Here is a 956,481-nt window from a genome sequence, read left to right on the forward strand (position 1 = left end):
TGACTGCAACTACAGTCACAAATGAAATACCACAGGATTTGCTGCATTTATAAAATGTCTGAATTCAAAGTGTTGGTGTTGTTTTTGTTTTGTTTTTTGTTTTACTGACCATATGATGCAACGGCTGATGTTCATGACACACAAATCGAGCAATATCAGAGAGCTACACACCCCTCATTCTATTGCTTTGGGGATTGTAATTCTCACTATCCCACATAACTGGTCCTGGAGAACTCTTCATAGAGACAAAAGATGCACCAATGCCAAAGGCAATGAGACTAGTTCTGTATCATCTCAACTTCTCTGAAATAATGGTTGTTGTGGGTTTTTGGGGCTCTTTGGCCATGTTCTGAAGGTTGTTCTTCCTAACGTTTCACCAGTCTCTGTGGCCGGCATCTTCAGAGGACAGCACTCTGTGCTCTGGTATAGTTGGCTTGGGAGTGGAGTGTTTGAACACCATTTCCCATCTCCGGGGGAAGGTGTTAAGAAAGGCAGATGCCTAAATACTCCACTCCCAAGCAAACTACACCAGAGCACAGAGTGCTGTCCTCTGAAGATGCCGGCCACAGAGACTGGTGAAACAACCTTCAGAACACGTCCAAAAAACCCACAACAACCATTCTCTGAAATAGTTATACAGTATCTGTATTCCTCTGAGTCATCCTTTGGAGGTCATGGCTGAAATTACACTGGAACATGGTTCTTGCTGGGTCAAGTCATAAGTTTGTTCATTTTGCCACCATGCTACATAAGCAGTGCCCACGTTTCTCACCACTGCTGTCTTTGGTAGCTTGTCTTTACTCTCAAGTGACACTGGCCTGCAATGGGAACAATAACCAAAACTTCTTTTCCTAGTTTGTTTCCTTGAAATTCTAATTTTACTTCACCCAGCAAACAAAGTCAGAAAGAAGGAACAAGTGAAAACACCCTGTAAGAAGATTACACAGTATCAAGGAATCCTATTTATAGCCAGTTTCCTTCAGGGAGACTTACCTATTATCAAGGTACATTCACAGGCATGGCAGATGAATAGAAAACAGCTCCTGTAAACTGAACACCATTCCCCATCTCTGGGGGAAGGTGTTAAGAAAGGAAGATGTTTTAATACTGGCTAAGCTGCATGTGAGAAGAGGTGGGCGGGGGAGAGAAATGGCAAAAGACATGGATTTATCCATAATTACACAGACTGACTTGTTCTGGCCAGTTGCCTTAGGCACTATGAGCTCGGTTTGCTAGGCAAAGAACAATGTCACATTCAATATCCTTTTCTGTCCCCCTACCAACATTATGAATGGGCTGAATGCCTAGATATACCACAGAGTTTAAATAATTTAAAAAAGTTTTCATCATCACACACTATTCAAAATAAGAGGGGTACAGAAAATAAGAGTTCAAGAGAAAAATGAATAAAAGAGAAAAAGAAAAAGCATACACCTGAAAACCACCTTTTCATTTGTATGTCCTTCTCTTTGATGTTTATGAGTTATGTTATGTTTCAAGGATGCAATCCTTTACATGTACCTCCTGGCTGAGAAGTTCAGACCCCCTTCCAAATATTATTTTAGAAATTGCTCAGAAAGTTCACTTGTGCCCTCTAGGGGGCATAGGAGGTTATTTTGTCATATTATGTAGGGTTACCCCATTAAATCTTTTAGAAAGAGAAATACTGGTGGGGGGGGAGGATGGAGTAGGGGGACGTGGCTCTGCAAAACCCAGGAGTGGTTGTGTGTTACTCTCAGATTTCTGAAAGTTGCCCAGGCTGCTGGTCTAAGTACCAGCAAGCACAACGGGTCTTACTTGAGAGTAAATATGCATAAGATTGCACTACGATGAGGGATTACTGAAAATGTATGAAAAGGTAGCTGAGTTAGTTTGTGCTACCATATCAGGCAAAACCAGAAGAAAAACAAAGAAAAGAACACGAAAAGTTTGTGGCACCTTAAAGACTAACTGCTACATTTTAATGCGAGCTTTAGATGTCTGAGAAAATGGTCTTGTCCAGAAAAGCTCATATTAAAATAAAGCAGTTAGTCTTTAAGGTACTGCAGTGTTTTTGTCTTCTTTATTTTTTAAGTTTTCTTTTGTATTTGCCTAAAAATCTATGAGTTTCTTTTACAGTAATACGTAGGAGTGCCTGCCTAGGTAACCAGGAACCAGGACCTTGACTCCCCCCTCTGCCTTTGGATGAGAATCCAGCTGAGATCACCCAAAATGTCTATGGGTTACATACCCTCCCCTGGCCTAATCTTGAGCAAGCTGCACAATTCTAGAGCAAGACTGGAAGGAGGAACTCATAAACCTCTTCTTATACTTTGCATCTTGAAAACCCTAGCCAGGTAGCATATAATTAACTAAAATCTGATTGACTTACAAATACACTGTATGCACACATGGAAGAAGAGCCTGGGCCATGGGCAGACAGTACTAAACTATATAGCTGTGCCTGTTTGCCAACGTCTAATAAAATGCTGAAACAGGACCTAAAATGCAAAACCAGAATCTGATTCCTTGACTAGATTTCACCTCCTGGCTGCTCATTCTCTCTCGCTCTTGTTGATCCCATTCTTAAACTATATTTAGGTCTCAAGAAAGCAGCAACTATACAGTATGAGGCAGATGTGAGATTTATGCACTTGATAGATACAGTTTCTACCTTGTAGGTGAGGGCGTTAGGGAAAGGACAAGTTAAATTCGTGCTGTGCAGGTCCAACCGTGGTATACTCAAGTCAAACAAACCAGACCTGTCCTCATTCCCCACATCCTATGTAGCACCAATGGCAACATGGGGAAGCGAAGCCACACATATTGTAATATAGAAAGAAACAGATTGAACAAATCAAGAAAATCTTATTTATAAGAATTTTGATGGATACATTTGAAGGCCTGTTAGTTCCTCATTAGAGGAATGGTTATTTTTGAAGGCTTTCACGGCCACAATCTGATGGTTGTTGTAGGTTTTTTGGGCTGTTTGGTTGAAAAACCTCCAGGACACGACCAAACAGCCCAAAAAACCTACAACAACCACTGTATAGTTATTTTATTTATTTTATCTATTATATAAATTCCCTGTTCTCCAACAATCTCAAGGCAGCATGCATGGCTCCCTTCCTTACTTGTTCATTCTTACAATGAGCTTGTGAGGGAGGTCAAGCTGAGAGAGTACGATTGGCTAGAAGTAACCTAGTGAGATTCATGCCTGATTGGGATTTGAACTCAAGTCCCTGGGTATTCATCCAGCACTGCATTCACTACACCTCATTGCTACTCTTCATTGGTTTCAGGAAGGTAGGATATTTAAAAAACACTTTCATACAGTTCACAACATCTGGGGGACTAGCATGTGGCTGTAACATTGGACATTCACTGTGCCAAAGGATTATCTATTATCATACTTCCAAAACAACAACGAAAGTATTGTGGCTGAAACCTCAGTCAAAATATACCAGCGCTCCTCTGGGGGAAAGATATATAGAACACATAGAACATTTATGAACTGATAAAGGACTAAGGAACAAATTAAGGAGGAAAGCTTCAGCTCCTTGGCTAGTGAAGTAAATAGATCATTTTCAGTGACAAGCCTCCTTCCGAGTCAGCACTTTAATGCTCACTGATTTACTCTTCTGATCTTAATAGCCTGGGATATTTGACAATATTGCTATAGAAGGGAACATTATCTTTTTGGCTAATAGCTCTCCCCCCCAAACAACAAAGCGTCTGAGAAAGTGGCAGTGTTACATCCTCCTTGATACTCGAGCCCAGGAGCAAATATATTGTCCTAGGTAGACTATACCAGCTTGTAGCTAGCAAAGGTACAGTGACATTCTATATAAGCAACGGGGGCAAATATATTTTCCAAATTAGTGTTAGAACAGAAACACAATCTAGTTCTTTGGAAGACAACCACAAAAACGGTTTGAAACATATAGCTATGTAAGGCAGAAATCCACAAGGAAGTAGAGTAGAACAATAATTAATACTTGACTGGTTTACTTTCTTTTCATAGCACCACCAAACCTTCCAGCCTGTTGGCACACACCATCCACACAATCAGCAATCAACTTGAACTGGAGGAGGTATGGAGCCAGTGCAACCACCCTCTTGTCTTTTCTGGTATCTCTATGCACAATGGTACTCTCTAACAGGATTTTTTTCCTCCCCTCCTTCTCACTCTGAAGTCACTTCCTGTTTGTTCTTGACAACTTCAGATATATATTAATCCCTGCTGTCAGCAGATCCTTTATACATGGAATCTAGCTGAAGGGATTTCTGTAAACCACTTTACACATCCTATTCTCCTGCACCCTCTGTGAATTACTTTCCTGAAATATATACTAAATACAATCAAACTTACTTTTTGTGTTTTGTTTGTTTGTCTCATTATCGGTGGTGTGTTGCTTCTTTTTTTTACCAATGTATAACTGACCACTTGGTGGCCATGAAACCCACCATACATTTTTCAAATCCTTTGTCAAGTGCAGAGGACTTAGGTCAAATGAGGATGGTCCAGTCTTTGTGCAAAAATCCTAGAGGCTCGCAGAATTCTTATTGCTCTTCTCAGTGTCTCCAGTGCTTGGTGCAAAGTGAAGTTAAGCCCCATTCACATCCTGTTCCATTGAACACTTGCTGATTTTCTAAGTATGGCTTGTCTTGATGGAACAGTGTCATAATTATCCGGGTGTTACTTGTGCAGCATGTCCTCTGTCCTGTTCTGGGAGGAAAACTAACAGGTGTAATGCAAAACAATATTAAATAGAAAACTAAGTTTAAATCTGATGAAGCAAACTGAAAGACCTGATAAGAATCCTTGACTCCCAATTGACATCACCATGTTGTACCCGTGTAGAAAAATCATAGCAATACCTCAGAAAAAAGAAAATAAAAGTATAGTTTCTGATTATGTCAATCAATTGTGAGGCATAAAATGGATTTCCCTTTTTCCTTTTTTAATGATAGGGAGAGTTTTCAAGCATTAACAGAGGGCTGCGGTTTAAAGTGTAGAGCATAATCTCATTACCTGACTGTTTTCTCTCATTAGTTTACTTTACAATGAAATCCAGCAGGCCTAGAACTCTGAGACCAATAGAAGGTCCTATTCTTGCCATATAAGGTGACCTAAAGATAACCTTACATTGTTAGCTGTCTACTTGAAGTTGCTCAATGGGGCGTGATAAACTAGGGATTCTTTAGAGCAAACTGTGAGGTCTCCCTTCAGCTTGCTGTCATCAGGAAGCAGACATGTACCTACAACCCCAGTGAAGTCAACTGGCTACTGGAAGAAGAAAAATCAGACTTGCTAGCTTATACCATGTGCTGGGATAGACTGTTGGCACTCATGTTGGAATCCTGGAAAAATACAATGCCCTTCCATACCATTTTTGCCAAGTGGGAAGTAAACTCTCATTTACAAACTCTGTGTATACCTCATTGCTAAAAGTATCCTTCCCAGTATCTTTCTGCTTCTTCCCACGTTGCCTCTAGTAGCTGGGCAGATTCCTTCTCCACCTAGAACCACAGCCAGAGCCTCCTTCCCTGTGTGCACTGCTTGGAGACTGCTACCTGAACCAGTTGGGAGGAATCTTTCAACTTCCCATAAGGAAGAAACCAAGTTTGGCAGTGGCCAATATTGGCAATTATAAGCCCGTCATCAATGTTTCTTTCCTTAGCAAAGTGGTGGAGAGGGTGGTGGCTGACCACCTCCAGGCTCTTTTGGATGAAACCAATGCCCGGGATCCATTCTAGTTGGGCTTCAGGCCACGCCACAGTATGGAAACTGCATTGGTCACCCTGTTTGATGACCTGCTGAGGGAGGCTGACAGGGACAAAATGTCTTTGTTGGTCCTCCTCGATATCTCAGCCACCTTCGATACTGTCGACCACGGTATTCTCCTGGGGAGGCTCTCCGAGCTGGGAATCGATGGTCTGGCGCTTGCCTGGCTCCAATCCATTTTGGAGGACTGTCTTTAGAGAGTACAGCTTGGGGAGAGTGTTTCACCCCCATGAGCCTCAATTGTGAGGTTCCGCAGGGCTCGATTATCTCCCCAGTGCTGTTTAATATCTACATGAGGCTGCTGGGTGAGGTCATCAGGGGGTGTGGGGCTTATTATATTGTTTTATTTTATTTTTTATTCTTAACCGCCCAGAGTAGACTAACATATACATAAGCAACATAAACATATACATAAGCAAATAATAAGTATCCTTATACTGAAAGCTGCATTAGAACCCCTGCTCTCTGACTTCTATCTCCACAGCCTGAAATCTGGTGATAAGTATGTCTGTGAAACAGGATATTTTGGATCAGTGTAATACAAACTGTAGAACACCCTTCTTGTCCTGGGCCTGCCTTGGCCTCTGTCATTCCTGACCTTCTGTACAAATGATGAAACACACACATTTCATAGGGGAGACGGTACATATTGATTTCCACAGAGTTACCCTGAGGATTCATTTCTGCAATTCTGAACTTTCTTTGATTTTTCATTGCGATTATTGCTTTGGCTGTTCTCTGACAAAAAGTCAGAGATAAGGTATACATATTTTAACTCATAAATACAATTAAACGCCAATGAACATTGAATTCTGAGGAAAGAGTAGGACTGGGCTGCAGTCTAAAGCACTCAAAAGCTGCTGTGTTTTAATAGCTTTTTAAAGCACCAATTAAAAGTCACAAGGTAGTGAGCAAGCTCTGCTCTAAACATTTTGCTGTAAACACATTCCAATGAAATAAAATAATAAAGTGGGTTGTGGCCCATGAAACAGTATGCCAGTGAATACATTTCTGAGTTTGTAATGTCCACTTACCTAGGAGCAAGCTTTATTACATTCAGTGGGACTTACGTACTTCTGAGTCAACATGCACCGGATTGCACTATCAATCTTTTGGGTACTATAAGAGACTTGTAATTAAAATCCATGGAAAATTTCTTAGTAAATTGTTAGCAGCCAGTTATGAACTGGCTTTCTTTGGCAGTCCCCATCCAGCCTTGTCTATCTCAGAAATTGCCTTCTACATCTGATAGATTAGATTCTAGTGGTTTCATCACAATTTCTGACTTTATGAACTTTTTTAAACTATCCCCAAGCAATTGCTCACACAATGAAGATGTCAGCACTGCAGATAACCCTGTAGCATCCTCCACCATTGAAGTATGCACCAACCTTCAGTGTTTGTTCAAGCTTATCTTTAAGCTCCTTTTAAATAGGCAAGACAGCATTTCTCGTGACAACCCTGTGAGATACGAAGTCCGGTAAAAGTAGCACATGGCACAACAGAAAAACTTGCATTCTTACCTATTTTAATGTGAGTTTGTCACATGCTCAATTTTTTGAAGGAACATTAAGTCCTTAAATGATTAGTAGGATCCCAGTCCTGGGCACATTCACTTGGAAGTAAGTTGGAAATGCTTGCCTTTAAATGAGTTTTTAGAATGGGAGTTTTTCCACATAAACTCTCCAATAAAAGTGGCACATTTATTTCTGCTCCTGTGCAATCGGCAGCTATGTGCCATGCATCTGTTGGGATGATTATGCTTCTCCTGTTACTGCACCTCCATCCTGAAGAATAATCTGGCCATTTACCCTGCAATTTATACGAGATTGAGCACTGAAGAATTTGAACAAAGACCTAGAGACGACAGGGTGTAAAGCTAAATGTGGGAAAACCTGTTGTGGAATTGTATTTTTTTATTGGGGAACCATTTTTTTATTCTTGTTCAGTTGGAAGGGGTGCTTTAATATTTTTTGTGATCGATTGGGCATAATTTTTGTCCACTTTTTCAAGTGTGACCACTTGATCCAAAACAAAGGGGGTGTCAGTTCCCCCAACCCAGTATCCCTTCTCTCCAAACTGTTCCTTTCTCTTTTCTTAAAGTTTAACCTCTGCATTGAAACAGGCTTTCACTAGAATACTTAGGAGACCAAGGAAAGAGAAAGAGGCAGTGGAAATTGCCAATCAGCACTTGTGAGCACCTTGTTAAGCCTGATTCTGCTTCCATCCCTGCTAATTCCTGCAAACTTGGATGTGAATCTCAGCAGATCAGCTTACATTTCCCCCCACTGTGTAGCTGCAACCTTACAAAGAAAATAAAGGATAGGTAGGCAGCTTGCGATTTTATGCAGTCTTACCTATCAGGTAGGGGTTGGGTTAGTGTACCTGCAAGTCTTCTTTCCACTGCTACGTGTAAATTATGTTGAATTCAAGTGAAACTTAAATACTGTATACTTAACAATGAACAATATTCAGCTATATGTACTGGGAACTAAGCAGATAATGTATATTAGATAGTTTAGCATTCATTCAACAAAGCAGTGCACAGTTAAGGACTACTCCTCTGTTTAAAGTTGTCACTGCCTAGTAGATTACATGTTAGGGAATGCTTATGTATTTTATCAGACACTTGTAAGTCATAAATCTATGATTTATGATCTATTATTTGATGCATTGTTATATGCATCAAATAACGCAGTTTCTCTTTTGTGTGTGTGTGTGTGTGTGCGCACGTGCACATGCGTGCATTTTTGCCTTCTTCTTGTTCATAAGGACTTTATATCAGTGCCTCATGGTGGAAAGGTGTGTGTGTATGTGACACAGTGTCACTTGACCCAGGTGTCAAAATGGTTAGTTACAGCCCTGCTTCTCCCTCATCTTGGTCTCTGTCTTAAAGGAATTTTGGGCTGGGAAATCTCTTTTGACAGCTGATATGGAGGAGACAAGATAAGAAGGAAGAAAGACAGTGGATTGGGGAGAACAGACAGAAAGGTGGAACCCTCCACAAAATTGAGGCTGGGAATTCCATTTGGCACTGTGCCGCCCAGGAGACCAACCAGCAAGTGTAGCCTTGGGCAAGCTGCACAGCCCCCAAGTACCCACACCGAGAAGAAGGAAAGGGTAAACCACTTCTGAGTGCCCTATATCTGGGAAACCCTTTAAAAAAAGGATTTTCACAACTCGGAATTGATTTGACAGTACAGTACCTAATTATTATTGATTTACATAACAGGCAGTCTTCATAGTTTCTATAGTTCGTTACATTTCAAGGGTGCAAAAGTAAAGTCAGTATGTGTCCTAGAATGCACGTTTAAATGTCTTTAAAAATAAAGTTCCGTGCACGGGCGAAGCGTGGAGTGGGGAAGACGAAAGGAGGAAGAAGGTGATCGATTCGGGGAGGAAGCGCGCCTTCTCTTCAGGCGCCTTCCTCCAAGACACAGACCCTAATCCTTCCCCCGCTCAAAGGGAGCATCTGCCCACGTGACCTCGTGGCTCCCGTGCCGTTTGTCCCAGCTCAAGCAAGGAAAGCTGGGCGGGGTGCGTGTATGATGCTCTCTGGAGCGAGCGAGCGAGCGCGCGTGCGCCAGGGGATTGAGAGAGCGCGAGAGCGCCCACCGGGGTTTGCGAGGGGGGCGCGCGCGCTGCTGGAGCCCTCCCCCCCCGCCTCCCGCGCCCCCCCCAAAACGTTGGCAGCAAAGTTCTGGCGCGTGCAACGGCGCGTGCGGCTCTGGCCCCTGCCGGGCAAAAAGCGCCCCGTTTGTCAGGTGAGGCGCGCGCGGATAACCCTGACTGAGGCGGTAAGCGGACAGCGGGGTTCCGAAGCGGTGCGGAGGGAAGGGCGACGGCGAGCGGGAAAGCAGGGCACCTGGGGAGGCGGGAGGGAAGGAAGGAAGGAAGGAAGGGCGAACCGGTGTCCTCCCCCCTCCCGGGGCAAGGCGAGCGCGAGAGATGCTTGTTTGACCAGGGGTCAAATCTAGAAATGATGAAGGGGGAGGAAAAAGAAGCAGGCGAAGGACGCGCACTCTTTCCTCCAGTTGGAGTTGAGACCGGGCGGCTTCTGTTCTTCTTCGGGCCAAAGTTTAATTTGGAGAAATATTTTGAGAGTCATAATACAACGTACCGTGCATGTGTGAAATAGGCGAAGTGCAGCGCTTATACATTCTTTATCACGTAACGGTATAGTTCATGCACTCTGAACTACAAAGGGCGGCTCTTCATGGATTTAAGCATCCCGTTTACTGGAAAAAAAAAGTGCCTTCCCACCCTTGCGTAATTTTATTCCTACTGCGATGGATAGTCTTGTTGGTGGTGAGAAGTACTGTATAGGGATAGCACTATGGTACTGAGGGTGCGATCATATGTCTATTCAGAAGTAAGCTCATTTGAGTTCGGTGGAGCTCATGTATGGGACTGCAGCTTTCGTTTGTTTTAAAGGAGCATGCACTGGCTACTTGTGATCTGAGTCACTTCTGCAGTTATGAAAGCACAAGGTAGGGGATGCAGGTGGTTTTTTTTTACTGCAAGGTACTGGGTTTTCTAGAGATCCCCTCCAAATATTCTGCTTCCAGTCCAGTTCAACATGCAGCTCTTTTTGCTGCTCTCTGCTAAATTGAAGCACTGTCAGCTGCTTTGTTAACAGCTCCTCACAGAACATTGGTCAGACTGAGCTCTGTGGATCAGTTGTCCATTTGGGGAAAACAGAAACAGGCAAACAGGTACTAAACTTCAAGCTGTTGGCTGTCATTGAAGAACATTTCCTCTCTTCATCCCTGGCTGGCAATTGGCTTAGCAGAAAATAGTCACTGGCCAGCCATAAAAACAATATTCTTGCACAATATAAATCATTAATTTTTTTGTTTTCCTACAGCAACTCTTGTGTAGCCAGTTAGTTAAGATTTGTCATACAATTCTTTAATTTCTCAAGTATGAGAGTGTTTGAGAGTGATGCCTTAAAATCATGTCAGTTGCCACTGTTGTTTGATATTAAATGAGTAATGCTAGTGATGAGAGAAGCACTTTGCACAGACTCAGATGTAAGGAATAAATACATTATTGCTGCATGTTATCCATGGTCCATCTCTGCTATTGCAAATGGATTGCAAATCTGGTAGCAGTGTCTTATAATATTCAATCAGAAGGAAGTCCCACTGAGTTCAGCTGGGCTTAATTGCAAGTAACTGAGTATAGAATTCCCCTCTAAGGCCTCATGATCTCCAGCAGAAATGGAAACTTACTCCACTTCATTATTTTTCTTTTAAAATTTAATATTTATTCCAGTAATTCCATTTCACATATTCATTTACAGAGGAGTATCTTTATTGTAGTCCATCAACTTCTCATCTAGTCATTTAGGAAGAATGTAGTGTCTATAAAGAATAATGAACAGACATGATCTAGCCAAAGCAAAGCACACCTAAGCCCTCTTTATTTGTTTGTGTTGAATCCACTTCCATTGAAGGGAACTTAAATGTGTCTTAACTGAGTTGGGTTGTGCATGGTATTTCCATAGTTCCTTGGAAGTTGCTTGGGCAAACAAAGCAAAGTATGATGCATAGCTGTTTCTGTGCTATCTCTCCAGTAATTTATTTAAGGGATGCTTCAGATCAGCATGAAACTTCATCTGTCTTGTCAACATAGATAGGTAGGAATCTCATAGCTTGTCCTTGAGCATATTTACTTGCAGGTAAGGGTACCTGGCTGCAGAGGCAGAAGTTGGTTCCTACTGTGCATTGTAGGAGAAATCAACCTGTGCAGGCCTGTACACTCCTAGAGCACCTTCAGAAGAAGAGAATGGTAAACCACTTCTGTGTATTTTATACCTAGAAAATCCTGTAACAGGTTGCTGTAAATTGAAATGGACTTGCAGCACTTAATTATTATTAAGGCTTACAGCGTTCAATTACCCAGTGTGGCATGGTGGATAGAGTGATGGACTAGGACTCAGGAGACCTGGGTTTGAATCCCTGCTCAGCCATTAGGGGTAGGATATTGACCTAAAACCACTCCTTAAATATCTCGCTTACCTTGAAAGCCCTGTTTGGGTTGCTATCAGTTGGTTCCGATTTGACAGCACATGACATATCTAACTTAGCAGTCAGCAGGAATTTCCCCATAGTGATACTGAGCTCTGAAATGGGAATGAATTCTGTACATAATTTTGGGGGTATTGTATAGATGGGGTGGGACTAGAGAGCAGAAAAGTTGCTTTTTTTGGATGGTGTATTTTAGAATTCCTCAGGCAGCATGGCCTGTACTGTACATGACTGTTGAAAACTAAGGCCTATTGAGTTCAGTGGGATTACTGGGCTTGCCCCCAGCAAGGTAAATGGATGTAAAATAGCAGCCTTGTTAGCTTAAACAGGGCACAGAGAATTAAATACTTTAGGACCCCCATATCTGTGGGAAATTGATTTCAAGCCCTCTCCGTGAATACTGAAAAGCACGTATTATAGCTAGGACCCAGGACTCCGTCTGCCTCTAATTTCTAACTTGATGGGTTCTCTGTGAGTAAAAGCCGAGTTAAAATCTTCTCCCATTCTCAACATGCTGAAGACTGAAGTCTTTGTCTCTTTTTCTCTCCCACACACCACACAGTCTCAGTGGTTCTGTGGGTTTTCTCCAAAGACGATTAGGAGTTCTTTCCCTTCTTTTTCAGGGAGTGATGAGGAAGGTGTTGGCTGGAAGGCAGGAAGAGCAGGAGGTGGGAAACCTCTCCCAGGAAGCAGTTTGGCTTAACATCTCTTGTCCGGCCTCGCCAGCCAGCCCAGCTGAGTTTTACAGTGACGCTGCTCTGGAAGGAAGCCGAAGCTGCCTTGACCTGACGGGAGACTAAGCAAAATGGCAGCGGCTTGCCTATATAACATACTGTTTGGTTCCCTCTAGTGGCCAGTTCTGACAATTACATTTTGAAAATCCATATTTCTAGGTATTTTTATTTAATATGTTTAATATTTTCAGATCGTGTATAAGTGAATATATTTATCCACTGATATTGATCCCGTGGATACGGGAGTCCTACTGTAATGAATATACTGAAAGGGACAACTGTTCAAGTAAATGGATAGTATCAAACATACATTCTGAGGTTAATTTCAACATAATAACAGCGATCATATGGGCAGTCAAATCAATTCTGACTTATGGTTACCCTTTTTGGGGTTTTCTAGGGATAGAGTACTCAGATGTGGTTTACTATTCCCTTCTTCTGAGGGCACTCTGGGACTGTACAGCTTTCCCAAGGCCACACAGTCTGGCTCTTCTCACAGAAGCCCTGCAGGGAATCAAACTCCCAACGTTCGGCTCCACAGCCAGAAGCCTAAGTGACTGTCTATTCAGCTAGTTTTATAAAATTGGGACTAAAAAAGGCTGAAATGTGGTTTTTTTTTTAAATGGCAGATCATGCCAATGACAGACAGCCTCAGTCCTAAGCACGCATGTTATTTTGAGTTCTATTGAGTTATTGACATCTACTATTGTATTACTGCCAATGTCAGTCAAAGTTAGGCAGTTTTCATCCTCATGGACATGTATTTGGTCTAAAATTTAGTTTGAGTTTAGAGATGAATCCTCTAATCCTGTGTTGGTTCAGAGGTATTTCTAAGAGGCAGGGTGCAGAATTGCAGACAAGCTCTGACCCAAACTGTAAAGTGGCAAGAGAAAATCAGAGGCAGTTATGGGCAAATTGTATTGGTTGGCTTGCCTGTACCTCCTTAAGCCAGCATGACCTGAAGTGCTAGAGTGGGGCTTGGGAGACTGAAATCAAAACCCTTGATTGGCCCCGGAAATTCATTAGGGGTGTGTGGGGAGGGGCAATAGTAAAAGATTCCTTGGGCATCTCATTCATCTTGAAAACATATTCAGGTTTCAAGATGAATGAGATGCCCAAGTCAGAAGTGGTACAATGGGAAATAATAATAACAATGACCACAACATAAAAACCTGAAGCCAGATAAAAGTCCCAGATAGAATACTTAGTTAGGTGCTGTCAGGTTAGAACTAACTTACGGTGATCCACTGAGTCAGTAGACTTTATATAAGTGTTGATTGACCATCCAACAATTGAGTGGTTAGGTTTATTCTTTTGGGGACTAGCAATTAGATTTAGGCCAGAGTCTGCAAACAAATGTAAGCTTAAAAAAAAAAGTAGAAGGATACATAATGCATAAAAGTAGATGCACTGTTAAGAGAGTGAAGTTTCTGTCATTGTACATCTTTTCCATAAATACTTTATGTTAAGTAGAATGGCTGTTTTCTACTTGTCATATCTTTTCTAGAGCATTACACACTAAATCCATGTTTTATTGTTAATAATTGAGAATTATTTATGTATATTGTTAATAATTTAGATAAAAGTTTTACATCTCATTTCTGACGCAGCTGCAAAAAAGGTAGCTATGTGCCACATCTATATTTCTCAATCGCTTTCCCCTCTCACCAGCTGGTAAAAACTGAAATGAAAAAAGCAAGGTACAGCCTTGCACTTTCCTTCTACTTTCATTAATCATTTAGAGCTCTTATAAAGGAAATCTGATACACTGCTTCCTTGTATCACCAGGCATGTATCAAATGCCTATATTATGGGAGATGATGCATCCATAGAAACTGGAAAGGGCCTTTGTTTTTCCATAGCTTGGTTTGTCCAACCTCCTGACCCATGGAGACAATAAAGTATTTTTGGCAGTAGCAAGCTAGTAAAGAAGAAGCTTATCATTTGATCTGATGGGTGTTTTTTTTTGGGGGGGGGGGCTTTTTCATGCCTTTGAGACCCATTAACCCATTTTGCAGTGCTTCCATTTCCTAGAGCTTCAAGCTTAAAAATCTGCTGCGCTGCATTTGGTTTTTACATTTATTGTATTGACCAAATTTGAATATAGCACAACACTTGGACATTTTAAGTACTGTAACATGAATGTCAGTTAAGAGCAAATTATGAATAAAAGAAGTATGAGAAGGTCCAAAGGAATGGAGAGAATTGTAAAGATAGACAGTCTGGAAAAATTGTTAGATCATTTACCTATTTGATTTCCCTTTCTAATATAACAAAGTAAGTGGATGTAAAAACACTCTTTCACTCTCTGGTATTTTACCCTTTCCCCATCCTTATTCCTTCCTTCCTTATTCTCTTGCACCCAGACCCCAACCCTTACTGAACATGAATAAAAACCCCTTTTTTAAAAAGAGCAAATTATGAATTTGCGTCTGGTTGGCTAATTGCACAAAACATTTTAAAATAGTAGTGTCATTTTTCTGCAGAATTGGTTTTAGAAGATATAGTTGTGTTAGTCTGTGCTAGCATATCAGACAAAAGCAAAAGAAACATGATAAATAAAAAAGACAAAAATGTGGCACCTTAAAGACCAACTTCTATATTTTAATGTGAGCTTTTGTGTACAAATCTACTTACTGATGTCTGAGGAAATGGACTTGTTCAGAAAAGCTCATAGTATTAAAATATAGCAGTTAATCTTTAAAGTACCATCATGTTTTTGTCTTCTTTATTTATCATGTTTCTTTTGTTTGATACCTGATATGTTTTTGAATTTATTAGGGTGTGGTCTTTTAAAAGTTTATTTTCAACAAGTGCCTGCTTGTGTTTTCTTCTCCATAAAATGGACCTTGAACCTTTGTGCCTACATCCATCTTTAGTACCTTGAGGCCTTTGCTAATGGGAAATACCTTTACCTTCTTGCTAATAGGAACAAGTAGCCAATATTGCTTCTGTAGAAACTAATGAATAAGTAATTCTTCTGAATAAGTTATCTTTTGACAAGATGAGGGTGAAGCCAGTGCTCAAGGTGTGCATGGGAGGGAATGAGAAAAACTGAACAAGCAACAATTTGAAAACAGATGCTGTAATGACACGAATGACAGACGCTGTGCTTGTTCATCCAGGTTAAACATCCTATAATGTTTGCGGGAGTTTTAAACACTTGTATAAAGAGTGAATTACTTTTTTGGGAGAAGAACAAGTATTAGATGGTAAACAAGCCAAAATCTGGTTCTAGATCAAGGCGTTTTCCAACCTAAAATAGAAACCATTCTGTATTAGAGCCAGGAGTTGGTGGGGTTTTTTTTGTTTTTGTTTTTTTGTTTTTTGTTTTTAAGATCCTGGACCAAAATTCCTCTGTTTCTTTGTCTTTTTTTCCCCTCTTCCTGCCACCAAGGTGTCACTTTAAGCAGATGATGACACCCTGTTGTGTAGCACAGCCAATCCAGCCAAAGTGCAAACAGCATTTCTGAAGTACATTGCAGAAAAACAGCTAAGTATGGAGCTCAGTACTAAGTTATGCAAAAACTGGAAGGCATGTAACAACCATAACTTTAATTAGCTTAAAGCCGGTCAGAAAAAAAGGAACTTAATGGGCCTAGACCACCATCTTCCAACCTTGTGCCCACCAGATTTGTTGGACAGTAGCTCCCAGCAGCCTCAGCCAGCACAACCAATGGCTATGTTGAGGGCAGACCTTTCTTTGATCAACATCTGCAGAGGGTCAGAACTGGCCCAGAAGCCCAGCTACAAAAACCTTATTTGGGATTGGCTGAGGAGTGTCCTTAAGGATGAGCAGCTAAGAAGCTTGTACTGTGGGGTATTTTAGTCAGTAGCTGAAAATCAGCTTTATCTATCTTGGGGCCTGTCAGCAGAGAAGGGAATGAAAAGCCAGCTGGATAGTTTTAATGACTAAAAAACTATAAAGAAGAAGGGAGGACAACATATGGGAAGTGCAGCTTTCAATAGACGTGAGTGGCTGAGAGGAAGATTAGAAGGGTCTTTCTGCATTGTGTGTCCTGTGAAGACCTTGATGTCTTGGATCGTGTCCTTACGGTTGCAATATCTCAGAAGCCAGATCCTGTCATAGGAAGCCTGCCAGTAACAGAATTAAAAGATTATGAAAGAGGAAGTTACAAGACTATGCTCAATATAGAAAATTTGGATATTCAAGATATAAAAAGAGTTTAGAAATTTTTGCCTTTTTGGACTGCAACTCTCAGAGGCCCTCAGCCAGGATGTTTCTAATGAAGTGGGCTGTAGTCCGCGAGAGCTTATACTAAATATAATTTGTCCATCTTTAAGATGTCACAAGACATGTTGTAGTTGGTTTTGCTGCAATTCTGCAGTACTGCCATGGTACTTACGTGACTCCTTAGTGTGCCAACATTTTCATGGCGGACTTAGAATAATACTTTTCTCAGTTGCTGTCCCTAAAGCCTCCCCAATTGAGACTCTTTATCTGAGAGCATGCTTCAATAGCTTTTAACTCATTATCAGCCTGAGCCTAGGCTGTCCCATGCATCAGGAGCATTATCCACTGCTTAACAGATGTACAAGCACCAGCTTTTATCAGAAATTGACTTATACATACCAAACTGCTTTCAGCTCATGCCCAAAATACTCCACAAAACACATCCCAAGATTAAAGTTATAACCATATCTGTTTTGATTAATTAGCGACTCATGCCATAAGGATTTGAACTAGGCAGTCCTGAAAATACAAAACCCACAAATGTAGAACAGACCTAGAAGAGGCAATGGTAGCATACCCTTGTAGTTCCCTCATACAGCCACTCCATCACACAATCATTAATCTACAGGGCATCCTGCATTAGTGTAATTTCAACTCACACTGGCCTTGCATGGCTGGGACATTATCAGGTAGCCCATTAACCCAAAGCAGTGTCTCACTGCCAACAACAATAAGGGACACAATCCAGGGACCAATGCCTGTCCATACGTTGGTTCAGCCAGCAGTATCACAGGACCTGATCATGTCAGTTACAATGTCAAATAATTTATTCATTTTCTCTTCTTCTGGTTTGTGGTCATGTGTCAGTGATGTCCTTCTGAGATCCTGCTTGGAATGCCTAAACTTACCCAGTTGCCCCTATCATCTCCACATTCCAATTTTAAAATAGGAAAACTCATACTGCCTTCACTCAGAGTTAGGGTTGCTGACAGGAAAACTGCTGGATAGCTCAGTGGTTTGGGTCTGATGACAGAGCCAGAGGCTGAGTTCGATTCCCAACTGTGCCTCCTTGGCAGGGGCTGGACTCAATGATCCATAGGGTCCCTTCAAGCTCTACAGTTATTGTTTATTACTAAGCTAATGTAGGTAGAGTGCATTGTATGTTGAAAAAAACCCCACACTTTAAAAATGCCAATTAGTAATACCATGTTTCCCCGAAAATAAGACAGGGTCTTATATTATTTTTTGCTCCAAAAATGCATTAGAGCTTATTTTCAGGGGATGTTTTATTTATTTTTTTCATGTACAACAATCAACATTTACTCAAATACAGTCATGTCATCTTCTTCTGGTTGCTGCACAATGGTGGACGGTGGAGTTTCACTCAACTAGGGCTTATTGGGGGGGGGTAGGGCTTATATTTTGAGCATCCTGAAAAATCATACTAGGGTTTATTTTCAGGTTAGGTATTATTTTCGGGGAAACAAGGTGGCAAGGGAGATGTAGTCCAAAAAAGTTAATTTTCATAAGCTCCCACATGTGCACACATATGCTTGGAACCAGGAAAAGGAGGAGTCAGTAAAGCAGCTGGGTTGCACAATGGTGTTGTTCCAACCGTGAGAAGGCATTAGGACCAGATCTCAAATCTGCCTCCAACCGGGGAGACCCCTTAGTCTTTTAAGGAGAAACCCACTTGCTAACCTCTGTTCTTTTCTCCCTGATTCTCCACAGTGTCTCCTTCTCCTATGTTGCTTCTGCTTTCCACTCTGCCTGCCATACCTCTTTGCTTTTTGTTGTCTTGCTGCTCTTTCTTGTGCCTGAAGCTCATGGTATGCAACATACTCTTGCTTTCAGTGGCTGCTGTTCTTTTTTCCACCTCAGCTCAAATGGTAGCAGCTCTCACTTCATCCCACTCAGGGGACATGAGAAAAGATATTTGGTGATATTCATAAAGGTTTTCTCATAGGTGTTGTTGTGTCCCTGAAAGTTTTCCCCCTCTGTAGAACAAAATGCTGGATATATTGTACCCTCACGGGATGCCTTTGAGAGGTTTGGGCTGGGAGTGAGTTGCAGTGCAGCAACTCTGTAGCAGCCAGTTGCTTCCCTCAGAGTCCATTTTCCCGCATTTTCCAGTCAGGAGGGTTCTGTTCACTTAATGCTCTGTCAGAGTGTGTGAATTATGCAGGCATAAATGAACAGGTAGAGTGGAAGAATCCTGTGAGCAATATAACCAGACTATTAGATAATAATGAATCAAATTAACCTGTTAGGCTCAGTAATGTAACAAGTTAACATTTCCACAAAATGTTTGCTTTTATATAAGAGCTGTAAGTAAACAGAAACATTTTATTCTTTCTAATTTATCAGAGTCTCTGAGTACAGTACATGTATTGAAACGAGGAAGTGTCAGTTGAAGTAAACTAAGCAGTAAGGGGTGGTGTTCTAAGGGTGATTGTAGTTCAATTTGCTCTGTAGGTTCCTGCCCAAACCCCTTTTATCTCTTATATAATCCAGAAGGAAAGATTGTTTTAAATTGAGGGCCACACTCAATTTTCTTCACACCAAACTCTTCCAAACCCCAAACACAAAATACATTTCAGTATTATAAGACTCAGATCAAGGCTTACCAGTAGGTGGAGGGGGGGTTTAGAATATTACACATTTCATCCAATATTGCCACCATACACTTTTTGCTTCAGAAATGGAACAAGAAGAAATGTCACACTTCCAGAAACTGACAGGGTGGAGGAGAGGTAAAACTGTAACATTGATAAATAATAGAAGATTCCATTCAGGGAATGTGGGAGACCCTTTTCAGTGTTACTTATAGATTTGTCCCTATAGCATTGGTAAGAGAATGACATAAAGCATAACAGTAGAAAATAACATTTCTTATACCAACAGAGTAGTTATATTATTTCAGAAATTTACTTTTGTTGTTGACCCCAAAATGCAACTCATTATGGCTAACTTCAGTTACTTGTTACTTCCAGGCTCAGGGTGCAGAACCCACTTCCCTTCGCAACATTCTGAGAAAGCAGTAAAAGGAGGCACAGTGTGCAGTCAGGAGTAGTTCTACAGTGCTGTGGGTCAACAACATGATGCTGTTGCATATTTAGCTGTACCTACGGTATTTATTGTTACAGCTATTGAAAAGTCTTTTGTCTGTATGGTGTGAAAGTTTATGAGGGAAGACACAACTGACCAGAAAGGAAAATGAAACATTAAGCCACTGTGACTAATGGGGTTAGTAAATGTAAATGGTCTAGATACAGCCTTAGGAAAACAAGTCATTTAGTTAATAACTGATTACTGGAAAGTACAGGGGGAGCTGTTATGCTTCCTGAAAACAAGATGTCTTAAAACATGTGACTCCATTTCTGGAGTGCAAATAGCAAGAAGTTGAGGGCAGGATTGCTAGTAGCAGATTAAAGAGCAGACAGAGCATAGTTTAAGGACCATGATAAACACAGGTCTGCTGACTTGGTGTCATAGACCAAGGCTGAATTGTTGACAACAATTTTGTGGTGAAAATCCTTGTACAGCGGGGAGTTTCATCATCTGTGGTTACTGGAGTTCTGCATTTATGGTTCTGTTAACTCTGAAACAGATATATGAAAGCTTCATTTTTCCACCATAGTTTTCATGCCAGAGGATGTTCAGTAAAATACTGCAGATAAAGGAAATTGTGAAGTCCATAGTACTGTACTTGGCATTTATGTACTGCTTTTAGACTTTTTAAAAAGTCATGTGTTATCTCAGCAGTGTTCCAGAAGAAGTTCTTTGAAACTAATTTCCTACCTTCTATATATACATAAGGTTTATATTTGTATACTGTGATTTCTTCATTGACTGCGAAAGAATGACATTTTTGATGTCATTCTTTCTCAGTCAATGTCACCAAGTTAGATTAGTAGCTGAATAGGGATCTGGGGATTCAGGCCTCCCCAGCTGGACTCATGCTTTAGGTAGGATGAATTTAAGCTAAGTGTGTCTTAGCCTTCCAGTGCTACTTTGGTTTCAGCCAAGTAAGTTATCATGGGATGTGAAGTTATATAGTTATGAGTAGGGTAGAATTCAGGAGTATCGAGCTGTAATTATCTCTCCCCCTCCCTCAATAAAGGTATAATGGACAAGTCCACGAAAGTTCACATTAAAATATAGCAATCTTTAAAGTGGCAAAAAAAATTTCTTTCTTCTTTTGTTTTTGCCTGATATGCTAGCACAGATTAGTACAGCTACTTCTTCTAAAACAATGTTGCAATATGATTACTGTAAATTTTTATCAATAATTAATTTGTTAAAAGTAATTTTTCATGATCTAAATGTGGCAACCACATAAAACAGAGTTACACTCTTGTAACACACAGGAGCCAGTGGCTTAGAATTGCCCCCAGTTTGTGGAAGCCACAGGAAGGTGAAAGACTGGTGTCTATAACTTATTTGGTCAACTTTTAGAGCCCATTCCAAAAAATTATTAGCCCTATTCAGGTATGACTGAATTTGGTTTCCTGAACATACTTAGAGGGAATGTTTGACATCATCTCCTGCATTATTGCTTTCTTCACAAAATTAGTAAGGAACCTGAAGATGAGGTGTGTGGATCTGCACATGAAGTATGGAGATGTACACACAAAGGAGAGATACACGGCTCTATAAATGAGATCTGTATGCTTTATATGCATGTAAGAACTTAGATTCTCCAGGGTTCTAGTATTTTAGGTCATGTGTAAAGTGTACACACAAGCTCCTCAGATTGCTCTTTGTTCATTTGAATACAGCAGCAACAGCATGATGGGGACCAGGCATTCCCCTTTAAATGTATTCAGACTCAATAAAGCCTGAACACAGCTATTATTTGTGTTAGAAATAGCCAGACGTGATTTATGAGATCACATATGGTCACGTTTCAGTAGAAATGGAGCCCAGAGTGAAGAGCTAACTAGTAAATAAAAGGTAGGGAATGGATAGACATTGAGTGGCATATGATGATAATGAGTACCAGGATAGTAGAGAAGGATTGGTGAGTCATAGTAGATCCTTCGTAGGGAACAGGTATCCAGAACTTCTGACACCATTTTGACAGCAGATTCTTGATTCCTTAAGGATGAGTTGGGTCTTCAGGCTTCTACTAGGGTGTTTGTGAAAGCACAGTACAATCCTTTTCTAAAAAGCAAAATAAAAACACTTTCATTGTGCAATAAACACTGTATTTTTCTCCTCCCAGGACGAACAGTAAAGAAAACTTGTGCAAGGTTGTCTCTAGCAAAAAATCATTTCCAGAACACACTCTTACAATGGCTTTGCATACCCTTTTCTTCTCTGTGGTAAGTAGAAATCTATCATTGTGGTAAAAAAGAAAACAAAATAAAACTTCATTTTCACAGGTGCAGTGACAATCCTATTTGCTTAGGAATAAACCTCATTGAGCTCAGCAGAGATTGCTTATGAGTATACGAGGGGGTGTTGATAAGTATTGAGCCTTTCCCAGAACAAAAATGAGCTAGGAAGCTATAAATTGCAGGGTGTGTTGGCCAATTTGTCTGTATTCAATGGTGCAAAAATCAGCTACCTATGATTTTAACTTAACTTTCATTTTCCGGTCCAAAGTGAACACGGCAGCACCTCCAGAAAAGTTCATTGTGGAACAGCATAGGACCATAATCAAGTTCCTGTTTCTCAAAGGGAACAGTGCAAAGCAGATCCATGATGAAATATCACAAACCAGTGGCCCTTCATATGCAACAGTTAAATATTGGGTTGTCAATTTTAAAACTGGCCATTTCGGTGTTGATAGTGAGAAACCCAGTGGAAGGCCTGTTTCTGTCTCTGCCTGCAAATGTGAAAGCCATCCATGACATGATCATGGAGGACCGCCAAATATCAGCTAAAACTATTGCTATATATCTGAGAATATCACGTGAGAGAGTTGGTGCCATTATCCACAATGACTTGGAAATGAGAAAGCTGGCAGCAAAGTGGATCCCCAAACCTTTGACAACCGAACAAAAGAGGAAACGTGTGGAGTCATCGGTGGCTGCTTTGGAACATTTTGTAAGAAATGAGTGAGATTTCCTGGGCAAGCTGGTAACTGGTGATGAGACATGGATCTACTGTTAAGATCCTAAGACAAAGGAACAGTCTAAGGAATGGAGGCACAGTGGTTCCCCCAGGCCAAAAAAGTTCTGAATGCAAAGGTCAGTGCAGAAGCAAATGGCAACAGTTTTTTGGGATAAGAAGGGAGTTCTGCTGGTGGACTACCTCCAACAGGGTTCAACCATCAATGCAAAATATTGCTGTGCTTTATTTCCTCAAAGGAAAAACTTTGAGGAAAGCTCTCCAAAGGTGTCATCCTGTTGCATGACAACACCTCATCACACACTGCAGGTGAAACAATGGCAAAACTGACATCGTTAGGCTTTCAAGTGATGCCCCATCCACCCTATTTTCCCGACCTGGCTCCTTCTGACTATTATCTGTTCCCCAAACTCAAAAAACACGTAAAGGGACAATGATTTGAGAGCGTTCTGGAAGCAACTAATGCTGCAAATGAGTGGTTCAATCAGAAGAATTTTATTTGCAGGGACTTAAGAAGCTGCAGGATAGATGTCGCAAGTGCATTGACTTCCTGGGGAAATATGTAGAATAGTGTGGCAGTTATAGCTTCCTAGCTCATTTTTTTCTGGGAAAGGCTCAATACTTATCAGCACCCCCTCGAACAATGGGTTACAATATAGATCACATTACTGTAGCCATCTGTCTTCCAGCTATTTGTACAAGATACCATCTGCAATATAAAAGAACTACCTTATGGTTGGAAAAGGCTCTTTCATTTATGGTTAAGAAGAAGTCATCTGTGACTTTTTGAAGCTTGCCATGTTTACATTTGAAAATTAGAGAAGGGTGGACCACAAAATCTGGGCAGCACCACAAAATGTCTGTCGTGGGGTGTAGCAACTCACAAAAGGCAAATAATTTGCCCAAGAAGTTAAATACCTGATTGAAAAATGTACGTAACTATTATCTTTCAGTCAGCAGGTACGTAAAGTACCTAAGACACTTGCCTCTCTCAGGCAATCCTGTAATAGGACATTTGGATTCAATGACATGGACTCCAAATTCCTAAAACCAAGATTTCTAGATATTAGGCACAGATGCATGTGTGAAATTGTTTAATAAAAGAAACAATGCACCAGTAATCTCCACCCTCTCAGCAATATTCTGATATTCATTATCATTTTCTTTCTATTTTATTTCCAGAGTTTCCTGTAAAAAACATAATGAACTTATACTAGACGTTGCTTGCAAATCCGAATTAATATGGCTATTGTGGGTTTTTCGGGCTCTTTGGCCATGGTCTGAAGGTTTTTCTTCCTAACGTTTCACCAGTCTTTGTGGCTGGCATCTTCAGAGGACAGGAGTAGCACTCTCTGCTCTGGTGCAGTTTGTTTGGGAGTTGAGGATTTATAGCTGTGGGATCAGCTTTTGTCCTTTTCAGGAGATGGGTGATTATGGTGATCAGTGTGTTTTTGTTGTGGGTGTATTGTTGTGATAAGGAGGAAAGATTATCTATCACTGTGATTGATGGGTGTGGTTAGCTGGTTTTTTGTGTGTAGTGATCACCAGTCCTTGTGGCTGGGTAGAGTTCGTTGACCTTTTGAAGGCTGTATTTTTCAGTGCTGGGAGCCAAGCTTTGTTGAGTTTTAACCTTTCTTTTTTTTGTTGAAGCTCTGCTGGTGTTTGTGGATTTCAGTGGCTTCCCTGTGCAGTCTAACGTAATGATTGCTGGTGTTGTCCAGTATTTCAGTATTTTGAAATAGAATTTCATGTCCAGCTTGTTTTAGGGCATGTTCAGCTACTGCTGATTTTTCCGGTTGTTTTATTCTGCAGTATTTTAGTCTGCAGTAGTCAGCTAAAACAAGCTGGACATCAAATTCTATTTCAAAATACTGAAATACTGGACAACACTAGCAATCAACATGCGTGCGATCCTGCTACTACCTGCTAGGCCAACTCTTCCTGGGCAGGAAAGGTGGGCTGGGCTGGGCTGCATGGGGCACTGCTGCTCATATGTGGAACTTCCGAGGTTCTGGGAGGGTGGCTTCCCCGTGGCTGCCACCTTCGAGTGCAGGGAGGAGGACGCGCCTACCTTGGCCCCAAGATGTAGCCCTTGCAGTTGCTGGAGCAGGAGCAGGTCCACCTTGCCCGGGGGGTCCAATTGGGCAGCTGGCGTGAAGGAAGCAGAGCGACTCTGGATCTGGTAGTAGCACTGCCGCCCCTTTGGAGGGGTGACACTGGCCCTGTCTCTGCTGAGGGCCATGGGGCGGGAGCAGCATCTGCTACTGTTTGCTGTTGGGCAGAGCGGGTTGGAAAGCACCAGCACGGTGGCCTCGGCTGGAGCCCCAGGGGAACCCTGCTTCCCGCTCGGGGAGACCGTGCGCGGCTCCGAGCACATGCGGAGTGCCTTGTTGGTTGATCTGCACCTGTCATCTGGAAGAAAACGTGGGTCCACTGAGAACTGCGGGCAAGTCTTGGCTGTGGGGCCGACTTTCCCAACCTCGGGGAACATTGAAGATAGCAGAACCAGAGGAAGACTAAAGACACAGTGAATTGACACCAGGAAGGAAGAAAGCTCTAGGAGAGGAGCAGGATCATTGAAGACAGGCTATTTTGGAGGTTACTTTTTCACTGCCCCCCCCCCGCACGCATGCATGGGGGGCATGTCGCGCTTGTGGAGGGGCGTGTCACACTCATGGGTGGGCATGTGCACAAGCGTGACATGCCCGCCCAGCAAACGCGACATGCCCGCCCATGAGATTGAAATGCCCCTCCTCAAGCAGGACACGCCCACCTATGAGCATGACATGCCCACCCATGAGCGCAAGGGTGCCCCCACCCACCCTGAACCGGTCCATGGACGGAGCCTGCACCCCCAAATGGTCCGCAGACTGAAAAAGATTGGGGACCACTGCTCTAATCCCATGTCTGATGAAGATGATGAACCCTCCTCTTCCTCCCTCTTCCTCTTCTGCCCTCTTTAAGCCCAGTGCCCATCATTCTGCCCCAGCCACGGCCCACACTCCAGATGTGGCTCATCGTTCTCCTGGCTCCCACCTGGGGACCTGCTCCTACCTTCTGCATCCTCAGGCTGCCCTGCTTTTTGGGTCTTGGGGGCTGCGGGGCCAAGGTGGGCAGCCCTCTGAGGATGGCTGGAGTGTCCCTCTCATACACGACAAGGCACTACAATGAGAAATTTTCAAGCCATGCAAGAGTACTTGCCTCCAGCATGAGAAAGAAACAAAGAATACTTTTATTGATAAGACGACCCAATGTATAAGACAACCCCCACTTTTCGAACCCAAAATTTAACTGAAGCATCAATATATGTATATGGCCGTGAGGAATGCCATTAGCTCTGGATTTCTTACTATGGAAGGAGGTTTGAGGTTCCTTCCAGTTTTATCATTCTATAATTCTGTGTGTTCGTCAAAGAGGGGCTTTTCTCTACATCTCAGTATACAGTACTTTGTTGTTATCTGCTGTCATCACTGCTGATATAGCAGCCCTAAGTAAGGTTTTCAAGGCATGTGAGATATTCAAGGAGTGTTCTACTATTGCCACCACCCACACTTGATCTCTGAATTAGGGACCCTGATCTTTTAAGTTCTAGTCTGACACTTTACTACATCACGCTGGTTCTCAGTGCATACATATCTTAATACCAATTAATAATATTGGGCTATATTAATACTTAAGTTCTATTAATAGCCTAGAAAGCTGGCTGGATACTCAGTGGTTTAGGTACCTGGATGCAGAGCCAGAGGTTGGGAGTTTGATTATCTCCTGCAAGTAGAGCCAGCCCATGTGGCCTTGGGCAAGCTGCACAATCCTCGGGCACCCCCAGAAGAAAGTACTGTAATACACTTCTGAGTATTCTCTGCCTCGAAAACTGTCGCCATAAGTCAGAACTGGCTTGATGGCACATCACAGCGATTATTATATTAATAACCTGCCCTAAGCAGTACCAGAATTACACTGAAAATGACTCCAGTTGATTGAAGTTTCCATTGCTGCTAAGGAACAATGATTGAATTGTATGGGTGCCTTTAATTCAGTAACATGGGGTAAACATTTGTCTTTGAAATTTTTTGCTGTTGATAAACATGGATGATAGAACTTAACATTCTTTTACAATTGTTCTTGCTTAGGTATGACTTGATATGTTGTCTAATTCTTGAAGGGACCGGAATATTTTCATTATAACAAGAGAATTCTAAAAGCCAAGAATGTGCTGAGAAGTCCTCAATGGATTAGGGATTTCTGGTTGCTTAATGTACTCTGGTTGTTTCTCTAACTGCCGGTGAAGACAGCATCATTTGGAAAGGCCAATGTTCCAGACACAGTTTAAAGTGTAAATATTATGGGCCTAGAAGTGCAGAAGTCAGCAGAGATGTTCAAGATTTCAGAAACAGTTACAGCTTTAAATATTGCTGAAGAATATGGAAATCAGTAGGAACTTTGAACTGGTTGAACTTTTGAGAAAAGCACTGGAAATAAAGTTATCTCTTTTACTTCTGTGCACCTATGCTCTGTGTTAATTGCAAAGTAAATATTATTTGACAGGTTGTTTCTCAAAGATTAGAAATGGTTAGATTAAGCTGTCCTTGGTTCTACCACTTAATCCAGTGTTGCTCTTTTGTTCTATTGAAGAGAAGGAGATAATAGGCAAAGTGGTCAGCTCTCTTTGTGTCCTCTGAAAATTTTAACTATAGACCTGCCAGTTGCCCTGCTATATGCTACTTAAGGTTTTTGGATAGCAGTAGCCTAAAATGGAACCACTCAAGCTGTTGTGCTTGTTTGTACACTGTGCAGAATATCTAGTTCTGGCCTAAGGAAAATCGAATGTTGCAACCTACATTAATTATCCAAGTTACAACGTTGAACATAATCATTCAGTTGTGCAGTTCTGCAGGTCTCCCCACCCCCCATTTCATTTAGCATTTTCTGTTCTTTACTTTCATAGAGGAAAATGGGGAATTATGAAGGGCCATCTCCCACAACCAATGGATATTTTATTCAGCTACCGCATGGCTTCTAAGATTTCACAAGACCTTGCTCGCATAATTTCATTTGCAGCCATAAGGGCTGGATATATGTGGCATACCACATAGCCCTGCTTGTGAGTCTGTCTAACAATCATAAAGCAGAACCAGTAGCTCAAGGCTATACACTCGTATCTTCCTCGACTTATTAAACTTCATAACTCAGCAGAAGTAGCAGCTCTGTGTACAGTACAGAACATGTTCCAACCAACACAGATATTACACAGTACTAAAGCTTCTTATCTAATCTTCTTAAAGATTTCAGTACAGTATTCCCTTTTCTTGCCATCCAGGATTTCTATTGATGACTGTTCCTTTGATCATGTTGCTCACTCAACTGGAAGAGCAGCATACCTTTATTAGCAGTGTTTTGGGAACATACATACTAGTGATACTTTGTATCCCTTAAGAATAAAAGTAGTATAGTTAGGATTAATGTGTTGTTTTTTTAATTAGCAGCTTTGCCACTCATCTAGTATTTAAATGTTTTGTCCCTGGGGGGAAAACCTGTGAATTTCAAATGGAGTTTAAACATCCAGCATAAAGCAACCACCAATTCAGTCACTGTCCCCATTGCTCCTCATGTCTTTGCATGCCTCTCTCTAGACTGGGGATGGATGATTTTGGAGGATGCGAGAATAGGTTTTCTGCTCCTAAGACCCACTCATGGCCACATGAGCCTTGATCATGAGCATGGTTTATGAAAAAACATGTTCCTGGAAGTCGTCTTCAGCTTCTTTCATTTATGTGGGTCTGAGAGGTGTTCAAGGAGCCTTGCACTTCATTTTGTAGCAAAACCTCTGGCCTGTCATAGAATTCAAAAAGCAAAAAAAGGCATTTCCCCTCTGGTTTTTATTTCTTTTTTGTGGGGAGTGAGAGCATTCTCTTTTGGCCCAGTGCAAGTTTCTCAACCTAGGATGGATGTGGAAGTGAAGTCATTTTGAAACTAGATTCTCATTACAGTGGCGCCTTGCAAGACAAATGCCTTGCAGGACAAAAAACTTGCAGACAAATGGTTTTGGCAATGGTGTTGATGACTTGCAAGACAAACGTTCCTATGGCCATGCTTTGCAAGAGAAATGTTTTCCATTTTTTGTTCCTGCCTCATGTTTGCTGATGTTTAAATGTTTTTCTATGATGTTTAAAAAGTTAGTTTTTTGACTGAATTTTTAAAATCATCTGCACAATATGTATGGCTTTAAAGAGCACTTAATAAACCCTTTGTAAAACAAATTTGACTTTGTTCTGACTTTTTTTGCCCATAGGAATGCATTAGATTTCAATGCATTCCTATGGGAAAACACGTTTCACAAGATGAATTTTTCGCAAGACAGCATTTACGGCGGAATGAATTAAATTTGTCTTGCGAGGCACCACTGTATTTTGGTTCAGACAAGATTAAGTCACACAAGATAATGTATTATTTCCATGTAACTCAAATCTCAAAACCTTTGCATTTGAACTTCAGTCAGCCATGCTATTCTAGTACTGTACCTCTGTGCATAGGAGCATTAGCAAGCATTGTATATTTGGGATAGATCTTTTAGGATGAGGGTAGAGTCCATTGTGAGGGCATCATTTACAAGCAGAATACTTTTCATCTCTCATTATAATGATACACATCAGTTTCATATAGCTTACTTTGTAAGATTTTCAAAGATTTTCCTTTTGACATGATAAAGAGCTGAAAAGAGAAATAAGAATCATTTGCGTCAAAAGCTGCCATTGTTCATATGTACAGTTCTGTATCAGTGTGGCAAGTTGCTGGGTTCTTTCTTTCCACAAAGTTCTGTTCGTGTTGTAGAGGTCAACAAGTTTCAGTGATACATTGTACCATGGAGCATTTGTTTGTTTTGCAAAACATCTCTTGAATTCTAAAGATTTAATAGCAGATTATGTGTAGACAAGAGTACAGTTGTCCTAAGCACTGTTAAAAGATATTGGTATACAATTAGGACCCTGTGAATCTGCAGAAATGGTACACCTATTCCTGTCTGTAATACAGACATTAGCTTGAAATAAAACGTGTCTTGAAGAACAGTTATAAAACAGAACATATTTGGAAAAAATAGATGGCTGATCTGAGAAATTTTTTTTAAAAAATCCTGAAGACTTGCAGAATATTCATTGACCTATAATTGAGTGGCATCAACTTGTTCATGAGAATCCATTTTATGAAAGAGGCTGTAGTTGCTGTATCAGCTATTATCACCAAAGATGCTTGGTCACATGACCAAGTGTGTGTGCCCCACCATCTTGTCAGCTAGCTGCAATTAGCTGCAGCAAGTTATGCAAAACTTACATAAACACTATCAGGATTCTGGCCAATATTTTATAATCAATCAGAAAATTATATAATTATTACCACATCCATAACACATTACTGCACATAAATATTGGTTGTTTAGTTTTACATGCTGTCAAGGCACTTCTGTCAAATCTTGACCTTAATAGAATTTTCTGCTGGCTGAATAGCTCAGTGAGTTGGGTAACTGGCTGTGGAGCCAGAGTTCAGGAGTTTGATTCTTCATTGTGCTTCTCAGGAGAAGAGAGTCCCACAAATCCTGTATAAGAGGTAGGGCCTTCTTCCTGATGTCTCCAACTTTATGGAACCAGATTCCAGAGGAGCTGTATCTAGTCCTCCCTTGTGGACTTTTAGGAAGCAATTAGAGACATTGCTCTTCAGAGAGGCTTTCCACACTGATCCCAGCTGACCACCTTCCCCCTCTTTTTCATTTCCCCTCCTCCTTTCCCCTCTGTTCACTCTGGGATTAGTCGATGCCATCTGGTTGATTTTTTTTTAAAAAAGGTTATTGCTGTTGGTTTTAATGTTTCTATTTTTGTTTTTGTTTTCTATTTTACATGTTGTAACCCGCCCAGGATAGTGCTGTGATACTAATGGAAGCAGAATACAAATTGAATGAATGGATGAGTGAGTGAGTGAGTGAGTGAGTGAGTGAGTGAGTGAGTGAGTGAGTGAGTGAGTGAGTGAGTGAGTGAATAGATAGATAGATAGATAGATAGATAGATAGATAGATAGATAGATAGATAGATAGATAGATAGATAGATAGATAGATAGATAGATAGATAGATAGATAGATAGATAGAGTGTACATAGAAAAGCCTAGAAAGGACTGCCATAAGTCAGAATTGACTTGATAGTATGGAATTATTAATGGATTTTCAAGATATATGAGAGATTTAAGGAGTGGTTTACCATACACACACACACACACACACACACACACACACACACACACACACACACACACACACACACACACACACACACACACACACACACACACACACACACACACACACACACACACACACTGACTTTTCATGGCTATTTGAATAAACCACCTGGGCCCTATTCCAATACTATTCACTATACCATACCAGTTCTCTACGTTTAAGCAATATTCTCTTGCTGTTGTTACATTTCTTAAAGTTGCATCTGACTTATGATAATGCTAGGGCTGTTATTAACAACCCTGCACAGATTTTACTAACTAAAATATCCCACTACAGATCTATATAACTATACCTTACTATGTACTGTTCCTCACATTTACTCATTATTTTATCAAACTTAGATATTCTTTTCAACTCACAATACCATCCTGACTTTTGATGAGCCTCCCAAAGTTTTCTAGATATAAAATACTGAGAAGTGCTAGTTACGTATATCTCAGGCTTTTCACCAACATAAAGTGCAGTGATGGGGTAAAGATTCACTTACTGCCTTTTGGGCCGATGTTTAGGGTAAAAGACTCTGAACAGAAAAAGCAACACTCCTAGAATTGTAGTTATCTGTAAAGTACAGTCATGTGAAAACGAAAGTAAACCTTTGAATTCTATGGTTCTACATATCAGGCAACGTTCCCTCTAATTTTCATCCCTTTTGCGCAGGAGCCTCATTTGTCTGTGTGTGAGGGGTTGCATTTCATCCAAAACCAAGAAGTAAATAGGCATCGACACCGGCTGCTGCTGCACATCACTGATGGAGCTCTGCACACACACACACATCTTATAGCAGTGGTCCCCAACCTTGGGCCTCCAGATGTTCTTGGACTACAACTCCCAAAAGCCTTCACCAGCACCTCTGCTGGCCAGGATTTCTGGGAGTTGAAGTCCAAGAACATCTGGAGACCCAAGGTTGGGGACCACTGCCTTAGAGGAAACGTTGGTATCAGGACATAATAAAAAAATCACCTGGTCCTTAGCAAGTCTGAAAATTAGGTAAATACAAACTCAGATGAACAAAACACATGATATATGTATATGACACCACGTCACAATTTATTTAACAAAAATAAAGCCAAAATGGAGAAGCCGTTATGGAAAAACTAAGTATACCTTATGATTAAATAGCTTGTAGAATTTTGGCCTAGTCTTCTTTACAAGGTTGCTTCAGTTCATTGAGGTTTGCGGACATTTGTTTATGCATAGCTCTCTTAAGATTCCGCCATAGCATTTCAATCTGATTGAGGTCTGGATATTGACTGGGCCATTGTAATGCCTTGATTCTTTTCTTTTTCAGCCATTCTGTTGTAGATTTGCTGGTGTGCTTACATGACCCATTTTTGGCCAAGCTTTAGCTGCCAGACAGATAGCCTCACATTTGATTCTAGAGTACAGAGGAATTCATGGCTGATTCAATGGCTGCAGGGTGCAGAGGTTCTGGGGCTGCAAAACAAGCCCAAATCATCACCCTTCCACCACTGTGTTTGACAGTTGGTATGAGGTATTTGTGCTGATATGCTGTGCTTGGTTTTTGTGGTGCTGGCATTATGGCTAAACAACAACTCTTGTCTCGTCTGTCCAAAGGACATTGTTCCAGAAGTCTTGTGGTTTGTCCAGATGCATCTTTGCAAACTTAAGCCATGCTGCTATGTTTGGAAGAGGCTTTCTTCTGGCAACCCTTCCAAACCAAGTATACTTGTTCAGTCTTTTTCTCATTGTACTGTCATGAACATTTAACATGCTGACCTGTAGAGCCTGAGATGCAACTCTCGAGTTTAATTCCTATTGAAGTAGTAAGGCTGTACAGTACTTAGTTTTTCATACATGGCTTCTCCATTTTGGCTTTATTTTTGTAAAGTAAATCATGACACAGTGCAATATTTTCATCTGAGGTTGTATTTACCTAATTTTCAGATCTGTTAAGGACCAGGTTATTTTTATTATGTCCTGATACTTGAAAACATAGAATTCATTTTACTTTTTCACATGACTCTATATGTATGTATTTAGACAGTCTGTAGATGGTGTGCATTTCAAGCAGTATTGCTTTGTTGTGCATGTGTTTTCACACTTTAAAAATCTAAATCAAAGTGACATATGCATCTTATATTAAAATTAGTATCAGCCCATCTCAGTAGTCACTCGCTGTGGAACTAATGAGGGTCAAACTATGGTCCTTCTGAGGAATAGCTGCTCAACCTCTCTTCTTCCCAAGTGGTGCCTTTGCTATGACTGAGTACCTATGAACATTTGGGAAATGCATTCCATATCTTTTAAAATAAAGTACCCCATTTTCATCAATGTGTGATAAGGCTTAAAATACTGTGTATCTTATTGTTATACTGCAGTGGATAATAATCATCTTCATGTGTTAAGTCAATTTTTAACTTATGGTGACCCTTTTCAGGGTTTCTCAGGTAGACAATACTCAGAAATAGTTTAGCATTCCCTTCTTCTGGGGGTTCCCTAGGACTGTGCAGTTTACCCAAAGCCACACAGGCTGGCTCTACTTGTAGGAGACACAGTGAAGAATCAAACTCCCTACTGGCCAGATATCCAAACCACTGGGCGACCCAGCCAGCTGAGAGGAAGATTATAAGCCTATAAAACAGAGCTAGGGTCTTAAAATATACTGTCGTTGATGGTGTCATGATGAAGGTCATATTTGTGGAATTGCATGTTCCCTTTTGGGAAATCAAATGTTTGCTGTGAACCCCCTAGGCAGTGTGTAAAATGTGCTTTGCTGTACAACTGAAGGAGTTGTTTTCTTTAGGAAAGTTACTACCTCTTGGTTGTGGAGCCAAATTAGGCCTGATGTGGGAGATGTATCGGATACATCTGTATGTGGCTGGTGTCCTTTTTTATTATTATTATTTTGGCAAGAAAACTGGCCACTGGATGCTGGGCGTTGGAGTCCCTTCAGAGGAATGGCAGGGGAGTTCTTCAACCATTCCCTTTCAGTTTTTTTTAATTATTCTGTTAAAAATCCTCCCCATCTCAACTGCTTTCCTTCCTGTGGGGAAAAAGGAAGGAGACGGGAAACTATAGTATTTTATTCCCAGTGGATTTTATTTTAAGCAGAAGCTTGGGAAGGGCGAGCCGTGCCCGCGTCTGGGGCGCGCGGACTGTGTACACTGCCTTGGCAGCCGCGCATCCCCGCCTCCTTACGCACAGCCACCCATCCCCGTTTTCATGAATGAAAACCAATCGGTCGAGTATAAATAGATCCGACGTCACCACGAGAGGGGCTTGTGGTACCGCTGCTTCGGCGGCGCCCGGTTCCCTTGGCTTGACACTCCAGATTTCCCCCTAACTCCCGAGGGGAGGAGGGGAGGGAGGAGCGGGTCTGGCTGGAGAGAGAGAGAGAGAGAGAGAGCATCGGCAGCTGCAGGAACAGTGTGAAGGGCAGCTCCAGCGCCATGCTGCCTTTGTGCAAAGTTGGGCTGCTTGCTCGCCTCGCACGTCCTGCCTAAGGAGCGGCGGAGACGCGTTTCAGGGGGCGGCTGTTGCTGGGTGCGCCGCCGAGGCTGCGAGGCAGTGTCCGTCCCCCTCCCGGCCGGGTAAGGTCCTGTGCGGCGGCGCCGCTGCCGCGCGTGATCGCCCTTAACTTTTGTGCACCCTCTACCCCAGCCCCACCCCAGCCTAACTACCCCTTCGTTCCTCCTGGGTTTCTCCGTCCCTTCGCTTGCTTGCTTACTTCCTTGCTTGCGGATTTGCCCTGCCACACGTGGGAAGCAGCCTCTCCCAGAGCAGGAAGGTTTTTTTCCCCCCAACCTTCCGCCTGTTGGAACAGCAGCGGGTTGGTCCTGACCAACGCCCCCTTTTTTCCTCCGGTGAGGTGGGGGGAAGTCGTGAATCGCAGGTGCATCGCTCCCACTTCTCCCGTGCAAACCGCGATGTCAGGTTTGCACGGGAGAAACCGGATGTGTTCTTTATATCCTTCGTGCTCTACCTGAAAGCTGTTGACCGCGGCAATAGCATCCGCCTCCGCCCCCCACCCTTCTTTTCCTGGGTTCGTCGCGTGCGGTGCTCGGGCTCCCTGGCCTGCTTTCTTCTCTGCCATGACTGTGGGAGTCTGTTGTGAGTTGCTGTGACAACAACGAGGGGCTGCCTTGAGGGGGCTTGTAATGGACAAGTTGGTGGGGCAGTGCAGGAGCTTAACCAAACAGCGGATGATTGTTCTGGGATAGAAGACCTGGCCGAATGACTGGCCTCTAGCAAAACAAAACGAAACCCTCTTGGGCTGCAAACATTTTGATTTAGGTAGATATGTCACGTTCTAGGTGGCACAGACTTCAATAGGAGAGCTTTTCCATTACTGACTTGTGTTAAGAACACGTCACTTTGATGAAGGCTCTTGAATGAATGGGAACAAGCAGGTTGCAGCCTGGCTGAAAATGAAAGAACTATTTACTGTACTTCCGAGAGATGGAGGAAGTTGGGGAAGTGCCAGTCTCTTTCCCACAGGAATAAATGGCCCTTAAAGATCCTGACCTTTGGCTGTGTGCATTGTTTCCATTATATTTATCAAGTAATAAACTTTTTCATAGAAGCATCTGGTTGTTTCTCTCTCCCTCTCCCTCTCTCCCTCCCCTGCTTGACGGGCGTAATGGCATCCTACAGCTCAGTAGCCCTCTCGGAACAGAAGAGGCGAAGCAGGCAATTTGATCTAGTTCTTTTGACCGACTTGGCTGCTGCTGGCCATAAAGCAAGCCATTCAGTTGGAAAGCTGGCTCTGCACATCTGTTCTCACAGATCCGTGAAGTTCTGCATATGGTCACAGGGAGAGCTAGGAGGCAATGCCAGAATATTCTCAGTGATTGACAGTAGCTCACCCGCCGTTTGTTTTCTGTTCCTGGACGTTCTGTTGAATGGCAGCCAAACATGTAGCGCCTAGCAAACTGGCGGCATTGAATAAATGCTAAGCAGTACTAGGGCTATTTTGAAAGAGCAAGAAGAGATAGAATCATGTATTTGGTTCATTCACCCTGTCATATGCATGTATGGACTCTAGCCAATAGCTATTATGATGTTTTGGTTAATTAATCATTACTAAGCCAGTAGTTTGCAGGATGCAGATCTGCATACCCATCTTGCTTTCTTTGCCCCCCCTTGCAGGAATATATTTTGACAAAACTTTAAATTCCTTTTTAATTTCTATTTTGTTTTAACAAGTAAAATTTTTCAGAATATAATCCTGGTTTTGCAAGATCAAACCAAAGAAATATAATCCTTTAGGTCTAATTTTCTTTCCAGTGTTGATTTTGTTGTACAGCTACTTAAATAACCAACATATGCTTATTCAGTTTGTGCTGTTGATTGTCAATAATTGATTATCCTTATCACATGGAATATATTCTCAAATAGCTTTGTATTGATATAGGGTGGGCACTTAGATACATAGCTTTGGAATAGCTTTGAAATTATTTGTGCATGCCTTCTAAGACAAAGGAAGGTGTTACCTGTTCAGTATCCTGACACACAGAGAAATGACTTTAATCTACTTCCAGAATATTGTACATGTAGTAATTTTTTTGTGTGGTTCAGCCCATCTATAGCTTTTAAGTTTTTCAAGCATTGGACTGGCGCTTCTATTCATAGGCACTTACCATGGGAACACAGTGGCTGAAATCCAATAGTGAGTTGCAGCTCGAGTAGGTCCATTTAATCAGTAGTAATTTGGTGAATCAGCTTCTCCATAAGTTCTGTCGATTCAGTGGACCTTCTCTACTTGTGACTTACTAGTGGATTTCATCCACTATTTCATAGAATCATAGGTTTCAAAAGGCCCCAGCCATCATTTACCCTCATGCAGGTCTTAGCACAAAGGGAGAAAGTAGGGATCAAAGCCATCCTGCAGCATTTTGATCCCTTTTACCATGCATTTGCTAAGCCCGACTTAGATTTCTTTAATTTTGGGTTAGAAAAGGGGATGCATCTTATACATGGGGGCATCTTATACACGGAAAAATAAGAGTAAGTCAAAGCATACACATTTTCAGATTGAAGGCTGCACAGAAATATAGAACCACAGGTTGTCCTAATCTGGATTAATCTATGGCACTCCCAGGAGTTAGTTCACAGGTTGCTACATGTTGGTTGGAATCCATAAGTAAATTTTAACTAGAGTAGGCCCAGTGGAATTTCCATAGGTATAGACTCATCAAATCCAGATTTCAATCAATATTTTCTGTGTGGGAGAAAGTTATAAGTAGTAAGGTTCATACACTGAGACAGTGGTGACGAACTCCCACTGAGGGCAATGGGGACAAACTCTCTCTTAGTAGTGTGGTGTAAGGAGCCTAACTAGTGTGGTGTAAGGAGCCTAACTCCAGTAGTGGAGTACAGAGTAGATTATTTTATTTATTTGTTTTTATTTTATTTATATCCCGCCTATCTGGTCTGGTGAGGACCTCTAGGCGGCTAACAATCATAAAATACAACAATAAAAAATATGAACAATTCTGAATGACAGAAAATTACATTACATTACGTATTACGAATACAGGAAGTCCAGTCGGAGGCTTGTGCATCTATGCTCAGAGATGCTGGAGATTGAACTTGAGACCTTGTGTATACAAAAGTAATGTGTTCTGTGAGTGACTTCCAGTCCTTCCCCCTTGCTGTTGTGCAGGTTAACCTTAAAGAAGTGAAAAGGTCTTTGAGTTTCTTCCTTATAAATAATGTGTTAATTTGTATAGTGCACTTTCAGCACAAGAGGAACCAGGGTAGGGAGCAGTTTGTTTTCATTTTTTTATTTTTTTAAGAGGAACATACACTCTGGTGTTAACAAACAGGAGCTCACATCTTCATAGAGAAAAGAAAAAAGTCTAGAAAGTACAGTGGGGTCTTGACTTGAGAACTTAATCCGTATTGGAAGGCGGTTCTCAAGTCAAAAAGTTCTCAGGTCAAATCTGCATTTCCCATAGGAATGCATTGAGAACCATTTGATCCGTATCTGCTCTTTTCCGTCCATAGAAACTAATGGGAAGCTGCTATTCCGCCTTTGACCACTAGAGGGGGATATTTTGTTTCTTTTTTTCTTAGGTCAAGAAAGGTTCAGGGAAGGCAGGGAAAATACAGTCCAGGCAGGACAGTACCAGGCAGTCCGAAGACTGTCTCCCAATCCACTCTCTAAACACTGGGAGGAGTGAGGAAGCACACAGGCACCCTTTTCACTGGCCAACAGTTAACTGAAAGTTCAAATTTTGCACTTTCCCTGCCTCCCACGTGGTTTTTTTCAGTTCTTAACTCAAATCTAAGTATGTAAGTCAAGTCAATATTTTCCTATGAGAGTGGTTCTTAAGTCAAAATGTTCTTAACTCGAGCCGTTCTTAAGTCAAGACCCCACTGTATGACCCCAGTGTAGCATGGTGAGTTCCTCTTTGTGATGTGCTAGGACTCAAGAGACGTGGGTTTGAATCCCATCTTGGTCATAGAAACTCATTAGGTGAAGTGGGGCATTGGTAAAACCACTCCTTAAATACTTCACTTACCTTGAAAACCCTCTTTGGGTTGCTGTAAGTTGGTTTCAGCTTTAAGATACATAACATAACAAAAGCATGCAAGTGATAAACCAGTTAAAATGCCTCTTGTTTTATGTAAAAACTCTTAAAAGAAGTTTATAAAATTTACAGACGTGGAGAGGTTTTATTTTGTCATCATTGATATGGAATCTGTCCAGTAGGTGATTATGGCAGTCATCTAGTGGTTGCACTTCAGGGAAGGGGCAGGGAAAGATACTTTACAGGTTCAATTACTAATATACAATCCCCTCCACCTGATCTTGCCAATGACGGATGTGCAATGGGGGGTGCTTGATGGTGATGAGCACAGATGTGTATATTGTGCACAACAGTAGGAAGACATCAAAAGCATTTCTACGGATCTGATGAAGACTAGTTTGTAAAAGCCTTAGGAATGGGTCAACAATGTATGGCCATTCAGATGTTGTTGGGAGTATCCTTCCCATCAGCCTTAGCCAGTTTGGCCAAAGATGAAGAATGATGAGGGTTGCAATCTCCACAATACTTGGATGGCCACAAGTTGATCATCCTCACCTAAGATGAAGAGTGTTCTTTTATAAGTTCTTTATCATTCTTTTATTCTGTATGCCAGAATATTTGTACACACAAGGCTGTCATTGACCTCAGTGGCAGTATGGGCTGTTTAAGAATGTTTATATTGGACAGTTAGGTTGCTTCATATGGGAGAGGAATTCTTTACAACAGTGTCAGATATGTGCTTAGAGGAAGAGAGAGTGAGAGGCCAACCTGCAGGGAATTTAAAAAAAAAGATATTGGAATGGGATTCATAGTAATAGATAATCCAAAAAGACAATCTCTGTGGGACTTCCCCTTTCTAGTGTGCTTTGTATTTTACAGTGGAGATATTTCAAACATGGTTGTATTACTGTTACTACTAATATGTAAAGTACGGTTAAATGCATATGGTACTTCACAGAAAAGCATATGAAATTATTATTAGTGCTAATATCTGCTATCTCTAACATTCTTACAGTCTTCATTTAGTTAGTGAGAAATATAACTGGGAAGGGAGAGAGTTTACAGGTGATTAATGTGAGCAAATGTGTCGTATTGCATTGACATTGGTTTTGCCTAAGGGTAAAGACTAACGTATGGGGTAAAAAGCTTCACAAGAAAAGTATGTGGATGTGTTTGTTTAATCTGCTGGTGAAAACCTTTGGCCATAAAAATGGCTGGCTGATTCTGCGTTTTGCTGCTTCTGTGGCAAGGTAAACAGGAGAGTTCTTTGGGAGAGCTGGTAGGGCGCTCTGGGGAAAGCACATAGAATGGAGCTCAGCGATACCGTGATACTTGCCTTCAAAAGCCAGGATAAAACCACCAGCTCATGGGCGTCAGAGTCTTCGGGTAGGATGTAAGTAGCCACTAGCAATTACAACTAGACAACTCCCTTTGTGCCCACCTCTGGCGGTGCTTACTGGCCTCCTGAGCCAGCTGCAAGAGCCATTCTTTCATATTCTGCATAAGATACAGAGCCAGTTTCCGAGACTGAAGCCGGAGTGCAAGGGCCCCCTTTGCTTGTGCCAGACCAGTTCTTGGAGCAGTTATTTTCAAAGCACAGCTCCCCAGAATCCCTCAGCCTGCCTGGGCATTCAGAGGAAATTCTTTTGTTTACTACAGCACAGCAGACATTGCACACTTGGGCCTAATAGGAAATGGTCATGTAAGCATACAGCAAAGCAAAGGACAGATTGGAAGCTTGCCAGAGTTTGACCTGTACCTGTCAGGACAAAGCAGGACAGTGCAAGTGGAAGCAAAGGCTGGCTTAGGCCAGACATGGCCTGTAGGTTTTCTCCACATAAGCTTAATATAGACATCTAGAAGGACTGCACTTTGTTGGTTTTCAGTATAAACACTGAGCATCAGCTGCATAGTGAATAAATTAAAATTTGGCACTGACGAATTTGTAGTATGAGAGAAATTCTCCCTTCGTTATCATCTTATTTTCTGATACGATAAGAATTATTCTGTTTAATCAGGACCAGAGTTCATCTAATCAAATCTTTTTTATTTAAAGAAAAAATTGGTCAAGTGATGAGAGTTTATCGGGATGTTAGAGGGTAGGCATGTGTGTGTGTGGGGGGGGGGGGGAGAGAGAGGGAGAGGGAGAGAGGAAGAGGACTATAAATCCCACAATTCTCTATTCTAGGAGTTCTGCCTGAAAGAGCCATACCTAAATGTGGCTCACCTGGAGGAAAGACCTAGCTGGGAATGCTTTATTACCTAGCATAGTTCAATCTCCATCTTAGTTTCCTGAGAAGACAGAAAGCTCCCAACTAGCAGTGAAGCAGCTTTCTTTTTGCATCTATTTACTAAATGGTGTGATGTGAGACCATTTACACTACATTATTCTGTGTTTTGCTTGTGAACTCAGAATATGCACGTGTTTATCTCATTGAGTATTTATATCATCTGAGTTGTGTGCCTATGCTCTGTGTTAATTGCAAAGTACAGTGGTGCCTCGACTTACGAACTTACTTGGTTCCGGAACTCTGGTCGTAACTCGAAATGGTCTAAGTCGAAGCACCATTTCGCATAGGAATGCATTGAAATGCAATTAATCTGTTCTGGCCGAAGGAAAAAATCACCAAAAAAACCCACACAACACTACAAGACCCATCAGAAACGCAGTTAATCCGTTCCAGCCAAAGGGGGGGGGGGACAGAAAAGCAAACAAACACTATAAGACCTATCGGAAATACAAAAAAAATCAACAAAAATGAAACAGAGTGCAAGACCCATCGGAAATGCAAAAAAAGAAAGAAAACCAAAAAGCAAACAGAGAGTGCAAGACCCATCGGAAATGCAAAAAACGAAAACCAAAAAGCAAACAGAGAGTCCAAGACCCATCAAAAAAGGGGGGGGGGAACAAACAAACAAACAAACCCTGCAAGACCCATCAGAAATGGGGAAAAAAACCCAACAAACAAACAAACTCTGCAAGACCTATCACAGCATAGAAACATAATCCCACCACCCAGCCCAAAACCATGCTACAAAACCCACCCAGAACAGTTTTCAAAAAGTAGAAAGCAGCACCTTACCTTACCAGGCAGTCCTAAACCTCCTCTGATCGCACACTCTAACTGCTGGGGCAAAAGAGCTACAAAGAAGCAGTCTCTTCGCCACCAATGGTTAGCAATTTGAATTCAAAGCTCTGGTCTCAATTAGAAGCAAAATTTTGCAGCCAGAGCTGGTCATAACTCGAAATGGTTGTATGTCAGGATGTTTGTAAGTCAAGGCACCACTGTACTTCATCTTCAGGAAGAACAAAATCAAGAATGAAGAGAGGGTACAATCTGAAAACTCTATAGCGTATTTGTTTATTACCCTGCCTTTGTCACTGAAAGGACTCCAAGGCAGCTTACAACAGTGAAAGACAATATTTAAAGTTGAAAACAATCCATATACAATGGTGGTTAACACCATAAAAGACAATATTTAAAGCTAAGAATAAAGAGGCATCTTACATAATTAAAATGCAATATCAAATCTAAGGACAATAAGTATACAATTAAAAAAATGCCCCTCTGAGAAATGGAAAACACAAGTAGTACTAAAAAATCTAGATAAAGCAGTAATACATAACAGTTCATCTAAAAAAATCACATACAGGTAGCTGGTTATTAAGGAAAGGCTTGCCAGAAGAGAAAGTTCTTTGCCTGCTTGTGGAAGGACAGCAAAGATAGGGCCAGTGTACCTTCGCTACTGGAGAGGTCTGCACCAGTAGGGACGGCAAACCCTAACGGTGAAGAGTACCACCTTGAATTTTGGCTTCAAACTTGTACATAGCAATCTGGGTGTTACTGAGAGATCAAAAAGCAACTGTTTCATTGAAGAAAATCTTGTGTATTACTTTCTAATTCTTCATTTAGTAAATGGGTACATGTCTCATGATAGGCTTATATTTTTTTCTACAAAATTTTCCCATTACGGAGGAACCCAAAAAGCTTTATTTTTGTCTAAATTGCATTAGTTAGTGAACTAGATTACTGCACCATAGATTGATCCTGAGTTGAGGCACTGTAGTTTAGTTGTATAGCAAGTGTTCAGAAGATGGAAATCATCCTCATCTTAGAACGGCAGAGCTGGAAAGGACCCTTTGGATCATTGAATTCAGCCCCTGTCAAGGAGGCACAATGTGGGGAATGGAACCCCCAACCCCCTGGCCCCACAGCCAGACGCCTAAACCACTGAGCTACCCAGCAGTTCGGTCCCTAAAGAACTGTTGCAAGTCAAAATTGATGAGCTAATAGTTAGAGGCAATTTTCTGTATTCTGAGTAATCAAAGTTAAAATGAAACAATATTCTCAGAATGAGTACATAGGAGGAAATATACTTGTATAAAGAACAAGGAAGTGGAGACTTTTGCTTCCTGTCTTTGGAAGAGCTGTCCATAGTTCAGTTGGTACAAAAGAGTGAGGCACCAAAAACCGCCCCATGTTGGGATGATCAGGGTGGATGATCAAGGCTTCTTGCCTCAAAGCTTTAGAACAAGAGATTATAAATCCCTCATCATAACTGGGTCTGTGTTGCAAAGACTTCCAAATAGATTGCAGACTAGGAAGAATAGCTTAGTTAATCAAAGAGGAAAAATGAGTGAGTGATGGAAAACATTTACTGGCCATTATCATGCTGCTTTCCACCATATGCTATTTCGTTTCCCTTGCAGTTCCTACCATAGCTTATTACACATTGATTACGCTGTATTTCCTTCAAGAAAAGGCTCCAGAATTCATTCTCCCCAACTGATTCTTTGGCCCAAATCCTGTTGCTTAGTGTATTAAATCGCACTGGAGTAGGCCTGTTAAATTAATGGGGATTTTGTGAGTCAGCTGCTCTATATGTTCCACTGATTCAAACAAGACTACACTAACTATGACTTAGTATTTTCATGTGATTTACTATGCGAAGAAACAGGATTTTGGATTTTCAGTGCATTTTTAAAATCTCTTCTGTGTGACCCCTTTTCAGCGAAGAGGTGCTTTTTGGTCCAGCACACAGATAGACAGGGGTAAGGCCTTTGATCCAATAGCAGAACCCACTCTTGTTTTATTGAAATGTTGCTTCTATCAGGTAGCAACAGCTCAGCTTTCTGTCAGATAAAATTGTTTCAGCATAATTTTTTTTCTACATGTTTTTCATTTTTTTATAAAATTTCTTACTTTTTAAGTAGCATACTTCCAGGGAAGAGGGGGAAATAATAAATAGCACTATTCTTTTTGGCATAGAATGGTGAATTTGAGGAAAATGAAATTCAGCAATCTGGGAAAATAAGTAGTACTGTAGTCCTACTACATGGACAACCAGTAGTTATGGCTTCCAGTAATTTTATCTCCATGTAGTAATAAGCCCTTGACATTTTCTATTCTTATTATTTTTCTGTCCATCTTTTTAGATTCCTCCCTCCTCCTTGTTGCTTTCCATCTGCTACTTTTTAAAAACTAACCAGTAATACTTGCTTGGGAAGAGTAACCTAATAGTTTCAGATGGGGACACTGTATCTTCCTTCCTAGTAAATTTTTAACAGCTCAGTTGTTTGATCACATCTACACTCATTCTTCAGGAAAGGGGCCTTTGTCTATAGTTACTAATCTTAATTTCAGTGCTTTGGTTTCCTTTCTTGTGTATTTCTGTGTGTTTGGAGGAAGAGGAGAGTGAGTCTTAAAATTATGTGTTTGGACTTTTATCCAGGCTGGTAGTTTTTATATTTTTACAAGCATGTGGAAGGCAACAATTCAGAAATTGGGGCAAAAGTAACATCAGTGATAAGATGACATAGGTGATTTTAAAAAGAAAACTTCTGTTGAATCTTCAAGTGCTCAAAACACTGCATATACTATCTAGCTTGTGAAAGATTTTGAGAAGTGTGAGGTTCATAGGTCATTCTCCGGTCTCATTGAACCTTCTTTTCCTTGATGGCCCACCCACTTTGAAGTGTGGTTAAACAAAACCAGACGCTAACATGGCTTGGAAGCTGGTTTTGTTTCTCTTCCCCTCAATTTCCCTCCATTTGCCTAATGAATGAGGAAGAAGACATGGCTCCACATCTACCAAGATATTGGGCTCTTTCCTGGCTACCTGCTTTCCTTCCTTACCTCTCTCTTCTGAGGGGATGATGCTTCAAGGAAAATGGGGAGTCTTCAGTGAATCTTCTTGCGCCAGAGAACATGTGACTGCAAATTCTTGAAGATAGGGGTGCTATAGCTGTGGGGGAGAGGACTCTATATTTAAAATGTTCCCTGTACACCACCATACCTTACTACCAACCTTCTAGTGCAAATTGGTCTAATTAGAAATGTTAGAGTTTGACAGTATGCTTCATTTAGGTTACAATCCAATATTCCCTTCTGTGAGATAACCTCTATTGAACTCAGCTGGATTTATTACTGAGTAAACATCTATATAGGATTTACGTTATTGAAATTTCATTTTTGAGAACTTTGAGAGGTTTTTGTTTTAACCAGTATCATTTACCCGTGCACGCACGCATGTGCACACACACACAGACACAGACACGCACACACACACACTTCGGCTGCATTAAAGGGATATTTTGTGTTTTGCCTTGCCTGGTATAAAATGGACTTCCAGTAACTACAACGTTTTGCATCTGGTTAAGTGTAGCTTCTTTTTGTGGTGTCCATGTATGCACACAAAATTTCTGTGCGCGTGCGTAACACCACTTCAGAAAGTTCCAGAGCCTCAAAAAAGTGCCTCTAGCCTATACCACCCAGGCACAGCCCCACTTTCCTCAGTCCTTTTTTGTCTGCTACTGTGAAAACACTTAAAAGACTGCTCCAGAGTCTCACTTAACTTACCTTCATTCCTACCACGATAAGTTTTCCTTTTTTCGCTTTTTCCTTCTCCTTCGTTCTCTCTTCTTGGTGAAGAAGAAGAAGAAGAAGAAGAAGAAGAAGAAGAAGAAGAAGAAGAAATGTTAGTTCCTAGAGGGTTTTTGAGGCTCTGGATCTTTCCAAAGCTGTGTTGCGGAGGCACGCACACCTGTTTTGTGTGGATACAACGATCACCACTCAAAGAACCATAATTATGTACAAGTGCAATGTACATGGTGTTATATTTAAGGTGGGGACGGCAACTTTGGTGAGCTGATGGCCAAACTTTTTGCCCCCAGAAACCCGCACAGATAGTACCAGGCTTAGAAATGCACGACATTTGGCAGGTGGTGAAATCAAGACAGCAAGTGGCAAGACATTTTCTGGCAGTTTTGTGTTTTTTGTATTGAGAAGTGACTTTCCAAATGCAAACAGTGATATAAGAGATTCTTCTAGAGGCACAAAATCCTATTTTTTTTTAACATTAGCTTGGCATGGAGTTCTCAGAATTGCTGAAGGGGACTGCATGCCGCTCTTAAGTCACACTTCGCCCATCTGTGGTTTAAGGGAACAGAACATTGGCTAAAATGGCACAAATACCTATACAAAATAAAGTTTTTAAAAAATACAGTTTTTAAAAAATTATGAGCATTAAAGTAGAACTACCAAATATGCGATCTGTACCTTTTTGCTGCTTTTAGTCATATTGTACTCCTATGTAAAGCCCTGCCTTTCCTTTGGCCTACAGGTTCAAATGATTATGGGTACAATGTTATAAATTCAGCATTGTTGCCTTAGGGGTAAGGTGAAGTAAGGAGAAATTTATACAAAAAACCTAAATACATAAATGCTGTAGGAAGAAGTGTATAGCAATTTTCTCTGCCTGGAAAAAATACATGAAGATTAGGCTTGAGACTCAAATGTGATAGAGGCTGGATTGAACACACAACTTTAAAAAAAACACTACAGACTAAATTGCTGCCTTGTCTTCTCATAATCTGCTTTTATCCAGCTCACATTTGCTGGTCAGTTATTATGTATGTTTGCCCATCAAATGCCAAACACTTTTCCTGTTTTGGTTTTTTCTGTTTAGTACATACATTTTATTATTACTTTATCTGATTGCATAATCGATTTAGCTGAAGCCTAAATTAGCAACAGTCATGGCTGTTGATGTCTTGTAGCTGTGACATTGCAAAACAAAATATCTGGATTTATACAGATTTGCTTTAGCCCCCTCCTCCTCTGGGCAACATTTAATCATTTTGCTGCCTGTGTACTTGTGCTTCTTTTTTATAAGCAGATCTAGAGAATCTGCCAGCTGTTGATTGTATAATTCAGTGTCACGGTTCCTAGTTTAATCATCATCATCGTCTTAGAACTGCAGAGCTGAAAGGGTCCTTATGGATCATCGAATCCAGCCCTTGTCAAGGAGGCACAGGGAGGAACTGAACTCTCAGTCTTTGGCTCCACAGGCAGATCCCTAAACCACTGAGCTAACCACTAGCAGTTCTAAATATTTAATCCGTCTGCTGTTCTTTTTTTTTTAATAATTGGATGAAAGATTTTAGTTTTTCTTTATGCTTCCCATAAAATTGCAGAAGAACCAGGGTTGACCAAAAACATTTTGCTGTCAGGTACAGGATGCCTCTCCCCCAGTTTTACATACAGACATCAAGCAAACTGGCACTTTAAATGTTCTTCAATATTGGAGATGAGACAGCATCTATCACACCTCTGAGAACAACAACTTTGGGGGTAAAGGATAGATCTGCTATGTGGCACAGACAACTCTTGTCCTCTAATACTGGTTATTGCTTCCTCCCTTTCCAAGATTTTGTCCCTGAGGCAGCTACATTACTCTTCCTAAGGGTAGGGCCAGCCCTGAGCTTGACCACATAGCAGAGGAAAATGAGTAGAGTAAAGGCTATTATGTGTGTTAGTTAAAAAGAACTTTTGCATTCAAGAGAATACCCTTGAAGCCCACATGGTAGGGAAAAGCAAAGCAGCAGGAGAAAGTTATCTTGCTTGTGAACTTCCTAAAGATGTGTCTGGCTAGAAAAATAACACCAGGTCATTAATTTTGATCCATCAATTCAAGGAATGTGTTCTTATATTATACTTGTAAAACATGTTGTCACAGTCTTGGTTGTATCTCAGCTACAATGGTTGAACATCCTTCATAGGTCTGTCTTGCTCCTATATTTTTGGAGCATCTGGTTTGGTACAGTTGTGTTAAGAGATATGGGTTGTTCTTTGAGAGAAAGACACCGGAATGCAAAATGTTCTAGCCTCGACTTTCCCCAACAACATAGCTTTCCACGTGTAACACATTTATTTATTTATTTGTTTTTCTGTGGTGGAGCATTTCTTTCCTCAAGCCCCGCCCACCTACAGCATGAAAATGTATAGCCCAGGTAACAGACTGACCATGTTTCCAGCCCACCTGATATTTTCCTTTTCACCAGTTGGTGCAGTTGCTTTGTGGTTAACATAGCAGCAGGGCTCAATTATTCTTCCTTATTTCCCTCTCCTTATTTGTCATTCTCTGACCTTGTCATTATTGTCTTGCCATCTTACTGAAGACTGTAATTCCTGCAGGCACGGATCATATCTCTATGAATTGTGTCCAGTAATGTTTTCTTCTGTGATACAACTTCCAATATGTATAGACTAACTTGACAGGCTAAAACAGTGGTTACAAAACTTGGGTCCCCATATCTTCTTGAACTAAAACTCCCAGGAGCTTTAACCACTAGTTGTGCTGGTCAGGGTTTATGGGAGTTGTAGTCCAAGAACATCAGGTGACCCAAGGTTGAGAAGCACTGGGAAAAATTGTTCTGCCCTAGACTAGCAATAAATACATTGCAGCTCAGGCCTCCTGTTACCTAGTACATTTCTTTTCACACTTCAGGTAAGATTTTGTTTTTAATTGAGTCAAGTCAGTTAAAACAAAAGAAAAATTAAAACTGGCTACAATCCATCGATTAATAAAACATTTCATGTTGTGTCTTAGAAAATGCAATTGATTAGAATGAGCAAATATTGAACAGCATTATAGCATTTAAAGCTACTGGAAGAATGTTTTTAGTGCATGTTCTATTGTTATGAACGCTAAAAAAGCTGTGATTTTTGCAGCACATCTAATGGCAAAATTGCTTGCTCCCTAATAACGGTTACTTAAATTTGAAATTGCTTTTTTGTGTTAGAAAGTAAAGTGGAACAATGAAATATTTAATTATGTTTTGATAGCTATTGAGCATTTCCAGGAAGGCTTCCATTTAAATAAATACAGAGATTAATTTTCTGCAATATATGCTTTGGGCCTACTCTTTCTTCATATTTGCATATAATGTGGCAGAATAGAGTGGAATCCTCACTTTTTTGTCCCTCCTGTGTCTGATGGCTGGAGTTTTAGCATAGTGCTCATTTGCATACATTTGCTTATAAATCCAAGATTTCACTTTGTGCAGTGTCAGTATCTGTAATAATGTCTGCTTCCCATAATATAATTTTCTATATAGGGGAACTTACATTGTATTTAATTAGCACACATCCCACCCCAAATACATGTTTTTCAATATTTTTCTTTGCATACTGGTGAGCCACACATTTGAAAGTGAATATTTACATTCATAAATGGTACTCAGAAGAAAGCACACAGACTTTGGTGGAATCAGTTTATTGGGAACTTTAACAATGCTTAGATTAATTCTCGTTAATCTGATTATGATAACTGTAGAGTTGAAACAATGGTTTCTCTCTTTGTTCTCATAATTTGCAACCACTTTTGTCATTTTATGAAACCTACATGTGTGTTCCGAAGTATATTCAGAAATAATTTCACCTTTTGCATTTGCTGAAGGGTGACGTTGGTGTAAACACGATTGCTACTTAAAGTATGAAAGCAGATTTGCAATTAAAGCTGCTGCTGCTACTCTTTGAGTCCTGGCAGCAGCCCTGGCTCCACCATGCTTTATCTTCTTCAAGCAAGTTTGTGTTTATAGAAAACCAAGCAGAAAATGACATACTAGCCGGAAGCAAAGCATCCAAGGTCAGAACAGCTCTGAATTTCATGAACTGTGTGAGGATATATAAATCAGCTCTGGCAGTAGTAACACAGTTTAGTCTTTCCAGGTTTGCTTTGAGCAAGTCACTGCTGGATAGCTCAGTGGTTTAGGCATCGGTTGGGAGTTCGCTTCCCCACTGAGCCTCCTTAACAGAGGCTGGACTCAATGATCCTTGTAGCTCTGCAGTTCTCAGATTATTATTAAGTAAAAGAAACAGAATTCTGCTTCAAAACAATCATTTTAGAGGCTATTGTTCTTGTCTTGTTACAGTTTCTGGTAGATGGATGCTGACATGGACTACGAACGACCTAACGTTGAAACCATCAAGTGTGTGGTTGTCGGTGATAACGCAGTGGGGAAGACTCGCTTAATCTGTGCAAGAGCATGTAACACCACCCTGACCCAGTATCAACTGCTGGCAACTCATGTCCCTACTGTCTGGGCAATCGATCAATATCGGGTCTGCCAAGAGGTATGTATGGTAAACTTCAACCAGTTGTGGAAAGTATTATATACAGATTTTCCTTGGCATGGACCAACCAGTCCTTTTAGGTGCTTACCCTTTGATGCCTCCTTTAAAAATGGGTTGACTGAGCCCTGTCCTTTGGGCAACCTGTTTGTTCAGAAAGGAAAGATAATACCAAATGGGCCAGAGGGTTATTCTTCTATTAATATGGATACAATAGTTTTTGAAATGTTTCAGTCCAACTGCCCACTTTTTACATTGTTGCTTTTTGCAGTATTTATATTGCTTTGGAGATACACATCAGTCTTATCATTCTTATTTAAGCCTTATTCAGGTGTTTCACAAAAGGGCTTAATCAACAGGCTCTTCCTTTTCTCTCCATCCATCCTACTTCTTTCATAAGGACAGCTAACTCTAAAGAGGAGAGCAGTTTTTATTATGTCGGCTCCCCACATGATTAGAAAACTTGAAAAATCATGTGGCCATAACTCAAGATTATCAATATATAGACTTCTGTCTTCCATAGGTTTAGCTCTCCATATGCAAAAGCCAGGTTGGAGGGGGTGGGGTTAAGCCTGTTTCCTCTGATTAATGGTTAAGGTTAACCCTTTTATTGAAGACCTGTTTAGATTTGTAGTTGGGCAGTAATTGGAGATATTTCTGTGATAGTATTGTGACAAAACTGACGTGGAAATAATATGGCCCTCGAGTCAGGTTTTAAGGCTTCATCATAATGTCATGTTTTCAAAAGAGTTTGTAAGTGTGCTCATAGCAGGTTGCATGTAGATTAATTTAATTCATCTTTTAATCCAACTTCTAAACTAATTTAATTCATATTTTAAACAGACATACTACATGACAAACTCTTCCTGTTGATTTCTGTGCTACCTTGGTTTAATTAATTTGATCAGGCTGCAGCCCTTTATCAAGTAGGTCCTCATTATTTCATAGAATACAAGTACTCAGCCTCGCTAGCATGCCAAGCCATTGTGGTTTTGTTCACTATAATGTACAATGTAACAGAGTCAAACCATGGTTTAATACTACTTGTCTAATACCATAGCACAGCAGAGTCTAGATGCAGAGCAATGTGCATAAATATGGTGGTCTGCTTCATGACAGACTGTAGTTAACACAGGGGTAGTACTTTGCAAACTCAAATCAAGTCATGTGTTCTTATTTCTGGCCTGACAGCCAATCCCAAATCATTGTTTGCCAATTAAGACCTAATGGCAGGCCATAGTTAACCATGGTTTGATTGTGTTATAGAGCAAGGGTGAACAATGCCTCTCAGCCTTTCAGTCTCGTGTCCTACCAATCAGTCTGACAAAGAATCTGGTTGCCACTCTAATAGGAACAAACAGCCCATTTTTCCTGAGAAGAACAGTTGTTAACATATCATTTATGGTAAGTTTTAAAACTGCAGTATTATTACTGCAGTAAATACTACCAAAAATAAATCTGTACATAGCAGAAAACTGAATATAAATGTTACTTCTACAGTAACTGAAACACAAAGGGCTCCATCCAGTTGTTAGTTCTAACTAAAATAGGTCCATTGAATTAAGTATTGACTTAATATGTCTCATTCATTCAGTTAATCTATTGTAATGGCAACTGAGAATGGGATTTAGCCCAAACATGATAATTAAAAAAATGCAATTGTATCCTGAGGAATAAATTTTCCTGCTATGTATAAAACATGAACGAACAGGCAAAAATAGTTATCTAATGAAAGACTTTCATCTTACCTGATTGAGTACCATGCTGTTCTTTAGCAGTCTTCACTAACCTAGATCCCCCAGATGTTGCTGGATGACAGCTCCCACCCAGCCCTTTTTCTCTTGTAGGTTAAGAATGATGAAATTGTGCTTCCGTAACATCTGGAGGGACTGGGCTGGAAGAGGTTATTGCTTGCTGTGCCTTCAGACTCTTCTTAAGGGTGTTGTACCTGCAGCAAACTTTAACTGGTGAAAGTATACTTATTTCAGGTTCTTGAGCGTTCCCGTGATGTTGTTGATGAAGTGAGTGTTTCTCTCAGGCTGTGGGACACATTTGGAGATCACCACAAAGACAGACGCTTTGCTTATGGCAGGTATGTGGACATTAGCCCAGCTTTTTGTTTGCAAAATGTAATAGGGAAAGAAGCGTGGCTTTGAAGTATGAAATGTGAAGCATTAAACTGATTGAAATGATTCATATAAACCATCATTCAAAGAACAGAATTATAAATGTATATATTTTGGAAAAGAAGATAACTTGTTTAAACTATATGTATTTTATCAATGGGCTAAATCTTCTGAGTAAAACACACAACATGTTTTGTACAGAAATATTATAAGAAGAGACTAGAGTATTGTATTGTGCAACACTTTGATACCAAGAAAGACGGATGGACGGAAGCCAGAGTATTGTTAACTGCTTGACTCTGGCCTTGGTGAAGGGTAACAAATTCACTTACTACTGATACTACTGCAGTGCCAGGTGTGTTTTAAAGAACACAGTCATTCATGATTCTTCAATAAGATAAATCCTTACCAACAATGCTTCCTTACCAACAAGCATATCATGAGAACTTTGGTTCACCTGACTATACCCCATAATATGTAGCATTGGTTTTCCCCGAGGCTGTCCACCTCTCTCATTAATGGCATAGACTGAAGAAATGCTCTGTGTCTGTAGTTCTCAGTTTACTGGACTCAGCAGAGGCCTGGCAGGATCCGAGGAACAACCTGATTAAAATTAATATAGGAATGCAACCAGGTGGAAGTTCATTAAAGGGAACAGAAGACTTCCTCCCTACTTCCCTAATTTAAATGTTATCAAAGGGAATAAGATGCAATCCCTGAATAGTGTGTATTTTTACTTCAACCTGGTAGGTCACTGGCTGTGAAACAGCTGCTTTAGGTAAACTCCAGAGGCTTAGGTATCAAAAATTGGTTGTTATAGAGCACAGATAGATTTGACAAGTGCTGTTTGAGAAGCAAAAGTCCAAAATCTTTTTTTCCCATGCAGATTCGGTTGCACAGGTCATGGAATCCTGGTCTTTGCGTACAGGCTAGCTTTAAGTTGCTGATACTAAGTTTGTGTTGGCTTTGTTTACTTTTTGTTTACTATGTGCTTTTATTATCACAAATTGTACATTGGGCTTTGTTTGAAGAGGACCTTTACTTTGCAATACTTGAAAAGCAATTTCTTCAGTGATCTCTGTCATGAAGATACATTAGTATTTATATCAAGTTCATTCACTGAATGATTCACAGACTTTATAGCCCCCACCCCCACATTCACGTAAATACAAACAAGTAATGTACTCGACTAGTTTTCTAATTCAGCTGTTCCTCACATAATGAGAAAGATGTGTGGCATATTAAACTTTTTATGCTTTTATACTGATATGTGAATCCTTCAATTTATTCCCTCTCCACACAACAACAATAACAGCATCAACCTGTGAACTTCTAGTACAACACTGCAAATCACAGTCCTTGCTGAGGATGGAGGGGTGAGGGTCATGAAGACAACACCCACAGTGCTCACTTAATAATTAATCATAACTGGCTTTTCCCCAACATGGTATCTTTAGAGCTCACTATGGAACAAAAAACCATACATATGTTTTCAGGGTTGGGAAATTCTTCATCCCAATATTATTCCCACTACACTTAGGGCAATTTTTGGTGCCAGCTAAAACAGATCTATTGATTCTGTGGGACTTACTTAAGCGATGATTGAGCATATCCCACTCTTCTGCTGGATCTGTTTTAGATGATATGAACAACTGGATTAAAATAGAAAGTCTTCATCCTCAGTCTTATTCAGCAGTCACCTGTGGATAAACAAGAGACAAAAGACCCACAATGCGATGGCTCTTACAGGGGGAGAAACTGTTGAGTCTGCAAACCTGGTTCTAGCAAGACATAACTCTAGGTAGGGAATGCAATGTTTCCAGGGCTCTTCGTGGGTGCTAATTGTATGGCATGTCTTCAGTATGACTGGTGCCATATATTACATAGGCATCAGTCCAATGCCTTTGCAAAAATCTACCACATAATCAGACCAATGCCAATAATAGAAAGTTTACAAACATTGTGGCCCTTAATTATATTGGTTCATGAGTGGTGGCCCTTAGCTTTAATTTCTGAGATGGATTGTGAGACAGTAGGAAATGACAGTTATGGTAGTAAAGGTTGTTGAAGACTGAGAAGGAGATTCATGGCTTGGGAGAGGAAGTTTCTGACAACACAGAAAAGCTTTGGTGTGCCACTGGAGGCTTGGTTGTTCTTCCTGCTGTATAAAACGGCTTTCACATTCATTTTCATGACAGAGAAAACCTTCTGGTGATTAATTTTGCGTTCTGTGCCTTAACAGTTTTTTTTCTGAAAAACCACCAAAGCCCTAATTAAAGATCCTGGTTAAATATTTTATTGCCGCCAGCAGACTTAAATGCATCATGCAGAGGCTACAAAGTGTACAAGACATTTGTCAGACAGGCGCTAGATAGTAATCTATTCAAGGGTTAGCAAGTTTAAAATCCAGTGGTTTCTGATTTTAGCAGGGCTAGCTGTGTCTGTGTTTACCCTTTGCTTCCTTCCTTGATGTGGCCTTAGAAGATATGTCAACATAAACTCTGTCACTGAGCAGATTAGAGGAGATTAGGAGGGCAAAATGAGTCATGTTCCAGTATTCGTAGAGATAAGAGGGTAGGATAACAACATACTTTGGTCCTTATCCTACAGAGACTATACACATAACATGATTGGGAATAGTCTGACAAGTGACATTATTTGATTATAGAAAGACTAGTAAATTTGGACGTGTATCATGAGAATTGGTGAACAAAATTCTCAAAAAGTGATTTTTCTCAAAGCAAACAAACTCAACAAATATTTATCATTTTCACAAAGCAGTATTTTTAAATAGCAGGTATGCCTTATACCTTTCATCCACTGTGGGTGGAAGCAAGGGGAAATGGTTTAGAAGTCTAAGCACACATGCCCCTTGTCAAGTTTTCATTCAAAGCACAGCCTCAGTGAGTGTGTGATATCATATTAGTGAAATGATGAGTTTTCCCATTATTTGCATGCATGCTGTAGGCTAAATAGGATCCTACACATTTTTTTCAGTTTTAGGTATAATCATCATCTTAGAACTGCAGAAGAGACCCTGTGAATCAAAGAGGCAAAGTGGGGAATAAAGCTCCCAACCACTGGCTCCGCAGCCAAATACCTCAGTCTTTGAGTTTTAAGTATGTATGATTGAAGCGTGAAGGGTTGAATTTGAGTAACACTATACTTGTAGATTTAGACTGATGCAGAACTATGAATGCGAGCAACAGCTCGTTAATTAGTTGCAGTTCACTGCCATGAGTTATGCCATTACATTTACAACACCAGAATAAATCTACAATGGGATTCCGGCCACTGAGTGTAGGTTTTTGAACTTGGAAATAGTTTGCTCCACTGCTTCTTCACATTTTGCTCTTATACAAAAACATACCCTTTCTCTCTGTCTCCCCTTATTTCTATGATCTTGATTTTACTGTTCTGTTTCCCTGCTTTAATTTTGGGACAGTCAGACATTATATTGTTGCTTGGTGCAATTGTGGAATTCATAGATACCTTCATATGTGCCATCTGTATCTAGGCAGAATACCTAATTTAAATTCTGCATCAATTCATGTTTCAGTTATTACCGTACTGTGTGATTAGGGTTTTGTTACTGTAGACATGTGTCAGGTCTGAGAGAGATTCTGCCTGTCATTGCTAATTATTAGGAATTATACAGTCAGGTTGCTGAAGTGTTCAAACAATAGTTCATAGTAATGATAGGGCACTTGGTACTTGTCCTTTGGGTAAATACTGATCTGTTGCATTCAGGAAATACTAATCTGTACTTACTTATTAGGTTTGGTGTAACGTGATAATTGGTTAAGCTTTTTTAAAACTGAGGTATGGCATTAAAAGCATGGCAAGTTATTAAAAAAATAGTCTTCACTAAACATAATGTAATGAAGTGGTACGTTCTGCTTTCAATAGCCAGCAGTAGCTATTACAGGTCAGGGAAGTGCAAACAGTGATCTGGGTATGAAAATAGATGAAGAAAAGAGAGTGTGTTGTTCATACCTACACATTGTTGAAGGCTTCACACGTTTAAAGCTGGTGACAGGAATGGAGCTGCTTCTGTACACCTGATATGCTTATCATAGAATCATCATAGGGTTAGAAGAGACCTTGGACCTCTTCTAGTCCAACCCCCTGCCCAAGGCAGGAGATCTCATGCCATCCTGGGACAGATGAACTGGCTCCTTGATTATATGCAGCCAGGTTATCAGTCAAGACAGCTGTCCTTGGGCAAAACTACACGTGGACAAGACTGCACAGTTTGGGCTCCTTATTAAGACTGAGAGAAGATGACATTTCTTAATTTGTTTTCACTTTCCCTGAATGGGATCTAAGGAAGCCCTGTCATTACCAGAATAGTTTGTGCATTCCTACAAACCTGGACCATGTAGTAAATAAAGGTTGAGGAATGAAGGGTCCTTCAGATATTGTTGGACTGCTGCTCCCATCAGCTCTAGCGAGCAGAAGCAGTGTTGAGGAGCCATAGGAACTGTGGACCATCATCATCTGGGACATCACATGTTTCCCATCTCTGCACCAAAATTAGAATCTTTTATATGTCTATTCATACAAGCATTCCGTTGAGTTCAGTGGGCTTCTCTCAGGTGAATTGACATGGGGTAATAGTATGAAGTATTTTCCCCCTGAAGCTCTCAGTGTATTTATTTTTATGGGTTGATAGGATAAATTTACCAGGATTTTCACATATATGCTGAAATTTAGTAAGAGAGTTCCACCTTCCATAGTCCATTTACAAAGTGTGATAAATTTATTTATTTAATGCATTTATATACCACCCTTGCATGCAATGGATTAGATTGTGATTTAATATCAGATCAGACAAGAGCCAGTGTGGTATAGTGAACAGAGTGACAGACTATGCCTCAGGAGGCCTGGGTTCAAATCCCTGTTCAGCCATAGAAAATTGCTGGTCAGTTGCAATGTGCAATATACTCATTGAACATCTCGCATATCTTAGAAACCCTACTAGGGTTGACATAAGTGAGAAACAACTTGATAGCACATAACAACAAAGAGAATATGCTTAGCACATATTTTAGAAAAAATTATCCTGCCAGTGATTAAGGCATTATTTTGTTAGAAAACACATTTTTCTTTTTTCAACTATCTAACTTTCGTGTATTATGCTTTGTTTTATTCAGCAGAAGGTGAACATGAATTTAATCTGATTACTGAGGCATGTGGCTTTGATGAATTCTTGTTGTTGGACAGAAAAATGATAGATAGGAGAAAATATTTCTTCCTTGTGTTTAATTTGACTCCTAATCCTCCTTAGGAAGAACCCACTGAAATCAGGGGGGACTTTACTTAGGCAGTGACCAACTTATCCCATTGATTTCAGTTGTCTATTGTAATGTAATTTGGTTTGCATTTCCAGGATTGCTTGTGTGAATTCAAAAAAATAAAATTGATTGGTATTCACTATCATTAATGAAGTTGGACATCCACTAGAGTAAAATTTGCTTTGGTAAATTCCTGTAAAAATGTAGGGGATCTATTCTGACAAAAAATACTTTGTGTCTATCACAATTTTTCTTCAGTCAGTATATGATTCACTTCCAGATACATATGTATCACTTCATAGAGGCACACTGCTTAGGATACAATCAATAAGTTATACAAGTCGAAAAATGTTGACTTATATTTGTTACTATTCCAGATACATGCTGTTCATAATGATTCTACCCCTTCTATTAGGAACACGCAAATCTGTATCAGTTTCTTTGTTTCTCTATCTTCCAGTCTTGAGTTCATTCTGTTTGTTTCCCTATAAGTTTCCATGATGCCTTGTTGTTGTTGTTTAGTCGTTAAGATGTGTCAGACTCTTCGTGACCCCATGGACCAGAGCACGCCAGACCCTCCTGTCTTCCACTGCCTCCCGGAGTTGGGTCAAATTCATGTTGGTAGTTTTGATGACACTGTCCAACCATCTTGTCCTCTGTTTTCCCCTTCTCCTCTTGCCTTCACACTTTCCCAACATCAGGGTCTTTCCAGGGAGTCTTCTCTTCTCATGAGATGGCCAAAGTATTGGAGCCTCAACTTCAGGATCTGTCCTTCCCGTGAGCGCTCAGGGTTGATTTCCTTTAGAATTGATAGGCTTGTTCTCCTTGCAGTCCAGGGGATTCTCAAGAGTCTCCTCCAGCACCACAATTCAAAAGCACCAATTCTTCGGCAGTCAGCCTTCTTTATGGTCCAGCTCTCACTTGTTTACATTGCTACCTGAAAAACCATAGCTTTGACTATGCGGACCATTGTTGGCAATGTGATATCTCTGCTTTTTAAGACGCTGTCTAGGTTTGTCATCGCTTTCCCAGGAAGCAGGCGTCTTTTAATTTCGTGGCTGATGTCACCATCTGCAGTGATCATGGAGCCCAAGAAAGTAAAATCTGTCACTTCCTCTATATCTTCCCCTTCTATTTGCCAGGAGGTGATGGGACCAGTGGCCATAATCTTTTTTTTATGTTGAGCTTCAGACCATTTTTGCACTCTCCTCTTTCACCCTCATTAAGAGGTTGTTTAAGTCCTCCTCACTTTCTGCCGTCAGAGTGGTATCATCTGCATATCTGAGGTTGTTGATATTTCTTCCAGCAATCTTAATTCCTGCTTGTGAGTCCAGCCTTTCACATGATATATTCTGCATTTAAGTTAAATAAGCAGGGAGACAATATATAGTCTTGCCATACTCCTTCCCCAATTTTGAACCAATCAGTCCTTCCATATGCAGTTCTAACTGTTGCTTCCTGTCCCACATATAGATTTCTCAGGAGATAGATAAGGTGGTCAGGCACTCCCATTTCTTTAAGAACTTGCCATAGTTTGCTGTGATCCATACAGTCAAAGGCTTTTGCATAGTCATTGAAGCAGATGTTTTTCTGGAACTCTCTAGCTTTCTCCCTAATCCAGCGCATGTTAGCAATATGGTCTCTAGTTCCTCTGCCCCTTCTAAATCCAGCTTGTACTTTTAGGAGTTCTCGGACCACATACTGCTGAAGCCTACTTTTAAGATTTTGAGCATAACCGTGTTAGCCTGTGAAATGACTGCAGTTATACAGTAGTTGGAGCATTCTTTGGCACTGCCCTTCTTTGGGATTGGGATGTAGACTCCAATCCTCTGGCCACTGCTGAGTTTTCCAAACTTGCTGGCACATTGAGTGTAGCACCTTAACAGCACCATCTTTTAAGATTTTAAATAGTTCAACTGGAATGCCATCACCTCCACTGGCCTTGTTGTTAGACAAGCTTTCTAAGGCCCACTTGACTTCACTCTCCAAGATGTCTGGCTCAAGGTCAGCAACAACACTATCTGGGTTGTCCGGGGCATCCAGATCTTTTTGGTATAATTCCTCTGTGTATTCTTGCCACCTCTTCTTGATGTCTTCTGCTTCTGTGAGGTCCCTGCCATTTTTGTCCTTTATCATGTCCCTCTGCACAAAATGTTCCTTTAATATCTCCAATTTTCTTGAACAGATCTCTGGTTTTTCCCTTCATAGAATTGGTCAGTTTCAGCCTCTTCGGCATTGGTGGTTGGTGCATAAACTTGGATGACTGTGATGTTGAAAGGTCTGCCTTGGATTCGTATTGAAATTATTCCATCATTTTTGAGATTGTATCCCAGTACAGCTTTTCCCACTCTTTTGTTGACTAGGAGGGCTACTCCATTTCTTGTATGGGATTTTTGCCCACAATAGTAGATATGATAATCATCTGAATTGAATTCGCCCATTCCCGTCCATTTTAGTTCACTGATGCGCAGGATGTCAATGTTTATTCTTGCCATCTCCTGTTTGACCACATCCAGCACCAGACTTTTCTTTCACTTCCAGGCGCGTCCACAGCTAAGTGTCCTTTCGGCTTTGGCCCAACCACTTCATTAGCTCTGGAGCTACTTGTACTTGTCCTCTGCTCTTGCTTAGTAGCATGTTGGACGCCTTTCGACCTGTGGGGCTCATCTTCCAGTGTCATATGTTTTAGCCCTTTGTTTCTGTTCATGGAGTTTTCTTGGCAAAGATACTAAAATGGCTTGCCATTTCCTGCTTCAGGTGCATCGCATTTAGTCAAAACTCTCCACTATGACCCGTCCATCTTGCATGGCATAGCCCATAGCTTCTCTGAATAATTCAAGCCCCTTCACCACGACAAGGCAGCAATCCATGAAGGGGCCATGTTACCTTAAAGTCTGAATAAAAATGTGTGTGCATTTTTTACATCTTTCTCCTAATTTATATGTATTTCTGTTTGCAATTTTGGATATGCAAAGTGTGGTGTAGTAGAGTAACGGACTAGGACACAGGAGATCAGGGCTCAGATCTCCATGGGCTCTTTAGCCATGGAAACTCACTTAGTGCGTTGTGGAGCTGATAAAACCAATCCTTAAATATCTCACTTACCTTGAGAAGCTGTACAGTGATGCCCCGCATAGCGACAATAATCCATTCCGAAAAAATTGTCGCTATGTGGATTTGTTGCTACGCGAGGCAAAAAAGCCCATAGGAATGCATTAAAACACGTTTAATGCGTTCCTATGGGCAAAAAACTCACTGTTCTGCGGAAATCCTCCATGTGGCTGCCATTTTCGCTGCCCGGTAAGCGAGGAACAGGCGCGAAAACACAGCAGGCGGCCATTTTCTTCACCTGGTGGCCATTTTGGAACTGCCGATCAGCTGTTCTTAACACATCATTATGCGGTAATCGGTAAGCGAAACACCGATCATCAGAAAGCGATGTTTTACCATCTAAAACATCGTTATGCGATCGCTTTTGCAATTGCAAAAAACACATTGCTATGGGGATTCATCGATAAACAAATCGCTCGTCATGCGGGGCACCACTGTATTAGGGTTATTATAAGTTGGTTCTAACTTGATGGCCCATAACACACATTCAATTTAGACTAATACAGACATTATTGCAAACAATTTCCTATGCTACAGCACATTTCTATGTTAAATTGACTACTATAGAAACAGTGGGTGAAATCCTATTACTTAGTATAGTAAGTTGCAACTAAAGTAGGTCCAATTGAATCAGTGGGACTTGCAAAGGAGTTGACTCACCGAATACCTACTAATTTGGTAGCCATACTCTGGTGTGACTCACTATGCTAAGTAACAGGTTTTCAGCTAGTGTGTACACTTTTCTCTAATGCAGATATTTTGTCTGCATTTTTTAGATCCTGCAAAGTTCAGGGAGATGCATATTCTGAAGAATAACTGTACTTTGGTTTGCAAGTTGGTTCTGGGACTGTGAATTAGGCAGGTGTGTTTTAAAATTACAAGCAAACAATTTTATCCATCATTCTCACCTTTAGTTATCTTGTGAAGAATCTAGGTCTCATCCTCAGCATCATGTTATGGTCTGAAAGTAATTGGAGAGCAGTCTTGTTGTTTTCTGAGTGCCATGAAAGCTCACTGCAAAATTAGGGAGAGCCTGGAGTTCAAGAAGGATTCTTTCTGACAACTTATGGTGAACTTCAGCAACACTTTAACCTCCCGCTCTTCCCCCCCCCCCCCCAAAAAAAAACAGTATACCTTTTTATGGACTTCCAGTTGCCTCAGATTTGCTCTGTTGAGGCATTTGAATGCATGAGGCAAGGGAAAAAGGTAACCTGCCCATTTTGTTGTTCTCTGCATGTGGAGAGGCACAGATGGAAGAACAGAGTATCCTCTACACATAGATCCTCTCCCTGTGATCAAGACCACACCACTCCCATTACACAGAGAGCCTTCAAATATGTAGAGCAGACTGTCTTCTTTTTAGTTTGTTGCTCTTCCCATGCAGCAACTGAGGGAGAAAGATCTAGTGGTTCAGATGAGCCCTTTTCTGTCTTTAGAGAGTATCAGTTTGATGTTAGGGTGAGCACACTTCTCCTGCTCCTTTACTGCATGCTCGTGGCCTTCACCCTGGCCCATCAATCCTTACTCCTGTTGTGTTTTACTCAATTATATGTCACATGATAAGGTATACTCAGTGTAACTGTTTTGAAAATTAAAAGGTTTGTTCTCTGATTTTTTGCTGAACTTCTCTTACCAGATTAAAAGATGGACTTGCCACTGGCAGTCCAGCAACATTTGTGTGTCCTGCTTGGTACAGTATTTACTTTCTTAGAACTCTCTCTGCTTCCTTGCCTTCCTGTATTTCTCGGGAAGGTAGGAAGAGACTAGTAATTTATTCCTGCTGGCCCTCAGACTATAACGAAGCCTGTCCAGAATATTCATGTTTGTGGCTGAGACCGTCTCTAGACCTGCATAGTACAAAAATATTGATGGAAACTGCTGTCATTGTAATTGTTCAGTACAAGCAAGATGCTGAATCGAGGCCAGACAATTTCTTTTCTGCATTTTACTACAAAAAGTGGACCACATAAAAGACATTCTCTGTGCTCTGTTATAACGAAATGGTGCAGATATGCAGCCAGACCTACAGTAAGCATCAAAACAGCCATTTAAAATGAACATGATGGAATGTAACTTAATGTGGTTTAGCAAAACTAAACTTCTAAATATGCTTATATGTATAATCATGAATTCCTTATTGTTCTAAGATTATTAATATTTAAGTACTTAAAATGTTAGAACTGGAAATATTAAACTAATCTTTAAACAATACGCATGACAGACTATCCAGATGGTTGCATAGTACTTGCCCATAAAATCTTATTAGCCTATTATTTTTCTCGAGATTGGCTGTAATCCCTAATTGTTTTAAGCCTTGAATGAAAGAAAAGAAGGGGTAAGAGGAAGGTCAAAATCTTGTTTGTAGAAACAATATCTGGTACTTACAAATATAAGGTATACATGAAATATGGCTGTAGGGAGGGAACATGAGGCCCCTACCACCTGCAGAGTTCAATTCCCAGTGGCTGGACCACAGAAGTGGAAGGTTATGTAGCTCAAAAAAGAATTATAGGAAAGCACTGTTTTATTTTCTTTCTCATTTACTGTTGCTTTCAGCCTGATGGATGTGAGAAGTTGAAACAAAACAAAGATATGACATGTATAAGGGGGCCTAGGGTTGCACTATTCTCCCAACATGCCACACGCTAAGGAGGAACAATAGTCAACTTACGTGGGGTTTTCTTAGGAATCAAGACCCCAGTTGTATGTCTCTTGGCTCGTGGACCACTATAAGTTAGACCCCAAACATTACCATATTTTTCTGTGTATAAGATGCCCCCATGTATAAGATGCCTCCCCACTTTCTAATCCAAAATTTAAAAAGAATCTGAATGGGGCTTGGCAAGTGTAGGGGGAAACGGATCAAAGCGCTGCAGGATCACTTTGATCCCTGCTTTCCCCTCCACTTGTTTTTGTTCTCTCCTCAGCTTACTTCCGTGTATAAGACAACCCTCAATTTTTAGTCTAAAGGTTTTAGACAAAAGTATAGTCTTATACACGGAAAAATGCGGTAAATGTGTAGCTTGTAGCTCTCTATGTGTATTGTTTTATTTGAATGTCAGTGTGACTTGTCCAATTTAAATGAGTACTAAAGCACAGAAGGAGGAGCAGATGAACCCTTCCCTTACATTTTGTGACATCTAGTTCCTATCCACACTGCATGGAAGTTAGCACTTGGTTTGGGGTGCTCCCATTAGTTAGTTCTCTGAACAAGATGGGAGCATGATTTGGGAGCTTTCCCGCGGTTGAGAAAAAGAAGGATTAAACTTCGCTTCCCTGTGTGCTGGAATTTGGATCAGGATCATAGCCTCCCTACTTGCTTTTGAGTAGAACAAAACCACAGAAAATTACAGTCAACCCTCGACTTACAAACGGCTCTAGTTACAAACATTTCGACTTACAAACCGCTCTGATAGAAAAATATTGACTCGACTTGCAAACTTAGATTCGAGTTACGAACCGAAAAAAAACATGCGGGAGGTAGGGAAAGCGTTAAATTTGAACTTTCAGTTAACCAAGGTCTACCCGTATCACCTGCGTGAATCAGAAGGTGAGGCTGAGGAACCTGACACCAAGAGAGGCCCGGAAGGAAAGAACTAGAAACCGGGCCTTCTCGGCAGTGGCTCCTCGTCTCTGGAACAATCTCCCTCCGATGATTCATGCGGCCCCTTCGTTGGGTATCTTAAAAAACCAACTGAAAACATGGATGAACCGAAAAGGGGGGAAAAAAAGCGGGAGAGGCATTCTGGCTTGCAAAGCCTGGGTCAATCAGCACAACATGCTTTAAAACATGCTTTAAAATTGGCTTCGTTGAAAAAAAAAAGATTTCAAAAGTGCTTTTAAAGCTGTTCCCTGCCTCCCCACTCCTTTCCTGAACTTTTCTTGACCTAAGAAAAAATGAAAAAATATTCCCCTCTAGTGACAGAAGGTGGAATAGCAGCTTCCCATTAGTTTCTGTGGACAGAAAAGAGCAGATACGGATTAAATGGTTTTCAATGCATTCCAATGGGAAATGCAGATTCGACCTACAAACTTTTCGACTTACAAACTGCCTTCCAATACAGATTAAGTTTGTAAGTCGAGACCCCACTGTAAGGACAGCAGCTTTAACATAAAGTGGGTATCATAATTTCTATCACTATGCATGGCAGATTGAAAATCAGAAGGACCCGCCCCCTTTCATCTTACATATCACCTGCTTTCACCTGCTGTCAGGTCATGAATGTTCACATTTCATTTTATATCTCATTTATGTTTTCATGCCAGCTTTCTTCTGGTGAGTGCAGCATGGTGCTTATGTCTCTTCTGTTTCCTCCTGTATCCTCAAAACCACACTTGTGAGGTAGATCGGGCTTAGCCATGGTCCAAGGTCTTTCAGTGGGTTTCGTGGCTTTTGCTTGGGACTAGATCCTGGGGTTCCCAAGTGGCACTCCAGCACGCACATCAGATTTTGCACTAGATTCTCTCTCGACACTTGTAGGAATAGATTCTCAGCAAGTATTCATTCCCGCAGCCTTCCTCCCTCCATTTATGGGACTGTAGTAAAAAAAAAACCCCACTTTTAATTTGTCATTCCCAAGAAGGTTTAAACAGATAATGTGTCTTTATGGAAGGTCTGGATTTGAAGAGGCCTGCCTAGGTTTCATGTTATTAAAGCAATGAGAGGAAATGGAAGAAGAATTTGTTCTTTTAAGAATTACAAATAATGAAATATATTTGACTAAAATTCAGTTAATTGACTGTGGGTAAAAAGTGCACTAAGAAATGTTATATATATGTTCAGTTGCTGGGTATTAATTTGGTTTTCAGGCTTTTATTTACTTTTACAAATACAGGCGCACGCGGGTCTTGTAAAACATTAGGTATGATAATTTAAGTGTTGTAATTTAGTTAGCAGGTCAAATATGAGCTACTGCTTGTTCAAATTAAATTGAGTTGCTGGCTCAGTATGAAGAGGCCCATCTCCATGCAGGAGAAAGGCATCTGAGTAAAAAACTTGTGATAAAAGGAAGACACTTTTTCTTATATATGAATTCCATTTTCTCTGCTATCTGTGTACAACATACCATTAACTAAAAGTGCATGTTCATTCAGGTCTTCCATGGTACATCAAATATTCAGTAAATCAGCCCCATGTTGTTGTAAGTATAATTACTGGTGCTATTTTTATCCCACTTAATCATGAAAGTTTCAAGCAAGCAGCAACAAAAATATGTTAACTAGCAATTACTATGTCTTAGGACTTAAAATGAATAGTGAGGTGACCCCTCTCATAGTCATATTAGATCCGGTGAAAATGAGTAGGATATAAGTTAATCATACATTTTCTGCTGATTTCAATGAGTTTTCCTAACTGTTGGTCATACTCTACTCTGGGTCATATGGCCCAGTCTGGATCCATCCCATTGTTTACTTATCTCTCATACCAGAATCCAGCCCTGTTAATCTTGTTTTTCCTCTTTTAAAAGACTTATGAAAGATGTTTAGAGACAGATTTTGATGATCCTCCAAATGAGAGGAATGCTACAGCTATGAATTTGTCCGTTTTTCAGAAAGGCTATTATGTCATGAATTTTAATTGTTTTCCTTGCAATTTTAATGAAACCTTAACAATACTAGAAGTAGCTTATTAAGCCTTCACGGAAGTATCTGCACAGGTTTGATTGTCTCCAAATACTTCTATCACATTGTGGGACTGGTGTCAACTGGTGTAGAAATAGAGTTTAAATAATTTCTAGTAAACCTCCACTCTATAGTAAACCGCCCAGAGAGTGCTTGAAGCGCTATGGGGCGGTATATAAACAGCACGCTTTGCTTTTGCTTTGCTTTATAGCTGATGAATCTGCTGCTTTAGAATTGTTTGATTGTTTGTTTGTTTGTTGCCCTATCTAAAGAGTTACAGATGCTCTCCTCTCATCCATTCGTGTTAAGGTTCCCAATAAATACTGATACTTGATAAAGACTTGATGTTGAATGTTTCAAGCTCTCGAAAATCCTAAACATTCTATGTTTTAAAAACTAACTTTCTCCTCTCAAATCTATATGAACCATAAACATGTTCTTCACAGTGTTGTATCTAGGGTAGGAAATAGCACTTTTAGGAATGAGAGGATCTTTGAGGAGGCCAGTGTTGATCAACATCTGTAGATTTTAAAAGCAAGAAGTATGTGTGAATATTAATGATTCCAAGGTGAAGATGGTTGTTCTGAGGACAGTGGAAGTGGTTTTGAAAGCATGTTCTCTGTCCTGAAAACACAGGCCTCAAATTGCACCAATGGAATTGGATTTTTTTATCACCTTCTTCCCATAATGCCACAACCAGAAAGCACCCCCAGGGCTAGAGGCATTATTTGCATAGCCAGCTGAGATGCAGCTGAGCCCTTCAGGTAGATGTCAATGGCAAAGAGAAGAGTGTGGCTGACCTTCTTTCTCCTCGTCTCTCTCAACGGGTACTGCCGGGCCAGTGAAATAGCCCACAGCAGCAGTGACGTGCTAGTAGGGGGATGGTTTTGCCCTGGTTGTGGAGTGGAGGGAAGGGAATGGGGGTCACAATTATGCCTTTAACAAAAATAAAATAAAATATGCAGTTACAGTGCATTTAACATGATGTGGTTGAGCATAATAGTTGCAGACTGCAAACAGCACAACTAACATAACATTGTGTGTGTGCGAGAGAGAGATAGAGAGAGATTTTGTTCTATAGACGTATATGATTACGGCAATATGGTGGAATAGCTAGACTCTTAGGCAACAGGTTCAATCGTCTGTGCACCTATGCATCTGAACTGTGAAGCTCAACTGACCCTGGTCCAATATGTACAGATCACTCTACATTACAGGCTTATTATAAGGATAAAAGAGAGAGAGAGGCCATGTGCACTTTCCTGTGCTTTTTGGACAAATGGTGGGATAAAAGAAATAATAAACCAGAGCAATAAGTTATTTTTGGGAGAAAATTGTATGCTCTCAAGTCAATTCTGACCCTTTCCTATGTTTTCTCAGTAGTGAGCAATGCACAGAAGTGGTTTGCCATTCCTTTCTTCTAGGGGTGCTCTTGAGTTATGCCCCTCACCTAAGGTTACACAGGGTAGCCCTACTCCTGGGAAGTACAGTGGAGAATTAAACTCCCAACCAATATCTAGCCCACCGAGCTTAGCAGCCAGCTAAGTTCATTTTAAGGACCAAAACAAATTGTTAGGTGTTGTTTTCTGGATTTTACATGCAAAATATCAACAAAAAAGTTGCTTTTATGATGGTTGTTGTGGGTTTTTTGGGCTTTTTGGCCGTGTTCTGAAGGTTGTTCTTCCTAACGTTTCACCAATCAATGTGGCCGGTACCTTCAGAGGACAGGAGTCAGAACTCTTGTCTGTGCTCTGGTGCAATTTGTTTGGGTAGTTGAGTATTTATAGCTATGGGATCAGCTTTTGTCCTTTTCAGGAGATGGGTGATTGTGGTGTTCAGCATATTTTTCGTTGTGGATGTATTGTTGTGATAAGGGGGAGAGATTATCTGTCACTGTGATTGATGGGTGTTGTTAGCTGGTCTTATGTGTGTAGTGATCACTGGTCCTTGTGGCCAGCCCCAGCAGAACACCATGGGGCTGGGGGGGGGGAATCAAACCTACGCACCCACACAGCCAGCCCCAGTGGAACGCTATGGGGCTGGGGGGAAAACACACCAGAACACAAAAAACATCACAGCACACAAACATAACCCCCCCAAAACTCAAACCCACCCTTCAAAACAAAGTAAATGTACTTACTCAGGAGCAGAAAGCAGCTCCAGGCAGTCCTGAAGCCTCCTCCAACGCACTCACTCTAACCATTGGGGCGAAAGAGCTACAAATAAGCTCTTCCCCAACCAACGGTTAGCTCTCTAATTTGAATTCCCTGCCTTTTTTTCCCCTGCCTCTTTTGTTTACAACTCAAAGCTCTGGACGCAAGTCAAAGCAAAATTTTGTGGTCAGAGCTGGTCGCAACTCAAAATGGTCATTAAGTCGAGACATTCGTATGTCGAGGCACCACTGTACACATTTTCTGTAGAGTCTAAGTCTAGAGTGACTCTGAATTACTGTAAACCACACTATGCCTTCAGTAGCCATCTCTTAGTGAGCAAAATAACTATTGACCACAGTGTTTGGTTCATGACAGAAGGATGGAAGCACTTCACATACAATGCAACTCATTGTTAGGGATCAGGTGAAAGAAACTCTCATCTCTATCAATTTTTTAACTTAAAAATGAGGGAGCAGAAAATGGTATCATTGCTTTTTGCTATGATTCCTGGGAGTTTGAACTTGCTTGTGTTTCTCTATGTTATTTTTATCTGTAGCAATTAAGGAGGATTTTTTTAAAAGTCTTAAAATCTTGTGTGTACTATGTGATGAATATTTCTTGCTCATGTTGCTTCACACATTATATTTTTCTATATGGAGATAATTATAGTAAAAAGGAGTGTTCTGTATGTGGTACCAGAGTTGCATCTTCTAGCAAATTCAGTACAGTGGGGTCTCGACTTACGAACGGCTCGACATACGAATGTTTTGACTTACGAACCGCTCTCATAGGAATATATGGGCTCAACTTACGAACTTAGATTCGAGTTACGAACTCTTTTTTTCCTTTTTTTTAAAGCTAAGTCATCTTAGGTTAAAAGGAAAAAAGAAAAAAATATCCCCCTCTAGTGGCAGAAGGCGGAATAGCAGCTTCCCATTAGTTTCTATGGACGAAAAGAGCAGATACGGATTAAATGGTTTTCAATGCATTCCTATGGGAAATGCAGATTCGACTTAAGAACTTTTCGACCTGAGAACTGCCTTCCAATACGGATTAAGTTCATAAGTCGAGACCCCACTGTAGTTAGGCAGTCTGTGCATGCTGTTGCTTGTGTGTTGGTGAAAGTAAGATTATGTCTGAGTTCAGTACTAGGCAATATATGTTTCAGTCTACCTTTCTCACCCTTATATCGGGGTGGGGATGGGAAAGGAATGTAAACTCTGAAGCAACCCCTTATTAGTAAAGAAATTAAATACAGTGGTGCCTCGCAAGACGAACTTAATTTGTTCCATGGTTAATGTCTTGCGAAAAAATTGTCTTGTGAAATGTGGTTTCCTATAGGAATGCATTGAAATCTAATTAATGCATTTCTATGGGCAAAAAAAGTCAGAATAAAGTCAAATTTGTATTTGTGAAGGCTTTCACGGCCGGGATCTAATGGTTGTTGTGGGTTTTTCGGGCTCTTTGGCCGTGTTCTAAAGGTTGTTCTTCCTAATGTTTCACCAGTCTCTGTGGCCGGCATCTTCAGAGGACAGAGCGTTAGGAAGAACAACCTTCAGAACATGGCCAAAGAGCCCGAAAAACCCACAACAACCAAAGTCAAAATTAGTTTACAAAGGGTTTATTAAGTGCTCTTAAAAGCCATACATATTGTGCAGATTATTTCAAAAATTTCAATTAAAAAACTTTAACTTTTTAAACATCATAGAAAAACATTTAAAAATCAGCAAACATGAGGCAGGAACAGAAAACAGAAAACAGTGGTCTTACGAAGCATGGCTATAGGAACATTCGTCTTGCTAGTAATCAACCCCATTGCCAAAACCATTTGTCTTGCGAGTTTTTTGTCCCGCGAAACATTCGTCTTGCCAGGCACCACTGTACTGTCCTCTTCTGAAGCTGCCTGTGAGCAGGGCAACTTCAAACATATTCAGCCCTACTATTACGGCAAATTATTTTTAAAATATTGTGCATGCTTCTCACTATACCAATCTGAATATATGTATTTCAGGCTGTTTTGACAGTTTCGCACATAATACCTGTACTTAAGAAACTTCACTACTCTCGGTAAAGTATAGAATTGATTTTTTCTTGTCCTGCTCCTACCCAGGCTGGTGCATGGTTTTGCCCTGCCTTTGTTGGATGTATATTTACCCCTTTATATGCTAGGCCACTCCTTTCATTGCAGTCTTGTTTGTTGTGAGCATGCACACATAGGCTGTGTTTGGACATTGCAATAAACCATTGCTTATTGTGGCAGGAATGAGATGCAGTGAGAGTCGGACTTGTGTAAGCTCACCCGCCTTCCGGTGCAGCTGGAGGAAGAACATCAGAACCATTTAATTCTGTTCGTTGGTAACCTCAGCTTAATGTTGTGTCCAGACTTCAAACAGTGGTTACGCTAACTGCGGTTTTTGAAACTCTGGGGTTAAGAACCTGTGGTTTCAAGTTGACTTTAAAAAATAAATAAAACACCATAACATTAACCATAATTTGACAGGTTCAGATAAAACAAGAAGCTAAGGTTAATTAAAAACAGATGCATGGCCATGTCAGAGGAGGGGAAGGGGTATACAAAGGCTATACATTCATTGCACCTTGCTCTTATTATAATAAACCATGGTTTATCATGATGTGTGAAAGCAGTCGTAGTCATTCATTTTTCAGATCATTTGGTTATGCCTGCTAGTCACTTATGACCTCCATCATCTTCATATGGTAGCTGCTGCTATATTTTAATAAAATTTGACTATTGTGAAGACAATGCCTTGCTTATAACCTGTCTGTGCAAGCGTTTTTGATTTCCTCTTTCCCAGCACTGAAATGTGTGCGTGAATGCTGTTTGCATTTACCTAGGGAAAGCTATGTCTCACTTAACAGTTCTGTAGAAGATAGTTTTCTCTGCTATGAACAGTATAATGGAATTGGTAGGCAGTTGTTTGGTTTTAAGATCCAAACTGATGAGATGCTTAAGCTCAATTGAGCATATCCACATTAAACATCTCTGTCAGTCCTATACCAGTGTAATTCTTATAGTTTTCCCCCAAAGTATCCTGGGAACTATAGTTCGGCAAGGCCATAGCCCTCCAAGACATTTTTCTGCCCACGGTGACGGTCCTATTCCTTGTAGAAACCAGCTGAACTGACCATTCCATTCTAATTCAACACTGGCAGTGGAAGAGTATCTTCTGGTACACTTAAGAGATTAGGGCAATTTTGAAACCTCCTAACAGGCTGTTATAATGGGAAACAGTTGTGGCATCACAGGGTAAAAGTTAAGATGGCTGCCACCCCAGCTTCTGCTACCAGAGCCAACTTCTGCGTAATACTAAAATTAATATAGGCAAAGATACTTGACATTCTCAGTGAATGATCCCAAATCCTTCCCCTCATCCCACAGAATTCTATTTCCCTGATGACAGAAAACAGTTATTTAAGAATGGGGATAGATTTAGCCATAGTCAATATTTTTTATGCGAGTTTTTCCCTCTCTAGGGAAATAGAGAGGTGGATATGGTGCCATGGATGTGACAGATGCTTAAAATACGTTTCAGTTCTTAATACAGTTCGTATCTCAATTCAAAAGGTTCACAGGCAGCAGGCCTGGGAAGGATACTTACTCAAAACTTTAGAGATAGAATTCCAGCCACAACGGAGCAGACAACACTGGATTCAGCTGATATGATATGAGGCTGCTGTCCCAGAGAACTATGGCAGCAAATTTAAGGGATTACAAGTAATTACAGTGGACCCTCTACTTACGGAATTAATCCATATTGAAACGGTGGCTGCAGGTCGAAAAGTCTGTAGGTCGAGTCTCCATTGACCTACAATGCATTGAAAACCGATTAATCCCGTAACTGGCCGTTTTTGTTCCATTTTTGTTCCCTTTTTTTTCTGGTCTGTAGGTCGATTCTCCGGCTGCAAGTCGAACCTTAATTTTGCGGCCAGAGAAGTCTGTAACTCGAAAAGTCTGCAAGTTGAGCCGCCAGTAAGTCGAGGATCCACTGTAGACCTAGATGATTGTTGTGGGTTTTTCGGGCTCTTTGGCCATGTTCTGAAGATCGTTCTTCCTAACATTTTGCCAGTCTCTGTGGCCAGCATCTTCAGAGGACAGCACTCAGAGGACAGAGCCTGAAAAACCCACAACAACCATTAGATCCCGTCCGTGAAAGCCTTTGCGAATTAGACCCAGAGTTTAGAGAAGTCACTCTTTTAGACATAAGATGAAATCGTGTTTCAAATTCACACTTGTGTCAGGAAAACTACATAAGCTTTGGCAGCAAATTACAAGTCAGTATTGAGGTACTGTTCATGTTCCTGAATATGTGCCACATCACACAGGTGCATGCCTAAGAATGTAACTAGCACCTTGATAACGAGTTTGCTTCCAAGACTTACATGATTTCCATTGCCCAAGTGTTAATGAGTGACAGGATTCTGGCCTACATCTGCTAGAATTCCACCAGTGAACATAGCCACTAACCATGGTGGCTGTGGGGATTCCGGAGACTGTGGTCCAAAAAAAGCAGTTTTTTGAGGTCTGAAGAGAACCTGTGTGTTCAAAAGGTAAGTATCATAACAAACAACAGTTGAATGCAGGTGCACCCCTGTGCTTTATGATGTACCTCTGAGCTGGAGAAATGGCAGCTGTGACACTGTTTTCAGACTACTGAGTCATAATCATATGTGTTGCCTGGGAAAGGAAGGAAATGCAAAACTGATGAGTCAGGGTGAGTTAGGTTCATCTTTTAGTGGCCACACAATGACGTAATGATCTTGAACAGTTGGTTCTTCATAGTCTCTGTGAATGCACATAAATGGGTTTTAGTGTGCCTGCGCAGAGACTCTCCGAAACTTCTAGAGCTTTAACATGTATTGTTTAGGACCTTCCTGCCCTGCCCATGCCACAGAGTGCCTCCGTTCCTTTTTTGCTGCCACTACAGCAGCACTTTGGCTATGGAGCTACTGATCATTCTGTAAAAAAAAAGAAAAGAAAAGATACTTGATCTCTTCAGGACCTTCTTCAATTTGTGAGTAGGAAAAAAAAGAAGAAGGCAGGGAAAATAAAAAACGAATCTTTTTCCTCGCCATTTTCCTGCCTGGGCCCTTTGCCCTTTTATGGCCTCTTTGGGCCCCTTCAACACTGTCCAAATAAAACAACTCTTTTGGATGGGCATTCCAAGTGCCTTTTCTGCTTAGGTGAGAGACACCAAACTTCGTTGTTCCAGGCCTGTAATAATTTAACTAAACCAGCGCTAAAACTTTGCCTCCAGCAGTTACGATCTTTCCTTTGGGAAAAACCTCTACCTCTCACCTTAGCACTCAACCATGAATGCTAACCAGACCCAACCTGTAGAGCTATCACCTACCTCTCAAATGCTTTTGCCAACTTCAGCCTACTAAAAAGGCCAAACCAATGCCTAAACCCAAGCCTTCAGTGTTGATGCCGAAAACCAGGGGTCCCTAACCCCTGGTCCACAGCCCGGTGCCAGTCCGTGGGCTTCCTGGAACTCAGCCCGGAGATGGATCTCCACACACACACACCGCACGCATGGTGGGCGTGTCGTGCTTGCGGAGAGGCATGTTAGGTACTATTGATGTTAGTGGCATTTACTTCCAAGTTAATTGTGCAAAGAATTGGTGCCTTAGTGCTACCTTAATAATAGGAATCCACCTTCAACATTTGTAGTTTTATCAAACCTTGACCTGGCAAATCTTTCATTGGATGAGAATCTGAACCTTTTAGGAGTTTGATTTCCCTAGATGGAAGAAATCTAGGGAAATTTCTTTAGAGAAAATGGGTGCCTGCAGAAAGTTGGGAGAGGAAAACGAAGAAGACAGAGGATCCTGTATATCCCAGTTATCTGGGAATGAGGAGGATGCTTGTGATGTAAGATTAAGAAACAGGGTACTTAAATTTTGAATTAGTGCATTGCAAATGACTGGTGGTTTCTTGTCTCCTTTAAGAAGGGAAGGGAAAGTCTAAATTTTGATCAGTCATGATGACAAAAACAAAACAGGCAAGGAGAAACTTAACGTTGCAAAACCCGGTCATAAATGATATGATTTTAATTTGTCTGATAATACTTTTTTCTTCATTTACTCTCTCTCTAACAGATTTTTTAAAAAACTGAAATGCAAAACACTGATAGCAAAAGCTGTGCCCTAGATAAGAACTGCACATGTGTCTTATTTCTTCTCACATTGTCAACATGTTCTCTTCACCCATCAGTGTGTTATTATAAACTGTGTGATGGTTTAGTGAAATGCCCAGAGATGATTAGGAAAAAAAATACATTAGACTTTGTGCATGTGGGAGTGGTCTGATTCTAAAGCATTCGCCAATGCATGAGGAAGGTGAATGTGTTTTCTATAAAATAAATCTTCTATTAAAAGTCCTGTGTTCTAGCCATTACACATTGTGTGTTCTAAGTTTTTATAGAAAACATGTATGCAGAGGAACAAGAGCACTTGTTTTCCATTAACTGGAGATTCACTGCTCTGTCCGCACTGCATTTCGTTGCATTGTGCTGCAGGTTATTTTTAGATGTTACAAAGGCATGCTGGATAGAGCCATGTCCTAAATAAAACGGGAAGAGCCATTTCAGAGAACAGGTAGATCATTAATGATTTAGAAGGCAAATGTTGGGATTCACAGGTTTCGCTCTGTTAATTGCTCAGACTTGGAGGCACAATAAATTCATGCTAAATTAAAGTTTAATAGAAATGAATTGGAATTGACTGTGGATGGGTTCTTTGTGCACCGTAAGTGCTGTTACTTCTGTTTGTGGTTCTTTTACAAAGATATTTCCTCTTTCTAGACTGTTACACATGATGTTTAACTTTTCCTGTGAGGGATTTACATTGATTATCCAATATGTTTGTAAGATCTGTGACTGAGAGTGATGAGCCAGTTCCTTAATTTCAGTCATTTATGTCCTTGCTTCAGAAAATACATAGCATATGTTCTGGTTTTAAAAACCTACCTCATGCTTATGAGTTGCCTGGAAACACAACCATTACTGTGATGGAAATATATATACATATAATAATTACCATGGTAATTGTTCTCTAAAAATTTAGCTATTCCTTTTTTAATGTCATCCAGTCCGTTTTTACAATAGCTGTTCTTATTTAATAGCAGCTGTGTGCAGAAATCATAACATTGCATTTATTTAATCCTTCCTTTCTTCCTTTGTGTGTCAGTGTTTACTACTACTCTGTTTTGTTAAGTGATTAGTCTTGGTGAGTATAACATCAACAGAGCAATGTTTCTAAGCCACAGAGGAATATGTAGCCTGCAGTGTTTATTGTATTCTGTTATTTAGTATGTGTGTAGATACAGTAAAGCAAACTAATTTCTTCCCAAGATCTCCTCAACTCAGGGAACCCAACTGTACATTTTGTAAGTTTACATCTAAAGGTTTGAATTTCCCTCCCCCCAATTATATACCTGAAGACCTGAAGACATAATGTGTGACTGAGAAAAGCATGTATTGGTAAAGTATGTATCCTACAGCTTTTCTCAACAGAGAGGATAGTCTGCACCTGCTTGTTGAGTATGTTTTTGGTGGTATATGTTTTATTTTGCCAATTACAGTTGAACTGCCCTTCAGAGGTAGCTGTTGGGACACCTCAATATCCTGTTACAGTTCATGTCCCCACTAAAATATTAGATAACCACCTAAATTGGAAGTCAGGGTTTAGAACATGATGATGAGAACGGGTAGCAATCGGTTCCTGTTCCATCTGTAATGGATGCTGTAGAATATGGTGACTTGTTCTGTTCCTGCTTACCTGTGAGGTCTGGCCAGCTATAGAACAGAATCCTTTGGAATCAGCTATTGTGAAGTAATGTGGAACTTTAAGATTTGAGATGTAATTATTTTTCTTCTTTCTTTCTTTTTTTAAAAAACAACAACACCTGCAATAAAAAGCTGAGATGTCACCTTCATTTAAAACCAATATGTATTTATTCCAGGTCTGATGTTGTTGTCCTGTGCTTTTCCATTGCTAACCCTAACTCCCTGAATCATGTGAAAACTATGTGGTATCAAGAAATCAAGCACTTCTGTCCTCGCACCCCTGTTGTTCTGGTTGGCTGCCAACTGGATCTTCGATATGCAGATCTGGAAGCTGTGAACCGAGCTAGAAGACCATTAGCAAGGTAAAACTGAGAGACTGAAAGAGTCATATGCTCACTTGTATTTTAGACTCTGTGAAATATACAGTTTACCATTCTGCAGAGCTTACAAAAAACATAGTTTGGTTAACTTAGCTCTAAGAGTCCCTCAGATAGCAAGGCTACAGGGCAGATTCTGGGAATTGAATTCCAAAGAACTTATTTGTCCAGGCTCTGTTCCCAAAAACTATATAGATATAAAGCTGCCTTATGCTGGTTCAGATTTATTGGCACATCTGTAGGGCAGTACTGTCAGTTCCACATGAAAGTGACCAAAATCTTATTATGCAAGGCACACCTCTGGGAGAGTAATGACCCAAAAGGGCAGAGTTTCAGTGATTAAAAGAGTTTTTACCTCTGTCCCGCAGCTTGTCCAACTCAGGTGTATTCAGTTTCACTGCATGCAAGCTTCAAGAGCCCTGGGACACAAGGAGGGGATTTTTAATTACAGAATTAATTAAATTTTGGATGATGTTGACAGCTTCCCAGAATCTGTTAGCTAGATATTCTTAAAGCTGAAGCTGGTGAATGCAAAATATTCATCCCAGTTTTGGGATAGAAATGTAAATCTACTTCACAAACACAGAGCCACAGTGTAAAAATTCTAAACCTTGCTACAGAGACAGTAGTGGTCCAGTCTCACAAGAAGAACTGATAATTTATCCTAGATACATAACATCAATTTCTGGACAATTTTTCTGCATGAAAGGGGTGTGCTTAGAGGCAAAGAAAGTGAATTTCATCTACAAAAGCGTAGTGTTTTTTTTACCAATAAGAGGTATCACCTACTTTTGCATGTGTGTACAGTTCCTTCTTTTCTCAAAGAGAAACCTGTTTTGTGCAAAAACAAAACAAAACAAAAACACACAACCCCCCCCCACAGAAAATTGATGTCCTTTGTGGTACAGAAAAGTGTTTAAAATAAAAAGATAACCTAAGAAGGACCTTGTTGGATCAGCATAAAGTTCAAGCATCCTATTCCAGATGATGGCTAGCCAGATGCCTCTGAGATGTCTGCAGCCAGGGCATAAAAGGGGGGGAAAGCGTTTTGCATCTCTCTTTCATATGTTATTCACAGGTATGTTGAGGTTCTGTTTAACTCTTCTTTAATGAAAGAGCTTGCCTCCACAAACCTTTTAAAAAACTATTTAACTGATGGCAGAATCAATATTCTTTGCAATGAATTTCATAAAGTTAATAGTGTATTGTACTTGGTAGTATTTCTGTAATCTCATACAAGGGAAACTTGACCATAGCAGAGGCTACTAGGTGCCATTATGATATCAGTTTTAGAAACACGGAACAGTTTGCCACATTACATTTTATCTAGTCACTTACTGTGCAGAATTGGTTGATGAAAATAAGAGTGTTGGGGAAAAGTTTTAAAGCAGCTGATTAAAAAAATGCCAATCCATGTATTGTACACTACCAGGTATTAGAAACATACTGTTCTTCTTTAACCTATCTTCCTAAAGTCTTTTAATGCTAATTCTCATTACAAATATAAGAGCAATATGCAGATTTAATTGCTAGATTAATCAACTAAAATATGATTATTGATTCACTTTAAAATTTATTTAATCAAATTGTAGTTCTGCCAGCCATAAATTTATACAAGCAGTTATTAAATAATTAAAATTTAAACAGTGAAAACTATCGTATCTCAGGGCTGTCGTGGTGGCACAGTAACTCCAAACACTTTCAAACATCTCTAAAAGTAGTTGCTTATAACCTTAAATAGTTCCTCTAATATTAAATGCATTTCAAAATGCTTTCATACCATCACTACGTTCATAGCTGTTGTTCCCAATTCATCACCCAGTGACCAAGCTCCTGTAACAAACCCTCTCTGTGCTTAGGTTTGAACAACACACGTGCCGACCACAAAGGCCATTCCTTAAGTTTAATCCACATGTAAGAACTCAGAGATGGGAAGCATTACTGAGTATGGTGGTTGTGGGTATTTTGGGATTGGTAGTTGTTGATTTTTAATGAATATTTCCCTTCTCTGACAGAACTTGTTAGAGATCATGCTCCACTGGGGTACCTCTAGAGAGCCCGTGTCCATCTCAACACCCCAAGGAGCTGGTATAAACAGAACATTATGAAGGACTGATTGCACATTACGCTTAAAACCAAGCTGTGAGTTGGAAATTGTTGCAGCTTGGAACAAATTTAAGTCTACATCCAGCAAATGTCAATAGAATGTTGTCAATAGAATGTTGAAGAACAGGAAAAGAAATGTAGGCTATGCTTACACCAGGAGGTTACAAGTTCTTTTTTGTGCAGGTTGCACTCATTACCGGGTATAAAGAGATGAGACCTGGAAACTGCATCCAGTTCTTTTATGCTACTTTTCTTTTGCTTGATTCACAGACCGATCAAAAGGGGAGACATCTTGCCACCAGAAAGAGGCAGAGAGGTTGCAAAGGAGCTTGGGATACCGTATTATGAAACAAGTGTGTTTGATCAATTCGGGATCAAAGATGTGTTTGATAATGCAATTAGAGCTGCACTGATCTCCAGGAGACACCTACAGTTCTGGAAATCACATCTGAAGAAAGTCCAGAAGCCTTTACTTCAGGCTCCATTTCTACCTCCAAAGGCACCTCCTCCAGTTATCAAAATCCCAGAGTGTCCTGTCACCAGTATCAATGAAGCTGGATACTTACTGGACAATCCACTCTGTGCAGACGTCATGTTTATCCTTCAGGAACATACCCATATTTTTGCTCACAAAATCTACCTAGCTACCTCCTCTTCCAAGTTTTATGACCTTTTCTTAATGGAATGTGAAGAAACCCCAGACTTGCCTGATGCACACTGTCATAAGGAAAAAGCCAGTAGAACCCTCTCGGACAGGGCATGCAGCTTTGAAATAAATGATAACGGTGAGGTGGCAACCGTAAATTCCTCTAACACCAAACTTACATCATCAGTAGATAGCAGTAATGCTTTAACAAGGCTAGAAGTTGAAGCCGGGGAACCTAGCTACATGAAACAAGCGCCAACATTTTGGGGCAAAGGTTTTGTCAGCATGCATAAAGAAGTGCTGGTCAATCCTGTTTCAAAGCGGACATGTACTGTAACAGTAGTCAAGATAGATTCTTCCATTCAGCCTGGGCCTTTTAAAACTGTTTTGCAGTTTTTATATACAGGGCAACTGGATGAAAATGAAAAAGATCTCACCAGGGTAGCTCAGATTGCCGAGATACTGGAAGTATTTGACTTGCGGATGATGGTGGAAAACATCACAAATAAAGAAGCCTTCATGAACCAGGAAATCACAAAGGCTTTCCACGTCAGAAAAGCTAACAGGATAAAAGAATGCCTCAGTAAAGAGACATTTTCTGGTAAGCATCCATGTACACTTTCCTATTCTCCTTGTGAATTAACCCACAACAATCACTTCAATAATAGTTTTATTTGCAAAGCAGTTTATATACTACTTTATGTGGGAGAGAGTGGCCCAGTTCAGTCATGCAAAAGCCAGCAGGGGAGAGCAAATCCAGCCCCATGGAGAGTATACTGTAACACATGAACTGTGGCCCACAATGATAGGTGCTGCTTCCCTGTAGAAATTAATGGGAGCAGGGCAGCGAAAACAAGACACGTCGCTGCTCCACTTCCAACCATAATTTCCTGTAAGTTGCACCTATTAATGGGTTTGTATGGGCTCACATGCCATCAAGTCAATTCTGACTTCGTATCTGGCTGCAGATCCAGAGGTTGGGAGTTTGATCTCGTACTGTGTCCTTCAAGCCAGCTTGTGTGGCCTTGGGCGAACTCCATAGTCCCAGGGCATCCCCCTCCCCCCAAAAGAAGGGAATGGTAAACCACTTCTAGGTATTATTTATCTGGAAAACCCAGAAAAGGGTTGCCATAAGTCAGAATGGACTTGATATAGCACATCGTCGTTGCATCAATGTGTATTACCGTATTTTTCGCTCCATAAGACGCACCTTTCCATAAGACGCACCAATTTTTTAGGAGAAGAAAACAGGAAAATATAATCTGTTTTCTTCGCTCCATAAGACGCACAGACTTTCCACCCCCCCCCCGTTTTGTGGGAAAAAAGTGCGTCTTATGGTGCGAAAAATACGGTACTTCCTCTGTGTGGTTGGAGCCACAGATATTCTTCCTATTAAGGCTGGTGGCAGAAATGAGGAATGGTTGCCTCCATGAGCTCCCAATATCCCTCATAGTTGGCCATGTTGTCTAAGGCTGATGAGAATGACAATCCAAGAACAACCAGATAGGCCCCGCACCTGGGTTATAGAATAGCTAAACAAGACTGTTATGGTACGATGGGTAACAGCAGTAATAGAACGGAAATCTTGGATATCCAGGAACAAATTTATCTTCGACCCTTCACATACTAGATGTCTCTGAGTGATTCTTTCTATGCCTCAGTTCTAGGCCTGTTAAATAGAAATATTAATGCCTCCTCATGTAAGAACTATAAACAGTGTGGGACTTTTTGTTGTAATACGCCTGCACTTTAACCTAGGCCCAGTATGAGGGAAGAAGTCCATACATAGACAGGCTGCTTCACTTCTTTGTTTACCAGCTGAGAGCACTTGTAATTCTAGTCCTGTATTAAAAATTAATGCTAGCAGAACTTCGATATATAGACCCCAAATTAGGTCGAACTATGGGCACATCTAGGTGTGTGTTGCCCAGTACCTCTACGGGGTTTACACCAGAATGGATTTGATTTAAATCAAGTCAATCATGATTTAAATCACTAGTCAGTAACACCTGATTTAAATCCATTCTTGCTGGTTATAATCTTTAATATTTGCAGCCAGGTGAAGATTTCATATTTAGAATCATAACCTGTCAGATTAGTAAAACAGCTATTTCAGAACAGATTTTAATTTAATAGGTTAATCCCTCATATTTGGAGAACTACTTAAATTGTTTTATTTAACTAAAACTATCTATTTATTTATTTATTTATTTATTTATTTATTTATTTATTTATTTATTTATTTATTTATCCATCCATCCATCCATCCATCCATCCATCCATCCATCCATCCATCCATCCATCCATCCATCCATCCATCCATCTATCTATCTATCTATCTATCTATCTATCTATCTATCTATCTATCTATCTATCTATCTATCTATCTATCTATCTATCTATCTATCTATCTATCTATCTATCTATCTATCTATCTATCTATCTGTCTATCTGTCTATCTGTCTATCTGTCTATCTGTCTGTCTGTCTGTCTGTCTGTCTGTCTGTCTGTTTGTTTGTTTATTCGTTTATTCGTTTATTCGTTTATTCGTTTATTCATTTATTCATTTATTTATTTATTCATTCATTCATTCATTCATTCATTCATTCATTCATTCATTCATTTGATTTATATCCCACCCATCTGGTAGATTCTACCACTCTGTGCGGCTTCCAACATAAAATATGTACATTAAAACAGTACAAACATTATAACATAATTCATAACAGATACAGTGCCTAAGATATAAAATGAAATAAAATAATAAATAGGGGAAAGAAAAAGAAACAAGAGCTGGCAGGAGGGAAGGCCTGGATGAACATCCATGTTTTCAGTTGGCTTTTAAAGGTACCCACCGTAGGGGCCTCGCGAATCTCCGGTGGGAGTTTATTCCAGAGGCGAGGAGCCACCGCCGAGAAGGCCTGGTTTCGTGTCTTTTCCCTCTGGGCCTCCCTTGGCGTCAGGCTCCTCAGCCTCACCTCCTGGCTTGCACAGGTGATCCAGGTAGATCTTGGTGGGAGCAGGCGTTCCGTCAACTATCGAGGTCCTAAACCGTTTAGAGCCTTATAAGTAAGCATCAAAACTTTGAAGTCAATGCGGAAACAGATGGGCAGCCAGTGCAGCATGGCCAGAGTAGGAGAGATATGTTGGTGTTTTCTCACTCCAGTAAGGAGTCTGGCTGCTGCATTCTGCACCACCTGAAGTTTCCGCATCAGCCTCAAAGGGAGCCCCACGTAGAGTGCGTTACAGTGGTCTAATCTTGAGATTACGAGCGCATGCACCAAGGTAGTGAGCGCCCCCATGTCAACGTAGGGCCGCAGCCGGGCTATCTGCCAAAGATGAAAAAAGGCACTACGGACAACCGATGTTACCTGTGTTTCCATGGTGAGCGTCGGGCCCAAGTGTATGCCCAAGCTGCGGACTCCACTCTTTGCAGCCAGGGTCACCCCCCAATGAGAGAGAGTCACCCAAGCCACCAGCCACGGGGTCATCCACCCTCAGAACTTCTGTCTTGTCCGGATTCAGCCTCAGCCCATTTGCCTGCATCCATCGCATTACGGTCCCCAGGCAGCGCTGAAGGGACAGGACGGCATCACCTGCAGTTGGTGAAAAGGAAATGTAGAGCTCGGTGTCATCAGTATACTGATGACACGATGCTCCACACCCCCTGATGACCCCACCCAGTGGCCTCATATAGATGTTAAATAGCATTGGGGAGATAATCGACCCCTGTGGAACCCCACAGTTGGGGTTCCACGGGGCCGAGACACTCTCCCCAAGCTGTACTCTCTGGGGTCGGTCCTCCAAGAAGGAATGGAGCCAGGCGAGCGCCAGGCCACCGATTCCCAACTCGGAGAGCCTCCCCAGGAGGATACCGTGGTCAATGGTATCGAAGGCCGCCGATAATATTATATAGCATACATATTCTTATATTTGCTTAAATATCAATACTTTACTTTTGATACCTGCAGTCACTAGGGAGAACTGTATGAAGTGTTAGGAATGTCATTACATGTGCTGCTTGGGTTCACACAAACTCGGCACAGGTTTGGATCGACTAGTTAATTTGTGTTTCACTGGTATAAATGAAGCCCTTAATGTCTAGATGTCAGTAAGAGAGGACTAATGAAGTTGTTGGTTTCATGGAGGCCAAGGTTTTCTTTCCCATTTCTAATTTGAAAAATCAATTATGTACCCTTTTCTGTGTCCTTAATAAAGCCAAGCATTTACAATAATTGCACGAGGGAGACGCCGGTGTTCTCTCATATTGTGTCCTACTCCAAGTATCATATTTTACTGCAAAGCACTTGCCCTCATAGGTTATGGTTCTGTTTCTTTGATCCCATGGCAGATGTGACATTTAAGTTGGAAGATGGAAACATAAATGCTCATAAGCCGCTGCTGATCTGTAGCTGTGAATGGATGTCTGCAATGTTTGGAGGCTCATTTGTTGAAAGCTCAAACAGCGAGGTATTTGTCCTCTTTGATGTATAACCTCCATAACATACCATACACTTTGCTCTTTGGGATGTTAAATTGCAGTTCTTTAAATAATTGCATATTTTTGAATGGATTTGTTATCCTTCGTTTAGAGAACATACCGTGTTTCCCCGAAAATAAGACAGGGTCTTATATTAATTTTTGCTCCAAAAAAATGCATTAGGCCTTATTTTCAGGGGATGTTTTATTTTACAGTCCATCTTCTGGTTGCTGCACAATGGTGGAGGACGGGGTTTCACTTAACTGGGGCTTATTTTTGGGGTAGAGCTTATATTACGAGCATCCTGAAAAATCATACTAGGGCTTATATAATCAGGTTAGGGCTTATTTTCGGGAGGAAAGGGTATTTACCTTTGAGTACTGACTGACTCTCCCTTCTGGAATAATTTCACTTAAATCAGTTTTCTCTAGCAATTTCTTTTCTCTGTTTCCCCTGCTGGAAGGCCAAGCTAACAGTTACATTTTTTAAAAAGCCAGTGCAGATCCACTTGTACCCTTGTTAAGTACAGGAGGATCTTTTTAGATTAAATTGGACAGAAAGAACCAGACAGACAGAAACTCTTCAAGCTTCTCTTCTGGAAGTCCACAAACCACGCATGTATGGGAAACTTGCAGCCCTCCAGATCTTCTTTGTTTGTGTTGACCAGCCTGGCAAATGATAGAAAAGGAGCTGTAGTTCAGCAGCATATGGAGGCCCACGGGTTCTTCACTCATGAACGGGAGGTTCCTCAGCCTTCTTCCCACCCTGTTGCAATCCAGATGTCTTGGACTGTTGTGGGAGTTCAGCAAGTCTGGTGAGGACCAGGTTGGAGAAGCACCATCTGAGTCATTGTTTCCCCATATTCTCAGTCCAGGCCCCACCTTAGTTTATTAGAGTGCCCAGTAAATTTCACTTTGCTATGTGGGTATTTGAATGGAGTACTATAATGCTGATCGTAATATGGAAGAAGACTGTGGCTGTAATCCTGTTAGACAGTTGTGCAAACAGTGGACCTTTTAGGTACAGATTGTTGTAAGTTAAGAAATCTCCATAGACATCATCTGTTGCATATTGATTAGTGTGCCTCAGTAAACAACACGTCTACAGATTTTTTTTTTTAACTCCAGACATTATGCTGTTCGCATAACTGTACCACAGGATTTCAGCCTGTAAGTTTTATTTGGAGTAATTTTGAGTAAAAGGTTTTATGAAAGAGAGAGGACTCAGCCTAGCATTGATTAATTCTGATACACAGATGTTGGGAATAATTTCCTAATTATTCATGTTCATCATGTTTGAGCCACAACGTCTTTGCTTTCAGCTTGATTATTGAAGGAATGTGTCCACATCAAGAGGAAATGTTACACTGCTGCATTGCCGAACCATTTCTCTCCCCCCCCCCCCACCTTTTTTTCTTTGCATTTAATATTCTGGAAGTCTGTGTTCTACTTATTTTTTTTCTCATTACTTTTAAAAACAACAGTAAGCATAATTCCCTCCCCAGAGGCACTCTCAGCAGGTGGTTCATTAAAAATACATACCTTGATTTTTTTTAGCAAGCAGGGCTGTACAAAAAGAACATATATTCGCATGTGTACTTTCTACAATCTGGTTCCTAATTATAAACTCTAATAGCTTGTGTTCTTCTTGGTAACCTTAAATATTAATTGGAAAGCCTTGGATTTTTGTAGATGTAAAATGCTGTGTCTGAAATCTTTCAGTTCAAACGTATGAAGATAGTTATGCAAATTGAATTGGAGAAGTAGCTGGCTTTAAGAGGCCTATAGGATGTAATGACTGAGGCAATTTGATATAAATATAACGAGCTCCTCCTAATTTATTTATTGTTTTGAAATTCTGCAGGAAGAGTGAGGTATTTGCAGCAGTAAGTCATGCATTTACACTTAGTTCTTGCAGCAGCCAGCAGTGATAACTCTTCAGTGTTCAAAGCTTCTCTGCCTTATATTAAACCATGGTTGAAGATGGTGGGTCTCTGTCCTCCTCTAGTGGCAGCTGCATAACACTCTACCTTTTCTTTTTAACAGTAGTAGACTACAATTACTTTTGCAAAGAATAGTAGATTTCTGCATCCATTTAGGTCTCACAGTAAGACTGAGTAAATATTTCTTAAGAAGGTGAGTGAAAGGTTGCAGCACTTTTTGCACAAATCAGCTTTCTTAGCATTCTCTCGTGAAGAAAGAATGTCTACTCAAAATGCTTCAGGAGCATCTATGGTTCCTGCATGTATTCAGACATTTTGCTCCCTGTAAACCATGTGCTACATTTCAGCAGCATTGCATTCAGCTTTCATCTTGGGATAGCTCAGAGTTTTTTCTTTGGGAAAGGGAGAAGATGAAATCCCTTTGGGGGGGGGCAAATAATGGGGGGGGGAAACGAGTCCAGGCAGGAGATGAGGGCTCCTTGTTTACCTTTCCCTGTGTGTCTAGAGCAGTGGTCCCCAACCTTTTTGACACTGTGAACGGTTGGGGGAGGACGGGGTCTGTGTGCCGGGAAGGCGGGGCACTCCCCCCTGCGCTCATGTGTATGTGCAAGGGGGCAGGGCGCATTCGCATGGGCATGCATGCATTCATACACATGCACGAAGGGACGGGGGCACTCAAAGGGGCTGTGGGAGGAGTGTGTGCGGGGGGAGATATTTCTCTGTGGCTCAGTCCAGCCCACGCCACGGACCGGTACAGGGCCGCGGACCGGGGTTGGGAACCCCCGGTCTATAGAACTAGCTCCAGATTTGAGGGGCCCTTGGCAAGGTGCCCCTTTCTAATTGGAGTCTTTAGATCTGGGAGCACTACCATATTGTGTGGTAAAGTGGCAGATAAAAACTGTAGGGAGTAGCAACATCTCTGAAGGCCACATTTATGTGCGAGTTGTCATTTTGATTTTTCTCCGAGTGCCTTGGTCCTTCTATGTCCCCTTTCTTTTGGCTTGCAGGTCTTTCAATTTCCTAGACAAATAATTCCAGATAAGCCTCTTGTTCTGTATGCACACTGAAACAGACATTAAAGTTGACTGTGGAAGAACCCAGCATACCAGAACAGACCCACTTCACACAACTCTGCAAGGCCTACTATAAATAAATGCAGATGACATTCAGACATCTCTGTGACTGCATTTGTGAGAAATATTTCCCCCATCCTTAATAAAAAAGCGAATATGGCAATGAAATTGAAGAGACATTTATTTATTTATTTAAAATGTTTATACCCCACTGTTCTCCTTAAAAGAACCCAGTTAAGGTGTGATTGTCTCTTCACTACACTCTGGGGAACGCCTGATACTTAAAGCATTATCATGGTCTCTGGATTCTTGTGAAGTTACTTGTACATATTAGAGAGTTCAAGGCCCTCCCCTTATGATGAATTTGCAGTAGGTCAGTAAAACCAGGGAAATATGGAGATTTGTGTCTGTCTGTGTGGTAGGTTTGTAAAACATTTTGATAAACCACAATATCCCCATGCCACTGTCATATGTTTGGCATTCTTACATGCCCATAGCATAAGATTTCAGTCAGCCAAATAGTTTTTATACTGGCCTCTAGGAAGTAATAGAAATGAACATGATTCTTGTATGAGGCTGATAGAAGAATTTGTTAAGATTCTTCTCTTTGTTCGGCACATGGTATTCTTCAGAGATCTCCTTAACACAGGATTTTGAGAAGCAAACTTCATCAATCTTCCATCAAAATTTGAAGAAGATTGCTCCCCATTTCCCATTATTTCTTTCTCTGTAAATATGAGTACTGTCTATAAAAAGATAGGATGTAGAGTGAAGCGGAAGGAAGTGACTGACTGTCTTCTAAGAGAACTGTTTACATAAGCAAAGAAAAGCTTGGAGTACAAGAAATATTAGCTCTTTAATAGGACTGAGAGGAATTCAGTTTTTAATTATATGTAGCTGTGTAGGTAAAACAAAATAATGAGGGTTAATAATGGGTTGTGATGGAAGAGTTATGAAATTCCCAGTGATATAATGAGAAATTCTTCCCATGGAGGTTATTTCTCTGTTTGGGAGGGCTTGCTCTTTGATATGAAGGAGCAACATCCAATAGAAAAGGTGGATCTCTCTGTTGCTACTGCATATTAACAACATTTTATTAGTAATGTTTAAAGGCCTTTTGAATATGAGAAGAGGCACCTTAAGTGCTGAGAACATTTGGTGATCATAGTAGGAGCTTTTCACCCTCCCATTATTGTCTGATGAAGGGAACTTGATCCATGAAAGCTTACATTAAAATATAGCAGTTAGTCTTTAAGGTGCCACCATGTTTTTGTTGTATGTATGTATGTATGTATGTATGTATGTATGTATGTATGTATGTATGTATGTATGTATGTATGTATGTATGTATGTATGTATGTATGTATGTATGTATGTATGTATGTATGTATGTATGTATGTATGTATGTATGTATGTATGTATGTGTTTACTTATTTACTTATTTACTTATTTTTCCTGATAAGCTGCCACAGACTCTTCTAAATCTACTCACCCTCCCATGGTTTGCAAATCAGCTTGCATTGTTCTGTGATTGGTCGTTAGGAAGTAACAGCTTTGTAAGTATTTTTTAGATCAGCCAGGTCTGCTTGCCTCACACATCTCTAGAAAACAACAGTTACAGTTGCCGAATTTAGATAATCATCATATGGTTTGGCTCTTAGAAGGAGGGAAAAGGGGTTCCATCAATAATGTTGTGATGTGTTAGCAACTCATTTTATCCTTCTCATTTGTTCTCTTTCTTTCTCTTATAAGGACCAAGCATCACCTACATCTTGCTTTAACAGCACTCTGACAACACAGTTAACATTCAACATTTAAAAAAAAAAATTTTAAAGATTTTCAGCTTGAAGTGATGCTCTCCTACCATTTCTTGCTAGCATTCCACATTTGTAACACAATCTCTAAGAATGAGACTGCAAAACCAGGAAGCTGAGGGCAATCCCTTAGAAAGCCACTTCTAGGGTATAACCTGACACCCACTGACGAGAGAGATTACGAGGGTTCCCCTCAAGATCTAAACACTCAGATAGGCTCTTATGGGAGATCAGAAAGTCATATATGGCCTCATAAATCATAACCTGCACTTTGAATTGTGGTTAGAAACAGACTTGGTAGCCCACAGAGTTGATGTAACAAGAGGAAATTGCCATCCTGTGTGAACTTTCACTTTATCTCTGGACTCTGGATCAGAGATAAGAGCAGAAGAAGCTCTGTACCCCATATCAAGAATTTTAACTATGGCCCAGAGTTTCCTCTCCCCTGTGGCAGAGGGACAATAATTGAGTTTTGAGGTTACCAGTTTTTGTATCACCATGGTCAGGCTACCCATATTCATGCATGTGTATATTTGGCATACAAGTAAAAAGTAGTCGGAGCCATCATAGTCACCTGGATTTAACAAGACAGAAATGGAGCCAGGAGTAGTCCCACTACTAAGCCTACATGTTCAGAGGGAGCACAGGCCCATCCAGAAAAAGTGACAGAACTAACTTCTAGAATTGGAAATCAGTCCTGCATAAGTCCTCCATCTTGCTAGGATTCAGCATCAGTTTATAGGCTCTCAGAAAAGAAATAACCTCTTTATTGTTTGTTCTGAACAATTTAAAAGCGTTTTGAAATAGAAACCATTGTTGTTAAAACTCCTGATGAGTATTTTAGCCGAACTATATGCTTGATTGCATTTACAATAATTTGGAGAAAATTGTTAGAGTGCTGTGTGAAATAAATGTAAATAGGCACAGAAAAAACACAAAAGTATTGTGCCACCTGGAAAACTGACAGTTTTATTTGAGGGTGGATTTTTATGGATTATAATCAGTTTATTCAGATACGTTGAGAAAGTAGATTGTAATCCACAAAAAACTCATAATGAAATAACTTTTTTAGTTTTTATTATGGCACACGGACACTTCTGCTTTTATTTTCGGTTTGCTTTTGTTATACCTGCTGAAGCAGACTAACGATGAGCACAACTTTGAGAAATGTAAGGAAATCATCACACAAATCCTAAGTCTGCACTTAACTTCCTTCCCATGAAGCCAGGTTATTCTGCTGTTCCTCTGTTATTGGGGCACAAGTTATTATTCCACATGTCCTAGTGCAATAGAGGCCCCAGAATGATCTGTTTTTAAAAGGTGTACTTCTGCACACACAAAAATTTACACAATCTTAGTTATTTCTTATTGGGATTAAATGTCATTGAAAGTTCTAAGAGTGTGTTGCAGCAGCAGGCGCCATTATTAAAAGCAATTGTCCTGAGAAAGGTAATACAGCTAGGTGTTGAAAACTAATCAGCAGCCCAGAAAGCATCTTTGAATTATTTTAAGCTTCACAGTGTTTATATTAAGGACAGGAATGAGCTAATGCCAAGACAGAGCCCAACAATGACGATGTGAATTGACCTTGGCTTTGTTCATATTCTTTGTTCCTGTGTATTATTTTTCTTTGTCTGGCAGCCAAGCTTTTTTTTTGTCTTTTCCTGTAGCATTGACTCATAATATCTGTATATTCATACTTATCTCTCTGTGTGTGCACTCTCAGAAACGCAACCAAACCAAGTTTGAGCAGTTTTAAGTTGTTGTTTTTTTAAAGTTGATAGGAAAGATTTCAAGATAGGCCTCTGTGTCTCAGGACAGAAACAGGAACTACAGACTCTGGGAGGTGACAGAGGCTGTAAAATTCTCACATAACCAGTCCTTAAATATTTTTCTCTTTAAATGAAAAAAAATGTCTATAATGGGGACCGTATGCTGTCCTGGGAGTCCTGTCACATTTGAAGGGCACCACAGACTGGAAACAATTCTCCAAACACCACCTTATAAGGTTCATTATGCAACTTAAAGAATCCTGATTCAGCCTGTATTACTTTTATATTGTGTTTATGGCTGTGGCCAAAAAAGAGAGTAGAGAATGGCTGGTCTATAATGTCTTTTTCTGTCCTCGTTGTTTTAATGTGTAGCTTTCTGGGAATTGCTTTTAATCCTAAAGTGTTCGTCCTGTCAAGTCATTTACAGATTTTAGCAAAAGACCTTACTGAACAGGCATTAGGTATCTGTGTCGGACAGAAGGTACATCTAGGCTTGTGTCTCTTGAATTACCCTATATAGGAGAACATTCTTATTTGTTGTACTGCTGTGTGCAGCAGAGGGTGGTGGTCTGATGAAAACGGAACATCTGCTGTGCAATCAAGACAGCGTATGTACCATGCAAAGTGGCCGGTTTGCACGTAGCAACACAAAAGTACACTCATCTTTCTTCACATTTCCTGTATGGAGGATATGATGTAGGAGTGAAGTTCACTCAGCTTGAAGTGCAGGCTGATTCCTTCTGTCTCAATGCCTCCATCATTGTTCCTCCATGGGGAACGCAAGGGAGGGGTTGAAATTATTTCATCCAGTGCCCTAGAGCAGTGGTCCCCAACCTTGGGCCTCCAGATGTTCTTGGACTTCAACTCCCAGAAGCCTTCACCACCATCTCTGCTGGCCAGGATTTCTGGGAGTTGAAGTCCAAGAACATCTGGAGGCCCAAGGTTGGGGGCCACTGCCCTAGAGGCTTGCCTGAGCCAAAGTCTTGAGGATTCAGGTGGATCTCAATGCACATAGGTGTGCTTGACTTTGTTTTCTCATTTCATCCCCCATCCAAGAAGAAGGAATAGTAGGAGCAAAACATCTGAGTTGCAGCTTGGTCAGTCTTGTGCCCCATATTCCTTCTGAAGGGGAGGAGTTGGGGAGGGATGTAGTGATCCCAGGGAGTTCCACAGGTTAGATCCAAAAGGCTGGATTAAACCTATGAGCTGAAAGTTCTTCCATCATTGCTTTGGACAAAGATTTATCCCTGCACAGAGATGCATTTGCAAGTGTTGCTAAGTTGCAGTGCAATTTGATATGTATGAGGAAGAGAGGGAGAACATACAGGAATTATAAACAAATGAAATGTTCTTGTGCAGTCTGATGGAGAGGTGGAGAATCTTCTGCTGAGATGCAAATGGAAGCTCTGTCATGAATGGGCATCCTGCTGCAAATATGTCTGTTCCTGGGCAGTTCTGAAACTCAGAACTGATGTTGTTGCTTTGTGCTATTGAGGTACTTCCAACTTATGATGTCCTTGTGGACCTCCAGGAGTTCCTGGCATTACAGCTCGGCTCGAATCTGAAAAACTAAAGGTTGTGGCTTCCTTTATTGAGTCAGTTCTATCTCAGTTCAGTTCAGAACTAGACATGAAAGAATTGGACAGCATCCACAAGTAATTCACTGCCTTTTTTGTCAAGTGTGCCGCAGAACAGGACTAATATGTAGTATTGCATAGGTCTATTGTGTACTGTGTAACATGTGTCACTCCATGTGTTCTGATGTGGTTTTGCCTCTCGTCTGCGAAGGCTTGATCGTGTTACCAGAAAACATTTACCTGCATCGTTTTGTTCCCACACTCTTAGCCGCCATCTTTTCTGTTACAGCTAGCTGTCAAAACAGCACAAATTACTGTTTACAGGACCCATCACCATTGTCTTTTGACATGGAAAAAAGTCCTCTTTGGTTATGACAAGGGTTTTTGGAAAAGCTAAAAATATTCAAGATTAATCCAAAACAGTCCCCATGCAAACCCTTTCTGTTTAGAATCCGGCAGTTCTCCTTCCTGTTTGTTAACCTGGAAATTTCCCATTCAGGTGACATCTTAGTTTTTGTTTTTCTAAGACTGCAACTAGCCAGAGATACCTCAGCCTTTCATCCTTCTCCGTATAGTAGACTCTCTTCCAGCACGCATTGTTACCCACAGTTCTGTTTTCCTGAAGATACTGGCAACAGCTTTTTGTCATTTTGTCCATTCCTAGAGAGTCATCTAGCAGATGGTTGACCTGCCTGTTCCAACCACAATTTAAGTGTCCGTTTGTGCTCTCCCTTCCCCGTACTGCAGAATGCATGCAACACAATCCCTGGTGGAGTTTTTTTTAATGTGCATTGGTGCTAGCTGGCCAGTGCTAGGAAGCTTTCCAGCTACTGACAGTTCTGGGGCCAGGGATCAACATGTAGCATCCACTGGAGCTGGCACTCAGGCAAGATCTGTGTCTGTGCCGAGCCAATACCAGGGAAGCTTCCCAGCCACCACAGCACTGGCCGGCTGGAGACATCATTCTTTCTAGGACTAGGAGGCAGCTCCAGAAGCTCCTCCCCCCCCCCACATGTGAAGAAGGTTAGCTACTGTCAGTAGCATCAGGAACCCTTCTAGTACTGGCCAGCTAGCCAGTCAACAACTGCTCCACATTCTGCTTTAATGCAACAGATGCATTTAAGCAGACTGTGTGGAACAGGTGGTTTCAGGCCTGCTTTGAGATAGCCCACAGTAAAAAGCTTGCTACAGGTTATCTGAAATGGATAGTTGAAGTTGAGGTCTTGCAATGGACATTGGAACAGTGGTGTCTATTGCCATTCTTGGATTTATTCTGGTCCTGTAAACCCCTTCCTCCCCCCTGATGTACTTTAAAAACTGTCATGTGCTATGGATGTGGCCCTCCGAGATCCAAGGAGGGGACCAACCTAAGAAAATAGTCCTTGAATGTTCTCATACCTATTATTAAAAGATCAGGCTGTTTGGGGGTGATTATGTTTTCTCAGAACCCCACATCAGTTTCCATGTTGTTCTCTTTCCCCTAAACATCAAAGCATTGCTGTGCAGCCACCTTCGGCTTCTGACTGGTGTATCCCCCCCATCCACCCATTCTCTGGACAACTCCTTAACCAATCACTTAGTAATTTGTTCTTCTGCGTGGTCTTCTGTGAATGCACACAATAAGGGGTTAAGTCAGCGCCTGCGCTGGTCTTCTCGGAATATTCTAGAGCTCTGCAAAAGAAACATTGTCAACATTATCTATACTGCGCATGCTCCGCCCGCCCAATCCTCAGTTCCATTTCTCCGCCGTGTGGAATGGTTCTTCTCGGTAGAGCTCCTCTACTCTCGCCCTTTTTATTGCCAAATTTCGTCAGGATTTCCCGGTTCTTCAACCATTGCATGCCTAACGACTTCGTCTCTTGCCTATTGGACTTGTTTTTCCTCAGCGGCTGCTCCGTTTACCGCTTGTGAGTCTCGCCCTTTTTCCCGCCCTTTTCAACGGCTGCTGCGAGTACTCGCCTCTCCTATGCCCCCTCCACCTTCGGGCCCCTTTAGTCGCTGTGTCGTTTGCTCGGGCAAAATCCCCTTCCAGGACTGGCACGACACTTGTCTTTTTTGCCTGGAGGAATCCCATTCCGCCCAGAGTTGTGAACACTGCCAAGCGTTTACCAAGGCAGCCCTGAAGGCTCGACAACAGAGGCTAAAATTACACCTGTGGAATTCAGCCCTGGCTGCCTCCCAACCTTCGCCTATGGAGACTCCCTCCACCTCCTCAGCCCCCCATTCTGAGGGTGCTCCGGGCCTTACAGTAGCCAGTAAGTCTTCGGACTTACCTGAAAAGTCTAAGAAGCCTTCTAAGAAGTCTTCGACGTCCAAGCTCGCGCTGCCCGCGAAACCCGTGAAATCTGCAAAACAGGCAAAAACTAAGGCTTCTACAAAGGCAAAGGACGCTGTATCCCAAGCTTTGCCGGGATCTGCCGACCTTCTCTCGCCTTTACTGGAGGATTTGTCGAGAGACAAGGACTCGACGTCGGGGGCGGCTACCCCCCTTCCTCCTCGTCAGCCTGAGCCGGCTATACCCCTTGGCGCTCCCTCTCCGACGCCAAGCCAGCTTGTTCGAGCAACAACAAGCTTGGGTTCTGCCCCGATTAGCCCCGTGTCTTCCGGGCGGGCTTCACCGGCTCCATCTGTATCGCCGTTACCTCCTCATCCTCCCTCGCCACCGAGGAAGAAGACAGCAAAGAGGAAGCATTGCTCCAGGGATCGCTCTGTCTCACCTCATAGAGACAGCAGAGACAGCCGCAAACGCTCTCGACGTCGCCATAGGTCGACGTCGGTTGACTCCTCCTCGTCCGGCTCCCATCGTCGCCGCCACAAGCGTCGGTACAGACACCGATCCTATTCCTCCTCGACGTCGACATCGACCGACCGCCGTCATCGCCGTCGGAGGGTCAGATACATTTATCTTTCCCCCTCTTCTTCTTCCTCTCCATCGTCGACCCCCCCTAGAAAACATCGACGTCGACATAAGAAGAGAGTAAGGGACGTCGTTCAACCTCCTCCACTACCAGCTCCTCCCACTGCTCCGCCTTCTACGGTTCCGTCGATGCCGACCGCGCCGCCTCCTCTTCCACCTCCTCTTCCTCAACCCGTCCCTCCAGTCATGCCTCAGCCCCCACCTCCACGTCGAACGAGAGGGCATGAGCCTTCATCTGAGGATGATGATGCTTCCTTTTCTTCGCAAGAATCCCAGTCAGAGGAAGAACCACCTCCCCAACCCACGCCTCATGAGCTACCAGTGGGAGAGACGGTGGATTCGGATACGGGCAATCCTCACGATTCCTCACCCTCAGAGGACTTTTCCTCTTACTCACAAATGCTGGCAAGACTAGCCAAGACACTTAAGCTGCGCGTCGACGAACCTGCACCACCAGAAGAAGACCTCATCTTTGGGGATATTAATAAAGAGCGGTCACCACCTCCTAGCCTTTGCTTTCTTCCTACCTTATTGAAGATCATTCAAGAATTTTGGGAACACCCTTCAGCAGCGGTACCGTTACCCAAGAGGACAGAGAACATGTATAAGATTGCTGGGGAGGATGCTAAGTTTCTTTTAAAGCACCCTATCCCAAATTCTCTTATAGTGGAGACCAGCTGCACCAAACCATCAGGAAGGGCACATGTGGTCCCCACCAACAAGGAGGGAAAAAAGCTTGAGTTGATTGGTAGAAGAATCTACTCTTTAATCGCCTTTATACTCAGAGTCGCTAATTATCAGACCGCCCTAGGAGCATATCAAAAACAGCTGTGGGTAAAAATCTTGCCAGCTTTGCACATGCTGCCAGCAGATGCACGACAAGCCTTTTTAAACACCTATGAAGAAGCCCAGACGGTTTCCAAGCACCAGAGGATTGCAACGAGGCATTCAGTGGAAGCATCAGCTAGAATCCTCGTCACTGCTATTAACCTGCGTCGACATGCTTGGCTACGTGCTGCTAACATCCTTGAGGATGTAAAGGCTAAGGTGGAGGATTTACCATTTGATTCTACTGGTCTTTTCAGCGAAAAGACGGATAACCACCTTGAGGACTTACACAAGGCTAAGAAGACTGCTAAGTCCTATTACATTCAGCCACAACCAAAGTTCAACAGATACCAATGGAAACGTTCTTCCAATCAATATAGTCAACCTTCCCAACAGTTCAGACAGTTCAGAGAGGCCTCCCGGTCCGCTTTACCTCAAAATTCTTCCGCTCCATCTACTTACCGTGCGCACCACACGTCGCAGCGTCGTCAGACCTTCAAGCCACCTGCCAAGAAACACAAACAATATCTTTGACTGGCTAGCATACCCCTCACCTGTCATCACAGACATAAGACTTCAGCCATATTATCAAAATTGGTCAGTTATTACAAACGACTCCTGGGTTTTAAGGATTGTTTCCTCCGGCTACCGCCTAGAGTTTACAGAATATCCTCCTTTGGGAAGAGTACAGTATACTGCATCAAACTCTATCCTAGAGGAGGAGGTTCACTCTCTGCTTCAAAAAGGAGCCATTCAAGCAGTACCAACAGCAGATATGCCCAACGGCTTCTATTCAAGATATTTTGCCGTCACCAAAAAGGACGGCGGCATGCGACCCATCTTGGACTTAAGAGACCTAAATACTTACCTGCTCCCTCGTCGATTTCGCATGGTGACGTTGGAGTCCATCACACACCTCCTGAAAAGGAAACACTGGTTTGTTCTTATAGATCTGAAGGACGCCTACTTTCACATTACCATCCATCCAGATCACCGAAGGTTCCTCAGATTCGTCTTCCAGAACACGATTTACCAGTACCTCACTCTTCCATTCGGCCTCGCCACAGCGCCTCGCACATTCACAAAATGCATGGCTCCTGTGGCGGCTTACCTCAGACTCAACGGCATTCACGTATTCCCATACATCGACGATTGGTTAGTCGTCTCTCCATCCAGGCGCAGGGCCTTCAGAGACACCAAGTTCATCCTATGCCTCCTCAACGGCTTAGGACTCACAGTAAATCACAAGAAATCACGCCTTTTCCCATCCAAAGTGGTACACTACATTGGTGCCAAGATAGATGCGCGGAAGGGGCGCATCTTTCTTCCACGTCAAAGAATACACAAGATTCGCACCGCCATCCGGAAGTTTCACCCGGGTCGTTCCGTATCGGCGAGACATGCCCAACATCTTCTAGGGCTGATGTCCTCCACGACTTCCGCGGTCTCCCACGCTCGTCTAAAACTCAGGTCCTTACAGATATGGCTGTTAACCCTTTTCAATCCTCTCCAGGACCATCAAGGGAAGAAGCTGCTGGTGTCAAAGGAGTTAGTACAACAACTCCAGTGGTGGGCTTTCCCTCCACATCTACAGGTGGGTCGTCCATTCCGCCCTCTACGGCTCACGGCTCAGATTACCACGGATGCGAGCCCCACGGGCTGGGGAGCGCATTGCAGCCACCGTCGTGTCCATGCTCTATGGTCTCATCAGGAAAGGTCGTTTCACATCAATCACCTCGAGATTCTAGCAGTCTTCAAAGCACTGAAAGCCTTTTTTCCCCTAGTACGTGGCCGTGGTGTTCAAATAGTCACCGACAACACCACGGCCATGTACTATATCAACAAGCAAGGGGGCACTCACTCTCCATCTCTGCTGTTTCTCACGGTCACTCTCTGGGAATGGTGCTACCAGAACCACATATTCCCAGTAGCAGCTCATCTATCCACGGAGGACAATTTTCTTGCAGATCAGCTCAGTCGTCGTCTAGACCAGATGCACGAATGGGAACTGGACATGTCGGTGTTCAACCAACTCTGTCAACGTTGGGGCAAGCCTCTCATAGACCTTTTTGCCTCGCACCAGAATGCGAAGTGTCCTCTCTACGCATCCAGAGCGGGGTTGGGCCGCAACTCACTGGGAGACGCATTCATGCTATCTTGGAAGCAGGGCCTGCTTTACGCCTTCCCTCCGTTCCCGCTAATACAGAGAACCTTAGTTCAACTCCATCATCAGTCAGCGGAAGCCATACTTGTAACACCTTTCTGGCCTCGGCAGCCTTGGTTTCCAACGCTGGTAGACATGGCAGTGGACTCAGTGCGACTTCCCAGCTTCCCAGCCCTCATCACACAGGATGCGGGAACGGTGTTCCATCCCGACCTCCACACTCTCCGCCTCACAGCGTGGAGGATCTCCCGCAGATCAAGGAGATCTTAGATCAGTCCAAAAAGGCCTCTACTTCCACGCTATATGCCTATAAGTGGAGGAGTTTCATCAAGTTCACTGACTCAAAAGGTTTATCACCTGTCCCTGCTTCGCTTTCTACAGTGCTTCAGTTCCTTCGTTACTTGTTTGACCTTAAGCTATCTGTTGCCACCTTAAAGGTTTACCTCGCTGCAATTGTTTCCTTTCAACCCAGGGAATCACCGTCGTCACGTCTGTTCTCTCATCCCACAGTCAAGGCCTTCCTTAAAGGACTCTCTCACATTAGACCACCAATCAAACCCTTGGTACCCCAGTGGTCTTTGAATTTGGTCCTCAGGGCACTCATGTGCCCTCCCTTTGAACCTCTAGCTACCTGTCCTCTAAAGTTATTGTCGTTAAAAGTTTTATTTCTGGTAGCCATTACCTCGGCCCGTCGTGCTAGTGAACTGGCTGCATTGCGAGCAGATCAACCTTTCCTACAATTCTTTAATGATAAGGTCATTCTTCATACGGACGTATCCTTCCTTCCGAAAGTCGTCTCAGAGTTTCATTTGAATCAACCACTGGTCCTACCTACCTTCTTCTCACAACCCACCAACGAAACAGAACGCATGCTCCACTCTCTAGATGTAAGGAGGGCACTCTCTTTCTATGTCGCACGTACCAAAGAATTCAGGTTATCACCTAAACTTTTTCTATGCTATTTTGGACACAAAAAAGGTTTACCAGCCTCCTCCTCATCTATCTCTCGTTGGCTGGTTTCAGCAATCTCCTTGGCATACGAGTTACAACACAAGCCTCCTCCAGAAGGTCTCCGTGCCCACTCCACTAGGGCAGTGGCCTCCTCTACAGCACTTCTGCGTGGAGTTGATCTTCCTGATATATGCAGAACTGCTACGTGGTCAAGTGTCTCCACATTCATCTCTCACTATAGACTTGACATGAGAGCGAGGAAGGAGACAAGATTTGGGAGAGCTGTCCTTGCATCTGCCCTCCAGTGACGGCCCTCCAACCGGTAAGCCAGCTTGTTAATCACCCCTTATTGTGTGCATTCACAGAAGACCACGCAGAAGAAAGACAGGTTACTTACCTGTAACCATGGTTCTTCCAGTGGTCATTCTGTGAATTCACACAAACCCGCCCGTCCTCCCCACTATCCGTCACTGTATGTCTACAGATCTCTTGCACATTGTACATGGCGGATAAATGGAACTGAGGATTGGGCGGGCGGAGCATGCGCAGTATAGATAATGTTGACAATGTTTCTTTTGCAGAGCTCTAGAATATTCCGAGAAGACCAGCGCAGGCGCTGACTTAACCCCTTATTGTGTGAATTCACAGAATGACCACTGGAAGAACCATGGTTACAGGTAAGTAACCTGTCTTTTTTCATTTTCATTTATCAATACCACTTCCTCTGTAATAAATTATATGCCATCACATTGATTCTGACTTGCATCTACCCCTCATGAAGTTTTCTAGATGTAAATTAGTCAGCCATGGTTTACCAGTTCCAGCTTCTGGTGGCATTCTAGGATCATGTTTCTTGGCCAATGCTACATAGGTGGCAAGTCATCAAAACTCATTGGCCATACACATGCCTCAGGTGGTCTTGGCTGGCCCCTCTCTTGGGCGGCACTGCAGGAATTCAAATTCTGAGACCTTGGCTGCGCAGACAGACACTCCACCCTTGGAGTTGTATCAGCTCTAATGCTTCCTCCACCATTTCTGGAAAAACTCTGGCCTTGCCTCTGTCACCCCAGTGTGATGCCTGACAAAGGCACTCTGAAACCCAGTGTCAGAATTGTTGTGCTGTTGTGTATTTGGTGAAACATGCTAGTTTCTGGGCCAGCTATGTTTAACTTTCTTTCTTTCTTTCTTTCTTTCTTTCTTTCTTTCTTTCTTTCTTTCTTTCTTTCTTTCTTTCTTTCTTTCTTTCTTTCTTTCTTTCTTTCTTTCTTTCTTTCTTTCTTTCTTTCTTTATTTATTTATTTATTTATTTATTTATTTATTTATTTATTCACATCAGAGCATTGCAGAATTTTAAATTATAGACTGTAGTGTTTGCCCTGCTCATTAATATTTATGTTGAGATTTGCATCCACCAATACGAGCTGGACGTATGTGAAATATAAATAAATTTCAGACATTTAAAATGTTAAAATGCTTAGACAGTTTTGACCAGAAGTGGGCTACTTCAATAGCATTGTCACAGTCATTTACTAGATCTTCTTTTGTACACTTGGTGGGGCATAAATTGCATGAACATAAATGCTGCATTGATTGAATTTCTCCACATTCACCCAAAATGTGTCATGTATTCAATTAGCCCCATTTTACATGATTATTCTTTGAGCTTCCTACTTTGTTTCAAAACCTGTTGAGCGACTTCCAGATGGTCCAGCCAGAGTCTTCTCCCACATTCATCCATTCCACCATTTTTTTATTTTTTATTTTGCTTTCGATAGATTTATCCTAGCTCCTTCTGGTTTAATATTTAGAAGTTGAGAGGTATGCAGAAAATGTTTCCTTAGTTTTAGCCATTATCTAGGGAGTTGGTGTCTATGAAGTGGATGAATCTGGTGCTGTATTACCTTATTTCATTCATTATCTGCAAGCACCTCTCAAGATACTTCCAAAAAGGCAGTGCCAGCCAAATGACTTTTTCAGTGGGCGTAGGTTTTAGGCAGCCAGTAATGATCCTGCATGATTCATTAAGAGCTACATCCACTTGTTTGGCATTTGCTGATATATACCAAATGGCACTAGCATATTCTGCTTTGGAGGAACACAGGGACAAAGCTATTGTTCATATGGTTTCTGGGTGTGCAACCCAGTCTGTCCCAGCCAGTTTCCTATGTTATTTCTGGTGGCAACTTTCTCTTTGATGTTTAGACAGTGTTTTTTTTGTGTGTGGGGGGGGAGGGGTCAGAGTTTGATCCAGAGTGACACACAAATACTTTGGGGTAGGGTAGTGTTCCAAAATCTTGTCTTCCCAGCTAACTCAGAGCTTCCTCTCTCCTTCTCAGTTCTTTAAGTGGAAGGCACAGACCCATGTTTTTAAAGGGTTTGGCTCCGACTGGTTGTTTTTATAACATAAAGAAAGATCTTCTAATGCAGAGGTTAGCTGGTGCTCCATAGACTCAAAGGTGTCAAGCATAACTGATGTGAGGCTGTCCTCAGGCAAAACAGAGCCAGGAATGTAGAAGGAAGAGGTTCCCATAGTATCAGCGTAATTCCTCTATCTAGGTCTTCGTGTTCCAGAAGAGCTTATTCCCCATATATGGAAACACATCATCATCCTATGCCCCCCCCCCTTTTTGCCATAAATTCCTGAGCCCATTGTACTCACATTGTGTGTTTGGATACCTGTATGGCTGTTGATTGGTGCTGAGTTCACTCTTTTGATAGGCACTGAAATACCATAGTTTACTATGGGCAGCAACACACACTTTCCAAACACAACATGGAATTGGCGTATGGAAACATGGCTGCTGTCAGCAGTTAAAGTACTCACAACAGAGCTGAAGTACATAGCGGACCAAGGAATAAAAACATTTACTGAATGAGACAGCTTTGGATGCATTGGGTGGGGGGGAGGTCTTTTGTACTGAATGTTCAAAAATGTGTTCTGTGCGCATTTATTTATTTATTTATTTATTTATTTATTTATTTATTTATTTATTTATTTATTTATTTATTTAATATCCCGCCTATCTGGTCGGTTAAGACCACTCTAGGCGGCTAACACCCAATTTAGCTTTTGAAGAATCTTAGCTTTCATTTAAATAAAACAAAATTACATTCTAGCCTTTAAAGTTTCAAAGAGATACTTTAAAGTGTGTATGAAATGCTGCTGAAATCAAAGGAGCATGGGCGAGTAAGACTTTCTATTGGTCAGATACTAAAGCTGCCTCTCCCATGGCTACCAGGAGGAGATTAAATTACTGTACATTCACTCTTTTTTTAAAAGCAGGATCAATTATATAGAATAAGAGCTGTGCAGGTTTGCTTAAGATAGAAGTGAGTGTAGGTACAAAATGGTTGTGCAGAGCATGCAGTCCACATAGGATTTAACCATCTGCCTAGCTGGGGGCTGAGTTTTCCCTGAGTTTTCTTCCATTTTACTGATTTTTTAAAGTGTTCTAAACACAAACAGGGAGGATAACAGCAGCCATATGGCATGCATGTTTTGTCCTTGCCTGGAACATTTCCCAGCTTTGAGTGTTTTTTTTTTAAAATACTTTTTGCCCTCCCCAGGTTGTTCTTCCAAACATAAACAAGGCTTCCATGCAAGTTGTTCTGGATTATCTGTATACCAAGCAGCTATCCTCCAGTCAGGAGTTGGACACACTTGAATTAATTGCACTGGCAAACAGATTTTGCCTCCCGCACTTGGTTGCACTCGCAGGTAAGATTTCTTGGCAATTCACAGGTGTTGCTGTCAATGGTCTGCCAGTAATGCTGAAATGATCAGTTTGTTTTGTTGTCATCTTTAGGTAAAACAGTCATACAGTTTCGCTTTCCAAAGCCAAATTGCAACACACATTCACAGTGTTCTCATTGCTGAATGAATATAGCCCACTGGAAAGTTCTTGCATGCTTCAAAGACAGAAAGCACATAATAGTATGCAATTCACAAGGCCCATCAGGCGACCTGATTACTCTTAATTGAAAGAGTGTGAACATTAAAGTTTCCATTGTAAATTGTTGTTTTCAGAGCTTAATAATTGATCTTAAGCAATTTAAAATCAATCCAGTTCAAACACATCTTGCATAAAAGAGCAGTCCAAATGACTTCTATTACCGTAGTGTGACTTGGTTAATTATTGTGTTGTGTAATACGATGGTAGTTAATTCCAAGAGCCACCAGTGTTTCCACACTGTTTCAAAGAGAAGTGGCTGGAAGCAAGATTATTTCGTGGGCTGAGAAATAAATCCACATGAACCCAAATGTATGCTAATATTGTTAATTGTTTTTCTCCATTTTCTGGGACAGTCTTTTAGTGAGGCCAGGCACAGTGGAAATAAGAGACTGGTGTGAACTGTCGTTATTTTTTAAAAATGAACTGGTTTGTGTTTTTCTTCAACTGCAACAGAGCAGCACGCTGTACAAGAGCTGACCAAAACAGCAGTGAGTGGTGTTAGCACAGATGGCGAGGTGCTGTATTACTTGGAAATAGCCCAGGTTAGTGCCCTTTCAGTGCAGGTGCTACAAATTCTTTGTGACTGAATAGTGGATGGAGAGAGGCTTCTTACGTTGTTTGCATGAATGGACAGTTATCAGTTCCCAGAGACGAAAAGAATATTTCAGCACTGAGGTTTTTTTAAAAAAATACTGTGCTTATTGACAATTGTAAGTGCAATATTTATTAGATTTGCTATTTCACTATTTCTTTAAAAAAAGAACTTTGCTGTGGAAACCCCCCCCCCCATAGTACCTTGACAAAACAATGCTGAAATAAGTGCAGGCATTTATTTTATTTAAAATATTTTTATCCCGTCTTTCTCCTTAAAAGGACCCAAGACAGCCTACAGTGGACCCTCTACTTACGGAATTAATCCGTATTGGAATGGTGGCTGCAGGTCGAAAAGTCTGTAGGTCGAGTCTCCATTGAGCTACAATGCATTGAAAACCGATTAATCCTGTAACCGGCTGTTTTTGTTCCATTTTTGTTCCATTTTGGTTTTTTTTCTGGTCTGTAGGTCGATTCTCAGGCTGCAAGTTGAACCTAAATTTTGCAGCCAGAGAGGTCTGTAACTCGAAAAGTCTGTAAGTCGAGCCGTCTGTAAGTCGAGGGTCCACTGTACATCATTAAAAACAGTTACTTAAAAGCTAAAAACTATAAGTATACATATATTGAAAAAGACTTAAATAAATATGATATTAAAATGGTAAATAACATCAATATTAAAGCACATGTAAAAACAACAGCACAACAATCCATTAAAAAACCCCTCTCAAACCACTAGTCATTAAAGGAAAACTTGCCTAAACAGAAAGGCCCTCCCCTGCTTACGGAAGGGCAGCAATGATGGGGCCAGTTTAGCTTCCCGTGGGAGGAAGTTCCAGAGTTTGGGAGCAACAGCAGAGAAGGCCCTCTCCTGTCTCCCCACCAAGCACATCTGTGAAGATGGCGGGATCGAGAGAAAGGCCTCCCCTGATGATTTTAATGCCCGGGAAATCTCATAGAGGGAGATAAGGTCCTTGAGATAGCTTGGACCCAAGCCATTTAGGGCTTTATAGGTTAAAACCAGCACTTTGAATTGTGCTTAGAAATGGCAGCAAGTGGAGCTGCTGTAACAAGGGAGTTATATATACCTCTGGTGTGATATAGTAGAGACTAGTTGAGGAAGCCTCTTTTAAGTGTTCCCATTGTCCCTTCGAAATGCACAAATATCTGCATTTGTATCCAGCTGTCTTATTCTTTGTCTTAGAGACTGTCAGTAAAAGAGAATTGGCAAATAATGGCCAAAGCCAGTCAATTCTCACATGGCACTTTCCAGATGTGAGGGACTGCAGTTCCCATCATCCCAGGCACCATTAGTTCCAAGTGCGAGAAGACCAACTTGCAGCATTTGAAATATTAAGCCTTTTCTCTCATGTTTACTAAGTCTGCCCTACAAATATTTGTTTACTAATCATGTCCCACCTAGATGACTGATCCCATGTCACCCAGAGAGATTTCATGGTTCCCCAGGGATTGAATATGCACTTCTCAACCTCTGCTGTACATCATTCTTGTCCCTCCAGCTCCTTTATTAGTGATACGAGGCAACTAGAGAAACCTGTCTGTCTTGTAATGAAAAAAGCTAGAACCCATCATTGCTGCCATTGCATTCTGAGTACTAATTGTTCTATAGCCCTAATTTGGATCAACATAGCCAGAGGTTCCCCAATGTTATGCTTTGAACAGAGCAGAAGGGGTGGCTTCTCCAACCCTATCCATCCAATTTGTCCACCAGCCATGACTACCCTTGGCTTTCATTTTGTACTGTAGATTAAGTTTGATTGCTGATTCCAAGTTGAGTAAGCCCACTGAATGAATAGAAGTCATTTGATCAACACTGATGTAGGTCCCATTGAGTGGAGTGAGTCTACTCTTGTTGGCACTAAATTGAATTTTGTCCTGTGTTTGTGGTATTGTCAGTTCTTTTATGTGCAACTCAGTTGGTTCAATAACTGAGTAATTCTCTCTTGCCTTAACATCAAGATTATTCTGCACACCACCTGTTAACTGCACAGAATATCAACTGAGCTCTGTTCTTTTCCAGTTCCACAATGCTAACCAGCTGGCAGCTTGGTGCTTGCACTATATCTGCACCAACTACAACAGTGTTTGTTCCAAGTTCCGAAAGGAAATCAAAACTAAATCTCCTGGTAAGCCCCCCACCCTCCTGGCAAACTCTGTATCCCTTCTCCTAACCTTTATACATTTGATGTATTCGCGAAGGCTTTCACGGCCGGGATCTAATGGTTGTTGTGGGTTTTTCGGGCTTCTTGGCCGTGTTCTGAGAGTGGTTTTTCCTAACGTTTCGCCAGTCTTTGTGGCCGGCATCTTCAGAGGAAAAACCACCTTCAGAACACGGCCAAGAAGCCCGAAAAACCCACAACAACCATTTCTACATTTGCTTTCTCTTTTGTTCTTCCAGCTTGTGCTTGAGAGAGGAGAGCACAATTATATGTATTTTCGCTTTATTTAATTATTGTTTATCTCCAAATATGAAGTTTTTCAAAAGATTTGAATGTTTCATTAAAGGATAATGGAGTAGTAGAGACCAGTAGGAAGAGGAGAGAATTAAATCCAGGTCAGATCTTGGAAAGTTATTTCTCTGAACTAGGATACTATGAGATTTTGGAAGCTTTAGTCCACAAAAGTAATTTTTCTCAACTGTTCCTGCCCCTTCTGTCTGGATGTGTGCCCATTATGTGGTCCACCTTATATGGTATCCTGCTTCTATAGCTGGCGGGAGAGGAACAAGTGAGCCGCCAAGCCAGGGGGCAACACACATGAGAAGATGCAACTGCTTCGTCTTCCTTTGCACCAGGAGATGTAAGGGTATATGTCTAGAGTAGAAACAGTCAAAGCTGCCAGGCTTCGTTTCAGTCACGGTCTCAACTTTCCATTGCTGAGCACGTTCTTTCCCAATTGTGCATTAGGCTGCATTTTTATTTTTAGTCCACTTGAAAACTTGAGCATTTTTTTTTGCACATTTGCCAAAATATACTTTTTGTATGCATATTTCAAACGCATGTTGCAATTGATTGCTGGGGAGAAAGAGAGGCTTTAGTGTTGCTCCCATGCCACTTAAATTTGCATCGTATCATTTTGTCTGTGAAGATAAATGTTCTTCAGTATTGCTAGGAGGAAAGAGAAGCTTTAACTATGCCCTCCTGCCAATAGTTTTGCTGGTGAAAGATGGCTTTCCCACCACCACTCAAGATCCTGCTGGGCTTTATAGTGTGTGAGAAGAGTCATCCTTAAACACCACTGATTCCCCATAGATCTTGGTTCCCACCAGATAGTTTTTTGATGCACTGGATGGAGCCTTCATTTCTGGGAAACTGTGCGAATAGGTTTCCTCGCAACAGCTGAGTTGTAGAAGCTGTTTGGTAACATCTTTGTGGCGGGGACAGCAAAGATCCTTGGAGGTTATTTTGCAGCCTGAAATCAACATGTTGAGTTACATAGCGGCAGAATGATCAGGAGTATTGTCTTGTTGTTCACCACCTGCATTTTGATTCTGTAAAATGTGCTTGATGTCAAACTAAATCTACTACTATCTTAGGGTATTTATATTATTCTCCCACCTCTTGTGGATTCCTAATCACTTTAAGTATGAATTATCTGTTTCCAGTTTATTGCAGATTAGGAAGGCGCAGGCCGAACATCACATTTACCCCCTTAAACAAACAAACAATAACAAAAAATGTTTTCTGTATTACCAAAGGTGAATTTGCCACAGGATAATTTATTCTTCCCTTTTCTTTGCCTTTCCCTCCTTCCTGTCTTTCATATTTTTAATTGTCTCTGTGTCCACTCTGAAAGAATCAGAAAAATGCCCCCTCAAACTTCCTGAGATTGGCCACCTCTGATTTACTGTATTCTAGCATGTTGTGGTTTTCCTATGTAGTTGATAAAAGCTTGTTTCTGGGTTTCTCCTGAAGCACAAATATCCACAGCTGGAGAGAACAGGGTGAAGTCCTCCATCATAGATTCGAGATTTCATTTCATGATTTTCTATTCATTCTGTACAAGTTTTGAAATTCTACGTTCCGTGAAATTTGCTGACCTGTGGAAAGAGCATGGCTTTTCTCAAGTGTTCGGGTTCTAGGAAGGGAGATGAGCTTCTAACTGCTCCTAGTTCTAGAAATCACAGCTGTGTTTTTTCCCCCCTGAAATGCAGACAATCAGGAATATTTTGAGAGACACCGGTGGCCTCCTGTATGGTACCTTAAGGAAGAAGATCATTTCCAACGTGTAAAAAAGGAGAGAGAAAAGGAAGACATTGCGCTGAATAAACATAACTCAAAACGGAAGTGGTGCTTCTGGAATTCCTCCACTGTAGTTGTTTGAGGAAAGAAGAGACACATCTATCAAAAGTGTGGCTTGAACTGGAAAACTTTGCTTTGAAAGAATTCTTGTTAGAACCCGCACTGGGTTCATTGAGAGCTGTTCTTGTGTCACTGGGGAAAAAATGGGGATTGGGTGAATGCTGCTTTTTAAAATCTCTCCCATTTATTTCAGTGGTGCTTACAAAGGGGGTTATCTAGAAGATAGTTTGAGGCAATGGATTTTATTCCACCTGTGTGCATTTATCATTTGTAGACTCAACAAGCACAAGCTCACCAGGAGTGCAAAAAAAAAAAAAAAATCACAAGCAGCTCCTTAAATAATGTCTAAAATACTGTATAAACTAGTATCACACACACACACTCTTTCTCTCTAATAACAAACCCAGCATTAAAGGTTTACTCTCCTAAATGGAAAGTATTTTTATACTGTTGTTGTGAAGGTCTTTAAAACTGTATTTCTAGGTTGTTTTCTTTCACAGACCCACAAAATCATCATGCAAGTGAGTCTAAATTAGATTTTCCCCATTTGCAAGTACAGTGGAAATGAACCACATATCTAATGAGCCTCCCTGCTAGAAATTTTCAGCTTAGCAACAAACTAACTTTTGCTAGGCAACTGACTTCATTCTCCCATCTGTTTCTCCCAGGTACTACTATTCATAATGGTTAGATGCTTATTTTTAAAGTAGTGGGATAGAAGAGTATCGAACAACAACAAAGATATTCAGAATGTAAACCTTTTATTAGCAGAGGAGTATAAAGTGTAATTTAACTTTGAGTTGCATGCTGGAATATGTTTTTTTCCAGTATTTATGATTTAAAGACCGAAGACAATAATCCTGTGAAATATCCCTTTTTGTGCATCCCCAGGCTGAAAATGTCTGTTTTCATGAAAATCTTCTTTAAATAACCAGAAAAATGTAAACATGTTTTCCTCCACTGCGGATTCCATAAGGACTTAAATCCCAAGGCAGCAATGTTTTGTTATAATTATTTGGATTTTTAAAATGTACAGTTGCCCATGCTTTTTTTTTGCAAGAAACATCTGCCTAGGAGGAAATATCTGTATCATTGTGAACATTCACCTGTTAAGGGCTGCTCATATAAGTTGGTCTCTTACATTTTCTTCATTATTCTAACAAAGAGCGGCAATTTTCCTGCATTGCACCAACGCTAGTGAGGCCTATATCTTAGCATTGGAACAGACATATGAGCAGTTAGTGGCAGGCATGACCACTGGGTGTTGTCTGAGGTGCATAAATGTCCTTACCACACATATCCATCCATTTGTATGTAGAGTGAACATGTCAGCAGTCCATATGGCAGGTACTAACTCAGAATGCGCTAACTAACAGAGCAAATTGCACATGAAATGTCTATACACCAAGAGCCACAGGTGCTGTGTTATCTGTCCAGCTCTTTATGCTATCCAGATAAGGTACCCAAGTGTGTGCTGCCTTTTGACCAAGTTGTAAAAGTATTGTCAGGAAGAGCCCAAATCTTTTGTCAGTGCATTTTTTGTGCAAAAAATGTACTGCCCACTATCTGCTCCAGTTACAGTTCTTAATATGTGAGCAGCTTCCTTACTTAGACAGCCAATCTAGTATAGTAGGTAGTGCGCTGGACTTAAGACTTGTGAGATCTGGGTTCATTTCCCTGGTCAGCCTGAAGCCTACCTTGGGCCAGACGCTCTTTCCCTTCTAAGCTACCACAAAGACTTGCTGTGAGAGGATGAAATGAGATATGCCTCCCCATCTGTGTACTCTGAGCTGTTTAGCAGAAGGGTAGCATAGACTTGAAATTAAAACGGAGCTGCGAAGGGAGGGCCACAGTCTAATGCTTTTGCTATTTACATGTCATCAAGCTATTACCTTCCAGGCACCTGGAGAGAGGGCATCTTCATTTTTGTCTCTTTTTATTGTTCCTTCCTTATGTTGTGCTCAGTAGTAGTCATCCACATCTCTCTTTTTGACCTTAGCCCCACTGTTGTGGGCTAGAATTCCATAGTCAATGGGATAACTGTATTCCTTTTTTAAAAAAACGGGGAAGAGCTGGTGTATGTCGTTTGCTTACCCAGCCATCAACTCGTTCTGTATGATGAATTTTCACCTCCACGATGTTAACGTCTATAGACAAACATGCAACACGGTTGTGCTGCAAGCTTTCTAAGCCCACCATGTATAGGGAGAAAAGAAGGGGAAACTACCCATGTAACTAATCCTTATGCAGAGACTAGTACTACCATGGGAAATGGTGGGCAGAAAATAGCAGCATCTTGACTTGTCCTGAATTTTGCAAAAGAAAGTTAATGAGGTTGTACAGCAGGGTAGGTCATGCTTAGACCCCCTACTTTGGGGATTGGCAAAGTGTAGCCCGCCAGGTATTGTTGGACTGGAACTCGCCTTAGCCTTAGCCTTCATAGGCTACAGCAAGGAGGGTTGGGAGCTGCATCCCAGCAACATGTGAAGGGCTGCACTTTCCCCACCTGTGACCTTCCTGTGCTGGAACTGTGGGGGTCAGAATAGCTGACCCAGCCTGCTGTGCAGTTGTCTTACCATGTCGCAGCTGCAATTGCGATATGTGGGTTTTGCTTATTCTCGTTCCTATGGTCTCAGATGCAGAACTAAGACCATTTCCATCACCAAAAAAAGTAATATCGCTGTATTGTGATAAAGGGCTATCAAGGGACAACTGGTTGCAAATACATATGTAGATTGATTAGTGGTCAGCCATCACAAGAGAAAAGTCAGACTAAGCAAAACAACTGCTTTTGAGGCTTGCAATTTCTGCAAAAGGGGGAGGGGTGTGATTTGATCAGTCCAAGAGCTTTGTTTTTAAAGCAGAAGGGTTACCTTAGGTGTTGGAAGACCCCTTCATACCTGTGGCACGCTTCCTGCAGCTTCTCTTCTGATGTCATAATTCTTGGTGTGAGGTCATGTAGGAGAGAGCCCAGCTCAATGAAGTAGTTCTACAGGGAAAGAGGCCAAGGAGGGAAAGCGGCGGGCATGGGGGAGTTCGTGTACCCATGATTCCTTCTCTGTAAATAGGCAAATCAGATGGGCTTGCACCATTATTTGCAGACTGAGCCTCAGTTGTAAAATACTGGCAGATTGTGTGTTTTGTTAAGTATTACTAGGTTTTACAAAACCAAAGCTATTCTACGATTGTAATCTTGCCAAACTGACTTGGACATGCATCAATGGACCAGGGGTATATGCAATAATAACCAGCTGTATTAGTTTTCAGCTACTACAACCAAGTGGCTGGTTCATTTGGTTTGACTCTGCCTAAGGCCTTTAATCTTGGTAGGGGTGGGTGGGTTTTCATTTTTGTTTTGTAAGAAAACAAAACAAGAAATACCTTAATAAATTGTTTAGCTATAAAATGTTTTCTGACTGGTGCTTTAGTTTCTGGTCATTATAGCTGATGTTTCCAAACATCTCTCTCTCTCTTATGAAGTCAAAAAAAATTGTGTATTGACAGTGACACACAGTTCTTTTCTTCCACACCAGTAAAAATACCTTTACAGAGAACTCCAAAAGCTCGGGTGAAGTTACAGAATGGTCACCTAAGTTTGTTTATGATCCTACACCTTTAACTATTACACTTATGTGGTTTCCAAGGAGAGGAGGGGAGTGGGGTGATCCTCCCATCTCAATGAGAACATGAGACAAGCTGCCGCAGGCCTCCATTCACGCAGGGGCATAAAGATTGGGCCAATAGTAAGCTCCATATCTGATACAATTAACCAATGTAGCCAGTCAGAAATTGTCTGGAAGGATTATTCCATCTTCCAAACAAAATTTAACCTGAGAGCCAAGAGAGTAGTTGGTGTTTGGAACAAAAGGAAGGTGGGCTGGGGAAAAACAACTTTCCCACCAGGTCTCCACATTAGGCACTCTAGATGGTGTTTATCAAAATACAGAGCTATTTATAGAAGACAAATCCTGACAATGTTGTTCTTTTATACCTATCATAACAATGGTCCCAGAAGATGCCCTGTTTTTACCCATGCATCTCACTTCTGGTAAAGAGGGGCAGGATCCTCCTAGCTGGCTTTGTGAATGGCATGTACCTATATATGGTCTATTCTGTATTGAGAAGCCTGATCTAGGGTATTGGCCTTGCATTTGGCTGAAGGCATGAGAGCTGGGGCTGGAGACCACAGAAGCAATCTTTCTCTCTCCGTGGCTTGTATCAGAACTGCATTGTAAAGTGAAGGAGAAAATGCTTTTTGGTTGAAGAACAGAGTAGGTAATTCTTTTCCATGTAATAATTCATTACAAGACTTTCTGGACTCTGCTTCCCAGACAGGGTGTATTTGGTGTTTGTAGCCTGGGACTGTTTATGGATGTGTGTACACAAATGGAGCAAACAATATAAGAGGCATTGTCTACCTTGGAAAGGAGATAGATTGCACTGTTCTTACCAGTGGACAGGTTTGTTACAGTTTTATGGTGAGCTATAAACTCGCCTGTAAAGTGTTTTGTAGTAAGTTTTTAATGACATCCTTCAGATGGGAAGCAGAAGTTTTCACTTTAAAGCAGAGGCCATAGAGCAGCAGTTTTCCTTTTTTAACAACTAGGCTTCTAAACAGTCAAAAATTAATCTTCTCTATATTGCACTCACAAAGGCAGGTGCCAGAAGATATGAGTAAAACTGCCCTGATATATATAAAGAAACCTATTAACCAACCAAAGAGTGGAGGTAGAAGAGGAGACATTTTCACTGTCAAACACGGAGGTAATTTATAGGGTTGTTACATATATAATTGCAATAAACAGCAAACTGTTGCTTTCTGTTAGTGAACTGTAACACAGACATCCTATCCATCAGAAAAAAAATAGTGTGCAAACAGAATATGAATGTGATTGTGCCAAATTTATTTATAACATACTCCCATGTATTTGGGGTCAAAATACACTCCAAAGAGAGAGGCGTCCATCTGTTTGTCTATACACACTTTGTTTAATCAATATTTTCTAGATCATAAATTAAAAAAAACAAGGATATAACTTCCCAATGATCCAGGACCAGTTAACATGCCCCTATTGTTTCCATATTTTCCAGGTTCATACTGGGCTATTTAGTCACTTGTGTGTCCATCAACAGACTAGTGCTCAACGGCTTGCCCCTCCCCCCCCACTCCCATGATGAACCTGATTAAATCGTCTTCAGAAATGGAAGATAAACAATATACTATATACATAGGATGCTTTCCAGAGAGGATCTGCAGTGACTGCTGTTGCCATTCCTGCTTTTACAAACATTCTGTAATCTCTCCCACTAATATTTCAAAGGATAACTGAACTATCATATGAAGCCGCTCCCTTATACAGTCATGGCCGAAAATATTGGCATCCTTGCAATTCTGTCAGAAAATGCAACCCTTCTCTCAGAAAATTGTTGCAGTTGCAAATGTTTTGGTACTCACATGTTCATTTCTTTGGTTTGCGTTGGAACAACACAAAAAACAGAAGAAAAGTCAAATCTGATACAATCAACTGCAACAATTTTCTGAGAGAAAAGTTGCACTTTCTGACAGAATTGTAAGGGTGCCAATATTTTTGCCCATTGCAGTACTGTATTATTATTATTAAATATTTTTCCCTGTGTTTTCTGGAACGTTTTCTCTGGATCTGTTCAGCAATGCCATGTAGTGGATGGATAAAGTACAACAGCAGGCAATCACAATGGCCAGTTTCTGTCCATCAGTTAAGCAACACTCAAGTCTTAAGAATAGTCAGCTAAGTACAAGGTCATAGTGGGCACCTTCTCTCTCTCAGGCAGGAGACAGCAGCAGCCTGAAGTCACAATTGCCAGCTTCTCTCCTGAAGGCGCACAAATCAGCATGAAGTCACAAATAAACAGGTTCAGCCTTCCATTATCAGCATGTCATCAGCCAATCTAACTTCATTACTTAAGCAGCATCAGCATGAGGTCACAATGGTCAATCTCTCCTCTTCAGGAATGTAGCATCAGGACGAGGTCACAATAGCCAGCCTCTTTCAGGCAGGCAGCATATGGAAGCACATTCATCACTCTGTAACTGAACAGCCAGCAACATTCCTGTGTGAAAACTATGGCCACCAATGTGTCTCTCAACGTAGAGGACTGCAGATTGAGGGCAGAAAGGAAGAGAACGCCATGCAAGAAGATTACAACAATTGCAGGAAGGAAAAACAGGTTGTTTACCTGGAAAGTTTGTTCTTCAAGTGGTTATTTTGCAGTCACCATGCAGAACCTTCCAGGTAGAGCCTACTTTATTGGTAGCTCCACCTTGTCTATCTACAGTGTATGTGTCGGCATTCCATCCTTTGGTTCAACAATCTGAACGAAATAGTACTAGAGTATTAGGTAACTGCAACTGCCGAAGAGGAAAGGACGGAAGAGCCATGTAAATACACAGTAGATGGCCACTCAAATAACAAATGTTACAGGTAAGCAGACTGTTATTTTTTGTCATGGTGTCTGTGAATCACATGCATGGATAAAGACTAGCACTCATCAATGTCTCAGAAGACTAGATTTGGGCAAAAAACTTCATTTAATGCAGTACTGATAAGCAACTAATCATTATGTACCTTGTTCCATGGCCACTGTGATGATTGCCATGCTATTGGTGAAAGTATTATTGATGCTGTTGAAAAGACCAAAGAGCAGGACACAGGATTGATTAATAAATGGCATTGCTGAGGGCAACAATGGAGATTATTTGGATTGATGGCTCTATAGAAATAAGCATCTTTCAAATAAATTGTGGCAAATCAGCCTCCTCCTGAAGCAGCAGCAGCAGATTGGATACAGTCTGCATTCAAGGTACTTTGTAGTTTTGCATTCAAAGATGCCTGAAAATGGCCAAAGACCTCTATCTCATTCAGTACTGTTATGTACTAGCAGGTTCCTGTTCTTGGGGGGGGGGGGGGGTGATTGGTTCAATGGCTCCTTTGCACAATGAGGTAGTGACCTCTTCTGGTAAGACTGGCAAGGGAACACTCAAAATGCTCTATAGGGAGAGAGGTCGTTGATTTCAATCTGAAGCTCCACTTGACCATGGAAAAGACCCATCAATCTGATTTGGTGTTCTGCCAGGCCCTGAGAAGTTGAGTGTGCCTGTTATCAAATGGGGAAAGGGAGGGTCAAATGACAAGGTCAGGGGAGTCAAAAAGCAGTGTTAGGAGTTACTAGACTGATGCTTGTAAGAAGTCAGGACTGTTGGGAGGTGAAGGAAAGCTTCTTAACCTAGGAGGACCAATTATTGGAGTTGTTTGTGGCCAGTGGCTGGCAGAAACGATAGTTGGTAGGTCTAAACTAGGGAGGCTGCTGGTGCTATGACGTGGATTGCAAAACTCCAATATGGTGAGCTGTATTGGAAAGTTTGGTCGCTGTCTTAAGTTCTTGTTTAACTTTTCAGTCTTAGTCTGTTTGGCCCCCATACAGTCACCCTGGGACAAGGCAGCAGTGTCGTCTTAAGATAACAAGGCCCCTAAAGGCCTTAGATGTGCACTTCCTGTGTTTTCCAGCTCTGGGGGTGGGGAAGGGCCACCTCCATGTTGTCCCCAAGCATGAATTCTATCAGGTTGGCCAATTTATCCAAAGGCAATGGCTGGCACCTTCCTAGATCTGCCTGATGTTCTGAATGTGTAGTGAGGCAACAACATCTGAGTCTATGTCAGATTTAATAGTTGGCAGTGGCATGATGGGAGTTGGCTGATTTGTTGAGGCCCACTTGATGTAGGTTACAAAGTATTTTTGTGACAATGGAGGTGGCATGACTGCAGCTGGTGTAGACGGGACACCTACCTGGGTATGAAAGATCACAGAGATGAGAGAACCACTATAGACTGCACTGTGGGTAAGTTCTGAAGTCAGTACTGTATTGAATGATAAAGGTCTGGAGGATCTGTGGCATCAAAAGCTCTGTGATGAGACGACCGCACACTGAAAATATTTGTTGTGTGGTAACAGATACAGTAGCATGGACAGATAGAGTCTGCATTGTGGAAATAGTTGCTGCAGTGCACAGAAGCTCTATTGCTGTCGAGAAGTGATTAACAGAAGAGTATGCAGGATGATGTTGAGGAGAGCGATAGTGAGTTGACAATGGATGGTAATGAGATCAGTATCTATGGGGACCAACATTGTGAACATCAAGACCAATGATGTGGACAGTGATGTTGTTGGACAGGAGAGTGATAATCTCAATTATACTAGGACAGAGAGAGAAAAATCTATCAACATGGTACCAAGAGCTCTCATAGTTCCCTTCCTCCAAGACTGAATAGGAAATTTGATTTCCTATCAATGATTGAAACCAGCCTTTTCTCCCTATCTTGCCAATCTGAATCAATATCTGAGCCACACATTAAAACTAAGCCACTTTACTGCCCCTTTCTTTTCATAGGAATGAAATGAGTTACAGCCCTTGACACATTGCTTAAATAGCTAATGATAAGGAAGGTGTGGAATGTCACTGCTGTTGCTGCTAGACTCCAACTCCTACCAGGCTTAGGCAGGGCAGACAAGAGAGTGATGAAAAAAGTTGCAATCGAACAATATCCGGAGGAATAGACTTCCTCTTACCGAATGTAAGGATAACTGGCATTTTTCACACACTGAATTGGCCTGTCAGTATCAATGCACCGCCCTTGTAGAACTTCAGGAGTTTTTAAAAAAATTATTATTATTATTATTATTATTATTACATCATTCTGAATCCTTTCCTGGCTCATTCATCTACTATAATGCATTTAACACTGAAACTACTTATGACCTGTGGAGAGGTGGATGGACATGATTCTGTTCTGGTACTTACTGGTCCTGTAATTTCTTTCTCCGATTCCAAGCAATTGCCAGTTTTTGAAAAGCAATCCATTATTGTTACTAATCCAATATGGGGGTGGGAATAACTCATTGTGATTAATTTTGGACTGCTTATTATTTTTTCAATACTCTGTCAGAATTTAAACTTGGCCTGAGAACCAAGTTCAGAAGCCTGAAAAATTCCAGAGAGAACATGTCTACAAATGTTTTTAAATGCTCTTTAGAAGTGACTTTTGAAAGAAACTGTTTTCTTGGCACCTACTTTTTATATTACTTTTAAGATGAAGGGCAGGGGGAAAAGAAAGATAATTTAATTACATTAAAGACCTTGTTTGCACCTAGTTCCTTCCAGGTTCTGCACCATCATCACTCTAATTTAGCAAGTGGCATTTACCTACAGAACCAGGTTGCCTGGTGCATGGGTACAAATCATGTAGATGTGCGCCTGTACAGGAGGGGCAAGGATAGCAAGATGCCCATCTCTTTCATCGAGTTGAAAAAGACAGAAGCTTTATTCTCCTTTGCTTATTATGAGTACTGTACTTCCGAAACCATAAGCAAAAACGGGCTAGACTAATCTTCAATTCTATGCAGAGCTTGGGAAAGTTCCTTTTGGGGGGGCGCACACAACGCCTATTCCTGACAAGGGGTATTGGGGGCTGTAGTCCAAAAAATTACCTTTCCCAATTTCTAGCTGTATGTTAATTTTTAGAAGTATCTCTTGCAATTTCTCCCCTCTTTTAACACAATTATTGTATGTGTGACAGTCAGCCAATTCCTCATTAGCCAGCTTTTACTGCACAGGCAAATCTTTCCCAATTTTCTTTTTTTTAAGTGAAATTCTGAGTTCCCTCTAGGGATTTCCTTTTCAAAGCTGGAATGGCTAATGAGGATTATACAGAACAGACACTTATTAGTGTTGTACCTCTCACTGCCTAAGCAGCCTCCTTTAAAAGGGAAAAAAAGCTTATTGTCTCTCTGTGCTGATTGGGGAGAAAATTAAGCATTACATATGCCCTATTGAGAGAAGACAAGCCACTTTGATAGCCATGCCCAGCTACAAATCCTTCCAAGGTAATAAAAAGATAGTCTACCCAACATTATGGCCCTGCTAAAAATGTCTGTAAAATTAAAAATGCCACCTCTGCACAAGTGATGATCTGGCCTGTCTCCTTTTTCCTGATCATTCATATAATAGGATTCATATAACACTGAAACCCCTTATGACCTATGGAGGACTGGACAGACATAATTCACTTCTTACTGGCCCACAATTTCTTTCTCCTACCTGAAAAGGGATGTCAGAGAATGCCATTCCTTTTCAAATTGTATTCAGCACAACATCTCTCTCCTCTTTCCCCAACTGTAAATGGAGGAGGGTTGTGAGAGAGAATTTGGAGATTCCGTTTTGGCTGTCATTCCTGCACTTTTGTCACTGTTCAGAAATAAACAATTTATTACATCTTACATGGCTGTAAATGTAAGTCCTTACAATGTGCAATAGTCAAACAGCTGACCAATCAGTCTCTTATCTCTTGTGCTCTTGGATTTCTCCACACAGCCACACTCCAGAGAGAGACATCAAAGGGACCTGATGTTTTTTCATCCCTCTCAAAATATAATTGCTTATGATTTAATCGTCCTGTCTATCTAGAAGTACAGGATAGTGTTGGAACCATCAAACACTTCTGATGCGAGGCCAGGGACATGCGCAGCCTCTCTGTAAGAACACTGCCCCACTCAGAAATCGAACTGTTATTTCAATTAGCACAATGAAACATAAAATAATGAAGTGTGTTGGAAGACTGCTTCACCTTTACCAGAACTTATGTTCAGATGTTATATTGACATCTTGTGGTCAAGGACAATATGACAACCCAACAATAAAAAGAAACGGCTCATTGGATTGACTGGCAATCATTTTCCCCCCCCATTGGGAGTTCACACTGAACTGTATTAAGCATTACCACCTTTCCTCTCATTTTAAGAACAGCATCACAAGCTGATGCTAAGGAATCGTTTTGCCCAGCAGCTTCCTGGAAAGCTGCAACTTCAGATGAGCAAGAGAAGGGAACCTCTTCCAACTACCAGGAACGACTTCGGAACATGAATATTTGTGTAGCTGGAACTGCAGCATCCACATATAAGAATGTATAGCAGGCTTGGGGAAACACTCAAGTCTGCAGAAGAAGAAAAAAAAACAGGCAAAAGGATCCAAAGCAACACAGATGAGGAACAAGTTGCATCTAGGGCTAAAGTCAATTGTTAGTTCCAAGTACTCTTTGAACAAGTGGGTCTTGTACAAGTGTTGATGTAACAATTTCCATTCAACAGTGGGTGTCCTCTAATTAGGAATAACAGTTGCACTTAGCTCTCAGTGACCATGGAATGCCTACTGTTATGGGGAACCCAAATGTCTCCTCGAAAGACATGGCTGGCTTGAACTCCATAATCTTTGCAACTGTTCTAAGTTTTGTGTCTTAAACTAGAGAAATCACTAGGCTTTTAACCTCATCGTGTTTGCTAAAATAAGGCCAGATTTGCCTTTGGCAACATTTTTTCTCCACATTCTTGAACAAATTTTAATTTTCCCAGTCTTGATCAAGTTGTCTCACTCCTATTTTTAATAAGAAAGTATTACATAGGCCTTTGCTCCTGCCATTCTGTCCTGAAGCACAACACTTCCATAGGATGGATCTAAGTGAGTACAGTGGTGCCTCGCTTAACGAGCACACCGTACAACGACGAAATCGCATAGCGATCCCTTTTTTGGGATCGCTAATGCGATCGCTCAACGTTTTTTAGATAGGGCAAAATTTGCGAAGCCCCGACAATAGCTGTTCAGCGGCCAAAATGGCCACCGGAAGCCCGGAAATGGCCCAAAATGGCCACGCGCAGCTTTTTCGCGCACTCATTAAGCGAGGGGAGGGCGCGAAAATGGCTGCCGGCCATTAAGAAGCATCGCTGAACGGTGAGTATTTGGCCCATTTGGAACGCATTAAACCATGTTTAATGCGTTCCAATGGAATTCCCTGCCCCGTTCAACGATGCTTCAGCATAGCGAAGGTTAATCCGGAACGGATTAACCTCGCTATGCGAGGCACCACTGTAGTTGAAATTCATCGAAGTGGACCAAAGTTAGGACAGTGTGTAAGGATTTCACCAAACTTGATGACTGAATCTGTTCCTGTTGACAGCAGTCTGTACTTGTTTACTTAGCACCTTCTTTGCTACTACTTATTTTATAGTATGCAATTCCATTTGCATAATTTTGCTCTGTGTAAATGCTGTTATCTTATTCCTTCCACACTGCTAATAGTTTTACCAGCATCTTTGAAAGGAACAATTCAATGCTAAATTTAAAGTTTTTATTTATATAATAGTGGGCTTCATTAACAGTTTACAACTTTATTGAGTAGTGAATATGTTAATATTTACATTCAAGAGAGACATAAACCAGAGCACTCTAAAAAGGGCTACAGTTATAGGATAGGACAAGACAGACATATATAAAAAAACAGAGATACAGACAGTTTTCCTTTGTTTCACTTTGAAGACCTCCAGGTTGCCTTAAGGGAGGTTAGCATTTTTTGATTCTATTGGCTGGAAGTTTGGATTTATCCAAGTCATCAAAGTATGGATGGTTCAGGGCTGCACGGCCAGAAATCCTCTTTGCAGGATCATATATTAACATTTTCTGCAAGTCAAAATAAAGATGAGTTAATAGGGCTAACAGGATAGGTTGCAATCACTGTTTGAGCTACATCAGAATTTCAAGATGTGTAGGTAATTCTGATCAACAGAATAAAGTCATTTATCTCATCAAATAAACAAACAATTTAAAAATCTCTGACATTTAGTATAGATCAATATCCTTGGTTGGATTCTTGGCATTTGTCTTATAAACTAGTCCACTCTGACTGTTTGGGATTAATCCACCATGTTCCACTAATGTTAGGTATTTTAAATGTGGGCAACTGCTCGTGCGTGCGTCCCGGGGTGTGGGTGGTGTATGCACACAGGTGCGCATGTGTATGTGCATGTCGCTGTTCCTTCGGCCCTCAAAAATGTTGAAAATATCCGGTGTGGCCCTCATCGTCAAACGTTTGGAGACCCCTGATTTAGACCATTATGAATTCATGCCTCATAATTTACACTGGACAGACTTCAAGACAACTTGGATTAAGAATCACTATAGAACATCTGCAACTGCAAATTGCAAGAGCTCTCAATCCAGAATTGTGTATGTCATCCCCTTGCACCCAAATCCTTTACATTTTGTGAACTAGAACACATAAGACCCAGCCTGTATCAACAAGTTTCTTTTGTTTTTCCTTTTTCTCACTTTGTACTACAGTTTGCCTCATGCCACAATAGTTGGATACTGCCTCTTTAAGTTCATTCACATACATAGCTGATTCGCCTATTTTTCAAATGTCTCTGCATGGGACTTTACAACAGCCATTTATAGTATTCTTTAATGTCTAGCCTGTTATTGTGTCCGGTTGCTAAACATACGGCTTTCTGTTAACGTTTCACTCTATGTAATAATTTCATCAATGCCTACTATTATAATAATAATAATAAATGTTTATTACGGTCATTGACCAGCAAAAGTAAGATACATTTTTTAAATTAGGAGACATAAAAACAATATAAAAGCATTAAAAACACTAAAAACACCAAAGCACTAAAAGCATCTATATACATATATACATCTTACTAGATATCTCCTACCTCCCTATCATAGGCCATATCTATGGGCTATTACAGCTTATTTTAAAGCTCATATAGCCCATGTGATCATTAAATGGTGTACACCAATTTACAGATTCTATAGCTGCGCTTTAGGTGGAACCTTTCCTTCACGGATTTTTATTGCAGCAGCACAGAATTTAGCAACTTTTGTCAGCATATCTGAATTAAGCCCAATATATCTGCCAGGGCATCGCCCTGTCAGGAAAAACTGTGTGTAGTGTGCCTCTGATCGTCCAGGAAATGCCCTTATGTAAGGGTCAACATGGACTTCTCGAATGTCAGAGTAAAAAGCACAGTGAAGTAACACATGGGTGATAGATTCAATCTCACCAGAGTTACAGGGGCATAAACGCTGAGTGTAAGGGGTGTTGTTATACTTCCCATCCTGGACTGCTGACGGAAGTGCATTGAAGCAGGCCAGAGTAAGAGCTTTGCGTTGTTTAGGTGTTAAGGGTAAGTAGAGATATTTTGCCGGTTTGGGTGGAAGCAGTGCGTTGTCAAGTATAAACCTATTTCTGATAGTACCAAGGTCCTGCTGCCTTTCTGTCTCTCTCTCTCTCTCTTTTGTTGTTGTTGGAGCCTAAACAGCTGACAAGAGCAGTATCTTACTGATGAAGATCAATGAATCAGGATTACTGTTTTGGTTCTTGATTGCTTATATTTTGGCTTGTTTATTTGCTCGTATTTGGTCTGTTCTTGCACAGCAGTTTGTCTTTTTTTCAGCTACACTCCCCTTAATTAGAGGCTTCTGGGACTTCGGAACAGAACAAAGCAGAAAAACAAAGACACATGCCTAATTTTTAGTTTATTACCAATTAAATTTTCAGTTACTGCAAAGAAAACCTTTTCAGGACATGAATTGCCATTCCTGAGACCCATTTCTTTGATATGTCTCTTCATAAAATACAAGAGCAGGTGCAAATCCACCTAACCTGATTCAGGTGGGCATAATTTATGTAGCAGGCACTTCAGGCAGATACCTCACTATATAAAGCATTCAGTCCAGAGAGAGAGACCGAGACCTGCCACAGGTATATTAATTCCTTCGTCCTTCTGCTAAGGGTACCTCCCATTACTAGCATAGATACCACTATGTGGGCCTCTGTGTGTGGTCTCACTGTCTCTAGAGCTACACTCCTTGGCATTTTCTTCCTGGTTAGTGTTGCCCAGGTTGTTTCTATGGCCGGTTCTGGGGAAAGGGGGTTGTTTTGGGTAGGTCCTGGGTTGGAGGTCAACGAACTGCCAACCGGGACATCTGTATCCCTGTCCCTTTCACAGCCCCTTCTTTATTTATACAAATTCTTAGGGTTCAGGAGCCTCTCTCTTAGGAATTAATGAAAAAAACACAAAAACAACACAAAGAGCTTTTTCCAGGTTCCGCCTCCCTCCATTCTGGGGAGGGGGAACAAGGAACAACCATTTATCCATCATGCAATAGAGGTTCATTCTTGCAAGCGATTAAACATTTGTGGAAACAAATGATAACAGAACCACCCTCTAGTTCCAGTGTAATAATTATGCAAGGCTGGAATGTGGGTGGGATTGAGAACTGACAGCAATCACATTTTTGTAGGCTTGAAAAACCACAGTGAGAGAAATACTCTCACATGAATACAGGACCACGTAGTGAAATCTGAACACAAAAAATGTGATACAACTTTGTGGAGTTTGTGATTAAAGGTGCAATGACCACTGGCTCAGCTGGCTTTACAAGTCACTAGAAAAATCCGCAGAAGAGAAATTCATGAAGAAAAAGTCCCTCAATAGCCCTCAGCCACAACTAAGTAGAACCAAGGCAGGAGATCTATAAAGCAACAGTAGTATACATAAAATACAGCTCCAGCTATCTAGAACACAACAGCAAAGGAGGGCTTTTAACCATCATGCTATACTGTGGCCTTCTAAGAAGCATCTCAGTGGACACCTAGTTAAATAAGAACTTTAATCTGATCTAGCAGAACACTTCCCAGTATTTTACATTATGTAAGTTAATACAACGTAAACAAATAAACACCTTTACCCTCTTGTGGAATCAGGACTTTGAAGCATTATTTTTGTATTGTAGTTTCTAAGATCCTGAAAAGCAATTCATCTGCATGTACCAGGAGCCAATGACACCCTTCGCAATCTCGCTTTACTTATTGGACAAGCTTATTTATCTTATCAGCTACGTGGATACTGAATGTTTCAGCCACATGGAGCAAAGTTTAACTTGCCTCAGGACAATGTGTTTTGTACTTACAGAGAGCAGGTCTAGTCCATCCTCATCAAGGTTTTTGACATGTGAGGCCAGACTGCTTGGTTTCCACTTGGGGAAAGTGTTTTTGTAATCTTGCAAGGATTCTACCTCAGGCCACACATCATTGTTGGGTGTCCCCAAAGCTCTGAGAGAGAATAAACAGAGTTGACTCAATAACCTTGGGTAAACTGCCACTGAACAGCTTCTGCTGAACAGTTATTGCAAATTCCCTAGCAGTAGGTTATAGCAGCAACACACAAGAATCCCATGGATCATGGCATCAATGACAGGGCTCTGTGTTCAAATCCTCAGCTTCTGAAGACATATCCGTCAGTAAGACTGGTGTCAACTGAAGCAACACCTATTATTTTATTATTTATTAATTTGACTTCTACCCCATCTAGACCAAAGGTCTACTCTGGGCAGCATTACACATCTTTTAAAAACAGTGAAGTAAATTTTTTTATGGAAGTAAAACAAAACCTATGCTGTCAAACTAAACAGCAGAGCAGCTGAACACAATCTATCACCATCCCAGCAGTCTAAGCAACCAATCACTCCACTGCATCCAGCAGCAGTCCTCAGAACAGGGGTCTTGACCAAAATTCTGGGCCTGGCTGCAATGCCAACTCCATAGTCATTAGTCTGTACCAATAGACAGAAGTGGGTGAGCTGACTCTCCATCAGCTCCAGCCATCATAGCCACGAGCCAGAGTTAATGACAGCTAGAACTGAACAACAGCTACAGGGCCACAAGGAGCCCAATTCTGACCTATTCACATGTAGAGTAGCTTACAGAACCAGGTCATTTAGGAGGGAATTCTAAATATAACTACTAGTAAGTTAATTCTGAATTCAGTATGAAATAACTCCCAAGAAAGTAAGATCCCGCTTAATTCAGAACCATAACAATACAGTGGGGTCTTGACTTGAGAACTTAATCCGTATTGGAAGGCGGTTCTCAAGTCAAAAAGTTCTCAGGTCAAATCTGCATTTCCCATAGGAATGCATTGAAAACCATTCGATCCGTATCTGCTCTTTTCCGTCCATAGAAACTAATGGGAAGCTGCTATTCTGCCTTCGACCACTAGAGGGGGATATTTTGTTTCTTTTTTTCTTAGGTCAAGAAAGGTTCAGGGAAGGCAGAGAAAATACAGTCCAGGCAGTACCAGGCAGTCTGAAGACTCCCAATCCACTCTCTAAACGCTGGGAGGAGTGAGGAAGCAGACAGGCACCCTTTTCACTGGCCAACAGTTAACTGAAAGTTCACATTTTGCACTTTCCCTGCCTCCCACGTGGTTTTTTTTCAGTTCTTAACTCAAATCTAAGTACGTAACTCAAGTCAATATTTTCCTATGAGAGTGGTTCTTAAGTCAAAATGTTCTTAACTCAAGCCGTTCTTAAGTCAAGACCCCACTGTATGCATATCATTTAGCAGGTGGCCATCACACATCAACAAAAAAGATACAGTTCTTGGTTCATTGCACAGCAAAGATTAAATTTACATCATTTGAAACTGACAGAAGGCAACCTTTCAACAAAGAGTGATCTGAAAGCATCAGCCAAGTACATACAAACTGCAGCCTTATGAGTCATAGATAAATCTGTGGATTCATGAATGCATCGGTCCATCTTCAGATTAGATACCTGAAGATCCTGAAGAGCTGATCAATTTCTGAGTCTCCATGGAAAAGCGGTTTCTTTGTTGCCATTTCAGCAAATATTGTACCTATGCTCCATATATCTACAGGTGTAGAGTAACGTGCAGAGCCTAACAGCACTTCTGGGGATCTGTACCACAATGTTACTACCTAGCACACAAGGAAGTGGTTATTAGGAGATTTTTAAACAGAAGCCTGAAGCACAAATCTGACATGCTTTGAAGGAGCTTATAGATGTTTCATAACAATCCCATCTGACTCCAACATCCACCATGCCATATTCTCAGAATCCGCACATCAGTTCTGGAAGTTGCACCTTTTTTTAGCAGCACAGCATCTTCTGATCTTTTATACAAAAGAAGATCAGAAGATTCCGTGCTTCTGAAAAGCAAGAGACAGGGGGAGGAGAAGAGGTGTACTGTGGCCTGGGTTGCAGCCGTAGCAACTGCCGAGAGCTGAAACCAGATACCGCCTGGGCGGATACCAGGGTCCTCCCGTACTTGCTAAATCTGTAGTCCAGAATTGATTATTTACAACCTCATTTATATCCCACTTTTCCTCCAAGAAGTTCAGCCCGTTTTATCCCCAGAGCCACCATGCAAAGCAGACTGAGCAACTGCATCCTGCCTCGGACCTCTACAGGAGATTCACGGCTGAGCGGGGCACCAGTCTCCCAAGCCCAAAGCCAACATTATGGACTACACCATGTTAGCTGGTGTGTGGCAAGAAAACACCATCATATGGAAGGTGTATATGAAATGCTCAGTAGGTTCCAGTTGTCTAAGGGACCGACCAGGTTACAGCATCGTTTCCAGGAGGAAGGCTCAAATGTTGTGGAAAATTTAAGTCTAGAAAATATAAATTGTGGCAGGAAAATTAGAGGCGCCCATTCCATTGCTCTATCGATGGAAGGCGAAATTCTTTCAAGGTAAATCTGCCTAGCACAGCATGTTGGCAAAGAGCAAAAATGAACAAAACCATGTCTTTCCTTTTTTTTCCTGCTCCTTTTTTGCCTCCCCCACCCAACAAGCTGCCAGGAAGGTGATGGATCCCTCTCTCCAGAGGTCTGAACTTTGAACTGCACCGTGGCCTGTTTCCAATTAGAAGGCTATGTACGATGAGTGAGAGTTTCATTTCATTAAAACTAAGTCTCACCAAATGGACGGGGCAAGTCAGTGGCATCAGGAGATGCAGAAGGAAGCAATTCTTCACTCAAACCACAGAAGGATGGCATTTATTACAAAAGGAAATAGTGAGGGGGACAGCTATTCACAAAGACAGCCAAATGGAGGCTGCAGATGCAGTGCACATCTATCTGCCAGGGGTTGGTGGAGATGGGACAGGAGAGCAAGCAGAGAGGTCAGTTCCCCTTGTGTTCTGCTTGGGGGCTTCGCTGAGATTTTAGATTAGCCACAGCAGGAGACAGTCCGCTGGACTAGAAGGACTTTGACGCTGATACAGGAGCCCCAGTGACATGCTTAGCAGCTTCTTAATACACAACATTACATGTAAAACAATTTCATCTCTTATGAAGCACCCAGCTATTGGAACAAGAATCATCGTCATCATCGTGTGTCATCAAGTAAATTCTGACTTATGGAAACCCTTAGCCTGTTATAGACTTGGGGGTGGGGGGAGGGAGCCAACCTTACCTCGTGTGTGTAAACACGCACAGGGATGCCAAATGCTCGAGCCAGACCAAAGTCAGCAAGTTTAATGACTCCATTGTCATCTATTAACAAGTTCTGCGGCTTCAGGTCTCTATGCAGAACTCTTCTTGAATGACAGAACACAATACCTTGCAAGATTTGGTATAAGTAACTCTGAAAGAACGACACATTGAGAAGGTTGTTACTGCAAAAAGCAAGCAAGCAAGATCTACTCTCAAGATGGACAACAGAAAATGACACAGGAGTTACTTTTAAGCAAACCTCACCAAATTGTAGGGATGAGACAAGAGTGTGCACTGTGGGTGGAACTATGAAACAGCATAAGGAGAGGAAAGATGCAGGCAACTCCATTAGCTCTGCTGAGGCCACGTTCCACACAGATTCTCCCTTCATATCTTCTATCTGGCAGAAACTATTCCACTAGGGTACATCAAAGAAGCAGGGCCAGCAACAGACATGTCAGCAACATCTGGAATTTTTTCTACATGGACCACTTGTATTCCAGTTGATTCTTTTGATTTTCATAACTCAGAGTAGTTCCTGAGTTTGTTTTCACCCCTGCTCCTCCATCCTCATCTCCTTTGTGCTGTGTCTTTTTAAGTGTAAGCCTGAGAGCAAGGACTACCTTATTACTGATCATCGTAAACCGTTGAGAGCATTCCCCAGCCAAAGACTAGAATATTTTGACTCTGCATCAAGGGGTGGGCAACCTATGGCCCTCCATCTAGTTTCGGAAGACCTGGAAAATTCTTTGGCAAGAGCAGTCTGCTCTCAGGGAGAAATAGAGAGAAGGGTGACAAGGGACAGCAGAAGGGCTGCCCCTTCCACTTTTGATTATTCCTGAGTGCAGCTCCTAACAGAAAAAAGGTCCCACATTTTTCCTCAATTAAAGGGGGGGGGGAGAATTCAGTGTCACGTTCAGGTTTTTACCCCACTTTTCCTTAAGAAGCCATAGCAAATTAGGAACTAAAGGTCCAAAATGAAACATCCATTTAGGCTGAGAAAAAACACTTCTTGTCTCGAATTCCTGTTTGAAACTTGTCCATAAAACATTTCCACGACCTCTTAGTTCCACGCCTATTGCAACCAAAGGAATGTACAAATGCACATGCACACATTCACCCCTTACTCTCTTCACTTGGGGTTTAAGAGATTGAAGACTTCTTTAGAATGGGCACCTGTTTGTTTCTTTTGCTTATGAAGCTGTTAAAAACATCAGGTGGATGTGGTTGGTAAAATATGAATTTCTCATTTGGACTCTGTTCCTTGTCAGTAGTTGGTTTGGACTCCAATGCTGGCAGGGCTTGGGGGCCAGAGACTAAAATAGGGCTCTTCTCCTTCCTGTGTGCACTGCCAGACTGCTGGCGAAGTAACACACTGGTGTTCCAGAGGCCTGAACTGATCACTTGCACAGGGCTCTTGAAATGTCGCTATGGGGCCACTCTATATACAAAGGACTGTAGACAACACTGAGGTCTATATTTACTGAACCTCGTATGCGCTACTGCATTCCCAGCTCATTCATAAGCATAATTTTGTGCAGATTATACAAAAGAAAGTTTAGTTCTGAAATTCAGTTAGCAATCTAAAACCTCATTACTTGCTCCCATTTTCCTTCTATATTAGTACAAAACTATTAACCTACCCACGAGACACAGGAGAGTATAAAAAGTAACCAAAGACTCCCTGCCAACCAAATTATATTTTTAACATTCATATCCAAGCTTTTCTTACCAAATGTTCAAGAAGCATCAATCACTATCCTGCTCATTTTGATTCTCACAATTACTCTGTAGAATTCAGAGACTCTGATTGGGCCAACGTTACCCCATAAATGTCATAGCCAAGTAGGGGATGAGATTAGTCTCTCCAGTTCTAAGACCCGAACCACTACACCAAACTGGTTCTCAAATCCTTATAGAAAGGGTTGCAGCAGTAGTTTCAAGGAGTGTGATTTACAGTATTGTTTCCATACCTTAACAAGCATACGATCCAAGTATTGCCCGGATGGGATAGAATCCAAGTACTTCTTGAGATCCATAGAAAGAAATTCAAAGATAAGATAAAGCCTTGAGTCCTGCATAAGCACATCCTGAAGACTAAAGAAAAGAAAAACAAAAGAGGTTAAACCTTTCATGAAGTTTGTTACAGGTAATACCATGTCATCTCTGTCTAACTGGACAACCAGGAGACATTTTATTGTAATTAAATCATCTAAAGCAGCCCTGGCAACATACCACACTCAGAATCCCACATATGAACTTGCTGGAAATTAAAAGTCCTGCAGGATCCATTAAACCACTGGTTCTTAACCTTGGGTTACTCAGGAGTTTTGGACTGCAACTCCCAGAAGCCTTCACCACCAGCTGTGCTGACTGGGGTTTCTGGGAGTTGCAGTTCAAAAGCATCCGAGTAACAAAGGTCAAGAACCACTGCATTAAACCACAGCCACATATTTCATGATTGTGGAAACAGGTGGGTGCGCACTTATACCAAATTTTAAAAAGAGGGCTAAATGAAGATACCCCTATTTAATTATCAAAACTTAACCTATTTCAAGTGGATATTCATAGTATAAGGGATGTACAGTATAACTGCAGGTTAAACCGCAAAAGCCTCTATGCTGCAAGGTCAGAAGACCAGCAATCATAAGATCGAATCCACACAACGGAGTGAGCTCCCATCGCTTGTCCCAGCTCCTGCCAACCTAGCAGTTCGAAAGCATGTAAAAATGCAAATAAATAGGTACCACTATGGTGGGAGGGTAACAGCATTCCGTGTCTAGTCGCACTGGCCACAGAAACTGTCTTCGGACAAACGTTGGCTCTATGGCTTGGCAATGGGGATGAACACCGCGCCCTAGAGTTGGACACGACTGGACTAAAAATGTCAAGGGGAATCTTTACCTATTCACAATGTAACATGCGAAATCTGTACTTATATCTTCTAAACTTGAATCTGAAGACCTATTGTCAGTTAAAGTTTCTGTGCCATGTAAAACAGCAAGTTGTGCAAACTTTGTAAGAACACCAATAGCATTCTGATCAGCATGTCTGACATACTTTACAACCTTAGAAGATTGGAAATACAAGAGCTAAAGGGTGAGCTGTTGCAATCCTGCTTGAATGTTTTTACAACCATGGGTATAAATTCTGAAGGCTACAAAGAATCAAGTAAATACTAACTGGGCCTTTTTCCTTCTCTTTAAAATGAGATGACTAAGGCCTTTCATTAAAGAAGGAATTTTAAAAAATAATAATTATAGGAATATGCTTGGACTGACAGTGACACAGGAATCCACTGGCTCACATACCATGACTATATAGTTTCATTTTGTGGAAAAGCAATGAATTCTCGTTATACCTTACAATAGGTAAATTCAATATCTACCACTGCTGTCTTTCCTTTCCTTTTATTAAGTCACATGACACACTTCCGAACTGTACTATCTTGCAATGGCCAAATAATACATATTCTACAGCTTCCTAGTAGTTGCTTAATTAAGTCTCTAATGAAAATAACACATAGCTACTTATGTGTCTAGCAACATCAGTGATTTCAGGACTCCACACTTCTCAGCAAGTTAACTCAGAAAACTTTTGAATTAAGTGGGTGCAGTTCTCTACAAAAAAAAGTTAGTTGTATTCAACTAATTCAATTTGTATTATATCAAATGTAAATAAAAGCATATCTTTTCACAGATCTTTGGGTTAGGCATGAAGTATAACACTACAGTGGGGTCTCTACTTAAGAACGTCCCTACTTAAGAACAATTCCACTTAAGAACAGCTCCATTTGCTAAATTTTGCTTCTACTTGAGAACAAAAATCCAGATAAGAACAAGAAAAAAAAACTTTCCTGCTCTTTTTTTAACCTTAGGTCATCTTAGGTTAAAAAAAGTTCTCCCCCTAGTGGTAGAGTACGTATTAACCAGCTTTGCATTAGTTCCTATGGGAGCTAATGCTTCAATGTACGAATGCACCTCTACATAAAAAAAAACAGCCAGAACGGATTAATTGGTTTTCAGTCCATTGCTTCAAAATTAGCTTCGTCAGAAGTGATTTTAACACTGTTCCCTGACCTAAGGGGAAAAAAAGAAAAAAATCCCCCTCTAGTGGTAGAAGGCGGAATAGCAGCTTCCCATTAGTTTCTATGGATGGAAAAGAGCAGATACGGATTAAATGGTTTTCAATGCATTCCTATGGGAAATGCAGATTCTACATAAGAACTTTTCCACTTGAGAACCACCTTCCAATACGGATTAAGTTCTTAAGCAGAGACCCCACTGTACTTCTTAAGTGCATGCTTTAATGTAATAAAAGGAAAGCTGAAAACAGTGTCATCACTCCATTGCGTGCCTAGATTCCTAGCAGGGTCACCTAAGACCAAACACTGAAAACTAAGACATCAGACTAAGATGCACCCAACCTCTTCAGGACTGACAGGCATATCATCATACAAACTGATACTTCATCCAGTGATCAGGTGGAAAACCCCTCAAGGACAGCTACTGTATAGCTGCAGTAGCAGAAGGTGACACTGAAGGGGCTTTCAGACAATGGCACCAACATAGAAGCTAATTCTTGTTAATACTGCACAGAAGGCGGCAACGGTAAACCACTTCTCAATATTTATGCCTCAAAAACCCCATTAGACCATCCAAACTGAACAAGAGATAGTGCTGGAAGATAAGATGCCCTAGGTGTGAAAATACTCAGCTAATGGAAGAAGGATAAGAACAGTGAGTGCTGTTAACTAAGCAGCTAGTTCAAAACCCAAATACATTATTGTTGATGTGCATAGGACAAAAGGATATAATGTAACATGTCACTGAACAAAATCAGCCTTCGTGGTAAGCCTACCAATATAAATGTAATTCATGCTCTAACAACCGATAATGTAGAAGAAATTGAAAGCTTTTATTCAAGTGTCCAAGAATAACTTGTTCACCCATCAAAACAGTTTGAGCTGATCCTCAGGGATGTTTGGGATGTAAAAGTAGGAACTAAAACAGACAGAGTCAAGAATTAGGCGGTAGACCACTTGAAAGAATTATCTGAAAGCAATAATTTGTTTATAGCAAATATATGTCAAAGACAACCAGAAATATGACTGTATGCATAGGCATCACCAGATGGCCATTACAGAAATCAAATACAGTGGTGCCTCGCTTAACGAGTGCACCGTATAGCGATGTTTCCGTATAGCGATCCCTTTTTCGGGATCGCTATACGGAAACATACCCGATCTTCGCAATGGGGAAAACCCGCATTGTGAAGATCGGGTATTGCGGCGGCCATTTTGGAGCCGCCGAACAGCTGATCGGCGGTTCCAAAATGGCCGCCGGAAGCCCGGAAATGGCTGCCGGCAGCCGTTTTCGCGCCCTGCCCTCGCTTAGCGAAGGCGTGAAAATGGCTGCTGGCACCTGGAATCCTCGCTGAACGGGTAAGTAACAAAGGTATTGGAACGCATTAAACGAAGTTTAATGCGTTTCAATACGTTTCCCCTACCCGTTTAGCGATGATTCCGTATAGCGAGGGTTAATCCGGAACGGATTAACCTCGCTATACGGGGCACCACTGTAGACTATATCATCAGAAGCAGAAAATGGAGTTCTATCATCTCTGCAAAAACAAACAAGACCAGATATGAACGGTGGTACAGATCATGATCAGCCATTCATATAAAAACTACAATAAAGTTGAAATGGAAAACTAAAACAATCACAGTGCCAAAATATGATTTAACCAACACTCTTTAAGAATTTAAAATCCATGTAAAGAACATATTAGTACAGTGGTGCCTCGCTTAGCGACATTAATCCATTCCGGAAAAAACATTGCTAAGCGATAACATCGCTAAGCAAAATTTAAAAGCCCATAGAAACGCATTAAAATGTGATTAATGCGTTCCTATGGGCTTAAAAACTCACCTTAAAGCGAAAATCCTCCATAGCGCTGCCATTTTCTCTGCCTCTTAAGCGAGGAAAAACAGCGGGTGGCCATTTTGTTTTCGCGGTGGCCATTTTGAAACCGCCGATCAGCTGTTTAAAAAGGATCGCTTTGCCATGATCGCTTCCCCCAACCATCGCAAAGCGAAAAAACCCTATAGGGACCATCGCAAAGCGATCACAAAAAGTTAATCGCTAAGCGATTTCGTCACTCAATGGAGCGATCGCTAAGCGAGGCACCATTCTACAGTGGTGCCTCGCTTAATGATTACCTTGTTAAACGATGAATTCACTTTACGATGAGGTTTCTGCGATTGCAATAGCGATTGCAAAATGATGTTTAGATAGGGAAATTTCGCTTGACGATGATTGGTTCCCTGCTTTGGGAACCAATTTTTCACTAGACGATTATTTTGAAACAGCTGATCAGCGGCTCTAAAATGGCCGCCCGCTGTGCAAAATGGCTCCCCGCTGTGCTTTAGGATGGATTCCTCGCTTTACAGACACAAAAAATGGCCACCCCTCTGGAGGATCTTTGCTGGACGCCAAGGTATTTAGCCCATTGGAACGCTTGAACCGGTTTTCAATGCATTTCAATGGTTTTCATTTCACTTGACGAGGATTTCACTTAACAGCGATTTCAACGGGACGAATTATCCTCGTCAAGCGAGGCACCACTGTATTATTAAACTCAACTGGCCATGAGCCAGAAGAACTGCAGATTGAAACCAGAGGTATTATCAGAATGCAACAAGAGTTCTTCAATACTTTAATTTTTTTAAAGCCTCAATGGATGACTGATGTAACTCTTATATTTGTCAAAGGCAGGCAAGAAGCAAAATTTAAAGGTGTCAGAAACAGTCAGAATTTTAAAAGGCAACTTTTCAGCAGGTCATCTGCAGGGGGAAAAAAGTATTATAATCATCATTGGAAATGAATTGATACTAACTGTTGGAGTAATGGGAGCCACAAGATCCCTTCCACATATTGAAGAAATCAAAGGGAAATTCAAACTTAGATAAGGAATGTCAAAAGATCTACAGGGGAATATATTTCTATGTATAAAATGAAAATGGAATATAGAGAAGAAATAGCAAGATGAAGAATTCCTTCAGGGAAGACTCTCTTGATGAAAAAGCTGCAATTCTAGAAAGTGAAGTGAAAACTGGTCTCAAGTACAGTGGTACCTCACAAGACGAAAATAATTCGTTCTGCGAGACCTGCCGTCTTGCAAAATTTTCGTCTTGCAAGGCGAGTTTTCCCATAGGAATGCATTGAAATTTAATTAATGTGTTCCTATAGGGAAAAAAAACTCTGAAAAAGTCACTTACCAGGTAGGGAGCTGGGGAAGCACCATCGCAGGACTGCCGGGGGACCTCTGAAAGCGGCGATCACGGTTGCAGGGGACCCGCCAGTCCTCTGATGGTGCTTCCCCAGCTCCCTACTGGTGACTTTAAAAACAAAATTCGCATGGGAACGCATTAATTAAATGTCAATTCCTTCCTATAAGAAAATTCCACCTCACAAGACGAAAATATCTTTGTCTTGCAGGGCACCACTGTAATTGGAAGAAATAAATCATTGGGAATAGATGGGATAAATTGAGCTACTTCAAGCTACAAAGACTGCAACTATGACAAAGTTTGGAAAACAGAGCAATGACTCAGAATGGAAACTTTCAAAACAAAACTGCTTCAGAACAAGCATGGGGGAGTCATAACCAGGAGAGATACAGACAATTAGTCTAACAATAGATCTGTTCTCCATTGTGGATAATACTACTTCCCTCTCCCAAGCTTTGGTGGCCATGTTGCCTCAATCTGAAACAATTACTGAAACATAACAGGCAACACAACATGGAGACATACACTGGAAGAAGATCCTGACCAATGCCCTCTCTAAGCTGTGCCTGCTGACCCAGAGCTCCATCGGGCCTATGCACAGGCAGCTGGTTTGTTTACTTCCAGTTTTGAATGAAGCCCTTTAATTTTGACATCATTTCAGAACATATATTCCAATCACCAAATCAGTTATTGCCAAAGACTGCAGTAACTTTATGACCATTGTAGTAATTTCCTAGGCAAGCAAAGTGAAGTTTAGGATTTTATAAGACAGACTTCTACCTATCCGGAGCAAAACATGTCAGATGTTCAACTTGGGTTCAAACTAGGAAGAAGCACTTGACATTCTGTTACAAATATACATTGGCTACTGGAGCATAACAAAGAATTTCAGAAGACGATTTGTATGTACTTTACTGAGTACAAAAAGCCTTTGTCTTTGTACATTATAAAAAGCTGTGGGTTGTTCTAAAACAAGGCGATGCACCACATTTGATTGCCCTGATGCATAACCTATACCCTGATAACAAGGCTACTGTTAGGACAGAACATGGAGAGAAAAAACTGTTTCCTACTGGAAAACATACAGGGTCTTATATTAATTTTTGCTCCAAAAAATGTATTAGGGCTTATTTTCAGGCGATGTTTTATTTTACAGTCATGTTATCTCCTGGTTGCTGCACAATGGTGGAGGGTGGGGTTTCACTTAACTGGGGCTTATTTTGGAGGTAGGGCTTATATTACCAACATCCTGAAAAAAATCATACTAGGGCTTATTTTCAGGTTAGGTCTTATTTCCAGGCAACCAGGGTAAAAGGAGTATCGTTTCCATCTCTGTTCGACTTAGTTGTGGAACACATGATACAAAAAGCTAATTAACTTCAGATGAAAGTGAAGTGAAAATTGATGGAAAAACATAGTAATTTAAGATATACAGATGACCCTGCCAAAAACTGCATAATGACGTAACACAAAGATTAACCATCTCAGTTTCTTCATTGTCAAAGACTTTATACATTTAGGTTTGATCATCAATCCAAATGAAGACTACAGCCATGCAATCAGAGAAAGACTGAGATTTGGAAGGACACTATGAAGCAACCAGTAAAGATCCTCAAGGGTCACGGAATGGGTCACTGGAGACCAAGGCCAAGATCATCCATAACATGGCACTCTCAATTACTTTCTAAAGATATGAAAGTTGGACACTGAAGCTGATAGGAAAAAACTGACTCATTCAAAATGTGATGTTAGATAACATAATAGATTATAAGGAAGACAGATAAGTGGGTTACAGAGCAAAGAACCCCTGAACTCTCATGTGAAAATAATTGAACTGAAACTATTGTAGTTTGGGAATATCATGAGAACATAAGGCTCACTAAAAAAAGAAAATGCTACGAATATTGGAAAGTAGTAGAAAAACAGAAGACCATACTTGAGATGGATTGACTCAATGAAAGATGCCAAAGAAAAATTTGCAATACCTGAGTAGAGCCACTAATTCTCAATATTAGATCACCAAGAACTGATAATTTTAACACAGAGATGGGTTACATGTGGCTTGTAGGCAGCATTCTTACCTGCAGCTTTATTTTTGCTGACCTCAACAGAATCTGAAGAATTTGAGGGAGGTAAAGGAAGAAATATCACGTAGCCTGAACTTTAACAGGAGATTCTGCTTAATTCAGGCAAATGGTAAGCAAGAAACACAGAAACTTTTATGAGGAAGGTCACCGACACAAAATTAAGGTCAAATAACCAATAGTAAAAATAACATGCATGATCCAGCCAAAGCTGAGTTTTATGAGTCCTACTGATTTGAAAAAGATATTTATGCTTAAGTCTCCAACTGAAAAATGTGACAACTTTAAAGGTGGTGAAAATAGGAAGCCCCTCCAAATTATTAGTACTATAACCCCCAATTGAGTTATCAGCACTGTATAACACTACCATTATGTCAAAGACATTATATTTTTATGTTTGTTCTGAAATACCAGCAAACAAAGTATCCTCTAATTCTCACCCCCTGGGCAGGTCTCTGCCTCTCTCACACACTACTTCCATGTGCGCACAACTCCATCCCCCCCTCGTGGGATTGTTGCAACGGGAATCAAAGGGGCTGCGTGGAGGAGGAAAAAAAGCTGCATGGGGGGCAAAGTCACATGCACAGTTGTGTGTCTTAGAGGGAACCTTGCTAGCAAGACTTAAGAAACGCAAGTATTTGTAGCACGAAAACAGCAAATCCAGCATTACCTATTATACTAGGAATGGGTCATACAACCTTCCAAATATTGTCAAACTGCAATTTTTCATCACCATTGTCTATATAGGCATGGCTGCTGGAAACTGCAGACCAGCAATACTGTACCTAGTGGGTCAAATGGTTGTTGTGGGTTTTTCGGGCTCTTTGGCCGTGTTCTGAAGGTTGTTCTTCCTAACAGTTCTCTGTGGCCGGCATCTTCAGAGGACAGCACTCTGTGCTCTGGTTCACATGTTACACACCCTGGTTTTCCATTGCCTTCTTGAGACATATAGCAAATTCCTTTGTATGCTTAAACCGAATTTCAAATCATTGGGTACAAACAACAAAACATGATGGGGGGGAGAGATCCTCACTTTCAAAGTCTAAGTTATCTACTTACCAAACTATATTGGGATGATGCAGCTCTTTTAACAAGGAAACCTCTCTGATTGCAGTGCTCGGAACACCTTCTTCATCGCTCTCTAATCGAATTTTCTTCATAGCAACGACCTGACCTGTAGCTTTGTGTTTGCCTTTATATACAACACCATACGTGCCTAATAAGGAGAAAGAAGTGAAGTTTAGTGCAATGTCATTCAAACAAATGATGCAAGCTCTACAAAGCTAGCCAAATTAAAAATTAAACTAGTTTTAAAAATGCTATTTAGCCACAAAATCCTGAAAAACTCATTTTATGATTTTGAATACCAGTGTTGATGACAATGAAAATGATAACTAAGCTGAGCGCATAAGCACTTAAGTATTTTTCAGTAAACACACACACATTTTCTGGCACCAGCTTTAATGAATAACAAAGCCTGATAATAAAACAAAGAGTTACAGCTTACATTATTTCACACTGAATTTACAGGACCTCGGTGACCTTATCAACCCTCCCATCAAGCAAAACTTCTGATTTCTTGAACTATAGTTTTCTCCTACACATTAACTGAGCAACTGCAGTTCAAGGATTTCCTACAAACCATATCTGATTCAGAATTGATATCTTGGGTTTTGGAGTTCCTGAACCATAGTTGAATCCTGGGGTGTTAAATCATGATTCACCCAGCTGCCACCATCAACATTTGAAGCTTGCCACTTTATTCTCGAATAGCCCTAAAGAATAACACATGGAAAGTAAGACCCGAAGTACACATGATGTATATGCTCCATTATTAGAAGTCCAATCCTTTTAAGTGGAAAGAAGAGTTGTGAGGGACATTAAGTTGGGTGTAGGGAGGCTCTAATGTTGTCTCTTTATCATAGATCTGGTATGACCACCAGCATCCAAAAACCTGCCGAAGAGAAAAAACTCTCAGACAAGTTAGGTTCATAAGCATTCCCTTCCATAGTTGACACTTTGAGTGGAGTCCTACGTCATGTGTAACTTGATTGTAAACTCAATTGAAATCAGAGATTTATTTCCATGTATCCAGGCATAGACTAGAAGCACAAAACGGGCCTATCACAAAATCACAGAATAACTGAGTTGGCAAGGGCCTATAAAGCCACAGAGATCCACTGCCATCTATGTGTCACATTTTAAGTACCTACCTTCACCAATCTTTTCTATTTTTGTGTAGTCATCCATTATGCTGTGATATTAGACCTGAAAGAGAACAAACACAGTAAGCATTCTAAAGTGCAGGTGCATAATAAAATATAAAAAACATTCTCCCATTGTTTCCAAAAGCTATCTGCTAATGCGAGGTGATGTGTACACCTATTTCCTGCACAAGCAGTAATAAAGAGAGCTATAAATTAAGTTCAGAGGAAGTTACTTTGTTCCTTTGCTGACTTATAAATGATCATTTCCCTCTGTTAGTTCCAATTTACTTCATCTAGAGTAGTTCAAATCTAGGCTAAAAGGCTCAGGATTCACATATAAAAGGCAAGCCATAGCTATTACCACTGCATACCCATGCTTGTATCTAGATGTTGCAGCTATTTTTCCTTTTATTTTAAGAAGCAAGATGAGAGCCATTCTAAGCAAAGCAACAACTGCACACACAAATCTGCATCCAGCAAAATGCCAACCACCACCAATGACCCTGAGAACTATCTAAACACTCTGACATGGTCAGTAAATGTCCACTTATGTATGACCAAGGACAGAAATAATGATAGATATTCAACATACCATTTGTGCACCATCTAAACCCACAGGACAGGAAGAAATAACACCTCCACTCTGACACTTTCCCCCTTGTTCCCTCCAAGAAGGCTAGTGTGCATCTTGTTAAAGGAAGTCCCATAGAGTACCCTGCAGATTCACTACCACTTCCTCTTACGTATGTCTGACAAAGTAGGATTGTCCATGAAAGCTCACATTAAAATATAGCAGTCAGTCTTTAAGGTGCCAAGACTCTTCTTTAATGTTCTTTTGTTCTTGCCCGATATGCCATCTATAAAGTGGTTTTTGTGTGCACATAAGGGAGATGTACACTTACATGATGCATCATTGTTACATCACTATACAATTCCTGCTTCCTTTCATTTATTGGTAGGCATGCTCTTTCCAAGCTGGGAAGATAGCAACTTTGGACAATATTCTACCCAAGGCCTTTCCTTTCCCTAAACTAGAGCAACATCTGCTTAAAACATCCTGCTGAGACCATCCAAGCTTCCAGTCCCCCTTTTGCTAACAGGACTGGCAGGTACTCAATGCCTGCTTGTCAAACCCTCACGTTCTGAGACGGGTGAAATGAGGGGCAAGACCAAAAAGAAACAGGTGAGTGTGGACCAAGGAGGATGAATGATTCCTAGTCACTGTCAGATACTCACCAGGATCTACTCCAGAGTAGACTTACAGGTATGTGTGTGAGAGAGAGACTTCTCTTTCCCAGAAATGCTCTCTGGTTAAGAAATTAACTCCATCCTGATAGGGGGCCAAAACCAGATTTACTTTTTGAACTACAGATGTTCCAGCATCTCACCCTTCCACTAGGGCTAAGGGCTCCCGAGTTTTAATTTGGCTTTCTTTTTAAGTAACTTTTCAAAGTTCTGCTCATGGATTACAGGTCCAGGAGAAAGAACTAAAACCTCCCCTTTCCCCAAGCACATACACACACGAGAGAGAAAGAAAGAGGAAGCACATGCAGGCAAATCCAGTCGTGGTCATAACGTTGAAGAGATAACGTTACAACTGACTTTCTCAGCAACCACAAAAGTCCGATTCGCAAATCTAACCGGCAAGAGGTCTGGTCGTGCTCCAGGGGGGCTTAATTATTTATGTTTAACTAAATCCTTCATCTCTTTCAAAAGTAATACTAGTGATTCAATAAGGTAAAAAAAAATATTTGTAGCTAACTTATTTTAATTTTTTTAAAAAAAATTCCTAAGATTTCTTCCCCCCCTCCCCCCACGAAAGGCTCCCTCAAAGCCACGTGCACGGCCCCAGCCTCCCCCAAAGCAGGCTCCTCTCCCTTCCGTCCCCTCCCCGCAAAAGCACAGCCCCTTACCCAGTCCTACACACGACGGCACCGTCCGCGCATGCTGCCTCCTTACCCACGCAGCCTCGGCCACGCTTGCTCGGAGCCGTTCCTCTCTCGCCTGCCTCCCCGAGCCAACCAAAAGAAAGCTTTCCCCCCTCCCCTTTCCCCTTAGAAGAACGGAGCGAGCAGACGCCGCCACTCTCGTCGGCCGCTGTGAGAGGCCGAGCGAGGAAGGGATTCAAATTAACCGCGCTGAGCCGACTCCAACGCGCCAATGGGGCCGCGCCGCTGCTTTCAAAACGGCCAATCAGCGCGCGCCAGGGACCGGCGCCAAAGCTCTGCGGAAGAGCGGTCGAAGCAGCTTTCAGGGCGTTCGGGCCCCGCAACCCAAATGATAAACAGGCGTTAGGACGCTTTCTCCCCCCCCCTCTCTCTCACACACAAACTTGGCACTTAGCCAACTTATTCTTCCTTCTTACTGAGATGTTCACCTGGGTGATTCGGTCAGATCTTAATAAGCAAAACGCTTTATAGTTTTACCAAAGGCAGCAGAATGTCTGCTTTTTTCTGTTTACTAAAGAGGAGTTCCATACGGAAAACATTTTCCTTCAAAAAAAAAGATAACATTTTGTGATCTTTCGGGAGCGTTTCTCCCCAACCGAAGCCAGCACGGGGTGGGATGCAAACGTTTCGACGGATTTAATTATGTCATGCAAACAAAATGATGAAAATCTATTGAAGGGGCTCCTGGTGTGGCGCAACAGTTGGAGGCACAGGAGACCTTCCACCACAAAAGTTGGCAGGGGAAAAAAATCAGGAAAAGGCGGTAGGGTTGTGGAAACAATACAAATGCAGGCGCAAGTGATACCTTTAAACAACTATTAAGAATACTAAAAAAAAAAAAACAATAGTGACCTTTCGCTGATAAATCTTCAAGGCTGTGCATCAAGTTCTTGCGGCTGCTCAGCTTTTGATACTGGCATGCTGCTTTGTACTCCAGGTCCCAGCATTCTCCAGTCGGGGAGTTCCACCTGCCAGAGAGAGACCTTAATTGTGCTCACCTGGAAGAAGGCCTCCGGCCAAGCTCAGGCCTAGTTTCCCTCTTGGAAAAGGAAACTGCTCCTACTGCTGACTGAGAACTCCCAGTATGTACTGGGGCAACTTCCTTTTCTAACCCTCAGTTCAGCCATTTCCCTGACAAGGGAGCCTGCTAGCCCAGTGTTCCTCCAGGTGAGCGTAATTTAGGTGTCTGTCTGTCAAATGGAACTACAAGCAGGAAGGATTCTGGGACTGGGAGGCCAGAAAACCAAAGGCATAGTGTCTGCTGGCAACAGTTATTTCTAAGGTGTGGAGAAAGTGGAATTGTGTGGAACAGAGTTAAAATGCAAATGCATATTGGATAAGGAAGCAGAATGTAACTTGTGTAGCTGCTGCATATATCCTGTTTAAGGAAGAACTTATCCACTGTGAAATAATAGGAAGCTGGAATTGAAAAATGGGTCCAAATTAACATTGTGGATATGATACATTTCCAGTGTAATACTTTTCTTTGTTGTTCTGTTGCAGTGTGCTCTCTAATTCTGCTTCAATTTCTGAATCCACCTGAACATCTGGTATTTCTTCCTCTGTATATGGTAAAAGTTCTTTACTCTGAACTGGATAACATTTGTAGGCTTAGCAGTCCCTTTGCAGATCATCGGAGCAATCAAATTTTGGATAAATTGGGGCAGGATTTCGCTTGTGGGAGTGCGTTTAAATTCTGGAAAGGAAGTGATAATATATATATTTCATTTCTTGATATAAACTGGATGATATTTGCAAGGCTTTTTGTCCATCTGAGGGACTGAGCATGACTAACCTAAGAAGAATAGTGATTCCTATTTTAGGATACAAGGAGCTTTCTACGAAACCATCCTTCACAGTTTCAAAAATAAAAACATTTATTATATACCTGTATGTTTTCTGTGAGTGTGACTAGATGGACATTTGTTCTGTTGTTAATGCTTGAGTTCATACTGTCAATGTTTTTCCCCTTGACTACATGAAACAAAGCTAATTGTGAGTAAAACAGGTCTCTTTCCACTTTGTATTTGGTACCTTTTGTTTTGCCAACAGCCTTTGTTTGCTTGCTTGTTCCTACTTGCATTGTTTTGTTTCACTTTCTGTATTATAATCTATATCAATCCTTTGGGGCAGTGGCAGGAGCTGTCCTAATCATAGGGAGGCATATTCAGTGGGGCAGACTCATAGCTAAAGGTTCGGGTCGAGTCATATACGATGCAAGCAGTTATGGTGAGAAAGTACAAATGGGTAAAATGATTTTAAATTGTGGGAACAGGTGCACTGTGGCAATTATAATGTTGGGGTAGGACTTAGGTGAGCCGGTTATTCTTTTCTGAACCACGGAGTTCATTGGCTGAACGTGGGCTAACCACTCTCTTGCAGGCTGACCTATCTCACAGGGTTGTTATGAGAACGAAGAGAAGAATTGGGTTTCAGTAATTGACTTTCAGCTATTGAAAGATGAGATGTACATCTGGAAAACAACAAAGGCGACAACCTTTCACCTTGTCCATCTGTACAGTAAATTGGAAGATTATTTGACCATACATGTGGACATTGAACTCACTGCACAGACCGGCCTGATTTTAGATCGTATGAATTCTCCTTCATCCATTGCTATAGTGAGTAACAGTGTAGTGACTGTGGATAGATGTCCCATCTTTTTTTATAATCTATCATATGCCCCTATTTATATGGTATGTTTGCACCACACACAGTTCCTCTGAAAAAAGGTTATTGTATTTTGTCTTAATAGCAGTCCTGTGTGGTAGGTCAGGTAATGAACTCGTGACTTGCCCAATGCCACTCAGAGAATTTTATGCCTAAGCAGCTAGTTTTGTACCCAGTGTGTCTGGCTGTCACTTTTGTCCAAAACTGGTCTCTTCAATGGCTACCCCTTATTTGGTCCCCACAGTCACATGTTTCTTAGAATAACAACCCTCTTATTTGTGACTGCATTGTACACCACTGAGAACTGGACTTTTCATTTTATTTGGAATGTGCATTCGTAATCTCAGCCAATCACATCCATCTGTAAATTACATTTTATTTTTATTTGTTGCTCATTTCATTATTTACAGTTGAGATTAAGGTTACTGTGAGAAAGATGAGGAGAAAAAGGAAATGGAAAGGAGTGTGCCGTCCTCTCCAACGTCTGAGCAGAAGGATAAAAAAGAGAAAGTGATGGAAACAGAGATGGTGGAAATAATTAAGGAGATAAAAGATATGACCGTAGGTAAAGAAGGGAAGGGATTAGGAAAAGAAGTTCAGAGATCAGTGGATTTATTTTTAATAACAGAGGAAGGTGGAATATCAAAGGAGAGGGAGAAAGTAGTGATCGAAGAATGGTGGGATGAAGAAAGTAGTCCTAAAGCAGGGGTCTCAAATACGCGGCCCATGAGCCATTTGTGGTTCAACAGATGATAGTTTTTGGCCCCCACCTTGCCTGCCCCCTTGAAGCGCCCATGCGTCCGCTGCTGTCAAAAGTCAGAAAGAGCCTCGCCTCGCTCGCCAGCTCTCTCCCAAGACAGAGAGCAGGCTGCAGGTCTGGATGGAGGGTGCAAGAGGCGCTGTCTTGGGGGAGAGCCAGCGAGTGAGGCGCGCTGCCAACCCTTTTCCCCGAGCGCCTGAGCCGCTGCCGCGTGATGCCTGAGAGCGGAGCTCGTTCCTGGCCCGTCCTTGAAGAGTGCCTCCAAGCCGCCAACAGCAGCTGCTGCTGCTACTGCCTCTTCCAGGGAAGCGGCTCTCTGGCTCTCTTTCTCTCTTGGCACCCCCAGCACCAGCCCGGCCAGTGGCCGCCTCAACGCCTGGCGGTGCTTCCTCCTCCTCCTCTTTGTTCTGCTTCAGCTATCTCGGCTCTGGAGGCTGCCTGGGCTTGCTCCTCTGTCGTGGTGGGGGTAGCTGCTGCTCCTAAGTGTGGCTTTTTTTGAGGTGGACCCTCAGAGGAAGGTTGCGGGACCTCCGTGTGTGTGTTTGTGTGCGTGTGCACACATGCGCACCAGTGGGGGGGCCCACCTCATTCTGTTTAATTTCATGGATACCAGTGGGGGCTTTTCTCCTTTGACAAGGTGAATTCTGTGAGAGTTTTTAAAAAATTTTATATTATGCCCCCCCCGGCAAGGTGGTCGCCGGTGCTCCCTCCTTTCTCCACTTCTTCGTCCTGGTGGTGGTGGTGGTAGTGAAGAAGGAGTCGGGGGGGGTTGTGGCCGGCAATGAGAGCTTGCGCGCCCCCTCCTCCTCCTCTTTGAAGCCCCAGCTGGGCTAAGGAAATTCTTGGGTGGCTTCCTCGGGCTCTTGCTCCGCTTTGCGGAAAATCTGATGTGGCCCAACCTCACCCAGACTCTGCCTCCAACAGCCCCCAGGTAAATTGAGTTTGAGACCCCTGTCCTAAAGTGTCTAAGATACTGCGGAAGGATATAGAGGAGGAAGAATGGTGTGAGAAAGAAGTAGTCCTAAAGAGTTTAAGATACTGCGGAAGGATATAGAGGGGGAGAGAGAAATAAAAGGCACGCGTGAGGAAGGAAAACCAACTGTCAAACCGGTCATTGCGCGGCTGTCTGAGGAAGAATGGACTGTCCTTGTCTATCCGAAACAACGTGGTCCTGTGAAATTTGTGAACCGCTGCTGGAACCTGCAGTTGAGAGAAAGACCTCCTGAAGCGGTGGATTCGACACCCGTGCTGCGGGACAATTTGTGCAGTACAGATTGGATGGTGGCTGAGGAAACCCACGAATCAAGAACGGTTTGGAAAAACATACCGTTAGGAGCTGGATGTCTGTTAAGTCCATTACCAATGTTGTGGGACAGTTCTAATGTTAATCCAAGTTATAACGACCCTATTGAAGTTGTAGTAGAGAAAAACCCTGTTATTATTAATAAAACGTTGTTAAATCCTTCTCCTATCATGTCTTTTCCTTCTCCAAACTCGGAACCGCTGAAGACCTTAGAAGAACCTGATCACAGTTATGTATTACTGTAGTTTGAAGATTCTTAAGCTGACATCAATAATGCTAGGAAGCTCTTTTAAGGCAGCAGCAAAACATTAACCTAAATCGTAGTTACCTAGACATTATTATGTATGAAAAGCAGAGAGAGAGGAAGTACTACTGTCAGCTATTCTGTCGGTTGCCCATTAGAGGGCACAGTAGAGAAATGCATAAACCTGCAAACATATAAAATGTCTTTGTGTTAAGTGTAGAGAGACATTCTCAGCAGTATAAGAAATATACTGTACAGTATTCCAGTTATTTTTAGATTACAGTTCCCATTAGCCCCACCCACCACAACTGTTAGTGAAAGCAGATGGGCATTGCAGTCCAACAGCTGCTGAAAGGTCACTCATTCTCATCTTTGCTTACACAGTTTGTTTTAGAAAGGCACTGGCATCTTGAAAGCTTAACTGGAAGTCTCTTGGTTCAGACTAGAGGCCTGGTTCTCACTTTGAGTGAAAAAGGTGCACATCTTTCATAAATAAAAGTAACTCACACAGAAAAAGTGATTTTTTAAATGGTGACATCCTAAGAAATCCTGGAATTTGTTATTCAGTCGATACTGAGCTCCGAAGGTATTCTGAGAAGAGAAGAACAGGGGACTTAACTCTGTAGTGTTTTGCAGTGCCTTTCTATGTGTTTTCTGAATAAAGCAAAAGCTTTGGCTGGCATAATATTTTTATATTAGGGTTTTAAAACTGTAGAGTGGCCCACTGGCACATGCAGACATGTCTGCATGCAGAGTACAGCCATGGTCAGTGGCACTGGTGCTTGTATTCAAATGTCAACCCTTTACTGTAAATGCCAGAATAATCCAAGAATGTGTTACGGGAAGGCGTTGTGTGTGTGTGTGTGTGTGTGTGTGTGTGTGTGTGTGTGTGTGTGTGTGTGTGTGTGTGTGTGTGTGTGTGTGTGTGTGGTATTTTTTTTAACCAAATGTTTCACTGGAGCAGGGAGGTGAATGTGAAAGGATTTATATGTGAGGTTTTGGGAGGAGAACAGAGTCCACGAAGGGGAATAGAAAAGTTTTCAAACTCTGATGAATCTAGATACATGTCCCAAAAAACAAAATAAAAACAACTTTAAATGGGTGTAGACATAAGTAGGTTTAACTGTCGATGCCTCCTTTACAAAAGACAGTCATAACAAGGCTGCTCAGTATAATATTGGCATATAAAAATTATACTGCTGTATTGCAGCCAAAACTTGGGTCACACGCAGGGTTCAATCCCAGGTAGCCAGCCCGAGGTGCACACAGCCTTTTCAGCCTTCCAAGGTCAGTAAATTGAGCACCCAGCTCGCTGTGGGGGAGGGGGCAACCTGTAGCCTGTATAAATAAATTATAAACCCCGAGAGAGTGTTTTAAGTGCTATGGGGCGGTATATAAGATTTGCTTTTAAGATAAATAGCCATTTAAAAAAAAAGCGGAGCAAGCACTTTGAAGTTGCCTTTCACAGAAGGCTGGATAGCAGGCTAAACACAGAGGCCACTAGTCACTATGTTCTCCACAAGAGTGGGAGTACTTCAATTTTCATTTACATTATGCTTATTCGTTCTAAGTTTGCATTGTGGATATTAGTTTCTTTAAAGTTTATGGAAATCCTTGTCTCCACTTGTCCTTATTTTGATAATCCGTTTCTTATTTTTGAATGCTACCTCAGTGGCCACCTTAGGCCATCGATGCAGAGATAGTTCTGCTTTTTCTAGGAGCCTTTGTTTCTGGTCCCTTCTGTGCTTTTCTCGAATATGATGGTGCTTGTCCCCAAACCATCACCCCATCATAGTCTAAGCCTTGTATTGATGGATAGAATCTACCAGTGTTATCATAACAAACAGGCTTTCTTTTCTGACCAGTAGGCAGCTGCAGGAGTCAATGTAGTCTTGTCTTTAATATACATATTCTGTTCCCCTTCAGCAATGATGTCTCTGTAGAAAAAAACAAAGTCTATTTTGCTCTTTGTATAATGATAAAATAGAGCCAAAATTAACTCACTTGAGAATATGAATTAGTTGAGTTTTAAAAGGTTATGTGTCCATTATACTTGATTTAGGAGAGGATACAAAAATTCTGATAAGAGCTTTTAGCCCCAGTTCCAGTTTTATTTATTTATTTATTTACAATATTTTTTAGCCGCACCATTACCAGTGGCTTCTGGGCGGCGTACAACATCAAAACTTAAAAACATAAAAAAACATTTTAAAAGACAATAGGTAGCTTTAGCACTGGGTTCTGCCCATGTTGCTGACCAAACCCACCAGCTCACTCAAACCAATTCCAGACCACCAAGTGACACCCTGGAAGTCCTTTCCTAGTTACTAAACAAATGTCTCTCTATATATACATTTTCAAAGAGCTGGAAGTTGGGAACTTTAAAAACACAGAGAACTAAAAAAAAAAAAAGATGGAAGGTGACCAGCTGAAGAAACATTCAATTAGTCAATTAGATAATTTATAGGTCATTATAATTTTTTAGGTAATTAGCATTAATTTAGCAAAATGATCTTGGCTACATCTAATTTTATTTCTGCAATGGTATCTGCATGTCATTCAGTTGTACTTGCTGCAGTTGGCGTAATTGTATATAGTCAGTGTATTCTCGAAGGCTTTTATGACCGGGATCCTATGGTTGTTGTGGGTTTTCCGGGCTGTTTGGCCGTGTTCTTAAGAAAAAACTTCCTGATTGCAGAGCACCACTGTGATGCAGTGGTTAAACTGCAGTACTACAATTAAGACTCTGCTCGCAACCTGAATTTGTTTCTGGACTTGGGTAGCTGGCTTCAGGTTGGTTCACCTTTCTATCGTTCCAAGGTCAGTAAATTGAGCACCCAGTGGAAGTTGGGGCAATAATTACATTGTAAACCACCCAGAGAGTGCTTTATACACTATGAGGCAGTATATAAGCAGCTTTACACACTATGGGGCTGTATATAAGCAGTTGCTTTGCACCGTGCTCAGTCTTGCAGGCAAATCAAATTTACTTACACATTTCCTTTATTTTTATATATGGACAGAGAGAGAGATGTGTCACACTCTATATGTGTAGAACATGCACAAATCTACATCCTGATTCAGCGATCAATGTGTGGAAGAAGACAGTGCTCAGCTGATGCAACTGTATGTTCTCATCTACAGATTCATCCATATGTACGCTGAATAATGTTCATTTAGGCACCACTGTGGTAACTGGATCAAAAAGAGAATACACATTCCCATCCAGGGACAGTAGTTGTTTTCATTATCCAGATATGTGTCTTGTTGATGTAGCAGACTACAGAGGTTTTAATTATTTCCTGGTGTCTCCCATTCATAAAACAGTATTTTGTCAAACCTCTGTTATAAAAGTATAACAAAAATTCCAGTCCCCTGTGTTCCCTTTGTACATTCCCTGTTTGTCATCAGAATTGCCAGCTATTAAGTTTGACCACACACGTCACTGCTTTCATCTCCGTCTGCTTCTAAACTCATACAAGGTGAAGCAAGGAACAGATATTAACCTACAAGTTGAAACAGCATTTATATTCTGAGGGAATAGGCTGTACCTACCAACGCTAATAACCCTCAGGGTTAGTTTCTTCATTGCACAAACAACAAATGAGGCAATGAACTAGGAAACATCCAAGCAGACTCTATTTTTAATTGTTACATCTTATAAATTGCTCTGGTAATGCTCTTTAAAATTAATATGTAGAATATAAATTTACAAGCATAACAGATGAGAAGGAAATATAATAGCACTGAATAAATAATCATGATTTTTCAAAAGAAGAAAAGGAAAAAAAGAAAAAAGACTGCCTATACACAATATTGGCATATAATAATAATATGTAAAAGATTTCTAAATATATAAAAATATATCCATGTGTAGTGGTTGTCTATATGCCATGCACTCATATATTGATAACATCGTAAGCTCCTCTGTCCATTGAAATATAGGAGATTGGCATTTTATCTTTCCAAGGTTGTAATATATATCTTTGGCAAGAGTAAGAGCTTGGAGAATTCATTTACACTGGCCATTGCATAGTGTCCAAGGAACAGGCAAATAGTTTAAGAGTTCATGGGTATCAATCAAGGTCCAATAATGGTCTAGTACAAAATTAATAAGTAATCTTCCCACCCAAAATGAGCCTATAACTGAACAGTACCGTAGCATGTATTTAAGAAATGCATCAGGATGATTACAGTGCCAGCACTTCGATGACTTCTTCAGACCTGGCTTTAAAAGGCACTGTGATGTCCAAAATATTCTAAACAATTTTGCTGGATGAATCATATTTTAAGATTCATAGATATATCAGGTGTTCTAGCTAATGCCATTTTCCATTATTTAGGTAAGATACTACAGTCCATTTCCCTGTTCCATTCATCCCTAAGACCTTGTGTACCGTATTTACTGACAACACATATTTGTAAACTAATAAAATGGGTTTCATTTCCTGGGCTGATTCAACAAGTGTCTCCAAGAGCACAGGAGATCCTAAGGTGCTCAGTGCTGCTGGGCCACATTTAGAAATCAGCACGTGTTGCAGGTTTAGGTACTGTCATTCACCTGAGGTCAGCAAGTCGTACCTAGCTGTCAAGCTACGTAACAACAAAAATTCACCATCTAATTCAATTAATTGGTCTAGTGTATTGCGCTGTCTCTTCACACAATAGCTCAAATCTCAGAAATGTGGTCAATAAGAATTTGGGACTTTTTGCATGGAAATAAATTAATATTAAAAGTTTTGGACAGTTCAAGTTTCTGTGTGCAAGGATGTCAGTCAAAGAGCTGGCTACTTTTAAGTTGTCTTTCTCTTGTAATCTTAGCCTTTAGGCAAAAGGTAAAACATTTTGATTTTGCCAGTCCTTGGCATTGTTTTAATTTCTGTACTGTTCTTCTTGCTTCTGATCTGTTTTTAAACCGTCCTTTTTGTTTTATTGTAACATTGTTACAATGTTTATATTTGTATTTGTTTTTCAATCTTTGTTGCAAGACGACTGGGGGAGGGGAGCTCCTGTAGTCAAGGGCAAGATATGAACCTTCTAAACAGATAAGCAACACCCACACTCCTTACACCCACACTCCTTTCAGTGCCTTTTCCTGGGACATGGGAAGCATGACATTGGCTGTGGGTAGAAAACTGTATGCCCAGTGTGGTGTAGTGCAGAGCTCCCCCACCCCCAGTCCACGGTCCAGTGCTGTCCATGGCCTGAGCTGGATCGGGCTGTGAAGACAGACCTCCCCCACACACTCACCCCACACAGCCTGTTTGCACCTGTGTGTGCACTCCACCATACCCATCCGAGTGCCATGCCATTTGCACATGAGTGGTGATGCCCCGCCTTCTCCAGCTGGTCTGCGGGGTGAAAAAGGTTGGGGAGCCCTAGTTTAGTGGATAAAGTGACAGATGAAGGCTCTTGAGAACAGGGTTTGAATCACCACTTGGCCACAAAAACTCACAGTGTGTGTGACAGGTGGAACTGAAAAAGACACTCCTTAAGCATCTTATTTACCTGGAAAGCCCTGTTTGGGTTGCTGTAAGTCGTTTCTGACTTGGCAGCACAGAACACACACAGGAAACTGCATAGATGGGCCTATGATCAATTTAGAAATACTGTAGAATGTATAACTAAGTTGTACTGGGAACTTATGTACCTATGAAATGTAACAGATGATAATGAGTATTTTAAAATGTTTATGTTGATTTGCACCCCCAGTTTATCCCATGTCCCCTTTTCCCCATCCCTACACCCAAGCCTTAAAATAAAATAAAAATTTAAATTAAAACAAAAAGGAAACTGCAGTGAGTGTTGTGGAAAAATTAAGCACTCTCTGTCCTGTACTCTTGAACCACAGATTGCCCTCCTCCTCCCCTGTCACCATTTTGCAATTACTGGGCAGGTATGAATGAACCTGCTGTCTATGTGTTTCTCCTTCCTTAATGATGATGTTGTTTCTTCTTCTTTAATGATGATGTTTCTGGACCAGATTTTCAGACAGAGGCCCCACAATGGTTTTTCAATGGTGGCGGCGGCAGGGTTTCAAAAACTATCTTGAGGAGGTGTTGAGCAGTCATCCAGCAGTGCTTTTCAGGACCCATTTATAAAATCACCAGGACGTGTCCAGAATTTGCCAAAACTTGTCCTGCCATACCTGGCAACTCTGTGCCTTTCTGGGAAAACTAAGAGGAGCAATTTGTTGCAAACATAAGGTGCAATCAGCACGTCTCATTAATCAGAAAAGAACTCAATGCACAAGTGGGATCAAACAAGGTATTTACATTCTTTGCTTAGATCAACTACAATGCTTATTATGAAAATGACGGGATAGGCCATATGTACCGCATTTTTTTCCTCTTGCCCTTCGGATGACAGGGTAGGTACAAAGTTCCAGTATCACAATACCCCCACCTCCACTTTAGGTCAGTATATTTAAATTACACTGGCTTGTACATATCAAAACAAAGGCTTCTGCTTTTGTGAAAAACAGGGTTGCTAGGCAGGTAACCTGACCTTTGTTGGTAGTATAAACAAGAGCTCCAGATAGTCAAAGCAATTACATGGCAGTGCTTCAGAATAAACCTGAAAGCTGATACACTTTCTAGAGAGTAAGCCCCATTGAACCCCAAACTAAATAATGTGATTCAGCAATGTAGGATGCATGCTCAATCTTAAACTAGCTTCTGGCTCCAATATCTCTGTTACTCAGATTAATATACATCCCATTTATTTATTTATTTATTTATTTATTTATTTATTTATTTATTTATTTATTTATTTATTCATTCATTCATTCATTCATTCATTTATTTTATTGCATTTATATGCTGCCCATCTAGACATGGTCTACTCTGGGCGGCTCACAACATACAAATAGAAAACAATTTAAAATATACACAATTTACATAGATAAAAACAGAAAAAAAAATATATAATCAAAAAACTTACAATTTTAACAATCAATTTAAAGCAAAGCAAAGAGTCCCAAGATGGCATGAGTTAAAAAGGAAAGAAATAAGAAATAAGCATCACTTAATTGACTGAAGGGAAGGCCTGCTTGAATAGCCAAGTTTTCAGTTGGCTTTTGAAGACGCCCAGCGAGGGTGCCAGCCGAATTTCAGTAGGGAGGGTCTTCCACAGCCGAGGGGCCACCGCCGAGAAGGCCCGCTTTCTCATTTTTTCCTTCCGGGCCTCCCTCGGCATCAGACCCCTCAGCCGTCCCTGCTGGCTATGTCGGGTGATTCAGGTAGATCTGGATTACTATCCTCAGTACAGTCTTTGCACAGGATTGTAGCTGTAACTCTTAATACCCAAAGCCATGAGTAGTTTTACCTGCAAATAACATGAGCGGCTTATACATTTCTACTAATGTGATTTTGGTCAAACAGTTGTTTCAAAATGCTTCTACTCGAAGTAAATGCAATGTTATTTGAAAAGATATTCTAAGTAAGGAATGTGTATGTTTTTACAGCCTGAACAGGTAATGCTTACTGAATTATATCTAAGATCTACTCCCAATGCACATGCATGGGGTTGCATCTGAGAATTCAGAAATAATTTCAACTAATCCTTTTGAAACTCCTTAACAAGCAAACACTTTTAAGGCAGACAATACCACAAGAGCTGGCCAGGCACAAGGGCTCCTGGAAAAGGAGTTTATTCCCCAGCTCCCTCTCGTTGCTTGAAAACTAACAATGGAATCCTTAAAGAAAAAAACAAATTAGGACTTTTCCAGTCCTGCATTGTCAGTTTTGAATAAATGTCCACTCCTTGGTGCTCTTGGGTTAACATGCATAGAACTGAAGCCTAGGTCTCAACGGCCAAAATCCTGCTGAATATTTACACTCACACACAAGAGGAATAGTGGAACAATTGTTATGGAAGTGCCAGTTGCATGCTCTGTGTGCAGCTGGGTACACCTTGAGGCAGGACACCTGCATGCAATTAGGGCCTCCACAATTAGTTGTGGCAGCTTCTGCAATTCCTGTAGCACAAGGGTAAATATTCAGCAGGTTTCTTGCCACAGTGTTGGCTAGGACTTACTTTCAGCTGCAGTCCTATAGCTGCTGGCCTGGACGTGAGCTCTCCTGAATTCAGGAGTACTTAATTCTCAGTATGTAGGTGTAGGACTGACTGCGCCACATATCTGAACCTTACATGGCCTTGCATGAGCTGGGCATCAGATTTCTGTATGGCATTTTAAAATTAGGCAATCATTCTAACTGTGCTAACTCAATCTTGAGTAGCACGCCAAAATCAACAAGTCATGATGCAAAAAGCAGCGGTGGCAGTGCTATGACAGCAAGTGGGGCAGTGCCCGCCCTGCCTGGTGACTAGAAAGAGTGGCATTGGCCACAATTTCTCCCTCAATGGGGCGTCCAGTGTGACAGGATAAAGTCAACTGAAATAACACAACAGCACCTTCTTTAACTTAGTCATTTGCGTGTTAGAGCTGTATTGCAATGTCATTCAGAGGAAGGAAAGAAAACCAGGATTAGCGTCACCCATCCTGATGAACACTAGCTACCAAAGCCATAAAGGTGGAAGTGACCCGGGCTCTGATCCAGAATGCAGAAATTTACAGAATGCAAGGAATGGGAAAGCCCATCCTTTGGCGACTGATGCTAGCAGAGCCCAAACCTGCCCACCTTAATAAGCCCACCGATCACCTCCAGCCAGAGTTTTCCAGAGGAGGAAGAAACAGAAAGCCGTTTGCCTTGGCACAGGACCCAGGCGGGTACTGCGCCCTCAGAGGTGTCGGCCTGCTTCTCCGCTCCTTCCTCCAGGTATGCCACGCTCACATGACCCAGGCTTAACCCAAGGCAGTAAGGAGCCAACGGCTAGCTACGTAGGAGCCTGCCCGCCACCGTGGCCACAAAGAGTTCTCTCAGAAGCCAGCGGAGCTTCTTCTCCACTCAGGACATCGGGAAAAGTATCCCATATGCCGGCAGGTTCCCTCCAGGATTCATAGTGTTCCCCCCCCCCCCCGCCTGCCCGCGTCTTCCTCGGCCGTTCACCTCTCGAGAGCTCCAGGACGCTCCTCCGCTCGCCCACCTTCCCTTCCTCGGGCCAAGCCTCCGCCGGCGGGGAGCGCAAGGCCGGCCCGAGCCACGCCCCCCCACCTCTCCTTTCTCGGGCGCGGCGGGCGGGGCGGGGCGGAGGGACTCCTCTCTCTCTCTCGACCCCCCCCCCACCTCGCCCGGTTGCTGCTGGTGCTGCCGCCGCCTTCGCGTTTAACCTGTTCGTGTCCCTCTCGCGCGGAGGCGGCGGGGCGCCTTTCGGCCTCGGAGCGGCGGGCCGGCTTTTGCGGGGAGGGGGGCCCCTGGAGGGCAGGCTGCCCAGGGCGAGTTGCGAGCAGACCTCCCCTCGGCGGAGCGAGGGGCGACGGGGCTGTGCGCGGCCAGCGCGCACCTCGCAACATGGCCTCCTCCGTTTCCTCAGGTGGGGATGCCCGAGGAGTGGACCAGGTGAGCGAGCGGCCCGCTTCCTCCCACCCCACCCACCCTCGTCGGCTCTCTCTCTCTCCCCCCCCCCTCGCCTTGCCGGCCGCTTTGCCAACTCTTGCCGTCCCTCGCCTCCATCTTTCCGTTTCCTTTTCGCTCTGCCTGGAAAGAGGGTTGCAAAGTTTGCGCCCCCGCCGCGCCCGGAGCTGAGCGACAACCTGTGGCGGGCGAGGGTCACCGAGGGCGGCGCGGAGTCGGGGCGCCTCGGCGGAGGTTGGCGCCTTCCCGGCCGAGGGGTCTGGCGCGGCTGCCGGGCGTCCGCGGCCACGTTTGCCTGGACTTGGCGCGCCACCTCGCGTGCTCTCCGGCGTGACGGAAAGTCCCGTGGAAAGGCGCGCGCGCGGGAACGTGTGTGTGTGTGTGTTTTGTTTGTGGAGAAGCTGCACGCGCGGGGGGGGGGCCGCCAGCCGGGCTTGGGAGTGGGGCCCGCCTGTTGGGGTTGTCCTGTCGTGGGAGCGCTGCCCGCGGAGGGAAACCTGTTCCGTCAGAAACGACAAGAAGCTCACCGGAGTTTTGGAAGGAGGGGCGCGAGTCCCAGGGTCGCCTCCTCGGAAAAGGAGGTGCAGCTGCGTGGTCCGTTAGCAGCACTCGGAATCGGCCGTCATAGGGCCAGTGAGATGCAATTGCAGAAAAACAGGCTTTCCTGCCCCTCCGGTCCTTTAGGCTGATTACAAGAGCACCCCCCCCAGCTTCTAAAATGCCCAGCCCGATGTAGAGTCTGGTTGAGCTCTTTAATAATCGTGTGTCATCAAGCCGATTCTGACTCGAGGCAACTCTTTTCAGGGTTTTCCAATTAGAGAACACTCAAAAGTGGTTTGCGTACCCTTGTCTTCTTCTGGGGATATCCTGGGACGGTGCAGCTTGCCCATGGTTACAGAGGCTGGCTCTTCTCTCAGGGGGCCTAGTGGAGAAATCAGATCTCACTGCTTGCAACCTCAACTCAGCCCAACTGTATGTTTTTAATCGATAAACGCTAAGAAGTGGACCATCGTTTATGAACATCTATACAGTATTGCAATAAATTTTAGGTTTTTTAAGATGCCGGACATCTGTATTTGGAGATGGCTATGACATGTACAGAGTGACTGGCTGCTGAATGAAATTGGAAATGAAAATGGAAATTCACTTAATACAGTATATCTGAGGGAGTTATAAGTATATACAGTATGCAGTACACTTGAGGGAGTAATTTCAGCGCTCAGCAAGTAGCAGCTTATCCCCAGAAACCAGCCAGATAGTACGTATGGAACATCTGTGGTCTATCTTCTCTTCACCCATGTGTTAAAATAAATATATTCTCTCCTAAAAACAGTGGGTGTCATTAATGCTCACAGAATGTGTTGGCTCTGTGTCAAAAGCAGTCGCGCCTTTAGCTTCAGGTGAGGTGTGTCAACAACATCATCTCTGTAAAGGATGGGGCATGAGCTGTGAATACTATTAGCTGAAAAATACTTAACCCAGGACAAATTATCATTACTCTGTCATTGACAGTATTTTTCTTGATTAAGTATTCCATATTGTCCCAGAATGCAAAATTAGTGTAGATTCTTTACGCTGTTTCTGTACACTGTAGGTATGTTTCCAAAGCTCAGGTCCATGGGAAATATAGAATACATTGGTTGTATTATTTAGTAGTATTTGAATATTGGAATGGATTAGAATAAATAATAAAAATATCCTGCATCTAAACCAGTCTCATAAGGTTTTTCAGCTAAAAAGTTCCTCTCATTCTTGCATTTCTTTTCCCATTTCTTTTTCCTTGATGGATCAGCTGTAAGAATATATTTTTTTTCTTTCATTATTACGTTACTGAAGTATTCCAGTTTCCTAGAAATCTGTGCAGCTGTGGTCTATGAACTCATATCACCTAAGAAGCTGTGTGTTTTATTTTCTTGTAACCATCCCTAAAGCATTGTGAATGCATGGTTTGTTTTTAAGCTATGAATTCTGGCTTGTTTAAACTCTGGGTTGTCATGACATCTCAAACCACAACCTTATATTCTTATTAGCTTAATTCATCATCTGCCCACCGTGAGGGGAAGAGGTACAAACCAGAAGTGGAGAAGAAAACCATGATGTGTTCATTTGTCTGCCCTGCTATTTGTGGTGAATATAACAGACCATGGTTAACACAGACTGTGGTTTATTGTGATATATAAATACATCCATGAGTTTGCTTTACTTCGTGTCCATTGTACACAGGACACAGTGGCCAGAATCCTGATACAGAATTTTACATTGCAGAATTATGATGATGTCATCATCCGTATCTGTCTAGGAATTAAAAGCTTCCTATCCTTCCCACTTCTCAGGTTCCAGGGATTTCTAGGGCTCCCTTTTGTCTGAGGGAAGACTTTGGGAACTGCAGAACCCGGGATATAACTCTTTAATGCCTCCAAAATTGCTGCTGTCCTTTCCGGTCCCAGCAATTTCCAGGCACCAAAGAGTTCCCTCCCTGGTTCTTTAGCTTCCCATGGCTTATCCAGGACAAAAGGGATCCCTAGGAATCCCTGGAACCTGGAGAGGGAGAATAGGAAGCTTTTAATTCTTCCCAAATGGCTGTGGATGATGACATCATGATGACTGCAGAGTGTAAAGATGTGCATTAGGATTCTGACCAACTTTATGTAAATGCATATTTGCCCCCTTATCTCTGCCTCTGTTTGCTTCCTCTGAGTTTTACACTGTGATCTCTTGGGGATATGTGTCTGTCCTTTCATATACTGTGAAGTTCCACATGCATTGGTAATGTGCTGGAACAGTGGTAATTCCTGGAATATGCTTTTTTACTCCTAGTTCCATGAAGCCCATTTTCAGGTAATCTGGCTGTAGCACAACAAAGATGCAGTTGTTGTGCACCTGGTTCGTGGGACCTGGACATCTTTCCTGAAGAAGAACACTCTTGTTCAGGACGATAAAGGACATGACAAGCATATTTGATGTTTGTTCCAGCTGGGTTAAGTCTGGAAAGTCTTCTTTATTCATGTTGGATACAAGCCAGTGGTGCTTCCAAAGTGGAAGGATCAACCAATAGAATACTGAAATGTGAAGACTAGCTTGGGGTGTCTTACAAGTGATTTCTTCATGTTCTGCCTTGAAACCAGTCAGTTTCTGCTTCCATGTAAATCTCTTCTCCAGCTTAGTGTCCTCTGGATAGTTCAGACTGTAGTTTCCAGCATATTTGCCTGTTGGCCATGATGGCTGGGATTAATAGAATTAAATTCTTTAAAAACTCCTCCAGTTAGTACAGTTTATTGTTATGGTCCTTAGACCAATCACACAGGGAAAAAAACATAGAAATTTACAGTTTCCAAAATTCCAAATACCTTGTTAAAATGTTTGACATTAAAAGATAATTTAAAATCTAGTTATCTGGCTACCATAAAATTTCAAAATTTCAGGTAAAAGCTTGTAAAAAAAAACTTTTGGCATTTAAAATATCATTTAAAATTTAGACCTAAATATTGCTGTACAAAATCTGACTATTTGATAAGTGATCTCAGAGCCTATATCAAGAAACTGAAGTCTATTTTTTCTTTGATCAGTGGGGAGTTGATCTCCTTACAAGCTACCTTGTAATCCTTCAGTTTATTCTCGAAGGCTTTCACGGCTGGGATCTAATGGTTGTTGTGGGTTTTTCGGGCTCTTTGTCCGTGTTCTGAACACAGCAAAAGAGCCCGAAAACCCCACAAAAACCAATCCTTCAATTCTTTATTTACAGCCGTTAGACATATCATACCCCTCTGGTTTAGGAATGTGGAATGCTGTATTTCTGTATCCACGATTCAGAATGCCGGGACATGATCTGATATTGCTGTACCATATTGTGCTCACATTTCAAACAGGAAAAAAAATACTACATTTTATGAAGCAGAGGGTAGCCTGAATGTTGGCAACACCAGTGTCAGCAGTTAAGAGGGTCTACAGGATATCCTTTTGTGCTCGCTACCATACCCAAACAGACACTAAGCTGGTGGAAATCTCAGAACCTGATTACCTTTTTCCATCAACTATTTCTAACCCAAAGATAAAGCAGTTAGGGTTTTTTTTTCAATAGTGCAGATATTTTTTTTTAATATGAGAGGAGTTACGGCTGACCTGGCTGGCGCTCCTGTCGAGGCACTGGTTGACGGCTGGTTCACCGCCGCGGCTAGTGCCGTAGACACGATCGCGCCTAAACGCCCTCTCCGCCGCAGAGATCGCCCGGCGCCCTGGTTTAACCAGGATCTCCGGGCGTCGAAGCGGGTCAGGAGACGGCTAGAGCGCAAATGGAGAAAGGACCCGACGGGTTTCAATCGTATAGCTGTTAAGGTCGCTACTAACCTTTACCAGGCTAAGGTAAAGGCTGCCAGTCGAACTTACCTCGCTAACCGGATAAGCGAGGAGTCTAACCAGCAGGCGGAATTATTCCGTATAGTACGTGACCTATCCGGAATTGGCCCGGGTGATAGGCCTCCCCCTAGTTTTACACCGGACCAATTTGCAGCATTTTTAAAATCTAAAGTGGAGGCCATCCGCCGGGACCTCGCTCCTTTTTTGAATACAGTGAGTCGAGTTGAGATGTCCAGCGCTCCGTCTTGTCCGGTGATTTTTGATACCTTTCAGCCTGTTTCGTCCGATACTGTCGCCAGGACGCTTGACCGCTGTCGTGCCACCACCTCCTCCTTGGATCCTTGCCCGGCCTGGCTAATCAAAGCAGCCAGGCCTTCAACAACGGAATGGGCTACTGTAATAATTAATCGGTCTTTCCTTGAGGGCAGATTTCCCTCTGCCCTCAAGGAAACACTCATTAGGCCCATTAGAAAGAAACCTAGTTTGGCGGCGGACGAAATTGGCAATTATAGGCCCGTCGCCAATGTTTCTTTCTTAAGCAAGGTAGTCGAGAGGGTGGTGGCCGATCAGCTTCAGGCGTTCCTGGATGAAACAGATGCCCTGGATCCATTCCAGTCGGGCTTCAGGCCGCGCCACGGAACAGAAACGGCATTGGTCGCCCTGTGTGATGACCTATTGAGGGAGGCCGACAGGGGCAAAATGTCTCTGCTGGTCCTCCTCGATATCTCAGCGACCTTTGATACCATTGACCACGGTATCCTCCTGGGGAGGCTCACCGAGTTGGGAATAGGTGGCCAGGCTTTCGCCTGGCTCCGTTCCTTCTTGGAGGACCGCCCCCAGAGAGTACAGCTTGGGGAGAATGTCTCGGCCCCGTGGAGCCTCAATTGTGGGGTCCCACAGGGGTCGATCATCTCCCCAATGCTGTTTAACATCTATATGAGGCCGCTGGGGCGGGTCATCAGGGGGTGTGGAGCGATGTGCCATCAATATGCGGATGACACGCAGCTCTACATCTCCTTTTTTCCAACTGCAGGAGATGCCGTTCTGTCCCTTCAGCATTGCCTGGGGACCGTATTGGAATGGATGCAGGAGAACGGGCTGAGGCTGAACCCGGACAAGACGGAGGTACTAAGGGTGGGCGCTCCCACAGTTGGGGACTTGGGAAAATCCCTCACTTTTGGGGGTGTGACTCTGCCCGCCAGGGATGGGGTCCGCAGCTTGGGGATCCATCTGGACCCGGCGCTCACTATGGAATCTCAGGTGGCGTCTGTGGTCCGTACTGCTTTTTTCCATCTTAGGCGGATAGCCCAGCTGCGACCCTACCTTGATGTGGGGGCGCTTACTACCTTGGTGCATGCGCTCGTAATCTCAAGATTAGACCACTGTAATGCGCTCTACGTGGGGCTACCTTTGAGGTTGCTGCGGAAACTACAGGTGGTGCAGAATGCTGCGGCCAGATTACTTAGTGGAGTGAGAAGATTCCAACATATCTCGCCCACTCTGGCCGCACTGCATTGGCTGCCCATCCGATTCCGCATCGACTTCAAAGTGTTGATGCTTACCTATAAAGCCCTAAACGGTTTAGGACCTCGATACTTGGTGGAACGCCTTCTCCCACCAAGATCTACCCGTGTCACTCGTGCGAGCCAGGAGGTGAGGCTGAGGAGCCTAACGCCGAGAGAGGCCCGGAAGGAGAAGACCAGAAATCGGGCCTTCTCGGCGGTGGCTCCTCGTCTCTGGAACAACTTACCTCCTGAGATTCGCGCGGCTCCCTCGCTGGACATTTTTAAGAAACAACTAAAAACATTGATGTATAGGCAGGCTTTCCCAACAGAAAACTCCTGACGATTTTTCCTTTCTTATATCTTTCTTTGATTTCTATCTTAGTCTAGGTGCAATGTTTTAAAATTATATTGTTTCTTTTATTGTAAGCCGCCTAGAGTGGGCTAATATGTCCAGATAGGCGGGATAGAAATAAAATAAATAAATAAAATAAATAAATTATTCCAACATCAGGTTCTCTCATGTAGAATTATCCAGTGCAAAGGAATCCAGAAGATGATTAGCTTCCATGTACGTAATGATCTATATTATGGTTTATTGGGGGAGGGCAGAACCAAGAATACTGGGGATTAAGTCCAAATCAGTTTGAAGGCCTGATTTGGACTTAATGAAATGCTAAAGCAAAGGTGTGGATGAGCACAACACATATAATAGAAACATGCATACCTTTTAACCACTCAGGTAACCTAATATTGCCATGCCCCCTCCACACTTGATGGCATATAGCATCTTTGGAGATTTTTTAAAAATTGTGAAGCACTTGTATAGTGACAAGATGAGCAGAATGGTTGAAGTACTCAATGGAGACTATGACAGAATATAGACACTAAAGCTCTGATAAAAACATCGAGACCATCCCCAGCCACAAAGCAAAAAACAGCAATATCACATTTTAAATGAACAAGCTCTTTTGGAAATAGATTTAAATATATTTTGTCTGTCTGTCTGTTTTTAAAATGATATTTGCACGTTTACAACCAGACACAGAATCTCCTTGAAAGCAAGAATCTCATAAGTTTGTTTGGCCAGGGAGGAATTAAAAAGTTTGCTAAGAGTTAGCTAATTGGGTCCTGACTGACAGGGTGAGAAGTTCAGATTGATGACACAGAGCTGATTCCCCTTTTGAAAACATGTGAGGAGACTGTTTGGTATTAGAATCCCAACAGAATGTTTTCTGAGAGTGCTAGAACAAAACTATTTTTCTAAGATAAGGGGAAGTACTTTGAATTTGTCTTACAAAATTGTATGTTAATTTATTGAAGTTACAATAGGTCCCCTGTAACCATGAGATTAATATCCACAGTTTTACCGTGGATATCAATTTTATGTGATTAAAATGTTTTCCTTTTTGAAAGACTGTCACTCTGTTACATTCTTTAAAGCAAGTCTTTCAAAAAAAAATTTTTAGAGTAAATCTGTCTTTTGACTCAGTTTCTGTGGCTTTTCGTTACCCTGAAGCTCTTCTCAAAGTTTTTCTGCCAAGCATGCATGCTCAGTGTTAAAACAAAAGTAGCTATTTTCCCTTTTGAAAGACCTTTTTTGAGGATCAACATTTCAGCCCCACAGCCTAGATTCTTTCAAAAAAAAAAAAAAGTGGGACCAACCATTCTCATTCTCTTTCAACTTAAGTAAGATTGGTCTTTTCAGTTTACACAATCTATTTTAAATCTGGGGTTGTTTGGGGTCATCTTTTTCTCTGAACAGGTAGCAGTTTTAAAACAAGATAACTCAAAAACCCTGAGCCCAAACTTCCCCAAATTTGGCACAGCTGTATCAGACTGGTTGCTCTTGATTTGTGCCAGATGTCGAGCTAATCTGAAGCCCGGTTTATAAATTGTGTTTTTTTTCACTTGGACTGCCCTCAATTTTAGAATTGCTTTTTAGAAAGTTGATTTGCTCTGCTGCAGTCCTGTGCACCTGTAAGTAAAGCTGTCCTAATCTGAGGAAGGCTGGTGTAAGGTGAGAGCATCTTCTCCCCTTGTCTCAAATGAGTAGCTCTCACAGTTCACCTTTTGAGATAGCAAGATAATTGAGAGAGAGAGAGAATTTGTTGCTGTTTTTGCTGCTGCTACTTTTTTTCTGGTGGCCTGGATGTTTTGTCATTGTGATATAATTGGTCCTCTGGTTTACAGTATATCAGTGCTATCCAGAAGCTATGCACTAGAAATACGAACTGTATAGTATTCTTGGTTATACTTTTTTGCCCTAGTTTATAGTTCATTTATGTTTATGTTCCCGGAGTTAGGTGCTGATTCTTTGGGGCCAAATTTTCTATATAAAATGTGTATTAGTGTAATGCCCCTTAAAATACCTTGGCTTTCCAGAAAGAATTTTGAAGTTCGAGATTCTGCTGGATCTATAGTTTCTTCTTCAGAATTTCTGTACCCATTGTGATGTAGTGCAGCAATTCTTAACCTTTCATTTACCACAGAGACCCTTTAAATACCTTTTGTTGCCATGGACAACCAAGGCATAACTCAAGATTCAAAAGCCTAAAGTGCATCAAATATTTAAGGTTTCTCTTGAAGGGTCTTCAGATTTAGAGAGAAGGGAGGAATAAGTTAATTTGTTAATGTATATTATTATTATTAGTAGTAGTAGTTTTATTTATATGCCACATTTCTCCCAACAAGGGACCCAAAGTGGTTCACAACATTAAAATTCACACAATTAAAAACACAATAAGTTGAATATTAAAAGACAAATTAAACCATATATGATTTAAAATTTAATTAAAAGATTAAAACATTAAAACATGGAAAAGATTAAAATTATCTGCTAAAATGGGGTTCAGAGATTCAGTTGTAATGTACACACTCCTTTTATAATATATTTATTGGAATGATTCCATACATCATCATCATCATTATAGCAGCAGCAGCAACAAACAGCAACAACATTCTTGGCTTTGATTGTATTTCCACCATTTAATTTTTATTTTAAGATTTTCCACAGTCTTTTGATATACAGTGGTGCCTCGCTTAATGGCGATAATCCATTCCAGGAAAATCGCCGTTAAGCGAAACATTGTAAAGGGGGGAAAAAACCCAATTGAAACGCATTGAAACCCCTTCAATGTGTTCCAATGGGGTCAAAACTTACCATCCAGTGAAGATCTTCCATAGAGCAGTCATTTTCGCTGCCTGTCTTGTGAGGAATCCGTCCCAGAAAACAGTGGGGAGCCATTTTGTTTACCCGGCGGCCATTTTGAAACCACCGATCAGCTGTTTTAAAATCATCGTTTTGCGAAGAATCGGTTCCCGAAGCAGGGAACCGATCATCGCAAAGCGAAAAAACCCTATTTAGACCATCATTTTGCGATCACAATTGCGATCGCAAAAAGATAGTCGTAATGCGGTTTCGTCTTAATGTAGGACATGATGTTATCTGCTTTTAGTATTCCAAGATATTTATAATTTTCATCACTTGATACTGATTTTATAATATTTTTAAACTATTTTATCTAGTTTTTGGATGTTGCCACATTGTATAGACAGAGATGCAGATTTGTTAAATCGAAATTTCATTTGAATATCTTTACTAAATGTCTGTATTGTGTTTAGCCATTATTCTACCTTAGTGGAACATTTTGCATATAGTTTTAGGTCATTAATGTATTTGATTTTTTTCTGAAATATGGTAGCCCAATCCAGTTTTATTTAAAATTATCGACATGGGGGTTGATGCTAACTTCACCAGTTTCTTGACAGATTATTAAGATAATTTTCAATTTTTCAATTTTCCTTTTTAAAGTTCCATTTGTGTTCAGTTGGGTTGTAGCGTTCATCCTTATTATGTTAAGTAGTCATGCATATTCATGTTGCAGGCTAATGTTGCTAAGAGGCAGAGATGAGAAATATGTAATAAAGAGTCAGTCATTCAGTGAGAGAAAGAGGACAGATCAGAGATCAGAGTGGAGAGACAGAGTGTGGTATTTGGGTGATCTAAGGTGTGATTAGAGTGAAGAGTAGATAAGAACTGTTATAACAAATAGAAGGTTGAGACTGATGATAAATAAACCTGTAGATTTTACCTATGATTAATTATTAAACATCTGTAATCAATAAACAAGTTTTATTTAAAAGACAGTGAAGTTTGGACCTGCATCTTCATCCTTCCATAAGTAATGTTAATTTAGTGATCAACTGGTGGCAGCGGGCGAAGAGTATTAGTTTTCCTTTGTGTGCTCTGTATTTGGGGAGTCAGGCAGGGGCCACGAGGGGCAAACGTCATAGGAGTTTTCAGTTAAATAACTATATATTGATTTGCAAGTACTTCTGGAATAATAGATTGGACACAAAATGAATTAGAAGAATTGGATCAGAAAACATGGAAACTAATGAACATGCAGCATGCACTGCATTCAAAAAGTTATGTGGACAAATTATATTTACCTTGAAAATTGGAGGCTGTGGATTATTGTAAATACAGCAGATATTAGAGGAGGAAAAAATAAACCTAAATGATTATATGAGTACAAGCTGAGAAAAATTGCTTAAGGCAGTGAAAATGGAGAATACAGTACTTTGAATACAACAGAAACAAAGGCTCAATATAAGAAACAACAATTTGAAAATAAATTAAACACCTGGAAAAATAAACTACTATATAGACAATACCTGGGAAATATTGATGGAAAGCATGATCATAGTTCAATATCGGCATGGCTAAAACTGGGGACCATTAAAAAAGAAACCAAAGGCTTGATTTTTGCTGCACAAGAACAAACACTCCAAACCAATGTACCATATTTTTTCTCCATAAGACGCACTTCCCCCCCCCAAAAGTGTGTATGGGAGTCTGTGCGTCTTATGGAGCAAAGGTGGCGATTTCTCCCTCACTGCCCCCGTGGGGGGAGCCTCCCAAGGGTCTGAGTGAGCCTTCCAGGACCCTTGCAGGTCTCCCCCCACCTCCCACGGGGCCAGCGGGGGCGAAATCGCCAGCTTCCAGGACCTTTTCTGAGCCTTTCAAGCCTCACAAAAGGTCCTGGAAGCTGGCGATTTTGCCCATGCTGGCCGTGTGGGGGGGGGGTTGGGTGAGCGTGGCAAGGGTCCGAGTGAGCCTTCCAGGACCCTTGGGAGGCTCCCCTACCCCCACGGGGCCAGGGCGGGTGAAATTGCCAGCTTCCTTTTGAGGCTTGGGAAGCTTCAGAAGAGTCTCTGAAGGTGGCGATTTCACTCCCCCTGGCCCCGTGGGGGGGTGGAACCTCCCAAGGATCAGAGTCTGCCTTCCAGGACCCTTGGGAAGCTCCCCCCACCCCCACAGGGCCAGCACAGGCAAAATCGCCAGCTTCCAGGACCCTTTTGAGGCTTGGGAAGCTTCAGAAGAGTCCCTGAAGGTGATGATTTTGCCCCCTCTGACCTCCGGGGGGGGCAGGGTGAGTCTCTAAAGAGTCCTGGAACACACCCTAGGAACCTTTGGAGGCTCACCCTGCACCCCCGAGCCAGAGGGGGCAAAATCGCCACCTTCTGAGACTCTTCTGAAGCTTCCCAAGCCTGAAAAGAGTCCCTGAAGGTAGCGATTTTGCCCCCTCTGACCCGGGGGGGCAGGGTGAGTCTCTAAAGGGTCCTGGAACACACCCTAGGACCCTTTGGAGGCTCACCCTGCCCCCCGCCGGGCCAGAGGGGGTGAAATTGCCACCTTCTGGGACTCCTTTGAGGCTTGGGAAGCTTCAGAAGAGTCCCTGAAGGTGGTGATTTCGCCTCCTCTGGCCCCATGGGGGGGCAGGGTGAGCCTCCAAAGGGTCCTGGAACACACCCTAGGACTCTTTGGAGGCTCCCCCCCCCACGGGGCCAGAGGGGCCTAGGGTGTGTTCCATAAGACAGACCTCTCCATAAGGCTCACCAAATTTTTAGGAGAAGAAAACAGATTAATTTTTCCCTTTTTTCTTCTCCTAAAAATTTGGTGTGTCTTATGGAGAGGTGCGTCTTATGGAGCGAAAAATATGGCAATTAGTGCACTGGTCATTACGCAAAAAATATAACTTGTCAGCCTCTAAAACCCTATGGGAACACCAGCTAGAGAAGGTGTCAGAAAATGAGGAAGTGAAGATCTTTTGGGTTTTCCGGATCCAAACTAATAGACACCTTGAACATAACACACCAGACCTTTTAGTAATAGAATGAAGAAATGCCTGGGTCAGTGGTTCTTAACCTTTGTTACTCAGATGTTTTTGAACTGCAACTCCCAGAAACCCCAGCCAGCACAGTTGGTGGTGAAGGCTTCTGGGAGTTGCAGTCCAAAACTCCTGAGTAACCCAAGGTTAAGAGCCAGTGGCCTGGGTCATTGACATTGCAATTCCAGGGAATGCCGGAGGTGAAAGTAAGTAATTGGAAAAACTAATAAAGTACAAGAGATTTGGCTATCGAAACATCTCACTTGTAGATGAAACATACTTCAATGGTCCCCGTAGTCATTGGGGCTTTGGGAACAATATCAAGAAATTTCACACAGTTGCAGATCTCAGAAATCACACCATCAGAGCTACAAAAATGGCAATATTAGGAACAGCATAATACTGTGCCTATATTTAAAAGATATTTAGGTTTTTGGTTAAAACTTGTATCTGTTATATAATAACAGTCAACGTTTTTATAATTTTCTTTGATTGTGCCTGGTGTTTTTGAACAACAACAACAATCTTTAATTCTTGTTGGAGAAACTGAAATTACAAACACATAAAATCATTAATATGACATAGCTATCTAAAACTTCATATGAAAATGAAAGCTAAAAATGAAAATGAAGAATGAAAGGGAACGTATTATATTCATAATATAATAATTAATGGAAAGGCTGGTGTTGCACTTCACTTACAAGCTTCATTATATTGGGCTTAATAGCTGAAACCTATATTTCAAGTTCTGGCTACGATTTTCAAATAGTTTCTAAACTTATTTTAAAGATAAACAAGAGCAGATAATGATTTTTTGAAAAAAATGCAGTATGTGATTGTGAAAGGCATCAATACTTTGATAGTTCTGGAAAATCTATTTGTAGGTGATCCTAGACATTTGGAAGAGACTGTTCCTTGGACTGCAATTTCAGAGCACCACCCGTGGATATTTCTATGAGCTTGTCTTCCTTTGAGCCCCTCCAGTTCATACACATTAACTGAAAATGGATCTCAGTTTTTGCTTGCACCAATAGGAAAATATTCATGGAAACTATACTACAAATCTTCCAAATGTTGTGCAATAAGTGGTGTATTCTCCTTAGACAACTCTTTATTGGTGGAACCAAGAACATTTGTGAGGTTTGGAAATGTCTCACACTTTTGGTTCAATAGCCGAGGATGCTACAATTCCAAATTTTTGATCATTGCTTCGATCTTGTCTTCAACTTGAAAAAATTCAACGTTTTCTCCTTGAAAATTGAAGTTGAACATATTTAAATTCGTGAAATTATCTGACAGATATGGTAATTTGACTAACCAGGAATATTTTTATCTTATCTCAATTCCCAAAAACAATACAGAACCTTACCTAATGATAGGCAACAAATGTCACAATATATCAAAAGTTGGTGGTGTTCACTGTCCATATCTTTGCAAAGCTGTTCAAAAAGTCTTGAATTCATTAATTTGTTTTTCTAGTATTGACAATTTTGACTGATTCATTTATTTATTTATTTATTTTATTTATTTGATTTATACCCCGCCTATCTGGTCCGCACGGACCACCATTTAAGATCTGCTTTAGTTTTTCTGCTACCTTCTTAGCAATTAGAGCTTCACTGTGTATGCAACAGTAGTACCAAGTTACCAATTGTATAATTTCCTTAATCTGTGCCACAAGTCCAGTAAGCTTTCCAGACATTGTTCATGCCCATCTACCATATTTCAACCAATCCATGTCATGAGATGTTATAAACTCATTTAAGCTGTTAAATACTTATTCAGCTGTAGTGTGCACCAATGAGAGGAACAATATGTATTTAATATCGAGATGTCTTTGCAGTTTTGACATTTTCATGACCTTGTTGGACAATATCTTGTAACATAACACACATTGTGGTAGTTGTTTGTTTTCGGGACCTTTGAAGCCTTGTTATAGTGGCAACACATTTTATGACTGGAAGAAGCTTTATTTTGCTTTGAACAGGATGCATTCTCATCAACATCATCAGTTCTTTTACTTTTCGAATTCAGCCAGCGATCTATTCTGAGGCTCAGACAAAATGTATTGTTACAAAACCCACATGATAATATCAAAAAGTCAGTTTACCTGACAATAACCAAACGATTTTATTAGCAGAAATCGAAGAAGGAACACGCTCATGAAATCCATCCAAATACTCATTCACACTGACACTGACTGACTCCGGCTCTCTCTTCCCGCACTTCTGACTGTCTGCTCAGTAGCAAGAGATGTCATGCACTGTCTCTTAGTCGCTCAGCGTCATTCATTTGCTTGTTCTCACCATATACAGACATATCAAACAGTTATTTGTTATCAGACAGTTATTTTCATAACTGATTTTTACTTTTGTTTATAATGGAGGCAAGTTGTAGAAACTTGCTTTTAGAAAAGGCAGGTTTTACACAAACAAGCAAGATAAATTAAGATTCTATTCTGCTTTGCATTTTCTTTCTTGCTTTCATTAATGCTTTCTATTTTAACTTCAAAGGATCATAACATTTCTTTAAGCCTTTGCACACCCCTGTGAGGACATTGCATCCACCCCCCTGGGGTCAGTGGACCACAGGTTAAGAACCTAGGGTGTAGCGGATAGAATGATTGGCTAGGACTCTGGGGACTTGAATCCCCTAGGACTCTCATGGATTGAATCCCCATTTAGCCGTGGGAACTTACTGGGGGAGTGGAACTAATTAAACCACTTCTTAAATATCTCACTTACCTTGAAAGCCCTGTTAGGGTTGCATAACAACTAGAAAGGACTGATGGTGAAATCGGGGTTAGGTTAAATATGTGGGGTAGGTAAGTGGGAAATTCATTTTCACAGACGTTGGAAAGACAAACATTTACATCAGAAATACTTGTATTTGAAGTTAACTGGTTTCATTTAAGTTGGAGTTCGCGTCCAGATAAAATCAGCTTACCAATGTGTGGGCTGCTCCACTTTGATATAATTTTTCTGTGGGTATTGCTTGTGCATAACAAGTTTGCAGAACCTGTTAACAAACCATATACTGTATAGGTGCTTTATGGTATTTTGGATGTGTGTTGTCTGCTCCGCAGGATTGTCTAGTTTTATACATTATCAAACTTTGTGGTGTAGGTTGGGTCAATAATTGCACCCAGTGTAGGCAATGCACTTTCAGATTAATTGCAAGTCTGTTTGGATTACCATTGATTCCACCCTTTAGCAACAGTAAAAGGCTTCCTGAGATTTTTGGCTAGATTTTCTTTTAATAATTGAGAAATATGTACACTGTTTTCAAATAAATTAGCTCTTAAATATATTAAGGTTTTTAATATGAACTACTGGCTAGCTCAGTGGTTTAGGTAGGAGCCAGAGTTTGAGAGTTTGATTCCCTACTGTGCCTCTTTGACAGGGGCTGGACTTGATGATCCATAGGATCCCTTCCAGCTCTACAGTTCTATGATGATGATATTGATATCAACAGCACATTCCTTTTCTTTTCCTTACCATTTTTCTTTTCCTGTGAGAAAGGTTTACAGATAGAAATTCATTGAGATTTTTTTTTTACAATAAATCTCCCTGTAGTTTTGTTAATTTGTTTCTATTATCCAAATTACCATTGTCTTCTAAGCAGAGGACATCCTAAGCATGTTAAGTAATGGGCTGGTTTGAATAAAAATGACTGAAAATGAGCTGCTCTTCAAGGATAGTAGTGATGTTACTCTAAAAAGTGTGATACTTTTACATGCAACTTGACATAAAACTGATACATATGTGCATATCATTTTTATTCTGTTGAAGTCTGCAATGTTATAGCCCCCCCCCCCCCAAATGAGTTTTCCCCAGGTCTTTCAGACTGGCTTTTGTTTTCCAGTTGGGATATGGCTAGACTTGTTTATTTGATCCATATGGAGCTATAACTTTTTCATCTGCACATGGATATAGCTCTTGGCTTCCTGATAACACATCTCCCCCCCCCCTTTCATTTCTCAGGTACACTCTCTTTTAGGTGGTGTGAGTTAGCTTTTGGATGTTTGGGTAATAAAGGATATTGCCTGTACATATATTCTTCTTGCTTGTTTTGGTTGATGTTGTTGATATTACTCTGTCACAGTTAGAGCCTAGTTTCCGCCTATGTTCAGAATACGTAAGGCAAAACTGATGCTGATTTAATGCTATATAATGCCCCTCCTCAATGTTTAATGCAGTTCCCTGCCTCATTCTTAACTTTAGGCATGCACACTCAATTAAATCTTAATTCAGCCTTTAACAAAATCTGGCTGGGCTTTCATTAAGAAGTGTCAAATAGCTTATTTTTGAAGAGGGGAGGCAGGTAATTGCCCTGAGTCTGGGAAGAGGAGTATTCCTGTATATCCACCCAAAATATGATGAATATATTTTCCACAGTGGATTCATCCATTAAAATAATGTATTTGGTATTCACCCTTAATGTTCACCCTTTACTGATAACTTTGGTGAAGTAATGGACCAGCTCAGATTATGATCCAGGCTGTTTCTACCAGTGGAATTGTTGAGCTGATTCTGCCTTCATCGGCTGCATGGGAGCTGCCCAGTGAAATCAAGTTTATATAGACATAATCCTGGGCACGCATGCCAAAGTCATGTAGCTAATTCTCAGATATTATCTGGGGAAATGGTTGTATGATTCTGGTGTGTGTTTAGGACTGTAGAGGCAGAGGTCTTATTCACATGAGCTGTCACCCTGCAAATGTCAAAGTACCGTAAGTTCAACATGCTAGCTTCATGTGTAGGGTTGTATCAGACCTCTGACCCAGTTTATAACAGCTGTTTGCCCCAATAGTGATTTAGTAATTTACCTTCAGCAGCATGAAGTTTTTCACATGAGGTTTTAATTTATTACCATTGTACAAAGTTCTAATTACAAGGCTGCACATATTGGCGCATTCTATTCAATATTAACAGTGTTCAGACTAGAATTAGAATACAATTTTTAAGCATGGTATGAAAACATTTCCAGTGAAATGTGTATTCTTGGGCTACTCTGCTTGCAGAACTCAGTTCCTATTGGTTTATTGTTGACATAACAAAATCTTTTGTCTAGCATTTGGTAAAGCTCTGTAATATTTCTGTATTTTGTTTTATAGGAAGGACCTCATTAGCAGAAACCTGTTGTATTTTTATGTATCAATATCGGTTGCTATCATTAAAAATTCCTCTTTTTTGTAATTTTGGTGCAAATGGCATAATTTCTGTATAACTGCATAATTTGGGTCTCAAATGTGATGCAACATATTGTATATTGCATTCTGAGTAAAAGCTTTCCTGTTAAAATAAAGAAATAAACATTGGATGTATGAAAAAGCACATTGTTTTGGCATACTGTCCAGAAGCTCTTGGATGTCTTTCAGCTGAAATTGTAAATGAATTCAGTTTTTTTTTTGGGGGGGGGGGGTTAGATTTTAAATGAATTCAGTTGGGAGGGGGAGATTTTATTCTGAGTTTTTCTTTGCAATTTTTTAAAAAATCAGCTTGTGTTACATTCTTTTCAAAACTTTAATCCTTGTCATCCTAATTATGTTTACTCTTGCTTGTGTCTCACTTGGGTGTCATTTAATATATATTAGGTAAGTCACTTTCTTTCACCATCTCATTCTGGCTCTAACTAGTTAAATTTGATTAAATTCAGTGTTTACTGTATGTTGTGTGTCTATCTGTGAATACTAGTTCTTTAACATGATAATGGATATGTTCAGACACCACATCAAGCCACATTCTGAAGTGTTCTGTTGTGTTGTGGACAAGCCAGCATGCTACTGGACGCTGATCAGTTACTCCAGTTATAGCAAGAGTGGCTTAACCATAGACATTCCATTTGTGGTTTGTTTACCGTCGTGTCCAAAACTGGGCATCAACTTTCTCTTGACTGTCTTACCCTCACATATCAGGCAGAAGGAACTCTCATTCAAATAATCATTTTATTCCCTCCCCCTTTCTAGATACATTCATACAAACACGTGCACTCATGTACTTGGAGTCAGAAACAGGTGACAGTGGGTTACACAGCAAGTGGGTTACACAGAACAGCAGTCTGTGTTCTTCTAGCAGATGTGAAAGTGGTTCCAGCAATGCAGAAAATTAGATTGTTTGTCATCTCCACCTGAGATTAGTTGCAAATATTTGAAATGAAACTTAAAAGTTCCCAGCTTTTGAGGAGTCTCCCTACTCTTGGGAAGCTCTCATGTTCCTAAGAAGCTCATGTCTGCCACTAAAAAATGCAACCTGGTACTACTGACTGTGAAGAGAAACCAGAGTATAGCTAGGTATCTAGGTATGGTCCTTCAATCTAATGGGGACAGAAAGGCTCATATACAATATGCAGCTACCCAAGGGGAAAAAACAGCAAATGCCATCTTAAGGTTCTACTATTCCAAAGGGGGTCGATATATTCCAGCAGCCTAAAAACTCTTTCAGGCAAAGGTGGTCATTTTCCAGATGCTCTACAGCACCTTTATAGGGCCTCCATCTAGCTGCTGTGATCCGATGGAGCGGGTTCAGACTAAATTCCTTAGAGCAATTCTTGAAGTTCCAAATGCGCAAATTCGTTTAGAGACAGGCTCACTAACAATGGTAGCCAAAATTACACTAGCCTCCCTTCAGTACTGGCTTAAAATAAATTATTAATTACTGGGATTAACCCATCTACTTCTAGAGGACAATTTTCAATCGAAGTGGTTGAAAGTGGTCCTAAACAAATTGCAAGTTATGGGCTTCTCTCCACAAGCAATACTGAGTATGCAATGGGATGAAGCGAAATCAGCCCTTAAAGAGAGAATAATGGACATGGAAAGACAGGTAGATCTTGTTAGATGCCCCAACTTTAGAGCGACAGACACAAATATTGCTTGCTCCCCATGGCCTATTTATCACAGCTTGAGACATATACGTTTAGGAAAGCCTTTCCTCTGGCTAGATGTGAAGCCTTTCCCTCAGCGGTGTTGGAAGGCAGATTTAAGAAGATCCTGAGGGAACAGAGACTTTGCCCTTGCGGATCTGGTGAGATAGAATCCATTGAGCACTTGATGCTCAGATGTAACAGGCATAACAAGATTTGAGGAAAATATATTACACCTCTCTTAAAAGACATGAGAAGCCAAACAGACTCAGACTATTGTAACCAATTGTTAATTGATCAAAATCAGATTACTATAGAACTGGTAGCAAAATTGTGGGCGGCATGCCATAGTAGCCAGAATAAATAGCCAAACTTAGACATTGGTCTTACATTGCCATATTTGTAGTTTTATTGCTTTTTGCTTATTTGAATTGGCTTTTTGCAGTATATGTCAGTACTTGAAGCTCTGCATTTAATTTTGTTTTATGTAGATGGCTTGATGCTGTAACAATAAAAGTATGGTACGGTACAGACTGTGATCAGTTTTTAATTACTTAAAATCAATTAATCCTTTTTTTAAAGGAAAAGAAATAACCGTCAGATGGTAAACCCTTGGGTTCGCCTTGCTGTTTATTCCCTGGTTTCATTTCATTAGATTGGAGCATATACACATGCTTTTACCATAGATGTAATATGTTTCTGTAGCTTGCTGAATTACTTAAGCAAATGTATGGATATGTGTTGAATATGTATTAAGTGTACAATGGTGAGACTAGTAAATAATTGGAACTGGATACCCATTTAATCTGTAGAGTTCCATTCAGTGCATGTTTTTCTAGAAGAGTGTTATTGTGATAGCTATTTTTGATGTAGTTAGTAAAGGGTAGTAGTAAAAGAGTTATTAATATTCTTCTCTGTTTCTCTACACATAATTGTTGATTAACATATTCTCCAAATCTTAGAGGCATTAGCCCTTGGGGTTCTTCAGATTTGGAATTTTTTCATTCCTAACCTCTAAATGACCTACTTAGGCTAGTGCCCTTTTGCATAATTGAACTGATGAATATACTGAGCATTTAGAAATGGATTTCTCTGTGCAAAATTCATCTTACAAAGTGCTTCAAGCAGTCTGTATTCTTGACTTTAGCCCTGCAGCAAGGTTAGTTCATGCCTACAGTTTTGAATGTGTTGAACGAGATATGGTTAACCAGGTCAGCATTATCCCATTCCCTGAGATTACCCTGAGGGTTGTCTACATGTGGCAATTAGAGCAGGCTGGATCAGACTAAAAAGTGTCGCTACAACACGATGCCATTTGGTTCAGTCCTCATGGGGATCTGGGTCTGTGTGTATAAGTATTATTAGAGCAAATATGTGTTTCATCACTAGGGAGAGGATTTCTATGACATGTCATTTTTCCCCCTTCAATCTATTTTTGAGCTTATGGCTGGGGTTGAACACATTTATGAGTACTCTTCTGAGAAAGGCCAGTTTATTCATAAACATGTTTGAACTTGCTTATAGGTTACAAAGAAAATGTGAAAAGTCATAGAAATTCTCCCCACTATTCATCACTTTTAAAAGCAGCATTAGGTATGTATATTACAAGTTAGCTCTATGTGTATTAGGTATTACAAGTTAGGTATTTATATTGGGTATGCCTACCTAATACACATAGCTAACCTGTAATATACTCTGGGGGCAGGCTGGTTCACTCAAGCAAAGAAATTGTCTGATCTCCACTTTAACCCAGTTCTTCCTGTGACCAGAGGCTAGACTTTTCGGGAGTTTACTCCATTTTAAGAGGTGGGTAGTTCTTTCTTTCCACATTATAGTATTGAAATTCTCTGCTGTTCCTGCAAGATTCACAAATGTTGTGAAAAAACTGTCCCTTCATTTTAATCTAGGAGGAGAGGGATAGTAGCTGAAGAGTGGATGGGCATTTGATGTAGACACCTTGAATCTTTCACTATTAGCTGTTACCTCTATCCACATACACTGGGCACATTGATTTTAATTGATTTTATCAAGAGGGGTTAGGTTCAGGCTAGTGATGATTCTGCAGTTTAAATGAGTGCTACATCCACCTGTTTTGCATGGGCTGAACTATACCACACCAGACTGGCTCATTCAGCTGTTGAATAGCATAGAGCCAAGGCTGTAGTTGTTATGCTCATGGTTGTGTGACCCAACTGATTCCCAATAGCTTTAGAAGAATGTTGTTCCTTGTGGAGAACCTTTGCTTTGTATTTAGGCAAGGTTTCTTATATGTTAGCATACAGTCTACAGTAAATACCTAGGTATTCGAGGGAAAAACAATAATCTAAGCCAGTGGTCCGAAATCTTGGGTCCCCAGACATTTTTGGTTCACAGCTCCTAGAAACCCTGGCCAGAACAGCTAGCTGTGAAGACTTCTGGAAGTTCCAGTCCAAGAATATATGGGGACCCAGGACTGGGAACCACTTATCTAGGCAGACACCTTTCAGGTAATCTGAAGTTACTGAGATACCCACTTTTTTCTCAGATGAAATGCATATACTGTATAGGGTTGGGTGTAAGTTGGTTTCTGTCATATACATATGGATGGAAAGGACAGGCATATAATAAAGAACTTAAACAGAGAACAAAGAGCTAAGATTAAAATACATGGAGAATTAAAAAAGAAATGGAAATTAGAAGAGGAGTCTGTCAAGGATGCACCTTGTTACAGAATTTGTTTAATATTTATTCAGAAAAGGTTATGTAAAGTGTCCGTTCAGATAGTAAATTGTACAAGATACTCTAGTGGCACAGGTCTAAGAACTGTCAACGCCATAAAAAATACAGTAATGATTAGTAGGAATAACATCAGTATGCATAACAACTCACATACAGACCAAGTAGACAAAGAGGTGTATCTGGGATGTTTAATGAACTAACAGATAAACAAAAGGAGGAATTAAGATAGCTAGAACAAACTTTATGAATCTGAAGGAAACTGTTGTATAATAAACAGGTTAGTATGTCTCTAAGACTGGGGATGTTAAAGTTTTACACACGCCTCTATATAGATGTGGACAACCGCCAGAGGGGGTGGGGCTGGGAACTGCCGTACACCTGTTCGGCCAAAAAGCAAACCATCATGAACCGCCAAACTGATGGTTCATGCCCATCTCTATTCTGGACGATGGAGCTTCCGGTTCCGGCTCAGCCAGGCAAGACGCTCATGGCTACACAGCGGTGATTTTATCTTTATTTTATGCAATTTCATATGGTTTTTATAGCTTTTGTTTAGTTGAAGTTCCTATTCTACTTCTTGGCTGAAGGCATGATTTTAACCTTGGCAAAAGTAAACACAGATAATGACCACTGGAGCTGCCGAGAGATATTAGAAATACCTCTGTACGGCAGAATTACACAACTGCAGCCTTGGGAAGAAAACAGAAGAAAATAACACCGCTACTGCGGACAGTAAGCACCTGCTTGAATCAAGTCTGCAAGAAAAACATTTACTTTGTTTAAGAAAAGCCATCTGCCTTCCGGGGTTGTTTGGCATACAGCAGGGGCGGATCCGCTGACTCCGTCAATCTACAATTGACTCACAGTGAGTAAAAGTCCTCCAAGGAACGGGTGGAACAACCTGCCCCTTTAATGGTTTATGTTTGAGTGTTTACCGGAGCTAAGAAGTGTTTTTATACAGCTACTACTGACCGTAACTGTGAAACCCACATTCTTCTCCCTTTGAGTGGTAGTTTGCACCTGCAGAAGTAGAAGGGGACACTAAATAAGCTTAATTTGTGGAGTATAACTATGGTCACCACTAGGACCAAAAAAACCTATGGCAAGTTAAAAAAGGCTCCCAAAAAGCGAAATCAGAAATCTATAGCAGACTTCTGTGTGGTCTCAGATCAACGTGAACATGTACCCTCCTATAATCAAAGGCCGCTGAGGGAATTTACATCAAGTACCCCACTTACTACGGACAATGTAGGCATAAGTAATGGAGAGACATACCAGGGGGCTGCAGTCGGAACTCCGCACTCCGGAGGAGAAATTGGCAATTGGTCTCTGGACCCAGAACTCATAGAGAAGGCTCTCTCTGCCTCTATGGAATCATTCTATAAATACTTAAATCTATCAACACCTGGGCCTAAGGAGAACCATATGGAAGGAACAGTAGGCCCCCAAGATGCTCAAGGGCCCGAGAGTGAACAAACTAGGATTATTTACACCCAACTACGTGATCAGTGTCTCCTCTCAGCTAAATCCAACCAGACAATTTTCAATAATCTGCATGATCTAAAGAAAGAAATCGCTGATACTAAAGCAATACTACAATGCATTGCTGACATGATAAAGTTGGGGATTTTAAAAGCAGCACCCCCCTCAAACCCTCAGAATACTGAACAGAGAGGACTTCAGGCAAAAAAGGAGCTGGGTACAAAAGATCAAACACACAAAGATAACTCCCTAGCCTTTAAAGGTCAGAGTTACCCACAGTTATCAGAAAAAGCAACTCAGGACCGAATGCCCATCTCTGGGAAGACCCCAAAGGCCTGGGCTGATCCAGATGAGCGAAATGAGGACACAGAGGACACAGAGGGACCTGACCTAACATCCTCTAATCTAGAGCTAATAACCATAGACGAATGGTGGGGAAACACCCCAGAAGAACCCTATCCCCAGCATCCACTTGCTGTGACAACATGCAAGGAAAATATACAGATTAAAAAACCCCAATGGTCAGCAACCTCAGACAGTGAAGGGTCCACCCCTGCTGAAAGCCCATCACTCAAGCCTGTGAACCACATCACCATCTACAACTGGCCACTAAGAAAACCAAATGGCACCTGGGCCTCCAACTCAGAAGTATTGTGGACAATAACAGAAATTCTGGGCAAGGATTGGGATGCTCAAATGAACACAAAATGTTACTGCATCTATCCCAGCAAGCCCGGGCAACTAAGAGGCAGGGTGCACTTGATCTTCGCCAATAGTGAACAGGCCCATCATTTTTGGAGCCTGTTGTACAAGTTTGAAAAAATAGCAGTATCATTCAAATGGGGAATACATACAACGTACTCAAATATCAACCTAAGACCGATCACAAAATTGGACACCTACAAACTAACAAATACATCCAGAGAAATTCAGGTTCCAGAACAAAGAGATGGCCCCACAGCCGCTTCCATAAGGAAGATAACAGCCGAAAAACCTAGCTATGACCTGTACAGAGATAGGGCTGAAGCTTCCACCATTTACAACAGATCACCTTCCAAAACCAAATCAGATGGTAGAGGAAAGGAAACGCAGATCAATGTCGCAACCTTCCCAAACAATATCCCAATTAACAAGCCTCGTGATCTTACAAGCAAAATCAAAAACCAGAGTAATCAGGTGAAAATGCTCTCAAGGCCAAGGCATCTTTCAAAAGGTATTACATCCTCCAGAAAAAATAGAATATACCATCCATACAAAGAGAAGTTACATCCAGCCTGCTCAACGGGAACTATTTCCGACTCCACCTCTGAGTGGCATATGGGCAATAGATATGCCCCTTTAGTAGCTTATCCCCAGAACTGACTATTGGAAGGCAAAAAATATAAACATCTTAAGAAGCCTTTGTCCAGGAATATTGCATGGGGGGAAAACAAACAAAAAGTCCAACTCCACAAAGATACCACAGTTCCAAACACAACAACGACTACCTACCTGGGTAGAGCTGAAAGATATCCCTTTAGCAGAGAGACACAAAGAAATCAAAACAACAAAGACTGGGCCCGTAAAGATTATCCTTTTCCCACACCAGCTGCTCCCCTCACCTACAGAGGATGTCAGTCATCAGATGTATCCCTGCCTGCTCTGGAGAAGCTAACGGTATACAAGGAAGGGAACCCCATTAAAATGCTGTCTGCCACAAGAGGGGAAATGACCCCAAAGGCAGAACAACTGAACATTCAGGAGCGAAATGAGGCACCAGACACTCAAGAATCACGGTGTGCCCCAGAAAGCAACCAAACATCTGCATCTAAAATTGAACTTTTATCATGGAATGTGGCAGGTTGGACCAGATGTATCTCCCAAACCCATGATACTCCTTTCTTTCGTAGCAAATATGACATCATTCTTTTGCAAGAAACTTGGTCTGACAAAGATATAATTCTAGATGGTTTCAACTCTTTCATGGTAAAGGCAATCCCAGGGCGCGGACCGGGGAGACTGAAGGGGGGACTGAGCATCCTGGTATCAACGGCTCTGAAAGTGAAATCTACGATGAAACCCCCCCTGAGACAGCTGGCCATGGCAGTAGTACTTACAGGAAGTATGAAAACCCTATTGATTATTAACATATACTTACCTCCCACATCCAGAAAAGCTGAAACAGAAGGAAACTGGACAGACCTTGAAAACTATGTAAGAGAGCTTATCATGGAACATCCGGATGCTCTGGTCCTGACTGGTGGGGATCTAAACGCCCGTATGGGACCAGATGATGACTATCTGGGAACCAAATTTAAGATGATAGCCAACATAAGAAATGATAATGTGGGGACCCTGAATCAGGAGAGGGCATCTAAGGACCAACATGCAAATTATGCCGGGGCCTGTCTGTACAAATTTGCCTACAGACTGGGCCTCTCAGTTTTAAATGGCACAATCACAGGTGATACTCCAGGAAAATATACATTTATGGCAGCAACTAAAGCTAGTACAATTGACTACATCCTGGTGTGCAGGGGGCTCCTTTCCATGGTCAAAACTCTCCAAGTACTTCCTTACATGGAGGGGGATCATTTCCCCCTACATCTAAGTTTCCACCTAAACGTCAGAGGTTTAGACACAGAACCAAGATATCATACTGAAATTACAGCACTAGAAAGAGTGGGTTGCCGAGTAAGATGGTCACCTAAACTGGCACAAAATTTAAAACAACTTTTAACTTCGAAAAATTTGATTGATGCCCTTAATCCAGTAGGAAGCCAGACAGTCCACTGGAATCCCATAGATAAATATGAAACTCTCCTACAACAATTACAGCCACATCTCGTCCACTCATATAGCAGAAACCTTCAGAATTCATATAACCGATCCAAACCTTGGTTCAACCAAAGCTGTAAGGCAGCAAAACAATTAGTTAATCAGACATACCAGGAATACCTGAGAGCAGAAGACCATGTTAAAAAAGAGGTCCTCCTAAAACTACTGGTACATAAGAAAGAATACAAACAGCAGATACATCACAGTAAAAGAGAACACACGAGAGAACTATGGAGGAAGGTGATTGAAGCAGCAAAAGCCAAAAATCCATCCCTTTTCTGGAAACTAATCTCAGGCAGACTATCAGAGCCCAAACACCCATTATCCTCTTGTATTCCACCAGATAAATGGGTATCCCACTTTACAAGTATGTATGAGGATGTTATTGTACCCCCTTCTCCAGTAATGCTTGGAAGCACTCCCAAATGGCCCCCGGTGACCCCAGGCGAAATAATAGCTCATATAGATCAGTTAAAAAATGGAAAAGCCCCAGGCCTTGATGGCATCCCACCAGAACTCCTAAAAGAAAACAAGACATGGTGGGGCTCTTTTCTAGCACCTCTCTTCACCCATATTAATGACACAGGCCAAATCCCGATATCATGGAAAACGGCCACAGTGGTCCCATTTTATAAGAAAGGGAAAAGGGAGGATCCAGCCAACTACAGGCCAATAAGTTTGCTGAATATTATAAGCAAACTATATGCAAGGCACCTCCTAGACAAACTCCTGGAGTGGCTCGAAGTAGAAAATATCATTGGGGCAGAACAAGCAGGCTTTCAGCCAGGGAGATCCACAATAGAACAATGCCTAATTATACAGCATCTTATAGAGAAATACTCAGCCAAAGGAGTAACATCACTCTATGCCGCCTTTGTGGACTTTAAATCAGCATTCGATTCTATATCGAGAACACACCTCTGGGACAATCTATCAAACTCATCTATAGACAAAAGACTTCTATATCTAATCAGGGCCCTACATGAAGAAACATACCTGAGAGTCAGGTGCAGCAGACAGGGACACCTCACGGAATCTGTGCAAACGCACAGAGGTGTTAGGCAAGGCTGCCTGCTGGCACCAGCATTATTCATATTTTACATAAACGACTTATCAAGCTGGCTTAACACCGCCGATCTCCATTCACCTAAACTTACAGATAGAACAGTGCCAGCCTTACTCTATGCTGATGATACAGTAATTCTATCCAGAACCCCCATAGGGCTGAGGAGGGCACTTAAGAAGCTTGCCTCATACTGTGAATATAAATCATTAACGATTAACTATCAGAAGACCAAGATAGTCGCCTTTGGACAGAGACCCAAGAGTAGGTCATGGCAAATAAATGGACACAGTATCGAGCAGGTGAACAGCTTCAAATATCTGGGGGTAGTATTACAGGCCTCAGGATCTAGGCTTCAGCATAGTAAATTTGTGGCTGATCAGGGAGAAAGATCGGCAAATAGTATAGTAAAATTCCATCTCTCCCAAGGAGGGTCCTTCATACCGGCAGCCCTCAAATTGTATAGAGTAAAGGCATTAGCCCAGCTGCTGTACGGCTCATTCATGGGGCCACCCAGTTCTCACTTCGCACCACAAGAAATAGTCCAATCTAAATTCTTAAGAACTATACTCCAGGTCCCAAGATGCGTGTCAAATGCAAGGATAAGGCTAGAAACAGGATGCCTTAAAGTAGAAGCCTGGATTAGAATTCAGTCTATATATATGTGGCTAAAGGGACAGTTAAATCCAGAAGGCCTATTTTCCTTATTATTTAAAGATAACTATCAATCTAAGTGGGTTAAATCGGTCCAGGGCTACTTGGGGAAAATTGGCCTCTCACCTCAGGCACTTATATCCTCTGGAATAGAGCAGGCAAAACAAATAGTTAAACAAAGAATAGAGGACAATGAATACCAAACAGACCTTTCTAGCATCCAAAATATGGCAGCACGGACTTACATCAAAAATTGTATGGTACCGGCCAAATACTTAACATCCTTGGAAATTAAAGGAACTAGAAGAGCCTTTACTCTGGCAAGGTGTTTGGCCCTCCCCTCTGCTGTACTAGAAGGGAAGTATAAAAATACCCCTTTTGCTGAAAGGTTATGCTCCTGCCACCTGAGGGAGATCGAGACCATACAGCACATGTTCTTCACCTGCCCATTGTATGAAGCAGTGCGAAAAGAGACTATAACCCCCTTAATAGATAGATTGCCAGGACGTTCAGAGGGAAATAGGCTAGAGTTCCTTCTCTCAGATGTTGATGTCCAGATCACCTGTCGGGTTGCGAGGTTCTGTGTAGCAATTCTTCGACTGCGGAAGTTAAATACCAATTAGATTGCCGTTCCCAGTTGTATGTATGCCAACATGTTCTAATGGAATACTGAAAGTTAGAAATTTTAAGGTTTTAAAAGGTTTTATACTTATGTGACTGGTCTAAGGACTGTAAATAAACTATTGACCACTATTGACCTCTATTCTGGACATTCCGAAGGATATGCTCAACGGGGTAAACACTTGCAAAATGCGGGGAAGCAGAAGAATGCTTCACATCCCATGGACTGATGAATGAAAAGTGAAGCAGCAGCTCGTCAGATGGAAAAACAAAAAGAAATAGAGTTGATTATTAAGAAACCCAAGTTCTCATATCTTGGACACATAATTTATCATAAGAAATACAATATACTGCACTATATCGTTGAAGGAAAGATCAAGGGTAAATACAGAAGAGACTGAAGATGGATTTCTTGGGTGACAAACTTCAGATACTAGATGGGCCTTAATAAAGAACAACCAATCCAGACAGACGGAGACATGCCATAGCGGCAGCCAGCTTGAGCTGAGTGCCCTGGCTTTAAAAACAAAAATAAAAGTTCATTTATTCATTCATCAATTCATTCAATTTATATACTTCCTATCTAGCCAATTGCTACTCTAGGTGGTGCACAACAAATTAAATGTACAAGATATAATAACATAAACAATAAACTATTCCAGACATAGATCATAACTCAAAACAGGTGGCAAAACAATTTCTGGAACACACTACTGTACAAGAATGAATGAATGAATGAATGAATGAATGAATGAATGAATGAATGAATGAATGAATGAATGAATGAATGAATGAGCTTTATTACAATCACTGACCAGCAGATACAGTATAGCCAAATGTAACTATAACAGGAAATTACAATGAAAGGTAGCATAAGGTAGCAATAATATCACATATACACAATTTGTTACAATATAACTAAATTAGAGCCTCCTTAGCCTCACTGGACTGAGGAGTTCAGCAATTAAACTCAGCAAACTTCGCACCACCTCTAATCCCACGACAGTAATGTGTTATTCCTCTTCTTCCTCCAATGCCCCAGCTATTTGGGGAGATCCCCCATGAAGGCTTCTCTGAATAGTTCTGTTTTTAGGAGCTTTCTGAATATGTGGAGGGAAGAATCCCTGTCATATTTCCTGTGGGAGAGCATTCCATAGAGATGATGCCACTGCAGAGAAAGCCCAATTTCTGGTTACCATTTCCCAGATTTCTCTGGGAGTAAACCCTGCATTGAAGAGGTCTGTGAAGACCAGTTCTTATGGTCAGTCAAACTTGGGGAAATACCTCCCAGACAAGTAGAAGAACCCCCTCCCCCAGCAACATGAGCTCAATCTTGTCTGGTTTCAGTGTCTTCTCCTTCAGTGACAACCCTGTATGGCAAGAGGCACCTGCATTCTGAAGTACTGTTTGCTCACATGTATTAACTGGTTCATGAGAATAGGAAGGAGGTAATGCAGAGAAGAGAGCTGGAACATTAATTAGCTAAATAAAGAAGATAAACAAAAGAGCCTCAAAGCAAACTTTCCTCTTAACCCTTTCAGCTTCAAAGTGTAGTCCAAAATGTGTGCCTATTAAATCATTTCCAAAGAAGTTGTACTATGCTTTTGTAATCCTGACTAATTAAATGGATAACCCATATAATTCTCTTTCTTAATATTTGCACAGTTGTGCACCTTTTTATAAGTTGTACAATTTCTTCTTTATTTTTAAAAAGTATTCCAGTCTCCTCTCTCTTTCTAGATATAAAATAGACGTACATTCTGTGTGGCTTTTTAATTTAGGCAGATGTATTAAGAAATCAGAACAACCTTAATTTAAATACCTGTATATCCTTGTAAAAATTCTTCCCCACCCTTACCTCTTGCCCCAAGCTATTCCCAGACTCAAGGCTGATTCATGCAGCATGCTGGATGGAAAGAGGGAATTGTACATTGCTTCTCCTGTGTGGCCATTCTGAGAATCCAGGAAGAAAGCACAAAAGTGTTTTCAAAATCCTGATGACTTAATTGATTTGAAGCTTTGTACATTCAAACACTTCACAGCTAAAACACCAGAAGTATGGTGAAGGAGGTTTTACAGTCTCCGTTATTATTTTATTTTCTATCTAGTGAGGAGGAGTTGAATTACATTATCTGTTTCCTTACCCATATGAAATTATTTGGAAGCTCTAACAATAACATGTTTTCCCCTCTGGCTGATCATTAATCAATTAGTCTCATTTTCTGTTCTTTACCACCACTTCATCTATTCCATTCCCATCTCCTTTCAGAAAGTGTAGAGAAGGAATGACAGGTAATTTACACACACACAATTGCAAAATGAATGGATAAATGAAAATGGTTTTTCTTTAAAAACGTGATGCACAAGTTAATTTTCTTTTAAGAGAAAAATGCAGATCTTTTTGCCTGCACCATTCAGCATTATAGCAGTTGTGGCAGGAATTTGGGCTTTGCACAAAAAGAAGCAAGGTCTGTCATTGTCAGGATTTTGTTCTTTTGGTGAACAGGGAGTTAAATTTTAATATTGTAATGAAGTGAAGAGTCACAACTGTACGGTAAAAGCCAATGTAATGATGATGTAATGCTTGATTGTTAACAAGACCAGCTGTAATGGAGAAATGTGATTGGTTGTTCTGAGTATAAATGTAACAGAGACAGAACAGCCCTTACCACTCAGCAGTAAGTCTGGTGGCCATTTACTTCTACAGTGGGGTCTTGACTTGAGAACTTAATCCGTATTGGAAGGCAGTTCTCAAGTCAAAAAGTCTGTAAGTCAAGTCTCCATTGACCTACAGTGCATTGAAAACCGATTAATCCCGTAACAGGCCGTTTTTGTTCCATTTTGTTTTTTTTCTGGTCTGTAAGTCAATTCTCAGTCTGCAAGTCAAACCTAAATTTTGCGACCAGAGAAGTCTGTAACTCAAAAAGTCTGTAAGTCAAGCCGTCTGTAAGTCAAGGGTCCACTGTATGTTATTGCTCTGAATATTACTATGCCAAATGTATCTTGCCATGTATATATGTGTAGCCATAACCAATATAATATATTATAATCACTAAGAACTCTCTCATGTTGTTTTTTCCCCACGTCTAAGTCTCTTTGCTAAAGTTAAGTGGGAAGAATGGAAGCAGTCGGACAGGATGCTCTGTGTAACTACTGTCCTTAAGTTTCAAGGCTTGTCTTTTAAACAGATTGCTTTTGCCAAGCTTCACATTCAACCATGCTCTTAAGAACTTTTCTTGAGGCCAGAGCCTCATTAAGCCTCTGGAGTTTTGGCCCCATGCCAACAGTCATGGCCTACAGAGTGGTTGTGGTCTACCTCTCCTCTAGAGGTGCCTAAGATGCTATCTCACATGTAAGGCCATTTCAGTGGAGGCCACAGCATGCACACACAGTTGAATGTATCCATCACACATAAAACAAAGTCCCTTGTTTCCTTCTAACTCTATATTATTGCCAGTCAATCCAGTAATGTTGTGCTTTAGGCATCCAAAACTTCCCAGAGTGATAAATGAGATATCCTTTTTGGAATTTCTCTCTTAAAAATATTTCCCGCTTAAGAATATTTGTTCCTTATTACTTGAATTAAGACAGTTCAAGCTGCTGGCCAAAAGCTACAGTGTCATATGACTTCCTGGAAGGGAAAGTAAACTTGGACACCTGCAGCCATTGTACTCGGTGTGCTTGTTTGCCACTTCAGCACACACGTAGATTGATCTGGCAGTTCAAGCATGATAGCAAAATATAAAGCTTTCAGTCCAAAAGACAAGGGAGAAGGCTAATAAAATGTTTAAGTTTGACCTTACTATGTATAATTGGATGAGTACAAGGCTTTTCTTTGCATTTGCTTTGGTATTATCTAAGATTATGAGTTCTCTTTTGTTTTGTTGGTTGCACCTGCCAGGTACAGTAAGCATAGCTGCACCGTGCATCAGGTGCTTTGATCAGAACATCTGTCAGGCATTAAAGACACTAAAAGTCTGTGCTGTTGGGAACCAACCTGTATGTTTGTTTACATTTTTATTTTCTTGTTCAGAACTTTGTAAGGTCACCTCACTATCTCATGACCACTACATCATAAATACTAACCTTGTTTTTAAAGAACTTAACTACATAGTAAATGTCTCTAATTGAGATTATATGTGTATTTTTCTCTTTTTGGTTGAAAGGGGTTTACTAATACAAAGCACACAAAAAACAGGCCAATACCTGTTGCATTGTTTCAAGAATCATAAAATCATAGAAAAGTGAAGTTGGAAGGGGCTTAAAAGGCCATCAAGTCCAGCCCCCTGCTCAATACAGAAAGACAATCAAAGCATATCTGCCAGGTGATTATCTAAGATTTTCTTGAATGCCTCCAGTGTTGGAGCACTCGCCTACTCCTGAGGTAACTGGTTCCACTGTCATACTGCTCTAACGTTAGGAGGTTTTTCCTGATATTCAACTGAAATCTGGCTACATTTAACTTGAATCCATTGTTGCATGTCCTGCACTCTGGGATGATCAAGAACAGATCTTCCCCTCCTCTGTATGATAGCCTTTCAAATATTTGAAAAGTGCTATATCACCCCTCAGTCTTCTTTTCTCAAGGCTAAACATGCCCAATTCTGTCAGCCTCTCCTCATAAAGCTTGGTTTACAGCCCCCTGATCATCCTTGTTTCCCTTTTCCAATTTGTTAGCATCCTTCTTGAAGTGTGGTGTCCAGAACTGGACACAATCCTCAAGGTGAACCCTTGCCAGTGCTGAATAGAGGGGGACTAGCACCTTGCGGGATTTGGAAACTATCTATTAATGCAGCCTAAAATAGTATTAGCCTTTTTAATAACCACATCACAGTGTTGGATCATATTTAGCTTGTGATCTGCGACAATTCCAAGATCGTTCTCCCTCATAGTTTTGCTGAGCTAGGTGTACCCCGTCTTGTAACTGTGCAATTGTTTTCTCTTTCCTTTCACTTCCATGCATGTCTGCAGCTGAGCATCCTTTCTGCTTTGGCCCAACCACTTCATTAGCTCTTGTACTTGTCCCCCGCTCTTCCTCAGTAGCATGTTGGACGCCTTCTGACCTGAGGGGCTCATCTTCCAGCGTCATATCTTTTAGCCTTTTGTTTCTGTTCATGGGGTTTTCTTGACAAAGATACTGGAGTGGCTTGCCAGTTCCTGCTCCAGGTGGATCGCGTTTAGTCGGAACTCTCCACTATGACCTGTCCGTCTTGGGTGTCCCTGCATGGCATAGCCCATAGCTTCTCTGAATTACTCAAGCCCCTTTGCCACGACAAGGCAGCAATCCATGAAGGGGTCATCAACAATACCTGTTATTAATAATCAAGGTCCAGGCCATACGTCATTTTAGAAGAACCAAATAGAAATTGTTTATTGATACAGGTGTTGACAGAACAAGCAATGTTGTTAAATCTTAATCAATCATTCTCCCTTGTCCCTTTCAACTAGTACTCTCCAGCCCAGCCCCAAATCTCTCTATCTCAAAACCCTATCTGTGTCTATCTAAACTTTTCCTCCTGCTGCTGAATCTCTTATACCTTGTGACTGACTAGCAGGGATGTGGTAGCAGGATGACTTTTCTTGTCTGTACCCATGACCTTCCCATCTTCAGCTCAGTGTTTTATCCTCTTCATGTTGTGAACTTCAACTCACATAAACCCTCTTTGACTGGATCTCCTGAGAGCTGATGTCCAAAACATCTGGAGGGTCAAAAGGTGAGGCACTGTGTTAACAGATTCTGTATGCCTGCAGTTGTGCGTGTAGAGGCTTTTTGTGCTTTGTCCAAACGTGAATCTCTCTCTCTCTCTATTCCAGTTATTTCTAGCATTTATATACCACCCTATTTAGCTGAAACCACTACTCTGGGCAGCTTTATAATATAAAATAAACCCTATTCCCCCTCCCATCACTCCACCTAAAAACAAAAGTAAGAAATGAAAACAACTAACAGCCATTAAAACACCAATAGATCAATAAACAGGCTAAAAGACTAATGATGGCAAACCTCAGGTGGCACAAGGGTCACAGACCAGACTAACTAAGGAGGAGGATATCTTTGAAGGCTTCCTTGAAGAGTTTGGTCTTAAGCAGTTTTCTAAAACTTTGAGGGGAGGAGGCCTGCCAGATCTTCAAAGGGAAGCCATTCGAAAATGTAGGGGCCACCACTGCGAAGGCCTGATTTCTAGCTGAAGCTTTCCTTGTCTCTTTTGACCCACCCACGTACACTGGTAAGGCCCGGGAGGATCAGATAAGCCAGGCAGAATTTCTGTAAAAGAAACACTCTGACAGGTAAGGAGGTCCTACACTGTTACGGGCTTTAAACATTAAAACCAGCACCTCAAACCTGGACTGGGACAAAGTCATCAAGCAGTGTAGACATAGTTGCTCTTCTCCTTTTGCTCTGTTCATATTCAGGGAATGAAAAGGAGTTGTGTTGTTGATTGGGCTTGTGCATAGAGGACAGAGAGACTGAGACTGACTGTTGCCTATGATCACCTCCCCAGTAGTGCAGTGGCAAATTCTGAAGTGAAAATATTCATCATGGCAGTTCCTGAGGAGAATCTGAAAGTGAAGGCAGTAATGTTGATCCATGTCTACATATATGCATTGTACACGTAGAAACTTCCACTGCAGCTACTGTGAGGACTGCAAGTAAGCCTGCAGCTGTGTAGTCAAACAGTGTGGGATTTGCTCAGCCTCTAAAACAGGTGAATTCGAACTATTTTTTACTGATTGAATGATACAAAAAAGGCTGATTTGGATCGGTCCAACCCTTTTTACTCCCAAAATGGCTTTCTTTCCTCTGCCACTGCAGGTGTTTTTGCTTTCTAAAGCCAAAATGACTTGAATGGGCTTTTCCCCATGTAGGTTAGTTGTGATATATTCTTGTAAAGATAGATGACGTGTCTGTAAAGTGGTGTTTCAGTGAGGTAGGCACTCAAGCCATGATGTTCAGGACTGGAGGAACACATCCCTGCATCCTTTCCTTTCTACAGATCATCCCTGGAATTTTTAATTTTTGTAAAATAACTTTTTACATATATGAGATTAGTACTAGATCACCCTACCACCTTGTCACTGATTCCTTGCTATTATTATTTCCCGCATTTACACCCCATAAAAGGATTGTCCAAGGTGGGACCAGAGAACAGAAAGAAGTAAAGGGGGGGGGGAACTGTGGGCTAGAATGTCAATTGCATGACATCCACTGTGAACAGTGAATTCCCAAATCAATCTGCAGCCCCTATGTGAGCACTGGCTACAATTTCAGTCATAATACAGGATGCAAATCAAATTGCTCTTTGATTCAGCTTTCCAGTCACACCCTAAGATAAAATGGAATTACAGAGATGGGGTGAAGGATGATTTCACTGTTCCTGTTAAATCAAACATTCTTGATGCTTGTACTCTGTGAACTTCACACAATTATAATACTGCCCATCAGAGTTTTCAAGCTCAGTAGGAATTTGAACTAACACTCTTTGTTTGACTCCACAATAATGGACTCAAATTCTTTCTTCTTTTCCAGTTCTTTCCTCTTTTCTTCAGGCACTGTTGATGGGAACTGAAGAATAGTTATTGCTTTCTGAAAGATTCAAGAATTTAACTGGTCTGCATTGTCTTCTGTCCCCAGTCAATGCCACAGCAGTAGCACATCTCTTTCAGTGACTATAGTTCTGACCTGGAGAAGAGGAGCCATTATGGAAGATTCAGTCATGGTTGGTAAGGGCCATGAGGGAATATCCTAAGTTGACTCTCTTCCTCAGTACTTTGTCAAGAGATCTTGAAGGATGCATTTCACTTTCCCCTATGGTCCGATGCTTATCATAGGATCGTAGTATCATCTTTTAAAGTGAATGTATCATACAATCAGAGAAAGAATTGAGAACCTAATATTTTGCTGTTTTGTGGTGTATGCTTTCACAAACACAATATAACTGTTCAAATAAAACAAATGTGATGATCTAGTGGTGGGATTATATTACTGGTATAAATATAAACTATAAGCGTTCCACACTACAGTCCGGCCTTAGCACTCAAAACAGCTTACGAGCAAATATCTGAAAAATATAATCTTCAAATGAGAGCAGTCAGATAATACTACAGAGAGGAAGCACATGACCAGGGGTGAAAGTGCTAAAGGTGCCAGTGGTAGCCTCTTTGGGGCAGACAGAAAATGGCCAGAGTCATCCTTACACAAGTAATATCCTATCTGTGTCATGTCTTTCTCTAGACAGGCATTTGATCAAATGGCAGACTGAAGTATACAGTGTATACTGAAGTATACAGTGTATACTTCATGGCAGATTTAATGTTAGTAGATACTTCATGCAGCTTGAAGAACTGGCCTACTGCTTTCTTAGCAGAAACGTCTTTTTTTAAAAAATCAAATTGTTAATTCCAACTAAAATAAAGCCATTCAGTCAGTGGGACTCTGGTAAGTAAACAGATATGTGTATCCACTGTTTTGATGTGTATACTTCAGTTAGGGATTAGCAGTTGGAAGTAAGCCCTGCTCTTATTTCACATTACACCTGAAATCCCAGACATATGAGAATGTCTAGTAAAATAATGTGAAAACCAGTCAGTTGCACTAATTCTGTAGAATAATATCACTAATGGGATGGTGTAGAAGTGGGAGAGAGACAGGGGCAGTGGAATCCTTTTGCATTGTGCTGTGTGTGGAAGCAAGACTCATGGAAGCTGCTGTCACTAATTGATGAAGTGCAACCGGGCACATGACCAAACATGCAATCAATACAGTATGAGTTTAACACCTTATCTGTTTCCCTTCCAAACATAGTAAAATGCAGTAGTATTCTCAACTTTGTTCAGGTTATAAAGTTATGTAAGGTGATGTATAAGGTCAGTGTGGTGTAATGGTCAGGGTGTCAGACTAAGACGATATGATGATTTCAGCCCCTTCTGTTTGTTTTGTGTACCTTTATTGTATATATGTAAGTTATCTGGTTGTATGATAGAATGAATGGTGTAATTAACAGGTGTATGTCGTGTAAGTGAAAGTTAGAACTTTTACCATATGTGTGTGTGTGTGTGTGTGTGTGTGTGTGTGTGTGTGTGTGTGTGTAAGAGAGAGAGTTGGGGGGGAGAGGGAGAGAGACTGACTTCACGGAACTTGGTTGCTTGGCTGCTTTCTACATCTCTACATAACATCTCTCTCTTTGTCCGAAGAAGTGGATTTTGATCCACAAACACTCACACTGAAATAAAATGGTTAATTTTTAAAAGTGCTACAGTGTTTTGCCTTTATTTTATTTTCCTTCTGTTCTTGCCACAACCCCACCCTGCTTTTCCTTTCCCCTTTTTACTTTTGCTACTGTGCTGAGGCAGTCAGGCCAGATCTTTAGAAATGTGATAGGAAATAGTTAAGATTAGGAACTTTAGATAGTTAGAACTGTGGATGTTAGTTAGCTATTAAAATTATAGAGAGTTCAGGTATAGGTGAGGAAGGAATATGAGATTTAAAAGATGAAAGCTCTAAAGAGCTTTTCACTCAACCTCCCAGTTGTAACTCAGATTACTGAAGCCCTATTTTTAAAAGGGGTTGGGGGTATTATCAGTCAGGAGGACCCCATTGGCCAATCATGATGCAGAGTCAAATCTCACCTCCACAGTTTCCAGTTGCTGATTCCCATTTTATATAAATATATCTTTGTCTTGTTTGTTCTCTTCTTTTACTTCAGCAATTTTAAACTAGGGAAGAGTTTTTCTGATTATAATAATATGAGTGCAATATTAAAAATATGCCAGTAGATGGTGCTATAATATTTTATATAAATTTACTTAATGGCAGGAAATACAATTTCATATAAAAGAGTATCAGTGTCTCAAGAATGCTACATTGATTACATTTAGAGATCTTTTAATATATATTTTTTAAATTTTAATCCTGGTTTTTAATCTTGATATATATTTAATAACTTTTCAATATGACATTTTAAAACTGACTGTTGTCTAATTTTAGCAGTTGTGAGCCACCTTGAATCTCCTATAGGGAGAAAGGGAGCATAGAATAGAATAGGATATTATCCACCCTTCTTGATTTTTAATTGTGACTAAATATTTCTGCCATCTTCTTCAATTGTAATTACATCCTAATCTTTCTGTTTTGTGTTTGTTCACAAATCTGGGTGAATAAACTGCAGTAGTGGAGATTAAAGGGGACAGCTTCATGTTCTCCAGTCCATGCTTAGAGACAATACCCTTGGGGCTGGACTCAATGATCCATAGGATTCCTTCCAGTCCTGTAATTCTAAGATTATTATTATATATAGATGGGGGGGGGGGGGAAGACACACAATGAAAAAGAAAATGCAGGCAAATACCTGTTATTTTTATGCTCAGATTTGATTCTAAGTATGTGCAAAATAAAAATAAAAATAAAGTGCTTTTAATGCATACACGTGGAAAGAGAAGTGGGAGTCTCATGATGCGGGTTTCCCAGAATCAATTCCTATAATACTATATGCCATATGAATCCAATAGTAAACAGGCAATAACCTTGTTATTCCAAATAAATTCACCTTCATTGTTTTGCTTTCTTGGCAGCCCAGCCTTTCAAAATGGTAACTATATATTATTCCCCCATGGATATAAAGGTGTTATCTAAAAGGCACATGCGGTCAAATTTAGACCCTTGCATGTGTAGGTAAGTGCTATGTAGAAAAACTACAAAAACATTGGCAGTTTTTCCATGACACGAACTATGTTTGTTTTGCGCCCACAACAACCCCACCCTCAAACTGGGTATGCCAGTAACACCATTTGGCGGGATGCTGAGAAACATTTGCAAAACGTTGTCTTAGGTTTGGAATAAAAAGGGCAAGGCTGGTTATAGGGTGCTCAGTTGATTCTACACTGCATAGGCCATTTAGACCATTGGGGAACGCATTGCAAGACACATGCAGATATTTGGCATAAATTTTTGAAGGAGTCCTAAAATGCAGGTTTTGTAATAGAGCGGAGAGTGCCTGCAGATTGCAATAGAGGCAGAGGTAACACTCCCTTCATGCATTTTACCCCTCACAAATAGGGTTTCTGAGATAGCTGGACTGATTAGCTGGTCCCATTTATACTCGTTGTCAAGCCTCTTATGGGACTTGCATGCCCGTCTCCTGTACCAGATGCCTAAAACATATGAAGTCAGGAGACCACATGCAAGCCCAATTTGAATCTGTGCCATTCTCAGAGGGCAAGGGAAGGGCAATTTGTGTGCATTTTTCATGCATATAGTCTCTGTGACACATTACGTCCATATGCATTTCTTTGCCAAACAAAAAAGGACTGCAGCCTGGCTAACTGCATGTGTAGTGGCCAGAAACCTAGTGGTGATTTATACATGTGCAAGTGAAATCACATGTGTTATGGTGGTAATTGGCAAACTGCTGCTAGTTAACAACGTGCTGGTTACATTCCTGGTAGTGTTGATGGGCAAGCAACCAGAAATGTAACTGGCATCTCAATTCAATGCTATGACTTAGGTGGTTTTACTTCAGTCACCAATAGATTTTTGGTCGTTATCTATGAACTATATCATAATTCTAAGCATATGTTTGTATGTTCATTTCATTCATTCAAATAATCAGAGCTTATCAACACACAATACTGTAGATTAAAATGTAGATGTGGTTCAAAATGTTTATGTCTTCCTATTTTTAATAGCAACTGCAAGGAGAAGTGTGGTTATGGGGTGTGAATCTTCTCGTTTAGCATTGCCCCTCATATTTAAGGAGACAAACACAACCTCCAGATATAGATGAGAATGATGAAGTAGCCTGGGCAGCATATTCCTCCCCTCATCTGTTGCTCGGGCAAAGAGAGGACAGAGTTAGCTGTATAATTGGGTTGTAGGGCTTCTGTTTGCCTCCTGAATTGAAATTTTATCCTCTGATCAATAAAATTTCAGAAAGGGTTGTGATCTCATGAACTGCATCTAATGCATATAAATATCCTTCTGGTATGAATTTCAGAACAAAAGGTCTAGATGCAGCTCTTTATCTGTAAATCCAAGTTTAGCTTCCGGCAACCCTATGGCATAAAGCAGAAGTAAAATCTGTAACGAAAGAGAATAAGGGAGAATTTTTCTGTCATAGGCATTGGAATGCCTCTGAGAAATTTAGCTGGTACCAGATTCCCCATCATTGCCCAGAGGGACATATGAATGTCATAGCGATGTGACTACAGCAGATAAAGCAACAAAAATGTTAAAGAATTAGGAGAAAGAGTCATCTGCAAAAACATCGAAAGTTGACTCATTGTATTTGCCATTACCAGTTCTCGATTATGCTCTGGGAAGGGTGGGGAGAAATCGTTTTTCAATTTTGAAGGCATGAATGTAACTGTCTGTGCTAGAAACATGTGTGTCCTTTCCTATCCTCTCACCAGTTTTGCCCTTTCTTTCAAAAGGTCCACATAATTAAAAATATGAGATGAGTAAATTGGCAAGTGCTTCACAGATTGCTGCCTTGTCGTGGCGAAGGGGCTTAAGTAGCTCAGGGAAGCTATGGGCTATGCCGTGCAGAGACACCCAAGATGGACAGGTCATAGTGGAAAGTTTTGACTAAACGCAATCCACCTGGAGTAAGAACTGGCAATGCCACTCCAGTATCTTTGCCAAGAATACCCCATGAACAGAAACAAAAGGCTAAAAGATATGACGCTGGAAGATGGGACCCTCAGGTCGGAAGGCATCCAACATGTTACTGAGGAAGAGCGGAGGACAAGTACAAGTAGCTCCAGAGCTAATGAAGTGGTTGGGCCAAAGCCGAAAGGATGCTCAGCTGTGGACGTGCCTGGAAGTGAAAGGAAAGTCTGATGCTGCAAAGAAAAATACTGCATAGGAACCTGGAACGTAAGATCTATGAACCTTGGGAAGCTGGATGTGGTCGAACAGGAGATGGCAAGAATAAACATTGATATCCTGGGCGTCAGTGAACTAAAATGGACAGGAATGGGCAAATTCAATTCAGATGATTATCATATCTACTATTGTGGACAAGAATCCCGTAAAAGGAATGGAGTAGCCCTCATAGTCAACAAAACAGTGGGAAAAGCTGTACTGGGATATAATCTCAAAAATGATAGAATGATGTCAATACGAATCCAAGGCAGACCTTTCAACATCACAATAATCCAAGTTTATGCTCCAACCACCAATGCTGAGGAGACTGAAATTGACCAATTTTATGAAGATTTACAACACCTTCTAGAACTGACACCAAAGAAAGATGTTGTTCTCATTCTAGGGGATTGGAATGCTAAGATAGGGAGCCAAGAGATAAAAGGAACAACAGGGAAGTTTGGCCTTGGAGTTCAAAACGAAGCACGGCAAAGGCTAATAGAGTTTTGTCAAGAGAACAAGCTGGTCATCACAAGCACTCTTTTCCAACAATCCAACAGGCGACTCTACACATGGAAATCACCAGATGGGCAATGCCAAAATCAGATTGATTATATTCTCTGCAGCCATAGATGGAGAAGCTCTATACAGTCAGCAAGAACAAGACCTGGAGCTGATTGTGGCTCTGATCATCAGCTTCTCATAGCAAAATTCAAGCTTAAACTGAAGAGAGTAGGAAAAACCACTGGGCTAGTCAGGTATAATCTAAACCACATCCCTTATGAATACACAGTGGAAGTGAAGAACAGATTTAAGGAACTCGATTTGGTGGACAGAGTGCCTGAATAACTTTGGATAGAGGCTGGTAACATTGTACAGGAGGCAGCAACAAAAACCATCCCAAAGAAAAGGAAATGCAAGAAAGCAAAGTGGATGTCCAACGAGGCCTTAGAAATAGCAGAGAGGAGAAGGGAAACAAAATTCAAGAGAGATAGGGAAAGTTACAGAAAATCGAATGCAGACTTCCAAAGAATAGCAAGGAGAGACAAGAGGGTCGTCTTAAATGAACAATGTAAAGAAATAGAGGGAAATAATAGAAAAGGAAAAACTAGAGGAAAAACCTCAGGAAAATTGGAGATATTAGAGGAACATTTTGTGCAAAGATGAACATGATAAAGGACAAAAATGGGAGAGACTTCAAAGAAGCAGAAGACATCAAGAAGAGGTGGCAAGAATACACAGAAGAATTATACCAAAAAGATCTGGATATCCCAGACAACCCAGATAATGTGGTTGCAGACCTTGAGCCAGACATCCTGAAGAGTGAAGTCAAGTGGGCCTTAGAAAGCATGGCTAACAACAAGGCCAGTGGAGGTGATGGCATTCCAGTTGAACTATTTAAAATCTTAAAAGATGACACTGTTAAGGTGCTACATTCAATATGTCAGCAAGTTTGGAAAACGCAACAGTGGCCAGAGGATTGGAAAAGATCAATCTACAACCCAATCCCAAAGAAGGGCAGTGCCAAAGAATGCTCCAATTACCGTACAATTGCACTCATTTCCCACGCTAGCAAGGTTATGCTCAAAATCCTCCAAGGTAGGCTTCAGCAGTATGTGGACCGAGAACTCCTAGAAGTACAAGCTGGATTCCGAAGGGGCAGAGGAACTCGAGACCAAATTGCTAACATGCGCTGGATTATGGAGAAAGCCGGAGAGTTCCAGAAAAACATCTACTTCTGCTTCATTGATTATGCAAAAGCCTTTGACTGTGTGGACCACAGCAAAATATATCATGCGAAAGGCTGGACTGGAGGAATCCCAAGCCGGAATCAAGATTGTCGGAAGAAATATCAACAACCTCTGATATGCAGATGACACCACACTGATGGCAGAAAGTGAGTAGGAATTAAGGAACCTTGTAATGAGGGTGAAAGAGGAGAGTGCAAAAAGCAGTCTGAAGCTCAACATAAAAAAAACTAAGATCATGGCCACTGGTCCCATCACCTCCTGGGAAATAGAAGGGGAAGATATGGAGGCAGTGTCATATTTTACTTTCTTGGGCTCCTTGATCACTGCAGATGGAGACAGCAGCCACAAAATTAAAAGACACCTGCTTCTTGGGAGGAAAGCGATGACAAACCTTGACAGCATCCTAAAAAGCAGAGACATCACCTTGCCAGCAAAAGTCCACATAGTCAAAGCTATGGTTTTTCCTGTAGTGATGTATGGAAGTGAGAGCTTGACCATAAAGAAAGCTGACTGCTGTAGAATTGATGCTTTTGAATTGTGGTGCTGGAGGAGACTCTTGAGAGTCCCCTGGACTGCAAGGAGAACAAACCTATCAATTCTAAAGGAAATCAACCCTGAATACTTTGGCCATCTCATGAGAAGAGAAGACTCCTTGGAAAAGACCTTGATGTTAGAAAAGTGTGAAGACAGGAGAAGGGGACGACAGAGGATGAGATGGTTGGATAGTGTCATTGAAGCTACCAGAATGAATTTGACACAACTCCGGGAGGCAGTGGAAGATAGGAGAGCCTGGCGTGCTCTGGTCCATGGGGTCACGAAGAGTCGGGCACGACTAAACAACTAAACAACGGCGATGTGTAAAACGTCTGGAAATAAAATTATGGGAGGACACTACCAAGCTCATCTATGAAATGCAGTGGACAACTGCAGTGCAATCTCCTCCAGCTGCTCTTAGATATCCTCTGTTGTTGTATGAAGTTATAAGAAGAAAATGGTGGTGGTGATGAGAATTGTACACACTCTATCAAGAAAGAAGGGGATAAATCATAATTGCTTGAAATCTCATGGGCAAGACCTTGTTGGCTTCAGTTTAGTGTACCTTTTCCTAGTATATGTTAACATGTTGGGATTTTTTTGTTTTTATTTTTTGCTTTTACATGTTAACCCATATAAAGCAGTAACGACAGCAAATGTGGAATATTGGATGAAGTGGGTTTTTCTCTGAGGAATGGATTATAATCCACCCTCCAGTAGTGGAGTAACCAGCAGCAAAGAAGCATGTTTGGATAATACGATCACTTGAATAGATATGATAAACAGACCAGTTATGTAGGCCTTTACCCCCTGAATGGCTCTTCTACAGCTCGTATTGATTTCTGTGGTAAAAGCCATGTGACCAGCCTAACCAAAGCAGCTATTCACAGAGGCTTGCCTGCAACATGGTTAGGACAGGTAATGCTGAACCAACTTCATTGCTAAGCTCATGGGTGAAGGGAGTCTTGGAACAATGTTTAGACTGTGATTTGTTCTTGGTGAGACCAGTAAGAAACCCTGTAATGTATCAGACTTCCACTTGATTCTACAAAATAGCTTACTCCCTAGAATTATTTGGCTACCAAAGACTGTTTCTTACATGGCACTGTTTTGTTGGCATACAAGTATTTTTAAGTAACTCTGTAAATTACAAATATGGAAGATTGTTAAAAATCTCTTTGAGGGAAGTCCATGATGCCTCAACATTGCCTCCACTCCATATATTCCCTAGATTTGCCTCTTAGTACATTCTTTTTCCCTAACTGCCACTATCTCCCCAAAGGCAAAGATTTGGCAAAGCACAATATGGTTATAAGGTTGGAAACAGGAACCATTTTGAGAATGGGCTTATATTATTTGTTGCATTTCTTTGGTTCAGCTTTCCTAATATGAGCCTTGCAGCACTTCGCATATATTTCAATAGGTCAGAATTAATTATAATGTGTAAGACTGGTATACCTCTTTGTGTTACACAAGAAAAAGGTCTGATATAATAAAGCAGTACAATATTTTTCTGTTTTGTTTTTTATAAACTGATGCTCAGCATACCACAGCAGATGTATTTATTTTATTTTGATTTCTTCAGAAAATGAGATTTGTATGAAGTACATGTGTACATGCAGTTGTGGCTTTTTCCCCTTCATAAATGATACATGAAATATTTTGGTCTCTAAGCATCCTCACTTTAACTTCCTGTTGCCATGGTCACTCATTAGTATTCCATGGAGGCCTGGTTGCCATGGGAAAATGTGTAGTTGTACAGTGTTTCCATGGTTACGCTTCACCATTATGAACCTTTGCTATATCAGCTAGCAGATCTGTTTGGGTAAGCCTGAAATACAGTAGTATTTGAAGCTCCTGGCAATTAAAATACAGGCCCCATTTGCGACTTGATTATTTATCTTTAGAATTCAGATGGAATTATTTTGTAACAAAAATAGCCATGTTAAAATTGACACTTTCAGAAATAGTTTCACAGTGCCACTCAGCCTATGTTTTTGTGCAGGTTTAAATTCACATTGTGACGGATTAGCATATGTTCATGTTTTTCCAGGAGTGCTCAGTTTTGAACCACTAATCATGCCCATGTGAGCTAATTGCCTCTTGTTTAGACTCTCAGTAGTGGTAGCCTTTTTCTATACACACAAAGGTTGCATGAGAAGGTTTGGGTTTCGAGTCTGAATGATATGACAGGAATCAGAGAAACTGCCAAAGGATTCATTTCTTTCTCCATGTATCACAATAAAAATGATTTAGTTAGTAAATCTTGTAACATCTTTGGTCTGAAAATGCCATCAGAGAGGTTGTTGTATTGTAGTTTTCCATTCCTTTTATTGTATAACACATTGCTGTTACTCAAGAATAACCTATGTATCCCTGGCCAACTGGCTATTGATTCCACACACTGCTGCTTATTATTATTATATATGTGCATGGTCAGCTTCTGTACGCTGGAGCCCATATAATAATTTTGTGGATAAGAGCTTAGTTTGGCAAGTGCAGCTTAGGAAATAGTGATTCCTCAGGGGTGTGAAAAGATGTGCTTGCCAAAATCCTCTCATCTAGAAAACTGTTAAAAGTACAGTAGCCCTAATATTTATGGCAGGCCTCCCTAGCCTGGAAACCTACAAGTATATCTGATTACAACCCTCATGACCTCTAATCTTTGGGAGGAATAGCCCAGTAGATTTGGAGGTCCCCAGTTTGGTGAAGAATGAATATCTCCCTCAAATAAATAATTGAATGAATTAAAGAGAATGATAAAGAGATTTATCAACTGAATCTTGAAACTATCCAAGAACAGTTTTTGGATCTGGTTCATTTCCTTCTGTTCCTCTGGAGATGAAATTTGAAATGACTTTCTTGTACTTTGATTCAAAAGATGTTCTGAAAACATTTTGTTCTAATAAACTGAGGTGGAGGCAGCAGCTAAAATTGAAAGCTATAATTGAATCTCTTAGAAACATATGAATGGAACAAAGGAGGGAAGCAATAACACACACACACATAAACACATACACACACGCACACACACACACACACACACAATTCTATTGACTTGCAACAGGGGTGGGCAATCTTGTCCAGGCTAAGGACCTTATTCCATTTTGGCTGGCAGCATGGGAGGGGGCTATACCTGCTCTCAAAGAAAGCTCCAGGGGGGAAAAAAAACAAATACAACATATTTTACCATATATAGTGGTCATTTGTTGCTTTACAGCTGATATTTTTGCTTTAAATTGCATTTATTTAGAGTGCAAACATATTGTCTAAACACCAAACAGAAAGCTGCCATCAAAAATCACATACTTAGGAAACTGACTGGTTCAGACTGTGGTGCACATCCACAAATAATAAGAAAAGCAGCACATTCCCTGTACTACTACATGGCAGAATATGCTAGTGCCGTATGGTATAAATCAGCACATGCCAAACAAGTGGAGGTAGCTCTTAATGAATCATGCAGGATCATTACTGGCTACCTGAAACCTACCAAAATTGAAAAAAATATTTTTCTTTGAGTGGCATTGCCCCTCCTGATGTACATTGAGATGTGCTACCAACTAATGTATGTATGTATGTATGTATGTATGTATGTATGTATGTATGTATGTATGTATGTATGTATGTATGTATGTATGTATGTATGTATGTATGTATGTATGTATGTATGTATGTATGTGAAAGACAAATTCTACGACGATCTGGCAGCTACTATCAAAAAAGTCCCTGAAAGAGAGTCACTGTTCATTCTTGGAGACTTTAATGCTAGAGTTGGTGCTGATCACAATTCTTGGCCCACTTGTCTAGGCCGTTTTGGCATTGGAAAGATGAACGAAAATGGCCAACGCTTACTGGAGTTTTGCTGTTACTATGGTCTCTGTGTCAGCAACACATTCTTTAATACGAAGCTGCAACACAGAGTTTCCTGGAGACATCCAAGATCCAAGCATTGGCATCAGCTCGATTTGATCCTCACTAGACGTTCTAGCCTTCCTAGTGTTACGATCACATGCAGCTACCAGAGTGCTGATTGCGATACTGATCACTCCCTGGTGTGTAGTAGAGTAAAACTGCGAACAAAGAAATTGTATCACATGAAAAAGGAAGGAAGACCACGTATTGACATCAACAAGACTCGCGATCAAAGAAAAGTGAAGGAATTTGCCCAAGCACTCGAGGAAACCCTTCCAGGTCCAGCTAATGTAAATGCACCTGAACGATGGGAACACTTCAAGAACACTGTCTACAACACCGCCTTGTCCACCTTCGGCAAGAAGACCAGAAAGATGGCTGACTGGTTCGAAGCCCATTCGGAGGAGTTAATGCCAGCCATTGAGGATAAGAGAAGAGCTCTAGCAGCATACAAAGCCTGTCCTAGCGAGTACAACCTGCAAGCTCTTCGAGCTGCTCGTAGCCAAGTCCAACAGGCTGCCAGGAGATGCTCCAATGACTATTGGCTTCAGCTTTGCTCTCAGATACAGATAGCAGCGGACACAGGTAACATCAAAGGAATGTATGATGGTATCAAGCAGGCCTTAGGTCCATTACAGAAGAAATCTGCTCCCTTGAAGTCTACTACAGGTGTGATCATCCAGGACCGAGCACAGCAGATGGAACGCTGGGTGCAGCACTACTCCGAGCTATATTCCAGAAAGAATGTAGTAACCGAAGAAGCATTAAATAACATTGAGTGCCTGCCTGTCTTGAGCTGGACAGCGAACCAACCCTAGCAGAAATAAATGCGGCCCTGGATTCCCTCACCTCTGGCAAGGCACCTGGAAGGGACAACATCCCTGTTGAAGTGCTGAAATGCGGTAAGGAGATCATCATCACCGAACTGTATGAAATCTTTTGTCTCTGCTGGAGGGAAGGTGGAGTACCACAGGACATGAAGGATGCAAACATTGTCACGTTGTACAAGAACAAAGGTGACAGGGGTGACTGCAATAACTACCGTGGTATCTCTCTTCTTAGCGTTGTAGGGAAGCTGCTTGCCCGTGTTGTGCTGAAGAGGCTCCAGGTGCTTGCAGACAGAGTCTATCCGGAATCACAGTGTGGATTTCGAGCAAGTAGATCCACCACTGACATGGTATTCTCCCTCCGACAGTTGCAGGAGAAATGCAGGGAACAACAACAGCCACTCTTAGTGGCCTTCATAGACCTTACAAAAGCATTTGACTTGGTTAGCAGGGATGGCCTTTTCAAAATACTTCCCAAGATTGGATGTCCACCTCGTCTCCTTAACATCATCAGGTCCTTCCACGATGGAATGAAAGGCACTGTAGTTTTTGACGGCTCAACATCAGATCCCTTTGACATCCGAAGCGGAGTGAAACAGGGCTGTGTCCTCGCACCAACACTTTTTGGGATCTTTTTTGCTGTCATGCTGAAGCATGCCTTTGGAACTGCAACAGAAGGTGTCTATCTCTGGACTAGATCAGATGGAAAGCTCTTTAATCTCTCTAGATTGAGAGCGAAGACCAAAGTCCAACTGAAATGCATGCGGGACTTCCTCTTTGCAGACGATGCAGCCATTGTTGCCCACTCTGCTGAAGACCTCCAACAACTCATGAATCGTTTCAGCAAGGCCTGCCAAGACTTTGGACTAACAATCAGCCTGAAGAAAACACAAGTCATGGGCCAGGGTGTGAATTGGAGGTTGTTCATGACTTTGTGTACCTTGGCTCAACCATCTCTGACACCCTCTCTCTAGATGTCGAGCTGGATAAACGCATTGGAAAAGCAGCCACCATGTTCTCTAGACTCACAAAGAGAGTATGGCTCAATAAGAAACTGACAACACATACCAAGATCCAGGTCTATAGAGCCTGTGTCCTGAGCACACTCCTGTACTGCAGCGAGTCCTGGACCCTTTGTGCCCGGCAGGAGAGGAAGCTGAACACCTTCCATATGCGTTGCCTACGACGGATTTTTGGTATCACCTGGCAGGACAGAGTTCCAAATAGTGTAGTCCTAGAACGAGCTGGAATTTTCAGCATGCATACATTACTGAAACAGCGACGTCTACGCTGGCTTGGGCACGTTGTGAGAATGGCTGATGGTCGGATTCCAAAGGATCTCCTATATGGAGAATTAGTACAGGGAAATCGCCCCAGAGGGAGACCACAGCTGCGATACAAGGATATCTGCAAGCGGGATCTGAAGGCCTTAGGAATAGACCTCAACAGATGGGAAACTCTGACATCTGATCGTTCAGCCTGGAGGCAGGCAGTACATCATGGCCTCTCCCAATTTGAAGAGACCCTTGTCCAGCAGGCCGAGGCAAAGAGGAAGTCACAAAGGAAGCAAAACCAGGGAGCTGGACAGGGGACAGATTGGATTTGTCTCCAGTGTGGAAGGGATTGTCACTCTCGAATTGGCCTCCTCAGCCACACTAGACGCTGTTCCAAGTCCTCCATACAGAGCACGCTACCATAGTCTTTCGAGACTGAAGGATGCCTACTATGTATGCATGCATGCATGCATGCATGCATGCATGCATGCATGTATGTATGTATGTATGTATGTATGTATGTATGTATGTATGTATGTATGTATGTATGTATGTATGTATGTAAGTAAGTAAGTAAGTAAGTAAGTAAGTAAGTAAGTAAGTAAGTAAGTAAGTAAGTAAGTAAGTAAGTAAGTAAGTAAGTAAGTAAGTAAGTAATATAGCACCAAACCCATCCATGGACACCAGCCCCCTAGGCAATATCTTAAATCAAGGAAAAGTTTTCTGCACACATCTGAAGCTCTAAGTATTAAACCAGAAGAGGCTAGGCTAAATCTATGGAGAACACCTTGCTGAATAGATGAATGCCAGATAATATTTCCAATCAGGACAAGACTCTGACTGGACTCTTTGGAAATCAATAGACTTTAAAGCAAAGTAGGAAGATCAAAGACTAAGTGAAATGGGGCTACTTGAATATATATTATGTGACTATGTAGAGAAATTCAATCAATGGAGCACTTATGTGCATGCAATTAATGCCCCACTCTATGTACTGAAGGAGATCTAGCAAATGGCTGAGATAATGCTATTGAAAGAGCCCACTTCTGGTAAAACAATAATTATCTTAACATTTTAGTTTGTTTTTAATTTCACCTGTATTTCATATATGTCCGTAATTTTAAATGATGTCACACTCTGATACAAATAAATAAATAAATAAACAAACAAACAAACAAACACACACACACACACACACACACACACACACACACACACATACATACATACATACATACATACATACATACATACATACATACATACATACATACATACATACATACATACATACATACATACATACATACTGCATTTATTTACTTTAATTGGGTTAATAGGTTATGGAAGTCTTCATTCAAATGTTGTTCCAGAATTGGGAAGCATTTGATGTCCTTAATCAGTTAGGCTAATTAAGATAGATAAATAGAATTTAGAGTGAAAATAAAGTGTGTAAGTAATGATTGATCACTGAACAAGGTAACCCATGCTGGAAAAAGAATGGAAAAGGACCCTCAACATACCTTACTACAAGACAAAATAAATATGGTAAGAACAGGTAAATGCAATAAAACCCAGGAATGGAATAAACAGTAAAAATAGAATTGACAGAGGGAGACAGAGATTTCACAGCAAACTAAAAACTAAATGAAATAAAGGGACGCCACCTGCTGTATGTGCCTGTATATAGAACAGCAAAATGCAGAGCAGAATGACAATAGTTCTAGAAAGAGATTAGCCAGACTGAGTGACTGAGCAAGAGAAAGGGAAGAATGAATGTCAGTCACAACTTGCAGATCAGTCCACAAGGGAAGAATGATATTGAGTGGATTAAAAACTGGCTGTACATGCAACTGTTTTCTGGAAGGGAAACAATTTGAGGCCATAACAGAAGCGTTTTTATCAGAGTGCTGCATAAGTAATAGACAAGCACAATGTTCAGGATGAAAATAAAGCAAAGGCTTAAATCCACATGCCACTAAGAGGAAAACAGGGCGCTGGTGCAGTTTTGTTATCAGCCATTTACCCTAGTGGTACATGGCCCTCTAGTGACTGTACTAGCAGCTATGCATTAGATTCCTCCTTTGGGTGTAGTCCAGAAATAGTACCTATGAGTGTAACATAATTTGTGCTAGCAGAATGACACTATTGGATATTGGTTTGCGTATCCAGTGCCAATATTGAATGGGTCTGAATCCATCTTCTATATTAAAAAATCAACTACCTCTGTATTCAAAATGCTGGCAAATGAACAGATCATCACTGTCATGTCTCTATTCTGAGTTTCCACAGGTATCTGTCCAGCTAGTGGTGAAACTGGAATGTTGGACTTAAAGGACCTTGGGTCTTGTCCAAAACCCCGAAAGCAGGTCAAGCTTACTTCTGTGCTGAATTCATACTTAGACCACTGAGTGCAGGAGTGCAGTACAGCTATCAGAATGTTTATCAGCATATTGAGTGAAAGCCTTAAGTGTAAATATTCTGATTTTGAAAAAGGTGCCTGTGGATGATAAAGGCTGAAACAAGCCTTGCTAAACTTGTTACCCTGCAGACATTTTGGACTGCTGTTCCAATCAGCCCAGCTAACATGGGCAGTGGTGGGATTATGGAAGCTGATATCCCTAGCACCTGGAGGGCACAGAGCCGGGGAAGACTACCTCAAACTCTTTAAAGTGCAGTATGGTGTGGTGGACAGAGTGGTGGACCTCAATTCAAATCCCATTTTGGCCATGAAAATAATTGTGTGTGTGGAACTGATGAAGCCATTCTGTAAATATCTCATTTACTTTGAAAACTTTATCTTCATAAGTTGGTTTCAGCTTGATAGCACATAACAGCATAACAAGGTAGAATTAATAAGAGACCATTATTCTTTAAGTATGAAAACAAGTCCAATCTTTTACCAAATATAGAATGAACATGGCCAAAGTTCAAGCTGAATTTCAAAAAAGGAATAGGCGTTAGACATCATTTTGTAAACATTTTTTGGATACTGGATTGTACCAAAGAATTCCAGAAGAAAATCAGAGTGTACAATATAGATTAGGCCAAAGCCTTTAATTATGTGGATCATGAAAAGCTATGGATTGTTCCAAAAGAAATGGCTGTGCTGCAGCATTTGATTGTCTGGATGTGTAAACTGTAGTCAAGTGCAGAAGCTAGTGTTAGAACAGAATATGGAGAAATAGAATGGGTTTCCTATAGACAAACTTGTAAGACAGAGATATCTTTTATTTCCCCATCTGAACTGAAGTCTGTATGCAGAATCAATCATACAGTAGTTGATTTACATATAAATGAAAAAGTAGTGAAAACTGGTGGAAGAAACATTGAGAATTTAAGATTTACAGGTGACACAATATTATTGGCAGAAAGCAGCAATGATTGATTCAATAAAAGAAACCAGGGTCTTGTGTTTAGAAGAAATCAGCAAGGTTATTAATAATAGGACCGTTTGGCAGTCACTGCTTCATAGGAGCAGAATAGGTTGGAAGCAACTTGGTGGCACATGACAACAACAAAAGAGTTGAAATAGAAGAGCAAGCTTAAACCAAACAACAACAACAAAACACACCTTTGCTACAAAATGAATGTTAAACCAATGGAGGTAAATACCACAGATACTATGGTATCAACTAGTACTTTTGAGAGCTTGTGTCATGTATTAGTGTGCTTGACTACAACTTTCAGGTTCTAACCACCAGCGAATCATGAAATTCACTAGATGACTCTGGTATATAATGCAGTCACTCGTAAACCTTGCCTGTTCGTAATTCCAAGTGTATATCTGTGGGTATATATATACAGTATAGCACTGTGATTAGGTTCATTCAAAACCTGGATTAGTTCCACCGTTTTGGCGGGAAATGATGATTGAGTCCTGTCTGAAACATTAGCATGTTCAACTTTATTAACTTTCTGTGTTTCTACAGCTGCCCCCAGACTATGAAATGCCCTCCCGACTGAGATTCGTCTGGCGCCGACACTGATGACATTTCGGCGCCAGGTCAAAACCTTTCTGTTCCAGAAGGCTTTTAACTGAAATAATATTAGCTGTGGGTCCGATGGCAATTTTATATATATTTTAATTGTATTTTAATTGTTACATATCTTTTTGTATTTAAAATGCTGTAAGCCGCCCAGAGACCTTTGGGTAGTGTGGGCGGCATATAAATTAAATAAATAAATAAACTACTTTGGTTGGATCAAAACAAGACAGATCTGGTAAATGTCCATAACTTGGGGATGAAAACTTTTCTTGTCGGTTTGGGTAACTCACTTTGGGGGGGGCTGGACCAAATCGCTGCCAATCCATAGGATTCCGCAGAGGGATGCTCCTCACTGCACAAATCGTGTCGCAGCATGGGTGTCGAGCCCAGTCCCCTTCTTTTGGGGGTTGGTTGTAAGTTGGGTCCTGCCGGATCACTTTCCTTCCACATCCACGTCCCAATGGGAAAACAATCACTGTCCATTCCAAAGTCTTGTACACCATTTCTCCCTCCGTCTTCACCTCTGGATCTGGTAACAATCCACCAACCTTTAGGTTGGGAAAATCCTTCAAAAGCCCATGCGCCTTCTCGTAAGTGGAGTCTATTCCTCTCCCATCTTTTCTCTCCTCCTTCATCACCATCCCACTTTCGTCTGTCTTGCTGCCAAACCACTGTTCCCCCTCCTGCTCTATACTTTCCTCACACACTGATACTTATAGTTCCTCCTTTTCTTTTCCTCCTTCCTCCACTAGGCAAACTTCTATTTTCCCTTTTTCATCATCTGCCTCTTTCCTTTCCTCTACTGACACATCTTTTTGTTCAATCACCTCTCCCTCCTTTATTCCCTTTTCCCTTTCTGATGTTCCTATGGGTGAAGATGGTTCACTATCCTTTTTCTCTCCTTCACAAGCACAGAAGTCAGTACACCCCCTCACATTTCATAAATATTTCAGTATATCTTTTCATGTGGCAACACTGAAGAAATGACACTTGGCTACAATGTAAAGCAGTGAGTATACACCTTGTATAACAGTGTAAATGTGCTGTCCCCTCGAAATAATGCAACACACAGTCATTAGTATTTAAACCACTGGCAACAAAAGTGAGTACACCCCTAAGTGACAATGTCCAAATTGGGCCCAAGTAGCTGTTTTCCCTCCCTGGTGTCATGCGACTCATTAGTGCCACAAGTCTCAGGTGTGAAGGGGGAGCAGGTGTTATTGCTCTCACTCTCTCAGACCGTTCACTGGAAGTTCCACATGGCACCTCATGGTAATGAACTGTCTGAGGATCTGAAAAAAATGAATTGTTGCTCTACATAAAGATGGACTTGGCCAGTGGCAGCGAACCTTTTTGGGCCCGAGTGCCCAAACCGGAAAAGGAAAGAAAAGAAAAACTCAGTGGGCGGCAGGTGGCAGCGGCGGCAGCAGCAGAAACGGAAGTGATGGTGGCGGAACCGGAAGTGGCAGCGGAAGGGGGAATCTCAGGCACGGAGGTGCCTTGAGACCCCACTCCAGATCTGTCGCCAGCACCAGCTGCTCTGGATTCTGGCCTGCCACCTGTTGAAACTCCAGCACCGCTGCCGCAGCCACCTCCTGAGGTTTGGCTGTGTGAGTGTGTGTGTGTGGGGGGACTAGCGATCCATTAACTTATGGCTTGTGTGCCTGCAGAAAGAGCTCTGCATGCCAGTTGTGGCCCGTGTGCCATAGGTTTACTGGCCTAGGCTATAAGAAAATTGCCCAAACCCTGAAACTGAGCTGCAACAAAGTGACCAAGACCATACAGTGGTTTAACAGGACAGGTTCCACTCAGAACAGGCCTTGCCATGGTCAACTAAAGAAGTTGAGTGCCCGTGCTCAGCGTCATATCCAGAGGTTGGCTTTGGGAAATAGATGTATGAGTACTGCCAACATTGCTGCAGAGGCTGAAGGGGTGGTCAATGCTCAGACCATACGCCACACACTGCATCAAATTGGTCTCCAGGGCTGTTGTCCCAGAAGGAAGCCTCTTCTAAAGATGATGCACAAGAAAGCCCGCATACAGTTTGCTGCAGACAAGCAGACTAAGGACACGGATTTCTGGAACCATGTCCTGTGGTCCAGTGAGACCAAAATAAACTTATTTGGTTCAGATGGTGTCAAGCATGTGTGGTGGCAACCAGGTGAGGAGTACAAAGACAAGTGTGTCATACCTACAGTCAAACATGGTGGTGGAAGTGTCATGATCTGGGGCTACATGAGTGCTGCCAGCACTGGGGAGCTACAGTTCACTGAGGGAACCATGAATGCCAACATGTACTGTGACATACTGAAGCAGAGCATGATCCCCTCCCTTTGAAGACTCCAACATGATAACGACCCCAAACACACCTCCAAAATGACTACTGCCTTGCTAAAGAAGCTGAGGGTAAAGTTGATGGACTGGCCAAGCATGTCTCCAGACCTAAACCCTATTGAGCATCTATGGGGCATCCTGAAATGGAAGGTGGAGGCACGCAAGGTCTCTAAATTCCACCAGCTCTGTGATGTCATCATGGAGAGGTGGAAGAGGACTCCAGTGGTAACCTCTGAAGGTCTGGTGAACTTTATGCCCAAGAGGGTTAAGGCAGTGCTGGAAAATAAAGGTGGCCACAAGAAATATTGACACTTTGTGCCCAGTTTGGACATTGTCCCTTAGGAGTGTACTCATTTTTGTTGCCAGCGGTTTAGACATTAATGGCTGTGTATTGCGTTATGTTGAGGGGACAGCACATTTACACTGTTACACAAGCTGTATAGTCACTGCTTTACATTGTAGTCAAGTGTCATTTCTTCAGTGTTGTCACATGAAAAGATATACTAATTTTTTTATGAAATGCGAGGGGGTGTACTCACTTCTGTGATATACTCTCTCTGTGTGTGTGTGTGTGTGTAATATCTACATTTGTGAGCATATACATGTATAGGTTTCCGCACCAAGACAGGCTAAGAAGACCTCCACAAGAAATCGAGACTTCTCAGTTGTGGCACCATCCTTATAGAATGGGCTCTCGTTACAGCTTTGCCAGGCCCTCTCCCTCCCAGACTTCAAGAAGGAGCTGAAGACAGTGCTGTTTAAAGACACTTTTAAGGGCATCCTCTTTTGAGTCATGATGTGTCTAAGTAGCTGGTCCCACCATCTTTTAGGTTTTGGCTTGGTTTTTACTAGATTAGATTTTGTTTTGTTTTTTGCTTTTTCTTTTTTACTTTTGATTTGTTATGTTTTGTTTATTGGTTGCATTTTCTCTTCAGTTCTAAACTGCTTATCACTAGTCAGGTGGTATACGAGGATATGAAACAAACAGATAAACAAACATCTCTCTCTCTCTCTCTCTCTCTCTCTCTCACACACACACACACACACACACACACACACACACACACACACACACACACACACACACACACACACACACACACACACACACACACACACACACACACACACACACACCCTTGTATATAGAAAGGAAGAATGAGAGTTCTCTGCTGCATGCTTCCTATCTACTCTGCCTTGGAAGGACAGGCGATTTTTTAAAATCTTGTAAATGCATATTATTTGTGCTGTGAGAGGAAAATTAATGTGTGAAAATGACTGAGGTAGAACAGGATGGAGGTAAAGATCACCATTTGGAGTCACTTCATCATTTTGTCTGCAGTCCGTCTGATATACACTTACCTTGTAATAAGTCTCACTAAATGCAATCATACTTCTTAGGAGACATGTGTAGGATTATATTGTTAATTGACTTTTTAGGAGGAAAATACTTCCATGTTAAGAGTGAGAAGGAGGGATCTGCATAGTAAAAACTTTTGTTTCATTTCAGGTTCTGTGAGAGGTTCTTTTCTTGTCTTTCATGCACAGATCCTTTTGTTAAACATGAAAGGATCTGCTGTTTCTGGTTCTTGGGTTTTTTAACCCCCACATATGTATGCATCCCAAAAAATCCAAAAGATAAATAATAATAAAAGTTACAGGACTTGCTCCAACTGCAGGTTTGCCTCCTTGTGGAAGAAGAAGGAGGAGTATCTTCTATTGACCTTCTTGGACCCCCAAATTAAACAGTGGGCAATGGATTATTAAGCAGGAGCAAGGTGGAGAGGCAATTGGCATCCAACTTACCATCACATGTAGCAACAGCTATTGAAGAAGGTCCAGCTAGTACTGAGAGGTCAGACAGAGAAGGAAGATACTAGCACTGCTCATGGGATCTCAAACAGCACTACTACTAGTTGTATTCCAGAACCCAAGTCCCTCACTCCTGAAACAAAAGGGCAAGCTTTCTGGGACACTGTCTTGAAAAGCATGGCAGGGGCCTGTCTTCCAGAGACACCACGCAGGAGGAAGGACATGGCCAAGGTCAAGGTGTACGTGCAGGACCCCTGCAAACCTAAGGAGACTGTTCACTTGTCTTACTAGGCTGAGAAACAGTTTGTCTGGGGAGGTCTTCCCAAGGTGGCAGTGGGAATCCTGTCTTGTCCAACAAGTAGTGTGCCCAGTGGGAAAGTTTTGTCTCGAAAAGAAAAAAAAAACATTGTCAGTCCACACCATGTCATGTCTGGGACTGGGATCTATAGACGTATTTGTTTTCTTTAAGGCCAACCTACCACTGCTGGGCTTCCCTGAAGTTTCCTTTAAATAAGACAGAATTCTACACTCTCCTCACGGTTCTAGGCATGTCATGCTTCAGTCTGCTGCCCCCTCCTTCTGCTTCTTTCATTCTTCCGACTGCTACTCCAAGATTGTCCTCGCTCACCCAACTGCGCTATGCCCCATGCTGTTGGCACAGTTCCCACCCAACACCCCAGGCTATCTACTGCTCCAATCTGCCTGCCAGTGCTGCCCAAGGTATTTTCCCCACATTCCCATTGTGACTTGCTACTAGCATTCCCATTGTTCAGGGTCCAATCAGTATGCCCGTTACATTCATTTCCTAATACCTAGGCACTGCTGGCTGGTGGTGTGTACTCTTTGTTTAGCACAATCACTGGGAAGGTGTCAGAGGACACAGGGAAATCTTTTTAAAAGGTTTTGCCTGGTTGTGAGTGTGTGTGTTTTAAAGGGGAAAATAATGACTATATAGTATTCATGTTGATTGTAGTGGAGTTCTGGATATCTGGGAATTCTGAATGTTTAAATTTCAAAATTCTGAATCAAAAGGGCCATGTTTCCAAATCTGAATTCTGGTGCTTGTGCAGATCCCTAAAAAATAGGGTTTGTTTTTCAGGTGAAAGCTTCTAAGAAGTGGATCATTTCCCACCTTCTGGTATTAAAAATATTTTTCTAGGTTTCAGGTCTCTCGCCTGATCTCATTGGTTCTATACATGAAATTTTGCCAGATTTTTTTAAACCCAGTGTCACCCTTGATTAGAAGTGTGGCTGTTGGCTACCGTTTACTTCCTGCTCAGATCAGTGACTACCCTAGAACAGCCATGCTAGCATTTCTTTAAATGCTCTTTTTTTCCCTCTGAAACTTGGAGATCTAGTTACACCAATCTCTCAGAAGAGGGCGACAAGGATGATCAGGGAGCTGGAAACCAAGCCTTATGAGGAAAGGCTGAAAGAATTGGGCATGTTTAGCCTTGAGAAAAGAAGACTAAGGGGTGATATAGCACTTTTCAAATATTTGAAAGGCTATTATAGAGAGGAGGGCAAGATCTGTTCTTGATCATCCCAGAGTGCAGGACATGCAACAATGGGCTCAAGTTAAAGGAAGCCAGATTTCAGTTGAATATCAGGAAAAACCTCCTAACGTTGGAGCAATACGACAGTGGAACCAGTTACCTCAGGAGTGGGCGAGTGCTCCAACACTGGAGGCATTCAAGAAAATCTTAGATAATCACCATGCAGATATGCTTTCATTGTATTCCTGCATTGAGCAGGGGGTTGGACTTGATGGCCTTCTAGGCCCCTTCCAACTTCACTTTTCTATGATTTTATGATTCTATAAGACAGAACATGTCAATGAGTTTATAAGATTATATTTTTACTATTGAGAGGTTAAGGGAATACAGCAGGATGCTCTTATCCACGGGATCAGCATTTCCAGATTCACTTATCCATAATCAGAAAATATTAAAAATATTAAAAGGAAAAAAATCCTGAAAAAACTATTTTCACACACATTACCAGAACACTGGGGGGGGGGGACAGAGACTGTGCTGTGAATATTTGCTAGTGAAGAATAGATAGAGTGGTCTTGGCTGCCTTCTAGTGACCACGTCTGGTAACGCATATGAAAATGGAGGGGGGGGTCCTACTGCATAAGAAAAAATAAGTATACAGGAGACATTCGGAGAGAAAGTCTGTTTCTTTTATAATTCTAGAAGCCTGTAAGTCAAGACTTGGCTGGGTGTATTTGGAATGTATGGTGATAAATTAAACATAATTTTAGTACACAAATGTGTACTAAATGTACAGAAATGTGGTGGAAATGTGCACCACTGGACTACATTCACTGGCTAAAATCCAGTAGTAACTAGAGTAGGATCATTGAATCCCATTAGGGATTTGTAGTCAACACCTTTGTAAGTTTCTTCTCACCAAACTCTTATCTTGGGTGCAATCTCAAAATCTCCCTGGAATGCAACAAATTGGCTTTCGTGCTGGTGTGTCCACTACTGATCATGTTTTCCTATTATCCTTTCTAGCTGAAAAATATTCCATTTATCACCAAACTAATCTCTATGTTGCCTTTGTCAACCTTAAGGGTGCCTTTGATTCCATTAACAGAAGTCTACTATGGGAAAAGCTATCCAAGTGGGGAATCAGCCCTCACCTTTTGTTTTTGCTTCGCCATCTTCATACTCTTAACTTGACCCAAGTCCGTCTCCCCAATTCACATTTCCTAATTGATAGGATCCCTGTTCTTAAAGGTGTACACCAAGGATGTATCCTTGTCCCCCTGCTTTTTAATCTTTTTCCAGCTGATTTCCCTTCTTTTCTTTTAGACTTTGATAATTCCCCTCCAGCCCTTAATGGGACTCCTCTTCCTGTCCTCCTTTATGCTGACGATATAGTCCTACTTTCTCTCAGTAAATCTGATTTACGTTCTTCTCTTACCCATTTACAACAATACTGCTCGTTAAATTATCTTACCATCAATTCAGACAAGACAAAAAGTATGGTTTTCTCTAAACGCTGATCTCCTTCCTTCTGGTCAATAGGTCCCCACTCTTATAATCAAGTACAAACCTTTAAGTACTTAGGGATCCTCTTGCATTACAAACTACTTTGGTCCCCTCACAAAAAAGCTGCCATTTCATTCACATCTAAGAATCTAAAGGCAATTGCCAAGTTTTACTTCTCCACCGGTAATCAATTTGTCCCAGCTGCCCTTCATATATTCCAAACCAAAATTATCTCACAATTGTTATATGGAGTTCCTGTTTGGATTGCATTGGCCCACTCTGACCTTGACTGCTTAGCAACTTCTTTCTTTAGGAAGATCCTTGGCCTTCCAAATTCCATTCGACTTGCCTCTATCCTATTTGAATTAGGGACCCATCTCCCCTCAGCTCTAGTTTGGTCTCTCACCTTTAAATATTGGCTTTGTTTTTTTTTAACCAGGCCCTCGGATTCGTTACTTTATGCTCTGTTAAGAGATTCTTACTCCCCCAAATGGATACAACTTATCCATTCTAAACTGTCATCCATTTCTATCCCACTAGAATCACTCTTTGATTTGGAATTATCTCTCGCTCACTCTCATATCAAAGCTAAGTTATATCAGTGGGAGTTTGAACATCTAAGTGACCTCCTTAATCCCACATTTTCTCCAAAATATTTTGGCTTATCCCCTGTTTTAGAATATCCTTTAAATTATTTCAGTCTATTGACTAATCCTATGTGGCAGAGAGCTTTCATGCTAGCTTGGTTTAACATCTTCCCGTCGGCCATGCATTTTGGCCGCTTTTCCTAAAGACAAAAGACTGCCTTTTCTGTCATTTGTTGCCTGACACCTTAGACCATATTCTGTTTAGATGCCCAGCACACCACTCCCATTGCAAACTCTTTTTAGATCACTAGCTGATTCCCATTTCGGATCACTTCCCAGATCTTCTCCCTATCTTCTGGAGTGATCACTGTGCTCCCCTCACTGAGGCGGTGGCAAACTACTTAAGTGAAATGTTGAGACTTACTGTTGCCTTATAATGTTGAATTCCCCTTACCCCATTCTCCGGATAATATGTATTATTTCTCATGATTTTGTACTTCCTCATTAATGTTTATTTTGTCTATTTCCCCTGAGTTACTGCCTAATGCCAATAAAAGTTTTTAAAAAACACCTTTGTAAGTTGCATAGTTTCAGTGGGCCTATTCCAGTTGTGACTTATCACTGGACTTCAGCCATTGATTTTTTTTTTTGGACTTATATACCGCCCCATAGCGCTACAAGCACTCTCCGGGCGGTTTACAATTTAATTATACAGGCTACACATTGCCCCCCCCCAGCAAGCTGGGTACTCATTTTACTGACCTCGGAAGGATAGAAGGCTGAGTCAACCTTGAGCCGGCTACCTGGGATTTGAACCCCAGGTCGTGAGCATGGAAGCTATATAGAACCTCTAGATTTAGAGTTCATCTGCCACTAAATACTAGTTGTTGGCAGGAAATAGTGTAGAAAGTTGACTGTTCCCAGCTTTATGGACTTCCCATGAAACATTTGTTTGGACAGTATATGAAACCTTTTTTTCACTAGATGAGACTGGAATCTTACACAGCAGGGCTGATTTTATGTTATCATAATTGTGCCTGTCTGATTCTTCCAGATGGTGATTTATTATGCTGTGATGTTGCTGCTGTCGTTAGCCGTGAGGCTTTCCTTTGCATATTGCTTATCCTCTCCTGCCTTCTGTGTCTTGTAGATGCATTTGCTTCAGGCTGCTTCATATACTTGTGTTTCTCCACGTTGTCATTTTCCACTGTGTTAATCTTCATGAATGTAGTCATTTCTCCCCATAAAAAGATGGAGAGATTAACCCCCCCCCGCCCATGTTTATCTTCTCTAAAGTTCTGGGTTTCTGTTTTTGTTTTTTAGGTGTATCACAGACTCTGTCCTCCTGGAAACACTAAAAAGGTAAACAAATAAATACATTCTACAGTATCAGTTCCCCTGTTTTCTCTCTGCTCTTAATTCTCAATTATTAGAAGTTAATTAATGTCAGATACCTGTACATGAAAAAAAATACTGTGTGTGTAGCAAGTTGCTTGATGGAGTTACAAAATGATTGCCATCCTCTCCAGTTCTTAAAAAAACTGGAATTCTTACTCTCGTCCTACATTAACTAATAGTATTAATGTGCCTTTTTGGGAGAGAACAATCCCAGTATTGAATTAAAATGGCAAATCCCTAAGAATATTATCCCCAGCACTCTGCAGGAATGCATCCACAAGCAGTGTTCTTTATGCTTTCGCTCTAGAAGAGAAAAACAGAAACGTTTCAGTCATTTCAGTCTTGATGGAGTTCTGCTTTATTAACATACATGTGTGTGTGTGTTTGTGGGGAGAAATGGCAAGTGGTCTAAGTCAAGTAAGGTACATAATGTAGTGCAAAAATGAACTAAAACTGTATATAGTCATATATACAATACTGATGTCTCAAAATGATTACATCCGCCAAACTTAATATTATCTCGTCTGGTTTTACAGTCGGGATGTGAAATTTCCAGAGATCCGAGGACCACAAAATTCCACATCTGGATCTCTCAGGACTATACTCATTACTGTTTTTATCATGGGATTGTGCCAGTTTTATTGTGTTGTCATTGCTTTATTGGTATATTGAACTTTATGTTTTCAATTTCTACACTGCCCACAGATTTTTGGCTGCTGAGCAGTTTAAAATGTTGTAAATAAAGGAATAAATCTGCAGAAAATGGATTTTTATTTTGAAAATATTGTTCATTGTAGTTAGCAATGCTGATAATTAAAATCATAATGATTGAAGTGCCCTTGGGTAGAAAATGATTCATTTTAAGATTGCCGAAATACCTTTCTCTTTCTCTGTCTTCTCTTTGTCCTTTTCCTCTTTTGTTGAAAGCAAAATAATTAATTGTGGTGATTTAAGCAAGAAGTGACCATGTCATAGCCTGTGAACCAAATCTGATTTCTTAGGTACTGGTACTTTTGCAGGATCCTTGGAGGATATATATCATATTTTAATGGAGTGATAGCAAATTGTATACTCATAGCTTGATTGTTATGCAAAATAAGAAGTGTTTTGAAGCTATAAGCAAATTGTATTGATCAGACTTTAATTTTTGTACTTTCTGATTTTTTATTTAATATATAAGCTTGATTTATGTATAGGAATAGGAATTTGGGATTCTTGCTAGATCAAGTTACCAAGATGGCACCGGTGGCGGGCAGATAGCGTTTTTCCGCTGTTCCAGTTTGTTTCTTTTTTCTTTTGTTCTTCCTTTCCTCTGTCCCTCTCTTTTGTCCTCTTCTGCTTTACTCTGCTCGTTTTTACCTGGACCATCACTGGACCGTGCTGTGCTGTGCTGGTGAAAAGGCTGTTTTGTAGGCTAACGCTGTGAGCTTTGTTGCAGGACAAGCGGGGGGGGGCGAGTGTATGTGGGTGAGAGCAAAGACCGACACTGAGCTTGATATGCGGGGGTTGGAATTTGGCCGGCCAGTGGAGCTTGGAAAGACATCATGCTAGATCAAGGGGGCCACGGCTGGAGGCTGCTGGAGACCTACGAGGAGGGAGAGGAAAGCCATGGAGAGCCTGGAAACCATTGGAATCCCACTGAAATCTTTGCAGCTGCAGAAGGACGCCTGTGAAACTTCGGGGATGTCAGGAGGTCTCGTGGAGTAGGTCGTTGTGCCCGGGGTTCAGTCTGAGAGTGAGCCAAAAATCCGCCTTGTGGGAGCTTGAAAAACCACCTTGGAGCGAAAAATCTGCTGGCCGTGGGTCCCTGCTGGCTGTATTTGCGAGTCGCCATGTTGGGACTTGTAAAAACTGTCCTCCGGGGGAAGAGAGGGGCAACAGTAGCACTACTACCAGCTTTAATCCTTGTGCTACAATGTCTTCCTCTCTTCCCTGATGAAAGCCTTGAAACACGCCAGTTTTATAAGAACTGCACTCTTGCTTTCATGACTCTAATAACACCTATCATAGAAACACCAGGACGGATAAGGGTCTGGGTCAGAGTGAGGTGGAAGAGGCCTATATGAGGGGGTAATTTAATTTAATTTAATTTAATTTAATTTAATTTAATTCACTTTAATATTTATTGTTAGATATCAATGTCTATTTTTAGATACTATTTGTTAATTTTTATTATTGTTTTACTGTATCACCTTAGTGTATTTTGTTTATCTAGTTTCTTTCCTTCTTTCCTACTTTCTTATCTGACATGGAGAGGAGGGCCTGCCCCCCCAGCGAGGGTTCTAACATCAGTGTGATTACGGGTAGAGGGAGATATGGTGCTGGCACAGTGCCTACTCGTGTTAGAACAGTGAACAGATTCTGAAGGCTGTTCACTGTTCTGGCACTGTGACCAGCTGCCAAAATTGAGGCAGGCAGATCAGCTGGCCCTCCACGCTAGAGCTGGTGCTGTTGAATGCCAGGTCTGTATCCGATAAATCCCAGCTCATACAATATCTTATTCTGGAGAACGATGCAGACCTGGCGTGCATAACTGAGACCTGGATAGGTGAGGAAGGAGGGGTTCCTTTGACCCTTTCCTGCCCTCCTGGTTATGCAGTCCAGCACCAGGGTAGACTGGAGGGGCGGGGGGAGTCGTCATTGTTTATAGAAAATCCTTGGAGGTCACGAGGCGCTCCTCAGTGGTGAAACCAGGCTTGAAGGCCCTTCATGTGTGGATTGGGGCCAGGGATGGTATTGGGATCTTGCTGGGTTACCACGCTCCCTGCGACCCAGCCACCTCCCTATCAGAGCTGGCAGACTTCATCTCCACAGCACTGTTGGAGTCTCCAAGGCTTTTGGTCCTGGGTGACTTCAGTATCCATGCGGAAGCGGAGGTATCCAGTCCAGCTCTTGAGTTCTTGGAAACCATGGCTTCCTTGAATTTGTCCCAACATGGTCTCACACACATGGGCGGCCATATGCTGGAGCTGGTTTTCTTCACCAAGTGTAGCGAGCGTGGTCTGATGGTGACTGACCTTGTGTCAGTCCCCTTGTCATGGTCAGACCACCACCTAATAAAATGTAACCTCTCAGTGGCACTTCCTCCCCGCAGGGAGCATAGACCTATTTTAATGGACCGCCCTCGAAGGTTACTGGATCCATTGAGATTCCAGGATACCATAAGAGGGATTCCACCTGCACTGTCTGGTGCTCCTGTTGAAGCTCTGGTTGACAGTTGGCTTACCACCGCCACTAGGGCTGTAGACATGATCGATCCCAAACGCTCTCTCAGGAGCAGAGCTCGGCCAGGATCCTGGTATAATCGGGATCTACGAGCAATGAAGCAAAACAGGAGATGGCTAGAGTGCATTTGGAGAAAGGAACCAATGGGTTATAATAAGATAGTTGTCAGGATCGCAACTAACCATTACCTGGCTAAGGTAAAGGCTGCTAGGCAATCTCATTTCGCTGACCGGATAAGCGAAGCTTCCAATCAGCAGGCGGAACTTTTCCGTATAGTTCTTGATCTATCTGGAATTGGTCTGGGTGAAGGGCCTCCCGCTAGCATCTCACCTGACCAATTTGCAGCTTTTAAAAATCAAAAGTGGAGACCATCTTGCATGACCTCTATCCTTTTTTGAATACAATGGATCGAGCTGAGATGTCCAGCGCTCCGCCTTGCCCGGTGATTCTTGATTGCTGTCAGCCTGTGACAACAGATTTGGTGGACAAGGCGCTTGATCGTTGTTGGGCCACCACCTCCTCTCTTGTCCCTTGTCCGGCCTGGCTAATCAAAGCATCCAGGCCTGTAACAACCGAATGGGCCACCACAATAATAAATGGGTCTCTCCAGGAGGGCAAGGTTCCCCTTGCCCTCAAGGAGACACTCATTAGGCCCATTAGGAAGAAACCAAATTTGGCGGTGGACAACATTGTAAATTATAGGCCCGTCACCAATGTGTCGTTCCTCAGCAAAGTGGTCGAGAGGGTGGTGGCAGACCAGCTTCAGGCGCTTTTGGACGAAACCAGTGCTCTGGACTGTTGGGAAATTGTATGCTTTTACAATGTATATAGCAGACATTGTTTTGGGCACAGGTCAGTTTCCAGTAAGGATGATCATTAACCTGCTTTAGTATCTAAGATAATTTCCTGTCTCTGGGTAAATTGTATTAACTTCATGTGTATTTAAAAATGTTATCTGTCTGTTTACCCTGCTCTGTATTCAGGAATGTTTACCCTGATTGTGTATTTAGGATTTATCTGTCTCTGTTTACCTCTGTTTACCATGCCTGTGTATTCAGGATATTAACCGCCTCTGTTTAGAATAGTTTTTGATTAACTTGTTCAAAGGTAGGGGAGACAATAAAAGAGGGCGAGGCGGAGGAGGGGAGAGAGCTCTCACTGAACAGCATGCTAGAGAGCACGCTGTTTAGTCCATCCGGATCCCGCCCTGAAACACACACCCGAGCGCTCGTCTCCTTTCTCCTTGCTGGTCAAGAGGGGAGGGAGGCTTCATCTGCAGATCCCGAGACAGGCTTCATCTGCAAGATCCCTACTTCCCCTCAACTTGCAGATCCCGACACTGGACCCATTTCAGTCAGGCTTCAGGCCGCACTATGGCACAGAAACGGCACTGTCCGCACTGTTGGATGACCTGTTGAGGGAGGCCGATGGGGGCAATATGTCCTTGTTGGTCCTCCTTGATATCTCAGCTGCCTGGGATGCTCTCCGAGTTGGGAATCGGTGGCCTGGTGCTTGCCTGGCTCCGTTCCTTCTTGGAGGACCGTCTCCAGAGAGTACATCTTGGGGAGAATGTCTCGGCCCCATCGAGCCTCAATTGTGGGGTCCTGCAGGAGTTGATCATATCTCCAATGCTGTTTAATATCTATATGAGGCCACTGGGTGAGGTCATCAGGGGGTGTGGGGCATCGTGCCATGTACGCTGATGACACACAGCTCTACATCTCCTTTTCACCTACTTCAGTGGATGCCATTCTGTCCCTTCAGCGCTGCCTGGAGACTGTACTGCAATGGATGCAGCTGAATGGATTGAGGCTGAACCCAGACAAGACGGAGGTCTTGAGGGTGGGTGGTCCCTCCATTAACGGTCTAGGTGACTCCCTTTCTTTTGGACCCGGCGTTTACCATGGAAACCCAGGTGGCGTCCATGGTCCGTTCTGCCTATTTTCATCTATGGCAGATTGCCCAGCTGCAACCTTATCTTGATGGGAGGGCCCTCCCTACTCTAGTCCACGTGCTCGTAATCTCAAGAGTAGACCATTGTAATGCACTCTCTGTGGGGCTGCCTTTGAGATTGATGCGGAAACTTCAGGTGGTCCAGAATGCGGCAGCTTGGCTTCTTAGTGGGGTGAGAAAATATCAGCATATCTCCCGCACTCTGGCTGCTTTGCACTGGTTGCCCATCCATTTCTGCATTGATTTCAAAGTGTTAACGATCACGTACAAAGCCCTAAACGGTTTGGGACCTCAATATTTGGCAGATCGTCTTCTTCCACCTAGATCTTCCCGAATCACTCGACATAGCCAGCAGAGATGGCTGAGGGGCCTAACGCTAAGAGAGGCCCGGAAGGAAAAAAACAAGAAACCGGGCCTTTTTGGCAGTGGCCCCTTGGTTATGGAACACCCTCCCAACTGAAATTTGTCTGGCACCCTTGCCGGGTGTTTTTAAAAGCCATTTAAAAACTTGGCTCTTCAGGCAGGCCTTCCCTCCAGTCAATTTATTTATTTGTTTATTTCTATTTTATTTTATTTAATCAGCAATTAGCTTATTTATTTATTTATTTATTTATTTATTTATTTATTTATTTATTTATTTATTTATTTATTTATTTATTTATTTATTTATTTATATTTTATTTCATTTAATCAGCAGTTAGCTGATCCTTATTTTTTCTTTCTTGACTTATGTCATCTTGGTAATATGCCGTTTAGAAATAAATGTTAAAATTGTGTATTAGATGATTTTATATTGTCATATTGTTGTGTTTTTATCCATGTAAGCTGCACCAAGTAGACGTTGTCTATAGGGTCTGGGTAAAAGTCTAATAATAAATAAATAAAATAAATCCCCATTCTGGGAATCATTACGTCAGCCTGCACAGGGAAGCCATTGAAATCCATAAGTACCACCAGAACTTCAACAAAAAAGAGGAAAGTTTGAAACTCAACAAAACTTGGCTCCCAGTTCTCAAAAATACAGCGTGCAAAAGGTCAACGAACTCTACCCAGCCACAAGGACCGGGGATCACTACACACAAAAAACCAGCTAATGACACCCATCAACCACAGTGACAGATAATCTCTCCTTCTTATCAGAACAATACACCCACAACAAGACACACTAATCACCCATCTACAGAAAAAGGCAAAAGCCCATCTCACAGCCATAAATACTCCACTCCCAAGCCAACTACACCAGAGCACAGGTTGCTGTCCTCTGAAGATGCTGGCCACAGAGACTGGCGAAACGTTAGGAAGAACAACCTTCAGAACACGGCCAAAGAGCCCAAAAAAACCCACAACAACCATTAGATCCTGGCCGTGAAAACCTTCGCGAATACAATTGGTGGTACTTTGTGAAAAGGTTTTGTTGCTTTCCCCGTAGCTGCCTGAGGATTCCTTTCCCAGTCTGTTTGATTAATGGTTCTAATAAATCCTTATAATGACTCAGGCTGTAATGACTTTTTATCAAAAGTTCATGGAAGCTTGAATGTGAGCACCAGACTTTGCAGAGTTGCCTACCGTAGCCTCAGAGTTTAGTTAAGCACTTCAAATTTTTTGAAGTTGTTTACACATTTTATTTTAATCGTCTTTTCCAATTTCTTTAAAGAATATGGGCCGCAGAGACATTGTACAAATAAAATGGGGAGGATCACAACGACTCGGTGAAGTAGTTCAAAGTAAGAAAGTGGTCAAGTTTGGAACTGAGTTGGAATTTGAATTCCAACCTTCTGATTTTTTAAATATAGAATCAGTTTTATTTTCCCCAGAAGATGATAAAATGGGTTGGTGGCACAATTATTAAAATTTAAAATAGGAAAAAATTTGCCTTGGATTATAGGTAGACAATTGGGGTAGAAGTTGGCAATAGAAATAAGTCAATGAACTTTTAAAAGAAAGGTAAAGAGAAAGGCAGCATTTAAAATCAGATGTCAAGGCTTCCTTCCGTAGGATTTCTCATAATTTATAATAAAGATGTAAAAACAATAATGAATGAAAAAATGCTGAAGAGTTGTATTTTGGAAAAATAGTTTTATTTCTTTAATACATTTCAGCATTTTCTGTCCCATTTTTCTAAGAAAAACAGCAACAATGATGTTGTGATACACCCACTGCAAGTGTGACACACCCACGCCCCCCTGCACACAGGGCCCACCCCCTTATTATAAGGTAATAATTGTACAATTGGCTGTTTAAATAATCTTTTTTGGTATTTTGGGGGGGGGAAGCCTCTATTGAATTTATTTTAATTTTTTAACATGTCTGTTTCTTCGTCAATTCACTAAGAGACATTTATTGGCAGCTATTGTAATAAAATTGTATTGATTGCGAGTTTAATCTGAAATGATTCAAATGAAACATTAACTATGTCCTCCTCTGTCCTCTTTTTTTTGTCTTTCTATGTCTTCCTTTTGGTACCCATGTATCTGGCAACCCTCTCTATAGCTGCCAGTCATGGGATGCTCTTCAAAGGAGGAGCCAGAGCCTCTAGGACTAGAGAACACTAAAAAGCAGAACACTTCTGAAGATCCTTGGAGAAAGGAATGGAGCAGAATCCTCTTGGAAAAAGTCAAGGAGCCCAAAATATAAGACAGGTTCCTTCATACATACCAAGAGTAGAAAATAGAATAAATAAATAAATAAATAAATAAATAAATAAATAAATAAATAAATAAATAAATAAATAAATAAATAAATAAATAAATAAATAAATAAAAAGGAGAGCAAGTTAAAAGGCAATTCAGTGAAGTGACAGTTTGGAGGAGAGGAGGACTTGGAAGTGGGAGCTCCCCATGAGAGGTGGTGGGCTCTCCTTCTAGAAAGACCTAGGCTGAAATGCCTGCTGGTGGGTTTCTAGTGGGCACAGGATTCTCAGCTGCACAAGGCTGAATTCCAGGCCAGCATTGCTGTTGAAAACAGTGTCTGTAGCGAACTTCTGGACTTCAACCTTCATGCAACCTTTGCCCCTTCTTGTGACTGATTTGCCATACATAATCTTGGATTCTGACTTAAATTCTTGAGCATGTTTGCCTGGTTGCTGCTTAAAATTGGCTGGTTTTGAAAACCTGGACGACTCTTTGATTTTGGTTCTGGATCATCCTCATCTAGATTACCTGTTCTTGGTAGAAGCCTGCTATGTTGACCCCTATATTGCCCTTTGAAATTGCTTTTAGGTTTGCTCTTGTCTGGACATCCACCATGTCTTGCCAGCCTAGACTCTTGGACGGTGTCGATGTCTCTTCCAGAGCTCATGCAAGAGAGACAGAAGGAGAACATTTGCTGGCTAATTTATTTAATGCTCTATGAGGCTTTGATAAATCCAAATGTTGCACCACCATCTGGCAAGCATCACGAGCAACCAGCCTTTTCTCCAACTTCAGAACTGGAGAGATAGGTGGGAATCTTCTCGTTGTCTCTCAGCCTTTGCCACTTCCCTGGCTCCATTGTTGGAAGGAAAGAATAGGGTGAAATATACACCATCCAAAGTTGCATTCTCCAACACTCACTTCTTACCTCTTGCAGGAGTGCAAGGAGATGATTCACCAACAGCCAATGCACTGAAGGAGCAATGCCTTCTGGTGTTCTGCCTCCCCTGTCTCCTGTCTACGGTAGAAAATATGAGGGTGAATGGTAGGCCAGTTTAGTTTTGTAATGGTGGTGCTGGTCGTGTACTTTGCATCAGCTAAACAATCCACAGTTGAATGTATTTGCGAAGGCTTTCACGGCTGGGATCTAATAGTTCTTGTGGGTTTTTCGGGCTCTTTGGCTGTGTTCTGAAGGTTGTTCTTCCTAATGTTCATCTTCCTAACGTTCAATCTTCTTCAGAAGATGCCGGCCACAGAGACTGACGAAACGTTAGGAAGAACAACCTCCAGAACACAGCCAAAGAGCCCAAAAAAACCCACAACAACCAATCCACAGTTGTCTGGAAAAGGAGGGGTGGTGGAAGCTGTTACTTCAGTGTATTTGTGGATCCTTGAGACACCAGTTCCTGACAGCATGCATATTTTTTGGTGGTTGCAGTGGAGAGATAGCTGGCAGAGAAACTGATTACTATTTTTTCCTTGGCCATTGAGGTTCAATAATAAAATCGTGGACTACTGCATGAAACTGTAGTGTATTGCTGCAACAGAACTGGGCCACTTAGAATCAAATAAAATATATGTGTTTAGTCGTTTAGTCATGTCCGACTCTTCGTGACCCCATGGACCAGAGCACGCCAGGCCCTCCTGTCTTCTACTGCCTCCCGGAGTTGTGTCAGGTTCATGTTGGTTGCTTCGCAGACACTGTCCAGCCATCTCATCCTCGGTCGTCCCCTTCTCCTCTTGCCATCACACCTTCCTAACATCAAGGTTTTTTCCAAGGACTCTTTTCTTCTCATGAGATGGCCAAAGTATTGGAGCCTCAGCTTCAGGATCTGTCCTTCAAGTGAGCATTCAGGGTTGATTTCCTTTAGAACTGATAGGTTTGTTCTCCTTGCAGTCCAGGGGATTCTCAAGAGCCTCCTCCAGCACCACAATTCAAAGGCATCAATTCTTCGGCGGTCTGCTTTCTTTATGGTCCAGCTCTCACTTCCATACATCATGACAGGAAAAACCATAGCTTTGACTATTCGGACTTTTGTTGGCAAGGTGATGTCTCTGCTTTTCAAGATGCTGTCAAGATTTGTCATCGCTTTCCTCCCAAGAAGAAGGCGCCTTTTAATTTCAGGGCTGCTGTCTCCATCTGCAGTGATCATGGAGCCCAGGAAGATAAAATTTGACACTGCCTCCATATCTTCCCCTTCTATTTCCCAGGAGGTGATGGGACCAGTGGCCATGATCTTAGTTTTTTTGATATTGAGTTTCAGACCGTTTTTTGCACTCTCCTCTTTCACTCTCATTACAAGGTTCTTTAATTCCTCCTCACTTTCTGCCATCAGAGTGGTGTCATCTGCATATCGGAGGTTGTTGATATTTCTTCCGGCAATCTTAATTCCGGCTTGGGTTTCTTCCAGTCCAGCCTTCCGCATGATGTATTCTGCATATAAGTTAAATAAGCTGGGGGACAATATACAGCCTTGCCGTACTCCTTTCCCAATTTTGAACCACTCAGTTGTTCCATGACCAGTTCTAACTGTTGCTTCCTGTCCCACATATAGGTTTCTCAGGAGACAGATAAAGTGGTCAGGCACTCCCATTTCTTTAAGAACTTGCCATAGTTTGCTGTGGTCCACACAGTCAAAGGCTTTCGCATAGTCAATGAAGCAGAAGTAGATATTTTTCTGGAACTCTCTGGCTTTCTCCATAATCCAGCGCAAGTTAGCAATTTGGTCTCGAGTTCCTCTGCCTCTTCGGAATCCAGCTTGTACTTCTGGGAGTTCTCGGTCCACATACTGCTGAAGCCTACCTTGTAGGATTTTGAGCATAACCTTGCTAGCGTGTGATATGAGTGCAATTGTACGGTAGTTGGAGCATTCTTTGGCACTGCCTTTCTTTGGGATTGGGATGTAGACTGATCTTTTCCAATCCTCTGGCCACTGTTGAGTTTTCCAAACTTGCTGGCATATTGAATGTAGCACCTTAACAGCATCATCTTTCAAGATTTTAAATAGTTCAACTGGAATGCCATCACCTCCACTGGCCTTGTTGTTAGCCAGGCTTTCTAAGGCCCACTTGACTTCGCTCTCCAGGATGTCTGGCTCAAGGTCAGCAACTACATTGTCTGGGTTGTCCGGGATATCCAAATCTTTCTGATATAATTCCTCTGTGTATTCTTGCCACCTCTTCTTGACGTCTTCTGCTTCTGTTAGGTCCCTCCCATTTTTGTCTTTTATCATGTTCATCTTTGCGCAAAATGTTCCTCTAATATGTCCAATTTTCCTGAACAGATCTCTGGTCTTTCCTTTTCTGTTATCTTCCTCTATCTCTTTGCATTGTTCATTTAAGAAGGCCCTCTTGTCTCTCCTTGCTATTCTTTGGAAGTCTGCATTCAATTTTCTGTAACTTCCCCTATCTCCCTTGCATTTTGCTTCCCTTCTCCTCTCTGCTATTTCTAAGGCCTCGTTGGACAGCCACTTTGCTTTCTTGCATTTCCTTTTCTTTGGGATGGTTTTCGTTGCTGCCTCCTGGACAATGTTACGAGCCTCTATCCAAAGTTCTTCAGGCACTCTGTCCACCAAATCTAGTTCCTTAAATCTGTTCTTTACTTCCACTGTGTATTCATAAGGGATTTGGTTTAGATTATACCTGAGTGGCCCAGTGGTTTTTCCTAATCTCTTCAGTCTAAGCTTGAATTTTGCTATGAGAAGCTGATGATCAGAGCCGCAGTCAGCTCCAGGTCTTGTTTTTGCTGACTGTATAGAGCTTCTCCATCTTTGGCTGCAGAGAATATAATCAATCTGATTTCGATATTGCCCATCTGGTGATTTCCATGTATAGAGTCGCCTCTTGTGTTGTTGGAAAAGAGTGTTTGTGATGACCAGCTTATTCTCTTGACAAAACTCTATTAGCCTTTGTCCTGCTTCGTTCTGAACTCCAAGGCCAAACTTCCCTGTTGTTCCTTTTATCTCTTGGCTCCCTACTTTAGCATTCCAGTCCCCTAGAATGAGAAGAACATCTTTCTTTGGTGTCAGTTCTAGAAGGTGTTGTAAATCTTCATAGAATTGTTCAATTTCAGTCTCCTCAGCAATGCTGGTTGGTGCATAAACTTGGATTATTGTGATGTTGAATGGTCTGCCTTGGATTCGTATTGACATCATTCTATCATTTTTGAGATTGTATCCCATTACAGCTTTTCCCACTCTTTTGTTGACTATGAGGGCTACTCCATTCCTTCTACGGGATTCTTGCCCACAATAGTAGATATGATAATCATCTGAGCTGAATTCGCCCATTCCTGTCCATTTTAGTTCACTGATGCCCAGGATGTCGATGTTTATTCTTGCCATCTCCTGTTTGACCACCTCCAGCTTCCCAACGTTCATAGATCTTACATTCCAGGTTCCTATGCAGTATTTTTCTTTGCAGCATTGGATTTTCCTTTCACTTCCAGGCACGTCCACAGCTGAGCGTCCTTTCGGCTTTGGCCCAACCACTTCATTAGCTCTGGAGCTACTTGTACTTGTCCTCCACTCTTCCTCAGTAGCATGTTGGACGCCTTCCGACCTGAGGGGCCCATCTTCCAGCGTCATATCTTTTAGCCTTTTGTTTCTGATCATGGGGCGTTCTTGGCAAAGATACTGGAGTGGCTTGCCATTTCCTACTCCAGGTGGATTGCGTTTAGTCGGAACTCTCCACTATGTCCTGTCCGTCTTGGGTGTCCCTGCACGACATAGCCCATAGCTTCTCTGAGTTACTCAAGCCCCTTCGCCACGACAAGGCAGCAATCCATGAAGGAGCAGCAATCCATGAAGGAGCAGCAATCCATGAAGGAGCAGCAATCCATGAAGGAGAACTGGGCCACTTAGAATCAAATAAAATATATACCACAGAGCATAGTTAAGCATCAGCGAGTTACTAAAATTGTAAGTCTCATGTTCTTCTTGGGAATAAATATTTGAACTGGGGTTGAATATGGCAGCTCTATGTTAGGGTTTTCCCATAGTACAGTGATTCCCACCTTTGGGTCCCCAAATGTTCTTGGACTACAACTTCCAGAAATTCTGGCCAGCACAGCTAGTTGTGAAGGTTTCTGGGAGTTTTAGTCCAAAAACATCTGGGGACCCATAGCTGGGAATCACCGTATCTAGTAAATTCTATTTCAGTTTGTTTGTACATTGACATTTTTGTGACGTATAATTTCGTACTTTACTTTTACTTTTATTGAACTTATACCCTGCCGCTCTAGACAAAGTCTACTCAGGGCGGCTTACATGAGTAATAAAATACAATAAAATGGCATACATAAAAACCTGCTAACTAATATCTATATACATTTGCAGGACGGGATAGTTAAGAGACAGAAAATGAGTTAATTGACTGGAGGGAAGGCCTGCCTAAAGAGCCAGGTTTTTAAATGGCTTTTAAAAACACCCAGCGAGGATGCCAGATGGATTTCCATAGTCGAGGGGCCACCGGCGAGAAGGCCCGGTTTCTTGTTCTTTCCTTCCAGGCCTCTCTTGGCATAAGGCCCCTCAGCTGTCCCAGCTGGCTTTGCCGAGTGATTCGGGTAGACCTGGGTGGGAGAAGGCGATCTGCCAGGTATCGAGGTCCCAAACCGTTTAGGGTTTTATACGTGATCGTTAGCACTTTGAAATCGATGCTAAACGAATGGGCAACCAGTGCAAAGCAGCCAGGGTAGGGAGATATGCTGATATTTTCTCACCCCACTAAGAAGCCTGGCTGCTGTATTCTTGCCCGGGTGTTCAGATATACTGAAGTTAGGATACCTAGTAAGTTGCAGTGCATATTTATGGAGGTGGGGGGATGGAGTTAGATATGGGCCTGTCATTTTCTGACTCAGCTCTATGTTTTCGTTTTCTGTTTTTGTTCTTTCTTTTGTTTTTTGTAATTGACATTTCTGCTGACAATGGAGACATATAACAACATGGGAAAATCATTTCTATTTTCCCACCATACTTTCCCACAATATCATGCTTTTTTATGCTTCCTGGACTGTTGGCTTTATTTGCATAGTATTGCCTTTTCATATTGCTTTTAGTAAACACACACACACACACACACATATATATAAAGCATTATTATTTTTACTACAAGGCATCTTATAATTCTATGTATAGAAAGATGTGGTAGAGATCTTCTAAATAAATCACAGTAATCTTGATTGCCTGGTGGCTGCTTCAGTATGTATGAAGCAGATATTTTGTGAACTGGCAAATAAGTTCTGAGCATTGTTTCCCCCATGGCTTCAGCCATCTACACAGCAGAAATTATTAATTCTGTTCTGGAAATGCAAAGTCAACTGGGCCTTCCTCCAGACATCCATTATGTAATCACTTTCTTGTACGTACACAGTACTCTGCTAGCTGTGGGGTAGCGGGCTGGGGTGTGAAAGTTTACTGAAACAGTGAATTTATTGAAACAGTCAGTTGAGGACAAGCATATCAGGCCAAAACAAAAGAAAAATAGAAAATAAAGAAGACAAAAACATTGTGGCATTTTAAAGACTAACTACTATATTATAGTATGAACTTTTGTGGACAAGTCCACTTCTTCAGATCTATGAGTGGGACTAAATGGCAAATATTTATATATGACCCCCAAACAAAGAGACTGTTTCCTGGGCACAAGTTGGTTATAGTACAACATTTCACACTTGGCAATGACCTTTAAGACCCGTACTGATATTCAGTTGCCCTCTGAAGAAGCATTGTTCTGTAAACCATGATAAGGATTGGTGGCTAAATTAATCCCTGGCTATAGATAACAAGGAGGAACAACATAGTAATTACTGTCTCTAATACCAATGGGGTTTGTGCGGTAATTTTCTCTTTCCAGAATGGCAGCTTTCAGATCTTATGTGGAGTGTCCAGGTAAATGAAAAATTATTTGAAACAGGTTTCTGCGTATTGCTGAGGACAAGTAGAATCTAGTTCTAGATTACCTCAGTGCCATCTGCAAGTCCAGAAACTCAGCAAGAGAGGAAGGAGGAAAAGAAAGAGATTTTTAGAAGATCTGTATGTTATGCACTTTCAAGATCCTAGTCAACATTATTCCTAACTATTCAGCTGAGAAAGTCATAGTGGAGCCTTTGCTCAAACCATTTTGGTACTACTTCTCCAAGTCCAATTACATTAATTCACATACATCATGAATACAAGAATTAGACTTTAAAATACGTGATTCTGAAAATTGTGTGGCACACAACAATATAGATTGATGGTGCAAGAATTTTCTTTTTAATATGTTGAGAGGGAACTTCAAGGAGGGGGAGATTTAGTATCTGTACTGTATAGATACAAACTTTTGGGAGAGATCTTGAGATAAATCATGAATAAATGTGGTACTCGACTATGGAGGTGGTGTAGTACACTGATTAGGCCGAACTACTATTACAAAGCCCTTGGTTTGAATCTTGCTTCTGCCTGAACTCACCAAGCTTAAACTAGGTATTATCTATAAGATGCAGCTGCTTATTTGATCTACAAGATGGAAATGAAAATACTCAAAGAAAACATTGGATGTTATTGCCTTTCTGTTCATACCGATGTAACTGACTTTGTCCACCCCTTGTATTTCAGGAATTGTATTTGTTGACATATCACATGGGTGTTGTAAGGATACCAGCAACCTATGTGTGTAAAGTGCATTGAACACTCTGTAGAGCTACACGTGCTTCTAAAAATGGTGGCAACTATTCTGATGCACAGAATAATTATTCAGCTTATTATTGCAAAATTAATCCTGTTCAACACTATTAAGGTCCATTGAGTCACTCAAGAGGCAAATGGTTTCAGAAAACTTTAGAAAGTGGCAAAATTATACTATGTACTATATGAAGTTTGAGCATAAGCCATTTCATTTTATGAGTTAAATTGAATTCATGAGAAATATCTAGTGAGTCAACTCCCTATTATAAAATTGTGCATTCATGAAATTGTATCCAATTGCAATTTTATACTTTATAGCAATTTTTAACTCTCATGGCTTCCCCACAAAGAATACTGAGCATTATATTTAAACAAGAAATGCAAAATTAAACAAAATTAAAAAAGATGTTGTTGCACTTTAAAAAATGCTATATTTCAATGTAAGCTTTCATGGAAAATCTTCCACTTGTTCAGACATATGCATTAGAATACAAAGACTTCATGCAAGGTTTTAATAGACAGTGGTGTTTGATTGCATTTCACAACTTCTAATGATTTCTAATCCCTATTTGGTATTCAGTTCTTTTAAAGTCTGATGCTGTAAACATTCCAACAAGAAACACAAAAGAAAAGAAAAAGACATGGCACTGTAAAGACTGTAACATTATTAAAGGAAACATATTTTGTTTTTCTTGTTGAAATGCTTGCACAGGCTAACCCGGCTACAACTCCATCAACTGAGTGTTATAGTCAACTCCTGCGAAAAACGGCAAACTACATTGAGAATTTGGCTATTTCTCTCTGAGTGGACCCAGGTTGTGATATGAATGGAATTATGTACTAGAATCAATGTGCTCCTGATGAGAGTGGCCATCAGTATTTGATTGAATTTGTCTGGCTAGTCTCACTCAACACTATTATTTTATTATGCTTAGAGATATGGTGGTCATTTGCTTGCCAAGGATATGACTTTTCCAATTGGTTGGGAAAAGTTAAGTTCTGTTCATCACTGAAGTGGAGACATTGTCTCCAAAAGGCTTTTTCTTAACTCCATGGAGTTGGGGTACAGTCTTGTCAGCCTTAAGCATTAGAAAAGCAGGTTGAATGCCTTCATGTGTGAGAGAGCTTAGCACACAGAAGTTGCTTTGGAGTCATGCTGACACATTCTGATAAACACTTGGATTTCATTTATTTTCAGGGGAATTAAATTGCTTAGTCACACACAGCATCACTTCTCTTCCTGTTACGTGATTCACAGTGAATCAGCAGACAGGGTAATAGCCAAACAGCAATGACAATTCAAAAGTCTATTTCGCTTTATGAAGAACTAATTTCAAAGTGTAAATATTATTTCTCCATTTTTAGTTCTTTCGTATTCTTGCTGAATATAGTCATTTGGTAAAGTAAACAGTTTTAAATATCAAAAGTTCTATATTACACAGTCAAGATTAGTCTAATTGGTCTGGTGACCGTTCTCATTTTAATTTCTGCTCACCTTTTGTAATTTATTCCCACCTACTTGATCTATTTCTACTGTGCTGAACTTTTTTTGCATTATTTGGATAGACTGGAGTTATTACAAATATTAATGAACATGGCTGAGTAAAAAAGTGATTGTCTGTATATCTATATCTATATTTATATTAGACATGAGCTGTTTGTATTCATATCCCCGGGGATATAAATGTGCCATGGAGGCCCATTTCCTCCCCCAGAACCAGTGCACTGATTTCCCACTCTATCATGTCTGATTCTGTAATCTGTTGTTATTGATGATGATAATTATTATTACTATGTGGAGCAAGGCAGTCTTGCCCTCTCCTGGGTCCTTGCTATCCAATTCTTTTGAGAGCTTGAGAACATTCCTTTTTGGATGACAGTTCCCAAAATCCCCCGTCTCCTCCCTGCCAGACTTACAGCATCTTCCGTTCCTGGTAATACGCATATATCCAAGATCAGTTCTGCAATTGCAAGACAAAATTAATTAATGATACAAATTAATTAGCAACTATTTAAAAACAATTCACAAAAATCAACAAAGTAAAAGAAATAGCATTTTATATCTTAGATATTAATAATACAGAAGTTTCAGTGGAAAACTATGTCTCTCTTATAGCTATTTCAAAGTTTCTTAGATGTTTGTGGGGTTTAGGCCAAGTGCACTTAAGTGTACAGGGCTCTGCACAGAGAAGATGTTGCTCATTCCTCTTCTGGCATGCATAGCTGGTCTAGGGAAACAAGCATCTGGTGGCTGCTTGATGCCCAGATGCAGGGTTCCCTAATGGAGCTGCCCTATCACAATAAATCTCATAAAGAAATACTTAGTAACAATGAATAAAAAGGCGAAGACTGGAAACCCTTGAGGCCATGATAACCAACCCATTCAGTAGTTTGACTGTTTTAAGAAAGGGGGGGTAGTGCTTCTAGATTTTTCCATGGTTTTATTCCTAGAAGGATTGCAAAATCCCCCAAAATATAATTTCATACTCCTCTCTCTCTCCTGGAGCAGCAGGAAAGTTCCCTAGGGAGTAAAGCACACTGGCAAGTTGTGATGCTTATGGTTGTTTACTTGTAAATATGTAAGCTGAATATGCAGAGACAGACAAGCACCAGATGGTGCTAGCTTTTAGAATATGATCAGTTTTCCCATAGAGAAGAACATTTTCTGGCCTGCCCTCCTCTCTGAGATCTGAAAAAAAGTAAAATTTAGATTTCCTTGACGGCATATAATCTAACTTCCAAACTCACCAGCTCTGTTTCTGACCAACTGCAACGTAAGCAGGTACAGTTGCTTAGTACTCACTGACCACCAGCTATCAAGAGTCAGTAAAAAAATATATATATTGAGAAATTACTGGGGATGGATGTCCACCTTTCGTCTTGAATTAAAATGTTCATAGATGGTTACTGTTGATTTTTAGACCAAAAATTATCACTAAGATGGCAAAATGCAATAAAGTAAAAACATCCTCTTCTGACAATCCATTTAAATATATTTTGATTATTTTTTAACATTGTTCATCTATACAAGTGTAAGTTGCCCTCTTGCAGATTTCTAAAGTAATTTTAGAAAGCCACAAATTTGCAATAATCTTGAAATGAATTCCAAACAAAAGATTATTATTGATGTTGAAAGGGCTCACCCTGTAATGTTCGTCAGTTGCAAACGGACAAAATTCAATTTTAACTCCCTCTACACAAAATGACTTCATGTCATACAATGTATCGATCAGCTTCCTGTACTTTTAAAAACCTGCAGATCTCTGTATTAATATTCAGAGTCTTAGCAATTTAGATAATAGCCATCTGCAAAATGTGAGTGCACACAGAATTGCATTCAGAATATCAATTGTGCATTATTTGTTTATTTCTTTAATTCATTAACTCAAGCTTTGTATAGAGATTTAAAAATGTTCTGGGTTGTTTGTGTACTGGATTCTGGGTTTTATGCCTTCACAAGAGTCAATATATTTCTGGAAGGGGAATGGGGCTCCATAAGAAGAAGGAAATAGAATATCTCCATTGGTCCGAGTGGGGGAGAGCACAATAAGTGTATGTAGATTTTCTTTAATTTTGTTTTTTTATGTAATTTTTTTAAAAAAATGTTCTGGGTTAATCAGTGGATCCAATCAGAGATCGTTCTCTTGAAAATATTTCATTAGAAATAATATTTTTAGCATAAAGATTGCTCAGACTCCCTTTTATTCTGTGGTGTACAACTCCGTGTTAGAATCCAAAGAGACTGAGGCAGAAAATGGCCAGCAATTTGCAAAACAAAATGGTACACTGTTTCTAAAATGTTAACTTTTTAAAGGCAGTGCTTGAAATATCATGTCTCTAATGCTTTGCAGTATTCTTCCAAACATAGGCAATAATGGCGAAGACTGTTCGTGATAATCTTCCCCTGAAGTGAGTTTAGATGCACTGCTGAGTCCATCTAAATATGGAAATTGCTCACTGGGTAATGTGGTAGGTAGTGCTCTGCAAGAAAATTCAAGGCCACGGTTGCTAAGCTGGGACTTTGTCCCTTAGTGACGGAAAGATTACTGTCCCTTGGCACTTAGAAACACCTAGAAAAACTGCTATCTCACATTTCAGTTTCTTAAAACTGAATAGTACTGGGAAAATTTGGCGGCAATAAGAAAAAAAGAAAAATTTTACTTGGGATATATTGACTCAGGCTCTGGTCACATGAAGGAAATGTTTTCTAGTTCTTCTGATACTTTCCATACTTCTGTTGTACTGAATTGTGGTCATGTGGTAAAATTTTTAGGTTATATCCTGGGATGAACGTCTCAAGAACCTTTAATGGTACCAATTTATTTCCTTTTATTTTAATCGTTATGGCCAGCTACACCATGGTACCAATTTATTTTCTCACTTGCTTCAAGTGCAATTTAGCCTTTTGATTTACATAGATATATTTTTAAAAAATTATCAATACATTTAGATATCAGGAATAAGATTCTCTCTAAGGTACGCAATGTACGTGACTCCGCTCCCCCTGTACAACTTTCCTCCTCCCCTGTGCACCCATTGTAATTGTTTCCAGCCCCTTTTGTTCCAGTCACAACAGAACTCCACGCGGTGAGGCAGACTCGCTCACAGGGGGTGAGCCCTACCCAGCATGGCTGAAAATTAGAGGTAACATTGATTGGGAAGGGATTTCTCTTTAGGAAAGTGTCTTCTGTTGCACTGGCTGCTCCTGCAGAAATGCATTGCACACAGTGGACATGTGATATATGCATGGCAGTACTGGTGATTACCCCTTCCCCAGTTATATTGGCATACCAGTAGTTCAATGTATCTTCCCATGGAAATGAAAAAAATTATTACCTGCCAGTAGTGTAATGGCAGCAGTCTCCCGGTGACATGTTTTTACCAATAGATCAATATATCAGGCATGAAATGTTTTTTTTTTAATCATATGCACACTGAAGTAATGGCAGCCACCTTCATGGCTTTAATTCTGAAAAGAAGCAGGTCAGGTCATGCACACAGGCAATCCCGGTATGGAATGCACTGGAACAATAAAGGTGCAAAATAATACAACCCTCCTGATGATGGGGCAATGTTCCACAGCTATACCACTGGCCCAGAAATTTGTCTTGCTCTTGATTGCATCATGTGACCAAGAAAAAAGCAACAAATTAATAAGGGGATAACCAAAAAAAAATTCTCCTCAGTAAAGGAAGCAGTGGCCTAAACAAGGCTGTTAATCACAGGATCTTTTGGAGATCATCAGTTCATAGATTGGCCATTAATGCACAGATGTTTTGAAAGCTCATAACAAACTGCTCATGGCAGTGTAACAGATGTGTTAGTGGGTAAAAACCAATGTACTCTAAATACGGTCCTACTATTTCTGCAAGAACCTGTTTAGACAGGTAGCTCACCATGAAATCCAACCCAGTTTCTGAAGAGTTAGACCAGAATATTGAACATGACACAATGTTCTGTGAGGCTTTTTTCAACTCCTCTAGACTTCAGTGGAATTCTAAATTGCACGTAAATGGCCCCTTAAAAATAAATGAGTCTGAAAAGTTACTCACTTTGACTTTATAGTTGCGACCATTCTGTTCTGTTTAAATGATGATCTAAACATTTGTTTAGTACTCTTGCTGAAGAAAGAACATAGTTAACATAGTTGATAAGTATACATCTGAGCCATTCTTTTTCTAGAATATATTTTGTTTCAAGGTCTGGCTCAAGATTTTAAAGGGATTATGAGGAAGCCCTGTAAAAATGGTTGAAGAGGTTGGGTATGCTTGCTTGCTTGCTCTCTTGCTCATTTGTTCATTCATTTGTTCATTCATTCATAATATTTTTACCTCTCCTTTCTCCTTTAAAAGGACCCAAGGCAGCTTACATAAACTGAAGGACAATATTTAAAGATAAAAATCATGAGTATACAAAAGTGGAATACATCATTAAAAGGTAATATTTAAAGCTGAAAACAGTAGTATAGAAATATTAAAAAGGAAAAAAATATCGCTCTGAGAAATGGAAAATGCAAGCAATATTACAAACACATTCAAAGCAGTAAGGCATAACAGTTAGGCACGAAGTTAACAACAAACCAGAACAGTCATCAGATATTGCTAATTCATTTATTCTGATTGTTTCAGGCTCATCCGAACTGGAGAACCCGAATTTTCCTGAACCAACAATTTTTGGGGGCAATTCCTGAACCTCCTGGTTTATTGCCCCCAACGAGCCTGACCCCTTCCACCTGCCACCATTGCCTCCCTACCTTTTTCTACTGCTTCCTCCTCTTCCTCCATTCCCATGACCATCTTCAGAGGCTCGCTGCAGGCGAGCCTCTCAGCTGGAAGGGGGTCATAAGCAGGGACCGCTGGGCTGGTTGACAGCCTGGCTAACTTTAAAAAGAATTGGGAATTTAAAAAAACATTTAGTTAGCTGGCCAACTGAGAGGTGGGGACATGCATAGAGACTGGATGACCTGAAGTGCTGGTGGTCTCTCAAGATGGCAGTGGTATCGCCAGTAGAGGAGGTGGCACCAGCAGGAAAAGGTGAGGAGGCAAAGGGGCAGTGGGAAGGGGGTGGGGGCAGCTGTGTGGGTGGGGAGGCAGCTTGTTTTGTTTTTTAGACAGGCACCAGGCTGTCTTTAAAAAATCCTGAACAAATCAACAATTTGATTCCCAGTTCGTTCTTGAAAAATGTGTATATTCATGGTTTGTGGACTTCCGCGAATCAAGACAAAATGCCATTTTGGCAGTTCATGTCCATCTCTAATAACGATTTGTACGTTTAATGAAAATCCGGACATGAGCTTCACTCTCCCCCCATTCAGGGTGAAAAGAGGAAAGGATTAGAATTACATAAAATATGTTGAAATACGGTTGGCTGCTGTTATATTGTATCCGTTTCTGCATCTTTAATATCATAGCATTTTAATTTTTGTAATTTAAAAAAACAGGAGGTAATTAACATGTTGGAAATTTTGTTTGTCTGTGGTTTATGAGGAGTAATCATTCTAAAAATGTCACACCTGCTTCCTATTTTGTTCTCTCTTTTTTGGTGTCAGATCACTGGGGGAGAGGAGAAGTTTTCCATTTCGACCCTGAATTCTCAGCACTTTCAGTAACAGCAGGCAGTGACTCAAAAACTTCACATTTAATCATCTCAGTTGTGCTAAGGAAGCAATTTCATCCACTTTTCTATATTTATTTTTTAATAATATCTTTATATTATTTCTTATGTAATCTACCACTTTCAGTCCTTCAGTTTATACATGTTCCTGGTAAATTCACAAAATTCTACAAGCAGCAGTGATGGATATTTTAAGTATTAAAGGCCAGAAAAAATTGGGAAGCTTTATATAATTGGATGAGAGATGAGAATATGAAAGGGTTAAAATAATGAGAAAGAAAATAGAAGACATAATTTTAGATTTTAAAGGCTTAGAAAAAAAATGGTAAAATAAGTGTGAAGTAAGTCTAGTAAGAAACATATCGACAAATGTAATAATGATATGTACTATTCTCTATCACATTCTGTATTTTTATTTACCCCAATACCCTGATCCAAATCCCCTTTCCTATGATCTTCCCTTGTCCAATGGAAAATGAATAAATAATTAAAAAAACAAACAAAGAAAGAAAAGAAGCAGTTAGTCAGAATTGTTAGGAAGCAGATTTTGGTGTCAACATTAAGGGAAATTTCCTAGTAGTAAAGTATTATGGCAGTAGATCAAACTGCTGTGAGAGATTAGGGGCTTTCTCCATTGGCACCTCTTTCCAATGTTGTGTTTGCAGGATTTCTCTGTTGTAGATCCTGCACCGAGCAGGAGGTGGCGTAGAAGACCTCCAAGGTCCCTTCCAACTCTGTGGAAAGATTTTTTGAAGTCTGGTGTCTCTTCATTGGTTTGCTAGTTTAATAAGCCACCTTCAAGTTATGGGTTCAATTGACAGGTACTCAGGATGGTATTGTAGGGGGCCCTTTACTCATAGAGTCTAGTTTGTTCGAGATAAACCAAGTTGCTAGTGGCCAGGCTATAATGCACTGGAGACTGGCTGTTGGAGGCCGCAGTCTCAGTGCCAGAGCCTTACAAATCTCTCCCATTAAGGAGTATAGAACTCTGAATGCTTATGCCTATCAATAAATATAGTTTACAGTCAAGATCAGAAGTAGAGATACTGTCTCACACATCAGTTAGTCTGGGGCCCGAGGTTAACAGAAGGATAGGGGATCTCAGCATTTTCTCAGCTGTGCTTCACAAAGTGAAGGTTGACTTGGCACCTACATTATTTGAACAACAGAAGGAAACAAAAACCTGTTTCATCAGGTTTTCCAAGATACAAAACCTCACACATCAGTAGTGGGAAAAAAATTCCATTTTGCTACTGGTTGGAAAATTGAATTGGAATTGAAGGATTATTATGTCTTTTCAACTCCAGTGCAATGTTGTTACTGGAATTCTATGGTGATGGTGTCATAGAACAATATTTCAGGAGCTCTAACCTCGTCTTTGAGACAAAGTTCTATGATTCAGAATCATAAGTCTTCAGATAACGTATATGTACATTTGCATACATAGACGATAACAGAAGCATACAGGAAAATGTGAAGATACGGCCGTTGTGATGTAAGTAGGAAATTGTTGTCTGTTTAATTTTGTGAATTTACCAGGAACATGTATAAACTGAAGGACTGAAAGTGGTAGAATGCCTAAGAAACAATAATGAAGATAAAGGCAAAGTGCATTTTAAATGTTTAGTAACAGAGTTCTGTGAAGTCACAAGAAATGTAGAAGGAAGGAGATGTTACCAATGTAGAGGTGTGAACTCAAAATGTGAGACCCAGCCCGACTTTAGTGCATATTTAAGCATAAATTTAATCTTATAAAATTATCATGACGTGTGAAATGTTTTCTTCTTCCCATACTTTAGTACTATGCTGCCTGAACTCATAGTCATTCAAGGGAGTCTCCTAATCTCCTTGTTCCAGGTGTTTTGGAATACCACTGCTTAAGATACCTACCCCCTCTCCAGCTATGATAAGCTGCATCTTGCCAGCACTCAGGCTTGGACCCCAGACAAGGAATTAGTTTTGGCACAGAAAAGTTTTAAACTATTCATAAGCAAATAGAATGTGTAATTTATGGGCTCAAATAAGTACCCTTCTGTAAAAGGTGGATCAAGGTGACTGCATTATATTAACTGTGCATGTTAATACTGAGGTTGTGCCTGGGTTGCCAGCTGGCTAGTTTTAAAGGAATGCATCCACCTTGACTGCTTTTCTATGCAGTATTTGCCTTGAGAAGTATTGCTAATGTCCCAAGCTGGAGTGGGCAAAAGGAAATTACACCGTTGAAAGAGTGTTCATGTCTCCTGTGAACCATCGTTGAATTTTTTTTAATTTTTTTGCATTGAATTCTGGGCACATGTATTGTTCTATTTAATATTCCTGAGAGAACCATTGTTTTTAAGTTCTGAAGAGGGCTGTCACCCCAAGACTGGAACCTCTGTCCTCAGTAGAGATTGGTATGAATCAGAAGAATGATGCTTCATTTAGATTTGTCATTTCTCAAGGATGACAAATCATGAATTACAAATTTGCATTTTTTCTGATGAATCAGTGAATCAATTTCTCAATTCATTTTTAATTTAAAACACTATAAAATGCCCCCCAAGCACCTAGAGACTCCGAATTTAAGAGGAAACTTCTGCTGACTCTCCTCTACAGGCTTTGCAAGTTTGGTGAAGTTTGGGTTTCAGACATCCAAGTTATACACCCACAAAATGGGTCCCTCCCCAGAAAAGTGCCCTTTAGCAGCTGGCTTGAGGAAATCCAGTCACCAAACTTGGTGGGACTATAGAGGAGAGTCAGATAAAGGCTCTCTGAATTTTTTGGTGTCTCTAGGTATCGGGGGGGGGGGGCTGTTTTACAGCCAAAGAAATCAATGAGTCAAAAATTGCTAAAATTCATTAATTCATATACATTGGGGCATTGATTTTTACGAATATGAATCAATGAATTAGCAATTTTTAAATGAATTTGGTGATTCATTTTTTTTAATTTGTGCCCATCTCTGTTCCTTAATATTCAGGCAAAGGGATTGGCGACTCCATTAGGATGCTACATCCCCATGACTGATTTACATTTTAATTTGTTGACAAAGCAAAGGAGTTAATCCCATAGATTTAAATAGCCCAAATGAGACTGTGGTTTGTTTGGTGTTTGTTGCAGACCTAGGACCACTCCTTTGCATTGTTCATGTGACTGCACACTTGCAAAAACAAAGACTGATAGAATTATTGCATGTTGGGCATGGATTGGAAGAAAATTGCAGTAAAGTCCACCAAGTGAGCATGCAGTTTACTGACTGTAGCCAAATCATTTATCTGTCTACGTTTCAGAAGTATTATTGGGATAAAATGAGAGTGCTTACTTGGATCACATCTGCTCCAAATTTTGTCTAAACCTAGGCAAGTAAAATGAAATGCTGCCTATCAAAATTACATCATACTTTTAGGACTCCTTGTGCCAGAAGATACTGCATAAACATCGAAGGCATAGGATTTGGGGTTGTAGCTGCTTTACTCTTAAATTATCAATTTTGAGGAAACCTAATGTGATCATAAAACAATGTGAGAGAAAGGAGAAGAGAAGCCAAATCCCACCTTACTTTTATGAGAGATGCGTCATTTGGCTTGCTGTGATCCTCTCACATTTTGTTAATTGTCTGTTAAAAAGCTAAAATGCAATGGGGAACACATGTCTTGCCTCAGAGAACAAGACACAGTTGTTTAAAGAACTAAACAACTGTGTCTTGTTCTCTGTGGCAAAAGTACAAATGGGAGACTAAGTCTCAAGATGTATAAAAATACTGGCAATGCAGATTTTATTCTTGTCTAAAAAGCCTTCTTCAGGAGCTAAACATTTGTACTTTTGCCACCAGTGGATGTACCAGTTCCCTCTGTCTTGCTCTCTGTGACCACATACAAGTCTGTGTGCTGCTTCACGATTGTTCTTTTCTACTAGTGCAGCAGCAAACCTGTGAAACATTGCATTAGGCAAAGTGATCTCTTTCAGCTTGCTTAATTGCTACTGGCACATGCCCATTAATCAATGAGTCAAATATTTTTACACTCTTTTAGCTGAATTTAGATTTTCTACATCACACCAAGCAAGACAGGCTTGGACACTAAATTCTTCATACTGCAAAGAACAACTGCAGTGTAAATGAGAAGCACTAGTTAAAATTTTATTGTTGAAGTGAGATAGAAATAGAGGCAGTTTAATTCTTGAACAAATAGACATGTTTATTTGTGAAAAACTAGAGCATTTAAAAACACTTGTACTTGGTACCCCGTATTACATAATAATTATAATTAATACTATGAGCAATGCTGAGTCACCTTTTTAAAAAATTAACGGCCTTTATCTTTGGCATATGTAGGACACAGACTAATTTGATTATTTTTATAATAACAAGCATTCCTTGCTTTTGTCAATGGAGCCTGGTCCATTAAGATTTTATTGAGGGCGCCAACCTCAACTCAGATTGTCCACAGCCAGCCCACTACTCAGGCAAAGATTATATTTTGGAACTGCTTCAAGGAAACCATGTTAACAAAAAAATGTAATTGCTTTTAATTGCATATGAATTCTTTTGTATCTGCATTCATTTGTATCTGCAGGTGACCCTCAGTCCCTGAATTATCACACAAGCATGTTTCTGAATTCAGTAGCTTTAATTGACAGCATCACTTGATAGTGTTCCCATAGCTTTTTTTGTAAAAAAGAAAAGAAGAGAAAAATCTCTGGCGTTCCACTCTTGACAAGGATGATCACCCTGCTGCCTCAAGATCAACAATAAAGAAAGCAAGTCTTATTGTTGTAAGGCTAATGATGACCATCTTTTTACAATTAAAACATGATGATAGACAGGAATTGGCCATTTACTGTATGCCTTTTTTTGTTTGTACACTCTGAATATATCTGGGGAGATAAGCAAAAAGAAGGCATGATGCAAAACCAGGTGTGTTTGCTGCCAGGATCCAAATGTAAGCAGCAGCAAGAAGTGACAGCTGGGCCAAGATGCAGGAGTAGAAAGCCTTTGGCGTGGCAGCTGGGGCAGGACATAGTGGCAAAGATCTGAAAAGAGGGGTGATTTGAACAGGATCTAAGTGTAGAAAGCATCAAGGCCAGTAAAAGCTTGTGTGTTACAGCAGCCTTACATTTTTTGTGTGAGAAATGATGTGGTGTGGGGGATAAACAGAAAATGGAAGTAAGAATGTGAGTGAATAAGCAACTCCCTGGCTTTGAAACTAGACATACAGCAAGAAGATTTCTAATTCTGTGACAGGATTGTGGAGTGGATCAATCTTTGTGGATGCTATCATATTATAATATATTCTGTTAAACATATTTGAAGAGCCTTGCATTATAATACCAAGATCCACCAGTCACAGGCAAGTGCAAGATAGTGATTTGCTAATGGTGCTTTAGGCACAAATGGAAAATAGTGACTACAAATCCCTGAAGGATCTATTAATACATTCTGATGTGTTTTCTGTCTGTCCCTGGCTTAAATTTTGTGATATGGAAACTATGTTTTGTGTTATATATGTGAAGATTCTCAGTCATCCAGGTGAGGTTATCTGGAAGTCGAATCATGGCAACTGGACTTCTTTCTTATTAGGTTGAAATGTTTCACTACTCATTCGAGTAGCTTATTCAGTTTGAGGGGAGTTAGTAGGAGACCCCTGATATATCCTCCATGTTGGTTTCACTCCCTCCTGGTCTGAGTAGGCTTGTTAAATAGAACTGGGGGTGAGTTAAAATTCCACTTCTGCAGTCCTTCTCTACCCATTGTCATGGGTCATTAACAGTCATTAACAGTGGTCTTTCTGGCGTGTGTGGTCCTGATCTTTCTGGGGATAGATGAAAGGGCAGCAGGATAAATAGGAGACAGATTGTATCTAAGGCCTCTACCCCTGTTGAGTGAGGGATTTCCTGTATGCACATGTATGGCCTCCCTGACCCCTCTCTCAAACCACCAATCTTCTCAGTCCAACATGAGTATATCTTGGTCATCAAATGAGTATTCTTTGTCTTTCCAATGGAGGAACACTGCTGATTGTGGTCCTGAGCCATTGCTCCTCCTGTACTGGGTCATTTTACAGTTTAGTGGCTGTTTGGTTTCTCCAGTGTAGAGCTCCGAACACTCCTCTTTGCATTGGATCACATGTTTTGTGTTGTTAGTTTTATATTTTCAGTGAATAGCACCAACATAATATTTGGCTTTCTGTAGTTGTATCTGTGGATATTATATTTTTGAAATTTACTTGAGGTCTAACCTTTCATCATTAAATTACCTTGAAGTGTTTTTGAATTCTTGGTGGATGCATTGAAAGAAAGAAAGGAAGGAAGGAAGGAAGGATAAAATTAGTATTTACATTCAAATAGTCAGAATAGGTTTGAGTTCTGTCTTGTCACGTTTTCCTCCTTAATTGGAAAATATTAATTTTATCAATTATGTCAGCTAAAAAGACTGAAATGGCCCACAAAACCTCATTTCCTGAAAGATGATCTTGTAGATTGTTAACATACATTTTCTTTTGTAAATCAATGGATGCCTTAGTTGAATCATTAGCCAATTAATCTGAGTAAAGGTGTGATCAGACCGCTGCAAAGGTGCATGCCTGATCACACCAGTAAGGGCCACTTTAACGGGAGTGATCTCTCTTAAAGCAAACCTTCCGTCTGCCAGGGCATGTTCCAGCCTGTCTCCAAAAGGTAGTAGGACTGATTCGTGTCTTGAATGCTCCACAAGCCGTCCGAATTGCATTCCATTTCATATGCTAAAACTACAGTCCTGTGCGCCCTTACCTTGGAAAAAGTTTCATTGAATGCAATTGTAATCTGTGGAAATATGAATATAAATGAATTTATAACTTGAATTATTGCTCTTTAGGTTTAAAAAAGTATTAGAAATGATGTAAAAACGTATTTCAAATTTCATCTCAGGCAAAAACAAAACAAAAAAATAAAAAAGAAGTCACCTTTATTGTGGCACCTTCAAGACTTAACTGCCACATTTTAATGTGAGCTTTCATGAATAAGCCTGAAGTTTCCAATGCAGGAAAAATTAGAGAGTATGATAGAGGTATATGACCAATAAAATAAACAAGCCAACCTTCTTTTGCTGATTCCAGAAGAAACTCCTCTATTTTGACTTGTTTTCTCTTGACGCTGCCTTTTCATGACTCTCACTGAAGCAAATGTGAGACCTTGTTCCTAAGCCAGGGTTATATATGATACAGGTTACAGCAGAAACCATTTAATCTGCAAAAAAGCAGCCTCCTTTAAGTACGGTATGTCCCATACGTTACTCAGATCAGCTACTTCCCGAGAACTTGGTATCCACCAGAAACATATTCATCATCTCCATAAATTTGTATGTATATATGTAGGTAAGGGACATTTGTATGTATGTTTCAACGACTTCATCAAGCTTTTGATATTGAAAAAGACTTGTGTTTCTTCCTGAAATGTCCCCTCCTCACTCCTCATGGGCCACATGCCCCTTCCTTTTCCATGCATTGGTTTATAAATAGAACTGCCCTGGTAGACTTCACTTGGCCCACCCTGTTGTCCTCTTATGCGAGTTATTTTTTTGATCTAAAAATAGAACTCTGCTAGTAGATCTGCATCGCCAAGATTCTAAAAGTTCACATATAAACTGTGCTGTAATTAAGCGATCTGTTAGAGCAGCACATGGCTGACATTAGTATTTGCAATCTTCTGAGCCTAAAAATCACACAACCTGTGATGTCCAAGAATGTAATACAGTTTAAATACTTTTAAAAATATTGTTTAAGAATTCGCCTAAATCCTTATGAAATATAAGATTTTATGTATTATTGAACAGAGACAGAACACTGTATATTGCAAAATATTGCATATTTTTTTCTGTAAGAAAAAATATATGCTGGGTTATTGATGGTAGTGTTGTAGAATAAGTGCAATCTGTTTCCTGGAATGATTCCAAATTGCTCCTTTGATCAAAGTAATAGTGTATTACTTTAGAAGAAGGTATCTGCTAGCCAATGTATATAATTTCTAAGGGTTTTGTATACATACAAAACCTGCACACTAGAAAAATGCCACATTAAATATTTTGAGATGTTCTTATAAGGTTTAAAGAGTTTCAAATATATTCCAGTAGATGACTGTGCTTTTTAAAGGATTCTTTTAAGGCTGCTCAGCATGTTTCTTGGATCCTGCTTATCTGAAGTGTATTTGAAGTGACACTATATACAGTATTTATCTGTACAATGTTTACTTTAAGGCAAGGGTGGATAACTGTGGTCCTCCAGTTGCTTTGGGATTTTATGTTCCATAATCCTTCACTCTTGCCATTCTGCCTAGGGCTTTAAAGGAGCTGCACTCCAACATCGGGAGGGGCACAGGCGCTCATCCGTGCTTTTAGGCACATTTTGGCTAATTACGAGAGCAACCACAAAAGTGAATGAAACACACTTCAGTGGTCCTTGTAGTCATTGGGGCTTTGGGAACAATATCAAGAAGTTTCACACAGTATTTTAAGCAGTTGCAGTTCTCAGAAATAACACAATCAGAGTTATAAAAACCAGCAATATTAGGAACAGCATACATACTGCGTCAATATTTAGGTTTTTGGTTAAAACTTGTATCTGTTATATAATACCACTCAATGTTTTTCTAATTTTGATTGATTGTGCCTGGTGTTTTTGACTGTTAATATTCTTAATATTATCAATATCAATATCAATATCAATAATAATAATAATAATAATAATAATAATAATAATAATAATAATAATAATAATAAGAAGAAGAAGAAGAAGAAGAAGAAGAAGAAGAAGAAGAAGAAGAAGAAGAAGAAGAAATGTCTTGTCAAGTCAACTCTGAATTGAGGTGAGCTTTTCCAGCGTTTTTAGGTATATAGAGTACTCAGGAGTGATTTACCATTATCTTTTTCTAGGGGTACTTTGGGACAGCACAACTTGCCCAAGGCTACACAGGCTGGTTTCTCTCTTAGAACACATAGTGGTGAATCAAACTCCCCCCCTTTGGTTTTACAGCCAGATACCTAACTCACTGAGCTATACCCAATGGAAATGTAGGTATCCGACTGAGTATGTAATGTAAGAAGCAGCCAATCACTTATGGCAGGTATACTTGAATTATACATATATTTGTAGACGTATATGCTTCATACGTACACTTCTACATTTTTAGATGTATACCACATGTAAGTATACATTCAAACGGTGCAGTGCTCTCCTGGCTTTTTTATGGCAGTGTGACATCATAACTTTTGTTTAACTGTTTTCTCCAAATCAACCAGCAGAGAGCACTTTCTCATCCTGATAACATCTACACCAAAATACAAATATTGAGTTGGTACTGTTGGGTTTTTGTTTTTGCATGTGTAGAAAAGTAAAAAGGGAAGCACAATAAATGTTTCTGTACAACTGCCTCTTTTACATCTGTCATGAAACCCCAGTGAGTAAGGCTTACTTCTCACTGAGATAATCAACTTTTGTGTGTACTGTTCCATTCATACTGCAAGTTGAGAGTTCACAGGATTGAATGTTCCCACAAAAACATACCTTCTCGGCACATAGAAAGCTAGTTGTCACAGGACATGATTAGCCGGGAATCCTTTTGCCTGACATCTTATTTTCTATGCAGAGGGATTTTTTTAATGTTGAGAAACATTTGATCATCTCAGCCTGCATTTGCACTCTAATGTGGTACAGCTCATACCCGTGTAAGAACTGAAGCATTTTTTTGCTAAATATCAACAGTGTTTCACTTTTGAGAACTGAATATCATTTTTCTACCCCATTACCATCTGTTTTCAGCAAGTATTATGGATGGTAGTCCTGAAGATTATGTTTCAGAAAATATCAACATCTTGTTTTTCCTGGTATCTGTTTACGTAACCTCTTTCTCAACTTGGATTATCTAGATTTTGATCTACAATATCCATCTTCCCTGGAGATTGACATTGTAGGGATTAGTAATCTAGCAACACTGAAGGGTCAGTTTGGAAAGGCTAGTTGAGATTGAGGTTCACGTTGTAAAATGTTTTTGTGGTGTCCTTTAACCTGGAGTCCATTTCACCTAAGTGTTTTCCCTTTCCATCTTATAGAATTTTAATTGTGTACAAATTGCTTTTGATTATATATTGGTTTTGTATTTTGTGTTTTGTGCTGTAAGCTGCCTAGAGTGGTCAATATGACCAGATAGGCGGGGTATAAATGGAATAAATAAATAATAAATAAATAAATAGTACCGTTTATTTGGACCTAGTAATCGTGGGTGCTTGTTCTTTTAACCAAAAATCTTCCATAGAAGTTAAATATCTCATCACCTTGTAAATGCTTGGGGATTTGGAAGTTAATAAACAATGTTATAATGAATTGCCCTCTCCAAAAGAAACATTTTCTAATGCCAAATATGAAGATAATAAAGTGTTTTCAAATACGAATGATGAATAGGAGTGTGAACATGGGGAGGAAGAAACAGGAGAACAAAAATATCTTTGCTCATGTTAAAACAAAAAGTGTGGTTTTCAATATTATTGATTTTTGTCATCCAGGATCTCTAGGATGACTTTAAAATATGTGGCAGAGTAGGAAGCATGTGGCTGTTGCTGGACTCCAGCTCCCATTAGTCCCAGCTATCATGGAGAATAGTCAAGGATTATGTGAGCTATACTCCTGCTGATATACAGAGAGAGCCACAGGTGCCCCACTCCTGATCAGTGGATGTCACACTGGCAGCTTGACCCAGGAGATGAAAACTGCTGGTAGTGGGTTTAACCCAAAATATTTTAGATTTGAACAGTGTCAAGCAGCAGAGCTAAAAAGGACCTCTGCCTGAGATCATGTCAATCTGGTGCTGGTTTAAGAAGAAAAGGCTGGGTTATGCTGGCATGACAGTATAAGTTAGCTTTATATAGGTACATACGTGTTCATCAGAGCTAGCTAAATGTTGCCACCTGGACGGTCGCTTACATAAGGGCCTTTTTGGAGGTGCTGCTAGAAGGGAGAGCTGAAAGGGTCCCCTTGTGTATGACCAGGACAACATGCATAACCCATTTGGATGTTGGCCATTGAACAGAGTGGATTCAGAGGAAGGAAAAAGTGGTCTCCAGAGTTCTGTTGCCTTGCAAGTGAATGTGTTGGTTTATTTTTTTTATTTAATCCATTCTGAAAGTGATCTACATCTCCCTTCACCGTCAAAAAGCGAAATAATGGTGCCTCCATCTCTGTTTTTGTTTTGCTTTGTTTTTTACTGTTCGTGTGAGGCCAGTATATATCCAGCCAAAACATTTTGCTGAGCAGGGCAGCCGTATGTGGAAATATGATCCAGAAATCTTCCACGAGCTTTGGAGATACCGTGCTCCAGGCATGTCACACTTTCTCTGGGAGACCTACATCTGGGAAGGTTGTTGGGGGGCAGGAGGGGGAGGAAGGAGGCTGCTCTATAAGTCTTCTACCATGAGCAGGAAGGCACATCAGACTGGCACTATTTTGAGATGAGAATATTTATAATAAATCTCTGTTTTATAGATATGATTGGTGCTTTTATGCAACAATAATTTATAGAGCAATAAGATTTAATGCTAATATAGGCAATTCAGGGTGCTCTTGGAGGAGATTAGGACCATATAGCTGCAGGGAGAAGCAAATATTATTTTAATAAGGCTGTCTTGTCCATGCTGTCTTTCATGTTTTTCTTAATATTTGATGATGGTGATATAGATGGATGGATGGATGGATGGATGGACAGACAGTTGACTGTTGAACTGATCTGCTATTAGTAGTCATTCCTGAGATTCAGATGTCTAATCTCTGTCTTCTGTCTCTGCTTCTTTTGCTTTTGCCTTTTGGTAATTTCTTGGAGGCATCTTTATCTAGCTGTATGTTCTGTGATACATTCAACACATGGGCTGGTATTGTGCACTCTCAGAGATCAGAGCAATTTACGCTTGCTCGGTTTCTCCGCCTGCAAGGAGCAGCAAATCATGGACTGGTGAAAGCTTGTGAGACCTGTCAGCAATCTGCAGCTGAGTTCTGTGCTCATCAAGACCATTTAGAGGCTGGGGAGGTACTGTGGATGGAAGAAGCAGTGCCGTGTTGCCAAGATCTTACCCCAGGGGTAACAGTCAGCTCAGAACAAAAGGAGAAGGAGCTGTGGATTTTTCCGGAGGAATACTGGCTTATCGGAACTCACAGCTCCTTAAGTGAAGAAGGAGGGAGGGAGAGAGAGAGAGAGAGACTGAAGGAGAGAAAGAGGAGGAAGGGGGAGAAACCCAGGAGGAGGCTGTGAGCAGCCGTTCAAGCTTATACAGGAGGAGCAGGGGGTTGTGTTTAAACAGCACTTATTCTGTTACTTGTCTGAGAATCGTCAGCAGATGGACTTTGGTTTCAATGCTGTGATATTTCCAGTGGCTCTGGATGTTGGAATACAAGTAGTGGTCTATAGATCGTGTATTTTACAGGCTGAAAAATGAGCGAAGAAGCAAAAGAGAAGAGTGCAAAACCTGCTCACAGGAAAAAGAAGGGCAAAAAGGTAAAAAAAAAACACCTTAGATTTTAGTAGCTTTTATTTTTTACTTATAAATCTGATTTCTTACCATATTGGCTTGACTTAAAAAAAAAGAAAAAAAGAAGACGAGGGTATTTTTTTAAAAAATGGAGCAACGAAGATGCTAGAATGAGGATGCTTTTGTCTGTGCTGAGTGCTGATGGGCGTGTTCCCTGCTGGAAAGATAATGTTGTAATGCGATTGCTTTATATTGTTCAAACAGCAGAACATTCGGAAGTGAAATGCTCACTATATGGAAGAAACCCTGTGACTTCATACATACACTATAGTCGTCTGAACGTCCACATGCAGTGAATAAACACAGAGCCCAGCTAAGCCTTGAAAAAAAAACTTTATGTATCAACAGTCTGTGCTTTATAGTAAATGTTGTGAATGTTCAGTCAGAATGAAACTTGTGAATGTGTGTATAACTCATATACAGTATTTACATTTGTATCAGCCTGCCTATTTTAGTAGGGGTTTTTACATTTTGCCACTGAATGAATTGTGATGAAATCTAATTTTGGTTCACAAGGCTCCCCCCCTCCCCCATATATGTTGTCTGAATTATAGAAAGATGCACAGGTGGTTCTTGGACAAGTTTCACAGAAAATTGTTGTTTTGTGGTTTATCATAGCCATTTGCTTTGCTCTGCTCACATTGCCTCCAGAGTATAAAATGCTGAGCAATTTCAGAAAATAGATAAACATCTTCGTGGTTTCTAGCAATGCCAGCAGTGATCCTCAAACCTTTATCAAATTTGTAAATGGGTTTTCTCAGGAAGAAGTTGTGAAAAATGGCAGCAGCTAAATGTCTCTTTATTGTGTAGGTCTCACCCTCCAGCCCTGAACAATGTTTATTTGGAAGTTGGTCCTGATTCTGTTAGAAACTACTTGTGCATAAGCTGATTTCATGTCACTGCTTAAGAGCCAGACTCCCAATATGCTTACTTGGAAGCAAGTCTCCCTGAGCTCAGTGGGAACTGTTTGCTGGGAAATATCACAGGCTGTTCTACAGACATAAGACTAGATCCCTAGCAATTAGTTTACATCCAGCTATTGAGGTTCAACTGATCCACAGGTTAGACTGCTTATATGAGAAGCTGGAAATGAGACATGTGAGGTTGTTAATGCTCTTTTACAAAGCAACAAAGCATATTGCTCTCCAAGTAAAGTATTTTTGAAAAAATATATATATATGATGATGATATTTGTAATATAGTACAAATACTGTACTTCCCACATCAAAAGAAAATCTTCACAGCCTTCCCAGGGTAGAAACTGCAATTCTCTATCAGGTTAAATTTTCTTGGCATATAACTTTTTAAAATTAAAAACAAAATATGCTGTATGTTTTGTAGTAATTACTACTGTCTTGTTATAAGTCAAGAACAGAAGAAATGATTATAAGCATCTCTCCAGCGAGAGTCTGTGTACAGAAGAGAAGCACCTTCTAACCTTGTGTAACTATGGCTGTGATCTCTATGTGTAAAAGAGAGTAAGTCCCATTGGGCACAGTGAGAATTCTGTTCAAGTCAGGAAGCGTAGGATCAAACTGGTTTGTTTTGGCTTTAACCCAGCAGCTATGACATCATTGCTGAAATACACATCTTCTGGGAAGCATGGGTCCAGTTCCCCATATTGACTTATCCAGAATTGTTTTTTTTTTCTCCCTCCAGGGAAAAATGGTGGCTACTGTCACGTCCTCCTCAAGGAAGGGAACCATTGTTGTGTATGACTTAAGGGTTGTGGTTAGAGAAGGTATCTTAGATGGCACTTACAGATGATTTGGAGCTGCACTGGGTTGTGGCATCCATGTTCTGTGGCATTTGAATCACAACCTCTTATCCTTCAGTTTCTTGAGCTAGTCACTGTCTCTGTGTGTAGCTTGCAATAACATCCTACATCTAATACCAGTAAGGAGACATAGGGCATTCTTCCTTGATGTCCTTCTGTTCCGCAACATCCTTTCAATAAAGGGCTATCATATGCTAAATCTGAGTGTCCATTAAAAATGATTGTGAGATTTTTTTAATGACATGATAGGGGGCAGGGAGTAATCGTGATAGGCTTTTTAGCATATTTATGTGTTGAGGAACTTTAACACATTAATATATTTTTAATATAGCATAAATAGTATAAGGAACAGAGCAGAAGATATAATTATGAATCTGAGTTCAATTGTAGTCCCCCCCCCCAAATTTTTAAATGGATTAGTGGTCTCCATTATAATGCATTTTTGCCCTTTTAACTCTTCTTGTTAAAAATGGGAAGGAATGGGTCTGTCAAAGGCTTGTGTTTAACATAATCCTAGGTTGTTATCAGAGGAACATTAAGAAAACTGAATTAATCCCTTATTTGAAAGACCAGCTATTTGTTCTCCACAACATATCAGTATTTTCACCTCATGGTGGAAGTGTTTTCAGTCAAGATTGTGCACTTTGCTGTTTTTGAATCTTGGGAAAGACTCGGGATAATGTGGGTTGATGATGGCTGACAGCTTGGAGCACTTACTTTAATTAACCAAAGGACTCCTCCAAGAAAGTTTTTGGAAAGTAACAATGTGTTTGGAAACTAGACGGAAGAGCCAAGTTTATATACATCAGGATTATAGAGCTGTCCAAACCAGAGGGTGTAAAGGGAGAATTAAACAGAACCCAGAACAACTTATCTTTTCCCTTCAGCTTGATTACACATGGAGATATGATACACACATGATATATTTGGCACATCCTGTGTGCTTCCTAATCTTATGTCAGAGCTTCAAATAAGTGAATGGAAGACTTGTTTGTTTAAATTTACTCTGGTCTTCAGTACATTGTAGTAGAGCTTTTCATTTCAGACTTGGTTAGCAGGGGAGAAAAAGGGTGAGGATGCTGCAGAGTTATTTTTGTCATGATCCGACTGCCAAGGGCCAGCAGCAGGATGTAAGTTTCACTTAAATCAATGAGGCATGTTACCATTTGTTTAGGACTGGACTGTAATTCAGCTCTGTTTTTAATCTTGTTTGAGCTTTGTTAAGCAGAGTGCAAAGTCTTGGCAAGAGCTTTTGTTTTGTTTGTTTTTAACCCAAAAGAAGGACCAGGGCTGTCGCTGGGCACACAAGGAAGGTTTACGCGTTTGGCAGGACTGGCATAGTGCATGGCAAGAAGAGTAAGTGTGTGGGAGGTATGGTAGGAAATATGTATTGGCAGAATGTGGAAATTTATTGTGGCTTAAAAACCTCTACCTACGCAGTGGAGAAGGACCTAGAAAGCAAGATTAGCTTCAAGTCCTCCCACAATAGACCACCCCTTATTGCTTCATTCTCCTGAACTGGCACTTACTGTCTCAATCATTCACTCAGAAATATTGGTATGAGAAAAAATAAATTTCTTCATTTGACTCACAGTTCTTCAAAGAGCAAAACAAGCAGCATTCTGTAGAAAAATATCAACTGGTTTCATGAACAGAGTTTAACTGATTAACTAGCTTCATGACTGTCACTAACTTGACTACATAACTCTGTCTTCAGAATGTCCAGCTAAAAAGAGTGGGGAAAAAGATTTGAGTAGAGAGGCATGGCTCTCTTCAAACTCAGAGGCAGAGAGCGAACAATTGGCTGCTACTGATTTGATTGACATTTACCCTCATTGAGAAAGATTGCTCCTAACCAAAACCATTTAAAGGCAACATACAAGGGTGCAATAATCCCAACAGTGTGCAGGATGGGAGGCTAATCTACAAGGCAAAATATTGTCCTTTGGTTTCCTAAGAGGAGAGTCCAAAGAAGGGGAACATTTTGCACTTTTTCAAAATTGAATTCCCCAAATCCCAAACTATATAATACTGATTGTTATTAGTCCAAAATCTATATATTCTCCATCTGAGTTATGAGTTGCAAATTGCTGTGAGAGAGATAAGGAAGAATTGCAAGACCCTAGAAATACAGTGTTTTTCTTATGTGGCCCTCTGAGATGAGGGAAGGCTTATGGAAGAAGAATGGCAGAGGAACAACACAGATTATCGTAGACCTAGAAACAAAGTGGAAAGGCAGTATGTACGAGAATGAGAAGGCAAGGGAGAAACAAGTTTTCAGAAGTACCCAAGGATTAGTGCAACTCTTGGATTCAAGATGAGACATACAGACAGTAAGAGCACTCCTCACCATCTCTTCCAGAAGGTCCCACATGTTCTACTCAGTATCAGAGAGGCTGTGTTAAAGTCGTAAGATGGATGCAGCTGAAAACGTATTTAAAATAGTATTCCTCAAGATTCAAGTGGTGTTTTTGGCATTTAAAGAATGCCAATGGCTAAAGTAGTTCTTCCCTAGCATTTGTTATGTCTTCTGTTTGATTTGCAGGATTTTGGGCCGCAGTCCTGCTGTGTAGCCTTCCTTGCAGCTGAAAGGTCATTGGATCCTGTTGGGCAGAATTGTTCTCGAATGTGTCATCTGTTTGCTCTGCATAAAATAATGTTCTGTGTGTGCATATCTGTGTACGTGTTGCCGTTTCATTCGAAAGCTGTGAAATGAGTGATAAGATTGCTATTCACATTTATCTTCTGAGTTGTATGGATATTCAAATGAATTTCTCTTGCCCTTTTTTCTTGTTCTGAAAAAGAAGCGTAAGGAAATGTAAGTGAAATATATGTTTCTCAGATGCGGTTTGTTTCAAATGTTTCTACCACTATAGTGCATAACAAGACAGTTATGCATCAGAATAATTAACCAAGTCACAGGATGTTTACAATGCTACACTGATGCTTATGCTAAAAAGGCTTCATAAAAAATATTCAGTGGCCTTGACTATTCTGTCTTTAAAGCTTCATTTCCATGTCATGATCATCAGAGGCAATGAATTGTGTTGAAACCCATGACTAGGAACATGCTTGTCATCAGGTAGAGTGAGGCAGCTTTAAGTTGGAAATTTTGGAGTATAATCAAAGCACAGAAAATCAGAAATTACTCATTATTCTTCCTCGTTGTCCTCACCACCACCACCATCATTATTATAGTGTATTCACTGCCAGAGAGAGAGAAGTGTTTGTACAATTTTATGTTCCAGGTACCCAAATAACTTGGTTGGCCTTTAGTATTATGCACTATGATGTCTCATGGAAGGATATTGATTGCTGCTGTGCCACAGGTAGCAAAACGTCTTGGGATACCCTTGGTACCAAGTGTAAGATGCAGGGGCATCATTAGACCCTTCATAAGTTCCTTCTGCTAACCATTGACCATGTATCATATTTTGCACGAATTATCTTGGCATTCACAGCAAAGAAGCTTTCAGTAGAGGATCTAGGTTTCTATAGCTAGTAGGACATGCCTCTGTATCCATCTCTTCCCACACGCCATTTAAAACTAACAACAGTGGTATCAACATGTTTAGAACCTGTAAGATTGTCAGAATTTGGGAAGAACACGAAGTGGTTAGGAATGGCACCCAGTGGCCATCTATGGAAGAAGAAGCATGGATTGGCATGTTTATGCTGACATTATAGGGCAAGAGCTGGCTAGATAGTTCAGTGATTTAGATAACTGGCTGTGGAACTAGAGGTTCGGAATTCAATTCCCCCACTGTGCCTTCCTTGGGAGTAAAGCCAGGCTGTGTGGCCTTGGGCAAGCTGCACAAGTCCCAGGGTGTCCTCAAAAGAAGGGAATGATAAAATACTTCTGAGTATTCTCTGTCTGGAAAACTCTGAAAGGGGTTGCCATAAATCAACACTGACTTGTTGGCACATGATTATTACTATATAGGGTAACAGCAACTGCTTTGGCATTCAAGGATCTTGCAGGGTAAGCATGGGCTCCTTGAGAAGGGGGCTTAGATGGCAGGAAGGGTATTTGAGGCAAAATATGGAGAATCTCTTGTCAAAGTAAAAACTTGGAAGGTGAACAAACTCGCATTGTATGATGAAGGATCTTTAAAAAGACGCTAAATACCAAGGGCCCTCTCTCCTTTTTTAAATAAACTATTTGTTAATGTTGAATAGTTGTGGGTGAGGCTACTTACCTTTTTGTTCTGTAAAGCTGTTTAAGTTTATGCTTCAAATGTACACTGTACACAATTTATTTGAAAGAATGTCAAACTTTGACACTGCTAGCAAAATCTGTTTTTATTTTCCTTATGGGAGAAGTAAACACATACGTTATGCATCAGCGGAGTGACTTGGTGGTTGCTCGCTCAAAATGTTTTTGAGACAGTATATGTTTCACATCTCCTGTTCATATCATCCAGTGCAGCTGTCATGAGCAGCCATTTTGTGACACACACCTATGTGACAGACACAGTTTTTGTCCTTTAAACATTTAAAACGGGTGCTGAACGAACCCATGAAATGTGGCAAGCTGCTCCCATCCTGCTTATGGGGTTCCCATGGGAATCTGGTCGGCAGCTATAGGAGAAAGAATTACAGAAAAGTCTTTGGTCTGATCAACAAAAGACTCTTATATGCCTATGTTGAAGAACTGTATTTTTTTAATGCTATAGAAAAATAACACCTCATTTGCCAAGGATAAAGAAAGCTAGTTTAATCTGAGATAAAAAATATTGTTGACAAAATGTAAACACATGTTTAAAATCGGCTGATGCTGAAAAAGCTCTATTAATTTTGAATAAAGATATGTATGTGGTGTGTGCTCTGTTGCATCTTTTCTGAAATACCGTTTGATTATTTTGAAAAGAGGAATGATTTGCCTTTAGTCCTCACCCTGGCCTCTTGAAAAAGAAAACAAAAAAGACAAATGTAGTAGAAATGTTTAAAGACAAAACCCAAATCTCCTTGTGATCAGTAAAATTAGAATTCTTAATGCTGTTGCTGAAAACAGCCATTTAACTAAATGATCATTAATGTGTTTTGTGGGAGGCTGGAGGTGGGAGGTGTCTGCTACAGAATACAGTACCAGTGACTCTTGTGTTACATCTTTGTGTTAGATGAGAGTTGAAATAATTGTCAAAATAAACAGTACTGGAAGATGCATCATTAAAATTTTTGTAGCAAGAAATGCAAAAAAATAGATGAGCATGTATGTAATATTTCAAGGTGCATGCTGTAAATTAGGACATCCCATCATTAATCTCATATATGCAATCTTTTGGGTGGCCTTAGGCATGCTGTACTCTCTCAGCCCTTCCCACCTCTTACAGTGTGGGGGCACTAATATTGGCCTACAGTACTTCTATAGGCTTTTTATGGGGATATCTGAGGTAATGTGCATGAACTTCTCCAATCAACTGCTCGCAACCTGATGCCCAGTAGATGTCTTGGAAGACAGCTGCCCTCATTCTCAACTAGCATGATCATTGGCTGTGGTGCAGGGCATGATGGGAATTGTCCAACCTACCTGGAGTGGGTTAACATGGTGAAGGCTACCCTATATAAATACAAAGTATTCTTATGTGGGATCTGCATACCTGTTTTTGTAGGACTCAGTGGAATTCAATGCACTAAATCCAATTTTAGTCACAGCAAGAGTAAGTGGACTGAAATGGACAGCATTACTGTAAGTCCAATTTATTGCAGTGGATATGCTTTAACTGAGACTAAAACTGGATTTAGGCCAATGTTTGTTCTTCAGAATGGATGGTGCAGTTTCTTGACATGCACAAGCATGGTATGATCCCAGCATCTAGTAGTCAGTTGGAGGTAAATGCAAAATATGTGATTCATATCACATTCCTGATAAATGTGAGATGTGACATGAGTTGTTTTATAATCATCAAGATGAATATCCCAGCAAAGGTATGGCCATCATCCTGTTCTGTATTTTCATGCATTGGGATTCCATCCACGGATGCTGCTGCAGTGGCATAACACTGCCATACAAGCAGTGCATATAACTACACACAACCAGCAACTTGCTAGATCACTGTGGCATCTCCATGTGCATGCTTATTGGATGGGATATTTTAATGAACAAAGACGATTGGCACTAATCCTCTTTATTCATTGGAATGAATGCATGTATTACAGGGGTGAGCATGATGGTTGTTTTCCTCGCCTTAAACCTCTATCAACACGCACAATTTATCAGACTCTGTGCATTTAAAGCCTGTCCATGAGAAAGACAAGGATATCAGTCGTACATATAGAACTGACCCAAGTAGGAAGAATGTTTACATATACCAATGTTGGGTGGGTGGGTGAGGAGTATGGATAGAGTATGTGATCTACTCTCATATGTGAAATGGGCCATAATTGCTTTTCTTCACCATTTTTCTGTCTTTTTGGCAATTTTCCTCTCCATGGGATAGTGGATTGATTTCTGCTAGCCTTCTTAGTGCTGATCCTGGAGTAGCATTTTCTAGCCTCTCAGAAGTGATAAAACATCCCATCTCCAGTGTTTCGATGCTCATTATTGTTGCAAAACTATGGAAGTGCTTTTAAAACACTGTTTCCAGCCTGAGAACAGCCCATATTTTAAATTCAGAAGTTTTTGCAGACAGAGTCTAAACTCCCAGAGTGGAAGGTTTGGGCTAGAAACACTGCAGCCTGCAGGTCTTGTACAATCTCTTGCTGCCATCTCTCCCCTCTTCCAGGTACCTTGATGTGCTGCATCTACAGGGAGCAAGGCAGGAGGGGTGGGGACAACTCCGTTCTCTTCTTGGACTGCCTATGAACTGAAATGCCTGGCAAAATATATTAATGAGTTAGGGATGAAAATGAACATGGGGCAATCATTACTGTTTTGAATATGCGTTGAAATATTATTCAGAATGTCAAGTGTAAGAACTTGGGATATATTATTGCTGACTAGCAAGGCCTGGGAATATGTGGCCATTGTGATGGATCACTTCTTTTGGACCTTCATCATTGTCACTACACTGGGCACCTTCATCTTCTTCCTGGATGCCCGCTTCCCATGGATGCTTCCATTCTGACCTACTTTTATATTGTTGACAACTTCCGGGCCAGATGTCATCTGTTGGACACCTGTGTAGTCTGTCCTATTCTGAATTTTCTTCCAGTCTACTCTTGTCACTGTTTTCAGCCCATCATGATTTGAGCTTACACGATTTCGCACGGCCAAAAATAAGAGGGGGGAAAAAAGAAGAAAACATAAACCTGGTGACACCTGAAGGATTAACAGCTGTATTTTACTATGATCAAGTGGATCAAGTCCACTTCCTCAGATATAGGAGTACTGTAAATGTGTAAATATTTATACATTTATACATGGCCAAAAATAAAGAGATTGACTGTTTCCTGGGCATAGGTTGTTGATTGTGTGTTATTTCACACCTGGTAATGACATTTAGAACCTCTGTTTAATTTTCAGTTCCTTTCATAGGAAGTTTTGTTCTGTAAACAAATGGTTGGTGACTAAGCTAACCTGAGACTATAGATAGCAGGAACAACATAGCAATGAGTTAAATGACTCTGGTTAGTTAGAATGAAAATACAGCCGGGAAATGCAGGAGATACAACACAATTATTGTAGAGTTTTACATTTGGCAATAGCCTAAGAAACCTTGGCTAATATTGAGTCCATTGAGACAGGTTTTAGGCATATGTATATATTTATCTCAGCTAACTCTCTCTAGATTCTTCTCGTGTAATCTTTCTTCTCCAGAATGGTAGTGTTCTGATCTTGTGCAGCATATCTAGGTAAATTAAAATAATTTTGAACAGGTTTATTTGTAAAATTGATTAATATTTATTTGTATTTTGCCATTCCTGATGTCTGATTTATGTCCATTAATTCTTTTGCACAGAGACTGTCCTGTTTGTCCTATGTAGAGTGCAGAGGGCATTGTTGGCAAACTATGGCATAGATAATATTGGCAGAGTAACAGGTAAAAAGCACCCTTGATGTTGTGTGTGACATTTTTAGGTCCTGTAATTGTATTACCAGAATAAATATTGGGACAGAGCTGCCATTCGGGTTTGTGGAAGGATTTAGTCCCCATCTCTGTGTTATTTTTGTGTATATTATGTGTCAGTGGTTGTGTGGGATTGGGGGAGGCTGTCTGTAAGCAAGTATAGGTATGCCACCGAAGGCTTGGGAGAGTGAAGTATTCTGGTCAAGGATAGGTGGGCGTTCACTTACGATGTGTGTGAATGGTCACAGTTATGTACTGAAAGTGACAACTTAGTGGTATTTGGTTGTTTTCTCTTCTGAGTCTGTCCTGCAGTAGGTAGCTTCAGAGTATTCATATTGCCCTGTTAATTTTTTTTTCCTTCGTCATATTAGATGGATACTGGAGTCTGAAGAATGTATTTTGTACAACCTTGAGTTTGGTGTCTCTATCTTGTTGGTCTGAGCAGATGTGATTGTATCTAAGGGCGTGGCTGTAAACAATGGATTATGTCTTGCGAGCAGGATGGGAGCTGGCTGCATGCAAGTATGCATAAGGATCAGTAGATTTTCGGTGCAGTGTGGTGCTAAGATGTCTATGTTGTAGTTTCACAGTGGTGTCCAGAAAATGTACTGGTTGTGTAGATTGTTCCAGGCTGAGATTGATACTCAGATGAAAGAGAAAGAGAGAAAGAGAGAGAGAGAGAGGATGTTTTCCCTGTTGTTACCCTCACTTCCCTGTATATGCCAGAAAATAAACTGATATGCCAATCCACAAAAGACAAGTCAGATTTTCACAAGTTCAGATGTAAACAATTATGAAACTTGGTGGTTCTTGTTGCACAGGGGTGTTTTTTTTTTTTTTTTTTTTTACAAATATATGTGTAATACAGATGAGACAATCATTTGTATTGTGGATATGCATTAAAGTATCATTCCAAATGTCAAATGTTAGACCACAAACTAGCTTTAGGATTTATGAATATTGAGTGGACAGTGCACACAAGAAGATAGGAGCTGAAAGAGGAATCCTGGCACCCATTGTGGTTTGCATCAAGCCTGGAAATGCTGAAATATGGTGTGGTGGTGGGAATTAAAATTAGAAGTAACCAGATATGAATGTATGGGTTTGATGTTTGATCTTGGGAGTGGTTGAGGGAGTCCTGTTGCACACACACCCATGCAAAAAAAAAAAAAAATACTACTGTTGTAGGCCTTCAGGAAAAGATCTTTCGTCCCTGTCAGGGGAATTGGATAGATCTTGGGGGTGAGTGGGTTTGGGGTCAAAAAGAGCAATCTTTGCCCACTCTAGTTTGAAACAAGGAGGCAGCTAGACAACAGCAGGAAGAGACTTCAAAATTACAGGAAGAGAAATTTTTAAAAGGGCAACAATAGGAAATAAAGAAAGAAACCTTCGGTTTTGAGGGTGGCAATTAAAAAGGAGGGCGGGAGGGAGGGAGAGAGAAGGGATTAAGGCTAAACATGAATGGCAAAACTAAACATATATAGAGCTAAACTATGAGCTTCAAATGAACTTGCTGAGACAAAAAAAGCAAGTGAAGCTGAAGTAAATGAGTGATTGCTCCTTTAGAGCAAAAACAACAACAAGAAGAAGCAGAATAAATGATCAAGGAAACAGGTTGAACGAGAAGAGAGTGAGTGGAGAGATAGGCACTGAAATAATCTGGATGTTAAAGAATTGAAGCATAAATTCGAATGTTTGAAGAAGATTGCAATATTTACATCTTAGTACTTACCCAAATAAAATGATGACATGATGGGGAAGTATCGTTTCATTGCCCATTTCTGTTGTCTGTGGTTTTCAGGCTACTCTGAATATATGTTGATGTCCAAAAGCAGGGTATGAATTTTATTAAAGTAAATAAAACCAGGACTATTCTGAATGATAAATGCAAAGATGGAGGCCTGGTAGACGATTGTGGATAAACATATTGTTTTAGAAGTGTTTAGTTTAGGAAAATAAACAGCAGTAAATTATCCTGTTATGATCTGGAGCAGAAAGATAAAGTTATAGATAAAGTCTCTGTATAAGACCTAGAGATCTAGCAAGTATATCATTATAAATACAGGTTCGATCGGATTGACAAAGAGTGGTAGATGTGAAAAACAGGTTGAGATGAGTAAAAAAGGAAGACTATGAGAAAACACTGGATGTGCTGCAGTTTTGGAAGAGAAAGCAATAGATAACGAGGATAGAAAGATCAAAATTCTTAAGATAAGTTGTGTGCTTTGTGTGAGGTTCTTATAAGGATCAGAATTACAGTATCTGATTTGAATAAAGATGAAAGGGAGGCAGTATGTAGGGGTGAAGGATATAAAGCTGAGAGGAAGGAGCAGGATCAAGAAAACTCATGAAAGGAAAAAAGTAAGTTTCTTTTAATTGAAGTGATAGCAGCAGCGTATATTTGCAGTGTCGTGTGTACTATATTTGAAAATTAACATTTGGTAGCATATTTCTTTTCCTATGAGTCATCTGAAGATATGTTTACATTTACAGCAATTGTAGGTAGTCTCTCATAACATGACTATCTGAAACAGATTACTACCACTTGTTTATGGAATAACAGATACAGTACCTTCAAATATTTTACCAAGGTAGCACAGTTGAGAAATTATCTCTGTTTTGACAGTTGGAGTGACTGCTGTGTAAAATCTGTGTGAGAGCCATCTTTGTTTTTCTGTTTGGCTTTCACCATGATTTATATTAGTTTATTGTTTCCTTGTGGCCTGTATCAATCTAAGTAATTATCCAGCTGGAAATAGTAATCGGCAGTCTATTATTCTCAAAAACATGTAAACAGCAGCAGAAGTTATAGTGCTCCTAGTTACTTTCCCTGATACATAGAACTCTGAAGAAGATTGAGTTTTTATTTTTGTTTCAATTTGCTTGCTGACAGGTATCTGCAACTCCATTAATAATTTTGATGGCAAAGAGGTTCAGACTATCCACACGGTGTTTTACACTTCCTCTTCTGTATTGCCCCCTGGTGTTCAATAGAGCTTCTACACATTCTCATCCCCAAACACCCTTTTCAGAGCCTGAAAAGAAGTTCCTTTTTACATAATTAATCCTCAGAATCCCCAATCAGAAGGACTGTGTATAAAGGCTGGGGAGATTCTGGGGATTGTCAACCAAAAGGGCAATGTTTCCAAGTGGTGGTTGATTCTTTGGAACTTCCAGTGCTTGGTAGTTTATTATTGGGAAAAAAAGCTTTCTTGAATATTGCGGTTAAATCAGTGGACCTTATTGTTATATGATGTGCTTTCATAACTGGACCTTAAGAAGTCTTAGATTTATGAGTTGAACAGAAAATTTTAAGTTATTAGAAGAGTGTTTGTGTGCTTAACAATATCCATAACTTCTTCTGGGCAATTTAAGCTTGGATGAGTACATGGAAGTTGAGAAGGAATAATTTCTTTCATTTTCTCATACATGTTCTGCTGTATTCTATTTTAGTATGAAACTGTGCTTCCCTTTCTTCTCCCCAGTTTTCAGCTGTTCCAGGAAAACCAAGAAAAATAATCCAGTTTTGGTAATCCTAGAAAGAATGCAGCTTCAAATATTTCATTTGTAGTTGTCTGATAAGGTACATTTACACATTCTAAAACAAGTGCTGGATAACTGCAACAGATGTTAAATGTCTCAGGTATCCTGATCATTTTGGCTGGGTTTTCTGTGGGCATATATGAAACTGAGACCCAAATTAGAAACTGCTACTGATGAAGCCATCTTTGTTGTGTTAGGATTCATTCTATCTATGTCATCAAGTGGTAAACCCTTTGTAATCTGGATGAATGTATGTTTTTACCCCAGGCTGTTGGTATGCCAAAAATGAATCGTAGTAATACAGTATGTATGTAATAAATCATGTACTAAATCAAGTAGATTCTGACTCATGAGCTGAATCCTTTTACACAGTCATGCAAAGGGTGTAACTTTTAGTGGTGAGTGGCCATAAATTTAAAAATCCCCATAGTTATTATTTACAGTATACATCATAAGACAATACATGGAGAATTATAGGAGTTATTGTTTTTTAAATTATCAGGTATAAAATGGTACGTTTGGGTTGGGTTACAATATAGCAAATACATATATATATGTAGTAGTACAATATAGCAAATACAGTACATATATATATATATGTAGTAGTTAATACCTACTAGATAAATATATTTAGTCCCTGTTCTTTATATATAAAGGGACTAGCACAGTCATAATACCCAATGCTCTTTATATATATAAAGAGCATTGGGTGTTATGACTGTGCTAGTCCCTTTAGTTGCACAGTCATAATACCCATAGGTCCCAAGATTTCATTTCCTTTTGCTCTCAACCAGTGCTTCCCTGCCTTGGGTCCCCAGATGTTCTTGGACTAAAATTCCCAGAAGCTTTCACCATTAGTTATGTTGGGAATTGTAGTCCAAGAACCGAAGATTGAGAATCACTACTCTAAACCCATCACTCACTGGGAGGAAATGCTATCCTTCCATTAAATCATAAGTTGAAATTGACTTGACACCATATAATCATAATCAAAGGTTATGATTAAGTGCAGTTAGTGTTTGAAGCTGGTTTCTGATGCTGTCAACCTGGTTAATGTAGTTATAGTTAATACCTACGAGAGCTACTGCTTAATCTGTGATAAAGATAACTGTGATCCACTCTGGGTAAGGAAGGGATTGATGGTAGAAAGAATGTGGTCTGTCTAGAATTTATTTGCCATTAAGAGTTGTCCAAATCTTATATTTGCACCAGCCCATTTTACAGTGGATAACTCTTTTGCTTCCCTTACGTATCTTAAACAAATTTTTAAAAGGCAATATCTTCACTAGCAACAAATAAAATTATGCCAGAGAGTGAAAAAGTCTAAACTGTCCAGATTCTTCACCACTGGTTAGGTGGCAAATTTGTTTCTTAAATAGCGGCACTGGGGGAGGGAAATAGAACATAGGGAATATGGAAATTCCAAAAGGTGGCCAGATGTTGTTGCCATGGGCTCTGTAGTTAAACCTCAATATGAGGATGGAGCTTGCAGAGTTCCGGTAGGTATGCCAGTGTCAGATTACATCTAACATCCAAGCAACCTTCATTTATTTTTTAATATCTTTGTTATTACAAATAACTAGAGCATATCTAGTTACACCATTTGTCTTTCTCCAGTCATAAATGTCCTCACTATTATGTTGGTCTTTCTTTCTTAGGAATAACTAAATCACTATTTATTCCTTGGACTGCACAGGTTTTTTGCTTTAACATTTCGTTTAAAAAATCAGAACAACTTTCATTTTTCACTGCTTTGGTTCCAAAAAGACTACAAGGAAAACAAAGAGATCTCTTTTTAAATATCCGCTTTAGCTCATGATAAGCAAGATGCATAAAGCAGAGAGAACACATCTCTCAAATTGAGTATGCTAATCCTTCAAGTCAAGGGAGACAAAGGATTATAGAACTAAGCAATTTCTTAAAGGTGCAAGCTATAAAAGGAATGCCATGGTCAAAATGAAAAGTGGTGACATTATTTCAAATATTTTTTTCCTTCTTGGGACAAAAGATTAAATCTTTATTAAGTATGGCAAAGCCTCTGCCAGAGTTAACTACCTAAAGACATATTGTTATGAGCCTGTCTGCATGTAAAGATATTCAGGAGAGAGTCTCTTTAAAATAGCAGCAATTTCAGAAGGCTGCCTAATGAGCACACAGGACAGCACTGTCTCTGGTGTGGCTCCCAGTCTATAGAACACATTCCCTTCTGTGTTGTGATCTGTTTCCATTCCGACTCAGGGACATCTTTTTAAACAGGCAAATTATATCTAATCTGCTCTGCTGTGTTTGCTGATTTATGGTTTTTAATGTATTCGCTTAATTATAATGGTTCTCATGGTGGGGATGGTTTATATTATAACAACAACAACAACAACTCCTCTTAGAACTGCAGAGCTGGAAGAGATTGTATGAATCATCAAGTCTGGCCCCTGTCAAGGAGGCACAGTGGGGAATCGAACCCCCAAACTCGTAATTCTGCAACCAAATACCTAAACCACCAAGCTATCCCAATCTTATTTTTTTTACCAAAATGTAATTTTATCTGCTTGTATTATTTTAAAATGTTTGTAACCTACCTTGAGCATTATCTTTTAGTGGAAAAGTGGCTATAAATGTGATAAACCAATAATTATCTACCTCACAACATTAGCTTCATTCAGTAATCAGTTTGTATTCCTCAAGGAACCCAAGCTTCCAAGCTGTAGTTCTATAAGTGTGGAGAAGTTATGGATTCCAAGTATCCTCACTAAACTACCACTGAGGATTCTGTGGGGAACCCATAACAATTAAATTGGTAAAATAGGTGAGCAGACTTAGCCTGCTTTGGTTTGTTTTTTATTTACTACCCCAAGATCTAGTGGGTAAAGCCAGTGCAAGAGCTGCATGCCTAGTGTGAAAGAAGAGAGCATCTCTGAGCATATTCTGTGTCTAGTTGTTTGCTTTTGTTACCAAAACTCTGATGGAACTCACCGACATTTTATATAAAACTTCACTTATCTTTAGTTTTAGGTTCTTTTTAGCATTTCAGGTTTGGGTGGTGGGGAATATATATTTTTTGCTGCTATTGTTACACAGATATAAGTTATGGCAAGAGACCCTAATCTGACATCACTGGGGGACAAAGGCAAAGTGGTAGCAAAGAAGCGGCCAGTGTGGTTTCTTCATGTAGTTTGATGTCCTGTGTGTGTGTGTAGAACTGGCAACCAAAGTGTCCATTTTACTCTTCATGGCAGCAGCACTGAACTCCTTCTGCGCCAAAGTTGTGATTTTCTTTTCCAGCCCAACGTTTTCAGTGGCACTTAATAGATCAACCATCTTTGTTTTGTTGTACAGGCTTTAAAATGCTTGCATTTTAGGACCATGTCCTTGCACACAAACACACACACACACCCCTTGTGTGCAAACCTGCAACTACCACCCTATACACCAAAAGAAGTGTCAAACTCCAGAAGGTGCTGAAATATTTCATATAAAATGGAAAAATATATTTTAAGTCAAAGATACTTCTAGGGGATAAGTTTAAGTTAACTGTTTTAAGTGTCAAGCACAAAATATTAGCAGGCTGAGTATACGTGCCACCAGTGATAACATGACTCTAACCTCAGCATAAATACATCATTAGAAATTCCATTTAGGTAGGTCAGGGCATAAATCTCTAGTTTACGTAGGATATGACATTATGTCTTTTACACTCTGGGAGCCTGGCTGTGGAGCACATGTTTTGCAAGCAGAAGGTTTCAGGTTTAAATTCTGTACAAATCAGGCTGTGAGATATTGAATGTAATTCATCGATCCATTCATTCATTCAGTTTTATACCATCCATATGTTTACAGAATGTAAAGCAAAAATCATAAAAACACACTCTAAAATAAAAAAGATTGAAAAAAAAATTTAAAAAGATAGGCAGCAAAGAAGAATGCTTATTCTTCCCTCACACATTCACTGAATCGAGGAGAACCTCCTTAAAGGCTTCCTTGAAAAACTCTGGTTTTAGTTATTGCTTTTTAAAGGCATGGAGGGAGAGTGCCTGGTGTAATTCTTGTGCCAGGGCATTCCACAAGGAAGGTGCCACAGCAGACAAGGCCTGGCTTCTGGCTGTTGTTTTCTGGGCCTCTCAAAGTGTTAATATTCACAGGCACATGGTCTCTGAGGACCTGGTCAGATAGCAGTTTCATAGTTCTTCCCTGCCAGCTCAGCTCCCCATGATTAGCTGCTGCTGGCAAAGGTGTACTGTAGAAAAGGTACAGGTAAATGGGGCTAAGAATGTTGGGTATTCTAGTAGCCATAATAAAATAGCTTGTTTTTTTTTTTTTTTTTTTTTTGCCAAAACCTGTCACATCAAACATAATCTGTAGCTCATGCCATTTCCCTAGTGTTTTCCCATGGGTTGATTTTCTGGCATCCATTTTCCTGCACTATACTACAATTCTGTCCCTGGTTGGTTTGTCTTGTTCATCTCCAGTTCAAATCTTATATAGAACCAATCACACCCCCTTTTTATCATTTTAGTTGCATTCTTTTGTTAATGCTGTATGAAATTCCTAATTGACCTATTTTCATCCTCATGATTTTTGCTGCTTTTTTTTTTTTTAAAAAAAGACTGCTGTGGAAATGAAGAAGTGTGTTGAAATATCACAGTACGTATTTTCAAGGCTTATTGTTTTTCCATTGTCACCCAACAAAGCTGTCATCTTCGAATTGCTATTTGAAGACCAGCAATGAAACAACAGATGCAATATTTCTCCACTGCCTGCTTGCTGGTTAAAAAAATAAAAAGACTAATGGGTCCAAGGGGAAGGATATCCGATGTTCCTTCTCCAAGTGACATTGCAGTTTCTTCAACTTCCACAAAAAGCTTTATCAACAGTGTATTGGGATGGATGTAGAGGTTTTCCAACATTGAGCTTTCCTGCATTATTTAGAGGTGAAGTTGAGTATAAATGCATATAAGATGAGAGTCTTGCTGGATTAGGAAGGTAGTCCTACTGAATCACTCTTTCCACTGTGACTAGTTAGATCTTTCTAGGAAGTAAGGGAAAAAAAGTTATTCATTCTATTCATTTTCTAAAACAGTTGCATCCTGCCCTAACCACAGAGTACTTAGAAGCTACAGTTCAGCTCCTTTTTGCCACCTGGCGGTTCCAAAATGGCTGCCAGGTAAAAAAATGGCCGCCCACTGTTTTCTGGGATGGATTCCTCACTTACCGGGCAGCGAAAATGGCCGCCGTATGGAGGATTTTTGCTTTAAGGTGAGTCTGAAGCCCATAGGAACGCATTGAAGAGGTTTCAATGCATTCCTATGGGCTTTTTAATATCGCATAGCGACGAAATCACTTTGCAGCGATTTTTGCTGCATGGATTATCGTCGCTATGCGAGGCACCACTGTACAGAGTTTCACTTTGCCCACCCCTAGTTTAGGTGAATGCTAAACCAGCCCATTAAATAGATGGGTTTTGTTTCTGGAAGCATGTCTCCGTTAGACAAGTTGCTTGGAGTTAAGTTTATTTTAAACTGTTGCTCTCTCTCTCTCTCTCTCTCTAAACCTCTAAATCACTAGAAATTTAGGATGGTGTTAGCTTTTTTTAAAATTCTGGATTGTTTGTTTTTTGTTATTTGTTTGCAATTTTTATTCTATTAATAATCAAAAGCTTCCTCTGCCACAGCTTTAGTGGCACATCCCAATGCATTTATGACTTACTTGATGGATTATCTCTAACTACACTTTCTGTACATTGTTCTCCAGGATGATAACTTGCAGTGGCAACATTGGAGAATAAGTAGAAGATATTGTGAATAGCTGGAAGCTGTTCAGTACAAATCTCAGCAAATGAGAAATTGTCATTGCACGTGGCCTTAAAGAATCCAGAATAATTCAGAACATCTGAAATTTGAACAGACAGCAGCTCTGTTTACCAAAGCTTGCAATAATAGCAAGCTATGTGAAGGGCACAATGTCTTTAGATAAGGGATTTAGTATCTAAGGTAGTATGGGAGAGTTTAGCTTCTGAACAAATAAACAAGTGAGCAAACAAACAAACCAAAACAAAATGAGAACTTTAAATAAAACATCAACAAGTACAGCATAGTTATTAAAAGAAGTAAGAGTATAGTGGGGTCTTGACTTGAGAACTTAATCTGTATTGGAAGGCAGTTCTCAAGTCAAAAAGTTCTCAAGTCAAATCTGCATTTCCCATAGGAATGCATTGAAAACCATTTAATCCGTATCTGCTCTTTTCCGTCCATAGAAACTAATGGGAAGCTGGTATTCCGCCTTCGACCACTAGAGGGGGATATTTTGTTTCTTTTTTTCTTAGGTCAAGAAAGGTTCAGGGAAGGCAGGGAAAATACAGTCCAGGCAAGTACAGTACCAGGCAGCCTGAAGACTGTCTCCCAATCCACTCTCTAAACGCTGGGAGGAGTGAGGAAGCAGACAGGCACCCTTTTCACTGGCCAACAGTTAACTGAAAGTTCACTTTTTGCACTTTCCCTGCCTCCCACGTGGTTTTTTTTTCAGTTCTTAATTCAAATCTAAGTATGTAAGTCAAGTCAATATTTTCCTATGAGAGTGGTTCTTAAGTCAAAATGTTCTTAACTCAAGTCGTTCTTAAGTCAAGACCCCACTGTATGTTAAGAGCATGAAGACAACACTGGTTCATCAGATGATGTACCATTTAATCTGGTACCTCATTAGAGTGATGACCAACTAGATGCTCTTTGTTTGCCCACAGCAGTTGGACTTTGTATTTGAAAGTAGGGCATTTCTTCAGAATGTATTTTGTATATCAGTTTGCTTCTTGAGCAACTACTCTGGACCCCTCTATTCTGTAGAAGATTCTAGGACATAATAGAATGGGTTTACACAGGGTGCTGTTGGGGTTTGCCATATCCCGATAAGAACTTTGTTATGCCCTAGCACACAGTCTGTATTCACCTGTAACTGCATATTTCAGAGATCTGGTAGTGAAAATTGAGCTGTATTTAAAGACAGGTACGGCTCCACAAATTGATTATCTCATGAAAAAAATGATGTTAAGAAACGTCAGGTTTACATGAACCATAGCCTGAAAAATCATTGATATGTGTGTTGATATAACATGACAGGTGCTAATTGTGTAGCTGTTTTCATGTTGGTTTCATTTAATTTTTTTCCCTTGTCTTGGATGATCAGATGAGAGCCAGTGTGGTGTTGAGGACAAAGTGGCGGATTAAGAGGAAATCTGTGGTAAAATCCAGCTCAGTCATGGATACTCATGGTGGGGGGAGGAGTGATGTAGAGTAACAATAGTAAAGGTAAAGGTTCTCCTTGACAATTTTGTCCACTCCTGTCTGACTCTAGGGGGCGGTGCTCATCTCCGTTTCCAATCCATAGAGCTAGTGTTTGTCCGCAGACAATCCTCCTTGGTCATGTGGCCAGCATGACTAGGCACAGAATGCTGTTTACCTTCCCACCGCAATGGTACCTATTTATCTACTCGCATTTTTGCATTTTGCATGCTTTCGAACCGCTAGGTTGGCGGGAGCTGGGACAAGTGACGGGGGCTCACTCTGTTGCATGGATTTGATCTTATGACTGCAGGTCTTCTGACCTTGCAGCACAGAGGCTTCAGCAGCTTAACCTGCAGCAGCACCACGTCCCTTAACAATAGTAAAACCACTCCTTAAATATCTCACATACCTTGAAGATCCAATCCAGGTTGCCATAAGTCAGATACAACTTGATGGCACACCACAAACACCCACACACAGAGATATATGATCTATATCATTTCTATTATTTGACCATTATGTTATGATTTTTTTTCCCAAGGCTGCTTTCAGAAATGCTTAATTAATGGTATCTTTTTCTACTTATTAACTGGAGTTATGAATTTTGTTATGATTCACACTGGACTGTACATAGATTAGGCACTGCATAGCAGTGAATCACACATAGTATAAAATGATGCTATCTGCTTCCAGTTTTATGTAGGATGAACAGTTCAAATTAATGTTAAGATGAGCTGTGGCTATTTACTGTTTATTTGTTGTAGTGAAATGGTCAAGGCTTTAATCCAGTTAAAAATTTCAGGCAACCATCCATTCAGTTAGAAATGAGAGGCTAGCTGTCTAATAGGCTTTATGTTAGAGCCCACCTTGATAGTTGATTGGGAGTTTCACAGAAGCCTTTACTAGCTTTATTGGGCTGAAGAATTTTGGATCATTGAGTATGGTTTTGAACTTGGGCTTAGGAGACCAGGGTTCATATCCCGCTCAGCCATGGCAATCACTGGGTGGCTAGGGGCTACTTGCATTCTCTCATTGTGGGGATTAAAGTGAGGATAAGATGAGCATCTCAGCTCCAGCAGCTTCCCTCACTGCTGGTCCATTTTCTTCTTCTGGAGCCACCCTAGGACTGTGCAGCTTGCCCAAGGGCACACAGGCTGGCTTTACTGGTAAGAAGTGCCATGGGAAATTGAATTCCCAACCAAGTGAGATAGAAATGCTGTAAGCAAATAAATAACAGCTTTCAGGGTTAAAGGGGTTGTATGAATGTTAGTGCCCCAAATTGCTCATCTAGATGGAAGCCTTATAAAATGTCCTTGACAAGCCGTAAAATAAAATTTTACTTTCAGGAAGATGCCTTTCATGTCTTGTAAACATGATATGAAGATTTATAATGTGGAATGAATTCCACTGGTAGCTCATCCGGTGAAGGATTTAAGTATCTGACTTAATTCCAGCGCTTCCGCTGCTGCAGACAAGTGAGGTGTTGTGTCTCAGAGAAGCAGACAGTTCTCAAGGGGCAACGGTTTCACTCCATAACGTCTGATATAGTCACATATCATTACTTGCTCTTGCTTTGTTTACATATGCATATATTCATATTGATGCATCAATTAAAATCAATCACTTTGCCAAGTACTGGTTGCAACTGTTGCACAGCTAGATTTATACCTGTTACATGTTTATACCCATGTTTAAAATACTGTTATTTTCTTTATATGTTGACAACTTGTGTGTAAATGATTGTTCTCCCCCTCTTCCCCTCCTCACATTTAAACTCTCTTATGCGTCTTATGGTAACTGTATAATTATTGGAAAGTAAGATTTCCTTATGATGATGGTTGAGATCAAGCTCTCTTACTGTTTTTGATGTCTTTCTTTTCTATATATATAGATGTGGATGTGCAAATGAACGAAAGACGGGGTCAGAGAATCTTTTCAGGGCTCAGTTTCCGTCATGAAGTGGAGGGGACAGGACGGCGACGTTCTAGAATGGGTTAAGACCAAAGGAAAAGGGGGAAAGCCCAGATATAAATCGTAGCAATGTATCTCAAGCATGCAAGTCATTCCTGATTTGGAAGTGACATGTCTTTTCTTATTTTGTGCTACACAGCAGAAGGTTTTATTTGAAACTTTCCAGGCTGCAAATCAGAGCTCCTGTCCCATGTAAGATGTTTCCAGGGCTTTAAACAGACTCCTATCTCCATTCACCGATCAAAGACAGGGGCAGAAAAAGCTCCCTGGGTGAGGGACTGGAATTAGTGCTCAGACTGGAATGTTTAAAAAATAATGACATTTACATTTATTCAAATATGATTACTTGGTTCATTATTTGGTAACAGCAAAACTAATATAGACACACACCCCTCAGCGTATGTACTTCTGTGTTTTATGGATAATGTTATTTTAAAATTGTTGTCTAAGTTCAGTTTTCTGTGGCATGCTGTTCCAGACATCCATGGGACATACACAGCAGGAGTTGGCATGATTATTTTGGTATTCTAGAAAAGAGGAATTTTCACCAAGTTCTCCCCTTGTCTTGGCCTTATGTCACCTTTTCACCCACACTGTAATTGTCTCAGACTTAGATTGTTAGTTTCCAGTGATACTCTGTGTGTATTAAGTGTCAGTGTATTCACACAGTCTTTTAAGGAGTGGGACAGATCTTTTGAGCTTCATGTTGATCATGCTTGAGATTTCACTTGCTTCTTACTAAGCCTTTATTACCTTGCTACTTAGGTTTACCTAGTGGCACGGGAAGTCTAAACATTGCAGCTTATATACTGTTATGGATCATAATAATAGAAGAGGGTTGGAAAATAACCTCTGTGTGTCTTTAGGAAACTTCTACTCAATAAAAGGGAAATTTTGACAGCTCAGCATTCTGGGCCATCAGTGTCTTGGCTTGCTGTATCTAGGTATCATTGATGCCAAATAGGTTTCCAAGTATGAAAAAGATGCAAAGCTGTTCTAAACATTTCTGTTAACCATGGCTCGGGGGCCCAGATAAGTGTCAACAGCTCAGTTTCTTAAATATTGTAGAAGAACCTCCACAAATTTTAATGCCTGAGTCTGTGAGTCAGTGAGGCATCAGAATATTGATGCACAGATAAGGACAAATTGTGGTCGCTAGTATCTCCCTGTGTGAACATCAGTTATGAACCTCCCATACTCTTCAGCTTACTCTATGCAGGTAGCAAAAAGATGAACTGCACAGATTTCAACTGCACTGAGTGTGTCATACTTTGGAACACATGCTTATGCAAAAAACAAAAACAACCAAACTCCCAGAATGCATGCAACGAAAAATGGCAAGCAATGGACAGGGCCAGCATTTCCGAATATGCTGGTTTTCTGATTGTAGGGCATGCATTTGTTATTGTTATCTTTTTCAAGTAGCATGGATGGACATTGAGAAATGGAATCCTAGTCAATGTACCTGTAGCCTGAAGTGGTACAAACCATTGTGCCACCATGTGCTCCTACCTCATGTTATTTCATTAGAGACCTGGCCATCATTTGTGCATTTGAATCAGAGGTCTTAGATTTTCAGAAGATATATTCAAAGGCCAGGCTCAAACTAACAGTTACTTAACAAAAGGTAAAGGTAAAGGTTCCCCTTGACATTTTCAGTCCAGTCGTGTCCAACTTTAGGGGGCGGCGCTCATCCTGCTTTTCAAGCTGTAGAGCCAGCACCTGTCCAAAAACAGTTTTCCGTTGTCATGTGGCCAGCGTGACTAGGGAACACTGTTTTACCTTCCACCGAGATGGTACCTATTTATCTACTCGCATTTACATGCTTTCGAACTGCTAGGTTGGCGAGGAGCTGGGACAAAGGACGGGAGCTCACTCGTCGCATGTATTCGATCTTACGACTGCTAGTCTTCTGACCCTGCAGCACACAAAGGCTTCTGCGGTTTAGCCCACAGCAACAGCCTGTATAATTTTCATACATTTTTCACTGCAGTTACCCTAGACCCCCAAATCTTTCTTTGTAGGATTTTCCTTTATACTAACTCCATAGGTCAGTAGCCTGGCTTCAGTTATGGATTACGCTGAAGCCAATTATTGGACATGTTGGTTGTATAGTAGTAATAATTTTGCATTCTACAGTTTCCTTTAAAGGTCAATTTAAATCCCTACCCTTCTATGGTGTGCTTAGCTTCTATTCTGTTCTGTTTCTCTACATTTTTTATCACATGGTTACCATCACTGCCATTTTGTACTGCTGTGAGAGAGCTTGCTGAGAGAAACTGTAGTCTTAATGCTTATCTTGGCATTGGTTCATGCAACTGAATGAACATGCTTGCAATTATTTTAATCAGTTTTAATGAAGAGGGGTATGAGGGGAAACATGGAATAATGGTCAGAATTTAACAAACAAATTTTCCTGGTGTCTGAATTTACCTCCACCCTTACACTGAGGTTATATACTGAAGAAAACCTTGTTTGTGATTGTGAGCATAATGCTCTGTTCATAAATGCTCTGACCATCACACATTGACCAAGATCTATGAATGTAACATCTGTTTTACAGCTTGCATGTGTGCAGTTTGTCTTTATGTGTCTGTGTATTTTGCATCATAATTTAGTGTTATGTCTGAACATAGAGTACTATCATATTTGTGAAATGGAACTGATTCAGATAACATTATGCATTGTTTGTGTCTAATTCTTCATTTCTTTTAATTTTGTTTTGAAGAATTGCCTCCCTCATCAATATTTTCTACCCTACAAGGAGCTCAGTGTAGGACACATTTTTTTTTCCCAGTGGTTGAAAATCTAATTACCTGTATTTGCTGCAACCTACAGAGTGGATATCCATTTGGTGAATGTTTTCTATCATTTTCTCTTCTTTCTGAACAGATTGTACTTTAATTTCACAGTACTGGTTCTGCTAGTCAGATAATATCAAGTGATGCATAGTCTTCTTTTCTGCCTTTCTATGTTGCTTAATATAGGACAGGCAGGGGGAAGCCCAGGGTATTTGTGTCTCACTTTTCTGTCCGAACAGGAAGCAGAAGAAAAATGATTCAAGATCTTGTGACCAGGAAGCAAAGTGTGTTATGGCAGGCACGATGAAGAAATGGCTCTGTGATTAGAACACTGAGAGGACCTCAGTTGACACTCTTGGAATTTTGAAGGGACTGTAAGAGGAGAGTTTGCTCTCTTCAACGAGAGCAACTTCCACCAGTCAAAAGACAGAACAAAACATGGTTGTTTGTAAATCACCAAGTCCTTGTCAGTCTGTGATCCACAAATAATGTGGATGATCTTGTTTAGAGGTAAAAAAGAGCTGAAGGATCAGCAGCATAAAATAGCAGTATAAACTGGTTGCACAGTATAGAGATGTGCACATAAGGGTATAAGACGTGCTGCTAGGAATCAGACAAGATCTCTGGTTAGTTCGCTATTCCATGTCTCAGAGTCCAGAATCCCATGAGTAAGACATGTGTGAAGCAACACCATCCATAGGACCTTTTTATTCAGAGGTGTATTGCCTATGCTAAATAGTAGTCATAATGTAGATACAGTTGTTCACCTAACTGTTGAAGCCAGGGGTTGGGATTTAAAGCCCTCACTCTGTCTAGTAGTCAAAGTGTCAGCTTGTGTGGTCTTGGCCAAGCTACTGTACATGGCATCTCCAAAAGATGCAAATGGTAAAACAGTTCTGAGTGTCCGATGACTAGAAAACCCTGCAAAGGCTCCTCATAAGTTGGAGTCAATCAGATGGCACGTAGTGGTTATTAATATAGTAGTCATTGATAATATTATACTTCCCAAAGAAAGAAGATGAAAGTGTAGATTGCCCCAGGTGGTCCCAGGTTCCACATCTTTAAGAGTACCTCTGCATGGTGTGTGCGTATGTGCATGCGTGTACCTATGTGAGCATATAAATAACATTCATATATCTGATCTGTACCCTTATTTTTTCTTGGTCATGCACAATGTGTTTGATACCGAATTACATCGGGCTATTCATACGATTCATACAATCATACTGAGTTGTGCACAAACAGGCTGTTGCGCACATACCACCGGAGGAGTATTGAGGTCAGTGATGGGGAGAAGATGCACTTTTGATCAGGTGCGATCTTGATCTTCATTCTGTATGTGATCTCTTCAGAGACGGATTGCCTAGGGCAGTTGTCTCCTGCTGTTTATTCCTTTGTCATCATAGGAAGGAACAAAAGGCTCTGTAACTCCTTTCTCCTTTAGTGAAGTTTGTGCCAAAGCATCTTAGACTTTTGGACATTCACCTTCCCTGTTTGGGCCCAGATACAATGAAATCAGAGTGGATGCTTTATAGAAACGGAGGACTCAATGCCGGTATCTTCTGTTGCTCTTCACAGAGGATCCAAGTGTGCGAAATTACAATGAATATTGCCTCATAGTCAATTAGGCTGTACGCATAAACAAAAATTAAACCACTCTTTAGAGTTAGTATTTGATTTCTAATATAAATACATATAAACAATCAGAAAATCATTAAAAATAAAATAAGCATTTCCAAACAAACATCAAGTTATAAGATCAATTGAAGAGATTATGAATTTACTCTTTACCTTCCTCTCAAAGTCCACATGAAACAGGGCCTGAAAGGCATAATGGCTGGAACCCTAGTAGTGTTTGTGTAAGGCTGACTGCAAACCTGAGGTGCTGAGGTATGTCTCAGTGACGTCCCTGGTCACATGTTCAGCGGCACAAATGAAGTGTACCCTGGTACCTTTTCAGACAGCTACAGAAAATTATGTAAACCTTGTGCAAACACCAAAGCTCTGCCCACCAAGGACTTCTTAAATTGGAATTGAAGACTATGTTGGGAACCAAGCCAGGAACCAGTTTGATCTCACATTCTGCCAGTTACCTATTCTTGCTGAAGTGCTCTAGAAGCCTTTTTTTTTTAACCCTCTGCAGTTACTTTGTGTTTGGATAAGAAATGGTTTTCTAATGAAAAAAGGTGTTAGATTCTGGGATTTTCCTCTGCTTGGTGTCAGTTTGTGAATGGTAATGAGCACAAGAGGGTAACCTAGATCATCGTGATGCTGACATTGGTGTCACTGACATTCAGACTGCCTTTTGTAAAGTAGGACATCTTTCTAGCTGTGGTCAACATGGGCACAATATTGTGCAGCAATATTGGGCCATTTCCTGGCATTTGAATTGTAGATAGCGAAGCACTATACCCCATATTCATAAACCAGTGTGTGGTTGATGTTGCTTTTTTGAAGAACTGTATTTCATTTTATTTACGTGTGAATTCAAATAAAATATAGTTTGCAAGGTCATAAAATTCTACATTGTATCCACACAGAAACTGTAGACCCTTTACTCTGTTTTTGGTGTACACTGGCCAATTTTTGTTTAAAACAGAAACACTGGTTTTTCATAGGAACTTGGAAGAATAGCATGTATCTCTCTGGTAAACCAAGTACATACTAAAAGAAAGAATTTATTTTTATTTTATTTATTATTTGACTTCTACCCCACCCCTCTAGAGGGGCGGCTTACAGTCAGTTATAAAACATCATAAAATATAATCATATAAAATCATCATTATAACTATCAAAATATGTCGTAAAAACAATCATGATTAAATCAAGAAATTTAGAAGTTCAAGATGGAGGAAAAAGAGAACTAAAGAGAAAAAAGAATCAAGTGTTGACTGGAGGGAAAGCCTGCCTAAAGAGCCAAGTTTTTAAATGACTCTTAAAAACACCCATTGAGGGTGCCAGTGTGATTTCCAGCAGCAAGGTGTTCCATAGTCAAGGGGCCACTGCTGAGCAGGCCCAGTTTCTAGTTCTTTCTTTCCGGGCCTCTCTCGGCGTTAGGCCCCTCAGCCGTCTTTCCTGACTAATGTATGTCAATATGATGTGCTCTTAATGGAGTTTTTGGGTTGAGCTGGGTTTCCCCCTCTACTGTATTGCATAATCTCAATCATATACATATTCTAGACTTTGTTTTCCACATTAATCAATATCAGTCATGGAACTAGATTACACAACTTTGACAGACCTCTGACCATCTTTTCCCGATGTCCTAAGCTTTGTTACAAAATGTTTTGCCAGTACCCAGTGCCTGCCTTGTCTGCCCCCCCTTTTTTTTTACTATCACTCAATATGTTCCACACATCATTCATTACGCTAATTATCTTGACCTGGATTGTTTCTCTCCATCAATTTGAGAAGAAATAAACTTTCTCAATCTCATATTCATTTCAGCAATTGATTACATTCAACTACCACCCCCCATTCCGGATACATATAACATTTGGAGCAGCTTATTATTCTAACATATACTCATGTTTCAGCACTTGAATATTAATTTACAACTACACTTAATTAAAGGGAGGTGTCTTTTAAACCATCTAGTCCAGCTCTCTACTCGATGCAGGAAATCAGAGTTAGAACATCCCTGACAGATGGCTGCTTTGACTTTGCTTAGAGACTTCTAGTGAGGTGAGAACCCAGCACGCCATGCAATTGGTTCCAGTGTTGAACTGTTCTTACTGTCAGTAATTTTCTTCAGATCATCAATTGAAACCTTTTCTTTTGTAATGTAAACCCGTTAGACCCAGTCCGGCAGAGAACAAGACTTTGCCTTCTTTTAGATAAAAGACTGCCTTAGGAGTAGTAACACCTTCTGATTTGTTCCCTTCAGTCTTCTGTTCTACAGCAAAAGACAGTGAGGAATTTAAAAATTTTAAAAAATTCTTACATTTCCTACAATGATTTCAAGATGGCATCCCTGACAACCCTGTGAAGTAAGTAAGGCTAAGAGAGGATGATTAAGCCAAGGTTGCCAAAGGGATTTGAACCAAAGTCTCTTGAGTCTTAGCCGGATACTTTAAATGTTACATCATGCTAGACCTCATGTTGTATTATGCTACAGTATTTACTTGGGTTAGAAGTTAAAGAGCAAGAGCGGGCACATTGGTGTATCTATCATGAAGGACAAGGAAGTTTGACTAGTGGTGTGGATTTCCTCGCTAGGGAGGGGGATTAAATGTTCAACGACAACTTTTGACCTTAAAACAAGTTTTGTTCTCTTTGGGGACTGTCACAATATTTATAAACTGCTTATACTGTATTCTACACAGTGCACATGTAGTGTGTAATAAACCCAGAATAAAATACTCTCAGACTAGCATAAAAACAGGTCAGAACAAAATTTATTTTCAGAGAATAAAATCTGAAATAAGTAAGTTTTCAATAGACTGCAAAAACCCAAAATGACCGTTGCCAGCCTAATTAGTACTATATAGGTGAATAGTTTCATTTTGTCATTCTAAAATGAGACACTAAAGCCTTGGCAGGATCACTAGCTCTATGCACTGAAAAACCACATGGAGCATTTAGGAATCTTTAGGACTCCAGTCCCCTCCGGTGGATTATCCAATCTGATCCCTGCTCCTGCCAGAGGGATTGAAATCTAATGTCCACTCTATCACAAGATGTAGTCTTACCATGATAATGAAGTTTTGTTTGCACTTGCAATGTCCAGCCTCTTTCAATTTGTGGCCCGAAATAAATAAAGGAACATCCTGTCATGTACATAGGTTTTCAAGAGATCTTCTTGCACTGCTAAGTGCATTTGGCAAGAAACTCTCTTATACTAACATTTACAGAAGATGGGTGGTTTGAGAGAGAGGGGTCAGGGAGGTCATACGTGTGCATATAGAAAATCCCTCACTCAACAGGGGTGGAGGCCTTAGATACAGTCTGTCTCCTACTTATCATGCTGCCCTTTCATCTGTCCTCAGGAAGATTAGGACCACACACCAGAAAGACCACTGTTAATGACCGTTAGAGACCCATGACAGTAGGTGGAGAAGGACTGCAGAAGTGGGATTATCCCTCACCTCCCAGTCCTTTGTCCTTCTAATGAGCCTATTCAGACCAGGGGGAAGTGAAACCAACTTGGAAGATATACCAGGGATCTCCTACCTATTCTTCTCAGACTGAAGAAGCTACTCGAATGAGTAGTGAAATGTTTCAACCTAAAAGAAGTCAAGTTCCCATGACTCAACTTCCAGATAACTTCACCTGGATGACTGAGAATCTTCACAGATATATTTACACTTTATCTTCCACCTCCAGGACGTCATTTCCACATAACTGTATCTGCTAAAGACACTTTTAAATTGTAAAGACACTTTGGGTGTGTTATGAGTTGTATGTTTAGTTTAGGTGGAGCATAGAGCAGACTGATGAGTTTGCAAGTGTGGACTGCATGCATATTCCAGGATGAATCCAAAACTTTGCAGGTGAGGTAAGCCTGAAGTAATGGATAGCTATTTTCTAGTAAGTTGGAAGAATGCTCATTGAAGAATGCCTGATGCATTTAGAAAAACCCTATTATTTGCACAACACATTGTGAAAAGCACTATTGTAAACGAATGGTAAAATATTTTGCAGTACTGCATAGCTTTCTGAATATAATATTCAATCATTTAGAATTTAGGAGTAGGAGTTGTATATTCTGTAAAGCAGCCATGAAGAATGCAAGAAGAGATTTTTTAATGTCAGTTTGCGAATGTTAAGATTAGAGAATTCACCATGAATTTTGAATTGTGTGATTAAATAGATTGATACTGTGTTTGCTGACACCATGTCAAGGGAATTTGCCCCCTATATTTATAGTCCCATAGCTGATGTATTGATTGACTGCTCTCATTGTCTTCGTGCAAAATAGTTTCTGCTGTTCCACTCTTCCTTGTAATTTAACTGTCACAGTTTAGACAGGTGTTTATGGTCTTGTATTAAAACAGTTGAATTTGGCAAGTAAAAATGTAGTAAGGATGGGGAAGAAGAAAACAGGTATCTTAACTTGTTCAAGAGAAATGGGAGAGCAGACGAGGGGAGGAGAGGAGGAAAGTAGACTGTTTAACAGCTGGTATATGTGGAGAGGAAAAAGGAAGCAATATAGACTGTTTATGGCCCTCCAGATGCATACATAGGGGAATATGTCTTTGTAGACTTCGTAGATACAAAGGGAGAAACTGAAAGACACAAAACAATCTGTCATCTTTCAGATTTCATCTTAGATCACCACTATTTGGAAGATGATTGTCTCTTAACAAAGGGTGTGTGTGGATGCTGTAGCTTTGAGAGGAGTGGCAATCTACTTGTCCATCTCCTCCTTGATGGTGTTGGGAGGAGCTTCTCACCACACATGTGGAACAGAAAGCAAAATCCATTCCAGATACACCACCTCACTCTTGATTTGATTTGATCTAGTGCCATGAGTGTACATAGCACTTTACTGTGTGTTCTGTACTTTTATAGTAGACATTACTTTACGATGTACTGGTCAAAATCCTATTATATGGTTATAGTGGCATAACTCAATTGGCATAAATCTCAGTGGTGAATTGGCTCGAAGTCAAGAAGTCATTTTACTGCTGTGTGCCAAATCCTGTAAGAGTTACACTTGGTGGCCATAATTATAGGATCATGTACTTTATTACACATAAAATTTTACTGTGCAAATATACGCATACCTCAAGTTTGAGAAGTTGGCAGTTTAACATTTTACAATTGAAGAAACAAAAAAGTGAGTGGATAGCAAGTATAATTGAGAAAGAACAGAAAAACAAGTGCTAGTATTCATTGAATCATTTCCCATTTCCTTTAAAAACAACATTGCTTTAGAAAAATGATCACGTGTGTTGGTGAATTGATCAGCTTGTTAGGGCTACATTGAAGGGAGTTCCTGTGGACGGAGTTCTGTACAAGTTCTACTACTACTACTACTACTACTACTACTACTACTACTACTACTACTACTACTACTACTACTACTTTTCTAGACTCCCTTTTTCTAGACTCCCTTTTCTATTTTCAAGAACAGTGCCTAATGGGAAATATGCCCACATCATGTAGTGTAAACTGCAGACTTGATGTGTCTTAAAACATTTGATCTAACACATTTTGCTGTGTTTATTCACTTGGCTAACAGCTCTCCCACTTTCTCACATTTCTGCTTCACTTCTCCACTTTCAGTCTTTGGAGTCAACAAAGCACAAAAATGGTCTTTATTTACTTTATAGATTGTTCACCTGTGATACCCTTGAGTGTACTTTAGCTTAATAATGCCCCATATCCAAATGCATACAGTATTTTTATTTTGAATGTTGATGTTGGTGGTTAAACAAGAACCAACTATTTTTGTGGTGTGTACCTGTTTAAGTGTTGTTTCTCCCCAAAGCTAAGATGTGGAGGGGGGGGGACTGGTTTGGACTTGAAGTGAAATGGGACAATGGCACTGAAAAATGAGCTCTGCCTTCTGCTCAAACATCAAATGGTTTCTGAGAATTGGCTCACTTTTAATTTTTGTAAGGGCAACAAGGCCGGAATAGCCTCTGCAAAACTCTTATGCTCTGTTATTAAAGAATGTCCTTTTCCTGTGAAGCCCAGTTCTCTTTAATAATGTTTGGAAAGCTAAAATCATGTGAATAGAAAGCCTGTAATTATGGGATTTCTCCTCATAGGCTCAAAATAACCATGCAAGGCAGGTTAGACTTCCCCAGAGCCACTAACTGAGAGCAGAACTCCGCCCCTGCCATCTTGAGAGACAGCTGGCCTGGCTCTGGGAAGGGAAGCTGGGCCACTGCCCCTAAAGATGGCAGCAGTGGAAGGCAAAGAGGAAGAGGCAGCAGGACCAGGTAGAGAGGTGACAGGGTCAGTGGGAAAGGGGCAGGGCATCCGTTTTGCCAAAGCAAAATGAAGCGCTCAGTAGAAGGAAATTTGGTGCTTTCTTTCATTTCAGCAAAATGGGATCCCCAAACTGGACCACAAACTGAACCACAGACCAGCCCAGTTTGTGGTTTTCCCCTGTTTGTAGTTCGGTTCATGCCCATGTCTAGTGTATGTAGGCAATTCTCCTCCACTTCAGCCAGGATGGAAAAATACTAGGGGACTGTGGGAGTGGTAGAAACATCTGGAGGACAGGAAGTTATCTGTTCATCTCCTAATGCCAGTATTCCAGTGAAAAGATCTATACATACTGTATTCTCATATAGGTGAAGTTGTTGTTGGCTCACATTGGATTGGGGTGGGAGTTTAGGTGTCAAGTCTAGAAAGAACAAAGGGAGAAGGGAGCAGTCAACAGTATGTGAGATACCCACATTTGTTTGTTTGTTTGTTTGTTTATTATATTATCTGGCCAAAAGCCACTCTGGGTGGTTCACAAAATGGGGAAAAAAAGCAATCAACATAAGACATAGTTATGTACATAACAAAAAACATCAAAACAAAAGTAATATAAGAGTATCATATAATTAAAAAACATTATAAAAACTGTACGTATTTTTTTTTCTGAAATAACTCCCAAGGGACTCATTCATGTTTTTTCTTGTGGCACTATTTTTTCCCCCATATGTGGCACCTATGAAAGTTCTCCCTCTTTTGTATCCACTGAGCCCCAGGAAGAGTTAGGAATGGTCTAGCAGGAAGGCGGAGCTGATGACAATCCTGTCAAAAGAAAAAAGAAAGAAAAAAGATCAATTCCGTTTCATTTTCTGATACTAGCCGAGAGCTGGAACAGTATAATTTGGCAGACAAAGTTCTGGCTTATCACCTTAATTGCTTTTGCATTACTTCAGCTGCTTTTAACCCAATTAAAACAGAGATTGTGTCTATTCACAGGGCACAAGCCTTTAGTGTTTGTTTGAATAAGCAATTAGGCTGGAAAGAATAATGGATTATACAGTAAAATGTCTTAGGCAGGCTTATTTTTTTCCCCCTTCCTGAGGTGGCCGGTGTTACATACAGCACTGATGTTACCTGTCTGTCATGGGTTTGGAGGGAAAGTTCCATCCTATGGGGAGTGGAAGGCGGGACATCAGGAGGAGGGGCTGTACTGTATAAATATGTGATGCCTGTGTGGTGAGAGAAGAGACACTGGGAGATGCTGAGAGACACTGGGTTGTGACGAAGCAGCAGCTGGGAAGAAGAAGCTGTTGTGGGAGTCTGTGTGTCAGACAGGGTACTTCTGTGTGTCAGAGTACCAACCTGATAGGTTCAGGTGTCTGTTGGTTAGCCAGAACTGATAGGTTCAGGGTCTGTGCTTCAAGTTAAGGGTTCTGGGTGAACCAAACTGTATGCTTGTATGAGTGAGAATAAGCCACGTTACTATATTTTATTCACCTGATTGTTTATTTTTCCCTGTGTGTATTTAAAATAAACCTTATTCTTTTATTGTTTAAAAATCCATCCCTGGTCTGTGTGACTTCTTATAGGGAATGGTTGGTGGCAGCTTAGTGTAACTGTGTGACATATCCCAGTAGGTCTGGGTTTGTCACATTGATTGGTGTCCAGCGTGTGGGATACGACTGGTCCAGTTGTCCAGTGGTCCAGCAAAGCCTTGGCAAGTGTGCCCAGAGCAAGGGGGGTCTAGTCAGGGACAGTCTGAGGCGCGTAGGTAATCTTCTAGGTGTACCTCACGGGGAGGTGCGCTAGTAGAAGAACGTGCCAACTGGGGAGACTTAGATTAAGGTGCTCTGAGGCAGCCTAGTTTTGGCGGGAAAACGCTGAGGCAAAACTGCGTAGTAACAGTGAGCTAGCTTGCCAGCTGAGAGGCCCAGCAGAGGGGGGTAGGCTCTGACTCGATACTGTTGCAATTTAGTGCTGAAGAACAGCAGCAATCTCTAGGGAGAGCTGGTTCTGAGGCAAGAAGGAAAAAAGTGGTCGTTTTATTTTGAGGCTTGACTTTTTAAAGCAGCCTGTTCTGGGGGGGGGATTATGCCCTTGACTCGAAGCCAGATGGCAGAAATGAGTGATGTGAAAGACCCCCAGATTGACCAAGGTTCTGAGGATGAATTTGGCTCAGTGCAAGGTGACAGCACAGGAGAGCAGAACCCAGAACTTAGAAAAATACTCATAGCCCAACAGCATGAACTGAGGGTGAGGGAAATGGAGGAAAGGGAAAGAGAGAAACAGCGGCAATTTGAATTAGAGAGAGAGAGAGAGAGAATGGAGAGGGAGGAAAGATTGGAGAGAGAGAGAATGGCGTTTGAATTAAGAAAACTGGAACTGATGAACCAGAACAATAATAATAATAGGGATTCTGAGGGAGGCCAACTGTCTAAGGCTGACCTGAAGAAATTCCCTGTGTACCACAAGGGAGATTGTCCTGAGGTGTTCTTTTCCTTAGTGGAAAGAGCGTTTGTGGACTTCTCAGTGAGGGAAACTGAGAAGATGACCATCATGCGATCTTTAATCAGTGGTAGCCTGGCTGAGGTCTATGCCGAGATGCCTGAGGAACTGATGAAAGATTTTGCAGAGTTTAAAAAACTGGTGTTTGCCAGACATGGGATAAATGCGGAGCAGCTGAGACAAAGATTCAGGTCCCTCACCAAAAAGCCAGAACAGACTTTTACCCAAGTGGGGGCCCAATTGGTGAGGCTGCTCGAGAAATGGCTATCGCAGGAAGGGACAGAGACCTATGAGCAGCTTAAAGATTTGATAGCACTGGAACAGTTCTATTCAGTCCTGCATGGGGAATTGAAATTCCAGGTGAGGGAAAGGAAACCGAAATCTGTGGCAGCAGCCGCAGAGATCGCAGATTTTATTTCCCAAATAAGAAAGCCCTTGGGTGAGGGGAAATCTGTAGGTAAACCCAAAGAAACCTACAGCAAGTACTCTCAGGGACCAGGGAAAAGCCAGCAAGGGGGAGGGGCCCATGGTGAAGGGAAGCCCTCAGACATGAAACTAAGACCTCAGATTTTGGAGGGAAAACCAAAACAAGATGAAAGAGAATCAAAATACACCAGAAAATGTTATTTCTGTCAGGGAAAGGGTCATCTAATCTCAGAGTGTGAGAAATTAAAGCAGCTAAAAGGAATGGTGCCTCAGAATTCTAGTGGGACCAAGCCAAAAGCTGTGTTCTGTGTCCAGAAAGAGCAAGGCTCATTCTCACTGAGGGAGCCTGTTGCCATGGCTACTCAGTCTGGAACAGCTACCTCTGCTGATCAGGCTGAGGAAAATGGTCCTCTTATAGAGGTAAAGCGCTGCTTGCTGGTGAAAACAGATTCTCAGTTGTTTGAGACAGCCGGGGTGGACGTAGGAATACTTGACCGTCAGTATAGGGGGCTGCGGGACACTTGTTCCCAGGTAACCCTGTGCCATCCAGATATTATTCCTAGGGAGTTTATAATCCCAAATGAGAGCATGAAGGTGGCAGGGATTGAGGGGCAGGTAATCTCTCTGCCAGTAGCAGAGGTACCTGTCAACTTTCAAGGCTGGAGGGGAGATTGGCGGCTAGCGATTTCATCGACTCTGCCAGCAGCCGTGCTCGTGGGAAATGACCTGGCTGAACATGTGAAACGGGTGCTAGTGATTACACGCTCACAAGCCACCACAGGGACAGTTCAGGGGGGTAATGATGAGCCAGAGACGGAAGCAGAGGGGAGTTCAGAAGCTGTGGTGGAAACCTTAACCACAGACAGCAGATTTGGACAGGAGCAAAAGGCAGACGCCACTCTCCAAAAGTGTTTTGAACAGGTGACTGACGCCCAGCTAACACCTGAAACCCCAGTGAGATTTCTGGAGAAAAAGGGGATTTTATATAGAGAGACCCTGAGGGATATCTCAAAAGGGGGAGATGGGATCAGAAGTCAGCTGGTGGTACCTGAAAAGTATCGCCCCATGATCTTACAAAGGGGTCACTCTGACATGTCTGCTGCACACTTAGGGGTGAAAGGGCCCCTTGATTTGATCAAACAAAATTGGGAGCAGATCACCCAGGATGACCCACAAGACGTTGTGACATACATAGACACCTTGATGAATGACCTAAAGAGAAATCTAGAGCTGGCAGCAGAAAACCTGCAAGCTCAGAAGGTCAGACAGAAAACATGGTATGACCACAAAGCTAGAGAGAGGCACTTTGACCCAGGGGAGGAAGTGCTTTGGCTTAGGCCCTGCAGAGAGAACAAACTGCAGCTCAAATGGGCAGGACCATATAGGGTCATTTCCAAGATGTCAGACCTGAACTACCTAATAGAGCAGGAGGAGAACCAAGCAAGGAGGGTGGTTCATGTGAATGCCCTAAAACCCTACTACAGAGGGGAACAGAGGGTTCTATTTGCTATAAAAGCAGCTGAGAGTGAGGAAGCGGAATTACCCTTCTGGGAAGGTAGAGGGGAAGTAAAATACAACCCAGAGGAGGTAAAGATCAGTCCTGCACTCACCCAAGACCAGCAGCAAGAACTAAAAATGCTGCTTAGTAAATATCAGCAGGTGTTTTCCAACAAGCCGGGGATAGTGAAGGGAGTGATGCATCGGATCCACACAGGGGATGCACCCCCGCAGGCAGTATCCCCATACCGAGTAACGGGACCCTATAGGGACAAGGTGCGGAAGGAGCTGGACGAGATGCTTAGGGAGAACATAATCGTCCCCTCTTCTAGTCCTTGGTCCTCTCCGATAGTCCTTGTGGACAAGCCTGATGGGAGCATTAGGTTTTGTGTCGATTACAGGAAATTAAACCGTGTAACCACTCCTGATGCCTACCCAATGCCCAGGCTAGACAACCTGATTGAAACCATAGGGGGTTGTCGGTTCATCTCATCATTGGACCTGGTAAAGGGATATTGGCAATTAAGAATTGATCCCAGGGATCAAGAAAAGACTGCCTTTTGCAGCCCTTTTGGTCTCTATGAGTTTCGAGTCCTGAGCTTTGGTCTCAGAAATGCACCAGCCACATTCCAGAGGCTGATGGACCAGACCTTGGCAGGGCTCAGTGACTTTACAGTGGCCTACATTGACGACATAGGGATCTTCAGTAATACCTGGGAAGATCACCTGATACACCTGGAGTTAGTGCTGCAGAGGTTAAGTGCAGCAGGGCTAACGGTAAAGGCCAGCAAGTGTCAGCTGGGTAGCCCAGAAATAAAATACTTGGGTCACACGGTAGGGGGAGGAATGATAAAACCCCTGGAGGCCAAAATAGAAGCTGTTCGTGATTGGCCTAGACCCAACACCAAGAAAAAAGTCAAATCATTTCTTGGGTTGGTGGGCTACTACAGAAAGTTCATCCCGAGGTTCAGCGAGATTGCGGCTCCGCTGACCGATCTGACGAGGAAGAAGGCTGATGACCGCATCCCGTGGACCAGCGACTGTGAGGCGGCGTTCCAGAGGTTGAAGGAGGCGTTAATCAACTATCCTGTCCTGCGTGCTCCAGACTTCGACCGGGAGTTCATCATCTACACCGATGCGTCTAACAGCGGGGTAGGAGCAGTTCTGTGCCAGGAGGATGAGAATGGTGACCAGCATCCAGTGTCCTACCTGAGTAGGAAACTTCAAAAAGGTGAGAGACATTTGGCAACCGTGGAGAAGGAGTGTTTGGCCATAGTCTACGCGATCCAGAAGGCCAAGCCTTACATCTGGGGAAGACATTTTGTTCTGTGTACTGACCATTCACCATTGCAATGGTTAAAGACAATGAAAACCCACAATAGCAAACTTATGAGGTGGGCTTTAAACCTACAGGACTATGACTTTGAAGTGAAGGTGGTCAGAGGGTCAGTGAACTGTGTTGCTGACGCCTTATCAAGAAGACCTGAAGAATGAAGACGGCGAAAGAACATGGACTATGTGTATATAATGATGACAAAAAGTTAAATGTACCTGTTTTTGAATTTGGTTTGTATGAATAAAGGTAAATGGATGTAATGTATATGATAAATGTTTAAATGCCTATTTGCTATGGTTAACTTAGAATGTAAGTATGAGTAAGTATAATATGGTATGTATAACTGTTGTTGTGTATTTTACCCAGGTTGTTTTTTGGTGAAAAGCACCTTAGCTTTCCCCCTACAAAACAACTTATAAAGAGGGGAGGTGTTACATACAGCACTGATGTTACCTGTCTGTCATGGGTTTGGAGGGAAAGTTCCATCCTATGGGGAGTGGAAGGCGGGACATCAGGAGGAGGGGCTGTACTGTATAAATATGTGATGCCTGTGTGGTGAGAGAAGAGACACTGGGAGATGCTGAGAGACACTGGGTTGTGACGAAGCAGCAGCTGGGAAGAAGAAGCTGTTGTGGGAGTCTGTGTGTCAGACAGGGTACTTCTGTGTGTCAGAGTACCAACCTGATAGGTTCAGGTGTCTGTTGGTTAGCCAGAACTGATAGGTTCAGGGTCTGTGCTTCAAGTTAAGGGTTCTGGGTGAACCAAACTGTATGCTTGTATGAGTGAGAATAAGCCACGTTACTATATTTTATTCACCTGATTGTTTATTTTTCCCTGTGTGTATTTAAAATAAACCTTATTCTTTTATTGTTTAAAAATCCATCCCTGGTCTGTGTGACTTCTTATAGGGAATGGTTGGTGGCAGCTTAGTGTAACTGTGTGACATATCCCAGTAGGTCTGGGTTTGCCACAGCCGGTATACCCCATAAGGGTCCAAAGAGGCATGCCTCAGATTTCTCTGTGCTTCCCAGGGCAGTCTAAATGGATACTTCGTTCTGCCTGCAAGGGCTCATTTGGCTTGTGCCTCGGATTCTCTTCATTTTTCTCATGGCTCATGCTTGTACAGTTCATGGCCTATGAAGCAGAATGCAGCTCAACAACTGTGTCTAATGGCCCCCAAGTATGTCTCAGAAGACCTATTGCGTTTGCTCTGTAAGACTGCAGAAACAGGTCATTTCAGATGGGCTGTGTGAGAGATGGCTTAGTGGCTAAACATCATGCAGGCCTATTTTACCCAAATCTGTTGATTTTGGAATTCTAATTAGTCTGGGTGTTTTTAAAAGTTTAGTTTGTTTTAAAAGTTTAGTCCCAAGGCCCCAAAATATCGTTAGTTCCTGCTCTAGTTGCCTTTTTAAAATGATCCTTTTCTTTCCTGGTTTCTTAGAACTAGAATATATACTGTGTATCTTCAGTTACTTTAAGAGAAGGGAATGGTAGTATCCTGTGCGAATAGCACAAGCACAAGCACAAGGCTGTGGTATGAAACACATCTGAAGATGTGACTACGCGGTGAGGGAAAGGCACATCACTGTGAAGTTGCACCAGGAATTTAGGGTGTAATTGAGCGGTCACACTTAAATGGAACTGCTTGCAGTTCTACTTATCGTCCTGCAGGTGGTGCCATTCAAAGAACTATTGCCCGGAAGGAGAAACTTGAAGAAGAGCCTTAGGACAGAGGGTTTGCTGGGTGGAGTTTGTGCTGGCACAGCTCTCTCTCTGTGTGTGGGCATGTGTGCGCATGCACACACACAGAGCAATGCAAAAGGTGGGAAGGTGCTTTGAGAGTGTGATCGTACATACTTTACCTTGTCCTCCCTTTCTGCATTAATTCAAGCCATCACATGCTTTAATCAACCTGAAAGGATTCAACATTTTTTTTTAAAAAAAAGAAACGTTTCCCTGGTGGACAGGAAAATCTATACAGCAGATTGCGGAGGGGGACTCTGGGCTGATTTGCATTCCCTATTGTACCATCTGATCAATGAGGAAAAAAAATGAATCAGCTTGCCCCAAATCCATAGTATTTCTGCAATTTCTGGTAATGTGGTTGCCCTCTAAGTAGGTTAACGTTAAATACAAACACGTGCACAAAATACTGAAGTGTTTAATGCGGGAATGGTATAATCCTATGCCCAGGCCCTCCTCCTGTCAACCTTGGCATCAACTGGAAATAGGTGGTTGTGAATGTCTCAGCTTAAAAAATACCTCACAAAACAAGCAAGCAAGCGGTCTCTCTCCTAGTGCTTCTTGCCTTCAGGTTCGTCTCTTCCCCAGCCCCCCCCCAACCCAGAAAAGCATAGTGATTCCCTATTTGACAGTATAAATGCCCTTCTTATAAAAAGTATTATAATAAAATGGCACAACATCAATAGTGTATATCCTGTAGATGGGGTTTTTAAGGCTGTTGCTGACAGATGGAGGGGTACATCAGTAAAAAATGAGGATGTTTATCTTCTTTTGAGAAGAAAGATTAAATCCTTCAGCCATGTTTAAAATTATTATTATTCAGGAGAAGCAGGGGCAGTACTCTTCTGAATGATTTTCCTTGCTGAAGGCAATTGCTTAATGGTCTTTGACTAATGCTTATGGAACCTTCTGGGGTAGAGGCTGAAGGAAGCAGTTGACCATTTTCCTTAAGTATAAGTTTGGCACTGAAAGTGGATTGTGTCTCAGTCTTGCAGCTGGCTGACAAGAGCAGTCCCTAAGGGGCTATGCATTTGTGCTATTGGTACAGAAAGCTAGTTATGTTTTAACAAGTGGCAGTGCCTGTCTGGGTGATTGGCTGCATGTATATTTGTGATTGGCTGTATGTATATTTGTGAGTAAACAGGTGGCACAAAACTCCAGTGTTTTCTCTGTGTACAAGGAAGTTTTCGCCATGTAAGGTGGTGCTTTTTGGAACTTCCCGTTCTGTGGGGAACTGTGTAACAAGGAAGGAAAGACCGTATCAGCTGTAGATGAGAGTGAAGATGAGTACGTGGCCTTTCAAAAATGGGACTACAGCACCTGTGTGATTTAGCTATAATAGTGAATGATGGAGTTGCAGTCCAACAGCTTTCCCATTTACACCTTGGAAGAAGTCACTACAAATGGGTCCTCCAATGTACTTTTTAAAGACCAGCAGTGGATCCGTGAGTACGTACTATTAAATGCTTTACCTCATTGAACTGGGTTACATAAGCCCCATCAGTATGAGGAAAGACTTCTTCCTGCTCCAGATCACCACCCGTTCTATCAGCACTATCTCCAACTTGTCTTGATTCAGTTTTAATCTGTTGCCCTGCTTTGTCTGTTTTCTCTCAGTTTTCCAACACAGGAGTAGAGCCTAGACAGATGTGAAAGGTTTGTTTAACTAAGCATTAAAGTATATTTAACATGTGGTGAGACTCTGTATCATTGTATAGAGTTGGGTGTCTGTTTCTATTTTAAACTAATCAGACAATGTCATCCCCTTGGATCCAGAAGCTGTAGTTCTAACTGTGACTTATCAAATAAGCCAAGATTGAAAACCATGGTCCTTTTCAGTCAAATCATACATTTTTGTCTTGGTTTTTAATAGCATATTATGATTCAGTTAAAACAAAAATGATTACTTCCTGTTATTAATCTGGTGGTGGTTGAAATGCAAAGTCCACGATCAAGGCTAGTACATGTAATACTGAAATATGGTGTAGCATTAGATCTTTACTCTTCCCATGAAATCCTAAGGAAGAATACCAAATAATAAAATGAACAACAATGAAAAGGGGTTATGTCTTCTTTTGGAATAATACTTTCTTTGGTATAATAGGAACATGTGTGCTCCAAAGCTGCTGAGAGTTTCAGCAAGATCAGCAGAGAAACATTCATTCTGGTTACTTGCAGCTGTGGATCATAAATCAGCAATACTAAAGCAGCCTCTGTTCCACAGACTAGAATGTATGAAATATCATCTTGGGTCCATTTTTAGAGAAAGGCGAGCTAGAAATAAAGAAAATAAATAAATGTACGATTTAAGGTGTACTGTTAGAGAATGGGCATGAACTACCAGTTCAGTGGTTTGTGGTGATTCGTTTAGTGGCCAAAGATTTGTTCAGTGCTTCAAAGGCCCGCCTTCTCTGGCAGATGCCCATCCAGAGGCAGTGCCTGGAGAGGCGGGACAGGGAAGCCAGGCTGCTGCCTCAAAATGGGTGCCTGCCATCAGAAGTAGGGCTTTGAAATGCCAAACACCTTTTCAGCCACTAAACGAACGGGCACAAACCACCAGTTTTTGCCTATCTCTATGTATCATTGATTTCTTTAATTATGATGACTGTTTTCCATTGTTCGTATTTATGTCTAAGAAAGGCTAGAAAAATAAATCTCATCTCATGTTTTCTGGTGTTATCTGATATGTGATTTTATCTAAATAATATATTTTTATTCTCCTGGTCAATGACCATAATAAATTAAATTAAATTATTACCAGCTTCCTTGTGAAAGGAATGTGGGATCAGTAAAATATTCAAGCTTTGTACCTGTCTCCATTTCAGGTGAGATCCAGATATTGTGAAAATAATTGTGATAGTGCTATTTAAATTCCTTTGGTCCATTGTCCTATTTTCACATCAAAACAAGAGCTGACCCAACATTCTGAGATGCTTTCTCATTGCAAGAGACAAAGGAATGCATTATTCATGGCAGTAAAACTTGGCCCGCTCTTAACTTTAATACGCTTTGGCTGACCATTACAAATTGCCCACATACTTTAATTCTTCCATTGCTCTCCAGCCAAGCAAATGCATGTACATGTTGTCAGTCTCTTCCTGCCTCCATTTGAAACATGCAGTTTCTCCATCTGAACTCTGTGTGCCTGTGGCTGAATTTGTGTATCAAACTGGGTAAGATGCCAAATGGTAGCTATTTAGCTGCTAAGATTTTATATCTCTTTGTGGGCGAAGACATGAAGATCAAAGAACAGGTTTCACTGAGAAAATATGTGTTGATTATTGAGAAGTTGGAATTGCTAGGCAAGAATGCAAGTAATTAGTAGTCTAGCTAGGAGGGAATTGATGAGCCACTCTATGAATTCTGAAGGAAAATTTTCCATTTGCTGTCTGACAGCAAAAGTGGTCTTGTCATTTGTCTAGGTTTTGATATTGATGTGGTGGTGGTGGTTTAAATTTCCAGCCTTACTTCTGATGATGTATTCCTTTTCTGAGTTCACTTTTTATCCAAAAAGTTACTGAGATTAAGGATCAGAGGTCTAGCATCATACTGGCTCCGTTCCCTCTTCGATGGCCAATGCCAGAGAGTTGAACTTGGAGAAGCTGCTTCATCCCCGTGGACACTACAATGCGGTATTCCACAGGGGTCGATAATCTCCCCCTTGCTGTTTAACATCTACTTGAGGTTGCTGGGAGAGGTCATTCGGAGTTTGCTGTCATCAGTATATTGATGATACGCAACTCTATCTCTCCTTTTCCTCTTCAGCAGGGGAAGCTGTACAGACCCTAGAATGTTGCCTGGCCGCAGTTATGGACTGTATGAGGGCAAATAGGCTGAAATTGAATCCTGACAAGACAGCGATCCTATTGTTGGGAAGGCATCCTGATCGGTTAGGGAGCCTTTTACCTGACCTTAATGGGGTCATACTCCCTCTGAAGGATCAGGTGCAAAATCTGGGTGTACGCCTCTCCTTCAGGTCATCTTCCCGTCCCACCGACACCTCCCACTCGTTAATGTTGTGGTTAGCCACTCCAAAAGAGGCCCAGAAGGCATCATCCAGAAACTCTGCAGGCAAATTAAAACCTGGCTTTTTACCCAGGCCTTCCCAAGCACCACCGTTTTGTAAAATTATCCTGGCCTGCTGTCTGCCATTTTATGTCTCAGATGGGTGATTTTATGGGGTGGGTGGGATTTGTTTTCTTTTTATATGGTTTCAATAATATTTTGTAAGCTGCCCAGAGTAGTGGCATGTTCACTAAATGGGTGGGGTACGTATAACTAACCAACCAAGTAACTAAGTAACTAACTAACGAACTAACGAACTAACAAACAAACTAAATAAATAAATAACTAAATAACTAAATAACTAAATAAATAAATGAATAAATAAATAAATAAATAGTTAGTGCATGCGCTCATAATCTCAAGATTAGACCACTGTAACACGCTCTATGTGGGGCTCCCTTTGAGGCTGATGCAGAAACTTCAAGTGGTGCAGAATGCGGCGGCCAGACTCCTTACTGGAGTGAGAAAATACCAGCATATTTCTCCTACGCTGGCCATGCTGCATTGGCTGCCCATTCGTTTCCGCATCGACTTTAAAGTGCTAATGCTTACCTATAAGGCCCTAAACGGTTTAGGACCTCAATATTTGGCAGAACGCCTACTCCCACCAAGATCTACCCGGATCACCCGTGCGAGCCAGGAGGTGAGGCTGAGGAGCCTGACACCGAGGGAGGCCCGGGAGGAAAAGACACGAAACTGGGCTTTCTCGGCGATGGCTCCTCGCCTCTGGAACAATCTCCCTCCTGAGATCTACGCGGCCCCCACTTTTAAAAGTCAATTAAAAACATGGCTATACATTCAGGCCTTCCCTCCAGTTAATATCTGACTTTTCTGTTTATTTTCTCCTTATGTATTTTCTATTCTATTGTTGTATTCTGTTTATTATAATATCATTTATGTGATTTTTTGGTTTTTGATTTATTTCACTGTTTTTAATATATTGGAAGCTGCCTAGAGTGGTCTTTTAGACCAGATGGGTGGGGTATAAATCAAATCAATCAATCAGTCAATCAATCAATAACCTAGAGTGAACAAAGCTTGTGTTAATGCTTAATCATTGTCTTTGGCCTCCCTGTTGTTATGGAGGGGTAAAGAGCATCAGCCTGAATAGATGAGACAAAATGCTTAGCTAATAGAGATGGGGGTATTCATATTCTTATTCTTATACAGTACGAATATTAATATCCACGCACAGGTGGAAATAACGAGGGTCCACTCATGATCTCGCCGCTGACGCGAGCTCATCGGACCTTCCTATCGCGCCATTGCCCACAGTCGATTACCCAGCAGCGGCAGCGGCAAAATTGTGAGTGGACCCTCGTTATTTCCACCTGTGCGGGGATATTCATATAGAAATACAAATACCCCCATCTCTATTAGCTAAGTACTGTATCATCTTGCAAAGAATGCCCCCCCCCCACTTTCCTCTTGTTTCCGTGATATAAGATTAGCATGATTTCTTGGGTTGTGTCCTCCTTCGAGGAAGGAGTGCAGGTCATTCCTGACTGCTGTTTGGGTTGTAGGTGGCACAGCACTAAGTTCATGTTAATCACCATTTCTCACACGTTGATGACAGGAAGGTAGACATTATTCTTTGGGAGTGGTGACCAGTCAGTGCTGGATAGAATGGCCATCTGTCATTCCGAGGACATTAGAGATGGGCACAACCCCCCTGGCACATGCCCTAAAAACAAACTGCAAACCAGTTCATTTTTCGGGGCAGTTTGTGATAGTTCATGGTTTGTGGGTAGCCATGATCCACAAACCCTCATGAACCACTGTCTGTGTTGGTCTCTAGTGGTGGCCTATCACACATGTATGGCATGGAATCTTGGTCTTAGCCACCCTGGTCAACATGTAGTGACCCAAACTAGCCCCGCTGTTTATCCTTAGACATTGCCTGCTCTGAGTCAAGTGCCACAGGTATTTACTGAATCTTGTAAACAAACTGATACCATTATCAGTGTCAAGATGGAGATAAGATGAGAGTTTAATTGAGATTTTAAGGATATACCACATTTTTACTCTTTTATAGTTTATTCAGGAAAAAGAGAATTGATTTACTAGGCTCAGAAAATAACAAATACTAGAATTATTTGCAGGTTCACTGTAAATCCTGCTAGAAAAAGCAAATGTGGATGATTTCAATGATGAACCTCAAAAGCATGGAGTTTGCTTTTGTTTTCAAGCATGTAAAATCATGTTTGTTATTAATGAAAATGAACTGTAAAAACTGCTTTTCAAGATCTGTATTCAGCAGCAAGTTACTGATGTAGAAGATGAGCACTAGAGAAATGTAAATTATACAGAATAGTTTTTAAAAAAAAAAAATGGACGTGGACAAGACCATTAATGCTATACAATGAATTTTAAATAAAAAGTTCTTGGTTAACTGCAGAACAGGTTTATAGTAATAGTTCCCGTTTTTATATCAGCTTCTAGTGAACAGGCATGGAATTTTGGGATATATTTTTTCCACTACAGCTACCAGAATTCAGCAGGAACTCCTCCAGTTAGAATTTGTGCAGCCAAAAAAAAAAAAAAGTTCTCAGAGGACTTTCAGGATACACATGTTTCTTGCCAAGATTCTCTCTGCAGCAACAGCCATTAAGCATGGAGAAGAACATGGTTGGAGCTTTCTGTGCTTAATGGGAAGTGCAAAGCATTAGGGTAAGGTAGTCTCTCTGTTTATTAGGTTCTATATACAGTGCCTCTCAAAAAATTACCGGTTCCCTAATGGCAAGGAACAAACATGTATCCTGAAATTACTCTTAAAACCTAAATTATTTTGGGTAAAGTAACCAGAATTCTAACTGAGAGAATTCCTGCTTAATTTTGGTAGCTATGGTGAAATAATAATAATAAAGCCCCCATGCCTAGTTACAGATGTAGGTAAATAACTCTTTGTTGTGTTTCCTTATTAACAGTCTTTTACACACTCTGAATATTACACCAGTCCTTAAACGCTGGTTTATTTCTTTCACATGTGATATTAGAATTTTACAGTTAAAAACAAACAAAAATCACAAATAAGCATGCACAGACAAGTACACATACTCTGATCTCTTTCTATTGGTCTATATTTACTCATAGAATATAACTGACTTTGCATAAGACTTAGAATGTAAACATTATGTGAAAGCATTGAATTAAAACATTAAGAGGGTAAGAAAGGGGAGGACTCTGATATATGGGTACATTCCAATAAATGTTGAGCATGGAATTCAAAAAGATTCTGAAAACGAATACCGAATTGTGTAAAATTTCCTCTCTTTCTTTCCCCTGCAGTACATGTTTGATTGTTCAATGCACAGACGTAAATGCTATTTAACCCCATTTCCAATATCCACCAAATCATTTTGGCTGTTCTATATTTTGCAGTTACTCTGTTCCTATTTATCTTGAGTATATCTACACAACACAATTATAGCAGTTTGATTCCACTTCCATCCTGTAGAATTCCTCCGATATGTCCTTTGGTGAGGTTCTTAGAATTCAGTGGTGTAGTTCATTTACATTTTCTTTAAATTTTAAGCAATGCAACAAACAATGGTAGGGTTGGCCTTGAATGTGTTCACAGAAATCTCAGCAGCACTGAACAGAAGATGGTGATCATATGTCAGGTGGGAATCATTCCTAATGCACCCTTTCTCCAGTCCTTCAGTCACACAGCAGGCTTAAGCCAGGAAAAGGAAATGAAGACATTATTCTTCTTTCTTCACTTCCTCTCCACCTTAGAATGCTAGTGACTTATTTAGACTACATGTGGAGGAATGGGGTTATTCTCTCATTACTGTGCTGGATTGCTATATTAATATTAATTTGTTTCATGGGGTACTTGCTTTTTGGTTTGTCTGTTATGGCAGAAGTTAAGAGGTGGTTTTCCAAAGCCTCCATCTATGTGAAGACCTGAATATTATTCATCAGTACACAAACTGAATACTTTTGCCACCAAGTACGGTAGTCCTGAATTGTAATCACCCTGTACAGTGTGAACAAACTTTCCCTGTCAAAGAACAGATGTAAAAATGGGCAAGATCAGAAGCACAAGTACATAAGTATATTTGCATATGCCCCACATAATGGTTTGTTATGTGCAGTCACCCTGTCCTGCTGCAGAATTTCTAAACAACCAGTTGTCTGAATTCAATCACTTCTGTCATTCTGAGCTTGGATTTTTGATGTAGAGATGGCAGTTGTTTTGATGCCTTACTGTGTCTGAAGATGAAAACACATAATGACTAAAAAAAACCTTTGACAGTCTAGTTGTAGACACTGTTATGATCTTCCACAAGCTTTGATCTTATAAAGTATAAAAGAATTGTTTTCCTTGTTATGCATCCCCTGTTTTCTTCATTAACCATTAGCATTCTTTATGCTGGTGTAAAATAGTTATATCTTTATGCTGATAGAAGAGTTGTTGTTGTTTAGTTGTTAAATCATGTCTGACTCTTTGTGACCCCATGGACCAGAGCACACCAGACCCTCTTGTCTTCCACTGCCTCGCGGAGTTTGGACAAATTCATTTTGGTAGCTTCGATGACACTGTCCAACCATCTCATCCTCTGTCGTCCCGTTCTCATCTTGTCACTTTCCCAACATCAGGGTCTTTTCCAGGGAGTCTTCTCATGAGATGGCCAAAGTATTGGAGCCTCAGCTTCAGGATCTGTCCTTCCAGTGAGCACTCGGGGTTGACTTCCTTCAGAATGGATAGGTTTATTCTCCTTGCAGTCCAGGGGACTCTCAAGAGCCTCCTCCAGCACCACAATTCAAAGGCATCAATTCTTCGGCGGTCTGCTTTCTTTATGGTCCAGCTCTCATTTCCCTATATCGGTACTGGAAAAACCATAGCTTTGACTATGCGGACCTTTGTTGGCAAGGTGATCTCTCTGCTTTTTAAGATGCTGTTTAAGTTTGTCATCACTTTCCTCCCAAGAAGCAAGCATCTTTTAATTTCCTGGCTGCAGTGATCATGGCTAGCCAAAGAAAGTAAAATCTGCCACTGCCTCCATATCTTCCCCTTCTACTTTCCAAGAGGTGATGGGACCAGTGGCCAGGATCTTAGGTTTTTTTTTTTTTTTGATGTTGAGCTTCAGACCATTTTTTGCACTCCTCTTTCACCCTCATTACAAGGTTCTTTAATTCCTCCTCACTTTCCGCCATCAGAGTGGTATCATCTGCATATCGGAGGTTGTTGATATTTCTTCCAGCAAACTTAATTCCAGTTTGGGATTCATCCAGTCCTGCCTTTCGCATGATGTATTCTGCATATAAGTTAAATAAGCAGGGAGACAATATGCAGCCTTGTCATACTCCTTTCCCAATTTTGAACCAATCAGTTGCTCCATATCCAATTCTAACTGTTGCTTCCTGTCCCACATATAGGTTTCTCAGGAGATAGATAAAGGTGGTGGGGCACTCCCATTTCTTTAAGAATGTGCCACAGTTTGCTGTGGTCCACACAGTCAAAGGCGTTTGCATAGTCAATGAAGCAGAAGTAGATGTTTTTCTGGAACTCTCTGGCTTTCTCCATAATCCAGCGAATGTTAGCAATTTGTTCTCTAGTCCCTCTGCCCCTTCAAAATCCAGCTTGTACTTTTACTATCCTATTTTCTTGAACAGATCTCTGGTTTTTCCCTTTCTGTTCTTTTCCTGTATTTCTTTGCACTGTTCATTTAAGAACGCCCTCTTGTCTCTCCTTGCTATTCTTTGGAAGTCTGCATTGAATGTTCTGTAACTTTCCCTATCTCCCTTGCATTTTGTTTCCCTTCTCTTCTCTGCTATTTGTAAGGCCTCGTTGGACAGCCACCTTGCTTTCTTGCATTTCCTTTTCTTTGGGATGGTTTTTCTTTCTGCCTCCTGTACAATGTTACAAGCCTCCATCCATAGTTCTTCAGGCACTCTGTCCGCCAAATCTAGTTCCTTAAATCTGTTCTTCACTTCCACTATGTATTCATAATTCATTTAGATTATACCTGACTAGCCCAGTGATTTTTCCTACTTTCTTCAATTTAAGCTTGAGTTTTGCTCTAAGAAGCTGATGATCAGAGTTACAATCAGCTCCAGGTCTTGTTTTTGCTGACTATATAGAGCTTCTCCATCTTTGGCTGCAGAGAACATAATCAATCTAGAAGAGATAGAAGAGAGCACTCATCAAATGCTATCCAGTCCTTGTATTATATTATAGTGGTCAAAATCATGTTCCATAACATAAAGTAGTGAGTCTCAACATGCTGGCTTGTTGTGTGCATAGGTGCCCCCGCCCCAAGAATCATGACTGGGCTCTTTATCTACTAGCAAGGAATGGAAGGAAATGGTTTAATTATGGAACAGGATATTTGGCCACTGTATATTCTATTTTGATTTCCTGTAGTATGCTGGTATAGACCACTCTAATACTTTCCTACTGACAAGATCATTTTGCAGTTGAGCCATGAATCATGTTTTGAATTGCCAACTTTTGTGTGGGTTCAGTAGCCATTTAGCAGCACATGCTATTCTTCATTTGCAGTTTGTTCTTAATTTTTCCTATTAGTGTTACTTGTTTCTCTGCTTTTATCCTTCACTTGATATGAGTCACTGCCTCATTCTGACACTGTACCTGGACCATTAGAATAACCATTAAGTAAAACCTGATGGCTCTATATTTTGCAGTAAACACCCACTTAATCATTTGTACTACCGTGTTTCCCAGAAAATAAGACAGGATCTTATATTAATTTTTACTCCAAAAACACATTAGGGCTTGTTTTCAGGGGATGCTTTATTTTTTTTCATGGACAATCTATGTTTATTCAAATATAGTCCTGTCATCTTTTTCTGGCAGGGTTTCACTTAACTAGGGCTTATTTTTGGGGTAGGGCTTATATTACAAGCATCCTGAAAAATCATACTAGGGCTTATTTTCAGGTTAGGTCTTATTTTTAAGGAAATGGTATCATCTGATTAACCAATGGCTATGATTGATCTGTCTTTAGCTTTCTCGCTATGATGTAATTCATTTACAGGACTAAGATGTTTATCATTCAGCTAATCATGACATATAGAACAGTATATCTTTTCCATTTGTAAACTCCAGTATTACAGAAGTTAGCTGGAACTGTGCAAGAAACATTGCTACATGTTTAAAAAGGCCTGTTTACGTAGCTGAAAAAGACAGTCTGTCATGGTTCTGCAAATGTAGCATGGAGAATCATCCTGAAGAAATGAGAATAGAAAATGGAACAGTTTCCTGAACCAGGAGCCTTCTGCATGTGATGTGGTCTGAATGGAAAGATATGTCTGGTTTTCCTGACCACGGAGCCTTTTAGGAAAAAGGAGTCATGCACTTAAAAATCAGTGATGTGAGCTAAGAAAAAGCAGTACTGTATATCTGAACAATGCTAAACAATTTTGATGATGAGAACTATAACAATCGATATGAAACTGTCTGAATCCAAGTTGGATTTCTTTTCACAATGTGCTTTGTAAAAGGCCTTGCTTTTGCTTAATTACTATGAAGCCTGAGGAACCATTTGAACCATCTGTAAGAACCTCTCTGAAATGTCTGAACACCATGCACCACTTGAAAAGAGGAGTACTTTAGAGAGAGCAAGACTGCCAGAGACAGATGCTTAGGATTCCATACAAGGACTAAGCGAGTGGGGCTGGAAAAAGATACTTTGTGAGGCTATAGAGCGGGCAAGACAACTGAGATGGATCAATATTTAAATTATGCAGTAGAAGCATCATGAGAGCAATTTGGAGGAGAAAGCCTGTATAAACTCTAGAAGCAGTTCACAGCCATTTTGAAAAAAGAAAAAAAACGCTTCTCTAATAGCCATAATAGCAACACTCAACAGTCAGTGTAAAGAATTAAAAATAATATACACATGCATACCACCAGCACCAGCAGAAGGCTGCTGTTTTTTCAGTTGGCACATGAAAGATACAGGAAAAGCTATAATATTAGAGTTAATTTCCCAATTGAAAAATCCCTGAGTAGAAACTGTTTGTGGTACTTGGGTTGTCAGTTGTCATACACGGATAACAGCATATAAGAAGTGACTGCAGAAGTGGGGAACCATTTTTTCTTAAACTACCTCCCCCCCCCCTTCAATATATTCAACCTGTGTAGAAGAAGCACCTGATAATTAGCAGACCTGTGATTTGATTTCTAAACAGATTCATCAGCAGATGGTATAGCAATCTTAAAGGAAACTTACAAACAGGGCTGGCATTGCCATTAAGCTAAGTGAAATGGGCACTTCAGCTGGCAAATGGCAAAAGCCAGAGATTTGCCATCACCTTTCCCCAACATATGAACCTTAGCCTTCCAGGAACTGCCAAAGTCTTCTTCAGCTCTTTGGATCTGACTATTTTCCAACTATTGGGTTCTGAGGACTTCTCAATGTCAGTTGTTAGTGATGGGCTGCCCAACATAATTACCTTACCTATGCTGTCTGCAGAAAATGGCCTGTCCCAGTGTACCCTTCTATTGGTTCTGTAGGTCTTTTAAAATGAGGATCACAGCCCACAAACAATGGCTGCCCCTGAGAGGTCCTTGGAGACCAGCATTTAGAAACTAACTGGCTATGTGAGGAATAGCATGTGGGAGGAAAAGAAGGCAGTGTTATTGTAGAAGGAAGATAAGTCAGAGAGATGGGAAAGAGGTGGCAATACAGGATGGGAAGAATACTTGGTGGGAAGTACACAGCAGAGGTTAGAAGAGAAAGAAGAAGTAGAGTGATATGAGGCAGAGGCAGTGATTGGGTGTAGGAAGAAGCGGTGGTGGTGATGCTATGAGAAAGAGGCACCTCTTTTCCCATCTTAGGTGGAGGGAAAGATTGGGTTGCTCTTGCTTATAAACAACTTCTGCTTCTTCCAGATCTGAATAAATCAGGCTGTTCAATATGGTTTGGGAGGTAATAGTCTGCCTGGTGCATTTGATAAAGCAGGGACAAAACAAAGTAGTTTGTAATGTGATAGGAACTTAGAATTGCATTATCTCCTTCAGAGTGAACAACCTGGTACCACTGAGGTAATTTGGACTACAATCAGTGCTTGTCAAGGCTTATGAGATCTGTTGTCCAAAATATATGGAGGAACCCTGAAATCCTTGGTCATGGAACTGTGCTACAGGAGTAAAAAAAAAATGAGGGGAACGTGGAAGGACTGTTTATAGACACAATATCTTTTTAAGGACACCTTGTAAATATTCTAAAATATTAAGCTAAGCCAGGTAGTATATAAATGTTCCCCAGAACTCCCATTCCCTTGCTCTGGAAAATGGAAAAAGACCTAGAACCAATAGAGGGACATGGCATAATGAATGGTATTACCAAGCCAGTCCCTTGGTAAAAACAAGCGGGCTCAATCATCAAGAAAAAAAAATAAAGAAAAAAGATGAAAGTGTGTATACTATGAAGAGCCACTGAAACTGTAGTCAGGAGGGGGGAAAAAACACTCCAAAATTAGAGAACTTTGTGTTGAAAATGACAGGAACCAGATCATTCTCCAAGGTGATTGCTTCAGGCAGTTTCTGCCAAGTGCTTTTAACAGACCTGGAGTGCTAAAATGACTCACATCCTTTGGGAGATTCTGTTTTTAATGTTGTCTTCTTGGGAACACTAATACCCCTGAGAGTATTCAGAAGAAAATTGACGAAGGTTCTAAGAAATGTGATCGGATCCATGTACTTTGTAGATGATGCCTTAAAATATGGTTTATCAATGGAAGAATTTGTCAAAAATGCTTACCTTTGTTCTCGTCTGATCCATGAACACAGACCAAACGATGAGTCTTTCTTCATTTTGGCAGAAAAACACATTGTTCCTTCAATGAGTTATCTCAGAACATGGATCAAAGCCAAATACTTCCCTGTCAGGTCCAGCAGTAGCCCAGTAAGCTTTGCCCTTCTGAATGAGCGAGGGCCAAGCAAACAGAGGGCTATCCAAATTGTGGGTAGATAGGCCTCCCCACTGAAGGGCATGTCCACCTAAGGCTCAGTAAGGCAGACCTCTGGCTGAGATGAGGGCATCTAGATAGAGAGCTAATCTACCAAATTGTGGTAGAACAGGCCTTCCCTGTCAGAAAGCCTGCCTACTCAAGGCTCAATAGGCACAGATGTGGAGCAGCAGTATCATTATTATTTTTACATAATGAGTTACAAAGATGATTTGGGGGTGCATTTTGTGCTGCTTATTCCAGGTTTCAAAAATTGCTGGTTACGGTAATGCCAGGATCTTGTAGTAATCGGGAACCTCATTCCTGTAAATGCATGGTTTTCTGGAAAACATGTCTAGTTGCAGAACGTTAAAAACCTGTACTGTAAGATCTAAATAAGCTACCCTAAAGGACATAATGCTGCAATATATCTTAAAATATATTAAAGTTGGATAGCCTAAGTATCTTAGTGTTTCCAAATAATTTAGTAAAAAGTACTTCTGTTCAGTACAGGTAAGAGCAGGCTGTATAGAGTTGCACTAAATGCAAGCCATAATGCCATTATGCCCCTTCTGTTGGGGAATGGAAGAGAGGGTAGTAGAAAAGTGGCCGTGGCAACTACAACAGGATTTTGAATGTTCATATTGAACGCCCCCAAACTCCTCAAGAATTTTGAAGTGGTTGATGCGAACCCTTGCAAAACCTTTCCATCTTCAGGACAATCAAGAGACAGGAGCAATCCTGTTTATCATAATGGACAGTAGAACCCAGTTCACCGCATCACATTGTTTCTAGTTCTTTTTGTCCTCAAACAAGTTGGAATACAGGGAGAAGTGTAAACTGCAAGAGAAAACTTGGAGAACAATAATCATATCCTGCTCTGCTGAGTGCCCTTAAAAGCCATCAGATCAGTTCAGTTGCTAATGGGAAATTAAATTAAAACACTCGCTGAAACTTGGGAGATAATCTTGTTTTAAAGAGGCCTTGTCTTATAAAAGCTTGTTTATAGATGATAAGGATGGAAAGAATTATGAATATCTCTACAAGAGATGAAAAAGAACAACAAGTACAATCTTGGGAAGTTGGAGACCCACAAAGAATGTTGAATACCCATAGCCATTCCCTACTGCTATACATGGAACACATAAAACGTCCAGATCATGCTCTGTCAGAATTAAAAGCAGAATGTGCTAAGAGAAAGCAATAGTTTGTTCTTTCTGTTTCTGTGAACAAATAATCAGTGGGGAAATATTACCTGAAAACGGAAGCTCTGCTAATAAGATCATTCCAGAACCAACTGGACTGACAGTGCTATATGTAATGAAGCCATTGTCCATTTTGCTTGCACCACATGAGCTGGACGAATTCCATATGAAGTGGTGGTGTACTGGTGCTGTGCTGTTTTTTAAATAAAATTCCAACTCAGACATTAAAAAGACTGAAAAATGCTTACATGTAGTGGCTGAGCATTCTAGTTCCATCCCACTTGGTGATCACTTCCTTTGCCCTCCTACTCATGGTTGATGACAAATCTGAAGACAGAGTGTCCAGTCTCCGTGGGGGTTCTCCCCATGCGTTAAGGTCGAAGAAAATCAAGGTTCCAACTCACACGGGAAGCCACCACAGATAGCAGGGCTCTTCCTTTTTAGTCCAGCCACCCTTCATATGTAAGGAAGCAAGAAAACCTGGGAATGGGGATGCTGGGGCTTGAACGCTTACCTCTTTGTCCAAGTGCTTGCCACATTTTTTACACAGAGATAGGAGTAATGGAGTGCGTGTTTTAGTGGTGGGGGTGAAATCTGTAAGGCATTGAGCTTTATAGGGGATTGCCATCTGACAATAAAATATTGGATAGACACTTAGGTCTTCCATTTTTGGAGCTTTTCAGATTAATGCTGGATGTTCATCTGGCCCATATTTTAAGGCTGCTTTAAGCTGCAGAATTCCTGCATTGGCAGAGATTTGGGACAGATGACCCTTGAAGTCCTTCTAACTCCACAGGTTTTTTAAAAATGATTTTGATTGCCATAAGGTATGGTTACCATAGCTGCAATTTCTAGGTTTTATTTTGCATATTCTTTTGTACTTGTTTCCCTTTAGTGCAAGAAATAATACAGCTACCTGGCCAATATTCTCTAAACCTGTCAGGACTTCCTATGCATGATTTTCTTCACTTTTTGGAAGAAGAATTGGGTGTGAATGTGATAGATAACTAGTTTATCTGATGGCAATTAGTTTTGCATTTGCATCGTGCCCTTTTTCTGAAGAGCACAGAGTTGTATGCAGAGTCTCCCTTCTCCACTAAGTTTCCACAACCAGTTTGTGTATAGTTGGCGACGGGTCCAAGATTATCCATTGAGCTTTATGGCTCAACAGTGATTTTCATAAGTGCTCTCCATGTACTATTACACTAGCCACTGTAGAAACCACCGCACCTTGTCATTCCTCCTGATAAACAGATGCACCCATTAAGTTCACAGAGATGTATGTGAAGATTCACAACAGCTGTGCATGCACAGCATAGCTGTTAAATAATTTAAATGCTCAGTGTTATTTTCTTACTTTTCTTACATTCAGCTGAGTGTATTTCTTTTTAGTTATTCTAGTAGACGAGTAGGAAAACCATGCTTCCTCTTCTGCTTCGAATAGCACACAACAACTTTCCAATTATCTCTGTGGCATGGTTCCAGAAAAAGAGAGTTGATGTTTCTTTTCTTTTTTCAAAAGAGGGCTTCCATAGTCTAAATTGTTGTCGATGTTGTTGCCTTAAACTAGTCATTAGGGAGGAAGTCAGACTCTGTTTTCAGGCATTCAAAACACCAACAAAACCAAAAAAAAAAAAAAAAAAAAAAAAAGCAAAAACCCAACAAATAAAAACCCTGAAAATGTTTAAGCTTAGTTTTCATGGCTTACAAATAATCAGCTGCCTTTTGGTGAGAGAAATACAGTGTTAATGTCCCCTGATGAAGTTGCACGTTCAGTCTTATGTGTAAATAAATGTTCATGAAGGCACCAAAGGGAATATATGGGGCAAAGTACATGTTTCATCTGTAGTCTTTCAAAGCCACAGTGACATGACATAAAGTGAGCCTGAACAAAGATACTTTAATACAGCTGTTTCAGATATGTTCAGTTCCGCTGTTCCCATCCAAGTGGAGTACAGCTGCACTGTGACTTCATTCTCTTAAACCAGCTGACAGCTGTGACAACCAACAGCTAAGAATGACCCTAAATAACCTTGGAGGGGCTTGCATTTCACTTTGTTTAGAAAGTTAGTCTGCCTCTTCTCAAGAAACAGACATTTCAGAAAAGGTGTGCCACTTCAGTACATCATTATTTTTAAGAATTAGGCCATATGAGTAATTGCTGTAATTAATAATTAGGCCATAATAGTAACAATTAGGCCATAGGAATAAAAACTGGGATTGGGAATGGCGCAGGTTTACAGCTGCATGTCAGGTATCCCAGTGCAGCATGAATCTTTACTCTCAACAAATGTTAAGAGGGCTGAGGTTTGATACAAAGGCTTGAATCCTCTTGGTGTAGCTTATGCTATTGAAGCTGGATGACATCAGTATTCAGTGATGATAACAGTTAATTAACATGTAGCTTCCTATCCTCTCTTTTTCACCAAAAATTGCTGCTGGATCTCTGCCTAGTGGCAGTGAATCAAATGGCTATTTTTGGCAATTTAAGGTTCCCGCTCCCATCCCGAGGGTGAAAGGGAACCCTAGGAAACTCTGGAAGCCAAAACGGGGTAGGACAGGAAGATTTCAATTAATTTAAATTAAAGATGCCCACCACTAGATGATGAAGTCATCTAGTTTATGTAGCATAAAACTGCACAAAAACGATTTGGGTCACGGAGTAGGAAGGGTGAAGGAGAAACTTCCTCAATTCTTCTCTGAAGCGCAAGCTTCTCGACCTCAGAGCAGAATGCAATCATCTGAAAGCCATCCTATTGTATGGGACACTTCCTTTGTCCTTGTCTGAAGTCTTTTATTTGTTCTTTATTTGTTAAATGTACGGTATCTCTTTCCTTTCCACTGAGTTGCTGAAGGCAATGTATACATTTGCTTTTCCTCTCCCTTTTTTAAAAAAAGCTCCTAACAACTTTGTGAGATAGGACAGGTTGAAAAATAGTGATTGGCTCAAGAGCACAGAGTGAGCTTCATGGTCAAACAGGGATATTAATCTGGGTTTGGCCAGTCGTCATTCAACACCCTAACCCCTAAAACACACTGGCTCTTTCTCACTGTTAGAATTTCACTGAAGGGCAGACCCAGGCTCAACCACTAAATGGGATACCAAATGGGAAGATAGGAATTGACATAACTGATTGTAGAGATGACAACGTCCTTCGATTTGCTTTCAAGTTTTCTCCAGAGCAGCTTAAATAGAAAGGGGCTGGTGAGAGGTCACATTATGTTCAAGCTGGCAACAACATTTTCATCATTCTTGGGAGTGGGAAAAGGTTAGCCTTACTTAGATCTCTGACAATCTAGGAGGGATGCGAAACACAGGCTTACCTTCCTCCATCATCTCTTTTTCTAGCTTATTGGCAGAATAGGAGAAAAGGTCTTGGCTGGCGAGCAGCTCCTCCTGTAGCTGAAGGGAAGTTATCAGCACTGTCACCAGCTGTGAAATAGGAGACGGTGGCTTTCAACCAGAGTGCTGCTGATGTGCCTGAAAATAGATCCAGAGCTTTCCCCCAAAGTGTCCAGAAATGCAGTTTGAAACCTTGTGTTGAGTCTGCGGTTGGGAGGAACTAATTTCCTTCCTAGGGTACTGCTGATCTTCACAAAACATTGACAAACTCTCCATCGTGGCTCTACCTTCTCATCTATGGCAGCTGAGAACATTTTATAATCAAGACAGGGGAATGGTGGTACATTTTCTTTACAAGGATAAGGTTATTTATGGTTCTCAACTCCTGATTTTCGGCAGAAAGATACATGCTTTACATATTATTTTTCCATTTCATTCCAAGCTACTTTGCATATAATTAAGGAATTGAATGACTGGGAAGGAGGGAATGTGACCTCAAGTAGTAAATACAAGAGAACCAAGCACAAATGATAAATTACTGTGGTGTGTTTCTAAGTACTTAACTTCCTCATCATCTGCCTTGTCCTATCAAGAAGGGAGGAGATCTTTACCATAGTTATGCACCTGAGAAGAAGCTCACGGAAGCAAAATTGGGCTAAGATTGGTTGCTGATCTGTTTCCGGGTACAATTAAAAGTCCTGGTTCTAACCTACAGATGCTAAATGGCTTGGGCCCAAGCTATCTCAAGGACCTAATCTCCCTTTATGAGCTTGCTCAGGTGTTAAGATCATCAAGAGAGGCCTTTCTCTTGGCACCACCACCTTCACAGGTGCATTTTGGTGGTATACGGGAGAGGGCCTTCTCTGTTGCTGCTCCCAGACTCTGCAACTCCCTCCCACAAGAGGCCAGGCAGGCCTCATATTTCTGCAAGCAGGCAAAGACCTTCAGGCAAGCTTTCCCTCAGTGACTGCCTCCCTGAGTTAAATGAATTGTTTCACCTTACTGCTTTTAATGTGGTTTTGGTGGTGTTTCTGTTTATCGTGTTGTAGAGTGGTATTTGAACTTTTTCGTATTTGTATACTTACTGATTTTAGCTTTAAATTTTGTCCTTTAATGATGTAAGCCACCTTGGGTCATTTTAAAGGAGAAAGATGGGTTTAAAATATTTTTAATATATTAAATAAATAACTTATTGATGGGACATTATACCTGAATAGTTTTTCAAGGGGTTGCATTCACACCATGGTAACCTATCACACTGTAAACGCACCATGGTGAATGGTTGTTTCTCTCAATCTTATCGGTGAGATAATTAGGATTATGTTGTCTCTCTGTGAGCAGCGCTCTCTTAACCCATTGAATGGTATTATCACTTTAAGGCAGGGGTCCCTAACTTTTTGAGTCTGGTGAGTAGATTTGGAAGGAGCACTGCCACAAAATGGCTGCTCTGGGGATCACCTTTTCATAATAAAGCTGTTGGGCTTAGGGACAGGTAAATTTAATCCAAGTACGTTGCCCAAGAAGATCCCAGGTCTCTTTTGTACAGGATTTCTCCTCACAGATTCTATTTCAGCATGTCTCACTCCACTGAAGTCACTCACTCTCCTCATCTGGATCATGTAAAAGTCTTCTTTCAGTCTCTTTATTTCTCTCCAGCTCTCCCCAACCCATCCTGGGTTGCACTTCAGCACTCCCCTAGTCTTACAGGGCACACAGGTGCTTCTTTCCAGATTTAGTGAGCAGCTTGGCCACAGAACCACTGCCAGGCCTGGATCACAAGGTACAATTCTGGTGTCCTAAGTGCCTTCAAATCCACTCACTGCAGGCAATAAACGTTCAGTTTTTTTGTGGGGGTGTTTTAAAACATCCAGAAGAAAACCCAGATTCTGCTGGCCTGTGGTTGTATAGCAGCTTCAAAACATTTCTCTGCGCTTACTCCTTGCCTACAACACTCTCTAAAAATGGAAACTTGGTGTTGCCTTCTGAGTTTGCTTCAGGACACATGTAAAGAACAGAGCGGAAATGTGTTACTGATACTTTTTATAGCTTGTTGGTGAATTGAGTGAAGGGAATTCCAGTTTGATACAAGGACACTGCAAATACTGGTTGTGTTTAGGAGGAAAATTCAAAATTAGCAACATACAGAACTCCTTCGAGTATTTTAGGCTGCTGAAATAAAGAGAGATTGCTGTAACCTGGAGTAGGTATCTGTGTGGATGGTCTGTGACTGAGGTGTGCTCACTTCTGACTATCAGAACTATTTCCTGGGCTCAGGATCTTTCATTGTACTGTAACTGTCTGCCTTTTGGATCAGGCTTCTCTTTATGGGTTCTCCTGATTTTTAATAATTTGAAACTAAAAGGAGATCCAATTATGAAATCTGTCAACCAGAACTTAGAAACATCTGATCAGTTAATGGTTGTATTTTCAAGATGCCCCCACCTTAGTGTAGTTGCTAAAGTTGCAGTTTTAAAAAAAGTTATTATTTTCCTTTTTTTAAAAAAGTACTTGAAATAACTATTTTCAGCCACTTTTTAAAAACCCACGTGATACAATTTGCTGATCCATGCCTCATTACTGTAAAACAAAACACAAGAGATCACGTGAAGCATGTGGTATTCCTTTTTTGCCTTGTAGTAAGGCCACTCCTCCATAGCTTGAAAGCAACTTATCAAGCTGTCCCTCCTAATTTGTCATAATGTAACCACAGAAGCCTCTGTGCTTCAAGGTTGGAAGACCAGCAGTTGTAAGATCGAATCCACGTGCCGCAGTGAGCTCTCATTGCTTGTCCCAGCTCCTGCCAACCTAGCAGTTCGAAAGCATGTAAAAATGTGAGTAGATAAATAGGTGCTACCACGGTGGGAAGGTAACCATGCTCCATGTGTAGTCGCGCCGGCCACATGACCACAGAAACTGTCTACGGACAAACGCTGGCTCTACGGCTTGGAAACGGGGATGAGCACCGCGCCCTAGAGTCGGACACAACTGGACTAAATGTCAAGGGGAACCTTTACCTTTACCTAACTTAATAATAATTCTGTAGTGTTAGGGTGATTCTGACTTATGATGACCCTTTTTAGGGTTTTCTAGGTGGCAAATACTCAGAAGTGGTTTACCCTTCTTTTCTTCTGGGAACCGTCTGGGATGGTGCAGTTTGCCCAAGGTGACACAGGCTGGCTCTACTCGCAGGAGGCACTGTGGGGAATCAAACTCCCAACTTCTGGCTCCACAACCAGATACGTACGTTAACCACTGAGTTATCCAGACAGCTGTATGTAACTTAGTTATACTTTAATTATGGAAAAATTACTTATGTTTAAGCTCAAATACACCCCAGACTCAAATCATATTGCTGAATAATATTGCAATCACAGAAAAATAAAGAACATGTAGTTTTATTAATTGGTTTGCTGATGAAACCTGTTACAATTCAAAATCTTGTATCCCAGGGTTTGTTTGTTTTTTGCTCCATGTACAGTTTTCTGTATTTGGAGATACCTAGCACTTTTGGACCAGTGTAGGAGAAGATGCCTTAACCTTTCCTAATTGGTTTCATCTGCATTCCATTTTTCCCCTAGGCAGAATTTTGCCTAAAGGTAAGACAAATATGTCATTTGAAGTGATTGTAAGCTCCAGTTGAATTCTATGAGATAAATAGCCCAGACATAAGTGTAAAAGTAATCCATCTGCTTTCCACTTTCTACTCTGCCAGACTGCTGAGACAGTTAGTTCATTATTCATCTAAAGATTTCATGTTCTCTTTGAATTCAATGAAGAATGGCCTTTATCTGAGCACTGATCTCTGCAGTTCATCCATTCACTTCTTTACACAGTTAGGAGAGCAGAGACAAGGGAAGGGAGTCCATGAGTCCAAAGTTTATTTCCAATTTTACTTCCAGTAGAATCTGGCAGGTGGGAAAAAGCCTGAAAAGAGTTGTGTTCTTTATAACCTGTAAAGGTAAAGGTTCCCCTTGACATTTAGTCAGTCGTGTCCAACTCTAGGAGGCAGTGCTCATCCCTGTTTCCAAGCCGTAGAGCCAGCGTTTGTACATAGTTTCCATTGTCACATGGCCAGCGCGACTTAGAACGCTGTTTACCTTCCCACCGAGGTGTTACCTATTTATCTACTCGCATTTGTATGCTTTCGAACTGCTAGGTTGGCGAGGAGCTGGGACAGAGCGACGGGAGCTCACTCCGTCGCGTGGATTCGATCTTACGACTGCTGGTCTTCTGACCCTGCAGCACAAAGGCTTCTATGGTTTAGCACGCAGCGCCACCACGTCCCACCGCAGCACCACCACATGTAGTGAATTTGATAGATATCCGAGCTGCTATTTGTACTTCTTCTGAGCAGGCCACGGTCTACAATTTGCAGCAACCCCAGCCAACATAGCCATAGTTGAAGAGTAAGCAGAATTTGTAAACATTTAGGTTCAGGGAATCGAAAGCCTTCATTTGCAACCAGCAGCTTTTCTGTTCTTGAAGAGCTGAGGATACATTTTGATGGGATAGGCACCACTATTGTTGCACTGTTTCCTGTCAACAGGGGCACATATGGATTATTTATTTATTTATTTATTTATTTATTTGTTTGTTTGTTTGTTTGTTTGTTTGTTTGTTTATTTATTTATTTATTTATTTATTTATTTATTTATTTATTTATTTATTTATTTATTTAACTTATATGCTGCCCACACTACCCGAAGGTCTCTGGGCGGCTTATAGCATTTAAAATACAATAAAAAGGCAAAATAAAAGGGCAAAATAATTAAAATGCAATTAAAATATATATTCTAAAAATTGCCATTAGTTGAAGTTGGTATAATTTTAAACAAAGGGTACTGAAACGTAGTAGTTGTCCACAAGCATCTTCTTGTTACTTTCATTTGTTGTCCTGGCTGAATGCCTTGTCTTTTTTTTGCAGTGATAGTTTTATAGTTATTCCAGTTAACAAAGTCTAGAAGAGAAGCTGAAGTCTGTCAAACAAATGAATGCTTGTGAATGTCTGTGGAAGCAGATTAATCTCATAACATCCATTTTGAGGGATGGGGGTACAAGAGAATGATCTGAAGTTTTCAAAACTTCCACTAGGTAACAGCCCTTTCCTTATAATTTTAAGGAATGCATTTCCCATTTGACATAATTGGTAGTTCTTACTTTGAACATTATCTTCCTTGATGACTCCTCTTATGTTCAAAATAAACATTCCTGTTTTGCATGCACCTCTTTTTTCCATGCTCAGGATACCTTTAGTATGTTCACAGAGTGGTTGTTCAAAATGTAGGAGCAAACATCTTTCCCCCAATCCTACTTTGACAGGCATTTTTATTACAAAAGACTTGCTTTCACAATCATTCACTTTAGGGTTGAACAAGCTATTTATTTATTTAATTTATTTATTTAATTTATACCCCGCCTATCTGCTCAGAACGAGCACTCTAGGCGGCTTCCAAGCATATAAAACACGATTAAAAATACATATAACAAACCAATATATTATAAACCATCGCAATAAACAGCCAACAATAAACGCTAAAATGAACCAATTAAATTATTGCAAATGTGCATTTTAGAGTTGCTTGTAAAACGCCTAACTTAAATGTTTATAGTAATACATGGTAGCAGATATTGGCACTACGTGAGTTTGTTAGAATGTTACACAGAGACATAAGCACAGAGGTTTGTTAACAACTCAGTCCTTCATATTCATACATTGAATGGAATCCTTAAGGTATCTGGATAGATGTGCAACCATTAAGCTTCTAAGATTGATCATTAAACATTATTATAATATGTTTTTTGGAATGAGAATGAATATATGGCATACTTTTTTTATCTTATCCAGCTATGACTGAATATATTAGCAATATAAAATGCTGTTTCCAACTTGGCTTTAAAATAAAATGCATAGAAAATGAAAATAGATCTATTTGGTGGCAACATGCATGCTGAGCAGCTCAGTTTCTTGGCAAAATCCTGTTGATGTAAAGGCCTGTCTTGGAAGGGTTGGACAGCAAACCAACTGTAGCAGAAATAAAAGTGGCCTTGGATTTCCTCGCCTCCGGCAAGGCACCTGGGAAAGGATAACATCCCTGCTGAAGTGCTGTAAAAAGATAATCACTACTGAGCTGTATAAAATCTTTTGTCTTTGCCAGAAGGAAGGTGGAGTACCACAGGACATGAAGGATGCAAACATTGTCGTATTGTACAAGAACAAAGGTGACAGGAGCAACTGCAATAATTACTGTGGCATCTCTCTTCTGCTTGCAGACAGAGTCTATCCAGAATCACAGTGTGGATTTTGAGCTAATTGATCCACCATTGAAATGGTATTTTCCCTCAGACAGTTGCCTTCATAGATCTTGTGTCATCCCAAAATAGGACGGCCTTTTAAAAGTACTTCCCAAGATTGTATGTCCACCTCGAGTCCTTAACATCATCAGGTCCAACAACTTATGAATTGTTTTAGTAAGGCCTGCCAAGATTTTGGATTAACAACCAGCCTGAAGAAAGTATAGGTCATTGGCCAGGGTGTGGACTCACCTCCCTCTATTACCATCTCCACGCAAGAATTGGAGGCTGTTCATGATTTCGTGTAACTTGGCTCAACGATCTCTGACACACTCTCTCTCTAGATGTCGGGCTGGATAAACGCACCGGCAAAGCAGCTACCATGTTCTCTAGACTCACAGAGAGAGTATGGCTTAATAAGAAGCTGACGGGATATACCAAGATCCAGATCTATAGAGCTTGTGTCCTGAGTACACTCCTGTACTGCAGTGAGTCCTGGCACAGCAGGAGAGGAAGTTGAACATGTTCCATATGCATTGTCCCTGTCACATTTTTGGTATCCCCTGGCAGGACAAAGTTCCAAATAGAGTAGTCCTAGAATGAGCTAGAATTTTTTGCACGTATAGATTACTGAAACAGTGACATCTACGTTGGCTTGGGCATGTCGTGAGAATGGCTGATGCAGATTCCAAAAGATATCCTGAATGAAGAATTAGTGCAGGGAAAATGCCCCAGAGGGAGACCACAGCTGCTACACAAAGACATCTGCAAGCACGATCTGAAGATCTTAGGAATGGACCTCAACAGATGGGAAATGTTGACATCTGAGTCTTCAGCCTGGAGGCAGGCAGTGCAACATGGCCTCTCCCAATTTGAAGAGGCACTTGTTCAGCAGGCTGAGGCAAAGAGGCAGTCCCGAAAGCAGCAAAATCAGGGCGCTGGACAGGGGACAGATTGTATTTGTCTTCAGTATGGAAGGAATTGTCACTCTCGAATTGGCCTCCTCAGCCACACTAGATGTTATTCCAAGACCTCTATTCATATAAACTGGATCTGCACTTAATTTAAACAACTTGAAAGCTTCTGATCCCCTCCCCCTTTTGGTTCTGAAGCTCCTGAGGGTTCCCTTTTCTCTAAGGAAGCCTGAGGACAGAGGGAAGGAGGCTTTAATAGTCAAAAATCTCTACTGGATGGCCAGGAATGGTGTCAGGAACCACCAGCAGTAATCTGATGGCAATTTTTGACCATTAAAGGATCCCCACCCTCCCCCATCCTGAAGTTCCCAAAGGCTTCACCAGACCAAAAGAGAGCCTTGGAACCTGAAACCAGGGGAGGGGTGGGGAAATAGGAAGCTTTCAGTTGGTTTAACTTAATTATTTCTTGCACCAGATCCAATTTATGCCAGCATAACTTGACACAATAGAATTTTGCCTAGTGTGTGGCAGTGGTAGCTAAATAATGCATGCTTTCAAACAGCTGGGTTGGGTTGTTCCAGTCTGAACTTCCTGGTTTTTGTCATGTGTGTGTGTGTTTAAAAAAGAATTGTGTTGTGGTATTGAAATAAGAGATTCAATATCAAATGCAATATAGAAATGGCAGGTTCGATCATCATTTATTTACTGAGTGATTAATATCATTCCTGTTTTACAGATATAAATTAGGAATTAATATGATTCCAGATGTATTTTCATTCTCTGTAGTGTAACTGGTAGATAGTCCTGTGTCTTACATAACGCAGAGTATGTTGTCATCAGAGCTTTGTGACATTGAAGCAATTATAAATGTCCTTCTGATATACTTCTTTTCTGAGATTTTAGAAAGATTATTTAGCTACTGTAATTTGTAACCAGTCCATTATTTTCTGTAGCAGTGGGTGAAATATTAGGAAGGGACTGGGAAGGGTATAATTTTTTCCCCAGCAGCCTCCATCAGTCCAGGACACCTTTTATTTTAGAGCCGAGAGGATAAGGTGTGGCAGGTTGGGAGAAAGATAAAAGCACGGAACTGAAATGTGTGCTGTGGGGTTTACTGCTACTATTTGTGGCTCCCGCCAGCAGCCTGTTGCCTAGGAGACGGCTGGCATAATTCCAACAGCCCCTTGAATCATGTTAGACTCTGAAGAGAGGCCTGCAACTGATCTAGTGTCAATCATCAGATGCTTCCTGAGGAAACACCCCGGGTGTTTAGAAGGATAATATTTCCGCCACCTGTTTTATTGTAACATCTGCTCTTTAGCATCCAGAAACAGAAATATATTTATTCTGATCTCCTAATAAATGTATTATTACTTGTTCAGTTTTCCTAGGTTTAGGCCAATCGAGATCACTTAAAAGCTACAAGGCTATTTATACCCTTCTCAAGAACCTTACCATCCTTCTTTGAGTCAAAATCAATTAGCCATGATCTTAAAGAGCTTAGTAAACTGTTGTGATTAACTGGCTCAAGTCTTCCCCCTCCCTTTTTTCTTTTGTAGGTAAGTGAATGTGGCATTGACCATCCCTGACTTTGCTTAATCATTTTCTTTGGCTCTAACTGCTGATACCCTGTTGTGGAATAAAAACAGTAAGTCCCTAGAGGAAACTTGACATGGCAGGTATTGTGGCTACACCTGAAGTATACATATTCTGAGGAAAATGGTAAGTGTCTGGTTTTCCCGTCTTAGCTTAGCTTACACCGCTCTAGAGCATCTTTGAATCTGTTGACACCTTAGTGACACCTCCTAGTAATGAGTCAGTTTGTCACTCCTGAAAGTGAGGTAAAAATGAGAGCTACTCTGCTAGATTGTTGACTATTGATTTTTCCACAGATTCCTTCTTAGATTGCCAGGTTTATTGGCTGGGAGCCCAAGGCGCATATCACCATTTTTCCCTAGTTTTAGATAATTTATTATGGAAATGAGATGAAAGTCTGAAACATTCTGAGAGCAGATTAATTAAAGAGGCATTATGAAGGTGGTTGGATCATGGGAAACATAGGAACTACTCAAAATCAGAGGCCCTCATCAAAATGAAAGGCATTTCAGTTTAATGGGGATAAAGTGTTAGTCTAAGTAGAAGAGACTGTCAAATACAATTTAAGAAGGCAAATAGTGTGCTGTTTCAAATTTTCTTAAATGAGCATATGGTTTATTGTTGTTTGAGCAATGGGCTGGGGGGGGGGCGGTCTTCATTTTGACAAAGTTTAAAAATTTACTTGTTTATTGCATTTGTCCAGTACATACAATAGCTAGAAAACCTATCTCTACAATAGTGGCTTCAGTAACTAATAGATTGGTAATAGTTATGCTTTCCCTTGCAATAACATCACATTTCTAGTACATTTTATTTGTTTTATATAGCGATGCAGTGTTATTTATTTATTTGATTTGGTTAGCCACATTAGCTTATCTGTTTCTTATTTAAATTTATCCCTAAAGGAGTTTTCATTACACTGCTACCAAATGATCTAGTTTATCATGTTCGCTTTTAACACGTTTATCTCCATTACTTTGAGGACATTCTTTCACATCTCTTCAAAGGGATACTTCATTCTCTTTCTCTTCTTTGGTGGCACATACTTTCTCCTTCAAATTGGACATGGGCATTAAGATTAATATAAATCTGACTTTAGAATGGTTTGATGTGTGTTAGTTCCAAGTTAACTTCAAAAGCTGATGGCCAGCCTTCAGAAGCAAATGGGACCTGGAATGGATTACTAATAGCCATTCAACAGCAGGGCTAACACATATAAATTAAAAGTGTTTGTAGTACTTCTTAAGATTTTCCAGCTCAGACTACATGATCCCAACTACCTTATATGAGAATGTTGATAAAATGTGCAAGATGAGTGAACAATATGCTAGCAAGGTTCAATTTTTTTTGTTTTGTTTTGCTTTTAAACCGGAGCAGTACAAGTGGAGAAGTAACCTAGGTAACCATGAACAAGCGTTTCTGATTACAGTTTGTAAAGGAAAGACAGTTTTCTGATTTTTGCAATGTAAAAGCACATGAGGATTTGCATTGTGAAACATATTTGTGCCTAGGTAACAGCACTTTTTTAAATTCTACATTTCTTGGCCTGGAAAGAGCCAAGCTGAGTTCTTGATCACAATGAAAAGAGCACAATTTATGTTTCTGGGGGGAGGGGGTATTTTTATTTTGAAAACTGAACCTCAGTGTGTCTTAGAACAGTGTTTCTATCAACCATACAGTGAAACTGCAATACCTCTCTTCTTTCAGTGTTAAGGCAATTTGCAGTAAAGCTCAATATATTGTGAAGGTTTAAATAAATACAAAAAGTATATGTTTTGCTGTGAATATCTGCTAATATTAATCATGATGGTTCTAGGAGACTAGAATTGAGGAGACTAGCATTATGCCTTTTTGGATTTAAATGTTTTGAGGTGGAAGAGAAATATGATTGGGAATACTTGTAGTAATGTATTGCAGATACTGGATACCCCTCACTGCATATTTGTTCTTTTCAAATATGTGCGGTTTGATGTTCTTAGTGATGTAGTCTGTATCTTCTTCATGTGTAATCTATGTTTATGGTTGTTTGTGCCTATGCCTCAGGAGGTAGCAACAAGAGGGAGAGAGGAAGGAACTATTTTGGGATGACACAAGTATTATGCTTGCAAAGCTACCAAAAATATCAATGAAGTAGTAATCTAAGTGCATGCTCCTTAGCTTGAATGCAACCTTCAACCATTTGGAAATTTGCACAGGTTTCTTCACAAAGACACAGTTTAGGAGTGAAAAATCATGTTAGAAACAGCATGTTGTATATAAATGCAAACATCAGCGAGATGCCAAGGGTGGATGGTATTTAGAGCAGTTGTTTCCCTTCCTTGTATTTCGGACTGTGTGATTATTGTTTAAAGAACATTTCTGAGGGAGTTATTGGAAACAACCACAACAAATGGTCTTAAAATGCATTGCCTCTCTCTAGTTTGATCATGAATGTATACCAATGCAGAGTGTTACTCAGCACCGGTAGGTAATAAAGTAGCAGTTCCTTTTCACACAGAAGTCTGCGCTGGGGCAGAGCTGGTTTGGAGTTTCTGACACTTGGAATTTTTTTAAATAATGTTTCCAGGCTGTGAAAAGAAACAGTGCCCAGTGAATTTTTTTGGATCACACTGGGGATTTGGGATAGTTGTGGTCTGGCTGCTGAAGTAAATATTCTTGTGCAAGGTTTCACAATGCTTTTTATTTGTTCTCACACAAGTGGGTTAAAATGGTTTAGGAAGAACTCTCAGATTCATTGCTCGAGGATATTAATTTCGTGTTATTTATTAAAAATCTAAAGCTTTAGTGAAAATTGGAACATTTCTTGCCAAAAGGCTTACTCTTCAGTAAAATAAGGTAGAAGAATAATGGTGGGAGCAGGGGACGAAACCGTAATAATATGGTCAACTTATTAACCACATGTATAAGGACTGAATGACAAATGTCTCCCTATTTGGTAAGCTTTAAAAAACGATTATATTCATGAATAACCCACTTCCATGATCGTATGAGAAGCATGACGCAAGAAAATAGCATTTTACTCAATATATGAGTGTTGAAGTAAAAAAAGAAAAAGAAGCATGCAGTCACATAATTCCACCAAAGTATGTGGGTGATTGTGTTAATCTCAAGAAGCTGCAAGTCTGAACAGTGCATTGATTGATTGATTGATTGATTGATTGATTGATTGATTGATTGAGTGAGTGAGTGAGTGAGTGAGTGAGTGAATGAGTGAGTGATTTGATTTGATTTGATTTGATTTGATTTCTATCCCACCCTTTTAGACAAAGTCTACTCTGGGTGAGTTCCATCAAACATTATAAGCTAAAACAGTTAAAAACAATTAAAAACAATTCTAAACAATAGTAATTAGTAATGCTTAGTAGTGCTCAATATGGGAAAACAGAAAATTATAGTAAAAATAAAGTCAAGTATTGACAGGAGGGTGGCGCTCCGGGCTAAACCGCAGAATGTGGTGGCGCTGCGGGCTAAACCGCAGAAGCCTTTGTGTGCTGCAGGGTCAGAAGACCAGCAGTCATAAGATCGAATCCACGCGACAGAGTGAGCTCCCATCGCTTTGTCCCAGCTCCTTGCCAACCTAGCAGTTCGAAAGCATGTAAATGCGAGTAGATAAATAGGAACCACCTCGGTGGGAAGGTATACAGCGTTCCGGGTCTAAGTCATGCTGGCCACGTGACATAGGAAACTGTCTTTGGACAAACGCTGGCTCTACGGCTTGGAAACGGGGATGAGCACCACCCCCTAGAGTCGAACACAACTGACTAAAATGTCAAGGGGAACCTTTACCTTTACCTATTGACAGGAGGGAAGGCCTGCCGAAAGAGCCAAGTTTTAAATTGGCTCTTAGAAACACCCAGTGAGGGAGCCAGGCGGATCACTGATGGGAGTTTATTCCAGAGCTGAGGGGCCACTGCCGAGAAGGCCCGGTTTCTTGTTCTTTCTCTCCAGGCCTCTCTCTCAGCGTTAGGCCCCTCAGCCGTCCCTCCTGGCTATGGCGAGTGATTCGGGTGGATCTAGGTGGGAGAAGGCGATCTGCCAGGTATCGAAGTCCTAAAACGTTTACGGCTTTATACGTCATCATCAACACTTTGAAGTCAATGCAGAAACGAATGGGCAGCCCGTGCAAGGCAGCCAGAGTGGGAGAGATATGCTCGTACTTTCTCACCCCACTAAGGAGTCTGGCTGCCGCATTCTGCACCATTTGAAGCTTTGTGGCAGATTAACCCTTTTTTCTCCAGCTGTTAACCACTTAGAATAGTTCTCTTGCTTGCTATTTTTCACAGGTGAAAAAAAATATATATCCCCTATCTTTTCCTCTGTAAAGACAAAAAGGAGCTGTGGCTATTATGAGGGATTCTGAGTCAAAGCAAACAAACAAAAAACCCAATGGGAAGTTCTAGAGATAAGTAGCTCCTCGTTTATCCCAGGCTTCCAATTAGACAAAATCCTGAGAGAAACTTTGGAATCATGTAAAAATGTTTATTGCTGTATGCTGTTTGTCTTAATTTACAAACATATATGTTTTTTTCTGTGCATGTGTGTGTGTGGTATATGTGGAGGGATGTAAGGAGAAGAGAGGGGGGAGAATTGCCCTTTGATTTTAGAAATTATTCTGTGAATAATTGGAATGGTCCAAGTGAGTTTCTATCAGAAACTGTGCATAATAATCTCATTGTGACAGCTGCCTGCTTTTGCTTTTTCATGCATGCAATTGTCATGCTACATAGAAATGCTTTTAGGTTCAGCTGTCAAACTTAGGTTTCCAGATTTTAATTTGATATAATTTTTGGCTTCTTGAGGAATATGTTCATTCATCATTCAATATGTTGCATTTGATAATGTGATAATCATTAATGGCTTGATAGTTTGTATCAAGCCATTAACAATTGCATCAGTTAAGTTCAGTAGGAATGTTAAAATGAATTGGGGATAGAATTAAGTGAAACAACAGCTGAAATGAAATGGTAAGTCACAACTACAGTAGATCAGTGGGGATTTGGTGATTCTACTACTGGATTTCAACCATTAAGTGCAATGAGATCTATTAAAATGAAAGCTGTGTATTTTATTTTATGGTGCTTGCAAGGCACAAAAAATATCTAATTTTGCATATGGAAAGCAGTTGAATGCAGTCTTCAATCTTGAACATAAAACTGGAATACAAGAGGAAAGACTTGGCTGGTTAAATCAAAATATAATCTTACATCGTGTTGCAGTTCCTGGCATTCTCTTCTTAACTTTGCTTCCTCTCTGAAACTTCTTCCCCACCCTGATCAGGGCTTCTGCTCCTTACCTAATTTCTTTGGAGCTCTTTCAGTGTTTCTTCCAGCTATCTCTTCAGCATCTCTTGCCTGGCTACCTTTTAAAGCAAGTAAAGCTATTTCGCCATATATCTTTTATCTTGGCCCTTTGCTTGCCTTCCCCTTTTCTCTCACAGCACACCCTGTAGCAGCCTCTGTTTCCAGATGCAGTGAACGGCTTCACTGATACTCAGACTGTGAGCACACTGCAATATTAGGCAAAGACAATTGTGTTTTCTTCACTTCACCCACCCCCACCTTCTCCACATTTGCTTTTGTAGAGTTACAATATCAGCAGGAAATTTGGAAGCCAATTTATCCAGTCCCCTGCTTAGTTTTGGATCTGCAATTTAGGAATCTGCAGGTGGAGCTTTGCTGGCAGATGGTCATCCAATCTCTGCAAAGGAGAGCCCACCACCTCCCGAGTCAGTCCGCTGCATTGTCTAACAGCTCTTCCTGTTAGGAATGGGAGTTCTGGGATTTTAAAAAAAATCACAATTTAGTGCATTCCAGTTTTGCTATTTGGAAATTTCCGTAGTTTTGTGCCTTGCCCAGGGCTTTTCAATTAATATGGCTTTCACATCAATACATTATAACACTTCTATCATTTTACTTGTCTTCCCAGTTCCGTTATAACACATTTGCAAGAGATCAGTTTAATTAGGTAAATTATAGCTTGCAATAATTTGTTTTCCACTTCATCTTGCAAGGAGTTTCCCTATTTCATGCTCTTAACAGCTTCCCCTGGCAACAAGAACTAAATTTGGCAATGATGCTGTTTATTTTTGTAATATAAAAGAACCAAAATTATGATAGAAACCCCATGCAAATAGCATTTTGTTGGTGCATATTATATTCCACCAGTGTTTTTGAAATGGGCTTTCCCAAAGCATATTGGCAAAAGTCACAATGTTGAAAGTTCACTTTGCATTCTGGAGATTGGGGAGATTCTTGGGGATTGGGGAGGGAGATTATATCTCTCAGCCCATGATTTTCTCACCCTGTGTATCATACAAGCTAAGGGGCAACAATCAAGATCCTGGTGGCTGCATGTAGGAGACCATAGTGTATGGAATGACGGACTTGGTTGATATGGTCCAAAATCTCTCTGCTTTCCCCAGCTATAGAATCAGTGGGATTTATCTATATATTGACTTAGCATTCAGTAACTGATTCAGTGGGTTTACTCTGTGTGGGACTAGCAATTGGATTTATGACACTGTATTCGGATTAAGTGGTTTTTAAAAATCCTTTTATGATTATGTCAGTAAATATGCTGTAAAAATTAGCTATGTTTCATTATTAATTTAATAACGGAAACTGTTATCAGTTATGTGCTGTGATTCAACCACCAACTATCATTACTTCTAGAAATTTATGATGAGATAGTTCTGAAGAACATGTCTTGGATTTTTTTGGCAGACCTATCAGAAAGACCTGTGTCTGTGTATGTGAGCATGGATGCATATTTGATATAGATTTCTATGCTGATTTATACAAACAACTACAGGATTCTCCTTGTTTCTTGTTTTCTTATGCATTGTATATGCACCACTACATACAATAAAGAGGACAGCTGTTAGTAAAATGGAAGGAATAGAAACCTTCATTTTTTATGTTGCGGTGAAAAATAAGTTGTTTCCATCATTCTGTACAATGGTGTTATGCTTTTATTGTCACTGTGACGAAAATAAAACGCAACTGTACTCAGTTCATACTTCAGAGGTGTTTCTGTCCTGTAGCTGGGCAAATAATTTCTTGCCCATTTATCTCTTTCAGTTTAAGGACTCAAACAAGGTGCTGTTTACCCAGGGGATTTCAAATTTTTATAGTTAGCCCAGCTCAGTACAAGAAAATGAATATTGCAGCTTACTTGAAAACAAGAAAAAATAAACATATACAGATTGCCTGGAAGCTCTTGCCCTTTTCTGAACCTGTGGAGACACAGATTGAAAGAGACAGATCAACATTACAATCTCATGGAAGGGATCCAGTGGTATTCAGTATTATTTATTTAAGAGGCAGTATTTTTACCCCATCTTTCTCCTTAAAAAGGACCCAAGACAGCTTACATAATTAAAATATAGTATTTAACACTAACAGTGGTGAGTATACAAATACAAAAGAATCAGACAAATACCATACAAAAAACATTAACAGCACCAAAACACATTCCAAGCAGTAAAGTATGACAATCCATTTAAAACCCCATTTAGGCAACCAGTCACTCAGCAAATGTCACTGTGGCCAGATCAGTACTCTGGAGGAATGGGCACAGCTGGCACACAACTTTTAATTGTGCAGATGCACTCCTGGCCAGCACCGGAACCTGAGCATTTAGACTCAGAGATAAAACCAGGAGCACCCCCAAGCTGCGTACCTATACAGGGGTGCCTCGCTTAACGGGTGCCCCGTTTAACGATGAAACCGCATAGTGATGAAGATTTTGTGATCACAAAAGCGATCGCATTGTGATGTTCCCTATGGGGAAAAGTCGCTTTGCGATGATCGGTTCACTGTTTCGCTCACCGATCATCGCATAGTGATGATTTTCCAACAGCTGATTGGTGGTTCCAAAATGGCCGCTGGGTAAAAAAAATGGCCGCCCGCTGTGTTTAGGGACGGATTCCTCACTTACCGGGCAGCGAAAATAGCCGCCATATGGAGGATTTTCGCTTTAAGGTGAGTTTTAAGCCCATAGAAACGCATTGAAGGGGTTTCAATGCATTCCTATGGGCTTTTTAAAATCGCATAGTGACGAAATCGCTTTGCAGCAGTTTTTGCTGCACAGATTATTGTCGCTATGCGAGGCACCACTGTATATTCAGAGGGAGTATAACCCCATCCAGCACAGGCTGCATCCCTGCTCTTTGATCAGCCTTTCTACTGACCAGGAGCTCCTCTGTCTTGTCTGGATTAAGTTTCAGTTTATTCACCCTTATCCAGTCCATTACCGATACCAGACACTGGTCTAGACCCAAAACAGATTCCTCAGATTTAAATGGCAAGGAGAGAGAGAGACAGTTAGGTGTCATCTGCATACTAATGACACTGAACCCAAAAACTCTAGACAGTCTCATCCACCAGTTTCATATAGATGTTAAATAATATAGTAGACAAAATGGAACCTTGAGGGACCCCATAGGCCAGTGGGCAGGATGTTGAACAGGAGTCTCCCAGCATCACCTTCTGTTATTCTAGTACGCCGTCTCCTGCATTAGCTCCAATCCTTTGGGACAGTGAGGTATTTGTCCTTTAAAGAAGAACTCTTCCCACTGGCTGGTTAGCTTGCACTTGAAGAGTAATTGATTTAGGCCATATATTGCCTGTGTGCTCTTGCTGAGAAAAGCCTGTTATGACCTCTTACACTAGGTGAGGGGAGGGCTTGGTGGGTGGGATGTCCTAAGGCTGTGTCCTTAATTTAGAGTACCACAAATAACCCTATGTTAAAGCGATCACCCTTTGAGGCTAGAAAATGGCACTTTAATCATTTGTAGTCAGGCTGTGAAAGATTTAATTCTGATGCTGGACTAGGTTCATGTTCAAAAGGAGACTGGTTAGCCTGTTTTCTCAAATGTGTGATTTGATGCTATTATTTATATTTTGTTTTCTCAAGGAGTTAGGAAGGAAAAAATTAAATTTCTAAACTATACTTACTGTTCTTTTATTAAAATGTTGCCCTGGGTATACACACTTGCATTGTGCATGCATGTGTGTGTGTGTCTGTCTGTCCTTCGTAATGTCAGATCATAGCCTGCTCCCTATTGGGCTGTTTCCTTTTGTGCCCTCTGTTTTCACAGTGGTGATTGGAAGCATTTGTCACTGAACATGCAGTTTCCCCTGTCTAGAGCAACAGAACTACAGGTTTTTATGACTGTCTAAGTCAAGGAAATTCCATTAGTGTCCTCTTAGACAGCAAAGCCCTTCGTGGCCCTTTTCTCAGCTTGTTCTTTGGCCCATCATCACACATGTCCCTGAGCTGCAGAGGTTATCTCCTCGTCTACCTGTCTCTTTATCATACAGTGTGTGGCACGTAGGTGAAATGTCACAGAAAAAAAACTGCCTCTGGCTCCAGTCCTCAGATAACATGTCTCATCCCTGATTTTTGACAGGAGCTGTTTCCAGAGGAACTGAATGATTACAACATTTTAATAACCATGGCACAGCTGTTGCAAACAGTGGCCTGTGGAGTTACAACTTTTCTTATGTTCTGATGACATTAAATTGCACAGAAGCTGTGATTTCTGTGGCATGGCTTCCTCAGGGGATAGTGGCATTGGTCTCGTAAAAAGAATAAAAAAGTATTTTGTGGCACCTTAAACAATAACATCTTTTATCTCATAAGTTTTTGTCAAAGTGTTGAATTTGAGGAAATGGGTTGCAGACCACAAAAGCTTATGCCAAATCAATGTGCTTACCTTTAAAATGCCGTATGACTCTGGGTCTGTCCACACTGGTCCTTTTAGTGTGGGCTGGCATAGTGTAAACAGTGTTGGTTGAGTTGGGGGGAGGAGCCATTTGACGCAATTCTTGCATTCAAATTACATATCACCTTCAAGCAACCCCCCCAGTCTTCTTCCTCCTTTGTAACCTGCACCTCACACAGAGCCAGCCTCCCTCCTTCACACTCCTTTCACTTTCTCTCTCTCTCTGTCCCACTGACACATACACACAGACACACACACACACACACACATACAGACACACACACACACACACACACACACACACAAAGTGATTTGCCTTTAATGGGCAGGAGAAAGAAAGAACTTCACTCCAGCCTCACATGAAGGCAGTGACGTAGCACTGCTCACATTGAAGGCTGATTAGAGATGCTACTAATCTGGTCCCACCAGCAGTCTGGCCACTCCCAATCTTGGCTGTCAGAGCTGGGGGCAGCATTGGCTCACTCCTTGAGTGAGAGCATTCAGTGTGGCTAAAGGAGCTGGAGCTTCAGGAAGAAAATGGGAGAGTTTTTAATGGCACCTGGGGAAGAAGAGGAGAGGTAGGATGTCAGGCAGGAGGAGGCTGGTGGCCAAGCCACTCATTATGAAGTGTCATTTTTCAAAGGAAGCACTGCAGACATTTTGAAGTATTGTTTCAAGCTGTTCCTTCAGAGGTGTGCTAATCTTTTAAGACTGAAGCCAGTCCAAGGTTGTAAAATCATCTCAGCAGATCAGCTCCACTGCCTAATATGGCACAGTGTTGTCACCACAGTTAACACTGCTCCAATATTGTTTGGGTGCAAAATACTTATCTGAGAATGCTAAGCAAAGAGCAGTTTTGATACTGAATTGTGCCAAAAATAATGCATGCCCCAGACCTGTACCAGAAAGGTGTGGGACAGTTCTTAAAGGGGAAGGATAGAACGTTCTGAGTAGAAACACAAGTGGACGAGGCCTTTTTTTCTGTGTCAAACAGTGCCATCAGCAATCCATGTATCATAATTATATTCCAGTGTGGACAGGCTCTCTATTATTTTTCTTTGGTTGTATATTTAACCAGCCTTGTAGTTCTTTTGACTCAATAGTATTGTTGCAATTTGCTGATGCCATGTTCTCCATAGCATAAAAATTTCCTCTCAGACACTGTGGATTACTGGGCACACCTATTTTGGAGTTGGCTGGACCAGGCTGTATATGGTTGCAAGAAGGTGTAGTATCCAAATGGCCTACAGAGCTGAAGTGACCCTATTTGATCCCCACCAGCCTGCTGTCAGAAGCAGGACAATATAGGAGGGGATGATGAGAGGGATTTTTGTTTGCTTTTCTCTTAAACAGCTAGTCAAGAAAAACAAACAAAAGTTCCCCTCCTCTCTTCCTGCCACCACCGATCCTCCACTTGGTCCCTTTTAAAAAGCCAAGCCACACAGAACATACATACGTGCAGGCGCATGAGCACAGGAGGCTTCCGCTTTCCAAAGCCAGCCTGCCCACCCTGCCTTTGGTGATGCCACTCCTGTTTCCTCCAGCACATATGGACAGGAGGGTTCGTCTTTCTAAAGGCAGCCTCTTCACACTGCCTTCGGTAATTTATTTATTTATTTATTTATTTATTTGTTTGTTTGTTTGTTTGTTTGTTTGTTTGATTTATATCCCGCCCATCTGATACATCTATATCACTCTGAGCGGCTATGGAGCCAAGGAAGTGTTTGATTTGCATATATCGTGAAGCAACTTCCATAGAAAGCTACTTCATGATATTAGCAAATTGAAAAAGGAAGGCTTCCTTTGGTCCACTCCCAACATTCACATATGCTGGAGATGAACCAAAGCAGAGGAAACCTACCCACACCAAAAAGTCAGAAGCACCTTGACAGGGGCCAGAAAGATGTAGGCAGGAATGTTCTGGGGACAGGCTGGTTTGCTCTAGCAAAGATGTCCTCTGATCGCCATTTTTAAGAGCGCAATAGCTGATTCCTGCAGCAGTCCAAACAGCAGACTATATGTCAATCTGATTGCACCCTAAGGCCATTTATCTTAGGTCTAGTTAAATAAAATAGGTGGGTGCCCCTTCTTCTTCATCATAGCTCTATGGTGGAGTGCTTGCTTTGCATGTAGAAGATCCCAGATTGAACCTTTGGCATCTCCAGCTAATGGGATTTCAAGTGCCAGACGCAATTTCTCTTTTATCTGCCATTATCTTGAGGATTTAGATGAATGACAGGTCATTGCACTTAGGGAATGGGTTTTAGCACTCCCTACTGTGCCTTTCTTGGGCTCCATGATCACTGCAGATGGTGACAGCAACCATGAAATTAAAAGACTCCTTCTTCTTGGGAGGAAAGTGATGACAAACCTAGACAGCATCTTAAAAAGCAGAGACATCACCTTACCGACAAAGGTCCACATAGTCAAAGCTATGGTTTTTCCAGTAGCGATGTATGGAAGTGAGAGCTGGACCATAAAGAGGGCTGACTGCCGAAGAATTGATGCTTTTGAATTGTGGTGGTGGAGCAGACTCTTCAGAGTCCTCTGGACTGCAAGGAGAACAAAACTATCAATTCTGAAGTAAATCAACCCTGAATGCTCACTGGAAGGACAGATCCTGAAACTAAGGCTCCAATACTTTGGCCATCTCATGAGAAGAGAAGACTTCCTGGAAAAGACCCTGATGTTGGGAAAGAGTGAAGGCAAGAGGAAAAGGGGGCCACAGAGGGCAAGATGGGTGGACAATGTCATCGAAGCTACCAACAATAATTTGACCAAACTCCAGGAGGCAGTGGAAGACAGGAGGGCCTGGTGTGCTCTGGTCCATGGGGTCACGAAGAGTTGGACATGACTTAACGACTAAACAAACAACGGTACCTTTCCAGATTGTGAATGTGACTCTTCCATCACCCTCAGATTCTGAGGTAAACTCTCTTGCGGCTTCTGCTATTCCATGGTGGCACAAAAGGAGTGAACTTCAGAATCAGCCGTGGGTTCTGTGGAGCAGAGCTTCTTCAAGGTAAATTTCTGTCTCTCTCTTAAAGGGGTAAAATGGTTCCAGCCCCTTGCTGAGACATAGCTCAGCTGTGGAATGTATGGGGAGCTATCCAGGTTCTGGTTGTTGCTCACAAAAAGCTGGGTGGTCAAAGTCAATCATATGAAGGTATGATGAGTTTGCTTAAGGTAAGGATTTCTTTAGCTTGATTGGACTTATCTTCCCTTGAAACAACTAATTGATTATGCCTGGCTGACCTACTTTGCTGACGGACTTTGACTGGACCTACTTTGGTGTACATGACTTACTGTAAGTAGACCTGTCCTGCCCAATCTTGTTGGAATGTGCTTCTTTGACTGGAAATGATTGAATGAATTTTCCCAACTTGGGTTCCTTTTTCCCCTTGCACACCCCAAGCCTTGATCATATATGATTCTTTAAAAAGAACTGCTGGATAGGTCTCTGGATGCAGAGTCAAAGCTTGGGAGTTTGAGTCCTCACTGTGCCTTCTTGATAGGGGCTTGACACAATGATCCATAAGAGGATCCCTTCCAACTCTTCAGTTCTTATATTGTTGTTTGTTTGTTTGTTTGTTTATTAAAATGAAAGATCACTGCTAGAGACTTTTAAGACTACTGGAGTAGTCGTTGCTGAGTTTGAGGTACTGTACTATTGTTTGTCTCAATATATACCAGCTTCAAATTGTTGACCACAAACATCAGTTTAGATTTAGAGATAGGCTATAATTCCAGATCATGCATTCCACAAGCAGAAGGGTTATTTTCCTCTGCAGAAGACTATCTTCGCTACTTTATCTCAGTCTAGAGGGTTGGAGGACACTTCAGAAGAACGTAGAGATGAGGTGGGACAGGTGTACAAGGTTAGTGAGAGATAATTGTTTTAACTCCTCCTTCCTTACTAATTGGAGTGGCTGTCTTGAACTCCACCTATGGAGTGTTTACATGTGTTAGGATTAGAGGTTCATTTTACCCAGAATCCAGTAATTTGAATTTATGCCAATTGGTGTATTACTGCGTGTGGTTATCTTATTAAATAGACTTGAGATAAGTGATATATGTTCTAGTTTTTATTTCAAGTTATATTTTTGGGTGCCTGATGTCTTTTAAAAAAATTGTTGAATTTTTCATTTTAGAAAACAGTTCACAACTTCAGCTTTGGCACTGGTTATAAATTGCATTTTTGTTGTAATTAAACAGCAAAACCTGTTTATTTAGATATTTTTAGAGCTTCTGTATGACAAGGCATAAAATGGGAGAAATAAATGTCAAGCAGATGTGCCTCTATGGAGGGGAATCAAAAGCTTCTGAATTCATTCTCATTTCAGACATCGTTAGACAAAAAATTGCAACTCTTATCTGTGCCGTGTAACCATGACTACCGTGTGATTATTTTCAGCCGAGAATTATGTACAAGTATAGGAGAAAGGGGTCTTGTTTCAGCTAAAACCATATGTATTTGGCTGATAACCATGTTAATTTACTGTAATCCTTATCAAAGTTGCCCATTGCCTGTTTTAAATAGGCTGAGATTTAAATCTCCATGTCATTTCCTCATCATATATGGGGAAAATATGCCATCTATTAAGATTCGAGTGTACACATCTATATACAATTTCCAATCAAGTACATCTATTTTATATATTTGTGAGGGTAAAATATATGTGATCAGAAACGGAAGTTGGCAGCTTTATGCCAGTTTTGCCCTTCCACAATGCACAGTTCAGTTTAGTTGGTTCTTCTGTTACTACAATGCTGGAATCAAGTTGATCTCTACACCATACCATTGTGTAGAGGAATAATCAGATACTCAGGACAAAGGGCAAACTGAAAAAGATGGTTCAGAGGGGAGGGAGAACTCATTATGAAGCTACTTTTAAAAAAAGCAGTAGCTGTTGTTTCACACCACAAGTATTCTACCCTAGGAAGAGAAGGAAAAGGGGAAGGGGGAAAATGTGTGGGAGGGAGGCAGAATGATATGGTTAATATATTGAGCTGGGCATGGGAGGTACAGGTTCAGCTGCCTGATTAGCTATGATTCTTACTGGTGTCTTTGGGCCACCATGTTCTCAGTCAGCCTGACCTAACTTGCAGGATATTAAGTGAGGTTAAGATTAAGTGGGAAAAGAAGAGAACCCTGCAAACTACCTTGAGCTCACTGGAGAAAAAGGTGGGATGTGATATAAAACAGACTGCATTTTGTCATCCCCAGTCCTTACATTGTAGTGTGGAATAATGCACACTTCCCAAGAGATCGGGATCAACTCCAAAGAAATGTTAAGTGTTAATATTTCTTTGGAGTTGATCTTGATCTCTTGGGAATTAATTCTGACATATACTTTCATTGAGGGGAGCATGATTTGACTACACATGGCATAGTACTGGTCCTCAATTTTAATAACAGATGGTGTTAGCTAGAGCCAGGGTCAAATGGTGTAAAGTAAGGTTGTCCAACCTGCGGCCCGAGGGCCGCATGCAGCCCAGATCGGCTCATAATGTAGCCCAGTGTAATTTTTTATTTTAAAAGAAATTCCAAAGTTTCAAGTTACAGTGCTGGCGCTTGCGGCCGGAATGCGGCTGGGGCACGTCACAACGGTGGGGGGGAGAGAGGGAAGGAAGGAGCAGGAGGGGAGGGGAGAGCGGGGCTGCGTGACTGCATTGCACCATCCCCATCAATAGGTGGACCCCCTCCCGGCCCCATAAAGCCACCAGAGTCGAAGCTGGCAGCCTCTGCTGTCTGAGATCGCAGCTGCCGGTAAGCGTGCTTGGAGGGGGGCTGCAGAGGATGGCTAGGGATGCCCCCCCATGTGGCCCAAACCAAATTTATGTGTGGCCCAAACCAAATTTTCATCTTCTAATGTGGCCCTGGGAAAGTGAAAGGTTGGACACCCTGGTGTAAAGCATATGCAGAAAGAGTTCCTTTAACATAAATGGATTCTTCATCACATTAGTAGCATGTTTTCTTCCCCATTTGAATCAAAGGCCTCTCCCAGAGATCTCCCAGGTTCCAGACACTTCACATGATCCACTTTTGGAAACCACTGGAGAAAGCTCAGAACCCCTACCACCAAGGTTCGGTGCTAAATCTGGTTGCTAGTACTAACAAGAGTAGACACGCTGAATCAGTGGGACTTATTAAAATCCCAGTTTTGTGGCTTAGGCTGTGACTATTCTATAATTTGATTTTCAGCCTGTATTATGTTTGAAATCACAGTCACTGCTCACGTGGGGGCTGCAGATTGATTCAGGAGTTCACCGTTCATTCTGGATGTGACATGATTCACTTTCTAGTCTGCTGCCTGATATCTTGTAAAGGATTTTAAATTTGACCGGGTGTTACAGCTGATGATTAAAATGCAGAATGTCCTACAATATTTTGTTTACAGATGTCCCCTCAACAACTGGAAATAGACTTCCTACATTTTCTGCAGTTTCTGGTGTGATAAAAATATGTATGTATGTATGTATGTATGTATGTATGTATGTATGTATGTATGTATGTATGTATGTATGTATGTATGTATTTATTTATTTATTTATTTATTTATTTATTTATTTATTTATTTATTTATTATCCCACTCCCATTAGTATCACAGCACTACTCTGGGTAATAGCTCGTAAAACAGAAAACAGAAATAAAAATAGAAACATTAAAAAACAATTGCAATAACTCTTTTAAAAAAAACAACAATCAGGCAGGACTCCCAAAGCAGAAATGGTCCACACTGCTTTGAGTGTTTCGCTTCCCCTAGGTTGCTCTACTGAACAGCATTTGCAAATGTAGGTGCACCTGAGAGTATATGTATATGTATGTTACACAAGGGGGAAAATTGTCAGTGCTCATTTAACACTTCTGCCATTGGCTTCAGCAGAATGATTTAAAACAATGATTTGTAATGGCTAGCTGTCTCTAATGGCTTCATACTTGTGGAAATGTTGAGCTAGCGTGGTGGAACCACTGATACATAGACACTGTGTTGAAAGGTGTGCCCAAGCAACAGCAGAGCCCACTGCATTTTTCATGGTATGGATGTCTTTGTCTTCCTCCTCAAATTATGACACATGTGGGGAATAGTGTACGTGAGAAAATGTTGTGTGCCTTTGCATGCCTGCTGTGCATCCATCCACTTAGAAGTCCAGTCCACTCCTTGAATGTATCTTCTTTGGACTGGGCATTGCAAGGGCAAGGGCTGGAGTGCTGGCTGCTTATGGGAACTGGGGGAAAAAGGAAATGGGAGCCATTTTATTTGTAACTTGGAGTGAAGTGACAGTTGCCATTTTAAGCAAGTGGCAGAATGCCCAAGGATAATGCACTGGTAGTATCCAAGGATAATATATTCAGTAGCACTGAGCTAAGAAGCTGTTTGCTAGAATTATATTTCTGAACATGTAGATTTCTGCTAGATCTACTTGCCAGAGCTTGGAAAAGTTACTTTCATGGACTATAGTTCCCAGAGCCATCATGTCAAGACTGCTAGCTGGGGGACTGGAAGTTACAAACTGAGAAAAAAGGACTTTTTCCAGGTTCTTCTATTTACATATGATTATTGTGGTATGAATATTGAATTTTAGACTCTTAATCTCCATGTATTAATGGTTTTTAATTTTGTTTCAAGTCGTCTTCAGTTCAGAGTTCCAGTAAAAAGAGTGACTAATCCATTTAAATACTGTTATTATTTAGTATTTAGTGCTTTTCCTTGAAGCTGAAAGGCCTTTGCGTACATTATCTCAGCAATCCTGTCAGACTGGCCAATAATGTTATCTCAGTGTTTCAGACATGGGATTGAAACAGAGAGGCTCTTTTTCTTAAAACACGAACAGAGAATGTGTGATCCTCCAGATATTGTGGGGCAGTAACTCACATTGTTTCTACTATTGATTAGGCAGTGCCTATTATGCGATATTATGCAGACCCACAAAAATCTCCCCTTCTCCATAGAATCTGATGATATCATAGAATCATAGAGTCATGGGAATGAAGGGACCCCAGAGTCACTGAAACCAGTTCCCTGCTGAAGTAGGAAATGTACATCCAATATATCATAGATGTATGGCCACCCATGTTCTGGGTGAAAGAGTCTATCACTTTCCTAAACTCATTCCTGTTGTTAAATAGCTGTTACCATTGTGATGTTCTCCCCAGTATAGAGGGTTGGGAGGCATATGTCTCCTCCATTCAGTTGTAGCTCCCCACAATTTCATTTAAGATGAACTTGTTGACTTATGGTAGTTCTGCGCCCTCTTTTTTCTTCTGTAATAGATTTTTGAAAAATAATAACTACGTTTTCATAATGTATGTAATTACACTACGCATGCTTACTCATTTAAAATACTGTTGTCCTTTGCATATGTAAAATAAAGGACTCACGTTTGATTACAATAGCCTTCCCTACGCTAGTGCCTTGCCTACAACACCTATCATCGCCAGCTAGCACAGCCATTCTCTATAATAGACTCTGTGGAATTATTAGCTAGAATCCTATGTTTTTGCATGAAATAGAAGGAGCATCTGTTCATAGGAGAGTTCTGCTTACAGAGAAGGGCCATCTGTGGTCATAAAGTCTTGTTTTACAAATGGAAGTTCTCTCAATTCACAAAGTGAATGTGGGACTCAAGCCATTTTTTCAGGTATTGCCAATATTGGCTTGTTCTGTATCACTCTGCTTAGTGCTCTCTACAATTTTTAACGGCAAACTCTATATATTTTATTCATTCAGTTTTTAATCCATTGCACAAATAGGTTTTTGGAAATAAGTACAAATTAAAAAATAAAAGAAGATAACCAAGAATAAGGGGTATTTCACTGTACACCAAAACCGATAATCCACATAGTGTTATTTCTAATTACTGTGTACAGATGTGAAAGCTGAATAATTAAAAAGGTGGGGGCGAGAGATTCATTCAAAATGTGGTATTGTGAGAATTTTAGGGATACTGTCATTGAACAGAAAGACAAGCAAATTACCTTGGGTCCTCTAGAAAAGTGAGATAACAACATTTTAAATAAAATAAATAAATTAGGTGCTGAGTCAACTCAAACATACAGCAAAAATGACTAAATCAAAGGTATTGTATTTTGGGCATACAAGTAAAGACAAGAATCACTAGAAGACAAAAATTATAGGAAAGGTGGAGAGCAGCAGGAAGAAATTTGACCTTGGATACAAGACAAATTTTCTGTGACTGTGGAGAAATTCAGTAAATGCAGCACTAATGTGCATGAAATCTTTGCCCCACTTATGTGTACAAAATAAGATCAAGCAAATGGTCATGATAATGCTACTGATATAGTCTGCTTCTGATAAAAAATATTTTAATTGTTGTAATATTTTAATTTGTTTTTAATACTTTGTATATTTCATATATGTCCATAATCTTAAATTGCGCAATACACTGATATGAAGAAAAAAGAAAGAAAATACAAAATGTAAGATGGATTGACTCAGCAAAGGAAATCATGGCTTTCTTGTTTGACATCAGCCCCTTTCAGGGTTCCCTAGGTATAAAGTAATCAGAAGGAGTTTGTCATTCCCTTCTTCTGGGTGTGCCTTGAGACTGTGCAGTTTGCCCAAGACTATAGAGGCTGGCTCTTCTCCTGGGAGGCACAACGGGTATTCTGACTCCCAATTGCTGGCTATACATCACTGGCAATTCTCTTTGATGTAGAGTCATGTGGGCAACTCGGATAACTTCCAGATGCTTTTGGATTACTCCTCCCATAATACCTCACCATTGTCTATGCTGAGTAGACCTTCGGGATCCTGTAGGCCAAAACAACAACAACAACAACATACATTTATTTGGAGGGCCAGATTTGCTTATATCTGATGGCATGCATTTGTAGAGAGAATGTGGAGAGCACACAGTCGTGACTAACTGAAAGGCAGATGAGGGAGTAGGTGTTCAGCCTGTGTTGAATGGGGGTTACACTCCTGAAAACTAAGATCCATAGCTTGGGTGTACTTCTGGATTCATCCCTGAGCCTGGATGCCCAGGTTTTGGCAGTGGCCAGGAGTGCATTTGCAGTTAAAACAGGTGCATCAGCTGCACCTAGTCCTTCAAATGTCTGATTTGGCAACAGTGACATGTGGTTACATCCCACTTGGATGACTATAATACACACTATATGGGGCTACCTTTGAACATGGTCCAGAAAACTCAGCAGATACAAAATGCAGTTGCCAGGCTGCTGACTGGAGCCAGTTACAGGTGCAGTTTCTGGACCCTATTCATAGTGCTGGTTATGACCTATAAAGCCCTATGTGCTTTGGGTTCAAACTAACTGAAGGACCATATCTCCCCATATATGCTTTCTTGACCCTTAAAAACTTCAGAGGAGTTCCTTCTCTTGGTCCCATTGCCATCAGTCACATCTGATGGGGAGATGAGGGTTGGCCTTCTTTGTGGCTGCTCCTAGGTTGAGGAATGTTTTGCCTTGAGAGGGAATGTTGGCCCCTTCCTTTTTATCCTTCCATAAACAATGGAGGACCTTCCCTTTCAGGCAGGCTTTTCATAATTATGAAGGAGTCCCTGGATGTTGGGTTTTTTTTTCTCTAAGTGTTTTCTAAAACTTTTAAAAGGTTGTACAATAATTAATGGAGTTTTAATTATTATTGCATGCCCACTCTGCTGAAGACCTTCAACAACTCATAAATCATTTTAGCAAGGCCTGCCAAGACTTTGGACTAACTATCAGCCTGAAGAAAACACAAGTCATGTGCCAGGGCGTGGACTCACCTCCCTCTATTACTATCTCCATGCAAGAACTGGAGGTTGTTCATGAATTTGTGTACCTTGGCTCAACAATCTCTGACACTCTCTCCCTAGATGTCGAGCTGGATAAACGCATTGGGAAAGCAGCTACCATGTTCTCTAGACTCACAAAGAGAGTATGGCTTAATAAGAAGTCGACGGCATACACCAAAATCCAGGTCTATAGAGCCTGTGTCCTGAGCACACTCCTATACTGCAGCGAGTCCTGGACCCTTTGTGCACGGCAGGAGAGGAAGCTGAGCACCTTCCATATGCGTTGTCTCCGACATATTTTTGGTATCACCTGGCAGGACAAAGTTCCAAATAGAGTAGTCCTAGAACGAGCTGGAATTTTCAGCATGTATACAATATTGAAACAGCGCCGTCTACGTTGGCTTGGGCACGTCGTGAGAATGGCTGATGGTCGGATTCCAAAAGATCTCCTGTATGGAGAATTAGTGCAGGGAAGCCGCCCCCGATGGAGACCACAGCTGCGTTACAAGGACATCTGCAAGCGGGATCTGAAGGCCTTACAAATGGACCTCAACAGATGGGAAACCTTGACGTCGGAGCGTTCAGCCTGGAGGCAGGCGGTGCATCATGGCCTCTCCCAATTTGAAGAGACACTTGTACAGCAGGCTAAGGCAAAGAGGCAGTCCCGAAACAAGCAAAACCAGGGAGCTGGACAGGGGACAGATTGGATTTGTCTCCAGTGTGGAAGGGATTGTCACTCTTGAATTGGCCTTCTCAGCCACACAAGACACTGTTCCAAGACCTCCATACAGAGCACGATACCATAGTCTCTTGAGACTGAAGGATGCCTACACAATTCTTTTTAAACTGTGTCATTTATTTTAACATTGTGAACTACCTTGCGTCCCTTCATTGGGAGAAAGGCAGCCTATGAATGATACAAATAATAAATAAATAAAACAACATGCAAAAAGGGTGTGTTTGAACAAGTGACCATCAGCTGGCACAACTGTGCATTGCTTGCATGATTTCCATTTTGTGCTGTATAAACAGATGTGGATTCTGATCCTTATATCTTTCTTAGCTTTAAATGCCAATTGGGACAAATTTTGCACATTTATTTGATAATTTAATTTAAACCAAACAAAAAGTTGGTTAAAGGAGCCACAGTTGAGCAGAGTAATGAGAAAGCTGTATGAAGGATCTTCGTTTAAAGGTCTGATGTGTGGATAGTTTACTCTAGCGAAAATGAGAGCTTCATCTAAATTATTGATTTCTTTTTACCTAAAAGTTGTCATAGTTTTTTTAACCTACATCATTTAAGACCAGTTTTTAAAAAGCTAAATTAAATTAAGATAGTATCAACTGTTTTAACTGGAACAATGACATTAGTAAAACCAAATCATGTGGTATGCAACAAAATAATAACATAATAAAGGCTAGCTGTTTCAAATTTTGTTCAGTAAACATGCAGGCATATTGGTCTGCCCTTAGCCAGTAGTTTGAAATAAAGGCTGTTAATCCATGCTGGATTATTGAACATAATAACATCTGAAGGCTAATAAAATGGACAAATAGAAGATCAATTTAAAAGTTAATTTAATACAAAATGCCACATTAAATATATAAGATGAAGCAGGGCCCCCAACTGCAGTCTCATAGATGTGTGGTTATGTTTCATTAGGCCTTTATGGTGTCCCAGACAGTTATGCATTTGGATGACTGGGAAAAAGCGAATCTAATTACATTTTGTGATTTGCATCTGGGAAATTGTTTTATGACCTTCAGTGGTGATTCAGGCAATTGAATATAAGATATTCTAGTACCCATCTTTTTAGTAATTGCTACTCAGGAATCTTTTGGCAAAAGTTACCTGACTGAATTTGCAGGGAGAGGGACACTTTTCTCTTCGGGATTACTGTAAAAAAATAATAATTCATAAACTGTAGGAAAAGAGGGAGCTGCTTTCTACCAGTTCAGATTATTGACATATTTCCTACTTCAACTGGTAGCTGCTTTCTTTAGTCTTTAGGCAAGAGATGCTGAGGACTGAAACTGGAACCTGTAAAGCGTATGCAATTACTTGCAAATGGAATTATTTAGTGGGCAATGGAATTAAATATATGGATGGATACAATAGTATGTTCTAATGTCCAAGTTAGGGAGTGGTAGTATGTCATATCATCACCAGGAATAAAAAAAAAATACATCATGCCATGTCAGGGTGATAGATGAAATGTGTTCTACCTCAAACTGTGGTTCTTTTCATATTTGATGTCAATGAAAATCATACAATTTTGTTGTTTGATGTTTTGTGAATGGTTAAAGCGAGGTTGTGGGTGATACGCTTTGTCCCACACTACAGGCACTACTTCTAATTGAGACTTAAAAATAGAAGTAATTAGTTTATTAGTTGGTGCTAGAATCATATGGCAAAGGATTAACATGGCAGAATAGTGTGGGAGGGTGTGGAAAGTTATGATGAAGTGCAAATTAACTCTTCTGCTTAAGGCAACGCCTGGCAGCATTATTACCGAGACTGGTTTCTTGATGACTTGTAAAAATATAAAGGATGTTTTGAAGAGGAAAACCCATGCAAAAAATGTGTACATGGAGAAATGTTCAATATTGTAAATGGATTGTTGATTTTCTTATTTCAAAAGAATCACCAGAATCACAATGCCTATTTACACTTGTGTAAGAGGAAGTGTCTTTCGGCTGTCTACATTCTGGTTCTTGCTGTGAGATGCCTATTGGTGCTGCACATAGCCAATAATAAGTGTGAGAGCAGGGATGAGGACTTCGTAGCTCTCCAGCTGTTGTTGGACTACATCTCCCAGTATCCCTCGCTACTAGTCACGTTTGTTAAAATTTATGGAATTTTGGGATAGTGAAATATTCCCACCTTGAGCTTGAGGTTTATTTGGGAGAGGGAGCAAAAAAAGAGAGTTATGGTGGAGGTTTACTATGAGGAGCAAGGGCATGCACACACATTTGAGAATCAAAGTGCTTTCCCACCATTCATTGCTATCAGATTCTCCTTGTGACTTTAAAGGTAAGACTGCAATCCTGAGCACACTGTCCTGGAGTACTACCCACTGAACACAATGGATTCAAGTGAACATATAAAGGATTGCTCTTAGAATAAAGTATTTGAATTGTTAAAGAAGTGAATAATTGGCCGATTCTGGACCAGTCAAAATCTCATACCCTTTAAACATTCAACAAATGTTCCATATTCTGTATTCAACTGATTGTCATGCCTTCATGATTTTATTTTTAAAATCACAAAAGTGTAACTTCTCATATATGCTGGGTCTGTACCAGTTCCCACCTTTTGTTGCATATGCATAAGTACATTGAGGGCCTATAAAATGGAGCTGGAGAAATGGGGAAAGCCTCCTTTGAGATGAAGTAAATTCAATGGAAACAGCAAGAGCTATACTGTCAGATTTCATCTAATAGACTAGTTCCTGTTGCCCAATTTGCACATCTTGACGTTTATGTGCAGGGTGCTTGTGCATGCTGCCCAATCAAACTGCAGACTTCCTCTGGATATTCTTAGGATATCCAAACTGAGCAGTCGGTCTTCTCCCAGTCCACAGCAAGTCCAAGTCATTACCTGCAGATTCTTCTCCAAACATGAACACATTGATTTATTCACAGGAAGTAATGATGCTTGGATGTGCCCATTGAGTTCTGCCTAAACTTTAACCTTGTGTTTGGAAGTTCTACTAAGAAAAAAAGCCTGCTCATGTTTATTACCATACAGATGTATTTTTATGTTTAATTAATTGGCATCAGAGGAAGTATGAGATTAGTTGATTTCTATAATAGTAGTGATGACAAATCTTGACAGCATCTTAAAAAGCAGAGGCATCACTTTGCCAACAAAAGTCCGAACAGTCAAAGCTGTGGTTTTTCCTGTAGGGATGTATGGAAGTGGAGCTGGACCATAAAGAAAGCTGACCACCGAATAATAGATGCTTTTGAATTGTGGTGCTGAAGGAGACTCTTGAAAGTCCCCTGGACTGCAAGGAGAACAAACTTATCCATCCTAAAGGAAATCAACCCTGAGTGCTCACTGGAAGGACAGATCCTGAAGCTGAGACTCCAATACTTTGGCCATCTCATGAGAAGAGAAGACTCCCTGGAAAAGACCCTGATGTTAGGAAAGTGTGAAGGCAAGAGGAGAAGGGGATGACAGAGGATGAGATAGTTGGACAGTGTCATCGAAGTGACTAGCATGAATTTGACCCAACTCCGGGAGGCAGTGGAAGACAGGAGGGCCTGGCGTGCTCCGGTCCATGGCGTCACGAAGAGTCGGACACGACTAAACGATTAAACAACAACAACTAATAGTAGGAAAATAACATTCTGTTTTGCATTGAGGTAGACTACCTCTACACTCCTTCATTATTTGTGTATTATCTTTTGTTATTTATATTAAATTCTGTCAAATTCCTGATTGTGTATGCCAAGTGATCTAAAAGCAAAACACACAAGCTCAAATTCTAGGCAAATCAGGGTTGTTGTTTTTTGTCACCAGAGCTTTTGTTACTGAATTGTTGTAGATGAGCAATGGCAAATATTTGGTGTTGTCTTAGGCCACTTCTAGGTGAGGAATGGGGAGACAGGTATGAGAAAGTCATAGCACCTGGAGAAACAAGGAGAGCTCTGAGGATTTCCTGTAGAAACATCCAGTCCTCAGCTGGACTGTAGTAGACTTGACAAGTGCCTAAGCTTTGACTCTCAGAGAAGAGTTGGGAACAGGATATAGTTTGGATCCTTGCACCCCAGCATTTCTACATAGTATCAAGAATGCTTTCTACCATATTAGAAGGGAATTTCTGAGATGCAAAGGATGTACCCAGTGTGGTATAGAAGATAGAGTGATAGATTAGTACTCAGGAGATCCGGTTTCAAATTCTCGCTCAGCCATGGAGGGAGTTGGCACTGATAAAAATACTCCTTAAATATCCCACTTACCTTGAAAACCCTAGTAGGGCTGCTATCAGTTGGGTGCAACATGATGGTATGTAACATAATATTTTTTCTTCTCTTTCAGTTGTCTTTTTGCCTATCTTCCAGCATAAAGTGCCTTCATAGCAGATAATAAATAATGGTTGCCCTAAAAGAGACTCTATTTTTTTCTGTAATTGTCCTCTTTCTTTGGGTGGCCTTCCAGTAAGGAAGAATTCCATTAACAGTCTCAATAAATGTCAGGTTTTCATAGCTCCTGAGATTGGTTTCAGGAAGAAAAGCACCTTGTTTTGAGAATTCACACAATGAACACCTTATGTAATATGAACGGCTAAAATGCTTACTTGGAAAAAAATAGTTCAGTATGGAGAAAAATGTGTACATTGGGCAAAATATGTAACTGAGTGTGTATATGAAGTAAACTGCCTACATAAATCTCTCCACTGAAAAATGTTTTTAAAATAGGTGTGGATTTCTGTGAGAGACTTCCCCTCAAGTTTTCATAAGTTTAGAGCAAACAAGGGTAAGGCAAAAAATGTATGTGGGATTAAGAACAATATAACAAACTCAAAACAGAGGTTTTTACATCACAGTCTCCAGGTTTTTCTGTCTTAGATTGATCTAGGGGCAGGCTTTAGAATATGGGGCATTTGACAAAAGGTCGTCCACATCATGGTGCTGTCCATATGTAGGGAATCTGAGGGCTGTTCCACAACACAGCTAAATGATTGTGGTTTCCTGTGCATGTGCCTCTTGTCTGACAGTCAGGATATCATTGTTTTGACTTGTGTGTCTAGTAATGATAATGATAGTATCTTGCATTTAAAAGGGTTAGAGCTACTAATGGCTGAAAACCTGACAGACTGGGAGAATATAGCTTGCTGTTAGTGCTAGGTTAAGTGGAGTAGAAGGAGAATGTGCAAATTAGGCTAGCCCTTTTCAGAATATGGATTTAAAATTTATCATATGCACACTCTCTTAGAGATGTGCAGATGTATATACTTTCTTCCATGCAATATGACAGAATTGTTGTACTTGTTCAGCACTAATGTGACAGGGAAGAAAAACTGATGAAGACATCTTGGCAAATGTTGGCTACTCAGATGCATTCTGATATCATTGTAACATAATAATTGCTTAGTACATTCCAGTTAAATCATGGATAAAGTGTTCAGACATAATGTTCTTGTAAAAAGTACACACTGTTGTCTTTATGACAGTGCCTTTAAAAAAGAATACTAAGAAAGCATTGCAGCAGTATGCCTCAGCTTGGTTCCTTCCAGAAGCATTGCACTAAAATTCCCGTCATGCCTTGTCAATAATGACTATGCTGAATGTTGATGATGAGTGATGTCACCCAACACATCTAGAGGGTGCCATGTCCTCTAATCCACATGCAAGAGCAACCCTAGAGAATCTTGTTTTAGCATCTTCTTTCTATTTCAATATGTTGGGAGCAAACTAACATCTTATTTATACAGAAAGCAATTTAGTTCTCTGTACATGCCCACAACATGTAAAATGGCTTCCTGAGAACCTCCACATCTTGGTTTAGAAAGAGATGGTTGAAAGTGCCTAAGCAATGCCTGCTGAAACCTCAGTGACTAAAGGAATACCAATTTTCATGGGTGATGATGGGATTCAGTATCCGGTTTAACTCCTTATCTCTCCCTATGAACATCTGGAACAGATACATTATACAGCACAGGGGGGTGAATAATATATTTTTTTCCTATTTATATCACATGTATAAAATGCAGGTTCTGACTTTTCTTATAATGAAATTTGGGTAACCGTTGTATGAATATCAGGTGGGTGTGTATGCAAAATGCACATACAGTCTGGAATTGCTGTACCAATCCTTGATAGAAAAGAACAGGGAATGATAACTGATAAGATGGGCTGTGGGAGATAGAGGAGGGGGAAGTAAAAGGAAGTATGGACTTCCTGGGAATGGTTCGTTGACCTGTGTCTGTGTGTATGTTTCTCTTTTTGTGTTTGTGTGTGAGAGCATGCACATGTGTGCACCATCAAATCAATTCTGACTTATGGTGACCCTTTTCAGAGTTCTAGGCAGAGCATAGTCAGAAGTGGGACTGTGTAGCTTGCCCAAGGCTACACGGGCTGACTGTACTTGCAGGAGGCACCGTGAGGAATCAAACTCCCAACCTCTGGCTCCACAACTAAATACACAAATCAGTGAGCTATCCAGCCAACTTGGCAGACCCTTATCCATAGTGAAAAGATATGGTAGGATAGAAACAAAAAGATGCCATTCAAATAGAATCCCCAGGCCTTTTGAAGTTTTCTTTGAAGTGCTTCCCATTCTGAATTACAATGCATGTTACCCAAATTCATCAAGACCACACTATGTATTGAGTAAACCTGGAAGTGAACAAGGCTGGACATCTCTTTTGTTTTACATTTGCTTTGGTCTTGAAAATTAAGATAAAACATATTCAAAGTCAATGCATGAATGTTTCTTATTTCATCATACGAAGATCCATGATTCATAGCTCCCTACTTTGTCATCTAGGCTATTTATATTTTTGAGCATCATTGACATACACAGAATGAAATAGTAGAGTCCAAAGTGTTCCCACCTCAGTTCTCTACCACAGATATCTCCACAGGTTATGTAGTAATGTTTTTCTTCAGCATGAACGACAGAATGGAAGATGGTCCTTTGCTCCCACCTCAAGAGGAGCAGCTTTTTGCAAATGAAATAATGACACAAGCAGACATTGCCTTTTGTCAATAAGTGTGGGAATATGTGTTGTCTTTTTCTGTTGTTTCATAATTTTAGTAATATGTCAAAAAATGGACTGTACAGAGTTAGAGTACTCTGGCCTCTTGGGGTTTTCGGATACTCGTCTATTTTCATTTTATTTCTTATGTTCATAAGCTCATGTTGTTCCTACAGTAATGTTTAAATGTGTTCAAGGTCTTATTCCATTAAGGAGAAGTGAAACATCTGAGTGGCTTTGTTTAATAGGGCAATTTCATGCTTTGCTATAAGCCAATAAAGAGTTCCAATGAGTTTATGGCATCTGGGGATGCAATGTGCAAGATTCTCAAATCCTAGCAACAGAACTGACATATTATGTGCTCCTTAGCAGATCTGACTCAATAGACTCAATACCTTAGTATAGCTAAATTTGTACTTTTCTGCACCCTTGTGACACCAATCAGAAATGAGTAGAATAGCCACCTCTTTGGGTAATTTTTGCTCTGTTTGTGTGCATGTGAGCCTAGTAATCTTTCTTTAAAAAAGAACTTGTCCTGCTAATTTTCTGTTGTTTCTGGCTTCTTTATTCTAGCTTACCGATTTGTCTGTCCATCAGTGGAGATAGGAGAAGATTTGCTCCGATTACAGATGGAAGAGGGGGGCAGAGTTTTCCAGCTGAGAAAGGGGCCTGGGGACACTGGGTGGGAAAATCAGATGCTGGGGGTTTCAAAGAGAGAAAAACTTATAATTCTGCAAAAGATGAGAAGGTTAAACAAATGCAAATCTTTAGCAAGCTTCAAATGCAGTCTTCTGGGGGAATTTACCAGCACATTTAGAATCCTACACATCTCTGAACTAAAATAATATTTTTTAACATTGTAAAAGTGCTCTAATTTCTATTAGATGTGGTTTACAGAAGCAGAACCCTACTGAAGAGATTATTATTCCTCTTTGCTTCAAGGTTGTGAAAGTATTTGGGCTGGCATTTAGAGTTTACCACTTTGAGGAGGCTGAATCAGTGGTCACCTCTGGTGGGCAGACTAACCAGGGATATCTATATCACCTGAGAAGTCTTCCAGATAATTGTGCACCTAAATGAAAATCTTGCCATCTGAAAATCATTCTGCTCTCCTGAAAGAAGAAAACAAGAATTGGTTCTGATTGAGATGAGGGAATGGACGTACTGTATATTGTCTGCAGTACTCTCAGCTCAGAAGAGTCCTAACAGCAAGAGATGTCTTCTAGTTTTGTTTGACTATCTTAAATGTTAATTTTTTTTATTTCTTTCAAATATTTACCAGTCACTTTCCTGCCCTCCAGTGCTTTGAAGCAGTGTACAATAACAGATATTCAAAACATTTTAAAAAATCAGTTTTTAATACCCGTTTTTGAAATACGAGGGTCAGGTAGAACAGTGTAATTTTGTTCACCTGCCAGAAGGTTGACGAGGGTGGAGCCATCTGGATTTCTCTTGAGGGGGAGGAGCTCCAGAATTAAGGTGCAAATGGCAGAGAAAATCTTGCTTTGTTGTACTCACCTGTCTGGGGCGATGGCACCTGCAACAGGGCTGTGCTGTTCAAACTCCCGCATTCAAGTCAGGCTTAAACAGGAGACGGTCGACCTTTTTCTGTCCTGAACCCAAGCTCTTTAGCCTATTAAGAACAACACTTATTTCTCTGTAAAAGAAAGCAGAGCACACTGAAACCAGCTCAAGCAATCATCCTTTGTGACCTAAGCATATATATTATGCTTCTGTCACCAGTTAATGTGGGAGGGGGAGGGGCTACTTGCAATTTGAAGTCCTGATTGTGAACAAAGTCAAACGGAGGCTAACCTGCTCTCCCTGTGGCAGGAGTATGAAACCTGTGGCCCTGTAGATGTGCTGGGACTCCAGCTCCCATCAGTACTAGCCAGAATGGGCAGTAATGGTCAAGGATTAATGGTAGATAGATTCCAGCAAAATCTGGAGGGCCACACATTTCCCCCTCTCCCATTCTCTGTGTTAAATCCAGTTTGTTGTCTCTCTGTGCCACCTAGCGTCCAAGGTCAAGCAAATAGGAGAAGCAATCTTGACCTCTTAAAAGAATTGCAAAGATTTCTTCATATTTGTCTGCCAGAATGCATGCTATAGCCTCCCTTCATTAACCTAATTGAATTCAGGAAGCGGTGTGATTCTGCACTGGATTATTATTTCATTTCGTTTGATATTGTTTACGCCTGCTGGAAGTAAGACAGGAATATTTCAGACAGGAGCGTTTCCTTGGTCTGCTCAGATGGTGGGATGTCAGGGCTTGAACCTGGATCCTTGCAAAGTATGTGCTCTGGGAAAAGCAGAGCTGTGCTCTTTCACAGGCTCCATTTATGTCAGGAGCTCTTGAAAAAGTTAAGTGAAGAATTACCATGACCCCTCCACAAAGCTACCTTCCTTTCATCAGTGGAAGATCAGTAACATCTTCCCTTATTGCCTCTACCATAAATCTGAATGACTTCTCACTCCCATCTCTTCGTTCCTCTCTCTCTTCTTTTCCTGCCCGAAATTATTAGAATGTAGACAGGAACAAAAGTGCATTGCTTTTCTGAGAATTGTGACCATCTGGAAGGTCACCTGATAAGTAAACTGTTTTAGAAGTACTCTTCATTCTTGCCTGGAATGGGTAAAGAAGAAAGCTGGACATTTCTAGAAAGATCTGGAAATGAACAAAACATTTTTTATTTTGCTTCTAGTACATTGAATTAGTAGAAATTACACTGAATTGTAATGTTACTTAGGATTTATGCATTCGATACCCAGGATCACACTAAAAATATTGTCTACTTGGAAGATTCTGTGTGCCTGTTATTTAGAAATGGGCAGAAATGGGAAAGGCAGTGTTATTGTCTTACATTGGCTCCATTTATGTTAGTAGGTCTTGCCAAAAAAAGAGTAAAGAATATTTACATTGTAAATAACTATATTGTTTTGCTGCTATTGTGGGCATTTAGGGAGAATAATCTCCCAGATGTTTGAAAATATGGAAGAAAACTAATGTTTGCTGTGCTATCGGACAGTTGGTATTGTTGTAAATTATTCTGAGAGACATCATTTGATAATGATAGAAATGTAACTTGACTGAAGATTTTGTTACAGGGCTCAAACTCTTCCCAGTCCAGTTCACAAATATAATATTTTGATGAAAAATTGTTAGATAGACCTTAGGGGTTAGAATGACCACATGGTTTGTTATAAGTTTTTTTTTTTTGCATGTGTTGAGTTGCCCTAGGATACATTTTTACTAACTTGTGTTGTCATTGATCAAGATGCAAATTGACTAGATGCTATCGTCTACTTCATAGTTTTGTGATAAGATAAAAATACTGTACCATATTAACATTGTGAAACAGTGATTAAAATAACACAGAGAAAAGTTTTTGAAGTACTGTGGCATGCACGTTGTTAATAAGTCATCCTGTTAATTTAGCTGGTATGAGCAGCCTGCAGCTACCTAATGAAGAGTCTCTAATTAGTTTTTTTCTCTCCTTTACTTTGATGTTGAATGAAATGTGTTTTTTGCACTATATCAAGCTAAGCTAGTCTTCAAAAATTTCAAGTCTCAGTACTCAGGTGTGAGCAAAAAAATATTATCAATGTGTCATAGCAGTGACTTCTACATCTCTTATACTTGGTGATGAACCACAGATATGGAAGGATGGATGTTGTACTAGTTTAAAAATGTTCAGCAATAGTTTCCGAATAGCACGATGACTACAAAGCTGGCTCCAGAGGCTAGTGGGATGAGGCATTTGTTGAGGACCTTATGTAATCGAAAATCTCAGTGACTATATAGAAGACTGATTCTGACTTGGTGCTAAGTGTGAGGCAGAGTCTGTAGACCTGAACGTTCATTTATGATGTCAAAGGCAGAATGAGAGAATTCTCAAATTTGCCCACCTTGCCCTGCCCAGGCTACAGTAATTTACAAAGGGCTAGTCAGAGGAATGCCACAATCCTAGAGCCAGTGTCAATTGGTTGGCACACAATTAATCATGCCTGTGATAGAGATTATGAGTCACCACATGGACCACGGATAGGGAACCTGTGGCCCTCAAGAAACTACTATGCTCAATTTCCCATTAGTCCAAGCTAGCCTGGCCATCGTTGAGATATGATTGGAAATGTAGTTCAGCAACATTTAGAGGGCCACAGGTTCTCCATTGAAGTAGTTCCAGTGGCTTCATGTATGTCATCTGATTGCCGAATCTATAGAACCATAGTGGAAAAAGGGAAAAGCTTATTTGATTTAGGGACTCCACTTCCTATCTAGTTATGTATGGCTTTGACCAGTTTTTTCACTGATAAAGGTGATTATGGTGATGAGTCACAGTAAGTAACAGAAAATCTTCAATGCTTGAGTGAGACAGATCCTTTTTCGTTTTTCAGTGATGCCTAATCAAATGCAGTAATCATTGCCTGATTAATCTGAATGGTTCACATGCTAGCTGATGATATGACCAGCTCCTGCTGTGGGTGATTATCAGGGAGAACTACAAATGTCAGAAGTTTTACCAAATCAATTATCCTGTCTGGTAGACAAATTCCTTGTTTTTACTTGGTTTCATCTAAGTGATACAATGTTGGAGGATGCTACTTTTGAACTCCTGCTTCTATTTTAAAGCATTGACCATGGGTTGAGAAACCAATTACAGTCTCTCTTGAAATTTGGAATGTTTGGGAAATTTGAAAACACAAAGCATGACTTTAGAGAATATAGGGAACTCTGAAGCATTAAAGTTGTCTTTCTGTTTTTTATAACCAGTATATGTTTTTAAAAGTTATTGTCAAGCCTGCTGCTGACATAATCCTCAACCAAGGCTAGCATTAATTATTGGGTAGTGAGTGCTGTTCCTGGAGAGCATGTGCATAGAAAGGCAGTAGAGAGTTATGTTTGCCTCCATGCTGGCAGAGAAGCTGGAGAGTCAAGTAAACTTTCTTAACTTAGAGCAGTATAAAGCCTGACTAATACAAATGTGTCACTCTGGCCAGAATCCTTTTGGTGCATAAGTTAAATTTATGTGTACATACTTTAAATTTCAAAATTTGCCGTGGCAAATTGCCACTGACTAGTGAGTCAGTGTTCATGTTCCAAGGCATGTGCCCAGTTGTGCAAAGAATGTGTGACTGGTATATATATAGGCATCCTTCAGTCTCGAGAGACTATGGTAACATGCTCTGAATCAAGGAGTGTCCTCTCCAGAGCATGAAGCCCGGGTAAGGTAATATGGAGGATAGGCTGTTACCCAAGCAGCAGATCCCCCCTCTCCACATTGCTGAAATGGTCCAATGGAAAGGCAAGAGCCAATACAACTGGTTCCAGCAATGTCGCAGGAGTTGGCAGAACGACACATGCTGCCTTCAGGACTCCAGCTCCGGATTTTGCCTCGAGGTTAACTCCTGAAGCCTTTTCCATGAGTGGATATAGCCACAAGGCAGTGGAGGTTTGAAATCAGAGTTTTCCTTCTACTAGATGGGCTGCCTTCCATGGCTGACGGGCCCCACCTACCCGGCTGTGGTTACTAGTGTAAACATTATTATATATTAGTGCCGCATTGATCAAGTGGTTCCCTTTTGAGGAACCTCCTGCAAATATTTAAGGGACAAAAAAGTGGGTAAATATACAAGCAACTGTGTCAAAATATGTTCAAATTAAAAGGAGACTTGTTTTCAGAAATGCCCCACTATAACTGAACTCTTAGGGTACAGACAGACAGCGATACAGTTCACATTCTGAACTATTTTTTGGCAAGGATCTGTTCAAGTTGTTTTCTGGCGACTACATAATGTGCAGGAAATTGCAAACCAGCTGACCCTGCTCTGTGCCCAGGTTGGATCTCTTTGGTCCAACAAGCAGGGCTACTCTTTTTTCAGGGCTGAGTTGGAATGAAGGGGACTGTACTACATATGCACAGAAGAGTCACTTCAAAGGTGATTGCACCCAGCAAGATTATCTTTTCCATTGCGATCCAGCATGATCCAGCTTCTTTGTGTGATTGAACCCTAAGCCAACATCTTTACTGACAGAGCTTTTTAACTAAATAGCTAAAAAGAATAATTGGAACTTTATTGTACAGGAGACCATTATATATTCCAGTTCACATTCATCCATCCAAAATCCACAATTCACCTGAAATAAAGGCATTGGGAAGCACTTAAAAGCACTGTAGCACAAGTATGTAGGATAGACTTTCACATAACAATTTCTCATACAGTACTAATTTACACCTATGTATTTATACATAAATATATAAATAACTTAATTTATAAATAAAATAATTCTTCAATTAATTCGCACCTCCTTCCATCACACCAAACTATTACCTTCTTTTCAGCTTGTGTTAATTAAGTGTATTAATTTGCATTAATTGTGAATATGTATGAAAGAACAGACACATAAAAAGAGCCAGTGGTATTTTTCTTTTCTTTTTCATGATCCCTTTGAACACGTTCAAATCTCCAGGGCCCAAGGATCAGCATCCAAGAGTATTGAAGGAGCTAGCTGAAGAAATCTTAGAACCACTATCGATTATTTTCTTGAAATCACGGAGGATGCATGAAGTGCCAGATGACTAGAGGAGGGCTAACATTGTCCCTTTTTTCAAAAATGGCAAAAAGGAGGAACCTGGGAACTACACACCAGTCACTATCAATCCCAACTAAAATTCTGAACCAGATTATAAAGCAGTCACTCTACAAGCACATTGAAAACAATGCAATAGTAACTAGAAATCAACACAGATTTGTCAAGAGCAAATCCTGCCAGAGTAGTATTATCGCATTCTTTGAATGAGTAACCTCTCTGATAGACAGTGAGAATGTTGTAGACATAATGTATTTTGACTTCAGTAACACTTTTGACAAAGTGCCCTGTGATACCCTGATTAGCAAGCTAACTAGATACAGGCTGGATAGAACAACTGTCAGGTGGATACACAGTTGGTTACAAAATGGTACTCGGAGAGTGCTTATCAATGGCTCATTCTCAAATTGAGAGGGGCTAGCAAGTGGAGGAGCACAAAGCTTAGTCAATGCAGCTGGTATCTCATTAGTCAACAACAGTTGACTGTATTGAGTTATGTAGTATAACTTATGAAGGCATAACTCACCAACAGGATTCTGACCAAATCTGGATCAGATCATCATTTCATGTCCTTAATCCCATTTTTATTGCAGCATATGAGTAAACCATTGGTAAGAAAAATGATGGTGGAATGCTACACCTGGAGAGACTCATGGCATTCCCACAAACTCTTTAGAGCACTGTTGGGGGATTTCTGGTCCTCCAAGTGTTTTATCCTACAACTTTGATGAGCCCTACTCACAGCCAGTGCTATGAAGTTTGTGTAACTCTAACCCAAAACACCTTCCTGCTTGAGAGTGAAAAGGAGAATAACTTTAAGAGTAAAAGGAGACAGCTAGGCTTCAGACCACTTGGATTGGATTGCTGGATTGGATTATTCCCATTGTCATCCTGGTCATCTCAAAGCTGCTTTGTGGCTCAGATGGTGATTTTCAAGTCCTTTTGTGCCACTGGGGTGGCTTCTTCAGAGGGGCTTCCTCTGTGCCTCTGAGATTGCCAGTCTTCTGTCTGTCTGTCTGTCTGTCTGTCTGTCTGTCTGTCTGTCTGTCTGTCTGTCTGTCTGTCTGTCTGTCTCCTAACTGAAATGTGGACAGTTGGACTTAATTTATGGTTTATGAATTAGGAACGGCCAACAATTAACTATACCAAAACAAATATAAAGAACTTTGGGAAGAGAACCCCTAAGCATAACTGGTCACTGGATGGGCATGCTATTGAGCAGGTACACTCATTTAAATATTGGGGTCAATTTTGTGAGAAACTCTCCTTGAGACAGCACTTAAATGCTACCATCTTATTGAGCACCAGATAAATTTTTTGTTGTTGTTTAGTCGTTAAGTTGTGTCCAACACTTTGTGACCCCATGAACCACAGCCCGCCAGGCACTCCAGACTTCCACTGCCTCACAGAATGTGGTCAAACTCATGTTGGTAGCTTCGGTAATAGGACAATTCAAAAGATTTTTCTGCGGTACAGGAGGCCAACTGGTAAATCCTGTTCTCAAGATGTGTATTGTCAAAATTCTAGCACAAATGTTCTACGGGACAGAACTATGGGGAGAGGCAGCCAAGCCCAAATTAGAAATCCTGCATAACAAATTCATGAGGCTGATACTGGGACTCCCCCCCCCCCAGCTCTCCCTCGGCTCATCTCGGAGCTGAGTTAGGCCCACCCTAAATTGCCGCTAGAATCGATCTGGCTTATTTTAGATATTGGCATAGACTGAACAGCTTGGAGAACTCCTCCCTGACAAAGTGCTGCTAGTTAGAACAACTAAAATCTGGTGGATGGGCACAACAATGTCACCAAAAATTAAAGGTTTACAACCTTCTGATGGAAAAGTTCCTTAGTTTAAGCTCGTGCGACCTTAGGAACTGGATCTTTGATCTTGATGCCAGTCAGGATAGGATGACTATAGTTGGGTCCCATTTTTCTACATGGTGTGGTGTTCGCCCTCGTGCCCCCTTGCTTGACTGTTGTCATGTTCCCGGGGGTTACAACAGCAGAGTCCGATAAGCCAGTCCTATGTCAGAAATTCAGAGAATGTAGAGCCGATATCTAAATAGCAAAGCCAACTCACACAACATAGTCCAGGGTCAGAGTCCAAAGCCAAAATGTGCAACGTAGTCCAGGGTCAGAGTCCAAAGCCAAGGGTCCAGAGAACAAGGTTCAAGATAGTCAGGAGCATGGATGCAAGCCAGAGGTTTGATTTGTTGCTTCCACAGTCTGAGAGCTGCTTATATAGTAAAAACAGTCCTTGAACTGTTGGAAGCCTTTTCATTCTATCAGAACTCAGGGCTAGTTGATCGGATGTTTCTGTGGGCAGCCTTCAAACAATCCTCTGACCTTTTCGTCATAGGTTTTCCCCGAAGCCTGGCCCGGAGCTTATCTACTGGGGGAGGAGAATCTGGAGGCGATTCAGTTGTTTGTGCTTCTAATCGCTCAGCATTCTCCTCAGCTACAGTTAACCCCTCAGGTTCCGGAACTTCGGCTGCACTCATGACAACCGTCAAGACTTACAGCACACGAAGGCAAACAATCCCCTCTTTTACACTGCTGCCACCAGGTGATCACTAAAGATTCAGGCCCACACTCAAAGTCTTTTAAATAGGACTTTTGTTTATTGATTAGAGAAATTGATATTGATTCATGAATATTTTAGATCGTTTTGTTTTTATCTGTGTAAAACTGTGTATATTCTAAATTGTTTTTATCTTGTATGTTGTGAGCCGCCCAGAGTAGACTATGTCTAAATGGGCAGCATATAAATAAATAAATAAATAAATAAATAAATAAATAAATAAATAAATAAATAAATAAATATCTTCTTTAAGTAAATTTATTACTAACAACAACCTTCTATTTGATAATACACTCCTAACTCTAATCATACCTCAGAATTCCCCAAACTCCACACTCGAACTACTTCTCTCTCACACACTCCACTCAAACTCACTGACTCTCAGGCTCCGCCTCTTATAAGATCTCTCTCGGCTCCACCTCTCATCAATATGAATATGCATGAACAATTAACATACTAAAACATGACCCATTGACAAAATAAAGGGGAACGCTACAACTGGTGTCCTCAACTTCAGGTGAATCAGGGAAAACCAATATATTTTGAGTCATTGACTTTTCCCTAGATTCACAGAGCTTTTACAGAACTTAGTTTTGGACAGATGGCCTCAGCATACCTTGAAGGGAGATATCAAGGAATCCCAGTTGAGGAATGAAAATACGTTTTTGGCTGCAACCAGATTGACGATCTAACTCATTACTTACTGTTCTGTCCTCTCTATAAAAATCCTAGAGAAAGATTTATGTCATCTATTATTCGGGTGTATTTTAACTGTACCACCACTGAAACAGTAGTAGGATTGCTTGCCGATACACAGTTGCACATTACATATGCACTAGCAGCTAAGAAGTTGAGGCTTCAATTTGTCAAGGATCATAATGCCACATAAAAGCACAATACAGTGAACTGACATTATACATTATGACAATATTCTTAGAACAGGTTTTATTGGTCGTAAGGTAATGACTTTCTTTTAATTGGATTTTATATGCTACAGTAGTCAGTACATTATAAAGGTCTATGGCCAGAAACAATAATGTATGTATGTATGTATGTATGTATGTATGTATGTATGTATGTATGTATGTATGTATGTATGTATGTATGTATGTATGTATGTATGTATGTATGTATGTATGTATGTATGTATGTATGTGAATTAGGTGAACAATTAAAAGTAAACCTTGTGGATGGTAGAATTCTGGTTTGTTGTGTCTGAACTCTTTCCAACAAACAAATGTTGGTTTCTTAGCTGTCAACCCACCAAAATAAGAAGATATGGTATGTTGTTGGCTTATAGACTCTGGTTTCTTTGAACTTATCCTGGATTCCAATCCCAAAACAGTGGCTTCTTCCTGGCTTATCTCCCCAGCACTTTAAAGCTGACAAAGGAGTAGAAGAGAAACAGACCAGTAATTAGGATAATGAACTGTGCTTTGTTTAGAGATAGGACAATTCATGGCTAAAGCAGCAAGTATGGCTCTCATAAATCATGGCTAGCCATGATGTTCGGACACCACCTATATTTGCAAACATCCACCAAGGCTGTTTTTTTATTTTTCTAAGTTAGTGAGAGGACAAAGTAATTTAGAATCATTATGTTAGACTGCACAGGGAGGCCACTGAAATCCATAAACATCAGCAGAGCTTCAACAAAAAAGAAGAAAGTCTGAAATTTAACAAGACCTGGCTCCCAGCACTGAAAAATACAGCCTGCAGAAGGTCAACAAACTCTACCCAGCCACAAGGACCATGGATCATTGCGCAAAAAAGACCAGCTAAGGACACCCATCAGTGACAGATAATCTCTCCCCCTTATCACTACAATACTTCCACAACAAAAACATGCTGATCACCCTATCTCCTGAAAAGGACAAAAGCTGTTCCCACAGCTATAAATACCCAACTATCCAACAAACAGCAACAGAGCATGCACAGAGTTCCTACTCCAGTCCTCTGAAGATGCCGGCCACAGAGACTGGCGAAACGTCACGAAGAACAACCTTTAGAACATGGCCAAAGAGCCCAAAAAACCCACAAGAACCATAATTTAGAAAGAATTGATATATATAATAACATTTTATCTCTGCATTTTTTAAAAAAAAATCAACTTAATGATGTTAAAACTAGATGAGAAAAAATTCTCGTAGCTATTGTGTAACAGTGCCTGCTTCCATGTCTTTGAGATATAATGATATAAGCATTTAGGGCAATCCTTCCCTCTTGCCAGCTTTCCCGTTTCATTTTATTCTCAGAGACGGTTCTGCCCTGTGAAAACAGAAACGGTATGTCTTTAAGATATGCTTTGTGATAGATTCCATTTGTCTGGGAAAGATGAGATAGTGTTCAGAGGAAAGTAAGAGGGGAAAGAAGCATGGACCCTGGGGCAATCTGTAGAAGAAAGTGATTTGAGATTGAGGAAGAAATGTGTCACATTCAATACTAGATCCCCCTTAGCAGATAGTCAGACTACTGAATTAATTCTTGCATGCATCTTTATATTAGAGTTGCTTTACTTCTTTAAAAGAAAGAAAGAAGGGTAATTGGTGCTATAGAATACTGATGCTAATATAATTTCATTGTATTTGGGCAGACAGAAGAGTTGCATTGTTTCTTCAACATTTCCTGCCCGGGGAAAAGCAAATCTGGGGTTCTAAAATGTGAGCCGTTGGTGGTTCTGTATAGAAGAGAACCGGAGTGTATGAGTGCCAGGGGTTTCTCTGTTTTTCCTTTGAGGCTCTGTAATTGCACTAGAGGAAAAAATGTATAGAGGGCAAGTACTGAGCAGACAAAGCATTGAGCCACAATCCTGTTTTAAATCTCCTCACTCAGACCAGACAACCGAAAATAATTGAGGAGGATGTTTGAACAGGTGGAGAGTGTATGTCTCTGCTACAAAAAGCACAGTCCCTTTGCTGTGCCATTGGTAGAATCCATGGCCCCATTTTCCAACTACTGATGGGCAACGTAATTCTATACGTATGTAAACTGTTAAACTGACTGTTCCATTAGTATTTTTCCTCCTTGGTTTTCCTCCTTGGTTTTACTTTCTATTTTGTGTTAGCTGCTTTGAGTACCACTTGGTGGAAAAATGGGATAAAGATGTCATAAACAAAATAAATATGGTAGAGTTAGTGACGGATCTGTACATGCATGCTTGCACAGGTTTCTCTGTTTTATCTCCATTAGGCAAGGGATACAATTTTTTAGGATGGGGATGTCAGTAAAGGTGAAGTCAGGATATCATGTGGCAGGAATGGTAGAGGGGTTTTGCCGTCACAACAGACATACTGTGATGTGTGCCATTTCACCTTATCTCGTAAGAACAAGTTGCACTCTGCCATGTATTCTGCCCCATAATACGGTAGGAGGTACTGATAGCGGCTTAACTCTTATCAGCTCACCCCGTCATTGGCAGACCCCATCTTGGCATTCGCTTGCCATTCTCAGTTGAGTGGGACGGAGCACTGAAAGCAGGCTCTTACATATTTATAGAAAAAAACTCCAGTGACTCTCTTGAGGTCAATATAGTCCATTTTCATGCTTTTTATGGTGTCATGAGCAAACAATATTAATATTAACAATATTAATGGTACTATATCAATATTAACAGTACTAATAGGAGCAAATCCCAAACAGTACTGTGAGAACGTAACAATAAAAATATCTATTCTGAAATGTTTTTTAAGCTGCTTATCTTTGATAAACAATGACATGTTAAAAGAAAGGAATAGCAGGGTGTTTTAAAATAACATTGTCAGTTGATAGCCATGAGTGAAACTGTTCACAGAGATTCTTAATTATGTCCCATCAACATGACTGACAGATTTCTGTTTCATTTGTCAAACTGTGGTCCAGGCCATTTTTATTCAGATTACACGCTGTGTTCTCATCTATATGCCAACAAATGCAGCACACATCAGAAACCTTCGAGGCTGAACTCACTCTGCTGCATTCCCCCCCTACCCCCCCCCCCCAAATTAGTGGAATGAACACATGGACGAAGAAAACAAATAAAAGGGCTTCCATCCCTTGGGAGAAATAATCTTGCATTTGTTGCTGCGTGTGGTTTTTGTTAAGGTGATGTACAGCACTAGCAGGCTTTGTCATCAACAGTTACAAGAAGATGGCCTACACAACTGGTATAATGATGTCACTGTGTAGAAAAAACTGCAAGGCACTCGGAGCTGATGAAATCAGCCAAGAAGAAATTCAGTTGGAAGAAAAGGGCAAAGAAAAGGGAAAGCATATCTGCTGGGTAGATGTGAACAGTAATGACAGGGAGACTGTGTCATCGTACTTCCATAGCTACTTACAAGAGTAAACAAAATGGAACCTTGTTCTGTTTTTATAGAGAAGGAGGTTAGACAGAAAAAAAATACAAAACATTGTTTCTCTTATATATAGTCCCAGAGTATATACCATGAGTTGGAGAACAGTTAGCACTTTGGACAGTTTGAACTTCAGCTCCCATAATCTCTTATCAAAATGCCAGGGTGTTGGTAGTGTGGAAATAATGTATTTTCATGGTATAAACTGGGAGCATACTGTAGTTCTGTTGTTTTGGTTTCTTTGCTTAGTGGATAGGGAGAACACTTTATAGTAAACTGCTGAGAGGTACAGTGTGTACTGTACATTCCTGAATATTTGGCCCAGGCAAATGGCTCCCTTTTGTTAGCTTTTTTTGCACTAAGAGTTGATGGTTTGTAACAGTAGGATCATGATTATTTGCTTATTTGTTATTTGCATTTTTACTCTCTTCTTCTTCCAATGAATTTAAGGACATTATGCTCATCCATATGTGACAAATCTGTGATGCTGCCTGGATTAAGGTCACCCACAGAGTAACAGAGTTGTTGGATATATTTGCTACCTACGTATAACACGTTTAAGGAGTTTTTAGCTGGGAGAGATTTCTCTGGACTAGTTGAATATCAGTCAACTCAGTAGCAACTAATTGTTCCTTCTCTACCTCAGATGTTGATGCTTAGCAGCTGTTCTTTCTCAATGGGTGATGGTTTAGGTAGTTAGATGAAAGTCAATGTAGGTATCATGTTAGACTTTCTTCCCTGTTTAGGACTTCTGTACTCTGTTATGTCCATGGGATTTGATGGGGTCATGCCTGGTAAAAGGGTTGATGTGGCCTATAGTGTCAAAGTTTTGGATAAATGACAACAAAGAAACCAGAGAGCAATTTATTATTCCCCTCACCTCTTTCCACAAATGTGGTTCAATATGTCTGTAGTGTCTGCCTCTCAGGAAAAACCACAGATTATATGGAGAGCAGGGAATACTAATAAGAGCATGTATTTGGGAAGCTCACACATGGAGGTCAGATATTGAGAAGTAAGAACCTATGATATGGGTCCATCACTGGATTTCACATTTACATAAATCAAGCTTCTGTCTGGTGCTACATTCACTTGAAAGCAATAAGAATTTCTCTGTAGCCAGGTAGAGTTTTGCGCAATTTCAGCCATCATTTAATATAGCTAAGAATGGTAAATGCCGTGATTTTAACTGTGCCTATATTTTAATTTGGTATAAACACCTATAAAACACAGTGCCAGGAAATGAAATTGCAGCATCACAGTTTGTCCTGCCTCATTTATCTCAGAAACATGCTCAAAACCATCAAGAAAATGTCATTGGTATTCTCCTATTGTCGTAAGAATAAGCTGTTAGGTTTATCTGCTCTATCAGGTTTGGATTTCAGGATGCTAAAGAGACTTCTATGGAAGAAGGCTTTGGATCTGTGCCAAAAAATAATTACACAGGTATTCCAGCATCTGCTTGATTGATTTCTTGCTGAAATGTGATACGATGACATGGATCTCTTACTGCCTTTTGCTGTTGTAATTTCAGTACTTTGCTGCGGAGGGGGTTGAGAGAGGGGAGGGATACTAGAGACGACACTGTAGACGACTATTGTCTAGCAAACTGAATTTCTTTGAAAATAACTGTCAATTTAAATTCCTTGGGAGCCTACGCTTGCTAGACAGAGTTTCTGTAGAAGCTGCGATTGTCATCTATTTTCTGGCAAGCCTACGCTTGACACATCAAGGTTGCTAGGCAACACAGGAACATAGGAAGTGGCCTTACAACCGCACAACTGGCCCATCTAGCTCAGTATCATCCACACATGTAGACACATAGTATTCAGTACGCATGCCCCTCAGCACCTCTGTATCCCCCAAAGTTTTTTATTTAAAGGGTGTTGGAGGCACATATCTAAGCATGGGGCTGTCTTTCTTGCACTTCAGCTCCCAGAATTCTCAAGGAATTCCCTGAGCCAGTTTTTTCGGTGCTTTAGATCACTGGTTCTTAACCTTGGGTTACTCAGGAGTTTTGGACTGCAACTCCCAGAAGCCTTCACCACCAGCTGTGCTGACTGGGGTTTCTGGGAGTTGCAGTTCAAAAGCATCTGAGTAACAAAGGTTAAGAACCACTGCTTTAGATAAGAAGCTGTAGTCCTCACAGGAGAGTTCAGTTAAACACTGGTGGAGAAGGAAGGATAATCAGTCATTTTGTGAAGTAAGAGGAAATGGGTGAGAGTGGTTAAACTCTGAGAGAGCTGCAAGGGATTAGGGAACTGCTATTTTTTGAAAGGCACCTGGTACGAAGCCCTATAACCAGAGAGACTGCCAGTCTTCTAACCCCTTGCAGCCCCCATGGAGCTTAGTTCTTTCTTTCCACTGCCTTTTTCTTCCTGGCAGCCAAATAATGACTGCTGGGACTTTTGCTTGCCACCTGTATTGCACTGAAAATTTCTGTGAGGGTTTGAACTGCTTGGCAAAGCCCCCAGAATTGTGGCTGAGGGAACTCCAGGTGAATTCTAGGTGCTGAAATATGAAAGCTTCATGACTACAAATACCGTATCTCCCAATTGTATTTTAAAATGATCACTAGAGGCTTTCCAGTTTTAATAAAAGGCCTTATTAAAAAAGTGAAATATTTTTGATGAGAAGAACTAAGTGGCAGGTACAGTCCTCCAGGGTCTGCAGTGGCCAGTGTGATCAGGAGGAGGTCATTGGTATTCTTGTACTATGGTAAGGAGGAACTGTTGGTTTTATCTGGGTCTACTTTGGGCATATGGAGTCCTCAGAACTTTGAAGGTTGCCCCCAGAATCCACACTTATTAACAGGGACTACCCAGAGAAATCGGGGTTTGAACATGAGCCTTTCTGTATGCAAAGAAAAAGTCTTTTCTGCTTTCTTTTGTGTTTAGTTCATGTCAGAAGCACCACAGTACAATTGATAAATATATCCAGTAAATATTTGGCCAATGACAGGTAACATCAAGAATATTTGGAGTAGTGAGTGTCAAGTCTTCCTTGGTACCTTTTGAGGATCACAGAGCAAACTGACATAGGTGTGAAGTGGCCTTGTACTTCTTCGTGGTCTCTGAACAACCTGTCCTTTTTCTCCGCACTCACAGTGTCAGTCGAAAACCACCTTTAAGATCACCTTGGTTCTGCCAGCTGGAGTCTGTGGCCTATTACTTCCCAGTAACCCTATCTGTGTGTCTGGGAACTCGGATTTCATGGGGTTCCGTTCATTTTAAGAGGTGGCAAGTTCATTCTTCTCATTCTTGGAGACCCATCTTAATGTTATGAAGGGGTTTGAGTATGTTAGTGAAGCTGAAAGCAATGCCATCGGGAGACTAAACTCCATTATGAGCCTGGACGGTCACCTAACATGGAAAGGTTCTAGCGGAGACACTAGACTAAGATGCATCCATCCTCTTCAAGAATAAATAGTTTCAATTATATTGGAGTGGGAGGTACTGGGCAGCAGTGGTATGTGAAAGTGATATTGGCAGAGGAGGCAATGATGGTGACACTCAAGTTAACCTTTGTTAGTACTGCACAGAAGGTGGCAAGGGTAAACCAGTGCTGAACATTTCTCACCATGAAAACCCTATTTCTGGAGGCAAAAATGATGAAAGTGAGCCTGGCATACTTTGGGCACATCATGGGAAGGCAAGGTTTGTTGGGAAAGACCATAATGCTGTGAAAAGTTGGAGGCAGCAGGAAAAGAAGAAGACCAAATACAAGAGGTTACTTGTACTGTGTATCATTTATACAGGCAACCTCTGGCTCTCCTCACTGCCCCCATATATAAAACAGAGTTCAACAGAGGGTGTTTTCCTTATTGCATTGAAACTTGGCCAGTTGCTTAATGTCTGTTGCACAGTTATGAGGTTAGGTTAAGAAAGGGTGACTCGGGGGGGGGGGAAGGTGAGTAGTCATTTGGAATTTTCAGAAAATATAATGGGTGCCATTGAGTGCCATCACAAAATGACTCTTATTCACCTACTCCCCAAATGGTACACACACAAACCTGGAATGGGAAACTGGTAGGGCTGCAAGACAACTTGCTGAGGAATTTGAAAACAGATTATCAATTGGCTTGGTTATGTGCCTGACCTCCAGTTATTTGCCATCTGCACCCTAAGCAGTTCCATTGGGTTGAAAGAGGGCAGCTATAGTCATTCAGTTGTTATTAGCTGAGAACCCCCCTCAACCACATACCTTTTGAGTTGCAAATTAGAGTTTCAGGAGTTGTAGACCAAAAATACTAGGAAGGCCATAATTGCTTATCTTGCAGTAGGTTTACATGGGGCCCAGAAGCAATCTAAGCAAAGTAGGCATGTGCTTTACCAGTGTTCAAACTTTTGTTGTTGTTATGTTTTTTTAAAAAAATGAGGAGGTATCTACAGCAGCCATGCTATGGGTAGCTCCTATGAGGCTTCCTTTAAAAAAATTCTCAAAGCTTCCCACTTTGGGGCATGTAATATCATAGAATCAACTACACAGGAGCCATTGGGGGACTCTATGGCATTCCATGCCCCAGATGTAGGAAGCTTTGAGGATTTTTTATTTCAAGAAGTTAGAAGAGTAGAGAGTGGCTAGTTCTTCACCTTTATCTAACTCATTCCAAAGTTCTGGAGTAGTTGATCTTCATGTTTAAGAAGAAAAGAGTGAGGGGGCATACACGATAGAATCCTTTTGAGATTGTACCAGCATAAGTGAGTCACTAAACTGCCTGTTGTTCACTGATGTTTTATAAATCTCTCTTTATTTACATAAAAGTGATATACTAAAAAAAATGAAGTGTAAGCTCTATACAATCAGCAAAAACAAGACCTGGATCTGATTGTGGCTCTGATCATCAGCTTCTAATAGCAAAAGTAAAGCTTAAACTGAAGAAAGTAGGAAAAATCACTGGGCTAGTCAGGTATAATCTAAATCACATCCCTTAAGAATATACAGTGGAAATGAAGAACAGACTTAAGGAACTCGATTTGGTGGACAGAGTGCCCGAAGAACTATGGATGGAAGCTCGTAACATTGTACAGGAGGAAGCAAGAAAAACCATCCTAAAGAAAAGGAAATGCAAGAAAGCAAAGTGGCTGTCCAATGAGGCTTTACAAATAGCAGAGAAGAGAAGGGAAACAAAATGCAAGGGAGATAGGGAAAGTTACAGAAAATGGAATGCAGACTTCCAAAGAATAGCAAGGAGAGATAAGAGGGCCTTCTTAAATGAACAGTGCAAAGAAATAGAGGAAAATAATAGAAAAGGAAAATTGGAGATATTAAAGGAATATTTTGTGCAAAAATTGACATGATAAAGGACAAAAATGGGAGGGACCTCACAAAAGCAAAAGACATTAAGAAGAGGTGGCAAGAATACACAGAGGAATTATACCAGAAAGATCTGGATGTCCCGGAAAACTCAGATAGTGTGGTTGCTGACATTGAGCCAGGCATCCTTGAGAGTGAAGTCAAGTGGGCCTTAGAAAGCATAGCTAACAACAAGGCTAGTGGAGGCGATGACATTCCAGTCGAATAATTTAAAATCTTAAAAGATGATGCTGTTAAGGTGCTACACTCAATATGCCAGCAAGTTTGGAAAACTCAGCAATGGGCAGAGGACTGGAAAAGATCAATCTACATCCCAATCCCAAAGAAGGGCAGCACCAAAGAATGCTCCAACTACCGTACAATTGTACTCTTTTCACACACTATCAAGGTTATGCTCAAAATCATACAAGGTAGGCTTTAGCAGTATGTTGACCAAGGACTCCCAGAAGTACAAGCTGGATTTCGAAGGGACAGAGGAACTAGAGACCAATTTGCTAACATGTGCTGGATTATGGAGAAAGCCAGAGAGTTCCAGAAAAACATCTACTTCTGCTTCATTGACTATGCAGAGGCCTTTGACTGTGTGGACCACAACAAACTATGGCAAGTTCTTAAAGAAATGGGAGTGTCTGACCACCTTCTCTATCTCCTGAGAAATGTATATGTGGGACAAGAAGCAACAGTTAGAACTAGATATGGAACAAATGATTGGTTCAAAATTGGGAAAGGAGTAAGACAAGGCTGTATATTGTCTCCCTGCTTATTTAACTTATATGCAGAATACTTCATGCTAAAGGTAGGACTGGATTAATCCCAAGCCGGAATTAAGGTTGCCGGAAGAAATATCAACAACCTCCGATATGTAGATGATACCACTCTGATGGCAGAAAGTGAGGAGGAATTAAGGAACCTCTTAATGAGGGTGAAAGAGGAGAGTGCAAAAAAACAGTCTGAAGCTCAACATCGAAAAAAACTAAGATCATCGCCAGGATGCAAGGAGAACAAACCTATCCATTCTGAAGGATATCAACCGTGAGTGCTCACTGGAAGGACAGATCCTGAAGCTGAGGCTCCAATACTTTGGCCATCTCATGAGAAGAGAAGACTCCCTGGAAAAGATCCTGATTTTGGGAAAGTGTGAGGGCAAGAGGAGAAGGGGATGATAGAGGATGAGATGGTTGGATAGTGTCATCGAAGCTACCAATATGAATTTGACTCAACTCCAGGAGGCAGTGGAAAACAGGAGTGCCTGGCATGCTCTGGTCCATGGGGTCACAGAGAGTCGGACACGACTCAACGAGTAAATAACAACAAGATCTCCACATTGGAGAACAGGGAACATTTTAAAAATGTAATCTGGTCTGAAGTGATGCACTCCAGGAAGGACTGCACCATTTAGTTTTGTTGCCCACATAGCTTAGTTCTTGGAACATGTTCTCCACAGACGGATTGTGGGGAATACTTGCAGCTGGAGGCTTTTTTAAATATAGTGCCATAAATCAAATAGTAAGTGCACTAATGGGAGAGATACAGACAATACAGAAATGACAGAGGCAAATCTCTGCAGAGCTAATTATGACCACATAGCTAAGTGATCTTTACAGACTATTGCCACAGAGAATGTTCCTCTCTCCAGCCTAGCAGAATATATCCATCTGAAGGCAGTATGCAGAAAACAAATAAAACAAAATATCTTCTTGAAATATTTGAGCCTGAAAGCATCTGTGCTCATATCCCCATGTCCTTGACAGGAGAAGGATCTAAATGTAAAGCACTGAACATGAACTGCTTAGATGCATGTGGTTTTTCAAATATAAATTTCATATGATGTCACAGTTCCGAAAGAAGAGGGAGAAACCATTATGTTAATCCAAACAATATAATTGGTGGTGTCATGCCTATCACTTCTTTCCTTGGAAAAATACACCCACGCATGAAGCATGTATCATTGGCCAGGTGTTCACATCTTTGTAGAATCTTCATGTCTAAATGAATTATTGATGTCTTTGGTGATTCACACACTCATCTTTTCCAAATGTTTGTTTCTTCAGCAGAGTGACTGAACCTTTAAAAGTTGATGGGATAGAGGATAAAAAGAGCTACTGAAGTGGATACATTTAATCTTTGGACAATCCATTTTTTTTCGGTTTTGCCACCTAGTTTTCTATTGGGATATTAAAAATGAATTAAATATAACAGATTCATAAATCTTACTAATTTGAGGGGAAATATTGTTGCAGAGTTTTGAATTTCTGGTAGAAGTAGAGCTCTACAGAGGAGAATAGCTTCAAGTTCCCCAGAGTCCATCCCTTCTCATTAACTGGAACTTAAAGTTCTGAGATATTTACAGGAGAAAAAGGTTTTTTTTAATTCTTTACTTACAGTTGCTTGAAATTACAGGCTTGTGTGTTGCTTTCTTCACTGCACACATACTTAGCAACCAACCAAACAGATCAGCAGCAAATAAACAACTCCTGTTTGTTTTAGCTTAACAAGTTCTCCAGTGGAGTCACTGAGGCAGGAAAAGCCTTATTATTTATTCATTTATTTAAGATTTTTTCACCTTCCCAGTTTCCTTAAAACAGGACTCAAGCCAGCTTACATCATTGAAAGAATATGTAAACCTGAAAACAATGAGTATACAATGATGGTTTACATCATTAAAAGACAATATTGAAGCTAAAAACCATAAGTATATCAATATTAAAAAGGAATAAACAAATACAACTCTAAGAAATGGACAACACAAGTAGTACTAAAAATCCAGTCAAAGCAGTAATGTATAACAATCCATCTAAAAAATCACACTCAGGTAGCCTGTCACTGAGGGAAAGCTTGCCTGAAGAGAAAGTTTTTGCCTCCTTGTGGAAGGACAGGACAGATGGGGCCAGTTCTTAAGGCTGTTCCTTTGAACCATACTTCAATTGAACTACAATTTAAAGGCTTTTCCCCCTCTCTCCCTGTGTGGCTGCTTAAATTGAAGAGAATTTTCAGTGCCACTTCACGCAAGAGAATGTGAGTTAATTTTCTTTTCCCTTGCTGTGTAGTCTCACCCTCAGCTTGTAGAAGGACGAGGTTGTAAGAGCAAAGGCAAGGTGCCAGGTTCTCTTGCCCATGAGAAGCCCCCCAAGCAGTGAGGCATCTATTTCCCCAGGCAGGTCCTGATGATTATCAAAGCACTGACTCCATGCAAAATTAACAAGTCATTGGTAGAACAGGTCTGGTATCTCTAGTATAGCCTTCCTCACCCTGCATCTCGCCAGTTGTTTCAGATTATACTCCCAGCATTCCCGTCAAGGTCATGACAAAATCAGAGACCAGAACGTGGTGTGTGTGTGTGTGTGTGTGTGTGTGTGCGCATGGACATTTGCTGTTTGTTCAATCAAATTTAGCAGCCAAAGTGTAGTTCATATGCCTCTTGTCTTTGTAAGGTTTATCCATTAATATGATCGCTCACATTGGTTCCAAGCCTGTCAGAAGACTTCTAACCTTTAGATTTAGCCATTTCTCCTCACCCTGCTAGTGTGACTCCTGTCATAAAGGTATATGAGCTGTGCCCTACTGGGGGATATTCCCAATTAAGAACTCACATACGGTGACCTTTGTGATTTAAATAACAATTTTAGGGTGTACACGTGTTTCCTTGCAGGCGCCGTTTTTGCAGCAGCTGAGGACCCATTTTACGCCTGGCGTTCAACTGCTTTCAGCATAGAGCCGCCCAGAGTGACTGAGTGGTAACCCTTGTCTCACTAGAGTCAAACTTTCCATTTAATTTGGTCTATACCTTACAGCTGGCTGGCTGCCAAGATAAAGGAATTAATTCACCAGGATGTCTCTAGGAAGACATTGCTATTTTTCTGTTAGTACATCTTTGTCTTTGTAAGTGATAAGAGCAGAGGTTCCTGTTAACCACTTACAGACAACTCCATAAATGTGGAGCTCATGTGCTTAAGATAGTTAATGAAAGATTTCCATACTTGTATGTGTGAGATAACCGTTTCTCATACATGTGTATCCTTTCTGACCTTACTGCTTTTCTCCATTTAACTGTTGGTTTAACCTCAGCCCAAACTGTGCCTGCATGGGTACAACCACACTTAATCTTATTCATCCTTCATTTCTCCTTTCTTTCTGTGTCCTCTTATTCCCCTATTGTCAACATTTACACTGAAGTCCCTTTGGGTAGGTTCCTGGTTTTTTTTGTTTTTGTTTTTGTTCTTATGTTACTGTATAAAGCACTACATGTAATACTTGAATCACAAATAACAATAGTAAGATACAGAATTCGTGATGGTAGAAGAAATTTGGGGAGAGAGGCAGAAATATTTGGGATCCCCATGTGATGGTGTTGATAGAGTGACAAAGAAGACTCTGGAGAATCCCCACTTGGCCATGGAAACTCACTGTGGGAGTGGAAGTGGTAAGACCACCCCTTAAATATCTCATTTACCTTGAAAGCCCTATTAGAGTCGCTGTAAGTTGGTTCTGACAGCACAGAACACACACACACACACACACACACACACACACACACACACACACACACACACACACACACACAAAATACACATGCACTGTGAATGCCACTTAGACTACACTGGAAGAGTGGCCTTTGCTGCGTGTGTCTGAACTTTGGAATCAGCAGTGGCTTACTCAACAAAAGCATTATACAGCATATATATTTGTATTATTGAATTGTTATTTTTAAAAAATCTAATTAAAAATTTTAAAGATCAAATTTTGTGTGTGTGTGAGTGAGTGAGTGAGTGAGAGGAGTATATATAGGGTGGACAGATAAGCAAGAGGATGGAGAAAAATCAGATTTTTTTTAAAAAATGTATAAAACAAAGATAAAATATTAAAGAATGGTGTCGAATTGTTTCAGAAGAGATGCTGAAAATTTGAGAAACTGAACCAGGAGTCATCCATAAACAGTTGTTGACCAATTGTTTATTGCTGGCTCCTGATTCAGTTTTGCTTTTTGGGTTGTTTTGCTTGTAACTCTGGATTTCAATGGAATTTCTGTACAGCCCTAATTGTACGCATTCATATTTCTTTGTAGAGGAAGGAAAGGAATTTAATCCCATTTAGAGGGAGTCTGCAAAGACATTCTGAATGCCAAAGGCTTGATCCAATGTACCTGAGCCAGCCCTTGTCAGTTCTGGTTCTCAGTGCCAGGAATTTGCTTGTCTCTCTGGGGGTTTTTCTTTTGTGAATATAGCTGGCCCGAGAGGAGAGGAAATAGCCACCAGCAGCCTTTCCATGAGGATGCTGTAAAATGGAGAGGGAAGGTGGTAGAAGCCATTTTATACACAGCTTGTTTGATGTGTGCTAATACTGTAGTTCAACACACACCATTGACACGGTTTATTTTGTGGGATGCTTGTGTCAAATAGCACTTTGTCACTCTAGCATAATGGACAGAAGTGAAATCAGGATCTCGAGAAGACACTGGCAGTACTTAATCAGACTAAACCCTTCTCTGTTCATTGTTGCCCCAGCTTGTGACGTTCAGAGTGCTTTTGCTTCATTTCACTTCCACATAGTTTTGATCGACACGCCCCACTGAGTAGTCCACGATCACATCTTGTGAGCTACATTTGATAGCAAATCTGCCTTCTAAAATTTAATAGGATTTAAAGCATGTTCTTTAGGGAGTGAATTTACTGGATAATTTCCTAAGCTCTTAAATCCACTCAAAGGTCTAGCAGACAATGGCCTACAACAAAAAGCTGTGGCTACGTGGGCCGCAAGAATCATTGTGAAATAATTTCTGTTTATGGATGTTGGAACAATGGATAAGAATTAAAATGGATCAGTTCTTTAAGCAGTTCTTCTACATCAGCGTCTCTTCCTCTGAAACTCAAGCTTGTGTTCTTGGTTGCAACAACTCTTTTGGAAAACAACAAATAAAATCAATCATTTAAAAAGTATATGTTGCGATAGTACGTTTTGTAACAATACATAGACATTTATTTTAGGAAATTGTGTTTACATTTAATTTTTTCCCCATAACAGTTGTTTATTTCATCATGCCCAGTTCATATGTCCTTCAGTTCCTCTGTTCCCTCCATCAGTTTTATTTTCAATGTGTAAAATAGCAGACATTGTGTGACATCATGGATTTGTATGTGTTTTCCTTCTACAGATCAAAAATTGTGTGAGATGTCTTTAAAAATACTGAATAGCCTGGACAAACTACAGTCTGGCTGCATTATTATTATTATTATTATTATTATTATTATTATTATTATTATTATTATTATTATTAGTAGTAGTAGTAGTAGTAGTAGTAGTAGTAGTAGTAGTAGTAGTAGTAGTAGTAGTATCAGTAGTATCAGTAATAGAAGTAATAGAAGTAATAGTAGTAATAGTAGTAATAGTAGTAATAGTAATAGTAATAGTAGTAAATCTTTTCCAGCAATATATTAAAGATATTATTTCCTGCTTTTCTAAAATATAATTCATCCATATAAGTTTTGAATTAAGAATCTGGTCAGGAAAACTCGAATTCAGTTTTACTATGGAAATCTCTGTGTTAGATCTTGCCCTGGATCATAGTTGCAATGTTTATTGTTCAAATACATCATTTTTACATCCATCTTTTAAGAAAGAAGACAATTTTGCCATCTGGTGGCCACTCTGGCACATTACAGCACAATTAAACACATGAACAGTCTAATGGTACAGGCAGCGTTTTCTGTAATAAAATTAACATCGTTAGGTGAAATAAAATTCTATGTTTCTAAACATAAAGATTCTGCTTGCAATAACGTCTGTTCATAGCATGTCACATCATGTCTATATTTGTTGGTTATCCTGTCCGTAAATAAATTTTCACACATTTCCAAATGTAATCCTACAATGTGAATAGCATTAGTGAACAAGCTGTTTCACTACTTGTCAAAGTATCATGTTTTACTCTGTTTCAAAAATGTATCTGTTTCCATATCATGGAGAAGAAGCTACAGTACATCTAGTTACAAATATTGTTAATGAAACATCATGTAAGTGTGAGGAGAGGGAATGTCTGACAAGTCAAACATCTGATCTACTTGAGTGTTGAACAGTTTTAACTCTTTCTGAGCTTATTTTTCAGTAATGGCTGTATTACAATGATTCATTATGAGTCATAATAAAATACATTTCAATGTTTGTTTGCTACATGATCTATGTTTAATACTTTTTACAGATGAGTTAAAGGCACTCAGACAGACAGAGAAGCAAAATTACATATTCCATGTTTACTGCAGAAATGTTGAACACAATAGAATCCTGTCATACTTAGCAGGCTTATACGTATATTATAGCATGAGCTTTTCTAGACCACAGTCCACTACACAAAAGCGTAATATGCTTCTGTAATGAATATATTAGGCCTTTAAGGTAGTCTACAACTCTTCGTTGTTTTTTCAGTAACAGGCTCACATAGCTATGCTTTTGGAGATGCATACAGGAAGTTGAAGTGCTGCTGTACAAAGGAAGAAAAAAGTTATTGCAGTAATATATGCTCTGCTACTGTAAAAGAATGTGGGACAGAAATAGAAAAGTGGCTCAATTCAGCTTTTCCAGTGGGTTGAAACAAAGCCCTGAGACAGGCAAGCAGAGAAAGTGAAAAATAGGGTGGTTAGAGCCTCTGAAAAGTCAAAATAGAGAAGACAAGCGCATGTTAAACACATGCTTGCTGCACTACACTACACTACACTTGATCTGCACTTTAATCAGAAAGAATTCGAGGCATGGCTCACAGAGATGTGTGTGTGTGTGTGTGTGTGTGTATGTATGAATGAATGAATGAATGAATGAATGAATGAATGAATGAATGAATGAATGAAACAACAGCCAGAGGCCTCACTCTTGCCCTGATGTGTTCTTTGTGGGAGGCAGGATGTTCTAACCCTCTGAAGCTCTTGGGGTCAAAACACGCTACCTTTCCGTTCCATAGTTGCGAAGCACCTGTCCTGCTTGTTGCTTCTATAAGCAGAAAAGGTAAGAAGCCAGCCTCCTTAAATAATAGCAGCCACGTATGTGATGGATCCATTGCAATAATTTAATGAGGGTAGTTTTGCTGCATCCAGAAAAAAAAAGTTTTATCGTTCCGTATTTTGTTTCTCATAACTGCATCAAAATGGCAGGAGGAATGATTGTTTGGAAACATTTTAGCTGCTGAGTGAAGCAGGAATGTCTTCAGAAGAAACATGCCCATTCTCGAGAAATGCAATACAAATAGTGTAGTGGTGGTGGATGGTTGTAATGTATGTAATTATGGTCTGTTGCCCTTACAATACAGGTGTATTTTAGCAGAGATGAACCAAAATCCATACATTTCTTCTTATTTTGGATGGAAAGAACTTGAGATTTAAAGGACATCAAATGTGCAAGAAATCAAAAGTGGCAGATTTTGTCTCTCTCGTCACAAGGCTTTAAGTGCTTCATTTTTAGCAGTCTGGTTTTAAGTCCATGTGTATTCAGCAGAACATTCGCCCACAGGTGTGTTGCTGAAATCAGGTTGTGTTGCTGTCTCTTTTTACAGATAGGCTGCTCAACTTGAATATTTGTGTAAAAGACAGATATAACATGGTCCTCTCTATGCTTGGAACAGAGGCACCTATTCATCTAGGCCAATTCATTGGTGGAGAATTTCATTTCAGTAAGGATCCCCCTCTTGCTTTCATTACTAACCTCCCTTCTCAGTGCGGGGAGGAAGGAGAAAGAGCAAAGTTAGATTCTTAGCTAGAAAAAAAAAACACATCTTACACTTTAGCTGGAGCCCTTCACTTGATCATAAAGCACCTGGGAAGAGAGGATCTGGCCGTGCTTCTGATCCTGGTTTCCTACTCTTCCACTGGAAAATAAAGGGACATAGAATATAGGAGAGCTGCTTCCTTCAGACACTATCCTTGTGGACTTTCTTGAAGCGCACTTGGCCATTATAGGAAACATAGCCCTGTACTGAATGAACACTGGCCTCATATATTTTAGCTCTTCCTGTAACGGTAATAATAGAACTTCTAAGTCAAGGTAAAGAGAAGGAGAGAACCAGGAGTAGAGAGATGATTGCCATTCTCATGCATGGCTGTCCAACCTGAGAAGTTGTCATGACTTTCGGCCTGATTTCCCTGCTAGGCTGATTACAATAATCCTTTTAATCTTTGTTGTTTAGTCGTTAAGTCATGTCCGACTCTTTGTGACCCCATGGACCAGAGCATGCCAGGCCCTCCTGTCTTCCACTGCCTCCCAGAGTTTGGTCAAATTCATGTTGGTCGCTTCAATGACACTGTCCAACCATCTCCTCCTCTGTCGTCCCCTTCTCCTCTTGCCCTCACACTTTCCCAACATCAGGGTCTTTTCCAGGGAGTCTTCTCTTCTCATCAGATGGCCAAAGTATTGGAACCTCAGCCCTTTTAATCTAATACCTTTTATTTAAGCAGAGAGAGAGAGAGAGACCTTGTTGTTTTAAGTTGTTGCAGCTAGTTGTGTCCCCAACTATCAAGTGGGGGGGGGGAGAAAAACTTTCCACATGTGTATTTCACTCTAGGAGCTTCATGGCACAGTGGTTAAACTGCAGTACTGCAGCCAAAGCTCTGCTCATTACTAGGTAGCTGGCTCGAGGTTCACTCAGCCTTCCATCCTTCTGAGGTTGGTAAACAATGTACCCAGCTTGCTGGGCGGGGTGTGTGTGCAAAATGTAGGCTGCATAATTAAATTGTAAACTGCCTGCAGAATGCTTTAAGTGCTGTGGAGTGGTATATAAGCAGTTTGCTGACCGATTTTTTGCTGTGAGTAGGTTTTGGAGAACTTACCTGCTACATGTCTTGATGTAAGGTGAGAAATGGAAGCTATGCCATGTTGACCATTGTTGACCATGTTGACCATCTGAAGTGCTGGCCACACTTTCAGACTGATGTAGAAGATTTGTTTTAGTCAATATATGACCCACAATCTTATCCTGCATGCTGGTTAAATTTCTAATAACCATGAAAACATTATTAAAAAGTTGTAGTTCCTGATGCTGTTTTGTATGAAATCAGTCTCTAGCCAAGCACTATTTTTTAAAAATGCACTCTTCCCAACACAGTAGCTGTGAGTTACAGAAGTTCATTTTATATTCTATATAACCATTTAGCAATTTTATATGTGAAACAGTTTTCAAGCTGAATCCCACATTTAAATTAACACATTAGTTTTAATTATGCTTAACTTACCCCATCTAATGGAAGAGTGATTTAACCACATGGGGTTTCTTTATTGCATATGACGGGTTTTAAACAAACCTGCTCCATAGACATGGGCTTTTCATATTCGAATCCCCATGGATACAAATATGAATTGTGGCACCACAGGTACCACAGAGGCCCATGTCCTTCTCCCAGAACCCGCCAATCCATTCACAGGTCACTGTGCAGCATTGGGTCCATCATCATCATCATCATCATCATCATCATCATCATCATCATCATCATCATCATCATCATCATCATCATCATCACAGCAATCCGGGAAGGAGCCTGGCTGGCACTTCCCCGCCTCCTTGCACAGCCAACCACTCTGCCGTGGGGGCAGGACAGCAAGGCTTCCCACTCAGCTGATGACCCCACCTCTGCGCTGCAACTGGTGAGTGGACCGAATAGTTCTTGGGGTGGGGGGAGGAAATTGGCCTCCGTGGTACCTGTGGTGTCACTATTTGTATTCATATCCCCAGGGATACAAATATGAGTAGCCCATGTTTTCTGCTCTGTGATTCTCATGACACTTCTAGGAGTCTGCTGTGGGTTCCCCCCCTTTTTTCCCCCCCTTTTTCCTCCCCTTCTTTAGGCTCTCTGGAAGTGACGCCTTAAAGTGTGTGTGTGTGTGTGTGTGTGTGTGTGTGTGTGTGTGTGTGTGTGTGTGTGTGTGTGTGTGTGTGTGTGTGTGTGTGTAAAAAAATAGCCCCAGTCATCCCTTCTCGGAAAGTAGAGGTTTCTTTCTCCCACAAAGGGCCTGATTCTCATATATACACATTACAAGCCAACTTTAATATCCCATTCTGAAAGGTCAAGAAAGAAATTATTTAACAAGGGTTACAACACATACAAGGCAACTTCTGAAACCCCAGAAAACACTTTGTAACCCCTTTCGGGGTCATGAGCCACCCCCCCAGCTTGGGAAACACTAGTCTATAACATGTAACTGATATGTCTTCAGCAGCCTTTATTTTTGCAAGGAAACCAACAATTCATATTGAAACTGTCATTTAGTGAAAAATGGACACATTCTGTGTATTCTCCCTAATGCTACTAGGGGGAAAACCTATTGGCTCTTGCCGAAATACAGAATGGAAAAGGATGGTGGGATCTGTAGTTAGACAACATCAGGAGAGCCATACATTGCCTATTCCTGCTTAAATGGGCAAAATAGTTTTATTCCATACAATTATTTGGACTGTTTTACTCAGATGGACCACAAGGTGGTAGTGCTATAAATTTTCTTCTGACACTGGAGAGGAAACACAGTGTAAAATGCAAATAGGATGCTAGAAAAAGTGCCCTTTTTGGCAGCCAGTGAATTGACATGAGAGGATAAGGAGAAGCTGCCTGACGTTCTTGCTAGAGGAGGACATCTCTGTCCCATTTCATCCAGGGCGTTAGTGTAGTGCTGCTGCTGGCAGGGGCAGAGCCATCAGTGAATATTCACTTTGTGGGAGCAACTATAGCTGAGCATCTCATTCAGATACTCCCATGAACTAACAAACAAGTATACAAAGTGCATCTGCACAATTACATTTTAATGAAGTTTTTGTCAGGCATGATCATGGCGGATCACCCTTTGTGCGTAATTCACTCTGCCCTCAGGACAGAATTTGGGGACAGAGGTATAGGACCCTAATCAATAGAATAAGCAGGAAGGCCACCCAAAAGACAGCGTGCCTGACGTCTCCCATTTTCACTGAATTTATATTAACCATTTAAAAGAGATCCCTCCCCACCCAGTCCAGGATCTGTAGATGTCTGATTCAGCTGCTGCCTTTGATGAATCCCTTATCTCTCTGCTTGTCCAAAAGAGCCTGTCAAAGCCATAAGAGCAGAAGAGACGGCCCTTTCCACTTACAGAATTCTGCATCTCGGTGTTTGGGTCATGTCTAGGGTGCAGCATTGTATGATGCTGCCTCAGGCAGTACAAGACAATACCTTGCCAGTAGAGCTTGCCAGTCCCATCTGTTCTGCCAGCACAGGGGTCCTTGAGGGTGAAAAAATGTCTGACAGGAAGTCTCCACACTCATTCCTTCTCCTTCTCTTCCTCCTTCTCCTCTTTCTTCCAAAGTAGCCACTAAGGCTAAGCCACTGAGGTGGAGGAAGACAAGGTGGCTTCGCTCCTCTTTCCCTTTACCGGGTTTTTTTTTTTACTGGATTCCTCCACAATCTATCTCTTAAGTGGAACAATCACAGGACTACACCCTGTACCTGAAGGATTGCATTCTCCCATATGAGCCTGTGGAGGCCTTCAGTTCATTGGAAGAGGCCTGTCCCTCAGAACTGCCATCCTCGGGGATGTGTTTGTTTGGGCTCCAAGACAGAGGGACATCTAGGAATCTGCTAGTTGTAGAAATCTTTGGTGAGGAGACCTGGGCTGTCCCTCTCTTCTTGTCCTTCCTCAGATAGGCAGATACCTTTTTTTTATTTAGCCATATGAGCTTTGTACTTAGCAGGTATTTGAGAGGAGTGTACCAGAGCTTTCAGTCAGAAAAATAAATTGCTTAGATAGGTTGCCTGGATAATTTGAATAGCATCCTCTCTGTACTAACCAGAGGGGAGGGGGGGGGGGGGAGAAAGAGAAGTCTGTTCTCTCAGGGACCATGGTGAAAAAGGAATGGATTGGTTTAACAGTTCAAGTTGTGTCACAAAATGGATATTGTCAGGAACCCTGAACATCTCAGCTAAAGTATACTCTCTGCAATTTTTCATTGTTATCCTTCCATATCTAATGCTTTAGAAAGTAGGAGAGAGAAAAACTTGTGGGCTCTAAGAAGTAATCATTTACCTATATGGATAAATCAGGTAGACTGTAGCAGGCCTTTAGTCTATAGACGCTCACTAAAGAAGTGTTCTGCGTAACTCAGAAGCTTTGCTACTAGCATTCTGAATGTTACTTGATTAATTAGAAGACATATTCCTGATGTTCTGTAAAGTAGTTAAGAGGCTTGGGCCTGCTTATACCTCTGAATTTAGTAGCTTTTTCTTTTCGCCTGGTGAAGTATATTGTGTCAGTGGAAAACACAATTTTTCATCATACAACATACTGTAGGCCCAATAGAAGAAGGACACATCACCTAATTTTGCACCTTGGCTAACAACAAACACTGAAATAGCCCCAAATTCATAATTAGCAGGGCATCTGTATACTCCTGGCAGTGTTTTATAGAGTGGAATGCCACACAGGCCAGGAACTTGAGCTCTGTGAAACATCGAGAGGGATGTTAAGCACACAATTACCTTTTCACACAATTGCTCCAAGGCCTGATGCAGACTTCTGCTTCAAGTTCTGATTTGTATGTAAATACTAAACAGCCATCTCAGGGGGAGAGAATGGTGAGATGGGGAGTTTCTTTCATCACATTTTAAAAAAAAACATCCTGGCTATGGATCTCAGCTGCACTGGGAACAGGTTTGGTCTGGAAATTGTCTCCCATTTAGAGACAAAGGGGTAATCCTGTTGCACAACTTTATGCTGTGCAACAAGAATGCTGTCCACAGCTGCAGTTGTGTGCCACAGCCATTGAAAAGCTTCAGAAAGCTCCCCTAGTTTCCAGGGATCTTTAAGGATCCCCTTGATCCCAGGGCAGATTTTGGGAGCAGTGGAACTGGAGAAGCAATAATTTAAAGCCAGAACATCGCTGTTGTCCAGCTTTGTAAAATGACCTTCCAGGGATTCAGGAAGTCTTGTTTCAGTGCCTACAAGAACTATATAAAAGGTTGGGGAGGTACCAAGATTTTGTCAAGGGCAGAATCCCTGTCTGCATTCAGCATGGTTGGGATGCAAGTGAATCCGAAGCTCTTTGTGTTGGCCTCCAATTCCTTCCCTGTCAGTGCAGGGAACACAAGAGTGAGCAAGAGGTATTGCTCCTATGCTAGCAATGTTCCCAGACCCACTCCCTCTCCTTCTTGTCCAGAATTGGAAGGGAAATATTCCATCTCCGCCACTCCTCTTGTTAAGTCAGCAAGATTGCTCAGCCTCAAGAACATCCACAGGAATGTTTCAGAGGTTTAGGTGCAGAGATGCGTCGTCGTATGCTAGCACGTTCTGCACACATAGCGCACAACAGAACAATGTGTCTGCCTACATTAAAATGCTAACTAAACATAGGGTTCTAGAGGGGACAAATGCATCATCCCCTTATCAAAAGAACAGGCAAAAAGGATAGAAGCATCTTGATCTTAGAGTGCCATTGAGATGTCCTGTGGGAATGGGAGAAATTTTCCCCAGGAGTCTCAGGATAGCAGGACAGAGAAATTCAGAAATAGCAGTTTTTTAAAAAGCATATTTCTGTTTGACCCATGAAGTAATGGAGCAGTGGGAGTTGCCCTGTGTCCTTAAACACATTGTCTTGCTTGATCTCTGCCTACATCTCTCTCTCTCTCTCTCTCTCTCTCACACACACACACACACACACACACACACACACACACACACACACCACAGACAGACACAGACAGACAGACAGACAGACACACACACACACACACACACAGAGAGAGAGAGAGAGAGAGAGAGAGAGAGAGAGAATAATGGTTGTAATGAGGGCATAAAAGTTCAAGATGTAATTTAAGAAAAGGTTCACATGACAAATCTAGCTTTAAAAGCAGAGTTTCAGCATAAAAACCAGGAGGAAAATGAAGGAAATTACAATGGACATTTAACTCCAACTGTGCCATTAAATGTCAAAATAATGTGTGCCATCAAATTGAATAGTCACTTCTGTTTAATGATATGTTCACATTTATTTGAAAGATGAAAACATTTCAAAATATTCAAATTTTCTGTGTAGGTTCTGTCACTCTCTTTGCATGGCAGTATGTTTTATGCTTAAATGTTGATTATTGATATTTTAATTGTTAACTGCTCTAGGATCAGGTGCAAGGGACATTGTGATAATTAAATATATACTGTCACTTTACAGCAATGGCCTAAACCTCCCAAGGATGTAGCTCCACTGATGTAAAGCTTAGCGTGTGCCCAGTGCCAGCTGAAAAGCAACTCAGTGGGGGACACAATAGAAGAAAGAAAATTCAAGTTGCTCCAGGCTGCAGCTTGGAGAAGTACTCTGTATTTTTAAAGCACTGGCTATGTTGTTGTATAGAGGTTTCTCTTTAATCTTCCTTTGCTCTTGCTTTTCTGCTGAGCAGCAATCAATTGGGAGAGAGGTGGCTATAAAGATAGGAGCGTCCACTTGTGCCATTGCCCTGCACAGAGGTACTTATCAGCGTTTGCCAGGGCCTGCATGGATCAAAGTGACATTCCCTTGCCCATGCATTCTCTCCTTTAGTAGACCTTCAGCAGTAGCAAGGGCAGGAGAGGAGCATCAGCTGGAGCCATGATCATGTAAAAGGTACTTTTTTGGACTCAGCCAGCATGACTAAGAGTTGTAGTACCAAAAAGCAACTTTAGGTTTCAAATTATAGTGAACATAAGAAAGGCTGAAGCAGCATGCCATATTTTCAGAATTCTTCCAGGCATGCCTGCAAATTGAATAAAGTAGTTATTTCCAAGCTGTAACTGATACTTGCAGTGGGATGGGGTGGGGTGACATCACACGTCTTTTCAGCCAAACATAAATTTAGTCTCACATGGCCCTCCTTTTGCCTTTTGTCTAAGTCCTACTTTGAAACCAGTCCCCCCTTTTTTTCCTTTTCCACTGGCTGTATTCCTAGCATAACTAGGTCTTCCCTTGGATGTTTTATCAAGGGTGACAGCCAAGCATCCCTGAAAGACACAGCTTGACCATTGTCCCCTGCAATCTTCCAAGGGAGGAAAAGGCTGGACATATTTGTTCTAGGATGTTGTGTCTGTATCTCTATGCTGGGAGTGCCAGTGCAGTGTAGTGGCTGGCGTGCTGAGAGATTCAGGTTCTAATCCTCACCAACACGTGACACCTTCGGCATGATTTTGGGCTCTCTCCAACTGACTTACCTTACTGAGTTGTTGTCAGGATTCAGTAAGGTGGAGAATCGTTATAGATTCCATCTTGAGCTTTTTGGAGCAAAAGGTGGTGTTTCGATGTATCAGATAAATAGTAATAAATAATAGCAAAAATATACAGACCTGAAAGTAAGTCCCAGGAGGACTTTTCCCAACCTGTTACCCTTCAAATGTGTTGACCTACAGCTGCACCAAGTGTGTTGGGGTAAGTCATCCAGGGTGGCTTGCTGTGTTTGTTGGCCAAGGGCTACTGGGAGATGTAATCAAGTATGTCTTAAGGCTGGGTTGGCAAGGACTTCTTCATTGGTAAATCATTTGAATGTTCCTCAAATAAAAGGTTTAGCGGCCCTTCTGGCAAACCTCAAAGCAGTCCACTTTGCTTAGATTTGGCATGCACACTAATGTGGATATTAGGTATACATTAGACGCCCTGAGCTCTCATGAGGGTAAATTTGAATAATCATAAGAACAGGAGGAAATAATTTAGAAATTATTTAATTTGAAAGCTACCCTCTGTTGAAAGGATTTGTTTTACAGTTATTTCTTGTACTGGGTAGGAAGCTGAAACACTGCCTGTCCAAAATGGAGCAAGAGAAAGACATCTTTGAAGGGTATGCAAGAATCCTTGGCATTTGTTCAACACTGAAGATACAGAGGTTTTCCAGCAACAAATCTCTCAGTGGCTGAGCATCAAATCATTCTGAGTCACCTCTAGAGAGATGATTAGATTGCTGTGTTATGCTCGCGCTTCTCTGTGTTGTTATCCCAGCTCTCAGCTCTGTTTTGAGAAGTTGGTGGAGGGCTCAGAAGAACAACAGCAGATGCTAGGAAATGCTGTGTGATTATTATTATTTTTTTCTTTTAATGGTAAGAGAAGGAGGGGATGCTAATTTTAGCAGAAATGCATGGCGACGTATTGTGGGATGTGAGTGTGGGAACAGGTGTGGCTTTGCCTCCCAGTTTGCTGCAGACCTGGGAAGATTTCCTGTGTTACATTCTTAGCTGTCCTGGGCACAGTTTCCAGCAGCCTCTTTAATCTCAGAGGATGACCGCATGTGGGAATCTTGTGCATTGTCAATGAATAAATTGGTAACAGAGTTGATGACTTCGGGGTGCAACAGTCCAATTAATGTGATGACCTTTTGCTGCATGATTAATTTCAGTTCAGTTTGGCATAACTCAAGGCTGTGTGTGTGTGTGTGTGTGTGTGTGTGTGAGAGAGAGAGAGAGAGAGAGAGAGAGAGAGAGAGAGAGGGAGAGGGAGAGGGAGAGGGAGAGGGAGAGGGAGGGAGGGAGGGAGGTGCCATAACAATAGGACATTCAATGTAATTAAGATGTTTAAGGAGTGTTTTACCAATTCCATGGCCAAGCAGGAATTCCAACCTGGGTCTCCTGAGTCCTAGTCCATCACTCTTTCCATGACACCACACTGGGCACCAGAAGTCTTTCTGTTTTTGGATGAAATAAAATTCTGTATCTGGCTCAAACTGTGAACCATGAGCAGATGAGTGTGACAACCTCTGTGCACAGAGCATGTACACATAGCTTCTCTTGTGTTTTATTATATATTGTCCTTTTGAAAGACACAGCTGCATAATTTATCCACTGGGTCATCTAAGGCAAGTCTCCTTGTAGGGGTCTTCTGAGGACAGATCGTACTCTGTAAAATACCTTGCTGGTGAGTGACACAGTTCACTGGAGCTCTCTTGCAAAACTCTATTGGAAAGAAGCAGTAGCTGCATTAAGGCACCTGGTTGGCATACCTGGCCTTCCAAAGCTTTTCTATGCCTATTGAATTTCTTCCCCATGGAAAAGGATAGGGAATATTCAGAAACAAATCAAGATATTTTTCTGACTGTGGCCTTTTATGGCCATACTGGTTAGGGATTCTGGGCTTTTTAGTTCAAAAAAAAAGTTACTTTCCCAGGCTCTATTCTTTGGTTACCAGGCTGTGTCATAAGCAACAGAAGTTTCAGAGTTGTTATGCCCAAGCAGTTGTCAGACAGAATAAAATTATTTCTGCTGATGTGAGAGGTAGTGTGTTCATTGGGGCAGCCAATGTGTCAGACCAGAAGGGCTGAAACGCAGGTTCCAGCCTCAAGTCACTAAAGATCACCAGGTGCCACTAGCTCATTCGCTATCTTCCATCCTAACCTTCTTCAAAAGACTGCTGTGTGTATAAAGTTCAGGGGGCCACCACATACATTGCTTTGAGTTCTTTGCAGAAAAGGTGGGATATATTAATTCACATGTAATAAGTAAATCAGGAGTACAATGATTTACAACAGGGAGGGTTTCAGAACAGCCTATTTGCAAAATCTTCACGTGCACATTCAGCCAAGGGAAGGAGCAAGAAAGAGAGGCTGCCGTCCTTTTCTTTCCCCCAGAGAGGTAAAAATGCAGTCAGTGAAATGAATAAGAATGACATAGGGATATGCATGGACGTTTACAGCTTGCTTCACTAGTACAAGGAAATTGGCATATAATTTTAATGTTTTGAAAACATGGGAATTTTACAGGGCTGTTGTTGCAGGGGAGCATAGTTCTGCCTGTGAGCAGATGGTTGTCTGTCCCTGAATCTATTGCGGTGTGTGTGAATTAATGCAACTGTACATTGCCAAGAATCAATAGATAAGAATCCTTTCCTCATGACTGACACCTTTTTTTTGGCCAAACAATATGAAGAAGTGACAGCATAAGTTCTGTGAAAACTACCTCACTTGTAAGCCCCCCTTTCAAGTTGCTCGGCAAGTCCTTCAAGGCACCTTTGGGGAAGTTTGCCATTTCAGTGCAAGTTCTGCCACACACCTATTCAGTCCACACCGACTGCTGCTCCCTATGCTTCAGTCGAATGCCAAATCTCTTGCCAGGAAGAGGTGTTGTTTGACTGGAGAGCCTTCAGGTCAGCCTGCCAGCCAATGCTTGGTGGCCTTTCAGGAATTACACAGCATGCCAGGATCTGGACAGTAACCAAGTCAGCCACTGTGCCTATGAATAGAAGGGAAATGTGGAGCAAGCCCACTCCAAGTCACACACACTTGCTCTGTTTTTCCTCCTCCTCCTCCTCCTCCTCCTCCTCCTCCTCCTCCTCCTCCTCCTCCTCCTCCTCCTCCTCTTCTTCTTCTTCTTCTTCTTCTTCTTCTTCTTCTTCTTCTTCTTCTTCTTCTTCTTCTTCTTCTTCTTCTTCTTCTTCTTCTTCTTCTTCTTCTTCTTCTTCGGTATTTTCCCCTGGACTTGCCAGATTCTCAACAGGACAAACTGCATTGAAAAGATACACACGTTTGATTGTGACAGAAACAATTCATCATGTGCCTGTCTGAACATTTGTGCTGTGTATATCCTCAGTTATAAACATGGCTGTCCTTCCCCTAGTACTACATGTCTTTTGGGTTTTGCCTCTTTTGTCACCCTTCCGATGTGGACAAGTGATGCCCTTAGTGGTAAATGTATGGATCCCCCACCATTAAAATAGAGAATACCTGACTGAAGACATCAGAGTTGTTTAATTATGGTAGCTTTTATAGATAGAATCTGCATGAATTCACATGCAAAAAAGTAAAGTGTCTCCGAAAGAGGAAAAAGCAGTCTCATTTCTATCAGGCCGTGCATCTTCCTGAGATAAAGCAACGTGTTGTTTCAGAAGAGGCATGGCCGCCTGTGTCAAAGAAGCATTGCTTCCTGTAGAAAAGAAGGATGAATGTCTCACTTAAGAAGGCTTTTGCCACTGATGAATTTGTATATGCTTACATGGGGAAACTTCTGAAAAATCCGGTGTCCAATAAATTGACTAAATACAGTATTACAGCTACAGATGTAAAATTTATGTTACTCTGTTTAAGAGCTGCTTTCAGATCCCCGTTGGATCTGGGAACATAGCATTAGGCCCTTCCCTATCGCTTCTTCCCCCTACCCTCCCAATCTATTCCTAGGAAAGTTGGTGGGCTTCTCCTAGGGAGCAGCAGATTGTGTAGTAGCTTCAGTTTCATTATCAATTAATGCCCCACTTCAATTTGGTTTAGGAAAGTCAGGGCACTGTTACACTTTTGAAATAAATTGGGTGATGGATATTGAAGTTGATCTAAAGTCACATGTTTTTTATTTTTGTTTGTGTGTGCATTTTTTAAGGAAAATCTTTAATTTCTTTTGAAGCTGTGCTGTGTATTGGTTGAGGGGGCAACACAGGCTTTTAAATTTTTTGTGATATGTGCACTCTAAGTTTGATTTAGAAGAGGGGCTCATTCCTCTGTGATGGATATTGCATAAACATTCAGTCTGGTGTATGAAGGAGCTGGCTGTGATGCTTGCAGATGAGTTGATCCATTAAGTGAAAGAGCTCATGACTGCTGCTTGAAATGGAGCTCTTCCCAAACATCAGATCGGCTCCTGCTGTTTTCAGACATGGTCCTTTTCATCAGTGGATTAGCTTTTGTTTAAGCACCAAGTGGACTAACTGGTATGGTTCCAGCCACTTACTGGACTGAACACCTTTCCAAACAGCAAATTTATTCCTGCCACTTCAGCCACTTCCCCTCCCAGCTGAAGAAGCAATCCATAGATAGACTCTTTAATCAGATGCTGTACAAAATTGCTTGGGCTGATTACTCAGAGGAGGGATACCGTTCTGCTGGTAGGAGCAAACTAAACACCCACCAAGACCGGCAGAAAAGAGTTCTGGTAAGGGAAGATAAAAAAAATAAGGCTAGCTGGTTCCTTTTTTCTTTTAGAAAATAATAATGTGATATGAACATGCTCCAAGCATGAGAGCAATCTTAAAGGAATCAAACAGACACTGTGAACTCTGCCTGCTGAGAATTCCTATAACTGATTTGCATCACAATGTTGCTCCAGAGCTTGCCTTCATAACTGCAGTGATCTGACCTGTGTACTCTTCACCCTCCAGCCATGCACTTCTGCATTAGTAAAACTGAGGGTCCTCTGAAAGGCGAAATGCATGTGGCAGCTGTAGTAATTGACTGCTACTATTGAGCTGCACCTGAAGTGTGGGAAGGAAGCCATATTTTACAGATGGGCATTACTTGAAAAGAGAGAGCAAGAGAGAGCAGCTGACTGCACAGTACAGATGGTGATGGGGCAGCAAACGATGGTATGACAAATTCATTCCTAGTCACAATTGTCTCTTGACTTTCTGATCTCGGCAGAAAGGCATGACACTATATTCCTCGCAAGGTCATTGAATGTGCCTGGAATTTTGTAAGACTACAGCAGAGTATATTTCTCTCTCTCTCTCTCTCTCTCTCTCTCTCTCTCTCTCTCTCTCTCTCTCTCTCTCTCACACACACACACACACACACACACACACACACACACACACACACACACACACACACACACACACACACACTACAATGCAAGAAAAAGTTGAAGGTGACAGGAAAAGAGGTAGAGAAGATGAGAAGTGGATTGACTTAATAAAGAAAGACACAGTCTTCAGCTGCGCAGGGCTGTTCATTAACAAAAGGCAGCACGCTTTTTGTTAATGAAAGGACCTCTTGGAGGTCAGTAAGTCATAGGGTCACCATACGTTGGGAGTAATTTGATGGCATATAATAATGAGTTAGGAATCTGGCAGCACAGTCAGAGAGGTTGGGAGTTCATTTCCCCACTGTGCATGCTAGAAGAGCCAGCCCGTGTGGCTTTGGGCAGGCTGCACAGTCCCAGGGCGCCCCCAGAAGAAGGAAATGGTAAATTACTTCTGAGTGTTCTCTACCTGGAAAACCCTGGAAATGGTCACCATAAATCAGAATTTGACTTGACAGCACACAGTTATTATTATTAATAATGACCTACAGTATTTGTGGCTAGGATCCAACTTTTACCATGTTTACTCATTCTGAGTAGTGGGGTATTAATCTTGATTATTTGAGGATTAAGCATATTGAGAAATGAATGGTAGGTTATATTATTCACGCATATAGTAAGTAGAAATATTACCCTCTGTTGTTTCAAACAAATCAATATACATATTTCCCCCCATATCTAATGACTGAATACTTTTCAAATAGGAAGTGGCAGAAATGGGTCCAGGGCCTCTGTTGATCATAGATAGCATTATCACAGTTATACATTGAATCCTTTCACAAGTTGTGTAAGCCTAAGATGTATTTTAAATGTTCATCTAAAGTGACTGGATGAGACAAATGCATGTTTAGAAAGGATGAAGGTCTTTTCCCTGCAAAAAAAATTGATTTCTGGAGGAGGGGTGATGTGATCTGCATAAAAATGTACTTACTTGATATAGTAGAAAGTTTAGTCAATTTAGATTGAGCCCTGAAGGTTGATATAGCACTCCATCAAATGAAAAACAGTTTTTCAACTATTGCAAGATAAAACAGCATCCTGTTACAATGGAACATGGAGAGAGAAATCCATTAATTTTATTTTATTTAAAATATTTTTATCCCACCTTTCTCCTTAGAAAGGACCTAAGGCGGCTTACATCATTAGAAGACAGTATTTAAAACTAAAAACATTATGCATACAAACACTAAAAAGGATAAATTGAATACAATGCTAAAGACCTGAGCAACACCAGATTTGGATGATAGGATCTAAGATGGAAAAGACCCTGTAAAGTCGCCTTTTCCATTGGTCTGACAGTGAAAGATGACTATGTGGGTGCTGTGCATTTTGAGTTGTTTTTAGCAAGTTCATTTTCAAAGGTGTCAAGCCATGAAGCTCCACTCATTTGGTCTTGCTTAGTGCTCTTCAGTACAGCAGTTTAATGTAATGATGCATAGACACAAACACACAAATAGAGGGGGAAACAGAAAGAGAGAAAGGAGCTTTTCTGAGTTTGAGCAGCATGAAGAAAACCATATAATTCAAACCTTACTGAACCACACTCATTTTCTTATTCATACTTCTTTGTAGCTTTGGCCTGGTTTAGAAGCTCTTCTTTAACTTCTCAGAGATTTTCGGCTCTCCCTCCCCAAATCAAAACATCACAGCTAGCTGGTTGTACTTCAAGATCATGAGCAGCTGTAGTTGAGTCTCACTTTGTTTCTAGTTTCAGAAGTAGAAACGTCTCTGTCTTTGTTTTGGAAGGCACAGAAGGTAGAAGTGAAGAAAGTTATATGGGTACATTAGTGGAACGGAAATCAATAGCCACAGCTATAAATTCAAAACCTTTTCCGAACTTTCCCTTCAAAGCTTGGATGTACCGTTTTCAACTTAGCAGTTTTGAAGTGAAACGTTTTTGAAGATTTGAAGATCAAGACCCATTATGATTTCCCATTTTTGTTAATCACTTTTTCATAGTTCTTGATCGTTACAATACATGTAACATAACAGTTGTACGGAATGTAAAATCTCCTAAACTAAATGGGACGTCAAATATGACATAAAGTTGCATACTATTAGTGAAATACTTTTGTTAGATACTTTTGTATGTAGCCTTTCAAATACTGTCAACTTTCAGATACTGTTCTGTATCCTCTCAAGAACAGCAAATAAAAGTTGAATTTGTAGGGATATATATGAAGTCCTTTAGACCTGATCATAGCTAAATGAGAGCCATTCTTTATGTGTGGCTTCTGTGGTACTGAGGTAACATTCAGAGGACCCCTGCATGTGAGGGGAGGTTCTGATTCTTGAAAAGACCTACTATGTTGCTCCCTGCCCAGATGGTTGTGGACTTATAAAGCGGAGGTTATAATTATATTTGTTCCAGAGTTTGGAAAAGTTATTTTTCGGACAACTCTCAGAAGCCCCTAACAAGAGCATGGCCAATGCCCATGGCTGCTTAGAAGGAGGGTTCTAGGACTAGTAATTTTAAAAAAAGTAACTTTTACAAGCTTTTCTTTAGATTTCAAAGGGTTCCACAGTTTATGGATCTTCAGCAAATATTCAAGTACTGGGAAAATATCTAGGGAATGATGATTTTTTTTTTTTTAGAATAATTCTTGGTAGCAATTTTTTTTCAGCTCATGGAGACAATTGTTGGCAAAATGTTCTGCCTGTATTCATTGCTGAGCTTTTTTGGAGTTCTGACAAAACATGTAGGCTAGTTGTATTAAGAGACTGCTACATTATCATTTATTGTTCTTTGAGTATCATTGATTATTTAAAATGTTCTGTTTCATCAGACAATATTAGACATACCGCTTGCAATAGCTTCCTGAAACTGCAGTGGTCCTTTAATGGATGTCTTCCATAAACTAGTTACACTACCTAGGATGCCCTCAAATCACATTTCTTGAGCCCACTAAACATTTCATGGCCATAAAGGATACCAATTTGTTAATGTCCACTATGGTAGAAAGACAAATATGCAGCAGATTTTGACAATATCTAATAGTGCATCCAGTCTAAAATTACCAAGGTCTAGAAATAAAAACATAGAAGAAAAATCCAAGGATCAGTTTGTAGTGTCTTCAAAATAAAAAGCGGAAATTTGGAAAAGATAGAAAAAATAACTTTAACCAAACCTTTTAGTTACATCCTGTGGCATAGTATAATTAATATAAATCTTGATGGCAAACTGCTGCAAGTTAAGAAGTTAGTGTAGGCATTTATTGTTTTACAATGAGTCACCCACTCACACATTGATGTGAGTTTCTGTTGTAGAGTTTGAATTTATGGTAAAATTCCTTTTTTGCTACACAGTAGAATTACAGATTTTCACAGAGGAGAATAGCTACAAGTTCCCCCAGATTCCACTCATTTCTTTAACTAGTACAGTATTTAGAGTCTCAGTCACTCACTCTGATACATTTGTAGGAGAAAGAATAAAAAAGAATAAAAAAATATTCTGCTTGAAGTTACATATTTGTGTATGCTGATTTCTTTACTGCACACATATTTAGCAACCAACCAAACAGATCAACAGCAAACAACTGCCACCAGCTGAGAAAAGGGAGGAGGAAAAAAAAACATTCAGCAGAGGTAGGGCTCTCTTTGAAAGTGAAGGAACGATTGGTTAATGTTGATTAGATGGACACTCTACCCAGCCCAGAAAAGTCCCGGTCACTCGAACCATAGACAGCATGTGAGGCTGCAAATAAAACTCCTGCAGTTTCAGTCTATTGCAGACAGTACATCAAATACTGTTTGATGATCATTTTAAACTATCAGTGCTGCTCAAAGAACAAGAAATGATAATGTTGCATATCTCCTAATAAAAACAGATTCCAGGTTTTGTCCCACCTTGGATTAAGAGGGTTTGTCCTCTGGTAAGAAGAACATTTTCTTTTTCTTTTTTTGGAATGGGAAAAATGGTTTAAAGATTTTATTCACTCAAAATGCCAGGAGCTCCAGTAAATGAAGATCTGTATATAAAATAAACTGTAGAATTAGAGAATAAGAATATACATGCTGTAGGTACATATAGATGCAATGCAACAATACAATGAGATGAATTTCTGCACCTAGTGGGTGTTGTTATCTTCATACCTAACAACAATATGGGGAAGGTTTATTTCTTCTGGATGGCCGCTTGCCTCCTTGTTATGACCTAGTTTGCTGAAGATACAAGTCTCAGTCCGAATAATACATTTTATTTTATTTATTACGAAAGGTATGGTTTCTGTTTTCATATTTCCCCTTCTTTTCAGGTGGCAAAAATATGAAATAAACATGTTCATGTGGCCTAAGGTGCAGCAGTTTGCACATATTGGCTGAAATCCTGTTGCTTAATGTCACACTAGAGCAGGTGCATTGAATTAATGAGGTGTTAGTGAGTCACCCCATCTGTAAATTCCATTGATTTAGATGGTCCTACTCTAACTGTGACTTACTTTAACATGGTCACTAGAAGTTAGATTAGGCCGATTTTAATAAGTGGAACTTAAGGAGGAGTTCTGTTGTGATTTACCATGCTAAGCAACAGGATTTGAACCATTGGAACTTACAAAGAAGTTGACTGACTAAACTCCCTCTGATTTAATGGGTCTAGTCTAGTGTGACATACTATGATCAACAACAGGATTTTAGCCACTGTAGTGAACTGTTGTGATTCTGCTTGAATAACATTGAGGTTTTCCAACATGGAAGAATGTCTTATTGGCTGTGATAAAAGTTTGTTGGATTTTAGCACACTAATTTGCACAGAAGAGAACTGACTCAAATGAAGTCCGGCTCTTTAAACTCAGGTGGCCTGGTGAAGACCCTATTCTTTTTGAGAACCTTCCAGTGAAGGTGAACAGATTGAAAAGAGGACAGAGTTCCTGTATCTTTAATGACTGTGTAGAGAAGGCAATATCATCAGATGCTGCACCCTCCTCAGGTGCTACTTGCATTAAAATTTCCTCTCCTAAGGAGTTCCTAAAGATGCAGGAGCCAGTCCCCTTTTTTCATTTGATCACTTAGCTCAAACAACAGATTCTGCATTAAGCAGAACAAAATATTGTTGCTCCAGGCATCCTATATTGCTGTATTTTACTTCAACTATTATACTGGAGCGTTCCCTTCCTTTTTGGTGTCTTTTTTTTTTGTGGGAGTGGGTGGGTGGGTGGTTTCATGTGTTTATTTTCTAAATTTATATCCCATGTTATTTGTGAAGTTAACAGTACATTTAAAAACAAAATGAAACAAATCCCCCCTCTAAGATCTACTAAAGCAGTGGTCCCCAACCTTGGGCCTCTAGATGTTCTTAGACTACAACTCCCAGAAGCCTTCACCACCACCTCTGCTGGCCAGGATTTCTGGGAGTTGAAGTCCAATAACATCTGGAGGCCCAAGTTTGGGGACCACTGTACTAAAGCACAAGATAAAAGAGGAATAAAAGCAGCCCAAAATAGTCAATACACTAATTTCGAGTAAGGGTTGAAGGAAGGAATTAAAGCCATGAAAGCAAGTAATTACCATTAAAAGCATGTGGGATAAGAGAGAGGTGGCCTTACTGTGAGGCAATACTGGGAAGCTGGATCTGGTGACTGGTTCTCTATGCCCCCACACACACACCAACGGTGGGGTGAAAGAAATTGGAAAAGGTTGTGGTGGTGGCAATTACTTAGTTGCTGACAACGGAGAATATGGTGCAAGTGTGTGATCTCAAGTGAAATTGACAGAAGATCCTATTTTGCTGGCTAGGCCGAAGGCCGGATTTTCTGAGTATATGGCATATGGCCATGGATATTAACAGGGAAGAAGGACACTTGCCACTCTGTAGTCCTCTTCTTGCTTATTATTTTAATGTATCCAGACAGAAACTGGTGTTGTAGCGGCACTCTAAGATGTTCCTGTCTCGCTTTTTTCCACCTCTACCCTGTTCACTGCAAGAATTTCTGTGAATACTTGTGGATGTGACAGATCAGAGACCCCATATTGCCTATCTGTGTGCTGGTTTGTTTCCTTTTTAGCAGCTGAAATCTACTTAGTTACACAAAAGGTGTAACTTTAGAAGCACATTTCCAATAAGTAAAGAAGTCTCTGTAGGCATTATCTTTTGAGTGCCAACTAGTGTGGCTCAGTATGCCACAAAGAATGCTTATGGAGATTTCTTAATTTATGGCAGTTTGCTTTCAAAAGTTATTCCATTTGCATGACTGCACAACAGAATTTGAGGTAGTGTGTATGAATTATGACTTCCCTCTGCCTTCCCTAAATTAGGTCCAGGAACCGAATGACCCTTAAATTTAGATCCAAATAGGGCTAGCTATGTCTTGAAAATCTGATGGATAATGTCTGTGAGGTGACTGTCGCCTCCTCCATGGAGGTGTTATTCTGCTGCTGAACAGATCAAGTGGATCACTTCTGGTTGTTAGATGGGAGATGAAGAATAATTGTTGACCCAGTTCACTGAGGAAAGGACAAGAAACACGTGAATTTAAATAGCAGAACAGGATAAACATTTTGAAGGATTTAAGCCAAGGGCAAACCAGGTGGAGACACTATGAAATTTCCTTCATTAGGCATATTCAAGAAGAGAAGAAAGTCATAATTGATATAGGGACAGTGTGAGTTAAAGGGTAAAAAGGTTTCACTGGCCCTTTTCAGCTTTCTTCATTACAAAATCCAAAAGCATCATGAGTTCAGTTTCTATTTTTATTTTCATGTAGATCCGTCTTCTCATTTCTCTACCTGACTTTTTCAAAAGAAATGATACTGTTTTTGTGACCCACTTTAATTCATGAAGTAATGTAACTGGGAGTAATGATCTACTGTGGAGACCCAAGGGCTGATTGACCTATTGTTTCTTTCAAGTTTTTATGTACAAAAGGATGTTTCAGGCACAAATAGATGCTCTGCTGTTCCAGTATGTTACAGAAAACTAGAGCAGGTGGGATCCATTTTTTTTCTAGATGGTTTCTGTTGGGACCTGCCATTGTCATTTGCAGGAAATAATGTATGACTTGCAACTGTGTACAATTTACTGGATGTTGCTATATAGCTGGGACAGAGAAAGCACAGTCTTCCACATATTATTGGACTGCAGCTCCCAGCCACCTAGAGATGTAAAATTTCTGAAATTTTCTATTTTTTTCTGGGGGGGGGGGAACAGCTTTGGAAAAAAATGGGGAAAATTGTGACTCCCCCTTCCCCCATTATTTTCCATTTTCCCCAGGCCTTTCCATCTCTACAGCCACCTTAGCCATCATAGCCAATGGAGATGAATAGCGGAAACTACAGTCCATCACCATCTGGATGGTTGTTCTTTGTCCACCATTGCTATACAGAAACCATCCATTTAGGCAAGACTAGCTTCCTAGGGACGTGGTGGCACTGCGGGCTAAACCACAGAAGCTTGTGCTGCAGGGTCAGAAAACCAGCAGTTGTAAGATTGAATCCACGCGACGGAGTGAGCTCCTGTCGCTTTTCCCAGCTCCTGCCAACCTAGCGGTTCGAAAGCATGCAAATGTGAGTAGATAAATAGGTACCACCTCGATGGGAAGGTAAACTGGCATTGCCTAGTGACGCTGGCCACGTGACAACAGAAACTGTCTTCGGACAAGCGCTGGCTCTACGGCTTGAAAAACAGAGATGAGCACCGCCCCCAAGAGTCGGACACGACTGGACTAAAAATGTCAAGGGGAACCTTTACCTTTACTAGCTTCCTGTACTGTACATTCACATTTGCCTCACAGTAGTGTGTTCTTACAACTGCTAAAAGTGCTGGCATCTCCACTTCACCCCATAACTATGCGCTAAATAAAGTTAGGGAAAAAAGCCAATATGGTTGAATCAGTGGAATACGTGTGCATCCTTGTAGCTTAGCCTTCCCCAACCAGGTACTCCCAACATCCCCAACCAACACATGTGGAACACAACTGGGTGGTGAAAGAGGAAGGTAGCAGGAGCAACAGCAGCATCATAAGGTGGGTGTAGGTGTGGTGGACACAGTATCTTTTCAGTTGTGCTGTCATGGTGATGACTGCTTCAGTACTACCCCAAGAAAATCTTTTCCAACAAAGTTTTTGGTTACTATTCCATGCATAAAGTGCTTTATTATTTATTTATTTATTTATTTATTTATTTATTTATTTATTTATTTATTTATTTATTTATTTATTTATTTATTTATTTATTTATTTATTTATTTATTTATTTATTTATTTATTTATTTATTTATTTTATTTATTTATTTATATCCCGCCTATCTAGTCGATTGACCACTCTAGGCGGCTCACAACAAAGGGAACAACAATACAGTGGGGTCTTGACTTGAGAACTTAATCCGTATTGGAAGGCGGTTCTCAAGTCAAAAAGTCTGTAAGTCAAGTCTCCATTGACCTACAGTGCATTGAAAACCGATTAATCCCGTAACAGGCCGTTTTTGTTCCATTTTGGTTTTTTTCTGGTCTGTAAGTCAAATCTCAGTCTGCAAGTCAAACCTAAATTTTGCGGCCAGAGAAGTCTGTAAGTCAAGCCGTCTGTAAGTCAAGCCGTCTGTAAGTCAAGGGTCTACTGTAATAAAAACCAATTTACAAAGAGGAAAACTTTCAACAACTGGATAAAACACTAGGAAAGAGAAGGAAAGAGGAGTCAGGAATTAACTGGGGGGGGGGGGAAGGCCTGCCGAAACATCAATGTTTTTAGTTGCTTTTTGAAAATACCCAGCGAGGGGGCCGCGCGAATGTCAGGGGGAAGGTTATTCCAGAGGCGAGGAGCCACCGCCGAGAAGGCCCGATTTCTTGTCTTCTCTTTCCGGGCTTCCCTCGGCGTTAGGCTCCTCAGCCTCACCTCCTGGCTCACGCGAGTGACACGGGTAGATCTTCGTGGTAGAAGGCTTTGTTAAACCCACTTTATTTCATGTGTGATTCTAAACATTAGGGGGCTGTGTGTTTTAGAACTGGTTTGGGAATTAGCAACCTTCAGACTTCATCTTGCCTGAAAAGCATCATCAGCAGACCTTGAGCTAGGACTGCAGCTTGCATGAAGTACTAAGACAGTGGCCTGTGACTGCGTGCCTGATTTATAGATTTGTGATTCGGATCCATTGCCTATATCTGGCAGAGCTATATTTTTTGTACGCTGCTATTGTCTGGGGCTTTAACGCCATCAGAGCTGACGGTGAAGTTGCCACAGCTGATACAAAAAATGTTGGCTGCCATCCCTTGCTTCTGCGTCATACCCAGATGCATTTGCTGTGGGTAGATTATCTTACAGATACTATTGAAGATAACAGGTTTCTCATACAGTGATACTGATTTCTGTTTATCACTTATGTATAACAAATTGCACATGCTCCTAAATGAGTGCCATGGATATGGACATAAAGTCAATTGAATAGAACCACAAATAAAAAAAAAGGAAGGCTTTACAGTTTGTCCAATGCAGAATTTAGGAAAGTTACTTTTCTGGAATATAGCTCCTAGACTCTCTCAGGCAGCTTAGCCACTTGCTGGGCTTCCTGAAGCATTCTTGGTTCTGTAGTCCAGAAAAGCAAGTTTCTCAAACTCTGGCCCAATATTTACTCAAATAACATTGAAAGAATTGCCTGGCTGGATCAAAGCAAATCTCTCAGCTACCCCCACTAACTTGGTTCTTTCTATGGCGAGACTTTGGAAGGTTGACGTAGGATTTAAAAGTGACTGTCTTCCCTTACTTGTTACTAAAGGAACTAGACCCTTTCGGTACCTGGAGGTTGCATTTAGGCATCATTCCTGCATATTTCTCTGTTCAGTCTGTGAGAGCCACTGCTTATGCAGCTCTCACACATCTACAGATAGTCCAATGAGATCTGAATGTGTTTGGAAGCTACTGATGGCTGACCCACTTTTTGCAGGAGGAGATGGACAAGAAAACCAGGTGGAAGAATGGAATGGGATGTTTTGGAAGATGTGATTGGCTGGAAGAAGGAATGGGATCATTCCACAGTGCAACATTTTGTTGCAGCAGGTTCTGCTTGTCAGACAAAATAGCCGTTAACAGATCTCTCCTAAATTAATCTGTCTAATCTTTAGACTCCCAATTCTGGGTGCAGCACACACTCCTGTCCATTTTGAAAGAACTGGGAGAAATTTTGAATTAAAACAATGAGTTTTGTATCTAGCTTCTTCAGTGTAATAAATAGGTCACGAAAGCTGATCTCATTCTGTTTGTTTCTCTTAGAGTGGCTGTCGAACTGCATAGTGCAAATTCATTATTAACTAATTCTTAACATCTCTCTTGCAGTAACAGGCATAAGAAGTCTACAGAATGTAGACTGCAGGAACATTACACATTACTCTAAATGAGAGACTTGCACGTAAGATGTGTTACATATACCATGAAAACATATAGCACACAGGCTATGTTCCCCAAGGACCTGGACCCAGGAATCAGTTAATTGAAATTCCTTCTCACATGTATAGCTGGTGCCACTGAAAATAATAATTAAAAAAGAATGCTTCACCCATCTGCACCAAGGAAATTCAAAAGGCACAGCCATTCCCCACATGGAAAAGACTGTGTTGTCCCTGTCTGCCATGGAGGTGTTAAAGATGAGGAGCGTCTCAGGGAAAATAGGCCACTGTCCTGATTTAGCACTAAGATGGTTGAATATACAGAGATACAAAACCAAACGTTTACATAAATAAGCATTCTCATTCCTGAGACTGAATGGATGAACTAGCTATTTTAGCTCTCCCATATCTGACTTCTCTGAAGATAATTTTGAAGTTCTTTGTATTTGGCATATGAAGAAATGTGCAAATTTGGCAACATTCTTATTTAAAAACCACTAGAATTTTTTTTAAAAAAAATCCTAATTCCTAATTAGAATTTACACATGGTATCAAACAAAGGCCCTGTTACACCACAGCATGTCAGAGAAGCTATAAGCGTTAAGCTTTCTTTCCATAACCAACCTTTTTTTTTGGACTTCTCAAATTCAGAAACAAATTTCAGTTCATGCTGTTTCTCTAACTTTCTGTCCCTCTCCGATTAGCCAAGGCTGATGGTGCTAAGTTGTGGGGTGTTTAAATATAAGGACCCTTACAAGACACATTGCCATCTGCAATACGGCCCCTACTGCCCTCCACAGAAGAGTACACTCTCCAGGTGGCAAGGCACTTCACTTCCCACTTTCCTATTTTCTACCAATTATTTTGAGGGTCAGATTTTGAGATTGCCTCTCCCACTGCGGAGGAAATAGGTTAAGATGGTGGGTCCTCTTTTACTGCTTTATTGTTCCTTCTTGGGTAGTAAAATGCTTGCCGGGGGCTTCAAAGAAGAATTTAAAGCTGCTTTGATTTTGAATTTGTTTTTAGGATGAGTTAGAACTGAAATGTTGACACAATTCAGAAGAGCAGGGACAGTAGTCTTCTAAATCAGTTATATTGGGGATATATCACATGCCATACTATAATGTATTAAGGTGCATCATACAAAGCACCTGTATTGCATTTTCCGAAAATATAGAATTTGCGGGTGCCATAATTCTCTTTATCTCTATATTTTTAAGCTGAGCAGGAAAGAATGAGATGTACAGTTACTGCCCTGACTGCAATGTTTCCAATTTTTAATGCTTTTTTAACTAGTTTCAGTTTCAGAACATTTATTGGCATACAGTACAAGAGAGTGAAAGATGATAAAATGTTAGAAACAAAACAAAACAAAACAAAATCCATGTATGCCATATATGTCAGGGGATACCCAGATGACATCATTAGGACTCAATGGTGTGTGACTGCATGATGCGACACCTCTGCATGATGGAATGGATAGATCTGGCTGTTGTCTGGGTGAGTTCCTTATTCGTGTCACTCAGCAGGTGCTGGATTTTATCCAGGTCGCCCCAGCCAGAGTGAGAGAAAGGAAGGGGCTCAGGCAGGTATCCTGACCTTTACTATCTTATAGTAAATAACTGAAGTTAAATCTTTTAGACTTAATGTTTGTTTTGACCCAAGTACTGTACAGTTCAAATTGAGTCTATTACCCTCTTCAAAATTGCTGCTCTTATTCAGGCCTTTAATGTTGAGACTGGATCAGTTAGGCTTTGCTCAGAAGACAGAGCTTTTCTCAAAGTTTGGCATACATCCAGGTGCAGTAGCATGGGAGGACATGGTGTCCAGCATTCCTCTGTAATCAACAGCATTACAATCAGTCAGGATGCTTAGGGTCAGTTGTTTAATTAGTTTCTTATTTTTAGCCCTCTTGGGCTTTGTCAGATGATGGAATCCTCTCACACTTTGTCAATGAAAGGGGAGATGGCCCAGGTCTTTTATTAGTTTATTTTATTCATTCATGTTTATTATCATCAGATGGGGGGGAGGACTAGTGAGTATAGCTGTATGCTGATATTATTTTCAACATCTGCTGTGAATTCCCCATGCCATTCTGTTTTGCACGCATACCCAAAATGGTTTGAATGTGGAAAGTATCTCAACAGGCAGTTCTTTTTGCTGTATGTGTTGAAGCATTTGGCAATTTATGCAGAGTAGCTAGTTTTTGCTTTAGATTTGTAGCATAAGGGTGTGGTTTGGAGGACAATCACAGATAACGATCCACTTATCAACATTTTACGGACAGCCTCTTTCAGCAGGCTGGGACGGGGCTGGCTCAAGACATTTTGGAGCTCAGGGCTGAAAACAAGAGCCAGTGATCAGGATCCTGTTGTAAACTTACACCAGCTTAAGTATAATTGTAAAATTTGTGGTGGCAAGTTGCCAGTAATTAATGAGTTGCTGCTCACCTTCCCAGTCACAGGCCAAGTAGCCTACATTAGTAATAGGATTCTAGTTTCTGTTGTAAAAATAACAGCAACCAAAGCATGTTTCATTCTTGCTGACATTCTCTACCCTTGTTTACCTGATTCTGCATTCTTGCTCCTTTTAGTGACCTCTGTTGCAAACTCAGGCACCTGCTAGAATACTTTCTCATTTGTCCTCCTTGCCCCCTGATCTTTCTTTCTTTCTTTCTTTCTTTCTTTCTTTCTTTCTTTCTTTCTTTCTTTCTTTCTTTCTTTCTTTCTTTCTTTCTTTCTTTCTTTCTTTCTTTCTTTTGGTAATAAAATTATGGGATATTAGATTTGGAAGAGAGACCCTTGGAGGTCATGTTGCCCACACGTACCACTGCTCAGTCTTGTAGCTACAGCATCCCTGACAATATAGCTGCTCATCTTCTGTTTGATGCCCTAGTGAAGGAGATCCCTCCCACCTGAGGCTCTGTCTTTCTGTACTTAGCAGCCCTTACCTTTAGGAAATTTCCCCTAATATTTAGCCAAAATCTGTTTCCTTGTGTTTTCTGCACATTAATTCTATGTTCTGTGCTGTGAACTAACAGGCCTGCACTGTCCTCCTGCCTGACAGCCCCTTCTGTATATGGAAATTCTTATCATGTTGCGCCTGTCTAAACATATACAACATTTTCACATTCATCTAAAGTCTTGGTTTTCTTTCTCATCACACCTTGGTCCTCCTCTTCTAAATTATGTTTTTTATTTTTTATTTTTGTTTGTTCTTCTTTTTGGCTTATTGTATGGCTTTTAAACAAGATCAGCTATTTTTCTATGAAAGAAGGTACTGTATGCTAAATAAATATTTTGTGGCCTGACCAGTGTAATTGGGTTCTCTCATAGAACCACTACTCTTGGGTTTGAAATGCCAGAGAACTTCATTTTCTGCTCCAACCTCTACAAACGCCCTCTGCCCCCACCCATCCTGGGGACACCACATGTCTTTCTTATTCTCCCTGCATGGCCTGAGGAGGGGGTGGGTGGGAGGACTTGTTGGCCTGTGCCTCACATTCAAGGATTTCAATTTAAAAATATGCCACACTTTTTTTGTAATCCTGTTTTGACATTTCTTCATTGTTTAATATACTGATAGTCTCAAAAAGTGGAAGTGGCTCAGGTCTCTCTTGACCCCTAAGACCCTACCACTCGGCTCTGCCTTGGATGGGTGGGGGGCGGTGGTGACATAGCCAACGTTAAGTTGTCTTCACTTTCTGCCCTTCTCAGGTCATCAGGCAGGTTAAAATGAAACAGTTGAATGACTGGGGACAGTTCATTTGTGCCCAGAGCCTCCATTGTTTAAAAGAAAAAGAAGAGAGTAGAAGAGTAAGGCCACGTTGGCCTTGAAGGTTCTGTGAAGGAAACTGGGGGATACCCAGGGAAGCTGAAAGCCTATGAAGAACTGGGGATCCTCGCCACGGACCTTCAGCGCTCATCAATCAACAGTAGCCAGAGAAAGACATATAGCTCGCCTGCATTGCGCTGACTAGGGAAGGATAAGAAGTGGGTCAGCACTCTGCTTCCTCTGCCAGTTGAGGGGCTTGTGTGCAGAGGGAGGGAAAGAGAAAAATCTGGGAGAAGGACAAGGCGGGGCTCGTGCCTGCCTTCTTGTTCTAGGAGCAGTGGGGGGTGGAACAAAATGCACAAAGCATACCTCCAGTAGCCCCAAGGGATCTCGCTGAGCCCTTTTGTCACAGGCCCTGGGATTCCAGTGTGCCTGGGATGGTGCACTGCGTTTACAGCAAGAGTTGCACTTCTATCAGGAGATGTGATGGTTACGCTTCTTAAAAGGCCTCTCTTTCCTTTTGACAGGCTGTTCCCTTCCTTTTCTGATTTCTGGTTAGCACCATCGCAAAAGCAATAGCAACAAACAGTGCTAGCATCTTTGTATGTGGGTATGCATTCACAGAGACATGGATTCATATGTATCTGCAATGTATGTGTGGATGCTGGAGTAAGAAATTGGCAGCTTCTTCTTTCTTACCAGGAAATGGAGGAGGATATGTGTATAAATTGTCTAGATGTGCTTTGAGCCCATGCTTGTAGAAAATGCCCTTGCAGGCCTTTTATACTGATGCTATTTTACCTCCCCTAATGAATATTCAGAAGCTGCAGTCACTGAGGACCCAGGTGGCAAAAATAGCAAGGTGATTGAAGCAAGCCCTGACATAAAAGCCTAAATCTATCTTGCTGAGTGCATGGAAATACACAGATTCCTGGTGGTCAGGGGGGGGGGGAGTGTAGTTGTCCCTCCTCCCTTTGATCACTGAAGAGAAAACTGACAGGAAATGTTCAGTGAATTAGATGCCTGTTTCATATGCTTGCATGATAACATCTTCCCCTCTTGCCCCTCCAGAGATGTGTTGTAATAAGCATGTGTTCACAAAAAAAGAAAAGGGTGGTGGGGGGGAAGACAACAGTGCTTTCTGTAATCCTTGCAGCAAGACTGAACGTTCAGCATAAAGGGCACACTGTTAAGATATAGCAATGCGTGCATTGTTTTCTGCATAACGCAGACAGGGTCTCCATGGTAAAATGGGGGGGGGGAATTGTTTTATTTATTTATTGTCACCATCAGCGGTTAATCTAAAGTAGGAGCTGCTCATTTCATTGTGGGTTAAGTGGCTTACCCCACAAGACTCAGCAAGGGAGTATAAATCATATCCGTTGCTTGGGAGGGGTGGGTTTCTAAAATAGATTTGAGGATTATTGAAGAAAAGCACTGATGCGACAGCAGTTGTTGCTCTGGAGTATTTCTAAGAGGAAGCCATCCTTTCCAGCGTACCCCCTTCCGTGGAATCACTTAGACACTTCCAGCTGGTGGCAGGGGATACAGCCATAATACTGCTTTCTCCTTCCCGGCTGTCTTCCTCATTACGTTAAAGGCACTAGGATGGCTGCACTCTTTTGTCAGAGTTCAGGTACCGAAAGGTGCAGGAAGAGATCTGCTCGCATGGAACCGGGTAGCCTCTGCCAGCTTCGTGGGGACCTTTGAATCCTCTTGAAAGCCTGCCGTTCCTGGCTCTGGCCAAAGCGTGTCCGTCTCTTCCAGGCATTGCTTAGAAGGGCTGCTGGAAGAAGGTGCCTGAGGATATCACCTTCTCCATACCAGGAAGGATTGTTGCAAAGGGTGTCCTTAATGCAGCATGGCCCATGCAGCATCACAGCTGAAGAAAAACAGAGATTTAGAACTTAACCCTGAAGAAGAAAATAATGAGAAAAAGAGGAAGCACAGGAAAAGATCCAAGGATCGGAAGAAAAAGGTACCTTTATTTGTACTTGCAAATTGGCTACAGAGAGTCCTTTGTTTCACTTTGTTCCCACTGCAGTGTGAGATGTCAGCTCTCTCGTATGCATGTAACTTGGTGACTGGGGAGAATTGTTAAGATTGTGAAAAATGTCACTGAAACATGACTTGGGGGAGGGGGGCTTTCAAAGGGAAATAGGTTTTGAAAGTCAGATATCTAGACTTAAAGCAGTGACAGCAGTGGTGGTGTGCATTCTCTCCCCCCCCCCCCCGTGATCATCACATTGTCTTGGGATGTGAGCTTGTTGTTCAGTGTAATACAAACCAGTTTAGGAATGGCAGTTTTACAGGTCAAACAAATAACATCTGTCCAGATCTCTCGAGAAAAGAAAAGTTCCTGTGTGGCTGCGTACAAAAATAGCATTCGTTTCGTGCTGGATTCCATCACACTTTTTGCCTTTAAAATAATTACTCTATTTAAAAAGGAACAATTGAATGAGATGTTGCACCATTTATCTTTTCATTCATGTTCCTGTTCTACTGGGAAATAATCTCTAAAACAACTGTTATGATCCACTTTCTTTTGTTAGGATCAAAGATAGGCTTCAGATCATAGAGCAAACCTCCCCCTTCCTAAAAAAATGTGTAATTACCCTGCATGCAGATATACTTAGAGCAAGCTAATTCCTGAACATGTTTGTTTTACAGCACTTTTTCCTGCTGGTTTTTTACTAAAGCCTCCACTCTGGCCAGTATAAACTATAAAACACAATAGCGGAGGGTGAGAAGGTAATTTTAAATCATGATGCTTTATTTGAGAGGGACAGGTGGCTTGCCCTTTAAGAGGACACCTTAAGTACCAGGAGAGGCCCTGTGGTGGTTTCTTCATCAGTAATGGCAGTGAAATTTCTTTCTTTCTTTCTTTCTTTCTTTCTTTCTTTCTTTCTTTCTTTCAAAGAGATAGCTCAAATGCCTATACTCTAAACACAGCAATGAGGTTATGTTGCATTTCCATGCGCTTTTGTGATATTCCCTGAGGGGCACCTAACCTAATGGGCTTTGAGCACTGATGCATGTGTTTCCCTTAAAGAACAGGTTGCTGATTCCCATAGCACATATGTGTCTCTTTGGTAGCAAGTTCTTATTTTCTTGCCCATCCCTCTGGAAAAAAAGCAAGGGTGGTTATAATGAAAAAAAGCACTAAAGTGCATTCTGGTACACTGAGGCCATTAGAACGCAGTGTGTATAGATGGCTGCAGTCAGTGTGTACTGCAGCATGTAAGTGATGGGTAATTCTCCCACTTAAAGGGCCAGTTGTCTTTTTCCAATTATCTTTCTGGTCTCTTTTAAGCATAGATAAATTGATAAGAATAGTAGAGAGCCCCGAGGCTGGATTTTCAAGCTTTTCACATCACAAGCAAGATGTTTATTATCTCCCCACCACCACCACCTCCTGGTTATGTTTAGTGCTTCAGAAGTGAAACTAGAGGAATTGTGACTGCCAGGGGGTTCCTCCCTCATGCCCCAATGGGAATTGGGGGTCACCTCTCTCTGTGTGTATATATGTGGGCATTTGTCGTTAGGGTTGAAATACATAGTTTCCCAATTAACTTGTTTTGCAATGTACATGGCTAAGTGATTGTTTACACAGGCCGAAATTTAACAACTGAAAATGTATGGTACCTTTGTGCTCATTCAAGTTATCATATAATCAAACTACAGAAGAATTTGAGGAGGACAGAGATGCCCATGCCAATGAGTTTCTAGATTTAGCAGAGTAGAGAATAGCTTGCCAACACAAATGGTACTTTGTTTGTAAAGAATGATAACTTTAAAGGGACGTCTCCTGATTACGTATAGTGGGTCACAGATCATCGTAAAGAAATCCCGGATTTTTCTTCTTCTTCTTTTAATGTTTGCATTATGGGGGAAAGAATTCACAAAGCAATGATGCAGAACATTAAAGTGAGTTATTTTTCTCCCATACTTTTCCAGGATAAGTGAGTATAGGGCAGAGATACTGTGAAGCAGAGTTTTTTTTCTAGAAAATGGGAGTTGACTTTGGTGCATTTGCAGATTTGACCAGGGTAAGAATTGTTTAACCTTCCATTGTGCAGTATGGAATCATGTGTTGCATGCGTGTTTTTTCCTGTGTGCGCATGTGCACATGCACGCATGTGCATGTGTGTGCACGTGCGGGCTTATCTCTATGAATATTAAGGTGATGCTTCTAATAAGCTTCCCTTTTTCATTGCAAATTGTGAGTTACTTCAAACTCACAAACAAACTGTAAAACATTTTAACCCACCCTGGCTAATCACATGGTAGTAGTCAAGGCAAACAACCTTTTACAATATTGAAAACCATTCTGTGGGAGACTTCCAGTTGCATTGTTACACCAGTTAGGGCTGGGTTCCCTGGACAACTGAGACAAAAGAGATCCAACCAGGTAATGATTTTGCTTTGCAAAACTGAGAACCTTCCACAGCCTGTTAATAACAGCACCAGATAGACACAGTTTCCAGCTAGTGTTAGTGTTGTAGGAATCAACTTCATACTCTTTATATTTCAAGGCCTTTTGGTTTTGACAGAATTCTTCTATGCCTCACTCTAAAAGTGCCATCAAGTTAGTTAACTATTTTGAAATCATCTTCTGTCCTGGCCAAGCTGAAATCAGATGCTGTACCTACATAGTTCTGCTTGCCCAATATAGATGTGCAAAAGATCCTGCTCCTTGATAAAGTTAAAATTCTTGTGATGATTCAACACCTGTGTTATGTAATAGGCTACAAAGTGGCAGCTGGCTGCCTGTGAGTAAGTCTCCTTCTCAATCATTGACTAACACAAAATGTCAGTCTTTCCAGTACTGGACAGATAAAAATAGGGGTACTTCAGGATGTACCCTGGAGATGGACAGGTCAATGGACAAAACTAATACAGTCCAGCTAGCTCTATTGAGGGAGATCACTCTTTGTGTGCTATTTTACTGAGAATCATATATGCTCATAGGTGGAGGAAAAATTACACTACTCCATTTTAGTAACCAAGGGTATAGATCTCAGTACAAATGCATGGATGGTTTGGAATTATGAAACAGAAATAAAGAAAATTGTGCTTCCTGGGGATTTGTACAAAATCTGACTTAGCTCTAAATACAGGTTACTAAGAGAAAGGGATTGCTTTAGACACTCTTGAGTCCTGGCATTTTGGTTTTCAAATTCCAGGAAAAAGTGAAGCAGCAATACAAGATGATGTCCCAGAGTGTGTACGGAGGACATCTACTTCTGAGTTACCACATGAAGTTCTCGGATATTGGTATTAGTTGATTCATGTGCCAGGCACGTGAGTCATCTTATAGAAATGACTGCACTGTGAGCAGGGCATTTTGGCTGGGTCTAGGGAACAGATATGCTTCTGGTTTGGAAGAAAAATGACAAGGTAGAAGACCGTTCCCCAGCTGCCAGCAACAACAAGTGGAAGGCAATGTAGTGTTCTTGGATTACAACAGAAATCTTAGCGAGTGCAGCCAGCACTCAGGGATTCTGTGAGCTGCAGTCCAGGAACATCTGAGGCCCAAACTTTGGGAACCATTAATTCAGAGTGTTTTACTGGGACTTGGCAAATCTATGTACAGCTATCTGCTGATCCATAGGTACTTTCTTTCTCAGTCTGACCTCTACCTTGTTTTGAGGATAAAATGTATGGCAAGTGCAACCAACCAATCAATGAATCAACCAGTGACCCTTGTTTTAACATGAAATGAGAGGACTTTGCAAGAGTATGCAAAAGCTTTATTAATGGCTGGTTCAGATCCTGGGGCAGTAGAAAGGGGAATGGCCTCCCAGTTCTCCATCATTATCTAGAACAGGCCTGCAGGTGCCACATTGAGTTGCCTCCTCTGTTTCTGTCCTTCCTTGGCTGATGAAGCACCACCACTCCTTATTCTTTATTTGGAATGAAAGGCACCCCAAAGCAGGTCATAGAAAGAAAGCCCATGAACAGATGAGTTGACCTTGTATACTGGCAGATTTCTCTTCCTATGGCCATATTATAGCATGGGCATGCTATGCCAAGCTCAGTCATTTCCCACCCACCCCCGTCTCTTGCTGATTAGTATGGAAGCTTGTAGTAGTGTGCAAGAACAAATAAATATCACAAGAAAAACAGTGACCGTTTTGCTAAGGCTTAAGACCTGTGCAAAATGGGGAATCTCCAAAAGCAGTGATGTATCAATTATTGTTTAAGAAATCATTGTCAGGGCCATGGAAGTTATGGGAGTGAAAGCAATGTTTGCCTGTGTTTCCTTCTAATTGCTGCTACTGATGGGCAAAATGATGGAAATAAGTGTCCATGATAGAAATGGTGTGTAGAATGGGCTAGCAGGGGGGAATTCACATCTGATCTCAAGGTAAGATGGTCCATATACAGTGGACCCTCGACTTACAGACGGCTCGACTTACAGACTTTTCGAGTTACAGACTTCTCTGGCCGCAAAATTTAGATTCGACTTGCAGCCGGAGAATCGACTTGCAGACCAGAAAAAAACCAAAATGGAACAAAAATAGATTAAAAACTGCCAGTTATGGGATTAATCTGTTTTCAATGCATTGTAGGTCAATGGAGATTCGACCTACAGACTTTTCGACTTGCAGCCACCGTTCCAATACGGATTAAGTCCGTAACTAGAGGGTCCACTGTATGCTGCAGGATTACATGGGTATGGTTGAGGATTGTTTATACAAAGTATTTGGAAGGCATGATGCCAGGAAAACCAAGGTGGCCGGTGCAAGGGAGTCTATTCTTAACAACAGACGGTTCTATCTGCTGTTGCTAATAAGAGATATGGAGAAGCTGGAAAGCCTGAAGTGCCTAATATTTATATATTCATTTGACTTTTATACCACCCATCTGGCTGGCAAGGCCAGTCTGGGTGGTTTACATGTCAAACAAATGTAACATCAAACAACAATTTAAAAGAGAAAACATAATAATTATAAAATCAAAATTAAAAACATATACACCAACAAATTTAAATGAAAACAATTAAAATAATATGGAGGCAAAGCAGTGGGACTGATAATATGTTAAAACAACCACTGTATTAGGATGTTATAAGGTCCAGAAAGGCTTGTGTAAAGAATCATGTTTTTAGCAATTGTTTAAAAATTCCCAGTGAAGGGGCAAGGCATGTTGTTGTTGTTTAGTTGTTAAGTCGTGTCTGACTCTTCATGACCCCATGGACCAGAGCACGCCAGGCCCTCCTGTCTTCCACTGCCTCCCGGAGTTTTGTCAAATTCATGTTGGTAGCTTCAATGACACTGTCCAACCATCTCGTCCTTTGTCGTTCCCTTTGCCTCTTGCCCTCGCACTTTCCCAACATCAGGGTCTTTTCCAGGGAGTCTTCTCTTCTCATGAGATGGCCAAAGTATTGGAGCCTCAGCTTCAGGATCTGTCCTTCCAGTGAGCACTCAGGGTTGATTTCCTTCAGAACGGATAGGTTAGTTCTCTTTGCAGTTCAAGGGACTCTCAAGAATCTCCTCCAGCACCACAATTCAAAAGCATCAATTCTTCGGCTGTACATGCTAATACAGTAATTGTAGCAATAGTAAATCTGAATGGTGTAGGGATTGATTGTTGACACCAAACACTTGCAAGACTCTAACCTCACTCCCCTCTGCTACCTTGCTGGTAAGCAAAACTAATGTTTTACCTTGCTGAAGGGTAGGTGAACGAGCAGCAGAGAAAAGATAGATTTTGCTGACTGCAAGCTGCACAGTCCCTTGCAGAATAAAATGCATATAACTTGTAGCTGGCAAGTAAGGCTGTGCAAGCTTTTCCCTTGGTGGTAATTTCGCTCTCTGTCATTTTAGAGGGAAATCTGAAGCCAAGGAAACCCTACTGGCTTGGCTTGCTAGCTCTCGGTGCCTGTCACCCCTTCTTCTCCAGGGTAAAAAGGAGAGGGATAGGATTCCCATTTTGAGTCTGCAGAAGCCTGTTGAAAGGAGCTGGACCGGTGGTTCAGTTTTTCCTCATATGTTCTTCCCTTTTTTATGCTGACATACTATCAGAGCATAATTGAGACCACCACAATATAGGAATATGAGTTCACTGTGCAGATAAGAATTAAAGGTGGGTGTATCTAGCTAGCTGGAGGGGATAAGCAACAACCATACACACACAAAAACACATGGAGAGGGAGATCATTTGGCTTCAAATGAGAATAATAAGAGCAGGCTTCTACTGTATTTTGGTAGTAGTTGATGGGATCATGATACTGGAGGTGGAAAATCCAAACTCCTTTTTACCCCCACACTGATTAGCATAAGATACTGTCCAGAGGGCAACCCCCTTGGAAAAGTCCCAGTGAATAAAACATCTCCTATTCATTTCACTAAGTGTCACCTAGGAGAACATCCTGAGGATTGTGCCCTAGGGGTCAGACCTGTTTCTCATTCTCCTACCCACAGCGATGACCCAAATCTAGCTGTTTCGGGTAGCTGCCACATCTTGCCACATGGTAGCACAGGTCTGGGGGAGCCTGTGGCCTTCTACATATGAACGCCTGCTCCAATCAGCTCTAGCCAGCCTGACTAGCAGTGAAGTATGTTGTGAGTAACAGCTCATCATCTCCATCTGCAGGGCTGGATGCTTTCCACTCTTGCAGTAGGGTCTATCTCTGCTGTGAAGAAAGGAAGATGAACAAATGCTTTGTGTTCTAGGCCTGTTCCAGCTTCCAGTGAGGCCAAAACTAAAGTCTAAGGTATTTCAGCATATGTGCTTGGAGAGGCAGTGTGCTTCTGAACTGCAGGATGAATGTAGAAGGCCAGAGTGGGGAGACATTGATTCAGACTGGTCAACTCACTATGTTTAGCCTGGTGGGCTGTTTTAGGGAATAATGAGCACGCAAGGCAGAAAGTGAAAGCAACCTGCTAACTCCCCTCACACCCTCTGTCCTTTTTGTTTTCGTATTCTGAGACTGAATGTGCACAACAGAGAACCTTTCCAAAATGTCCTTTGGCTTCCTGCAGGATTTGGAACTCTGAAGAAAAAGTTAGATATTCTCCTCCATCATATTAAGGGTGGCAAAGAGAGGGCTTGAGTTGAAACTATAGCATGCCTGTCAGGTCATAGAGTTTGATACCTCTCATTTGCAACATTTTACCTATTACAAACCAATTGTTTCAGCATGGCATACTAAACTACATCATATAACATTTGCGATCTTGACATGCCAGTCTTCTGTCTTCTCTTTCAAGTGTACCATGATCCTTATAAAATAACACCTGAACAGGATTACTGTCTTTCAGGCCTATTTTTATACTACATAGCTGTAGAACATTGATGCACCCCTTTAACTGCTGTGGCCTCATCCTAAGGAATCCTAATAAGTTATTTAGAATACTCTGTTGTAGCTGAAGAGAATGTACTAGAGCAGTGGTTCTTAACCTTTGTTACTCGGATGTTTTTGAACTGCAACTCCCAGAAACCCCAGCCAGCACAGTTGGTGGTGAAGGCTTCTGGGAGTTGCAGTCCAAAACTCCTGAGTAACCCAAGGTTAAGAACCAGTGTACTAGAGTACAGATTCACAGAGATTTTGAAATTAGTTGGCTGGAAACCTCGTTGGTGTTTCCCTTGGCGTAATGGCATTGGTGCAAGTTGAGGAGTCAGTGTAGGCATTTTCTTTTCCACACAGGCTCATGCAGTTGGTGTGTAATATGAAATGCCTACAGTGAGTCCTTACGTTGCAGCAATTGGCTGCTGAAGGTTACACCAGTGTTATTCTGCCAGGGGCTGTGACTAACAGGATCTCAGACATCAGCTGACAACAAAACCCAGAATTCCACAGGATGAAACCAATCAGGGCGTCAGCAATGTGAGTTCTCAAACATTGTGGACTCTTGACACCAAACAAGCAGTACTGCATGCTAAAGAAAGCACTCACCAGGTAAAACTATATATTTGGCTTTGATTTTGCTTAAATTGACTTTTCCTTGTGGTTTAACTAAATTCCTAATCCCAACTCTGTTGGAGGCAGGCCATGTCACTGGGCAGTCTTACCTCCCCCGGCTAAAAAGAAACTCTTGGAGTTCCAAAAAGGCAGAAAGGGAGAAAGGGTGGGGAAGAAATTGCCTGAGATTTTCCTGTGTTTTAAGAGATGAGCCATAAATTCCAAACTGCTAGTTGAGGAGGAGCTTGAAGCCAACATTCATGCTGCAGCTATTTCCATTTGAGAAGCTAACCTGGCCTCTACACCATCAGCCATATGAATTTGGGACATTAATAACAGCACATAAGTTGGGAACCGCTCACAAGAACTTGATGCACAGTCTTGAAGAAAATGATTTGTCATCAAAAGCTTGCTTTTTGTTTGTTTATTTTATATTCTTAATGGTCGATTAAAGGTATCGCCTTCTCCTGCATTGGTATAGGATGAAACTGTGGCTGTTAAAGTGGTATAAGATGCTGTAACTGCCTAGCCCATTAAAAAAAATTAACAACAACAACAACAAAAAGCTTTGTAGAGTATTGTGGGACTGACAAGTGTGCACCCTGTATCAACCTTAGGTGCCCAAATGTTGTTGGAATACAATTTCAGTAGGAATTATGAGGCTGACTAGTCTAATGATTGGATGATACTGGCAGTGGTTATAGTTATGGTGATTTATGATTACTTTATGCTGACAGATAAGCATGAAAAAAGAGAGGAAGGAAAGTTCTAGATTAAATTGAGCCAGAACTTTCCCTAGAAGTTAAAATGGTGAAACTGAGGTTACCATGGCTTGGGCATATCATGAGAATACAAAATTCATGACACAAGTAAATAACACTGGGGAAAGTCGGTGGTATTGGGTGAAGAGGAAACCCTCATGAGATGTACTGAATCAATAGAGAAAACCATGACTCTTAGTTTGAAAGACCTGATAGGACCTTTTGGAATTCATAGAGCCACCATAGGTCACCAGTATCTGGAGAAGTTGCCTCTAGAACCATTCCTAATATGTTCCAAGACCTAGATGCACAGTCTTTCTTCCATTTGATGAGTGGACATCTCTGTACTCTGTCTAATAATGAAAAAATGTAAGCATTATTTTCAACATATCTTTTTCTTCAAGAGAAAAATATTATTTATATGGCTTTTCTCTGTGTTGCCCGAGTTTATGCACAGTCTAAACGAAGGGGACTCAATTAAATTTCCCATGTGTTCAACATCTAGAATGGATCTGTTATTTTCTTTGCCAAGATTATATTAAAGACTGAAGGGTTTTCATTGTGGGGGAGATAGAGTTGATTATAACTGTCAGATAAAAAGGTGTGTCTTGCTTGTAGACACGTGTGCCGTATCTATTGAACCAGTGAACAATATTGTAAATTTCCCTTTCCATTTATGATAAGGTGAAACTAGTGGGAGTAGTGAGAATTTGGAGTTGTACTTTCCTAATCAGTACCCTATCTTGGTATCTAACTATCTCGAAAACATTGTGGGCTGGTGACTCTAATTTTGAAACTGTTGTGAATCCATTCAAAGTTATAATGGCTGTACTTCACAGGAGCTGTCCAAAGTTCTGAACCTGAGCCTTAAAATAGGGTTGGCATCTTGGATTACTCCTGTAAAGTGCAGACTGAAACCCAAGGTAAATTCACAGTATCTCCAAAATGGGAGTCACTAGCCTCTACTGCTTGGAAGGCTTTTTACTCCAGTTCTGCTGCACTAAGATTGGCATCTCTGATCTGTATCAAATACTGGAGTGTATTAAAATCTTCTTCCATTCTGCAAGAAAATAGGTCAGGGGAAAGTGCAACCACCCTGTGATATCTAGCTTTAATTGTTCAGAAGGTTTATTACGTACTGGAACATAACAGGTATAAGTTTGCCATACCAGGCACAAGTTGGCTATCACAATGAGAACTAGGTGGTTTGATAAGATCCAACTTTTACTTTTCACACTTGGCTCTGCTGAAAAATTAGTCCTGTTTGGCTGCTCATCTCTCTGACCTTATCACAGCTGGTCTCTGGAAGAACTGTTCATAACAGCTGGTGCCTGAGTTTGCTTTTCTTGTTTCTTTTCAGCGGCAAGTCTGAGGGAAGGAATTGTTTTGTGTTTTGTTTTGTTTTGTATGTATGTTTAATTGATCTGTAAGCTGCTTTGGGTCTCTTTAAACCCAAGAGCGAATTAGGTAATATACTTCTAAAGAAATAAGCACAGAAAACGAGTCTTAGGAAAGTGTAGCAGAAGAGAGTATTAAAAATTGTGCAGTGACTTACAGCAACCCCACGAATTCATGACCTTCATGAAGTCCTGTCATTAACAGCCTTGCACAGGTCGTGCAACTTAAAAGGCTTTGATTCTTTTCTCTTCTTTTTCATTTCATACTGCCTTCTACTTTTCCTAGCATTATTGTCTTTTCCATTGAGTTGTCCTTCTTGTAATATGTCCAAAATAACAAATATCTGTTATCAGCCAAAATGCTTATATAGAATTATCTATTTTTATTTTGTCATTTATTGCCAAATACTGTAGTTCAGGGCGGCATGCATGGGATTGTTCTACATTATCCTCCTGAACTTTTCTATGGTGCACACTAACGTGATAGGAAGTCAGTAATTGAGATAATTGGCTGTGGAATGAACCCCACCACTATATATGTTTTTGAACTCCTGGTTTATCCATTCCAAAAACAGAGGCAAAATATCAATAAATATAGGAGCCCCAAGAAATCTCCTTTCCTTTTCTTGGGATAACACTAGGTTAATGGGCATTATGGGGACATTTCAAATATGCTACATTTTAACCTAATAACTTACTTAGCCACCTTGCGTGTGCATTATCAAGCTCTTTATTTCAGTTGGTAGAGAAGATGGGAACATGGGAAGTCAGAAGGCTTGAATGAATACATCTCACAGACATACAAATTGCTTGTATACTAATAGTAATTTAAGGCATTATAAAAAAAACTTATTTTGAAATAAATATTTCATAAGAAGGTGTTTCCTTCTTCTGTTTTACTTTTCACTTTGTGATAATTCCGTTGGTAGTGGAGAAAATTTTTTGGGGGGGGGCTCTTCCTTATTTTTCCTCTTCCCCCCATGTTTAACTCTCTTTTGGCCCAGTAATATCAATCTGCACATATACTCTGGTTTACTTGCTTGGCAAACAGTTGTTCTACTCTTTCATTTGCAAACAGGAACTGATCCCTGAAATATTTGCCTGGTATCCTTTCACTATGAGTGATAATTGTTCAAATACCAACACATACATCCTGTCTCTGCTGAACATGTGTGTGTTTATACATATACAGATAGAGGCCCGTCTTCTTTTTACGGTGTTCTTTTTGGGAGGGAGAGAGTGCCATTCAGCTCTTCAATTCCAGATCAAGTTACAATTGTGTCAAATTGCTTCCTCTACTTCATATAAGATACTAAGGGGCACATCCTTTGTTATGGAGACAGTTGCTGTCCACCAGTATTATATCACACTTAAGCAAAATAACTACTTTTAGATAGAATAGATCCAAAATCTTTTTCCTAGAAGTGAAGCTGTGTTGATTTCATAATACTGTACTAAAAAGGTAGCATTTGATTCTATTGATGATGTGCCAGATTTCTTTGGCTGGGTTCTCTGACCCATTAATTAATGTGTACATTGTTACAAGTTTCACGTTCTGTCATTATTAAGTAGTTCTTAAATGAAAATAACATGTGTACGACTGAAAGAATTGACTCTAGGCTAAGGTTTTTCAGCATTCAGTATTGGTGACTTTAAAATTGGACTTGGAATGATTATATTTGGCCATTGTGAGATGTGTGTGAAAGCTTGCACTGTACCTGTTCCTTGGTCTGGAATATTGCTGCTGAAAGTGTAGCCCTGTTAGTGTGTTGCAGAGAAACAACAAGCAATCCTGTGTGATCTTGGAGGTAATAGCCTAAGTATCCTGTATGGAGCAGGTGGGGTATAATATTCTGCCTGCAGAGTTCCCGTGCGTTTTCTGGTTGTGTTAGCAAAAGAGGGGAGCACCCCATTTACAACAACAGGAGCCTTTTGCTTGAACCACTGGGGAGTGAATACACCCTTGCAGAAGATGTGTAAGAGCAACCCTTTCATGCAACAGATGGTGCAGTTTAATGCAGCCTAGGCTTTCGTGTGCTTGAGCCCACTTTGCTCATGTTTTAATTGTGTTAGTCAGCAAAGACACTATTATTTCTGGATTGTTGTTGCTAGATTGTTGTTTATACTGCCTTTTTCATAATGACAATTCTGTCTGCTTTGACATTTTATAATTGTGTTATTAGCTGAGGACATTTCTCCATATCCAAACCTCTTCCTTTTCCTTTGCTGTCATTCTTACTCTGTTGTTAATTTTGTGCCCTACTCTGACTGTTTTCATACATTCTCTCAGACACCATTCTTCTGTGAACAAACCTTGTCATGGTTTGGCCATTTCTCATAAGTTCTCTTGTTTTGCTCGTATAAAAAACTTGGTGGCTCCTTCTGGGTGTGTAGACACTTTATTATTACTGATTCTGTCTGTATAATGATATTGTGAGGGGGCATGTGAATATATATGTGTGTGTTTTATGCTTGACTGTCCCTTTTGGTCATTCTGCCCTTAATTATTCTTTCACATAACTTTGTTCAGTTTTATCCTTTCTGTCAGTTTTCCCTCTGTCACTGCTATACAGCGCCCCCCCCCTTATTATCTTCTTTATTCCTGATTTTTTTCTTTTTTTCTTTGAAGCATTTTTGATCAAGGCTCTGATTCTTTTCAGGATTTCCTCTGTCACAGAATGCATTTTCTGAGAGGCTATGATACCCTGTTGAGCCACCTCCCTGGATGATTTTGGTGTTGTGGGTCCTGTGTTGCCGTCATTCCAATTCTTCCTGTCGGGGCATAGTGAGCAGGTGATGCTCAGAGAACATTGTTCAGCATCATTGCTCTTGGGGCCCTATCCTGTCCTCTGCGTTTATTTAAGATTGGTATGAAGCCAACGAGAAAGGTCATTTCAAAGCTTTGGGGTGACGTGCCACTAATATGCTGGTTCTGTGATTCTTTGTTGCATCATACTGAGAGAATGGTTGGACCTTCCAAATGCTGCCTGCACCCTATAATGGGCTGGATGAGGCTGAAGAAGCTTAAATTAAATCATGCCAAGATGGAGATGCTGTAGAAAATGAGACTCAGGGACTAGAATTTAACCTGTTCTAGAATGAGTTATGGACCTGCACTGTCCTTGGGTGCACAGGTGGCTGCATTGACAAGGAATGCTTTTGCACAAGTCCACTTAGTGCATCATCTTTCCTGACCACTTCAGAAGTCATTCATGCATTAGATTCATTCAAACATGTGCGGCCCATCCTATATCACAAGATCTCAATGCAGGTTACAAAGCAGTGTAGAACAGTTTTAAAATATAAGATATTTAAGACAATTGAAAATCAAGCAGCACTTTCCACTCCCATTTCCTTTAGTTGCAGTATCATAAAGTCCCAGTTAACATTGTCGAAGGCTTTTTTTGCATCTATATATATATATATCTTGACTCCTGTAATACACTGTACATGAGACTCGTCTTGAAGAAGACTGGGATCTTATGTCTGTGAATTATGCAGCATCCAGGCTGCTAATTAGTAGATGTTATGAAGAGCATAATAGTACTGAAAAAATGTACACTGATTGCTTGTAGCTCTTACAAGCTAGATTCAAGATGCTCGTTTCAGCCTTCAAACTTTTCAGTAGCTTGGGACTTGATTATCTGAGATCACCTATCTTGCTGTGAACATGGCCAAATGCTAAGATCCTTAGAAGAAGGCCTTCTGAGAATACAAGAAGGTGGAGAACACTTCTTGACAGATATAGGGGCTTTGTTTTATGTGGCCCCAAGATTGTGGATTGCACTCCCACAACAATTGCAATCAGCTTTCAGTCTTACTGTTTTTAGGAAGGGTGTGAAGAAACATTATTTTGAATTGTGATCGTGTTTACTTTATTGGGGTGATTTTAGCTGTTCCTATTTTTAATGGTTTTTATGATCTTGTTTGCTTTATTGGATTTCAAGTTTCAATCTGTTTTCCCAGTGTTTTTATGATGCTTTATGACTGAAAGCCTGGAGATTATCCAGTCACAGAAAGCTTGGTATGGGGTCCTGTGGTGGTGCTAGGTGGTGCGAGCACCAGTAATTAGGCAGTAACAGACTTACATGCACCCTCTTTTGAAATAGTTACCAGGCCCATGCAATTTAGATCCCTCTTTGTCCCTTAAGGATCTTTAGTGTGTTCCCAGATTATATTTTTAGTATGCAGTTGTAATTCCTATGGATTATTTGGTTCAGCCCAATGGGCAGTTACATCTTAGGAAGGGACTGTGATTCTATGTATTTGGGTTGAGAAAGAGAGGGAGAAAACTGGAGAGGGCAGAAACTGCTACACAGCAGATTTTCAATATGTTTGTGCAGTACAGGTCTTGGAAGGTTGGATTCAACAAATCCAGATTCAAATATATAATGTAGCAACATTATATATTTGAATCTGGATTTGTTTTTGTTTTGTTTTTACTTTAGGGCCTTTAAGACTGTATTTCTGGAGCTGTCCTCGGAATTAGAAATATCTACGACTTTGTTCCTCAGCCATTTTGCTTTTAAGAGACATTTGCACTACTTCAGTTTTTCCTGGAAGGAAATCATACTTGGTCAAAAGTATTGGTGAATGGACTCAAGGGTATATCATTCATAGCATCCAGTCTGGGTTGTGTTTCTATTACTGTTGTTATTAGTTGATATGGTGGGGGGATCACATCTTTGTGAATTCATTGTGTTTGCAATACTCATGTGAAGAGTAAAGCACTGTTGAACCCAGAGAATAATGCATAATCACATTGCTTCATTCACAGATTTTTGGTGCAGTTCCAGATGAGGACAACTCCATTTTGTAACCCTTCCATATTTTTCCAGCAATTGCATTATTATTATTATTATTATTATTATTATTATTATTATTATTATTATTATTATTATTATTATTATTATTATTATTATTATTATTATTATTATTGCAGAAAATCTGCTAAAAAGAAAAAGATGGGATAGCTGCATAGTGTTTTTTTTTGAGTGTTAGAGAAATGTATGGGGAGCCGCTCATCTTAATGAAAAAATAATGTATCACAATCTTAAAATAATCACAAACACCTCTCTTTCACACATACATACCTCTTCATTGAGACACTTACCACATCTAATCACACTCACTCCCACTCAGTGCTTCCCCTCTCTCTCTCTTTCTCTCTCTTGCACACGCAGGCGTGCATGCACACACACATATATGCAAGGACACAAAAATAGATATTTGTACACATGTATCTTTAGAAATTAAATGTCTCATCAGTTCTTCTTTTCAGTTGATACTGTCTTCCTATTCAGGTGGAGAAGGACTTAGTCACTCTCCTCCAAGACAAAAAAAATGTTGAAAATATATATCCAATTGGATTTTTACTTTCATATTATGCTTTCCCCCTCTAGCTTGGAGGGTACTCTTCCCCTGAGCAGACAGGGGAGAATCTGGTAGAGTTTGCCAGGTGTGTATTGGGATTCCTGATAATATTTGAAAGAATGGTTATTCTTCAGGATTCAGCAGCTTTTCTGGGACTTCAAAAAGCTGCATGTTTGAGGGGTCTTGTACAAACATTTGTTTCTTCTATAGATGCATAAAATACAATTTGTTTCCTATAAGGCCAGAAGCAGGTATGAAGGCACGATTAATTATGTCCAGTGCAAAGGCAAAGCTACTTCTGCACCGCATTCTGTCATCTGATTTCCTAAAGGTTTTAATTACTAAGAGTCTTCTATTTTTCTGCTTCTTTTCTTCCATTGTATTTTTCAGCTTGTTGTGTAATGCTACATAGGATCTGAAGGGGTTGCAAGTTTTTGCTTTCTATTACACATATCTTCCTTACTCTGCACCTTCCCTGGCAGTCTATAATTCCTGATCTGATAAAGCTCTGAGGGCTGAGTTGCTTTATAACCTTTTTCTTTCGGTTTTAATTGGATTGTGGCAAGCCTCAGGGGTAGCAACTTGCCAGAGGCCACACAGGCTGTGCATCCTAGAACAGCCAGTCTGTGTGGCCTTGGGCAAACTGCACAATCCCAAGGCATCTCCAGAAGAAAGGAATGGTAAGCCACTTCTGAGTATTCTGCATCTAGAAAATCCTGAAATGGGTCATCATTAAGTCAGAATTGATTTGACTGCACACAATTATCATTATTAAGCTCCAGGGGTAGGGGCTACTGTTTGCCATAGAAACGAATATACAATGAAAGACAAGACACATCTATAGACTCCTGAACTCTCTGATAAGTAAAGTAAGCACAAGAATCCTAAACCTCAGAGAAATCACAATTTTTTTCCTAAAATTTCTTTTCTGGCACATTGAATAGTAATAGTCTGGTTTTGTGTGAGTTTTCAGCAGAGCACTTATGTTTTCAGCCCAGCCTTGGTTTCCCTTTCTCCTCCTTTCTGTCTGTAAAAGTTATTCTAGTAATTTTTTAAACTTATTTTTCTTCGTATTTTCCCCTGTTGTGACCATTTTCTTTTTTGTTCATTCTCTTGTACATCAACTGCTACTATGTTTCATCCTTTTTCTCTGTTTCGCCCGAATATGCTGTTGCTACCGTTCTTTTAATTTCTAATTTAGAATTTGGGTTCCCATATTCCCTTCCTCTGTTTTTAAAAGAAAGTCAGCTATTGTTTCTCTAACAATCTGTTGGACCTGTTTCATTGTCTAATTATTGGACTTTTTTTTATTTTTCTTTAACCTTTATCATGAAAGTTTCAGAATGTCCTGTTCTTACCTGATGTCTCAATTTTCTTTCTGCTACTTCACAGTTAGCTCATTTTCAGTAAGGGTGTTCTTGTCATTCCACTGAATCTGCGCCTACTCACATTTTCAATTGTCTTCTGCTCAGTAAATCACATGGCCAATTTTCTGTTCTGCATTTCCATAATTTGTCTTCGGCTTTTAACACCAACTGATCATTCTTTTCTTTTTGCTGCAGTCACCAGATTTTTAGTGAACGTGCCCTTGCTTAGTTTCAACGTATCTTTGGGAATTCATCTTATTTTATGCAAAACATTTTCCGCGGAGAAGTTTTAAATGGCATCCACACCTGCCATTCTTTGTGTCCACTGAATGAAGACACTGGTTCATCCTTTTATTCTTTCCCCCAGCTTGACCTTTGTGTTTCTCTGTTACAATTCAAAAGTAACATTGGAATGATGTCCCTTACCTGCAACTCAGAAGTACTCTGCCATATAGCAGTGTACAAAATGCATTTGTATTTGTGACTTGTATACCCCTTCCCTGCAAGGAGCTTCAGATCACATTATTTGAGATTGTCTTTTTTATATATCTACAGAACAAACCTGGGACCTGTGATTGGCAGACAGATGGCAATTGGCCAGTGAGCATCATGGCTGAGGCAGGATTTGATCCCAGATCTCCTTTCTCTTGTAGTGTGTGCTGTGCTACACTTATACCTTCAGGGGATGTGGGTGAAATGCCAATATGGCCATGGTGTCAGAATGGCAAATCGTATTGGAGGAGATGGAGAGTGAGCACATTGTGCTGCTGTTATAGCAGAACTTGGAAATGTTGCTTGTTTTTGAATGCCTTTCCCTAGAATCCTCCAGCCAACAAAAAGAGTAATCTTTTGAAGCCGTGTTATTCCTGATATGAATAATGTATAATGTTTGCTTATTTTTCTTCAATATTTAACATTATTTTATTTTGGTTTGTTGATGTTATTTATTGTTTTATTTTCTGTTGTGAACTGCCCAGAATGGCCTTGGTAGCTGGATGGGTGGTATATAAAACAAACAAATGAATAAATAACTGAGGGCTCTGAATCCTTCTGCCAAAAGGAAGATTGTTATGCCAGAAATTGCTGCAACATCAATTAAAAGTTGTTATTCTTCCACCTTCTCCTCATCCTCCTCTTCTTGTTCTTCTTACTCTTCCTCCTCCTCCTCCAAGTGGGCATTTGGTATCAGATCAAAGCTCTTCATGCTTCCTAAGCATAAGCATCACTGAAAAAAATTATATATGCTCAGTGGTAAGACATCTGTCTCTGTTCAGAAACAGGGTGGAGATGTGTGGGGATTGGCTAGGAAGAACACGAACACACACACACACATTTATTTTTGTTTCTGCTATGATCATTTCTTGCCAATGTGTTTACTACATAGTTCCAAATCCTTGGCAATTTCTTTTTAGAGTGGAAATAATTGAGATCCAAATGTTAGATGAACATTTTAAGAACTAAGCTATTATTTTCCTTGAAATTCTGTAAATGACTAAAGCAGTAGCTCAAGCAATGCTTAATATAAGTGTTGAGGGCTGCATTTCATTTTGAGCATTCCTAACTTTTGACATCAAAAACACAGTTGTGCGTTTGAAGTCTGAGTTTGCAGACATTTCTCCCCTGACTCCATACGCAGACAAATTCTTCTAACTTATCATCTTCAACTCTAATTATAACTCATGAGATGATGCTGATGACTTTTTGATTTATATCATGACTCTTCTTAGTGCCTAAATTTCTTCATGTGCATCATTTCAGTAAGCTTTACAGGAACATTGTAGGATGGGTCAGTGCTCTTATCCATATATTACAAGTGGCATGTAATATATGGCCTAAGCAGAAATAGAGAAACATATCTTACAAACAATCTTTCCTTGTCAGGCTGTCCCTGACCACCACCACCACCGCCATCACTATGGAGATGTTTAGGGGAGCTTTTTCCTGGGTAACATGATATAGAGAAGACATAGAATCTCCTGCCACACATTCAAGAAAATCACACGTCTACTGTTCTATGTCATGCTGGAACCACTCTGTGACTGCCACCTACTTACATCACAGAAAAACATCTGATTGATTGCATGATTATATCCATGTTAGGAAGAAAGTCTGTTTTTCAAAGAAAATCTGGGAATGAGAGTCAAACCATGTTAGGAATAAAATGAGAATTCCCTGAAATTCTTGGAAATTCTTTCTGAGACAACTGGATCCCCACAGAGATCAGCACCCAGGTGATGAGATTTTCAAATAAAGTTTGTATCGCCCTTCCAATCACAAACAAAACTAATTGGAATGCAAGATAACACAGCTCAGTGGAAGCACATACTTTGACTATCAGACACTTTTAGCCGTGTAGACTGTACCAGTTTCTAATGAAATGGGAACTGTACTGTCTAGCTTGAGACTGGGGCTATGAAGCCTCCCAAATGGCATGACATGGAAAATCTTTGGGGACTTCTTAGGGGTCTTTACACCATTGTCCTGAAATACTTTCTTAAATGATATGTGTTAATTGGAGGACATTTAGATCTGCTTTACAAATGGGAGTTGGAAAAAAATAGTTATTTGCCTAAAGTCACACAGGGAGTTTCTCAGCTCACAGGCCATATGTTTAGCCACAATCCTATACGATGCCTTTCTAACTTGTTGGCTGTTACATTGCTAAGCACAGACAGGACTCTTAGAACTGTTGTTGGAAATGACGTAGGGCAGTCATTGGCATTATGTCACCATTTACATCTATTTGAAGTCACTTCCATTTCAGTTTATTGATTCATTTTGTTCATGCTGCTATTGCACAATGTGACTTTTTATGTGGTTGACCTTCTATCTGACCAGCACTTATAGATAACAAGAAATCTAGATCTCCCAACAATACACGCCATTCATTCCACCCACACAAATCCATGTTAAGGTTTTTGATAGGCCCTGAGAACCTTCAAGGGACCCCCCCAGTGCCACCAGCACTAAAGCTGTACTGTCTGATGCCAGAGCCCACTCAGTGTTTGCCACCTACTAAGGTCAAACTGCACAAGAGGTATGTAAGTCTGATGAAAAGAGGTAACCAGACCAGATTTGTTTTTTGTACTTCATAGGGCACTTCATTTTAAAAGTTTTTTTCTTTCTTGTTCATAGTTTTATTCATATAAATGTGATTGCCCAAACAGTTAAAGTTAGAATTTTGCTTTGCTTTGTTTTCACAGTAGTTATAGCCACTTCATTCCTTGCTTCCTGATATATTGTTTCTATGGCTGTGTGTCAAGATACTTTCAGATTGCAGGCCAGTCTGCATTTTGGAAATCTTTTTTTAAAAGCTTCATGCACTACGTTCATGGTAAATACGTAACAAATGAAGTGTACATGGGAAAGGCATTTTGTAAATCCATGTTCACTAGAAGAATAATCAATTCCGTGTGCACCTTAAAGACTGGCAAGTTCTTTATGGAGTTAGCTTTTGAATGCTAGACTCCTCTTCATCAGGTATCACTTATGTTTTCTTTTTCTGCTGTGCGTCAGGTCAAGGGTTCTGACACCTGAACATCTCCCTAGAAATTGATAGGCCCCTAGGGGAAAATCAGAAGCTTGTGTCCATCACATTTTTTTAAAAAAGGGTTGATTCTATAAAGAAACCAGACAATCATTTCCAGTCATATAAAAATTCGTCTGAGTATCAAGGTATAAGTCTTTTCACTGTTGCAATAATTCCAGGCAACATCAGCTTGTCTATTTCTGCAAGCTTTATTTACCTACATTCCTTCCATAGTTGCAAAAATAAAATCTCAAATATTCAAATGTCTTACAGCTATGAAAAAATGATAGATACAAATACTTAAGGGGATAGGACAACATTTTGGGAATTAAGTTCCTTCTTTAAGTTGTGAATAAATACTAAACAGGTAAGTTACAGGACAGTCCAGAGAACATTTTCTTTTATATACTTTTTCCGACTAAGCAAAGAACACAGCTTCAAAGAGGATTTATGGGTGTGCTGATTGCTTGGATTTAATCTGAAACAAACAACACTTTGAAGCTATTGAAATAAAAATTCTGATAGCTAAAGACTGCTGTTTCTCTGAAAGTGGAAGGAAAGATTAAAGGCAACTGGGAGAAGAGATTTCCTATGACAATAGTACTGCAATCAAAGTATCTATGTAGGACAGTCCTCCATAGAAAGGGAAGCATTTTTCTATTGAATGCCAGCGTATGTGATTTGCTACTATTTTCTGCAGTGTTTGTTGCGTTAGGCTGCAGTTCCATATACTCTCACCTCAAATTTAAGGAAATACGAGAGAGCCAGCATTCACCAGTTTCACACTGCAGCTTCCCACGGCACTTCTTAGGCTGTTTTTTGAGAGCTCCCCAGTAGCTTGCAGCAGTTTGCAGGTGGCTGGAGCAGCTTTTCAGCAGGAATGGGCAAAAGTCACCTACACATGAACTCCCTTCCTTAAGTAGGACTCTTTCCTGAGCAGAGCCCTGCTCTCTGCAGGTGTGGTCTTCAGTTTAAGCTCCCCTTTTTGTTGTATCTTTGGCCCATCTAGGAATTAAAGCACAAGGAAAGGAAATCATAGCTACACTGGAAGGTACAAGTACTGCAGTGAAGCATTTTACTGCTGGGCAATTTATTATTAAGATGCACAGTAGACTCCAAGACTTATATTTCTTTTTTAAAAAAAGAAGCTATGTACATAAACATGAAAGGAGGAGGCCAATGGATGTTCAAACCCTGCAGTTTATGTTAATGATGGACAAAGGAGGGAAAGACCTTTTTATACCAGCAGGCCTTTGGTAGACCTGCAACCAGCTACACCACTTGCAGTGGTCACTCATGCCTCATACCTCTTCCTTTCATGAATACACATGCACCCCCTTGTTTTTCTTCTCAAGAACAGGAAGGCTATTGTTGAATGGGTTTAACTAGCTCGATATTGTCTGTGTCCTTTACCAATCCACTTTCAGCTATGCTTTCACTGTCTTAATTTTTGTTAGCCCTGCTGAACTCTTTTGGTCAGAAATATGGAGCATAAATTAAAATATGCTAATTAAATATAAAAGTACTACACTAACTAGGATGATAGAAGTGTGTATGGGCAAGATATCTAAAAACACTTGGCTTTAGAGGATTGGATTCTGAGCTATAACCAATGTGCACAGAAAATTTGCACAAAAAATTGATATCTGTGGTTAAATAAGAAGCAAAAGCTCAGATGTCCAGTGACTTGAATGGTATGTATTTGACTTGGCAACAGTGAAGTGAACAATATTTCACTGTAATTTCCAACAATTCAAGCATATGACTTCAGCCCCTGTGTTATTCCTCTGGAAGCTAGATTTGTGAAATTCTGGCTATGCCCCTTCTTCTATAAGTCCAATTAGGGATAACCGATGAGCAGATACAATAAATTCAGTCTGAAAGGCCACATGCACAATCTGCCTTGGGTCAAAAACCCAAGAGAAGCTGCGTCTAAACAATTTTTTTTTTTTTTTTTGGTAAAAGCTTCCTGAATGCTACTTCAAACAGTTGTCAGACTCCAAAACACAGTATTTACCTTCCTCCTGTCCATCACCACCACCATCCATCATCTTTAAGGATATGAATGGCTAATCAAAGCCTTTAAAAAGTATCTGTGTGAAAAGAAGTAATGATAAGTACATCTGAAAGAATCTAAGAAGATAAAATGTCCATTGATCAAAGAGTAGTATTTTCTAAACCATCTCAATAGCATCCACCCAAATACATATAATTCACCATGGAAAAAGAAATAGAGGCCTTTCTTAGATGTCATGGTCATGCGCAAACCTGACTTCCTATTGGGACACAAGGTCTATAGAAAACCCACCCACCCAAACCGGTACCTACACAAAAACTCCAACCACCACCCATGACAAAAAAGAGGCATAATCAAAACACTGGTAGACCGTGCAGATTGGAACTGTGAAGCTCAATTTCTCAGCACCAAACTCAACCATCTGAATTGGGCCCTACAGGCAAATGACTATTCCAATAATGAAATCACAAGAGCCATCAAACCAAGAAAACATCACCAAACTGAAGAGGAAAAACAACCACCCACAAATAAAATATTTATGTCATACATCAAAGGGGGCACGGACTGCATGGGGAAACTTTTGAAAAACACACAACCTACAAACAGTATTCAGGCCCACCACAAATATACAACAAATGTTACAGTCAGCAAAGGACAAAAAGCACCCCCTCACCACTGCAGGAGTATACCAGATACTGGCCAGGTATATACTGGAACCACAAAATGCAGCATCCACACCAGAATCAAGTAACATGAGAGACATTGCAGACTAAAACAACCGGGAAAATGGCAGTATTTGAACATGCCCTGAAACAAGCTGGACATGAAATTCTATTTCAAAAGAGAGAAGTACAGGACAACATCAGTAATCATTATGTTAGACTTCATAGGGAAGTCTTTGAAATTCACAAACACCAGCAAAGCTTCAACAAAAAAGAAGAAAGTCTAAAACTCAACAAAGCCTGGCTCCCAGCATTGAAAAACACAGCCTGCAAAAGGTCAACGAACTCTACCCAGCCACAAGTGATCACTGTACACAAAAGACCAGCTAACGACACCCATCAATCACAGTGACAGATAATCTCTCCCCCTTATCACAACAATACACCCACAACAATAAAACACGCTGATCACCATAATCAGCCAATCTCCTCAAAAAGGACCAAAAGCTGATCCCACAGCTATAAATACTCAACTATCCCACAAACTGCACTGGAGCACAGAGTTCTGACTCCTGTCCTCTGAAGATGCCAACCACAGAGACTGGTGAAACATTAGGAAGAAAAACCACAAGAACACAGATAGAGAGCCCAAAAAACCTACAACATCCAGTAGCCTTTTCATTAACATGTTTTCGTTGAAGAGTTTTAGAAGTCAATTTAGGGTTTTACATTAAAGCAAACAGCCCTATCACACTTAATGCTAGTTGTAAACATTCTATTTTAGAAGGGCTTTTTGATGGGGAGGCAAAGAAACATAATACTGATGGCAACATTTACTATAAGGTTCAAAGGCTTCCTCTTGGCTATATTCAATATTAAATCTGTAATTATAATATATTTATGGAGCATTTAATGTGATAATTTGTTGTAATTAGAAATATGAGAAATATAGTGTAAAGTAAATAATGTTGGCTTAAACTACGTAGCTGAAATCCTGTTGGGCAGTTATGCAAATAGTATAACCTTTAGAGCGAAATTGCTGCAAGTTAAGAAATCTGCGTAAACATTATTGATGACATATGACTCAGCATGCAACAGATCCTACGTAAGTATAGAGGTTTCTGAGCATATTGCAATCTGTATCTAAAACAGTGTTTCTCAACCTTGGGTAACCCAGGTGTTCTTGGACTGCAACTCCCATAAGCCTTCATCACCAGCTGTGCTAGTCAGAGTTTCTCCAGGTTACAGTCCAAGAATACCTGGGTTATCCAAGGTTAAGAACCACTGATCTAAAAATTATGCCATTTGCGTAACTGCCCAAGATGATTTCAGGCAATGTGTTTGAAATGACTTCTTCCCTCTGTCTTCCATCAACTGAGGCCAACCTCAGATAAAGATGCATGTACTAATGTATTTTCTCTATTGATTCTCAGCAGCATTCTCCGACAGCTGCTAGGGACACTCACCATAGTGAGTCAGGATTTAATAGACTTCTCCCTTTCTATAGCTGTACTTTCTCACCTCTGTTATCACTAGCTGATGTTGCTTCTCCTCTTCTCTCCTTTCTCAACAGTATTGTTGTTTGAGCCACAATAAAAATGGGTAACCAAACATATTGTGATGAGGTAGAGGAGGAGCAAGTCCAAAAACATTTAACAGCAGGCCCCTGCTGGGACGTGCCCTAGTCTTGCCAACCTTCATGCCAGAGCTGAAGAAATAATTCCTGATCTATAGCAGAATCAAGCAGTTACAAAAATATGCAATTAATCTACAGTCCTCTATTAAATGACATGAAATCATGTTACTATGAGAAAGATACAAGTCTTTGAAATACAGATCTATCACAGGATGCTAAGAGTTTCATGGATCAAGAGTGACCAACAAAGAAGTACCAAGATGAATGAAGAAAGACCAAGAAATCATACAACTCATAAAATGTAAACAGCAGGATTCTTCAGACATGTAATAAGATATGACATATACAAGTTGCTACAGCTACTCATTCAAGGTAAAATAAGTGGTAAAGGAAGTACAGGAAGGAGAACAATTTGTTGGTTGAAGAAACCAGGAGGCTGATTTAGAAGCAGCACAAACATTATTTAGAGCTGCTGCATTTCTATATCTGGAGTCATTATATCCATGCTCAACCTAAGTTCTTATCCTCAACCATGTTCAACCTCTGGCAGGAGAGGAATGAAAATATATTCTGCGTGTCATTTGTTAAGTGCCCTGTTATTAGATTTAGTATTCATGTTCATGTTGAGGATAAGAACTTAATTTATTTACTGACTGGTTCAGTAAAACATGGAATAGAGTGACATAGAAACTCAAGTAAAAAGTAAACACAGAACCATTTGTAAATGAATGAACGTTATTTCTTAACAGTTGTAATAATCTACAAGGTACCAATCCAGTTCTCAGAAACCACAGTAGCTTTGTTCTTAATAGTATTTTCTGTAGTGCATTTTTATTTTCTTCAAGCTGCACCTTGCCAGCTAATATGTTTCTATTTCCCCTGACTTTCTAGCATTTTTAAAACAAATTAATTCAATTTCTAATAGGTTTGACTCCACATCTAAATGTTATATTTAGAATGATTTAATAATAGTCACTTAGCTGGCAAGCAGAATGTTCAGGTCTCATTTTTTAAAAAAGAGAAGCTTATCAACTCCAGCTGATTTCCTAGCCAAGCCTTCTCGTTTCCTAGAAATAGCATGTGGTAGAAGTGATGTATTTCAAAACAGAAATATGTAAATGGATAATATTCCTGTTCAGCCTCAAGTAACAAAAGCCTACTTGTGAGAAATTTACGGGACTCGTGTGTCTCAAGAAGTGCTGACAAGTGGATGTCTGTGTGTCCAGCGTTTCTGATGTGTGCCCTGCCCTTAAAAGACGTAAAATATAATATGATATGTGGCCCTACCTTACATATCTCCTCCATGCAGTTCCCATTGTAATGTTCTTTGGGGAAACATATATATGTATGGCTTTGCTTCCTTTGAATCTGGTCTCTGGAGCCAAACTGGCTGTAGCATTCCCCATTTATTAGGTCAATGGTTCATGTTTTGTTATGTAATGGCTCATGCATATTCATGTTGCTGGGAGGCGGAGCTGAGAGAGATGCTATAAGAGGCGGAGCCTGAGTCAGGGTCAGTCAGATAGTCAAGGAGTCAGTAAGAGTAACAGTAAGAGTGGAGTGTGAGAGAAGGGGATAGAGTGTGGAGTTTGGGGAATTCTGAGGTGTAATTAGAGTTAGGAGTGTATTATCAGATAGAAGATTGTTGTTAATAATAAATTGATTTAAAGAAGACATCCATGAATCACTATCAATAACTGTAATCAATAAACAAAAGTTATATTCAAAAGACCTTGAAGTGTGGACCTCAATCTTCCTGAAGCAATGGTGATTTAGTGATCACTTGGTGGCAGCAGTGTAAAAGAGGGGATTGTTTGCCTTCGTGTGCTCAGAGGCTTGACGGTCAAGCAAGGGGCACGAGGGTGAACGCCACACTGGCCAACTTCTGGAGATTGCCAATTTGAAATGGTACTTTGAAGCAGAACAAATGTAAATTTTAACAGCTTAATTAGCCATTTGAGTTGAAGGTGACATAGCAGTTCTAAGATTGTGACTGTTTGAATTAATGGAACTTACGCAGGGCTGACTCATATATCCCCCACTTTAGTTGTGACACACCACACTAAAGCAACAGGATTTCATCTGGTGGCTCCAAATTTTGACAGATTTCTCCTAAGATGGCCATATAAAGAAAAAAATAAGGGGGAGGGGAGATAAAGAAATAGAGAAGAGTGTGTGGTTTTTTTGTGAATTCTAGCTTTAATCATGGTGAAGAGTTTTATGAGGGTTTGTCATTGTTCCCATTGCTCACTGTTTTAGTGGTGGGATGTAGAAGTTACCTGTCATAGTGGTGGTCTGGTGTTCAGTACTTCTTACACACCATTTGTTCTGGCTACTTTATGATCAGCAGCAGCAGCAGCATCACCTTTATTGTCCTTTTCTAAGGACAGGAATATTAAGCCTGTTTTGTTGGAGTCAATAGGGCCTGAAGACTTCCATCTTTGCCCTTTAATGCCTCTGTGTGCATGTTCACTTTTTTTATTCTGCAAGTGAAAACAAAAAAAATTACTCCATCTAGATGAGATTACAAGGGGTTTTGTACAATCCCACCCATTTCTGGCAAGCAGAAAGAAGCTGCTGTAATTTGTTGATTTTGGTCTGAAAAAAGTTAGAGCTATTTGTTGATGGAAGCTTCCCATAGGAACAACTTATTTAGACTGTGTCCTGGCTCCACTCATTTTGGCAACCTTCTTATTACACCCACCATTAACTGATGCTGCAGTTCTGTTTCTCAGTTCTGTTCATTCTGAAAGCTGTGGTCTATACTTGTGCTTCTTACCCAGAGTGGGAAAATGTACCATGGCAATTATGAAGTGAAAACTGTAGCTTTCTGCTCTTTTAGATATATTGGTTGAACACATGATCCTGGGAATGTGTTTCCCAGGGATGAAGCAGCACACCAGATGTGGTATGTCAAATTTATCTCTTCAATAGATAAGCTAAATTACAGCACCCATTCTTTTGAGAATGGCTGTGGTTTCCTTAGAAGTCAATGTTAAATTGACTTGGAGAACCTGGTCTTCTTTCTACAGTGAGTGTGAGGTTGCTGTTTGTATAATGTTGTTTGTATAATGGCTTTAAAAAAAAAACCTTTTCTCTTATTTGACATTGTTAGCAAAGACAGACTGTGTTTTTCCAACATTACTTTTGGTATGTTTTTCCTTTGCAAAAACCCAAGGAATTCCCAAAGAACATATTAACTTGCTTCTACAGTGGTGCCTCGCATTACGACATTAATTCATTCCAGCGAAATCTCTGTAGAACGAGAACGTCGTAAAGCAAAATTAAAAAGGCCATAGAAATGCATTAAAACCCGTTTAATGTGTTCCGATGGTCTGGAAACTCACCGTCCAGTGAAGATCCTCCATAGGGCAGCCATTTTCGCTGCCTGTGCAGCAAGGAATCCGTCCCAGAAAAAAGCGGGGGGCCATTTTGAAACCGCCGATCAGCTGTTCTAAAATCATCGTTTTGTGAAGAATCGGTTCCCGAAGCAGGGAACCGATCATCGCAGTGAAATTCCCCCATAGGAAACATCGTAAAAAGTTCATCGTAATGCGGTTTCATTGTTAAACGGAGCGATCGTAAAGGGAGGCACCACTGTATTAAAAGCAAATTAATGCTCACTGGAAGGACAGATCCTGAAGCTGAGGCTCCAATACTTTGGCCATCTCATGAAAAGAGAAGACTCCCTGGAAAAAAACCCTGATGTTGTGAAAGTGTGAAAGAAAGAGGAGAAGGGTATGACAGAGGACGAGATGGTTGGACAGTGTTAATGAAGCTACCAGCAAGAATTTGACCCAACTCTGGGAGGCAGTGGAAGACAGGAGGGCATGACATGCTCTGGTCCATGGGGTCACGAAGAGTTGGACACGACTTAACAACTAAACAACAACAAAGAAAAATGTTGTGGTTCAAATTATTTCCCCAGAAGCAAAGAAACTCAAACCACAAATCAGCACTTCCCACCCAAAGTATGGCCACATTGAAGAAGTCGTGTTATTGCTTAACATTTATCCCATGTAAACAAAAATGCAGATTACATTCTTGGATTCTCTAAATCTCTGCAAAGCCTATTAAAAGTAGAAAAATTTCCTTTACTTCAAATGGGCATTAATTACACAAAAATAGTGAAGATTTTACAGGAGTCTGCTGCAAACCTGTTGTTTGTTGGTACTGACTCTGTCAAAGCCTGTTTTTCATGTCAGCTACTTTGTACCATTAATGACACAACATATATGGAATGATTTTTATAGCGGGATTTTTTTTTTCATTTTCAAGGTTTCAATTCAGACAATAGTCAAATTAGGCTAACTTTTGAAAGACCAAATTTGAGTGATTTAGAATTAATTTTCCTCCAAATCTAAGGTTTGACACAAATTTGTTGGTTGCTGCATACCTTATGCTTGTTATCAGCAATTCTTCTAATGCCTGACATTGCAATGATGTAATTGCAACTGGCTGGGTTTGATGTTACACTGCTCAGTTGAGTTGAGAGAATGAGCATCTTCACATTCCTTGGCCTAACTATTTTTTATTGCTTTGTTTTGTTTTTGCATTGCTGGGGGCTTTGAGATATAAAAGTGAATGGAGATATAAAGTGTTCATTCAATTTCTAGGTGCCCATGGCGTTCTGATCTGTGGGTTCCTTGCTTCTGCTTTATTGTTTCTTGTGGAGTCTTTCTTTTCTTTATCTGAATTCAAAATGACATGTCTTGGACTTAATTTACAAAAATGTTGCAGGCTTTTAAAATGGGTCATTGGCTATCTGGGCTTAGGAACAGACACTGCAGACTAGATTTACACATCTGGCATCCAGAATAGATTCTAGGCCAGAAGACATTATTCCCAGACAGGATTAAGTCCATTGTTTTTTTATTTTAGAAGTGCACTGGTGTTTACAGTTATTTATTGTGTCAGGTAGTAGATTATATCACTATTCATTGATAAGAATATAATATCCCTTGATTCTCCGCTGTTTTAATGAACAATCTACTGTTGGTTATACCATTGCAAACATTTTTTTTTGCTTAATTGCATATGCAATTGCATGGCTAGAGGATGGTTTTGTGCTAGCAGATTGTAGCACTAATGGATAACCTGTTGGTTGATGGAGGGGAATTAAAAGTTGTCCAGGCTTACATATTTTTTTCATTCTGACTCAACAAATACATTCTCTTTAATCCCTGTGTAATTAGGCTAAACTTCATATTTTTCCCTTCTCATCAACACAGATAAATAACCTGTACAGTATGAAGTAACCACATTTCCTTGCTGCTGCCCATTTACTAACAGAAGTAAACCAAGGGCTCCTTACTGATCCAGTTGTACTTAGCTGCTTGCATTCAGGCATAAGTCAAAATCAAAGCTTGGGAAATTACTGGTAGTTCCAATCATAGTCCGAAATCATCGTTGCAATCTTTTAAAAGTGCTTCTCAAGGAAAGTAAATAAAACACATTGGGCTGAATCTGATTGTTAATCCCAACTAGAGTATGCTCATTGAATAATTCGAATTAGTTGATTCAGTACTTAAGTAAATCCCATTAATTTAATGGATCTGCTGGATAGGGCTAGGCTACCTGGAGAATTCTGGGAGTTGACCACTAATCTGTACATCTGTAGTTGGGACTAAGAATTAAATTAGGCCACATTTTCTAGCTACTTAAAAAAAAATACATCTAAATGCTTGAGGTTGTTTGCCTTTGATAGAAGCTGCACTCTTTTTTTCTACACACTTTGATGTTGCTTCAGCTCCCACAACGTGATAGAAGATAGCAGCATGAGGCACATCATAAGCCAGCACTTGGACAACTGTGATATTTTAGGTAAGCCACAACTTTATACCTATGAAAGTAACCTTAAATGTACATTTATGCTGCAAGAGTTACTTCTTACTGGCTGAAATCCTGTTGCTTTGAGTCAGTGGGGATTTGGTGAGTCAACGTCTCTGTAAATTCTGTTGATTCAAATAGGCCTACTCCAGTTGTGACTTACTACTCACTAAGCAATAGGATTTGTGCCGGTGAAGGACTACGTCAGTCTTTTTGAACTGTAAGTATACATTTTAGGTTACTTTCATGTTTCCTTTTTGGTAAAGACACTACTCTTTAATTGTACTATAATCTGCATAGAATCTAACAAAGGTAAATACAGATGTTCTTCAAATAAAACACCTTCCGTTCTTGTTGGCTAGGTTTATGCAGATTCACCACATTTTAAGACTGAAGTGTGCAGACTGGTGTAATTTATTATACGTAATTATCAAGACATTTTATACCCTCTAATATCTGCATGGTTCTTAAAGTCTGGTTCTTTTTTTAAAAAAATATTTGTTTCTCACATAAGGAATCCCTTCTTCTTTCAGCTTCTGTCCCTCATTTCAATATGAGCACAATAAGCAAGTTTGTGTTCCAGGGTTGCAAATAAAGGTTACTCAGATAACATGCATGAGATACATGTGGGGTAAGAATTAAAAAACTTAGAAGATGGGGAGGCTCATATGGAGGGACATGACCCTTCATATAGCCTGGACCCAAGCCATGTAGGGCTTTATAGGTCACAATGTGCACTTTGGATTGGACCAGTTACCCTGTTGTAACAGCAGTTACATGCTCCTATAACTGGCCCAAATCAGTTTTTTACTACCCTGAATCATAAGTATGGCTGCTGCATTTTTGACCAGCTGAAATTATTGAACACTCTTGAAAGACAGCCTCACATAGAGTGTATTGTCGTTATCCACATGGGCTTTATCTAAGGTAGGTGCTGCTTTGGCCAGATTGGACATCTCCAGGAATGGGTAAATTGTTGCACTCCTTTATCTGTGGAAACACATTGCTGACCACCACTGGAATCTGAGCATGCAGGCTCAGGGATAAATCTAGGAGTGCACCCAAGCTGCTAATGTGAGTTTTGTTAACATGGGGCAAGAAGATGCCAACGTTAAATCTACAAGACCTGTGCCAACTACAGCATCTAAATGAGAGTGGATCTAAGCAATTCTGTCTGGAAAATGTTGTGTAAATACTTCACAGTGCCTGCTGAATGGTCTGCATCTTTCTCTTGTGGGCAAGTGTAAGCTCTTGTCCCTCTGAAACGCTTCTGTTGGATTACTTAATATAGACACAAAGGTAACAGAGAAGGCTGATCTTTTCTCTGCCACCGCCACCACAGAGTAGGCCTTCCAGTTGAGTTCTAGCACATGTTCTGCTGGATACTCTCCCAGTTTTTTCCATCAGTACTCTCTGTCCCACTCATTTTATCACTGTCAGTTCCCCAATGGAAAAAAAAGGGTGCTGCTTATATATAAACCTGAGTGCTACTTTGGTTGTACTCTTTAGGACAGGATGCTTGGGGATGATTATGTCTCTCACCCTGACCATTTCTCCATTAAGCAGTCAACTGGAGCTTCAATGTGATCACTTATCAAAGGCACAGGGAACTCCACAAGAACAATCAGGAAACCATTTGGATCAGTCAGCCTTCTCAGGTAGCCTGTCTTAATTGGTCTCCCATGCCTGCAGAGGCTTCAAGTTCCAGTGAGTCTAAACACTACCAAGTAGAGATCTGTCCATGACAATGGAACTACATTGAGTTATTTCACACCTAGATCAACATCATTTTGCCCAGCAAAGAAAAATATGAGTGGGGCTAGAAACCTCTTAGGACAGACCGATGGACTTCATGTAGGATATGAACCACTGGGCCATTCCTGACAAGGTGGCTTTGCATGGCTGTTGAAGTCTGTCTGCCCAATAAGTGGAAGGAACTCCAGCATAACATGCCCCTCCTAGAACAAGTGGGCTAGTTCAGGAAGAGACTGTTGTGCAAGGAGGCAGGTGGTACAGCAGCAGAATCCCTAATCTGGCCCACTTCCAGATATACACACTCAAGTCCAGGCGACTGGGGCAGGGCAGGGCACCGGGTGAGAATGATGGCATCTTGATGGGTTATTAGAGCTTTTCCATCCTCTTCTCATAGCTTCATCCAGTCAGGAATCCAAGTTACCATATTAACCCAAGATCAAGCCCTGGATTTTTTTTTATTTTAATTTTTTACTTTTCACCAACATAACATTTAGCAGCAGTATTTTCAACTCCTGGGGTTTTGCTACCAAGGCTCTCCAGGCTATTTGAAGGAGACAGTTTCGGAACAATCTGCATTTATGAAAACCTTTATGAACACTCATATTTAAATATTATTTTTAATGTATTGTCTCTGAAAGTATGCATTTCTGAACATACCTTATTCTACAATGTACATTTTGATGCATTTTAAAAATTGTATCTCAGAACTGCACTGCAACATTTGGAGAAATGAGAAATCTGGAGTACTGTTGTGTTTTGATTGTATGCTTGCTTTCGTTTGAAACGTGTGTCAGACAAAATCCCTGAGCACACACAGACACAAAAACATGTGTGTGCGTATTTAATATAATGAAATTATTGGTTGAAATCTAGTTGTGCATTTCCATGTGTGCAGTGGGAATCATATCATCAACTTCAGCAAATTGCCACTGATTTAAGGCTTCTCTTTGCAATTTCTGGTTGTGCATGGATTGTTCACAAGACTGTATCTTCTTCTGGGTATATGTTAGTGTTAAAGCTGAAGTGCTAAGCTGTAGCTGGCATCTTCAGAGGACAGGAGTAGCTGGCCACAGAGCCTGGTGAAACGTTAGGAAGAACAATCTTCAGAACACAGCCAAAAAGCCTGAAAAACCCACAACAATCATGTTGGTAGCTTCGATGACACTGTCCAACCATCTCATCCTCTGTCGTCCCGTTCTCCTCTTGCCTTCACACTTTCCTAACATCAGGGTCTTTTCTGGGGAGTCTTCTCTTCTCATGAGATGGCCAAAGTACTGGAGCCTCAGCTTCAGGATCTGTCCTTCCAGAGAGCACTCAGGGTTGATTTCCTACTGCTATGTAGATTGAGTGGCATCACAATTGTAATAAATGTGCAATAGAAAGGCCGTCAGGAATATAAAATCACAAGCAGTTATTGTTTGTCACTGCCTTTATGAAATGTAGCTTCCAATATATCTATGACATCATTAAACTTTCAAAGCTTTTGTGTACAGAACCCCCATTCAGGTGCATAAGACTGAAATCTCTGTTCTTTTTGAAAGGATTCTTTTCCCTGCAAATAAAATTTGATGGGTGTAATCCTTTCTTTTGTGCTGCCTTTTAATTATTCACCCAGTTTAGAAAGGAATAAAGAAATATTGTACTATTGATATTGTTAAGGAAATGTCACAGTAATAGTATTGTTTATTATTGATAAAATGTTTCAGTGGCTAGGCACTGTAAAGTAATGTGAGATGGCTAAGGTAGCAGAAATATCATCTAAATTTATGTCCCATCCCCACCTCCCATATCTCAGCACCGGAGACACCATCATTACACATAGGGAGTAATCTATGAACAAACGACATAGTGATATTAATGAAATTTGTTACGATCATATGTTGCAAGCAGCCCTCCACATCTCCATTTGCAAAATGTCTTTTTAATTATCACTTGTACTGCTTCTGTGCTTCTGGTACAGGTCTAATTATTTATTTATTGAGCCTATAAGCATGCCGCTATTTCGTCAGACGTGAGGCGTGTATCATTCAGGTTTCATAGCAACCAGACAAAGATTTGTTGTGTTCTCTTATTAGTTACATGGATATCCACATGGGCACAAGCATAGCCATCAAAACCCAACCGGAAATTAAAAATTTCCCCTCCCTTTTCCATCATATTAATTTTGAAGGTTTTTTTCCTCTCCTGTTCTGTCAGCTACAGTATAAATCATAGAAAAGCAAATAAACAGACAAAGTAAAAAAATATTTGCATGCAATAGTTGCTGTGGGGGAGAACAGGCCTTTGTTACTATCTATGCCATTCAGAAAAAAAGAATTACTCTGCTCTTTAACACACTGCATTATTAAACCGGACAAGCATAAACTGAAGCATTGCAATCCCATCTGGATTCTCAGTAGTTTCCCAGTGACTATATTTTGAACACATTTCTGTTAGTATATCCTAAATTTACATCACACACACACCCCACATATGATTATTGTAGCTTTTAAAATAACGTCCTTGATGAGGTGTTTGGTGTTCCTTGTGAAAATAACTTGCTTTTGTGGAAGAAGTGCTTCCGGTGACCTATCTTAATGTCATTGGGGATATGTAAGGAGTGGTCTAAGAAGCTGCAGTGCAGCCGTAACAGCCGTCAGTGGTCGATTTGGCATGATGTAAGGCTGTTTGCTTCATTATCACCATCCCCCTCGGCACCTAGGATCAGACAGAAAAGCAAAAACTGAAGAGATGCTGCTGCTGTTTATTGCTAACCTTGAATGTTGTGGCTTTTCTCACACGGTGTGACATCTGCAGTGGAGAAGATGTGAAGCTTTAGGAAATTGTGGCGCTTCACAATATGCATCAGGAACATCCATTGGGGAACAGGCGTTGGCTTCCCTCCTCCACTCCCCTTCTTTCCATTTAAGAGACATACAGTAGATTTCTTTGTGTTGCAAGGGATGGGAGATAATGAAGCTCAAGGATGTAAACCATTTAGATGTCAGATAACCTTTGTTCAAAACATAATGAAAACACAAACTGTTAGACTGCAGTTCTGAACAGAGTTGGGCTAGTCGAATCTCATCAGTGAATTTGTTTGTTTCTCAGATGGTGTGAGGTAACAATAGTTGACAGATTGGGAAAGCCGCATTGTGAAATAGAAAATGGATAACACATTTTGAAATAAAAATAATTGTGATAAGAGGAGGAAGAAAGCTTCTGAGAACAGAGGATGCTAGGGAGAGGAGAATGAAGCAGTAAGGGGGGTGGGAAGCACAAAGAAGGAAGCCTCCTCCTGAGCAATGAGCTGAAGTGGGAAATGCTGTGAAGGGAACAAGGAAGGAAGTAAAAACGAGGATCAGAGAATGAGCAAAGCCTCAGAAGACCAAGGTGTTTCTTGATCATGTGACCAAGACCTACTGATGAGTGTAAAGATAGACGGTTAAATTTAAGGCTTGCCATTCCTAAAGTTAAACTGCAAGCGAAAGTATAGAATTCTGAAAATACTTGTGTAATGTTTTCTGTTGAAAGGCAAAACTGATGTATTGATTCTTGGAATCATCTGCTGCTGCTGCTGGGCTCAAGTGACAAACCTGAATGCTGAAGATGCCCTTTTAGGGGAGTCTGTATCCATCAGGCATCGCCAAAGCATTATTAACAGGTTTGCTACATCTCTGCTGAGTGGTGGAAGGATACAGGAGTGTCCAGGACATGGCAGCGTGATCTGCTTCATGCAGAGGTTGATTGGAAGAATGCAATATTTGTCATAGGATCACAGCAGGCAGGCACTGCTGGGTACTTTGAGCCTTTAATTATTTCATTTATTAGTCATGCACACTAATTACTGGGGGATAACAACACTGAGGTGAGAACTGGGGATTATTATTATTTTTTTGGTGGTGGTGGGTGAACAACAACAATTCACAGAATCCCCCAGCCAAGTTGGCAACTGGGTGATAAAAGTAAAAATTTCCAGCCTCTGACTCTGGAGCACTTCATTTGTTGGGCAGGTTCCTATGCTGTTTTGTGACCACATTTTGGCCAAACAGACTACATAACTGTTAGTGTTGTCTCCAACAAGAGTAGCACCAGATAACGCAAAAGAAAATGGGTTCTGTTTGCACCATGATATGGTGCGCTTTAGTTTATATTGTTCTCTGTTTCCAGCACTACTTGGTCTGTGTTATTGAAATAAATCGAAATAAGTGTCAGGATCTTCCCTGCCTCACACCAAGCACTTCTTGTTCTCTGTGTTGCTAACTTCTTGTAAGACTCAACCAGGGCTGTGGTGTAGAATAGCAGTATTGTCCTTCCAGATCCTAGCATTTTTCCATCCACTGCCCCTTTGTCACTTCCTTAGTTCATTCTGGCACCACAGGCAAATGGTGTGTCCTCACAGTGAGCATTCCAGTGAAGGCCTGTTCTTTTGCCTAAGCAAGTGTGTGACTGTAGCCTTGTCTTTATGGTTCCTCTGTGCTTCTTTGCTTGTCACCGATCCTCTGACTGAATAATCTCCCCATTGAGTTTCCTTGTTCAGCTGCTTTTTCCACTCATTTTTCTCCTGTTGCCCCTCTTACTGCTTTGTGTGGATGAACTCCTTGCTTCAGGCCTGTCATCAGTTCTTCCATTTCTGGGTGACACAGGTCTTTTTAGTAAATTCACTGTAGTTCTGATGGTAGGACTTGTCCTTTTCCTCCATCTTGTCCTATGGCTCTCTGTCCTCTGAGACTTCTATTTTCTGCCATTCATGTGCATGGGAGATTCTGGGTTCTTGCCTGGAGGAAATTAGAAGGCATGCTGGCTTTCAGGTGTCTATCAGCTCCGTGATTCTACAGCTGCTAAAAACCACCCTCTGATGGTGTAATTTGTGCCTCAGTTATCTGTTTCTTATCCAGTTGTTGCAAAAGTCATTGTATGATTCTGCTTTGGTCATTGTATTCCTTACATTTCCAAAGATCCCTGTAAATGTTTCCCAGCCTGTTGTATATTCATCCTCTCAGTGGCTTTGGCATCACCAGTGCTGTGACTCACACTTTATACACAGTAAACTATAGCTGTGTCATTTGTAATTAACTCCCCTTTCTGTGTGTTCCTTAAAAAGTCAAAAGTTCATCTACAATACAATGACGTCTTCTCTCCAAGTGTGCTGTTTTCTGCATTTAAACTACCTGAAAATATAAATGGAAAATAAATAATCAAATGGTCAAGTTTTGTAAAATTCAACAAATTTAACTGGACCAAGAAAGCTTTTTAATGTGTTTGCATTGCATAGAAGTTCTTTGGTGTTTGGAGATGTTGTAGCTATTGAGAGCTGAATGAAGAATGTACATATACTTTCTGGATGGCCGCTTGCAATCACATTAACTCATGGAGAATGTGCACAATAAGGATTCTGTGTTTCACACATTGCCCTGTCCAGAATCATATCTGTTGGAGAATATGAAGAAAGGAAGGGTCTGGATGACGGGAATTGGTTATGGTCGTGGGAGATTGGGAAGTTACTTGTAAAAAGGGAATTAAAATAATTGTCCCAACCCTCCAAAAGTGTCTAATTACTGTCACAGTTATCATTTTTTAAAAATAACTATTCCAATTTCTCCAAAGGAATTCTGATAGTTGCCCCTTTAAATTTTCAAGAGTTCTCAGAGCTGCAAGCTGCTGTCCTGTGGGACAGAGCACCTTCTCTTCCTGCCTACCTCATTGTTCCCTTGACATCCAAAGCATAACATGAGGCGCTGAATGAAACAGCCCTTTGAACTCTCTCTCCCACCATTTAGTGAAGCCACCCTCCTGTCATGATAAAAGTACATGTAAAGTAACAGTTATCACAAAAGGCATGATAAATTGTGAAGGATAGTTTCTCTTTTCTCAAGTCACAATCATAATGAAATGTACTTGTAACTTCCTTTTTGGAAAAAAGAAATTAATTACGATCCATGCAAAGCTGTGGCTTATGGGATTGCCCTTCTGCCCTGAATTTAAATAATAAGTTACTGGCCAATAGAACTTATTCCATGTATCCATGTACAGGATTGCAGTAGCACGTGCAACATATCCTCAGAATTTAAAATCTGCCCTCATACCCAAACATTTTGGGGGAATCTCCTTGGGGATGCGCTTGCCATGATATTCTTCTGGAAGTAGTTTAAGGCAGTAGGGTACAGCGCCCAATATTCTTGATATTTCTCCTTGACTCAATATGAAGATGTCGATGAATGCCCATTTATGCTAGTTTAGTCATTCCTAACTGGGGCAGATGGAAGGCAGCAGGAAATGAGTAAAATCAAATATGAGATGGGTTGACTGCATAAAGGAAGCCACAGGCTTGAGTTTGCAAGAGCTGAGCAGGGATGTTGACAGGACATTTTGGAGATCACTTCTTCATGGGGTGATTATAAACTGGAGCAACTTGATGGCATATGATAACAACAGTAATGAGTCATTCCTAAGCCAAAGAATATGTGTGTGAATTTGAACTGGAGAAAGGTTGGAGGAAGGTGGCAAACTTTTTCTAATATTCTTTGCTGTAATCGTTGCTATCTTCACAAAGAAAGCCAGCAGCTTCCTGTATTTGTGCTCCCTGACTGCACTGAGCATATGTTTTAGGTTCATTTGCTGCACAACCTCTAGCCATCTGTGCAACATGACCTATAAGGATGATTTATGGTCACTTTAACAAGGCAGGATCTGCAGCTGCAGATTGACAGCTAGGCTGAAGGCAGGCTTTCCTTGTAGGCCTCTGAGCCAAAGGGATGGAAGGGTAGCTCTTGTTAGTTTTTCAAGACTTGTGCTGAAGCAAATCAATCTTACCATTTTTGGGGGGAAGACACCTAGAACTATGCGTTGCATCTGAATTAGTGTTTGAATCAAACTTGTACTTTATTTCACTTGATAGAACATAGGCTAGAGGTACAGTGGGGTCTTGACTTGAGAACTTAATCCGTATTGGAAGGCGGTTCTCAAGTCAAAAAGTCTGTAAGTCAAGTCTCCATTGACCTACAGTGCGTTGAAAACCGATTAATCCTGTAACAGGCCGTTTTTGTTCCATTTTGGTTTTTTTCTGGTCTGTAAGTCAAATCTCAGTCTGCAAGTCAAACCTAAATTTTGCAGCCAGAGAAGTCTGTAACTCAAAAAGTCTGTAAGTCAAGCCGTCTGTAAGTCAAGGGTCCACTGTAATTGGTAAGTTTTGCTGCTTGGAAAGCTGTCTAAAGGCCTTGCCTTGAAGTTACAGTGTCAAAATGCAAACTAAAGGAATGCTTCTTTTAAAAACAACACCAACAATAATAAAAAACAGTCCAGTTTATTTGTTCAATTATTAAATTTATGTGTTTCTTTCATCTGTGCAGTTCAGTGACATAAACAGACCTATACAGTATTGGCCACTACAGAATATGGAGTTCACTAACATCTCTGTTCTCAAAGAGTAGTCTGTTTTTCAGACAGTTGCATTAATAACTTGCCTCTGTAAACCTTGGAAGTTTGTTTCTTCATTGTGAAATGGGGAAGGGTTAAAAAAAAGCAAGTATTGAATAAAACGTGCCATGGATGCCTAAGGCCAGCTAAAGTTGGATTCTTCCAAAAACAACAACAACAACAACACAGCATTCTAATAATTCTGCTTCGTACTTTGTGCCTTACTTGTTGCTGCCCTGTACTGGAGAATCAGAAATAGATTTCAAAGACTAGAAAAGTTTTTGGCCACCCTGACTGGGAGATTCTGGGAGTTTAGTCCAAAGAAGTAATTGTTTCAAGCTCTGAATGTGTTCTGACATTTAAGCTACTCTTATGCCAAAAACTGTCAGTTCATTGCTTGTGGTTTGATCAAAGTCCAGGCAAGTGTTGGATCTGGAATCCATCACCTGTTGCAGAGCACATGTGCAGCGATACCACAGAAACATTAACCTGGAGATTCAGCCCTTTGAGACTCAGAGTGATTATCTAAGCACACTTCACCTTTTGTCTGATGAAGTGGACTTGTTCACGAAAGCACACATTAAAAATATATAAAAGTTCATTTTTAAGGTGCCACCACATTTTTGGCTTCTTTTACAATTTAATTTTATTTTGGTTTCACCTGTAATCCTTTTGTAAATGCATCACATCCACATTTCTTTATAAGAAGATAAGAAAACCTTTGTATGTGAGAGCAATACATTCGGGAAAGGAAAGTCCCTAGTTCTAGCCAACTACGGTAAGTTGGGAGCTGTCAGGAGCGACTACAAAGGCAAGATGTCTCCTTCTTAGAGGAGACAGGAGAGAGCAGTGGCGTAGCATGGAAGGGCCCGGGGGGGGGGCAGTTGCCCCAGGATGCAAACATGTTACTTCAATACAACCCACAAGAGGTGTTTCTTAGGACATGGCAAAAGTTCTACCTCACATATCTTGTACATGCCTCCATGAAAAAAAATTTAAAACTCAGAGACAAAAAATTATTTTATTTTATGTTGTATTTTAAGCTTCTCTTTGTAGTGAATAATGTTCTTTGACTTCACTTTTTTACAGATGCAGCCAGGGACTATGTGTTGTGAGAGTCATTACACAATGCACAATACTGGAGATTCTGTATTAGTTCTCAGCTGATGGTGAGGGAATGTGAGCAGGGAGATTGTCTTCAAGTGGAGGCTCACTTCAGCACTTGGTCATACACATACAAAGGCATCAAATGCTGCCGTATTTAAGTTGGGATGCAACTGACTTTATGCAATGGTTCATTGTAGATTTGATTCTGACCTTTTCAGTAAACTTGTGGCTGAGGATTGTGTTGTAGTTAATCAGATTTCTTAGTGGAAAGAGAGTTCAAAATACTTGCAACATCAGTCCACACAAAATACACTTGATCTGCAATAGAGTGGTCGAAATGACTAGATAGGCGGGGTATAAATAAATAAATAAATAAATAAATAAATAAATAAATAAATAAATAAATAAATAAATAAATAAATAAATAAATAAATAAATAAATAAATATTCTATTTTTATTTTACTTATTAATTTATTTTGATATATATACTGCCCCATTAGTGCTATTAACTGTGCAGTTGTATCTGTTCTGCCTTTTCTCCAAGGAACCTCCACCATCACCTCCACCAATATCACCTGGGTTTGAGAATTAGTGACTTTCCCAAGACCCTACATGGTGTGTGTCATCAAGTTGGTCCCAACTTATGGGGAACTGAACTCCCAACCTCTGGCTCTGTAGCCATATACCTAAACCACTGAACTATCTAGCCAAGCTCACAGCATTCCCTAGACCCCCATTTATTGCTTTAAAATCTGTCTAGAAAGGAAACTCTTTGCTTGACAAAGGAAGAACAAAATAACAATTAGAAACCACTCCCTGTCCCCTTCCCGCACTTACTAGCCTTCAGTTCCCTTTGAAAATGGAGAGAACCTTTTCATGCAGAGTAAGGGCAAGTCCAGATCTTACCTACGTATACTGGTTAAAAGAGGGATAGTGCAATTTGAACTCAGGTTTCCCACAGTCTAGCATGGTATCTTGTTCATTGTGCTGCCCTAGTTTTCCCACTTCCTCCAAATAAACATAGAAGTTGACTGACTGTAGGGAAGTGCACCAGCTCTGTAGCTCCTTAGACAGTGCATGCTACTTATCTTTGGAATGTGAGAGGTGGTGCAAATAACACTACCCATCCGTTGTTCATCCCATTGGCAGCAGCAAATATGAGATTGTCAGTTGCACAGACATATGGGCTCTGCAACTGAAATGAAACCATCATCATACTTCCGAGGGACTCCACAGAACCATGTGTTTTGTGTGTTGAACCAAAATGAGTCAGAAGTAAGGCATAATTTTTATTAAAAAAAATGTGTGTAATGTTACACATTAAGAAAATAGCACAGTAGAATTAATTTGTAGTCTTTTTCCCCCTCTGTTCATTTAAAAGGATTTCACGGGGAAGGGACCAAATCCAGGTCAGGGAGTTCCATCAGTTTCCTAAACAGAAGCAAGAGCCTTGGATAGACTATTTTAAAGTAATACTACACCAATAAAAAGAAATCAAGTTTGTATTTAATATATTAAATGTAACTCTTTACAAGTTTTGCAATCATGACTGGTTCTTCAACCAAAAAAATATTGTTCTGCATTATGTTGTATGAGAGAATTTATAATTTGAGATGGGGTTTTGATTTTCCAATTAAGATTTTGCTGCAGGATAACAAATGTCAGGATTTGGAGGCCTCCTGCTATTTACTCTAAATTCTGTGACTTTGTTATTCTCTTGGGATTATGCTTCCCTTATCTGCTCCTTTCACTTTGTCTGTTGACTCAGGAGTCACACTGTTGATTGCATTTTCACTCTTTGCTATCACTTTTTACTTCTGGCAGCAAATCATTTGATTTGGTGATTATGCTGGGGATCTCACCAACTTTGAGGACTCATGGGCTTTCAGCTGGCACATATAAATAAAATCTGGCAAGAAAAGAATATAATTTGATGAATTTATCTGCCTTTTGTCAAATGGACTGGCAAATAATATAGAATACAGGCAGGATTACCCTGCAACTCTCCCTTATGGCAAATTTTAGCATCTAAGATCCTTTAGGCAGGGAACTGACATTCATTCCCCTCCCCCCTTCCTCTCTGTAAAATGTGTGGAACTCCCTCCTCCTCCTCCTCCTCCTCACTGCCCTGGGACTACATGACGGCACTGTACCTCCCATTGTACATTTGTAGACATTATGGCAGAGATCTCTCAGAATACAGTACTATCCCCTTATCCATAGGATCCGTATCTGCTGATTCACTTATCCATGGTCTGAAAATACTGTACTGTATTGAAAATTTTAAAAGAAAGAAATCCTTTTTTAAAAATGAGTTTTACAAGAACTAGCCACTAGTGGAGGCAAACCTTTTTTGACTCAAGTGCCCAAAATAAGGGGGTGAGGAAGAAACCAGTGGCTGCCGTGTCGCCCGAAAGACCAGAACCGGAACAGGAAGTGGCAGTTTCAGGGGGAATCATGGGGAGGGACAGGAAGTTAAAGGGGGAATCATGGGGGTGGACAGGAAGTTAAAGGACCCAGAACAGGAAGAGAAAGGGGGAATCCCAGCTGCAACCACTTCAAAAGGTTTGTCGAGTGCCAGAAGAAAGGGCTTCGCGTGCCAACTGTGGCACGCGTGCCATAGGTTCGCCATCACTACGTGACTAGAGGGAATCCCTGACAGAGACTCTGCTATGAATTCTTGTTCCCTTTTGGATTTTTTTCCTTTTACCATATTTTTCAGTTCCCTCACCCCTCCCCCCCAATCCTGGCAGCTCAGACTCTTTGCCCACTGAGGGAGGGAAGTAGAGAGGGTGTGGGGCTGGCCCAGGCCATTTCTCATGAGGGCAGTGGCCTCTAGCCCTACCCTTTCTTCCCTGATTCTGGGCATGGGGCACCCTTCCCTTTGTGTACGCCTCCCTTCCCTTTGCATGTGGGTGGCTCCCTTCCCTTTCAGGCATCTCATCCTTCTCCCCAGATTACACCTCTGGCCCACTCACCAGGGCCTTCAGTCACAGATGAGCAGGTGGGCAGGATCCCTTCTCCTCTGTTGCTGCCTTAGGCCACTTTCAGGCCACAGCACCTCATGGGAAAGCAGGACCAGAAAGGGTAGGTCTTGCCCCTGGTAGCTCGGCCTTTTTGCCTACTGCCAATACAGGAGGTATGTGGAGGGGTGTGAGGCTGGCCCAGTCCACCTCTCGTCAGTGCAGCGACAATGGTGAATGGGGCGTTCACTGTTATCCGCGGTTATGAGGATCCGCAGGGGGACTTGGAACCAATCCCCCATGGGTACAGGGGGGGTCCTACTATATGTAAAAGAATTATTTTAACATATCTTGATTGTTTCAACTACTTTCATGTAGGTGTATGTATGTATGAGGGGTTTCATCTAAAAGTTTTGATGTGACACGCTGTAGATAAAAAATGATCATCAAAGCAAGATTAATAAAATGCAAATGAAAAACAATGAAAAATGAAGAGTACTTAAATTAGACTGGTCAGAGACTGTCTTATTCCAGTGGTGGAAGAATGTAACACACCAAAAACAATTAATATAGTTTTTCCCCCCAATATAGACAAAAATATAACATGTAACATTGTTACCAGCCAAACCTGGGTTCTAAGATTCTCTGACATAGATAAAACAGCTGAACCCAAGGCCCAATTTTATTTGAATAGCAACAAAGAAAAGGTCAGCTGGGACTTCTCTTAAAAGCAGAGAAGATCCCGAGAATACAGAGTACCTATGTTTTATAATGATACAAAGAGTCATAAAAGTACTACAATTATTGGTCATTTGTGCCCCAAATTTGGATCCAGTCCCTCATTGGGTAATGATGCCAACTACTCTGATCTATTGGTTCCCTTTAGATATGCAGATTGTGTGCCCATGTGTTCTTTGCTTATGTTAAGGAAGCGCCGAAATGTCTGGGGGAAAGAATCTTATCTTTTAGTATGTTTATGTGTAGGCTTCCTGGGCCCTGATATATGGCCTTCACTCTCCTGCTGGTGATGTTCCGACTATCTCCTGATTCCTCCTTGGCCACATTCCTTAGCTGGCCCTCTGCGAGATCAAAGTTGAAGGGGAGCAGGGAAGAGTAACTAAAGGAAAATCCTATACTGTACTATTTGTGATTGTTTCTCTATTTGCCTGAGCTATGTGTGAATGTCTTGGGCCTAGTTGCTCTGAAGCCTGTGTTTTCTCTGCTAAAGATTGTACTAAAATCCAGTTTGATTCTGCTCTGGTATCAACATCAATAAAATCATGCAACAAGCTGAGCAGCACTGGGGATGGAAGCTGCTTGACCCTGTTACATGTGTAGTGGTTTCAGAATGTCAGACACATCTCAGCTCTTGCTGAGGTGATGTGAAGATAATTGTATGAGTCTTATGTTTATGTAGCATCAGGACACCAAAAAGTGAAGGGAGGGGACTGGGCTGAGAGCCACTGGGTGCATGTACTTGGGCCTGTTGCACCATTTGGAGCAAGGCAGGGGATAAAGAACCAATCTCCTGAGTCCTCTTGTCGCACAGAAGCAGTTCTGACCCATCTCCCAGTTGTTCCCTGCTTCAATATCTGTGAAATCACAGGGACTCATCCGTTGACCTCAGTTTTTGGATAGGGGAGAAAATAACAGGAGGGAGAAGGAAAGATAACCGGGTACAAAAGTGAAGAAGGGGTGTTGTGCTAGAACTTTACTGTAGTTGAGGATAACATTGAACAAGTTAAACTACAGGTTTTGCAAGAAGGTTAGATTTTGGGGAGGAACAATCGGGCAGTATCCTGTTTGGAGTGGGAAAGCGTAACTGTTTCCCCATTTCAGCAGGTTCTACGTTGTGTGATCATTCTCACAAGCACAGTCAGACTGAGTATACAAAGAGGAATGCTTATGTGATAACTCTTTCCATAGTTACACAACACAATGGGATATTGGCCATTATGTATTGCATGTGAGGGTTAATCCTATTATAATCACAATTAAAACAGGCATAGAAATGCATGGGATTTATTAAGCAATACTCAAGTACATTGCATTGGTTTCAATAAGCCTACTCTAATTGGGAGTAGTATTGGATTTAGCCCATCCTTTGCAAATTTGTGATAGTATACCAAAGACTAGCAAAAATCTTCTCTTGTCTTTTTTTCATATGCACAGGCAGCCACACAAAGTATGATGTAATGTATGAGACACAATGAACCTAGTGGGTTCTTTCTCTTTCTGCAGAACAGCCTGTGATATCACTGAAGTGAATAATTCTATATTTGGCTGTGAGATATGTCAACTGCAGATCTCATAAGCACAGCAGACTCCCTTCTTGGCTGGCTGCCATTAGTGCATCTGGGGACTTATTTACTTTGGACTGTCAGATTTGGGGTTAAGGCAGAAAAATAAACTCCTATCCCTTATTCTGTACATCTTTCTTGAAGTGATAACCCACACAGTTTTTTTTTCTTATCTCAAAGACTTCCTCCCACTGTCCCTCAATTAATAATGAAATTTCTTTAATTAAACTTGCATAGGTTTTACATTCTGCTCCTTATCACATGGGAATACTATGAGATCTGTTTCTGGATTACCCTTGTTTATTTGGCTGATCTCTCTCTCTCTCTCTCTCTCTCTCTCTCTCTCTCTCTCTCTCTCTCTCTCTCTCTCTCTCACACACACACACACACACACACACACACACACACACACACACACACACACACACACACACACACACACACACACACACACACACACACACTAAGCTTTTTCCATTTTAAAAGTAGTGATCTTATTAGGATTTTACTGTAACATACCTTATTTGTTTATTTTTATGAAAATATATCATATGCTGTATAGAGATCTCAGGCTAGACTGTGGATGATAAGAGCAACTTTAAACTAGTAATAATTTTACAAAAATTTGTAATAATTAACCCACAATCTAGCAGGCCAGATCTGAGCTGGAGATAAGATGGGCCACTGAGGGAACAACATTCTACAACCAGGGCACTAAAATTCCTATATACTCAAATAATTTATTATTCCCAGTAATGAGATGTTGTTCCTAAGCATGCCATATGCATACCATTCTCTATACTGCATGAAATTTCTCGTGTCTAAAAAGATAAAGAGGCCTTGTTTTTGAACCCCCTCTCCTGCATTGTTACACAGACCACTGTACTTGTGACATTGGAGGGTATTCCTCTGAAGCTTTAAATCCACATGTCTTTGCATATAGCATACAAATAAAAACAAGTTAAATTTGGAAATACAGTGATGCCTTCACAAGTTGAAAATAATTCGTTCCACAAGATATTTCCTATTGCGAATATTTTGTCTTGCAAAGTTCGTTTTCCCATAGGAATGCATTCAAATTTAATTAATGCATTCCTATTCGTCCTGCAAAGCACGGCCATAGAAAAATTTGTCTTGCAAGTCACAAAAAAATTGCAAAATGCTTTCATCTTGCGAGTTTTTCGTTGCGCGATGCATTCGTCTTGCGAGGCATCACTGTATGTAGACACACAGAGAAAAATGCTAGGTTTGCATCTGTGTAATGTGTGAAGTGATTTTTTGTTTTCAGACAAAGAAGTGTTAAGGGGCATCTGCATGATATGAATTAACAGGGCCATTGCCCAAGACCTTATTGTCTTGACAGGAGCAACAGTAGAGTCAGACCTCCTCAAAAATGCTATGCATGCAGTGATTTGTACAGCAGAGAATTTTGTTCCTGACGTGTTTAACTGCATATTCTTCCTTCTACTCTCAGGTACGGAAAAAGCATGAGAGAAAGATACATGGGGGGAGAGAGAGAGAGAGAGAGAGAGCGAGAGAGCACTTTCACACAAAATCCGCCACTCATAGATGGACTATGCAGCATTCCAGGCTTGTTTCCAGAAATACTGTGCCTTTGGTTTATGACAACTTTGGAGGCACTGATAGCTCAGTGAGTTGGAATACTTGCCAGCAGTAGTTCCCAATCTTCGATAACCCAGGTGTTCTTGGACTGCAACTCCCAGAAAACCTCACCACTAGCTGTGCTGGCTGGATTTCTGGGAGTTGCAGTTCAAAAACATCTTGGTTAGCCAAGCCTGAGAACCACTGCTGTAGAGCCGTGGGCTGGGTGTTTGATTCCCCACTGTGCCTTGAGAGGGAAGGTGGGAAATAAAAGCCTTACGTAGAGATCAGGGGCCACTGTCCCACTTTTTACATTTCTTGCAATGTCCAATTACAGGAAGAATAAAGAGCAAATGTTGGAACAATCTGTTGAGCAAGTAGCAGAGATTCAAGTTAGCAAGGGAATCCACAGCACCGATGAGAGCTTCCAGTGAGCAAACTCTGCCAAGGAATGTTATGTTCCAGTCCCAAAACTCCTTCTCATCTCCTAATCTCTCTCTAAAAACAAGAACACTTAAAGGTCTGGTCATTTTGACCAGGAGCCTAGCCTTGTTCTCTGAGAGAACTCATTCCAGGTGTACAACTGGCTTCAGATCTCTGGAATGCTATATGGAGCTCCTGCAGTGGGATTCCTCCCATAGTGCCGGTGGGCTGAGGGGGATTTCAATGTTGGTTCAGGCTCATGGGTCAGAAGCTCGGAGGGTCCTTTTTTGTTCGTGGGTCTCTATTACATTCAGTCCCTGGTTCTCCAGTGGCACTCTGGCCTGGTGCCTCCCTTGTGGGAACTTCTGCTTCATCATCTTGTGAGATTGTGTCCAAATTACTGTTGGAGACCCAGGCGTAACCCCAGAGTCTAGCAATGCTTTCCTTGGAATTTCTGTGCACTTTGAATTGTCCCTGCATTCAAAGTCTTGCTTTCAGGGTGTGTACAGCTAGCATACCATCATGGAAATATGATATATCTAGAGAATGTCCCTGCATGATACTTTTTGTATTATTTGACAGAGTGTTACATCGAGGACAATGCAACTACTTTACTTCAAGTCTGTGATGTCATGTCACTTCTAATTTGTAGTACTATGTCAGTATTAAAAAGACTCTTTGTGTGCATTTCAGTAAGGGAGAGATATGTCAGAGTGAAAGACTTCTGGCCCTTTTCCACTGACTGGTGAGTGTCTCTACCAGGATGAAACCATGCCCCTCTGTCCATAAAACTAGTGACATGTTCTACTCCTGCCCAACACAAAATTAACATTTTTAGAAGTAGCAGATCAAAAATTATGGAAGCCAGTGCTCCTTTATGTATCTAAAGTAGGAAGAGAATTTCTTTCCCCACCAAATCTTTTTCTGCTTCATTGTCTGCTGTGTTTTTACTATAGAATGCAGGCATTTCATGCTTTTGCCATCTGTGCTTATAATAACTCAGATGCAAATTACACTTTCTGTCTCCTGAGTGGATGCATAATATTGGTTAATGGAGTATTGTTACTGCTAGCAGTACAATGCACATCTCTGCCAGGGCTGGATTGGCAAGATTCCCTCAGGCTCTTGCCTATTACTCATTTTTTTCTAGGTGAAACTTCCTGTGAAGACATTGGCAATTGCACTCATGATTGGCTGAGGCCATTCATGAATAACACTCAGCTTGTGCATAGATAGAGCTTGGAAAGTCAGTTGTTAAAAATGACTATATTTATGCAATTCGTTTCACTCATCTCCAAGTAGTTAATTACTATTGATGCATTATTTTTGCAAGCAAACTTAAGAGTTTGTAAGAAGATGGAATAAAACTTGAAAAAATCCACTCTGCTTCTAACAATGCCTAGCAAACCTGTTAAAAGCTAAGTAGAAAATGTTACGTTATTACGTCTTCGAATTACTTTCAAATAAACCACACAAGGAATTACATTAAAGTAAAGCATTTGCCATATTCTCTCCCTCCCTAATCTATTATTTCTTTCTATTATTCACACTCTATGGTTCTGTTATTCCGACTTCATGGCTGAAATCCTGTTGCATAATTTACACCTGCAGGGTGATGGTGTCTCCAGCAGGAGATTATTTTTAGTAATTAAGTAAACTTCCTACTTCTGTCCTGCAGCCCCTGTATAGTTCATGTGATCATGTGGAAGTCATGAGACAGAAGAAGGAAGTATTTACTTAGCAGGGGTGGTTTTCAGTAACTGAAGAATTCTTCCTTCCTGTTTTGTGGATCCTATTGTTGATTAAAGGAATTGTGTAGGAATTGGCAAAGATGTGGGACAGTAGTAGGAAGTTTTTAATTATCTAAGATCACCTTATGCCAGTGATGGGGAACCTATGGCATATGTGCCACAGCTGGCACGCGGAGTCCTTTCTGCTGGCACGCGAGCCATAGGTCACCAGATTGCTACTCCCCCCGCCCCCCCCCCGCCCAGCCAAACCTCAGGAGGTGGCTGCAGCTGGTGCTGGCGCTTCAGCAGGCAGATCTGGAGCAACTGCTGCTGGCAGCAGAGGGGGCTTGAGGCACCTCTGTGCCGGGATTCCCTCATCCACTGCCACTTCCGGTTCCGGGTCTGCACTTCCAGTTCTGGGTCCTGAACTGCCCGCTGTTTTTTTCCCCAGTTTGGGCACGCAAGCCCAAAAAGGTTCGCCACCACTGCCCTATGCTGATGACATCACTCTTCTGCAGGTATAATTTAACAGGATTTCAGCCGTTTTGTTACTTCTGAAATATATTTCATTGTGCCCTTGTTCCAAAGGCAATCAGTTGTAGATAACTATGTTACTTATAATTTCTTATTTTTGACTTCTGTGCGTAAGCAGCAGATTGAGAAGGGCAGGAGTGGTATGTCCTATGAACAGTGCAAGTGTTCTCAGTCAATGATCAGATTGTTCACAAGAGACCCGTAGTTCATGAGTCTACACCCAAGTATTCTCTTCAGCTCTGTCCAGTTGTTCTAAAAGCGAGTGGAAAGCTCTATCCTCTCCCCCTTCATTGTCACTTCAATCATGTGAAAGTGACAATCTAGAAAAAAAGAGATCCATTGTGTTTGGATCGGCTCTATGTGAGAGCCAAACTAGGAAAAGGTGACTTTCTACGAGGTCACATGGAGAGCTTACACTAGTAGAGGAGTCTCCCCCTTGTCAGACTTTGGCTTCTGCATCTGAAAGTGATGATAGAAGGGGCAGGCTAGTATGGTTCTGTTGTCATAGGCTCTCCACATACTTTCAAATAAAATGAACAGGGCTATCAAATTCTCATTAAAGAGAGGAAAAGCTCAAGTAAGACAGGAATGATCAATCCATGCTATTGGTACCACAGGCAGCAAGATTTTGTAATGCTCTTGGACAGAAATGTGCAGGCTTGATTGCCTAGTGGTTTGTGACACATGTGAGACCTTCAGTCCATCACATGTCTATGTTGCACTCATGTATGCTTTCCTTGTTCAGAAAACCGGAGGTTTACCTCCCGTAGTGAAGTATTTCAAATGAGCCAGGGTAGGACTGTCTGATACCTTGCATCTGAATCATTGCTGTTCTTGCCCCAAAGACTGAGGTAGGAAATCTGAGAAAGGAAGGAATTCCCACCTAAGTTAACCCCGCTGGGGTAGTTTTGGCCTGTGCTTGACTTGAGTATGACTGTATATTCTTCAAATAGCATGCCTAGTGATGTAGTTGGCAAGACTTGCTCTATTGTGTTATAATGACATAATTCCTCTTAAGACAAAGAACAATTATAATTGCCCTGTGAGGCAGTTAAGGAGCGGGGAGAAGGTGGCAAATGCTTTACTATAATGTAGTTATTGTGTGGTCTCTTTGAAAGTAATAAGGCAGATAAATTGCATGGTACTAAAGGAGAAGTGTATGGCACATTAGCAAAATTGCAGATGTATAGTGAAATGGACAATTATACATATTATTATTCACCATTAATCCTACTGATTTTGATATATTATACATCATAAACTTTTTTCTCCATTCTTTCCTTGAAGGGAAGGGGATGCTGTCATGTGCAGGAGGCACCATTCTGTGCTGTGAGAGGGTACTCTGATCCTTCATATGTCACAGAGAGCTCTTGATGCTGTCATCACGTTTCAGCAGCAACTCTGCCAGCTGCAGGAATGCTGGTGCTGGCCCCTAAATAGTGGTGGGGGCAGTGTGTCTCCCCATATGGTAAGATGTTTGAGGTCCAGGGCCGACCCATTCACAGGAAATTGTTCTTCCTTGACCTATTTTACAGCTGTATTGGGATAAGTAAACCCCTGTGGTCTTTTTTCTGTGAAAACCTAGAGAGAGGCATTACCACCCTTTTGGTGTTGTTGTTGTTTAGTCATGTCCAACTCTTCGTGAGCCCATAGACCAGAGCACGCCAGGCCCTCCTGTCTTCCACTGCCTCCCGGAGTTGGGTCAAATTCATGCTAGTCACTTCGATGACACTGTCCAACCATCTCATCCTTTGTCGTCCCCTTCTCCTCTTGCCTTCACACTTTCCCAACATCAGGGTCTTTTCCAAGGAGTCTTCTCTTCTCATGAGATGGCCAAAGTATTGGAACCTCAGCTTCAGGATCTGTCCTTCCAGTGAACACTCAGGGTTGATTTCCTTTAGATTGGATAGGTTTGTTCTCCTTGCAGTCCAGGGGATTCTCAAGAGCCTCCTCCAGCACCACAATTCAAAAGCATCAGTTCTTCGGCGGTCAGCTTTCTTTATGGTCCAGCTCTCACTTCCATACATCACCTTAAATCTGTAATGATTGTGTTACATTTCCCTCTACCATGATGGCTAGGGGAGAAAGGAACCAGAGACATCTCACTTGCCAGAGTCTCACATTCAGGGTAGATTCTTAGTTCAGTCCTTCTAAGCCAATTGAACATTTATTACTAAGAGATAGCACTTGCAGTTTTAAAAAGTTGTTAAGATAATTGTGTAGATTGCAAGAATAAATGCTTTTGCCACGAAAGCTGGAGAAGTTAGCAGGGTATTTATTTCACCGCGTGTTTTTGCCACAACTGGTTTCATAAAATATTTTTAGATAAATAGATTTGTGTCAGAGATGTAACTATCTATACACTAATGACATATTAAACTCTCTGAAATGAAATCTGTGAATTTCATGAAGTTGGAAAGCACTGAGTTCTAAACCACAGGGAAGCTGCCTGATAATCAGAGTATAATGTTAAAAAAGTATTTAAAATTTTTTTTAAAAGTATATTGGGTGCCTTCCACACAGTTCATCACCCTGTCTCTCACACACACTGCAATGGTTACTGTTCCTTTGGTAATGAGTTTGTGTACATCTCTCTTTAAACATATGTTGCACATTTTGGAAGGAACAGAACACAAGCAAAACAATTCTGTTGGAAGAGCAATGAGGCTAAAATTATCTGGTTCAGCTTCAGAATTTAGCAATGCTGCCTGGTTCACACATTGTGTCCCTGTATTGAGAAGATTGACTGAAGCTCCATAATAGAGAGGCCATCCTCGATGTATTAGAAAATCAGAAGCGTCTTCGGGCAGAGACCCCTGTTTGAGTCTTTGGGGGACCGATTCTAGTCAGTATACCCAGTGCTGAGCTAGACAGATCCTATTATCTTAACTGGTGTAAGGCATCTTCCTCTATTCCTAAATTTGGATTTCTTAGCTGAAATAACTAGATTGGCAATATGTTTTGAAATAATTTTTTTTAAGTTGGGGGTGAGAGTTTTTTTCTTTTCATCTCATTTCATCTCTTTAAAAGGCTTTAAAATAGATTATCCACTGGGGCAAGGAGGCATGTTTGTAATACCCACCAATATTGCTGGGACATGGGTGTAACATCCTTTTTTTTCCCAGAACAGCCATAGTGTTCTGTTAAAACACTCTTACTTATGCATTTATATGCTGCATTAATTTATGGCTGCAACAGCCTGGTGTTCGAAAATGAAGTTTACAAATTTGCTATCAGTATTGCCCTTAAACATACAGCTATTTCTTCAATGTTTCTCTGAATGTGTACACCTGTGTGTGTTCGTGTATATGTGTATGAGGAGCTGGAAGATGTTAGGGTGTGTTCCATTGTCTGGCCATAGATGAGTTTTGGAGCTGAAAATTTAGAAGTCCCAGCTTCAATCATCTCTTGCAAGTCCAGTAAAAACATTTTAGTGGGGGAGGACCGGGAAAGACCATAGAGCTGGCAGTTCTCGTGGATCAGGTGAAGCAAAGGAGGCTTTGTTTGTGTAAAAAAAGTCTGCCTCTTATACATCACCTCATAGCACTTAAAGCACTCTCTGGACAGTTTGCAATTTAAATGTGTAGACTACACATTGCTCCCCTCACAGACAAGCTGTGTACTCAATTTACCAACTTGAGAAGGATGGAAGGCTGAGTGAACCTTGAGCTGGATACCTACGATTGAACCCCAGACCGTGAGCTGAATTTTGGCTACAGTAGATCAGTTTAACCACTATGCCACGAGGCTCCAAGTGGTATGTGCAGGGGCCACACCTGCGTGGGTCACAGTTTGTCTAATTATCTGTAACTGTTATGAGCTAGAATAAAATGTTCTTTTAAGTTGGGTTGCTAGTAACATTCTAATGAATGAAGGCTGGAAAGAGCTTATTCTTGTTTGCACCCATTATTCCAGTGGGGTCATTCTTTTTGTGCTCTAGCCATTCTTTCTCAGTTCAGTGACTTTTTAATATATACAATTGCTGCTAATGCTCTTTTAAAGGATAGAGCCACGTGATAGGATAAATAAAATACCATCACAAAAAGCACCAGAAGCAGCAGAGCTACCACCATATCATTGTCTCAAAAATGCAAAGCAACAGCACATTTATTTGGTTATCACTTCATGTTCTTTTGCAATGTTGTCTTCCATTGTAGAGCAGACTGCATCAAAGTACTGTACTGAAAAAGTACTGGGTTTTTAAATATGTCTTCATTTATTTTTAACTTGCATTTCCATTATTTTATCTCACTCACTCTTACCCCCCCAATACTGTTTTTGAAGATGAAAAAGTCCACAGCAATAAATTATTTTTATTCTCTACTGTTTTTCACAAAGTCTGATTGACACACACAAAAAGCAAGTAAATTAGCCTGCATGTATATATGGGCACAACACACAAAAGCAGGAGGATTTGGTTAATACATAATTAACCAAATGATACACTGAAAGCAGTGACTGGCAACATACTTGTGGGCTGTTGTACAAGATGATATCGAAGATGTGAATGTTACAATAATGCTATTGTATTCTTACCACATATTCATCACGTACTCTCATAACAGAGACTGGAAAAGTCACTATTTTGGACTACAGTTTCCAGGATCACTTTTGGGTTGTGGTCTACAGAATTTCGAGAGTTATAGTCCAAAAAAGTAATTTTATTAGACTCTGTCTAATTATGGGCCCTTTGTTAGTAACAACTAGCAAACAGTTTGAGGATGTGATGCAGTAATCAAAGTAATGTTTTGCATTCAGTAAGTTCTGCGATGTCGCAACGTTTATCACCGTTGTTCTAGTTTGTTCCGCAGAATTTTCCCTGGTCTTTGGCCAAGTTTTTCATCTGTTTATAAACCAATTTTTCTAGATTTATTCTACATTATAATAGTCTTATCCTACTTTCTACCATTATAAGGTGTCATTATTATTCTCAAGATCTTGCCTTGTGCTGTATTTGTAGCAAGGGGAAGATCTGAATGGAGGTATTGGTGCTGTATAATGATCTAGCAATGAGCGACTCCTGCAAACTGACATCATCGGGCAAGATGTTCTGATCTGGATGAAACAAGGCAGCTGTAGTATATGTTTATTATTTGCCTCTGTATTGTCTACAGCTGTCTCCTTCTATGATCTTCATTTTGTGTTTTTACAATTCTTGGTAGCAATTACATGGCCTTGAATTGCAGGAATGATAAAGCCATTAGTTTCCGACTTTAAGCTGACCCACTTAAGCCACTTCACTGAAGAGGGTACATAACATGTATCTTTTGTTGTGGCTTTCTGGGTATTTCTGACACAGTGTTTTGCATTTCCATGTTCCAGTCGTCGCCGTCCTCCTCCTCCTCCTCCTTTTTCTTCCTGAGGCTACCTTGAATGAAGTGCAAAGGAGGGGCAATGTTTTATTTCATCCTGACTGCTTTTTTTTTTTGGAAAATCTAGTTCTCAGAAATCTCGAAGCTGTTGAACAGGGCTGATACTTAGATTTTGCAAAGTATGCATTACTATCTCAGTTTCTACTGTTCAAGCAGAAATACTGACTCTTTGAGGAAAGGGAAAGGGATGTTGTGAAGCAGTAAATGGTCAGTTAACTGACTGAAATGTGAATGAGAGCACTCTACACTCCAGCGTTTTGTTGCAAGTCCCACTTGCGTATCTATTAAACCCTTTTCCTCTCAGGTCTTGGAATGTATGGCCTTTCTGCTAAGACATTTGATAGGTACCTTCTGGACTATTACTGATACAAGTATTCATGAATGAGTTGCCATTAGCACAGAAGGGATCTCAAAGGCATTTAACATGGACAATTTTAAACTTATTTTCAATCTCTAGAAGAGTCGTTCCTAAACTTGGGTCCCCAGGTGTTATTGAACTAAAACTCCCAAAAGCCTTCATCACTAGTTGTGCTGACCAAGATTTCTGCAGGTTGTAGTCCAAGAAAATCTGGAGACCCAAAGTTGGGAACCACTTATCTAAAATTTCACACACACTTAACATTTGGAGCGGGAGAAAAGAAATAGTAAAAATAGCTGAATTAATTGATTTAAATTTTCTTGGAAGTCACTTGCTCGTGAATGGTTTTATGGATCCTATTAAAATCAGTATCAGACCCGTACCCAACTATACCCAGGGGTGAGGAACAAGTGTTCTATTCTTACTCATTAGGTCACAGTTTATGGACCTAAGCTGTTAAGTTTGATGGTTTTACTTTTAGACACTGGCTCAGCGTTTTAAGATCTCCATATGTGCAGAAGCTTTCCTCCCCGATGCAGCATACAGCCTTCACTTGGGTAAATGCCTCTCTGCCATAAATGTACCTGCTGTCCCTGTGGACAGGTCCTTTGAATCAGTACTGTCCTTGGATTCAGACAGGTTTAAAGATGCCATAGAGATAGATGGCAAGATGACTCCCCTCAGATGTGATTTTGGCTTGGGCACAGGCAGGTCCTTGCTATGAAGGTTGGTGGTATAGTAGAAAGTATCCCATCTCTCTGATCTCTCTAGATGAGTTGGATTACAATGCACACACCATCCCCAGCCAGCATCTCCATTCAGGGGTGGGCAAACTCTGGAACCCCATTGCACCATTTTTTTCAGTCCCCTGGACCCACCATAGGTGAATCAGCCACAAAGAAGAAAACTGAGTGATGAGAAGTCCACTGACCATTTCATAAACCCACAGAGGTAGGTGAGGACAAAGTGCAGAGGATTAATACTCCAGGAGTCATGATTTGGTGTGAGTGGCTGGGTGTATTCCTTTCCTGGTAGTTACAGTCCATGTGCTGTATGAATGGCTGAGGGCAGCTCCTATTTTAAAGCCTTCCAAAGACTAAATCTAACAGGTATAGAAGTGTTATCCTTTTTTTCCTCTGGCTATCCTTTTTCTCCTCTTGAACTGTTTTGGTGGCCTTTTTTAAATAGGTGAGATTGGCAAAGACTAGTCAGAGGCATTCAGCCCAAAATTTGGCGGAGGGCCTTCCTGCTCCAGTCACAAACTCCCTATGGAGGCAGGATTTGAAGGACAGTAGAAAGGATCAGGGGAAAGTCCTGGTTCTATATAGGGGCAAGGATTGTTTCAATTATGAACAGTGAAGCATGCATTCTGCCCAGTCTGCCTACAGGCGAGTCAGATGCATGCCATTTATATGTAGTTTGGCTTGACAAACATCTAGTGCCCGTGAAAGTGGGCTTCAAAACGTGTATCTAGATGTGTTCACCAGTGTTGGGGGGCAGGTGATTGCATAATAGCAACTAGCATATAGTAAGAACTGGCAGAGAAGTATTAAACTTTAACAGCCTCCCTGTGCATAGAGCATGCTTTGCCAACAGGGTACAGCTGCATTCCACAAAAGCAGGTGAAAACAGAAATGTGACTGTGGAGGACTCCTCATGCATAATATATTCATCCCAGAGGCATTTATGCACCTGTTCTTCATTTAGCTTCTCACTGGTTATACTATTTTAAAAGCTTATTAAGACAGGCACCAGAGGAAGAATGGACTTGACAGTCCTAACATTAGCTGGATTCTTTTTAGATGCATTTTATCATTCCAGAATAAAAGAGCATCATTATTTTCCTACCTCTGCCTGCTTAGGTCTAAAGGTCAGGCTTTTTTTTTGCTTTTCAGATGACATTGTGTTACATGTTAATATAATATAGATTCAACAGGATTTAGCAATAAATGGATGTATTGAGTAAGATGAAGAGTAATCTAATAAAATATGCTGTTATCATTTTCATGACTGGCTGTATATTTAAATAAAAATAATTATTTAAGAAGTGATTCAGTGGTGAGAATCTGCCCGGGTCTCTAGAATAGGATGATGCTCTTTAGTCAGCTGCAGTGAAATAGAAAGGTCGGTGATTTTAACAAAGTCCCTTTGCAGACATTTTTCTCCCCAGGCACTGACACCGAAAGTGCCACTGAAAGAGAAGAATACTTAATCCACCAAACAGATCTGCATCTTTCCAGTAGGAGTGTTTTGTACAGGATATGTGAAGGAGTGGCCCCCTTCTTTTGCACTATCAAGGACTAACTACCATTGCCTTCTCGTCCTTTCAGAAGTGCAGTGCTCAGAATGTTCAGAAGCTCACAGATCCAAGTCATGCAGTTCAAAGTTATCCGATACGTGCTGTTTTTTGTTGAACAGCTGTGCAACAACTTTCCTTCTTTTCCTCCTCACTTGTCTATTAACGTAATTTGCAATTCTGGTGCCCGTTTGGGAAACATAACACAATCTGACCTAAACCTGTCATTAGGTAGAGTGAGCCAACTGCCTCTGTCAGCAGACTATAGTAGTAATCCCTTAACCGCTCCTTGTTTTGCAGGTTAGATCTGTGTGTAACATAGTCACAGGGCTGCTCTTGCAGACACCGCCTTCCCCTCCCAAAGCAGCATGCTGTCCTGAGGTGTGGTGTGGGACCCTAGGCAGTTGACAGAGTTGGAGTAAATTTCTTCTACCAGTCCAGCTAGCTTCTGTACACGGAAGCAACAAAGGGACCTTGGGTCACCCCTGAACACAAGCATACATGAGCAAGCATTGTTTTACGTGGACATCAGATGACACATATTTACAAAACCCTTTTCTACAACATCATATATTCAAAGGAACTACTTGGTTTGTGTTAGGATGAAGCATTAGGGTATTTAATTCTTAGAATAAACTAGTCTTCTCTAAGCTCCTTTCTGTTTCCAAAGTGATTTGTGTGGGATGGGGGCTTTCCTTAGCCTACTGCTTTCAAGATGTGCTGAATGACAGTTCCCATCATCCCCCATCCACACACCCATCACATCTGCAGGATATCAAGGTGGTGGAAGCTAAGGTACAGGGCTGGTGATTATTTGAGAAACGTAAATTCCAGACTGCCTAATAATTGTAATAAAAGTATACAGTAATACCACCATGGCATATGCAGCTAACCTGGCTACATGATAAAACTGAGAGACTAGGTTTTAACATAATCCTACTAGAAAACTGCAGAGCTGTTTTATGGATTAATTATTCTGCACTTTCAGTGGCAGTGGTCAGCAAGGGAAAAAGTCTGCAAATGGTGTTCCTTAAAATCACCTACCTTTCTGTTACCCTATGGCTTGCTAAAAAGGTCCATCATCATCTCACTCAAAAGTGAGCAGATGGACCTGGGCAGAGTCTCACCACCGACTCATTTCTTAAATAATTATCCTATGTATTGTTTCATTTTGCGGTTTCATTTTATTCAAACCTAATGGACAGGTCATCTCTCTTGTTTTACTGTGTCACTTGGCAGACCTTTCCCGGAGTCTTTAAATAACAAAGTTTGCTGCTTGGGCTTTAAGACTGTATTATAAACATTCAGTACCTTAAATGTTGTTAATGATAATTCTAGGTGCAACTGTTCAGATTTAGGGCCAAACTACACATGATGGTACAAGGAGTTAATATGCCCATTTCACCATTGATTGTACAAATTACATGTGGATCAAATGCAAAGAAGGAGGTTCTGGATTAGCCTTTCTCTGTCCTGGCATGGCCATCACCCTATGCCAACATTCCTTCTGCTGCACAAAATCCAAAAGTTTCAATGGATTTTGTAGAAGGGCCATGCAGCTTTTATTCTTTTTGCCTTCTATACATTTGTGAAAAGTATAGAGCCTTCTCTTCCTTTACATCTCACCGTATTAGTAAGCACGAATCACAATCTTTTCCAAGCTACTATATGTGTTTTTTTTTCCCCTTAGCAAATGATTCAGGATAAATGTCCTTCTACTTACAGTGTTTAACTTCATAAAGAACCCCCACACCACGCCCTTGCACTCTGCCTAGGTTCTCTGTGGAGCTCAGAGCTCCTTCCTATAACTCTGTGCCTGCTGCTGCATAATTTGTCACAGCTCTGCTGCAGAAAGGCAGCTGAAAGTGCCGGTCTTGCTCTTTTTTTTTTCCTAGCCTTTCCCCCTGATCTTGTCTTGCCTCCCATCTTCCTCCTCCCATGCCCCCTCTGTTCAGGTGCCTGCGGAGGTTGGAGAGAGAAAAGGAGCTTTGCTTTCCCCCATTTCTCTGTTCGTGTCTCAGGTGCTAATTGAACCCGAGAGAGAGAGAGAGAGGTTCTCTTTTCCAGTTGTGTGGGTGGTGCTGCAGAAGCGTGTGTAACAGAAAGAAGGCAATGCTGCAGCAAGGAGCCGTGCCGTGGGGTGCGCCCTTGTTTGTACTGAGCTCTCAGCAGGCACAGTAAGGGATGCAGGAGGAGGCTGCTCTGTGCCTGCAGTGACAAATGTGGGCCTTGGCTGGAATGCCAGGAAGCCAGCTGTCCTCTGCGCTTGGCCGCAAGTCACAATGGCTGTGACACTTGGGGTATTTGTGTGTGTGTGTACGTGTGTGTGTTTTTGTGTGTGTTCGTTCCTTCGTTGTTTGCCTGCTTTATGCTGGTCTAACACACCACTAGATGGCCCTCTTATGGAAAAACATGTAGCCCTTGGCCACAATGCGCTGCTTGTTCTACTTGTCTAGCAGGCTTTTTGCATGGAGAAAATCTGTTTTTGAGCATATGTGCAATTTAAGAAATGGAGTGGAATGGGAAAAAAAATTCCTACCACAGTGGGTCTTAGTCTTTGAACTCTTACACCAATCGCTCTCTCACTACATGGGACCCACCATGACACACACACGCACACACACACACATTCTACAAGGGATGTAAATTTTATCAGGCAGCTGTTACTTCTTTTATCATGTACAGGAACAGTTACCAAAGTTTTCAGCATCACATACCTTTTTCTCCCTTTTTTGAGAAACCATTTCACCACTTCTTTTACCATCATCCAGCCACCTTTTAGTTTAAAATGAGAGGATCTGTCATTTAGAAATTAAAAACGCAAACAGATATAGTTTGTTTTGTAAAAGTCTAAATATAAAATAAGCATATATATATGTGGCATCATGCTGGTTGCATTGCTGGGTATGTGTTTGATCACACAAATTGGTGTCCATCCAGGAATACATCCAACATCTCATTAACAAGTTTTGGTTTGTAGCCATGATTTATATGATTCCCCTCCCCCCCACACACACACAAAGGTAAATCTCCAATAAGGTTCTGGCCAATTTCTATCACAGAAAGTCATTTAAGTTATGGAGAAATATATATTTGTTTCTTCATGAAAATCTCCCCCCAGAATGTTTTACAAGTCTCCAAGGGAGCCATATTCCCTCATTTGGGAGCTAATTATTTTTATAGTAAGTTTCAAGGTTATATGCCACTGAAGCAGTATTTTTAGAAGTAAACACAATCAAACAAAAATGATGTAAATCCATTAATAGTTGAATGTTATAACACTGTGAAGTGTATATTTCACTTAGTAATCTGGAAGCTGAGTCATGGCAACTGGACTGAAGAAGCTACTTGGATGAGTAGTGAAACATTTCAACCTAATAAAAAAAGAAGTCCAGGTGGCGTGGCTCAACTTCCAGATAACCTCACCTGGATAACTGAGAATCTTCACAGATTTCACTCAGTAATGTCAAAATGTTATTTTACATATGTTATTTTTAAATTGGAATATTATTTCTGAGAACACTGGAAATGCAAAATGGTGTCCACTGCACAAAATGCATGATGAAGTGGGGCTGCAGTCCACAAAAGCTTATGTCGAATAAAACCTGTTAGTCTTTTAGGACCCAACATACTTTTTGTTGGTTTTTGCTGCAGCCGTCTGACAGGGTCACCCTCCTGAAATGGGGACACCAACTGCCCAAAGATATTGCTAGCCTGTTTAAAAGATCACAGATAGATTATCCATGGCAGGCAGGGTCAGGAGAAATGGCACATCACACTTTCAAGAAGACTCGGAGATTGAGGAAGAATTAATACTTATGGAAACCTTGCATCACAGATTGGATTGCTTCTGAATGTCGTTAGCTCTCTGGGGATTCATGTAGTACTGAGAAACTCTATTCTAACACACCATCACATTTTCCCCCTTATGAAACCTTAACTGGTACTGTAAAAAGAACTTTTGTTGCTTTCCTCAGTAAGGAAGAGGAAACTAAAGAGTCATGCAAGGTAGCTTTGGTTTGCTTGGGAAAAAGCTTCTGGAATATATTATTCAGAGATTCCTAAGGATCCAAAGAGATTCTGCAGCAAGCTGGAAATCCTCTAGAGCAGTGTTCTCCAACCTTGGGCATCCAGATGTTCTTGGACTACAACTCCCAGAAGCCTTCACCATCACCTCTGCTGGCCAGGATTTCTGGGAGTTGAAGTCCAAGAACATCTGGAGGCCCAAGGTTGGGGACTACTGCTCTAGAAGCTAGATAGAACCCTTGGGATGTCCTAACACTGGGCCAGGAACCTGTAACATTCCTGGGGTTGTTCAATTCCAAATCCAGTAGCTTCCAATGCAGCTGAGCAAGCAAATTGGCAGTGGTTTTTTTTTTCCAGAGATACAATTTTGGTGGAAAAGAATTATAAAATGGATCCTACCTGTGCATTAATAATATTAGTCCAGCAGTTCAAAAACAGAATCGTGGGATGGTATATTTAGGATTATTAAGTTCAGTCATATCCTTCAGCCCCATCTTTAATAAACCTACAGCTATTAGTCTTCATTGTGGATCCTCCAGAGTCTCAATGATATGCCAGGAGAGATCATGGTGATGCCTCAACTTTTGGGGTGTAAGTAAGTATTGCAATTAATTCTGTATCTGCAAACAGACAATTTAAAATCATGACTCTGATTCAGTCTATTTGACAGAGGCTCCTTGGATTCAGGGGGCTAACAATCAGTAGCCCCATTTTCCCCACCCCCCAGTTTCTCCCTTCACCTCCTTAAATGCTATGTATTCTGTAATTTCTGTCTAGTAATAGCCTGTCTGAATCACTTGGCTTCAGCCTTTCTCCTCCTAATTGGCTTTTGTAGCTTTTTCAGAAATAATGGTGTCAGATCAGTTTTCCAATAAGCTGATCGTGTGACTCTCAGTCAGTGATTCTGGTTACATAAGAGGTTCTCTCTGCTTGCAGTTTTTTTTTTTCTGCAACATTTCCTGAAATCATTTTGGTGTAGAGGGCTTCATTGAACAGAGGATTAGGTCTGCTGCTTTCTAGTTTCCCTGATGATCTGAAGGCACTTCATTCCCATGCACCAAAAAGCAACTGCTTCTTTCCACAGTGTACGGTGCAGTGGGAGCATCATGGCATTTTTTGTATGAATGATTTGTCTGGTGACCCGGTGCATGAAGGAGTGTGCATTCCCCAATCTGGGCATCCTCCATATGTATTGGAATGCAACCAACATCATCCCCACCTCTGATGGCTGAGGGTTGGCAGGTACTAGTCTGAATAGCTGCAGGGCATCAGATTGGGGAAGCCAGGGCTACTCAGTCATTGTCAGACTTCTATGGCAGGCGCTTAACTTCCCCAGAAGTCCTACAGAGATTTATAGACCTCCTAGGTAAAGAACAAAACCTATGGTTTGTCATAGCTGACATTATCCTAGTAAAGGGTTAATCAATCCCAGGAGGAAATCAGACAATCATCAACAAACATTTCAAAATTCATTTGGGTATCTCAGAATAACTACTTTTGTGTTGCAAAAATTCCAGGCAATTCCAAAACTTGAATGTTTACGAGTTTTATTTCTGCTTAGCTTCTAGGTGCCATTAGCATATCATGAAATGGGTTCCCTTTTCAGGAGAAAGGTGGTATATAAAACAAACAAATAAACAAATTTATTAATTAAATTCAAAATTATTTAGACCCATGCAACTTTTGAGAAGTCACAAGCATGCCAAATTATCTTGCACAAAATAATTATTGCAGTTATAAGAAACTATAGGCACATAACTTTTGCATATACGAAAATAGAACTTAAGTTGTAGGCAAGTACTTAAGTCAAAAATATAGGAGCATAATATCTTTTAAAGACTCTTGAGTGTAAAAAGAAAATGAGAATGTTTCAAATACATTCCAAAAAAAGTTTACAGCCTAATAATAAGACACATTAAAATGGCAAAAAGCAGAAAATTATTTCTTAAAGTGTTTAAGTTATATATTGTAAAAATATGTAAAGTAAATAAAGCATTTTCGTTGTATGGGTATACTGTGTATATACTTACAATGATAATAAATTATTATTATTATTATTATTATTATTATTATTATTATTATTATTATTATTATTATTATTATTATTATTATTATTATTATTATTATTATTATTATTATTATTATTATTATTATTATTATTATTATTATCATTTTCGAAGGCTTTCACAGCCAGGATTGGATGGTTGTTGTAGGTTTTTCAGGCTGTGTTCAGTAATGATTCCCTGTTGTTAAGAACACAAACAGAGTTCTAACTCCTGTCCTATGAAGATGCCGGTCACAGAGACTTGCGAAATGTTAGGAAGAAAAACCTCCAGAACACGGTCAAACAGCCCGAAAAACCTATAACAACCATAAAAAAGCATTATTTAGCTTTAAGCATGTTTTGTCACACACAAAATCAATACATAATATTTTCACCCATTTTTATTCAGGTTACAGTTATTTACAGCCTATGTAAAATCCATGGTTTACTTTCTGGAGTAGCATCATTATCTTTCTCCTTGGACAAGATGCCTCTCGCACCTGCTGCTTGTTGATTAAGGTGTGAAAAATCACTGTTTATTTATATCCTAAGTTTTGTTTACCTAACTTGCTACAAACCAGTGAATACTGCTTAGAAGTGATGACTGTTGCCATTCAGCAGTGACTTTGTTTACATTTCCCACTTAATAGCACTAGTACCTGCTAGTAAACAAAAGAATAAACCATTATAAGTCTACCTCATGCTGGTAAATGACGCATATGTGCATTTGCATCAAGTATCTATTTGATGTCAGTGTTTACTATTTTCATATCTCTTGTGTATACAAAATAGGCGGACCCCAAAGAACTGTTATTCTTGCAGTGACCGTGCTCTCTTGGACTGATTCATTGTTTTAAAACCCTTGTAGTAAACAATATTTTCATGCTGCAAGTTAAAAAGTACTTTCATTTTAAGGGCGGTTTGGGGGCAATTTTCTATACCACATAAAATTGTTCTAATACTCTTAAACAGACAAGGTGTCAAATCTTCACAGGTCACTGTACTTTCAAGAAGTTCCAAAAGCAAGATTATCTGATGCTACAAATATAAGTGTAGCATGTTCTCAGGCAAAGATAAAAGGGTGGTCCCCCTCCCCCTATTTGGTACTAATTTATCTTATCCAGCCACTGAGCAACAGATATTGCTAAGGAGATTTCAGATAACCCTTCCCCATCTTGCCAAAAAGCCAAACTCCACTAGAATGCAGTCTTCTTAAAAGCTCATTAGCATAGTCCGGACTGAGTGCTTACACCTCCAAAGGGGCTCCCCTTCCCTACTCACTCTTGGGATGGGAGTACAAATCGATTTATCCAAGAACTCAATTAAAGAAAATGAAGGGAAACTATCAATGTCTCTGCTATAGTGAAATTTGGTAGTCAGTGGTGATGATCTTCAGGCAGTAAAGATTTTCCTTCTCCATTCTGTGGCTTTCAAAGTCTTCTTCAAGTTGTAGGGGAGCCCTAGGGATCCCCAGAATTTGGAGGTGTGGAGAAGGAGCTTTTAATCCCCCTGAAACTGCTACAGAATGGCTGTGGATGAGGACATCACACAAGTTAGGAGTTGCAGCACATGTGATGAATTATAACTTGTGGAACAGGATTTTAACCATTGTGTAACACATTATTTTGTAGTTTTTATTTTCCTTTCTTTTTAATTTCTGAAATTAATAAAATAGCCTTGGACCCCCCACAAGGTTTTAAACTAACGGATAAACATTCGGGGGGGGGGGTAGAGCAATGTTAGAAATTGTTACTTTAAAAAAAATAAAATCATTTCCCAGTAATTACCCTGAAAAAGTGTTAACAGCTTACGTTATCTACTGTTTCCAAGCTCTGATTGCTCCTTTTGAAAATGTTTTATGTAGATCATCTTTTATCATCATGTTTTATTTATTTTGTTGCAAACATCTGTCAGGTCCTTTCATAGTGAAAGGCCGCATAACATTTATCAATCAACAAAGGTCCAAAAACCCACATTGGATTCATATTCTGTCAAAGTCAATATTGAGAATTTAGCATTTTATTTCTTTCACTCTTTTTTATTTTTACATTACAACAAGACTCCCTAATAAATCTGCTCGGTGCTTCTTTTTCTTCTGTAGTAGGTAATGTATGCATTTTTCCTGATTACCTAGTTCATAAGCCTTGGAGCACTCTTTAATTCCCTCCTCAAGGGTTTTGAAGAAATGCAGACACAGACACAAATGAGCAAGCCTGTTGGATGATGGTTGCCATTTCAGTAATGATTCCCTGTTGTTAAGACAAAATTGAGTATCTTTTGAGATTTTTGGCTGATTGTGGGGCTTCTAATTATCTCCTGACCTTGTGGCACTACTTTTGAAGAGATCAAAAGAATCTTCGGATGCAACATTGAGGCAAAACTGTAATTAAGTATGGAGGGAAGGTTAGTGACAGCTCTGCAGCAATGGAATTGCTAGCCAGGAAGTTTATGTATAGCCTGGTTGACAAGTGCAGCCAAAGACCCTGTTGCTACTGTATATCATAGTCTGTGAGAAGCCACATGTGGCAGGAAACAAGCTAACTGGACTAGCAATTAATTTTTATTTCAAGACTGCTGATGAGATCAGTAACTGGGGGGTCAGAAGGAATAGCCAAAGGACCGTTGCTGGTATTCTCCACACACCTGAGGCAGATGCCTTATCCTCTCTAATGAGAGAGCTGGCTGTGGTTCTCTTATTTATTATGCCCAACAAATGTCTGTTTCCACATTACTGTTGGAATTATTGTTCTTTGTTGGTTCTTCTTTCCTTGCTCTATGCTTTTCTTTTGTCCTGTGAGGAGATATTGCAGGAAATCCCACTTTGTAAGAGAAGAATGTGATATTAGGAACCATATTTAACACAGAGACACGCACACAGAAGATATGCATTTAAGAAGGTTTGGGGCTTTCGTGGCAGCAGAACAAACCTTTCCTCCATTTCCATCTGTCAAGCAGCTGTTACAGGCACAGGAGAGCATAGCAAGAATGTCTGAAGCAAAGTCTAACCAGAGTTAAATGCTGAATTAAAATTAATGGAAAAGAACCTCTTTAGTCATTTCACTGAAATTCTAAATGTTCATTATATCAAGTTTGGTGTCTTTAAAAAAAAAAACTCACCTGGAAAAGATATTGGTGTGGTTTTACCATTTGACCTATCATCCCAAAGCTGACCCTCCATGAGTCAGAAGTTAGATGGTGGCGGGAAAGTCGTGAACAACAACAACAACAAAATAAATTTCTGTAGCATGTGGCCTGCCCTAAGCCACTTAGCTCACATGCAGTGGAAGATGCTGTTCCAGTATCAGAACTGAAATAAAATTTAACTGACATTCTAGGCAGCCTCTGCACATAGAACAGCTGGAGTGTCTTTTTTATCCTTTGCCTAAGGCAACAGAATGTTTGAAGGGATGGCTCCACCCCATCACTTCCTGTGTTACCTCACACACGGATAATGCTACTGCCACCTCAGTAGCTATTCCTTATTTCTTGCCAGGTGTGCTAACTCAGCCAATCACATCCAGCAAGTATTATATAGTGGCTTGGTGTGGCATATAGCACATCACAATGACATCTCCTGATGAGTCATGATTCTGGAGGTCACAGGTTGTTGAGTTAAGTGGTTTCTGTAGTCAGCTCTTGCTGATTCCTCTTTTTCCAGAACATTCTGAGCAGGCATTACTGCTGTATCCCTCCTGCCTTGGCGTTGAAGTCATGACAGAAATGATGTATCAGGGATAAAATAGAGGCCTTTTGAAACATGGCCACAGCTATGAATTTGGACCATAATATATGGAAAAACTATTAGAAATGGGAGAATACTTGCTATATTCCTCATTTTTTAAAAAATTCAGGATGCCTCCACATAACATATACAGTGGTGCCTCGCTTGACAAGGATAATTCATTCTGTTGAAATTGCTGTTAAGCGAAATCCTCGTCAAGCGAAATGAAAAAGCCCATTGAAATGCATTGAAACCGATTCAATGCGTTCCAATGGGTGAAATACCTCAGCGTCCAGCAAAGATCATCCATGGGGCGGCCATTTTTTGTGCCTGCAAAGTGAGGAATCTGTTCTAAAACACAGCAGGGAGCCATTTTGCACAGCGGGCGGCCATTTTAGAGCCACCAATCAGCTGTTTAAAAATTTCTGTCTAGTGAAAAATCGGTTCCCAAAGAAAGGAACCGATCATTGTCAAGTGAAATTTCCCTATCTAAACATCGTTTTGTGATCGCAAAAGCAATCACAAAAACTTCATCATCAAGCGGTTTTGTCGTTTAACAAGGTTAAGCGATGCACCACTGTACCAAGGAGACAGCTTGAAGGCCCAGTCAATTGTGTGCCTACAGCAGAGAGTATGACAAAGAGCTCTCCCTCCCACCCTGATATTTGAGTAGAATGCTACTCATACTTTGCCTTTCAGAATTAAAGGACACAGATAAACACATACACACAGAGACAGATATGCATGTGTGAAGCACAGAAGGGCCAACTGATAGTTAAGAAAAATGCTAACAACCCATATGATGCTTTCTTAAATGTACTAGCAGTGCTTCTAGTTTTGGACAATTTGTACAATTGTCTATTTTTGTGTACTCAATAGGCAATTGGCGCAAAAAAACCATCAGTTTTATGCACAACAAGGTTCTCTTAGTTGCAAGAACTCTTATGGAGGGCACCAGAAAATGTTCGGCTGTCCTTTCTGCATGGAGAAGAATGTTGCAATTTCTTGCCCTTGCCTCACAGGATAAAATAAAGAAGAATTTACATCTGCTCATGTTGGTTTTCATTTACTTCATCCACAGCTAGCATAGTGTAGTAATGGAAGGAATGTAAGATGTGAGTTTGGAGACCTGTTGTAGGCTCAGTTTCCACTTGGTTATAAAATCTTTCATGCTAACCTACAACACAGGGCCACTGTGAAGGTGGAGTCACATAAACCTCTATATTTCATGGAAGAAATCAGAAAGGAAACAGGTGTGATGACATTAATGAAAACTACGCCTCCTTCTGTCAGAATTGGCTACTTGACCACAAACTCCGGAGTGATTGGAAGGGAGAGCGGAGCCGGCAGCGGTAGCAGATGTTTTAATGGGCCGGCAGCAGCAGCAGATGTGTTAATGGGCTCTCGTTACGTCTCATTACGAATACGAATACCCCCATCTCTACTTCCTAATTTAATGTCAGGTTCCTATTTCTGGTGTGTGTGTGTGTGTGTGTGTGTGTGTGTGTGTGTGTGTTTCCTATCCTTCCTCAAATAAATGATCAGTTGTCTCAATGCAAGTTTTAGGATATATTGAATCAAATGAGTAAGCTGTGGTTAAGAAAGAGAAAAACAATGAGTGCAGATTTGTTGATATGAGTTTATCATTGTGCATTAGAATATGCCATGCAGGCTCTCTCCTTTCTCCCAAGATGTTATTGGGAATTACCCTGTTACATTATCAGCTGGCTGAGAGCGCAAGTAAACTGTGGGAGAACTGACAAGAAGACTAAACATCTTTTGAGATGTGTTGGCATGGCAGAGCAGAGGAATTTCCCTGTTACCTTGTCCTCATAGAACTGAAATTTCTCATTGCTTTTCTTATATGACAGAGCCCTTAGGCAAAAGGAACCCATAGAAACCTTTTCTAAGGGGTACTGTTCCTTTACCTTTAGGAGAAAATTGGAAAATAAAATTAGAATTTTTTTTCTTAAATTCAGTTTTAACCTGGTGATTGATAATATTTGTGTGTTTTCCTTACACTTCTCTCCATACTGCAGAATTTGACTGCTTTAGGCTTGTTTGCATCTTGTGATTGTTTTGATTTGACAGGCATCAATCCTGGAGCCTTATATGCAATCAGGCTTTGAAACAAGCAGTAATATGATTGCTTATCATCTGTCCAGTAGTATTAGAAATGAGATAACATAGTATGTCAGCTAGAAAATACTGTTGAATGCTGTAACTATTTCATATCAGCTATCAGATACTATCACGTACTCTAAACTATTGTATGATGTTAATTATGAAGCACCATTGCTTATTAGGTACTATAAACATTATTGCATGCCAACTGTTGAACACTAAACATCTTGTGTTTTTAGTGGTGCCAAAAGTGAAATCTTTTGGTTCAGCTATCAAATACCTATTTTGAGTTACCAGTCAAATACTGTCAAATGGCAACTGGCAAATGTAACATGTTGAATCAAGTGTTGAAATCAAATATAACTGCAACTAGAAATCAAACATTCTGTGAATTTCCACATCCCCAGAGAATATGCAGTGAAAGATCAACCTCAAGAGTTCCCTAGGAATACAGTGGTGCCTCGCTTTACGATGTTAATTCGTTCCAGCGAAATTGTTGTAGAGCGAAAATGTTGTAAATTGAAATTAAAAAGCCCTTTGAAACGCATTGAAACCCGTTCAATGCGTTCCAATGGGCTGAAAACTCACCATCCAGCGAAGATCCTCCATAGGGCCAGCCGTTTTCGGTGCCTGTGCAGCGAGGAATCCGTCCCTAAGCACAGTGGGGGGCCATTTCCTTCAGCCGGTGGGCATTTTGAAACCCAACGATCAGCTGTTTTTAATCGTCGTAAAGCGAAAATTGGTTCCCAAAGCAGGGAACCGATCATCGCAAAGCGGAAAAACCCCATTCAAACCATCGTTTTGCGATTGCAAAAGCGATTGCAAAAATCTCACCATCAAGCGGATTGTCGTGAAATGGGGTAATCGTAGGAAAAACTAGCTTTGCTTAAAAATTGATTTTCACACTAATATTGAGAAAATACTGTAGAAAAGTTGGATATATTTACCCCAGATAGCATAAGATGAGAACATAATATGATCTGAAGTCACACAATTCAGTAACCTTGCTGAAGTTCAGAGTGTTGGAGTCAAATTGCTGCATAAGGTTGGAGACTGTGAACTCTCAGTTTTATTATGAAGAAAAGGTGAAGTACAATAATAATGTGCTCAGTTATGTTCTCCAGCAATCTACACAGAGGAAACAGTCAATCACTGTATTACTTACTTACTTACTTACTTACTTACTTACTTACTTACTTACTTACTTACTTACTTACTTACTTACTTACTTACTTACTTACTTACTTACTTACTTACTTACTTACTTACTTACTTACTTACATGCATACAGACAGACAGACAGACATGGACAGTTGGATGGAAGAATGCAAATCTGATGTCACAAAGGCAGAATTCAGAAATATATGGGTGGCTATTTCAGCCTTCACTAACACTTTTGATATTGACCTGAAAGGCCCAAATGTGAAACTGCTGAATTACAGTTTAGCAAGTAGTTTTGTTCTCTAGTTGGACTTGGGTAAAAAAATGGCTACATTCAGACATCCCAAAAAGCTACAGTTTATTGTTACAGCTAGCCTTTAGCTTGGATGTTCCCATTGTTCTTTCTCTTCCTGCACCTCTGCTTTTGCCTCTGTTTTAACTAACCAAAAACTGTTCTATCTGAATTCAGCAAATTGAGGTTGATTATTGTATTTGTAACTTGCTGGAAGCGAGCCAACTTCAAGCCATGAGTTGTGATCTTAGTCGAAATACCACCATTAAGAGAAAACACAGCTTAGGGTTCAGGTACAACATTACTAAACCATAGCAACTAAAAACTGAAATGTTCCTATTCTGCTAAACTAAGGTTTACTGTGATGTCCAAATGCAGCTGCTGGCTTTTTGTCCTCCTATGGATGCAAATTAATGTAAGTGTTCAAATATGTGTGTATTATCATAAAGAGCTATTGCTGTAAGTGTTTATTTTCCATACTTGAATACAACTATCTCAAACTACCCTTTTTGTAACCCACTGATAAGTGGGAGTCCACTAATTCCTGTCATCTGTTTTGCTGTCTACGCACAGAGAGAATAGACACAAATAACAGCCAGGCATAACTCCTGGTGTATTTGCTGAGGTAGAGTCTTTTGTGTGTTAAATTATATAGTCTGCTTTTTTGTTGTTTTTATTTTACAAAAAATGGTAGTTACAGCTGGTTTTTAAAGTGCCACAAAACTCCTGTTGTTGTTTTTCTTTTTCAAGTGATGATCAAATAGCATACATCTACCTCAGCCAGCTAGCAGGATGTTTCTATTTAAAACAAAGCATGGGCATAAGAAAGAAAACAGTCTTCTTCAGTAATGCTGGAACTGAGTAAACAGAAAAATCTCTGGTTTGGTAGCTTCTGAAAAACAGGCTGGACCAGTCCTCCTTTCAGGGGCAAACAGCTGATAAGCAGGATCACAAAAGCTTGTTTTAGGAGTGATTCCAGCCTACTGATAGTGTTCTTCTAAACAGCTGATTTGATGGCTATTTTTGGTGTTGTAGCATATCACAGTTACACATTCAGGGAATGAGTGGACATTACGGGCTAGTCAGGAATCTCAGGATAATTCTGCTTTGCCAGTCTCCTACCCCTGCAGTTCAGGGTCTTACTTGCCTTTTTTTTCCAGTTTAAAAATAGTAGAGGAAGTCTACCGAGTAGCCATGCTTAGTTATTTTGTGGGACTTCCTGCTTTGTGACTATTTTTAGCTGCAATGCAGTGTCCAAAGTGTTAACTAATAGAGTCATCATATTTCATAGTTGGCCACAGAAAATGGCAGTGGAAGAGGCAGAATGTTTCCTGGACCAAGTAAGCTTTTGCGGATGCTGTAACCAGAGTATTTTTTAATTTATATGAACTTGCATGGCACTTAATGAGTTTTAGCTTTAATTACCAGCATTGTAACAAAGCGACTTATATGGGGTAGTAATCTGTTTGTAGATAGACATGAAATATGTATTTATTTTGCTAATTGTTTTTAGTTTTACCTGTAAGTGAAACAGTGCTATTTTTTTCTTCCCCATATGATTGTGATGGTGCTTTCAAGATCAGGGCTGGTGAAGAGTTGTAAAGCTGTTTTGTGTCAAGGCAGAGGCCTTTGAATAGCTTGATGCATATTGTTTCATTCAGTTTTCCTTGAGTGGTATGTCAGAAGGCAATTTCTTCATGTACTTAATATATTAAACAACTATACCTTTTAAAACTGGAACTGATTTTATTAGTAAGGAAGTGAAAAAATGCTAAGATTCCTGCTGACCTTTTAACTCCAAATCCAGAAACTAAAAAAATCCTGCAAATTTAGCAATTATTTATTCTGATGACCTTAAAGGATGGTGCTTCTTTGGAAGAGGAATTACTCTTCAGAGTATTAATTTGCTGTATTAAGTAACAACACAGTAAAGTGCATAAAGCAATGAGTGCTAAAACAATTACATGCAGTGGGGACAGAATTGTGGAAGGATGTAAATAGTTTCCCTTTAGAACAGTATTGTTGTAAAGAGCAGTCACTGTAGTGAAGGTTATCTTTGCTGGCAATAAGAGAAAACATGCATCTTGAAGGTCACGAGCATTTACTGGAGAAATCATGATTTGCCTGATAAATTGTGTTGATTGAAGTACTTCAGAAATAATATAACAGCATTGTCTTGTGCAACCTTGATTAAATGTCAATATACTTCTGCATTCTAAATTTAAATTGCTCAGTATAATGAGGGAAAGGTATTCATTTGTTTCTGTTATGGGCAGGTACTATGACTGCGTGTGTGAAGGAGAAACACACACAAACACATTCACGCACAAATTTATTATATATACCCATTGCATTTCACTCACATAGTCTCATAACTTAATGTCCCGGTATATGAAATTAAGTAAAGGTTCCCCTTGACAATTTGTCCAGTCGTGTCCGACTCTAGGGCGCGGTGCTCATCCCTGTTTCCAAGCCATAGAGCCAGTGTTTTGTCCAAAGACAGTTCCCGTGGTCACGTGGCCAGCACGACTAGACATAGAACGCCGTTACCTTCCCACCGAGGTGGTACCTATTTATCTACTCACATTTTTACATGCTTTTGAATTGCTAGATTGGCAAGAGCTGGGACAAAGCGAGGGGAGCTCACTCCGTCGCGTGGATTTGATCTTACGACTGCTGGTCTTCTGATCTTGCAGCACAGAGGCTTCTGCGGTTTAACGCACAGCGCCGCCACTAACTGAGACATGATCAAGATGTGATATTTGCAAGGAAAGAAAGTATATATTTACAAAATAAATGTCTGGGACGTCTAGGGGGAGGATGGGATAGGGAACACAATGATTTTGAATCATGAGAATTATGCCCTTGTTGTATGTGAAATAATTTCTGTAAGCAGATTTTCAAACATGTCATGGCAACATCACTCATAGATTAAACCACACTGCAAAACATGTAGCAACATTAGCATGAGGGGCAAAAAAGACAGTAGCAGCCAAAACAAAGCACTTCGTGCCTTAAATGGCGGCATCTACTTGCAGTTGTGCCAGATTTACTTATACTGTTCCAATTTCTTTCTCTCCCCCCCCCTTCTACTTCTCGTTCCAATGACATTATCTCCAACATTGAACACATGGAAAATTGTTCTGTGTAGTTACTAGTATCTATATCTATAATTTATTTTTTTTTAATTACACTCTCTTTGTGCAGTGCCATACATAGCCAAAATCACACTGTCCTTGCCTAAAATTTAGCAGGCAGATTTGGATAGGTTGGCAAGGGCATGTAAATATGTTTCAAAAACTCCTTGATGTGTATCCCTCTCAATCGGACAATGCTCAGCAACACAGAATGTTGCGTTATTAAGAGGAAAAAGTTTAATAAATTGCTGATAGGAAGCATGGAATGAAGTGGTTGGAGTAGGAGCGTGGTAAAAAGACCTACAAATATTCAAAGGTTATAAAGAAAAGTTACAGTACCTAATTGTCTGACTAGGTTATTTCCCAGTTTGCACTAAGAAGCAATTTTAAAATACCCCTAGTGACACATAGGCATGTTACCCATAAAGTATCAATGGGAAAATCCACGAATTTAATGTTGCTGGAATTGGACATGGGTTTCTAACATGTTTCCTGGTAAATGCCCGAATGGAGGGAAGGAACCCTTAGCAGCCCAGTGAGGAGTGAGCAGGTACAGTGGGCATAAAATGCTTACTGACTATTGAGGAAGACGGAGAGAGAAAACTGGTGGGTCAATGGAATGGAGTGATTGGACACAAGCACTCTGCACTGCGATACTCTGTTGCAACACCTTGGTTGTGCCCACTGTTTCTGATATTCAGCTATGACTGTTGTTGTTTATGTAGCAGAAACTGCACTGTCCTCACACTGTGTGTGTTGAGGGCCAAGTTATCAGTAGATCTGGGGAAATTGAGAACAAAATACCGTTTAAAAAAAACAACAACCAAAGGAGAGGTTGAAGATTAAGCATACTCAGTGCCCACAGGGTGCTGACTGCTGGGAAACCAGAAGTAGTATAAATTAAAGAGTCACCAGGCAAGGTGTGGCTAACTGTGAACGATAACTTGTAATAATCCTTGCTGCAACATGTTGTTGCTGCAGTTCTTGCTGATTCTTATGCTAAGGTTGTTCTCTGCCCACTAGACATTTTATTCTGTCTGCAGAAACTGTAGCCAGATGTGCCGAGCACGTACAATTTATCAGAAATTTTTAATTAAATGTTTATCCTTACAGAAAATTAGATTGTAGTTAGCTGTTGTTCTGTGACTCCATGTTGCTTCCATTATGGGAACCCTAATAGGATTTTCAAAGGGTGTAAGATTAAAGAGTGGTTTACCATTTCCTCCTCCTACCCCCAGCAAGTTTCCATGACTGAGCAGGGATTTAAACCCTAGTATCTTGAGTCCTGGCCTAACATGCTATCTGCTTCATATAGTTATACAGAGCAGCCTTTATCTAAAAGACCTCATATGGCAATAGTTGTTAATGACCAAAGTGGGGGCAGAGGAGGGCTAACTCCAATATTTTCTGGCAGTGTGCTGTTCCTTGTTCCAGTTACCCATGTCATTTAGGAGCATTTACTGTGTAGACCGCAGATGATGGGGGGAGGGAAGCATTAAGCATTTTATGGCAGTGCAGGTAGGTACATTTCCCTAGACGTGCATCAGATCGGAGATGCATTGAGTCCCTTTCTAAGTGAATATTCAACTTCATGAGACTTAGAGAAGAATCTAGCTTATATGTACACATTAACAAACATTTAATTGGTAGTTAGAAGATATGTCATAGTGCTGGACTACAGCCCGTTTACGAGACAAGAAGAAAGTTTGTTCTGCACAGTCCAAATTAAGTTTGCCCTCAGCAGAATTAGCTGGAATACTGAATACCCGGAATGGTCTACTATCAACACACCAAGCCTCCTCTGGGCATGGATGCCTGTTGCAAGGTGGCATCTGAGTCCCTTGATCTGCTTCATTTATTTGCTTTTGCAGTGCCAGTAACATTATGCAAGGTGTTAGCTTTGTGCCCCAGGGAGGGAAAAAACAAGAGAAATCCATAGAGTAGGAGGACGTTCAATAGCTATTAGGCAAGAGAGCTAAAATAGATTCCACATGGTTAGAGGCAATACATATTTCTCTGTACCACTGTCTGGCAATCAGCATGAAGAGATGGCTTTAAACTTTTGGAAACAGAATATTGTACTGAGCTAATTTACCAACACAAGAATCAAGGTCTTATTTCTGTGTATCCTCAAAGAAGTGGGGCTGGTGTATTGGTTAAAAAAAAAAACAAGGCAGAAGTACTTTAAACCTGTTAAATACAGGCCTAAAATAGTTAGACAGTATTAATCATAATTATGTTGTGCTGATCATTTACAGCAGTTTCCTTATGTCATAGCCTTTTATAATACATTAGCCCAAGGTTTGTAGTGTATGTGCAGAACTCCAAGCATGTGCAGGAAATGTTGAGAAATATCTGAGAAGGACTGGTGTATTTAAACTCAGAGAGATATGAGGTTTTATGCCAGTTTGCCACTGCAGGATTTGAAAGCCTCAATTGCAACCTTACCATGCTTTTCAAGTCTGTGTTGTGATTACTTTAGCATCCAAGCTACACTTAGTGGAAATGTGTACAGATGGGTTATGCTGAAGCTGAAATTGTTCTGCCCTAAAGCAGAGGCTTTGGAAGTGTACGGCCGACCCACTGGACACTGTTCACGGGCATTAATGCAATTGTGGTGTTTTGTAAAAGGCTGAGCAAGAGCTAAATTCCCTGTCACTGCACACAGAGATGGCTCACACAGAGGACACAATATGCCACATGAATTGAACTATGGCTGGGAGCATTTCTGAAAGGGTACAGTACTTTTTCGTTCATTCTTGTTTTCTGTTTGCTTCTACTACAGCCATTGCTCATTTTAGCATCTGTTTAAAAGTGTTTTCTTTGTTATAAAGCCCACACTTAGCAAAAACAGTGAAAACAACATCTGATCTATCATTTGGGCTGCACTGCATATTATTCAGAAGCAAATTTGTTAACAAAGGTTAATGTGGTACAGGTTTCTCAAAGTATTTGTGAAAGGATTTAGTAGGAATAGCCTATTACACAGGATAGGATTATTGTTAGCTGAATGAATAGGAGTGAGAATGTTTCTGTCTTCAATAACTGAACTCAGAGCTTTATTCTTATTACGTAGTGGTGTTTTAAAATACAGTATCAAGTCTGTTGTCTTGCTTTGCTTGAACTAATAAAAAATGATCTGACCTACTCTCTGCATTTACCTGATCAGACAGAGATTTTTCTCATGAAAAATGTTTGTAGAACTGTTGTATGCTTTCTGATTCCACCGTTAGAATAAGCCAGTATGAAGGCATGACTCTCACTTTGAGCTTGAATTATCCTGGTTTCCATTGTCAGACAAGCTGGTGTTTCAAAGGAGTCATGCACATCTGGAATGCCATTGTGAGGTGATAGTTATATAGTGTCAAGTCAGAAAGTCTGGTACCTGAACAGCTTCCTAAGAGTTCTATAGATCTTTATTAGACCCCTAAGGAAATTCAGAACTCTTTGTTCACATTGCTGGCATTTATCCCCAAAGAAGGGTTAATTTCAGTGTGAACTAGACAACCATTTCCAATAATTTCAAAGTTCATCTCACCAGCAAGATAAAATAAGTTGCTCCATTGCTGGAATGATTCTGGATAACATCAGTTTGCCTATTTCTGCAAGCTTTATTCATCTACATTGCTTCGGTGGATCAAAATAGAAGAGTTACAGAAAACATAACTTTTAAAGAAATTACAGGCAAATTTCAGTAACAGAAAGCAGTCTTGCAGCTATGAAATTCTAGGTACAAAGGCTTAAAAAATATATGAAAATTAAATTTAATTTGCAGGCAAATTAATATTTTAATTACATTCTAAAAATGCAGGAGGATATAGTCTGAAAAGGTACAAAAAGCAGAGAGTTGATCTTTTAAAATAGCAAAGTTCTTAAACCTAAAAATATGTGAAAGATAAAAATAAATTTCTTAGCCTTTAAGTGTATCTAGACACATTAAAAAGTTAGTAAACAATGTTGTCAGCCAGCTAAGCTAGCCATCTAAGGAAAATAATCTGTGTTGTCCTCATCTGTTTGGTGGTGGTGGTCATCATGCTGTTGCCTGATGAACCTCTGTATCTGTGTTGTTGGTATACTGTGTGTGTGTGGTGTCTCACATGTCTTACCTCCCTACGCTTATATTTCTTTTGATTGTTTACATTTCCCTTCATCTGTAAACAATTGGATTTTGCTGGTGTGGTAAACTGCAATTAATAATAATGTGCCATCAAGGTTTTCTACGCAGAGAGTATTAAGTAGTAGTTTACCATCTTGCCCAAGGCCACACAGCCTGGCTTTACTCCCAGGAGGCACAATGGGGGAATTGAACTCCTGTTCTCCAGCCAGAGAAGCCAGATACCTAACTCACTGAGCTGTCCATCCAGCTATCCTCTATATAGAGTCAGAAAGTTTTTAATGAAAATCTCTGTTGCTTTTACCAGGGTGGCAAAGTATAGCTCTCATTAATTACTAGACTAGCAAGTTGCCACTATGACTGATAGTTGCTTTTGTTTAGACTGAATGGATTGTCGCACCTGTGGGAATAGATAACTAGTTCCATAGTATTTTACTACATAGGCAAAATGCCATGAGTGTAAAGTGCTGGTGAACTGATTTGGTCAGGTACCAATTTGCTTAATCTGTATTTTAGGGCTCCGAGAGTTTTTTTTTCCTTCTCAATTGTTTTGCGCTTCCTTATCAATTGTTTACAAGTTTTTGAGGCCATGCTATTTTGCATTGACTGGGCTTTCAGACCTGGCTGGATAGCTGGGTAATATTTTCACGGTGACTTTTAGTAAAGTGCTGCTCAGACATTTTTGTTTTAAGTACAATATATGTTTTCAGGGTTATATTTTTACAGCCTCCTTCATTATTTTAGTACTCTATGCATTCAAAATGTCAACCCTTGATAAGAGCACATTGAAAGCTGCCTTAAATAAAGTGGACCCTCAACTTACAGACAGCTCGACTTACAGACTTTTCGAGTTACAGACTTCTGTGGCCGCAAAATTTAGATTCGACTTGCAGCCGGAGAATCGACCTGCAGATCAGAAAAAAAACAAAATGGGACAAAAATAGATTAAAAACTGCCAGTTATGGGATTAATCGGTTTTCAATGCATTGTAGGTCAATGAAGATTCGACCTACAGACTTTCCGACTTGCAGCCACCATTCCAATACGGATTAATTCTGTAAGTAGAGGGTCCACTGTACTGGGTTAGGCCACTGGTCTTTTTGCTGCAGTGATTATCTAATCTGATTGGCAGAAACTCTCTAAATCATGAGGGAGAAGGGAAATATTATTAAGATTAGTTTTCCAACAGTTCTATGGAATTTATGCTCTTGCCTGCTTTCCCTAGCTGTTCCTGTTTATCAGGAACAGCCCACACATTCTAGCCCTGATCTCTGGAAACATGGATCTCATATTTTGTCCAACTTTTGCTTCTTGGTGATGTTACAAATATAAGTTGCAAAGCTGAGTTGCAGGCAGACTTTGGGAAAGGTACTTTTTGGACAACAACTCCAAGAATCCCCCAGCCTGCTATTGGCCCTGAACTGTTGGATGTTCTGGGAGTGGCGGTTTGAAACAACTGTTACTAGCTGTGGTTTTGCTGGTATTATTTTGCTTCAGAGTTCTGCTCCCTTCTTGTGGTCTGAAGAAATAAAATTGCACTAGTGAATTATGCAGCTTGTTTAAATAAATAAATAAATAAATAAACAAAAAAATAATAAATAAATAAGTAAATAAATAAAGAAATAAATAAAGTATGAGTATACACGTCTCCCTAGAATTGCACAGATCTGAGCAGCATGGTTTTTGTTACACATTTTAAAAATACATACATACTGTGCTGTTATTTTTCTCCAAGAAGTGGCATGAGAAACGGGGTCTCAGCCTTACGTAAAGCCCTGTTGTTGGCAGTGCCGTGTCCTCCAGTCTGATGGTAGCAGCCTGGCCAGCACCCTTTCCTGTCATAGCGGCTTCACATGGTGCCCAGGGAGGGTGGTGGGCCATGCCAGGAAGCTGATGCGGGTCAGGAGAGGGGTGTGAGTGTCTGTTAATCAACTGTTTATGCTTTGTAGTTATGTTTAGGGGTTAAATAAAAGTTATATGCGGGTTTTGAACTACATGGATCCAGGATGCTTAACCCCAGAATTGTTGAAGGGAGAAAATAGAAAAAGTGCCGTGGCTCATCGTAGAATGTGTGCTTTATCTGAAAGATGTTGCCAAGGTAGGAATAACAAATTACAATCCAATGCCATCATAAACACACAACAGCCCGAATTCTGTTGCTTAGGGAAGATTCTTAACTTTAAATCCTTTCCTAGCTTTTGGAATAGAGTGATTGCTGTTGCTGTTCTTGAGGGTGGATGCACATATGCTTGTAAGAATCACAGTGGGGGGTCACTTTTGTTGATATATTCATTGCGGTGTGATTTGGAGACTGTAGCATGGCACCCTAGCATGTGCTGAAACCCCCAGGAGGGGAAAACAAAACTGCTAGTAAATGTTGGTAAACATGGAAGCAGATCAGCTCTTCGAGACTGAGATTATAGAGATAGGCAGTGGTGTTTTTTTTGTGGGGGGGATTATAATTCCCAGTATGTCAAGACAACATGCCATCACTACGACCTGGTGGGTTCTATTCTCACCCCTCCAACCCATAAACACATACACTTCTCGTTCCCATCGCTGTCACATGGCCCAGGAAGAACCCATTCTTTAATTTTTTTAACATTTTATTAATTTTTCAATCTATGTACATTTAATCATGCTTGTTAAACATCATGTTACATGGGTTGCTTACGATCATTTGTTCTTTGCATCTTTGTGTCTTCTCAGTTGTCTCTTCAAAATCTATACAGTACATTTTTAAACATTTAAACCGTTCATATGTGTGTTTTAGTATACAATATTGACTACTTTTATACAAATTTTCTTTATATAATTGTTTAGCCATTTCTTTCTCCACATTTTCTATCATGTCCATATCAACAACTAATATATATTCATTAAGTACTTTTGTTTTGCCCCATCTTTATATCTAACTTACATTTATCTTAAAAGCCACCATGTTATGCCTTTACCCTGATGAATGATCCTTTACTTCAATTTAATTCCCCTTTTAATATATAAGATTACTCCTTTCCCTTATGATGTCACTTCAATTTGTAGCTTTTCATGTCGCCTTTATGGATCCAAGCAGACATTGTAGCAGCTCCAGTACCATAAAAATAACATGGAAGGTATCTAGTCCCACAGGGTTGAAACATTGCCCTTTTAGATTACAGGTCACAGAATTCCTCAGCCAGACTGAACAGTGGCTAGCTTTGAACAGCCTGCCACGTGGCCACCATAGCCTATTCTAATCCCCACTTCTGTATGCATTTCTAGTATATATTGCCTAGTTATGTCAGTTTTTCATTTTGTGCAGTACCTTAGCACCTTATTGGCAGCCAAATATTACATAAAGTTGTTTTCTACTAGTGAATGTTTGCTTTAAATTAGTTTAACGGGAGCTTTTCTGGTCTGACCCTCCTTTTCTTCAGATGTATATAGTTCATATTTTGTCTTAGTCATATTGCTCATTTACATGTAGAAATAATAATCTCAGTCCAACAATTGCAATAAAAGATTAGCAGTAAAACATCCCTTCCCAAACTATGATGACAATATATGCAACATGCTTTGAATGGCTGAACCATCCTGTAAATCAGTGGTTCTTAACCTTTGTTACTCAGATGCTTTTGAACTGCAACTCCCAGAAACCCCAGCCAGCACAGCTGGTGGTGAAGGCTTCTGGGAGTTGCAGTCCAAAACTCCTGAGTAACCCAAGGTTAAGAACCAGTGGTGTAAATCAGTGATTCTTAACCTTTGTTACTCAGATGTTTTTGAACTGCAACTCCCAGAAACCCCAGCCAGCACAGTTGGTGGTGAAGGCTTCTGGGAGTTGCAGTCCAAAACTCCTGAGTAACCCAAGGTTAAGAACCAGTGGTGTAAATCAGTGATTCTTAACCTTTGTTACTCAGATGTTTTTGAACTGCAACTCCCAGAAACCCCAGCCAGCACAGCTGGTGGTGAAGGCTTCTGGGAGTTGCAGTCCAAAACTCCTGAGTAACCCAAGGTTAAGAACCAGTGGTGTAAATCAGTGATTCTTAACCTTTGTTACTCAGATGTTTTTGAACTGCAACTCCCAGAAACCTCAGCCAGCACAGTTGGTGGTGAAGGCTTCTGGGAGTTGCAGTCCAAAACTCCTGAGTAACCCAAGGTTAAGAACCAGTGGTGTAAATAATGCTCATTTTGGATGTTTGAATAATTGGTTGTTGCCAGGCCAAGAACATTTTTGGCCACTAAGTTTTACTTGTACTACTGGTTAATTTTAATTGATAAAGTCAATGCCTCCGTTGCTCTGAGCACATCTAAAGGATATAATTGGACCTTGCCAACAACTGTGTTTTTAGTAGTAATGCAGAGAGGGAATAAAGCCAGGAAAAAAAAGACTATTAGGGTAACTTCCTAGGAAAATCCTATGAATTGTTGCAGTTGACAATCACTGTATCATATTTTGAAGTTGTAACTTTTGAAACTGTGACTTTAGCACTTTAAGCACATGTTTCACAAATACAAATTCTGACAAAAGTTTTGTTTTAGGGCTTTGAAAAAAGATTTTCTCTTGATGCAGCACATTTATTAATGTGCCATATCACTAGCAGCAGCCTTCTCCCTTTTAGTTCGCTTGTTCTCTATAGAACCTAAAATGTAGTGTTTAGTCTTAGCATTTGTGGATTTATTCTAAAACAAATTACTTTCATAAGTAGGTAGTGATGAAAATCATAGTTTGGAGTAAAAAGAAAGAATGAATTGATAGGTTTCATCTGTAGCCCAAAAGGTAATTTTTCTCTGGTCCAGCTGCCACTTTTCTGTGGTCAATTGCACAGTGTGTTAACTGGGCAGTCATATGGTACAGAAAGCAATGATATACTGTAATGATCTGCCTAATATATACTTCCTCAACTTGAAAAGCTAGATTCAAAATAAAAGTTCCTGGAAACATGACTTTTATTTTTAGGTTGCTGTGATTGAAGGGGTAATATGGCCATTGACGCTGAAGGCTTATTTCATGTCCCACTACCTAAGAGGCTACACTGATGGCTATACAGTACAAGGTGTGACCTTTCCTATAGCAACATCTTTACTGTGAAGCTCCCTCACTAGGGAGAGTACATGGTCCCTGCTTCAGACAGTCTGTGAGTATTCCATTTCTGCTAGATTTTAATAGTTTTGTCATTCTTGCCCTTATATTTGTTAATGCTGTTATCATGATGTGGTCCTGATCCTGGCAGTGGTGATCCAATGGCATTTTTTTTACAAAGACACACCCCCATTCCAAGATTCCTAAAGGCTTTCCAGGGCAAAAGGGTGCCCTAGGGAGTCTTGGAACCTGAACAGGAAGGATAAGAAACTTTCTATTAGTATAAATTAAATATTTCTAGCACCCTCTCTGGATTATAGTGAAGTAAATTTACACAGCAGGATCATTTTCTAATTTCTGTATATAAATGCATATACTTCACTCTCAGTATTATAGCCCTAACTAAATGGGTTATATATGTATCTGCATTTCTAGATTGCATTCCATGCATTGAAGAGATGAACTATAATTTGTAGAAGGTTGTCTACCTGTAGATCCATAATCACAAAACCATGAAATTTGGACTCCTGAAGATTATCATACATGCAGGTTGAGAAAACCTAGGTGTCCATACATTTTTTTTATTTGGACGTTGTTTTGTTTATAATTAATCACTTAATCACTCTTAATATAGATTTATCTGTAGCATGCAGTGCTATCTTCCATCATTAGGTAACAAATTTCTCTCACCAGCTGAGAGGAAGCTATTAGGCTTGCCGTGTTCATTTCCACACAAAGCAGCCTTTAGGCAGATCCATGTGTGCAAGACGCACAATTTGAAAAGGTGTTTGACAGATACAGCTGAGTGAGGCAAGGGAAGAGAATGTGAGCATATGAGAAAGAAAAATTCACTTGAGTGAACAGGTGAATGGGGAAAGGGAAAGATCACATGTGTGGGAAGGAGAGAGAATGAGCACTTCTCTCCAAGGAGGCAGGGAGAACACCCGGTTAGTAGATATGGGGAAAGAAAGACAATCTGGGTGGATGGTGAAAGAAGATTTGCATGTCAAGGACAGAGTAGATTGTGGAGAGGAAGGTTGTATGGGTTATGTGAACGAGAGCAGAGGAACGTGTAGGTGAGTGGGAGACTACAAGCTCTTGGGTGCAAAAAAATAATAGTAAAAGGGTTTTCTCTGAATTCTCCAAAGATTGATACTTCTGCTAGCAGATAAATTATTTTGGAAGGCTTTACTCTATTTGAACAATTAGTTGCATAGGTTTCCTGAAGTTTGGCTGGGTTGAATAAAAGAGGAATGATTTGTTGATCTGCATTTTATGCATAGTTTCATGGCACAACCTTTCAATAAAATAATGAGGAAGTGTGCAGATGCAGTTACCTGCTATTGGTGGCCCTGTAAATGAGCCATAAATACTGGAGGTGGCTCCACATGTCAGTGCCTGTGCCAGTAAAACAGGGCACATTTCAAAGGTGCTCTGTGTGACAAACCCAGACCTACTGGGATCTATCACACAGTTACTAAGCTGCCACCAACCATTCCCTATAATAAGTCACACAGACCAGGGATGGATTTTTAAACAATAAAAGAATAAGGTTTATTTTAAATACAAACAGGGTAAATAAAACAATCAGGTGAATAAAATAAAGTAACGTGGCTTATTCTCACACACACAAGCATACAGTTTGGTTCACCTAGAACCTTTAACTTAAAGCACAGACCCTGAACCCATCAGTTCTGGCTAACCAACAGACCCCTGAACCTTTCAGGCTGGTACTCTGACACACAGTAGTACCCTGTCAGACACCCAGACTCCCACAACAGCCTCTTCTTCCCCAGCTGCTGCTTCGTCCCAACCCAGTGTCTCACAGTCTGTCTCAGCATCTACTCTTCACCACACAGGCATCACATATTTATACAGTACAGCCCCTCCTCCTGATGTCCCGCCTTCCACTCCCCATAGGATGGAACTTTCCCTCCAAACCCATGACAGACAGGTAACATCAGTGCTGTTATGTAACACCTCCCCTCTTTAAAAGTTGTTTTGTAGGGGGAAAGCTAAAAGTGCTTTTCACCAAAAAAACAACCTGCATAAAATACACAACAACATTTATACATACCATATAATACTTACATATACTTACACTCCAAGTTAACCATAGCAAATATGCATTTAAACATTTTACCATATACAGTACATCAATTTACCTTTATTAATACCAACCAAATTCAAAACCAGGTACATTTTAACTTTTTGTTTTCATTATATACATATAGTCCATGTTCTTTCGCCGTCTTCAGTCTTCAGGTCTTCTTGATAAGGCGTCAGCAACACAGTTCACTGACCCTCTGACCACCTTCACTTCAAAGTCATAGTCCTGTAGGTTTAAAGCCCACCTCATAAGTTTGCTATTGTGGGTTTTCATTGTCTTTAACCATTGCAATGGTGAATGGTCAGTACACAGAACAAAATGTCTTCCCCAGATGTAAGGCTTGGCCTTCTGGATCGCGTAGACTATGGCCAAACACTCCTTCTCCACGGTTGCCAAATGTCTCTCACCTTTTTGAAGTTTCCTACTCAGGTAGGACACTGGATGCTGGTCACCATTCTCATCCTCTTGGCACAGAACTGCTCCTACCCCGCTGTTAGACGCGTCGGTGTAGATGATAAACTCCCGGTCGAAGTCTGGAGCACGCAGGACAGGATAGTTGATTAACGCCTCCTTCAACCTCTGGAACGCCGCCTCACAGTCGCCGGTCCACGGGATGCGGTCATCAGCCTTCTTCCTCGTCAGATCGGTCAGCGGAGCCGCAATCTCGCTAAACCTCGGGATGAACTTTCTGTAGTAGCCCACCAACCCAAGAAATGATTTGACTTTTTTCTTGGTGTTGGGTCTAGGCCAATCACGAACAGCTTCTATTTTGGCCTCCAGGGGTTTTATCATTCCTCCCCCTACCATGTGACCCAAGTATTTTATTTCTGGGCTACCCAGCTGACACTTGCTGGCCTTTACTGTTAGCCCTGCTGCACTTAACCTCTGCAGCACTAACTCCAGGTGTATCAGGTGATCTTCCCAGGTATTACTGAAGATCCCTATGTCGTCAATGTAGGCCACTGTAAAGTCACTGAGCCCTGCCAAGGTCTGGTCCATCAGCCTTTGGAATGTGGCTGGTGCATTTCTGAGACCAAAGCTCAGGACTCGAAACTCATAGAGACCAAAAGGGCTGCAAAAGGCAGTCTTTTCTTGATCCCTGGGATCAATTCTTAATTGCCAATATCCCTTTACCAGGTCCAATGATGAGATGAACCGACAACCCCCTATGGTTTCAATCAGGTTGTCTAGCCTGGGCATTGGGTAGGCATCAGGAGTGGTTACACGGTTTAATTTCCTGTAATCAACACAAAACCTAATGCTCCCATCAGGCTTGTCCACAAGGACTATCGGAGAGGACCAAGGACTAGAAGAGGGGACGATTATGTTCTCCCTCAGCATTTCGTCCAACTCCTTCCGCACCTTGTCCCTATAGGGTCCCGTTACTCGGTATGGGGATACTGCCTGCGGGGGTGCATCCCCTGTGTGGATCCGATGCATCACTCCCTTCACTATCCCCGGCTTGTTGGAAAACACCTGTTGATATTTATTAAGCAGCATTTTTAGTTCTTGCTGCTGGTCTTGGGTGAGTGCAGGACTGATCTTTACCTCCTCTGGGTTGTATTTTACTTCCCCTCTACCCTCCCAGAAGGGTAATTCAGCTTCCTCACTCTCAGCTGCTTTTATCGCGAATAAAACCCTCTGTTCCCCTCTGTAGTAGGGTTTTAGGGCATTCACATGAACCACCCTCCTTGCTTGGTTCTCCTCCTGCTCTATTAGGTAGTTCAGGTCTGACATCTTAGAAATGACCCTATATGGTCCTGCCCATTTGAGCTGCAGTTTATTCTCTCTGCAGGGCCTAAGCCAAAGCACTTCCTCCCCTGGGTCAAAGTGCCTCTCTCTAGCTTTGTGGTCATACCATGTTTTCTGTCTGACCTTCTGAGCTTGCAGGTTTTCTGCTGCCAGCTCTAGATTTCTCCTTAGGTCATTCATCAAGGTGTCTATGTATGTCACAACATCTTGTGGGTCATCCTGGGTGATCTGCTCCCAATTTTGTTTGATCAAATCAAGAGGCCCTTTCACCCCTAAGTGTGCAGCAAACATGTCAGAGTGACCCCTTTGTAAGATCATGGGGCGATACTTTTCAGGTACCACCAGCTGACTTCTGATCCCATCTCCCCCTTTTGAGATATTTCTCAGGGTCTCTCTATATAAAATCCCCTTTTTCTCCAGAAATCTCACTGGGGTTTCAGGTGTTAGCTGAGCGTCAGTCACCTGTTCAAAACACTTTTGGAGAGTGGCGTCTGCCTTTTGCTCCTGTCCAAATCTGCTGTCTGTGGTTAAGGTTTCCACCACAGCTTCTGAACTCCTCTCTGCTTCCGTCTCTGGCTCATCATTACCCCCCTGAACTGTCCCCGTGGTGGCTTGTGAGCGTGTAATCACTAGCACCCGTTTCACATGTTCAGCCAGGTCATTTCCCACGAGCACGGCTGCTGGCAGAGTCGATGAAATCGCTATCCGCCAATCTCCCCTCCAGCCTTGAAAGTTGACAGGTACCTCTGCTACTGGCAGAGAGATTATCTGCCCCTCAATCCCTGCCACCTTCATGCTCTCATTTGGGATTATAAACTCCCTAGGGATGATATCTGGATGGCACAGGGTTACCTGGGAACAAGTGTCCCGCAGCCCCCTATACTGACGGTCAAGTATTCCTACGTCCACCCCTGCTGTCTCAAACAACTGAGAATCTGTTTTTATCAGCAAGCAGCGCTTTACCTCCATAAGAGGACCATTTTCCCCAGCCTGATCAGCAGAGGCAGCTGTCCCAGACTGAGTAGCCATGGCAACAGGCTCCCTCTGTGACACTGAGCCTTGCTCTTTCTGGACACAGAACACAGCTTTTGGCTTGGTCCCACTAGAATTCTGAGGCACCATTCCCTTTAGCTGCTTTAATTTCTCACACTCTGAGATTAGATGACCCTTTCCCTGACAGAAATAGCATTTTCTGGTATATTTTGATTCTCTCTCCTCTGGTTTCGGTTTTCCCTCCAAATTCTGAGGGCTTGGTTTCATGCCTGAGGGCTTCCCTTCACCATGGGCCCCTCCCCCTTGCTGGCTTTTCCCTGGTCCCTGAGAGTACTTGCTGTAGGTTTCTTTGGGTTTACCTACAGATTTCCCCTCACCCAAGGGCTTTCTTATTTGAGAAATAAAATCTGCGATCTCTGCGGCTGCTGCCACAGATTTCGGTTTCCTTTCCCTCACCTGGAATTTCAATTCCCCATGCAGGACTGAATAGAACTGTTCCAGGGCTATCAAGTCTTTAAGCTGCTCATAGGTCTCTGTCCCTTCCTGCGATAGCCATTTCTCAAGCAGCCTCACCAATTGGGCCCCCACTTGGGTAAAAGTCTGTTCTGGTTTTTTTGTGAGGGACCTGAATCTTTGTCTCAGCTGCTCTGCATTTATCCCATGTCTTGCAAACACCAGTTTTTTAAACTCTGCAAAATCTTTCATCCGTTCCTCAGGCATCTCGGCATAAACCTCAGCCAGGCTACCACTGATTAAAGACCGCATGATGGTCATCTTCTCAGTTTCCCTCACTGAGAAGTCCACAAACGCTCTTTCCACTAAGGAAAAGAACACCTCAGGACAATCTCCCTTGTGGTACACAGGGAATTTCTTCAGGTCAGCCTTAGACAATTGGCCTCCCTCAGAATCCCTATTATTATTATTGTTCTGGTTCAACAGTTCCAGTTTTCTTAATTCAAACGCCATTCTCTCTCTCTCCATTCTTTCTTCAAATTGCCGCTGTTTCTCTCTTTCCTCCCTTCTTTCTCTCTCTAATCTTTCCTCCATTTCCCTCACCCTCAGTTCATGCTGTTGGGCTAGGAGTATTTTCCTGAGTTCTGGGTCCTGCTCTCCTGTGCTGTCACCCTGCACTGAGCCAAATTCATCCTCAGAACCTTGGTCAATCTGGGGGTCTTTCACTTCACTCATGTCTGCTACTTGGCTTCGAGTCAAGGGCATAACCCCCCTCAGAACAGGCTGCTTTAAAAAGTCAAGCCTCAAAATAAAACGACCACTTTTTTTTTTTTTCTTTTTGCCTCAGAACCAGCTCTCCCTAGAGATTGCTGCTGTTCTTCAGCACTAAATTTGCAACAGTATCGAGTCAGAGCCTACCCCCCTCTGCTGGGCCTCTCAGCTGGCAAGCTAGATCACTGTTGCTACGCAGTTTTTCCTCAGCGTTTTCCCGCCAAAACTAGGCTGCCTCAGAGCACCTTAATCTAAGTCTCCCCAGTTGGCACGTTCTTCTACTAGCGCACCTCCCCGTGAGGTACACCTAGAAGATTACCTACGCGCCTAAACTGTCCCTGACTAGACCCCCCTTGCTCTGGGCACACTTGCCAAGGCTTTGCTGGACCACTGGACAACTGGACCAGTCGTATCCCACCCGCTGGACACCAATCAATGTGACAAACCCAGACCTACTGGGATCTATCACACAGTTACTAAGCTGCCACCAACCATTCCCTATAATAAGTCACACAGACCAGGGATGGATTTTTAAACAATAAAAGAATAAGGTTTATTTTAAATACAAACAGGGTAAATAAAACAATCAGGTGAATAAAATAAAGTAACGTGGCTTATTCTCACACACACAAGCATACAGTTTGGTTCACCTAGAACCTTTAACTTAAAGCACAGACCCTGAACCCATCAGTTCTGGCTAACCAACAGACCCCTGAACCTTTCAGGCTGGTACTCTGACACACAGTAGTACCCTGTCAGACACCCAGACTCCCACAACAGCCTCTTCTTCCCCAGCTGCTGCTTCGTCCCAACCCAGTGTCTCACAGTCTGTCTCAGCATCTACTCTTCACCACACAGGCATCACATATTTATACAGTACAGCCCCTCCTCCTGATGTCCCGCCTTCCACTCCCCATAGGATGGAACTTTCCCTCCAAACCCATGACAGACAGGTAACATCAGTGCTGTTATGTAACACTCTGCTTCCCTGAGGCCTGTTAGTTTCTCTGTCAGGAAGCAGACACTTTTGGAAGATTGAAGACTTGTTCCCCTTCTATCTCAAGTGCTGCTCCTATAACTGTGCCCGCCTCTTTTGGTGTTAGGCCAGCCAGTATATTTACTGCAAGAAAAAGTCATGAAATAATTGTGAACATGCTTTCCAGTCATCTTCTTTGCTTTCTGTGCCCATACACTTGCTACCTATTTCAGTGAAAGAGGCAGATCCTTCAGTGAAAGAGAGACTGACCGGTGGCCTCCTATGATGATGATCCATTGGCCTGAAAAACGTAACCAACTATTATGACCAGGTTATTTTCATGCTGCCTGCCTGAGGGAGCAAGACTGGCCATTATGATCCCCAGCTGAGGCTGGCTGGCTATGAGAGGTGGGGCATTATGTGCTCATGCAGATGTCTGCCCTAGAGAAATCTGGCCAGTATGCTATCCTGCAGTTCCTTATGTGAGAGAAGTAAAGCTTGCTCAGCCTATGCTCACACATTGCCAATCAGCTGTATTCAAAAAGTAAGTTTTTGCACCCTGGAAAAAAGGAGAGTTTTTGAAAAGCTCTGTTGTTGGCTCCCATCGCTTGTGGTGGCAACAAGGCAGATGATTGGGGAATTTTAAGGGGGGGGCTCCTGATTGTTTCCCTGATTCTTACATTGAATTGTACAGTATACCCTTCTCTCCCCAGAAAACATGATATGCCTCAGTAAATTCACTATGTGCACACAGGGCCAAACAACCGAGGTTTATTAGCCTAAAATCTAAAAGGGACTGGCCAGTCTTTGCTGTTTCAGATTTATGTGGTGTTTCTCTCATTCAAAGTTGTGAATCACCTTGAACACTTAGTAGGTGGAAGGGCAATGTATGAATACTGTATGTCAAATTAATGATAGGTAATCTACCTTTCATTCTTAATTTGTTTACTTTTCCAATCTAGTGGTGGAAAAACATATTTATTGGTAAATTCACAAAGGCAGAGCCATGGAAACTGAAAACCTTTCTTCATCATACCAGAACTGAACTTTTTAACATAAACCTAGCGGAAGTGGTGGAACAGTAATTTGTCATAGTTAAATTACTTAGTCTAGAGTATTCCTTTGAACATCACTATCAGAGGGGGAAACTGTAATTTGTGTGTATTGCCTTTGGGTGACAGGAGGAGGAGATAATGGAGCTATCTTCATCCTCTTGCTCTCCCAATCTGCTGAACTAAAGTCATGCTGGCTGGGAATGCTGGAGATGCCAGTCCAAGACATCTCTGGAGGGCACTGCTTTCGGCAAAGACCTCCATCTTTGGGCAAGCTTTCCCTCAGTGACTGAGTGACCTGAGTGGAGCTTTTAAATGGATTGTTGTGCCTCTTACTTCTTTAGATGTATCTTTGGTGATGGTTTTTTTTCTGTTTTAAGTGTGGTGTTCGCTTGACCCTTTTTAGTATTTGTATACTTACTGTTTGTAGCTTTAAATATTGTCTTTTAATTATGTACGTCACCTTGGATCCTTTTAAAGGAGAAAGGTAGGGTAAAATATTTTAAATAAATGAAATAAATAAATAATTAGGGAAAGTATAATATTAAACATTATATATATATATATATATATATATATATATATATATATATATATATATATATATATATATATATATATATATATATATATATATATATATATATATATATATATATATATATATATATATATATATATATATATATATATAATGTTTTATACACACACACACACACACACACACACACACACACAGACACACGCACACATCTTATTCACTCTCTCACACATACACACAAACCAATTAACTAATGAACTAATGGAGAGTGTGGAGTTCATTGATTGAAATATTAGTGGTGCAACATGGAAATTAGTAATATAATTTCTGTATTGTATATCTTAAAGTGCTGCTGATGTGAGATTTGGCCAAAAGCATTATGACATTATAAAAGCAGTGCACAAATTAAACTTTAAATAAGCATGACGTTTTGGCATGCTTATTTAATAATGTTTATTATGAGGGTTTTCTCATTAAAGAAAGGAAAGAGTTGACATGACATCTTTTTATGTGGTGGTGCCCCTGCTTAACAAAGTTGGTTTCTTTAAGAAAAAGCAGGCAAATTAACTTAAAGACACAAACAGTGAATTGTAGGAAAAGTAGGCTGCAGTCCTGTGACTCTTAAAGAAAGAGAAGCTCATCACACATGGTGGGATTTACTTCTAAGTAAACATGCTGAATGTTGTATAAACTGGTAGTGTCATAAAGCAAGAATTCTTGAAGGAAATTGTGATGTTAGTATTTTTTCCCCATATCTTTAGAAGGCAGTACTGTACTTTAATGTGATTGTATCCTAATTTATTCTATGCAAAACGTCTCAGACAGCATGCTGATTCTCTTAGCAGTGGCCATGGAGATGAAAAGTTGTAAAGAAAACCCCTTCCCTTCCCTTCCCTTCCCTTCCAGCTCTCTCTTCCTCCTGTATACTTTCCTGTGAGTAAACCAACTGATGGGAGAAATTAATCAATCCCTCTTATGTTTACTTCCCAAGATATTTTTCAGATATGGGACTGCAATGACCCAGCTGACTTTTTTTTAAAAAAATGCTTACATTCTCATACTGCACTCACATCTGAGGGGTGGGGGGCATGTCTCGGCTATACTATGAATGCCTCTTGTATATCATTTGAAGAGATATACAGCCCCAGTCGCTTCCCTTGTTATTAACACTAGAAAGATATGGGTAGACCTGGGAAGAATATAATTAAAGTGGTGGAAAGGGTAAACACCATTAAGGTGATTTCTTTCAGCTGCAGATCCCAAGATGTGATAGTGAGTCTATTTCACATCTTCTTAGTAAAGGGATGAGCAGGTTGTCACAAAACCACAGCTGTTTTGGGTGAGGGGAGGTATTTTCCTTTTCCCAACAGTGTTGCTAAAGGCAATTCATTTTACTTTGTTCTGGGAAATGTAATAGGAAGGATCTAACCTGTTCCAACATGTACAGTCCTGCTCCTTCATTTATATAGCCCTAACCTGCAAGTCACTTCTAATTAATGTCAACCACAGTAGGGTTTTCAAGGTATGCAAGATGTTCATGGAGTGATTTACTATTTGTAACTCCCAATGAGTTTTCATGAATGAGTGAAGATTGGAGCCCATGTTTTCTGAGTCTTCATTCAACACTGCATCAGCTGTACTACACTGGCTCTCTGTATCTGACAATAGAAAATGGCAAATAGAAAGAATAAAAGAACTGGCATTTTATGGTGATCTATACAGACCACAAGCCTTGATTTGGATTATAGTTCAGAAAACAATCTGCATCAAAACAGACCTTTTCAGAGGATGCCCAGTTGGACTCGGATTGAAACATTAGTTCAGATATCCAGAATTTGGAACCTCCCCTTAACTGTAATAGAAAATAAAGAAATGCTAAAATTTATATTACAACTGCCATAACTGGATAAAATGTTCACATTTCTACTCCATAGAAACAGATGGTTCATGTGAAATTTCACAGGCATACATGAAAAGGTTTTAATTGTGTTTGTGTGTTTGCTATGCACCTTTCCTTTTTCGGTTTCTAAAATGGGAGCTTCCAATAGCTTAGTAATTTAGGTATCTGGCTGTGGAGCCAGAGTTTGATTCTCTACTGTGCTTCCTTGATCAGGGCTGGACTTGATGATCCATAGGATCTTTTCCAGGTCTGCAGTTCTAAGATGATGATGATGATGATGAATGTAAATATATTTATGCATTGAATTTCTTTACAGAATTCCACTTTATCATATATAATTTTTTAAATTCTTTTCAATGGGGGTAGGATTTTGGTTAAGGGGATCCCCTTTATCAATCTGAGTGATAAATCTTTGATGGAAGTGTAGTCTCTGGTATTGGCTATATGTGAATCTTCATCACAACATCAACCTTCAAAAAAATTGGTTCTGTTTGGGGAGTGGCCTTTCAACACTTTCATTTATATATTTATGATTTCCGCTTCTATACTACTCTATTAGTGTTATCACTTTAAATCAGACCAGAGCTTGCAAAAAAATAATTTTTGGTGATAAAGCTACAAGAATTCTCCAGCCAGCATGGGCGTTGTTCTGATTTGTTATTCAGTGTCTGACATGCTTAGTATAGTAACTTGCAATAGACTTAAGTCCATTAAATCAGTGGGAATTTTGTGAGTCAACTCCACTGTAAGTTATATTTATTCAAATGGGCCTATTCTGCTTGTGATACTATGCAAAGCAACAGGATTTAAACCTTTGAGTTATTACCCAAAAGGTAACATTTCCAAAATCTGAATTTGATAAATTTTTAAGTATTAATTTTTTAAAAAATGTATACCATTAAAGGCAACCAGCCTGTCCTAATGCATAATGGGAGATGTCAGACAGATGGCCCAATAAGCCTGTAATGAAAAGCACCATGAAATATATGTGTATGTGTGTGTCCCTATGGATATATATTGTAGTAAGCTGCAACTTGCCTAAATGTGTATGTTGCATAATACAAGAAACAGAATGAGGTGGCAATGTGATCTAATTTTTGAATGCTGTTATCCCTAATCATCCACAGATAGAAAAGTAGCAGGGAAACTATTTTGCTGTGTTTCCTGTTTCCCGAGAGGTACTTTTTAAAAAAATGTCAACATATTTTATTCATGTATTTATATTATTTATTGATTTAAATAAGGGAAGGTTCCAAAATGACGTAAGTAAGGCAATATTATATAATCTGTTTTACTGCTTCATTTTGCTGCAGTTTAGACCTCAAGCAGAAATCCATCCCTTCAAAATAGGGTTATTGCCCAATTCCATGAACAATATTATCATCTCTATGTTGGGATAGAAGCCAGGATGTGTTCTGCTTAGGAACAGTGAGAATCTGCTAGAGGCTTCTCTGTACAAAAACAAATAACAAGCAAATGGTCCTCTATAAACCATGTTATGCCAGTAATGTTAAACATGGCAGAATGTTTCAGATTAATAAGGAACAGTAGACATACTCTATTTATGCTGTAAGGCATAGGGTGATACTTTCCATGTTGTATTCCTTGGACTCTTGGGTATCCTGCAAAGCTTTAACTTACCATGACTTCTTGAGTGAGAAAGTCCATACTTTTTTATACAATTTTCTGAAAACTGACTTAAGCACTGTGTCCAGATATCCCACTTAGGAGCATTGATTAGGTTTGTGGTAGGAAATGCTGTGCATTTGCACAAAGCAACAGAGGAGCCAGATGGAGCTGGCCAGTACTCTGTTTGATTAAGAGGCTGCCTACACAGGCTGTTTAGCCTGCTGTTTGGAGGACTGCAGTGGTGGGTGGTATACTCTTAAAATACAGTGATTTGGATGAGGTCCCTGCTACAGCTCACTAGCCTGCTCCTTAAGTGTTCCTACCCACATCTTTCTGTTCCCTGTCTAGGGGGTTATACTCTTCTTGTGCAGGTAGGATCGTGCAGATATGGATTGGTTCCAGCATGTGTGATCCTTGGAACCAATCCAAAGCAAGCCTTCTTCTTTCAGTCTGCGAATATCATGAACTGGCTTAATAAGCAAGCCATTGCAGGATATTGGCAAATTAATCACTTCTCCTGCTCGGCAGGAGAAGTGTAAGTAGAGTATCACTGAGACACTATATTGGTTAGAAAAAAAATAAAGAAAATATTCTCTTGGCCTGATCATAAAGGGCTGGTGGAGAAACTGCCTACAGTTGAATCCACAGCAGTGGCTTTAATTGCAGTCAGTTTCTCTAACAGCCCTTTAAGAGAAAGCAAAGGGACAAAAATTATATATATAATGGGTGCCACACATCAGCTATACTAGTCTATGTAAAGTCAATTCTTTTTTACTCCCTGCTACTAATGTAGCTAGAAGAGTACGTTTGATGTACCTACTGGCCCCTCTGTGGCAACAAATTCAGTCATCAGAGTGCCAGGAACAACAAACAACAAATATGTTCCCCAGTCCTCTGGGAAGCCCCTTACTGTCATTGTCACTCAGTGACAATCATGAAGGCCAGTGGTTCATTCATACAGAATGTTGGCTTAGGCAGGGGGGATGTTTGAATTGCCACTTACATGGTTTGGGGCTCTTATAAAACTATTGTGTTCCAGTGAATATGCCACACTAAGTAAGCTGTGTAGTGGAAAGATGAAATGCAGTATTGTCACATAAGACAAATACACACTTATGTATATGTGTATAAATATACCAAATGAAATTTAACACATCCAGGAGATATAGAGGCTGGAATTCTATTGGTGTGACATAAGGTTTGCATAACTTGCTCTGGCTAATTGCATCTATGTGATAAGGTGCCAAGGTGCATCTCAGATATGAAATCAGGCACGTGGCCAAGCATGTATCAGTGATGTGCCCCAGCATCTCATTCATTAGTTGCAGTTAGTTGCAGAAATTCACACACTCCAATAGGATTCTGCCCAGAATGTTTTTGATCATTCATGCCATATCTAAATTTAGAGAGAAGAAAAACAGCCATGACATTACACTGATGATTATTTGATCTGTCAAAGTTCTAGTGACAAACTAATGCTTTCCTCATGCATATGCATACTGTTCAAACTTCAGCCTCTTCTTTGACTATTTCTAAAGTACTGTATCATTCTCTGCACTGCAGCTACAAGGACTCTATAATTAATGGAGGAAGGGAATATGACAGCACATTCAATGCATAATTGAGCAAAGTACCATGCTGAAGGGTGTGGTGGCGAAGAATAAGACTGGTAAACATTTGGACTGCAGCCGGTTTAGATTCATGTCGGATCCCCATTAATTGTGTGAAGTTTTTAACTGTCAGAGGAAACCAGTCTTCCTTTGTGCAAAGGTGATTGAAAATTGGGGGCAGGGGGAGTGAACTGACCTCCCAGAAATGTGAAGTGTTGCCAAGGATGTTCTCTTTCCTCTAAGCATGCTCTGTGTATGAGACCAGCCATCCAAACAATTTAGAAATTGCAGTGTTCACAAAAAGTCATGTTGGCAACCCAGAAATGATTATCCACTTGAGAAAGAGAGTCTCTGCTGACTTCCGCTTCATTTCCAGGTGAAGTGCGGTTTTAAGGTATGTTAAGAATTGTTACTTGTGTACCCAATTAGATTATGTTTTTCATGGTGTACAATAAGGCTGATGAGCTGTGTTGTATGAACTGTAAAAAAGCCTTGATAATTAATTACAAACTCTTAAGACATTTGGTTTCCAGATTTCTGTGGAATCTGGCTCCAGAAATGTAGTTTCTGGCAAGGTGACAGAAGCAGCAGGATAGTGTGAATTCCAAGGTGGGCATGACTGAGTAGAGAGGGATGGGAGGTGGACTGCCTCAAAGCAGAGCTAAGTGAAAAATAATATCTGCAGAGGTGCAGGAAACATGCAGCTAAACAGTCCAGCCCTTAGATATCTGTTGTTGGAAAAATGCACTGATGATCTTTGTCCTGAAGCCTTCTCTACCTGTGATTTAATATTAGGATGTCAGCAAAAGCAATCTAATTTTCTCATTTCACTTCTCTGTTGGATCATTTTGTTCCTAGACAGCCTGGTCAGTTGTCTGGCACTAAAAGAGAGGATCGGAACTGTGTATTCATCAGAGCTTTAGGCAGGGATCTTTTTCTCTCTTTTTGTCTGTAAACATAGGACCAGCCCTGTCATTAGGCAGGGTGGTATGTTAGGCATCCTTCAGTCTCGGAAGACTATGGTAACGTGCTCTCTATGGAGGACTTGGAACAGCGTTGAGAGTGGCAACCCCTTCCACACAGTTCCACACTGAAGACAAATCCAATCTGTCCCCTGTCCAGCTCCCTGATTTTGCTGCTTTTGCAACTTCCTCTTTGCCTTGGCCTGCTAGACAAGGGTCTCTTCAAATTGGGAGAGGCTGTGATGCAACGCCTGCCTCCATGCTGAACGCTCACATGTCAGGGTTTCCCATCTGTTGAGGTACATTCCTAAGGCCTTCAGATTCCGCTTGCAGATGTCCTTGTATGACTGCTGCAGAAATCATATTTTCTTTACTCAGATCAAAAACTGTAGTTGCCATTGCCAGAGATGGAGAGATGTGCTTGTTAGATTTTCTCCCTCACATACCAAAAAACAATTTGGCTGGCTTTGGGGACATATTTTGAGGCTTCATTTGTGACTGTCTCAGGCCACAGATTGACTTAGGCTGGCCCTGAAATGTGGATACCTTTCTGTGTGAAGATCAACCATGTATCTGCTTCACCATGTAATGGGCATCAGAGGACCAGTTTAAGTTGTAACTTACCCACTTTTGGAACTTACGATTAAAAAAAAAAGAGACCAGGATATTTATCCATGATAATTTGCCTCCCACCTCCACCTGCAACATTGTACAACAGGGCTGTCAGCCTCCATCAGCCCTGTCTTGCATACACATTGGTGTGAGCTGCAGTTTAACAGCATTGGGGGGCACCAATCAGTTCCCTTCGCATAATTCTACACATTAAGTAACTGCACACAAGGAAGCTCAAATATAACCTAGCCTACTAAAAAAAAACAGTATGCTAAGTAGCATTTTGGCTCCCCCTTTGGTCTGTCACTCATATGAGTAGCAAATACAGTTGTGCACCGCTTAACGATTACCCCGTATAACGACAAATCCGCTTCACGACGATGTTTTTGCGATTGCAAAACGATGTTTTAATGGTTTTTTTTCACTTTGCGATGATCGGTTCCCTACTTCGGGAACCGATTCTTCGCATTACGACAATGAAAACAGCTGATCGTCAGGTTTTCAAAATGGCTGCCGGCTGCTCAAAATGGCTCCCTGCTGTTTTTAGGAGGCATTTTTCACTTAGGCACCCGAAAATGGCCGCCGTATGGAGGATCTTTGCTGGACGAGCAGGTATTCAGCCCATTGGAACGCATTGAATGGTTTTCAATGCATTTCAGTGGGCTTTTTTATTTCGCTTGATGGCCTTTTTGCTCTACAGCGATTTCTCTGGAACAAATTAACGTCATGAAGCGAGGCACCACTGTACTGTAAACTAGATCTGGACAGCTTACTGTTGCAGCTGTGCTCAGGGTTCCAGTTTGATTCTACAAAAAAGTGAGTATCAGAAGCCAGCAACAAGTTGGGTTTCTTTCTTGATTTATTGTTGGGACAAACTGCAATAAAACAAAAATTTGAGTTCAGACACCATTCTACATTATTAGTTTCTCTTGTAAACAGATTCCATAAAGTAGGAGCAAATGAGTACATATTATAACCCCCTTGGTCTCCTGAGATCTTCAGGGGTGGCCTTCTCTTGCTCATGCCAGTATTGCAGGCAAGTTTGGGGATGACTGGAGAAAGGTCATTTTAAATTTGCGTTAATGTGTTTAAATTGGTGATGTTTTAAATATTGTTAATAGGTTTAATCTCATTTTAATAGTGATATTCTAATTTATAATGGCTTTAAATATATGTACACTCTTTTAGCAGTGGTGTGTGCTGCCTTGAGCCCCTTAATTGGGAGAAAGGCAGGATATAAATAAAGCAGAGTGGATTTGATTTTAATTTATTAATTTATTTGAATCATGATTTAAACCAAGATTTTTTTAAAATCAGATTTTTTTGTGATTACATATGTACACTCTTTTAGCTGTTTATGATTTTTTATTAATAAGCTGGCATCTCTGTATTAAAATGACATCCAGATGTGACCATGACATGTATCTATGGCCATTATGAATGAACAGATTTGATTGCAATCCTTCCCATAATGTGGAAGAGACAGCAATTGACAGTGGAGTTGCTTTGTTGGCAAGTAAAGATTTTGACACCATGGCCTCAGTTTGGCTCAAAAGAGGAAACATAATTACATTAGACGTTGCTGGATTTGCTCATATGTTTGATGTGTTGTGAATGTTAGAAATACATTAAAATTAGTAATTGGGTAACATGCAGCAAGAGATTTTCTTTAAATATAGAACTTCAGGGGATCTCAAAATACAGATTAGAAAGTGTTGGGCATAAGGTACTTTTCACATGCCCAGCAGGAAAGGGATGAAAAGGAACTTTCTTTAAGTGCATGAGATGTTTGATTTCCCAGGGCGGGGTCATGCAGGAGGGTCTCCTCACTTCAAAACTATGTTTGCAAGCTGTGTTTGTTTGTTTCCTTCTTACTAATTTACTCCTAATGGGATGTTGGCAGTGGATTCCATGAAAAAAGTCAGAATTCTAGCTTCCCACACTTTATAGCATAGCCTTTATTTTCACAACCTCTAAATTGGGAAATGTCATAGGATTGTTTTCTGTTCAAAGTGACATTTTCTTTTCTTTTTAAAATGTTGTTGTTTTGCTTTGAGACACAACATATTACTCAACCACTTTTTTAAATGCAAGGGAATGAATCCATTACATCCTGTCTTGTAAATGGCTCCTGGATAATCTTTCTAACTCTGAACAGAAATTAAGATGTTACTTTTTACATCAGAGCTAGCGGGATAGTTCAGTGGGATAGACATCTGGAGGCAAAGCCAGAGACTGGGAGTTCAGTTCCCCTTTGTGCATCTCCGAAGAGCCAGCCTGTGTGGCCTTGGGCAAGCTGCACAGTCCCAGGGCGTTCTAGAAGGGAATGATAAACCATTCTCCACCTAGAAAACCCTGGAAGTGGTTGTCGTAAGTCAGAATAGACTGCACAGCTGTTGTTGTTGTTGTTGTTGATCAAGGATAATGTGATGTTTGATGATAGTTTCTTGTGTCCCTTCAAGTTTTAAGTGTTCTAAAAAATTGTACCTGCCATTTCCTCACTGGCATGAGCAGCAGAAATGCATGTCTTTACTTTGAAAACTTCCCATCCTTAAAACTCTTTCTCTAGTCAGCCTTGATGCCTACATTTGTGAGGAATGGGTTTGCAAGCAACATTCATCTTCAAACCATCCCTTCCCCCTCTGGCTGTAAACTGCTGATGAAGTGTTTTTTTCTCCCTCTCCCCCCACCTGCTGACACTGTCAAACAGGCAGTTTGTTACACTGCAGTGAGGAAAAATACAATCCTGTGAGAGGGACCCTTAGTAATCCTGATAAAATGCATGCTTTCAAAATGAGGCTGCTAGACTGGCAGAGTTTTAGCATTATTTGTGCCCTATAATAATGACCATTTCTCATAACCACGAGTAAGTGGTGGAAGTGATTTTTGAAATAACAATATTTTTGGCTGGGATAACTAATGCTGTTGGTGGACGTGACAGGGTTATATTCTAGTTTTCAGTGCAAAATACAGCTAGTCAACCAAGCTGACAACTGCAGTGAACTCTTCACCCAGCTGAATATAGCACAGGTTAGAGAGAAGCATTTCCTAAGCTTAAGGTGGAAGTGTTTACTTTTGTCTGTTGTGTTTATCTTTTCTGGAAATGTCTGAAAATATTCCAGAGAAACCATACAGAAATAGGTTCATAGCTGTGCCTTGGAGTCTTCATCAGAGGGCTGAATGTGCCATGTCAAAATCTTGGCCAAGGAGAAGCACCTCACAATAAAGAGTTCTCTGCAATGGCAATGGAGTCAGAAAGTTTTCTTTTGGTTTACCTTCTGCCTTTGTTGACCATCATTGTATTTAATAAGGTTTTTTATTCCTTCCATAAATAGCTTGTTTTCTTTGCAAATACCATTCATGTATGATTGAGAAATTATCTGTGTGGACAAGGCCTCAAACTAAGACACCTGCATTCTCATGGCCTTACTACAAATCTAACCCTTCAGACCTGTTAGGAAACGACACAGAAGTAAGGTTAAGGATGTAGACAACTTAGCTAGTATGTTAGTAAACTGCTATATAGATCCTGACAGAGGTTTTACATTTAGGCTTACAGTAGATTGTGTTTAAACAAGCAGTATTGGGTTGATTCACTATTTCCAGATAACAGAGATGTGATTTTAGACCAACGGTTGCTGATACATATACATGCTTAACTCTCATGTGTATGTATCTAATAGAATTAGTACTACTCATACCGTTCTGTTTCTTCTAACTTGTCACTGTGTCTGGGCCACCCTTATCCTCACCACACCCTTTGCTTTCCCAGTTTGGTGCTAGCCATAGTAATCTTCCAGACATGATACTGTGGCTGCCTAGGTAAAGGTTCCCCTTGACATTTAGTCCAGTCGTGTCCAACTCTAGGGCACGGTGCTCATGCCGTTTCCAAGTCATAGAGCCAGTATTTGTCCGAAGACAGTTTCCATGGTCATGTGGCCAGTGCGACTAGACACAGAACGCCGTTACCTTCCCACCATGGTGGTACCTATTTATCTACTCGCATTTGCATGCTTTCGAACTGCTAGGTTGGCAGGAGCTGGGACAAGCGACGGGAGCTCACTCCGTTGTGTGGATTCGATATTACGACTGCTGGTTTTCTGATCTTGCAGCACAGAGGCTTCTGCGGTTTAACCCGCAGTGCCACCACGTCCCTATTGGCTGCCTATCTAATGCTAATTGAGTGTTTCGTTCTTGAAGGAAGCGAACTGCTCCTTTCAGGTGATTCTCAAGAACCTGTAGATTAGAGTTTGTACACTTTATAGGTTTCTTTTTATGACAGATAGGAAGTGTTTCATACAACAACAGTAGTAGTAGAAGGTAGAAAGATTTGCAGGGGCCTCATGGTGAGTGTTTAGGAGAAGGCACAGAAACATACACAGACAATTCTGTGACTTGAAAGTGGGTGCTGCTCGCTGTCCTTTCTTGGTAATATGTATTGCAATATAAGTGATACATGATCAGATAGTGTCTGTATCATATTGAGATTATTCTGAAAACTTTTTCTTTTACTAAAGTTTGCATTAAAAAGTGTGCAACTAAAGATCATTCCTGATTAGCAAAATATCAATCATTTTGGTGTAAATTCTAGATTATTTTCTCTCATGTGTGACTGACACCATTATAAAGCATAAAGAACAATGGCTATTCCATCTTAATTTGGACTGAATCTTATGATCAGTTTTTAAAAACATGTATTCCTCTTTTATCTTTCCTGTTACAGTCTGACACCAATGCAAGTTATCTACGAGCTGCCCGGGCAGGAAACTTAGAAAAGGCTCTTGATTATTTGAAAAGTGGAGTGGACATCAACATTTGCAATCAGGTTGTAGATATATTTAATTGTCACATCTTTTACTTGTACTCCTTGCATATATGCATGCCTATATTTTAACAATATCAGATGATAACTAAAGTTCATATATGATTAGAACTACCTACTTCATATTGTCTGTGCCAGGGGTGAGCGAAGTGCACTCTTCAGGTCGCATTAATCCCCTTCCCTGACCCAAATGTATCAGTCCAAGACCCTTGTCTCCCTGATGCCCCCACACTTCTCAGATGTATTTTTGTGTTAACAAATGCCCTTATGATCTGAAGGACTTCTCTCACTGTGTACACATCCCTGTGTGGAAATTGTGTCGCCTCTCTGCTCCCTCCACAAATACGCTGATCAGGTGGGTGGTGTTCTGCTGGGGGGAAAAGGTGTGTGGGGAATCGCATTGTGCCCCTTTTGGGAGGAGTGGCATGGAGAGGTACCTGTATCTGGGAGTGTGGGTACCTCAGGTAGACTTCTCAGGATCCTCTGAGGGTCACACACTGTCCACAATTACACTAACATTAACAATTGCTAAGCATGTGCTATTCGCGTATGTAAGTTTGTGTTTGAAATGCCTTTCCTTGGATTCAGAGGAACATCACTGTTGTCACTAGCATCTTTTGATGAATGAGCATCATGCCTAGCTTTACTGCAAGTGACTTATGCATTTTACGACTTTCTGTTTACTGGTGAAAGCTGTGTTCACCTCTACATGTGAAAAAAACTATGTTGTAAGAGGGTATTTTATAATATAATTTTAGACCACAGAGTCTTGAGTATTTGGGAGTAGGACTTGGAGAATTTACTGTGAGGAAGTGTGCATAAGTAATATAGTTTAACTGGCAACGCAGTGTTAAGTGTACACTTACTGGGGGAGGAAATAGGTTTTATTGTACTTACGGAACTTGCTCTATACGAATAGTATACATTGTACTGTACAAACAACAGGTGCTAATTGTTGTATTTATCCAAAGGATGTTAATTATGCATTCTGTTGTTAAAACTGGATTTGTAACATGTTCTGCAGCAAAAGTAGCTTACCACTCTACAATTAATTAGAAAGCGAGTCTGGTAAGTTCTTTCTTTTTGTAAGCTGTCATTGTGCTGGAATGCGACCTTTAGGCCTCCTGGCATATCACTTGTTGTTCTGGGCATCCTGCATCAATCTTTCTCATTCCTTTTTGCTTTTATCAGAATGGGTTGAATGCTCTCCATCTCGCCTCCAAAGAAGGCCATGTAGAAGTTGTTTCAGAACTGATACAGAGAGGTGCCAATGTGGATGCAGCAACAAAGGTCAGTAGTGATAACAGAACGTTCTGTGTTTTTCCCACACAGACTCCATGCTTACAAAAGTGTTGGCAAATGGGCTGCAGAAAATGGGAAATAAAAAGGGAGGGACAATGAGGTCATAAACTTGGGGAGTTGCAGGGAAAGCAAAGGAAGACATGTTGTGTGTGAGATCCGGTATGGCAGTGGCTAGAAAGGGGCAACTTAATACCTTGAGCCAGTTACCTGAACCCCTGAGGATTAAAATCAGATCGTGAGCAGAGTCTTGACTACAGTTCTGTAATTTAACCATTGCACCACAAGGGTCCTTACTTAAGTTAAGGGGTAGGGTAGACATAGAACAAGAGTAAACTACTTGGTGCTCTGTAGATATTTAAAACTACAATTCCTGTCTTGTATGTCTGTTTGTTTGCTAACGATACATAAGGTACTGTTTGGTTATCATGGAAATAATATGAAAGGAGTGTGGACTAATAAAATTAACATGGACTTAAACTGATAAAACAGTTTTATATTTTTTAGAGAAAGAACAGAATCTGAGTAAATTATGCTCTGAAATCTCATGATTCTAAATACAGTGGTGCCTCGCAAGACAAAAGTAATTCGTTCCGCAAGTAGCGTTGTCTTGCAAAAATTTTGTCTTGCAAAAAGCATTTTCCCATAGGAATGCATTGCAATGCATTCCTATGGGAACCTCGCAAGACAAATGAATTATTTTCATCTTGCGAGGCATTGGTCTTGCGGGGGGAAAATCGTCTTGTGAAACATGGCCATAGAAGAAGCGGTCTTGCAAGGCACCACATCACAAAAACCATTCATCTTGTGGGGTTTTCGTCCCGCGAGGTGTTGGTCTTGCAAGGCACCACTGTACATATCATCATGGAGGATATGGCTTCCTATTTTGAATATATCGGCTTGAATATGTCAAGCTACTGGTCCCCTCAATTTTCTAGTGCCAAATAAAGTCTTGCATACCTGTTTTATAGGCAGTCTGATTACAGTAAATGCAAAAGCACACACTGCTCTTTCCTCTATGCTAGTTGTTTGGAAGAAGGAAGAAATCTTCCAAGTGTGACTTTTGGCAGAGATAGGAAAAGCAGTACCTTCTGAAATGGTCTTGCCTGTACAATTCTTAAATGAATGAATTTTCATTTGGTCACCCTCAGTATGGAATTTCTGGTGATTAAATGCAGATAAAAATGTAAAATAGCTTCTACAGTGGTGCCTCGCAAGACGATTGCCTCACAAAATGATGAATTTGCTAGATGGTGACTTTTTTGAGCAATGTTGTGCTTCCCAAAACAATTATTCCTATGTGCAATTTTCACTGGAGGATGTTTAGGTCCTTGCCTTGCAAGACAGTTTTTTTTTCCAGCCATGTTTTGCAAGACAGTTCCCCCCCCCCCAATTGGAACACATTAATTCCATAAGACCTACTTTTTTATCCCAAAAAAGTGTATGCTGCTGGCTTTCCAGGGTCTGCCTCCTGAAAAAAACACCAGGATACACTTTCTCCCCCAGTAGGTCTTATGTAATTAATGTGTTCCAATTGGGGGGGGGGGGGAAATCATCTTGCGAAGCATTGCCAATGGGACTGTGATTGCAAATTTAAATTATAGAGAGTGGTGAAAATAGCCAGAAACCAAAGGGTAAAGTGATTATAAAAAAACAGGAAAATCATAAATGTAATCCTCTCATTAACATAAATTATACAGCTGAGTTCCCCACGTTTGGGGAAATCACAGGGATCAGTAACACACCCCAAATGCAATGGATGAGCCTCCCCCTGGGAAAACCATTTTTATGACATGGTATTTTTACTGCAAGGTACAAGTTGGAATGGCCATTGCATCTCCTACCCCATTCTGTCCCCTAACCCCCCAAAGTCATGGTGACCCCCTGGCTGCACCTCCTACTCAGTACACGTCTGCACAGCCGCAGTCCTGCCAGTGTTTTGGGGTGCCCTGCGGGACCCCCATCAGGGGCTAAGTGTTCCTCCCACAATCCTGTAGTCCACAGGTATTAGCTTAAAGTATTAGCATATGCTAATTGTGGGCGGAACACCTAGCATTAGCTAGGTGTTCCTCCCACAATCCTCTAGTGCACAGAGGATCTTATGCTAATACCTGTGCACTAGACGATTGTGGGAGGAACACCTAGCCCCTGATGGGGGTCCCGCAGGGCACTCCAAAACACTGAGGAGCTCTCTTGGCCTCTGGCAGGACTGGGGCTGTGCAGCCCTGTACTGAGTGGGAGGTGTAGCCAGGGGGTCACCATGACTTTGGGAGTTAGGGGACAAAATGGGGTAGGAGATGCAAGGGATATTCCAATTCATATCTTGTAGGGGAAATACCATGTCATAAGCGTGGTTTTCCCAGGGGGAGGCTCATCCATTGCACTTGGGGTATGCTGTTAATCCCTGTGATTTTCCAAATGTGGGAAGCTTCACTGCATAATTTATGTTAATTGGAGATTGTACTTCTGATTGATCCTGTTTTTTCTAAATTCCTTTTCATCTCTATTTTTTCTCATCAGGACCTATTTTGCAGGCAGCAAGTCCTGATGATGTTTTATATTCCATTCTTGCTCTTTTTTTTCCTGTGGTAAAGGATCAGGGCAAATGGAGTTACCATTGTCAGGAGTCAGGGGGCTGCTTTGACTCTTTTTATCCTCTTTCTTTGTGAATTAAAATCGCCTTGCAAGGCACCACTGTATATTGTAATGAATTCTTCATGTAGCCCTCATCACTAAATAGCCTTTTCTGAACATTAATGGTTGCATTAGCTTATAAAATATAGATTCCTCTAATTTTAAAATCCTAAACTATTTTTGGCTAATATGTGTTGAAGTGGCTGAACCCTGTTGTTTCATTTGTACAGTAGGGTTTCTTTTCTTGGACAGGGAAGGAACTGCTAATTAAAATGACAATGATAGCAAAACCATTGTTGCAGCGCTAGGATGCCCAGTATTTTTGGCCTCAAAGACCTCCTGTGATGCTCTCTAGGGGATTGCGGGTCGTCCTAGCCCAAACCACCCTGAGCTGATTTGACTGTAATGCTAAATCATAATTCATGAAAGTGGTACAGAACTATGTATTTATTTATACTGTAAATTTTATGAAATTGGCTAATTAAAGGAGCAGGGACAAGGAGAATCAGAACCTTTAATCCAGCAAAGGGATGTGTTAAAATTAAAAGCTTCATCCCCATCACAGCCACAAGAGTTCAGAAACTTATAAGTTATGTTTTAAAGATCTAAATGTGTGACTTGTGAAACATGCCTGTTTTTCCATACCTTAATGAATAATAGCCACAGATAGGTTCAGGATGATATATTAAACTATGATTAATCTACAGTGAAATTGGAAATCCAGTATCCTCATCACAGCTATATCAGAAGAGCAGTGAGTGGGCAATGGTTTAATACTGTATGTAAACACAACCATTGATTTGGGAAACAGAAAATTTTCTTCCCCTTGAAAAAAACAGTTTGTTATCCAGGATGCTCACACAATACAGGGTATTTATGTTGGCTCTTTTATCTCATCTTGAGCACTTTTGTCCAGTATGCTTCCTTATAGTCCCAAATGGTTCCCTGCACTATAAGAAAAAAAAGGAAAGGAAAGGGAAAAAAAGGAAGGGTTTATGTTATCCTCTGGAGCAGCATCCCAGTTGCCTTGTGAAAATCATGTCAGAAAGATGAATTGGCCATGTTCCAGTCCCACCCCATCTGCATGCTTGCAGGTTACTGATATGTTGATATGCTGACAGAAGATTTCCTATAAGTGACCTCCTTAATTTTGTCCTGTGGTATGGCTGGCCTCGTCCTTAAGTGCAGATGGTATGACTGTGTGTCTATTTGTAGATTGGTCTCATTCTGAATCTTCACCCAGGAGGCATGCCAAAATAGTTTGGAAGACCTGGCAACACCTTGTTGGATACAGAACCCCTAAACTGTAACATCCAGAGTCTGCTTAATGCTGTTAATGTATTCAAGAGTGTCTTTCCACTGTGCCTGCCACTGGAGCACACTGAACATTTTTCAAATCCTGTCTGCTTCTCTTATTTCAGAAAGGAAACACAGCTTTACACATAGCATCTTTGGCTGGGCAGGCTGAAGTGGTGAAAGTGCTAGTTACAAATGGGGCCAATGTCAACGCACAGTCTCAGGTAAGATAGCCTTGCTTAAAGTCTTAATTTCAAAACTATGGGTTGGTGTCAACTCACCTGCTGCCCTTTTCTTTTCTTTAATGAATAATATACTGTAGCATTTTTGGTTGATGGCTGGTAGCTCTTCTGGGATTAATGTTTGTGAAAAGTTCCTGGGTATAATGATTTGCTTAAAAGTTTTTATCTTAATTAAATACATGACCTTTGCCAATATTATTCTTCCTCTCCTCAGATTTTTGCTGAGTCAGAAATCAGATGTAGGGCTTGTCTTTGTTCACTTCTCTTCCAAATCCACTTACCCCAAAGAGAGATAAAGATAGGATATGAAAAATACAGAGCTTCGGAAAGTTACTTTAGTGGTCACTAGCCATGCTGGATGAGGATTCTGGGAATAGGTGTAAAAAAAAATACTTTTCCAAACTCTGCATGCATTTGTCTGAATTTAGAATCTGACTTGAGCTTAGAGCACCAGAGTGGTGAAGTGCATCACTGTCTGTTGAGGGGCGAGGGGGGACATCACCCTCCAAATTAATGGAGCAATGTATTATTTCAATATACATAGGTAGACCCAGTGACTGGAATCCTGTTGCACAACTCTGCATGTGTAAAGACTGGTGATGTCATCAGTTGTGGACTTTAACATTTCTTATTCTCTTCCACCTCAGTTTGGGATGCTCCCTAGGATCACTTTGGACCTGGGGAAACCTGTGGGTGTCTCGGGGCAGTGAGAACCTTTAATGCTCAAAAATTGCTTGTTGCCAGTTCTGCCTCTTGGATTGATATTAAAGACTCCCTCCCCATCTCATGGCTCCCAAATACTTCCTTAATCTGAAGAGGTTACCTGGGGAGTCCTGAAACATGGGAGTGGGGAAGATGGGGAACTTTAAATTAAAGACTAAAATCCGCAGCTAATGAAGTCATCAGAATGTGTGTGGTGCGGTTGCGCAATAGGATTCTGGTCACTTCTTTTGGTGGCACATAATATGTCCCTGAATTATGCCAACACACCGCAAAACAGCCCCCCCCCGCCATCCTCTAGATACTGTTTTTGGAATGAGCCCAAGCGCTCTATGCCTGCTCCTAATATCTCTCCAACTACAGTGTGAAAAACAAACACTGTCATAGTGTAAAATGCCTCAAATAAAGAATACAGCAAAAACCCACTGTCTGTTCTGTGCAGTCAGATATATGAGAGAGATGTCTCAGTTATTAACTTGGGTGATCTCACACAATGAAGGATAATTCAATGTTATGGTGCTAATATAGACTTTAGTATTTTGTTATAATCAGCCAGATGGCAGCCAGTCAGATATGGCTACACCAGTGGGAAAAAAATGAGGATGTGATTTAAATGGAATCTTGCTTTTACTTGTAGTCACTGCATCTCAAAAAGGATATTATCAAGCTGGAAGTGGTAGAGAAAAGGATTACAAAATAATCAAGTGGTGGAACATGTGTAAGGGAAAATTAATTTGTTTACAGGATTTGGTTTATAAAAAACGCAAGTAATGGTGGGCTTATAATTAATCACAGTGTGGGAGAAAGTGGATGGGGTGAAATTTTCTCTCTTTCTCATGATACCAGAATCTGAAGTCATGTATCAAAGCTGAGTGGTGGGAGATTAAAAGAGATAAAAGGAAGATCTTCACAGGGGGCATAGTTACATTATGGTGTTTGCTACCTGAAGATACAGTGATGGCAGCCAGTTACTACAACTTTAATTACACGAGTAGGGAAATTAATGGAGGGCAAGGCTATTAATTATCTTTAGTAGTTATCACCTCTGTCTTGTTTTCAGTATTAAAAACATCATGCCCATTGTAACCGATTGTTGAGGAACACAAGTGGGAGGAGGTGGTTGCACTCCTGTCGTAGTTGTAGGCTGCCCATAGGGAGTTTCTTTGTCCCCCATGGGAAAAGAACACTGAACTGGAAAGGCCTGGACTTGGCCAGGCATGATTCTTCTTGTGTTCAAATATTGTAGTAAGTAATTAAAAAATCACCCAAAGAGGGAGGCATATATAAAAATGCATATATTTATATAAATGTATTTATATATAAATGCATTTATTTGTTTGTTTGTTTCTCATGAAAATGTAAATGAGAAGCAGGAGTCACTTTGGCCCAGTCCCAAGTCCTAAGCTAACACTGTCTTCCTCCTCAAAACTTTGGTCCAGGAAGCATCTAACCTGCTTTCTGGTTGCATGAAAGGGACATTCTTAAGGCACATTCCCTTAGGCTCCCAGGCAGTTAACCAAACAGAATGAGGTGAATCCGAGCGGTGTCTCCATATGCTGTGAAATGGTCTGTTGCTCTGCTTGTAAGCATCAAGTTAGACAGAGTACAGCAAAACATTTCGCCCTCCTGCTTAAGGGCTGCCCTCCACTCTCATCTGAGCTGCATTGTTACATGTCCAGAATGGCTAATGATAAAAGGAGAGCAGTGAATAAATCCTGCCCTGACTGTAAACATGCCAAAGCTGAACCTTCCTGAAAACACTATGTCACAATATTGGTGGGATATTGATGACATGTTGATGAAAATGACCACATGGAATTTATTTAAAGTGAAGTTTGTTAACATGCCTGCTCAGCAACGTTGAGGTTTTAATTCCTGTTTCCACTAATTGTCTTGATGTTTGTGAAAAGGAATATTGGAAGCAGCTTGGACTGCATCTCCCATCAGGCACATCGAGTGCAGCCATTGGGAAAGTCTTGTTTACAAGTATTTTGAAATATTGTTTCTCCCTCATTGTTTCAGTGTTCTTTAATATGGATCACTAATGCACATGCACACACACATGCACATATTCACTCACTCATTCTTTCTATTTTACTTTTTTTACGTGGAAAGGATTAAATAATTTTGAATAACTCAAGTCAGTCAGGCATTGTATTTAGCATTCACAGAACCGAATCAAGAAATGTTTCTTTTGGGTTCAAGCATTTGAAGACGGCCGGCCAGGGCAATTGTTCAGGTCATTTTGAATGAACCTTTCATGCAGTCAGTTTTGACTTGAATTATCCTGAGCATAACTCGGTTTCTTCATATACTGAGTGTGGTGGGGCTCCTGTGGAAAGCTCAGCTCCCTATTGCATACTGGCCTGCATTGAGTGTACCATTGCTTATTAGGCGCATCATGAAGTACCAGATCCATGATAGCCATGTGACAATGAGACCCTGGTGCTTTTAGTAGGTTTTTTGACGATAGAGTGTCTTGAAAGCTGCACCTGCTGAAATCCTCTCTTGCGGACAGGGACAAGAGAAACCCAGTGACCCTTTCCTCATGTGACCGCGCTAAACAGACCGTTAACCTTATTCTTTCCCATGTCCTCAGTTGCACTGTGCCACATCACAGATGGAACTAGTTTGTTTCTAAGACTGCAACTCCCATGGTCACACTGGCTGTGGGTTTTTCTAGGTGCTCTTTTTGTAAAAACCAGCTCTTATCTCTGTTCTTCATCATCCTGTGAATACCTTTTGCGCTAGGGGCCTGAGTCAGTGCTGGCTATTGAATACTTTAAAGCAGAAGAACAGGAGAATCTGACTTGGTTTGAATGATGTGTTGTATTAGAAAAGAAATGCAAGAAGGGATAGCATAGCTGAGGTGAGGGGCACGTGCATTGTAGCATTTTTGTGAGTTATTTTCTGTTCTGCCTTTTGAGCTAAAGGAGGCCCAAAAGGCGGCTCACAAAATAAGTAATCTTTAAATACCAACAAATCTCATTTAAACATCACAGCTGTCTAAAACGTGATCATATTAGCAATACAATGATATGAGATCTGAATGAAAGATGAGAGAAACCAGCACAGTGATAAAAACCAACCACTGCCCCAGCTGCTCAGAGGTTTTCCAGCACAGAAGTCTTCCTAACCATCTGCTCATTCTGTTATCTCAGCTCATCAAACAGTAAAGGATTTTGTTTTTTAGCTGGGAAGAACACACACACTGAATAACCCACTTAGCAGAACGTATTTTCATTGGTTGCATGAGATAGATTTTTCTTTTCCTCATGACTGAACCCACACTGGCAAAGAGCACAGTTCTGTCACAGTTCTGTTTAGTAGGTGCCTTTGGATTTGTCCAGTTTTCCCTTAGTTGGGCAGCACATTCAGTTTTACCAGCTGCCATCCAGCTGACTACCTCTTCTCCATCTGGTTAATTGGAAACCTATGTTGAGTCCTCAGAATGATCCCGGAGCATATCAGCTGTTATCCAGGCCTTAACGTTGCCTCAGAAAGAAAACGGGAGCTGGCATCCAGAAATGGCTAGATCAGAACCAAGTACCACTAAAGCCAAATACCTCTTGCATAGAGAAAGAAATGCCCCTGGGGGACTCCTCTCCTTTAAATGTTGGACCCCTATTTTTTTAAAAATATATATATTGGAAGCATATATATGCAAATATATATATATTTATTATACTTACTATACTTATTTATTATACTAATTACACTTTTTAGGGGTAGGTATACCCCTAATGTTTCCAGTTCACCTCAAAATGCAGTGTCTGGATATGGGAAACAAAGAGTCACAGCCCTGGAGCATAAAATCAATGGCATAAATTCTTCCATCTGCCTAATATGCAACATCGCCCTCAGTCACTCCAATTGGGGAGAGGAGAGATGCAAAACTTTGGAGCCGTTGGTGAGGGAGACATTCTCCCTCTCTCCTTCCCTCTCATCTTTCTCCCTTCAAAAAAGAGTGCAGAATATTTTGGGGAAACTGAAAAAATATGCAACACTTTTATTTCCTACCTTGTTCTGATCTAAAGTTCCATGGTTAATTTAGTGTTATTATTTATAGATTAGTTTGCCATTCAGAAGCCTGTTCTTTCCTATGCCCTCAGTTGTGCTGTGCCACTACTGATCACAGTTGGGGAGAGTTTATTTTTGAGCCTACAACTACCAGAACATTCCAGCCGGCACGAACATGCAATTATTACATTGATATATGTTCAAGTTTGGTTTATTCAAACAATAATTGCAAATCTGCAAATAGATTTTACTTTGAAGCATTCTGCATTTTTATTACAAATAGAGCTACAAGCATCTGAACTTTATAAAACCTAGTATCTGTCTGAACTGCTGGATAGCTCAGTAGTTTAGGTAGCTGGCTGTGGAAGCAAAGGCTAGGAGTTTGATTCCCTACTGTGCCTCCTGGACAGGGGCTGAGTTTGATGATCCATAGAGTCCCTTCCAGTTCTGCAATTTTAAAATGTTGTTGTTGTTGTTGTTGTTGTTGTTGTTGTTGTCATCATCATCATCATCATCATCACAGACACTTCTTTTCTGGGGTGGAAGGGGAACAGAGGGGGGGAAAGCAAAAAAATTCAAGATTCATTGGGGAAAATCTTGTTGGCATAGTTGTACCAGCATAAACCAGAGGAGGGAGCCTTTAATACCCAAAAATCAGTGTTGGTGGGATTGCCTAATTAGTCTCATTTTCTGAGCTCTGTCTGCTGCTTTCAGTCCTCCTTTTTAATCCTCTCCATGGAATCTAAAAATTGAAATTTCGCCCAGATTGAAATAGGCTTCTGTACCTTTCCATGTATCACCTTATGCCTTGATTTGCTATATATCTAGACACACCTGCTCTCTTTCACATCTTTCACAAGCTGGAGGAATCTGAGTCATCTGAAAAGCAGGAGGAATCAGAAATTGTGATGTGCAAAGGCTCTAGCACACTTTTTCTTGAAGGATTGCCTCATAGAAACCCAGATTACCTTCCCAGGCCAATTATCAGAAATTATTCAATGCTCTGCAACATATAAAAAATTCTTTCAGGTTTAAATAGGCTTAGAAATTATCAGTGGGATCAAAGATCAAGTTGCAATATATAAACACCTTATCTTGAGCATTTTCTTATTCTGAAGTAAAATATTTGATAATCCAAAGTGGTTTCCTCACCACATTTTTTGGAAGAAAACAAACCAGTTCTTAGGAGAGGAAAAAATCAAAAAGCCCTTCCCCCCATCCCCCGGCTTTTGCATCTGGAGACAACTAATCTGCAGATTATGGTACATTCCTTTGGGACATGTTAATCATAGGTTACTTACTGAAGTTAAGGTGAGAATAATTATGGAGTTCTTCCCTGAAACTGACTGCAGACAGTGTTCCTGTTGACACTAGCTCCACTTTTTGACTAATTTATTTAAAATATTATCCTGCCTTTCTCCCCCAAAGGATCCAAGGTGGTTTTATTCCCCCCCCCCCCAGAATCAAGTACCTGTGTATTGTTTAACCTGACTTCTGAGACAGCATTAGCCACTCAAAAGAGTGTATGGAAAACCCTCACAAAACCAATTTATGGGCTTAAACACAATTTTTTTTTCAGATGCAGCACTAAACTGCGTTCCAAGTGGCACTCCATATACAAGCCTTAGGCTTGTGCACTCACTTCCCTAATAGTGTTTTAATGTGGAGGCTGTGAGATTAATTTAGCATTATTTTTTTTCAGTTGACCTGTTACTTGTTTGCATTTGCTATATTTGTAATTGAACCATTCCACGAAATACCCTCCATGAAAGTAAAAGCATAGCAGGGAGAAAGAAAATGTACTCACTCAGGTTCAAAAATACAATACCACACCTGCAGCCTGAATTTGTACAGTCCTCTCTAGGAGTTTTGGACTCTGACAACCTCATTGTGCTAAGCTGGGTAGGCTAAGAGGCTAGAGGTTTCTGGAAAAGTGGACCCCAAATGATCACCTGAGCAAAACCTTAGGTTTCTAAAGAAAGGCTTAAGCTGTTGTGGTTTCCATTTTCAGAATGGCTTCACACCATTGTACATGGCTGCCCAAGAAAATCACCTGGAAGTGGTTAAGTTTCTTCTTGACAATGGAGCAAGTCAGAGCCTTGCCACAGAGGTAAGGGTCCCTTTAATTCAATGCAACATGTTAAATACATTTCACAGCATAATGAACTATGGTGGTATACTACTTTACCAGTCCTTTGTATGAAGTAAGATAGTCCCCAGTGCTGAGTTTGTTGTACAGGGTTAAGTGCAGCATGTGCTTATAGTTTTTTTTTTTATCTGATGAAAATAACCAGACATAGTTAGCTAAGTTTGCAATTCTGCAGTCTCTGTTTATTTGTACATCAATTGATACTGCCCCTTTCCCGTCACACTGTGTTCTGTGTCTATATAGTTTGTGACTACCCTAATTACACTGCTGATTTGGCAAGCCGTGGTGATGTCCTGGATCTAAGAATTGCAGACTTAGATGAATGAGGTGTATGCTGATAAACCTTTTAAATTTGCTTAAATGTTACATACTAGTGTAAAACTCCTCTCTTTTTATGTCTGTTTGTGAAATAGGCACAGTATTATTCTAGATGCACAAATCATAAAGGCATCAGTGCCTCTCCAAATGTTTCTTCCCAAATCAAACAAATGGGTTCCTCATTTATTCTTTCATTTAAAAAATAAATATGAATCTTGTTTTATACTAATGTGTGAAAATTATTTATCTCTGAACTTTTTATTTTCTACAGAGTTGAAATATTTCAGTAGTGATTGTAAACATGGTGGCTTTTATGCATGTGAATGAGCCATCATAGGCCAAAGACTGCTGATAGAATGTTCTCATTCCCTTGTTCTAAAATACAGTACAGTGTTTTTAGTTGAATTGGTTCACATACTCAGGTCCTGTTCATTAAATCATGAATAAGTGTTAACTATGGGAGTAAAATAAATATTTTAAATTAGAAGGTTGATGAAATTTCTGGTTAATACGACCTGTTTAATAATCAAGAGTTGGAATTAATTACAATTGTTAGATAATATATTTATAGACTGTTATAGTTACAGTGCATGCTAAATTATATGCTCAGGAGACTGAAATTCTTCATTAGGAAAAGTAAAATTTAGCAGTCTGTACAAACTGTGAATTTTTTAAAAATCGCATTAATTCTTACTTCACATAATTTGATCTACTTCTTTTACTGATACATCTTACCTTACCAAAGATATGGTGCTATTTATAATTGTTCAGTGTCATTTATTCTGGATTTTGCTAGTCATAGAAGAGCTATTCTGGGTGCAGCTGCTCTCCCTACAACACCTGGAAATCTTATTTAATGGCCAAAGTCCTGTGGTTTAGCATAGTGAATTGCATGAGACTAGATCAATGAATCCATAGGTATCTGGTGAGTCAACTCCTCCATAAATTCCATTGATCAAATGGGCCTATATGAACTGTGATGGAGCAGTTGTCACCATCACAGTAGGTCTATTTGAATAAAAAGAATTTACAGAAATGTTGACTCACTTAATCTCTTTTTATTCAGTTTGGCCTGCTTTAGTGTGATTTACTACATTAGCAACAGGATGTTGGCCAATGACATCTGTGGCTTCTGAATGTTCACAGTCCTTTGCCTGTTACAGTACTGTACTTTGGAACAGCCTTGCTGCTTTGCAGTCTAGAAGACTAGTTATTTGCTAGATTTCTGTGTTCAATGTGTAACATGGTTATACTTTGCTCCTGGACAGACTCTGTTTACCCACTACCTTTCCTGTTGCATGCGGGGCAAGTGCATCACTGCTTTATGGTTTCCATAAAACCAGGTCTGCTGATTGTTATTCTGTGTTCATTTGATAGGATGGTTTCACACCTTTGGCAGTGGCTCTTCAACAGGGCCATGACCAGGTGGTTTCCTTATTGCTTGAAAATGACACGAAAGGGAAAGTTCGTCTTCCTGCTCTCCACATTGCTGCACGTAAGGATGACACCAAGGCGGCTGCACTGCTGTTACAGAATGATCACAATGCAGATGTGGAGTCCAAGGTTAGTTGTGATTTATATTTGTTGAAAAGGACTGGCTGAATGAGGTATATCAGTCTCTTTATTAACAAATGGAGAGTGACCTATGGGGGTGGCAGAGAGATCCCTGTCTGTTTTTGTGTTTTATTCCTTTGGATTTATTCACAAGAGGGATGTAGAGTGGACTTGTGATCTGACCAAGCAGATTATACCCACTATGATGGATTGTGGGTTGTCAAGCACTTAATTAGCTCTCTGCTTTTGCGGCCCCAGAAGGACAGCAGAACGAGGAAATCTTTTGAACCCCTTGCAGGCTACACATCATACACCCATGATGAGCTGTGTTTGGGAGGGGTCACCAGTTATGAAGGCCTGTTTGCATTCATTACTGCATCTTATGTCAAGAACCTTGAAGGAAAAATGTAATTACTAATTAGAAACTTTTCTGTGTTTGAAAGCTGACATTTCTAACTGAGATAAAAAAAAAAATCAAATCAGGACGTTAGTGTTGCCCGGAGTTCTATTTCTTGGTCATGCTAGAGTGTTACAGAAGCATGTGACAAAAAGACAGCATTCAAAAAGTAGATGATGTATATAGAATTCTCCCAGGAGAAGAGATATGTTTCATTTTCTTCCATAACAGTAGGATTAGAATCGGAAGACGAAATGGAAAAGTTCCTTGAATCTTGATTTTTATCACAGGGGAACTGTGAAACCTCGTTTCTAATGCACATGCGTTCATGTTGGGGGGAGGGGAGGAAAGCCTGCTGTTCAGCCTCGCTTCCTTATTTGTGCTTTTGTTGTAGCACCCATACAACGGTCACAAAGCTTTCTGCATCCATTATCACCAGTAGAGAACTAACCGTTCACTTTTTCCCCCCTTCTTTGCTTCCAAATGTGTTAACCTAGATGATGGTGAATAGAACAACTGAGGTATATATAAAAATATTATATATATATATCTATATATCTATATATAAATGTATATGCATCATCACTCTTCCACAAATATAGAGCTGCTGCATCATTTCTTCCTTCTCTTCTCTGCATTGCCTTTTAGAAGAGTAGAGACCTGCTTTAGATCTGACAAAGTAGCATGTGCTAGAGAAGAATGTAGTTCTAGATAAACCAGGGCTTTCTGCAGCTGAAAGGGGTGTTTTAAAAGCACACATGCAGGCTTTCTTTGGAGACTAATTGTCACCGCTGAAAAGAGCAATTTTGGATTAAGAGGAAAGCGTCTGGGTTTCCATGGATATATCACTGTTTTATCAGCTGTGTCAAGAGCTGCAGACATCCCTGACACACGTTTGCATCCAGGACTTCGTTCCTTTAGGCTCCTGCATGACACTTTACTGTCAGTGTCAACTAAAAAAGGAAAGGAAAGGAAAGAGAGAAAGAGAGAGTGCTTAGGAGAGGGATTGGTGCCTCCGAGTGATTCAGAAATGTGTAAATGCTCTCTAAGTCCAGACAGTGACAGCTAGCATGGCTAAAGAGGCTTGCTGATTCTTTTAGAAACTGTGAGTTCCTTCTGAGGTTTCACACATTGTGGGGACTGACTGAATTGCTGCATGTCTTAGCATTTTTTTCAGAAAAGGAATTTAAAGAAAATGTCACTGAAACTGTATGATTAGCTAGGCACCTTCTAAATCGAGGTAGAGTTTTATAATATTAACTCACTGTGATTGCTCACAGTGGGAGGTTGATATTTATCTTTTTAAAAAGGAATTCTGGTTTTTTTTTTAAAGATATGTATCTCATATTAATCTTTTCTTAGAATGGGCTTTGATGTTGCTTTAATTTGCATCTGCTTTGGATTTATGAAATCTATTCAGCCATTATTATCAGGTGACTTGATTTGAACTTTAGTAGGAACGTGCTATAGAGTATTTAATTCTGCAAGGATTATAGAAAAAAACTAATAACAAGTATATGTTCCCTGTAGAAATTGATTTATCCAAGGGAAGGATAACATTTTCATTGTATTAACTTTCTTGAGCAGTTTTCCTTTTACAATAGCCACGCGTCTTCTCCTGCTCCTGTCTCCCAGAACAAGCATAGTAATTTTTTTCCCTTCAGCTGGGTGTATTTGTATTCACAGTCTTCTTTGAAGAAGTCATAAACTATTAGAGTAATTAAAAACTAGAATAGTAGGCACACACTATCTCTGGATTATGTTCTGCTTATTGGACTCTATGCTGCAAGTCATACAATTTAGGAGCTGGTAGAACACATTTGAAAATATATATAATTTATATTTTGCTGTGTGTATGTTGTTGTTGTTTCCTTTCTTTCAGAGTGGCTTCACTCCCCTCCACATAGCTGCCCACTATGGAAATATCAACGTAGCTACACTGCTTCTAAATCGTGGTGCTGCGGTGGACTTCACTGCAAGGGTAGGCGTTATTTCTTAGGAGTTTCACTTAAGCATAAACTGTGAAGCAGGGTGGACAATAGACAACACCTGCAAAGCAGCTTGCAGCCTTCCTACCACTGACTCTGCTGGGTACCGTTGACAGCAGCTGCAGTCCAAGAAGATCCTGGAGGGCAATTTGCCCACCTCTACTTTAGAACCTGATAGAAGGAGAACATTTAACCATCATTAAGGCAGACCATAGTTTGTTGTCTTCACCTTGTTGGAGATTCCAGATGTGTGGTATGTCCTTGTTTCAGCTATCAGGCTAAGCCCTACCTCTGGAGAGGCACATTTAGGGAGGTACCATCCAGATCTGGCTGTCTTCAGAAGTAGAGAAACTGGTTTTTGGTTTACTCAGTTTTTATGTAATATTACCTTATTTGCAAGCTACCTTCAAAACCTAATTTTATGTCCAGTTTAAAGAGTTTGTTACAAGATAGGGTTGGACTGGGACCTGGGAAGTCTGGGTTCGTGTTCCCATTGAGTCATGAAATTCAGTGGGTCATCATGGCCCTGTTATATTATCTGAGTGTGACCCTTCCTTCCAGGACAGTTCTGAAGATTAAATGGTGAGGACGAGAGTCATATGTACCACATTGAGTCATTGGTGGGAAGTGGAATAGAAATGTAATCATGCATAGAACAGAATCCAGCTTTTCTTCTTCTAGAGTTTATTTTCTTCCCATACAGTTGGTTGGTTGGTTGGTTAAATTTTTAAGCTTACAGGGCACAGATCCTTAGTTGTTACTATTGGAAATGATGTACTCATATAGGCAGGCAGCTAAGATGCACATTTTTTCTGTGGGCATAATTTTTTTAAAAAATGCTCTGTGGGGCTTGCCACAGAAGATCACACACTGTCATAGCCACAGTATTTATTTATTCACGTGGGATACCTCTATAATCATCATTCTGTACAGGAAAGTCAAAACAATAAAACAATCAGCGAGAAGCCAAGTTAAACCATTAAAACAATTTTAAAAGTCACATTTTAAAAATTACACTACTCGATTCTTTTAAGTGAGAGTCCCTTGATGGTTTGGAGCATTTTAGAAGCAGTTTCTAGCTCTATTGAATTACAGGTTCATAAGCTGAAGCAAAACATGCAGGAGTGTATGAGCCCCACAGAGTCCACAACTTTGATATTTGTTGAGACCCAGATGTAGGCATGTTAGCCACCAAAGGGTATAATCTGTCCGAGCTCCCTAAGGCATCATTTGGCTCTCTGACTAGCCTTCTAGTGTGGGGGAGCCCTCTTGCACATTATTTCCTGGGTCAGGTCAGCCTATATGGCATGTTTTCTTGGTGGTTTGGGCCAGTGATTTGCAAGACCTAGTTAGCTCCCATCAGCCATGCATGTCCACCCCTCTCCTGTCATTTGAGTCTGCCTTTGTTTGTTGTACTGGATGCCTGTCCCCCACAGGATATGCCCATGTGGTCAAATGAATGGCCTCAGCTCAGAAAGGGACCATGTCTGAAACTCATTTACTGCCTCCAGTCTCCACCTAGCTGGAGCTAATGATTGCTGACTAGTTGTGTCTAAGCCATCACAGTGTATCTATTTGTATTCTTTATATTTGTCAGTGCTTTGGAAACTTCCTTTTCAGTGCTGTAAGTCCTAGAATCTTTAAGCCAGCATGGTTATTGACCATGCTGACTGGGGGATTCTGAGTGTTGTAGTCCAAAAAAGGAAATTTTCCACAGGCTAATCTTTTGTATACCATTCAACTATTTCTTTTCATGTGTTGTCTACCTGACATACATAGCTGAGAGACTGGTTTTGCAACTGTTGAGTTTCAGTTTGAAGGATCCTGGAGCTGCCTTTCCCAACAACATTTGATTGCCCACTTCCACCATCTGATGCAGGGAGGGAGGGTGGGTGGACCAAACAATGTCTGCCTCTTTCCCAGCCCTCGGCACGTCCTACTCCATTTAGCAGATTTGAATGTAAGAGAGAAGTCTTTGAATTGTAGACTGGCAGATCCAATGCTACCAACAGATCTGTAGGTGGTAGCAAAACTAAATAAACTGTGTTCACTTTAAGAAGCCATTCTCTCCCAAACCTCCAATTATCTCATGAGGCGGCAACGCTACAATGGTTAAGAGAGTGGATAAGACTGGATGATGAAAAAATATTAACTTTAGAAAGCAAAGATTTAAGATATGGGCTTCATGCATATTTATGGTATGGGGGGAAAAGTGAAGAAAGCTTTTGATAATAATATAATAAGAAAGGCATTAATAGACAGTTATCAGAAATAATGAAAATGGATAATAAATTAATGGGATTGGTTAAAGAATCTATGGAACTAGACAAGATAATATGGGGAAAAGAAAAACACCAAATCGCAAAGTTGTATAAATTATTATTGGAAAGAAATATGGAACAGGAAATAGTTAAAGAGAATATGATAAAATGGATGCAGGAATTAGGTAGAACAATTCAAATAGCGGATTGGTTTAGAGCATGGAATGATAATAAAAAACTATTAATAAGTACAGATCTGAAATAAAATTATATGAAAATATTATGTAGATGGTATATGATACCAGAGAAATTGGCAGAGATGAAAAAATGAGAAAGATAAATGGGAAATAGATATTAGTCCCTTTGCTGTCACCCTTTCTGTTTATCATTGTTTTACATTTTGCCATATGCCGTCTTGGAGAGATTTGCTTCCTGAAAGGAGGGATATAAATTAATGACAATAATAGAATTACCACACATACATCAACTCACTGCTCATGGAACTCTTATCATGTTCAGTCAAGTGCAAGACCGTCCAGCATACAGCCGCAGGCACGGTTTATGGCACCAATGGAAGTTGGTTATTTGTAGGGGCAGCGAGGGGGGGCACACTTGCAGAGTAGTGTCCCCCTTGCCTCAGGTTGTGCGCTAGGAACTACAATAGCATTCCTAAGCATCTGGTGTGCATCTTATGCACCAGCCACAAAACAGAGAATGCCACATGCAGATGGCCTTTCTAATTCAACAGGATGGCCTTTTTTCCTCACACAGCTGCTAGAGATTTCCCTAGAACCCAAAAAAGGTTATCATTACTTCCCTTGTCCTAATGCTGTATCTGTTCTTTTCCATTTAAACACCCGAATCCACATGTTTCATGGTATGTTATATACAGTATGTGCTTGTTTGGCCACTTATACTATTTTACTGTACTGTAGGAACGGCACTTAGGTAATTCAGCAGGATGTGCCATGCTACATCTTGATCTTTGCGCCTGAGTGAGCCGGCTGTTACGTAATTGTCCTGAATGTGCAGCATATTTGCATATGGTTGCCTTGCTAAACGGGCATTCAGAGATGAAGATTTTTTTTTCTGTTGTGATGAAACAGTTGCAGTCTCCGTCATAAGATACTCTGCTGTGAGATGAGGTGCAGTGCAGTGGGGTTCCTGCCTGAAGGTACAGGTTTTGAAGCCATTGAAGGTGGCATGGAAGGAGATTGCTGGATGATGAGAAGAAAAGTTTTGATTCTTTTCTTTATTTATTACATTTCTATTCCAAACATTTTTCCATCGTGAAACTGAAGGTGATATGCATAGTATTTTCAGGTGTGTTCAGAAGTAGGCTTTCCTTTTAGCCACAGTCCAGCAATCCTGAACTCAAATTAGCTAAATTCCAATTGGTGCTTCCAGCACATGATCTCATACTATACTTAAGGGCATGTGCAGTGGAATTCTCTTGCAGAAGCCCCAGAAATAGTGAGACTATATTTTCCCTTCCCTCCAGTGAGATCAAGGCTCCTCTATTTGTGGAGAAGCTTGATCTGTTCCGAAAGCATTTCATAATCATTGTTATGGACAATGGGCAGTTCATTGTTTTGGACTTAGATTAATGGATATTGGCTAGTTTTAAATCAAAGCTGTATAGTATTATTTTAGTAGAGCCAGAAAAGGGGTGGGTGGGTAAATCAAAAGGTAGAGTCTTCTCTAAGGCAAAGAGTGCTCAAAAGCTATCGTTGACAATATCACACAAGTGCCAGGATGTGACACGCTAGACAGAGAAGTGGACTTGGAAATGGGAGACATAGGCTGGAGACAAACAATATTATTAAAGAAATTTAATTAATTAATTAATTAATTCAGGTTGGAGAGATACTGCGTTGTGTGTACACAGATTTTTCTCCTTCCTTCCATAATCTCTCTTAAGCACGTCTCCATGGGTTTTTGAAAATTGCAAAAACCTCAAAGCCTGCATGCAGAGATGATGCCTGTGCATGTTGTTATTGGCAACAATTCCTCTATAAAGCCACTTCTCACCCTTTTACAAAATTATAATTTATCCACAGCATCTACATTAATCCTTTGCTTTTAAAATTTACCAGGAAGTTTGTGAGCACATCCTGAGACAAGTCATGCCGTGCCAGCTTCAGTTGTCTTTTACGGTTGTGATAGGGACAGAAATATGGCTGTATCACAAGTTTATTCATATAGAAAAGTGCCCCAGGGGTGCAAAAAGAGCTTCTGGCTGAGTAGGCTTTAATGAAAATCTCTCTAGGACTTACCATAGCACTAAGTACAGTGACCAGCTATCTGTGCGGGGCCCATGGAACCATTGGCCGAATGTTTTGAACTTCAGCTCCCATAATCCCTTATCACTGGCCATGTTGATGGGTTATGGTGGAAGTTAAAGTTTAAAGCATATGGAGGACCACATGTTCCCCACTGTGAAAGTAGCTCGCACTTAGACACTGCTTTAAAGTAGCACTAGACAGTATTTTCCAGCATTCTGATATATAAAAAACAAATAAATTATGGTAGATATTTTTGCCCAGGTCTCCAAAAATAGTGCCTTGTAGTGGTGGTGGGTCATTTACTTGCCTTTCCTAAGTCTAAACTGCATAAAAAATAAAGATCTTGAGAATCATAGCATGCAAAACAGAGTCAATGGAAGCTGAGCACTAAATAATGTACCTTGAATTTTTACTTGATTCCGTTTGTTTTCTCTCACAGAACGACATCACTCCATTGCACGTAGCATCGAAGAGAGGAAACACCAATATGGTTAAGTTGCTGCTTGACAGAGGTGCAAAAATCGATGCCAAAACAAGGGTAAGAATGATAGTGAATGCCCATGTTGTGTTATAACAAATGAATTTGCATATAGTTCCATCAAGTTGATTATATTGATCTTTTTTTTTTTAAGATTTATATTCTACACACTTGGTGTTTGAGTATGCAAAAAACTGATGATGGTAAACAAAAAGTTACTGAAATACCCTTTTCACCTGAAAATAAGACCTAACCTGAAAATAAGCGCTAGTATGATTTTTCAGGATGCTCGTAATATAAGCCCTACCCCCAAAATAAGTCTCAGTTAAGTGAAACCCCGCCCTCCACCATTGTGCAGCATTGTGCAGCAACCAGAAGAAGATGACATGACTATTTGAATAAATTTAGATTGTTGTACATGGAAAAAAAATAAAACATCCCCTGAAAATAAGCCCTACTGCATTTTTTGGAGCAAAAATTAATATAAGATCCTGTCTTATTTTCGGGAAAACACAGTAGTAACTTCTAGAGCAAAAGCAATAGCAGAAAAAATTTAATAGATATTTTTTATAGTAACCTACCTAAGGCCCTGATGAAAAAGAGTGTTTGAGATTTTTCAAAATCAGTCTTCTGAGAAATAAAAGTGACCTAGGCGGAGGCATAACTGAATAGGGAGTTTCATTCAGTGAATGTTGCTCAGTGGAAAGTGCTCTGAATCACGTTTTAGCCTGTGCACTCCTCAGAAAGGAAAATCTCCTCCCATACACATTTGAACCAGTACAAGGATCCTGTTGATGAGATGGATTCTCCCTGCCTTGCAGATCCTTTCTTCCCTGAAAATGAGCTTTGGAGGATGAAGGCATCCTCTAAAACAGTGTGGGAGGTGTTGCTGGGGGCTAGAGGGAGAGTGATACTGATAAAAAAAATTCACTTTTCCTCCCCTTTTCATTAGTGTAAGTACTCTGCTAGAAGCTGCCACTGGCTTTTCCTTCTCTTCATAAGATCTTGATCTATAGTCACTCCTTTTTCCTATATTGCTGAATATACAGTACTCTTGACAGCTGGATATAACTGAGATTAAACCACTATGCCCTGTCCAGAGTTTGGGAAAGTTTCTTTTTTTAGAGTACAGTACAGTTCCCAGAATCCTCCAATCAATGTAGCTGTTGGATAGGGGAATTCTAGGATTTACATCCCCAACATTAATCCCCCCCACAAGGCTTTTACTGTTTCCCCTTTTGTTCTTCGGTAGTAGGTGAAATATCACCTGGGCCAGAAACTGCAAAATTGATTTTGTATGTTGCTCAGAGATTAATTTTATGATATGTGTAGTTTTGTTGTTGTTGTTGTTCAATGCCCAGGAGCAGGCAGCTGAGGTAAGAGCAATGACAGCAATAGCCAGTAAATGGAGTCCATGGCCGTGTCAATTTTCATGCATCAGCAGCTGTGCAAGAAGGCTGTCAGTGGCAAACTTCACTGTTGTGTTTAAGAATATTTCAGACTGAAAAATTCTACCACTTGCTTCATATAAACGTATCCTGAACCTTGCCTCTCTGATCATGCTTCCCCTTTCTCCATCTTTCAGAACAGATTTCAGCAAATAAAACATACTTAATGTAGTTGATTAAATTAGCTTGACTTAGTTTGGCTGCCTGATATTCAGCTTGCCAAAATGAATTTGTGTTTGTCACAGACAGTGAACACATTTTGCCCAGGATTAGCAGTAAGCACTTGTAATCTTAAATCTACTGTGCTTGAGCTGAAATGGAAGGCTGGCTCTTGCTTCTGCAGGAACACATGCTATGTGTACAGTGGTGACCTAGTGGGCCAGATGGCATCTTTGTAATAATTATGATAAAAAAGCAAACAAACTGTTCCCTGTCCCAAGAATTATGCATTCTTATTTCTTCTGGCCAGAGTTTCGGAAAAATTACTTTTTTGGAGTTACAACTCTGAGACTTCCACCCACCAGTATTGCCAGTGGAAGTGGCGATTGTACAGTCTAAGGCAGGGGTCTCAAACTCAATTTACCTGGGGGCCGCTGGAAGCAGAGTCTGGCTGAGGCTGGGCCACATCAGATTTTCTGCCAAGTGGAGCAAGAGCCCGAGGAAGCCGCCCAGGAGTTTCCTTAGCCCGACTGGGGCTCTGAGGAGGAGGAGGAGGAGGTGTGCGAGCTGTCTTGGGAGAGAGCCAGCGAGCGAGAGGTTTTTTACTTTTGACAGCAGAGGCCATGTGGGTGCTTCAGGGGGGCCGGCAAGGTGGGGGCCACAAACTATCATCCGGTGGGCCGCAAATGGCCCCCGGGCTGCATGTTTGAGACCCCTGGTCTAAGGGGAAATTACTTAGGCTTCAAAAAGGCCACAAATGCTACAGATAAGTCCCTTTGTTTTAGTATGCCTGAAGGGAGAGAATGTGTTCTCATCCATTCAAGCATAGGCATCAGGGTATAGAATGGGTCAAATTCCAAGCCTCTGGAATCTACTCCCTAGACTCAGTAATCCAAAACAGTGGAAGGAAAGACTAAAATCTTTTGTCTCATCAGCCTGAGATAATAATTGTCTATGTTTGTTTTGTATATAAAGAATTCAGTAATGTTGCCATCTTTAGTTCAAGTTTTCTTCTCAGCCTCTGTTTCCTCCACTCAAGCAGCCAATATTGTTCCTCTGATCCATCCTGTCCTCTGAAGCTTTTCTAAAGGAACAATTACAGAGAGCAGTGAAGGAAAAATCTATTTATCTATCTGTCTGTCTCTCTGTCTGTCTGTCTGTCCTGTCTGGCAGTCCTATCTGTCTGTCTATTTTTAACCACCTTTCTCCTTAAAAAATACTCAAAGTGGCTTACAAGAATGAAAAGACAGTAAATATCAATTAGTATGCAATGCTCAAAGGATCAATGACTATGATACCAACCCCCCCCCCCCAAGAAACACCAAAATATATTCGATGCTGTGAGGTACAACAATCCATTTTTAAAAACCCACTCGGCTGCCATTCAGTCAGGGAAAGCTTGCCTGAAGAGAAAGCTATTTGCCTGCTTGTGGAAGGATAGTAAACATGGGGCCAGCCTAGCTTCCCAGGGGAAAGGAGTTCCAGAGTTTGCAAGCAGCAACAGAGACGGCTATCTCCCATGTCACCACCAAATGCACCTGTGAAGGTGGCGGGACTCAGAGGAAGGCATCTCCTGATGGTCTCCACACTCATAAAGGCTCATAAAGGGAAATGTGGTCCTTGAAAGAGCTTGGGCCCAAGCCATTTAGGGCTTTATAGGTTAGAACCAGCAGTGTGAATTCTTCCTGGGAATGGATCATCAGCCAGCGGAGCCGCTGTAACAGGGATCATATGTCTTGATCACATGAAGTGTCTTCATATGTAGCAGAGGCTCTTCTCTTCATAGAATAGTTTTCTACATGTGCAAACCAGCAACGTCAGGCAGAATTGGTCAATACTCAACAGCCCTCTTTTCACAAATTGCATTTTAACCCCTTTGTGAATGTGAGGATAGGAATGAAGGAAGGAAAGAAAAAATGGAAGAGGAAGAATAATGGAAGAGGTGTGCAGAAAGGCTGTTGTGAACAATTGGTTTAAAGTTATGAATTCTGAAAAGGAATAGTACCTATCTTCTCATAGGCAATAATCTGCTCATTCCGGGTCAAAGCTTGGACAAATTTGCTCGGTTTGAGGCACAGCCAAGATGGAGCCTAGTAGGTTAACAGTAAAATATGGCACAATCTGGCATTTACCAGCTTTCAGATCGTATCATATTGGTTACCTAATGGAACTGAATTTTACTAGAAAATCAACAAGATACTAATTGTTCAGTGACCCTATTATTTAATCAAGCTGAATACCTCATAAACAAGATCAGGAGCTTGGCTTTGAGGTTAGAAATAAAATAGTTACCCCATTAATCTTGAACAGTGGTAATTTAAGGGATAAGACTATATGGAACAAGAATTAAGTGTAAGCAAAAACATGGTTAAAGGAGGGATTTATATAGAGTTAGTGAAGATGGTCTGCTCTGTCAGTCTAAGTAAAAGACTAAGAACCATGTTACAGTTATAATTCCTGTCTGGTCAGAAATACATCCTGTATCCAAGGATGTACTGTATTTGTTTTTCCAAAAGGAAGCACAGGATTTCTCTTGATACTTAGAAAGCCCGAGCCGGACAGTGGTAGCAGCAGGTTGTGTTTGTGTAAATGCTGTTACTCAAATCCTGCGCTGAAGCAGAATGTGTTTGCTGTTCTACTGCCCTTGCATATCAAAGGGCCCTCTGGAAGACTAGATAAAACAGATGATACTTTTAATCTTTGTTTGTGCATACTTAGGAAGTCCTTAATCTGCCAGTAGTTGTAATCATTTGCAAATGTTTTCTCTAAGCCTTTGCAGGGCTATTGTGTCAGAGGATGAATGCATTCTAATGCATGTTATGTACTGTATTTTATACTTCACACTCTCTTACATTTATATGTATAAACAAAATAAACATACTGGATGCCCTTTATTTTGCATAGTGTGTTGCTTTGATTCAATGTGCAATAGCCACATTTAATCTCCTTTATCTCTTCCCCCTTTTGCCATTTAAAAATGACCCCCTATATCACATTCAGCAACTTGTTTCATTTTGTGTTTTAACAAATATTTGGACAGGCAGCATTGAGGGGGTAGGAGATACTGGGACACAAACTCCCAGCAATTGCAATATTTTCTAAGTATTAAGAAACAAAATCTGTGCTCCATTAGGTAAAACATATTTTGGCCTCTACATCTCTGTGCTAAAATTGTATAAGCACAGTCTGAGTCACAGTATGCTTGAGCATCCTAACTAAATTGACAGTGAAAAACACTCTGGCCCAGAGGAACAATGTGAGAAGTGCCAAGAAAATAAAGAATTGAATAAATGTGAGGTAAGACTGATAAGGAGATGGCTGAATGGCACATTAAAATGCCACATACAGCACAGTACATTTTTGTCCACATGCACTTGTGTGCATTTTTGGTTAAAATCTTTCTGAAGCTCTGATTGCTCCCTGAAAACCTTGACCTACTCAAAGTGTGCATGGCCTTTACCTGCTGATTTCAGATAAATGTCCTTTATTTTCAGAAAAGCAAAGAGTACATAGTTTCAGGGCAGCTGGATTTGGATTGAGTAGTATGTGGCACAATCTTGTACAGATCTACTCAGAAGTGAATTCTATCATGTTCAGTAAGACTTTCGCCCAAATGAGTATATATGAAATTGGAGGCTTACTTTCTATGCTTGTTAAGAGACATACAGGTTGAAATCCAGTTGTAGATCAAAATCTACTTCCTCAACTACCCTTTTTTCTTGTTCCTTTCCTGCCACAGATTGGACCTTAATGACTATTCTGACTTTGGGTGTGTCAGGTCTAACGAGTGGTGTTGTGCTGCCTCTCTAGTAGTGGAACAGGTTCTTCAGTCAATAACATCTCCTTCCTGTACTTTCCCTCTCATTTGCTTTACCTTGGACAATCAGCTGTAACTTTGTGTACTTTTTGTTTCTCGTTACACAAAGGAAATATTCCAGTTTTCTGCATTCTGTAAGTTTTTAAAGATGTCTTGATCTTTATTCATCTGTCTTAGTATTTTTGTATTGGTCACCCTCTCCATCCAAGAAATTCTTAGCATCCTGCAACCCCTGAATAATTTAGATTAGCAGATGACATTGAAGGGCTGATGAGTTCCCTCTGTGTACCTATGGCATTAGATTTAAGGCCTGGCTTATCCATCTGATCAGTCTCTCTTTTGGGTAAAGATCACATTGTCATCAGATTGCCCCAGTTGTGCCAGCCTCATCCCACTGTCTCTCAGCCTTTTAATTCAGTAGCCTGATTACATGACAGACTACCTAATCATCAGTCTATTTTGACGGTCCTGCTATGCTCTTGTGACTTTGACAGCTAATTCATTGTCAGATTCATGGGAAAAGCATTATTCTGTGGCCTCAGTTAAAGCCATTTGCCAAAACGTCAATTCACTGTGCATCTTGTTTCTGGCCATAGCAAATAAACACCACAAGGCTAAAGAAACGAGAATCAGTAGGGTTTGCTAAGTCATTGGTAACTGCCCTTTCAAATCATTCCAGTGGAGCTTCATGTGTTCTTTTTCCATAGTTTTTTTTTTAAAAAAAAAACATTAGCAGTTACAGAATACTGAATATAGTTAAATGCAAAAGGCAACAGAGTGGATTGCTGCATAACAATTACCTTTCCCACGAAACATTGTTCCGTTAAAAAAAACCAAACAATTTAGGGTTAGCTCTTACTAACCAAATCTCTCTGTGAAAGTGACATGGAACTTTTAAAGGCTAGATGGACTTAATATGATTCAGATAATAAATTAAAGAGAACCACTTCCTGTTTCATAACGCCAAGGAGCCACAAGTGTCTGCCCCTAGGCCTAGTCTCCAATAATGACCCGTTGCAGATGTTTTAGTGAACATGTTTATCCGTCTCTCACTGAGAGAGAATGAGATGGAGAGTGGACTGGTAATGGGAAACCACATTCTCACCTGAAAAAGTTAATGTGCTTTATTACAGTATTTAAAGTGAAGAACCTTTTGCCCTGTTCCAGAAATAGGCCAGATATCAGCCAGAACACTTAAAGCTTCAAAAACTCAGTTTTTGTTTTAACTCTGAATTTCCTATTTGTTGGGCTGAACGATCTTCTCAAGAAGCAATCAAGGATGATACAAATGTAGATGAGAGAATTTTTATGGCAATTCTTCACACAGGAAATGTTTTAGAAAATACTGTGTTTCCCTGAAAATAAGACAGGGTCTTATATTAATTTTTGCTCCAAAATGCATTAGGGCTTATTTTCAGGGGATGTTTTATTTTTTTCATGTACAACAATCTACATTTATTCAAATATAATTATGTCATCTTCTGGTTGCTGCACAATGGTGGAGGGTGGGGGTTCGCTTAACTGGGGCTTATTTTGGGGGTAGAGCTTATATTACGAGCATCCTGAAAAATCATACTAGGGCTTATTTTCAGGATAGGTCTTATTTTGGGGGGAAACAGGGTAACAGTGAATCATTTGTTAATCTGATATAGCTGTTGAATCACATATTCTGATTTCTGTGTTTTGTTTTTCACTTATACTATATATTTTTCTTTTAAAATAGTCCTTATGTTTAGTAGATGTTGTTATTAGATGTTCATATGATTTTGCTCATTTTTGTTTTTGTTAAATAAATATAAAAATTATAGGCCAGATAATTGAACCTAAACAATTTGCTTGTGTATTCTTTGTTGTATTGTAAGCTATTTTATCTATTTCATTTAAAAATTATTGTGAATTTGTCAGGATAGTGGCTGTTTTTAAAAATATAACTTCTCTTCAGTATTTTGTATTAAGAGACCTATGCTCAACATGTTCACAAAACATTTTAGAAATTATTTGTTGTTAACCCAATCACCATCAAGTGTGACAAACCATTTTTGTACAAGGAGGCCAGATCGAAACAGTAGCAGAAGTTCAGATCCAAAGGATGTCTAACTTGAGATAAGCATGGGCCATTTCCATAGCAGAACTAGCTCAAACTGCTTTGGGTGTTAACAAACATGGGCATAGCTTGCATTTTGTGGCACAGTCTTGCCTAATCTTGAACCATCCTGACTTTGATCCATGCCCAAAAAGGTCCAGCAGTAAGGCAGTTCTTTTTTGAGGGGTGGGCTGGAGCAATTCCTACATGGACAGAAGGGTTGTTTTAAGAACCCTCACAGCAAAGCAAACCTTTCAGGTGCAATCGGATGCTGTCCCTTTCCACCACTTGATCACATCCTTTGTTTCCCAGGATAGAGCATCAAATCTCTTGTCTAATCAACACAGAAAGCATCAAAGGCAGGAATGTGTTTTTGGTGTATTATTCTGACACCTAAGACAAAAAATATGCCATTCCCTCCACACCACACACTAAAAGCTAATGAAATAGTTAACAATTAGCTGTGCTTTCATGACACTCCAGGCCATGATAATTCAATCTGCCTAATGGTTGAGCTGGCTCTTTGTTCTAGCTAAGTAAAGAAATGCATGCTTGAAGTAGAGTCTGCACAATTGTTATCACAGGTTGAAAAACCATATATAGAAGTGAGTATTACACTGAGGAGTTGCTAATGAATTAGACCTTTACTTCCCTGTTTCTGACTCATCTTGTTTTTACAGTATAACTGGAATAGATATAGACCCCTCTTTGGCTCTTGAATCAGGCATTTGATCCCAGGGAAATAGGAAAGCAGTGTTGCATAGTTTTGAATGTTAGTTAAATGCCTCTGGCTATGCAGCAGAAGTGCAGCGAATCACAGAGCAGAATTAACTTCAAGTTCCCCAGAATAGACCACCCCTTTTTCTCCTTAACTGGCACTTATAGTCTTAATAATTCACTCTGAGACATGAATAGTAGAAAGAATAAAAAGATTAATGTACTTACAGTTAACAGAAAATAGCAAGCTAAAATACACAACTGCTTTCAACAACAGGCATCAACAGATTTACTGATTTCAACAGCCTAAAAGCGAGGGAAAGAGTGCTGAGAGGTGTGGCTCTCTTTTGAATTCAGAAGCAGGGAAGGAACACTTGCTTCGTACTGGATAGATTGATAATTGCTCCAGCCCAGAAAGGTCCCTCCCTGCCACACTTACTAGAGGCAGCATGCAAAGTTGCAAAACTCCAACAAGCAGCAATCTCTCTTCCGTGTACATATGAAGTGGAAACCAAATTATTTTCTATATATAAGTATTTCCAGAGAGACAGCTATGTTAATCGGCAGTAGTTTCTTGTGGCACCTTAGAGACATTTAATTATTTTTTTTCAAAATGTGGTTAAAGGGGATTCGAAACTATTATGCACTTTTCCGACTGTTTTATATGTTTTCCTCTGTTGTATGTTGTTAGCATAATAAAGTTTGAAAGACATTTTATATGCATTTTGTTTTGTCTATGCTTTTGTGTACTATAGCCCATTTCATCAGATATGATATATAAAATAGGTTAATCAAACAGGTTTGTTTTTCTTTTCTTTTCTTCTCTCCCCCCCCCCCCCCATTTTTTATAAAGGCCACTGTAATCCTATATCACGGCAGTACAGTGGATGCATCACACCATATTATAGCATATTATAACATTGTCCCTTGAGTTTTTATTTTTTGCATTTTTTTTGTTAACAAAGACCTTTAATGAATATGTTATGTAAAATGGATAAAATAGTATAATATTGGTAAAATGTACCCTACTGTGAGAGAATGGATCTCTCTGTATATTTAAATTGCTTTATTTGTTTAGGTCCCCCCCAATAATGCAATCTGACTTTTATGTTCAATAGGATGGGCTGACTCCTCTCCACTGTGGGGCACGAAGTGGGCATGAACAAGTTGTACGAATGCTGCTTGATCGAGGAGCTCCGATTCTTTCCAAGACAAAGGTAAGAGGAAACTTGACACTGGGAGAATAATGCAATGTGCACATCATCAACTATCTACCTTCATTTTCTTGGGCATGCTAAGAATCCCTTGAAAACATAAACTCTAGACAGAAAATATATTTTTTGGAAATTTGCTGCACAGTTAGTTCTTTTCTATATTAAGTGTGATTTTGTGCATTTGTAATTCCTTTTTTTGGGTAGGCATTCCAAGGCCTCTTGGCTGTGGTCAAAATTCTTCTCCATAAGTATTATCTTATAATTCTTACTAAAACAGCCATGAAAAGGAGGCTGGTGTCATTGTCCCTCTGTTTCAGATGGTATAGAAGTGAGGTTTAGAGGGTGGATTTGCTAGTGCCATCTAGTGACTTAAAGGCAGAAATAATATTTGAACTGGGAATTTACTAATTCTTGATTGAATCTCTTAGCTACTGGACTAAGGGTGGGGAACTTTTGATCTTCTGTATGTTTTGAACTACCACTCCCATGCTCTCTTACTCTTGGTCATGCTGGGTCCAAGAGGACAAAAACATCTGGAGAGTGAAACATTCTATCCCTCAGTTCTGCTTCACCACTGCTTGTAGATTCTCTCCTGGGGCTGAACGAAAAGTAGGATAAACATATATAGAGACACACACACAACTACAATACTATCTAATCTCCTCTGTCTGGATTCAGGCATCTTTCACTATTCCATGTACAAAAGAGATTTCTAATACAGTATTTAACATTAATCTCCCCACTTTTCAGGCACCAGCTCTGTACAGGTAATAATTATTCAGAGGCATTTCAGTAGGCTTTATAGAATTATAATTGCTTTTTGGGTTTGATTTTTTTTTTTCACTCCTCACCTTTGGAGTTTGGTCAAACTGGATTAGCAGTTTTGAAGGTTTTGGCAGTGCTTCAAAAATATGTTTGATTAAACACAGTAGCAGAATGAAAAGATTGACTGTGTGCACCTGCAGATCACACTGTTTGATAGAGTTGGGGAACTCTGTACCTTGTATCTGTACAGAGCCTGGGATTCCTCTGTTCCTTCGGTATGTTCCACAGTTCTTAGTGTCTACATCTTTAGAACTTGAACCTGGAACCTAGCTAAAGTTCCTAAGAACTTCTTGCTATCTGACCTCTGATTCTGCTTTCAGCACAGAAGAAGACATCTACCTGAATGAATGTTTAAAAAAAACAAAACACTAAATCACAAAACGCTAAATCTACATGTTAGTTCTAGCTAAATGCACTCAATCAGTAGGACTTTCTTAAGTGTTGACTTTTCAGGTCATGTGCATTCAGTGGTTCTGCAGTTGGATTTATCCCTAGCAAACAATTCGATCTTATATGTATGGGTGCTCTTTTAGATTTTAAAGAGTCAAGACACATAAATTTTCCAGATATTACATAATTTGTACTGATAGTTGATATTTGGATTTTCTATTGTCTTAGGATAAATATTACTGTATCTTAATATAAGAACTGTGGAAGATTGACCATTGTGTTATTCCACAGAGATTCAATATGGAGATTGGAGTACCCAGAACCCTCCAGCCAGACTGGATTTCTGGGAGCTGTATTTAAAAATCATAACTTTTCTGAATTCTTCAGTAGGGACACAGTTCAATAAAAAGTGCCTCCACCACACTCTTTGACCCTTGCCCTCATTGTTTAATCATATAAATGCTGACGTTTTGCTGATCTCTTTTATTGAGCATAAGTGCATTGCTGTAAATGTTCCTGTTAATGTTAGTCAGTTTCTTCAATGCCTTGAGAATACTCATGTACAAGATCTTATGACCTTCCCCTTCCTCACAGCACACTTACAGTTTAAACGTGGATCCACATCATTGCTTCCCGATCCTGGGAAAAGCATTTCAGCAGATCAAAGTTTGAAGCTATGTTTCTGTATGACAGCCATGCAGGGGTATTGGCCTAGAAAAAGACTTATATAACTTTTCAGCAAAGCAACGCCCCCGCCATAATATAGAGGCACCTGCCCTCCTGGAGAAGAGAAGTAGCTTCACTTTAAAGAAGAAAGTTGGAAAAACCCCAGAAGTTCTGCTTTCTGAGCCTCTGTTCTCTCTCTCTCTTCCTCTTTCTGATATGTTAATTTCGAGGAGGTATGATAAAGCAAGAGACAGAATAACTTGAGAATGACATTAATGAGCCTGTTCATGATAGCCCAAGGCGACAACATCATCCTCCATTTTAGAATAAGACTGGTGAGAAGAATCCAAGCAGAACTGACTTACTTAGTTTTCTAATGTTTTTTCATCGGAGTAAATATACGAAACACATTTAACATCTTCCTTAATTTTCAGAAACATATATTATGCAAATTTTACAGGAACAAAATACAGTGGATAGCATATAACAGAGAAATAGCCTTAAGTCAAGATAAAACAGCAGAAACAACAACACAGTAGGAAAACAAACTAAAAGTTCTGATATCTTTTTTTAAAAGAACCTGATATCAGAAATACATCAGTCATGGCACCAACAGAGCCTCTTGGGAAGGAAAGAATTCCCAAAATAGAATACCAGATACTGAGGAGACCCATTTACAGCTCTCAATGGAAACGTTTGGAAGATGGAAGTCCGCTGCAAAGAGGCCCCAACAAAGAAATAAATAGTTCATGGGAAGGGGAGAGATGCTTCAGGTGATCTGGCCCTGGGACCATTAAAGCTTCTAAGATTTAAGACCAGCACTACTTCATCTGTTACTGGCCTTCCCTTGGGTTACTTTCAAGTTTCCATGGGATAATGGTTGTAGGTTTTTCGAGCTGTCTGGCCGTGTTCTTGAGGTTTTTCTTCCTAACCTTTCGCCAGTCTCTGTGGCCGGCATCTTCAGAGGATAGAAATCAGAACTCTGTCTGTGCTCTGGGTTCTGACTCCTGTCCTCTGAAGATGCCGGCCACAGAGACTGGTGAAACATTAGGAAGAAAAGCCTCAAGAACACAGCCAGATAGCCTGAAAAACCTACAGCTGTGATGAATTTGGCTATGAAAGCTAGAAAGTGATTTACTGATGGAATATGTGGTTACGAAGTTAGCCTAAAAGAATCCATTTTGGTCTCTGAGCATTTGAAAGTGGAAAATTTCAAAAGCCAGCTTCTCTTCACAGCTATGCTATGGACTTTGCTATGGACTGCTATGGAACCATCGGATCCTGACCGTAAAAGCCTTTGAGAATACATTTCCATGAATTAAAAGGTTCACCTAAGCATTTCCTCATTAACATTCTATCAGTTACCATAGAGAAATCACAAAAGCTTGTACAGCCAGGCAATAGCAACAGTCTTTGCAAGGGTGGGGCTATTTTCATGTGAGCTTCTTATCCTTGTTGTTTCTGACTTCTCTCTTGTTTTCAGAATGGCTTATCTCCATTGCATATGGCAACACAGGGGGACCACCTCAACTGTGTGCAGCTGCTGATTGAGCACAATGTGCCTGTGGATGATGTCACAAACGACTATCTGACAGCACTGCACGTTGCCGCCCACTGTGGTCACTACAAAGTTGCTAAGGTTTTGTTAGACAAGAAGGCGAATCCTAATGCCAAAGCACTGGTGAGTTCACAGCAAAGCTGTTATTCACTACTAAGAATATCTTCTAGTATATTTACAACCAGTCTTTAAAAACTACTTTTTAAAGCTTGAGTCTCCTAGTCAGCCTAGCCTGTGGTAAGGAAAAGACTGCAACTGCTTAAAGGACTTGAGAAAAAGAGGATTTAGTTTGAGGTTTACAATGCACTTCTTATACAACTAGTATGTATGTAATATTAAAAGGAAAGACTTGTGTTATTTTTGTCTCTCAATGAAGTGAATCATTTTTAATGTCTTACAGTTGGCATGAGAGAAAAAAATATGGCTTTTAGTTGAGAGTAAAGGAGGATGCTTTAGGTTCAAACTTAAAAATATTTACAAAGCAGGAATTAAACTGGGGAGTGAAAATAAAGCTGTGCATGGATTAGAGGGAGATATCTTAATGTACTTCTGTAAAGATACGCAGTCTCCACTACCCCGTCTCATTTATCCAGAAATCTGTCCCAGTTTCAAGGGGAAATCTGCCTTTCGAGACACTTCCAAACAGAAAATTGCCCTCTCCTTGTTGATATTTTTGTTATACTTCACGTTTATGTTAATTACAATTTCTACATGGAACTTTTATTATAAACTTCTGTCATTCTTAGTGGTAGTTTCTGGCTGGAGTGAAATCATGCCTTTATAAGAGTCTGTTTTTTGGGGGAAACAAGCTGTATTTGGAGACTCCTGTATTTCTAAAATTGTGAATTCTCCTCCTCCTCCTCCATATAATAGATGTTTACCATATGCTTCTGTAAGGTGTGTTTTCCCCTTGCTCTCTAGTCCAATATTATGCGTGCTTCTGATGGAAAGTCATCGTGCTGATCCTGCTTGTCCCTCTTTCTCTCAGTAGTTCACAGTAGCTGGGAAGACATTCAAAAGTGTAAATCCATAAGTTACAGACTCCTCACCCCATATCCCAACCCATACATGAACAGACTGTCTTCTCCTGTGAACGAAAGGGCATGTGTGGGATCCAGCTCATTGGCACCATTTAGACATGATAGTAAATTCTTATTTATCATTCATGTGAGGGACCTCTAGCCCTGCAATTGCATTTTTCAGAGAATGTTGCACCCCAGCCACTTTCCTGCTTCCACTAGAAGAACAGAGTGTTTTGAAAGCACAGATATATCCTTTCACAAGATGTACAGTTTCAGAGTGTTTTCCTTGTTTGGGCCACTCGCTCTCCTGCCCAAGCGGGGAAAATAAGGAAGTTGGGTATCTGGCTGGATCTATGGTTACAAGGCATTGGTTCTATATTTACTAATTAGAGGTTGTTGACTAAGATGGGCCAGGAAAAGATCAGAGATCTCCATTGTCAGGAGGGTGTCAAAAGCTTTAGCTTTCTTTTGAAACATGCCATAGTTATTTTGTCCAAACCTGGGCTAGTGTATAATGTTTGGAGATAATGCTGACTTCTGCTTAACTGAAAACTAATATCAGCTCGTAAAAGCTTCTGCCTGCCCTTAGTATCATGCTGAAAGAGAACAGGAGGGAGGGGACCTGGGGTTTATACAGCTCATTCACATAATGATAAGCCACAGTTTGTTATTATACATGAGAAGGCCATTGTGAGTGCATCGAGACAGAGTATTTGTTGCACTTTATGTACACTGAGAATACCCATATTTCCCATTGTCCAGACAACACAAGGTGTAAACCAGTTCCAACTGCGACAAAATCTAACTCAAAAACCCAATACCTGTTGTTCTGTTTTTCATGCTTTTTGCTCTTATTTGGTTACTATCTCAAGGTGGTGGTTGACATCCTCCCCCCCCCCCACTTTGCATGTATGACAGAGTTTAAGCTTTTCCAGTTGGAAGCTTTTAATTTAGTGCATTTCAACCTAAAACAAACAAATTCAGCATGGAAATCCATCAGAAGATAATTTCTAGGGTTGACTCCAGATTTTGAAAAGAGTGGTTTCAATATAGTTGATTTCCAAGGTAGATAGGCAGCAGATATCTGTGGCCATTTGATCCTGGATGAGCATGCCACCCTGGATTATATTGCAGAGACCTGATTGGTTGATGAGTGGGGAAGGGATGGATTAATCTGACCCACCTTCATCCACCAGGGTTCTCTCTGCAGCAGGCAAGACCTCCAGTTGTGAGTCAAAGTTGCAGTGTATTATTGTGATTCCATTCCCCTCATTAGGTGTCATGTTCCCCATTTTTCAGGTCTGGGTGTTGATATATAAAAGTGGAAGCCTAGGACAGACTAGGGATTCCATTGATATATTGCCCATCCCACTGCTCAATAATCTCCCTTCCTGGCCTCAGGCATGGTGCTGGTGTCAGGGATAGTTCTGCCGTTGTTCTCAGGGGTGGAATTGGAGTCTCTGCAGCTTGTTGTGCTTTGTTGAGGCACCTTTGTTAGGAGTGGCTCAGGACTTCATGTCCTTCATGACAACCATGTCTGTCCTAAATGGCATCTGGTCCCACCCTTCCTGCAGGGCACACTTTACATGTAAGAGATGTTGGTGATCTGAGTGTGGAAGAACGTTCTATGGTTCTGTTGTCATGGACAATTCACTACCAGGTGTTTAGACTCACTGGAACTCAGAACCTCTGTAGGTATGGAAGACTCCTGGTCTGCCAGGAGAGGAAGCTGAATCTTTCCTGATGGCATTTAGGGAGTTTTCTGCCATCTCCTCCTGCCACAGATGATCCTATTGAAGCCCCAGTTGACCTCTGGAATAGAGAAATGTGCAGGGCGGTAGACACAAGTGTCCCCTCCCACTAAGTTTACTATGGAGTTGGAGGTGATGGAACACCACTGACAGCCTGTCAGCTTCTTTCAGACTAATAATAATTTCCATGCCATAAGGTCTAACTTTAGTCCCTGACCTCTATTACAATTGTTCCTAAAATGATGCATAAAGCAAGTGAATTATGAGGGGAGAAATTTCAAGTTACAGGAGAGGGAAAGATATTTGCTTCGATGTTGTGTTCCACTTTTTCTAATCATTATCTCAAAGAAAAGTGAAAGGAACTGTCTGTTTTCACTCAGCTGGAAGAATCAGTGGCTCTGACCATATGTTGTGAAAGTGTATGGAATTCTTAAGTCCTGTTGGGAAGGTAGCTATTGTTGATCAGATTGGAGGCCCAGTTCTGTCAGCTGTTTTTAAAATAAGCCCATGATGCCTCTTTGATGTATATACAGGTTGTCATCAACATCTAGGCAACGCTATGAGTAGGAAAATGTGGATCTTTGATGTTCGGGAAAGGGTTGTTTTCTTGCTTCCTCACTCATAGTGAAATGGCAGCTTAGCTTACGTTGCACTGTGTGTGCAAATATTCATAGATTTTTTTCCAAAACATGCTTGTCATTAGCGTTTCAGACAGAAAAGTAAACTTCCTTTGACATGAAATAAAAGTTAGCAGCTACATATGTATTATCCCAAAAGGACGGAGCAGCTGAAGTAAAGAGAGCTGAAGGAGTTGTGTTTTGCCAATAAAATTTTGCTTTTAAGTCTCTGAAAGTTTTTTCTCAACTTTTCAGAACGGTTTCACACCTCTCCACATTGCCTGCAAAAAGAACAGAATTAAAGTGATGGAACTTTTGCTGAAACATGGAGCATCTATCCAAGCTGTCACGGAAGTAAGTTATCTTTGATTGCACAGACTGTTATGTTTTCAGGAAACGTGCAACTTTCAGTCCATTGAACATAGATGAGAATAGAAGAGAAGTTTCTAAACTGTCGCTTGCTACTGTTTTAGTTTTTTCAGTTGACCTTTTTTTATACTGTATTTTAAAAAAACACTTTCTGCTTTTAAGGAATCTTTTACATACCTTCTTCTGTGTTAACCACCATTCCAGTGCACACCTGCTGTGGAGTCCCTGACCATTACAAAGGATTCTTAAGTGCATTCTGAGCCAATGACATGCCATACTTTTGTGAATGACGTTAATGAGCCTGAGTGCATCCCATAGAGAGTGGTTCCCAATTTTAGACTGCAGTTCAACAGAAAACATGGCCAGTATAGCTGGTGGTGAAGGCTTCTGGAAATTGCAGTCCAAGAACACCTGGGTTACCCAAGGTTAGGAACCACTGCCATACAATCCTCCCCAGAATTGGGTATTTTTGGAAGAGCTAGAAGATATATTATATTTATTTATTCAAAACACTAAAAGCAATTGAAATGCTCAAAGGAGATGACAAAAATGAGAATACCACAATAAAATACAACTAATGCACAAACATAAAAAAAATTAAACAGCAGGCAACAAGTGTCAACCATAGTAGGGAAACAATTATTTCAGGTAGGAGTCATCAGATATTTTAGGGAGCAATTTTCTGGGGAAGAGTGCTAGGAATCTTCTGAGAGAAGCCCAAAGTTCTATAGTAAATAGTCTGGAACCATTTCAATATGCTGTCCGTAGCACTAAGTCATATTTAAGTGTGTCGATATCCCTTGTTTCGAAGCAGGGGTTAAAAAAAAAGCTGTGATTTTCTAGTTGTTGTTTGACTCCAGTCCCTGTGAGCCTCTGTCAGCATTGCCACTAATCTGGGGTGATGGGTATTATACTTTGATTAACTTCTGGAAGACTGTTATCCCAATCTCTCTTTGAAGGGATGTCCAGTGTTTTAGCATCTTTTGAAACCAGGATATCACAGTTCTTTTTCCAAAACTAGAATTGCAAAAGGCTGTATATTTTTGAATTTGGGATCCAAGGCCCCTTTAATTTAAAATCAATTTAGCTCTATGTAAGTGTTAAGCTTGAAAATGTGTAGTGCTTAAAAAGTGGTGGAGATAGGGGTGTGCATGTAAGCCCTGCATCCATGTACTAGCCTTTCCTGGAAGTTATGCAGACCTTTTCATATTCAGCACAAAGGTCTGTATAGGTGCCATAAAAATGTATAGCTGAACACTGTCAGAGTGCTTCCATGACTAGCAGCCCTTTCATCCTGGGGCTATCAATCCTGAAATCTCTCTATAGATTATTCAGCTAAACGCAGTTATGCTGCCTATGTAGATCTGTGCAATGAACATGCAGAGGTCTACTCTACATCATTTGGACATCACCTTTGAGTCCTACACTCTGAATAAGGCCTGTGACACTGCTCTGCAGATACCTAGGATAGGCCTTACTTGTTCAACATAGCAGGGTGTGATCCAGGTATAGTCTCAGGGTGCCTCACTCTGAAATGGGGGAATGGGTTCTCCCCTGCTTGGATCATGGACCACACATGCTGGATACAAAGAATGGGTTGAGGCTATACCACTGATGGTGTAAACCATCTAAATTGTCAAAATGTTAACATGTTGTCAAATGTGGCTGTAGACCCTTGGCATTCTCCTTATATGTCTGCCAAGGTATTTTTTTTCTGGGCAGGGTGAAATTACAGTCAGTGGGTTTGCTGCTTTGTTGGTGATCTCTGTCGTTGCATGTTCCCACTTTCTGTTGAACACTTTTGATTCTTCTCTCACTTCTGATTTAGAGGCAAGGCATAGTCTACTGTTATATCTGAAGTGTGCAGACTGTGATTTTCTGCTGTAATAGAAGTGAGTGAGAGAACTGGACTGAACTAGAACTATCTAGATAAAGAGCTCTTCAGATCTGAAAAGCTTGCACACTTTTGTAAAGTTTTAGTTAGTCAAATAAGAGGTATCCCATGTCTGTGCATTTTTTTTAAAAAAAATCATCATAATAGTATGTCTTGTCCTAGACAGATGTGGTTTGATAGCAATCAAATACAGAGCTTGTAAAGCAACCCACAGTGCTGTCCACTTTTGTTGTCAGGGTTTAGACAGGTCAGATTTACTACAGCTTATACTGCACTACTTCTGCCAACCTAGCAGTTTGAAAGCATGTAAAAATGTGAGTAGATAAATAGGTACCACCATAGTGGGAAGGTAATGGCATTCCGTGTCTAGTCACGCTGGCCACGTGACCACAGAAACTGTCTTCGGACAAACGCTGGCTCTACGGCTTGGAAAGGGGGATGAGCACCGCACCCTAGAGTTGGACACGACTGGACTAAATGTCAAGGGGAACCTTTACCTTTACTTTTATACTGTGCTATGCCACAGCGATTTCTCTTTTTCTCTCACTCACGTGCTCACTTTCTCTCACTCACAATTACATTTTTCCAGTCTGGTCTGACTCCAATCCATGTTGCTGCCTTCATGGGACATGTAAATATTGTTTCACAGCTGATGCATCATGGAGCATCGCCCAACACAACCAACGTGGTGAGCACCTTTGATATTTTTATCAGCAAGAAAGTGTAGTGCATGCTCATCACTCTTGTGCATTTTTTTCTTTTTTTAAATGCTTTCCTATATTGGGATCATGGCAGAGTTTGGAGCTACTGTTCCCGATCCCTATGATCTGTGTTTATTCCTGCTAAGCTACATGGCTGACAGGAATTTATAAAGGCTATTTAATAAAGCTGCATTTCTGTCCTGTGGTGTGCTGTGGAAATATACTGCACTATTTTTCCATAGGAGTCTTCCTGCCTTCCTGGTTGTATTTTGTGTTATTCCACGTGGGAATGTGGGAACCTGCAGTCTTGACAAACTTGAACACTGGAGTTTGGAAAAGGGATTTGTGGTCAACAACATTGCAATTCCAAGCTTTCTGTAGAAAGAGCTTTCATAGGCATGTATCCCATGGGAATAAAAATGGGCTGCACTTCACTCCTGTTGCTACAGTTGCTAATCCTGAGTTTAATGGAAAGCACATTCTAGGTATTGTTTAGATTGTACCAGAATGCTGGGCAAAATGCTACCCTGTTCAGAGGGGATGATTACCAAACAGTTGTTTTCTTTGCAGGCAGCCATCATGTTTTCATGATTCTATGATTCTATGATCATATGAGCCGCCTCATGGCCATGCATTCCATGATAAATTAATGGCACATAAACATTATCACTCATGTGAAGTAAAAATAATGTTCAGAGAGAGTAAAACATTTGGATCCATTATATGTAACATGGAAATATGAAGTAGATTAAGATGTTCAAACAGTAAGGTAGTCCTTCCCCCTGCTGTTCAGGGATAATGGGAGTTACAGTGTGTACCATGTTGGAGAAAGCTGAGATAAAAGGGTGAGCGTAAGTGGAAGAGTATAAATAAGGAAAGGGGGGGGGCTGCAAGTGCAGGTTGAGACTGAATGTGAGGGTCGTAGACTCACTCCCAGGACTAAGTGAGTCCCAAATAATAAGTCCCAAACAAATAATTCAGGCTTGTCATCTTACCTCACCTTGTCACTGGGAGGTAGTTATTTGGAAGGATCCTAGAAATACTGTATCAATGCTGTAAAGAAGAACTCTAGTCCAGATGTGTTCCTGAAGTCTCTTGGTCTTCTTTCCTGTGTTCTGTTTTTAGGTGGTCCTCAGGGTGTTTTATGTCTGCATGTAAAAATGGAGTGTGCATATTAAACCTACAGCTGGAAATGAATATACTTTGCAGATACACTCACAAGTGGGGAGCTGGCCTTGGCCATGATTCCCAGATGAGTGGATCCTTTGCACCTTCATTTTATGCTGGATCATCTGTGAAGTGTTCCTTAAAAGAGTCCAAGTTACTGCCCAGCATTAATGGATGGTCTTCTGGTTTACAGCCAGTGTTCTGATTAATGTAGAACTGCTTACCACTTTTTACCCAAATTTCCTGTATCTTTTTTTCTACTTGAGAAAAGGAAATGTTCATTTATTATTTCTCAGTTCCTCTAATTTTAGAGAAGTACTGTACATTTAACTTCTTGAGTGACAGATAATTCCAGAAGACCAGGACCATTTCCCATCTCCTGACCCATGCCGGCTGCCTTTTCTGAGACAGGTTCTGTTGATGTGGTTAATAAATTGCAGCATCTTATAAAGAAACACTTCCAGTGCCTTGCACAACTGTTCTAGAGTACTTCAAAGTTATAAAGGTTTCATGTAAAGGTGTTAAACAGCAGATCTGTTTTAGGTGCATTTGTGATAAATTAAAATAACCAGGCTTCAGAAAATGTGCATGCACAAATCCACTCAGTTTTTAGTAGGCTTCAGCACCAATGATCTTTGCCAAGCAAGACATACAAGAGGCAAAGCATTGGTACAATGAAATGGTGATGTTTTGCTCTCCAAAAGCCTTTTAAATCACAAATTCATGCAGTGCTATTGGTCCTGTAAACAATGTTTGCTTTTAAAGATTCACTGGATTGGAAAAGATCTAGAAAGCAACTTCCTTCTTTTAAATGCAACATATGAAGCCTGCAGTAGTAGTTGTTTTTTTAAAAATGTGATTCTTTTTGTTGTTGTCAATTTATTTTGATATGCCCAACTGTGTACTTGTCTGCTGAAAATGGAAATCAAGGCAGTTGAGAGTAAAACAGAAAAGAAGCAAATTGAAGAAAAATGCACACATCTAAATACATGAAGCTTGGCATAATTACTAATGCTTGACCAACTGTAAATGGTCATTTAATTCAATGTTTTGTCAATGCTATGAGTACCCATTTTTAAAAGGCATTGTTTTCTCTGGCAAAGAGCAAAACACTCATGTGCCTTGGTAGTTAGAAAATCAATGCTGGAATAAATTACTTTCTAAGGCAGACAATGAGAGGTCAAATATTGATGGGTTTCTGTGTTCTGTTGCCAGACAGCTCCTTAAAAATATTCATGCCATGATTGTTTCTGACTAGAATGTAAATCTTTTTTTGTTTGCTGATAAAGATAACTCTGGTTGTGTTTTAACTTTTGAAGTTTCCTTTCATTGTTGTTGTTTGGAAGGACCTTAATCTCTTGATAATATTTTTCCATTCATAGAGGGGAGAGACTGCACTCCATATGGCAGCACGAGCTGGCCAATCAGAAGTTGTCCGATACTTAGTCCAGAATGGTGCTCAAGTAGAAGCTAAAGCTAAGGTAAAAAGATTATTTTTCTACATGACTTGCATCAGAAGTGGCATGTGGCTGACACGCTACTGTGAGACAGAGAACTGCTATGGGGTATATTTAATACGTTGCCTTATCTCAGGAGATTCAGGGATTAGTGCTGGACAACAGATCTCATTGAGAGATCTTATCGGCCTTTATGATTGTGGCTGGGTTGTTAGCCAGGTAGACAAGATCTGATGGGAGAAGATACCAAAAAAGTGACTTTTGCAAGCTCTGCTGGGAGAAGATACCAGGTAACAAAAGGAGGTCATAGTAGGCTGTTTGAGAGCTTTCTGGAGGATGATGTTACTGTAACAACGGTGATAGTCCATGTGCTAAAAAAAGCCCTGCCCCCAGCTGTTAACTGATGATCATTGGGTAATCTCTATGGGCTTCTTCTGTCATAGAAAGAAAGAACATCCAGGCATGGGGGGCTTGTAGAATGATTCTGAGTTACAGGTAATGATAGGAGCCCCTGGCCTCCACAGCAGAATCAGCAAGGTTACTTCAGGTTGGCAGATGTCCTCAGCAATATGCTCTCCTGAGTTCTATTAAGTTATAGCAGTAGCAATACAATCAATGCTGGCTAACTTGATGCCACCATTTATATTTCCTACAGTGCCCCAGAGCAGTTATACATTTGGAGTATTTTGGGACATTTAAACAGTAGTTACATGCCAATAAGCATACCAGGCCTAGAGCAAGCATCAGAGCAATGTTAGACCCTGGTTGGTACTGCAATTATGACAGCTGACTGAAATACTTCTATTTTTCTCCTTGTGGATCCCCACAAGATTTTCTTTCCTCTTCTCTTTCCTTTAATTTCCTAATCAGCAGATGATGCCCATTTCTTCCTCAGCAAATTCAGTGCATAATTTAGTGGGATTGTTTGTAGGATTTTGCCATAAGGTAGGACTGGGTTTCCTGCATGAAACTCTCAATGTTTTGCATAGGAAACCATATTTCTCCCTGCAGATTGATTGGATTGATTGACTGAAAATATTTTACCCCACCTTCTCCTTAAAAATGACCCAAGATGGTTTACATCATTAAAATACAACATTTAAAGCTAAAAGCAGTAAGTGTACAACTACTAAAAAGGATCAAACAAATACCACACTAAAGAATTGTGAGCAAAAGCAACACAAAAAATGTATTCAAAGCAGTAAGGCACAATAAACCACTCAGAAGGGAAAGTTTCCCTGAAGAGAAAGGTCTTTGATTGCAGAAAGACAGCAAAGATGGGGCCAGCCTGGCCTCCTGTGTGAGGGAGTTCCAAAGATTGGGAGAAATGACAGAAAAGACTTTCTCCCATGACCCTACAAATGCACCCGTGGAAGTGCAGGGAGATCCCAGCATTTTCTGTGTTCATCCTGATTTGGGATATGTAGACATCCTATACATACTGGTTGGTATATGCTTAGCAATATAGACACCCATTGTCTTGAAATCAGTGTCCATAGACTCAGTCATTCCATATATATTGAGCTGTCTTCTGTTGTTTCAGTTAAAGCAGAAAAGCAAGATATAGATGTGTCAATAATAGATTGATAAACATACAAGAGAGATACCAGTTTTATACTCTTCATGTATCAAAGACTCACAACATAGTATGGGGTTTTGCAAAGGTAGGCAAGCCATCTTTAAGCTGTTTTATAGAGATAGGCAGCATAATTCTTGATGTAATAGAGAAAGACACATTGTATTCTACATAACATTTCTATAGGATACAGTCTCTATACAGCTGGTTAAGATAACAGACTTTCTAATTACAGTAGTTATGTGTATCTGTGACTGTAGAGTGATTTGTCCAATGTGGCCCTTTTCTTTTTCTCGCTTAGGATGACCAAACGCCCCTCCATATCTCTGCTCGACTGGGCAAAGCTGATATAGTGCAACAACTGTTGCAACAAGGAGCTTCTCCAAACGCCTCTACGACATCTGGGTATACTCCATTGCACCTTGCAGCACGAGAGGGACATGAAGATGTAGCATCAGTCCTTTTGGATCATGGAGCATCCTTAAGTATAACTACTAAAGTAAGGAAATTCTAGAGATGGCAGACAGGCCATGTGGAAAACATTTGAAAAATAATTACGACTGTGGCGATCCCCCTTGTGGTCCCTTGTTTCTCTGGGCTCCACAAAGGTAAATACGCCCTTTTCGCTGCCACCAGGTATTATCTTAATACCAATTCAAATCCCACACACATATACATGTAGGAGCTGATCATATAACTTAGGAAACAGGGGTTTGATCAAATATTCTTTTATTAATGATCAAAATCATAAGGAGAATCAAATATATAACTGGGTCAGGTATGCATATTTTAAATCATGTATTCAATCACTGGTATTCCTTATGTTATGCTTATGTGTTCATTCCTGCTTGTTCAATATATTTTACACCAATTTCCTTTCTTAACCCCTTCTTATCTATTCCTAAACCCTAGCACTCTCTCCACATCTTCTTGTTCCTACTTCTCTCTATCCCTATCTCATTCCAACTCTCTCTAACTGTCTCTTCCAGCTGTCTTGTCATTCTGACTCCGCCCTTCCTGCTCTATCTTCTGATTGACATGCAGGAATGACATCATCTCTTGGGTTCCGCTACATACCTCCCCCCCTTAGCAAGTTTGTTCCATGGAGTAAACCTATAGTGGTTTGCTCCATGAACAACATAGAAGCGGTTTAATATTTCCATCCATCAACTTATAATAACATTACACATTAATGCTTACTCCATATCTTTAACTCCACTCAGTTAACCTGTTCAATCAACCCTTTTAATTCCTTTGTTATTACACTTTTCCATTGCTTACCAATTTTTTCATTTACAGTACTTTTATCAATTAATATTTTCAATCAATACTTTCAATTTCTTTGTTAATACACTTTTCTATTGCTTATCCTTCTTCATTTAAAAGTACAGTTACTTTTGCAGTTACTTACTTTTATTTACACATAACTGGAACAGCTTATTACCTTCTACATCACTTACCATTCTTTCATTTTCAATGCAATTACATTTGTAATTACTTATTTTTACTTATACATAACTGGAACAGTTTATTACATTCTACATTTCTTATCATTCTTTCCTTTTAAAGAATAATTACTTTTGCAATTACTTATTTCTATTTATACCTAACTGGAAGCATATTGTTACATTTTACACTTCCTTCCAGTAGTCCATTTATTCTTCCTTCGGTCTTCATGCCCAGGCTTCAGCAGCTATCTTCTGAGTTTTTCTTTTCTTGCGAATTTAAAGTGCAAACCTTGCAAGTTTCTCTTCCAGTTTGCAAGCCTGTTCTTGTAGGCTTTCCCAGTTCGTAATTCAGTTAAAGGTGAAGAGTCTGTGCATAGTCCAAATTGTCCTTTTCCTTTGCACGGCTTAATCTCCTGTAACAACCACTCCCTTTTGTCCCACTTACGTTCCCTCGAAGCACGATGTCTCTTCCCCGGCTGCAGCTTTCCACTCAGGAATGTAACTGGCTGATGATCTTCCTCGTCATCTGCTTGGCTCAGCATGGCTCTGGATTCAAATCTGGATACCTCAGCGCGGAACTCCTTCCGGGACTCTGCACCTCTCACGATCCAACCGGCCATCACCGCCTTCCCAACAACCTCCTCGCAGTTGCTCACCCTCTGGATATTTTCAGCTTTCTTTTTGTATCTTAGGTTAGCTGTAGGGCTAGCTATTTCTCTAATCTCTGGTGAACACTTTGGAGTTGCACCTGTAGTATCAATTAGGTGCACTATTCCCTGTGTACTATTCCCTTGAGAAGACTTGCTTCTGTCTTATCAGCAAGGCTCTCACTTCTTTTTGTTTCTCTAGGGAACGTAAGGGACTGATTTGGGCATCTTCTTTTCTAGCACCTAGGAGCTCTTCCTCCCTTCTATAATCTGGTACTATCATGTTTGTTTGAACCACTTTCTGTCCTGGTTCTCCCTTCTCTTGTATTAGGTAGTTTCTTTGGTTCATTTTGGGGTTTATTTTGAGTGGATCTGCCTCATCTAATTGTAACTTGCTCTCTTTGGAGGTTTCTAGCTTCAGATCCTCATTTCCAGGGTTAAATATTACCCCTTTGGCTTTTCTGTCAGCCTCTAGCTCATGTTTCTTTTGCTAGCCCTGGAAACTTTCTGCTGCAATTTCTAGGGGTCTCTGCAAAATGTTCCCTAAGTTATCTATACTTTGACTTGCCATTGTAGGACCTTGCCTCTCCTCTATTTTTGAATTTATTGTTTCCTGTCTTCCTTTTGATCTTGTATACACTAAATTAACCTGCTTCAACTCATCCCCACTCTTTCCAAGTTCTGACACCTCTCTGTGTTCCTGTTTCAGTTGCTTTGGGCTCTCTGCTCTAGCACTACTGGTGATTCCTATGGCACCCACTTCAACTGCCCCTGTGGGTGCCTCATTCTGCTGTATGCAATACACTTTCTTAGGCACATCTAAATTCCTTTTTTGTTGCCCAAAATCTCTGTTTTTAACACATTGCATTTTAAAGTGGCCTAGTTCTCCACAAGAAAAACATCTAACAGCTTTTTGTTCAAAACTAGGAGATTTCTCTCCTTTCCCTTCCCAGTTTTTAAATTTATGCTGGCCCTGCTCTGAGGGCTTGCCCTTAAAATGGCTTCCAACTGTCAGTTGGTCTCTGAGGTACACTCTGGCTTCCATCTTTCTGTCCTTCCCTTCAAATTTTACCTCAGAATAATTTGAGTTCTTTACTTCTTTTATATATACAACTGGTTTTAATAAGTTCCCCTCAGGGTAGGATTTCTTATTATTTTAATTTTGGATTTTCAATTCTATTTGTTTCATTTTGAATTCGTGTTCCATCTGCTTTTTCCTCATGCCCATTTCTCTGGCTTCAGCTCTTTCTTTTGCTTCTGCCTCTACTCTCCTGGCCTCATCTCTTTCCTTTGCTTCTAGCTCAGCCCTCATCTTTTCTCTTTCTTGCTCTATGGCCAATTTTCTGGCTTCAGCTTCATTTTTGAGCTGTAATTCTCTTAAGTGAAACTCTTTCTCCAACTTCCACTTTTGAAACTCTTGGGAGGTTAAAGTAGCTTCTCCTTCTCCCCTTGAAGCATCATCATCATTCTCCTGAGTAGCATCCTCCTGCTCAGCTACCTCAAGAGTACTTTCCTCTTTGTGAGGTAGCTCCTGTCCTTCAGGAACTTCCATTGTTAACTTCTTCCCTCTTTTAGGAGGCATGGCTTATCTGTGTTCTCAGATTCAAAACACAAACCTCTTTTTAAAAGGGGTCTATTTTTTTTCTCTGTGCTAGGGAGAGATACTTAGTAGCTTAGACAACCTGCTCTAGGCTTGCTTCACTACTTTGTTATTCTAGGCACCCTGCCTGAGCTCCTTGTGGGATACACTGTTTCTGTTTGGCTTTCAGCCACACACCTGTTTATTTTTCTGATTTCCAAGCTTCTCTGCTTGTTTCTGTTTCCCTCAGACCTGTTTGACCCTGGCTTTCACTTCATGTCACCTCAGCCCTCTCTTCTCATAGCCTAGGACCCCAAAGCTAGCCCACTCTGGTCTTTCACAATCTTGAGGTAAACCTTAAACTGTTGAATTTTCCCTCAGAGCTTCCCCTTTTCTGTAGTCCTTCCCTGGTCTGCCTCAGGAGTCCCTTTTAAGCTTTTCACCAAGCTACTTCTAAGGGTCCCACTCCTGCCCTGACAGCACCAGACTACTAGGTTCCCTAAGCTCAGGGAATTAAAGTTTTCTTTGGTTTACTGAAATCTTTTCGGCTCACTGGATTATATTTCGAATCCCACTTCTGCTGCCACCACTTGTGGCGATCCCCCTTGTGGTCCCTTATTTCTCTGGGCTCCACAAAGGTAAATATGCCCTTTTCACTGCCACCAGGTATTAATACCAATTCAAATCCCACACACAATATAGGAGCTGATCATATAACTTAGGAATCAGGGGTTTGATCAAATATTCTTTTATTAATGAACAAAATCATAAGGAGAATCAAATATATAACTGGGTCAGGTATGCATATTTTAAATCATGTATTCAGTCACTGGTATTTCTTATGTTATGCTTATGTGTTCATTCCTGCTTGTTCAATATATTTTACTCTTTCAATTTCCTTTCTTAACCCCTTCTTATCTATTCCTAAACCCTAGCACACTCTCCACATCTTCTTGTCCCTATTTCTCTCTATCCCTATCTCATTCCAACTCTCTCTAACTGTCTCTTCCAGCTATCTTAACTGTCATTCTGACTCCGCCCTTCCTGCTCTATCTTCTGATTGACATGCAGGAATGACATCATCTCTTGGGTTCTGCTACAATGACACATCCTTTTTTTAAAGCAGGAATGCAAAAAATTCTGTCCCAGTCAATTTAACTGGTTCCAAATGAAGTAGTGAATGGTCACACACCAAGGAAGTGCCAGATAATGGCAGCAGACCCATCGGTACATCACTGTCAAACAGATGTTTGATCCAAGTGTCTGCATCATGTGCCAGACTAATCTGCACAGTGCTGTGAAAACTCCAACATATCAGCAGCATCTCCATTCTGCACATTGTGCATTATGAGGTGGTAGATGGAGATGGCAGTATTCTGGACTATACTATTTGAAATAGCGGACAGTAAGATGTCATGTTTGTAGACATTTTTGTGTGTAAAAATATCCTTGCGAATAGTAAATTATCACATCAGATAAGTCTGTGTTAAGGCCCTCTCTTTCTCCCTGATGTATTAACATAACTATATTTGGAGGAGTTTATATGTGGGAAGAACATTCAGAACTGTCCCCACCCACCCACCCAGTAGTCTGAAATAGTGCAGCCGAGAATCTTGGCTGAAGCAACTCCTCTGCAAATAAAAAAAGCCAGCTGCTGTTAAGAGTCCTCAGTAGATTGTTTCCTATACAGAGACTGTAGCCTGAGGAGATCACTTTCCTGTGATAGAGTTAGTGGCAGGCTCCACCAGCAGGACTGCCACCTTCACAGCCAGCCCAGCCTTTAGTACAGTGCTGAGAAATTGCAGGCAGAGGACAAAGGAGAATTTCAGATTTACAAAGGAGGATGTTTCATATGGAGGACAAAGGAGGATGTTTCAGATGTACAGAACTAGTACTGTCAGTATGTATGTGAGTGTACACACATACCTTTTGGAGCATTGAGAAATAGCACAGATCTCCCAGATTGTAACTGCTCTGTCCTGAAAGCAATGTGATAGTAACAGAAACAAGGTTGATGAATCTGGTGGGTCCTTTTTTTACCTTGGAGGAGGGCAGTAGCCTTGTGGTAGACAGCATGTGTGTAGCATGCAGAAGGCTGCAGGTTCAATCCCCAGTGCTTCATTTTAGTGTTGGGAATGGCCACTTATTGGACCCAGGACAGTTGCTGCCAGTCAGTGCATGTAATAGCTAGATGGAGCAACACTCAGACTGACTGTAAGGCAGCTTTGTATATTCTGTGATCAGCATTCCCCAGACATTTGATGGAGGCCTGTCAAATCATGGTCTGATTTTCTTCCTCTTCCTTCAGACAAGTAGGAGGTCTATGCCATCCCATTCATACATTTCTTTTAAAGGAAAGTGAGAGCCAGAGCCTTAAAATGCTTCTGGATTTATGTATTTGTTTTAGCACATTTATGAGCAAAGGACATGGGTTGGGAAGCTGCAGTAACAGATCACAATGCAGGATTCTAGAATGCAGCAAGCCATATGCTCATGTTAGGCTAACTCTGTCCAAAGCCTCCACTTGGAGCCTGCGGGAAAACAAATTCAAAACTATTCAAACTATTAGACCTTGTAGCTAACTTAACTTGTTAGAAGCATATCTGTATCTTTTCAAATACAGTGGACCCTTGACTTACAGATGGCTCCACTTACAGACTTTTCAAGTTACAGACTTCTCTGGTCCCAAAATTTAGGTTTGATTTGCAGCCGGAGAATTGACCTACAGACCGGAAAAAACAAAAACAAAATGGAACAAAAATGGCCCTTTACGGATTAATCAGTTTTCAATGCATTGTAGGTCAGTGGATCCTCGACCTACAGACTTTTCGACCTGCAGCCACTGTTCCAATACAGATGAATTCCATATGTTGAGGGCCCACTGTATAATAGTTTAAAAGCTGTTGCACTGCTCCATGTGCACAATGAGGATTATTTCACCACCAGTGGCAAATCACCACTAATTAAAGGCACATCACTGCTGATTAAGGGTGCTTTTGGGGTGCACATGACTGGTAGACAATGGAACAAAGTTACTTGTAACCAGACATCACCAAAGGAAGCCATTGATTGCAGCCTCCAGGAAAACGAGTTCAAAACTATTTCGGAGTTGCAATAACTACAGAGCTGTGCAAGTGGGATTTTGGCCAATATTTTTCTCCAAAAGGAAAATCCAAAGATTATTGCCTGAAAATAGACAAAGTAGTATTGGTGGGCATTTTTGCTTTGTTGTCTTTTCCTTTTTATTTTTTCCTCAAGGTCATAAGTGGGTTGAAACAGTATCACATATGGCCCAACATATTTGTTGAGGGCACTAAGGTTAGCTGATTCTGTGTCTTCTCAAAGTACTATTAACATATTTTGGTTTCTGTTTATTATGTTCTTTCTTCATAGAGCTCACAGCCACTTACAGATGGCTCTTTGTAGGGGTGCCCAAGCAGTCTATTTCTAATCTGTGCCACTTTCACAGGTGTTCCACCATATGTCCATTTCTTTCCGTATCTGCAGTAATATTTTTAGAAAATTTTAGAAAATTCATATATTTGACATTAAAATGTATATATACACATCTTGATTTTCATGCTTGTACATTTTTTTAAATCCAGTAAATTCTGCCAGAATATTTTGGAAGTGTAAATAATAATACAAATGGAGGTTCTGATCTGCTCATTAGGCCAGAGAATGCAAGTGAGGTCAGTTTGTATCAGAATTCATAAAGACTGAATTCCTCACATTCTTAGGTAGCTTCCCACTTGTGTAGCATTTTAGGCTGTGTCTACTTAACTTCAACAGCAGCTTGGCTTCAGCTTTGTGAAGTCCTAGGAAGTTTGGATTCGGTTATTGAAAGCAGTCCTGTAGAATCTGCTTTGTGTTTTAACTGAACACTGCTGAGATCCACCAATCATGATAATATAATTGGCATTCCGTCAATTACTTCTATCCTTCCAAGGCTTCTGAGGTTGGTAAAATGAGTACCCAGCTTGCTGGGGGGAGGGGCAATGTGTAGCCTGCATAATTAACTTGTAAACCACCCAGAGAATGCTTGAAGCACTGTGGGGTGGTATACAAGCAACATGCTTTGCTCTTTTTTTGCTTTTTACTTGCTACACTCCATGGAACCATATGCATGCTTTTTATTTATTTATTTATTTATTTATTTATTTATTTATTTATTTATTTATTTATTTATTCATTCATTCATTCATTCATTCATTCATTCATTCATTCATTCATTCATTTATTTTGTACCTCGCCCATCTAGTCAATAGACTACTCTTGGTGGCTTCCAACATATATAACAATTTAAAAACATAACAACATTATTAGTGATCAGATTATTCAAGCTGGAAAGAGGGGAAAAGAAGATAGTCAAATAATAGCTGCAGGGAAGACCTGCTTAAACAGCCAGGTTTTAAATTGGCTTTTGAAGATGCCCAGCGAAGGGGCTGCATGGATCGCAGGAGGAAGATTATTCCAGAGGCGAGGAGCTACCGCCAAGAAAGTCCGGTTTCTTGTTTTTTCCTTCCAGACCTCCCTCAGCGTCAAGCTCCTCAGCCTCACCTCCTGACTGGATCGAATGATATGGGTAGATTTTGGTACCAGTACCAGATTCTGGATTCTGGTACTACACTCTCAGACTCAGCAGCAAAGTTGAACAAAAAGCTGATCAAAAGAAACCAATTAATAGTCACATTTTACATATAAGGAACATGTGGGATCTATTATAATTGCTGGATAGCTCAGTGGTTTAGGCATCAGGCAGCAGAGCCAGAGGTAGGGAGTTTGATTCCCACCTTGTGCCTCCTTGATAGGGGCTGGACTCGATGATCCATGAGGTCCCTTCCAGCTCTGCAGTTCTAAGATTATTATTCGGGATAGGGCATCCATGCTAGAGATTTTTTTCCCTTTTGCTTGCAGTTTTTCTTGTCTTTTTTAAAGCTCAAGGGTTATAAATCCTTAGAGCTTTAATATAGATCACCCAGAGTTCTGTTAGTAGAGTCTACTCTACCTTCTGTCCACCCCTTGTGTAAAGGGCTGATGCTCCTCCCTACTTGTTAAGATCAGCTGGAGATCCCTTGCAGATCTTCTGGGAAGATCAGTTAGGCTGATGAGCTCAAAGTAGCATGCCCCATGATTGTAGAACTCATTTCCATGTAATAGAACACAGTTCATAAATTTAGATTTTCAAGAATCTGGTACCTTTAATTAACTAATTAATTACCTTTATGCTGCTGGTTCTTTACTGTACTGTATTTCTGTGATGTGAAATTTCAGATGTATAACTGTATGTCAGCTCATTGTTATACATTATCTTCTGAGGGACATGCTCTAAAAGGTAGCCTACAGATAATTCAAATGACATAGAGTAGATCTGGATTATAAGCTGTTAATTCATCCTCATGACCCTTCCACCAAGGGTATTTATAGTCTTCTCATTCAAGCAATCATAATACATCAATATCCTACTCTTCAAGAAAAGCCAAACTCTTTGCCAGGTTAAAGTGAATTATATCACACCTGATATAAATATGCAGATTAAGTACATAACAGCAATTCTTCTTTGAATAAACTATGTTGCTTTGTTTTTCATAACTTATCCTAATTCTGGCTCTCAAAGGGACAGGCAAGGGATAATCAGATCCTGGCCACTAGAAGTTTCATTCAGCAGTAATTCTGGTTTTTCAGACATGATGAAGAATTGTTTTGCAACTTAAACAGCAAGGAACTTTTTTGGGGGGAAATGAACTTTTGTAGCACCCAAGGAATGGAATTCCATGCCTGGTACCTTACTGTGTTCTACCTTTATGCAGAATCTTGCATTTATACAGCCTTGCCAAGGCCACAGTAATATAAGCAGATGATGTGTTATTGTCAAGGTCCTGCTTTTTTAAAAAAAGGATTAGTGTTAAGGAGACTTTCTGATGGAAAATGCCTCTCTTACAGAAAGGATTTACTCCGCTACATGTGGCAGCCAAGTATGGCAAAATTGAAGTAGCCAATCTTCTGCTGCAGAAGAATGCATCTCCAGATGCTGCGGGAAAGGTAAGATGAACAGGAGCCTCTCCTTGCTTCTGTGGAATATGCCTAGCCTGGCTCTTCTGTCATTAGGAAACAGCAGCTACTGGTAAGAGCTGCAAATATCTCTTGAGTTGTTTGCACTTTTTACTATGTATCTCCAGGCTTTTATCCAATTGATGCTGGATTTCCACTAAGCAAGTCACTGTCTTGAGAAATTTTGTCTTTCAAAATCAGTGCAGGCCAGCATCTCTTATTGTGGCACAGGTCAGCTTCACCCAGTGTCAAGGATGAAGGTTTATGAGGACATGGCAAACAATGTTGACATCAAAACTGGATCAGTTTTCCCTAATCAGATGTAAGCTAAGCAGATGTAGGCTACCATGCAGAATTACCTTTTCTGGACCGTACAGCTGCAGAACAGGTTATGTTAACTGCATGACTGAATACCTGACCACCTTAAAAATACTGTATGTGTGCAAAAAACCAGCATGTCACAAAGAAGGCCAGATTAAAAGCATTCTCATCAAGAGACTTGTTTTAAAAGTACTGAGAGATTGTGATGTGAGGAATCATTGAGAGACACATCTTCATTCTTCCATGCCCTGTAAAGTCCAGGAAGGGTTGTTACCATGTATTAAAATAGGCAATTTTACTTTTTATAAATTGTGGACAAACACCTAATAAGTGTTTCTCATACTTGGTCTGTTTAGAAGGCTCAAGGGTGATGGTGATAGTTATTACTGAAACTAGTCACAGCCGTCCTCTTCAGGTGTGTGAAGGAGAACATTTGCCTGCAAGTCAAGAAGTTTTGTGTTGTTGTACGGTGCTGTTGTTGTTGTTGTTGTTGTTTTTTATCATTTCAAAACCTTAATTCCATAGTAATCCCACCAAACCTAGTTTAACCTACTTCTTCAAGCTCTTACATAAAGTGGTTCTCTAACAAAGCCTGTTTGTTCTGCATGTGTTTTTAGAGTGGTTTAACTCCACTGCATGTCGCGGCACATTACGATAATCAGAAAGTGGCACTTCTGCTCTTGGACCAGGGAGCCTCACCTCACGCCTCAGCAAAGGTATCAGTGTTTGCTCTGTAAGGATAAAAGACCAATTCGTTAGCCTCCATGCAGTCCTTGTGCTGCATCAGCCCCACATTCCTTCCTTTTGACACACTGGCCTTGCTTCCCACTGGCTTAGTTCTGCATGTACCTTCAGAAAGATACACAAGTTGAGAACATTCTCCAGAATAGCTCCTGGTCATAACAAGATGATTGAGTCATTATCACCTGAAACCCTCTGATGAGAAAGCAGTTGGTATTCCTCTTATATACAGGGTGAGGCAAAAAGAACATCTCCTGGATTTTAAATGTCAACAAAAAAGGCATGGCGAATGCAATTCAAATTTTTATTACATAATGTAAAGGTGCACAGAATACAGGTGTTTTTTTTTTTTTACAGTTTTGAAAATGGCATCCAGGTGGTAGCCTTCATTTGCAATACACATTTGTAGTCAATTTTTGAAGTTTTGCATCACCCAGTGGGGTCATTTGCAGCAGTATTGGTGCAATTTCTTGGATTACAGGAGCCTTCATTTCATCAGTAGTTCTTGGTCAATGTTTGTAGACTTCAGCTTTCAGATAGCCCCAGGAAACCTGGGGCCCTGAAATTTTCAACCCATAGCAATATGATTTTTCCAGTCCGGAACAGCAGCATTTTGATTGAGCGTGAAGTGGATACGAAAAGCTCTCTGCATCATGATCACAGATTTGTTGTTTTTTGATAAATGCTTCAGTGATAAATGAATAGTGCCTACCTGTCCAAGCTGTGCTGGTGACAGAAAACAATAAGGCATGTGCTACCAAAAGATCCCTTTAGGACCCACCTCACTTCACTAGCTCTGGACCAATAGTTTAGCAAAATCTGGGAGGATTTTTTGCCTCACCCTGTACAAACCTGTCTTGTGTTTGAAATTTATAGTCTTTTATTGAACCCAACAAAGTAGGTCACAATATAAATAAAAGTGTCATAAACCTCTAATCAGTTTCCTTTTGATTCACACACCTTTTAAGATCTGTAGTTTCACTGATGTACCGTAGGTAGTCCCTCTGCTAATCCAGATTGCAACTATTCTGTGCACCTTTGCTTTGACAAGTTTGTCCACTGTTTATACAGTACTTAGCTAGCCAGACACACAGTTTGCCTCCAGGGTTATACTCACACCTTTACCAGCTTGTGATGACGAACTTAACATACAAGGAAGGAGAGAGAGAACAAAAGTTAAATCCTAAGTAAAGGTATCTTATTAAGCTTATAGTGAATGGAAAGTCCTATCAATATCATGATGTATGTAGGCAAATTCCACAAAGAAAACCCACCTTCACTGCACTGTGGCAGTGCTTGTGCAAGTGGCACAATCCGTAATCCCTCATTAGTACACTGGTGGAATTTATGAAAGCTCAGTAGGATACAATGGAAGCTCAAAAGGTTTAGTGCTAAACAAGAAAATGGGATAAAACTGCCACATACAGATCCATGCAGAACATTGATGGATGCATCAAAGGACACTCCTAAGGGTTACAATTAATGGCCCTTTCTAGGGATGGTGTTGCACAGATGGGGTGTTCCTGTGAGAATTAGTAGGCATTCCAGAGGACACCTTGAAATCTTTGTAGTAGCTTAAGTAAAGAGACTGTTCTGTGTCTCTTTTGGTTAAAGAGATCTTAAATCAGTGTGGCTAGAGGTATCATGAATTTGGTGATTGAACACGGGTGGCTAGGCATCAGGGCATTCTGGAACCACTAGATGCACATGGGTTGATCCATGTGTATGGCCTGAAGAGAAAATAATCCAAGGATTTGCCCCTAATTTGCCCCGGTCCCCAGCTTCCTCCTGAGGGGCAAAATGTAACCTGAACAGGCTACTTTTCTATCTGTTCTTTATCCTTAATCCTAAATTGGAGGACAGGGAAGTTAAGCAGGGGTACAAAACACCAGGTAAGATCCTTGCATGATTGTTTGTCTCTTTCACCAACATCTATGTGGCACTATATATGCTTGTGGACGGCCTAGAAATTAACAATATATATCTTGGGAAATGCCCTCAACACATTGCATTCCAGAGCACACCTGTAATGTCTATTTATGAATGTCTACACATGGATCAACATAGGAGATCAGTGGTTGAAAAAAGATTGAGTCTCAGAAAGTAGGGGAAAATAAAAGGAGGAAAATAAAAAATAAAAAAGGCAAAATATTGTAGCATTTTGAAAACTGTTAAAGCACTGCTAAAATATTTTTTCTTTTTTTCCGCCTTTCTTTTTCTTATCTTTCCTTTATTTTTACCAGTATACCGAGACAGACTGATATGGTTATTTCTTTGGATATATGTACCATTAAACTATCCTTACTGACAACCCCCCCAAATAAAAATCCTGCATTTAAAAATTTGTAGAGTGTAGTACTGTGTATGCTTCTCTGAAATGATATTAATTCACTCAGTGATACTGTATTTACTCACTGGTACGTGTCCACAGGATTTCATTCTTAAGAGTGTATAACAGTTTATAGTAGTTTTGAATCACTCTAATTGCTGTGATTTCATCTTAAAGACTCTTAAAGGCTTTGTAGTTTCATGAAGCACTTAGAATTTTTTGCTGTAGTTTAGGGGGCTATGACAGAGGTGTCTTAAATGCTGTATCAAAATATATTTTATTTTTATTTTATTTTATTTATATCCCCATATTTCTCCCAGGAGGGATCCAAGGCTGAAAGAATCTTGAAAAAGAAGTAATAAAACCATTTAAAAATACAAGATATTACAGTGTTAAAAACAATTGAACATATTCGTCATTAAAAAATACTAAATAAATTCCCTTTAAAAATTTTGTAACTGTATTTTTAGACACCCACAAACTGTGACTCTCACAATTCCATAGGATGGAGTCATGGCCGTTAAAGTGGTATCAAGTTGTCGTTACTATGTAATGTGATGAAAAAACGTCACATACTCACAAGAGTCCTTAACTGAGTGAACGTTAAGCTCTAGCAAGCAAGGGAGGGAGCTGCGATCTAAGCCTGTGCCCCATGGAACCAGACATGTATTTGGAAAGGTATCCTATGAAATGATGCTCCCCGTGATACTGTCAACTTTTTAAAGAGTGTATCATGCAAACAGTTGTATAAACTCATAGGCTCTATTACTGTGGTTTCATTCCAGGTGTTCAGAACAAACCAATGTTTGTTGCAAAGTGTTGTGAGAAGTCTGCATCTACTTTCATACCTAGGTCTGAAACTCAGTCACTATCCTTTGTCCAGTCACTGCCACACAAAATGGTTTGTGGCTTGTCTCTGCTTCAAATCAGTACCAGTCACCCAAATCCACATGTTCAGTGGGTCATCCTCACTGAGACTAACACTAGAGGCAAAGCTACTTTACCAATAACGTATGATTAAACATGCAGGGTAAAACAAATCAGTGAACCCATGCTTGTATGCCCATCAGCCTTAAAGGAAAATAAGTCTGAAACATGCTTAGATATCATGATGGTCTAGCATGGTATGTGTTCTTTCTCTCTGACAACAAAGCTCTCCAATATTAAAGCTACATTTTAAGACTTTGTCAAAAGGATGGGGGGAAAACTGCACAAATAATTCCCTTTCAGTTGCTTTCCAGTGGATGATTAAATGCATAGTTGTCAGATCCTTTTGCGAAACAGATCATAGAGGAAAAACAGAATGTAAGCTGTGGTCACTTATAATGTATTGGAAATGCAAGGCAAGGCAAATTCATGTGCAGACCTTGAAGCATCAGCAGAGTCTTGTCTGACGGAAAATGTGCCTTCAGGAGGCAAATGGAGCTGACATCCAAATCTTTAGCATTGCACTTCAATGATACGAAATAATACTTAAGTGCATTCTTTACAGAGGGAGCAGGACACTGACCTATTTGAAGGCTGAAAGGACTGGAGCTGATATGAAGCATGCCCCCTTTCTCTGGGAAAAGGGGCTGTTCTTGCTCCTAGCGCCAGCCACTCTCTGAAGCCACAAAGAAACAACAAAATTACAGACTTGAAAGTGAACCAGAAATTATACATTGGCTCAGTTTATTCACTCGTTCTCTGACCAAATGGGTTAGCAGATGCCATTTTTGGCATTTTGGTGCCTGCCAAGAGGCTTTCTGAAATGAGACATGTTTCAGTAAGCAAGCCACAGAAGTGAACCAAATGGAGCATCAACACTGGAATTAAAATATGCCTGCCCCTCTTCCCACCTGCCTTAGGCTGCTTCTTGTGCAGTCAGTCAGCTAAGAGATTATATGGAGATGGCAGATGATTTCTTACTCCCATTAGACACTTAATCTGATAAATAAATCTCACATTTTGCAGGCTGAAATATTTTCCCTCTGCTGGACTTCCCTCTCAGTTCTTCTCTATCCCTCTTTCTTCTTCTTTCTCTGACATTCTCATTTTGCTCTATCTATTAGACTGATATTGCAATCCAAGAAACCATTAGTTAGCAGTATATACAGCAACCTCTCTTCATGTACCTGAGAGCTATTAACACATGTCCAAGGTTATGCCATAATGTGTACACCCTAATAAATGTGTTTGTCCCCAATATGCTACGGCCTCTCTGTTAGCTTGAAAAACACATTTGCTTACCCCCTCCAAGTCCTCCACTCTTATCCAAACTTTTTTCCTTATCTGTGTCCACATATTTTCTTCTAGCCTCTTTATTTAATTAATTAATTTATTTTATTGGATTTCTAACCCACCCATCTAGACCCAAGGTCTACTCATTACAGTATTTCAAACTGAAATAACTAAATTGAGATGATGACTGTTAGTGTATTGCGGTGTTATTATACTCTTTAAATTTACCAACTACAAAGCTCCTCATTTAAGAGTCAGAGTGTAGCTGTTATAAATGCAGAAGGGAGGGAAGAAGACCCATTAGTCAATCCTCTTAAGAGAAATTGTGGACTTCCATAAAGCTTATATCTCTGGCCAGCCTCTTTGAAAATCCAACAGGGGAGTTCAGCATGTAACCTTTAACTATTCACTGCTGCCATTGTCCCCTCCACCATCCATCCATAATGAATGGAGACCCTGCATTCCAACAGATGGAAGGAATTCTGTTGAGGGTTTGTCTTCCTCCCTGGATCTGGGAAGTACAGTGGAAAAAGCCAAAATAGTCCAAGTCTACAGCTAGTTTTCCTCCTCCTTAAGTGGAGAATTTTCTGGTATGTGAACGAAGCAGAGGGGAATGGTCAGTCTGGGTTATTTCTAAAAAGGAACTAATCTTTGTTAACTCTTAAAAATAGTGCAACACATTCAACAAAGTTAATGCAAGGTAATAAAATCACAGGTCAAGTATTTGCAAACAACTTCAAAAAGTAGAAAAATGGCATAAGAAACACAAAAATATATAAGGCGTTCTGTATTGTCAGCATAGCCAACAAAACCTTACACAATTTGCTGGTAACAGCTTGATTCTACTCACGGCATCCTGTTATCTCTCACTCCCCATCATTCTGGGGATGAGCTGTCCCAGCTGGAGATGTGAAGGTTCAAGAGAGAGCCAAGGAGACTTTTGCAAGATATTTAAAAATTCCTCAGTCAGCCTGATCAGCTGATATCTGTGAGTCATCACTAGCATCACCACTGATATCACAAACTACCTTTGTTTGGGTGTTAACCCTTTGCAGCCTTTTCAGATATACATGTTGCAAGCTTGTAACATACACACTAGGACTTCTAGTTATGTTGCTGCTTAATGATATGGATGGCTCCACTGTCATTACAACTCCAGAAAGCGAATATTTTCAGGCCCTGTCCTCTCCCTTCTTCACAAACCTTTCATTGAAAGTCCCCATCAGTGGAATTAAGTTTTCCCTCAAACTTTAGGTTTTGTAGAGGTAGGACATAGTTCATATTTGTCAGCCCTTTGTCGCTCTCCAGCAGGACTGGTCCTGCAACAAAACAAAGAGCGGAAATCATATCAGGTAGTGATTGCGGGACATGGACAAGGAGTGGGAGCCAGGTATTGCAAGGCAGAACTGTGCTGACATGTCACACAGCCTGTCTTCTGCTCCCTGTGCTTGTCTTCTGCCCTCACACACAGCAGAAGCAACCAGAGTAGGTGCAAGATTCAATAAACATTTGGATTAGCTTCCAAATATGGAATGGATAGGGCATATTTCATCCTCTGCTTCAGGTGGCAAAATACCTTGGGCCTGCCTTGTTATCTAGCATTTGAACCAGACCGTTGAGATTCTACTTTCCACCTCAGGGCCCTGTCTTGTGTTGTGCAGGAAATGAAGTGGAGGCTCTAATATGTATGTTCTTGAGAGGTGGGTGGAGAAATTCTTTACCATTTTCTTCAAAATTTCTGCTTCAACTCTTTCAGCATCACCACCAGTCTTTACCTTCTAACACACAATGGGGCCCAGTTCTTTGGGAGGCCATACCATTGTCATTTTTGCTGCCTCTGTATTTTCATGGGATCATTTTTTTCTGCCTTCATATTCCTTTTAAAAGAGGAAGTGGAACAGGGGAGGAGTTTGCCTTTCAAAAGGATATTTGTTCTTGAAGATTCTTCATTAACTGTCTCAAGCTGACTGGAATTAAAAGAAAAATCAAGTAATTTTTCTTTTTAAAAAAAAAAATCAGCAAATACGTATTTTATGGGATTCACCAAGTTAAAGTGCTCCCATATCTAGTAGACACACTTGTAAAAATTTAAACTTAAATTTTCTTTAAAATTACAGTGGACCCTCAACTTACAGAGGGCTCCACTTACAGATTTTTGAGTTATAGACTTCTCTGGCCGCAAAATTTAGGTTAGACTTGCAGCTGGAGAATCGTCCTACAGACTGGGAAAAAAAATAGAACAAAAACGTCCAGTTATGGATTAATCAGTTTTCAATGCATTGTAGGTCAATGGAGCCTCGACCTACAGACTTTTCGACCTCCAGCCACCGTTCCAATACGGATTAATTCCGTAAGTCGAGGGTCCACTGTAAAGAAAGAATATTTCCCACTAACAGTCCATGAGCAAATTATGAAAGAACCCTGAAAATCAGTCATGGAAGAGTGTGGTTGTAAGAAGGAGTCAAGAGCTTAGTTGGAAGGCCAGTATTCCTAATCATTTATGAATGAGCTGATAACCAAATGTTTTTTCGGTTGCCAGAATGGTTATACACCGCTGCACATAGCTGCCAAGAAGAACCAGATGGATATAGCCACTACGTTGCTGGAATATGGCGCTGATGCAAATGCTGTGACCAGGCAAGGGATTGCTCCTGTGCATCTTGCCTCCCAAGAAGGCCATGTGGACATGGTGTCCTTGCTCCTCACGAGAAACGCCAATGTGAATCTAAGCAACAAGGCAAGCTTGCTTTCTTGTGTGTGTGTGTTCTTGAGCGGCTGTGTGTACCTTTGAGAAAGATAGTATATCCCATGTATAGATGAGTTGACAGATTCAGGCCTGCTCCACTGTGGAGCATACCTGGCTTCTGTGCATTGTGCGTGACAGGTAACCTCTACTATATATTCTTGTATAGGGACTGCTAATGAATCAGTGCCTGGCTAGAAGACGGGGTCAACCCTCGTAGACCCTATCTAAGTCTACGAGAGCTAGTTGGATACTGGGGAGCTAAGGCCCCCCGAAAGATATACTGCAGCCTCATTTGTTAGGAAAAACTCTGGCCTGAATCTAGTTGTTAGTTTCAGCTAGAATAGATCTTCTGAATCAGTGGGATTTACATGAGTGTCAGTTTACCATTCAGGAATAGATTCAGGGTATCTGTTCTGGCTGGGACTTGCACTTAGATTTCTGCTCCACTCTGTATGGTGGAGACAGCTGGCTGGGTAACTCAGCGAGTTAGGTATCTGCCTGTGGAACCAGAGGGTGGGAGTTCATTTCCTTCCTGTGCTTCCTTACTGAGCCAGCCTGTGTCACCTTGGGCAAGTTGCACAATCCCAAACTGTCTCCAGAGAAAGGGAATGGCAGATGACTTGTGACTACAGTATAACTCGAAAACCATGGAAGGGGTAATCATGTCAGAATTGATTTGATGGCATGTGATCATTATTATTTTATTATTTTAAGTCTCATCTGTGGGCAACAAGACGACAGAGAAAAACATACAGGGCAAATTTCTGAGAATTTGTGTCTCAATAGGTTTCTTTTCCTCTTCCATCCTCATTTGTTTATCTTTTTCTGTCATGTTGTTACACTCTAAGCCAACAAGCAAGCAAACCCCCTCCCCACGTAATTGTCCCGAGGACCTTTGGCAGTGAAGAGCAGGGGGTTAGGTCTTTGCAGCATGACTCTTAACGAGATTCAGCATATTTCAGGAACGAGAGATAAGAAGATTGCAGTTAGGCTAGAGAACAAACAAGCTGGAATGTTGCTTCAGGATTGACACTTCATCTGGTGGGGGATGAAGAAAGAATGGTTTCCTTCTCAGTCCCATCTTGATGACCCACAGGGTGTGGGGGGGTGGGGATGCTGGTTTTGGGCCACTGAAGAAGTGGAATATCCAGACACCCACACACCCATTGCTGTTTCTGCTTCAGTGTTAGTGGTGTGTAAGCAGCAAATCTAGTGATTTCCAGGTCAAATGGAAAGAGGGAGGTTTTTATGTCCTCCTCTCCCCCAACAGTTCTGACTGGCAGCTGCTTTGGGTTTGCTTCAGAGTTACCAAGTAAGAAAGGAGCTTGGGGGGGGGGACATCAGAGGTCTTTAGAAGGCACGGCTTGTGCACCCTACTTTAATACGCTTTACGGGTGGAAATAGAAACATGAAGTGTGTGTCTCCAGGGGTGAGATCACAGTTTCATGAAATGGACAGTCCTCTTCTGACCCTGTGCTCCAGTGAGGCTGAACAGTTTTCAAGTGGCATTTGAACCTGTATGGTGTTAAAAGCAAGCTGCCACAACTTGAGAGAGTTTCTAGGGAGGATTCCTTGGTAAGTTGTTGGCAGAGAGCAATTCGTGAGAACAAGGAACAGTCACCTGGGCTTTTTTGCCTTCTTTCTATTGGAAATGTGTCTGAGGGAGAGCAAGAGAGACTCAGTAATCATGGACTGGCAGGGTGATTAGAGTTCAGGCTTGTGAAATCTTATTTTTTGTTTGTTTGTTTTTGGACTAGGGCCCAACATTCACATGATGAGACACTGCAGAAAAAAAAATCCAACATCCACTATTAAACTAGTTCTTTATTTCTAAGTGCAGACCTGCTATTAGGCAGATTGAGGTAGTGGCCTCAGGTACTAGATGCTAGGAGGTGGCTTCAGGAGAGAGATGGATGATTTTTCCTGCTACCCTCCCCCCCAACTATCCTGCTGCCCAAGAGTGATATCTGGTGTGACCAGTGTTGCCAAAGTTTGTATATGGGAGGAGGAAGGAGAATGCCATCTTAATGCCGCCTAGAGTGGTCTGGTAGTCCAGATAGACGGGATACAAATCAAATCAAATAAATAAATAAATAAATAAATAAATAAATAAATAAAATTCCTCAACTCCTACAGAAAAATATCTTGGATTGGCCTTATTCCTATGGTAGGGAAATGGTGGAAATAAAGGGAAATAAAACAAAAAGCTTAAGGACATCCCTCCTCTTACCACATCTCCAAATCCTCATGAGATTCCACAGAAATCTTAGTAATATTTAATTCCTCACTTATAAACTCCCACAAACATTTGGACAGCTCCTCTTGGATGCAGAAAGTTGTGATAGATGAATCCTGCGGGGGGTGGTAACTTATGTTTTTAATAAGAGCAATGACAAGTATAGTCCTCGTAAAAGAGGTAGCTACAATATAGGAACAGATTTGTCCATGTTAGTCTTCCATTGTCCCTCTTCACGGCTTGTTTATGCTTGCTCTAGCTCTAGTGTGCTTTGTGTTTCGTTCCCTTTCCAGCTAGACAGTGTACTAGGCCAGATCTGACTCCTCTTTTCTGGTTGCTGAATAACTCATTTTGTCACAGGTATACCATTACCCAGTTTGGTGTTGTGGACAGAGTGATGAACTAGGACTTAGGAAGTATGGGTTTGCATCCCACCTAGCCGTAGAAACTCACTGGGGGTGTGGAATTGGTAAAGCCACTCCCGAAATATCTCCCTTACCTTGAAAGCCACTTAGGGTCACTATGAGTTCTGACTTGACAACACATAACATAATATAATATGCAGACTTCTGTCTCTTTATCTCTAATTTAAAAAATAGACTTGATCTAGCTAGTTAAGAAGGGATAAGGATGTTTGGGTTATAGTGACATAACTTTTAAAGTAATGAGCTGCAGCGATAGGGGCACATATATTTATGTAAATGTGTGCCTCAGGTTATACAGATTTAAAATCAAATGTTAATGCAGAGAGAAAGAACAGCTTTTGCCTAAATGGCATGGGGAACTTCTACAGTCCACCTATTTTAAATTGGCAGCAAGCCAGGCTCAGCGTTTGGATCTATGGGAAAAGAGTTATTTTACCATATTCCTTAAATGTGTAAGCCTGGCTCTTATGTAACCTTTCACTTTCTGCTTTGTCACCCTTCTTGTCAGCAAAACCAATTGAAATAGATGTTCTAGGTGGGGAAAAGGTGAGAAACTTAAGTATGAGATCACAGTACAGGCCAGTGTTACAAATTTGTTCTAATTTGTGTGAGAGAATGGATATGAAATGCTGTCAAACAGCTGAAAAGTACACTGTAAAGCAGAGGTGAGGATCATGTGTTCTCCAGATGCTGTTGGGCTGCAACTTCCCTCAGAACTAGCTGCCGTAACAAATGTTGAAATGTTTGGGGGTTTGTGGTCCAACCATCATCTACAGGGTTACATGTTCCTAACCCCATTGTATGGATGCTTGGTGCTGGCATTCCCCAACAATGAATATATCTTCCATGCCCATCCCTACAATTGCTGGAAGTCTGGCGTTGTTGATCAAGCTCCCATGTATCAAATTAAGCTGTTAGAAGAAATGCACAGTGAATGCTGGCCAGTAAAGTGACATAGTGACTTTTATAAGTTATGTTAAAAAAATCATATCCCTTTAAAGAAATTTGGGAACCATCTGCTCATTGATTAGTATGACATGACATGGGGCCTGCTTTAAAAGTCTTGACAGATGGCTCAGATGTTTTCTGTTGACATCTCATTCAGTTCAGGAAGAGAGCACCACCCATGCCAGACATCAGAATTTGATTCTTTGAGCCCGTGAGTGCAGGCCATCTTCAAGAAACTTAATTTGCTGCCTCTGCTTTACAGAGTGGCCTGACTCCGCTTCACCTGGCTGCGCAAGAGGACCGGGTCAACGTGGCTGAGGTTCTTGTTAACCAGGGCGCTATTGTGGATGCACCAACCAAGGTATGTGTTGAGATGTCATATTATATTATTTCCAGTGGAGAAGGAAAATAATTTAACCAGTTAGTCCTAATAACGGTATTGCCAGCCTGTGTATTTTGTTTTGCCCTCCTGGCCATTTTATTTATAAACTTAAAAAACAAAAGTCTCCATCCAGCATGGAAATCAGTTATTTCTTTATTGCTTTTCCGTTATATAATCTCTGCAAAATCTCTTCCCAGTTTTGCTTTGTAATGAAACTTCATTTGAAGTTGGGATCTCTGGATAGTTCCATATTCATAATAGCAGCAGCACTTCTGAGAATTGTTCAGTGACCTTTGACTTGCTCCTTTTATGTCTCCTTTTCTCGTCGTCTGAATACTTCCATGTGTGAAGGAGCCATTATAATTTAACAGTACATAGGGGGTTGCTTGAATTTGGTCCTTCTTAAACAGCCAATATGCATACAAGGAGTGGCCACAGTAGATCTTTGCCCCTACCCTCAACAAACTTGGGTGCAGTTCTGGTGTTACCTTGATGATATCTAAGTAGAGGCATTGCTGAGAATGTTGGTGCAACTGAATGAGGAGTTCATGAATGGGGGACTCATTTTCTTAAAAGAAAACCAGCAAGTGAGATGCTGGTCCTTGACTCTGGCTGAAAAGCAGTACAGGTATTATTGACCAATTACAGGATATATCTTAGTGCTACAGCTGATATGAACATGTTCCTGGATATTATTTTTTCTGGTTAACCACATTAATGTCATCATGAGGGTTTGGTTTTTTTCTCTCTCTCTCCTTCAGAAGAGAAACTGCAGAAGATAGCATTTCCTGTCTTCATTGCTCTTTAGTTGTTCGTATGTAATGAAGAAACAAAAAAAATGTTCTCATCTGGCCCTGGGCAAGCCGGCTGAACTGGCAATCTGGGAACAGCTGTGCATGTGTGTGTGGCCTCACAAACCTGCTGTTTGAAGTCAGATCAGGGATCTGTCACCTGACATTTTAGCAAAGCTGGCTTGTCTGATGGTATAATTAGTTGTCAGACTCTTGACTAGAGCAGTGGAAAAAAGCACGCTGCAATAATAATTACCTGTCCTTGTACTCTTATCAAAGGTTAGGAAGCAGATTATTGACTCATAAAACTTGATGACACTGTTATTAGCCTTTGGAAGTGAAATCCTTAGATGGAGAGGGGAAAAGACTTGAGAGCAGGAGATAAATAACATAACTATGTGAGCTAAATTCACATTTGACCACAAGGAAATTGGCACAATTCATTTTGGAGGCCAAAATTATCTTTTCCTAGTTATGAAACGTAATTGGTTTAATTGGTGGAACGATTCAGGAGATGTGGCTTTCAAGGCACTAACTCTCTCTCTCTCTCTCTTCACACACACACATGCACACACACACACACACACACACACACACACAGTGTGTGTGTTTATTTGCATATATTTTGGCATTGTATCTTGTTTTATGTCAAGCAGTTAACTGGAAATAGATTTCAAATGAATCTCTGTAGGATGTTTCTTAATAAATTAAAACTGTATTAAAAGGAAGATTGTGAGCTGGTTACTAATCTTTTAATAGCAAAAATTCAGTGATGTCATTCTGACCTAGAGGAAATTGTCCAGTTGATTTTTTAAGATCTGGAATATTGTAATGATGAAATTACCTTATAAGGGAAAGAGAACATCAAATAATTGAAGATAGATTGAGAGACTTAGCATTTTTAAAGTTATGCAATGATAAATTTGGTGATAATATCTATCATTCTTTGGTCAAAATTCAAGGAATCATATATAGGAGTTGATGTAGCTAATTGTGGCTAATTATCAAAGTGCGTGGTGTATGCTGGGCGCACAGACAGGTATGCAATTAGGCATATGACTGGCAGTAAACTGGCACTTCGTCAATTAAGCACAACAGCTTCTGCAACTTCTTTTGTGTATGTATAAATGTCCAGGCAGATACTGGCATTTGTTTCCCTAGATGTCAGCCATAGTGGAAACTTGAAAGATAATTTTATTGGACTGTAGTTCTATAGCATTTGAATAATACAATACAGGTGCAATAATCTGCTAAGGTTGGAATTGCACAAGTAATTAACCTCGTAATTAGCCTCGTGGTGCAGTGGTTAAACCACTGTACTGCAGCAAAAACTGTGCTCACGACCTGGGGTTCAATTCCAGGTAGCCGGCTCAAGGTTGACTCAGCCTTCTATCCTTCCGAGGTCGGTAAAATGAGTACCCAGCTTGCTGGGGGGGGGGGCAATGTGTAGCCTGCATAATTTACTTGTAAACCGCCCAGAGAGTGCTTGAAGCACTATGGGGCGGTATATAAGCAGCACACTTTGCTTTTTCAAGTTTTACTTTAGTGAGAGCAGGATAGTAATTCTGCAGTGGCTGAAGGACCACTAGATGCAGCGAAAGAGCCTTTCTGCTAGAAGAGGAAGTGCCTGACACTGGATGGCACATTTGCCACTGGTGTTTTCCTTACCCACCCATAGTGTGGTAATAGAAAGGTCTCCACTGTAATTGTCTTTTTCCCTTGCTTCCTGCTTCACAGGCTATAAACACAGGAATAAATTGGTCTTGCCAGAAGTCTGACTTGTAGAAAGCTGTTGTATTTAGTCTGAAAGCTGCATAAAATTGGGTGGAGGGGCATTGGGTGCCCAGTTGAACTCAAAAGAAACAGTAGAGTATGGTAAATTAAAGTCCCTGATAATTCCACCATCTTGTTGGATGATTATCTTGGTGGAAAGATAATGGTGTAACTCACAGGGGCAAATTGCCACTAATTAATGAATTCTTTCTTGGATTCATTGTAATATGCCAAGCCACCCCACTGACCTGCAACAAAGAATGCAAACAGAGACTGTATAATTAGCAACAGTTAGCCACTACAAATTACACCATTTCTCATATGGTAGTGTAACTGTACAATAGGATTATGACCCATGTGTCTCTAAATTCTATTTAAGCTATGGTTTTAAATTAGAATTAAAAGCTACTAAAGTTATATAAATAGAATTATTTAAATTTTAATTAAGCTAAGGGAAGTATTTCACAAAACTTTGTCCTGGGCCTAAATTTGTACTTCTAGTTAAAAGAAGTCATGTAATTTTAATTTTACTGTATTTTTTAAAAAAATATTAGAACATTCAAATGGGGCCGAGTTGGGAAGACTGCTCTTGACCCCTCGAGTCTTTCATTCACTCACCATGCCACCATCATCTATGCCTCCAGTAATCCATTTTTCAAACTGCTAAAATTGGTAATGCCTGTATCATAATTGGGAACCTGTAGGACATTCTGTTTGCTTGTTTCGTGCTTATATTTGGGCTTCAGTGTCAGATAGGAGCCGCAGAAACAGCTTAAGGATCAACCTTGAAAGTCAAGAGACATTGTTATTGTAGATATGTTTAGATGTTATAATACCTCTTCAAAGTAGAGCACATTGCTGAAATGTCTAGAGCTATTTTTTACTACATTCTTTTTATGTAACCCTTGTATTTAGTTTTCCATAAGAGTTTTTGGGAACTTTTTGTTCAGGATGAAGTGTAACTAAAAGTTTGCATGTTTAAACCCATTTGTTTCTGGAGCCACACTAGTAATATCCATGTAACCAACGTTTTAGGAACTATGCCAGACAATTACAGGAGTACGGACTCGGTAGATACAACTGGTATGCAAATCTTTCCTGTGTTTGCAGCACAGGCGTGTCCAAGGGCACATATGGGGATCCATCTGGCCTTCTGGGTATTACCAGACTGTCACTTTTGTTCATACTGACTTAACCTGATCAAACAACATCTAGTTGGTCACCCGTCCCCTGCCTCTGATCTGGATAAGACTGGATAGCTCAGTGGTTTGGGCATCTGGCTGAAGAGCCGGAGGTTGGAAGTTTGATATCCTATTGTGCCTCCTTGTCAAGGGTTGGACTTGATGGTTCATAAGATCCCTTCCAGTTGAGCAGTTGTAAGATGATGATGATGATGATCCTTATCATTATTGTCTGTTATTTATGGCTCATGAACTTAAGCCTTCATGATTTCATGCTCTTCTGTTTGCTCATTATCTCCTCGCCAGGGAAATCCGGAACAAAGCCCAGTAGCACATACATATGGATTATCTTGGTGCCAAACTAGACAAGAAGCCTTTGATGCAGTTAGCATTTGGGTTTATAGTTTTTTTAAAATAGTAATTTATAGAGGTGAGAAATGAAGACCTTTCCAGATTAGGATCCTGAAAAGAGGGAGTGGGTTTTCTAGATCATGATTTGGGAGGGTAAGTACATGCCAGTGAGAGGTTTTGTTCCAATGCTGCCAACTGATGAGGGGTTTTTGTTTCCATAGCAGGATCAAATGCTGCCAGGGGCAATATATAATTGTTTATAGGGCTGGATATGGCCAGAAGGCTGCCAGTAACTCACCCTGTTCTGGACAATACACCTTTGAGGTTAGGGGTGGTCAAGTTGTCAAGGTGGGGTCTGAAAAAATGACAGTTCCATGAGCTTCCATCATCATCATATAGCATGGGGACCAGCTAAAATTGCCATCAGTGTATAGTGATGTTTTCCAAACTTCTGAGAGGTAAACCACTTTATTAATAAAAAGTAAAATAAAGTAAAATAAAATATGAGGTACATTGAGACCATCGATTCATGGGGTCATGTAATTGGGGGGGCACTTCCACAGACAAAAATTCTCATGTCTTTCTGCATTACAGTGGTGCCTCGCCTGACGACATTAATTTGTTCCAGTGAAATCACTGTAGAGCAAAAACGTCGTCAAACGAAATAAAAAAACATTGAAACGCATTGAAAACTGTTCAGTGCGTTCCAATGGGCTGAATACCTGCTCATCCAGTGAAGATCCTCCATACGGTGGCCATTTTCTGGTGCCTGTTAAGCGAAAAATAAGTCCTAAAACCAGCGGGGGGGGGGCATTTTCTTCAGCCAGTGGCCATTTTGAAACCCGATGATCAGCTGTTTGCTGATCATTGTAAAGCGAAAATCGATTCCTGAAGCAGGGAACCGATCATCGTGAAATGAAAAAAAACCATTTAAACCATCATTTTGCGATCACAAAAACTTCAATGTTAAGCGGATTCTTCGTAGAACCGGGTAATCGTTCAGCAGGGCACGACTGTATTTCAGTCTGGATGATTCAGCCAGACTTCATATGGTAATATAACAGGATTCCCTGCCCATGGAGGAAGCTGACTGACTGGTAGAAGAGATGGCCAAAGCCCGCTAAGAACCTTTGATGGAATTACTATATATTGGATTTCATTAGCAGTTCTCTCGAGTGACATGAGTGTTTCATAGGATCGGATGGGATTTGTAGGATCCTGTAAGTCATTTAATCTGACCACTTGTTTGGTGAAGAAAAGCCAGAGCTAGAGCATCCCTAATAATTGGTTGTCCAGTCTCTGCTTGAAGACCTCCAGGAGACAGAGCCCTTTCCTCTGGACTATTGATTCCATTGTCCAGTTATTCTTACCAGTGGGAGGTTTGTCCTAGCACCGAACCTTTAATGTTAGTACTTTGACAAGCAACATATTTTTGTGTGCTTCTTGTCTGCTGCTGTCATCAGCCAAAATGAGATGTTTGCTTCAGGCAGTAGGCTGGTGGCAGAAAGCCCCCCCCCCCCGTCCCACCTCACTCTCTGTCATTGGCCATGTTCTGTTACAGGTTACTTTTTTTTACCATAATGTCTTCACCGTGATGACCTTCAGGTCCAGGCATAATTTGCATAGCTGTCTGAGATGTGACTGCTCTAAGAAGGCAGGCAGGCAGGCAGTGATGGCTGCAAGGAAGAAGCCACTGTCACTTTTCAGTTAACTGCAGTATTTTTGTTACATCTGAGTGAGGAAATATTGGTGGAAATAAAAACCAGTATATGAAGCCACCTCCAAACTGTGCCATCATATGATTTTTTCCCTGTTGAAATACAACAGGAAAATATAGATAATGGAAGACACACTAAAGAATTGTTTTTATTTGGCTTATTAAAGTAAGATACAATTGCCCAAACATACCTGTTAGTTTCCAAATCCTGGGGCTCCCAATAGTCTTCAGTAATTGCACGGAACCCATAAAGTAGTCTGTTCTTAAACTTCAGGAGATCAAATGTGACCCCATGTTTCTAAGGAGGACTAGAAACTTATAAAAAATCCTCTAGATCAGTGGTCTCCAATCTTAGGTAAATCAGGTGTTCTTGGACTGCAACTCCCAGAAACACTGGCCAGCTTAGTTAGTGATGCAGGCTTCTGGGAACTGCAGTCCAAGAACACCCGGGTTACCCAAGGTTGGGTACCACTGCTCCAGATTATCTTGACATGGGTTCCTATTATTGAAATAAACCACCCAGAAGGTAGTTTGGCCTCCTTTTGTGTTACCTAGATTCAGATAATAATCCTGATTATTACGTATACCCAGTAATCTATGAGAAAGATTCTCTCCCCCCCCCCCCAGCCTTCTGTCTACTGTGGTTTGGCTGTGTAAGGGGAAGGGGGAAGCCTGCCAAATGGCATTTTCTCCCAAGATTTTCATATGATACACATCTGCATTCATAAAGTCAAGACGTTAGTATAAGCAGTAGGGCTTGCCAAGCGGAAAGCCATTTGGCACTGAATCCTGTTGTCTAAGTAGGAATCAAATCAAATCCCTACTTTGCTAAGGGAGCAGACAGCGTGGGAAGCAGCTTTTTGTAGTACTATTTTGACGCAGCAGCATAGCTGTAGATGCTTGAGTATGAGTGGGTTGAATTCTGCTTTTACAATGCTGAGTGCCTTGCATCTTAGAACATGTATAGAATAGTCTGCACTGTCCGGTTACTGTTCTTCATCATTTAGGACAAGGATCCCCAAACTACGGCCATCTGGCCAGCCTTGTCTTTTTATCCGGCCTGGCAATGACAGCGGGGGTGGGGGATTGCTAGGGTCTGCCTTCCCTCCTTCAGCCCCCAAAAATGTGTAAAATGTATGATGTGGCCCTCATACTGAAAAGTTTGGAGACCTCTAATTTAGGACATTGCTTTTATGTAAGGTGACACAGTGTGTCCAGGAGACTTAAGAATATGTCTTCCGGGGCAGCCCAGTGCTGCTTCAGTATGTCCTTAGCGGAAGGCTCAGTGTTCAAAAGAAGAGTGTTACTGCCTTGCTTCTGGGTTAGCAGGTGACATTTCTGCCCTGAGGAAGACATGATGCACCCCTGAAAGATGGAGAGGAGGTTGTACCACCCACCTGCTGCACTTCTGTCATCCCATCCCTTATTACTTGATTGTGATGGGTAAAATTCTGCTTTAACCTTTAGACCAGTATTTCCCAAACTTCTGATCCCTGCTACACACTTAAATTAAAACTGGAGTATTAATTTTTGGAATATAGTGAGAGTAAGTATTGCTTGTCTGACATTTGAAGAGATCCTGGATAGGTACTTTTCAGATTGTACCATTTCATTGCTTGGCATTGAAAATATCTTACATTGAGGTGTTTAACCATTGCAGTGTTCTGTGTCTAGTAAGGGGCAGTTTAGGATCTTGGTAGTACTGAAGATGATACAAAATATCCCAGCTATTCTTAGCACCAATCCAAGGAAACTCTTTATTGTCAGTGCCAAGGTTAATTCATCTACCTAGGTTTGAATAATAATCTGAATTAATTAAGCTCACACATAAACATTAGTCACATTGCAGCATTGAATGGTAACCTGTGTTTGTGAATGAGCCTCAAAAACAAATTACAAATAGAATTTCCTAGTTGCCTTAAATGCATTGCTTTTCATTTGCTAGTTTGCATAGTTAATTGTTTTACCTGCATATGTGAACTGTGCCTTAGTAAGGAATCAGTTATTGTATAGTAAGATCCTACTGTCATATAAATATAACCATATACTAAAAACAAAAATATAGATGCTGTCCTTATACACAAGTAAGCCACCATAAAAGGAATATGTATAAATGCATGTATTCCATTGTGTGTGAGTGTGTGTGGTTTCCCACCATGTTATGTGCAATAAATAATACTTGCACAGCAAGAGGTGGGCCATTGAGGTGTGATTGGGAAGACTTGCTAGTTTCTAGTTTGTACTTTTCATGCAGGTGCATAGAAGAATATCAAATTACTTTGACTCTCTTGGGAACCATCTCCTTCATGCATTCCCAGCTGAACTCTACTAAGTAAGCATGTTTCTTAATAGGAAATAATACTATCTTGTTGCAGGTTGATGAGGCAGGAAGAAATACTGTTCTTTAGGCATAGTTAAGTCTTGCCTGTCGCTCTTAAATCTTCTGAGAATATCCAAACGTATTTCCAAGGCAACTAAGAAGAATCTAATTATATTAAGAGAGGCAAACCTATAGAACAAAGGGGTGGATTTGTATTTTCTGTAAAATGGTATAAATTACCCGCATTATGACCTTCAAGATCTACCTGCACAATAGGGTATCTGTGTGATGGCTCGAGACATCAAGGGCATGAATGCAGATGTCTTTGATGCCCCCACCTCTGAATGCTCTCACACAAGAACATTTACCATGGCAAACCCAAAATGAATTTCCAGACCTGAGTTTTTTTGGGGTAGTGATGTACAACAATGTGGACTAGACCAGCCATTCTCAGCGGAAGTCATATGACCCCCTGTGTGGCCCTGGCATATTTGAAGGGACTAGAGACAATTCTTCACACACCAGCTTCTAACATTTGTTGTGTGACTTATACAAACCTGATTTGGCCTACATTTTTTTTCATATTATGTTTATGGCCATAGCAAAAAAAAAAAGTTTAAACTAGCTGGGCTAGATGTTGGGTTTCATGATTAAGAAGTTGGGAAATACCAAAGAATTTTAAGTGGACGATATTTGGTACTGCTTTGAAGACTGGATTCCCCCCACCTTTGCTTTCTTAAGACCCATCTCTCACCCTAGCCTTCTATGATGGAGAGCGTTATAAATCAAAATAAAAGAGAAACTACAGTATTTCTTTATAGTGGCTAACACATTTCAGTGGGTTGAGTGTTTGAAATACACAAAGATATGTCTATAGAGAGAATGAGACAGCAGTAGTGGTCTCACTCTAAGCTAGTTCTCCAGTTACAATTGTCCAGCTCTTTCCAGAGTGGACAGATGGAGAAGGAGGGCAGCTTAACATTGATTCCTTGTGGGTGTGCATTTTTCAACCTGGTACCTTCATCACCAGTGTGATTTTAGTAGATGTTCTCTAAAGAATAAAATGCAACCAATAATTCCACTTACCTCATTTTAGCCAAGATTTTTACTACTGAAGAGAGAGGTGTGTTTAGGTTTCCATAGCTAGCTGACTAGAACTCATACTGGGCAACAGTAAAAGAAGGATACTTCAATGTCATTCATGTATTTTGGAGTATGTACACTGTAAAGCAGTTTCCTAACTTGAGACATAGGCTTACAAAAGTAGTCCTGCATCTGAAAGCCCATGAAGAAGGAACAGTTGAGGAGGGCAATGGTTATGATTAAAAATGGTTTTGTGGAAAGGGTTAAACAACTTTATGTCTTCAGCATTTGCACACACACACACACACACACACCAGCTGTACTTCAGCAGTGACAAGATTGTAACAAGAGGACTGTTTTTTGTTTCCCATATCATCTCCTGGTTGGTGATAATAAGAGGTATACCAGAAAGCGTCTAAAGGACATGAGGTTAGGGAAATGGGACTTAGTACATTCTGATGGTTGTTTTCTCCAGCATTAGCAAGCTGTTCTGCCATTGGCCATAGTCTGGATGTACAAAGATAGTGCTCTTGTTTCAATTCCTCTTGCCTCACCGCACCCATCCCAGAAACATAAGAGAAATCAGAAATGCCTTCCAAAACTGGAGAGGTGGGGTGAGGTGAGGGATGGAATTCAACATGGAAGATGAGAAAATGGACCATTTGCTGTATCTTATTATCAAATGTGCAACTGTGGAGGGCTGCAAATCCAGAACAGAGGGAGACAGCAGTTGGTTCTTGTAGGTTTTTCGGGCTGTTTCGCTGTGTTCTGAAGGTTTTTCTTCCTAACATTTTGCCAGTCTCTGTGACTGGCGAAACGTTAGGAAGAAAAACCTTCAGAACACGGCCAAACAGCTCGAAAAACCTACAAGAACCATTGGATCCTGGTCATGAAAGCCTTTGAGAATACACGGAGACAGCAGTGTTAAACCATTTCACCGAAGCCACTCCCCCCCCCCCCACTGTTCTTTCTCCACAGGTTTCTAGGTGCTTACTTACTGTTGTAAGCCTGCATTTCAAACCCTCTGAGGTCACAGGAAAAGTCAAGGTTTATTGTCTGGCTCCCCAGTGGCTCTGCCTGTTGTACCTTCAAGGGTATGAGTATGCTGGCTACTTGGTCATAATCTGCATACCATCAGTCTTGTAGTGCTGTGTTGCTTTTCACAGACCCACCCAGACAGCAGTGAGATCACAATATGACCTGCACTGGCCCTGCTATCTCACAGTGACTTTGTTGCTAGCACAGTCTCTCCTACACTGCCAGGATTGGCAGCCTCAGCCTCCTCCTCCTCACTTCTATTGCTATTGCTTTTGCTATTGTTAAAGCAAGATTCTTCTTGCTGTTGGAGAAAACAGAGTAGACTGCTATACCCACTAGCAGGAGCCTGAAGCCTACATACTTACTTTATTAAATAAGCTTGACCCAGATGAAATCAGCACCACTCTTTCTTGTAGTGCTCCCGTCCTTTTGGGGCACTCGGGACAATAGGAGAAATTACCCTGATAGAGTTCCCAGAAATAAAATATTGAGGAAGGAAAGGACTGAGAGACTGTGGACCGGATACAAAGGAGGTGTACACCTGATGGTTCTGCAGTGTCCTCTGTTTGCGCTCTCCACACCCATGCCCGTAGTGGGGAAAAAGGAGATTAAGGTTTCTCCCTGCTCTCACTCTATCTGTGCTCCATCCGTTTTTTAAAACATGTTTTTAAATGGTTGTTAATGATATTTTGAAATATATATTTTTATATATTTAATTTTAAAGTGTGTTCCTTATACATTCTTAAATAGCAATTGTTGTGTGATTTTAGTTGACTATACACTCCCTTGGGTCCCCTATGGAAAGAAGGCAGCAAATTAATTGATCAATTGATTAATTTAAATCCCAGTGTTGGTTCTAGAGCTATCTGCTGTCCCCTGCTGCACTGTTTCCATACCTGTGAAGCGTGAACTGGTATATGTAGCTGCATAATGATGAGTCTTTAAAGATTTATTTAGTTTTTTGTTGGAGCAACATCTTAAAAATACATAAAATGGTACCATTACTTTTTGTTTGCTTGCTATTGGATGTTTAGCTTGCCCCTCCATCAAGGCAGTCAAAGAATTCTTAGCCTTTTGCATCTTGGATCTGACAAACCACTCTGTCCGAGAGCCCTGATCCCAATGGGGTAGAAACATAACTGCCATTTTCCCCCAGAAGGATTATTTCTGTTTTTAAAAGTGTCCTGTTACTGTATAGAGGGCAGGGATCACCAGATCAGTCCAAAAAACAATCAGTGGCAGCAGGGTGAGAGGAGGCAGCACATCACACTTTCAGGATGATGTGAGATGCTGGGAAAGAGTGAATTCTCAGTGTGGCCCCTTGTGGCCCCTGCTTGTCCTTCTGTCACAAAGGCTCACGTCGTGTTTTCTTCTCGCTGCCACCAGTGGGTTGCCTCAATCCACAGTATAAATGATGTTTGTCAGGACACTTGTCTTGTGAACACAAACAGAACTTATTTATTGAAGTGAATAATAACAGAAGTCCTTCAGATATACATTATACACAAGCAAATCATTAACAGTTCTCTCAGTACATACTTCTTTTCCCCTGCCCTGTCATTACCATTGTCTCTACCTATTTTCTTTACCAGCCTTATCACTCAGTATCTGTTCCCTCTCTCTCTGACTACCAGCCCTTATCTCTGTCTCCTCCTTCTCCCGCCAAACCTCAGGTAGCTGCTGACTCCGCCTCTCCAGTCCTCTCATAGGCTCATGCAAATCAGCTCATGACTATGAATTGCATGAGTGACGTGAGGCGATCGTCACACTTAGTAATCGTCATGAAAACCCTGTATCCCTGCTGGAGTGTTCATCTGTCCCACCAGGGGTTGACAACCACTGACAGTGTCACTCTGACAATGTTACAACCTTTCTATGAGTAAAATGAGAAGCTGTGAAGTGTGCACAACACAGGTCTCTTGGTTGTGGCCCTCCCGTATGGAATGCTTGGCTCTGGGAGGCATGCCAGGCTTCTTTCTTTTGTTCATTCTGCTGCTTCACTCAAATGTTCTCTTTTGAAAACACTTTTTAAAACATTATAGATTTGGGGCTGTCAGTTTAAGAGGTTTAATGAGATTTTTTGATTCCAGCAGCTTTGTTGCCCTGTCTCGTTTGTTTTAATGAATTGGTTTTTTAAATGTGTATACTTTATATTTGTTCAGTGCAATAAATCTAGTTTTTATATAGACTGTCATCACAAAAATGTATATGTATGTGTCCTGCTGCACAGCTAGTACCCTTTGAAAGTAAAATAAAAAGGGAAATGCTTAGTTTTCAAAATGACAAAACAAAAAAGCAAAACTTTGCTTCGTGTATTGCGCATGTTCATCATGAAAGTCATATGACTTTTTTTTTTTTTTTGCAGGGAGGAATTGTGACACATTAGATATATAATTCCCTTAAGAATCAGGAATATTTTCCCTCTATGGTCAAATACCTCCAGATTCTAAGAGCTGTGCACTTAAGCAGGCTTCCATATATGTTGTGCTTGAGGAATTGAGAATTATCTGTATAATTAAATACATGGTGTTCAGCAATACATGGATGCTATCTTTCCTCACTGAGCTGCTTTTCAGTAGGATGCTTACCCAAGTGTCCACACCACCTACACTGTGGCACAATTGGTCTTGGGAAAGTACACATTTTAAACCCAAGTAGATGATAGTAACTGGAATGGTGATCTGTTGCCAGAAAATACATTGTCTTCTCAAATGTTCATTAATTTTCATTACTTTCTCCCTTCTATTGTGTGTATTTAATTCCAGATGGGATACACTCCATTGCATGTTGGCTGCCACTATGGAAACATAAAAATAGTTAATTTCCTACTGCAGCAGTTTGCAAAAGTTAATGCCAAAACAAAGGTGAGTCTCCATCCTTCTTGCATATACAGTACCTTCCTCTACCTGCTTTTTATTTTTGTTTGTCAATGGGGTGTTGGAGGGGGATCTCCTTTTGACATTCTTTTTGTACTCCTTCCTGTTTAGAATGGCTACACTCCCCTGCATCAAGCAGCTCAGCAGGGACACACTCATATAATCAATGTTCTGCTCCAGAATGGTGCGTCACCCAATGAGCTCACTGTGGTAAGAGAGGTGTCTTTTCTTGCCGCTAAATCCTTCCCTCTGTTGACAGCTGCTCCATCGACAGTGGGGTGGGAATGGCTGGGGTGAAATATGTTGCTGCAAACTGAAACATTTAACAATCATGCCATCTCTTCAAAGAATCTGGGAATTCTAATTCTGAGTGAGAATAAAGGAGTCTTCAGCCCTCTCACCAACTTATAACACACAGGATTCTTTGCAGGAGGAGCTATCATCCAGTTGAAACAGTATGAAACTTCCTACTGTGGACTGAACCTTAGGGAAGTCTTGGAAAATTATATTTCCTTCATAGTTTCCTTCTGTTTAGAAAACCTGCATCCATCATATCCCATATGTTAGAAACAGCTCTGCAGTTTGGATCTGCTGAATTTCTTGTACATGATAGTTACAGATTAAGTGCTGATGGCTTTAAGAATCAGTGTTCATATTTCATTCGGGCAAAATCTTGGCAGCAAATGCATGGCTTTGAGTGAAGTGTAAACAAGACTGGACTTCCATTTAGTTTTCCATTTGCTGTCCCTTTTTAAACATTCTAGTGCCAACTGCTTACGGTGATTGTCAACACCAATTTAGGCACATTTATTGAGTGCAGGCAATTTGTACTTCCAGTTCTCTTTTTTGCTTTAGATCCTGTTAACATTAATCTTTTTGATGAACTTTTCCATTGTGTAGAATGGGAACACTGCCCTTGCCATTGCCAAACGACTTGGATACATTTCAGTGGTTGACACTTTAAAGGTAGTGACAGAAGAGACCATGACAGCAATTGTAAGTATGGGTCAACTCCAGCAATGAATGTAATAATCAGTTTTTATTTTTCAGCGGAGATAACATTTTGCTCAGTACAGTCAAAATGTAATTTTTGCTCCACCTAGAATAAGGCTGGTCAGCTTGTCTTCAAAATTATTTCCCTAAAGGTCTGTCACAATCCTCAGATTGTCCTCTTTCAAGCAAATAATGTTTCTAGAACTCATTGTTCTGGAACTAAGATTGAAATAGGAACTGAACAATTTTCTAGGGACTCTTGAGTGACAAAGCAAGTTGCCCGCTTGTAATTTAGATAAATATCTGCTCCTTGGGGTGTTTTGCACATAATCTGATATGACTTCTGTTTTGAGTGCAATATTTCTGTACATTTTTATCAGTGTAGATCACAGGGCATGGCACAAAGAAAATCCAAATAGCAAAATAGCTGTTAAAATAGCAACCAATAAACTCTTTGAGGCAAATAATATATATTTTAGATAATACAACTAGAGGCCTATAGCCAAAAAACTGGGTCATTGTATCCAATGTATGGCTTACAGCCATGTGAAACCCTCTTCTCTAGTCATTGGTTTCTCCATCTTCCAATCTTATTTTCCTACCTTTCACTCCCACCGCCTTCTATTTTCTCAGACCATTGCTGTTTCCACCTCTCCCCACTATGTCCTTCTGCCCTTTAACCCTTTGTATAAGAGTCAGAGCAGCAAGTTGCACTCAGTGAACAATGCTAGGCATGCTCAAGTCTCACAGAGTAGACTGCTGTATACTCCCAGGTGATAGATGGGGCTCCCAATTTGAATTGAGTGGCCTTGTGAGATCTTTGATCAGGACATATTTCTTACCTCTCTCGAAATTGGTACAAGGATACCTTTTCATCAGTCACATCCTCCAGATGTTGTTAAATGCTATTATTGATCAGACCTTATTGATTTTGTTGAGTGGTGAGATATGAGAGTAGTAGTTCATTTTACAGAGCCAAAGATTCCTCACCCCTGTTTTATATCTTTCATTATTTCATCCCATAGTGTTACTTTAACTTCTAAAGGTCTTACGCTGTGTGGATGGAGGCCAGTTGCACAGGTCCTTCCTCCACAGATTTTCAGATAGTAGTGGATCATGTATCTTTAATCAGAGTTTCACAACTGGAAAAAAATTACTATTGAGAGAAATTAAAATTCCTTCCTTCCTTCCTTCCTTCCTTCCTTCCTTCCTTCCTTCCTTCCTTCCTTCCTTCCTTCCTTCCTTCCTTCCTTCCTTCCTTCCTTCCTTACTTCCTTCCTTCCTTCCTTACTTACTTACTTACTTACTTACTTACTTACTTACTTACTTACTTACTTACTTACTTACTTACTTACTTACTTACTTACTTATAAATCTCAGCAGCCCGTTGTATCATAGATAATGGTGAGGAATAATGGGAACTGCAATTTAACAAAATCTTCAGGACCACAATTTCACACTTCCCTTTCCTGAACAAAACCACAGAATCCCTCTCTTGTTTACCTGCTCCAGCTGGCAGAAGGGATTTATAGGGATCAAGAATAGTGCACAGTATGCTTCTTCATTCACAATAACTGTGGTATCTGGATGAGGTCAATAGTATTTCTTGAGAGCTAACTAAGATGAGCCACGTTCTGTTAGTACCTCCTGCCCTCAAGGAGACGCTCATTAGGCCCATAAGGAAGAAACCTAGTTTGGTGGTGGATGAAATTGGCAATTATAGGCCAGTCGCCGATGTTTCTTTCATCAGCAAAGTGGTGGAGAGGGTGGTGGCCGATCAGCTTCAGGCTCATTTGGATGAAACAGATGCCCTGGATCCATTCCAGTCGGGTTTCAGGCCGCACCATGGTACAGAAACGGCATTGGTCACCCTGTATGACAACCTATTGAGGGAGGCTGACGGGTAAAATATCTCTGTTGGTCCTCCTCGATATCTCGGCAGCCTTTGATACCGTCAACCATGGCATCCTCCTCAGGAGGCTCTCTGAGTTGGGAATTGGTGGCCAGGTGTTTCCTCAGGGACCGTCCTCAGAGAGTACAGCTTGGGGAGGGTATTGGCCCCGTGGTGCTTCAATTATGGGGTTCCGCAGGGTTCGATCATCTCCCCAATGCTGTTTAATATCTATACGAGGCCGCTGGGTGGGGCCATCAGGGGGTGTGAGCTGCCGTGCCATCAGTATGCTGATGACACTCAGCTCTACATCTCCTTTTCTCCAACCGCAGTAGATGCCATTCTGTCCCTCACCACCTTGGTACATGCGCTTGTAATCTCGAGATTAGACCACTGTAATACGCTCTACATGGGGCTACCTTTGAGGCTGATGCGGAAACTCCAAATGGTGCAGAATGCGGTGGCCAGACTCCTTAGTGGAGTGAGAAAATATCATCATATTTCTCCCACTCTGGCCACTTTGTACTGGCTGCCCATTCGGTTCCGCGTTGACGTCAAAATTTTAATGCTTACGTATGTATAAAGCCCTAAACGGTTTAGGGCCTTGATACATGGCGGAACGCCTACTCCCACCAAAATCTACCTGTATCACCTGATCAGGAGGTGAGGTTGAGGAGCCTGACGCCAAGGGAGGCCCGGAAGGAAAAAACAAAAAACCAGGCCTTCTCGGTGGTAGCTCCTCGCCTCTGGAATAACCTTCCTCTGGAGATTCATGCGGCCCCTTTGCTGGCCATCTTTAAAAACCAACTGAAAACTTGGATGTTTAGACAGGCCTTCTCTCCAGTCAACAATTGATTTTTTTTTCTTCCTCTTTCTTCCTTATTTTTCCATCTTTAACAACTTGTTTATTGATGTTTAACATCTTGTTATATTTGTTATAAATTGTTATTATATATGTTGGAAGCCATCCAGAGTAGTCGATTGACTAGATGGGCAGGGTATAAATGCAACAAACAAACAAACAAACAAATAAGTTTCATTTATTCCATAAACTGAGAGTCCAAAGCATACAAAGAGTAGAAAGACATATATGAAAACCAAAGAACCAACTATAACTGTATTTATAGCTGCAGTGAGTTGTTAAAAACACGTATTATAATTAAAGAGGAGCACATGAAAGAGGAACACATTAAACAAAACAGCTATTTAAATAATAATGAGTAACAGTATCATGACTGGGAAGGCATATTTTTACAATGGTGCTTATTATTTATTTAAAAGCTGACTCTCCACATCATTGGAGGCTGAACATTTTTGGCACAGAGAAAGTTAGTTTACACATTTCAGCAATGCCAAGAATTTAAAAATTGAAAACCTGTACAGTTTCTAGGTTTCTGTTTTCCCATCCATCCCACAAAACGTTAACATCACAACTAAAAGAATCAATTCCCTATTTAACTTTCTTTTCAGCTGTTAGATAAGTAAGCCTTATCATTTAAACCTTAAAGGCTCATTCAGGCTGAGATATCTAAGATATCTGGATTCAAGCCTACTTTTCAAACTGTTATAAGAATGACTGGCACAGTATGTAGTGTGAGTGCTTAGGAAGAGCACTGTATAAATAGGGATTATTATCAAAATGGTTATTTCCTATGAAGATTGCTCCTAGTTTGAGCCTGAAATAATGTCTCTTTGTCCTTTACAGAGTGTAACAGAAAAGCATAAAATGAATGTGCCAGAAACAATGAATGAAGTTTTGGACATGTCTGATGATGAAGGTATGTACAATGGAACTGTTCGCTGTTTTTCAGTATGTGTTGTGGTATGTGTTCATGTTAAACATGATTGTAATTCAATAGCAAACTGTTAATTATGTGTGCGTATTTAAAAAGTGTTACTATTTTGTTATTACTGAAGCCATTTTTTCACATTTTTAAACTGACCTAACATTTTGTTCACTTAAATTGTGCAGTTCTTAAAGCGAATATCCCTGAAATTCTGAGTGATGGTGAATGTTTTTCAGATGTTGAAGAAGGTATTTCTGACTCTTTTCTTTGGTATTGCAGTGGGCTCTGCCCTTCAACAATTTCATTTTCTATCCTAACTTGATGGATCAAAAGCTGCATATACACTACCATTTTAAAGAGCTGCCATTTTTCAGGAGAAAACCCACAGGATTAACTCAGCACTTCCTGCCAGTACTCTGTTTCTATTTGGCACTTCTTCACCTATTCTGTCCTTCATGTGTTTGAAGGAAGATTGGGGTACCATCTATTCTATGGGCCAAAGTGTTGCAAAGTATGAGAATCCCCCAGCTAGCATGCTTGGTGGCTTTGCTGAGTGAGGAATTTCAGAAGTTGTACTCTCAGCAAGTAAATTTCCAAAAACCGGCTTTGCCATATTAGCAGGGAGTCATCTTAATGATTTCAAGCTCTGCCTTCCCTCCCCATCCTGCAGTGGGGCTGGACAATGGGAAGATGATAGACACAACATGGCTGGAAAGGATGTCTGTGCTCATATAATTCTATTTGTATGAGGTCTAGAACCAGGCTAAAATATTGAGATGAACAGGACTAGAGTCTCCTCCACTTGTAGTTGTTAAGGAAGTACAGTACTTCCTGCTGCATTTCTGACTGTTCTGGGTATATTCATTTAAACTGGCAAGCCTGTATCGCCGCAGGACAGTCATGACCTTTATACTTTTTCTTGATATTAGAGGAAAAGTAGTATTGCTTCTGCATTTTTGCGTAGGCTGAAAAAGTGCTTGTTCTGACACTGTGTTTTGATGAATGGTACATCCTCATCTAGTGAAACGTTCCCATCTATCGCCACTGAAAAGTAGAGGAATATTTTGAGGACCTGCCACCTCTTTTTGGAGCACTGGTAGTTTCAACAACTGCAGTCTAGTTGAACATATGGACCTTGAAGAGTGGCCTTTTATCAACCCAGAAGAACCTTAAATTGCTGTGTTTCCCTTACAGCACCTTTTTGGTGTTGTAAGGAAAGGGTTTTCTCCTGAGATCTTTTCACCTGGCACTGCTTGAGTTTGGATCACCAACCTCACTATAAAAGTGACCTTGACATTTTTGGCAAGCCAGCCTGGAGAAGATGGGTCGAATAAATGGTCTAATAAAGGAGCAACCGCCTTCCATTCACAAGGCTGATGCTGCTTTATCTGACCATTGTTTTCTCAGCCAGAGAGGTATTTCGCAGAGCTTGTCTCAGTGGAGGTACAACCTGCTACATGCAAAGCATGCACTCTACCAATGAGGTATGGCAGCTTATACCTGGGAGATCACCAGCCTTATTTCAGCAGGTATACCCACAACATACATATACTGTACTGGTTGTAGGCCTACTTCATTAAAAGGCACAAGGAGTGCCTGGTTGTGTATATGCAGCTGACCCCTCTTTCACTAACTCTCCTTATTTCCTTAGCAATCGCTGGGCTTTCATGCACATCACACTTGTCTTGATTACTACAATTACTGAGGATAACCTCTGATTTCATCCAGATTTCTTTCTTCACTATTTTAATCAAATCGTTATTAATCTTCTTCTTGTGGGTGTTCTCTTATGTTACTGCTGTTTTTTTGTGAAGTGAGAAAGTTTTTTCTGTTGCAATTTTAAATCTAGCCTATGCATATTGGTAGACAGGGAAGTTTTGTGTTAGAGCATTGGCAGGTGCTTCTCAACAGGGGAAAAAGGAGGGAAGGGAGGGGAGACAGAATGGCACTGAATTAATATCTGATATTTGCTCTCAGTTGCCTGCCAGTTTGTGGAAAAATACTGATTTCAAATGCTGATACTCTGTGGCCTAAAACAAGAAGAATTTCCGTAGTGGTTTTTTAAAGTATTGATTGATGTACTGTGATATTACAACCACACCACTCTGTTATGAAAAAATTATATTTGCTTAAGGGATAATTTAGCTTCTCTCTATTCAAAAGCACCTTGAAATGGACCTTGAATCACAAACAGCCCCAAGGTGGTAGGAGCAAATGCTGTGTTGTTGTTGTTTTCAATCTGTAGAGTGCAAGTTCAGGGATCAAGGTTCTAGTCATCTCCAGATAACCCCGTCTGTCTCTCCAAAATCTAGCACAAATACAAATATACAAGTTTCTTTTGAATTTTGGAGTGACAAACCAATATTACTTGGAGCCAACCATCACCTGCCTATATGATTGTTTCCACATACCTGCTGTACTTGAGCAACCTGTATTTGTAAACAAGATAATTAGAATTTTCAATTTTTTTCCGTTCTAAGGGGGCTATACCCTAAAACGCCACCCCTGATCTTCCCATACATTGAAGAAAGTCAACTGCACAACAGTATTTTCTAGGTGCCTTGCATTTGATGTGAAACTTAATATAGTTTTTATTTATTTATGTAACTAATACATTTATATCGTGTTTTCTCTTCACTAAGCTCAAGGTTGCATACCGAGTTCTCCTCTTTTCCACTTTATCCGCACAACAACCCTTTGAGGTAGGCCAGGCTCAAAAAGAAAATGTATGGCTCAAAATTGCCTTATGAGTTTCATGGCTCACTGGAACTAGAGCCTAGATTTCTCAAGGCCAAGTTCAGTACTCTGATAACTATACCAGCTAAATTTAACTAGTGCTCTGGGCTACTTTAACAAATGCTACTGCTTTGAGCAGTAGTGTGGTGGCATTTTGCTACTGGAAAGTGTTGGAGTTACATAATACAAAAGCCTTGTTATTCAGATCCTAAGGACTAACCTTTCTAATTTTAATGGAACAGGTGGAAGCAGTTTGCCTCTGTTGAAGAGCCATGCCTCTAGATTTTGCTGTTTTTTTTGTTTGAGTGGGCTCTTTTCAGTATATTCCCCTTCAGGATGCTATGCTGTTACGTGCAGCAGTGGCTCCTCATCTTTCCCATAAGAGAAAAGAGGACAAGCAATGGCAAAGGGTCCTCTTCCTGACATTCATCCCTGACGGTTGAGGCAGAGAAGGAAGGCAGGTGACTGATTGGATTTGTTGCCGTTAACATGCTTACCTTCACAGATAGGCAGGTGAAGATGCACCCATGTGGAGACACACACACACACAGGGACTTCCAGATGAATAGTCGTTTATTTGTTTTTAAAGCGAATGAAATAGTATTCATGGAAAAATAGACTTGCCCATAGTTACTCATTCACTAAAGGAATGAAAATAAGCACCCATATTGCAGTTTCCTACAGACAATAAAATCATGCCTTACAAGAATGACTCCCACTTACAGGTAGAGGAGCAAAGCACCTCTAAACAGGTGACAGCAAATGATGACCGAGAGTGGCTGGCTTTGTGCACCATCCTCCCACTTGATTGAGGGAATCCCTGTTTACTCTGGGGATAATTCTGATCAAACATACAACAGGAAGGATCCCTCTACCTTGCCTACGATGGCCTCCAGGGAGCAAGGCATGGAGAAGGGCTAATCCAAAAACTTTGAGGCCAAATTATTTCCATGGGCTGATCGTTTCCTGACTTGACCCTACTAAATCAGCACTATGGAGAATGAGTCCTGCCTAGATTGGATTTTGTGATAGTCTCTTACCAGGATCCTGCTGGGTCATTGCACTGAGAGAAGTCTATGAGTAGATACCAGGGTAAGCTTGAGATCTCATCCTTCCCTATGCAGCTGTCATGTGCATGTTCTCTTTCCCCCTCTCCCTCCAGTTCTCCACAGCACTCAAAAAGTCTGCTCTGAATGCTTTCCCAGCACTCCAGAGCAGTTATTGAGGGCATACAATAGCTGCATTGATAATGGAAATCCATCACCTCTGGGATTTTCTGTCACTGTAAGGAATCAATAGGATCCTGCTCTCTAATGTCTGTTACTAATTATTTTCTGTCACCATAAGGACTCAATAGGATCCTGATCCCTAATGTCTGTTGCTCTTATGAAATCTACTAAATGGCTCTTCATGTACACTAAGTTAATTAAACCATGCATTCCCATATTCTTTAAAAACATTCTGTGGAGCTTGGTATTCCTATTGTCAACCTTGCTTTTAGCAAGTGGCTTGCGTGAGGCACATATGGATGTGACTGGAGGCCTTCTAATATGCTTTATGTGATAGATCACTTTGCCATACAGGCCAATTTATATTTCAAGCTTACGTGTTCCAGTATATGATTAGTTAGTCTTATCTTTTCATATACCACACCTTTGTTTAAAGCTATTTCACACATTATCATGAAGCAAATTGTGATGTACTTCTGACTGAGCAGACCACAGCTCTCTGGTAGAAGGTATTTTTATGCATCACATAATTCCAGAGAGGTGTTCATCATATTCACAATGTACATTTTTAGTGGAGATGTCGAACATCTTAGGTTGACATCTAGAAAGTGTGTAATATATGATGTATCATAATATGCCTAAATTCTAGATACTAAGACACTAAACAACAAAGCTAAAAGCACTGATAAATGATTAGAGAGCCTTTCCACATGTTTGCCAAAAATATATCTTGTAGGACCCATTAAGTGGTTGTTTTCCGGGTCAAAAATTCTTCTGTTCTGCACTGAACTAATTGATTTTTAAATCAAGCAGATCAGATAAAGATCTCTTCCTTCTAAGAATGCTACATAGATTTCCAGGTCTTTTCTCACAATGGGGAAGTGCCAGAAGCCAACCTCTCCACCCCCACCCCTGCACACAGAAATTGTTCCAAAGATCTAACATCGTTACTTGAAAACCAGTGAGGAGAGTGGATTAAATTCCAGTAAGTAGCTTTTGTGTGAAGAAAGAAAATGACAAGCTTTAAACCCACATAACTGGATTGTTTTTCCGGGGGTGGGGGGATCATTATTAATCTGTTACCAAGCAGTGTTGTCTTGAAACATAGAGAGATGATGCCTTGCCATTTTCATTGTTTCTTCTATTTCCATTGTTCAGCTTATGATTCTCCAAAATACGGCTAAAATAGTACCAAACATATCAGATGTGGAGGCATCAGAAGGCTTTAGTGAAAAGGCTAGATTTTATCCCAGATCAACTCTGTGGTATTACAAACTTAATTATGATTGTTTATAATAGTAAATAGAGGTGGATAGCTCAATGAGGTATCCTTATTAGTTATTATTATACAAGGTATGCATGCCATTGAGCAAAATATACAAATTTATTTTGTTTAAAAAGCCTGTGTTTGAGAGAGAATGTTACACAGTGATCATTGTGAGGTTATTTAAAAACCCAGCAACAAACAGTTTTTAGATGCATTTTATTTTTGTTAACAACTTCAAATGGAATATATCTCAGATACATTTCTGTGTTTTGGAAAAGGTTACCTCTGCTCCTTCCTCAAGTGAAATTTGAAATGGCAATCCATATTCTGGAGTTTATACAGTTCTTATATTTTGGGTAAAGTATCTAATACATTATTGGTGACTTGGTGCTTTAAGAAAACCCAGGTCTAATCCAGTATTCTCTCAATGAAGGAAAGCAATCTGCTAGGCAAGAGCCATTGGATTTTCCAGATGTGCAAACAGTAATACATGCATAAATTAGCAGATCATGTTGCACTATTGGACAAATTAGTCCTTATCTAAAAGTTTACGTAAGTTTTATTCTCCTTAGGTACAAAATAATTCCAGTTAATGACCATGGGATTGTGTACACCGGTTTATTAGAAAGAAGATCCACTGCCTTAGGAAAAACAAACAAGAAAATCATATTGGGTTCTCTGTTTGTTCAAAGTCTAAAATTAAGCTTCTGCTAGCTTGTGAGCTAGCACAGTGGCACCATTGTATACTGGTCATTATACTTCTGCTACTACATCATCTTAGCACAAACACTATTTTAGTGCTATAAACGGAGGTTGTTTTAGCTTTATTATAGCAAAACTGGGGGGAGCACCTTCTTTCCTAAGCCTTTGTATACATTGTATTCAGAGCTGAAGTACAAATAGTTTGGAGGTGAGCCGTTTTTACATGTCAGGAAGCAGGAAACCATCACCACAACAATGGCTTAAAGCGAAGAGTTCTTTAATCTGCTTCAAATAATCATCACTCCTTTTTGTATTCAAATCCAGTCTTGCTAAAGAAAGAAGCTTCTTTGTTTTGTTTTGAATAAGGCTCGGTTTTTAACCTGCTTTCATTACTAGTGTTACAGAAGCAATGACCAAAGCTGTGGCTGGCTAGAATTCCCCACATTTAATACATAAACAGTTTCAAAACTCTATGTGAACAAAGTAGTTTCAATTTAAGTTAAGCATTTACAAATGTTAACTTCAGGTGCGATTCTCTTAGAGGCTGTCCACACTGGCATATAGATCAATATATGGATCACTGTTGGTATGGCTTGATTCAAATTAAATTTGGGCATCCACACATGTTTCCACTTAGATCGAACCATCCTACCCCTTTAAGACTTGTGCAGTTTTCTGGCACAGGAGTGGGGTATGTAATATTTTTTAGTATGCGTTAGCACAATCCTCATTATTTCATTGTGTAGCCTGTGCAATTAGCCCACACCCAAATGGAACTGTGGGTGAAGTTACCTGAGGAGACAGCCCTGTGACATATTAAGTGGGCTGTAACCCCCCCCCTCTATTTTTGTCTTCTTTTTAAATGTCCCCAAACTGATGCAGCAAAATTATAATATCATGGTAGACAGATGCACTGCCATTTCAATATGCCACTTACTTTATTTAACAACAGCAAAAAAGGAAAGTCACCCCAGCCCCCTGAAAGATGGCCATGAGAAAAGACAGGGAAGGGGGCTATGTTGACCCCATAGGCTGTGCCCCCAGAAGGCAGGGCCCCAACTGAGGAGAAAGGGGGACTTCCCTCCCTTCCCTCACCCCAACATTTTCCCCTCATGCTGCAGCTGCTGCTGCCACTTTACTTGTGAGTAAATTCAGTAACCCTACTCATAAGTAAACCAGCTAAACCCTAGCCTGTCTGGACCTGTAGAAGAGAACCCGTAGCCCAATTTCCAGTGTGGATGGAAGGTTGGCTCAAGTGAAACAGATCGCACTTAAGGTAACGTTTAAGCCCAGAAAGGGGAGCACCAAATTTCCCAATGTGGACGGACCTTTAGTTAGGATACAGTAGATGGAATTTTTGAGGGAAAAGAGGTGGGTTGCTTTACATGGGTGAGCAAGCTCCATGCTGTTAATAGGCAGTGAGTCACAGCTGCAGATCTTGTCCCTGCCTCTGACGTAGAGAACATGTGAACATCTGGCATAGAGAAACAGTCTTCCCTTTTCAACCTCAGCACATATTTATTTGGATAAGAGAAGTCCATAATAGCATGGCCCTGCTTACATTAATCAAAAATATATATCCCTTGTGCACTAACATGCTTGTGTGTAAGAAATCATCTTCCAATTTCTGTGCTCGGTGTGTTCACATTGAAGGTAGAGCTAGTTCAAGTATCTGATACTGCAGACAGGGATACCGTTCCTTCCCTGTGTGTTGCCTGGTACCCTTTCTTGCCCATGCCCAAAGGTAGCTTCTTAGTTTATTATACAATCGTTGCAAATTTCTCTTCTGTAAATCATCTTTGATTGCACCTTAAGAAGAAAAGCTAGTCTCTAACTTGTTGTCCTTGAATGTGCCATGGAAACAGCACACACCACTAGCATGCATGCACATCACGTGTCACCTGTGGTGTAAATATTTGCTTCATGTATCATTAGGGAACATGATTTAAGGCAGTAGTTCCCAACCTTGGGTCCCCAGATGCTCTTGGACTTCAACTCCCAGAAATCCTGGCCAGCATAGCTAGCGGTGAAGGCTTCTGGGAGTTTTAGTCCAAGAGTATCTGGGGACCCAAGGCTGGGAACCACTTCTTTAAGGAACCACAGGAGGCATGGAGTGTTGAGAATTTTGATTATAACGTGTATTCTCATAACAACAGCAGAGTAAGGAGATATTGGTTGGCAGAGATACTTATGACATTATGACACTGAGAGAGTAAAACCAACAACTTAGTCTATTTACATACATACAGTACATAGAGATAAAGGTAAAATCAGTCATTTTACGTTTAACTATATAACATTAATATTTAATACATTTTCATATCAAAATCGCAACATGGACTTGATGTATAGTGTAGAGGCAGCCCAGCCCAGAGGGCAGACGATGTTGTTGGGCTACAATTCTGATTTTCCCTGAATAGTGAGTTCTGGCTGGGGCTGAAGGGAGTTGTAGTCTAAGAATACAAGGAGCGCCACACATTCCCTACCCATGTGAAAGAGAATTGCTGCAGTCTTGCCCTTTTTATTCTTACATGTGTTATGCTCTTCTTTCAGGCTGATGACAACAGATAGGGTGTTTCAGTGGGTGGAGAGGACAATGACTCAACTTTGCCCTGTTGGTGTTTTACTCCCTTCTGCAGTCTTACAGAAAGTGGGAAAGAGAACTTAGGATATTAAATTCCTACTGCACCCACGCAGAAATACTTTAGAGAGCCATATTGTGTTCAGTTTTTATTGTTCTGCATTGTGGAGCACTGAGCAGCAATCACAGAGAGGTGGGTGTGGGGAAAGAAAGATGTGGGGCTGTAGAGAGAAAACATACCTCCTTCGTGCAGCTCAATGCAACTGCTAATATATATATAGATCAGGCCAGACACAGTCCCTACTTTTAGCAGATAACTGCTAAAGTTATCTGACTGGATTAGTGAGGAACCAAGAAGTCCCTTTCCACTAGAAATAAGTCAAATTGGATTCTTAATTCAGAAGTGCTTCAGGTTCTTTCTAAATGTTTTAATGGGATGTGAGGACTAAAAGTTTTTTGTTATTTGTTTTCTCATTAAGCAGTGAGTGTGTGCTTGTGTTTAAATTGCAGCCTACAGCAAGCTACAGTAAGGGGATTGGTTATAAATACAGTATCTAAAAGAAGTCCAGAATATTCCGTGTTACACACTGATTGAAATCCTTTTGCTTAAAAGTAATAAATGGCAACCAGAGTAGGCCCATTGACACACCAAATCCTCACTGATTCAAAGGACCTACTCAAGTTGTGATTTACTATGCTAAGCAACAGGATTTCAGCCATTAAGCATAACTTTTTATATTTTAGTATGATTTTCTGTATGCAACAGAACATCAAGTAAAGCACAAGATAGTATGTACAATCAATGCAACAAGTGTTATCATCAGGTCAAGTTTTAGTCCATAAAGATACAAATACATTTATATGTGTGTGCGCACACACACCTCTCCTTAGGAAATCCTGTTAAAAAAGCACCAAACAAGACAGAGCTGATTCAGAGAGAGAGAGAGAGAGAGAGAGAGGCCATTTCCACATCAGCCCCAATTATTTTAAGTCTAATTTCTAGTTTCAGGACACGTCAGTAGCCTGCACATATCAGGCAGGGAAGTGAATAGACATATTGTACCTGCTGAATAAGTACATTTCGAACCTCTGCAATTGTCTGGCTGAGCCAGCCCTTCCACCACCTGCACCCACCATCTTTCCCGGCTCCCTCTGGCTGGCAGCTTGGTGCTTTCCCTCTTTTATTGCTGCTGGAAATCGGAAAGTTGCTGGTGTTAATGATTCACAAAACCAGTTCGTCGTCACGCCACCCTCCTCTATCTGCAGCGACAGGGGGAAGGAGGCGGGGACGCTGGCGTGTCCCTCCCTCATCACCTTTGCTCTGGCACAGTCGGTTGGCAATCAGGGTTCCGATAACCATCATCCTGCCTGTGGAAGGCGGATTATTATTCTCCCTAGTGCAGGAGACAGGAAGGCGACTGGGCTGCCTTTCAGGGCTTCACCTGAAGACAAAATGACACGGAAGGCTGCCAGGGGGATTTCAGTTTCCCGCCAGTTTTCTTCCTTGCCTTTCTTCTACCTGAACACCTCCCCCCCCCACCTTCGCCGGTCATTAGGACAATTCTAGCAGAGCGATGAATTGCGAAATTCCCAGCGGTGTGTGTGTGTGTCTGATTTCGGCCTGACCCGGTGCTTGCACGTTTTACCTAAGAGGGTTGGGATCAAATTACACGGGGAAAAGCGGAGGGGTGGGGGAGTGGGACGCTTGCACCCAAGCTGTCCCCTTATTTACATACAAATAGCTCAGGCGTTGCTGAGCTGGTTGTCACCATTCAGACGTCTCTTCAGAGGCTTGCCCGCGAAGTTTGCGGCCCAATCAGAGGAGACTTGGGGCGGATGTAGGGTGCGGGGTTTTCGGGATCGGGGTTGTGGGGTGGGGAGAGGCGACGGTGGCGGGTGGTTTTGTAATTTTTTTTATTTTAAGGGCTCTTTCACCTCCGCCAGCAGCTGTCAACTTGCCGCCTTTTCCAGCTCTTCCCCTTTGGAAAGAGGAATTTCCCACTCTCCCCCCCCCCCTTTGGCGGGTTCCCGGGACAAAGGCGCACGCTTTCCTTAAATAATAATAGTAATAATAATAATAATAATGCCCGCGTTGGGAGAGCTCGAGATGGGGAGAAGAGGCCCGCGGCTGTGTGGGGAGTGAACGTAACCCACAGAGATGAGGTCCTGAGGCTGGTGTTGGAGATTCACTAGAAATCGCGGTTTTAAGGACTTCTTAGGCGGTCTTGGAAAACTTCAAGAGACGGGGGAGAAAGTTGTGTAGACCAAGCGGGGGAAAATGGCTTTCCAAAACAGTAAGACTTTCTTACTCTAGTAATTACTATGGGGTTTTTTTTCCTTCCCTCTTCCCTTTCCACCCCCACCTCAACCCGCTCTTGGGCTCCCTTGGGAAATATTTCGGGCAAACTTCGAAGCTTTTTTTTTTTAACCCGTTCCTTAAAATAATCGCGGTTGCTGGGAGAAAGTTGATCTGTTAGTTTTGTTGATTGCAAGGCAGCTCCCGAGGGGTATTTTTAGAAGGGAGGGATGGCTTGAAAAGGGGCCTCGCTCCTGCTGCCCTCCCCACAAGGGAAGAGTTGTCCTAAACTCTGCAGAGCCCTAACAGGGAAGGGAGGGAGGGAATGGACGTGGTTTCATTCACCCTGGGAATGTTTGTGTGTGAAATCCATATTTTCAGTTGTTCAGCCTTCAGGCAATCCAGATCTTTATTGGGTGGGAGCTGGGGGAGGGGGAAATAAGTGTGAATTTATGCATGGAGTAAAATACTGTACTTTAAAATTAAGCAGGGGAGATCGGGAAAGTGAACCATAAAGCTGCAAGAACTTATTTTAGATTGTGCTTGTCACTATTGGAATGTAGCTTTGCCTGTGACATAATGGGGTGTAGATTAAGTCCGCAAGCTGTCCCTTAACCCTTCCATGGCTGTGTTGCTGTACTTTTGGCATAGAGGACCTGGTCTTGTTCCCTGTGGTACTGTTAACTTGAGAAATATTTAAGGGGGAAAAAAAAGGGAATTTTTTTTCTACTGGAATTCCCTGCTGTTACCATTTCACTGTTGTGTTTTTCATGTACATGAGTGTGGCGTATCAGAGAAGAAGCAACTCTTGCCTAAGGCTTCAGTCATACTGAGTATTTGAGTATTTTACTACTAATTCAAGTGTAATTTTGGTTTTATATTATCATATTTTTAAAGCTGCTACTTTGTAGCAATTCCCATATGTCTGTATCCCTGAAATGAAAAATGTAAACAAATGTGGCATGAGTAATGTTGTATGCCATCAAGGCAGAACCAACTTATAGGGCTTTCAAGGTAAGTGAGATATTTAAAGATTGTTTCTACCAGTTCCATGCCCCCAGTGAGTTTCCGTGGCTGAGTGGGGATTTAAAACTGAGTCCTAGTCCATCACTCTGTCCATTACACCGCAGTGGACATCCTGCATGTGTAATGCCTAAATCTAAACTTGGAAGTTGCTATTTGCAAGAAATAGCAAGGGTGTGTTCATCCAACAGAGGCAATGTAAATGGGTGTGGTGGTTTTTTCTCATACTTTTTTCACACTGATAGGTGTGGCGTGCTTTTTTCCCACATATTATGTATTTCCCACAATTTTTCCCCCAAACGTACTCTTCCTTCTGAATCTCTGAAGCGTCTTTGTCAAAGGAGCCCCAAAAAGTGTCATGTTCAGCTTCATGTGCTGCCCACTGCTACTCTGTGAATTCTCTCCACATTGTGACACTGCTGTAGCCTCGTCATGAGGAGTGGGCTTGAACAGGGTCTCTTATTTACTCTCCCTGAAAGGAGCCAGAGAAGAAGGCATGAAGGAGAAAGAGAAATGCTGTGGCTGGACAGTCTCAACCTCATGTGGTCCTTCTCTCTCTGTAGCTTTTGTGGTTGACATAGCACAGTTTAGCAGCCTGGGAAATTTGCAACCTGAAATGTCAGCTATTTGTAGGAAAGTGACTGTGGTTCTGTTGGATGGATCATATCTGAAATCCTTGTATCCTGTTCCCTGAGGTTTGCCCCACCGCTTGTGGGCTGCTGCCTTACTGGAAATATGATAATGTTTGTAACAAGATGATGTTCTGTATTTTAGTATGAGCTAAATCCAGTCTGAGTCTCAGCATTTATTTATTTTATTTTATTTAACTTATATGCCGCCCACTCCACCGAAAGGTCTATGGCCAGCTTGCAACAATTAAAATACAATAAAAAGATAAAACAATTAAAATATATACTCTAAAAATTGCCACCAGGACCCACAGTTAATATTATTTCAGTTAAAAGCCTTCTGGAACAGGAAGGTTTTGACCTGGCGCCGAAATGTCATCAATGTTGGTGCCAAATGAATCTCAGTCAGGAGGGCATTCCATAGTCTGGGGGCAGCTGCCGAAAAGGCCCTTTCTCTACAAGCCATCCCTCTTATCTCTTTGAGGGACGGCTCTTTCAAAAGGGTCCCCTGGCTAGATCTTAACTGCCAGGCAGGTTCATAAGAGTAGACTCATTGAAATGAATGGAATTTGTTAGTCAACACTGACATAAACCCTATTAGACAACTACTTTGTTGTTGTTAGGTCACTTCTGACTTACGATGATCCTCATAGGGTGTTCAAAGTATGTGAGATATTCAACGTGTTGTTTATCACTGGCATCCTTCCGTTTCCATGCCTGAGCAGGGATTTGAACCCATGTGTCCTGAGTCCTAGTCCAGCACTCTCTCCAGTATACCGCACTTGTTCTTGGGCTTACACTGTTTAAGACTGAAAGTGGGTTTGGCCTTACTTTTTCACTTCTGTATCTGTAGTTTTCCTGTTACAAATTCTTCCCTGAACCTGCCGAGCCTTGTATTTTCCTGTGCCTCTACCAGTCCCTGAATCCACCTTGTCTTTCTCTGTTATTAGTGCCATGAATTAATGAAATATGCTGGTGAAAATTACAGCCTTCCTTTCTCAGTTCAGGTTGAATAATGTAGTTGTCCAAAATGTCCACATCTTGGCTCTGAAAATTCCACTCTGTGTTTGTGTTCTCTCGGTGTTTTAACTTATTTATAAATGTCATTCTTGTGTGAGCAGTAGGGTTTAATGCAAATGTAAAAAAAAACCCACCTCATATTCTGAACACAGTTCCAATTAGAGTGAACCAGTTTAGATTAACCCAGAATGCACATAGCCTTGCTTTGGTTAACTGTTTATCCTGGCCCTGGACATAACCAGGATTTAAAGCTAGCTTTAGATCATCAGTTAATTTAAGTCTGAGATGGGAAGGGCTGTAGGGCAAAGTGAGTGTTCTCACTGTCTGCTCCTTTAGCAATGATCAAAGAACAGATTGCAGTGGCCCTTGGTGCTTATGCAGCAACGAGGCTGCAAACCCTATTATATACAGTAGTACTGTTAATATGAGCAAAACAGACATGTGTAAAACCTTCCAGAGCCTATACTTTTTAAAAATAATAATAATAATAATGCTGAATGAAATTACATGCTGGTAAAATCCCCAGAAATTGTATTGTCAGATGGATTTTCCCCAGAAATTGCTAATTGTCACAGTAGATTAATTGTAGGAGAAAAAAAAGCGATCTTATTTAGAACCTGTACTGTTTCTTTACTTTTGCTGGAGTGTACAACCATGGAGATCTTCAATACATATTTCTCCCTAGAAAAATCAAATAAATGCATAAATATGAGTCGGGAATTCTGGTGACGTTAATATTCTTGAATGCTGAAAACAAACTCCTTTGCTTTTTACAGCCCCTCAGCTTGTGTGCATGGAGATAAGGGTAGTTAGGCAGTGGGACGAGAGAGCATTGTTCAACAAGGGCTTCGTTTGAGGATCAGCAATTGCTGCTCACTAGTTTCCTGGGTTTTTTTGTTTGTTTGTTTTTTTGTTCCAGTTGCCAGCTCAAGAGGTGAAAGAAGTGTTTTGAGGGAGTGGAATCTGTGGTCATGGGATAAAGCATCAGGTCATGGGGAGGTAGCCATTATCATCCTAGCTTGACATCTTTTACTCGCTGCTCAGAGCGGTCCTCAGTCTACAGTGTTCATTTATAACTTGAGTAGGACATGCTAATGGAAATTTCATATTTCTGTCTGAGGCTATTAGGGTGATTGAATTAGTATTGCACCTGATATAACCTACTAAACTACTGGATTTATTGGGATAGATGTCAGCCTTTTATTCTCAAATATAAATTAATTCTCGAATGATTTCCCCCCCCCTTTTTTTTTCTTCAGTCATGTAAATAACTGGTAATGTGTAACTGGCAATTCACCTAACAAATAAACATTTATAATACTATAGACAGCAACAAAATAACAGAGGAATAAGTTTCATTTCCAGCAGTGATACTGAAAGCGCAGTATACATCCATTGGACAGTACACTCATCTTTGTGTAACATGTGATTTCAACCTGCTTTTTCTGCTGATAGGTGAAGATGCAATGACAGGAGATACGGACAAATACCTTGGGCCGCAGGATCTGAAAGAACTGGGAGATGATTCTCTGCCTGCAGAAGGATACATGGGCTTCAGTCTTGGAGCCCGGTCTGCCAGGTATTTAGCCTATTTTTCCCATAAGCATTTTACAACAAATGCCAACCTAGTCCATTTTATCACCTATTCCCTTTTCCAGAAGCAAAACCAAACTTTCATGTTGTGACTGCCTGATTACTTCTAATCTTTGAAATATGCATCCATTATTTAGTTTCATGCTCCTCCTGACTTCCATGATGGCTTTGTTATGGCAATAGCTAAGAGCAAATTAAGTCTTCATTTCTTTTCCCTGGTATCTGCTCGTGCTCTAGATATGTCAGAAGTGTTCCTTTGGAAACAGCTGGAAGCCTCTGTTTGTGAGCCAGACCATTTAGCCCACAATTACCGTTTAAGCCAGGAAAAAAGGGGGGCTTTTGTTCAGTCTTTTGAGTGTAATTCTTATTGAGGGTGTTTTTTTTTTCTTCTTCTTGAATGAAAAGCAACAAAGTCTCATCCCAGAACATTGGAAGGATGGATGGTTGGCTAGTCCAGTTCCTTTTCTTTCCCAAAATGTGCAGATGGATAATAATAACAATAATAACTTCAAAAATGTGTTTGACTCTGTCTTGCACTGGTCCTTAAATCCTGTGCAATGATTTGTTTCCAAAGGAATGCACAGTTTTCTTGCAAGGGAGGAAAATAGGTCACAGATTTTACGTGACTGATTGCCATCTTTGCACTTCAAGACAGGCAAATGTTTATACTATTGTAAAGTTCTGCTTCAAATTTCCTGCCTTGTCTAGTATCTAAAACAAAGTAATTCAGAGATTCTTTCCACAGTTCTAGATTAGTTGCCTGTTTATAGACAGTAGAATTACTTTTAAGCTAATAATTAAACCTCACAAGCCCAAGCCCTGGGGACATTTTCCTATAATTCAGTGATGTATTATAAAACGTTGTTTCATTGTCTAATAGGGAGCAACACCTCCCACAAGATCAAACTTGGATGTATATTTTTTTCCCAGATTTGATTTAGTTAGAGCTGAGTTCAGTTACAGAAGCTTGCATCTTAACTTTGCCTTGGTTTGTTTTTGAAACTTCACGTAGACCCTCTTTTAAAACTATGTATAAAAAAGAAAGTTCTCTGGAAATAAGTATGCTAGATAACCAAGACTATTTTGAATTTTAAAATAACCTTTAATTTTCCAAAAGAAAAAAAATATAGTTTACATAGCAAACCAGTATATACTGGTTCTATGACATAGCTGGGACGTGGTGGCGCTGCGGGCTAAACCGCAGAAGCCTTTGTGTGCTGCAGGGTCAGAAGACCAGCAGTCGTAAGATCGAATCCATGTGACGGAGTGAGCTCCCATCGCTTTGTCCCAGCTCCTTGCCAGCCTAGCAGTTCGAAAACATGTAAATGCAAGTAGATAAATAGATACCACCTCGGTGGGAAGTTAAACAGCGTTCAGGGTCTAAGTCACGCTGGCCACGTGACAACGGAAACTGTCTTCAGACAAACGCTGGCTCTATGGCTTGGAAACGGGGATGAGCACCGCCCCCTAGAGTCGAACACGACTGACTAAAATGTCAAGGGGAACCTTTACCTATGACATAGCTACATTATGGCTTTATAGAGTATCTTAATAGTAATCTGTTGACCAGTATTTGACACATCAGCGAAGACTCTATATATCTGTACTTCCTGCAGACTTAACAGTATATTAGTGTATCAGAACAGAATTCTTTCCTATTGAACAGAAATTCTTAGCAAGCTTTGCACCTTTTTGGCTGCTTGATAGAGAGTTTAAACAGAGGCAGCTCATGACTGGAATAGATCCCTACACACATTTTGAGTGACTCTCCCTGCTTGGCCCAGAAGCTACTCCCTGGCCTCCTGGCCTTAAAATTATCTTATTTCTGACTTAACAAGACCATTATTTGTCACTATGTAGCTCATGTTTACATGTGCAATATCTTACGTGTATGTTACACTCTGTCAAAACAAATTGACAGCTAAACATATATGCGGCATATTAAATGGATAGTTCAAATATGGTCAAACTTGGATTTTTTTTACCTACAAAATTTATGCTCTCCTACTAAAGTACAGCCCAGTGGGAAGAATCAGTGGTGAGGAGCCAGCATGCTTCTCTTGCTCTGTAAAATACTTGGTAAGGTACTGATGGACCCCAGTGTCCTCCAGAGCACAATTTTGAAAACCGCTGGTATGGCACTTTGTGTGTAGCCAAACCTGCCCATTGATTTGTAGCATGTGACTGAATCTGAGTGTAACATTACACAGTGAAGTACATTTAGTGTCCAAGTCATCCAGTCATGGCACAGTGCTTTCTTCACTGTCTGATACTTTGCTTTCTATCTCTCCTTATTTCTTTTTTCCTTGTACATTTCTAAAAAATAGTCCTAAGGTCAGGTAAGAAAGCATGGCAACCTTGTGGCATTTTTCTGCTTTTGCCATTCCTCTTTTTTTTTTAAACTCAGCATTGTGATGTGATGTGAGATTTTCTGTTGTGCCCATGTTAGCTAGTGCCATTTTCATTACTACAACATAACATATAACCGGCTTTCATTACATTTCATATATTGAAGAAGACGAGTGGTGTTATTAATCCCAATAGTTCTTATTTAAGTTGGTCAAGTGAAACACCAGGGAAAATATTATAAATGGCATAGATTTTGTGCATCTTGTAAAAACTTTCTTCTGAAGTGCAAAGAGCATGCATAAAGTTGCTAGACTTATATGCTTAAGGAAAAAAAAACTTTGAAACACATTTCTGTTATGCTGAATGGAATTATTTTATTTTATCTCCCTCCCCCCTTTTCCACAACAACACAACAGCAAGCATGTCTGAATGTGTGGCATGTTTTCTAACATATGTTATATGTAGCTTCCAGGGTTAATGTACAAGACACTGAGACGTAGCATTTTCCTTGATCTCGGTATAGTCAAATTATTTTCCTTTGAGCTTGCAAAGAAGATGACTGATAGAAAAATAATTTATTATTATTTATTTATTAAGCACATTTCAACTGTTTGAAGTGCCTCTCTTGTTTTATCTTCATAATTTTTTAGCTCTGTTCTTGGCTGAAAGTTAGCGAGCAACGCTGGGAGCGGACTCACGTTAAAACTTGCCTGTTGCAGCATCAGAGTCTTCGTGTAATTGCTGTCCATGGTCAGCCTCACCTGATATAAATCATGCAGATGAGATAGCCCTGTACATATTGTGGGGCTAGAAGATCTCTCTCTCCCCCCCCCCCCCATCCTACTGCAGTAGGAGCATGTAGCACTTCCTAAACTGAAAGGGTTGGCCATAAGTTGAAATCAACTTGATAGCACGCAGTTATTACTATTAAATTAAAATGCCATGTCAGAAATTGGGTTAGCAAACAAAATCAGAGTTCTAAGATCTTAATATAAGAAAACTTTCACAGTAGCCAGTAACATTTTAACAAGATTATCATTTGCTCAAAATGTTTTTTAGACTAGGGCATGAATCCCACATAACCTCAGACACCTTCAGGCTTTGAGAAAACTTGTTTTAGGTTAGAGTGGGCATATCTGAAACATATACATTTCAATACATTTACTGAACTCCAGCCATATAACCCCCCCCCAAAGTTTAAAATGAATGTGATAACAATCAGTACAGTCCTCAGCATTCCTACTTAGCAGTAAGTCTCCTCTGCCTTTGTTAGGGCTTACTCTCAAGTAAGTATGCACTGGGTTGCAGCCATTTGCTTGATCCAGAGGTACCCTTTCTCCATTAAAAAGTTCTTCCTTCGTTGGGAAAGACTAGGAAATTTCTGAAATTTAAAAGCTGGGAAAAAAACCCACACATTTACAGTCTACATTCAAAGTGCAGTTTTAGCATCTTTTAAAATGATATTTCGTCAGCTACACATTTTATGACCTTTGTTCCCTGGAAGTTGCATGTATTAATTTTTCTTTTATTCATCTCATTGTCACCTTCACACTCTGTGGTTAATTGTAAATACAACCAGCCTCCGCTCCTTCAGTTCGGATAGGTCCTATACTCTGAACAGAAGTTCCTACGCCCGGGACAGTATGATGATTGAAGAACTGCTGGTGCCATCAAAAGATCAGGTAAGTTCTCTGAATGCATTAAAATAAATAGATGTGTCACATTTTATCGCCCACCTCTGCCCAGTTCTCTGCTAGTACCTAAAAAGTTTGCTTTTCTCCAATGTACACAGTTTGATCTACCAACTTCACCACAGCCTACAGGTTACATATTTTGGGCTGCTGGGCAATGAATAAACTGCAGTGCGGAGAAGCAATGGAAGGCATCCGGAGGCCCCACCCACCCTGCTGGGAGTCCGAGCATGGCTGGGATTGCCCGGCGCGGCACGGCTCCCAGCAGCGGCAGCAGTGGCAGAGAACCTCCGGATGCCTTGCAGGGCTTCTCTGCTGCCATGGGAGGCATCTCGGAGGTCCCCCTCTTGCCGCTGATAGTGGCTCTGAAGCACTGTTGGCAGCGGGGGGGGGGACCTCCAAGATGCCTCCCATGGTGGTGGAGAAGCCCTGCAAGGCATCCGGAGGCACAACCTGTGGCCTATGGACTGGAAGGGGCACTTTCCCTGCCTCCCCGTTTTGTCCGTAGGTCGATTCTCCGGCCGCAAGTCGAAGTTAAATTTTGCGGCTGGAGAAGTCCGTAGGTCAAAAAGTACGTAAGTGGAGCCGACTGTAAGTTGAGACTCCCCTGTATAAAGTGTCTATGGCTTTTGCAGATTGAACAGTGTGTGTGCCTACTGTAGTTTGTATGCTGTGTTTTGTTAGCAGAGGCAGGTTACTTTTCATGATTTGAAACTGAAGCTAATGATAGCTAAGCGACTGAGTAAAAGCAAATTCCTCTTCAAGTGTTACCAAATTGGGACATTACTTTTCGATAGAAGGAAATCTCAGGGTGAAGCCAATATGGTTTTGTAGTCTGATGGGGAATTATAGAAAGATTCTTCAAGCTGCATATAGTTGCTAATGCCAACGAGGAGGCAATTATTTCAGTAGCAAAAAAGCTTGCTTTGCTAAATGAGTGTTAAAGGTGATGGACTTCATTTTTGCTATATATCACAAAGCAGCATAAAACAAAAGGCAATCTGAGTAGCAGTATGGTAGGGCATTGTCTGCATTGTGCATATGCTGCAGTAGGGTTATTTGTCACAGCAGCTGATTTTTGCTCAGCACGAAAAGGGCTCTTTGATTATCCTGTTCATAATATCCCTTTGGAAGAAGTTGTGAATTCCTCTTAAACCTCTTTCCTTTGAGCATGATGTTGTTACAGGATACAACCTATGTAAAGGCTCAGCTACACAATGAGAAAAATGTGAATGAATCAGCTGTGAAGTGGCACCCTGGAAGTTGGCTTTCCTTGCATTAATTCACTTCAGCCAATCCTAACCACAAGAGGGTGGAGGAAATCAGCCTTGTTTCCAACTCATTTAGCATTTGAATAATCTCCTCCCGACATCCACTGCTTGGGTCTGCTTCTTTCCTCCTTCCCTTCCCTTTCTTCTTTTCTTTCTAGTTTTACTGTCCTAGCACTAGGACAGGTAAGTGGCCAAAGAGAGAGAGAAAAATGAGGAATTGCCAGAGACAGGAGGAAGTTTTCAGTAAGCCTTGTTTCCAGCTTGTTATGTTGGCTCTGCTTTGACTATCCAGATTTGCTGGAGGCATAGTTAGAGCAGACCTACCTTTAAACTTCCTCCTCTCTGCTCACTCTTGGTGGATTTTTCCCTAGCACTAAATTAGCAAGCTTTTAAAAGAAGAAAAGAAAGAAAAGAAAAGAAACAATTGGAAGAGAAGACGAAAGCAGACTCAGGTACCAGCTGTGGAGAGCAGGGGATTCAAACGACAGCTGGTTTCCCCACTACTCCAGCCTCTCTCATTGCTACTATAGCTAGCTGAAATAGCTTGGCGTTACAATGGTTACAAACTCCTTCACATCACCTCAAGCAAGTACACCTCCTGAACAGCTGCAAATGCATTTGATTCCAAAAAGGTAGAACCCTGAGCGGTGGAAGAAAAGGTTATGGCAGTGGAGACGGGGTGGGGGGGGGGAACGCCAGGCTGATTTGCATAGACTTTTTGTGCCATGTAGTCAGTGGAAGATATTGTGAACCAGATGGTCCCGATCCTGAAGCATTTCTTGTATTATTTGTCAATGTGATCACACCCTAAGTTGTTTTATGATAGACAGTAGGAAACTCTGTCTTTGCCTAAGATGTAGCATTCATTATTTGAGTGAAATGCCTGTTTTACTGTTGTGACGGCACCATAGCCGTTCTTTGGAAGTCAGAGCTTCTCTCGGGCCACGAAAAAGGCCAGAGCCGAGTACTGTTCTCTCATTAGATAGGTCTACTTATTTTGGTATAACAGTTGGAAGAAAATGACACAGAGTTCAACACTATATTTTTTGTTTTCCTTCTGGGAAAAAAAAACATGAGAAAAGACTAGAGTTAGGAATGAGAGCTTAACAGGGCTAGATTCATACACATAATACAACACCCAACAGCTAGTGTGCCAGGGAACACTTTGTAGGAGATGGTATTGTGAGGAGAGGAGTCGGCAAAAAGGGTTAACTCTTCCTACCTCAAAACATATGCCCCTGTACATATGTTTAGAAAGCAGTGTGGGAGAAGCAGCAATGGCGGGAGGGTTTACAAAAGGATTACATTCACTGTTTTCATTTGCAACTTTTCTGATAGTCTTCCTCTCAAAGCAGCCCCCCCTGCTGTTTCTTTCTGTCGACAGGATTTTAGTAGCTATAATTGGGCATGATATTCATTTTTATAAAAGATTATGTCATTCTGCCATCCCCAAAAGGATCTCAGTACACCTAACAAGAACACCACATATGTTTAGAAGCAAAATATCAACTCTTATTTCTAACAATCAAAATTAATGTGTCATGGTAGTACATAAAACAAAACAAAGAACCAGTAAACACCAATTTTTTGTGCAGAAAATTTTTTTGAAAGGAGAACTATAAATTCAGCTAAAAAGGTAAACTTTAAATGGTCTCTCAGCTTTACAGTAACTTATTTTTATCATCTATCAGCCCCTGCCATCTATTAGATGCAGCTCTACTTTCTTATCTGGGGTTTTCAATGTCCTGAACAAGCAGAGGCTTAAATATCTTACAGGCATGTTAGGAGGAGTGGAAACCTTCCTTTGGCCTTTTCCCCCTTTTAATTTGGGAAAACATTAATTGTCAAGATACTATAGACACAAAGAACTACTGTCACTAGATTTGAGGGGAGAATGACTTCTAGCTCTGAAATGATTGGCAAAATAACTCCTATGAGTCAGAATCTTGTGCTTGTACTTAGACACCCAATTAGGCACATGCCCAGCAATGCAGCCAGCTCATTGTTAATGAGCAGCAATTTGCTGCCAAGAGTTAAGGAATTTCCCTTATCAAAGCATAAAGCAGCAATAGGATTCTGGCCATGGTTTGTGAATCAGATAATCAGGGTTCGTTATAATGGGTCAGTTTAGCAGTCACAACCCTCCTGGTCCTCAGTCCAAAATTTCAGTGAACAGGGATTAATAGAAGAGTTAATAATGCTGCCAAGAAGTTCTTTTTTAACACAACCGCATGCCTTTTTATAGATAGTAGCGATATAGATGAAATAATATGTACCAAGGAATACAGGGAGTTGCACTGTTCTGTGCCATTTGACTGTTATACCAATTACGCAACCAGGAGGCTTAGAGGGCGGAGAGACATGTCAGCAAGTGCTTTTCTTTATATGAGAGATTATTATAGTTTTGGCTGAAGTTGCAAAGAGAAAAGGTGGCAACAGCAGGGTGGAGTCGTGGCTTAATCTGTGCTTGAAATTGTATTACTACTTTTTTGCCTCTGAAGTCACGTGGAGGAGAGTGTTCTAAAGCAGCGGTTCTTCACTTTTGCCCTCATGTTTTAAGACTTCACCTGTCAGATGCCCCAGACAGCATGGCCAAAGATAAGAAACAGAAAGAAAGAGTCAAGAGCCACTGTTGAGTGCCACCAAAGAAAAATCGTTGAAATTCTTTAGGTGGTCATGCCAGGCCAGAAAGAGCAGTTATGTAAGGCTGTGGGAGATCCTCCTTAGGGTCAAGTCACCTGATCCTGGAACTGAAATGGAGCCTCTGGCCAGCTAAAGAAGTGATACAACACACTGGAGGCGAGCAGTTCCTTCTACTTGATGGAAGAATGAGCTATGTACCCAAGCCTTTCTGATGGAAATTGTTTCACAACCTTATGTCCATCATTAACATGAATGTGGTTTTATTTCACTAGTTCAAGAGAAACTACCTTATGCTAATTCAAACGATTGGTCCCTATAACCTAAGACTATTTCCTTTTGTTTGGTTCTACCTCTCACTGCCTTAGGCAAGGATCCTCCCCATCCCTGTGACTCTTTTAACTTGGAGATATAATGGTTGAATCTGGAATTATATAACAGGTCTGTGCTTAACCATTTAGTGCCAGGTAACTGGCTAGATACTCTGGCCATCTCATGAGAAGAGATGACTCCCTGGAAGAGACCCTGATGATAGGAAAGTGTGAAGGCAAGAGGAGAAGGGGATGACAGAGGATGAGATGGTTGGACAGTGTCATCGAAGCCACCAACATGAATTTGACCCAACTCCGGGAGGCAGCGGAAGACAGGAGGGCCTGGCGTGCTCTGGTCCATGGGGTCACGAAGAGCCGGACACAACTAAACGACTAAACAGCAGCAACAACAATAAACTGGCTACATATCACCTGAAAATGACATATGCCCATAAACTAGATTGTCAGCAGTCAAAGATAGGCAGCCCATGATACAAGCGGTGAGAGTGGTTCATCCATTACTCAAACTGTGAGCTGCCTTTGTTCCCCACTTGTCAGTGATATTTCAGGAATATTGTGAAACAAACCAGATTACTTTCCCTGTCCAGAAAACATTGTGCTGAATAAGCTTTTTTTCCCTCCTACTTTTCTGATTGTTAAAGATATCCTATGTGACTAAAAGCATTGCCTTCACTGTTAGCATTGGGAAGTTAGCACATAATCAAAATTTGATTAGCTTCATAGTATCATCACATTTACCACATTTTCTCTCAGTGGCTCGGCTTTGGTAGATCTCCCAGTCCTGCCAGTGCTTACTGGGTAGCTTTGATTTCAGGCTTACTGGTGAGGCTGGGGAGCTGTCCAGCAAGTTTATGGCAGTGTTGAAAGTTGCAGAGGAGCTGTCCAGCTCTGATTTAGCAGAGCAGGATGGGATATCATACCAATTGGGCGATAACCTACCACTTTTACAATGATCTGCTCTACCTCTTCCTAGAGCAGCAGTAAAGCCTGGATCTTGTCTCATATCCATTCATGATTACAGTACTTTTCCTCAGTAGGACTGAGTCCCATGCTATTAGATGGACACAATGCTTTCTAATTTGAGCTTTCGAGTTGTTGTTGTCTCTGCTCCTGATGTGCAAGGGGGGATGGAAGAGTGTCTCAATTTGATTAATGTAACTAACGAAGCGGTGTCAGGGCCCTCCAGCTCTGTAGACACCCCAATTAACACATCTTATATGTGGCAGACCTTCTAGAAGTTGTCACTGTTTGTAGACTCCCCTTGACTCTTAAATGTGTGCCAGATTTGGTGTTGCAGTCATCTTCTGATAAAAATGAGCATTCTCAACAACATGATTTAGGGGGGCTGTTTTACCCCAATCCCAGTTGTTGTTGTTGATGATGATGTGTTCTCAAGTCAGTTCTGATTTATGGCAGCCCTTTTCAGGATTTTTAAGCAGAGAATACTCAGAAATGGTTTGCCATTTCCTTCTTCTGGAGGTATTCAGGAACTGTGCAGCTTGCCCAAGGCCACATAGGCTGTCTATTCTTTCTGACGGCACAGAACCTCTGGCTTTGCAGCCTAACTCAATGAGCTATCTCACCAGCTGTTAATCTCCAAAAATAAGCCAGCTGTTTACTATTCTGTTGCCCATCAAAACTGTTTCTCTCTTTCTGTTCCCTGCCTGTAGAATTTCCTTTCTTCTAACATACACATTATATAATCTATTCATATTTTGAAACAGCATTTGAAAATACATATTTTCAGAACTGCCTTCTCAGTTTTAGTCCTTGAGCGTTCTTTTTGTTTCTCATTTCTTATCCTCTTCCTCTGTTAAGTTGAAGATCCTATGGAGAAATTCTGACCTTTTTTCATGGTTTATGTCTTGCTTGATTTTGGGGGTTCTAGAGAAATAAGAATTAAATATAATAACCGCAGTAGCTGGATGCTACACTTAACACTTCCAAACAAATGCTAAAAATGCATTTGGAAAAATCTGTCTGGCTGTATTTGAGGAAAAATCTGTGCATAAATCAATTACTTTGTTTAAAAAAAATCAAGACAGTGAATGCAGCAACTGGATGTCCGGTGTTTATATTGTAGAATGGGGATGCTTTCCGAGATGTTTGTTATCTGCAAGGAATATGAAAGAGTTCCTAATTCTCCAATGAAAGGGTTTTAAGAAGTGCTATTTATTAAAAGTTTAAATGTAGCGTTCTTGTGCAGTGACCTGGATCCAATATTTTGTTATTCCTGTCATGCTTAGCAAGCTTCTGTGCGCACAGTGGCTTTCAGTATGCTTGAATTACTGTTCCTGACTTTCCTAATTTTGGCAGGAATGACCAACCAGAACATTAACCCTCATATACTTGCACTTAAGTAGACTGATATTAAAAGTCACATTAACCACTATTAAATTTTGGCTTTCAAAGAAGATGAGATATATTTGACAATGCCATTATATAATCTATGTCCCTCTGCTAAAAAGGGGGGGGGCACCTTTCCTGGTACTTAAAATATGTCATTGTTCAAGGGAGCCCACATTATCTGAAGCACCACTTTCTACAGCACGATTTTTTCTGTACACAGTGTTTGTCTTGGAAGACCTCTCCTGTGTTATGTTGTCTTCAGAGGCTCCATCCCAGATACCTGCCAAGCCCTTTCCTGTTAAAGTGCCAGATTATGAAAAAAGTAGATATAGACAAACTCCAAAGTCCATATGATACACATGTCTTTCTAGTAAGGAAGCCAGTAAGGAACAAAAGTGTATTCAAATTTCCAGAGTCACAGATCTCTTCTTCAGGCATGATGTTACAAAAAGCAAAACAAAAACATATGGAGTGGGGATGGAAGGGACAGAGGAGGATCATGCTGTCTCTGTCAATTTTCTGTATGATTGCATACACATACAACAGTCAGTTGCTTTCTCCTACATTTGGCCAGTTAGAATTAAAATGCATAATACAGATGTATACATGCCCACAAGCACAGGTATCACACAGGAGCATCTGTCAGCAGGCTTTCATTGGTGGCAACTCCATATTCAGCATAGGTGGTCCATAACTGGAGCAGAGATGATTCCTGGGACAATTCTGCTTATTCCAGCTAGCTCTCTCTGTGTGTAAATGATGATAACAGGTTTAGATGTCATATAGCTGTGGATCCATGACTGGCAAGCATGCATGGGCTGGGTGCTGGAATGGTTGGTGGATGGGAGATGGAATGTTGGGTGCAGGGCTGCATGCTGATTGGTTGGTGCACCTGGAATGTGAAGAAAGGTAATGACAAGAGGCAGTTAGGGAGGGCGCCAGTGTGGCAGCCATTTTGGGGAGGAGGAAAGGAAGGAGTCCTCGAGGGAGTGGTGTGGGTGGAGCCTGTGCAATTAGTTCACCTCAAGTTTTGGGTGCTGGAGAGTAGCTTGCGAGGAATTGTTTATGTTAAAACTATAGTAATTGTTTTACCCTTCATCCTAGATACCTGAGAAATTAACTTTCCATTCCTTCCATTTACTTTCCCCTCCCCACCCCCAAATTCCTTTTGTTTCTTCCTGAGGCAAACTCTACTCATTATTTAGGGGTTTTTTTTGGTAACTTTAAAGATGCATAGCAATTAGGAAGGAGTGAATGTAACACCCATGTCTACTCAGGCTACTCAAAACCAGAAGGAGGAGGCAGACTTTACACCAAAGAGGCAATTTTCACTCAACACCAAATAAAATACAAACACCCGCTGGGGCTAGGAGGCACTGACTGAATGATATGGGTTAAAGGGGCAACCTCAGAGACTTTGGAGAGTTTAGGGGTAGTTTTCCTTGGGCTAATACCTAACCTAGTAGCACTAAGAAAGGAGTGACTAGGTTTAGGGTAAAAAAACCAGAGAGGTGCCTACAAGTACCTGGGAAGTGTATAACTCACTAATGTAATAGTGAGAAAGGATGCCTCCCCAGGTACGTTGTAGCAGCCTACCCCAAAATAGCAGAGTGAAAGAGTGTTCTGCTTGGATTACAAACCACCACAGCTGTTGAGCATAGACTTGGTAGTTAACCTAGGTTTTCAATGATGTGACATATAAAATAGTCTTAAAAAGAAAATTGGGTTGAATGTTCCCATATATAAAAATGAACTAAAGCTAAAACCAGGAGAAATTATTTGAGATATCATTATCTTTTTATTTTGGGAGGAAAAAAATAATCCTTTTTGACAGAGGAAGAAATATAACATTTCTAATGTGCGTTTGAATTCAGCCCCTCAGTGACTGCACATCCTAATGCACAGCTCATAAAAAATGAAACTGATAAATTATTCCTGACATAGGAACCTAAAAATTATTTTTAAAACAGTCTGGGAATTGGAGTCGGGATAATAATAGACACAGCCAGATTTCACGTACTTGGAACCTAACGTGCTATCTTTATTAATGCTTTAAATACAACCAGAAAACATGTAGCGCACTTCTGTTATACTGGATGCCATTATTTTCTTGGCTGTAAGTGGCTGTGAGATTCTGAAACTGCTTGAGTTGGTTTGTCTGGAACTATGCCTGATTCAACTCTTTGAAATAACTGAGAATGAAACTATCTTAAAGTTGAAATAAGTGGCATCTGGCCCCATCAGATGTTGACGTTCCATGTCCAAAAGAATAGTTTCCCCAACAAACAAACAGAAAGAGGTGACTTGCCATTCTTGAAAGCCTCCAAGAGAAGAGATTAAGCATTTGAAATAGATGGCACCTCCTCCTGCAGTGTTTACTTCTCCACCAGGAGAAATGCTGGGTATAATGAAATCAATTCATAAATAAATAGTTTTTTAAAAATTGCTGTGGTTTCCTACCCCCTACCCCCAAAACTGGAAGTATACCTCCAGCCACTTCTGGTTTTCTTTTTTCTTCTTCTTCCCATTTTTACATATTTTGGAAGGTCTATACTGGTTGCTCTCCTCTGAACTCGGAAGAGTTACTTTTTTGGAATGTAGTAGCCATGCTGACTATGGAATCCAAAGAGTTGACAACTTCTCCAAGAGTTGCCCTTTGTGAGATCATTCAATATATTGTGAAGGAGACATTTAATCATTTTGATTTGCCCCTTCAACAAATTTCTGGTTTCTGCTCACTGCTTGTTTCTTTTACAGCAAATGCCCAAGTCAATTCAGGTAATCTTTTCTCAGGACCTTTCACTTACCCACTAATCTGGATTATCTCAATATACATTAGGGCTGAAGAATTGCAATTAACATGCATGTGCAAAACATGGGGTTGACTCACTTCCTCCCATATTTGGCATAAAAATGAAGATTTAAAAATACATGCATAGTGAGTAGGCTGAGAATTGTCTCTAGGTGCATGATTTAGTTCTACTGCAGATAAGCATGTCTAACCCTGTAAGCTGTCTAGCCTCGAAGCCCTGAAAATGAGCTGCTTTGAGCAAGAATGGTGTATAAACATGTGTGTAGTGATGATGGGGAATAAAAAAATGATTCTGGTAATGTACATGTAGCCCCTCCCCTTCCCAGTTTTGAAGGACAAGGGTCACATGGTATACAGCAAACGTGCCATTTATATGTCCCATGCATAGAAGTGATAAAGGCAGACAATACATGATTTCACAGTTTTGGATAGAATTTGTTTAATCTTGTCAGTATGTATTTATCCAGGAAGCACATACTCTTGGATGCCTCTGTGTCATTTAGTCTGAGTTCAGGCTGAATGAGGAGATTGCTAATGAGGTCAGATTGCTGTTGCTGCAGATGGCATATTTGGCTTGGGTGTGGGTTTCCTTGGCTCAGTTCACTGTTACCTCAGGCTCAAACCACTGTCACCTCATTTTACTACGGGTCAGACAACGGCAGTATAGTTTGAATGTCAGATTGAGGAGGTACAAGTTCAAATCCACATTCAACCACGGAGGTTACTGAGTATCTTTAGGCCACTCACCATTCCTGTTTATGTCTTAGGGTTATTATGAAGATGGAATGAGAATTATAAGCTTCCTTAGTAAATATGGGATATAAATTAATAAATTGAGAGAAATAACAGAATATACTGAGTTACCTCAGATTGCTTTGAGAGCAACAGAAATACGGGTAATAAAGTACTGTGAAGATTTAAATTAATACACAACTGACTTACACTCGCTCTAGCTGTTATAAGTGCTGGGAAAGGATTTTTTAATGTCTTGATAGTGACAAACAAATATCTGACTTTGTTTTCCCTACTGAGTTTACACTTCTTGTTTGTCTCTTTGAAGCATCTGACGTTTCCCAGAGAATTTGACTCTGACTCGCTGAGACACTATAGCTGGGCTGCAGATACTTTGGACAATGTGAATCTTGTCTCCAGCCCCATCCATTCTGGGTAAGTAACTTGAAGAGCTCCCTTTTGTTATTTGCCATGAGATTATCCTTTGGTCAGGGAGAAGGGAATGGCCTGTGTCGGTTCACAGTGCCACTTCTTGTCCTGTGCAAACGTGGTTGTGAGATGAACTTGTGATGTTAGTGAAAGCATCACACTGACAGCAGCAGCAAGAATAATCCTCAGCCATATCAAAATCATTTCCTTTAAACATTTTGAAGTAATATACCAACTTTTGAATGTTACTCCAAGTTAAAAAAAATTCATTGGCCAGAATCCTATTACCAATTTATGCTTATCTGGGGGAAATTGCACAAGTTTTAGTGGCTGCTCATTAACAAAATGCTGCTCCTCAGCATGTGCCTAATCATGCAATAGAGCACATGCCCAGGAATGCAACCAGCACCTTGTTGATGGGTAGCAGTTTGCCATCAGGACTTACAGTTTCCCTTACACAAGCATAAATCAGCAATAGTATTCTGCGCTTGTATATTTTCCAAGGGACATAAAACCTGATACATGCAGGTGGTTGGGTAGTGCCAAATTCCCTCAGTTTGACTGCTGGTTACAGAAACCTCTGTTAACCGTGTGTAACCTTGTCTGCATGTATTTCCAGCTATTATTCCTAACAAAATCGCAATCGTTTGCAAACCCATTGTTGATTGTGTTGGGGGAATATGAGGGCACTGCCAATTGTGAGACCCTAGCACGAAAGTATGTTGAGGATCTGAAAGCTACTTAGCATAGCCATGGATTACTTTGAATTGAATCAGGGCCCAAACTTTGTGGACCGGAAGGGAGGTCTGTCTGTTCTAGAACCCACCATGGATTGCACCCTGCCACCACTGCCATGCTGGAAAAATTCAAATTCACCCTATGGAAATCTGATTAAAATGAGCATTTCCTGCATGGTTTCAGGACATCTTTCTGGATGGCTCCCAAATTTTGATAGCATGGTTTTGAGAAGGCTGGTGGAGGGAACAGAGAGCCTCATGACTTCCAGCAGCCCAGCTCTGATTCTAGCATTCCTCTACCCTGAAAAGGTTTCACAAAGAAGCCCCCCAAATTACCAGAAGCCAAGCATCACCTTTTCTGCCATATTTTCCCATTCCAAAGAATCTGCTTTTCAGTGTTGTACACAGAGTTGCACTGGCAAATGTGGATGGAAATTGTATCCAAATATGTATGGATCTTTAGATGTCACCTGATGAAATTGTGAAGATTTGTAAACAATTTGTTGTACAGAACAAGCTTTATTGGTTAATATCATAGGCTGTCGCAATATATCAGTAGCAACACAAAACATATATAGCACTGACATAACAGAAGTATTAAAATGACATAAATTCCCTTCTTTCTTAAGACTTTTGATGCTTGGCATATATTTTCTTTGCTGCTAAAGCAAAATTTGCTACTTGATGGTAGTAGTTACACCCCTACCTACAAGTAGCATACAAAGTTGAGTCATGGGGTTCTGTCACACAGAGATCTAAGAACGCCAGCAAAAAATTAACTTCTGGGGTGCTCATATAAAGGGCAACTTAATAAATAATGGAAAACATCTTCAGCCTCTCCTGATCCACAAATTGGAATCTTTGATGAAATGGGACTATCATATCTCTCCTCCAAAATGGCTGATGGCATACATTGAAAAAGCAAAGCTGTGAATGCTTTTTCTTAAAGGGGCTGAAGTCAGATTAACAAAACAGTTTTCCAAACCAAATGAAGTTTTGTACAGGGGGAGCCAACAAGAATAGGGCATTTGCAAGATGGCACACAAATCCAGCCACTTTGAATAAAGACAGATTTTTTTTCTTTAACCAGTTGCAAAGCTCTGCTTTGTTGTGCGAGAAATGATTCTTTTGAGTGTTCTTGTGATTTAAGAGTAGAGTGCTGAACATACCATTTAGCATTTTTGAAGATTTTTTTTTTGTTTAGGATTGAATTTTAATTTAATGTGTCATATTAAATTGTGTTGTCTTATTGGAGGGGAAAATTATACAGGACACAGTCCAGATGAACATATGCCAGTGAATGTATTCACAGCTGAGTACTTACATTCCCTGAATTTCAGACAGGTTTAAGCAGGATTAATTTGGTATGATTTGCCCAAAGTTTCCTCAAATTTACAAAAGATAAATTACTTTAAAAATATATAAATAATCCTCTATTGACGTTTTAAAATTTTATTTTCAAATGTTTGTATGTACTTACCATAATTTCAAGGTATGTTTCATTTTTTCATTTTTTTTCTTTTAAAAACATGTCTTTAATTAGCAATATAATTAAAATAGTTTTCCTACTATGAAATAAAAGTGGGAGCTATGTTTTTATATTATCATTATTGGCCTTACTATATCTGTTTATGATATGATATAAATATTATAAGAATCAAACTACAAATATTTCATTTTGCAACAAATGTGCAGAGCATATGTATGTTTTAATATTCGAGTTGTAAGGGGGGAATATAACCAGCTAAGATGTAAAACTACATGTTCTGCTTCTTGAACTTTCCTGATTATTATTAACAGCATTCTCTCTTTTATCCAGACTGATCATCTTGAAACCTCTTTATTCCAGGAAAATAAAATAGACCTATCCACAAATACTTAACACTATATTAGCTTGGTGGTGGAGGAGGAGGAGGGAGAGAAGAGGAGAGACTCTTAGCAAGAATATTTAGTCAGAATTTGATCCTAACGACTGTTGGTGACATTTGTATTCTTAGGTGACACACCCTGTTGTGTGTGAAAATAGATGCAGTGCAATTGCATTTCAAAGAGTGCATCTTGTATTACACTTGTGAGGGAGAGAACTACTTCTCTTTACTTTCACTCAAAGCTTTAAAGGTTAACTAGGAAAAATGCCAGTTCCTATAGCATGGGGCGTACATGTTTAGCCTTGATGTCTGTCAGCATTAAATTCTCAAGAATATATTTGTTTATTTATTTAATGTTTACTGCACCTTTCTCTATAGATGGACCCAGAGGGGTTTATATCATTAAAAAAGGATAGCTAAAAATAATATATTATTTACATATTTTAAAAGAATTAAATAGACATTGTATTAAAAATGCTAAATAAAAGCATTATTAGAACAGATTAAAAGTAACAAGTAATATAATCCTTACGAATTATCAGGATTGGAAAAGCCAGAGGGATGCTGAAACAACCAAATATGCTAACTACACAAAAGTCTTTACCATTTTACAACCTGCTGAAGTAGTATCATGCTGCAGTGCAAAGGTTTCTGCTCTTAAGAAAGCATATCCTTGCTACTACAGTGGGGTCTCTACTTAAGAACGTCCCTACTTAAGAACAATTCCACTTAAGAACAGCTCCATTTGCTAAATTTTGCTTCTACTTGAGAACAAAAATCCAAGATAAGAATAGGAAAAAAAACTTTCCTGCTCTTTTTTTAACCTTAGGTCATCTTAGGTTAAAAAAAAGTTCTCCCCCTAGTGGTAGAGTACGTATTAACCAGCTTTGCATTAGTTCCTATGGGAACTAATGCTTCAATGTACGAACGCACCTCTACATAACAAAAAAACAGCCAGAACAGATTAATTGGTTTTCAGTCCATTGCTTCAAAATTAGCTTCGTCAGAAGTGCTTTTAACACTGTTCCCTGACCTAAGGGGGAAAAAAAAAGAAAAAATATCCCCCTCTAGTGGTAGAAGGCGGAATAGCAGCTTCCCATTAGTTTCTATGGACGGAAAAGAGCAGATACAGATTAAATGGTTTTCAATGCATTCCTATGGGAAATGCAGATTCTACATAAGAACTTTTCCACTTGAGAACCACCTTCCAATACGGATTAAGTTCTTAAGTAGAGACCCCACTGTACAGTGGACCCTCAACCTACAGAATTAATCCGTATTGAAACGGTGGCCGCAGGTCGAAAAGTCCGTAGGTCAAGGGTCCATTTCCCATAGGAATGCATTGAAAACCCTGTAATCCATAACCGGCCCAAGAACCCCCCAACAAAAAAAGTACAATAAAGACACCTTACCTGTCCAAAGCCTTCCAGGGGTCCCCCGCCGCCACCATTGCCACTGCCCGAGACTTCTGAGGGTTTCCCCGCCACTGCCTGAAGCCTCTCGGAGGTCCCCCGCCCCGGCCAACACAGGCTTTCCCAGGGTGGACCGGGCCTACCGGGGGAGGTCTTCCCCCAGTAGGCCCGGTCCACTCCCCAGGCTTTCCCGCAGAAGCCCTGGAAGGCATCCGGAGGCAAGATCGGCGACCTACGGACTGAAAGGGGGAGGCGGGGAAAGCACCAAATTTGAATTTGGCGCTTTCCCCGCCTCCCCCTTCCGGTCCGTAGGTTGGTTCTCCGGCCGCAAGTCGATTGGAAATCTTGCGGCCAGAGAAGTCCGTACCTCCAAAAGTACCCACGTCGAGCCGTGCGTACGTCGAGGGTCCACTGTAATTGCAAATTGTTGCAAGTGTTTAAGCTAACAAAAATATGTGACTGCTATGAAAATAGCTAAAAGAGCACACGGGGAGTTTGCATCCTAGTGGTGCAGTTCTAGAGTGTGCTTATTGTACCATTGAAGGCAAGGTGAGCCAAATGAAGCCCTTCATGGTTATTGAACCGCAAGGTACAGCATTCCTTCCATTGGGTATTATGGCAACGACTGGTAGAAATGGCAGTCCAGCAGCATTTGGAGGCTCACACTTTACTCACTCATGATCTAAATAATATATATTTCTCTCTGCTTTTGTACTTGTTTCATTTTCTTGAAGACTATGTACACTCCGTTGGACTTTTGCCCTTTACCATAATGGAAAAGAAGGTGTTATCTTGGAAATGGAGTAGAAAAACCAGTTGGTGTGGTCAGGATGCAAATGTGAACTCTTCTAAACTATGGGTTGTAAATTGGATCCATTCATATCAATTTGTAAACCTAATAAAATTTCTCATCTATTTCTTATACTATGTTGAAATTAACGAATTTTCCAAAATATGCCGCAGTCATCGTGATTTATTTAGCTTTAATATTTCCTAGCTACCCACAGTCATAGAAAAGCCAGTGTAGTCTTTTCGGAAATGTTTTCTTGTTTCTGATTTCCTACTTGCAATCTAGCATCCTCCAAACTTTGGGCATTATGAATCTTCTATTCTTATATATGGCTTATTACATCAAGGGCATTCAGCTGGCCAGATTTCCTTAGCAACTGAAAAACAATTGCCACGTGCAAGCACAAAGGCAGATTTTCTCCATGTCTGTTAACATAATTTAGCTTCTTGATCTTTATCATCCTCATCATCAATTGATTTATTTAGTCCATTAATCATACGTCTCATACCAAAAGGCTCAAGATAATTTAACTTTGAAGAATGGTATGTTGGGCTAACACAAATGTCGACAGAATACTTCATTTTTCTCTCTGCTAGGATGTGTGAGGTATTACATAAACATATTATTTAGTGAAAATTTTAACTGCAGTGAAATGTACAATATATTGAAAGATATAACATGTTACATGTGTTACATGACATATGTTATAGCATTAAAAAGCCCACAGGAAAATCTCTTCCCACCGTCAAGACCAAATTGAAAAGCTTTTCTTTTATTATTATTTTGCCTTTGCTTACAATAGACATTTTCTGTTGCTTGCTGCTAATGGTCTCACATTATTTTTTTTCCAATCTGCTTTCTATATTATTTTGCAGCTACTCCTCTCCACTCCCCCAGTATGATTCAAGGTGATGACACTGTCTGTGACTCCACATTATTGCTATTATATGTATATTTATTTTTCCTCCCCACAGTTGAATGTCTAGATGTTTTTTGTGCATCCGATTTGTCCCCAGTCCTTTCCACCCTTTATTGTAGACATTTCACTTTTTTTAGCTTGTAGCATTGTGATTTAGAAATTGTCCTGTAGTTCACGTCATTAGCTTGACAATAATTTAGATGATCATTGGTTACTAATTGTACTCATACAAAGTGTGCATGAAGTGTTCAGAAACATACTGGACTGTGTCATACATCTGGGAAGAGCAGAATTTTATTGACGTTAGTTTGCAAAATTGTGTACAAGAAATTGTATATATGTAAAACATGAGTCTGATTAATTACTAGAATCTTGTTGACTTTCTAGTTAAACCAGAATTTGCCACTGACAAGCTACCTGAAGTATCATGATAAATTATAGGTGCATAGTTGGACAAAGTGTGCAGAATTCATGCATGGCAGGGCTGCAATATTGCATCTAGCATACCTCTGCAAACCTTTAGAACATTCATTAATGGTGTTTTTGAGTCTGAGTAGAGCTCCATTATTGGCTGTATGCATTTTAGTCATCATGTCATTTTAATGAGCAACAGTATGCAGAGGACATTTATATTGCAAGTATTGCAGTATGCTGCACTCCTTTGCTGAGTTAAGGATGGATCACCCAATGTGACTGGTAGGATGCAGGAAGTCCCTTAATACAAATAGGATTTTTTTTTCCCATAGGAGATAATGGAAACCATTCTCTCTTAGGTGATAAAATATCCTGGAAGAACTACATCCTGGAGGGATCATTGGAATAAAACTTTCCTAGTCCTGTTAGTCCCATCTAAACGTACTCAGGTTGGATCCTATTCGTAGAACGCATCCTGAATTTTGTTGGTCAAACAAAAATGGGATGGCATGTTGGGGAATGGCTTTTTACTGAGATTACGTTGGAAATTTCGAAATATAGCAGTTGAAGCAAACATAACAGCCAGTTTAAAGGTCTTATTCAAATGGCTGTACAGAAATGAACAAGACTGTCTAGGGAAATCTGAAAGCAAAAATCTAATCAGTACTCACCAATGGAACAGTTGAAACCTAGTATCCTAGTATCTTTTTATTCCAAATGCAATAGGATCTGTGAGTTTTCATTGGTAGCAATAATAATTATGTGCCATCAAGTCAATTCTGGAATTGACTAGGAATAAATAGCATATGCCCCTGTGACAGGCTCTTCATATGGGGTAACACTCAAAAAATTAAAAAAAGAGTAGAAGGAAGAAGCACGGTCAGTAACTATATGCCCAGTAGGATGACAGAAAACATAAGGTCATTCAGATCCATGCACGTATGCTCATGGATCAACTTACCCTGCGACCTGAAGGGCAGGTAGTAAAGATACAAGCCTGAGGTTGCTCTTATAAGCCATAGTTTCTTATTGCATTACAACAAAGCCAATCTCTTGTTAGTTTTATGGGATAATAAGGGAAATTAATTTCAGAAATTTCAGCAGAAATTTTCAGTCTGCATTCCAAAAAAGCCAGGCCTTAGATTTGCAGCCCTCTAGATGAAATTTTGAGAGTACATGGGGTTGGTGCTGCAAGAAACATACGTATCTCCTCCCTTTTCTCTTGATGAAAATGCTTCTCTCAGTGGAAGCCCATAGTTGGATCCCAGCTCCAGGTTCCAGGAAATGAAAAACTTGCTGATGAACAGAAAATATATTTTTTTCCTGGAAGATGGATTGCCTGGTGCTATTGGTCCTACTTTCCTGCTATGTGCTGCTTCAGAGGAGCTCAGTTTTGGGACATGCCACCTGTATAGATTGATGGAGGGCCTGGTATGTGTTGTGTGCGCTGTCAGTCGTGCCTGGGCTGAGCTGAATGTGTTCCCAGCTTCTTCTGGGTTCCACAGCAGATGTTTTGGATCTTTTTCAGCAGATAGTTCTATGGGGAAGTGTCCACTGAAGATGGAAAGTTTGAATAGCTCTGGTTAAAAGAATTAGGGGTATCTGAGATTATGAGATGTATTTGAACTGATTACAAAATTACAGGTTACTTTCCTCCACTGGAAGGTGTCTTTCCTCCTATAGAAAAGTGTCCCTCCTCTGGAAGAAGATTCCTAAGATAGAGACTTCTTACATCAACTTTACAGGATTTTAGATCCAACCATGTGAGAGGGAGAAAATGTGTTATTTCTTAATTTCCCTCTGAGCTTAGCCACTTACTGTTAACTAGGCAAGAAACAGTCATTAAATGACAGACAATTAAGAATTGGAACAGAGTCCAGTTGCCTGTCTCTTATCTGTGATTAAGGTCTTTGTACTCTCGCCTAATAGCTTAGCTTGTGTGTTTCAGTGCCAATATTTTTAATTTTTGCTGGGCAGTGTTGAAGAGAATCCCTCTGAATTCTCCATGATCCTTTCTCTCTTTGAAATTCTGCTTCTTTTAGTATGGGTTATAAAGCAATGAAGATTGTCTAGAGTTGCTAATAGATGAGATCCCCTTTCTATTAACACAGGCATTTTTCCTGTTGGAAATACTATGTTTGGAGATAATTTATTTGTATTTCATGCAGTCATGGTATTGATGAGTGCATTGAAGTTTTGTCAGTTATGTTCTCTTTTAGAGTTCTCTATTGCCTCCAAATAAGTGAATGAATTGGAGTAGGAATTGGGGTGGGAATTGTGTGATCTGCCAATGCTCTTTTTATGAGTCCTGGAGCAAATTAGGAAGTGCCATACCCTCCAGAATAGGAGAATTATGCCTTTAGAGAGGAGCCATTCTCTAAAGATGTCCTCTATATTCTTTGTTTTAGCAATGTCTGTTTAAAAAGGATCCTGAAGCGCTTTTCTGTTTAGATAAAATTGTATGTCACCTCCTGCTATATTTGGAGGGGTTGAAAAAATATTTTTCAGACCCCTCACAAAGTTTGCCCACCAGTGCTGCAGAAGAAGAATGCAGAAAAGGGAGAAATGGCCAGAGGCTGTTCTGAGGCTCATGAGTATTCAAGCGGTAGACCCGGCTCTAGTCTTCCTTCCCTCTAATTCTGCATTACCCCTTGCCTCTTCTCTTAAGTTTTTGATCCACCCTAATTTTCTCCAGAGTCTGAGATGGCACCCAAAGCTTATTGCTTAATGCCTCCTGGTAAGCTGGCTTCCATCTGAGATTTCCATGCATTGTCTATCTTCACTTCCTCTCAGCAGTTTGTGTCAAGGAAACGAGGTTGCAGGAGAGGGGATCCAGAGGCTTGTTACTCATTATTGATATGCTAAAAACTGTGGTTTAGGAAGGCAGGGAGTGAATATCCAATAACTACTTTTTTCAACTAAAACTCCCAGAATTCTCCAGCCAGCATGGTCATTAGGCGTTGAGGTCCAAATGAGCAACCTTTCAACATTCTAGCCCAAACTAGCGCAGTCTAAAAGACATTGTGGAAAATGGAGTGTTAAAATGGAGAAGCCATTTGTTGCATCTTTATGCTCATAGCTTAACCCATCTGCCTTGATATCTGCTGAGGCACCTCTGAGCATCTGCCCTTTTCAAAAATTCAAAAGTTCATGAAAAATTCTCAGATTCAGACATTTGTATCTTGCCCCATCTCTCTGCATGAACTGAGGCTCTACTCTAGAACATACCCAGCTCTCTCTTGCAGATGATCATAATGAGGAAAGACTGATAGTCTGAGCAGTCTGTCCTTCTATTACTGATCTTCTAATTGAGGAAAGCTTGATATCCTTCCAAGCAATTTCCAGGTTCCCATAGCTTACTGCATAGCCTTAACTTTAGAACAAAAGAATCATTCTAATTCTGGCATTTAAAACAAATAAAATTTTATTTCTAAAGTCACTTTGGTAGCCTAGCCCTTCCTTCAGTTGGCAGAAGATTGAGAAACTCTAGTGCTAAAACAATGAAAAAAAAATACCACCACAATAATAATAATTATTATTTATTACAGTCAGTGACCAAGAAGATAAAAATACATTATTTAGATAAATTACCATCACAATGTCAGTTAGTTCTTTTGTGCACGTCAAACTTGCTTTATGAAACATGTGATGCTGATTGTTTAATAATACGGTGTTGCTTATTAGTGCATGAATAATACACTAATACTAGTCACTCTAGTTAGCCATAGTATTTTTGATTATGATACTTTGTTCAGCGTAGTTGTTTTGATTAAATATTTCTCTTAACTTGTAACAGAACTTTGGGCTTTGTATATATAATTATGCCTAGTGTCCACTTAGGAAAGGGAAATAAGTGTTGAGAATTATGTTTATACCCTTTACTCCAGAGGTCACTGTGATAGCAAAATCTTATGGATGTCTGCTTAGAAGTAACCCTTTCGGAGTATGATTGGGGATACTTCCAAGTGAGTGAGTATAGGACTGCAGCTTTCAGTTCAGTAGGTCTGACATCTGCTAGAAATACATAGACTTGTGCTGTAAACGTTGCCATTTTTATTATTGATCTTCCTTTGCATTGGTTTCATTGTAACAATTTCATTTAGTCAATATTGTTTATCATATACATTTAAACTCCTGGTGATACTTTCGTCTTGTTCTTTTCTTTCTCTCTCCCCCCCCCCTTTACAGTTTTTTGGTTAGTTTCATGGTTGATGCACGTGGGGGTTCAATGAGGGGCAGCCGTCACCATGGCATGAGGATCATTATTCCACCACGTAAATGCACAGCGCCCACCCGCATCACCTGCCGCTTGGTAAAAAGGCACAAGCTGGCCAGCCCTCCACCAATGGTTGAAGGAGAAGGATTGGCTAGTAGACTGGTAGAGATGGGGCCTTCAGGTGCTCAATTCTTAGGGTGAGTTGTTCTGTGAATAGCATTTCTGACTGCCATGTTGTATTTATGATTGATTTCCTTTCCTTTTGCCATTTGGATCTATGTGTTTCCTTTTGGACAAATGTGAGCAATGGAGGTAAGCCTTCTTTTTATTATTAATTTCAGTGATATACCGAAGAAATTTATCTACGCATCTACATCATGTTTAAGTGGAGGATTGGGAAAGGGAACTGAATATACTAAAATCTTATCACTATTTATATATATTCACTGATGTTAAAGGAAGACATACAGGGACAATCTTTGGAAGCACTATTGATACGTGTCCAACATCTAATGATGATGCAGTGCCATTGATTTCAAATATGTACTTTGTAGAACATTTCTGCTCCCTCATCTTTGAAAGCTGCATGCCTATAATGAGAGAAGAATGAAGAACTAAATATGCATTTTGTAGCACTAAATTCGAGCCATCTATTAACACAAATGCAAACTGCAGACATTTTTAGTGCTGCCTTTAGGGGAAGCAATCCACTATGATGAGGAGTACATTACCTTATATGGATCCTGGTAGAACGTTCTGTCGGGAATGACAGCTTGTTCCTAATTTCCCCTCTTGTTTCTCTTCCTGCTGCATGGATGTTATTCAGTAAACTGCACCTTCCCACCAATTCTCCCCCTCTAAATGAGGGTGAGAGCATGGTTAGCCGAATCCTGCAGCTTGGGCCTCAAGGAACAAAATTTATTGGGTAGGATGTTTATCAGAAAAGATATCAAATGTCTTATAGTTTTTTTCTTTTTCTTTTGGTTTTGACTTGCTTTGTTTTTTCCCCCTTTCTTTTTGGTTTTGTGTTTTTATCATACCCATTTTTAAGTTAACAACTACAGCAACAATAAGCTTTCAGTTGACTTAACCATCACTGAAAGAAAAATCATAGTGGCTTGATTTTATTCTAGCACTGCGCCTGTAAAATTGATCTCGTGCTTCTAGGCATGTGGAATTCACTGCAAGCATTTCTGCTTTCATAACTTTTGTACATTTTTTTCTATTTTTTCAGTCAGAAATTAACTGTTTTCAGCAGCATTAAAAAAAAATACTGCCACCACTACACACACACACACACACACACACACACGGTGATGGTTGCTTGATTTCAGTCTTGTGAATAGAGAAGGTATTTACATGGTTTTGGAGCCAGATTATGGCAGGCATAGCACTGCCAAACTGGGCCATTTTCAACAAATAGGTATTTATAAAACAGGGGTGGCCAAATGCTAAACCTAAGGCAGTGGTGCCATGTCTATCTCCCATTATACTCAATATAGTTAATACTGAAAAGATTGCGAAGTATGTACAGACGTGTGAGAAATGCTGTCCTCCATCACTGACCTTTCTCAACATGGTGCAATCACTGGAATGTGTTCCAAGCTGAAACCTCAATTCATGTGGGGCAGTATTTTAACAAATTGTTGAGCTATGTATAAATTATAGGAAAGTGCTGAAGAAGCTTCTAAAACATGGAGATTTCTTTTTTATTTATTTATTTAATTTATATGCCGCCCACACTACCCAAAGGTGTGACACATTTATGCTTCTCTTTCTCCTGCTCAGTTTCCTCTCTTTTGCTCATGCTGAGTTTGATTGCTAACCAAGTAACCAGTGAGTAGCAGTGAGCCAGGAATTTGTTGTTGGTAGAGAAACCAAGAAATTACCCATTAACATGTTGGTTTCAGCACTTTTTCCCAAGCTGTGTACTGAACACGGTCATGTGGTTCCTAGCGGCTTAATAATCAGGAAGGCTAGTTTGGCCCTTTCCTTGAGTCTTTGCACAACCATAGCTAGCAGATCTCTTGCTCTTTGCAATACTTTTAAGCGGAGCAACTGTGAGAAAGAGGTAGGAAGGACCTACTTGAAAGTTTAGAATATTTGAACTCTTGCCAGTTCTTCCCCATGTGTGCACACACATGTGCATGCACACACATGCACGCACGCACGCGCGCACACACACACACACACACACACACACACACACATACAATACATATACAGCCAAAAGATACAGGGTATAGCTAAGTGACTCTTTTGCCCTCTGCTAAGCATGCCACTAACTTCTAATGCTTTCTTAAAGTGCCCAGGAATCGCGGTTTGGCCACCTCTATGTCCAAAATTGGTCCTGTTTATTCAAAGTCGATAAGTGATCTGGTTCAATAAGACTGGTAGCATGTTAGTCATTTAAAAACTGTTATGTTCCAGGTTGAAAAACCTGTGAATGAAATATAGTATATTTGCATGTATATATTTAAAATACATTAATCAGAAATCTATAATAATCATAGTTAAATTTTTATACTTTAGTATTTTGACTGCCTGCATTGGAAAGTTAAAAAGTTTCATGTAGTGTTTTGTTTCCAGTCCTGTGTTCAATACCTGTTTAATACCTTCTCTGTGAGTATTGTTTATAGTCATGCACAAAACTGTGTGAACCTTGCACAGAGAGACAGTATCTGAAATATTCACCTGCAAAGATTGTATTCCAAAGATCGTTCCCATCATGCTTAAACATATCCCAGATTGGCAGCTGTTGGTGAAGATGAAGGGAAGGAATAGAATTGCTGGTACATATCTTCTTTTTGAGGTGTTAGAACAAATTCCCAAATACAATATTTAAATAACAATTGGAACTGTGCAGAAATAGAGAAAGATACAGTTTGGCCAGAGCCAAGCATCTTTCATCCAAGATGTATTATTTAAGAATCCGCTGAAGGCACCCAGTGGTGTCAGTGGGATGTAACAGTGAGTAATTGACTGGATCATATCCTACATTAAGTGGACCATGTCCTAAATTTAAAACAAAAATACTACAGGTATTCTTATTTATAATTCTCACTAATAAACAAAAAAATTATAAGAACTGGAAAATGATGTTCCTATTTCTAATTAATATCAACGGTGAGCTTAATGGCTACACTATATGGCAAGGTATCATATAAATGGTAAATATTACAAATCATTTTTGTGGCTTCTTTTCCATGTATATAAAGGAGAAGAGTTATGTACAACCTCTGTGGGAAATTAATGATACTGTCTGTTTAATTGTCTTAAGTCTACACAGTTGCTCATGTTTCTGTGACAAAATCCTTCAAATGCTTTATTTGGCTATAAGTAAAATTTCTCCATTTTATTAAGAATGGTACTGGGGTGGGGGGAGAGAGTTGGACCTGTTTTTTTCATACTGGTCAAAACTATGCACTTGTTACCTTAGGTGGAAGGCACCCAGTCAGGTAACATCAGAGGCATCATTTTGTATAGGTTTGGATGTGTATTGCAACAACTCCCCAATGGCAATATAACTTCAGAAGTTCATGGCCCCTGTGATATGCCTGCACACCTTGCGCCCCAACAAGCTAAGCTGAACATGGACATGTGTGGTAACCAATCAGTGTTCTGCTTCATGTTGCCTCCTTGGAATGGGGGTGAAGGTCATTGTAAGCATCTGGCCATACTATGTATGTATGGTTTAGTGGGCCTCAAGTTGTTTAGGTCTGTTTTAATGACTTCATCAACCTGTGTGTTGATAGACTGTGAAAGTAAGCTATTGTGTAAATCTCAGGGCATTGGCTGTGGTTATTCCCAGCTGAATCATGGCAAAGGACAATCATTATGTGGCATAGCTAATAATTTCTACACCAGTTCCCATTTGCAGAAGTAATATTCCCAATATCCTAACTGAAGCAACCTGCTTCCAACCCAGATTACAAACTGTGGTTTGAACCTAACCATGATTAGTATTCCCATTGGGTCAATCCACAGAGCAGCTTAGATCTAACCGTGGTTGGGGAAGGAATTGCAAAATGAGTCATAGCTTATTTCTGCATATAGATCTAAATCCCAAGTAAAGTAGACTTATTGAGTCAATTGGATTTACATAAGTGGTGATAATTCAATAATTTATTTCATGTATCTGCTCTAGTTTGCGCTAGTAATTGAATTTAGGTCAGAAAATGTCAATATCTTAAATTGAATTCCTGGTATTCTCACTTGAGGAATCAGAAGTGATTACTTGACACCCTGGAGAGCTGCTGCCAGTCAAAGTAGATAATACTGGTCTGAACTGAAGCATAATTGGAAAAAATATGTGTCCATATAATGTTGCTTCTGCAATGGACCACTGTGTCTTGTTGCAAGTGAAGGCAGCTATCTCCATGGGTATACAAAATCCTAAATATTTCCTGAGATCCTTAAAATCAACTTTTTAAGACCATCTTTTTGCATCCATACACCAATGCCAGTAGGTTGTGGCATCAGATTTGAACATGGGATTCCTCATTGTCCATAGGATAAGGATTCAGGCATGTAGACAGCTAAATTGACTACAGATCATATTGAATCAATACCAGATCAACAGCAGCTTTTTCATGTGAAAAGCTGCAGCTTATCTGATAGTGATTCTAGATGGAAATATGAGCTAATAGAAGGCTAGAGAGAGGAGCATGGGTGTCCAACACTGGTGATCTAGTTCTAACAACCCAGTCCAGTGCATGATCATTTGGGAGAGAGCCCCACTGAACCCCATTGGACATGCTTCTGAGTAAATATACAGTGGATTCCCTGACATATTATTTTATAAAATTAGACTGAACATTTAGTTGTGATCATTCCTCTTTACAGAGTATTTCATTGCAATGCTATACTGGAGAAAGACTTATGTATTCCATTCCAGTCAGTATAAAAGTGGCGTGTCAGCAAAATGGAAGTTTATGTCTTAAGCCTGACTGTGTCTCTTCCACACCTTCAAATAAACTCAGTCTTTTGCATATGCTGGTGCATTGCCCGTTTATATTGGTTGAGGGGCTGTGTGTATTCTTCATTCTGTGCCAAGGACAGAAAAGGCAAACTATAGAACTGGGCAGAGAATACAACTTCCTGAGATTCCCAATGCTTTCCCACCTCCTTTTTCAAATTTAAGTTTCTACTCCTTATGGCTGTAAATAAGTGTTCAAAATTGGGGAGAGGGGAAGATCTCCCCAGGCTAGAGGATGGTGCTTCAGTATCTTTTTATACTCATGTTTCCTAGCTTTTTCTCAAGATTAAATTTAAGTGAAAGGAACACAATTGTAAAATCTCTTAATTTCCATAATTTATATCACCTAGTTAAGTATTCTTTATTATGTGTTTGAATAACTTGGATAGAAAATGTTTGTCTTGTTTAACACAAAATGCTCACACAACCCTGAGAACATAGTACATGTACATAGTGTCCTCACTTGGACCCTGCACACACATACCTCCTTGATACTGTTCAACCAAAGGAAAAACAAAATGTAACTTTCTGAGAGTTTTGCCTTTAAAAAACACTCTTAGAAGAACATTAGAGCTGCCGAAGATGTAATATATAGTTGAAATTAGAGAGGAACATCTCTTGAAATCTCAGAGGAAAGCCAGAGGAGTTGTTAAATAAGATTTACAACAATTGGAGATCCTGCACATCACTGTCCTGTATTGCTAGTTACTTCTCCCTGCAAATAGCAGAATAACGAAGCAGCAGCAGAATAATGAAGCAAACTAAAAGAACTTACTTGAATTAGTGCACGTCACATAATATATACCTGTTGTAGAATAGAGTTTTTCTTGGCACAGAACTGAAGTTGCTTTGACAGAGCAAAACTTCTTCCAAAGTGCTGAGTACACACAGCCCTGAAGATATGGCCTTGTGTATGTGTTGCCAAGCACAGGATCAGCTTGCCTGCTGAAACCCTTTCTTTTTATTTGCATATATGTATTTTTGTAACTTTGTTTGTTTTGTGCAAATTGACCAATGTCAGCACTCCGGTGTGTGCTTATATCTCAGTGTGTAATTGGAGTGGATTGTTGAAAAGAGGCACTCTTGCCATTCGAATTGGAAAGGGTTTTGCAGCTTTGCCAATTATTAACCATGTTTTCCCATAAGCGTGCTTGAAACTGTATGACAAACAGGGAGGAAGGACATAATGTCAGCAAACTGAAAAATACATGTACAATATAAATTGCTTCTTCTCTTTCTTTTATTTGGTATAGTCCTGTAATAGTGGAAATTCCTCACTTTGGATCGATGCGAGGAAAGGAAAGGGAGCTGATTGTGCTACGGAGTGAAAATGGTGAGACATGGAAAGAACATCAGTATGACAGCAGACATGAAAACCTCACTGAAATACTGAATGGCATGAATGAAGGTAAGTGTAACTTTCACTTGTATAAATGTTAAAGGCTGTAGAAATAGCAGATATTCTGTAAATGACTGAAGGTGAATTGCACTGTGCCTGTAGAGTTACAGCATGTGCTTTGCAGAGAGAAGGTCCCAGATTCAATCCCTGATGGCTACAAATAGAACTAAAATACCTCTTGCCCGGCCTCAAACCCTGGGGAGCCGTTGTTGCCAATTGCTATCAACAACACTGCACTTGATGGATCAGTGGTCTGATTCACTGTTAGGCAGCTTCCTGTGATCTGTAAATGACACAATCACAACATTGAGCTTCCCAAATACATAACCATACATCCCGCTTCTTGTAGGAAGTGAAATATATAATTCACCAATGCAAGCTAATTATGGAAGATCAAAAGAGTTAAGGTATATTGCTCAGACCCCCCACGTCTTTACCTGAAGTGAATAGGTTATGTCCCTTTATCATCAGAGGTTAAAAAAAAGTTCATTTCTAAGATTACAAATTGCAGATTCTCCCAGCCAACTAGGCCACTGGCTTCCATTTTTTAAAGTTATAGTAGAAGAAAGGAACTTCTATTAATACCCTGTTAATGTGTGATCCCAATGTATAACAGTGGCTCCAAAGCATTTTTGACAGGACATCAGGAAGTGGAGTGTTTTCTTTTTTGGGACAAGCATTCAAAGATCTCAGTGTTTCTCTCAGTGTTATAATTTTGTATATCGCATTGTCTGCACAAAAATTCAAAATATGTTATGCTGTGAACCTAGATGTAGTTCCTAGGAGTAGATTTCATAGACTTCATAGGAACTTAACATCTGAGTAAATGTGTGTAAAGCATTGGGTTGCTTCTAACTCATCTTCAAGATCCTTGCACTCCTCATTGGTGTCAGGGCATTTTTGCACCTTAATCTTAAAATGGTTCAGTTTGGTATGTAACACAGAAGTACGTCTAGATTGACTAGAACATATATTCATTCTTCCTTCCTTTCTGTCTCATATGTTTATACCTTCCACTCCTGAAACAAGAAAAGAATATAAAAATGAGCCTTACCATATCAAAGATCTCTTTATCCCTACTCTTGGTTTTCAGTAGTGGCCAGTTATACTATTGGAAAGACCACAGGCTTCCCATATACCAGAAGATGTATATTGGACACATCTTTGATGAAGTCAACATGTTTCCTTGCTTGTTTGTATGTGTCCCCAACTGCACCCTAAAGCTGGTATTCAGAAGCACAGTGTTCTTGAAGAAAGTATTCATATTTAGCTGTCATGGCTAATCCCCTCAAACCTTACAGGGGCAACCTGGTGGCTTCAGATACCCTATTTATTCCTCTAATGTGGTGGTTCTCAGCCTTGGGTCCCCAGATGTTCTACAACTCCTAGAAATCTTGGCCAGCACAGCTAATAAAGAACATAGGAAGAGCCCTGCTGAATCAGGCCAATGGCCCATCTAGTCCAGCTTCCTGTATCTCACAGTGGCCCCACCAGATGCCTCTGGGAGCACATGAGACAACTAGGTACCTGTCTCCTGATACCCCTCCTCTGCATCTGGCATTTTGAGGTACCTTCCTTTAAAGCCTGGAGATTATACATCCCCATCGTGGCTTGTAACCTGCAATGGACTTTTCCTCCAGGAATCTGTCCAATCCCCTTTTAAAGGCATCTAGGCCAGATGCCATCACCACTTCCACAGACTAACAACACGCTGGGTAAAGAAATATTTATTTTCATCTGTTCTCACTCCCCCAACACTCAATTTGAGTGCATGTCCCCTGGTTCTGGTATTGCGTGAGAGGGAAAAGAGCTTCCCTCTATCCACTTCACCCATTTCCGGCATAATTTTATACGTCTCAGTCATGTCCCCACTCAGGCACTTTTTCTCTAGAGTAAAGAGCCCCAAAAGCTGTAGTCTTTCCTCATAAGGGAGGTCCCCCAGCCCATTCATCATTTTAGTTGCTCTTTTCTGCACCTTTTCCAGTTCCACTGCATCTTTTTTGAAGTGCGGCAACCAGAATTGTATGCAATACTCCAGCGTAGTGGGGAAGGTTTCTGAAAGTTGTGGTCCATGAACATTTTGGGACCCAGTGTTGGGAACCACTGCTCTAAAGCATTTTCTGGGTATTCTGGTGCCACGGGCAAAGGCCAAAATACCTTCTGTAGCTTGGCATAAAGCCATTTGAAAGGGAGGGGTGCATGCATAATACTCAATGCATTGTTCTCCATCATACAGTCACACTTCTTCTGTGGGGATAACAGTCTTCCCCATATCACATGTTCCCCATTTAATTCACACATTGCCACCACCACTCAAAGGACTGATGCTGACAAAACCGCATGCTTCTCAGGTGTTCCAGCAGCAATAAGCTAGATTTCTAGTGGTGTTTGATTGACAGGTGTGAGGAAATAATGCTGGAACAGATAGGCCTTGGATCTGATCCATCAGGGATTATCCTTAGCTCTTATACTTCTCCACATGGGGTGTTCAGTCCATTTCTTGGGTTGCAGCCATATGGAAGAAGTAACATCTGTCCCATTCTGTCCCTGAACACAGCAACTCAAAATAGCATAGTGACACTGTTTTCAGCCACTGTGCTTAACTGAAGTACTGCTGGATAGGATCCAGGGATGTGCTAGAGCAGATGTTACGTCCTCCATGTGCTCTTTGTGAGTAAGGAACAGGTTCTTCATTTAAAGACATTTACTTATGCGTCAACCAGATCTCACTAGTGTAATGTTGAAACAGTGATGCTGCTTATCTAAGGGGTGGGATCCTGACAATTGATAAAAGCTGTCTGGGTATTATCACTTTTTGTGATCTAATCCAGTTTAGTACGTTAGGTACCATGAAGTTGGAAAGAACTTACAACCACTCTGATAGGGCTTTCAAGGTAAGGAATGGTTGTATCAGTTTCACTCTCCCAGCGAGTTTTCATAGCCAAGTGAATCCAGTAATAAAATCTAGTTGTAATTATCAAGGCCATATTATTCATAAGGCTGACTAGGCTGAAGCTTAGTGGCCCTGTGGAGACTAGGGGCCTGTCAGGTTTTTGTTGTTGTTGTTTTTTGCTAAGGCACCAGCGGTTAAAGGTACATACAGATTTGTCCGTACACACACACACACACACACACACACACACACACACACACACACACACACTCATACTATATATAGCGGTTAAAGGTACATACAGATTTGTCACTTGACGACAATAATCCATTATGTTGAAATCGCTGTTAAGCGAAATCGTTGTCAAGCGAATTTTAAAAACCCATTGAAATGCATTGAAAACGGTTCAATGCGTTCCAATGGGCTAAATACCTCCTCGTTTTGCAAAGATCCTCCATAGGGCGGCCATTTTCTGGTGCCTGTAAAGCGAGGAATCCATCCTAAAGCACAGTGGGGAGCCATTTTGCACAGCGGGCGGCCATTTTAGAGCTGCCAATCATCTGTTTTAGAATAATCGTCTAGCGAAAAATCGGTTCCCGAAGCAGGGAACCGATCATCATCAAGCGAATTTTTCCTTTCTAAACATCGTTTTAGTTGTATTTTAATCATTTTATCTTTTATTGTATTTTAATTGAATTTTAATTGTTGTAAGCTGCCCAGAGACCTTTGGGTAGAGTGGGCAGCATATAAGTTAAATAAGTAAGTAAGTAAGTAAGTAAGTAAGTAAGTAAGTAAGTAAGTAAGTAAGTAAGTAAGTAAGTAAGTAAGTAAGTAAGTAAGTAAATAAATAAGTAAATAAATAAATAAATAAATAAATAAATAAATAAATAAATAAATATTGTGAAACCATGTCAGCTGTCCTCTCTTATTACACCAGGTGTAATACACCTCCATGAGCAATGCAGTCTAGTCATGACCTTGATTGCATGTGCTCGAACCTTCCTATAGTCCATTGGGACCAGACAAAAGAGTTATTATTTATTAAAAATTAAAAAGAGAAATGGCAGCCAACATGTACAGGCACAAGTCAGGATTTCAAAAGAGAAAAGAGTGGGAAGAATGATTGCACTGCTAGAAAAGATGTCAGTAGACTTTATTTCAGCTGGGTACTGTTGTCCATGTAAATACTGAAAGTATAAATGATGGCATAAGTGCTGCTTCCCAAGTAATTACGATATTGAACAATTATACCCCCAAGTTGTGCTTTTCTGACGAGTTCTATTCACACAATATAAATATATAAAAAATTGTAAACAGAATTCTTCAGGAGACCCTCAAAATGGATATAGGGCTATGTACTGCAGTCTAAAGGGACGTGGTGGTGTTGCGGGCTAAACTGAAGAAGCCTCTGTGCTGCAAGGTCAGAAGGCTAGCAGTCATAAGATCGAAGCCACGCAACGGAGGGAGCTCCCGTCGCTTGTCCCAGTTCTTACCAACCTAGCAGTTCGAAAGCATGTAAAAATGTGAGTAGATAAATAGGTGGGAAGGTAACAGCGTTCCGTGTCTAGTCGCACTGGCCACGTGACCACAGAAACTGTATTCAGACAAACGCTGGCTCTACAGCTTGGAAATGGGGATGAGCACCGCTCCCTAGAGTCGGACACGACTGGAGTAAATGTCAAGGAGAACCTTTACCTTTACTTTACTATAGTCTACTCTTGTACCTACTATAGCAGAGTCACATTGTCATCTGTAGTGGGGTGAAAGATTGAAGTGTTGGAGGTGTCAGGAAATACCCAAAAGCCTAGGTGCCCATTCATAGACTAATATGGCCCTAGTAATTATCAATCTCTTGTCTCTTCCCAATTTAAAAACAATTTCTCTTTCTAATGATTGCAGCACCATCTACTGGCAAAGCTAAATCCAAAATCAAAAATGCTAGGACGAAGCATTTTACAAATGAGAAGTATTCATAAATAAAACATAGCCAGAAACTAAGTTTTTATATCTAAAATGGGACATAAGGTTAATTAGACACATGGATCTTAGCAACAGAGTTTTTATTATTTCCCAGTGCCTTATCCAGTGTTACCTGAGATCAGTCCATCATGATCTACTATGGCATATAACTAATTCACAAAGAGGTACTGTAATACTCCTCCCTGTATCTCCATCTCTCCCAAAATCAGTGTAGCAGATACAGTTTTAAGGGAAATTCATGTAGTAAAATTATTTATTAAAATATTGGTTACACTTACACCCTGCCTTTTGACTGCAAAGTCTTAGAATCTTCATAAAATGATTCATAGTTAATCTTCCTAGTATCATTTATAAATAACAATATTAATAATATCATTTATCAGTTTAAGTGTCCTCTGTTGTTCCTTCACCAGTATAACTTATAGCCAGCAGAATGGGCAACTTGAAGCCAGCCAAATGTTTTTTGACTGTATTTCTCTTCAGTTGCTATGCTAGCTGGCTGATGGGGGCTGCTGCCCAGAAGGCCACAACTAGATGGTTCTTCAGCATTTTCCTATTTATATTGGGACACAACCCTATGTGTATGAAAATGAGGAAGCCTCACTGAATGGGGGGGGGGGAGGGAAATCCACACAGAAAAGTAATTTATTTTTAAAAATATTTATTTCTTACATTTTTGCCTTTCATTTCAACCATAAAGCAAGTCAAGGCAGCTTAGAATCTATATAAAACAGTTTATAGTATCTTCATAATATTATTTACGCATTCAGTCAGGATTAAAAATACTGTGTGGGTTCTTGAGTCACACAAAATTTGTTTCCAGGTTCTTGGTTCATAGGGGGGGAAAAGATTATTCTGAGAAAGGCCGTGAAGCTGCGTCTAGCTGGTCACAGCATATTTTTTAACCCGTGAAATGAAACAAGACAGCATCCTTGAAGAAACCATTAAGGGTAGTTGATATGGTTTTAGTTTTGTTATGACAAAGGATAATCTAAAGCACGTTGAGGACAGTCTGTGGCATGACAGAAATAGTGAACATGCTCTTGTAAAAAGTCTAGTCATGAACTTTTAAGGTGTAATATTTGTAGATGCCTTTTGAACACTGTCCCTTTTTCTTTATTCAGAGTTGGACAGTGCCGAAGAACTCGAGAAGAAGCGTATCTGCAGAATTATTACCAAGGATTTCCCCCAGTATTTCGCTGTGGTTTCACGAATTAAGCAAGAGAGCAACCAGATCGGACCAGAGGGTGGCATCTTGAGCAGCACGACTGTACCCCGAGTCCAGGCTTCCTTCCCTGAGGGAGCATTGACGAAAAGAATACGAGTGGGCCTCCAGGTAACAAGATCGCATTGCTCTGAAATCCAGAGGGAAGGTTTACCTGAAGCAAAGCAGGAGATGTATCTCCCCTGATAGGGGCCAATTTCTGCAGGGAAGCAAATACATGCAGTGTGCTGTCCCTTCATATACCACAGAGGAGGGAAACGTGTGAGTGCTGCCCATATGCAGTTCCGTATATGTTGGTGAAAATCACTCTGTTGATTTTCTGCTTTAATGCGGACATGAACAAAACTAACAGCTTTTTCCCATATGTACTTTTGTAGGCAGGAGTGGTGGAAATAGCAGAAGCTATTTAACCCTCACTCCTTGACAATGAATGAGATACTATATGAGACGTTACCATTGTGTTCTAGATGGGCAAGGAGGAGCTGCGCATTCTCACTCCACCCTCTGGGCTCTTTCACGTAGCATCTCATTCATTTCACTTAGAGAAGGTGCTGCTTCTTTCACTCCTCTGTGGCAAATTGCAGCCATCAAAACTACCTCTTCTCTACCTGTTAAAGGCAAAACGGCCATGTTACCATTCATCTTTAATCTCGTCATGGAGTCTTTCCCAGAGCTGAAAATCTCTACATCTCAAGGTACAGCAGCATATTTATGTACAGCAGCATCACTTGTGCAAAAGGTGTGCTTTCACTTTAAAAACTCTTTGGAGATTTTTCTCCTGGTCTCCCATTTCAGCACTGGTAGTTCATCAGCCAAGCGGAGGTGGAAGTATTCCACTGTTCTGGAATAAGATACCCCATTTATTCCTGTCACGGACCACTCTTGCTTGGTAGTATGGTAGAGCACCAAAGCTAATAAAGATTTGCAAATGTTTAATACTACATTTGTTTTAATGAATTCTGTAATGGATTTTAGAGGATTCACATAGCTTTTACAACTTATGTAGAAAATAGAAACAGAAATATAATACTTTCTTGTTGTTGTTAGTTGTTAAGTCGTGTCCGACTCTTCGTGATCCCATGGACCAGAGCACGCCAGGCCCACCTGTCTTCCACTGGCTCCCGGAGTTTAGTCAAATTCATGTTTGTAGCTTTGATGACACTTTCCAACCACCTCGTCCTCTGTCGTCCTCATCTCCTCTTGACCTCACACTTTCCCAGAATCAGGGTCTTTTCCAGGGAGTCTTCTCTTCTCATGAGATGGCCAAAGTATTGGAGCCTCAGCTTCAAGATGTCTCCTTCCAGTGAGCACTCAGGGTTGATTTCCTTTAGAATGGATAGGTTTGTTCTCCTTGCAGTCCAGGGGACTCTCAAGAGTCTCCTCCAGCACTACAATTCAAAAGCATCAATTCTTCGGCAGTCAGACTTTTTATGGTCCAGCTCTCACTTCCATACATCGCTACTGGAAAAACTATAGCTTTGACCATGCGGACCTTTGTTGGCAAGGTGATGTCTCTGCTTTTTAAGCTGTTGTCTATGTTTGTAACACTTTCCTCCCAAGAAGCAGGCATCTTTTAATTTTGGGGCTGCTGTCACCATCTGCAGTGATCATGGAGCCCAAGAAAGTAAAATCTGTCACTGCCTCCATATCTTTCCCTTCTTCTTCGTAACCTCTGTGAATGCACATGATAGGGTTAAGTCCGCACCTGCGCCGGGCTTCTCAGAATATTCTACAGCTTAGGAGAAAAAATTGAATAATTAAGTGTTGCCCTTACAACGCATGCTCCGCCCACCCGTAGCCTCAGTTCCATTTTACCGCCTTCGTGTACGGAACTTCTCCTGCTAGAACTCTTTCCAACCTTTTTTTGGTGTTCTTGGCTCGATTTTGGCTTTTCCAGACGACTATTCTCTTATCTGTTGCCCCTTTATTGGACTACTGTGCTTGTGTCTGACCTCAGACTGTTCCTTTGACTACGTTTTTGGCTCTTCCCGCTTTCTGGTTTGACCTTGAACTGTTTCTCGCTTATCCACTGGTCTGCTACTGTGAGTTTTTCCTTCTGGGCTCCCTGATTTATGTCCCCCTCAGGCCCCTTTAGAAAGTGCACCTCGTGTAATCGCAAACTGCCGTTTTCGGACGGGCACGAGAGTTGTGTGTTCTGTCTGGGAGAGACACATTTGGTGCAGTCTTGCAAGGAGTGCAAGAAATTCACGCAGGCGGCTCTTAGAGCCAGGCAACAGAGACTTAAACTTTTTCTCTGGGACGCCACCCTCTCAGCTTCCCATCCTAGCACCATGGAGGTATCTCGGTCCCACTCAACTGTGGCCAGGGCGGGTGATTCTACCAACCCCCTCCCCCCCCTTACCACCTCCTAAGCCAGGAAGACCTGCAAAAAAATTGTCGTCATCGACATCTAAGGCAGCCTTACCGCCAACTGGTCTATCTACTAATCCCGCTCAGGGCACATCTAAAGAGGCTCCCGACAGCAAACCATCTTCCAAATCGGCTAAATCCATCAAGGAGCCTGCAAGGAAAAAGAAAGAGAAAGCACGTCTAAAACCTAGGAAGGACAGGGCGCATAAAGGGGATGATCTCCATTGCCGGTCACTACCATCCCTAATTCGCCCCCCTCCCCCATCTTGGAGGAGGCTGAGGACACGCACGAGTCTTGTATGGATGATGGAGATTCTCTCCCACCCCGAAAACTACTGGCAATGGCCGGAACACAGAGCCGTTCATGCAGCCCCAACCCACTAGATGGCATACCAATATCTAGCGCTGGTTCTGCCCTACAAAGCCCTGTTTCCACCGGGTGGGCATCTTCAGTGGTCTCCTGTTCTCCGAGCCCGATTTCTCCATCTCGTAAGAGAACAGCAAAGACTAAGCATATTTCTCCGTCTCGGGCCCGACGCCCCCACCGGGGAGATAGTTATTCTACCTCGGCCCTCTCGATGCCGAGGCAGAGCTTCCCGGGAGAACTCTTATTTATTTGTTTGTTTGTTTGTTTGTTTGTTTAATTTATACCCCGCCTATCTGGTCGGTGAGGACCTCAACTGCCATCATCGGCACCAAGAAAGGGACACTGATTCTGATTCCTTGTCCAATGACAGAGCCTACCGCTCCCGCAAGAGGGTGTGCTATGTTTATGCCGTCTCCTCTTCACCATCTCCTTCCCCCCCAGACATCGGGGCCGAGGAACATCCAGAGCCCAAAAACATACAGATAAATCAAGGCCAGATCATCATTAGCCCCAGGCCAGTCATGACCACGGGGCCAAGCCTTCCATTCCATCCAACACCGCGGGCAGGCAGTCTACAACTGTCACAGTGTCGACCGGGCTCACGGGCAAAAGCATGACTCATGGGAAGAGGCCACGTTCCCCACCTCCGCCATCTTTACCGGAGGAAAGGGGATCCTCAGTGGGTCTGACAGCACCTCTGGTCACCCCTCTTGAAGAATCAGATAATGAGTCCGTTTCAGGTGGCCCCTCAGAATTCGGCGCCTCAGACATTCATGCCCCTGCATCTGCCGAAGACTTTTCTTCGTATGTACAGATGGTGTCTCGCATGGCAAAGGCCCTCAAACTTGACATTGAAAAGACTCCCCTCTCTGCAGAGGATCTCGTCTTTGGAATTGTTGATAAAGGCAAAGCGCCCCCACTCAGCATCACCCTCATTCCATCCTTGCTGGCTACGATTAAAGAATCTTGGTCCACCCTGGCCACCTCTACACAAGTCACTCGTAGGGTTGAGAATTATTACAAAACATATGGTGAGGACGCGGTGTGACACACCCTAAGTTCCCCTGGTTTATTTCTTCACACAACCCAGGTTCACTTTTGGGAATGACACTTGTTTTCAACCCTTTCCGCCACCACCAGAGGATTTCTCCTCACTCTATCAAATATGATTCTTAAATCAGTGTTATTCAATCAAATAAAATTTATTAAAGTGTTCATAAATAAATCATATAAAGTAAATCATGGATGGACTTATTTCATTTAATCAATCAACTGTGCTTTAGTAACATTTATATTTGCTTATGCAGAATCATGTTAATACAAGTATTTATTCATTTCTTTTCTTATTCATTTCTTTCTCTGACTCTCTATTACTCTTCACTAACACAAGACTGGTCCTGACTAAAACTGTAACTGATCCCTGACTGAAGTCCTATCTAACTCCTAACTCATTTCTCTAACTCTCAACTCAGACTCTGAGACTCTGTCATCCATTCTCTTAAATATCCTTAGTTCCGCCTCTTCTGTACAGCCATTGGTTCCCGAGTCAGGGTTCCATTGTGATGGACAGGAGTGGTTCTTGACCTGTCCGTCACACGTGGCTTTCCTGACTAAGCACCCAGTGACTAACTCGATCATTGTCCAGTCTAACCAATCTAAGGCATCCTCAAAGGCGCAAATCACTCCCTCCAGTAGGGAAGGTAGAAAGCTAGATGTCCTTGGCAGGAAGATGTACTCCTTCACCACCTTTCTTATCAGGGTGGCAAATTACCAGGCAGCCATGGCTGCCTATCAACACCAGCTCTGGGAAAGACTGCTACCCGTCCTCCAAGAGATACCAGATGACTTAAGAGCCCCCCTGCTCAATACCTTTGAAGAGGCAACTAATGTAGCTAAACATCAACTGCTAGCCTCACGTCACTCTGCTGATAGTGCATCTAAAACTATGACATCTTCCATAATACTGCGTCGCCATGCTTGGCTTCGGTCTTCAGGCATCAATGAAGACGCCAAGAACCGTGTTGAGGCTCTTCCCTTTGATGCCACTGGAGTCTTTAATGAGAAGACCAACGAGTCAATGGAAAGTTTCCACAAAATGAAAAAGATGGCAAAATCCTACACTGTACACCAGCAGCCAAAGTTTCAGTCCTACCAATGGCGTAAAACATACAGCACACAACATTACCTACCTTCTACGTCCCAAACTTACCGGCCGTTCAAGCAGCAGTCTCAATCTCGACTCCCTCATGCTTCCTCCGGGTCTCTCTCCTTCCGCTCTCAAACCCAAAGTCAGAGGCGTCAGTCCTATCGCCCTCCTGCCAAGAAACTGAGACATTATCTTTGACTCCACGATCACACTGGCATATCACCCAACTCCCCACATCCGTCTAGCTCCGTTCCTCCACAGCTGGTCTGCTATCACAACCGACAAATGGGTTCTCGACATCATCCAGTTCAGGTATCGCCTAGAGTTCTTAGAACTTCCCCCGTTAAGACGCATCAAACATACAGCCTTCAATCTAGCCTTACAAACGGAAATTTACAATCTACTTCAAAAACATGCTGTGGAACTAGTCCCCCACGAACACGCCACCAACGGTTTCTTCTCCAGGTACTTCGCTGTCCCCCCAAAAAGACGGGGGCATTCGTCCTATCTTAGATCTCTGGACGCTAAACCGTTACCTGCTCATAAGAAATTTCCGCATGGTCACAATAGAAACCATACTTCATCTGCTTCATCAGGGCAACTGGTTCACCATCATAGATCTCCAAGATGCCTCTTTTCATATTTCTATTCATCCTCATCACCGCATGTATCTGCGTTTTTGTTTTCTAGACCCCGTTTATCAGTTCTGTGCCCTCCCCTTCGGCTTATCTACCGCCCCTCACAATTTACAAAGTGCATGGCCCCCGTCGCCGCATATCTTCGCATGCACAACATAAAGGTGTACCCGTACATAGACGACTGGCTAATCGTGGCGGACTCTCCAGAAAACGCAGTTCACAGCACTGCATTTGTCGTGGAAACCCTCAGATCGCTAGGTAAACAAGTCAAAGGCCCACCTCCACTCCTCGCAAATCACAGAATATATAGGCACCTCAATCGATTCCATCACAGCACGTATCACCCTACCCCCTCAGCGCATATCCAAGATCCGACGAGCAATCCACCGGTTCCGACCTCACAGGACAGTATCAGCCCATCATGTCCAGCACCTCCTCGGCCTCATGACCTCTACCACTGTGGCTTTTCAGCATGCGCGACTAAAAATGAGATCCTTACAAGCATGGTTTCTCACATTGTTCAACCCACTAACGGATGATCCAGACAAATGCCTCAGGGTGACACCAGAACTCAGGCAACAACTTAAATGGTGAACTTTTGCTCCTCATCTCCTTGTCGGTCGCCCATTCTGACCACTTCAGCTCACAGCTGAAGTGACAACAGACGCCAGCCCTATAGGCTGGGGTGCCCATTGCGACGACCACAACATTCATGCACTCTGGTCACGCAGGGAACAACGGCTTCACATCAATCAGCTAGAAATGTGGGCAGTCATTAAAGGTTTTTGAGCGTTTCTACCACTTCTTCACGGACAAGCCATCCAAGTGGTTATGGACAATACGACCACAATGCATTATATAAACAAACAAGGAGGCACTCGCTCCCTTCGACTTATTTACCTAGCAGTTCTTCTGTGGGAATACTGCTACACCAATCACATATTCCCAGTGGCAGTCCATGTACCGACTGCCGACAACCAATTGGCGGATACACTCAGCCGTTTAACCACACAGACCCATGAATGGGAACTCGATCCATCTGTCTTCCTTCGGATCTGCCAAAGGTGGGGGACCCCACACATCGATATGTTTGCAACCAACAGCAACAAAAAATGCACCAGATACTGCTCCAGGGCAGGTCGCAGCCGCGACTCCTTAGGGGACACATTAATGGTTCCGTGGGAGGAGACACTTATCTACATGTTTCCTCCTCTCCCTCTTGTTCAAAGAACCATAGTCCTCATTCACCAGACCTCAGCAAATGCCATTCTCATAGCACCATTTTGGCCATGCCAGGTGTGGTTCTCCACGCTGAGAACCATGGCGGTCGATCACTTCGAGCTCCCAAGCATCCCGCACCTTCTCACACAAAACAACGGCAACCTTCACCATCCAGATGTCCAATCTCTCCATCTAGCAGCGTGGAGGATTCTCCCATGATCAAAAATGCCCTAGAGAAGGCTAGAAAACCACCTCCTGAAACCTATGCAAACAGATTTTGGTGTTGTTCTGACACTTTGTTAATTTATGATGTTTTTTTGAATTTTCTCCATTGGAAACCATTGGATGGTCTGTCTAATGGTTTCCAATGGAAAAAACAAAAAATCATCATAAATTAACGAAGTGTCAGAACAACACCAAAATCAGTTTGCGTAGCTTTCAGGAGGTGGACTAACCATTGCAATCATTTAAAACAGCTTCCAAACATTGTAAGACACTTTTACAGGAGCGAAAAAGGACTTCGCAAAGGCATTGAAATGTATTGAGTCGGCTTCAATACATTCCAAAATAGGAAACATTGTTTCACTCAACGATGTTTCCTATGGGGATTTTCACTGAACGATGGCAATCCGTTCCAATTGGAACGGATTAACCGGTTTTCAATGCATTCCTATGGGAAATGGTGTTTCACAGAACGATGTTTCACACAACGTTGATTTTTTTGGAACCAATTAACATCATTGTGTGAGGCACCACTGTATTCTGCTTTCGCATGATGTATTCTGCATATAAGTTAACTAAGCAGGGAGACAGTATACAGCCTTGTCATACTTCTTTCCCAACTTTGAACCAATCAGTTGTTCCATATCCAGTTCTAACTGTTGCTTCCTGTCCCACATAATAGATTTCTCAGGAGATATATAATGTGGTCAGACACTCCCATTTCTTTAAGAACTTGCCATAGTTTGCTGTGGTCCACACAGTCAAAGGCTTTTGTGTAGTCAATGAAGCAGAAATAGATGTTTTTCTGGAACTCTCTGGCTTTCTCCATAATCCAACACATGTTAGCAATTTGGTCTCTAGTTCTTCTACCCCTTTGAAATCCAGCTTGTACTTCTGGGAATTCTTGGTCCACATACTGCTGAAGCCTACCTTGGAGGATTTTGAGCATAACCTTGCCAACGTGTGAAATGAGTGCAATTGTACAATAGTTGGAGAATTCTTTGGCACTGCCCTTCTTTGGGATTGAGATGTAGACTGATCTTTTCTAATCCTCTGGCCACTGCTGAGTTTTCCAAACTTGCTGGCATATTGAATGTAGCACCTTAACAGCATCATAAGGTTTTAAATAGTTCATCTGGAACACCATCACCTCCACTGGCCTTGTTGTTAGCCATGCTTTCTAAGGCCCACTTGACTTCACTCTCCAGGATGTCTGGCTCAAGGTCAGCAACCACACTATCTGGGTTGTTCGGGACACCCAGATCTTTCTGGTATAATTCCTCTGTGTATTCTTGCCACCTCTTCTTGATGTCTTCTGCTTCTGTTAGGTCCCTCCCATTTTTGTCCTTTATCATGTCCATCTTTGAACAAAATGTTCCTTTAATATCTCCAATTTAATATCTCCAATCTCTGATTTTTCCCTTTCTATTATTTTACTCTGTATCTTTGCACTGTTCATTTAAGGCCTTCTTGTCTCTCCTTGCTATTCTTTGGAAGTCTGCATTCAATTTTCTGTAACTTTCTGTATCTCCCTTGCATTTTGTTTCCCTTCTCTTCTCTACTGTTTGTAAGGCGTCGTTGGACAGCCACTTTGCTTTCTTGCATTTCCTTTTCTTTGGGATGGTTTTTGTTGTTGTGTCCTGTACAATGTTACGAACCTCCATCCCTAGTTTTTCTGGCACTCTGTCCACGAAATCCAGTTCCTTAAATCTGTTCTTCAATTCCAATGTGTATTCATAAGGGATTTGGTTTAGATTATACCTGACTATCTCCATGATTTTTCCTAGTTTCTTCAGTTTATGCTTGAGTTTTGCTATAAGAAGCTGATGACCAGAGCCACAATCAGCTCCAGGTCTTGTTTTTGTTGACTGTATAGAGCTTCTCCATCTTTGGCTGCAGAGAATATAATCAATCTGATTTCGGTATTGCCCATCTGGTGATGTCCATGTGTAGAGTTGCCTCTTGTGTTGTTGGAAAAGAGTGTTTGTGATGACCAGCTTGTTCTCTTGACAAAACTCTATTAGCCTTTGCCCTGCTTCATTTTGAACTCCAAGGCCAAACTTCCCTGTTGTTCCTTTTATCTCTTGACTCCCTACTTTAGCATTCCAATCCCCTAGAATGAGAAGAACCTTTCTTTGGTGTCAGTTCTAGAAGGTGTTGTAAGTCTTCATAGAACTGGTCAATTTCAGCCTCTTCAGCATCAGTGGTTGGTGGATAAACTTGGATTACTGTGATGTTGAAAGGTCTGCCTTGGATTCGTATTGAAATCATTCTATCATTTTTGAGATTGTATCTCAGTACAGCTTTTCCCACTTTTTTGTTGACTATGAGAGCTACTCCATTTCTTCTACGGGATTCTTGCCCATAATAGTAGATATGATAATTGTCTGAATTGAATTTGAATATAATATTTAGATCAAGTATAAAATGTGTAATTATATGAAGTGATAATCTATGAAACTGAGAAAATGAGCATTATATTCTAATATGGAACAGTTAAGCTCTCCTTAAACAAAGAACAACTTAAAACTTTAATATCATAATTTTAGACTCTCCTTTTGTATTAATAACAGGCTCAACCAGTTCCAGATGAAACAGTCAAGAAAATTCTTGGCAACAAAGCAACTTTCAGCCCCATTGTCACTGTGGAACCAAGAAGAAGAAAATTCCATAAACCAATCACCATGACAATTCCAGTGCCACCACCTTCAGGGGAAGGGATAACCAATGGATACAAAGGCGATACAACACCCAGCCTTCGACTACTATGTAGTATTACAGGTTAGAACAGGGATGGATGACTCTTTTTTCTGTCTAGGGCTGCATTCCCTCACTGTTAATCTGTTATGGGGCATTGGCAGGAATTGGAATGACGGCTGGGCCACCATCTCTCTCTCTTTTTCTTTTCATACTTCATCCCTCCCTATCTGGTTTCCTTCTCATCCAACAAACCGTTAGAGAAGGAACAAATCACTCTTGCCAGGAGTCTGAAACTGTTTCCTTGCAGAGAGCTTTTGAAATTAGCTGAAGAACAGAGGTGCACCCATAGGTTAGACCAAGTGTGGCAACTGTGGCTCAGTTGAGATTTTTTCCAACTGTACCTCTTATGATTCCTTGTTGTTGGCTGTGATGGGAATGATTGGCAACAAAAACAAAAAAACCACACAGTGAGGCCTCAGTTGCCAACCTCTGGGTAAGGAAAAAAACACGAGAGATTGTGGTCTGTGTTTATTTTGCATGTCTTTCTAAATGAGTGTCTCAGCAACCTCACCCTTGGGCTTACATAGAAATAAAACCTAGAAGCACACTGAAGCATGATTCCAGATCTGCACAGTAACTGGGATCTTTGAATTCATGTGACTTTTGCATTATTGTCTTCCTAGGAGGTACTTCACCAGCTCAGTGGGAAGACATCACAGGAACCACTCCGCTGACCTTTGTTAATGATTGTGTGTCATTCACAACCAATGTTTCAGCCAGGTATAGTAAAAATGTGTGCAGTGTGGATTGTTATGCTTTGTAAAGACTTACAAATTGTTATTTAGAAGACCCCAAAAAACTTCAGTGATACACATTAATTGATGTGCTTAACAATTATTAGAATTTATATGGTTACCTGGTTCAATCATAGAATACTTTTTCTCTGTGAGTGACACAAATGTAAAGCAAATGTTTTACATATAGAAGAATCAATTCCTAACTGACAGCTCTGTCTAATAAGGCCACATGACATGATAAAGGGAAGAATCTTGTTTGAAATCTTGCAGTGCTACTGCCTGCCAGTATAAATGACACTGAACTGAGGGGACCAATGGTTTGACAGTATGAGGCTGCTTCAAATGATCAGAAGTATATAGGGTAACCTGGTAGTACATGGCTGGAATTCTCTTGCTTCATTATCGTACAATAAGTGCAATGCCAGGTTGCATTGGTGATTTTCACTAATTAACGAGTCACCACTTGTATCCCTTGTCACATCCCAGTTATGTGAGTTGGTCTGTAATGAGGGATGCATACATTAACTCAATAATTATTAGCAATTCACCACTGTGATTTACATTATTGCACATAGGACCCATGTAACTAATCAGTCTGTACCAGTATGTGATAAAGCTTATGCATCAAGAAGCATGTGTCTATCGTTAAAATAGACTGTCTTTTCCCACCTGCCTTTCAAAATTAACCCTCACTCCTTGACAGGAGTTCACTCACATCAAAGGATTATATATTATTATATTGGCTATTAGGAAGTATTCATTTTTCATAATTTTAGAAACTGAAACATTGCATATTTTTAACAGAAGCCTGAAGTTTCATCTACTGCTAGATTATGCATCTCTTTCTGTGTGAAATACATTTTTCTGTTACCTGACATAGAGAACTCTTACATCTGTGTATATATATTTATATATGCATTTCTCCAGGTTTTGGCTAGCAGACTGCCATCAAGTTCTTGAAACTGTCGGCCTGGCCACACAGCTTTATAGGGAATTAATATGTGTTCCATACATGGCCAAGTTTGTAATTTTTGCCAAAATGAATGATGCTGTGGAATCCAGTTTGCGTTGTTTCTGCATGACGGATGATAAAGTTGACAAAACTTTGGAGCAGCAAGAGAATTTTGAAGAAGTTGCAAGAAGCAAAGATATTGAGGTATGTCAAAAGATTTCCAGTGTAATCTTTTTTTCAGTCTTCGTGTGCTATTTTAAGGATTATGAGATATAAGAGTACAGAAGTATGTTCTGAAAGAATGAATATTTATGCTTTCTGATGTAATGAAGTTATAGTTTGTATTCTAATAAATATTGTCCATTTTTATTTCATTGAAGCTGTGCATTCTTATGGGACCTTATCTGTAATTTTCATAACAGAGTTCAAACAATTTAAACAGACAGCCTTTAGCTGTAGGTACAGTTGCTAGTTTCTTGTGTTGGACATGGTGACTCGAAGTCAGCTTTTCCCAACCAGCTTCCCTCCATGGGCTGCGACTCCACTCATCTCCAGCTGGTATGACAGTAGCTGGCATTGGTCAGGGATATAGTTGAACTCATTTATAGAGTACCAGGTGAGCAAAAGGCTGCTGTGAACAAATTTAAAGTTAGCAATTTAATTTGCAATTTAAAAATTCATACATATACACATGAAAAACAAAGTATATTGTATCCTATTTTTATCACCAGTAAGTCTGAATATAAGTGCCATATGTGCCCAGCTCATTTCATCCAGAATGAAAAGCATATGTTTTTCCTAAAGCAAATGGGGAGACGTAGACATGGTTGACAACAGGTGCACGAGTTCTGGCTGCTTTCTTTTTGTCCAAAAAGATATCACATATTGAAAAGTGGCTTTGAATGTAGTTTTAAACTGTAAATGTTCAAATGTTCTTAGTTGAAGTGTGTTGCTATGAGCTGTGAAAGAGATCTAACAAATGTTTTCTTGACCCAATAGGTTTTGGAAGGAAAGCCTATCTATGTGGATTGCTATGGGAACTTAGCCCCTTTGACAAAAGGAGGGCAACAGCTTGTATTTAATTTCTATGCTTTCAAAGAAAATAGACTGCCGTTTTCTATAAAGGTAAAAAGGAAAGCTACCAGAGCAGTAACACTGTAATAATGTTGCACACACACACACACACACACACACACACACACACACACACACACACACACACACACACACACACTTTCAGTCTCTTTCTCTCTTGTCTGAGGTATTTGTAAAAGATAAACCATCTGCTACAGTTGTTAGAAAGACTGTTTCACTACTTGCCATAAACTTCCATATGTTTATTATTATTATTATTATTAGTAGTAATAATAATAATAATAATAATAATTTATTGTCATTGTAAGTATATACACATACAACGAAATTCACAGACACCCAGAGACCAGACACATGCAGGTTTTTTTTTTTTAGAAATGGCAGGCTGGATCTTTCTTAGGGTAGATGCAACTTAATTGCCCTGCATGGGTTTCTCTTAATATTACTGTTTGGTTATTGTGAGTTGTGATTTTGTTAGGAATTTAATTCTTTTTGTAAATAATCCCCCAAACTGTTGGGAGTAAGATGTAAAATTTCTGAACATTTCCCTTTTTTTCTGGGGAAAAAGGTTTTCTCAATTTTTTCCCAGAAATTTCAGTTTTTTTCCAGGAAAAAGTTTTTTTCCACTATTTCTTCCCAGAAAAAAAAGTGATATTTCTTTTGGAAATTTTACATCTCTAATTCATGCATGTGAGCAGCGTTTTCAGCAAACTAAGAGTAATATGCACCTGCCCTTATGAAAACAAATAAACCAAAGTAACCTGATTCATACGATGCATTTCCCAGTGCCTGTGTTACGGCTTCACACTAGCTTGCACAGTTGCCCTGCTGATTTTCTTTTCACATCCAAGTTCTGCAATTGAGGTGTTAGTTTGCCATGTATAACCTTAAATGCTGTTAATAAGAAGTACAAAAGTCATCTGCCCAGGTGCTTTTCTGGCTAGCCTTACCTGTATAGGTCAGGCAGGCAGTAACTTGGAATAGGGCCTTCTTTGTCCCACCCAAACTGTGGGACATGCTTGTGAGAAAATCTTGTTTTGTATTCTTTCTCCTTTGCCACTCAAATGACAAATGAAAACAATACAGTTTTGGTATTTGAATTATTTGTGCATTTACTTACCCTTTTTTGACAGCTGGCTTTATCTGACTAACTGGTTTTATAGGATTTTATTATGCGTACTTTACTGTTAAAATTATTTAAATCATCTTACAGGTATTTAATGAAGGAAAGGTGCATTGTAAGTGTTTTAAGTAAATGAACACAGTGTCAAATGATAAGTTTCACCTGTTTTATGAAATTTCTCTTATTGAAGTTATTGTATAATTTAGACATCTTGTGATTGTTCTGTCTAGCTCTGTGTTTGTGGCACTCTGTGATGGGAATTCTGTGGCTTAACCCATGGGGAAGAGTTACGTACGTATATAGGCTGATGGATAAGAGTAAAGGTCTGGGGATCTTTTTTTTTTTTAGTGCAGAGCATTTCATCAGTGATCTGTGCCTGCTCTAAGGAACCAATTCCTTTTGCTTCCCTCTTTTTTACTTCTTAAATTAGAGGCAGCAACAAATGTAGTTAAATTAAAGCCCAAATAACTTTAAACATTTCAAACCATGATGTGGACATTTTGCTTATTTGTAGATTAGAGATACCAGCCAAGAACCTTGTGGTCGCTTATCATTTCTTAAAGAACCAAAGACTACAAAGGGTTTGCCACAGACAGCTGTTTGCAACTTGAATATTACTCTTCCAGCACACAAAAAGGTACAGTCACTGAGATCCATTCAGTATCTTTCAATTAACCTTTTGTTTTTCTTTTTGGCTGGTTATAGTGAAACACTAGTAATGGGAATGATGAATGCCTTGCAATGTCATTAAGCCTGCTTTATGTCTTAATTGTTTTCATGTATGCTGAAAGCGTTTTAAAGTTTCTTGTTAGTATTGTATTTAGTTTTATATTATTTTTATGACAAAATCCGGTTTACAGTTCATGCTTCTGCTTATAGTTCATAGATGTTATGCTTTTTAGTAATGTCATGTGTTGATTTGCATTCAGTGTAAAGTTTTGTTTGTTAATTCTTTTTTTTGTTGACATTTTGGGTTTGCTTTGCCTTTTATAAATTAGCTTGCATTTTTGTGCTCCCTTACTTGGTCCTTTTTCATATCCTGATATTCTTTTCCCTGCTGTCCATTATAATATTCCTTGTCTCTGCAATGCATCTTGGGACCAAAAGGAAACTGAGTCAGATCAAGATGATGAGGTAATATAAAAACTATTTATTTTATTTTATTTTATTTTAATATAATGAGAATTTGTACCCATTAAATGGCATAGTATCACAGAAATACGATTATTAAACTTCCAAATTGTTATGTCTTTTCATTATAACGTTTATTAAAAGTCTAGGACTCAGGTGATCAAGGTTGTGCTTGGAACACTATGGCCATAGTGGTCCTCTTTTACGGGTGCAGTGTGTATGGCTGCCCATGTATGAGGGGATGCTGTTCCCCTCAACCCCCCCACCCCACACATTGTATCCAGGGTACACAAAAATATGCCTAGCCATTTCCATCAGAGGAAAACCTTGCACTCCTCATATGCAAGTCTCAGTATTCAGGCTTTCTGCTCTTTTCAGGAGAAGGTTGCCCACCACAAGTTTAGAATGAAACAGGCTACTAATTGTACTAGCATTTAGTCATTGTCTTGTGACTCTTCATCTTATTGTCTGGATTAATTGAATCAGACAAACAAGCATATATATACAGTAGTCATCTCTCTTACATGAGTAAATAAGTCTTACATGAGTATTACCAGCCTTTATATGATGACAGCCTTAGAACACAGTGCTAATCCCATAAAGGTACATAGAAGCCTACATTGTACTGAATCGTATTGTTGGTCCATCTAATCCAGTAGTCAGCCCTGAGGGGCAGCAGCTTTGCAGGATTTCAGGCTCGAATTCTTCCCTGACAGATACTAGAGAGTGAACCTGGAACCTTTTGCATGCCTTTTAGATGGTCTGCTATTGAGCCGCAGCATTTACCCCAAGCATCAGATAGCTAATTGCCACACATTTAAAAAGGCACTCTGATTTTTCTGAATTCTCTTTAAATTGTGGTTTTTATTTATTTCCAAATTCAGTCTCCATCTTAAAAATACCCAACAAGCTAATTTTTATAAGCATTAGCAAACAAAGATCCAAGATTTATATACATTTTTACAGTTAGCAGTGGTATCCTGCATTCTGATCTGCATACCTGCATTTATTCATTAAAAAAAAAAGATCCCCTTTCATGCCTTTCCCCCCTGTCCTTTATGTACTCACTTGAAGGTGGGTTTATGTTTTGTTTATGTGCTTTCATGACAAATTAATTTGAGAAAAGTACTTGATTGGCCTAAGTTCCAGTGTTATTTGTGTTCCATGTGTAACTGTAGCCCTGTGTGTGAGCACTCCCATGTGGAGGCAAAAATATTTATTATAATGAGCATGATGAGATGCAGTGGAAATGGGGAACTTATAAGAAAATATTGCAATATAAAAACTAAAGCTTAGCCATACCTGGTAGAGTTCTACATATTGTCCCAGTCAATAAGGCCATTTTGGGGGTTACATTTTACAAACACTCATCTTAATATTGATATGTTAAAAATATGTGCCGATGTTACCTAATAATGGCTGTTAGACAGACTGTCATTTCATAGTCTAGCTCAAATGCTCCTTCCATGCAGCATTCTACCTGAGGTGATTTTGACAGTAGATCTAGAATTCATGGTGTCTCCCTTATTCTGTTCCTCTCTCTTCAGTGTCTTCACCACATGTAGGATAAGTGGCACACCTTGGAGATCCTAAGGTTGTTTGTGCATGGGTTATCTCTGTTTTTGTAAATCAGAGCACTGCAGAGGTTAGACTAGACCTCATATCAAAATAGATACTGGTTTCTCCAGGTTCAAGATTAACGTCTATCTATGATGATGAGGTGAAGGAGCCTAAAACTGTGTGCCTCAGTTTCAGTCCTAGAGTCATTAGATTAAGCCTGAAGACACCTATGTGGCCATTTTCTTTCTTCAAAATATTTTTTCAGTGACAAAGAGATCTTCATAACCATTCTTCAGTGACACCATACATAAACCTGTGGCAATAAAACATAACCATATGGCCTGGTTATGTTCTGGATGTTTGAGAACAGATTCAGAGAGGATGGGATAGCTTTAAAAATGGAAGTATGTGTGGATACAGATGATTAAGCCGAGCCTTTGCAGAGAGAGAAAAAAATGTACCTGGAATTGTGACAAACATGCACGTAACACTATCATGACTTGGCATGGCCAGAGAACAAACTCAAATTCTGCTTGTAGAAGCACAGGTGGGCCTTTGGCTGGTTAATATGTTTCCTAATAATCTCCTTTGTGGGGCAGAGCATTGGCTAAAATACTGCTCTGAGGAAGACAAACATAGGAACCAAGCCAAACCAAGTGTCCATTTCCTTCCTAGTTCTCCACGTTTATTCACAGGTGTATTTAATTAATAGGAGTGTTTCCCACGATGCATTTAGTTCCCTAAAACAGAGGTGGGTGATTTCAAGTGAGGCTGAGGGCTATTTTTCAGATTTCCCAACAGCCCAAGTGCCACTCCTCCAAGGGGTGGGGCCAAAAGGGCAAATTTGCTTTTCAAAAAAAATGAAAGCAATTGTTATATACTGTAATGGTTGCTGCAGTGCGTTTCTGTTAAAAATGGTATACAAATATGTTAGAAAGGAAAGAGATCTGCTTAAGATGGTAAATGTCTTTTCAGTGTACCAAAAATCAATATGTTTTGTTGCAGACAGAGAAAGTGGACCGGCGACAGAACTTTGTATCCCTTGCTTTACGTAAGCGCTACAGCTATCTCACTGAGCCTGGAATGAGTGAGTTCCTTAACAAACATACTAATATTGTGAACTGATCTTCCACAAAAAGAGACATTTTTTCTATAAATGTTTTATTCTGGTATCATTTGAAACGGATTGATTTCACAGGCAAAATATTTCCAAATATTTGAGAGCCCAGACAGTTTGGGAAAGTCAAGCTTAGAAGGCCACGTGTTTTCTGTTGAAATATTCAGAGGTTTTAAAAAATCAATTTATGTAGAATAAATATTTCCATAGCAAAATGAGATGGGCTGTTCTCTTATATTTTAAAGAAATAAGGTGGTCAGTTTGTGCAATGATTCACAATACCATTTTGAGTGGAATTTTTTTCAGGTGCCATTTTATTACTAATGTTACATACACACAAAGTAACAAATAGTGTAAGAAGTCATCTACTACAGTGGTCCCCAACCTTGGGCCTCCAGATGTTCTTGGACTTCAACTCCCAGATATCCTGGCCAGAGGAGGTGGTGAAGGCTTCTGGGAGTTGTAGTCCAAGAACATCTGGAGCCCAAGGTTGGGGACCGCTGATCTACTACACAAGGCAGCCGCTTTCTGGAGCTTTGCAAAGAGTTGTATAGCTACAGATTGCTTTTAAAATGTAACCTTCCAAGTACTGTCTAGCTTGGCTAGCTGTCAGCTTGCTTTCAGCATGAACATTCCTTGAAATGCATTATGAGAGGCATAGTTAGCAGTACTGTAGCGTGTAGCATCTGTCGACCGCTGCTATAGGACAGCCAGCCCATCACTCTTCACTGATCCCTCTGTTTTGCCAACCTTGCTATGCAGTTTGATAGCCACTGGTTTAGCTACCAGCAGTCACTGGAAGACAATACATATTTTTCTATATTTCCCACAGTGACTCGGAGCACCTGATGCAGCATCTTTTTACTCTACTCGGAATTAATAAATAGCATTTTGCCTTTCAGGTATAGGCTGAAATCCTGTTGCTTCATGTAGTACGTTGCAGGTAGAGTAGGCCCATTTAAATCAATGGAACTTAAGGATGAGTTGATTCATCAAATCTCCACTGATTCATTGAGCCTATACTGGTGCGATTTATTGTGCTAATCAATGGGATTTCAGCCTATAAAGTGTCAGTAGTTGCTTATTGTTCTTTAATACTGAGCTGCATTAATGATTTATCTAAAACCGTAGTTCCCATCCTTGGGTTCCCAGATGTTCTTGGCCTAAAACGTCCAGAAGCCACTAGTTGTGTTTACCAGGATTGCTGGGAGTTGTAGTCCAAGAACATCAGGGGATCCAAAGTTGGAAACCACTGATCTAAAATAAAAACAAAAGTAGTAAATGTAACGATGAAGAACAATAAAGCTTAAATCTAAAGTAAAAAAAGATAAGGGCAACAAAAAGTGGGAAAAAAATGAATGTTAAAAAATAACATTACTCTATATTCTTCAGAAGCCACCTCTTACAGTTGCTTTAAATATGAACATGCCTGTCTTTGAATTGCTATGAACACTGCCCTCAAGAAGTACCAAGACACTGCGCCTTGTAGAAAAAGTGTACTCTTCTTTTTAAATGCCTCCTGTGGGGGGAAAAAAGATTGAATATTTGTGTATTTTGCATCATACACCATACAAACTATTTTATTTGTTGTGCTTGTTTTGACATGGTAAACTGTGCATGAGCAAAATTTTAGTTGCTTTGCTTGCTCACGTTTTTTCATTAATTGTATTTCCCATTTTTTTATGTATGACAAGTGCTTCTTAAAGCCATTTCATGTGAAGCTTTTTTATTTTAAGTTTTACCAGTAAAAGGAATACCGCATGGAAAAAGCAAACAAATGCAAAGTGAGGTTGTCTTTTAATTCTTGAATCAGAAAAAGTTCTTGCTCTTATTGGCTTTGTGAGCGTGAAGCATTTGCGAAAAATGCATGGGAGAGAGAGATTTAATATTCCCGTTGCTTCACAGTTTGCGCATCAATTGCCTGTCACTTTGAAGGTATTTTGGGTTCTGCATGAAGTAGTTTGGAGTGGTTTTTCAAAGCAAATTTTAGCTGCTCAGTGTCATTTGCACAAGTTTATACTGTTCTGTATTAACACCACTGTCATACAATAACTATACAATGTGTTAATGTAACTACTAAGATATAATGACAGAGCTTTCCCAAAGGACATTTTTGATATTTGTAGAAAGCAAACTGGAGCTGAGATATTTAATATTTCAAATTTAATACATCAGAAAGTCAATAGGAAGTAAGAGAAGAATTTTTGGCTGTGGCTACTCTTAATTTGGACCATCATGGACTCCTTCTTGTTCTTTTCTGTTTTTCCATTGTTTGCGGACTTAATTGCCTTGTGCTTTTCTGTCTATCATTTCATGTTATGTTTATTTGTATGATTGTTTGTTCTTAATTTTGGATCATCCATATTATGTGGCTCATTCCTATTCTTTCCTTCCTGTTTAGCTGTTGATTTGACCTACTTCATTCTAATTCATACAAACAGTTGTACTTGCTTTTTTGTAATATTACAACGTTTTACTGACCAATTTTCTTCTCTGGTCTCTCTGTTTTTCAATCATTTTTGTTGATTTTTACGTTAATTTTTTTTAATTTTCTTTTTGTTTAACAATTTAAGAAACAGTTGAACGAAGTGCAGGAGCAACAAGATCTCTACCTACTACCTATTCATACAAGCCATTCTTTTCAGCAAGACCCTATCAGTCATGGACAACAGCACCAATTACTGTGCCTGGGCAGACCAAATCAGGCTTCACATCCCTATCAAGCTCTTCCTCTAACACTCCAACTGCTTCCCCATTAAAATCAATATGGTCTGTTTCTTCTGCTTCACCAATCAAATCCACAATAGGAGCCTCCACTACATCTTCCGTTAAATCTGTTAGTGATATAGCTTCTCCAATTAGATCATTTCGGACAATCTCCTCGCCAATAAAAACTGTGGTTTCACAGTCTCCATATAATATCCAAGTCTCTACTGGTTCTTTCGTCAGACCTCCCACAGTAACAGAAGCCACTAGTTTGAAAGGGCTGGCACCCACTTCAGCATTCCCTTCTCGGACATCTCCAGTGACTACAGCTGGGTCTCTTTTGGAGAGATCATCCATTACCATGACGCCTCCGGCATCTCCCAAATCGAACATTAACATGTATTCTTCAAGTTTGCCATTTAAGTCAATCATCACATCAGCATCACCGCTTTTATCTTCACCTTTAAAATCAGTGGTGTCTCCTGCTAAGTCAGCAGTTGATGCTGTTTCATCATCTAAAGTCACGATGGCTTCATCCCTCACATCCCCTGTGAAACACACAGTTGGGCATACAGAGGTAGCCATGGTTAATGGATCCCTATCACCTTTGAAATATCCATCCCCTGCCACTTTAATCAATGGATCCAAAGCAGCAGCCACATTTCAAGACAAGATAACTGCAGCAGCCAGTTCTGCAAGTTGTGCTATTAATGCAGCCGCTGATGCTGTTGAGAAAATGTTTCCAGCTGCTACTACAATGCCATTCTCTCCACTCAGGTCGCATGTGTCTTCAACTCCATCAGGCTTTCAGTCAATAAGAACTCCTTCTACAGGTGTACTGTACACATCTCTTGGGTCAATATCAGCAACTACCTCGTCAGTAACATCATCGACAATCACAGTGCCAGTATATTCTGTAGTCAATGTTTTGTCTGAACCAGCATTAAAGAAGCTCCCAGAATCATCTTCCTTTACAAAATCGGCAGCTGCGTTACTATCACCTTCTAAAACATTGACTACAGAGACACGCACACAGCCTCACTTTAATCGAACCTCATCTCCTATAAAATCATCCTTGTTTTTAGCACCCTCTGCTCTTAAGTTATCTACACCCTCTTCTTTATCTTCTAGTCAGGAGATATTAAAAGATGTGGCTGATATGAAGGAGGACCTAATAAGAATGACAGCAATATTGCAGACAGATGTAATGGAGGACAAGGAATTCCAGCCAGAGCTAACAAAAGAGGGTAGAATAGATGATGAAGAACCTTTTAAAATTGTTGAGAAAGTAAAAGAGGACCTAGTAAAAGTTAGTGAGATACTGAAAAAAGATGTGTGTTTAGAAAATAAAGCATCAGCCAAGGTATCCAAAAGTGATAAAGGACGCTCCTCTGAGGATGAATGGGTAGAGTTCAGTGCAGAGGAGATTGATGAAGCAAGACGACAAGGCCTGGCTTATCCTCCTATATCTATTCCGGAAAAGGTGCAAATTAAAGCAAAGGCTGTTTCTGAAAAGGATTATAACTTGTCTAAAGTAATTGATTATTTGACGAACGACATTGGTAGTAGTTCACTGGCAAGTTTAAAGTACAAATTTGAAGAAGGAAAAAAAGAAGGTGAAGAAAGACAAAAAAGAGTTCTAAAGCCAGCTATTGCATTGCAAGAACATAAACTTAAAATGCCTCCAGCCTCCATGAGGCCTTCCACTTCAGAAAAAGAGCTGTGTAAAATTGCAGATTCCTTTTTTGGAACTGATACTATTTTGGAATCTCCAGATGACTTTTCCCAGCATGACCAAGACAAAAGTCCTTTATCTGACAGTGGATTTGAAACGAGGAGTGAGAAAACACCTTCTGCCCCACAAAGTGCAGAAAGCACAGGGCCCAAACCACTATTCCATGATGTACCCATTCCTCCTGTCATTACAGAGACAAGAACTGAGGTGGTTCATGTGATCCGCAGCTATGAACCCTCACCAGAAGAGGCTCCTGAACCATCAGCCGAAGAAACACCATCAATTAAAACTGCGCCTGCTTTAATGGAGATGGAACCTCGATCAAATGGAGGATCTATCAAAGAAAAAGTGAAAGCCTTTCAAATGAAAGCCAGTAGTGAAGATGATGATCACAAGTGTGTTCTTAGTAAAGGTGTCCGTGTGAAAGAAGAAACTCACATAACAACAACTACCCGAATGGTTTACCATAAGCCTCCATGCACTGAGAATTCTTCAGAAAGGATTGAGGAAACAATGTCTGTTCATGACATAATGAAAGCATTTCAGTCAGGACGTGATCCTTCCAAAGAGCTGGCAGGTCTGTTTGAACATAAGTCTTCGGTAACACCAGATGCTAGCAAGTCCACTGAAATTTCACCGCAACATACAGAGAAGGACAGCAAAATGAAACCCAAACTGGAGCGTATAATAGAGGTCCATATCGAAAAAGGTAATGAGGCTGAGCCTACTGAAGTCATTATTAGAGAAACAAAAAAGCATCCAGAGAAAGAAATGTATGTTTATCAGAAAGACTTGGCTCGAGGTGATCTGGAAAAACATGATGCTGTTCCTTGTTCTGATGAACAAGGTCCACAAGAAGAAGAAGAGCTCACAGCTGAAGAGTCACTTCCATCTTACCTGGAGTCTTCTAGAGTAAACACTCCTGTGTCTCAGGAAGAAGACAGTCGCCCTAGTTCTGCCCAACTTATGTCTGATGACTCGTACAAAACACTGAAGCTTTTGAGTCAACATTCTGTAGAGTACCATGACGATGAGTTGTCAGAACTAAGAGGGGAGTCTTACAGGTTTGCTGAGAAAATGCTTCTCTCAGAAAAGCTAGATGTGTCTCACTCTGATACTGAGGAGTCAGTTACTGAACATGTTCAACCCCTTAGCTCAGATTCACAGGGGCCTGATAAATGGTGCAGAAACAAAATAGCCACAGCCCCCCCAAAAGAAATCCTCACCACAATCTCTAAAGATATATCAGAAAATGGTGTAGGTAGAATGTCTAAAGATGATCTTTGTGATAAAGTGACAGTGTTACATTATACCGGAGATGTTAGTAACCCAAAACACGCAATGTGGATGCGCTTTACTGAGAACAGATTAGACAGAGGTAGAGAAAAGTTGATGTATGAAGACAGGGTGGACAGGACTGTTAAGGAGGCAGAAGAAAAGCTGACAGAAGTATCACAGTTCTTCCGCGACAAAACAGAAAAACTGAATGATGAGCTGCAGTCTCCAGAGAAAAAACAACAGAAAAGAAATGGGAAAGAGGCTCACTCTGCCCACAGTCCAACCAGCAGCAGCCCTGAAAAGGTGGCCGTTTCTGATAGACAGAGTTCAAAGGATGATTGGACTAGAGGAGGACCCTATAGCCATGATGGAAAAGGCTTCCCAAAAACTGATGAAAGAAAAGCTGCCAGTTTGCCTAGTAGCCCTGAGAGAAGGGCTCTAATGCAGCAGAGTGAGGATGGTAAGCAGCTGATGGAACACAAAGGCATTGCTCAGAAGAGTCGGACACCAGAGATGCCAGCAACTGGATTTCAGCTGAAGCAATCCAAACTCAGCTCTATAAGGTTGAAGTTTGAGCAGAGCATAGGCTCAAAGAGTAAAGAGCCCCTTCAAGAGGATAAAAAGCAAGACCTTCAGTCTAAGATCCCAGTGAAGAAGCTACAGGACAGCAGGCTCCCAGTCTATCAGTTTTATGCACGAGAAAAGCATGCAAAGGATGTAGACATTGCAGATGGGACTGTGACATTGCAGAGGGAATCTTCAGCTAGCAGATTAAAAGAGGGCACCCAGGGTAAAGCCAAAGTGACTGAAGATGGCATTTCTTCAGATGTCCTCAAACTCCAAAGTGAAATGCCAAGTAAGAATGTTCCAGAATCTTTTGCGGAGCAGAAGGTGAAAAGTCTGGCATACAGCACAAGCTCCGATACAGAACTAGCCAAGGGGCACTGGGATAAAAAGATATATAGAACTTGGGAAAGCCCTGGGACATCTGCCCATAAAACACAGAAAGAAAAGCTTTCCCATGTGCTTGTTCAGGATATAGTGAAAGAAAATCATATTGACCACTCTGAGACGAAAGATATGAGCAAGGACAGAGAATTTATCACTTTGACAGAGCATGAACACAGAGTATCAACAAATGGATCCTGTTCAAAGGAGGTGAAGGAAGTGATTGTAAAGTCTCCATCCAAAAAAGTCCTTTACAGAGAATATGTTGTCAGAGATGGGGAATTCCCTAGTGAAGTGGTGGATAGAACATCAAAGAAAAAAGAATCATTGGCTACATCCCACATTCCAGTCAGAATTTCAGAAGAAAAAAGGATGTTATCAGCTAGTGTCCTCGATGGAGTGCACGAACAACTCAAAGTTGGAGTACATGAACTGTCAGCTAAAGCCTCACATGCCAGTATGGATAAGGAAAGACCCGAGAGACACTTTGAATATACAGAGCATGACAAAAATAAGTATTCAGAATTTTGTGTGGCTAGCAGCAGGCAACATCATTCCATCAAACTAAGTCCTCCTGTGGAGGATACAGACCTGTCCCCTAGCAAATCACCTGATTCTTTGGAAGTTAGCCCAGGAAAGGAGTCTCCCTCAAGGGACTCTGACTCCATTCATGGTGATCATTTGGTGAAATCTGCCCCTTTGGCAACATCAGAGGGAACAAAAGATATAAAAACTTTACCTGTTTATGTCAGTTTTGTTCAAGTAGGGAGACAGTATGAAAGGGAGGTGCAGCAAGGAAATATTAAAAAAATTGTAAGTCAGGAAAGTAAGACAGTACAAGAGACAAGGGGGGGCTTTTATGCTCCAAGGCAGCAGAAGCAGCTTCCTTCTCCTCAAGGTAGTCCAGAAGATGACACATTAGAGCAAGTGTCCTTTATAGATAGCTCAGGGAAAAGCCCATTAACACCTGAGACACCTAGCTCAGAGGAAGTGAGTTATGAGTTTACATCTAAAACGCCTGATTCACTAATAGCTTATATACCAGGCAAACCCAGTCCCATTCCTGAGGTTTCTGAGGAGTCAGAGGAGGAAGCAGAGGCTAAATCGGCTTCTATAAAACAGGTCACTGTTGAATTACCAAAAATTGAGAAAGTGTTGCCCAGTAATTTAGACAGAGATGCTAATAAAAGGCCAAAAGGGAACAGGGTTGCCTACATTGAGTTCCCTCCTCCTCCTCCATTAGATGCTGATCAGACAGAATCAGAAAAGCATCACCATTCTTCTGAGAGTGAAATGGAGATGATAGAAGTAAACCTACAGGATGAACATGACAAATGTCAACTGGCTGAACCAGTCATAAGAGTGCAGCCACCTTCCCCTGTGCCACCAGGAGAAGATGTCAGTGACTCTAGTGATGATGAATCCCTTTATCAACCCATTCCAATTAAAAAATATATGTTTAAACTGAATGATATTGAAGATGATCAGAAACAAGCCTCCAAGCATAAATCATCTGAAAAGAAGGAGACTGGGAAATCTAATGAATTTGATCTTGGCCTGGATTCTCCTCAGAATGGGAACAATGATCAGTCTATTACAGAGTGTTCCATAGCAACCACTGCGGAATTTTCCCATGATACAGATGCCACTGAAATTGATTCCCTTGATGGATATGATCTACAAGATGAAGATGATGGGCTGACAGAGAGTGACTCCAAACTTGCTGGTCCAGCAGTAGAAATCAAAAAGGACATATGGGCTACAGAAGGCATTTTGAAGCAGACTGATCGATGCTTTAGCCAAAGCAAGCTGGAAGTGATTGAGGAGGAAGAGAAAGTCAACACTGAAGAAAGCAAGCCATTATCAAAATGTCCTTCTTCTGAAAAAAGTGTTGATAAGACTGAACAAAAGTCAGGGGCACAGTTCTTTACTCTGGAAGGCAGGCATCCTGACAGGACTGTGTTTCCGGATACATATTTCAGTTACAAAGTAGATGAAGAGTTTGCAACCCCTTTTAAGACAGTAGCTACCAAAAGCCTAGATTTTGACCCTTGGCCCAATAGTCGTGGTGACGATGAAGTATTTGAGTCCAAATCCAGGGAAGATGAGGCTAAGCCTTTTGGCCTTGCAGTAGAAGACAGATCTCAAGCAACAACCCCAGATACGACTCCAGCCAGAACTCCAACTGATGAAAGTACACCAACTAGTGAGCCCAACCCCTTCCCATTTCATGAAGGGAAGATGTTTGAGATGACTCGCAGTGGCGCAATTGACATGAGCAAGAGGGATTTTGTTGAAGAAAGACTCCAATTTTTTCAGATTGGTGAGCATGCTTCTGAAGGGAAGTCAGGGGACAAGGGGGAAGGGGATAAAAGTAAAGTCACTGCCATCACACAACCACAGTCAGGGGACAAAACTGTAGAAAAAGCCATAGAGAGAGAAATAGAAACACCAACTGTTGAACCTAAGCTCATCGTCCAGGCCAGTGGAGATTGTTTGGACACAACGTCGGGTAGTAACTCACTGGAGAAGTCATCACCCAATGTTAATGCTTCTAAAGTTGACCCCAAATTGCGTGCACCTATTAAAATGGGGATTTCTGCTTCTACCATGACCCTGAAGAAAGAGGTTTCTGGAGAAATGACAGATAAGCTAGAGGCTGTGACACCAGATGCTCAGGGTTTAGAATATAAAATCATAGAGGAGGTGGCAAGTGCAGCTGTACTTAGCCAGTCATGTGGTAGGGAAGCAGACAAGCATGATTTCCAAAAAGATAATTTTAATAACAACAACAATTTGGATCCATCCACTATACCTACCAATAGTGTAACCTGTAAAGTAGTGCTAAATGAACCTCTTGAGCCTAAGTGTCCATCACAGAAAGATAACCAAATGAAAAAAGCCACTTCAGAAAAAGGTGCAACACAAGGACACTGTAAGCAAAAAATACATGGAGAACAGCAGAAGTCATCAGAGCCTGTAGGGAATAGAGCAAGATCAAAACTTCCCATAAAGGCTACCTCCGCAAAAGATGCCATTCCATATTGCAATAGTCAAGCCTGCAGAGTGAGTAAAGTCAGACAGGATAATAAAGTTGACCCAAAAAAGCAGTGCAGCTCTTCTTCACATATAGAAGTAAGGTCTAAGATTCCTGTAAAAAATCCACAAAGACATAATGTAACTATAGCTAGAAAAACCTCAGCAGCTCAAAATCAAGAGCAGCTAGAGAGAAGCAAATCAAAACCGCCTCCTTCTAAATTACCATTAAAGGTAAGATCTACCACCATAACAGCAGCAACATCTTCATCAACAACAACAACAATAACAATGGTTAAAGTAAAGCAAAGTCAGCTTAGGGAGGTATGTAAACATTCTATTGAATATTTTAAGGGAATTAGTGGCGAGGCTTTAAAGCTCGTGGATCGCCTGTCCGATGAAGAGAAAAAGATGCAGGCTGAGCTGTCCGATGACGACGACGATGAAGAAGATAGTACATCGCGAAACACATCCGTATCCGAAGCCACTCAAGTTTTCCAGCCTTCCATTACAACGAAGCCCGCTAGAGATATGAGAACAGAGGCAGCATCTTTAAAATCAAAGATTGAAAAATCCGACAGTGAGAGGAGGAGGAGTAAGAGAAGGACTGGTGAGAATGGAGGGAGTCAGGTTTCTGGAGCTCTCGTGGCTCACCTCGTGGAGATCAAGCCTAGTTTGTAAAACTTTCAACTTGTTGATCCTAGTGCATGAACTGTTGTGATTGCCTGTGAAGTGACTTACTGTAGTTCTCATTCTGTCATTGTCATCTGTATGTGCTGTCCTTTATACTCTTCTTTCTTCCTTTCAAGTGAATTCTAGACAGCTAGTGAAGCATGCTAAAGACATTCATGTAATAATTTGGAATATTTTATTTTCTGACAGCCAAAAAAATCATTTTGTAAAAATAGGAAAAAAAACACATTTTTTTTAAGGACTGGTGGATCATTTTTGTTGTTGTTGTTGATTTTGTTTTTCTTTCCACCAGGACTTAAATCACTGTTGGACAGTTTATTACATAGATTGTCAGCATGTTTGGTTTCATTTACACAATTAACATCATGCAGTTTGACACTTGGCCTTATCAAAGTGAATTTTTTCAAGTTTAAGGCAATATATATTTTTATATTTTAGGTTCTTAGGGCACTCAGTCATTTTAATAGTTGATCTGAGCACTAGTTAACATAGCACAATGTATCAAAATACTGTTAGTCAGTGCTAAGGATTATTTCACACCATCCTTTTAATCAAAAATTATGAACTGCAGGTCCACAGAGTCCATGTGAACGGACAGATATAAGGATGGCAATTGTGGCCGATCACCTGGGACTTAGCTGGACAGGTAAGTTATTATGATAGAGTGATGATATAAAAATGAGCAAACTCTTTTGACATATGTAGAGCTTACTCTGTTTGTATATGTGTGTGTATGCAAAGTAGTATTTAGTCTTCAGAGCATCTTGTAGGTTTAGGAAAACGTTTTACAGTAGTTTTACTGTAATCTCTTGCACACTCACTGACTGCCCTGCTCGTCCATTGTTCATAAGGTGAACAATTTAATGTCACTGTCTTCTAGACAGAAAACCCTCAGTTGTTGACTCTTTGCATAAGACAGTTGCTTTTCTAGTGGAGTAATCTGGTAGCAATTATGAGAACATCAGTTATGGGCCACATGGATGAAAGCCATATTTAATCCTACTAGCATTATCAGGTTAGCTAGCTAACCTACTGGGGCTATTAATGACTGGACCTTTGGCAGTTGTTAATTCATTGGCTCACTGTAAGTTGGAACCAATTTGATGACATATGACCACAACAGAGCTTCTAGAACAGAAGGAAAGCTATATTACTTCTTGGCCTCTCTTTTGGGGCATACTATATTTATATATGCTATTTGGAAAATTGGCCAAGGAAGGTTGCTGCCTAAAGTTCAACATATTATGCCTGGGAATTCTCAGATGCCAAGGTGAAATAATTTTTGTTGTCTCGAAGACGTTTCCTGTTTTGGGACTGCATGGGACATACCAGGCTGATAAGGGCTAGGTGACTCTTGGATCAAACGTGACTGTACTATTTATTCCATGACATACAGTATATGTCTCTTGCCTGTGAGATTTGTTGAACAGATTGTTGAAAATGAGACCAATTATTTTATGTCTCTTGCTCCCCTGTCCTGTTGTAGAACTGGCAAGAGAGCTGAATTTTTCTGTTGATGAAATTAATCAAATTAGGGTGGAAAACCCAAACTCCTTGATTGCTCAGAGCTTCATGTTGTTAAAGAAATGGGTGACCAGAGATGGGAAAAATGCTACAAGTAAGTTTGAGACTTATCATTGTTTGGAAATATATTTATATGTTGTGGAATTCAATCCCACCACTTGATGGTCTGTAGCTTCCAGCAAAGACTTGCATGTGAATGAACTGTCAAAGGTCAAACCCTGTGCATAGAATTTGCATACCACCGATTCTCAACCCAAACATTCAGTAATGAGTCATCCAGTTTGATATAATCAGAGGATAAAGAATCAAATGAGGTTTGTGCGTATATGAACTGAAGCTCTCCAGGCAGGATTATAACAACTAGATTAATCTTCTTTTCACTGATAGAAAGCAAAAAAGTTGGACTAGTTTTGTTAATTTTCTATAATACTTTCTTTTTTCTATCATATGATCCAGCGGATGTACATATACTCACACACTCTCCTGCCTTTAAATACTTCTTCAAGCATTCTTTTTAGAATGATAAATTTTAAGTAACACCCTGTGTTGTTTCTATATAACAGACATTTTTGTCATGCTTCAGGTGTAATTTTCCAATCTGGCACCCTCCTTTGTTTACAATTCCGATTCCTTCTTAAGGCTTACAAGATTGTTACTTCTAAAGGGCCATCTGTATTTTAACTAAATCTAAATGCCACTCTTAATCAGTGGTTATTAGCCACTACTGCCAAGTTCTTTCCTATTTTCAAAGATCCTTGGAGTCAAAGACTCATAATTCTGATGGAAGAACACTGTGTTCCAATTTGAACAAAACCAGATAATGTAGACCGCTTCAGACAAAAAGGCTTTAAACCGTGCGTCCAAGCCATGCTTAAGCTTTACCAGATTCATAACCAGGATACATGAAAGTAGAGAACTGCCTTTTATCAAATCAGTCCATTGGTCTGAATAGCCAAGTATTGTCTGTATTGACTAGCAGTGGCTCCAGGGTTTTACCTAGCACTATCTGGAGATGCTGAATGTACATAATGATACATTATACATAGGATATATAAAACATGGATGTTCTGCATAGTAGTATGGTAGCTCTTCAGCAGTTACCAAGATCTTGTGCTCTGTGTCCTTGCTATCTGGGCATCACACATGAATAAAATATAGAGGGCAGAGCAATCTCTGCAACCTTGGAGAAAAAGCATTATTGAGAAGGCATTTTTTGGTCAATAAAATTCTTCCATTTCTGCAGCAGGCTTACAGGTTCAAAAACACTGAGAGTTTGGACAAGGATCTAATTCACTTTTGCTGAAACAGTTATAGTAGGACTGTGGTATTTGCGAGGGATTGAATCTGATCCCCTCTGTGAATTCCAAAAACAGCAGAATGATCGAACACTATACATTGCATGATCTCTGGCTCTCTCTAGTGGCCAGTTTTGGTAAATATGCCCCAGATATGTATTTCTGAAGGGTTTTTATTTAGTATTTTCAGGCAATGAATAAATTATTCAGGAGTGACTGATTCCACAAATAGAGGGTCATACTATACAAAGTTCTGTGATGACGCACTTTAAATATATTGTGTTCTTGCTCTCACAGCTGATGCCTTAACCTCTGTATTGACAAAAATCAATCGGATCGACATTGTGACTTTGTTGGAAGGACCAATATTTGATTATGGAAACATTTCAGGCACCAGAAGCTTTGCAGATGAAAATAATGTTTTCCATGATCCTGTTGATGGTAACTGAGTTTGTTTCATTTTCATTTTCTTTCTTTTTTCCTACATTAATGAGATATGAAAAATGTCTTTTGAACATACAGTGAGACAATTTATATTCTTTATAAGTTAAAATGTGTGTCAGGGTTTTGCAGTCTAAAATTTGTGTTGTACCAGTCCCTTGTATTTAATTACAACTAAGTATTGCTTTACGTTCTAAACTTTCCCTACAGAGATAGTGACAGTTAAATAGTCCAGATAATACATTGGATTTTCAAAGGAAATGTTCTTGATATCACATAGTAAATGCATTTGTTCTACAGATGGATACATAAATGAAATGCTACTCATAATTTTTGCCTCACATTGTAAAAATTAATTCTGATCTTTAAGATATGTTGATATGCTACTTTCCAACTACTGCACGGTGGTTTGTTTGGGTTTTTTTTAGTAATCTGTATTGTTCTAAACCCTATGAATGATGTTTTAATAAGACTATTTTATGTGTCTATATGTATATCTATATATAAATGAAATGTTTAACCTATTGGCTGCCTTTTGCTGCAAGGATTTTCTGGCTGTGCGCAGAGTATGAGCTTAATTCATCTCCAAGCAGCAATTCTGGTCATTGAATCATCACATTGCCAAAGTAAACTTCTGTGAACATTTTAAGAAATTTTCTCTTGAAATGTTGCTTGTGCAGTTCAGTCATGAGACAAAGAGAATGTGCTTCTCTTGCGTTGCTTTCTGTCCTCCCTCTCCTCTGAATCTTCCTCAAGCTTCCTGTCCTCACCAACACCAGACTATTTAAACTTCTCTCAGTTGATTCAGAAATAAATTAGTGTCCATTATTCTCCAGGCAGCACAGTTTAATAGCACTGAACTCTTCCCCGCCCCCCTCAACTTCCTCAAGCTGGTCAACCGAATATTAACACATGGGAATACAATTTATAATATACTTGTCATTTCATGTGTCTAATTGTCATTTCATTGTCTAATTGTCAAAGCAGAGATGGTCAACTTCCTTATTCCTGAGAGCCTCTCTATTCATCACCTACTAGGGAGTATTGGAAATAGTTTTCACAGAAGCATTCTAACTCTGTCATGTATGGTCAAGCTTTGCAACGAAGCTAGCGTGACCTTGCTGTCAGGATTTCATGCATGCAGAGCTTTCATGCTTGGGTGGCATGAGATCACCAATTAATTCCAGTGCAGAAGAAACAGCACGCTGCTTCCTGAAAGATCCTCTCAGGAGGCAAGTCAACAGATATAGTTTGCCTTTCCAGCCGGTCTGTGGCATTGCACTGCATTAACATTTACTGCGGTCAAAACATTTTCTACAGTTGTGTAATTCAAATTTGGTAGGCCAATGATCAGTTGCCTCATAACTCCATCTGGCCTTCAGGTCTCCAGTTGGCCATCTCTGCCCTTAAAGATTGTTGTCCTTTCACTTTCATGGCTTATCTTTTCTTTTCTCTCTTTATTCGATCAGTGGTTCTGATTGTACCCATGTCACCAAGATCGCCTCAGTCTCCAAAATCACCAAGATCTCCTTACTCATCTCCATCCTCTCCTCTTTATAGCTTTACTGTTCCTGAAATTTATATCTAGATCCCCCCACTCTGTAGTTTGCCAGATATACCCTTTTTATGTTAGATTTTGCCTGTACTGTGTTCGAGAATGTGCACTCCTTTAGAGTCGTTTCCAGTTTTACTGCATACTTAAGGTCCAATGACTAAATTGAAGTATATGTAGAGTATACATCACATTACTAATGGTGCATGGCAAGTAGATATATTTTTAAAAAATGTTTTTAAAAGCTGTGTTTACATGTAAGCCCATTTTAAGAGGCTTTTAGGAAAATCTGGCTATCTTGCAGTTGAATTTTATTCTTTACATTTATACCCAGAAATAATTATTTAAATGGCATATATTTTGTTTTGCCACAAAATACATTACTGATATGAACAGGCAGACAGCAAGAATCCAGATTCAGGACAAATTGGTATTGGGAACAGAAAATTCTGTGGTCATGAAATCATTTAAATGACTGGAAAATCAGTAACTGAAAACTTTCAGCAATGTGTGCAGTTGGTTGTTTCCTTCTAAAACGTTCACAAGCAGTAGCTGTGCTATTGTAACAATTTCATTGACTTTTCTTTCAGAACATTCTTTGAGGTTTTTGTTCATTATCACATTCCTAAATTGCTTTTACCATTGCAGACATTTTCCATATTTATATAACTGGCCATTCTGCATGCTTGCTGATATATGTTGCTCCATACGTCATGGCAATCAGTCCAAATGTACTGTCTTCCTTAGGTTATCCCACCGTTCAAGTGGAACTGGAAACTCCCACTGGGTTGCGCTACGTGCCACCCACCCATTCCCATCAAGATGATTTCTTTAGTGATTTCTCTAGTATAGAGTCACCCCTTAGAACTCCCAGTAGACTGAGTGATGTGCTAGTAACTTCACAGGGAAACATAGATGATACAGCAGCAGGACCTCCAGTGGTGACTGAAGAAGACACTACACTGGAAGACAGCAAATATGATTTCTCAGTGCCTAGAGAAGGAACATCTAAGCATGCAGGCCAGATCCAGTTGGAGGAAACGGACCTTGCCAATTACCCTCGATATCTCGGTAATTATGGTGAGGTAGCAAAGCAAACGCAAAGCGAAGAGACTAGTCCGGCCATATCGAATCCTGAACAGCGTGAAAGAGAAAAGTCTGGTACTGATGAGGAGATGACGGAAGAGAAGCTTAAGTCTCTGTTTGAAGACATTCACCTTGATGAAATAGTTGAGTCTGAGGAGATGACAGAAGAAAAGGTCTTGTCTATTCTTAAATATGTGAAGCAGGCAGAACAGGAACTGTCTTCAATTACAGGTTGGCAGAATGAGGCCTCTAGCGTCAACGTAGAATCGCCAACACCAGGACGCAGAATAAGTGGTGAATTGCTGGATCGGCTAGATGACAGGTATGGAGATGCTCAGTCACACAGTTTCGGCCTAACTAAATTATTATATTAATTGATTAAGTCCTTTCAACCCAACCAGTTATTTGCACATAGGATATATAAACATAACATGTACATATCCAAGCATCACAATGATAACTGATTCTTAATTTATCCACAGTTCTTTATAGGCCTCTTTTCAAATGATGTGCCCTAGGCCAATTTAAAGTATGTCATTTTAAACGCTGAAATTCCTGCTGAGATCAGAGATGGAATCTCAGCCATAAAAACAAACTGAGAGCAGAATGAGCAGGATAAAATACACATGGCATATCTTTTTGGAGCTTTGAAAAAGGAAAATGTCCTGGTCTGCCTCTTGAAGGGTGTAACGGAGAAAGTCAAATTAAAGGCAGGCATTAGAAAAGCCTTCCTCTTCCTTAATGGATCCAAAGAAGATTGTGCTAGTAGCAAAGTTTTTCTTGCTGATCTCAGCACTCAGAGGGGAGGATGCAGAATCATACTGAAGTAGGCTCTTTCTGGGAGAATCAAGGATCAGACTATTTAGGACAGCCATCCAGCACATAGGACCCTCCAATCTTGTTGCACTGCAATGCCCACCACACCATGCCCCAGTAGTCAGGATGATGGGAGGGACAAGATGAAACTCCTTGAGGGGCTCTTGTTATGCAAAGGAATTCAACATTCTTGTTTTAATTCAAAAGCGGCATCTTGATATGAATTGGGAAGCACACTCTAGTAACGTGCGTATTAGCCATATTGTTAGACGGCTATATGAAATTTCTTTATGCCATTAATCAGTATAAGTTCATTAAGGCCTTTTCATCCATTTGGCGCCTGCTCTGCAGGGTCTCAGACAAAGGCTGTTTCCTGCTTTACTGTCTCAGATCTTTTTAGAGAAGATGTCAGGGACAGAACCTGGAACTATACTTGCAAAGCCTTCTGTAGATTCAGTTCTTTAGTCTTTTTGCTTTTTCATGCTGGTTCATTCTGTTGTTAAAAGTTGGTGTGATAAGCAAAAGACAGGAAAGACAATGGCTGTAGTGTTGCCTGTATGTAAAGTCAGTCCCAGCATCCCCTTTGTACTTGGCTTGCCTTCTCAAAGGTAAAGTATATGCGAAAGGGCAGGTAGGACCCCTACTGAAGATGGAAGAATGAGGTTTTTCTTTTCTTAATACAGCCCAGTCTGCACATGGTTGCTGCAGAAGCTGCACAAGAAAAACATGGGATTCTGGCCATTGTTAATAACTTTTTTCTGTAACTCATTTATAGATTAATACTGCATTGGCAAACAAGAATATTGTATAAGATTGATATAGTCTAGATTAAGACTATATAATTATGTGTGTGTGGTTAATATTTCTGGAATGATTACCTTGTTGTGGCTTTCACAGTTTAGATTCTGGTTGTCAGTAAAACTAGAAACATATCCCCATGAATTTCACCCAATGCGCCTAGAAATCAGGAAGAAGTTTTATAAATGCTTCTAAACTACAGTTTTTAAAGGGAGGGAATGTAGAAATTAATACACCTGGTAAATTGGAAGAAAGTGTATTAAAGATACAATTGCTTACCCATATAAAATATATCCTTATAATAATAAGCTTTGCTGCAGAAGAATTAGCATGAGGTTTCTACAAAGAAGTAGCCTGCTTCAACAACCCGATTGTGTCTTTCAAGTAAAATTTGGACATATCTTTCTACAAGTAATTCTGCTTCCAACAAACTAATTTTCCAAGGGAACAGGGAGGTACACCGTTATTTTGTTGGTGGAATGGAAGGTTCTCTTCAGATGTGGAACTAGTTCTTGTTGTATTATTGCCTTGAATATATGAGGTGTTGGGGGTCTGGTTTTTTGGGGGGGTTGGTTGGTTGGTTCATTGGTTTGGTATTTTGTTTTGTTTTAAAATCAGCTGTGCAAAATTGCAAAGTCTTGTGAGCCTTTTCTGAATCAGACTGCACTTGAACAATGCAGCTCCATGTCCATCAAAGGAAATGTCACTAGCAGCCAGCTACTGGCACTTCCTGTGTGGTGAGACTCTCACATCACAGTGGCATAACCCAGGTTAGTGAGTACTGACAGGGTCCCATTCTTCTTGGAACCAGCTCTGCTTAATTCGTTTGTAAGAGATCTGACCCCAGGGATGTAACCAAGCATTCAGATGACACTTGGTTATTCAGGAGAGGTGAAAACTTAAGTGGATTTCAAAGAGCTCTCTTCAGACTGAGTGCATGGGCATGAAAATAATGGCATTCAAAGTAGAGATATGCATACTGTGGGGTGACTGGAGGATCCTAGCTTCATATACAATTCGATGAAGTCTGAAGAGGTACTACATCAGAGGCACTATGGTACAATATAATGGTGGTTTGTAGACCCAGCTATCTTGCGAAGGATCCAGGAAATACTAAAGTCCCAAAGAGCCCTTGGTTGTGGCTAACTGTCGAGGGATGCCAGGTGCTGATGCCAGGATTTTGTATATTAGTCAGATCTATCAAGGCTCTTCTTACGTTGTACTGCATATACTTCACAGTGTTCATCCAGACTCTACTGAATTTGCTGGATATAACTTTTGAGGTGTGTATGGAAAAGTTTACCTCCTTCCAGAGCCACAAAGCAATCAGCATAGGGTAGTGGCTAGAGTGTTGGCCTAGAACACTGAAGACTTGGGTTCAAATCCCCACTGGATCATGAAACCTATTCAGTGACCTCTTCCAACCTGACTTACTCTCTCTTAGTCTGACCTATCTCACAAGACTGTTATGCAGAGCCGTGTACATCCTTTTGAACTCATTGAACAAAAGGCCCCTTAAAATCAATGAATGAATGATTACGGGTTGGAGGATTCTGGGAGTTGTAATCTTAAAAGTAATATTCCTAAAATTTGGTTGTTACATGTAACTACTTCTCCTACATGTTGAGCTGGATTAGAGCATTCTGTTTTTTATTTATTTATTTTTTAAAAGCTGGAATGTAGGCATACTCTTGAATTGTGGTTTAAAAATACCAATTTCTTTTACTTATTACGTATTTTTTTTTATAGCTCTGACCAATGCAGAGAATCTATTACCTCATATCTCAAAGGAGAAGCTGGAAAACTGGAAACCAATGGAAGCTATTCGGAATCTACAACAGAAGCAAAGACAAAGCCTTTTGCTCAGGAGTCTGCAAGCAGCCTAGGAAAGCAGAGTGACAAGGAAACTGTGAAACCAAAAATGCAAAGTTCTCTCCGAACTGAGCAGCAAACTATCTCATTAATGTCACATCAGAAATCTTTGCATGAGACTAGCAAGCCAGCAGTTGATTCATCTAAAACCTCCGTGCCTGTCAGCGTGAAAAAGACAAGCTGGAATACTTCTGAGGACAGCAAGCCAAGACCAAAAGTCCAGGAAGATGAGGGAGCAACATCTTCTGAACAAAAGGTATACATTTCATGAGCCCTAATTTATTCAAAACTTATTGTCACGATCCCCACGTGGCCCCTGTTTGTTTCACCAAAGTAAGAGCTTATAGTACGTGCCCCTCAGCTGCCACCGGTTGATTACATCAACATCACCTTTTATTAATGATAGATGTCCAGGCCATATGTTGTTTTAAAAGAACCAGATATCAATTGTTTATTGTTACAGATGTAGATAATTAAAGCAATGTTGTTAACTCTTAACAAACGTCCTCCTTCATCCACTCTCAACCACCACTCTCCCACCGAAACTCCAAAAACTTTCAGTCTCCCCCCCAACTAAAACTCCCCCTCCTGCTACTGAGTCTCTTATATCTTGTGACTCCGCCCCTCCAGCACTCCCATTGGTCTATGCAGATAGCATATGAATATTCATGATCTGGGCGGACGCCACACTTATACTGCATTATTCTTAATTCAGGTACAGACTGGTAAATGTAACGTAATATCTATTCTGCGGCTTCACATGCTCCCTTTGTACATAACTGCTTTTAAAGCATTTAAAGAACTGCGCATGTAGGCTCAATATGCAGTGTAGATCCAAAGGTTTAGAGCAGATTGAGAACCGGGGCAGAGAGAGAGGCAACCGAAACTCCAGTAGGTTGGATGCCATCAATAGAGAGCCACTTATTTTGGATCCACTGTAGTTTTCCATAGAGGAGTAAGAACTATTATTAAAAGTTCTCACACTGTTGCTGACCCTTGACCTCTGTTTGGACACAGGTTATTAAAAAAATTTAGTCTCTTCTTGTTAATTCCTTAGTGCAACCTATCAAACCCTTCCCCCTCACCCTGAAAACAAAGAGATTTTTTTAAATACTAAGTCAGCTAAATAGGCATGATCTGTCTACATGTTTTTCAGCTCTGACAAAGAAATGTGCAGATGCAAAGTGCTGGAAAGGGAGGTCAGGAAGCACTGGGTCTCTCGTAAGAACCTGGCATTCAGTCTACAAAACCTGTCCTGGACAAGAGTTGTCCATGTATGCTTCTCTCTGCTGGCAAGAGAGAGCACCATGCAACTTTCATCCATACAGGGCTATGGCTACATAGGTATAGGGACCTCTTGGTAATAGATTTGAAATCTACTTATATCAACAGGCCTGTTACAGGGCTTGGAAACGAAGGGGCCCCAAAAGCTAACTGCCCCATGTAGAGAGCCCTCTGGTCATGATACAAACCAGTATCCCTGGGTACCATTTTCCACCAATCTCCATAGATCCCCAGAAATGGGACTTTGGGGAGGCCAGATGTTGTGATCCCACTTTTCCCAGGATCTTTTAGGAGAAAGGAAGGTGCAGAAAAGGCTCTAGTCTGTCTGATCTTCCCCGTGAATTTCCTATGAACTTCTCTTTGCTTCAGAATCCTATGACCAAGAACATCCATTCCTTCTACAAATATTTGTTGACAAATCAGAGCCAGCCTCAGAAACACTAGCATTCCACTTTAAATGTAATCATTTTCAAATGTTAACCATCATTTGCCATCTTAACCAGAATTTCCAACCATGGTTTGAAGGGATGGTGGTTTGCAAGCCTTACTTAAAGGGACACCTGATTAGTGCAGTATTTGTGACTCATGGGTAGGACCGAATTAAGGTGAAGGGGGGAATTAGAGTGTACAAGCCTGAAGCTGGCTCCTGATATACAGACAGCTTGCCATGGCCAACAAGGAATGGGAAGCGAAAATTTGTGCAAAATTGCACACACTCCCAGGAAGTTATTTTCGGGGATGAACTAATGTTGGGAATAACTATTTCCCCCCCCCTTTGTTCCTGCTCAGATTCATGTTTGTCTTTTAAATGAGCTGGTAAAATGTACTAAAAACTGCATTTATCAGGAGTATAGTGACAGTGACAGTGACACTGAGATTCAGAGTGATTCAAGCTCAGATGAAGAACAAAGAATCACTACGAGGGTTTATCGACGGCGCTTGATTCTGAAGGTATCACGGGCCTGTAGTTTCTATGGCATGAAGTTGGTCTTGGACTGTGGTGCTAATACAGTGTTGCTCACAAGTAGACTCCTCCTGCTTTCAGTATGCTATGTATTTCATAACCAATGGCCAGCCCTTTGGATCTGTGGTGAAAAACAACAAAACTGCACAATGGATTGTCTCAGAATCCCACGGTGTGCTGCATGGCTTCCTCTTTGTAGATAAATAAAAACTAAATATATACAAATACAGCTGCCTATGGTAAAATTAAACTGGAACAAGAGCAGTTTCCCAACTTTTCAGCTTGAGGAGTATCATCATTGAAGGACACTATTTTAGCTTTCTCTCCCTCTAATCATTCTTCTCAGCTGTGTAAATCAAGGATTGGCAATAGTAGGGGAGGGGAACACCACCTACCCTATCCTTTAAAAACAAGAAATACAAGAAATGCACCCTTTATTTAAAAACACAAGTACACTTTCAGAGCATGATGCTGCTTTAGAAGCAAGGCATGCACTTCCCATGTGCCTTGTTTTACTGTGAAATGCATTTGGTGGGGAAGGAGGGAGAGGTGCTGCCATGCCACCTCTTTGCTTCATGCCAGAGGTAATGACCATATATTCAAGATGGGTGCAATAGGGGGTACATATGCTGCCCAGACCTGACTCAAGGGTGGGCAGTTCGTACAAATATACATATATGTTACCGTAATTACTCATTGAAGCATTCTTGAACTCTGAGCTATCACAGCAGCAGCTGCTGTCACAATTTTTTTAAAGTACCTACACAAGTGATCTTGGCAATTAAGAGCAATTTTTGTAAGTAAGTAAGTAAGTAAGTAAGTAAGTAAGTAAGTAAGTAAGTAAGTAAGTAAGTAAATAAATAAATAAATAAATAAATAAATAAATAAATAAATAAATAAATCAGAATGCTTTGTGTGCTGTTACAGATGAAAATGTGAAAAGCACAATTTCAGATACTTGTAAAGCAGTTTGGTCTCAAGGGAGATAAAAATTTATTGGTGCCCTTGTTTCAGATACAGAATGTACCCATAATCCTGTGCATAGAATGATAATTCTGTTTGGAGTCTTACATGAAAAAGCATAAAATGACTTCATTAACATCAGACATTTGAAAATCCCTTTTATTTTGCCACAATGATTTGCCTAGGGGCTCCTACTGGACTCGATGGGAAATGTTCCCATAACAGCTGATTTCACTAGTTTGTAATTATCTGCCCTCTGTTTAAAAAAATCTGGCTGCCGTGGGTTGAATATATTATTTCCCCAAACGATTAGTCTCGGAGTCAGGCATGGTTTTGTTTCATATATTAATGGCACGTGTATTTAACACAGGAACAAGAACCTTCTACGTGGCTTCGGACAAAATCTGAAATATTTCAGTACATCTACATTTGTTAGTGAAAAATAGTGAGCTTGCCATTGAAACATGGATTTGTTTATTTTTCACAGCACTGATAATTTTACAGATATACATCCAGAAGTACAAGAAATAGATTTCAGTTTCTCTGTGCATCTATATTTATGTTCTTCCTTTAAAAAAAGAAGAAGAAGCTGTATGCATTGAAGCATAACTCTGTTATTTATTTATCTACCACCAGGACAATCCATATTCCTGGATTGGTATATCAATGGGTGCCACTGATATGGCAGTATCAAAGCTTTGCTGAACAATTGTCCTTTGTCAGGGAGGCCATCAGCAACCTCTCACAGGGTATAGTGTATCTGTTTATGGCATGGGTAACAGTGACTCCCAAATAGCTTGTGATTAACGTGCTTCATTAGCTTCCTGCAGCTCTTAGAACGTTCTCACTGATCCTTGGAAGCATGCAGCATCTTGAGCTGAAATTGAAAAGGATTCTTTGATTGATGGTGGAAAAGAAAGATACTAGCCCATCTGCCTTGCCTAAGAAAGTTGTATTTACTGAGGTCTGGCATTGTTTAAAACCTATTCTGTAAGACTGTTGGTGTAGAAACAGAACTCTAAACATGTAAATATCTGCATGATTATTTTTGCCTTAAAAATGCACTTTATTTCAGAAAATCACCATAACAGAGATACAGCAGTATTGTTGAGCCATCTTTATCTACCAATCTTAATGCTGTTCTTGGAGAAAGGCTGGATTAGCAGTTGATAGTTTAAATTCCATTTTGATCCCTAGAGACAGAAACCATTCTCAAGTGATAAATCATGGGTACTACACTTTCCAGTGCCAAAATCAAGAGGCACACACCTGTGAATGCACCTAGGTTTTGATTGTGACAGGACTTGATTCAGTAGCAGTTAGGTGGCTTCCCTTGTCCGTCACCTTCGCAGAGAGCCTGTGACCCAACCCAACCCAGGTTTGTCACTTTTAAGAATAACTTTCCAGGAATGTTTTTGACACCAGCTATTAACCACACTAAACCAGATGACTAAAGAATGAAAATGATATATTTTTATTAATAGGAACATCAACTTGAGAACAAGTCTAAGTTTCAGTTGTTCTTCAGTTACAACAACCCAACAGCCACGCTTTTTCTTTAGCCTTCTCATCACCCTCCAACTCCCTCCTCCTTCAGGTTCCAGAATAGGCTGACTACATGCAACCCCCAGCCAATCACCTTGCTTTCCTGTTAACAAGCAAAAAGGTCAGGGCTCCCATCACAGAGCCAAATGGATTAATTACAGTGGTGCCTCACTTAGCAATGTTAATTTGTTCCGAAAAAATCGCTGCTAAGCGATTTCATCGCTAAGCGAAATGCAGTTTCCCATTGAAATGCATTGAAAACCGGATAATCCGTTCCAAAAGGAATGAATTGCCGTTCTTAAGCGAAAATCGCCATAGGAAACATCGCTAAGTGAAACGCGGTTCCCCAGTTGAAATGCATTGAAACCTATTCAATGCATCTCTTTTTTTTTTTTTAATAATTTTATTTTATTTAGGAACAGGGATAGAGGGTACAGAAAGAAAGAGGGGATAGGAAAGGAAAAATGGTTTTGGGGGATAGGAGAGCATAAAGTATAACATCATCCAATCAATTCATATTACTAATACATATCAACTTTTTGCTTTTTCACAGTTTGATTACCCTCCTGCTTTTATCTTATCATTTAATTTTAATTTTATTCTATGTTATTCCAACATTGTCTGGTAGCTGCTGCCATTTATACGATACATCCCATCGTTCAGTTTCTTTTTGAATTGAACAGTCTTTCAGCCCATCTGACAGAATATCCATTTTTTTCACTTCCCATATTTTCACCATAAAATTATCTGGTTTCAGTATCTCTGCCTCCTTAAGATTTTTGTCATAATGCTTTTTAATTTTGGAAGCTGCATGGGTCACTGGATAACTCTCTACTGCATTCATATTACCTGGTGTCATGTCTAATACAGACGATTCTAAAGTCTGTACAACTTCATTTAAGTTTTGTTTGGCATCTACTGTCCCCTCTTTCGTCCCTTTCATCAAATTTTCTATTTTGCTAAGACCTGCATTCACTTGCTGAAACCCTGTTAATATTAGCCTTTGTATATTAATCTGCCATTCCTTTTCTATTTCTTGCACCTATTCAATGCATCTCAATGGGGGAAAAAATACAACAACAAATTAAAAAAGAGTCAGAACAAAGTCAAATTTGGTTAACAAAGGGTTTATTAAGTGCACTTTATGATTTCAAACATTTTAAACAGCAAACTTTAACTTTATAAATAACAGAAAAACATTTAAAAAACAGCAAACATGAGGCTGTTTAAACCATTGTTAAGTGAAACAGGGGACCCAAAATTTAATCGCTATGCGAAGCATGGTCCCAACCACCGCCAAGCGAAAATCGCCCATAAGGACATCGCTAAACGAAGCGCAAAAACACTCCGAAAAAGTCATCGCTAAACGATTTCGTCGCTAAACGGAGTGCCCATTAAGCGAGGCACCACTGTATTCACTCACATTTGCAAATTTCACCTATCTCCCAAGCTTCTCCTCAGCTTTTCTCTCATAGGTACAATCCTTGGCCCTGCCCACTCTAGCTCCATGGCTCTGGGAGACAGAGCCATGGCACTAAAACAATTAGCGGGAAGTGAGAATCCATATGCTTTCCAGCTAAAGGGTAGAAATGCTGGTGTTTGGCCCAGGGAATATGGCTAAAGTTTCCACAGGGGATGGTAAAGGGTCTCAGAGGCTGAATAAAAAAGGGGATGAGGAAGGAGTACAAGAATTGCCACATGATCTGGCCCTTTGATACTTGAGCAAATAAATCTGCATTCTTGTGTCTAAAATGTGTTTATCTTTAGTCTTAGAGCCTTTCTGGTCATGACAGTACAGTGGGGTCTCTACTTAAGAACGTCCCTACTTAAGAACAATCCAACTTAAGAACAGCTCCATTTGCTAAATTTTGCTTCTACTTGAGAACAGAAATCCAAGATAAGAACAGGAAAAAAGAACCTTTCCTGCTCTTTTTTTAACCTTAGGTCATTTTAGGTTAAAAAAAATTCTCCCCCTAGTGGTAGAGTACGTATTAACCAGCTTTGCATTAGTTCCTATGGGAACTAATGCTTCAATGTACGAACGCACCTCTACATAACAAAAAAAACAGCCAGAACGGATTAATTGGTTTTCAGTCCATTCCTATGGGAAATTTTGCTTCAACTTAAGAACGTTTCAACTTAAGAACACCATTCTAAAACCGATTAAGTTCTTAAGTAGAGGTACCACTGTAGTTTCTATGGACGGAAAAGAGCAGATACGGATTAAATGGTTTTCAGTGCATTCCTATGGGAAATGCAGATTCAACATAAGAACTTTTCAACTTGAGAACCATTTTCCAATATGGATTAAGTTCTTAAGTAGAGACCCCACTGTAGGTATAAATTTTCTAAAAGTCCGTTTCACCAAGTTTGCAAAGTTATTGCATCTGTCTGAAATCTCATAAACTCGGGGTTTTTTTACAGCCTTTCAGATAAAACAGACATTGATGACTATATGGCTTATTTAACTTTAATTTATTTAAGCATTGTGGTTTTGACCAAACTCCGGGAGGCAGTGGAAGACAGGAGGGCCTGGTGTGCTCTGGTCCATGGGGTCACGAAGAGTCGGACATGACTTAATGACTAAACAACAACAAAAAAGCATCGTGGTTACTCTTTTTGATGCTTTGTGTTGCTGACACCACAGGTTCTCCATGTTCAGCTCTCCCATTCATTTTGCTAGATCTTGCCTGAGGGTGGGGACTTTTTAGTTAAAGCTTCTCCCCAGTTTCAGGCAGGAAGAAGTGTGCTGCCCTCTTCATGAGCAGTCAAGCTATATGACTGGACCTGCAGAGGGTTATTTCTTCTTTTCTTTTTCTTTCTTCTCCAGTAATTTAAGAATGATTCATGCTTGAATATCTATCTGAAAGCAAACAACATGTAACAGTTTGTCTGCATCTTCAGTGCACTTGGTGGAGGCCATTTCCTCTGCGGTTCATGAGTGGCCATAGCCAGCTGGTTCTCTGATTTCTGTCCCAAGTCATTTGGATAGATTTGTACACAATGCAGGCTTTTGGCTTTCGTGTTCTAAGAGAAACTCCCTGGGCCTTAGCAAACTGCTTTCTGAACATACGGTGGTGCTCCACCTTAAATGTATGCATTTATTCACCTGTCTTAAGACAGAACACCTCGCTGAATGTAGAAAGTTGGCGCATGAGAACAGGTTGTTAGGCATCAGTATCTCTTCCAACTGTGCTATCTTCTCTGTAAAAATTAAGCTTTTACAGCTTGAAGAGCAGGATGGGTTACAGGTTAAGAAGTCTTACTTCTGTGTGCTACAATTTTATTTATTGATTGATTGATTGATTGATTTGATTTGATTTGTATCCTGCCCATCTGGTCTATACAATCACTCTAGGCTTATATAGAATGTCTTTCTTTCCTTCCCCTGCTCCCTACCCCCAGAATAGCCGGTCGAGATTCCCAGCAGAGCTCATGAAAGAGTAAAAATACAAATGTGGTCACCATCCTATATAAGTAGGTTCCAAAGCAGCAAGAAGAAGGACTTTAATGGAAATTAAAAATGCCCCAAAGCTAGAGAGCCAGTGGAGAGAGGAGGGCCCACAATTTTTTGTCTGTCATGAAGGCCAGCAGGAAAGGAGATGTATCCCTATTTTCCCCCTAAACCATAGATTTGCTGTTTGAACAATGGTCAAAATCTTGTTGTTTGGCATAATAAACCACACTAAAGAAGGCCCATTTAATCAATGGGGGGTTGGTAAGTCAACTCCTCTGTAAATTCTATGAAATCCAGGGAAGAGTTGACTTGCCAAATCTCCATTGATTCAGCAGATCTACTCTAGTGTGATCTACTGTCACACTAGAAATTGCAGTTCTTTCCAGGAAGAAGCCCCACTCAGCATTTCTTTCTGAGAAAACTTGTACAAGATGGCACTGCTATTCTGTCATTAATGAGATGCTTATCCATGTGGAAATATCCTTTCACACAGATAGTAGCTCTTTGCTGTTACAAGCAGGCTTTTGTGGGCAGAAGAAAGTCACTATGGATAGTGGTCCGTTTGTTTGAGTATGCTAGCACTGTTATGTGGCTAGGATCCAGAGAAATTGTGCATGCACATTCAGTGCCCTCAGACAAATACTGTGGAGAATGAAGATTGGTGAGTTTTCCAACAGCAGTTGCAGCTTGAGATAAACAGATAGTCAAGGAGTACCTTACTACTTTAAATGAGTTCACATCCCCGAGATCAGATGAACTGCTTTCAAGGATATTGAAGGAAATGGCTGAAGAGATCACAGAACCACTGTCTATTATTTTCTTCAAATTGTGGAGGATGGGTGAAGTATCGGATGATTGGTGGAGAGTTGATGTTCCTGTCTTCAAAAAGAAGGAACCTAGGAACTACAGACCAGTCAGACTGACAGTTAATTCTAAGGAAAATTCTGGAGCAAATTATAAAACAGTCATCCTTCAAGCACCTCGAAAACAAGGCAGTAATAACTAGAAGCCAACGTGGATTTGTCAAGAACAAATCCTGCCTTCCTAATCTTATCTCATTTCTTGATCAGGCAACCTTCTAGGCCCTTTCCAGCTCAACTATGATTCTATGAAGATTTCTGCTTGGCTGAAATCTTACAGAGACTCTTAATTTATTTATTTATTTATTTTATTTATTTATTTTTTATTTATTATTAATGTGACCTTACACTGTGGAAATTGTGCACAATTATTTTTGTCATAAAACATTGTGGAGACTGTTCCTAGCAAATAAAATCTGGCCTGGCATGTTTCTTCAATTGCTTGCTGTGTTGTTGGAAAATAAGTGTTTGAGAATATGGGTGACCCTGGCTAATACTGTAACACGTTCTTTAGGGTGAGGAAGCAAAAAGTATTCCTGGGGAATCAGTTACCGAAGAACAATTTACTGATGAAGAAGGCAACATCGTCACTCGAAAAGTAATCCTGCCTTGCTCTTTCATTCTCTCTCTCTCTTTCTCTCCCTGCTCCTTTTTAAAAAAAAAATCCTCTATTTTGATTACTTTTACATCGACTTTGTCTTTCCAGAGTCAGACACAAAATCAATCGATGCTTGTTTTTCCTATATTGCCTCCCACAGGTTACTCGCAAAGTACTGAGGCGTGTGATTATCCCACATGAGAAAAAACATAGCGACATGGTAACGAAAGTGTGTGTGGGAAGCGGGAGTGGGGGGGGAGGGTAGCGAATAAGTGTCTGTTGGCTCTCCAAAAACTAAGGATTTTTGCTAAAGATCTGGCAGCTTGCAGTTTAACATTGAGCTGTGCAAAACAAGCTTGCTTGTGCTTCTTGACAAGTTGTGCATCTGAACTCAGACATGATGAGGTCTTGCAGGCATTCCTTTTTGGTGGCAGGATTTTGGATTAAGGAGACATCTGTACAAAATATTACAACTCAAACAGTAATTTCAAACTGCTGGGCCTGAGCCTAAAGACAGTAAGGTCTAAATTCATTGGCTGGCCCCAGTTAGAGTAAACCCACTTGAAACAGTTGCTGAATGGTGAGTAAGCACTTATATAAGTGTCGATGATTCCGTGGTCTGCTCTTGTTTGGGATTTAGGCTCTAGCTATTCCCGTCCACAACCATCCAGTTTCTTATACAAACTAGAGGGAAAGCGATAGAGTGCAGATTCGAAAGGCTAGGTTTCTGATCTTTTCAAGTGAGGCTTCTCGTAGGTAAGGCTACAATACTGAGCAACTGGGAATAATCCCCTGTGCACCACTGATGCACCAGCAAAGTAAACCTAAACATGCACTAAAATTGCACTGCAGATGGCTGACACTGCAAATACGAAGCCAGAGGTTTGGAAGACAGCCCACAAGAACCTCAACAGGCATGCATCATAGACTGGAAGAAGGATTGTGCCCACATGCCACTTCCCCTGCTCTAAGCGACATGCTGCCCTCAGCAGAGCTGAATGAAGATTCAGTTGTAGAATGTGAGGCACCATCTTGTCCTTTGTCACAGACCTCAGTACTGATCTGGACAGAATCTGTCCTTCTACATTAACACTGAGGCTTCATTACTAGAATTGTGGCCTTACCTTAGGTTGTCAACAGGGCAAAAACCAAGATATGTGCTGTGTGTCCGTGCTTTAAATATGTTTCATATGTGTTCTGTTTTGGCAAATACATTTTCTGGCCTTCCTTCCCCTCCCCTTTCCCATCTTTCCCTCCATTACTAATTTCTTAATTTGAAACTGAATTCTTACTGCCTTCTTAGAAACAATGGGCTTTTGTTTCCAAAACATCTGCTAATTTGGGGTGCCCAGTAAGCAGGTATCTGTCAATTTGACTTTCTAGAAAGGCGGAAAATTCAGAATTCTATATGAGGTTAAGGAAACTCACCCTGGGATATTGACAGAATATTCATCTTGTATGGTGGCACCCCAATTCAGCATGCAGTTCATAATATCGTAGTGCTGTGTTTACTATACAGAGATGAACCTGCAAGTTTGGTGTTCTGCAGCTCATCAGAGTGGCTAAGGCAGTTGTTTGTTTGTCTCTGAAATAAAGTGTTCTGATTTAACAGCTTTTCACCTTACCCCATTACAGCAACATGGGACCTGCTAAAGGTCAGTTTGATAGGAAGCTCTGCCTGATTTCTGAATGTGTATCCTTTCTTTCATTAAAGCAGGGAGAAGGATATAAGATGAAGACAAAGAAGGAAGTCCGGCATGTAGAGAAGACGACATATTCATAACGGCCAAACCGCAAACGGTCAGTTTGATACAATAGGAATTTGCTGGTGATATTCCAAACAAAACTGGAGTCTTTGCAAAGAGTGCAAACGCTGGAGCTTGTTCTCATTATCACATTCTCATTAATTGCTATCAGAAATTAATCTCCGCATGTATGTACCTCTCCTTTCCACATACTTAATTCAAATATATAGCTTCTGCCCAAAAAGCAGAGGTGGTTAGAACATGCATCATCAGATGCTGTTGGGCTCCACTTTTCCTCAGCCCTCACTCTTGGCTCTGCTGGTTAGGACTGATGGGTGTTGCAATCCCCCAACAGATGGAGGAGTGCTATTCCAATCATATGTTAGGTGAATAAACCAGGAAGCCCAAGTGTGTGACCTGAAGCATTGAAAAGGCCAAAATCTTATACCCTTCATAAGATGGGTCATGAAACTGGTTGCACAATTGATTTCACGATCAGTGTGTACCCACTTGCACTAAGGAGGGCCTGCTAGAGGAGGAAACATGTTTATGTGGTTATCCTTACATAATTGCTAAGGGAGCAGGATTCTGGCCTAAGAGTGACATGAAAGCAAACATGGAATAGAGCCCAAGTGGCAGAAATTATATCTAGAAACAGTAGCTAGAGTTACACATGAATCTTGTGGTTGGAATCCTATTGGTGTTTGTGTAAGTTTCGCAGTCTTAAAGATTATCTAGTGCTTAGCTAGCTCAGAATGTTTTTCTAGTTTTGAGTATATTTCAGTTTTGTTACAAGTGTATACACTGGGTGTTGGCAAACTGTGTCAGAATGCCTCTTCCTAACAAGTACATTGGATAGACTATGGCTGATAAGCATCACCAAATATGGCCTCAGTTTGCTGGTTCAAGGATATTGAGTGGTTATTGCAAATAGTAGAGGACTGAAATGTCAATTGCTTTCCAAATGTGCATTTCTGATATTTGTATTTTTTCTCTTTTTCTCAACTCCTGCCCCACCTTGAAACCAAGACTGTGTGTGCTTTTACTGCCAGTACTCTGGAGAGAAACACGAGAAGAATCAACAGGAATCACCAAGTCACTGATAAATGCGTGTGTGTGTGTGTGTGTTTGCCGCTTCCACACATTAACCGCATGGTTTTTATGTGAAGAATAAAACAGAGCAAAACAAAAATTAATTTTAATTTAGCATGATCCAGTTCTACAAGAGCATGGAAATTCACTTTTGTTCACGGCATTGGAGAGTGTGCAATGGAAGATGATGCTGTATGTCTACAAGATACCACACTGGGAAAGCTTCTTTGAAGCAACGCAGTACCATCACAAAACAAACTTCCTGTAGCAAGAAGGGATGTAACGACACTGAAAAGAAATGTTTCAAACCACAGAAAGACACTAAAATTTACTAAAATCCACAACAGTACGCCTTATTTTTCTTGGACCCAAACTGTCAGGGTAATGAAACACTCTCTTCTTTCTTTCTTTTTTTCTTTCTTTTTTTAAAGAAAAAAATAACATCGATCGTCTCACTGTAAATAAATAACACTGTATAAATTCTAAGGAGAAATAGAATAAATGTTGATAAGGCACTGCCTCTTTAGCTCACAAGTGGAATATTGCATTCACGTTGAACAGAAATCAGTGTCTCAAATGGCTACACCTGCAGGAGTACTCTGGGTGTATCTTCACAGATTCTTGTATATTTAGCAATTATAATGTTTGTATATGCAAAAAAAGCTAGCTTGATTTTAAACAAAAAAAATCTTTAAAATCTGCTGCAAATTTAATGATTCCTAAGATGAGGAATTCTGTAGTTCTGTGAAAAAAAAATTTTTTTTCCTGCAGAGTACTAATATTTTGATGCATGCGTTTCACCTTATTTTGAAGAAATCTTTTTCCAGTTTTGCAAACACTAGACCGCAACATGACAAGTAAGATTGTGGGGTGCAGTCCACCAAGCACAGCTGCCGCATGCCTCCCATTCCTTGAAATGGAGCTGGCAGTCAGCTCTTGGCACAAGCCCAACTGGACAGAGAGAGTGGTTGCAGCGCAGCAGTGCTTGGCCGAATGTGCCCTTTACCTGTAAACACAAAGCCCTTCATCTAATATTTGTTGCTGTTGCCAATTTTTTCAATGGAAATTACCTGAAATTTAAAGAAATCATAACGTATACAGTAGTTGCATTATGGGGATGGGGGGTGCTATCTGTTCTTGCTTTATACCAGGGGAAATGCTTGCAAGCTTTTAGAAGTGGGTTGGTGCTCTTGTAAGCACAAGTTTGGGATATTTTTTAAAAAATGAAAAGAAGAGAAATTCTTAGCTAACAGACTGGCAGCACGCTGTAAAAATATTACTGTATTGTGTACTGGCTCTAAGATGTAGAATCTTTAAGTAAGCCAATCATCTGTAATCATCCTAGCAGTGTAATATTAGGTTGTTAAGGCTGCTGTGTTTTAAAGGGCATTTTTATTTGGGTTTTTGGTGAAATATTTTAATTTGTTAATTATCTTCATATGAAAACAGGATTCATTAATAATAGCTCTAATTACATATGTATGAAAACACAAACACTGGATGATCTAGTTGATTATTTAAACATAAAATAAATTGTGTTAAAACTCTTCACTCACATGTATATAGTAGCATTCTTTATGCTCCTGTGGAAATAGTGGGCATAAGGTACGCTGAAAATAAGATTGCAAAATGGCCTGTATGCTTCTGGTGGTCACTGTACATGAAAAAATTCATTTCTGCTCATGTTCCCCTCTTTAACATTCTTTGACCTGTTGTCTTTTAAATCACCCAGTAACTGTATATCCAAATAGTGTTATGAGGGGTGCTTTCAACAACCTATTAGAACATCCAGGACAGTAGGAGTAGGAATTTTGTAGGTAAAAAAAGGAAAGAAAAGAAAGAGCAAGATTGGTTGGAATACCATGGGGTTCCTTTCGTTCAGCCTTATTTCGTAGCTGAGTTCTACCCTGCCAATCAATACAAGGCTGTGGGTTGAGCTCTGGGGTCAAAACTCAGGCCTTCCTTCCTCCCGCTCCTCAACTCTACTTTAAAAGGGGGCGGGGTGAAGAAGCCTGGCCGTGGCTCAAACCTTGGCACTAAGGAAGTATGTGAATAAACACATGCCCCTCCATCGCTGCTGCTGCTGCTGCTCTCTCCCTCTCTCCAAGAAAAAGCAGTCAAAGTATGACAGAGCCCTTGCCCACCTCCCTGGCACACTGGTGGTTGCCTTCAATCAAAGCCAAGCTGCATTGGGTCAGAGTTTGTGTGTGCTCTGCCAAGGGAAGATGATGAACAACGTCGCTGAACTGCCTCGAGCACTCAGATAAGGTAAGGCACCCCTTAGGAAGCAAGGGGTTGAGGTCCGTCTCTTGCAGCTCTTTCCCTCTTCCTCCTTTCTACCCATTCCTCTTAATCTCTGTCAGAATTCAACAATGGTTGCAGCTTTAGGTCCTGACAGCCAGCTGTTGAGAAAGTGGGGCAGGAGGTTTAGGAAAGGTAGCCAAACCTTTTTGCTTTTTGGGGGGAGAGGGTCTTGGTTTGGCAGTGATGTTTGTCAGTTGTTGCCTGTTTTTGGAGTACGCTTTGATTCTCTGTTGCCTTACATTTGCTTTTTTCCCCTTTTCCTTTTTTTAGTAGTTTCAAAGGTTCTTCAGAGCAGGGGGGTCCCCAACCCCTAGTCCACAAACCGGTCCCACTCCATGGCCTTGCCAGGACTGGGCCACAGAGAAAAATCTCCTCCCCCCCCCACCATGCACAGATGCATGGCTGCCCCTCCCAGGCTCGCACGGTGTTCAAGCTGGATCCCAAAAAGGAAGAGGCACTCAAGATCATATCCCAAATGTGTGCTGGCTACTGGAGTGCACCAAAGAGTTTCAAAAGAAGGCCAATTTATACTTTATAGCAAAGCCTTTGGTTGTGTGGATCATGATAAACTGTAAGTTGAAGGAAGAGGTGTGCCTCAGCACTTGATTATCCTGATACAGTGGACCCTCTACTTACGAAATTAATCCGTATTGGAACGGTGGCTGCAGGTCAAAAAGTCTGTAGGTCAAGTCTCCATTGACCTACAGTGCATTGAAAACCGATTAAGCCCGTAACCGGCCGTTTTGGTTCCATTTTGGTTCCATTTTGGTTTCGTTCTGGTCTGTAGGTCGATTCTCTGGCTGCAAGTCGAATCTAAATTTTGCGGCCAGAGAAGTCTGTAACTCGAAAAGTCTGTAAGTCGAGCCGTCTGTAAGTCGAGAGTCCACTGTACATAACTTATATTGTGGACAAGAAGCTACCATAAGGACAGGATATGGAGAGACAGAATGGTTTCCTATAGGCAAAGGTGTCAGACAAGAGTGCATTTCTCCCCTTATCTGTTCAATCTGTATGTAGATCCTATCATACAGAAAGCCAGACTAGTGAAAACTGTTGGAAGAAACTGTTGGGAGTTATTGCAACCGCATATGCTGCCTTTGTCCAAAAGGGATCTTTCTGGGCTGGGGTGACTGTCTATAAATCCAGAAGTAACCAGTTATTTCTTTCTTGCCTCTGATTTGAAAGAGAGCCTTGCCTCTCAGCTCTGTATCATTTTTCCTGTTCTTTAAGTCTGCTGGCAGTTTGCAGTTAGTGTGCAGTACGAAAAGCCTGTTAGAAGCAGTCAATACAGTCAGCGAGCCGGTTGAGTCCTGTTACTTCAAGTCAGCCATGTTTGTTCTTAGTTTGCTGTTTGATCTGTTCAGCTGTGAGTAAATGAAACTTTGTGTATTTTTTTTCTCTTACTAATGTCTCATTATTGCCAGCTGATGAGAGAAAATGGGTGGTCTACTCAAGGGGAAATTTTGAAGCTAATTCTGCGCTGTAAGTCCCTGCGTTTGTGCCACACAGCTAGAGATGTTTAACCAAAATTCATCAATAATCTAAGGTATGCAGTTTACATCCCTTTACTGGCAGAAAGCAGCAATGACTTGAAATGACGTTTAGTGAAAGTGGAAGAATGTGCCAAAGCAAGATTACAGTTGAATATTAAAAAGACAAAAATCATGACTACAGAAGAACTGCCCAACATGAATGTCAATGATGAAGAAACTGAAATAAAATAGTGAGAGATTTTATATACCTTGGTTCAATCATCAGTCCAAATGGACTGCCGCTAATAAAACAGAAAAAGACTGAAACTGGGGTCAGCACTCTGGGCCCATAGAAATTTCCAATCACTTCCCAAAGGAAGCTTCATTTGGAGGACTTTACAGTAGCCCAAATGGGATGCAAATAAGGCATATGCTGTTATAACAATTTAAAATCCATTGAACAGTTTTAAATCTATTGTAACTGGAGACTTTTCAGAAATGATTTACAGTGCAACTCTGGACATACCTACACAGAAGTATTTTCTGAGTTCTGGGGACTTACTCCCTGCTAAATGGGACTACAGATGTGTATTTTCCAGGGACTTGTGACAAGGACTTGTGGGAATGTTAGTAGTTAACTGCTGTCTTCAGTTAGGAAAGTTATCATCTTTGTTTTCTGAGAGGCTCATCTTTAATACCTATATGGCTAGCAGGAATAGCATCATCTTTTGTAGGTGTGAGAGAGGTGTGGCTATTCAATTTGGCCAGTGTAAAGGGCAGGGTGGAGGTGGTAACAGAATCTGCTTCAGTTTTCTGGATAAGAATTTACCATAACTTTCAAGTATCTTAATACTCAGGAGAGAAAATGTTGAGGTCTATTTTTTTAAAAAAGGAAGCAGGAAAAAGGAAACTGATAGACTTTCCCATTCATACTTCAGAATCAGAGCTTGGAAATTTAAGTAGATAAGAGTAAGTATATGGTATCAAATTCCCTCAAAAGTAGTTAGTTAAAATGTTAAAGGAATTCTTTACTTTCCCATTTTTTAAAAGTAGATACTTCATTTTTTTAATGGCATGCAGCAGTGCAGAATTCAACATAAGCTGGCCGTGGAACCATGTGCTGTTCGTACTCTGTAAAGCTGCAGGACAGCACCCACATAGTTGCAACAGTAATGTGAAAAGTTACAGTCACATCACAAAACATGCAGAAATGGCTCTTTGGGGTCATTTTGGAACGAGGACATAGGAAGTAATTAAATAGGCACATATGTTCATTTTTAATCTGGGAGCAGTGACGGGCCTGAGAGAGACCTCCCATGTCCCACCCAAATGAAAACCTCTGCTCCTCAAGGCTTTCCGAGGTAGAAATTGGCCTTTTTAAAGCAAGCAAGCAGAGAAGAAAGGGGAGGGTAACTGCACTTTTAAACCTAAGCGGTCCTGGAGTGACCATGGAGGACACAATGATGCCCTCAGTCAGGGCTAAATGCCCTCCAAGACCATTTTTGTGGCCCCAGAGGCTTTAAAAACAAAAACAAAAAATCCTGCAAGCCACCTAATACCCACCCTAGGATAAAAGAACTAATTGCACTCAACTCTTATACACAGATTCGTACAGTATTAGGGAACATTCATCACACAGTTGGAAGAGTACTCTGATCACATTCCCTCCTCCATCATCATCTGTCACCCTGAATGCATGGGATATGATAGGCCTGAACAGGGTGCCTCTGTTTTCCATAGTGGCTCACGACTTAAATATCAGGGTGATATTTGAGATCTCAGATGACGATCAATACTTCTTAATAATCGCCTGCAGTACCATTGCTCTTGTTTGAAAATTCAAAGGCAAGATGGATTTCACAGACAAAATGACAGGGCAGAAAAGGTAACATGTTACAAAAGAAGATCTAAAAGCTGCAATTCTCTTCTTGTCCCAACAGAAGGCTGACCCATTTCTACACAGACATAAACCAATTACCAATATCAAAACCAAACGTTCCTTTAGAAAAGAACAGTGGGAGACCCCCCACCTGCTGGACTATGGATTGAGGCACCCAAATTTTCCATCAAAAAAGCATACATTCAGCTGAAAAAAAAATTAAGGCATGAGACAACCAATTGCCTAGTTTTCTTGTAACAAAGGAGGGAGTGTAATTTTTCATTCATAGAAGGAAAAACAAGGCTACATAATAGAATATGCTATTAGAGACCTATTAAATGTCAATTAAATGGAAAGGGCAGTCCAGAACAGGACAAACAAACAACAAGTAAGAGATAATTAAGTCCTTTGTACATGTTTATTACAAGAATTACTTCTACTGAAAGTCAGAACTGCTGCATAAAGAACGGAATAACTACCAATTAGTTGGGTTTTCCTAAGGGGTGACTAAGAGCATCATCCACCAGCTCTCTCTCACTCCTTGTTTCTCTCTTCACTGTATGAAGAAAGGCCAAGTTTCCAGTTCCAGAAAGCTGGAGGAGGGAAGTTTTTGACTGAGCAGCCACAGTGTCACACAAGGTCACTCCTCCCTTCATACAACAGCAGATGTCAAATCTCAATATGTCATAGGTACATTTTAGTCAACTGCAACCTTTCCGTTTCAACCTTTTAGCATCTCAACACTCTGGAAACTTCCTGTCTGAGAGAAAGGCTTCTGTTGCCGCATTCTACCATAAGGGAGGGTGTGGTGTCAGAAAGGGCCCTGATTTGAGTTGTGCCCGTGTTGAAAGCTTCTGTGCAGCCACAGGAGACCGGGAGGCTCTAAGATGGTCCTTCAGTTATTCGTTCTCTTTAACCAGGGCTTCCTTCTGGCATCAGTTTATTTAAAGGGCAATTGCAGCTGCTCTGAATTCCTTTTTCTCCTCACTCTGTGAGGTTGCCTGCTTCAGCATTTCCATTCTAAATCTGACCTCATTTCCAAAGCCACTGGGGTGTTCGTTTTATTTTTTCATTAAGAGCATTTATCCCGTGCTTTTCCTCTACTGCTCTCCAGGCAACATCTGTGGTCCTGCCCTTCCCCCTCATTTTCTTCACAAGCCCCCACTGAAGTAAGTCCTGCCAAAGGAAGGTCACTGCTCCAAGGCCGCCCAGTGAGTTTCCTGGCTGGCCTTCCCAAACTCTAGTCCAGCACTCTAACCACTCTACCACACTATAATTCATGGCTTCCTTCTTAGTTACCTAATTGTTTGATCTGACTGCAACTTTCCTTTTTAATTTTAATCTTCTCGCTATCCCAAGTCTTCTGCTTGTGCGTGTCCTTCATCCTTTCCCTTTCCTCGTGTGCCTTCAAGTCAATTCTGATTTATGGCAACTTCGTTCAGGGTTTTCCAGGTAGAGATTACTCAGAAGTATTTTACCATTCTCTTTTTCTGGGGGCATCTTGGGACTGTGCTGCTTGCCCAAGACCACACAGGCTGGTTCTACTCCCAGGAGTTACAGAGGGGACTCAAACGCCCAACCTCTGGCTCCACAGCCTAAACCACTGAGCCAGGCAGCTAGCAGCTGGCATTCCTGAAGGTTAACTCTTCCACTGCTGGCCTTTTCTGAGCTGCCAGAGTCTTAGTCTAGGCAGAGCGCTGTTGTTCCTGACTACACATATCCTTCTCTGGGTCCCCAGCTATTTCTGCCTGTGACCACTGCTGGGGGTGACCTGCTTCCTGCATTTTCTCCCTCAAATTATATGCAGCTGTAGCTGAGTCTGCAAGTAGTTGCCTTGTTAATGCTGTACCTCCATCACCTTTACTTTATGCCGTGCCAGGTGATTCAGAGGTAAAGAGAAGGCAGGAAATAGCTGGACTTCCTACCTGCCAACTTTCTTCCCTGTCTTGCCTGTAGTTCTCTTGCTCCCTCTGCCTGCACACTGCCATCCATTTAATGTGAACAACCTGGGGCAGCCGCAAAGCTCTCACAGAGATGCTGCTGCCTGATGCAGTTCGACAGGCTGACCCACGTGTTCCCATGGCTAGGCTCTCTGCCTGAAGAAAAACAAGGGAGAGGTTAGCCACTGTGACCTGATGTTGGTGCTTGAAGGGGAGGAAGTCTGGCAGTTATGTCTGCAGGCGGGTGTTGCCTGCCTTCAGGGACTGAGACTGGCCATTGTGACTTCGTGCTGAGGCTGCCTGCTTGAAGAGGAGGGAAAGATGGGCCATTGTGACCTCGTCCCAAAGCTGCCAGCCTTAAAAAGGAGGAGGAGAAAGATGCTGGGCAAGGGGACTGCATGTGGATGCTGCCTACCACATTTCCCCGAAAATAAGGCGGGGTCTTATATTAATTTTTGCTCCAAAAAATGCATTAGAGCTTATTTTCAGGGGATGTTTTATTTTACAGTCATGTCATCTTCTTCTGGTTGCTGCACAATGGTGGAGGACGGGGTTTCACTTAACTGGGGCTTATTTTGGGGGTAGGGCTTATATTATGAGCATCCTGAAAATTCATACTAGGGCTTATTTTCAGGTTAGGTCTTATTTTCGGGGAAAACAGGCTGCATGAAGAAGAAAAGCTTCCTGTTGTGCTCATGCTTTTAAAATTAAAGTGGGATACCTGATCCTGCCTCAGTGCTGTCTGAAAAAGAGAGAAACTGGCCAACATCTCCTCTCACAGTTGCTGTCCATCTGAAAGAAAATGAGTCAGTACTCCTTGTGGCCATATATTGCTAACTATTTAAAAGAGACAGGCACCCTCTGAAAAAGGCGAATTCATAACATTATTTTTTACTTATAAGTTTTTACTTGTCACACAGACAAACAGGTGCATCCTTCAGTTCTGTTCTTTTGCACACAGGACAATTGGCCTCTCAACCCCTGTACGGTCTCAGCGCTGTGTCCCTACCAGTGAACTGACTTCTTTCTTCAGTGTATGAGCTACTAAAGATTTAGTGCTTACCACCTGTGAATTAGAAAGTAGCAAGCTATCCTGAAGAACAGGAAGGAAATGACATTTTCAATGCATGCAGCTGTCTGATAAAAAGCCAGGAAGGTTTACACAAAAAATGTCCGGAGGGGGAGGCAATACTATTAGTGCAATATCTTGAATAAAGTTGGAATTAATGGACAGCATAGTCATCTCAAGAGATGAGATGAGGGAGCCACCTGAATAACGTCTGGTGAGATCTGTCCCCTCTGAACTGTACTTAAGCCAGTCTGTTGTGGCTCCTTGCCAGGCAGTAAGGATGGACAAAATCCAGGCCTCCAGATATCATGGGGCTGCAAAATCCATCTGCTCCTGCCCAGCATAGCCACTGGTGAGGAAAGAGGCTGCCAGATCAGAAACTTTCCATTCTCTAGCATTCCAAGGCCAAAACCTGTAATGCCAGGGGTGGAAGTGGGTGAGCCTTGTGAGACAATTGCAAATGTAAGGGGGTGGGGTGGGGGTGTATGAGAGAGTGAATGTGTGTGTGTGTGAGAGAGAGAGAGTGTGAAAGAGATTTCCTCCACTGCATCCTAATAATTTTTTTGTATTGCATATATGCAAACACCTTAACACTGTGGGACTGAGCCCTGGTGGTACCGAGTAGAAGTGAAGATGAGATGGACACCCAAGCATTAAGATGGCTACACGCAATGAAATCAAACTTCCCCTCCAGTGCCATTTGCCCTGAGATCTTTCTCCCCACCTAGAGACCCAAAGAAGCATAGCAATAGTCTTGAGATTTCAGTCACCACCCTGAGACCTGGCAACCTGAATAAGGAATGCTGCCAAGTCCTTACTCTGCACTTTGCCCAGCATAGGGGTGGGATAGCAAGATTAGTGCTTGCGCTGAGGTTGACAGAATTCTTTGGATCAGCGTGGTGCGCTTTTAGCATCGGTGATTTTTTAAAATGTCGTATTCAAATATTGATTCGTTTAAATTTATCAATACTTTAGAAAACATCATTTTTCATTATCATCCTCCACAATATCCTTTTATTTTAATTATCTATTTTAACAATAAATGCTTATTTTGTACTATTTGGAGCACAGTTTGCTGTGGAGAAGTGGCATATAAATAAACCAAACGTGAAGTTCAGCCTTACCTCAGAAATCTGAAATATTCTGGGTTGGTAGCATTCTTGTTCAGCAGTATTTAATCCCAGGGCTAAACAAGCATCACTATAGTTTCTGCATTGTGGTGGGTGTAATGAATATTTATTGGACTATGGTTGTAATCCACTGGCCAGCCCTATTCATACAAGTACTAAAGAAAGCAAGTTACTTACTAAACATTTTATCCCTGAGATTTTTTTAAGTGTTTCAATCTGTACACTATAGGGAGGGGCAGGACTCAAGCCCATCAAAAGTCCAGATTAACATCTTTCCGTTTCTATAATTCTTGGAAATTAACACAATACAAGTAGGAATGTTATCTGTAACACATCAGTTCTGATAATGTTTCCATAATGACATTCCTTTTGCAAAATAACTCAATGACTTGTGTTGTCATTAGATTTTCCATGTAATGAGATGCCTTGAAGGCCATTTTTGTTGTTTTCAAAGACAAGACCATTTTCTTCATTTTGTAAAATGGGCCAGAGGGTGTTTCTCCTCTTATCCCAACACTCCCCAATAAAGAATAAAAAATAGCCAGTAATTAAAGAAATTATTCATAAATTGGAAAGTAACAATTCATTTTAAGATATAACTTTCCAAGCTCTGGATTTCTAATCTGCCCACAAGGCCCAAGTACCATATGTGGGTTGCTCACCCACTCTAATATGGCTCCTTCTCACCCAAACACAGCACAATTCCCTCTCCTATATACAACTTAATAAATCAATAAGTTAAACTTTCTGTTTTAATTCTGAACTATACTTCCATATTTCTGGAAAACTGCATGTCACTTTTCTCCCATGCCCTCTTCTGCTTTTCTTGTGTAATGTAACTTCCACCCTAAAAGTCTTGCAAAGTCCGTTGTTTTGTAAATTTTTGCTTGCTTCTAGGAAAAGCGTTCTCCCATCATTTTCCCCCTCTAATAACCAATGTCATTGCAATAATGTTATAACTACTGTAATTCAATGTCCTTTAAAACTTTCCTCTACTTTTCACAGCAAAATTGTTACATATTTCTTCAAAGCCAACTTTTCTTGCTAGTTCTCATTTGATAGGCACAACAGGCAGGCAGCTTCACTGCTTTGGAATCATAGAATAATAGAAAAGTGAAGTTGGAAGGGGCCTAAAAGGCCATCAAGTCCAACCCCCTGCTCAATGTAGGAATACAATCAAAGCATATCTGCACGGTGATTATCTTTTTCTTGAATGCCTCCAGTATTGGAGCACTCATCAACTCCCGAGGTAACTGGTTCCACTGTCATACTGCTCTAACAGTTAGAAAGTTTTTCCTGATATTCAACTGAAATCTGGCTTCCTTTAACTTGAGCGCATTGTTGCATGTCCTGCACTCAGGGATGATCGAGAACAGATCTTCCCCTCCTCTGGTGACAACCTTTCAAATATTTGAGAAGTGCTATGATATCACCCCTCAGTCTTTTTTTCTCGAGGCTAAACATGCCTGATTCTTTCAGCCTTTCTTCATAAGCCTTGGTTTCCAGCCCCTTGTCACCCTTCCTCTGAACTTGTTCAATCTGTTAGCATCGTTTTTGAAGTGTGGTGTCCAGAACTAGACACAATACACAAGGTGAGGCCTAACCAGTGCTGAATAGAGGGGGACTAGCACCTCGCGGGATTTGGAAACTATCCTTCTGTTAATGCAATCTAAAATAGCATTTGCCTTTTTTGTAGCCACATAGTAGAATACCTGCAGTTTTTGAGGCAGGAAAGCTTGATGAAATTTATTTCCCAGTCACTGGAAAAAATGTACACAAATATGTTTCCGGTTAATGCAAACTTCACTGAATACAGTTGTGGTCAATATCAACTTTGCAGGTACACTGGACAAGGATCCAAGAAAAAGCCTTCTTGGTGGCTACCACCTGGTTAATAGCTAGGCTCACACTCTCTCTCCTGTCCTTTCCGTAACAAGTGAAAACCTTTCTCTTCCAACAGACTTTTAATACCCTTTTTAGTATAGTTACACGCATTACACTTGATGTTTTGTAGCCTTTTAAATGGCTTTCTAATATTTTTATATTGTAAAAGTTATTTTTATGTCTAAAAGGTGTTTTAATGTTTAAAAGATTTCTAATGGTAGCAGTGATTAAATTCATGTTTTAACAGTTGCCCTGAGTCTCTTCACTGGGAGAAAAGTAGCATAAAAATGTGGCGTAAAACAATTAACTGCAGTTAAGTGGTTTTTTAAAATACATCTTGATCAGTAAGTTAAGTGGGGTACTTTGATCTCTTTTCATACAGTTACTTTGTTGCAAGTTACATTTCAAAAATATTTTTTTTCAGAAAATTCTGTAGGATATGTGTAATAAAGAAGTTTACTGATATCTACTTTCTGAAAATCCTATCAACAGCATTAGATTCCACTCTCCTTGCTGTCAGGGTTGACTATTTTTATGGTGCTTTTAATGGTAACTAGCCTTTCCTCCCTCTTCCCTAAGCACAAGTAATTCTGGGACAGGTAGTTCTTCAGAACACTGAACACAGGAAAACTCAAGTCCTTCAGTGTCTCATTACACAGCCTGGTATAACTGCACAAATGTATTTTCTCTGTTTTAGAGGAAGACATGAGCCACCAATCTGCTTGCCAAAATTTTGATCATTTTGGTTTTAACATTGTCATTTACAGGTTCTAGAAAACCTGAAAACTTCCAGAAAAATATCCTCAGATATGATCTATGTATGTTTTTGCTTCATATATAGATTTCTGCACCCTGGTGAAGTGCCCTAGCCCTCCCTATGCTTGAGCTAAAACACACTGAAGAATCTGTCTCTTGGAAACTGACCACCTGAACTTACGTGATATAGGAGACTTTCTCCTTCTGCCCTCTTCTGTCGTTAAGTCATGTCCGACTCTTCGTGACCCCATGGACCAGAGCACACCAGGTCCTCCTGTCTTTCACTGCCTCCCCGAGTTGGGTCAAATTCACGTTGGTAGCTTCGATGACACTGTCCAACCATCTTGTCCTCTGCTGTCCCCTTCTCCTCCTGCCTTCACACTTTCCCAACATATCTGACATTATTTCCCACCCACCTCCAGAATGCTTTCTTTACTACACAGAGAAATACCAGATAGAACCAAAGTAGAAATATATTACTCACTAATGAAAAAAGAAACCAATTCTTATTAGTTTTTCACAGCAGAAGAATAATTTCTTCCTTATAACATTTGCCTGGATAAACCACTTCTTTCCAATGGGGCAGAGGGACTTCACATTAGGAAAACTCTCTTTAATGTGTTACTTCCACTCTCTGAGAAGCGTATCCATACACTCGCTTTAAGTGCCTTTGCTTTTGCATAAGCAACATGAATATCAGCCCTTCTTTAATAAAACTCAGTATTATTTGAGTGTGCCTTGTCACTCTGTATTATTTTTATCTTACTATGGCATATTTTCAGATTTTTGCAATTGATATTGAACCTAAAATAACAATGTCTTAAACAGAGTTCAAATTCAAATCTTCTTTCTCTCTCCTTAATATTTAATTTGATCAGAAAGCTAGATATTCTTCTCTTACCCTTGAAATAACAACACAGGAGAACAAGAATTCCATTTATTTGAAATTACAAAGAATAAATTATTCTGCCTCTTCCCAAGCTCATTCATATACATGAAATGCACAGTGAGGTGCTTGTATATGTTATCAGAATACCTGCCTTCTCCTATGTCGTCTTTCTTTCTTTCTTTCTTTCTTTCTTTCTTTCTTTCTTTCTTTCTTTCTTTCTTTCTTTCTTTCTTTCTTTCTTTCTTTCTTTCTTTCTTTCTTTCTTTCTTTCTTTCTGTATCTGAGTGTTGCACAATTCCAAACCATGGACGCACATGAAATATAGGCAAAAACCAAAAACCACGCCTAGTTCATATTAATTCCTCATGTTTTGAAAAAGGCTCAGAAAGTAAGGAGACTCTAGACAAGCCAGCCGCACCCTGGATATCCAAACTGGCTCCCACCTATGGTGGTTAAAAGGGCAGTAACCAAAAGATAATCAATATGATGTTGAGGGAAACACACAGGGCTGCAGAGGAGAACAGCAGTCTTGTGCCTTCAGCTTCCTCCTCCTCCTTCATGTCCACCTTCTCTGCCAAGTTTCAGCTAGGCATATTCGTCATAACCAACCCTGACTTCATTACACTGTGAGTCTCCCTTGGGCTCCACCTCATTCACTGGCATTTGGAGGACTGGATAAAACTTGCAACACATTATAAATTGTGTACCCTTTCTGGACTATATAATTAGAAATGAAAGGAAAAGGCACAAGGGTGCTGTTTTGTGCTGCCATTCTGTGACAATCAGAGTATCTGGTCAATCATTTAACCTGAGTCCTATTTTGTAGCTACTGTACTGTGTGATACAGAATACAAAAGATAAAACCCAGGCCTAGAATAGCAGAAAACTGAAGTGGAAGGAATTATGTTAGATTTGAGTTTCCAAGGTATGCTGTTTCCAGATAACCTACTGTTTTACATTAGCCCTACCATGCTTATTTTCCACAACCTACACCTATATAAGGACCAGTCTCTTGTCTCCTTTAAAAAATAAATAAACAAAGACTGGCTAAGAAATAATTTTACAGAACCAGAGAATGCAAGAAATTCAATTGGATCATCTAAAATTTGGTTCAAATAAAATCAAAAAAGGTTGGTGGTGGGAAAATCAAGACATATGTGGAAAGGCTGAGAGTATGTTTAGCTTGGAGAACAGGAGACAGGATGGAGATAAAATAGCATTCTTTAAAAACTTGAAGGTTTGTTACATTCAAGAGGGAAAAAGCTGTTTCTCTGCTGCCTCAGAGGAAAAGAGTAGATCTAACAGGATTAGAAGGGTAGCTTTGATTAGGAAAAAATGTTTTAGCAGCTAGAACAATTTAACAATAGATCCAATTAATGGGAGTGGGTGGCCTTCTGAGATCTCCAAGCAACTGTACAGTCAACTGTTGAGGATGCTTTGCTACAGATTTCCTTCAAGAAGCAGGTTTTGACTACATGGCCTAAAAGACCCTTTCAACCCTAGGATTCCATGAATTCTATCACAAGAAAGTTCCTTTGCTTATAAGGAGAAACTGGGATTAGGTATTTGAAGAAATAGGGATGTGGTGGCACTGTGGGTTAAACCGCAGAAGCCTCTGTGCTGCAAAGTCGGAACACCAGCAGTCGGAAGATCGAATCCACATGACGGAGTGAGCTCCCATCCCTTGTCCCAGCTCCTGCCAACCTAACAGTTCGAAAACATGTAAAAATGCAAGTAGATAAATAGGTACCACCATGGTGGAAAGGTAACAGCATTCCATGTCTAGTCCCGCTGGCCACATGACCACGGAAACTGTCTACGGACAAACGCTGGCTCTACAGCTTGGAAACAGGGATGAGCACCGCCCCCTAGAGTCAGACACAACTGGACAATTTGTTAAGGGGAACCTTTACCTTTACTATTTGAAGAGATACCTATGCACTGGTTTAAATCCACCGGTTTCTAGGAATATACCTCCTTTGTTCAATTTTTGTTAGTTTAGCCATTCATCATCATCATCATGTGCCATCAGGCTTTCATAATAAATTGAAACATTTCAAATAGGCAAATGCAATGAAACTCTTTGCATCATCAAAGGGGTCTTAATTAGGGTGGCCAAATAAAACCCTCAACAAAACTGTTTCACTAAGCACATGATTGCAATTCATTATGTCTCACTTTGTAGTGGAAGAGTGGGGAATCTGTGTGCTCCTGATGTACGACTCCAGCTTCTATGACTCTTCGCTACTAGCTATGCTAGCTAGGGAAGATAGGAGTTGCTCAATTGTGCTGTAGGCTGAGGACAAAATTGGGGAGCTGTTTACAGAAACTGGCTCTTATGAGGGACAAAAAGTGTTTCTTATTGAATGGGTTCTCTGCCAGCTCATGGGACTCACCTTGCTAGAGTTTTTATAGAGGACCGGCTTAGACTACAATCTTATTGAGGCCAATGGAACTCAATGGAACGCACATCTGAGTAAACATGCACAGGATTCTAGCATCCATGTCTCAGGAATAAAATACTTAAAACAAGATAAAATCATCACTATAATTCTTCATTATGGTCTCTATGTAGTATTCACACAATTGGGTGCTTTGTGCCTGTGCAGGTGATCCTCTGGAATATTCCAGGGCTTAAGTCTAATGTCTTTTCTTCCACCATGGAATTAGACTAGCTAGATCTTTCATCTGATCTGACATGGCACTTCCTCTTAAGTTAGAAAACACTACTCACTGTATAGTTCTTTGGGAGAAACCCCTATTTACATCCTTCTAGTTTTTAACTACTGTAATTGTCAGCAATGTGCACTGTCCCTAAGATCTAATCTGAACCCCACTTCAGTGTTTTGAAAAACAACTCGTATCAGCTCAGACACGTTCACACCCATACTGCTTTGACTTGTATCCCCGATAAAATTCAGAAACATGAATGTTCATGCCTCTCACGCTGACAACTGAACAAAAACAAAAAAGTATAGACAGTATGCCTGAAATGCTATTACAGTACTTACATTAGCTATTACAGGTGTAACTGTGTAAACTGAACTCTTAGCTATGCTTGTATTCCTCACTGCCTGCTAGTTGCCTGATGTGGCACATGGCAAGGAATACAGGCATCATTTTTTAAAACTAGCAGTGATTCACTGCTGCAATGTACACAACTGTACTTATACTGGTGTATGAAATAGAATTTTGGGCAATGTGAAAAAGAACTGAACGACCAATAATTAGTTAAAAAATCTGCACTGAGAGGTGTCTGAGCTGTTTTCTGACCTCATGAAAATTTTAGTATATTCAGGGTCAGTGGGTTGAAGCTCTTGAACTCACTGCAACCTACAATATCTCCACTGAATGGGACTAAACTACTGACAGCCATCTTATCTTTTTCTTAACATCAATGACTACTGAAAAATTACATACAATATTTTTGTCTCAATGCATTAATTACACTGGCTGGGCTGGGCTGGGCTACTCCGATGGAAAAAAGCAGCAGATTTGTCAGGGGTTTTCTTTTTTGTCCCAACTGATTTATTTTCTTTTGTTGTCTATAGAAAAACAAAACAAACATACTCTACAGGGAAAGCCTAAAACTTGGGGATATAGTATACTAGTCTTTAAGTGACAATCTCACAAAAGGCCTCCTTTGTAGATGTAGTTCTGTGCGAATTCTGGAACAAAACATTATTTTTTGATCTTAAAAGGTCCCATCTGCCTAGCATATTGATATTTTTATCATTGGTCTTAATGACATTCATAGTATATTCTTCAAAATTCCTTTTTGCATCCCTAATTTTCTCCTTGTATTTCCATTTCAACCTGGTTTGAGCTTCAGTTTGTTGGCCTTCACTCAGTTCACTGCCGCAACCAAACACTGATTCAGCACTTGCACAACTATATTTTAGCACCATATGCAATGCCTTCAGAAATACGTCAAGAGGTACTAGTAAATAATGAATGAAATAAGGTAATACAGCAACAAACCCATCCACTTCATGGACACCAACTCTCTAGACAATGGCTAAAATTGAGGAAACGTTTTCTGCACACATTATTATTAAACTAGAACAGGCTAGGCTAAATCTATGGAAAGGCAAAACATTACATCCTTCCAAATTGATGAATGCCAAAGTGTCAAAATTCTGGCTAGACCATTTGAAGAACAAGTGACGTAGGAAGAACAAAGAATAATCAAGTAAAATGGAGCTACTTGCATACAGGGCAAATTTCTTGTGAATGTGGAGAAATTCAATCAATGCAGCATTTCTGTGTATGCAATTTATTGCCCACCATGTGTATAAAAGATCTAGCAAATGGCTGAGATAGCACTATTGAAGTAGCCTGCTTCTGCTCAAAAACAGTCTAATAATTTTAACATTTTAAATTTGTTTGAACTTCATATTTCATACTTGTTCATAATTTTAAACTGTGCAATGCTCTGATACAAATAAGGAAGGAAGGAAGCACTCATATGGCTGACACTGTACAGTACTCTAAAAATCTAGACAGTTGTATTCAGTCATTTTTTGTAGATACAGAACAATGTTGGTGTAAAATTGTAGTGAAGCCCCCAAAGCTTGGCTAGCAATCCTCCAGCACTACTGCCTACAAATGGCCGTCGAGGTAAAAGCAGAGCCTCCTAAAAACAGCCCTCCTGTTCAGACCGTCTCTCCCACTGAACTTACTGAGACTGGCTTCTTCACAAACAAGTACAGCATTGTATCACGAGGAAGGGAGTTTTTTGGAATGTGATTGACTTTTCAGCCTTACAATGCAAAATAATTTTCCCACACTACCTATATGTATGTGCACATAGAGCATTTTCACTGGCCTGCTCTGCACACCTGATCTAACGTAAGTAAATGTTTACCTATAAAACCTCACAGCCCAAACTCACACTGGAAGAACTTCACAAGGCCATTTCAGTGTCATGCATTAGGTTAAAAAAAGCTTGTTTTAATAGGGACTTGGAATCGGGACTCCGTATCAAAGACTTGGACGTGGACCCAACGACTTGCTAACATCCCTGAGAGCTACAGTCAACCTGCTTGATTTTCCAAGTGCTTACTGTCAAGTTACCACAGCACAGGATTGTAGAGTTCAAAATGTAATACAGGAAGCCTGTGCATCCTGAGCTCAGAAATAGGTTTCCATGCAGTCCACAGGCCTGAATTTCCTTTAACGAGTGTTAATGGGACAAAAACACAGCTTTGAAAGCAGGCTAAGTAAGGGAGGCGGGGAGGTTATCTGGCACAGAAACCTCAAGGGGGTGGGGATAACACATTTTAAAAACTGTGCCTACCAAAACAAAGCAAAACAAAAAAACAAAAAGGCACGTATTGTGGCATCTTTAAGACTAACACAAATCTGTATCGATGTCAGCTCTCTTGAAACACAAGTCACTTCCTGAGAGACACCCCGAATTCACAGCAGGGAAGCAGCTTCCTCTTCTGGAGGGCCGTTCAGACTGAAATAAACCTGCTAGCCTCCAAAAGTGGCCCCAATATTTTTTTTTTCTGTTTTGTGGCAGAGACTGGAAGCGGCTCCCCTTCCAAGACAACCGCGGCGCCTCCCAACGGCGCGGAGGGGAGAGGGGGCCTCGGCGACGACGAAGGGCTCCCGGTTCCCGGCCGGCTCGGCGAGAAGCCTCGGCGGGCCCTTCGCGGCTGCAGTGCCGGTAGGCCGCGGTCGGCGTCGCTGTCGGCCTGCGAGGACGGGCGGACGGGCGGGCCAGCTCCCTTCTTGGCGCCCTGCGAGAGCGGCTCGTCAGGGCGGGTCGAAGGAAGGACGGAGCCTGCGCCAGCCGCTCGGCACTGCTCGGCCCAGGCGGTGCGTCTCGGCGGCCGACCCCGCCTCCGGCACTCGCGGCCACCGACCGACGGGCAGGCAGGCGGGCAAGCGAGGGCGGGCGGGCTGAGGCGACGAAGCGGCCGCCCTCCTCTCCGCAGCAGGAGCGGCGGCAGGACCCCCGGGGCTCCTCCTCCTTCTCCTCCTCAGGGCTCGGGCATGGCCGACAGCGCCAGCGAGAGCGACACGGACGGCGCGGGGGGCAGTGGCGGCGGTGGCGGCAGCGGCCCGCCGGGCGGGCTTCCCGGTTGCCCGGCAGGGCCTGGCTCGGCGGGGGGCCCCCCCAAGGCAGGCGGGATCGTGATCTCCCCGTTCCGGCTGGAGGAGCTGACGAACCGCCTGGCGTCTCTGCAGCAGGAGAACAAGGTGCTCAAGATCGAGCTGGAGACCTACAAGCTCAAGTGCAAAGCCCTGCAGGAGGAGAACCGAGACCTGCGCAAGGCCAGCGTCACCATCGTGAGTCCGGGGAAAGGCTAATGGCAGCCGTGGCGGTGGTGGTGCGGGTTGTGGAGGGAGGAAAGGGACCGGATCAAAGCCCCCAACACAGCCCCTTTTGAGCCGGGGTGACTCAGGCGGAGCCCAGGAGAGGGGCGGCGGCGGCGGAGCTCTTGAGTGCCCAGTTGAGAAGGAGCCGCCTCAGGTGGGGCCGCCGCCTCCGCCGTTACCGCATGTCAGCCTCGGGCCTGGCCTCCGAGGAGGGCCTGAGGCAAGAGGGGCGGGGCCGCCTGGCCCTGGGGGACGCTTGTGGGGCCCGCTTGTGTTGGGGGGGGGGGCTCGGGAGGGGGGAAAGCAGAGAAGGCCCCGCCGCCGGGAGCGCCTCGAGGTTTCCCGCGCCTCCCTTGAAAAGCCGGCCGAGCGGTTCCCGGGACAGCCAGAGCGGCAGCGGCGGGTGGTGGTGGTGGTGGTGGTGGTGTTTGCGCCCCGTGGGGCGGAGCGGGCAGCCCTCGGGGGGGGGGGGAGTTCTGGTCGAGCCATCATCGCTCCCATCATCCCCCCCCCGCCGCGGGCGGTGTTCGCTGAGGCCCCGCTGCAGGGCGACCAGGTCTGGCGGGCGGGCTACTCGCGATTCCCGCCGCTGCTTCCCCCCCCCCCTTCTTAGCCTCTTCGCCCTGACAGCCGGGGGGCGGCTGCAAAGGCCGGGCCCCGCGTCCTCAGAAGGAAGCCTGGCCGCTGAGTTCAGGCGGAGGGGGGGCGAAACAAGAGTGCCGGGGAGGGCGGCGCGCCGGATTCGAGCTGGCATCCAAGGGCATCTTTGGCGCAGGACCCCCGGGATCTTGCCGAGGGACTAATAATGGCAGCCCTGCTTTGTCGGATTTTCAGATTGAGATTCGGGCTGTGTGTTTCACCCCGTTTGGGAGGAATTATATTCCAAGAGTCCCCCTGAGGTCAGGTACACTTCCCCCCCCCCCACCCCCATGAGTATTGAGATAGGGTGATGGGCTCTCCCAGGCAGGAGATTGTTATTACTTTACCTAAGTTGGGAGTGGGTGAGTATCAGGTTAGTTAATAAAAGAGTGTGGATGTGGCAAGGAAAAGAACAAGCTTGAACAATCACCTTCAGCCCAGCTCACAAGCATTCGTCCTTATACGTGGAGAATATGTGTTCCAGTTCACCTTAACCATCATAGTGCATTGCCAGGGATCAGGGCCTGGCCCCTTGTTGGTTTGGTTTTTGCTGAAAAACTGAACTTGGTGCAGGTCTTAAGTATACAGTAGTTGGCTAGGTTGGTAATAAAAGGTAAAGGTTCCCCTTGACATTTAGTCAGTTGTATCCCACTCTAGGGGGTGGTGCTCATCCCCGTTTCCAAGCCGTAGAGCCAGCGTTTGTCCCTAGACAGTTTCCATTGTCACATTGCAAGCGCTGCTATACACGGAACGCTGTTTACCTTCCCACCGAGGTGGTACCTATTTATCTACTCGCATTTGCATGCTTTCGAACTGCTAGGTTGGCGAGGAGCTGGGACAAAGCGACGGGAGTTCACTCCCGTTGCGTGGATTCGATCTTACGACTGCTGGTCTTCTGACCCTGCAACACACAAAGGCTTCTGCGGTTTAGCCCGCAGCGCCACCACATCCCTTAGGTTCACAAAGCAGGTTTAGCTCCCCCGCCTTGCACCACTGGGGTCACCAAGTGCACAGTTCTATTGTTTTCCAAACATTGAATACCTCCACTTCGCTTGCATAATGGAGGAAGGTAAAATGTTGCGAATGAAGGTATTGCTGAAACCTGGATTCTGCCCAAGCACTGAACATCATACTGTTATACTTGGATAGATTGCACATCCTCAAGAATTCTTCCACTACAGAAGTCTTCTTTTGAACCTTACTTTTTATGTTTTTATGGGTTAAAAAGCCCTCCTCAAACCCACCCCCTTTCTCATGGGCAATTTGAGGACTAACAAATTTATTTCAGCATGAGCTTCAGCAGATTGTGATTAACTTCCTCAGCCACATGGAATGGAATATTTAGTAACAGGTTCTGCACAGTCATAGTATTTGAGGGCTTGTATTGGACTATTGTATTGTCATTGCTGTACAGCAATTCATCCATATGACATCCACCATCTGATAAGATAGGAACAAGCAGACCATAGATCACTGGTAATGGCGCGGCTAAAAAAACCTTGTAAATAAATAAAGAAAGAAAAACATTTATTGGATTTCCTGGTTGTTTTATATCAGGGCAAAGCACTTTCCCTCTCTCTTTATTCTCTTAGTTATGCTAGCCCAAGAATATGTGATCACTTTCAAAGCTTTCAGCTCTCTCTAATGACTTTGACTGTTGAAGAGAAGATTCTTTATCCCACTGAAATTTCATCATTTGAGATAAAGAATTGTATATTGTATCTACTACAGAGAGACCATACAGATTTGCCACTGACTTCCTACTGTATAATTTGTATGGCATGTCAAGGCAGAAAATGTACTTGAGTACCTCCAGGTGGTCTCTAGCCAGATTTTAAGTGTCCAAAATAGTTTGATAAACAGGCAGCATATTTTTATTGTACTTTACTAAGTACAATCCTGATTAAGACCCTTGGGAGCTGACACAATATAGTTATTGATGCAGGACTGGATTTTTTATATAGTGGAATTCTGTAATAGATGTTGGATACTCTGGAAGGTGAACAAGTTTTGGTTTTCCTGGATTTACAGCTTGATGCCCAGTTGCATGGTGGTGAGCCTCAGGAAGGGGGATGCTTACATCATTCTCCCTTCTGCTCTGTTCTCCCTGAGTAGGATCTTGGGCATGGTGAATGCAAGATCTTTTGTGAGCATGGATGAGCTGCTCACAAATATGTTGTGTAAGTCTTAGTAATAGTGATAAATTTTGCAGAACTAGACCTATCAATTCGCAGTAACAAAAACAACAGTGGCACCTTAGTAAAGGTAAAGGTTCCCCTTGACAATTTTTTGTCCAGTCGTGTTCGACTCTAGGGGGCGGTGCTCAGCCCCGTTTCCAAGCGACAGAGCCAGCGTTTTGTCCGAAGACAATCTTCCATGGCCACATGGCCAGTGCGACTTAGACACGGAACGCTGTTACCTTCCCACCAAGGTGGTCCCTATTTATCTACTTGCATTTCCATGCTTTCGAACCACTAGGTTGGTGGGAGCTGGGACAAGCAATGGGAGCTCACTCCGTCGCCTGGATTCAATCTTACAACTGCTGGTCTTCTGACCCTGCAGCACAGACTTCTGCGGTTTAGCCCACAGCGCCACCACGTCCCTCAGTTGGCACCTTAACCACTAACAAAACTTGTCATTTTCATTAAAAGTAGTAATAGTGTGAACTGGGGTGGATTTGACTTAAATCAAATGGATTTAAATCACAATTTAAATTTTAAAAATAGGAATTTTTTGACAATTGAAATTGTGGTTTAAATCAATTTGATTTTTCAAAAAAATCATTGATTTTTATCCATCCTGCTATGAATTCCTGTAGATTTACTGAATCTTGTTTTGTCTTTGTACAGCTGAAATGTATCATAGGTGTTGCTAATATGTCAGTTTTCTGTAGAAGATGTATGTCACCTCTTAATTGTCATCTGTTTGAGGTATCACCTTGGGAATTCACTTGGCACAAACAATAGTCATTTCTGATCCAGGCAGCAATTTAGATAGGCTGTAATAATCAACAGAAGAAACACCTGAAATTTCTGGGTGTTTCATACCTGTTGAACTGAAGAATGTTCTGTCACAGGTTGCTGGGCTGCAGCTTTCAAAATCTTTGATGTTGCTGATTGAGGCAAATGATAATGGTCAAGGCTCCCTCCAAGATGCGCATGTGCAACTCTGCCCACCCCCATGCAGGACTCCTCCTCTTCCACACACCGACAGTGATCATTTTCAGCCCCTTTGGTTCCTGTTGGGATGGAACCCTGTGGGGGGAGCGGGCCCACACTTGCAGGAGGGAGAAGAGCCACCCACGTAAGGGTGGAGCCCCACCCAGCAGAGCTGAAAATTAGAGGGAACATTAGCAAGTCAACCACACTTGGAGGACCACATATTTCCCAGCACAGTTACAGGTTTTTGTGGGTTCTCAGCCGTGTCAGTAGCTATTAAAAGTTCAGTGAGTCTCTGGCTAGTTGTTATTATTTTTTAATTCTTTGGAATTGACAGGTAGCATTGTCTGTGGGACTCAATAGAATATTGATACATCTTAAAGCTGTATGTTTGTGAAGGAGAGTTGGTGTCTCATTTAAAGGACTCTTGAAAAAAAATGTTTTTAAAATACCACCTTGGTTAGGTTGCAGCAAAAAAAGGAGGGGAAAAAAGCTCCTTAAGACTATATTTAGAACAACTGACATGATTGCTCCTGAATTAGCTTATGCAATTAATGGCAATCATAAGAAGTGGGGTGTTGCACAAACAATTATTTGCATGGGTAGGTTGGTACTGTCTGTAAGGCTATGCATTTATCTGCATCATTAGACTCAACTCAGTTAGCCTTTCAGTTTAGAGAGTATATTGATATGGGAAACCTATTTTTAAGTACTGTGGGTAGGAGAGGGTCACTTCATTTTTTGTTATGTGCCATCAAGTTGTTTCTGACTTAGTGTGACCAAGCAGATTTTCTGAGTGTAATATTCAAGCAGTGGTTTACCATTGCCAGTGAGTCTCCATGCTGAGTGGCAGGTTAGATTTGATTTAAATCACATCATGATTTAAATAGTTTCTTTTTAAAAATCATTGATTTTTATCCACCCCGCATGAGCAGCAGTTTGAACTAAGTTAACTTGTCTCCTGAGCCCTAGTCCAGTACTTTATCCACTTTACTACACAGCCCCTTATTCATTCTCTATTTCTCATCTTTTATCCTCATTTCATATTTCTCATCTCGCCAAGAATTGGAGATTAACGGCATCACAGAAAACCTTTTAGCCAATAATTTTCCCATGTAAGGAAAAGTTTGTAAAGAGAACATCTATATTGAGATGAAGTTGAGCTGTGAACATGTCTGTGTGAATAAGCACTTGTGCTTTCACAATTTTTAAAGGAACAGTAACTATAAAATGCATTTTAAATGACTCTAAAATTAATCTATGGAAGTGAGAGCTGGACAATAAAGAAAGCTGACCACTGAAGAATTGATGCTTTTGAATTGTGGTGTTGGAGGAGGCTCTTGAGAGTCTCCTGGACTGCAAGGAGAACTAACCTATCAATTCTATAGGAAATCAACCCTGAGTGCTCACTGGAAGGACAGATCCTGAAGCTGAGGCTCCAATACTTTGGCCATCTCATGAGAAGAGAAGACTCCTTGGAAAAGTCCTTGATGTTAGGAAAGTGTGAAGGCAAGAGGAGAAGGGGACGACAGAGGATGAGATGGTTGGACAATGTCATCGAAGCTACCAGAATGAATTTGACACAACTCCGGGAGGCAGTGGAAGATAGGAGGGCCTGGCGTGCTCTGGTCCATGGGGTCACAAAGAGTCAGACACGACTAAATGACGACAAAATTAATCTGAGCATTGTGTGGAGGAGTTTATTTCTTGTGTTCTCCATTTGTCACCCAATTGTGTGCATGTTTATTCCCTTCATGCTGCTTATTCTGCTTAGAAATAATTTAGAGATTTTGCAGAGATTGAAATGCTACAGTCACCTGCAAAATCAGTGTGATTTGAATTAGGTGGGTCAGAGAAAACATGGAACTGGTTTCATAGCAAGGTTACCTTGGCTTTTTGGTTTGATTCAGCAGGCCATTTGCCAAATCATGATTTCCTTCACCACTGCTTTTCTGCCATATTTTGTTTACACCTGCCAGTTGAAAATTTGTGGACATTTTGAAGCTACTGTCAAACAAATAATCTTTTACCAAAATAGAAAAGTGATGACAAACTGTGAAAGTGTCATCAATTGTGTGACCACTGCTGCATCCTTTGGGGAGTAACATAAAAATTGGGCACAGCCTTACAAATCTATTATGTTGTGGAATATTTCCCATTCCTAAGTAACCTCTTTCTTCATCCACAACTTGAGTAGTTTTAACTTTTGCAGTGTTTTAGTTTTATTCAGTTGTACAGTCTAAATAGAAAAACAGGCTGCAAAAATTTCTTCACCTGTTTTTGGCCATGTCGGAACAATTTGCTTAAAAAGAAGTTTTTGATGGGTACACCATGGATCCTTCAAAGACAGTTTTGCATCTTTCATGTCAGAAGACATTAGTGCATGGAGAGGTACTATTATCTTGCAGTGATACAGTATATTGATTAGATTAGCATTAGTAAAGCTTATGGGATGTCGATAGTGTCCCAGGTGCAAATCTTCACAATAAAGTTGTAAAATTTAGGCAGAATCAGATAATATGGACATTTAAAGTTACAACAAATAATAGCAGTCACTATTGTTTGTTTGTTTGATTGATTGATTTGATTTATATACCATTCCATTAGTGCCAAAGCACTATTCTGAGCAGTTTACAAACAGTTAAAACAAGCTACACAGAACAATAAACACTAGATACAACATAAATACCATGTTTCCCCGAAAATAAGACAGGGTCTTATATTAATTTTTGCTCCACAAATGCATTAGGGCTCATTTTAAGGGGATGGTTTATTTTTTTCATGTACAACAGTCTACATTTATTCAAATACAGTCATGTCATCGTCTTCTGGTTGCTGAACAATGCTGCACAATGGTGGAGGGCGGAATTTCACTTAACTGGGTCTTATTTTTGGGATAGGGCTTATATTACGAGCATCCTGAAAAATCAGACTAGGGATTATTTTCAGGTTATGTCTTATTTTTGGGGAAACAGGGTATCAAAAGCACGGTCTAAGAACTTAGCTACCAGTCGCATAAACCAGTTTTCAGATTAATTATCCAAATAAATGTATGACTGTTTTTCCAAATACTTGAAAGGAGGAGGGACAGGATCTATTCTTGATCTTCCCAGAGAGCAGGACATGTAATAATGGGCTCACGTTACAGGTGGTGCATGACTGCCAACCGTTGTGCAGCCTTCCTCCTCCTCCATGCATTGACATGATAGTTTTCAGCCCCTTTGGTTTTGGTCATGACAGAATCCTCTTCGCAGGATGGAGGAATCACATATGAAGCCACATGTGAGGGGAAGAGGCCCACCGAACAGGGCTGAAAATTAGAGGAGCCGTTGCTGTTAGAGCAATACAACAATGGAACCAATTACTTCGGAAAGTGGTTAGCACTCCAATGCTGGAGGCATTAAAGAGAAAATTGGACAACTGTTTGTCAGATCTGCTTTCATTTGGATTTCTGCATTGAGTAAGAGGTTGAACTCAATACCCTTGGCTTAAAGGGTCCTTCTAACTCAATTATTCTACTATTCCATGTAGCACACTATTATTAATATGGAAAGCTTACAGAGTGAGTGCTGATTTTCACGTTACGTGCAATATTCCTTTTTCTGTGCATATGAGACAGCAGTTTTCATTCCATGCAGAAAATATTGCACCATTTAGTCTTGATTTTAGACTACATCACATTTCTATTGATCTTTGTTTGGCATCCAGCCAAAGTTCAGCACACTTGGATCCCATTGATTTTGTCCCCATGCTCAGTATGCTTGGGTAATTATTGGTTCTGATGCATGAAAAAGTTGAAGACCTAAGTGGAAGCTACATATGACCACTAAGAAAGATGGTTTGAAGAGTCTTCGTATCAGATGCTTTACTCTCTGCTTCTGTTCACATAATGAAGATTGACAACCCTTCTGTTCTAAAATTTCAGTTTTAAAATAATTAGTATAGGAGTATCTCTGAAACCCAGAAAAACAAATTGCTTATTGAATTTTGGAAGATTTATTTGCAGAAGGAAGTGGAATGCAGAATGTCATTAGCTTCAAAGAATGCTAACAAAAAAGAGGCTATTCAGAAGCTCCTCCTCTGCTCTTAATAATTTAAAAGGAAACCGTCAGAAGCCTTAAAATGATTAATCATCTGCATTTAGCATTTACCTGTAACACTTGGACATGATGACTACAGAAGCCAAAGAAATTTATTAAATAATTTTAAAAAACCCTAACAAAGTAACGTTACTAGTACATGAAGGGGACAGAGCAACCACAGATGCACAATTATACAGTGTGCTTATTAAGACCACTCAAAATGTTATGAAAGTATGCATGCTTTTGAGCTCTCTATGCAGAAAGATTTAGTGTGGTTCATATAGAAATGCTATTGGGGTGGTTGTTGTTTCCAAAGTTATATCCCTGGTGGAGCTTTGGTCTGGGTGAAAAAAGTGCTGGAATACTGCTTCTGCAAAGATTATTGATCACTGGGACCAAATTTCATTAATTTCCAGATTTTGTTCTCCTGTTTATTTTGGCATTGACTATCCTTTTGGAAATAATTGTTGATTATTTAACAAATCTCATTTATCTGCAAATACAAATTTTATTGGTTCATGGGAAAGTGCTGTCTTCTGTCCTTCTTGTAAGAAAGACAGACTTTTCAGCATGTCTTGCTTTATTGGAATTTTGATCATGAATTACTTAATCTCCTTTTTTTAAAGTTTCCAGGTGCAGATAGCATTTTTTTGTATTATATCTGGCACAATTTTTCTATTACTATTGATTGCAAAGTACTTGTATAAATTTATGTATACTTTTGTGACGTCAAAACCAGTTGTATTGGCTCTTGCCTTTCCATTGTACTATTTCAGTGATGTGGCGAGGGGGGATTTGCTGGTTGGGTAACAGCCTATCCTCCATATTATTTTACCCAGGCTTTGTGCCCTGGAGAGGACACTCCAGCTTCGCATACAGCGTCAAAACACTAGACGCTGTTCCAAGCCCTCCATGCAGAGCACATTACCATAGTCTCTCGAGACTGAAGGATGCCTATGATGATGATGAGCTCTTTATAGGTGGTAAGAAGAAGAAGAAAAGCTGGAGAAGAAACTGAAAAGTTCTAAAATTAGGCAAGACGTTGCATCTGCAGTTAGGTTCCATGTCCAGATGGAGATGATGAACTGAATGAATCACTTGTAGGTGTGCATGTATTATATTATACCTAATAACTTAATATTGTAATAGCAAGAACAATTTAAAATTTGAAAGATCAAACTATGGCTGAAACTCCCAAACTGAAATAGGCAGCAGAAATGGAGAAGGAATAAATATACAGAGATGAGATCTGTTGATTTTATCCTTTGCATCTAAATGTCAAATGTTACTCAGATCTATAAATGGGTTGTGTGTGTATGTGTGTTACATGTATTGAGATGTATGGTAGTACCAATAGTTTTGAATGATATGGAAAGTACATCATTTCTATAGCAACCTGTTGGCAATTGCTCTTTTATATCTTTAAAAATCACTGCTAAATGAGAATTTGAGTAACTTTAGCTTTAGATTGTAATGGCAAGGGCAATTTAGATATTGAAAAATCAAACTAGACACAGTAATGGAGAAATGGTGTTAAATCTGTTGAATATAACAAGGGATGTACTAATTCAGAAGCAGCAAAGAAAGAAATAGAGATCTTTTAAAATAAGATGTTAGCTGTAAGAATCAGTTTAAGCTATTTTTCTGTCTTTCAGGTTAGCATTGTTTTCCCTCTTAGCTTCTCTCAACTTATATATTTGTTTATTTTTTTGCTGCACACTATTTCATTTAATGTTTTTAAAAATGGAAATGTGTGATAGTAAAATACCTTCCCTGACACACTCTGACACATTTTTGGCTTGACACACTTTTTGTTGTATGAGGGTCTTAAGACTTGAAACTACTGTACTAGTTTGTTTAATTTATTTAAAATTTTATCCCACCCATCTAGTGGCCCAGCCACTACTCCAGGCAGCTTACAACACTATGACATAAAATTCCATAATAATCAAAATTAAAATAACAAAGAAAAAAGAAATGCAGATCTATGCTAACTACTGTATATATAAGAATGCCTAATAAAAAAAAAGATGGCTGCAAAACAGAGACAGCAATAAGAGATGTCAATAATCAAAATGATAAGATTAATGTAGGGTGAGGCTGTGGCTTTTGAAGGCAATTCTGAAGTTGCAACAGTTGCAGAATGCAGCAGCCAGGCTGGTGTCAGGATCATTAACATTTGATCACATCTCACCTGTCCTGGCACATTTGCACTGATTCCGGGCCAGGTTCAAGGTGTATATGTTGACATTCATAACCCAATACAGTTTAGGACATTGCTACCTGTCTGAGTGCCTCTCCTTTAGAATAAACTCCTGTCCTACCCACACCTCACCATCTGGGATGTCACAGCTGACTGGCCACTCTGAGGGAAGCCCGAAAACGACAACTCGGAACCAGGCTTTGTCTGTGGTGGTCGCCTTGTTGTGGAACTCTCTCCTGGTAGAGGCGTGTTGTGGAAATTCTGTTAGTGGTATTTCCAGGCCCAGTTCAAAGTACTGTTTATGACCCACAAATTGGTACTGTATATGGCTTGAATCCAAGCTATCGGAAGGAGTGTATCTCCCCATATGATTCTTCTTGGGTCCTAAGATTTTCAATCCCTTATCTCAGGCCCACTGCCTTCACATAAACAATTTATGGGAACATGAGAGAGGGTCTTCTCTGTGGCTACCCCTAGCTTGTCCAATGTTTTCCCTTCAGAAGTTAGATTGCGCCCCCCATGCATTGTTTGGTAACAGTTAAATACCTTCCTTTTAAAGCAATGGTTCCCTTTTAATAACTAAATTGGGCAAGATCAAATCTTATATATACTGCATTTACATTCTTTTAAAGTGTGTTTTTAAAGCTTTTAAATATTTTGATGTCTTTTTAAATCACCATTACGTCTTTAATTGTTTTTTGTCCTTGTAATTTATTGGCTGAAATCCTGTTGCTTAGCTTAGTTGCACTAAAGTATATTAATTGAATCAGTGGGGATTTGGTGAATTAACTACTTCATAAGTTCCACTGATTTAAATGGGCCTACTTTAGTTGTAACTTATGTTAACATAGTAAACATTGTGTATTTTTAGTCCAACTTTTAAAAATCATGTGAGCCACCTTGTGTCTCTTTGCTTGGAGAAAGATGACATAATCACACACACACACACACACACACACACACACACACAAATACAAATGTTAGAGTTGTGCAAGAATGGATTTATTGAATCAGAAATATTTTTTTAATTGTTGGTGTATACTCATTGTGCTTGTAGACACAACATAGAATGCAGGATAGAAGTGACAGTCCCTCTCACTCTTGCAGCTTCCTGGTAGGCCTTAAAACCCCAAAGCATTGTTTCACCTTTTTTCAAATCATGAACCCCTTTCATAATAGCCAAATAACCTGCGACCCCCCCACCATATTTGCATAAAAAGGCATTAAGGGGAAACATTTTTAAATAGTTTTTTGGAATACAGTGGTACCTCGCAAGATGACAGCCCCGTTAAACGACGAATCCACATAACAGTGACTTTTTGCGATTGCTAAACAGTCATTCCTATGGGGGATTTTCGCTGGACGTTGATTAGGTCCGTGCTTGCTTCGCAAACTGTTTGTTTGCAAGATGACTTTTTTTTTCGGTGATCGTCGGCTTCGCAAAATGGCTGCCCTATGCTTTCCGGACCCATGCTTTGCAGGGCAACCATTTTTACAGCTGATCGGCGCTCGCAAAATGGCTTCCCTATGGGTGATTTTCGCTGGACGACAAGGTCTTTTCCCCATTGGGACGCATTAAACTGGGTTTCAATGCATTCCAATGGGGAAAGGGTTTTCGCATGACGACGATTTGGCTAAATAGCTATTTCAATGGGATGGATTATCATCGTCATGCGGGGCACCACTGTATGACCTAATATTTAATGTGATGTTGTGCTTGCACTGGGCAACCAGTTTCGAAATTCATGGCTGAGTGTTTGTTAAATCCATTCCCCCTCCCCCGGCAGTCTATAAATGGCTGTGGGAGATGGAGGTAACAAGAGTGGGTGAAAATAGGGTTCTACTGGGGGGAAGGTGAGTTTTCCTTTAGGAAGGGAACCATTGCCCTTTTTCTTCCTCTCTTCAATCTGTGGCTTCGCTTCGTCCTCCTCCTTCTCAGCCGCCCCCCCCCGCGATGGTAGCGGTGATATGCCACTGAGGCAAGGAGGGGGACGAAATTACTTTGGCAGCAGTACCTTTTCCTCTTTCACCATTATTTCTCCCCCTCCAGCCCGCCGCTTCTTCACCTCTCAACCCCCTCAGCGACTGGCCGGGCTCATAAGGACTGCAGTTGAGTTCTGTCTCCTGCTCCTTGCCATCCCGCTCCCCTGCCTGAGCCAGCCAGTGAGCCACCAGAGCCCAAGAAGAGGCAGTGCTGCCAGCGCTAGAGAAGAGGACACAGCCAGGGGGCCCTCCCCAGTGGGGAGCAAAGAGAGCTTGGCGGGGTTGAGGGGGGAGTACAGGCGAGGAGGAGGAGCGTGTTATGTGTGGAAGGGAACTGGGAATGAGGGTGCGAGTCAGGGGTGACGTATCCCCCTCAGGAAACCACAGCAATCCCCCAGAAAATACTTTGCGATGCCCTCAGGGGTTGTGACCCACAGACTGGGAACCCATGTCCTAAAACCATGCTTTGGAGAGACCCCTTTGTAGCACATTTTCAGTTCTGTAGAGACTGACAGAAGGAGGTGAAAATCCTGACACTCTTACGAGTATCAGAAATGATTTAGGCCTTTGCCCGTTGCTAAAGCTGCTTTTATTATTACCTATCCAGACACAAGTACACTTCACCCTTGAATTGCAATTTTTCTATGCCATCCATGAAGGAGGTGTGCATAGAACCTGAGGAAGCGGTTTTTGTCCACAAAAGTTTGCTGTTTGTTTAATCTTTTTAGTGGTCCGATAAAATGTATCACCTATTCTAGCATCTGTTTCTTTTTGGCTGGTCAAATAGCTCAGTGAATTAGGTACCTGGCTGTAGAAACAAAGGTTGAGAATTAAATTTCCCTGAACGACAAACCGCTTCTGAGCACTTTCTACCTAGAAAACTGAAGAGGGTCTCTGTAAGCCAGAATTGACTTGACACACTTTCCTTTCTTTCTTTCTCTGTCTCCCTCTCCCTCCCTCCCACTCTCAGTTGCTTTCTTTCTTTTGGATTTAAAAGAAATGGGTGGACCATTTGGTATATTGGGTTTCAGAAAACAGGTTCTCAGCTAGGACCCCGAGCGGGTTACAGCTCAGATGTGGAAGATGAATGAAAGCAACAACATACAGGATCAGGGTTGTTGGAATATCATAGTCCTGATCCTCTTGATGCTTCTCCTCAGTGGAGATGCTAGGGGTTCCTAATTTTGCCCCAAATTCCTCCCATCTCAGGATGAGCAAGGATGTCAACTGGTAAGCGCTTAAAGTAAGGTCGTGGTTGCACATGTGCAGTCACATTTGTGCACTACCATTACCCCACAATATTTATTTAAGCATAATTTGGGGAACCTGTCGCACAATTCTTAATCTTTTTGCTCATTGTTCTTTGCCATTGTGTTTGTTTCTGCGGAGGATTCCTTCTTTCCTGGAAGGACAAGCCGTTGATTAAGTTGTTCCTGCTCCTTTCACCACTGACCAACAGAGAACCTCTTTTTCTCACTGTGGTTGAGATATGTAAATAACATGGACAGGTTGTGTGGGAGTGGTTAGCAAGGAAACATGGAGGACATTTTAACAGGAAAAAGACTCTTCTAAATCTTAAATCATCACTTCCTGTATATGTGTGTGTATATGCACACGTGAATAATAATACATTATCTACAGATTGTGGTGTATATCAGAGTTGGGAAACTTGCAGTCCTCAAGTTATTCTTGGACTTCACTATCCATCAGCCCCACCTTGCTTGCCAAAGGTGATGCAGGATACTAATAGTTGTTCATTATCCAATGGATTTCCACTCCAGTTCTCAGGTCCACCTACAGTAGACTTGTTGAATCGATGAAACGTACTTAAAGGTTGCCTAACAAGCTTTCATTGGTTTAATGGGTCTGCTTTAGTTAGATTTAGACCTAGTTGTATATATTGCTAGCCAGATGAAGACAGCCGACTAGACATGTATAAAATGTTCTTATCATTTTTTATTTTGTTGCCCTACCAAGAGAATTAAAACAGGAGACCCATTATAATTCCTGTCAAGCCACAATACCTGGCTGTTACTCTCCCTGTCTGGTAGAGTATCACTTGAATTGCTGATGTATTTTAAAACAAATCTGTTTTTAACAAATACCTTAGTATTTTCTCACTATCAGTGGTCTCCAACCTTGGGCCTCCAGAAGTTCTTGGACTTCAACTGGCCAACAGAGGTCGTGGTGAAGGCTTCTGGGACTTGTAGTCCAAGAACATTAGGAGACCCAAGGTTGGGGACCACTGCTGTAGCAGACAAAGTGGGGATTGGAACTCTGCAGTGCCCCAACCCACTAAACTAGGTATAAAAGCACTTATGTACATATAAGTTAGGCGTACAAATACTCTGAGGCTTAAGAGTTCTACATATGTGGTTTCAGATATTTTATAGAAATATCTATCTAGAAGATCTATCTTCTCTGATAGATTAGCTGTGCAAAATGTCTATTTTGATCTTGCATTTGACTGGCCCTGTGAATTATAGCTTCCAACCTATAATAACTACTGTATTGGAATGAAACGGTTTAGAAAAATAAGCAGAAATGCAAATTGTTCTGCTTTCAGGAAGAGTAATGTTGCAGTCACTTTTCCATGTTGTCTTAGAACAGTAGTTGGCAGAAGACAAAAGAAGAGTGAGTGCTAAAATAAATTTTCTTTTCCTAGTTAATTACATTACTAACCCTTCTTATTCTGCCTTTTATTCTACTTTATTCTGCTTCTAATCCTTAATGCAATCACTGCTGAAATGGCTCCCTTTTTCTCTCAATGCCTCCCATTTCTCTGCTCTACATGGTAAATTTACAGTTGAAAAGTAGTGGGGAGTTGAACAAGCATTTTGTAATAACAGAATAGAGGTCTATTGTTCAAAGAACAAAAAGAGTCAAGAAGGAAAAAATCCAGTGGGCTAATAGAAGCTAGTTATGTGGACTAGTTGCTCTTGAACCTTGATTGCTAATTGAATCCCATAATATAGTCAGGTGAACACCAAGTTAGGGAGTTACAGCACTATGGTTTAGACAAAATGAAATTCTGTAACTGTGGTGTTTTGTCAAAAGGAAAGCAAAATGTTCAATACATTTTTCTCTGGACTTGTTTTGAAATGGTTTTAGATTACCTTTTCAAGGTGCCCTGCAGTAAGTTTTAGGAAAGGTGCAGGAATTTAATGTAAGGAAGATGTACTGTCCCTTCAGGCACTGAAGAGTCCTACCATGAAGCAGAATATTTTGTTCCTTCCACTGCGCCCTGGTTTGAAAAGTTCACTGTCTTTTTGTCCTTCTTCATAGATATTTATGTACTTCAGATTTGTTTTGTTAAACCAATGGAACAAAGGTAGCTTCCTTTCTCTTTGTGTTGTATCATAGACTACCACACACGTCATTCATAAAGCAAAATTGAGTGGAATTTCAGGGAGAGATTAGAAATTTACAGAATGTGCAAAGGATAGAAGTTACGTCATAGAACCATTAAGCAAATGAGGCAGTTTGCAGTTGTTTTCTTATATATTCCCCACCTACCATGGAGCAGCAACAAAGCTCTCTGCTAACCATTAGACATTGGACAGAAATATTCATTATATGTGCAAGCAGTCAAGATGGTCTATAGGTGCTTATTACCATTCACAGAGTGATACTATGCAAGGGAAGATCCCACAAGCTGACTACTGTTTTCATCAGTTAACCACTTCTCACCCAATCACAAATTGTCAGGGCTGATTTTCAACAAGTGTGAATGGTAGTAAGCAGAAGAGGCTTTCCTGCAGACCACCTTGACTGCTGCCATTGATGTTGTCAACAGGCAGCCTGGCCTTTGCTGTATAAGGGTTGGCATTATTTTTCAAGGTGGTAGCATGGGCATAATGTTGTGCTGTAATATTGAGCCATTTCCTGACTTTTTGAATCGTGGGCACAGAAGCACCATATCCCACATTCATAAACTGGAGATTTTTTTTTGGAAGAATTGTGTTTCCTTTTTTTAAACAGAAGTTTAAGTATACATGCACCATACACAAATTTGAAAGCAACTTCCCTCATGTAGAATTATCCAGTGCTAGAGGATCTCTGAAGATCTGTACATGATGTGTACTGTGGCTGCTGGGAGATGACAGAAGCAAGAATAGCTGGGATGTGGCTGTAGTCCCCCTGTGCCAAAATATTTTGAAGGGCTGTTTTTGGACTTCATGAAATGGTGAAGCACAGTTGTGGGTAGATATTACACATACAACAGGGAAACATATACATCTATTAATGCTGTACTGACAGGATGTGTGGAATAGAAATGAAAACTCTGTAAGACCATCCCCAGCCACAAAGCCAAAAGCAAAACAACCAACAACAGTAATTTCACAGCTTAAATGAGTGACCTTCTAAATATTAATTTTTATTTTCTATTTTTAAAGTATCTTTTAAAATACAGTAGTTTTACACCAGAAATAGAAACTCTTTTAAATATATGTTTGGCCAGGGAGGAGTTAATAAGTTATCCTTCTGAGTCATTTAACTTGGTCCTGACTGACAGGGTTAAAAGTTCAGATCTCCCTTCTGTTCTCCATGTTTATGTTTAGAACATACCCAGTTAAAGAAAAAAGGGGGGAACACAAGTAACTGTTTAGGCAAAGTACAGTGAGACAAGGGCTAAAATCCTGTTTTGCCAGTGGTTAACTCATGCGGTGTAAATCTCAGCAGTGAATTTCTTCAATGAAGAAATCAATATAGGCATTTGCAGGTGTGAAAAAGACTGCATGCAATAGGAAATATCTACACTGAATTCTTGTGGCAATTTACTGGCTAAATTTACATTGATTCTGTTATGCTGGCATAAAAGATGGGTCAGTGGGAGTGGGGAACCTGGAGTAAAAGAAAAGTAACCTCAAGCCCAAACTCCAGGTAATGCTTAAGTTCACTACAGGGTCACTTTGGTACCTTAGAGGCCTTTTGATTTTAATAGTGTATCTTCTGTATTGCATCATAAACTGCTTTTGAAACTTCCCTGCCTTGTAAAGTGGCATGCCATGTAGTGTAGGATATAATTCTGAAATCAGTTTGCATAGAACATTTGTACCATTAGTATGTGGAGAAGGGATTGTTTGCAAAAACGGGGAAAAAGAACTGTATAATGTTGATTGGCTGCATGACCAATGGGATTCTGGAAGGGACAAAGGCAAACCTGAATCTTTCCCAGCAAACTTGTGCATAATACTGGCTTTACATGTCCGTGTTTACCTGTTCGTTTGTTTTTTAAAGATTCATGAGATACATTTTAAATTGAATGAGTTTGGGAGTATTTTTTCCTCATGCGCGCGCGCACACACACACACACAGTGCCCAACTTTGCTATTATATTTTGGATCCTTTCACATTAATGGGTGAAAAGTTATAGCAGTGTACTGCCATGCTTGCTACTGGCCAGCATTCCAGTGGGGATGGTATCCTTGAGAACAAGTATCCCCACGTGGAGAATGCCTGTATCATCATTCCAGTTTGTATTATTTTTGTCAGTTCATAAAAAGGTCTGCTGTAGTCATGGTAGCTTGATGGGCATATTGGTTCACACAAACAGCCCTTTTGTATGAACACTTCCTGATTGCCCTTGAGCCCAGTTGACACTCTGTACCCGCTTGGATTTCAGTTATTTATACACTGGGCCTTAGTAACTAACTGTCACTATTTCTTTTTTATACATCAGTTTCATGCTCGAAATAAGCATGTGAGAGAAAAGGTAGTACATTGATCTTATGATCTGTTTTCCTGGAGTGCTGAAGGTGTTCAGAATGTCTTATGACAATCGTCTTCTCGTTGTGCTTTGAACATTAGCAGGGTTTTGTTTTTGGTTTGTTTGTTTGTTTTGAATCCTTTGAATGCCTTTACGTGTTGACAGTTTTCTCAGGTAGGGAACTGGTATGAAAGGTGAGTTCACCCAAGAGTGCACATGCAATGTCTGTGGGAATGCAAATGCAATCTGAAACCTCTAGAGCACTAGCCCAAGTTTGTAAACAGAAAGCAATCCTTTCCCTTCATCTTGTTGAGCTCACTGAAATCTTGTGCAAGTATTACTGCTTTAAGGTATGCACATTTATACTCATATTATGCGTGTAGGCATCCTTCAGTCTCAAGAGACTATGGTAACGTGTTCTGTATGGAGGATTTGGAACAGCATCTAGGGTGGCTGCGGAGGTCAATTCGAGAGTGACAATCCCTTCCACACTGAAGACAAATACAGTCTGGCCCCTGTCCAGCTTCCTGATTTTGCTAGTTTCGGGACTGCCTCTTTAATCATATTAAAACACATGCATAAATGTAATTTTTGAATATCGAGTAGGAAATGTAGGAGGTGGCTCCACATATGAAATAAGTTCATATGGGATCTTGTGCTGGGCTGTCCAAGTCAATGAGGATGTTTCTTTGTTTGAAATGAGGGCTAGGAGCAGAGAGCATGCTTGGTATACTGTATATTGCAGAGTAATTTTTTTAAGGTGCAATAGTTTAAGAGATTAACTTTAAAATCATGTTGTTTCAACTCAAATTCTTATCTCTCACTCTCAGTTGAACGTATCAAGATAAGTGGTTTGTGGTACCAAATATGATTAAGGACTCTATTCTGTAAAGGGTTTTGAAATCAATCCCAGTGCACTTATTTATCATTTTTGTATTTCATCTTGAAACCAAACCGCAGTTGGATTACAACACGTCTCCCCCCCCCAAGAAAAGAAAAGAAAAGTCCAAATCAGGAATAGGGAGTTCCAGCCTGTGTGCTCTTTTGCCATTCCCAGCCCCCCTTCTCCCAAACCTCTTTGGGTGATCTTTCTGCAGTGCTGAGGGATGTCATCTCTCATCAGTGACAGGAGATAAGAGCCATAGTTTCTCTCAGGTCAGTACTACAGAAAGGGCTGCCTTTCTGTAGCATTGTTGTGGGAGTTGATTAGAGGGTAGGACTTTGGAAGAGTAGGGGCTATGACCTGGTGTCATCTATTTCCCATATCATATCCTGGGAAATAATCTGTCCCGTGGAGCCAAAAGTGCTCTCCCCCTTCTCTCTTGGTCTGACTCTTTCCGTGCATGTTCCTTCCTTTGCTTCCTCCAACCACAGATTTTCATAGAGTAGTTAGACCTATTGTTGTAAGGGAAGGTATTGTCTGTGGTGTGTGCTTAAAATTTTTTTAAAAATTAAAAATTCCTTGCAAGTGTTTAGCTTTATCTCTGTTCTAACTATGGAAGCACTCAATTAATCATATAATACTTTCAAAAGATATGCCTCTGAGAGTACCACTTTTTGTATGTATGCTATGTCAGAGATTGAACGGTTTACCTATGTGCAGAAGGTATGTAGGGTGCTATCTTGTTCTTACTATGGGAGAAACTGTTTGCAGTGTGACCTTACACTTCCATCTTCTTTGTAATGGCTTCAGCAGATATTTATGCCATCTCAGGCAGAGCAATGTCATGTACCAGCTGCAGAGATAATTTTTATTCTGTTCCTCATCATTGATTTTAAACCGTGCACAAGGAACGTGCAGCCTTTAGGTTGAATGTGACCTATGGGGTGTCCCCGTCAAGCATCTCTAGGCAGAAGAAGTCTGCTGGCTCCAGTCAACATCTGAATGAGGATAAAAGACTTTCGGAGGTGTTCTTACACTGCCTTTATGTTTTTAAAAATGTCTCTATGGGTCCCAGTGGAGGGTCTTTGAAAACCTGATTGCCACATGGGGTGTTCTGCCGCAGGAGGGGGTTAACCTCCCTTCTCCAATGCTGTACCACTCCCCATTTCCATGCTGCCATCAGATTTTAAATTTTTTCTAGGTCTATGACTGCTGACCTTGTACAGTTTCAAGGGAAGCAGGCCACAGAAGGACTTCCCTGCTTCCCCACCCTTTGGGGAGAAGAGCAATTTTTAAAAAAACAACATTCAGTTATGTTTATTATCATCTAAAGAATTTACCTTAAATATGAGAAATGTAACTGTCTGTTATGGGAGGAAGCTAGTTAATACAGTGGTGCCTCACTTAACAGCTGATTGGCGGTTCCAAAATGGCCACTGGGTAAAAAAATGGCCGCCCACTGTTTTCTGGGACGGATTCCTCGCTTACCGGGCAGTGAAAATGGCCGCCGTATGGAGGATTTTCACTTAAAGTGTGTCTGAAGCCCATAGGAACGCATTGAAGGGGTTTCAATGCATTCCTATGGGCTTTTTAATATCGCATAGCGACGAAATCGCTTTGCAGAGATTTTTGCTGCACCGATTATCGTCGCTATGCGAGGCACCACTGTATTTGAAATTCTGTTAATGATTTGTTCAACCCTATTTCCTATGCTAATAAAAACAAAGTATTTTACAGTGTTCTGTGACTTTTCAATGACCCTCTTAGGTTCCTTTCTCAGGCAACTAGGTTATCAAACTCCAGTGGAGCTGTGGCTTGAAATAATCTCTTTGGAATTATGTTTTATATTTTGACATCCTAGCAAGACAGTTAAGCTTGATGGAAGAATACTGTAAAATATTCAGCTTCAAAACAGTGAACTTACAGAGGTTTGCTGTTGTTTGCCTTTATATGATAGCATTCTAAACTAATGCTCAGTCTGTACCCTTAAGAGATATGGAGGTCTATGGAGGGCGGGGGTAACCAGTAAATCTTTGGTTTTCAGATTTTCAGAAATTGTACATCTACTTAGACTCTAGTCAAAATGTACAAAGTAATTGGCAATAGAAATAAAATTTGTTTCCCTCATCCCCTCATGGGAACTCCATTAAACCCCACAGAAACAGCAATTGTCTGTGGTTGTAGGAGGGAGTGCTTTGACTTTCAATTTCTTGCTGATCACTTTTGTTTGTTGGTATGCCAGGTGAAAAATGTGCTCCATCTGGCTAAGCCCTCCTTATGAACTGTCTTAAGAGTGTAGATGCATCCTCCATACTGCTGAGATGATAGCACAATATTAGCTCTAACCTACTGGGCTTAGTTGTGTGTCTCTGTGGGAAATCATGGCTTGTTCTGGTCTTAAAAAATGACTTTAAGTGTGCCATAGAATTTTACAAGCAAACCGTACAGTAAGTGAGCTGCTTCGTTTTTATGAAGTAACGTGTACAAGGAAGTTCTAAGATTTATTCAATGGTCCTTGAAGAGACCCAGGATTCAATATGCATTAAACCAGTATTTCTAAAGTGTTTTTTTATGTCCCTGCTTTCTCTTTATTCCTATTTTGGTTCTTTTTCAATGCCTGCTAGAGCAGATAGAGCATTCTTCCTCATTTCTGCAGAAGAATTGTGAGATGAGGGGAGTGAAACCATGGGCTCCTTATCGTAGCCCAAAGGAGAGTGGATACAGTACTTAGTCTCCATTAACGTTCTTCTTCATGGAAAGATGAAACCATAGCTATTGAAGAACAAAATCTTATCCAAAGTTTTATCATGCTATATTGTATTTTCATAGTCCTGCTGGATCATGTGTGAAAGATCTTGCTAAGAGCCACAGCGAAACTGTGGAATCTCGGCGTTCTTTACCAGGATCCTGGTCATGCTGATGTTAATTTCAGGGTTGGTGTGTGCTTTTAAAAGCACCGTGACAGTTGAAATCCCCCATCACTTCTGATATCTGTTCTGAAAAAAGGTGGATAGCTTGAATTTGTATCATACAGGGATAACGACACAGAGCTTATGGTGCAGGAACAGGTGGCACCACTACTTGCAGTAGGTGCCCTTGGTAAAGAATAGGAGAGAAGATTAAGGTTTGAGGGAAGAAATGTTAGAAAGCAACAGTTTAGAGTGCCTGCAGCCTGGCTTTACTTGAGCAGGGAGAAAGGAAGCAGTTGGTTTACCTGTCTTCCCAATAACTCAGTTGTCCAGCCTAGTTGTTTCTTGAAATTACTAGTTGATAAGCATGGGATGTTTGAATTTATTGTGCTGCAAATCTCATAGTTCTTTGTTCTGGGAGGTCCACCTCACATACTTATAGCTGCATTATAGGCTTAGAATTCCTAGATTCCTTTTCTGCATAGGAAGACAGGGCAGAGTTAGGCCCGTGCTGGGCCTCGGAAGCCTTCCCAGCTAGAGTTTCTCCAGGTGCAGCACTGGAGAATGGGTAGTTGTCTGTGGGAATGGGTATGTGAAGTAGAACTCCCAGAATGGAGAATTAGGGATTTCTAGTAAAAATAAAAAAAATCAGTGCCTACTAATTGATGGCTTGTTCTTATAGAAAGTATGCTCTTCAAATGTACAGTATCAGATGCAGCTGGAAGGCTCTGTTCACTTTAACAAAACAATGGTAACTGACTCATTCCCAGTATATTTTGATATACCTCCCCCTAGTCCTCAGTCTGCTAGCATGATAGATTTTGCAGGCAGTATAAAAGGAGAGCAGGTGTAGTATAAAAAGTTGAATGAACTACTAGGATTCAGGACACCTGGGTTCAAATTCCTATTAACCCATAGAAACAAGGGGTGGGGGTCGCAACAGCAATGGTAAGTAATAATTACCATGTGCCATCAAGTTGATTCTGACTCACGGTGACCTTTTCCAGGGTTTTCTAAGTATAGATATTCAAAAGTGGTTTCCATTTTCTAGTGGCATCCTGGAACTACACAACTTGCCCGGTGCTGCAGAGAGACACAGTAGGGGAACAAATTCACAATCTTTGGGTCTGCCACCATGTAGCCAGCTCACTAAGCTATCCAGCCAACTCAGCAATGTGAAGATGAAATCTCTAGGTGAACTCCTGGCTGTCTGGTGATTGCGAAGGATTCCTTCTTCTGTGCCCCACTGTGTCATATATATACACAGTGAGATCATTCAGATATTGCCAGTGGTGATGTAGAATAGGATTGAGCAACTTCTCCAGGGTTTTCAGAAGACCTACTCTTCAGCCTTTCTCAGTGCCCACAACAGCTCCTTCATTAAAAAGCCACACACACTCCAGATGGCCCACAGCACCTTTTGTGAGGTGTGATTGATCATTTGGGACTTAATTTCCCTTTTGTTTTTATGGAAGGTGTGCTGGGTTGCACTTTCCCAGCTCCAGTGTAGCAGAAGTAGATATTGTGTCTGTGGAGTAAGTTAGGAGAAAGAGCTATAACCAGAGAGCAGGAGCTTCAAGCTATGCTGGGTAGTTTTGATCTAATACAGTGGTGCCTTGCTTAACAGTTACCTCGTTAAATGACGAAACCGCTTGACGATGAAGTTTTTGCGATTGCACAACGATGTTCTGATAGGAAAAATTCGCTTCACGATGATCGGTTCCCTGCTTCGGGAACCGATTTTTCACTAGACAGCAATTTTCAAACAGCTGATCGACAGCTCTAAAATGGCCGCCCGCTGTGCAAAATGGCTCCCCGCTGTGCTTTAGGACGGATTCCTCACTATACAGGCACCAGAAAATGGCTGCCCTATGGAGATTCTTTGCTTTACGATGAGGTATTTAGCCCATTGGAACGCATTGATGGGTTTTCAGTGGGTTTTAATGGGTTTTTAAAATTCGCTTGACAGCAATTTCATTTAACAACGATTTCGCTGGAACTGATTAACGTCATCAAGCGAGGCACCACTGTAGTTCCCAACCTTGGGTTCCCAGATGTTCTTGGAATAAAACTTTCAGAAGTCTTCACCACTAGTGCTAGCCAGGATTTCTGAGAGTTGTAGTCCCACAGCATCTGGGGATCCAAGATGGGATAGCACTGCACTACAACAACCTGTGCATACTAGATAGTGCAGATTGTACTTCAGATTGACAGCAAGACCATCTGAGTATAAAAGCAGTTTAAAAGGCAGTGTTGCAGAAGCAATAGTCGAAACCACAGCTGTAATAAGGGAAATAGCATGAATAAATTTGTGATAATTTCTGCGCAAGAACTAGATTTTAAAGGTGTGGAGGAGGAAATAGTGTGATTTGTTCTTAGCCTGTCAATGAAAGTGTACACAAATGTAAGGAAGGGTTTTGTACTATTTATGACAGTGGGATAGTTGCTGAAAAGGGAGGATGATTAAAGAGCTAGGCAAGTTGATTTCAACAGGCTTTTCATTTGTTATTGAAATAGCTGGCATGAATTTTCTATGGAAGTACTGTAATGGATGGGCAGAAATTCAAGGTTTTGGAAGAACATTTTAATAGAGGACTGGCAAGAAAAACTATTCAGTGACTGAGTGACAGCTGGGGGGAGAGAGTTTCTCCACCCATGCAGCTGCCATTGCCCTCAATTGAGTTGAGTACTTGGATTTGTTGCTTTTGTTCTGGCTGCCACCCCAAACAAACTGAGCTGGTGCAAGTGTTATGTCAACTAGCAAACTCCCACAGATAATTCCTGCCACACCCTCAGTGGCAGATGATAGTACTGAGATAATTCAGAGTGTTCACTTCCAGTTCTTGACATTGCAGCATCTCCAGTATGCACGGCTTACAGGTATAATAGGTATATAGAAAATTGCCTTCATTATGAGTCAGGCCCACTGATTTGTCAGTATAGTCTACAGAGACTAGTAGCGTTCCAAATTTCAGAGAGGTGTATTTCCTTATCTTCTTATTTGAAGGTTTTTGTTTGCAGTACATGTGTGGTTCCATTGAGCAATATATACTTTTAATTGGTCATTACCAGCCTGCACACAAAAATAAATCATTCACATTGTTTTCAGGGTTTTACATAAGAGATGAGAAACACATGTGTCCCTCCAGAAGTTCTAATCAGATTATTAGTATCACAGGATGATGGGAGTTGCAGTCTACCAAACAGCAGCTGTGCATTCTTTATGTCTAGGTTAGATAGCTGAATGACCACCTGACTCTTCCTTTGTTCTACCCTAGCCTGTCACCATCAAAGTTTAGTCAGAAAGGTGCTGGCCACGGGAATGGATTGAGCGAAGCTGTACAATAGTAGGACATAGCTTATTGCTTCCATTCTTTCTTGTCCTGGGAAAGCAACTTGTTCTCTGCCTACAGTGGGATTGGAGTACTCTGAACTCAGTGATGGAGAACTGTTATCTCTCCATCACTCTCCAGAAATAAGTTTGTGATTTCTGTCCCATTAATGTCAAGCATGATACATAAATGGAAATTAAAGAGTTATGTTTAAATATAATGACTAGTATGATGGCCAAACTGATGGGGGGCACAAGTAAGTTTCCATTTTATGTTGTTTAAAAACATTTGTGTTTTGGTCCTGCAATCACAGTCCCTTTGCAGAAGCACATTTATGCACACAGATCTGCTATTTATGCTATCTGCTGTCTTTGTAGGAGTTTAAAAAAAAACCTGAAATAAAACTATTTACATCAGGGAGCTCATTAGGTAAAGGTAAAGGTTCCCCTTGACAATTTTTGTCCAGTCGTGTTCGACTCTAGGGGGCGGTGCTCATCCCCGTTTCCAAGCCATAGAGCCAGCATTTTGTCCGAAGACAAACAATCTTCTGTGGTCACATGGCCAGTGCGACTTAGACACGGAACGCTGTTACCTTCCCACCAAAGTGGTCCCTATTTATCTACTTGCATTTGCATGCTTTCGAACCGCTAGGTTGGCGGGAGCTGGGACAAAGCAATGGGAGCTCACTCCATCGCGTGGATTTGATCTTACGACTGCTTGGTCTTCTGACCCTGCAGCACAGGCTTCTGCGGTTTAGCCCGCAGCGCCACCACGTCCCAGGGAGCTCATTAAATGTATATAATAATAAATGTAATAATCTTTGGTTATTGTCTCTATGGCATGTTCCAGGTCCATGTAGAGGTAGGCACTGTTGTATCTGTGGGTGTAGCAATATATGTATTTGCCTCCTGTTGCTTCCATAGTCTCTGGCTCTGTGCTTTTTTATGTGTGTATTGATGAAATACTGTACGTGGTTGTATAGTGGTGGTGGATGCCCAAGGGATGAGCAGAAAAACAGGATTTCAATCTTAAAGATCATATGTTGGTGTTTGATGTCTTTGGAAGTGCTTATAGAAAGAAATTAACAAAGAAAAATGTAGTACATTGTTCAGTCCATAGTTGGTAACTGGATCATTTTCTGCTGTGGTTTCCATATTTTTAAAAGTGTGTTTCTTTTGCAGCAAGCAAGGGCAGAGCAAGAAGAGGAGTTTATCAGTAATACTCTGTTTAAGAAGATTCAGGCTTTGCAGAAGGAGAAGGAGACACTTGCAGTCAACTATGAAAAGGAAGAAGAATTTCTCACTAATGAGCTCTCAAGGAAGCTGATGCAGGTACTTTTTCTTTTACTTGACTTTTTAAAAGAGGGGAAAAAAACCTGTTTCAGAGTTGGAGTTTGGTTTGAGGGATTATATTTTGTGTTACTACTGTCATAGCCTCAAAAACTAGTTGTAAATGTTAAAAAGGGGGAAAGAAATGTATAAGTATAAAAACAACAGAACAGATTAAAATAGTCTTGTTTTTAAGAACTAGGTCATCACAGGTGACTAGGAATTCCAAGTAGGTGAGTGAGCAGCTGGACATAAGAGGATGGATTGCTTCCCTTCTTCTGTAGCCTATTGAGAAATATAAGAAACTAATGGAGGAACGTTTGCTCTAATAGGTTATTAAAGAAAACCAATAGCTTTTTCTGAAGCTGGCATAGAAAACAGTATGGAATAGTTGGAATGTAATGAGAAATCACGATTTATGAAGCTGGGAATTAATACTTGTTTTCATACTGTGATTTGGAGTGCAAAATCAAACTACTGTACACATTTCTGTTTGAACTTAATGGAAACTTGGATTTTGAGTATCATCATGTAACTGTTGAGGCCAGTGCTGGAGAGACATTCATGGGCATAACCCTCATTCTTGGGTTAATAAATCGGGTTTATTAAAGTGATATTGTTACATCAGAACCAGCTCATAGACTACATCTTGAGCAAACATTATGAAGATTCAAGAGATGCTACAGTGTTGCTTTAGCTCTCCTGGATGGAGACATCTTTATCAGTTTACTTAAAGGATTAAACCTGCTTTTTAAAAACCTTGTACTGCTGGGGAAAATACTGCTAAAAAGGTTTTGAAACTGTGAGTTTCAGGATGTTGCGAACATGCAACTCTCATTCTGCAGCCATTCAAATAGTATAATGTTTGCACTTGGTTAATTTATAGTTTCACAAAGTGTTTTCAAAGTCCATGGTGAACACATTAATCTGTTCTGCTTTCTCTGGGATGTTCAAGTCATACAGATTTTCAGGGTCTCTGATTGCAGATAACATTGTGCCATTGCAAAACAGTTAGCAAAGCGGCTGCCTCCTAATGCTTGAGCACATGCATTGTTAAACCTTTGCCTTTCACAATTTAGGGACTAAGTAGATTAAAAGTGGCATCTGGGAAAAGCTTCCAGAAGGTTTTGTTCAGTACATTGTAAATGCAAAGCTGACTGAATATGAGAGCTGTAGTCCTCCTCCCATTAGCTGCTTGGCAGGAATTTCCTAGATCAGCATGATTTGCATTATTGTTAGAAACACACTGATGTACGTATCAGCTTGTCGGTTTTAGTGCTAGAAGGTATTGATTTGAAATGTGCTTCAAGCCTGGTAGTCTAATTGTTAAATAAAAGTAAGCTTACACATTCAAATAGACTTTACTCAGATACCCATCTCCTCTGAGAACTTTTTTTTTCATAGTGGCGTATTGTAACACGTGTGCTAATCTGACCTGTAAAATGCCTGGATGTTGCTTTTAGTAAAACTGTACTTACGTATAGGCCCTGTAAAGCCATTTTGTCCAGTTAGCTTTATGTAGCACAGTAATTGATTTCATACATAATGCGTTGCAGAAACAGAGAAGATGGAATGCCCTATTAGCAGCCATCTTGAAATGGAGGCTGCTTGTCAGAAGAAATGCTTCACAGAGTGACTGATTATTGTTCAAAATGTTCAGAGATGCCCATGAGTTTCCTTTAATTCTCATGTTCAACTGAGCCACAACATACTTCCTTCATTTCTTTATTTTTCTTTTCATCTCCTAACATACTTCACACTGGAGATGCACTTGGTACTAGTTTTTCTCTGCAGGCCATGAGGTGCAAATTACAGTGGTTCCTTGCTTAATGATTGCCTCGTTAAATGACGAAACCGCTATACGATGACTGTTTTGTGATTGCTTTTGCGATCGCAAAACGATATTTTAATAGGCAAAATCCGCTTTGCAACGATCGGTTCCCTGCTTCGGGAACCGATTCTTTGCATTACGACGTTTTAAAAACAGCTGATCGGCGGCTTCAAAATGGCCGCCTGTTGTTTAAAATGGCTCCCCGTTGAGTTTTTGGACGGATTCCTCGCTATACAGGCACCGAAAATGGCCACCCCTATGGAGGATCTTCACTGGATGGTGAGTTTTTCAGCCCATTGGAACGCATTGAACGGGTTTTCAATGCGTTTCAATGGGATTTTTTTTATTTCGCTTAACGAGGATTTCACTCTACAGCGATTTCGCTGGAACAGATTATTCTCATTAAGCGAGGCACCACTGTATGTTTTAATTGCTTGGATTCAGTATTTCTAAATTTCCTACAACTTTTATCCCTGGGCACCCTTACCCAAGGCTGCTTAGTGATGATAATTATTATAATGATGATGTTGATAAATACAGTGCTAAACACACCGTGAATGTTTAGTGAAGATATTCAGATGAAGTTTGGAACAGATGTGCAACTTTGTCTGTACACCACGGCAAGATTCAAAAACTAGATGGAATAAAGTTTTAAAATGCCAGTATTGTAAAATCACTAACAAAATTGAAAATAAAATACCTTGGAATTCTAGAGGCAGATAACATCCTGCACACAAAAGTTAAAGAACTGACAGAAAGGGAATACATCAAAAGACTGTAGAAAAACTTTAAATCAAAATTAATTGGTGGAAATACAATCAGAGCCAGTAAACACATGGTCATTAGATACCCAGCTAGAATAATAGATTGGACCCAAAATGAATTAGAAGAACTGGATTGAAAAACATGGAAACTAATGAACATGCATTGTGTACTACATCCAGAAAGTAATGTGGATAGATATTTACCATGAAATATTGGAGGCCATGGATTACTGCAAATACAGCAGACAGTAGAGAGGAAAAAAAGAAGCTGAAATGATTATATCAGTACAAGCAGAGAAAAATTACTTAAGGCAATGAAAATGGAGAATATTTTGAAAACAATAGAAACAAAAGCTCAATATAGGAAATAACTATTTGAAAATAAATTTAACAGTTGGAAAAATAAACCACTACATAGACAACACCTGAGAAATATTGGAGAGCATGATAATAATTCAACACGGGTGTGGCTAAAACTGGGGGCCATTAAGAAAAAAAATGAAGACTTGATTTTCACTGCACAAGAACAAGCACTCCAAACCAGTGTGATGGAAGCTAAGATTCAAGGAATTAGTGCTACCACCAAATGTCGACTCTGCCAAGAAAAAGATGAATCTCTGTCATACCTCATCTGCGAATGTCCAAAGATTGGACAAAAATATTACAAAATTAAACATGATAGAGTAGCAGAATTAGTTCACTGGTCATTATGCAAAAAAATATAACTTGCCAGCCTCCAAAAACCCCTGGGAACATTAGATAAAGGTGGTGTCAGAAAATGATGACGTCAAGATTTTGTGGGATTTCCATATCCAAACTGATGGACACCTTGTACATAGCATACCAGATAGCAGTAATAGAATGAAGAAATGTCCAGATCATTGACATTGCAATGCCAGAGTTTATTATAAGGAATGGTAGAGTTGACAATAAGGAATTGGAAAAACTAACTAATTCAGATTTTACCTTTAGTTTATTTTTTAAGTTTTATGTAAACTGCCCAGAGTAGACACATTCTAGATGTTCTATAAGTTTAATAACTAAATAAAAGTAAATAAAATAAATAACAAAATACAGACATCTAGCAATTAAAATATCTCACTTGTGGGTTAAAGATACCTCAGTGGTCCCCATTGTCATCAGGACTTTGGGAACAATATCAAGAATTTTCAGACAGTATTATAAGCAATTGGAGACTCCATAAACAAATCTTCAGAAGCTACAAAACCCGACAATATTAGGAAGAGCATAGATGCGACATTGATATTTAACAGACACTTAGATTTTTGGTTTAAACTTGTATCTGTTATATAATACCAGTCAATGTTTCTATAATTTTGATTGACTGTGCCTGGTATTTTTGAATAATAATAATAATTTATATTGCACTCTATACCAGATGCATTCAAATAAAATCAATAATGTACAAACATGCAACACATTTAACCACAATCCTTAGATAATACTGTATATGTGAATGTGATTCTGTCCAGAAACACTGCTTTTGTCACAGCTGACAGAGTAAAGAGCCTTTTTGCCCCAGAGCTCTGTTAGGAATCTCAGCTGTACAGTCTTCCATGCATAGGACAAGTCAAGGTAGCTAAAGTTAACAGCTGATATATTAAGAGAAGAGCTGTTCCAAAACCACTTGCATATTTGTAGGGATATTAAAGAATCTTTGCATGTGTTATGTTTCATGCAGGAGAAAGCATCACAACCAGGGGAGAGGGTGAGATTAAAAAAAAGGTACTTTTAGAATTCAAAATAAGGGGGAGGCTCTTGTCCTAATTCATGGGCTGAACGGGAAGCCTCTGAGAGATTGGACTGAATCCCCTAGGCCTTCATTTTCCTGTCCCTGCACTAGAATTGAGGAGTCTTGGTTTGTGACAGATGCTGTATTTGTTAACTAGGGAGCCGACAAATTGAGTCAGGTAGCAAATAGCAACCAGGGGAGAGGGCGAGATATAAAAATGTACTTTTAGAATTCAAAAAATACATGTTCAGGCTATGAATAAGTCTATTCACATACAAACTCATCAAAGGTTTCTCCCCTTCCTGCCTCACTAGCTTTCTTCCCTCTGAGCAGTGTTTTGCTTGTTGCTGATCGGAATCAATTTGCCCATCTATTGCATAACCCAGAAATCTGTCAGACACTCATCTACCTTGCTCATCTCTTGCTAACACTATACGTAAGCATATAAGCAGAAGCAGCACAATATCCCTTTAAAAGGAGAAAGATTTATTCTGTACTTACATTTATTGTATTGTGTCTTATTCCATTTCAATAGACCTTTCCTGTTTTTTGTCAAATGCCATTCTTCACTTTTACTTTTGTCATAATTTATGTATTTTAATCTGCCATTTTAAGAAATCCCTCTAGTGGTTATGTTCCTTGTTCTGAGTGTTTGTCATCACTAATGTTGTACAGTATTACCTATAAGAATTGTGTAGCTTTAAAATACATTCGATTTTCAATGTCTCTTATTATAGCTACAGCATGAGAAGGCTGAACTTGAACAGCATTTAGAACAAGAACAGGAATTCCAAGTGAACAAATTGATGAAGAAAATTAAAAAACTGGAAAATGATACCATTTCAAAGCAACTAACTCTCGAGCAGGTAAATGTGTTATCTGTGTTATATTACACTTTTGATAATAACACTGTGACATTAGCTGGGCTGGTATATTGACATGAAATATTCAGTTGCTCAGGGAACATAACGATTTCACACAGCTTCTATGAGGGACAGAGAATTTGTCAGTTTGGCTGGGATTAACATTTTACGCGTCGGAAAGGTGTAAAACTGGGAAGAAGTCCTGATAGATAAGATGGGGAGCTTACAGGCAAGGAGATGTGAAATATGCAGAGTAAGTAATAGACTTTAAAAGAAGACTTTGAAGGCAGTTTGGTGGAGAATTCATCTCTAGGAAAAAGACAGAAGAGACAGAAAATCCAGGAAAGAAAGAAGCTTGAAGAAAACTTGCGTAACACTGGGCAGAAAGGACAGAGCAGGAGCTAGGGATCCCTTTTTCCTCTCTACATTCCCTTGAAAATAATTGTTTGCGACAACATGCTAGCAGCAAATTAGGCTAGGACTACCCCATTCTTATTCTTTCTGTACACCATCATGGCCTGTTACTATTTCAAGAATTCAAAGACTTGCAGAAGGAGGTCTTTTGAAAGCATGAATCAAAGTGCTTGACTCTCCTGGCCCAGACAAGTCCACTCCCTCCTTCCCTGTGCTTGGACACTGTTTGGAAATCAGAGCCACTTGGCCAAATCCACACTATCCTGGTGCTCAGCTCTCTGCCCAAATAGGAAGGAAGTACTGCTTTCTGACCAAGCAGAGACTGAAGGTGTGGAACTGCCGGGTATACCACAAGTTCTTGCAGTTAAAGGATAGTGTGACTGAAGAAATGCAGTTTTGTACATAAAGGGGTTGTGTACAGTTGTCAGTAAAAAGTGAGTCAGCAAGGGAAGCCTGGAGGTCTGGATTGTTATCTGGGCTTAATGTTACAGAGTCTAGAGTCCCAGGATGGGGTATATTGGGTTTTCAGATGTTTTTGAGTATCAGCTCCTAGATGCTCTCACTGGCATGGCCAAAGATAAGAAATTATGCAGTAGGAAATGCACTCTCAAGCAATGTAAAGGTGACACATTCCCTGTCATGGTCACAAATCTTGATCCTCACAGCTGTTTTTTTCTTGTCACTGGGGCATTGGGGTTTTGTTACTTTAAGAAGGTGCCATGAGAACAATCAGAGAGAGAGAAAGAAATGCAAATGGTGCATATTACAGATAGGTTTGAAGTTGCCAGTCACTTCTTCAGGATATCTGAAATAAATTATCAGATCACAACATTGTTTGGCATCTCTTACTTACATAATGATTTATCTTCCTTGGGAAATCTGTCATTTGCTTTTTTATATCACAGGATATACTTAAAAATAGGTTGGGATTTCTCCATGGCTTAGCAGTTCAGTCAGCAAAGAAGTTATAGTCCTACACCTGATATTTATGTGTTTCATGACTATTCAAATTTTTACTTAGTTGCAGTGTGCAAGAATCACTTTAATACTGTCACATTTAAATTGCATTGTAAAATATGTATATGTAAAAAACAAAAAAGCACATTTATTCATAGTAATTATTACTTCTAGGCAGCTATTCCCATAATCTCTCATTTCTAGCCAGTAAAAAGAATTTGAGCATTTGAGGTTTGGGAATGACATTCATTTCTCTGGGATACTATGTTCCAGCATGGGCTTTGATGCGCAGCAGCCTATTTAATGTTGGCTGCAAAGGTGGTTTTTCTGCAGAAGTATACCAAAAGCCATTGTACGCTGTAATGTTCCTTCTTGGATGCACACCTTAACGTGTTGAGGGGGTTTGAGTGTGTCAGAGAAGCTGACAGCAGTGCTTTCAGGAAGTTAGACTCCCATTTCAAGCCTGGACTCCTAGCAGGGTTCGTTTCGTTTAGTCGTTTAGTCGTGTCCGACTCTTTGTGACCCCATGGACCAGAGCACGCCAGGCCCTCCTATCTTCCACTGCCTCCCGGAGTTGTGTCAGATTCATGTTGGTTGCTTCGGTGACACTGTCCAACCATCTCATCCTCTGTCGTCCCCTTCTCCTCTTGCCTTCACACTTTCCCAACATTAAGGTCTTTTCCAGGGAGTCCTGTCTTCTCATGAGATGGCCAAAGTATTGGAGCCTCAGCTTCAGGATCTGTCCTTCCAGTGAGCACTCAGGATTGATTTCCTTTAGAATTGATAGGTTTGTTCTCCTTGCAGTCCAGGGGACTCTCAAGAGTCTCCTCCAGCACCACAATTCAAAGGCATCAATTCTTCGGCGGTCTGCTTTCTTTATGGTCCAGCTCTCACTTCCATACATCACTACAGGAAAAACCATAGCTTTGACTATTCTGACTTTTGTTGGCAAGGTGATATCTTTGCTTTTTAAGATACTGTCAAGGTTTGTCATCGCTTTCCTCCCAAGAAGCAGGTGTCTTTTATTTTCGTGGCTGCTGTCTCCATCTGCAGTGATTATGGAGCCCAAGAAGGTAAAATCTGTCACTGCCTCCATATCTTCCCCTTCTATTTCCCAGGAGGTGATGGGACCAGTGGCCATGATCTTAGTTTTTTTGATGTTGAGTTTAAGACCGTTTTTTGCACTCTCCTCTTTCACCCTCATTACAAGGTTCTTTAGTTCCTCCTCGCGTTCTGCCATCAGAGTGATATAATCTGCATATCGGAGGTTGTTGATATTTCTTCCAGCAATCTTAATTCCAGTTTGGGATTCCACCAGTCCAGCCTTCCGCATGATGTACTCTGCATATAAGTTAAATAAGCAGGGAGACAATAATGTTGTACTCCTTTCCCAATTTTGAACCAATCAGTTGTTCCATATCCAGTTCTAACTGTTGCTTCCTGTCCCACATATAGGTTTCTCAGGAGATGGACAAGGTGCTCAGGCACTCCCATTTCTTTAAGGACTTGCCATAGTGTGCTGTGGTCCACACAGTCAAAGGCTTTTGCATAATCAATGAAGCAGAAGTAGATGTTTTTCTGGAACTCTCTGGCTTTCTCCATAATCCAGCGCAAGTTAGCAATTTGGTCTCGAGTTCCTCTGCCTCTTCGGAATCCAGCTTGTACTTCTGGGAGTTCTCGGTCCACATATTGCTGAAGCCTACCTTGGAGGATTTTGAGCATAACCTTGCTAGCGTGTGAAATGAGTGCAATTGTGCGGTAGTTGGAGCATTCTTTGGCACTTCCCTTCTTTGGTATTGGGATGTAGACTGATCTTTTCCAGTCCTCTGGCCACTGTTGACTTTTCCAAACTTGCTGGCATATTGAATGTAGCACCTTAACAGCATCATCTTGTAAGATTTTAAATAGTTCAGCTGGAATGCCATCACCTCCACTGGCCTTGTTGTTAGCCAGACTTTCTAAGGCCCACTTGACTTCACTCTCCAGGATGTCTGGCTCTAGGTCAGCAACTACATTGCCTGGGTTGTCTGGGATATCCAAATCTTTCTGATATAATTCCTCTGTGTATTCTTGCCACATCTTCTTGATGTCTTCTGCTTCTGTGAGGTCCCTTCCATTTTTGTCCTTTATCATGTCCATCCTTGCACCAAAGGTTCCTCTGATATCTCCAATTTTCCTGAACAGATCTCTGGTTTTTCCTTTTCTGTTATTTTCCTCTATTTCTTTGCATTGTTCATTTAAGAAGGCTCTCTTGTCTCTCCTTGCTATTCTTTGGAAGTCTGCATTCAATTTTCTTTAACTTTCCCTATCTCCCCTGCATTTTGTTTCCCTTCTCCTCTCTGCTATTTGTAAGGCTTCCTTGGACAGCCACTTTGCTTTCTTGCATTTCCTTTTCTTTGGGATGGTTTTTGTTGCTGCTTCCTGTACAATGTTACGAGCCTCTATCCAAAGTTCTTCAGGCACTCTGTCCACCAAATCGAGTTCCTTAAATCTGTTCTTCACTTCCACTGTGTATTCATGAGGGATTTGATTTAGATTATACCTGAGTAGCCCAGTGGTTTTTCCTACTCTCTTCAGTTTAAGCTTGAATTTTGCTATGAGAAGCTGATGATCAGAGCCACAATCAGCTCCAGGTCTTGTTTTTGCTGACTGTATAGAGCTTCTCCATCTTTGGCTGCAGAGAATATAATCAATCTGATTTCGATATTGCCCATCTGGTGATTTCCATGTGTAGAGTCGCCTCTTGTGTTGTTGGAAAAGAGTGTTTGTGATGACCAGCTTGTTCTCTTGGCAAAACTCTATTAGCCTTTGCCCTGCTTCATTTTGAACTCCAAGGCCAAACTTCCCTGTTGTTCCTTTTATCTCTTGACTCCCTACTTTAGCATTCCAGTCCCCTAGAATGAGAAGAACATCTTTCTTTGGTGTCAGTTCTAGAAGGTGTTGTAAATCTTCAAAAAATTGTTCAATTTCAGTCTCCTCAGCAATGGAGGTTGGTGCATAAACTTGGATTATTGTGATGTTGTAAGGTCTGCCTTGGATTCGTATTGACATCATTCTATCATTTTTGAGATTGTATCCCATTACACCTTCACCCACTCTTTTGTTGACTATGAGGGCTACTCCATTCTTTCTATGGGATTTGTGCCCACAATAGTAGACATGATAATCATCTGAGTTGAATTCACCTATTCCTGTCCATTTTAGTTCACTGACGCCCAGGATGTCAATGTTTATTCTTGCCATCTCCTGTTTGACCACCTCCAGCTTCCCAAGGTTCATAGATCTTACATTCCAGGTTCCTATGCAATATTTTTCTTTGCAACATCGGACTTTCCTTTCACTTCCAGGCACGTCCACAGCTGAGCGTCCTTTCGGCTTTGGCCCAACCACTTCATTAGCTCTGGAGCTACTTGTACTTGTCCTCCGCTCTTCCTCAGTAGTATGTTGGACGCCTTCCGACCTGAGGGGCCCATCTTCCAGCGTCATATCTTTTAGCCTTTTGTTTCTGATCATGGGGCATTCTTGGCAAAGATACTGGAGTGGGATTGCCGGTTCCTACTCCAGGTGGATTGCGTTTAGTCGGAACTCTCCACTATGACCTGTCCGCCTTGGGTGGCCCTGCACGGCATAGCCCATAGCTTCTCTGAGTTGCTCAAGCCCCTTCGCCGCGACAAGGCAGCAATGCATGAAGGGGCCTAGCAGGGTTACTGAAGGCAAAATGTTCACAGCTGAGACACCAGACTCAGATGCATACACCTTCTTCAGGAGTGTCTGTTGCATCAGCAGAAGATAAGGGATAGTTCCAATGGTGATGGAGCATTAGCTGAAGGTGACGTTGGCAGAAGATGTCTGACAGACAGTGACAGTAACACTCAAGCTAACTTTTGTTAGTATTGTGCAGAAGCGCAATAGTAAACCACTGCTGAACCTTTCTTACTTTGTCACTGACTATGATGTGTCAGTCCAAAACAAAAATACAGTGGTGCCCCGCTTAACGATTACCCCGTTTAACGACGAAATCACTTCACGAGAATGTTTTTGCAATCGCTATTGCAATCACAAAACAGTATTTCAAATGGCTTATTTCACTTCCCAACGATCGGTTCCCTGCTTCGGAACCAGTTTTTCGCTTTACGACTATCAGAAAACACCTGATCGTCGGGTTTCAGAATGGCCGCCCACTGTTCAAAATGGCTCCCCGCTATGCTTAGGATGGATTCCTCACATTGCAGGCACCAGAAAATGACCGCCCTATGGAGGATCTTCGCTGGACTGCCCGTTAGAACGCATTGAACAGTTTTCAATATGTTTCAATGGGCTTTTTACTTTCGCTTGACGATGATTTTGTTCTACAGCGATTTCGCTGGAACAGATTAACGTCGTCAAGCGAGGCACCACGGTATAGTGCTAGAGGATGAGACTCCCAGGTTGGAAAGCACTCAGTCAGCTGCTGGGGAAGGACAAGTACTAATAGTGCTGTTGCTAATGACACAGCTAGATTAAAGCCAGAAGTGAAGAGTCCAGTGCTGCACAAAACATACAGTTGGAATATCTCCAGTGTGAGAAATACGAATCAAGGCAAACTGGAAACTGTAAAGCAAGAAATTGAATGTATGAACATTGCAGTGGTTCCTGTCAGTGAACTGGAATGGGACATTTTCAGTCAGACAACTACCAAGTATTAGATTCTGGAAGTGACAAACTCAAAAGAAATTGAGTGATTCTAAAACTGAGGCAAGATATACTAGCAGAGACAGCTAGAGGCTATAATGCAAGGTCTGGCCAAATAGTATCAGTCAGGCTTCAGGCAAAACCTATCAACATAACCATTATATAAGTCTATGTTCCTACTATAGTTGCTGAAGAAGATGAAATTGAAAGCTCTTATACAGGCATCCAAGAGGAAATTGATAAAATGAAGTGATAAATGTAGGGATCTTACAAGATTTAAAGCAACACCTGCACAGCTGGTGTTAACAAGGATCTGCCCCTGGGAATGACCATACACTCACGCGTCCGGCAGCGGCCTCGCTCATCCTTCCAATCACTTCCAGGTCCCCACTCTCTTCTTGCTCAGCTTGCCACTCCAGGCAAGGGGAAGGAGGACAAGTCTCCCTGCATGGGTGCTGAGTCGCTAGCCAAGCAAGAAGAGAGCGGGGCGGACACATGAGTGGATGTTCCAGCCCCAGGGGGCGGACCCGCGTTAACTCCAGCTACACGGGGATATTGGTATATGAATACCCCCATCTCTAATTTGAAGCAATGATAGCACAGAAGGAAAAAGTAGATGAAAATAATTTATTTTATTTTATTCAATTTATATGCCGCCCACACTACCCAGAGGTCTCTGGGCGGCTTACAATAATTAAAATTCAATACAGTAAAAGATAAAATAATTAAAATACAATTAAGATACAATTAAAATTGCCATCAGACCCACAATGTATACAGTTTAATGTGATATTTAATTGTAAGGAAACAAATAACCAATCAATTAGATTATCAAGAAGCCCTGGAGGAAAAAATACAAAAGAAAGAAAATACCTAACATGTATACTGGGTACCATTGTAATTAATGGAGGAGATCCAACGTATCTCAACAGCTTAATAGGAATGTCCCACTTGAAAAAAATTACAAATAAGCGAATTTCTTTTACCAATTTGCACTTATTTTACTACACACTCAGTTTGTATCAAGATTCTTCGAGATACCGTGGGTCCAATAAATCTTTGTACTGCATGTAAAACTAATTTACTGTATGTGCAAGTTGAAACTAGAAAGTATTGGAGAGAACTGTGATTGAAATATAACTGTAGGCATCTCCATATGTCAACATTTGTTCAACTTCAAGATCCATAACAACAAATACAAACCTTGTCAAGCCCTATAAAAGTTGCCACTCCAATGTTTTGAATTTTTAAGAATTTAACACATTCTTGAGCCGTATCTATTGTATCCACAACTATGTGATCTAATGCTCCACACGATGATGAAATTGCAACATCATACTTTTCATCTATAGCCCCCAAGTCACCCAATCTTCCATATATTCCAGGGATATTACCAGACTTTTTCTGCTGGATTAAAGCTTCAAGTACTTTCCCTCGGCTTTTATTCACTGCCAATGAACTTCTTGCTTCTTCCACTTTCTGACGTAGGCCTCGAACATCATTTTTTATGTCTGTTTCATCTTTTACAAGATTTTCTAGTTCATTCATTTTCTGTAACCATGGTTCTTCGAGTGGACCTCTGCGTCACCCATATGTGTGTATTCACAGAGGCCACGAAGAAGCACTGTTCACCAGTAGAACTTGCTTAATTCATCTTCAGCTTGAGGTAGTTTTGACTCTAGAACTTTGATAGCAGCTAATCTTTCCTTGCGTGTTGTTGAAGCAGACTGAAGAGCTTCTTTTGCTGCTTGTAGCTGAGATAATGCAATATTATGACGGCTAAGGTACAAATCAAGTTCTGACTTGGCAACATCCATATTTGACCGTGTTTCATTAACTATTTTGCTAAAGTCCATAAGTTCTTTTTCTTTCTCCTCTTTCTCTTTTTGCAATCCTTGTGTTTCCTGTTTAAGACTATCCATCACTTCTTTTAGTTTTTCTTCTGCTCTTTCCTTCTCTTTTTCTAGAATCTCTGTCTTAGCTTTTGCTTCGCTGATCGTAGCCTTGCTATTGGCAGGAACATTTTGTAAGTCTTCAACCTTTTCTTTATCCTTCTGAAGCTGCTTCTCTAGCTTTTTTGACTTGCTTTTTGCATGTTTTAATTTTTCTCTTACTTGAACATCTTCCAAATCCAACTGTGTAAATTTCTTTTTGTTTTCTTCTATAAATACTGTGATTTTATTAAGTTTCTTTTCTACTTCTTTCAGAGCTTTAGTCTTATCTTTCATTTCATCTGCTAGTTTACTGCTTTTTTCATTGACGTCTGTTGTGTCTTCATGTATTCTTTCCTTCTGTGTTTCTAGTTCAGTTATCTGTTTCTGCAGTTCATAAATGTAGTATTGACATATCTTGTTCTTTTCTTTAAACATTTTGTTTTCCAAAGAAAGAAACTCAAGTGCTTTGTTCCGCTCTCCTTCTAAGGAATCCTTTTCTTTTTCCACCATTTTAACTCTGTTCAACTTCTCACCTCTCTGTTCATTTAATAGCTCAACTCTTCGACATAATATTTGAATAGGCTCTTTTAATCGTCCTGATCCTATTATATCTTCTAAATATTCAAGCATGCCTTCATCATGATAATGATGAAGATAATGAAAGGGATAATAAGATAATGAAAGGGATAAGTAGAATTTATAGGATACTAATAGAAGCAGGGGACCAACAAAATGTTCTTAAAGCATTATGGGAATGATGTTCCCACTGTCTTTAAGGAAATAAATGAAATATTAAAGTTAAATATAGACATTTGTCCTAAGATAGCTCTTTTATCAATATTTAATAATACCCAGTGGCTCTGGACAAGGAAATAATTAATTTCAAAATCTATTAATAGCAACAAGATTAATGGTAGCAAAGAGATGGAAAGTTAGGCATGGTTTTCGGTTGGAGGAATGGTATAAGGAAATTTCAAATATAGCTTTTAACGATAAATTAATGTGTAATATGAAAATTAAGGATTGCTACGCAAGGACATTTTAATTTATATATGGGAAGATTTTACTGAGTTTGTATTTTTAAAAAAGAAAGGGTACTTTGACTTCACAAGAATCAATGCAGTTTTGGAAGAGGACTAGGGCTCTACAAAGAAGGAAAATCCAGATGGTCAAGCTGGATTCTAAAAAGGAAGAAGCACCCAAGATCATAGTGCAAATACCTGCTGACTACTAGAGCATACCAAACAATTTCAGAAAAAGACGAATCGATTCTTTATATACTATAGCAAAGCCTTTGGCTATGTGAATCATGAGAATATCGATTGTTCTAAAAGGAATGTATATGCTTTAGGACTTGATTGTCCTGTTTGTAACCTGTATTCCAGACTAGAAGCTATCATTAGGGCAAAATATGGAGAGACAATGATTTCCTATTGGCAAAACTGTCAGACAAAGGTGCTTTGTATTTCATGTACTGTATCTGTTAAGTCTTTATGCAGTATCTGTCATACAGAAAGCAATATTAGATTCAGATAAAAGGTGGCATGAATATTGGAGGGAGGATACATCAGTAATTTAAGCTAGTGACTTCTATTTGCAACGAAAGAAGCAAGTGCCAAAGCATTAAGAAGACTGAAATCATGACTACAGAAGAGCTTTAATGTTAACAGTGAAGTAATTGAAATGATGAAAGATTTTGTATACCTTGGTTCAGTCATCAGTCCAAATTGAGGCTTCAGCCAGGAAATCAGTAGTCTGAGATTCAGAAGGGCAGTAATGGAGTAATTAGAAAAGATAAGCGAGTGTAAGGACATGTCAGTGGAGACAAGAGACCAAGATCATCCACACTCTTGTATTCCTGATTACTGTGTATAAGCGTGAAAGGTGGATGGTAAAGAAGCCCGGCAAGAAAAAATGCTATCTGAAATATGGTACTGGAGGAGAGCTTTGCAGAGGCAAAAATGTTGAAACAGAGAATGTCATACTTGAGGCACATCTGGAAAAGGCAAGATTCTCTGGAAAAGACAATTATGCTGGGAAGGTTTGAAGGCAGAAGGAAAAGCTAACTATTAAAGGAAGCCAAAGGTTTGAGTTTACAGGAGCTGAAGACAACATTTTGGAGATTTTTCTGTTCTTTTTAAAATGTTTTTCTTTATTTTCTCAAAAAGAATAGGGAATACAGAAAGGAAAATAGATAGGAGGAATTTTGATACTTAAATTTTTTTTGATGTCATTTTAATTGCATCCTGCAATTACAAGAAGCAAAAACAGAAATAATAAGATAAAACTGTACTGTACAGAGTTATAATCATAATGTTCAAAATGCTTTCTCCTTTTTTTGTTTTCAATTGCTTATTTATATTATTGCAGCTTATGTTATTTGATTAACCAACTTAAAAGCACAGAATACAGTGGACCCTCTACTTACAGAATTAAACCGTATTGGAATGGTGGCTGCAGGTCAAAAAGTCTGTAGGTCAAGTCTCCATTGACTTACAATGCATTTAAAACCGATTAATCCCTAATCGGCCGTTTTTGTTCTGTTTTTGTTCCATTTTGGGTTTTTTCTGGTCTGTAGGTCGATTCTCTGGCTGCAAGTCGGATCTAAATTTTGTGGCCAGAGAAGTCTGTAACTTGAAAAGTCTGTAAGTCGAGGATCTACTGTATAATATCAGCTTTTCTAATATACTTCCTATGCTTATTTTAGTTATGGCAGTATCTATAAGTATAATCAAACATTTACGAAATACTACATAACTTGGATTTAGGGTAGCCATAGGTCAGAGATGACTTCACCAGGGTGGATAAAAATCAATGCTTTTTAAAAAACAATATTGTTTTAAAAAATCAATTTTGAATTTAAATCGTCATATAAAATAGTTTTTTTTAAAAAATTAAATCATGATTTCAACCATGATTTAAATCATGAAAACTCAAAACTGTGGCTTCCTTTTAAAATTGTGATTTAAATCAAATTCACCCTGGATTTGACTGACACAGCACATAGCAACAACAAACACTGTAATGCAGAATGGAATGGTTGAGTTCTAGCTAACTGTACTAGGCTACACAAAGAGATGGGGAGTTTTGTATTTTTCATTGTCCTCAAAGTAAAAGTCTGCCTATGCATGGCGACAATATATAGGGAGGAGGTCGGGCAGAGGCCTCTGTCAATTTTTACATTCATGGTGCTTTGTGCATGAGGAGACGTGTAAATAAAGTATTCCCTCCCCACCTATGGTCTGAAATACTACAGTCTAGAACTTTGTTAGCTAATTCTTTATAAATGTAGAATAGATAACCAGGCCAAAAGTATTTCTATATTAATTCATAGAATTATATTCTAAATGTTAATATTGCAGGTAACTTTTTAATAAGGGAGATGCTTCTTTTTCAAAATATGAGCTACACATTTTGTGTACTGCATTCTAGATTTGTGCTTGCCACTTTTGTGTCTTTCTTCCTCCTCTGATAGACTCTAGACATAAAATAATTTTCTTAGTTTGCTATCAGACTCCTCTTTGGGGATTTGTGAAAGCAGTCCCCAAAAGTATTTGCTACGTTTACAAAGGGGCAGCAGCGTGATGCTGCCTGAAGGGTGGGGCAAGCTGAGCCAGGAAAACTCATGAGGGGTCCCAACACTTTACATGTCTGCATGGGGGCAAACAAAAGCTGGGAGTGGATCACAAGTTACCTATTGCAGCTTCAAGAATTGGAATCAAGGGAGCAATGCCATAGTAGCAGAGGAGGGCTTCTCCATAGTTTCTCAGTGATACAGTAATGCATACACTGGCTTTTAGAAGTGTGCATCTTAATAGATGAAAGTGTCCATCGCAGCAATGTCTTCACCTGGAGACCACATGGGTGTCCTATGGCCCATCTGCTTCATATGGAATAACCCAGTGTGTGTGAAATCACAGGTGAAAAAAGAAGAGTCTTATGCTACCTTTAAGACTTACAGATCTATTTTCACGGATGGCAATACATTTTTTCACACTCATGGCGGACAGTATTCAGCCCCTCGTATATATGTACATTAACCTTGATTGTGGGGGTAGGATCACAGTATACAGTGTCCATATATACCCCTTGTCTAAGGAAGAGGATTGTAATCCCTAAAAACAGCTTTCTTTTTTCCTTTACTGCTGCAATCCATGGCTTTACCTCTTTGAAAAAAGGCAGGAAAATGTTGAGGTAGAGTTAAAGTACATAACTCCAAGGTAATTAGGAAATAGTCTGCCCAAGACAATGTGTTTATGTTCGGAATTTTAAAAATCATATTTAGCATTTATTGACTTGGGAAGGATCTTTTTAACCAGGTTTGTGAAGGACAGATTCTGTAAGCTGAAAAAATAAATTGGGCTGTTGATCTAACTGTAACATCATGTATCATAGGATTTGATCTTGTACAGAGGATGCTTTTGCTGACTAGCAAAAATGTTGGTGTTAAAATATGTACCTTGTATCCCCTCACGTAATAATAGATGAGAAGATGAAAGGCGCCCAGCAAAAGAAAAGCTAGGTTATGGGGCAGCAACCTTTGTTGAAGTAAAAGAAATGGCCCCTAGGTGGCAGCTGCTGACTAGTTTACATGGTAGCAGCTTATCTTGAAATGGTTTCACTAGAATTTAGGGTAGATTACAGTCTTCCTATCTACCCTGAGTTTTAGGATCTAGAAGAAAACCTGTTAGGTATCCTAATATAATGGCATTATTGGTATTCTTTATGCTTGTTCTTTTATCTGGCTTTTATAATTTGATTTTTAAATTGTGATTTCACTAGATTTTAAAATTAACTTTAATTTTGTATTTGATGCAGGTTATTTTTGAGCCAGTGGCACGTGGAAAACATATTAAAAGTATGGTAAAATTAAATGGTGTTACAGAGTATTTCTGTAAATTATAGAAATGCAGGCTTTGGTATAAAGCATATTAAAGAGGCTAAAGGCTGTTTTCATTAAGGTGTATTCTGGGTTAAATTTAAAATATAACATGTTAAGCATCTTGACCTAAGTAAAATCCTAGCAACAAGTGCATAAACTCATTTCTGTAGTTAAAAAAGAAAGAAAGACGCCTCACTGTCATTCTTGACTGGGAACAAAAAAATAGGGTTTATTTTAATGATCTGCATTCAGGAATGATCCCTAGTGATGTGTATAATAAAAACACAAGCTTCTGTTTAGTTTTGTGTTTCTTCATTGGCGAGGGGGATACCTCTTTTATTTTCTTCTCTTTAATGCAAAAATTTCTTTTATTTTAAATGAAGGGACTAACTTTTGGGGGTAATTTAATTCTCTTCTTTCTAATTTGTATTCTTTAGCAGTCATCCAAAATCCCTGAAGAAATCATTAAAACTAGCCCAAAAAAGCAAGGCAAGAGACGATCAGTTTACTACAAAAGTAGGCAACAGTACATCTGAGCACCACTAAACAATATAACCCCCAAACCCCACCAAAATATACACAGTTCACAAGCTAAACATACACAGTGAATCCACCAAATAATTAAAAAAAATAAATAAATGGGGAAAGCCCCCCCTCACTATACAGGGAAAAATAGCGAAACAACACCACACAGAGAAACCAAGCAAAGCAATCAGTCAGTCAAATAAAGGCCAAAATCTCCCCTTCCAAATGAAAATGATTTGAATATAGGGAGATTTGCCTTTTTGTCTTCTTTTCTCTGGGTCTCACAAGCCAAGCAGCAGTTAAAATAATCACTAAAGAAATTGCCAGGTGTGTGTGGGTGGAATCCCCACAAAATTGAGCAGAAGAGGAAATGATCCAAGAGTACAAACTCAGGCAGAATGGCAGCATAATATAGAGAGTGCCAGGAGCTTGCACGTCCAGAAAGAATTAATGAAACAAAGGGGGAACCAAGCAAAAATGGAACTAACAAAACCAGGTCTTCTGCAGCTTCAAAATTCTCACTCTTCCTGATGCTCTGATTGGCTGCTGAACAAGCCCTCACAACATTATTGGTGAAAAAAAAACAGACGCGGTTTGGCAAACAAGGGGTGAAAGAAAAGGTAAACAAAAAAGGAAAATAAGGGGGAAGTGATAAGTGTGTTCCTCTCTTAGAATCAAAGAACATGAAAATGGGGAGGAGAGACTCTTTTGTGTGATTTTCATTTGTATTAACATGAAAATCTCATTTCTAATAATTGCTCATGAATTACACATATACTGTGTACGGCTAACCAATGTTAGAGTGGTTTATAAATGTGGCAAGTCATATGTAAAGAACAGGTGAGCAAAGTTTCATTTCTGTCACACCTGTAAAGTATAGACATTCAATATTGTTAAATAACTTGTACAGCTTCACAATGCAATCTGCTGGTTCACCATCAGATACAGTGGACCCTCGACTTACAGACGGCTCGACTTTCAGACTTTTCGAGTTACAGACTTCTCTGGCCGCAAAATTTAGGTTCCACTTGCAGCCTGAGAATCGACCTACAGACCAGAAAAAAACCAAAATGGAACAAAAATGGAACAAAAACGGCTGGTTACAGGATTAATCGGTTTTCAATGCATTGTAGGTCAATGGAGACTCGACCTACAGACTTTTCGACCTGCAGCCACCATTCCAATACAGATTAATTCCGTAAGTAGAGGCTCCACTGTAGTTTAGAATGGGGCTCAACAGCTTCCACTGAGCTAGAAGTCAGCTGCTTGTCACAGACTCCAGGTCACCACAGAGACGATCCAGTCATGCTACCCTTGTGCTACCTGATGTGGGTGCTTGCCAGGTGGGTCAATGATTGGGAAAGCTTTCTGTGAGCCCTTTCTTCCAATACACTCCGAGCCATTTCTTCTTTGGTGCTTCAGGCAGAACAAAACAAACAGGTTGTTGCTCCTGGTTGCAAACCAACTCTGCAAGGTAAAAACTTGAAAGCCTACAAAAATGCTCAAAAACCTCCATGCCGTAAGACACAGAATTTGCACGTCGTAAGACACAGAATTTTGCTTGAGTCGTTAAGCCTTTTACTGAACACTTGTTTTACTAAAATTTCTTCAATAAATTATAAAATTGCAATACAGTTGTACAGTTTTATAATTTATTGAAAAAATTTTTAGTAAAACTTAAGTGTTCAGTAAAAGGCTTAACGACTCAAGCAAAATCAATATAACGTAAAGCAGTTCTATGTTAGAGAAAAATAAAAGCAGTTTCAGGCAATTAGGACTGGTTCCCACAGAAAACAATAAAGCTATCTAATTCTGAGCTATACTTAAAATGTAACTGAGTTCCAAAGCATGACTAAAGTCACCATGGTTATGGTTACGTATTAAGCAATCATAAAGATATTGATATAAGCTAGCTGCTACTGTCCTAATTCATACTTCCATCTGACCCTATATCCCATAATCCCCTCATGAGCCAGCTGAAAGCTTCCCACCAGTCAGATGAAGCCAATTAATTGGTTTCTGTTGCATGAGCACTCATAGGTCCTTCACAGGTGTAAACCATTCACATGTCATAAGAAGCCAGGCACAAGCTTCTTCTCAGAACATATCCCAAGGCCATAGATAATATTAGAGAGGATGACAGGATTACAGGAAATAGGATAACCCCGTTTCTGCTGTTTTCATCACACAACTCACAAGCTGTTGGTGTGTAAATGGCTACTGTACTGTCTTTCCAGTCTTCTATCAGTAAGGCATATCCTATTTCATTCAAGTTGCAGTTCAGGTTGCATGTATGAAAGAGACTCTGTCTTTTTGTATTTTTGTTTCTGTTGAAATTTGGAACTCTAGGTTTGCTGATCTCCTATGGCGTGATATTACTAAAAAGAAATTAGAAGAACTATCATCATAAAATATTTTCTGCTGTCTGCATCTCTGTCATAAAACTGACAGCAATAGCTGAGCTAAAGTAGCTAAAGCTATTTGCCTTGGATGTGGGGAAAACTCACAGAAAACTTCACAATGCCTATTTAGTTATACCTGTAGGCTTCTAATTTTACCATTATATTTCTAAGAGGAATCCAGGTGCCTTGTGTGGCCATTCTGTTGCATGTTGACTAGGTTGCAACAGGAGTAAGAGGAAAACCATGTCATACCTGTACTCATCCTGCCTGTGAAGTCATCAGGTTCTATCTACTGTATGCCCAGCAGCAAAACAAAAAGCAAAGAAACATGAACCTCACCAAGCTTGGAGAAGTAGAACTAAAAATGTAACAGCATCCATCTGTGTCAGGGTAGGGAACTTTTGGCCGTCTGTGTCCCTCAGCCCATGACTCTCTTCAGATCCTCCAAGCATGATGGGTTCTGGGACTTGCAGTCCAAAGTATCTAAGGACCAAAGTCTGTCTTGCTTTCCTCTGTGGACAATGGTCTGTTTTCCCCATCTTTTATAGATCAGATTTCTCAATATATCAAATATATGGTTTGTATGTGCGTCTTCTTTCAGAAAAGTTAATTTTCTGTATTAGAGACAATCTGGAGTGAGATCTTTGTGTGTGATGATTAAATCTTTTGTTTCTCCTAGTGAAAGTTCCTTCCTCCCAGTTGCTGTTTGCATGAAGGGGAAGTTCATATCAGCACCAATAAGAACTACTTTCCCACCACAAATAGTAGCTGTGGGGGCAGGATTTCCTGTGTGTATCACAATATCTGCCATCATGGCACCTGTCCAGATTGCTGCCTCAGTGGCTTCTTTTTAAAAGGGCCAACAATGCATCTAATGTGACAGTTTGTCGCTAATCCTTTATAGCTGGTTCAAGCCAGACTCTGGAGCATGGAAGAAAGCAGTGAACAGTTGGACTTCAGTCTGACTTAGCTACTAGAACAGTTATGCGCACTTGCAAAATGTGACTTTTGAATAGCCAGGGCTGTGTTCTGGGAGACCTGTATGGAACGAGGGTTCCAGTCCCTTTACCAGCTGATAGGTGATATTTTCAGGAAATAGCTGGTTGTTTCTCAAAGTAAACAGTTATCTGATGTTTAAATTTGAACCAGGAGCATTCTCCTCTATCCTCTTCCAGCTCTAAACATGCATAATAAAAACATTTTGGATGTAGTGGTAGACCTCAACATTGATCAAAGAAAGAGGATTCGTCCTTCTCTCTCTCTCCCTTGCTGCTTCACTTGTGGTAGTGGGCCTAATTCTCTTAAACAGAATTGGCCCTCCAGATGTTTTTTGGAGTGCAGCTCTTGTAATCTATTGGCTCTACCAACCAAGGCAGGTGGCAGTTTCAAGCCAAAAATATCTGCAGGAGCATAGCTTTCCTCTCCTGTGATTTTATTGGGTATTTGCATCTTTTGCTGATGCAGTAAAATTGTATGTTTTGAACATAGGCATCTCCTGAGCAGTTCTTTTCTTTGAAAATTGTGAGTGCTGAGATGTAGCAAAGCCCTTGAGCAGCTGCTTCCAGAGAATTAATCATGTTAGTCTGTTACAGCCAGAGCTACCGGCTCGTGACATCTCATTGAGTGACTTCCCGGGGCATTGAATTTCATGGACTGGACTTACTTCATCAGATAAAGAAAATGTGGTTCCCTGTTGGCAGGGTCACATGCATACACATGTATCTGTAAACAAAACCATTGCAAACAGGGCAACTGGATATCCAGGAAATTGCAAGATGCAGAGTCTGTGACAAATCTGTGTAAAACCTAAATGTATGCATGCAAGAAAGACAGAGATCATTGGCAGTGGCAGCAATTAATGATAACACAGTCTGTGTAGATTTTACATTCCAATTTGATACCTATTTAACACCTATGCTGTGGCTGGAATCTTTGAATTTATAATTCAAAAGCATGTAAAAATGCGAGTAGATAAATAGGTGCCACCACGGTGGGAAAGTAACGGCGTTCTGTGTCAAATTGTGCTGGCCATGTGACCACGGAAACTGTCTACCGACAAACGCTGGCTCTACAGCTTGAAAACGGGGATGACACAACTGGACAAATTGTCATGGGGAACATTTACCTTAGAACAATCAGTAGCTGTCTGGTGTAAAATATTGTTTATATATCCATTATTTATTTGTACAGTAGTGGAAAAAATGATACCACTGTGCATGGATTAGCTCAGGCTAAAGTTAGCATTACAGTGGAACTTTGTTGAATCAAATGTACCACCCTGATCTCCATTCAGTTATCATTCCAGTGCAGCTTCCAATTGCAAAATAAAGCAGAAGTGTTCATAATATGGTAACTCTTTTTAGAGTGAAATGGGCTAAAATAAGATGAGCTCAAAAGAACTTACTTTAAAAAGGATTAAAATATGAAATGCTTAGATGTGCACTGTATGCATGTTGCCACTTGAGAAACAATGTCATACTCATTCACTTGAGTGTCTTCATGCATTCTTTTGGTTAAATTAAAATAAATGGAAGGCATGCCTGGCACTGGAGATTTAAATACTACCTCTCTATAGAACTGTGGTTTGTGCCATTTCTAGATTAAAATAAACTGTATTAAAAACAACAATGACAGGGAAGCTTTAGGCAATGGCTGAAATCCAGTAGTTAGTTGTGGCTAGAGTAGGACCACAGAAGCAGTGGATATTTGGTAAGTCTACTCTTCTGTAACTTCCATTGATTCAGTGAGTGTCCTCTACAGTAGTTGCAACTTACCATTTGATTTTGGCCAGACGACATGCTTACTATAAAATCAAATGTTCTCAAGCTGAGGGGCCCCAAACATTCTTGTTCGTAACTCTCAAATGCCCTAGCCAGCACAACCAGCAGTCACGACTTCTGGGACATGGAGTTTAAGAGCATCTGCAATTCCAAGGCAGGAAACAGGTACTCTAGGTGTAAAGCAATAGGCATCTCTTCTGGACATAATGAGCAGAATCTTGCAATCCTCTGAACATTGTGTGATAACAGAGACCAGTGGTTCCCAAACTTCTTTGACTCCCAGCTCCCTTGACTTACTGACCACAGGCCATGGTCCCCCAAAACAATAGTTTGGGGGAAGTGGGAAGAGGGGAGGGGAGAAGCAAAAAATAAAATAAAAACTTTTGGGAACTGTTGATTTAAGGGAACTGAGGAAGGAAGGAAAGAGAAAGACATCTGAAGGAGGGAGAAGACGGGAAGATGGGAAGGGAAGGGAGGTGGGGGGAGGAATGCGGGTGGCTGTAGAGGGAAACTGAGGCAGGGCAAAGGCAGGGTCAGGCATCGGGGGGGGTTGGCTGGGATTCCCCCCCCGGCTGGTGGGGAGATGAGGGTGCTTCCTCTGTAGGAACCCAGGCCTCAAGCAGCCAGCCTCCTGGGCCTATGGGAGCCCTCATGCTTGCCTTCTCCAACTGGCTCTGACTGGGGCACCCTCCAAGAGGGCAGAGTGTGGGAGGACAAGTATGTGATACGGGTTACGGGTGGGGGGGAGAAGGGGATCAGGGATCCTCTCCTCCCTCCCCTCCCCTGCACCTCACAAACTTTTGCACTGGCTGGGAGGGATGGGATCTCTCGCACACACGCCCCCACACACACACTGTGCGCACTCTTGGGGCAGCTCTCCTTGCAGCTGCTTAGCTGGCAACACCTTCGATGTCCTGTGGGTGCCAAGGCAAAGGGATCAGTGAGACCCAGGCTGTGCACCAATGTGGTGCCAAATCCTCAGAAAAGGGGATGAATAGGAGAAATATGTACTGCCACCCTCCCTTTTCCCCTTCCCTGTTTAGTGGCCAGCAATCTACTATATTTTGAGGTTTAGTTTCCTGCATTCCTGCCTTCATTCTTATTTCAGCTGATGATTTTGGACTGGTTGCATTGGTGCTCTGGATGCCCTGCCCTGCCTCACCTCCTTCTACAGGAGCCCAATCAGAAGCAGAACCACAGGCTTCCCTGACCCACCGCCTGTGTGAGGAGGCAGGGCGGGGGATCCAGAGCACCTGCACAAGTCCTGTGAGTCCGAACCAGCCCCAAATCATCAGCTGAGATTAGGAATGAAAGTAGGAGCCGAAATCTCATATAGTAAATTGTTGGGCACTAAATGAGAAAAGGTCATGGGCAGGGAGAAAAAGAAGGGAGAGTTGCGAGGAGGATTCTGCAGCACTCCTACTGAGGGTTCTTGGTGTACTAGGGCGCTGGGGACACACTTTGGAAATCCCTGACCAAGACAGTTATGAGTGAGAGCAACAATGTGTTTACTACTATCTGCCTTAGGAAGCATTGTCACTTCAATGGTCTGCTGAGCCACTGAAGATAGAAGCCGACCTCCTTCCATTTGTTAAGAAAGAATTTTGGTTCCTGCTTTTTGTGTACATGTTAATACACTTGACTTTTAAAATCTAACAGAAAATTTTTAGGAAAATCCAATATAAATACGTAAGGAATATTTGTTTTACTTTCACATTGTTACCCTTAAACCCTTATTTACTGTATTTTTTGCACCATAAGACTCACTTTTTTCTCACAAAACAGGGTTGTGGAAAGTCTATGCGTCTTATGGAGCTAAGAAAACAGATTATATTTTCCTGTTTTCTTCTCCTAAAAAATTGGTGCGTCTTATGGAAAGGTGCGTCTTATGGAGCGAAAAATACGGTACATTGTTTCCAACTGTATATTACTTCATTGCAGGGATGTAAATCCTCACATTCTTTCTTATGGCATAGAAAAACTTCAAAAGTTTCCTCCCTGCTGGGTGAGGGCTTTCCCCCCCCCACCTTTTTCACATTTTGACTTTAAAAAAAAAAAGTCTTTGTGCAACAAAAAGGGGGGAGGGTATCTCATAGTTTGCATTTGTGTGTGTGTGTGTAGAAAACTTGTACACAAAACATTGCCCAAAACACAAGATTTCTAGAAACAAGACTTGTCTATTTCTAAAAGAGATGCCTAGGAACAGCATCTGTAAAGAAGGGTTGGTCAAAAACAAAAGCTGGTCTGTTCAGGAGCAAAAACACCTCAAAGCAGAGGCCCATTTCTCCCACTAGGTTTCTCAGTGTATCAAGACACACCTTTTTAATGAAGCAGAAAAATGAGTGAAGACTCATTATATCCATACTTCAGAATGCAAGCAAATCAACCAGCTCAAAATTTTCCTACATGTCCTTGCCAATTGCTAAGTTGAACTTCAAAGTTACTTTGTGAACTCTAAATTACCCTCGTGCTGGAAAATGTTAATCTTTGGTTTTCTAAATATTGCTTTAGCACTAATAAAAATGTACTTACGACATGCTGCTGATATTACTGGATGTCTTCATTACTAGCCTTTTTAAAAAAAAACACTAATTTGTTTCTTACACATCATGTCAGAAGTGGTTTGAAGGCAATTTGGCTGATAGTACGCTTTCAACATGATGAGAAAATTTGGTTTGTTTTACATGCCATCAAGTCACCTCCAGTTTATGACAATCCTTTGGATGAGGGCCTCTTATGTGATGGCACATAATGAGGCTTTCCTTGAAAATCTTTAATTCTGGACAGAATCATACCAGAAGGGACAGTCTTTCAGATATTTTGCCATTAGTCTCTTTAGGGCTTCAGGGCTTCATCATGGTTTCCTCCAAGGTGTGTGCATGATTCTGCCCCCCTCCGCACAGGGCTCCTCCTCCTCTGTGTACCCACAGCGATCATTTTCAGCCCTGTTGGTTCCAGTCACAATGGAAGCTGGGTTTAGTCTCTAATGTCTCACTGATCTTTTCAAAGCAAAGTGTGGGACATGTGAGATCCCTAGTGATTCTACAACCCCAGTAGAAGGGCAGGCTCTCGTCTTGGCTATCAGAGTAAGAAGGGATGCCTGCTGTGATAAGCAAACATATCTCAGTTATTAGTAAGTGAAGTGATTGCTCTTCAGCTTATAATGAGATGGTTTGATACAAAGGAGCACTGAAACTATTTTAAAAATTCTCTTCAAGAATGCATGCTTGATACACATTTCTCATAATCTTAACGTGCTACGTTTGCCTGCAATAAACATAACAAACCCCTTCCTGCTGAGCATGATGACATTCTGCATGATTTACACTTCCATGATGAACATGACAAAAGCGGTTAGTCATGAGGAGATAGGAACCCCAGAATTATTTTGGCAAAAGCCTTAATGCAGAAATGGGGAGCATGTGTTCTGCACTGCAGCTCTGATAAGATAACATAAGATAAGATAAGAAATTTGTCATTGCACTCACAAGTGGGTGCAACGAAATGAGGTGCTCTTCCCCAAGGTAAAACTGGACAACACCACTACAAAAAAAGTTAAAAATATACACAACACTCACCATACAAATATAGATACCCCGTTTCTCCCAGCAATTAAAATTCCACCAAAAACTTATGACCCCGCATTTAAACTCAATACTGCACTTGGGTAAAAGCTGTTCTTGAATCTGCTTGTCCTTGCTTTCAGTACCCTGAATCTCCTTCTCGATGGCAATAGTTCAAAGAGCTGATGTCCCGGATGAGAGGAGTCTTTCAGTATATTAGATATCTTCCTCTTACATCTGTTCTTATACAATTCTTCCAAAGAGGGGAGTGAACAGCCAATGATGTTTTGGGCCGTCTTGATCACCCCTTGAATTGCCTTTTTCTCTGCCACCGTGCAGCTCGTAAACCATACACAGAGACAGTAGGATAATATGCTCTCAATCGAACTCCGATAGAAGGTGATTAACAAACTCTCAGTCAATTGTTGCTTTCTAAGAGTCCTTAGGAAATACAACCGTTGTTGCGCCTTCCTGATTAACGCAGTGGTGTTTGCATTCCAAGTCAGGTCATTTGTTATGATGGTCCCAAGAAACTTACATTCAGCCAGAGGTGATCAGCCCTCACCTCTGGCTGCGCAGGCAAGAGCTGATGGAAGTTCTAGTTCAATACTACAAACCTCTCCCAGCATTAGTATAATCACCTCTAGTCATAGGCTGTAAGCATCTCATCCTGTGGATAACCTCTGTAATGGATGTTGCAAGGATCATCACTGGCTGCAGCCTATAGCCTTGTCTCCATGTTCTGAGCCATGGAACTGGTAAGATAATTACTTTTTGAACCGTTTGCAGATGGATGTGGACAGGGTTTGTTTGTTTTAGATACAAATGCCTTGTGAGTAAAGACCATCTAATTTTTTTTTCTTTATCATCGGCTTGTTTTAATGTAGTCCCTTAGTTCAGTGGTTTCCAAACTTGGGTAATGCAGATGTTTTGAGTGCAGTTAGTGGTGAAGGCTTGTGGTTGTTGCAGTCTAAGAACATCTGGATTACCCAAGGTCAGGAATCACTGCCTTAATTGATAATTTTGAAATTGTTTGCACAATGAACATACTGCAGCGGTGATCCTGCTAAAGCTTATGAAACAATAGTTGCCGCCTTTTTTAAAAAAAACTAATTTTTGTTTCCTAGCTAAGACGTGAGAAGATTGATCTTGAAAATACACTAGAACAAGAACAAGAAGCACTAGTGAATCGTCTCTGGAAGAGAATGGATAAACTTGAAGCAGAAAAACGGTTTGTCTTGGGGGGGGGGGTTGGTTGCATTGTTTGTGGTTAAATTTGCATATCTCACAAAAACTTTCTCTTAGCTATTATTATTATTATTATTATTATTATTATTATTATTATTATTATTATTATTATTATTATTATTATTATTAATTGTATTTATACCCCACCTATCTAGTCATTTCGACCACTCTAGGTGACTCTTTAGCTATCTAAATAACAATAAAATATTTCATTCAGGAAGGCATCTTCTTTGCTTCTGGAGGGTATGTCTGTACGGGATGGCAGTGTATTGTTTCCACTATCTCAAACAGTGCATCTCTCAGTACTAGTTGCTAAAGAATGGGAGTAGAATGATATTTTGCCTATGCATCCTGCTTGCAGAGTTCCAAGGGGCAACTGGTTGGTCTTTGCAGAAAACAAGATGTTACACCAGACAAGACCTTGGGTCCATTTTAATGGAGTTGCTTTTTACAGTCCTATTTTCTTTCAGTGATGCAAGTTTAATGTGTCTTGCTGAAGAGATAGGATTGCTGAGCAGTTGGATAGTATGTAGGGTCAGTGTAGTGCACCAGAAGTCTTTCCTGGTGTCCTGTGAAAAGCTTTGCTTTAATGTTATGAAACTGGCTTTCAAAGCTGGAGAATAGTATTTATGCAACATTCATTGGCCAGGCTGGCTTTTGATAGGAACTGACATTTTACAGCATTCATTGGATTTTACAGGAGCAGCAAACCTTTGAGGTTTATGAAGAAAATACATTTTTGTCATGTGCCAGTTGTTAATCGAGTTAAAGAAAGGTTCAGGGTATATGTGATTTTTCTAGTTGCATGAAGACTTTTGTTGATCTCCCAAAACACATGAAAGTCAAAGTTCTCCTGTTAGGGTTTGGTTATGCGATATATGATATTATGGGTTTTGTTCCATTTTGTTCAAAGTGTTTTAGCACAAAAAAGTTTGTGGTATTGGTATATAGTTAAATGATAGCAAACTACTTTACCAGACATTTTTTCTCAATACAAAAATGAATTATTCAACTGTGTAATGTATAAAAAGGCACTTTAAAAAGACATTTCTGAAACACAGAAATGTTTTAGAAATGAAACTTGTCTGAGAGCATGGGAACAGGCAGGGTGAAGAGATAGATGATCATTTGCCAAGTGGTAACTTAAGTTCAGTAGTGCATCTTAACTAATTGGTAAGCTGATTTTCTCTAATATCTTGTTGAATGCCATTGAATTTACTACTTTCTTTCTTGTTTCATCCTATTTCTGGTCCTCGTCCACAACCTTGACTTAAATCATATAGGTTACCAGCTCAGTGAGTGCTTATACCCAGAAATAATGTTACTGTCTGATCAAGTGGTCTGCAGTTTGAAGTGCACTTCTCTGCCACAAGTTAACCAGGTGGCTCTTCCCCTCTGCATAGCTGCCTTGCATGGTCACAAGTGTACAGCATCTGGGCAGAATGTGACATTTATCTAATTCATATATTCATTTCCAGCCCCACTGATTGTGTCAAATTGTTTATTGTAGATTTTTTATTATTGAGAAGTTTGTTCTTTTTAAATGGATTTAAGTCTCATGACTACATAATGTTGCTATTAGTTATAATATATTTGGTGGCAGTGGTTATAATGTATTTGTTGAGTGCATAAATTATCCGGGTAGTATTTGGGACATACAACAAAACAACCCTTCCCCATCTAATATATGCAACAAGAACAAAATACAAAATAAGAAGAAATCGAGAAAGAAGATGGTTGAGTTATAGCAGAAAAGCCTGGCATCTTACTTTTTCAAATGTTTTTCAAACTTGTAGTGCAATGCTGTGCAATTTGTTAGGAGTTCAAGTGCATCTTAGTAGGCTACGAGCAATGTGAAGACTCAGTGTAAACTAGAAAAGAGACCCTGCAGAGAGTCAGTGATGAACCATGGTTTCATGATGATGGTCCATGAGTTGGTCCGTAAGACTTGTGTTCTCCCCACTTGCATGTGCATTGGTTGATGTAATGACTTAGACATAAAACAATCATTTGTATAGTCCACAATTTCAGACTAAATGGCATACTCTTGATTTGTTGCAAAACTATGAGCCAAAATATTTTGCTTCCAATTCTTGTATGCAAATGAGAGAATATTAGATAGGTGTAAGTTGTAGTTTGGGTGATGCACTTAACAGCAAATTGTTAATTGACATGAGTTGTCTTCCCATCTGGGCTGAGTCAGCATGTTTAGTTAGCAGAAATTCCCAGAAAGTTTAATGACAATTTTGGATGATACTGGCTTTTTCCCGTGTGGTATGATATTACCAAGAATCAAAGCAGAATTTCAATTTGTTTTGGAAGACAACTTGCTGTATATTCCATTTTTTTTTTCAGAATTTTGCAGGAGAAACTAGACCAGCCTGTGTCTGCTCCTCCATCACCACGGGACATATCAATGGAGATAGACTCACCAGAGAATATGATGCGGCATATCAGATTTCTAAAGAATGAAGTAGAAAGATTAAAGAAGCAACTCAGAGCTGCACAATTACAGCGTAAGTCAGAACTTCCCTTGGCTGGGTGCTCTTACACATTATGTCGGGCAAGTTTTTTAATTAACCTTAAATATGGGAAGTTTTATGTAGAGGGCATGTTTGAAAATACAATTTAATCCTAATCAGCAGTACCTTCTGTGGCATCCACCCAGGTCATGAATATTCACAGGATATCTGCATAGACCAGTGGGAATGCTGGAGGGGCCGGACTCAAGAGGTAGAAGAGACTCAGCAGGATGATTGGGAGTTAGAGAGATAGAGAGAGTTTTGGGAATTTGGGCGAGAGAGTGGTGGTTGAGAGGGATAAAGGAGAATGTTTGTTTAAGAGTTGACAACATTGGTTGTTGTGGGTTTTTCGGGCTCTTAGGCCATGTTCTGAAGGTTGTTCTTCCTAATGTTTCGCCAGTTTCTGTGGCCGGCTACTCCTGTCCTCTGAATATACCGGCCACAGAGACTGGCGAAACATTAGGAAGAACAACCTTCAGAACACGGCCTAAGAGCCTGAAAAACCCACAACAACCATTAGATCCCGGTCGTGAAAGCCTTCGCGAATACAGTTAACAACATTGCTTATTCTATCAACAGCTGTAGCAAGAAACAATTTCTATTTGGTTCTTTTAAATGACATATGGTCTGGACATCTATCATTAATAATAGGTAATGTTGATGTAGTCAACTGGGAGCAACTTAGGGGCATGTAGCGTGAGCTCTTGGTTTGGTGAAACAAGCAGGGGCCACGGGGGGATCATGACACCTTCTTTTGGTTCTGCTTTGGTATTATTTTTGAATTAGAATTAATTTAAATACTGTAGAGTTATTTTACTATGGCAGATACAAATTTCAAGCAATAATTACATGTGACATTCTGATAACCCTAAACGGTTTGGGACCTCAATATTTGGCAGACTGTCTCCTCCCACCCAGATCTACCCGAACCACCCGTTGTAGCCAGCAGGGACGGCTGAGGGGCCTGACGCCAAGAGAGGCTCGGAAAGAAAAAACTAGAAACCGGGCCTTCTTGGCGGTGGCCCCTCGGCTGTGGAACACCCTTCCAACAGAAATTCGGCTGGCACCCTCGCTGGGTGTTTTTAAAAGACTGTTAAAAACTTGGCTATTTAGGCAGGCCTTCCCTCCAGTCAGCTAACTCTTTTCATTTCTTTTTTCTTATCCCAACCTAGTATCCTTTCTTAATTAATTGTTTTAATTAATATAGCAATTGTATTTTATGACTATATATATATTTTATATAGATCTATTTTATGTTGTAAGCCGCCCCGAGTCGACATGGTCTAGAGGGGCGGGGTATAAATTTAATAAATAAATAAATAAATAAATAAATAAATAAATAAATAAATAAATAAATAAATAAATAAACTAGCACTGAATCCTTAAATGTCTTTTTAGGCCAATATTTTAAAGAACATTATCTTATCTGAGAAATACTGAAGAAATTATATTCTGTGTGCACATATACTTTGGCATTTTATCTCTGCAGAAATCCTGTCATGCATGCTTCTGTCACCTTTGATAGATATATAGCAGCATAAAAATATTTTAATTTCATGCCTTTTCACATTTCCAGGTAATTTAAACTATGTAAAATTTCTAACTAGAATTTTAATTCTGCAAATTCTATCAGGTGTCTGACAGAATATTACTGTACTCACATAAGTTTTTTCCCTGTGTTCTCTTTCACTCCCCTGGGTAGCTGTGTACTGTTACAATGTTGCTTAAGCTCTAGTGCCCTTCAGAAGTGTTGGAACACAGCCTCTGTCATCCCCAACCACCATATGTTAAGTACTACCGAACGGTTCTGGATGCTGAGGCATATAATCAGATACATCAAAGGTGTACTAGTTTGGGGAAGATTGTGCTAGAAGATTAGAAGTGAGTCTTGAGTTTACATGCCTTCTACCTGCTTCCTTTCATGGATCGTTTTCACTGCATACGGAAATGAACTGAGAAAATTCTGCATATTATTGGACATCTGATGAATATCTGCTGAACTTTCAGCAACAAGATGGGTTGATTTTAAACCAAGGCAAGTTTAAATTAGCACATGTATGGAGCAGAGAATTGGTTCAGATCAAATTTCTTACTTTGAAAATCATGTCTTTCTCAAACAAGACTGGATGCTAATTGGTTGCCATAGCAGTGGAAACTGGTACGTAATACCTCAGTGCACGATATCCCCTGTCCATGCAGCCCGCATGCATTTTTGCAGTAGAGAGGTATACTTGCCAAGAGGGAAGGGAGAAAGGCACATGCAAAGGCATTAGAAATGAGGGAAGCAGAGAGTGTGTGTACAGACCAGATGGTAAATGCAGCAATTGTTCAAGTTAGTTCCTTATTATCTTTGGGTGGAGTGAGAAAAAGCTCTCACTGCCCTTGAATGCCTGCAGGATCAGTGACCCTTCAGTTTCCTCCCTTATTATTCTGAAGCAGTTCCTTCCGTTTCAGTTTGAATAAAAAGTTGAATCAGAGCAGTTGATTTAGCTGTCTGTGATATAATGTTTGCAGAAGAGAATTGTGTTTTAAAGAGAGAGAGAGAGAGAAAGCCTGTTTTACACAGACCTTTTATGCTAGTTTGGTAAATTAATAATATATGACGTATAAGGATGATAGGATACATCAATCGCTATAAACTTGCCAGTCTCTTCAGTGCATTGCTTTTGCTCTTGCTGTTCTCAGAAGTGAGGATATGTGCAAATTCTTGTCTGATTCATTAGCAGAATAATAGAACTTCATTTTCCTCTGCTGCTTCTTTTGAATGCTCTGTTCTTGTCCCTGAATGACCCAATGCATTGGGATAATTAATTATGTGATATTCTGTCATATGATATGGAATATAGCATTGCTGGAAGTTTTGAAACTAAGGTACTGTAGTTCCAAAGTAGTTGGGATAATGACTGTCAAAGTTACTCCAGGACAAAGAGGCCCATGCTAACCACTTAGCCACACTACTCTGATTGTCTTGGTGTAGATACAGTCCAGGAGGGCCAAATGCACTGATGGCTTAGGGAAATCTTCCTGCCAGGACTCTCCTAACACCTTAGTCCACTCTGACTAAGCAGTGTCTCCGAGGAGCCCACAAGATGTACAATCAGTTCTTGGTCTATATGTTTGTTTCTGTCATCATAGCCAGTTACTATTATCTAGAACAGTGCTTCCTAACTACAACTTCAAGAAAGCCTAGCCAGCACAGCTAGTGACAAAGGCTTCTGGGAGCTTTAGTCCAAGAACATCTGGGGACCTAAGATAGGGAACCACTGGTCTAGAGAGTGGAGGGTCTTTCTCCAGAATCAAGGCTTGCAGTTGAATTTTTGTTGTAGTATTATCATAGCTTTTGTAGTATGACGTTTGAATTCCCCAGAAGGTAACAGTGGAACAGTCCAGTGACACCTCTAATATCTGAATGGATTAGTTTGGTCTTATGGACCGGCATTTGATATAATTTCAGTTCCCCATTGGTTGTGTTTGTTGCTAGATTTGTTTGTTCTTCTCTGAGCTAATAAACTGTTTGCCTCAACTGTTCTGAGGAGAGGTAGTCATCAGGGCCTGGAAGCTATGTCCTACCGCAGAATCTACTAGAAGAAAATATTCTTTCAGAATGTAAAGACCTGTTGACTCACTCTCAAAAAAGTACTTGAAGCGCTCAGATGACCGTGTGATTCCTTGTTAGTACAGATGAGCTTGCCTAGATCCTGCACCCTACCTTCCCTTTCCCATGCTCAAGAGGACAGAGAAAGATTTTGCTTTTTCTTCATCTCCTAAAAACAAGCCTAGAGAGCTCTGGTTGATTTTAACCACAGTTAGTTAAATCAGATCAAGGTTTAAGTAGCTACTTGTCTAGTGATCTTTATTCTTGTCACATGGGAAAGTTCTGACTTCTACTTTATTGATCTGTATTAGCAGTATCTACAAAATAAAGTTTAATAGTAAAAATCTTATTTAAAATCTTACTGTTTTAGATTCAGAAAAGATGGCACAGTATTTAGAGGAAGAACGTCACATGAGGGAAGAGAATTTAAGGCTCCAAAGAAAACTGCAGAGAGAGATGGAAAGAAGAGAAGCATTGTGCAGGCAGCTGTCAGAAAGTGAATCAAGTTTGGAAATGGACGATGAGAGGTTTGTGTTGCTGTAAATTTGGGTGCTTTGGTCTGAAAACCAGCCTTCTCAATCTTAGGTAGAAATCTAGGTCTGCCAGGCAGAAAACAGCCCCAAGTCATTTTTCCCTCTTCATACTCCTTACTTCATGTCCCATATGATTGCATTTACTGTTTTTGTGGAATGTCAGCTGCCAATGTGGAGCCAAGGGAGGGGGAGACACATAACCTAAGAATACCAGGACGCAAGATAATTTTTTTTGCACACTGGGGGCAGAGGCCTTGGCATAGATCAGATTTGCTGGCTTTCCTGACTGTATGGCGTCCTTATTACATGCAGGAATAACCTTTTCCTTGTCTTACTGTCTGTTTTTGCAAAAGCAGCAATGAAGGCATTCACACTGAAGCACAACATGATTTCAAAGACTGCCACACTCTTTAATGTTACTGTTGAGTAATAACTTGCTGTGCAGTGAGACGTACCTCCTGGTCAGAGGATTCAAGTTTAATTTTGAGTCTGTGTTTTTGAAGTTTCAGTAACCCTCTCACCTGAATGGCTCTCATAAATTTAATAAACCTTTGTTGGTATGTGAATTTGAATGGAGAAAATAATTAATTAAATCATCGAACATTTGCTGTAGAACAATCCCTTTGAAGAAAAACAAACAGGCATAGCAGTTTCTGATTTTTTAAAGTAAAAGACATTGTTGGGAAAGTTTATGGCTCAAAGGCAGAAAGCATGTTTTGCATCCGAAGGTCGCAGATCTAATCTCCTTATGTTCAAATCAAGCCAGAAAATTTGTGTGTGACATCCTGGAGAGCCAGTGCCAAGTCATAGTTAACAACACCAGGCTGGGTAGGTCAAGTGTCAGACTGAGGATAGGGCCTGTGTTCCAGTGCCAGGGCCCCCTTCAGTAGGCACCATCAGTAGAGGAATTGTGAAAGAGGGGCAGCAGGTGGGAATGCCATTTTGAGATGGGGCTTATGGATACAAATCACAGTATGAGTATATATGAGATGATTTGATTAATTATTATGTTTTCAGATGAGCCAGAGGGCATTTCTGAGTACTTTTGTAGTTTTGTACTGGCTTTAGTATTTAGTTTAATCAACTAAATACTAAAGCCAGTATGTGCTGGTGCCCCTCTAGATTCTTACGTTACATATAAAATACGGTAAAGGACAGGTGGCAGAGGAGAGCCTTAAAGTAAAATAAAATAAAATTTAAGAAATACCTTTGGGCAGATAAAACTAATTTGTTTTTCTCTCTTAAATTAGATATTTTAATGAGATGTCTGCACAAGGATTAAGACCTCGCACTGTGTCCAGTCCTATTCCATATACACCTTCACCAAGTTCTAGCAGGCCTATATCACCTGGTAAATATATATGCATTTATTCCCCACTTTCAGGTTTTCAGTCTGCATCATGGTAGTATTTAATATAAATGTCATAATAAATACAGTGATAATAGTACAGATTTAATACATAATAATATACTGTGTTTTCAATTTATTTATTTCTGTATTTTAGGGTTCTGTATTAAGATTTTTAAAATGTGTTTTAATATTAATAATCTGGAACGCCATTTTTGGCTGCTAATTAGGATGTAAGATTAATGAATAATAGATATACAACAAAATTTGTATGCCTCATTTGTACATTAATTCTTCTTTCTACGAAAATAACAAATGAAGGCTTGAAATGCACATAAGCATTTTTGTCACTATTTAGGAAGTGTCTTTATTTAGCATCTGTATGTAACTAGCCAGTAAATGGGATTGAAAGTCTTTTAATGGTGAAAAGACCTTTATCGGTGTACATACTAATTATTGTGTTGTATTTTATTTATTTATTTTTAATCATCTTCAACTCCCTTCCTAGTTTAGGAAGAACTTTGCTCTTCTGCTTTTCTCTTCCATTTTGTGACTGATTTTTGTCTTGTTTGGCGATTATTACTCCTAGCAGTCAGTCGTCATGAAGATTTGGTGATGGGAGGGGTTTGCCTCGGGGAGCCTCCTGACAAACCCAGTACTAAATGTCCAGCTGATACAGGGCCATATTGTCATCCACTCACCCACCCATACAATTTTTGAAGGTTTTTGCAGTGACTACACTTTTGAAAGAATGTAAAGCAAAGACTGAAAAAAGATTAACTAATTTATGTCGCCTCTCTTAGTATCTACAATAAGCCTTGTTGTCATATAAATGAAGGTGCAAGTCCAATTTTCCTGATGCAAAAGATGAGGCATACTGCTTTCTTTTCCCCAAATGCATTGGATATTCTGGGTGTTTGGGCTCACTAATATTTGTAAACTTGCCCTGTTTTCCTTTCATTGTTCTAGGTCTCTCGTATGCAAGCCACACAGTTGGTTTTACTCCCCCAACTTCACTCACCAGAGCCGGCGTGTCTTATTATAACTCCCCAGGCCTTCATGTGCAGCATATGGGACCATCCCATGGTATTACAGTAAGTATTTCATGAATGCACATCCAAGACTCCTAAACAGCATTTCTAAAACAGTCTATGCTTGCATTTATATTTGTCCCGTTGGAGTTTCTTCAAACTAAACTAAAATCCATTCTGCAGTTCTCTTTTCACAGTAGAAGAATTATTAAATTGTTATTGCAGGATAAAGAAGATTAAAAATATTTCCCCCTCCCCTTACAACCAGTTTACTATCGAGTGGCCATGATAGATTATGTTTCTCAGATCTGAGAGTGGGGCAGTTCTATCCATGGCCTCTCTTAGGCATTGTTGGTGTCCCAGGCTCGGCTCCTGTGTTCTCTTAGAACTGTTTCTGTGAGTATGCACCTTGCTAATGCCTTTCCTTGAGAATTTTAAAAAAAAATGGAGCATGCAGCTTCCAGGTGTCTTTGCGCATGTAACACCAGAGGGCCTGACAAGAACATTGTAAAACTAGGGATCACAGACTATGGCATGAAGGCAGTGGTGCAAATGGGAATTAAAGATACGTTGAAGAGATTTGGCTTTCTGGTCTACAATAGTGATGTGGTTGAAAACTCTCTCACAAAAACCAGACTCAGATAGGTGCTGCTCTGAAGGATGTGTGATTCTTTGAAGGCTGTTGGAGTGCAACTCCCATCATCCTTTAGACTCTCATAGACTCTGCTGATTAGGCCTAATAAGAGTTGCCATCCCAGCAGTATCTGGAGCGCAGTACATTCCCTCATATACAGGTCTTTCCTGCTCAGAAACTCATTCTTAAGAGGAGCCAGCAAGAACAATGGTTCCAGTTGATAGGATTCCAAACAAATTGTAGGTGAAAGACTTTTGAGCTATTAATGAGAGTAATTCTTCCATGAATGCAAGCTGTGGGGTAAATAACATGTGACAGATGCTATTTAATATATATGGTAACTGTTGTGCCCTACTTAGAACTGAACTTGCACAAGACTTCTCATCATCTGTCTCATCTGCTTATTTCTCTTTTGTTTGTGACTGAGTTGGTGTGTAGGAGTGAACAGTAGATGTGCCTAAAGGAAGAACTGACTGAGCCTTCCTGCAGCAGCCCAAATGACTAGGTTTTCCTTGTATTTGAGTACAGTCCACGAAGACTTATGTCAGATAAAAAGTGTTAGCAGTTAACATGCCACAGAAGTCACTAACAACTCCTCCAGCTGAATCTGTATTACTGATTACTCAGAGATAGGCATAGGGGATAAAGATCCATGGAATGGAGGAGCTGGGTGGGGGAATATGTTGCCCCTCACCTGGTTATATGTATCTCTAGAAATTTCTCATAATAGGCAAGATATGTGATTAAACCACACAAGACAGGAATAGAGAAAATTGTTGTTGGACCTCCCGTGGTTTCTCAAGGTGTCGGGTGCAGTTAGAATCTATCAAGCAGGAAGAACTAATGGAAATTGGAAGTGCATAGGATTTTTGATTCAAAGGATATATTCCTGTGCCTGTGTACTCATTGTAGTAAACTGGCTTGTATGCAGAAGTCTGTAGCTCTGAGTAGGTTTCAGAGCACTGCTGCATGCTCCCACTGCCACTTGATGGGAGGTTAAGCTGTAGTGGGTTTGTGGCTTGAATTGCTTACAGATAAGTAGATTTTTGAAAGGCAGTTTAATGCTGCACACTCGCTTTGGTCTCATTTTGCGTGTAGTATGTATTTGGCAATGAAGTTGGGTACCTTTCCTTTGCTCAAGAAGTACCTCTTCCACACCTCACATATTTGCTTCCTATTGCCTCACCTGTTAATGCATTTTGGATTGAATCCTAGCTTGAACAGATTGGAGCTCAGCCCCTTGGGTCGCATCGGCTCCTTAGGGTTGGAGCTCTTGAGATTTATGGAAGATATGATATTAGAGGATTTAGAAGGCTATCCACTCCTTCCAATATGAAAAGAGGAGCAATTTAGGCTCTAGGCCTTTAGAATGTTACCTCTGAATAATTCTGAAGGCTAGCAGAGTATCATTGTTGTTGAGGTGCCTTTTTGAAGCAAAGTGTGATTTCTGATAAAGCCCTGTGTGGGCATTTGAATGCTGAGTACACTGGAGAGTCAGAATTGGAACACCCCACCTGCTTACCATTAGTACATGTGACCTAACAGATATATGAAGAGCTTATGCACTTGATACCTGTAGGGCCTACAGATAGAAGCCAGGTGGCAAAAAAATGTTAGTTTGAATCACATGAACCAGTCCGGAGTACAGTGGTTTGCAGGGCACACTTTAAAAAACAGCACACACTACATGTGATGTGATCACCTACATTTGTTGTAAATAATGCATGGACAGAACATGAAGTCCTCTAATGCAGACTAAGCTAAATCCCCAAATGGCAGGGAGAAATAGATGGAAGCAAGAGCACAAGATTTAGATCTGCTGTGATCCTCAGCTTCCATTTTGTATACAGTTTGAACATGTTAGCATGTTGCTCCAACTGCTTAGAGAAATACTTGTACCTGTGGCCTGATGATGATGTTTTTCATGGAGGAGGAATAGCTTTGGCTCTCAGGATTCACGTGCTCACCATCACAGCAATGATAGTGAGTGGCCTAATACAGCTGCCAGTTGCCCAGCAACAGGCTTAGCACGTAGTGGCACTTGCTCAGCTATTTTCTTGTCCTTCACTTTCAGATTGTTTCTTTCCTTTTCCCAAATCAAGGAAACTGTAGTTTAACACTTTAAAAACAGGGCTGCCATGCCATGGTTTGAAATCATTTCCCTAGCATTCTACTGTGTGGTTGGAATGTTGGATTAGGGCTCAGGAGACCTGGGTTCAAATCCGTACTTGGCCATGAAGCTCACAGTGTGACCTTGGGCCAGTTGTTCTTTTTCAGCCTAACGTAGCCCACAAGGTTGTTGTGAGGTGAAAGGTAGAAAGAAAGAACAGAGCCCTGGGCCCATTAAAGGAATGTTGGAATAAAAATGTAATGAATAAACAAAAAAAATGTTAACAGTTGTCGCAGGGAGAAAATGTCTTCATCTTTTGTGCATGTTGAGTTAAACTTGGGCTTCCCTGTTTTGTTCTGCAGAGGCCTTCACCGCGAAGAAGCAACAGCCCTGACAAATTCAAACGGCCCACTCCTCCTCCTTCTCCCAACACACAGACCCCGCTGCAGCCTGCTGCCCCACCACCCCCGCCCCCACCACCGGTGCAGCCTCCGGTCCAGTCGGCGACCTCCCAGTCGGCCACTTTCCAGCATTCAGTGCATCCTTCCTCTCAGCCTTAGTGCATGTGCTCAGCAAATCTGTATTCAGAGTTGGACTCATAACACAGAGCAGTTTACTTCAAGCCAAAGGCTTAACAATGGTATATTTGGATTTGACTTATTTGCACTGAAGTTACTGAGGCTTCACTGTTTTTATTGTGTTGTACCAGTTTGTCCAAGGGCCGCCTACAACGCTAGGACATTTCCTACATGGAAAGCACATCCATATAGGAGATAATCACATACGTTACGTACATGGTGGTTTCTGTGGCTTCTTTTCTGTTGACATGGAAGTGCTTCCTTTGTAAGAAGTGTGCGGTATTTGAAGTTGTTGCAAAATGCAGCCGACGATCTGGATCTACAACACTAATTTCAAATACAAATTTCCATCAGTGTTTTATTTGAATTTAGTACATCTGTCCTCTGGCTGGAACATTGCTATTTTTTTGGGTATTACAGCATTATGTTTAGCTGAGGTCCCAAAGCTTTATCTTATCCCCCTCCTCTCTCTACCCCCGCGCCCCAGCTTTTAGGTTTGTAAAATAAAAGGGACATCTTTTTATATTTTTTTTCATGACAATTTGCAAATAAAATTACAGGTATGGTCTGTATATTACGAACTCCTAGATATTACTGGTGTGTTTCAAGCATATACAGTAAATCAGCACTACATTTCAATAAACAAAAAAGATACAGCTTTTAGTGCAGAAGTGAAAGTCAGACATCTTCATGCCCAGGCTCATGTTTTTTAAATGTATTCCTTACGTTTCACTTACAGCAGTAAAATATACATGACAGATACATACCTTTTATCCAGTGTGTGGTACAGTCTGAAGTACAATGTGGGAAGCCTGACTTGTCAAAGTATATAGAATGTATTGATCCATGGACCTTAAGAGTTGATTGTTTTATTTCTTATTCATGTTGACCTGTAAAACTGTCCGTACTGTTGTTTTCATCACAATGATCTTCTGTAAGTGTGGTTCTGCCAACAAGATCCTTGTGGCCAATTCAATTGTGTTCTCCAGATTTCTGCTGTAGAAAAGCAATTTGTATTAAAAACAAAATGGCTGATTCCCCCCCTCCTTGTTTAAAATATATTGTGTGACATCCCCCTCCCAAATGTTTGAACCAATATTTTAAACATTCAAAGAAAAATCAGAAGACAATATGATTGAAAGTGCACATTATAGCAACATAATGATATAACAGCCAAAAATGTTGTATTGCTTGGTAGAAAAGGAACAGATTACAGAGAAAGTTAGATGACAATAGCAAATGCGTATTTAGCAGCATAAGCCGGTACAATGTATAAAGAAATGTATTCTGAAATACATTCTTTCCATTCATTTAGCACAAATAAATTGTTTGGTTTCACTTTGCAGTGGAACAAAGTGTCATTTTCCTTTTTTTAAAAGGGTGTCAACTTCTGCAGATTGTTTTTTAACAATTCTGTGTGGTAGCAATTGCCAAATAGTGAAGACTGACTTTTCCTATTTCCATTTGATGCACAAGACAGGAATGTGAGAGACTATTTTCTGAGTAAACTCTTTTAATCTGAACATTAACTTAATTGTTTGTTTTGCAAAACTTTTGTGACATAAACATGTTACACACATTCTTAAGGGAGGGGACCCAGAATTCTTAAGGGAAAAGATTCATAAGAAAGAAAGAAAGAAATAGGATGTTCGCAGAGTTTGACAAGAACACATGCTTAACTCCCGCAGTGAAATCAAATTTTGGCTCCATTATGCCCATTTTCCAACTTGCACATACTGTACATTCAGTGACATAGCCAGGCATATGCATATCTCATGGAACATTGGTTACCTCATTAACCATTATTTTAAAATGGGACTTAGAAATGCATCTTTCTTCCTGACAGCTGTTGATTTCTTGCTTAAGTGTTCAATCATGCTTTAACAGGAGCAAGTTGTGTGTGTTTGTTTGTTTGTTTTTGCATAGCTCAGGTTAACCAGGTGTAGTTTGAAATGAGATTTAACTTCTTGCTAAAAACAACAATTACAGATAAATATACAAGATGACACATGCCAACGGAGAACAGTAAATATCTGGTCAGTATTCATAGGTAATAATAAACAGAATTCCAGATAATCCTGCTGTTATTGTTCGTGCTGTTTAATTTCTCCTGTTTAGTTGCTCCTGCCAATGATTTCTAGATCTAGAGTAACCAGAAACTAACAGAAACTTAGCATTATGTCTGAGCAGTAGCTCATGGTTTGTCACTTCCCTAACAATCCAGAATTTGAAGCCAGCATGAAACTAGGATTTTGCATCCTGATTAATGTCAGGTTATTTTAGCTGTGCCCAGTGGTGTGATAAGTGAAGCAGGGATGCTTGGATTCCTGAGGAACATATGAAAGGTAAGATAGGATTCTCCAGGATTCTGGCTTATTGTTATCCATGAATGCAGTTTACCTGTGATCTTTCATGTAAATTAAAATAGAAAATTTGTGTCCTGTTTGCATATATCCCAAGCTATTCAAAATCTCATTCTGACCCACCCTTCCATCTTTTTTTCATAAAGTATTCCCACTGTTTACTCAAAGAAGCTCTATATGCATAGCAACTTAAGACAGTGGTTCAGAAGCGGACTAAAATGAAGAGGTGACTCTAGCACTGCTTAAACATCATACCAGTGCAATTTAAATTTAATTTTGGGGTGGTCTCTAAAATGGAAGCCCCTGTATTCCAGCATGAGCATCTGTGTTAAATGCTGTATTTGACATTCTCTCGATTTGCTTTCTATCAGATAATTACTTGGTGAAAGAAAAGTAACAAACAATTGTGCACACATATTCGAATACTAGTTTGTGAATTTTCATGGTGATGCAAGAATGGACTTAATCATATAATCATCTGTAGGCTTGAAAAATGCACTCAAACCTGGCTCCCATTCTCTATTGATTTTATGGGTGATCTTCCTTCTTGTACTGCTTGATTTGCCTACTTTAACTTCTATTATTGCTCCACCGTCTATTGGCATCAGCATTGCTTCTGTTTGGAATGGCAAACCCACAGTTATCAGTCTTGTATCAGTTTCCTTTAGTGCAGCAGTCATTTGGGGCAGTGAAATGATTTATTTGACTTTTTTTTGAAGCAGCTGTGTGGACTAAGATATGATTTTGAAAAGGTCTTTTCAATTATACTTTGACATCATTTGCAAGCGTTGCTTTGAGGATTATTTTGTGGGTTAAATTTAGCACGAATCCCCAAGTGAAACAGAGCCTAACTCCATGTGGCTTTCTTTGCTCATGCTTGTCTTTTATTACTTTTTAACCTTTCTTTTGTCTTCTTCCTATAAAAATTTGGAATAGAACTCTTATGGGCAGGACCATTTAATTTATTCTATTTTTTTAAATTTACTCTATAAAGTACTTGTGGAGAACTCTCACCTTTCGAATAACTTTAGCCGACATCCCCTATAAGCTCTGGTAGAGCCAGTGCTGAGGGATCATGGAAGTTATAAACCTGAAACATTAGAGAACCACAGTTGCTCACCTGCTCTATAAAACATCATATATATCAGGAAGATGGGAGATACATGCTCCTCCATCCAGGTCATGCAGAACTCCGCCTCCCATCATCTCATACCACTGGCTATGCTGGCTAATAATGATGGGAATTCCAGTCAAATAGCATTTGGAAAGCCCTTTTTTTTTTTTGCCCTCCCCACACCTGATACTCACTGATGGTGCTATGCCAGTGATGATGGGGGATTCAAAGAGGATTCTTGCATGTGAGCCTAAATTTTGGGACACACACTGCTTTGAGACTGCTCCCTGTGTTGTAGTTTGTTGTGTTTCAAGTGCTACCTTAGAGGGTCCCCCAGTCGTTTGGAGGGGTAATCCTGTTGAAGGCTACTATTAGGCAAATACAAGCCTTCATTTGAATATAGAAGTTATTTTGTAGCCTGGATCCCGACCCAAAAGTATAAGATACAGGGCAAGAGCAAAGCCTGGCAAAGTAAATTTTACAGCCTATACCGCTAGCCGTATTGGTTAGGAAGTAGAGTCCGAAAAGTAACTTTGCCAAGGTTTACTGGAAAAGGATGCATTTGTTTTTTTTATTTACTGAATTTATATCCTGACCATCACCTTAGAACTTAAGGGGAGGCATAAGATGAACTTTTTGAAAGTGCAGATAAAAAAGACAATGGTAAAATGAAAACAAACCAATCATAATATTGAAATATAACTGAGTCAAAATCAATTTGGAAGATTGAGAAAGAAAGAAAGAAAAAGAAAGAAAGAAAGAGAAAGAAAGAAAGAAAGAAAGAAAGAAAGAAAGAAAGAAAGAAAGAAAGAAAGAAAGAGCACCCCCCCCCATTAAAAGTCACTTTCCAGTTGCATTGACCGTGAGAATCAGCAAGAGCATTTTATTTGCTGAAGGATGTACGGTGAATGATGCCTCATGGTGGCAGAGTGTGCGTGTGTACCTGCTCTTCAGGAAGCCATATGCCATCTACTTTGCTGGTTTTTATATTTCTACGTCAGCTAACAAGACATTTGAAATGTCCTTGCCAGAAGATAATTTACCCAAGGTGTGTTTGATTATAACCAACTCCTCCTCCTGAATGTTTTCAGGGGGAGGGGGGAACATAATGCAGACAATCTCATCTGCTTGGAGAAAGAGTTCATAGTACAGTACTATTTTGCATGAAACTAGCACTGCACTCTTTCAAGCCTTTAAGCCTTCAAATTTAAGGTAAGATATAATCATTGCAATTTGGAGAAATGGGATTGGGATCATGGAAGCAACAGGCACGATTTCTTCCGTTGGAGGCATAGCCCTTTTTCCTCTGGACTGTGGTACTAAGGTGGTCTTCTGTTTTGTTACTGAAGATCTTTCAGCCACATGCTTGGCTGCAAAATAACCACAACAAAACCACTGCTGGAAGCATATACCTTTTTACAGGATCTCTGGTAGCATGTGGCTTAGGGATTTTTTTTTTAAAGAAAAGGCTCATATACCTCTTGTTCTAAGTCTTTGGCATGAGGTTGCTGACCTTGATCAGGGATGGGCAAAACAAAACCTCCAGATGTTTTGCACTGCACCTCACCTCAGTCCTAGCCAGCACAGCCACTGGTAAAGAATGCTGAGAGGTAGTCCAACAACATCTTGTTCTCTGCACCAGCCTTAGATATGTAATTAAATAGTTGTCAACGATCTGTGTGAATCTCACAACCCAAGATGAGTCTATGCAGAAGAGCTACATGTATGGGTCAGCAATGGCTGCGAAGAAGGTGAGTCACTATGGACAAGATAGGTATTCAGTCTTTGTACAGGGTTGTTCTTGAGTATACCCCTTCACTTTCTATGGGAGAGACCATGCCATTGCCCTGCATGCAGCAGGAGGTCCTGGAAGGATGCTAGAGAGGGAAATATTCACAAGTGGGTTCTAGAAAAGCTGGCCTGAATCGTAGCCTTTCTCTTTCACTTGAAATTTCTGTGACTTTATTTTGCACATCATGATGCTTACTCATCTCTATAGTTCTGAAATTGGGCAAAGGGTCAGCCTACAGGACGGTTTGGATCTGTGTTCTTTGAAATTAGTGGATAAGGTGGCCTTGTAGGTGTTCTTGGGCAGTGATTCCCCAAGCCCTAGCCAGCATATCCTGTAGTGAAGGATGATGTGAGTTGTAGTCCAACATCACCTGCAGAGCCATAAATTGCTTACCCAACCAAACCCCCACTTCAAAGGCATGTTGAAGGTGGTGGCCTGAGGCAGTGAGCAGTTAGCGAGCTTTAAGACCCCTCAGTTTGTGACAGGTGAGATGTGAATTGGGGGAGACTGGATTTATAGTAAAAATATAAAATCCTGTTAAAAATCTTGGATTTAGATCTTTCAGAGACAAATTTTTGATATAGGACAGATTAGTGGTGGAGTTTGGAACCCTATTGCTTGGAACTCACTCCGTGCCTTTATATGTCAATTTTTCCTTTCTATGTTTTCAGTTATACTTCCCTCCTTGCAACGTCCTTTCCCATTTTGCCTTTCAGGGCGTCATTTTTCATAAGGATTTTTTCTGTTGCACCCATTGGTAACTGTAAATACAACAACAGGTTTGAAATAACATTTAAATTATGTGAATCAAGCTGGTGGTTTCTCATTATCAGCAACAACAATAAACATTTATCCCACCTTTGTTCCAATAAGCTTAAGGCAGCATATCCAGCTCTCCTCCGTGCTCTGTCCTCCTAACAATTCTGTGAGGTATGTCAGGCTGAGAAGTGGGTGATCCAGTGAGTAACATGGCTCAGGAGGGACTTGGTTCTGGCTCACCCAAGTCCTAGGGCAACACTGGAATTACTGTATGTATGACATTCAGTTTCCCCTGTCTAGAATGACTTCACAATTACTCTGGGCAGCCATGGAGGTCAAATTGGTGACACCCCGGGTTCAGATTCCATTTTTGTACTCTCATCCCAGTGGTCTCAGCATGCAGACTTTTGAAACCCAGGACAAATCCTGTGTAAGATAAACAAGGAGAAAAATGCAAAAGCTTGGGGGTGAGTTTAGTAGGTTTTCCTAGATTTAAAAAAAGAAAGCATGCATACTATACGTTGGAGGATAAGCAGATGGTTTCCTTCAACGATGCATAGGCCAGATTGGAAAACCATGTGCTTCCAACCCCAATTTGATGTGACTCCTCTTCCATTTCTATGCAGGGGATGTATGCATAGAAAGCACCATAATGACAGGTGTTAGTTTATATATATATGAATTCACTTTTCCCATTTGTTTAAAGAGGTTTTGTTTAAAGGGAATGATCCTCACCAATTACGGGAGTGCTAAAAAAACTGGTAACGAGAAACTACTTGAAAGACTGGTAGCTAATAAAGTATGGAAAGGTTTTTTGAACTGCCACTTTCAGAAGCTAGGATGGCCCCTGGGGAAAATCAAGGAGTTACAATCCAAAATGTAACCAGCCATAGTAGCTGTGGGATGTCAGTAGCTGAAGCTTGGAGAAGTGTTTTCCAGACTCTGGAACAGGACGTGCCTTGATTTGCTCCTGCCATGTACTTCTAGTTACAGCAGTGCTCATTATGTTCCCACATTATACTGAGCATAAATCTCATCTTGAACAACGACAAAAAAATTATAATAAAATGCAAAGCATCCTGGGAGATACTTTATTTTCACTTCAAAAAGCATGCAGAACTTTCTAAAGCAGGTGCAAAGTACAGCATATCATGCAAGTAAAGTCCAGCTAGCCTTTAGCCTTAAATGGGTAGATTCGAAGCTTTGTCTTCATTATCAACTCCTTTTGTAAAGTAGGTTTTTGTTATTTCAACGTGTCCAAACATATCTCATTGAATTTAGGAGGACTCAATTCTTCTGTTTATACAGAGACTCCTTTAGCAGATTTTAATGAGCTGCAACTGCCATATGCCAGCTTTATTTTAAAAAACAAAACAGAACAACCAAATCCATGTGTAACTCTAGTAGATCTTTCCAAAACAAGTATTAGCCATGCCATCATATTAAAACATCAAACGAGATAAAAGGTACTGCATTCCTAAAACTATTAAGCAACTCTAGGAATATTAACACAGGTTGTCCTGATTTCTGGGATGCATGTGTGGTTCATTTGTGCAGTAGTTTATTGCTCCGTTTCTGGAATGTAATTAAGGCCTTTATAATTAACTGCTGGAGAGTGCTTGCCAAAGTACAATGAATCTAGATTTCTGTAATATGCTTTTTAGTTGTTATTGCACGGTGCACACTGTGCTTGATATTAGGAGAGATTTACCTATTTACGTCGTGAAATTGTACAATGCTGTATTTATGGGAGTCTACCATTTCAGGCTGCAGAGGTAGGTGGGATAGCACATTTGAATCCTACTGTATCAAAAGCACCCTGTTCATGAAACTCCAGCATATATGTGAGATGGTTCCAGCTCAACCTTCTTCCTCAAGTATTCATTTTCCATTTGCCAAAGCTAGTACAATATTCTTCATTTTATGTTTGCCCAACACATGGCTTTTCAGTTAAAATAGAACCAAAGCACCAGGACCCAGCCATTTTACATGATGAAGGAAAACACTAATGAATAACAATGAGTAGCATAATGGCTACTGTAACGAGCTATTGTGCCCCAGACTATGGATAAGGTAAATTAGCTTATTTCTGACCTCAGTAAGAGTCAACTGATGAATGTGTCTTAAAAAAAAAATAATGTTTTCGAACTCTGGCACTTATGGTAGGTAGGTTTGTTTGTTTGTTTGTTTATTGTCATTGTAAGTATATACACAGTATACCCATACAATGAAATTCACAGACACCCAGAGACCAGACACATGCACACACATAAAATTCCCCAAACACTCCCCACCCACTAAAAAAATCCCCCAACACTCCCCACCCACTAAAAGTCCCCACTAAAAATACAAACATCTACACCGCAGGCCAAGTAACAGTCCAACTAACTATTCACTACTGGTGGTCTTTAAGCTCATTATAAAGTGCAATTATAGCTCTGGGATAAAAACTATTCAGAAAACATGTGGTCCGAGTCTTAATTGTTATGTATCTTCTGCCAGACGGCAACAGTTCAAAAAAGTTATAAGCAGGATGGGAAGTGTCTCTCAGGATTCTGTGTGACTTCCTCAGACAGTGGGATGTGAAGATGTCATCCAGGGTTGGTAGCTGGAGCCCGATGATATTCTGGGCAATTTTAATGGTTCTCTGTAGAGCTTTTTTGTCCGCTACAGAGCTACTCCCAAACCATGCCAGAATGCCATATGTTAGGACACTCTCAATGGTGCTATGATAATATGACAGAAGTAAATGCTCAGATAAATTTAACTTGCCGAGCATTCTCGGGAAATACAGCCTCTTCTGTGCCTTCTTCATTAGCATGTTGGCATTTATAGTCCATGAGAGATCCTCTGAGATGTAAGTACCCAGAAATTTAAAACTACCAACTCTCTCCACTTCCTCGCCGTTTATAGACAGTGGCAAATGTACATTTCTCTTCCTCCTAAAATCAATTACGAGTTTCCCATCCACCCCAAATATTGTGTCTTGTGTAAGTAGAGATTAGAATAATAAGCAATAAGAATAACCACTTCCTTACATGAGAGAAAATTCATGATACTGGTGAGATGGGTTCTGCACCTGTTCTTGATGACGTAAGTATTTCAAAACAAGTTTCTCATAACAACTACATCCCACAGGGCAACCTGTTTATGCTGTGCCTTCTGCAACAGCCATTTCTTTCAAGGCCTTTCCCTACCCTACCTGCATTATGTGTGCTATTCCTTCGTCACAGTAGTTGTGATGTTATTGACTGGCCGACACATGATAGATAAAAATAATTAATATCATTTCTAATGAAGCACTTGCAATGTGTAGAAATGTTGCAGAATTTTAAATTTTTCATTAAATTCCTCTCGCTGCACAGAGATTCACACAGCAGAATAGCTTCATAGAATAACTCAATGTGAGACATTAGTAGCAGACAGAATAAAAACTGTTTTCTTTACTTACAGCATCTCCAGGCACATATTTTATTTTCATAGACCCCTATTGGAGTCAAATTAGCACTAGCTTTCTATCAGTCAATACGGCTGCCCCTTGCTTCAAAATGCAGTGGTGCCTTGCTAGATGATGATAATCTGTTCCACTGAAATCGCTGTTTAGTGAAATCATTGTCTAGCAAAAAGCATTTCCCCACTGGAATGCATTGAAACCTGTTTAATCTGTTCCAATGGGGAAGACTCGTTGTTATCTAGTGAAGATCAGCCATAGGAAAGCCGCTTTGCAAAGCGCCGATCAGTTGTTTAAATCGCTGTCTTGCGAAGCTTAGGTCCTGAAAACACCTGTTTGCGAGCACGGAGGGAGCTGTCAAAATCGTCGTCTAGCGAAAATTGGTTTGCGAAGCAGGGACCAAATATTGTCCAGCGAAATTCTCCCATAGGAATCACTGTTTTGCAAATTGCTATAGCGATTGCAAAAAACCAATGTCTAGCGTAAAAACTGTCATGCGGGGTAACTATCTAGCGAGACACCACTGTGTTCGTCGTCATCGTTTAGTCGTGTCTGACTCTTCGTGACCCCATGGACCAGAGCACGCCAGGCCCTCCTATGTTCCACTGCCTCCCGTAGTTGTATCAAATTCATGTTGGTTGCTTCAATGACACTGTCCAGCCATCTCATCCTCGGTCGTCCCCTTCTCCTCTTGCCATCACACTTTCCTAACATCAAGGTCTTTTCCAAGGAGTCTTCTCTTCTCATGAGATTAACATCAAGGTCTTTTCCAAGGAGTCTTCTCTTCTCATGAGATGGCCAAAGTACTGGAGCCTCAGCTTCAGGATCTGTCCTTCCAGTGACCCACTGTGTTACCTGAGCAAATTAGGCAAGCTACAGAATATCACATGTGAGGTGTAGAACTTTGTGCTTAGGATGTTTACACACAAGCTTCATTAATGTTGACTTTCTTATGGCTGAGGGTAATGGGTTGTATCAGCAAGAACCATCTTCCCACTCCCTGATATTTTGAATGTAGAAATACAGATCTTATTTGTGGGCATTAACAGGAAGAGACAGAAGTGACATCACAGGCGCTCACATGTTGCTGTGCATTTCCAGTCTTACTGTTCTTGAATTATTATAGTCTCACTATTAGGCAGCAAGCCGCTGGAGAAAGAATACAGAATTTAGCAAATGGAAATTTTGCCGTAGACTTGCTAGGTCAGGTCAACAAGTTCTGTTATGGTTTTCTAAGTCATTGAAGTTAGTTTCCACTTCAGTGCTTAGTGTCAAAACAAATACAGAAAAGTATGATCAAAAGAGCTAGGTGGCTAATGGTGTTTCATGAACTTTTAGAATATAATGTTGTTATTAGAAATGTCAGATGCCTTCATAAAAGTCACCCAAACTCTTAGTGGGTTTTTTGTTTTGTTTAGTTTAGTTTTGTTGGGCAAAGTAGCAGTTGTTCCTTAGCCATAGTAACACTAGCAACCATAGTCACAGATGTTAGAAACACTGACAAGAATCCTGCTGGTGTGTTACACTGCAGAAGTTGAATTCTGTAACTCCCTGCTGTGAACTGCCACTAATTAATGAGGTGCTTGTCATGTTACAAGGGCACCTGCCTGAGGTTGCAACAGGCCGCCCTTAGCGATAGCACCAGCACCTCTTTAGTCAGTGGCAATTCACAATTTAATATAGGTAAAGGTAAAGGTTCCCCTTGACAAATTGTACAGTTGTGTCTGACTCTAGGGGGCGGTGCTCATCCCCGTTTCCAAGCCATAGAGCCAGCGTTTGTCTGTAGACAGTTTCCGTGGTCACGTGGCCAGTGCAACTAGACACGGAACACCATTACCTTCCCACCGAGGTGGTACCTACTTATCTACTCACAATTTTTACATCCTTTCAAACTGCTAGGTTGGCAGGAGCCGGGATAAACGATGGGAGCTTACTCCATTGTGTGGATTCTTACTGCTGGTCTTTCAACCTTGCAGCCCAGAGGCTTTGCGGTTTAACTTGCAGCACCACCAATGTCCCTTACAATTTAATATTGTTTTTGTTGTTTAGTCGTTAAGTCGTGTCCAAGTCTTTGTGACCCCATGGACCAGAGGACGCCAGGCCCTCCTGTCTTCCACTGCCTCCCGGAGTTGGGTCAAATTCATGTTGGTAGCTTCAATGACACTGTCCAACCATCTCGTCCTCTGTCCAAGGGACTCTCAAGAGTCTCCTCCAGCACCATAATTCAAAAGCATTAATTCTTCGGCGGTCAGCTTTCTTTATGGTCTAGCTCTCACTTCCATACATCACTACAGGAAAAAGCATAACTTTGACTATGCAGATCTTTGTCAGCAAGGTGATGTTTCTGCTTTTTAAGATGCTGTCTAGGTTTGTCATCGCTTTCCTCCCAAGAAGCAGGGATCTTTTAATTTTGTGGCTGCTGTCTCCATCTGCAGTGATTATGGAACCCAAGAAGGTAAAATCTGTCACTGCCTCCATATCTTCCTCTTATATTTGCCAGGAGGTGATGGGGCCAGTGGCCATGATCTTAGTTTTTTTTTTTTTATGTTGAGCTTCAGACCATTTTTTGCACTCTCCTCTTTCACCCTCATTAAGAGGTTCCTTAATTCCTCCTCACTTTCTGCCATCAGAGTGGTATCATCTGCATATCTGAGATTGTTGATATTTCTTCCAGCAATCTTAATTCCGGTTTAGGATTCATCCAGTCCTGCCTTTCGCATGACTGCATAGTTAAATAAGCAGGGGAACAGTATACAGCTTAATTTAATATACAGAGACATAAATCACCAAGAAGACACTGAGCCATCATGACAGATTTCCCACCACTCACTGCCCTCTTTTTACCTTTGGTAAGTTGTCAAAAATTACAGCCATTACACATGTCCGGTGATTGGAACAGAAAAATCCTTAACTAATTATGCCACAGTAGGAGCTTCTCTTACTTGGAGTAATGAAGATTAGCTTTCTTTGTTTCATTATTAGTCTTCAGGATGAAAGCACATAATTCCTTTGAAGTCTGATTTCAAAACAAGAATGTCTCAGTCACCTCTCTGATATTAACAAGCTTTATACAGTAATCACAAGCTATGTCTACTGTCTTTTTCCAACCTTCCAAGTTGTACTTAATGCAATTTTTTCTGCCTGAGCAAACATTACCTTGCTCTTTGTCCACAATCAAGCACATTTGCTACAAATAGGGCTTGTTCAGGCAGTCATTTTTCCTACTGTTTGGTGCATTGCAGGAGCAAATTGGTTTGCTCTTTTTTTCCTGTGACCACACGATGTAATGGCTAGAGTGGACCAATTTGCTCCCAAATCACCCCAACCTGCTCCTTATTTGAGCCTCTGTCTGGAGCTTCAATGTTTTTGGTGTGGGGTTGGTGTAGTATACTTTTGTCAGTTCCCAGCATGTGCAGTTACTGGAAATGGACTAAAATCAAGCCTTGCAGCTGTCAAAATTAACAAAGCTTGTTCCAGTTTCAATTTCCAGTAGCGTGAAGTGGCTTAATAAGCAAGCCACTTGATATTGGAAAATTTAACACTTCCCCTGCTCCTCTGCAGAGGGGCATGGAAAGTGATTTGTTTTTACTCTGCTAGACCATCACTGTTGTGCTGAATCGCTTAGATTAAATTTACTTGGTTTTTTTTCCTTTGCCTTTGTATGAAGTGCTGATTGTAACTGCAGCTGCAGGCAGCTTTTCAATCAGAACTACAGACAAGGCAAAGGGAAAAAAATAATCTAAGTGTTTCAGCTCATCCATGATGGTCTAGAACAGTGGTTCTTAACCTTTGTTACTCGGATGCTTTTGAACTGCAACTCCCAGAAACCCCAGTCAGGAGAGCTGGTGGTGAAGGCTTCTGGGAGTTGCAGTCCAAAACTCCTGAGTAACCCAAGGTTAAGAACCAGTGGTCTAGAACAAGCAAAACATAATAATTTCACTTTCCCTGCCCCTCCACAAAGGGGAAATGTTCAGTTGACAGCAGAAGAAGCCAGAGGATTGCTTGAGGTCAATATGTCATTTGGATGTGAGGATTGTGCAAAATGGCATATTGCTGCTCCTCCTGACCTCAAGCAACCCTATTTAGATCACACCAGCCTACACCAAAAGGGCCAATGTAGTTGCACCCATACTTCCACATGATAATGAGGAGGATTAGGTCTAAAGGGGAAGTTGCTAAAATCAACTTTTATTTACAAGTGGAGGAGACTCTTTCATGCCACCCTGTGATTGTAGTTTGCACAAAGACAAACATGAAGGCATTATACATTAATCAGTGTAAAAGAGAGGAACACAAATGGTCCTGATCTGGCCCATGAAGGTTTTGGGGGACCCCTGCTTCTCAGAGTTCTATGGCTTACAACTTATTATAATGTGATGCATAGACTAAATCAGTATACTCCAAGCTTTCTGATAGACAAGGTACACCTTTTCTGCACAGAAACTGGAGGCCCATGTCGTTCTTATATCATAAAAAGTCAATTTTTAATAGGTATAAGAATGCAAACTGGCCACCTTGAGAGGAATCCACCTCCTGTTTTTGTGCCACAATGCTATTCTAGGGATGCCTCCTTGAGCCCCCATAATTCTGTTCCTTAGGGAAAAGAACATGACTAGATAGCAACTCCTCTCCTCTCTGCCCCTTAGCTCTAGTGGCTAAAACTGATCAGAATTGTGCTCAGAAGCATCTGTAGGGCCATGGATTCCACTCCTTGCACTGTCTGTTTCAGGAATGAAACACAATCGCACTAGTGTTCACATTTACAACTGAATTCTTTATAGCTCACAGTATAAAATATAACACTGACATGAGGGAATCTGGAGTTTAGGACTGGGCCAGCTCTAGCTTCTGAGGATCCATGGGGCACCTTGTTGCTGTTAAGTTTTGTCAAGTAGCCTCTGACTTCTGGTGATCCTTGGTATAAGAACCCCCCCCCCCCCCCCCCAGAATGCAAACTCAAATCTGTGGCTTGCTCTTGGAATTAATCTATCTCATATTTGGCCTTCTTCTTTTCCTGCTCCCTTTCACTTTTGTTAACATCATCATCTTTTCCAACCAATCTTGTCTCCTCATGATGTATGTGTCTGAAGTGTGAGAGCCTCATGTTTCATCATTTTTACCTCTAGGGAGAGTTCAGGCTTGATTTGATCTAGGACCCACTTGTTTGTCTTTCTGGCAAGCAGCACATTTCAAATGATCTAAGACTCACTTCTTAGTTTCTGTCTGTCTCAGGATAGATCCTGGGAAAGGCCAAGAGGTGCAAGAATTTAGAATGCCCCACAACCCCCAGCACCACCACCAGGGAGCCTGCGTAACACTTCTACATCACACAAGACTTGGCAGAATCACAAACACAACTTCTGACTAGGCCAAGCTCCTTCATGCTGAGTGAGTGAAAATGAAGATGATGATCCTGGCCTCTGCCAGCTAGGGATCTTAAAGGGTCACTGCTTTGGCAACTGCCCAGACTGGGCACCCATGAACCAGATCAGTCTGTCCTGATGCTCTGAGTAACTTGAGCTGACGTCTTTTAGATATTTTTCTTGAACATCAGAGCCTTAAGGAAGCAGGTCTAAACAAACCGAACTAAACAAAACAGATCAAAACTAGTTTCTAAATTTTCAGATTGTAGAAGGAAAAGCCTCAGTGGTTTTGGTTTGGGCTCTTTTTGTTTTAAATGCTTGCCACCCAGGAAAGCCCAGTATCCTGCTGTTTTTGAAGGCAATTCATCTACTACTGACATAACCATGTCACTATCTTTCCAGGATGATGCACTTTAAGGAGATCTCCACAGTGATTTAGTTATCTGGCTAAGGCATAAACACTGTTAAAACTAAAGGAAGAGGAATATGATGTTGGCAAAGCCAGAGCTTTTTAAAAATGTGCAGAAGATTGCTTCAAGTGAAACTCTAGCCAACAAAAATGTTACAGCACTGTTGAGGAGCATAATCATTTTCCTTTATCTAGTAAGCTACTGTTTTCTCTTGCTGTCCAGCATCATCACAGTGCTCATAAGTGATTCTACTATTCCAAGAAAATCCAGAGACAAAGTTGTTTGCATACAGCCTCTGCAAGGGACAAAAACAGAACTAAACAAAACAAGCTGTAACAGGTTTGTCCAGAAAACAATGAAAACCTTGAAACTTTCTTGTGAAGTGGTGTGCTTAATCTGATATTTGAAATGATTCAGTGCTCTGACTCAGAAGCATTAAATCACATGCAAACTCTGTATTTATCTACAGAATGAGGTATATAGTTACTGTGGTGCAAACCTGATATGCAAATCATACACTCTTACCTGTGTATTTTGGACTTTAAAGGTAAAGGTTCCCCTTGACATTTAGTCCAGTCGTGTCTGATTCAGGTCATCCCTGTTTCCAAGCCGTAGAGCCAGCGTTTGTCCATAGACAGTTTCTGTGGTCTAACCAAGTCAATCTCTCTTCAGTTGTTAGGAGTTGGCTCTTTGCAAAACACAGACCTACATAGGCCAGGTGACAAGTCCCCCACAAATTGTTGCTGCTTTACAGCTATTTCGACAGTCAAGTGGTTAAGGTTGTTTACTGGAGACCTGGCTACTGAAGATTTCTCCTAAAAAAATTTAAAATAAATACACATTTGATAAAATAAGTTTCCAATCTTTTCCCACAAGGTCAGCAACATCTCATGATCTGAGATTCAAGGCCAGGGGATAACCTGGGGCCAGGGGATAACCCCCTTGTGACATCGCAGAGGTAGTTCAGGAAAGGATGGGGAGGGCCATTCCCCCCCCCCAGACTTCATGCTGCTCCTGCCAGGACTTGTGCATCTAGATTCTAGAACAGTGATCCCCAACCTTGGGCCTCCAGATGTTCTTGAACTACAACTCCCAGAAGCCTTCACCACCACCTCTGCTGGCCAGGATTTCTGGGAGTTGAAGTCCAAGAACATCTGGAGGCCCAAGGTTGGGGACCACTGTTCTAGAAGGTTCGTAAGTTATGATGCTGGTGCTGCACTCAGCTACCTTGTTTCAAATGGGTGTGGTGGAGCCAATGTGGGTGCACCAAAAAAAGAGACAGGAATGAGGAGAGGGGAGTGAAAAAAAGAGCTGGTGGGTGCATTCACGGAGGCCCATCAGGCCATCTGGGGCAAAAGAACAGAAACAATTCCACATAGTTTGTTCTACTGAGTGCTGCTTGAACCAAATATTTTCCTCTGCACCTGGAGCTGCATAACAATGAACTAAAACTAGCAACCCCAGGGCTCTCTTTGAGTTAAATTTAAGTAATATATTACTTTCTGTTTCAGAAATGTCTAAGAGGCTGTGATACCAAGCAGTTAAAGATTAAGAATGACTGGCCTAATATGGAGGCATTTCCATTTTTAGTGTATCAGTAAATGAAACAACAAGATGTTTCTGTGGAAGATCCTCTGCTCCTTGAGTCTGGGAAAAGGCTCAAGAAAACTATATTTAACAGTGAGTAACAGACAACCTCTTGATTACAAAATCTATTCCTAGAAACTGCATTAATCTCATTAAAGAGTAACTGAAAGGTGCCATATTAAGGACCAAGGTGGAAAAATTTAGTGTTAATCCACAAAACAGATCACACAATTATTCACTTTACTTCATTTTCTACCAGTCTGCAAGATTATTCTGAAGTATCTTATATGGGGAAGCTATTGGGAGATGAAGGTTGCAGGATAGGTTAAACTATAACCACCAATAGATGGTTTTAAACTTTGTTGGAAATGCTCTTTGAATTCCTCTGTAGCACTTTACAAGAGTAAAACTCTACTTAACCTTATATGACTGTTTTTCTTATCTCTCCTTTGCATATAAATTCAGAGCTTGTTGAACTTTGAGTAGAACACTGTTCCTTCTTCATTCTAATCATTCCTTTCCCCAGATATGTATGAGACTATAGACTACAATTATTTACTTGTGATAACTGCACCTGTTAAATAAACCAAGTTATATAACCCCTTGTTGTTGTTTAGTCGTTTAGTCGTGTCCGACTCTTCATGACCCCACGGACCAGAGCACGCCAGGACCCCTAACTTGTGCTAAAGGCTTGTGTTCCTTTTTCCCCAGCCCCACAGCTAAACTGAAACTTTGTGTTTTGAAGTAGACCACATTGGGGGGGGGCGGGCAGGGGCAATCACAGAATAATTGGCCAACCTTTTGGTCTTAAGAGTGGGGTGTAAAAATCCCAACCTTACAAGGAATGGGGCTTGAGATCACACCCTGCAGAGGTATTTTGAAACCTGAGTCTGAAATCTCCTCTTCAAGCAGATTTGGCAAAAACACTTGCCATCAGTTTTTGGACTTTTGTATAATTTTTCTGCACTATCCATGGAGCAGTGGTATTTAGCCTGATGAAGTGGAACTCCTCCATGAAAGCTTGCAATTGGATTTTTTTTTTTTTTGGTAAAATTTTATTTAGAATATAACGTTACAAAACAAAAAGAGTGAAAACACTAACCCATCAGTCACTACAAAACCAGGTATACGAACAACAAAAGATAAAAGAAATAACCCACTACTAACTAAAGCAATTCCTCCCCCCTTCTTGGGTCAGAGACTCCAACATCGTTTGGATCTCGGATTTCTCCAATTGGTTTCCAGTGAGAACTGAGTATATAAAACGCCAAATACACTCCTGAATATTTTTTTAGTGGTTCAATAAAATATATCACCTGCTTTTATATTTGAGTAATCTTAAACCTCTTCCTTGTTTTTTCTGAAAGAAGAAGGCAATGTATGGCTAGACAAGCAGTTTTCTCTATCCGTGGAGCAAAAGGAAGGTCTTCTTGTGACTACACTGGCCACAAATAGCTATTATTTTATTTATTTATTTATTTGATTTTTATCCCATGATGATTTGGTTCATGTTTGACATCAGGCGCTCCTCTCAACTGCAGTCCCACAGGCCAGGACTTAGTTTTAACAATAACATCTTTATTTAAAATGGCTGGAGGTTGCTCCACCATCACTTCAAAGAGTTTATTTTCCCTCATCAACTGGTGGAACTTCAATAAACTGCCCCTTGTAACATCAAACATAGTCTCTCTTAATTGTGTGAATTCCACCAAATAATTCGCTCTGTTGATTCTGTAATTTTCTCTTTCATGGATCTCACCCATTCTATGTCCCTGGCCCTCAGGAGACTCCCTTTCTTCCTTTCTGTGGATCCTGGCCATTTTCTCTGAATCCCTGATCCCTGAGGTGTCTCTCTTTAGCTCTCTTGCCTTCTCTGTTCTCTTCACTCTCTCTCCCCACAATATGAACGGTTATGTGGTGGCTGACCTCGTCTCTGCCTCTTAGCTTCCTCCTTGGGCACTCTTAATTTAACCAACTCCCCTGCCTAGGGGTCTTCTTTCTTGACCCACTCCCAACTCTCTGGTAACTTAGGCTGTGTGATGATTTCTGTTTCCTATGGGTCTCCTCTCATGTCCTCCCCATTTCATCATTCCTTCTCCTCCTCTATCTCCCCTCCTTTTACTCCTTCTTTGATAGTCTCCTCCTCAACCTTTTCCCCCCCTTGAACCCCTTTAGTACTTTTTCCAGGTTTTCTTTTGACTGGGGATGACCCTCTCTCTTTGTTAGGTCTATTTCCACGCTCATCCTCCCCTTTGGCCTGCTGGCTCTTGTTGGTCTCTTGTTTCCTGGGTTTTCTGGAGCATCTGGTCTTTTGGCTCATGGGAGAGATTTTAGCTTCAATGCCATTATCCCAGTCTCTATTGGGAAGCTCTTCATCTCATAACCACCCTGAGGGAATCAGCCCACTAACCTTTCTTCCTCACATCCACCTTTCTCCTTTGGTGGGGACCCAAGATAGCATACAAAAAAATTAAGTCAATAATTAGTTCAAACAAATCAATCAAGATTCACACACACACACACACACACACACACACACACACACACACACACACACACACACACACATACACACACACACACACACACACTATATATTATTTTAAAAGTATACATTTAAAAAGACTTCTCCATTTCAGCTGCCCTTTCTCTCTCTCAAAGCGTCTGAAAAGCATGTTTTCAGATTCACCTCTGAGAGAGGAGGTTCTATAATATGTAAATTGTTTCACTAATTTTAATTATTGAATACTGACTTTTAAAACAGGCCACTAATACCTATTCTACATAGCAATCTTTATTTCCACAATGGGGAGAGTATTTCAATAACATAGATTTCCTTGTGTATCAAGATCTTTATTAAAACTGAGTAGATTAAAAGTAGAGGATTGAAATTAGGCTTCATAATTCTCTCTTCATAAAAATATTTTTGCAATAGTCCACCCACAATAGGTTATTGAGCCTTATGCGTAACTCTATAGATTTCTGTCTGGGATGTTTATGCCTTCCAAATGATGCACAGACCCTTTATTTGCACTGCTTTTGCATTCAGCTCTTGCATATAATCACTAGAGCTTTTGATTTCATGGCACTGAAATAATGTCAGCAGCAAAAAATTTTTTCAAAATTCAGTCCTGGGAAAGTCTTTGTAATTAAGAGTGCTTCTTAATTAACAAATGACAATTTATGTGATATCAAAAAGCTATTTCCTACAAGTTGAAGAGTGTTACTGGCCTTAGGGGATATGAAAAAGAATAAAAAGAAGATTAAGAAGGGAGGAGGAAAAAGCAAAGGTACTATACACTAAATAACTCAGTTAAAGAAACAGCTTTTTTTTCATTGGGAAACAGGGGCTCTTGAAGTGGAAAAGTTTGTAAATTTATTTTATATTAAAGTACCTTTTTATTGCTTTACATTAAAACATTTAATTCTCTGTTTTAACATATTTAGCTATACTACACCATTGTCTTCCCAACAACCATATAATATTGCTTTAACAATTATGGTTGCAGGAAAATAAACATGCTGGTTAAAAGGTGTGGTGTCCAACAAGTAGCTCATTGAGCCATCCAGTTTGGTCATTATGCCCGGCATGTGGAAGAACAGCAAAAGCCATAAAATAATAATTATTATAATCATATTATAAAACAACTAATACTCTAATCTTGACAACTATATGCGTGGTGTCTTTCGTGTATATATATATTTTTTTATTTTTTTATTTATTTATTTGTTTGTTTGTTTGTTTGTTTGTTTGTTTCATTTCTATCCCGCCTATCTGGTCGGATTTGACCACTCTAGGCGGCTTACAAACAGCCAACAATAAATATTAAAAAATTACAAATAAACGAAGATAAAGACCATAAGAGTATAGAGAGAAAAGATCGTCAGGGATTAACTGTTGGGAAGGCCTGCTTATACATGAGTGTTTTTAATTGTTTCTTAAAAGTGCCCAGCGAGGGGGCCGCACGAATCTCAGGAGGTAAGTTGTTCCATAGGCGAGGAGCCACCGCCGAGAAGGCCCGATTTCTGGTCTTTTCCTTCCGGGCCTCTCTCGGCGTCAGGCTCCTCAGCCTCACCTCCTGGCTCGCACAAGTGACACGGGTAGATTTTGGTGGGAGAAGGCATTCCACCAGATATTGAGGTCCTAAACAGTTTAGGGCTTTATAAGTAAGCATCAATACTTTGAAGTCGATGCGGAATCGGATGGGCAGCCAATGCAATACGGCCCGAGTGGGGGAGATATGTTGGTATCTTCTCACTCCACTGAGTAGTCTGGCCGCAGCATTCTGCACCACCTGAAGTTTCCGCAGCAGCCTCAAAGGTAGCCCCACATAGAGCGCATTACAGTGGTCTAATCTTGAGATTACAAGCGCATGTACCAAAGTAGTGAGGGCCCCCACGTCAAGGTAGGGTCGCAGCTGGGCTATCCGCCTAAGATGGAAAAATGCGGTATGGACCACAGACGCCACCTGGTTTTCCATAGTGAGCGCCGGGTCCAGATGGATACCCAAGCTGCGAACCCCATCGCTGGCAGGCAGGGTCACGCCCCCAAAAATGAGGGAATTTCCCAAATCCCCAGCTGTGGGAGCGCCCACCCTCAGTACCTCCGTCTTGTCCGGGTTCAGCCTCAGCCCGTTCTCCTGCAACCATTCCCGTACGGTCTCCAGGCAACGCTGAAGGGACAGAACAGCATCTCCTGCAGTTGGAAAAAAGGAGATGTAGAGCTGCGTGTCATCAGCATATTGATGGCACAGAGCTCCACACCCCCTGATGACCCTCCCCAGCAGCCTCATATAGATGTTAAACAGCATTGGGGAGATGATCAACCCTTGTGGGACCCCACAGTTGAGGCTCCATGGGGCCGAGACATTCTCCCCAAGCTGTACTCTCTGGGGACGGTCCTCCAGGAAGGAACGGAGCCAGGCAAATGCCCGGCCACCTATACCCAACTTGGAGAGCCTCCCCAGGAGGTTACCTGTGGTCAATGGTATTGAAGGCTGCTGAGATGTCGAGGAGGACCAGCAGAGACGTTTTGCCCCTGTTGGCCTCCCTCAATAGGTCACCACACAGGGCGACCAATGCCGTTTCTGTTCCATGGCGTGGCCTGAATCCCGACTGGAATGGATCCAGGGCGTCTGTTTCATCCAGGAACGCCTGAAGCTGATCGGCCACCATCCTCTCGACTACCTTGCTTAAGAAAGAAACATTGGCGATGGGCCTATAATTGCCAATTTCGTCCACCACCAAGCTCGGTTTCTTTCTTATGGGCCTAATGAGTGTGTCCTTGAGGGCAGAGGGAAATCTGCCCTCAAGGAAAGACCCATTAATTATTACAGTAGCCCATTCCGTTGTTGAAGGCCTGGCTGCCTTGATTAGCCAGGCCGGGCAAGGGTCCAAAGAGGAGGTGGTGGCACGACAGCGGTCAAGCGTCCTGGCCACAGTGTCGGGCGAAACGGGCTGAAAAGAGTCAAAAGTCACCGGACAAGACGGCGCGCTGGACATCTCAGCTCGACTCACTATGTTCAAAAAGGGGGAGAGGTCCCGGCGGATGGCCTCCACTTTAGATTTTAAAAATGCTGCAAATTGGTCCGGGGTAAGACTAGGGGGAGGCCTATCACTCGGGCCAACTCTGGATAGGTCACGTACTATACGGAATAGTTCCACCTGCTGATTGGACGCCTCGCTTATCCGGTTAGCGAGGTATGTTCGGTTGGCAGCCTTTACCTTGGCCTGGTAAAGGTTAGTAGCGACCTTGACAGCTATACGATTAAAAACCGTCGGGTCCTTTCTCCATTTGCGCTCTAGCCATCTCCTGACCCGCTTCGACGTCCGGAGATCCTGAGGGCGTTTAGGTGCGATCGTGTCTACGGCACTAGCCGCAGCAGTGAACCAAGCGTCGACCAGAGCCTCGACAGGAGCGCCAGCCAGGTCAGCCGTAATCCCTCTCATGGCATCCTGGAATCCAATCGGATCCAGTAGCCTTCGAGGGCGGACCATAACAATAGGTCCTGGCTCGCTGCGAGGGGGGAGAGCCACCTTGGTGGTACATCTTATTAGGTGGTGATCCGACCATGACAAGGGTACCGACTCGAGGTCAGTCACCATCGGACCACTCTCGCTCCCATTGGTGGAAAAGACCAGGTCTAATGTATGGCCGCCCACGTGTGTAGGACCATTAACATGCTGGGACATGGTCTCCAAGAACTCAAGAGCTGGACCGGAAGTCTCTGCCCCCGCACGCACGTTGAAGTCCCCCAGTACCAATAGCCTCGGGGAGCCCAACAGTGCCGCGGAGACAAAGTCCACCAGCTCCAGAAGGGAGGTGGCTGAGTCGCGGGGAGCACGGTAACCCAGCAAGATCCCAATACCGTCCCTAGCCCCAATCCACACGTGGAGAGCCTCAAGACCCGGCTTTACCACCGAGGAGCGTCTAACTACCTCCAAGGTGGACTTATAGATGATGGCAACTCCCCCCCCCCCGTCCTTCCAGTCTACCCTGGTGTTGGACAGCATAACCGGGCGGACAGATGAGAGCTGGGGGGGACCCCCCTCTCCGCCAATCCATGTTTCGGTTATGCAGTCCAGGTCTGCATCTTCCTCCAAAATAAGGTCGTAAATCAGTTGGGTTTTATTAGATACAGACCTGACGTTCAACAACACCAGGCGTAGAGTAGAGGGCTGGCTGGTCTGGCTACCTCGATACTGGGGGTTGATCTCCGTCTCAGAACAAGGAACAGCCTTTAAACATCTGTTCGTAGTTCTTCTGACACATGTAGGGACGGAGTCAATGCCATATCGCCCTCTACCCGTAATCACAGAGATGTTTTGTGGCCCTTCGCTGGGAGGGCAGGCCCCCCCATTCCATGACGAAAGAGAGAAAGGAAAAAATAGAAGAAAGAAAAAAGAAAGAGCTAATAACTTAATACAAATATACTAAAAAGAAAATTATACAATACAAAACTAAAATAAATACAGCAATAAGGAACATATAGACCAACAATATCAAACTTAATAATAAATAAAATTAAATAATCAATAAAAATAAAAATAAAAAATAAAAAAATACTAATAACAGAGAATCATAATAGCTGCCCCCCCTGTATGTTCAAATTTTTCAATCTTCCAACCTGTAGCCTTATCGTTGGTCTCATTGGTGGGGCTAATTTATAGTTCTTGTGCATGGGGTGAGACTTGCAGTTTTTATATATTATAAAACACATTATTGGGGTGGGATGGAGAGTTACTTCTACAAACTTTACCAGTTTTCTCCACTCCCCCCCCACCATCTTCTTTTCCTTTCCTTATTTTTAGCATTTTCCTTATTTTCCATTCCTTACATCAGCTTAGCCATGAACTAGGAGATCTGAGCCAGATTCCCCTCCTTCAGTCCCTGCTAGCACCCAGCAAATAGCAACTAATACTCTAATCTTGACAACCATATGTGTGGTGTCCTTAAATCACATTGGTAAGCCAACCTTTTAAGGTTTGATAAGATTATTAAGAGACCCTTCATATGACCCTAAGTGGTCTAACTATATCTGTTTGTTTCATTATGGACCACTTCTTTGTGAGCTTTGGGAAGACAGTGTCCCCCACAGGGATGGATTAGGGTCATTTGCTTCCAGAGCCTTATGGAATCCTAAATGCTCTGGGGAATTCCAGCAGCCAGGGCTGCTGAAACCTTGATCTCACTATGGAGTGGCGCAATGGAAATGGCTATTGATGCAGTTGCCCTCAGGCAACCACTCCAACATGGTGGTGTCCAAAATGGCCTGTGATTCACAGAAGATTTATGAGCAGTGAAACATAAACGTTCATGGCTAGATTGCAGGTGTCAAAGTTGAGTAGGAGTGAAAACAAGTAGCAGTCTGTCAGTGTTACAACGTTCATTGTTCCAGAAGACAGCACTGTCTTATTAGTTAGCCAATTAGACTCTGGTTCAGAATGATTTGGAGTGGAACCGTCAATGACCTGGGCATCGGGGAAGAAAGTTCTTCATGTTTCCTTAGGACTAAACTTTAGAGCATGAAACTGCCCATAGCCAGATTTGATTGATCCACCAATCTTCACTCTCTTTGGACGGGGACAACTTGGCCACAGTGGTTCATATACTGGTAATTAAAACAACAACAACAACAACAACAGACTATTGCAATGTACTCTACATAGAACTGCCCATGAAGATAACAGAGATGCAATAGCTAGCACAGTAAACAGCTGCTAAATTGCTGTCAGGGACACCTTACAAAACCCATATAACATAGGTTCTAAAAGATTTGTACTAGCTACCAACATGCTTCCCATCAGAGTTTAAAATTTGAAGGAACACTAGTTGGTTTTTGGGATATTCAATAAATAATTCAATAGATAAAACCAATGTAACCCATTTATATCTGCTTGTATGTGCCTGTTCAATACAAAGAAGAAAAGCAGAGTTTTTCTTGGACACTCAGTGTATCTGTCTTGTGTGGGGCAAATAAATTAAAAGTTGTTCAGAAGGAGGGAGTAAATTGTACAAGGTACAAAATATTCCACTGAGTCATACTGGACTTAACTCTTTTGGGATAAATGCCAGCTGTGACTAACATAGGCTTCTGATTTTCCCTGGGGGTCTATAAAGTTCTGTAGGGCTCTTAGGGCAATGTTCAGGTGTTAGATTCCTTGACCTGAGGTACACATGACCCTTAAGGCAATGTACTGCCAGCTATTTCACAACCTGAAATGGCAAGGTTAGTTTTGAGATGATAAGAAAGGTCGCATTTATAACATAATGCTGTTCTCCAGCACATTCATAATTTGAAAATAAAAGCACCTGCATGTTTATATGTGAAAGATTCCAGCTGTGGCCAAACTGAGTCTTTCTTGCTTTGTCTAAAAACAGAGGAATGCACTGCTGTCCTTCCATCTGTAACCTTATATCCAGCTAGTACAGTAATGCGCTTGAATAACAGCTGGTTTACAAGTACACAAGCTACTTGTGAGGTTAAAGAGTTCTGTAGTGAGAGGCGTTCTACTAGGGCACCCTTACTTTCATCTGTGAGATACTGAAGATTATGTTACTTAGTAAATAGCATTCCATCAGGCCAGATTATCTGTCCATCTATTACTGTCTGTGTAGGTTGCTTTTGCTACCCATTGGCTTTGACAGAGTCACAGACTGTTGCCTAGTCTTTTTGATAAGAGACACTGAAAATCCAAGTGGGGACATGACAGTGTAGTCCACCTTGGGTGTCCTCTAGCCACCCCTGCTTACTGCAAGATCAAGTACAGCATATATGATGGAAGACTGCCTCATCTCCGCTTAACTAACTCCATTGAAGGAAAGTCACCATCACCTGGGACAAAGTGATAATTGGCTGAACAGCTATCATCATTTGCAGGTTTTCCCCTAAGAATCAAAATCTTTGCCACACCATTTTCAGCCATTAGTCCTAGTACAAAATGTCAAAACTACCTCTTATTAAAGGGATACATAAGCTTACAGACATTAAGATGTAGTAAAGATACTTACTACCAACATGAATTTGACCCAACTCTGGGAGGCAGTGGAAGAAAGGAGGGCCTGGCATGCTCTGGTCCATGGGGTCACGAAGAGTCGGACACGACTTAACGACTAAACAACAACAACAGAAACCTACAGCTACAGGAGTCTGAGTTTACAAGGCTACCAAAGGTTCTTCCTTATCTTTCACAAAAGAGATAAAAAATAAATGCTGATATAGTGTCATTAAGGCTCTGTTTTTATATTAACTGGCAGGCTGTGTGCAGCAGTCTGGAGTTTGCTCAGGTCACACCAGGCCAAAAAAAAAAAGAATGAAAACAGCAATAATTTACAGTGCAGCTAGTTTGAGCTTGGATTCCCCATACAAAAGGATAAGCACTGTGGATATTCTGGGGTGTTTTGCTGAGGAAATTGAGATCAGTCAACATAAGGGAACAGAGCAAGTGACTGCCAGAAGGACCACTTGCACTGTCCAGAAATGTTTATAATCAGATAAAGCTTGTTAATCATCAGGTGCCATTAAACTGTTTTGGTTACAACTAAGTGACATGACTAGTCCCTCTGAACTATTCAAAATATGAGTCTCATTCCTCCAAATTTCAGTAATTTCTATCAGACCAGATTTACCTTAGGTATGTTATGAGCATAAGTTAGTTTTTTCTGTATTATACAAATATCAGAAACTCTGAGGCATATGTATTCTTAGGTTCCTTGCTGGCCTGCCCTGCAAATCACCAGATGCTATTTCCATTGTTTTGCTTCCTTCTTTGTCATACATGTTCATGTACCTAATACTGAGTTTTTGCTTCTGTCTCCTCCTCCTCCTCCTCCATAAGGTTAAATTTAAAGCTTCCTTGATGAGACTTGCAAGACTTCTGCCAAACATGTTCTTCCTAGCCCTTGTGAATTATGCCCCATCTCTTACTAGGAATCTTTCACTTTGATGGCATAAACTCTGGTGAAAGAAATAAAACTTTTTCTGATGACTCAGTCAGTGTCCTCCTTTCAGTAAAAAGGAGTGATGAAAACAGTTTCTGCTCCCAGATCCAGAAACTGGCTGCTTCCCATGCAGCCCTTATAAGCTTTGGAGATATTATTTTACACACCCGGACCCTTACCCCCTTATGGATCAGCAGAACTCCATAGCAATGACAGTCAATTGGTTTGATGAGGCAACACTTGTATCATATCATGAATATCTGTTTCCCTACAAAGTTCTGCTTGTATTCTTACATGAAAGCCACAAGTCATCGTCATTCCAGAAAAGCAGCCAGTTGGTTGCATGAAAACCCTTCATTTCAGCCAGGTACATGTAAGAAGTTTGCAAATTTTACAGAGCCTGCAAAGAGTGGGGCATGGAAGTGTTTCTGGGTTCCTATATATGGTAGCTATAAGGTCTGAGTTCCTATATATGGTGGCTATGATGTATGTAGAAGGGGAAGAAGGGGAAGATATGGAGGCAGTGACAGATTATACTTTCTTGGGCTCCATGATCACTGCAGATGGTGACAGCATCCATGAAATTAAAAGATGCCTGCTTCTTAGGAGGAAAGTGATGACAAACTTAGGCAGCATCTTAAAAAGCAGAGACATCACCTTGCCATCAAAGGTCTGCATAGTCAAAGCTATGGTTTTTCCAGTAGCGATGTATGGAAGTGAGAGCTGGACCATAAAGCTGACTGCTGAAGAATTAATGCTTTTAAATTATGGTGCTGGAGGAGACTCTTGAGAGTCCCCTGGGCTGCAAAGAAAAGAAACCTATCCATTCTGAAGGAAATCAACTCTGAGTGCTCATTGGAAGGACAGATCCTGAACCTGAGGCTCCAATACTTTGGCCATCTCATGAGAAGAGAAGACTCCCTGGATGGGACCCTGATGTTGGGAAAATGTGAGGGCAAGAGGAGAAGGTGATGACAGAGGATGAAATGGTTGGAGTATCCTGGAAGTGACCAACATGAATTTGACCCAACTCCGGGAGGCAGTGGAAGACAGGAGGGCCTGGCGTGCTCTGGTCCATGGGGTCACGAAGAGTTGGACACTACTTAATGACTAAACAACAACATAATGTATGAAACAATGATCAGTCACCTGTTTCGGTTTCCCGTTTATACAATAGCCCACTGAATATGCAGTTGTCTTTTTTCCCCTTCTGATTGCACAAAGAGAAGTCGTTAACCCTTTGTGCAAGAAGAAAACCCTGTTACTTAAAATAGGGCAAGGTCTGGCTTGTGTAGCTGCAGAGTGGATACTATTGTGGCACATACAGAGCACTCTGCCCATGGAGCCCTTATCCTCTGTTTTTGCTAGTGTGATTCTAGCATCTGTCTACATAACACAGGAAGGTGTCTTACACAGCAGCTTACTGTTGTCTGCTCTGGCTGGCAGTTGGGCCAGATCTGCATATCTTTTCTGATCTTTCCTTGACCCATAGTCATTCCTGCTGTTTCACATGATGTTAAGCCACCCCCCACCTCCTGGATTAAAATGGCTATTGCTTGGGGTGTTTTTTGTTTTGTTTTGTTTCTTTTGTTTCTCTTCTCTGCAAAAATGCTGGGCTCCTTTTTCCCCTCTATACGTTAAAACTTGCAGAAAATGCAGAGCAAAGTGAAATGAGGGTGATACATGGTGTCAGTTTGGAAGTCTCTTGCTTCACTTTGATATGACATTTTTTTCCTGACATATAAATTAGGCTCCGGTCTGTGCAGTCTGAGGCTGGAGTCTTTCCTAGTCCTGCCTGCAGATGTCTAGGACTTCACCTAGAACCTCTAGGTGCTGTATCACTGAATTGTGGGCCAGTGCTCTGAAGTATGTATGTGAAGCAGTTATTTTAGCATTTAAGAAAAAAAATATCTATAAATGTTACATCATTATGGGGGATGTGGTGGCGCTGCGGGCTAAACCGCAGAAGCCTCTGCTGCAGGGTCAGAAGACCAGCAGTCGTAAGATCGAATCCACGCGATGGAGTGAGCACCCGTCATTTGTCCCAGCTCCTGCCAACCTAGCGGTTCGAAAGCATGTAAAAATGCGAGTAGATAAATAGGTACCACCACGGTGGGAAGGTAACAGCGTTCCATGTCTAAGTCGCACTGGCCATGTGACCATGGAAGACTGTCTTTGGACAAAACACTGGCTCTATGGCTTGGAAACGGGGATGAGCACTGCCCCCTAGAGTCGAACACGACTGGACAAAAATTGTCAAGGGGAACCTTTACCTTTACCTTACATCATTATGAAAGATGGGACACAGCAAATGTGAAACGTTTGTGCAAGATAACAGCAAAGCTCTGAAGCACCTGGGTATGTGATTGGTATCTGTGGCATGGAGGTGGTGTGCTCAAGAAGGGCAATGGCTCAAGAGAATTATAACCTAAACTTATCTATGTGCTACAGGAAGGTGAGCCCTGCTGTATTCATTGGGACTTATTTCCAGGTAAAATTTGTATTTGTAAAGATACTGATGGGAAAGGAGGAGCAGGGTGTTGGTGGCAGTAAATACTGATTAGAGGAAGATGCAGGAGGCAAAAAAAAAAAAGAGAGAGAGAGAGAGAGAGAGAGAGATTGGTATCTCAAAAGCAGATGTAATATCATGTTTAAGACTGGTGACTCAGGGTGGGTTAGATCCTACCTTGCCAGACTATCTGCAGGACACTGCTATTTTAGCATAGTTCCCTTTTCCTTAGAGTATATGGAAAATGCTGGCTTATTTTGCAAATGCTGTTGTAAGACTGGCTGATTTGATCAGGAGAACCCTCCTGACTACTTAAAAAATCACACTGCTGGGCTAGGAGAAGGAGTAACAGCCGAGGTCTACAAGGGAAGGAGGAGATGCCATCTGCATGTACAACCAGACTTTGTGCTTTTTAGGAGTTAAACCCATCTGGGTCCAGCGAGGTTCCCTTGCAAGTAAGAGCACACAGGAGGGCCACTAGAACGGATTCCTTAAGGTGTGCCAAAGCTTGTCACTGACATTTATTTTCAAGACTAGGGCTCAGCCCTGGGATCTATGAAGTGACAGATAAACAGCCCGTGAACCCGGCCGGAGTCCATTTCCCACATCCCCTGAGTCAGGAGAGAGTTTCCCCTCCCTGTCATTCGGGGAAGGAAGCCGTCCACAACAGAGCTGCCACACAGGCGAGCCTCGGTCCGCCTTGCTTCCCCTCGCAGCTTAACTGATGGCAAGGCTCAGCCTTGGTGTCTCCCTTTCCAGTGCCAAGGGCTCGGCCTTGCAACAGAAAAGAAAGTACACCAGGGGCAGCTTTGCATGTCCCACCCACCGCACTCCCGCCATCTCGCCCGTTTGTCAGCACAAGGTCTCCCTGCGTGTGTGTGTGTGTGTGGGGGGGGGTACGTCAGGCGCCTGGAGCGGGAAACGGCGGCCTTTCCGGACCCATCTTAGACCCCAGCCTCGTTGACCTTCTTCTTCCAGCTCTCAAGCTGTGCCGAGCTGAGAAACGCGTCTAACTGCCCTCCCTCCGTCCTCCCCCCGCGCCCCATCTCCAGTCCGAGAGGAGCAGCAGCTTGGGGGGGGGAGATGGGTGTGACGCGGGCAGCAGGGTGACCCAACTTTCGGAGACCCGTCTCCTTTTAAGGCTTCCTTTCACACAACACTTGATCCCAGCATCCTCGCGACATCGAACGATAGTGTTTCCCGCGGGTGTGTGTGTGTGTGTATGGCCGTCGTAGCCCAAAAAAACCCCAAACCCCCCAAAACAAATAAATGGTGGCACGTGAAAGGCCCCCAACTCTTTATTCATAGCGTAAGCATTCGCAGACCGCGGGCCACGTTCTCAGACGCCAGCCGGGGTGAAAGATCTCCCTTCCCAGGCGTGGAAAGGGTCGCCCTCCCGCGTTCTCTCTCCCCCTTCGAGAAGCGCTGCGGGGTGAAGGGGACTCCAGCGGGCGCCGAGGGGGAAGGGGCCGCCGGCGACCATGGCGGCGCAGGTGCGTTGTCAGGAGGCAGGCTGGCTGGCAGGCAGGCAGAGGCAGAGCTCTCTTTGGCCGCCTCCCTGGGGTGAACCTGGGGCTGAGGAGATTGCTCGCAGACCTTGGCCGCTCGCCTCTTTCTGGCGGCAGGAAAAAGCAGCGGGCGCTCTCAGCCGCCGCCGTGCTAAGGCCGCCGCCTCCCTTTTCCTCCCCAGAAAACACACATACACACACACAAGCCGCACAGCACCCTCTCGCTTAGTTACAACCGGTTTGTACCGGCCGCCGGTTCTGGCTGGCTGGCTGGCTGGCTGCACCCGGCAGTGCCGCCTTCTCTCCCCTTCAGCTCCCTGCTGGAGGATGCAAGGAGGGCGGCGAGGGGGGGGGGCAAGGCGGCGAGGAAGAGCCTGCTGCCGTCTGGCCCAGTGACCGACCGACGGGGCCAGCCGGCTTGTTCCAGCCGGTCGGCGGCTCTCCCCGGTGGCCTGAGGACAGCCATTCAGGACCTCCCGGGGCGGAGGAAGTGTCGCGCGCAGAGGCGGGGAAGGGGGCACGCGCGGCCGCCGATTTCTCTCTCGCCTGGGGCGCCCGCCGGGCGGGGGCAGGAGCAGGTAAACGCGGGAGGGGTGGGGGTGACGACGAGGAGTCCTTGGGGTGGGGTTTCGCGGGGGTCACGGGTGGGCAGAGGGTGGGGCAAGGGAGGCGAGGGGTAAACTTTTTTTCAGGGCTTGCGGGGCGGGTGAGCCAAGAGGAGTCCCTGCGGTCTTGTTTTGTTTCCAGACGTCAGCTGTGGAGGGGTGTGTGGAAACGGCAAGCGGTCTCTCTCTGCAGCCGCGCAGAGATCAGGCAGCAGGGATCATGTTTGCCCCCCTTGACCTACCTGATCACCATCCTTTCGCAACAGCCAGGGGTGTTCTGAGTCTCCCAGAAACGTAGGAACTTGCCGCCTTTCTGTATGCCACTTGATCTCTGACAAAATCATGTAACAACGTGGGTTATTTAGTGGGCCCCTTTTTATACCTGGGACTCCCTAAGACATGCTGAAGGCAAGAGGAGAAGGGGAGGACAGACGACGAGATGGTTGGACAGTGTCATTGAAGCGACCAACATGAATTTGACCAAACTCCTAACATGAATTTGACCCGACTCCGGGAGGCAGTGGAAGACAGGAGGGCTTGGCGTGCTCTGGTCCATGGGGTCACGAAGAGTCAGACACAACTACTAAACAACAAGACATGCTGAACATAGAGTTATTTACTTCTCAGTAAGTGTGCAGAGATCTTTGTTCTTAATTGCTAGTGAGTGTAAAAGTGTCTGGGTACAGATGCTGGGGCTGCTTCCAGGAATAAAAGGAGGAAGCTGCTGCAGAGAGGTACAGTAGTGTGTGCACTTTCCCTCTTTTCTTTCTACATGGATTTTCTGGTAAGAAAGAAGACGCAAGTGGTGGGAAGTCTCAAACAGGAGATGACATGATCTGGACCTTGTACAAAACTTCAGGTCAGAGGCAGAGCAGCTCCAAGATAAAAGTTGTATCTGGAACCACTCTTGATAATGGTGGTTGGACGGTGGCCAGAAGTTCAGTTCTGCTTTTCCAGGCCCTAACTGTGTGTTCAGCTGAGTCTAGTCTGCATTTGTAAACTTACTTGCTCCTGTTTAGACGTTATGGTCTTAAATCTGTGTTTCCTTCCATCTCTGCTGCTGTACACCAAACTTAATATTATAAACGTATTCGGGAACCTTGTTTCCCAGGATGTAGTGTAAAAGTCCGATTAGGTTGATGGCTACCAGATGAATCTATAAGAGTGAGAGTCTGAGTCTGTGCTCCTGGAATTGTGAGACTGGGATGTACATTACTCAAGTCCTGTAAAGGTATATATGTCACAGACAATGGTTGCTTTTGAAACATCCCACCATTACCAATATTCTTCCCATGCATAACATGCCTTGCCATCTCTCTCTGTCTTTGATATAGCACATGGTCTATTGTGTGGTAAGTGAGCTGCATCAGCAAAGGTTGATGCCCCATCAAGAATGTTTGAACTGGGCTGAGACAGCCTGGACAGTTTTTGTTACTTTTGTTGTCATGCAGCATGTTACAAACACACAGTGGCAGAACAGACAGCTCTGTGCCAGGGAATATTGTGCCATACAGATATGTATGTGTGCGTGCGTGCATGCACACACACACATGATTGGAAGAGCTGCCATATATTTGCTGGTGGAAGAAATTGTAAGCATGAGTAAGTATGTGGTTGTGTAGGTTTGATCACAATGTGGTGTAAGAAATTCTCGAGTATGTGAATGCAGAATCTAAGCCTTTTTCAGATAAAAAAGCCTTTTTGTCTCTCTTTGATCATATTTCCAAGATCACCTCTGAAACATCTGTTTTATTATAATATCACAATGCTAGAAAGATGGCTAGGTGTTCCTTTATTTCAGAATACTGTAATTTTCATAGAAAAGACATTTGCACCATGTGGCTTCATTATTTCTCCTATTTTTGGAGTATCTTTTTTGAGAAATTTAAGCAGGTCCTAACCATGTTGTAAATATTCCAGCTTTATGGCAACACTGACACAGGGCACATCCGTCAATGTTGAGGTGAGGTGCCAGCCTGTTCAGTCCACAAGCAGCTCCTGTTGATGGTATCATCTAGCCTATCATCAGCTAGCTTTGAAGTACTGTATCTTGAGAATGAAAGTGTGTGTCTAGGGCTGAAATTCCTATTCCCTTGTGACGACCTGTCCTTCACTATGTATCTCTAGATGTTATGATAATTTTAAGGCTGCATTTTGGTAATATTTTATGTTTTAATCTTTTGATCTGATTTTAAATCATATATTGTTTAATTTGTCTTTTGATATTTAACTTACTGTGTTTTTAATTGTGTGAATTTTAATGTTGTGAGCCACTTTGAGTCCCTTGTTGGGAGAAATGTGGCATATAAATAAAACTAATAATCATAATCATAATAATCATAAACATAACAACAACAACAACCACAACCATCTGTTCTATTTTATGGTGTATTTGTACCTTCTGAATGTAGTGCAAACATGTTGGATGTTGTCTTGAGCTAGCCATGTATTACCATGTCCCATTATTTTCTCTAGCAAAGTCTACCCAAAGAGCAGCAGTAAATAGGACAATTTCTTCCAACCTTATATCCTTCAGACATGTTTAATTAAAAATACCCATCATGATCTAATATGACAGGAGGGCAGCACAGGTTGTGGAAGGCTGATATGGCATAATATACAATTACTACGTCTACCGTATCCAGACAGAAATAAAAAGCAAAAACGAAACGTACAAAACAAAAATGTTGTGACACCCTAAAGACTAACTGTTATATTTCAGTGTTAGCTTTCTTGGAGACATCTGTTTCTTCAGATGTGATTGCAATCTTACGAATAGATATCTGGGTAACGACCTGATCAAATAAAAGCAGTATCCAGCCTCTGCTTATTTGCTGACTTCTTTTATGGTAACCAATCAGAAGTAGTTGGAAAACTAGAGAGCCTTGTTACCATTTCATTCACTTGCAAGGAATGAGACCAAAGAAATCAGTGACTCGTGCTCCAGCAAATGATGTCATCACTCCTGCACTTGAAAAAAAAAAAGCTCTGGGGCTTTTCTCCCTTGCATTCTACCTCCACTACACCACTGGTGCTGCCGCTGGTGTCATTTCTGGACAATGTAAGGACATCATTTATGGACGTAGTCATCATTCATAGACGTGAGTGAGGACAAAGTGTTCTTAGTCGTGGACTAAATACGAAGGTAGTGTTTGGAACATCAGACCCTTAAGACTACACCACTCTTGTCGTGTCTTGTGGCCACTACTGGTAAGCTATACTTTCTTGGTTCAATTTACCTGCATTTTCCACCTTTGTATATTCTTTTCCCCAGGTACTTAGAGTAGCAAGCATAGGGATATCAAGTTTTATCCTCATAATAGATATATTACACTGCAAGTGGTTAGTTAGACGGAGAATTGGTGATTGCTCAAAGGTCCCTAGAAATGCCTTGATCAAAGAGAGATTTTAAACGAGAATGCTCTGTCCACTATTCCGAGTATGGGCGGAAGATTTATCAAAGCCCACGAATGATTGCATGGAAATTCTTAGGAAGAACACTGAACTCTGTGAATCACCTTGAGCCTTCTCCAAGAAAAACATTTCTTGTGTTTTTAAAACAAAATTGCCTACACAGGGTCATTTAGTAGAGATTACTTGTGCCTTAACTGTTAAGAGATCTTGACTGTATACCTCTGATGTGCCAAGGGAAACCACATCAGTGGATTGAAAAGGTTCTGGTTTGAAAAGGAAACAAGAAAATGGAATGATAAAATCAGGTAACCATTGCATCATGTGACATTATCTGTCATCTTTTCCCAGTATGTATAACACTGTGAACTGTAAGGTGCAGCATTTATCTGACTTTTGTGGTGTGCCATAAAAATGCTAGGATGTAACTGCTTCTTTCAGTTAACTATTCGTCACTTAAACAATGCCTTGCCAATTCAGATACTTGGCGAGCATTATAAAAAAAGCATTGTAAATCATTTAGTGCTTGAATTGATTGTGTAACACAGTTACTGAAGTTAGAGATGTAACATTTCCAAAAATTTCCATTTTTTCCCCTAAAAATGTTTCATCTGTAACAGGAGTACTGTACTACTCCATGCTACTGGTTTATATTAGTGCAACATTACTTGGGAGGAAAACTTATTTGTCAGAAACTATTATGAAGAAATAAAAATTTCTGAAAAGAGGAAGCACATTTTTTTCTTTGCAGAAAAAGTTGAAATTGAAAGAATTGTTCATGATAGAATTGCAAACTATCAACGACTCTTGGCTTCTGAAGAAATGTTAGTTGGGCTATCAGATATACTTGCTTTCCAAAAAAAGTGGGAAACAATTTTTATCACACCAGGTAATCTTAAGGAAGATCATTTATTAATTCAGACTCTGAGAATGTGTATTGTCTGAAATAAAGCAGTCATTCTGACATCCCATCTGAATATGCATCTCATGCAGTATTGTAATAGGTAGCAGAAGATTTGATTTAGGAATCTCTGAATCTCAGCTTTTTAGCTGCAGCCTAACTAGAAACGGTTTAGGTAAACTACTGCTCCCATATCCTCAGTCTCCAGAATCTGCAATGTAGTTTAATATTGGCATAGATTATCTTTGCAAGGATTCCTGCAATGTGTGTGTGTGTGAATATTTGTGATGCAGTATGTAAATGCTAAGAGTTATTGGTTTTATGAAACAGAGGGGTTAGCCTGGATCCAATTAATAGTCCAACCTAGAGTAGACCTATTGGGTTTGCTTCTGAACATGCATCACTGTTGATGCATCATTCACAAGCTGATTCAATGGGTATGCTGTAGTTTGGACTAGGAACTGGATTTACATTGTTGAGTTATAAAATGCCACATTTAAAGTTTAGAAAATTGCTAGGGAAAAATAAGTCAAATTGAGTATATTTTATGGATAAAGTATTACCAGTGAATAAATCAAAATCATTTGGCTTTCTAGGAGTTTTCTAAATCATTACAAAAGACTGTAATTCCCCCCCACCCCTTTGTTGGTCTCCTTATATCTCACCTTGGGTGCAAGGTTGCTGTCTGAGTGATGATGACAGTTGAGTCACATTGTGTATGGGTCTGTGTGTTGTTTTTGTTTTGTTTCCAAGAAACTGCCAAGTCTTTGAAGTCACTATATAAAATCATCCCTATGTATAAAAGCACCTGTAGACTAGACTGTATTTCCACATTTATTTCCACTACTTGATTTTGGCAGTTCTTTTGATTCGTCTACATCTGATATTTCCCCACAGGTTGAGTTGCCAGATACACAAACAATAGCACATTCTGGAAAACTGAATGAATAAAGATTGCATTTTGTAAGTAATATATGTTTTTTTATTTCTATTGTTTCTATGATTTTTCCCCTTTTTCTTTACTAGATTTCCGTGTAAATTAAGATGCATAACGAAACTCAGGGCTGTATCCAGTCCTGTCTATCTGCCACCAGCAGAACAGAAACTGCTGGAGGAACAGACATGCCCTCCTACGATAGCCCCCTGCCATGCCTCATAAATATATGGAATTGGTAGCCCATTTTTCTGTGAACAGTTAAACCTCAAAAAATTATTGTCTTGGTTATCCCTTTAAAGCAGATTTGGGAGTACATGAGGGAAAGCAAGCAAGGGGGTGCCCCACAGCAAAGGCAGAAGGTTAATTTGTGCCATGTTGGATGCAGCTCCTACAGTTTTTCTTTTATTCCTTATTAAGCATTTCTTGTAATGTTTACTTTACTTTGCAGCTTTCTTTTTTCCTGATATTTGGATATCTTGATTGTTCCCAAAAACTGAAGCTAATCTTGTTGTCTTTGGAGGGGGGAAAGGGGGGTGAAATTCCTAGGATAGCTTTTTAAAAAATGAGTGTATGTTAATTAATTGGAGGAACTGGATGAATGGAACAGGGAGACCGCTCTAATTGGGTTGCTTGAAAGGGCTTGCCGTCTTGGAACGGACCATCTAGCCCAGCTGCCGTGGCATCTAAAGAAAGAAAAGCTGCCCATTTGGGCCTCCCTGCAAAGCAAACATTCAGCCAGGTTTTCATATAGAGGAAGAGTAAAGACATCTTTGAATGACTGTCATATTTGGACAGCCGTTGAAAAGGATGGTGTGTCACTTCAAGAGATGGGCATGAACTGATCCAGGCTGGTTCATGACCCAGTTTGGGTTTTGCCGAAGCAAAACAAAATGCCAGTTTTTTTTCTACTTGGTGTTTCGTTTGCTTCAGCAAACCAGGATGGTCCAACTGCCCCCTTCCTGCTGCCACGGCCGTCTGGCCTACCTGGAGTGGCGCAGGTGGCACCATCCCCTCCTCCTTGCCAGGTGCCATGCTCTGAGGCAGAAACTGGGCTCCTTGCAGGGAAGCTAATTGCTGCCTCTGAGCATGCACCAGCCTCCCAGGTGATCAAGGTGACCAGCAAAGAGGCAGGCACATGTTCAGAGGTGATGCTCCAGCTTCCCTGCAAGGAGTCCCAGTCACGGCCTGGGAGCATGGCACCTGGGCACTTGGGGAGGAGGAGGCGGTGGTGGTGGTGTGAGAAGAGCACGTATCCCCCCCCCCCAGCTATGAACTGAAAACTGAATCTCGAACCAGTTTTGTTTTCCGGTTGGTTCATGGTGGGTTATGGTTCGTGCCCATCTCTAGTCTCTTCTCTTTCTGCCTCTCTGGTTGGAAAGCCTAGCTTTTAAGGGAGAAGATGGTTCATTTTCATATTCAGGCATTACTCTTTCACTGTGTTTCAAAGCATGGGTGTTATTTGCAAATGATCCCTCCGGATGGAAAAGTAATGTGTTCTTTAGTTGTACTAACAAGGTAGATTCATGCCCTTAATTTAGAGCAGGGATGGGGAACATAAGGCTCTCCACATGTTGTCAGGCTTCAGTTTCTCAGATCAGTCCTAGCTGGAGATATATGCTGCGGCCCAGCAACCTGTAGGGCCACATTTTCCTTATCCCTGCTGGCATGCAGGGATGGGAGCAATTTCGTGTATCAAAACTCCAGTGCAAATTCTTTTCTGCTGGTTCGTAGAGGCAGTGGCTCAGTTCCGAAAGCAAAGGCAAATATCAGTATTGAAATAATGAGCTCAATGAGAACACTGGGATTCTTGCATTTTACAGAGTATATGGATGGCAAAACTTCCAGTGGCAGTATGCAGAGTGGATCTGGGACAACGCACTAAATTGTATATGGATTATGCAACCCAGATTTTTTTTTTTTACTCTTTAGTAGGTATGTGCAGCCCTGAACCACATTAGGATCAATGTATGTAGGTGGGGACCATTTTAATGTCTCTTCAGCAGTTTTTTGTTTCAGTAACTTCCATAGTATTGTAGTTTAAAAGAACAGTTCCACTGCCATGAATGTTTTCCCCCTCTTTTTTTTAATCTATAGCATCACTAGAAGAAGGGACTAGTAAATGACTGCTTAGTACTTTCTACCTAGGAGACCCTTGCAAGGGGTCACCATAAATCAACATTGACTTGAAGGGACATCATAACAATTATTATCATTACTGAGTGGTTGAAGTAAGATATATTGGAAGCAGTTGCAAGGGAAACAGAAGCCTCTCCTATGTGTAATACTTGTCCAGTCTGGACTGGAATCAAAAATCTTTACCAGAGAATAAGAAAGGAAAAAGATCTACATTACATAGTATTGTACATATTTAGCATAGGTACCATATGTCATTTTTCTCTTAAATGGCAACTGAGAGGTGGACGTGGTTTGTTATATAACAAATTACCACCAGGTGGCAGTGGTAGAGGATGCTCTAGATTTGTGGCCACTCTGTAAGAGTGACAGTTCCAGAACCGGGCTGGTATCAGATTGCCCTAACAAATATTAACAAAGATTCAGTTCTTCAATAGGGCTCTGGTTTATGAATGTGGGATATTGTGCTTCTGTATCCATGATTCAAAATGCCAGGAAACGGCCTGATACTTGCTTTGTGTTTGGGTGAAAATCTGTTAACTGATGAAAAAAAGAGTCAGGTTCAGGGATTTCCCCCTGCTTGGTGAGTGGTAAGGACCACAGGAGAGTATCTTGTAGATCATTTTGACTGTTGACATCAGTGTTGTCAACATTCAGGCTGCCTTTTGCTACTCAAAGTTTGGCATCTTTTTTTACTGGCAATTTATTTATTTATTTATTTATTTATTTATTTGATTTGATTTGATTTGATTTGATTTGATTTGATTTATATCCCGCCCATCTGGTCTAAAAGGGCACTCTAGGCGACTTCCAATATAGTAAAAACAGTGAAATAATACAAAAAACAAACAGTTACATAAATCATATTGTAATAAACAGAATACAACAATAGAATAGAAAATACATAAGGAGAGAATAAACAGAAAAGTCAGATATTAACTGGAGGGAAGGCCTGAATGTATAGCCATGTTTTTAATTGACTTTTAAAAGTGCCCAAAGTAGGGGCCGCGCAAATCTCAGGAGGGAGATTGTTCCAGAGGCGAGGAGCCATTGCCGAGAAGGCCCATTTTCGTGTCTTTTCCTTCCGGGCCTTCTCGGCATCAAGCTCCTCAGCCTCACCTCCTGGCTCGCGTGGATAGATTTTGGTGGGAGTAGGCGTTCTGCGAAATATTGAGGTCCTAAACCGTTTAGGGCCTTATAGGTAAGCATTAGAACTTTAAAGTTGATGCGGAAACAAATGGGCAGCCAACACAGCATGGCCAGCGTAGGAGAAATATGCTGGAATTTTCTCACTCCACTAAGGAGTCTGACCGCCGCATTCTGCACCACTTGAAGTTTCTGCATCAGCCTTAAAGGCAGCCCTATGTAGAGTGTGTTACAGTGGTCTAATCTTGAGGTTATGAGTTCGTGCACCAAGGTAGTGAGCGCCCCTGTGTTGAGATAGGGCCGCAGCTGGGCAATCCGCCATAGGTGGAAAAAGGCGGTGCGGACTACCAACGCCACCTGTGTTTCCATGGTGAGCATCGGCTCCAGATGTACCCCCAGGCTGCGGACCCCACTCTTCGAGGCCAGGGTCACCCCCCCAAATGTGAGAGAATCACCCAAGCCGCCGACCATGGGGCCACCCACCCTCAGAACTTCCGTCTTGTCCGGATTCAACCTCAGCCCATTTTCCTGCATCCATTGCAGTACGGCCTCCAGGCAGCGCTGAAGGGACAGGACGGCATCACCTGCAGTTGGTGAAAAGGAGATGTAGAGCTGGGTGTCATCAGCATATTGATTACACGATGCTCCACATCCCCTGATGACCCCACCCAGCGGCCTCATATAGATGTTAAACAGCATTGGGGAGATAATCGACCCCTGTGGGACCCCACAATTGAGACTCCATGGGGCCAACACCCTCTCCCCAAGCTGCACTCTCTGGGGACGGTCCTCCAAGAAGGAACGGAGCCAGGCAAGCGCCGAGCCACCAATTCCCAACTCAGAGAGCCTCCCCACGAGGATACTGTGGTCAACGGTATCAAAGGCCTCCGAGATGTTGAGGAGGACCAACAGAGACATTTTGCCCCTGTCAGCCTCCCTCAACAGGTCATCGTACAGGGCGACCAATCGCATCTTTGTACCGTGGCGCAGCCTGAAGCCCGACTGAAACGGATCCAGGGCGTCTGTTTCATCCAAGTGAGCCTGAAGCTGATTGGCCACCACCCTCTCGACCACTTTGCTCATGAAAGAAACATTGGCAACAGGCCTATAATTGCCAATTTCATCCGCCGCCAAATTAGATTTCTTTCTTATGGGCGTAATGAGTGTCTCCTTGAGGGCAGATGGAAACCTGCCCTCAAGGAAAGACCTATTTATTATTGCTGTGGCCCATTCTGTTGTTATCGGCCTGGCTGCTTTGATTAGCCAGGCCGGGCAAGGGTCAAGCAAGGGTCAAGGCAGGAGGTGGTGGAATGACAGCGATCAAGCACCTTGTCCACAGCATCAGGCATCACCGACTGAAAGGAATCGAAGGTTACCAGGCAAAACGGAGCGCTGGACATCTCAGCTCAATAGTGTGCAGCAAGATAGGGCCATTTCCTGGCATTTTGAATTGTGGCTACAGAAGCACAGTATCCCACATTCATAACCCCAGAGGTTGTTGTTGTTGTTTGGGAGGGGGAGAATTTAAGAACCTAGGTTTTTTTTTTAATAGAAGTTTAAATATATGTACATGACACAAAATTGAAATAGCAATGTCCCTGATGTAGAATTATCCAATACGAAAGGATCCCAGAAGATCTGTACTCTGGTTGCCGGGAAAGGGCAGAAGCCAGAACAACTGGGATGTGGCTGCAGTCCCTTTGTGCTAAAATATTTTTAAGGGCTGTTTTGGACTTCATGAAATAGTGAAGCAAAAGTGTGAGTAAGTGCAACACAAATGACAGTGAAACATACACACCCTTTAATCTCCAAGGTAAACTAATGCTGCTACAGAATGCAGTCTAAAAACTTACCTTCCAGTTTCCAAATCCTTGCTCTACAAATATATTGCCTGCATAGTTTCCAAAAGATGTCACCTTATTTTTAAAAACAAATAAAAATAAAATAAAAATTAGTGGCTGGGAGTTAGCAAAGACTGTCGCTTGAAACCAAGTCAGAATCACCCATACTATGTAAAACATGGACTGAAAAAAAGATGTGCTGGGGGGGAGATAATTCATATGAAATGTAGTGTTGGAGGTAAGCCTTAAAGATACAGCAGACCATCAAAAAGGCAAATAAATGAGTGTTCAATCAAGTAAAGCCTGAACTCTAACTAGAAAAAAATGAGGAAATTGAGGCTAGCCTACCTTGCACATATAATGAGAATACAGAACAGACTGGAAAAGACAATGTTACTGGGAAAAGTGGGGTGGGAGTCATAAGAAAAGAAAAAGACCCAACAAAAGATGGATTGACTCTGGAAAGGAATCCACAGCTGTTAGTTTGCAAGACCTGAACAGAACTTACTTGAAAAGACAATATTGCTAGGAAGTGGGCAAGCAGTAGGAAGACAGGATGACCTAACATGAGATGTTGTCAATAGCTGTTAATGATAGGACATTTGGGAGGTCATTAGCTCGTGTAGTCACTACAGTGAGAAGTGAGAGAGATAGCTCATGGAATCTTTAGAGGTTCTTTAAATTACCAAGCAATTGTGTAGTGACAGAATGGGTAGAATGGAGACTATGACCGGATATAAACACCAAAGCTCTACTAACATGAAGAAAGACCATCCCCAGCCACAAAACAAAAACAGTAATTTCAAAGGTTAACCGAGTGAGCTTCTGAATATATGTTTTGTATTTTTCATACAATATTTTTAAAAACTATGTTTAATTTTTGTTATATTTAAATGTTTTAAAACATTCCTGTTGTGTCTGCACTTTTACAACCAGAATCTTCTTGCAAACATTATTCTGAGAAGTCTGTTTGGTCAAGAAGAAGTTAAAAAGTTTTGTTAGCTAACTATCAGCTAATGGGTCCTGATTGACAAGAGTCAAAAGTTCAAAAATTGCCCCAAGGCTTAAGCTGATTTCCCCTTTAAAAACTTACCTGAGGATACTGTTTGGTCTTGGAAATCCTGAGAGAGTGATTTCTGAAACAAAAACACAAACTGAACAAAACACAACTGCTGCTTTTCTAAAGTAATGGGAAATATATATAATATGCCTTACAAAATGGTATGCTAATTCCCTAAAGATATGTGGCAAAATGCCCCACTCTCTGGAGGACTGTTATTCACTTACTTTTTAAAAAAGTAAACCCAATTTTTGCTGATCTGTAATTTTTCCTTGCCCGTGGGATACATTCTATCATCTGCCTGGCAAGCCTGTACCACACATGTTCAGTGTTATACCAACTAAAACAATTCATAACATGATTATAAACAATACATAACACAACTGACTTAATCATAATTGATCTAATGAATGTAACTAAAACTTTGTGCTCCCCTTCACCAAGACCAATAAAGATACTTCCACTTTTCCATTTAATATAATGGAGCCTCTTATCCCCTCCCAAATGGCAATGTTCTTTGTGAAGGTAAGTGTACTTTTTTATTAATACAAATTCTATAAAATCTCCCCTTATATCATTAAAAATATTCTCAGCCTTCTGATGATCCGTTACCTCTATTCATTTTACTAATCAGCTCGGTTTTTCTATTTGTGTTTGTTTTCTCACACAGAACGTCTGAACTGTGACTTCTTCCTGGAAAATGGTGTTCCAGAAGTCACCAGATGGTGGATGGGGCTGGATAATAGTGCTCGTGTCCTTTTTTACCCAGTTCTTGTGCTATGGGTCTCCATTAGCTGTTGGGGTTCTGTATCTAGAGTGGCTGGACACCTTTGGGGAAGGAAAAGGGAAGACTGCATGGGTTGGATCCCTTGCAAGTGGAGTTGGGCTGCTTGCAAGTAAGTCTTTAAGAAAAAGCTTAGAATTTAAATTATAATCCTTGACAGTGTTAGGTATCTTTCAGATGCCTTTTGAAAAAGCATGCAATTTAAAATACATGTGTGCTTTTAAATTTCTGGCCCAAAGCAAAATTCTTTTTTTTAAAGAATTGAACATCTTAGAATAAGATCAGAACAGGCAATGGTGTTTCAGCTGTTGTTTTACGTGGAAGTGAAACATGCAACTTTAGTATATGAAACTGCCAATATATTATAAGTAGTTATTATACATCACTTCTATAGCAATATGACATCTAATACAAACTGCACTAGTCATATTGTCTTGTTTCTTCAGATATCATTCTTAAAATCATGCCACCTTACTCAGAATTTAGCTGACCTTCTTTAGTAAAGTTTCAGAGGGATAATTCCTGTATTTGTCATTAGGTTTTTGGATCTCTACTGCTTTTTATATGTAGGTCTGTTCAATTTACATGACTGAAGAAGTTTACATGTCTCAAAGGTACAATTACAATCCCAGTTCTGAATAATTTTTAGTAAAATAGAACCTCTCTTATTCAATATTCCTTGTGCTATTTCTTTCTGTTTTCTTTTTCTTTCTTTCTTTTGCTGTGGAAGAAATAAAGAATGTATATATTCAAGAGCTGGTGGTTAGGAATTCTCTAGTGTAGTAGTCCATTAAAATATAGTTTATAGCTACATATGCTGGTATAAAACAAATGTCTTGTTTTTGTTTTTTTGTCTGCGAATGGAGTAAATATTAGTTTAAAACTTTAACATATTCCAGATGACTCGACATGATGCATTTCTTTGTAACAACAGAATCAGAAAGGGTTTTTCCCATCTTGTCTTTTGTGCTGTGTTGTCAAAGTTTTAAATATTGCTTATGTTTTAGATTCATGGCTATCCAGTTGAATGCTGCTGCCCAAAAGGGAGCACATGCTTCATTGTCTCTTCCATAAGACTGATTGGCTGGAGACCCTTTTCGCCTGTCAATTATTGTTGGTCAGCAATTTCCTTGAGCCCAAACTAGTATGGCCCAGTAGGCAGGGAGGAGCTGTAGTCTCACTATATCTGGAGAGTTGTAGGTTCCTCAAATCTGTCTTAAAGTTATTAGAACCATGACGGAATTGGAAGGGGCCTTTATAAGGCCATCAAGTCCAGCCCCTGCTCAATACTGGAATCTAAATCAAAGTATATCTAACAGAGAGTTGACTAATTTTCTCTTGAATGCCTCCAGCTTTGGAGCACTTATCACCTCCCGAGTGAATTGGTTCCAGTGCTCTACCGCTCTAACAGTTAGGACATTTTTTTCTGATATTCAGCTGAAATCTGGCTTCCTGTAGCTTGAGCCCAATGTTATCTGTCCTGCACTCTGGGATGATCAAGAACAAATTCTGACCCTCCTCTGCATGGCAGTCTTCAAAGTATTTGAAAAGTGCTACAACATCTTCCCCTCAATCTTCTTTTCTCAAGACTAAACATACCCAGTTCTTTCATGTAGGGCTTTGTTTCCATCCCCCTGATCATCTTTGTTTTCCTCCTTGGAACTTGTTCCAGTTTGACAGCATCCTTCTTGAAGTGCAGGGTGCAGAAGGTCTAACCAGTGTCAAATAGAAGGGAACATCATGGGATGTGGAGACTATACTTCTGTTAATGTGGCCTAAAACAGCTTTTGCCGTTCTTTGCAGCCACATCACACTGTTGGCTTATATTTAGCTGGTGATCTACAACAATTCCAAGATCCTTAACTGTGTGTTTGGTTATTTCCCTCCCCCCAATGTAGAACTTTGCACATATCCCTGTTAAATTTAATTCTTGTCCTGGCTCCTCTTTTTTCAGCAGTATGGAATAGGAGGGAGAAAATAACTAGGGATCACCATGCGGGCATGTTATTGTTTTAAATACTGCAGGACAGGAGGTGATTTTAATTGGAGATTTGTCATTTTTGGCAGCTATTGATAGTTTGCCTTTACTTCTTTTTTGGTTTAAAAAATCTCATTACTTGATGGCACTATCAGATTCCTGTGGCAGAATAATGAGAAAGGCGTAAGGTTCCCCCCACCCCCCAATATATTGATATTATGATAGGGGCAGTGTTGCCTGTGATATGTGTGCTCATCTTTCTACTGGGCAGGTTTTCATGTTTCAGAAAGTTTCAGAATCTGTTTGGCAGAATGACAGAGGGGCAGAAAAGAGTGCAGGTAAATGAAACACGACTGTGCTGACTGCACACTGTTTTGAGGCAGATATGCTTGAGGCAAGACTGCCCAGTGGCTGCAGGACCATGGAAAGCTCCAAGTAAACGATTTATTTTAAGAAATGTAAAAGTCAGTGGTATCTTTTATGGGACCACTTAAAAAAAATCAGAGTTGCAAGCTTTCATGGAGGAATTCCACTTCATCAAGCTCCAAACTACCACTCCATGGATAATGCAGAAGAGACAAGAGTCCAAAAATTGATGGTACATTTTTTTTGCCAAGTCAGCCTGGAGAGGTGATCTCAGGACTCAGGTTTCAAAAATCCTCTGGGGGCCGTATCAAGCACATAGCAAGCAACATTCCTAGCATTATGTTTGGAATATTTTAGTGGTTCAATAAAAGATATCACCCACTCTTATATTTGTGAAATCTCAAAGACCACACAACTTCTTCTTGTTATTTTGAGAAAGACTCTGAAGTAGACTATGGCATTGGGAATCTACTTCTGGGCCACAGCTCCTTGTGGTGGAGTGTGAATCCTTAAAATGCAAAGCATCTGACCTAAGGGCAGTTGTTTTTTCTCCTGTCTGTGGCCTTGTTTACCACTTTCTCATTTGGCATGCCTTTTATGCTGTTGGCTAAGCAGGGTGGGATGAGAGGTTTATGAATTTGCAGGTGGATTGAGCTCGGGGGGAAATGAGCACAAGAGGTTCTAGGCTTGGGTTGCGAAGGCTTCTGGCTACTAGCTGCAAATTCAGCATCAAAAACCCAGTCTAATCTCTTCTCTTCTGTCCTTGAATGGGTGACCTCATGGAATATCTGTTGGACAGAATGTGATGCTCTATTCTTATTTCCCATGCTGCTGGCACCGTCAGTCTGCAATTACTTACCACCTTTACAGTATTCTTTTTTTAAATGTTCTTTTTGTTATTATTATTTATAAAATCCATCCATGCTTATTTAACATTGTGTCACTTGGATTCAGCTTATAATCATTTGTTAATACAACTACAATAAATATTAAGCTCTTAATCTATACAACGTGCTTCTAACCCTTGATAAAACAAGTTCCATGTTTGATAATATTCTGTATCTCTTTTCCTTTGATTTTCAGTGTCAGTCTATCCATTTCGGCGCAGTCCAATATCTTTTTAACCATTTCTTGATTCATAGGTGTTTCTTCATTCTTCCAGTATTGTGCGAACATAATCCTTGCAGCTGTTAAAATATGCAGTATTAAATATACATTTTGTTTATCAACACTTTCTGGTATTATACATAATAGAAAGAGTTCTGGCTTAAAATCTACATTTTCTTTTGATTATTTTAACAAGACATATATGTATTTTCCCCCCAACATTTTTTGCTTTATCATAGGTCCACCAAAGGTGATAATAAGTTCCAGGTTTTTTATGATATTTCCAGCATTTACTTGACCTATTATAGTACATTTTAGCTTATCTATCGGGTGGTAAATGCCATTTATAAAACTTTTAAAATTCTCTGTATAAGATGTTGCCATTGTCATTTTATAGTTTCTAAACCACAGTTTTTGCCATTTTTTAAAGTCAATATTATATCCAAAAAATTTTGCCCATTGAACCATTGTTTCTTTGACCTGTTCGTCCTCCATTTTCCAATTTCAAAAAATTTATATATTTTCCTAATTAATTTATCATCTGATGTTAACATTATTTAGTCAAACATTGTCTGTTCTTTATAAAAATCATACATTTTTAATCCCTTTCATACCTAGATTGTATTTGCATTATGGGCCACCATGGTGCATCTAATTCCTGGTCTATAAGGTCTATATAAATCAATTTTTTTTTTCAAAATTCAGAGGATTGGGATGAACAAATGCTTCTATAGGTGAAACCTATCCTGGTATTTTTGTGTACATTTTCATTTTTATTTTTTCCCATATTATATACAAGGAGTTTCTAATATAGTGGTTTTGCAAATACCTGTGGGTTTTAGCTTTCTGATACCATAAAAAGGCACATGAACACAACTGTAAATCATGCCCCTCTAAATACAGAAGTCTTTTGTTTTTCAGACTAATCCATTCTTTCAGCCACATTAGGACAGATGACTAGTAATATAAGGTCCAGTCTGGTAAACCAAAGCCTCCTTTTTCCTTGGATTCTTGCAACATTTTCAATTTGATTCTAGCTGTCTTTCCTTGTCAAAGAAATTTTAATATCGCCTTGTTTAGATCATCAAAATATTTCTTTTCTATTTTCACTGGCACTGTTTGAAACAGAAACAGTAGTTTTGGCAAGATGTTCCTTTTGGTTGTTGCAATCCTTCCTAATAGTGATAGTTGTAGAACCTTTACAGTATTCTTTCATGCTGTCTCCATTACTGGACAGGTGGCTGGTAGGAGATACCAGTTCTCAACAACTTTAGTCATTGTTGGCATTGTTCTATCTTTCAATGCATGACAATTTGTTAAAACGGTGGAGAACTGGTAAATTATGAAGTCTTCCACAGTACCATACTGTAATTTTGTTATCAAAAATTGGCTCTGCAAGTACACAGCTTTGGAGTGAGGTTTATTTACTTGCATCGGAGTCATGGAAGATCTAAAGCATGGCGGCAGATAATGGGTTGGTATTGTGCAGCCAGTGGGGTGCCATGCAGCCCAGCAAGATTTGAAGTGTGGCTCCCAAGCCCCACATTGCAGAAATATATGAAAATGGACAATCACATCCCAGAAGCCTTCAGCAGGCATGAACATCAATTTTATGCTATTTTGGGTGGAGTATATCACTTTGAAGTCCAAAGTGCCTTCTCTTCCAAAACTGGCAAACAGTTTATGTTCACTTCTGCTTTGGAAAAAAGGTTTTGTTATGTGGTGATCTGGGGTACGTGCATAACGGGGAGGATATAGCCCCAGGTTGGTTCTATAGTTGCTGACCCCATCTGTCATCTCAGAGAGACACGTAAGTTTATTCTTGCACATTGGATGTGTTGATTCCAGCACATAGTTTCTACATACTTATTGAAGAGTTCCAATAAAGCCTAGCTTATTGAAGCAAATGAACAGAAACCTCTTGTCCCCAGTGCTTCCTTGCTGCTTAAATAAAGCTGTTCTCCTCAACAGGATAGTAACAGGCAGAGTCACATCATCAGAACCACTGGCTGAAATTCAACAGTAAATCACAACTAGACCAGGTCCACTGGATCAGTGGGGATTTGGTGAGGAATGTACTCCTTTGTAAGTTCCACTCTTTCATTGGGTCTGGTCTAGTTGTGACTTGCTACTGGAATTCAGCACTGAGTTAAAATATTTGGGGAGCAGGGGAAAATGTAGATGTGCTAAATAAGATTTACTAAATAATAAGAATAAGAACAAGAATAAGAATTATTTATTTTTTATTTTATTTTTTTTTATTTATATGCTGCCCATTTAAACCGAAGTCTACCCTGGGCGGCTAAAGTAGGAAACTTCTGTAATGTTAGCAGTCATTGCTTTTTTTGTTTGTGTTGTGTTACTGGATGCATTCTCTCCCCCCCCATCACTCCAGTATAAATAAGTTAATGCATTTGCTTACTATCTTAAAATAATTAAGAACAATTTTGTTTCAAATTGAAATTGTTAGCATGTTTGCCTAGCAGCAAGTTTGACTGTCACATATGCTCATAAGATACTTCAAATTAGACTACTGGATTATTTTTATCCATTATGCATACTTTTGACATCTTTAATCAAAATAGGGGGCCAGATCCCTACTCTGATTTGGGCAATGGTTTAAGAACCCATCATTCAGTGTGCATTTCCTTTATGTATGCACAAGATGGCACTGTTGTTGTGAACTTTGAGTGTAGGAGATCCTTTCTGTTCAAAAAACTATTTCTTCATCCAAAATGTGAGTTGGGGCAGTTTTATTTTTATTAAAGAAAAAGCAGCAAAGAAAAAAAGATGTTGTTGCTGTGGGTAGAATCAGGGGATTTAACAGCAGCCCACTCTGGAGAGTGGAAATGTTAGTGGAGCTGATGACCCACCAGACTTTTATAAATTGTGGTCCACTAAAACTAGTTGTTGATAAAGAACAGAAAGACGTTGCCAATTACATTACAGAACAGTCTCGAGATTGGACAGATTAGAGATGGAATTCATGAAGTCTTGACAGGAAAGTTACCAGTGGGGAGGTATGTGTGGAGATATTAATTAAAGCCTTGGACATCTAAGGAGAATTCAAATAATGCTCTCACCTCCTTTCCTATACAGGGTTGTAGGTTCAGCTGGAGGCTTGAAGTGTCTTGGGTTAAATAGCAGTTTATTAAAGTAATTGCAAAACAATTAGTCAACTCTCCAGCCAAGCGAGCTCATTGTGCCACAACATTCCTGACTGTTGAATGTGTTTAAAATCAAAATATGTAAAGGAAAGAATTGGAAGTGTACTCTACACACTATAGTACTCTGGTTTTCCAGGACCTTGGTGCATCAATTGCTTTATATTGCAGGCCTTGATTCCTTCAGGCATTGTGAGATAATTATGCTTATCGTCATAGCTGCAGCCCACCATATTCTAAGTTACAAACCCTTGGAGTTCCAGTAGGTGCAAAAAAATTAGAGATTTCATTTTATTTTATTTTATTTTGCTACACCAGGCTATTAGACTTTGAAGTATTTTTGTGCACATGGAACAGAGGAGCAATGTAGAAATAAAGCTTTTATGATTAGATAAGCTGATGTTGCCTGGGATTATTGCAACACTGAAAAAGATTTGTCCCTTGATACTCAGGTGAGTTTTGATGTGATTGGAAATGATTTATTTCATTCTGGAATTAACCCTCTTGTGGGATAGATTCAAGCTGCGTCGAACATAGGTTTCTGAGTTTTCCCCCAGAGGGCTATAACGTTCTGTAGGGCTCTTAGGGAAATGATCGGGCACCAGGCTCCCTGACTTGACACCCCCTGGATGGATGTATCAGAAGCAGAGAGCACTTTAGATGTCTGAGGGCAGTGGAAAGGGTGCACCACTCAAATCTTAACTGCCTTTGTTATTTTAAGGCTGTGCTGTAATGTTGTATGCTGTACACCACTTTGCTAACACACCGCTGTGTGACTTTGCCCACCCCCTTGGAAAAAAACCCTGCAGACACTTTTGAGCAGCAGTATCCGAAGCACCACTGTGTAGTTGAGTCTAGCCGCTGTTCAAGGGCCCCATAATGCCCAAGAGTAACATTATGTTAGGAGCACTGTGGGAAACTGAAGAAGATTCAGGCATAGACACTAGAAGCTGTTCTGGGTTTTAGGTCCTTGTAGCCGCCTGAACGAATATGGCTGGGTAAGCTCAGTGAATGAGGCATCTGGCTCCAGAGCCAGAGATTGGGTGTTCAGTTCCCCACTCAGTATCCCGGAAGAGCCAAGAAGGGAGTGAGAAACCACCCCTGTGGACTCTCCACCTGGAAAACCCTGAAAAGGGTCACCATAAGTCAGAATTGGACAGGACGTCATCATCAGTTGCCTCAGTGTGGTGGTCGTCCTGTTGGGCGGAAAACAGTGAGGTTTTTTTTCCATGTAACTTTTGGCATCGTTTGCACTGTGAATAATTTTAGAACAGAAATGCAACTTTGTCTTTCTCTCAAAATCTCTAAAAATGCAACATTTCTTTTTTCAGTACTTCAATATTTAGGTGTGATGTAGGTATCATTATATAACTTTGAACCTGAGCTATACGACAGGGAATGCGATATGGAAGTGAATACTACGGAAAGAGGATGTCACCTCTTTGGCTCTCAGAATCACTCGTGGGCCTTGGCTAACCTTCCGCTTCCTGGTTCCATAAAACCAGATAAACACTAAATTGGAGTTGGGAATGAATTATTTTTCTCTCCTAATAACATGGAAAACTTTTAAAGATAGCTACTTGTTTTCTGATTGAGTGGACTTCCGTCATAAGGGGGGGGGGGGATCCCAAGCACTTGTTTATGCAGTTTCATTTTTCAAGTTCTTCTCCACTTTTATTTTTTAAAAGTCCTCTCTTGACTCCCTGTTCTCACACAGGTCCTATTTGCAGTACATGCGTGTCAGCTTTTGGAGCAAGACCGGTCGCCATCTTCAGTGGCTTTATGGTTGCTGGGGGCTTGATGATCAGCAGCTTTGCACCTAACCTCTACTTCCTGTTTTGTTCCTATGGAATTATTGTTGGTAAGAGAATTCATAGACGTTATTTTTAAACTATCCATTTGCTAAATATGTATTTGGCAGTGGGCTCTTGAGGGCCCTTGACGTGTAAAGTGTGTTCTAATGTTCAAAGGGTACTTTTTATCATTAGGAGGCATAGAGCATTGCAATACATGTCATTGTCACTACCCTGTTTTCCCGAAAATAAGACCTAACCTGAAAATAAGTTCTAGTATGATTTTTCAGGATGCTCATAATAAAAGCCCTACCTCAAAAATAAGCCCCAGTTAATAAAAATAAGTTAATAAAAATAAAAATAAAAATAAGCCCCACCCTCCACCATTGTGCAGCCACCAGAAGAAGATGACATCACTGTATTTGAATAAATGTAGATTGTTGTACATGAAAAAAATCCCCTGAAAATAAGCCCTAATGCATTTTTGGAGCAAAAAATAATATAAGAACCTGTCTTATTTTGGGGGAAACATGGTAATTCCAAGGAGGCTTGACACAAAACCCTTTTCATTTCCAGTGTTATCCTTCATGCCACTTAATCTCATAAATCAGATTGGCATTTGGGTAAAAACTGTCAAAAATGTTAATTTCATAAGAAGAATACCTGATTTCTATGTTATGAACATTTTGTATTTTTAGGACTCGGGTGTGGCTTGTTGTATACTGCAACAGTAACTATCACATGCCAGTATTTTGACAAACGCAGAGGCCTTGCACTTGGACTAATTTCAACAGGTAAGGTTTAAAGCCTAAATTAATCCCCTTTTTCTGAATATCGTTATGCAACTATAACATGTCACTATGATTTCATTAAGCGCAACAATTTTAATGAAAACAGTGAAACTATGATTAAGAATTGGTATTTAACAAGGATGCTAAACCATGTTTCGAAATGGTTTAGTTGTTTGATTGTAACAGAAAAGCACTGTATTTGCTTTGACTACTAATAATTATGATGGTTTCCGTTCCTGTTAGATTCCTAAATAAGTAACAGCTCCTGCTGATATTGGTGCCTACTTGTAATTTGACAAGTGAAACCATAGCTTCGCCATAGGTCCTTCTCACATCCAGGGTTGAATGCCCATGGCAAAAGTGGTTTGCGCAGACATTCTTCCCTTTTCCTCCTTTTTATGCCTCACTTAATTCTAATGAATAATATGCCATCAAGTCAATTCCAAGCCCCTTCCAGGATTTGTTAGGCACAGAGTGCTCAAAAGTGTTTCCTATTCCCTTCTTCTGAAGAGCTCTAGGACTTTACAACTTGCTCAAGATTATGCATGCTGCCTCTTTCTCCTGGAAGGTACAGTAAAGAATCGAACTCTCAGCCTCTGGTTCCACAGCCAAGTGTCCAACTCTTACTTCCTCTTTTAATTCAAACCATGATTTGTTGTGACCTCTGTGCTTCGAAATTAGGTTTTGTCTTAGCTCTTTAAATCCGCATTGCAAACCTGCTAGCAAATTAGGAGCTTTGATAAAGAAGGATTAAGTAATTGAAACTGAATTTGTGAGGATAGAAGGCTGGAGAGGATCCATACGATCAAGTCAGTTTTTTAATGCCTTACCAAAGGTTGGTAGATCCGAATGGAACTTCGGTGCTTATGATCTTAATCCTGGGAAAGGAAGCAAATGTAGTTAAACACTGTGTTTGCACCAAGCTGAAACATTGACGCTAGCTATAGTTCAACATTGTATTTAGCGAGAGCCATCAATTTTAAAACATTGTATTTAGCCACAGCTGCCCTGTAAGTAGCGTGTAGCAAATGGGGCTTTGCTGCAGGACACCAAAATTTATAGGGCATGAAAATCTAGGGGTAGATCTGATGGTCCATGTTACAAAATAAATGGCAACATCTCCTGGCCCCATTCACATTTTTGTGTATGGAAAGCATAAACTTTATTTTATTTTATGTCTTGAGGAGACACCACATTTTTCTTGTTTTTTTATGGGGCTCATGCCGATGCTTAAGGGCAAAGTGGGTCGGAGATTGTTCCACTCGTCCCAAGTACCAAATGACTAGTTATGGCTCTGATCACCTACGTTAGAGTATATTACAATAGTAATAAACTATTATGCTCTAGTGGACTGCATGCAGTGTGGATGTTATAGGTTAATATATGAAATAATTCCCATCCCAGTGTGGTACAGTGGACTGAGTGAGGACTAAGACTCTGGAGCAGGGTTCAAATTCCTGCTAAGCCATGGAAACCTATTGGGGGAGTGGAACCGGTAAAACTATACCTTAAATATCTCACTTACCTTGAAAGCCCTATTAAGGTCACCATAAGTCAATTCTAATGGACGTGGTGGCGCTGCGGACTAAACCGCAGAAGCCTGTGCTGCAGGGTCAGAAGACCAGCAATCATAAGATCGAATCCACATGACGGAGTGAGCTCCCGTCGCTTTGTCCCAGCTCCCGCCAACCTAGCGGTTCGAAAGCATGCAAATGCAAGTAGATCAATAGGGACCACCTCGGTGGGAAGGTAACAGCATTTCATGTCTAAGTCGCACTGGCCATGTGACCACAGAAGATGGTCTTTGGACAAAATGCTGGCTCTATGGCTTGGAAACGGGGATGAGCACCGCCCCCTAGAGTTGAACACGACTGGACAAAAATTGTCAAGGGGAACCTTTACCTTTTTTAAAGTCAGTTCTGACTTGACAGCACAGAACACACACACACACACACACACACACACACACACACACACACACAAACACACACACACACACACAAACACACAAGGACACATGAAATAATTTAACTACTTTTATTTTTTCCTTTTAGGATCCAGTATTGGGCTTTTTATATATGCGGCCTTACAAAAAGAATTAATTGAGCTGTATGGATTGGATGGGTGTTTGCTTATTGTTGGTGCATTGTCTCTAAATATATTAGCCTGCGGGAGTCTAATGAGGCCTTTGAAGTCAGAAAGTGCCACCTTACCAGATATGCCATGCCTTGAGAAGATTCCAGAGCAATATCTCATTTATAATGAAAAAGAGAAGAATGTTTACGAAGAAAGCATAAACATACTTGAAAAGTCCAGGAATGAAGAAAAAAATGTGAATAGAACATCTCTTCATGATTGTAAGCAGGAGTCTCTTACAATGAAGAATAAACTGTTATCATTAACACCCAGAGAGACAAACACTTACAGGAAGAAAGTTGTAGAACGGACATATTTTTGTAAACAGCTTGCCGAAAAGAAATGGCATTTGTATTTAGACTACTGGGAGGAAACACTGGGTCTTTTTAAAAACAAAGTGTTTTCATCACTTTTTATTGCCATCTTCTTCTTTGACATTGGTGGCTTTCCTCCATCACTGCTCATGGAAGACATAGCAAAGAGTTCAAACATCAGTGAAGAAGACTGTGTAATTCCACTTATTTCTATAATAGGCATCATGACTGCCATTGGTAAACTTGTTCTAGGAATATTAGCAGATTTTGCCTGGATCAATGCTTTATATCTATATGTTTTGACCTTAATAATGACGGCAGTGGCACTGGTTTTGATTCCATTTGCCCAAAGTTATGCTACACTGGCAATACTTTCAGGTGTTTTAGGTTTTCTGACGGGGAATTGGTCAATTTTTCCATATGTCACCACAAAAACAGTAGGAATTGAGAAATTAACACATGCTTATGGAGTACTGATGTTTTTTGCTGGACTTGGAAACAGCCTCGGACCGCCAATTGTAGGTAAGATTTCTTCTTTAAAAGCATAGTCCATTATACTGTGGAATATTTACTTGATTTTAAAGTTGTGTTTCCATCTAGAGAAGTTAATTTTCGTTGGCTGTAGCAAATACAAATTTATTAAATAAGAAATCCTGGAAAGTGAAATACCTGATTTCTGCTTAGAGGTCATTGTAAATTTGAGAAAGTAGATCTTACAGACAAAACCCTGTTTGTACAAAATGGCCCTTGTTTAATTTTCTGATTCACAAAGTTTCAAAACCATATATTATTCTATTATATTTTCCCAGGTTGAGGTAGGAGTGGATGTAATATTAGTGATCTGACAGTATCTGAGTGCAAAGACATTTGGGAGCAATGCTGTATATATCTTGGTGGGCTGATCCGGAAGACTGAAGGTTAACTCAGCAGAGCAGGGAAACACTGCTAACAAGAATATTCTATCCTGCTGTAATTATTTGGCTCTTGTTACTACCCTGACCTCCAGCCAGGTCATCAGAAACTATGGTTTGTGTGCTGGAATTGGTTCAGATGTAAAAACAAACCATGCCTTGCCATGATATCTGCATGCAGTCAATGTTAACCTCACAGAAAAGCAGCTAATATTCTCCATATACTCCATTCTCCTTATAGAAAACAGCAAATGTAGTCTTTTACTGTTTAATCCCTGGATGCAGATAATAAAAGAAACTCAGGAGATCATTATGTAAAGTATGCGCAAACTGATAATACCTCTTGTTCTTTTCCAGGTTGGTTTTATGACTGGACAAAGTCTTATGAGATAGCATTTTACTTCAGTGGACTTTGTGTCCTATTTGGAGGGCTGCTTTTGTTGGGGGCAGCCCTGCCATGTTGCAATAACACAGACAGTAACAATCAACCAGAAAAGCCACTTCCAGACACTTACTCCTACAAAGAGGCAACAAGAGTGTAGGCAACAGCGTGAAACAGTTGCTGCTACTTTTTTATACTGCAAAGCAAGACATTTTTAGTCATTTCCATTTTTTTAATTTATGAAGTAAAAAAAAAATCTTTTTGTACTATCTTCAGATGTTTTATAGCTTTGATCCCAGAGCCCATTGCAGGGGTGTATAGCCCATTTTTGACTATAGCACATGAAAAATACCATCAGCACGAGGTGCCTCTTGCCTTCCCTTTGCTGATAATCAGAAAGCCCTGTTGTTGCGCAGGAGTTATATTTCTGGTCTACCTTCCATCAGGGGCTCAGAATGCATGCACTGGAACCGTGAAACATATGTGGAATTCCTCTGCAAGGGCTTCCCCAGTAGTTCTGCTGTTGGGGACTCTACATATACAGAGTGGTACACTCATGTTGAGCACTGAAATCTGCATACACCCTGAAGCATGCATTGAGGTCAGATCTGGTGCTAGTATGTTCCCTCACTTGTGGCTTCTTTTCTGATGGCGTATTGTACTACATATTCACCAGCGGAATATTTTTTATAATGGAACAAAATGTATTTTATATGAACTTTCATGGAAACAGTTTTGCTTTTGCATATCTTTGGACAAAGATGGCACTTGCTTCCCACTGCAGAAATGCTGATTCTTCTGTAGGCAGAAACTTTTAAAACAGCCTGGTCATATCAGCCTGAATGTAATAAGAGTCTGAGCGCTGCTTCCTCAGAAGGTAAATGCCTTGTTGGATGGCCCAGCAAAAGAGCTTGGTCACCTTATCTGTGGAAGAAATCAGAGGGGAAGAGTGAAGCTTCTGAAGGTGCTGCACTGCTAATAGCTTACTTCTGACTTCTTCAGAAGCCTATCTTGTGCATGTTTGTGAAAAAAAACTGTTCAACCAAAATCTGTAAAACCAAGGAATAAATATAAGTAATGAAACAATAATTAAGAGCTTGAAACATTTTTTCCTCTTGCGTCGGTTCCAGTTTAATGAAACTCTTAGAAGTCCCCCTAACCTCATCAAATCATTATACAGTATCTGTTAAACGGCAACAGAATTAGCCCTTTCAAAGATTCAAAGGAGTTTCATTTCTAAATGGTCATATATTGAAACATGGTTGCCAGGAAGAAATGATCCAATAAGTTATTTAATAGGGCCCTTGACAGAAATGAATGGGGCTAATGTACTAAGTCCACAGAACATGCACCAAAGTTTTTAAAAAAATCTAAATTGGATCTGCCAAACACATACAAAACCATTTGCTGTCAAAGATTTTGTATCTATTCCTTAGCCATGAAATCTAGCATTTCATACTTTTTATTTATTTATTTATTTATTTATTTATTTATTTATTTATTTATTTATTTATTTATTTATTTATTTATTGTATTTATACCCCGCCTATCTAGTCATTTCGACCACTCTAGGTGGCTTACAACATAAAGGATAACAAGTTCAAGAAAAAATTATAACAATTAATTAATTAAATGATTCTGCAAGATGGGAAAAATACAAAATAAATCAAATAAAGGGGAAAAGAATAAAAAAGGAAAGAGGACAGAAATTAACTGGAAGGGAAGGCCTGCCTATACATCCACGTTTTTAGTTGGTTCTTAAAAGTATCCAGCGAGGGTGCAGTGCAAATCTCTGGAGGTAGATTATTCCAGAGGCGAGGAGCCACCGCCGAGAAGGCCCGGTTTCTAGTTCTTTCCTTCCGGGCCTCCCTCGGCGTCAGGCTCCTCAGTCTCACTTCCTGGCTCTCACGGGTGACATGGGTAGAACTAGTTGGGAGTACTTTACTTTGCTCATCCCTCTCGGCTCTTACGATGGGGCATAATAAGCAGAGCCCCTTCATATAATAAGACAAATTAACTTTTAAGCTGATTCCACTACAAGGCCTGATTAATTCAGTTACAAGTTTGCTACTCTTTGTTGTCTGTGTGGCCCTGATCCAAATATACAGACATGTTGAGCCTTTTAGAAGCAATCATGCCGACAAGCTGTTTGTAAAAAGAGGAAGAGTGGATTAATGTTAGCCCCAACCTGTTCTGCCTCTTGAACAGGCCATAGCTAGTTTCCAAATGGTGCTCCTTATGCAAATCTCCAGCAGCTGGGTTTTAAGGAAGCACTGCAGTGTAGATATAATAGTTTGCATGTCCTATCTAGGGATACATGCTCAGAAACCCATTTCATATCTATGAACGTCTTTGGATGGAGTGTCTATATTTCATTAGGTTTTCAAATTTGTACAACAAGAATGAAAAGCAGAACTGCAGTGTTCAAAGGATGAAGGCACATTTTTGTGTGATGTGTCATCTTTTGGAAAATTATTGGGGGAGGGCAAAACAAGCTGAGACTCTTCCAGGTCTCAACTGATTATTAAAATGGACCTGTTTCCCAAAATACTGTGCTGGAAATGTAGGTATTTCTGCACATAGATCTTACCAGGAAGAAAAGAAGAATGTGGAGGACTTCTTATGCATAGAGGTGTTTTCTGACATGCAGCTTCTTAACTGTGACATTGAGCAAGAATTATTACAGTTTTAAAAAGATTTGAGAATGACTTGATGGAGCTAGAGTGCGGTGAAGGAAATGTCACATTTCCATTTACTGCACAAGAATCAAGGTTAGTTTTTGATGGAGATCAGGAGTTTCATCACCATCTTGTGGTCAGAAGGGAAATGAAGAAAATGATCATTTCTTTTTCCTCTCTCTACTACTGCTATGATTAGTAATGCTATAACATGTCTGGGTTGTATTTTTACATTTTTCTCTAACCCTGATGCTATTGGTATAGCTGGATGTCTTCATTCCAGCAGATTGCTGTTTTTCCTTTTTTTTTGTTCTCCAAGAAATGGTTGTGTACAATTTAAAAAGGAAATAGGTAAACATATCTGCAGTTCACAACTATGCACAAAGATGCTTTAGTCAACAGGAATACAGTATGTGTAAAAATGCATTTGTTGGGTAAATAAATGTATCCACTACAGAAAACGTATTCAAAAGTATTTATAAATTACCACATAAGATGGAAAAAGAAAAGCTTAGAATCAGAAAAAGATAAAGCAAACAATGAGAATGCAGAGTGGATTCAGAGTGAGGCGATCACAATTCAGTGTTTTTCTTACACCTTTCAATAATCTGCTATCTACAAAGCCTTCCTCTTGAATAAGGGTCCCTTATCCCCTATGGCCGAGACCGATACTTAGAACCTAAGCTTTGGTCAATGACCTGTGCAAGTTCTGACTGTGTATTTTTTTGATATCTTTGTGTGTGCCGTATTGCAAGAGGCTCCCAAATGTCTTGGTTTGCTATTGGTGTGAAGGGCTGCCCTTCTGGAAACATCACTCCAGTGCTATCTTGGGCCAGCAGAACTCTTTGCACAGTGCTTGGCTTGCCAGACTGTGCACCTGATTTCTAGGTGGTTGTTATGTGTCATCAAGCTGTAATCGACTGATAGTGGCCCGAGTAGAGTTTTCAAGGTAAGTGAGATATTTAACGTGTGGTTTTGCCAGTTCCACATCTTTGACATATAAACCCCTAAATGGCTTGGGCCCTGGATACCTGAAGGAACGCCTCCTTCCATATGAACCTACCCAGCAGTTAAAATCTAGCCAGGGGGGCCTTTTGAAAGAGCCCTCCCTCAAGGAGGTAAGAGGGACGGCTTGTTGACAGGGGGCCTTTTCGGCAGCTGCCCCCAGACTATATGGAATGCCCTCTCAACAGATTCGTCTGGCGCCGATGCTGATGACATTTCGGCGCCTGTCAAAACCTTCCTGTTCCAGAAGGCTTTTAATTGAAATAACATCAACTGTGGGTCCTGATGGCGATTTTAATTGTATTTTAATCATTTTATCTTCTATTGTATTTTAATTGAATTTTAATTGTTGTAAGCCGCCCAGAGACCTTTGGGTAGAGGGGGCAGCATATAAGTTAAACAAACAAACAAACAAACAAACAAACAGAGAGGCTCCATGCCCAAGCAGGGATATGAACTTAGGCTTCCTGAGTCTTGGTCCATCACTCTATTCACTACATCACAGTGAGTTTCTTCTGATTTCTATAGTCACTTATAAAACAAACCAAATCGCTTCCCATAGGGGTATGTTGGAGATTCAGCTCTTTGCTAATAAATATCTTTTTCATTTTGTGTATTTGGTGTGCAGCCAAGCCCATGTGCATGCATTCCAGAGTCCTTTCTACTAGTATTAGATTGTATTGGACTTTATTTAGGCCTGCATATGACTACCTTATGAGAAGATATTACAGTATCTCAATGAAAACCATATGCAGGGCCAAACCTGATGCTTGTCATATACTAGAAAAGCCTTCTGTAGATAATTTAGCTTGAACCACTAGTTGGCTTTGAATGAATAGGGGAGTGGGACTGGGGACACGACATGGGAATGGAGCCTTAAACTTTGTTTCCTCTGTAATCCTGACAGGAATCACACCTCCACCCATACCTTCTACTGTATTTCCAAAAGAGGGGGAAAATTATTAGTACCAAGGAGAGCTCTCCTCTCATTGAGGATAACAGTCAGTGGCAGGATGCTTCTCACTGGGACAGGGGTAAAAATCTAAAAAACAAATAAATAAACACTCTCCCCCCCATGTTGTGCTTCTGATATATTCCATATCTGCACAAGCCAGGTATCTTTCCCCCCCCAGATCAGCTGCATGACAAGCAACATGCTTCTGTGACCAGACAATCCAGATTCTGCACCATCGAAAGTTGAACCCTGAACCCATTATAGATCAAGCCTTTAGGTCAGGGGTCTCCAAACATTTCACCTTGAGGGTCATGTTATATATTTTCCACATTTTTGAGGGCTGAAGGAATGTGCACATGAGCGTACGCCCGCCTCCTGCCTGCCTCCTGTCCGCTCACATGCACCGCCCTCCCGCCCCCCCACACGCATGCACAGGTTTGCGGACTCGAGCCTGCAACATTCGCTGGGCCGGATAAAAAGACAAGGCAAGCTGGATGTGGCCTGCTTTAGGGTATGGTACATTTAACGGCATGTTTCTATATTTCCTGAATCTTCTAATTATTGGGAGACAAAAGTGCATCCACAGCCCGCTGAATTCTGCTAACAGCAACAAATGATGTGCAAGAAGCATATTGTTGTACATTTCTTTATTACCACAATTGATTATGCTTCTACTAATCATGGGGAGGGATGCAAAATGCTGCAGAAATTATTGATTCCAAGCCTCAGCTTTAAAGATTTCACCTGGCATGCCTCTCCACTTTTGAACATAGCATCTCATAAGGGACAGCGGTGTTTAGTATGAAGGTGAATTAATTAGGAAGATTCTTAAAATTTAGCACCTTAAACCAATTACGCCCCCCATCTATAAAAGGATCATCCATTGGATAGAATCTGAAAGTAAGGAATTAACTATTAATGTACTTACCTAAACCAAAGTCTTCTGTTTTGTTGAGAAGAGAGTGTAAAAAGTTCTAACAAGTAACATTTTCTAATTAGCTTTCAGGGTGTTTTATAGACATTTTGTGCAAAGCTTTTCACTGTTTGTGCCACTGCCTTTCTGATCCAAAGATTTTTTTTAAGTAATGTATGAGTTACTTGTAAATAGTAAACAGCATTTCAAGAAGAAACTAATTTGGCTCTCTCTTTTTTTGGCAATGCTAATGATAATCGCAATAACAAAGCTACTTTCAGAAGATAACTGTCCAAGCTCTACCTGGATGCTAAATTGTCTACGAATGGTTCTGATTCATGCAGACACCGTCCCCCTCGGGCTGGAGTGTGGCTGGGAAAGGGCAGCTGGTAAACTCAGCTGTTCTCCTTCCCAAGGAGTGTCAGCTGGGCAGGCTGTGGCATTGCCGGAAGTAACACTGTCCTGTTGTGGGTGTCAGATGCTATGGCAACACCTTTGATTGTGACACCTCAGTGAGTTTTTGTTCTAGAATTAACTTGACAAAAAGCCTAGAAGGCAGAATAAGAAGGAACAAAACCCCACATTCTATCCTTGTCAGGACTTTTCTTTTGAACATTTGAAGTACTCAAGATCAAGACGCCACATATGACTGGATAGTTGTTTCAGTGTTTTGTACAACGCTTGCATGGCAGTCTGGCTGAGAAGATGACACGGACTGGCTGAAGAACATGATGTTTGTATGTTATGTTCTAATGTGCTGCCGCTCGGTTCTTTGGGCTTAACATGGGAACAGGTGCCTCCTTTGCAATCTGTGTAAGTGGAACACAATTGGTCATTGTTTCTCAAATATGTTTTTTATACATCTGCAAAAGGAGAAAAAAAAATTCTCTGATTTCAGAAGGTTTTTAAAAGGGGGAAGATGAAAGAAGTAGAAAGAACTTCCAAAATATTTAAGTAGACTTAAGGGGTTGTTCTAACAAGTTATGCATTTGGGTGATCTGTTCAATTAATGCTTTTGTAAAAAAATAATAATTCCCATCAACATTTTCATCTTTTTAACTTGCTGATTGCATTTTACTCTGACATGTCCCATTGATTAGAGTGTGATGTATTCTCAAATAACTAGGAAAACATTATGACTGAGATTCATAATAGATTTTCCACAATAATGATGTCCTACATCTTTTGCTCACCACACCATTTAAAATGAGGTGATGGTGGGAGGTCAATCTCAGAATTGTGATGAAAAATGTCACACTGGGGAAAAACTTTGGTTAGTTATGCAGCTGTGGCTTGGCCCTATGCCCACTGAGCGAAGCAGTTCTGTTAGCACACTGTGCACGGGTTGCAATGGAACTATACAACTGATTGCACAATCAATGTAGGATTTTGTCATTAATGTTATAAATGAACACCTCGAGTTTCATTATGCTCAAAGGAATATTACATTAGAGCAGCTAGCTTTTTTTCTTAGCTCCTTTGAAAATAGGTGTAGTGTTCCTCAAGCTGCTGCTTAACCTTAAAATACAGACCTGTGACCTGCACAATCCATATTGACTTTGCTCTGATATCAGTCTTCAGGGCAGAGAGACTTTATTTTATGAAAGGACTAAAATATTTAAATTGCACTTTATATCTATTAATAGCTTTCCTCTCCTTGGGAACAGGATTAAAGTCATGAAGTAGTGTCTAAAGGTAAACGCAGAAATTCATCCAAAGCACATGCTCTAAATTTCATTCCAGTCTCACTGTGTTCAAAAAATATATGATGGTTTATTTATCACATAATATATCTTGCAGTTAAACTGAAGGCTTCCTTCAAAAATAATCAGATTGCTGCACTCAGTAATAATCTCGCCATAGGCATTATCCTTACAATTGGATCTCATCATATGTTTTTTACTAGGTAACAGGCAATTATACCTAATTATTGAATTATTACCTATTAATTCAATAAAATTTATGTTAAGTATATTTATATATAGGTTGACAAATATAAATTTCCCCATATGTATGTCGTAGGAATGTCCTCTGAGCATATTTTTGTCATGGCAACCGAGGTAAACAACTGAACACAGAGCAACACAACAACCTGTTATGTAGCACAATAATTAAATAGGGTTTTATTTGATTACAAAATGTAAATGACTCTAGAATAATTCAACCTCAAAAGATACAAATGGAGCCCCCCCACACATATTAACATTATGAAGATTAGCAAGCAAGTGTGAGATTAAGATCAGTGTGCAATCTGGCATCAGTTCATACATGTTGTCCAGATCTTATCTTAACTTTTTCTGTCTCATTCTATCTCATACCATAAATGTATGATGGATTCGATACATCTACATTACAGTCTTCAACCCTTGTTATTAAACTTAACAGCAACCCTGATGCATATTATGGTACAAGCTCATACATTTTAAGCAAACAAAGCTTCAGGTCAAAGTATTCTGTATGGAAATAAAAATCTTAGCTTACTTGCATTTTGATAGAGTGATGGTATGAAGACAAGAAAATAATAGAAGGTAAATCGGGCCTTAAAAGGCTGGTATTACTTGAGCAACAGTGTCCTTTAATGGAAATTGTTTTTGGATGTGAGTTTTAAAAAGGCGCAAGTTGAAGAGGGGAAAAAAGCTTTGGTTCTGCTCAGCTAAGAGAACCAAAATTTCCTTGCTAATTTGAGATTTTTGTTTTCTTCCTAGTGTTTTGTGCTAATGAGATACCCAGTGTGGTGTAGTGGTTAAAGAGATGGGTTAGGGCTTGGGAGGCTGGCATTTGAATCCCCGTCCAGCCATGAAAGCTAACTGGAACTGTTGAAGCCACTCCTTAAATATCTCTCTCACTTTGAAAGCCCTATGAGGGTCACTATCAGTCAGTTTCAAATTGATGGCACATAAACAAACATTGTGCTAATACCACACGCTGTATATTTTATGTCTCTTTCCTGAATCACATGGTTTTTCATGAGTCATGCAATTCGTGCAAAATGTTTTTCTGTTCCTTCTCGGCTTCAGACAATTTCTTCTGCATCATTGATTTAAGAATGCTCCGAGAAGCAGTTACAGCAAAAGTTATTTTCTTTTTGTTTTCAGCAATCGTTATCCTCCATAGAAGTTAGGCGCTGTAGAAATAAAATTGGACCAGTACCTCAGAAAGCATTTGGAGTTCCCCTAAACCACTGTACTGAAGAGGGAACACACCATCATATTCCATTGGTTGTTAAACACATGGTAGGATATTTAGAAGAGTTTGGTAAGTGCATGGTCTTTTCAAAAGACTTTGCAGAAGTCTGTCAGAGGTTCATATCCAGTTAACACTGAGCAGTGTACATTTGTATTTCTGGTTTCATGTGGCATGGGGACTTAATGTGCCTTATTTCAATTTACTACACGGCTGTCAATATGTTATAGGAGTCATGTATGGGTCATGTGCGGGCATGCACAGGGCAGTTTAAGAATATTTGGGTGCATCTGGCACAACACTTGTCACAATCCCTTTACATGTGGCTGTGGCCAGAGGGAGTCTTGGGTTTGGAAGAGAATCTCAAGCCTGTCAAGATGTCAGAATTGGCCCTGATTGGGGAGCATATCAAAGTCAAAATGGCCTAAGCCATTGGTTCTCAACCTTTTTTTTCCTTACACGCTATCAATCACAACAGAATGCTTTTTAATGCAATTGTATGCATTTTTATGCATAAAATACTAGCTTTTCTGAGGACATTTATAGACTTTCAAGCATTCTGTTATTGTGGGGTGGGGGTTGAAATGAAAAAGAAAGGGCATATCAGTGACACTCTCTAATGGGCAAGGAGAGCATGGAATTAGAAAAGAGACAGAACCACTCCTAGCCCAACAGTTGCGGGGGGGGGGTTGCTCATGGCTGGTAGGAGCATTCGGAGAAGATGGCATATCATACTTGCAGGAGGACATGTAGTCTGAAGAAGAACACATGCTTAAAAAGTATTATGAAATTCTTGTGTCCTGTCTAGGCTGCATCTTCATCCCACCAGTGGTATTCCTACTGCCATTATTTGACAACCATTATTTCAAGATAGACTGAAATGATCCAGGATGGCCTTCATACCAACACATTTTTATTAACGTCTTGGATGAAGGAGTGCAGAAAATACTTACCAAATCTGTGGATGACACAGCATTGGCTGGAATAGCTAATACTTTGGAAGACAGGAACAAAATTCAAAAAGATCTTGATAGGCTCAAGCTTTGGGCGGAAAACAACAAAATGAAATTTAATAGGGATGAGTGCAAAGTACTTTGGCGGATTGCCCAGCTGCATCCCTATCTTGATGTTGGGGCATTCACCAATGTGGTCCATGGGCTTGTAATCTTGAGATTAGACCACTGTAATGCGCTCTATGTGGGGCTACCTTTGAGAGTGATGCAGAAACTTCAGATGGTGCAGAATGCGGTGGCCAGACTCCTCAGTGGGGTGAGAAAACATCAACATATCTCCCACACTTTGGCCACCTCGCATTGGCTGCTCATTCACTTCCGCATTGATTTCAAAGTCTTAATGATTACATATAAAGCCCTAAACGGTTTAGCACCTCGATTTTTGGCGGAACGCGTCCTCCCACCTAGATCTACTCGCATCACTCGTTCCAGCCAGGAGGTGTGGCTGAAGAGCCTGACGGCGAGGGAGGTCTGGAAAGAAAAAACAAGAAACCGGCCTTCTCAGCAGTGGCTCCCTGTCTTTGGAATAATCTCCCCTCCGAGATCCACTTGGCCCGTTTGCTGGGAATTTTCAAAAGCCAACTTAAAACCTGGCTATTCAGGCAGGCCTTCCCTCCGGTCACCACTAAATCTATTCTCTTTCCTCCCTCTTGAATGACTGTTTATTGTTGAGATATTGTTGTTATTTTTCAGTTGTTTTATTCTATTTGCTGTGAGCCACCCAGAGTAGACATTGTCTAGATGGGCGGCATATAAGTTTAATAAACAAACAAACAAACAAACAAACAAACAAACAAACAAATAAAGTACTGCACCTAGGAAAAAGAAATCAAACACACATTTACAAAATGGGAGACACTTGGCTCAGCAATACTATGAGGAAGAAGGATTTTGGAATTCTTGTAGATCACAAGCTGAATATGAGCCAACAATGAGGTATAGTGACATAAAAGGCAAATGTGGTTTTATAATGTATTAATAGAAGTATAGTCTCCAAATCCCATGAGGCACCAGTTTCCCTCTATTCAGCACTAGTTAGGCCTCATCTAGAGTATTCTGTCCATTTCTGGACACCGCATTTCAAAAAGGATGCCAACAAAATGAAACAAGTTCAGAGGAGGGCAACAAAGATGATAGGGGGATGGAAACCAAGTCTTATGAGGAAAGACAAGAACTAGGCATGTTTGACCCAGAGAAAAGAAGACTGAGGGGAGATATGATAGAACTTTTCAAATACTTGAAAGGTTGTCACACAGAGGAGGGCTCGATCTGTTCTTGATCATCCCTGAGTGCAGGACATGTAATAATGGACTCAAACTACAGGAAGCCAGATTTAGGCTGAATCTTGGCGGGGGGGGGGGGGGGAGAACCTTTTTAACTGTTAGAGCAGTATAGCAATGGAACCAATTACCTTGGCAGGTAGTGAGCGCTCCAAAGTTGGCGTCATTCAAGAAAAAACTGGACAGCCATCTGTCAGATCTGCTTTGGATTCCTGCACTGAGCAGGGTGTTGGACTCAATAGCCTTATGTTGTTTAGTTGTTAAGTCATGTCCGACTCTTCATGACCTCATGGACCAGAGCACGCCAGGCCCTCCTGTCTTCCACTGCCTCCCAGTGTTGGGTCAGATTTATGTTTGTAGCTTCGGTGACACTGTCCATCCTTCTCGTCCTCTGTCATCCCCTTCTCCTCTTGCCTTCACACTTTCCCAACATCAGGGTCTTTTCCAGGGAGTCTTCTCTTCTCATGAGATGGCCAAAGTATTGGAGACTCAGCTTCAGGATCTGTCCTTCCAGTGAGCACTTGGGCTTGATTTCCTTCAAAATAAATAGGTTTGTTCTCTTTGCAGTCCAGGGGACTCCCAAGAGTCTCCTCCAGCACCACAATTCAAAACCATCAATTCCTCAGCAGTCAGCCTTCTTGATGGTCCAGCTCTCACTTCCATACATCATGACAGGAAAAACCATAGCTTTGACTATTCGGACTTTTGTCGGCAAGGTGATGTCTCTGCTTTTTAAGATGCTATCTAGGTTTGTCAGGTGTCTTTTATTTTGTGGCTGCTGTCACCATCTGCAGTGATCATGGAGCCCAAGAAGGTAAAATCTGTTACCACCCCCATATCTTCCCCTTCTATTTCCCAGGAGGTGATGGGACCAGTGGTTTGGGATTCATCCAGTCCTGACTTTCACATGATGTATTCTGCATATAAGTTAAATAAGCCAGGGGACAATGCACAGCCTTGTCGCACTCCTTTCCCAATTTTGAACCAATCAGTTGTTCCATATCCAGTTCTAACTGTTGCTTCCTGTCCCACATATAGATTTCTCAGGAGATGGATAAGGTGGTTAGGCACTCCCATTTCTTTAAGAACTTGCCATAGTTTGTTGTGGTCCACACAGTCAAAGGCTTTTGCGTAGTCAAAGAAGCAGAAGTAGATGTTTTTCTGGAACTCTCTGGCTTTCTCCATAATCCAGCGAATGTTAGCAATTTGTTCTCTAGTTCCTCTGCCCCTTCAAAATCCAGCTTGTACTTCTGGGAGTTCTTGGTCCACATACTGTTGAAGCCTATCTTGTAGGATTTTGAGCATAACCTTGCTAGCGTGTGAAATGAGTGCAATTGTACGGTAGTTGGAACATTCTTTGGCACTGTCCTTCTTTGGGATTGGGATGTAGACTGACCTTTTCCAATTCTCTGGCCACTGCTGAGTTTTCCAAACTTGCTGCCATATTGAGTGAAGCACCTTAACAGCATCATCTTTTAAGATTGTAAATAGTTTAACTGGAATGCCATCACCTCCACTGGCCTTGTTGTTAGCTATGCTTTCTAAGACCCACTTGACTTCACTCTCCAGGATGTCTGGCTCAAGATCAGCAACCTCACTATCTGGCTTGTCCGGGTCATCCAGATCTTTCTGTTACAATTCCTCTGTGTATTCTTGCCACCTCTTCTTGATGTCTTCTGCTTCTGTTAGGTCCCTACCATTTTTGTCCTTTATCATGTCCATCATTGCACAAAATTTTCCTTTAATATCTCCATTTTTTTAACAATCTCTGGTTTTTCCCTTTCTATTAATTTCCTCTATTTCTTTGCACTGCTCATTTAAGAAGGCTCTCTTGTCTCTCCTTGCTATTATTATTATTTATTTAATTTATACCCCGCCTATCTGGCCCACCGGACCACTCTAGGCGGCTTCCAAATATAAAATCAATTAATAAAACATAGACAAACACATAATAATCAAACAAGGACAGCAGTAAAAATAAAAAGGAAAAGTAAGAAAAAATCAAGAGTTGGCTGGAGGGAAGGCCTGAATAAACAGCCATGTTTTTAATTGGAAGTCTTTCTTTGGAAGTCTGCATTCAATTTTCTGCAACTTTCCCTATCTTGCTCGCATTTTGTTTCCCTTCTCTTCTCTACTATTTATAAGGCCTCGTTGGACAGCCACGTTGCTTTCTTGCATTTCCTTTTCTTTGGAATGGTTTTTGTTGCTGCCTCCTGTACAATGTTACGAGCCTCCATCCATAGTTCTTCCGGCACTCTGTCCACCAAATCTAGTTCCTTGAATCTGTTCTTCACTTCCACTGTGTATTCATAAGGGATTTGGTTTAGATTATACCTGAGTAGCCCAGTGGTTTTTCCTACTTTCTTCAGTTTAAGCTTAAGTTTTGCTATAAGAAGCTGATGATCAGCCACAGTCAGCTCCAGGTCTGAGCTTCTCCATCTTTGGCTGCAGAGAATATAATCAATCTGATTTCGGTATTGCCCATCTGGTGATGTCCACGTGTAGAGTCGCCTCTTGTGTTGTTGGAAAAGAGTGTTTGTGATGACCAGCTTGTTCTCTTGACAAAACTCTATTAGCCTTTGCCCTGCTTCATTTTGAACTCCAAGGCCAAACTTACCTGTTGTTCTTTTTATATCTTGACTCCCTACTTTGGCATTCCAATCCCCTATAATGAGAAGAACATCTTTCTTTGGTGTCAGTTCTAGAAGGTATTGTAAGTCTTCATAAAATTGGTCAATTTCAGCCTCTTCAGCTTTGGTGGTTGGTGCATAGACTTGGATTACTGTGATGTTGAAAGGTCCACCTTGGATTCGTATTGAAATCATTCTATTATTTTTGAGAGTGTATCCCAGTACAGCTTTTCCCACTCTTTTATTGACTATGAGGGCTACTCCATTTCCTCTACGGGATTCTTGCCCACAATAGTAGATATGATAAACATCTGAGCTGAATTCGCCCATTCCTGTCCATTTTAGTTCGCTGATGCCCAGGATGTCGATGTTTATTCTTGCCATCTCCTGTTTGACCACATCCAGCTTCCCAACATTCATAGATCTTACATTCCAGGTTCCTATGCAGTATTTTTCTTTGCAGTATCGGACTTTCCTTTCACTTCCAGGCGCATCCGCAGCTGAGCGTCTTTTCGGCTTTGGTCCAACCACTTCATTAGCTCTGGAGCTACTTATACTTGTCCTCCACTCTTCCTTAGTAGCATGTTGGACGCCTTCCGACCTGAGGGGCTCATCTTCCAGCGTCTTATCTTTTAGCCTTTTGTTTCTGTTCATGGGGTTTTCTTGGCAAAGATACTGGAGTGGCTTGACAATTCCTGCTCCAAGTGGATCGTGTTTAGTCAGAACTCTCCACTATGACCTATCCATCTTGGGTGTCCCTGCACGGCATAGCCCATAGCTTCTCTGAATTACTCAAGCCCCTTCGCCATGACAAGGCAGCAACCCATAGCCATATAGGTCCCTATTATTCTATGATTTTATGATTCTATATGGGAAGTGGTAAAGGTCTTTTGTCCAGTATCTGCTTTGAGGGACATGGTAACCTTTTCAATGGGTTTAGGTTTTGCATCTGAAACTAAGGGCTTACCATTCTGATTACACACACATACTGTACGTGGGGGCGAAACAAGATATTAGAAGGTCAGTGATCAGGAGTGCCCCCATTTTCCAGGTGTGTTTAGTGGACAGAAGCGTAGAAGAGAGAAGTGTTGTCTCCCCCCAAGCCATGCTATTTCTCTGATTAAATCACCCCACAGCTAGTGTCAGATTTGTGTGAGTTTGGGGGCAGAGAAAACATTATTGGTCATGGTCACAAATCCCATTTTTCTCACTTATTCATATCTTCTCTTTAAATGTAAATAATTACTGATTTAACAAACAGCAACTCAGGAAGTAATTATAAAAATAAAATTGATAACTGATTCACAGAACACTTGAAGAGGGATACTTGTAGAATGGAAATGATGATTACCTTATTTCTCAACGGACACTCTCTCCCTTTAGATTTTGACTGTTCTGGACTATGCATTTATGAGCCAGTATTCATAATATTAATGTGCTGAAAATATATTGCTTGTGCCTTTTGTTTAAGGACAAAATGTCTTAGTGCTGTGTACTTTTTCATACTATTATTTGCTGAAAGCTTTCTTCGTTAGATATTTGCTGTGACAGGCCTGATTAAAATTATTCTCTCCCACTATGTTTATTTGTGTTGCCATGACAAAGACGTACATAGAAATAACTCCTACTTTGTATGAGGAAGTTTTAAAACTGCCTTCTTAGGTACATTTATTTGAAATGGTAATTGAGTAAAATTTAGTAATTATGATAACAGCACTAGGTCTTAATTGTCACATATTTTCAGCTTCCATATTAAGGTATGCCTTTTTCCCATTAGTGTCTGACATACAAAAATTAGTGAAATTCAATGTTGCGTCTTGCATGTTTTGTAGGAGAGTAATTATCTACCCGCTGTAATGGGAATTTGGGACTCTGTAACAAAATGTTGCAGTGTAGAGCTCAGTTTGCCAGTCAATTTGCCATGCCCTTTTCAGTGATGCTCCATGCCACTCTTTGGCTTTTCTGCTTTCCTTCCCACAGTCTGTCACCATTCTGTGCCCATTGAGCATGCTCAGTTTTGATTGAGCTGCTTGGGGGTCTTCTTGCAGAGCTTCTTCCCCCTTGGGATGCTTTGTATACTTCTGTGAACACCACAATTTCTGCAAGCCCACTAATAATTCTTTTTTTCTTCTTCTTCTTCTTCTTCTTCTTCTTCTTCTTCTTCTTCTTCTTCTTCTTCTTCTTCTTCTTCTTCTTCTTCTTCTTCTTCTTCTTCTTCTTCTTCTTCTTCTTCTTCTTCTGCAATGTAGATGGTGCTGTTTGGTCTTCAGGCCAACCTGTACTCTGAGTCTGGTGTTGGTATATGAGAAGTTCGCTAACTATCTGTTTGTTTGTTTTTAAGGACTAAAACACAAAGGCCTATTTCGGATCAGTGGTTCAGTAACCAAAGTCAAATCACTGAAGCAGAAGTATGATGAAGGAAAAGAGGTGAATCTTGTTAATGAAGGAGATGTCAATTCTGTTGCTAGCCTTCTTAAACTCTTCCTGAATGAGCTCCCGGTTGCTGTCTTTCCCAACAATCTGTGCTATGAAATTTTTACTCCTTTTGAAGGTAAAAGCAAGGAGATGGGATGCTCCTGGTCCATATTTTCATTCAATTGGATGTGTTGTTATGTCTCAGAAAGATTCTAAATCATACACTTCTGGAACAGAAGGAGGATTGACTTGGATGAGACAATGGTCTGAGTGTAGATTTTGTCATACTTAGCATAGACTCACTAAAATCAGCAAGACCACTTACTTATGAGTATAATATTTTAATATTTATAACTTACGGTGTCTTTACTTATTTATTAATGATACTGTGAAGTGTTCTGAGTCCCAGTTCTGGAAGAAGGATGAGATATAAGCAATACACAAATAAATAAATGACTAATTAAAATTTTAATTGAAATCTCGTTAATTTCATAGTCCCACTCTATACTGTATATGGCTAAATAGTGATTCAACTTGATGCATTTTGTTCACTTCTGTAATTGGAAGCCAGTTTGTACATGACAAGGATAAAATGGTTTGACCTGAGCAAAAGTAAAAAAACAGAGTGCTCAAGTAGCTCTGAAATTGTGACCATTGGTGTCAGTTTGTATACTTTACTTTACTTTATTGGTTGATTGCTTAAAACCATAGGTCATCGCAATATATCAATGACAGCATCAAACATACAGTATGTGGCACTGTCATATCACAATTACACTTAAAAGGAAAGATTTAGGATTTTGGATGCTTGGCACGAATCTTCTTTGCTGCCAAGGCAAATTTTGCTACTTGGTGGGTAGTAAATACATCCCTGTCCACAAACAGCGTGCAGAGTTGAGCCAGAGGAGGGCTGTCACACAAAGTTTTAAGTATGCCAGCCAGGAATTTGCTCCTGGGGTGATCATATAAAAGACATCTTAACAAATAATGAGAAATATTTTCAATTTCTCCTGATCCACATATACAAAGTCTCTGATCAAAAGGAACATTTTCATATCTTCCTACTAATATACGTAGCTGTTGGCATACACCGAAAGTGCAGAGCTGTAAATGCTTTTCTTAGAGGGGCTGAGGTTAAATTAACAATGTAGTCCTCCAAACAGAATGATGTTTTATACAAAGGGCACCAGCAGTTATAAGACGTTTCTGAGATGGCATGGAGATCCTGCCACTTAAAGACATATTTTTTTCTTTAACCAATTGCTTGTATACACTGTCTTGCTCTCACACTCTACATGGGTGACAACTTAAGCTTTAAATTTCTCTCTCTCTCTCTCTCTCTCTCTCTCTCTTGATTTTACTATTTTTTCCTCAATTTTTTTTTCATTTTTACTCCTGTTCTTTAGAACTTCATGTACTTAAGTGTCTAGCTCTGCTTCCAAGTCTGTATCTCCAACCACATCTGAGCTGTATTTTTTAGTGGTCTAATACAAGGATCACTCACCCTCCTTTTGTATTTTCAACACACAATGATTGCACATTGTCTTTTTAATCCATCCTAACATTAGGTTGGTGTTGATTTTACACATGGAAAAGTACTCACTCACTGTACTCAGCCCAGCTTCCTGAAACTTGATCATGTCAGATGGTAGGTGAGAACTGCATGTCTGAATGCAGTCAAAGGTAAGGGGAGAAAGTTGCGCCCTGTAGAAAGGGCTAACATCAGGGAAAGGGTTCCAGGCTAACCTAGTTTTCGTGCTAGTGTACAGTACTAAGGCTTCCTCCCTCATGTGGGAAGTTACGAAGATGTGATTCTGCCTGAAATTTCAGGTAGGAAGGAGCAGTTCCAGGAAGTGTGATGCTGTGTGATGCCTGTTTGTCTCTCAAAATAAGATTGATTGTCATTTTTTCCCCTCCCCTTTCTCCTTGGCTACCTCTAGTTTCTTTCTGTTATGCTTGATTAACACCCCAGGGATGTTTTCCTTGCCCTTGTCTTGTCCCACAAAACACAGGATGGATTTGCATGTTGCAAGGAAACTGCAGGAGGAGGTGTGTGAACAATTTGTACACCTCCCACATGCATTTTTTTTGCATAACACACAAAGGGGGAACTTGCCCATTGCCTCGTGTGGTAATAAAGTATAGGAAAATTCCAGGTGTACATTAGATCTCCTGGACTCTACTGTTGCACAAAGGGAGTCATGTCTGAGTCACTTTTGCTTTTGCTTTTACCATTTTTGGTTACCCTTCTAACCAGTGAGTGTCTCCCTTTAGAGCTACACCAGGCATATGCTTTGGTATCAGTGTCCAAAATGCTGCTGGATGTCTACAGGTGTGCAAGAGGAATCATGTAAGTAGTCATGGCTCCCTGATGAGGTGTGGGGTGCATGCTGGTTGTGCACCCAGTTGTCCTGCTGAACACACACTCAGAGCACACCAGGAACCTCGTCAATCTGGTGCAAATAAGCCACAGCAACGTATGCGATTCCTCTTGCACACACATACAATCTCGAAAGGTTTTTGTGTAGTATCTATGGGTTATTGATAGCAATAATGGCAACTGATGCCAGCCTACACCCACCTCAGTTAATTGTTAACATTTAATCCTTCACAGATAACATTAACCACATTGCAGAATGCACAAGATGTCTAAAAAGGCTATTGAGCAGCTTGCCGAAAGCCCACTATCGCCTTTTCCATTTCCTTATTAGATTTCTCCTCAAAGTGGCCTCGTACAGTGATGTGAATCACATGACTCTGGAAAACCTAGCCATTATTTTTGGCCCCACTCTTTTCCGGTAAGAGGCTTTTATGATTATGATATAGCATCAAAGAGAAAGATTTTCCTCATCACATGGCATTCCACATAGTTTTAGATCACAGATACCTATTCTCTGCTAGAAAACCTCTTTGCATATATTATGCCTAGCATAGGAGAAAGGGTCTTGCCTTTCTTTCTCTGTGAGGTGCTAGTTTTATTATATGGAGTTGTTCCTTGAAGGAGTTTTCAAATACAGTGGTGCCTTGACTTACGAATGTCCCGACATATAACCATTTTGAGTTACGACCGGCTCCAGACGCAAAATTTTGCTTCAACTTGTGGCCAGAGCTTCGAGTCACAACCAGAAAAAGGCAGAGGGGAAAAGGTGGGGAATTCAAATTGCTGTTGGTGGCAAAGCGGCTGCTTCTTTGTAGCTCTTTGGCCCCAGCAGTTAGAAAGTGAGCGATCGGACGAGGCTTCGGACTGTCTGGTAAGGTAAGGTGCTGCTTTCTACTTTTAAAAAACTATTCGGGGTGGATTTTGCAGTGTGATTTTGGGCTGGGTGGTGGGATTCTGTTTCTATGCTGTGATGGGTCTTGCAGGGTTTGCTTGTTTTTTGGTGTTTTTTCCACGATTTCTGATGGGTCTTGCAGGGCTTGTTTGTTTTTTGGTTTGCTTTTTTTCTCCATTTCCAATGGGTCTTGCTAGGTTTGTTTTCTTTTTGGCTTCCCCCCATTTCCGATGGGTCTTGGGGGGTTTGTTTGCTTTTTGCTTTGCTTTTGTTGCATTTCTGAAGGGTCTTGCATGGTTTGTTTCTGCTTTGCTTTTTTTGCATTTCCAAAGGGTCTTGCATGGTTTGTTTGTTTCTCCCCCCCCCCCTTCAGCCGGAATGGATTAATCATGTTTCCGATGGGTCTTGCAGTGTTTTTTTTTGGGGGGGGGTTGGTGATTTTTTCTTCGGCCATAACAGATTAATTGCATTTCAATGCATTCCTATGGGAAATAGTGCTTCAACTTACAACCATTTTGAGTTATGACCAGAGTTCCGGAAACAATTATGTTCATAAGCCAAGGCACCACTGTATAAAACAGCTTGAAATAAAATATTAAAGGATATCGTTTATCTCCTTGACTTTTGCTGAGCGTATATTTCAGCCTTGAGAATAAGAAGCTTATATTTCTTAAAATGGGAAAGTTCTATGATCAGATAGGGATAGAGTTTCAGCTTGCAGGGTCTACAATGATTGAATATTCATTCATTCATTCATTCATTCATTCATTCTTCAGCTGGACCCCGGGGTCTACCTAACAGAGTCAGCTGGAAAATATGCGCCCAGGCAGGCAGGCAAACACTAAAAATTAAGGAACAAGGCACCCTTCAGCACATATTCAGTGCAAGAAATTCAAACTCACGAACCCTTTTAAATAAAAATCCACTTCTGGATTTATCAGCAGTGTTAATTTAGGGGGGAATTATTGATTTTCTTTTTGGTAAAATGTTTTTATATCAGGAATTTGGTTATTTTTAGTTAACAGAGCACAGGACAGAAAAACAGAGAAGCATGAAGAGATTTGGCTCACTCTCATCATCCCTCCTTCATCACACAGATCTAGTCCTTTATGTCACATGTGTCAAACTAAAGGCCCGTGGGCTGAATCTGGCCCACCGGGCTGTTTCTTATGGCCCTTGCAGTGTTGCCTGCTACTGTGCAGTATATAATACACAGGCACTTACACAGTCACCCATAATGCTCCACAAGGATGCTGGGAATCCACCCAGCGGGACTTCTAATCCCAGCATTCCGAGGGCGGAGCTTGTCACTGCACTGTTTGGCTGCACTCGGGTGAAGCTCCTGAGGAATGCCGAAAACCGACCAGCTTGGCACCCTTAGGAGATCAAAAGGGTGGGGGAAGAGCTAGGAGAAGTTCTTCTGGACCGAACGTGGGCATCGGAGGAAGAATTGAGGGGCGGCGGCCTGTCTTTTTTCCCTCTGAAGAGATCCACGAGGCACAAGCTGGAACGGAAGCGCCATTTTGGTGACAAAAAGCAGTGAGTACTCCGGAATTTCCGAGGAAAGAGGAGAGCTGATGATTGTAGTTAAAAATGGACAATAATAAATAAAACTTGGAGCCTTTTAAGCTAACGAACTGATAAAAGAGATAAGACCGAAAGAAAGCTTAGAAGCGGCAAATCTTTTGAAGCACGGTCCTATTTTAATGAACTAGCCTAAAAGCGAAACTAACTCTGGCCAGACCGTGCCAAGGTCAGAAAAATAAGACTGTGCCTGGGAATTGCTGATGAACTAAATAATTGTGGACTGATCCTGTTTGACTGTGGCAAAGTACTTGACAGAACTTTTAATAACAGATCGAGTACCGAAGCTTTGAGACGACATGCTATCTTTGTGGGGGGAAAATTTCCCCCCCCCTGCCACATACTTTGTTAAGTGGATTTACAATGTACAATCGACTCTGCTAGATAGACTGTGTATGGGGGAGCAGACGACACCTACTGGAGGAAAGCAGAATATCATTACCAGGTTTATTTCTACGGAGAGAAAACTCCCCCCTCCCTCTTGCTTTGTCTGCTGAAAGGAGAAGCCGTTGTTAAGTGGATGTACAATGTATTGAACTGGATAGACTGTGCGTGAGGAGAGGAAGACACCTACTGGAGGAAAGCAGAATATTATTGGCAGATTTTATATATCTAATTGACTTTGGAGCTTTTTTCCCTTTTCTTCAGAGATTTTGCAGCAAGAACGAAACTGAACTGTGGAAATATTGAGGTGGGAAAGGCAAGATTTCTTTTCCTCCTTTCTCTGTTTCTTCTTCTTATCCTTTTCTACTAATCTGGTTCTGGAAAAAACAGTAGAAGTTGGAAATACCGGAAGATTGCCTTTTATCTGGGTGAGGCTGCATATGGTTTGAATTCCCTGCTGTGTTAGCGCATCCAACCGTTTGGTTAAAAACCCCTGGGACACTAGAACTCTCCACGATATTAACTCTTGGGCTTTTGGGGTTCTACGGAGCCTGGATCCTCACAGAAGGACTTGGTGGACAATTCAAGAGATGTGGTATATGGAAGTTGAAATTTAAAGTGCCATTTTTTATATATATTTTTTTTAAAAAAACCTGTGATATATATACATTACAACATTGGGCAAAGATTTGGGAAGGTTAAGGGAAGGTGGTTGATAGTAGGTTTTGAACTGGGGTTGATTTCATAATGGCTGCAAAGAGACCAAACCCCAACCCCAAATCCCAAACACCAGGAACCTCTCCAGCCCAAACATCAGCACTAGGGAAATTAACCTCTCAGGAAGCAGAAAAGTCTGATAAAGAATGGCAGACCACTATGCAGAACCTGCTGTCCACAGGATTTGATCAAATTAATCGACGATTGACCGAAATGACAAACCAAATGACGTATATACAGGCAGAATTGACTGAGACAAAGGAGCAGGTAACACAAATCAAAACTAAAACACAAGATATAGAAGGGAAAATGAAAAATACAGACACCAGACTAGATAAAGCTGAAGAAAGTGTACAGCAGATACAGAGAGACCAAAGGCAATGCCAGGACAGGCTAATAATGCTGGAAATGGAACGTGCTCTTAAGATGCTAAGAATCCAAAATGTACCAGAAAAGGGATCTGAGGATTTGGAGACAGTAATGAGTGAAGCCCTCGCACCAGCAATAGAGATGGATGTAGCGGAATTCCGCCAAGGTCTGGAAGCAGCCTTCAGAGTGAGTACAGCATATGTTAGAAAAAATAATTTACCTAAAGAAGTACATTTGAGATTCACGAAGAAGGCAATCAGGGATAAGGTTTTAAGGGCTTCACAAGAAAAACAATTGATAATAGAAGACAAGAAAATTAATGTCTTAAAGCAAATCCCATGGCAAGTGAGACAGAGAAGAAAGGAATATGCATCTTTGGCACAGCTACTCCAACAAAATGGAATCTCATATAGATGGCTAACACCAGAAGGGCTATTTTTTCGGATTGATACACAGAGATACAACATAACATCCCCGATGAAGGCACAAAACTTCATAGAAAAAAATGAGAAGAAGCTAAAAAAAACTGACAACAAGGAATCAGAAGAAAGATCTCAAGAGGAACAAAGCCAACTATCACAAGCAGAATCAGAAACAGAGACAGAAGAACAAGAAGCAATAGAGCCAAGATGTACTAGAAGCATGATGAAGAAAAAACAAAAGGATAGTAATTTAAATCAAGATGACTAGAAAACAACTGAAGATTCTATCAGTAAACGTAAACGGCCTAAACTCACCCCAAAAGCGAAAAAAGATCTTTCTACAACTGCAGAAACAGAAATCTGATGTTATATGCATCCAAGAAACGCATGTGAAAAGAAAGGATTTGAAATTATTAGAATGGCCAAGATTAGGAAAACTATTTGCGGCTTCAGACGTGAGCAAAAAGAAAAAAGGAGTAGCTATCTTTATTAAGAAGGAATGGGAGCCCTCCCTAATTTTTGCCTCAGAGGATGGAAGGATAGTAATGGTGGAAATCCAAAGAGAATCTAAGAAATTCCTAATAGTCAATATTTATGCACCAAATGGAAATCAAGAAAACTTTTATAAACAATTGCAGCGAGAATTGGCAAATAAAGAGTATGATCATTACTGCATAATTGGAGATTATAATGCTGTTTTCGACAGAGAACTAGACACAAAAACAGAAAAATCTAGTAGAAAGAAGAGAAGCACAATTCCAAGAAATTTCCTACAATTAGCAGAAGAATTAAATATGGTGGATGCATGGAGAACATGTAATCCAAAGACAAGGGATTATACTTTCTACTCTAACAGGCATAAATCGTGGTCAAGGATTGATACATGTTGGATATCAACAAACCTAATGAAAGAGTTGGAACAAATACATATCTTACCGAATACGTTTGCAGACCATAACCCAATTTTGTTACAAATAGGAAGTAGAACAAGAGAATTCACTTGGAAGCTGAATATATTACATCTAAAAAATGAAAAATTTAAGAAACAAGCAAAAGAAGAAATGGACTTTTTCTTTAAACAGAATATGAGACCAGATATCTCAATGTTTATGATATGGGAGGCAAGTAAGGCCTTTTTTAGAGGAATAGCCATAAGATTTGCAGCAAAACAAAAAAGAGAAAGACAGAAAAAATACGCGACTCTGGAAAGTAGATTAGCCATAGAGGAGAGGCAGTTGAAACAAAACCCAACAAACAAAGAACTTATAGAGAAGATAAAACTTACACAACATCAGATAAATATATTGCTCACTGAAGAAACCGCAAAGAAGTTCAAATTTGCAAAGCAAAATTTTTTTGAGAATGCAAATAAACCAGGAAGATGGTTAGCATACAAATTAAGGAAAGAGAAGGAGAAGACAATAATCCAAACCTTGAAAGACGAAAAGGGAACAGAAAAATTCAAACAGGAAGAAATAAAGAAAATTGCTGAAGATTTCTATAGGAAGTTATATGAGAAAAAAGAAGTGGATAGAGAAGCCCAGGAAGAATATTTGTTGAAGCACAATAAAATGAAATTGTCTAAAGAACAAATTCAGGCCTTAAATGAGCCTATAACGTATGCAGAAATTACAGAAGCCCTTAAAAAACAAAAAAATGGGAAAGCACCAGGCCCAGATGGACTACCAGCAGAATATTACAAAGAACTGGAAGAGGTGCTTCTCCAGCCATTTAAAAAGCTTCTAGAATGCATTGAAGAAGAAGGGAAAATACCAGCAACATGGACTGAAGCAACAATCTCTCTTATACATAAGGAAAACACGGAAGGTAAAGAAATACAAAATTATAGGCCAATTTCATTGTTGAATGTGGACTACAAAATATATGCGACTATCCTGGCAACTAGATTGAAAAGAATTTTAACCCACTTGATACATCAAGATCAGTCTGGGTTTCTCCCTAAAAGACAGATGAAGAATAATATAAGGATAGTTTTAAATGCCCTGGAATACTATGAAGTACACCCGGAGAAACAGATGGCTATGATATTCTTGGATGCGGAAAAAGCATTTGATAATCTTGACTGGAATTTTATGATGCACACATTGAAAACACTGCAGGTTGGAGAAAGATTTATGAAACTAATTAAAGCAATATATACGGAGCAAAAGGCAAAAGTAAAAATCAATGGTGAACTATCAAAAGAAATCCAAATACAGAAAGGTACTAGACAGGGGTGCCCACTCTCCCCACTCCTGTTTATTTTGACTCTGGAAATACTAAACGAACAAATTAGAAACAAAAAAGAATTGAAAGGATTAAAAGTGAAAGGTCAAGTCTACAAACTCCAGGCCTTTGCGGATGATTTAGTTATCATATTGGAAGAACCATTGGATTCAATAGAGGACCTGATGACAACGTTAAGAAATTTTGGTGACATGGCAGGAATGAGAATAAACCAAAAGAAGACTAAATTACTTACCAAAAACATGAGAGAACATGAAAGACAAGAGCTAATAGAGAAGACGAACTTTCATGAGGAGAAGAAAATTCGATATTTAGGAATACAAATTACAAAAAAGACAAGTACATTATTCAAAGATAACTACATGAAACTAATGAAGGAGATACAGAACAATTTGGAGAAATGGGACAAATTACAACTATCGTTGTTGGGAAGAATTGCAGCAATTAAAATGACTATTTTACCAAAAATCCTATTCTTATTTCAGTCAATCCCTATAATATTAAAACAGTCATTTTTCAAAGAATTTAATAAGATAATCATGAGATTTATATGGCAAGGTAAAAAACCAAGAATTAAAATTAAGGCAATGCAAGATGCTAAGCAGAGGGGTGGTTTTGGTCTTCCTGACTGGGTTCTGTATTATAGAGCTTGTATTCTAGATTGGATAAAAGAATGGATAACTCTAGAAAATGATAGATTACTTAGCTTGGAGGGACATGATTTGAAATTAGGCTGGCATGCCTATTTATGGTATAAAAAGGACAAAGAACAAAATTTTTTTAATTCACATATGATAAGAAGAGCTTTACTGGGAATGTGGAGAAAAATTGTACAACAAATTTATTACAAAATACCTGTATGGGTGTCACCGTTAGAGGCCTTTATCCAACCCAGTCTTATGACAAAAACAAACTTTTTAAAATATCAAGATCTATTAAAAAAGGATGGTGAACTAAAGTCTAAAGAAGAGCTAGAGTCACAGAATATATATATAGAGTGGTGGCCTAGAGCACAGCTAGAATCTAGATATACAAAAGATAAAATAGAAGGCTTCTACTTAGAGCAAACGATTTCTGACAAACTTTTATTAGGTTCAAAAGAACAAACTGTTAAGAAAATGTATAATTATATGTTGGAAATTAAGATGCAAGATGAAATGGTTAAGGAATGTATGATTAAGTGGGCACAAAATATAGGGCATAACATTGATATTGATCAATGGCTGAAAATATGGCAAAATAATATAAAGCCTACAAGATCGGTGAACTTTAAAGAGAATATATATAAGATGTTTTATAGATGGCACATGACCCCAGAAAAATTGTCAAAGATGTATACAGATGTATCAAATAAGTGTTGGAAATGTGAATCACAAGTGGGAAGCTATTATCATATGTGGTGGTCATGTGGAGTAGCGAAACAATATTGGAAAAGAGTACATGTAATGTTGGAACAAATATTGCTCTGTAAAGTGCCATTAACCCCAGAACTGTTTTTATTGAGTATGATACCTGAAAATATAGATAAGTCAAAGAATTATATAGTTATATACATAGTTACGGCAGCTAGAATTTTATATGCTAAAAATTGGAAAAGATCAACGGTACCGAAACAAGAAGATCTTATTGAAAAGATACGGGAAATAGCCGAAATGGACATTTTATCAGAAGTTATGAAGGACTATCCCCTGCAAAAGGCAGCAGAAAGATGGGATCTATTTAACAAGTGGACTGAATCAACAGGCAGCTTGTGAACAGTACATATTGAAAGGAGAACTGAATCTAGAAGGCAGAAAAGAGTAAATAGAATAATTTAAAATCTTGATATGGCAATAGGTACAGAATGGATGAAAGTATGTTATTGTCTCCCCTCTTCCTCATCAATCCCAATTCCCTTTTCCTTTTTGTCATCCCTTATAAAAAATAAAAATACAAAAAAAAAATAAAAATAATCCCAGCATTCCAAGCAGCAAAGAGTCAGAAAGTGCAGCTGCTTGAGCAGCATACAACACCTTGGGAAATGTAGTCCCCGCTATTGCCCACTTCTATTCTTACATTTATATAGTCTTACAGATACAGCCGGCCCTTTGAGGGTAACTGTAATGCCGATGTGGCCCAAGATGAAATTGAGTTTGATACCTCTGCTAGTAAAAATCATCACTCTGGGTGCATCTTTAGATAGAAACTAGCAAGCTTACACAAAATTATCATCTGTAGTTACAATCAGAGGGGGAAAAGACAAAATGAAAAGATGGTCAGGGACAAAGATGTCAAAGAACAAAGGGGACCCAACTAACACGAAGAATAGGCTGGTCCAATCCCAGAGGTGGGGGAAAACGTTAACAATCATGTTAGTAGCAAAAAGCAACCATTTAGGTTGTGACTCCCCCCCCTCCTGCTGGCCCTCAGTGGTAGTGTATGCAATATGGCTATTTTCCCAACAAAAACATATTCTTAACTGTTCTTTTTGTTTGTGAATTGGCCATCATAAACCCTTGCTGATTTACTGCAACTCACCCCAAAGATCCACAATAAAAGAACACATTTAGCCATTTTCTGTCCCATCAGTATCCATGCACATCAGTATTTGTAGGTGTGTAAGTGGTGGCGCTGCAGGCTAAACCGCAGAAGCCTGTGCTGCAGGGTCAGAAGACCAGCAGTCGTAAGATCGAATCCACGCAATGGAGTGAGCTCCTGTCACTTTGTCCCAGCTCCCACCAACCTAGCGGTTCGAAAGCATGCAAATGCAAGTAGATAAATAGGGACCACCTTGGTGGGAAGGTAACAGAGTTCTGTGTCATGTGACCACAGAAGACTGTCTTCGGACAAAACGCTGGCTCTATGGCTTGGAAACAGGGATGAGCACCGCCCCCTAGAGTCAAACACGACTGGACAAAAATTGTCAAGGGGAACCTTTACCTTTAAGTGGCGGCAGAATTAAGAATGATTTGTTCACTAGTTAATCCTGCTCGGTCCACACTGAAGTCAAAGAGAATAAACCACATCTGTTGTTCAGTGGGCTTCTTTAAACTGATTACAGTGGTGCCTCGTTTAACGAGTGCCCTGTTTAACGATGAATCTGCATAACGATTGATTTTTTGCGATCGCAAAAGCAATCACATTACGATGTTTTAAATGGAGGGAAATCACTTTGCTATGATTGTGGGGAAGTGCTTCCCCACGATCATCACAAAGGCCCCACCGATCAGCTGTGTTTCGAGGGGTGGAGAGAAAGAACCCTGAAGAACAGCTGATGGGCAGCGGGGAGGGGTTTGTGAAGCTGGCTGGGAAGGCAGCTTCACAAACCCCTTGGAGCTTCGGGCTGCCTCTCTCTCCCCTTCCATCTCCAGCCCCGGCAACCCGGGCTGGAGATGGGTGGGGACAAAGAGACAGCCCGAAGAACAGCTGATGGGCAGTGGGGGGGGTTGCGAAGCTGGCTGGAAGGGGAACCGGCCGGGGGGCGGATCCAAGCGGTGGTGGCGGCAGGGGCTTGGATCTGCCACCCGGCCGGTTACCCCATCCATGGCCGGACTCCTGAGAGTCCGACCATGGAAGGGGAAGCCGGCCAGGGGGCGGATCCCAGGTGCCCTCCTCCCAACCCATCACCCCCTTCTCCGCCGCCGCCGCTGGGCTTTGGAAGCGGCTTCCAACACCCAGCGGCGGCGGCGGAGATGAGGGTGCAGGGTGGGTCGGGCAGAGGCGGGAGGAGGGGGAAGGCTCCGCCACCACCGCTCGGACGAGCTGGCCAGCGTTTTCACGGCCAGTGCATCCGAGAGGCCTCGGGGGAAGGCTTCTCCACTGCCTCTCGGACGTGCTGGCCGGGTGCAGGGCGGCTCCAAGTGGCGGGGGCGGGGGCAGGGGAGTTCCGGATGGCTTCCAGTGCTTTGCCTGGAAGCCATCTGGACACCCCCTACCCTGTCCCCCCCCCGCCGCTGAGAGCCTTCCGAGCTCTCAAAGGGCTTTCTCCAATGTGGGAGGGGGAAAGCCCTTTGAGAGCTCGGAAGGCAAATGTCGGTGGTCGGCGGTGGCTTTGGGGTCCTTCCAAAGCCACCGCCGACTGCCGACATTTTCCCCCAGCTGAGCGGCGGGGCTTTGAAGCTCCCGCCTCAGCTGGGGGAAAATGGCAAAGGCCCCATTTTCGGTCAGCTGGTCGGCGGTTCCAAAATGGCTGCCCCCCTGTTCTGCCTCACTTTAGAGGCACCAAAAATGGCCGCCCCTATGGAGGAACATCGCTGAACGGTGAGTTTATCCCCCATAGGAACGCATTAAACGAAGTTTAACGCATTCCTATGGGTTTTTCCATTCCGTTTAGCGATGTTTCTGCATAGCGACGATTAATCCGGAACGGATTAATGTCGTTATGCGGGGCACCACTGTATATGTTTCTGCTGGATAGCTCAAAGCCTTAGGCAGAGGCTGGGAGTTCGATTGCCCACTGTGCCTTCTTGTAAGGGGCTGGACTTGATGATCCAGAGGGTCCCTTCCAGCTCTGCAATTCCAAGTTGAAGATGATGATGATATTATTTCTTCCTGTGACTACTTACTCAGCCTGCCTGCCTGTAGGGGGTATGGTGTGTTAAACAATTGCTTAATTACAATGGTGGCATTTTTAGATTTATTTTGTGAATTTTATGTGGATTGGGGGGTGGGGGGGCAGGATGCACTGCACCAGAGCTACAAAGTATACTACTGTTTTGTGAACTGTATTTCTTGTACCATAAGTTGCATTTCGCTTATAATTACACCAATAATGGTTTCCATGAGTTAGCAGACAAACCAGACACCCAAACTGCTTTTTTAAAAACTGCCAGGATTAAATGGAAAGTGACTGGGTACAAAATCATTAAAAATGTATGTTTTCCCCCGATTAACATTTGCATTTTCCATTAGTGAAAATCAGCATCGGTGGTCATGTTATGTAAGAAGCACAGACTATGCATGCTGAGATTTCTCACTGTGTTCCGGCAGTGCTCTGATGCTTTGTGATTTTTAGCATAGAAGGATAAGACTCTGTCCTGGATTTAACAGCATGCAAATGAGTTCCTCACATAATCTGTTGGCAGTGAGCAGACAGCGTACATGATAGATGGTGGTTGTGAGAGATAATTGATGGTGGAGTAATTATGAGCTGATGAAAATATAAAGAGGTGTTGTACAGAAGTTTAGAATATAAAATATATTCAGGCATGTATTTCCATAGGTGAGAGCTCATTTCTTTCCAGAAGTCAATAAAGCGGGGGGCTAATTAAACCTCTTTGGGGCAGTGGATATGGAGAAAGTATTGGGAAAAGCAGATTCATTTTATAGATGAAGTAGATTTGAAGTTGAGAGCTGAGAAGCCCCAACCCATGTTTAGATTGAGGGCCCAATGATGATATCAGGGGATCTGGCCACACTCCTAACGAGAGGAATGTCTCCCCAAAATATTACCTCATCAGACGTTCCTGTCCTAGACACAAAAAGAATGCCATTGGTCTGCTATGTTTTCTAAGGGCTGTAATTAGCTGGAGTTTTTACGGATATTTTCAATCTATCCTTGTTGCAGTGTTCAGTCCCCACTTGCCTGAAGACATCTATTATAGTGCCAGTCCCCAAGCAGCCAGCTGTGGTATCTCTCAATGATTACAGACCAGTAGCTTTAACATCTGTTGTTATGAAATGTTTTGAGAGATTGGTGCTGGATTACATTAAGGCTAGTCTTCCACCTTCTTTGGACCCATGGCAATTTGCATACAGGAAAAATAGATCTACTGATGATGCTGTGTCCATTGTACTCCATACTGTATTGAGCCACTTAGAACATCAGGGAACTTATGCGAGGCTGTTGTTTGTGGATTATAGCTCTGCTTTTAATACCATTCTACCAAATAGGTTGTTTTTTAAAATGATCAACCTGGGATTACCTCAGGAGATATGCATGTGGATAAAGGATTTTCTGACAGATAGGCCACAGTCAGTAAGGATGGGATCTCACCATTCTTCTACCCTGGTACTAAGTACAGGAGCTCCCCAGGGCTGCGTGCTAAGTCCCTTCCTCTATTCCCTGTACACACATGATTGCACCCCACTGTATAACACCAATGCAATTATTAAATTTGCGGATGATACGACAGTGGTGGGGCTCATAAATAAGAACAATGAGTCTGCTTATAGAAAGGAAGTACAAAGGTTGATACTTTGGTGTAAAGAAAATCATCTCACACTTAACATCAAAAAAACTAAAGAACTCATAATTGATTTTAGGAGGAAGAGATATGTACATTTACCACTGTACATAAACGGTGAGGAAGTGGAGAGAGTTGGTAGTTTTAAATTTCTGGGTACTTACATCTCAGAGGACCTCTCATGGACTATAAATGCCAACATGCTAATGAAGAAGGCACAGAAGAGGCTGTATTTCCTGAGAATGCTCGGCAAGTTAAATTTATCTCAGCATTTGCTTCTGTCATACTATCGTAGCACCATTGAGAGTGTCCTAACCTATGGCATTCTGGCATGGTTTGGGAGTAGCTCTGTAGCGGACAAAAAAGCTCTACAGAGAACCATTAAAATTGCCCAGAATATCATCAGGCTCCAGCTACCAACCCTGGATGACATCTTCACATCCCGCTGTCTAAGGAAATCACATAGCATCCTGAGAGACTCTTCCCATCCTGCTTATAACTTTTTTGAACTGTTACCATCTGGCAGAAGATATAGAACAATTAAGACTCGGACCACACGTTTTCTCAATAGTTTTTATCCCAGAGCTATAATTGCAATTAATAATGAGCTTAAAGACCACCAGTAGTGAATAATTAGTTGGACTGTGTAACTTGGCCTGCGGTGTAGATGTTTGTATTTTTAGTGGGGGACTTTTAGTGGGTGGGGAGTGTTTGGGAATTTTATGTGTGTGCATGTGTCTGGTCTCTGGGTGTCTGTGAATTTCGTTGTATGTGTATATACTTACAATGACAATAAATTATTATTATTATTATTATTAATTATGGAAGTGATGTACAGCAGTGGTCCCCAACCTTGGGCCTCCAGATGTTCCTGGACTACAACTCCCAGAAGCCTTCACCACCACCTCTGCTGGCCAGGATTTCTGGGAGTTGAAGTCCAAGAACATCTGGAGGCCCAAGGTTGAGAACCACTGATGTACAGTATGGAGATGGAGAAACCTGCAAAATTTCAAACACATTCATTTTCCAGCTCATTTCTTTCCTTTTAAAACTAGCAGCAAACATTTCTGTTTTCCAAGTTCCTTCCTATTAATTTGCAGAGAGCAATTCACAGGGGACTGATGAATTATGGGGTTAAAAATTCCAGGCACTACAGTTTGAGAGCCACAAAGTAGTGCTTTTTATCATGCAGTAAACTGCCCAGAATAGTACATTGCACTAATGTGACAGTATACAAATTTGAAAAATAAATATAATAAATAAATACCGTAAATAAAGTTGATAGCATTCAATTTCCCTTTTGTTTCCCTTTCCAGAATTCCCTGCAGTCCTTCAGGGCATGAAAAACAAATGCTGTGTAATGCCATCCTTCTGTGTTTTCTCCAGCACTACGAGGAGTTATTTCTGGATTGCCCTGAGAACCAAACCCTACTGAGTGAAGGAAATGATGAACCCCAGGTAAATGAGTTGCTTATGACTAAGACAAATGGAGTGGTTAACAGAGGACTCCTCATTAGGTCCTAGATCCAGTGGGGCACCTGAACATCCAGAGAAACATGGGTTCTTCCAGACATATCATTGACTTTGCCCAAGTTACAATGGTACTCAACCTTTGGTCCCCATATGTTCTTGGACCAGAAGCCTTCACCACTAGCTGTGCTGGCCAGGATTTCTGGGAGTTGTAGTCCAAGAACATCTGGAAACCCAAGGTTGGGAACCACTGCACTAGTACACAGTTTTGACACTGATATAACTGGTTTAATTTACAAGATTCAACCATTTCTCCTCTTCTCATTTCTTTCACTCGAATCGCACTGAAATTCCAACTCTTTTTACTCCTCTAGAGAGGTAAAGTTTTGTTTTGTTTTCTTTTTAAACCCCCATAATTTTCAGATTTAACTACTCTATTTCTCTTGGGTGTATTTATGGGTTGGTATGGCCTGGGACGCTTATGGATGTGTCAGTTTAGATGCATGCTATACTATGTACTGTGGGAGTGACCCCCACAGACACATAATGCTCTGTTGTTTTCTCATTTTAATTTTCCATTGTCCATATTCTACTACCTCCAAAGTGGTAAATTTTCCTCCTGGTTGTTTTCCTGTTCGTTCGCCCCCGTTGTTGCAAGTTTAGCACTAAGGCTGCCTGGAGCTCACTGGAAGAAGGAGATGATATATAGTAAAATCAACTAGTAAATAACTTAACACTCTATGATCAAGCCTGGGTAAGAAACCCCTGCCCAAAGTATGGGTAGCTATATTGGCTTTCAGCTCTATTTCAGCAATGTGACACATTCTGTTCCATATAGTTTTTGGCATTTCACACTAAACAACTTTTAAAAAATACTGCATCATTGCAGGGTCACTTGAGATGCTGCAATTAGGCACTGCACTTAGGAAAGCTATTAGGTAGGAGGATGAAATTGGCTTGGGAATCCAATATGACTGGCAGGTGGTAAATATCAGTAGTAGGTGGCTCTGTTTGGACATAGGCACAACCAAAGCCATCATTTAGTGAGACCTAGGGAAAGAAAAGCTGGCTGGATAGCTCAGTGGTTTAGGTATCTGGAACCAGAGGTTGGAAGTTTGATTCCCTTTGGTGCCTCCTCAATGTAAAGCCAGCCTTTGCAATCTTTATATCCAATACTAGCAGAACTGAGACTTTGTCGGTCTTCCCACCGGAACCTTACACAGTCCCGGAGATTTCCCCAGCCGTGTGAAGCAAGTTTTTAGGGTGGCCAGGGAAGGGCCGAGCTAATTCTCATGGGAGCTGTGCATTATACTGTACTGTGCGTTTTCAGTTCTACTGTATGGCATGAAACCAGGGACTTCAACACAGATGACTACAAGAAAGAAACATCTGAGATGTGGATTTAACATGACATGTTGTGAGGATGTACTAACAAAGAAAGAGCAAGACCCTAAAAAGTCATAAAATGCAGGTCTCTAGAATACTTCATGGCATAATAAGAAATGAAAAGTATAGATAGTCACAGCTCATAATTAAAGGTAAAATAAACAAGGAAAACAAAGTATAAGAAACAAGGAAAAGAAACTGAGAAAAAGAACTTACTGGCTGAAGAAATCTGGGAGCCCAGAGTGGATGCAACATAAACCCATGTTTAGAGCAATTACATCGGCAGTAGAGATGGGGATATTTTTGTTCATGAACAAGTTTGTATATCTCCATCCCAGCTGGACCTAATGAGGGTCCAGCCCGCAAAATTGGCCCGTCCACTCACACACCCCAGTGCCGCAAAGGTCCCGCTCTTCTTGCCAATGGTACTGTCTCCTTGCTCGGCTGGCCACTCCAGCCAGGGGGCGGGAGGATGAGTCTCTCCGCATGGCTGCTGAGTGGCCAGCCAAGCAGGGAGACAGCAGAGCTCCTGGTGCCATTGGTGGGAAGAGCAGGGCCTTCACAGTGTCGGAACATGTGAGTGGACGGTCCAGTCCTGGGGCTAGACCCTCATTAGGTCCAGCTGGAATGGGGATATTCATATTCGTTTCTGAATACAAATATCCCCGTCTGTCGTCAGCAGTCCTCCTGACAGCCCTGACGATGTCCAGCTTTGATAGGAGAGAGCGAGAGAAGAAGGTGCAAGCAGCAGGATCCAGCAGAAAAGCAACGTTGAATCTAGGCCTATGCAGTTTTTTTTTTATGTGTTGTGCGTCACATATCACAATAAATTACAATTTCTCCATTGCACAGTGAGGGCAGACAGGAAAGCTGCTTAGCTTTTCATTCATAGTTTTCCTTCCAAAAAATTATAAATGATCAATGCTAGAAAGAGCATGATAAACACCAATACAGCCATATAAGAAGCACTATATCTTATTCCAGATAAAGTTTTGTTTTTAAAGTATCTTCTCTCTCATCATTTTGCATCTCCCTCTTTCTTAATGGACACTTTGTTGAAAACTATGAAAAGGGGTTGGGGAGAAAGATGTTTGTTTTCAGAAATGACCAAAATATCATGATCAATATGATTAAAGAATGTTATTGATGTTGGAGCTGTAATAAATTGGTTCATGGGTAACTGAGTTTTAATCTATCGCTTGTCTAGCTCTGTGTAAGATTAATAACGGAAGCTCATGTATCTATTGTAATGTATCTGGTTTAAACTGTGAACTGAAAAATCTGATGGCACAGTTCAGTTATTTAAAATAAATGAACTGGCTTGGTACAGTGTAAGGGACACAAAAAACTAGGAAGAAGAATTCTGGCCTAGACTTTCCTTTCAAAGGCTATTGTTTATCTGTTTGTTGTTGTTTGTTGGGTTGGTTGGTTGGTTTGTCCCACCTGCAGCCTGAAAGTGCAGCATCCCTGGGGCAGTCGTATTGTGTGACACAACCATGAGCTGTGGGGCGGTTTAAATGCTGTTGATTAATGGTAAAGGGAGCCATCATATCTGATATGGGGCATATCCTTGAAATCAAAGGATATCAAGAAGATTCATCTTCACTTACAATCCAATAATGCATCTCCTTTGTCAATGGCGGTTTATTTCCCATTTATTATGCCCCACAACCTTGTTTCAATTCTTCTTCTTTTTTTCTTCACAGCACCTCTGTTTTACCCCACTGCCTCAGGGCCTCCAAGAACAGATGGAGGAGATAAATCTCCCGTAAAAGCTGTGCCAAGAGCCGGCGACTCAAGATGGCTTGGCAGCTTCCCTCCACTTGGTGTCAGTATTACTTTTTCTCAAGCTCATGGGTCAGCTCTCTGCACAAACTGGATTGATTTTAAGTTAGAGTTTTCAAGACCTTAAAAGAAGAAGAAGAAGGCTCTTTGCCCCTGATAGTGGCTTCCTCTGTTTCCAAGACAAGGTGTATTGTAACAGATTTAGAACAATGACATGTTTTTTTTCCAAAGAATATCAGACTGCAGATCCCCTGAGGATTCAAACAGAAAACACTGCAATTTATGTAGTCTGTGACCTGCCAAGAGAACTTTGCACTTATGGGTGGTCTAGGAATGTTGCAAACAAGCAAACAAGTTGTCAAGACACAGAGAGCATTCAGGCCGTGAGACATAAGGGGAAAAACCTAACTGGATTTACAAACATTTGCAAGATCTTGGCAAATGGAATTGGGGATGGGAGAGAGGGAAGTTTCTATCCCTCTTCCTACTATATGCAGTTATTTGGCTATAGTACTTAAGTTCTGATATGTGAAATGACTATTCTAATAAATATTGAAATGGATCTATGCATTTTAATGTAGGATAAAAGCATTAATTCCCTTTTTTCCCCCAAAGAAGCTGACTGATCTATGTCATAACCAGGCATAGTTATGAAAGAAAATAAACACAACAGAGGCTCTTTTCCCTCTTCATTTATGCAACTCCCAAGACAATTTAGTGCACACACACAAAAATAAGTCCCACTACAACAGTGGGATATATTTCCAAGCAAAGGTGTATAAGAGCCTTCACTGTGAATGGATCCAGGTTGGGCCCTTGGACTTTTCAAATCTCACCATCTCCCCTGGCCCAGCCCAATCTATTGGGTGATGACTCCTTCTTCTTTGGGGAGCATTACTGTCATATTCTGTTGCTAAATATCATTAGATGCATTGCCCTTCTCATCTTCTGGGATTTCCTCTTCCTGGTTAGCACTGATGTTCAAAGTCTCCATTTTGAGTGCATTCAAAATCAAGGCAGCTCACTTCACAAAGCTGGCTGAAAAACCCAGTGGTTTAGGCATCTGGCTGCTGAGCCAGAGGTTGATTACAATAAAAAAAAATAGTGAAAGAGAAAAACAAAAAAAAAGAACCACCACAATGCCACCTACTTCCATCTTTTGATGTTTTCTTTCATTTTTGTCCCTGGTTGCTTTCCTCTCCTCTCTTCTCCTCTTTATTTAGTTGCACAAGGGACGTGATTTTGATTTTCTGTCCAGGATGCCAAATTGTCCACCATGTAGAAATCCACACACTGGTTATCTGCCCCAAAGTAGAGAGCCAAATTAGGAAGAATGGAGGAAGCAAACTGCAAAGGCAGCCAAGATAATCTCTTCTCCCCTCTAGGGAACAAAACAACTAGCTTTTCTTTATAGACTTCTGCCTGGTTACATGAGCAGGACCTCCTAAAAATAATAAACGTGCACCCAAGCTTCTATCAATATATTTCATTCTGATGCTACTGCAACTCCATTCCTCAATAACTGTTTTACCCACAGTTTAATATTTGCATATTCCTCTGGGAAATAGATCAAGGAGCCTGCCAAATCCATCTAGCAGAGTGATAGGCAAAGGGGATATTTTTTCAGTTCATCTGCTTGGTTTGCTTTCTAAATTTGTAATTGAAGGGTGATTTTCATCACATCCCTCTGCGTGAAATCCATGACAGTAAATTCCCTTCTATTTAACCTAACGTTTACAGTCCATAATGAGCTCCCTTCATACAGAGCAAAAGCAGACATCACAGACAATGGAAATCCCAACTGCAAGTCTATGTCAAGGAGGTCTCCCCTTTGCACTTGGCTATGTTCAGTTCAATGTGGCTCATTTTTGCTGGTAGAGAACTGTAGACCTATGGTAAGTTGGACCAGATGTTGTAGAAAGGAAACAGGATCTTGGCCTGTGGTTGCTGTTTTGGCAGCAATCCTTTGTTTTGTTTACAGACTGAAATGCAGACAAACACACACACCACATGGGAGCGACTTCTATATGGCCTGGTCCCATCAATATACAGTATTTATCCAAATACTGTATGCCAAGACTGCAGCTAGGTGTTTATTGTTTTGGTTGTAACTCTGTTGACTTCGGGCCAGAGGTAATGACTGTAAACTGCCACCTGGGCAAAATGTAACTTGATTAAAGAGAAATAAAAATGTGATTACTGAAACCACACAGGGTAGTAATGTGGCTCTTCTAGCAGACTGTATTCCCACTAACCAGAAGGAGGGTTGTGATAGGGTGAGATACCTCTTGAGGCGATTTGGAATTTGGCTATTCCCATTTTCATGCAGAGAAATTTATGGGGAATTCTGCCTGATTTCATCCCCCACTCTTAGAAAAGGGGAAAAATCAGTCTAGAGGTAAAGGAAACAAAAGACTTGTAGTCAACAGTACTTGCCTGTATTCTTTCCTTTTCTGTAATCTGGAGCTACCTCTCCACACATCTGTCTTATTCGGAAGGCACATAATGGAGGGAAGGTGACTAACAAAGGAACAACAGGAAGGAAAGAGTAGTTTCAAAGACTCTGAGGCATGGAGGGAAACTCCTAAATTAATCGCAGGTGCTCCCCACAGAAACCCACTGTTAAAGGAGAAGCCTTCAAGACTGTAATTTTTCAACATAACCCATGGCATTGGTCTCCCCCATGGGACACATTTCTTATTTCCACACATACTGCTGCATCTGCAGGCAACTTCTTTTCAGCTTTTTGGGGTGTGTGTGTGTGTGTGTGTGTGTGTGTGTGTGTGTGTGTGTGTGTGTGTGTGTGTGTGTGTGTGTGTGTGTGTGTGTGTGTGTGTGTAAGGCTGACACTTTGCATTCCTGACCACCAAACCATACCAAAGCCAAAGGGATTCTTTTATTAAAACATCCTTGTGTTCTTGGCACCTGAAACAGAAGATCTGACAAACCTCTGTTCCTATCTATGGCAAGAAAAATAAAATAACTAGGTAAATGCTTTTGAGTTGTGGTGCTGGAGGAGACGCTTGAGAGTCCCCTGGACTGCAAAGAGAACAAACCTATCCATTCTGAAGGAAATGACCCCTGAGTGCTCACTGGAAGGAGAGATCCTGAACCTGAGGCTCCAATACTTTGGCCATCTCATGAGAAGAGAAGACTCCTTGGAAAAGACCCTGATGTTGGGAAAGTCTGAAGGCAGGAGGAGAAGGGGACAACAGAGGATGAGATGGTTGGACAGTGTCATCGAAGCGACCAACATGAATTTGACCTAACTCTGGGAGGCAGTGGAAGACAGTAGGACCTGGTGTGCTCTGGTCCACAAGGTCATAAAGAGTCGGACACAAATAAACGACTAAACAACAAGGTAAATAACCACTTGATTTTCTTTTACGACCTTCAGGAACTGTTGCCTGAGGTAGGCGCCTCACTATGTCCCACAGCAAAGCTGGCCTTGGTCACCCAGTGAAATGGACAAGCTTTAAGGACAGACAGAGGATGATATTTCCTCATCCAACACACAAGAACTCTTGGAGTTCATTGCCACAGATGATGTCAAGGCTGTGGGATTGGAGGGGGTTCAGGCAAAACAATGGCTGCTTTCTGCTTTGAGGGTAAGGGGCCAAACTGGCAGCATCTTCCATGCAACCCACCCTCACTCCACTCCCAAGCCAACTACACCAGAGCACAGAGTGCTGTCCTCTGAAGATGCCGGCCACAGAGACTGGCGAAACATTAGGAAGAACAACCTTCAGAACATGGCCAACGAGCCCGAAAAACTCACAACAACCAACCCTCACTCCAGTTTTCTAACAGGTGAGACATATTCTTTATCTCTTTTCTCCCTCCCTCCCCTTCCTTCCAAGGCTTCCCCACACATCTATTTAAAAATGTGTAGCCTTCTAATTTTTAATGACAGCTTTGTGTCTGTTAATCATTATTTGTCTCTGTGATGGAGCTCTTTTTCCCCCCCTCTGAAGCTCTTATTTTTATCTGGGATAAAAATAAGATAGAATTTTGAGTGGGTTCAAGATTTTTGCTAAAATCATCTATTTTTCACTTTCTTGGACTTACTAAAGGATAAAATGCACCTTATCTCAGAGATTTGCATGTTTACAAAGCTTGCAGGAAGTTTATACACCTCAAAACATTCTTACACTTTAAGAGCAGAAACAAGCCAAAACAGTTACAGTTGCAATAGTCTCACCGACACATTTGGTCAAAGGAAAAATGTGTACATAAGCACACATAAAGTGTGTAAATAAACAAGAACATTGTGGTGGGGGTGGGGGAAAGGGTTCAGAAAATGTGTACAGATTTTCACCTTGGAAGCAAAAAAAATATAAAATCACAGTGTTATGGATGGGTTGATAATTTGGAGAAACACAATAAAATGAAGCTCTGAGTTCTTCAAATCCTGATTATTTATTTAATGTGGCATCTCCAGATCAATTTCTAAGAAACCTATACTTTCCCAGCTTCAGAAATATTTAAATGTTATTACTGTATTAGCCATTTCACCCTTTCTGGCATGTACAGTATACAACCTTTCTTGCAGTGTTTGAAAGTAGCCAGCAAGATTTTTATATTATTTCCCGGTCTGCACATTGCATCCATTTATATGTTTACAGATTCAAGCGATGGATGCTCAGATCGGATATTGTGCAGAAGCTATTTTCAGCCTCAACTCTTCTATGAGCCCTTCTTTTAATCCAGTTTTCTTGATTCTATTTCTGCTTCTATTGATTTTCAGCAATTTTTCTAATAATAATAATAATAATAATAATAATAATAATAATAATAATAATAATAATAATAATAATAAATGATTCATGATCAGTATCCGACCTACAATATTATTCATCTATTCTTTTCTCAACCCCCCTGTTGCATTTTTACCAGGAACACCTTGCTTGGTGAGATGGCAAAACATCCTTTTTTACAGATTGCCTCCTTTTTGCCTTTTATTCAATTTCCTGTTTCTTTCATTCTATCATTTGATTTTTTTGTAGAGGAATCTGTAATAGTGAATTTGCATATATACTCTTCCTGGTATCTTCTGCTTTTATTTTAAAATTGCAGTCCAATGTGCACCTATCTGGGAGGGAGAGTAAATCCTGCAAAACACAATGGGGTGTGTGTGAGAGGGTCCAGACATGGCAGATAAGCCCAGGATTGCATTGAATGTTTAATTATATTGTTTAAATATCAAAAGGTGGCATCCGTTTGCACCTTTTCCCTTCACTACGTTTGTTTTATATTCTCTGTGCCTTCCACCAGCCCTTAAAAGAAACATTCTCTACTTTTCTTTCTTTTTTAAAAACATCACCCTTCTTAGTTTGGGGTCCATGTTAGTCGTGCTGACCCATGGCTCCATACTTCACTGCACTCCTCGTCTACATGTTTCACCCAGCCCTATTTTTTTATGCCTTGTGTATCTTTTGGAGCATGTCAAGAGATGCAAATGTGTACACTCCTGTTTTCCTCATTATTTCTTTATAAATAATAAAAATATATACGTAACAGATGTTAGTACCAGAGCTAGTTTTAAGGCAGGGATAGGGGCACCTGCATTTCCTTGAAGGAATGTAATGCTTCCAGGGCTCCATGGCAATGTTGAGAGGGACCAGAGCGGGGAAGAGGCTTGGGTGGTAAGCCACCACACACTATTTTTCTTTGAAGACCATCATTGTTCCTAAAGCCTTCCCTCTTTCTTTCCTAAAAATTTAATAATGGGATGTGATAATCTTAAAAGACAGTAATCCTGTTCAGGTGTTCTAGAAGCAGGTAAGATAAACAATTGAGGAAAGAGTACCCTAGCACAGACTCTCTATCATATTCTTCTGCTGCTGTCATCATCTCTTTCTTTCTTTCTTTCTTTCTTTCTTTCTTTCTTTCTTCCTTCCTTCCTTCCTTCCTTCCTTCCTTCCTTCCTTCCTTCCTTGTGGGAGGAAACCCCATTCACTCCCTCCTCCTTCTTGGAATGGCTCTTGGTGGAGTTAATGAAAGACTGGGGCCCTCATCCTGAGCACCAAAATGGCTAGTTACATCTCTGCAGGCAACGTTTTGTATGGGTATATTTTTCGGTATTTGGAAGCACGTTATAGAACTTACTATCAGTTTTGTGGTTCTTGTCCTTCTACTTCTCTTTCTACTGTGTGGTCTTCTTAGCTTTTTTTTTTTGTTCCCTCCCCCTCATGTTTTTAGCATAATAAAATGGGACAATATTTAAAACAGAGATCAGAATGCTTGAATAGGGCTAAAGAGAGTGAAGGACTGGGAACTTCTCAAGTCACCTCCAGCTGAAGAGACCACAAGAATGCAGGGGGGAAAAATGAAACTGGAAATGTATTTTTGAAAAATGATTACATGTTTTGGAATGAAATACTGCAGGGAGGTCCCGGAGTCTATTTTTTTTAATGGAACTCCTGAGAAAAAGCATTTGGAGAGGTGTTTGGTGGGGCCCTGAGGCAGCAAAAACAGCTCTGTGGAGAGGTTCCATGCAGCCCCAGGGCTTGGCTTTCCACCCCTGACATAGAGCTAGATAATACATTTTTCATATTTTGGGGAGTGGTATTCCCTCAGTTGGTCAAAGGTGTCCATTGTTATGGCACCTGTTTTTCCTTATCCCATATCTAGTGTTTATCGTGCTTTCCTTGTAATAGCCATGGGAAGTTAAGAATGAACTATGAGGAAATTACATTGTGAGAAGAGAAAAAAAGTTTAGTCATGGGGGGGGGGACACAGTCCCTCTAATGTCTAGCTTAGATCTCCGAAACAGGAGTTTATGGTTGTCTTAATTTGAAGTAAACCAAGTCCCAACACCTGAGCCTGGCGTGCTCTGGTCCGTGGGGTCACGAAGAGTCGGACACGACTGAACGACTAAACGAAACAAAGTCCCAACACTATTTCTTGCTCTTTCACATAGAACTGCCGGGTAGCTCAGTGAACTAGGTATCTGGCTGCAGAGCCAGAGGTTGAAAGTTCAATTCCCCACTGTGCCTCCTTGACAGGGACTGGACTCAATGATCCACAGGGTCCTTTCCCGCCCTGCAGTTCTAAGATTATTGCTATTATATGTCTCAAATTTCACTTTCTCAGCTTCAAGGCTAGCCTACCTAGATCAAAACTGGCTTCTTCATTATATACCACTGCGGCAGCATTTTCTTTTTTCTCAGGCCCTATTAACTGTTAAGCTGACGTTCTCCTGAATGTGATTTTTTTTCTTTTTTCTTTATGAAGGCCACTGACTGTGGAGTGACGTTATTGGAGGAGATAAGACTAAGTCAAACCAGATCATTTTCAAAGTGCATTGCAAAGTTAATCTCTCCAGCACAATTTTCAAAAGAACAAAAGAATTTAAACGTTCCCAAAATAATCCCCAACCTCCCACAGTGTATCCCTCCTTTTCTTGCACACAGAAAAAGCTCAGGTACACAGGAATACAGGCAATTTTTGTGTGATTTATTCAGAGTTGTTACAGTGCTCTGACTTAGAATGCTCAGGAGGTTGGGAGCCAGAGTTTGGGAGTTCAATTCCCCACTTCTGTATCGCAGAAGAGATAGCCCGTGTGGCCTAAGGCAAGCTGGAGGAATAGTAAACCACTTGTGAAGAAATGGAGAAAATGCAGAAGCATGAAACATGGAATTATCTTGAAAAATTCAGGTTTCTCTGTCCATGCCTGGGAACAGCTTGTTGGGAATAGGAAGGGCTGTGTTTGCCCAATAATGGGGAGTAAGACCTGCAGTTTATCTCTTGTGTGAGTGAGGCCTTCAAGGCCAAGTTGGCTTGCTCTCCTGTACTGTGCTAATTGGAAAATGACTTCAGCTGTGTGAAGGGAGGGAGCAGAAAGTGCTGTTGTCCTCATGAATATTTGAGGAAACTCGAAGTCTGATTGGCAGGCTGTCTGGAAGAGTCCAGAATGCAATGTTTAATGTATAAAAAGGGGTTCGGGGGTTAGTTTAGTTGGCTTTGCTTACTTCTCAGGAGATCCTATGCTCAATGGCTGCCCTTTTATGGTGTGCCTGGAAGGATGCACTCTGTGTATGCTTTAGAACTATGCTGACAACACACTAATTTTTTTCTAATGTGTTCTGGTGTTCTCTTAACTGCCTCATCATCTGTCTCAATTGTCTTTTTTTGCTCCCAAGTGCTTTTTTGAAACCTTTTCCCCGAACCTTTTGGAACTTTTCCTCCCCCCCCCCACTATCTTTAATAAAATAGAAAAATCTCTCCAACCAACTATGTACATATACATACATGTATACATATACACTACTACAGCCAAAACCATTTGTTCCTTACTCCAAATGCCTCTCAGAATAATCTAATCTTCCTTGGCCGTGGCCTAGCATGTCGGTGGGAACAGCTTCTCTCCCATAAACTTTCCCCAATCTCTAGATCGCCTCAGGAAGCTTTGCTCTGTTTACTAGGACTGGTGCAATTCCTAACATCTGGGTGGATTCCTGGGAAAGATCTGGGTGCAAAGCCCACATATAAGGTTTTCTTTTCCCATAAAGTGTGCAGCTTGCATCTGTATAGTAGCCGCTTGCCAAAGATCACAAGAATGACACAGTTCTTCTGAGCTTCTTGGCATCTAGGACTAGAACATAATAAAATGAACAATTTATTTTCCGTATAAAAGGTACCAAGGTTTTAATTTGACAGTCTGATTCTGATGCCAAACTTTTGTTCTGAGGATGTTTAATTATCTCATATTTGCAACAACAAGAACAAGGGGATGGGAAGCATATGCAGTTTACTGAAGGAGAGAGCCAACTAAAATATAAAGATTATTACACTATTTTATTTTGGCAAACATCTCATATCAGAATGTGAGCAAGGTGTGGAAAGGTGGGTAAAAACAGGCAATGACTCTTCACAGTGAAGTGCAGCATGGAGCAAAGTTTAAAGAGGCAGGATGCCAACCAGAAATATTCATACAAAGGCATTTAAAAAATAAAATGCTAAGGTACAACCAGCTTTGCTCAATCCAGTGCCTTCCAGATGTGTTAGATCACAATTCCCATTTTCCCCAGTTGGCACAGTAAAGCACAAGGTCGGGCAAAGTAGCCAGTTTTGGAAGTGATTTGGAAAAATAATATTATTACCTGTTACAGGTGGAGGGAGGGTAATGAGAGACACCAGGATGGTTCAAATAGTTTTAGTGTCAATTATGTTAACATTTGAGGGGTACTGAGTAATGCTTACTTTATTGTAAAAAAGTAAAAAAGTGAACAGCAATGTGCTACTAACGAGTAAAATGTACGTCTGGACCCAGTGCTCAACATGGAGACCCAGGTGTCGTGAGTGGTCCGTCCTGCACACTTCCACCTTTGGTGGATAGCCCAGCTGCGTCCCTATCTTGATGTGGGGGTGCTCACCACTTTAGTCCATGCGCTCATAGTCTCAAGATTAGACTACTGTAATGCGCTCTACGTGGGGCTGCCTTTGAGATTGATGCAGAAACGTCAGATGATACAAAATGCTGCGGCCAGACTTATAACTGGGGTGAAGAGGCAGCTACATATTTCCCCCACGCTGGCTGGGCTATCCACCAAACATTTCCACGTTGATTTCAAAGTTCTTACGATTACTTATGAAGCCCTAAACAGTTCAGGACCTCGATATCTGGCAGAGCGCCTTCTCCCATCCCATTATGCCAGTGTCGCGACTGCCACCTCCTTCTACGTCACCACAAGAGATGACAGGTCACGATCCTTCACACACACACACAGTACTTCGCTGCCACCAACCACACATAAACCTGACACTTCAGACTTATTGTGGATTTAAAAATAAAAATGATGTTTTATTGAATACATAAAATAAAATGAAAATCACTGATTAAAAGAATTACTTGTCAGACTATATTTCTCAGACCTTAACCCTGCACAGTTCTTGGTTACTTAACACATAGTTACCTAACCTATATCTAACCCTCTCACTCTCCCACTCATTCCCCAACAACAACCCTTTTCCCTCTTTGCACACCCCCCTTATATACACAAACTCCACCCCTTTTAGACCCACCTCCTGCCCTGCCATAGGCCAGGAAACTCCAGCCTTAGCCAAGACAGGCAGGCGACGTCATGGCACACGTCACAGCCAGAGACACTCGTTCTAGCCAGGCTGGGCGACTGAGGGGCCTAACACTGATCCGGAAGGAAAGAATGAGGAACCGGGCCTTCTTGCCAGTGGCCCCTTGCCTCTGGAACAACTTGCCCGTAGAGATCCGCCTGGCTCCCTCTCTGGGTGTCTTTAGAAATAAACTTAAGACATGGCTATTTTGGCAGGCTTCCCCTTCTGCTGTATCTTAATATTTACATTTTCACGTTTTGGATTTTTGCATGTTTATTGGTTCTATTGTTTTTAAATTTTGTAATGTCGCCCAGAGTAGACCATTGGTCTAGATGGGAAGGGTATGTATAAGTAAGTAAGTAAGTAAGTAAGTAAGTAAGTAAGTAAGTAAGTAAGTAAATAAATAAATAAATAAATAAATAAATAAATAAATAAATAAATAAATAAATAAATACTGTGTTGCTTTCCACTTAGTGAGCAAGGAGTAATACCAATGCACTGCTCCCCCCCTTCTAACTTTTCCAAGCTTTGAGAAGAAGAGGACCCACTCCATTCGGGAAAGCCACACCCACCATGTTTTCATCCATGAGCTCTTCTCTTGCAGAACCAGCCCAGGAGAAACCAGTTTCACCGGTCTGAATCAGAAGGAGCAATACAGGCCACTGTTTCACTGAGCACATGTGACATCACAAGCCATCCTCCTTCCCAGAATCTCTGTGGAGTAGTTTTTCAATTCAAAATAACAGTCTGGGATTTAAAATATATGAATCATTCAAACAGCATTGTATAATCAATTGCTAACAGGAAGCACAGCCAGAAGCCAAATCACCAAGGAGAACCTAGATTTGCTGTGGAGGAAGGCACACAAGTTATTTGAGCAGAAAAGATAAAAACAAACCAAGTAAATCATGGCATTTTTTTCACCTTTTAAAAACCCTCAGTAGGGTTTCACAAAGAATATAAAAAATTCAGAAAGAAGTCTAGAATGTGTCATTATGATGAGCTGGGCTGCACTTTCTAAATGCAGTAAAAAAAATCCATTTAGTAATTCCTGAGGCGTTGCTTTGTCATAATGTCTTGAATATAGAAGTTTCGGAAGAGGTAGCCATCTTAGTCTGTACTAGCACATCAGCAGGGATGGGGAATTCAGTTGTGAGACTTGATGTCAAATTGGACTTAAGTCACACCAGTGGCTCAGTCTGGACTCAACTCGGTTTTTTCTCATGACTAGTACTTGACTCAGAGTCCGCCCACCTCTCCCTTTTTTTGGGGGGGGGAGGGGAGAATCCTGTTTTTAATACAGACTTGGACTTGGGGCTTGGTGCCAAAGATCCGGGACCCAGACCCAAAGACTTGCCAACATCCTTGCATATTAGGCAGAAGAAAAGAAAAGAAAAAAGACTAAATTGTTGTGGCACCTTAAAGACTAACTGCTATACAGTATTCTAATCTGAGTCCTCTCTGAGGAAGTGGATTTGACCGTGAAAGCTCACATTAATTTTTTTATTTTTCTTTTCTTTTTGCTTCAATACAGAAATCAAGCTCAATCAGTCAAGACCGCAGAAAAAAATAACTTCAAAAACAACTACTGTATCCACTTCACACCTCTGAATTCAAATTTTTGTTTCTTGTTCCTACTTAATATTGGACAGTATGGAAAGCTAGACTACTTCTAAGAATACTAGGAAATGAAAAGCAGAGTTAAGCTTTTCATTTTGCTAACAGTCGTTTTCAGACTGCATTCATTGTTTACGGTACTCTTCATTGATCAAGTAACCTTTGAAGACCCATCAAAATTGTCACCTACTAAGTGTCTACATATAAGACGTTGTTGATAAACTCTCCAGTGTCCTTGACAACTCTTCTAGTGACAATGAGAACATCATTTGAATCAACGAGTGCTTCTCCAAAGATGTTTTCATCTTTATTCTCTAGAATTCTCTAGATTCAAGCCTCTTTAAAAAAAAAAACAAATGCATCCATCAGTCCACTGAGCTGGCCTTTTTCAAAAGCTTTCTCCTAGTCAACAAAGCATGCGTACACATCTTTGTTTATGTCATAACATCCCTTCCCAAGTCCTTTTAAAATGCTGAAGTGAGAGTAAAAGGGCATACAGCATGAAACCAAACAATAGAAATGCAAGGTGTTGAGTATCAAAATATCCAGAAGGCAATGTATCAGTAATCAAGCAATCAAATGTTATGTTCTTAATTTTGAGAACTAATATTAGGACTCAGGTCTTGTGGCTTTTCCTAGGCTTCTGGTTCATCACTCTGAGAACAGAATGCTGGACTAGATGGTCTAATCCAGCAGGGGTTTTCTATATTCTTATGTCTCTTTCTTCTTTGTAGTGTAAACAGGTATAGAGACATGCTTCTTTTGCCTAGTGTGAGGGCTTTTTTCTTGTTCTCTGTAGCAGAATACATTTGCCCTGTTCAGATCATGGGATTCACATGACCCACAAATGTATGAACTGGCAATAGGGAAATGCCAGCTGAGCATTGTTGCATGGCATACTAGCTGCGGCCACCACCTCATTTCTCCTTGTGGATGAAGATGGCCTCAAAAGAGATCCATACTGCACCTTAAAAGAGATCAGTCTACATGAACTTGCAGATGTTGGGAGGAGAACAAGAAATTGAGGTAGGATCGTTGATACAGCCACACACCTGGTTGACCTGCACTCAACCTCACTTTTGAATACAGCATTCAAAACAACAACAAAATCTTTTCAGCTCGCAGAGCCACTGCCTTGTTAACAAATTGTTCAGTAGCATTGTTATTAACTGTTATCAGCTGAACCACATCACTGTTCCTTGGCATTACACTTTTTCCCCCCTGGAGTCATTATTTAACCCTGCATAAAGCATATCTGCACCTCAGTTTCCTTGGAACAGAGAGGGCCTTTGGATTCTACCTAAGCAAGCACCCCATCCCTTCTAACTAATGCTTGATTTCTACCATTTGTGACCTGGGAATAGTGGGAGAGAATGAGTCCTGAAAGTTCCCAGATGACAAGCCTAGATGCTAAAGAGTGCTGTCCTCTTTTGACTTCAGCACTTGCTCTGGCTAAAATTATGCAGTACAGACAGCATGTTGTTAGAAGCAGGAATTCCATAAGTGCTGAAAGATATCTGATTGTCATTGCTTGAGCTTTCTCATCTCCAGTATTTTACAAATTAGCGTGCATTATTTTGTGATTGGTCATTGAGAGGTAAGCCAGGCTTTGTCTGCAAGACGGATTGCGCAGGTACATGTGTCTGTAGAATTGTCATCAGCTTCTAATAACAGGCTGCCTATATCCTTTGACATGGTGCTTACACTCCATCTCCTAGGGAGAGGGAATCCCACCAAGTATGGGCTGTCTACAAACAAGGCTAGCCCAAAGACTTCCTCCCAAAGCTGAACAACAAAGGCCCATCCAAATTGAGGTCTCCGGACCTCATACCTGGAACATTTGTTTGAAACATGAAAATAGAAAATCCCAGAAACAACTGTTCCCATCCTTATCAGTAAAATATTTAACAATAACAAATCTATTTGTCTATTTGCTGCCCTTTCATGGCAACCCAAATCTGCTGTCTGTCTCTCGCTGGTGGTAGGGCTGGCCTTGGCAATGGTGTTGGGAGCTGCTTTTCTCAGGATGTGAGGGCAGCAGTAGTTTGTAATGTGTGAACAGAGAGAATGGCCAGTATCCTATTTCTAGTCTTAACTAGACAGTAGACACATCAACTGTTCAAGGGTGACACACTCCCACTGACTCAATGGGTCTATTCTGGTTGGAACTAGCAAGAGGATCCTGGTCAATGAACGTAGGAGGGGTACAAACAAAATGAAAACACACAAGCATCCCTGGATTTTCATGGGTTGTGATTTGTTTGTTGTTTCAACTATCTCTTGATAGGCATTTCCAAAGTCTTGCGTATTACAGGCAGTGGCTGGAATCTAGTACAGTAGTTTCTCTGCACAGACCTCATGGCATGTAAACCATGAATTAGGCTGAAGCCTTTGTTTTCAATTTTTGATCCATACCCTGTTAAGAGACAGAGAAATGGAAGACAAAAACTATTTTTAATCTACTCATCTCTCTTCAATTTAATCTGCTGTTACTAGGCCTAAGCCCTTTGGTTGCCACAGAAACCGCTGCTGCCTCCCAACTGTGTAGTCCTAAGAGACTTAATTGCATTCCAAGTTTCATAAACTTTCTATTGACCTTCCCCTGGCAGACTCATGCGTGTCGCCAGATAATGAGTCAAATTAATAGTCTAACATGATGGACTGGCTTTCCTGCAGCATTGCATTTTCTCCTCAAATATCCTTTTTCTGTCCACTGAGATGCTATGTAGCAATGGTCCCATACAGATTCCGAAGTCAGCAGAATTCTGAATAGAGATTGAAGATTTGAGGTAGGAAGGTTAGAAAGTAAAATATTGCCAGCAATGAAGATGGAAAATCATCACAGCCTAGGCAAGCTGATCATAATAGTCAAAATTCAAAAAGGTGCATTTTTACAATAGAGAAGAGTGAAAATGTATCAGGATTAGCAATACAAGCAGTACCTACAGTATGTTGCCTTTGTGTGTGTGCTTGTGTGTATGTGTGTATCAACCTGCCATTTCAGCGTGCACCTCTCTCAGGCCATTAGTGACCCCTGATGACAAGAAAAAATGAAAGAGAAGGAACGCCCCCCAAATCCACGATCAGATGACTCAAAGGGGAAATTATCCAAATAATAATAACTAAAGAAACAGAAAGAGAACATTTAAGTAGGGGAAAAAATCACTGATAACCACTGTGAAATAAATTGGGGAACATTTGACCTTCCAGATGTTCTATGCTACAATTTAGCATTAAGTTGCAACTGGAAATACTGACTGAGATTTCTAGGAGTAGAAGTCCAAAAGATATGGAGAATCAATGTTTCTTCATCCCTGTAGTGTGACATTGAGTCAGAACAAAGTGAATGCTGATGGCTCCAATCACCTTTAGACACACTTCATTGCCTACATCTATTTGCCCTGGGCAAGGATCCACAGTTTCATTGGCATCAGATTGACATCTATCAAGTTAATTGGATAGCAAAATTCCAACTTCTGTATCCAGTGCATGTTGATGAACATAAGCATTAGCATTCAGAGAGTATACAATTTCAAAGCTAGAAAAATAGTTTATTTAGGAAGACACTGTAAATGTCTGTGAAGACTGCAATAATGTTATTTTATATAGAATACTTCCTTGTTTACTTCACCCAACATAATCAACTGTTGCGGAGCAAAAATAACAAATTTAAGTTTATCAAATCTTCGCAAGACTTTATAGTTATACCGTTGTTTTTGAAGTGTTTGGCACTCTCCACTAACTCTTCAAGATTAGAATGATCGTAATGTTTTCAGCATACAGTACTTAGAACTTAACAATGGAACACTTTTCTCAAGACTGTGTTACAATAAGACTACAGAGTAACAAAGAGGCTGCCTCACAGCCCTTTAGTCTAGTCTGGTAGTGCTACTCTCAGACTTGTATTTTATGCTGTGCTAAATAAAATCAAAAATCTTAGTCCTATTCTGGTATGATAACAACAGAATTCAGCCGTTCGTGTGAACCATGCAAGTCAACAGTTTCTGCATGCTTCCTTTTCTTTTGCTTCTGCTAGTTGTGGAGAGAAACAAGGAGTTCTACATGGCACTGAAGTCCTGGTTACCAGGGGAAATGAATTAACCAACAGTTCTGGTTTCTGATGTTTCAAATGTTCTGGTATTTCAAACCCACTGAACACACCTAATGTACCATTTACATTTCAGTCACTACATACAATGTATGACATTAGCATCTTAGTAGTGCAATACTTGTTTAAGTTATGTATTCCTGATAGTGCATTAGTAGGTCAGGGTGCTCAGTTTAAACAAGATACTGTGTCTGGATCGGAACCTGTGATCCACCAGATGTTGCTGGCTTGTGCCTTCCTTCATTCTATGGGCTGTGCTGGCTGATGATGATGAGACACAATGAACTAGATGCGGCCAGTGGGCAAGGCATAGTCAGGGATCATGGGAGGTCTAGTCCAAGAGCAGCTGGAGGGCTTACAGCTTGGAAACAAATGTTTTGGGGAAGGCTGATCTTTCTAGCTTTTTCTAGCAATGGTGCATTAAATGCCTTCTGATGTTGGCTTTATCCTCCCAGTGCTGTTTCTCCTCAGCCACAGCAATGTTCAGTCTGCCTCTGTACAATGAGCAATCATGGCTAACAGGCACTGGCAGAGTTTTGAAAGCTCACCCCCTTCCCTAACTTCCACTCCACGGTACCACCAGAGTCTGCAGCAGGGCCAAACCAGCTGGCAGGCAGAGGGAAATGGCTGTCCCACAAGGCAGAGGTGTCAGAGGACATAGTTGACTGTCATCTGGGAGGCCCTAAATCCCCTAAATTAGTAGGCTACTTCCAGAGATGGTGGAAGATGATCTTCCATTATTAATGACAAAGAAAAAGTAAGTCTTGCCAGCTTTGGTGCACAGAAGAGAATGAGTGCACATTTTCTTCTTCGCCTTAAGAGACCAAATGTTGTAGACCAGAACTGGTTTGTTGTGCTTTTCAAGAATGAAAGAGACACTGATTTGAATTTCATCTGTTCTGTTTGTGATGTGTTCAGCAGAGAAGAGTCATATGCATTTGATGGAAACATTAGAATGGAGCATTCTCCCTTAAACCTGTTTGTATTCAGCTTCAAAGAAATTCATTCTAACAGTCCATCAGCCAAATGCTTTGTCTCGTACACTAACCAGGCAAATAACATCCAACAGAGCACAAGGGAGCTGGACAGAGATTCCATGTCTATTCATAGCTTCCCTTAGATAATCAAAATACTTCTTTACTTTTTTGGCTCTGACACATAACTGTGGGAACAAGGCTTCCTGCCCCTTGAGAATTACTGTATAAGGGGAAAATGCCTGTACTGCTTGACATGCATTGTTTATGTAATACGCCAGTTTGGGAACAGCCAAAAGGAATAAGGCTGTCTTGTTCAGGCCAGAAGGAGAAGTGCAAAAGGCTTCAAATGTTTTAATGTGGTCTTCTAGAGAAGGAAGAGCCATGGAGACAAATGTCAGAGGTTAGAAAACATACTTTTTTGTATGACAACTTTCAAAATGCTCCAAGCTGGAATCTGCAATTTAATGACACTCCTCCTATTCCATTTGAATGCATATCCCCATCCAAATAACAAAAGACAGAGCCATTTTGAGAAACCCTGATGTAACTGATGCAGATAAGAACTTAGGGAGAGCCCTGTGGAATCCCACTGAAGCGCTGTTTGTTCCAACATTCCCTTCTCACAGAACAGTTGCCCATGGGAAGCCCACAAGCAAAAAATAAGTATAACAGCACACTCTGTCTTGACTTCACCAAATACAGGGGCACAATGTTCTTTTCATAGGGGGAAGACATACTAGCCATGTCTAGTACCTCCATCCTGTATGGGTTTATCTAGCCCTCTTTGAAAGCTGTCCAAAGAGATAGCCATTGCTATTTCTTGCAGTACTGAATCTGACAAGTTCTTCTTCCAATCCATCTGGTATCTCCCATAGGTACCACTCTGCTCTTTTCTCTGGTGTGAACAAAAGCTTGTTTTATAGATAGATTTCCCTTCCTTGTAGAGTTTTTCACATGCTTTATTGATCTGGTTAGATCTTGATGCCATTACTGTAGAAACAAAGTCACTACCTTGGCATAGAAAACATTGGAGTGGCAAACCACCCTACTGGGAGGGAAAAATCTTCCTGTTGAAATACTATAAGGACGAAACAAACCATTCTGCCCTCATAAGGTTACTATAGTGAGAACTAGAGACATAAAAGTGTCATTCACAAGTATTTGAAAATGGCTTGAACTCCCAGTTTTGGCTTCTAATTGTTGAAAGTAAATTTGAATTTATAGGAGGATTACATCTTGTATTCTCTCCCCACCCGTATGACATTTGAATGGGCACTTAAAAGTTCCATGCAACATCCTTGCTGTGTAATCAGAACATTTGCTGAAAGCAAACAGAGTCATCATCGAGTCTGCAAGTAACCAATAGTTTAACAGAAACAGGGCATAAATCATGAAATGAACATGAACATCAAGGGCCAGTATCTGTCGCTAGTTCTATCCAAAGTAGACCCATTGACTCAATGGGATTTACTTAGATGTTGACTTATGATTCACTCATTGGTTCAGTGAATCTACTCTGGATCGGGACCAGCAATAGGATACTGGCTAAGGCGTCTTAAGTAAGAGAAGTCAGATAATCAGCAACTGAGGCAATTGAATCTGAAGATTTTTTTTCTCTCAGCCACAAAAAAAATATGGCAGCCAGCTAAGTGCTGACCGTAAATTATAAATCAGCGGAACTTCCCCCAGGAGAATTTGTTCTTGGTCAGCTTTCTATGAAGACTAGAACAACTAATGATTTGAGGTAAGCACTTTGTTCTAAAAACAACACTGTGGCCCAGCCAATTTAGCTTTCAGCACTATAAGAGGTAGGTTTGTTTCTCTTGGAGTGATCTTTCAAGGCCTTGGTGCAAATGTCTTTGTGTGTTTGCTGCTCTGCTGTCAACGATGAAAGAAGGAACTCTGGCAAAACGGCTGGCCTGCCAAACTGAAGAATGAAGCGGGAGAAAACCTTGGTGCTGACAAGAAGCCTTTCGCAACCAGTGTGCTTTCCTGCCAGGTTATGTCCACAAAAGGTCATTCTGTGATGCATTTGCGGTTACCTTTCAATAGTTGAAGGCGAACCAGTCTTTGTTAAGAGGGAATCAAAAGAAGGAGGAAATGACTATCACATATTCACCACGAGTGCCCCAAAAGCTGAGGTGTCCTCCTCCCCCAACATTAAGAATTAGTGTAGTGAGCTGGCTTTTGGGTGAGTCCAAGTATAATAAATAATATATCTTGTGTTTTGTTAACACTACAGTATTGTACCTGGCCGCCTGAAGAACATTCTTGGTGGGTTTGGCGCGCAATGTAAGAATGTTTAACAAATGCTTGCAAAACTCCATGGGAAATGGGCAGAGAAAGAGAGACAAATTTGCAGCTGTTTCAAGAAGCTGAAAGGGTAAACGTGGGTCTTCAGGTTTCCATTTCTTTTATTAGCTTTATATGCCACCCCATTAGTGTAATGCACTACTCTGGGTGGTTCACAAGAAGTAGAATATCAGACTGATAACAAAAAAAGTGTGAAACTGAAAACCCAGAACCATTAGAACAGCAATAATAGTTTTGCACTTTCCTCTAGAAGAGGGAAAACAGAGGTGCAGCATCAGGCAGGGTCATTATAGGAATGAAAAGCAGTGTTTTTCTGTGAATTTCGTTGTATGGTATACTGTGTATATACTTACAATGACAATAAATTATATTATTATTTTAAGCTGCCTCCTGCATGTTAGTGGGGAGGGGGCCAGACATAGCTCCACTGGAAGCTGCTCCCATAGAGTTGGTACCCCTGTGAAGAAGGCTCGGCTACTTGTAGAAGACTTCCAGGCCTCCCTTGGAGTGGTAATAAGGAGGAGCATAGCCAGGGAGGATCTCGTGGGTTGGGCAGATCTCTTGTAGATTTGGTCAATGTAATTAATTGTTCTAAAATAGAGATAGATAACAGGGATCAAAATCAGTTGCAGAGGCTTCTTATTAGATTTCCAAGTTATAGCACCCATTTTGAAAGATCCACCTCTCCACATACTCATTATAAAAAGCTTTCTCTACTTTCTCTCAGGCTTAAGGAGGTTTGCAGGGGCATGATCTTTAATATTTTTGGACTGCAACTCTCAAAACTCTCCAAGAATTCACTAGTCAGAATTCAGGGAATTGCAGCTAGTAGGCATCCTTCAGTATTGAGAGATTATGGTAACATGCTCTGAATAGAGGTCTTGGAACATCGTCTAGTGTGGCTGAGAAGGCCAATACGAGAGTGACAATCTCTTCCACACTGAAGACAAATGCGATCTGTCTCCTGTCCAGCTCCCTGATTTTGCTGATTTTGGGATTGCCTCTTTGCCTCGGCCAGCTGGACAAGGGTCTCTTCATATTGGGAGAGGCCACGCCGCACTGCCTGCTTCCAGGCTGAACCCTCAGATGTCAAGGTTTCCCATCTGTTGAGGTCCATTCCTAAGGCCTTCAGATCCCACTTGCAGATATCCTTGTATCGCAGCTGTAGTCTCCCTCTGGGGTGTTTCCTTGCACTAATTCTCCATACAGGAGATCTTCTGGAATCTGACTGTCAACCATTCCCATGATTTGCAGTACACAGACCGAAATTTGTGAACCTCTAGATTTCACCTCACTCCCCCAGAAAAGGGCTTTTGGGCAATTTACCTCATGTACATTTCCCCCCCTTTCCCCTTCTTGCCATAGTGCTTCCTGGAAATCATAATTATTTGGGAGGTACCTTGTATAGAACCTAATAGGAATTAAGGCTACCTCTCCCAGTGTCCTCCTTGCCCAGGAGGGCCTCTCCCCAACCCATCAGTCATGTGATGGCGGGGAGGTTTTGCTGATATAGGTTGGAAGATGCTGGGAGTTGATGTCTCAGTCTCCATTAGCCTTTATAGAGGGCACCCCTAAAGAACTAAGACACCCAGGAAACACTATAGCAGGGGGGAGAGAGGGAGAAAAAAAAAAGAAAAAGAACTTGGTATCAGAGGTAGATAACTAGAAAGCCCTTCTTTCGGGGGGTGAAATCTAGAGATTAAGAGCCTCGTGGCGCAGTGGTTAAAACGCTGTACTGCAGCTAAAACTGTGCTCACGACCTGGGGTTCAAATCCCAGGTAGCCGGCTCAAGGTTGACTCAGCCTTCCATCCTTCCGAGGTCGGTAAAATGAGTACCCAGCTTGCTGGGGGGGCAATGTGTAGCCTTTATAATTAAAATTGTAAACCGCCCGGAGAGTGCTTGTAGCGCTATGGGGCGGTATATAAATCCAATAAATAAATAAATAAATAAATAGAGATGTGGGTGTGTGGGCTGCAATCCCCAGAATTCTGTCTATGGAATTCTTGAAGAATTCTAGAACCTGCAGTCCACCAAAACCACAGAAGTGTACACCCTTAGTGGTTTGATTTTAATGGGCAATTAAGTGTTATCATCTCTTAAGTCCAAACCTTCTTCTTCATTTGTTGGTATGGGCTGATCCAGCTGTCTGCATTTTTGGAACCTCCTTGTGGTGGTGATGGGGCTTTGTCACCATGAGCACCAGCACCTCCAAATTTACCACAATGCCACTGCCTAGGATAGAGGCAAAGAGTTATGGAAGATTGTAGCATGAACATCCAAGAAAGTGCTCCTGGTATATGCACCTCATTTGCTCCCTGCAGTCTAAACTTCCTGAATTTCTGAAGCTTATCACCCTAAGTTCACTTTGAATTGAGAGTGAGAATAAGAAGCCAATGTAAGTAGCTCTTCAGTTAAAGATATACATTCCCATTCCCAGAGAAAAATAAGTTGCGGACCACCAGGGACCTGGAGATAGAACGCCCAGGGAAGCCATTCGTTCAAATTGGTCATATAAATGCTAATTAAATACTAATTTTCCCTTAAGGGTTTTCCCTTAAACATCTTAAGGGAAAAAAAGTTAATTAAGAAGAATGTTGTTCAGAAGCGTGTAAAGAAGGAATTATTAATGAATGAGCAAGACTCAACATGTTTTGATGCTCCATTGTTAATGTGTACCAAATATTTATGACTACACTGTGTATAAGATAATACTTTTGTCTAAAATATTTAGATTAAAATTTGAGGGTTGTCTTATACAGGAAGTAAGGAGGGGGGAGGGATCAAAGCTTCCCCCCTCCACTTTCTTCTGAAGAAAGAAATATTGGGTTAGAAAATGGGGGGAATCTTATACATGGGGTGTCTTATACACAGAAAAATACAGTAGCCAATCTGTTCTAATGGTTTACAATAGTATACAAATTATCCCCATAGTTTATTATTATAATAATTTATAAATAACACTTAATGGAGAAGAACCTAACTTTTTAAAAAGGGAGGGAGAACCACTCCTTAAATAGGGCTTCCCTCTAGGCTTTCAGGTGAGCCTCATGAGTGGCTCAGCAGCTGCTACACCAGGACATTCCTGGGTCAGACTGGCCCCAATCCTGCAGCTGCTAGGGCCGTGTGGGCCAGATCCTGACACTAAGGCATTGTGGGAGACCATCTCTCCCACAATGCTTTGGCTTTGAAAGTCTGAGCTCATAGTAGCCACTGCTCCAATGGTGTTGTGGCAACTGGCCGCAAGTCAAAGCTGCTGCTGCTGCCCATACTGCTGTCGTCATCCTCAACTTCTGGCTCTTACTGTTCCTGCCTGGCATTGGGGGACCAACTGGCAGCAGGTTGCTTCTTTTCATTTTTACAGTCACACATCTCAGCCTTTCCTTTGTCTGGTCTGGATGGGCATACTGCTGAACCAATGGCAGGGCAAAGGCTGAAATGGAGGACGGTCTGGCAAAAAACTGGACCAATGACCATACAAATGTGGAGGCAGAGTGTGCACCTATTCAATAGTACAGAAAATATTTTGTACATACTCAGAAACACTCAAAATATTTCCAAGTAAGTATTCTTCACTGTTGAATCCCCCACTGGTCTTTGTAGTCACTTAGGCTGCACTCACTTCATAATGGCACTGGATCACGGGCCTGTAACAGGAGTACAGTACAGATACAGTATGACTCTTTCTTAACCTTTCCTTGGTTGAGACAAACACTCCATGATATTTGAAGGATGGCATATTGCTGAGAGAGGCATTCTCAGTAGATCTGTGCTTTTGATCGGCATTCTCAAGCCTGGCATTTTCCAGAAATGTTAGACTACAAGTCCTAGCATCCCTGGCCAGAAATGGAATTATGGGATTTATTGTTCCAGATGTTTCGAAAGTAGTTTGGAGTAGCCAGGTTGCAAAAACTAATTTGATCTACAAGAAGATCCAATTTGAAGGAATTAACAACAAAATAGTAGTAGGGAAAAGGCTGTAAATCGTAATAACACATCATTTTTCTCATAGAGCATCCCTTGACATATAGTAATGGCTAGTATCCTGTTTAAAAATATAGAACCTCTATGCCCACAGTGCTCTGCATTTGCTTGGAAGATGAATGGATTGCATAAATGAGAAGATTGTCTTGTTGCCAACAACAGGGCTTTTGCTGAAACACAAATATCTACTGGATTCCCTCTTGAGTGAGTAGGGTCAGAGGAGGAACCACGTATCGAAGAGACTATTTGCTGGGCAGCTTTCCTCAGACAGGACCAGGACATTGATCTTTAATAATTATTTTAAAATCTCAGAAGCATTAATCCAAATTCAATTATGTTTTGGGTCCTCTAGCCAAAATCTTAACAAATAAGGCCTTTCGTAATAACATGCTGCGCTTTGTTTGATTTTTTCAGCTTTACTTTTATTGTTTATGAACCGTATTGTCTCTTTGAGATCAACCAAGTGGAATTCTGAGGAAAGGAAGAAGGGAAGCAGGCCCAGGAAAGCGATGGTAGGAATTCTAAACCAGTGGGACAATCTGTGCAGGCCTTTGCTAAGTTTGAGAATGATTCAAAAATAAAACTGATTTTCTTCAACACCCCAGTCTGGAGTATAACACTAACAGTTTTATTACATGACAGAACTCTACAACAGCTGTCAAACATATATACAGTATATATACAGACCATAAATGGTTTGATAAGTTGGTCAATAGTGTCCTGAGTGCTTATGAATTAAATCCTCTTATTTAAAAATAGTAAGTTTTTTGGGAGGGAGGTGTGTCCCCCCTTTTTGGCAAGTTATATCTAAAAATCCTAGGTGTGAAATAAGAGTTTTCCAACAGATGAAAACTGCAGAGTTTAATTCCTTTGTGCTACTTACACTAAATTGAAGTCAAATGGATTTGAGCTGCCCAGCATTGTGTGGGGTTTCAGCTTTCCTATTTAGTGCTTTCCTATGGAGCAGTTTCTAATGTTTTGTGGCTTTGTATAAACTGAGAATATTTTGACCTTTAAAAAACTGAAATATGCTTCCAAGATATTTTAAAAGGTTATATAGTTGAAATAATATTCAGGCTGCCTTGCAACAGTGTCTGATCTTTCCTCCCTAAAGATGGATTTTTCTTGGTAAGAAAAAACAGCTTGATGTTTTGAGTCAAAGGCTCAAAACCTCCTCCCATTGCCATCTGTTGATCTGCACCTCCTCGTCTCCTAAGTGTTTCTGGCTTGCCAGTTCTTTTTTCATGACTAGCCAACCCCACATGCCTCTGTTGTACTCACCGATTCTGTGGTGGAAGCAGGTTTTCCTAACCAGGAAAACATGGAATGTGGGACTGAATCAGGCGCCATATTATACTAGCAAGATGCTTATCAGATGTTGGAAAGGTAAGTGTGAAAACCAGGTCCAAGGTGTGGCCCTTCTCATGTGTCGGGCCGATGACACATTGAGACAGTCCCATGGTTGTCATGGCGGCCATGAAGTCCTGAGCCGCCCCAGTCAAGGCAGCCTCAGCATGGATGTTGAGGTCCCCCAGCACCAGCAGCCTGGGAGTCCTCAACACCAGGTCCAAGACTGCCTCCGTCAGCTCAGGTAGGGAGACTGTTGGTACGCAGCAGGGTGGGCGGTACACCAACAGAATCCCTAATCTGTCTCGTGAGCCCAACACACAATACAGGCCCTCAAGACCTCCTCTCAAAGGGATAGGAAGCCTGGTCAAGGAGATAGAACTCCTATAGACTATAGCAACTCCCCCTCCCCGACCCTCCGAGCGACACTGGTGCTGGACTGAGTACCCAGGAGGACACAGCTGGGAGAGGGGGACACCACCTTCCTCTCCCACCCAGGTCTCAGTAATGCACGCCAGGTCAGCACCCTCATCCAGAATTACATCATGGATGAGGGCAGTTTTATTTTGTACTGACCTGGCGTTCATCAACAGCACCGTGTGGCTCGAGGGTTTGCTGATATGGTCGCCTGATACCATTTGGTTGGAGGTAGGACTAGAAGAGGGGATAGATGTAAGATATCTAACCTCTCTTCTCCTACGCGGGCATGTTCTACCCCCACCACCATTCCTTCCCCTACCCAGCACCACCTCAATGGCTGCCCCCTCCAACGCCCTCCCCCCTTCCTGTTCCATCAGGTCCACTGTGGGTCTCTATGCAACCTGATGGCAATTAGTAATACTAACAGTTAAAACAAACAAACAAGAACAAACCCACACACCCTTCTAATGCCCCTTCTCCCCTCCCAGCCAGGTGGCTGGTGTTGAGGAAGGGGTGGGGTGGCCCAAAGCAGCAGCAGCAGCAGCAGCAGGGTCCCGGTCCTGAAAGGCAGGGGAGTGCAGGCCAGAAATACTCCCAGGCACTGACTCTCACCCAGTGCCTGGGGACGGCAGATGTTACCAGCGACTCCCCCGACAACAGGAACGTTGCTCTCGCAGGGCCCTGGCACCGGCTTCTTGCTTTTACAGCTTCCCTCCCCTCCCAGCCAGGTGGCTGGTGTTGAGGAAGGGGTGGGGTTGCCCAAAGCAGCAGCAGCACCAGCAGCAGCAGGGTCCCGGTCCTGAAGGGCAGGGGAGTGCAGGCCAGAAATACTCCCAGGCACTGTCTCTCACCCAGTGCCTGGGGATGGCAGATGTTACCATGTCTGGCAGATGTTACTCGTGTCTGGACCTGATAATGGACTGGATGAGGGTTAATAAATTGAAACTCAATCCAGACAAGACGGAAGTGCTGTTAGTGGGTGCTTCGCCGGACAGGTTGGAGGGCCACTTCCCTGTCCTGAATGGGGTTACACTCCCCCTAAGGGACAGGGTCCGCAGCCTGGGGGTGCTCCTGGACCCCAGTCTAACTTTGGAAGCTCAGGTGGACTCGGTGGCCAGGGGTGCCTTCCTTCAGCTGCGGAAATTATACCAGCTACGGCCCTACCTGGACGAGTGGAGTCTCATGACAGTTACACATGCACTGGTAACATCTCGTATTGATTATTGCAATGCGCTCTACGTGGGGCTGCCTTTGAAGACAGTCCGGCGACTGCAACTGGTTCAGAATCGAGCTGCGCGGCTGGTGAGTGGTGGGGCCGCCAGAGAGCACATCAAGCCGATTCTGTATAATTTACACTGGTTACCAGTTGCTGTCCGGGCCCAATTCAAAGTGCTTGTTTTGACATATAAAGCCCTAAACGGCTTGGGCCCTGGATACTTGAAGGACCGCCTCCTTCCATATGAGCCTACCCGGCTGTTAAGATCTAGCCAGGGGGCCCTTTTGAAAGAGCCATCCCTCAAGGAGGTAAGAGGGATGGCTTGTAGATAAAAAGGGCCTTCTCGGCAGCTGCCCCCAGACTATGGAACGCCCTCCCAACTGAAATTCGCCTGGCGCCGACACTGATGATATTTCGGCGCCAGGTCAAAACCTTCCTGTTCCAGAAGGCTTTTAATTGAAATAACATTAACTGTGGGTCTTAATGATGGCAATTTTAATTGTATTTTAATTGTATTTTAATTGTATTTTAATCATTTTATTTTATTGCATTGAATTTTAATTGTTGTAAGCCGCCCAGAGACCTTTGGGTAGAGTGGGCGGCATATAAATTAAATAAATAAATAAATAAATAAATAAAGTAGGGAGCCAAGAGATAAAAGGAACAACAGGGAAGTTTGGCCTTGGAGTTCAGAACGAAGCAGGACAAAGGCTAATAGAGTTTTGTCAAGAGAATAAGCTGGTCATCACAAACACTCTTTTCCAACAACACAAGAGGCGACTCTATACATGGAAATCACCAGATGGGCAATATCGAAATCAGATTGATTATATTCTCTGCAGCCAAAGATGGAGAAGCTCTATACAGTCAGCAAAAACAAGACCTGGAGCTGACTGCGGCTCTGATCATCAGCTTCTCATAGCAAAATTCAAGCTTAGACTGAAGAGAGTAGGAAAAACCACTGGGCTTGTCAGGTATAACCTAAACCAAATCCCCTATGAGTACACAGTGGAAGTAAAGAAGAGATTTAAGGAACTAGATTTGGTGGACAGAGTGCCTGAAGAACTTTGGATAGAGGCTCGTAACATTGTCCAGGAGGCAGCAACAAAAACCATCCCAAAGAAAAGGAAATGCAAGAAAGCAAAATGGCTGTCCAAGAAGGCCTTAGAAATAGCAGAGAGGAGAAGGGAAGCAAAATGCAAGGGAGATAGGGAAAGCTACAGAAAGTTGAATGCAGATTTCCAAAGAATAGCAAGGAGAGACAAGACGGCCTTCTTAAATGAACAATGCAAAGAAATAGAGGAAAATAACAGAAAAGGAAAAACCAGAGATCTGTTCAGGAAAATTGGAGATATTAGAGGAACATTTCGCGCAAAGATGAACATGATAAAGGACAAAAATGGGAGGGACCTAACAGAAGCAGAAGACATCAAGAAGAGGTGGCAAGAATACACAGAGGAATTATATCAGAAAGATGTGGATATCCCGGACAACCCAGACAATGTAGTTGCTGACCTCGAGCCAGACATCCTGGAGAGTGAAGTCAAGTGGGCCTTAGAAAGCCTGGCTAACAACAAGGCCAGTGGAGGTGATGGCATTCCAGTTGAACTCTTTAAAAGCTTGAAAGATGATGCTGTTAAGGTGCTACATTCAATATGCCAGCAAGTTTGGAAAACCCAACAGTGGCCAGAGGATTGGAAAAGATCAGTCTACATCCCAATCCCAAAGAAAGGCAGTGCCAAAGAATGCTCCAACTACCGCACAATTGCACTCATTTCACACGCTAGCAAGGTTATGCTCAAAATCCTCCAAGGTAGGCTTCAGCAGTATGTGGACCGAGAACTCCCAGAAGTACAAGCTGGATTCCGAAGAGGCAGAGGCACTCAAGACCAAATTGCTAACTTGCGCTGGATTATGGAGAAAGCCAGAGAGCTCCAGAAAAACATCTACTTCTGCTTCATTGATTATGCAAAAGCCTTTGACTGTGTGGACCACAACAAACTATGGCAAGTTCTTAAAGAAATGGGAGTGCCTGACCACCTTATCTATCTACTGAGAAACCTATATGTGGGACAGGAAGCAACAGTTAGAACTGGACATGGAACAACTGATTGTTTCAAAATTGGGAAAGGAGTACGACAAGGCTGTATATTGTCCCCCAGCTTATTCAACTTATATGTAGAATACATCATGCGGAAGGCTGGACTGGAGGAATCCCAAGCCGGAATTAAGATTGCCGGAAGAAATATCAACAACCTCCGATATGCAGATGACACTACTCTGATGGCAGAAAGTGAGGAGGAATTAAAGAACCTTGTAATGAGGGTGAAAGAGGAGAGTGCAAAAAACGGTCTGAAACTCAACTTCAAAAAAACTAAGATTATGGCCACTGGTCCCATCACCTCCTGGGAAATAGAAGGGGAAGATATGGAGGCAGTGACAGATTTTATTTTCCTGGGCTCCATGATCACTGCAGATGGAGACAGCAGCTACGAAATTAAAAGACGCCTGCTTCTTGGGAGGAAAGCGATGACAAATCTTGACAGCATCTTAAAAAGCAGAGACATCACCTTGCCAACAAAAGTCCGAATAGTCAAAGCTATGGTTTTTCCAGTAGTGATGTATGGAAGTGAGAGCTGGACCATAAAGAAAGCAGACCGCCGAAGAATTGATGCCTTTGAATTGTGGTGCTGGAGGAGACTCTTGAGAATCCCCTGGACTGCAAGGAGAACAAACCTATCAATTCTAAAGGAAATCAACCCTGAGTGCTCACTGTTACATACAGCACTGATGTTACCTGTCTGTCATGGGTTTGGAGGGAAAGTTCCATCCTATGGGGAGTGGAAGGCGGGACATCAGGAGGAGGGGCTGTACTGTATATATATGTGGAGTTTGTGAGGAGAAAGCTGAAGGAGAAGCTGGAGGAGAGCTGAGAGAAGCTGAGAGAAGAAGCTTGAGTGGGAGTCTGTGTGTCAGACAGGGTACTACTGTGTGTCAGTCAGTACCAACCTGATAGGTTCAGGTGTCTTTATGGGTAGCCAGAACTGATAGGTTCAGGGTCTGTGCTTTATTTAAAGGTGTTCTGTGTGAACCAAACTGGTGTATGTATGATTGAGATTAAGCCACGTTACTGTATCTTATTCACTTGATCATTTTATTTTCCCTGTGTGTTATTTAAATAAACCTTATTCCTTTATTTGTTAAAAATCCATTCCTGGTCTGTGTGACTCCTTACAGGGAATGGTTGGTGGCAGCTTAGTGAAACTGTGGCCTATCCCAGTAGGTCTGGGGTTGTCACATTGATTGGTGTCCAGCGTGTGGGATACGACTGGTCCAGTAGTCCAGTGGTCCAGCAAAGCCTTGGCAAGTGTGCCCAGAGCAAGGGGGGTCTAGTCAGGGACAATCTGAGGGCGCGTAGGTAATCTTCTAGGCGTACCTCACGGGGAGGTGCGCTAGTGGAAGAACGTGCCAACTGGGGAGACTAGATTAGGGAGCTCTGAGGCAACCTGTTTTGGCGGGAAAAAAGCTGAGGCAAAACTGTGTAAAGTAGCAGTGATCTAGCTTGTCTGCTGAGAGGCCTAGCAGAGGGGGGTAGACTCCGGCTGGCAACAGTTGCAAGTTAGTGCTGAAGAACAGCAGCAATCTATAGAAGGCTGGTTCTGAGGCAAAAGAAAGAAAAAAAAAGTGGTCGCTTTATTTTGAGGCTTGACTTTTGAAAGCAGCCTGTTCTGGGGGGGGGATTATGCCCTTGACTCGAAGCCAAATGGCAGAAATGGGTGAAGTGAAAGACCCCCAGGTAGACCAAGGTTCTGAGGATGAATTTGGCTCAGTGCAGGGTGACAGCACGGGAGAACAGAACCCAGAACTCAGAAAATTGCTCCTAGCCCAACAGCATGAACTGAGGGTGAGGGAAATGGAGGAAAGATTAGAGAGAGAAAGAATGGAGGAAAGAGAGAGACAGAGACGATTTGAAATGGAATTGGAGAGAGAGAAAATGGCATTTGAGTTACGAAAATTGGAACTGATGAACCAGAATAATAATAACAATAGGGATTCTGAGGGAGGCCAATTGTCTAAAGCTGACCTGAAGAAATTCCCTGTGTACCACAAGGGAGATTGCCCTGAGGTGTTCTGTTCCTTAGTGGAAAGAGCGTTTGTGGACTTCTCAGTAAGGGAAACTGAGAAGATGACCATTATGCGATCTTTAATCAGTGGCAGCCTGGCAGAAGTCTATGCAGAGATGCCAGAGGAGCTGCTAAAAGACTTCTCTGAGTTTAAAAAACTGGTGTTTGCCAGACATGGGATAAATGCGGAACAGCTGAGGCAGAGATTCAGGTCCCTCACAAAGAAACCAGAGCAGACTTTTACCCAAGTGGGGGCCCAACTGGTGAGGCTGCTAGAGAAATGGCTGTCGCAGGAGGGGACAGAGACCTTCCAGCAGCTCAAAGGCTTGATAGCGCTGGAACAGTTCTATTCAGTCCTGCATGGGGAACTGAAGTTCCAGGTGAGGGAAAGGAAACCGAAATCTGTGGCAGAAGCAGCCGAGATCGCAGATTTTATTTCCCAGATAAGAAAGCCCTTAGGTGCTGAGTGGAAATCGGTAGGGAAACCTAAAGAAACCTACAGCAAGTACTCTCAGGGACCAGGAAAAAACCAGCAAGTGGGAGGGGCCCATGGTGAAGGGAAGCCCTCAGACATGAAACCAAGACCTCAGATTTTGGAGGGAAAACCAAAACAAGATGAGAAAGACTCAAAATACACCAGAAAATGTTATTTCTGTCAAGGAAAGGGCCATCTAATCTCAGAGTGTGAGAAATTAAAGCAGTTAAAAGGAAATGTGCCTCATGATTCGAGTGGAACCAAGCCAAAAGCTGTGTTCTGTGTCCAGAAAGAGCAAAGCTCCTTGTCAATGAGGGAGCCTGTTGCCATGGCTACTCAATCTGGAACAGTTACATCTGCTGATCAGGCTGAGGAAAATGGTCCTCTTGTGGAGGTCAGGCGCTGCTTACTTGTGAGAACAGATTCACAGTTGTTTGAAACAGCAGGGGTGGACGTAGGAATACTTGACCATCAGTATCGGGGGTTAAGGGATACTTGTTCCCAGGTGACCCTGGGCCATCCAGATATTATTCCTAGGGAGTATATAATCCCAAATGAGAGCATGAAGGTGGCAGGGATTGAGGGGCAGGTGATCTCACTGCCAGTAGCTGAGGTACCTGTGAACTTTCAAGGCTGGAGGGGAGTTTGGCGGCTAGCGATTTCATCGACTCTGCCAGCAGCCGTGCTCGTGGGAAATGACCTGGCTGAACATGTGAAACGGGTGCTAGTGATTACACGTTCACAAGCTACCACGGGGACAGTTCAGGGGGGTACTGATGAGCCCGAGACGGAAGCAGAGGGGAGTTCCGAAGCTGTGGTGGAAACCTTAACCACAGACAGCAGATTTGGCCAAGAGCAAAAGGCAGACGCCACTCTCCAAAAGTGTTTTGAACAGGTGACAGACGCCCAGCTAACACCTGAAACCCCAGTGAGATTTCTAGAGAAAAAGGGGATTTTATATAGAGAGACCCTGAGGAATATCTCAAAAGGGGGAGATGGGATCAGAAGTCAGCTAGTGGTACCTGAAAAGTATCGCCCCATGATCTTACAAAGAGGGCACTCGGACATGTTTGCTGTGCACTTAGGGGTGAACAAAACACAGCAGAGAATCACACAGAATTTTTACTGGCCTGACATAGGGAAGCAGATCAGGGAGTTCTGTAAAAAATGTGATGTGTGTCAGAGGCAGGGGAATAACCGTGACAGGACCAAAGCAAAGTTGTGCCCTTTGCCTGTGATTGACACTCCGTTCAAATGTATAGGGGTGGATATTGTGGGACCTTTGCCCAAGGCCACAAAGAGGGGGAACAGGTTCATTCTCACCATTGTGGACCATGCCACGAGGTACCCTGAAGCCATACCCTTAACTAACATTGAAACTAACACAGTGGCAGATGCCTTGGTGGGGTATATGTCCAGGATGGGATTTGCCTCAGAAATAATCACAGATTTGGGAGCATCATTTACATCGAAGCTCATGAAACGGTTATGGCAAATCTGTGGAATTAAGCACAAGGAAACCACTGCCTATCACCCTGAAAGTAATGGGTTAACTGAGAAGTTCAATGGGACTCTAATGCGCATGATTAGGGCTTACTTGGCAGAGAATCCAAACAATTGGGACCAGAAGCTGCAATCCCTTTTGTTTGCTTATCGATCAGTGCCACAAGCCAGTACCGGGTTCAGTCCGTTTGAACTTTTATTTGGGAGAAGGGTGAAAGGGCCCCTTGATTTGATCAAACAAAATTGGGAGCAGATCACCCAGGATGACCCACAAGATGTTGTGACATATATAGACTCTTTAAGGAATGGCCTAAAGAGAAACCTTGAGCTAGCAGCAGAGACCCTGCAAGCTCAAAAGGTCAGAAAGAAAGCTTGGGATGACCAGCAAGCCAGGAAGAGGCACTTTAACCCAGGGGAGGAAGTGCTTTGGCCTAGGCCCTGCAAAGAGAACAAACTGCAGCTGGGTAGCCCAGAAATAAAATACTTGGGTCACATAGTAGGGGGAGGAGTGATCAAACCCCTAGAGGCCAAGATAGAGGCAGTTCGTGATTGGCCTAGACCCAACACCAAGAAAAAGGTCAAATCATTTCTTGGGTTGGTGGGCTACTACCGAAAGTTCATCCCGAGGTTTAGCGAGATTGCGGCTCCGCTGACCGATCTGACGAGGAAGAAGACTGATGACCGCATCCCGTGGACCAGCGACTGTGAGGAGGCGTTCCAGAGGTTGAAGGAGGCCCTCATCAACTATCCAGTGCTGCGTGCTCCAGACTTCGACCGGGAGTTCATCATCTACACCGATGCGTCTAACAGCGGGGTAGGAGCAGTTGTTTGCCAGGAGGATGAAAATGGTGACCAGCATCCAGTGTCCTACCTGAGTAGGAAACTCCAGAAAGGTGAGAGACATTTGGCAATCGTGGAGAAGGAGTGCCTGGCCATAGTCTACGCGATCCAGAAGGCCAAGCCTTACATCTGGGGAAGACATTTTATTCTGTGCACTGACCATTCACCACTGCAATGGTTAAAGACAATGAAAACCCACAATAGCAAACTTATGAGGTGGGCTTTAAACCTGCAAGACTATGACTTTGAAGTGAAGGTGGTCAGAGGGTCAGTGAACTGTGTTGCTGACGCCTTGTCAAGAAGACCTGAAGAATGAAGACGGCGAAAGAAACATGGACTATGTATATATTTTGATGACAAAAAGTTAAATGTACCTGTGTATTAAACATGATTGATTTGTATGAATAAAGGTAACTTGATGTATTGTAGATGGTAAATGTTAAAATGCTTAATTGATATGTTTATCATAGAGTAAGTATGGTATTGTATGTTATGGTATAACTGTTTTTGTATGTTTTGGATCCAGGTTGTTTTTTGGAGAAAAGCACCTTAGCTTTCCCCCTACAAAACAACTTATAAAGAGGGGAGGTGTTACATACAGCACTGATGTTACCTGTCTGTCATGGGTTTGGAGGGAAAGTTCCATCCTATGGGGAGTGGAAGGCGGGACATCAGGAGGAGGGGCTGTACTGTATATATATGTGGAGTTTGTGAGGAGAAAGCTGAAGGAGAAGCTGGAGGAGAGCTGAGAGAAGCTGAGAGAAGAAGCTTGAGTGGGAGTCTGTGTGTCAGACAGGGTACTACTGTGTGTCAGTCAGTACCAACCTGATAGGTTCAGGTGTCTTTATGGGTAGCCAGAACTGATAGGTTCAGGGTCTGTGCTTTATTTAAAGGTGTTCTGTGTGAACCAAACTGGTGTATGTATGATTGAGATTAAGCCACGTTACTGTATCTTATTCACTTGATCATTTTATTTTCCCTGTGTGTTATTTAAATAAACCTTATTCCTTTATTTGTTAAAAATCCATTCCTGGTCTGTGTGACTCCTTACAGGGAATGGTTGGTGGCAGCTTAGTGAAACTGTGGCCTATCCCAGTAGGTCTGGGGTTGTCACATTGATTGGTGTCCAGCGTGTGGGATACGACTGGTCCAGTAGTCCAGTGGTCCAGCAAAGCCTTGGCAAGTGTGCCCAGAGCAAGGGGGGTCTAGTCAGGGACAATCTGAGGGCGCGTAGGTAATCTTCTAGGCGTACCTCACGGGGAGGTGCGCTAGTGGAAGAACGTGCCAACTGGGGAGACTAGATTAGGGAGCTCTGAGGCAACCTGTTTTGGCGGGAAAAAAGCTGAGGCAAAACTGTGTAAAGTAGCAGTGATCTAGCTTGTCTGCTGAGAGGCCTAGCAGAGGGGGGTAGACTCCGGCTGGCAACAGTTGCAAGTTAGTGCTGAAGAACAGCAGCAATCTATAGAAGGCTGGTTCTGAGGCAAAAGAAAGAAAAAAAAAGTGGTCGCTTTATTTTGAGGCTTGACTTTTGAAAGCAGCCTGTTCTGGGGGGGGGATTATGCCCTTGACTCGAAGCCAAATGGCAGAAATGGGTGAAGTGAAAGACCCCCAGGTAGACCAAGGTTCTGAGGATGAATTTGGCTCAGTGCAGGGTGACAGCACGGGAGAACAGAACCCAGAACTCAGAAAATTGCTCCTAGCCCAACAGCATGAACTGAGGGTGAGGGAAATGGAGGAAAGATTAGAGAGAGAAAGAATGGAGGAAAGAGAGAGACAGAGACGATTTGAAATGGAATTGGAGAGAGAGAAAATGGCATTTGAGTTACGAAAATTGGAACTGATGAACCAGAATAATAATAACAATAGGGATTCTGAGGGAGGCCAATTGTCTAAAGCTGACCTGAAGAAATTCCCTGTGTACCACAAGGGAGATTGCCCTGAGGTGTTCTGTTCCTTAGTGAAAAGAGCGTTTGTGGACTTCTCAGTAAGGGAAACTGAGAAGATGACCATTATGCGATCTTTAATCAGTGGCAGCCTGGCAGAAGTCTATGCAGAGATGCCAGAGGAGCTGCTAAAAGACTTCTCTGAGTTTAAAAAACTGGTGTTTGCCAGACATGGGATAAATGCGGAACAGCTGAGGCAGAGATTCAGGTCCCTCACAAAGAAACCAGAGCAGACTTTTACCCAAGTGGGGGCCCAACTGGTGAGGCTGCTAGAGAAATGGCTGTCGCAGGAGGGGACAGAGACCTTCCAGCAGCTCAAAGGCTTGATAGCGCTGGAACAGTTCTATTCAGTCCTGCATGGGGAACTGAAGTTCCAGGTGAGGGAAAGGAAACCGAAATCTGTGGCAGAAGCAGCCGAGATCGCAGATTTTATTTCCCAGATAAGAAAGCCCTTAGGTGCTGAGTGGAAATCGGTAGGGAAACCTAAAGAAACCTACAGCAAGTACTCTCAGGGACCAGGAAAAAACCAGCAAGTGGGAGGGGCCCATGGTGAAGGGAAGCCCTCAGACATGAAACCAAGACCTCAGATTTTGGAGGGAAAACCAAAACAAGATGAGAAAGACTCAAAATACACCAGAAAATGTTATTTCTGTCAAGGAAAGGGCCATCTAATCTCAGAGTGTGAGAAATTAAAGCAGTTAAAAGGAAATGTGCCTCATGATTCGAGTGGAACCAAGCCAAAAGCTGTGTTCTGTGTCCAGAAAGAGCAAAGCTCCTTGTCAATGAGGGAGCCTGTTGCCATGGCTACTCAATCTGGAACAGTTACATCTGCTGATCAGGCTGAGGAAAATGGTCCTCTTGTGGAGGTCAGGCGCTGCTTACTTGTGAGAACAGATTCACAGTTGTTTGAAACAGCAGGGGTGGACGTAGGAATACTTGACCATCAGTATCGGGGGTTAAGGGATACTTGTTCCCAGGTGACCCTGGGCCATCCAGATATTATTCCTAGGGAGTATATAATCCCAAATGAGAGCATGAAGGTGGCAGGGATTGAGGGGCAGGTGATCTCACTGCCAGTAGCTGAGGTACCTGTGAACTTTCAAGGCTGGAGGGGAGTTTGGCGGCTAGCGATTTCATCGACTCTGCCAGCAGCCGTGCTCGTGGGAAATGACCTGGCTGAACATGTGAAACGGGTGCTAGTGATTACACGTTCACAAGCTACCACGGGGACAGTTCAGGGGGGTACTGATGAGCCCGAGACGGAAGCAGAGGGGAGTTCCGAAGCTGTGGTGGAAACCTTAACCACAGACAGCAGATTTGGCCAAGAGCAAAAGGCAGACGCCACTCTCCAAAAGTGTTTTGAACAGGTGACAGACGCCCAGCTAACACCTGAAACCCCAGTGAGATTTCTAGAGAAAAAGGGGATTTTATATAGAGAGACCCTGAGGAATATCTCAAAAGGGGGAGATGGGATCAGAAGTCAGCTAGTGGTACCTGAAAAGTATCGCCCCATGATCTTACAAAGAGGGCACTCGGACATGTTTGCTGTGCACTTAGGGGTGAACAAAACACAGCAGAGAATCACACAGAATTTTTACTGGCCTGACATAGGGAAGCAGATCAGGGAGTTCTGTAAAAAATGTGATGTGTGTCAGAGGCAGGGGAATAACCGTGACAGGACCAAAGCAAAGTTGTGCCCTTTGCCTGTGATTGACACTCCGTTCAAATGTATAGGGGTGGATATTGTGGGACCTTTGCCCAAGGCCACAAAGAGGGGGAACAGGTTCATTCTCACCATTGTGGACCATGCCACGAGGTACCCTGAAGCCATACCCTTAACTAACATTGAAACTAACACAGTGGCAGATGCCTTGGTGGGGTATATGTCCAGGATGGGATTTGCCTCAGAAATAATCACAGATTTGGGAGCATCATTTACATCGAAGCTCATGAAACGGTTATGGCAAATCTGTGGAATTAAGCACAAGGAAACCACTGCCTATCACCCTGAAAGTAATGGGTTAACTGAGAAGTTCAATGGGACTCTAATGCGCATGATTAGGGCTTACTTGGCAGAGAATCCAAACAATTGGGACCAGAAGCTGCAATCCCTTTTGTTTGCTTATCGATCAGTGCCACAAGCCAGTACCGGGTTCAGTCCGTTTGAACTTTTATTTGGGAGAAGGGTGAAAGGGCCCCTTGATTTGATCAAACAAAATTGGGAGCAGATCACCCAGGATGACCCACAAGATGTTGTGACATATATAGACTCTTTAAGGAATGGCCTAAAGAGAAACCTTGAGCTAGCAGCAGAGACCCTGCAAGCTCAAAAGGTCAGAAAGAAAGCTTGGGATGACCAGCAAGCCAGGAAGAGGCACTTTAACCCAGGGGAGGAAGTGCTTTGGCCTAGGCCCTGCAAAGAGAACAAACTGCAGCTGGGTAGCCCAGAAATAAAATACTTGGGTCACATAGTAGGGGGAGGAGTGATCAAACCCCTAGAGGCCAAGATAGAGGCAGTTCGTGATTGGCCTAGACCCAACACCAAGAAAAAGGTCAAATCATTTCTTGGGTTGGTGGGCTACTACCGAAAGTTCATCCCGAGGTTTAGCGAGATTGCGGCTCCGCTGACCGATCTGACGAGGAAGAAGACTGATGACCGCATCCCGTGGACCAGCGACTGTGAGGAGGCGTTCCAGAGGTTGAAGGAGGCCCTCATCAACTATCCAGTGCTGCGTGCTCCAGACTTCGACCGGGAGTTCATCATCTACACCGATGCGTCTAACAGCGGGGTAGGAGCAGTTGTTTGCCAGGAGGATGAAAATGGTGACCAGCATCCAGTGTCCTACCTGAGTAGGAAACTCCAGAAAGGTGAGAGACATTTGGCAATCGTGGAGAAAGAGTGCCTGGCCATAGTCTACGCGATCCAGAAGGCCAAGCCTTACATCTGGGGAAGACATTTTATTCTGTGCACTGACCATTCACCACTGCAATGGTTAAAGACAATGAAAACCCACAATAGCAAACTTATGAGGTGGGCTTTAAACCTGCAAGACTATGACTTTGAAGTGAAGGTGGTCAGAGGGTCAGTGAACTGTGTTGCTGACGCCTTGTCAAGAAGACCTGAAGAATGAAGACGGCGAAAGAAACATGGACTATGTATATATTTTGATGACAAAAAGTTAAATGTACCTGTGTATTAAACATGATTGATTTGTATGAATAAAGGTAACTTGATGTATTGTAGATGGTAAATGTTAAAATGCTTAATTGATATGTTTATCATAGAGTAAGTATGGTATTGTATGTTATGGTATAACTGTTTTTGTATGTTTTGGATCCAGGTTGTTTTTTGGAGAAAAGCACCTTAGCTTTCCCCCTACAAAACAACTTATAAAGAGGGGAGGTGTTACATACAGCACTGATGTTACCTGTCTGTCATGGGTTTGGAGGGAAAGTTCCATCCTATGGGGAGTGGAAGGCGGGACATCAGGAGGAGGGGCTGTACTGTATATATATGTGGAGTTTGTGAGGAGAAAGCTGAAGGAGAAGCTGGAGGAGAGCTGAGAGAAGCTGAGAGAAGAAGCTTGAGTGGGAGTCTGTGTGTCAGACAGGGTACTACTGTGTGTCAGTCAGTACCAACCTGATAGGTTCAGGTGTCTTTATGGGTAGCCAGAACTGATAGGTTCAGGGTCTGTGCTTTATTTAAAGGTGTTCTGTGTGAACCAAACTGGTGTATGTATGATTGAGATTAAGCCACGTTACTGTATCTTATTCACTTGATCATTTTATTTTCCCTGTGTGTTATTTAAATAAACCTTATTCCTTTATTTGTTAAAAATCCATTCCTGGTCTGTGTGACTCCTTACAGGGAATGGTTGGTGGCAGCTTAGTGAAACTGTGGCCTATCCCAGTAGGTCTGGGGTTGTCACACTCACTGGAAGGACAGATCCTGAAGCTGAGGCTCCAGTACTTTGGCCATCTAATGAGAAGAAAAGACTCCCTGGAAAAGACCCTGATGTTGGGAAAGTGTGATGGCAAGAGGATAAGGGGACGACCGAGGATGAGATGGCTGGACAGTGTCTGCAAAGCAATCAACATGAATTTGACACAACTCCGGGAGGCAGTAGAAGATAGGAGGGCCTGGCGTGCTCTGGTCCATGGGGTCACAAAGAGTCGGCCACGACTCAACGACTAAACGACGACGACTTTACCCTACAGCAATAAAAGCAGCTTGGTTAAATATATTTCACGACTGTTTCCAGTTCTGTGGTTACGATTTGTCCCAATGAAGAGAGTCTTGGTTGATTTGCAGAGCTACATTTCTTTTTTTGTTTGTTTTGTTTTTTGTTTGTTTGTTACCTGCTGGACAGTTAAACAGAATATTTTATGTAGATATAAAAAGCAAATTTGCACTGAAGTAATACATGATTTTCTCAAGCTGCATTCCAAAATGGAAGAGGCCCTAGAGATTATATTGCAACTATACATAGCTGGCTGGATAGCTCAGGGAGTGGCTAGATGGGCATTTGTTCCACTGTTTGTGGTGTGTTTCTCACTGTTCCTTTCAATATTTATTCCATTGATTCTACAACGTTAGTATTCATGAGGAGTAGATCCAATCTTGGCACAACATGGTGCGTTTTTTTTGGCCAGCAAGGCTTGTGTGTGTGTGTGTTTGTAGGGTTTCAATTTGTATTGTTTTTTTCTTATTTTCAGCTTGTGAGATCGCTTATATTGGTCCCTTAGGCCAGTGGTCCCCAACCTTGGGCCTCCAGATGTTCTTGGAGTACAACTTCCAGAACCCTTCACCACCACCTCTGCTGGCCAAGATTTCTGGGAGTTGAAGTCCAAGAACATCTGGAGGCCCAAGGTTGGGGACCACTGCCTTAGGCCAATTGTCGGGTGTGTCCAGATGACATTAATTCTGAAGCACAGCATGGGGAATGGGGGCAAACTCTATTCCTTTTGCCAGCCTTCAGCTCACACTGCTGAAGATTACAACTGCAATGCAATTTCTAATCTGCCAGGGTTTGGTATGCAGAAGTTTGCATCAACCCAGGACAAATTTCTCTGCAGTCATGCCTTCAATGAGTTGGAACTAGAGGGTGAGAGAAGAGCTGGTTTATATGGTCCTGGGCAAGTTGCACAACCCTAGAGTGCCACCAGAAGAAGGGACTCGTAAACCACTTTTGAGTACTTAATACCTAGGAAACCCTAGCAATACTGTCATAAGTCAGAATCACCTTTGTGGTGTGTAATTATTACTATTACTAGGGCATACCAAAGAATTTCAGAGCAAAATAAGTTTGTGCTTTACAGATTACAGTAAAGCCTTGATTATGTGGGTCATGAAATGTGATGGATTAGAGATGGGCACAAACGGCTGGTTTGGTGGTTTGCCTTGGTTTGTTTATCGCTGCAACAGGTGCCCACTCAGACGCAGTGCCCAGAGGAGGCAGGGCAGGGAAGCTGGGATGCTGCTTCTGAGCGAACACTCACTGGAGGAGGTGGGGCACTAAACGCCTGTTCTGGTGGTAAACAGACTGGGCAGAACTGCCAAACCAGTGGTTTGAGCTCATATCTGTTGTGGATAATTCTGAAAGAAACGCATATGCCACAACATTTGATTGCTGTACCATATTACCTAACGTCTGGACACAAAGCTTCCATTTGGTCAAAATCTGAAGAAACAGAATGGCTTCCAATTGCCAAAGGGGGTCAGACAAGAGGATATTTTATCTCCCTCTCTGTTCAGTCAATATACTGTATGTATCATATGGCCGGCTGGCTTGTATCAGAGAACAAATAGCTTTTCCTCGTTTAAAGGAGGCATTGGGCTACTGTTGTTACACACATATATATTGTGTTAGGTTTGGCCAAAAGGATTTGAATGAGGGCTTTCTGCCTGACTGTCTACAAAGGAGAGCAAAGAGGCAAACAGACGTACCGGTCCTTTTGTGTCAGATACACAACCCTTCTCAAAAAGTCCTGCTCAGTATCAACTGTACTGCTGTGCCAGCTATGCCCAGTGTCGTTGAGGTGCCAGTCCCTTGTGATATCACAAAGCCACTCCAGCCAGACAGCTGACAGGCAGTGTATAGTAACAATTACTAAAGCTGCCTCCCATCCAATCCTTATATATAATCTGTGCAGAGTGCTAATTGGCTAATCTTAGTGACAATCACAAAGCTGCTGTATTTCCCCTCCTCTAGCTATCTGAGCAGAATGCTGATTGGCTGACTTTACACAAATGGAAGAATTGGTCTAATAAAGGTATCACCTACCCCTGCATTTACATAACCTTGAGTACTCTTATTGTTCAAGTTCTGTTGCATGCTGTCTATAATTTGAGGGACTAGAAGGATTTTTTAATGGGCTGATGTGATTATCTATGTATCCAGCAGTAACCAATTGTTCCTTCCAGCTTTTGAATTCAAAGACAGCACTAGCTCTCTGCTGAGTGTTCTAGCCCTCTCTTTTGTCAGTTGGTGGCAGTAGTTAGTTGCATTTGATCAGTTCATTTGGTTGCTAGTACAGTGGTGCCTCACAAGACGAAAGTAATTTGTTCCACGAGTAGCGCTGTCTTGCGAAAAAATCGTCTTACAAAAAGCAGCTTCCGATAGGAATGTATTGCAATGCATTCCTATGGGAACCTCACAAGACAAATGAATTTTTTTCATCTTGCGAAGCATTGGGCTCGGAAAAAAAGTCTTGCGAAGCACGGCCATAGAAGAAGCCATCTTGTGAGGCACCATAGAGATTGAAAAAAACATTCATCTTGCAGTTTTTCGTCCCGCGAGGCTTTCGTCTTGCGAGGCACCACTGTATGTGTGCAGTAAAAGAAACAACTATACCCAAATCTATAATTTCAAGCAACTGTAACTAAATAAATGTTTTCATTCTTTCTCCTACAAATAATCTCAGAGTGAGTGATTGAGACTTTAAGTGCCAGTTGATGAGAAAGGGATAGATCTTGAGGAACTTGAATTTATTCTCCTCCATGGATCTCTATACTGTACTTCTACTGTGTAGTAAAAAGAGAATTTTATCAGAAATTAAAAACCCTGTAACATGAATTACATACAGTGACCAATCTTGGAAGCTAGGAATATACTATAACACTGGAAAAAAAACAGAGATGAATAAAAATACTCAGCATTATAGAGACGATCTGGGATTTATACACACAATTATGTGCCGGAGACGTAATTATTAATCACATCTGTATTCTCAAAGGCTTTCACGGCTGGGATCTGATGGTTGTTGTGGGTTTTTTGGGTTCTTTGGCCGTGTTCTGAAGGTTGTTCTTCCTGACGTTTCGCCAGTCTCTGTGGCCGGCATCTTCAGAGGACTGGAGTAGGAACTCTGTCCATGCTCTCTTGCTGTTTGTTGGACAGTTGAGTATTTATAGCTGTGGGAACAGCTTTTGTCTTTTTTCAGGAGATAGGGTGATCAGTGTGTTTTTAGTTGTGATAAGAGGGGAGAGATTATCTGTTACTGTGATTGATGGGTGTCGTTAGCTGGTCTTTTTTTTTGTGCAATGATACCTGGTCCTTGTGGCTGGGTAGAGTTCAGAAATAACTGAACTCTACCCAGCCACAGAATTTAATTCAGAAATAACTCGAATTAAATAATGCTGTGAATTAAAATTTTCACTATTCAGGAAGACAAAGCTGCCAATGTTTCTCTGGTCCGTACTTTCCCCCTCACTAGTCCTGCCTTCATTCCACTTCCTAGCTACAGCAAAGAACAATGTCTGTCCTGTACATAGTGCCAGGAGAAGTTACGTCTATGGGCTCATGTGTCCCACATGTACAAGCAGCATCCCTTTGATGAGGAATTCTAGGAACAGGAGATGAAAAACCTAAGTTTTGGGAGTCCAAGCATTGACTGATGGCAAATGAGGGAAAGGAACATACACATGTACACACAGACGAGTGGGGATGTGGAAAATCTGTTTTATCTCCTGATTCAACAAAATATTTAAATGTTAAACAATTTCCAAACTCAAGTCTAATATTACTTCTGATACATAATTGTGAAAAAGAGCTGTTGTGGTGAAGCTGGAAGAGTGAGAAAACAAGTTTCAGGAGATGTGGGTTCAAATCCTCTCTCAGGAAGACCTTGCATTGCCCTCCTACCTGCACATTAACACCCAGCATCAGAGGCAAAAGGCCAGACCCAAATGTTTCTCCATGAGATGCTAATTTTCTCTTCTGCCTGTGTAGTTCTTAGCTGGTTGTGCCTAGTCTACCATTTCCTTCTTTTCCATGTTTAGACTCAGCCTGAGAGGTAGATTTTCATTCTCTAGCTGGCCATGATACAACCATTGTGGGCCTAGCTGCATATTCCCCATACTCTTGGCTAACCAATGGCTTCTGCATATATTCTCTGCATTCTGTAGCCAGCAGATACAGGTCTTCTTGGGCATGTAGTTTTACAAACTGCAGCAAATATTCTCTGGAGGCAAAACATAACTTATGCACCAGCTTTATGATTGTATTCCACCAACCCCACCCCCAGGAATAGAAATACAGTGGTGCCTCGCTAGACGATGATAATCCGTTCCACTGAAATCGCTGTTTAGTGAAATCATTGTCTGGCGAAAAGCAAATAGTCGTCTAGTGAAGATTCGTTTGCGAAGCAGGGACCAAACATTGTCCAGCGAAGTTCCCCCATAGGAATCACTGTTTTGCGAATCGCTATAGCAATCACAAAAAGTCAATGTCTAGTGAAAAAACTGTCATGCGGGGTAACTGTCTAGCGAGGCACCACTGTACAGTAATACGAACCACAATCTAATCTTAGCACTGCAGAGTTGGAAGGGACCCTCTGGATCATTGAGTCCAGCCTCTGTTGAGGAGGCCCAATGGGGAATCAAACTCAGACCAAAGAAGTACCTTATTTCAGAACACAAATATACCAATCCCTCATAGAGCTGTTGGGCAGAAACAGAAAGCTGGTGGAGCAATCCTGCTGTAAATGCGTCCTTCTTAATTTCAATCAGATTGGCAGCTTCTGGTGTCCAACATTTCATTCTTCTCAGGGGCTGAGTCCACTGAAGTAATTAGGTTTGCTGTCTAAAGAGACACTGCACAGAAATAATGGGAATAGAGAAGGGAAAGGAAAACAAGATAATTAGGCACAAGTTTGTAATGTTACGAGGTTCCTCATTCTGATGCAGAGATGCTCCAACTTGTTCTTACACTACAAATCCCAGAATCCCCAGCCAGCACAGCCAATGGTTATGGAGGTGGTCCAAGAACATCCGGGACCCCAAACTTGGGAACTACTACTGGTTGTTAGCTTGGGAGAGGGAAAATCTGATTGAGATGGTTTCTCAGAATGGCCCTGTTTACCTTCTCTTCTCGAGTATCTGCTTCTTTGTTATGACTCACTTGCATTAAAAATGCTAATCAATGTGGCAACAACGGTCCCTTTAAAACATCAGCCTGAGTGTATAGCTGCCAGGAATGAGGGTGTGACATGGAGAGCATGTGTGTGTGTGCAGTTTCCCTCTCCACCCTATGGCATGCATTGGATGTAAATGTGGAGGGAGTTGTCTGAGTGTGCTTTCTAAAATTACTTATTGGAAAGAGAAATGTATTTAGCACCCTGTCCAAAACATTTTTCCTTTAGTTTTACCCCAGATGTGTCAGCGCAGAGGCCAGGCATGAGCCTCTGCTAAGCCTTGTCATATTGAGCACCGGCCTCTGGGCTACAGGAAAGAAAGTTACCAGTTTGTTTAAAATAACTAGGTCAGACACTACCTATTAAAAGCAAATGCACAAGTCATTCCATCATTTAATATTTATTCACTGCAGTCTATAATCTGTGAGTGTGAATCATCTCAGTGTACACTTGAAAGAACTCATGGACCTATTAAACAGAATCTCACAGAGCAAACAAAATTTTCACTCTCCTCTCTTTCTGTTACGGAATCCAAACATCACAAACAGTAACACTAGGAATATCTTTTCAGAAATCACATCGACAATCACAAAAGAAAGCAAAACAAAAAGCCCTTGAGCCGTCTGTTGTCAGACATGTCAGTTTCATAATAACATCTGGAAATATTTCCAACAGAAAAATAATTCCACACTGAGAAACTAGAAGCAATGCAAAACCTTTGCTTGTCTACACTGCTTCCATTAGAGAGGTGTTGTTGTTGTTGCTGCTGCTTTTCCACATTTGGAAGTCATTTTTTTAACTGCAACTTTCAGAATCTTGGCTGGTTGCAGATTCTGTGACTTGGCAGTCCAAAAAGTAACATTTTCAAGGTAAATATATATATTTATATAGAGATGACTACTCAATGTCCTTACACTTCTGTGAAATTTTTAAATGGTAAATTGAACTAAGAACCTTATACCCATAAACCCCTTTGAAACCTTCAGGTATAATTGCTAGACTAAATCGTACTTCCTTTTTATGCACAAGAAGACCTTTGTATGTATGAATTGACTCAATAATCTTGCATAGATGTGAAAATGAGTTTAAAGGAACCATTTGCAATGATGGGCCGAGAAGTAATCAAACCTTTTAGATTTTCTTACAACAAGTTCTGCGAATTAAGAAACAAAAAGCTTCAAGTATAATAGTTAGCTTTTCCTCCCATGAGGTGGTTTGACTTTGCTAGTTTACCTAGGCTTATCTGCTAAAGAAACATAAGTAGATATTTCTAGGTATGTGTGTACCTGCAGTGATTTTAGGCAGTAATTACAGACAGAAGCACTGGAAAATGCCACAACTGCCTTCTTGAAATGTGAACTTTCCCCATGTTCTGTAGTAATTAAACTGAGTAATTCCCTCTAGTTGTGGACTATGTGTAGGTAAGTGCTGAGTTCTATAACCCCCAGGGGAGCAGTGGCGAACTATAGCGGTTAGAGGGGAAGAAAAACTCTGCTTGACAAGACCAGATGACTGTTTTAGTTGGGAGCATTGTAGTTTGGCTTTATAGTATGTCTCTCTGCCTTAGGAGAAACTGAAAAAGGGTTTCAGGTTCAAGTGAAGTTCATTTGACCTCGCAATACACCCTGGTGATTCATGCCGAGCACTGACTGAAGAACAAGAATGAGAAAGTCAATATGTCATGGAAGAACACTGCATTGAATTTAAGATCATAATCCTCCTTTATTGTACTCATCTGGCAGAAGGAAGTGGGGCCTCCAGCCAATGCAAAAGTATTACCTAATAGTCCTATACCTGCCACAGGTACCATCAGTTTCTTGTTGTATATGAAACCATAGTGACAAGAAAGGGAGTCTTCCTGGAAGAGCATGCTAGGTGCTCTTGGACTCCATCTCTAATCAGACCCACCTGCATGCTCAGTGGCCAAGGAGGTTGAAAACAGTAATTCAGCAACATCCAGAGGGCCATAGAGGCCTGCCTTGTCTTATACGTCATCAAGAATGTTGAGATGCTAACAGCCTCCTCATGTTGCATCCTTCTTAGGGCAGGGATGAAAGTGGATTATTTAGCCAGAATGTGGTTGCCAAATGTAAAAAAGGAGTCCATCTAAAAAAGGAGTCTGCTATATCAGACCAATGTTAGTCTAGTCTAGTATTCTGTCCAGCTAGACGTCTAGCATTCTGTCTCTCTGAAGTGCAAAAGTACTTCGACCTACAAACTTAATCTGTATCGGAATGGCGTTCTTAAATTGAAATGTTTGTAAGTCGAATCAGCATTTCCCATAGGAATGCACTGAAACCTGATTCATCTGTTCTGGCTGTTTTTTTTTCTTATGTCGAGGCGACATTCTTAAGTCGAAGCACTCGTTCCCATAGGAACTAATGCAAAGCCAGTTAATCTGTCCTCTACCACTAAGGGGAGAATTTTTCTTCTTTTAATCTAAGATGAACTTTGGTTAAAAAAAGGGAGGGAGGGAACAATGGGGAAAAGAGAAAAGAAGGTCATCACTGGGGCACACAAACCTCTCAGACAAAGATTTGTGCTTTTAAGCACAATAAGAGAGAAGGCAGAGAGAGAGAGAGAGAGAGAGAGAGAGAGAAGACAATGGGGGGAGAGACTTGAGTCTAAACTGCATTTTACAGCCTGCTTGCATCAACAGCCAGCTGTCATGAGTGCAGCTGAAGATCTGGAACCTGAAGGATTAACTGTGGCTGAGGAGAATGCTGAGCAAATAGAAATACAAACACCTGAATCACCTTCAGATTCTCCTCCCCCAGTAGACAGGCTTCGGGCTAGGCTTCGGGGAAGAGTTATGACCAAAAGGTCAGAGGATTGCTTGAAGGCTGCCTGCAGAAACATCCGATCAACTAGCCCTGAGTACTGACAGGATGAAAAGGCTTCCAGCAGTTCAAGGGGCTGTTTTACTGTATAAACAGCTCTCAGACGGCTGAAAATCCGTGGAAGCAACAACTCAAACCTCTGGCTTGCATCCACGCTCCTGACAACCTTGAACTGTGTTCTCTGGACTCTTGGCTCTGGACTCTGACCCTGGACTATGTTGTATGTTTTGGCTTTGGACTCTGACCCTGGACTACATTGTGTGAGTTGGCTTTGGCATTTGGATATCGGCTCTGCATTTCCTGAATTCCTGACTTTGGACTGGCTTATAGGACTCTGCTGTTGTAACCCCCCAGAACGTGACACCAGCACAGCCACTCACAGAATATTTTCTGATTTTAAGAAAAGAAGACTTTGAAGCCACATTTTAAACCCACACATTTTAAAACAAAAGAGAGGTCACAGTACACAAAACCTAGAAGCCACAGAACGCAAAAATAAGTAAATAAATTTTACGTTTTTACATTATTGTACAGTCTAATTTTCACATTTAATTTTGATTTAATATTACACTCCACTTTTCACATTTTAAATCCACACTGCAAGACCCATCAGAGCACTGAAACATAATCTCCCACCTACACCTACCCCCCCACCAAGCTGCACCCCTCCATACAGTAAATAGAGTGTACTGGCCTAGAACAGGCAGTCACTCTGTTTTTAAAAAGAAAGTGAAAAAAAAATCCAAAAATCAAAAATTACAAAAGCATATACAGTACAGTACCAGGCAGTACAGTACCAGGCAATACCAGATAGTACCAGGCAATCTGAAGTCTCTCTCCGTGTCCACTCTCTAACCACTGGGATGAGCAAGGTAGCAGACAAGCAGCCTCTCTGCTGGCCAACAGTTACTGTAACTGAAAGTTCAAATGTTGCGCTTTCCCCACCTTCCCTGTGGTTTTTTGTTCACAATTCAAAGCTCCGTTCGCAAGTTGAAACAAAATTTAGCAAACAGAACTGTTCGTAAGTCGAAATGTTCATAAGTAGGGATGTTTCATAAGTCGAGGCACCACTGTAAAACATATAAGTGACAACACTGCCATTTCATGTACTAATATTATTCATTGTGTTTACAATTATTGATATGTATTTATACATTGCTTATATCTGAAGATTTTTAAGTGGTGCAGAACAAGAATAAAACACATGATATAAAATAATATACAGTGGTGCCCGGCATAGCGAGGTTAATCTGAAGTTTAATGCGTTCCAAATGGGCCCAAAACTCACTGTTCTCCGTTGTTTTCCCATGTTCCGGTGGCCATTTTGGGTGTCCCGGCGGCCATTTTTGGTGTTCCGGCGGCCATTTTTGGTGTTCCGGCGGCCATTTTGGGTGTCCCGGTGGCCATTTTTGGTGTTCCGGTGGCCATTTTGGGTGTCCTGGCAGCCATTTTTGGTGTTCCGGCAGCCATTTTGGGTGTTCCAGCGGCCATTTTGGGTGTCCCGGCGGCCATTTTTGGTGTTCCGGTGGCCATTTTGGGTGTCCGGCGGCCATTTTGGAACTGCCGAACACCTGTTTCCCCATCGTAATGCGAGCATGTCCTCGCATTAGCGATGGGGAAATCCGCATCGCAATGCGGATTCATCGTTCAATGGTGCGCTCGTTATGCGAGGCACCACTGTATAAGAAACAATATATAACGTGTAACTATCTCAGAAATTTTGCAAAAACACAAGTCTTCAGCATATGCCCAAGAATAAGAATTTAATGGAGCATCTATGAAACCAGAGGAAAAAGTTTTCCATGTAGTGAGAATAGTGGGTACTGCCATACTCAATGTTCTGCTCCAGAGGACTGTGGCCTGGATCTCAGGGGTATGTGGTGGCACCAGGAGGGCCTTCAAGTGGCCTCTTTGACATTTTGACATTGCGGGGGGGATGAAGTGGTACCAATGGACTCATGTCAGGGTAATGGCATAGTTCTGAACTGGAGGAAGATCGGTTTCTGTATTCTGTGATCCAGTGACTCGCTCCTTTTTTGAGCAACATAATTCGAAAGTTTCTTGTTCAATGCAACATGTAATGTTTTCTAGTTAATTTCAAAAGTCTTTTAAGGGGTTCTAGACAGTGGTGGGATTCAGCAGGCCAACAAACGGTTCTGCAGAATCAATAATAAATTAGCTACCGGTTCTGTAGAACTGGTGCGAACCTGCTGAATCCCACCACTGGCCAGGATCAGTGGTGGGATTCAGCAGGCCAACAAACGGTTCTGCAGAACCAATAATACATTAGCTACCGGTTCTGTAGAACTGGTGCGAACCTGCTGAATCCCACCACTGGTTCTAGAGCATTTTTAGAGGCATTTTCACAACAATTCTTCACATTTTATGCCAACCTTTTATTGCTTCTAAATGGGAAGGGATGTATTGTTTTGCACAGTGTTTTCAAGGTGCAACATCAGGACTGCAGAATATTTCTCTGTATTTTTCTGGGCTGCATACAACAAAGGAACAAATTATTTCTGTGAACAGCATGATTTCCTTTAAATAAACAGAAACACTAGGGGTTGCAAAGTCTCAAGTATTTCTCGCAACTTCTTTGAAAATAGGCTTCTTTTCTTTTGTTGTTGTTTAGTCGTTAAGTCGTGTCCGACTCTTCGTGACCCCATGGACCAGAGCACGCCAGGCCCTCCTGTGTTCCACTGCCTCCCGGAGTTGTGTCAAATTCATGTTGGTCGCTTCGATGACATTGTCCAACCATCTTGTCCTCTGTTCTCCCCTTCTCCTCTTGCCTTCACACTTTCCCAACATCAGGGTCTTTTCCAGGGATTTTTTCTTTTCTACATGAGTGCAAAAATGGCTAAATCTTGCTTCATCTTGATTAAAATCAGCAACACCCTCACCAGAGGATTTTCCAGGGTCTCAGTGGGCATAAGGAGCAATATGAGGGACTAGGAGGAATTTCTATGGGCTGAGTTGACTGTCTATCTGTCCAGCACTAACCAATCATTCCTTCCAGGTTTGAATTCAAAGACAGCACCAACTCTTTGCTTAATGTTCTATCCCTCTCTTTTGCCAGTTGGTGGCAGTTGTTTGTTTTTCCTGCTGAAGGAAGGAAGGAAGGAAGGAAGGAGCAAGCAATGACTTGCCACATTTTGACATTAGACACATTATTACCCCCAAAGCAAAGCCCTGATAAGCCCTTTGAGCCCAGAGCCTTAAAAACTGACTGTATCACTAATTAAAATGCAAAAGTCTCTGTCCCACAGTGGAGTGTGGAATCCAGTTTGAAGAATTAAGCTACTTCTCTCCACAATTAATTTGCAGAGCCATCAGGCTTAGTGAAACTGCCACCTTAAACTGCTTTGGGCTGTTGTGAAAGGGGGGCAAACTATTATAGTGACCCAAATAGGGCTTCCAAGGTATATGAGAGACATTCAAGGAAGGGATTGTCATTGTCACCCTCTAGTGTGTTTTCATATCCAAGTATGGGTTTGAGCCCAAGTCTCCTTAGACCTAGTCCAATACACTATCCATTACACCCATTGGCTTACAAGCAAATTGTTATTTACTAGCAAATGTGTCTGGCTGCACCCAGGTTAAAATCTCTGGGCCCTGATTTTGTCCAAATGACCTCTTTTCCATCCCCTCCAACCCATAATTATTTCTTTTGCACTCCTTCCTCTCCTTCTCCAGCCTGGCTCTCATTCAGCTTGTACCAGCTGATGCATATGATCAGGACCTACTAAAAAGTATCAACCCAGTGGGAGCTTGGGTGGAACTGGTTTAAAGATATCATCAATCCAGTTGTTTAAGTTAGGAAATCTGTGGCATCTATTCAAACAGACATTTCTAACTTCTAACATTTCAGAGTCAAACAAAGGAGGCTCTAACCAGTTTCCTGATATATCCAGTGCAGTTATTTAAGTTAGGAAAGTGGCAGTGTCCATTTTCTTCTTCTTCTTAACCTTTCAGAACTGTTTTAGGATAAATGGCTGCAAGAACCTGAATTCAAGAGGTAATCAACCCAGTTCTGCAAATAAGGAATTCAAGAATAACCATGCCCAACTTGGGGTGTTTCTAGCTGTGTTTTGGAGAATTTCCAGAGGCAACAAACAGCTCTTGAGAATGACTTATGAAATATGACCCATCCATTTTGTTAAGTTGGGAAATCACTAACATCTGTGCCAAATTTTATTTTTTGAGCTCTCACCATTTTAGGAATCTTTCAGGATAAAAACACAAACTTCAAACATATTTATAAGATTCTGTGTAATATGGCTGCATGTTTACTGCCAGGAAGAGGAAAATGTGATTCAGGGATTTCCTTCCTCAGGTGGCGGGGACAGAGAGTAGTTCTACTGATGAGAATTTGAGGCTGTGCCTTAGATAGCAAAATGTCTATTCCATCCTGTCTACTGTTTACCACCTTGCACAGAGTGAGAGCTGCCAGCAGGAGGGTGAAGCTAGGAACCTAATTCAGTCAGGAAAAAAAAAAAAAAAGAGAGAGAGAGAGAGAGAGAGAGAGAGAGAGAGAGAGAGAGAGAGATCTACAGAGGCGGCATGCAAGGTTGCAAAAACTCCAGCATTTCCAAGGTAGCGTGAGGGTTCACAGCCTCAGAGCAAAGATGTTTGTATGTGCATAACACTTGCACAAGTTGTTGGTGCATCAAAAGGGGAGGAGCCAGGAAAGAGTGTGAAGGGAGAACAGAGGGGTTTAGGTACTTGGGCCCATTGATCCTGCTTCCTGGAATAAGACAGGGAGTGAACCATCAGTGCTGTGACTCATCAGCCTAGAAAAACTGCTGATATATCATTTGTGCTGTAGGTAAAACCACAGAGAGTGCAAGTCCTAGCAAAAATAGCAACAACAGATCCAGGTTCCAGGTGTATTTTATTACATGTCCCCAAAATTCCTTTGTCTCTGGCTGCGGGTTACCATAGAACTTATCTGGGTTTTACTCAAGGTCTGTTAACTCAGACTGCCCTTATGTCCAATGAAACAATCAGCTGGCTTAAAAGTGTATCTGTCCCTTCCTAAATCTTCTTTGCCTCATCCCATGGTACACAAGGACCTCCCCCCTGGTTTCAGGTTTTGGCCCTGAAAACTCTGGGAGTGGTATCACAGAATACAAGGGGCCTAGAAGGCTAGCAAGCCCAACCTCCACCTCAATGCAAGAATAGCATGGATTTGGCATATCTAGAAAATAGAGACCGTTTTATCTCCACTGGCGGCAGTAAAAGGTCTTTGGCCAGCACTCATCCTGCCAGGCAGCTTTTCTCTGTTGTGCTTCTGTGGGGCTGTTAGGGCATTTGCATCTGATCCTAATATCCCTTGGGCACCGGTGCATTCAAATTTAATTGCCCAAGATATCTCAGCATTACACCAAGCCTCCAGTTGAGCCATATGCATCTGGGCTACAGTTATACTGCATTCATCTCATGAATTCCCTAATGGCTTTGCAGTTTCACTGAAGTCTGCATAGATAAATAACTGTATTCTCAATAAATCAAGAGGGAGACATCTTTATTTGGTGTGTCAAGTCTCATTTGTGGATGTATGTCTGCAAACTTTATTAATGTCTATAAGTCTTTTTATATCTTTCCCTTGCTGGACCTTTCCACCTCCTCCTTACTGATTCGAAACTATTTTTGGCTTGCTGTAAATTTGAGCAAGTCAGATTCCATCAGGAAAGGAAAAAGAGGAATGGGCAGGAATGAGAAGGACTGGCACAAATGTTTTAGCTGCTAAGAAATACCCTGTTTCCCGGAAAATAAGACCTAACCTGAAAATAAACCCTAGTATGATTTTTCAGGATGCTCGTAATATAAGCCCTACCACAAAAATAAGTCCCAGTTAAGAGAAACCCTGCCCTCCACCATTGTGCAGCAACCAGAAGAAGATGACATGACTGTATTTGAATAAATGTAGATTGTCGTACATGGAAAAAAAAGAGACATCCTCTGAAAATAAGCCCTACTAAATTTTTTGGAGCAAAAATGAATATAAGACTCTGTCTTATTTTTGGGGAAACATGGTATATAGAGGTTTTATATACCTATTAAACTTTAGTCTTGGTTGGTGTAACAGTTTTTAAGTAAATGCAGTTGAGTCAAGTCTAACATATGGCAACCCCAGTTCAGGGTTTTACAGGTAGAGAATACTCAGTAGTGGTTTACTATTCCCTTCTTCTGGGGGTGCCTCAGAGCTGAGCAACTTGCCCAAGGCTACACAGGCTGGCTTTACTTGTAGGAGGCACAGTGGGAAATTGAATTCCTAACCTCTGGGTCTGCAGCTGGATACTTAAACCACTGAGCTCTCCAGCCAGCTTTGGGTGATATACTGAGATGTACACACATCTCCCTATATGCACATGCATATCTATATTTGCACTTATAAGTATACTTTCTTGGGACTAAGTCCCATTGAAGTAAGTGAATAAACCCAGAGAGATTTGGGCTGCCGGCAACTACAGTGGGCAGCTTAACCCAGTCCAGAATATTTCTCCAGCTCTCTTATGGTGTGATACAAAGATTTACAGAAATAATTTTGGAGTGAAACTGATCTTAGTTTGGGTAAATTCTGTTAAAATAGGATGTATGGCTATTCTTTATGGAGCTACATTTTTTTTTTCAGAGGGGGTGCGTGAGCAGTATTTTTATCTATGATTTTGGTAGGAATTTTTAAAAACAACTTTCTGGACTTCTAGACCAGAGGTCAGTGGCAGAATCCAATCTTTGGATGAAGGTTTCCACAGTTGGTCTATATGGTAGCTCCAATTAAAAGGATCTCGCCTTTAGCAGGACTGCGTGATGTTGAAAGACTGAGGAACAAAAATAGGCTACACAAAGTAGTTGGAGATTTCAATCCAAGGGACTCTTGTGTAGTGTGAATTTGACCATCTTGATTCTGTATATATCTATCTGATTGGCTTTAAAAGATGGGTGGGGAATCTTTGGTCTTCCAAATGTAAAGGACTACATAACTCACAATTCTTTTCCACTGACTATGATGGCTGGAGCTGATGGGAATTGTAGGCTGAAGTATCTCAAAGGCCCAAGGTTTCCTACTCTGTCCTATAGTGTTACCTGATGAATGATAAGGCAGCAAAATAATGCTAACAATTTTTCATGTGTTCTGTGGATGAGGATGATTTCCTGAAAGAGCAATTCAGGCATAGAGGTGGTGGTGGTGTGGCCGCTTACAAATAACACCCCCCCCCAAGAGGTCATACATTTCCAAAAAGGAAAACAAAAGAGGGTGCTGATTTTCATAAAATTGCATAAATATTAATTTATCTATACAGAAGCAAAATTAGAAATGTTTCAAACTCAGAATTATGATACAGCACACCTGAGTGGTGAGAGGATGACCTTGGTGATTGCTGAATCTCCTGACCAGGTGTTAATTCTGGATGGCCATCCTTAAGGTCTCTGATCTCCCTCCCGGTCTTTAATATCATACTCCAGCTGGAGAGCTCTTCAACTTGATGGTATCTTCAAAAAGAGGATTGTTCTCTAGCAGGCTTTCCTCTATGAAAGAGGGCCAGTGGTTGTCACAAATGGAAGTTTGTTTTTGTGCACATGGTTGAAAAATGGGATAAATAAATTATTTGACATCTTAAGCTTAAACATGAGAGAAGAGAAGAGAAGTCAGATCCTTATTCTAAGAGTGGCCTTGGTTGCCAGATGGCCAGTATAAAAACCTAACTAACTAACAAACAATAAATTAGGCCCTAGAGTGCTAGAAATAATAGGGTTGCAGTGATGGATTTTGTTTATGTGTTCAAATCTCCTTTCAGCCATTTTACTAGAGAAAGAACACTTTCAGTAAACAAATGAATATGTGAGCTTGAAAACTTGTTCATAATTCTGGGGGTCTTTTATTTACAAATAAAGTACAAAATGAACAGTTTTCAATTGTTGATAAATGAATGTATCCCTTCTATTTTATGGTATCTTTGTGTTCCTGCAAAGGAATTGTTTAATTACAGCAGGGGTTGTGTCTCCTGGGCATTGAAGCCCAACAAAGCAACTTCTCTTATCTTTGCATTAGAGGCGACCCCCACACGATTTTAAATTTCTGGAGGCCACAAAGGAGGAGATGAATCCCAGAGAATAATCTCTAGTGATTCAAAATGCAAATGTTACCAAGGCATCCTTCAATGCTGGGACAAGGCTAAGAGAGATGCCACAACTAAGAGGCTGTTCCTTGTAAACAGACACAGCTGGAGCATATCTGAACAACATCCCTCATAGTATCTAAGATTTAGGATTAAAAGTACATTGCCTCGACCAGCTTGGTCCTCATTGTGCATTCTACTTCTTTTGCACCTTTCCCTGCAAATCACTGACATGACTTGCCACCAGGTGGAAGTCTTGAAAAGTAAATGAGAAGGGCTACTGGACTGAATGGCCATCTGGATTTCTCTTGCTCTTTTTCAGGGATAGAGTTTGTGTTTATTAAATCTATTGGACCTCATTTGTCTGCCCTGAATAACAGTGTCGAAAAACATTTTCACAAGCTGGGAGATGAGAGCTGATATGGCTGGCTCCATGTCTGTTTGCATTAAGTACAGAAAGGCAAACATGCTTGATAAATTATGTCTCCTTGACAATCTGAGGAAGGAAAAGTATGCATTGTGCTCTTTTGATGGGCCTATTCCTCTCACTTTCCTTTTTAAAGGATTAACAAGTGTGTGTGGGGGGGGAGGGAGGCTCTGTAGAATCTGCTACCTTTCCATACAGATTACTGTGGTTCAAATGGCTATGCAGAAATGACACCACAAAATTCTGCTTCATAGTGTATACAAAGCGTAGATCTAGTATGCACACGCTGGAGCTGCCTGTACATATAGTCTGCAATTGAATTTTCCATCCTTGAGCAGTGAGGTAGTGGAGCCAGGACTCACAGGATTGAAACCCTGATACAGTCAGAGTATCGGGGATTATGGTACAATCTGCCATCACCCTCTCTTTTCTGAGCTCAACTGCAGTCCTCACAGTAGCTGGGTGAAAAAGTACCGTAAGTGTCTCATAAACAGTATATGTGATTGGAAGCTATCCCTATGCTAATGCAAAGTATTTCAGATGGGTTTGATCATAAACAGGCAGTTAAGAGCCATTCTCTCTACAAAAGATTTGTTCCTCATTTGTTGTTATGGATTTTGCCTCAATTTCTGGATTCTCTGATATGAGTTAAAAGGATCTGTCATAATGACTACTATCACGTCCATATTTTCAGTTACATTGCTGTACCTGAGGAAGCAAGCTAGTTTAAAGGGGGCATGACAAGCTACATGGCACATTAATTAATTATTATTATTTTATTATTAGCAGCATTTATATTCTACCTTTCCCCCCCCAACAACCTCCCAGTAGTGTACATGGCTTTCTTCTCTCCACTTTATGCTCATGACAACATCAGGATAGATCACCCTGAGAGACTGCAACCGGCTCAAGGGCACCCAAACAGTTTTATGCCCAAGTGAGAATCTGAACCTGGGCCTCCTGAGTGTAGGCTAACACTCTAACCACTCTGCTTCTCTGTTTCTCGTACATGCAGCTCTGTCAACCAGCACAGGAGACTAACAGGAGAGACTGTGAAGAATACCTGGGAAGCTTCCCCTACTGCTTCTCAGCCCCTGTTGCCTGAGGAACCAGTTGCCTCACTCTTGCCTTCAACAGGGCTAACTCTATGATGAGCAGACTGAGAACTCCTTAGATTAAAATAAAATTGTGCTTTTTAAAGTGCCTTTTCACTCCAGTCCTGTATCATCTATGTAAGCAGGTGCAATTTTATGTGAGCAATCACCCTATTTTGACATATCTGTAGAGCTCTTTTCTACTGATGCTTTTCAGAGTCAAAATGATGCGTAGGCAGTTACAAATTGTTCTATTAAACCTCGGTGACACACAAGACATCATCTTATCCCACTACATATGATCAACACATCTCAAAGGCAGTAGCATAATTTTCCTGTCTTTGCAGATCTTTTGAAGAGAAGCCTTTTTAAAAAGTTGTCTATGTGTGTTTGTGGGTGAGTGGGGGGATGAAATCTTTTGTGCCATGTTATAAATTAAGTTATTTAAAAATGCTGCCAACATAATAGAGGCATATAAATTATGCTGGGAAACACAGCCCAGTTTTATGCCTCTCTGTACAGTGTTTTTTTGAAAAAAAATCAGAACAAGATTTTGTGCTTTTTGTTTCCAAAAAAACCCCATTGTAAATATTGTTAAAATGTTCTGCAAATGTGTAAATGTTGTGTTCACAACATTTGTGTAAAGATTGTGGATTTTATGGCCCATTTTAGGTGCTGGTTGTTATCTTTAAAACCTGAAACAGTTTGGGACTAAACTATCTACAGGACTGTCTACACCCAGGCAACCTGTCCAGGCTCTCGGACTAGCTACGCGAAGGCTTGACTCACCTTGTAGCAAGTAAGATCTCTCATGGTGGCAAGCACAAAAGATGGGGTCTTCTGTGTGGCGGCCCCATCCTTACAAAATATTTTATCCAAGGATGTGAGCACACACACCCCTCCTTCAGTATTTTTGAATAGGATTTAAAGACACGATTGTTCCAGGCTGGTTTTAACCGACTGAAGTGGTGCAACTGTTGTATTGTATTGCACACTAACACTATATGACCCACCTTGAGGAAGCTTTCTCTAGAAGAGCAATACAGAAATATTTCAAAGAAAGTGTGGAGAAATTTGCAGATTTTTCTGCTCTTAGAAAAGCACCATGTCATGGAAAATTCTAGAGTGGACTCCATATCTCTGATATTTAATCTTCTACTGAAAAATAATTTTCTTTGGATGGAGAGCATTGATTTTTAATGAACACCTACTTGTAACTTGGGCTCTATGATTACTGTAGATGCTGACAGCAGCCATGAAATGAAAAGACGCCTGCTTCTTGGGAGGAAAGCGATGACAAACCTAGACAGCATCTTAAAAAGCAGAGACATCACCTTGCCGACAAAGGACTGCATAGTCAAATCTATGGTTTTTCCAGTAGCGATGTATGGAAGTGAGAGCTGGATCATAGAGAAGGCTGACCACTGAAGAATTGATGCTTTGGAATTGTGGTGCTGGAGGAGGCTCTTGAGAGTCCCCTGGACTGCAAGGAGAACAAACCTATCCATTTTGAAGGAAATCAAGCCTGAGTTCTCATTGGAAGGACAGATCCTGAAACTGAGGCTCCAATACTATGGCCATCTCATGAGAACAAAAGACTTCCTGGAAAAGACCCTGATGCTGGAAAGTGTGAAGGGAAGAGGAGAAGGGGATGACAGAGGATGAGATGGTTGGACAGTGTCATTGAAGCTACCAACATGAATTTGACACAAGAGGGCCTGGCGTGCTCTGGTCCATGGGGTCACGAAGAGTTGGACGCGACTTAATGACTAAACAACAACAACATGCAGCTTAAATTGGTACAGTCCTGATTTGGTATTCGTCAAATGAAACTATAGTATCAAAATCTTTAAACATAACCTGCAATTATTTCCTGTTTCTGTATTGCCACATCTGCTTTTTATAGGAATAACTGGATCTGGATTGATACTCTTTTCTTGGCTATATAGTCATGTGATTAAAAAAAAAAATCAAAGGTCTCTTGCTTCCTGAACTTAATCTGATGAAAGTGTTAGTCTAACATGGCATATATGTTGAAAATCTAACAGGCACTGTGATTTCCTATCAAACTTTGAAGGGCAATTTAATTTAAAGACTTTATTAAAAACACAAGTTGTGTATTTTGAAACCATGTGCAAAACATTCAAGGTTACTTGGGGACAGTTGTTATAGGCACATGGATGTGATGTTAACATATAATCCAAAGGATAATTTATGTTATCTGAATAACATTTTGACAAAAGAACAAAAAATGCATGTTGTCACTTCGAGCTATTACGCTCTGAATATCACACAACAAACCAAGTTTCATATGCACTTGATATGAGGGTCAAGTGATATGGCATGTTAGATATGTAGCATGCCCCCAGCCCTCTCCTTCATTTGTCTTTCTTTCAAACACTGTATAAGCAAATGAAATTTGGATCAAGATCACCCTGTGCAAATAGATGGGGCTTAAATCTGCACCAGGAGTGGCTCCCCCTCCTTTTTAAAAAACCTTGTGTGTTTATCTGGAAAATTTCAAGAAACAAGTGCCATTGGGTAGATTCAAAACTCCTCTACCTTATCTTCGAATGGTTCTGATCTGGACTGGGTTGCTGTATAGTTACTTGTGAATAAGGAGCAGAACACAGGGCATCTGCATGGTACATATTTAATGTACTGTATAGTTTGATGCAGTTAATTTCAGCTGATGCTACGTATTTAATGTCTTGTATCTCCCCCCTTTTAAAAGCACATCTTCATGTAATGAAGGGATTTGTCAGGGATGCTAAACGCAATGTCTCCAGGAGGTTAAATTCCATTAAGAGTCTACACAGCTAGCAGGATTATGCAAGATAGAATGGTCAAAGCTGGGACATCAGACAAGATGCATCCATATGGAAGTGTCAGCTAAATGTTAAACTGAAGCCAACTTCTCTGCAAGTTGTACCCACTGGCTCTACCCCTACCTTCTGGAACAACAGAACACAAGCTTTTTGCATGACAGCCCTTCAAAAATTGGGGACAGCTATTGTGCCTGCCTCCTCTGTTTTCATCTTCTCTTGTCCAACTCATGTCTCCAGATGCCTTTCAATGTATCTGCCTTTCATAAACAGAGATCTCTGTGGACAACCTGAAGAAATCCATTCTGTATGAGAACATCTTCCATGCTTGTTTCATAATTAGATATCTGGTTTCTATTACTTTGAATTGGAGCTATGCACGTCCCTGAGGAATTACGTTACCAAATATAACCAGGCAGCAGCAGTTCGTTGTAAGAATCCTGAAGTCATTGGATTTGTAATTTCAGTTAATGGACAACTGTCCCAATTCACCAAATAAATTCTGTGTGGAAGCTTCCAGATATAAATCCATATCTACATCTTGATACTAAGTAGGGGTGGCATCTCTTGATGGGGTACAAAGCTCACTGTGAAAACTCACTGTGGAAACCTCATTGTTTATAACAAGAGCAAAATGCGTTCTAGGATGAATCGAATATAACTTTATGGAAGTAATTCCTGTGTTGAAGAGACAGATCAAGATTACCTCTCTTTTAGAGATGTGGTTTTATACACACTTGAGTGTTAAGCCCAATTGACATAAATAGAACCAGCTACTGAGAACATGCATAGGGCTGGGCTATGAAAGTGACAGTTTTCCGTACCTCTCATGCTTGCTACTATTTTTAAGAATTCATGGGACACTGTGGTAATTCTTTGTAAGAAAATGACTCTTAAAAAGATACAAGCTAGTGGAATTATGCCAGTACCTTTGAGACAGCCATCACATATGGTGAGTGAAACGGATGTTTTGCAAGAAGTCAAAGAAATTGAAGAGAACAATTTGTCTCAGCCTACACACCCCCTCATCATTCTAGTGATGGGCAGCGTCTCTAAACTGACACAACTGCACATTTGTGTGTGTGTCTCTCTCTCTCTGTGTTGACAGTCTAGCTTTGCTTCATTCCAGATCGGCCTGTTCCAGAGGTTTGTCAGGGCCAAAACAGATGTGGTATTAAATGCAGGAAGACATTTAATTTTCCTGTTCTCCCTTTCAAAATAAAAGTTACAGGCTGGAGCAAGACTGGGATTCTGGTGCACAGGAAAGGAGATTTAACACTCTCCTTGCCCCTCTGTCTTGATGAAACCCACTCACACCAAGACATTGCTGTTGGACCCAGGTGTTGACTCCCATCATGTCTGTCAAGAATAGCCACAGGTCATTCTGACCAGTAGGTAACTGCCACCACATGCATCTGTCCAAATCAATCTAAGTCAGGAGAACCCCAGATTTACACTCCAGAGGGTGTCTCTAGGCTGTGAGGCAATAAGCGCCCACATTCAATTCCTACTGCTCCCAGAGACTCAGGCAAAAACGTAGTCACCTGCTAGAGATGGAATGGAGGGCATGTGCCATCTTGTCGTCTGTCTCAGGGATGAAAATGTCTTTGCTCAACTTGAAAGGACATTTTTGAAGTTCTTTTTTTGCTGGAGTTGTGTTATGTATTTTGCTTTTACCCCATCCTTCTTTCAAGGAGATTGGAAAATATATATTGTTCTACTTCCCAATTCATAACTGCCCTGTGATAACAGATTTGATTATTGGTAACTAGTCAGAGGTAGCCCAGTGAGCCTTAGAATTGTGTTGGAATTTGAATGCAAGTTTCTCCTGTTCAGGTTTCAGTGACTTCATCATCCTGGCTTAGTAACCATGTCTATGATGTCAGATGTTATGGAACCATTGCCGTCACATGATATAATAATGCATTCCATTTGTGCAACATTCCTTTGCTTCCTGTACAGAGTTCAAAGACTTAATTTGTAGTGAGCTCTCTAGTTGTAGGTATCTATTTTCAATCCAAAGGTTGTGCTCTGGAGCATAAGAAACAAGAATAACTTGAAATGTTCCAGATCATGCATCGCCATTCGCAACCCACACTGTAGAATAACTACAGGGAATCCCATGACAGCAAAGATTAAGGGAAAGAATTTCCTGAGATAATTTTAGACTCTGGACTTAGCATTTTATACCCTCATTCTAGTATTGTGCATTATTTCATCTGTTTCTAAATGTTGTAAACAAGTAAAACTGAATTTTGGGACTCTTTCTGTTCATGATGCTTTTGAGTAGGGCTCTACCTGGGTGGCACTGCTGTTCTTTCCAAGCGTTTCTCTTTCTACAGATTTGCTTCCCTTTTTGTTCTACAAATGAAGACATTGAAGTAGCAGCGCAGTTAGAGTACTTTTCCTTGATTATATTGATAGCAGAAACAAGCAGCCTCGTGTGGATTACAAAGGATATACTCCTACCCTCACAAGCAGGTTCTTTTCCTGCAACCCACCCTAGCTGTTCCTTCTCTTTCTCATCCACTCAGCCTGGTATCTTTCAGTTTCCTCCACCCTGATGTTCTTCCTCTCCTCTGCGCTTAGGTGCTCATTCTCAGGCCCCTCACCCATTCATCCACCAACCTAAGCAGTCTTCCTGTGTCCTCATCTACACACCTACCCTGATGGTCTGTAACACAAAGTGCTTTCTTTCTCTATCGCACAGCTATGCTCTCTCTCTCGCGCTCTTTCTCTCTCTCCCCCCTACACAGGGGACCTTTCTCTCGCAGAGGTTAGTATACTGTCTCTCACTGCCCCTCTCCATGCATCTTCTTTCTTCTTCTCTGTCTTCTCCTCTACCCAAATGCTTCTGTCCTTCCGAGGTCCGTAAAATGACTACCCAGCTTGCGGGGGGGGGGGGGAATGTGTAGCCTTCATAATTAACTTGTAAACCAACCAGAAAGTGCTTGAAGCACTATGCGGCAGTATATACACAGCACACTTTGCTTTTTTTTTTTTTTTTGCTTCTTTAGCCCCTTCCTCTGCTCATTCTCCTATGCTGTATCTCCTTACAAGAGAGCAAAATCTCTACTCCCATCTTTCTCACACAACTCATTCTCCTCCTCCTCCTTGTACAGCAGCTAGATTTCTCTGTCTCTGTCTCAACAGTTTGAAGAATTTTGGATCCTCAAGAAGGAATCATAATCTAGAGAGTAACCATTCTCAACAAGGGCCATATGCCCTCCTAGGAGGGGGGCTGGCACATTTGAAGGAGGCTACAGAGTGGAAACAATTATTTACACACCACCTTATAAAGTTCATTATGCATCTTATACAATCCTGATTAGACCTGTATTTCTTTCACATTGTGTTTTTGGCGGTGGCCAAAAAAGGTTGTGAATGGCTGGTGTAGAGGTCCACTGAAGAAATGAATTGAATATAATAGGCTTGACTGCACCTGTATACTTTAGCAACATAATGTTACAACAACTGGTCTCACTTTTCTAGAAAAACAACACTAGTCATCATGGACAGCTTCTCTCTAGTTTAGGCATCCGCCCAAACAACACAATGGTCAATCTTTCTTCTTTAGGAAAACAGCATCAGTCACAATGGTGATTCGCCTCCTTCAGACAGGCAACATTAGTCAAGAGTCACGATGTCCTGTATTTCTTCTTCAGTTGGACAGAATCAGCACAAGGTCACAATGGCCAGCCCGCCTCCTTCAGGCAGACAGTATCAGCATGAAGTCACAATGGTCAATCCTCTCCATCAGCAGTGCAAAGTAACAACAGTCGCTCACTCACTTTCTGGAAAGCAGTTTTAGTGCAAATTTATAATAATCCATTCATATTTTGCAGACAGACAGCTTTACCATGGGAAGAGATTGGCCAGTCTTTCTCTCAGACAGATAGCAGCATGAGTTTATGGGCATAGGGACACCAGGGTCTCTTTCATGGAAAAGGCAGCAGTGTGTGGACAGAGAAATATCAGGCAAGGTGATGCACAAACCAGAACTCCAGCTACTACAGGACCTCTGCTTTGTGTGAGTACCTCTGTCTGGCCTGCCACCAAAAGTGGTAAAGATCATGGAAAATAGTCGGGCAATGTCAGTAGTGCCTAAGATATTTACAGGGACAGTTTTCAGGGTATTCCAAAATTGTGCATCATTTGAGAGAGACACCGGCAGGCTGCAGGAGGGCAGAAAAATAGCAAGTACTGGGCCAACACACTAGAGATAATAAGTTGTTTAGATTTTACTGGCATTGCCATTGGGATGTGACACGGTCTCAACTATGTCAACCACACCTTACTGTTCTCTTTATCTCAAGTGCTACTGCTAGTAGAAGAAGGCTGAGTTTCTTCTCCATCCATGCTGACAGCAAGAACTCCCTTTTTTGAATGCCTTGAATGGAGAAGTTTGTCTTAGCCAACTTATATTGTTGCCTAAATCCTTATGTCTAGGTAGGTGGGAATTTTCTACCTGTGCTTAGGGTGTCCTAAAGGTACCAAATGTTTGTACATGTTATATGCTGTCAATTTGGAACCAATTTCTAGTGACCCTAACAGAGCTTTCAAGGTAAGAGAGATATTTAAGGAGTTGTTTTACCAGTTCCACATTACCCGAGTACGTTTCTGTGGCTGAGCAGAGATTCAAAACCAGGCCTTGTGAGTCCTAGTCCATCACTTTATCTGGGTATCCATTTATACATACTTTCTAATTATTTTTGTGAAAGGTTGGGTCTGTGACATAAAAATCAACACTGAAGTTCAATAAATTTAATTTTTATCTATATAATCCAATCAAATATTCAGAAATCTGCATGAATAATTGCAAAGCCTTGATAATGATATGAAGTTATTAATGAAATACTGTATTTCACAAGCAGCAGAAGGACCCCGCTTTGTACTCTTTCCCAACTCTCACTCAACCAAGCTAAGCAATCTGTCTGTCTCTTTAGTTACCAACCTACACTGGTGTCCTTTCTGTCCCACAGAATTACAGTAAGTGCTTTTCTTTACTACCCAATTGATTCTCTCTTTCCTCCCCCTCCCTTTCCCCCCTTGTCGCCGGTTTTTCTCTCCTGCATCCTTCTGCTTGTTCACCCTTTTCCTTTGCTCAATACCATATCCCTCCACCTCATCTAAATATCAGGAGGGGAAAGGATGCTATCACAGTATCAAAATAATACATACACTGCCCTGAGAAGCCAAGTTGGCCCCCTCTCTCTTGTTCTTCCCTTGTCAGGCAAAGATCTTCCTCTTCAGGCAGGTTTTTAAGTAGTAGTTGTTGTGGGTTTTTCGGGCTCTTTGGCCATGTTCTGAAGGTTGTTCTTCCTAACATTTCGCCAGTGTCTGTGGCCAGCATCTTCAGAGGACAGCACTCTGTGCTCTGGTGTAGTTGGCTTGGGAGTGCAGTATTTATGGCTGTGAGATAGGCTTTTGTCTTTTCCTGTAGATGGGTGATTAGTGTGTCTTGTTGTGGGTGTATTGTTCTGATAAGAAGGAGAGATTATCTGTCACTGTGGTTGATGGGTGTCGTTAGCTGGTCTTTTGTGTGTAGTGATCCCCTGTCCTTGTGGCTGGGTGGAGTTCATTGACCTTTTGCATGCTGTATTTTTGATAGCTGGGAGCCATGTTTTGTTGAGACTGGCGAAACGTTAAGACGAACAACCTTCAGAACACAGCCAAAGAGCCCGGAAAACCCACAACCATTAGATCCCGGCCGTGACAGCCTTCGCAAATGCTTTTAAGTAGTACACTATCTCATGAATACTGGGTTTTAAAATTGGTTTTAAACTTAATTATTAAAATCTTAATGTATGTTAAATTATTTTTTAACATGTGATATTTATGTAATGTTTCAAAATCTTTTTTTATCTGTTGTGAGCTGCCTTGGGCCCCCTACAGGATGAAAGGTGGTATATAAATAAATAAATAAATAAATAAATAAATAAATAAATAAATAAATAAATAAATAAATAAATAAATAAATAAAAGCAGACAGTTATAATTCTTTTGCTCCAAATAAGGGATGACACCTGTCTTCCTGGTTTGTTTAGAAAACAGTTTTGTTTTCCTTTTCCTCAAAATGGGGAATTTTGAGGGAAAGGGTAACAGAGTTAGCCGCCCAGAGTAGTCAATTTGACTAGATGGGCAGGGTATAAATTCAATAAATAAATAAATATTAGTGTTTGTTGTGGGTTTTTCGGGCTTCTTGGCCGTGTTCTGAAGGCGGTTCTTCCTAACGTTTCGCCAGTCCTCTGAAGATGCCGGCCACAGAGACTGGCGAAACGTTAGGAAGAACCACCTTCAGAACACGGCCAAGAAGCCCGAAAAACACACAACAACCATTAGATCCCAGCCGTGAAAGCCTTCGCGAATACAAATATTAGTGTGTTGGAGCACAAAAGGCTGAGTTTTGTGATACCTGCTAAAGACTAGCTTATTTAGTATGGGTTTTAGAAGAAGTAGCTGGGTTAGTCTGTGCAAGCATGTCAGGCAAAATCCAAAGAAACAAAACAGAACAGAAAAGACAAAAACATGTGGCACCTTAAATACTAACTATTATATTTTAATGTGAGCTTTTCTGGACAAGTCCACTTCCTCAGACATATAGAAGAAAAAATTTTAATACATGTTTTTACAGACTGCAACCAACTTCATTAGATGTGTGATATCTGGAAAGACACTCTGGACAATGCCTGACCTCAGTTCTCCCAGATTTTAACATGTTGTTAATTAAAAATGTAAATTTTAATAACTACATGTTCAGAGGCTGTCCATCTCTGAATACCAAATACTGGAGACAAACATTAATCATCAGAAGACACCTGTCAGCATCAGGATCTTTTATTTTTGTGATCTTGCCATAGGCATTAAAAAAGGATGCTGGAGTAGACAGGCTTTGATCAGTGAGGCAATCTTATCACCCATGAGGCTCGGGCAGTGACCCAACCTTGCTCAGTGCCGCTGGCAAAGGCCATCACAGAGATGTGGGAACTGCTGGGTTAAATGTGAAGCTGTTGGTTCTTAAATGAATTTTGCCTAAAGAAATATGAGCTAGTCTTGCTCAGTAGCACATAATGCTTTCATGTTGTGAATAATTGATAACCATTGGGGCTGTTTATGGGTCTTGAGAGTATTGCTTGGGTGATTGATTGTTGCTTCACATAAAGCCTTTATGTGATTTGGCAAGTATACCTGGATCCAGTAGATAATAAATGTGTTAGAGGCTAGAAGTTTTCTTCTTCTTCTGCAGGCATTTAATAGCAATAGCCACATTTTGCATTAAAAGCAACCTGAACTAGGCACATCATTCACTGGGATGGTTTGAACTTGTGGTTGTGAGTCACTTTGCTGAAAGCTGATTCACACATCTGTAATCCAATTCTGTGACAGCACCACTTGGACTTGAGGATGATTAGTCCAGCTGGTGTCACTGGAAGTAAGCTCCAACAATTTGTAAGGCATTTTATCTAGCATAGGTACTATTGATTTCAGGAGAACAGACTGTTTCACGCATTCTGTAGAGGCAAACATTGTTTGCCACCAAGTGTATGCTCAACAAAATGGTAGCCAATCCCAGCTCTCAGAAGACCAGGAACCACCAGAGGTAGAGCCCAAGGACTTTTGGCTCTTTGGTGCATCTCCCTGAACGATGAAAGAGTCTTAGATTCTGGATGGGCTCCAGTCCATCCAGGCTAATTATCCAGGCAAAACAGGAAGCAAGGTCTGTGAAATGCTTTCTGTTTGTGCCAAGCTTGGAAAATTTATTTTTTAGGGTTACAATTCCCAGAATATCCCATCAACACAATATTCTGAGGAGCTGATGTCCTCTTACATACTTTTCCCACTTCCTCTGTGCCATAGTCATGTGATAGTAGACCCCCTCATTTTCTCTTTATGTATTTAACCCTAATAAACTCTTTCCCCCATGATGACATCCTTTTGTTTATTATTCTAAACTGCTGAATAGCTCAGTGGTTCAGGTATCTGGCTGTAGAGCCAAAGGCTGGGAGTTCGATTCCCCACTGTGCTTTCTTGACAAGGGCTGGACTTGATGATCTGTTGGGTTCTTTCCAGCTTTGCAGTTCTCAGATTACAGATTATAGAAACACCAGATGAATTACAGGTAAACATTGAATAGTCCCAATTGATCTGTAACACTATGCAAGCTGTGAGCGAAACCATTGATTTGGGATTGGAAGAATATAGTCTTGGGACATAATTTCATACGGCTTGAAACATGGAGAAGCAGGGATGATGGAACTGCTCTCACTTTCCTTCTCTAAATGAGAAGGATTGGGCAATGTATATGTATGACACACAAATTTGTCAGGATGCTGTTAAAGTCATCCAAGTGATACCTTGGTGTTCAGTTACACAGTTGAAACTGAAGAAACAGAGGTTAAAACACTTGAAAAAGTCTGCTCCCTCCTTCTGACCAATGTCCAAAGTGTTTGGCATGCTAATCCTGTAAAAGTCTGAAGTGTAAAACGATTTAATCAGACATCTGTGTCCAACTGGCACTCAGTTCAAAGATCAGGGCTTAAAAGAAAGAGTCTGACAAGATAATCTTAGTCACAACTGAGTCATTTCTTCGAGTCATCCATTTTTACTATTTTTAGTGGCTTTCGATAAATACTCTGGGCTGGGCACGTACAGATCTTTTACCACAAATTAGGGCTGCAGTGGCAGTTCAGATGAGGAATGTGGTCTATGTTGTTCTATTAAATAACCTTATGCCCATGCATACAGATTGGAATTATGCTCTATTATATTGCATGTTCACATTACATTAAAAAGAAAGAAGTTTTTAAAAACGAAAATCTTTGCCTGTTTGGCGTATCATGTGAATGGGTAAGCACCATGAGCAGTATTACCAGTAATCATCCTCTCCAAGTGGAGGAGTTCAGTGTCTCCTTTCGCATTCCAAGTGTTAACTCTCCTAACAGCTCCATACAAGGCATTTGTTCCATGAAATGTATCTGATTGTTCCCTGAATGTCCTGGCTCTTTTTTCACCATCCAGACAATACCAGGAGCTAAGTGAATTTTTTGTCTGAATTCCCAGAACTTTCTGTGCCTGCTCAACCCCTTTATTTTATCTTTTTTATTCCACTTTATCATACTTCTCACTCTAAAATTAACCCCTTTTAAATTTCTTCCTTTTAGAAATAACGGTGTACAGTGGTGTCTTGACTTACGAACACCTTGACCTACGAACAGTTTGAGTTATGAACAGCTCCATTCACATAATTTTGCTTTTACTTGCGAACAGAGCTTTGACTGACAAACACAAAAAGGCAGGGAGAAAGGGTGGGAAATTCAAATTGCTAACTGTAGGTTGCGACGAGGCTGCTTCTTTGTAGCTCTTTTGCCCCTGCAGTTAGAGAGTGTGCAATCTGAGGAGGCTGCCTACTAAGGTAAGGTGCTGCTTTATACTTTTGAAAAACTATTTTGGGTATTTTTGCAGCGTGGTTTTCAGCTGCGTGGGGAATATGTTTCTGTGCTGTGATGGGTCTTGAGTTGTTTGTTTTTTGGGTTTTTTCCCCATTTTTGATGTGTCTTGCATGCTTCCCTTGATTTTTTGCTTCATTCTCTTTGCATTTCTTATCTGCTCCATTTGTTTTTTGTGCTTTTGCAATGATTCATGGATGTTTCCCTTGCTTTTTTGCTTCACTCTCTTTGTATTTCTAATCTGCTCCGTTTTTTGTGCTTTTGAAATGGTTCCTGCATGCTTCCCATGCAAATCAGAAAAGGTTTTGCAAGGGTCTATGCTGGCTTAGTTTAAAATGTGTTGGTGTAAAATGTGTGGGTTTTAAATGTGTTGGTTTAGCATGTGTTTTAGACTCGGAACTCTCTCCATCCCCATTGTCTTCTCTCTCTCTGTCTCCCTCCTTTCCTGCCCTTTTTAAAAAACCTAATTCATCTTAGGTTAAAACAAAATATTCTCCCCCTAGTGGTAGAGGAGGGATTAACCAGTTTTGCATTAGTTCCTATGGGAACAAATGCTTTGACTTACAAATAGTGCCTTGACATAAGAACAAAAAACAGCCAGAATGGATTAATCAGGTTTCAATGCATTCCTATGGGAAATGCTGCTTTGACTTTTGAATGTTTTGACTTACGAACACCATTCCATTACGGATCAAGTTTGTAAGTCAAGGCACCACTGTACTTACATTATTATAGTAGATATTTTGCGCTATGGCACATCCCAAAAATAAAAAAGGAATGTAAATACACTAGGTGGTAGAGGTGGCATCTCAGGGAGACATGCTAGGGATGGTGGTTATGTTTTTTCCAGATAAGGGAAGTTTTGATTTAAAATAACGAAGGGCAGTAACATATTGCCAATTTCTGTATTCAGCAGTTTTAATAAATCCCTTAACACTTATACAGTATCAGTTAAATATCTCTGTTGTGTTACAGACCATAATTAAGAAACAATGGACTGACACTGTAAACCTATACATCTAGTTAGAAGGGAGTCCAAATGCGTTCAGTGGCCCTTAATGTGAAGTACATTGTACAGGACTTCAGCCTAATTCATCTCTAGTTTGCAGAAACATTACTTTCCAGCTTCTCAAGCCAAGATCATGTTTGCATTTGCAGAAATCTGTGGAGATGTTTAAAGAATAATCTAGCTTTCTTTGGGATAGAGGAATTCCACTGTGGCCATAAAGCTGTCCTACTAGCAGCTTCCTCAACCATTTCAGGGCAACATACACAAAAGATTCTGTGTTTCAGAGACATCCTTCTTAACCTCTAAGTGAAAATGAAAACCTGCTGACAAAAAAAGTGTGTGCTCATGCAGACTAAAATGAAGTGCTGAGTTATTTTCAGAGAGCTGCCTTTTGTCCTGGTTGTTCTAGATTCTTGTTTATCTGTACCTCTAGGTCATGTCCTGCTGAGAACTTGTCTTTGGGCAAAAGAGAATTTACTTCTTCTGACAGGTACACATATGCACCAGACACAAATTATTCATTGTAAAAAAAATTATGTTAGATGCCTTCTGATCCCCACCCCCTTTCCTGAACACTAAGATGATGAGGTGTCTCTGGGTACAATATGTCCTCATTCTTAGAAACGTGTGGTAAATCTGTCAGGCAGCAAAACTGAATAAATATAGAAAAAGTATGAAGAGACAGGCTCTATAATTGAAAGGTCTTGTATAATATCAAAGTTTCAGTTGATTATAACACATGGTCTGTATAATATAGACTACACAGCATGTGTCTGAAAATACAACCACGTACATTGCAGGCACAGAAACATAACACATGACATTTCCATAGCAGCTTGAAATCTGAGACTTTTGTATGTCAGGACAGAAAAATTAATATAACAATTTATAAAGATGGTTGGCCTGGCTGTTAGTTAGAGTGAGGTGGTCACCTCAGGCAGAGGCCACCTGCTAGCTGTTTCCTGCTTGCTGTCACCTCCGTCTGCTTGCTCCTAACAAAGTTGGCTGTTGGCTGCCTATTGTCACAAGTCTCTTCCTTCTAAACTCTGCCCCCTGCCCTGCTGCACAGAGGAGCCACTTATCAGCAAGAACAGTTGTATTTTGGGCATCCTGTGGTCCTAAGGATCAAGGCGAGGCATAATTCAGATAGCTGTCAAAGAAGCTATCATTCTGTGGTGAAGGACAGATAATAAAGGTTATAAGAAAAAATTATTGTTCCATTGTGGCCCTCCTGCCCCTTCTCCTTCTATATGAATGTCCTCTGTGATGGTGGTGGAGGCTGGGATGGTGCATCTTTTCCTGCCTCAGGTAGAGGGAGAACCTGTACCAGCATCGTCTATAAACAAGACAATTTCACATTTCCCTCTGATAGGAATATCAGAACGCTTCACCTCAGAACACTTTAGATAGCACGTTGCTTTGCTTTGCTCTGCTTCAGGCACGAACCCTTGTGTGTATTTACTAAAACAGAGCCTTGCTTACAAAATATGACCCAATTGATTATCATGGAGAAATAAAAAATGGCTCTAAACTTTGTACATCGACAGAAAGGCGAAATCTGCGGGCATAGTAAACCTCTTCTGGTTGACTGAAATCTGTCAGAACTGAACCAACAGGTCTAGCAGCAAACGAGTTCTTGTGCTAGGTGCCTTTAAAAATGGAGGCTTGGACAGTACCCTACTTATTTCTTCAGAGAACTGGAGAAAATGTTCTCCAATAGTCGCCAGTTCTGCCAGAATAACAACTGAATTTCAGATGAAAAACTTTGTGGATACAAAAGGAGGTTCTAATGTTTGGTTTTTGTGGGCAGTTTGTATGAACATGGTATACATTAAGAACGGGTAACCTCCCGTCTGCATCCTGTTCTCAGATGTTCCCAATGCTGTCTGCAAAACTGGTGAGAAATATCACCTGATTTCCACTTGCCTGCATTTCAGCTGATCAGCCGGGTGGCAGGAAGAATACAGCTGTTCTGAGTCACCTCCTATTACCAGGTACTGGATAATGACCAGTCAGCATCACTGGAGGAATCTTTACATATGGGGCTAAAATGGTTGCCAATGCAACAGACATCACAAAAGTGTCCAGTTAAATAATCTGGATCAAGAGAAAACAACAATAGGAGTGTTTTGTGAATTTTAATGAATTTTAAAAATGTAGGATTTTGTTTTGTTTTCTGTTCAGTGTCAGCACACAACTCACAGAAAGCGCTTTATCCTTGTTAGAGAAGATGGATGGCACTTCACTGAGAACACTGGGCTGTAGCATTTGTGCATACACTAGAACAGAATGTGAAGAGTCAGGGAGATTTGAAAGCTTGGAGTGCACACAAAAAGGGTTTCCCTTTCCCCTTTTGTTGTTTAGTCGTTTAGTTGTGTCCAACTCTTCGTGACTCCATGGACCAGAGCACGCAAGGCCCTCCTGTCTTCCACTGCGTCCCAGAGTTGGGTCAAATTCATGTCGGCAGCTTCGATGACAATGTCCAACCATCTCATCCTTTGTCGTCCCCTTCTCCTCCTGCCTTCACACTTTCCCAACATCAGGGTCTTTTCCAGGGAGCCTTCTCTTCTCATGAGATGGCCAAATATTGGAGCCTCAGTTTCAGGAACTGTCCTTCCAGTGAGCACTCAGGCTTCATTTCCTTTAGAATGGATAGGTTTGTTCTCCCCTTTTAGTAAGGAATTTTCTTTGTGTGTATTATGTGACTGTGTTACAGTAGGACGTCCATAACTGTAGGGGATCTATCTATCTATCTATCTATCTATCTATCTATCTATCTATCTATCTATCTATCTATCTATCTATCTATCTATCTATCTATCTATCTATCTATCTATCTATCTATCTATCTATCTATCTATCTTTCTTTCTTTCTTTCTTTCTTTCTTTCTTTCTTTCTTTCTTTCTTTCTTTCTTTCTTTCTTTCTTTCTTTCTTTCTTTCTTTCTTTCTTTCTTTCTTTCTTTATCCCGCCCTTCTTCTAGACATATGTCTACTCGGGGTGGCTCACAATAAAATTATTCATCTACTGCGAATGCCTGAAACTGTGTATAGTAGTGAACTCTATATACAACATACAAGGCCCCTTGTATGTTGTATCATGTCTGCATAAAAGCAGGTACGGATCCCACAGACACAGGGATCCTACTATACTTACATACACAGAGAGAGTTGGAACCTGACCTAACCTACTTCCAAAACCCCAAGAGCACTCCCAGCCCCCTCTCTTTTTGGGCAGAGAGGCTATTGGTCAGACTACTTTTCACTCTTTGCAGAGACACCGACCTACTTGTTATTGTGAAGATCTGTGTAACTGAGCATCTAAAACTCTACCTAGTCACAAAGCCCTTAAAGTATTCTTTCCCTGAGAAATTCACTATACCTTTCAAATATTTTCAAAAATGCTTTTTTCCCAAAAAATATGTTCCTCACAATCCCATTTCTCCTTGAAGAGGATGAATCTTCCCTTGAAGGAAAGATGAGGTTTCCTTGACTGCGGTTTATATCGCTGGTTTTATTTACTGCTTTGCATTAATCAATGACATCTTTCATGTTGAATTCTCTTTTGTGTTACTTTGATCCTTTGCCTCTGATGTCCCTTTCTGAGCAGTTTGGAGTCAGAACCTGTGTGTATTATAGCAGATTTTCTTCCCTTCTCCTATCTTCTCAGTTCTTACAGTTAGAGGACTTTGATGTATAATGTCCACACAATTACAATCTGCTGTATTTTCTTATGCTAACCAACATTACAGAGTAATTCAGCTTTGAAAATGCGAACTAATTCTTTTTTACGTGGAAGTTGTGGGCTGATACGGTGATACTACTTTACATCCAGTGGTTGTGAATATGATCTTTGGAGTAGCTATGAAAATTGGTTGTTGTTCTTGTTTCCTTTTCATGCTCTACTACACGGAGAGTTCATAAGAGTTTGCCTTATATATACTACGTACAATTGTAGCATACATGTGGTCTTGTGGCTTTGAGTTTCTCAGTATTTCCTCCCCTTTTGGAAATGCTTACTAAATTCCTGAAGAAAAAGAATCTCATAATATTTGTTTACAAGTAATTGCAGCTGAAAAATATGATACTCAGAGTCTTAAGGGTGAATGGAACAAAGAAATGCATTATCCTGTTTTACCTAATCAATAGTTGTGGCCACGGCTTCCATAGCATCTGCACTGACAGATACTAAGGTTGTATCCAGATGGGGGAAGTTGAAGCAGTCTGGTTTGTGTTTACAATGTTCTTATTTTTAATGCAATTTAATTTTCTCTTACTAGAGTGATCCTTCTGTTCACACAAAGGACATTTTTTCTCCTGTGAGAAGAGTAGAAATAGGTCTTTGGGTTGCCCCAGTTTGTCTCCCATTCAATTAATGGTACTCCCTTTCCTGCACTCTTCCCCACCTTTTTCTGCGGCTGTCATTCAGTGGGTCATGGCAACTTTCTTTTTTTAAAAAATAAAGTAGGTTAAATAGTACAACAGCAATGTGTCTATCTAACATGGTATACACAAATACTGCCTATGTATCTAGTTTATCTACAATAGTGACACATCAATAGGAAACATATAAAATGTATATAAAATGTAAAACAGCAGAGCAGATAAAAATAGAGGAGGGGGGTTTCTGTGTTGTCCCTTTCAGTGCCACAACCTGCAAAATATGTCACAGAGTGTCACATCAGATAACAGTGCCCACTCACCACCCACCCAGGCTACAGAACAAGCTAATTAGGAGCATGCAAAATTGTGCAAAAAACAATTGCCGCCCTGCCACTGTGTGAAAAAGGAGTGAAACAGTTCTACAAAGGACTTGGGATGCATCACTCTAAATCAAAATATGTATGGACACCATAAAACTAACAGCACAAAAGTGATACAAATAGTGAACTACCCTGCCAGTGTGGATGTGCCCATAGCTGTACCACAGAGAGCAAAAATTAGCGAAACGTTAGGAAAAACAACCTTCAGAACACGGCCAAAGAGCCCGAAGAACCCACAACAACCATTAGTCCTTGACTTATACTGTACTGCACCATGCCTCTTTATTAAAAGTCTGAACAAACTAGCTAAATGCTGATGGTGTGTTTGCCCCCATGCATTTTTCAAACTCATTAATTGGTTATTCCTAACTGTAGCTTCCTTAGGGGAACAAAGTTATTACAATTAAATTTTGTGTTGTAACAATATTTCAATATTAGATGTGTCTAATAAAATGCACAAGGGGAAACACACTGCCAGTATTTACCTATTTTGGTCAAAGTTTTACAAAAGGGGCATGGTACAGCCCAGTAGAAACACAACACTTGATTTTGTTCTATATATCAAAACTTAATATCCATCAGCACAGCTGCTGTGGAAGCAAGGCTACAACCACTGATTAGACAAAATAAGACAATCCATTTCTACACATATGTTGTTTAGATATTAACAAATGACTAGTGGAAATAGATTCTCTGTGCCTTTCTGGCGGCTAAAAAGCTTACATTTCAACAGTGGAAAATAAACATGCACAACCCTTTAATCATCTGAATCTGTGGCATACAGGCATCTGCTTTGTATGGATACCTGTCTGGACATTTGGTGGACTTTCATTAAACTCATGCCTATGGATATTATTTCTATTCCTTTTATTGCTATATTTCTATTTTTCTGGGTTTCCCCCCTCTTTTATTCACTATTCTTATATGATTACACCACAATAATAAAAAAAAAGAGCACCCCTTCCTTTTACATATTCTTTCAGAGACAAGCTACATAAACCCTGGCGCGCTATGAGGGTTCGTACTTTGCCTGCCCTGGTTTTAGCTGAGACACTGGAGACACTCGTGTTGGAAAATCATAACTAGGTTTTATTGGAACCTGTAAGAACAAATCTGTATGCCCAAATTCAACGCCTGCATTTTCTCTCATCGCCAACGGGTCCAGCAAGGGCATCCAAACATCTTTAACAAAGGGGTTACAGTTCAAGTCGTCCCAAGGTCCCTTCAAAAATGGATTACTGTTTTCCATCTCACCACTCTCTATCTCAGGGTTTAATAACGGGGTGGTCTCTTCAACTCGCCCCTCCGACCCATAAGGGTCTTCCTCTCCTCGAAGAGGGGTCCACTGTCCATCAGGTACCCCCTCCTCTGGGCTTCTTCTAGACGCCATATCCGGTGCTCTCTCTCCTCCCTGTCTACCGCCTCTTTTTCCTCCCTGAGCCGCCTGAGCGACTCTCTGGCTTCCGACTCACCCTGATAGGAAGGATGCTGCGGTAGCCCCCTTCGCCATTAATCAGCTTCTTCTCGGGGGATCTGTACCTTTCCCCATTTACCGGTCCACGGGTCCTCTACCCATATCATTTCCCAACCCCCTAGTATTACGTCCACCTCCCTTTTATATCTCCCATTCCCACCTCCATGACGGACCTCCCCCTTTCCTCTCTTCCCGCCAATTCACTCCTGGTCTGGGTGGCCACTGTCATCTTCGACAGTTCCTGCTCTAATTCCCGGGTTATTGACTTCCCGCTGTTTGGTCTCTGTGGGTGGTGCACACGGGTCTGTCTGTGCCTCTTATTCCTTTTTGAGGGAGGACGACACTCTGGCAAGAGCCTCTACACTCTCGCCTCGCATCTCACACTCACCTTGATGTGTGAATCAAGTCTGCTTCTCCTTCATTGAGTGAAAACAGTTAACATTTTTCTTCTTCATTGAGTGAAAACACTTAACATGTTAATCTTTGGAAGCTCTTGATGTTACCACTCCAGGGATTTTAAAGGCAAAACCACAAAATGCAATTGAGCCAATATTTCTACTTAAAAACTGATTCATAACATTTCAGATCCTCATCTGTTGTTCTTTTAAAATAACTATACTTGTGGTTAACTGCTTTTAATGCATAAATCTCCTATTTCACTCCTTAATAATAAAATGAACCAGCATTCTCAGAAAGCTATGTGAGAAGAACCACAAATTTCTTCACAATCCTTATTTGCAAACAGGAAGCAAATTCTGTGGCAGTTCTGCCGAATAATAATGCAGTGAAATCCAAAAAGTAATAGTCCCACCAGAGCTGAAAGCATTAATCACTTAATCCATGCAATCACTTCATTAATCACAGAAATTTTTAAATTGGATTTTTCCTTAGAACAGTCCTCTGTGCAAACTTATAAACAATCTCTGCACAATAAACACATGGCTTGTCAATTTAGTCAAGAGAAATACTTGATTTTGTTAAAGAAACAGGCTTGTCATTTCATTTACCCAGAGATAATTCAATCAATAAAAATAATTGTTAAATGGTTAAAGTTTATACATTATTTTACAGCTGCAGTTTGCTCATAAAATGGCATATGGATTTCCTGTGGTGGATCAGACAAAGATATTCATCACGGTCTGTGTCCTTCCTTTCATCAGTGGGCTTAAAACTCACCGTTGAGCGAAGATCCTCCATAGGCGCCGCCATTTTCGGTGCCTCTAAAGCAAGGAATCTGTCCCAAAACACAGCGGGCAGCCATGTTTTTTCCCTGGTGGCCATTTTGAAACCACCGATCAGCTGTGCAAAAATGGGGGCGTTGCAATGATCGCTTCCCTGCAATCATCGCAAAGCGAAAATACCCCATAGACAGCATCGCAAAGTGATCGCTTTTGCGATCGCAAGAACAGCGTTGCTAAGCGATTTCATTGCTAAACGGAGCGATTGCTAAGCGAGGCACCACTGTATAGCAATTCTTCTGAGTAAGAGGGAGTAAAACATCAGCTATAGCAGTGCCACAAAAATACAGAAGCAACTTATGGGGCCATAGTAGATCTTGGTCTAGCAAATAACACAGAGAGCACTAACTAATGACAAGAGGTATTCATCCCGACTTAGTCTATAATGTGCAGAATAGGAATGGAGACTTCAAGGGAACCACAGGGATGAGGAAGAGTAGAGTGCCTGATTCAGGTATAGTAAAAATCGCAGCAGGTATCAACCAGCTGGTTAGCAAAACTGAAGTATTGAATATAACAACTAGTATAAGGCCCACAGCCTCCTGGACTCCAATGAGATACCTAGAAGATGATGAATCGGGATCACTAATACAATGGTGCCTCAACTTATGAACGTCCCAGATTATGACCATTTTGAGTTACGACCAGCTCCGGCTGCAAAATTTTGCTTCAACATGCGGCCAGAGCTTTGAGGTACGAATAGAAAAAGGCAGGGAAAAGAGGCGGTGAATTCAAATTGCTAACCGTTGGTGGCAAAGAGGCTGCTTCTTCGTCGCTCTTTCACCCCAGCAGTTAGAGTGTGTGATTGGACAAGGCTTTGGACTGCCTAGAAAGGTAAGGTGCTGCTTTGTACTTTTTAAAAACTGTTCTGGGTGGGTTTTGCAGTGTGGTTTTGGGCTGGGTGGTGGGATTATGTTTCTATGCTGTGATTGGTCTTGCAGGGTTTGTTTGCTTTTTGGTCCCCCCCCATTCCCCCATTTCTGATGGGTCTTGTGGGGTTTGTTTGCTTTTTGGTTCCCCCCCCCCATTTCTGATGGGTCTTGCACGGTTTGTTTGCTTTTCTTTTTTCTTTTTCCCTTCGGCCGGAACGGATTCATCACGTTTCCAATGGGTCTTTCAGAGAGAGAGAGAGAGAGAGAGAGAGAGAGAGAGAGAGAGAGAGAGAGAGAGAGAGAGAGAGAGAGTGTGTGTGTGTGATTTTTTTCTTCGGCTGGAACGAATTAATTGCACTTCAGTGCATTCCTATGGGAAATGATGCTTCGACTTACAACCATTTTGCATTACGACCGGTGTTCCGGAAACAATTAAGTTCGTAAGTCAATGCACCACTGTAAAACCAATTACTAATTATTCCATCTCACTTCCAGCCAGCCCTATGTCCTCAGTGCCAATGAATGAAATAGGCCCAGCTGTATCAAACATCAGCAAGGTAGGTCCACAATATGACAAAACTGAATATAGGTATCTGGAGAAGACTCTGGGCATACCTGGAACGTAGAGGCAAACTCGGAATCACACAAACTGACTGCTCATTCAGTAGGACTCCAGCAGGCCAGGTTTCCTGACAGATAAATCAGCTCTGAAGAGTGGGCATCTCAGGGCAAAAAAATGGGGGAAATAAAGGCTGCAACAGGCCACCAGGTTTTTTTTTTTTAATGGAGCATGTCTGGATGGAATAAAGATCTGATTGGATGTCTATCAAAATACAAAATGATTTTGTTGCAAGGAACATGGCTTATAGCTAATGGTATGATATGCTTACCAAACTTTATAACATGGACCAAATCAGCAAACAGAACAAAAAATATGGGCAGAGCCATAGTGTGTGTCTGGGTCTTACCATTCTGATTAAGGAGTTCCAGCACCTAACCTCCTCTCATTCAAACGTGTCATGGGCAGCAGAGTTATAATTATGATAAATGCCCCCAATCTCTAGAGCTGGGCACTAGATTCCCAAGTGTATGTTCATATTATCAGGGGATTTCAATGTCAGGAAGGGCTCATCATTGCGAAAATTTGCAGAATTATGCAATATCTGAGATGATAGTTCCCCAATTTTCTAAATTACTGGAAATCTAAAGATTAAAAGATAAATAATGTGGGTCTATTTATGATCATTTGCATGTTTGACCTACAGATCATAGCTTCCAGTGAACCTAATTCAGTATAACTATTTACTTATTTCTCTGCATATTCAGATTGTGTTCTCAATTACATCTGTGTTTCAAAAGGGAAAGCCCATTTATTTTCTGGGATAACTGTTAATGATAGGTTAGATAGTGACCACCATCCCTTAACAGTGAAACTAGCCATGTAGTCAGATTTAAGGTTAGCTCCATGCTCTGACAAATGGGCAGGACAGAAGCCCGAACATCATCAGGAAAGAAGACTAAAATGGCAGAAAGTAAATGTGAGCAAAATAAATGCCCTCTACAACTCAAGCAAGGGTAAAGCACTATGTGATATTATTTCAAAGCCTGCTTCTGATGCTGACTCAGTACTGCAAGCGTACCAAGATCTTTGCAAGTTTCAGAGACCTTTTCTGCTAACTCAAGGTCAAATAAAGTAAAATTCTTTAAGACTCTATGGTTTGATAAAGAATGTAGAGTAGCTAAGGCGAAGCTGAGAAGGCAATGAAAACCCAATTTTTATAAGAGAATCTTAGGGTGAATGTTCTT

At 40.8% G+C, this 956,481-nt stretch overlaps 6 protein-coding genes, 4 long non-coding RNA genes, 2 other non-coding genes and 1 pseudogene across 81 annotated transcripts; 6 read left to right on the forward strand and 7 right to left on the reverse strand.

The window, feature by feature from the left end:
- The first annotated feature begins 9,326 nt into the window (after nt 1–9,326).
- Nucleotides 9,327–111,033, forward strand: RHOBTB1 (Rho related BTB domain containing 1). Of its 5 annotated transcripts, none has more exons than XM_020814713.3 (11): nt 9,327–9,564; nt 21,956–22,055; nt 49,801–50,002; nt 51,988–52,091; nt 76,293–76,478; nt 78,870–79,846; nt 83,597–83,715; nt 102,332–102,482; nt 103,171–103,259; nt 105,347–105,452; nt 107,480–111,033. In XM_020814713.3, exons 3-11 carry the CDS (start codon nt 49,811–49,813, stop codon nt 107,647–107,649), a joined length of 2,094 nt encoding a protein of 697 aa, XP_020670372.3. In that variant the 5' UTR covers nt 9,327–9,564; nt 21,956–22,055; nt 49,801–49,810; the 3' UTR covers nt 107,650–111,033. The 5 variants fall into 5 exon arrangements, with proteins under 5 accessions (XP_020670372.3, XP_020670373.3, XP_020670371.3 ...); XM_020814714.3 differs by having other exon boundaries at nt 9,327–9,531; XM_020814712.3 differs by lacking the exons at nt 9,327–9,564; nt 21,956–22,055 and adding an exon at nt 34,328–34,640.
- Nucleotides 111,034–119,825: 8,792 nt separating this feature from the next.
- On the reverse strand, nt 119,826–141,435 carry CDK1 (cyclin dependent kinase 1). Of its 4 annotated transcripts, none has more exons than XM_020814725.3 (8): nt 141,331–141,435; nt 138,390–138,444; nt 137,236–137,392; nt 128,775–128,898; nt 126,782–126,952; nt 125,116–125,279; nt 123,472–123,613; nt 119,826–120,168 (listed from the first exon to the last, which is right to left on the reverse strand). In XM_020814725.3, exons 2-8 carry the CDS (start codon nt 138,424–138,426, stop codon nt 120,052–120,054), a joined length of 912 nt encoding a protein of 303 aa, XP_020670384.1. In that variant the 5' UTR covers nt 138,427–138,444; nt 141,331–141,435; the 3' UTR covers nt 119,826–120,051. The 4 variants fall into 4 exon arrangements, with proteins under 4 accessions (XP_020670384.1, XP_020670383.1, XP_020670382.1 ...); XM_020814724.3 differs by lacking the exon at nt 141,331–141,435 and adding an exon at nt 141,185–141,295; XM_020814723.3 differs by lacking the exon at nt 141,331–141,435 and adding an exon at nt 140,343–140,489.
- A 13,175-nt stretch (nt 141,436–154,610) lies between these two features.
- On the forward strand, nt 154,611–698,022 carry ANK3 (ankyrin 3). 50 transcript variants are annotated; one of them, XM_078390918.1, is made up of 49 exons: nt 251,331–252,391; nt 509,188–509,289; nt 510,478–510,576; nt 514,641–514,739; nt 521,509–521,607; nt 523,342–523,527; nt 524,413–524,436; nt 525,798–525,896; nt 530,889–530,987; nt 540,270–540,368; nt 543,730–543,927; nt 547,450–547,548; nt 550,047–550,145; nt 552,708–552,806; nt 554,660–554,857; nt 563,976–564,074; nt 565,022–565,120; nt 572,234–572,431; nt 576,312–576,410; nt 589,451–589,549; nt 589,673–589,771; nt 590,462–590,557; nt 594,151–594,223; nt 594,418–594,480; nt 609,171–609,294; nt 613,237–613,339; nt 623,813–623,919; nt 629,596–629,628; nt 634,242–634,466; nt 640,501–640,655; nt 646,644–646,855; nt 656,282–656,489; nt 657,092–657,188; nt 658,133–658,361; nt 659,157–659,282; nt 660,890–661,012; nt 661,483–661,509; nt 664,072–664,153; nt 666,757–669,333; nt 675,151–675,225; nt 676,066–676,197; nt 677,696–677,839; nt 680,139–680,799; nt 683,841–684,219; nt 686,094–686,198; nt 693,551–693,634; nt 693,795–693,854; nt 695,349–695,434; nt 696,409–698,022. In XM_078390918.1, the coding sequence occupies exons 1-48, from the start codon at nt 252,329–252,331 to the stop codon at nt 695,415–695,417; spliced, it is 8,724 nt and encodes a 2,907-aa protein (XP_078247044.1). In that variant the 5' UTR covers nt 251,331–252,328; the 3' UTR covers nt 695,418–695,434; nt 696,409–698,022. The 50 variants fall into 50 exon arrangements, with proteins under 50 accessions (XP_072851242.2, XP_078247044.1, XP_078247063.1 ...); XM_072995150.2 differs by lacking the exon at nt 251,331–252,391 and adding an exon at nt 403,499–405,086; XM_078390945.1 differs by lacking the exon at nt 251,331–252,391 and adding an exon at nt 403,499–405,086 and having other exon boundaries at nt 680,709–680,799.
- LOC144588324 (uncharacterized) lies at nt 176,697–188,682 on the reverse strand. Its single transcript, XR_013543834.1, has 2 exons — nt 183,173–188,682; nt 176,697–176,832 (listed from the first exon to the last, which is right to left on the reverse strand). It is a non-coding gene; the product is annotated as an uncharacterized LOC144588324 (long non-coding RNA).
- LOC140706193 (U1 spliceosomal RNA) lies at nt 512,239–512,405 on the reverse strand. Its single transcript, XR_012085871.2, has one exon. It is a non-coding gene; the product is annotated as a U1 spliceosomal RNA (small nuclear RNA).
- Nucleotides 512,900–513,065, forward strand: LOC140706184 (U1 spliceosomal RNA). The gene has a single exon (XR_012085869.2). It is a non-coding gene; the product is annotated as a U1 spliceosomal RNA (small nuclear RNA).
- On the reverse strand, nt 687,003–692,341 carry LOC144588323 (uncharacterized). Its single transcript, XR_013543833.1, has 2 exons — nt 689,762–692,341; nt 687,003–689,086 (listed from the first exon to the last, which is right to left on the reverse strand). It is a non-coding gene; the product is annotated as an uncharacterized LOC144588323 (long non-coding RNA).
- Nucleotides 698,023–715,505: 17,483 nt separating the features above from the next.
- On the forward strand, nt 715,506–784,644 carry CCDC6 (coiled-coil domain containing 6). Its single transcript, XM_020802244.3, has 9 exons — nt 715,506–716,094; nt 742,205–742,354; nt 747,437–747,565; nt 770,818–770,921; nt 773,294–773,454; nt 777,426–777,582; nt 778,839–778,939; nt 779,906–780,030; nt 783,074–784,644. Exons 1-9 carry the CDS (start codon nt 715,798–715,800, stop codon nt 783,269–783,271), a joined length of 1,422 nt encoding a protein of 473 aa, XP_020657903.3. The 5' UTR covers nt 715,506–715,797; the 3' UTR covers nt 783,272–784,644.
- LOC144588322 (structural maintenance of chromosomes protein 4 pseudogene) lies at nt 755,218–756,174 on the reverse strand (annotated as a pseudogene). Its single transcript, XR_013543832.1, has one exon. The product of XR_013543832.1 is annotated as a structural maintenance of chromosomes protein 4 pseudogene (transcript).
- A 29,908-nt stretch (nt 784,645–814,552) lies between the features above and the next one.
- SLC16A9 (solute carrier family 16 member 9) lies at nt 814,553–841,435 on the forward strand. 9 transcript variants are annotated; one of them, XM_072995136.2, is made up of 8 exons: nt 814,685–815,164; nt 817,667–818,401; nt 820,401–820,466; nt 827,291–827,516; nt 835,737–835,880; nt 836,511–836,606; nt 838,658–839,575; nt 840,322–841,435. In XM_072995136.2, exons 4-8 carry the CDS (start codon nt 827,321–827,323, stop codon nt 840,504–840,506), a joined length of 1,539 nt encoding a protein of 512 aa, XP_072851237.2. In that variant the 5' UTR covers nt 814,685–815,164; nt 817,667–818,401; nt 820,401–820,466; nt 827,291–827,320; the 3' UTR covers nt 840,507–841,435. The 9 variants fall into 9 exon arrangements, with proteins under 9 accessions (XP_078247074.1, XP_072851237.2, XP_072851236.2 ...); XM_078390948.1 differs by lacking the exons at nt 814,685–815,164; nt 817,667–818,401 and adding an exon at nt 814,553–814,571; XM_072995135.2 differs by lacking the exon at nt 817,667–818,401.
- Nucleotides 841,436–846,352: 4,917 nt separating this feature from the next.
- LOC110083655 (protein FAM13A) lies at nt 846,353–876,794 on the forward strand. Of its 3 annotated transcripts, none has more exons than XR_012085467.2 (6): nt 846,353–846,710; nt 848,993–849,152; nt 856,345–856,554; nt 859,130–859,216; nt 872,894–873,035; nt 876,140–876,794. XR_012085467.2 is itself a non-coding variant. In XM_020802261.3 (6 exons), exons 1-6 carry the CDS (start codon nt 846,681–846,683, stop codon nt 876,203–876,205), a joined length of 792 nt encoding a protein of 263 aa, XP_020657920.2. In that variant the 5' UTR covers nt 846,355–846,680; the 3' UTR covers nt 876,206–876,794. The 3 variants fall into 3 exon arrangements, 2 of the variants coding, with proteins under 2 accessions (XP_020657920.2, XP_072851235.1); XM_020802261.3 differs by having other exon boundaries at nt 846,355–846,710; nt 859,033–859,216; XM_072995134.2 differs by having other exon boundaries at nt 846,357–846,710; nt 856,345–856,430.
- On the reverse strand, nt 856,121–878,848 carry LOC140705884 (uncharacterized). 3 transcript variants are annotated; one of them, XR_012085469.2, is made up of 3 exons: nt 878,655–878,807; nt 877,369–877,519; nt 856,121–856,645 (listed from the first exon to the last, which is right to left on the reverse strand). It is a non-coding gene; the product is annotated as an uncharacterized LOC140705884 (long non-coding RNA). The 3 variants fall into 3 exon arrangements; XR_012085468.2 differs by lacking the exon at nt 856,121–856,645 and adding an exon at nt 875,836–876,340; XR_013543835.1 differs by lacking the exon at nt 856,121–856,645 and having other exon boundaries at nt 876,878–877,519; nt 878,655–878,848.
- Nucleotides 878,849–886,588: 7,740 nt separating this feature from the next.
- LOC140705485 (uncharacterized) lies at nt 886,589–900,659 on the reverse strand. Its single transcript, XR_012084875.2, has 4 exons — nt 900,571–900,659; nt 898,842–898,952; nt 897,417–897,540; nt 886,589–895,898 (listed from the first exon to the last, which is right to left on the reverse strand). It is a non-coding gene; the product is annotated as an uncharacterized LOC140705485 (long non-coding RNA).
- Between the last annotated feature and the right edge of the window lie 55,822 nt (nt 900,660–956,481).

Source organism: Pogona vitticeps, chromosome 3 (genome assembly GCF_051106095.1).
Source record: "Pogona vitticeps strain Pit_001003342236 chromosome 3, PviZW2.1, whole genome shotgun sequence".
Taxonomy (NCBI): domain Eukaryota; kingdom Metazoa; phylum Chordata; class Lepidosauria; order Squamata; family Agamidae; genus Pogona; species Pogona vitticeps.

What these genes read in the sequence shown, in the direction of transcription:
- RHOBTB1 (XM_020814713.3), top strand. Translation starts at nt 49,811, where the DNA reads ATGGATGCTGACATGGACTACGAACGACCTAACGTTGAAACCATCAAG. An exon ending in GCACTTGGTTGCACTCGCAG is followed by an intron (nt 102,483 to 103,170) that starts GTAAGATTTCTT and finishes CAACTGCAACAG; the next exon opens with AGCAGCACGCTGTACAAGAG. An exon ending in AATCAAAACTAAATCTCCTG is followed by an intron (nt 105,453 to 107,479) that starts GTAAGCCCCCCA and finishes CCTGAAATGCAG; the next exon opens with ACAATCAGGAATATTTTGAG.
- ANK3 (XM_072995140.2), top strand. Translation starts at nt 404,970, where the DNA reads ATGGCCCATGCAGCATCACAGCTGAAGAAAAACAGAGATTTAGAACTT. An exon ending in AAGTAGAAGCTAAAGCTAAG is followed by an intron (nt 552,807 to 554,659) that starts GTAAAAAGATTA and finishes TTTCTCGCTTAG; the next exon opens with GATGACCAAACGCCCCTCCA. An exon ending in CTTGGAGCCCGGTCTGCCAG is followed by an intron (nt 609,295 to 613,236) that starts GTATTTAGCCTA and finishes AAATACAACCAG; the next exon opens with CCTCCGCTCCTTCAGTTCGG.
- CDK1 (XM_020814725.3), bottom strand. Translation starts at nt 138,426, where the DNA reads ATGGATGACTACACAAAAATAGAAAAGATTGGTGAAG. An exon ending in AATAGAAAAGATTGGTGAAG is followed by an intron (nt 137,393 to 138,389) that starts GTAGGTACTTAA and finishes TCTCCTTATTAG; the next exon opens with GCACGTATGGTGTTGTATAT. An exon ending in CATCATCCCAATATAGTTTG is followed by an intron (nt 128,899 to 137,235) that starts GTAAGTAGATAA and finishes TCTTTTCTTTAG; the next exon opens with TCTTCAGGATGTGCTTATGC.
- CCDC6 (XM_020802244.3), top strand. Translation starts at nt 715,798, where the DNA reads ATGGCCGACAGCGCCAGCGAGAGCGACACGGACGGCGCGGGGGGCAGT. An exon ending in GCAAGGCCAGCGTCACCATC is followed by an intron (nt 716,095 to 742,204) that starts GTGAGTCCGGGG and finishes TTTCTTTTGCAG; the next exon opens with CAAGCAAGGGCAGAGCAAGA. An exon ending in AGCAACTAACTCTCGAGCAG is followed by an intron (nt 747,566 to 770,817) that starts GTAAATGTGTTA and finishes TTTGTTTCCTAG; the next exon opens with CTAAGACGTGAGAAGATTGA.
- LOC110083655 (XM_020802261.3), top strand. Translation starts at nt 846,681, where the DNA reads ATGGGAACAGGTGCCTCCTTTGCAATCTGT. An exon ending in AATTTTTACTCCTTTTGAAG is followed by an intron (nt 856,555 to 859,032) that starts GTAAAAGCAAGG and finishes AATCCTTCACAG; the next exon opens with ATAACATTAACCACATTGCA. An exon ending in AAGGAAATGATGAACCCCAG is followed by an intron (nt 873,036 to 876,139) that starts GTAAATGAGTTG and finishes TTTTCTTCACAG; the next exon opens with CACCTCTGTTTTACCCCACT.
- SLC16A9 (XM_078390948.1), top strand. Translation starts at nt 827,321, where the DNA reads ATGGTGTTCCAGAAGTCACCAGATGGTGGATGGGGCTGGATAATAGTG. An exon ending in TTCCTATGGAATTATTGTTG is followed by an intron (nt 835,881 to 836,510) that starts GTAAGAGAATTC and finishes TTGTATTTTTAG; the next exon opens with GACTCGGGTGTGGCTTGTTG. An exon ending in ACTTGGACTAATTTCAACAG is followed by an intron (nt 836,607 to 838,657) that starts GTAAGGTTTAAA and finishes TTTTCCTTTTAG; the next exon opens with GATCCAGTATTGGGCTTTTT.